General features: G+C 42.3%; 9 protein-coding genes, 3 long non-coding RNA genes and 2 other non-coding genes across 31 annotated transcripts in view; 2 read left to right on the top strand and 12 right to left on the bottom strand.

Annotated features, from left to right (window-relative positions):
* EGFL6 (EGF like domain multiple 6) overlaps positions 1–63231 on the bottom strand; it is a 106113-nt gene extending 42882 nt beyond the window's left edge. Inside the window, exon 1 of one of the 3 annotated variants that reach the window (XM_032475781.1) lies at positions 63020–63231. In XM_032475781.1, coding sequence (XP_032331672.1) covers positions 63020–63132 — 113 coding nt within the window. In that variant the 5' untranslated portion in view covers positions 63133–63231. Of the gene's footprint in view, positions 1–6777; positions 7118–63019 lie in introns of those variants that run through there. The other 2 variants (XM_006190501.3, XM_032475782.1) reach the window with 2 other exon arrangements.
* A 34920-nt stretch (positions 63232–98151) lies between these two features.
* On the bottom strand, positions 98152–137434 carry LOC116662043. Its single transcript, XR_004318022.1, has 3 exons — positions 137046–137434; positions 116756–116851; positions 98152–98247 (listed from the first exon to the last, which is right to left on the bottom strand). It is a non-coding gene; the product is annotated as an uncharacterized LOC116662043 (long non-coding RNA).
* A 52232-nt stretch (positions 137435–189666) lies between these two features.
* Positions 189667–201696, bottom strand: LOC116662194 (FUN14 domain-containing protein 2-like). Its single transcript, XM_032475644.1, has 2 exons — positions 201601–201696; positions 189667–190770 (listed from the first exon to the last, which is right to left on the bottom strand). Exons 1-2 carry the CDS (start codon positions 201694–201696, stop codon positions 190036–190038), a joined length of 831 nt encoding a protein of 276 aa, XP_032331535.1. The 3' UTR covers positions 189667–190035.
* Positions 201697–203583: 1887 nt separating this feature from the next.
* LOC102513453 lies at positions 203584–208878 on the bottom strand. The gene is made up of 9 exons (XM_032474979.1): positions 208581–208878; positions 208236–208324; positions 207955–208130; positions 207563–207627; positions 207286–207352; positions 207120–207181; positions 206737–206776; positions 203944–204002; positions 203584–203777 (listed from the first exon to the last, which is right to left on the bottom strand). Exons 3-9 carry the CDS (start codon positions 208053–208055, stop codon positions 203596–203598), a joined length of 576 nt encoding a protein of 191 aa, XP_032330870.1. The 5' UTR covers positions 208056–208130; positions 208236–208324; positions 208581–208878; the 3' UTR covers positions 203584–203595.
* A 141-nt stretch (positions 208879–209019) lies between these two features.
* LOC116661962 lies at positions 209020–210255 on the bottom strand. Its single transcript, XR_004317920.1, has 3 exons — positions 209783–210255; positions 209452–209519; positions 209020–209353 (listed from the first exon to the last, which is right to left on the bottom strand). It is a non-coding gene; the product is annotated as an uncharacterized LOC116661962 (long non-coding RNA).
* Positions 210256–244084: 33829 nt separating this feature from the next.
* LOC106730358 (casein kinase I-like) lies at positions 244085–313520 on the top strand. Its single transcript, XM_032475113.1, has 3 exons — positions 244085–244213; positions 247590–247702; positions 311517–313520. The coding sequence occupies exon 3, from the start codon at positions 311810–311812 to the stop codon at positions 312794–312796; it is 987 nt and encodes a 328-aa protein (XP_032331004.1). The 5' UTR covers positions 244085–244213; positions 247590–247702; positions 311517–311809; the 3' UTR covers positions 312797–313520.
* LOC116662007 lies at positions 295445–302019 on the bottom strand. The gene is made up of 3 exons (XR_004317979.1): positions 300868–302019; positions 299994–300121; positions 295445–295807 (listed from the first exon to the last, which is right to left on the bottom strand). It is a non-coding gene; the product is annotated as an uncharacterized LOC116662007 (long non-coding RNA).
* Positions 313521–350321: 36801 nt separating the features above from the next.
* Positions 350322–350393, top strand: TRNAT-GGU. Its single transcript has one exon. It is a non-coding gene; the product is annotated as a tRNA-Thr (tRNA).
* A 133507-nt stretch (positions 350394–483900) lies between these two features.
* Positions 483901–486004, bottom strand: TMSB4X (thymosin beta 4 X-linked). Its single transcript, XM_014568252.2, has 3 exons — positions 485912–486004; positions 484770–484883; positions 483901–484346 (listed from the first exon to the last, which is right to left on the bottom strand). The coding sequence occupies exons 2-3, from the start codon at positions 484867–484869 to the stop codon at positions 484312–484314; spliced, it is 135 nt and encodes a 44-aa protein (XP_014423738.2). The 5' UTR covers positions 484870–484883; positions 485912–486004; the 3' UTR covers positions 483901–484311.
* A 27097-nt stretch (positions 486005–513101) lies between these two features.
* Positions 513102–566434, bottom strand: TLR8 (toll like receptor 8). 8 transcript variants are annotated; one of them, XM_014566337.2, is made up of 4 exons: positions 566334–566434; positions 530239–530454; positions 522745–522811; positions 513102–518743 (listed from the first exon to the last, which is right to left on the bottom strand). In XM_014566337.2, the coding sequence occupies exons 2-4, from the start codon at positions 530307–530309 to the stop codon at positions 515645–515647; spliced, it is 3237 nt and encodes a 1078-aa protein (XP_014421823.2). In that variant the 5' UTR covers positions 530310–530454; positions 566334–566434; the 3' UTR covers positions 513102–515644. The 8 variants fall into 8 exon arrangements, with proteins under 8 accessions (XP_014421823.2, XP_032331455.1, XP_032331454.1 ...); XM_032475564.1 differs by having other exon boundaries at positions 522748–522811; XM_032475563.1 differs by lacking the exon at positions 566334–566434 and adding an exon at positions 531280–531341.
* TLR7 (toll like receptor 7) lies at positions 546420–582447 on the bottom strand. Of its 3 annotated transcripts, none has more exons than XM_032475562.1 (3): positions 582420–582447; positions 566334–566434; positions 546420–550583 (listed from the first exon to the last, which is right to left on the bottom strand). In XM_032475562.1, the coding sequence occupies exons 1-3, from the start codon at positions 582421–582423 to the stop codon at positions 547434–547436; spliced, it is 3255 nt and encodes a 1084-aa protein (XP_032331453.1). In that variant the 5' UTR covers positions 582424–582447; the 3' UTR covers positions 546420–547433. The 3 variants fall into 3 exon arrangements, with proteins under 3 accessions (XP_032331453.1, XP_006193131.2, XP_032331452.1); XM_006193069.2 differs by lacking the exon at positions 582420–582447 and adding an exon at positions 566807–567269; XM_032475561.1 differs by lacking the exon at positions 582420–582447 and adding an exon at positions 566879–567269.
* Positions 579985–605631, bottom strand: PRPS2 (phosphoribosyl pyrophosphate synthetase 2). Of its 3 annotated transcripts, none has more exons than XM_032475570.1 (8): positions 605370–605631; positions 599651–599834; positions 592149–592247; positions 591327–591451; positions 585260–585433; positions 584265–584424; positions 582454–582560; positions 579985–581240 (listed from the first exon to the last, which is right to left on the bottom strand). In XM_032475570.1, exons 1-7 carry the CDS (start codon positions 605489–605491, stop codon positions 582468–582470), a joined length of 957 nt encoding a protein of 318 aa, XP_032331461.1. In that variant the 5' UTR covers positions 605492–605631; the 3' UTR covers positions 579985–581240; positions 582454–582467. The 3 variants fall into 3 exon arrangements, with proteins under 3 accessions (XP_032331461.1, XP_032331460.1, XP_032331459.1); XM_032475569.1 differs by having other exon boundaries at positions 582420–582560; positions 605370–605630; XM_032475568.1 differs by having other exon boundaries at positions 579985–582560; positions 605370–605630.
* A 51373-nt stretch (positions 605632–657004) lies between these two features.
* FRMPD4 (FERM and PDZ domain containing 4) lies at positions 657005–1143484 on the bottom strand. 5 transcript variants are annotated; one of them, XM_032475993.1, is made up of 17 exons: positions 1136374–1136653; positions 824492–824608; positions 743272–743432; positions 738906–739008; positions 701193–701238; positions 693117–693221; positions 690296–690403; positions 686101–686232; positions 682449–682568; positions 676255–676391; positions 673563–673689; positions 671172–671261; positions 670519–670701; positions 668155–668293; positions 662447–663514; positions 660784–662067; positions 657005–659163 (listed from the first exon to the last, which is right to left on the bottom strand). In XM_032475993.1, the coding sequence occupies exons 1-17, from the start codon at positions 1136505–1136507 to the stop codon at positions 657839–657841; spliced, it is 5379 nt and encodes a 1792-aa protein (XP_032331884.1). In that variant the 5' UTR covers positions 1136508–1136653; the 3' UTR covers positions 657005–657838. The 5 variants fall into 5 exon arrangements, with proteins under 5 accessions (XP_032331884.1, XP_032331882.1, XP_032331881.1 ...); XM_032475991.1 differs by lacking the exon at positions 1136374–1136653 and adding an exon at positions 1143140–1143484 and having other exon boundaries at positions 659032–659168; XM_032475990.1 differs by lacking the exon at positions 1136374–1136653 and adding an exon at positions 1141913–1142623 and having other exon boundaries at positions 659032–659168.
* On the bottom strand, positions 665775–665846 carry TRNAT-GGU. The gene has a single exon. It is a non-coding gene; the product is annotated as a tRNA-Thr (tRNA).
* Positions 1143485–1153433: the final 9949 nt, after the last annotated feature.

Genomic DNA, 1153433 nt, shown 5'->3' with positions numbered 1-1153433 from the left:
GTGGCCCGTATTCTGATAATTCCTGCTTAAAACCCCCAAAGTCAGAGGACTTGGGTAGTCCAGATTTCAGTTTGCATTCAACCAAAAAATCAAGATCAGGAAAACTTTTGTTCTTTTCTTTTGGGGGTGGGGGTTCATTAGGACTATTTATTTATTATTAATTTGGTTTTTTTTTTTTTTTTAATGTTGGTACTGGGGATTGAATCCAGAACCTCGTGCATGCTGGGCATGTGCTCCACCATTTCAGCTATACACTCCCCCTGCAAAACTTTTGTTCTTTGGTTCCACGAGGTTTCTATCTTTTCTGAGCTCACCTTACATATGAGTTCACTAGGGCTGCCAGAATCAAGTCCTGCAGACTAGATGGCTAAAACAACAGGAATTCATCTTCTCACAGTTCTGGAGGCTAGAGGTTTGACATCAAGGCAGGATTGGTTTCTTCGGAGGCTTCTCTCCTTGGCTTACAGATGGCCACGTTGTCCCTGTGTCTTCACATGGTCTTGGATTCCAGTCTTTCCTCTGTGGCTGTGTGCATGTGTGTGTCCCCTAACCCCCTCTTCTTATGAGAATACCAGTCATACTGGATTAGGGCCATCCTACTTTGAACTGAACTACCTCTGTTAAGACCCTATCTGCAAACACAGTCACATTCTGAAATACTCGGGATTAAGATTTGAACATATGAATTTGGGGAGGGGGGCATAATTCAACACAAAATACCTTAGGATGCCTGTATGTTCTGCCCCTACTGTCCCCAAAGGAGTTTGTCACCAGGAGCACAAGTTCCTCAGAGGTATTTTCCTGTCTCACCAGGTCAGTGACAAATGGTGGTACACTGTGGTTAATGGCCAGCCTCATTTCTTGATACCCAAGAGCTTCCCTTGTTGGCAGGAGCTGGCTCTGCCTGTGTGCATGGTAGGCGGAACACGTAGAATCTCCCTCCTCAGAAGCCCTTGACCAATGACTGATGGGAGTATAGATACCCCAGCTCCCTTGCCTCAGGGAGGGATAACTCTGAGGCCCATGTCCTACTGACTTCCAGAATTCCCTAGCAGAACCAAATCATAGTGGTAACTTATTTTTATAACACATCTTTCCCTTCTCTGTCCCATTTTGCAGCTTCCCTACTAGAACTTTCTGGGGCAACCTTCCAAATAAACCATGCATAATTCAACTGGTCTCAGAGTCTGCTTCTGAGAAAATATAAATCTAGAGAGGAAGGAGTTAGGAGGATGGAACATCAGGAATTTCCTATTTATTCTCACGTATCCCTTGATCACACTGGGCAAGAGTCAAGCTCAACAGGCTCAACAGGCTCACTGGTGGTAACATAAGAGAAAGCACTTTGTAAAAATGTAAGCTTGTATGTAGTCTTTTTTTTTTTTTTTTTTTGGAGAAACAAATTTGAAGCATTGGAATGTCACTGCTCTTAGAGCAGAAGACTAAATCCAATGCAGTTCTTGAGGAATCATCTAATCTCTTCAAGTTTCTCCATCCCATTGTCTGTCAAATAGACACAATACCTATTTCTTAGGATTGATGAGAGAATTGATTGAAATCACACTGAAAAAATGTTGACACGTAGTAGGGTCTCAACAAAATTTGATGAATGCCAATGTGATGTATGAAAACTACACAATATACTTATTTTAAGGTTTACATAATCTTGGTTTATGTACATAGATTATATACAAATAGGACTTTAATACCTTCGGAGCCAATGAAACTATTGAAATAAGATTGCTCAGAAAGTATTTCTATGCTGCAAGCGAACACTGCATGGTCATTATTTCCTAGAAACATCCAGCTCTTAAGTTTTCGGTATATTCCCACAAATTCTGGTTTTAAGAATAAATAAATGAATGATATGCCAACCACTGACAAACCACTAAAGTCATGTTTAAAACTAAGATCCAGCCCATATAACTGAGAACAACAGACTCACAGCTCAGACTTCCTGTGGAAGGCTGAATTGTGGCCCCCGGAGATGTCAACGTCCTAATCCCTGGAACCTGTAAATGTTACCTTACATGGCAAAAGGGAACTTGCAGATGTGCTCAAATTAAGGATCTTAAAATAGGGAGGTCATCCTGGATTATCTGGGTGGGCCTGGTATAATCACAGCATTCTTAGGTGGAGGAAGATGACTTAACTGTCAGAAAAAAGGCAAAGTGACAAAGGAAGAAGGGATTGGAGTGATGTGGCCGCAAGCCAAGGACTGTTGGACGCCTCTAGGAGTGTAAGAGACAAGGAATGGACTCTCCCACGGAGCCTGTAGAAGGAACAAGCACGGCCAACACTTTAGTATTAGCCCCGTAAGACTCATTTTGGACTTCTGACCTCCAGAACTCTTGAAGAATAACCTTATGTTATTTTAAGCCACTAAGTTTGTGGGAAATTGTTACAATGGCACTTCCTTCGCAGGGCTCTGAGAAGAATCAATTCTCAGCATTGGGTGTGGTTTACAGAAAGCAGGCCTCTCTCCATGAATATAAGAACCCAGACATCCCTTCATCTCTCACATTACTTTTACTTGAATTCAACAGAGAAAAAAAAATGTGTAACACAAAAGTAAGTAGGGAGTTGTTCCAAACTTCAAACTCAAGAACAGCAAAGTTAATAACATATTTATCTTATGTCCCCAAGGCAAAAAGATGCCTGTCTTAGGACCTGGAACACTGGAGATGGAGTTCAGATCAATAAATGTTCTAGATCGACATGGCCCAATAGAAATATAATAGCCACATAAGCCATTTTTAATTTTCAAGTGGCCACATTTTAAAAAAACACGAATGAAACAAGTGGAACTAATTTTAGTAATCTATTTTATCAAATGCCATATATCCACAACATTATCATTTCAGTATGTATTCAATGTAAAATGATTAGTGAGATATTTTACATACCTTTTTCATACACAAATACACAAAATCCAATGTGTATTTTACACTTCCAGCTCATCTCAACTTGGACTGGCCACATTTACAGTATTCAAACAGCCACGTGGGGCTAGTGACTGCTGTATTTAATGTATTGGACAAAGCAGGTCTAGAGCATCTAAATAGTCTCATTGCATAAAGGGCAATAAAAAGTATAGGGCTCACAGGCAATAGAAACAAAAGCAAAAATAAACAAATGGGACCTAATTAAACTTATAAGCTTTTGCACAACAAAGGAAACTATAAACAAAACAAAAAGACAACTTATACAATGGGAAAAAATATTTGCAAATGCTGCAACTGACAAGGGCTTAATCTCAAGAATATACAAACAACAACTTAATAACAACAACAACAACAACAACCCAATCCAAAAATGGGCAGAAGACCTAAACAAGCAATTCTCCAATGAAGACATACAAATGGCCAACAGGCACATGAGAAATGCTCAATATCAAAATGCCTAATATCACTAATCATCAGAGAAATGCAAATCAAAACTTTAATGAGGTATCACCTCACACTAGTCAGAATGGCCATCATTCAAAAGCCCGTAAACGATAAATGCTGGAGAGGGTGTGGAGACAAGGGAACCCTCCTACACTGCTGGTGGGAATGCAGCTCGGTGCAGCTATTATGGAAAACAGTATGGAGATTCCTCAAAAGACTAAAAATAGACTTACTATATGATCCAGCAATCCCACTCCTGATATATCCAGAGGGAACCTTAACTCAAAAAGATACATGCACTCCAATGTTCACAGCAGCACCATTTACAACAGCCAAGACATGGAAATATCCTAAATGTCCATCGACAGATGACTGGATAAAGAAGTTGTGATACAAACACACACACACACACACACACACACACACACACACACACACACACACAGGAATACTACTTGGCCATAAAAAAGAATAAAATAATGCCATTTGCTGCAACATGGATGGGCCTGGAGACCATCATACTAAGTAAGCGAAGTAAGCCAGAAAGAGAAAGGAAAATACCGTATGATATCACTTATATGTAGAATCTAAAAAAAAGACTCAAATGAACTTATTTACAAAACAGACTCACAGACATAGAAAACAAACTTATGGTTACAAGGTGGGGGTGGAGGGGATGGGAAGGGATAAACTGGGAGTTCAAGATTTGCAGATACTAACTACTATACATAAAATAGATAAACAAGTTTCAGGGGAGGGTATAGCTCAGTGGTAGAGCACATGCTTAGCATGCATGAGGTCCTGGGGTCAGTCCCCAGCACCTCCTCTAAGAATAAATAAACTTAACTACCTCTCCCACAAGAAAAATTTTTTAAAATATTTTTAAAAATCAAACAAGTTTCTACTGTATAGCACAGGGAACTATATTCAATATCTTGTAGTAATTTATAGTGAAAAAGAATATGAAAACGAATATATGTATGTATATGTTTGACTGAAACATCACACTGTACACCAGAAATTGACACAATATTGTAAACTGACTATACTTCAATTAAAAAAAAAAAGGAAAAAAACATAGGGTTCAGCACAGGGAATAGTTGATATTTTATAGCAACTTTGTATGGTGTGATCTATAAAATATTAAATCACTATGTTGTACATCAGAAACTAATATTGTAAGTCAATGATACTTCAATAAAAAAAAGTATACAAAAAAAGAATAAAGGTTTAAGCCAAATTCCGATGTTTATGATCAGAAAATCGCGTGCTGCTAAGAATTTATTCATTCGGGGTGTTGTCTACTATGCACTAATCACCATTTAAGAAGCACTGCAATTATGGTGCAGTGTTTCAATTTTAAAAAGTTCAACAACAATGGACACTTGTATTAGAAATCCCTATGTAGCAGTCACTTTTTCCTATAAGTTGTAAAACTTCAGGAAATAACCAGTAGACACATTCTAGTACAATGAGCACTTTGCCTTTTCTGTAAATGTGCCGTCTGTAACTTGGAGGCTGGGGTTGATTGAACGTGGTCCCTGGGCAGTTCTTGAAGAGCTGGGCATTTGATGTTTTCGAGCATGTTGCACAGATAATGAACAAACCAGCTTGTGAACCTGATACCATGTAAAGAAACCATGGATCACATCTTGAAAACTGTGGAATTGCAGAATCCTGATGCGGATTCTCCATTTTAATGTTCTTTGGTTTATCTGGGAGCTTTTCAGCTTTTAACTTAATTCGGAGGCCCTTTGAAAGTCAGGCTCCTGGAGGTCGGTCTGCTGGTTGCTACAAGAACTGGTGATCTTATCTTCAAATAGCACTTGGTGTTTCTTAAGGGGGCTTTCCAACGATCCAAGAACCTCCTACGTTCAAGGAGATGTGATCAAGAGCAAATTGCATCTCCTTATATTTTTATGATGAAAAGGAAATTGAAACTTGAGATCATACATTCAAATAACCTGGTTTGAGGTTTATTCTGTTTGAACTTCAAAATCCCTTAATACTGTCGCTGACTCTGATGAAAGATTTGTTTTTTCCTGGTAGGTCAAAGATAGTCAGGCTCACCTTTAAGGAGCCTGTCCCAAACCAAGGCTCTCTCCCAGAACTGTCGACTAAAAATTGGCAATAGCTCCTCAGATCTCACTCAGCTGGAGGCAACTGTGCACCCCCGACCCCCACCCCCGCACCCTGGGCAATGTCTCAACACATTTTTAGTTGTCACAACTTGGAGTGGTTGCTACTGGTATCTAGTGGGTAGGAGGCTATGGATGCCGCTAAGGATCCTATAATGTACACGACAGCTCTCCAATCACCTCCCAGAAATAACTGTCCAGCCCAGCCCAAAAGATCAGCAGTGCCTCAGTAGAGAAACCCTGCTCTAGAGGGCACCTTGGAAAGCAAGACATCACAGCCAGAGAACCAGGAAACTTTTCCACTGAGTGCGGTGGGGAAGACCAGGGGCTCCAGGCCAGACTGCTTGGGTCTGATTGCCAGCTTTATCACTCAGTGGCTGTGCCTCCTTGGGCAAGTTACTTGACCTCTCTGTGCCTTATTTTTCTCTTCTACAATACAAGCATGATAATAGCACCTTCCACACAGAGCAGTTATCAATGGGTTAATAGCCCTAAAGTGTTTAGGACAGTGCCTGGCCTACAGTGTGTACTATTTTTTAAGTGTGTATTTACTAACTGGCTTTGCTGATTGGAAAATTAAGTTGCAGGGCTTAGAAAAGTTTATGGGCAGTAAAGAAATGGCTTCAGATTCTGAATTGCCATGGCAAGAAGAATGAGTCGATTTCATCTGACAATCACGTCCTTTCTTTCTAGCTCATCAACCTTAATCAGGAAGGCATTGTTGAGTTGAGGGGCCCCCTTCACAGCGGGGTCAGTTCAAGCGCGGTGAACACGGTCAACAATTACTTGTGTCATTCTCAGTTTCCTTCCCCAGCAGAACTAGTCACTGACAATCACTTCGCGCTTTGGACACAGTGAAAACCACAGGACAGCATAGGCACAGAACCCACCCACCCACCCACATCCAGACACTCACGCGCCCGCGCCAACAACAGTGGGATGCCTGCAGACCACCAAGCGAGAACACACCAGCGGGTCGGCACACAGAGCCTCCCTCCTCCGCAACCCGCAAGGCGCAGCCAGGTGGGGCGCAGCTGACGCCAGAGAACCCGTGCAAAGCCCCACCAGAGCCCAAAGGGAAGGCGGGGAAGACCGCGGGCACCCCGGGCCTGGCATCCCCTTTAAATCCCAAAGCGCGCACAGATACACATGCCCATACACCCCCGGGGGTGCCTGGAGGAACGGGGGACAAAGAGAAGGGGCCAAAAGGGGGAGCTCAGCCTGGGGCCGACTGCCAGCCAGACACTCACCTGGCTGTGTTCCCTACTCCACCTGCCACCCAGGGGAGCAGCAGCGGGAGAGCCAGTGCCCAAGGCGGCGGCGGCATCTTCGCTTGGGGCCTCCCTCCGCCTCCCGCTCCTCCTGCGCCCCCTCGGGAGGGCGCGGGCGCGGAACCTGGGGCGCAGAGGGGCCACCTCCTCCGCTGTCCTCGGCAGCTCAGGGCCTCGGCTCTGCCCAGGCGCGGTCCTCGCAGGCAGGGAGGGGATGCCGGGTACTGCGGTGGGGACGCTCGGGCGCGGGAGTGGCTGGGGGCGCCCCGGGGAGGCGCGCCGTGGTTCCTCTACAGGAGAAGCGGGCCGGGTGCGCGAGGGAGGGCGGGGCGGGCCGTGCACATCTGGCTGGGACCCGCCTCCGGCACCACCCGCGCAGCATCCTCCGCGCTCGCTGTTTGCCGAGAAACTTCCCCCCAGACTCACTTCCCTTCGCGCTGGTCAGAGTCACCCCGCCTCGCCATCAATGTCAGACATGGGGCAGGTAGCGGAGATTCCCGCGCTGCAGGTTTTTACAATTTAGTTGGGAAGACAAAGCAGGAAACAAGGATGCTGGTTCAGAATGACACTTCCAATTTATTTGGGTCTAAGTTTTCATACGCTGCCGAGTTTTCTTCCACAAACTGCAGTGGGCTACATGCTAACACGGGAGCACCTGATGATACTGTAGTATAGTAACCAGCGCAGAAATGAATGGCAGACACAAGAGTGCTGTAAGACTCAGAGAATTCATCTAAGTTATTTAGATGTTCTTTGTTCTGACAACTTATAATAGAATGAATGACTGGTCCTTCCTTCACCTCCCTGCACTCACACCCTGTGGCTTCATGGTGGGCAGAGCCTACCGCCCCACACTTTGGCTTTGGACTTCGCTGTGTGACTTGCTTTGACTATTGGCGTAAGGACCACTTCCAAGCCTAAGCTGTAAGACACCTGACATCCATCATGACCATGAGAAGACCATGCCCCAACTAGCCTGCTGGCTCAAGGAGAACGAGGAAAAGGTAGAACGGAGCTAGCTGGTCAATTTGCAGACCCTCAAGCAAGCCTAGTATCTATCAGCCCACCCACAGATACATGAATGAACTCAACCAAGGTCAGCAATGCCAGCCAAGCTACCAAGGTTTATTGTGATCATTTGTTACACAGCAATAGCTCTCTGACACACTCATGACCTGGTGTTAGATATAAAAGGAAGAATACAGAGAAAGAGGTTGTCTTGATTATAAGCTTGATTCATGGTTATATAATGGGCATATGCCTTAATTCTAGCCAATGAAATATGAGAAGTGGGGATGGGGCAGACTCTAGCTGCAGACCATGCCTGTCCTAATTGGTGTAAGCAATGCTACACTGGATCTTCTGTTTAATGGATGAAGACATCCTAACAGATTCAGTATCCTTGGTTAGTAACTAGTTAAGCCATTGAACTGTTCATAGCTAATAGTGACAGGCATTATCCTTAACACTTTACACACATCTTACTGAAACTGATCAGTTCCCCCATGTTTGAGGTGTCCAGAAACGGAGAGGCAGAGATGTTAAGTGACTTGCTCAAGGTCACACAGCTAACAAGTGTAGAACTTGGATTGGAAACCAGGGCCCATCTCCTCCTGGGCCCTGACAGTTATAGAGATCCCTTTTTTCATCTTTTTATTTCTTAGTAACTTCAGATGTCAAATGAGTCTCATGAATAAGGTAAAAAGATGATCTCTCCTAGGCCATTACCAAAACCTGTTGAACTTTTCATAACTAGTTCTACTAACTGAAAAATTTTTAATTGAAAGGAAAGAATATAAAGGTATGAGCTGTATACCTAAAAATATCTTAAAGCAAATGCAAGATTAAGTTCATCTTGCTGTAGGTCTTCCCACAAGCAGACCCTGGGGCAAGGACTTGAGTGGAAGGAGTTTGCTCTGGAGGTGCACTGAACACTGGTAAGGGACTGAGAGAGTGAATCCTGAAGGAAGGAAAACACTAGCAGGCATGTATCAACTAGAACATCTGGCCTCTGGGCATTGCTCAGAGCCAGCCTAGATTGTGTATGTCCAGGTGATCTCACCCAACGGGCGAGGGAGCTGGGGTACTCAGACACCATTTCATTCAGTCATTGCTGAAGCTTTTACCAGGGTCCTGATTCTAGGACTTCTGCGAGCTGAGCTGAGGGCAGAGTTGGGAGCTGACAGCCAAAGAAAGCCCTTAGCCCTGCAGATGCCAACTGTTGAAGTCCTACTGGAATGGTAATGTGGAGGGTGGGAGGGGTGGAGTATGGGCAGGGTACCACATTGGCTGCTACCTTAAGTCTAGAAGTTGAATTGAAGTGAAAATTATGTTTTTACCTTTGCCAATTCTCCCTAAACATTCAGATCCAAATCACTCCCTCCTCCAAATATACCATTATTCCAGATAGTCTTACTACAACATGACTAGCCGAAAATGCAGGGGCCATCCCACCTGCTTAACCTTGCATGACATTTACCTGTCACTTTCTAGCTTGCATTTTAGCATTTTGATGTTGTTTCTGCTTTTTGTTTTTCAGGGCTGACTTCTCTTCTGTAGAATTAAAGGCAGTGATGAACATTACAACAGGAGACTTCCAGAGGAAGTCAAATACTCCTCGGCCAATGCACCTATTTCCTAGGGAGAACTATCAACAAAGGCCCTGTCAGGTAGCATGAGGACCAGGACCAGACAAGGAACCTGGAAATGTGTTGCCAGGCGAGAAGATGTTGAATACACATTGCCACGTAAAGGCAGGTGTTTTTAATATCCACACTGCCGTTGCTGACTTTGAAGAGAACTGCTCTTTAGCAGGCTGTACTCCACTCTACAAAGCAAAAACAATCTTTGATCAGAATCTCATAAAATTATCTACACCTTTTACAGGAAGACTTTTTCCCCCCAATCTATTTCCTTTTAGCCCCCTGCGTGGAACAGGTGTGATGGGATATTGTTGTGCTTTCTGAATATACACGCATAACACACACATAAAACTTCTAACACTTACAGTGTGTTCTGGCACTGAGATCCACAAGTTCTACTGAAACATCAGCACCAGAAGCAAAGCTCTGTTGGATGAAAGGGCAGGGTGGAAGAGTGGCTAGGCCAGAGTTGTCCAACTTCGACGTCAATACAAATTCCCCAGGGGTCTTGTTAAAACGCAGATTCTGACTGGGTAGATCTGGAATGAGGCCTGAGTTTTGATGACTAAGAAGAACCCAGTAATGTCCATGCAGTTTGTCTGAGACCCACTTAGGGTAGTGAGGGTCTAGAGGTAACCTGGTCCAGTAGTTCTCAAGTTCAGCTGCCCCTTAGAATCATCTGGGAAGCTTTGAAACTACTGCTGCCTGGGTCCCACCTCAAGCGATTCTACTGTCTGTGGACTATGGCTTGGGCCTGGGGACGTTTGGAAACTCCTTGGGTGGTTCTAATGGAGAACTAAGATTGAGCACCACTGATCTGGGATCAAGCCTGACATTTACAGATGCAAAAACTCAGCTCCAGTGTATAAAGCGCCTTGCCCAAGGCCACACACAGGACGAGTTCATGTCCCTGTGTTCCCATCACGTAGTCCTCCCCACTCAACTTCATGACATTTTCTCCATCACCATTCCTACGGAAGAAGAAAATGGTATCGCAATCTTCTAACGTCATTTGTAGCCCAGCAACATGTTCCAGAAATGGACATCTTTTCCTGGTCTGTCTCTTTCTATTTCTTCTTGTTCCATGAAAGGAGGCAGTGAAGAAGTGTAAGACTCCGTGCTTTCCTGTATTCTGTGCCTGTCAAGGACCCTGTTCTTAGAACTTCATGGTAGGAAAAAAAAATTCCATACACTTTCAGTCTTCCTTCCTTTTCTCCCCCTCACCTCAACCCTCTATCCTTCCCTTTCTATTCCTACCCTCTCTTCTTGCTCAGACATTTATCTGGAACCTACAAAATGCCAGGCCCGGGGCTACGTACTGGGGACCGCTTGGTGGAAACGTGTACACCAGACAGTCCCTGGTCCCTTTTTCTCCCTGGAGACTTGGGCTGGACAACCAACATGTGGTTCTTGGGATATCTGGACTTTAATAAATACGGTTCTCACCTCTCAGGGAGCAGGAAAAAACCAAAGTGAGATTAAAAGAGAAAAAAATGACACCTTGCTTCATTTTCCCCTCAAATTTTGCCAGCTCTTACAACTCCCCAAATGATAACTGAGGAAGAAGAAGAAGTTGCTATTTGTGCAGTGATTATTACATACTAAACATCTTAGAGAGAGGAATTGTTGACTCTTAACCACACTTGTATAAGGTAGTTATTACTACACCATTTTACAGAGGAATGTAAGGTTTAGAGCAAGTGAGTATTTGTCTAAGATCACCTATTAATGTAATGAAAAGAATACGAATTTTGAAGTCAGATCTCACTGGAGGTTAATTTTGCCATCAGATTTTATTCTTCATGGTGTGAAGTGGTCGGGGGTGGGTGGGGGATCAGTTCATCACCAGGAATAGTGAATTTTATGTGTAGGGGAGGGAAGTATGTTTTTAAGGGAGTCTATGACCCTTTAAATGTCATTACCATATAGGAAAATCCCCTTGCCCATGAATGAAATCTCATTGTCTAAACGTTAGCTCCCTCAGTTTCAGCAAATTGCCAATTTTCCAACTTAAGGCACTCAATCATCAGGGGCTTTTCTGTCTTTATTGGGGGAACGCAGAGCTGAGTCCATCCTGTGGACTTCCTTCCTGACCCACGTGTAAATATCTTTCGCTATTTTCCTGTTCATAATTGAATGCAATAATAACTTGGCATATACCTGTCAGGCTTGTATTTAGTTTTTCCTACATGAACCCTGCATAATGATTTGTGAGAACTAAATCCAGGAAACTACTTTGAAGGCCTGTCTAAACTGACAGGCTCTTACTCAGTCACCCCAACTTGATTTGGGAAAGTTTGGTTGAGAAATATTCTGTGGACGGTAAAATCTGAACTACATTTGTGTCCTTTTTAAAAATATAAAAATAGCAAAACTTGTTAAAACAAAATTTTTTCTTCTTTTTTTACTTTACATAATCTCTCTCCTTATTTTTGAAAAGTTCTCATATATGGCTTACAGATTTATTCATTGCTTTAACTAACATTTAATGTCCCCTTGTCATTTGTGTCCTGGACACCGTGTTTGGGTGAGATATAAAGATGACTAAGATGTAACCCTTGTCCTAGGTAACAGAAATGTAAATGTGTCATTATAATCAGTGGCATGTGTTAACAGAAGTACTTTAGGATCCTGTGGAAATAAGAAAGGAAGAAGACAAATTCTTTGTGTCCTGTACATATATTTGTCCTTGTTTTATCCTTTCATGCATTGTTTTATCAAATGATTTTGAGATGGGAAGATGTCTAGAAAACAGAAAATCTTGAAAGTTGTAGTCACTTAGATAATAACTTGCCCCCAACTACATCGAATCGTCCTGACTCACCAGAGTTTTGCTCTTCTTGACTGAGGCAGTATTTGGTGAAAAGAGCTCAGGACTGGGAATTAGGAGAATCAGGATTTAGTTCCAGGTTCTACCACCTCATGTCCTGAACTAGGCAAGCCCGTCCACCTCTTTAGGTCTCACTTTCTACATTTATATTGTGCTTGCAAAGGATTATGGATCCTTAAGTGTCTTTCTCCAAAGTTCCATGATTCTAACATTTTCCTTGGCAGGAGGGTGGGGGAAAAAATCAACTATGTCCCCAAAGATGGTATTCGAAATGGCAAAGTTGGGTTAACTTCAGCAAAGGAATCTTGGTCTGATGAATAAATGGATGGATAAGTGAGTGAATGAATTTTTTCCTCCATTGTGGTTAAGATTCGTCCTGCTTTGCTTCTGGCTTTTAATCCACATTCTGTGAGACCTTTTATGCATATACATTAACTGACTGAGCACCCACTTGGTGCCAGGCACAATGCCCGGGGTTGGTGAGATCAGCTGCAGGACATCTAGTGTTAGCTGACATTAGTGTCCCCAGTCATTATGCCTACCTAAAACCCACCGCACATTTCCGAAATACCCGCATGAAGGTGGTGCTGTCCTGTTGGGAACCACTGGCCTAGCATGATGGGGAGCTTCATGAGCCTGGCCAAAGGGTTTGGACTTCATCCTATGGGCCCTGGGAGCCACTGAGGGCCTTTAAACAGGGAGAACAGGGAGCAACATGAATCACAATCATCTGTGTGTTTAAGAGTGCTGAGACTTCCGCTGAAGACCAGCACCAGGGGCTCAGGGGGCCGCTGTGGCAGCCCTGGCCACAGATGACACGGGTCTGCACTAAGGAAGTTACAGCAGTGACGGAGAGGGGACGTAACAAGGGGAGAGAAGAGGGAATAATTAACAGCTTGGATGTTAGAGCCAGACAGCTTTGTGATCTTGGATTGTGGGCAAGTTATTTAGCCCCTTTGTGCCTCAGTTTCCTCATCTTTAAAATAGGGAGTAATAATATCTAGCTCAGAGACTTATTTTAGCCATTCAAATAAAAGCTTCATGAAAGCTTGGACTGTCTCCCTGCCTACCCTGGTGTCCCTAATGTCTGGTAAAATGTGTACACAGTAAGTGCTCAATCAATGAGTGAATGGATGGCTGGATGAGTGAATGAGTATTCATGGAATGAATGAGACCAAAAAATGTCAATCACATGGTAAAACATGGCCATTATTGTTATATATATATAGTTTATTACTGATGAGATGTGTGTGTTTTAGGTGAGACGGGGAGGGGCCACGAAGAGGAGGGAGAATTCCACAGTGACAGCCCCTGTGCCTTACGTGACCCTCACATAGGTCAAATGCCATTTCCCAGTGAATGTTAAGGTCTCGCTTTATTAGTAGTTCTCATCTCCTACTCACATTTCTGTACTTCCCAAGACTCGTACCTTCCTGAGTGTGTTGTAACCCCAAGCTAACGATCTAGAGGGCGCCCCTAGTCCTTGCACTTTTGTTCCCCAGGTGCCATTTCTGTCCATATCTGCTCTACTGGTTTGGATCAGGCTTGTAAACAACACGTGGCAGAGCCTGGCTAGATGCACATCAAAAGACTGTTTCCTTCCTGGTAACGAGCTAGGCTCTACCTCCTAGACCTCTGGCATCCAAACAGGTTTGGACCAATGGAATGGGACAAAACTGAAGAACACGATCTCCAGGCCTGGTCTCCAAACACCCCAATCGACCCTCTACCCGGGCTCGTCTTTTGTAGATTGCCTGGATAAAGATCCTGAGGCGGACTCTGGGAAGACTGTAAGGGATAACAAAGCCACAAAAAAGACAGAAGGAAATGAGGTCTCCATGTCGCCCCTTGGAGGAAAGCTACATAATTCACCGGACTCCTAAATGAATAAGACAGAAGGTTTTTATTGTGCTAAGCCACTGAAATTGTGGAGTAACTTGTTACTGTTATCAGTCCACACTGACTCATACCTAAGAGAATCTGCTTCTGATTATCTTAAGCAGAAAAGAAATTGATGGGAAGGATATTGGGGAGCTAACAGAAATTACAGGAAGGCGGAAGTGCTAGCTGGGAAAACAGGCCGAAATCAAGGCAGTGTAGGAAGAAAGAAACACCCAAAGGCAATGCACAGGAGAGACCGGTCAATCGGTGCTGCGGCTGCTACTGGATCTGCCACTTCTTCACTGGAGCCACTGACGCAACACTGGCTACTGGGAGTGTCATAAATTCTAACCTGTTTCAATTTCAAGTCCTGCCGGGAGGGTGCCTCCAACTGGGTAAGCTTAGGAGGGCGGGGTCCAAGTTCTAGCTGCCAACTAGTAGGGAGAGTGAGTTTTTGGCCATTCTGTTTGCCTAGACCTAGTTTCTGAGTCTTAGCACTATTGACGTTTGGGGATAGATAATTCTTTGTTGCGGGGGCTTGTCCTGTGCATTGAAGGATATTTAGCAGCATCACTGGCCTCTATGCACTAGATGCCAGTAGCATCCCCTCCCTCCAGCTGTGACAACCAAAAATGTCACCAGACACTGCCAAATGTCCCCTTACAGGGGGTGGGAGTCAGGTGTCAAAACTGCCCTGGTTCAGAACCACTGCCATAGAGGAAAGCTTCCTATCAAGATTCCCAAACAGAAGAGGCAGCTGGGCATCTCCCTGGTGGTGTCAGTAGAATCTTCTGAACTGGCCTTGTAGCAGGCACCGTCAGAGCCCACCCACAAGCTCTTGGCATTTCTGCATCCAGGCACGCCAGCCCAACTTCAACTGCCCACATGACAGCCTCAAACCAGAAGTGCCCAGGAATTAACTGCCCCCCGGAGCAGGCAATTACTGCTGAGAGCTGATAAATACATGTCAGCCTCCTCCTGCCTGGAGTGGGGTGACACTGGCTGCTGGATTCCCCCACGGATTAAGCTCCAGTCACCCAGCCACAGTGGAACTCCCTTAATACACACCCATTTTATGGCTTCCTTCCCTACTTGATCTCACCTACCCTCTTGCTTACCACTGCTTTCCAGAATCACCTGCAAATAAATTACTTTCATTCATATTCATGTCTCGGGGTCTGCTCCTGGGAGACAGACGTGTTCTCAGGGCAGGAGGCGGGCGATGGCATCCCAAGCACCAGCTCTTAGAAATTCTCCGGACCTCACAGCCTCTTATCTAGTATGGGCTGCCTCTCTCTCCTGTGCTGTCATGATGCGTGTATTTACACCTTTTCGTATGACTCTTTTGCTGCTTTCAAATACTTTCCTTGACTCACTGGCAGCCCAAGCACCGCTGTCCTCTTTGAGTACAGAACGATGCCCCTACCACTCCTTGGGAGTCACAGGTAGACACATTTTGGAGTGCATCGCTGGCTCATAACCTACCCCACCCACCCCGCCTGCCTTTTTAACTGGTTCCTACCATCCTACTAAAGGGGTGGGCTTAGGTACTCAAGTGTGATCGTGTGACTCACCTGTCCTTGGCCACAGCTAATAAGACCAGGGTGAATACAGAGGCCATGTTGCTCCTCTCCGGGAATATGGAACTGGGACACTAAGGTCTATAATCAGTCAGTGGTGGGGGCTGGAGAGTTGTGGTGGGACAAGTGAAAGGCAAGTCCAAGCTGAAGTTAAGGCAGGGGACTGACGGGGAGTGGGAGGTGCAAGGCTAATGAGTAAGAAGGGAGCAAAAGCTCAGGGACTGGGTGGCCCAGAGGGATCTGCATCTGTATCTATCTACCTACCCACCAACCTACCTACCAACTTACCTACACAGCTATCTACATATCTAAGCGCATACACATAACCCTCTCACTCTCACTGTCTGCAACTGTACCTGCATCCCCACCTGTCTGTATCTGCACATGCCTACACATCTATCACTCTATTTCTGTCTGTGTATAATGATCTCTGTATCTACAACTATCTCTACTTCTATAACTCTATGTATCTATAAAACTATATTTCTCTCTCGCTATATCACTATCACTCTCTCTCTGTCTCAAGTTAGTTTTATGATCCTTCTGTTCCATTAAGGCCTGGATCTACTTGCTGCTTTCCATCCTGTGAGGGTCCCTGGTCCTTTCTAACATACTTTCTTTGAACCTGAGCTAGTTTGAATGAGTTTCTGTTTCCTGCAGCCAGGAGTCTGAACACTCCTCCATTTCATCTCCTACTTTTTTGTACAATCTGACCAGCCTGCACTGACCATTTCAAGGAAAGGAAGGAAGAGGTCCATTTGCATCAAACAGAGAACCTTAGGATGCTCGAGATCACGTGGTCCAGACCTCCCATTTTACAGACAACAAAACAGGTGCGGAGAGATCCCAGCTCCAGCCTAGGGTTGGCCATAGATGTTAGAGGTAGTAAGATATGGAAATGAGGATAGAATGAGGGTGCCTGAGCTGTGTTCTTTCCTGCCACCCCAGTTTATGCTCATCAGGAAAATGAAATGTACTTGAGAATCAAAAGACGCAGTTTCATTAAACTTTTAAAATTAATTGTAGCTGATGCTATCAGGGTCTCACCCGTATCTTTTTGGCATTCTCCACTAATCGCCAAAGGCTGCTTACCGTGAATACCTGCAACTCTGAGGGGTTCTTGGTCTCTGATGGCAGCCCTAAACCAGTGATGGATAAGGATTTGGTGATTAAACACCCCAGCCACCTCACCCCTTGGTTGGTAGAACGCTGAGGCATATTCTACATGGTGTCCCAGCGATGCCCAGAGTGGAGACCGGCTTGATAACTTACTCTTTCTTGGCTTCCTTCTCTTCCCTGTCTCACTTTCCCACTCCCCTGACAATATTTCAGGGAATCACCTTCCAAATAGCAAACTGGCATTCGCCTCCTTGCCTCTGGGGAAATCCCAAACAAGATACATATATATTCTGGTAGTTGCAATTTCCATTTGAACTTTGAATTACATCTTGTAGCAGATTTGGAAAGGGAATCCCCTTTTAAGTCCATTTAACGCAAATTCTACTGTATATGTGAGCTCTGAGGTTTCCCAAGGCCAACTCGAGAGCAGTGGGGTATTTTACTCTTGTTTATGTGGAGAAGCAGTAACTATGCACTTATTCTAGTCTGACTATAACCATGGGGTAAAACCCATGAGTCTAACCCTAAACTCATTCCTTGGTCCCACACCTTTCATTTACTGAACGTGTAAACGTGCAGTGTTTTTTTTTTCTATATGGTATGAAATTTGTATGGCATGAAAATAAAGAAAACACATCTTCTTTTTTTTTCAATTGAAGTATAGTTAGTTTACAATGATGTGTCAAATTCTGGTGTAAGGGAAACATATCTTTTAAACTTTGTTTTCAGCACGACAAAATACACTATAAATTGCCTAAATGACAGATTTGTGATGTATGTAAATTCCAGTATTTCCTTCTTTTGTCAAACTCACAGTATTACTTGGATGCCAGGGACAAGAATTCATGTAACTAGAAGCATATGGTATAAACACAATGTAACAACTATTATACATTTCCTTGTTTTGCTAAACAGAAAAAGAATATGTCATAGTATTTTGTTGATGTTAAATATTCTTCCGATTATGAAAATATGTTATGCCATGTTTGCTGCTGGGCTCCATTAAGATAAGTTAATCACTAGAACATTTTAGATGATTGCATATATTCAGGAATTAACAATATACATAGGTCTGATGGAAATATTTGACTGTGCTCAAAATTTACTGTTAAAAAGCTGACTTTGTTTGCTCTTTCATTCAATAAAGTTTTACCCAGCACAATCTGTTGGACAGAGCAGGGAATGAGAGAAAATTCCTGCTCTGAGAGCTTCCTTATAATGAGGGAAAACAGACAACAAGTAGATAAAAACAAACCAACTCCAACAATACATAAAAATGATCATACACCACGATCAAGTCGGATTTATTCCAGGGTCACAAGGATGGCTCAGAATACGCTAATCAATCAACGCGATACACAAGATTAACCAAAGACAAAAATCACATGATCATCTCAACAGATGCAGAAAAAGCATTTGACAAAATTCAATATCCACTCACGATAAAAATTCTCAAAGTGAATATAGAGGGAACGTATATTAACATAATAAAGGCCACCTACAGCAAACCTACAGCCAATATAATATTCAACAGTGAAAAGCTGAAAGCCTTCCCACTGAATTCAGGAACAAGACAAGGATGCCCACTCTCACCACTTCTATTTAACATGGTATTAGCAGTCCTAGCCACAGCAATCAGACAAAACAAAGAAATAAATGTTATCCAAATTCGAAGGGAAGAACTAAACCTCTCTATTTTCAGGTGACAAAATACTATATACAAAGAACTCTAAGTCCCCACCTAAAAATTATTAGAACTAATAAACGAATTCAGCAAGGATTCAGGATACAAGATTAATAGACAGAAATCTGTTGCATTTCTATATACTAATAATGAAATGTCAGAAAGAGAAAGTAAAAAATAATCTCATTTAAAATCATATAAAAATACCAAGGAATAAACTTAACCAAGGAGGAGTGAAATCTACACTCTGAAAGCTATAAAACACCAACAAAGCAAATTGAAGATGATTCCAAGAAATGGAAGGATACTCCATGCTCTTGGATTTAAGAATTAATATTATTAAAATGGCCACAGTACTCAAAGCAATTTACAGATTGAATGCAATCCTTATCAAAATACCCATGACATTTTTCACAGAACCAGAACAAATAATCCTAAAATTTATATGGAACCAGAAAAGATTCAAGTTGCCAAGGCAATCCTGAGAAAAAGAAACAATGCTAGAGGTATAACCCTCCCAGACTTCAGAAAATACTGCAAAGCTACAGTAAAAAATAAACAGCATGGTACTGGCACAAAAACAGACACAAAGATCAATGGAACAGAATAGAGTCCGGAAACAAACCTACCTAGAGTCAAGTAATCTACAACAAAGAAGGCAAGAATATACACAGAGAAAAGATAGTCTATTCAACAAGCAGTGCTGGAAAAACTGGACAGTCACTTGTAAAACAATGAGATGAGAACATTCCCTCACATCATATAAACTCAAAATGGTTTAGGTATATTTATACAATGGAATACACACAGTCAAAAAATAATAATAAAATAATGCCATTTGCAGCAACATGGAAGGACCTGGAGATTGTCATTCAAGTGAAGTAAGCCAGAAAGAGAAAGAAAAATACCGTATGATATCACTTATATGTAGAATCTAAAAACAAAGACAAATGAACTTATTTACAAAACAGAAAGAGACTCAGAGACACAGAAAACAGGGGGAAGGGGATGAGAAGGGACAAACTGGGAGTTCGAGATTTGTAGGTACTAATTATTATATATAAAATAGATAAACAATAAGTTTCTTCTGTATAGCACAGGGAATTATATTCAATATCTTGTAGTAACCCATAATGAAAACGAACATGAAAACAAATATATGTATGTATATGAATGAATGAACTATTATGCTGTACACCAGAAACTAACACAACATTGTAAACTGACTATACTTCAATTAAAATTAATTAATTAATTTAAAAAAAAAGGTTTAAAGACCTAAATGTAAGCCCTGAAAACATAAGAGAGTTTTCTATGTTTCTATAAGCCCTAGAAGAGAACATAGGCAGGACACTCTTTGACATAAATCATGTCAGTATTTTCTTGGATCAGTCTCCTAAGACAAAAGAAATAAAAGCAAAAATAAACAAATGGGACCTAACTAAACGTAAAAGTGTTTGCACAGCAAAAGAAATTATAGACAAAACAAAAAGACAACCTACAGAATGGGAGAAAATATTTGTAAATGAAGAGACTGATAAGGGGTTAACATCCAAAATATACAAACAGCCCATACAACACTATATATATATATATATATATATATATATATATAAAATATACAAAAAATATATAAATACTATATATATAAATATAAAAATCAAACAATCTAATCAAAAAGTGGGCAGAAGACCTGAATAGACATTTTTCCAAAGAAAACATACAGGTGAAATACTGGAGAGGGTGTGGAGAAAAGGGGACCCTCTTACACTGTTGGTAGGAATGCAAATTGCAGCAGCTACAAAGGAGAACAGTATAGAGGTTCTTTAAAAAACTAAAAACAGAGTTACCAAATGATCCAGCAATCCTGCTCCTGGGCATCTAGCTAGGCAAGATGAAAGCTCTAATTCAAAAAGATACATGCACTTCAATGTTCATAGCAGCACTATTTACAATAGCCAAGACATGGAAGCAACCTGAATGTCCATTGACAGATGAATAAAGAAAATGTGGTACATATATACAATGGAATATTACTCAGCCATAAAAAAGAATGAAATAATGCCATTTGCAGCAACATGGATGGACATAAAAAATATTATGCTTAGTGAAATAAATCAGGCAGAGAAAGATAAATACTGTGTGATATCGCTTATCTGTGGAATCTAAAAAATGATACAAATAAATGTATATGCAAAATAGAATATATATTTATTCACAGATATAGAAAACTGCTTGTGATTCCCAAAGGGGAGAGGGAAGGGGATTGGCACAAATTAGGGGTAAGGGATTAACAGGTACAAACTACTATGTATAAAATAGATAAGAAATAAGGATATACTGTATAACACAAGGAATTATACCCATTATCTTGTAATAACCTATAATGAAATATAATCTGCAAAAATACTGAATCACTATGCTGTACATCTGAAACTAACTCAATACTGTAAATTATATACTTCAATTAAAAAACTATAAAAATTGAAAAGTATGTAAGTATACAAGTAATCTAAGTTACGCTTTTAGTTGTAGAAAAACTTTGTAAATAATTTGAATATCCTGTTAAATATATAGACTATTTCTTGATTAGGCTTTATAATCACAGAAAAACAAAATTGGAGATTTTAGTGAAGTGAAGTCACTGGTCTCTGTTTCGCTTTACATGTCATTTATTTAAAGCACATCTGCTTTCTAAAACCCATCATTCAACAATAAAAAACAAAAATAAATAAATAAATAAATAAATAAAACCTATCTTTCAAAGAAACATTTTTAAAAATACTAAAATATTAATTTGGTCTCACTTGGATAGATGGAGAGGAATATTAATCACAGCATGTGCACCTTTTACATGTGACCTTGAAGTTCATGCAAAACAGCTGTCCAAAGCTTAATATTACTAAGTCCTAAACGATCGAGGGTCAGTCAATAAAAGCACAAACTTCAGCAACAAAGCTGCACAAGATATCCTACTTCTCAAAGGAGGAAAAAAGCCTTTATAGTAGTTGTGTCTTAATGTTGAGTTTTGCTTACACTTTGGGGAGCTAAGTTAAAAACCTTCTATTCCCCATTGTTCTTTTGGGGGGGGTGTAATTAGGTTTACGTATGTATGTATGTACTGGGGATTGAACCCAGGACCTCCTGCATGGCATGCACTCTACCACTGAGCTATCCCCTCCCCCCAATTCCCCACTGTTCTTAATGAACTGAACCAGAGATCTGACCAGAATCTGCCAACAGGTGTCACCTGGACATCAACAATACTATTGAAGTGCAGCCCAGCTCCGACCTCATTACACTAAATTTTGCATGATGTATTTTCCTGTAATGTGAAAGTCACAAGCAGGCCCCCTCTCTCTCCCTCTCTGAAGATGGCCCACACTCTTGTCTATGGAGTATGTACCTACTTTTACTCTAATCTGAGCACCCAACCTCAACACCTCGTGGCCTTTCTCTTGCCTTTCAATGTACCTCTCTAAATAAATCTACCTTTACTCAGAAAAAAGAAAAGAAAAGAAAAAGTCATAAGCATCTAAGTGTCAGATCAAATACAGCTGGACTTCTAAGACTCACAAATCAAGTGATCTATCTCAAACTGCTAATTCTTGGTGAAGGTGAATCCTTTGATGACAGTACTTCACCAGCCTCAAGGGTCAATGAGAGTACTTTTAGGATGTGAAACATTTAGAAAGTTGGCATTCTGATTTAAATGTACATGCAAATAGATACATGACACCACCTTTGAAGGAGGTAGGTCGAAGTCTGCTGTCCATGGTTTATTCTCTTCTAGTGCTTTTCCCTTCCTGTCCTACGCGAACTGATGCAAGGCCAACTGAGAGTGGTGGTTTCCCATCTTACTCATAAAGGCATGGTCCTGAGAAATAACGAATGATAAGACAAGTTTTGGAAAACAAACTTCTCAAGACACACATCCCATTTCACCTGGTATCTTCCACTTCTATTTTCTTTTGACTTTCTTTTATGACACAACATTTCAGAGCTAGATGGGGCCTTGTGAATGATCTGGGTCATTTCCACAAAGATGGAATTGAGGTTAAAGCCCCACCTCTTATGAAATATATCACACGGATGAATTAAATTTCTTTTTCTCAATTTCCTCAGCTGTGAAATAGGAAGGCGCTACCTTCAAGAGTCACTGTGAAGTTAAATGAGTTAATACAGACCCCATCCTTTTTATGGTGCCTGGCACAGGGCATGCTTCCACTAAGCGTGAGAGGTCATTGGGGCTGGAATTGTTTTTATTAGATGCATCCAAGGTCCACAACTGAAGCCAACTAGAGCTTCAGACTCCCAGCCCAATGTTCTTTCCCGACCACCCCGCGGTGACTCACCTTCAAAACTAACATTGCTTTCAGAGTTTGGGGAGGGTGGTCAAATAGTAGTTAATCTCCCAGTTATATTGTTGATTAGCACACCAAAGTGGTATATATTTGGTAGACCTAATTTTCTGCATAATGACAAATACGAAGCCAGTATTTAGTACAAGAGTTCTGCTAATGCATACTAACATAAAAGGCTTATTTAAAAAGCTGTCCTGTTTAGCCTCCTGTTTTCCATAATAAACCCACTAACGCTTTACCCTTCAGCTATGTTAGATCCTCAAGCCAATGGGAAAACTCAGCCAAAAAATACATTTTATCTTATGGTGGTGTGAAGAAACATTTATGCTTCAATGAAAAGAAATGCACTGTTTAGATCGCACCCTTCCTGGTTTTCTGATTCTAGCCTTTCATGGTCTTTGAGCTATTTTACTGCAACTTGTAGATTACTGGTATAACAATGCAAAATCATTTATATCTATAGACATTACATCCTGTCTTCTGGAGATTCAAGTGACTGCCCTCCCCCATAGTGGAAGAGGCCAGTTTTGCCTCCATTTACAAGCTTATTTCAACATTCCTGATGTATACATTTCTGTTCTTTGGTTTCTCCTTTGAACTAGTTGTATTTCCACAATAACTAGTTAAATAAAATCTTTAACGTGTTCATCTTCTATCTGTATGAGAGTCGGGATTTTGCCTTTTTTGAAAATTATCCCTTAATCATAATCTTCAATCAGAGTTAAATGATACATAGTTTAAATATTTGAAATATAATATGAACATATATATATAGTACAATACTTTTTTAAATATTGTTTTTCCTTATTTGTGGGGCACTAGTTTAATTAACTGAAACATTCCCAGTTGCTTTTGCTCTAGTTTGTATTATTTTCATCAACTTTGATTCCCAAACCAGTTTTTTTGCCACAATTTATTTCTACTTATCTCCAACATAGTTCTTAAATTTGTATGAAACAAAATGTCTCCTACCCAAATTTATTCAAATAGAGATAACGAAATTTAATTTTAAAATGAATGTACTGGATCACATCAAAAAGAATAAAATACCTAGGAACAATCTAACTAAGGAGGTAAAAGACCTGTGCTCAGAAAACTATGACACTGATGAAAGAAATTGCAGATGACACAAACAGATGGAAACATATACTGTGCTGATGGATTGGAAGAATTAATGTTAAAACGGCCACAATTGCCCAAGGGAATCTACAGACTCAATGCAATCCCTATCAAAATACCAATGGCATTCTTCGCAAAACTGTAAGAAAAAATTCTAAAATTACATGGAAACAAAAAAGACCCCAAATAACCAAAACAATCTTGAGAAATAGGAACAAAGCTGGAGGTATCACAGCCCTTGATTTCAAACTATATGACAAAGCTACAGTCATCAAAACAGTATGGTACTGGTTCAAAATCAGACACATAGGTCAAAAGAACAGCATAGAGAGCCGAGAAATGAACTCACTTGTATGAGCAATTAATCTATGGCAAAGGAGGCAAGAACATGCAAAGGGGAAAAGACAGTCTCTTCAATAAATAGTGTTGGGAAAACTGGATAGCTATATGCAAAACGACCAAACTGTACTACTCTCTCACTGTGCACAAAAATAAATTTAAAAATGGATTCAAGACTTAAATATAAGACCTGAAACCATAAAACTTCTAGAAGAAAATAGGCAGTAACTTCTTTGACATCAGTCTTAATAATGTTTTTGGATATGCCTCCTCAGGCAAGGGAAACAAAAGCAAAAATAAGTAAATAGGACTATATGAAACTAAAAAGCCTTTGCACAGTGAAGGAAACAATCAACAAAACAAAAAGGCCATCTACTGAATGGGAAAAGATATTTGCAAATGATATATCCAATAAGGGTTAATACCCCAAATACACAAATCTACAACTCAACATAAAAAAAAAAAAAAAAAAAGATTTAAAAAGTGAGCAAAAGACCTAAACAGACATTTTTCCAAGGAAGACATACAAGTAGCCCACAGGTACATGAAAATATGCTCAACATCAACTAATTTTCAGAGAAATGCAAATCAAAACCACAACGAGGTGTCACAACACATCTGTCAGACCAGCTATTAACAAAAAGACAACAAATAACAAATGTTGGTGAGGATGTGGAGAAAAGGGAACCTTTGTGCATCACTGGCAGGAATGTAAATTGGTGCAGCCATTATGGAAAACAACGTGAAGATTTCTCAAAAAATTAAAAATAGAACTACCATATGATCCAGCAATTCCACTCTTGGGTAATTATCTGAAGAAAATGAAAACAGTAATTAGAAAAGATACATGCACCCCTATGCTCACTGCAGCATTATTGACAATAGCCAAGGTATGGAAGAAACCCAAATGCCCATCAATAGACGAATGGATAAAGAAGATGTGGTATAGACATACAATGGACTATTACTCAGCCATAAAAAAGAATGAAATTTGCCATTTGGGACAACGTGGATGGACCTAAGGGACATTATGCTAAGTGAAATGTCAGACAAAAAAAGACAAATATTGAATGATTTCATTTATATGTGGAATCTCAAAAGAAGACAAATGAACAAACATAACAAAACAGAAACAGAGTTATAGATACAGACAACAAACAGGTTGTTGCCACAGGGGAGGGGTAAGGGGAGGAGAGAAATAGGTGATGGAGAGTATGAGGTACAAACTTACAGGTGCAAAATAAATGAGTCACGGGGATGAAATGCACAGTGTGGGGAATATAGTCAATAATTATGTAATATCTTTGTATGGTGACAGATTATAACTAGTCTTACCACAGCGATCATTTTGAAATGTATAGAAGTATCGAATCATTATGTTGCATAACAAGAACTAACAGTGTTATAAGTCAACTATACTTCAAAAACAAACATTACTCATAGAAAAATATCAGATTTGTGGTTACCAGAGTCAGAGTTGGGGGACAGGAAACTGGAGGAAGGCAGTCAAAAGGTACAAACTTCCAGTTTAAGATAAATAAGTACTAGGGATGTAATTTACAACACGATAAACATAACTAACACTGCTGTATGTTATACATGAAAATTGTTGAGAATAAATCCTAAGAGTTCTCATCAAAAGGAATTTTTTTCTATTTCTTTAATTTTGTATCTCTAGATGACATTCACCAAACTTATTGTGATAATCATTTCATGATGTATGAAGTCAAATCATTGTACTGTGCACCTTAAACTTGCACAGTGCTGTATGTCAATTATATCTCAATAAAACTGGAAGAGAAAATAAATATATTGGGACCACCGATGTCGACTGGAAGAGGGCTATTAAAGTTAAATGGCAAGATGGGAGGAGATTGACTTGTCATCAGAGAAGCTAAAAACCACGAACATAACATGGCTACCAGTTATTCTTACTACTTCCCATGTGTGTTGTTTTCCCTCCAAACGTCAACAGGCAATTAACTGAGGTCTATGAAGACAATGACTGCATGTCTCACAAATTCAACTCAGTTCTGACTCCAGCTACCCAGGGATACCATCAGATCCTACAGATTAAGGGTTTAGTTCTTCAAGACTGCAACACCCCCTCCCCCAACTTCAGAGGCCAATCACACAAGTCCAGGTTGTCACCTGTGCTTCTGATCAGCCCTCTCCTTGGGTTCAACTACTTTGCTAGAGCTGCTCACAGAAAACAGAGAAACATCTTACTTACTAGATCACTAGCTGATTATGAAAGGATCTAGCTCACGAACAGTCAGATGGAAGAGATGTGTAGGGCAAGGTATAGGGAAAGGGTGCGGAGTGTCCAAGATTTTGCCAAGGGCCCCACTCTCCCCAAATCTCCACGTGGTCACCAACCTGGAAGCTCTGTGAACCCTGTCTTGAAGGCTCTGTTACAGAGGCACAATTGATTAAATCACTGACCATTGGTAATTGAGAATCTCCACTCCCTCTCCCTTCTTAAGAGGTCTGATGGTGGGACTGAAAATTCCAATCCTTTAAAGGTTGGTTCCTCTGGCAACCAGCCCCCATCCGGAGGTGCTTTCCAAGTCACCTCATTAACACAACAAAAGACACTTTATCGCTCTCTTAGGAAATTCCAAAGGTTTTAGGAGCTCTGTGCCGGGAACTGAGACAAAGACCAAATATATATATATTTGTTATCATAAATCACAATCAACACACTACCATTTTATCCTCGTGGACAAAGTCAAGGAATTTTGTAGATAAACTAATCGTGCTCTGAATTCTTTGGAGGTGGGTGGGGAGGATTTGGGTTTGTTTTATAGGCTGACCAACTCAGCTCAGTTTGCCTGGGACTCATTTTTTTTTTTTTAATTGAAATATAGTCAGTTTACAACATTGCATCAATTTCTGGTGTACAGCACAATGCTTCAGTCGTACATGAATATATATATATTCGTTTTCATATTCTTTTTCACCATAAGCTACTACAAGGTATCAAATACAGTTCCCTGTGCTACACAGTCTAAACTTGTTTACCTATTTTATATATACCAGTCAGTATCTGCAAATGCCTGGAACTCTCCGGTTTAGCACTGGAGGTCTCCTGTCCTAGGAAAACCCTCAGTGCAAGGCAAACTGGGATGGTTGATTTCCCTAGGTTTGAATTACTGAAAAAGGCTAACTGCATTGTGTATAATCATATTAATTACCTTTGTGTCTCAGCAGGCCTGCAGTGCCCAGGGCTGGTAGATACTACGGGTGGTGCTGAGGTGGGAGGCGCAGGGCTAAAAACAATAATGAATATACCACTGGCAGAGTACTATGGGCTGGGTCCTGGTCTAAATCCTTTATCTGCATCAACTAATCCATCCTCATTCCTTACAGCAACCCTAAGAGGTAGACAGCGTGGTTAACTCCATTTTATGGACAACATTGAGACACAGAGGTTAAGTGACTTGTCCAAGGTCTCACTGCGAATAAACGGCAGAGCCAGGGTTGTGATCACAAAACTGAGGCTGGATTAAATTGGAGGGGCTTCTAGGCAGCCTAACAGGCACCTAGAGATGCAAGTTGCAGGCTTACAACGGAGGTCAGATAGGGGCTCATGACAGGAGAGTTTTTTTTTTTTAATTGAAGTATAGTTGATTTACAATATTCTATTCATGTCAAGTGTACAATATAGTGATTCACAATTTGTAAAGTTTATACTCCACTTATAGTTATTAAGAAATATTGCCTGTATTCTGTGTTGTACAATATATCCTTGTAGCTTATTTCATATGTAGTAGTTCGTACCTCTTAATCGCCTACACCTATCTTGCCCTGTGAAGGAAAAGCCGGGCTGGTCTAACAAGATAACTCACAAATCTAAGTATTGGAATACTGATCTGAGTTCTGCTAGACTAACTTGTAAATCTAAGTTAATTAGTGTTGGTCTGCTGTTCATGTTTTTTTGCTAGCCAGCTGGATTTTGAAAGAGACATATCTGGCTTTGGAATGTTGGTTTGCTGCCTCCCCGCCTCCACTTTTGTGATAATGATGCTGCTAAAGCTGTTCCATGCCTATTGGCCGAATACCCCAAGCTTGTACTTAACCCTATAAAACCTCATGCGCACATCTTGGAGGTGCTCAGAGCTTCGGAGCAGAAGCCCCTCTGAGCCTGCCGGGGTAATACATCTGAGTACTCCAACCCTCCGAGTGGTGCTTGTTTCTTGGCTGGCCTGTCCTTTTGGTAATAGCCCCTCCCATCTTCACTTCCCCCACTGGTAACCACTGGTTTGTTGTCTTTATCTGTGAGTTTGTTTCTTTTTTGTCATATTCACTAGTTTTTTTATTTTTTATATTCCACATATAAGTGATAACATATAGTGTTTGTCTTTCTCTGTCTGACTTACCTTGAGACAGGAAGGGAGGAGGCAGGGCACAGCCATTAAATAGGAATGACACAGCAATAAGCACCAAGATGGCAGAAAAGTCAATTCCCAATAGACCTTGAGGCCCAAGATGGTGGGAGATTTGACCTCCAGTGGACCTTGAGCTTCATTGTATACAATGTAATGTATTAGCATGGTGAATGACACACCCACAGGCACCATGACAGTTCTGAGGCTAACCATAAAAGGCCAAAAGTGGGAATCCCCTGGGACCTTCCCCAAAATAGTTGGAATAATCCTCCTACTCATTAAGATATAAAATTACTAAGTCCATAAAAACTAACAACCCCACACCTTGTGGCCCCTCTGTCTGTCTGTCTGTCTGTCTGTCTGTCTCTCTCTCTCTCTCGCCTTCTGAGATGGCCTGCACTCTGTCTATGGAGTGTGTATCTCTCTGAATAAACCTACGTTTACTCAACTGTGGCTTGCTTTTGAATTATTTGCTGCTCGAAGCCAAGGACCCTTGCTTGGCAGGGTGTCTCCCAGGGACTCGTTTGAGACCTGGGACATGGCCATCCTCTCATGTCCCCCATTTTTTCCTGTATCAATGTCACTTAGTGTGATAATCTCTAGGCCCATCCAAGTACCTGCAAGGTGCATTATTTCATTCTTTTTATGACTAATATTCCATTGTATATATATATATACACCACATCTTTATCCATCCATCTGTTGATGGACATTTAGGTTGCTTCTATATCTTTCCAATTTTAAGTAGTGTTGCTATAAACACTGGGTGTGAGAGTAGTTTTCACAGAACAGTCATGTCCAGGAGGGCAGGAGAGGAAGAGGAGTAGTGAAGAAGACTAAGAAAGATCAGGGAAGGAAAGAACATAAAAATGAAAGGGAAACTTTCAAGAAAGTGGTCAACCATCTCAACAGATTCAGTGAGATCAAGGATGATGTGAAAAAGGCCATTGGGCTTGTCGGCAGGCCCCTGGGGGCTTTCTAGTGCAGTTCCAGGGGCTTGGTGAGTAGAATCCAGCTTCTGGGCAGGTTATGGCTGGTTCTCCACCCTGCTTGTCTATTAGAACCATCTGGAAAATTTTACTAAAAATATGCATTAGACCCTAGGACTTATTGCCAGAAATTCTGATTAAATTGGTCAGAGGTGTAGCCATGGCTTCCCGGTGCCAATGTTCTTCTAAAAGCCCCCAAGGCAACTCCAATGTACTAACACACCACTGAGGTAAGTAAGGGCAGGAGGTTGGGAAGAAGTGAAGGTAAAGCTGCAAGTAACTGAGTGCATTTAACGGAAGGTGACTGCAGCGACCACTCACTCTGAGATGCTACTATGGGCCAAATCCTCTCCAAGCCCTTGGCGTATGCTTTTGCATTTGGCCATCAGAACAGCCTGTAACACTGGGACTCTTTATCATCCCCATTTCCCCGTCAGGAAACTGTTGTCTACTGACAAACAGGAACTTGCCCAAGTCATCTCACTGGTAAGCAGAGAACTCAGGGTCAAACCCTGGCAGCCTGGTCAACACAAATTGATTTATTTTGCAGGTTAACAGAGCGAGAAATACGTTTATGGTCAGGAGGAAGATATTCCTGCCACCATTTACCACCCAGTATGACTTGTGTTATTAATCTCTTTACAGATTGACCTTTTTCCTCCAGATAGATTAGACCTCTGTATTCTCCTCTGTACCTTCTTCCTCCCATCTCCCAAAGAACAGACGGCATCTAGGAACAAGTGTGATGGTCTTCAGGAGGAAACCACTCTTCTGGGAACACAAGGCTAGTGCTGGCAGAGCTGGAGTCCCCTGTGGCAGTGTGAAAGGACTTCCAGGATTCCTTGCTAGTGTCTGGTGGTCCCCTGGAGATGTGAACAGCTTGCAAAAAAATTTCTTTGGAGATCTGAAACAGGTGACAACCACTCCTCCCTCCCTCCACTCATCATCCCATCTCATCTGTCTGACTCCTGAGGGCAACTGTACCCTGGAAGGATATAAAAAAGATTGGCTTTCCATAAGTAGACCCTAAGACAGGAGATTCAGCCTGAAGCATTACCATGGAAAGTCAATGGAGAGGTGGGATGAAGGACCAGGGGAGGAAGGTGCACAGGCAAGGATTTGCTATTGGGCAAAGTTCCACAGGAAAGCCCTGGAGATGGCAACGGTCATTTCTCAGAGCTTCATTCCTGTGTCCCTTCACTGCCTGCTTTACTGCCTGCTCCTTTATACAACAGGATCTACACGGTAAGTGACAGAGGCCAGTGCTACCCGAGTGGTGGTCTAGTTACTGGTCCAAGCTGAGACAAAGTGCTTTACTAGAAGGTAAATCTAATATGCCTGCCACTCAGCACAGTGTTTAATCAGGATGACTGTGTTTTTAATACCAAGACTTTTTCCTGATAAAGTAACTTGCTTTCCCTTCTGGCACAGGCTCAGCTCATCATAGAACAGCGTGTGAACTGGTACCTGTGGTCAAGCTGCCTTGTCACCAGCACAGACACAGAGGTTGAGCAGCTTAATAAAACACATTTTCCAACTTCAGAAAAATCATAGGTAAGAGGAATACACACTTTAAGACGTAATTACAAACTTTTGTGTTAAGTCCTATCTATAGTAGAGAATTGTGGGAGAGAATGGAAAATTGTGTGAGAGAAAGAATTGTGGGAGAAAATGGAATTGTGAAAGAGAATGGAGAATTAACAGAGAGAAAAAGAATTGGAGTGAATGTAGAACATTGAGAGAAAACAACTGTGAGAGAAAACAGAGAACTGTGTGGGAGAGTAAGAAATTCTAAGACAGAGGACTTTAGAACAGGGGAGTGCAGGAGAGAGGGAAAAGTGGGAGAGAATGGGTACCGCAGGAGCTGCACGCAACTGTGGGCAGAACGGAATTGTAAGCGAAAATACAATTGTGTGAGCGCTGGTTAATTGTGAGAAAGAATGCAGAATTGAGAGAGAACAGAGTTCTGGGAGAGAAGAGATAATTGGGAAAGAGAATAGAGAACTACCAGAGAGAAGAGAAGTGAGAGAGAGAACCGAATTGTGGGAGATGAAATGGGGAATGGTGGGATCTGCATGGAATTGTGGGGGTGAGCTGGTAGACTGTGGAGAACCAGTGACATGGGGGGCAGCAGGGGACTGTGGGGGCGTGCATGAATGCAGGAAGTTGTGGGAGAGAATGAGGAATTGTGGGGGCTGCATGGACTTGTGGGGGAAACTGTGACGTGGGGTGATGGCATGGGAATTGTAGGAAAAATAGGGAATTATGGGGGGGTGCTGCATGGGATTGTGGGAGAAACAGTGACGTAGTGGGGACAGCTGTGGATTGCGAGGGCAAACGGGCACGTACTGAATTGTGGGAGAAACAATGACGGGGAGCAGGCATTGTGAGAGTGAGCGGGGCATTGTGGGGAAAGTAGGAACTTGCGGGGGCTGTATGGAATTGTGGGAGAACGGGGAATTGTGGGAGAACGGGGAATTGTGGAAGCAAGAAGGGGACTGTGAGAATAAGTGATGTGAAGGGGGCCTCAGGGGATTGTGGGAAAATCAGCAATGTAGCGGGAGCAGTCGGGGACTGTAGGGGCGAGGGAGACAGTGACAAATTGGAGGCTGCATGGAATTGTGGGAGAAAGTGAGGAGGGAGCGAGCAGCAAATAGAGGGACAAATGAAAATTAGAGAAGAGTACAAAGAATCGTGGAGAAAGCAAATTGCAGGAAATATAGGAACTTGTGGGAGGGAGTGGGGAATTGTGGAAAGACATGATTGTGGGAGAGATGGGAATGGTAATTATGGGAGAGAACAGAGAACTGGGGGCATCACAGAGAAAAATGACATAATGGAGAGCTGTGGGAGAGAAGAGAATTCAGGGAAGAAATAGGGACTGTGGAAGAAAACAATTGTGAGAGAATGCAGAATTGTGAGAGAAAATGAAACTGTAAAATCATAAGGTAAACAAGAAATTGTAGGAAAATATGGAGACCATGGGAGACACCGGGAATGGTGGGAGAGGGTGGAGGGCTGTGGCAGAGAATAATGAGACAGGGTGCGAGATAAAATGTAGGATTTTGAGGGAGGAGAGAACTTGGGAGAGACTGAATAGTGGGAAAGAACTGGAATCATGGGACAGAATGGACAATTGTGGAAGACAGTGAAGAACTGTGAGAGAGACAAGGAATTGTGGAAGCTTGGAGAAATACAAAAGGAGCAACGATTTTTAAAAAGTTGAGCAACTGTAGGTTTGGAAAGACGACTCCTTTACCAGGACCAATTGTAAATTCGGTTAGCAAATTGGAGAGCTGCGGATTTGAACTTTGCTAGCCGCGCCCGAGTCTGACAGCAGCAGCTCCTACTTACGGTACCACGGACTGGCACCCCCACAGGCACCGCTCTGTATGTTCCAAGGCCTAGGGTATTACTCCAGACCAGCTCTATCCTCCCGTCCTCACAGGGCTGGCTCTGCTTCACTTGGGAAAGTTAGACACAGCGGTTTGGTGCGTCTTGGCTTTGCTACAACTGAGACCCTATCCTTGGGAGCCCTGAAATGAGTGTTCCACTCATTTTTCCTGTCACTTTAGGTTGTCAGTTCACAAAGACAAGGGACATAGCTGCTCTGCTCAGTGCCATTTTCCCTCTTTGGTACTTTATTTTCCATTAAATGCTAGGAAATCTGTTCATTCATTGGGAAATGTCCCATGTATCATTTTCATGAATAAATATAATGAGAATGCTAGTTTCGTCTTGGAAATGTTATAAATACACAGCATTAGCTTTGGAATGAAAAAAAAAATTCTTTGCTCACTTCTGGCCAAGAAGTGAGGGCTTCGTACTGCTGCATTTATACATCGATGATTTCATAAGTGTTTATAATTATAACCAGGGAGAGATCTCCCAGATGTAATTCAGGACTCTTGGTCTATAATACTTCCCATATGTTGGTTTAGAAATGTTGTACCTCTCTGTCAGCAGCCTTTTCCCCTCTTAAAAAGTAAAATATCCCTATGTCTTTAAAGGCTGATGGCTCCTTCATTTGGAAGAACAGTGTAATGTTACGGATAGTGACTTTCTCTTTGAGATACTTTCGTGCCTCTACCTCTGTATGGACTCTTTAAAGACTTTATCATCTTCAACTGGAAGCTACCCATTATAGAAAACCAAAGAGGTTAAACAAATACCCCTTCCCAGGAGTAAATAAGTGAAGGTAAAGTGAGAATTAGATTCTACATCAGTGCAATCGGAAAGGCATTAGAGGAGACTGTAGTCAGTAGAGTTAGAGGTGTAGTCAATTAGAATTCTCACCACCCAAGTTTTGACAGCAGCAGGCCAAGCAGAGGATTCAGTCAGGTAAAGTGAAAGGTCTAAATAATCCAAGGAGAATCACCTTCTCATTATTTGGCTGCTTATTATCAGTTACAACTTTTGGAACAGGCAGTAACACTTCCTCAACACAAAGTAATTCAAAGTGTCTAAGCGAAAAGTCAGCCTCCCCTTTACCCATGTCCTTTCGTCACTTAACAACCCTTCCTGGAGGTAGAATTGCCATTTCCCACATAGAGGATTCGTTTTCAAAATAAACATGAGTCTTGAGCTCCAAACTGTTTTCCACTAACATTATTCAGTAGCTGATGTAGCAAAATTCCTTTCCAACAAAATACTTTGCAATGAATGGCAATGAGTGTGAAGAGCTTAAGTTGTACAATAGTGGGTTCAATAGAATCAGATACCTGAATTATCACTTAGTGAGTGCCTGCTGGGCCAGGGCAAACTTTCCAGGTCATTTTCAATCTGAAACTTGCTCTCCTGCACCAAAAATCCTACCATTTTAACCCTCTTTAACAACTTTAGTCTGATTTAGAAAGGCAAAGCCCGGAATGTTCTGAAATTCCGCAGTACAGAGAGAGACAAAAGCCATATCAAGTCAATGCGGAATGGCAGTCAGCACGTCACAGCCCGTGTCAAAGGAGAGATGTCACTGGCTGGAATTTCTTAAATCTGTGCTGTAACAAGGAGGGATGGCAAACTCTAATTCTTAACAACACAATCGATAAAGGCTGTCCACTCTGTGAACAGATGTCACAGAAGGCTATGACTTATTATAACTGAGACAGAGCACCTCAACAGAAGAAAGAAACCATCCCAATAAGACTGGCACATGTCCACCAGTGTGGGGGCATGAGGTCTGCAAGGTCCACTTTCATGGCTGTCATTGGCCAGGGCAGATCTTTCTCTCGGCCCTTCCTATTTTAAGGATCAACCATTTCCATCTAAGGCTGATGTGGGAATTGATGTCACACCAGTTCATCTCCAGCCTTGTCGTGATCAATCGCTATTTGCTGAAGTTCACTACAATTGGCCCTCTGTATCCACAGGTTCCAAGTCTACAGACTCAACTGAGACAGGAGGGAAGGGGGCAGGGCACCACCATTAAAACAATAACACAGCAATTAGCACCAAGATGGTGGAAGATTCAACTCCCAGTAGACCCTGAGCTTCAATATACGCCCACTGAAATACAATAGCTGCTAAATGGTCCTCCCACAGGTGCCAGGGCAGTTTTAAGGCTGACCATAAAAGGTCAAAGGGTGAGTGGTAGTCCAATTCCTGGGAATCCCCGCCCCTTCCCCAAAGTAGTTGGAATAATCCTCCCACTTGTTAGCATATGAAGCTACTGAGCCCATAGACACTAACAAGCCCCACACCTCGTGGCTGCTCTGCCTTCCAAGGGAGACAGCCTGCACTCTGTCTATGGAGTGTACACTCTCTGAATAAATCCACCTTCACTCAACTGTGGCTCGCTCTTGAGTTCTTTCCTGCATGAAGCCAAGGACCCACACTTGGCAGGGCGCGTCCCTGGGACTCAACCGAGACCTGCGGTATGGCCATCTTCTCACCCCACATTTTCCTGTATCACAATCAACTACGGATCAAAAATACTCAGGAAAAAAAAAAATTCCAGTAAGTTTCAACAAGTACAACTTGAATTTGCCACATTCCACCAACTGTTTACATAGCATTTCCATTGTATTAAGTATCGTAAGTAATCAGGAGATCATTTAAGGTACATACAAGAGTATGAGTAGGTTATATGCAAGTACTCTTGAACAATAATCCCTATGGAGGCTGCAAAGAACAAAGAGCTTTTATTTGGGGTCTAAGGAATTGTAATTTGGGAGACACAGATTCGGGTAAAACCAAAAGAGTGACCAGGGGAAAAGAAAGGGCCAGGGGCTTATAAAGGCAAAAGCCACAAGGTTGTTAAAGTTGTCTTGCAAGAATTATGACTGGCTCCGATACAAAAAGGAAATTATGTGTCCTTAGGGGGATAGGCTGTCACAAGTTATTTAGGGTAAGGGTCCCATAAGTATCTTGAGTTTCTGCAACACTGTGCAGATGTTCTGGATGCCTGCGTTAAGACAATAAGTGGTCAGAAGTTCAGATTCCATCTGGGCTGAGATGTACTTAAGTCCCACTTCCTCAGTGGCCTCCTGGTTCCATTTTAGAGACTACTGTTAACAATAATGACTCCATTTTGATCTTCCTTTCACAATACTACACAATTTTTTTTAAATTCCACAATTTCATTTTGGGGTTTTTGGGGGTGGGGTGGGGTGGTATTTGGCTTTATTTATCTATTTATTTATTTTTAAATGGAGGCACTGGGGATGGAACCCAAGATCTCATGCATGCTAAGCACATACTCTACCAGTGAGCTATGCCCTCCTCCAATACTACACCACTTTATATAAGCGATTTGAACATCCATGGATTTTGGTATCTGAAGGGGTGAGGGTGGGACGTCCTAAAATCAATCCCCTGCAGATACAGAGGGACAACTGTATTCTGCAAGCTGTATGTATGCAGCTCATTTCCTGAGAGTGGGTTTCATTATTTTGACTAGCTTTTCTGTTACGATGGTATCGTTAGTTAAAGAATCCTCGCAAGTTATTGTTAAAGAGAATCGGACTGGTGAACTTTAAGCGGTGATTGAAATCAAGTTTCTGGTGCTCAGAAGAGGCAGATCAAGTTCACCGAGGCTCGGTACAGCCGGATCCTGACAAGGCCGCCATCCTCGGGTGTGTCAGTGTGCTGGGCATCTACAGCACAAAAGCCACAGCCAAAATATGACGGGGCAGTGGCACCCTGATGAGGGGACAGTAAAAACAGACCCCTGGCTGAGGCTGAAAATGAAGATCAGGCAAAGATTAGACCCTAGTGGTGAGGGCCAATCCTCCAACTCCGCCAACCCGTCCTCAGCCTGCTTCACAAGGGCTCGGTGACGTAGAACCACTGGGCTCCAGCCAAATCCCTTTCAGCAAAGGGACAGGAAGGCCCCATTTGCACTCATTCGGGCTTGAGTCTGTCTCCTGTTTCAGGATTTGTTCTAGTGTGTGAGAAGTGCAGATAAGAAAACTCAGCCCATCCATGGGGAGTAAGGACAATGCCCGTCTGTGAAATTCAACCCAGAGAGAGAGAGCCAGGGTTTCTGCAGCGAGGTGTGCGGCTTCACCCACACAGCATCCCTCTCATCTGTTTGGGGACACTCAGAACCGACTTATCAGATCGCTGGAAAAAGTGTCTCACCTCTGCGCTTTCACCAAACTTTCAAGCTTGAAGCACTGACCCAGATTTCTTTCTACAACCAGAATCATTTTGGAAAAATTCTCAACTCTACAAGAGAAGCGGTTTTTGGAATCCGTGGTCTTCCACGGATTCATTTAAAATTAAAACATTTTCTATTTGTTTAAACAAAATACAAATGCCATGAAAAATGCACCCTGTTCCATCTCTCTCCAACAATGATACTGATTTCCACCTTGAGCCCTGCACCCCTGGAAAATGGCAGAAAGAGATGCCCCACGCATCTGTGTTCCAGGAAAGGGCTTATTGACAAAGAACCACCCTTCCCATGTGACTTACATAAAACTTGTGGACAAACCTCTTGTTACCTAAGACAAGGTCAGCAGTCTCCAAATTCCCAGTTTTTGCCTTAAAAATGATTCACTGAACTGTTGCTCCCAATGATCAAGCAGAACAAAAGGCTTGAAAACCAAACTTTGGTTTAGCTCCTCTCCTTCCCCAAAGAGCTCCTGGAGCATGGGCCGCCCTCTGCCTGAGCCGGCAGTAACCCGGCCTGAGGACAGGCAAGGCCTCGGGGGCAAACACCCTCCGAGGCCGGTGCCCTGGCACAGCCTCGCCTGGTCCCTTCTCACCTGGCTTTCTCTTCGCTACAAAAGGAGACTCCCTCGTGTCTAACCCTGGAGAGCTGGCTGTTCTGCGCTGCGTGTGCTCTCCCTGTAACAACTGTCTCTTGCAGCCCATCCCAATAACCCCTTTGAATCAAGCCCTGAATTACTGAATCTCGACTTGTTTTTCATTTGATATCCATCTCCCCATCCTCCTCCCTGGAGGTCACCACTATTCCGTTTCTTACACATCCTTCCCTAAGTAGTCATCCGTATTTATAAAAATATGTCAATACTGAATCGTTTCTACCTTCCTTATTTCCATCTAACAGTGTAGCTTACAAATTATTCCCTGTAGCAGACGTGGATGGTCTGACTGTGTTTGCAGGCTGTAGTCTTCTATGGCGTTTTACGGACATACCATCATTTATTTCAACAGTCCCCTACTGATGGACATTTAGGTTGTTGCACAAACTCTAATATGATGAATTATGCATACATCTGTCATTCGGCACCTGTGTGAATATCACCTTAAGAAAAATACTGTAAGCAGGGAGGGTGAGGGTCCCTGGAGAAAGACAACCAGGCATAGCTTTCTTGACATAAAAGAAGCCATTTTGGCCGAAGCCATTTTGTGATCTAAGCCTGGCCACCATGCTTATCCTTGAGCAAGCCTCAGTAATGAATGGTCTTAAGGGAACAAAAGAATGCAGAAACAAAAGAATGCATGTCATCCAGCAAGAGACATAACAACAGCAAAGACAATATATCAGTTGTAAAGATGCTCAGTTCTGCTTCAATGGTAAAGATTAGCCTGAAGAGTTCAACCACCAGATCTCCTGGAACCCAAGGGATGATGATGTTGACCTTTTCTGACCCTCCTGACTTCAATCAACTAAAGCTCGGACTCTGTCCACCTCCCAGGCCCCTTCATGAATATGCATGTTCCCTTAGCTTAAAACTTTCCCAATTTTGCTGTTCAGGCAGACACTGTGCTTTGGGAAAGATGCCAGCGTTCTACTTACTTGCTGCCAGTAATAAATCCTTCCTTCTCCTGATCTTTGGCTGGGTTGTGTCTTTTGGCTCGACATCCACAAAGAGGCAAATGCAGTTTTCGGGTAACAGTACCTTTGGGGGAATTCTGGTTCAGGCACATAGGTTTTTTTCATTTTTGGTAGATAATTTGTTGAATTGTTCTAAGAAGCTCAAGGTGTCCATTTACACTCTACTGGCCAATTAAAAAAAAAAAAAAGCAGACTCTTGGACCCCAACTGAGATTTATTAAATCAGAGTCTATGTTTTACCAAAGCCCCAGCTGCCTGCACATTCGAGTTCGAGAAGCCGCCCCCGGAGCAGTGGTTCTCACCCGGCTAGAGACTGGCGTTGCCTGGGGGAGATTTCAAGAATTCTGATGCCCAGGCCACAGCACAGATGGAAGAAATCAGAATCTGGGGGTGGGGATGGGGGATTCAAGTATCAGGATTTTTAAGTTCCCCAGGTGATTACTATGTGTAGACGAAGTAATGATCTTAGAAACTGGCAATTATAAGTATGTTTTATTACTACCTGCCTCTTATCAAAATTGAAAAAGGAGGATGTAGAAAAATTGATGTAAGGATTTCAATGAACCTTCTGACTTTTTCAAGTTTCTCTAAATTGGGGTAAATAGAGCAGACTTGCTTGGGGCCATTTAATGTTGGGGAATTACCGGGGGTCTCTTTCGGCCCACCCAACCTTTCATGGTGCTGTATTCAAACTTTTGTTTTAACCCCATCTATGTCTGTTTTATCCTTCCCATTTATTAGTAACATCTAAAGACTGCCACTTTGCTAGGACGAGGCCTGTGATTTTCCCCTTTCTGTTTCCTCTATTTCACTCCCATCAATATTTCTTCTATGTACTTTCTTTCTTTATAACAGTTGAAAAATTTCCACCAAGTTGGGGAGAGTCCCTTGACTCTCTTCCCACTCTCTTGTTAATTAACTTACTGTTTTTATTAGCATCTGTAGGGCTCACGAGGGGAAGGTGAGACAGCATATTCCCTAAAGCTTCTAGAACTGTCAGTTTTCCAACAATAAAGTGACATGAGGCCCTTGTGAACGGGACCCCCTTAACCACAGCATTTACCGCGACCTGGGTAACGGGCATGTGCGGCAGGCGAGTGTCCTGGACATCACAAAGCCTGTCCCCAGAGCTGGCTTAAAAGCTTATCAGTTGCTTCACTGGGGACGTTCCCCTTTATATTCACATTGGGTGCCAGCCAGTCCCCCTTTTCAGTGTAAACAGACCTCCTGAAATAGGGCAGGGCCCTCCAGGGTACCAAAGCCTTTCTGTGTCCCCCGTTTCTTGTTTGCAGGAAAAAGGTTTCAGCCTCCCAAACCTTCCCTGAGTTCCCAAAGGCAGATTCAAAGAGTTACCCATCAGGAAAGCAAGGATGTGCGGAAACAAAGGAACAGTCAAGAAACAACAGTCCAGCAATGAAGCAGAGTGCTAGCTCCTCCTCGATGGAAATACCTCGATGGAAATACCAAGCTGGCACCAATCTCTGAGTTCTTCTGCAGGAACCAAGGTCCCCACCCAGGCGGAGGATGGCAAGTTCAGGCTGAGCACAAGATCCCTGGAGCCCCGCCCTGTTACCTCACCACCAACCAATCAGAAGAAAGTCACACAACCTGCAGCCCCCATCCCAAATTTTGCCTTTAAAAACTTTTCCCTGAAAACTATTGGGGAGTTTGAGACTTTAGAGCACAAGCAACCTGTTCTCTTTGTTTGATCTTGCAATAAACCTTTCTCTGCTTCAAACTCCAATGTTTTAGTTTGTTTGGCGTCACTGTGCATCGGGCACAAGAACGTGGTTTCAACAACACTTCCAGTGGCTTTTATCCAGCCCACCAGGCGGCTGCTTCCTGTGGAATAACCTCCTGTGGGTCTGGAGCACATAGAGCCATCTGTGATGGTTCCACAGGGAGCCATGGATCCTAGATCAACCCAGACAGGCTCTTCCCTCTGCAGCATTCAACCCCAAAGACACTCCTAACTTTGCTAGGGTTGGGGAAAACGGAACTCCCTAAGAATAAGTTTATGCTTTATGGATGCTGGGTCATGTAACTGCCTGTGTTCCTCTTTTTGTCTTGGCTGCTTGGAAGCTCAGAACCAAATATGTGGTCACAGCACAGATGTTGAGCAGTTCACTCTATTCTCTTTTGCCCAATTTCTTCACTTAGTTTTATAGTTAACCTTCTGTCTTATGTTTAAACATTGTTCCAATTGAAACATTTAAGACATCTAACAATCAATACATTTGACACAATGTATAAGAAGCAATCAATGCATTTATAATAACCGATAAATTTGTAGCAATTGATGAGTTCTAAAAGTTTGTAATGTTTTATATTGGTCTTAAATCCAGTCTTGGAAGATAGCCTGGTATAAACAAACAAAACAACAGACAGTATTGTTTTTAGATGTACTGATGAAATACTTCGTAATTGAAAAAGAATATGGCTGACTATCAGTGGGGGAATTAGAGTCAGTGGCTTTTCCAAATGGATTTCATCTAGGGCCTCCCAAAAGGGGACTACTTGGGGAAACGGAGGCATCTTAATGCCTTTTAAATCTGGAGTAACTTAGCATTCAGACTGATCATCCTTTCTAGATTTTCAGGGTTCTCACGGGTGTCTGATTCATCATTGTCTCTAGTGTCTTGTTGATAGTAGTGGGGAGCCCAGAAACAACCAAAAATTTTCGATTTCTGCATATACACAAACACACATACTTGCATATACATACACAAATGTATGTTATATACAGTGTATTTTAAGAAAAATAACATTTAAAAAGGAGTCATTTCTCTTTATCAATTCTTTCATTCCTTTTTCTTGCTCCTAACTATTTCCTGACTACAGTGGTATGTATTTTATATGTTGCATGTATTTTCTTTAAAAATAAGAGGAGGACCATTCTATAAATATCTGCTTTGAATCTGGACATATTTTCTTCCTCACTCTGGTGAGATCCTTTATAATATACCATAAAATGAGGTTCCAATTTCCTCAGCCTATAAAATATCCAGAGGTATTCAAGCTGCCGTCAAAATGCTGGAAACCATACCACGTGAGACCAGTCCCAGGAGGAATGGCCTGGGCCTCACATACGGGGAAACTGCTAAAACCGCATCCTAGAAGTGTTCAGTATTCCATCACTCTGGAAATCCTGCTTTCATGTGTGTGAAATGTGTCCTGGTGGAAACTGCATGTGAGCTGGCTGGGGGCTGCTGAGACTCTGGGAGCGGGTGGCAAGGGCAGCAGGGGGCTGGCTGGAAATAAAAGAAATGGAAAATAATGAGCTTGTGCTTGACAGTGCTTGCTGGCTTAGTTGTTCCTAGTTCCATTCAGAGAACTGGCCTTAATAGGCAAGGTGCCCTCAGAGGGTTTGGAAAACAACCAGAAAGAAGGCTCTAGGGACATACTTAGTGAAGAGAAAAGCACAAAAACACCACTATGCTGCACGCTTAGACGCATGCTGTAGGACAGAATATCTGCATCATTGAGAGAGTTCTACGTCTGTGCTGTCCAATGGGGCCGCCAACAGCCACATGTGGCTACTGAACACGCAAAATGTTGCTAGTGCAACACAAGAACTGAATAATTTTATTTATTTTAATTAATTTAAATTTAAATTACCACATGTGGGCAGTGGCTACTCTATTAGACAACGTAGCCTTAGTTTCACAAGGATAATGGAGTATGATTTGGCTCACATACATGCAAAATGCTAAGCTCGTTCAGTACGTATTTCTTAGCTACTTTCTATGTTTCTAAGGCTGTGGTCCCTGAGGATTTGTATCACTCAAAGTAAGTATGTCTGTGCTCCAGCTTGCCCACCTCCGTCATTCTTGCTATAGGGTCCCCCTTTGCAAATAAACTTGTTTTCTTTCTTCCCAGACTGCTTCTTGCAGACAGCCAGAGAACAGGGCTGCCTGCCAGTGCTCTACCCCACGGCTTAACTCAAGAGGACGAGAGCTAGTCCCCTGGGGAGGATTTGCTGAGACAGATCTCTCCAGCAGAGGGCTGGGGCCATCTGCCTTGACACGACCCAGCTCCCTTCTCCAAACAAAACGTCAGGTGAACTGAAATTACTTACAGATGAGGAATGTAGGTCAGTGGGTGAGAGCCTGAACAAACTGGGAGTTTGACAACAGCTACTTCTAGCTTCACCTGAGCTGGGCTATGGGATGGTTGAAAATCAACACAGGCTCCTAAATTTGGGTTCGCTCACTAAGTCACTTTCATGCCCCACAAATGGTAACTCTGGGCTCTTAAGCCCAATTAGGGACCTGGCCCAGAACACAAGCTGTGGTAAACCGCTGTGACCACATTTTACGGTTCTGATCTGGATCGCAGCAGGGCCCCCAAGTCCCCAAATCTGATGGTAGCAACTAAAAACCAGATCCAAAGTGCACGAAAAACAATAGTGTGTGTATCCATCAGTACAATGACGAATTCAAAGAACAGGGATTAGTGGTTACTATGTGCCAGGCCCTAAGCTGGGAGCTGGAAATACAGAAAGGAAGGAGACCAAGCTTCTGCCTTCAAGCTGCTCACTGTCCAGAAGAAATAGCAGAAAAGACCCCAAAACTGTAATAGACTGTGGTAAGGACTCTCTTTAAAAAGTGGGCAGAAAACTGTGACAGCACATCAAAGAGCAGGGATTCAGCCTGGGACTTCACCAAGGGGCTTCCTGGAGGAGGTGGCATGGGAACTGGATCTGAAAGAGAGTAGTAATTTACCAAGTGGGCAAGGGCATTCTGGATAGAGGCATTCATCCAAAGGCACAGAAGCAAGAAAAGCGTGGTGTATTTGGAGTAGGGCAGATGATATATTCTGACCTTCAGCGTGTAAAGGATGCTTATTATAATGACTCAGGCCACACAGAACTGCCTCAAGTAGAAAGTCAAATGAACATTTTTGCTCCAAATCCCATGCCCCAGAGACAGCCACCGTTACCTGTTGGATGTATCCTTACAGACTGTCTAGACAGCTTGGACAAGTAGTGCTCTACACGGAGAAGCTGCTCAGTGAGGTTAGTTCAGTAAACGCTGCCTCCGTGGGCCTGTGTGAACACATGTGCACGGAAGGGCCACAAAGTCCAGACCCAGGCTCCCTCATCCGCCCACAAACACATTTCTCTCCATGCGTTCCTGGACATCTCCTTCCAAATCCAAGCCTGGAAATCATCAGAGCGAGCCCTGACAAGCCTATCCGAGGCCTTTGTTGTCGGGGAAGCCTTAGGCATAGAGCTTTGAAGCCCCTGGGTGTTTTTATTGGGAGGCTGGTTTTAGAACCTCTCACTCAAGAATCTCATCCCATTGAAAGCGATACCCCATGTGAACCCCGGAGGGTTGCCTTGGAAGCTGTAAGTTGCCATTTGAAATCTATGTTGTCCTATTAGCCTAGTCCCTGGCTACTCAAAGTGTGGTGCAGAGACCAGCAGCATCAGCACCACCTAGGGAGCTCGTCAGAAGTGCAGAATCTCAGGCCTCACTGAATTAGAATCTGCACTAAAGATCCCCGATGATTCCAGTGTGCGTTATAGTTTGAGACGCTCTGGCCCAGTCAACACAATCCCTGTTCCTTAGAGAAACCCAAGTATTGGCCCCTGACTTCAGCTCAGCAGTCCATTCTCCTCTCCCTCACTTGCCCTGGCTTTTGAAATCTCCCTAAAGAGAAATCGGTCAGTTTCGGGAGGGTCCGCTGTGGCATTTTCTTCTTGCTTTAGCTAGGAGCCCTTCATTCTCTTCTTGACCCTCCTTGCCTCCCCAGTTCTCCTTGGAATTGCCACTCTGAGCCTTGATCCTCTGCTGGTCCATCTTGGTGGCTCCTGTCCCTCTGGCCTCTACGTCACCTCTTTAGCCATGCAGAGAGACAGCCCAGTACAGTCTGTGACTGTTTGACCTATGACTCTTGCCTGTCATGGGTTCAAATCCCAGCCAGTTGTGTGACCTAGGGCAAGTTGTGTGACCTCTCTGTGCCGTTTCCTGGCTCCTGAATTCACCTGCATAGACACTTAGCCACACTGGTGTCTAAACCACACCTCATGTTATTGTTCCAAGGTGACTATCTCTACCATCTCTAAGGCTAACTCATGCCAATGTGACACACAGAGAACCATTCCAGAGACAGGAGATGGGCTGACTTACTGTTTTCCTCATAGTGATTTATACAGACTGGCTGGCTGTTGGCCCCACTCACCGATCACACAAGGGTAAGTATTTTTCTCGCTACTTAGACCTCAGCTGACTACTGTAGGTTTTTTGATAGCGTCCCTCTCAGAGAATCAAGTGCTCCAATGAAGTCAGGTTGATGCACACTTTCTCAGAGTTCTGTTTATCCAAGGAGTGAGAGGATGCAAAAAAGCTGGATCTGGATAAACTAAGAATTACCCAGACACACACTTTGTTGGTGTATAAAATGTATAAGATGGATTCCAATTTAAAAAGAAAGTTCTTTTAAAAAATAAGATAAAATGGACATACGTGTAATCAGTTAGCCTACCATAAGTATGTCACTGGGAATCTTAGCTCCCAGCTTAACCACGCTGACAAGAGAAGAATGCAACGTGGGGGTGTGGGCGGGTGGGGGCAGCATGGCTACAACCAGAGGAAAGTGAAACAATCACAGGGGCAAGGTGTGTGTGTGCGTGTGTGCAAGGGGAAAGCATTGTCTATGTAAATGATTCTGAAATCCATTAGGGTTTGCGCTACTATTTATCCTGAAGAAAGAACTCACTCACCTAGCTAAAAAGGAATCAGAGGACAGTGGTACCTAGGAGATGATCACTCGAAACCCATTCTCACTGAGGTCTCCTCTGGGATGAAGGCATTTCTCTGTCAGGAACAGAGACATCATCAGCTCTAACATGCCCTCATTGGCCCTCTTATGTGATGGCACCAAGTCTATAATATAATCCTTGAATTTTAGGTTGCAATGATGTCTCCGTATTTTTTGAGCTGTTATAAAATACAAATAAAAAGGTAAGGGAAATAACCTAAAACTCTGCTTCTCATCAGCTGTGTGACCTGTGGCTTATTGTGTTACAAACTCTATGGATTGGATATAAGACTCTGCAGCAAAATGTTACATTGCTAAGTATGAACCTTAAAGTCACTGTGCTCAGTGAAAGAAGCCAGATTCAAAGACCACATATTGTCTGATTGCATTTGTGTGAATTATCTAGGAAAGGCAAATTGGTAGAGACAGAAAGTAGATCGGCGGTTGCTTAGGGCTGGGGGTGGGGACTGGATGGGGGGGTGACTATAAATGGTAGCAGGGATCTTTGAGGAGGGGGTGATGGAAGTGTTCTTAAACTGGATTGTGGGGATGGATGGTGGCATAGCTCGGTACATTTACCAAAAATCATTTTACCATACATTTCAAACGGGAAAATTTGATGGTATGAAATTATACCTCAAAAGAGCTGTTAAAAATTCACACTGCCACACTCCACCACCAGTAGCACCAGGATGACTTTCTCTTAGGGCTGTGACACAGCTGCGGCTCACCCCAGCCCTCTTAGCCGCGTGCCTTCTGTCCTTTGATCACCACCTTTGACTTGGAAAATGCACACTGTGAACGCAGGGCGGTTCGGGATACTCAGTGGCAGGGTGGGCATTGGAGACTTGTCTCTGATGCCAGTTAATGGGATATATTGTGAATTTCCTCTACCCTGGTACTATTATCACCACTGTCACCAGCTTATTGGACCAATAAGATGAGGACTGGAAAATCAAATTCATCCTGTCAATTTCAAGCTGATTTGGGTTCTCTCTTGAGTCTTCAGTTCAGAGTTGGCCAGATAAGGGGGTAGAGCGTGTGCTTAGCATGCATGAGGTCCTGGGTTCAATCCTCAGTACCTCCACTGAAAACAAAAAAGACCTAATTACCTTCCCCCAAAAGCAAAACAAAACAAAAAAACAGAGTTGGCCAGACAATTGCTCACCACTCCAGCCCTTTTCCATGTGGGGCTGTATTTTTTTTTTCAGGACCTGGAATTTTTTTTGTGTGTGTGGTTTTGGGTTCACAGAGGAAGGTACAGAGGATTCTACATACTCCCCACCCCCACACATGCACAGCCTCCCCCATTATCACCACCCCCACCAGAGGGGTCACTGGTTACAAATGGTGAACCCATGCGGACATGTCATTATCACCCAGAGTCCACAGTTAACATTACGGCTCGCTCTTGGTGTTGTATGTTCTATGGGTTTGCACAAATGCACAGTGACATCTGTACATTATTACTGGGCTGGATTTTGAGTTATAAACTACTAGAAAACGCTGGGTATTCCTGGAAAGATAGCACCGCGTCTACAGAGAGTCATAACATGTCTGATGCGCCCGGCTGTCCTAACCCTCCCGTTCCGTTTTGGGGGTCTGCCTAGTAGAGAGAGCTGAACCTGTTATGAATTTGGAAAGACTCGGGGGAAATTCTGATGGCCAAATCTCACTATATTGTCCCACTGTTGTCAAAAACTATGTGTAACTGTTGCTCGAAGACTAAATATGATCTGTAGAAGTGATTCTGTTCTTCTTTACCTTGCTGTGATTTGTCAAGGGGCTTGGCTGCCAAACCTTTTTTCTATTCTTGTGCATAATTGTACAGTGCATAAAAATAAAAGATTTCTCAAAAAGTTTGCACGGCTCACTAATAGTACAGAATATGTGCCAGAACCCATTTCCTAGCAAGGGAAAGCGTTTGCTAAGATAAGCAGTTTTAAAGCCTTCTGTGGGACCTCTTGGCATGTCCTTAATTTAACCCAGCAGATGTTTAGATGGGGCTTAATGCTGGCCATCCCTTAGTGACCTGAAATGTTTAGCAATAGCTGGAGTTTTTCTTTTACTTGGTTGTCACACTCTTGATTTTAATCTCATCAAGATGGCAACCTTGAGCACTTGCTGAGAAAATGATTTTGTGGAGACTCCTAATAACCAACGGCGTCCTTCAGTGTCTTTGAGACCAAGTCAACCGTCAAAACTGAGTAGTCTAAGATGCACCCTACTCACAAGCCACCAAGCCGGCCGGCCACTCCCCCAGAGGTGGGCAGAGCACAGACGAGAGCAGGAGGCAGTGTGAGCTTCCTGCTTCCACTGGCTGCGCTTCCCCCCACGCCCCACAGTGGGACAGAAGCAGCGCCAAGTGCCCGCTGTGACGCAGTGGCTCTGTGTGGGAGGCGAGTAACCCCAGCAGAGGAAAGCCCCGATCACCTGAGCGGGCTACAAGCGAACCTGCCCAGCCTTCGTTCCGGAGGGAGACACCTGAATGGGGACGGCGGTGCTGGGAGGCGTGTCTCCTGCATCTCTGCCCATCTTTTGAGCAAAGGCATTAACAGCTTTTGTTTTGAATTCTCTTTCGAAGTATGTCTATATAGCAACCAGTCTTGGAATACAGAGGTAGTGTCCCCCTGAGGCCAAGGACAGATTTATTTCCTGACCAGGATAATAAAGATAATGTCTCCCTCAGAGGTCCAGCCTGCAGCCCCACAGGGACCCTCCTGCCATCTTCTAGCTTCAGATAACCCCCGACCCCTTCCCACCAAGTCCCAGGGGGAGCAGCCGCCTCCAGCAGTTACTATCTCTGAGATACCTCCATGATCCCTTTACCTGTCTTCAGTCCTCCGACCCCAGTGTAACCAACTCCTTATATTAAATTCACTCTGTTAAAATAACTGCTGAGTTCTGTGTTCCTGATCGGAGTATGATGAAACCAGGAACGTGACACCGAAGGATAAAGGGCTCACAGCGTTTGTTCACATGAGTAAAACATGAATGATCTCTTTGTTAGTTTTAGAATAGCGGACACGAAGCTCTGTTAATTATGGCGGAACTGACCCCATCATCAGTGGGGACAGCAATCCTTCCTTACCCTGAGCTGTATTTTCTCTGCTTATCTCACTGAATCCATGAAGAAGTGACAATCAAGTACGTTCTGCATTGTGGAATGGAAGCACAGAATCCTCTGCTCTAGTGATAACAATTCCAGTACGTCTCACATTATAACAGACTGTGCATTTTTCCTTCTATCACAAAGTGTGAGCTGAGCCAGATGTCACCACGCTCTATTTTAAGTTTTTCTGAATGGCAGTCATCTCCACACTACATATAAAACCAGTGGAAAAGGGAAATTATTCACAGAAATGTCAGGGAAGGAGACAGTACAATCCCAGTTCCGTTCCTGACCCTCTGTGGTACGAGAAACCTTCCTCAGCAGTGCTTTCTGGGCTTCCTCTGGGCCGGATTACGAAGCACAGCTGGCCTCCTTGGGGGGCTGGGGCTGTGCTAAGTCAGTATTTCGCACCTGAAAACAGACAGCATACATTTTCCTTATGAAAATAACTTCAGGGACAATGAGACAGAATATGCCTTCCAGGAAAGATCACAACATCACCTACAGACTTGCCAAAGACTTTGAACTAAAGCCCATTCAGACTTCCGGGTCCAGATGACAGCAGAAGGGAATAAAGACCAAGAATAAGAAATAGTAAAATCCAGACACTGAGCAATGTGGCTGGTCGAAGGGCCTTAATTTTTCTACAGCTAAATAGTAAGAAATGAATAGAGGGGAATCTGCAGATTCAAAGAGACTCAAAAGATATACCAAGTTTCTTAAAATGAGCAAAACCAAAGTACAATGTCTAGGGAGAGATGCTGTGCGATAAAACGATGAAAGAAACACAAGGAAGTGATGACTGCGCGTGCACAGTGGTTGTTGTGGGGCGGTGACTGAGCGCATCCGGGTGGGCTGGAAGAGCTCAACTTCCTGACCTGCGTGATGCATACCAGGGTGTTTATCTTACACAAATTCATTAAACTATGCTTTTGTTTCGTGTAGGGATTTGTATCTGTATTGTATTTCAAGGCAAAGATAGAGAAATAGAAAAGCAGCCCCTTATCAACTAGGCTTTTTCTAGAAGCTGGCCTGGTCTGCAGAGCTGGGTCTGGGTGTTCTCCTGTTTAACGTAAGTATTTTACAGAGCATCAACAGGAGACAAGGCTGCTCTGTGACCAGGATGGATCAAGACAAAAACAGGACCACCCCGTCCTCATGTGTGAATACAGAAGACAAAATGAGCGCAGCAAGGCCACGAAGATGACTGACCACATCCTCTCCTGGCAAACACAACGGCTGCTGCTTCTACCAGTTAGAGCTTTGGCCCTGGTGTCATTCTTCTGCCTTATAAATAAGACTAAAACACCCTATCATGGAACTACCCCCACTTCTTCACAGTGGCCACTCTAAAGCAAAACCCTGTTTCTTAAAACTCTCCTCCAAGTCACCTAACACAAGTCCAAATCCAAAAATAAGTCCTTTTTGAAAACCTCTTAATGAAATCCCAATGCTTCTCCATGGTGTAGTCTGTCTCTGTTGCTGCAAAAGGCAGTAAACCCAACGTGTTCTGCTACAGGTTCATGCCGACTATGGATACTCCTGGTGGTCCTTGGATGGAGGTCTCTTGGACAAGATAAAGAAACAAAGAAAGGAAAGAAGAAAAAAAATGCTCAGAAAGTAAGAATCACTGTCTGTCTGGGAAAGAATGTTCCAAGCATCCAGAAAGCTCTTCAAGTCAAGGCAGTCAAGGTGCATATTTGCTGCGACTGAGAGTATACAACGCTGTATGTGAAAATGTTTCTATTTCCTGATTCTTCTGGGAAATGGAGAAATATCATTGCAGTTGAGTGTAAATTGGAAAACATGATGAAAACATCTGGATGTAAGTTCCAGAACTGTCTGGCTTCTCTGCTGGTTTCATCTGCAGGGAAGAAGCCAGACTGCTTTGGACTAATCAGCAAGTCACTCTCAGACCTCTTGGCAATGATCAAATTTAGGAATCTGAATCAGTCTGGGACCCAACAGAGAAGTCTCCTGAAATACATTCATTTCAGGTTGGAAAAGCTACATGCACATATCACAACCACGACCCTTTATGTTTGTGAAGCTTTACAAACCTTAAATGAGCCTTCATATACCTTGATTATTTTACCTCCAAAACAACCCCGAGAAAAACTGAAAATACATTTCCATCCCCATTATACAGATGGGGAAAACAGAGGACTAAGGTGACAGACTCAAGCATACACAACTAACCAGTGCAGAAGCTAGGCATCTGAAGCCCTTTAACGTCTCACTTTTGAAGTGAAACTCACTTCACTTCTCACAACAAAGTGGCAAACTTTCATCCTTTCAGGGGTGATGTGACTGTTTCAAAGAGTCGTATTTCATTTCAACAATGTCTGGCAAGTGAGGTATGTAATACTTTTTATGTTTAAAGAAATAGAAAAGGTGTTATCCTTAAGAATCAGGCTGATGGGGAGGGGAGTGTTTCCTGGCTCTTTGGCCAGTTCTCTTTCCAAACCATTGCATGGTCTCCAGGGGGACAATATAGCCCTTGTGCTGCGGGGCTGGGTCAATGCAGTTCAAGGGAAAGGACTCCCAGGGAAACACGTTTAACATTATCGCTTGCATGCACTTCACGGGTTTGTGAACATGAACCAACGCAGTCAATTCTATGGAAACAATATGATGCGATATTTGCTTCTGGAACTTTCGGCCTGCCCACTCAAGGAGTGCAGTATGACCAGGCTGTACTAGAAGGTCCTTCATATCGTGGTGACTATGGGGGCCCTTGGGCAAGGCAGGCTACCCTGCGGAATCTCAGTTTCCTTGTCTGCAAAGTCGGAGCTGGGGCTGGAGGAATCCAGGTGACTTCCAGCTTTGCTTGGGATACCGCAACCTCAGCAGGATTTACAGCTCCTGCCCTCTCCTGTCCTTTGCGATAATCTCTGATGGAGGGTGACTCTGGGCCATCACACTCTCTTGTGCCGAGGCGGGCTGCTCGGCAGTGGTTCTCCACCAGGTTGGACCCATACCCTCTTACAACAAGCTGTCCACAGCACCCGCTTCCCTACCCTTCCATTAAATCCACAGACAATATAACCTACCTTCATATACCTTCCCACTTCCCCCAAAAAACTGGCATACTGCTCTAATAGTCATATACAAAGTAGTAAGATGAAAGCAATTCTTCCCAAAATATATTTCAGCATGTACACAGTCAAGCGTGACCGCGCTAGAAGCATCCTGCCCTCTACCAATTAGAAATTTTGTTTAAAGGCTCCATGATCAAATACATTTGGAAAGTTTTGGATGAAACAAAATCCAGTATTTCCCAGAATTTCTCAGAGACTTACACAAACTGCCCATTGCTAAGTTACAGGGGAGAATTTGGTACCCAGCATCTTCCCCAATCAGAAGACCATGCAAGCCATTCTCAAGGGCTGTTTCATACAACTAGTACTGAGGATGTGTTTGAGAAACATTTTCCTACGTCAACTGTGGGTTATATCCAATCATGAGGGACATGACAGCCCTGTGAGCTGTCCCTTCCCAAGGCTGAGTGTTCCTGGGTCTAGGAACACAATCAGAACAGAAGCTCACTGACCAGCATCCCTGGCCTCTACCCACTACCTTCTAGTAGCACCTCCCTGCCCCGCCCCCAATGATCTGACAACAAAAAAAGTCTCCAGATGTTGTCAAGCATCATCTAGGGGGCAAAATCACCCCCAGCTGAGAACCACTTATTTAGTAACACAAAACGGATTTAAATACACATGCAATATACAACAGTTGTGACAAGGCATATTAGTGGTCCCACTGGCATGGGAAGGCCATCTTTCCTGTCTCTGGCCCTGAGGTGGGACCTACACATTTATAGGATCTGGGTTGCTTTCAATGCAAACATATTTCACATATTTCTCTTCCCAAGTCTGCGGTTTCTACAATAAGAGCTCAGTAAGTAGTAGCTCAGAGCAAGTTACTCTGTCTTGCTGGGAAACTTCTGAAGGGAAAGCATGGCCATCAATTCCTCTTCATGACTCAGGAGGCCCTCTGAGTAAATAAGTCATCTGTGGGATCCTGAACTGATGCCCCTCTTGGATTTGGGATTGGGATCAGGATCAGGACACGGAAGGTAAGGAATCAACATTTGGTGCTTCTGGGGCCTCTAAGAGTGAGAAGTGACTGAGTTGAACTCAGTCAGCCTATGTCCCCACTCACACACCTGATCAGAGAAGGCGACACTGGTTGAATGTCCCAAGGATGGCATCACCCGAACCAGGCCAGGACAGTGGCCGCTCCTGACAGCTCAGAGAAACAATTTCAGATGATCTATCAAGTTAACTTCATAAAACAGAAAAAGCCGAATGCAAATATCCTCTGAATAATTATAATCACACATCTGAGAAGCTGGACCCCCGCAGCTCTCTCATGAATGGGTGGTCTCCACTTGAGCAGTTAAAAAACAGAGCTTGGGTTTCTTAACACATGTGAGCTTATTTCCAACCACAAGGGATCTGAACTCTGCATCTCCCACAGGAAGCAGTATGCTGGTAAGAGCCAAGAGCCCACCAGGGCCCCCAGACTCAAGATCTGAGGCTCGTTCATCAGATACTAGCATTAATATGTATATCTAAGAACAGAAAGAACATTTTCCTGAAGTTCACCTTTATTTCAATTACCTAATTTCCTGCGATAGATGCAAAATTATTCTAATTCATACTGATCTAGATTTAACCTTCATGTGGCCAACAGATGTGGCAGTGGGTTAAAAAATATTTTTCTAAAATAAAACATGGCAGTGAGACTGTTGCTAGCCCTCCATGGCGGGCACTGCCTTAGAACTCGGAAACATCCAGTCCGTGAGTTTACAAACTTTCAGAATTGAGGTTTGGATACGCCGAGGTTCTAGACATTGATTGGCCCTTCTGTCTGCTAAGTAACAGACCGCCAGTGGTATGGAAGCCATATGATGAAAGAACACAACTGCCGTCTCCTTCTGGAGAGGGTCCACCCAGGCAAGTTGCAGCAGGTAGCATGTTATCCAAATTCTAGAAGCTCAGACAGTCTCAGGCAAACGGCTTTATTTCAGGACACAAACTCAATTATTGAGAATTGCAGTAGGAAGGCTATTTCTCTGTTTTGACATATGGCCAAATTTCTTAATAAAAGTAACTTTTATGAATAAAATGCCATTTGCAGCAACATGGATGGACTGAAGATTGTCATTCTAAGTGGAGTAAGTCAGAAAGAGAAAGAAAAATACCATATGATATTGCTTACATGTGGAATCTTAAAAAAGACACAAATGAATTTATTTCTAAAACAGAAAACAGACTCACGGACATAGAGAACAAACTTATGGTTACCAGGGGGTGGAAAGGGATAAATTGGGAATTTGAAATTTGCAAATTTGCAGCTCTTGGGGAGTGATGGAATGTTAGCTATCTTGACTGTGGTGGTGGTTTCACTGGTATACACATCTATCAAAATTCATCAAATTGTACATCTGAAATTTGTGTTTACTGTGCAGGAATTATGGAAAAAACAAAAGTAACTTTTATCTTTTTTTGTCCTTTTTTTGGTCATTCTGCATCTTCTCAATGGCTGGTGTTCAGGTTCTTTGCTTTCTTTGCTTTCAAACTAGGTGACCTCATTGGAAAAATAAACGAGATTATTTCTTTCTTTCACTTAAAATCTATCAGTATTTTCTCACTGCACATATCGTAAAATCTGAAGGCCATGAAACTGATACAAGTAAAGTTACATACTACAGAATATAAGAATTGATATAGAATGTATAATACATTTTTTCTTATTGTAATATAGTCAGTTTACAATGTTGTGTCAATTTCTGGTATACAGCATAAAATACATATAGAGAACAGCAAGAGATTTAAAACAGTCTAAATGTTGATTGATAAGTAACTAGTTAATAAACTACTGTACATTCACACAACAGAATGCTATTCATCCATAAAAAAAATGAAGAAGCTCTTGATATGTCCATATGTTAAGAACACCAAGCCAGAACTCCCACTTTTCCCCCTCAAAATTGAAGCACTCACTCCCTCAGCTGCTGGAAATGTTGACAAGTGACACTTTAGAGCTGAGTTCCCCTGTGGAGATTGTCCAGATTGTCTCCACTTCCCTGCCCTTCCTTTATTTTGAAGTCCCCAAGAGCCTGGTCACTATCCTTTCCACTATGTTAAAATTCTTCTCTGTCATGTTAAGGTAATTAACACTGTCTGCAGAAACAACCTCCAGTTCTCAGGGGCTTAGCATAATAAACATTTATTTCTTGCCCCATCATAGTTCAGGGCAGGACAAAAATCTCTTCTTGCTGAAAGGAGCCAAGACAGTCTATGGATGCTGTAAGAACAGGATGGGTAGGTGAGATTTTCCAATGCCAATCTGGTCTTGGGAGTATTCTGAGTGAAGGACACAAGTAAGGGCAGAGACAGTGTGCAGATGAGCTTGGCTGAAACGGAGGGTAGGTATCAGAAGGGAGCAAGAAGCAAGAGATAGGCCTAAAGAAAAAGAAGGCCTGTTTGGGAGGATCTTTTGAGTTACACAGCTTTGACCTTATTCTACAGGCCCTGGAGAGCCACTGAAGATTTTTGATCAGAGTGAGTATCAAACATTTCCTGAGCACTTACTATATGCCACTTTTTCTGGATACTTGGATTACATCAGGGAATAGAAGAGGTAAAGAGCCTTGTGTTCAAGTAAGTTACATTACAGGAGAGGGAAAAGACATACAAGAATAAGCATAATAATATGTAAATTATGTATTATTTTAGAAGGTGGTAAGTGCTATGGGAAAAAGGAAATTAGAGTAGGTAAAGAGGAATCAGGATTCGGGAGAGGCAGGGCAAGAGAACAGGCACAGATTGCAATATTAAATACAGAGGTCAGGGTAGACCTCATTGGGTAAGTGAGATTTCAGAAAAGATTTGAAGGAGGTGAGGGAATTAACCAAGTCGCTATCTGGGGGAGGAACTGTATTAACTACTGCTGGAAACAAATTACCCCCAACCTTAGAAGCTTAAAACAACAATAAACACTTATCATCTCATAGTTCTCATAGGTCAGGAATTCAGAAACAGCTTAACTGACTCAGGACATCTCCCAAGGATGCAGTCAAGAGGTTAGCTGGGACTGCAGTCATGTGAAAACTTGACTAGAGAAGGAGGACTCACTTCTAAGGGGGCTCACCCACATGGCTGGCTGTTGGCAGGAGGCCTCAGTTCCTCATTATCTGGGCCCCTTCACAGGGCTGCTTGAGTGTCCTCATAATGGTGGCTGGCTTCCCCCCAGAGCCAGTGATCCCAGAGAGGACAAGACAGAAGTCACAATGTCTCTTATGAACTAGCCTCAGAAGTTACAGGCCCATAACTACTGCAATATCCTACTGGGTACACATGTCGGCTCTATTCATCACGGGAGAGGACTACAAAAGGGCATGAATACCAGAAGGAGAGATTCACTGGGGGCCGTCTTGGAGGCTGGTTACCACAGGAATATTCTAAGTGAGAGGAAACAGCCGGAACAAAAGTTCTATGGCAGGACTGTGTGCAAGAGCAAGACAATTGGTGTAGCTGGAGAAGACTGAGTTGGGACGATATAGGTGAGGAACTTAAGAGAGGTAACATAAGGCTTTGTAGGCTGTTGTGAAGACTTTGAAAGTGAAGGGACAGAAAAAGATATTCTATGCAAACAGAAACCAAGAGAAAACTGGGGTGGCTATACTTATATCAGAAAAAGCAGACTTTGAGACAAAGACTGTAATTAGAGACAAAGAAGGTCATTATATAATGATATACAGGTCAATTCAACAGAAGGATATAACATCTGTAAATATTTATGCACTCAACACAGAAGCACTTAAATATATAAAGCAATTATTAACAGAACTGAAGGGAGAAATAGACAGCAATACACTAATAGTAGGGAACTTTAATACCTCATTTTCATCAATGGATAAATCATCCAGACAGAAAATCAATAAGGAAACATTGGCCTTAAATGACTCATCAGATCAGATGGACTTAACAGACAGACATATGTGAACACTCCATCCAAAAGCAACAGGATACACATTCTTCTCAAGTGCACATGGAACATTCTCCAGGATAGATCATGTTAGATCACAAAACAAAGCTTAATCAATTTAAGAAGTTGAAATCATATCAAGCATCTTTTCTGACCACAAAGGTATGAAACTAAAACTCAATTACAAGAAGACTGGAAAATTCACAAATATGTGGAGATTAAACAACATGCTTCTAAAACAACCAATGAGTTAAGGAAGAAATCAAGAGAAATTTAAAAACACCTTGAGATAAATGAAAATGAAAACACAACATACCAAAACTTAAGGGGTGTAGCAAAAACAGCTCTAAGAGGGAAGTTCATAGTGATAAACACCTACATCAAGAAATAAGAAAGATTTCAAATAAACAACCTAATTTTACACCTCAATGAATTAGAAAAAGAAGAGCAAATAAAATCCGAAGTTAGTAAAGGGAAATAACAATGATCAGAAATAAGAGAAAGAGACTAAAATGACAATAGAAAAGATCAATGAAATGAAGAGCTAGTTTTTTGAAAAAGATAAACAAAACTGACAAATTTTTAGCTAGACTCACCAAGAAAAAAAGGAGGACTCAAAAAATAAAATCAGAAATGAAAGAGGGGATACTAAAACTCATACTGAAGGAATACAAAGGATCATAAGATACTACTATAAACAATTAAATGCCAACAAACTACAAATCCTAGGGGAAATGGATAAATTTTTACAATCTACCAAGACTGAATCATGAAGAAACAGAAAATCTGAACAGATCAATTACTAGTAAGGAGACTGAATCAGTAATCAAAAACTTCCCAATAAACAAATTCCAGGACCAGATGGCTTCACTGGTGAATTATACCCAAACTTCTCATATAAAACAGAATTAATACCAATGTTTCTCAAACTCTTTCAAAAACAGAGGAGAAGGGAATACTTCTAAACTCATTTTATGAGGCCAGCATTGCCCTGATACCAACACCATACAGTAACACCACACAAAAAAACCAGTCCAGTATCTCTGATGAACAGAGATGCAAAAATCCTCAACAAGGGAGGGAGGGTATAGCTCAAGTGATAGAGCGCTTACTTAGCATACACAAGGTCCTGGGTTCTATCTCCAGTACCTCCTATAAAAATTAAATAAGTAAGTAAACCTAATTATCTAACCCCAAAAAATAAAAAAATAGAAAATAATAAAAAATGTTTTTAAGTCCTCAACAAAATATTAGCAAATTGAATTCAACAATACACTGCAAAGATCATACACCATGATCAAGTAAGATTTATAGTGGTGCAAAGACGGTTCAACATCCACAAATCAATCAATGTGATACACTACATTAACAAAATGAAACATAAAAATCACACGATCATCTCAACAGATGCAGGAAAAATATTTGACGAAATTCAACATCCATTTATAACTCCCAATGAAGTAGGTATAGAGAGAACGTACCTCAACATAAATAAGGTCATATATGACAAGCCCACAGCTAACATCATACTCAATGGTGAAAAGCTGAAAGCTTTTCCTCTAAGATCAAGAACAAGACAAGATGTCCACTATCACCACTTTTATTCATTCTAGTATTGGAAGTCCTAGCTAGAAAAACTAGGCAAGAAGAAGAAATAAATGGTATTCAAGTGGGAAAAAAGAAGTAAATGTATCATTTTCAGACAACATGATGTATATATAGAAAACCCTAGAGACTTCACAGAAAAACTGTTAGAACAATACACAAATTCAGTAAACTTGCAGGATACAAAGTGAACATACAGAAATCTTTTGTGTTTCTGTATACGAATAACAAAGCTATCAGAGAAATTTAGAAAACAATCTCATTTACAACTACATCAAAAAGAGTAAAATATCTAGGAATAAACTTAACCAAAGAGGTGAGACCTGTACGCTGAAAACTCTAAGACACTGATAAAAGCAACTGAAGATGACATAAATAAATGGAAAGATATGCTGTGCTAATGGGTTGGAAGAATACTATTAAAATGTCCACACTATTAGAAGCAATCTTCAGGTTCAACACAATTCCTATCAAAATTCCAAAGGCATTTTTCACAAAAATAGAATAAACAATTCCAAAATTTTTATGGAACCACAGAAGACCCCAAATAGGCAAAGCAGTTTTGAGAAAGACAACAAAAGTGGAGGCATTACACTTTTTGATTTCAAACTATATTGCAAAGCTATAGTAATCTAAACAATATGGTTCTGGCATAAAAAGAGACATATAAATCAATGAAACAGAATACAGAACCCAGAAATAAACCTACAAATATGTGGTCAATTAACTTACAACAAAGGAGTCTAGGATATACAATGAGGAAAGCTCAGTCTCTTTAATAAATAATGCTGGAAAAACTGGACAGCCACATGCAAAAGAATGAAACATGACCACTATTTTACACCACACACAAAAATTAACTCAAAATGAACTAAAGAGTTGACCCTAAGATCAGAAACCATAAAACTCCCAGATAAAAACATAGGTGGTAAGTTCCTTGTCTCAGCAATGAGTTTTTTTGATCTGGCTCCAAAAGCAAAGGCAACAAAAGCAAAAACAAACAGGCGAGACTACATCACACTAAAAAGCTTTTGCTCAGCAAAGGAAACCACTGACAAAATGAGAAGGCAACATACCGAACAGTAGAAAATATTTGCAAATCACATATCTGATAAGAGGTTAGTATCCAAAATATATAAAGAACTCATATAACTCAACAGCAAAAAACCCCAGATAATTCAATTAAAAAAATAAGTAGAGGATCTGAATAGACATTTTCCCAAAGAAGATATACAAATGGCCAATAGGTGCTGAACATCACTAATCATCAGAGAAATGCAAACCAAAACCAAAATGAGTTATCCATTTTACCAGTGTGAGGTGATATCACCAAAAGGACAAGAAATAAGTATTGGCGAGGATGTGAGGAAAAGGGAACCACTGTGCCCTGCTGGTGGGAATGTAAATCGGTGCAGCTACTATGAAAAAGAGTATAGCGATTCGTCAAAAAATTAAAAACAGAACTACCACATGATCCAGCAATCCCACTTCTGGGTATTCATCCAAAGGAAATGAAAACACTAACTTGGAAAGATATATACACACCTATGTTCACTGTAGCATTAATTACAATAACCAAGACATGCAAGCAACCTAAGTGTCCACTGATGGATGAATACATAAAGACAATTGGATCTATATATATACATATATACACATATATATGCATGTGTATATAACATATATCTTAATATTATTCAGCCATAAAAAAGGAAATCTTGCCATTTATGTCAATAAGGATGGACCTTGAGGGAATTATGATAAGTGGAATATGTCAGACAGAGAAAGAAAAATACCATGTAATTTCACTTATATGTGGAATCGGAAAAAAAAAAACCCAAAACAAAAAACTGAACTCAGATACAGAGAATAGATTGGTGTTTGCCAGACGCAGGGGGTGGTTGAAATGAGTGAAGGGGAATAAAGGTACAAACTTCCAGCTACAAAATACGTAAGTCATGAGGATGTAATGTACATACAGCATAGTGACTACAGTTAATAATACTGTGTTGTAGGTATTGGCACAAAAACAGACATATGGATCAATGGAACAGAATAGAGAGCCCAGAAATAAACCCACAGACTTATGGTCAATTAATCTTCAACAAAGGAGGCAAGAATGGAGAAAAGACAGTCTCTTCAACAAGTGGTTCGGAAAGCTGGACAGCCACATGTAAATCAATGAAGTTAGAACACTCCCTCATATCATACACAAAAAAATCTCAAAATGGCTTGAAGATTTAAATATAAGACAAGATACTATAAACCACTTAGAAGAAAACATAGGCAAAACTTTTTCTGACATAAATCTTAGCAATGTTCTCCTAGGGCAGTTTACCCAGGCAATAGAAATAAAAGCAAAAATAAACCCCTAGTTAAACTTACAAGCTATTGTACAGCAAAAGAAATCATAAGCAAAACAAAACGATAACATACAGAATGGGAGAAAATATTTGCAAATGATGTGACTGACAAAGGCTTAATTTCCAGAATATGTAAGCATCTCATACAACTTAATAACAAGAAACCAAACAGTCCAATCCAAGATGGGCACTGTTTACAAGCAATTCTCCAATGAAGACATATGAATGGCCAACAGGCACGTGAAAAAATGCTCAATATCACCAATGATCAGAGAAATGCAAATCAAAACTACAATGAGATATCACCTCACACCAGTCAGAATGACCATCATTCAAAAGTCCACAAACAATAAATGCCGGAGAAGGTGTGGAGAAAAGGGAACCCTCCTGCACTGCTGGTGGGAATGCAGTTTGGTGCAACCATTATGGAAAGCAGTACGGAGATTCCTCTAAAACTAAAAATAGACATGTGATCTTACCATGTGATCCTACCATGTGATCCAGCAATCCCACTCCCGGGCATATATCCAGAGGAAACTCTAAGTCGAAAAGATACACGGACCCCAGTGTTCACAGCAGCACTACATACAATAGCCAAGATATGAAAGCAACCTAAATGTCCATCGACAGACAGATAACTGGATAAACAAGCTGTAGTATATTTACACAATGGAATACTACTCAGCCATAAAAAAGAATAAAATTTGCAGCAACACCAATGGACCTGGAGATTGTCATTCTAAGTGAAGTAAGCCAGAAAGAGAAAGAAAACTACCGTATGATATCACTCATATGTAAAGAAAAAAGAAGACACTTGATGAACTTATTCACAAAACAGAAACAGACTCACAGACATAGTAAACAAACTTATGGTTAATGGGGGGGAAAGGGGTGGGAAGGGATAAAGTGAGAGTTCGAGATTTGCAAATACTAACTACTATATATAAAATAGATAAACAACAAGTTTCTTCTGTCTAGCACAGGGAATTACGTTCAATATCTTGTAGTAACCTATAATGAAAAAGAATATGAAAACGAATATACAGATGTAGATGTGTGACTGAAACATTATGCTGTACACCAGAAATCGACACACTGTAAACTGACTATACTTAAAATTAAAAAAAAAAATCACGATTTGGGTATATATCATAACCTAAACCTTATTAAGAGATCACCTGGTAAGCAGCTTAAGTGAAAGAGAGACTAGCTACTTTTTAAAATATTATTCACTTTTAATCATTAAAGGACGTGAACTTTAGGGAAAAAAAAATAATAGTCTGGTGTATGTTTGAAAATTGCTAAGAGAGTAGATCTTAAAAGTTCTCATGACAAGAAAAAAAACTGTAATTATGTGTGGTAATAGATGTTAAGTAGACTTATTGTGATCATTTCCCAGTATACACAAATTTTGAATCATTATGTTGTACACCTGAAATACGTTGTTATGTCGATGATATCTCAGTAAAATTTGCATATAAAAGACTGCCTTTTATACTATGAGTGAGCTGGAGAGCCACAGAAGAATTTTGAGAAGAATGACATGGACTAACTTTTGTTTTCAAATCTCACTCTTGCTGCTGTGCTGTGACTGTCATCATCAGCATTTCTGAGAAGTAACAAGACCCTGCTCTTTAGGAAGTGCTCCAACTCCGGTCAGGAAATCCATTAGGATGCTAGTACAAGAGTCCAGAGAAACCAATGATCTTCTGTCCTCATGTTAATCAGGACCTGCCCCAGGCAGAGGCAGTGGAAATGGAAAGGGAAATGTAACCAAGAAAGGTGCTATGAAGGACAAACCCCTGATTACCGAGTTGATAATCCAGTGAGATAGAGACCAAGATAAAAAATACCGTCTTTGAGACCTGCAGAGTCTACCTTAAGGAGAAATGTGAGGTCAGTGGAAGGTGCTCTTCTTAAAAGTCAACAACCTAGACCAAGCAGCTGGGACATCCCAACAGAAAGTTCCAGGCTTAATTTAAGGTACACAGTATATTAACGCCGAAGACAATAGTTAGTAGGAATCAGGAAAGAGCTGTTAAACCCATCTTCCATCTCACTTTCACACTTCAATTTGACCCAAATTCAAAGCAAGAAACAATTAAATATAAGCAATAGTTCTCTTCATACATTCTACCACCCACGTGAAAACAATTGCCTTAAATTGAAGGCAGCCCCCACACTCTCACTTACCTCGCACACGTGCAAGTCTCCACGTGGTCCTCCTTGCCTTGTGCATGCACACAGAGAGAGGTAATGATGCCCGGCTGTGGGAACAGTGCAAACAGAGCCAGATCGCTGGGCATTTGTCTTTTTCTGAGTTGCTCTGTTGCTCAAGTACGCAATTTCCGGACACGTTTGGTTAGATTTTGCTAAGAACGGCAGAACCTCTTTCAGAATTACTAAGAGCGGGAAAGGTTTCCGGCGAAGCCTGAGGCAGGCGGTGATTGGTCCGGGAGCAGCCCAAGGAGAGGTCCCGTCTGGGGCGAAGAGGGGCGCTCTGGGGGGCAGGAGAGAGGCGACGTGCACGCTCCATCTCTGCGCGGAAGAACACAGCGAAAGTGGATCGGGGCTCGCCCCATCCTTTTCTCTCTGCCCCTGGCATGGACCGCAGTGCTAGTGACCAACACTTCAACAGTGAGACAGGCTCCCCGTGCGGTGACCCAGTGGCCAGGCTTAACCGATCTGGAGAAAGGTTCTAGAGCTGTCCCTGTGTCCTTGTGCCTTCCAATGGGAAGTGTAGGCTTCTTGGGCTTACCCACTTAAAACGATGTGTCAGAGTCCAGGAGCACACTGGTCCGTGGCTGAGAAATCAAATGCGCGCACGAAACGGAATTAGTGACGTATCTGCGATCGAATACAAAACGATAGGCCTGATTCTCCCCTCGGAGTAAGCCCTTTACGATGCTTTTCCTGTGGCCACAGCTTGGCGTTTCCAGAAGCAGTCTCTGAGGCAAGGCTGCAAACACAAGCAGCTTGTCTGGGAGGTGATTTCAGGAAGCCGGGCAGTAGAGGAGCAGGACGCCAGCCGCTGGGAAGGGGAGGAAGACGGTAACGGGTGAGGGTTGGTCAGCAGCCTCCGCGGCCAGTGGGGGCGCCACCCCGCGGAGGACCTCGCGGAGCCGGACGTGGGTGGGCTGCCAGTTCGCCTAACCCGGGAGGCCAGGGCGCTGCGATTCCCCTCCGGCCTGTTTGGCTGAATGCTGCTTCCAGAACATTACCTTTTGGCTTGCCGGTGCGGAGACGAAACATCCTCAGGCAACCACAAAAAGAGCCTTCAGGCTGAGAAACGCGGCACTCACCGGAAGCAGCCGTGGGCATGCGCAGAGGGCACCGGGCATGCGCAGCAACGCCTCGGCCTCACCCGGTAATAAAAAGCAAACGGGGTCTCCCGCGCACACCTGACACCCACGAGCCCCTCTGCGGGACACTGAGCAGTAGCAGCTCACTCTCGTGTGCTCTCTTCATGGCCCTGGGTGGGAATGACCTAGAACCCATGGCCCACGTCTCCCTATGTGCAAAAACGCTGGAAAGCTAAACCTGTTCTCCTGAGTCAGATCCAGGCCCAAAGCTTCGCCCTGCTGCTCAGAAGCTGAATGACTCCAGGAAGTGATGTGTGACTTCTCGGAATCCTCTGTAAAATGGAAATAATAACACCTAATGTGTAAATGTGCCGTTTAAGGGAAAGGATGCACGGAGAAAATACCTAGCATATTACTAAGTGCTCGACATGTTTGTAAAGGTAAATGGCAGTAAGTTGCAGGGCACAGGCCTATTTACTTTTTTCCTGAGAAGGCAATACAGTTCAGCTGGTAAAAATTCCAAGCGCACAAAAGAGAATACAGTGACCCCCCCAGGCCGGCCCTCCCCCCAACTCAGAGGAATTACTGTAACCAGTTTCTTCATATCATTCAAGAGAGCCTCTTTGTATGAACACAAAAGCTAAGCAGTACTCTGCACCCTCCCTTTAAAAATTTATTGTGAGGTCATTCCATGTTTAGAACATATATAGATCTCTGGCCACATTATTACTGCTCCTCAATCTTGACTCCCATTTCATTAGAGTCCTCAAATTCTGGTTTGTCAGGGTTGGAATGAATTTAGCCATTACGTAGTCTAAACCTCTCCTCTGACGGATGAGGAACTAAGGCCCACAAGGTGGGGAGGACTGAGGATGCATGTGAACCATGTTTTCTCATAGCACAGTAGCTTTTTTTCTTATTAGAATAATGCAGATAGATCTGTTGTAGAAAAATGAGGAAACAGAAAAATGTTGAAAGCACGTATAAAAGGAATTATTTTAGCAGACCCTTTACTTGGGTCATACCTAAGTTGTCAGACATTTGAGCTCGCATAAGGGCTCTGTTATAAGGGCAGTTGATTATTTACAGACTCACGTGTTTGGAAAGCGTCCAGCATCCATCAGAGCAGAAGTGATTCCAACAGGCTGGGGAATAACTAGTGAGGTTAAACCACCAAAGCAATCTTATTGCCTGTGGGCAGTTCGTTGCAGGGTAGACAGATCAAAATGTTTTAAGAGAGGAACCTGCTTTTCTAGGAGCCCCCAGCAGATCTCCCTCAGACCTCATTGTACCCAATTGGGTTTGAAACCCATGCAGGCCAGGTGGCAGGGCCCGTGCAGGTAAGAAGATTAGAGAGAATGGTCGCTCAGACTCCCTGGCTTGCTTAGGGTTCTAGAGAGCTAGCGAACAAGCAGGATGAGGCTTTCTCAGCGGATCAAGGAGACAGTGTGGGTGACTAGGTGCTGCTTCTGTGCTTCCCTGACACGGATGTGTCTGAAGTTGGGGGGTCCCTGCAGACCCTGTGCAGCAAGAGAGCAGCAGAGCACAGAAGCCCAGAAATTTAGACTCCCTCCTTCTCAGATCATGTGCGGCTGGAGGTCAGGGCAGCAACCCTATGACTACGAAAAGACATTTCTGCTGCTTGACATTAATATAACTTCGTTGCTTATACATTCTACTCGTGGTTTTGGTGTGGGGGCCTGGCTCTGGCCTCCCCTCATGCCTATCCCAGAGCCAGTCTCTCTAGCCAAAAAGTGTTCATTGGATTGTGAAGAGTATTAAATATTAAATGCTACTTAATAGACATTAAATATTAAGGATTATGAAGTGGGGGGACTGAGAAAGGAACTAAATATCTCCGTCAGCCCTGTGGGACAAGCTGTGGCCGGAGCAGCCCCAACGTTTACCGTGAGCGTACCAGCCTGTGCCGCTGCCGGGAGCGGAAGGACTTCAGCAGGGGCAAAGTGCAAGGGCATATGGAGGATCCTGGTGTGGAGTTTCGCCCACTGCATATGGTGGTGGTAGGACAGTGGTCCAAGGAAGCTGGGTGTGTTGATGAGAGCATGTTCGACGCCCGCCATGCACTCTGCTGCCCTGGGTAGAGCAGTCAGGCCAGGAGTGAGCTGCTACACTGGGAGAACCCAGAGGGCGGTCCACAGGCACGGAGACAAGGTGTGCTGAAGGTGAGGCAAGGATGGGACACTGCGGTTGGATGTACACTGAGATTTAAGGGGCTGGGTGGAGCAATGATGAGGTAGACAAGATGCAGAGTGGGGCTGTGGAAGGGGGCTGCTGACACAGAGCGGAAGTGAAAGTCATCGATGTGCGAGCTTTGAAGATGCTCAACTCCACTGGTCCACTCTGTGAGTGTACATATTGATGTCTGTAATCCATTTTCGTAAGGTTCTGCATAGTTTAATTAGCCTTCCATCTTTTATTGACGTAATAGAATTAGATGCTGAGCCTCCTCTTGTAAGTATGATTAATTTGTTTGGCTTTGCCAAAACAACATATGACAAATTACATGTCCATTGCACATACATCTTGGATAACTGGTTCAAGCCCAGATATTTGGACAGTGCGCTTCCCAAGCTGCTGGCTTAGGGATTGTTGAATCATGATGGACTAATCAAGACTATTTTCTTTAATGAAACCCAGACATTATTACCATTTTGCTTTTGCATTACCGTTTGTAGGTATGCTTTATGTCCTGCAATTTTGCTGGTCTTGCAGTGTTGTACACACTAACGAATTCTGGTGAAGGTTGAAAGAATGTTTCCAATCTTTCCCCATATAAAATAGCTCCTTTGAGAGATTGTGAGGGCTATTTGGAGGTCTTTTTATGATAAATGGTTACCTTAGTGCTAGTGACATTTTAATATTGAGCAGACTGATCCCATTACCTAAAAATGGAATTTGGTCTTAGCAACAAATACTCTTCCTAGGAACTGAATCATCTCACTATATCACTGTCTCTTTATACATGGATGACGTACCTTGAACAGAGTATATATGTTCAGCTGGGACCTTCTGGCAAGTTAGGAGATACATCCAAGGGAAACCTTGGATTCATTCTGCCATTTTTGCTATGAGTCCTGGAATGAAAGGCACTGATTCTCTCCTGGACTTTAACCTCTGACACTTTTTTTGGGCAAAAAAAATCCAACCCTTCAAGAAAATAGGGAACATATTGGGAAAATGTCTGTTGGTGTTCTGAGGCCCAGTTTCAATGTGGAGGGAGGGTTCCCCTACACATCTAACAAACAATTGTTTGGACACCGTTTGGTGTCCTACAATTCAAATCAATTCTGACACTATCTACCCGGAGACAGCATCAGATCCCACAAGTTAAGGGTTCAGCCCTACAAGACTGTTGTCCGTCAGTTGCCTGTCTGTCGGTCAAGAGACTGACCACCCCCCACCACCCCCACTGCAACACAGTTCAGAGGCCAGTTGCAAGCTCAGGTTGTTACCGATTCTTCTGAGGGACTGGCTGTAAGCCAGAGGTTCCCACCATCCCCTCCTTGGGTTCGATTAACTTGCTAGAGTGGCTCAAAGAACTCAGAGAAACATTCTACTCACCAGATCACCAGTGGATTATGAAAGGATATAACTCAGGAACAGCCAGGTGGAAGAGATGCAGAGGGCAGGTGTGGGGGAAGGGCAGGGAACTTCCATGTCCTCTCCGAGCGCCCCACTCTCCCCCATTCTCCACATGTTTACCAACCGGAAGCTCTCCAAACCCTGTTCTTTTGGATTTTTACCGCAGCTTCATTACATAATCATGATTGATTAAGTCATTGGCCATTGGCGCTTGATTCAACCTCCAGCCCCTTTCCCCTCCCCGGAGATGAGCGGGATGGGACCAAAAGTTCCAACCCTCTAGTCACTTGGTTGGTTCCCCTGGCAACCAGCTCCCCTCCCCTGACGCTTCTAAAAGTTACCTTATTAACATAACAAAAGACACCTTAATTGCTTTTTTCTTAGGAAATTCCAAGCATTTTAGGAGCTTTCTACTAGAAATGGGGTCCAAAATCAAATTTATATTTCTTATTATAAATCACAGTATCACATATGTCCTGTGTTAACCACCAGTTTAAAAGAACAAGCCAGTATTAAAATAACATGTTAACCTAGCTAAAGAAGTTGCTTTTAGTTAATTTATTTTTTATTTAACCAAGTTAATATCTTGTTACAATTATTATTTGTAGTTTTTCCACTTAGATTTGTTGGATGGTGAATTTCCTGTTTTTGTAGTAGTATTCTCATCTGAAAAAAGCAAGATGTTATAATAAGAGTTCTTGGATGAAGCTCCTTTGAAGACTTGCCTCCCTAAAGGTTCAAAAATCTGATTACGAGCTGGCGCATTAAAAAAAAAAAACCCTCTCTTGTCATGCAGCAAGAGCGACATCTGCTGGCCAGTGTTAGACATTATTTTGGAAAGTGCCAGAGATGTTTTCCTTCTTAAAAATTATCTTTGCGATTGTTGTTGCTGCTGTTGTTATTTATTTTAAAAATAGTTTCTTAGGTTTACAGAGAGTCCTTAATATATAGTAAGGCTCGGGCAGAGGGCTTGGGTTAGAGTCAGGTCTGTACAAAGGATGAAGGCGGGACTGGCTATTCCTTTGCAGGGCTCAATGTAAAATGATAGTGCAGGGTCCCTTGTTCACAAATTAAACATTTCAAGAGAGTGACCACAGAACAGTAAGCCAAGTGTGGGGCCCTTCTGAGTGCAGGGCCCGGTGTGACTGCACAGGTCACATGCTCTTGAAGTGGGTCCTAGTTGAGTGGGTCCCGTGAGGAATCCAGCTCTCAGCTTCAGCAGGCAGAGCACGTGGGTGACAACCCAATGACCTTGGACCCTACGAATGACTCCTATGCAAGGGTTTCAGCCTAACTGAAGAGGGACTGCGGAAAGTGGCTGAAATTAAAGGGAGAGATATTGGGAATAAGACTGTCTCACTAATAAATGAAGTCAATGAATGAAGTAAATGAAACCAAGAGGAAGTTCAGAAATATTACATGTCTTCTACATATAAAGGTCTACTTGACCTTTGCTGGGACGTGCTATGGTATGATTGTTCAGGGGGCACTGTTTCCCACGTTATCTTTTCAGTTTACTTTTAAATCTACACAAGTATCATTTTAATGAGTATTCCAGAAAAGGAAACCACGGGGGTCAAGGGTGGGCTTGGCTGTGCCTGGTCCTCAGGTCCACGCAGCCCCCAAGCCCAAGCCGAAGTCCCCCTGGGAGGAGGACCTCCTCTGTGGTCTGCTGTGGGCCACACACCAGGACACAGTGGGACTCACCATTATTTTGAAAATACCCCCTGATTATATAAAAGCAATGGGTCTCAACCAGGGGTAGGAGGGTGAAGATTTTGCCCCCCAAAGACACCTGGGCATGTCTGAATACACTGTGAGCTATCATAATTGGAGGAGGGGAGGGGGTGCTGCTGGCATCTAGCGAGTAGAGACCAGGGATGCTGCCAGACATCCTACCACGCACAGGACAGTCCCCACAGCAAAGAATGATTCAGCCCCAAAGGTCACGAGTGCGCAGGTTGAAAAAGCCCGGTCAAAGCCAGCCACATCCACAGAGAGAAGCAGCACGGTAAAGACAAGGAAAGCAGTCGTTTCTCCGAAGGCACGTTTTCTGGAGTGTCCCAGTGGGCTGAGAGGCAGAGAGGCAGAGAGGCAGAGAGGCAGAGAGGCAGAGAGGCAGGCGATCGCCTCTTCCCTCCCTCCCTCCCTCCCTCCTTTCTTTCTTCCTCGCCTCTTCCCTCCCTCCCTCCTTTCTTTCTTCCTCGCCTCTTCCCTCCCTCCCTCCTTTCTTTCTTCCTCGCCTCTTCCCTCCCTCCCTCCTTTCTTTCTTCCTCGCCTCTTCCCTCCCTCCCTCCTTTCTTTCTTCCTCGCCTCTTCCCTCCCTCCCTCCTTTCTTTCTTCCTCGCCTCTTCCCTCCCTCCCTCCTTTCTTTCTTCCTCGCCTCTTCCCTCCCTCCCTCCTTTCTTTCTTCCTCGCCTCTTCCCTCCCTCCCTCCTTTCTTTCTTCCTCGCCTCTTCCCTCCCAACTCTGTTCTTGCTCAATACAGCTCTGAAGTTTCCCTGAAGTCCTCCTGCATGATGAATGGCCCTTGACATTTTCATAATCAAGCACTCTTACAAATGCACAAATACCCAGCAATGTAAACAGCCGCGGCTTTTCAGCCGTTCAGCCAGGAGGACTCAAAAACTCCTCCCATGAGGCGGACTTGACCCATCTGGTCTGCAGCAGTGGTTCTCCAAGCGTGATCTGTGGCAGCAGCACCAGCGTCACCCATGAACTTGTCTTAAATGCAAATTCTCAGGCCCCACTCCAGACCTGTAGCATCATGAGAAACTCTGGGCTGGGGCTCCTCCATCTGCGTTTTCAAAAGGCCCCCAGGTGATGCTGATGCACTTGAAAGTTGGAGGACCAATGGTCTAGAATTACAGGCCCCAGGCCATTGAGATGTTAGCAGCGAAGCTCTTCGGACTCAGCATTCTATTCATATTATAGATCCATCCCAAAGCAGATTTTAAGGCATTTGCCCCCTTCTTATTTTTAAGTGCCTTTTCTAGTGCTGTTAAACAGATTCTGTTTTGATTGCTTCCAGTTTGATGTGAAGCGGACTAGAAGGCCTGGTCATTCTGAATCACTTATAAAGCAAATAAAATAGAAAGCAGTTTTCTAATGATATTCTTCACTTTGCTCTCTCTCTTCCTTCCCATTTCTTTACCCTTTGACCTGAAAGCCATCCTCTAAGGGATGCTCCCTGGTTTGGGTCCCAGTACTTTCTCCTTCATGTATAGATGAACTTCCAGGCTGCCCATCTGTCAGCCGCATTTATTGAAGATACCTTATGGAGTCTTGGAGAAACTTCATGGACGAAGACAATGATCTCAAATCTGCAGGAAGCCAGTGGACCCCACTTGAGTGGCATCAATTCCCATTGCCTTGGTTGTCCAAAGACAGGCTGGGGTGAAGTCAGTTTTCAAGAAAGCATGATCCAGCCCCAAATGCCAGTAGCACCAAGGGTGAGAAACCCTGCGCTAAGTCAAGGAGAAGGCCCTTTTCTGATTGGGTTCTGCCATCCCCAAGTGCCACCCTAGTAACCAGCTTCCTTCTCGTCCCACCCTCAAGTTGCTTATTCATAGCTTCAAATCTGCTAGTAAAACTGCTGGTCCTCTCCTCAACCAGAAATAAGGTAATGCTTGGTTTATTCTGGTATGCTGGGAAGAGTCAGAAGAACTGGGTCCCAGCTCTGAATTATGATCTGTGTGAGCTTGGGAGAGTGGCCTAATTTCCCTGAGCCCTGTTTTTCTCATTTGGAAAATGGTAAGAGTTGCACCTGCCTTCATTACGCGATTACTGTGGGATGTGGTTAGTGGAAAGAAATGCAAGCGCAAGTAGAAATGCAAGATGTGGTTGCAGTTCGCAGCTCAGGGTTGCACATAGCCCAGGACCTCGAAGTTCCTCTTCATTTGTAGGGACTTTATTCTGATGTGATTATTAATAATAATAATACTAACAAGAGCTATTGTTTATTGAGCATCTATTATATCCCAGAAACTGTATGAGATATTTTACTTCTATTAGTTTATTTAAATTTTACAACAACCCTATAAAAAATGATCATCTCTCTTACAGCTGAGGATACTGAAGCTCAGAGAATGTAATAGTTTGCTGGAGGTTTCTGAGGCAGAAGGAGACGGAGCAGGATTTAAACTCAGCCCTTCTTCCTCTCAAGCCTGGGTTCCTTCCAACTGCTTCCTGCTTCGGCCAACGCTTAGCGCTTGAGGAAGGCTGGGACCTGATGTATCAGTGGTACACTGAGTCAGATGTAAAGCTTTCTGCTCATAGGAGGAGCTTATGCTGATAACAAAAAGCAGTGAGGCAGCAGGGGACGGGTGCGAATGCACAGAATGGGGCATGCAGGCTGCTGACTGCCGTGAGGACCTCGGGTTGCAGCCACACTGGCTCCACCTGTAATGAGCAGGCCAAAGAGAGGACCTAAACCAAGCCTGTATCTGCCTTCCTCCCTCGCTGTTTCTGCCTTCATTTCTAGATATAAACTGCCCCCTGTATGTTTTTAAGCTTAAGAATTGCAGAAAAGCGTGAATAAGAATTGGGAGTTTATAATGGGCAGGAGACCTAAATAGACTTTTCTCCAAAGAAGACATCCAGATGGCCAACAGGCGCATCTTTGCAGATGCTCAACAGCACTAATTACTAGAGAAATGCAAATCAAAACTACTATGATGTTATCACCTCACACCAGTCAGAATAGCCATTATCAAAAAAATCTATAAATAATAAATGCTGGAGAGGGTGTGGAGAAAAGGGAACCCTCCTGTACTAGTGGTGGGAATGTAAACTGGTGCAGCCTCTATGGAAAACAGTATGGAGATTCCTTAAAAAACTGAAAACAGAGTTACCATATGATCCAGCAATCCCACTCCTGGGCATATATCCAGAAAAGATGAAAATTGATTCAAAAAGACACAAGCACCCCATGTATGCACGGCTGCTGCCCTCCAGGAGCTTAAAGTGCAGCAGGGGAGACAGACAAGTAGATTGACCGGTGTGACAGTGTGCGCACGGCGCCGTGGTGGCGAGCTGGCGAGGGCTCGTGGGAGCGGCGTGTAACCAGACCTGGGGGAGTCGGGGCTCCTAAGGGGACATGAAGCATACAGTCAGACCTCTGGGATGGGCAGGACTTGGCCAGCAGGGAGTTAGTACTGAGGAGTGGGAGGAGAGCCATCATGGCGGGGTGGCAGGTTTGAGAAGAGTGAATATTCTACTTATTAGCTGGTTTGTTTAATTTTTAAAAAAATGGTATTTTGCTGGATATTTAACACAATCACCCAGCTCAGTAATTTACAAACACACACACACATACATACACACACACACACACACACACACACACACACACACACACAGAGGTGTCTTACTTCTACCCCGGCCCTGTCCAGCTCTTCTCCCCTGTTCCATTTATAACTTTGCTATACTAAGCTTTTTAAGTTCAAATACAAGCAAATTTAATTGAATAGTCTCTTCTGTCCTCCTTCCTTAATTAAATGCAGCTGTGGCAGAGACAATGCTATGTGGTCACCAAATTCCCCCTTTTTCCCCTATCTCTGAGGAACACAGGAAGACTACACTTCCCAGCCTCCTTTGCTGTTAGGTTGAGGTCATATGACTAGGTCCTGGCCAATAGGAAGTGAGCAGAAGTAATGACACCATCTCTGGGCTCACCCATACAACTTCCTGAGATGTGTTTAGGCTCTCTCTCTTTGGTTATGGCTTCAAAGGCTATAGGTTTACGATGATGGCATCTAGATCTCTGAGTCACCTGACCCACATCAGTGTTGCACCATGAGCATGATCATCATTGGTGAAGAGAACAGAAAATCAGAGGCAGGATTTTCTAGGTGACATTCACTTGAATGTCAGAGACTTCTGGGAATATGATAGGACTTAGCATGAAGAGTAAGATTATGAGCCAGAAACCAAAACATTTCAAAAGCTTCTAGGACTTCTTAACTTGGAGTCCATGAATTCCTAAATGATCTATGAAGAGGCTTCAGGAAGTCACTTAAAAAAACCCTGAAGTTATACATAAAATAGCACGTGGATATGTGTTTGCACATTTTATTAGGAAAAGGTCCATGACTTTTGTTAGTTTCTCAATGGGTTCATGAACCTTTTCACCCACCTCCCAAATCTAATAACCACGACCATCACACAGCGCTAACAGGACTTTCTGCAGTGATGACACATGGTCCATGCCTGTGCTGTTAATATGCCAGTATGGGAGCTGCTAGCCACGTGAGGCCACTGGACATCGGGATGTGGCTCGTGGGGCTGAGGAACTGTGCTTTAAATTACTTTAAACTTCACTTAGCTACAGCCACTGAACAGTGCAACTCTACAGAAACGGTGGACAGAAAAGTACTACATATTTTGTGTGTTTCAGCAGTAAAGGTCAGTTTTGTCCGCCCTGCCTTTCCCAACATCTCTGCTTTGATACTCTTCTATTAGATGTACTTTCTCCAATTATATAGGACTTAGTTTCTGTGGTTTATGGACTCCCACATTGCTGGTTAATTTTCCCTACGATGTGCTGTTTGGCATTTGATGATACTCATTTACATATTTTTTTCCTATCTTGTTTTCTCTGTCAGTTCCTTAGAGGTACACAGGGCTTCAAGTTACCTTGTAAACCTCCTAAAGAAACTCAGAGTGGTCATAGGTCCTCAGGAATTAGTAGCGAGCAAACATGTCATGGCCCGATGCTCTGATTTTGCTTGGTATTCTCTCCACAGAGCTGGGGGTCTCCTCCGAGCAGCCCTTTTCACTGACATTGAGGGAAGCTATCAAGAGGGACTGCGTACAAGAGACCTGTAGGGGGTATGAGACTGCAACCCTTGCTCTTCAAATGCCCTCAGCGCCCCATCTTTCCAAGTTCCTTCATATGCCTCAGCCTGACCCTCAGGGTCCTTCACGGACAGGCAGTTTTTGTTATTCCCTCTTGTAACTTTGCATCAGGCCACACTAGGGTATGCCCTGTCCCTCTGACACAGTCCACATTTTCTCCCTTCTCACTGTTTCTCAGGGTGTGCCTCCTTACCTCCCTTCTAGCTTTCTGGATCCTCCAGTCTATTAAGAGTCCACCTCAAACACCATCTCCGCCAAGAACACTTCATCTCCTCTGAGAATGATTTTCTGATTTCTTTCCAAATATAATGGCGTTTGGTGGAGCCATTATGGAAAACAGTATGGAGATTCCTCAAAAAAACTAAAAATAGACTTACCAAATGATCCAGCAATCCCACTTCCGGGTATATATCTGGAGGGAATGCTAATTTGAAAAGATACATGCACCCCAATGTTCACAGCAGCCCTATATACAATAGCCAAGACCTGGAAGCAACCTAAATGTCCATCAACAGATGACTGGATAAAGAAGCTGTGGTATATTTCCACAATGGAATATTACTCAGTCATAAAAAGAATAAAATTTGCAGCAACACGAATGGACCTGGAGATTGTCATTCTAAGTGAAGTAAGCCAGAGAGAAAGAAAAATACCATATGATATCACTCCTATGTGGAATAAAAAAAAAAAAGAGAATACTATGAGCTCATCTACAAAACAGAAATAGACTCATAGACATAGTAAACAATCTTATGGTTATTGGGGAAAGGGGGTGGGAAGGGATAAATTTGGGAGTTTGAGATTTGCAAAGTTAGCCACTATATATAAAAATAGATTAAAAAACAAGTTTCTGCTGTATAGCACAAGCAACTATATTCAGTATCTTGTAATAACTTTCAATGAAAAAGAGTATGAAAACAAATATATGTATGCATATGCACGCCTGGGACACTGTGCTGGACACCAGAAGCTGACACACTGTAACTGACTGTACTTCAATTAAAACAAAGGTTTTTAACCCCCCCAAAACCCCAATTATGAATCCCTTTTCCTTTGGCCCTAGTGTGTTATAACTCTTTCGTGAGGCTTGGATATTTCTGAACATTATTGTCCACTTAACTAGGTTAACATTCCCCCTGAAGGGGGGGTCTTCTATTTTATCCATTTTTTTGTTTTGGTATCGTGCCTCATTTGAAAAAAAATTCAAGGTGGCTTTCCAAGACATGTACTATATTTGATAGAAACTTTAATCACAGAAGAACAAATAATCAGCTCTTTATTTCTAGAACATAAATTCATGTGAAAAGAGCCATTCTCTGAACTGGTCAATACCCAGTCAGTTACAGTGTCTATGATGGGATGACAGCAAGCCTGGTGGAACTGAATGCATTCAGTTTGACCGTTAAAATGGGGCCAACCAGTCCCCTAAAATATACGGAACACAAGCGGCTTTCAAATTCTTGGTAGATATGGACCCTGACTCGGCAGTAGCTGGAAGAAGAGCCCCTGGGAGGTGAGCCATCACTGGAGAAGACAGGAGCAACATCTGCTCTCGACAGGTGCACAATTTTGTTTGCCATCCTCACTTACACACTTACACACGTGTTGTGTGACACCTGGCGATCTCATCAGCAACTGTGGGAAAGAAACATATCTGTGTTTCCTGCTGGCAGTGCTGATTTTGTATAAAGATACGTTGCTGTCTTTTTCTTGACAATGCCGAGTCGGCACGGATTTGTTTTGCTCTGCATATGGTCAGGCACTGAGCAAATAGACGTGTCTGCTTTTTTTCTTTAATAGCCGTCTTTTCTTGTCAGTTTTAAATATCATGTTAGTTTGTTCTCATGACATCTGGAGGCATCAAGCATTTCAGAAGACAGCAATGATTTGCTGAAATGATGCCACTGTATTTGGTTGGCATCAGATACCACCACTTGGTTGCTCTGATGAGGCTTGTAAAAGACCTGCCTTCAGTATTCCCACCTGCCCAGTGCTTCTTCCTTCCTCACACCCCGATCCGCCTCAGCTTTAGCAAGATTGATGATCTCCCCTGACTTAAATTACATGGACTCTGCTTTTTCTGGATGCTGAGAGGCTCAACTGCGGGGAGAAGAGCTGAAGACTTGGAACTGACAGTTGGGGAGTCTGTCCTGGTCTGAGATTTTCCGCCTGGGCAGGCCTGTCAGAATAATAAGCCTTAGGGTGCTCACTGTCATGTTTCATGAATCAAAAGAAGAAAGTGCCTATCTTTGTAAGAAGAGGGCACACTTGCCTGAATAAAGTAAAATTATTGGTTATTAACTGTAAAGGCAAGTTCACCCCATAATGGTTTGAAGAAGCAAACTGAATATTTCCTATTTGAGAACCTATACAAAGTAAAAGTCACTCAGTGCACAGAACACAGCAACATGGCGCCTCTGTTACCTATGACTGGAGACACTTCTCTCAGGAGTTGCTGCGTGTCTTGTTGGTGGAGGTGCTGATGGCCTTTGCTCTGGACTTTTTTTTCCCCCAAGGATGTCTGTATAGTATAAAGGCAGAAATAGTATCTTCCTTGAAAGGTAGAAGGGCAAAGAGCAGATTTGGCTATGACCCAGTATAATAAAGATAGTATCTCCTTCGGATGCAAAAGTCAGGCAGGTTTGCTTTCTGCACATTATGAAACATTTGGGTTCCCTAAGCTTGGGGTTCCTTGGTTATTGATGCAAAACCACTGCATACACAGCATTTAACTGGGCCACTCTGTACAGCCCCCATAAAGTTTGGGAAGCAAGAAGGATCTGATGTGAATATGAAGTTCATGCTGCTTGTGGTTCTAAGAATAATAAAGTCCTTTGTCTCTGACCCGGAGTCTCGTGTCCTCTGCCAGCATCCATTGAACTGACAGGCTAACTCCTGAGCTTGCTGGTAGGGTCAAATCTCGGGTATTTCATACGTCTTGACACTCACAGTCTTTCATCCACCTCCCTGAGTTCCAGTTTGGTATGCTGATTTGGAGTTGAGATGTGGTTTCTGTTGGAGGAATTATGTCACGACATGCTGGAATCAACGTGAAAGACACCGATGCCTGTCTTCAAAGCCCAACCATTATCAGTGGTTGAAAGGGAGGTGTTGTGACAGAAGTAGGAGTTAAGATTACAAGAGTTCAGATTTAACTCAAATATCTTTTATATTATAGTGAGGTTGCTCACCTCGCATGCTTCAAATTGAGATACACTAGAGATCAAGATCTGGCTCCATAAGAGCAGTGTCGTTGGGCAAGTCCTTAACCTCTTTATGTCAGTTTCCTCACCTATGAAACAGGAAGACAACAGAACCTACCTCTTGGGTTTTGGGGGAAGCACTTAACACAGGGGTTGGAAAATTTTTCTTGTAAAGAACCAGATAGTATCTTGTGATAACCTATAATGGAAAAGAATATATATGTGTGTGTGTATAATTGAATCACTTTGCTGTACACTTGAAACTAACACAACACTGTAAGTCAACTATACCTCAATAAAAAATAAAATAAAATAAAAAAGAACCAGAGGGTAAATATTTTAGACTTTCTGGGTCCTACAATCTGTTACAACTACTCAACTCTGTGAGCACAGCATGAAAGCCGTAGACAATACATGAGTGAATGGGTTTGGCTGAGTTCCCATAAAACTTTATGTACAAAAACAGGCTTTATGCCAGATTTGGCCCTGGGACTCTAGGTTGCGAGCCTGTGATGTAGCAGTTTGCTTAGCTCACTGCTAGCATCTAATAAAGGGCTCCTTTAGGCCAGGCATTGCTCTCTGTATTTGTTACTTCACTTAATCCTTGGTGCAGTATCCAGTATCCCCATCTTACAGACAAAGAAACTGAGGCTCAGAGAAGATAAGCAATTTGCTAAATTCCCATGGCTGTACCACCAAGGTCAAGTCAAACTCTGGCTTTCTGACTTTATGTCAATATTTCCTACCAATACTTTGTGTTACCTTTGAACAGATATCTCTATTCCAAACAGTTTTAGAGGCAAAACTTCCATTTTGTGGGGGCAAAAATTCTTCTTTGTAAATATATTTGCATGTATAAAGTAAGGTTTGGCTTATGCAAAACAACGATCACTGAAATCCCTAATCCAGCTCCAGATTCGTGAGTATTTTGAAGTTTTATCCACACCACCTTAATACATTGCAGAATATTTCTGTTAAGATGTGGGAGAAAAAGTCTAACCTGTAAAAGTAGTGATGAGCAGCAAAAGGCAGGCTTCCCTTTTCACTGCTTCCTGGGCAGGTGGCTTATCACCTAGAGGACTTCAAAGTGACATACAAATCCAGGGTCCGTCTAAAGAAAAAAATTCACATTTTCTTATGGAGTCAAATGAGACAAGGGCTTGGCCACAGAAAAATTCAGGGAGATGATATCTGCCTGGCTGATTACTGTATGTCAAGCAAGTTATAAGGTGAATATCAGTAAATGACCATTGGCATAAAAGATGTCATTAAAGCAAAAAAGGATCAGGAAAACCCCACCCACATCTTGAGAGTGATTATCCTTGGAATATGGAATTACAGATTATTTAAGTGTTTTTACATTTTTCTGTATTTTTCCAAATTTTCTACAGCAAGCATGACTTGACTTTATAACCAGACAAAAATGAGAAATATCACAAAATTATTCATATACAGTTTGCAATAGCAAGGGAATGATTTCGTCCTAATGTTAAGGCTACAAAGTTTCAGGGAGAAAAATATTTCCTCTCTATGTAAAAAGAAATACAATTCACAAGGGAAAAAGACCAGAAGAATATTAATAGAGGCATTAGTAGAGATATCAATAGAGGTATTGTGAGAATGCAGGTAATATTTTCCTCTTCTTTTAATTTCTTTGTAGGTTCCGGCTCTTCTACAAGGAATGTATGTTGTGTTTAAAATGCTTTAGAAAAATGTAAGTTTGAAATAAAGCCAATGCTATCTAAAAACCACAAATACAAACAAATAACTGATTAGATTTTTGGCCTCAACTGGTTTGCTTTTGCTCTGTCCACTGAGCAACTTTTGCTTCAACATGAGCCCCAGTTCTGCAGACGAACCCTGTGTGCGGGCAGGACTGTCTCAGTCATCCCCACGTGGTGCTGCGGGCAGGGCAGTGCTGTGCGCACGTGTGCGTGTACGTGTATGTGAGTGTGCTGTGCACGTGCGTGTGAGGTGTGTAGGGGAATAGAGAGTTGGTCTTGGTGATGGAGTCAGTGTTCCTATTTTCAGTCCCCAGCTGCAGTGTCCCACTGCTCACCGCTGGGCTCAGCAGTGCTTTCCATGTCACTACCCGCCCTCCCCCATGGCATTCCCACTCTGCCCACGAACACCCATCACCCTCTCTCTGAGCTGAGCCCAGGCCTCCCCCCTGCCCTGCTTCACAGCTGTATTGCAGTCCCTGTCTCACATCCTCCTTGGGCTGGCTTACAGAACACCCAGGCTGCCTCCTCTCCCGGGCACCCTTGCTCACTCTTGCGAGGTGCCCGGCCTCAGGATCCAGCCCTGCCCCCAAACCCCAGCTTGCTGGCTGCTGGCTGCTAGGACCGTCTTATCTATTGCCCGACTTTAGGGAAACAGCTTGATTTTACAGTAAAAGTCTCTACCGCCCCAGATTCCCAGCCACTCTGTCCCCAAGCCTGGCAGGACAAAATGTCTTTTGCAGGGCCATTTGTGCTGACTGCCGGCTTGAATTGTGACTGTGGCTCGTCTCCCCCAACCCTGGCTGAACCTTTGATGCTAACTGGCCTGCTCCCCAGTGTCGATCTGCTCTAGGGGCTGGGATCTGTGCCAAGCCTCCCTCCTCTCAGCCAACCTACTGCTATGCCAAACTTGTGTCAGGTCTAGACATCCAAAACTGGGTTGGCAATCCAAGGGCAGGCGCAAAGGGCAGAGCAAAAGCACAAACCCAAGTGGGGGCGGAAAAACCAGGGGCTCCAAGGGCCACAACAGAGGTAATCCTAGGGCAAGGCTTCCCCACCTTGGCTCTACAGCGTTTGGGGCTGGGGCATGCTTTGCTGTGAGGGGGCTGTCTGGGCACTGTAGGACATTTAGCAGCATCCCTGGCCTCTACCCACTAGATCGGTAGTGCCCCCTCCCCAGGTGTGACAAAGAAAAATGTCTCCAGACACCACCAAATATCCCCGGAGCACAAAATAACTTCTGGTTGAGAACCACTGATCTATATTATTAAAGGTGCCCCCAAATGGTTCTTCCCTTTGGACTTTCTGGATGTGGCTTTTAAGCAAGGTTTCTCAACCTCAGCACTACCGATATTTTGGAGAAACCCTGGTCTATATAACGCTCTTTGACTGGACTTGATAGAAAGGCTTTGTGTAACCCCCCACACCTGCGGAACAGCCTTCACACGCAGTGGCGTTGGGAATAATCATTCCGAGGCTGGGGGACCGCCTGTTCTGCTCGTCTTTGTAAAGAACCAGCTAAGTCTGCACTGACAGGGTCAGGAGGGCCCCCAAGTTGCCTACTTCGTTAGATCCTCAAGTGATTAGAATTGGTGGTAAGCTCTGCCAAACGTGCTACAAAGTTGTTCAAGGACACAACTGAGGAAACCGGGTAACTGTGAAATCTCTCGGCCTTCAGAGCTCCCTATGGGAAGAAATCAGATGAACTTCAGTGCAGGAACTTTGTGGTCACTATTTTTGGAGGCCCAGAGGTTGTTTTTAGCACAGGTCACAATTTCAACAATGCCCTGGGTAGCTGTATTTTTCTTTGCAGATTTTAAATGTATTGACTTGCAATTTCATCCGAGTCGGTCTCATCAGAGGTATGGTCCAGTGCCCCAAAAAGCAATGCGGGGAGGAAATCAGTGGTTGTCAACTCTGCTGTACAGGAGAATCACCCAGGGAGCTTTTCTGAACAATTCCAAAGCCCGAGATTCCAGCCCCCAGAGCAATTAAATCAGGATCTCTGATTTAAGACTTCCCAGCAGGGTCAGGAACCTGCTGAGTAAATGAATGTAATATGACAAAGACCAGAGTGGAAGCTCAAAGAGAGAAAATGGCCGACAGCAAAGTCATGTGACCCCTGTGCTGTTTCTATCACTCCCACTCCTGGCTCCAGTCCCCGTGACTCCTGAAGTCCTCGGATTTTTTTCTTGTCTTCTTTTTTTTTTTTAACGCTGATGTTTTCCAATCTTGCATCCCTTAATTGTTGAGCCTCCTTTTAAGTTAAACATACAAATTCCACTAAAGAGGGAAAAGGGAAAAAAATAAAAATAAAAGCTGAAATCCGGGGCTTTACGGGAAAGTGTTACAGAACAGGAACAGCTGGTGTGCAGTTGTTATCAGCTAGCCCTGGAGAACTGCTTCAGCAACACTTAATTTTATTCCTCCCTGGAAGCACCGGCCTTCTTTCTTGAGTCTCTCCATTGGGCCATCACCAGGGAATATTTCTGAGAAACGGCTTCATGTGACTTGACTGCAATGCTACTTAAGGTTTGGCATCCGCAGTGTCCTTGATGGGTCTGCTGTTCTATCAGGAGTTTCATGGAGGTCATCCATTTAATAAATTAAAAAGAATTCCAGTCATCATAATTTGAAAAGTATAAATAATACAATATTTAACAACAGCAGATTTATATTAGTGAATTAGTATGTGAAAGGAAAGAAATTATTTGTAATCTATCACCAAGGTGGCAGAGACTGGCTAGTTGTTCACCAAACCATTTCCCTCCTCCTCCGGCACACAACTAGACTACATTTCCCAGCTTCCCTTGCAGTTAGGTGGGGCCATGTAACTGAGTGCTGCCAACGGGAAGTGAGGGGAAGTGTGGGCTCTAGCACTGGGCGACCTGCTTCTTGAAGTTTTCGGCCTCACCTAGTGAGCTTCTGGCTCTACAGATATCACTGAGAGATGACCGAGGGAGTTCCTTAAACTAATAATTTATTATGATATTTGTAAGGGGTACCAGCTATACTCTGTTCAAAGTCCCAATATTTGGTTTGGGGTAGGTGTTAGCTGCCCATCCTCAGATCTTCTTCCTCTTCCCCCCAAACCTGAGGTCTGAGCAGAGGGCCTCTGAGTCAAATGTTGATGCAAAAAGAGTAACTCCAATTCTATGTTTTTCTTATGGTTTGTTAAGAAGGGGATATTGAAATTTGAGGAGTAAAAGCTTTTGGTCTGAACAACTGGTACCTTGGAGTTGCCTTTTACTGAGATGAGGGAAGACTGCAGAAGAAATCGGTTCTCTTGCACACATAGATACAAACAAGATGTCCTCCCCAAGTCCTCCAGTAACTGCCTTGGGATCCACAGGGGAAGGAGGGTCTTGTACTCATAGGTATGCAAATCGGAAAATATTACGCTTTTTTGGCCAGAATATTAAATATGTGATGATGTATCCTGCTTGGAGTAGCTCATCTGGAGGCGTACGGTGTCCATCTGTCCTTTATTGGTGATTTAAATTTACCTGGCTAATATTCCTTTGTGTGGACGCACCATCGTTTATTCAACCAGTCTCCTATGCTTGGACAAATAATGCTGCAATGAATAACCATTTGCACATATTGTTAAAGGTGTATTTCAGGGTAAATTCTTATAAGTGACACTGGTAGGTGGAAGGGTAAGCGCATATGCAGTTCTGTTAGAAATTGCCAAATTTCCCTCCATAGAGATTGTACAATTTTGCACTCCCTCCAGCAGAGTGCCCACAACTGACAGATTGTGGTGTCAGCATTTTGAATTGTTGCCACTCTGATGGGTGAGAGTGGTGTCTCAGGGTAGTTTTAGTTTGCATTTCTTTTACTATGAGTGAAACTGAGCATTTTGGCGTAAGTTTAAGAGCCATTTTTATATCTCTTTTTGTAAATTGTTGGTCCATGTCTTTGGCATATTTTTTTCCCATAGGATTATTGGTCTTTCTAAACTCAGTTACAAAAGTCCTTTGCCTATTATGAATTTTAGCTCCTTATCTGTGAAATATGTTGCAAATAGTTTTTCCCAGCTTACCATTTGCTCTTTGACTTGGCTTGTTGTTTCTTGATGTGCAAAAAATTTTTATTTTTATATCATCAAATTTATCAATCTTTTCCCTTATTGCATCAGCATTTTGAGTTGTAGTTAGAAACCATTTCACTATACCTTATAAATCATTTTTACTTGGCACATACTATGTCCAAGGCACTCGATGAGATGTTAAAAAGAAAACAAAACTGAACAAAATTCAGTCCTTATACTGAAGAAAGAATGGATCATAGATTATTTGTTCTGGATTTAAAGAGAATTTTTATATTCAGATCGAGTATAGAAAGACTGCATGTAATCTTGACCAGAACTCCAAGGATTAATTTTTCTGAAGCAGAAACCAACACACATCATCAGACAAATGGGAGGAAATAAAGGATAGTAGTCACTATGTTGGGCTTTCAGATCAAAATGCTCTGGTTTAGTTCTGCAACTTACTAGCTGTGCAAATTTGGATAAGTCACTAAACCTCTCTGAATCTCAACTCCAGAATATAAAAATAACACCTACCTCAAAGAGTTGTCATGGCAATTAAAGGAAATCACATATGAAAAGTGAAAAATGCTTAGCAGCGTGACTGATACACAAGAAAAGCCCAGTTAAAGAAGCTCCACCCTCCCTACTTCCCTTCAATGATCTGACGATGGAGCAGAATGCTGTAGTTGACATCTATTATTCTGTCTACTCAGCCTCACTCCTTTCTTATTGTCCATCTTAATACCCGACCCGCCCTGGCTCATAGGTGAACACATGACCCAGGAAAGGGAAATTAGAAAATTTCCTTTGGATTTTCCAAACAGGGCTTAAGTGAAGGCAACCCCTTTCCCTTGGAAGGTGGGGCTGAGAAAATGTGAATCTGAGACAGGCCAGCCACCATGGTTTCTGTCTCATGGAAAAAGTCAATCTAAAGAAATAGGAGGATGAAATCAATATTGGTGAAAGATGGAGAAGACTGATGAGATTCAGATTCTTGGTGCCTGTCCTGAGTTCTAGTCCCACCTGTGACTTTAATGTTAACATAAGCCAATAAATTCTTTTGCCAAGTTGGATTCCATTTCTTGGGTCCAAAAGGGTTCAAGTGATACATGTGTTTGAAATTAGAAATAATTAGAAAAATCTAAGTATGTAGACACTCCAACTATGACCCTTTGACAAGGGGATTAATTTGGCTAAAAAAAAAAGAGGCTAAGTAGCAAGGCATCTTATCAAGTGCAAGGTGTGACATTGTGGAAGATGATAAGGAAAGACTGGTCTCCACCCCAACCTCCATTCTCCCTCCCATTAGAAGACCATTTGTAGAACCTCAGATTGTAACAGGGAAAAACAAATCAGACTCCACATTAGATCTGTTCCTTGAGCTCTAACCCTGTGCTCTGTTTCCTGTGCTGAGTCACGCTGGTTCTGCACCTTTTGTAAAAGAATGTTGCCTCGAGCCTGAAATCTACAGGAGAGCCCAGTCTCAAGGCTCTGACCTCCAAGGGTGTAACACTCTTCCGTTCATATAGAGATCAAAAGTTGCAGAATAGAGAGTAACACTTGTCTTGTTGGAGGTTTACAGGAACATCATGACCTGACCTACGTGGACAGCTGCAAGTACAAAGGATTCCGTCACCAAGAAGTTTGCAACAACCAACCACAACCCCTCCCCTTTTTAGTATAAAAGGAGCCCCAATTCTGACTTGGGTAAGATGGTTCTCTAGGACATTAGTCCCCCATCTTCTCGGTCTGCCGGCTTTCTAAATAAAGTCATTATTCCTTGCCCCAACTCCTCATCTCCCGATGTATTGGCCTGTCATGTGGTGAGCAGGGTGAGTTTGGACTCGGTAACAAAATAAATGCATTTCTCCAACAAGTGAAAGAAACTTGTATAGTGATATACAGTATCTCGAAGTCTTCTAAAATATAGAACCCACCCCCCACAACTTGGAAAGTAAAAACGAGAAAGAGAGCGAATATGAAGGCATTAACATTGATGTTGTTGAATATCTGGGTCAATTATTTTATATCTCAGTTAATATTCCTAGGAAATACATTGAGTTATATAACTAATTTTTCATCAGAATTGGGTACTTGTTTTTAGTATTTAAAATTCTTATCTTTGTGCAACATCTGTGGGCCAAGCCACTAAGTTTCATCGCCCTATGTGAGAACTGTGTTTTTGCTCCTTTCCTTGGGGAAACAAAGGAATCTAATAACAAGCCCAAACTGGTCTACTGGGAAAGGACAGGAAAATAAATGGAGACGCTGGCCAGAGTGTGCCACCGCCCAAGAAGGGCTCTGCTCCGGAGAGACGGCTTTATTTCCAGGCAAACTGTCCCGGATCTCTAAAGCCCTCAAGGCCACGATTTCCTCTCAGCAGCCGGGTGACATGGAATTTCCATGAGTTGCCTTTTTCATCCCTCAAGTCTCTCTCCCCTGACACAGAACACAGCCTGGTTAAATGAGCAGAAACCCCAAGATGGCTTCCTTTTTTTAAAATACGTATAATGTCTGTTTCACAAGGAGCTTGAAAATTTTCTTTGAATTAAAAAAAAAAAAAAAATCCCCCATAACAGCAGAGGGCACCCTTTGCTCTATTATGCTGTTGACACTCTCGCCACCTCTGAGAAGGAATTCTGGACTTGGGTTTGTTTTTCTTGGTTACTCGGTGTTGACAATGGACACACATTCCAACTTGAGCTGACACACCCATTACTGCTTCATTGTCTCCCTCCCTTTTCCCACTGTCCTTTTTTTTCTAAGCTGGGCGATCTCATATTTGGAGAAACAGAGTAGAAAGGTGTGGTAGCTGGCAGCAGCCTCGCTGGAGGAATACCTGAGCAGAGGAACGTATGTTTTCTGTAGAGTTTCCAGTGATTCAGAGCGAGCTAGAGTCCTGCTTCTCTATAGACCTCACTGCGTAGCTGAGATCTGTGCTGGGTGCGCCCCCCCAGTTGCATCACCCTAAGGGAAAACAGACAGGAAGCGATAAAATCCAGAGCATTCCTGCCCTTAGGCTCCATTCCTCATCAGTTTCTGCTGTCTGCGTGCCACAATAAATGTTACACAGCACATGTGGGGGTCAGAATGAGGGACACTTGAGAAGCATCTCTGGAGAGCACTGTTGGTAGATGTAATTCACAAACTCTCCCCAAAAGAAGAGCTGTCTCTGCAGCAGCTGGGAAATGCAGACAGCATGATGGCTAGAAGGGAGAAATCACTACAGAAAACGGAAGATTCTGCATACTTTCCTAGCAGACCTTTACAAAAAAGTGGGTATGAAAATTTTTTTTTCCTTGGATCAGGCAGTTTTCTCTATTTATTCTAGATAAAATGCCTACTTTCGGTATCTGATTCTCTTTATTTTTGTTATTGTCATTTTGCTCTAGACTTTTCAGTCTGACCTGCTCCACCTACAAAGAGGGCTCCAGGATTCCCAAATAAGGCAACAGGTTCCTGCCTGTCACTGCCTGTGATCATGGCTGAGCTATGTGTCGGGGAACCAAGGAAACAGAAAAACCACAACCTTTTTTGGAAAGCCTCCTGCCTTTCTGCATGGAGAAATAGGAGGATTGCTTTGGTGATTCATCCCCTGAAGGCTGAGAGGAGGGTGAATTTTGCCTTACATGTCTTTCAACTTACAGGTTTAGCGGTGAACGCTGCCAGTCAGAGCAGGGCGTGAGTTCACCACCGTTCATTTAGAACATTTCCTTTAATTTGGAGAGACGCCACGTGAGAAACTCTCCCGTCAGCATTCTGCCCCGCAGGGCTGCCTGCTGTTCTCTTTCGCTTATTGACATCATCTCCTAACCAAAGATGAGTGTCCCAGGGCAGTGGCAATGTCCTAAATGAGAATCAACAACGATGCCACCTCCTACTGCCAAATGTTCTCCTCCAAGTGCTAGCCCTTCCTCAAAACACTAGCCCTTCCTCAAAACTCTTGCCCTAAACTTGTTCAGATGCCGAGGACAGTTGAAAAGTAGATCGGGCCCTGGTAGGAACTGTGGTGGCAGCGCGATCTATTTAGGGTCCATGTATGTACTGTCAACCCTTTAAGGTACAAGCAGGCTGACGCAATATATAAAGAATAATCCCATAATATATTAGGTGGGTTTTGGAGATCGCAGCTAAGATGAATTCTGGGCTCTGAGTGGATTGTTAAACATATGTTAGGCTTGCCCCAAACTTCTTCAACTCTTTCTTAAACCATATTTTTAACTTTGCTGCCAAGGACCAATTACTCAGAGGGCACCACTCTTATTCTCTCTTTCTCTCCCACAATTTTTCTTCTCACTAGATCATAATCAGTTTAAAGACAGGACTAGATTTATACTTCTTTGATTTCCATTCAGTGTTCAGCCCCTACAGATTATAGGTGCCTAACAATTTCTTCTAGTCCAAGGTAAAGAGAAGCATCTGATTCCAGTCTCAAGCCAAGGCTCTGTATACCGAAAAGTAAAAATTAAAGGTAAACAGCACTGCTGTCTGCAGTGGTGCTATCGTAGGCTCTGTTCCCCAGGGACTGAGATGCACCCCTGGTACTGGTCCCGGAGCAGAAGGAGGAGAAAAGAGAACAAAAGCAAGAGGAGATGCCATTCCCACTGTGGATGGGAGAATCACGGCTGACTCACCTGTCCCTCAGTGGACTGAGCCTCCCCAGTCCCTAAGAATCACTATCTGACCTTCAGAAGGGCGTGTATGTGTATGTGCGCGTGCATGTGTACATGTGTGCAGGTCCATCCAGCAGGAATCACTCACAGGAACCTAAAAGGCTGCAGGAAGAATGAGGGAGTCTCCTCTCTTCCACTGGGGGGGACCTCAGTGTTTTCAGACTAGTTCAGACTGTGGCTTCTCCATCCTGAATTTTTTCTGTGAATTCTTGTGTTCTGGGGTTGCCAGGGTAGAGGAAGGACCTGAGTGAGCATGGCTATTGTCAGTAAGGGAGAGAGGTTTTCCTAAAGAGACTAGAAATGCTAAGAATGGGCTCTGCCTTGAAGAGAGAGAAGGAAGGTCAGGATCTTGGCTCATAGTAACAACTCCTGCCGTTCATTAAGAGATTACCATCTGCCGAGCTCCGTGCTAAGTAAGCACTCTGGGGCTTGTCTACACTGCAGCCACGCTGCAAGGAAGATACTGCTACTGCCCCTGATTTACAGATGGGGAAGCTGACGCACAGAGAATGTAACTGACTTGCCCAAGGTCGCCCAGCACTGATGCAGATCCGGGCCCTGGCACGGTGCCCGCACTCACACGCGCCACTGCTGGGCTGCCCGCCTCTCACGCTCGGGGCACCTGGGGTGACAGTGCGACTTCACTCCTTACTGCGCTAGTAAACTCTGGGGACAGCCTGATGTCGAATCCCAGCTGAAGCTACTTCTCTGTTGCCACTTTTCTTCCTTGTCGTGAAGGCTGCCAGCACGCTCGCAGCCTTGTGTTAACACTGGGAGAGACTACGGACAGGGCCGGGGAGGAGAGCCTGGCTTTCCCTGACGCCAGCCGCCCTGGTGAGGGAAAACGCTGTCTTCCATTCTTGGTGCCGTAAAGGCAGAGCTGGGAGTGGTGTGGGGAAGTGACTGCGATGTGGGGGGACGTAGGAGTGGAGGGGAGGTGCTCTACCTAGAGAAAGGGGGCATGGGAGAAGGGGATTCATAAAAATGATCCTCACGGCTAATGAACACCAAGCATCTGAACAAGGACCTCGGCAGGAAACGGGACTTCTGTGCTAGCAAGAATAGTCTGGTTTCCTTGTCTGAAAGATAGACAGACAAGTAGACAGCAAGACAGATAAAAGTAAAAAGTGCTATTAAAACTCCCCTATGAGTTTTAAAACCAAGTAACCGTGATTTGGCAGCTCCAATCTGCAATTTCCATGTGTTGTGAAATTGCCAAAAAGCAGCAGGCATAGGTTTCACTTAATCCCCCTACCTCGTTTGCAATGTCAAGTGCATTTCTTAAATAGCTTCCTGCTTTAGCCATTACAATTCAGTGCTCTGCAAAGCGGCTGTCGTAGTCCATCTGGGCTGCTTTAACAAAAATACTACAGACCGGGTGGTTCAAACAACAGATACTATTCCTTGTAGTTCTGGACAAGTCCAAGATCACAATGCTGGCAGATTCGTGTCTGGTGAGGACCATCTTCCTAGTTCAGAGATGGCTGTCTTCTCACTGTGCCCTCACATGGTGGAAGGAACAAGAGAGCTCTCTGGGCACTGATCCCATTCATAATGGTGCCACCGTCCTAACCTAATCCCACCAAAGCCCCTACTTCCTAATGTCACCACATTGGGGGTTAGGATTTCAACATATGAATTTGGGGGGATGCACACATTCAGCCTACAGCAGGGGCACTGAAGGGTTGGAGGGCGCTGGCTGAGGGAGGTTGGGATGTGGGTTCATATGCGGAGAAGAGAGGCCAGCGGATGCCACAGGAGCTGGGGAGCTGTCCACACATCTTGGGACTTGTACTTTCATAGGCCCCCTCCCTTGGTTTGGGTTTTGTCAGAAGCAGATCCTGAGACGTGGATTTAAGTGCAAGTAACTTGGGAGGGGATAACCCCAGGAAACACTGAGTTAGGAGTAGGGAAGTGAGACAGGTAAGGGAAGGAAGCCAAGAAAAACAGCTTTATCCAGCTGGGTCCGTGGTGGGCAACACGAGCTCCATCTTACTGGGGAACCGGGTGCCAGTGCAGAACGTGTGTCTCAGCCTTCTCCCTCCTAGAGGTTCTGGGAGGTTGGTCCGTGCCAAGGGCTTCTGCTGGAGTGAGGGTGTCTCTCTGGCACCTAGAGCCTGCTGTGAGGTTTGGGCCACCAAAGACAGCCAGTGGGCCAAGGGCTGAGATGCTAGCCTTTGGAAGTCAGGCCAGAGTGCACTGGGGTATGGGTTGGGCCCCAGCTTCACCTTGTGCATCCTCCTCAGCCCTGCGACCAGGAACCCTTGCGTCCGCCATCGTCTCAGCGCAGGCCTGGAAGAGGCTGGCTGTACCAGGCGCTCACCCCTTGCTGCGACCCACTCCCGCCATGGCGCACTGAAACAGCGGCGCCCGCAGTCACGTGCTCCCCAGGCTAGCCAAGAAAGGCTGTTTCCTCAAGTTTCCCAGACGGTGTAAAAATAACTCTTTTCTTTTAGCTGGAGTATTAGCTTGGGACTAGGATGAATAGACTTCGGAGAGTTGGGCTCAGAGCCTATCACCCATGAAATCACAGTTCCAATCTAAGTGTGCTTTCGGAATTCTTAAAACATTAACACGAGTTTTGGAACAGAATCTCTTTGAGAGCTGGGTGTGGCCTTGCTTCTGCCTGTGCTCTGGGGGATGTGCGTCCAGGATGTCCTCTTTATTATTACGGTGGCCCTTTGGTTGTCTGTGTTTGGATAAACGGAGCGGAGCACCGGATAGAATGCTTTAGAATTCGAAGCATCTGTTCCAAGATTTTCTGGCGGAGGAGAGTACCTGGTCTCTGCCATCTATTCAGGGGAGCCATCTTGCCATCCCAAAGTGCTGAATGTTCTTAGAGCATCCTGGACAGAGGGCCAAGCTTCTCGTTAATCTGGGTCCTGTGATTGTTGGGCAGTGGTGATTTATTGTGGGTGTGTGTCTTCCTGCCCAGGCAAAAGGACAGTTGCAACCGAGCTGTTGGGTTCACTTATTTGGTTCTTTCTTGGTATTATCAACAGGGCAGGTGCCTTATAGAACAGATACATAACCTCAAGTGGCAGACTGGAGGTGAAGGAGGCACAAAAATTATGTGACGGATGCTGCAAAGTCAAATGGACTGGACGATTATGTAAGAACTGGGGCCTAAGCACACCCATGAACTCTCAGCCCCCTTCTGATGTGCCACGTCCTGGAACTTCGAATAAGTAAACAAAGGAAAGTATAGACCAAGCCACGGTCAGACCCGACTGTAGAGCGACAGACCAAAGGCGGGAATGCAGCTGCCCAGGAAATCTGTTTCCCTCTCCACTCCGGTTCATTTAATGTAATTCCTAGTCACTCTTGTGAGATCATTTTAAAAATTGAAGTTCTGCCAGGCACTGGCAGGCTACTTGTTGACAAGCTAAAACTGTTAGACGCTGATTGTTCCAACGAAGAGGAGAAAACCAACAGAGGCGTCTAGCCTGCGTGGCAAATGCAACCTTCCTGGCGTAGTCCTCTTTCTATTATCATTCTTGCTCACCAATTCCAAGATTTGATGGGTAAAATTCATTTTTAGGACAGGAAGGAGTCTTCCGGTGTGCTCCAGAATGTTCTATAACAGGGGTTGGCAAACTTATTCAGTAAATATTGTGGGCTTTGTCGGGCGCAGTCTGTGCCAAGCACTCAGCTCTGCCATCCTAGCGTGATGCAGACACAGACGATACATAAACAAGTCAGCACGCCTGGGTTCCACTGAAACTTTATTTACCAAAGTAGGACTGAGTCCGCCTGCGGTTTGCCCACCCCTTCTTTTTATCTTGAACTGAATGATGGTTTCGTAATTGCAGTTGGCCCTCCAAATCCACAGGGTCCACATCCACAAATTCAACCAACTGCAGGTGGGAAAAAAAAAAAATTCCAGAAAGTTTCAAAAAGCAACACTTGAATTTGCTGAGTGATGGCCACTAATTATGTAGCATTTACGTTGGGTTTATAACCATTTACATCACATTTACATTATAGTTGGTGTAAGTAATAATCTAGAGATGATTTAAAGTATACAGGAATGTGCAGAGGTTATACAGAAATATTCTGCCATTTCACACAAGGGCCTTGAGCATCCAGAGATTTTGGTAACTGCAGAGGGTCCTGAAACCAGTCCCCCACGGGTACCACGGGAGGACTGTATATGCACATGGAAAATTTTACCAAGCTATGGTACACTTAAGATTTTGTGCATTTAAATGAATGATATGCCTCTTTCTAAAAAATCAGAAAAAAACTTTCTTTTTAAAAAAATTAAATAATGTTTTTAATGGAGGTACTGGGGATTGAACCCAGGACCATGTGCATGCTAAGCAAGCGCTCTACCCCTGAGCTCTACCCTTCCCTCCAAACTTTCTTTAATAGGCATAGTGTCACAGATTCTCTGCTGAATCCTTTTAAACCGCCTGCGGTGTCTGCCACAGATAGGCTGCTGATGCAGCAGCTTGCCACAGGAAGCCTCACGACCGTGGCCGAGACAGTTGATTTCTCTCTCTGGCACAATGGCTCCACAACATCAGGATGCAGCCTCCTTCTCCCGGTTGCTGTGACCTTAGTTTGTCACCTGTGCCTGCATGCGAGAGGGAAAGGGTAGGGCACAGCCTTTCTCTTTTAAGGCCCATCGTTTCTTCTCTCGACCCACTGCCAGAATTTAGCCACGTGGCCATGTCCAGCTCTGAAGAAATCTGGATGTTTAGTCTTTATTCTGAGCAGCCGTGAATCAAATAAAGACTGGGCATTGTTATTCTGGAAGAAAGGAATAACACATATTGGACGTCCACTAGCAATGTGATCGTTGTCTGCCAGGGAGTATGGTGTCCATTTCCCCATGGCGTTCAAAAGCAGTTATCTGGGTGTCTGCTGTATACGCCAGTGACAAGTTTGGGCTTATAGATAAATGGCTGCTTTCCAGATTCTAAATCAGAGGCACTAGAGAAGATAAATAATACCATGCCTATATTTATTCTGCCACCTGTAATTATATTTACATGTAAGTACAATATTATTAAAATTTGACATCCCTCAAAATGAAACAGAGCCTGTTCGATGGGGGTGGGGGAGTTTTTCCAACAGGTTGAATAACTACTGGTGTGTGGGTGGCCGCCCACTCTAATGAATCTTCAAGCCACATTAGTAATGAGAGCGTTTTACTCCAATCCCTGGGCAAGCGCTGGCCGCCTCATGATCACGGTGAACTACCCACTCTATGGAAAAGCAGATGGAGGCCTGGAGGGCACAGTGGTGACACCTTTGAGCAGGACTTTAGCCACTCTGCAGCCTGGAGGCCTGGCTTGGTGGAAGCCAGCAAGTGGTGGGAGCAGCCCTGGGCTGCTAGGGCATAGAGCTGGGCTCCAGGCCTCAAGATGCTGGTAACCACAGTGTGGTCACCACCAAACTGCTTTACCTCTCTGAGTCTCTATTTCTCATCTGTTATATGCTGATTATTCCCACATTCTTCTCTCAAGTCCTGGCTGGGCGCATCCTGAACTTAACATTCATAGCTGAAGTTATTTTTGGATTTCTCCCCTTGGAGTCTTGCAAGCTGCTCTAACTCCACTTGTCAAAACAGAACTTACTACGCACCTTCCAAATTGGCTCTGGTCTAGTGCCCATTCCAACTCATTATTCTGAAATGCACGCAGTTAGACTGCTTGAAATGTCTCTGTGCCTGGCTTTTGCTGTTGCCTCTGCCTGGATATTATTTTCTTCCTACTTTTCAGGATAAGTTCTTTCTTCTGAATAGAAATCACCACTGCCACGAAATCTTCCTTGATAGCCTTTCTTCCTCTCCTCAGGCTAAGGGCCCCTTCTCTTGTAAGCAGCTTTGGGCAGGAAAAGAGCTCTCTACAGGAGGCCCCTTATGTCTTGTCATTCACTTTAAACCAGGCACCTCCGAGTTCCACTAATGTCCAGTCCAAGCACACTTTTCAAATATTGATCACACAATCCCTTGCTTAACCTGTTTCTTCTTTTCATAAATCAGAGAAGTAGAAATGGAGAATAAGTCATTCACAGATGACCAGATCTCCTCCCTAGCTTTCCCTTCGGTCATCTTGGGAACAAAACGTGTGAACAAGGTAGCAATCTAAGGAAAGATCACAAGACGTCGACAAGCGCGGTGGGGATGGCGCCGACTCAGACCCTGTCTCCATGATTAGCTGAGATTACTTCCCTTTTTCCTTTAAAACTTTCATGGCGGAGCAGAATCTTCGGAGTTGGTTTTTGCAGACACTGAGCCCATCATCTCCCCAGACTGCCGGCATTCTGATTAAAGGCAACTTTCCTTTCTACCAAATTTCCCTCTCTCAAGTACTGATTTTGGAGTGGCAAGCAGCCAGAGCTGAGCCCAGTAACACTCTTGCTCCCCAGCTCTCCCAGACACGCTGCGCTGGCCTCGTGGTGTGGACACCGTGCCTCCCTCTGTCTCTTCCTCTCAGGGAGCAACTTAAATAGTCCCTTTTTTTTTTTTTTTTGAGTTATTGTCAGTTTACAATGTTGTGTCAATTTCTGGTGTGCAGTACAATTCTTCAGTCATACATGCATGTACATATATTCATTTTCATATTCTTTTTCTTAATTCCCATTGTACCTCTGGTGCTGGGCACTGTACCTGGCACATGATAGGTGACTATGAACGCTGGGTAATTGCTCTTGAGTAATCTGGGGATACTAGGAAAGCTGGTGACTTGCCAGGGTCCCTTTCCATCGTAAAATGTTACGACGCCCAGGGTTGAATGTCTGAAATATTGTTGGAAGTCCAGTGGTGAAAGAAGTTGGGCTTTTTATCATAAGGAAAAGCAATCATGATGAGGTGGGAAGACATGCAAATTCATTCCCTAAACTCGTGAACATCTGCTCTGTGCCAGGCAGTGTAGCGAGCCCTAGGAACACTGCAGTGAACAGGGCAGTGTTCCCGTGGCGGGGACAGACACCAACCAACAGATGAAGAAACAGAACGTCAGGTCCTCTGAGGCACCAGAAAGTGGGGTCAGGGGATGGAGTGTGTAACGGGGCATGTTACTTATCTTTGTAAACCTTGGTGTACTCATCTGTCAACTGGTGATAGAGACATCTTCCACTCAATTTTGTTGTGAAAATTAAATGAGGATTATTTTAAATGCAAAGTGCTTCATAAATCACGGGTAATGTAGTCAGGTTGTTTAAGGTCCACGAGGCCATATAAGGGAGAATACAGATTCACAGTTGAGTAATTAAACAGCCTTTGGTTGGGCCAGTACAGATCTTGCAGCCATTTTGAGCATAAATAGTGTTAAAATAAGATTTGTTTATGGAGTTAACCTGCCATTACTCCTTTGGGATCAACAGGTGGTATGATTGTACAGTTGGTGAAGAAATAAAAGCACAGAACTGCTCATTGCTTTATTGGAAAGATCTTGCCAGCAGCAGATCTGGCATTAGAATTTTAAGAACTGGGTGTGTTTCCCTGACTCTGTTCCACTGCATCCTTGCTGACATGGCAGTTACATTTCACCCTTTTTTGTTTCATAGCACTAGCCCTTCTGTCTTCGGAACTTACTTAGGATCTCTAAACTTTTGGGATGTCCAGGCATCAAAGCTGAATCTATCAAAGGCAGCCCAGGACCTCTAGAGGCCTGACCCTAACTATCAGAATCATCCTATCAGTGACAGAGGGAAGGACACACGCACACCCATTCAGTCTTTGACCATCCTCATGCCTTCAGCCAAGAAGAAACTGAGAAGGCTGCCTGGGGGATCTGAACAATTGTCCATAACAAACTGGATGGAGATCACCTCCAATGGGGCTCCTGACAACTGGGAATAAATCCAGCTGCTGACTCAGATGGGAAGGCTGCCGGGTGTGTGAATGGTCAGGCATCATTCTTGTCAGCTTCAAAAGATGAATTGCTCTAAGCGGTCTGGCTCTCCTGTGAGGTGTCCACTCAGGCGGTCCCCCAGTGCCCCATTCTGATCTCTGCTCTCCATTCTCACACCCCTACGCTGACTGTGGTGTCTTTCTCTGGGATCGATTTCATTAGAAGGAGGAAGGAGAAGACAGGGAGGAAAAGGAAGAAAACCCTGCACACAGGCATATTCTATGTTCTTTTAAAAATTTTTAAAAAATTGAAGTATAGTCAGTTTATGATGTGTTAATTTCTGGTGTACAGCACAGTGAGATATATATACATATATATGTATATATATCTTTTTGATATTCTATTTCATTATAGGCTATTACAAGCTATTGAACATAGTTCCCTTTGCTGTACAGTAGGACTTCGCTATTTATCTATTTTATATATAGTAGTTAGTATCTGAAAATCCTAAACTCCCAGTTTATCCCTCCACTCACTGCTTTCCCCCTAGTAACCACAAGTTTGTTTTCTATGTCTGTGAGTTTGTTTCTGTTTACTAAATAAGTTCATTTCTGTCATTTTTTTAGATTTCACATGTTAAGTGTTATCAGTATGGCATCTGTGTTTCTCTTTCTGGCTGACTTCACTCAGAATAACAATCTCCAGGTACATCCATATTGCTGCAAATGGCATTTTATTCCTTTTCATGGCTGAGTAGTATCCCATTGTATATATGTAGCACATCTTCATCCAGTCATCTGTCAATGGACATTTAGGTTGTTTCCATGTCTTGGCTATGTTCATTTTAAAAGAAGAGGAGAGTATGTCTGCATTTCTGGCTTCAGATCTGTCCTATCAATTACCAGTGAAACTTCACATCATTAAATTCTTTGATTCTTTCCCAAGCTCACTCAAGTGATGCTGGCGGGACTAAGTTCCTCACAGGTTGCTGGACTGAGGGCCTTGGTTCCTCACTGGCTGTTGGCTGGATCCTCCTTCAGTTCTCTGCCATGTCAGCCTCTCCCCAGGGCATCTCACAACATGACAACTGGCTTCCATCAGACTGAGCCAGTGAAAGAGGAAGAGCAGGAAAGCAAGATGGAAGCCACAGTCTTTTTTGTAACCTAATCTCAGTAGTCACGACTCATTATTTCTGCTGTATCCTTCTAGTTAGAAGCTGCTTAGTCAGAAGTCATTCGGTCCAGCTCACCTTTAAGGAGAGGGCATTGCATAAGGGCATGAATGCCAGGAGGCCCCCCTACAGGCAGTGTACCACTGATGGCAGTGTTTTGTTTTTTTTTAATACTGAGTTTTTTTAAGAGCAGTCTTAGGGTCACAGCAAAATTAAGAGGAAGGTAGATTTCCCATATGCCCCTTGTCCCCTATTGTTCTGTTTTGTTTTATTTTATTTTACATAAATTGTTTTCAGTGAGAGCTCTGCAGCCCATGTAACCCTGTCCCTGACCTCCTTCAGGGCCTCCAACAATGATCCGGAAATCTAAACTTAGGAAGGCCAATTGTTTGCTGTGATAAACTGTTCAGCTATTGCCCAACTGGTTTTGAACCATTTAACCTCAAGGCAGCTGCCTCTCCACTATCCCACTCAAATATTCACTAAAGTAACTTAATATCAGGACAGAGCAAATAACTTATATTTCCCAAGTGCTGAAGAGAGTGAAAAATACTCTAACACTGCCGAATTCAGAAAAGCTCAGGGTAGAAAGGGGATATTATAATGTTATTGTTTAAAGAAACTGAATATGAGAGAGGTTAAATAGAGGGTGAGAACCTTTTTTGTAATCCCCAAAGCTGTGGTCCAGGGGGGAGGGTGTAGCTCAGTGGTCGAGTGTGTGCTTAGCACGCACGAGGTCCTGGGTTCAATGCCCAGTACCTCCATTAAAAAATAGAAATCTAACTAAATAAACCAAAGCTGTGGTCTTCCTGTTATGTTGTGATTTCATATAGAATTTCAGGTCAGTTTAGGCCTGAAGTCCAAGGCCTGGGTGCTACGTGGCCGCTTCTCAACCTGGTTCCTCTGTGGCTAATGTTCTCTGCCTGGAGGGGAAGACGTTAGTCGGAAGTTACCTGGACGATACTGCGGTCTGAATCCAGCCTGTCAAGGCTAATTTTGATCAAAGCTCTCTCAGCTCTTCCCTCCACCAACACTCAGCTTTGTGCCACCTGCAAATTGTGTAAACAAGTTAGGAGATCCCAGTTAGGAGTGGATCTCATTTAAAGCTTCAGGGGAAGCTTGAAGAACAGATCATGGAAAAACAGGTGGTTAAACATGGGGGATTGTATTTTGCTTCCTAAGGCGTAGAGATACGGATTTACATTTGAGGGAAACATCCCTTTGCTTTGGAGAAAAAATATTACTATGGGCCTTTCAGTTATGCAATTGTGAAGCAAGTGGTACCTACTGTTACTGGGGAAGGCTAGAACACGATCGAGGAAGTAGATTTTACTGGGGATCCCCGGACTCCTGTGTGACTGTGTAAGTGGCATGCATTTTTGGCCACATAAACTGTGCATCGTTCAGCTGAGCTAGTACTCTGCAGACTTCACAGTTTTGAGGGAGTGAGCTGTGAGTTTTCTCAGCAAATTTAACTGTAAGTTAGTGTTTGTTTGGCAGGAGTCACATGTGTTCTTGGTCTAGTTCACAGGAGACCCAGAGCTGAGAACCTGAGAAGTGAAGGAGGAAGGCCTGAGTTCCAGCTCTGCCCGGACCGTCACCATCGTTTAGTTTTGAATCATCCTGACTTTGGGAAATGTAGAACTGGACTATTTCCTTCTGATGATTTTGAGGACCCATGTTTCTAGAAGAGGATGGTCCTGCTGTATTTCATCATGGATAGAGTTTAATTTTAAAACAGAAATGAAGGATGGGGGAAGAAGACCTTGACCTTGGATGATGGAAAATATCCCCTTCCATCTCAGCGCCCAGCGGGGTAAACGGTTCTCTGTATTCCTCTGTGCATCACCTGCTCCCTGACACTGAGACTGTGTCTGCATTGCTTATCACTGTATCCCCACGCCTAGCATGATGCCTAGCACGCTGCAAGCAGTAAATATGTATTTGCTGAATGGGTGAATGACAGAATGAATGAATGCTAACAATGTTGACCAGCATGCAGCTAAAGATACACCCTTAAAGTAATTATACTTAAAGTTACAAGACTTCTTCCTTACCCTCATTATGTTTAAGACACAAAGTTTTATAGGAAAAACAAAAATAAATGGATCAACTTGTTACCCAGCTTTTACCGAACCACCATTTGGGGGTCCTATTTATAGTGTGTTCTCTGTAGCTGGGTGGAAATGGGTTGGTTTTACTTTTCAGGACATGGGGACAAGCTTTGAAAGGTGGATACCATGATTCATTAAAACAAAAACAAAAGCAAATTCAGTCTTCAAATCATCTTCAATCCTTCATCATAACAAAGAGTTTGCATTGAATGCTGGATCTTGAAACAAAAGTTTGCACAGAGGTCAATGGTCCCTCCACCCAAGTCGGTTTCCTTCCAGAAGTGGGCAGATTGTCAGACCCCCAGAGGGAGGCTGGATCCCTGCAGAAGTGGCTTTGAGGAGAGTCATTCTTCTGGAAAGTACATCATGTCTGTTTCTGGTTTAGCTTTTCAGTTCCCTGGAGTCATTCTTTTGAACAGAGGGAGCAAAGCCTCGCTAAATAATACTACAGCTCAGTCAAACCCCAGAGCTGAGTCCCCATTTCAAATGGTTTAAATGTACTGAACTCTCCAAGCTCTTGGGAACTTTCCCCTGGTTCACTGTGGAGGGTGGGTCTCTGAGTCCCAGGAGACTTCCCACATTCCACTGTGAAACAGCTGTTTCCAGAAGCCTGTTGTCCTCACACCCACACGAGACTGGAAATAGCAGCGTGTCCCTCCCCATACAGTCTGTGCTTTCAAAGGCACAGTTTGCTCAGTCCTGCCTTTCCGTCTCTTTCATTTTCCTTTTTGGTAAACAAGGAATCAGGCTATTCTGCTTAGTTCGTTAAAAGTTATTTTCAAAACACTTCAACCCTGGGAAGCAATGGAATATATAAACGCAGTGGACGTAAATTAGGGAAACGACCACCTTTCGATGCCTGCTTTTCAGGAAAGCGTTGGCTCCCCCCGCATAAAGGAGACTGCTGTGTTGAAGGATTCTGCTCTGGAGACACAAGGCCTTATTTATGAAGATCTGTGGAAGAATAACCTTCCTGCCGCAAAGCAGGGTCTGCTTTGGACACTGGCTTTTCAAATTTTTTGGCCGATCCTTTCTAATTTTTAGTTTTCTTTAAAAATTGAGGTGAAATTCACATCACATGAAATTAACCATTTTTAAAGGGAACAATTCAGTGGCATTTAGTACATGGGCAGTGTTGTGCAATCACCACCTCTGTCTAGTTCCCAAATGTTTTCATCATCCCCCAAGAAATGCCCGTAGCCAGGAAGCAGTCACTTCCTATCCCCCAAGCAGCCACCACTCTGTTCTCTTCCTCTGTAGATTTACCTATTCTGGATGCTGCGTATAAAGAGAATCATATACTGTGTAGTCTTTTAGGTCTAGCTTCCTTCACTCAGCATTATGTTTTCAAGGTTCATCCACAATGTAGCACGTATCAGCACTTCCTTCCTTCCCATGGCTGAATAATATTCATTAGTTGTGAACACTGGTGTACAAGTATTTGTTGAAGTCTCTGCTTCCATTTTCTTGGGAGTGGAATTCCTGGATGTTTTGATAATCCTATGTTTAACTTTTTGAGGAACTACCACACTGTTTTCCACAGTGGCTGCATCATTTGCCATTCCTACAAGCAAGGCACGATGGTTCCAATTTCTCCATAGCCTTACCACCACTTGTTATTTTCCACTTTTTTAATTTGGTCTTTTTTTTAATTGAAGTATAGTCGATTTTCAATGTTGTGTTCATTTCTGGTGTTACAAGGTATTGAATAAAGTTCCCTGTGCTAGCCCTGTCGTTTATCTATTTTATATATAGCAGTAGTATCTGCATCCACTCTTTTGATTATAGTCATCCTTGGGTGTTTGAAGTGACAGCTCACTGTGGTTTTCATTTGCATTTCTCTAATGGCTAATGATGTTGAGCATCTCTTCAGGTACTTGTTAGCTATTTGCATATCTTCTTAGGAAAAATATCAATTCAAGTCCTTTGCCTATTTTTAAAATTGGGTTGTCTGTCTTTCTTTGTTGAGTTGCAAGAGTTCTTTATATATTCTGGACATCAGCCCCTTATCAGACACGTGATTTGCAAATATTTTATTCCTTTTTGTAGGTTGTCTTTTCATTTTCTTGATAATGTCCTTTGATGCACTAAAGGTTTTAATCTTGATGAAGTCCAATTCACTGACCCCTTCTTTCACAAAGGCATGGAGATATGGAGGGAGGAGGGCTAGTCATTCCTGGGCCTAGCTGACCAGCTGTCTAATTTGAGCCCTAGAATATTGTTGGAACGTGCCTGTTCTGGCTATAAAATTATACTCACATGTTTCATTTGAAGATGAATTTTATTTAAAACCATCATGGTTTTGTTTTACTTGTTTATACATTGTTTTATGTTAGCAAAATCTATTATGAATCTAGAGTTTCTTGGCTGGAATATGTTGTTTACCACTGAGGCTTAGAATCTGTGGTTGTTTAAGAAAAAGATGGGGCTGACACCACCCAGTACTGTGTCTCCAGCTCAGACCTCCCTTCTGGACTCTGGACTCCAACGGCCTACATGACATCTCCCCATGGGTATCTAATAGGCAGCACAAAGGTGGAACATTCCAGAGCAAACCCTTGTTTCCTACCCCACCCTTTACACGTTCGGCCCCCTCAGTTTTCTACATGTCAGCAAATGGCAGCTTCCTTCTTCCGGTAGCTCACACTCAAAGCACTGGATTTATCCTTGATTCTCTCTTTCTGTCACATCCTATAGCAAGATCATTAACAAATTCTGTTCACTCGACCTTCAAAATATGGATATATCTGGAGTTGGACACTTCACCTCCAGGCCTAATAACCATCTTAAGTCACATCTCATTAGCCTAGATTCCTGTCTCCTCAATGGTCTCCCTGTTTCCATCTTTCCCCTCCACAGTGCAGTCTCCACGTCGAGCCAGAGGCATCCTTTCAAAAAGAACTCCTGTCAGCTCATGTCATCCCTGTGCTCAGGCCCCTTTCCCCCAGCTCCCTCTGCTCCAGCCCTGGACCGTCCTGCCATTTCCTGAGCACTCCGCTCGCTGGGTACCAATGTCCCTCCTGCCGGGAGCACTGTCCCTCCACGCGGCAGTACAGCTCACCCCTCGTGGCCCTCGAGACTCTGCTCAGAGTCCCCTGTATCTGAGAGTCAGCTTACATCCTTAGAGAAGACAGCAACTCCTCCCCACGCTGCCCACCCGAGCGGCCTGCCCCAGCCCAACCTGCCCTTCTTACCCTGCTTTCTTTCTCTTCATTGCGCGTCGCAAGTAGCTGTGTCTACATAGCACACCAGATGTTTACTGTTTGGCACATTTGTTTCCTCTAACACACACACAAGTGCATACGCGCACACACGTTGAGATCCAACTGAATGGCTGAATAAAGAAAAATTTCCACTCCACGCACGTTGTGTGGCTTTCCTGCCTCAATATACAGACTAAAGAGACAGGAGGTCTAATTGTTTCCTGAGAACCTTAAGGTCAGCACTGCAGTGCTTTCTCTGAATTACCAAGTTGATTCATTTTTAATCAGGGGTGTCTCCACTCACGCGATGTGCATTGTGCTCCTAATTCGCTCATCAGGGGTTACCCAAGTCTGCACTCATACAATAGACCACACCGCTTTGAAGACACCATGATGGATTTCTGCGTGGAGTCCCCGAGGATTAAAGCAGAGCCCTGGAGCTTATGAGGAGCGCCCCGCGCTCCTGACCTGTCAGGACCTGTGAGGTCCCTGAGTCAGCTTGGCGATTAATGACCCCAATGCACAAGATTCCAGGAACTGCGATCGCATCACATGTCAGAGAGCGTCCAACAAGAAATCAATGACTCTTTCTGTTTCCTCTTTTTATAAAAAACTCAAACTAGTGCTTTCAGGTGTTGCTGCTTTTCTCTGACCCTTTTCAGTTGGGGACAAAGAGTCTGGTAGTCATGACGGGGATCATCAAAATGTTCTGGGTAGAATGCTCAAAGAAGGCCAGCTGGAAGCACTGGAGAGACCTGAGTGCACTGTACCCATTTAACAGGTTAAGAAACTAAGACCTGCAAGTCAAGTAGTTTGCTTGGGGTCCCAAAGGTAAATACTGGTGTAATGGCAGAGGAGCTCAGGGCTGGAAGTGACCGTTAAGGTCTCTTAAAACTTTGTATCTGGGGGAACTAAGGACACACTGGTTGCAGCCACTTGCCAATGACCCCACAGCCACTCGGAGCGGGGGTGGGGGTGGGGGTGGGGGTTGGGGTAGGCAGGTATGGAGCCCAGGCTTCCGAACTCCCGACCCAGCCTTCTTCCCAAACACTCGACTGCTGAGGCGTCTGTTTCTAGGCACAGTGGTACCTCCCTTGGACTCTGTGCTGAAATTCTCTCACAGGAGCTGGGATTGGTGATGAATGAGAGAATGTAATTCTAAGCTGAACCAATGAGCTGATAAAATCAGTCTGTCGACATTTCCGATGAGCCAACCGTCACTTTATTTAACCTTTATAAATATGTTCATGTGCCAATGTTTGTGTGCCCAGAGTGAAGATCCCCATAACCTAGCTTTCCAGAGGTGGTTGATTGTTTTTTTTAAAACGTTAGCTACACACAGTGGTTTCAAAGCATGGTCCCTGGACCAGCAGCAGCAGCAGCAGCAGCAGCACTTGGGAAATGGGAATTTTTAGGCCCCCATCCCAGACTTACTGACTCAGAAACTGTGGGGCTGAGGTATAGCAGTTTGTGTTTAATAAGCGCTCGGAGGGTGCCGGCGCACACTCACGTTTGGGACGTGCCGCTTTAGCAGCTGCTGTTGCTGTCTTGCTTTACTCCCTGGGATGTCTTTTCTCTAAGCTGCTACAGACGCTGCAGCTAAGAGCTCACATCTGACCCCTCCTCCCAAGGATGCTCTTGGACAACTAGCACTGCCTCAACTGGGGTGCTTGGAGGTCACATTCCCCTCAACACACAGGGTGGCGGGAGCCAATGACTGGCTGGTGTAGGTTACCAAAGCCCCTCTGCCTCAAGATTTGACAGACTCTGTGATGCTCTTTATGCTCCAGAGCTCCCCATGGGATTAGGCAGAGAGAGACTAGGTGACTCCTTAAACCACATCTTGCTTTCTTCCCAATTTGCTTTCCTCGTTCCCTTACACATTTCTCCTATAAGCAGCCCCCCCAAATTCCATGCCCAAGGACCCCCATCTGAGGCTTCACTTCTGGGGAACCAGACTCAAGACAGTTAGCAAGTCCACCTCAAAGACGTTCCTATTACGGATAAACTGTCAGGCTAGGCACGGATGGCGCATCTCTTCAACAAGCACGCTACCTACATCTGGGCAACTCGGCCGCATTGCTTTAGGACCCATACCCACGACTGTCACATCCCACTTATAACTGGGAGGGTCTCCCTGACTAGATGGTAATTCAGTCTCACTTAGGTTGATTCCAGGTGAGAGAAACTGGGTGATGGATGATGTCCTTTTAACCAGCCAGAATCGCTGGTCTAAGTGTGCTACACAATTTGGTTTTGCTGAGGTTGGAAACAGTTGGTGAATTCAGTGTGGTCATTAGGGAGATCCACTGCATTTGTTTTGGGTCATTTTGTCTCAGGAGGCCCATATGGAATGTTGGAAGATCTCCTTCCAAGGGTCAGCTCTTGTGTGGGAAAGGGCCATGATATGTCCCAGTTTGAGCTCCAGAGGTGCCTAGTAAGTGCCTCCTCCAGTCCTAAAATCATGAAGAAAGGAGGCCCCAGGGAGCTCACCACCACGGAATGGAACCGAGCTTCAATAAAGAGTCTATTCCCGGGATGCTCTCCCATCTCCCTGGGCTCTGGAATTCTTGGTTCCCACAAAATCTCCAACAAATGATTCCAAGTTGAACTCTGGGGTCATGGAACTTGAACCCTAGCCCAAGTGAAATTTATGAGCCACCTTTTCTAATGTTTCCTTTTCCTTGTCTTTCTTGACCCAGCTCAGGAGTCAAGGATTGGCATCCAACAGTCTTACGTTTCCAGCACAGTGGAAGTGAACTGTCACCATCACCACCTCACAGGGTTGGGAAAAGCTTTATGCAGGGTTTTCCAACTTTTAAGATGAACAAGATAAAACTCTATTTAAAAGCATCTATTCTCATAGAAATCCACTCTAAAAGCTAGTTCTCACTGCCAGGACGTTCTTTTTAACAAAACTGGAACTCTCACAGTGCAAACTAAGCTCATTTCCTTTTATTTAGCCTTTGCAGGGCTGTCTAGTAATAGTCCCTGCTTAAAAGCGTGATGAGGAAAAACCAAAACTCTTGATGAGATAAGTGGTATTAATGAAAGTTTCTTTTAAGCATTAGCCAGCTAACCATCTCTGGAGACTCCTGACTTGATTCTTGGTAAGGCCCCTGGAGAACTGGACACTTTAATCACACTGTGGAAGACTCTTGAGAACAATTGCTGTTGTTGGAAAATGCCCTGATAGCCACCCTTCTTAGCATCATACAGCGGGATCTTGTAATAAACACCCCTAGCACACTAGCAGTCCTGCTGACTCTACAGGTGATGCGCGCCATGTGAGGACCTGCGTGGGAACTATGTGCTAGGAGAAGCTTTACTTCCTCAGAATTACTGGCAGGCCTTTATTTCTCAGACAACATGAATCACATACTTGACTCTCTTTTCCCTTTCGGACTGGGCCATCCGAAAACTTAGAGCCAAATTTTTGGCTCATCTTTGGAAGGGAGCCTGCGTAATTTTTTTTCTCTTTCTCCTCTGATGTTGTCCATGTGCATTTTTGCAGGCCCTGAGCTTTAAGTTTCATATCTATTTCACCTGAGGAAATCTAGAGAGACATCTAGAATCCTTTAGGTATCAAGACGGGGAGTAAATATAGCATAAGCATTATAATTATCCCCAAGCCTGAAAATGTTTAGCAAACTGCCCCTCACTCATCTTTAATGAAAGGACTACATACACAACTCAATAGCAAAAAGACAAAAAAATGGGCAGAAGATCTGAACACAGCTGACCCTTGAACAATATGGGTTTGAACGACATGGGTCCACTTATCTGTGGCTTTTTTTCAATAAGCATATTGGAAAAACATATTTTTCCAAATAGGGAAATTGTCCACAAAGGGAGATTTGTGACAATTTGAAAAAACTCACAGATGAACTATGTAGCCTAGAAACATTGAAAAAAGTAAGAAAAAGTTAGATATGTCATGAATCCTAAGACATATGTAGCTACTAGTCTACCCTTACATACGCATAGGATAGTTACTATAAAATAATGTGTTAGTTTTCTTACTGTTTTATGACTTTGCTTTCAAAGACTTAATTACCATACAGTATGCCTCTCTCTTATAATTGGAGAGACTATATCAGCCTGTAATCACAGGTAAGTAGTTGTAAAAAAAAAAATGTAACAATGTTTCCAATACTGTATTGTGAATGTGACTGTAATACTGTACACCATAACAATTTTGTAACGATTCATTCAGTACTACATGTTAGGCTACCATGAAGCAATTGTGCCTGTTAACGAGGCAACCATATTTCTGCTTCTTATCAATGCACGAATCATTACACTTGTAAATAAATATGAATTTCTTTTTTCATATTAGCTTTTCCTTTGTGATGATGTCTAGTGTTAGTAATACAGAACATCAACAATGTTCTGTATCATACAAGATAATAGTAGGTACTGACAGACAATTCACCTTGTAAACAGAAGACATAAACTTACGGTATCAATAAACACAGTACACGACTCAAAGTGTATTTTCTCTTCCTTATGTATTTTTTTAGTAATGTTTCCTTTCCTCTAGCTTAGTTTATTCTCAGACTACAGTATATAATACATAGAACACACAAAAGTAGGTGCTAATCGACTGTTTATGTTATCGGTAAGTCTTCTGGTAAACAGTAGGCTATTAGTAGTTAACTTTTGGGGAGTCAAAAGTAATAAATGGATTTTCATCTGCGCAGAGATCGGCACCTCTAACTCCTGTGTTGTTCAAGGGTCAACGGCAGGTATTTTTCCAAAAAAGACATAGATGGCCAACAGGCACATGAAAAGATGCTCAACATCACTAATCATCAAGTAGATGCAAACCAAAACCACAATGAGACAGCACCTCACACCTATTAGAATGGTTATTAGCAAAAAGACAAGTGTTGGTGAGAATGTGGAGAAAAGAGAACATTTGTACACTGTTGGTGGGAATAGAAATTGGTGTAACCACTATGGAGAATAGTATGGAGGTTCCTCAAAAAATTAAAAATAGAACTACTCTATGATCCAGCAATCCCACTTCTGAGGGATTATCCAAAGGAAACAAAAATACTAACTCGAAAACATATATGCACCCCCAGGTGCACTGCAGCATTATTTACAATAGCCAAGATACAGAAATGACCTAAGTGCCAATCGTCGGATGAATGGTAAGAAAATGTTGTATATTTTCAATGTAATATTACTCAGACACAAAAAAGAATGAAATCTTGACATTTTTGACAACATGGATGGAATTATGCTAAGTGAAGTAAGTCAGACAGAGAAAGACAAATACTGTACCATCTCACTTACATGTGGAATCTTAAAAAATCCCCTAAAAACCCACAAACTCACAGATACAGAAAACTAACTGATGTTGGCCAGAGGCAAGGAGTCTGGGGATTGGGCAAAATAGGTGAAAAAGCAAAAGGTACAAACTTCCAGTTGTAAAATAAATAAGTTCTGGAGACGTAGTGTACAGCATGCTGACTATAGTTAATAATACTATATTACATATTTGAAAGTTGCTTAGAGAGTAGATCTTAAAAGTTCTCACCATAAGAAAAAAATTCTATAACTGTGTATTGGAGATGGATGTTAACTAGAGTTACTGTGGTGATCATTTCACAATATATACAAACATCAATCATTAATGTTGTACAACTGAAACTAATGTAAGGTTGTAAGTCAATTACACGTCACTTTTTTTTTAAAGTACTAAATAAATTATGCAGTAGCCTACATTCTGAAATGGGGTTAGCATTTACAAGGACAATTACAACGTCAGCTCTGGTTACAATGCTGGTGGAGGACCCAGATACAGCATCACTGAGGAAGGTGAGCTGCTATTTACCAAATGTGCAAAAGCAAATAGAGCAGGAAAACAACATTTTTATCTCTTTAAGGAAATACTGCAAACACTGTAATGAGGTCAGAGGACGGCGGAGAGAGGGAGTGGTTGGGGGAAAAGTCCCATGAGACCCTGCAGCATGGATCTCCTGCCATCAGCCCCTGGACGACTAAATGAAAACCTATTTCCCATATGAGCAGATCTGCTGTAACGGCATTGTGTAACTGATCTCAAACAACCTGTCAGTCCCTTGATAGATATCTGCAAGACGTGGGCTGATTATCTCAGTCTCGATTTTCCTCTCTGTATAAGCCTTATTTTTAAATGATTATTTGAATGACTATATTCCAGCTAAAAGAAAAATTAAAAACAATAAACAAACCCAATTACTGCCTCCACAAAATAAAATAAAGTCTATAGGCATAAAAAATAAAATAAAATGAGGGGGGGGAGGGATAGCCCAGTGGTAGGGTGTGTGCTTAGCATGCATGAGGTTATGGGTTCAATCCCCAGTCCTTCCATTAAATAAATAAAATAAAATAAAATAATTATTTGAGTAACCGGACCCAGTGGGAAAAGAAGTCTGGGGACAGAATGAGGAGAGGAAGGGAGTTATCAGAACTGTTTATACTTGGCAGTGACCATGAACATTTTTCTCTCTGTTTTTTGTTTCTTTGGTTGTTTTCTGGGACATCACCCAGGAAACAGTTTTAAAGAAAAGCACAAACAAGAATAATACTTAATAAAAATATCAAGTATGTAATATTTCCCACATGGACACTCTAACGATGACCAATGACAGAAAACCTGACTTCTGGAAAAACTCAGGCCCCAAAACACACAGTGATAGTTTAAGGCATAAGTGAACTTTCAGCCACTGGGACAGAATTGGGAAGATAAGAGTTGTAACTAGTTGAGAGGTTGCATCAAAGCAGCTCCTTGTTTATAAGCTTTAGTTCAGCATTTTTTTCCTGCTAGTCACTGAAAATACTGCTAAAGCTCAATTTAAAGCCTCTCAACCTCTCTTCCAGGGCTATTTCCCCTTACGTTGCTTTCATCAATCCTCTTTTGCCCTGTGGGTCATTCTTACCCGTGACCTTGAGAAAGCCATGGCCCAGGTTCTCCCCTCCCTTGCCTCTGCAGATGCCTAGTACTTTCCAGCAAGGAAGCCTGACTGTTCACCCTGTCTTAAAGCTTTTACCTCCTCAAGCAGAGAGCTCCGAGCTGGCAAGAGGGAAGGCAGGAAACCAACTCAAGTCAGAACCGGAACCCCACCAAATGCTCAGGAATTGGTGGAAATGGGAGACAGGTGTGGCTGAAAGTAGGCGACTTTGTTAAAACATCTCTATACGGTGCAGTAGACCTCTGGCAGAAGGTAGAAGGTTTTTAATTCCAGAAATGTTGAATCAGTGGGACTGGGCTCTCAAAGAAGGACACTAAACCCATTCAAGGGTGGTGGTATTGTGCTGGAAACAGGACAATTATCTGGAAGTCTGCACACAGATGGGCAATATGTCTTATTGGGATTTTAGACAGTCAGTCAGACTTATACCCCCAAGCAGGATATGGAAAGTTCTCTCTCTGAAAACTTCTCATAGCCTGTCTCCTGCCTGGGGTCTAAGCATGCCACGTAATACAAAAACCAAATAAACAAACAATACTCCTATGTGCATCAGCCAACTACTGCCACAAATAATGCTGCATAACGAATCACTCCAAAACTCAGTGGCTTAAAACCCAACCACTTATTATGGCTCATGAGTCTACAGGATGACTGGGTGACTATTTTTGCTGTGCTTATTATGCACATATTTATGGTCAAATGTAGGTCAAGTTGGTGGCTCTGGTGATCTTGGCTGGGCTTTTTCTGCCTAGGTGTTGGCTGGCTGTCAGCTAATCACTGGCTAGCCTGGGCATGTTCACATGGTGGATGCAAGGTTCTAAGAGACAGAACAGATGCTCCAAGATCTCCTGAGGCCAAGACTTGGAACTGTCACACAGTCACCCTGCCACCTTCTACTGCCCAAGGCAAGTCACAAGGCCAGCCTAGATTCAAGAAATGGGGAACAGGCACTGCCTGTTTAGAAAGAGGTACTGCAAAGTCACAGGCCAAAGACTGAGGATACACTAAGGAGTAAAGAACTGAGGCCATTACTGCAATAAATCCACCACACTAGGTTTCCATATCTTTCTATAATTTCTGGATGTGTCGTGCCACATTATAACCTTAAGGGGAAGAATCCAGCCAAAGTAAGCCGGGGTAGGTATTCTACCAACAATTCCCCTGGACATTTTTGGGATTTTTCTATGAGTGCCAAAGGGAGAAATTAATACTTACTTTGAAATAAAATAGCCAGTCTCTGAATTTTCCCATGTGATGAATTACATGACTAATGTCTCCATCTGTACTTAAAACACATAAGCATATGGCTTAGGGAGATATGAGAGGCAGACGGGGGCTTCAGACAGGAAGTGCATCCTGAATGTAAACTGCAGCTGGTGAGAGAAGACACTCAGCACTGGAGCAGGGAGGGCGATCACTCCTCCAGTAACGCAACCAGGGCGACAGCTGCAGCTTCGCTGTCTGACGCAGCCTCACAGGCGAGGCCAGAGCCGACGCGGACATAAAACCGGAGAGAGAGTGGGTAGTTTCTTAAGGATATGCCCTTCAACACCAAGGAAAGGAAAGGGGCTAAATGCTTTCCTGTCTTCCCTGACTTAACAACTACAGTCTAGAAAGCTCCACCCAGACAGGAAAAAAACAAAAATCATCTCCTGAAAAACAAACCCACCAAAGAAGGCTATTTGGGGCAATTTAGCAAGTGGGTAGACTCCCTCTAGAACCAGGACATCTGTGCTCAACTTTCCTTGTCACAGCTGAGTTATTGGTCAGATTTTCCAGGGACTTCTAGTTTAAGATTTTGGGAAACGGCATCCAAGATCAGAAAAAACGAAAGACGTCCGGCTCATTATGCATCAGCAGAATGAGCTGGGCTGGCCCTCGGGCTCACAGGGCTGGAGGCATCCTGGGGCATCTCCTCATGTCTCTAGACTCAATCCCCTCACCTGTGAAATGGGGGGATGTATTAGTCATGTATTGTTGTGGAACAAAATACTGTCAGAACTTAGAGGCTTAAAACAACAAACATTTCTTATCCCCCAGTTTCTGTGGATTGGGAATTGGGGAGCAGCTGAGCTGAGCAGTTTTGGCCAAGGGTCTCTCATTAGGCTGCAGACGAGAGGACAGCCAAAGTGACTACAAAGTGGTAGTCATCTGAAGGCTTGACTGGGGCTGGAGAATATGCCTCCGAGGCGGCACATTCACATGGCTGTTGCCAGGAGGCCTCAGTTTCTCTCCATGCAGACCCTCTAGAGGGCAGTTTGAGCGTCCTCGTGACATGGCCACTTGGCTCCCCCCAGAGCAGAGATGAGGGAGGAAGGGAAGGTGAGTGAGTGAATGAGTGACAGAAAAGAGAGAGAGATAAAAGCCACAGTGTCTTTTATAACCTAGTCTCTGAAGTGACATCAGATGATTTCTCCTGTATTCTGTTGGTCACGGCACTGGTACAGTGCTGGAGGGGACTATTCTACAGTGTTAATACCAAGAGGTAGGGACCATTGAGTGCATCTTGGAGGCTGCTGTCACAGGGAATTAGACTTGATGAACTTGAAGGTTCCTTCTGGCTGAGTGGTTCTGGGGTCTTGTGTGGAGGGGACACAGCCACACACACCACTAGCACCAGAAGGTATGAATATAAAACAGCTTTCATTGGGAGCTAAGCTTCAGAAAGATGACAAGCAGATTTCATGCAGTCCATCCACCACGAGCTCTGATCTCACAGAGGGTATCAGGGAGCTGACCTGCACACCCTGGGGAAGGGGCCCCAGGGAGTGGAAGCCCAATGTACTAATATTTGTAGGAAAAGGGAGAACTTTCTGGAGCCAGTGACGGGGACCCCTGAGAATTCTATTTCTAAATGGTAAAGAAGTAGGAAATATATAGGTCCACAAATTCTCTATACACAAGTCCATTATCTAAATACACGGAAAATCCAAAGTTTTAAAAATCAGTGATTTATTAGCAAAATTTGCCTTCAATTACCTGGGAGCTACTTATAATCTTTTTTCCTTTTAGGGTAAATATTCGTATGTTTCACTGTAGAAATGTTAATGTGTTTGATTATAGGGTACAATCCCCGACCCTGTGGAGGGACTTAATAATAGACACTATATACACTGTAATAACTTGCTAAAATTAGAAAAAATTCAGACCTACATGGGTGAGGCCTGCCTTTGTGCAGTTAACCCCTACAAGGCAAATTCTATGAACCACAACAGTTATCTGACCCCATAGCAGACAGTGGACCCTACTAACTCCTGGCTGGATTTTCCACATCACTGAAATCTAATTCCTGAAATACTAGAGATAGAAATAGGAGTCTTAATAAAATACAGGCCCACAGTCCCTTACCCAAAATGACTGGGGCCGGATATTTTTTTGAAAGTCATATTTACATGTTTAAAACAGAGGTACATATAAATGAATTATATATGATGGAATGGTTTGGAGCCTGATCTGTCTTTTATTATTTGTGTGGCCTCAGATTAATTATGTAACCTTTCTGTGACAGAGTTCCTCATCTGTGAAATGGGAATGATGGCCTCAGCGGGTTATGGTGGGAGTTCATGAGATGATGTGGCTTGGAGTTCAGTGTTAGGTAAATGACAGCACTCCGGTGCCATCTGCCATCCTCTCTATTTCAAGCTCCACAACTCGGACCTTGACTCCATGCAAATTCCTATGCATTTGACCCCTCTTTACTTGGCTAAGTTGATAAAATCCTTCTTTCTGGCTTCAAGTATACTATGTGACCACACAAGCCTAGACAAGATGTAACTGATTATACAGAAACGATGGTTAGGTTGGATCAACAAATTCCCAGTTGGTCTAGATAACTGCCTTTACCTTGGCCACAGACCCAACTTTTCCTGGGTTTTGCTGCATTTCTTGACCCACAAAATAGCTCATATCAAAGAAAGCATGATGGAAGGAAGAATGAGCATGTTTTAAACCAGCTCTGTTATTTTGCATTGAATTTAGAATGCAAAGCAACTGGAATCCAAACCCCACTTTCTTAGAGGACCGGAATTAGTGCTTTTTGGTTTTTAGCCCAGAGATTAGGATTTCAAAGAGCTACCTGGGGAGCCAAGTTTAAACTTGTGAGTTGTAATTATTTTTGTGTACATCTCATCTCGTTAAACTACTTCCCTCTTTTCTTGGTGGTGGTCTATGTAGTAAGCATCATATTTAGTTCCAACCAACTGCTGAATAAAATCTCCTTTTCTTTTTTGGCACTTTCTGGTGATGCCAAAAAGGGGGGGGGGCATGTCATGGTCTGTCTGTAAGAAGTGGTTGAAACAGCTTTACAATTAGAAGAAAACTTTTTTCAACCCAGAGATGGTCTGTTTGTCTCCAGAACTTGCATAATTTCCATCATGTATATGAAAATCAAACTAATGACCTCCTTTGCATTGTCTTCATTTCATGTTTCCCTATTCAGTTTTGAATCCCTGCGGAGAACTGAGTCAAATGCAGAGCAGAGCGTGCTCTACTCAGGAAAGTAGTCTCACTGCACTGGAAGGCAGAGGTGCCCTGGGAGCTGCGGCAGGTGCAGCAGGCTGTTGCTCAGTTACAATCAAAGCGCTATTGAGCTGGTTGCTCCTGTGAACTTTCTAATCTACTAGTTTTATGTTCAGAAAAGGGACGCCCACAGAATGCACAGAACACTGACTCTGTGCTAAGTATTTAGTGTAGGGTGAGCACGCAGCACCAGGACCCAGAGAAGAGGAATTTGCCTGTCTCTTCTCTACATACTGTTTACTAACCCTCACCAACACCACGCTCAATAAATAAGATGCGAGGTTTAATCTCGCTGTAATTACCTTCTAAGAGGGCACAGGGAAACATGTTGGCTGTAGGCTCAGAGTGCCTGGGTTGGAATTCTGTCCCTGTGTTCCCACCACTAGCCCTTCTCACTATGTAACCTTCGACATGTTTCTTAACCACTCTGTGTGTCAGTTTATTTGTAAAACAAGCTACTGCAATCTTTTATTGAACCTAAGCCATCCTCTATAGATACTGTAGGACACACCATTATTTTACGTACCACTAAGAAAAAGGATGCTTCTAATTGTATGATGTGTTTAACTGTAAGATGCATTCTCCTTTTGGAGAAGTTACGTGTGAAAGTATGTACATCTCAGAACGGATGAAATGTGGTAACAGTACTTATGTGGCAATCACCCAATAAATGCCAGTTATACACTTGTAAACTGACACAGAACCACACACACACACTGTACCAATGTCAGATTTTTGGTCTTTGATGTTATACTAAATTTATGTATGGTCTAACCAACGGAGAAAATTGTGTGAAAGGGATACAGGACCTCTTGGTACTAACTCAACAACTTCCTGTGAATCTATTAAAAGTAAAAAAAAAAATGTGTTTTAAAATTGATGAAACTAGATGATGTTGGATAATAGTACTTACATGACAATTGGTCAATAAATGTCAGTTATTCTCTTTGGAGGTGGATTACGGATGGCTGTAAATTCCTTGTCACTGTTCTCATCGAGAGATGTGGTCATTTCCCTTCCCTTTGAATTTAGTTTGTCCTTGTCACTGGCTTTGACTGGTAGAGTGCAGAAAAGTCTCACTGGGTAACTTCTAATGCTGGGCCTTAAGAGATCTGTAGCTTCATCTGATGGCTCCCTCTTGGAACCAAACCACGTGCTCTGAGAAAGCCAAGCCACGTGGAGAGTCCATAGAGAGGAGGCTCTCCAGTTGACAGTCCCCATGGAGCTCCCAGGTGGCAGCCAGTACTAACTCTCAGCCATGTGGCAGAGCCACCTTGGGTGCTCCCGCCCAGTGAAGCCTCCACATGACTCCAGCCCCAGGTGACACCATAGGAGCCGAAGAATCACTCAGGGGAGTCCAGTTAACCCTCACAATCATGAAAAATAATAAGAGGTTCTTGCTGTTCTAAGCCATGAAAGCATTATTATCACAGGGAAATTCAGAGAGGATTCAGAGCAAAATAGGCACTTTTCAAGCTTTAACATGCAAACTAACCGCCTAGAGATCTTGTTAAAATGAGATTCTGACCCAGCACATGTAGGCCGGAGCCCGCGATGCTGCAGCTGGTGCTGAGGCCACTGGTCCCGGCCCACACTTAAAGCAGCAGGGCTCTAGAGGGGTTTTCTCCTGGTCTCTGGGTCTCAGAGACAGCCTTCTGAAGGGTGATGTTTTCATTTTAGCTGGGAGATATTTCAATCTGAACAAGTGGAATCACTATCGGAAGGAAGTGTGTTTCATTTCCACGACGCATCTGCCTTGTGGAAGACCCTGCCCAGAAACGCATCTTTGCCCTCTCACATGGTGGCTTCCCTGAGACCTGACTGTGTGGTCCCTCTGCCCTTCTATGTAGCCGAATGGGCAAAGAAAAGAGCTGCACAACAGATAAGAGGATGAGGGCCACCTTTGAAGAGATCGACCCCATTTCACATGCCAGCAGTGCATTCTAGGGCCGCGTGCCCAGGGCAACGTGCAGAAATAAACATAGGGAAAACAGCGAGCACCAGGATTTGCGACAAATGTATGGGCTGGTCAGAAGGTGCTAGTAAGATGTAGGTCTTGTTAACTTTAAAACCTTCACAAGGCTCCCATTCTCGTTGTGGGGGGGAACCCAAAGCCCACCAAGTCCCGCTGAAGCTCCCTCTGCCTCCCCCACCTCCCTCCTGCCACGCCTGCCTTTCTCTCTCTTCCAGGACTCCAGCCACAGCCACCCTGTTACAGATTCCCGGCCATTCCAAGGATGGCCCCTGTCCCTGCTCTTCCCTCTACCTGGAGCCCTCCTCTCCCAGACACCCCCGTGCTTTACTCCCTCACCTCCCTCAGACTGCTCAAGTGACACAGTCTCAGCAAAGCCTTCTAGAACCATCCTCTTACAATCACAGCCCTCCCCCGCCCCAGGCTCCACCCCTCCCCGGGCACGACACATCGTCGTCCCTGCAATGCACCCACCGCTGCTGACTCTGTTCACGACTAGCGTGTCAATTCTAGACAAGAAGGCAAGTTTGCCTGCTTTGCTCACTACCGTATCCTAGGATCTAGAACAGCTCCTGCCACATGGTAGACATTCAAAAGCATGTTCACCTTTAACCTAGAACAGCTCCTGCCACATGGTAGACATTCAAAAGCATGTTCACCTTTAACCTTTAGAGAGAAGGTCTATATCAGCACTGTCCACTATGGGAGCTGTCTGAGTCAGTTTGGGCCGCCACAACGAGATACCATAGACTGAGAGGCTTAAACAACAAATAGGTATTTCTCACAGTTCTGGAGGCTGGAAGTCCAAGATCAAAGGGCTGGCAGATTCGGTGTCTGGTGAGGGCCCGCTTTCTGGTTCACAGATGGTGTCTTCTTGTATCCTTATGTAATAGAGAACACAGGGCAGTGAGCTCTTTTGTGACTCTTATAAAGGCACGAATCCCATTCATGAAGCTCTGCCCTCATGACCCTCAGCTATCCTAGTCACCTCCCAAAGGTCCCATCTCCTAATAACATCCCATCAGGGGATGGGATTTCAACATACGAATTTTGGGGGCACGCAAACAACTAACCCCTAACGGTAGCCATTAGCCCCATGTGGCTACTGAGCACTTCAAATGTATCCAAATTGAGATGCACTGTAAGTATCAAATACACACTGGATTTTGAAGACAGTACAAAAAAAGAATGTCAAATATCTCACTGATCTTTTTAATAGTGATTACTTGCTGAAATAATATTTTGGATATATTGGGTGAAATAAAACATATTATTCAAATAATATAATTTTCACCTGTTTCCTTTTACTTTTTAAGTTGAGATGCTAGAAATTAAAAAAATTTTTAATGAAGTTAGTTGATTCACAATGTTAGTTTCAGGTGTACAGCAAAGTGATTCAGTTATACACATACATACATATATGTATTTTCTTTTCAGATTCTTTTCCATTATGTTATTACAAGAAACTGAATATAGCTTCCTGTGCTATCCAGTAGGTCCTTGTTGTTTATCTATTTTATATATAGTAACGTGTGTCTGTTGATTGTCAACCCCTAATTTACCCCTCTCTGCCCTTTCCCCTTTGGTAACCATAGTTTGTTTTCTTTGTCCGTGAGTCTGTTTTTGGTTTGTGAATAGAATTTATATCATTTTTTTTTTAGATTCCACATATGAGTGATACCATATGATATTTGTCTTTCTCTGTCTGACTTCACTCAGTTTGATACTAGATGCCAGAAAATTTTAAATGTAGCTCACATTATGTTTCTTCTAGACAGCACTGGGCTATAAGCTTATCTTTAACACCCACACACACAGTCATACACCGAGACAGGAGAGCTGCCGTTAGTGGGTTCGGCTGGCAGAAGGGAAAGAGAAAGAAAAATCAAGATTAATTGATCCTTGGTCCTCCTTCCAACAAGTTGGTAAACTATTGCCCACAGCTCAGAGAGGATGAATTGAATGGTGGTAGAAGTTGAGTTTGCAAATATAAAGACGTATCTACAGTTAGGTGCCCGTCCATAACACATCTGGCTACATTTTTATGCATGCTGCGTAAATTAGCCAACCAGCAAAACTATTTTGTCATTAGCCACTTAATCAAAGAACCCTAACTAGATATTTTAAATGTGAAATCGGATACCACAAAACCTGGATGGGTCCTAATCTGCTTAGCAGTGCTCATGACTGGGCCTACCTGTACTCTGTCACGTGGGGTAGAAAAGCAGAAGCATTTATTGAAGATGTAGCGTTTTTATTTTTTATTCATGAAACAAAGATCTGCACCAGGCACACTTCTGGCCCTGGGAGGATACAGCCATGCATAAAATAGACAAAAATTCAGGTCCACGTAGAAGTTTCCTTTGAGCGGGGCAGATAATAGAAATAAAGTGCACGCTGGGTGAGTTATAAACGAGGCGGAGAGACAGTTTTAGGGAAAGGAGCACAGGGAGCGCCGGGGCAGTGGGGTGGGGGGAGGCGCCTGGGGAAGCTGGCTGGCGCAGTCCTCCATGATGAGGTGAGACTGGAGCTGGGAGAGGGAGCCTTGCCCATCTAGGGAGGCAAGGCCTTCTAGGGGGAGGGAACGGCATGTGCAGAGGCCCTGGGGAAGGGGTAGCCAAAGATGCAGCACTGGCTCCGAGTGAAATGGGGAGCCATTGGGGCTTTTGAGCAGAGGCATGGCATGGTCTTTCTTCTTTCTTGAGAAAATCACTCCACCTGCTCCATGAAGAAGAGGCTTCGGGGGGCCAGGGCAGAAGCAGAGTGACGGATGAGAAAACTACGGACTGGTCGATCGGGGAAGACTGTGCCAGGGACTGGGGGGGTGCAGTGCGAGTGGCGGGAAGTGGCCGGATTTTGGATGTATTTGTTTCCCCTTCGATTTCCTTAGAAGCTGAGTGGGAGAAAGGTTATCTGGCGTGATAGGATCTTGGGGTAAAATCTGGATGTCTTTGTCCCAGGAAGTTGCAGCCACATCCTTACACACAGCTAATGGTAAGATTTGGAATTAGAGCTGGTTTGCCTGACTCAAAGCTCTGTATTTTTTCTCTTTAGCCATACACCTGTTCCAATGACAAAGACTGAAATCAAACTTGGGCTAAAGAATATTTAGATTTCACAGGGAGTGAGTGACAAATCATGGTATTTGAAAAAGGTCACAAGAAGGATTTTCACGTTTACTTGTCTGGAATAAATATGCATCGAGTCTGGCAAAATGCTAGGCCCCCATTAAGTGCTTAATTAAATATCTATTGCTGACAAAATGCTAACGAATGATTTAATGTGTTTTGAAACAGAAGTGTATAATGAAACATGTCATTTCTATAGCGAGATTTTCAGAATACCTGTGAATGACCTTAAACTTGATTCTTCTCTACCTTGCTACGTCTACTCTCCACCATAGAGAATGGTGCATACTGAAATCCGCTCATTTTGCCTATCTGTCTTTTCTCTAAGTAATTTCCCAAGAACTTTAACATTTTCTAAGATATTATTCTCCAGAAGGACGGGAAGAGGAAAGAACTGATTGCACCTGAGATTCTGTCCTGTCCCAGCCAGGAGACCCCATCTTCTGCTGCACACCTGCCATGGAGAGCTGGGAGCTACTCATCTAAGCAGCCGTGGGCCCCCAAACCTGACATCTATTGTCCTGATTGTCCCCAGCCCAGGAGCAACCTGGCCACATCCCTAAGGCAATCTGCTCTGCCGAAACGAATGAGTGGAACTGGGAGTAAACCTATTCCCACGTCTGCTCTAAAAACGACTTAAAGACTTCTAACAATAAAGAGAAAACAAACCAAGATATTAATGGGTAGATTCCCCATATGAACTTCTAAGAAATAATGGTGCTTTAATTCTCAGAATTGTTACTTTCTAAAACCATCATTCCTCATCAAAGTTTTCCTATATGAAGAAAATCTGGAGATTTGTGTTTCTCAAACATAGCACTCTCGACATTTTGGGTAGGATAACTCATTGTGGTGGGGGCTGTCCTGTGCATCATGGGATGTTTAGCAGCATCCCTGGTCTCTACCCACTAGATGCCAGCAGGCCTCTCCCCCTTGCCCCGCTGTGACTACCAAAATGTCCCCAGAGATTCCCAAGTGTCCCCTGGGGGCAAAACCACCCCACTTGAAAACCACTGCTATAGTTATAGATATAATTATAGAGACAGGTGTATTACAGATATGGAAATGGACGGAAAGCTCTTTCCACAAGCTACCCAAGATGATAAGGGCCTCTGTAATTTCAAAAGACTTGGAGGGGGAGGGTAATAGCTCAAGTGGTAGAGTGCATGCATAGAATGCCTAAGGTCCTGGGTTCAATCCCCAGTACTGCCATTAAAAACTAATAATAAATAAACAAATAAACCTAATTACCTCCCCTTACCCCCACCCCCCAAAAAAAGACTTGGAGAAACTCTAAAACAGCTCTAATTCTTTCCCCTAAACTAAGATTTCCAAGTGAAAGCAACCTGTCTAAACACCTGAGAAAGTTGATCAGGACCTTGTTGGAGACTTGGAATTTGGAATTACTCCTTCTTTAAAAGTAATTAAATTTGCCTGCAGAATCATCTCTTTTGCCTTGGTAATTCTCCAGGCTGCTGAAATATCACATTTGCAAAAGTACACCCACGATATAACCTATCCAGTCTTTTTCCTCCGTTCAAGCTCACCCACGCAGGCATCTTGTGGAACCAGACAGCAAAAGCCAAAGGCACTAATGGGGACACAATAGGACATCAGTTGGGTGCTACCAGCAGACATGGGACTATGTCCCTTCCAGTATATGTACATCTGAAAAGCCCAGAGAGAAGCCCACTACTGAATGATGATAAAAGCAGCAAACTCAATGGTGCTATTGATTAGCACTTGTCCCTCCCCTCTCAGGACACACTGAACTGGCTTCATTCCTCCATTAGTGAAAATCATAAGCTTCTCAGATTTTTAGTAAAATTCTCCCTGTCCTCCTTGTTACACTGACAGCACAATTATTCACGATTCACAGGGTACACTTTGAAAATTGCCTTACCACAATCTGTTACAGCTCTGATTCTAATCGCAGTATTTTTTAAACTTACACGTATCAAAGTTGTCCAACTCCATTTTTTAAATAAAGTAAAATAGATACGGTTTTTCTGCTTTTCTTTTTACTATTGAAAGGAACAAAGGAGCAATGTTGGGCAGCCAGGATTGGCACATGTCATGAAACGCCTGGGAAAATTTTTAAGATGAGCAAGTCGGCAGGCTTTTGGTCAAGACGGCATTGTAAGCTCACCACTCAAGGACTCAGCTCTGAACATTTCGCATTATGCTAAATATATAAACAATATTAGAAAACATAAAGCCACACTCAAAATAAGCTCAACATCTCCGTGGGGCAGAAGTGGAACAGAAGCACAGACTGGTGATCCAGGTGGAGCCGAGGCCAAGAAGCAGCAAGAGGGGACAGGAGTCCGGGGGTGTAAGGGAGCGGGAGCGCCACGGGGCCGAGGAGCAGCACTTGGCTGGCTGGCGGCTCCCCCAGCCAAGCCAGGGAGACTGAAACCTGCCCCCCACCGGCTCCAGCCCCGGTGAGCGAATCCGTGCAGGTGACATCTCTCTCTAACATGTCTACCCGCTTCCTAGAGAGACAAGACTGTCTACCAGGTCTGTCTCCTCCCATCAGCTCCATAGCTCTCTTTCCTATTGCCCCACTTCTGTCCTGTTTCAATAGTCCTTATAGCGCTCTCCTGCTTTTCAAGCTTCCTTCTGAGACAAAGCAAATGAATTTTCAAAATATGACTCCATCACACCATTATGTGGCTGCAGAACCTTGTTACTAGCTCTCCGCTAGTACTAATATCCACGCTCTTCCTCATTCTCTTGCCATTCAAAGCCTTCCACATACTGGCCCAAACCTGAGGGCTCTAAAAATGAAGGCTACCATGGGACACTCTGCTCTTGACTCTAAAGAAAGCGGTGGGGCCCCCTTCCCCAGGGAAGGCAGGTTGAAGAGGACCTCTGTGGTTGCCCTTCCCAGCCTCCACTGCCCTGGTGGTCTTCTTGGGGCCATACCTTTGCTACTCCCACTCCAAGGGGTCTGGGTAAGGTTGACGCCATCCTGAGCAATGAGGGACAATCCCAGGGTATTCCATCCCAGGGAGTCAGTGACTTGGGGAGAGGCACAGACCAAAGTCAATGCCACCAAGCTAAGCCCTGGACTTGGGTTTCAACTACGGGGAAAGAGAAGTGCTCTTTGGCAGAGGTTGCTGAGATGTGAAGACAGAAGCCTGGGAAAACCTGGCACCACCGAGAGCACTCTGGAGAATGAAGGGAACACAAAGGAAGGCCCAGCTGAGAGAGATAGAAAGCTTGCCAACAACACTGCTGACCCATGTCATAGCGCGGCAGGTTCAAAGGATGGAGCGCAACCAAGAAAACAGGAAACACATGCGTTCACCAAGGATGCTACTCCCAGGACTCACCAGCTGACAATCCCCAGGTAAGTGAACCCTTGCTTTCTACTTTCAGAATGTGTTGGCTTTCTCACTGCCACCAGCTGCACACCTCTCAGGGTTTGCTCCTTATAACTTCTCCTGCTTCACGAGCAGCTTTTATATCTCAAACAGCTACTCAAAAGCCAGCTCGAGCTTCTGAGCAATGTCAAGCCATCATTAATTACAGCTTCCCAGAGAAGAAAAGAACTTGCCTCCTGCTGCTCGCTCTGACTTTCAATCTAGTACATGTAAGAAGGAACACAGGATTTTGCACCTGGGGTTTCTCCCAGATTCCAATCCCAAAGGAACCTCTCAGCCTTTCTCTTCTGCTCCCACTCTCTGACAAAGATGGATGAACAAGGCTTGGTCTTCACTAGGCCCACCAAGCACCCCTTCACACTCCTCTTCTTCCACACTCCGAGCTCGTAAGGAGTCCAGCTTTACAGAATGCTAAAGATAATACTCTCCAAGTGTGGTTCCCGGCCGGCAGCATCAGCCTCACCTGGGAACTCATTAGAAATGCAAATTCTCAGGCTCCACCCCAGACCTACTGAATCCGTGTGTTCACAAACCCTCCTGTTGATGCTGACACCCTACCACCAGAGACGCTGCTCCAACGAGTGCCTTCCTTCAACTTCTGGTTGTTTGGATTCACTGAAGTGTCCCTTTAAGAGGTATGTTCAGACATTTAACCTAGTGTTGAATTCACTCAAAGAGCAAAATGGGACTAAGGTTTTCACCTTGTGGTGAGTGAAATGAGGTGCATGTTCTCTGTGATCTGTGAGTACCATGCTCGTGGGTCTCAAACTCGAGTGTGTATCAAAATCACCTTGTTCAAACAGATTGCTGGGCTCCACGCCCAGCGTTTTTGAAATAGTATGTTTTAGGTGGGGCCTGAACATTCACATTTCCAACAAATTCTATGGGATGATGATGCTGCTATGGCAGGGACCTCACTTTGAGAAACACTGGGCTAAACAAATATACAAGAGCACCATTGTGAGTTTCTTTAAAGAGAGAGAGGGCGATACTGTAGCTTGATAAACTGCAAGGCACCCTCCTGATCCCTGTCCCTGGACCCCCTTCCCCCTTCCAGCCCTGGCTGCCAACCCTTCTTGTAACCCATCTCTCTCTAGAGTAAAAACGTTAAGACAGATAATGTAGTTTCCGTGTTGAAAACCCTTTGCACCTAGAGCAGGGCACTTTTTCTGTAAAAGACCAGAAAGTAACTGTTTTAGGACTTACTGCCAAGTGGTCTCTGTTGCAAGGACTCAACTCTGCAGCAGGCATTATGTAAACAAATGGGCGCAGCTGTGTTTCAATAAAACTTTATTTACAAAAACAAGTGGCGGGCAGGATTTGGTCCCAAGGCTATAATTGGCTGGCCCCTAATCTAGAACAACAGTTTTAACATATTGCCCAAGACCAGAAGCAGCATCACCTGGTTACTTATTAGAAATGCAAATTCTCAGGCTCACCCCCCAAACCAACTGAATCAGGAACTCTGAGGGTAGAATCCGAGAATCTTGTTTTAATGAGGCTTCCAAATGATCTGAACACTCACTCAATTTTGAGACTCACTGGTCTAGAACAGTGTTTCTTAGCCTTGACTACAGAGCAGAACCACCTGGGCCCACCCCAGACCACTAGCATCAGACACTGGGGGTAGGACTCCAGCATCAGTGTTTTTAAAGTTCCCAGTGATTCTGAGATGCACACATTTTTGTGACACAGAGATATACAACCAGAAATATGAGCTGAATTCTCTTTGGCTTAAAGAGAGATTATGCTTTTAAAAGGCTGATTATATATGAAGCCACCACCCTTTCTTAGGGTCCATCACCCATAGGACACCTCTGTTTGGGCAACGCCTTGACAGGTGGTGCTCTCAGAGCAGCCAGAATTGAATTTCAGCGTTGAGAGCTGACTTCACAGTTGAGAGTGGTTCAGAATCTCTCAAGAGGCTCATCTGAGTTTGACTTTGGAACTGGTTTTGGCATCGGTCCTTTAAATCTTTTTCTGTTCCAAATAGAGTCCTTTGATCTGCAGCATGGGCGTTACCTGGGAACTTGTCAGAAAGGTAGAATCTTGGGCCCTGCCCCAGACCTACTGAATCAGAATCTGAACTTCAACTAGATTCCCAGGGGAAAGTGAGCACATTAAAGTCTGAGCAGCACTGCTTGAAACTAATCTTGGCAGAAATGCAATAGGTGAGGGAGTTTGTAAAGCAAAGATAAAAATATAGCTCAGAATGTAGTCTGAGCGCTACCAGGCTGAGCAGTGAGGTGCTATGTCAAGAGATACACACATCCCCAGACTGAGTGACAATCATGAGATTTCATGGCTTTCTTCAGGCCCTAGGGGTTACTCTAACTAAATGTTTTCAAATAATCATGACTCTCATTTTAAATTCTAAAGGAGACAGAAAATGAAGCATAAACATGAGGTTAAATTCATGGTCAGAATGTAGAAAGGGTGACTACCACTACGGATGTGAGTGATTTCATATCACAGGTCAGTGATTTCAAATCCCTTACACCGAAGAGGTTGACTACACCCAGTGACAGAGGAGGGGTTGTGGATCCTACTTTTTCTGGAAGAGGAGGAAAATAAATTGGCTAAACCATATCCATTAAGTACTGTTGCAATGAATTACAGTAATTTTAGATCAATAGAGAACTTTATGATGCATTCAGCTATTTTTTTTTTAATAACAGAAAACGTTTGAGACAGCCAAGCACTACATCACCGAGGCCATCACAATGGCACTGTCAAATACGGAAACGCATGATGGAATTTGCCAGTGAGCCTAGAATAATTGGTTGGTGAAAGAAATGGTCTAATTGTACACGCAACTGACACCCAATCAACACTTGTTCAGAGAACAAGAGTAGCTACCATTTCTGAAGCCTGTACTGTGTCTAGGTGCTGTTCTAGCACTTTCCATGTTGCAACTTGTTTTATTCCATGAACTCTGTGAAGTAAGTGTTACTATGATTCTACTTTACAGTCAGTAAGCATTCAGAGGGTGAATAATTTACCCAGCTGATAAGGGGTGGAACCGGGGACCAGAGACAGCAGAATCCACGTAAGTAACTACTACTCAGCATCACCTCATGGATGAGCAATACCACCGGGGCTTGGAAGTCAGACAAAACCTGGGCAAGGAGAAGGAACTGGACCTGAATCAGCAAGGTCAGAGATGGGACAGGACACATATTCTCAGAGGGGAGATGTGTCTGAGTATCTCCCTCTTCCCTGTTTTCTCATTCATTCTCCAACCAGTTCTGGATTCTTCCTTCAGCTTCTGTCCTTCCTCATTTTTGTGTTGCCAAGGCCCTTCTTTTCCAGGGCTCTTATGGTTTAAATAAAAAGAATTCAAATAGTTTATAATAACTGTAAATGGACTCTAACCTTTAAAAATTGTGAATCACTATGTTGTACACCCCAACTTATATATTATACATCAACTATACCTCAATAAAAATATTTTTCAAAAAAATAGAGACTGAAAAAAAAGAATTCAGATACACACAGTTATTATTATTTTAAGTTGGCACAGTGTTAACTGTTCCCCTGTGAATAGGTTGTATCTTTAAAATTTTTCTTAGCATCTTATTCTTTTATTGTTTTTGTTTGGGGGAGCAATTAGATTTGGTTATTTATTTATTATTTTTTAATGGAGGTACTGGGGATTGAACCCAGGACCTTGTACATGCTAGGCATGAGCTCTACCACTGAGCTCTACCCTCCCCCTGAATAGGTTGTATCTTGATCCACAAAGGCAAACAGTCTTTACTATCGCCTTTTTGTATTCTGCACCTACAACCAGCGCTTAATCTGTTTCTTGACTGACACATTATTGCAGCTAAGATGTTAACAGCCAGCAAGAGCTTAAGGTTTTGCTTCTCAAACTTTTCCACTCGTGGCAGACAGATTCTAGCTTCCTGGTGTTCGTGCACTTACATAATCCCCTCCCCTCGAGTGTAGGTGGGCCATGGGGCTTGTTTCCTAGCAACAGAATATGGCAAGGGTGATGGGATGTATGTGATCACGCAGATGTGACTCTGTTCCAGAAGACTGCACTGTGTCGTGCTAGGAGCCTCTCTCTTGCTGGCTTTGAAGAAGCAAGCTGCCGTCTTGAGTGCTGTCATATGGAGACGGCCACACAACGAGGAGTGGAGGGCAGCCTCCAGACAACAGCGCACAAGAAACTGAGGCCCTCAGTCCCGCCACCCACAGGGAACTGAATGCTGCCAACAACTGTGAAAGCTTGGAAACAATCCTTTCCAGCTGAGCCTTCAGACTGTAACCAAGCAGGACCCTATTGTCACGGGGGACCCTCTGATATCTGTAATGGTGTTTGTAACTGCTGAACTGTATACTGGTTTAAGGGGTTCTCACGCTCTTGCTGCCCAGGGTTGGGCAGGAGAGGGGGGACACTTGGGTGGTCCACGCAACCCCCTCACAGTGCTGCGTGTGGGGATCATACTCAGTGCCCTGCTTTTGACCCCCATGCCTTCCTCTTGACCCCAACACCTCAGAAATGCAGCTGGCTGTTTTCTGCATCTTGTTGTTCATAGCCCGTCCCAACTGCACGTGTCTGCAGTTGTTTTTGACTTCTTGTGGTTTCCTTGTATCCTGTTGTTCGAGCTGAAGGCCTCAGCCTGCTTAAAAGGCTAAAAGCATTTATCAACCTGACTTTAAACTGCACAAGTCTTTCTCTAGAGCTCTTTTCCCCCCTTCCTATGCATCCTTTGTTCTAGGTACTAGAATATTAAGAGTCTCAAAATGGGAGGTGAACTCCTTACCCAGCAGAGGAAAGGGGACCACTGCATCTGCAAAAACAAGAACAGCTCTGCGGCAATCTGTTACCCTGTATGCCATCTCCATGGAAACCAGCTCCGCCCCTTGAACTCTTTCCTATAAAACCCCTGCCTTCTCTCCCCAGGAGGCTCACAGTCATAGAGGCATTAACCCACTGTGACCTTTGCCTGGCGAAGAAATAAAGCTGCCTTTTCTACTTCATCCAAAACTCTGTTCTCCAGTCTCAATTTAGTAAGCAGGGTTCGGAGGCCGTGTTTTAGCAGCAAGATGAGAACAGCCTTCTTTCATCCTCAGAGAGCCTTCCTTTAATTACTTATTGTCTGAATCTCAATCAACCCTACTTCCCAAGTAATCCCTTCCCCAGCCTATGGGGTTTGGTTTCATTTCATGATTCACTGCCATTTCCCACCTGGGTAACCATGGATAAAATACACTAATCTACAATACTCTCCTCAAATCTGACTTAACTCAATTTAAACATCACCCCAGGAGGGTGCCAGGCCTTAGTGGAACAGTCTGGAATGGATGACCTTTGGCACTCATTTGTCACTCTCTGCTAGGATGAAGTAAAAACAGCTCTTAAATAAAATATATCTCCCAAGGATGAACAATGTTTCTTGTAGACAATATACTTCAGATACATTTTAAGAAAAAAACATTTTCCTAAAGGCAACATAATCCACAGGGATTTTCCTTGCCCTCAATGGTGCCAGACTTCTACTTTATTAATTAAAACAGCTTGTTCCCCACCTGCAAGCTCTTAGAGGCATACTTTACCTAGCTAGACATTGCCATAAATAAAATAGCTTGTGACACCAAATGTTAACTCCTGGCAGGACAAAGAATCAGCAGACACTGTGAAATGAAACTATTCTTTACCACAACCAAACTTTTTCAGCCAGGATTTCCGCCCTACACATCTTTCTAAGTGGAAGGGTTGCATTACAAGCTTGAGCATCACTGGTCCAGAGCAAGTCAACAGGGAATGTGGGTTTGTTCATTTTGCAGGTAGAGTTTTCACTAAACCACACCATAGCCACGCTACATATACGTACATATACATACATATCATCTTGTTCTAACGACCTTCCAACCAGGAAAAGAAACTTTCTCAGCAAAGATGTTAACAACTCACTTATTTTAATTCTTTTTCTCTTCTGTGATCCATAGGCAATTAGAATGGAGTCTCCGTTTCGCTAGAGCCTGTAATTTTACAGTCTGCTCAGGCCAATTTGACTCTCCCAGAGGGGTAGTGAGCCGGTTTTAAACTGTTGCCCTACTGAGCATTTCAAACACACTAGAACTAAACAGAATACTTTTAGAGCAGCTTAAGTAATTTTCTATAATCTTCCTTCACATGAAAGTAAGTCTGTCATAATTACATAGAAAAATACATAAAGTGAATTTCTACTCTCTAGTAACCCTTCCGAAGTGAGTCGTCCTGTTCCGTAATCAAATGTGCGCTGCAGCTCCACCCCCCTTTCGCGGCACATTCGAGGTTCCTCATTTATGTAAGTCCTAAGCCCGATGACCAGACCCAGTGGCATCTGGCCCCCGTCCCCTCGCTGTCCTCTGGGTTCGTGCCTCACGGGCCGGTCAGCCCCTTAGTCGTGCCTTCCCCGCCGCCTGCTGCAGGGCCTGAGAGCAGACTTCCCTTGGCCTGGAACCCTCCTCCTTTTCTCCCCTGTTAATGCCTGGTTAGTCACCCGCCACAGCTCAGTCCCCACGTCACTTCCTCTAGCAAGCCCAGCCCCAGCCCTGGTCCAGGGCAGCTTCCTCGTTTATATGCTTTCACAGAAGAATTTTTGTTTCTTTCTTGTTTGGTTTGCAATCATGCACTCATTTGTGTATTTATTTGATGACTGCTCGAATCCCTCATGTAATTAGAAGTCCTAGGAAAGCAGGAACTGGGTCTGTGTCCTTGGCTCTCTTCATCGGCATGTAGTAGGTGCCGAGTACTTGCTCCTTACGCTAATGAACGAATGAATGCTGATTTGGGGAATGGGTCGGTTCACTGGACCAGGATACGTGCAAAGAGATGAAAGAGGAGTGGAGGAGATGTAACGGGGACACAAGCAATAGAAAGGTGTTAAAGGAAGCTCTGAGGGGAAGCAGGGGGAAAGAGAGGGACTAAAATGAATCAGAGGAAGAAGCAAGGAAACCATTTGAGTTGATGGTCACCCCAATTGAAGACCCTAAAAGAGAGACCCACGATGTTTGGAGCTATTTTATAGGACTGTTGCTGGATGACACTGAATGAACAATCTAGGGCCTCAGAGAGTCGCCAGCAAGGCGTTTCAGCTTGAGTTATGTGGCTTTGCCCGTGACCAGCGAAAGAGGCCCTTGGTCCCTCAGGGGCTAGAGTTTCTGGCCCTCGGGGATGACGCAGAGTAAAGTGAGGAGGAACTAAGTTAAGCTGACTTTGTAAGTTCTTCAACAAACATCGACTATCTTCCGCGCACTTCGCAAGATTTTGGAGTGACAAAGATAAATTAATGAAGAAATGGTCTCTGCCTTGAGAAATGTTTATCCTAGTCCAGGAAAAGAAAAAATATGGACTATGAATATATATATATACACACACACACATAAAAACATATATATATATATATAAAATATATATATATATACACATACACAAACACCTATATAACAGAAATATTTGTAACACTAACCTTAGTGTCAGAGTTAAATATGTTTAAAGTGCTTTCAAAGCACTAAGGAAGGGTGGATTGGTCCTTCAGTGCAATGACGTGGAAATACTATAGTTCTTACACTCATGGTGGCACTGGTTGTAAAATGATGCTCTTTGCACAAACCTCCCAAGTATCAGCACCAGGAAGTCTCCTAAACTTCCAGCTTGCTTTTTAAGAGTAAAGTGAAAATTCACACCCAATTCTGGAAGCCCCATGTCCCTTCCTTTTAACGTGCCTGGCTCTGCTGAACCCATGGCCCGTCTCCGCTGTCCACTCCTGCGCATGGCCCCTCTTTTCTGCAGTGGGTGGTCCTGCTCCCTTTTCCATCCAAGCAGTGCTCCCAACCCAAGGTCCTGTTTCTAACAGACTCTATTGAATGCTTTGGGCAAAGGCAGTGAGTGAGTGCGTGCATGCGTGCGTGCGTGCGTGTTGATTACATCATAAACCAGTATAGCAAGCGATGCAGAATGGGATATTAGACCACGTTATGCTTAAGACTCCTTCTCTCTTCTTGCCACCAAGAAGCCACCACTGGCCGGCAGTTATATTCCGCTTCCAGCCACAATATTGTCATTTTCACATTTCTGACTCCCTCCTCATGACCTTCTTAAGGACTGGGAATAGTGTTATTCTAATTAACAGCAATCACTTCTCTAGTGCTTCCTACATGATGACACTGTTTTGAGTTCTTTTATATCTAGATCCCAAGACCCCTGTCAGAAACCTTCAGAGCTACACAAGCTCAGACTGCAGATTTGGAGGATTTCAACAGGTAATGTGGTGCTTGTGCCATGCGCTACCAAGCGTCCCCAGCAGGGCTGGGGGCAACATCATAGACTCAAATGAATGCATATTTCTGCAACTACGTGCATGAACATCCACACTAAGTGGGAGAAATAAAGATGACAAACAGCCTCCCATCAGTTCATGTCAGGTGTTGCCACCAAAGGAGTTATGAGAAAGCTTTTGGCTCATAGAACCTTCTGATTTCAGAAGGGCATATGGGGGCAGTGGACCCGAGACCCTGATTCTGGATCGTGGCTGGGTTTGAGTTGCCTGTTGGGAACAAAAGCCACTGCATACAGAAGGTCTTAATCTAAAAAGCCACATGATGTGACTAATTCCTTCACCTCTTATCAGATTGCAAACTTAAATGTCTCCAGGGCAAGCAAGTGACATAAATGAGTGAAACTGGACCTACTCTTCCTCTGAGGGAGTGCCTGCCCATTTTGACAGCTTCTGACTCCTAAAGAAAACCCTCAAATCTGTATTTTTATGGAAATCTTCCTAAGTTTTCAGTGTCAGCTCTTTTTTTTAAATAAAGGCATTATAATAAAATACAACCCTCAAATGTATAAATACATTTATAGACCAATGGCATACCATTTGAAACCTCTGGTCTCTGGTTCATTTTATCAGCACCAACTGATTTCCAGGCTCTCCAATAGATGAACTTGAGAATTCACGAAGGTTCAGAGTTAGAACCATCTGGTAAGCATTTTGTTTCGTTCATTGATGTGTGGGAAGGGAGGGGATGAGTTAAAAGAAAATGACCCACGAAAGGCATTCATTTAGAACAGTTCGCCTTAGAGCAGCTCTTTTCAAGTGACTGCCAACAGCAAACTTCAGTTAGCAAGCACAATCTGAAATTCAAGTGTGATTATCTAATCTAGCTCTCTTGTTGGGAAATAATGAAGTAACTGAGGAGAAACGGGGCTTGATTTGATATGAGACAACTGCAGACGACTGGGGTGATCTCACTTTAGGTATATACAAACTTTTACGTCCTGTATCTCCTTTATTTTTTGGTTTTGGAGATTTCCCCCTCACCAGTGAATTTAGCGCTTGATTGTTTTTCCACTGAAGAAAAATGAAGCATTTTATCCCAGCTTTCTTTGGCTGAAGGCGTTGCACTGGTGTTATTTGGTTTCTTGAATTTCTGGCTCTACCCTATGGTAACCTATGTAGTAAAAATGGCGTGCGTAGACTTTCTCTGAACTCCCTTTATCTGCCTCAAGTCAGATCCTCCCAAAGGAACTCAATTGTCATAAATCCCCGTCTGGGGAGTTTCATCAATCAGGGAAAACTGACTCTCTCCACAGGAGAAGAGACTAGAAGTTGACACCACACCTAGAAAAACTTTGTCACAAACTATCCTGCCTTCCATCTATGCTAGGGGCCTGTTCATCTTTCCTAAAAATCATTTGCTCTCCCACAAGAGGCCAACCTCCCTCCTCCCCTCTCCCTATTAAGATGGTATTTAAGCCTGAGTCTGAAGCTACCTCAGAGAGTTACTTATTTTCCCTTGGGTATCTCCCATGTATATATGAGGCAGACATGTTTATAAACTTGTTTTTCTCTTGTTAATCTGTTTTTTTTTTTTTAATCACAGAGGTCTGAGCTAAGAACTCAGAAAATTATTTTTCCTCCCCTACAAGACACACACACCCACACCAACACACAAAGGCAGAAAAAGATAAACAGAAAGAAAACTAGAAAGGGAGAAAGACAGAGAGAGAGAGAGAGAGAGAGAGAAAGGGTTGAAACAGAGGGAGAGAGACAGAGAAAGAAACAACAGAAAGACAGAAGCAAACAGTTGTGTTAGAGCTAGGAGGATGCTCTGCATCTTTTCTGGAGTGCTGGCTCAGGTTTAAATGATGTGTGCAGTGCTTTATCTGAGCCAAGAAGCAGCAGCATCATTTTCCTACAATGTACAAACTGAACGTAGCATGACTGTCTTCACCTCCCTTATCTCTATAGAATTCAGTCTGTGTATCTGCTTGAGGATTCTCAAATAGGTTTTCTAATCCTGAAGCTCTCATTCTTGGAGGTGTACCTAGTGGTGGGCTATTAAATGTTTCATAATTGGCTCTCCAGAAAAAGAACAAAACAAACAACAAAGTAAACAAACCTGATACGTAGCAGTTGCCAATGACTGTGGTATACACATCCACACCACGGTCAGTTTCAAGCTAGCAGCATGATGTGAGTGCTGAGTTGCAGAGAGGTGTGCCTAACTGGCTTTCATGTCTGGGTAGAATCTGGCTTCATCACAGATGTAGCCAAAAGAACACTAAACAGGATTAAGGAGACCTGGGACAGCTTCTCACCCATAAAATGTGCACAAAATAACAGCTCAGATTGCCTCACGGGGAGACAGTCACATTCAAATGGAAACCACAAAAGAAAAACTGTAAACAACTTGAAAATATAAAAGTTAATACAAACATCAGGCATTATCACCATGACCATCTTCAGAGAACCAAAAATTCCTCAATTCTCAAAATTAAAAAAAAAAAGATTTAAATTTCATTAGGTACTGTTTTTAAAAATGTGTTTTGTATCTCCTGATTATAAAATTTTCAAATTGTATGGAAAAAGCCAGCGTCCTATTTGGCCATAAGTTCAGAACAATGAACTCATCAGTGTTATTTTTATATGCACTGGCCAGGAATCCCTGGTCACAAGAAAGCATGAGTGTGTTCTGGGCAGCTTTTCTGCCTCAAACAGCTCCAGGGCAACGCCCACCAGGCAATGCAGTTCCCATCAGCAACCTCATCTCAGGTCTCTGCATGATTTGTGTAATTTCAACTAATTAATGTTTAACTTCATTTTGTAAACAACAGCAAACAAAGAGAATCTCTCTTAATAGAGACATTCTCCCTAGAGTTATCTTTTCAGAAGGGTGCTGTCCAGCAAAAATCTAATGTAAGCCATACATGTGATTAAAAGTTATACATTAAAAGAAGTAAAAAGATAGATTTCTGGGCTCTCTATTCTGTTCCATTGATCCATATGTCTGTTTTTATGGCAATACCATGCTGTTTTGATTACTGTAGCTCTGTAGTATTGTCTGAAGTCTGGGAGGGTTATTCCTCCAGCTTTGTTCTTTTTCTTCAATATTCCTTTGAAAAATATCCTGGGTAATTTGATAGCAATCACATTAAATCTGTAGATTGCCTTGGGCAGTATGGCCATTTTAACAATATTGATTCTTCCAATCCAAGAGCACGGGATCTTTCCATTTCTTTTAAGTCATCTTTAACTTTCTTAATCAATGTTTTGTAGTTCTCCATGTATAAGTTTTTCACCTCCTTGGTCAGATTTACTCCTAAGTATTTTATTGTTTTGGATGAAATTTTAAAAGGGATTGTTTCTTTACTTCCTTTTCCTGCTAATTCATTGTTAGTGTAAAGAAATGCAACTGATTTTTGTGTTAATCTTGTATCCTGCTATGGTCAATTAATCTTTGGCAAAGGAGGAAAGAATATACAATGGAGAAAAGACAGTCTTTTCAGCAAGTGCTTTTGGGAAAACTGGACAGCAGCATGTAAATCAATGAAGTTAGAACACTCTCTCACTCTGTACACAAAAATAAACCCAAAATGGCTTAAAGAGTTAAATATAAGACAAGACACGATAAATCTCCTGGAAGAAAACATAGGCAAAATATTTTGTGACATAAATCTTGGCAATGCTCTCCTAAGGCAGTCCACCCAGGCAATAGAAATAAGAGCAAAAATAAACAAATGAGACCTAATTAAACTTATAAGCTTTTGCACAGCAAAGGAAACCATAAGCAAAACAAAATAACAATCTACAGATTGGGGGGAAATATTTGCAAATGATGCAACTGACAAAGGTTTAATTTCCAGAATATATAAACAGCTCATACAACTTAATAACAAAAAAACAAACAACCCAATCCAAAAACAGGCAGAGGACCTAAACAAACAATTCTCCAATGAAGACATGTGAATGGCCAATAGGCACATGAAAAAATGCTCAATACCACTAATTATCAGAGAAATGCAAATCAAAACTACAATGAAATATCACCTCACGCAAGTCAGAATGGCCATCATTCAAAAGTCCATGAACAATAAATGCTGGAGAGGCTGTGGCGAAAAGGGAACCCTCCTACACTGTTGGTAGGAATGTAGTTTGGTGCAGGTGTTATGGAAAACAGTATGGAGATTCCTTAAAAAACTAAAAACAGACTTACCATATGATCCAGCAATCCCACTTTCAGGTATATATCTGGAGGGAACTCTAATTTGAAAAGATACATGCACCCCAATGTTCACAGCAGCACTATATACAATAGCCAAGACATGCAAGCAACCTAAATGTCCACTGACAGATGACTGGATAAAGAAGCTGTGGTATATTTATACAATGGAATATTACTCAGCCATAAAAAATAATAAAACAATGCCATTTGCAGCAACATGGATGGTCCAAGATATCATCATTCTAAGTGAAGTAAGCCAGAAAGAGAAAGAAAAATACCATATGATATCACTCACAGGTAGAATCTAAAAAAAGAAAAGAAAAAAAAAGGACACTATGAACTCATCTACAAAACAGAAACAGGCTCACAGGCATAGTAAACAATCTTATGGTTATCAGGGAAAGGGGGTGGGAAGGGACAAATCTGGGAGTTTGAGATTTGTAAATGTTAGCCACTATATATAAAAATAGATTAAAAAAAGCCAAGTTTCTTCTGTATAGCACAGGGAACTATATTCAATATGTTGTAATAACCGTTAATGAAAAAGAGTATGAAAACAAATGTATGTATGTACATGCATGACTGGGACATTGTGCTGTACACCAGAAATTGACACATTGTAACTGACTGTACTTCCGTAAAAAATTTTTTTTAATTAAAAATTAAATGCCACTAAGAATTTGAGTGAACAACAAAAAAAGTAAAAAGAAATAGGTGAAATTAATGTTAATAATATATTTAATTTAACCCAATATATCCAGAATATCATTTCAACATGTGATCAATAAAAAGCATATTAATGAGAGATTTTACATTCAGTTTTTTTTGGTAGTAACTCTTCAAATCCAGCAGTTGTTTCACACTTGATTTTTCTTCCCCAGCATATCTCACCTGCTGTATTTGGACTTGTACATTTCAAGTGCTCAGTAGCCACATGTGGCCGGTGGCTACCATTTTGGACAACTTGGGTACTATTAACATCAGGGAGCAGAGAATCTCCTGATTACAAGAAAATCCAATGTTTACAGAAACTCTTTTATTCTGACTTCAGTGGATTTTGTTAAGAGAATTTATTATTGAGAGAGGAGCTAACTCCCTCTCTCATACCTCTAACTTTTCCTTCTCCGTTATCATACACACACACACACACACACACACACACTGGACTACTACTCAACTATAAAAAAGAATGAAGCAATGCCATTTGCAGCAACATAGATGGACCTAGAGAACATCATACTAAGTGAAGTCAGGTAAAGACAAATAGCATATGATATCACTTATATGTGGAGTCTACAGAACGGTACAAATGAATCTACGTACAAAACAGAAACAGACTCTCAGACACAGAAAACAAACTTATGGTTACCAAAGGGGAAAGGCAGAGTGGGAGCGATAAGTTAGGAGTGTGGGTTAACAGACACAAACTTCTATACATAAAATAGATAAGCAACAAGGATTTACTATATAACACAGGGAACTATATTCAATCTTGTAATAGCCTATAATGGAAAATAATCTGAAAAAAATACATATATAACTGAATCATTTTGCTGTACACCTAAAACTAATACAATATTATAAATCAACTACACTTCAGTTTTTTAAGAAGTCACTTTGAATGTGCACCCCAATCATTTACTGCCATGTAATACTTATTATGCCCAGTCTCTCTCTCTCTCTTTTTTTTTCTCACAGCCCTTGTCTTCAATTCTTAATTGGGTTTTTACTTTATAAACTCATTCAAGAAATACTGAGTATCTTAATCTCAAGGTTAAGATCATGCTTCCGTTTCCGTCTTGGTTTCTGTTTCCAGATCGGCGAATGAGGCTAATAAATATAACCTATTTCATGGGATTACTGTGAGGATTAAATATATATTTTGGTATCTAAAACCACATAAGTTGCTTTAAACATGCTTCGCAGAGAGTATGTGCTCAGTTATGTTAACTATTATTAGGTTTTTATGTCTTTCTTGGGGTCAGGACGCACATTTGATATCTCGGTATCCATCCTCCCCTGGCAGTAGTTAAGACACGGCCGCAAGAGTGAACACTCACGGAACATCTATGGATCCGCCGAGTCCAGCAACCCCACTTCTCCTGGCTCTGGTCTGGATTTGGTAGCCAGTCTCTGAGGCCTCGGACATATGGTCAACGTGGTACCACCCTGCTGGGAACGGGCGGGGCCTGACTGCTTCAGGTCTTGGTTTCAGGCCTGACATGGGGCCCTGGAATATGACGTCATCAGCTGGCGCCACTCTGTCCCCGATCCTGAGCACCACCGCAAATTGTTTTCCCGTGACTGTCTTTGCAAAGCAGTTGGGTTCTGGCTTTTTCAAATTGCAGCATAGCAAGAAAAGAAGGCTTCCATGTGGATATAAGTAATGTGGCCTCATGACTGGCTGCCTTCTCCCCTCAGTCTCCGTCCAGTTTTTTGTTTCCAGCAGAACCTGCCTTCCCGCGATGGAGACAGAGACGGCCAGAGACTCACTTTCCCAGCTTCCCCTGCGCCTAGATCAGGTGACTCAATTTTGTCCAGTGGGACCAAGGGGGATGTCTTCCTGAGGATTCTGGGACAAATTTCTTCCCTCCTTTTTTGATGATACTTTTTACTTGGAATTGAAGCAAGCTTCAAAAAAAGACCGTGATAGGGAACCAAGAGAAGCACAAAGAAGATGGAATTGGATGGAAAATAAAGAATGAATATGTAAGTTACTGTTGCTTTGATGTCATTTAAATTTGAATTAACCAAGTTTGGAACCCCTTGCCTCCAGATCTCTGTTTGTGAGATTTATTAGTTAATCCCTGTTGTTTGCCATTTTTAGTTATATTTAGTTTCTGCCCCTGAAAATATCCTAGCTGACTCGAACGAGTTCTTTGATGGCTCCAGGAAGAATTATTTCTTAATTAGGCATAATCCCATGTTCTCTTTTCAAGACCCCTGCTGCCAAAAGCCAACAGTAATCTGTCACTTACAGAATTTCTCTGGCACTTCCCTAAAGTCAATGTAGTTTGATGGTTCTGAGCACAAACCCAGGAGTCAGACCTGGGCAACTGTGACCTTCGGCACCTTCCTTAAATTCTATGTGTCTTTTTTTTTTTATCTCTATGAGTTGGGGATAATGATAATAGTGCATCCGCCTTATAGGGCTTTGTGTTAAATGAATCAACACACAAAAAGCATTTAAAATAGTGCCTGCCACGTAGTCAGCACTGTAGGTGAGAACCATTTCACTTACTTACCTTTCATTTTATATAGCCTTGTGCTAGCTCTGAGGTAAAAGTAGGCAGATAGATTTTTTTTCTTCTTCTTGTACTGTTCTTCCATGTCTCAATAGTTATTGTTGCTTATGAAGACAAACTCCATTCTCTAAAGAGCATGTTTTTAGAAGCCCGAGACTGGAGCTTCCTCAGATACTAGCTGTACCATGAGTAAGTACTTCACCTATTTTCTCAGCACCTTGTTTTCTTCATTTGGAAAAGAAGGCTACTGTCTTCATTTTGGTTCCCCCATAAAAAGACACCAAGAAAGTGCAAGTTGTGCATTTGGGAGGTGATTCAACGGAACTCTGATCAGGAAGTGGGGAAGTGAGCACGGAAGGGAAGCCACTAAGGAGTCCACGATCAAGCCACCTCCCCCATAGGCAGCAGAGCTTCCTGTCACAAGGCACTCTCAGCATAGACCCCCATGTGCATCAGATGTGTGACCCCAAGGGATGAGCTTGCTGGGCTATTCAAACACCATCTCTTCAGGCATTGGTTGAGGGCAGCTGGGTGGCCATTGGTGCCTTCCATTCTCAGGGAATTATGGCCTGCTACTGGGGGCGAGCTGAGCAAGCCCAGCCTCCAGAGAATATTGGCAAGAATATGAAAGTTGGAGAGCCCACACCACAACGGAAAGACCCGAGGGGGCCTCTCTAGGCTGCAGTGACTGCAGTGATTGATTCAACTCAGTAATTACGGTTTTTCTGGAGGGGGAGGTGGGAAGGTAGAGGAAGCTATTCTGTATAAGGAAACTTGGTAGGTGAGCAACAGGACACAAAGATGAGTAAGAAATGGTCTCAACTTCAAGGATGTCACAATCTAGCAGCAGAGACAGACATGTTAACAAATATGTTAACAATATTTACAAGGTGAGAAATGGAAGAGTAGACACTTGTTTCCTTTTACCTACCAGACTGGTACAGGGTGGAGCTGTGAGAAACAGACCCTCTCATGTCTGGTTGCTAAGAGGAGCAATTTGGCAATGTTTTCCAAAAATACAGACATATTTTCCCTTTGACTCAGCAACGCAACTTCTGGGAATCTATCCTATAGGTTTGCCTGCACATGAAACAAAATGATGAATGGACAAGATTATTCACTGTGGCATTATGTCATAGAAAAAGACTGGAAATAATCTGTTTCCAGCAGTAGGGACTGGTTAAATGCACTTTGGCACATCTGCACAGTGGAGTACTATGCAGCTGTATAAAAGAATGAGCACGCTTTGCCCACAGTATATTGTTAAGTTTTAAAAAAGCGAGAGGGGGAGGGTATAGCTCAGTGGTAGAGTGTGTGCTTAGCATGCACAAGGTCCTGGGTTCAAATCCCTAGTACTTCCATTACAAATAAATAAATAAATAAACCTAACTACCTCCTCCACCCCCAAACAAACAAACAAACAAACAAACAAAAAAGTGCAAAATCAATAAGACAGCTCCAAAAAATTTTAAATAAAAAAAAAGCAAGATGAAAATGCAGAGTATGTGTGGTGAGATCGAGAATTTCAGGGCTGATGGCGGAGAAGACGGAAGCAGGAGATGACAGTAAGTAGCACATAATGAACTTTGTTTGGGCAGCACTTAGGTCACAAGAGAGGGCAAGTCCTGTGAGCAGGAGAGCTTCCAGAGGTGACAGCACAGGGTCACTGGGGAGGGAACAAGGGCCAGGGTGCTCTCGGGAGAACTAGAGAGGAGGCTCATGTGTCTAGGTGACGTTGCCCAGCCACAAGGGGTGGGGGAGTCTCTGGGTCAGAGGGCTCCAGGGGCGGCAGCATCCCAGGGTCCTGTGTGGCCCCAGGTTTGCCTCATCTGTGGCCAGCAGATGCTGGGTGCAGCTTCACTGGGTAGGCAAAGAAGACAGGCTCTCAATGGCTAAAAATACACTTTTCTGGGCTATATCTAAAGCAACTGGATGTGTAAGAATTTGAGTTTGGGGCCAGCAGGCTTTGAGCTAATAGTCCCAGCCTGCTGTGAAGAAGTCAACAACATAAGGACCAATATGCAGGAGCCACTTCTATCGTTCCTATAGCAGTGAAATGTCCACTCTTGTGTAAGAATGAGGGAGAAATAAGAATACTTGTATTTGTGCATGTTCCCTTAAGGAAACGGAAGGATACGTAAGAAATGAATAAAAGGAGTTGAGACAATGGGATGGGAGTTGGGGGCAGACCAACCTATGGACGAAAGACTTCTCAATATATAAGTTTGCGTGCCATTTTGATTTTTGAATTATGTGAGGGTATTACTTACTTTAACAAAGAAATAAAATTAAACAAAGAAATTTGTTCGAAGTTCACAAGTATCATGGAGGCAGGTGGTTAGTGGAAGGATGGAGGGACAGTCTTAGTGCAATTCCTCCGTTCACATATTTATTTATTTTTCTTGTCCACCTTGTTCCAAAACTTTTGTTCTGGCACATAGTAGGGACATGATATTTTTTGGAATTTATGAATAGGCAATGCAGATTTTGAGAAGCTAGTTTTCAAGGTCAAATATAATTTCCAACGGCATGTTATGAGTCATGAATTGCTAATCGGAGAAAAGCATTGTTTTTATGTCTCTTTATATCCTGACAGAGTTCATCTAAAGTGCCCTGCTCTTAGCAGGCCCTCAATTATTTATTGAACAAAGGAATGATTTAGTTGAAAAATAATTTCAAGAACATTTCCACTTTGATGGTACTTTTCCACTTAGGAGACATAAAGTCAACTTCATTTTGATGCAGGTGCAACACTCACTACGTACAGGACCGAATAGCCACCAAGCATGTGATCAGCCGTCAATGTCTTATCACACACCAGCCTTCCATCTCATTCCTGGCCTATTTAGGCATGTTGGAGCAGCCAGAGACTAAAGCAAAACCTATAGACTTGATTCTATCCTTATTAACAGTGCTTTCCCAGATGCAGTCCTGAAGTTCCCCTCCCAAGTACAAAAGAATCTTTACTTCTGGGAGAAGATATTTGCAATGCATACATCCAACAATGGATTTATAGCCAGAGTCCATAAAGAATTTCTCTAAACCAATTTTTTAAAGTTCAAAAGCCCAATTTAAGAATGGACAAGATTTGAACAGGCACTTTACAAAAAAGGATGTCCTAATGGTTGATGAACACATGAAAAGTTCTTCAACATATAATAACTCTGTAACTAATATGTACTCTATGTAATTACAATATATAATCTATCATCATAGATGCAATGATATCTGTATTATACACAGACTTATATCTATGATTATATCTATCATATAACATAAAACTAATAACTGGTTATTAGGAAAATGTAAATTAAACCCACAGTGAGATCTTGCTACACACTTGAGAATGGGTAAAATTTTAAAGTCTGGCGAGATCTAGTGTTGGTACAATTGTAAAGCAGGTGGAACTCATACAGCACTGGGGGAAATGAAACATGGTATAGCCCCATGGAAAAGTTTGGAAGTTTCTTAAAATTACCCCTTGACCAGCTTTTTCACTCCTAAGTAGTATTCAAAAGAAATCACAACAAACATCCACAAAATGATTTCTGTATGAAAGCCACAGAGCCCCAGTCCCGGTGTCCTTCCCTCCCCCAGGCTCTTTGTGGGTACTTCTTTCATACCACTGTCACCAATATTCTGACTTGTTTGCATGTCTGTTTCCCAACTGAGTTATGAATTTGCATAAAGCACAGAATATGATCTTTGTTAAGATGCTGCAGCTCTCAGGTACTCCCTTTGAAAGATCCCCAGAGCTTAGCTCATTGCCTGATGCATAGTGGCGCATAATAAATGCTGAATGAATGAATGGTCTTAATTTACAACCAGTCATTAGGAAAGAGAGCCAGTGCTAGGTTTTTATATTCTAATAATATTGTATGTAGTGCCTCCTTAAGCTAGTCGGTACAGGAAGAGAGCATTTGAATGGAACCACGGAAGCCTGAATACTCATGTGCAAGAGACAGAAATTGGAACTTGAAAGTGACTAAGGGTGTCTGATTCAATACAGAGTAGCTTACGTGTAAACACAACGTGGTGCGTCAAGCCCTATTACAAGTGGTATTTCAAACAAAGCAGAATCAGTAGTTCTTAAGGGTAACTGTTCTTAGCAGGCTGAAAAAAATTCGATGGAAACCCCAGAATGGTCAGATTTGCAGTGCCTAAAATATTAACCCCAAGTGGATTAGCTGGTGGACAGACAGTATCCTTATTCTCCAGGACTGTTGGTTTGCTGGCATGAATACTGTATGGGAGAGATGGCACAAATAGTAAGGAAAAGCTGTAGAACACAGCAAGAATGTCTTTCCCTGAAGTCTCTGGGCCCCATCTCCTAATTATTCTGTTCCATCCTCCCCAGTGAATACAGAATTCTGAAATAACGCTGGAGTTCAGTTGGTGCCGCTCAGTCCAGCTTGAATTGAGAATAACTCTTTGTTCTTACGAGACTCCGCAGTGCACCAAGAACTAGGGAACATTTTGGAAGTAACAGTTCTATAACGCCTCCCAGGAATAGATGACCGTCCGAAAAGAACATTTCCATTTCTAATGTCAAGGGTACTTTAATAATGGAAAGGATGTAGCAGCTAACCTTGGAGCATTTAAAACCTAAGCACAATGTCTCTGATATAAAATACTCATATTTTAACATTCATTTTAAAATACCAGTCTTTCTACCAAGGTCGACTTTTCTTTTTCCACAATAAATAGCAATGGATTGCCACATCATGCTTCATTTATTTCACACACATATGAAATAAAATTAAATCCAGAATAATTTTCTACTGTTTATTGCTTTGATAGATCATTTTTATATTTAGTACTGAATGTGGGGGGGGGGGACCCTAATGCCAATTTCTTGAAGAAACATCATGCAATTTTGCTGAAACAGTCACTAATATTGATTTGCTGAAGCTGTGGATTGGCATCCTAAATATTGTGCTGTTTTGCAATTTTAAAAACAAACACAGACCTTTCCCCTTTGAGCATTTCCAAGTAATAGCTATGAATTAATTGGCTTGAGTCATTGTAATAAACACAAATGTTCTTCTCTAATTTGGAAGCCAAAGAAAGGTTACTTTTTGTTGTTGTTGCTGTTAAAAGGTCCAATAATCCGTATTACTTCATGTGGTTTTGAAATTGGGGGTCTGAATCTGATTCCCAACTTCTGGTTTCAGGGTATGAGACAGAGCTCCCTCCTGGATCTCAGAGATGCTTGGAGAGTGGCCAAGCCTCTGAGCGCTCAGAAGCAGCCCCCACTGTGTCTTCTCTCTCCATCTTTCCTTGGGACCAACAGAATCCACAGCAGGGTAAGTGATTAGGCTCGTGGCTCTTCTGAACCTTTGAACGTTTTTACCTCAGTTTCAGGGTCCTCCTCTGTGGTGTGAAAACAGTCCCATTCATAGCACTTTCACAGAAGTACAGAATGATTGTATTCCATATCTGACGTTTGCTAAGAGGGTAGATCTTGAGTGTTCTCACTCTGCCCGCAGAAAGGTACCTATGTAAGGTGATGGATGTCCTAGTTAATAGGTTGTGGTAATTATTTTACAGCATATACATATATGAAATTATTGTGTTGTATACCTTGGGGAAAAAATCATATTTCAATAGAGCTGGAAAAAATGAAGGATTATAGTTCCAAGCACAACTGGCATAACCAGGTCTGGGACCAAATTCAGCTGACTTGAGGTAAGCATCCAGCCCGCTGGGAGGGACGATGCTCGAGGGTGACAGAGAAGGACCTATGAGACAGAAGGATTCAGGGTGCCTGCCAGTGTGTGTAAGGGGGAGAAGAGGCTGGTTTATCTTTGGAGTTGGGTAGGCTAAGTGTCCTCCCAGAACTTCTGTGGCATCAAAGCAGGGCCGGCTTTGGGGTGAATCATGGCAAAATTTGCTTAGATGATTTTTGACACCCCTACTCTAATGCTGTTTCTCCCCACTTACAGTTACTCACAGTTCAGGCTCCCTCAACCCCGCGGGGGCCCTCCACCAAGTGGCTGCAGCCAGGACCTCCCACAGCCCCAGCGCTTCCGATCCCATCCCAGTGACCAGGATTTTGGGACCCGAGGGTACAGAATTTAAAAAACAATAATGAAATAATAAGTGAGGTCTGAGCATCTAGGATGGATTTCCTTGAAATGTACTGGCTTTTCATCCATCATTGTTGATTATTCACTAGAGAGCCAAGGTCTTCCATGAGGAAGAGTTACAGCAAGAGGAAGGAAAGGAAACCACCCTTGCCTCTGGAAGTTACATTCTAAGCAAGGTTGAAATGCCCGGGTGATATCTAATTCACCTTTAGGAGGAAGAACAAACCGGAAGCACATGTCAGGAAGCATGCAAGAGGGAAAGTGGCCATTTCTCAATGCCTTTTGCTGCCAGCCGGCCCCTGACAGGTAGCAAATGTCTAGGAGTATTGAGGTTTCTCATAGGCTCTCCTGTTATGCCTTGCAAAGCAGAGGAGACCAAAAATGCCCCAGTTTCTTTCTTTCTTTCTTTCTTTCTTCCTTCCTTTCTTTCTTTCTTTCCTTCCTTCCTTTCTTTCCTTTCTTTCTTTTCTTTCTTCTTTCTTTCTTTCCTTTCCTTTCTTTCCTTTCCTTTCTTTCTTTTTCTTCCTCTCTTCCTCTCTTCCTCTCTTCTTTCCTCTCTTCCTTCCTTCCCTTCTTCCTTCCTTCCTTTCTTTCTTTCCCCAGTTTCTTCTTCAAGAAATAGCTCTTTGTATGTTGAGCCCCAAGGACCTTGCCAACAGCAAGTGATCATGTACATTTTTATGTGTATTGTTATTGTCTGTGCTTACTGCTTTTCATCCTGCCTCCTCAGCTAGAATATTACTTTTGGATCATAGCAGCTTTTCTTTCTTTATTTAGAGTGCACACAGCTTCAGATCTATGTCCTTACTGGGTGTGTATTAAATTCTAACATACTTCTGTTGTGTAGTCTTATGATGCTCTGGGCAAGATGGTCATTCCAGGCAAATGTTTCATGGCTTTCAGTCCTCCTTCCTATATCCACAGTCCATTTATTCCAACCCGCGTCAAGTTTCCAGCCATTGTGTGACGACCCCCACGCACAACAGAAGACTCCAATTGGTGAACTTTGTCCTGAGTGACTCCTGACCCCTGGCACCTGTCAAAACAGGCCCAGAGGCCATCCCCTGCCCTTTCTTTCCATTTGCTAAGCCTTCCCAACAATGGTCCCGCTGTCTCCCGGAACCATGTGTGCTGCCACCAGTCTGCCTGAATACAGTACTGTCTTTTAAAAGGCTTGATTAGAAGGAAACAGGAAACTGGGCAGTTGAAGATGATTCCTAATCATGTTCTAAAAATAATGCATTGTTGACGCTGTCCTGGAAATCTGGTCTCCTTTAGATGCACGCCGATCGCTGTCGTGGTGAGCAGGTGCTTTCTGCGAGCGGACATGCCAGGCGGGGGCAGGCCCACCAGCACCACCACTTTCAGTGAGAAGGGACTTCGGGCGCACTCTGCAGATGACAGCAGCAGTGCTCCGCGGGGCTCACTTCAGAGCCTGTCACAGCGGAACTGATCTCCCCAGCCGCCTGCCCCCACAGCCTTGTCACCATCCATTATAGTCCATCCTGCTTGCTGTCAGCCAGCAGCTCTGCGCGGATGCGTGGGGCGGCGGTGGGGGGCTGGGCAGAGCCTCTTCTCCCGCGAGCTCTCTTGTCTCCTCCACCAGGCTTTCAAAACGCACAACCATTTCTTCTTTTGCATTCTTTGACTGTACAAAGGTGGCAGTCCAGTCAAGGGAGAATCTTTAACAGCTGAGAGATTTTTTTTTTTTTCCTGCTCTCTGCAGGTGGGAGGGGGAGGAATAAGAGGAGAAAACAGATTCCAACCCCAGCAAGTGGTTTCATGCTCAGGGGCGGAGCTGAAACATGGATACTTGGAGGTGATGCTCACGTGAAAAGTATAAAGCAGGGATATGCCTGGATTCTGAGGACTGGGAGGGCCATGAGCTGCTCTTCTGGCATGGAAGATTCTGCTGTGCTCTGAGATCGGTTTGCGTGGTTACTGACCTAAGGTCTATGGAAAGACAAACAACCTAACCAACATCATCTGCCTACCTGAGGGCCCCGGGAGGAACAGAAAGAGGGCCTCTATCCCTGGCCTTTGGAACGAGAGCCTGGTTGCGGGCACAGACCTGCTTGCAGGTGTTGGCCAGCCCCAGGGCAGGGGACCATTCAAGTCCCAGCTTCAGGCCAAGGCGAGAGCAGCCTGGGGAATCCCTTCAAGTTGGCCCTTCCCATGACGGGAGATCCATGGACAAAACCCCGTCTCCCCACGGCCAGTATTTCCCATCTCATTGCAATAGAAGGGAGGTGCCATCTGGGCAAATGAGGGGTACTCCCAGATTTGGCAAGCCCTGAAACTGTGGTCCAGGAGATGAAGAGTTCACATGGGGTGGAACATCATTGCCAGGGGGAGTGGTCCTGCCGGACCAGGAGCCTACTGCACATGTGCACATGTTGACTCTCTAACAGTCTCTGTTCAAGTCAGCCGCGCGCCACCTTTCCACTGAGTGAGTGTGGCTGTCACGAAGAGAAAGCCAATAGAAGCAGATAACTGATTGATGCAGTGACTTTCCTGCCCCATCAAAAGTTCCATTCTCTAAAAGAAAACCCCCCTGCTTGTGAAGAGCAGCTCTATGGGGCAGAGGCCACCTCTTCTCTGCCTGGTACTGATACTGAGTAGGGCCACCCAACCCCTGCCTCTTGTTTATAGCCCCATGTTACGAGGCTGTTGCCCCCAGAATCATACCCTTGCCCTCTCCTCAAACAGAAAACAATTACTCTTATCTAAGTCTCAGGAGGCAGCTACAAAGAGAAGAAACAAGAACTGGTTAGAACCAAGTAAGCCCAAGATGGCAGAGGATTTGCCTTCCAGTGGACCTTGAGCCTCATTATACACTCATTATAATGCATTGCATGCTAAATGACACACCTACCAGTGCCATGACAGTTGACAGCTGCCATGACAACAACCAGAAAAGCCCATACAAGGACAGAAAAGAAGATGATTGGTTCCAGCACGCCCAGAAGGAAGACATGATGGCAGAAGCTTCTAACGTGGCCTGACCCAGAACCGGAGCTGTTTCTACCGGCCATCTTGGCTGACAGCTCCCCTCTTAAACACTTTTCCTTTCTTTTCTCTGCTAGAGCACTTTTCTTTCCTTTTCCTTTTGTGAGCAATAAAGCAGCTTTTCACTTTGTCCCTCTGCCTCTGCTGTGAATTCTTTCACAGCCGGGGCAAAGACCCACACTTTGATCGGCTTCCTAATTTAGTGGTCTTCACTATCTGCTAACAGTACAGTGTTATTTCCTTTTAATTTTGTCTTCTCAGATTCGTCCTGTACCCTCAACTTGCCACCAAATCCACCACAGAAACACAGGACCTCTAAGGTCACCAGGAATTTTAAAATGTTTGGTATAAGAAGAAGGAAAAACAAACTTAAAAGAGAGAAATTATGAATTATTTTCTTTTAAAAAAATTATACACACAGCACCAATTATTCTTCAATTCATCAACAGCAATTTAAGCTGATACTCAATTTTTAAAACACAGTTATCACATTGGAGATCTCCTTCAGTTTCTGGGAGAAATTCATGAAACAAAAGCCAAACATCCTAACGAGACATGGCTGCAAACACGGGTACAGTGAAAGCACCAAGATCACTGAAAAGAACATCTACCTCACGAGCGATCACAAGCACTTTCTAGGTGGATGAGCCTGGCGCTTCACTGTGCCGCCGGAAGGAACCAATTGTCTGACATCTAGAGAGTCTGAGGACGGCTCTGAGCAATTAATTCAATGATTTTTGACAGAACTGCTTGAGGCAACTTCATCTGGTTGAGAAGGAGCCTCTGAATTATTGAATCGCTCCTTGCCCTGCACACAGAATTCCTCACGTGAACCTGTCGACCGTGGGGATGATGCGTGATAATGGAAAGTAAAGATAAAGCATCAAGCAGAGGCTGTTTTTAAGAAGGACCATTCTAGGAACCCATGTGCTGGGGGTCTGGGGTTAATCAAGTGTATTAACTTCTCATCTCTGCTCTCTGAGGGACTAGACACTGCCATTCATGACAACATTCCTGGAAACGATCCGTGCACACAGGAATTTGATAAATGCTAGCTCAGCACCCGCTCTGATGTATGTTTGGAGTAAGAGAAAACTGAGACAAAGGCAAAATGTACAGTGTCAGCAGTTCTAACTGGGAAGGGGAAGCAATCTTTCATTCCGCTTGTCTGCTGTTCAAACCAGACTTGTTCATTTCACACTAGTGGAGCCACGTGGGGCCTCCTTGTCCCCGTGGGCTGGCGGCGGGGGGGGGGGGGGCGGCTGTGCTGACAGCGCCCACGGTTGTGGGCTCAGGTCCTTCTCAGCTCCCGAGGTGGGGTTCTGCTCTGGTTTGCAGCCGCCGCCAGTTGCTGATCCTGACACTGTCTGGGGCTCTGCCTGATGGCCAGGGGGTCCCTCCCTGCCTGCCTGCTCCCTTCAGGGGGCTCCTGTCTTTTGACTGAGAGCAGCCAAGGCTCCTCTCTTAGTCCTTAAAGAAAAGGGAGTCAATTCAGTTGAATTCTCAACCTATTCACCCCAGCCCTGCTCTCTGAGTCCTTTTTCCCGAGGGCCTCCCTTCCCGGAGGCCGTCAGCTCATTCTTGTCGCTCCTATTTCACTCACAGAGTCTGTTCTCACTAAAGGACTAAGGCAGGGTTATTCAACCGCCAAGCTACTGACGAAATCATTCTTTGTTGTGCGGCGCTTTCCGGAGCACTGTGGGATGTTAAGCTGTAAACACGGCCTCTACTCACTGGCAGCGCCCCCCTCCCCACCCCACTGAGTTATGACAACCAAAAATGTCTCTGGACTTTGCCAGACATCTCCTTGGTTGCCAGACTTAGCAAATAAAAATACAGGATGCGCAGTTCAGTTTGAATTTCAGATAAACAACTAATAACTTGTTAGGGTATGTATGTCCCAGGCAACATTCGGGAGATGCACATACTGAAAAAGTATTTGCCATTTATTTGAAATTCAGTTTAAGTGGGCATCTGTATTTTACCTCGTGACCGTTCTTGGGGGGCAAAATTGCCTGGCTTGAGAACCACTAGGTTTATGTATTTCCTCTTGGAAAGAACAAAAGAACCTCTCTCTAGTTGTAAAACTGCCACTTTAGCAAGAGGGAAGGTGAAGATATAAGATGGCCAATAAGCACATGAAATGGTACTCAGTGTCCCTGGTCATTAGGGAAAAGCAAATCAGAGCCGCAGTGAGACACCACTTCGCACTCACTCGGATGGCTAGACTCAAATAGACAATCGCAAGTGTTGGCAAGGAGGGACAGCCATTTGGAGACTTGTCTCCAAATAAATTCGGCTCTGGGCCTTGCAAAAGGTCCTCCTGTGGGCAAATGAAGTGATGGGAGTTTACCTTCCTGATATGGAGGGGGAAATACCATGAGAACACAACACAAACTACTATTTTCATAAAATCCCCACAAATCTGGCAGATTCTCATTGTTCCCTGCATCTGGTCTTCCTTGCTCCCATCCATCACATGTGCTGCTGAAACAGTGATTTTTCTTCGACAAAACTCTGATTATGTGATCCTACTCTGTGAACAACAGGAGGGTCCAAATACCCTTCCCACGACATTCAAGCCCTTCCACGTCTAACTCCAACACTCACTCCCGCTCTGTATGTTAGTCATAGCTTTATTGGGATATAATTCACAAACCAAGCTATTCACCCACTTAGAGTGTACAATTCAATGTATTTTCAGCAATTCACAGTTATGCCACCATCACCACAAGCGATTTGAGAACATTTTCATCACCTCTAAACAAAACCCGTATCCGTTAGCAGTCACCCCTCATGTTCCCTCACCCGCTTCCCCTCCATCCCGTGACCTTTCATGTCTGTCTTCTTTCACTCAGCATAATGTTTTCAAGGTTCACTCATGTTGTAGCACACATCAGTATGTCATCCCTTTTGATGGCTGAATAATATTCCACTATAGGGATACACCAGATTTTGTTTGTTCAGTTATTCATCAGTTGATGAACATTTTGGCTATTATGCCAATTAAAAATATAGAGGACAGTGTAACCAACACTCAGGTAGGAGCCTCTGTTTCAGCAGTGGTTTTTTTTTTTGTGATGAGTCAATGATGGATACTGAATATCAAATACTTTGCACAGAGCGTGGCTCCAAATTAAAGCTGGGTCAGTGGGAATCCAGAACTGTTGTCCCCACAGATGGGGACACTCTTCAGCTGTCATGGATGGGCTCAATCATCTGTGAAAGACAGTCCAAAACTAGTGAGGTCTAATCCATACCATTTTTCTTTTATTTTAAATTACAGTGGATTAAAATAGATTTTAATACTTTTTGAGAATTTTACTGTACCCATGCTGAGTCTAGGGGCTCCCCTGGGAAGCTTAAGGACAAGTTGGGAGGCACAGCAATAAATAGTTGAATGTTTATATTGTTCAAAGTCAGACTTGTGTCTGCTACTAATCTGAAACCTTTTGTCCCTTTCTTACTTCAATCGTAAATATATGTCCTGAAAGTGCTTCTCGTGGTTCTTATCAATCCAGTACTAACCAGTTACTGCCCTCAGGATCGATGATCATGTCTCGAACGGCATTAGCGCAAGTGGAAATGCACATTAGCAAAACGCCCACTTCAGAGCCAATGTATAAAAAAATGCTAACTCTCAGAGTGAATTTATACCATTGAAAAAAGCTTTAATCTGCTTTCTATTTGTAAAATAATATCAGCAAGGCTTTTTAACAGCAACAGTATACAAATAAGAAAAATCGTTGAAATCGAGATTTTGTTTCCATATGGTTTTTCTTAACATAGCACAATGAACAACTGGGGAAGTTCTCGCTGGAGGTTTCCATATCCATCCCTGTCTAGACTGTTTGTGGGAGACCAAGCCCTGTAGGCCCATTTTAAATTGCAAAATTGTTCTAGTGATGCTGGCTTAAATGGCTCGTGAATGAAAAATACTGCCTGCCATGACAGTAAAAAAAGGATGCTGCGGCCATTAAGTCACCAGCCACTACCACCACCCCCAACAGTGAGCGGAGGGAACTCAGGATGGAGACAAGCAGGCAGCCACCCCCAGCGGTGCCCCTGGGGGAACTCAGGATGTCGAAGAACAGGTCACTGGCCCTAGATAGACAGGTGCAGACTGAAGAATGATTTCGATGAGCCCAGACCTTTGCACCTTCCCATACACAGGAAAGCACTAAATTCCTTAACTTGAGATATCTTTTTTTCATTAATTAACAGTAATCTTTTGATGTTCCGACTACCTGGTTTTTGTTGCAAAGACTCCTATATATCCTGGCTCCTCCCCTGCCTCTTCAGAGCAATCCCTCAGAGCGATCTGAGAGGCTGTCATCCCAGCCTGAAGTCCTCAGAAATGTCTGAGTCTGCTGAATAAGACATAACTCTCAACTCTTAGGTTGTTACTTTTTTTTTTTCTAGTCGACCGGCTTCTATAGCTGAAGACAGGAGGAAACAAAGAAACAGGAAAAAGGTAGTGACACCAACTGTGGGTCCACAGGATTCTAAAATTATTTATTTGTTCAGTATGAAATAATTACATCATTAAAAGCAATCCTTCAAACTTAATATTACTAAGTTTCTACAGCGTTGAAGGCCTTCGGTGCTCCTGAGTAAATAGATGAAAGGGTGGAATGAATTCATTTTTCTCCAAATGGGCTGAGTAGCATTGTCCAGCTAGAGGACTGACAGAACAGGAGGTAAAGAAGAGGCTGATGAGTTTCCATCGATGTACGTTCTAATAGCTTGAAAACTAGCTCTTCCAAAAGTCGACGTGAGAGATTTTGAACAAAAGTTTGCTCTTCTATCCGGAGATTCCCCAAAGAGAAATTACAGAAGGAGCAGCAATATTTGCAGTCACCTCCTCAGTGCTAAGCAATTTAAATTTAATTTTAGTCAGTAACTGGTCACGCTTAACCACTGACGGGGAGAAGGGCATTAAGAGATCATCTCATCCCGCCTCGAGGCAGGCAAAGGTCTGCCTCACCCGGAACAGATGTCCTTTCTTGCCTAACAGATCTCGGGGAAGAAAATGCAGCTTAAATAGATAAGCAAGAGGTTTCAAACAGTAATTTAACTCAATTTTTACCCTTCCCTCACTCTCACCTGACTCCCCAAATGACCCCAATTTATCACGTTATCCACCCAACGAAGAGTCAGAGTTCAAGCTTTCTTTTGTTAAAAATGAAATTCCAAAGTTACACAATGTTACATGTCACATCTATTCAAAACCAAACCCCAAATTCCATTTTACTTAGGGTAGTTCTACATCAGGCGCTGCATTACCAGTCTTTGTTCCTGTGTTCCTCTTAGATAGTACTGGGAATATGGCTGCTCACTTGTATAATAATAGCCAGTGTATAGATATAAAAATACGATTTAATAATAATACTTAAATATATTAATATTTACTTTTTAGAGTGCTTTTCAGAAGACACAGAACCTCCCCATATTTTTATTCATTTAATCCTCAGCCACCTCCTAAGGTGCATCTGACAACCCAAATTGCACAGATGAAGAAACCAAGTCTCAGCCAAGTTCAATGACTTAGTGAAAGTCATTCAGCTGGAAAATATCAGTACTCTAATCCAGGAATCAGCAAACTATCCACTTTGGGACAAATTCAGGCAGACACTCGTTTATATTGCTCTCAAGTTAAAAATGGTTTTAACATGATTAAATGGTTAAAAAAAAAAGAATAATACTCCATGACACATGAAAATTATATGAAAATCAATTTCAGTGTCCATCAATAAAGTTTTATTGGAACACAGCATGCCCATTTGTTTACGTACTAGCTATATCTGCTTTCACGCTACAGTGGTACAGTTGAGTATCTGTGACAGAGACCATATGGTCCTTGAAGCCTAAAATATTTACTCTCTGGCCCATAACAGAAAAAGCTGACCTACTCTGCCATAATTCAACTTTAAGCTGTAGGCTTGGGTGCCTTTTACTGGATGGGACTATGACGTACGGAAGTAAAACTTGCCACCCCAAAATGGCATGTAGATTATTTTGAGCTGAAAACAACCAAGGCCCAAAAGACTCAGGATGAAACTCTGACCTTCCTCCTAGCTGCCTAAAGAATGTAGATGGAGGGCCTGTCCCAGGAAGGGAGCATCGCCATAGATAACTAGACTGTGAACTAGGTGTCCAGGCAGCGGGGAACCTAGCAAAGTCTATTTGTTAAAATTCCTTTCAGTGTCCCACTGTCTCTGCTTGGCCCAGCAAACATTTACTTATCAAACATTTGCTTTTCTGTCTCCATGTCAATTGCCTTCCTCTCCCTTGAAGTCCCAAGCCCCTACCCCCAACATCCTCTTTTGTCTTTAGCTGAAGATGGTATTTAAGATGTGGGTTTTGGCCGTTTTGATGAGTCACTCAGTTTTCCTCATATCCATGTCATATTAAACTTTTTTCCTGCATATATGTCATTAAAACTTTTGTTGAATTTTGTCCTATTATTCTAACTCATGTCAATTTAATTCTTAGATTAGCCAGAAGAACCTAGAAGGGCAGAGGAAAATTTCTTCCCCCTGATAATGGAAAATAATAATAAAAAGATCATTCATTGAAACTTGGCATTGACCTTACCATTTTGTCAAACATGCAAACTCATGAGATAGTTTTGCTAATAAGGCTATGATCTTTTGCAAACAACAGAGCATGAACTAAACAATTATTATTGTCACTCTATGTTCCCAAATATTATAGAAACATTTTAATTATTTAGAGCCTTAAAAAAGGAGCTATATCAATATAAAATCATCAATATTTCAGGAAGCACTATGGAATTTTTAATATGCAAATTTGCCTATTGCCACTGTTGAGAGTGTTATTTTGTGGGGATACTTAAGTACGCGTATTTCGGTAATTCAGTTTTGGAACTGTGCCCCAAGCTGAACCTTCATTCTCCCTCTTGTGGTACAAATTCAACTGGCTGCTTCTGATCTGCCCACAGGTCTTTCTCTTTGTTCTCAGAACTACTTTGTTCACCTCATTTGCCACAGCAATGACACACATAGCATACGCAGGAAATGTGACATGAGAATGGTTTCCTAAAACTGAAATACTTGTTTTTCATGATAACACGAAGGAACTCCATTCCCCCGAGTCCCCCCGCTGCCCCAGCCTAATTGTCCTCCCTTCATCAACACCTCAAAAGGAAAACTCCCAGGTTATTAGCATCATTCATCACTGGGCTTGCCCTTTGGAGATACTTTGTAGTTCTGCAGTGATTTAAGATATTTCAGCTGTTAAGGAGATCATTTTTCTGATGCAACTTTACTGAGATGTAAACAGTGTCCTTTGAAAAGCAGAACTTAATTTTGATGAAGTCCGATTTATCAATATTTCCTCTTACCGTCAAAGCTTTTGGAGCCCCAAGAGATCTTTACCCATCTCAGGGTTACAAAGCTATTCTTTGTATTTTCTTTAGAGGCTTTATAATTTTAGCATTCACATTTAGTTCTATGATTCATCTTGAATTAATTTTTTGCATGTGATGTAAGAGTCAAAGTTCTTATTTTTAAAAATATGTTCATCTAGTTGTTGTAGTGCCAGTGACTGAAGAGGTCTTAGTATTTTTATTCCTATTATTTAGATTAAGAAATCAAGACTTGAAAAAGCTAAGCATTTTGCCCTCGTCACACAACTGTCTCGGTGACTCCAAAATTCATGCTCTTTCTCTGCCACCACAGTACTTTCTATAGTAATTGTAAATATGATAGAGCATCACCAGTTCCTTTTATGCTGTTCCCTTCCTCCTAAGCAGACAAAAATAACATACCCCTCCTCTGTCTCACTGGTCCTTTTCTTTCTCACAAAGGCATCCCCAACTCCCATCACCAAGTCTCTAAATCTGGCCATGATGATCTTTCAAAATTTATAGCATATTAAAAGCAGTACAGTGAAAGAAAGAAAGAAATGCAGTACTGTCAAAGAAATGAGCATCTTTATAAGAGAAATGAGGTTGACAGACATTAATTAGACATTAAAAATTTTCCACAGAGATCATGTTAACTCAAATAGCTGCCTAGGACAGAACACCCAAGGGCTGAGAGGATGAACGAAGGAGGGTGGAATTTTGAGGATTTTTTGGATCCCAGGATTATGTCTGCAGAGGTCTGTGCTAATCCTAGTTTGAGAAACCCTGCTTGGAACATGTCATGTAAGCAGATCACTTGGCACCTGTGCAATAATCAAGAGAAATGCAAGCAGGGACCTTGAAATTGTATGGTAGCCCATGATTATAAGATGGTTGGCCAGATATCCCAGAATATGCTTGTGTTATTACACGTTTAAGACAAATTTAGAAATGAACAAAATTTGATTCCCATAGAGAACTTAGGGATCCTTGAACATGTGTGCTTGGACTTCATCTGAGTGAAACCTAACTAAGGAGGAACAGAGGACAGAGTAATTCAAGCAACAGAAATGAAAGGTGGGAAGGCCTGGGAGGTAGTGGTGAATCACTGTTCTGGTCTAGTCATCCTTTCAAAATGAGGTCTTCAGAGTCTACAGGAGATGGGGGCAAGGGAGGGAAGTCCTCCTTATCCTTAAACCAGCAAAGCCATGCTTTGGTTCCAGCAGTGTCTTGTGAGCTTCTCTTGTCTGTATGAGCTCACACAGACCAGGGAGGCCAAGGGCCATACCCTTTGCCAGTTCAATGGCATTGTCCTGGCCAGGACTGCTTGGCCTAAATTGCTTCCCTCTTGTAGGCTGTCTTACACCTGGATAAATATGACTAATTTGTAAGGCACTGTATGTATTATATATAACATTAACCTTGTTTGGTGGTCAATATCTGTAAATTCTCATATTCTTAGCTCTAAAGACGATTTCATTATTTTTGTGACCAAGTGATTCATTTGATGATGCACGCAAGTGAGGCTTCAGCAAGCTTTCACATCTTAGCCGTGATCCCTAATGGGCTTCTCATTTCTCATGCAGTGGTGACAGCCACTCGGGTCAAGAACCCTAGGGCTCCAGTAAAAACGCTCCAAGGATGGAGACAGCGATATTCAGGTCTCATTGCAGGAAGACAAAAGCCATTTCATTGTTTAAGAGCTTTCCATTTTCCCCTTGGTTTCCCTGGTTACACTCCATATTTTGGGCTAATGGATGAGAAGGCTTGAGGCTCCTGCTAATATGCTAACCTTCTCAATCAGTACATTTAGCTCCAGGCCATCCGTGTAGTCAATTCTCTATGTCTACTCTCCAGCATCTTCTCTCTATAAAATGTCTGCCTGGATTAGGTTAGGACCTTCTTTTTCTCATCAATGTACCAACCTTCTACACCGGCCTGCAAGGCATGGCTAGATGAAACAATTATTTTAACCCCGATGCCTTGAAATTTCACCAGTTCTCCAATCCTCTAACATTTCAAATGTCTCTCTATTCTTATAAAGCTACTACAAGAAAATAATCTTTTAGGAAAGCATGGTCTGGCTATAAACCTACGCTTAGACAAGCAAGATTTTTCATTATAGTCAAGATTGATTGACTTGTCTATGTATCAAATAGACCAGTATGGGATCAAGGCTTATAAATTAATGACTAGCATGGATTTTTCCCTCCCTGCTGTCCCTTTGTTGCAGTGTTTGAAATCATGAGTACTAACAGTGTAGTTTATCATGACGGAAGCAGATTTTACACCCCTAAGTTTTGAACCGTGAATTTTCTCAACGCATCATAAAACAGAGCAGTGGGATTCAAACTGACTTTAATGGGAATCGGGCATTTTTGTCCTGGTGAAAAAGTGCACCGGTTTGGAAATAGACAGTGGCTGTAGGTCTTAGCCCTACTGTTTATAGCTGAGAAGGTCCTGGTGAGTTACTTCAATTCAGAAACAATTCATTTAATCCCTTCAACTAAAATCTTAACATTTGTAAGATATTAACTCGTTCCTAACAATGCATGGAATGCCTTAAGAGCCTTTCTTGTAGAACGTTAAAGAATTGAAATGAGAAATGTCTTTAAAATTTACAGATTGGTCTTTATTAGAATACCAGGTGGAAAGAATAATGGTGAACAAAGCATACTAGCTGTCATAAACACATTTCTAAGTAGGAACCAATGTGATGGTCCCCACTTAGAAATATATGCCACATTGCCGCGTTACTAAGTTCTTATGTCTGGTTTCCCAGGTAATTCCACAAAACATGAGTAAGATGAGCAAGTAATGATCCTATGGGATGTTTTTAGAAACCACTGAAAGGATATGCATAAAACGTGAGAGATCATCAGGTTTTTTTTTTTTTTATTTTTTTAAGGCTTTTCACATCACCCTAGTATTTATTTTACTCATTTTATTTATTTAATGGAGGTACTGGGGACTGAACCCAGGACCTCGTGCACGTTAAACATGTGCTCTCCCACTGGGCTATGCCCTCCCCACCAGGTCATCAGGCTTTAAAGGTAGATGGCAATATAGTGGGAAGAGCGTGGCTGGGCCCAGTCATGTTGGAACTAGAGAACTAGGAAGATCGAATGAAGACAGAAAGCCATTTCCTAAACTTATTCCATAAGAAAAGAATGAAGTCACACAAAAGAGCAGATGCCCATTACTAGGATAGAATAAGGCACGAATGCAAAAAAACCAGTCTCTGTACTTTCTCTAACTAGGGACTTGATTTTTCCAGAAAATGGAGTAATGCCGAATGTACACTCAGATGCCGATGATTCTAAGCAAGGTGTGGGGAGGCTATTAACAGGTAATATTTGTTTGGTGTTTTTCACCTCACCAGCCATGTGAAGTAGGCACTGGCTACCTATTTTATAAACGACGCCCCAGACTTAGAGAAGTTGATAGCTTTAAATGTCACTCTGACTGGGACTGCTTGTTACCTACCTAATATTCATTCTTCTCTTCTTTAATCAAAGACTCTTGATATATTATATTGGCAACTCAACTAAAAGAGTATATTTCCCAGCTAGGTGTGGCCATATGACTGAGTTCTGGCCAATCTGAGAGCTGTTGGGTGGCATTTCCAGAAAGGTTCCTTAGAAAGGAGTGGGATGTGCCTCTTTTTGCCTTCCTCCTTTTACCTTCCTGTTTCCTGGGATGTGGATGTGATGGCTGCAGCTGGAGCAGCCATCTTGTGACAGTGAGGATGGAAGCCATGTATGTATGAGAATGGTGAAGCAGAGAGAACTCTGAATGTCCAGTGGTTTTGTTAAACCACCATACCAGTCTGGACTGCCCACCTCTGAACTTTTCAATATAAGAAAATAAACCCTGGGTGCTATCTTAAATCAACTGACCTAATCATAACTGACACAATCACAGAGCTAGGACTTCCAGAGCTGGAATTGTGAAGTATTCAAGATATCTGACATGTTCATTCTACTCTAGACATTACCAAGGCAGGTCTTCTAAAGACACCATTTAAATGGGGGAATAATCAAGATTTAAAACTAAATAGTTTCTTAAATATTTTTGGAGAAGCATGGAAGTTACTGGTCTTATAAAAGTTCTGTGGTAGAAAATTGTTTTACATTTCAGTTCTTGGTTTGGAAGTTTAAAAAGGTTCAGGCTTTCTCTTCTCTGGTTGAATACTGAAATAATTTCCCCTCCTTATCCACCTGTGAGTCTTGTTAGAATTTTGGTCAAGTGGCTGCTATGCTTGGATTGTGTGAAATATAAGACTATCGGAGGCCAAATGGGCACATGAAAAGATCCTCAATATCACTCATTATCAGAGAAATGCAAGTCAAAACTACAATGAGGTATCACCTCACACTGGTCAGAATGAGCAACATTAAAAAGCCCACAAATAATAAATGCTGGAGAGGGTGTGGAGAAAAGGGAACATTGTTGGTGGGAAGGTCATAGTGTGGCTACTATGGAGAACAGTATGGAGATTTCTTAAAAAACTAAAAACAGACTTACCATATGATCCAGCAATCCCACTCCTGGGCATATATCAGGAGAAAACTCCAATTCAAAAAGATACATGCACCTCAATGATCATAGCGGTGCTATTTACAATAGCCTAGACATGGAAGCAACCTAAATGTCCATTGACAGATGACTGGACAAAGAAGATGTGGTGAATATACAATGGAATATTACTCAGCCATAAAAAAGAATGAAATAATGTCATTTGCAGCAAGATGGATGGTCCTGGAGATAGTCATACTAAGTGATGTAAGCCAGAAAGAGAAAGAAAAATACCATATGATAGCACTTATATGTGGAATCTAAAAAAAAGACACAAATGAACTTATTTACTAAACAGACTCACAGACATAGAAAACAAACTTATGGTTATCAAAGGGGGCGGAGGGGAGGGTTAAACTGGGAGTTTGAGATTAGCAGATAGAACCTACTATATACAGAATAGATAAACAACAAGGCCCTACTGTATAGTAAAGGGAACTATATTCAATATCTTGTAATAACCTATAATGAAAGAGAATATAAAAAAGAATATACATATACATACACACACATATATGTACAACTGAATCATTTTGCCGTACGTCACAAATTAACACGACATTGTAAATCAACTGCACTTCCGGAAGCCAGCATGGTCTCCTCACCCGGCCAACTAACACACAACTCATAGCATTCCAGTAAAAGTGGAACCAGCCTGGCCACCAAAACCTGACCCCTGAGTCATTTCCAGCAACCGGTGAGAGTCCAGTGGTGCTGTGTGCATTTGCCCAAGCATTCCTCGGGAGCTGTACGCTAATCCTTTCTAGAATAAACATTAAGTCATCCATGCCTGTAATACCTGTGGTCTCTGAACGCTACTTTAAGAATGGGGTTGGGGGTATCAAGTTTGCCGGCTGGAGACAGTATCATGATGACAGTTTCCTTTTTTCTGTGGCCTTGTTAATCCTTTATTACTTTTTCTGTATCACATGGTGTTCATTTACACAGTCTTGGATAATAAAAAAGTTCTTGAACAGTTAACCTGAGTCACAAGGCACAAACGAACGGTCGCCTCTTCCCTTCACAATCGGAAATTCTTGACTCTGGATTATCTCCGACAGAGATGCAGGAGTCTAATAGGAGTAGTCCCCATAATCTTATGTGATGCACTATCCACTTTTCTCTTTTTATTAGACTGTTTCTTCCCTCTGTCATGTCCTTACAAGCCACATTCACATCTGTGTCATTAACCTTTTGACTTGTTTCAACACATGTCTAGGAATATTCAGTGAGTGTTTCAATTTACAGTTTTGCAAGACTGTCTTTTCCTATCCATCCATATCCCTAACGAACCATTCTTTCGTATCAAGTTGGATGGAGAGAGCAGATTCACAGGAGAAGGCAGCCAAGAGCTGAATTCAGTCTAGCCAAGATTTCTGCTGCAGGCTCTAAAATTTGAGCACTTTCCCTCACCAGGTAGAGAGGCTGATTTCGTTTCTTAAATACTCATTTTCGCCAAGTAAGTGCAATGTGCCATGAATTTCACTATTTTAATAAGCTAGTTAGTATGCACCTTTTTAAAAAACAAGTTTAGAGAAATCATTCACTATGTTACTTTTATCAATCAAAATAATTGGATTGAAAATAAAATGAAACTTTTAGAGCACATCACTTATAACAATTGCTCTATGATTTATGAAATACGAGTGGACTGTTGAGAGAGAAGCTCTCTGGTTGATGGACCGTTCACTGTGCTGGCTGTTTCTTAAGGCTGCTGTTCTGAAAACAAAGCTACTGCTGGAAGAAGTACACTGAAATGGCGAACAAATTGTGCATGAGAAGACACTAGTTATGAATGTCTGTCTGCAATGGAAAACGGATAATTCAGAAACATGCTTATTGGGAGCACAGACAAAGCCTGAAGTCACAGGAAGGAAGGAAGGGCAGAGACAGGGAGGAGGGTTATTTACAAAGAGCTTCTGAATCTGATGTTGAACCACACTGCGGCCTTTCATGAATCAATTTTACATTGTCTTAACCTTCCACTGGGGGAGGGGGAGGCCCATGGGCATTTTTTGAAAATTACAAACTTTGCCTTTGGTTTTTTTTTTTTCAAAATTACTCTTCCCCCTCGTTCCTCGTGATCTCTTCCTGGCCATTCTCTGCCACGGTCTCATTAAAAACAAAATAAAACTTCTTTCCAGCTCATGCTACTTCACCCCGGACCACCTTCTTTCTGTCTGTCTTCCTGACCTTGTGGTGACTCCCCATCACTTGGGGACCACTTTTGCCTCTTGGTCACAAGGAGGCCTCATCTCTAGTCCCCAGGTGTTGGCATCCTTGGTGGGTCCAACGCGGTGATGAACTGCTGTGTTGGAGGCCACCATCCGATATTCACCCTCCTTCCAACTTCCTTCAGAGAAACCACTTCTTCCCCGGCTCTCAGTCCTTGTCGTTGCTGAGACTTACAGCATCTGTCATGGTTGAAGTCTTCCATTTATTTGCATGTTATTTGATTTTCTGGCTTCCCCACAAGAGAGTAAAGGAGGCTGCGTGGAGGAGGGGACCGTACTTGTATTTGTCTTTTCATCATTTTATCCCCAACACGCATCACTGGGCACGGCACGTTGTGATGTGTGCTCAATAAACACGTGTTGATCAAATGAGGAAACACTTCCCCACGAAGCATGATGCTAATACAGAGAGGTCTTGACAAACCAGATTAATGGGCAGAAAAGCTATAGAACGATATAGTGCCATTTTGGAATTTTAATTTTAAAATAAGCGATTTGTTATGTTCAAGTCCATTCAGTGGGGGACAGGTTGAGCCCTGGGCAAAATGATGAAGCAGGCATCAATCTGTCTTTTCTATTGTCTTCAGACTTTTCCTCCCTTTCAAGGACCTGGGCCTTATCATTTTCTCCAGCCTGTCAAAACCTGCTTTAGGGCTGGGGGTGGCATCACTTGCTGAAACCTCAGTGTGCACTTCTTTCGACGTCTTCCATCTTGCTTAGTTGATTCCATTTAATTCTTCCTTGTTCAGAAAAGGCATATTTTTAAGACCAATGGAGGCATCCAGGTGGAGAGGAACTGAGGCCTCAGGCTACCAGCCATACACGTGGGCCATCCGGGCAGACCCACCGGGTAGCTACCTACTCCGGGTGTGTTCAGTCTGTACTTCTGATGCCTTGCCACCTTAGGGCCTTGCTGACCCTGGAGGGACTGCCCCTCCCAGTACTAGCCAATTCCTAGAGATAGTAAATGACCTGCCTGCAAGTGGACCTTTCATATGCAAACCAACCGTTCCAGAGCCCACACCCCCAGTCACACCCTTTTATCAGGGTCTTCTACTCTGAGCCACTATTCCCCTGCCCTAATCATCCCAGGGCCAGGTACTAGACAACCAGAGACAGCCCTACCTCCAGAGCCTGATGGAGTTATTCAGATTAGCCAGTCCAAACCTGCCAACTCTGTCTCTCCCCCACCACTCCCCCCACCCCACCCACGCCGCCTTGGAAGCCACAATAACGGCTTTTGCTCACGGTTTCCCCTCGCTCCTCCTGCCTCCTGACCCACCTCAGTGCTTCCCTGTGTGGCCCTGGGCGGTGTGGCGTGCCCCCTCCTCTTGGGAACTGTGAGTAACAAACTGTCCTTTCAGTAGTAACCAGCTCCCGATCCGCTGGCCTCACCGAATGTGAATAATAATAAAACCCACATTTTATTCATTCTCAGGATTGCTTTGGCTCTTCGGGGTCTTTTGCGGTTCCATACGAGTTTTAGGATTGTTTCTTCTTTCTCTGTGAAAAATGCCATTAGAATCTTGACAGGGATTGCACTGACTCTGTAGATGGCTTTGGGTCGCATAGACATTTTAACAATATTAATTTTTCCAACCCATGAACAGGGGATATCGTTCCAGTGATTTGTCTTCTTCAGTTCTTTTAATCAATGTCTTACAGGTTTCAGTGTATTGATCTTTCACCTTCTTGGTTACATTTATTCCTAAGTATTTGATTGTTTTTGATGCTATTGTAAATGGATTCTTTTCTTTCTTTTTCAGATAATTCATTGTTAGTGCATAGAAATGTTGGTTTTTGTATGTTGATTTTGTATCCTGAAACTTTACTGAATTTGTTGATTAGATCTAACAGGTTTTTGGTGGAGTCTTTAGGATTTTCTATGTGTAATATCATGTCGTCTGCAAATAGTGTGAGTTTGTGTTTTTTCAAAATAAAATAATTTTTTAAAAAGATAATGCCAACTGTGCACATTGAGGAGTGTCATATAGCTGGGTGGCTTGCGGGGTGCTAGGAGAAATCGAAGTAGGAGAACGATGCGAGGGTCTCTCCATCACAGAGCCATTCTTGGTTCTGCCCCAACTCTTCTCTGGCACATCCCTGAATTACCTCACTTCTTCATCCTTTATGTCCAACAGTTTAAAACAATATGTGCAGTTCTTAAGGTCTTGAGGGGCAGTCACCTGTGGCTTTCCTCTTCTCAGGGCCCATGAATATGATTCCCAGCTCTGCCGCCCGGTCCTGTGTTCCTTTCAGAGTAAGTCTTTCATGTGAGGCACTGGTCGGTGTGTTCAGGGCGACTGTGAGCAACGGGTCAGGCTATGTGCTGGTTTTGTGTGCCTGCCTGCTAATTAGTATTGGTGGATTTAACAGAGATTGGTCTGCCATCAGTATAGGGCTCTGGTAATAAGACTGGAAGATGAAGGCTGATGGTTCAAACTGCCAGGTACAAGTTTAATGGCTCCACAAGGAAACATGCAGGTAAATCCATCATGTACAACAAGGCACTTGAAATGATCTCTTTAGACAATCAGTATCATAAAGGATGCTGCTATGAATGCAATGAATTCAGTAAAGTTGCAGAATATAAAATGAATATATAGAAATCTGTTGCATTTCAGTACTAACAATGAAATATCAGAAAGAGAAATTAAGGGAAAGGTCCCATTTATCATTGCATGAAAAAGAATAAAATACCTACAAATAAAGTTACCTAGGGAGGCAAAAGACCTGTACTCCAAAAACTGTAAGAAATTGGTGAAAGAAATTGAAGACAACGCAAACAGCTGGAAAGATTATTGTGTTCTTGGATTGGGAGAATCAGTATTGTTAAAATGTCCACATTACTCAAGGCGATACACAGATTCAGTGCAATCCCTATCAAATTACCAATGGCATTTTTTACAGACCTGGAACAAAAAAAATAAAATTTGCATAGAAACACAAAAGACCCCAAATAGCCAAAACAATCTTGAGAAACAAGAACAGAGTTGGAGGAATCACACTCCCTGACTTCAGACTATACTACAAAACTACAGTAATCAAAACAGTATGGTGCTAGCACAAAAACAAACAAATAGATCAATGGAACAGGATAGAAAGCCGAGAAATGAACCCACACACTATGGTCAATTAACCTACGACAAAGGAGGAAAGAATATACAACAGAGAAAAGACAGTCTTTTCAATAAGTGGTGCTGGAAAAACTGGACAGCTACCTGTAAAAGACTGAAATTAAAACATTCTCTAATGCTTTATACAAAAATAAACTCAAAATGGATTAAGGACCTAAATGTGAGACTAGATACTCAAATTCCTAGAGGAAAACATAGACAGGACACTCTTTGACGTAAATCTCAGCATTTTTTTGATCAGTCTCCTAGAGTAATAGAAATAAAAGCAGAAATAAGCAAATGGGACCTAATTAAACTTAAAAGCTTTTGCACAGCAAAGGAAACCAATATGAAGAGACAACCTATGGAATGGGAGAAAATATTTGCAAACGATGAGACCAACAATGGGTTAATTTCCAAAATATACAAACAGTTCATATAGCTAATATAAAAAAAAAAAAACCCAATCAAAAAAATGGGCAGAAGACCTAAAGAGACATTTCTCCAAAGAAGACATACAGATGGCCCACAGGCATGTGGGAAAGTGCTCAATATCGCTAATTATCAGAGAAATGCAAATCAAAGCCACAATGAGGTATCACCTCACACCAGTCAGAATGGCCGTCATTAAAAAGTCTACAGATAATAAACGCGGGAAAGGGTGTGGAGAAAAACAAGCCCTCCTACATTGTTGATGGGAATGTAAATTGGTGCAGCCACTATTGAGAACAGTATGAAGGTTCCTTAAAAAACTAATAGACAGAGTGGGTGTAGCTCAGTGGCAGAGCACAAGATTAGCACGCACAAGGTCCTGAGTTCAATCCCTAGTACTGCCATTAAAACAAAAAAAACCCTAAAAATAGAGTTACCATATGATGCAGCAATCCTACTTCTGGGCATATATCTGAAGAAAACTAACCTGAAAAGATACAGGCACCCCAGTGTTCCTAGCAGCACTATTTACAGTAGCCAAGACATGGAAGCAACGTAATCCATTGACAGATGAATGGTAAAGAAGGTATGGTATATATATACATATGTGTGCACATGTACACACACACACGCACACACACACACAGGAATATTACTCAGCCATAAAAAAGAATGAAATAATGCCATTTGCAGCAACATGGATGGACCTAGAGATTATTCACATTAAGTAAAATAACTCAGACAAAGGCAAATATCATATGATATCACTTATATGTGGAGTTTTAAAAAATGATAGAAATGAACGTACAAACTGGAAATAGACTCACAGAGATAGAAAACAAACTATGATTACCAAAGGGGAAAGGGGTGGGGAGGAGAAATAAATTTGGAATTTGGGATTAACATATATACACTCTTAGATATAAAATAGATAAACAGCAAGGACCTACTGTACAGCACAGGGAACTATATTCAGTATCTTGTAATAACCTATAATGGAAAAGAATCTGAAAAAGTATATATATATAAAACTAAATCACTTTGCTGTATACCTGAAATTAACACGACATTGTAAATCAACTATACTTCAATAAAAATAAGTAAATTTTTAAAACGTTGTGCAGGAGAATGTCCTCTTTTCTTGGGAGATGGATGTGAATTGTCATGATATTTGCGACTTACTTTTAAATGGGTCAGCAACGAAAAAGGCAGTATTTTTGCATGATTTGCATGTGTGTATGTATATGTACTGAGAGAGAGAGAGATGCAAATATGGTAAAATGTCACAATGATCACATCTTGGTGGACGATATACAAATACTGTGCTATTCTTTCCATCTTTCTGCATGCTTAAATTTTTTTCACAATAGAATTTTAGGGGAAAATAACATAAACAAAGAGAAAAAACTTAAAAAAAATAGCTGATTCACTTTCCTCAATATATGGTTGTGTATATGGCATATGCATAAGGGCTTCATTGTCTTTTTCTCAGGTCTGGGATACAAGAGTAATTTTTTACACGAACATTTCTGTGTCAGCTTAAATCTGTCCTCTGCAATTCAATTAAATAGAAAGTTTGCCTGTAAAGTGCCTGAAAGCAATGACCTCATTAAAATATGTGAGCTCTGCTTCTCAGATCTCATCTACACATTTTTATTTGTTCTTACAAAGTTATTTCATAATCCAACCATAACTTTTAGGTTAAAAATGGCCCCCAAAAGGGAGTATTAATATGTCAAGCTGGTGGAAATGAGCATTCCAATGAAAACCTAACCAATGGAGAGTGAAAAAGCACTGCAAAGCTCATTATACTATCTGAAGTCTTTTTCTACCCAATTTTTCAGAGCCCTTTATACGTGACCAGGCTTATGCATTTATAATCACAGAGGTTTGGCAGGGACAGAGCTGATACGGGGTGCTGCAAGGAAGCTGAGTCACCGGTCAGCCACCCAGGCAGGGGCCATGTGCTAGTTTTAAAATATGTCCACAAGTTCTTTGAAACTTTTCCCCTTCAAAAGGTGGAGACTTAATTTCTCTCCCTTTGAGTGTGGGCTAGACTTAATGACTCACTTCTCAGTAATAGAATATGGCAGAAGTGACCTTGTGTGACTTCTGAGACTAGATGGTGTCAGCATGGTGGCTTCTTTGTTGCTCTCTCTCATGGTTTCACTTCCAAGTCATCAGGACACTCAAGCAGCCCTATGGAGGGTCCAGTGGTGACGAACTGAGGCCTTCTGCCAGCTGCCATGGGAGTGCACCATTTGGAAGTGGTTCTCCCAGCCCCAACTGAACCTTCAGATTGACTGCAACCCCACGAGAGACCCTGAGACAGTACCACCTGGATTCCTGGCCCCTAGAAACTGTGAGCTAATAAATGTTTCTTATCTTGAGCTACAGTACTTTGGGGTAATTTGTTACAAGGCAATAGCTAACTAAGGCAGGCCCTCTGAGGTCATTATTTGGGTTCAGTCATCATGTTTCAGGGTCTGGGCAGTTTTCTCCTCTCATCCTTCTATCCAACAGCAATTAAGGCTTCGTGCAGGAAAAGGCACTGAAGGGACCTCCCTGGGCTCCTGGCCTTGGCGGGTGTAACTGTGACTCTTCGCCCCTGCTGAGCTGAAAGAGTTTCTGCTGAAGTGAATTTCCATTTAGGGGAGGAGCGCTTGGCTAGTATGTATTCTAGTGGCTGGAAGTCCTTTAGGAAATTCATAAACCCAGACTCTCCAACTCACTTAATAAAGGATTGTATGTAATCCTGCAACGATCCTGTGATGGGGGTCCTAGCTGCCTGATCGCAAAGTCAAGGGAATTGAAATATTACACTTTAGGGCTGTACACAATTTCGGGGGAGTTTCCTCATAAATATCCAACTGAAATGGAGCAGAACCCTGTGGGGTCCTCCCTGGTACAAATCCTTTCTATTCCCTGTTTCTCTTTTGTAGAAAATAGGCTTCATTCAGCCTCCTTGACCTTCCCTGAGTTCCAAAGGGCAGATTGTAACACTTGCTAATCAGGGAAGGATGGGAATGCAGAGACCAGGGAGCAACAATCAAGAAACAACAGTGCAGCCCTGGGGCAGGTCCTGGTTCCTCCTCAAGGAGTAGACATAACAGTATCTCAGTTCTTCTGCAGCAGCCAAGGCCCCCACCCAGGTGGACGATGGAGACTTCAGGCTGAGCACAAGATTCCTGAAGCCCCACCCTGTTATCCGCACCCTCCCCCGGCCAATCAGAAGAAAGTCACACACCCTGCAGCCCCCACCCCAAATTTTGCCTATAAAAGCTTCTCCCCCGAAACCATGGGGGAATTCGGGATTTTGAGCACGAGACACCCATTCTCCTTGCTTGTCCCTGCTGTAAACCCTCCTCTGCTCCAGATCCGACTGTGCACATGAACATGTGTTTGGTAACAGGCTGACTTCTGCCGTGTAGAGGAGACAGAGAAAGCAAGGCATTGGGAAAGGAACAGAAACGAGGCACTCATCGTGGGGAGAAAGGTATGCTCCTTGCTCTTGAAGGAGACCTTCTCAACGATGACTTCATGAAAGGCTGTTTGAAGGCCTAATCAAATTGACATGGTCCTCAACCCCCAATTCTCTTGAGGCCTTGGAAACCCAGTCAGCTCGTGCCTAAACAATGGCCCTTCACGTGGGGATTTTCCTTTGAACGTCTGCCTCCTTTGAAGGAAGCAGCTGAGGGTCTTGAAGGGCCAAAGTGGCTGGTCTCTGTTTTCAAAGACACCGTGAGCAGGGGAAAGGAAAGGGCTGTTTGTAGCTTTCTGTCGTGCCAGGAATTTGACAATCACCATCTGGGGAAGCTACACGGCAGGGCTGAACCTGATATAGGATGTAACAGACACCCCAGATGTGCTGGTCTGTTCTCAGTACTGCAGTCGAAGGGCCCTCACGACGCTGGCCAGGCTTTGGAAAGAAAAGCATCAGGGATCTGAAGCCAAAGAGATCCTTGTCGCTCCCTGAGTCCTGGTTCCGCCGCTAACCACCTCTGTTCCTTCACAATGTCTGTCTGTATATCCGCAAATGAAGATAAAATGTTCTCTCAGATCTTTTCCAGCTCTGACACTTTCTGATGCCACGATTCCTCTAGAAAGTTGTGAGAGGTTCCAGTCCATGAAGTGACTGAACCCACGTGGTTTTCCTTGGATACTTCCACAAGGTAAGTGCTCTCCTTGCTAATGAGCAACAGGTTTTCTCGATGAGCATTGGATCTGGGAATACAAACTCTCCAGCTGTGGAAGCTGGAAGACACTTGGTTTTCCTTTACTCTTCTTGGAAACAACCAGGGAAAATGATGGAAGGCTGTTTATGAGTAACTCCTTTCTGGTTAATGTTGTGGAAGATCTGATCGTTATTTTAAAAATAAAGAGAAGTCCTTATTTCAGGAAAAGACGATCATTCCGACTAGGGCATTTCTCAAATAATTTCTGTTCGCAAACAGACTGAACGGTACCAAAGAGAATTGGCAAAGGGAGGATCTCACTTGTGACTCAAGAATTAATTTAACGAGGAGTCAATACAGGTACAGGGAATATTTCACTTTTTAATTTCCTCTCTGGTATATTTCCTCAAAGTGACCAAAAAATAAACGACCATTTAAGGTGAGCACGTATGGTTTTCCCCCAGAAATTCCTAATGTATATTTTCATTTTAGTTTAACATAGTCATCCTAAAAAATGACAGAAGCATTGAGCTAGGCTTCTGTGGTGATTGAAAATGCACAGTGCTATCCAACAGAATCATCTGCAATGATGCAAATGTTGAGAATCTGCACTGTCCAAGACAGTCGTCCCTCACCCCTTGAAATGTAGCGAGTGTGTCCAAAGAACCGACTTTTTATTTAGTTTTAATTAGTGCACATTTACATTTAGATAGCCACACGTGGCGAGGGACTGCCGGATTGGATGGCGTTGGTCTGCAACCCTCATAGGTCATCGCTACTTGAACATGCTTCTCATTCATATTTTTGGAAGCACATACTCTGGTCAGACTGACTAGGTTCAGATCCTTGTTTCCCCCTTTGCTAGCTGTGTGACACTGGCTGACAGACTTAACCTTTCTGAGACTCTTAACAGTACCCATTGCACCTGGAAAGGGGGTGGGATGGGTGCATGAGCCTAGCTCATTCCTGTTTGTTCCTACATCTTGACCCCATGAAAGGTCAGCTGATGTCACAGAGAACTGGGTATCTAGGAGCTCAGGTTATCATCCTGTTAGAGCAGGCAGATAGCTAGATATGAGCAGAGAAAGGGGGACACAGACCAAATGGCAGGAATTGGGCAGAAAGGAGGGGCACAGGCCAAATGCAGAAAACCACACATCATGTAAGCAGCAGGGGTCCCTGGGCAGGGAAAGAAAAGCAGGAACCTTTGGGCTGATAAGGGATCATGCTTTGTGGGGTGACAAGTGGCCTGGAGAAGAACAAAGAAAGGTGGGAAAAGGCAGGAATCTCCAGTGTCCGAATGTAACCTTTTGCTCATCATGCCCTCATTTCAATAAAATCAGCCTTGCAGATCAGAAGTACCCATCATGCACCGATGCCATGAGACTTTGGATCCAGACTAAATAAGGACACAATTCCCTCCTCCCTTTGGGAAGGTGGAGTTGGGATGATAATCAGGGAATACGACCCCAACCCTCCCCTCCCCAGTGAATATTCCGCCTGTTCATTTTTACCCCCTATGTAGCTGACTTGCCAAAGAAACTCAGGGCAGCCACTCGCCTGAGCCTGCCCGCTCTCCCCTTGACAGTGTACCATCTCTCAGTTAATAAAGCCTCACTTTACTTTCTTAACCTCTGCGTCTTGTCTCTGAATTCTTTCTGGGATGGGACAAGAACCTGGACACTGGCTACATCTCCTGACAACAATCCCAGAAGTTCTGTGACTGCTTCTTTTTTCATCTCTGCCCCCTGGCACTACGGTTGATCCCTTCAAAGGGAGGTAGCAAAAAGGAGCCTCAGCTCCTGGAGCCAAGCGGCTGGAGTAGCAGCTGTCCTCCAAGGGCGGCGCGGGCAGCCCACCGCCAGAAGTAGCGCAAGGCACTGGACCCTGTGAAGCCGGGGCTGGCTTCTCAGTCCTCGCTCCCAGGGTCTTGCGCCTTCTACCTCTGGAGTGTGCCCAGCTTGGGTTAGGATAACAAGGCGTTACCGACAGAAGGCCTGCACTCTTGTGCACTCCTCAATTACAGTATCTCATTTCATCCTCAAGGCATGATTTTCATCCCCCCACCTTGTGCCACACACATTCAAATGCAGATTTCTGCTCCCACCCCAGATTGCGGTTTGCACTTTTTATCAGCACCTCAGTGGAGCCTACATTTTTTATTCACTCTGCAGATCGTGCTTTGAGACACATGACCAAAATTTCCCTCATTCTGAAAAGAACTCCAGAGTGGAGTTACCTAGAACCAGAGGTTCTCAACCAGGGGTGACTGTCCTCTAGCTGACATGTGGCAACGTCTGGAAACATTCCTGGTTGTCACAACTTGGGAGGAAGTTGCTCCAGGCATCTGGTGGGTAGAGACCAGGGACACTGCTGAACATTCTAGAGGGCACAGGTCAGCCCCTCCTCCCTCCACAAGGAATCACCCGGCCCAAGCTGTCAACAGTTCTGGGGTGAGAAACCTTGCCTTAACTAAAGCAAAGCCGGGACCTCCAGAATCCCTGAGAAAGGAAACCACAGCCTAAAATGTAAACTGAAAAAAAACGACAAATTTCATTCCTGACTCGGTTTCAAGCAGCCCAGGTTCCAATGATATAGAGAAATTTAAGGCAACGATTCACACCTTGATCAGATCCTGTGTGCCTTTTTTATAGCATTATTTTATAACCGTTCCTTTTCTGTCCTGAAATGAAATTCACAGATAATAAACCTGACTATATAAATAATTTTAAAATATCAATAGAATGTTATGATTGTAATACATCAGGGAGAAATAAAAAGACAGTCTACAGTAAAGTAAGATGCTTTTTGATTTGTAGAAAGCTGCACTAGTCCTCAGCTGCCTGTGCCTATGGGTAGGGTCACCGAGAACGCAGTGGCTCTACACGCCCGGAGATACAGGTACGCACTATTTCATTTTATTTTTTTCTCTCTTCACCAAGTCTTTTTTTTTTAAGCTTTCTTTGGGGGGGGGAGATATTTATTTATTTTTTTTATTTAAAATTTTTATTTAAAAAATTTTAATTTATTTTTAAATTTTTTTAATGGAGGGACTGGGGATTGAACCCAGGACCTCGTGCATGCTGAGCACGTGCTCTACTGCTGAGCTACACCCTCCCCACCCCAACTAAGGTGTGCACTATTGAGGACGGGTGGTGTCGTGATTTTCCTGAACAGCAAACAGCTTGTGCTAAACTTCCATCTAGAAGAAAACACCATCTTCTGACTTACACAGTAATGTACTTCCCGAAAAGCTCGATGTTCATGAAAATTGTGTGAAAACCACTTTCTGTTTCTTTGTAAAATGACGTGATGTCTTTCCTCAGATGATCCTGCGCGGGTTTTCATACTCATGAATAGCAGATCATCCTGGGCTTCGTGAGCAACGGATAAAATCCCCAGCTGTGGCTCATCACCGTCTAAGGCAACTTTCCCTTTCCCGCTACTCGTGGGAAAACCAAAAACACCCAACAAAGTATCCTAAATTCCCCTTAGGGTTGTACCCTCTCTGCAAAACCACTGATTTAAGGGATTTTAGAGAGTCATTTTAATTATAAACCATTTTGCCTTATGTGCTGATTTTCATCCTTAACCCCACCTCTGATCCCTACCTTTCCTCCCCTAGTGATGAAACTCCATGTATATGGAAAGTTGAATAGAGTTTATGCCTTAAAAAAAATGACCAAAATGTACCCTCAATGCTGATCATCTCTGCCACAAAAGATATGGATGGTGAATCTTGTCAACATCCCAGTCTGTTGGAGGGGCGATCCCTGAAAGTGTTCCTTTTTTCTCTAGGTACTAAATCTGTCTAATGCTTCTGGCACAGACTGTCGTTTCACAGACAGAAAACCACGCTGGAAAATATAATGCTGGTAGCTGCTCTGCAGAACTGACGACCCTGGCCCTGATGCCAACTTTTAAGTAGTTTGAATGTTTCTCAATTTATTCCCAATGGTTCAAATTATGGTAACCTTCCTGTTTGGATTACTGCCTGCACCCTCATCCTCACTGCACACATCCTTCGGGACTGCAAATAGTGGCTCCACACCCTGCCTTCCCGGGGGGCCGGGAGCGGCACAGGGATCTCTGCCATAAGCCTGTGTCCTGGTTGCCCAGAGACGGAAACACTTGTGAGCCGGAGGCTTACAGCTCTTGCAGAGGAAGGGGGAGCTGGCTTCCCCGGGTGCCATTTTCCCTTCTCCCTTGTACTTTGGCAACTCATATTTATCAATATCTTTCCATTTTGCAGGCAGAATAACGTCTGGCTGCTTTGGTATGCTGATAGATGTTTATAACATTTACCCACAGCCACGGTGTGGATACCCCCAAGCTGTCTGGTATCAAACCACCAAGTAGGCATCACTGAACGTGGAGTCGGGGAGGGAGACACAGCAGCACGCCACTGGGTGGTATTCCCACTATTCAGACATAATAGACATAAGTAACATCAAGAAGATACGTTCTTGTAATAACTTACAGTGAAAAAGAATATATATATATATAAATCACTATTCTGTGCACCAGAAACCAACACAACATTGTAAGTCAGCTATACTTCAATTAAAAAAATCATAGCTAACAGTAACATTTTGAAATGATTTTAGGTTTACAGAAAAGTTGCAAAGATAGTACAGAGCATTCCCACATACTTTGCTTAGCTTCCTCTAATGTTCACGTCTTCTACAGTTAAAGTACCAGAGTACATTTATCAAACCCAAGATGTTAACAGTGGTACCGACACATACCCTTTTGTGAGAAGGAGGTGATGGGATGTACCTCGCACAGAGAGAACTGTGCGCGTTGCCGAGTCGATGCACACATCTACACCATACCCTGCAATGAGGCATCATGACCCACTCTGCTGAGCTTTATTTCCCTTGGGGGGGGGGAGTTTGGTCAGAATCTGACTATGCCTGTAGGATTCTGTTGCTGTGATTAATTTCATCGGTACCGAGTCTGTCAGGACAAAAAGGAAGTTTAAAAACCTTTGAGAATGGGCAGCCATCCAAAGGTTGGAGGCAGGAAAATACAATGGACAGATCTGAGTTTTTAAAAGATTATTCTGGAAGCTATGGAAAAAGTACACTGAAGCAAAGAGGCCAGCTAGAAGAATCAATTGTAACAGTCCAGGCAGGATTTAATGAAGGTCGGAATTAAGGCAATTGCAGTGGGGATGGAGAAACAAAGATGGTTGCAAGAGATGGCAAGGAAGCAGAATCTACAAGACTCAGTGACTGACAGAGTTTGGCTTCTGCCTCGGATACTGAAGAGGGAATAGGTGTCAAGTTCAACTTCTGCCGAGTTGTTTGAAGCATGAACGGATCAAATTCATCCCCAGAAACACCTTTTCCCCACATCTTGGACTACAGGATCACTTTGTTGGTTGAATTTCATACATGAAAGTTCCTTATCTTTCCCTCTGTAACGTCATTTACAGAGCAGAGAACAGACAGAGGTCAACACGCTTCTTTAAAAGCCCCATTTCTCTCCCTCTCTACTCCCATTGAACCTGAGAATGAAAAAGAATTAAGAAGAGGGTAGGAAGGGTAGGCTACATGCCTTCCTCCTGCCCTGTCCGTACAGGACACGGGCAGCGCTGAGCAGTGCTCGCAGCCCTCATGGAATTCCACGGTGCATGCCGTCTGTGAGGCGCCTCCACGTTGCCCTGAACTTGCCTGGACCGTTTAGCTGCTCGCTGGGTGTAACCTGACACATGACGTCATCGTCAGCCGTCTGGGTGAATCAGCTCCAGCTGTTGGTCCCTCTGCTCTGTGTGGGGGTTCAAGCCTCCGCATCTGCTCCTGGGGCCTCCCTACTTCTCTCTGCTGGAGCCTCCGGCCACGACAGATGGCTCTTTCATGGCTCTTCCTCAGTATTACAGATCGTTTTTCTCTGATCAGTGTCTCAGCCCCAGTGTGTGCCGAACATTTTAAACTGCTCCCATCACTTGCGTTGCCTGAGGCATTTAGAGACATTAATTTATATTAGATACGCCTGCATATGTATGTGCATGTATACAATGACCAGAAGCCACATGCATATATAACTTCATTGCTTTTAACTTTCACACGTAACAACCCAGGTTCATCAAGAATATTTCTGCAATACTCTTGAACTTGGGTTGGATTCTCTACAATGGCTGCGGGTTAAAAAAAAAAAAAATGACAGGGCCTCAGACATGTTGACGACCATCTCCAAAACCCTTCTCCACCACACTTAAGAGTACCTGGAAACCACAGAAATTAAAATTTACTAGCCCCAAGGGGCTATTCTATATCCTGCTGCTCTGGTCATGTAGCTTCATTTTTGGCTCAGAGAACCTTGTCTGTAATTACAACACTCAAGTTCAAACAATGTGGGGATTTTCAGCAGTGGCTGACAAAGACTATCAGGACACAGACTGCCTGGCAGCTGTAGCCCCACGCCGCGGACCGTTCTCACCAGCGAACCGTGGGCTTCTGAACAATGTCTTTTACCAGACTTGCTTTCACAGGCATCTTCACGGGCGAAAGAGCAGGGTTTACACAAATGCTTCACTTTGTTGAGGGGGTATTTCAAAGCGATCGTAGTTTTCATTTATTATTTTATGTCTCATTATTAGCACTGGTTTTTTTTTTCCAGTGATGATGGTAGTGGTTCCATCTACATCTAAAATGGTCTATTTTAAATTAGGAGTTTGGGATTAGCCGATACAAACTAGTATATATAAAAGAGAAACAATAAGGTTCTACTGTATAGCACAGGGAACTACATTCAATATCTTATAATAACCTATAATGGAAAAGAATCTATATAGGTATAACTGAATCACTATGCTGTACTCCTCAAACTGACACAACATTGTAAATCAACTCTACTTCAATAAAAAATAAAAAATAAATAATAAAATAGTCTATTTGCTCTCCCTTAGGAGTCTATGCTTCATGTGGTTGATAAAATGTTACCTCTATCGCAGTGGTTCTCAACCAGGGGTGAGTGCCCACTGACTCCCCTAGGCGTCGAGTGGGCGGAGGCCCGGGCTGCTGCTCAGCATCCCGCAGCGCACAGCCAGCCTCCCCTCCGCCAGCAGCAAAGACCTGCCTGGCCCAAATGGCCACGGCGCCCAGGCTGAGAAGCCCGGCTCCGCTGGATTACACATTACTCACAGCCCTGCCGTGTTGAAGAGTGAATCTGATGAAGCCCTGCTCCTTGAAAAGCAGCATCTGAGAGTGTAGAGTCCCAGGTGTCAGGCCACCCTTCTTACACAATGTTTTGAGCAGGGTGAAGGCTCACCCCAGAAACCAAAAATTGTACCTTGATCTTGGCTAAATTCTGGGCACCAGCAAGCATTTAGGGGCTGGCATTAGGTAATGGAATTTTCTGTTCCACCAGACGAATTCTATTTAATTTTGGTGGGTGTCTTATTCCTCTTCAGTGCTTTTCTCAAGACTAAGGATTTTCTTAGCCTATAGTCCCCTGGTACAGCTTAATCACACCCCCTAAGAAGCAAACAGAATTGGTATTATAAAGAATAATTAATAAACAAAAACCTCAATTGCATAGAGTCAGGAGGCCAGAAGGGGGAGCTCCCACGCTCTGAGATGACAGCAGAGCCCAACAGGAAGAAGAAAGGTTCTTCCTCCCCAGCAAGGACTCAGCCATGAAACACCACGGATTCTGTTTACTACAGCCGTTTTCCCTTCTATAAAAGTGTTCTTCTTCCCCTGCACGTGGCTTGCCGAAGTTGCAGATCCTGAACTGCAATTCTCTATGGATCCCAGATAAACCCATCTTCCCTGGAGAACTATCTGGCAGTCTATTTCAGGTCAGCACTCCGCAGAAAGCAAATGCAACATCTTTTAAGATTGATTTCTCTCGTTTCAAAAAATCATAGTGGTACCACCTGGGCTTGGCAGGTACTGGGGACCTTGTGATGGGTCTGCCCTCTTTTTGGACTAAGCCAGGAAACTTCTGCAAAGCCAATCTCACCCACAAAGTTCCATCTTCTTTAATCTGCAGAGCCAATGTTCAAGGGAGGGTTTTTTGTTTTAAGCTCTCATTTTTGTTGAAAAAAAAAATCAGCCAATCCTCTCTTAAAAACTAAAAGAACAATAACCTAAAAATCCACCTGTTGAGATCAGCGTTTCCAGATTGCAGCATGATAGGAGAATGGCATTTTCAGTTTTTGTCCCTCATTCCCAAATGTCATGCTGCTCCTAGTGGTGGAATATAACGGGCCAGGCCCTCCTTGGTGGACATGTGATGCTTTGCAAGCAAATGTTCAAGAAAGGAACCAGGTGATCTTTGTCTCTGGTCAGTTTCTAGCTCTCAGTAAGAAACAGACTGTTAAAGATGCTAATATTTTTAGGTGGGATGATGGTATTATGGTTATGTTTTTTTAAAAATGATCTTTATTTTTTAGAGATATATGCTTACCTATGGATTAAAACAACATGATGTTCAGAAAATGCTCCGAAAGAGTTCAGGGGAAAGGGCGTGGAAGAAATAAAGTTGGCCATGAGTTAATAATTGTTTTAAACTGGTGAGGAATACATGAACGTATACGTAAGCTCATGGAAATGGTCCAGTGGATTTGGAGCAAGTGATGATCAAGAAGAGAGAATAGCCTAAGAAGCAAACATTCAAGGACGTGATATGACACGAGGTGGATTTAGAATCTCTCATCTCTATAAACTCAGTCTGAATCTGGAGCATACAGAAGACATCACCCTCCACCCTGGTCATTTTGCCAGATGTGGAGACATTTAGAAGATGAGGAAAGATGTTTCTAGGCCACATTAATTTATACTTTGGCTAGATTTTGCTCCTGGTGCACTTCTTAACATATTTGGGAGCCACACTGGACATATTTTGCTCCTTTAAATGTCAAGTGTTATTTTCTAAAATCTTAACCTTATAAGGCTGGTATCTGGGCCAATATGGTCAAAGATTTGATAACAACATTTTGATTGATGTCACCTTCTTACTCCCCCTCAAAATGATAAGTTGCACAGAACTGTCATGTTTCTTCCTCCTTGGGTCATGGGTGGGTGAAGCTTTCAAGCTGCTATCACTTTTTTCCCAAAGAATTTCACTCATTCAAACTCTTAACTCATCTACAGTATTATGTAGCAACCAAATAAATAGTCTCCTCAAGAAAGCATCCTCTCCTTGGCTGTTCCAGAAAACCCTGCTGACTCATTTGCGGTTGGACTTCAAGAATTTTTCAGGCACGTGATGCCAAAGGAATCACACTTTCTGTGAGCCGTTCCCCTGCCTCCCTGCTCCCACCCAACACGGGAAACTCACAAGCAGCTTTGCTTTGGGTTTTCCATTTCCTGGCAAGTGAGGGGGTTTAGCATGGCTTTGGGAACCACTTCTAAAGAATATATTCTACAAGTTAAAGACTCCCTTGTTAGGTTTGGTTTTTCCCCCCCGGAATTCCTTTAAATGTGTATCAGACCACCTTTTATGCTCAGGTCCTGGGCACACAAGGACAGGATTGTGGCCATATTGGTCGCCCCTTCCTCACTGGGTGTTTCTTTTGGAGACTCTGTCTGGATGATCTGACTCACCAGCAAACGGTGGCTACTCAGCTGGATAAAAGCATGACTGGAGATAAGAGTCCCAGCATCCAACAATAATAGATCCAACAGTGGTAGCAACAGCACAAAGACAGTCCAAGCTACACATACACCCAAAGAATCCAAATAATAACAGTACAATGGACCCCAGTCTGCAGGAGAGCCCTTCTGCTGAAACCTTGCTTAAGTTGAAATCGGAATGCAAATACGCCCAAGTGAATTCAATGGAAGCAACAGCTTCTTTCTATTATTGATTCTAGATCTGATGGTTTTAAGTGATATGAGGCCAGGTATTTAAACCTGGTCTCGTTTGTGCTTACATTTTCACACTTGATTACCTAATTTATTAAAATCTACCCCTGTGGGTGTGGCCTACATGTGTGTACAAGCGGTTACTCATTAAAATCACGCCCAGTAGAGTAAATCAAAGTCAGCCTTCAGTTTACTGCCAATGGCATCTCCCTGTTTCCTTGCTGGGAAATTCCAGCCCTCGGAAGACATGCCATTCAGTGGTGGAGATGTACTTAGAGCTCCTGGAGGTAGAGCTAGGAATCCAACCAACCAACTCTACCAACTGACAGAGGACACATGGCGTTCCCAGAAAGAGCCCAGGGGACAGGGTAGCCTGAGGTCTCGTCTGAAATCTATTTTTATCTGAGTGAAATCACTTCAGTTCTCTGGGCCTCAGTTTCTTCATCTGTAAAATGAGGGTTTAGATTGCTTAGTCTTTTTTTTTTAACTTTTTTTAAAAAACAATTTTAAAAGTTACTTTCCACTTACAGTTATTACAAAATATTGGCTCTATTCCCCGTGTTGTACATACATCCTTGAGCCTCTCTTACACCCAAGAGTTGGTGCCTCCCCAACCCCATCCCCATACGCCCCCCTCCTCACTAGTAACCCCTGGTTTGTTCTCCACATCTGTGAGTCTGCTTCTTTTTTGTTATTGGAACGCTTAGTCTATCATTCCTCGGAGTTTTTGCATTCTGATGGTATAATTACTGAGGACTGTTTACTAGGTGTAGTCCCTGGGAAATGTAAACATTTCTGAGACATAACACCCACCTTCAGAATGCTTCAAATCTCATTGGAAAAAGAGTTTTCAACTAAAAAAAAAAAGAGTTGTTATATGCCGTGTCGTGCAGTGGTGACAGGCAGATTGCAAACGCTCAGATTTGAAGGGGCCTTCGTTTTCCTTGCTGTTTGGCAGGACGTGTGTACAGAGGAACGTAATGAGGACTTGTCCCAAGTGTTGACTTTAATTGAAATTGATTCATTCCTAGCACTGGGGTTGAAGACAAACACAAGAGTCAGGGGCTTCATAATCTAAATGCTCCCCAAGGGGATATGACTATGTGTGGCTAGTAATGCAATACAATATGGTCCAGAACCCAGGGGGCCTTATAAGCTGTGAGGGCCATTGGTTAAATTGAATTGTGTAGATCAGGGAAGGCCTCCCAAAGAGGGGACAATTGAGGTAGGCCTGAACTTGTGGCCATTTCAATGAAAATCAATATTATAACAATCTAATGGTTCCCATACATGGCTGCGTGGCGCTCAGTAGTCAATAGTTTAAAAAAAAAAGATTCCAATGTTCAGCCAGATTTAAGAGCCAATGCATTATTAGTCATATCTCCATGGAAGCACTGTGTTCAAATTAGGAACTTGTAGTTCAAAAGAGATACGGAGAACTTGGAGAGAGTCCAGAGAAGAGCAAGCAAAGCCATTAAAAGTTCAGAGGGTGGAATTCTAGAAAAAATGGCAAATGAAATAAAGAAGACTGAGGGCGAAATGGGACTTCAAATATGCAAGCTGCTATTCTATGGGTGGGCACTGACAGTCGTTCTCTGGGTGCATCTGGAATGAGAGGAGTGAGAGTGAGCAAAAATGGAAGCCGCTGGGATTTATAACAGATATGCAGGCAAAGTCCCGACAAGGACAGCGAGATGCTGGGAAGTGAAGAGTGGAGGTTACAGTATCTATGTGGATTTTTTTAAAGGTATAATTTTCACTTGTTTTAAAAGACAGGAGACAAGGCAAAATATTATTGTTTCATATATACTTGGATTACTTGGGGCTGACCCTTTATCTACATCTACCAAGGCACCACAAACAAGGAGACATTTGCAAAACTTAGATTCACGCGTGCCTGGTGACTGTCGACACTTGGCATGTGCTTGGAGGATGGAGAATACATAGGGAGGGATCTTTTTTTGTCCCTATAAGTGCCAGAGGACAGAAAAAATTGCACCGAGTTTTTAAAAATTCTCAGACTCTTTAGTAATTGGCCATGATGGAGGTCCATGGCCAACAGTCCACAAAGTGGAGACAGCCTGGAACCAGATCACAGAATGCTAGGTCTGGAAGGGAGCTAGTCTAGTGCATCTCCAAGTGTGGCTGAGAAACAGAATGGGGATGTCATGCTGTGGTTATAGAAGTTTATATAATCCTGAGTTAAAAAGTTAAACAGATTCACTTATTGCAGGGATCCCAGAGGCTTGATTCTTCTAGAAGGGTGTAGTAACAAGCAGATGCATTGGTGTGTCTCATCAGATCATTTCTCCACGAGACACATTTTGAGACAAAGGGAATGATCTGGACCAGCTCCTTCCTCTCTATTTTAACAAGAGCATCTGACGTTCAGAGAGGTAAAGAGATGTCATATACAGGCAGTAATAGGTTGAGGCACAGAAATAAGTCTCCCAGCTTTTCTGAGAGTGTCATTTTCAGGACCCCACTCTGTGATCGCTATACACCCACGTTAGTCAAATAGTTATTAGGTCCAGTGTACCTTTGAGACAACCCAATGTGTACAGTTGGTATACACCCAGTGGAGAAATGTTGATAGCCCAAAGGCCAAAGGGATGAGCTGCTAAGCTCACACTGCCATGAGGACGTGTGTGATACTGACCAACGAAAAAGTTGTGCTTGGAACTGATCTTGTGTATGGGAGAAATATTTGCCACCCCAAGTATGTCTCTTTGGGGGAGGGGCTTCAAGATGGCAGAATAGAAGGACACAGAGCTCACTCCTATAAATAAATCAAAAATACATCTACACATAGAAGCATTTTCACAGAATACAAAGATGTGTCTCTTTGGCATGAGGATTAATTTATGCTGATGATTTTTAAGAAACAGAAGACTCGGGAAGTTTTCTTTTTTCCTCCCCCTTCACTGCCTAAAGAATTTAGTTAAAGGGTCTATTCCTAGAATAGAGTGGTCACCAGAAATATCTCCAAAGAATATGGGCTAGGTAGAATACAGGCTCTAGAGATCAGAGTCCACTCAGTGTCCCATTGTCTCTGCAGGACCCAGCAAACATACGTTTACCAAACATGGACTTTTCCATCTCCATGTGAATTGCCTTCCTCCCCTTTAAAACCCCCAGCTCCTACCCCCAGCATCCTCTTCTGTCTTTAGCTTTAGATGGTTTTTAAGGTGAGGGCTTTGGCCATTTCGGCGAGTAACTCAGTTTTCCTGAGTCTCTCCCGTGTACACATGTTATTAAATTGTTGTTTGATTTTTCTCCTGTTCATCTGTTTCATGTCAACTTAATTCTCAGACCAGCCAGAAGAACCGAGAGGGGTAGAAAAGTTCATCCTCCCTGACACTCGTAACCACTCTACTTATAGACAGTCTCAGGTCAGCCTTTTAACATGCCCTGCATTATATTGCAACACAAAGTGCCGTGCAAATTTTTTTATAGAGACTTCCTTTATGAATGCCATTCTAGGATTTGGATGCATGGTTTGCATGTATATACACATCTACTCCAAGTGTGGGGTAGAGGGTAGAAAAAGAGAATGCTTTTCAGATGGCTGTTGCGAGCAAAGTAAATGGCTCGATGATGTCATTCAGTAGGTTGTTGCTGATAAAGTGATTCTTTATGACACTGAGATATACACATAGAGATCCGTGTCACTTACCCCCAAGAACAGAAAGTATGAATCTATGTATCTGAGCAGCAGCCGTAGATCATTATTTAAGTATAAATTCCCTGTTATAATCTGCATTTTGAACCATTTGGTACAAAATGGAATTAATTTACTTTTGGACAAAAGATACAGAGTAGTAAAAAGAACTGGAACCAAAGAAGTGCTGGGTGTGTTTTTTAAATCTGCGGAAGTGTTTTAGAGGCTTCGTGCCGCAGTTTTCCAGAGCCCGTCCTAGCGGTGCCTGCGGGAAGAAGCTGACTCCCGCTGTCTGCGGCTCGGGCCGCAGCGGCAGCATGTTCGGCTGCTATATTTTAGCCGATTTTATGCTGCAATGAATAGGCTATTTGAAGGGAAGGGAGGACGGGTAGTTCCTGTTGGAATAAAAGGATCATAAATCCATTCATGACAAACTGTGAACACAGTTAGGCAATGCAGTGAAGGCAATTTTTATTTGGTAATTACTGTCTTTGTTCAGAAGCTTTGCCAATGCTAACTGATTGAAAAGCTCCCAGAACAAAATAGTAAAAGGATACAGCTCCCTCATTAGCCTGAACTGCATTTGAATGATTCCTGCCTTTTATGACATTCTGGTTTTCTTTCTAAACAAAGAGTTAACATGCTTTTTAATTTGTGTATTTAAAGTCAAGGGGGATGGGAGAGGATCACGATCTCCTTCCTAGCTTCCTAACCTTGACTGAAGGGGGCCTTCGGAATGAGACCAACAGACCTTGCCATTCGAAGGCTTTGCATTTATGGCTGATTCCTGAAAGGGCAAGAGTCAGCAAGTCAGTCAAATGGCTGGAGACTCTCCTGAAGCCGGGAGGAATGAGGGAGCGCACGGAAACACCTCCCCACTGAACGCGAGGACACACAACACCCAGGTGAGCGCAGTCTTCTTTGGGGCGTCCTGAATCTCTACTATCATATCATCGTCAACACAGACATATTTGGCTTTTGCAAGCCACTGCCTTAGTCCTTCTGGATTCAATGTTGAGAGAGAGAGAGAAAGGGAGAAACAAACTAGGATTGACTACACTGCTCACTCAAGACAACCATGCGAGGTTGTAGATGAAATAAAGTCTTTTCTGTCTTGTTTAAAAATCCATTATTCAATTCAAAGGACATGCATGGAACATGTCATATGTGCCTGTCGTATGTGTCATTTCCGGATTGTCTTTCTAATGTTGCCAGTGATCTAATTGTGCCACGTGCTGTTTATTATGTGGTTCTGGTTGGCCTGGAAATATTGGAAGATGAAGATATTAAGCGGAAGGATATTCAGCTAAACTCCTGTTAATTGATGCCTACTTTATGGTAGTTACTGGAGGTGGAAGATGAGTGAGTCACAGTCCCTCCATTAAAAAGGCTGGTAGTTAAACACGATCAGGGGTGCTTGCGTCCAAACATTTATTATTCAAACACTCAGACTGGATAGGGAAGCAAAAGTCAACATAACATTTTAAAAATATGCTAATTGACTACTTAATAAAATTTGTCCCCAGCCAAGGCATGTCCCTGCCTATTGTGTTAATAATGTCTTTGGTAATGTTGACCAAACAAATGCAGAAGGCTACAGATAAGGGTTTATTTGGGGTCTTAAGAACTGAAACTTGGGAGACACAGATTTGGGTAAAACCAAAAGAGAGTTCTGGGTAAGAACAAGAATCAGGAGCTTACAAAGGCAAAAGCCACAAGGATGTACTCTGGCACAAGAGAAGAATTATCTGTCCTTAGGGGACAGGCTGTCACAAGTTGCTTTAGGGTTAAGGGTCCAGTAAGGGTCTTGAGTTTCTGGAAAACTGCACAGATGTTCTGGATGCCTGCGTTCACACAATGAGTGGTCAAAAGGTCAGATTCCATCCAGGCCAAGATGTATGTAAGAAGTTCCACTTCCTCAGTGGCCTCCTGGCTCCATTTTACAGAGCTCTCTTAGCAATACCAACTCCATTTTGATTTTCCTTTCACACTGGTCAGTATTTGAAGATAAAGAGCTTAAATGAAAAGCCATTAAATGCAGCTAACGTTAAATGGTTCCTCCTTTATATCACTCACTGATGGTAGAAGATAAATAAGGTACATCCTCTCCATTAGAGTTCTTAATCTAGTGAAGGAGCCTGGTAAGTAACTGTGTCATTGAACGTGGGTGGTGTAAAATGTAACAAAGCAATGCAAATAGTTTTGAAGTGAAATCACACAGCTTGCTAAGATGAAGGAGTTCACAAAGCTGATGATGCAGGAGAATGGCTCAAATCATTGGCAAAGAGAAAATAAGAATCTGATTGAGTTAAACTTGGAAGAAGAGAAGATAACAAGGATGCTGTGGAATCCTGTGGGTGTGTACAAATACACTGTCCAGGACGACAGTCATTCAGAGCGGCTGACTTGTGTCCATTTCTCACCCAAAAGCAGCAATCCCATCCTCCTCTCCAAATGAAAGCTAACGGAATACGCCACCTCAAAATATGCCTCTTTGGCATAAAGATTATTTTGAGATAATTATTTATGAGAAAAAGCAGAAACAATAAAAGCTCTAAAAAGAGTAGAATTGACTCTTTTGTAAGGGAAATTCACGTTTATAAGGGAAATCTCCATGTGTGAGGGGAGTCCCTCTATCAGGAAGAGAAACTCCTGTCAGTGGAGACGGCAACCCACCCCCGTTGACTGTGCTTTTCCTGGTCACCCCTCACAACCGGCTCCCTAACCCCCAGTATCTTTCTTTTGTCTTTAGCTGAACAGTATTTAAGGTGGTGACTTGACCATGTTGGGAAGTTTTACTCAGTTTGCCTGGGTCTCCCTCATTATACAGGAGGTATACATGCTATGAAACTTCTGTTTGTTTTTCTCTTGTTGATTGGTCTTTTATTACAGGGGGTGGGAGGTGGTCTCAGCCAAGAACCTAGAAGGACAGAGGGAAAATTATTTTTCCTCCCTTACCACATCAGAATATAGGGTTTGAAAAAAGATTTGATTATTAAGGGCTTTAGAGGGGTCTTTGGGGGAAATTGATGAAACCCTCAAATGTTTTTGTAAAGATGACCTTCTTTGTGACTGCCTGCAAGTCAACTGTGAAGAGAGGGCCATGCAAAACCATCATATGGTTTTTCCAGAATAATTACAGCCAAAGAAACATTAACACATCATTGCTGTTCATTTTAAGAATATATGGCAATTATATTGAATTTTTAACATTTGAGAGTGTGTGAAATTATTTTCCTATTTTTTAAAACAATTTTTTTAGGAATGAAATTCTGGTCTAATCTTTTCTTCAATATTTACTGTGACAAATTTGGTTCCTATTTTAGGTGGGTTTTAAATGGCCTTTTTCAGATACAAATTATGCTTGGATAATAAAGACTTTGAATATTTATGAAACAATATGATAAGTACATATGGAGAGAGAAGCATAGACAGAAATGGGGAACTAGTTGAAACTGAAGGATCCTCCTTTTGAAATATACCCTAGGTACACACATTTCCTATAGATATTTTATTGCAATATTCTTTTGTGTTAGATGCTCTTGGGGTTCAACCTGTACCATTATGATAATGATGATGATGAATATGATAATGATGATTGGTCTCTGAACTGGAGGTAAACACCCAGCTCATGTTGGCTGTCCAAGACACTGGAAGCCCAGCTTTGCTTCCTGCCTCTGACCTCAGATTTGATCCCTTGCTCCAAGGCTGACAGCTCAATGACTCACATTATCCTAGGTCACCTCCGTGTTTGCCAGATCATTTAGGGTCTTGAGGAATGCAGGTTCCTAAGCCACTCCTCTCTTGTTGGGAGAATTAACAAACCAGGGAAAGAGTGGAGTCTTTGCTGATCATTCTAGAAAGCCTTCTCTAGGGGCAAGCATTTGTATTCATTCCAATTCCTTTCCTCCACTTGTTAAAAGCCTTGATTCTGGAAATCCGAGATCTAAAAGAGGATTATCTAAGGCTGTTACTTCGGCAACAATGGTGTCTTGGACAATCACTTAAAGTGTTGGGGCTCCGTTCCTCCCAGTGAAGTGGGGATGGATGAATATCGTGGTCATGGATCCCAGTGACCAGGAGCAGAGCAGAGACTCCTTTACACATGTCCTACTATATTTACTTAGAGCTCAGAGTTGGGAAAACTGACGCAGTGATGCTGCACTGCTATTCTGCAAGCTTTTAGCTCTCCCATCTTACTCCTTTTTAACTTTCCTGCTGATGACTCTCTAGATGTTCTATCCCAAACGCTACAACGCCCTTGAAGGTGGATGGTTTGAAGACACCTTCATCCTGTAAGCCACATACTTCTGGATTCCACTGGGACCAAGCATCGTACAGGGTCACATTGCAAAAAAACTAAACTAACATTTTAAAAAGTATGGAAAGCATATATAACTTTACAGAAGTCTGTTAGACTAAGGCAAGTATGACTCAGAGCACACAGCCAAATTTCTACAAATCACCAGAAACATCCACCTCTGCCATGTCACTTGTCATAGGGTGACAGCTCTCCAGCTCCACCCACCACCCCCCGAGAAACCCTTTAAACTCTTACCTGACGCTCCCTGGCTCTTCACTGCCTCACAGCCTTTTCCTACCAGGATTGTTTCTTCCTAAGAATGGCTCCCTCTTCTCCAACAGAAACCCGCCTGGCCTTTCCTTCCTCCTGAGTTCTGTCTTGTGCTCCAGGCGAGGGAAAGGGAACAGCTGTGAAGGCTCATCGACCCCCATCGTACCTTCATACTTATGTCCTCTATCTGTCTCCATCAGAATCCCTGAAGGGAATTCTGCCATCACCTTGAGCAAAAATCCTTCTAAAATGATTGTTCTCATGATCCTGGACGTCCTCCTGAACTTTCTCTCCAAAGCAGTGCTGCAAACATTTTCTGTGAAGGACCAGATAGTAAATATGCTTGGCCTTGGGGGTGATACGGTCTCTGTCGCACCTACTCAACTCAGCCATAGTAGCAGGGAATCAGCCACAAGCAAGAGAAACACAACGGGGGCTCTGTTCCAAAAAAACTTGATTTGCAAAAACAGGCTGGTGGACCCGCTCTGAAAAGTACTTCTCAACTCTAGTCGGGCATCACGACCACCTGTGGAGCTTTTAAACTCCCTGGTGCTCAAGCCACGCCCCACATCAATTGAGATTGCTGGGGGTGGGACCCCAGCTTCATGATGTTAATATTGCTCAGGTGGTCCAATGTGCAGCCAAGGTTGAAAACGCCACCTCTAAATATGAAAACGAATATATGTATGTATATGCATGCCTGGGACATTGTGCTGTACACCAAAGTGACACATTGTAATTGACTGTACTTCAATAAAAACAAACAAAAAACGCCGCTCTAAAACCTCTAAAACTTCTCAGGAGCAAGCCAGCTGGAAATGGGTCAGTCCTGTATCCCAGCCTGAGCATAGCGATTCATCTGGTCCTGAGTGGGTTGCAGGTGTGCAAAGTGACCACCGCTCCCCTCCCCCAAAACACTGGCCTCATGATTGCCGGATCCTGTGAGCAGCCCCGATGGCTTATCCAACGTGCCCTAAATATGCGGTCATTTCCCACGTGTGCTTTGACACGGACGGTTGAGGAGGGCTGAGAGTAAAGCAGCCCCAAATGCAAGCACCATGTTAGTTACTGAAATTCCTTGCACAGGGATAAGTGGAGCACTTTGTTTGTTTTTCTGTTTTTTATAAACAAGCTATAATTTCATGATCATGCTTGATAGGTAATATGTCTGAAAGTTTCCATAATAAAAAGAGAAAAAATGTTTTTGAGTTCTTGTTCAAAAATATGGAGCAAAGTGGCTCATATCATTATGATTCGGGGATGATTCACACATACTGCAAGCGAACTAACTTATGCTGCCTTAAAATACTACCATAACATAATACGGAGAAAAATGCAAATGAATTCTAAAAAAATCCCACACATCCACTGGTAGCTACAATTTCCAAATTCAATACATCACTCCCAAGATAAAAGGCAAACATTTTAAAAGGAAGGTGTTAAAAACATACATTTTGCGACGTATCACCTGTAAGTTTAAGAATTAATTCCAAGTTTTCTGCATTCTCAGAATTCCAATTCCCAAGCAATCCTGTGGATCAGTCCCTTTTCCAGATACTTTTCTGTGAGTTCATTATTCATATAGTCAACAAATACTGAGTACCTTTAAGCACTCGGCTCCCTGTGTGTGATACCAAAGACATAAGCCTTGCTTTCCTGGAGAGGATGTTATAGACACGCTAATAGGCCATTAGAGAAAAATGTGTTCTGTTTCTAAGCATGGGCATGTCTACAAACTTTTATTTTAAAGAAAATTTCTAAGAGTTGAGGTCATCACGAAATGTAATCTGTAAAAAGTTTATTTCCCATCTGCTATCACTACCGTTCTCAATTCTCAGTGCTTGGAATGCCACCACTTTAAAACTCTGGTTCAAATGTTATATATCTCATACCAACTGGATAAAGAAATAGCAGAATTGCCATAGAGGAGCTATGGCCACCCCTGATGTTTTGACAAGACGTAAAGGATACTTCACATTTCAAACTTTAAAACCTTATCTATTAAATAGAAATCCAAGAGCATCTTCCTTCTTCCACCTAAAGTCACCAATTTTGCCATAAATAAGTCCTTTGGAAACAGCCACAGTATGCCTTATCCTGTACAGTGGAAAACATCCCTAGGTATTACCTTAATGCCTCTAAATGATTCGCCAAGTCTGACATCCAAAATGTACCTATTGGGTGGTTTCCTTAAAGGCCTTCCCACCAAGCACACCTCCAGCTCAGCATTATGTACCTTCAGGACAAGGTTGTTCCGTGTTCAGATTTCTCAATTATAGTGTGTATGCTGCCATTTTGTTGGGATAATTCTAGCCAATCTAAAATCTACTAAAAAATAAAGTAGACACCAAGATACCAACATCTTTCATGCTTAAAGGCAAATGTATTCAGCCCCCTTCCAAGCGGCACGTAATCAGGTATCCTAAGCGCTGGCTATTTCTCTTCCAAATCAAGTTGGAGACAACTTGTAAGGATCCACTTATCCTCCACAGCGAACCATCTTGCCCCACGTTCCGGGAAGCAGCTTAAGTAGGGAGAAAGGAGCATTGTCGCTGCCCTACAGGTTAGTCAAGTGGGGAGCGGGCTGGGAGGAGAGCTAAGTCTACGATCTCTTCCGCCGCCATCAAGCTCCCAGTAGGGCCGCATCACCTTGCACTGTGGGGGAGATGAAGGCAAGCGAGAAGGGGAGGAGAGACTGGGTGTCCTACGACGGAGTGAAGGGGCTGCAGGCTGGAAGTGAAGTCATCCTTTTTAGGATGACATTCCCAGCATAAAGCCCCCCAAAAATCCACCAATCACTATAACATTCTTCTTCACAAATGACATCACCTCCTCTGCTTTGTTTTTGACCTCCTTAGGTATCTGGTTGCTCTTACAGTTCTTCAGCTGCTCCTTGGCTTTTTTCATGTCCTCCTCCATTTGCTGCCAGTCGACTTTGATGTACCCGGTATGGTTTGCAAGCTGAAGGAGAATAAACCCACCGCCCACAGCTGTTGGAGCCAACTTTTCAACCTTCTGGAACATGAAACCCGTGCACCATCCAGTGACTCCTCCAATTAACAGCTGGGTTGCCACGCTATACCTTTCGGCTGAAGGCCCAAATTCCTGCCCAAGCAGCTGGAGCCACCATGGCTGCTTTTCAGCCGGTCCCGCAAGGCCCCGGGACTGAAAATTTCTCTTGACGTTTCTTTGACTGGCCGCAGCCATTTCGGTGAGCTCGTCTTGGGATGACACCCGCAGGGGCTCGGCGCGGTAGGATGCTGAGCGGGGCGCCGCCGGCGCCGGAGGGTGGCTCCCGGCACGAGGGGCAGGTGTTTCCGTTCCCGCGGCGGCGGCGGCGGCGGCAGAGGGCGGGCGGGGCGCGCAGCGGGCCCTCCCCACCCCGCACGCGCGCAGCCGCGTCACAAGCCCCAGCGGCCGGGTCACAAGCCAAGGGGTCACAAGCCCCAAGGCTCCTGAGCTTTTTTTTTTTTTTTTTTGATAAGGCTAAATGTAACTATTCACTCTCTTCCGAAGCTGAGAAATACCAAGGCATTCAACAGACACTTCTTTGGTTCTACATGCTACATCTAAACATGTGATTTTAACAGGACTCTCTAGTGAGATGAAAAAGAACTTCGTATTTCCTGTGAGGTATCAGAAATTCATTCCTGACTCCACGGCTGTGCTGCTTTTCCCAATCTTTCAGAGCACATCTGAGCTGGCCCCAGTGGAGGGCTGAATTAGACTAATACGTCCCTATTTTAATGAGAACCCAGGTTCAAACAGGCGAAAATGCTGTTTAAGTCATTCTAAGGCCACTTGTCCGTGACCATCTTGCTGGAAAAGTACACTTTCTAGAGACAAACCATCCGTGGCTCGGGCCCCATGGTACCTGATTTACCGCTTCCCTGCTGTCATTTACGAGAGCCTTGCAGTCAGCCATCAGCCGGGAGACAGGTCAGCGGCTTTCCCCTTCCTCGGAAGTCTTGAACTGTCGTGTCCTTTCAGTGTCTTCAAAACATTGACCTCACAAGAAGGCACTTCACTCAGATTTCAGAGCAAAAACACTTTATCCAGCATGGGGCTGGGCTCATGAGGCTCAATGAGATAGGTAAATGCCTGGGCACATCCCTTTTTCCCGCTTGGTTTGTGGAGCGCACGTTGGCTCGTGGACTTGAGTCCCTGCAAAGCCCACTCGTTTCCTTACATACGATTCTCGAATAACTCACACCACACGTCCTCCCTACGCCCCACTGGGTTGACTCCAAAAAGGTTATATGAGTTAACTGATGCAGGTTCAAAGACAGCTGAGGATCCTGGGAGGAAAGATGACTTTTGACATCTCAAAAGGTTCTTGGGAAAATTTCTCATGAGGGCAATGACTCAAGGTGGTCTTCTCCAAATTTCTAATTCTTTCCATGGCAGCTCTGGGAGGAGAATAAGAAGAGGGACTTATCTGGACGGTTGGCAGGGCCTCAGAGATATGTTTGCAAAGAAATTAATATTATCTAGAGGAAATATTATTGGTGCACAGAAAAAAATGTGTAGGGGATCTGATGGAGATTGGGAGGGAACTAAAGCTCCCCCGACTTGTTAGCATTCCACCCCCACCTCTACCCCTGCTTTTGGCACTGCTGTTGAGTCCTCTGAATTCCCAGCTTGAGCAAGCTTGTATAGACCTCGAATCTGGCTGGTCATTTTGCAATGCCTAAATCTGACTTCAGTGAAGAACTGAATCGTTATGAGAGTATGAAAAAAGTAGACAGCAGCGGGTAACAGGTGCCATTAGTATCTTTAATCAGACTTTTCTAGAAGACCCACTTGCTGCTCTTGGCTTAGTCAGGGCCATTTTTTCTACTAACTTGTCTTCACCATAACACATTCCACAACTGCCCTAGGCCTCAGTAATTGGCCCTCTTCAGACTTTCAAATTTATTCCTACAATGAAAACAGCTACTCAACTTAAAGAAGATGTGAAGACTTGGCCTGTGTATCCTCGTTTTCTTCCAAGCTAATCGCTTAGACACCTTCATGAAACCTCCAACTCTCAAAAAATAAATAAATAAATAAATAAATGAATAAATTGAAAATCATTGGCCTCTATCATTTTCTGGCATGTAACATAAGATACTTTGTGTTGTGTTTTACCTATTGATGTTATACATTATAGTAACCAACAGATTAATAGACATTTTGATCTTTGACATACAAATCAGTGGCAAGGATTTACAAAAGAAAATGGAAACTCTTATTGACTGCTCATGGGAGCAGAGTTTCCCAAACTATTCGTGGTGAAGAATCAGGTTCTTTTATTCTTTGTCCTGATAAGAATGTATTATATTACGGATCAGACTCCACATGCAGCCCTAAATACAGCAATTTTCCTCAATATATTTTAAAAACTATAACAATTTTTTACACATATCCCTCATATGTCTCTTAAGAAACTTTTCCTAAAACATTTATTTTCACAATGAAAAGCTTTCGATCTTACTTAACCTATATTCTCTAAATGGATTCTTTCCATAATTCTTTTTGTTTTAGCAGTATTAGTATTTAAAAAATAAGCAGATTTTTAATCCAATAGGTTTGTCAAGTATAAAAATCACATGTTTCACTATCATGATGGAATTTGATGGAAATATCAAATTATGATAATTCTAAATACTTGCTCTCTACTTCTGAACTTATCATAGACCAGTAAGTAACAGTTCATGGACTAGATTCTAAATTTGTGGAGAAAGGACTAGTTGAAAGTATCTCTTAAAATTAAGCAAAATTAAAAAAATACATATGCTTACCTTTTACTTCAACAACTTGCTGGTTCAAGATACAAGGAAACAAGTTGGAAATATGTATTTCTAGGGAAAGGATGATTAGAGAATGGCCATGTGGTAGAGTAGTATATAGCTGTTGAAAAAAAATTTATATTGGGCTTACATTATTCAAACGTGCATATGTTTGAACAGTACAGAACAAAACTATAGAAATACTTGTATTCATATGTATGTGCATGCATAGACACACCCCTCCCACTGCCTTACTGCAAATGGCTAACAGGGTTTACCTCTCGTGATAGGATTGACGGGAAACTTAGACCTCACATATTTTATTTTATAGCAAGTAAATATTTCTGTTTAGAATCCTTCTCGGTCCGTCATGTGGAACCCAGCTGACACAACTGTTGCAATTTCCACTTATTCCTTAGTATGTCATCAATGACAGACAGTAACATGCAAGGAAAACTCAAGTGTCTGTTCAAGGCTGGAGCAGAAACTCCAGGCTTGTGGGAGGGCAGAAGTGTCTAGACACGTGGCCACATCCAGACAGAAGCAGGTCTAGTCTGTTAGGGTCTCCCTAGAATCCAGCATAAGACAGATTCTTTCTGGCCCTGATCAAGTTCCCTGCTCCGTGCCGGGGAATGCAGAGACCAGACCCAGGGTGTTAGATGTGTTTGCACAGGGTGAGCTAACTTCACAAAGAGCGGACCAGCTGCCTAGAGAATCCACACAAAATATGAATGATGTCATTTAACCAGCACCCACATTATTAGATGAAGAACTAAACTAGGACGCAGGATCCCATTAATTCAGAAAGAAAACAAGCATCTCTCCCCCACTGTATTAGTTAATAAAATTCTAGTACAGATATAGAAACAGATATAGATTATTATTGAAAGTGAGAAAACAAAAAGTATTATTTGGAGGTGATATAATTGCCTATTGAGAAATTCCAAGATAATTAAAAAGTGGTTATCTTTATGGATGTTTAGTAAAAAGATAAGTGTGCAAAAGTAACCAGCTTTCCTGTCCTCCCAGAAGTAACAAACTGAAAGATACATGAGGTATTGGAGAAACAACACTCTACCACAAAATAGCCAGATATACCATGTTAAACAGCCACGTAAAAAATGAATGCATGCGGAATGTTACAAAATTCACTGAGAGAGTTCAAAGAAAATATGAATAAATGACTATAGCCCATGTAATGGGATGAAAAGACTGAATAGTATAGAAGTATGTTTTTTCCAAATTAGCATTATTGATTTAGCACAACTCCAAGAGTAATTAATTATGCTGCATAGCTAGGTATTAAAGCATAATATAAATTTTAAAAATTATATCAGTAGATCCTGGTTCAACACTACCCTTAGAAAGAGAGACATTATTTTATCGTTCTATTTTGTGTGAAACGGGAACAACATGACACTAGCATGCAAATGGATATAGTCATCAATGGAAACAAAGCGATGGTACAGAAAGAATCCTAATATATATGAGAAGATAATATATAATAAAGGAAGCATCACAAACCAATAGTCAAGAGATTATTCATCAGAGTTAAAAATAACTAGCTGGGGGAAAAGTGTCATATTTAGAGTTTATATCATACAAAGAACAAAATGCAAATGGTTTTAAGAATTGCAAAATATAGAGGGGAGGGAGATAGCTCAGTGGTAGAGCACATGCTTAGCATGCATGAGGTCCTGAGTTCAATCCCCAGTACTTCCATTAAAATAAATAAATAAATAAATAAATAAATAAATAAATAAATAAATAAATAAATAAATAAACAAACCAACCAACCAACCAACCAACCCTATTCACCTCCCACCCAAAAAAAAAGAATTACAAAAAATAGTGGGGGAATGTTGATAGTTGATTGGAGTAGGGAATGACCTTTTAAGCATAAGTCAGAAAGAGAAGTTGGAGTAAGATTATTATAGAATAAAGAAATAGGATTATTTCCTTAAGAAAATAAGAAAAGGAATAAAATGATTATATTTGACTATACAAAATATATAATTTATTTATGTCAAAAGGATTATAGATTTATAATATATATCTATAATTTTAAGTAGGGCTTCTCCCAGTACTGAGTGAATATTTTAACTTTTAGAATTGTATCAATGTTTTATATCATGTTATAAGATTAGAGCATAAAAACCATATTTTTCTCAATTACTAGAAGAATTTGACAAAAGTAATTGTGATAAAAGCTTCTAGCAAGCAGACCAGGAATGGAAGGGAATTTGCTTTACCTGACAAATTACATCTGTTACCAACGTTCTTAGCTGATATTGTACCTCATCAGAAACTTTGGAATCATTCCCAGTTACGTCAGGATTGAAAGAATAAGCTCATTGGTCAATTCTGCATTGGCAGTTCTAGATAAGCAAAGAAATAAGAGGTCTAAGAATATTTAAAAAGGAGATAAAACAGTCCTTATTCATAAACAATATGATTATCTCCAAGGAAAATTCAAGAGAATCTAAAACAAACTTTTAGACTGATAACTAAGTTTGGCAATGTGCTGGATACAAAACCAACACGCCAACATTTTTCACATCCCTACACAGAGTAATAACCAATTAGAAAATGTTTTTGAATAGCGTTCTCATTTTTTATAGCCACAAAAACTACAAAATACCTATGAATAAATTTATACAAGATGTCCAAAACCTTTTATGGAGAAAATTACAGAACAGCACTGAAGAGTGTAAAAGATGATATGAATATATGCAGAGACATAGCAGGTTCATGGAAGAAAAGACAAGACCAGGAAGATGACACCTGTCCCCATGTTCGTCTAGAAACGCCATGGAATTAAAATAAAAATTCCAGCAGGGTTTTCCATGGAAGTTGACAAGCTGACCCTAACATTTGGATAGAAGAGAAAAGAGACCATAATAGTCAGGGTTCTCCAGAGAAACAGAAGCAATAGGTTACAAAAGCAGACTTACTACGCAGGACTGGGAACTGGCTGATGTGATTATGGGGGCTGAGAAGTCACACGATCTGCTGTCTGCAAGCTGGAGATGGTAATTCCAGTCTTGAGAACCAGGGGAGCCCATGGCTTAAATTCCAGTCCAAAGGCAGGAGAAGACCGAAGTCCTCACTCATATATGTAGGCAGGATGGGAACAAATCCTCCTTTCCTCTGCTTTTTTGTCCTATTCAGGCCCTCAACAGATTAGATGATGCCTGTCCACTTTGGGGAAGGCAATCTGCTTTACTGAGTTCACCAACTCAACTGCTAATCTCATCCAGAAACATCCTCACAGACATACCCAGGAATAATGTTTAATCTGGGCACCTCATGGCCCAGTCAAGATGATACATAAAATTAACCATCACAAGAGTTAAGACATAACTGGAGAGCTTGCTTCACCAGATATCGAGACTTTGTAAAAAGATACAGTAAGGCAGACAGCATGCTATTTGAGTTGGACAAAATTCAGAGACTTGATGCGGGACATAGAAGACCCTACAAGGCAGGGCGGAAAGTATGCACTAGTCAAGGAATGAGTCTGGAAAAACTAGTTATCCTTCTGGAAAGAAAATTAAGTCACGATCTTGTCTCGCAAAGACAAATTCCAGACAGACTAAATATCTAAATATACAAAAGAAACCACGAAAACTTCTGGAAGAGAATAAAGGAAAATCTCTTTATGACCTTGAATCAATCTTAAGGATTCCATAGACAAGCACAAGAAAACAAAACCCTTAAGGAAAAAGTAGACAAATATAATTACACTAAAATTATAAACCTAAATACAACCCCAAAACACCTTAAACAAAATTTAGAAGACAAGTTATAGACAGGAAGAAGATATCTGAGTGCGCGTAATCAGCAAATGTTAGTATCTAAAATATGTAGAACATTTTTACAATCCAGTAAGAAAAAGACAAATATCCCCAAATGGGCAAAATGTATCAAGAAGCAAATTCAGAGGAGATAATCTGCATACCAAATAAATGAAAAGTTGCTCTATTTCTTTAGTTATTAGGAAAATACTATCTCATAGCCAAGGAATTGGCAAAATGAAGAAAAAGGAGCTCTCATACACTGTTGGTGTAGGTGTTACTTGATACATCAGGATGGGGTGGAATTTCTCACTCTACCTCTGTGGATCTATAACCTAGAGAAAGTCTGATCTGTGTGTAAGGAAGGACACAGCCGACTGTTCTTCAGAGCATTGTTTATAATGGTAAAGAATGGAAATAGCTTAAGTGTTCATCAACAGAAGAACAGGTAAGCAGATTGTACTATATTCAGTCACGGAGTATTAGAGAGCAGTTCAAAAGAGGGAAGTAGAGCAACGAGGGTAAAACTCATCAAAACAATGAATGAAAGGCAAGCTTCTGAATAACACCCCATATGATGCCGTTTTCAAAACTATGGTCTTATTATGGATACAGGCACACCTGGTAATAGTACAAAACGTGGAAATGGATACTGGGTGGGGTAACCTTTACAGCAAGAGGAAGGGAATAAATCAAAAGTGGAAATGGAGAACAGCAAAATGTTAACATTCGGCAGACCTGAGTGTTGAGCATGTGGATGGATGTCGGTTATACCACTCTCTAGACTAATATATGTGTGAAGCATTTTATAACAAAAGTCGGGAAATTGTTGCCTGTGCTTTATAAATTTCTTCCTGATGGTAGATTTATGGTAGGAATTTTATTTCCCCTAAAACACTTGCCATCACCTTTGCTCCAAAACAATAGCTACTCCTTGACTTCTTATTCTATGACCTGGACACTTGATAGTTTCTCAATCTTATATACAGTAAAAATAAAAACATCTTTCGAAAACTTTATTATTCTTGTTTACACATGATATAAATTCTAAGCTAAAAACTGTGTCTTTGCTGTGCAAACACAATTTCAAGTATGTCTGCCTTTCCCTTCTCAGCCCTAAACGAACTGTAGCTTCTAAGTTGGTCCTGGATAGAAATTCCAGGGCCACCAGTGTGTGCAGCTTTCCAAACACCATGGAAACATAAGTGATTAGGAAGCTCTGGAGTCGTCCTTATCCATCAGTGGCCAGAATTGTAACTGGAGAATTATGAGCTCAACAGTGTGTGGAACAAAGCTAATTCCTTCTAGTCCGTGTATGTTGTGAGCATAAAACATCTTGGACATAGTTAACGTGTAGCTTCCATCTGGCATTTTTCATATTATGTAAAATTGTTATGTCAGCAACAGATGGTAGAGCTAAGTGTTGAGATTTTACTTATGCCCAGTTATCAGGTTTGCAAATCTGAACATCAAACAGTTCACAGGTCTGTGGAAATGCATGAGGTGCTAGATTTTGTCCTGTTGTGAAATATTAATTTCTTATCTGTTTCTCCTCTTCTTCTTCCTAACAATCCTTAATTTTCTTTTGCCATCCTGAGCTCCTGAGTTGACTCCTTGACCATTAGTTCAGCACACATTTTCAGTAAATTGAAGGACTTACAAGCTCGTATGAGTAAAGTGTTTTTATCTTCTCTCTGTTGCTTGATGTGACCAAAGAAGATGCTAGACGTGATGTTTTCCAGCAGCCATTTAGTGAACATGAGGAAACCTTAGCTTTAAGATAAAGCTGGTGCTGAAGACAGTGGAAAGGAGACTCAGAGAAAGTGTGAGTCTTTAACCTTATCAAGCTGTTGATTACCTATCAACTGCCAAACCTCTCTGGACATGGTTTTTGTTAGATGAAATATTCTCTTGTTCAAGTCTGTATGAGTCGAGGTTTCTTTTACTTAGAGCCCAAAGCACTATGATAAAAGATGGAGAAACTTTCATATTCATTAACTTAGAAATCTCTTGCTATAAAACTCATGAAATACAGTTGATCCTCGAACAGAGCAGGGGTTAAGGGCACCAACCCTCTGCGCAGTCAAAAAACCCACACGTGTAGTCTGCCCTCCAGAAGCACAGTTCCTCTGTATTTGCCATGCCGTATCTTCAGATTTAACCCACTGTGTGCAGATCGTGCAGTGGTATAGTAATTACTACTGAAAAAAATCTGCATGTAAGTGGACCCACGGTGGTCAAACCCATGTTGTTCAAGGGGCAACTGTACAAAGAAAAGGAACCACAGACCTGGGTCAAGAGCATTTGTCTTCCTACTTCCCAACTTGGAGGCCACTGTGTTCACTGCCTTTTACTGTCATTCACTGACGAGGAAGGAGCCCTGAAATCCAGCCTAGGACAGCACACTGATTTATAGTTCTTACATTTGTTTAGCACTTGACAGTTTTTTTCAAACATTGAAGTATAGTGCATGTATCTTTTGGAATTAGAGTTTCCTCCAGCTACATGCCCAGGAGTGGGATTGCTAGATCATATCATAAGTCTATTTTTAGTTTTTTAAGGAATCTGTTGCGAAAGGCTCTTTTTGTGAGTTACGTTACCTGATTCTGAAGTTACCTGGCGAGAAGAATACACTAGCTGATCAATTTGTGTATTTGGGACTAAGTCCTTTATAAGAGGAATGGAAAAGTGGCTTTCAGATGAGTTTCACTGAGGATATAATTAGTATCTGATAATAAATGAAAATGAGTCCATGCAAAATAAAGACACCATTTAGAAGGCTTCCAACACAGCATCATGCTATACGACTGGACTACTCATACTGAAACGGACTTACCTGAACCTACATTCCCAAGGTCTTCTGCTTCCTCTCCTCTCCTCTCCCTTCACTTCTGACTACGGTCATCTAGCCCTTCAAACATCCCTGCAAATACTACCAAATCTGTTCCTGGGTGGGTGGAGGCAGCACGTCGTCGTATTTAAAGCATGATTCTAGATCTAGGTTTGCAGATGCAAAGCCCAGCTGTGACCACAACTCCTTGACGTTGGGCAACTTATTTAATATCTCTGTGCCTTAATTTCTTTATCCACAACATGAGGATGACATTAATAGTACTTACCTCTTAGGGAGGCTGTGAGGAGAAAATGAGTCCATATTTGTAAACCTCTTGCAACACTGCCTAGGAGACGGTAAGTTTTACGTGCTTATTAAATAAAATGCCCCTGTGTCTTTGTATGTGTTTTTCCTTCTGCTCCGATGTTTATCCTCCACTCGGTCAGCCCTCATCCTGTCCCTTTGACTTTCTTGACTTATTGAGGTATAACTGACACGCAATAAAGTGTACGTATTGGAAGTTTTGACATAGGTATACGTTCATGAACACATCAGCACGATCAAGATAATGAACACTTCCACCACCCTCAAAAGGTTTCTCACGCCCTTTATAATTCCTTTCTCCTCTCCCTGTCCCCTCTTCCCCCACAACTGCTAGTCTGCTTCCTGTCACTAGAGATTTGTTTGAATCATGCAGTTTTATAAAAATGCAATTGTATGACTGGATAAAGACGATGTGGTATATATACACAACAGAACACTACTCAGCCATACAAAAGGATGAAATAATGCCATTGGCAGCAACATGGATGGACCTAAAGATGATCATACCAAGTGAAGGAAGTCAGAGAAAGACAAATATATGATATCACTTATAGGTGGAATCTAAAAAAATGACACAAATGAACTTATTTACAAAACAGAGACTCACAGACATAGAAAACAAACTTATGGACACCAGAGGGGAAAGGGGGAGAGGAGGGATAAATCAGGAGTTTGGGATTGGCTGATACAAACTACTATGTACAGAATAGCTAAACAACAAGGTCCTACTATATAGCACAGGGAACTATATTCAATGGCTTGTAGTAACCTACAATGAAAAAGAATATGAACATATTTATATGTATAATAGAATCACTATGCTGTATACCAGAAATTAATACAACATTGTAAAAAAAAAAAAAAAAGAAAACGCATTGCTGGGGGATGAGAGACTCCTAACAGGAGATGGGCTTAAAGACTTCCCACCCATCTGGCCAAAGCATTCTGTGTTACCATCTCATTATTCCTGCTTCATAGTAAAATTTGAGAATAAAAAAGGGAGGTTCTATGCTCCCACCGTTTAATTTATAAGCTATTTCTTATCTTTCCCCATTGTGCCCCTTTTCTCTCCTGACTGCATTTGCTAAAGAAACACATGACTGTCTAAGCAGAATGCCAGAAGCAGGTCAACAGATGACTGTGACAAAGGAGCAAAAGAAGAACTAAAAGCCTCCCCTTTCTCGATGTTATTCAGCACAGAAGAGTTAACACAATATGCTGTAGATGTTTCATCAGAGGGGTCTTGCCTTGATCTGGCATTTGCCATTGCTTCTACTCAAACAACAGGAACTGGCCGATATGTCTGAGTAGAAATGTTCATATGTTTTCCTAATTAAAAGGAGCATGGATCACTTCAAAATAAACCAGAGCAATTACCTTCTGAGAAAATCAACTGTGTCGCAGCTAGGAACACGTTAAGAGTTTAGCCTCTGTGCACAGACTGGGTTCCCAGGCTCAATGAAGGTATCCTAGATGGAGCAGTGGGAAAGACTGCCATGTTGAGCCTGCTTAGAGTTGAGTACGGGAGGTTGAGGTCAACCTTATCAACAGCATATCACGAACTCCAACTGGATTTGGAGACTGGAGCTACCTCTCCACCAAGGTGATGATTTAGCAGTTCTTCAGCCTTGGCACTGTTGCTATCTGGGGCTGGATCATTATCTGCGATGGGAGCTGCCACTCGCATCGGAGGACGTTTATAGCAGCATCCCTCACTTCTCTGTACTAGATGCCAGGAACACTTCACCTGCCCCTTGAGTGATGGCAACCATAAGTGTCTCCAGACATTGTCAAGTGTCCCCTGGGAGCAAAATCACATACCTGGTTGAAAATCATTGGTTTTGATGAAAATGGCCATGAATGAATGTCACCCTTGCATCATGCCTATGTTTGTGCATTTTGATTACAGAGATTTACTGTTTTTTCAGGTGTTTCTTCTAAAGCTTCTGTTTGAACTTGTACACCAGCACGAGGAAATGAAAGAATGCTTTTAAGGACCTCCTGTTCTCTCATATCCTTCCTTCTCATTCACACCTGCCAGGGTTTTTTCCCCCTCTTCCTATTGAGAAATAAGCATTGTCTCATTGAACTGAATTAGGTTGGGTTTACTCTGCTTTCCTGCTGCACTAACTCAATGAGTGCATACTTCTCCATAACAAAAACTACTTTCTGACAGATGGTTTAAACTAGCCAGGCTTCATTTAATAAAGCATTCCAAAGGGTTTCGTTTGATAAAGCATTACAAGACTGAATTTCCTAAGCATCACAAAAGTGCTAAAGGGATATATGAAAGCTTCTTTCAAGAAAAAGGCTGCTAGGCTCTAGCGCCCAGGGCTTCTGTTTCCCTGAGGACTTTCTGTAGCTTGAGGGAAAAGCAGAAACTCTCCAGAAGCATTCTTTTTGGCCTGAGCCTAGCTGGGAGCTAGAAGCTTAATTAATGTTTACAAAATATTTGAGATGAAAAACACCATTAGCTCAAACCACTGCTATGAAAAGTGTTAGTTTCAAAATCTCACTGACACATTAGCATCTGTCTTAACCAGCCAAGGGAAAGAGAAAAGACTAGAAGTACCAAAGGGTGACAGAGGAAATGATGAAGGGCCTAATAGGACTCCAGGCACCACAGAAGGTGACACTGAGATAATGACGGACTCGGGAGCTGGCGTGCTGTACGCGGCCCTGCTACCCAGGGCAGGCTTGAGCAACTGATTATTTACGTGGGGTGAATAATGGAAATGCTTGTTTGTTTTATGTCCCAGATGTTGCTCAAATAAGAAATCAACACACTCATGTCCAGAGCAAGAACCAGGAAACAGAATTGTAGCTGGGGGTTAGGACTGAGACCCCGGGCTTTCTTAAGGGGCGTTTTACATGGACTATTTGAGGAAAAAAGCCAAGTGCCTGATGGAGAGTGTGGCCAACTGGAAGTGCATTTCCTAAGAAATATTGATTCCAACAAGCACGTCAGCATTTGCTGTACTGCTTTTGGATTGGCCTCAGGCTTTCAAACAAAGAAAACAGGACAGCGGAAAGAGCACTTGACAACTGGACAATTGTGTGACCTTGGGTCACCTCTCTCGGCCATGGTGGTGCTGGACTAGTTGATCGCCATGTTCTTATTCGGCTTTCACATCTGTGAATATACACACCAATATACATACAATATATACACCGATATTCCTCCTCCTCCGTTCCCCTTAACCCTTTAAGAATTCAATCTGTAGCCTAATTTTCTTTAGGAATAACCACATTTTACATAAAGTATGTCCACATTGATCACTCCTAGCTATTAAAGTATTTCATAAATGCGAGCTTAAGATTCCTGGTACAGATGTCGTTATGGAGAAACTGAACAAATAAAGAAATGGACGGGGGAAGGGTATAGCTCAGTGGCATAGCGCATGCCCAGCATGTACAAGGTTCTGGGTGCAATCCCCACTACCTCCATTAAATAAACAAATAAATAAACCTAATTATTCCCTGGTTCCTACATTCCCCCCAAAAAACAAACAAAAAAACTCCATTTGCTTTAAAAAAAAAAGAGAAATGGATATAAGAAAATGTGATTGTGAATACTATTTAATAGTCATTGAATGTTAAAAATTCTATTAACAAGATATATAGCTAATACAAAAAAAGTATTCCATTTTTCTTTCATTCCCATGGACACCAGTGTTGATGGAGATGCCATTATCTCTCGACTGGGTATCTGCAAAATCCTGTGGCCATTAGTGTTGTTACAAACACCACCATCTCTTCCCAGAATACCTAAAAATGTGAGGATAAATAATATAGCTGTGGACAAATGATTTCTTACCTGGATATCTGTAAAATCCCAGGGTCACTAACATGGCTAAGGACACATCACTCTTTACCTGGACAAATAAAATATCCCAAGGCCATCACTAGCCTGGTAAGGGACAGAACAACTTACCTGGATACAAGCAAAAGTCAAAGGGCAGTGCTGCAGATACAGACACAGCCATCTTCTGCCTGCATATCAGCAAAAACCTTTGGTCATTAATGTAATTAGACAAATACCATCATTAATCTGAAAGGTATTCAGGTAAGGCTGAGGATCAAGATCACAGTGGGTGGGGAGGAGATAGCTCAGTGGTAGAGTGCGTGCTCAGCATGCGTGAAGTCCTATGTTCAATCCCCAGTACCTCCATTAAAATTTTTTTTTTAATTTTAAAAAAAACAAAAGAAAACTAATTATCTGCCCTCCAACCTCAAAAAAAAAAAAAAAAAAAGAGAAAATATCACAGTAGGGACATGTCATATCTTGCCTGGATATCTGTAAAATTTCAAGGTCATTATCTTGATTAGGAACACCATTAACTTTTGCCGGCAAATTTGAGGAAAACACAGTTACAGACACATTCGTAGTGTGACAGGATATCTGCAAAATCCCCTGATCACTGTGGTAGTTAGTCAACACAACTTGAAGAATACTTGCAAATAAACATGGTCACTATGCTGGCTTAAGGACACAATCCTTGCCTGCCTGGATGTCTGCAAAATTTCATGACCTCTAACTTTGGTACAAGCATCACCTTGTACTTGGAGACAAGCAAAATTTGGCCTTCAATACCATATGGAGGTTCTCAACAACCTCTTAATTGGAATCTACAACAACCAAAGAGACAACAGTGTTTAAGAACAAATCTACAATCTGGACACCTGAAAATCCTATAAGCACTACAGACTTAAAGGGAACCATAAAATCTACCCAGATACTTGCAAAAAGCAGGGTCAAGCACTTAGATAGAGATATCATCACCTTTTGAGTAGACATCTGCAAAAATACCAATCAAGAGACGATGACTCACAACATGGATGGACTTAGAGATGATCATTCAGTGAAGTCAGATGGAGAAAGACAAATATAATATTACTTACATGTGGAATCTGAAAACAAAGGTACAAATGAACTTATTTACAAAACAGAAATAGACTCATAGACATAGAAAACAAACTACAGTTACCAAAGGGGAAAGTGGTGGGGGGAGGGATAAATTAGGAATTTGGGTAACATATACACACTATTATACATAAAACAGATAAACAGCAAGGACCTACTATATAGCACAGGGAACTATATTCAATACCTTGTAATAACCTATAATAGAAAAGGTGAAAAAGAATATATATGTATATGCATAACTGAATCACTTTGCTGTACACCTGAAACTAATACAACATTGTAAATCAACTATACTGTAATAAACACACTTAAAAACTGAGATAATACACAAAATAAACTCAGAATGGATCAAAGACTTAAACATAAGACAAGATACAATAAACCTCCTAGAAGAAAACATAGGCAAAACATTATCTCACATACATCTCAAAAATGTTCTCTTAGGGCAGTCTACCCAAGCAATAGAAATAAAAGCAAGAATAAACAGATGAGACCTAATCAAACTTACAAGCTTCTGCACAGCAAAGGAAACCATACGTAAAACAAAAAGACAACCTATGGAATGGGAGAAAATTTTTGCAAACAATGAAACTGACAAAGGCTTGATCTCCAGAATATATAAGCAGCTCATATGACTTAATAAGAATAAAACAAACAACCTAATCCAAAAATGGGCAGAAGACCTAAACAAGCAATTCTCCAAGGAAGACATACAAATGATCAATAAGCACATTAAAAAATGCTCAATATCACTATCAGAGAAATGCAAATCAAAACTATGATGAGGTATCACCTCACACCAGTCAGAATGGCCATCATTCAAAAGTCCACAAATGACAAATGCTGAAGAGGCTGTGGAGAAAAGGGAACCCTCCTACACTGCTGATGGGAATGCAGTTTGGTGCAGTCACTGTGGAAAACAGTATGGAGAGTCCTCAAAAGACTAGCAATAGGCTTACCATATGACCCAGGAATCCTGCTCCTGGGCATACATCCAGAAGGAACTCTTCTTCAGGATGACACCTGCACCCCAGTGTTCATAGGAGCACTATTTACAATAGCTAAGACACAGAAACAGCCTAAATGTCCATCAACAGATGACTGGATAAAGAAGATGTGGTATATTTATACAACGGAATACTATTCAGTCATAAAAAATGACAACATAATGCCATTTGCAGCAACATGGATGTCCCTGGAGAATGTCATTCTAAGTGAAGTAAGCCAGAAAGAGAAAGAAAAATACCATATGAGATCGCTCATATGTGGAATCTTAAAAACAAAACAAAACAAAACAAAAACATAAATACAAAACAGAAACAGACTCATAGACATAGAATACAAACTTGTGGCTGCCAAGGGGGAGCGAGGTGGGAAAGGACAGAGTGGGAGTCTGAAATTTGTAGATACTGACAGACATATGCAGAATAGATAAACAAAATTATACTGTATAGCACAGGGAAATATATACAAGATCTTGTGGTAGGTGACAGCAAAAAAAAATGTGACAACGAATATATGTATGTTCATGTATAACTGAAAAATTGTGCTCTATACTGGAATTTGACACAACATTGTAAAATGACTATAACTCAATAAAAAATGTTAAAAAAAATAAAAAAATAAAAACTTAGATAATTAAGATAAAGAAAAGAGATGATGACTCTACTAATAATAATATTTAACTATGCATTTTGTTGGTGTCCAGTTAAGAGATGATGTGCTTAAGGCCCACCATCACCTCTTGATTGACTATTATAAAGACTATGGTAAATAATGAATTTGGAATACATGGATTACCTGAACACCTGGCAAAATTCCATCAAATCTACCTCGAAACCTGCAAAAGTTCAAGGATGACACCCTAGTTAGAGACATAATCCTGTATTTGACAATACAACTGCAAAAAGCCATGGTAAAGAAAAAAAGAGGAACAAAATGATAACTTACCCAGATACCTACATATCCCTCCCTCACGACTAAGGAAAAACACAACACTGTATTTAAACTCTAAAATCATAAGGGCTAATGTTTACTAGCACTGGTTGGGACAACATCATTTCTTACTTGAATATCTGTAAAAAAGCATGGCAACACAACAGGTAGGAATGCTATCCACACTTACCTAAATAGCCAAAGATCAGGTCATCTGTTGAGTGTAAAAGGCCCACATCATCACTTACCTGGATGCAAGCCATGTCCTTTAACATCATTACGAGGTTCACCATGACCTCCGGGCAGGAACCTGGAAGACACATAGTGACAAATTTGTTTATGGACACACTTTTACTACCTGGACCCTGAAGATAACCCCATCACTAACATCACTGAAGGACTCATCAAATATACCTGGAATCTTGCAGTACTCCAAGGTCTAGGCCATTGTTAAACACACTATGATCTCCTAAACGCTCGCCTGCAATGGAAAACCACGCTTACTACTGGGACTCACAGCTCTTTGAGAATTACGTGGATATCTGCATGATGCTCGACAGTGACACAAATTTTTTTTAAATTTTAAAACAGGAGGATAACATGGTTTCTAGAATTGGTGGAACACTATCATTTCTTACCAGAAAACCTCACCCAAAATGCTACGGTAAAAGAGGAACACATCATCACTTACCTGGAGACCAGAAACGTGTCTGATCACAACCACTGTCAAGTTCCCCATAGTCTCTTGACAGGAACCTGAAACATACATTGTGATATATGCAAAAGGATGCAACTTATTCTACCAGGACACTTATAAGTAACATTCATTGCTTTCAACATGATGAGCACATCAATTCTAACTGAATACTGGCAGTGTCCAAGTCAGGAATATTCTCAGGTGAGCTGACATTTCTTAATGGGACATGTGCAAAATTTCCACAGTCACCACCATGGCTGGGAACATCATGCTAATTACTTGGTTATGTGAAATCAGTCAACACTCACAAACAAAAATTTTCTCTAATATATAATAAGGGAAAACTCCTGGTTTCTAGAAGGGGTAAGGGATCCATCATTTCCTACCTGAAACCTGCAAGGAAATCATGGTAACAAGCGTGAGGACACAGCATCACATACGTGGTCATCTGGAGATGAGAGGCCTGTGCTGTGGTTTCCACCCACATCGTCACTTACCTGCGCACCAGCCATGTCCCTCTTACTGATCAATGGTAGGTTCACTGTGATCTCTGGAAGGAAACCTGAAAGAGATGTTATGAAAATATATTAAAGGACACAACTTTCTCTACCAGGACACCTGCAAATGACCTTGGTCACTTCATCATTAGGAGACACATCAACTCTACCTGGATCCTTGCAGCCATCCAAGGTCAACACCAATGTTGCAAAACCACAGTTTCTTGACTGGATACCAGTAAAAATCCTATGGGTAGTCCTGTGGTGGGGAAAACCATAATAAATACCTGTATGCCAGCAACCCCAGAGCATTACCAGTGTTAAATATAAATTTTCTCTAAAATATAAAAAGTGAAGATTCATGGTCTCTAGACTAGTTAAAGACACTATCATTTCTTACCTAAATACCTGCAAAAAATCATGGAGACTCAACAGTTAGGAACACTATCCACACTCCCTAGATAGCTGAAGATTCGAAGGCCTGTCACATGCGAACGGGCCACATCATCACTTACCTAGATACAAGCCATGTCCTGTTCATGATCATCATGAGGTTCACCATGATCTGTAGAGAGGAACCTGGAAAACACATTGTGACTAATGGGTCCATGGACATAACTTTATTACATGGATCTTGAAAATAACCTTGTCATGACCACACTGCAGGATTCATCAAATCTACCTGCAGTCTTGCTATACTCCAAGGTCCCACTGTTAGAGACATCATTATCTCCTGAATGTACTCCACATAAAACCTTGGTGACCACTGTGACTCACACCTCTATGAGAATTGTATGGATTTCTGCAAGTCATTTAACAATCTTTCACTTAAAGGTCAATTTTTCTAAAATATAAGACTACAGGAAGATAAACAACAAGGGTTTACTGTACAGCACAGGGAGCTATATTCAATACTGTCTAATAAACTATAATGGAAAAAAGTCAAAGAAGGAATACAAAGTATATATAGGTATAACTGAATCACTTTGCTGTACATCTGAAACACAATACTGAAAATCACCTATACTTCAATGAAAAATTTCTTTAAAAATAATGAAACTATAGGATAACTTGGTTGCTAGATTTTTAAGGTCTCTGTAATTTCTTACCTGACAACCTGGAAAAAAGTCCTGATAATGAGAAGCGTGTGGACACACCATCACTTACCTAGATAGGAATGTCGATCGTCTACGCTGTGGTTCAGGCACACATCATCACTTACCTCCAGGCCAACCACATCCAACTTTCACTACCACTGATGGGCTGACCATCATGTGTTTGCCCAACCCTGAAAAAAACATTGTAGGAAATGTATTTGTACCTATCTATACACCCCCAAATTCCCTCGGTCACTTCGAGTATCATTTTGGGACCCATCAACACTACCTGGATACTTGCTTGCAGACACTGAAGTCAAACTCTGGGAACAGACGACTTCCTCTCTGAGGGCCTCCCTGCAATAATCCCTGAGTCAATAATGCTGTGATGGTCAATATTATAAATACACGAATACCTGCATATCCACCTTTTATTAGTAGTTAAGTACATGTTATCTCAAAAGATGAATACAAAAATCTTATTAGTATTCTTTATTAGTAGTATTAGAGACAAATTAATTTTGTAATGACACAAATATGAATAACTATGAGTCTCAAAAACATTAACTTTGTCAATACTGATATTGAGAATGTCTGAGTGACTGTCAATCATCTCATACCTGTACACCAGCAAAGACCTTAACAGGATACCTGCAAAAAACATGGTAACACTGTGTGAAGAGACACTATCCTAAATGCACCAAGATGTTTCAGGTCAAATGATCTGTATTGAGGTCAAACCCACTTTATCACACACCTGCTTACTAGCTGTATGCCTGCAACCCCTGAGCATTCCTAGTGTTAAATATAAATTTTCTCTAAAATATAAAAAGTGAAGATCACGGTCTCTAGAATAGTTAAAGACTCTATCATTTCTTACCTGAATACCTGCAAAAAAATCATGGCGACTCAATAGTTAGGAACACTTTTCACACTTACCCAGATAGCTGAAGAGCCAATGGCCTGTCACATGTAAATGGCCCACATCATCACTTACCTGGATATAAATCATGGCCCTTCCAGAATCATCATGAGGTTCACCATGATCTGTAGAGAGGAACCCGGAAAACACATCGTGACAAATGTGTCTATGGATACAACTTTATTACCTGGACCCCGAAAATAACCTTGTCACTACCACACTGCAGGATTCATTGAATCTACCTGGAGTCTTGCTATACTCCAAGGTCTACTGCTACAGACATCATTATCTCCTCAATTTAAACTTGCATAAAACCTTGGTCACTACTGTGACTCGCAGTTTTATGAGAATTATATGGATTTCTGCAAGTCCTCACTTACCTAGTATTTTAAGATCCAATGACCTGTTCTGTGGTTTCAGCCCCTATCATCACTTACCTATATACAAGCAATGTTCTCCATTAATAAGCATCGTTAGGTTAATCTTGACCTCTTGACAGCATCCTGGAAAGATAATATGAAGCATCTATTAAAGGACACAGCTTCTTCTACTAGGACTACTGCCAATAATGTTGGTCACTTCATCATTAGAAGACACATCTGCGTACCTGGATACTTGTAGTAATCCAAGGTCAACACTAATGCCAGATAAAACCATCCTTCTTTGATGGGATACCTATAAAAATTCTATCACTAGTACTGTGCTGGAGAATACCATAATAAATATCTGTGTTCACGTAATACCTTAGCATTCACAGGGTAATTGAACATTTCCAGAATTAGAATAAGTGAAAAGTCATGATATGTAGAATTGGTAAAGACTATCATTTCTTATCTCAATACCTTGAAAAAATCATGGTAACAAAAAGTAGGAGGACACATCCTCACTTACATGGATATACGACGGTCAGATAGAATGTACTGCTGTTTAGGTCCATGTCATCACTTCTTTCCGTATCAGCCATGCCCACATTAACTACCATTAATAGGCTCACCATGATGTCTTGACATGAATCTGAAAACACATTGTGGAAAATGTTTTTGGTACATAAATCATTCTACCTCTACAGCTCTAAGTTTCCTTGGTCACTTGTACCATTTTGGTACCCATCCACACTGCCTGGCTAGTTGTAAGAGTTCAAGGTCAATTCCTGGGAAAAGACACCTTCTTTTCTTGAAAGGATACCTGAAACAATTCCCATGGTCAGTAACTCAGTGATGACAGTATGATAAATTACCTGGATACCTGCATAACTGTCCATCACTACAAGTATTAAATACATATGATCTCTAATAAGAATAGAAAAAAACTCATCATACTAATATAATTAGGGTCAAATCAATTTCTCAACTGCACACATGCCAAAAACAAGGTAAATATAAGAGTCTTAAATAATAACTACTTAGATACCTAAAAATGAGAATATTTTTAATGAGTTAATGTCCTATCATTTTATACCTGTATACTAGTAAAGACCTTAAAAGGATATCTTCAAACAAATATAATAACACGAGTGTTTGGGACCCCATCCTTACTCACCTTCATATTGAAGATCAATGGGTCTTCATTGTGGGAGGACCCTCTTTATCAGTTACCTGGTTGAAAGCAAGGATCTGTTTACAACCATTATGAGGTTCACCATGTTTTCTTGACAGGAATCTGAAAAAACACATTCAACAAATGTGTTTAAAGATACAACTTTTTCTACCAGGACACCTGCAACTAGCCTTGTTTATCTACTTTATTATGGAACCCATCAACTCTACCTGGGTACTTGCATTAATTCAGGTCAACATCATTGTCAGAAGAGACCTTTATATCTTAACCAGACACCTGCAAAAATCCTATGGTTACTACAGTGGTGGGAACTCCATGACACTTACCAGACTATGATCAACCTACAATACTCATAGGGTTAAATATCAGTCATCTCTAAAGTATAAAAAATGTGAACTTATGGTTACTAGAATTAGTAAGGACTCTTATCATTTCTTACCTGAATACCTGCAACAAAATCATGCTAACAAGAAGTATTAGGAACACCATCATCACTTACCTACATACATGAAGAACAGATGGTGAGCGATGTGGTTCAGGCCCATATCATCACTTACCTAGACACCAGCAATGTCCCACGTTAAGTACTGATAGGCTCACCACAATGTCCTAACATGAACCTGAAAACATATTCAGAGAGAATGTGTTGGATGTACATATTCTAGTGTACACCTGCACATTCCCTTGGTCAACTGCAAATTTTGAGGCTCATCACCATTATCTGTAAACTTGTAGAAGTCTAAGACTAAACCCTAGTAAGATATACCTTCTTCTCTTGAAGAGACATCTCAAAATGCCATGGTCAATATTGTGGTGATGAATAATATGATAAATTACCTGGATATCTGCATATCCTCTTATGAGCAGGAGTGTATAAAATGGTATTTCAGAACATGAATATAGTAAAATATCAAGCTTACTAGTATTAGGGACAGATTAACATCGTTATGGCGTACAAGCCAAAAATACAGTTAATATAGTTAACTATAAGTTAAGATATAAAGAGTCTTCAAAATATCAATAATTACATATGTATTTGAAAATATGAAGATCTAATGAATTAATGTAACATCTCATACCTTTACAGTGGCAAGCACTTCAACAGGATATCTGCAGGAAAAAGAGGGTAACACTGTGTTTCGGGTTTAGGACATCATCCTTACTTGCCTAGACATCTGAAGACCAGATTGCTTATACTGTGGTGCAGGCTCCCCTGTATCACTTACCTGGTTTACCAGTAGGGTCCCGTTAATGACCATTCCTAGGTTCATAGTAATGTCATCACTACTTTATTCTGAAAAAACATTCGACAAGGTTGTTTAAAGAAAAACTTGTTTTACCTAAAGAAACAAAAAGAATATCTGTAATTAATTCTGCTATTTCCACCATTAGGGGACCCATCAACACTATGTGGACCTTGGAAGAACTTCAAAGATCAACACCATTGTTAAAGAAACCATCATCTCTTGTCTGAGTACCTGTAAACATCTCATGGTCAACATGGCAGTGAGGAACAGCAGGATAACTTACCTGGATACCTGCCACCCCCTTCATCACTGCTAAGGTTAAACACACATTATATCTAAACTTTAAATTGATTGCTAGCATTGACTGGGACAATATCATTCCTTAACTGAATTCCTGTTAAAAAAAAAAAACAAACCCAAAACACAGTAACAGAAATGTTTGGAAAACCATCCACACTTACCTGCATATCAGAAGGGCAAATTATTTGTAAGGTCCTAAAGACCGACATCATCACTTATGTGATGAAAGCAAAGACCTGTTATTGATCATTCTGAGGTTTGCCATGCTTCCTTGTCAGAAACCTGAAAAACAAATCATAACAAATGTGTCTACAGAATACGGTTTCTACCAGGACACTGCAAATAACCTTGTCCATTTGAATCACTGCAAGACCCACCACGTCTATCTGGAATCTTTCACTACTACAAGGTCTATGCCATTGTCAGACACCATCACGTTTTGGTTGCTTACCTGCAAAAATCCCATGGACAATCCATCTTTATTACATGAATACCCATGGATTGATAAACACACATGTGGTTAAATATAAATTTCCTCTACAATATAAAAAGTGAGAAAGTATGTTTGCTAAAATTGGTTAAAAAAAAAACAACAAACTATTCCCAACACTACCTGAATACATGAAAAACCCACACAGTATAAGAAGTTCAAGCCATCAACTTCAGTTAACTATATAAATAAAGATAAGCAGGTCTCACGGAGTGAGGGGGTACCTCCATCATGTCCCAGGATACCAGAAATGTCTGCCTTAATGACCACTGTCAGGTGGTCCACCAAGATCTCCAAACAGGAACCTGAAAAACACATTCTAATATACGGGAAAAGGGATTCAATTATTCTATCAGGACACCTAAAAAAACCTTGGAGACTGCATCACTGTAAGAATATTAATCCTAACTGAATATTTGTAGAACTCCAAGGTCTAAACCACTGCAAGATGAGACAACATTTCTTTACGTGACACTTTCAATTTTCCATTCTTACTGCGGTAGTTGAGGACATAATGATAATTATCTGGATATAGCAATCACTCAACACTCACAGGAATAAAAAAAATCTTCTAAATGTTAAAAGCTGTAAACGACTTACTTTTAGAAGTAGTAAGAACTTATTAACTGCCTTAATACTGACAAAGAAATCAACAACTCTTACAGACACAACCATTATTTACCTGGCTGTCTAGAGGGAGGCGGCATGGGCTGTGACTGAGGCCCATGTCATCAGTTACTTGATACAAACTGTGTCTGCGTATAAAATCAATGCTAGGTTCCGAGCGATGTCTGGAGAGAAACCTGAAAAAGACATTATGAACGCTGTGTTAAAGGACAACTTCTTCCACCAAGATAACTGCAAATAACTGGGACACTTAATCATGATGGAACATAGCAACTCCACCCGGATATTTGCAGTAATCAAAGATCAATACTGATGTCAGATAAAATCATCATCACTTCAGAGGACATCTGCATAAGTCTGATGGCTAGCACTGGGGTGGGGGCACCACGATAAATACCTAGGCAGGTCTAATCCTTCAACACTCACAGACTTTACAACACCACCTTTTTCTAATATAGAAAGTGACAACTCATACTTTCTAGAATTGGTAAAACTCAGTCATTTCTTACTGGAACAGCCCCATGAAAAAAAATCATGGTAAAGTAAGGGTGAGAACATAGCATCACTTACCTAGATGGATGAAGATCACATGGCCTGTGCTGTGGTGCGGGCCCAGGCCTTCACTTACCTCGATACCAGCGATGTCACACGTTAACTACCACTGGTAGGTTCACCTAGATATCTTGACATGAACCTGAAAAACACATCGTGCCAAATGTCTTCAGTACCATCTCATTCTACCTGTGCACCTGCAAATTCCCTTGTTCAGTCATATCACCCAGGGATGCATAAACATGATCCAGGTAACTTCAGAAATCCGAGGACAAGACTCTAAGAAGAGAACCTTCCTCTTTTGAAGTGATAGCTGCCAAAATCCCATGGTCGATATTGTAGGCAGGGAAACTAGAAGAAATTACCTGGATACTCTCAAAACAGTGTAAAAACCAAAAATCTCTCAACAAGAATACTGTTATTTCTCATGTCTACTACCATTATTAGGGACAAATTAATTTCTGAAGTGCTACATGCCCAAATAAGGTCAATTTAAGCATCTTCAAAATATCATTAAATTACCTACCTATCTGATAATAAGAAGGTATCTCATCAATTAATGTCACGCCATCTCATACCTGTATGCCAGCAAAAGAACTTAATGGGAAACCTACAAAAAAGCATGGGACACTGTGTTAGAGACACCGTTCTCAGTTGCCTCAATATCTGAAAATGTAATGATCTATAATGGGGTCAGACCCACGTTATCACATACCTGGTGACTAGCAAGCTCCCACAGGCAACTAGTACTTGGTTCACTGTGACGTCACGATGACTGCTAGAACCTTGACAAACACTTTCCACAACTGTGTTAGAGGACATACTGGTTTCCTTGCAATAGAGTACCTTGACAAATAATCCTGGTCTCTTCCATCGTTAGGGGAAGCATAAACACGACCTGGATCTTGGAAGAACTTGAAGGTCAACACCCTGGTTAGGCACACGATCATCTCTTCTATGAGAACCTGTAGAGATCCCGGGGTCGACACTCTGCTGGGCAACAGTACAGTAAGTTACCTAGTCCTGCCGAAACCTCTATCACTACTAAGTGGAAACACACATTGTCTCAAAATTCTTAAAAACAAACAACAGAAAAAGGCAAATACTTACTAGCACTGGTTGAGATATTGCCATTTCTTTACTGAATTCCGAGAAACCCTCTGGTACAGAATAGTTAGGAACACCATCCACAGTTACCTACGTATGTGAAGATGAGACTGTCTGCAGGGAGCTAAAGGCCCACATAGTCACTCACCTGGACACAAGCGAAGTCCTATTAATGATCATTTTGAGATGCACCATGGCCTCTAGACAAGAATGGAAAAAAACCCCTGTGACAAACATGTCTATGGACACACCTTTTCCACTAGGACAATGGTAACCAGTAACCTTGTGCGCTGCCATAGCTGCAGGCCCCGTCAGTTCTCCCTGGATTCCTGCAGTGCCCCAAGGTCTGCGCCAAAGTGCGGCACCCCACCATCCCTTCCCAGCTCACCTGCAAAACACTGTGGTTACTCCTGGGTCACAAAGCCGCCTCATCATCACCTGGGTATCCACAATGGGCTCAACCCTCCCAGGACTGAACATAAATCTCTAAAATAGCAAACGGTGGCAGGACCACTTTGTGACTGCTACAGTTCATAAAATACTACCAATTCCTTACCTGATTACCTAACAATCAACCAAACAAACAAACCACGTGGTAAATAAGCTGAGTCAATCGCTAACACTTACCTAGAAATGAGAAAATCAGAGGGCACGATGCGCTGTGGACGACAGAAATGTCCTCAGAGAATGACCACTGTAAGGTTCACGTCTTGACAGAAACCTGGAAAACACATTACGATATACGTGTAAAAGAACACAACTTGCTCTACCAGGACACCTGCAACCCACCTGGGGTCATTTCCATCATTATGACATCAATTCTACCCAAATACTTGCAGGACTCCAAGGTCGAGACCCCTGTCAAGTAATAAGATGTCTTTACAGGACACCTGCCAAATTCCCATGGTCAGTACTGTGGTTGAGATATCATGATAAATCCTTGATCTGTGTAATCTTTCGTGATTCAAACACCTAAAGATTTTTCTCTAAAAAATGAAAACTGAAGGCTAATGGTTTCGAGAAGGGTCAGGAACCTGCCATTATCCCAAACACCTGCAATGAAGTCACGGGAACAAGTCTTGGGGTCACCGTCATCACTTACCTGTGTACGCACAGCTCAGGTGGCCTGTGCCATGGGTGAGGCCCCCATCACCGCATACCTGCAGCCCCACAGTGTCCCCCGTTAGCATCCATGCCACATGCAGAGTCATGTCTGGACAGGAACCTGGAAAAGACGTGAAATGTGTCCTTTCCACCAGGACACCTTGATCACATCATCATTAGGAGAACACGTCAACTCTACCTGGACACTTGCAGGCACCCAAGGATCAACACCAAGGTTGGAAAAACCCTAGTTTCTTAACTGGACACATGTAAGAACCCTGTGGACAGTACTCTGCTTGGACAACCATGAAAAGTATCTGCACACATCTCGTCCCTCAACAATTAAGAATGTGAAACTCTTTCTGAAATGTAAAAAGTGAAAGACTATTCTAGATTGTCAAGGACTGGTACTTCTTCCCTTGATACCTGAAAAAAATCATGGTCACAAGACGTGTTAGGACACAGCATCACTTACTCAGACATCCGGAGACCAGATGGCCTGGGCTGTGGCTCTGGCTGACGCCCACGTCACCACTTACCTTAACACCCGCAAGGTCCCATCTGCAAGTCCATCTCTCACTACTATGTTAAATACACATTATCTATAAAGAATATAAAAGATCCCATTCCTCCTAGTATTATTAGGGACACATTAAATTCCTCACTGATTACATGCCAAGAACAAAGTAAATGGAAGAGACTGAAATCATGAATTATGTACGACCTGAATACAAGAGTGTCTTTAATCAGTTAATATCACATCATCTCATACTTACGCAACAAGCAAAGATCTTCACGTGATACCTGTAAGAAAAACCAAAACCAAAAAAAAGACATTAACACAAATGTGAGGGACACCGCCCTCACTTGTCTAGACACTGAAGTTCACGTGGTCTGCACTGTGGTAAGACCCCCTTTAGCACTCAGGTGTTAGGTGTCATGTTAGTGACCATTGTTAGGTTCACCCTGTTCCAACCGGAACCTGAAGAAATACATGCAACACATGTGTGTAGGACACAACTTGTTCTACCAGGACACCTGCCACCAACCTTGCTTGCCTCCATCACGATGGAACACATCAACTCTACCTGCATTCCTGCATCCAGGCAAGGTCAACGCTATTGTCAGGAGAGACCAATGTTACTTGCCTGGATACCTGCAAAAAGCCCACGGTTACTACTGCTGGGACACTTCATAGCAACTACCTGCATATGACCGACTCCTCAGTACTCATAGGACTAAACACAAATTTTCACTAAAATATGAAAGTATAAACTCATGGTTACTAGAAATGGTAAGAACTCTATCATTTCTTACCTGAAATCATTCTAACATGAATGTTAAGTACATTGTCATCACTTACCTAAATATATGAACATCACATGAACTGTGCTGTGGTTCAGGCCCAAATCATCACTTACCTCCCGCTGGGCACCTTGTTAACTACCATTTATATGCTCACCTGGAAAGCACACCATGGAAAATGTTCAGTACATGTCCTATGTGTTCAAGGTCAACACCATTATCAAGTAACATAATTTCTTACAAGACCACATAAAAATCCTATGATTACTACTTGAGGGTGAGTGGGGGACACCATGATAATTACCTGGATACATACAATCCCTCAACACACACAGAGTTAAGTATAAATTTTTTTCTAAAATACAAGATATGAAAACCAATGGTTTTAAGACTTGGTTAGGAATCTATCATATATTAGTTGAATATTTGTAAAAATCAAGGTAACAAGAAATGTTAGGGATATATCACCTCTTACCTAACTATATAAGATCGGATGGCCCGTGCTGTGGTTTAGGACCACATCATCATTTACCTTGGTAACAACAATACTCCATGTTAATTATCATTGATAAGCTCACCATGATATCATGACATGAATCTGAAAGACATATTGTGAAAAATGGTTTGGTACACATCTTATTCTACCTGAAGACCTGCAAATTCCCTTGGTCATTTGTATAATTTCAGGACCCACCAATGTTACCTGGATACTTGCAGAAGTCCAAGGTCAAACCTTGGAAAAACACATCTTCCTTTCTTGGAGGGATGCCTGCAAAAATCCCACAGTCAATAAGGTGTAATGGAGAATATGATAAATTACCTGGATGCCTCCATATCTATTATTACAAATGTTAAAAGCACTTTAGTTCTAAACAACAATACAATAAAATCTCATGCCTACTGTTGTTGTTATGAACAAACTAATTTCTTAACAGCATATATGCCAAATAACAGATTAATAAAAAGGTTTTTACAACATCATTAATTATCTAGATATCTGAAATAAAGAAGGTCTCCAATGAGTTAATGTCACATAATCCCATACCTGTAAACTAACAAAGACCTTTATGAGACACCTGCAAAAAAACCTAGTAGCACAAGCTTTAGGGACACCATCCTCACTTACCTAGATATTTGAAGATCAGATGGTCTACACTGTGGTAAGCCCCACATTACCTGGTTAAGAGCAAAGTCCCACTGATGTCCATTGAAAGCTTAACCGTGATCTCGACTGGAACCTGAAAACAATGTAACAAATGTGTTTAAGGACACAACTACTTCTACCAGGATATCTGTCAATAACCTTGGTCATTTCTATCATTATGGGATACATCAGCTAGACATGGATACTTCCAGTACTCCAAGGTTAATACCATGTCATAAGGCCATCATTTGGTGACTATACACCTACAAGATCCCCATGTTACCTCTGTGTTGTGGAACACCATGATTGTTATCTGAATGTGTGTAATCCCTCAACACTCTCAGGGTTAAATATAAATTTTCTTTAAAATAAAAAAATTAAAACTCTTGGTTTCTAGAATGGTAAGGACTCAACATTTTCATACCTCAATGGCACGCAATAAAATGATGTTTAGTATTATTGATACCATCATCATGTACCTGTCTATCTGAAGATGAGATGCTCTGGGCTGTGGTTTAGGCCCTCATTATCACACACCTTGATACCAGTGATGTTTCACATTAAGTACCAATTACAGGCTCACCCTAATCATAGTTACTAGAATTGGTAAGGACTATAATATTCTAAACTGAATAGCTGTCACAAAAACATGGTCACAAAGTGTCAGAGACACCATCATCATGTACCTACATTTCTGAAGGTCAGAAGACCTGTGCTCTAACATCGTCACTTATCTGGATGGTAACAATGTCCCCAGTAATGAGCATTGTTAGGTTCATCATGGTATCTTGACAGGAACTTGAAAAACATACTGTGAAATACATGTCAAAGGATACAATTTATTCTACCAGGATACTTACAAATAACCTCATTTACTTCTATCATTATGGGAAACATCAACTCTACCTGCATACCAGCAGCATTCCAAAGTCAACATCATTTTTGGGTAAGACCATCATTTCCTCACTGTGTACCTGCAAAAATCCCATAGTTACTACTGTGGTAAGGAAACCATAATTACCTGTATACTTGTCATCTCTGGACACTTGGAGGGTAAAATAAATTTTCTCTCAAATATAAAAAGTGAAAATTCATGGGTTCTAGAATTGGTAAGGACTCTATCATTTCTTACCTAAATAACTACAATAAAAATATGTTAAGTGTTAGGGACACTACTGTCACTTACTCAGAATCTGAGGATCAGATGGTCTGTGCTGTGGTTTAGGCCCACACCATCACTTACCTGGACATCAGCAAACACATTGTTACAAATGTTCTGAAATGGTTTCTGCTGTGGTTTAATCCCACGTCATCACTTACTCGGATACCAGCAATGTCCCTCATTCGTGATCACTGTTAGGCTCATCATGATCTCTTGAAAGGAACATGAAAAGCACATTGTGAAACATGTGTTTAGAACTACTTTTATACTACCTGGACACCTGCAAATTCCCTTGATCACTTCATGTTTGCTACTCATCAATGTTACCTGGGTACTTGCAAAGCTGGGGAAGTTAAACCCTAGAAAGAGATCACTTCCTCTCTAAAAGGGATACCTGCAAATATCCCATAGTCAATAACACAGTGACGGACGATATGATAAATTACCTGGATTCCTGCCTGAAGATCCATCACTATGTATAAAGCACACACTATCTCTGAACAAGAATACATAACATTTCATGCTTATTAATAAGGGTGGGGCAAATTAACTTCTTCTTTGCATACCTGCAAAACATGGTAACACAAATGTTAGGGACACAAACATCATTTACCTAGATCTCTGAAGGTCAGAAAGGCTATAGCATGGTAAAACTGACATAATCACTTACCGTTTACCAGCAAAGTCCCATTAACCATCATTGTTAGGGTCACTCTGATCCCTTGACTGGAACCTAAAAAAACACACTGTGACAGATGTCTTTAACAACATAACATTTCCTGCCAGGACACTGGCAAATAATTTTTATCACTTCCATCTTTATGGGCCCATCAGTGCTACCTGAACACTGGCAGAACTTTAAGGTTAACACTGTTGTTACCGGTACCATCATCTCTTGACCTTGCACTTGTAAAAGTCTCATGGTCATTACTGTGGTGGAGAATGTTAGGCATACTTACCTGGATACCTACAAATCTCTCATTCATTCCTAAGGTTAAACACACATTATCTCTAAACTAGAAAGCCAGCTAAACTAGACCTCACAGTTAATAGCATTTGTAAGCTCATTTTTTTACCCAAATACTTGCAAAAAACATGGTACCAACATGTGTTGGGAACACCATAATTGCTTACCTAAATTTCAAAAAATCAGATGGTCTGTACAATATTTAAGGTCCAGATCAACACTTATCTGGATTCCATGATCTTCACCATTCTCTCTTGATTTGGAGCCTACAGAAACACATGGTGGCAACTGTGATTTAGGGATACATCTTCTACATGGACCTCAAAAAATCCCATGATCACTACTATTGTTAGGGGAATCATGAACTCTACCTGGATCCTTTGGTTTTAAGGTCAACATTGTAGTTAGAGACACCATCATCTCTTGACTAGAACCTGAAAAAAAAAACCATGGTGGCAACCCTGGTTAGGGATACATGATCCTCCATCTGGGCCCCTTCTAATTCCATCTGTTCAATGCATTAAGGCAACCACCAACTCTACCTTGATACCTGGAGAAGTCTAAGGTCAACAATGTAGTTTTGAACAGCATCTTCTATTCAATGGATACCTGCAAAAATTTCTAGGTCGCTACTATAGTGAGGTCTCTGTGATATATTACCCGGATACTTACAAATATTTTTGTCACTGCTAAGTTTTAAGAGAAAATCACTCCTGAACTAGAAAACAGTAAAATCTGATGGTTACTACTTTTGTTAGGGATATTAATTTCCTACCTGAACACCTGCAAAAATACGTGTCGTAATGATAAGAGTTTGGGACAGCATCATCACTTTTCTAGATATCTGAAAATCTTATGTTCTCTGATGCGGTTAAGGCCCACATCATCTTTTACCTGGATATTCGCAAAGTCTCACATTTACTCTCATTATTCAGTTCACCATCATCTATTGATTAGAACCTGAAAAATCCCATGGTCTGTACTGTGGTGAGTGACACCATCATAACTTACCTGAACAATTCCAAAATACAATGAAGAACACTTGGTTAAAGTTCACATTACTTCTTTCCTTGTTATTGATCAAATCCCATGGTTATTACTGTGGTAAATTCCACCTTCATTTCTTTACTGGAACCTGCAAAAAAAAAAAATGGTGACCATCTTGGATGATGATCTCTTACTAGAACACCTGAAAACCCCCATGGTTTAAGTCACCATCATTATTTAATGGATACTGAAAAGTAGCAGAATATGCCACCACAAAATAGGCCTCCTTGGCATCAGGAGAAGCTACAAAATACCATGGTCAGTCCCATGGTTAGACTGGTCATCATTTTTTAGCTGCATAACTTCCATAGTCTATGTTTACTACCTAAGTAGGAATATCCACATGTTTTACCTGGATATTTACAAAATCCCATGGATAGAAACATGATAAGGGTCTCCGTTATCTTTTTACTCTATATCTATCAAATCCCATGGGTACTAGCATAGTTACCATGGTTAGGGACACTATCATTTCTTCTCTGGATTCCCTCAAGATACTACGGTGTTTTGGTGAGACCCACTATCATCTCTTACCTGAACATCTTCCAAATCCTACAGTTACTGAATCACTTGAACAGACAGACATTTGAGGCTCTGACTTCTGCCTGGCTCACTAGCCTCAGTCCCTGCTGTCTTCTCTCACCCTTTATGTGAACATTTCAAGCAGTTGAACTTCCCTGAACATTCCTTTCTTTCCTAGTTACAGGCAGCAGAATGCTCAAGCCAGCCCTTCTCACCTGAGGAGAGCTGATTACTGTCATCTCTTTGTAACTCAGTGTTCAGTGGCCTTGAAATTGGCCATGGTGGGAGTATTTACACCACAGAAACTGGCAAAACGGTACACATCAGGGCTTTTCTTTTAGGCATCTGCCAGGATGTGTTGATGAATAAAGTAATGAATGAACAGAGAGAGGCACTACTAATATGACAACTCAATCTTGCTTGCTCACGAATTTGATGTGACTTTTGTGAATGAAGGAATGTGTCAGTTTGCTCTACATATGCCTCAAAATTTATTACTTTTCCAAATTTGCATACTTAATGAAAAAAATGGATAAACAGGTTCATTACAAATTACTTAATATAATATTAATGCTGACCAGGGACTTATATAATCTCAATATGTCCAAAGTTTATATATTTGCTTAAAAAAAACCCAATAGTTAAATATTACTAGACCTAACCAAAAAAATTATATATATACATATATATCTCATCCATTTACCAGAGCAAATCTTTTATTTTCCTTACCATATACATTTCTTGGGGGAGGGTGCAGCTCAGTGGTAGAGTGAGTGCATACACACAAAGTCCTGGGTTTGATCTCCAGGTCCTCCATTAAACAAACAAACAAACAAACAAACAAACCTAATTGCCTCCCTACAAAAAATAAATTTCTTACTGTGCTTTTTGTGACAATCTAAATTTCTACCAGTAACTGTATTTAAATTTCATGAGGTCTTTAGTCACCAATCCTTTGAAAACCAAGTAAAACGTCAAGAGAGAGAAGCAGCACTTTACATCCCCTTTTTAGGTCCATGGTGTGGGAGCCAATTTTATGGTAATTTCGGGAAAAAAAAACAAAAACAAAAAAGCAACTCCACATGGTTGCAATTTTGATGGCTCTGTCCTTCAGATTACTCAGAGGCTAACAGAAGCAGAATGTAATTAATAAAAATATTAATAAAATTTTTTAATGCTAGGGTTGGTTTCAGCTTCAAACTTCTTTATTTCTCCCCGCATCCTAACTTTTCTGCAACTCTGCCTGACAACAGAAAACTGACAAGTGAAATGGAGCCCGAGGATCATAAACACCACGTAAAACTGATATACCACCAGGCAATTTTCCTTTTATAAAGAAAATCCTCTGTTTCTTAATGATTACTCTTAGCAACTACCCATTTCTACCCACCAAGGTCAGTCATGAGCCATGGGAAACAATACTGGTGCCAAAGTAACACACCAACAGGGGCATGAACTGTCCCTGAGACCACCGTTCTGTCTCCTAGATCTCCTTCTCACCTACTTCACTCTTTACTTTTTCAAAGTGAAAAAGATGATCTTCTCTGCCAGTCACGATCTTGCTACATGCACTGTTTGAATTCACATGGAATTATTTCCTGCCTTGCAGGGAATTAAATGTGTTTGAAAATTACGATGTACTATCAACTGGGTTTTTATGTTCAAAACTCCTGGGGTCAGATTCATGTGGGGCTTCCCCTTTGTATTTTTATTCTAGTAGAGAAAATGTTTTACAGTCAGATCTATTAGCAGTATGGTCAAGGAGCAACTGGAGACCTGTCTCTCTGTGTTTATCGGCGTCTACCAGCAGCAAGAGGCAGCCGGGCCCTGCTTTAGGATGAGCAGAGGGCAAAGTCTGGCATTTGGACTTCCAGCTACTGCATGTCCTGACTCAGTAAGGTCCCTTGTCTTTGGCAGCCTTCGACCCTCTCAGGCCATGACTGAGATGCTTCTACAACGAATTCTGTATTTTACATGTCTCCTGTCTTGACTATTACGTCTGAATATAATCACAATACCATATAGCTGTAAATATACATATAATGTATATTTATCATATATATTAAACATATATATTAGTATAAATCCTAATAATTTTACTTTATATAATAAGCTTGGAATTCCTGGGGTTGATACCAAAATTACTATTGTGGTACTTAAAAGGTTCTAAGACCAGTTATAACGTGTGTTTGGGGGGGTTCCCCACACCAGCTGTGTGTCCCACAAATTTAACTCATTCTGACACTATCTCCCAGGAGATAGCATCAGATCACACAGGTTAGGCTTTCAGTCTCACAACACTACTCCCCTCCCCCACCACTTCAGGTACCCTTTGCAAGTCCAAATTGTTCTCTGTGCTTCTCACTAACTGGCTATAAATCAGAGGTTCCCATGACTCCATTCTTGTGTTTCATTAATTTGCTATTGGGCCTCACAGAACTCAGAAAAACAGTTTACTTACCAGATTACTGGTTTATTATAAAAGGATTTAACTCAGGAACAGCCAAATGGATGAGAGGCAGAGGGCAAGGTATAGGGAAGGGGCACTTCCATGCCCTCCGTGAGCACCCCACTCACCCAGCATCTCAACATGTTCACCAACCCAGAAGCTCTCCAAATCCTGTCCTTTTGGGATTTTATGGAGGATACACGACACAAGCATGATTGATTAACTCACTGACCACTGGTGACTGATTAACCCTCCAGCCCCTCTCCCCTTCCCGGAAATCAGGGGGTAGGACTGAAAGTTCCAACCCTCTAATCAGGGTTGGTTCCCCTGGCAACCAGCCCCTATCCTTAGGTGCTTTCCAAAAGTCACCTCATTAACATAAATCGAGTTGTGGAGGAAAGAGGCTTGCTTTGAATAACAAAACACCCACTTCACCTTTATGGCCCTGAAGGGATTTCAGGAAGTGAGGACCAGAGACCAAATATCATAACAAAAGATGCTTGCATTGCTTTTTTCACTCAGGAAATTCCAAGGGTTTTGAGAGCTGTGTGCCATAAACCATGGAGGAAGATCAAATCTACATGAGAAATACATTTTAGTCATGTGAATGACCAAATATATATTTCTTATAAATTGCAACACCACAGTATTTTTTAAAAAAAAATCAAGAGAAATCCCCCCACACACATACTTTTTATCTTAAAAATGAAATCCTATCGATGGATTCTGATTATTTAACTTCATTATTCTCTCCCTTTTTTATAAGCAGACACCAAACAATGAGATCTGGGCACAGTGAAAAACACCACATCACTGTACATGGATTTGTACATCATTTAACAGGTATTTGTAAAGCCCAGCATTGTTAGTATGAAATGACAAAACTAAAACAATTTAGTAACGAGTGTGATGTCCTTTATTCAAGGGAAAAGAATCCATGGATGGGGGTTACAATGCCTCATGAGCAGCAGAGCACTCTTCCTGAAGGATTATGGGCAGGAAAGAGTTTCATAGAATACTGGAAGAGGCAACGTGCAAACAGCGCACAGTTGGAGAGGAGGTTGCAGATTTCCTTACAAGACTGGTGTGAACGAAAAATACTTCAAACTATACCAAGTAAACAAAGAATGCTGAAGCCATCAAGTCATCAGCGGCTGCCGCCACCCCCCACAGTGAAGACAAACTTGCAGCCCAGCCTCTGCAGTCACTCACAATGGTGCACTGAGGGGACTCAGAATAAGAAAGGACAAGATACTGGCCCAAGATAGCTAGGTGCTTGTCAAAGGAATGAATTCAGTAAGCCCAGATGTTTGCTTCCTCCCATACATAGAAAAGCACTAAATTCTTTAACTTGAGATGCCTGGTTTTCTTTAGATAACAAGTAATCTTTTATTGTTCCAACTACCTGGTCTCTGTTGTAAAGCTCCTATATATCCTAGCTCCTCCCCTCCCTCTTCGGAGCAGTCCCTCAGAGCGACCTGAGAGGCTGTCATCCTGGCTTGAGTCCTCCTGCCAAATAAAATATAACTCCCAACTTTTAGGCTGTGCATTTATTTTAGTCGACATTGGCAAATCCTATTTTCTAGGGTAAGGTGAGAGAGCTAAAGCTGAGATGGAGGACTGTGATTGGTGTGTGTCAGATATCCTTGAGAGGTGTTTCTCATAAGTGCAGGCTGACTTCGGTTTAGATTTGTGATGGGGGCGGTGCTACGGGGTGGCCTCCATTTTGTGGGTCCTGATATATGAAATTAACTTTATCACTAGATATAATGGCAATGGAAAGTCAAAGATATGTTTATCTTCTGTTTTGGTGGTATTCTTTTTTTTTTTTAAACCCCCTTCCTTTTTTTTTGCTGGGGGTGGGGAATTAGGTTGGATGGATTATTGATTGATTGACTGATTGTTTATTTAATGGAGCTACTGGGGATGAAACCCAGGACCTCATGCATGCTAAGCATATGCTCTACCACTGACTTATACTCTCCTTCCCCTAGTATTTCTTTTTTGTTGTTGAAGTTTGGTGTTTGGTGCCATTCAGGTACTTGCGTTCTATTTCCTGTTTTTGTTTTTGTTTTGTTTTACATAGAAAAATTGTTGCCACACCTCAAAGAGAATGGTTAAACATAAAGTAGTCATATGATAAAGTATTACACAGCCATTAAAAACATACTTAAGAAAATATTGGCTGACCTACAAAAATGCCCATGAAATAATACTATATGGAAAAGAAAGGATATGTTTTACATATATATATATATATATATATATATATATATATATATATATATATATATATATATATATAATAAACTCAATTATATTTAAAATGCATTATACATGCAAAAAATAAGGTGCAAACTAATGCACTAAACAGTTAACTCTGAGAGTGGAATAATGGGTGATTTTTTATTCCTCTGCAGACATTTTGTAGCTTGTAAATTTCAACAGGGCATATATTTGAGTTATTAACAGGAAGGGGAAAAAACTCCTCAGGGTATCACTCTGTTCTCGTCTTGACTGCTTTATTTGATGAGAACAAGGCTGTCTGGTGAGACTGTTATGAAGATTAAGTAGGAGAACATCTCTAAACAACATGTGCAGCTCAGTAGCTCAAAAGATGCTGGTTCTCATCCCTCCACCAAGGCTATTTCTACAATTTTATCTGTAGCTCTAATTTGGAGTTACTTTGTGTTATTGATTTTTATTCATATAACCTGCATGCTAAGCAGACTGTAATTTTTGCAAGAATGTTTAATTCTTAGGACTCCATCACCTAGTAGGCCTCCAGTAAGTAGATGATACTATAAATCTTTGACCTGTAGGCTTTGTGGAACAGGATTTCAAGACTAACTTCCTGGGCGGGACTTAAGAAAAAATAATCCAAAGAGAAGCGCTATCTTTATAATAGAAAAATCAATTAAGAGAGAAGAAGGAGATCATCAGGATTCTGGTTTAGCGGAGGAGACAAGCCACGGAGGCTAATCTCTCACACTACAGTAGGGTTTCTCCACCTCAGCACAATTAATACTTTGGGCCAGAGAATTTTTGTGGATAATTCTTTGTTGTGGAAAACTTTCCTATGCATTGTAGAATGTTTAGCAGTATCCTCTACCCCCAAGACACCAGTAGCACCACCCTTCCCCAGTTGTAAATAACTAGAAATGTCTCCAGACATTACAAAATGTCACCTTGGGGATGAAATTGTCCCCAGTTGAGAACCACTGGATTATAGGAAGAAGAAAAATCAAAAGTATAACGTTCTTTTACTTTCTCTAAATCTTCTGACCAACGAGACTGCTAATGGAAGTCTAGAGACAGGTAATAACAAAACAGACCTAATTTAGAAAGATGTACTTATGGATTTAACCACTTGAATAAAAACCTATAATTCTTTCCTTTAGTCCACTGACTTGTCATCCTAATAAGAGTGCCTCACCAAGCAGGAGGTCTCTTGGGTAGAAACCCATCAATATGTTTCAGATTCAAGGGAAAAGAGCAGGAAACTCATAAGGTGGAGTGGAGGTCTGCTTATAAGTCAGAGAAATCATCTTCTAGAGCAACTTTACTTAAGAATTAACAACTGCAATGCACAGAACTTGCTAGAAATCCATTCTGTCACTGAAAGGCCATTGGAGTTTGATACAGTGGAAATGAAGCCTGGTTCAAACCATAAAACCAAATATCACTAAAAGATCCCTCTTTTGAAAATTCCATTTAATTGGACCAATTACTCAGCAAAATACTGTATTTGGAGAATGCAATTTTAGCGGAAGGGTCAGTAGCTGCCAGTAATAATCAATATGCCTCACTCTCATGGGCCACAGGTGAATCACACTTGGCTTTCAGCATGCCTGCCTCTGGCTGTACACTGATCACACCTCCTGATTAGCTCCGACATGTAAAGAGTTTAGAAGTAATCACTCTTGTCCTTATAACAAGAAAAAAGTTGAACAAACAAAATCAACAACTTTCTTGGATCTAACAGAGAACTGAGGTCACAAGGAAAAATGCCACCCTGAAAACTGGAAAGATATGGAAATACAGAGAATCACAGCTTACCAAGAGCAGAAACCTCTGAAGCCAGCCTGGTTGGAATACTTAAATGGTAAGTGATGAATTGCTGAAGGGGGGGTGTAGGCTAACTTGAGTGTTTAAAAACTCCTGGGGGCCCAGCTTTAGGGAGCCTCCCACTCTTTACGGTGATGAAGCAATTCATGGTAGGCCTTTTGTTAGCTTCAGGATGGGAGCTAGTCACCAGAAAGACCAACCACGTGTTTAGAAGGCTGGAACTTTGGGTCAGTCTGACCTCCAGAGAGGGGAAGAGAGCTGGAGATTGAGTTTAATCATGTGGCCAAAGATTTATTCAGTCATGCCTATGTAATGGTACCCCATATAAATCTCCAGACACTGAAGCTCCATGGAGTTTCCTGGTTGGTGAACGCAGGGATATACAGGGAGGGTGACATACCGTGACTACACAGGAAAGGACATGGAAGCTCTGTCTTTTGTGTATCCTTTATAACAACACATACTTGTAAGTATAACACTTCCAATGATTTCAGTGAGTTATTCTAGAGAATTATTGAAACTGAGGGGGTTGGAGGAAACCCCCAAATTTATAGCCGGTTGGTCAGAAGTGCAGGAAGTTTGAGGACCCCACCTGGAGTAAAGGCAGTCTTGTGGAGGACTGAGCCCTTTGTGAGATCTGATGCTAATTCAGGTAGTTAATGCCAGAATTGAATTGCAGTATCCCAAGTAATGTTGAATCAGAACAGGATGTAATGGAAAAAGTAGACAATGGGCAAGAAGAGATGGGGAGTTTAATGTAAGTATGGAAACTAAAAAAGAATCAAAAACACTGCGAGAGACATGAAGAAGGCCTTTGAGGGCTCATCAGTAGGTTGGAAATGGCCGAGGACACAGTGAACTTGATACTTTAATAGAAACTTCCCAAGCTGAAAGGCAAAGTGAAAAAAAGGATGGCAAAACAGAAAAGAATATCCAAGAATTGTGGGACAATTACAAAAGGTATAACATACACATAATGGGAATATCAGAAGGAAAAGAAAAAGGAAAAAAAAAAAGCAGAAGATATATTTGAAACAATAATAGCTTAGACTTTTCCAAAATTAATGATACACACCAATGATATACACCACAGATCCAAGAAACTCAGAAAATACCAAGCATGATTAAAAAAAAAAAAAAAGAAATCAAAGGAGGTGTAGAACCTTACCTATAGAGGAGCAAGGATAAGAATTACATTGGACTTTTCATCAGAAACCATGCAAGCAAAAAGAGAATGGACTGAAATATTTGAAGTGTTGAAAGAAAAAAAAAAAAGCTTTAAATCTTTTATCCAGCAAAAACTATCCTTCTAAAATGGAGAAAAAAAGACTTTCTCAGACAAAAACTGAAGGAATTTGTTGCCAATAGATCTGCTGTGCAAGAAATGTTCAAATAAGTTCTTCACAAAGAAGGAAAACGATATAGGTCAGAAAGATTTGACTTGAAAGGAAGACTATTAGAGAGGAATAAATGAAGGTTAAATAGAGTCTTTTATTTTTGTTACTTTTAATTGATCTAATAAATAACTATTCAAAGTAGCAATCATAGCAACTATGTATTGGGGTAATTATAGCTTACGGATGAATGAAATGAATGACAGCAATAGTATAAGGGATAGAAAGAAGGAACTGGAAATACTCTGTTATAAGGTACCTGAGCTACCTGCAAAACAGTATAGTGTTATTTGAAAGTGCACTTTGATTAGTTGTAAACATATATTGCAAACTCCAGGGAAAGTACTAAAAATATTTCCTTAAGGAAATATAATTGATATGCTAACAGAAGAGAGAAAATGGACTCAGGTAAAATGCTCAGTTAAAACCAGAGAAGGTGAAAAAAAAAAAAAGAGGAAGATAAAAAAGAAACTAAGAACAAGTGCAATGAGTAGAAAACAATTATAAACATGGTAGACATTAATCCAATTTTACCAACAATCACTTTAAATGATCTAAGTACACTAATTAAAAGGCAGAGACTGTCAGGGCATACTAAAAAAAAAAGAAGACCCAAATATATGTTTACTATTATATTTAAAGAAACTCCTTTTAAATATAAAGGCAACAGCAGATTAAAAGTGAAGAGATGTGTAATAACATATAATGGAAAAGAACCTGAAAAGAAAATAATATATATGTATGGATATGTATAACTGAATCACTTTGTTGTACACCTGAAACTAACACTGTAAATTAACTACACTTCAATTAAAATTAAAAAAAGAGAAAAGTGAAGACATGAAGAAAGACACTAACACTAATGCAAAGAAAGCTGGAGCAGCAGCATCAAAGTAGCGATATCAAAGCAAACTTCAGAAAATTATCAGAGATATAAAAGTGCATTACATAATGATAACTGGGTCAGTTCTCCAAGAAGATATCATAATCTTTATCATGTCTGCACCTAACATCAGAGCTCAAAATATGTGAGGCAAAAGTGATAGAACTGCACGGAGAAATAGACAAATCCAACGGAGACAGCTGGAGATTTCAACATTGCTCTATCAGTAACTGACAGATCCAGCAGGCAGAAAATCATTAAGGACATAGTTGAACTGAAGAGCTGCACAAAGTAACTGGATCTAATTAACATGTACAGAATACTTCATCTAACAAAGCAGAATATAAATTCTTTTTAAGCTCCCATGGAACATTAACCAAGATAGGCCACATTCTGAGCCATAAAATACACCTTAACAAATTTAAAAGAATAGCAATCACACGATGCCTGCTCTCAGATCACAGTGGAACTAAACTAGAAATCAATTACAGAATGATAGCTAGAAAGTCCCAAAATATTTTTAGATTAAACATATACTTCTAAATAATAGCTGTATCAAAGAACTATCAAGAGAAATTTTTTAATATTTTGAACTAAATGAAAATACAACTTACTAAAATATGTAGGATACAGCAAAAGCAGTGCTTAGAAAAATTTATAGCATTGAATGCAAATATGAGAAAAGAAAAAAGATCTAAAATATGTAATCTAAGCTTCTGCTTGAGAAAACTAGAGAAAGAAGAGCAATATAAATGTAAAGCAAAGAGAAGAAAAGAAATAGTGAAAATTACAGCAGAAATCAGTGATACTGAAAACAGGAGAACAACTGAAAAATATCCACAAAACCAGAAGCTGGTCCTTTGAAAAGATCAATAAAACTGATGAACCCCTAGTCAGGCTAGTCAAAACAAAAAGAGAGAAGAAACAAATGAGTAATAAAAGACATGAAAGAGGAACCATCACTACTGACCTCATGGACAGTAAAAGGACAATGAAGAAATATCATGAACAACCCTATGCACACAAATTTGATAACTTAGATGAAATGGACAAATTCCTTGAAAGATACAATCTACCAAAATTCACACAAGGAGGAATAGATAATTTAATTGCCCCAAACTGGAAGCAACCAAGATATCTTTCAGTAGGTGAATGAGTAAACAAAATTTTGCCCAACATACAATGAAATACAATTCATTGATTACAAAATGAGCTATCAAGCCATGAGAAGATGTGGAGGAACCTTAAAGGTATATTGCTAAGTGAAACAAGCCAGTCAGAAAAGCCAGTCTTCATACTGTGTGATTCCAACTCTATGACTTTTTAGAAAAGGCAAAACTATAGTCAGTCAAAAGATCAGTGGTTGTGAGGGGATCAGGCTGTGGGGGTGGGTGGGGATGGAAGGGGAAGTGGAAGCAGGTGAAGTATGGGGAAATTTCAAGGTTGGGAATCTATTCTATTCTATACTGTAATGGTGGATACACAACATTATGCATTTGTCAAAACCCATAGAACTGTACAACACAAAGAGTGAACCTTAAACTACAGAAAACGGGACTTGAGTGAATAATGTATCAATATTGGTTTATCAATTGCAACAAATGTACCACACTAGCACAAGATGTTAGTAAGAGGGGAAATTGTGGGATGGGGAAGGGAGGAGGCTATATGGGAACTCTCTGTTCTATTGGTTCAATTTTTCTGTAAGCCTCAAACCACATTCTAAAAAATAAAGTCTATTAATTTAAAAAAAGAAAAAGGCTGACAGTTTCAGACACCTTCTAAAACCTAATACAAGTCATGAGTCAAAGGCACCACCTCCATTTTTCCCACTTCATGTATATTTCACTTTCCTCAGCCTTCCGTATCTCCTGGGATCACAGGAAGGGAAGCCTGCTGTGACTATCTATTCTAGTGTCCCCATTCTTCTTGTTCTTTTCTCCACCCATCCCATGACAGGTGGCTGTGCTGCTTTTTTTGTATTCAATACTGGCCAACACTATCCCTCTTCCTGTGCCCAGGGCAGGCATCACTCACCTATCACCACTCTGTCTTCCATTAAGCGTGAACACCATTTTGGATCATTATTAATGGAATTTTTAATTAGTTGGGGTTTGGCACAATAAGTGATCACTGTTTCCTATGTCTGAACGAAGTATTTATAATTTATTCCACAGTGGAAATGAAACTGCCTCAGATTTCTCCTTGGATCTTGACAGATTTTTTAAGGCAAATAGCCAATATTTGTTCTTAGGGAAAAGGTTTTTTAAAAATACTATTTTGCTTCTAACCCACTCCATAAAAAAAGGAATTTTTATGAGTAATAATGAATATTTCATTCTTATAAATTTGTTCGTGCTAGAAGCTTTCAAAACTCTTGAAAATATGAACTTCCTTCCTAGTTTTAGGGAATAGAGCTGGGGTTGGCAAACTTTTCTTGTAAAGAGCCAAACTGTAAATCGATTTGGCTTTGCAGGCCTCTGCTGACACTACTCAATTTCTACTGCTGTAGCATGCAAGCTACAGACAGTGTACAAACAAATGGGTGCGGTGGTGTCCTAAGGACACTTTATCTACAAAAACAGGTGACAGGCCAGATTTGCCTCACAGGCCACAGCTTGCTGATCCCTGGTATAGTGAGATGACAGCCAAGCAATTTAAAGATTATTGGACTTGGAGTCAAAAGCAACAATTTCAAGCCTCTGGCAAGTAAATTGATTCAGTCGAGCTTTCTAATTACAAATAAGAATATGCCCTTCCGCACAGGATTAAATGTGGTATTTGTGAAAATGCTATGTAGGTGGTAAATGTATGACATCCATGAAAATCTGGACACACCCACAGAAAGGTGCTGTAGCAGATACTTGCCAATAGCATCCATGTACAAACACCTGTGCTTCTGCATCTGAGGGCTTCTGCTTGACGCAAGTGCACAAGTCAGAAGTGATGGCAAGCTCTCACCTATGGGAACAGCCTTCAGTCAATGACAGATGGGAGTCAGAGGCAAAATACCCATATGACTCGTTTCTCAGTTCAAAGAGCTCGGAGATATGTTTATATTTCCCCAAGTTCCGCCAGCAGGGCTTTGCCTCCATCGCCCTCGCTGTTACCTGTCGTATGATATGCCATTTATCCAGCTTCCGTCCCTTCTCTGTCACTTCCCCTACACAAGCTTCCTGGGGTCACCCCTCAAATAGGTTCTTGTCTCAGAGTTGGTTTCTGCGGTAAACCAAACTAAAGTAGTTGCCAGAGAAAAGGTTTTCATAGAAGCCCTTTTAATACATTTTCATAGTGAATATAGTTGAGACTAAGATTGATGGTGATAGAAGCTGTGAATATAAAATGAGAAGACAGATGTAAGAGTACTGGGAAAAGATAAAGCTCTCCACAAATACAAGGTGAGAGCTTGTACTGTGGTCGTCCTTAGGGTCTAAGTCGGAGAAGTGCTCTATAAAACACGGCCAGCTCACATCTACCTATGATGGTGAAGGCGAGCAGCACTATGAATAACATAAAACAGGAGACGACTAAAAAATAAAACACAGCTTCAAAGAACATTATGGGAAATTTAAGCTGCAGTTTTCATATTTTATCATGATTTTTTCCCAAAAATACAGTAAAGTTCATAGAACAATAGCCATATATGTACTCGCTGGAATGAAAAAAATGATTAACATTTTGATAGATCTCTTTTTAAAGATAAGCAAAACATGATACACACAGGTGAATTTTCTTTTGTAATCCTAGCCTGTCCTAATTCCCTCCGTCTTTTCCCAGTGACAACCATACTCATTAAAACTGGTGTGTACTCTTCATGTTTGTCGTGTAAGGGAGCAGAACTTGCCATCCTGAAATATGTCTCTGGTATATTAATTGTTTTAAGCTGGTTGTTTTCTGAGAAACAGCAGACATTGGAAGGACACTGAAAGCCAAGGAGGAGGTGCCCTTTTGTATGAAACATCTACATTTGTAAGGGAGATCTCCACTTGTAAGGGTGTCTCCCCCTCTGTACCAGGAAGCGGGGGATGACCAAAACTCTAGGGATTCTCGTCCAGGAGAGGGCTTAAATCTGCATCACAATCACCCTTGCTTACTACGCTTTTCCTGGTAACCGTGCATGACTGACACCTCACCCTCAACACCCTCCTCTGTCTTTAGCCGAGGCTGGTATTTGAGGTGAGGGCTTCGGCCATTTTGGTGAGTGACTCAGTTTTCCTGGGTCTCTCCCATGTATACATGTTACTCAATTTTTGTTTGATTTTTCTCCTCTTAGTCTATCTCATGTCAGTTTAATTCTTGCACCAGCCAGAAGAATCTAGAAGGGTAAAGTTTCTTTCTTGTGACAATGGCTTTATGCTTTTACTCCATATGCCTGTTTCTATACAAAGTGCACATGATGAGGTTTTGTGCTTTTAAGATTTACATAAGTAGTATCATGCTGTGCAGAGCATTCTGCAACTTCCTGTGTTTACTCAACACTATGACTGAGACCTAGCCACGCTGATACCCAATAGCTGACTACATTCACTTCTTAGGAAAGATCCCCCTTCACTCTGGAAGGAGCCATTGTGGGACACTTAATAAAACAGACCAGTGGTTTTCAACTGGAGGTGATTTTGCCTCCCCCTACTCCCCGGTGAAATTCGGCCATGTCTGGAGATTTTTTAGGTTGTCACAAGTGGAGGTGTGGTGCTACTCAGCCAAAGATGTTGCTAAGCATCCTACAATGCACAGGACAGCCTCCATAACAAAGAATAATCTGGTCTCAAATGTCAGCAGTGATGAGGCTGACCAACTCTGATATGAAAGCCAAGTATTCTACATTCTTGAAGAATGTCTGGACTTGGAGGGAAAAAACCCAAATTTGGACTCTTCAAGCTGAGACAGCATATGTTCTGCTTGTTGGATCACCAGAACTGTGCCTCTGTTGCATTAAAATATTTTCTTCTTGAATGTGGATTTCAGATTGTTCTATGGCTAAAGTTATTGCTTATTTGGGGGAACTGTATGTATGTGCAAGGGTGTTATATGTGTCTGTATATTATGCTGGAGGCGGGGGAGGGGACTCACAGACTTGATCTCTATTACTCATGCCGACACAAAAATATAACAAGGACCTAAACTAGATTTGATTTAATAAAAACTAATGGTAAGCGGATAGGTTTGGGGGGTGGTCCCTGGAGAAAGAGAACCAAGCATGGCTTTCTTGACATAAGAGAAGCCATTTTTGGCCTAAGCCATTTTGTGACCAAAGCCTGGCCACAATGCTTGTCCTTGAACAGACCTCAGTAATGAATGATCTTAAGGCGGGAAAAAAAAGGACTGCAGGAACAAAGGACAGTTATTAGGCAAGAGATGTAACAACAACAACAAAGATAAAAAATCTGTTGTAAAGACTCCTAGTTTTTTTTCAATGGTAAAGATTATCCTGAAGCACTTTCCTGAGCTGTTTGGCAGAACTCAAATCCCCTCGGAGCGCTGCACCACCACATCATCTCGGTAATGATGATGCTGACATTTTCTGACCCTTGGGACTTCAATTAACTGAAGTTTGGACCTTGTCGACCTTTACCCCAATTCTATACTGAATTGTCCTTTGCTCAAACTCCTTCATGAATATGCAGGTACCCTTAGTTTAAAACTTCCCCAGTTTTGCTGCTTTGGGGGAGACCCCTGCCGTTCTCTTTACTTGCTACACGTAATAAATCATTCCTTCTCTTGCTCTTTGGTTTGGTTATCTTTCGGCTTCACACCCACCAAGAGGCAAACCCAGTTTCTGGGTAATAAAAACCATGGTTTAAGGTCCCATACATGGTATTAAAAGAAAAAAAGTTGTAATGGTAAAATCATGAGTCTCATACTGATATGAAAAAGAACTTGTGTTAAAGATCTTATTCAACTCATGAACAAGGAGAACCCTAAGGTATTATAGACAGTTCAAAGAAGAATCCAAAAAGCAGACACAGTTATTGTGATATTGTGATTTATAATAAGAAATACATATTCAGTCTTCATCCACTTCTGGCACAGAGACCCTATAACCCCTGGAATTTCCTAAGTGATAAGAGCTTATAACGATGTCTTGATATTTATAACAAACCCTTTCAATCACACCTAGGTTTATGTTAATGAGGTCAGTTTTGGAAAGCACCTATGGATGGGGGCTGGTTGCCAGGGGAACCAACCATGTGACTGGAGGTTTGGAACTTTCAGTCCTACTCCCCTGACTTCCAGGGAGGGGATAAGGGCTGGAGGTTGAATTGATTGCTAAGGACCAATGATTTAATCAATCATAACTATACAACAAAGCTTCCATAAAAACCCGAAAGGACAGAGAGCTTTTGGGTTGGTGAACACATGGGGACTCTGGGAGAATGACATGCCTGTAAAGAGCATGGAAGTTCTCCACCCTTTCCCCAGACCTTGCCCTATGCACCCCTTCCCTCTGGCTGTTCTTGACTTACATCCTTTTATAATAAACCAGTGATCTAGTAAGTAAAATGTTGTCTGAAGTCTGTGAGCCACTCTAGCAAATTAACTGAATCCAAGGAGGGGGTCCATGGAACCTCTGATCTACAGCCAGTCCATCAGAAGTACAGGTGACAACCTGAACTTGCAATTGGTGTCTGAAATGGGGTAGGGGGCCATCTGATAGAACTCCAGCCCTTAACCTGTGATCTGATGCTATCTCCCAGTACACAGTGTCAGAACTGAGTTGAATTGTAGGGTAGCTAGCTGGTATCAGAAAATTGCTTGGGTGTAAACTAACTATACTTCAATTCAAAAAAAAAAAAAAAAAAAAAAAGAAAGAAAGAAAGAAAAAAGAAAAACAATTGCTTGGTGGTGTGGGGGAACCCTCCCCTTCCACCCCCTGCTACCAGACACACGTCAGAATTGGAGTCAGAATCACTAGCTGGTGATCAGAAGTGGAATGAGTGCAGGACATTAGTTAGTTATAGATGAGAAATAGCTAAATGAATATGCAAACTGAGACAAAACTGGCTTCTTTCACAGTAAGAGAGACAAATCAATTGAACCTCTACTCTTGTTCTGGGCAGGATATACTGTGATGTCTACAAAAATCAGGTATTTTGCATTGATCAATTGCCTATTTTCAGAGTTGTAAAATAGCTCTCAAGGAACTGGATAACCCAGAGAGGTGCCCTATACTCTAGAAAATCCAGTTTCCTACTGAAGCACAAATGTTTTCCCACCAGGGGGTAAGTTTAAGACTGTACAAATCAGACTTTGGAAAATATACTGCCTACCATAATGATGATCTTGTCTAAGCTATGAAGCCCAGGTGCCCAGACCAATCCTTAGAGCAGCACAGGATTTCCACCGCCACCCACCTGCCAAAGGGTATTCACATTCCCCTTGTCAACCATTCTGAAAAGAGGAAAATTCCGGGACAGGAAAATAAAGCCGGGCTAGGGCTTGTGAAAGACTGGAGGATTCTTCTTTCTCTAAGTTGGGGGGCAACGGGCCTTGAAGTCCAGGGTAGGGCAGTATCTGGAGGAGCCTGTTTCCTTTTGGGCCGCCTCCTTGCCATGTGAGGGACGGCTAGGAATAGGGCAGGGTTTCGGCTGGGTTTAGACTTGTCATCTCTAAAGACACTTACTGCTGCTGGATGTTGTAACTTATTCTCTGTTTCCAGTTTCCTTTTCCCGGAGCCTTCAAGACACAGTTTTTTGTTTGTTTTTGTTTTGTTTTTTAAAGTACAGTTTCATCACAATTTAGACAGGAGGAGGACTAACCTTGCTTGGAGACCACGGTAGTGGTAGATCAATCGTGGTCACCAAGGGAGAAGAGTGGTGCCCAGCAGCTTTACTGTCCAGACGAAAGACAAAGAGGCAAGGATAAAAGATGGTGACCAGTCCTGGATATTTGTGGGGAATTATCCTGGGGACCTCAGAAACAGCTGGGGAAACAGTTTGAAGAGGGCCAGTTCCCAGCAGTTTCACTGATGGGGGTTCACATCAGGGCAATCTGGGTTTGAGACAGAAGTGACTTAATATTGTTGTTACAGATTGCTAAAGCCTGAGATTTGGGTTAACAGTTGTTAGAACATTTTATAAAATCATGAAGGATTGGAAATAACAATGATAAAGAAGATGGCGTATAAATACATCATTCTTCAGATGTAAACTTTGAGCGCTACTTTGGTTTGGAAAAGGTAAGCACAGCATCATTATTTAATAGCAATGAGACTGAATCTACTGCGACAAAAATTCAAGAGCGTGGTGATTCAGTTCCCCAGAGGGCTTAATCATCTACAAATCTGAATTACCAGACTTAAGACACCTTACTCAGAATTCATTATGTAAGCCAATTACAGGAAGTGTATATGTGTTTCTAGTTTGGGGCAATATACTCAGATACAGGCCATTTTTTTTCATGTTTGGCTCTATAATCTTAAATCTGAGATCATAAGAATTCACTTACTTGACTAATTTACTTAGTAAGAATTAGTAATGTCCTCAGTCTAAATTTTCTATTGCCCAGACTAAACGTCAAAGACTGGTAGATGTGTCATAAGCCTTCAAGTGAAATTTGCACCAGAGAGGCTGTGTGTTTGGTGGAAACGTCCAGAACCTTGGTCTCAAATTTCAGCCCTGCCACTTCCTAGCTGCAAAATCTTGAACAGCTTGACTCTCACTGGGTTTTCATTTAATCATGTACAAAATGAGGGGTCTGTCCAGATGATCCCTAAAGGTTCATCTAGCTCAAAAACTCTATGATTCTATAAAGAAATTTCCGCCCTTTTCCACTTTTGTATATGGCAGCATAACACACGTATGACACCATGGCGGGAAAGAGCCAAGGAGCAGAATGGTACCTCTCACTCTTTCCTTTCTAAATAACTGACTGAACACCAAGGCCTTTTCTTCTGAATGGTTCCTGAGATGTCTTCAAACTTGGCCTTTTGTTATTTTTATACCAAGAGGAGAACAGCTAAATAGATTAAAATGAAAATAATAAGCAGGAAACAATTTACATCTATTTAAAATCAAGAGAAAAGCCAAATCTCCTATGCTGGCCAAACTGTAGGAAAGTAGTACCACCCATACATTTCGGATGTTGTCATTGGTCAGATCCTTTTTGAAGGCGTTTTGATACACATATGGAGAGTCATAAACCTGTTTTGACTCAGTAAACCCCCTATTCTAAGTTTATATTATAGGATTATTTTATTTCTCCAATTCTAAGACACTATCAACTTTAAGAAGCAACATCAATTAAATAATAACTTTTTACAGAGAAAAAAATATTGTCATCTTGATACCAAAATGTACCCTGATATATAATAAAGGAAGAAAAATGTGTATCTTAGAATTGAGGAAATATGAAAATTCAAAAGGAGAAAAATCCGTATGTATGAAGACATTAACAGCAGAGTTATTCATAATTTTAAAAAACTAGCATTTGCATCCAATAATAAGGAAATGATTAAATAAAGTATATTTATTATGTATAAATAGAATATAACATGGATATTAAAAATTTATGATGAAAGTGTAAGATCAAGGGAAAGTGTTTCTAAAATAATGCTACGTAGTGTATAAAATTTATAAATGTATAAAATACATATAGTTTGATAAACTTAGAAACAGTATGTTCATATGGATGAAACTTTGAAAGAACTCCAAACAAATGAAAATCATTATGTTGTTGAGGTACTGGAATTATGTATGCATTTTTAAATGTCCCTCATGTATTTTAAAAGCAATTTAATCACAAATAAAGGTTCTCCCAACATTCCTCTCTTGATAGGCAATCCCTTCCCTGCTTTTCCCTGGGCCCAGTTTTCTCCCCTCCTTGGCAGCGTGGGTAATTTAGATATTTCGCAGGGCAGCCGGGAAGAAGGCATGTTGCGATTTTCCGTAATGATACATAATGTGTTTACACAATCACTTCCGTTTTGCTTCATGAGTAAAGAGTATAATTATGTAGCCACTGAAGGCCAGAGCCAATAAAGCAATCACTCAACTGGCCCCAAGAATCCTGCCCAGACTTGCAGGAACTAAATTCTTTTCAGGGAGGGGAGGGGCTGGTGAGAATGCATCCTGGTCACTGGTAACAAACCTCAGCATCTTCAGGATTCTGGCATTTCTCTTTCCTCACCTGGTGCCGCAGCTCAGCCAGAACTCTAACTTCAGTCTAGGAGTTGTTATTTGCTATTTAGAACAATGACAGCCCTGAGGAATTTGTCTCATTACATTATAGCATGGAATAAATATATATGGGCATATCAATCACTGACTTTACATGTGTGATCTGCCTATGAAAACTCAAACTATGAAAATCCAAGACTCAAGCAGGTACAATACCTGTATCTCAGGGCCAAGAATCACCTCTCATTTTCCCTACTTTTTCATCTCTTGATCCATAAAGCTACCCAAACTGGCTTTAGCCCTGACTACTGCATGGAAGTGGCTCTCACCCAGAATATTAACATTCTGATCCTACAGTTTTAAAGAACTATTTTTAAACAGTTTATTTTGAAATGATTTCAAATGTATAGAAGATGTGCAAGAATAACACAGAACTCCCATACACACTTTACCCAGCTTCATCAGTTAATGTTTAATCCCACTGGCTTTCCCTCTCTCTTGTGTGTACGTAGCCCTTTTCCCAGTGACTCTTCAGTAATTTCTAAGAACAATGCCATTCTCTAACATAACCACAGGGAAATTCTCAAATTTAGAAAATTTAATAGTGATATATGGTACCACCATCTAGCATGCTGTTCTAATTCAAACTTGCTCAAGTCTCAATAATTTTTTAATTGAACTAAATTCTTTTTATTAATAGATTTTTTAAGAAACAGAATGGGTTAAAATTTGAAGTTTTAAAAACATCTGCAGTGCTTTTAGACCATATTTACTTTTTAAAAAAATTTGTTTTGGGTGGGGGAGGTAATTAGGTTTACTTTTTTAATGTTATTTTTTATAGGAGTTACTGGGGATTGAACCCAGGACCTTGTGCATGCTAAGCATGGCATGTGCTCTACCACTTGTGCTACACCCTCCCCCACCTAGACCATATTTATAATAATTATATAGACTTCTTAAATCAATTAACTTTTACACTCACCATCAGGACTTTTACCATGCACTTCTACGTCAAAAGTCTTCATTTTGATTAATCTTTCAGTCATTTATAGTCCACCCATGAGTGACTTTTTTCAGAGAGAGTCAATCTTTAGAGCCCATATATAAATGAGAATTATTTCTGTGGCTTTCTCCATGACTTGATACACTGAGTCACACACAGCCTCTCCCGTCAAAACTGTCTTGTGTATCCTGTTACTCTGACACTCAGGAGAAGCCTGCTTTTGTACTTTATGGATAACTTTTTTTTCTGAAGATCTATGACATTCTTCATCTCTGACATTTAGAACATTAGCTTTTCACATCCAGGTATTGAACAATTTTTGTCAATTTTGTGTTGACTGTGGTAGGGGCTTCTCACCTGAAAATGAAATATTTTTCTTCAGCTTGAGAAAACTGTATTCTCTTCTCCAAATATAGCTTCTCTTTCATTTGTTGCAGAATTTTCTTTTAGACATTAGCTCTCTAGTCTGTGTCTCTTACCTGTTTTTCTCAGGCTTTTACTACATAAATCTTAAGATAAAGGTGTTTATATTTTGAATTTTAATCTTACAAATGCAGTTCATCTTCTGGAAGAAGTTGGAACGCCCCATCAGCAGTGAATGAGATTAGCAGCCACCTTTCCCTGTCTTCTGATATATGATCCAATAAAATGTGTGCAAGTCACAGACTGAGGTAAAGTTTTTTGACGTTTGTTTTGTAGAACTGGGGGGCAGGCCGTAGGTGCCAACCAAATTTCTTGGGATTTGGAACTTTCAATTGCTTATGACAGATGTGGGCACCAGCGATCCATTCTCGGCCACATCTGCTAGGTCAGGCGGACGAGTTCGCGAAAGTGGCTGGAAGACGGCTGTGCTGTTCATGCGCGCGAGCCGTGAACGCCGGTCGTGTAGTGCCCGGATGTCTCGCGAGTACTGCCCAAATTCTCGCGTGTAGTGGCCGGATGTCTCGCGTGTGGTGCCCGGATGTCTCGCGGGTAGTTCCTGGCTGTCTCGCGGGTTGGTGAGTTGCGCGCCAGAGCAGGAAATGGCGGGCGCGAGGGCCTGACGCGAAGACGTGACCCGAGTCCGAAGTCTCTGGAGCCCACAAGGTACGACCCGGCTATGGGCCACACCTTGATAATGTTTTTTAGTAGTCGCTCCCCTCTCCTCCAACCCAAGACCCTATCCACGGTCACAGTTTATTATCATGTCTTTTTAGTCACCTTTAAGATGGAGGAGTTCCTCGCCCTTCTTGGCCTTTTATGACGTTGACATTGTTGGAGAATACAGGGCGGTTGTTTGTAACATAATGGGGGTTGTTTCATGTTTCCTCATGATTAGGATCAGCTTATAAATTTTTGAAGAATTTCACGTGATGTGGCATCCTTATTGGGACAGCGCATTGTATCGGGAGACATTTTGGTGTTAACTAACCGTTTCGTTAAGGTAGTGACTTCCGGGTTTCTCCACTGTAAAGCCTCCTTTTTCTCATTTGCAGTTAATATGAACTATTAATAAGAAAACACTTGGAGATTGTAAGCTACAGTGTACTTTTAGTTCCTGTGCCACCTGGATACTGCATAGGCACTTTTAATCACAACATGTCAAGAACCAGTCTCTTTACTTTCACCTCTGCTTTGCTCTTTCTAAATTTCCTCTTAGCTTGTGGTATCATCATCATCCACCCAGATTCCACAGCTAGAAATCTCAGGCATCTTTAACTTCTCCTTTTCCCTAACACCCAAACAACTAACAGGTCCTGCTGATTCTGTCTCAGAAACATCTCTCAAATCAAATGCGTCCTCTACTTCCATATTTCATCAGCCAGCCTCCTAAATGGTTTCTGTGCTTCCAGGGTTATTACCTCTGTCCTAGGCCATCCTCCATGCTCTGCCTAGAATTAATTTCCCTGAAACCTAACATTATCAGGCCACTCACTGCTCTGCTTAAAATCTGTCATTTACAATTATCTATTTGTTGGCCTCCCTTTTTATACAGAAAATTAATGTTCAGGATTTATAGAGTATCATCTAAGGCCGTATAATTAGGTCCAAATCCGCGTCTCTAGACCCCTATTCTGGTACTCCCCAGTTTTCCCCTAAACTTTGGCCCAAATGAGCTCATCATCCCCCAGATACTTCAGATTTGTTCTGAATCTTAGGCCTTAAGATGCCCTTCCTTCGTTTATTCCTATCATACTCTCACTCCTTTCTAGACCTCTCTCAGCTATAATCTTGTATTTGAAGATTTTCCTGTCTCCTTCCTCACAAGAATTAGTCCCCTTGTGCCCAGAACTATAAGCTCCTCAGTTATCAAGTCTGTTTCACATTCAGTGTCGTGCCCCAAGCACCTAGACAGTTCATGGTCAGTATTTAATAAATGTCTGAGTGAGTAAACAAAGAATCGTGCAGCTGACAGTAAGCCTCAACAGTTGTCTGAAGGACTGTGACCCTAAATGTAAAGCTTTGAATATAATTTATGAAAGTTAGAAACATAACTTACTATTGCTAGCCTCCACTGCATGACAGTTTCCATTTCCACGTGTGCTGATACGGGATGAGAAAGTTTCCAGTAGAGCCCAAGTTGTATCCTAGTTATAAAATAGAAATACTGTCTTTGAAACTGACTGCATCATGCCTTGGGGGTCTGAGGAAGTTACAATTCCCAAAATTGCTTAATACTCTGAGTTGATTTAGTTATCAGAATAACCTCTGTCATTCCTAAAACATTAATTAGAATAATGCATCTCAGTTAAGGGAGGTTTTTTGTTTTTTTTTTTTTAAATATATACCCTTCCATGTTCAGAAAAAAGAAGGGATATTGTGATTAACAAGGTTCTTACCATTATCAGAGATTTATTTCTTGAAGCATTTTCAGGTGACATTAATATACCAATGTAGAGTATTTTCCAAATAGTAAACAATGAAAATATATTACTGTTATTAGGGAGAAAATAACACTTTAGTTTTAAAAGTGCAGTATATATGAATATATGTATGTATATGCATGACTGGGACAGTGTGCTGTACACCAGAGATTGACACATTGTAATTGACTGTACTTTAAAAAAATTAAATTAAAAAAAAGTACGACATAAATCTTTACTAGTTAAGACGATTGCTGTAGTGTATAAATCCAAAGCCTCAGTGGCTTGAAAAAATAGAAAGTTGGGGGGAGGGTATAACTCAAGCGATAGAGCAGATGCTTAGCGTGCACAAGGTCCTGGGTTCAATCCCCAGTACCTCCTCGAAAAAATTAATAAACCTAATTACTTCCCCCCACCCACAAAAAATAAAAATTAAAAAAAAAATAGAAAGTTCTTTCTTTTTCATGTAAGGTCTAAAAAAGGTATTCCTGACAGGTGGGCTACAATCTCTAAGGGGGAATTCTGGCACCCAGGCTTCTTCCGTTACGTGGCTCTGCTGTTTTCAACATATGGCCTCCAAGGTCATGAGACAAGAGGAAAGAGTATGGACGATGGTGCTTGGAGAGTTTTAATGGGCCAGGCCTGGAGTTCACCCACTTTACTTCTGTCTGCATTTCATTGGCCAGGATGTAGTCACATGGCCACACCTAACTGCTAGGACAGCTGGGAAATGTGGGTGCCCAAGATGAAGAGGAGAGGGGTTTGTTCAGCAGCTAGCCAGTCTGTGCCAAGAAGGTCTGGTCTTGTGTCTCCTTTATCAATTCCTAAAGGCCTAGTCAGTGAAAAGTTATGGTCATAATTATGAACCCATGCTACGGAAGACTTCACTGTCAAAACAAAAACCTTGTTGAATTAATGGCACTTACTAAAGCATGAAACCAAGGGATGAAAAGAGAGTGATTTTTAAGTTCATCCTGAGTTGGATAAAAATTAAATTAAAACACACTTGTTTACTGAGACTTGCAGCTAACTCACATTTTGCTGTCATTGTAACATGGAGAGCTGTCACTTTAATTCATGCCTGAAACATTTGAAGAGTTGATTTGTACCTTAGATACTAAGAAATGTGGCATAAATAAATGTTGCCACTTAAGGCTTGACAGACGCAGCCTGCCCAAAGAAAGTCGCTCAGGTGGAGGCAAAAAATGGGACTGTTCCTGGATGACTCGGGTTTGGGGGTGGGGGCGCGAATCCCAAGACCAAGGAGACAAGCCGCTGTGTAGGAGTGGAGGTGTGTGATTAAACCTAACAAGTAGCTGGCTAGTCCTGAAACACCATCTGAAGGCTTTCTGGGTAAATGGTAGAGCCAGGGTTTTGTGGGAAGAAAAGAAGGGTCTAGAAAAGCAGGCCTTATACAGCAGTAGCCAAATAGAGTGAGCAGAGGTGGAACAGAACTGGGTCTTTTTTGCCTGTGTCCTGGGTAACGTCCATTGAATTTCTGAAGCAGCAAACACCTCTCTGCTGATGAGGAATAAGGTTAAGAAATTGTATGGGCTGTATGTTAATGGAAGGAAACATTTGGAAAGTCATCTTATTTCGTCTTATACTGTCATCTCCAGGCGCCTTCGTGTGGCAAGTTAATAAGGCAGCCTTTCCGGGAAGAGGAAGCCGTAGTGATAACAGCCGACAGCGCGGACCAGCGACTCTGCAAGGAGGACCCGCACTCTGCTAGGTAATCCCCACCTCCCCCATTGCGGGTGAGGATGGCCTTTGAAAGGAACTTGCTCATTTAATTTCTTTTTTATATTTTTTTCCTGACTGTGCTAAATGATTAAGATATATCCAACTACATTAGGGGAAAAAAAGAACTTTTGGAGGGATAGTCCCCCCTCCTCTGAAAGTGCTGGGAAGTGGTTTGCAAAAGGTGGCTCTGTTATTCAGAAATACACAAGTTCAGTTTGCTGGTAAAAATGTTGAAGTATGTTGATTTGGATTAAGCAGTTTTTGCTGTTCCCTGGAGTTACTTTCCAAAGAATTCATGAGTGACAAAAACATTTTAAAGAAAAGTTACCGCCCAGGCTTTATGTATTTATTGATGTGGGACTAGGCACTAAGTTTATAAAAGTAGTGGTGTGGTCATTGCTTGCCTGGAGTCCTCAATTTGGGGAGGAAAAAACAGTGGTCCTCAAACACTGGAATCACTTGGGGAGTCTTAAAAAATGCCGATGCCTGCCTCTCACCTTTAAAGATTCTGATGTAGTGAACCCAGGATGTGTAGCCAAGGGTGAGTGAGACCCCTTGCAGATGGACATGTAAGACGTGTCTGGAGCACAGAGGAGGAGGGTTCGTTGGCCTGGAGGGGCGCTAGGATGTGGAGGCTTTGAGCAAAGATTTGAAGGATGAATAGGAGTTCCCCAGGCACACAAATCAGGGAAGTCATTTGGAGAAATGGGATGTGTGAAGGTCCAAAGAGAGGAGAGAGCGTGGCGTTTTGAGGGCGTTGCTCTTCGTGAGTATTCCTGGGGTGGAACGTGTGATGGGGAAGGGGGGCTGGGGGACATGAGTCAGAAGCCAAATTGCAGTTGCTGTTTAGTCCATTCTGACACGCTTAAGCTTTACTTCATAGGCAGTGGAGAGCAATTCTTTAGAAGCTCTTGAGCAATAGCTTTTGAGCAAGATGAGATCTGAGAAAATGGGGAGACCATTTGTCAAAATAATCAAACCCCCTGCATGCTTTTATGCCATGTTTCACTCTTAAATGCAGGAGAGAAAGTCCTTTAAAAATTGTCTTGAACAGAAATGAAGGACGGTAGACTGAGTTTATTCCTGTAATAGTTCAAGTTCTTTTGGTTTCAAATGTGCCAATTATATGGGCATAAGTCTCGTGAGACCCCAGAGATGTGTGGGACACACGGAGTGCAGGCTATGACAGAGAAAGGTGTTCACCCAGCCGTACAGCAGGCGGGGAAGTGATGGAAAACTCCTTGTCTGTTCTCTGATAAAACTGTTACAATGTCTACCCTGGAGTCAGGAACGTCTCAAGGGAACGCTAACAGATTTTTTTAATCCTTGGCCCCAAGAGGGGACCATTGTAAAGGGTTTGAAGGTCATCCTGTGCCCTTGCTGGCTGGCTTGGGTAGACATTCAGCTCAAGTCTTAAGGAACTGACTTTGATGATTACCTAAAAACCCGTTACAAGTGACCCATGTAGCTCCTGCTTCAAATGTAGAGGCAGAAGAATGGAGAGCACATTTAAAGATGGCCTTGCCTCTAAATTGGAGTCCTCCATTGTCATGGTCACTCTCAAGCTGGTTAGTGAGGAGAATCCCACCCAGAGCATTCGCTAAATAAAGGCAAGGACAGTTAGCATGCAGTTCATCTGTCTTCTCTCTCGGCTGCCATGTGGGGCCCCTTTCCAATCCAGCAAATAGGTTTGTTGTATATCAGGCGGGCATACAATGGATTTAATCAGTCAGAATGAGAAGACTTTTTCTGTCCCTCTAACATCTTTCAAAATAATGAGTATATGACTCTTCTAATTTTTCTCCCTAAGCTGAGAGATTTTTAAAATTGCAATCAATACAAGAAAAAAAAATCACATTTAAATGAAGGGTGGGTAGTGGTGGGAAGATTAGAAAGAGGAAATTTGCTGTTGCCAAGAGATGAGTCCTGGTGGACTCCCCGATGTGCCCCTCGGTGATGGGGCATGGGCCTGTGTTAACTCCAGCACACAAGATGTTCCTCTGCATTTGAGTATTTTTCTGAGGCAATTCCTGTCTGCCGGAGACCAGTCTCTCCCACGTAACTCTAAACCCATACTCAATTACAGTGTAAGCTGGTTCTAAGTCTTATGCTTGTTACTTGTGACTTTTCAAATATTTGGAAATATGACATTAACAAAGAGCTCATCCTGATTTTTTCCCTTCCTCCAACCTCAGAGTAAACTCTTACTCCTGATCATGAATTTGTTTCAAAATGTTCAGACCTTGGAATAATCCAGTTTGTTTGTGTGTGTATTTGAAGGAGGGAGAATTGGTGGAAGAAAATGAACTTGGATTGAGGATGGAATTACCCTATTAAATTTTAAATGTCAAGAATGTTCCAGAAAGAATAGAGAAACTCATTGGTGCTCTCTTGAGCAGGGTAGATAGGCTTTCTGAAGCTGACCGCCTTTCTAATACTTTAGAATTTTCGCAAGGCACCTTGGGATCAACTTCATGAGATGGACAGACAACATAAAAGCCAAACTGGGGTACTTAGAGAGCATTCTGCCCTTTCTTTAGCATGGAGGGCATAAATGAGACCTTCCTCCCACACCTGAGCGACGTGAGGTTTGACATATTATCCTTAGCAAATTCTGTTCCTTCCATCTACCTGTTCCTATGGGCTTTTAGCTCTGAACTTCCTTCCTGAAAATATGTCATTTTTATTTGTGCCCAGAAATAAAGCCTTTTTACTCTGCTTTTCCAGGATTAAATATCTAATCTGTTGGTTAGTTTGGCCAGCACACAGTGAAACAGTCAGCAGGCATTGAGGTCTAGGAAAGATCATGGGGTCTGGAGACTGGGCCCCCAGATCCTCCTAGTGGCTCCGCCACCCCAGGTTTGATAAGACAAGGACTCTTATTTGCATATTTATACGACACTGCTTAAAACACACACAAACACACACACACACACACACACACACACGATGGCTTACAATACAAACACACATCAAATTGGGTTCAAAGAAGAGCCATAGAAAACTAAAACTGTGAAAAGGCAGAAAGGCTAATAAGCAAGCCGCAAAGGTTAATATAGTTACTGTCAATATATAGAAGATTTAATGTGGGCAAAAATGTAAGCCGGACAGTTACATATAGCCCTGCTTAGTTTACAGAGGTGGCTTCTCTTAAAGCTGAAGTCTGATCCCTTGATTCAGGAGACTTTGAACTACACATTACACAAGGATTTAAACCGTTTCCTTAAAAAATCAAGAACGTTATGGTGAAATGGCTCACAAGCCCAAATATAAGTCAAAAGTTGGAGATTGTTAACCTGGGCTCAGCAGATCCGTGTGTGTGTAGAATTCATGGGACCCGTGGGCTTGGATGGAAGAGGCCTGCATCCTTATTTTCATCAACTTCTCTTACTGATACTTGTTGGCATTTTCTCCAGCTGTGCACGAAGCTGGCACAGATTTTTAGCAAAACCGGTAACTTTGCCATCGGTAGACACCACAGATGTTTTGTGGTCATGGTACAGTTGTTGCAGGTATCTCAAAAGTTCATCTGTTCTCACTGCTACTTTGAAATTACAATTGCAGTAGACCTCAGGCTGCTCCTGTTTGTACCTGCTTTAATGAACAAGCATGTATGCTGCTATACTGAAATATTTGATAACTAAATTTTGGTATCAGTGGTTTTCTTTAAGCCCATGCATTTTCTGTATGCATTTAGTTATTCTGAAAAGGGTTTTGTGGGCTTCATCAGACCCCCAGTGTTCTCTGAAGCATTGTAAAAGATCAGGCTCTTGCTCCAAGGAGGTAGGAGACAAACCTAACATGGGCCCGAACTTTCTGATGATCTAATTTGATATAAGTACAGGCTTAGAAAACCTAGAAAGGAGATAAGATAGCACGTTTCTTAAATTATATACCTCTTTCTGCTCAGAAATCCCATGATTCTGAATATTTGCTGAAATTATGACAAGTAATAAGTGACTGCAATTCAAGGGGTCCAGTGCCTTGCTTTGTTAATGTATCCCTTTCAGTGAGTGACTGAAGATCCCACATTCTACTTTGCCTGTACGAGCATGGTCTTTGCCATTTGTATCTAAAATTGTTTTCTTCTCAATTAGGACCTCAAAGGGCAACCAGGCAGCTGAAAGATGGGAACACGGCCCCCAGAGTGGGCTAGATCCTAGTGTTAACCCATTATATAATAATAGTTTATATCATATGCCACCTTGGGCTGCCTTCTGTATCTCATCCTCTCAAATATCCCTCAGCTACACTCTGGCACCCCTTTGGGGGGCCGGACTGTACCAGCGCCCCTGTTTCCAGGGCCTACCCCTGTCCTATCTCCCAAGGCTGCTCTGCTCCGGCGCCTGCTGGAGCCAGACTTCTAACACTTCACTCTCTTTCACTGAGCATTTTCCCTGCAGCCAACAGTCTTTGTGTCTGAAAGTATTATAGTTCTGCCTGTATCCTGTTTAAGGATCCAGGAAATATGTAAATGCTTTTTTTCATCAAAGTAGGACATACATAAGGAAAAATGTGCAAGTTATATGTGGAAGCTTGATGAGTTTTTATAGAATGAATAACCGTGTGAAAATGGCACCTGGGTGGAGAAATGGAACATTACTGCACCCCAGAAGCTCTCTGGTGACCCTGTCCTATCACTGTGCCCCCCACCCCACCAAGGGCAACCGCACGGCTGGCTTCTAAACAGCACAGTTCAGTTCTGCCTGACTTTTCATGCTTTGTAGAAATGAAATGCTAGGTATGGCATCAGTGTCTGGCTTCTTGTGCTCAACACAGTGTTTGTGACATTCAGGTTCCTGGAAAACTTTAAGCTCAGAAGTTCAGTTCTTGTGTATCTCTTTGGAAAGGTGACTTGCAGGGGACCTAGGAATCCAGCCTTCGTAGTTTAGATAACACTATTTTTTACTTGTTCTGTGTTTTCTTTTTCTTAGAAATCAAACTCTGGTTTTAATTCTGTTTCCTGTCGACAGTTAGGGTTGAACACAGTAAAGCTGTGATCGCCTTGCAGAGAACTTGTATCTGAACTCTTGAAAGCAGTTATACTTAGAAGTTCGGCTTTTCTGTCATTCAGAGCCACCAGAACATCCTATTTGCATATTTACAGCAAACCAGAATGTGTTAAACATACTGTTTAAAATTCTTTTTCGTTGCTGCTCCTCTGCATTACTTGCCTTACAGTGTAGACGAGCAGGGTCAGCATGGTTCAGCGGCAAGAATGCTGAACAAGGGGTCAAAGACACACGTTTTGCTCTGAACACAGGCTCCCGCAGCTGCGACGCACCAGTTCCCTGCGCCTCAGGGCCCGGTCTGCGGGGCTCGGCTTGAAGATGAGAATGAGGTGATGTGTTAGCCAGGCTTCACGCACTGTGCTGTCACATGGTGGCAAGCTATCCACCCCCCCCCACCCCCGTCACCGCGCTCTCTCCTTCCAGACTGGCTTTTCATAGTCACAGGAGACTTCATTCCTTCTGTCTGCCTCCTGCTTCTTCTCCATGACCTTCTGTCTGCTCGAGTGCCCGTTTTTCTTTCCTACCTGTCCTTCAAAGCCCAGCTCAAGGTCCAACATTTTCATGAAGTCTCCGCCACATGTGTGCCCCTTCCTTTCTCTCTCTTTGGACTTCTCTTGACCTCACAGTTCATGTTATACTCTTTTGCTTAATCTTCGCTGTTTATTTTTCCCCCCTCAAATAGGTTAGAAATTTTACATAAAAAAGTGTCTTTTGGGGGGGGGGTGTTGGTCCACGATCTTGAAAAGGACATGGTAGGCACGTCATGCATCATGTTGATTTGCTTGTGAATTTTTTATAAGAAGGGACAGATCAGTGGTGTGCTGGTAGAAGTCCTGATTGGTAGCACTGGCTGGCTCCCATGGTGTAAATGCCTGCATTGTGGGCGATTTCAAGCTGCCAACGTGATGTCAGTTAACCCACAAAATTCCTGAATTTCTAAACAATCAGCTCTTACGGGCCAGTGTGAGCTGGCTCCAGAACCCCACTAGACAAAATGCTATAAATAAGAAGTCCCTTTTAAAAAGAAAATGTACTTTATCCTTTGATTCTTCTGTCCCCAGCACCCAGTATAATGCTAGAAAATAGCAAATAGTAAATAAATGTTTGTGGCTTAAAAAAAAAAAAAAGAAGTCCCTTTAAGTAAACATTATAACCTTCTTCCTGATTCATAAGAAAATCTGACATCTGATTGTATAAAAGTCACTCTGTTATTTCCTAATCCCCCAAAAGAAGGTTGGATGTAACATTTTTCAAGAAATAGATTTACACAGACAGATGCTAGAAGCTAATACCTAATTTTTCCAAAGTATCTTGCTTTGTCTGTCAAGTATGGCAAATATCATTAAGTGATTCATCTGTATCATGTGTGACTTGGTGTCACCTTAGTTAAAAATGCTACTTTTCTTGCCAGAGCTGTGCTGCAATTTTAATTTTAAATATGAAAAATGTTCCCGCAGTGGAAACTTAATTTTAAACCTGTTGAAGCTTTGAGTAGAAGGCTCTCAATCAGTGAGGTGCATGAGAATGGTCTAGAAGCTGTAGGAAATTGGTCAGAGCACCAGGGTGGTGTGGGAGGGAGGTCGGGGCACAAGAGAGATTTCCTAAAGACAGAGGTACCACAAAGCAACCAAAGACCCTATGTATTCCTTGAATGTTTTGAGAGTTTATGTACTAAAGTCTCAACAGTAAGCTTAAAATCCTACAATAATCATCTGACTGGCAGAAAAACACATTCTCTTAAATAACCAGATGAAGTTCATTTTAAAATAATCATGTCTGTGTAGAGAAAGCAAGTTGGTTGAGTGAAGTCAGAAGATTCTCAAAAGCCTCAAATACGATTCATCTACGATGTAATAAATTGGGGCTTTTTACCTGGCCTCCAGCCAGATCTTTGGGGCTTTATTATCTCTAGGGCACAAGGGAAGAGCGAGGTGGAGTGCACACGAGCATCTGTACAAAGGCCATATTAAGAAATAATTGAACTATGCAAGTTCTAGCTGAGCCCTGATCCTCTGTTTTCTAACCAAGACAGAACTAGGAACTGACCTACATACCAGTCATTTATTTTCTTTAGTTTCCTGAATTAAAAATGAACTCACTGTACAAAAGTGGCTGATTTCCACAGGAGGGAAAAGTCAAGGGAATGATATAAATGGTTTGTTTTCAGAGGACCTCTGTAACCAATGAAAAGTGATTCTGTGACACTGCAGAACTTAAAGTATGTGGACACTTTTGGTGGAAATCACAAGTGTTTGAGATGTTGAAGTCCTAACTCATAGTACTTCAAAATGTGACCTTATTTAGAAATATGATCACTGCAGATGTAATTAGCTAAGATGAGGTCATACTCAAAAATCTTCAACAAAATACTAGCAAACCCAATTTAATAGCACCTTAAAAGGATTATATACCATGACCAGGGGAGATTTTTTTCCTGGAATGTAAGAGTGGTTCAACATATGAAAATTAATCTAGTATAAATATAACATATTAATAGAATGAAGGACCAAAAAAAAAAAAAAAACCAAAAAAAACCAAACCCATATGATTGTCTCAAATGATGTAGAAAAAACATTTTCTCCAGATCCAACACCTTTTCAGGACAAAAGCAACACACTGGGAAGAGAAGGAAACTACCTCTATGTAATAAAGGCCACGTATGAAAATCCTACTGTTAACATCATACTCACTGGTCAGAGACTGAAAGCTTTTCCTCTAAGATCATGAACAGGATAAGTTACCTGCTCTTACCACTTTTCTTCAAAATAGTACTGGATGCCCCAGCCAGAGCAGTTAGGTAAGAAAAAGATATACAAAACATCCAAATTGGAAAGGAAGAAGTAAAATTATCTCTATTTGCAGATGGCATGATCGTATATGAGAAAACTCTAAAGATTCCACACAAAAAAATAGTAGAACTAATAAATGATTTAGCCAAGTTGCAGTATACAAAATCAACACACTAAAATCAGTTGTGTTTCTATACACTGACAATGAACAATCTGAAAATGAAATTAAGAAAAAAAATTTTTAAACAGCATCAAAAATAATAAAATACTTAGGAATAAACTTAACCAGGGAGTGAAAGCCTTATACACTGAAAACTACAAAGCACTGCTGAAAGAGATGGAAGACACAAATAAATGGAAAGGCATTCTGTGTTCATGGGTTGAAAGACTTAATATTGTTCAGATGTCAGTACTATCCAAAGTGATCTACAGAGTCAACAAGAGCCCTGTCAAAATCCCAATGGCACTTTTTGAAAAAGAGAAAAATTCATCTTAAAATTCATGTGGAATTTCAAGGGACCCTGAATAGCCAAAATAATCTTGAAAAAGAAGAGTAAAGTTGGATGTCTCACACTTTTTGATTTCAAAATGTATTTTAAAGCCATAGTAGTGAAAACAGTGTGGTACTAGCATAAAGATTGTTATGTAGACCAATGGAATAGAATAGACAGCCAAGAAATAAACCCTTATATATAGAGTCAAGTGACCTTCAACATGAATGCTAAGACCAATTAATGGGGAAAGGACAATCTCTTCAACTAATGATGTTCGGAAAACTGGATATCTATGTGCAAAAGAATGAAGTTGAACCCTTATCTTACACCATATACAAATATTAACTCAAAATAGATTAAAGATCTAAACTTAAGACTCAAAACTATAAAATTATCAGAAGAAAACAGAGGGAAGAGCTTCATGACTTTGGATTTGACAGTGATTTCTTGGACATGGCACTAAAACTACAGCAAACAAAAGCAGCAATAGACAAATGGGACTGTAACCAACCTAAAAACTTCTGTGCATCAAAGGACATATTCAGCAGAGTGAAAAGGCAGCCTATGGAGTGGGAGAAAATCTTTGCAAATTGTATCTCTAACAAGGGGTTAATATCTAGAATGTATAAGAACTCCTGTAACTCAACAACAGCAACAACAAGAAACTCCACGTAACACAATTGAAAAATGGTCTAAGGACTTGAACAGACATTTCTACAAAGAAGACATACAAATGGCCAACAAGCATATAAAAAGATGCTTAACATTACTAGTCATTAGAGAAATGCAAATCAGAAACACAATGAGAAAACCATGTCATACCCATTATGACAGCTAATATAAACAAACCACCCAACCAGAAGATAACAAGCATTGGTGAGGATGTGGGTTAACTAGAACCCTTGTGCACCATTGATGGGACTGTAAATGGTGCTAACACTGGAAAAGTATGACAGTCCTCAAAAAATTAAATATAAAACTACTCTATGATCCTGTAATCTCACTTCTAGGTAGAGATTCAAAAGCAGGGTCTCAAAGATTGCTTATTCTGAGGGAAGCAAACTGCTAAGTTTTGAATAGGCCTATGGAGGACCTGAAGCCTCTGGCCAGCAGCCCACTGGGAACTGAGGCATGCCAGTAACCACGTGAGTGAGCCTGTAAACTGATCTTCCAGGCCCAGTCCAATCTCCAGATGACTGCAACCTCAGAAAGCCTGTGAACCACCACCCAGTTAACGTGCTGTTGAATTCCTGATGCACAGACATGGCGAAATAATAAATGTTTGCTGGTTTAAACTAAAGATTTCGGGTAGTTTGTTATGTAGCAATAGAAAACCAGCAGGTAATCACAGCACTAACATTCTGAATGGAATGAGGACATTTAAACATGCGTACAGAGAACCATTCCTGCTTTTCAACTCTGGCTGCTGCTTTACATTTACGGCGAAAAGAAAGAGTTTGTTGTTGAAAGTGTTTTTTTTAAACGTACATAAGCATTTTTTGTTACAGTTTTTTTTTTATAGTGGTGAGAGTGTCACAGTCAAATATCAAGACTAAAATACACAGGATTAAATGGGATCACATCAAAATGTGACCACTGGTTCAGGAGGGATTAGAATATTGTAAAGTATTACGGATAATTGAAAAGTGTTGGCCTCATATGCTGTAGCAGTATTTTCATTTTCTTTTCGAGATACTCAGATTACATGCTGCCTTCCTCGCTGGCACCGCATGCTCCCGATCACAGAACATTGCCTCCCCTCATCATGACGTGGGAACATTCTATTTCACTGCAATTACAGTTTTTAGGAATGACAGCTGCTGAATAATTATGGGAAAATTGCTTTAGCAGTCTTCCATAAAATTTACATGTTCCCAGACCTGGCAGTTGGTAAGACTGTAACCCCATGCTTGAAGATGTCTAGACCCATGTTAAAGACCAAAAAAAAAAAAATCTAAATGTATTTTATGAATTTCCTTTGAATACTTCGGCTGCTTCACAGCATCAGGTAGAGAGAAATTAGTATTCTGTGAATTATTTATTTGACCTTTTTCTTTTTTACTTGCCCTAAATTATCATTTAAAAAAACATGGAATGCATAGATCGTTCCTAAAAATGAAAGGTTGAAATAGATGATAGATAATTTTTAAGGTCCATTTTATCTTTAAGAATGTAAATGTAGCTAAGAAGTGACTCATGGGACTAAAATGAGGACTCTTAGGGCTTGTCTAGAAGCCCTCTGATCAGCTAGTGTGCGGCCCTCTAGGGAGGGGCCAACTCTCCTAATAGAATGCAAAGCAGCCTGACTCTGACTAAGATACGGTTATCCTGATAAGGATGGAGTTGGTGATAGGAATGTCCTGGAGTCTAGGCTCTTTGTTGGAGTTTCATAGTAGAGAGGTTGGTTTTTCTGAGCAAAGATCAAAGGGAACCCTTGGGCAGAACTCTGGGTGTGTGGCCAAACCATCTAGGACTCACAAAGCAATGATAGGGGTGTGTGTGTAGAGGGGCCTCTGGGGGCCACTTTATAAAGGCACACAGATCTCAGTGAGGGGACAGTAAATCCCAGACAAGTTGGAAGGTGTCTTTCCAGACTCCCTTCTGCTGATATGTGGCATGTGTGAGGGATCAGAACTTTGGCAGCTTATAGAAAAATGTCTGTGTCATGATACAGTTGAGAAAGGAGGAAACACACGAGTTATTATAACAGAGAGAATTTAATACAGGGACTCAGGTAAATAGGTATTGATGGATTGAGAAGACAAGGAGGGAAGACCGAAGTAACACAGAGGTAGTCAGTGCTACTGGCAGCAGTGACCCCTCCTGGGCCTGCAGGAACAAATGGAAGACATGGGAATAATCAGAACCCAAAATTTATGAGCAGAGCTGGGGCCCAGGCCTCTGGGGAAACAGCTACCAGTAGGCTGTAGCTGATACCTTTTAAGGCGATGGAGAATAATACTGGACATTGGAACCAACTGCTACTGGAAGCAAGCACTGCCAGGGCAAGGAAGCATGGCTGGGATGACACCGACAGGACCAGCCAGCAAAGGGGAAGAAGTCCTGTCCCATCCTCTATGCTTCTACCTCCATCTCGCACCCCTTCCTGGCAGAGTCTGACAGGGAGGCAGATGGCAGAGGGGCAATGATGTTGGCAGAGTTCCAGCCGTAGCATCAGAGGGCACAGTACAGAAGGGGGTGCTGGAGCTGAGAGGCTTGGCTGAATAACTAGTCTAAGGAGACAACACAAAAATGAGGGGGCTGTGGTCCTGAGTGAACCGAGGAGCAGAGGGCAGTGGGACTGGCACTGCTAACAGAGTAGCAGGAGGCCATGGAACAGACCCTCGTGTGAAAGATATTTAAGCCAGGGATTGGACCCATGGCTGTAGAAGGCACAGGGGGCCAGGGACAGTAGGGCCATTTGGCTCGCGTCTCAAGGTTGGGTTTGGATGGGGCTCAATTTCAGCCAGTGTTTAGTGGGAATTTTTGTAAGGGAGTAGGATAAGTCCTCAGCTATCTACATAGGCTGTTAAGAAAAAGAAGTCCCTTCATTTAGGTTTAGCTCAGAAAATAATTTAGAAAAATATAACTCGCATACATCCAATGGTGTTGGAATTTAGGTATTAAAATGCTATTGAAAAATGATAGAGCTTCCTGACTTGTCACTTGGTGAAACAGGAAGTTGATGTCCACTTGTATTCTAGCTTTGAGTGAACGGGGATGGGCAAGCAGGAACTAATAGAGAGCTAATGTAGCAATACTTTAGTACTTCCTTAAAATGCCACTGCTTGAACCATCCATGGCCATGCTCAGTGCACCCACGTGGCCCTTGGTCCTTTTCTCCTTATCTGTGATCACTTGAACCATTCTGAACTTTCCTAGTTGGAGGTCCTGGTATCCCACCTGACTCATCTTACAACAAAGGAAAGCTTTTTTCCACTTAGGAAAAGACACTTATTGCTGGGTTTCTTATAGAACCAAGACATCAAGCCACTACCTAAATGGGTCTTCCCTCTCTCCTCTTGATTGTATACCACGGAAGGGGAAGGAATACCATTTAGAGAAATGGGTGCTTACTTTGCAGCCTCACTGATTATGCTAGAATAGATTCTGAAGAGAACTACCCATAGCCACAGCTTTAGAGGAAGCAAGAGCTTTTGATGCCAAGCTGACTTGAAGGTGAGAGAAAAGGATGCTTTTATGACCCAAAAAGGATGACTCATAAAGACACAGCCATAGTTCCAAACATAGGATTAGAATTGGAAGAACAAGTTGATAATAATGAAAGAAGACTACAAAAGGTTCTAAATTATATCCTTGATTTTGTTTTACTCAGTGGCATCCTCTTTCAAGCCATCATAATCTGCTTTTTAATATTGATGTTTCAACAAGGGTTCCTGTTTTTATAAAATACAACTGGAAAACCATGTGGTCATAACAAAGCTCCCCTGGTGGTGTTTACGTAATTTCAAGGCACGTTCTTAAGAGAAATAGCCTTTTGAGCCTTGAACTTGCAGTCTTTCAAATGAATGATAATAATGCACAGAACAAAAGCATGGTGAGAAAATTGTTCCCTCCTTTTATTCCTGGCCGTTTCCAAAGCAATCCCTGCTAGTAAGCTTTCTATTCATAGTTAGGCTCCCGGCCAGTTTCATGCCACGTGTTCTCTTCAGACAAACCCAGGAGGTAATTCTAAACTCTGTCACTTCTGAGTAATAAGGCTGGGCTGTGTTTCATCATAACATCCAGCACCGATCACGTCCAGAGGATGTGTAAACTCGTACCGCAGAGCACCTGACACACCTGTGAATAAACGGTTTCCTCATCTTTGGCCTGTTGGGTTGGGACTGTTAATGGAAAGGTGGGTTTAGGCTCCACCGAACTTAATCCAGAAAAGGCTACAAAATATTCTCTCGCAGTTTTCCCTTTAAAGTTTTCCAACTGGGGTCTCTGCCTACTGTTTATAAGTTCAAGCTCCTGAAAGCATTTCCATTTCAAGTTTTTTACCTTTCAATGTATCTTAGATTTCCCTTGAAAGAAACCTGGCCAAGAATTCTAGATACACGGTGATCAACCAGCCCGAATGTCTTGGACTGTAGCCTTCAGTGCTGAAAGCAGGCACGTGCCAGACACAGGCCAGACACACCCGGACAGGCTGGTCACCCAGCAGACGGCTGGGTGTCCCCAGGAGGCCCTGACCACAAACCTCTTCAGCAGGCTTCTCTGGTGCCCAGATTCAGTCTCTCCATGTAACCACATGTAACAGTAGCAGTGTTTGGGGGCTGTTATTAGGTAAAAGCAAGCAATTTTGTTTTTACGCAAATACACATTTGAATTGTTGAAGGCAGGCGTCAGCAAATCCTGCCCTTTACCTGTTTTGCACATTTTTCAGTGATTAAAAAGAAATGTTGTAACAGAGATTTTCTGTAGCCCGCTCCTCAAAGCCTAACATATTTACTGTCTGCTCCTTTAGAGAAAAATTTGCTGATCTTCAGTTTAAGATGTATTTAGTTACAGAAATATCTTACAGCCATAACACTAGGCCCATTTTTTTTTGATGTGATGAAATCTGTGTCTTAATTACAAATTCCCCCAAATTCCTTTATAAATTCTTTATTATTTTGCCATAGAGTGCTTTATAAATTTATGAAAAATACAAAATATTAAATTGTTTTGTTTTCTAAATTCGTCATTATCACTCAGTTATTTTTATCTCTAAATTGAACGAAACAGTAGGAATCACATAACCAAGCCTCTTTATTGTGGAGGTGAGTAAACCTAGGCCAGAGGGACGGAAGGGGCTTCTCAGAGCTCGCTCGCAGCTCGATGGGCAAGGAGCCGGCACTAAGAACACGCCCTGGGCCCCAGTGTTCACCGCAGTATGCTGGGTTGCTATTCTTAGCTCTCCAGAGAGATCTCACTCATCCATCAGGATGACAAGTTATAAATGAATGTTAACCACTATATATAAAACAGATAAAAACCAATTTCTTCTGTACAGCATGGGGAACTATATTCGATATCTTGTAATAACCTTTAATGAAAAAGAATATGAAAACAAATATATGTATATATATACATGACTGGGACATTATGCTGTACACCAGAAATTGACACATAACTGACTGTTCTTCAGTTAAAAACAACGACAACAAAATGAATCACTGTTAAATCACCCCTAAATCATTACATACCAGTGTATTCATCTACTGCTATTCTCATAGTCTCCCACCCCCCACTCCCATTAGACTAAGACAGAGAAATGTCCCTACTATCTGTATGGGGCAGTATTTTCCCAGTTTACCTGCTGATTGGTTGCCTGTGATAATCTGTTTCAGACCTGGGGTTCTGTCCCGCCTTCCTGCTATGGTAACATGTTAGAATCGCCTGATGTGTATGTGTGTGTGTGTGCGCGCGCGCTGTTTTGTTTTAACACCATCCTCAGGTATTCTGATTCAACCAGTCTGTAGAGAGCTTAAGCAATGAGTACGCATTTAAGGCTCAAATTGCTTCTAAAATGAACCACTGTGTTAGAATATATGACACTGGGTTTTACAGAAAGTAAAACTATTTTCACAAATGAAATATCTTCACCAGAGAGCCTCACTCTGATTTTGGATGTCTCTCTGGCATGACTGATCCCCAAACAAGAGAGTAATTTTAATTAAGAACTTTTAAGGAAAAAAACTGCATATTTTTATAACATAATTGAAGATGGATGAAGGCAAGTCAGTTTGGTCTCCATTTTATGTTCCTCTTTATAAAGTCCATTAGAATCATCTGCAGTTTTTTCCCCCAGCATATAAAATCCACTTTGCCTTGTGAAGAAGGCATTTATCTAAATTGTATACCAAGGAATATAATAACCACTGCTCAGTAGTCTTTAGAGTTTTGAATCTTGAGTGGTTTGGGAAACATGTAGCTAATTGGATAGAACAGCTGGCATTAAGGAAAACAATATATATTTTTCTTCATGTCTCTATATATGCATATGTACATGTATATATAGGGTTACAAACATTTTGATTTGTAAATATTGAACTGGAAAACCTTTGATCCAGGAAAACATGATATTAAATAATACAAACCTACTATAACATGTGATTTTAAATGTAAATTTGATTATATATATATATATGTTTGAACAATGTATATTCTACCCAAATGTGTCATTTTCTAAGAGGTTATAAATATTTCCAAGTGAGGAGGAAGAATTCTTCAAATTTTATGCCATTTGGAGTATATTTAAGACTCAGCTGAGCGTGAAGTAAAAGACATTTTTGGCTGTGAGAAAGTCAAATTACAGCGTGCAGGGAAATGTTCACCCCTCTGTGCTCAATATACAGTTTTCTAAAATTTTACACCCCCTGCTTAGAGCAAATCTTTCAGTGATGCAGCCAAAGATGAGAAATGATAATTTAGGCCCCGTTTCTTTGTCAAGAACTGTTCAGTATTCTCAGTAAAGCTGGCATGGGGATATGCATTTCTTGAAGTGCCCATTTATCAATAGCAATTTATCTTGATAAGAATTTGTAAATTATATTCACAAAGGTGGCTGTAGAGCAGAGTTCCTCAGCCTTGGCACTATGACATCTTGAGCCAAATAGTTTTGTGTTGTGGGGGGTGCGCTGTGCGTTGTAGGACATTTAGCAGCATCCCTGGTCTCGACCCATCAGATGCCAACAGCACACACGCCCCTTAGCTGTGACAGCCACAAATGTGTCCAGATACTGCCCCGTGTCCACCAGGCAGAATAACCTCTGGTTGAGAACCACTGCTACAAAGCACAGGACACTGGCCTCAGACTTCAGTGAAGGGAAAGCATTTAGGACAGTGAGAATGTGAAGGTGCTTTTTCACTGAACATCTTTCCCTTTCAGTATAAAGTAATAGGGCAGCTGAGTCCTGAGAAGCAGCTTGGTGCTCTGTGAAGATTAGGAGCTGGCAACTGACTCTCCTGTTCATCCTCAAGTTATGTTTCCAGTAAAGCTTTCAAGTCTGAAAAGCTGGCAGATCCCTTCTGGTCATGACTGAAGTTAAAGCTGAAACTATGTCTTCATTTTAATGAGAGAGGTTTTGATGGGAACGCGGCCCTTCGCCTCTGGAGGGCGGTGGGTGGGCTTGAGTCCAGATCACGGTGAGGGGGTGGGGGAAGAGGATGGTGGTCACCCAAGAAACTGTGTCAACATCTGTCCATCACTGCAGGCCTGGCCCGATTATCATTTTTTCACTTCTGTAAGCACCAATGAGGTAATGCCGCCCAGCCGTGTCCTTTGTCATCTGCAGCCTTTCCCACCACTGCGCCACCTCTGATATGCTAATAGAGGAACTCTAGGTTTTGTGTGGCTGAAAAGGCTTTCAGGCCCATTCATTGGGTCACCAATCCCACCCTCTGTACAGCCAGCGGCTTAGCCTGTGCTGTGAGAGGCTTCTCTTTCCAGGGTCCTCCCTCACACCTTTTCTGGGAGTGTGCTTCTGAAGGGCGGTTACCCCTCTGGCCACTAGAGGAGTGGGCAGATCATAAAACAGAATGATGGGGTCAGGGACATAGCTCAGGGGTAGAGCACATGCTTGGCGTGCACCAGGTGCCTGGATTCAATTCCCAGTATCTCCTTTAAGGGGAAAAAAAACCAGGATGAACTTGTACCTTGAAAACTGCCAAGTGGCGCATGGTTGTCCAGTCCACTCCAGGAAGGAGCCACAAACCAGTGGTCTGAATCTGAAAATGACCCAGTGGCCCCGGCTTGTAGGGAAACTTGGGTAAAAGAAATCCATGCAAGTTCTAACTCCATAATGACTGTTTCTTCATGGAAATCTACCCGAAGTGACTGCCAAGGTTTAAAAATACCTTATGTAGGTATTCAGAATCGTAAGGTCATAGAGTTATGAAATGTCAACTGGCAGAAGTTTTTTCTCTTTCCTTTCTCTCTTGGCACACTGATTTGCTTATACTAAGTCTTCAGTGTTTATTCCTTGGATTGAAATCATTAGGTTTAAAAGGAATATTACAAGGATTGTTTTCCTAGCGTTGTCTCTATGTTCTAGAATTATTTAATGATTACTATCTTTATTTAGGCCACGTAACACCAAAGGGTTTTTTTTCCATCCAAATAGGTTCATACTCATAAACTTTTCCTCACTTTTCATTCCACATTCTAAAATTTCCCATGAATACCATTAACCATTACAAAGAGATACTATTGTTCTCTATTAAAACCTGGACTGCCTGCTGCCCAAGGTTTTTGTATTTAACAAAGACTTATTTGTGGTGCCAGACACTCTGGCCATGAAGATGCAAATAATAAGATAAAGTTTCTGCCCTCAGGAAAAACATGGTCACATCAAGGAAATAGTATGTAATGCAGTGTGTACATTCGTGATTGAAAAGTGTGCACCATGCTGTGGGGTCACCAAAGAGGGTAGAACCAGCTGGGGAAGCCAGGGAAGGCTTCCTGGAGGAGGTGGGTGAGCTGAGCACCAGCTATGTGCTGCACACTGTCTTAGGTGCTGAGGGAAAGAGAAAGGAAGTGTAAGATACAGCCTGGTTAATGCAGATGAACTACCCTTCAAAAAAAAAACAAAATCAAGAATATGCCAGGGAAGAAACACTAGCTGGAATGCTAAGCTGGTCCTTTTCATCTTTTCTCCATTTAAATGTTCTTTCTCTTGAAAGAGTTCTATTAAATTGACGTAAGAGACGAAATCCACATAAGAGAACAATACATTTCCTCTTTATTTTCTTGCTTATTCTTTGTGACTGTCAACCCATCAGATATAACCTTTAAACGGATTTATCTTCGAACCCAGTAAAGAGCCCTCTTGTCACCAGATATACTCATTCTGCTCAGCAAATAAAAGGCAGATAGATGTTCTTATCCCAAAGACATGCCATCGATTTCATGGACGTGTGGGTTGTTGGAATTCTCTGGTGTGAAATGTGTCTAATCATGCCATTTCATTCATTAGCTAGTTGATTGTTTCAGTTGAAATGTGAGTGCCCACACTGCTAGCCTTTGGTTGATGCAAAGAGGAATAAAACCACTCCTTGATCTTGAGGAGCTCTGAGTTAGGCAAAGAAGACACATACAGAAACAACCATTTATGAGAAAAGGTGGCAAGTATGTGATAGACAGGTAATCACTGTTGTGGGGCAAACAGGGAATGAAGCAGTTGTTTGGGGTTTAGAGGGCTGGAGGGACATCTGAACTGAACCAAAAGTTCAAGTAAGTTTTCTGGGTGAAGCAGTTAGAGAAAGGGTGGTGGAAAAGAAAAGAACACGGGCCAAGCTGGGAGGTAGAGAAGTGCGTGGTCTCTCCTATGAGGTGACGATCTGTACAAAGAAGGCTGAGGGGCAGAGGGATTTGGAAGAACACCTAGCGTTGGAGAGTGAAGGACCTCAAGCTAACGTGGTTGAAATTGATCCTAGAGGCAGCGGGGTGCGAACAGAGGTTTTTAAGCATGAGATTGTCACTATAAATTCTGTGGTTAAACAGTGCTGTCCAATGCAGCTTTCTGCAGTAATGAAAATGTTCTATATCTGCTTTAAAATAGTGTTGCCACTAACCACATGTGACTGTTGAGCAACTGAAACGTGACTAGTGTGACTGAGAAACCAAATTTTTACTTTTATTTCATTTCAGTGAATTTAAATTTATCAACTTACATATGACTAGTGATGACCACAGCAGAGTGCCTAAAGCTAGAAAGTTCTCCTGGGAATGGCCTGGACAGGAGGATTGGAAGCTGCCTACAGGGGCAGTGATGCGATTAGAGAGAATAATTTCTCTCCTCTTTCACAGATAGATCTTTAACATCATGTAAGTCATTTTGGCCGTGGATTTGTGTATTCAAATGTAGCCTATAAATAATACAGAGCTAATTCAGTCTGGGTGCCTACAGTGGAGAGGAAAGGTCTTTCAGTGTAGAGCTGTGGAACACGCCACTAATCCCACCTAGAGTCTGAGGCTGGGACATTGAAAAACTCATTTCTTAGAGTTTTATTTTAGAGAGCAGAACCTGCAAACCTCCCGCCGCCCCCACCATACCCTCTCTGGGTTGCCCGGGAGTTACACTGTGCACGCGGCCATGATGGGGGTCTCCACCATGGTGGTTGGAGAAGTGGGGTGGCGATACCTGGAGACATTTGTGGTTGTCACCACTGGAGGGCATTAACTAGCGGGGAGAGCCCAGGGATGCCGCTCAGCTTCCTACAGTTCATGGGACAGCCCCACCACAAAGAGTGACCTGGTTCCAAAGATAACCAGCACTGTGTCCATTAGAGTCACTGGGAAACTTACAAAATGTCCCTGCCCTGGGCCTTCCGCAGGCCAGCTGAATCAGAGAGTCTGAGGGCGGGGCGCAGCCCAGGCACCTACGCTGTGTGAGAGGTCTGCAGGTGATGCTGATGTGCAGCCGAGCTGGGAGCTCGCAGCATAGAGAGAGGCCGCTGTCTTCAACACCCTAACCGTCCCTGCCCCCTCCGACATTTGACTCCTGCAGGCATTTATTTTGTGTCTCTCACGGAGTCTTCTGCCAGAACTGGGCCCCCATCTCCACCCTGCGCCCTGCCTTTTTGCTTAGTCTGTTGCTCACCGCGGGGCTCCTAAAACCTGTCGGACAAAGATAGGTTTGGGCCTTTCCTATCAAGTGACGGGACTGCGGAGGGCTCTTCTGGTAAACCGCGCCAAATACTGCTTCCTCCCCACCGGGGGCACCCTGAGTTAAAAATGGTGAACAGGAAAGCTAGTGGAGGGAGATAATTAGCCACTGCTAGTTCTTGAGCGGCTGTATTCACACTACATGGGATTACCCAAGGGCACAAAAGGCCAGCCTTCTAGCAAGTCTGTGCAGTTAATGAAATGGAAAAGAACAATAGTTGCTTTTGCATTTTTTTCAAGGTGGAAAAAATACAATTTCTGCAGTTGCCCTTGTTAATTTGTTAAAGTGTCACTGGAAAAGATGTTTCAACAGAAGAAAAAACATTTCATAGTTTTTGAGAGATCAAAACACATTGCCTACATCATGCTTTAATCATCAAGAGACACCAAAGGGAACTTTCTTAGGCTGGTTTCGCTTAAAGCTAACAGCTTGGAGGGGGAAATCGGAGGCCTTTGTTGTCTGCAGATTCTCTGGGCAGCCAAGTAGAGCCCGCGGTTCAAGGCGTTCATCAGCTGTCCCCTGGGACCTTTGGAAAGGCAAGCCCTTGGTGCGCGCGGCTTCGGTCTTCAGTTGGTTTATTCTTTACTAGGGGTCTGACTTGCTCGAGGTTATGTAAACTCAGAGCTTCCTAGTCATGCTTGCTTACTGGGCAGCAGCACGCAGCTCCCTGCACAGCTCCTCTGCTGCATCTGTCTGTCCAGATGCAGACGGTAGCTGATCCTCCCTCAGGGCAGCTGAATGAAGATGGTCATTAATGCAGAGGGGTGGCTGTCAGCTCCAGAACTTTCCAGTTGAGTTGGAGGCAGTGTTCCTGACTTTTTCATCTTAAATACTGTGACACTTCAGGCCAGGATTTCTCAGCCTCTTCATTGTTGACATTTAGAACTGGAGTTTCTTTGGTGTCAGGGGTTGGGGCAGAGTGTGTGTGGAGAGGTGAGGGGTGGGAGCTGTCCTATGCATTGCAAGATGTTGAGTAGTGTCCCTGGTCTCTACCCACTAGATGTCAGGACTGCCCCCAGTGGTGACAACCAAAAATGTCTCCAAACATTGCCAATTTTGGGGTGGGGGGAGGGGAAAATTGCCCCAATTCAGAACCTCTGTTGCCCATCTGCCAGCTTCTAGCCAATAATTCCATCAGGGAACTACAGAAAGGCTCTCAGTGTGTGAGCCAGGGAGGGAGGAGGTGGGCGATCCGATGTGATTGCAGCTGTGTGGGGAGTAGGGAGCAAAGAAACAAGAGATTCTATAGCAGCTAAGCCCACAGCGCTAGTCCAAGCAAGAGGCGACGCTGGCCTAGAGAGGAATTTTAGCCGTGGGAGTGAGAGGGAAGGGTGGCTTGGAGAAATGTTGGCAGAGAGAGCCACCAGGATGAGTTGATAGGCTGGAAAGGGGGTGTGGGAGAAAGATCAGCACCCCAAATGGCTCTTGGGCTTTTGGCCTCAGTGCCATGTACTGAGATGCCGGACTTTGGGGGAGAAACTGGTGAAACAGAAGCAGAGATAGGAGGGGTGGTCAGGAATCCTGCTTTCAGTGTATTAGGTTTGAGATCCTGATACAGAGTCCAGCAGGGATGAGAAGGAGGCAGCTGGGGCTCAGAGCCCTAGAACCCAGGAGAGAGGAGTTGGGCAGGTAGGTCTGGGCAGAACAGAGATAGTATTTGAGGCTTTGGGGAAGCAAGTGTAGGGAGAAAGGAATCAAGGCCGTCTTGCTGTCGGCAGCGCTGTAATTCCAAGCTGTCCAACCCTCCCTCCCACAAGAGTAGAGGAAGCCAATTAGACGTGGGAAGAGGCTAGCAGGCCTTGGCCTGGCCAGGTTTCGCCAGAAGCCCAGTAACATTTGATTTTCAGATAAACAAGGAATCATTTCTACATAAGTATGTTTGGGACACACAGATCTCACCTGGCAACCCTAAACAGAGGCCAACACAACAGGGAGAGATGGCAGTGTTTCACGGCTGTGATGTGTGCCCTGAGACAGAGCAAACAGAACAATGTTTGATACCTCCTCTGGAGAAGAAGCTTCAGAATCACCTGGGATGCTGACAAAGCAGAAGTGCAGAATCTCAGGCCCCGCCTGGAACTACTGAGTCAGAATCTGCCTTTTAATTGAAGCCCTGGGCCATTTACCATGCTCATTAAAGTTTGAGAAGCCGGGTACTATACTGTGTATAAAATGCTCCCCAAATCCCAACACCGAGTAACGTTACTAATGCTGAGAAATACGGTATCTGTGAACACAGGACTGTTAGCATAATGACATCTTTCTTTGTGCAGTGCTTTAGTAACTGGAGCGTGTTCCCATATACCAGCGTAATTACAACCAGGAAGGTTCCACTGTCGTATTACGATTCTGTCAGAGCCCCTCATACCCGGAGGGGTCTGGGCTCCCTCCCCCTGCTGCTTAGCCCCAGGGTGTGGGTCCCTCTCCAGGCTCCACCACAGTCCAGCCAGAACACAAAAGGCAACAGAAGTTGGCGCACCTGCTACTGTCGCCACGGCTCTAAATGTTCTCCATCGCCGGCCACTCTAGCTGCGCCCCGGCAAGCTCGTTAACTGTGTGCCCTGCAGGCCTGCAGCGAAGCCAGTAGCTACTGACCACTGAAGTGCCGCCGCCTGAAACAGGGCCTCGTCTCCTTTCTAGGATGATAAAACTGAAGCACCGAGAGGTTATACCATTAATTTTCCCTTCGAATGCAAACGGGGGGGGGGGGGGGGGACAACAGAGAGAGGCAAGTCACAGAGGGAAAACTCAGTTCCCTCCGTGCAGAGGGGGAGAGTTAGGCTAATATTTGGGTGGCTTCCTGGGAAGATGAATTGGATTCATCTGGTCATTTGCTCAACCCAACTAGTAAGGGGCAAAACTGGAACTCCACCCTTGCTGCGGTCCCTGGAGAATTCTTGCCCTCCCTCTACACCGGCGAGCCCCACCCTGGGCTGCGGGGTGCAGTCATGGGGAAGCTTTAATCCCACCGCCAGGCCACGCCCTGGACCGGTCCTCGGAGGCTCTGCGGGGTGACTCCAGGATCAGGAAGTCCTGCTTTATATTCTACTGCCAGTCTCATCCCCCAGCCCGAAGCCACATGGACGCCTTTCTTTTTCCAGTCTGCACTCAACATGAATTAACCAGCCAGCTGGAGGATGGCAACTATATGACCATTTAAAGTTTACGTCACAAACTTGTAACTTCACTAGAAACAAAGAGACCAGCTTTTCCCTGAACAGCTGAATCCCACCCCCACCCCACCCCCTTTCCAAGAGGCAAGACAGGAGTTCCTCTTTCTAGAAGGATCTCTGACCAGCACTCATTGTTCCCATACAGCTTTCAGAATCCCATGTGTGCGCTTCTATTTAAAGTCTGTCTGTCTACAGAAATGCTTCAGGGAGCAGACAATCTGGTGTCTCCTTTACTTTTGGTTACTTTGTGCTGGAAATAAACTTCCGTGTTTTAGCTGACAAGTGGAGGCAGAACCCCGCAGAAAGGAGGCCCAGGAGAAGACCGATCATTAACAAAGCCCACACCCGAGCTGCGTGCACCAGCGCAGCTGGCTGCTCTGGTGGGTGAAGAGTGGAGCACGGGGCTTCAGCGCCCGTCAGGAAGTAAGCACCGCCCTGAGCGACCCCAGCGGCCCCTGCCCGGGTCACTGCGCCGGCCTCCCACCATCCCGCGGAGCGGCCCCACGTGGGTCTGCAGGATGGCCCTTGAGCTGGGCCATCCTTGTGCTTACCTTGTGCTGCGCTATTGTTAATCTTCTGAATATTAGCCCTGGGTCAAGTTCACGCTTAGGAGTCAAATGACCTGGGCCTCATCTGTCTCCACTGTTTACACACCTTGTCACGAGGTCTTAGTCTCCTCACCTGTAAAACATGAAGTTTAAAGAAACTGTCAAGTTTGGGCCATGATCAATAAATGATACTCAAGTTTTTTTGCCCACTTATGAATGATGGACTCTCACATCCTTGACTCTCCTCCTTCCACCGGCTAAGGCTTGTCTGTCAGACCTATGGAATTGTCCAGAAAATCCAGCTATGGTTCAGTCACCTAGAGGGCTGGGAGGCTGAGGCTGCTGCTTCTGGGGGCTGTTGTGATTGTTGTTAGGGATGTTTAGCTCATCACACATCTCATTTGGAAATACGTATTTTAACATGCTTCACATTTCTACTGAAACCACAATCAGCATTTAATTCCATGAACCCTTGATGCTCCATGAACCCTGGGTCTTTTTATTTCTGTTGCCCCTTCCCCACTGGGCAGTTGAGACTTTGCCTAAATTCATACCAACAGGCTTTAGTTTTCTGCTTGCTTTTGCCTGTCCCCGCTGGGCAGATTATAAACATTTTGAGTCGTTTTGTCTGGGGGCTGGAAATGATGAACTTCCTGTTTCCAGGAAGTAGATCCTCTTTGATTTCTGAGTGGCCTTAAATTCTGTGTGTCATGGTCAGTTGCTGTTCCCTTACCTCAGGGCCCCTTTCTACCCATCAGAAACTGGAGTTCAAGTTGAAACGTTCTGTCTTCATAGCTGTGTGTTGCTGTGTTTGACGACACCATATTATGCCCCTGATCTGAGTGCAGAATGACCTTAGTATATGTATTAGTTATCTATTGCTGTGTAAGAAATTACCCTAAAATGTAACAACTTAAAAAGACATTTATGCTCTCACAGTTTCTTTGGTTCAGGAATTGGGGGCAGGGCTTAGCTAGCTCCTCTAGCTCAGGGTCTCTCAGAGGCTGCAGTCAAGGTGTTGGCCAAGAGCTACAGTCATCTCAAGGCTTAAGTGGGAGATGATTCACTTCTAAGTTCACTCAAGTGGTTGTGGGCAGGTTTCAGCTCCTGGCAGGCTGTTGGCCAGAGGCCTCCCTTTGTCCTTTGTCTCATAGGACTCTCTGTAGGCCAGCTCACAACATGGCATCTGACTTCATCAGAGAGAGCAAGCAGACACAGCCAGAGAGAAAGCAGAGGTGAAACAGCAATCTTTAGAACTTAATCTTGGAAGTGATATCCCACCACTTCTGCCATGTTGTCTTTGCCAGCAGCAAGTCACTGTGTCCGGCCCTCACTGAATGGGAGAGGACCACACAGGATGTGACCGCCAGGAAGTGGGGATCATGGGGGCCAGCCCCAGTGTAATGGTGCAGTGTGGCATAAAATTAAGAAACTCATGTGGATTTAAGTGGCAAAGTGTTTGGAGATCACTGCTCTTTGCCAGTTTATTCCCAAACATCAACACCACACAGAAAATCAGGGAACTCTAGGCTAGAACTGTATATAAGTCCACCAAAATGTTTAAAATGACTACTATTTTGGGGGATTAAAAAGGCTTTACACAGTGCCTTTATAAGACTCCACTGAAAAAACTTAATGAAAAGGGCATTATTCGATAAAATATTACCATATTCTACATTGGGCAAAGACATTTTAAGGCTAGGAAGGCTTTCATGGTGTGAGAACACAAACTTCTGAATTCTTTTGGCTTTATGCATCAAACATTGTTTTAAACAATTCAATTTCATTTGACCTGTTAAATCAGTGAATGCACACCCACTTCTGCCGTATGTATTGTTTACATAGAGCGAGGCAGTTTGTGGTCCCAGACTACTTCCATCGAAGACCAAAATTTTCTGACACCTGCTTATCCAGTGGCTCTTTACAAAGGAATTGTTGTGTGCCTGTTGCCTGACTGGGTACATCACTTCCCTCAGTTTCCTTTCTGGTATGTGATAACCTGGTTTGGCTTCCTGCGCCCAGGTATTTTTCTACTAACACCAGCCATGTAATGCCTCCTCCCGGGTCTGCATCATTTTCCAGCAGTGGTTCTCAGTGAGGGTGGTTTTGTCCCCAGGGGACTTGGGAACGGAATGCTATTGGCATCTAGTGGATCAAGGCTAGGGATGCTGCTAAGTTCTGCAGTGTCACAGGACAGGCCCCCACATCAAAGAGCTATCCAGCCCCAAATCTCATTGGTGCCAAGTTGAGAAACTTGAGTCAGGGTCAGCGATACTTCTTTCCATCCCTAGGGGGAATGTAACACTTTATTCTGTCGGTTAGTTGGTTCAATCTCAAGTTAACCTGGGTTCTGATCTCGCTCTTGTTTCTCCCCGATTCTAATGGCTGGGGTTCCTGTATTCAACCTTCTCCCTTGATATCCTGGGTATCTTGCACCTTGGATCCCAGGTGGCTTGCTCTGGGGTAGTTCCTGCACGCCCAACCTTGCTGGAGATACTAATGCAGAACCTAAGTTCTGAGACCTCAGACCAGGGTCCTCCTGCCTCTGATTCACAGGCAGTGTGAGCACAAGCTGATGTCCTTCCTGCTCTTTCTAGCCAATCCCTCATCACCGCCTGCTGGCTCCTGCCTGTCCCCGAACCCTTTCTGGCACTCACTGCCAGTCCACCATTCCTACCCCACCCCCATGCTCCTGCCATTTGTTCCAGTTTTTGATGGTGCCTGTCTGAGGTCTACCAGATGTTCTATAGCACAGCCCTCTGAGCTTCCCTCATACAGTTAAATGCGTTCTGGTCCAAACTTCTGTTTTTTCCCAGTCCTGGAGTCTAGTTTCTAAGATCTTGCTTCTCCTAGTCTAGTCCTTCCTATTGCCTGATAACCTTTTGTTCTGACCCACAAGATCGATCCAGCTATATGTTGAGTTATGCTGGAGCAGCCAATAAAATCATAGAAAATAAACTGATTAAATGGAAGATGACTGGTTTTGTGGTGGTAAAATGGCAACCAGGAGAGCCTTCTGGATGAATTTTTCAATCTTCCAGAATTTTTTGATTGGGATTTTTGTTTGTTTTTTGAACTGCAGTGTGGGGATCAGAATATGCCACCTCAAAATACGTCACTTTGGCATAAGGATTATTTTGAGCTGAAGAAAGTTGAGAAAGAGCAGATACCAAAAAATGCTTTCTCCTCTCCCCACCATTTGCTTAAAAATGGGATATAAAATTCCACTTGTCAAGGTGTCTCCCTCTCTCATACCAGGAAGAGGACAGTTCTTAGACTCTTAATCACTGGAGACAATTCTAGACTTATCAGCCCAGAGACAGCACTGAGAGGACTCTCCCTAACACACTTCACTAAATAACTGTTACCTTCCATTAGTTTTCCCCTATTTACTTTCCCATAGTTTGCCACCCTTCAAAGGCTAAACTTCTTTTTGTCTTGTCACTTCTTTACAAATGTACTGTTCTTTGTTAAGATGCCGTACAAGCCCCAGGTTCTGACACCCCTCTGAGTTACCCATCACTGAGTTTCTCCCGTGTTTACACACCCTGCTTGTGTTAACACACTTTTTTCTCTTGTGAAGCTGTCTTTTGTCAGTTTAATTCCACGGCCCCAACTGCAGAACCTAGGAGGGCAGAGGGAAAGGTTTTTTCCCTCCTGCCCTACAGTAAACACAATTGAAAAGCTGGCTCTGGTATGTTTAGGAAGGCTGCTGCTGCTGCTTTGCTTTTAATTTAATGGCAATATTGGGGATTGAACCCAGGACCTCATGCATGCTAAGCATGTGCTCTGCCACTGAGCTATACCCTCCCCTCCTAGGAAGCCCATTTTTGAGGTTTACCATCTCAGTCAAAAAGAGAGGAGGGTTATCAAAAGGCAAGAAGGAAGACTAGGAGAAATGACGACTAAATGCAGCATCCTGGGTGGGATCCGGGAACAGAAAAAGGACATCAGTAGAAAAACTGGTGCAATCCAAATAAAGTCTGAGGTTTGGTTAATTATCATGCATCAATGTCAGTTTCTTCATTTTGACAAATACGCCACAGTCATGAAGATGTTAACCAGGAGGAAACTGGGTGACGGGTTGAAAAATAAACACAAAGGGGAAATTTGGGGAATTTTTATGCTGTGAAAAAAGTCTTTCCAAAAAGTCTGAGGACATAGTTTGTGTTTTGTTTTGGTTTTAAAGAGGATGTGATTCCAAGACCACTTCTGTTTCCTCCCCTGTCCAGATGCCATCTCTTAGGTCAAGACTGAGAGGCAAGCATTTTCTAAGAGAACCGCATGGTTGGTCCCTGCATTCTTCCCAGCTCAGAATGGTTTGAAACAGATGTTTCCAGGCAACCATTTTGGGACATTATCCTTTTCCATGCTGAGAAACTCACACACAACCTCATTTGTATTTGTTAATTTCTTCCAAATACATCACTGTCTAATGTAGTAATAGCGTTCCATCACAAACACATCAAGTCTTGGCTTCAGTGGCCTTGCAGAAGTGCGCACTGTTATCAGAAAGGCTTAGCCAAGCCCCTAGGTGAAGGAAGATGAGAATTTCACTTTGTAGCACTTCCAGTGTGAGTGAATCCACATAAGCCAAGTGCCCATTCTTCAAACATGGTTTTCCCATTTATTCTGGATGGCTACAGCTATAAAGTCTACCACTCTAGGGGCAGGTACAGATGCATTTGGCAAACTCCACCAGCAGCTATAACGAACCCCTCCCCCTTGTGACCGCCAGATTGTCAAACAATGCATTCAACATGATAGCTCCTCACTGTGACATCTTCCTGCAGCTAGGGAGAGGCCAAGCATAATTTTTCAGAGTAAAGCTTCCAGCAAGTAAATAATTACTGAAGGTTTTCCCTAAGGTGTTTTCCAAGGTAATATGAGCAAGTACAGTTAAGAGTATTTTGAACATGTATTCTCTCTGCAGAATAGTAAGAAGAATATTTAAGAATCTGCTGCTGTTTTATGTAGCATGTATTTGCTCTCTTCAAGAAAGACGTGACAAGGTTTTTTAAATGGAGGATGTGATTTTCATTCAAGATCATGCCTGTTTTCAAATGTGTTCAACCAGTATCAGAATATTATTAAAGAAAATGAAGCCAATCCATACAGCCAGTGTCTCCCTTGTAAGATAAAAAGTTAATATAAAATAAATAAACCTTGGTTCAGAATGAAATCATTGACGATACAACTGTTAGTCAGAATAATTTGAAATGGTAAAGAAAAATATTTCCTTCCTTCATAGATCCTGTTGTTCTTACACTGTGAATGGCACTCTGCTCATTTACCGCTTGTCTCTGCCAGGCAGACGAACATGCGTATGCCACGGTCCAGGACATGGAAGCGCTAACTTCCACTTTTAGCTCTGTGATGTGCACACGCCCCAGGGCTTTATGGGATACAGCCCTTGTGGGATCAGTAAGTTACAAGGCTGAGGTCCTTGATTTCCCTATAGAGTTCCAGAGTCCTCTCCTTGGGGCTGTTTCAGCATTTGGCATCACAAGCCACAGAGATCGAGAGAACAGGAACTGTCTCCAGGAGAATGCCCACAATAAGCAGTCACTGGCATTTTCAGTTACATGATATCAGTGATACTGTAATCCTGGGTTTCTCAATCTTAGCTCTGTTGACAGCTGGGGCCGGATAATTCTTGGCTGTGGGAACTCTCCTGTGTATTGGAGGATGTTTAATAGCATCCCTAGTCTCCACTCACTTGATGCCATTAACACCCCCCACGTCATGACAAGTAAACTGTCTCCAGATATTGTCATATGTCTCCTGGGGGGTCATAGCAAACCATCCTCACTTCTCTCTATCCTCCACTGTTGAGAATCACTGCTGTAGTCAACTCAGCAGAAATATCTGACCCAGAGAGTTAGGGAACAGGTGAAAAACATTAAAATACCAAGAATGGTGCTTCAGGTTTAAAGGCGAAAAAAGCCCATATGTTACTGTCTTGTTAATACAGGCAGGATGCTGCAAATGCAGGCTACAGGGCAAACATGTGGGAGCTCTGCATAGAGATGGCCACACCCTTTGCCAGGCCCCTAGGTGACAACGGGTCCCCCTAGAGAAGGCTGCTGGGATTCATCAGCCTGTAGGTGCAAACCAGCCGACCAAAGGAGCCAAGACCCTGTAACAGCCCAGCCTAGGCAGAGGAAGGCACAGAGAAGGCAGAGTTGGGCAGCCATCGGTTTCTTGAGAGTCTTCTTTTTAAAAAAAAAAAAAAAATTGAGGTAAAATTCACATCACATGAAAGTCACCATTTTAACCACTTTGAAGTGTATGATTCATCACTTTTGGTTCATTTACAATGTTGTTCAGCCATCACCTCTAATTCCAGAGCATTTTCATCACCACAAAAGACATCTGTACCCGTGAAGCAGCCCCTCCCTCCCCCTCTTCCCTAGCCCCAGACAACCATTCATCTCTTTCCCACTGGTCTGTGGATTTACTGATTTCTGGGCATTTCATAGAAATGCAGTCATAGAATATGTGGCCTTTCTATCCAGCTTTTTCACTTGATATAATTTCTCCAAGGCTCATCTGTGTTGTAGCACCACGTATCAGGACCTTGTTCCTTTTTATTGCCGAATAACACTCTATTGTATGGATTTAGCTCATTTTGTTTATCCATTCATCAGTTAATGGATTTTTGGGTTGTTTCCACCTTTTGGCTGTTGTGAATAGTGCTGCTATGAACACGTGTGTACCCATTTTTATTTGAACACTTGTTCTCAATTCTTTTGGTCATATACGTAGAGGTGAAATTGCTGGGTTATTTGGTAGTTTTATGAAGTGTAATGAGTTTTTAATCTGGAAATCTCAGGTGGTTAATTTTTTTCTATGATTATTAAAAAATCTACTAGGGACCAGACATAAAAACAACATCAGTGATAGCTTTGAAAAAAACCCCAGAATAAGCCTTCTTAATGATGGGTTTCAAGTGGTCTTGGGCAATCTCTGGATGGCTTTCAAGAGAACTTAAAAATCTCTGGAAATGGGGTGTCAATTCTGTGTGTGTGCAAATGTGAACTTTGCTAGAGAGAACGTTAATAGTTGTCAGGAGAATCTCAAAGGGGTCCATGACCCCCTAAAACCTGGAAACCTTTGCATTAGAAATATCACTCAGCTGTTTTAGGAAAAAAGAGTATATTAAAAAGAGAAAAAATAGTGTGGCTAAATATATTACAATTTTATTTGTCAACTACATGTCAATAAAGCTGAAAAAAACAGTCTAATTTGGAAATTCTCATTTTGATGCTTGGGAGTGATGTGACCCTTGGCAAACATAACCATTTCTCAGCTTCCACATCTGTGAAATGGAAGCAATGACGATGCCTGTCATGCTGTGTTATCAGCTTTAAGTGAGAGCCTGTCTGTGGACCCGTCTAACAGCTTGGCACAGGGCGGAGCTCAGGATGCGCACACTGCCCAGGGGGACCGTCAGCCCATGTTCAGAATGTTCGACAGTTCTCTCCCTCACCCAGTGTGCCTTGACACCTTGTCTTCTGTTGGAAGACCAAGCACCATAGCAGACTCTTTGGCTGCTAAAAATAAATACGTAAAAGGAAACTAAACTTAATGTTCTTAGGAATCTCTCCAAATAAATAATCTCTTGAAATATATTATTTTTAGGGGAACACTGATATAATTAAGTTAATCAGTTCAAATCCCTCTCTTACCAGTTTGATTCTGTCTTCTACCCCTGACCATTGGTGCTGATGGTTTGGGGGGTTTTTTTGTTTTGTTTTTGTTTTGCTATTTTCTTTCTTTTATTTTTTCTCCCAGTTTTTGTTCTCAGATAGCCTAAGTTAATAAGAAATGGCTACCTCAGGGCACCATCATTCATCCAGCCCAGCAGCCAGGAGCCGTGGCATTATCTGCGAAGCATCTTTCTCCCCTACCCCTGCCCACCCCTCCCCTGAATCCATATCACTTCTTTCCCATGGTAGCGCCCTAACACAACTCTGCCACTGTCTTTCTCTCTCTCCTAAATTACAACAACCTTCTAAATGGTTCCCTGCATTCATCTCCCTACCCTCCCAACATCATCCATTGGTTCTCACCACTGCTGCCCAGGTGATCTTTTTATACTGCCAGTTTGATTAAGCCACCCTTCTAGAAAGGCTTTGTGGCACCACTTTATCCTCTGCATAAAAGCTAAAATGTTACCAGACAATACTGTCTAGTGTGGTCTATACTCTCCATTCTGGCATCATCTCCCATCATCCCACTCCCTTTCAGAGTTACTTCCCATTTCTTGAGCATGCCGAGCTGTCTCCTGCCTCAGGATCTTTGCACATGCTGGTTCCTCTGCTTGGAACACTCCCCACCACTACCTCCTCCACCTGCTCACACCTATCGACCCTTGAGGTTTTAAGACAAACGCTAAATTCTCAGAAACACTATAGCTTCACCTCCCACTCACAGGTTAAGTGAACTCCCACTGTGATTCTCAGGGCACTTATCACAATTACAGTTACAGTTATCTGATGATCGGATTACAGTTTGTCTCACCCAGTAGAATAGAAATTCCATGAGGGCAAGAACTTTGTTTTTGCTTACCACTGTACTGCCAGCACTTTACAGTCTATGTGCACACATAATTCCTGAATAAAGGAATGCTAAGTTCATCTGTAATGCTAAATATGCAAAATTCTGACACTAAATTTACCTAAAGGAGAAAAAAATATTTTTGAGAGAGTTACATCAGAGGATCTCAAAGAGTGGTCCCCAGGCATCTAGGAGTCCCCAACTCTTTCAAGGGTTCTGGGAAGTCAAATCTATTCTCATAATATTTCCAGTATGGTATTTGTCTCTTTCACCACGTTGATAATGGCACTAGTGTTACAGAGTGATGGGGAGTGAACTATTTAGTTGCTAACAGTTTAACTACTAATCACAAATTAAGACGCATTTTCAACCTTGAAGAAGTAATCTAACAAGACTGGACCATAGATGGACTGCTCTTTAGTACGTTCTCCTCTATATTTTCTATGCTTGAAATAATTCGTGATAAAATAAGAGGCAAACCACAGTGGTAAAAAAAGGGAAATAGAGTGGTATTCAAAGTGGGAACCAAAGGGCAAAGACCCCCAAGCAATACAATTTAGATACAATTTATTCTTTACCCAGATGCTTGTGTAATTTTCCCCAAGCCCATCATGGAATGGATTTTATCTTGAAGCAGGGCCTCTTCTCCTCCCTGCCAGTTTTGGGACCCAAGTCTGCATTTACTTCGGGGAATACAGCAGAGAACCTGAGACACCCAGTTCCCACCACTGGGCGTGCGGGCCCCTCCAGGGAATTCGGGACGGAGCTGCTGCAAGTCTTCAGCCAACCCATCCTCCACACACACTCTCATCCTGAGCGACTGTTTTTACAGAACGGTTGACTGCTAAAGGAAGCCTGCTCAGTTCAGGGGCAAAGAGCTGCTTCCTGGCAGTGCGGCAGAAACACAACTGGCCCAGAGCAGTCACTCTCTACTGTAGACTTCGGCTTCTGAGAACTGGCACCTGCTCCCCTCTACAGAAGTGGTCAAAGATGTTTGTATTTTGTGGTTGGTGAAGAGGATGACAGAACTGATAAAAATGCAACCCTAACACTTTTAGCTCTTAGCCCTATTACTGTCCCAAATATTTCCTTTGGGAGTTCTATTATACATACAGGATCTGTTTTTAGGTCAGATTAACATAATGAAACACACAGATTTTCACCATACCATTCCATGAGTCTTGACTAATGCAGACCATACCACCTAACCCAAACCCCTGTGGTGGGTCATTACTTTCCCTCCAGAAAATTCTCCCTGGTCTCTTCCTTCCCAGCCCCAAATCACCACCCTCTCCTCCTTAGAGGAAATCACCATTTGACTCTGCCATCTTGTTGAGTTTTGAAGTGTATCTGGGATTGGGGAGGGAGGAGGCACGTTTCTGAGAGTTCTTATTCATTAAATGAGTTGAGTTGTAGATTTATCCAAAGGGGCTCTGCCCAGTTTTGAACTGGAGACCAAATTCTCACAAGAGGGCTTTTGATGAAGGCTTAACTGAAATCCATTTTCCCCAAAGTTGCTTCTGTTTCCATGGACATAACCTTGGCACTATATCCAGGAGATGTCGGTGCTTAAGGGCCAGGGAGGAAAATATATAGCTAAGTAAGGGAATCAAGACTCAAAGTTAAAATCTAGCTCTTTCTTGAAACTCATCATTTTTATGTCTATGTTTTGTATCAAGAGGCTGCAGATGGGGGTCTAAACTTTAAGCCTATCCCCAGTCTGAACCATCTGTGACCTTGGATAAATTACTTCCCACCCCTGCACTTCTTCCAGCTATAAATATCTCTGTATTGATTTCCACTACAAGAGATAGCATAAATCTTGTAGTCCCAGAATTTGGGACAGTGGCTTGTTTATGTGCATCCAACCTTCTTCAGCTTCAAGGAAAGAAAAAGTGGCCCTGGTCCATGATGTCTAATGAAATGAAAGCAAACTCCTTCAATCACAGTGCAAGAGGTATTAAAGAGCACGTTCAGTGACAAAATTACCCTTAAACTTAAGGGCCACTTCATGGGGGATGACAGAGTTTCCAGAATTTTATTCATTATCAAATAAATCTGGGTATTTTATATTTCCTGCGAGACTGTTTTTCAGATGTCATTAGTCATACATATGCAAAAAAGCAGAGCTGCCTTCCCAACTCAGCTGAAGTCACTCTTGTGTTGTTTTGTTCATTAGAATGTTCAGGAAGGATTCATTTCTGTTTGGTTCACACAATAAAATAGCTCCAAATGGCTATGATTCCCAAACAGTACTTTGTTCCCAGAGAACCACACGCCAGAACATTGAGGGGGCTGACTTCTGCGGTGGGAGCTCAGCTGGGCCATTTTCAAACAGAAACCAGCTCTGCCTGGAAGGGAGCTGTTCTCCCTGGCGGCCCGGAGAAAGAATGTCCTTTGCCTCCCTGTCGGAATCTGTGTTCCCTGCCTGGTGGTCTTTGCTTCCATCCCTGCTCTTTCCTACTCTCCAGCCCATGAGGATTCAAGTAGAAACCTCAGTGTGAATCTCCAAAAAAAAAAGCAATCACAAAGTCAATTAAGCAAAAAGGTAGAGGAACCCTTTCTCTCCTCTCAGGCCGTACGTATTTCTTGGTGAACTCTGGGTTAGGAGGCAGGGTCATGTGAACGCCTGTTTTATGCATTTGGTGTCCCCCACCATTCCACAAACCTGCGGGGGTTCACGGCCAGTGTCCCGGCGTGAGATGAGGAATCAAGCCCTCAGTGCGCAGCTGCAATCTGAGCATGGGAACGCTGAAGGAAGATTTAGGGGTTCGAGCTTCCAGTGCCTGAACCCCCTTCCCTGAGCTTTGGTATCCTGGGCTGGAACCGGGAAGTGAGGACCTATGTGCTTGAAAAGCTTCTCATAGACTTTAACACGCATAATTCTTACCTGAGGGTCTTGTGAAAATGCAGTCTGATAGCCACAGGTCCGAGGCGGGGCCGGAGCCTGCTCTTCTCAGGAGCGCGGAGGGGTGCTGGGTCTGCGGGGCACCCTTTGAAGAGCGTGTTCTGGGGCCAGGCGCGGGTGAGGTGCCTGGCTTTGAAACATCTCTTGAAATGCTCACAAAGTGCGATGCAGGTGATAGTACTCCAGGTCACGTGGAAAGAAACGGGCTCGGAAAGGTCAGGAGAGTGCCTGGAGTCCCGCAGCTGGTGAGCGTTAGAGCTGAATGCTGAACTCAGGAGTACCTGGTTCCCCAGCAAATGAGGGAACTGCATTAAAGCCGCGCTTCCCGGAGTGCGCGCCCCAATCCTGCAACACCAGCATCACCTGGGAACCTGTCGGAAGTGCAAACTCTTGGGTCCTAGCTCCGACCTATTCAGTCAAACTCTGCCGGTGCCCCCTGCAATCTGTAGTCTATAACAGGTCACCCCCACCCCCTTGGGTGATTCTGCTACCTGGTCCACTTTGAGAACCACTGCATTAAATCATTGCTTCTCAGACCTTACTATGCACGCGAAGCCCTGGGGATCCTGTTAAAGGCAGACTCTCTGCAAGTCCAGGGTAGGGCATGACGGTGTGCATTTTCCGCCAGCTCCCAGACGCTGCTGGGCCAGGACTGCATTTTGAGCAGCAGGGAAGGGGGTGATCTTTCCCTTCAAGGGGAGGACTGTTGAGTTTCTGTGAGCTTTATTCTTCACGCGCAGATGGGGCGGGGAGAAAGAAGCAGAGAGTACATTCCTGAATTTAACTGCAGAACCGGCACCAAGCAGAAAGCTTGGAATTCAGTCTAAAACCTCAAACACCGAAGACAAGATAGGCACTTGCTTCAAATAAAAAATTCTTCTTTGGGGTTCAGCACTGCCCTCAGAGAACGGAGATACTTCTCCTGCAAAGACCTGGTGTCCTGGGATTCACAGCCTTGCTCGGTCTCTTCTCCACGTGGCTGGATGGGGGCGGGGGGAAAGGGGAACTCGACCAATTCATCTTCTCTGTAAAATAGCACATCCGATCGGCCAGTTTGCTCTTACGGAATAATACCAGGCCCCAAAGAACATGCAGTGTCCTTGCGTTCCAAGTTCAGGTTCATTGTTCTCATCAGTGGAGAGGAGTCAGAGTCAAACTTGCGGTATGCCACTTGAGTGATTCCCAGGGCTGCTGATAAACAGGCTTGGCTTGGTACGACCTGTTTTGACTCATTCTCCTGAGAATTGGTGTGATTCTTTCCTCCAAGAAAGGCCTTTCTCCATCACAGGGATGAGGTGTCTTGTTCCATCCACCTCGGCTGAACCGCTCATCCTTCCCCAGCCAATACTGGATTCTCCTTGGGAACTCGCCACATCTCCAAACCGTTTCCTTTGCGATCCCAAGCCCCAAACTTCGCAAAGCCAGATACATCAAATAATCAAAACTTGCTTTTACTACGACCTTGGACATTAATTACATCTTACCTGCACTTTTCCTTTTGCTCTTATGGCTGCCTGCTAGCTTGTGTCCACTGATGGTTCGGGGAGGTCACAGGGAAGGGGAGAAATCATTTTATATCTGGGTAGATCTTCTACATGTAAACGTGGCTAATCAGGTGTGCTGGTCTGCTGGGGAGGGTGTCAGCCGGGAGCAGGCAACACTCCCAGCAGTTGGGACAGTGAATGCCTCGTTCCTGAAGGTGGTCCTGAGAGGTGGTCCAGAGACCCTCTGCACACCCGGAGGAGGGCCCCCCCCCATGCTGTATTGATGGTTCCTATTGCTCATCTGTCTTTGTTTGAACTTCTTTAGAATACACCATGAGGCTAGGATGTACATCTCTTTATTTTTGCATCCATACCTAACACAGTGTCTGGTTTGGGGAAGAGCCATACGTTTTTATTGAACAACTTTTTTAAAACTTGAAAAATATTCTATAAGTTCTTACTATTATTGGCTGCAGCCTTCATTTCCTTATTATTTGCCCTTAGCCACCAAAACATGTTTATGTTTCATTTCTGAGATACTGTCAAATTGAAAGCATTCAAAGCTTGTATGTTACTTCAAGAACTCCTTCTACAGCCATACTGTTAATCTTGATTAATTTTTATCACATGTTCTGCATCGAAAATAGCTGTGTTCAATGGAACTTAGGGCTGGGATGCAAATGTTCTAATATACATGGTGCAGCCTGGGCCTCGGTCTGCTGTGATTTAGCATCACAGTTGGGTGCCCTGGTACCAAGCACACAGTCCCTGGTGTAATAGACCGAGTAGGAATGCAGAATCTGTTTAATCAGGATCTTGACTGATATGACTCATCAGGAGGAAAGGCAGATGCTAGTTGTCCAGGTGTAGGGCAACTTTAACTACACTGCAGATCCATCCCAGAAATTCACTATGTCGTCGGCAGTTCCCTCCACGGTGGACGGACCCGGAACTGCCGTGGTCTGGTTCAGTCCTCTGTGGTCTCAGTTTGGGATATTTTCTTAATGAGGCCACTGAGTTGCTGAGGTTTGCTTATGGTATTTGAATTGAAGCAGAATAAATCAGATGACATTCACTTCTCCATCCTCTTACTTTCTGCCTCAAGGGCATTTTAATTGATTTAATCTTTATTTCCATGTCCAAAGTTCATAAATTTGATCCTAGAATGGTTTAGCTATTAAAAGAAAATCTTTCATTCCTCTCAGGCTGTATTTTTTAACTTTTTTTTTTTTTAATTGAGGTATAGTTGATTTACAATGTTGTGTCAGTTTCAGGTGCACAGCAAAGTGATTCAGTTATACATACGTATATGTATTCTTTTTCAGATTCTTTTCCATTATAGGTTATTACAAGATATTGAATATAGTTCCCTGTGCTGTATAGTAGGTCCTTGTTGTTTATTTTACATATAGTAGTGTGTATCTCTTCATCCAGATGCCTAATTTATCCCTTCCCCTCTCTCAAGCTGTATTCTAACAAGATTGTCCAGTTGATTGAAGTGGTCTTTCCATGAAAAAAAATAAAAATACAGCAAAGATGTTGCAACCAGAGAATTCTCTCCAACACTGAAAAAGCAGATTTAAAACTCCAAATCTTTTGAGTTCTTTACAAATCCTTAATAATATATTCTAGTCTTGGCAATGAATATTATATGATAATATTGATATTGAAAAAAACTGTTTAAGGTTCCACCTAAAAAATATTTGCAAAAATTCATACCAGGTTAGCAATGTACTCAACAACACACTTTCTATGTTCCACTTCCATTTGTTGTATTTCCAGTTATATAAACTTTCCCTAGAGAAAGAGGAGTAATGTTGTGAATTAAACGTGTCAGGTAAATGGATATGGGTCTTTCTCTTGATATGAACACTTCATGCAAAATTCTTTCCAGGAGGCATCCTTGAGAGTTCCTGAATTAGGTTATTTGAAGTTTTTTTTTAAATCGGTTTATTGCTCAGTATTTAACTATAAGCTATAGCCTTATTGCCATCATCCAAATGCCAGCAATTCTGATCATGAGAACAGTGTCTCATCAAAGTGCCAAACCCTAGTGGCTGCTCTAAGAGAGCAGAGGTGCAACCGATCTTCAGTCCAGAAGCCCCTGACGTTACAGTATGAATTAAACAATTTCAAGATTTACCTATTCCTTGTGGAATAGGAGCAAAAATGTCACACTTGATTTGCAATCTCCCCACAGTCTCACAGCAGTTTGCAACATGAAGGCTGATTCAGCTTCTGTCAGGGAACAAGAGATGCACACGAGCTCTACAGACGACCACCGAGTGCAATCCCTCTTCCTTCTTCGAAAAGAAGTTTAACTGTTTGCAATGTATTAAATCCGTTTGATGGTGAATTGCTATTTCAGTCACAGAAGCTGGTTCTGAATCTCAAAGTGGGAGAATATGTCTTTATGAGTTTTTCAGCTCAAATCAATGTTTCATGTTAGGCTGTTACATTAAAAAATGAACTTGGAAAAAATATGAAAAATGTATGCTTCATGCTTCTCATACATTTCAATGCCAGATTTTAGTGTGAGATACAGCGATGGTTGTCATGACAACAGAGCGATCCAGGAGCCGCACTTATGCATCTAAGGAAAACTGGCAGTCAGGGAGAGCTGCTCTGGTCAGAAATAACTGTCTTTTTTTTGAGGAGTGGCAATTAGGTCTATTTATTTATTTTTAGAGGAGATATTAGGGATTGAACCCAGGACTTTGTGCATGGTCTCTACCGCTGAGCTGTACCCCCCCCCCCCAGAAATAAGTGTCTTGTTCCTCATCATCTAGTTATTTTGCCTTGTACATCAATTATCTAGATTTGGGGCTCTTAAAATTGCTGCTCATCTATCTAAACTTTAGGTTCTAAGCTTTTCCTCTTGCTTATTCCTAGGATATTTGAGCAGAAGCAGATAAACAAAGTGGGTATGTGTCAGGTCCCTTGGTCTCAGTGGCTTAGGAAATCGGCATAATTGATGAGATGGAGTTGAAGCAAACCATATAATCAAGGAAAGGTGAACCTATGTAATTTTGAGTTAAATACTGTGATGATAATTAGTTATCTAAATGATAAGAGGATTGCTTTGGAATAAAATACCACACACATGGTCCAGTATAAGAAATATTACTGTCTTTCAACAGAATGGCTGATGCATCTAGTAGGCAGGCACATCAGGGTGGAAACTTACGTGTTATTTTAAATGATTGCAATAAAAATACGTACTTGCAACCAGCTTATGATAGCACTGAGTCAAGTTGAAACCATGGCACTATTACTTCCCTAAGAAGTTTTGAAACCAATAGTTTTGAGAAAGACAGTGGAGTGCTTTTTCTAGTAAAGTTTCTAACTTTTCAAATCTATTAGTGAAAATGCTGTCTTCCACACACGTGCAGTGATTACACACTGTAGGCATTAGGCACTGGCTTGAACTTCAAGTCTAAAAAAAAACAGCTGGTGGTGAAAGTCGCCCTTTTAAATAATAATAGCAAGCTTTTATGAGGGACACCGCTGTTCTGAGTACTTGATTTAATGTTATTTCTCAACCTCAACAACCCTTAAAGTGGACAATACTCCTCATTTCATAAACCCAGGGTAATTGATATTAAGTTACTTTCTCAATCTCAAAAATGTTTGTCTCCTTTTCTGTCATTATATGTTTGTGGAATTTGATTGCAAACTACCTGAAGGCAGATTCTGGGTTTATCTTCCTCACCATGATGTACCTACCATGTAGTTCAGACTGTCTTACGGTAGGCACTACGTGGTCAAGATACACAACGTTTCACGATAGTTTTCCAGCCACAGAGTTCTGTGATAAGCTGTGTTACTTAGCGATTGCTGCATAACGAATTATTCCAAAACTTGGTGGCTCAAAGCAATAAGCATTTATCATCTCCCAGTTTCTGTGGGTTAGGAATTTGAAAGCCGCTTAGCTGGGTGATTCTGGCCCAGGGTCTCTCGTGAGGTTGTAGTTAGGACACCAGCAGGGCTGCCGTCATCTGAAGGCTTCTCTGGGGCTGCTGGATCTGCTTCCAAGATGGTGAGCTCACATGGGTGTTGGCCGGAGACCTCTGTGCCTTGCCACTTGGGCCTCTCCAGAGGGCTGCCTGAGCATCCCCACAACATGGCAGCCGGCTTCCTTGAGAATGAGTGATCAAAGAGAGCGAGGAGGAGACCACAATCCTTTTTCTGACCTAGTTTTGGAAGTCACACACCATCACTTTACTCACATTCTGTTGGTTAGATGTGAGTCACCAGGTACAGCCTGCACTCAGGGGAAGAGGAATTAGATTCTACCTTTTAAAGGAAGGAACACCAAAGAATTTGTGGACCTATTTTCAAGCCACCACATAAGCAGACTTTGGATTTCAGAAAATAATGAAGCTCTTGAAATCCAAGCTCATAGAAAAACACAATTCAATTTAATTTACCAAAAGGAGCTAAAAAAAATATGCCCACATTCAACCTGCCTACACGAAATGTGATGAGTAAAATTAGGAAAGTTTGCATCATTCAAAGACTTTGAGTCTTGGTAATATTATAATATGTCTGAATAATATTGAGATGCCTATTCAAATAAGTCTCTAAAACATAATTATAGAAGTGTAGCATTTTTCTTAAAAGGTCAGGCTCACAATCAGTACCATTATTCATAGGGACTCAAGAAAAAAGACAAATACTTAAAACAGAAAAATCATGTAAAGATAATTTATTAATATCTGTAAGTATCTTGCTTGTACTTACCAGGTCTTCAGATGACCTGTGTTAACTTTACCTGCAGTTGTATTTTTCCAATCATGAAAAGCACCTCATTTAACCTTTGAAAAATCCAAAGCCAGCTGTAAGAGGAAAGAAACTGGATATCTGAAACAATCAAGCTAATTGTACTGTTCCCTAATGAGAAGAGGTTAAAAATTACCCCAAAAGACAAGAGAAAAAAAATGAATGGTGGGGTCTCCTCCTCATATTCTAGGCCCAAACCCCAGATCTCTTTTTCTTTTTAGCAATTTTTTTTAAACTTTTTGAAAAAAATACATGTTATTATAGAAAACTGGAAACTGTAGGAAAATAGAAGAAAATCACCTTCAGAATCAGCTGCTTTAATGATTGGTGTATTTCCTTCACATTTTTAATTTGTATAGATTTTCTTTTTACATTGCTGGAATCACATCCACATATTTTTACATATGCTGCTTGTTTTTTCATTATTAAAGCAGAAACATTTCTCCAAATTATTGCATCTCTTCATAGCTGTTTCTGATGGCTGCATAAAGAAAGGTCCAAGGTATGGCTATTCCTAAGGCTTCACTTCTTCCTCTCATTGGATAATCGGGGTATGTCAACAGCAATAGTAGTAACAGCTAACTTTATTTATTAAGCTTGCGTGTGTGTGTGCCAGGCACTAAGTGCTTTAATCCTTACAACTCGAGAGTGTAGAGTTTTTTGCTTTTGCTGTGTTCTGTTTTTTGTTTTTCAATTGAAGTATAGTCAGTTACAGCATGTCAATTTCCAGTGTACAGCACAATTTCCCAGTCATGCATACATATACACATACACACACACACACACATACATATATACATATATTTGTTATCATATTCTTTTTCATTATAGGTTACTACAAGATTTTGAATATAGTTCCCTGTGCTATATAGAAGAAATTTGTTTATCTATTTTTATATATAGTGGTTAACAGCTGTGTTCTATTTCGCAAATGGGGAAATCAAGTCACAGACAGATTAAAACTGGTCAGTGTGAAAGACGGGATGACCGTCATTAATTCTTCCCTCTCTCCCTCTGCCGTGGGACCCAACGTTGCAATCGTGGAGGTGAAGTCTGCATCCCCGCCCCTTGACTTTGAGCTTAGCCAGGGGAAAGCTTGCAAACTTGACTGGGGCTTTAAAGCTTGAAGGGCACATGTGTGATTGGGCTTGACCTCTTAGGCTCCTGTGATTCCCCATAAGAAAATGTGCCTCTAGTAGCTGCTGGTCCAAGGAGAAGGAAGAAACTTAAAACGAGCCTGCAGCTTGGAGCTAAGCTAAGCCCTCCTAACCCCAAGTGAATCCAGCCAAGCTACAGCTGACCCACAGACCTGTGTATGAAAAACACATGTTTACTGCTTCAAGTTCCTGAGAATTGGGGGGGGGGTGGATTTGTTATGCAGCAATAACTAATTAACACTATCAGTAATAACACACGTCCTTAGTCTGGAGTCCATGAATATCTATCATCAGCAATGGATTTTACTTTCCTTAGGCAATCTCCATGAATATTCATTTTTACCATCCAGCTTTTCATAAGAATTGTGCAATTATTAGAATTCAGTCACCAGTCTTCATTGTAGTATTTGTAAGCAACGTGAATCAAATTGAAAAAGTTAACTTTGCATGGTTGAAGGTGGTAATGAAGCAAATCACTTCTATCTATCACAATATATATGTAGGAGGGGAAATGTTAATTCAGTTATACAAAAATTTAAAATCAAAAGCAGGTAGCTTAGGAAGAAAACAAGAAGGAAACAACTTGCTTTAGGCACACCTTTTGCCTACAGCCTACCTAGCTTCTTGCTCCTAGATTTAGGATTTTTGATGAAGGCTGGGAAGACGGGGTTAAGTATGGGGCTAAAGCCAATCCTAGCTGATGTTGAAATGCAGAATAAAGGACACAGGGCAAGTAGAAGATGAGGAAGAGAGAAAGGCAAGATAATTCCTATCAAGCCTCTAAGTCAACTGTGAACACTAGGATTTTATCCTTTGGCTATTATAGATATTGATTTTAATCAGGTTTAGGTATCCTAATTTCCAAAGCATTTTCTCATGTTTCCATCACGTTCTGAGTCTTTTATAGTGTTTCACAGTGGATCTAATGTGAAACCCCACTGTTTGTGCAGCAGTAACTAAAAACACTCTGACTCCATAGAACTGAAATTACTTTTAGACTGCTGAAAATTCCACTGGTGTGAGAGATAACGATGATCATATTTGGAAAAGGAAGTGTTTGGCTGGGTTGTGTAAAAGAGACACACACACACACACACACGGACCAGAAAGAATTCATCAAGAAGTAGGAGGACATAGGTTTATTTTTCCCAGTCTGAATCTACACAGTCATTATTCTTAAGATGGATCAACTAATGTCAGTGGAGTCTTTTTTTTTTAATTGAGTTATAGTCAGTTTACAATGTTGTGTCAATTTCTGGTGTACAGCACAATGCTTCAGTCATACATGAATATACATATATTCATTTTCATATTCTTTTTCACCATGAGCTACTACAAGATCTTGAATATATTTCCCTGTGCTATACAGTATAAACTTGTTTACCTATTCTATATATACCTGTTAGTATCTACAAATCTCAAACTCCCAGTCTATCCCTTCCCACCCCCTCCCCCTTGGCAACCAAAAGTTTGTAGTCTATGTCTGTGAGTTTGTTTCTGTTTTATATTTAAGTTCATTTGTCTTTTTTTTTTTTTTTTTTTAGATTCCACATGTGAGTGATGTCATATGGTATTTTTCTTTCTCTTTCGGTCTTCACTTAGAATGACATTCTCCAGGGACATCCATGTTGCTGCAAATGGCATTATGTTGACATTTTTATGGCTGAATAGTATTCCGTTGTATAAATATACCACATCTTCTTTATCCAGTCATCTGTCGATGGACATTTAGGTTGTTTCCATGTCTTGGCTATTGTAAATTGTGCTGCTATGAACATTGGGGTGCAGGTGTGTTTTTGAATTAGGGTTCCTTCTGGATATATGCCCAGGAGTGGGATTGCTGGGTCATATGGTAAGCCTATTTTTAGTCTTTTGAGGAATCTCCATACTGTTTTCCACAATGGCTGCACCAAACTGCATTCCAACCAGCATCAGTGTAGTCTTTATTAAAATCTTTTGGGCCACTGATGAAAGATACAAAAATGATTAATAAATTTAGATTCATTTTATAAAGCTTTCTAGATGAGATTTAAAAAGAAAAGCTAATCTTATTCAAATTGGCAAGAATTGTTAGTCAGAAGAATAAAGCCTTTTAAAGCAACTTTCCGGTGGCTTCTTTTACACTTTACTTGCGCTCTTGTTTTCAGAACAAGTGGAAACTTTTCTGATTGCGGTATTATAAAAATAATTTTATTTCCTTTGGTCTCTTGTCTTGACTTTGGCAAAGTATTAGCTTTATTGAAATTGTCAGATAAAAATTCCTTGTCAACTTGAAAAGTCAAATTCTTGCTTCATTTGGGAAAAATAACTGCTAAAACATTGTTTCCGTTTATAATAGATAACTTTAAACCATGCTTCTAGCATAGCTGTTTCAACTGGAAATGTTGGAACAAGGAGTGAAAGAAACCTGGCATGTCTGAGATGTACTACAAACTAGGCACATGCGAAAACATAGGTGGATTCAGTCTGAGAGAACAGAAAAAGTGCTAGTAGAGGGCGCTGTCCAGTCACCTTCTCTCGCCTCCTGTGGTGGGTTGATCAGGAAGCTAAGGAAGCTTAAGGGCACCACGGCACACGTAGGCTCCTTCCAGGGTAATATGTTCGCATGGTCCTGTGTGTTGTTTGTAAAATCTGCAAAAGTAATTTATCTCCCCCACAAATAATTAAGACCGCTGTCTCTTTCCACCATGACTTCCTTTTCTTGTATTGGGTGGCACTGGAGATGGTCATGACATTTTTGAAATCTGACCAAGGTGGAGGTGAATGAGGGAGAGTTTGGTTTTAGTGGGACATATTTGTGTTTCATATTTCAGTGACAACTAGCCATCCTGATGTAGGAAAGGCTTTTGGGGATACTTCTACCACCTACTGGGATGACTCACTTGACATCATGACACTGAGGGCCAGAGGCAAACAATATTGACGCGTGCTGTCATACCTAGAAGCACCAGAAGTACGGCGTAGTAGGGGAGAAAGAAGACTTGAAATACAGAAAGCCAGAAGCTAGTCTGTGGAAAACCTTCCAATCGTGAGGCAGTCAGAATTATAGGTAGAGGATTTAGTTCTCAATAACCCCAAGTCAAAATGGAAGTTCTTTCCCTTTAGGAATAGACTGTGATAGCCCAGTGTATACAATTATAAACTCATTATAAAGTGAAATTATATATATATGTGAAATATATTTCATATGATATATTTTCAAATATGTGAAAAATATTTTAATATGCTTTATATGCATTTTATTATAAATATATCATTTCACTGTATAATTAATGAAAAGTATGTAAGAAATATATGTGCTATACATGAACTCAATAGAAATATATCACGTATATTTGAAATCAATATAAATTATACTGATTGGAGAAATAAATTATAATTGAAAGACTCTTTTAGATCACTAACAAAATCAATAATACATAAAGAGGAAGAAATGAATTTTGAATAGCAGTAATTAAAAAAAGAAGTAATGAGCAAGCTCTTGGATTATCTGCTAATCCAGTTAATGAAAAGAAGTGAATCATATAAGTACATTTGAATAAAATTAAATTTCTTGCCAATTTGACAAGAAATACCAATATTAACAATGGTTAACACAGAAATCAAAATATAGCAGTAAATAAGGACATCAATGACAAACTGTTAAATGAGTGTCATCGGTTCAAAGAATGTTTAAGATTAGTCACTGTGTGTAGTGACTTGAAATGCCCTGAAATCTGAGTGCTTATACATGAAAGAAATGTGATAGGTTTTCCAGACGTGACAACAGAGTCTAAAAATTAACATGACGGTTTTGGCAATGACTGTCATTTCAACTTGAAAATGAATTAGGAAGCCGAAAATCAATTTCTAAACTATCAATAATTTTTTGAAAAATTAATCAATCATGCTAGATAAAGGAAAGGACTTTCAATTCCTGTTACAGAAAACAGTGACAAAATCCTAGTCATTTGAAGAGTTGATCAAAGAAAATCCAGCTAAAAAAATGTAAAAAATATATTATAGGCCTACATCAGGGAGTTAATTAAGATAAGTTATTTTTCTAGATTTTGTGATGCTTTTGGTATTTGCTAACTTCTTTGTGTAATTTGTTGTAATCTTTTTTCTCATTCTAAGTAGATACTTGGATTTATTTTTATACCCAAATTTGAACTTGTGATGTAGTATTCTTTTTTTTGTTAAAAAGGACCCTCAAAATCATTTCAGTTTCAGAGCCACAAAATCTGGGTCCAGTCCTGCCATCCTAACAGGCACAAACAGGCACAAGCGTACACATGTGCATGTGCATGTGCATGTGCATGAACACAACGTGTGTGTGCACACACTAATATCATTACTGCTACTCCCTGACATTCTAGGTGACGGGTTTTACTACCCACTGCAGACATGAGACCTCTGGGATATCACCTGATCCCAAGGGAGTTCTGGTTCACGGAGCCCTCAAAACAGGACTGGACAAAAGCCAAGAAGCTATTGCCACTGGAGAGATTGCTGTGAGCAATGCTGGCTCCAGCCCAGAGGATCTCCAGGGAAGACTCCTTGTTTTCAATCATGGGCACCTCAGGAGTTCTGAGCTCTTTCTGCAGCATCTGGGGGAGTTAAGTTTACTCAGCTCTCTGGGCCTCCCTGGAGGATGCAGAGTCCCCATAGGGTTTTCTAACAAACTCCCCTTCCTGGCATCTTCTGGGCCTTGGAGGACAGCCCAGGTACCACAAGTCCTCTGAGTAACTGCAGGCCCCCAGCTCTGCGACCATCTCATGCTCAGTCTCTGAGGAACAGCAGTGGGGAGGAGCCTCTCACAGGTCCTCGGGGGATCCGTTTAGTGATTGCTTTGCAACAAGCCCGCACAGATCCCGTAATCCAGGGGCTGATTTCTAAGGTTGTCTTGTATATGAAATGCAACCCAAGGGATTAAGATAACTGCAAACACTCGCTCTTCGGCGAGGCACCATGTGGTGCATGAGGGCCAGAAGTTACCCTAGGTCGGGGTGAACAGAGATGGTGAACAGAGCAGTGAACCCACAGGTGGGGGCCCTGGGTGACTGAGCAAAGCTCACTACCAGTGGACAGTGACTCTACTGTATAGGGACATGTGATTCAGATCTCAGCACTCTCATCTTCACAAGCTAACCCAGTTTCAACTGCGAGTCAACCTTGACACAAACCTTGCCCTCTTACTAGTTTCCCCATGAAATCCAATCAAACATGGATAAGTTACAGTTTTGCTGAAGACTGGGGGTAACAAGGAGCCATCCAAGCTATAACACAGTGAATTCTTTGCAAACATGCAGTAGGTACCTGTTTTCCTTCAAATGTCTTCTTCCGACCTCACCTTTTCCCGACTCAAGCCCCAAGCAGCCTCAGTCCCCTTGCCTTCCTCTTCCTTCTCTAGTCTGAAATCTGAGGACTTCCTTCTCTCCAGTGGACTTGATAAAGTCTTTTCAACTTCTCAATTAAGACGGGTCTCTTTCTACAGAGGAATTCTGGTACCAGCTGCTAAAACAGTAACTGTTTCTCCGTATGGCTACCTAGATAAAAGAGGAAAGGATAATGGTGCTTTACCGCTGATGTAATAATTGATGGTGGCCTGGTTGGGCGGCATCTATCATTATGACTCTCTGAATGGGGTTTTTACTTTCATAAATCAATTGAAAACTTAGTATTTTCTCCATACAGAACCATTAAAGGAAGTTGGGAAAACACATAAAAGTTGAAAGAAAAGAAAAATGAATCAGCATTATCTCTTCACTCATTACTCATCGTCCACATTTTTGTGAATTTTCTCCCCAGATTTTATGTCCACTGAACTCAGGTTTTTGTTTCTTTGTTTTTCAAACATAGTTTTGACCGCACTGGATATACATGTCTACATATTGCTTTGTAAATGCAGATCCTAAATACTTTTTGTTATCACGTAGACCTCACACATACTTAAATTTCTGCATGACAGACCCTAAATACATAGTCCATGTTGACTGACTTTATTGGTTCTCTATAGCTGTTGTAACAAATCACCACAAACTTAGCAGCTTAAAACACAGACCTATTATCTGACAATTTCAGGAGTCAGAAGTCCGGCCTGGGTTTCACTGGGCTGAAATCCAGGTGTGGGCAGGGCTGCATTCCCTTCTGGAGGCTCTAGGGGAGAACGTTTCCTGGCCTTTTTCAAAGTCCACAATATTGCATCTCTCCGTGACTTTCTTCCTCTTCCACTTTTAAGGACCCTTGTGATTACAGCGAGCCCACTCAGTAATCTCCCTGATTAGCCATCTCAATTCCATCTGCAACCTTAATCCCTCTTTGCCAGGTGGGTGACATATTCCCAAATTGCCGGAAGTAGACATCTTTGGGCGGCCATTATATTCCCTACCATGCTGATCTGTTTCTCATCATTGGGCTTTCAGGTTGTTTCTCATTTTTAACGATGATTTTTTAACACTGTAATAAGCATCATCATCTGATCTACTTTTCCCTTATTAGGTAATCCAATCTTTTCTAGCTACGAAAGGGAGACAGTGTAGAGAGTAGAGACGTTTGGAGCAGGTATACTGGATGCTGCTGGCATTGAAGTAGTGTGATTTGGCAAAAATAATATTGGGATTCTAGTCCATAGCCCACCAGCATTTACTAGCTGAGTAATTTTAGGTAAGTCACATAATGCATCTGAAAAGTTTCCCTATCTGCAAAATGGGAAAATAACACTTATCTGGGCATTATCACAGGGTCAAATGAGATTATGTCAACTGTGTTACTAGTGTTCATGGTGGTGATGACAATGATTATGATAATAATCAATGCAATAATTAAAAGTGGATCTGATCGCATGGCCTTATTATTATTTTTAACACTTCTAGTAGTAATACACCTGGCTCCTCAAATCATTTCTCTTGTCTAGATGGGGAAGGAAAAATCAGAAACACAATTTTGGGAAGACTCAGGTTGAGAAAGAATGCTGTGTTTTGAAATTTTAATTACTACTTCAAACAGTGACCTGCCTCCCCACCTACTGCCCGCAGCGGCCCTGGCGCCTGGGCGGCCCTGCTTTCTGGGCTTTCACTCCGCGGCCCTGGCGCTTGCTGCTTCAGCTTCCAGGAACGCTCTTCCCCAGCGTCCACTTGGCTCCCATCTCCTCCTTCCTTTCTTTGCTCAAACATCTCTGGCAAACATCACCTCCGTGGACCAGCCTTGGTCAAACTGCCCTACCCCCCCCCCCCCGGCTTTCTCTACCCTCTTCCCTCCTTACCGCTTTCCTACATCACTGCTAGAATGTAAGTTTCACGGAGGCAGGGATTTATGTCTCCTTCATTACCCACATTTTGCCCAGTGCCTAGCAAGGTATCATATATATTACAGACTCAATAATTGTGTTAAATAATTGAGCTGATTTTAGTGAAGTCCAAGCAATTTATCCATTAGGTTGTGAAAAAGAATTTACCTAAAGACTTAAGTACTACTTTTTCCCATGATGGCATCCTCTTCACACTATGATTTGGATAAGAACAGGCCCAGGGTGTGGGGAAGAGGAGGAGGGGAAGCAAGCCAGCCCAAGAGCACATGCACGCTTATGAAGTCTACGTTGAATAAACAAATGTCTAGGGTGACTGCTTCCCTTACTCTGATTTGAAAGAGTAGAGTACAGACAGAGCCACGTTGTGTAGTTTACAGTGGTTGGCTTTGGAGCAAGAGCCAAGAGAGGAGGCCTAAATGAAGACTTTTGCATAAAGATTAATCCAGGTGGATGCATGACTCAAGCCTGAAAAGTTGTCTGCAGGCCTTTGATGCAGAGCTGTGGCCATCATGAAGCAGCGCCCTGGTTGAATGTTGAAAAGCAGAAATAAAAAGAAATGGGGTTTGGTGGGGAGGAGGGTATAGCTCAAGTGGTAGAGCGCATGCTTAGCATACACAAGGGCCTGGGTTCGTTCCCCAGCACCTCCTCTAAAAATAAATAAGTAAACCTAATTACCAAAAATTTTTAAAAATTAAATTAATTTTGAAAAAAAAAAGAAAGAAATGAGGTTTGGTCTGTTGGTTTAGTGGAAATCAACTGAGATGGAGAATGAGCTGAACCTCCATGGGCTTTTCACACGCCCGCAGCAGGAAAAGTCTGGGTTAGAAAGAGCAGGACCACGCCGAGTACACGCCCTCTGCTTCCCTCTGTGAACTTTTCATGAACTAATTTTAGTTGTCCTTTACGCACCAGCAAATGGACCCACCACCACTCGGCCCGGCTCAGACCTGTTGTTACTTTACACACGCATGTTTGTAACTCTTGTCTAATTTTATTCCCCCTGCTCAGAAAAGCAGAACAGCTGCTACTCCCAGCTTCCTGGCTGTTCGCTCAGCCTCCCCTTCCTTCCTGTCCCTCTAGCCCAGGCCTATGTTATTTCTCTTCAGGCAAGTTTTCAAAACATCAGGAGAGATAAAGATCTGAGGACCATAATTCTTGTACACTCCTTAAGCACATTTTTTTTTGTCTTGGATCCTGTATCCCTAACAATGAAACCGTGTCAAGAATTTCTTTCAAAAGTAAAGCCAAGATATCTCTCTGTGCCACTAGCAGCAGATAAACAACTTTCAGTTTAATCCTAACAAGAATGGGCAAATGGACACTGTTACTTGGTTTAGTATTTCACTAATGTAATCCATTTCCCATGCAGTGATACTCTTCTGCGGCTTATTTGTGTGTGTATAGATACAATTATTCTCCTGGGACATGAGGCTTTTAGTTCTGGTGGTATTTAAGGACATTTAGAAAATCCGTGTGAATGTTCTAGTGAAAGAAATCATATGTCATGCTTATCTTTGGTGAAAACCCATGTGCATTGGATGACTTTCCCTCACAAAGGTGGTCTCCTTCAACCAAAATGCTAAGACAACTGCCAGGACAGTGTGGGGGGAATTTTTTCACTCGAATCTTGCATACCAACTCACTAACGACCAAGCTTCAATACTGGGGATAAGATAAGAGTAGACACAAAGGGCCAACTTGAGTTCAGCGCCAGCTCAGGACATCCAATTTGTGCCTGGGTTAATTACTGATGGGGAGAAGTTGGCCAGTTTCAAGAGAGTTCTGGAACTAAGTATGGATCTCCGTGTAGGGCAGTTTATGTGGAGACCAGAATATGGAGCTGGGGATTAGGGTCACAACTGCTCAGTTTAAAGATCCTAGATGTGCGACTCCTTCAACTCATCCAGACCAAGCTTGCTCTTGGGACAATCCGTGGGACATCTAGCTAATTCATTTTGAGGACAGAATTAAAAAGACTCACAACTCCAGAGAGTTGGAAAATGGGTTTGATTCTCCTCTGAAAGTTTAAATTAACTTGAAGGGAGGTTGAGTGAAAGTGAATGATTCAAAGAAATACCAAGAATTCACCAGCACAAGGGACTTTGGGAAACTGAGAGCCATAAATTACCAATAGAATTACCAGAAATACTAGAAAGTTTATGTTGACAATCAAGGAAATAACATTTCAGGGCCTACATTTCTCCCCAGGTTCCTGGTATGTGGACAAAGCTGTGATGGCTGAAAAGGAGTGTTTTGGGCAGGAAAGGAGTTACAGGAAATAAAAATTGTTCACACAAATTCTGAAAGGAAGACCTGAGTTGGGCATCTTTCCACTCAGTATAGGCCAGAGAGAGACCCAAGAGTCCCGAAAACTGTGCAGACTTAAGGTACAATGAACAAGGATCATAAAGCAGATGAAGAATTACCTTTCTCTCCTCGAGTTAGCCTGACTCTTGTTGGCCTCTCATTAAGAAGCAGCATATCTTAGTTATTAGCGTTTTCTGAAAGATGAACATTTTTTCCCATTGAATTCTTTTATGTTCTCCAAAAGCCCCTAGGAAAGAAAAATGATACACATTCATGGGCTTTACATGAAAGGTTTCAGAAAGTCCAGTACAAGTCTTTTCAGATCTCAGAGCTTCCAATAACATTCCAGTTTTATCTCAGACCTACACGGCTATAACTTTTATGGAGAAAAAGTTACAGGAGTTGCCCCATGACTGGCAGTTTTTAAGAGACTGCACTCACTTGGCTTCTTTTATTCTAAGGAAACCCCATTTGAATTTACTGTGAGGCTGTGCACAGGATGGGGCTAGAACGGAAACACTGTCAGGAGAGAGAAGCTCTAGGGATGTGCCCAGAGCTGCAGAAGGAAATTGGGCTGGTGGACAAGCCCACCAGGGACAGAAGTTGTTAACAAAAGGAATCCTTATTGGTCCATACAGCTGGCCCAGTTCTAGGGTTTCAGATACCTTGTTGCCACAAACACCATTTGCAGCAATTAGCATGGCCGCTGTTGACTGGGTTTCCGCCCCCAAACCAGGGACTTCCTCCAACAGTTCAGACCCCTTCAGTTTCCCTGTTTGCTTGAAGGAGCCTGATCCAGTGGAAGGTATGGGTTCTTTTCATACCCCTCCTCAATCCTACTCGATGGCTGGGCTGTCATTTGGGGAAGCTGGAAGGGGTAGAGTTAGGGGTCTGGTCTCAAAATGGATTTCAAATTGTGGCCCCAAACCCACAGAGGACCTCAATAAAAATAATTTTAAAAACAAACAAAAAAATATTCTAGTGAATTCTTACCCATGTCCTGCTGCATCTGCCCCAGGGAAGCAAGGGCTGATGTCTCATCTTTTCCCGCAGATGTCTGTCTGTCCTTCCATCTTGGGTTACTTCTTTGCCCTGTGACCTTGCTGTCTTATGAATTCCAGGAAAGTTTGAATTTGCAGTTTGTCTGGCCTTCTGATATAGCAAGGGTGGCAGTCATGCTCTTCCTAGCCACGTATATCTCCAAGAAGCAAGTGGAGGTCCCTTCCACGGAACCTAAGAACATGTAATTGTTTGTCTGGGGGGCTCAGTCTCTAGACTGCCAAGTTAAGGAGGGTCTCCTCTGGGTCCCCAGGTCTGGCCTGGGGCCAGGCACATAGTAGGTGCTCACTGAAAACGTCTGCTACTTTCTGCTGCATTTTTATTTTCAGTACCCTCTTCTCCCTTGCCTTCTGGGGACCAGCAGCATCAGCACCACCTGGGAGCTTGTTAGAGATGCAAATTTTCTGGCCCTACCCCATCTACTGAACCTGAAGTTCTGGGGATGGGATCTGCAATCTGTGTACTAAAGAGCCTTCCAGGTTTCTACTTGAGAACCACAGCCTTAGGGAAAGCAGAGATCTGCAACTGCTTCTTTCTGGCCCTTTTGGGACAACTGCTGTGGCTTTTGCTAAGCGATAAAGCAGCCGAGCAAGTGAGGAGCCTGCCCCAAGGGAGGTTCCCTGCTGCAGCCCTGATTTCTCACCCGTGGACACGCCTCAGACTCACCTGCTTTGTACTTGCCTGTTGGGTTTCCCAAAGCTTGAGTCAATAACCTCAATTTTCCCTCCTCCTGCTTTAGGCAGAAAATGAGTGCCAAGGAAACAGCAAAAAAAAAAAAAAAAAGAAAAAAGAAAAAAGAAAAGGATGGACTTTGAAAATCTAACCCAGTGGTTTTCAACCTTGGCTGCCAATTGGAATCACCTGCGGAGCTCTCAAAAAAAATTCAGACCAATTAAATCAGAATCTCCAGGGGTGCGGCTCTTTGTTGTTTTTTTAAGTTCCCTATGTAATCCCCTGAGCCAAAAATCTAGCAGAGAATCAGTGCTATGAACTTGGCTTGGCAGGGTTTTCTTTATAAAAGAAACCTAACCCCAATGTTGATTTTTTTGGAGTAAGACATTTCTCATCTCTGAGCGCCCTCCCCACCGAACCACGCCAGCCCTCCCCGCACGCGACAGCTAAGGCCACCAGGAGTGGGAGTACTAGCTCTGGATGCACAGACGTGGAGCTGCCTGCTGTTTGGGGTCCAGTCCTAGGTGTGCTGGCAACACCCCTTAGCGGAGAGGGTCCTCTAACAGTTTGTCTTTGGGTTTCAAGAACAACAACAAAAAATCATGGGCTCTGTCACTGCTCATTACCCTGGATTTTGTGTCTCAAAGAGGTGGAGAGAAGGTTCTGACAAGCAAGGCGTTTAGCTGGAGAATGAGTTTTCACTTTTAATAACGTCCAGTGTTCTGCCTTGGCAGGCTGGCCAGCCTCCAGGCAGGTGAACTAGGTCATTGTTTCTGCTAAGCTTTTCAGTGCAAAAGCAGCTCTCCCATCAAAGAGCAGACCTGCAAACCTTTGCAGAAGCTGGGAGCCATAAGTTCCCCGGCTCCCATCCCCTGACGGTGCCCAGGGGATGCATGCCAAAAGACCCGTGCGATCAGGGTCAGGACTGATGCAGCACGGGGGCTGAAACTGCTTAGCACTCCACGCCCCTCCTGTAACAGCCTCTGTGGGGTGACCTGCTCCAGCGTCCCCACCAAAACTCCCCTCTCCTGCCTCTGTGCTTGGCAAGACTGTGGCCTTATCTCCTGTGGCTCTGTGTGGCACCGTCATCCGTGCATCCTCATCTACCGCCATCATCTGGTCCTCTGCAGCTGCATCACCTAGTGCCCAAGCTGTTGCCTGAGAATAGGTTCTTGTCGCTCACAGGAAAGAATTCAAAGCCAGGCATAGTAAAGTGAAAGTTAGCTACTCAGGGAGATAACACACTCTATAGACAGAGTGCAGGCCGACTCAAAAAGGAAGAGAGGTGGCTTAGGAGATTCACACTCCATAGGCAGAGTGCGGGCCATCTCAAAGGCAAGAGAGGCGGCCCTGGAGCATGGGGTCATCTAGGAAGCTGAGATTGGCCACGAGGTGTGGGGAGTGGTTTGTTTTTATGGGCCTGGTAATTTCACATGCTGACAAGTAGGAGGATTATTCCAATTGTTTCGGGGAAGGGGGAGAGATTTCCAGGAATTGGGCCACCACCCACTTTTTGACCTTTTATGGTCAGCCTCAGAATTGTCATGGAGCCTGTGGGGGTGCCATTTAGCAGCTAATGTATGACGATGAGCATATAATGAGGCTCAAGGTCCACTGGAAGGCAAATCCCCCACCATCTTGGGCTGAGTTGGTTCTAACCAGTTTATGTCACTTCCTTAATTGCTGTGTCATTCTTTGGTTGTGCCCTGCCCCCTTCCCTCCTGTCTCACAGCCAGACCCATCAAACCATCCCATCAAATGGTCCCATCACACCTCTTACAGTCTTACTGCCTGTGGCCTCCTGGAGTTCCATCATCTGGTCCTGCAAGGCACTTTCCACCTTCATGTCCCTTGGACTCCCTCACTCGGGCCTCTTCTTGGTGTTGCCTATGGTCATCACAAGAAGAATTAATTGCACTCGTGTTGGTCCCAATAGTGCTTTATATATATATATCTATTCTAGAACTTTTCTCATTTTATCATAATTATTTATAATCCCTTCTGCCTCAATAGACTACATGTTCTTAGCAATCTATTTCATACTCTTAAAAAACTACAGATCCCAAGCCTCAGAGTGCCTGAGAGCAATAAGGACCTAATTAATACTTACTGGCTTCATTTAGATACTAGTTAAAATGGTCTTGGTTAAGAATTTACAGTTGAATGGAGAAAAATGGTCATGCCAACCTAGAGGATGACTGAGGAGTGTCTGGGAGCCACTCGAGGTGGAAAGAGGCCATCACATTGAGTGGTGTGGCCAACAAGGCAGCGGGATGTTGAGTGAAGGTGGTCTACGCTGCCCAATGGGAAAAGAATGCGAGCCACAGAGGCAAGCCACATGTGGAATTTGAAATTTCTAGTGGCTGCATCTTCAGTAAAAGTACAAGGAGACTGGTGAGGCTAATGCTAATAGTACATTTTCTTTCAACCAACATATGCAAAATACTGTCACTGCTACATATCATCAATATAAAAACGTACTGAGGTATTGGATGTTCTTGGATATATTTTATTTGAAGTCTTTGGAATTTAGTAAAATTGTAGTTACTGCCCATCTCAGTCGGACTGGCTGCATTTCAAGTGCTCAATTGCCGCAGTGTGGCTTGTGGCTACCATATTGGACAGCGTGGTCTAGAAGCTGAAGCAGCTCACTGGAAGTTGAGGGCCCACCTTTCTGCTAGGCCTCTGGGCAGAGTGAGAGGAAGCCAGGTCCTCTCCCCTGAAAGGCCCAGAGGCCTGGGAGCAGGGAGGGCAGTGCCACCAACCGACCAGGAGCTGGGGGGCCCCCAGGGTGCAGCCACTCACACTGGGGGAGGGGGAGGGGATGGGGTGGACCACAGCAGGGGCGGCTCAGAACTAGGAGGATTCCAGACAAATGCCACAAAGCAAGCTCTTCTAATGAGCAGACCCACTTGAGGCCGATTTTTCTACCATGCTTTCATGACCCATGTTCTGGGGTCAGAACTGACAGCTATGGCAGAGAAAGGAACAGACCAGCAATTTAGGAGGGGCCATCCATCTTAGCCTCATGGCAGGGCTAATGGAGAAAGCAGACAAGTTCCCCCTCTTCAGTGAGGACACCATTTACAAATCCAATTAGGAGCAGCAAGTGAAGGGCCTCCCGCAGCAGAAGAAGTAATTGTGAGGGTCAGAAGCAGCACACAGGCCAGAGGAGGTAAGGCTGACCCCGAAGCTTTTAAGCAGAGCAAGAGCCTTCAGCTCTTTGAAGATGGAATTTTCTGGAAAATGCAAGGGAAAAGCCTGAGCTAATACCTCCAAAAGGGAGCAGCAATATTTCAGGGAGATTTTTTCAATCTATTGCAAAATAACCAGCATTAAAGCCATTTCAGAAAAAAAAAATTGTACATTAGGTTCTTTATATTCCTCTCTGGGTTTCTTCCCTGACAGAGAGCTCTGGTATGTGGGAGGAGGGGGAGCCAGAGAAAGCCCCAGAAAGCAGACTGTTTTCTAGCCCTTCACTGGCAGGGAAAGCAGTGAGCGTCTGGCGAACACATCTCTGATCTCTGAACTGAACACGGGGGTGGGGAGATCCCTGATCAGGAAACCTTTTTCCGGTAAAAGGGGGAAGGAGGCATTCTTCAGCCTTGCAGAGCTGGAATAGTGAAGCCCTGACCTGCTCAATCCCTCAGCTCTGCTTTCTAGATTTATTTGGGGACAGATAAATTCTTAGACTAAGGCACTGCGAAGTGTATACAGACTGATCACTTAGGCTGTTTCTATAACCTTAAAGAAAATTCATCCAACAATTACAAGGGCACTGCTCTAGGCCCTGGGTAATCCTTTTCTGCTAATAACTGCAAAAGAGCTTTGTTCAAGAGTTATCAAAAGATGGAATGAGGAAGAAAAATACAGTATGGTATCACTTTTATGTGGAATCTAAAAAAATGACACAAATGAACTTATTTACAAAACAGAAACAGACTCACAGACATAGAAAACAAACTTGTGGTTACCAAAAAGGGGAAGGGGGTGAGAAGGGATAAATTGGGAATTCTGGATTTGCAGATACTAACTACTATATATAAAATAGACAAACAGCAGGGTCCTACTGTGTAGCACAGGGAACCATATTCACTATCTTAAAATAACCCATATGATAAAGAACATGAAAAAGAATATATACGTATAACTGAATTATTATGCTATACACCAGAAACTAACACAACATTGTAAACTGACTCTACTTCAATAAAAAAACCTTTTTTTTTTTAAAAGATGGAATGACGCCAGGTATTTTAGCAAAGAAGATTTTTGAAAAATAAGATTTTCACTCAGTTTATGTTTTCACTCGGTCACCTTAATGTTTCAAACTAGAATAAATTGAAAACTCCTCCGTAAGGGTTGAGATCTTAACGATTTAGATCAACACTATCAGTCTGTATCTCCTCGGTAGCTAATTTTTTTTTTTTTGATAGACTCAACACTTCGGAGCTGTTGAAATAGCACATAAAATAGTGGACTACACTGCAAACAGCAGCCTGAATGCCAACACTACATTGAAGAGAGAAACATGCCTTATAATATCTTCAAAAAAGGGAATGCTTTTTCAGTTGGAAAAAAGCCACTTATATACATGCTAGATGATTGAAAACACAGACTTCATGACAGGGAATTGTGATAAATACGAAGCCAGCAGATAAGCTGCCTGACGGACCGAGTAGGATTAATGACTACTTTTTAAATAAAAACATGAAATGATCTTTTCCCTTTTTGGAGCGGGGAAGAGAAAAAGACTCCTTTGTATGAAATACCCAGTGTCAGAGCTGTACACAGGGTCCCAGCTGTTCAAATATGTTGCTGCCCTGAACATTTTCCCAAGCGAGTATGCGCCTCTTCGGGGAAGCTAAGGTTTCTCTGGGGTTTGATGTTAGAACTTGCTGGGTGTCTAGACCTTTCCGGATTGTTACGAAAATTAACTGCTACTCCAATACGCGTCTGGCTGACATGGGGACTCGAGTCAGTGTGCTTTATTACTCCTTATCAGTGTGGAAAACCTGTCCTGCCTTCCGCTCTGGGGCGTGGTGGGCCGGTCCCACGGGCCCCCCCGGACTCTGAAACCGTGCACTGTGTGCACGTTGCTGCTGTCATCCGCAGGCCTTCCAGCAGTGCTTCACCAGGCAGGTTGGAGGCCACAGATACTATTTACATTTTCAGATTCCTCTTTTAATGAACGTTGTGGAATAGCTTCTCCAGGGCTATGGTTCCTGAAGGGAAGTTAATAGTATAGGTTGGGAAGGAACAGAACCAAACAAGGGGGAATCCATGAAAGGGTTAGAATAGCTGTGCTAATCTGATGAATCTACGTTCTCTCATTCACCACATTGGCCATGACTGGCCTTTTGTGCTGTTTTCTGAACTCTTTTCAAAGTACTGTCGACTGAAAAATTATGCACAACCTACAAGTTGAGAGTTACGTTTTATCTGGCGGACGTTTTATTCTGAGGACTTGAGCGTTGGAGGCAGCCCCTCATACAGTGCTAAGGAACAGCGCCGAAGAGGTAGGGGAGGAGCCAGGATATATAGGAGTTTTGCAACAAAGACCATGTAGTCAGAACTTGACAAGATTACTGTTAATTCAAGGAAACTAGATATCTCAAGTTAAGGAATTCAGTGCTTTTCTATGTACAGAAAGATGCAAAGGTCTGGGCTTGCTGAAATCATTCCTTTGATCTGCACCTGGCTTTCTAGGGCCAGTGTCCTGTTCTTTCCCATCCTGAGTCCCCTCAGGGGGCACCGCTGCGGGTGGCAGCAGAGGCGGGCTGCCTGCTCGTCTGCATCCTGAGTTCCCTTCGTTCACTGTTGGGGGGGAGGGCGGCGGTAGTGGCTGATGACTTGATGGCCACAGCATCCTTTGTTTACTGATAATGGCTGGCAGCACTTTCTGTTCACAGTAAAATTTCCAAAAAGTTAAAAATGTGGCTCGTGTCAAAGATTTTAGCCAATTCATTGATGATGGAATCAATGAGACAATAAAGATATTTTAAGGAGAATTGGAGGAACTATGTATTTATAGGCATTAAAGAAGAATGTTTGAACGAGATTGCTAGGTTAGATATGAAACCACTCACTGTCCTACAGGACAATAAAACCCTAACTTTTGGGGTTATCTTTTCCACCCATCAGGAATGATTAGCATCTCAACCAGACAAAATACACCATGTTATCACTGAAGTTCATAGTCTGGGATCTTATTTAATAAATAGTAAATAGTAAAAAGTCAAACAAAGGTAACTTGCCACAGCCTTGTAGGTAGTCCTGGGGTGAGCTTGTTAAGCAACTCACTGTTAATGACACTGAAGGGAGAGCCTGAACCTTGCTGGTCTTATTTCCAAGACTGAGGTCATTTTTCTTAACACTTTATTATTTCTTTGCTGCTTTATTTTGTTTTGTTTTAATGGAGGTGCTAGGGATTGAACCTAGGACCTTGCGCATGCTAAGCAAGCACTCTACCACTGAGCTATACCCCCGCCCCACTTTCCTGCTTTATTTTGATTCATAATCAACATGGTAGGAAGAATATTCTAGCAATAGACTTCACAATGTGCAAGTTTTCAGAATACACCAGATAAGTGAAGAATGCAAAAGCATTTTGGGGGTGAGGGTAGGTGGCAGTGGGGAAGGAGACAGGCAAAACTGAACAACAAAAGTAAGTGGCTTTTTGAAAAAACTAACTATAGGCTTAATGTGCCCTATCAGAAACTGATACTTTGGTTTAGAAGCAGCTTGTTAACTGTATTTTGACTTTAAATAACATGCTTTGCTAATGGAGAAGGCACAGGCACTTTTTTTTTCATAGAAAAGAGCCTCTTAGTTTATCCCATGTGAACTATACAATGCTGTAAATGTGAATTTTCAGTGGGCTGGGGATCAACTGGCAAGAAATAGAACAGATACCAAAGGGAAAAGTTGAGGTTTGGAGCCAGGCCCGTAGGTTGGGGTGGGGAGTGGGGGAGCTGCCGGGAAGATTGAAGGAGGAGTGAGTCAGAGTTTGTAACCTCCCAGAAAAAGATGTGATCTTGAACAGTTAGAAGCACAGCTGAAGGGGGTCTCTGGAAGTGGAGGAGCACTTGCTGTAGAGATGGGAGGCGTGAGGAACAGCAAGTTCAGGAAGAGGAGATCTGTCTAGAGGAGTCCTAGGGCAGCCTGGATACCAAGCTGGGTTTTAAAAACTAGCAGGAAAAGTGCCTACAAAGCAGGGACATCACCAAGAGGGCCAGGGTGATGGGAACAGTCCATCCTCACCTGGGAGAATAATGTATCACTGAAATGATTTAGAATTACTGGTGCGTGGTGATAATAAAAGGCAGACTGACTCTTGGGTGCATGATTGTATGGACGTCAATGAAGATCGCCCAAAAGGGAACAACCAGACGCTCTTTTTTCAGAGCAAGGGAGTCAGCCAGCATCGCTTACAGAGACTCAAAGACAGGCAGAGGAGTGGGAAAGCTTTAGAGTGGAAAACGAGGAAGGCTCCAGGTATGCCCTGATGGATGATTGTTGACATGGGGAAACTGGAGGAGAATAATTAGAAGTGGGGCATCTTATGTGGCTGGTTTGAGGAGCACATTCAGCTTTCTCTGGTTGGTCCTGAGTTGGAAGTCAGGGCAAAAAACAGGGAAGCTGGCAGTCAGTGACCAAGTCCTGAGGTTCTGGGCCGATGCTGTAGAGGTTATGGTTTGGCTTCCTGAGCTGGTTGCTGTAGAAGTTGTGGATCAAAGTTCTGTTGTCATATGTGATCTGGCCATTGTCCATTTGTATATTCAGTCTCTCAATTGTTTCTATTTGTGTCCCTTTATTGCCTGCAGATAACTCTGTTGGTATGCCATGGCTATAAGGGTATCTGGCTGCAGCTGTACTAAAGTTGAACTGAATATGAATAGAAATCAGATTTACCTGGTAGCCATGGGCAGGACACACTAGCCATGGAGAGACTCAATGATGGAACAGTATTGACCAGGATTTTAGTGATGCACAAACTGAGCCAAGATATTCCTAGCTTGACCATCGTCTCTTACACTCTTGACTCGTAACTCCCAGTAATTCTCAAACTTGTCTGCAAATGACTATCATAATCACAGTCAATCAAATCAGAATCTTTGAGCATGGGCCCCAGGTAAAAGGAACTTTTAAAAAACTCCCTAGGTGATTACAGTGTGCAGGAAGTTTGGGAATACATGCCCTAACCCTTGCTACCCAAAGTGCGGTCCCCCAACCACCAGTAATACCTGCATTAGATGGGAGCTTATCAGAATTGCAGATTCTCAGGCTGCCTCCTCTGTCTACTGAATCAGAATCTGCATTGTAACTAAGCTCCAGGTAATTAACACACACATGAAAGTTTGGGGGGCACTGCTAAACCGCTGGCTCAATGTAACCTCTCTGTGAGGAGAAACACTAGGATTATTTCCCATTTTGCAGCCCAAGATAGACATGTCTTCTCCCTTCCCCCATCTCTTCATCTAACTGCAAATACTGCTAGAGGTGGAGGCACAGGCCTAAATATGGGGAAAGTGAGAAATCTGTCACCAGCACTAGAGTTTTTGAAATTAAAATGCATAGTGTTAATACAGGGAACTATGCTCAATATCCTGTAATAACCTTTAATGGAAAAAATATGAAAACAAATATATGTATGTATATGCAAGACTGGGACATTGTGCTGTACACCAGAAACTGACACACTGTAACTGATTGTACTTCAATTTAAAAAAATGTGCAGTGCTAATGGACAGTGCAGTTGCTTATCAGAATTCCTAGAAACTTAAGGGGAAAAAAGACCAAAAGTAGAAGCCTCTAAAAAACTAATTTTGTCTTTCCCCAGGAAAATCTTTTAGGCTGAAGAGTCAAAGAATATTCTATTAGGTTACCCAAACCCTTGAAGTTTGTTCGAACAAGCCAGTGTCCACAAAAAGACCTCTGATTTTTTCATGTTTTTAAAGTATTTTTATGGGAGAAAGGATTTAGGGTGAGATTAAGTAATAACAATGAAATATCTGTATTTGTCTTCCTGTGTGTGGAAGAGCTAACTAACATCCAAATATTTTTATTTTGGATGTGAGGATACAAGGTTAAAATTTATTGACAAAGATCTTAAATGGAGTCAGAGAAGACATGGTTATTTCTCTAAAACTCTACAAAAAACAGAGGTTAAAACTATAAGCTCTATTGTTAATCAAGAAGTTAAATTGTGAGAGTATGGAGTAAGGAAATAATATCCAACACTAACTCAAATCCACAGGAAGAAATGAAGAGAACCAAAAATGATAAATAAGAAAGTTAATATAACAAACTATAAATATATACTTGCTTTCCCTTTTTCTCTCAGCTTCTTTAAAAGACATAAGATTATATAAAGCAATAATTATAACAATATATTACTTGGTTTCTAACATATATGTCCATAATATGTATAGTAGTAATAGCCTCAAATAGGGGTAGAGAATGGAACTATATAGGAATAAAGTTTTTGTATCTTACTGGAATTAAGTTAGTATATGTGAAGTGGAATATGATAAATTAAGATGCATTCCGTAAGCCCTAGAGCCATTAACGGCTTAATGTAAGCCATTACGAAGAAAACTGAAATTAAAAAATGTCAAATATCATTGAAGAAATGAAAATAACACGCTAGAAAATACCTACTTAACTGTAATACAACGCAGTGAGGGAGGGAGGCAGGCAGGACCGGAAGCCCCCTGACGCCCTTTCCCAGAGTGCTCTGCGCCGTGAGGAGGTGGCCCGGCGCCAGCTCTGGGCGCCATTTTGTGTCAGCTGGAGCCGGAGCGATGAGATGGTGGCGGCGGCCGAGTGACTGGGGTCCCTCCGGGCGGGAGCCGGCGGCAGTGGTGGCAGTGGTATCGCGACGCTAACTCACCACACCTCTTTTCCAGCCCGCGACTTCGCCACGAAAACGAGGCAGCGGCGGCCGCCGAGGAAGAAGTGGGCGAGCCGGTAACAGCGGGAACCCTCTCAGCAATCTGCGGCCTGGCCAAACGGAGCCGGACAGCGGCGGCGATCAGGTACCCTCTGGCCGCTCCTGGTGCCGGTAGCGCCCAGAAAGGGCCAGCGTTTCCCGTTTCCTGCCGCCCTCAGCAGCCTTCCTGGGCGGACGAGCTCCAGCGGCCTGCGTCCTCCCCTTAGAGGTGTCGGGGCTTAGACCCAGCCTCCATCTTAGTCTCTTAGGATGGCGAGCAGCAGCGTCTGCAGCAGCTCCAAGGGCGAGTTAATTGTGGGAGGGAAATATAAACTGGTACGGAAGATCGGGTCTGGCTCCTTTGGGGACGTTTACCTGGCGATCAACATCATCAAAGGCGAGGAAGTGGCAGTGAAGCTAGAATCTCAGGCATCCAGGTATCCCCATTTGCTGTACGAGAGCAAACTGTATAAGGTTCTTCAAGGTGGGGTCGGCATCCCCCACATACGGTGGTATGGTCAGGAAAAAGACTACAATGTGCTAGTCATTGATCTTCTTGGACCCAGCCTCGAAAACCTCTTCAATTTCTGTTCAAGAAGGTTCACTTTGAAAACTGTACTTATGTTAGCTGACCAGATGATCAGTAGAATTGAGTATCTGCATACAAAGAATTTTATACACAGAGACATTAAACCAGATAACTTCCTAATGGGTATTGGGCGTCACTGCAATAAGTTATTCCTTATTGATTTTGGTTTGGCCAAAAAGTACAGAGACAGCAGGACTAGGCAACACGTACCTTACAGAGAAGATACAAATTTCACTGGCACTCCTCGATATGCTAGCATCAATGCACATCTTGGTGTTGAGCAGAGTCGCCGAGATGACATGGAATCATTAGGATATGTTTTGATGTATTTTAATAGAACCAGCCTGCCATGGCAAGGAATAAAGGCTGCAACAAAAAAGCAAAAATATGAAAAAATTAGCGAAAAGAAGATGTCCACACCTGTTGAAGTTTTATGTAAGGGGTTTCCTGCAGAATTTGCCATGTACTTAAACTATTGTCGTGGGCTGCGCTTTGAGGAAACCCCAGATTACGTATACCTGAGGCAGCTATTCCGCATGCTTTTCAGGACCCTGAACCACCACCATGACTACACATTTGATTGGGTAATGTTAAAGCAGAAAGCAGCCCAGCAGGCAGCCTCTTCAAGTGGGCAGGGTCAGCAGGCCCAAACCCCCAAAGGCTTCTAAGCACGAGTCCAGGAACAGAGTAAGCAGAGCAGATGATCTAAGCAGCATTTGTTTTTCCCTATATCTAGAGATTTTAGTTCATATGTACACTAGCCAGTGGGTGTGGACAACCTGGGCAGCATTGGCGATGCTGTGTCCCGAGTTGTAACTGCTGTAATTATGAATATTAACTGAGATAGTGAAACATGGTGTCCAGTTTTCTATTGCATTTTTTCAAGTGGAAAAGTAAACTAAATGGTTGACACACAATTTGGTGGAGAAACTGCATATGCCAATTTTTTGTTAAAATCTTTTGTTTTGAACTATACTGCTTTGAGATCTCCTTTCAGAAGAACGGCATGAACAGTCTTCAGCTGCAGTTGTGATGGTTGTAAATGCTCACAATTGTGTGTTCTTAGGGTTTATCCGTCCTGGGATTTGCAAGTTGTTCACTTAAAACATTCTTAAAATGGTTAGCTTCTTGTTTGCAAGCCAGCTGATCCGGTAGCAACCAAAGATTCCAGTGTTTGAGCATATGAGACTCTGCCTGCTTACCTGGGCTAGAAGTAACAGCATCTAAAGTGAAGACTTAAGAAAAATTTAGTGACTGTTAGATTATCCTTAGGGCTCTGCATTAACTCTGTAATGTTCTTGGTTTTTTTCAAAAAAAGCATATTTGTCACTGAAATTTTGTTAACATCTTATAACAACATGTACGTGTGTTGCTTAAATAAATGTATTTACTGTAAACATCTATATGATCTGAGTTTTTTTTTTTATTGTGAAATGGGAGCTTTTTTGTTTACAAGTTCATTAAAAACTTAAAGGAAAAAAAAACCTGAAAACATCTGGAAAACAAACAAAACAAAATGGCAGATGTAAATCTAACCATATCAATAATAACTATAAATATAAATGGATTAGACAATACAATCCGAAGGCAGTGACTGTCAGACAGATAAAGAAAACCAGATCCAACTGTATGCTGTCCAAAGAGACGCACTTCAGATTCAAACTTTGAAGGTATATTAATGTTTAAGAATGGGAGTGGGTGTTGAAGGTTGGGGAGTACTAATCTACTATGCGTTAGGCACTGAGGTACAGTGACTTTTTGCCTTAACTCTAGCTCTTTTGTTATGAATGACCCTAGCCCTCTTAATATCAGGACAATTTCAGCTCCTCCAACGAGCATCCTGGAACATTCAAATATTCTCCTCTCCTAATCAGTTCAAAGAGGAGAGAAAAAAGATGAGGTTTGAAACTATCAGATGATACTTTTCAAAAAGGTAAAAACATAGCTAACATCCTTACAGTGAAAGAGCATGTTTTAAAGATTTATTTAATTCACGAACAAGGGAGCCAGCAGGATGGTATAGCGGCTCCAAAGAAGAATACCAAAAACTTAAATATTTACAGTCTCTGAAAGAAAGGATGCTGAAAAAAGATTGCCAAGTTAGAGACAAAATGGTTACTATCCAATGGGGCAGTAAAACCATAAAACTTTTCTACTAGACAGAAATCATTTGTATCTCTACCTGAAAAAAATCTTTTTTAGTTTATCAATTTTCTAGAAGTTATCATTCAATTTTATAAAGTTTTAGGTCTAATCAAGTAAATAATAAGTCAAACAGGGCTGCCCATATTCTGCCCTGTAGGTGGGTTTGTAGATACCATTCTAGTATGGCATTGGAAGGGCTCACTGTAACCTTTCTGTGTCTCACGTTTTGGAAATTTTTTCTTAACAAAAGTAGATTCAATTCTGAAACAGTGAAACACTTTTTAATATAACAAAACCATCATATGGCTAATATTTACTGCTGGCTCCTTTCCAGGTGCTCTACTGAGCATATTACATCTTTATATCATTTCCTTCCCACTGCAATGCTAAGGGATGGGTAGATAATGATTATTTCCATTTCAGGATGAGAAAATTAAGGCTCAGATAAAATAAGTAGGTTTCCCAAGGTCATGTATCCAATGAAAGATGTAGACAGAATTTGAGTTTGTGGTTTCTTACTCCAAAAGCCTTTGTATCTTGCAAAGAGGGTTTCTAAAATGTCTTTGTATCCACAATAGTGCCTTGAATATTACATATATTCAGTATGTGTTTCTGGAGAATTAATTGAAAAATTCAGCCAATACAAGCAAAAAATGAAGTAACAAATAATTCTGGAAGGTCCTTACCTTTGTGCTTTTGTACAGTTTCTCCCTCTCTGAAGGAGATTTCTCAGACTCCTCTTCTCCCATAGTTAAAAGTACACAAATTCACACAGTGATTGCATCACTCCAAGATACTGTGCTAACCATGGACATAATTAGGACTAACCATGGACATAATTCTTCATTCTTTATCACAATGTACTGGCAGTGAAAATGAACTGGCCCATGTCAGAGGGGTTAATTTTAAAATTCCATCATCTATTTCACTGAAACATCTAAAAGAACTTCACAGACAACAATCATTCCCTAGATCAGTTGAGGAAGTGAGTTAGCATGACCTTAACATTTTATTTTTCACAGATGGAAGAGCAGATAGGCTACACAAACCCAAGGTCATGGAGCAAATCCTTGAAAGAATGCAGAAAATAGAGCCAACTTTTTCCATTGAAACGTAGAGTTTTAACTATTGGATAATCCCTTGCAAAGTTGTTTTCTTCCATTTGGATGTCCCCTTTCTTAAGGAAAAATTATGCCCAAAAGACAGCTGATTATAAATGGAGGAGAGAAAATACTGCAGGAAAAAAAAAATCTCAAACATGTCTGGCAGGGACAATTTTCTTGATTTCAACAGTGATTTTTGTATTTCCACATTAGTGACCATAGTCAGCAAGACATAATTGCCAAACACCTCGTATGCGCCATATACTCTTAGCTAAAAGCCACACCGTGGGAATCCAGAGCCATCTGTGATCATGTGCTAGAAATTTGAAGTTAGTAATCAAAATGATTCTGTCTAGGTGTCTTTTTCTGAAAACGATTCACTTAGAGACCTCTTTCTGTTTAAGCAGCTTGAGTTTGTGCAGGTGTTCCACGTGACCTGGAGTGCCACTGTTGTCAAGTTCAATCTTCTCTTCAGTAGCACTTTCGTAATGAGCCAAATGAGCGATCTGATTATTCCATTTCAGAGCGCACATCACAGGCACACCTGGGTTATGCCCCAGCAGACAGTTTGGACAAATGTCAGAGGCAGGGCATTGGCAAGCATGGTGCTGGCCCCACTTGACCTTGATCTAGAGAATCAGAGCTTGTCTGCATTTGGAAAAAGCCTTGATATACAGGCATGAGCAAGAGGAAGAGAGGATAAAGAATGAAGAGGATAAAGAGGCGAGAGATGCAACAGTAGCAGAAGCGTCTTCATCAATCAGAGCAGATGGCTTTGTGATCAGGCGATCTGTCACAACCAACTCTGCTGGTACCTGGTGAAAGCAGCCATACATAATATATAAGTAAATGGGTGTGGCTGTGCCCTGATAAAACTTTACCTCCAGAAGAGGTGGCTGGCTGCATTTTGCCTGTAGGCTGTAATTGGCCTACCCCTGAATTAGAGAACTAGTACCCCACATGACCTTACCCTAAGCTGGGACTTCAGAGCCGCAAAGGTGATGATCTGAACTGGGAGCTTCTGACCTCAACACATCACAGAAAGTGGGCGCCTTCAAAATCTCTTTTTACAGTTAGGCTGATGCACAGCCTGAACCCATCCATGTAACTCAGATTATACAACACAAAGAGACATCACCAGCCCCCCAGGAGCTCCCCATTAGGGCTGTGAGCCACAGCCCTGTTCTGTGTGTAGCTGCAGCTCATTCAGTTCAATGGCTGTGCAGTGCTCCAGTGTGTGCCCGCCATCCCCGGAAGCTCGGCCAGATGGCCCCACGGCCGTGCTCTGCCCGGGCCCTGCAGCTCTCCGGTTGGGGTCCTGAGCCCACCACTCTGCTGGGCAGCCTCTTCTTCAAAATCTAGGTGGGAGCATCCATGCCTCCCAGGCTGTACGCTCTGCACTGGCAGAAACTGCACCCTGCAGAAGCCACCAGAGTTTGCTGCCTTCCTCCTCCATCGGGGAGCTGGGGGGCTCTGCCCCCGGGGCAGCCAAGGATCATGGTCCCAGGGTGTGGGGAACAGAGCTTGCAGTGTGAGGCGGGACCAGGCCAAGATCCTGTAAGTCTGGTGCCCACTCTCTCAAACTGCTCTGCTCCCTGTACCCCTAGCACTCAGGTCAGTTATGGGAGCAGCAGCTCCCTAACTCAGGATCTGTGAATTGTGTTAGGGGTCATCTTCTGCTGCCTTGGAGGAGAGTCCCTAGCACCTGCGGAGATGGCAGATACAGACTGACTCCCTTATATAACCAGGTCCCTGGGCCACACTCTTAGCACTGTCATTTTTTTGCAATATGGATAAGCTGAAGAGTTCTCAGATCTTTAAGTTCCGCTTCCTTTTTGTTTAACAATTCTGCCTTGAAGTCATTTCTCTTGCCCTGCATTTTACGGTAAGTGGTCAGGAGGAGCCAGGCTGCACCTTCAATACTTTGCTTAAAAAGAGCTTCAGCTAAATATTCAGTTGCATCCTTTGCAAGTTCTACCTTCCACAAAAACACTAGAATGTGAATACATCAGCCAAGTTCTTGGCCACTTTAGAAAAGGATCACCTTTCCTCCAGTTTCCAGTAACATGATCTTCGATTCCATCTGAGACCTCTTCAGAATGACCTCTACCATTGTCTTTCTACCGGCATTTGCTTCAGGACACTCAGGGATTCTCTAGGAAGACGGAAGCTTTCTCTAAAGCTCTCCTCTTTTCTTTCTGAGCTCTCATTGCCCTTAACAGTCCATCCACAGCAACGCAGGCTTTTTCTAGCTCGTCCCTCAAAACTCCCAGCCTTTACCCACTCCCAAGTTCCAAAGCTGCTTTCACATTTGTAACTAATTGTTATAGCAGCACCCCCACTTCTTGGTACCAATTTCCATCTTAGTTCAGGCTGCTGTAACAGAACACCACAGACAGGGTGCTGTATAAACAGAGATTTCTCACAGCCCTAGATGCTGGAAAGTCCAAGATCAAGGCACAAGTGGATTTGGTGTCTGGTGAGGAGGACCTGCCTCCTGGTTCACAGGTGGCTGTTTTCTTGCTATGTCCTCATAGGGCAGAAGGGGTGAGAGAGCTCTCTAGGGTCTCCTGTACAAAAGCGTTAATCCCATTCATGAGGGCTCTACCCTCATGACCTATTGACCTCCCAAAGGTCCTTCCTCCAGATACTGCCATGTTGGGGATTAGGATTCAACGTGTGAATTTTGGGGGGAGACACAAATACTCAGTCTATAGCAGTATGACGATTGGCCACTTTGATATTGTTCTTTTGTGAAGTGTCTCAAGTCTTTTGCCCATTGTTCTGTTGTGTTGTTTCTGACTTCTAGTTGTATTGCTATTTAACATGTTACTTAAAACTTAATAGCTTAAATCAATTAACATTTATTATCTAACATTATCTGTGGGTCAGGAATTTGGGAATAGTTGACTGGGCTGGTTCTGGTTCAAGACACATGAGCATGAAAACCAAGAAGGGAAAATCCCTGGGGGCCATCTTGGAGGCTGGCTGTCACCTAAGTCCTTGGTCATATCAAGTCATTTTTGGAGAAGGAAAAAAAAAAAAAAAAGGAAAGCTTGAGGAAGAGATTCTTTGGAATGTACCTTTAGTCATAGTAAAATACCTTCCCTTCTCATCTAACTGACTGCTGAGCCACTCATCAAGACCCAGTTGAAGTCCCCAGGGCATCAGTCTCTCTGCGGCTACAAGTTTCTGTGCTTAGCCCTGCAGGGTGCCCGGAGACACTGCCGACTGATACGGTTTTCAGGATCCTCAGAGGTTGCTGGTCTTCTGTTCTACTGACTCAAAGCCTGAAATCCTGCCTTAGTGCTTTTTAAATTAAGATTTTAATCCTCTCTTGAAGCAAGTATCCTTGGTTGGGTGTAATGTTACGATTTGCCGTGAGTCATTTATCCCTTATTTATTAAAAGGTCACCCCAGAGATGGTTTTCAGGTTAGGGAGAGGCACCAGGCCCCTGGACTGATAAAGCGATGAGGAGTTTCTCAGCTAGATAAGGGCAACCACAGATAAGAGCTGGGACTAGGGAGAGTCCAGAGAAGTGCTCCAGGAGGAAAACTTAAGGAAGCACTTGCTCTCAGAGTCATGCTAGTATAGGGTCTGCACCTGAGAATGAGTGCCTCCTTAAATTTTGCACCCTAGGTGCCTTGCTTGGTCCTGACCTTGGCTGGAAGCTCCAGGAGGCACACAAGAGCTGTGTTCATTTCACTTGTGCCTGGCTCATGTACATACAATAATGGCGACAATCCCAGTGTTGGAAACTTTAGGTTATAGGACATGCTATTGCCGTATTTTTCAGTGATTTCATACCGTTGGACTTAATATCATTTACTAATTTGCTGATTATCAGGCACATTGTTACATAATAACAACCTTACAACCAGCTCTGCAAAGTAGGTATCATCCACTTTTTATAGCTGAGGAAAGTGAGGCTCATCAAAGCTATAAATCTCGCCCAAGTTCATACAGCTGGTCAGAGGCAGTGCCAGAGTTCCAAAGTAGGTCGGCCCACATCACACATGCAAGCTGGATATTTTATTCACCACATTGGATATTTCTATAGGAAGATAGAAATCGACAGCTATGGGTGTGGTGTTAACTCGAGGCCATCTAAGCAGAGGTGTATGCTATCAGATTAGCAGTGACCTGAAATGACCCATGTTACGCAAGCACATTAGTGCCATCTCTTAAGTGAAGACCTTTGAGTGTTTGCAGAAGAGGGAGCTCATCAAAAGTCCTCAGAATGACTAACTGCAGTTGAGAGAGACCTTACAGGTGGGGCAGGGTGGATCTACATCTACAGAAAGCTACAGTCTTTGACTAGAAAATTCTGTTTTAAGGCCCAGTGAAGCAGTTTAGCTTGTCCGTTTTCTGGGAAAAGGATTTTTTATTTTTATGTTTTTTGTAGATGAGAAAGTGATTTTATTGCTAAACATGGCTATTGTGAAATTCTGTTTTAAGCCCTGAGAATCGCTACAAGTTTTACCCTGCAAAGAAAAAAAGATATTTTTCAGTGGAATCATTAACTTTTGCTTTTGGGAATGAATCATACGAAAGTGTAGGTCAAAATTGCCAAATGTTGGCCTTTTCATATGGTACAACCCAATACATAAGCAAAGCAGGTTTGGCAAACTTTTCCTAAAGGGCCAGATAGTAAATATTTTAGGATCTCCCAGCCATAAGGTCTCTGCCCACTAAAGTCTCCCATTGTAGCATGAAAGCAGCCACAGAAAATACGTAAGTGATTGGACGTGGCTGTCTTCTAGTAAAACTTTCTTTATAAAAATGAACGCTGGGCTGGATTTGGCATGCAGGCCATAGTTCACCAGCCCCTGATCAAGAGAAACATTCAAGTGTAATTTAGTATCTTTCTTTGCTCTTTGATGTTTGGAATTTTTTGTTTTATGGTTTTATCGTTATTCATTGCTTTTGTTTTTGTTTTTGTTTTTAACAATTCCTTTAATGTTAAAATGATGAAGATAAAAAAAAAAGTCCTAAAATGGTGCAAAACCTCTTTGAAGGGCAGAGAAATACTTTGGCTATTGCACACACATTTTAAGGGGCCAGCTGTTTTCACTCTGCGTCAATAGTTGGAAGAGCCATCTGGTCTCATAACAAGTTCCAAGCTTCCATTTGGTATTTCAAAAATAGAACTTGTTACTGGAATATCTCTAACTTCAAGCATTTGGAGGGGATGCTAAATCAATATATTGGGCCAAATATGTCATGTGTCCAATACTGTTATTAGATAATACATAAAAACCTTTGATTTATGTATTTAAATATTTAATTGTATGTGTGCAAATAAGAACACGGTGAACGAATGCTGAAAGAATAAATAAATGATGAATAATATGGCTTTACCTGAATGTACTGGAGGGTACCAGTGTGTGTATCTTGATTCACAATGGCATTGTGATCACTGTCAGTCACAGGCTTGGATTCCAGGTCTGGTTTCCCTGTTGAACCTTGGGCAAATTGTTTGCCCATCTCCTCACTCCTCCCTCATCTGTAAAATCAAAAGGTTGGATGAGATCAGAGGGTTACAAACTCAGATGCTTCCAGGGGCCAGGCTGATAATAAAGCCAAACAGCAGATGTTAAGTTGATTGTACTATTATCTGCTTTCTTTTACAGGTTTTTTTTTTTTTTTAAATTAAGACTAAGCTTTTTAGAGCAGTTTTCAGTTCACAGCAAAATTAAGGAGAAGGTACAAAAGATTTCCCATCTACCCCATACCCCACACATGCAGTCTCCCCCAATATGAACATCCCCCACCAAAGTGGTACATTTGTTACAAATGATGGGCCTACATTGATGCGTCATTATCTCCTTAAGTCCATAGTTTATATTACAACAGTCCAGTTCACTCTTGGTGAACATTCTAGGATTTGGACAAATGTATAACAACATATATCCGTCACTAAATTATCATATAGAGTAGTTTCACTGCCCTAAAAATCCTCTGTGATCCACTTACTCATCCTTTTCTCCCCCTCAAACCCTGGCAACCACTGATCTTTTCACTGCCTCCATAGTTTTGCCTTGTTTAGAATGTCATATAGTTGGAATCATACAGTATGTAGCCTTTCCAGATTGGCTTTTTTCACTTAGTAATATATATTTAAGGTTCCTCCATGTTTTTTCATGGCTTGAGAACTCATTCTGTTTTAAAACTGAATAATATTCCATTGTCTGTACCACAGTTTGTTTATCCATTCACCTATTGAAGGACATCTTGGTTGATTCCAAGTTTTGGTAATTATAAATAAAGCTGCTATAAATATCTCTGTGCAGGTTTTTGTGTGGACATAAGTTTTCAGCTCCTTTGGGTAAATTCCAAAAGAGTGTGATTGCTGGATGGTATGGTAAGAGTATGCTTAGTTTTGTAAGGAATTGTCAGACTGTCTTCCAAAGTGACTGTACCATTTTGCACTCCCACCAGCAGTGAATGAGAGTTCCTGTTGCTCCACGTCCTCACCAGCATGTGGTGTTCTCAGTGTTCTGGATTTTGGCCATTCTGATAGGTGTGTAGTGGTCTCTCAATATCATTTTAATTTGTGTTTCCCTGATGACATGATGATGGCATAGAGCATCTTTTCACTTGTGCTGCCTTTTAGAAAAAGGTAGAAGATAAACACAACTACTTGCAAAGTTCATCTTTGGTCTATGGGTTCCTCTCCTAGACTAAAGTAGGGTTTCTCCACATCAGCACTATTGACATTTTGTGCCAGATAATTTGTTGCTTGGGGGGCTGTCCTGTGAATTATGAGATGTTTAGTAGCATCCTTGGCTTCTACCCACTAGATGCCGGTAGCACCCACCCCTACTCTCTACATAGTGGCAACAAAAAATGTCTCCAGATACCTACAAGTGCCAGGTATATTGTCAGTTGTCTCCTGGGGGGGGAGGGCAATCGCCCCTAAGTGAAAATTGCAGGGCCTGTGAGGTCACTATGGAAACACAGGCATGAACTATTTTAGTTCTATTCAAAGTGTGGTCCATGGACCCACAGTCTCAGCATTACATGGCAGTATGTTAGAAATGCAAGTTCATGGGCCCCACTCCGTACCTACTGCCTCAGGCTCTGTGGGGATGGGGCCTAGGAATCAGAGTTTTAGCAAGCCATTGGGGTGACTGAAGCTCACTGAAGTCTTAGTAGCACTGGAGTAACTTCTTAGGGGAGCACTTCAGCGTCTGCCCTGCTGAATGGAGGTGACGATAAATGGGAGTGATCAGGATTCTAGCTGGTAGGGTAGAGACCAAAATGCTGGAGGAAGATAAACAGAAGTACACCTCATTTTCATCAGTGAGAAGGGGAAGAAGGGAAAGGAGGCCTAGATTGGAAGACATTTGATGGATGGTCTTTAAAGATTTAAATAACATGGATTTCCTGACATGAACTTTATTGGCCGCCTACTTGTACAGCCATACCTCGTTTTATTGTGCTTTGCTTTAATGCATCACGCAGATACTGTTTTTTACAAACTGAATGTTTGTGGCTGAAGGTTCAGATGATGGCATGTATTTTTTAGCAATAACGTATTTTTAAGTTAACGTACGTACATTGTATTTTTAGACATAATGCCATGGCATACTTTATTATGATGTAGTGTAAACATAACTTCTGTATATACTGGGAAACCAAAACAATTCAGGTGACTTGCTTTAATGCGATACTTGCTTTATTGTGGTGGTCTGGAACCAAACCTGCAATATCTCTGAGGTCTGCCTGTATATGGTATCCAGGCTCTTTTAGTACAATAGATGCCACTCATAGTGACTGCCCGCTCCAAAATAATCCCCCCAGTGACTGTGATGCCTCCACCTCCTCTGCCTCTGGCAACAGAAACTCACTTTCTCTTCCCTCCACCCACTTTCTTCAGTAGAATATACTTCCACCTCCCCTCCCTCAACCAGGAGCGAGCACATGACCCAAGCCAGACCTGTGAGATTCCTCCTGTGATTTTTCAAACAAGATCTAGTGAGTTGGCTCAAGAGAATGACTCCCACCAGTAGAGAGAAGCAGAGGCAGAAACAGGGAAAGCTGATGGTGTTGGAGGTGGTTCCGGTTGCTCCTACCTCCTTCCTGTGGTTTGAGTGTGTGTAATAAATGCCTTGTCTTTTTGCCTTATGTTGTGACTCAGCTTTCTGTCACTTGCGATCGCAAAGTCCTGACTAATACATAGCTCAGCAATTGTAATCTGGCAAATAGGATTGCCTGGCACCTGCTAAGGATTATGACCGGGATTGAGGACTGTAAAATACATTGTAGAATAATCCTAATCCATTCACTTTTCTTTTGATTGACAGATTCTCATGAATAATTATCACAGGGACATCAGACTAAAAGAGATTGTGAATATTTTTTAAATTTAATTATGATTTGATTATGAGAAAGGTTTTCTCTCTATTCCCGTCCCTACATCGACTTAGAAGAAAATAATTTCCATATTGCCAGTGGAAGCTGTGTTGGTACTTATTGATGATTCAAAGCCTCACTTTCCTAACATATGTTTCCTTCTGTAAGAGCTAAGAAAGTAGAACATCACTGAGGCCTGAAGTGGCTGAAACCTCCTAAAACCACCTTGATCACACCACGTGGCCCCCGGTTTCCTCTGGCTCTGGGGCAGTGAAGGCGAATGGGAACTGCTGTGCCATGGATCATTTCTGGAACTCCCTAGATGCTGACTTTTGCTCTGAAGTGGGCCAGGGGAAGAGTGAGTGCTCGAGCTACTTCTCTGCACATCGCTGGAGGACTGTTGGCTTCCGGGCAAGCACTGGGGTGGGGGCAGCTGTCACTGCACTTCTTTCAAAGGGAAGAGGTGATTCCCACACGACCCGACTTGTTGGTGAGTCTTCCTTTCTCCTGACAGGGCTGACTCACGGGAGGTACTGTCGCCAAGACACCCTGAGAGCTAGCTCGGACAGGGAAGGCTGTGCTAATTACTCCCCAAAGGCGGCAGAAACTTGCCTGAGAGTTTAGTCTGCGGAGCCAGCGGGCGCACTCTAGGAGTGAGAGCTGGAGGAAGGCTGAAGGCGGGGGCTCCTGGGAGGCATGCCCAGGAGAAGGGCTAGGATGAGAGCCACATATGGAGGAACGACCACAGAGCTTCCAACTTACTCACAAGTGGGAGGTGATGGGAAACCAAGCGGGACTGGAGCTTGGAAGATCAGGATTTGGGATTTCAGGACAAGCAGGAAAAATCCACATTGTCTCTGAGTCTGCCCCATGAAGCCTAACCCAGCAGAGGCCAATCAAACACCCCTCTGGTGGAGGCAGCCGCCTGGTTCTCACAACTTCAATACGTGTGAGAATCAGCTGAAGAGATCAAAAAGCAGATGACTGTATCTCCCCTTTCAGGAATTCAGACTCAGTGAAAGCTAAAGCGGGGCTTGAGGATTTACATTTTAGAAAATGGTCCAGGTGATTCTGATGCACTGGCCCTTGAACCATGCTTTTAGAAAGACTGGTGTGAATGAAAAATATTGCAATATTGCCTGCCATATCAGTAAACAAAGGATGCTGCGGCCGCTACCGCCATCCCCCCAAAGGCGAGCTGGAAGGAACTCAGGATGGAGACAAGCAGGCAGTCTGGCCTCTGCAGCTGCCTCCACTGGTGTCTCCTGGGAAGCACAGGACACTGGCCCTAGAGAGCTAAGGTGCAGATCAAAAGAATGATTTCTATGAGCCCAGACTTTGCATCTTCCCATGCAGAGAAAAGTGCTAAATTCCTTAACTTGAGATACCTAGTTTTCTTGAGTTAACAGTAACCTTTTGATGTTCCGACTACCTGGTCTTTGTTTCAAAAACTCCTGTCTATCCTGGCTCCTTCCCTACCTCTTCGGAGCAAAGCCTCAGAGCAAGTGATCTAAGAGGCTGTATCCCGGGCTTCAAGTCCTCAGAAAGTCTGCCAAATAAAACATAATTCTTTCTTTTAGGTTGTGCATTTTTCCATCGACGGTGGACATAAAAAGATAAAATTGTATCTTCTCTGCTATTATACTTATAGCCATCAGAGTGGAAGCTAGGCCGTCAACCTGGATCTTTTCACTTGTTTAGTATTTTTAATCTTAAAAGCCCCTTTGTACCTATGATTTGCTATGATTTGCTATGATTTCCCTCTAACTGTGTTCTGAGGTAGGAATTTTTATAATCCCTTTATAGACAAAGAAATAGGCTCATGTATACTAGTAAGCGGCCAAACTCACTGCTCTGAGCACAGGGTCAGTGCTCCATTACATCGGATGCTTGTGCAAAAAAAAAAAAAAAAGAAAAAGAAAATTTATACAACCCAGAAATCCTACCCAAATCTCCTGGGTCTCTGAGGACAGAACAACTTGGAATGAGGGACTCCTCTCTGCCTTATATATAGAATGTATGCAGTACGACGAGACAGCACAGTCCCAGGAAGAGATGAAATCTTTAAAGGGAGGCTCCGTGTTGGAGGAGAGAGTAAAAGGGACAGGAAGGCACTACTGAAAAGACCAGCGCTTGCACAGCTGCTAGTCCAGCGCACAGAATCCAGGGTCAAGAAAACCAGAGTTTATACCAACAGATTTATACCAACAGAGAAGATCCAGCAAGGACCAGTCAAGGGGCGCTGATAAGATGTGGTTTTCTTGCCAATCTCCATCACCTAGGCCTGGATCCTTCATGTCCAAGGAGGAGGCTTTAGAGTCAGCAGAGGAAGCTAGAACTGCATCTTTTGGGTAAATTTAGGGTAGAATCTGCCATCTCCTAACGGGCCTCTGGTTTGCCCTCAGAAAGAAGGAAGGGAGTGATCTCAGTCTTCTGAATAGTCTCTCCCTCATGGTTACCATCCAGGGACAGGACAGAGGTCCTGGCAAATATGATTTCCATAGGCACACATCTTAGAGATATTTCAGTGTAACGCCAGCGGCATCAGCGTCACCAGGGAGCTTGTTAGAAATGCAGAGTCTCAGGCCCTAGTGTGCGTAGAACCTGTTAGGATTAGATCTGCCTCTAACATCAGGGGCAAGAGATCAATTTCCAGAAATTTTTTTTTACTGTTTTTCCACTTACCCCAGGCTATTTGCTAGAAAGTAAAGATGTACAAGAGGCTTAGAGAAAAAAAAAAAAAAAAAAAAACCCCAAAGCTATTTAATTCTACTATTTTTATTAATGTGTTAATTATTAATTTATACTCCCACTTTTTCCCAAAATGATTGAAAACAGCATAAAAATAGGAGCAGTTGTAGCAGATTTTATTTTCCAAAAACAGTCACAGCAGTATTTCTCATCCTTTCCAAAATTTTACCATTCCACTACTAAAAGAAGGGATCAGTTTCCTTTCTTTGGGAAGGACGGTGTGACCACCCTTAGGAAAGATTGTGGCATAAGTGACTTCCAAGGGTAGGTCATAAAGGGCAATAAAGCTTTTTCCCAGCTCATTCTTATCTTGGGAGGCTCACCCTTGGCACTCAGCCACCATATTGGCCATAGGGAGAGACAACATGTAAGTGTTCCATCCAGAGTCCCAGCTGTTTTTGTCTTCTTGTCTAATAGCATAACTTCCACACATCTGAGTAAGCAAACCTTTGTCTGATTCCAGCCCATAGCCTTTGAGCAGCCCCAGCTGATGCCAAGTAGAACAGAGACCAGCTATCCTGTCGAGCCATGCCCAAAGCGCATATCTGTGCTCAAAATAAATGTGGATGCTGTCTTAAGCCACTAAGTTCGGGGATGGTTTGGTACTCGGCACTAGATAACTGTAACACTGCTATAAACTCATTGCACATTTATGAGAAGTAGGTGAAAGGGAAATAAGATTAGAAAAATAATAAGCCAAAGAATAAGAGGAGTGTAGAGGGAACCAAAGCTTTATGAGGTTCTGAGATATGAGAGCTTTGTTGCTATTGTTTTTGCCTAAGATTTCTGGCCAAAAGGAATATACTTTAAGGCAGGGCTTCTCAAACTTGAATGTGCTCACAAGTCACTTGGGAGTCTTGTTAAAATGCAGATTCTGCACTTCGCTGTACACCTGAAACTAACACGTAATCAACTATACCTCAATTTTAAAAAATGCAGATTCTAATTCAACAGGTCTAGGGTGGAGCCCAAGATTCTCTATTTCTAACAAATTCCCAGGTGATGTGAAAACGACTGTTCCCGGGACCACACTTTGAAAAGTAAGTAGACAAAGGCATCTTTGACAACCTTTCTGTAACACTTAAAAATGAGTTTCACAAGCTGTTTCTTAGATGAGTCCTTCATTGTAGAATAAGTGCATAAGGCAGAAGGAAATTTACTAAGTGATCCAGGCAGAGTCCAAGCAATGAAGGTCAAGTACAAAGCTTGCTAGGACTGGCTTGGTCCAAGGGTCATTTTAGAATATCTGAGGATAGACTTCATTTCTTTTAAGCAGTCCTCCAACAATACTATTTCTTGCAAATGTGCTTTGGATAAGATTTGCAGAGCAGACTGTTCAAGGTTAATATCCCTGATGTGGATACAGCGCCAGACATTTTCTGTTGCCCATTCAGGGAATATTCATATATGTCAACCATCAAAAAGAGGATAGAGTTTAGGTCATCTCAGAAAGTTTAAAATCCCAGCTCAAGACAGGTGTTTAGATGAACGTCCAGAGAGCCATCACGTGGGGAAGACAAATCAAGAGCACATCCGTGGAAAGGATCAGTATCTCCCTCAGCAAACGATTCTGGACTGTTCTAACCTACAGATAAATGAATGGCCAAAACGTCAAATGTGGGCCACTCAGCACTCAGAGGAACCCCACAAAATAAGTGTTCTCTGCTCTGTTAGGGAATATTTTATATTGAACTTGACCTTCAAGGTTATATAAACAGTGGCTTTGCCTGAGCAGTTAGTATAACTTAGCCCTTCATCTACCTCCATTCATACGGGCAAAGGCTGAGAAATGACCGAAAGAAGCTACAAATGACTAAATGGTTTTCTTCACACATTTCACTACAAGCGTTAGGGTTATAAAAACTGTCAATTACAGACAGAAATTCCTAAAGCCTGCCTGTTCCTCATGGACATTATTGAACTGAGAAACCCAGGCTTCCACTCCAAAGGAGGAAATCGGTGAAGAATGAAAAAGGGTTATCTAATGAATGACGCTGGATCCATAATTTGGGGAGAAAAGAGAATTTAGGTTTCTAAAAACAGAATGGACTTTGGTGTGGCCCAAACCAGATGGCAAATATGTAGAATGCAGTCCAAATACAGCACTTTCTGATAGAATTTCTGCAAAAATAATTCTAAATCCACATCTGAATGATACAGATCATTCAAAAACTGACAAGGGTGGGGAGTCCAACTGGGATAAAGGGGTTGAAGAGCGAGGAACCATCAGAAGGAAGCAGACCGTGGCCAACTTGTTTTGTACAAATAGAATTAGTTTCTTAGCACTCAAAAGATTTTTATCTGTCATTATTTTAATCTCAATGCTTTAGAAAACCTTGACTGTTCTCTAGCATAATGAAATGACGGTGTTATTATCAAAATGAGAGAGTGTCCATGTTTAGGCAATTAAAGAAAAATACAATTTATAAGTTTCATCTAAGGATCAAAGCGATCTCTAAAGGAATGGGCAGCTTGACCAGATAATGAGACATCTGTTTCTGGAAGAATTCAAGCCTGGATGGACATCTGCTGGAGAGAAGATTCTTGCACTGGGTAGGAACAGGAGCTACATGACTTGCAAGGTACAGCTGGGGTCCAAGTTTCTAGGATTCTGATATATTCAGTCTGCCATTTGGCATCTGTTTATATCCCAAGAGGAGAATTTTTATACTGAAGCAAATATATTAGATGGAGCTCTATGTAGTTAAGAAGCTTTGAGCAGAAAAGTCTCCAAAGATCATTTTGTCCATTGTCCTTGTTTTACAATTGAGGAGACCAGGCCCAGTTATAGTCATGATGCCCCAGTCATATACCATAGTGGTGGCAAAGCTGAGATTAAGATCTTAAATTTCAGTATTTCTAGTCTGTATGTGTGTGTGGTTTTAGGCAATAAGCATATCTAATTGACATTATGTTTTCCACATCACAGTCACTTCTTGCAAATCTAAACTTTATTGATAAGTTTCATTAAATGTGGTTCTATGGAAACCCTACCAAGAGACACTTTAATTAGGAAAAATTTCAGAGATACACAAAAGTAGAGAGAATTAAACTTTCATGTACCCTTCACCCAGATTCAACAATTATCCAGTTTTGCCACACTTGCTTTATATACCCCTTTTAATCTTAACTGGAGTAGTTTAAACAAATCCCAAATGCTATATCATATTTCCTCTAAATATTTCCATATTCATCTCTAAAAAATACAGGCATTTTCTTATATATAAGCACAGCACCATTTGCGCTGAACAAAATTATTACCCAATACCTAGTCTACAATCAAATTGTCCCAATTGTCTTAAAAATCTCAACCTCCCCTCCACCAAAAACAAAAATCCAAACAAATAAGAGAAGGCAAATGTTAACTCTAGAAATGACCCTTGTAGAAAGGAAAGGTAATCATATCGATGAATATTTGCATAGCCATAAAAATATAGATACTAACTATTGATAGATAGAAAATTATCATGTAATTACATTAGGAGGATGAGGGAGGGACAGAGAATTTCCTTATTAAGAAATGAACAAATAATACCTAAAACTGAATAATTAAGAAAGAGCAAAATAATCAGGGTTTTGTTTTGTTCTGTTATTCTTGTTCGGTTTGCAATGTGGAATTAAATACCAGAAGAAACAGCTGAAAGATGTGAAAATGCCTGCCTCTGTGAAGACAGACTATGTAGGATGAGTGAAGACAGAGGAGTGATTTTTTTTTTTGAAGTATAGTTGCTTTATAATATTGTGAAAAAAAACAAAACAAAAAACAATATTGTGTTAGTTTCAGGTGTACAGCAAAGTGATCCAGTTATATATATAATTAGGGAGATTAATGTATAACAAATCAGTAATATATATTTTTGAGGGGTTATTTTCCATTATAGGTTATTATAAGATATTGAATATAGTTCCCTATGCTATACAGTAAATCCTTGTTGTTTATCTGTTTTATGTATAGTAGTCTGTATCTGTTAATCCCAAGCTTCTAATTTATCCCTCCTTCCCCTTTGGTAACCATAAATTTGTTCTCTATCTCTGTGAATCTGTTTCTGTTTTATATATAGATTCATCTGTATTATTTTTCAGATTGTACATTTAAATGATATCATATAATATTTGATTTTCTCTATCTGACTTACTTCACTTAGTATGATATCCTCTAGGTCCATTCATGTTGCTGCAAATGGCAAATATTTCATCCTTTTTATGACTGAGTAATATTCCATTGTATGTATGTATGTAAATATATGCCACACCTTCTTAAACCATTCTTCTGTTGATGGGCACTTGGGTTGTTTCCATGTCGTGGCTATTGTAAATAGTGCTGCTATGAACATTGGGGTGCATGTATCTTTTCAAAATTAGAGTTCTCATCTTTTCCAGATATATGCAGGAGTAGGATTGCTGGGCATATGGTAGCTCTACTTTTAGTTTTTTAAGGAACTTCCATACTGTTTTCCATAGTGGCTGTACCAATTTATATTCCTACCAACAGTGTAGGAGGGTTCCCTTTTCTCCAAAACCTAGGAGTGATGTTTTTAATTAACTATTTGTGTGTAGCTTTGTGCATATGTAACTCTGATAAAACCAAAAAGTAAAATATCTGTATGTGATACTGATATGTCCCCTCGGATCTCTGCTAGAAGGCCACTCTTATCTCAATATGTCCAAACACCAAATATCAGCCATCAGTCTGAACTGGCTGTACTGTGGTTCTGCAGCACATCAGCCATCCTAGAACCTGCCTCCACCGTCATCTTGGGGGCTGCCTCTGCATCCCTCCTGTGTAAGGTCAGCAGTTTCTAAATCCCATAACTTCCTCTTTCTTGGTTTATTACCACATTTTGATGAAGCTCCTCCCCTAGTAGCTTTCAAAGGAAAAAGAGGAGGTGAAATTTTCAAAAACTTTCAGGTCTAAATATATCTTTCTTATCCTCACACTTGATTGTAGGGTGGAACATAGCCAGTGATTTCCACACAGGATTTTAAAAGCTACATCTCCCTGAGTCTTTCAGGTTGCTATTGAGACCGGTGTCTTGTTTATTCCCTGCCCTATTATATGATCTATTTTATAATTTTGTCTGTGTGGAAATGTTTAGAATCTTCTCTTTAACCCCGGTGTTCTAAACATTTCCTAACGATATGCATTGGTTTGGGTTGATTTTCTTTCAGTATGCTGCTCACTTAGGGGAGCCCTTTCAATCTGGAGGCCCATGTTCTTCAGTTCTAGGAAAAATGTGAATGTTTTCTTAAAGGCTTCTTCCCTTACATTCTCTCTGTCCTTTGTTTCTGGGATGGCTGCTGTTTTGATGCTGATCTCCTGGCCTGCTTGTCTGATTTTTTTTTTTTTTTTTTCATCTGTTCTCTCTTCCATTCCATCTCTTTATTTTTTTGTTTTACTTCCTGGAAGATTTCCTCAATTTTATTTTCCAGAACTTCTACTCTTATTTTGAATTTTATAAAAATAGAAAAGTGTTCATGCTTTTAACTTTTAAGCATTCAGGGATTGTTTCTTTTTTATAGTGTGCTCTTCTTGCTTCACGGATGCAATTTATCGTCTCCTCTACCTTTGCGAATATTAATCACAGGTTTGTTATTATTTTTCTTTTCTGCTTCCTGCACTGTCTCTGTTTCTTCCAAGTTCCTTTTTCTTTTGGTCTCTACCTTTTATGTTGCTGGCTTCCTTCAAACATCTGATGACCTCTGACTGCCTGTTCATACTAAAGAGCACGACAGAACAGAAGGTCCAACTGTGAGTAAGTCTTTTTGTTCTCGGCGGACCTGAATGTAGGGTGTTCTGTTTTAACCATTCAATTGTGGGATCCCCAGCTGTCCGTTTCTTTAGGTATTTTTCTTGGGCCGATCAGTGATTCCTGAGAAGAAATCTCTAACTTCTTGCCTGGGGTATATAAGACTGCCTGCAGAGCTCTGGGCTCCAAGTAGGGAAGGAAGCTCGGCATGTTACTATTAACTGCACAGATGTTCATTTAACCTCTTCCCCTTAAAAAAAAATCTATATATCTATATCTGTATATATATGTGTATATATATATATACACACACACACACACACACACACACACACACACACATATATATACATATATTCTAATCCTTCTCTTAGCTCTGCTTGAAATCTGAAGTTCAAAGTCTCCCTGCTTCTTACCAGCTCTTCTGCCATGATGGGGAAGGATTCTGGATCCTAAGTGCTTCCTTATGAGTCTTCCTCACTTAAGCCCCACTGCACCTTGACTTGTGGCTGGTAGTCGCAGTCCTGAGCCTGGCTGGGGGTGCACACAGCAGTCATGTTCCTGAGGGGCTTCTCCCACTGCTGGCTTATGTTTTAGCTTTCATGTTTTAGGTCAGTTTCTACTCATATAACCACAGTCTATCTTCTAAAATGTAATTTTCTCTCATCTCTCATCCTATGCTCTTTCTTCTATCTTTTTACCTTTAAAAATAGTCTTAATTTTCATTCTGGTAGGATTTTGCTAGGAGTAGAGGTAAACAGGAGTGTTCAATTTACTGTGTTTAACCAGAAGGCCAGTATATGTATTAAATTTTTGTTTTAATGGCTACATTTTTAGTTCCTAACTTTTACGGGGTATGTGCACAGTGGCAGTGCGTGTGTGTATCTGTTAATTGCAGTTGTCTCCATGTCTGTTACTAGCTGGTTACCCTTTGTTAGGATAATGTTGTGGTTTATTCATATTCTACTTCATATACTTTTTGCTATTTTACTGTTTTGTTTTGTACTACTGAATACATGTTTTGAATAAACATGGATTATTTTTATAATCTGAAATTTTTTTTTAATTTTGAAAAAAACTAGTGCATTATTGACTTTTATTCCGTGGTTATTCAGAAAAAATAAATAAGTAAGAACAAAAACCAGAAAAGAATATAGGTAAGGAGAAATAAAATGAAATCTCTATAAATGTCAGCATTGGAATTTAAACTATCTTGAAAAAAAAGACAGTGGTTTCTTTTGTTAGTATTTTGTTCATGTTACTGGATGAGATTCTGTATATGAATTCATTAACAATTCATTGACATTTGATTAAGTGCCAGGCACCAAGCTAGGGCCTTACATTACAAAGCCATAAGAAACCCAGTCCGGAAAGGAGAAAGACATATAGATCAATGATTGCATTATAGATTTATAAGTACCATAGTACAGACATGAACAAAGCGTTGGTAACACAGAGACACAGAATATTAGTTCTCCTGGGGCAGGAGTGGGTAGGGGATGGATTGAGAAAGTCTTCAGAAAATGACATTTAAAGTGAATCTTTTTACCAAGTTCCCCTTGCCTCCTTCTAGTGCTCCTTGCTAATGTGCTGGAAATAACGTTTGGTTTGTTTTTCTTTTTTCTGTTTTTTTTTTTTTTTTAATTTAGAAAAATGGAAATAGAGGAATTTTTCAAGGATACCTCCAAACAGAGGAATGAGTGAGTTTAGGGAAAGATTAACTTCTCCACTCTGACTTGAAAATCTATTATTCCCCCATAAGGAATTCAAATTATATCAATAGGAAAGAGGAGGGACATTTGAGATCAAATAGAACACTTTCATGTCACATATTAGGCAACCAGACTTGGGTAACAAACAGAAAGATAGCATGTACAATGTTTACAGCTTTAGGGAAGAAAGCCAATTTGATTTGCTAGTTTAGGCATACCAATATTGAAAATTTATGTTAAAACCCTTTTAAGCTTTAGCATTGCTAGAATTTACTGGTAAATTCTGCGTTCTGAGGATGAAATACATTTGCACAAAACAAAAACAAGGATGTATAATTGTTATGCAGCAGAAAGCTCCCTGGCATTCCTGCCTGCCATATCCCCGCTTTCTGCCACTCCCAGGTAAATACTGTTCTTTCGTATGCGTTTCTTCCAGAATTTCCACGAAACAATCATGAATGTTAATCCTTATTTCCCAGTTTTTATACGAGAGTTGTTTCTGGCAAACACTAAGGTTTGGCCCAACAATATTAATCGCATCTAGAGTTTAAATTAACAGCAGACTTCTGGTTAAACTTTAAAGACTGAACACCCACATTTACCTCTGATCTTCCCGCACCCCCTTAAAATGATAGCAAAAGATAAAAACAGTAAAACTTCACAAAGAGAGAGAGAACAGGAACAGTGCAACCGGGCAGCATGAGATACTGTGACAGCTTTTTTTTTTTTATTTGTTCACAATTTGTTCCCTGCCTTTACTGGCCCTGCTTTCCCATAGGTGGAAATGCTTCTCCACCCCGTGTACTCTGGACACGGCTGTTTGATTTGCTTTGGCCAGTGCAGTGTGAGCAAATAACACACAAGACATGTCTGAACAGAGCTTTCGTGCACTTTTGTGCTTCAGTTCTCTTCCTTGTGCTTCTGTCCTTCACCAGGAGAACTAAATTTCCCAGATGGTGTCTGCTCTGAAGCCTGAGTCCCAGATTTCAAAAATATGTGGAGCCAAGCCTAGCAGAGCCTAGCAGAGAAACAGCCTTCATGTAACTTAGACCAAAAAAAAAAAAGTAAGCCACTGAGATTTGGGGGGTTTGTGGCAATAGCTCACTAATGCAGATGCCAACATTTTTTGGAAGATGAATAACCAATTATGGGATAGTAAGAGGATAAAGCAAATGTCTCACAGATCTATAGATATTCACTGATCAACACTAAATGCATTGATACTAATATCTAGAGAGCCACCAATATCAAATCTAACTCAACAGAAAGTCACTCCGCATCCCACGGTAAAAGTCAACTATCACTGAGCCCCACCTCTGCTCACAAAGCTTCTAATTTTGCTTTCCATGCTTTAGTCTGAAATCTGCACGTACAAGCACGGAAAGCCAGCAACAGGAAAGACAGAAACCAAAACACACATAAATGAAGGAACTTGTAGGAGACAAAGATAAATCAGGAAGAAGAAAAAGCTTAAAGAAACTAAAACTAATTTTCTCAGAACCATCAGAGACAGTAAACATGAAATAAGATTATACATGAAACAAGATTAGGATTTGTTAAAAGCAACAGAAACATGTTCCAGTAGTCCAAGTGAAAAAAAATCAGTAGAAGGTTTAGATGATAAAGTCAAGGTTATCTCCCAGTCATACTGTCCTATTGAACAACCTCATGGAAAACCACTGACATAATCCAGTGCTTCATGAAGTTATGCAACTAAGTGGTCCAAAGGAGAATAAAATACAAACAAATGGAAAATGCGAGAGAAAGGATAAGAAAAATCTGTCTAGCTGGCCCACTGTCCACTAAACAGGAGTTCCAGAAATAGAGAACAGGCAAAGCAGAGAAGGAAAATCACAAATTAACATATGAATATATTCTAAAACAGTAGGGTCTCCAGATTAAAACTCCCTGAGAGCAAAATGAATAAACACAGCAAAAATAAACAAGGAACGTGAGTGACATCCAGGCATTGCGATTTTTCATACCACCAGGAATTTTTTTTTTTTTTTTTTTTAAAGTATGAAAGCTTCTTGGTGGGAAGGGCGGCTGTGGGCAGGTAACATGCAAAGGGTTAGGAGTTGGATTGACCTTGCTCTTCTTGATAGCGGCATTGGTTAGAAGTCAAAGGAGCAATGTCTTAAAAAATTTTTTTTAATTGAGTTATAGTCAGTTTACAATGTGTCATTTTCTGGTGTACAGCACAATGCTTCAGTCATACATGAATATACATATATTCATTTTCATATTCTTTTTCACCATGAGCTACTACAAGATATTGAATATAGTTCCCTGGGCTGTACAGTATAAACTTGTTTATCTATTCTATATATACCTGTCAGTATCTACAAATGTCAAACTCCCAGTCTATCCCTTCCCACCCCCCTCCCCCTTGGCAACCACAAGTTTGTATTCTATGTCTGTGAGTCTGTTTCTGTTTTATATATAAGTTCATTTGTCTTCTTAAAATGTTAAATAAAAATTCTATACCTAGCCAAAATATCAATCAAAGGAGTGGTTAAAATAACATTTTCAGACAGCAAAATGCTTTAAAAAATTTACCTTCCATATACTCTTTCTCAGAAAAACACTGGTGGATATGTGCCACCAAACAAGAACAAGCAAACAAAGATGATGAACAATGAACAAGCAAACAAAGATGATGAAGGAAGGAAGGGAGCGAGGGAGGGAGGAAGGAAGAAAGAAAAATATGATGTGTTGGTTATATTTTGCTGTGTAATAAACCATTCAAATATGTGGCAGCATAAAAAAATTATGATGTGGTCAGGAATTCAGTCAGGACCCAGCAAGGATGGCTCTCTTCTCCTCCATGACATCTGAGGTCTCAGCTGGGATGACTCAGATGATTGGGAAGAACTCAAATGGCCGGAGGCTGGACCAGCGGGAGCTAGAGGAGCTACTTCCAAGCCGGTGCCTTCATTCACATGTCTGGCACCTGGGTTGGGATGGCTGAAGGACGGGCTTGGGTGGGACTGTCTACGGGAGCATCTACAAGTGTTCTTCCAGCAGTGGTCCCAGGTGGCTGGACCTACTGCATGGTGGTTCAGGACGCTTGGCAGGAGTGTTCTCAGTGAACGAGGCATTCGCTGGGAATGATTTATAGCATCTTCAACCTTGTCAGTCTGCACTTAACCAAGTATTTGAGGCTCGTTAACAATACATTCATCTCTATATTATTTTGCAGCAAACAAACAAATAGAAACAGTCCATCCTCCCCAAACCAGATGGGAATTCATATAAGGTTAAAGGACAACTAGTCCTTAAATTGGTAAATCCTTGTGTCTGTCAACAGAAAAGGCCTTAGTTATTCCCAGTGTGTGGCTCCCCAGCTTGAATTACTTATTCTAGAAGAAGGCCTCATTTCCTGATCCAGAGAAAGCCAGAAGTATAGCTAGATTTCCTGGGGTCTCATTAACTGATCATTCCTCAGAGACCCCTGTGGGGAGATACAGCAGGAACAGGCAGGGAGGGCACTCGACCACGAGCTACACAGTAAGGCATTGTTACAGACTAAAGATTTCTTATACCCTCCCAAGACACAAGTCAACATATTTTGACCTTCTGATGGCCTTGCTGTTATATCACAGTGTGGACTATGCCAAAAATATTTGCCAAAATCTAACATTTGTTGTTCCCCCAAACCCTGTAGTTATGTGGAAATTCAGCTATGAACGGCTGGATTCATATACCTTCAAAGGGATTTTTTAAATACCAGTGTTTGTTTTTTTCCTCTCATTCTAAGTTGCTGAGAGAATGGGGTGGGTACAGAATGAACAAAAACTCTGGAAAGTCTCCACAGTCAACTGAAAGGTAGGGTAACGAGAGGAGAAACATCAGGGCATTTCCGGGAGCTGACTTCCTCACAGGGCAAGAAGTCAAAGGGTCCATGGGTTCACGGCAGAGAAACATCCAGAACAGGCTTTACTGGAAACAGCAACACCTTCATCAGAGGTGGAGTCTCCTTAATGAGAAACAGCTGCCCTTGTAAGGTTTCAGGGAAGTTTCTGCGCCAGTGGAAGCCAGAACGCACTGGGATATATCCATAGGGTGAAAAACTGCTTTTTTTGCCTTTAAACCCAGAAGGAAAACTGTTCCTCCCTGTGCATTCCTGTGCGGACAGGGGGGTCTGCCCACCTGAGGCTGGTTGTTGATTTCTCTACACCAAGACCTCACGTCGCCGGCGCCCACTGTTCTGTGACTTGTCTTAAGTAAAATGAAGCTCTCTGTAATTACAAAGGCAATGGTGTCACGGAGAACAAGATCTGAGTGACAGGCTTTGCACAAAGCCCCGGGCTGCAGCTGCAGCCTACATTGTAATTTTAAATTTAAATCCAAATTATATGATACCCTAATACAGCAACAAAGGGGTTAGGGCCACAGCAGCCAGCAGGCAAGCCTTTCGGATGTTCAACTCTACCTGCCTTCAGGATAGAAATTGTATTTAACTCTGGGAAAGTGGATGTTTGTGAGAAGCAACAGCATAAACCACCCAGGCAAAATCCAGAAAGGCTTATGTATGACTCCCGCGAGTGGGTGGAAATCAGCTCATTGTTTCTGAACAAAAATCTATAGAAGTGTCCTGAATTCTAACATTTAGTTTGGCTTCTTACCTAGAGTTACTGAAAGTTAAAATTAAAGAGAAAACCCAAAACCCTAAGATGTAATAGACATGTCCTTCTACTTTCTCATATACGTGCTATTTGGGAGCAGAGAATTTGCATTCTACAGGCAACAGGGCCCTTAACCCCCAGCCCTGTATTCTCACTGCCCTCTGCATCTCATCCCTGCATCGGAGAATCACTCCCAAAGACACACCTCCCAGACCAGGCTCCTTATCTGCCACCCTGCACCCACCATCCCTGAAGTCCCCCCCCCCCATCCTTTTTCCAATCTTCTTGAGGAAAGGAAAGGGCACCACCACCACCCAGGCGTCCTCCCTAAAAACCTTTCCTCTTCCTCTTTTCAATGGATTAACCAAATCCTGCCAGAATTATTGCTTGAATTAGCCCCAATCTCCGCAAGCTCTCCCTCCAGGTCCTTACCCTCTGCTCCTTACGCTACTTTGATTGTGTGCTGGTCAACTAGCCCCCAGGCTCCTGTAACTCCAGTACATTTTCCACAGGACTGACAGCGTTAGCTTCCTGTAACATGATGTCGATTGTATGATTTATCATTTGAGTCATATACTCGGAAAGTCTAAACTACGGCTAATAAGTTGCCTTACAAATAAGGTTTCCTAGTGTGTTTTTTTGTTTTTGTTTTTGTTTTAACAAGAAGTAGCACAATAGAGGCAATGCAGCTCAGAAACCTGAAGTCTGAATCTTGGTTTTGATTCCTGCCCTCAACATTCACTAGCTCCAGGTGCTGGGCAGTTACTTAACATATCTGTGCTACAATTTACTCATCCGTAAAACAGCAACAACAAAAATACTGACTGTGAGGATTCAATGCGATACAAAGGAAAACATCTAGAATTGCATTTTCCAAGAAGTAAGCATTTGATAAATGCTAGATGATATTACTGTCAATAGTACTATTATTATATAAAGATCTCATGAATAATTTCAGATTTTTATCATTCATTAATGGAATAATTATTTATTGTCTCTGTATGAAGTGCCAGTGACTGCATCAAATCTTAATCAACTTTCATTCCTTCATATAACAGCAAAGTTTCCAGCGCATATCAGAGATAAAAACACAAGCTTTAAAATTAAACTATCTATTGTTTCAGTCTCTGAAACCAAACAATATCAAACACAAATGGCACACATTCTACAGAAGTTAAAAAAGAAAATTACAGTTCCTGCTTCTCAGATTCCTGCAATCCCACCTAAATGTTTCAAAGCCCTAAAATGAATTTTCCACAAAAATTTGGATAACATATATTTTTCCTAATAGAAGTAACCTTTGATCTGGGTTTAAAAATGAACTAGATCCAAATGTCACTAAAACTTGCATTCTCCCGTTTTCACATTCTTTTGAGTCAAAGCTTATTATATCCTGACGTTTTTAGTGGCTGGAATATAAGCATATATTTTAGCCGAAAGAGTACTGTAGAGTTAAAAAATAATGATAAAGTACTGTAGAGGAATTTTGTTAAGCCATTGGTAGATAAAAGATAAAACAGCAAGCGGAGAGATCTTATTAACTAAATGATTACCATATCAAAACAGCTATTTTCTCAGGGCTAAGAGATAAGGTTTGGATTCCAGCCAGCAGCTCTTTGCTATTCAAATGAGCTCTGGCAAAAGAGGTTTCAGATTCACGGCCCTGAAATTAACCTGGAGGCGCTGTGTGCAGGCTGCAAATTCAAAGCCGGTTTCACTTGGGTGAACTGAGCCAGTCCTGATGAAAACCAAATGGTGGCGGCGGGCCTTGGATTCCCGTGGCTGAATCTAAAGGAAAACGAAACAGTGGCTTGGTTGGCCGTCATGTTATCTCCAGTGAGTCAAAGTCGCCGAAAGTCTCAGAGAAAGGTTTCAGTCTGCGGGGGGGTTCAGTCTTAGCTGTGGGCTGGACTTCAGTTGAGTGGGATTTCTTGAGGCCTCGATGTGGCTGAGATGTGACAGAACTGCTGGGCAGCAGAGTTGGAAATTTCCAGGGGTTTGTGTTTATCATTGTCTATTAACCCTTTTAACAAATTGCATTTATGAGTACATTGCTGTTGCTGTTTAGTGATTATAAGAAAACACAGAAGTTTGTAAAACACAGAGAAGCGAAAGTGAGAAAATTAAAATTAGCCTGCCACCCAGAGATCTGCTACAACAAACATTTTGGTCTATTTTCTTCTTTCCTTTCTCCCTTCCTTCCTTTTTTCCTTCCTTCCTTCCTTCCTTCCTTCTCATCCATCCGTCCATCATCCATATGGCTCTTTTTATTCAGTTATTTATCTGTCTCTTTATAGTTACAGATCTCTGTAGTTTGTTCTCTACATTTTGCATTGGCAGATGTTTTGACTCTTATCCTCTCATTTGCAACCTTTAATCTGGGGGAACTTCTGGCTTTGCCAAGCCGGGTGCCTCATGGGAACTGATGGCCTTTGATTCTCCGCTAAAAATTCCTTGCAATCAAGAATTGGGTATTTTTCTTAGTTTAACTAAAACAAAAATGGAAGATCACCCAGAACTAGAGGAGTTTGCACTAAAGATTTTAAAAACTTCTGCATGCAGAATTCAGTGTCACAGCCTCCCCTTGGCTTCCTCTCTCATATCCCCCCAGACGCAGGCCTCCTCTGGCTCATTGGTCTCTGAGAGATTGCTTCTAAGGGCAGGATTGGAAATGTCTCTGCCAAGAACCCCATAGAAGCATTTTGAAGGAAGGGTCATTTATAATTAGTAACAATAAAGAAGGGTGGTTAACACCTTGATAGCTGTTACAATTTTTTTTTTTTTTTTTTTTTTTTTACTAAATTTTTCTTACATTTTTGAACTCAGCTGCAGAAAGATGGTTTGGATTGTGAGTCAAGGTGCCTTGAGTTCTATTCCAAATTTTGTCTCAACTATTACGTTTTACTAACACTTTAATTCTCTGGGCCTCAGTCTCCCTCTACATGAAAGGGAAAGGGAAGGGGGTCTATGCTCAGTGGGTCAGATGCTTGCTAAGATTATTCTCAGATCAGCAGTTGCATTGTGCTGTGAAGATCTGGATGGCTCTGGACTGGGTGGACATCAAGGTGCTATTTTCATCAACCACCAGTCAGCAGTGTACTTGCCACGGGCACGCGCTCAGAAGGAACCTGAGTGTATACTAATTTGGGGGTGGGGCGGGTGAAGGGAGAATCCAGGGTCTAACTTCCTCAAGCAGAGTTGTAATGTCTGCTGATGTGCCTCTGTGCCTCTCCTCGTCCCTTGGGCGAGATAAGCTAAGTGAGTAGGGGTGTGTGTGGGTGTGGATAGATAGATATGAAGGATAATTTATTACGTACATATCTCATGGGGCCCTGGCACCAGTCGGTACTTCCTGAATAGCCCCAGAAACAAATACAAGATGGAGCAATGGTTGGAGAGGGCAGACACTCTACTGAATGGGCCCATGAGGGCCTTCTACAAGACCTGCGATGTTTGCTCCCAAAGAGCAGAGGTCATGAAGACAATGTGTTTCCTGCTTTCAAGGGCACGGATTAGTAGTCGTGGCTCTGGGCCTGGGCATTCAGCCATAGCTGTCCCCGTGCCACGTCCTCAGGGGTGAGAGGGGAAGGCAGATCCTGGGAACGACTTCCTGTTCCCCACAGAACAATTTCACCCACAACTCTCACGCACTACCCCCAACGCCACTGTTATCAACATAGTCAGCCGCTACCTCCAACGCCACTGTTACTGACATAGTCAGCCTGCCATGACTGATGAAGCGAACACTGGACGCTCAGATGCTTCTGTGCCTTTTGTTTAGCAATGACTTGGAATTTATTCCCTACTTCCACAGGAGTCACCATACCAGAATGTTGAAAGAACATATCCAAGGCCACTTGGCAAGCGGGTGGGGTCAGTTCCAACATCCTTTAGCACACACTGGCCTGGTTGGAGGGACAATACCAGGATCCCATCCCCTAATTCTTACACAACTCCCTGTCTGCCCCTGCGCAAGTGCCTGAAACTTCCAGAGTTGAAAGTCATTCCTTATAGTCTTTTGTTTCTTTCTTTTAAGCAGTTCCTTTTAAATTTATTTTACTTTTCATTGAAGTCTAGTCAGTTTACAATGTTGTGTTAATTTCTGGTGTGCTTCCTTATAGAGTCTTAAAAGCCTCCCTATTAAGATTCAAATCTCACAGGGAACTATATTCAAGATCTTGTAATAACCTATAATGGAAAAGAATCTGAAAAGGAATATATATTTATATATAATTGAATCACTTTGCTGTATACCTAGTCTAACACAACACTGTAAATCAACTCTTACTTCAATAATAATAATAAAAATAAAAAATTCAAATCTTAGGGCAGGAATAACACTTCAAGATTTTATCAAACATTTACCTTAGTGGAATATTCTTCCTCATAACTCTCCCTGAGAGAATTAGTTAGAAGCCAGGCCTTCCAGGCATGAGTCGGAGAAGGAAGGAAAAGATTGGGGGTGGGGATCTGCCAAAGACAAACTTCTTCTTTGGGGTTGGTCCTGCTTTCCCCTGAATAGCCACCCTAGGCTGCAACTTTATTCCTTTGTCTCCTTCTTGGAAGTATGCTTGAAATACCAAGCAATAAATAGTCTGGGAGTTGACACATTTAATTAAATTGAGGTTTACTCAAACTTATTTACCTGCTGTCTTCACTGTTTCTTCTACCTCCTTCTTCCCTAAACAGAAACAGCTCCAAACGCTCACCCAGCTGCCTTTTTCCTCTCCACTCTCTCCATTTGGGTCATTCTCACTTTTTCGGCTTCGAAGTATCACAATTAAGAGGCAGCACCTCCCCAATTTCTCTCTAATCCAAGGATCGACAAACTTTTTCCGTGATGAGCCAGAGAGTAAATACTGTAGGCTTTTCAGGGCATCCATCTCTGTTGAAACTCTACCTTCATAGCATGAAAGCAGCCAGAGACAACGTGTAAATGAATTGGGATGATTATGTTCCAATAAAAGTTCATTTATGAGCACTGAAATTGGAATTTCATGTCATTTTCACTTGTCACAAAATCCTCATCTTCTTTAAAAATTTCCCCCCAACCACTTAAAAATATAAAAACTACTCATGAGCCTTACAAAAGCAGACCATGATCCAGATTTGACCCGAGGGTCAGAGTTTAGCCACCTCTCTCCACATTCCATTCCTCTCGCTGTCTGAAACACCCTCAGCCTTGATATTTACAAAAAAAAAAAAAAAAAAAAAAGGCCCTGTCCTTTATCCACCCCACAAAATAACTGCTCCTCCTAACTTCCCTAATTCTCTTAGGATACCAGAATTTTCCCATCTGTCATCCTTTATATACAGCCAGCATCCCAGTCCAACTGCTGACCCACATCCAGTGCTTTCAGCATCTGTCCCTCTCTCCTGCACAAGACATCCTGCATATCCCAGCTAATTCTCATAGAGCAAGATTTTCATCAGAGAACTCCCTTCAATGGTTCTACCACTTCCTGAGCACATCAAGTCAGTCTGCAGGACCCTCTGCTTGTCTACATGGAGTTTCCCCTCTGATGGAGTTTTCTAGTTTCATCCCTCACTATTTCCCTACACATATCCTCTGTGCAAACCAAAACGACCAGCCTCCAACAGGTGACATCAATACGCTGGGGGAGGGGAATTCCTACCTCTGTGTCTTTACTCTTGCTACCCCCTTCCCCCACCCCTGAGTGCCTTTCCCTAAACCTGTGGACCTATCAAAAGCTTCATGGCCAACCATGATAAAGTATCACTTCACACACACTAGGGTGGGCAGCACAGAAAGGCCGACAATGACTAGTGTGGGCAAGAATGTGGAGAAATTAGAACCCTCATTCAGTGCTGGTGGGAATGTCAGATGGCGCAGCCACTTTGAAGAACAATCTGGCAGTTCCTCAAAAGGTTAAACCTACAGTTACCATATCACCCAGCAGTTCCACTCCTAGGTATCTACCTAAGGGAAATGAAAACATTTGTCCACACAAAAACTTGTCCATGACTGTTCATAGCAGTGTAATTCATAGTAGCTAAAAAATAAAAACAACTCAAATGTCCATTAACTCAAGAATGGATAAACACAAAAGGTCACATATTGTACAAGTCCATTCATATGAAATGTTCACAATAGGCAAATTTATAGAGCTAGAAAGTAGATCAGTGGTTGCCTAGGACTGGGGTGGGACTGAAGGCATGGGGGAAATGAAGGGTGACTGCTAATGGGTCTGGGGTTTAAGATCGATGAAAATGCTCTAAAATTGATGATGGTGACTGATGCACAACTCTGTGAATGTACTAAAAAATCACTGGACTATACACTTTTCTCTTTTGGTCCATTTTTTTAAATTGAAGTCAAGTCAGTTTCCAATGTTGCATCAATTTCTGATGCACAGCATAATGTTTCAGACATACATATACATACATATATTCCTTTTCATATTCTTTTTCTTTATAGGCTATTGCAAGATATTGAATATAGATCCCTGTGCTGTACACAAGAAACTTGTTTATCTACTTTATATGAACTATACACTTTTAAATGGGTGAACTGTCTGTGTGTGAATTATATCTCAATAAAGCTGTTTTTTTAAAGAGGCTCCTGGCCAAATCAGATCACTGTAATTTGATCGTTATAGAAAAGATTATCATTATTCTGTAGCTATATTATCATCTGTTCCGCTCATTGGATATTATATACTACCTTATAATTTTTTCTGCCTATATTTTAACTTCCCAACAACATTTAAATTCTCATAGTTTTACATATAGATGCCTTTGGTTGATTTAATTCAGAAGACAAGTCTGAGTAGTTAAAATAGTTTAAATTGAACCAGAGCTAGAGATGCTAGCTTATAGAGCGTGGGTGTGTCAGACACAACTTGCAAGCCGCCATATTGAAAAGAAATGATTAAGTGGAGAAAAAACATTCTTCGGCTTCACTTGTGAATTGATGTCTTGCTTTCACTACTGTGTATCCCTTGCACATAGATAAACTGGGCCCAGGCTGTCTCTATGATCCACTACAGGGTGCCTGGAAATTCAGATACTCGGTTAAGCGTGTGTTGCAGTTCTCCATTCTTAAAGCCAAAGTATGACAGAATCATATAGACTTTTTATGTTATGAATTCATGACGACTGTGAACCTACTATGTGCCTAGTGTTGGACCCAAAGACTAACTAAGCAAATTCAGTATGTAATAAATGACCATGCTAGCATAGTGTCAGCTTTCTATATACCAAGCACGTGATACTCCAAATGCCATGTGCTGACAATTTGGTTTTTTCTAAAATTTTATGTTTGGCACATGGTTTCTTGAAAGATATCAATTAGCAAAATATTAAAGTGTGTATCACAGGTCTACATTCAACATACATTGACTAGGTCAGCAGGAAACTGTGTATGTAGAAAAAATAGATTCCTATTCATGTTTAGCATTTTCTGGAGAGTATCCGTGATCTGGTCCATACCTTATGTCCAAGTAAATACTCTCCACACAAGGGCTAAGGCACCTGAATAGTATTCGAGGGTCCCCAAAAAACTTTCTACCCTAGAATTCTATTCAGAGTAAAGACGCAACACTCTAGTATAAGCTTTAATGTCCAGGAAGTATCATTTCAAGGAAAGTCAGAAATCATTTGCCTCTGAAGCATCTTAGGTTAAACGACCTAATTTTCAGCCAGTGAAAATGCAAAGTCAAAGCTGTAGGCCGAGCAGAACCCTTACGAGACCAACTCCCCACAGATTGTTTTACAGCCTCATTTTCAAGATGACTCAAACCTGGGAGGGCCACCCAGGGTCTGGGCAGACTTGCCAGAGCTAGGGTTCCCACCCAGGGGTGTGGCGCATGGCTATAGCTAGTCAAAAACATTCATCCACTTGTTTGGAGTGCCCTCTCTGTGTTTCTCCCCTGGGAATCCGTTAGTGCTGGTGACCAAGGACTCAAGGAATTGGAACCCTAACTAATCACACTGGCTTTACCTTAAAGATGGCGTGAGTTTCCTATGACTACTATCACAAATTACCGTGGGCGTAGTAGCCTAAAACAGCACACATTCGTTATCTTACAATTCTGGCCGTCGAAAGTCTGAATTGGCTCTCACTGGACTAAAACCAAGGTGTCAGCAAGGATGGTTCCCTCTGAAGGCTCTAGAGGAGAATTCATCCCCTTGTCTTCTCTAGTTTCCAGAGGCCCCTGGCATTCCTTGTTCACTGCCCCTTCTTCCTTCTTCAAAGCATCACATCTTCCAATCTCTCTCTGCCTCCCTTGTAGAAGAACCCTTGTGATGACACTGGGCCCACGAGGGTCATCCAGGAGAATCTCTCCATCGCAGGATCCTTCATTTAACCAATCTGCAAAATCCCTTTTGACACATAGAGTGATATATTCATGGGTTTCAGGGATTAAGACATGGAAGTCTGGGGGGTGGGGCATTATTCTACCACAGAAACATGGCAAAGAGGAGGCCTTTTTGAAATACTAGCATCATCATCATCACTGCCTTTAAACACCTACAGCAGTCTGCGCTTGGGCAGTAAACACTCCACATCCATCATTTCGTGTTGTTCTTAAACAACACTGGAGCTGAGTGTTGGTCTACCCGTCCCACATGTGACGACCCTGAAGTTCTGGGAGGCTTAGTGACTTGTCAAGAGTCTGGCAGCCCTGAGTCCTGCCGCCTCTTACTGCAAAGGCTGTGATTTTAAACACTATCAGGGAATTCTGTTTGGCCCTCATGGTCACTACAAGCATTTCCTTCTGCGGTTGTGGGAACACCTTGTCCTCATCGTCCCCCTTTCTGTCCAGCCTCACGGTGAGAGCTCTGGTGCAGCCCCCAGATCTGACCACCAACTCGATGCCCGACAAAGGCCTAGCTGGGGAAGGGTGACACAGATCTGGCCCCCTGCCTACCCCACGGTGGAGGGCGCTAGGCCTAGGCCCACCCCGGCAGTTCACTTTTGCCTTATACCATTCTCTACAGCCTTACCTCATTGTAGTGTACTTTGCACTCTTTTTTATTGCTTTATCACACTTTGCAGACGCTGTATTTTTTTTTTTAATTGAAAGTTTAGGGCAACGCTGTATCAAGCAATTCTATCAGCGCCACTTTCCAAAAGCATTTGCTCACTGTGCGTCTGTGTTACATTTTGGCAACTTCACAATATTTGAAAATTTTCATTGTGGTTATATTTGCTTCAGTCGTCTGTGATTGGCGATCTCTGATATTACTCCTGCAAAAAGGTTACAACTCTTTGAAGGCTCATATGGATGGATAGCATTTTTTAGCAATAAAGTTTCCCTTTTTTTATCGAAGTGTAGCTGATACGGTGCCAGTTTCTAGTGTACAGCATAGTGATTCAGTCATACATTTATGTATTCTTTTCCATATTCTTATTCATTTATAGGTTATTATAAGTTATTGAATACAGTTCCCTGTGCTGTACAGTAGGACCTTGTTATTAATAAAGTATTTTTGAATTAAGGTATATACATTTTTTAGACTTAATGTTATTGCACACTTAATAGACTATAGTATATGTAGACATAACTTTTATATGGACTAGGAAACCAAGAAATGTGTGTGACTTGCTTTATTGTGATATTTGCTTTACTGCGGTAATCTGGAACCAAACCCACAATAATCTGAGACGTACGGCTGTGAACAGCCGAGGCCACACCTACAGCAATACAGTTTTAGTAGTACAACTTGTCCTGTACTTCGTGATTTAAAATAAGATGTTATCCTTGACTCTAATTACCAGTGGATTTAAAATGCAAGAGAAGACAAGATACAGATACTTAAGATTTAGTCAGTCACTGTCTTTTCTCTACCAAGCCGATGTTCTTTGCCTTTTACTTGTTTTGCTAATTTTAGGTAATTAAGTAAAGGTTCTTCCTGATTTCCAAGGGGGAAACTGAGGCACAGAATGATTATTTGGTCCAGAAAAAGGAAGAAAAATAACCTAGGGGGGATCCTAGTCTCCACTTGCAGACTGTGAGCCAGCCCTGAGAAGAGTCCGGATTGGATAAACCATGTCTGCAAAGGCTGGCTTGACCCACGACTGTGACAGATCACTTGAATTTGCCTGGTTTATTTGGATTATGCCTAGAAATCCCCAGAGTACCCCCAGAAAAGCCCAACTCATCACTGTTCTAAGATAGGACGCATAAGGTTTCTGGGGCAAGAGAGTGCTTTTTAAAAATGGAGAAGACTTGAACATGTTAAGGGGGTAGAGGCAGCAGAGAGGATGCAATGAGAGGCAGAGGAGAGGGATGGAAGGTACAGCTCAGCGGTAGAGCGCAGGCTTCGTGTGCACGGGGTCCTGGGTTCAATCCCCAGTGCCTCCATCAAAAAATAAGTAAGTAAACCTAATTCCACACCCCCCCCCCAAAAAAAGCTAGAGGAGAAGCAATAGCCACAAACAACAACCTATCCACTAGGAAAATGGATAACCCCAAAGTGGTGTCTGCATGCAACAAAGTACAACTCGTAATCAAAAGGCGCGACTGACCGCTATGTGCAACAGTGTGGGTGAATCTCAAAATCATTATTCTGAGTGAAAAAGGCCAGACAACAAAGAATACATGCTGCCTGATCCCATTTACATGAAATTCTAGAGAATATGAACTAAATTAGTTTAGAGTGACAGAAAGTAGAGCTGTGGCTGCCTAAGGTCAGAAGCAGAGAGACGGGAATGAAGAGCAGAGGCAAGTTTTGGAGATGATGGAGACATTCTGTCTCTTGTCTGTGGCAGTGGTTCCATGGCATCAAAGCTCAGCTGACTGTGCACTGTCAATGGATTCCCACTTATTGCATATATGTTATACTTCAAGAAAGCTGATTTACTAAGAGATGGGGTGGCTCCTTGGGGTCCCGTGGACTGGAAGAGGAACCACTTTTCCAAAGAGAAGGAAGGGAAGGAGGCCAAGGCAGACATGGTTCAGGTCCCTTCAGAGATGTAGAGAGAAGAGGCAGGTAGCCACCATTCATTGGTCTGAAAGCTTTTGCAAAAAGCTCCCCACACTCCTATCCCCCGCAGAGAATCTCCTTTGAATCTGCGCATTCATGTCCATCAGCATGAGGTCAATTCACATCTGAAGACTGGAGGCTTATCTACTGCCACATCTTAACCCGCCCCGTGGGCTACCCAGGTAGAATATTTGCCAGGTCTAATCTTCTGATCCCTCTAAATTCAGCCCACCTTCAGCTTGGTGTTCCTGTCACATGGAGCCCCTGGGAGCCTCAGCAGTGAAGTGGCTAATGTGTTCTGAGCAGTGTTTTCTTTCATTTCTTCCTGTGCCGCCTTCATCACTGGCAGCTCCAAGAAGCTGTAGAAGGTGGGTGTAAAGGCTTAGTCAGAAAGCTTCCGGCCGGGAGGGGAGCCTGAAAGATAGGCATCAGCCAGCGCCTTCGTGGTTATCAACTCTTCCATTTAATCACTTACTGGAGTCGATCTGACAGTATTTTGCAATGATGAAGACAGAGCCATAGCAACCAGACACAAAGAGAAACTTCCAGGCCTCTGGAAAGGGTTCCAAATCTCTAAAGAGACATTAGCATGCCACAGCTTCTATTCTTTGGTGCAGTTGTTTCCTTTCGGTCGCTACTGGAGATCCACTGCGTTTTCTTTACACACGCCAAATGAGACACATTTTGATTTACCAGAGCTGGGGGCATGGGCCAAAGACTGGAATTCTTCCATGAGGAGACATATTTGATGGAAATTGTTTTTCTCAGTCATTAAAAAAGGTCATCCTGGGGGTGGGGGGTCTAGCTCAGTGGTAGAGCATGTGCTTGGTGTGCTCAAGGTCCTGGGTTCAATCCCCAGTGCCTCCGTTAAGGGGAAAAATAAAAAATAATAAATCAAATAAAAATAAATACATGTAAAAAAAATTTTTTTAAATTATCCTCAAAACATGTTTTCATAGGTGCTAGCTAATATCTGGTGCCTTCTTCTATTAACAATAATAATCTTTTTGGCCTTCTGAGAAAATAGGAAGTTGTGATTAAGCAGAGAAACTACAAATCCCTTCCCTCGACACTGAGCTAGTAACTGAAAGTCCCTCACAGGAGGGAGTTTCTCACGTAAGTGGAAAGCTGGGCAGGGTCCCCGCCCTTGGGTTCCAGGAGATAAGTTGGGTCATGCAGCTTCTCCACTGTAGCCATTTGGGCTTTTACAATAGAACAATGATGTGAGACCCCCAGAGAGGACCAAAAGCTGTGACCATGCCTGGAAGGGCGTGAAGGTGCCATTTGGATGGAGCTCACTCCTCCGGTGAAGTGGAACCTTCTGTCCCTTACCAAGCCACCAAAGCACACATCCGCTCTCCACTGAAAAGTGAACAAGCACCCAAAGGAATTGAAAGGAGATACTCAAAAAATACTTGTACATGAATGTTCATACAGCACTGGTCCCAACAGCTAAAAGGTGGAAACAACCCCCATGTCCATCAGTGGGTGACTGGATAAATGAAATTGGTCCAGCCACACAATGGAATGTTATTCAGCCGTCACAGGGAATGACGTGTTGGCACGTGCTGCAACATGCATGGACCTCAAGACCTGAAGCTAAATGAAAGAAGCCAGACACAAAAGGTCACGCACTGTATGATTCCACTGAGATGAAATATCCAGAACAGACAAGTCCACAGAGACAGAAAGCAGACTGCTGGCTGCCAGAGGCTGAGGATAAAGGGAAATTGGGAGTTCCCGCTTAATAGGTATGGAGTTTTGGAGGGGATGAGGAAAAAGTCCTGGAACTAGATAGTGGTGGTGGTTGCACAACATTGGGAACGTATTAGGTGCCACTGAATTGTACACTTTCAAGTGGTTAGTTTTATGTTATGTGAATTTTACCTCAAATTTAAAAATCTCCATGTCAAAATAGATGGGCATGATGTCACATAAAAATCTTTTCGATACAAATAATGAACTCAATAATAAAATATTAAAGAAAAAGTTACCATTTATCACCATATGATGCAACAATCCCACTCCTAGGCATATATCTGGAGGGAACTCTAATTTGAAAAGATACATGCACCCCAATGTTCACAGCACCACTATTTACAATAGCCAAGACATGCAAGCAACCTAAATGTCCACTGACAGATGACTGGATAAAGAAGCTATGGTATATTTATACAATGGAATACTACTCAGCCATAAAAAATATTAAAATAATGCCATTTGCAGCAACATGGATGGACCTGGAGATCATCATTCTAAGTGATGTAAGTCAGAAAGGGAAAGAAAAATACCATATCACTTACATGTGGAATCTCAAAAAAAGACACAAATGAACTTATTTACATAACAGAAAACAGACTCACAGACATAGAAAACAAACTTATGGTTATCAGGGGGGAAAGGGGGTGAGAAGGGATAAGTTGGGAGTTCAAGATTTACAGATGCTAACTACTATATGTAAAATATATCCTACCATATAGCACAGGAAACTATTCAGTATTTTGCAGTAACCTATAAAGAAAATGAAAAAGAATATGAAAAGGAATTTATGTATGTCTATGTATGACTGAAACATGCTGTACACCAGAAATTGAAAAAATAAATGAATAAAGCAAGCTGGAGCCTTCAGCTCTACGAAGAAGAAGAAGAAAGAAGAAAGAAGAAAGAAGAAGAAGAAGAAGGAGGAGGAGAAGGAGGAGGAGGAGAAGAAGAAATTGAATTAACCATTAACTAACTGGTAAAAAAAAATACAAAATTGCTCACCCATTAAAAAAAATTACTGTTAAAAAAAGCAGACTGTCAGGCAGATGCATTCAGTTCAGTTAATGTGAAGTGAACCTTCTCCGCCTCATGTAGAGAGGAATGACGTGGACGTCAAGCAGGCCGTACTGTGATGGGGATGGGGATGGGGTGGCGCAAGTAGGGGCAGCCAGGAGAGCCACTGTGCCCAAAGGGCCACCAGCGTGGTAGAAGACAAATGTGGGCGGCATGCCTTGCACTGGGGGCCTCACCCTGCCTCAGCTGGAATCTCATCAAAAAGTGAATTACTAAGGCAAGGCAAAATTTGGTTAGCAGCTTGGAGGAATGATAAAGAGTGTAGTCAACATTTACAGAGTCGAGTGATGGGACAGCTCTCCCCGGCTGGACTCCTCACAGCCTCAGAGGGCCCAGAGTGAGCGCAGGTTCTGAGGATCAGGAGTCAGGGCTTCTAGTCCCTGACTGGGTCACTGTCTGACTATGAAGTTGGTCAAGCCATCTAAGTGTCGGGCGCTTGGTTTTCTTGGCTAAGTGCTTCTCAGACCGAGCTGACATCCCCGATGTCCGTGGAACCTTTAAAACATAAAACTCCCTGAGGGTTGGAGAAAAGGCTCCTTCGAGATCACCCAGTGGTTCTCAGGCTTGAATCCCCTGGGCTTGTTAATACTCAGATTGCCGGTCCCCATTTCCAGAGTTTCTGATCCCGTGGGTCTGGGGTGGAGACCTGAAAATTTGCATCTCCCACAAATTACTGGTGAGGCTGATACCTCACCACACTTTGAGACCCACTGAGAAAAACTTAAACTAGTTCTTACCAAGTCTGCTTGGTCATCAGAATCACCAGAAAACATCCTAATAAAAAAATACCAGGGCCTCACTCCATATGTAGTAGCCGGGGATGCTCCAGAGCCTGGACCCTTCTGTCCAGCTCTAGATCCTGTGATACCTCCCATGGGCCTGGGGCAGTGAGAGGGGTTCGGAAGGTGGGAGAGACAGACGCTGAGACACTCTGGGGCCAGAAAGAGCCGGAAAAAGCAGGAATCAGCGCCTATGATGGAAGCATGACCCAACTCATCTTAGATAAAATTTATTGACCCATCACTGCATTTATTTAGTACCTAAAGAAGTTGGGGAGGGAGAGTCAATAGGAAAAGAAAAGAGGCTTTTGCACAGAGACATTTGGGAAAGGCCTGAGGAAACGTCATAGAATGTTCCAGATCGTGTCAGTGCTGGTCTGCCAATATTTATTCTGACATTCTTTGCATTTCCCCCCAGAAATTCTAAATAATAATAACAGCTTTTAAATAAAAATACTGTAGCATAAATTCTAAGGAACGAAACCTGATTTATGGACGTCTTAATATAAGGTATGTCATGAGATGCTATTGCACGAAGTACCTGGTAGAATGATGACTCACTGCATATTTAGTTGATGGAATGGAGGGAAGGAGCTGGTCTATCCCCTCTGGTTGTTACTTCCCAACCCAGACATTTTACCGCACAGATAGCGACCTCCATCGCTGACCTCCCTTAGAGCAACTCCTGTCTGTTATTCAGACATTTGACCTGGAGTTGCCTGTTCAACCTTAAATCGTCTACCAGAACAAAAACCACAGGCAAGAAGGTCCTATTGCTTCAGAATAAAACAGGACATATTTGCTGGCGGGCACATGTAACATGGGCGTAAAGCGGTAAGCTTCTATGATGCGTCCTTTTAAAATTCTCCTAAGAGTTAACTTGGGCCAACTGACAAGCCCCCTTCTTGGCCCCAGACTTGCAAGAGGACTAAACCACCTGAATTGTCTTCTATACAAATATGAGTGCTCTAATCACTGCAGCTGATGGCCTGGCTATTTGGGGGAACTGTCCCTGGTAACTACCACATTTCAGAAAAGTTCTTTTCCAGAAAAGTGTCCATTCTTTGAGGTCATGCTCTTATATACTTTAGCTCCTCATAGCACGATGCTGAACAGACTGCATTCACAATCTTCTTTTCTATTTCACCCAAAAAGTACCCAACAGAATCCTTGGATGTTCCAGTTGGTTTACTCTCTATTGAGAAAGTGCTGCCTCGAAGACCCATCTTTAATGGTTCCATGACAGTCATATTTTAGGTTACCATATCAACTCTGGATTTTTCTTGTGACTCTCTCTCTTCTTAATCCGTTTTACTCTACAGCCATAGAATACAGCCATTGTATGCTTCACGAACTGAGGCAACTGGGGGCAATGGAAGGAGGGCTGACCAGGAATCAGATCTGGGTTTTAGTCTCAGCTCAGTGTTAGGTAGCTGGGTGACCCCAGACCTATTAGCTAAGCTCTTCCAGCCTCCGTTTCTTTATCTCAGAAATGTGCCCAACAGGATCCAACTGAGCCACGTCCCATCTTTCCAACCTGTTAGCAACATAAAGATGGGTGACCTGTCCCTTTGGTCTACTCCTGCTGAGCATCCCCGTGAGCTAAGTCAATACCTACAGAACTGGCGTTTGGAGGAAGAAAGGGTCAAAGGAAGAGATGACTCCAGGGTTCAGGAGAAATGTCAAACTCAGAATTACTTGTTTTTCCCATTTTCTTCTATTCTGTGTTTTCTTGGCTTCAGGACAGAGGATTGCCGCAATGTTTAATGTCAGCAGGGAGGATGATGTGTGCACACACTAGCGCAACTCAAGAGAAACTCAGAGATTTTGGAAATGCATTTGCCTGACAGCTCGTGGGTGAGGCTTCTGGCCCCAGAGCCTCATGGTTTGCCCATCTTCGAATGCACAGAGGAACACTTGCTGGGGAATGACGTTTGCTAGATATTAACGAATCCTCAGAAGAGTGATGTGTTGTGCTAACAAGTCAGATATGACTGTTGGGTTTGTCGTAGGAAGGGAATTATGGAAAGGCTTCTATTAAATGCCACAGACTAGACCATTTTCCTCCCTCCCCCTGTCAGCAGGTCCCATGTGAGGGTTACCATGGGAAACACTCCCTACTGAAACAGCAGTCATGTCTGGAGCCTGGGAGGTTCCAGCAGTCGTGCTATTATGCTCGGGGACATGGCCCTCTGAGATTTCATCCACGCTGCAGAAAGACAGCCCGGTAGCGGGGAAGAACATTTTATAAACAAAACTAAGAGAATCGGGTGTTAATTCACTTACACTGCTGGTAAAACAAAACAAAACAAAACAAAACAAAACAAAACATATAACCCCAAACCCAACAAGGCCATGACTTAGTCGGATCAGCAAAACTAACTTTTAAGCTCCGGTATGCCCAGGGGTAATTGTGGTTCATCTACAGAGAGTTCATTTTCAAGTCACTTCTTGGGGTCACTTTGCATGAAGAGCAGATTCTAATCAGGATACAGGTAACATGAGAAGCACCAAAGTCTTTGTAAAGAGCACCATTTGAGGTAAATCGAACATTTAACCAGGAGACTGACACATGTACAGGAATCACAGAGCACGTGGGTGACCAGAAGTTTCAGTGAATTCTTTGGGCTGAGAAATCGCTCTGGAACAAAACTATAGCCACAAGTGAAGAAAGATCAAGAAATATCTTTGGTGGATTTCAGAGAAGCAGACCTTGTGGCTGGAGTTCAGCTGCATGGGAATTATTGAGGTGGTGCCCTCAGGAGGAGAGGAGCGAAGGAGGCAAGGGAGAGACGGGAGGAGAGCAAAGCAAGGGTCCCAGCTCGGCTTAGCCCCAGCCTGACCCCCTTGCACCTTGAGGCAAGAGGGCCCTCCTTGGGATCCCCCGAGCTGTGGGCTGCAGGGAGGTAGGGAAGTGCACACCCTCCCAGCAATGGGACTCCCTTTGGCCAGGAGCAATTCTCCAGAGAATAGGACGGCTGGGAGCACTCGGTAGCTGGGGGAGGATGCACCAGCCCAGTAAAGGGGATGTGAGTGGGGCACCGTCAGCATCAACTCTTCATGGCTTACCCCAAGCCACGTCCCGGTTAGCGGCACAGTCAAGACCAAAACCTGCCTCTCAGCCTTGCCACTGGCTCAGCAGGTCCACTTTTTATAATGGCAATGCCTACCATTATGCCGTCTTCATAAAGCATTTTCAGAGCTATGATCTCATTTCATGACCACCATAATCCTGGGAGACAGACAAGGGCAGACGTCAGTGTGCCCTTGACATGGAGGCTAAGAGAGCGATCTGGCCCAAGGTCACATACCCGGAAATAACAGAGTTGAGGCTAAACCTTGTTCCTCGGGGGACCGCCTCCTTTTTAGGTCAGAAGAGGTATCGAATAGTGAGCCGCTATTTAGCCCTTTGTGTCTACTGACCACAAGGTCATTGTCATCAATTTGGTTTTGTCCTATGTCCCTCATATGAGGACCTCCATTTGAGCAAGGGCTTGCTCAAAGCATATTTAAGTCTCTTGTCACGTACTGCCAGCCCTGGCGTGGGATTTCTGGTTTCCATTTCTGACTTTTGATACTAACTCTTAGTAATAAGAGAAAAATAGTCTATTTTTATAAAATGACTCAGATGTCTCTGGAAACATTTACGCTGCTTGGAATATTTTAATAATTTCCTGATCTGTAGGCAGTAAGGCATTTTAATGTAATACCTAATATGAAATTCCTCATCACTGTGGAGTTTCCCTTTTGCTTTATACTTTCCTTGCATTTCAATGTAATCACAGTCGATCCTCGGGGGAGCTCAATGTGTGATAACTCCCTCCGCCATTGGCTTATTGCTGGGGAGCTCTCTCTGCTTTTCATCTTACCTTCCTCCTCCATTCCCTTAAGTCTAAAAACCTTTCTCATCATCTAATGCTATTCTGCACTGGCGTCTCCATATCCAGAGTCTGCCTCAAATTCTCCCATGAACTTCCGTATCTTTGATGAAGTCACCTGCCCAAGGGCATCGTGGAGTCGTAGAGAGGGAAGACATTGGTTCCTGACCACAGTCGGCCTCGCACTGATCTTGTGATCTTATAGCAAAAAGGAGCGTGGGTGCTTACAACTGACCATATCCTTTGACCTAGCAATTTCCCTTCTTATGTCTCTTCTTGAGAAAGAATTATAGATAGACCCGAAGATTTGATTATAGATGTTTATACCACTGCCATTTTTACAAGGAAAAAAAAATTGTTCAGAGACTCCTCGGCCTCCAATAAAAAAGGGATGGTAATAGAAAATATATTATAACCATCAAAGTTGAATGGTGGTTAACTTTGAGTTATATTTGAGTGATAGGATGGGTTGGGGGGGGGCAGTATCTCCCCGCCTCCCTCATTTTTTGCATCTACTCATCGCTCATAGACCTGAGCTGAAACCCATCTCCAGTTCTCATCTGCTGCGTAAGATACTGAGTAAATTAGGTCACCCACAACAGCCACCACTTCCTCGCCTGTAAACAGATAATGATGCTTATTTTGAGGAGATATTTTGACTATTAAGAGAAATAATGCCACACTCATGTATACATTCATTTAACAAAGATCTGTGAACTGCCTACTGCGCCCTGGGGCACTGTGCTGGGGGCAGAAGGTGAAATGACGGAAAAGACTCAGTGTCTTGAATTCACTCAACTGCAAGTTTATGGAAGGAAAAAGACATTCACCCCCTCCCCATCTTTCCCCTGCACAGATGCACTTCAGTGAAAGCACAGCTTAAAATAAAGTCAATCTTCTAAATCTCTGATTTATGGGGTCTTGATGTTCTTTCCATTTACAAAGAATCCATTGGATTCGTCCCGTGAGCGAGCCCCTCCACTGTAATTTGATATAAAGAGCTCTTTTCAGAATCAAGCCCGCGGCACGAGGTGAGTCAAGCCCCACGCCCGGGGTGGCACGTCCGGGACCTGGAGGCAGGGCCCTGTCTCAGCCCGGGTGAAGAGGTCTTGCTGCTCTACAGAGGGCCTGGGAGAATTCAGATGTCCAAACCCTAGCCTGCACAGTGAGTTTGGATCCTTATGGAGCTCCCCACACACAGCCCAAGAAGAGACCAAAGTGTCCTTCAAGAGAAACGTGCCCAAGAATCCGGAAGTAAACGTCCCTCGTTCCATCAGCGAAGCAAAATTCTTGCTATGACCCAAAACAAGGATCTGAGATCCTGGAGCCATGTTATCTAGAACCTCCAGTGTCAGGTTTCACCCCAGAGATATTCTGCTAACAATCTTCAAGCTACAGTTGTGAGGGAACTGGCCCGCCTCGTGCCCAGTGACAGAGGCCCCCAGGAAATGGTTTGTGACCCCTGAGCCTGGCCTTCTCAGCCTCGCTCTTGGCCAAACCTCTGGCTTTATCTCATGATAACTGAGTGTGTTTGCTCAACCTGTGCGTCACCTGGAGACTGCAGGCAGTGGGTGTGTTTTACTGCCCTCACTCCAACCTCTGGGCCTCTAACTGGAAAAAGAAAAAGAGGAGGAGGAAGGGGAGGAAGCTAGACCAAACCTTTCAAAAAACAAACCCCATAAAACTAACCCCATAAAACTCCAAGTGCAAAAAGGTGACATAATTACTCCATTTTAGAAGGAGACCATTCCCCCCCCCCCCTTAGGTATCTTAGGTTTTGTGTTTCCGGGCAGTTCTTGAACTTCCAGAAGAAGGTTGTAAAAATGTTCCCTAAATGTCACCACAGAAAGAAGGAAACAACTCACCAGACAGGGGTCAATAAAAACCAAGGTGGATGTAAATTCGATGGCATTTCCCGTTGAGAGAACTGTTAATATCGAAATGAAAACTACAGTGTAAAAGGGATCTCCGCCGTGCAATTTTATGAAAGATAGAATCGACTCTGCAAGTCTTCTAGCAAACAGTTAAAAAGATAAATAACCTAAGAATCCTTTTTTTAAAAAAAATTTGGAACCGTAATTCACATACCACAAAACTTGACTCTTTCAAAGCAGACAATTCCGTGGTTTTTTAGTATGTTTACAAAGCTGTACGACCCTCACCACTTTCTAATTCCAGAATGATGTCATTACCCCCAAAAGACACCCCATACTTATTAGCAGTCACTTCCCAGCCCCTCTCTCCCTAGCCCCTGGCAATGACTCTCCTGTTTCCTGTCTCCGTGCACTTATTTCATGTAAGTGGAATCACGCAATATGTATCCTTTTGTGACTGGTTTCCTTCACTTAGCGTAATGTTTTCCAAGTTCATTTGTTGTAGCCTGTATCAGGATTTCATTCCTTTTTATGGCTGATAAGAGTCCCTTGTATGGATAGACCACATTTTATTTATCCAGGGCGAGATAAACCACAGTTAGCTAATGATTCACCTGCCTGAGTGGTCAGTGGTGTTTACAATTTAGTGTTAAAAAATTATTCTATGAAGAGGTATGTTTAAATACTGCAGCCTGCTTTGGGCCAGACCTCCAGGTACCAGCCTAATCATCTGCTGAGGGCCCATTTAGTCATTTCAGCTGAACGAATGTCCCTGATAGAAGGCATGTGATACACTGTATCCATGAAACTCTTCATTTCCAAACTAAGCAAACTGCTAAACTGTGGAGGTAAACACAATCAATTTGTAAATACAAAACGTCACTCAAAGTATATTCAGATGTTGAGATATTCAGGGAATTGAATGACAAATATTCCAGTAGAACCAAAGAAGACAGACAGATGGCAAGTAAGCATATGAAAAGATGTTCCACACCATATGTCACCAGGGAGATGCACCTTCAAACAGGGAGATACCACTACACGCCTCTTAGAATGGCCAAAACCTGGAACGCTGACACCACCAAATGCTGGGGAGGATGTAGAGCAACGGGAACTCCCATTCATTTTTAGTGGGAGTGCACAATGGCACAGTCACTTCGGAGGGCAGTTGAGCATTTTCTCACACAGCTAAACATACTCCTACCATACAGCCCAGCAGCTGCGCTTCTTGGTATTTACCCGAAAGAGTTGAATCCTTATGTCTACACAAAACCCTGCTCACAGATGTTTACAGCAGTTTCATTCATACTTACTAAAATTTGGAAGCAACCAGACGCCCCTCAGTTGGTGAATGGATAAACTGTGATACATCTAGACAATGAAATATTATTCAGCACTAAAAAGCAATGAGCCATCAAGCCATGAAAATATATGGAGGAAACTTAAATGTCTATTATTAAGTGGACAAAGTCAATCTGAAGAGGAAACAAACATTAAGATTCCAACTACATGACATTCTGAAAGAGGCAAATTTAGGGAGACGGTAAAAAGATGAGTGGTTGCCAGGGTTTGGGGAGGCGGCGTAGAGGTTGGGAAATGATGAATAGGTGAAGCACAGCCAGTTTCTAGGGCAAAGAAACTACTCTGTATGATACTGTCATGGTAGATGTGGGACAGGAGGGAGGCGGGCAGGGCACAGCCATTCAAGGAATGCCACAGCAATTAACACCAACGTGGTGGAAGGTTCAACTCCCAGTGAGCCTTGAGGCCCAAGATGGCGGGAGATTTGACCTCCAGTGGACCTTGAGCTTCATTACACGCTCACTGCAATATAGTAACATGGTAAGTGGTCCTCCCACAGGTGCCAGGACAGTTCCCAGGGAGAACTGTGGGAGGTGGCCCAATTCCTGGGAATCCCAGCCCCTTCCCCAAAGTGGTTGGAATAATCCTCTCATTTGTCAGCATATGAAATAACCGAGCCCATAGAAACAACCCCACAGCTCGTGAGCACTCTCCGTTCTGAGTGAGACGGCCCGCACTCTGTCTGTGGAGTGGGTATCGACTTTTACTTTAAACTGAGCACCCAACCCCCACATCTCAAGGCCTTTCTCCTGCCTTCTGAGACAGCCTGCACTCTGTCTATGGAGTGTACACTCTCTGAATAAATCCACCTTCACTCAACTGTGGCTCGCTCTTGAGTTCTTTCCTGCATGAAGCCAAGGACCCACACTTGGCGGGGCGCGTCCCAGGGACTCAACCGAGACCTGGGCCACAGCCATCCTCTCGCCGCACAGTTTTTTTCCTGTATCAGATACGTGTGATCATACATCTGTGCAAACCCACAGAATGGTCAACACTGAGAGTGAACCCTAATGTAACTTATGGACTCTGGGTGATGATGATCTGTCAATGTAGTTCCACCAATTGTAACAATTCTACCATCTGGTGGGGGAGGTTGACAGTGGAGAAGGCTATATGAGTGGGGAGACAGCGGATGTATGGGAAATCTCTGTACCTTCCCCTCAGTTTTGCTGTGTACCGAAAACCGCTCAAAAAATGACATCTAGTTTTTTAAAAATTCTAGTAGAATCCTTGGCACTGGCCACGTGCTTGTAAATACTTGCTGATAACCAGGCCATTTTTCCTCCAACTGTTTGGTCTCCTCCCAATATGACCTTCAACCCTGAAATGCTGTGTCCATGTGTGAGGAGTCGGAGGGTTTCAGGACCACTAGTTTGAGTCCAGTGCCCTGGGGGCAAGTTCTCACTTGCCACACCTCCACCTTGGACTCAGTTTCCTCACCTGAGAATCGGGGAACTGGCTCAGGCCATCTCTAACGTCTGTGAGCTGGGTAGGATCTGGCAAAAGTCAACGTATAAGGTTGGCTCCATGACCTACATCTATCTGTCTCCATCTCAAGGGTCAGGTCAAACCCAGTAACCAGATTTTTCAAAGCAAAATTCAGGGCTTGTTATCCAACAAAGGATGTTTTTCCTTTTTTCAAAAAATGGCGGAGGTATCTGGGCTCCCTACTACAATGTATGCTCAATACAGAAAAATCAAAGTGTTTAGAAACATGTAACTAAGTAAAATTTCTCATTTTCTCATTCAGAGTAATCACAGAGATATTTTCCTTCCAGTCTTTTTGAAATTATTTATTTCTGAGTCTGTCTTCTTCCCTAGACTGTGAGTGCCATGTGTTTTACTCTTACCTTCCCAAAGCCTAGACCTGAATGACTCAATTAAGTTTGCATGGCAAAATGTTTTAAATTCCATGATATTTCTATAATTTATGGGAACCACAAGGCAAACTGATTGAAAACAGTTACTCCATGTCAAGAGCCAGTCTTCATTTGGGGCATTAATTCAAAGCTTAATTTTGAAGAGTTGGCCAGTAAAGACCATTTTTAATGATTTTTTTTTTTTTTTTTTTTTTTTTTTTTGGAGAGAGGGTTATAGAGGCCTCTATGGTTCTGTAAGGAAAGCCAGGCCCCAGAATTCAGAGCCTCCAGGCTTTCACAGAGGAGTCATTTGTGGAGTAATCGAATTTTGGACTCCTGCAGGCATGGCTCTTTTTCTTCTTTTTGAAAAAGACTTTAATTTTTTAAAGCAGTTTTGAGTTCACAACAAAATTGAGAGCAACTACAGAGCTCTCCCATGTACTGACTCCCTGCCCCCACACGTGCATGGACTGCCCTATAATCAACTACGCACCAGAGTGGTACAGATGTCACCACCCGTGACCCACACTGACACATCATCACCCAAGGTCCGAAGGTCACCTTAGGAGACTCAACCCCACTGCTTCATCTTCGTGGCATCGCTTTGTGTGTGTTCAGCGGCAAGTAATCGAAAACCCAACCTGAGTGGCTTAAATCGAGAGGAATTTATTTCCTCATATAACACGAAGTTTAGAGATGAGCAGTTGTCATTCTCCAGATCAAAGAGCCCCACGCTATCACAGCCGGGCCCACATCCCTGCAGCTCTGCTGGCCTCTCCTTCACTTTGCAGGTTCCAAGCATCACTTTTGCATTCAAGGTAGAAGGAAAATGGGGGTGAGAAGAGGGAAAGGCCACACGGCCAGCTCAGTCTCTTTTTATCATGGAAGCAGGTGCCTTCCAGAGTTCACTCCTGCCCCAAGAAGACTTCTTAGATCTCACTGCCTGAATCATGTCACGTGGCTGTTCCCAGTTACAGGACGGTCTGGGGAACAGAGCTGGGCCTCCTGCTACTGCAAACACGATTGACGTTCTTTTAGCACGAACAAGGGGGTGGATGGATATTGGTATGCACGTAACGGTATGTGTCATACACACTCCTAATAACCAACAGCTGTGTGGCTCCTGATGAAACTTGAATTAGTGGCTACAAAGCACCCGTTTCAGTTGACACCCAGTCTAGGATAGCTTTTAACAACCATAACGACACTGATTACAACAAACTCTGTAAACATACACTTTTTGTTCATCTTGAAACAATTCTGCAGAGGAAGTGAATTGAGTCTTCTCACCCCCACTGTACAGATGAGAAAACCGAGACAGAGCAGATGTAGGCGCAGCTACATGTATGTGGCGGGCACAGAATCGGAATCCAACTCTTGTGCCTCCAGAGCCTGTGTCAAGAATGGCCATTCTGTGTCTGGCAGCTGAGGCATCACTGCATGTTGAAACTTTGCTAAGGTCACAGGACTTCAAATACTGAGAAATGATTGGGGGCAACACAAGTTGGGAGCCTGGGGAAGGCAGTGAGTCTGTCTGTGGTTTCCTCTGCCTGTGGGTGGCCTGTGGGCTTTTGGTTTTGTTCACTGCAACATTCCAAAGGACTCTTCTGGCTGCGAGCGTGGGCTAGCAAAGTGTAGACTGCAGAGCTGTGGCCAACTGTGGGCAGGCGCACTCCTCAAAACCTTAGCTGTCAACAGCACGTTGACACATGGTCCCCTGCAGGTGGCTGGCCTGCAATCTAGTGAGCTGCTGGCTGGAGAGGGGACCACCTCTGCCTTGGGTGCCTGGCCAAACCTTGCTAGTTAGAAAGACAAACCCTTCAAGATCTCTTTTTTGAAATCTCAGGGTTTTCCTTTGGTTGCGGAAGCTTTTCATGACATGGGGCTTTGCGGAATTATAAGGGCATTTCAGAGACCAAGACCCATAGAAACCCCTTCCACTGGACTTTAGACAGAATGCCGTATGTGTGGCCCTGCGAAGAATAGTTATACAGTGCTTGGAAGTAAGCAAAAGGATGACAGCGTGTCCTTTCAAAGTCGTACTGAACCGCTGTCTACTGAGCCAAGGGTATTTAATTCTCTATGGAAATGCGCCTTTGTTTGACTTACTATTTACCATTGATTAGGACCGAACTCTACCAAGTTAGCTATTAACACAGGGACTGATAAGTTACAAATGATTTCTCTTTGGTAAAAGAGGTAACATCAAAGGTTACAGTTGTATTGCCTTGTATGACATTAAACAGTTTTGTATCTATCTTTGCAATCATATTTGAACATTCTTTTTTCCACTGACTATAGACACCCCAGTCTCTCCTGTACACCGGTTTCTTCATTAATGAATTAAATACGGCTTTGATACATGCTCACCATATATGTGTATAAAGGTCATAGTTCTAGCTTTTTGAAGTTGGCTACTTAACTTGATCCTTGCCTTCAGCTGTCCATAAACACCGTCTAGAAGCGATTCCTCACCATGTGTTGGTATTGGATTCCCAAGCAGAATCAAAATAAACGAAACAATGCATAATGAGAAAGCCCTCTGCAAACAAACGGATGAACACAGAAATTACAATTTCAAAAATGAAACGGAATCTGATGGTGGTGGCCACCCAGAGAGCATCCTTCTTGCAAGCATCCTATTTTCAAGGCCACCTGCATTTGATGGGATTTCCTGTGCAAAGAAAAACAAGCTACATCAAGCATATTTTATTCTAATCTCCATCATTTCTTCCTCCAGGGGAGAGGACACACGTGGCCAAGATCGAGAAGCCAGTGTCTTCCCGAATGGATACCAACCTCAAACAACATTTATTTGTCTCATTTGAGGCCGTTGGTCCACCAATAGGGACTCACTGAGTTCCAGGTTGTAGAAACAATTGCTTGCAATCTAGTGATAAAGGGTTAAAAGTGTATTTATTTTCACCATCACGGTAGTGGAGCCAACAGAGTGTGGGGAGAGACAGGAATATTTGAGAAATAAACAAATATGTCCTGCTATGGATGGTATGGGGTGTGTGTGTGTGTGTGTGTGTGTGTGTGTAAAAGAGGGCTCTTGTTTGAGGCTACCCTTCAGTTTTGGCACTTCTCCTGAAACTTCAACAGAGATCTGTGTTTTGTTGAGAAATATGTTACAAAAATAGTACCCACCTCGACCACATCATCATCACATGAGTTCCTGCAGTCCCTGACCACATGTTTCCACTGCTAAGGCAGTTTCATGCAGGGAGGCTGGGAGCATCGGAACAATTGGCTCAACTCCAATAGCGATATTCCTCCCAGAAAAACACCTAACCTCTGAGGTTTCCAGGATAATTTCCACTTAATGGGTCACAAGAAAGCGCTCTGGGATAATATGTGTCGCACTTCTGTTACACAGGCTATGTGCAACTTACAAATGCCTATAAGTAGGAAGCCCACATGACAATATTGTCATTAATGTCCGCAATCCATCTACCGTCTCTGTCACATTCTAGATCTTCAACCACTTTGCCTCCCACTCAAAACAAACAACAAACAAAAAAACAAACCACTATGAATTACCTACCTAACCACATTTCTTTAAATCATTGGTCTTGCTTAATATAGGGCCTTCATCTCTCTCACTAAAAATAGTATTTTATGTACTTTGTTATATTTCTAGATGCCGATTGGTAGGAAGTTACCTATATGTCAGAGAATCTTTGAAGTGTGTCTGTTCTGAGGCAACAGATTCATTGTCCTCTCCCTCGTGTTCTCATATCACTGTCCCACCAGTGTGGTAACTTTATTTTTAAAAGATATTAGATTGATCTGACACAACTCCTTCCAGAGGGCTGCAACGCGATGCCACTGATAACTGGCTTTTCTATCAGGAGCTCAGAAATGAAACCTTCTAACCTATGCTAGGCTCTTATCCCTTGGTCAGTGGTGCTCAGAATCCAGAGTCTGAGCTGCAGTCTTCTGGTGCTCGTTTGTTCTTTCTGAGTCCTCAGTGTTGGGTAAGAGGGCTCAGGCTAAGCTTTCTCAGTTCCTTCAGATACCTCTTGTCCCAATAAGGAGGCTCAAAAATCTTTACAAATATTATTGCTCATATATTTTGGAAATATTTGGAAAATCAAACTACCTTCAAGTATGTCAAAGGATTCTCACCAAAACTTAAGCTCTCTTCCCTTCCTCGTAATAGTATTCCCATAGGTCCCTGTTGAATTCTCCCTTTCTCTTGTCTATGGATGTGAGCCTTTCCTTATTTCTTAGGGTTTTTAATTGAAATAACCATGTGAGTTCTTTTGTTTGCCTTTCTAATCTAGAACATAATCACTGCTCCCAATTTTCTTTCCTTCCTTCCTTCCTTCCTTCCTTCCTTCCTTCTTTACTTCCCTTCCTTCCTTCCTTTGTTCACAATATTCTTTTTAACAGTGAATTGGTGGATAAGATCAGTTTGTGACTTGTTACATATCCCCCAAGGCACAGTGTACTGAGAAATGAAAATCTAGTTGTGAAATGGCTTTTGACCATATTTTTCTGAAAATGGGAGCATCAATTATATAATAATTTCTGGCACAACTTCTGACTCCTTTTGCAATATCATTCTTTATATGATTCAACTGAGAAAAATAATGGTCTACATCCTTTTTCCACAGCCACCTCCCATGCAGAATAAAGTCACCAAGGGCTGTTAGACTAAAATGATCCAGGTTTTTTGGAGACCTTCCCGCTCACCAAAATCTCCTTAGCAGCCTTTCCTTTTTTTTTTTTTCCCCCTCACACTGTAAGATGAAAAGGTCAAAACAAAACACATTGTGTTATTAGTGAAGGCTTCTCTCCTCTACTCGAATTCGTACTTCAATGAATTCTTCAATTTTCCTTTAAATTTTCCAAAGAAATGTTAGAGAGTATCACTTCTTTTTTCATAAACCTGGACCCAAACCCCTTTGTAAGTTTTTTCCCCATACGGAAGGTTTATGTGCCTTTCCACCCGTTTGGTTTCTTCGATTCCATGTTTCTTACGATACTCGTTCTCCCTTAGTGATGCCTTGGATCAATACAGATGCACGGAAGGAGGCTTTCCTCGTGAAACTTACACGCAGCGTAGTTTTTCTTCTCCATTTTCTGAAATGACCAGAGATGCTGGCTGGTTGTGTTCAGGGTTGTGTGCTGGCTCCTGGTGTCATCCCCTTGAGCCAGTTCATTCCAATATTGTAACCTCCACGAGAGGAGGGACTGCTGCTCTCTTGCTTCTGCTGTATCTCCATTACCTAGCCCGGTACCTAGTATATAAAAGTGCTCAAGCTGCATTTGTTGAGATGATGAATCAGTCTCTTCCCCTAAAGATCATGTATAGGGTATGAGCCACTCATTTGTTTAAAGGATTTCAAAGTGCAGCTAAACTGTGCTGGGCCAGGGACGAGAGACATGGATCTGGAGATTTTTCTGTGTCCTAAATCCCTCTGGATAGGCAGTGAAGGCCATGGGCATTCTGCTCAGGGAGGGTTTAAATGCCCAGATGAAAAAGGTCAGCTGATGATTTAGAGATTGACTGATTCCCCAAGTTCCATGCTTGGGCTCTACCTTAAGAGCCTCTTGTCTCAACTGTCCACGAGTGATTATCTGTAATGAGATGATGCCCAGGACAGAGGACCCAGAAGGGGGCTTCCTGAGTGGCGGGAGTGCGAGGAGCTGAAACAGAGACTTGGAGGCCACTGATGGCCAGTGAGGGCCACAGACACTCAAGAGACAGAGTCAAGGAGAAAGCTGAAGAAACTCTATTGAGGAAGAGAAAGTGGGACAATTAGGCTTACTCAGCACAGAGACATTCCTCCAAACATACACTGTAAGCAAGATTCTTCGGGTGCCCTCGAGTTGACACCTGGCATTTAAGAAGAGGAAATTGAGATCTGAAACTGCGTCAGGACTGGGGGGTCCAATGCCCAAGTGCCTTCTCCTTCCGGTCACCAATCCACGTGAGTTCCCAGCACTAGACTTCCCTTGCAGAGTGGAAAGGAGAGAGAATGAGCAGGTGAAAGGAAATCGAATTCAATTTGTCACACTGTTACTGAATACCTACTTTGCTTTGACCAGGCTAGGAGCTAGGGATAAAGCAGGAACACTTTGCTCATGGACTTCACGTGGCTGCCAGTCCTATACTTCAGAAGTCAGGAGAAGAATGGCCAGGGCTTCAGACTGATCCAGGCTACCAGGAATCATATTAGCTGTCCTGTGGCCCCACAATTCCTTCATATAAGAGTAGCGGTACGCAAGCAGGAGCAATTTTGTCCCCCAGGGGACCCTGGGTGATGTCTGAAGATAATTTTGGTTGTCAAAACTGGAGGAGGGGGGCGGAGGGGGTACTTCCAGCATCTAGTGGGTAGCGACCAGGGGTGCTGCTAAAAACCCTACATTACACAGGGTGGTGCCCACAACAATGAATGATCCAGCCCCAGATGTCAACAGTCCCAAGGATGAAGGACCCTGCTCTCAAGTAAAGTGTACTTTCAACAGCTGACCACTCTAGTCCCTGTTTTGCTTGACACATTATGGGAAGGAGGGTTGCTACCATGAGAAAAACGAATGGGGAAAATGCCCGATTCCCTGGGCGCAGTCTTCAGGGGAGGAATTCTACCAGCTCCCCTGTGTTGTGGCAGCAGAAAGTTACCCAAGGTGCAGTGAAACAGCTCTGTGTTTGGGGTAAATTTCATCAGAAGGTACACACGGGGAATACCATCACATTTAAAATTAGTCAAAGCCAAACATCATCAGATCAGAAGGGTAAAGGTGCTGTACCAGACACCAGACAACTCATCCTGAGCTAAACAGAAATGGCTTTGGCATCATGCACGTCCCTGCCTACCCCCAGCAGTGCGGCTAATTGGGAAATATTGGGGCTCTCCTCCTCCAGCTCCACCATGGGCAGGAATCTGAAGGGGCAAACTGAGGTGTCTGGAGTTCTCAACTACCGTGGCCCAGAAGCCAAAACTGCTTGTCCGTATTTGAAGATGACTGTGTATCTCTTTTCATTCAACTTTCTTCAAAGCATTAGGTCACTGAAAGCAAGAAAGATGTGCCAGCCATGTGTATGTCTTTCCTTTCCTCTCCATTTTATGAACTGGCAATTAAGCAGACATTGACTGAAACTGACAATGTTATAAGGGCCAAACTAGACAGTGAATAGCTTGGCCCTTGTAACACGGCCAATTTGTTCACTTAGAGTCCTTGTCCTTTTTCCTTTCCTCCAGGATGCTCTGCTTTTATTGTTAGAACACCTAGGGCTGTCCTTGATCCTGCAGGGTGTTGTGACAGGGCTTGAATTCTTGGGAGCACCGCCCTTTAGCCAGGGAGTGCTGGGAAAAGGTCAGGGCCGAGGACACACAGATGTCAGAGATCTGAAAGCTCATGGGTGGGTTTCAGCTGGGCTCCTGCTGCTGCCTTTGCCCTTGCCCTCCCTCTTCCTCTTCTGTCAAAACCTTTTTTTTTTTTTTTTTAATTATAGTCAATATACAATGTTATGTCAATTTCTGGTGTATAGAATACTGTTTCGGCCATACATACATATACATATAGTCCTTTTCATATTCTTTTTCATTATAGGTTCCTACAAGATATTGAATATAGTTCCCTGTGCTGTATAGAAGAAATGTGTTGTTTATCTATTTTATATCTGCAAATCTCGAACTCCCAATTTATCCCTTCACACCCTCTTCCCCCGCTGGTAACCATAAGTTTGTTTTCTATGTCTGTGACTCCATTTTTGTTTTGGAAATAAGTTCATTTGTGTCTTTTTTTTTTTTTTTTTAGATTCCACATATAAGTGATATCATATGGTATTTTTCTTTCTCTTTCTGGCTTACTTAGAATGACGATCTCCAGGTCCATCTATGTTGCAGCAAATGGCACTTTATATATATATATTTTTTAATGTCTGAGTAGTATTCCATTGTGTGTGTGTATATATGTATATGTATATATATGTGTGTGTGTGTGTATATATATATACACACACCACAACTTCTTTATCCAGGCATCTGTCGGTGGACATTTAGGCTGTTTCCATGTCTTGGCTGTTGTAAATGGTGCTGCTGTGAACATTGGGGTGCATGTGTCTTTTTGAATTAGAGCTCCCTCTGGATATATGTCCAGGAATGGGATTGCTGGATCATATGGTAAGTCTATTTTCAATTTTTTGAGGAATCTCCATACTGTTTTCCACAGTGGCTGCACCAACCTGCATTCCCACCAGCAGTGTAGGAGGGTTCCCTTTTCTCCACAGCCTCTCCAGCATCTGTCATTTGTGGACTTTTGAATGATGGCCATTCTGACTGGTGTGAGGTGATAGCTCATCGTAGTTTTGATTTGCATTTCTCTGATAATTAGTGATATTGAGCATTTTTTCATGTGCCTATTGGCCATTTGTATGTCTTCCTTGGAGAATTGCTTGTTTAGGTCTTCTGCCCATTTTTGGATTGGGTTGCTTGCTTTTTTATTATTAGGCTGTATGAGCTGTTTGTATATTCTGCTGACAAAGCCTTTATGTCCCAACGCCCCTGTCAAAGGTGCAACAGGACACAAGCAAATTATCCAGAGGAGCTAATGCACTCATCTCCCTGCCATCAGGTGTGCTGGCCACCGAGCCTGCGGGCATCCCTCTATGTTCTGCGGCTGGCACCTCTCCATCCCATCATCCACCTCCTGAAGGTGCACGGGCCACTGGCAGTGGTTCAGAGTCAATGTTATTTTAATGGAATACAACAGCTGGTCCAAAAGTGATTATGATCCCGCTGTTTCTTACTGACCCTGTCCCCAGATAATCTCTTTTGGTAGAAATAAATTAATTTTATGGGGTCACAAAAAGATATTCTGGCTAATAAACTTACATTGCATCTACAATCTGTCAGATGAACAATTAGGTGATGGTTTACAGAAGCCATAACAGGAGAATCCCAGGCCGAAGAGCTCGTGTATCGTGTTTGTACAAACCACGAACCCTTATTATCATCATTATTAGTAGAATGAAAGTACATAGTTTAGAAGAGCTAAACAAAATTTTTAAAAAAGTACATAGTTAAGGAGATTTTGGTGAAATGAATCGTTCAGAATATATCCCTTTGCAGAAAATTACGGCTTACGTTTCCAAACTCTGGCTAGGACTACAGTCAGCCTTTGGAGCGAAAAGAAATAAATACAAGATGAGGGGCCACTAAAGGAATTCAAACAAATAGGGAAACTCAGCTACTTGAAGTTAACGGAGGAAGTTGATGGTTTCACGTTCACAAACTAAACAGCCCCAGGAAATGAGGATGTATGATCTACTGAAGGCTGCCGGGAAAAACGTCTGCAGACCACCGAGAACAGTTCCCAGCCCGCAGGAAATCTGGAAGTGTCTTCTACATCTAAGTGTTACCATTCCCATATAGGAGGACGTTACCTTTGGATGTGCTCACGGAATAACACAGAGGTCAGTAAATGACGTATGGCCCCTGAGCCAGAGCCTGCCCACTGCCTGTTTTTCTTCAGCCTGAAAGCTGAGAATGGTTTCTACATTTTTAAATGGTGAAAAGTCGAGAAGACAATACTAGGTTCTGACACGTGAAAACTAATTGAAATCTTAACTTCAGGGTCCATGAATAAAGTCTATTTGGAACACAGCCCCACCCAACTGTTCATAAACTATTCCTGGCTGTTTCTGAGCTACAAGACAGAGTTGAGTCCTTTTGACAGAGACCCTTAAAGCCTGCAAAGCTGAAAATATTTGCTACCTGGTCCCTTACAGAAAAAGTTTGCTGATTCCTTCTCCAATACGCAAAGACCAGCTTAATCTGAAAGTAAAAGTACAAAAAAAGAGAAAATAACATGGAGGAAAAAGAAGAGAGAAAAATGCCTCGTTCATGAGGCAATTTTCCCAAGCTGCACCTGAAACTCTGCACATCTGTACCTGCCCTCACGACACCCTGGCCACCTCGGATTTAAGAGGAAGCAAAACCGTGTCATTCCTTTTGTTGTGTGACCTGAGTAAAGCTCAGGTGAGGTTTGAAATTTGATGCAAAAGTTGGAATTAGTTCTTACTTTAGCTGGTTTAGGTTACCTAGGTTACACAACAAAGCAAAAATGGTTGAAATATCCGTGTAAATGAAAAACAAATGTACGCAGAGAGGGAACGATCCGTTTTCAGAAGAAAGAGAAATGTTCTTTTTGAAGGAGCTCCCCATTGGGACTGGCTCCCTGGTGTTAACTGAAGGGAAAGGGGTGGAGGGACTTCTGTGGGTCCCTGCGGGACTCCCGAACAGCCAACAGAGTAGAAATTTTTCTTGTTGATTGTGGGTTGTGGCAAAGTGTAGGATTGCCTGTTTGTACTGAAACCGTGAAGGTCAATGGGCATTATGGTAATAAATTCACATGTAACTTCACAGTGATGAGAGAAAAATAACCTTGGGGATTATCCCCATGACAGATTTTGTGATTCTTCTGAACGCTTTTTTGTTTCCTCAAAATCAGGTAAAAATGAGCATCAAGGCATCAGAAATGCCAGAGGATGATGCAACCTGTAATAGGCCTTTGCTGCTCCAAGGGGAGTCTGCGGGCCGGCAGCATCAGAACCTTTTGTGAGGTTTTTGGAAATACAGACTCTCAGCCCTCTCCTTCCCAGATCTGCTGAATCAGAGTCTGCATTTGAACAGGATTACCTGATCATGTGAAGATACAGGAATTTCTGAGAAGCACTAATCAAAGAAAGTATGGGAGACTCAAGGTCTTGGAGATCCAGCTCCAGGTTCGACTGGTGCTAGTTCGCCCGTGGGGAGCAGGGCTGCTACCGCATCTAGTGACTTAGAGGCGAGGGATGCTGCTGTTGGTCCTACAGCGCACAGGACGGCGCCACTGCCAAGGACGAGCTGGTCCCAGATGTCACTGTCGCTAAAGCTGAGAGACCCTGTTCTGTGGGGATAAAGAGGAGACGGCATTTACTGGGTACCAGTTACGAATATGCACAAGGACCACAGACAAAAAAAAAAAAAAAGAACATGCAGGGCAGAGAAAGAGCAGCATGGGGCTTGGGTTCTGTTGTTTTTGTTTTTGTTTTTGCTAAGTCCTAGACATCTTTGTTTAGCTCCGGCATGCCTCACTGCCTGCTTTCTGTCTCGACCTTTAAGGCATTCTTTTTCTTGCCCTTCAGGAGACCAGAGGAAACGTTGGGAAAACTTGATTATAAGCTGAATGGGATGGAGAACTCGTTAGCACAGAAAAGCTCTCTGCTGGGTAGAAAGCTCAGCAGAACATGATCCAGAGTAAAGGAGCTGTTCGATGTGTTCAGTCCTAGATGAGGCGGCGGAGTATTCTGATTGCAAAGCGTGGCGGAGATGTAAAAGCTCTGATTTATCTGGGACCATTAAAAGCTTTCAGGAAGCAAAATATAGCATCAAGGAAGGAGCTAAAGGGTAATAACAGGAGAAGCTTCTCCAATCTTCCAGGCAGCTTTATGAGAGCAGATGGATGAAAAGATTATGAAATCCTCTAATGCTAACCATCCTCCATTATTCAATCTGTTTTTTACTCCCCAAAGCAAAGAGGTTAAGCCCCAAGGGTTTAGAGGCTAAACTGTAAGTAGAAGATGGACAGGCACGTGGCTGAGTGTCGCCACGGTGACCTGTTCTGATCATTGTTATGAATACAGCAACCTCTTCAGCAGAACTTTACATTTTTCGGTGGAAGTCTTGGGGTTCCCAGTTTTCTCTGAATCCTCATTCTTGGCAGAAACAGAGGAGAGGCCATGTGCCACATGGGGCTCTCCGTCAAACGCAGGTGACCTTTGGGATCTTCCTTCCCAAAGTCTGAAGTCAGAGCTAGGACTGTGCAGGGGCGTCTGTCTTTGGGGAAAGTGGGAGTTTGCTCTAATCAAGCTGAATTTGTCCTCTCAGTAAAAACGTGGGTTCCCCTGGGTCTAGCTGCTCTTTTGTGGGTTGGGATAGAGGAGTCTGGAGAGGAGGCTGGGAGAGAGACAGCATCGCTTCACACTGCCGCCCTCCCTGGGAGTTTTTGTCGATGTCGTTCATTTTCGGTTCGCACAAAGCAGGGTGTGCAAATAGATCGCTGACGAGGCAGCTTCTCATTTAAGTAGCGTTTCTCCGTGGAACAGCTTCTTCTTTGTGAGCAAGGAACACAGCAAAGCCATGTGCCTGAAGGCCTTTTTGCCTTTTCCTGGGATTAGTTCTGGATCTCTCAGAGGAAAAAAAAAAAAGGGCTGTGAAGACCCATGCGGCTGCTGCAAATAACATCTCCTGAAAACAGTTTCACAAAACAACGGGGACGGGTTCAGAACATTAGATGATGTAAACTCAGATTTATAGCCTGTCTCCTTTTGTTTTAGGGAAAGTTTGTTTCCAAGTATGAGTGAAAGACTTTTTAAATGAGACCCTCTTGCTCCCAGAGATCTTTTCAAGGTCTGGGATTTGCTGGAAGTGAGGCAATACAAAGACCAACCAAATATACACACTGGGGATCCTCTAAAGATCTGCCAACAAACTGCTCTCCTAACTGGAAGACAAGGTCATGACTACGGAACAATCTGAATTCCCTATGCACCCCAGCCTTCCAGATCCAGGCTTGCGTTTCATGTCTAAATAAAAGAGCTCGGGCCCCATCACACATCTGGCGGGAAGTCTTACACCCATCCTAAAATTCTGGAGAATCCCATGGGTCACTCACCTCCTCCTGGTTCACCTCCTCTCCTTGCTCCCAACTCCAGCCCCAGGCCCGGGCCCTAGGGGTCCTCCTCATCCTATGTCTTTTTAGGCTCCGTGATACCTTTGGTCAGCCACCATTCCCTTCCCTGATTCACAGAGTTCCCAAATTCTCAACTTGGAGACTGTGAGGGTGATGCTTTAAGTTGTTATCACATAAGCCAGTTACCTCCTTTTTTCCCGCCCTCTCCAATATCAGATCAATTCCCCAGCGAGAGAGAGGTCTATCCGGGAAGGGGCGGTACCCTTAGCCTCATGAAGTTCTGGGCCAAAATTGTGAAATTATAAGTCTTCTTTAAAGGCTTTATTTATTTCCTGATCTTGATCACATCCTTAGAGAAAGAAAAAGCCACCAAAAAAAAAAAAAAAAAATCCTCCTGTTCCCTTTCAAATGAACCTTCAGGGATCAGCAACTAGTCACTTAAGGAAATTGAAGGTTTGTTTGGTAATCGGTCAAACCCAAAAGAATGTAAGTTTCCAAAAGGTCAGATTTCAGTCTGATCTATTTAAGTTTGTGTCCCCAGCACCCTGAACATGACTAGTCTGTGGCTGTACTCAAAAAATATAATGAGTGACTGACTGAATGAACGCATAAGTGGCCAATGAATACATTTAAAATTCATTGGTTTGCCGATCATTAAGTGAGCTGCTAACTGAGACAGGCAATGTAGACTTTTCCAAAATAAAACTTGCGTGACACTCGCCTCTGATGAGCTCTAGCGGAACAGGGAGGGTAAGACACACACACACACACAGTTGCTTTAGTCAAAAAGAGACCTTGGAGTTTGCAGGACAGAGGGTTAGACAAGAAATCATGGCAAATCGAGGTGGAACAGATGAGGAGAAGCTCTTAGGTCAGGTCAGAAACCCAAGGAGTAAATGGAATCCGTCTCACGAGATAGGGTTTCTTTTAGGTCACAAAAATAATAATCATAATCCCTTTAAAGCTACATTTTGCTAAATCATCAGCACTGGTGCAAATGGCTATATCCTTTGACTGACAGATTCAGTGGCTATTCAACTGATACCAACATTTTATCATTTTCACATTGATGCTTTAAAAATAAGCTGTGCTCTAGTCCACCAAACACCTTTCCCCCAAGCAAAAGATGAAGAGACAAGTTCATAAGAAAGTGAAAATGTCTAAAGCCAGTCTAACCTTCCACCTGAAGAGAAAAAGTAGCTTTTGTGAAATCATAACCTCTCCGTCTTCCTGAAGGAAGGAAACCATGCTGGCTCACCGGGTGAGGACACGGATGCTGCCCCGTGCTGACTCAGTAAGCTAACGTGAACTGGCAAAGCGCGATCATGTGCAAAAGGCTGACCGCACCGCTGGGCGATGAGGGTCCCTGTGCCCCTTTGGGGTCCCCTAGGCCTCTGGGAATGGGAGGAACGGTAGGCTTTTAAGCCCGCTGCTTCCTTGCTGTGCAGTCCTGCTCCAAGCTTCAGATCCAGCCCAGCCTTCGTCTCTTGAGGAGGGTGACAGGGGAGGGCTGGGGATGCATTCTCAGGAAACTACCAGCAAGTAAAGGCGCAGACCTCTTAACAGTGTGTAGTAGGAAAGAACAAATGTGACTCCACATTGGATCTGTTCCTTTGGCTCTAACCCTGTGCTGAGTCACGCTGGTTCTGCACCTTTTGTAAAAGAATGTTGCCTCGAGCCTGAAATACACAGGAGAGCCCATTCTCAAGGCTCTGACCTTTAAGGGTGCAACACTCTTCCGTTCATAGAGAGAGCAAAAGTTGCAGCACAGAGAATAATATGTGTTTTGTTTGAGATTTACAGGAATATCGTGACCTGACCTACGTGGACAGCTGAAAGAACAAAGGATTCCAACAACAAGAAGTCTGCAACAACCAGCCACACCCCTTCCCCTTTTAGTGTAAAAGAAGTCTGAATTCTGACTTGGGGAAGATGATTCTCCAGGACATCAGTTCCCCATCTTTCCGGTCTGCCAGCTTTCAGAATAAAGTCGCTATTCCTTGCCCCAACACCTCATCTCCTGATTTATTGGCCTGTCGTGCAGCGAGCAGAATGAGTTTGGACTCGGTAACAAGTGGAGTTTGATGTGAGGACCCCCAGCAGGTCCTTGTGACTTGGCCTGGCTGAGAGGTGGCCGGTTTGCTCTCAGACCCCGCCTCGTACGTGTGGCTGAAGAGTGGCTTCAAGGAGAGCTGGACTCGCCAGTTCTCCCCACATCCTGTGGATAGTTTTCTCAAGAGAACTTCATTTCTTCTTATGTGATTATAGTAGCACAAGTTTTAAATAGACATTTTAAGAAACTACAGATGCGTATAATGGAGAAAATAAAAATCAGCTACAAATTAAACCCCCATTGTAACCTCTGCTAATTTTTAGTGTCTTTTCCTCCAATCTACACCTGACTGTGATTTTTTTTCTTTTGACACAATTCAGACCATTTTGTATCTGCTTCTTACCCTTTTTTGCCCTCACTGAGTGCTACCCTGTCCCTGCTTGAGGAATCATGACATGTGAAGAAAGAAGTAGGTGGTCAACCAGGGAGACAAGCTGGTGTTGGTGGATGGAGCTCAGAGGGGACCAATGGTGGCGTCTCAGAGCCCCGAGGAGAGCCCAACTGCAGGGCACACAAACCAACGGATTTGTGTCAGACAAGTTTCAGCCAGAAACACTCACCAACCAGGACTCAGGCCATCTTCCATTTGCTTCCCGCTCTGGGGTGCTTTGGTAGAAGTCAGCTCACCGCCACGTCCTTCTTCCCTGAATGTCAAGTATAATTCAGAGGTAGACCTTCCCAGCAGCATAAGCAGCATGCTTGGAAGAATGGATCGGGGCGCACCTGGCATATTTATAACTTTTCAGACTTTCCGCAAGGACACGTGCAGACACTTTCTGAAGTGATGGACATGTCAGAAAGTTTATTGTTCAAGAGCTTCAATTCACTCTTCGGACTCGGTTCCCATCTTATAGTTTAGAATTAATGGAACATATGGGGTATCAACCAAATCTACTCATAACACAGCCACGCATAAGCAAATCCTTCTTATGTTTGGTAACTGAAAATGATTCATCGAAATCTACTAAATGCTACACAGGCTTAGGTCACTAAGAGCTTCAAATGGCTCCGAAAGTCCATCTCCCCCCACTTTTTTTTGCTAGTTGGGGGGTTATTAAGCATTGCCGTATCCAGGGTAGATCTGGAGACATTTGCTCCTGTAGGGTGTTTTGCCCTAGGTAATGCAGCAATCACAAGGGGGATGATGGCATATATGATGATTTATTGTGAGAAAATATTTTATTGGAAGATTACTCTGCTCGGGAACCAGTGGGGTTGGGACAAAGCTGCAAGAACGTGGAAGTGGGCCTTTAAGACATCTTTGTAAATAATGGAGTTAACACAGTTGACTGTCTACTGTGTACCAGGCAAGGTTCTGTTTTAACTCATTCAGTCTCCTTAACAGTATAACATAGATCTTATTAGTACACCCAATTTAAAGATGGTAAAACTAAGGCACAGGAAGGTTAAGGAACTTAGCCACAGCTACAAGTAGAAAGAGACAGAGGACACAAAACCAAGTAATCCGATTCTATAATCCCTGCTCCTAACCACTATGCTGTTCTTACTGGGCTATAAAAGGTCTTGAAAGACTCTGTCTGCCCCATTCATCCAGCAAAAACTCAGGAAACATTTATTAAGCATTAACTGTATGCCAAGCTTTGAACTGGACCCTCTGAACACAATGGTCAATGTAATGAGATACCTGTCCTCAAGGAGTGCATTCCAGTGACAGAGAGAGAGAGAGAGAAGTCAAAAAGCAATGATCATATCACCTCCCAGCAGAAGGTAAACCTTCCAACAGAATCAAGTTCAAGCGACTCAAGGCAGGTCAGAATCAGTACTGGTTTTAAAACTTGAGATTACATATGCAACGATACAGGCGGTCCTCCATAGCGTGGCCTGAGTACCAGCCCATCTTGAATTGATGAGCCCAGAAGACCGGCTTGGTAAGTGCTCAGTGCGTTTTCTGCTACAGGGAGGACTGTGGGAAAACAGCCCAGGATTTATGCCATAGAGGTTAAGAGAGTGGAGGATAAACGCGTTTCAGAAACTCGCTCCCACAATGCTCAGCAAAATTATGGACTATAGGTGAGCCTGCCCCTGTCATTCTACCTTAAGCTTTTCTTTTTTTTTTTCTTTTTTACAACTTAGGTAATGAACTGTAAAGGGGAATCAGGGATGGAGACAGATGTTACAGGAAACATCTAAGAAACTCTTATAAGAAACTAAAAAATCCATTCTATTTCTCACAAACACTTCCCTCCACTCATCTAACTCTAGAAAAGTGAGTTCCTCTGCTTTTGTTGTCCAGCTCGGCTCCTCCTGATACAGATTACACCCCAGACTGCGGCCTGATGCCAGACTGTCGTTTATGAGGTCTCCTTGAAACACGCCATGTAATTACATAATCGCATCACAGCTCATCTGGTTTACTGGAAAGTCTCTAGACAGGACTGCTCGGCCGATCATCCTCCTGGAGGATCAGTCTCCTAGGATACTTCCCGTGCCCATTTGTAGTAAATACAGGGGTGGCCAGCAATTCTAACTCAGGCTTTTGCAGATTGTTTTAACAATGGAAAGTTCTGGAAAAGGGTGCACTTGGCGAGATTTCTTTCAACACGTCATTAATGGAGCAATTGCTAAAGGTTGTTGAGAGCCAGCTCTTTGGCCAGTTGTGATTCCATCCTGAATTTAAAACCTGTTTACTCTTATCTTCGGAAAAATCCAGGCCCTCCTCTCCCTGCTTCCACTGGAAAGGGTAGGGCAGGTTTAGGCTTATCAGTAACACATTTATTTACTTCCTTGAGCCCAGGAAGCCTGATCTGTCTTGCAGCCAAAACATAATGGAAATGCTTAGCTGCCTGTTGCCAGAGTAATCTGGTTTCTATAAAGTACATCCCCTGAGACTGGATTCTGTTCTCAACTTTACCGGGCCCTTCCAAGCACAGGGGGCATCGCTCAGTTCTACTCGAAGGCCTAAGAAATGCAATCTCCCCTCTTTTTCTTGGAGATTTGGGCCCAGTTTCCTACAATAGCTTTTTTGAGTTCAGTTCTCAGGCCAACAATAGTAGACACGGCAAATTCATTTGTGGAAACTGTCTGGCTTTGGGAGATTGTCTGTGTTTTTAAATATAATTGAGCTATTTTATTACCATTCTACCTAGTATCCACCCACATTTGGAATGCCTCCGCCTTTAGTAACAATCCGATCTTTTTCATTCCCGTTTTAGAACTTCAGACTTTAGAATTTGTTGTTTACGTTACAGGCTGGGGATATGATAGAAACTATCGATTCTTTCATTCCTTCATTTTTATTTTTTACATTTATTGTTTTCTTTCTAATTTCCCAAGCAATACATGTTCGTTGCAGACAATGAGAAATACACAAAAGCATGAAGTCATAAAACATAACAATCACCCACAATCTCCACCCCTCAGAGATCACCACCATTAGCATTTTGATGGATTTCTTGATAGTGTCAACACATTTTTTTAACTGAAATATAATTGATCTGCAACACTATGTTAGTTCTAAGTGCTCAGCATAGGGTTTCAATATTTATATCCATTACAAAATAATCACCATTTGAAGTCTGCTTACCACCTGTCACCATACAAAGAGATTACAATACGATTGATTATATTTTCCATGCTGTAATCTTCACCCTCGTGACTCATTTATTTTGTAACTGGAAGTTTATAGCTCTTAATCTCCCTCACCTATTTCTCTCCTCTCCCCACCCACTTCTCTTCTGGCAACCCCCTGAGAAACTCAGTTCTTGATAGGGCCATCTGCACAATTTATGCAGCCCAGTACAAAATGAAATTTTGAGGCCCCTTGTTCAAAAATTGTCAAGATTGGGGAGAAAGGTATAGCTCAAATGGTGGAGCCCATCCTTAGCATACACAAGGTCTCTGGGTTCAATTCCCAGGATCCCCCTCTAAAAAAACCAAATAAGTAAACGTCCTACCCCCCAAAAATAAATTTAAAAAATTTAAAAAGTTATCAAGATTGTCAAGACAGAGGCAGCATTAAACCAAGCACAGGGTCCCTCTGCGTGCAGGGCACTGCGTGACTACACAGGTCACACTCCCGTGAAGCCAGCTCCGATCCTGGATTACTCACAGGCAATTTGATGGTCATCCAGGCACTGTGTCTTCCCTCATCCACTTCCCTGTCTGCTGCCTTGGGACAAATCTCTGGCCCTTTAGAAATGGCTCTAATAAGCCGTGGACTGGGAAAATGGTATAAAATGAAATGTAGTCATTTGGCTGAAAGCATTGGGTGGGGTACAGGTAGAGATACTAGAGTGAGATACTTCTGCACTGCCTGATGATTTCATTTGTCCTCATTGTGAAATAGTGTGGCAGGATGGGGGAATCGTCAAACCGCTAGACTGAAATTCAGCTCCTCAAGAAGGTAAACACAGAATTCCCATATGACCCGGCAGTTCCACGCCAAGGCATATGCTCAGAAGAACTGCAAACAGGGGCTTCCACAGATACTTATACAGCAATGCTCACAGCAGCACCGTTCACAGCGGTCAAACGATGAAACGGTCCGAAGGTGACAACGATCCAAATGTTCACAAAGAATGAATGGATAAATAAATCATGGTCTGTGCATGCTACAACGTGGAGGAGCCTCAACAAGCCAGTCTCAAAGGTTACACATTGTATGATTCTATTTATATGAAATGTTCAGAACAGGCAAATCCACAGAGACAGAAGGTAGGCTGGTGGTTGCCAGGGGCTGGGAGTACAGGGGAATGGGGAGTAAATGCTCGCGGGTGTGAGGTTTCCCTCTGGGGTGATGAAGTGTTTTGGAACTAGATGGATGTGATGGTTGCCCAATAGCGTGGATGCACTAAATGCCACTGAATCGCTCACTTTTTAGTTTTATGTGAGGTTTACCTGAACTTCTCATTCTCACATAGGCATCCAGGCAAGCAATCCCTCCAAGTGCAGATTTGAGGCTGGAAAAAGGCCCAGAGCTTCAAAGCGACCGTCCCCAGCTATCCCGTCATGATAGCTGAAATCGCGGCCATTAGAATCACATCAGAAGATCCTGCTTCATCACAAATACGTTACCCGGGAGGTGTGATGCCCACTGACTGTTTCACAGTTGATGACTTTTTAGGTCACTGAGAAGAGCTCGTCTGGGATGGAAAAAGAGGGCTGAACGCGCAAAGTCCAAGAGCTGAAAGTTGGGGCCCTTGGCTTCCTGGTCTCTGCTTGGCTACCCAGGGAGCATCACCCCTATTCTCGAGGTCCTGGTGCGCTCACCTGCAAAGTGAGGGAGCCGCATCAACGTTCCCTAGGCTTCCTTAGGACTCCTGACTGTGTCCATCAGACTGGAGTGCAGGACGGCCTTGTGGAGGCCCAAGGGTGAGGGAAGGAACCAGGATGGAGGATCGAGCCCAAGCGCAGGAAGGCTTAACAGGTTTCTGCCCGTAAGGAAAGAGGGGATGAGAGAAGACAAGAAAATCAGGGACCCACAGCATCCGCATCACCTGGGAGGCTGGGAGAGCCACAGAATTTCAGGCCTCATCTCAGACCTACTGAATCAGACTGCATTTTAACAAGCTCTGTGGGCAACAGAAACGCACGTTACAGCTGGAGAGGCACCGTCTAGACCGTGTTTCTGGAGACATTAGCTCACTACGTCCTAATTTACTCTCAGATGCTCAGCCCTCTGTGCACCCCTGCTCGGAATCTTTCCCAGTTGAAAAGGACCTGATATTTTCGTGACCAGAGAGAACCTGAAATGAGATATGTGCACTGGGGGAGTCTGTGCAGTCTGGGCCACGGTAGTGGATCGTTGTAAGTGGAGACCAGGTGCTCCAACTTTGAGCCAATGGGATCTGTTGGGTCATATTAGCTGCTCGCTGGAAGCCTTCAGAATCTACGAAATCTACTAGGACAGGGGTCAGCAAACCTTTTCTGTAAAGGTCCAGTTAGCACATGTTTTTGGCTTTGTGGGTACACAGACTCTGTCACAGCTACTCAACTCCACCTTGTAGCTTGGAAGGAACCATAAGCAACATGTAAATGATGGCGCCAGCTGTGTTATGACGTAACTTAATTTGTGGACACTGAAATTTGAATCAGATCTAATTTTCTAATGTCAAATGTTCATCTTCTGATTTTTTTTTAAACATTTTAGAAAGTGTTAAAACTATTCTCAGCTCACAGGCCATAAAAGCATCGACGGTGGGCTGGATTGGGGCCACGGGCCAGAGTTTGCTGATCCCTGTCCCACAAGGAAGGTAGTTAGCCTGGGGAGAAATTGCAGGCAGAAGAAGTGTAGCAGGTTTCTGACTCAAAGTTTGGAGGGGAAGATGAGGGAGAGAGAAGCACGCACATGTGGTATTTAACTCCTCTCTTAGGTTTTGGACTGTGATGAGAGAACACTGCTAATTCCCATCTTTCGTGGGCTGTGATACAGACATAGCCAAAGAGAATTTATCACCCAACAGCACTGTGGAATGCTTTGGAAATATCACACAGAGCCGCTAAAGAGTTTCTGTAAACAAGCGAGAAGATTATAGACGTGGGCAGCCACATCATACCCTGAATTCTTTCTCTTCTGAAGATGTGATGTAACTTGAACTAATCTAAAGTAGACTTCATCATTTCTTAAAATTCCATGCCTTAAGAGATTAACCACAAGTCAATGATACTCTAGGTGCGAACCCACTGGCTGTAAAAACTTCTAAGTCCTGGCGTGAAAGAGAAGCCAGAAGCGCCATGATGCTGTTCTTCCTTAATTAATTTCTTGATTTGTACTTCATTAGAACCTGGTGATAACTTCATGAGCTTGTAAATAAGTTGCCATAGACTTGAACTCTTTGTGTTTGTTTACAAGATCTTCAGAACACTCTTAATTTCCCCTGCAATTTAAAAAAACTAACTCAAGGAGCTTGTTATGAGGGTTATTTGTGGTGTAAGAAATCAACAGACAGAAAAGATACCATCTCTGAAATTCTCCATCAAGAAAGGGAGTCCAAAATTTGATGAAAGTGAAGTTAATTGGCTCCTCTTACCTGGCTCTGGAACTTTCTCAGATAACTTGTTTCAGAAAGCAAATCCTAGGGGACACTTTAATCCCAAGGCTCTATTGGCCTAAGGCTAATGAAGAGTTGGGCAATATTCTTATATTAATGAAGACTTTTTTTTTCCTTCCCAATTATGTGAATGTTTGGAGTATAAATTGACCGAATGTAGAGAAAGCCATTTTACAATACAGATCGGGAGTTTGCAATATTCACATTCTTTGATACATTATTCTATTTTTTTAAATCTATTCTCTGGAAAAATCTGAACTATAAGGAAACAAAATGTAAGCTCAAAGATGTTTACCCTAGCACTACTGCATATTAGCACAACACTGGAAGCAACCTAAATTTACAACAAAAGGAAATGATCAAAGCAAATTAGAATATTATCCTACGATGGACTATTACACAGTCATTACAATGTTCAGTACGAAATGATTTCAATTTGTGAGGTGACCCCCTGAGATACTAAAATATAAACATAAATCTTCTAAATTAACAGATGGAAAACTCACATGTTCATATATTTTAAAATTAGGAAAAGTAAGATAACAGAATTAAGACCAAACATGTCGGCAAATACATAACAATAGAGGTAAATGAAACATAATTAAAGAAAAAAACCTCCCAGACTGAATAATAAAATAACCCAACTTTTGAGTCTGTGATATTTATAGGAGATGCATTTAAACCAAAGTGACTCTGAAAGCAAAAGATAAATAAATTGAGCAAAGGAAGAAGGGAAGGAAGAGAGGGAGGGAGGGAAGGACTCATGACATTACGTTCGCCATCTTACACAACCATCATCGCTATCCGTTTCCAGAACTTGTTCATCATCTCTGTGCCCATTAAACAGTAACTTCCCATTCCCAGGCAACCATTATTCTACTTTCTGTCTTCATGAATTCGCCTGTTACAGGTGCTTCATATAACTAGAATATACAGTACTTGTTCTTTGTGTCTGGCTTACTTCACTTGGCACAGTGTTATCCTGGTTTGTCCATGTTGTAGCACATAATAGAATTTCATCCATGTTTATGGCTGAATAGTATTCCACTATATGGAGACACCATATTTTGTCCATCCTTTCATCTGTTGATGGACACTTGGCTTTGGGCTTTTGTGAATAATGCTGCTATGAACATGGGTGTGCAAATATTGGCTTGACTTCCTGATGTCAATTCTTTGGGGTATATATCTAGAAGTGAAATTCTTAGATCATGTGATCATTCTATAAAGCGAATGTAGTTTTAACCTTAGTGGAAAGTAGGGTCTTCTGGGCAAGACATAAAATCCATAAGCCATAAAGGAAATTATTTATAAATTTAACTACATAAAAATATAAAATTCTGTTTTTCAGAAAGTTTCATTTCTTTTTAATTCATTTGGGGGGGGGTAATTAGGTTTACTTATTTATTTATTTATTTTTTATTTTCTTAATGGAGGTGCTGGGGATTGAACCCAGGACCCTGTGCATGCTAAGCAAGCGCTCTACCACGGAGCTACACCCTCCGCCCAGAAAGCTTCATTACTAAAGCCAAAAGACCGAGGAAAATCTGGCAACACATATGAGAGTGAGTCCACACAAATCAGTAAGAACAAGATAGATAATCCAACAGGAAACAGGTAAACAGGAACTTTGGGGAGGGGAGGGGAAGAAAACAAATGGCCACTAAACTTCTGACAACTCACTCTCCTAATTCAATAATTACGAATCAAAGCAACAGTGGCAATGAGATACCACTTTTCCTTTGTGGGTTGCCTGAAAAGTTAAAAATCTCCAACACCCGGTAGTGGGGAGGATGCTGGGATACGTGTGTGTCTACTTTTTGGTGGCCATGTCAATTTTTTCAGCATCTTTGGAGAACAATTTGGTGGTATCTGTCACAGTTTACTTGTCCCAGCAGAGACGCAGATATATAGATAAAATAAACCTTGCTGTGGCATTGTTTGTCACCCTCTGAGAAGGTAAAAAGGTTTATCATTACAAGAGTAAATGAATTGTGATACATTCAAACAAAGGAATGCATTCAAAGATCGTAGTAATTAAGTTATGAAGAATCCAGGCTCTCTAATCGAATCTTCACTGCACCATCTATGGTTTCTGTTCACCAGGTTTCAATGTATTAGGAGCTCCCTAGAATGGTGCTTGGTCGGGGTGTGTGTATACCTGAATCTTCCATTGTAATTGTTTTTAACTGCTGCTCCTCGTATTTTGTCTTTTGTTTTGCTAATGTCACTGCCAGGAGCCTTGAAGGGAAGTTTCTTCCTAACGATGCAGCCAGCCATCTGCAAAAGAGAACCTGGCTCTTCCAGAAGTTTCATAGGCCTCGCACTGTCAAGGAACTGGGAACAGGAACACAAAAACCTGGGTATCTTTGGGAACCCGGCAGCTGCTACACACAAACTTGTCCTCCCGCCACTGCCTGGGTCCTGAGTTGATGTCCCAGGATGCACACGCCTCCCCCGCTGTCTTCTGGCACAGCTGTGTTCCCTGTGCCTGAGATATCCTCTTACCCTCCCCGAGGCCAGGAGAGCCTGACTCTTCTCCTCTGGGAGTGTTAATCTCCGAATCTCTCAAATTCAATCATTAGTCCCAATCACTTCTTCACAGTTTCAACTAAGAGGCCAAGAGGATTCCACGTTTGACAAACAGCTAAGCTTTCGCCCACCCCATCGTGACCTTTGCCAGAAATGCTACAACTGGCTCGTTCTCTTAAATGCAATGAGTCTAACTTTTCACTTGTGTCGTATAGCTGTCACTTCCTAAAGCAACAGAATACATTCCAGATAAAAAGTCAAAAGCTTACATTATTACTTCCATGATAATGTACCCCTTCTGTTCTCTTAGTGAATGAGTATTTTGAGGTCCTCATTTTCCTAGGATGCATAATAAACCCCCCAAAAAACTGTGTGCTAATCTTAACTCTAAATATTTTAGTTAATGGCTTCTATCTGGTTTGATGAGCTGTAACAGAAATCTCTTTCTGCCCTAACCATCAAGAAGAGTGTGCTATTTAAAATACAAGTTGGATTGTGTAACTGCTGGGGTTTGTTGCCTTTAAAGATTTCCCGTTATCCTAGGAACAGAACCCCGAAGTGCCTATAATTACTGGTTTCAACTGCCGGTCTCTCTAGCACACTCGGTCATACGGGCCTCCTCTCTCGTCCCTGGACCACACATGGCCTTTCATGCCTGACTGGCTGTGTTTCTGTTCCCTCAACTCACTTCATCACTTCCCCCCCTCAGCTTTTCTGAGGTATCATTGACATACAGCATTGTGTTAAAGATGTTCAACGTGCCAACTGGATGCACATACACATTATGAAATGATGACCCCAATAGGGTTAGCAAACACCTCCACCACCTCACACAGCTACCTTCCCCTCCCCAGCTTTGTAACTAGATCCCCAGAACATATTCGTCTTATAACTGGAAGTTAGTTCCCTGTGGCCGACACGTCCCCATTTCCCCTGCCCACCAGCCCCCGCCAACCATCTCTGCTTCTATGAATCCAGCTTTTTTAAATTCCACATCTCAGTAAGGCCATTCAGTATTTGTCTTTCTCCGTCTGACTTATTTCACTCCATGTAATGCCCTCAATTAAGATATAATTCACAAACCATAACAAGCCCGCCTTTTAAAGTGCACAGTTCAGTGATGCTTGGTATATTCACAGCAGTGGGCAACCATCACAGCCATCAACCTTAGAACATTTTTATCACCGCGAAGGAAACTCCGTACCAGTTAGTAGCCACTCCTCGCTCCTCCACACCCTCAGCCTCTGTCAACAACTAATTTACTCTCTCTTTACGGGTTTAACCATTGTGGACATTTCATATAAATGCAAGCGCAATATATGGCCTTTGCTGTCTGCCTTTTTTCACTTAGCATCATTTTTTTAAATGGAAGTACTGGGGATTGAACCCAGGACCTTGTGTGTGCTAAGCATGTGCTCTACCACTGAGCTCTACCCTCCTCCTTGCATCATATTTTCAAGGTTCATCCACGCCCTGTCATGGATGCTGCTTGTGTTAGTACTTCATTCCTTTTTGTGGCTGAATCATCTTCCATGGTATGAATAGACCACATTTTATTAGCTATTTACCCACTGATGGATATTTGGGCTGTTTCCATGTCTTGGGTATTATCAATAATGCTGTTACAGCCAAGACATGGAAACAACCTAAATGTCCATCAACAGATGACTGGATAAAGAAGTTGTGGTATGTTTATACAATGGAATACTACTCAGCCATAAAAAGAATAAAATAATGCCATTTGCAGCAACATGGATGGACCTAGAGATCACCATTTTTTTTTTTTTAGAAATCATCATTCTAAGTGAAGTAAGCCTGAAAGAGAAAGAAAAAAATACCATATGATATCACTCACATGTGGAATCTAAGAAAAAGAAAAAAAGAGGGCACTAATGAACTCATCTACGGATTCACAGACATATTAACAATCTTATGGTTACCGGGGGGAAGGGAGTGGGAAAGGATAAATTTGGGAGTTTGAGATTTGCAAATGTTAGCCACTATATATAAAAATAGATTTAAGAAACAGATTTCTTCAGTACACCACAGGGAACTATATTCAATATCTTGTAATAACCTTTAATGAAAATGAATATATGTATGTATATGCATGTCTGGGACATTGGGCTGTACACCAGACATTGACACATTGTAACCGACTCTACTTCAATTTAAAAAAAAAAAACAGAAGTGCATGCCCAGCAACCTGAAATTCCCTCCCTCCTCCTGGCCCTGCCCCCATTATCTGCTAAGCTGTTTGAGAGTAATCCTCTGCTCAGCGTCCCAACCATACCGAGTCCCAAATGAAAACTCACTTCCTTGTCTTAAATCTGATACTTCAATTGCTAGACTCCCCTCTGTCTCTTTGCCATAGGTAAAGTTCAGCCTGCTGAATATCAATTCTGCATTTTGACCACCAGGGCTACTCTTTTGTACTACGTAGTGGCTATTTTCTAAGTAGACCCAGGGACGTACATGGAGTCCATCTCTCCTGCAGTGCTGCAAATACGTCTCTGCGCATGCCTGAAAAATCCCCCCTCCCCCGAGTAACCCCGCTGATTTTATAGACTTTCCTAGTTTTGACCATGAGATTGAACACCTTCTCATTTGATCTTACCCAACAGAATGTCTCTCTAGTACTCCCTTCCGGAAAAGTCATCCACAAGCCATGCTCCCTGTTCTGCCTGCACCCTTCACCACCTGCCTTGTAAGGCGAGAGAGGTTTAAATTGATCTTCCCTGTTTAAAAGAATGAAATATTGGAAACCACCTAAACAACCAAAGTGAAGGAGGTGAGAAGCAATATGGCCAGGTGTTGAGAACTTGGACTCTGAAGCCAGATCATCTGGGGTTGAACCCCAGATACCAAGTTAATGAACCTCTCCTTAACTCAGTTTCCCGGTCTGTAAAACACGAGTAATTACAGTACCTTCCTCGCAGGGATGGTGTTACAGTGCTTAGATCAGTGCGGGACACAAAGGAAGCCGTACGTGTGTTCGTTGTCGATATTTACAAGCCTACGGTGGAATACACTATGACCATTTAAATGATCGATGAAGGTGCCTATTTATTGGTGTGCAAGAAGCTTTACAATACAGCATCAACTCAAAGAAGCAGATGTTGGGGCAGCAGCCACTGGGAACATCTATAGATCATAAACATGTGACTCCGCGGAAGAACACACCCTGAGGCTAAGAGCAGTTTTTACTGAGTAGAAGAATTTTCATTGTTTTGATTTATTGATTGCTCTTGTCCTTGTTTTCTAACTTTGCAACATTCATTATGCATGACTTGAATAGTTTGGGGAATAAAGCAAATAATTCTCTGCTGACCTCATTGGGTCCTGGGGCTTCCTGGTTTCAGGTCCCCTTTGTACGGGAGGTACATAAACAATTCTATTGTTAGGGTTGTTTTGTTTGCTAGCTTTGGGGGTGGGTGGATTATATTTAGAGAGAGTGGTTAACCGCTTTGGTTTTAGTCTTCTTACAAATTTATGTTTCCGTAAGTATCTACTCTCCTGAAAGCTTAAGGAGGCACAGTTCAGCTCAAGCAGGCAGTGGAATCCACTATTTTTGCCTCTGGTTCCAGGCTTTTTCCTACTACACCATCTTTAATTAACAATCAACGCTGCCTAGGACTCTGGGCTATAATAAATTAATGAAGTGAGTTTCTCCTCTCTATTAGACTATCAGTGGCTACCATTTTCCAAGACAGAGATAATAAAACACCATATCGTAAAATGCTCAAAAAACAAACAGAAAAACCCAATCATTGATTACTTATGTGCGCTAAAACCCAAGGTGCCCTAATTACCTAGAAGACTTGTTAACTAGTTGTGACTTCAAGAAACACCCCACTACAGTATTCAAACAACGGGCCTTTAAAATTATTTCAGCTGAGAGATACCAACAAGTTGGAACAATAACCTTTGATTAATTAACACAGAAAATCAGGTCGGTCCCCACTGGTTTCTGTCTGTAGATAAAACTTAAATCATGCTGGCTGTAATTATGCAGTGTCAGAATAGTTTGTCCAATTCAGGAAAAACCTCAGACAGACCGCTGTTTGGTATTATGAAGTCCAAGCATCTGGATGCCTGGGTCCTATGCAGCTGGGTGTTTTGTTGCTAGTGTCTGCGTTTCCTTTTCTGTGACAAACAGTAATGATTCATACCCCAGCCTCCTTCACGGATTTGTTTGCAAATGCATAGAATAAGTTCTGCCTTTGTGCCCCCCCCCCCAAAATGTTTACTCTCAAATCAAAGACATTCCATACATCTCTGGTGAAAAGTTCAGGATGACTTCCGGTACGTGCAGCGGATCTGAAGCAAACTGGAGTGGAATCCGCCGCAGCCCCACAGCTGGCAGCCTAGTCTTCGACTGTGGGAGAAAATGTTCTGGTTCACGATCAAGGTTAAGAATTTATTGACATCTATTAACGTGCAATAATTGCCTTGCTCATCAGCCGCCTCTTCTCTCCAGTGTCTATTCAAATAAGTGATCACACTTGAAATGCACTTTTTTAAAAAACTGAAGTAGAGTTGATTTGTAATGTGTTAGTTTCTGGTGTCCAGCAAAGTGAGTCACTTTTAAAAGGTATCTGCCCACATTAAGACAGGCCTGTAATAGCGGAGAGAAATGGATGCAGCAGTGGGCGCACAGTCGTTAACTCTGTCCTAAGATGCCTGCTGGCATTCTGGGTGTTTCTTCTTTCTGTGCAGTTATGTGGTAAGGTCTCCCTCCTCTGACCCACCGCCCCAACAGCATCTTGTTTGGGCTGGACCTACACTGCATCCTGATCACAGCGGACACCACCTACCGCCAGTGGCCTTAGCGTTTTAGGATTTCTCAAAACGTTATTCAGAAGCCACCTCAATCAGGACAATCCAGCTGCTTGTTGAATATTGCGCCAACCTGCACCTCACCTCACAGTTCTTGAATAAACATTTCTAGGAGTGGAGCCTGGAAATCTGCATGTTACTCAAACTTTCCAGGTGACTCTCTGCACAATCTAGTTACAGAGTGAAGTGTCCATTGTTTAGGCCAATATCCTTCTTTCAGGAGATGGACATTAACCCACAACCAGAGTACTGTGAATTGGACCAAAGCCAGCGGCCCCTCGTAGGCTCCCTACCCTGTGGTCCAAGACGGTGGAGGGGTGAGGACTGGGCCAAAAAACCACCTCAACCCTCTGAAAATAAGAGTGTACAATGGGACCCTGGTAAGAAAATGAAAAAACAAGACAAGACTGGGAGAAAATATTTACAAACCATGAATCTGACAAAGGACTCCCATCCAGAAATATCTAAGGAACTCCTGCATTCCAACAATAAAAACAAAACAAACAATTCAGTTTAAAAATGACCAAAAGATTTGATCACACACTTCATGACAAAAGAGACGCAGATAGCAGACGAACACATGAATACATGCTCGACATCATTAGTCACCAGGGAAATATGAACAAAACCCACAATGAGATGTCCCTGCAAACCCATGAGAATGTCTACAATTTTTTCTAAAAACTGACAACACTGCCACAGATGCGAAGCAATTGGAAATCTTACACATTACCAGTGGGAGTGTAAAATGGTCCTGCTACTTTACAACACTGGCAATTTCTTCTAAGCTGAAGACACACTTAGCATGCAACTCAGTGCTCCCACTTCTAGGATTTACTCAAGCAATGGGCCGAATGTTGGGGTCCTCTCAAAATTCGGGTGTTGAAATCTTAACCCCCAGTGAGATAGTATTTGGAAGTGGGGCTCTGGGAGGTGATTAGGTCATGAGGATGGAGCCATCACTAATAGGATTTGTGCCCTTATAAAAGGGCTCTCTTGCCCCCCGCTTTTAAAATATGAACTTCAGGGGATTTATTTTTGTCCAGAAAACAAGTATCTATGCAGCAGGAGAGTGATGGAAAAATAAATGTCTAGCAGCAACAACAAGAAAAGAATAAGAAAAATAAGAAAAGAAAGAAGAAGAGACTGAATCACTCCACTGTTTTAATTTCCTGGTGTCAAATACACAACCTGGCCGATGGACATTTCTTACCTGCTGACTCAATCTGATGATGTGTCAAAGACACAGCTAATTTTTTTCCATAAATGGGAAGAAAGGGGCAAAGGACAGTATGAGGATTCAAGAAGCCAAGTAAATTATGAGACACAGATGAAGTAGACTAGATCCCAGAAGTGGCATCTCAGATTCTGAAAGAACGAACCAAGGAATGTATCATTGCAGGGAAGCATAAGATGCACTTCAGGGGTAAAGGGGAAAGTTTTAAAGAGCAAAAAGGGTGGGATGAAGTTAATCTGAAAACAACTAAATGCTGTGCATCATTAGAAAAAAACGTACGATACATCTGCTTGGGTGACAGGAACTTGCCTTGTAATGAGCACTGGCTGCTGTAAAGTACACCTCGTGGAAACAGAAGCTTGGAGATTTCTGTTCTTTCCTTTGACATCCCAGCCTTCATTCTAGGCTGTTGTGACAACACCACAGGGTCTTAAAATAGTTCCCCCTTCTCTAGTCACTTTCGCAAAGCTCTTTAAGATTTCTAGAATTCAGTGGCACTCAACTGGGGAGCAGCTGGCGCCCAGGAATTCACTTCTGAGGGGAGCTGGCAGCTGGGGAGGGAAGGCAGCTGTCCTGGCACCCGGGCCAGGGGAGCTGTGCATTTGGCAGGGGAAGGGGACATCTTCAAAGACTGAGAATGGACACCACAGAAGGATCCGATGGTCCTCGGTCTACAGATTCCATATACTCCTCGCTGCCCGCAGCTGTCCTTTCCATCAGGGCTTCATTACAGAGCAAATCTTCCTCTTAAAATATTTCCTTTCACAGCGATCCTGTCTGTGTGAGCACCGCGTTCAACCCCAACACCAGGAAAGACCAGCTTTAAAGATCCAGGTCGGTGTGAGGGACGAGAAAATGACACAAGGCCGTTTTACGTGGCTGCGTGTTTGTTCTATTCCCACGCTTCATGATTCTCCAGCCTTCTCTACTGCTGATCCAATTAGCCACGCGTGAGGCAGGCTGTTTCTTTAAGAAATTAGTATAACGGATGAAATTGGGAAAATCAGTGCAGAAAGACTGTTCCTACTTCCTTTTTCTCTAAAACTCAGTTTCCATGTATTTCAATCAAGAAGAGAGATACTCATTTCTATTAAGTTAAGCAGTCACCTTCCCTGCGGCCCCGCAATTTTATTCCTAGGTGCATAACCAAGAGAAATGAAAGCACAGGGCCGGAAAATACAACGCTCATAGCAGCTTTCTCCACAAAAGGTCCAAAGTGGAAACGGTCCAAACGCTCATCAACAGAAGAATGGACGAAGAAACTGGCTTATCCCTGCCATGGAATAACGCAGAGCAGCTCTCTGAAAAAAGAAAAAATGACAGATCCACACAAGCACAAGGATGAATCTCAAAAACATTATGTGAAGAAAAGGAGCCAGACGCCGGAGGATGTCCTATGTGAGTTCATTTATGTGACGGTCGCGAACAAGCAAACATAGTTTATGGCGTTCGCTGGAGTGTCAGGAGCGTGGGGGTTAAAATGGCTGGGAAAGCAGGACAAGGGGACTTTCTATATCCTGATCTAGGCAGCAGTGCCCTAAGTGAGAATCCGTTCTTTGCCTTGTCCAGCTTCTGGTGATGCCCGCACTCCTGGGCTTGGGGCCATTGCTCCGCTCGCTACCACTCTGATCACATGACCTCCTCCACTGGCCACGTGTCACCCCTCCCCCTGCCTCCTTCTTACAAGGATACCTGCGTTTGCATGTAGGGCCCCCCGGGTAAGACAGGATAATTGCCGCATTTCAAGATCCTTAACTTAATCACATCCACAAGGGCCATTTCTTTTTTTCTCACATAACGTAACATTCACAGGCTCCAGCGATTGGGATCTGATAGCTCAGGTTTGGGGGCCATCATTCCGCCTACTACACAGGGCCCGCCCCTACCCGGTCCTGATACCTGTAATCAGAGGCAAACACTGACCCCTCTCTGTCAGGAAGAAAGATGCGGTAAATTAAAACCGGTAGACACAGTTCCGCCTTTTCTCTCTCCTGCCTTCTGCCTTCGGGCTGCTGGCTTCCTGGTTGCAGAATGACTCTTTGAAGAAGCCCCAGACAGACCTTCCTCAGAGTGGTTGGTTGATGTACTGAACCCAGGTTCTCAGGCGGGGTTTCCCACCACAGCCCTGGTGACATCTGGCGCTGCATCATTCTTGGGGGTGGGGGGCGGGGTTGGATGTTGACCTCAGCATCCCTGACTGCTACCCACTAGGTGCCAGTAGCACCCTCTCCCCAGCTGTGACAACCAAAATGTCTCCAGACACTGCCAGATGTCCCCTGGGGGACCAGAGTGCCCCAGCTAAGCATCACTGCTCTGCAGGGAGGAGGTGGGGCCGCTCTGCGGTCCCCGGGGAGGCTGGGCTGCCTGGCCACCTCCCTCCTCTTTCTCTTCAGTTTTTTTGTTTGGTGTTTTTTTTTTTTACATTTATTAGTTATTCATGTTTCTTCTTTTGTGAAATAATTATTTATACAATAGCTATACTTTTGCCTATTTTTCTTTTCTTTTTTTTAATTGAAGTATAGTCAGTTTCCAATGTTGTGTCAATTTCTGGTGTACAGCACAGTTTTTCACTTAGGTTTCCTCAGTTTTGAGGACACAGAGAACTGTGTTGCCAGGTCTCTGCTCCAGCCCTGTCTTCAGTCTCACTGAGCAGGGCCTTCTAGAACTGGGGTTCCTGAGACCGGGGCCCTGAATGAGGGGCTCCTCTCTGACCAGACAGTTCTGGCCATGTTCTCCTAGGGGTCACTGGGAACTTTCCCGACCTCAGGACTGAGACATGCCGAACACACTCGTGACTTTCTTTCCATAGGGTCCTGAGAGTCGGAGGAGGCTGCCATCTTAGAGGTGGAGGTCCTTGGGGCCTTCCTGAACTACTCAAGGCCTTTGTTTTTGCCTGTAAACATGAGAAGACATCGCAATGGAGCAGAGTGATGGGTGGTTAAGAGTGAAGGGCTTGGGCATCTGACTGCTGGGGGCTGATCCTGGGCGCTACTACTTAGAAGCTCGGGCCCCTTGGGAAGGTCATGGAACCTCTCTGCCTCAGTTACTTCATTGGTAAAACGCGGATAAGACCAGGCTCTCCTTCGTGGCATCGTGGTGAGAAGGATGGCAAGTATAAAGGGGGTGATAAACACTCACTTGAAAAAGGGGAAATGAAGTTTATCGTATTTGTGTCAAATCTCCCCGCAAGATTTGATCATCCTTCTCAAGCGACCATGAAGGAGAAACTTGAAAGGATGCATTTATTTCCCAGAGCCTCTCCCACACATCATAGATCAAGTGCCACAATGCATGTGGCGTTCCTTTAACATCCCTGTAATCTCATAAGCCACCTCTGGTTATTTAGTTAAACAAAACTAGTTTCTGTTTTCTATGTATTTTCATGCCAGTGCTATAAAACGAGAAGCTACAGTTGAAGCTTTTTTTTTTTTTAATAAAAGTAAAAAATAAAATTTTCTACACTGACCCCTCTCTGCTTTGAAGATGCCTTAGACCCTCACAGGCAAGCCCAAAGGCATCAAGATAAGACGTCTTTTATAACAGGGAAAGACACGCACATACTTCTCAAAGCCTTGCTTTTCAAGTGCCTGGATGATAAATCTAGTTGAATGAAGCAAGATTACAGCCAAATATGGGCAGAACACGCTGAGAAACCTCAGCTGTGATTGGCTCTTAACTTTGCCCCCTAAAGAGAACACTGTGGTTACAACTTCGGCCCCAGGAAGTCTTGAAATCAACTGAATAGTTTTTTCAAACTTGCCCTTCATCATTTAAACCCGGGCCCCAGCGCCGTGGCTCTTGGCCCCTCTGGATCTGGATCTGGGCTGACATTTCCAGCCCTTGTTTGACAGAAGATAATGAGCGGAGAAGCCGCACCCAGTGTCAGCGACATTTGAGTCTGAAGAGCTCTCAATCCCAGCGCTGGGTTGCATTTCAGTTTCTTTCTTGCCACGCTGCCAGTGTGTGCTGCTGTAAGCCGACTAGCTTCAACAGTCTGCAGAGCAAGCTACGGTTCAGCTGGTTTTAAAAGCCCCATTGAAAGCTCGGTGCTTGTGAAAGGATGTGTGCGGGGTCGCTTTAGCTGGCCCCTCCACGACGGCCCCAGATGATACAATGCTTTGCAGCTTCGATTTCCGCCAAGTGTTCTAAAACATTGGCGTTGGTTCCAGGCCTTGTGTAATTGTTTGTTATCAGCAGCCCAGGCACTCTTTCTGCTCTTGTGATCAAATCATGAGTCTCTTGCACAATCACCCCAGGAACTCTGGAAGGATGAAAGCTATTAACCCCAGCCTCGTTTTGGGAGCAACCCAGGGCCTCTAGATAATGATGCGGTGGGCTGGGCTTCCCTAATCAATCATTTGCATCCAGTGTCAGGTCCTCTCTTCCAAGCCTTTGATAAGCAGCAATTCAGCCACAAGGATCCCTTGGGAGGGCGATGCATAATCTTATCCCCAGTGGAAAAACAGACAGTGACGCCATCAATTCCAGCCAGAAGTGGAAGAGGACCAGGACTGGTTCACCTGGAGCTCTCGCTGCATGGTGCGCACCATGACCTCAAAGGTCAACGTGTACAATCCCTTTCCTTTGCGCAAGAGCTAATCACGAATGCAGGCACCGCTCCCCCCCACCCTCCGCCCGAAACCTCAAACCCTAATTGGCTGCTTGTCACGAACCCTGACTTGAATACAGAAGTGTGGGTTTGGAGGACATGAGGGAAATTGGGGAGGAGGTATAGGTCTTTTTCACGTTCAAGCTGAGGGCATTTTGTGCTGGTCTCTTTGGTACAAAGGTCAGTGTCTCAGCCAAAACGGTCCTTGAGGGGTCATTTCCCTCTAGAACAACCTTGGGAAGCCCCCTCCGTTGCACATCTGATCAGTTTTCCTCTGGGATCTTTGATTTCCAGATGTGGAGCAGGTCTGTGCTTTTCATTGTCACTTAAGACACTGCAGGGACATGATCAGCCTTCAGTACTGAGCATCCTTTGATAATAGAGAAAACCTTATGTGACTGTAAATTGGTAGAGCCATTCTGGAGGGCAGTCTGACAAGGCACATCAATGACCTTGAAAGTATGTACACCTTTTGATCTTGGAAGTTTGATTTCAAGGATTCTATGGTTGATCCATATTCAGAGATACAGTTTAAAATCTATGAACAGAGATGTTCATTACAGTGTTGTTTATCATGGAGAAAAACCTTTTGAGGGCCCCTCAATAGTAATTTTTAATATATATGCCATCTTACAATGAACGTATCCATTCATAACCATGCTGTAGGAGAATGGGGGTCACGTGGCTAAATTACAATGAAACATGAGAAAAAGAGAGGAAACACAACTGAAGATCCAGAATGAACTAGGTTGGTAAAACGAGGGACACGTGTTTAGGAAAAAAAATGTAGAGGTAGAGGGGAAAATCACTGGAAGGAAACACGTCAAAACATGAGCCGCCGCTCTGGCTAGCTGAGGACGAAGTTCAGAAGGGCTTTTTGGTTTTGTTTTTTCCATCATTGGCTCTTCTGTATTGTTCAAATTCCCTACTGGCCTTAAATGTTGTATTTTTGTTTGTTTATTTGTTTGTTTTGTTCTTCTGGGAGGGGGGCGGGTTTATTTATTTAACGGAGGCACTGGGGATTGAACCCAGGACCTCATGCACGTGAAGCACATGCTCTACCACTGAGTTATATATATCCAACCCCTTTAAGTACTGTTTCGTTATTAAAAATCATTTAGGAAAAGAATATCTTTAGCTAATTAGTGGATAAGGTGAAAATGGGAGAGACGCAAGGTGCTAACAGACCAGTGGACGTGATGGAGGCTGGAAGGGCCCTCTCTCCACTCTTGCTGCTGCCAGGCTCATCGTGATTGCATAGAACCCGTGTCAGCAGGGAAAGGACCTCCTTTCACACTCAGTATGGAGACTGAAAGTTCGCCCAGGCCCGTGGAGAAGGAGGTGGCCACTCTTGCACGCCAAGTGGGGGACACAGGCTGTGACCACCCCCCCAGCTGACCGAGAAAATGCAGGAATTCCGAGGCCAGGGCAGCTGGTGCCCAGCTGAGAGTCTTGTGTTTCCTGGAGTTCGCAGCGAGGGAGAGGATGCTTGCATCCTCTAGCAGAGCTAAGAGAGCACGTCGGAGCAAACTGTGCTGAGTGCGAGGAGGGGCCTCGGAGCCCCGGAGAGCCCCGATGTGGGGACCTGTGGCCACAGGGCTCTTTCATCCTCAGGAACCTGCTCACCGTGTGCTCAGAACTTTGACACCACTGGTCACCGGGGACCAGATGCCTCTCCTTAACGGAACTGAATATACGTCCATTGTAGTTTGCAAAAAAGAGACGTCTCACTCAGCCAGTGCTTGGGGGAGACACGGAGCTAACTTGGGGGGCCTGGGGTGAACATTACCTGAGACCACGTTCCCCTCCACGCTCTTTAATTAGTCTTTGGTGGGTGCCGGACTCAGCAGGGGAGGCTGCAAGCCTTCTGGCCTCACAAAACAGCCCGCCCATGCCAGTCCCATCTGCCTCATCTTCCAGAACCATCTTGCTATCGGTCAGTCATGTTCCTCTGTCTTAGCCCCATGGTTCTTTGGAAGTTCCCCTGCCAAACTGTTTAGCCCTGGAGATGTCCCAGCAACTCCCTAGGGTCCCAATGGAATGGCGAAGCTGGACCTACAGTCGCCTCTGTGTTGTCTTGTAGCATCTGTGTGCTAATGGAGACACTTACGGATGGGAAGGAGCCACAGATACCTTAAAATCCCAAGTGCAGGCAGAGCAACTTGTACTGTGCTGTGCGATCCTTCTCAGGAGCTGCGTGAAGCAGGGAGCTTCTGGGGGGTTCCTGCAAGCATGCGGTAGATAGTGGTGGTTTCAGAACAGCAGTCAGGTAGATCTTGCAGCCAGAACATTCCCACAAGACGCCCTTAATGGCTTCTGTCTGGCTCGAGTGTTAGACGCTGTGACAAAAGCCATTTGATTTCTCAGACTGTTCTTTTTCTGAGGGCAACCACAAGCTGGATTCAGCAGAGCAGAGGCCTGGACCCAGGGCATTTTCTCAGCTGCTCTTAAAGAATTCCACAGACTGACTCATTTTCCCTGGAGACAGAGCCCCCCGCCCAGGCAGCTGAGTGAGCCCTTCTGGGAAATGAGACTAAAACAGAGTAGCTTTTAGCTGCCTTCTCTTAGGAATCTGGCCTCAGTGCAGATCGATGTTATTTACCACCACTGAACAAACACTCATGGAGAGGCCGGGGGGGGGGGGGCCCGAAGATGCTCAGACTCCTAGGAACCACACGTTCAGATCCCCATGGCACTGGGTCAAGTTTTGCCCCTGCCGAGGCGGATGAAGTCCACAATTTAGGAGGCGGGCTCCCAAGCCGCGCAAGGAGGTTGCACTTGCATCACAAAAACAAAACCAACCAAACCAAAAAAACACGTCTTGCACCACTGATTTCAAATACAACCCACACTGCAAGTCTGCAAGATGACGGCTCTTACACAAGGGGACCAGAGAGAGAGGGGGAGCCTTGGTAAATATTTATATATTTCCCCGCTGAGGGTTTTTGTTTCTTTTAACTTTAGACAGAGTTAGCAAAGGAAACAGCTGGTTCCCAAGATCTCAAACGGAGGATGGTCTGTCTCACTCTCCTTCTGTCTTCCCTATTCCTCACTCTCAAAGTCACATACCTTGATAAACAACGCAAGACACATTTCTAAAAAAGATAACTCTCAGTTCTTAACAATTGCCCTAAACAGCCAGAGCGGTTCCGAAGTAATTGAAAGCAGCTGCAGGAGTAAGCGAGCCAGCCAAGCTCTCCGGGCGGGAGGGCGCGGGCAGGGGAGTGAGACCGGCGGGGAAGCGAGCAAAGCCCGCCCTGCGAGGGGCCCTGCGCGGCCGGCCGGGGCGGGGCGGGCCGGGCTGTCCGTGTGCCCCGCGGCGCCGCTTCCCGCAGAGGGAAGAGCGCCTCGTGATTTCTGCACTCTTGCTCTGTGCATTCTCCTGTTTTCGGCTTTCAAGAGCCTGTCACAGAGACACACTAGACGCTGAAACACCACGCCGTCAGGCACTCTGTTTTGCATACAGATTTGCTCGGAAAATTCTAAATTAATTAACCTTAACGTTCGGGCTGAAGTTAAGATAGAGATACTATTGTCTGGGGCGGGGGGGTAGTCTGCAAGGCCAAATTCGACATAAAAGTGGCCTACAGTTAGAGAAATGCCTGACCCCAACCATTTCAGAATAACAAATAGATTTGGATGCTGGAGGAATCATCGGCTCTCCATCATAGATGCCCTGGTTTCATTTATCAGGGAAAGGAAAGAAGCTCCTTAACAACTTCTAAACTGGCAAAAACACGTAAACAGAGACCGTTGGTGGTCTAGCACAACTCTCGAGGTCAGCCTGGACGAAACTATCTGGGGGCTGTTGTTTCTTTAGTTTCACATGACCTTGGAGGTCATAACCTTTGTTTTACAGATGAGAAAACGGGAAGAGCAAGTTCACACAGATAAATGGTAGCACCAACTGTCTTAAAAGCCCCAATCTCCCAATTACTGCGCTTTGCACAAAACTCTCTCAAGCCATGGGCAGGACTTTCTGTATTGGCAGCCTCGAAGGATCTTGGGCTTCATATTTCAAAACCAGCCATCAAGGTTCCTGACTAGGAAGAACAACCCAAGCGCATTTCCCTCTTCTGGCCAGCAGATTAGAAGAGCTCGGGCCGACCGAAGGAGGCATTGCCTCGTTGGGCTTGAGTTTGTCTATATGTCGCTTACTGCCCTGACGTTAAAGACAGTCTGAGCCTAAATTTCAGTGTTTCTCCTTCAACTGGGGAGTAACCATCAAACAAGCTAGATTTTTTTTAAGTCTTTTTATCTTTCATCCTCACTTGTCATTTCAACAACTTTAGCCAAGAGACGCTAATGCACTTAGAATGTTTTATCATTAGAGTGGTTTTAATGATTTTATTGGGAACATAATAGCCTCTAGGTAATGGCAAATATTGCAGCGAAACGTATTTAAGGAGATTGCTCACAGAGTTGTTCCCTTTTTTAGAGAAGGGTCATGCTTACATTTATTCAATGATTTTCTGTGGGGTGGGAAAGAGGAGGGAGGGAATATTACTAACTTGGTTCCTTGGTTTTTGTTTTATCAGATGGTGGTTCGGGGGAGGTTAGGATGGAGGTTTCCCAGTCTTGGCACCAGCGACATTTTGGGTCAGATCGTTCTTTGTTATGAGGGGCTGCCCTGTGTATGGCAAAATGTCTAGCAGCATCCCTGGCCTCGGCTGGATGAGTCACAATGCCTACCCCTACAAGCTGTGACAACCAAACATGCTCCCAGACGGCGCCAAGTGCGCCCCTGCTGCTTCGCTCCTGGTTGAGGACCCCTGGGTGGGGAAACTGTGGGAGTCTCCTGGCAGCTTTCACTGTACAACATAAGCGCTCTAAGAGGAATTGGCTTCTTTGGATATTTTTTGCTTGGTTTATGCTCCAAGGACATAGGACAAATTCTAAGTGAGGAGGCTGAAGTTAATCAAGGAAGGCATTCACATCAACTTGCCTGACATCGAATTAGGAAAACTAAATTTTCTCTCACTCTTAGGCAAAATTCTGCACTTTGTTGTAAGAGATGGGTATACATGTGGTTTGTGAGCTCCCGAGTCTTTGCTGGTCCCTGAACTGGCCGGTTCTGCCTCCGAAATGCAGCGTTCCCCACGTGGCTGTGACCAGAGCCCTCTGCAGCACGGGAGTTGCTCACGCTGGATGGATCAAACTATTTTTGTATTCTCGGAAATTACAACATTCACAAAAAATCCCACCTCCCCTCTGCTTCTTGAACTCTTTTTCTCCCTCAAATGGAATGCAAATGTCCAAGTCAGTGCCAGGACAGTGGAATGCGGGTTCGTGAAAGATTCCCCTAAGCCAAATGAGAGCGTGGTAATGGATGCAGAAATCCTTCTGCGGCCAAACCTGCAACTTTGCGCTCAACAGCCCTCCTCGCAGAATTCTGCACTAAATCTTACCTATCGGACACGTTCTGGTACTATGACCCTCAATTTCCTTATGCTTGAGATAAACAGATGCACATCAAAGTATGTTTCAGCTTCAGTGCCAGTATTGAGAGAAGGGGGGTGGACTTTCTTACTTGCTTTTTTTTTTTTTTTTAATTGAAGTATAGTTGATTTACAATGTTGTGTTGGTTTCTGGTCTAAAGTGATTCAGTTATACACATATATATTCATTTTCAGATTCTTTTTCATTACAGGTTTTTTGCATCAGGTGGCAGGATTGCCGGCCACAATGGAGATCCAAATTAATAGAGATGCCCCGTCTGCAAAACGGAATATCTACAAGGTCAGGATGGTGTCTTTTAATCATAGATCTCCTTGTGCAAGGTCTGTGTGCAAGAGTCTGCGGCCTGGCTTTCCAAAAGCGACTTCCTGCCAGTGTACAAGACTATTTCAGGCAGAGGTCTATTTCTAAATTCTTGTCCTCTGTTCTCTTTTTCTCCCCCTTTTCTCAGACTTTCACCCCCATTGTGACAAATCCGGGTGTCTTACTTTAAATACTAACATGCATGTTCTTTGGACTTCCCACAATCACCTAGGCCTTGCACAAATGGGATAAATCAGCACAAATGCAGAAAGGTTTTATATTCTCCCCTGCGCCCGGACATAAGCTGTAGCAACCCCAATTGGCCCTGATAAAGGAGGGTAATGCTATTCAGAAACAACGTAACAACTCCCAGTAGACAATGTTTGACAGTTCTGCCCCCTTCTCTAATTAACAGCTTTCAACCCAAAGTACCCCCTGCAGTTCAAAACTCCACTGGCTTGTGATAAAAGAGAAAATCGAGGGAGAGAGGAGTTTCTGAACTGAACGTTTTCCCTTCCACCTAAATGCTTTTTAGCCCCCATGAAGTAGAAGTACTGGCAGAGGAGAAAAAACCATAATGGCATTTTACTATTAGATTTGATACTTCATTTTCTATGGATGTTTCCTTCAGAATCCACCTAATTGAATCTGTTTGAGTGTGTAATTCTTTGTTATTTGATTCTGTGGACATCAAGTCAACACAAATGGAGCCCAGAGTGCAGAAGCATACTAAAATCCTTTTCCTAGTGGAGCTACATCCTAATCGTCGGGGGAGAGGGAGAGAAAGGGAACAAGCGATAAATAGATAAATTGGTAAAAGTTGGTTCAAAGGTATTAAGGAGAGCAGAATAAAGGGAAGGGGACTCGGGGCTGGTGGAACTGGAAGTCGAGTGGTCAGGGCAGGCCTCCTTGAGAGGCGACATCTGACCAAGGACATGCAGGAGGTGAGGGAGGGAGCACCATGGGTATTGGGAGGGTGTCTTCCCGGCAGAGGGAACAGCCTGTGCAAAGGGGACCGGGGGTGTGAGCAGCACTGACACGCCAGAGACACAGCAGGCATGGGAGCCAGCGTGCCCAGTAGGGGAGTCCGGGAGCAAGAAGGGATGAGGCCAGGAGGGAGCAGATCCTGGAGGACTTGGCGGGCCACTAACAAGACTTGGCTTCTGCTCTCAGGGACATGGGGAGCCATTGCAGGTTTTAATCAAATAGTTTTTTTCCCCCTTACTGAGCTGAAATTCACATAAGACAGAATTCCCCATTTTAAAGAGACCACTTCAGTGACATTTAGTACCTTCCAAATGTTGAATAACCCTGCCTCTATCTAGTTCCAGAACATTTGCATCACCTTCAAGGGAAAGCCCCATCCCCAGGAGTAGTCACTTCCCTTTCATCCTCCCCTTCAGCCCCTGGCAACCAGCCATCTGCATTCCGTCTCTGTGGATTTGCCTGTTCTGGGTGCTTTACGTAAATGGACTCATACAGTACGTGGTCTTCAGTGCCTGGCTGCTTTCACCCAGTGTGATGCTTTGGAGGTTCATCCATGTTTAGTCTATCTCAGTACTGTGTTAATTTTTAGGGCAAAGTAATATTCCATTGTATGGAGAGACAACAATTTGTTGATCCATTTATCAGTCAGTAGACATCCGGGCTATTTCCACCTTTTGGCCATTGTGAGTATGCTGCTGTAAACATTGTAGGATTTTAAGTAACAAAGGGACATGACCTCACTTCCATTTTATACAATACATACAAGGCTATTTTGTGAGTCATCTGCTAGCCTGAATTAGCAAATGCATTTTTAAATGGCAAAAGTAAATAAGCGAGTAAGTGTTTTTCCCACCAGATTCATTGGACCCATCGCTCTACCATGTGCTACCATCTGCTTGGCTGCTTAAAATATCATCTAATCCCAGCAGAACGATGTTTATTTTTTTAAATTTTTTTAATTTTTCCCTACTGTTGGCAAATAAAGGCCAATTGACTGTTAAATATAAGAACCCTCTCATTATCCAAAGACTTAATGTTGTCTAAAATTGACATTAGGGGTTTTTTTAAAGAAAGTCAAGCAATAGTGATGAAGAATGAAAATTCTCCAACAAAAAGGGGAAATCATTCTTGCTTGAAAATGAAGCCCAGCTGAATGCATCGTGGTGTCCTGAACTGGATCCTGAAACAGGAAAGGGACAGCTGTCCCTGGGTTTCTGAGGGCAGGGCAGCGCCTGACTCAGAGAAAGTTTTCATCACACAGGCTCATTTTCCCTCCTCCACCAAATAGTTCAAATGCCTACGACCTGCCAGACACTGCTAGGTGGCAGAGAGCAAATAACAACGACACATTTTTCCTCTCGGTCACAAAGCAGCTGTGAAAACACAATGGGGCCGAGAAGCAAGAACTTGGCGCCCCAGGAAGCCAACCCGCCTGCATCAAGTACCTTCCTAACTTTATTTGTAATGGAGGGACTGGGGATTGAACCCAGGACCTCACGCATGTTAAGCACACGCTCAACCACTGAGCTATACCCTCCCCCCCTCTTTGGAGTCTAGAAGGAGCTTCTGGCTCCCTGGCTCTCCATCCGCAAGCCTGTTTTGAGTCACCGAAGTCATTCTGTTAAGAAAAATGACAGGTGTTCTGGTGACAGCATCTCCCCACTGTGTGTGCCCTCAGGGTCCTGTTGGAAAGGCAGCAGCCACCCCCCCCCCGCCCCCACCTCCATCTCCGAAGTAAAAGCCCAAACCCGAAGCTCTTCCCTTTTCCGGCAGGGGCCTCTCTCAGATTCCTCCCTGGTGAGTGCTGGGAAGAAGCCGAGGCTGGAGCAGAGGAATCTGTGGGATTTACTGCGCCAGCAGCACCTCTCCATCAGCTCCAGAGAAGCAGCGTGTGTCTCTGTGATTCCTGGACCGGGCTGGGCCAGGGCAAGAGGGATGGGGTGAAGAGAGAGAGCAAGCACCCCCTGACATCTTTAGCCAGATACAGTGAGGTTCAAAGCAGCGAGCTTTGAAGAGGAGAGTTCACCCCTTAACACGATTTCCAGCCTCTGCACCCTCTTGGCTGGCGGAGGAAGGAGGGGAGGGGTGAGGCAGGAGACACAGGCTGATGTGGACTTTAGGGCATCCCTGGCTTAAGACTCTGTCTACATAACTTCTGACAGAGAAAGTGACTCTCAGAGGACTTGGAAATCAACCAGAGCTTGCTCCAGGGGTCTCCTCCCTAATTGCCCCAATTTGGAAGGGGTAGGGCTGCTTAAGAAAGGGTTCATCTCTAAAGATGGACTGAAAGTGTGCAAAATAGAGCCGTATGTACCATCCTATAATCTGGGGTCCCCATCCCACCCCCAGGCCACGTGTTAGGGGAAATGTGGCTCTGAGAAGTCCAAATGCACTGACCCCACTGACAAAGAATCTGACTTTCTCATGCTTCCCAGCCTTGGCCCTGCTGGGTCCTGTGCCTGGAACAGTGTTACCTACCCACGCTCCATCCTGGCGCCCATCAGCCCTGTCAGTGTTGGCCGGCAAGTCTCAGCTTTTACATCAATTCCTCGGGCAGTCTCCCCTGCTCCCCTACCCACAAACAGACGAAACCAGCTAATTAGATTAGGGGCCTGTTCTGAGCCCCCTGCCCTGACCTTCCTCAGAAACGCGATCACACTGTGTTCTAGTATCACACCTCCACCACTGACACAGTACCTGGCAGGAAGCGGGCAGGCATTCATCAATATTTTTTGAATGAATGAATGAATGAAGTTATAAACAACAAATATCTTCATGTGCATAATACACATTCCCTGACAAAACATAAGGCTAGACAGACGACAGATAGAGACAGATAAACATCTGATTGGAGTTCATGATCCCCCTTAGAACACGTATTTGAAGTTTTCATTTTACCAGCAGCCTTAACCCCATAAATGATTGGTCCAAGTTACAAATGATAAAGTCAAGTTCTAGTTCATGGAGATGCTCTTCTATATATTATAATCCATATGTTTATAATTTTCAGGTTCATTTTACTTGAAAAAATATTATGGTGCTAGCCTTGGAATGAATAACATTAATCCTATGGAGGATACACATTGAATATAAAAGTACAGAATTGTAAACTGAGAAGAAGCTTGCATGCTCATCTGGGCCAACTCTGTTATTTTACAGATGAGGACACTGAAGCCCAGAGAGGTTAAGTGACTTGTCTAAGGTCACACAGCTGCCAGGTAAGAGTCAGGAATGGAATCGAGATTTTTCAGATGCTAAATTCAGTACCTATTCTAGCACACAAGAAAGACGATTGGTGATGAACAAATTCTCTGAACACAGCATGTTTATACTCGGGGCCTGCTTGCATTTGGAAAAACCACACATGCCCAGACTTCCCAGGATGACTCCTGTGACAGGCATCCAGTGCCAGGTTCAGAGCACAGGGTCCAATGGGGTGACAGAGTTAAGAGTTCTAAGGTCAAATTACCTAGGTTCAAATTCTAGCTGTGTGACCTCTGACAAATCACTTAGCCTCTCTGTACGTCCTTATCACCTGTACAATGAGTTTAACAGTTCTCATCCCAGATGGTTGCTATGAAGGTTCAATTGTTTACTCCATGTACAGTGGTTAGGAGAGTGTCTGACTCATACTCAGTGCTGGTAGATAGCAGCTTAAATCATCTTGGTTTAGAAGACAGCTCACCACATCTGTATGAAGTCACTGGTGGTTCACCTGAGTTGAGGAGAGTAGGGACGGGAAAGGGTCATGAGAAGGCCTTCTGGGCACTGATAATGTTATCTTCCCTGATATGGTGACTGCTTCCATGGTTACTTACAGTCTGTAAAAATCTATTGAGTTGATCCCATATAATGACCAAGAACTGGGAAGGGTCTGATTTGACTCTACTTGCAAGTTGACAAGTTGGCCTGCCATAGCCTTGCGGATGCTGCCAGAAGACACAAGACTCCTGGGTCAGAAGCAAAAGACTTGATTTCTCACAGCACAGCAGGCAGCATGAACCTCATGTTCAAGGCTGTTCCTCTTACCCATGGGTCCCCCGGGGGCAACAGGGAGGGGCCCAGTTGGATGCTGTGTGTGCAGTGGGTCTGTGTCATCGTTGAAGAACCCAGCCTGTAGGGGACCCAAAGCTTTTAAAATGGGCAGTGAGCCTGCCTCATCTTTGCCCTGGAGAGAAATGTTGTCTTTGTTATATGGGACTGGATTTATTATACTGGACTGATCTTTGCTCTGGAGGGAGACCCTATCTCTATCTCTAAGGTCACTCAAAGCTGGATGCATGTAAAGTTGAAACATACTAGAATGCCTAGGGAAGTCCTAAAATGACAAAGGGACTTCCTACAGTGCAGGGAAAAACCGTGAACATGAGCTGCACAGCAACTGCCTGTGATTTTGCAGAAGAGATGAGACCTCAGCTAATGAAGGCCTGAACTGACTGAGCTAAGAGGCTGGTGGAAGTTTCCCTGAGCTTCATATGAAGTGGGGACCCTGAGGCACCCTAATCCCAGTTGGCCGTTCCCCGTAGACGAGCGCCATGGACAGAGAGCTGGTCCCGTGGGGCTCTCCCACAGCCCTGGGCAACAGGGCACCAAGAGTGGGGCAGAAATGACTCAGCTGGACCTCCTCCCATGCTTATCTTCCTTAAAAATCCAATTTTCAATCCTGGCTACACGTTAGAATCATTGGAGAAGCTTTGGAAATACTCTCAGTTGGCCCAGGCTCTTCCAGACCAGTAAGACCAGGAACCCCTTGGGACAGGGCCTGGGCATCGCGGCTGTAAAAACCCCCACAGTGACTCTGATGGGGACTGTAACCCTAGAGCCTCGGACAGACTCCAGCGAAGGAAGTGAAAGCCGGCGCGAACTGTAAACGGACCAGAATTCACCCAGGTACACCTGCTCTCCTCTCTTCCGCACCTCTGATTCCGCTCCTAAGAACAACCAGGTTGTGAGAAGGAGACTGGCCAGAGCACGGTTCATTTCCTTCTAGAAATCACCATATGTCTCATCTCTCTAGAGCTCATGTTTGGTCTCCTTTTTAGGGAACCTGAGCACAGAAAACTCCCTAGACGGAACTTGGTAGGATCCTTGGCTGGGGTGAAATGAATGAGAGCGCCTATGTTGGATCATTTGAGGAGCACGCTATCTCAGTTATCACGAATGATAAAGGAGCTCTGCCGCGTCAGCCTGTTGAGTGAAGGTTTCTGAGCGTGGGTCACAGCTTTCTGTATTTACCAGCTGTGTGACCAAGTTGGGCAAGTTGCTTCGCCCCGCGAATCCTAGTTGGTTCACCGGTAAATGGGGGACCTTGTACAGTTCACAGAGCCATGAGGCACATGAATAGAAGGTAATTCATGAAAAGGGCTGGACACAGTGTCCTGGGCTCACCAGTAAGCCCTCCATAAATACCAGCTATTTTTACAAGGTGACTTGGTCTCATTCAAATGCATGATTCGTAGACTGGGGCTGGTCTGTGGACTATTCATTGCCCTCCTCAATTAGCTATGTAAATTGAGAGTAAATGTGGAGAGACTGCTACACTAATTTGAAAAAGAAATTATATGTCCATTAAATCTAATAATAAAACTCTTAGGCTGGCATTTTGTATGTCTTTTTATTGAGTTTCTCAAACTCCTTTTTATTTCACTTTAGGGGCTGGTATTCTGTATGTCTTTTGAAGGTCTTTTTCTTTCATTTTTCTAGTCATTCATTTTTATTTCATTTTAGGAAATTGTTTTTCTGTAGATAGACTGGAGATGAGAACACTGGTTCTTCACAGAGAGAGTTTGAAAATAATTGGTTTAAAGATAAATTTGTGGACACTGTGTCATAGAAATTAATGGAAAACTCACTGCATTTGTTCTCTATACTGTATAACAAACTATCCCGACTTTAGTGGCTCAGAATAACACCCATTCATTAGCTCACAGTTTCCTTGGGCCAGGAGCCCAGGCTCAGCATGACTGGGGTCTCTGTTCAGGGTCTCACAAGGCTGCAATCAAGGTGACAGCTGGGCTCCAGTCAGAGTTCAGTTCCTTGTAACTGTAGGAATGGGGTCCCTGTGTTCTTCCTACCTGTCTGCCAGGGGCTGCTCTCAGCGCCTAGAGGCCGCCCACAGGGCCTTACCACGTGGCCCTCTCACAGACGCCCTCCCAACACGGCAGCTCACTCCTTCAAGGCCAGCAAGTGAAAGAGTCCCTGACTTTGGTCCCCTAAGACAGAGTCTTACCGGATGTAATCAAGAGTGCCGCTCCCATATATGCGGAAAAGATGAACACTCTAATTTGAAAAGACACGTGCACCCCAATGTTCATAGCAGCACTATTTATAATAGCCAAGACATGGAAGGAACCTAAATGTCCATCAACAGATGAATGTATAAAGAAGATGTGGTGTGTATCTATACAATGGAATACTACTCGGCCATAAAAAAGAATAAAATAATGCCATTTGCAGCAACATGGATGGACCTCAAGATTATCATACTAAGTGAAGTAATTCACACAGAGAAAGACAAATATCATATGATATCACTTATATGTGGAATCTAAAAAAAAAAAAAGATACAAATGAACTTATTTACAGAACAGAAATAGACTCACAGACATAGTAAACAAACTTACTGTTACCAAAGAGGAAAGGGCAAGGGGAGGGGGGACAATTTATGAGTATGAGATTAGCAGATACAAAATAGATAAACAACAAGGACCTACTGTGTAGCACTGGGAACTACATTTAATATGTTATAATTACCTATAATGGGGAAGAATAAAAAAGGAATATATATACATATAAATATATGTATAACTGAATCACTTTGCTATACACCTGGAACTAACACAATATTGTAAATCAACCATACTTCAATGTAAAAAAAAAAAAAAGGAAAGAGTGCTATTCCATCACCTTTGCCATATCCTATTGTCTGGAAGCCGGTCACTCAAGAGGGAGAGGATTACATAAGAATGTAACTCACTGATGGTCGCCTTAGTGTGTGTCCACTGCACCCATCTACAGATCATCCTTTTTTAATCAGCTAAGTCTTCCAAGATTAAGCCACCAATCACCACATAAACCAAAACTGGCAGCAAGGCACATGTGTCCATTTATGAGGAACAGATGAAAAGAATTGTAGAGAGTTGAATAATTTGATGCTCATATAACATCAGACATAAATAAGCCAATCTAAGATTTAGTGCTGCCAAACTGCCAGGGTATAATTTTCAAATATTAAAAAAGAAATGTTACTTTTGCTTTCCACCTTTTATATTGCTGTCGCCTCTGAAAAATTTGTGTGAGTGGCACAATTTTCTACAATTATTTTCTGATGAATATGGAGTCCAACAGGATTGCCCTTGACGTGGGATATTTAAGGACGTGAAAGCTAATGACCACGTGGATAGTGATTCCCACCAAAGATCTGCTTATCCCCATAAACTCCCTGAAATCTAATGCTGTAGATGCTTGTCTTGGCTAATGTTTATAGACTATGGGTTAATAGAGGGGGATTTTTTTTTTTCTTTTTTTAAAGCCCAGCTCTCTGCCTTGAACAGTTCCCAAAGGGCCTGGCCTGCCGTCTGTTCGCAGCAGGATTGCTGTGCTCCTGGAACTGGTTTCCTTCAGACAAGTCCCAGTTTGACAGAACAACAGTGGGGGAGCACATTTGTACGCATACAAAAGGTACCTTGCAACTTGAAGAGCTTTGGGGATGTGCTGGTGTATAAATATTCAGTGAGTGCATGAGAAACACGTTCCTCCAAAGGAGAGGGAGCTATGGATAATGGCACATGGCTAAAAACATTGGACAGATGGTTGTGCAACAGAAGTGATCGGGTCAATGACGGCACCTTCGGAATTTTAAAGATTTTTAATGGAGGAAGAGGATATGGGGCAAGGCACGAGGGGGGAGCTTATATGGAAACAGGTAGAGATTATTTTAGGGGAAATCCGTTTGAGACCATATAATATTGATTGGGAGACCGCTAACCATGCCTTCAGCAGAGAGACAGTTCATCCATTTATAGAATAGCCGTGTGTCGGCAGTGCTTGGTTTAAGTATATTGGCCCCAAACACCACCCTCCCCACTGTTGGAAATGGATCTTTTTACTGGGACACTTGGCCAGAAGTTATCCCATTGGAGAGCTTCGTGATCTCACCTCTACCAGGGTAAATGAGAGCCTGTCTTTTATGTTCTTGTGGAGAATTTTTTGAAGCCTCCACTCTGTGTAACTATGTGAGATCCCTAAGCTGAGGGGTTGTTAGTTGGGGGAGATGGAAAAGACGAAAAATAATGAGCAACTGCAGAGCTCAGGGACATGTGTGGGGCAGGGCATGCTCGGTAGGTTCTCTTGCGGGGATGCTTAAGAGCAGCGAGGAGTGTCCGGGAGTTGAGAGAGTCACCAAGAAAGGAGGTATCCGAGGCAAACGCACCCCAATTCTTCCGTTCTTGCTCTGGTTATTAGAGCCCCGAGGAGAAATACTCTAGTGCTTTAAGGTTGCCAGTTGTTACTGATTAAACACACAAAGAGCTGAATTCAATTCTATACAGTAGCACTCTCCATTGGAAATATAGTGTGAGCCACAGAAATGAACCATGTATGGGATGTAAAATTTTCCAGTAAGCACATTTTTAAAAGCATAAAGATCTCTCTTACCCTCCCCAAATTTGAGGAGAGCGAGAAGGTAGCCTTCTGCAAGCCAGGAAGACGGGTCTCACCAGGAACCGAATTGACTGGCACCTTGGTCTTGGGCCTCCCAGCCTCCAGGACCGTGAGAAGATCCATTTCTGCTTTTTAAGCTGCCTCATCTGCGGTACTCTGTCATGGCAGCTCAAACAGGGTAAGATAGCCTCTCTCCCCTTCTGAGTCAGAGTTCAGCACCAGAATCGACCTGAATGGTGGACATCTATTGAGAAGCTGCACATCCATCGCTGGAATTTCTCTGCACAAGCTGTGTGTTAATTCCTCGATTCTGAGTTACAGAGCTGGTTCATCAAAGGCAACTTCACTCTCCAGAAAAGAAGGTCTCGCCGACATTCCTTTTTGCTCTTCTTCTGAAACCATTGGCCTTATTCAAGGGAACCAACGTTTCTCAAAGTGGTTTAAGAGTAAATGAAGAGGGGGGAGGGTACAGCTCAGTGGTAGAGTGTGTACTTAGCATGCACGAGGTCCTGGGTTCAAGCCCCAGTCCCTTCACTAAAATAAGTAAATAAATAAACCTAATTACCTCCTCCAAACAAACAAAGAAAATTTTTAAGATTAAGAAAAAAAGTAAATGAAGAATTTATTAAAAACAAAGATTCAAGCATGCCAGCAGACTCTGGGGAGACTCCGTGTGGGCTGTGTGGGCCCCTTTTTCTCTCCTCTCTCTGTCTGCTTTTTCCTTGTCTCTATAGCTGATCTTCTCGTTTTGCTTATACTGTGCCCAAATGTAGCCACCCCAGTTACAAAGACTGGCCAGAGTCACTCTGTCCCAGTTCTGTCTTCCTAGGAGTGGGGAGGTGATTGGCCCAGATGATAACACCTCTCGACAGTCAGACTTCACTCTCCGGAAAAGAAGGTAGTTATCTCACGTAGTCGTAGCACTTTTAACAAAAGGAGAAAATTCATGTTCTACAACGTGAAAAGTGCTAAAACCCAATTCTATTTATTGTTTGAGTGCCACTCTGCTAAAAATGCTTTGAAAAAGATACTAAGAAAATATTCTAAGGTGTAATTGGGTGTTTCAGTTATTGCCTGCTGCCTAATAACAAACTCTGCAAAACTGAGCCATAAAACAATCTTTATTATCTCTTATGATTCCTGTGGGTGGACCTGTCTTAGCTGCGTGGTTTTCCGCTCCATGTGACATCGGCTGAGGTCACCAATTCAGCCGCACTGAACCGGCGGCTGGGCTAGGCCGGAAGGTCCGAGAAGGCTCTCCTCACGCGGCGGACACCCTGGCTCTCGGCTGTGCGGCCTCTCCCCATCACTCGCTTGGGCTCCCTCCCAGCGTGGAGTCTCTACATAATTAGACTTTTCATATGGCGGCTGGTTTCCAGAGGGAAAGTGCAAGTTGCTAAGCCTCAAGGTCTAGGCTAAGAGCCCCTCTGTAGACTTCTGGGGGTCAAAGCAATTCGGGACATCAGCCCGGATTCAAGGACACGTAGACTGTGCCTCTTGGCAGGCGGCAGCGCCGGGGCATGGCTGGAGGGAGGGAGATGACTGATGGCAGGCGTCTTGGGAGGTTACCGGAGAGGAATCAGAGTCTTGGTGTTTGGAATGAGAAGTGAGGGAGTATATTTCCTGCTGCTTTTTGTTTTCCTGCACTTTTGGAATCTTCGATGAGCACCATTTTAACAATAATGACAATGGTAGGTTTTCAATGGAGCTAAGTTTGTAGTAATAATGTATGAAGCGGTGCCACGTTGAATGCCTAAAGTAAACAGATCAAGAGGAAGATGTTTCCACGCACTTCAAAACATGACGCTTGCTGGGAAATCACGTCTACAAGAAATTGTTGGCTTTGCCTCTCTCCAGAGTAATAAAAACTAGCCACGATGGCAGCTGAAGCACAAGAGGAAAAATATATTTCTTGCTGTCAACTAAAAATAAATCCCTATGTTAAGTACTCTGTTTCCCAGTCATGTAGCTTCTCTGTGTCTGTACCAGGACTGCGGCCTACATCCTGGAGAAGAAAGAGACTTACCCGCGCAGTGGCCGTGACCATTCTTCTCCGTAAGGCCTTGCTCCGCCACAGCCAGTCTGACAGCCAGCCCAGGGCCAGGAGGTTCCTGGATGTGCCGTCTGCTAGCTGCTGCCCAGGAAAAGAACTTTCATCTTTTCTGAGAGGCCTGAGTATTCATTCCCTGCCCCGAGCTGGCACCAGTGTTACCAGCTGTCCAGTCGTTCTGGAACTCACATGGGACGAGATCAGATGCAGTGCTTTCATCCCAGTGACTTGGGTACACAGGTGACACTGTGCCCTCTCTCCCCCTCCCAGCTTTGTCTTCCACCAGCCCCTTTTCCACGGACCCTCCGACCACATCTGTCACCTCGCTCTTCCTCCAGAGATGTCCCTGGCCTGGCTCAAATTGTTCCAATGACACGACTGCCTTTCCCTCCCAGCTGCCTCTAGAGCAGGTCCAGTCCCCTTTCTCCGGGAAATTTCCCTTGATCTTCAAGTCAAATCTTCTTCCTCCACCCCCGTGTTCCCCAGCACTTTGCTCTGCAATTCTGCCCTCAGTGCTGGAAAAGGAAAGAGGACGAAACTTGCCTCCAAGAGCAGGGGCAGAGAGATGTGCTGTAATATGGTGACGGCCTCCATGGAGCTCTATTCAGGGAGCCCTGAGCCCGAGGAAGGGGGCACTCCGTCCAGCCCGGGCCTCCGGGAAGCCGTCTGAAGGAAGACCGCACGCCGAGAAGAGCCAGAGGCAGGGAAGCCCGTGAAGCGTGAGGGACAGCACACGGGTTGGTTTTATGGGGCCACAGTCGCCCATCGCAAGCTGCACCAGGTTAGAGCAGGACGCATCCTTGGCCGCCTCCGCAGCATGAAGGCCTCCTGGACGGCAGAGGCTCATCTTGGTGACTCCCGACCCATCCCAGGGCTCACGCAGGAAGGGAGTGACTGACGTCCGGACTCAACTGTACCCAGGGGAAGCCCTAGGGGCCGCTGAAACCCAAGGTGTCATGTGCTTTGTTCTCTCTCATTCTCTTTCAAGTGTACAGCGGAATTTCCCAGAGGCCCCAGGGCCTCACCATCAACATCAACAGACTGAACACAGGGCAGACGATGGATGAACCCAGCTGTCTGCTGTGAAGTCACTCACTAAAGGGATCTGCAACAAACGTCCACCAACAGGTGACTGGATAGAGAAGCTGTGGTATATATATGAAATGGAATACTACTCAGCTATAAAAAAGAATAAAATAATGCCGTTTGCAGCAACATGGATGGACCCGGAGATCGACATTCTAAGTGAAGTAAGCCAGAAAGAGAAAGAAAAATACCATATGATACCACTCATGTGTGGAATCTAAAAACAAACAAACAAACAAACAAACAAAGAAGACATCAATGAACTTATTTATAAAACAGAAACAAACTCACAGATGTAGTAAACAAACTTATGGCTACCAGGATGGAAAGGGGGTGGGACGGGATAAATTGGGAGTTTGAGATTTGCAAATGTTAGCTACTTTATATAAAGATAGATTAAAAAACCAAGTTTCTTCTGTATAGCACAGGGAACTATATTCAATATCTTCTAGTAACCTCTAATGAAAAGGAATATATGTATGTATGTGTGTGACTGAAACATGATGCTGTACAGCAGAAATTGACACAACATTGTAAACTGACTATCCTTCAATGAAAAAAAAAAAGGGATTTGCAACAAGGTAAAACACGGCCACTCTTCTCATTACATTTCTTTGTTTAGGAAAATACAGTTTTTTAAAAAATAAAAACATACCACGTTAACATGTAATGAGCTTATTATCATTCTACTTAAGCAAATTAATAAATAAGTACTTAAATATTTCTCAGGTTTCATTTCTATTATCATAATATTGGAGAGATTTGGCCCACTTAAAGGCTCTTTGAGGTCTTTGATAACGTCTAAGTGTACAAAGGGAGCCTGAGATCACAACCTTGGGGATTGCGGGTACGGTTGGCCCTGGAGCCAGATTCCTTTGGTTCCCATCCCTGCTCCTCTATACCAGCTGTGTGACCTTGGATTAGGTTCTAAACCTCTCTGTGTCTGTTCTCTATCTGTAAAGTGGAAATAACAGTAATAATGCCTCTGTGAGGATTAAAGGAGTTCATTGGGGAAAGCACTTTGGAAAGGCGCTGGGAGCATGGTTACCGTTTAGGAAGCGTTAGAGAATATTAACTTACACTCACAGAAGCCCTAGTGTGTCCTGGCACCGAGCTAGCCTCCAGTGACATACAGATGGCCAGCTCACAGTCAGCATCCTCGAGGGACCCACAACAGGGAGACAGAGCCCAAAGAGACAGATGATATGTGTGCAGACCTGGCCAGGACCTTCAGAAAAGGAATTTCAATATCTTGCTCCAGCGAGATGCTGCTGAGACAAACCCCTCATTGAGCCAGGCATGTTCTGAGCTGACATGTTTGTCAAGAGCGTTTACAGAGCTGAGATTTAATGAAAGAAGGGCTGGCTGGGAGTCTGGTTACCAGGGACACTCCTTTTCTGACTTGCTTTAGCAACTTATTTAATAAACAGCGAACATCTGTTGTGTTCTCAGCACTCTGCTGGGACAGACAGACAGCGAGATGATTAAGATACACCTCCTGCTTTGAAGGAACTCCCAGAACTGAGAGGAACACAGCCTGACCATCATCATACACTGCGGAAACTACATGAAAAGAGGCGGTGGAGATACGTCACCTCCCTGACCCTGGTCCTTCACCTGTCAGATGAGTACAGCGCTGTGTAACCAAAGTTTCTTCCTGATCTGAGACCCCCCCTTCTCCAGTCAAATGTTATTGCCCCTCTCAGAAACCACGTTTGGAGTTTGAGGGTCACTTGTTATCATTATTAACCTTGAGGGGAGCTGTGCTCTGTGAGCAATAACATTCCTAGTTTATCGGTGGAAAGACTGGCACCTGGGCGGTTTCGAACATCGCCCATGGTGAGTTCATATGTTTTCTCCTTTGTTTATTTCCCCCCTGTATATTTCATGTGACAAAAATCACACAGAGGCACTGCTCGATCTAACATAATGTTCCTGCCTTACTTAGTTCGTTTCCTCAGAGCACCACAAACACTAAGTCTCCTAACATAACCTCAACTAGAAGAGTTACACAATTAGGCATAATAGCATTCCATTTTATTTTCGAATTTGGACTTTTACATCCTGTATCTTGTTATGGTATTGCTGGAATTGTCTGAAATTAGCTAATATTTACAGAATGATACCAGGACTTGATTTTATTTCTTCCCTGCATGCAGAGACACGTCCGAGCTGTCACTTACACTTGTATAGAGAACACTGATTCTAATTACTTGAGTATTGTATTTCTAGCTTAAATGTCCGTACGCTCGCAGGAAGCATTTTGCTAATGTAATGCTTTGGTAATCAGCCAAGGCTAAAAGAAATTTAGGACCATCAAATGAAAGAGAGGTTCAACACAGGTTTTTAGGCTGTCATTTTTTTAAAATGAAACAAAATCTATAAATTTGGAGAGACCTGTTTGTGATCTAGTCCTAGCCCCTGGCTCATTACTGACATAATTCCATGGCCTGTGTAAGGCCTTTACCCTTCATTATTCCTGTTTCTCCATCCCTAAGTAGTAAACATTGTCCTTGATCCAATGGTCTACTTTTTTTTTTTTTAAGTACTGGAAGATTCTTCAGGTTAAGTCTTTAAGTTGGGAGTACTCAATTTTTACAAGTATCATTATATTCCCACCAAACATATATCATAATTGTGGAATGATGAGCTCCACATAATCAAATTTTCCAGAATTCTAAGGTCTGTCAACTTTGCCTCTTGTCACATTGCCTGTGTCCACTTATGCCCCTTATTCTTGTAAATTGCTCTTAATAAACAGCTTGCCATTTCCAGAGGTCTGAGCAGTCAGATAATCCATCCTCTTGGAATTAGGCACAAAACAAGAACAATTGAGGTCTGAGTCAGGGCCGAGCCTCAGTCAGCGTGGAGGATACCGAAGCTATTTTACTGTTAGTGAAATCTCAGGGTCAGACAGTGTACCCAGGTAGATAATCAAAGTGACCTGTCTTGTCTCACCACGCCCGCATCAGTCAGCCATCGGTTTCATTCTGTAAATCTTTATCGGACCAAGAGCATGGTTTCGCACAGTCAGACTCACAAGGCTGTCTCTATCAGCTCAGGCTAGCAAACCTTTTCAACTTTTCCTTGGATGACTCATCCTGTTTACATTTTCTATCTGACGCTCAAGATATAAACTCTGAGCTTTAGATAAAAAAAAAAAAAATGCTTTCTCCCCACTCACCACAAAGCTCCTATCAAGAGTCTGCCTTCCTAGGAAAGTCAACTTGATGACACCACGCAGGATGCATATCTGAGAAGGGAGATTCCTGGATGGATAAGACAGAAGGTAAGGATGCTGAGGAGTCTGCAGCGGGGGAAACGGGCAGACGCTGGGTTTAAGGTTTAAGGCCACAGTTCCCAAACATCAGTACACATCAGAATGCCTTGGGTCGTTTGGTAAAACTAGTTTCCTAGGTCCCGCTCAGAAAGTCAGATTCAGAAGATCTGGGATTCAGCCAGGAAATGGCGATTTTAATTCATACTCTGGGGATTCTGATAGGAGAGGTCTAAGGAAGACTCTGGGAGTCGGGTTTAGCGTGGTAATACTGCATACAGAGCTCAGAGAGCAAGCAGACAAAATCAGACAGTGCTTGGGCCACCCTTGGAAGGGGGTGAGAAGCCCTCGTTCTGATTTGGAGCAGTATTTGTACAAAACCCAGAATAATTTGCTTGCTGAAAAGAAAAACATCAAAGGCAGAATAGAGAGTATATAAAGATGGAGTCTTCGAATTTCCTGTAACCTCATTTCACAAGAAAATTCTGGGAACAAAGATGGCTACTAGATTCACTTCCAGATTTGAAATGACACCAAAAAGGGTCTGCATGTGACCTAGGAAATGGCATTTACAAAAAACAAAACAAAATAAAACCAAAACACACACACACAAATATCTTAAAGGGACACACTTTTTGTGAGTCTTTCATACATTAATAGCACAAAAGAGAAGCTTGAATGGACAGTTTGATCCCTTTGATATAGGACACATTCAATTTAGCAGTTACTTTTTAAAAAAATTAGCTATAGTTGACTTACAATATTGTGTTAGTTTTAGGTAAACAGCTTCAGATTCTTTTCCATTATAGGTTATTACAAGATACTGACTATAGTTCCTTGTGCTGTACATAAATCCTTGTTGTTTACCTATTTTATGTATAGTGTGTACCTGCTAATCCCATATTCCTAATTTATCCCTCCCTTCCCCCTTTGGTAACCATAAGTCTGTCTTCTATGTTTGTGAGTCTTGCTGTTTTGTAAATAAGTAGATCTGTATTATTTTTGAAAATTTCACATCTAAGTGATATATAATATTTGTCTTTCACTTTCTGACTTACTTCATTTAGTATGATAATTTCTAAGTCCATCCATGTTGCTGCAAATGGCAATATTTCATTCTTTTTATGGCTGAGTAATATTCCATTGTGTATATACACCATATCATTCATTGGTTGATGGACACTTAGGTTGCTTCCATGTCTTGGCTACTGTGAACACAGTTATTTTAAGTCAGGAGGTTCTTAGCTCAGAAATGATTCTAAAACCATTTCTCTCCCTTTAGGGACCCCTCATCCTTCTCCCAGCATCCCTGGCCTCGTTCTTCTAGAGCTGAGTCCCCCCAGCACCTGCCCCGCTTCCATCTCATGAACAGAGACCCCATAATACAGATTTCCCCTTACTCCTCCCATCCCCTCAGAATTGCTCTGTCAGAGAGCTGTCAGGGAAACAGAATTTAATAAACATCCCCCTACACTATACACTAACCCTCTCCAAAATGGGAAAAGCGAGAAATTTGTTAATCCAAAGGAATAGCCCTTAATGATCACTAAATTTTATGGAGGGGGCATTTTCCTGAAACTCTCCAATTGTACAACCTAGATGACGTTTGCTGTGTCTGGCCAGAAAAGGCTAACGGTCTTCACCACCTACTTCTACTCTGCGCCAGGCACTCTTCTAAACCCTTTAGTGTATAAACTCATGTAATCCTCACAACAATTCTAAGAAATGAGCATGAGTAGCATCCTGGATTTACAGATGAGGAAACTGAGGTGTAGCGGGGTTCAGTAACTTGCCACTAAGCTTAGCATGCCTCCAAAGGGGTGGAATCGGAATTTAATTCCAGGGAGTCTGGCTGGAGTTGCATCTCGAAGCCACACCATCTACTGTCTTCAAAATTGGAAGTAGCCCTGCAGGCTGCTAAATCAGTTACAGCTGCATTGTTTCTATGCGGGTGAGAATTATGAATTGCCAGTTTCTCTAGACAGCACTGGTTATTTCCCTTAAACATGGAGAAGAATCACTTTGGTACTGTACTGCTTACCTGCCCTGCCTCATCTCTACCACCCGCACATCAGTATCCCCAAAGTAGCCCTTGGTGGCTCGTGCTGTGTTCTGGATCACACCAGTTCTCAGCCTCAAAATAAAGGTTCTGAAAGTGGCTCTGCCCAGTTTCAAGCTAAGTTCCAGTTACATTTCTCAGGCTTAAAAAAAGCAAAACAAAACAAAACAAAACCCTCAGGACTGATGGTAATTATGCATCATGAATTGGATCCCTGCTGGTATTCCTCTATTTCCAGCCAGGCTCAGCCTTCCCCTGCTCCTTTCTCACTGGGCATATCCGTGCCCACGAGGCTTTAATAAGGGAAATCTGTCCCTAAGCATCAGCCCCGAAAGCGGCAGGGCTGAGATACAGCTGCACGGATGCCGATGACCTAAATCAGGAGCGTGCTGGCCACCGGGAAGACAAAAGGCTTCCACGAGTCCTGGAGTGCCAGTCTTCAGTTTGCCTAAAGCTGGTCCAGATGACCAGGGAGCAAACAATCATGGTGGCCCGACGCTGGCAAGGCTGGTTAGGAGCTCAATGGGAATATTCAAAATTTAGGATGCCTCCAAGATGGTCAAGATCAGCTACTGCAGAGTGTGAGTGCTATTCTACTTCCTCCATCTTCAACTCTTAGTGTTCTCTCCAAAGCAAGACACTCTGCGGGCTCAAGGTTGGGAATGGATTTTCAGTTGATGCCACTGAGGGTCTTAAAACAATGTTTTTGTGTGCTTTCCTTTTAGAGAATTTCTAACATACACAGAAGTAGTCATCAGAATCATATAATGAAGTCCCAGAACCCATCATTCAGCCCCAACAAGCACCAGCCCTTGACCAGTCCTGCCACATTCACAGCCACATCCTCCACCACCCTCCACCAGACAGCATAGTGTTATGTCCAAAAATATTTCGGTATATATCTCTAAAACAGTGGTTCTCAACTGGGGTTAAAGTTGCCCTTCCCCCCAACCCCAGGGTCATTTGGCAATTTCTGGAGACATAAATTTGGTTGCCACAACTGGGCAAGGGGCACTACTGGCCTCTAGTGGGTGGAGGCCAGGGATGCTGCTAAACATCCTCCAATGCACAAGACAGCCTCCCCTCCCCCAACAAAGAAGAATCCCCAAATGTCACTGGCGTGCTCAGTTTGAGAAATCCTGTTCTAAAAGATAAGGGCTTTTTGGAAACCTACATGCAATACCGTTATCACACCTGAAAATAGTAACTCACGCGACGTCAGTGAACTCATCTACCCCCAAGCTACTCCCAGAATATCAGTTATGATTCTTATTCTCAGATAAAGTCAGTGAAAGAAGGAGTTCTACTCTATAAGGCTGCTTCAAGTCCCCTCCTCTGTCAGCCGGTGCTCTGTTCATGGCATTTTTTAAATTCATGGAAGAGGACAGTTGAAGAAAAACCAGAAATCATCTGGCCCAAAATGTAGCCTTTTAGATGAGACCCAGAGAGTTTCTCTCCTTTTCCAAAATACACACAGCTGGTTCAATGTAAGTTTTTATAGAATTCACTAAAGTATTTTTATTCCATTTCAGCTTTTTGCACAAAAGAAAAGTTCATAGGAGCAATGTGCAAAATATTTAAAAACGTTTGCTACTTGCACATTTCTGAAATATTAAAAAATAATACAAATATGGGTATTTTTTCCACTCAAAATCCAGGGCCTTATTTCTATTTAGATCAATGGGTAATGTGTGCATAAGGACCTCGGATTCGGCAAGAGGGACACCTCTCACTGGATGAATGATTTGAGCTGGTGAGCAGTGGTTTGATGGGTAGAATCAAGGAGGGTTCTGAAATTTAGGGAAAAAAAGCCCAGTCTTACATGCACCCCAGTGTTCATAGCAGCACTGTATACATTAGCCGAGACGTGGAAACAACCTAAGTGTCCATCAACAGATGACTGGATAAAGATGTGGTATGTGTATGTATGTACACACATACACACACACTGGAATACTACTCAGCCATAAAAAAGGATGGAATAATACCATTTGCAGCAACATGGATGAACCTGGACATTATCAAATTGAGTGAAATAAGTCAGAGAAAGACAAAAATCACATGATATCACTTATATGTGGAATCTTTAAAAAAATGATACAAATTCTATTTACAAACCAAAACCAGATTCATGGATATAGAAAACAAACTATGGTTACCAAGAGAGAAAGGGCAGGGAAGGATAGATTAGGGGTTGGAAATTAACAGACATATATTACTATATATAAAATAGATAAACATCAAGGAACTATTATATAGCATAGGGAACTATATTCAATTTCTTATAATAACATATAATGGAAAAGAATCTGAAAAGAAAAAATATATATGTATGTGTATGTATAACTGAATCACTTTGCTCTACACCTGAAACTAACATTGTAAATCAACTACACTTCAATAAAAAATTAAAAAAATAAAAAGCCCAGTCTTCATTCCAGTGACTAAAATGGAGCTCTTGAATGTTTCTGAGGAAACAAGTGGGAATGGCAGGTTGGTGTTTGGATACAGAGAGGGTTTAAAAAAAAAAAATGTGCAGAAAAGTAAACACAATGGGGAGGAATTATTCCTACTACATAGAGGCTAATTAATTAAATGCCACCCTCCATGGAACAGCATTCAGTAAATCACAAGCACTAGGCAACTGTGAAGCCTTATTGCTACTGCTGAGAATCATTAAAAACAACATATGCCAATGGCTGGAGGTTAGATGAGGTTACAAGGAGTTAACATGCTACTTTTAAGGAGGCATCAATAAAGAGAATCATAAATACTTATCATGTCATTCCAGAAACAGAAGTGGAGAACTCACAGTGGGGACCAGTTCTCATTTCTTGCTTATTTGGCTATGAGGCACTGAACCCTCTCTTTAGGAACCGTTCCCCATTGTGTGGCAGGAGATTTCCCAAGGGGAATGCCAAAGGATATCAGGTAATTCCCTCTTCCAGACTCCTCTGTGACTGGCACCTGAGCACGTGACTTAGGCCTAGCCAATAAGGAAGCCCCACCTACGACTTTGGGTCTTGAAGACTAAGGTGTGAGATTGTTCTTAGTGGCAGCAGTGGAGTCCAGGAGCTTAAAGACCCGGGGGAGTTCCAGGAATAGTGCTGCCAGCAGTGAGGCCGTAACCAGAGCACAGCGTGAACTTGACCATGGCCTTGGCCATCATGCCCACTGTTGGTTGCTGTTGATTTTCTGAGACTGATCCTTCACTTTCCCGAGATTATAATGAACTACCCATGTCCTTCTAATCAATTCCTTTTTTGCTTGAGTTATCCAGAGTTGGAGTCCATATTTTATAAACAACAATTCTGATGACCTGTGTCATTGCAGAAAGACCATCCAACGGATGTTTAGAATGGCCTGAGTCCTGCAGAAGAATTGAGGGCAAAGGCTTGCCTGAGTATTTGTAACGCCAGTAACAAGACTTACTTTTCTACATCGACATGCCAAATAAGCAGATTCGCGATAGTTTTCTAAATAGCAATCCTAAGCATTTAGCTTATCTCCTCCATGTTCCTGAAATCATCAAGCCCCATCTTCACAATCAAAGTTCAATGTTTATGTGAAGAGCTTCCTATAATCAAGGATAGGAATAAAACCCAGTAGAATCATAGCATGCCGTTTGCCACTGCGTGCGGCAGATACAAAATGTCTGCTGATCAGCGCGCACCCTGTCAAAGAGAAAGAGAGCAAGGATCTATTCTAAACTACCCGAGTGATACCTCCACTGACACAGGAGCCCTACCTCCTAAACGGTGGCAGTGGCTTTCATGCCAACACGAAACATGCAACAGATCACTAGACTTTTTTTACAGTGCTTTTCGTTTTTTCCTTCTTTTAAAATCATTTTTAATTGAATTGTAGTTAATTTACAATGTTGTGTTAATTTGCGGGGTACAGCAAAGTGATTCAGTTATACACACATATGTGTATATTCTTTTTCAGATTCTTTTCCATTATAGGCTATTACAAGATACTGAATACCCTGTGTTATACAGTAGGTCCTTGTTGTTTACCTACTTTATACATAGTAGTGTGTATATGTTAATCCCAAACTTCTAATTTATCCCTCCCCTCTCCCTTTCTTTCCCCTTTGGTAACTATAAGCTTGTTTTCTGTCTGTGAGTCTATTTCTGTTCTATAAATAAGTTCATTTGTATCATATTTTTAGATTCCACATATAAGTGGTATCATATGATATTTGTCTTTCTCTTTCTGACTTACCTCACTTAGTATAATAATCTCTAGGTCCATCCATGTTGCTGCAAATGGCATTATTTCATTCTTTTTCATAGCTGAGTAGTATTCCATTGTGTGTGTGTGTGTGTGCACATATTTCCACCTTCTTTATCCAATCATCTGTCAATGGATATTTGGGTTGCTTCCATGTCTTAGCTGTTGTAAATAGTGCTGCTATGGACATTGAGGTGCATGTATCTTTTTGAATTAGAGTTTCCTCAGGGTATATGCCCAGGAGTAGGATTGCTGGATCATATGGCAACTGTTTTTTTAGTTCTTTAAGGAACCTCCATACTGTTCTCCAAAGTGGCTGCACCAATTTACATTCCCACCATCAGTGCAGGAGGATTCTTTTTTCTCCACACTCTCCCCAGAATTTATTATCTGTAGACTTTTAATGATGGCCATTCTGACTGGTGTGAGGTGATATCTCACTGTAGTTTTGATTTGAATTTCTCTAGTAATTAGCAATACTGACCATCTTTTCATGCCTCTGGGCCATCTGTATGTCTTCTTTGGAGAAATGTCTGTTTAGGTCTTCTGTACATTTTTGATTGGGTTGTTTTGATCAAAAGAGATTGAAGATGGCACAAACAAATGGAAAGATACACTGTGTTCTTAGATTGGAAGAATAAATATTGTTAAAATGACCATACTACCCAGGGCAATATAAAGATTCAATGCAATCCCTATCAAATTACCAATGGCATTTTTCACAGGACTGGAACAAAATTTTTTTTTATGTGTATGGAAAACACAAAAGGCCCTGAATAGCCAAAACAATCTCGAGAAAGAAGAATAGAGCTGGAGGAATCACACTCCCTGACTCCAGACTATACCACAAAGCTGCAGTTATCAAAACAGTATGGTACTAAACAAAAACAGACAGATAGATCAATGGAACAGGATAGAAAGCCCAGAAATAAACCTATGCACTTACAGTCAATTAATCTATGACAAAGGAGGCAAGACTATACAATGGAGAAAAAAACAGCCTCTTAAGTAAGTGGTGCTGGGAAAACTGGACAGCTACATGTAAAAGAATGAAATTAGAACATTCTCTAACACCATGTACAAAAATAAACTCAAAATGGATTAGAGACCTAAATGTAAGACTGGCTACTCTAAAACTCCTGGAGGAAAACACATGCAGAACACTCTTTGACATAAATCGCAGCAACATTTTTTTTGGATCCATCTCCTAGAGTGATGGAAATAAAAGCAGAAATAAGCAAATGGGACCTAATTAAACTTAGAAGCTTTTGCACAGCAAAGGAATAAACAAGATGAAGAAACAACCTGTGGACTGGGAGAAAATATTTGCAAATAATGCTACCAACTAGGGATTAATTTCCAAAATATACAAACAGCTCATACAGCTTACTATAAAAAAAAAAAAAAAAAAAACTCAATCAGATTACTAGCTATTAAAATACACTCCAGTTGATCCAGTTTTTTTTTTATCTCTAGGAATTTGCACAAATGAACACTGATATAAAAATACCATGTTCATACCAGCAAAGGGAAAAACAGCTGGAATCAATATAAAGAACCATCAGGAGGGAACTGGTTAAAAAATGGTACCTCCATACACTGATATACTGTGCAACCATGAAATAAAGCAAATATACATGTAATCATACACAAGAACACCCAAGGTTCATTGCTAGGTTAACTGAAAGGCAAGTGCAGATGTACAGTACGATTGTATCTGAGGAATGCAACTGAGAAAGGGTGAACTGTCCTTCTTTATCCAGAGTCCATATTATTTTTAGAATTACATATATATATATATATATATATATATCCAAAAAATGCCATAATTACACTAAATAGAAAACACTGATTTGAGGCTGTGGACTATTCAGAAAACTTCCAAATTAGTAACTAGGTCTCATAATTAGTGTGATGAATGGATTACGCTGATTTACAGCAATACTGATTTGAAGTACATTATAATTCTGATTTTATGGGACTGAGCTATAAAAGCTTGGTTTTGATGATGTTTTAAGATTATCCCAGTAGTTGCCATGGTGAGTGCCAACGGCCAAAGATGACTGTGTCTCAGTTCCTTCTGTGCTGATGAGCCCATATAGGTTCAAAGTTCAAGTGTGTTCATGAATTCTTATCTGAAATCTGAACAGAAAACACTGGTGATTTAGAGACAGTTCAATACTGAACACCAATTAAGTCTAAATGACCAATAATCAATTATTTTAAATCATAGAGAGGAGAGCAAACTTCTATGAAAAAAATCACCTTTAAAAATGTTTTATGGAATGGCCTTAGCTAAATACAGAAAAATCTTAACTAAAATGTCAACAATTACTCATTACTCATACTCTGGGTGACAGAGATTTAGCAAGATAAGAAGAGTATGATCACCATGAACACGGTAGTCCCTCCATTTCAGCTCAAGGACTTTCAGGTAGGTGGCCCCCTCACTGCAATACGGGGGTTGCAAAGCTTCACCCTAAATCAAGATGACTAGAGAGCTCTGTCCTGCCTTTGAGGCCCCCAGTGTGACATCACAGGCCTCAGATCTTGTTTCTGAGGTGCCCAGATCTTGGTAGTCAACCTAGACAGGGACGGCCAAGCCCAAGAAAACACTTCTCTCATTGGAGACTCGGGAGTGACAAATTACAGAAAACGCCATGTAGCCTGGAAGAGTCATCTTGGTTTGCAGGCGGTAACACTTCAGATACTCTAAGGATGTTGGTTCAGGCCTCCCACATTTAAATTCAGACAATGTGGTCGCCATATTCAAAATGGTTCCTAAGGGAAAACTTCAAGGCACAGGGATTCAGGCCTAAAGTCCCTACTTCCCAAAAAGACTCCAGAAAATCTTACCTTCTTCAAGAGTCTGATTTTCAATTGTGGTGGCCAGAGGTCAACCCATTCAAGTCTATGATGGGCCCATGGATCTGAACTCAAAGCTCAGGACATTGGGCCAACTTCATAATTTCTTTGGAGTTCGAATTCACATAAAGTAATCTTGGGAGGCCCTCTTGTCAGCCAGCCTTCCAATCCTTCCGGGGCTGCCCTCCACACCCTCTGTACCAAAACATATAATCAAAATCCACCACACCCTTCTGAGTTGGCACAGTAGGCCTGCCCCAGAAAAAACTATCCCTCTTGGGCATTACTTGGAAGAATTTTCAACCGTCAAAACTGAAGCTGTGAGTGGCAATGACATGCCAGGTAGTCTGGAAGCGTGGCTTTGACCTTGGAACTGGATGACAGGGTCTACATGGGTCCAGTGCTATAATTCTGAAATAGCATGAGGGATGTGGGGGGACGAGCAGGGAGGAAGACGGTGGGGTAAGTAGATTACAGTGCCAGTAAGAGGCACCTTTTCATGTTCAAATGGGGTGAATGGGAGGAATTTTGATGCCAAGGTATGTAAATATCAATTGAAAAATCAGTGCAAGTATTTTTCCTTTTTCAAAACCATTGTTCCACCATCTTTGTGTAAAGCCAATTACAACCTCAAAAAAGACCCTAGCATCCCAAATCATTTCTAATTTCTCTATAATTAGTTGCTTGGATCAACAAAGCGGAAACTGGGATGTTTAATTTAATTTTCAGCAGGAATCTTAATAGCATAACAAAAAAAGTAGCAGGGGTGGGGAGCAGAGAGAGAAACACAATGGCGAGGGTGTGCTGACCCCTCAGCGTCAAACAATAACACAAACAAAGGCCCTTGGAGCTGGCCTGGCTCTGGCAAACAGCCATTTTTGTCTTTGAAACCCTCAGTGACATTGTTGAAATCATCTTCAAAAACAGGAAATTGTGTGATTTTGATTTTTTGGCAACCTCGCCCTTTTTTTGTGAACTGCCAACCGGACCATGAACTCTTAACTCTGATCCACACTAAAGGATGGAGGCAGAAAGAAAAGTATTTCCTTTTCACTTCAATCTCCGCGTTTTCCGAAAACAGCTATGAAGCCCAGTCACTTCTGCTCATTAATGTGCCCGAGAAACGTTCCTGAAATGAGGCCTGTCCGGAGGACAGACGTGCCTTGGGCTTTAGTTTCCCTTTGTGGCTAGAATGGGGAGCAATATCCACCTTGATGAGAGCAGAAATTCAGGGGGTGAGGAGCACTGTACTAGGTAATCAGTCATTCCAGGAGGCGCTTCTGCTTTGTCAGAACAAGACAGCAGATGGGTTCAAAACTATAATGGAATGTCTGTTTCTTCACCTTTACATCGAGGAAGCTGACCTAGAACATGATGCTTCCTTTCCCTCCATCTTGGCCAGGCTCAGCCTGAGCCATTTTCAGGCTCATTCTCCCTGACTCCCGTCAACTCTCTCCTCTCTTATGGTGTTTCCTGGAGACCTCTTGGATTACTGCGCCCTCATCCCCGCGCTGAGAATCATGGAGTCATCCTTGACCCCTCACCTTTGACCTGCGAGCCAGTATATTCCCACTTCCTACACCGCCTCTCCCCTTCCCCACTTCCTAGGCCAGGCCCCCGCCATCATGCGGAAGTGGATGTCCTCAGCTGCCCATCTCCCTCCACTGAAGGACCTAGATAGCCATTCAGATGATTGAATGAAACTCTCTGAAAAATTGAAATCAGAAGCTAGTCAGAAAAACAGCTCTTAACTTGAAAGGGGTAGAGCAGTGGAATTTGAGAGTGATCTCCAGGACCCCGGACAGCTTGCTTGGGCCCCAGGCCCTCGTCCTGCCATGGGCCCCTTCCTCACTAAAAAAAAAAATATTAAAAATTATACTTTATGATGATGTTGTTATGAAGCCAAGTACAATCCAGGCTGGATTATGTTTTTTCCTCCTGATTTTTTGGAAGAAACTGAAATGATTTTGTGGGCCCTCAGCTCTGGGCTTGAGGGAGAAGTCGCTCCTAGGGGTGTTTGTCAGATGTCGATAAAAGCATGCAAATTCTTTTTAAAAAAACTGATCATGTTAGATATTTCCTGTTTTAAACTGCTTAGCCTTCTTTTAAAGAAAAATGTAATGAATGCCAACAAGAAAAGAAATGTTGATGTGAACACTGGGATTATATTCATTCGTATAATACTTGGTGACACTCGAAGATGCTGACATAAGGATGAGAAAATCTCTTCTTATATTTTAAAATAATTTATAAACGATAGAAGTAAATCAGCATTCTGGTTATGCTGTAAGTTATTTCTTTTTTTCCCCGCCCAGCTTTATACCTGACAAATAAAAATGGAATCTATTAAGGTATATAACATGATGCTGTCATGTACGTACATATTGTGAAATGATTACCACATCAAGCTAATTAATATTTCCATCACCTCACATGGTTACCATTGTGTTTTCTGTCTTTGTTTTTTGTGTTGAGAACGCTTCACATCTACTCAGAGAATTATAAGCATACAACACAGTATTCTTAACTACGGTCACCATGTTCTGCTTTAGATCCTCTGTTTCTGTAAGTTTGACTTTTTGGACATTGAGATTGTTTCCATTACTCGGCCACTGTAAACAATGCTGCAATGAACACGTGGGTGCAGATAGCTCTCCCAGAGGCTAATTTCATCTCCTTTGGTTATATAGCCAGGAGTGGGATTGCTGGATTGTAGGCTAGTTCTATGTTTAATTTTTTGAGGCCTCTCCATACTCTTTCCATAATGGCTGCACCAGTTTACATTCCCATCAACGATGCGTCAGGGTTCTCCAAGAAAATAAATACTGATATGCTTTATTCATGCTTTAATAATAAAACAAAAGCCAGCTAGCCCCTCTTCCGGCATGCACTAGAGAAGGCATCAACCTCAAACAAAAACTCTCTAGACTTTCCGTTGCACACATCACTGGAATTTGTTGCGTCTTATTCTGATTCATTCGATTACTTCACTGTTTCACCCAGCCAGCACTTACTAAGCGCAAACTTTATGCCAGGAATTGTGACAGGCCTGGCAACACGGTGACAGGTACAGTACCTTCTACTTTAACTGTGACATGTACCCCTTAGTAGATTTTTTTCAGAAGTTGCCATTAGCACAGTCACCTCAATTGTCCATAATAATAAAGGTAAGAGGTGGCTCCAATAATGGAAAAGTTAGACTCCTGCTGGGGTGGAGGAGGGTGGGATTACAAGGAAGGGGCCTCAGGGTACCTGGCGAATGATTCGGCTTATGTACGTCAACTCCATTCGGCGAGACCAGGGAAGATGAAGGTTTTAGGCCCGAGTTTCTCAAACAAAGGGGTTCCGGAAACACAGGAGACTGTTAATTTTATATTAAGACAACACAGACCTATTTGGGATCTGAGGCAACTTGTTGTCTTTAAAACTTGGAGCTCACACCCTTCATTAAATGCGTGACGTGTAGAATGAGTTTTGCCTTTGCATTTAGAATCTGTCTCCCAGGAGGAGCAGAGGGCCCTGTGAGGAAGGGCTTGGCACTAAGGGAACACTCATTGCAAGTCAGCTCCCTCACTCGTTGGAGGCAATGGACCTGTGACATCAACAGGGTACTCGGCCGCCCTTTGGAATGACAGCTGTGCGGGTGGCTCTTACCTGGGTGGGGTGGGGGGCACAGCGTGCGCGGAGGAATAACAGCAAAGAAAGTGCTTTGACTAAGACGCCCGAGCTGAACGCCCGGGTACCATAGACCAGGGTGTCGCCGTATCTGTCCTGATGACATCTGGGCTGGACCCCTCTTTGCGGGGGACTGTCTTGTGCACTGTAAGATATTTAGCAGCATCCCTGGCCTCTGTTGGCTAGATGCCCCTACTCCCAGATGTGACGACCAAAAAAGCCTCCAGACACTGCCAGCTGTCCCCTGGAGGGCAAAATCGGCCCCAGTTGAGAACCACCGACGTAGAGAACCAGCCTTTGCCCTGGTGACCTGCTAGATGGTCCTAAGAATCAAAGAAAAGGAAATCAAAGTACCTAGTAGCCCCCAAAACCCCAGTGCAGGGATTCCCTATGCTGCCGGCATATTTCTGTCAATGGGGAAATTTTAACAACCTGAGGCCTAGGCGACAGGCCAGGGCAGTTAACCAGAAACTCGGCGGGCAGGACGAAGGAAGCACTGCGCTTTGGGGTTCCCCCAGCGAATCTAGGGGACCCGGTGTGGGGAACCTCTGTTCTAAGCAGACCCGTGAGGCTCAGGACTGGGCAGGGTAACTCTGCCGACCGGTGGGAAGGCCCGAGCCTGTGTCTCCGCGTGTATACACAGCACGCATCCACCTACACACAAAGGCAGCATTTGCTGACGGCCCGCGCTGGGCCAGCCGTGCGGTCAGTGCTGGGGAAACAAAGCGGACCAACGCTGCTCGTGCTCTCCGGGGATTATAATCTCCCAGCTGGGGACACTCCTGGGACCCCCACTGACAAGGGAGGGCCCTGATGGAGTTTGTGCAGAAGAGCACACAGAAGACGGGCATTAATGGCCGAGGGAAGGAAAGTAGGCTTTCTGAAGGAGATGGACACGTTCATTTATCCTTCCACAGCCAGAGCCTACAATGTGCTGCTGCGTTCAAGTAAAGACTTTTGCCAAGAGTCTAAGACCTAGAGAAAAATGCTGAAATTTAAATGAACATGAAATACTGAAGCACCAAGAGGATTACTGGCAAGAAAACCGCCATCTCCTGCACTACTGGCTCTGTTGGATAAATCAGCACCGTGGGCCTGGCCATCAGAGCTTAACGCACTCATTCAGGCTGCAGAGCACGGATGCTCTCAGTATCTAGCCCACACCTTAGACTCCTACGTGCTCTCAAAAGGAGCAGATTTTTTCCTAACATTTTATTATTAAAAATTTCAAACAAAATACCAAGTGCAAAGAATTTGAGAGAGAACATTCATGTTCCCACCACCTACATTGCACCACTGACATTTTGTGACACTTGGCTTATCCATCCGTCTGTCCCGCTGTCTATCTATTAACCCAAGTCGTACATTTCTTTGAGTTCATTCTCAGTGAGCACGATAAAAGAGTGAACATTTAAAAAAGCCATTCCTACATTTGTTAGCCAGCATTATTATTATCTGTTAGCCAACTCACATAACTGTGTAGAGAACGGCATGGGGGGGTGGGAGGGGTCAGGCCTTAAATTGTTAGAAACCAAGTCACTAAATTACTGTACTTATTCTAATAGCTCTTGAGAAATAGCCTTTAAATTTGCTTAAACGTTTCCTGTGGTCTTTGCAGATAACCTCCAGTGGAAAAAAAAAAAAAAATCGAAGTGACCATGTCCATCTTAAACGCTTTGGTTAGTTCACAAAACCTATGTGAAAAATGCATTTTCAAGTCTTTCGGCTTCCTCAAGTCTGAGCTGCCCCAAATAGACTTCCTCCCTTGACAAAGGCTTAAAGATCTGCGTATTGAGTTTCATTCTGAGAGACATCTCACCAATACTCTGGCTGAGAAAAGAGATAAATTGTCCCATCCGAGGGTTGAGAAGAATTTCTTCAGGGTTTTGTAACGTGGACACTTGGAGTTCGCAAAAGAATGCTTTGTACCTGTCAAACACTGCAGAATCCTTTTTTTTTTTTTTTTTTTGGTTTGTTCCGAGGTGCTTGTGCCAAGTAAGTAGCAGTGTCACCCTCGTCTGTGTCCACCTGACATCTCATCCTACTTTGTAACGGAGGATTGTTCCTTGATTTGACATTCTTCTAAAGAAAAATGAGCTGGCATTCAAGTCTTAGCTGAATACCGCTAGCTGGGGAGCGTGTGTTTTTCTGATTACAGAACAGGCCCGGAATAGTGCTTTCAGCCGAACGCCTTGATGAGGCATTTGGAAATTGCATTTACCCAGATGGGATATAAAGTAGTGAGACTGGCTGCACAAAGCACTCAGCAAGGTTTGTCTTCTTTCTTAACTGTTACACATCTTTAGCTCGAAATAAACCTGAGGCAATTATGGCTAAAAATTGCCCCAGATGTTTCCTTGGTTAATTCGGGGTGTCAAGGGGATGGGGGGAAAGGGGACTGGCTGGTGGTGTTCAGTCTCAGGAGGTCAGGGTTCCTTTCTGGTTATCGGGAACCCCCAGATATAGAGGTGGCTGACCTGAAGCGGAAGATGGCCTCCAACCCAGCAACGGAAATGATCTTGTCGAGACAAATCTTGACATAAAGGTGTGGAGGCTGAGTTCCAGGCTGAGGCCATGCTTTCTAGGGTGCAGCTGGGCCTGGGCCTGGGGTGGAGGTGGCCTGGGATGAACAAGGGAGTCAGAGCGGTCGGGGCCTGGAGCGGACAGGGAGGAAGCAGGCCTGGGCATGGTCTTGGGGACCCACATGGAGATGGAGAGAGTTGTAGGCATGAGCATTCCTGATCTCTGAGGCTAGGGACCCTCACGTTTCCCAGCCCACCATTTTAGGCAGAACACTTAGCCCAGTGGAGTCTGAAAGGCCTGGATAGATTCAGATCCATCCTTAGCATTGCTGGTCGAGAAGGTGGAAAAGGACTTTGAGAGTTTCCTAGCAGAGTAAATGGCCTTATGCCTGCAGCCAAGGGGCCTCCAGTTGACTGTTTCTTCCTGCATGACGTCAGACAGGGGCGGGGCACTGTTGGCCACCAGAGCCCCTGGCTCCCCCGCTCCAGTGAAGGTGCGGGCAGGGGGTCAGCCTAGGGAGGGGCAGTGGGAAGAGCAGCCAGTGAACAGGGTGTGCTTTGGGTACCCCTGTTGTGGTTTCCTGTTCTTTGTTTCCTCCTGAAGCAATGCAGCTCATTTGATGACGAACTCATCAGCAGGCTGAAGCAAACCCGTGCTGCAAACACAGAGCACATCTCCTAGAACGTTCTGCCTGCTCCAAGCCCTTGCAAGCCATTGGCTGGGCAAATCTTCAGCTTTGTAGATTCACTAGAGAATCATGTCATGCCTGGTGTGTGCGAACAGAGTAGGACAGGATTCAATGAAACACCCCGAGTCTGAGGCAGGTCCTCTGCCCTGGTACAAAATTTGTGAATCATTTCTAACAGTAGAGAATTTCTAAAAGCAGGTAATTTAAAAATCTTTAAAGGTATCTTAAAGCAACTAGCTCCCCCAAGCCAGGTGATTATTTTCACCCACTGTATCATCATGCTGAACACCCTTGGCCATCAGCATCTTTTGACCGTTATTTTAATGAACTTTGAACATCCAGAAATTGTTGCCTATGACATCCTTGGAACCTATCTTAATCCTGCCTGAAAAAGCTATATATCATGCAAAAACGGCCACAGAGCAAAGTGGAGATGAGAAAGGGTAAAAAAGCAGAAAAGAGAGAAAAAAAATTAACAACTCCCGAAAGAGACCAGAGAACTATGGAATAGGCATCATCAAATACATAGCAATTGCAAGATGGGAAATTCAGAAGGTGCCAGATTCATTCATTCAGCCATCACAGTACAGTGGAGAGTGGAGCTCCATTCAGAGTGCTGGGGAATAAAAAGATTCAGTCCCCAGAAGGCCAAGGCTGATATTTGATTTTAAAAAAAACAACAACAACAACAACAACAAACTGTAGGAAGGATCAAAATGAATTGACCCTGACCAGCAAGCCTATGCTCTCAAAAAAAAAAATTGAAATCTTGACCTGAATATCATTTTAACCACAAGAACAAAATTCATCAAGAATACTCTTAAGGGACAAAACAAAATATTATGTTGATCTTCTTCTTAAGGAATATTATCAAAGAACATTTTCTGGTACCACTCACAGTTAAAAAGCTTTACTTTCTCTATCTCTTCTCTTCTTGTTTCCTACCTCCTCTTACACACATTATTTGTATTGCATGTTTATGTGTTTACTATGGATGTTAAGAAAGAGACCATCACTCATTCTGCTAGCTTGTTGTTTGAGAAACGGTTTGCAGTAACAAATCCTTGAGGTTTGAAAAGCGGCTATGCTTATTAATTGAAAAGCTCTCGGTCCCACCTGATTACAGCTTGTGCCGCTTTTCCAAATTACTGGCGTGTCTATTTCCTTTGTAAATTAAGCTGCTTTACCTCTGGTGATTATTGGGGCTGACTGGTTTTGCTCCGCACTGCCCTGGAGGACCCTGACTTTTCTTTGGCTTTCCTTCTGTTGCCCTTCCTTATTTGTAGATTACTGAGGGAGGCAAGTTTCCTTTGAATGTCATTAACACTTTCTAATTAGCCAGGAAGCTAAGAATAATACCAAATGTCCCCTTCCCATCACGAGGCCAGGGCTGTTTTGTTTTTCTGTCCTGAACCCCAAGCAGGGACTGGCCGGGATATAACAGCCCCTCTAGGCGAAGAGTGATTAATTTCATGGGAAGTGAAATTCACACAGCACTCTCAGAAGCTCCTAACTTGTCCAGTTTAGGACTCAGCAAGCTTCTCTTTCCAATTGCCATGGTGAATGCCTTCATGTTGTATAGTCTGGTCAGTCCTCAGCTTCCTCCTCTAACAGAAACCACGAAAGGACTGTGGGTTCACAGTACTGACAGTAAGTAATGTTACCGAGAGGCAAAGTGTAGGAACACCCAGGCTCTGGAGTCAAACAGACTCAGGTTCAAGGGGAGGCCTGCATAACATACATTTTATTTTTTTTTAAAGTCAGGTTGTGAGGTATAATTTACATAGAGTAAAACTCACCAAGGCCTGGTGTTTGGAATTGCACTTTTGTATATCCGTGGATGAAACGGCACTACATTCACAGTCAGGAAGCTTGGACCCTGTTCCCATCCCTTCCCCCCATAATGCCACGTAGTAGCTCTCACCTCTGCCTGGCTTCTTTTGTAAAATCTAAGAGCTGGACTAGGTGATGGTAAGGCCCGCTCTGGATTTTAAGAAGTCAGTAATTGTATGTTTTAAAAGACCCTGAAACCAAACCAAACCAAAAAACTTGTCTTCCGGAACGATTTTTAAGAATCTCATGAGTGAATTTCACTATTGAAAGAACTAAGCTTCTAGAGCTCAAAGGGTTTTTTTTGGTTTTTTTTTTTTTTTTTAAACAGTTGCGGCTGGGAGACTTGCTAAACGTGTCAGAGTAAACAGTTCCCATCCCCTGCTTTTAAACTAACCCGGGGCCCTGCTCCCCTGCCTCAGTCACCCAGGTCCTGCAGTCAGTGGGAACAGGAAATCAAGTTTCTCAGAAAGTTCAAGCTGCCTTGGATGGGTGCCAGATGGCACTGAAGTAAAAGTGCCAAAGGCAGACATAGAAGATTCTCTTCCTCTGGTTACAGAAACTCTTTCCTTACGTTCCTCCCTTAAACCTTCCTAAGCTTAAATGCAAAAACATTTCTGCAGCTGGGGAAAGAGTCCAGCATTGTTTGCTTACGGACTGGCGGCTCAGTTCTAACCGTTTTTGAGCAAGACATTTGGGCTTGGCCGAACTTTCAGTTTGCTCTGCCTTATCTCTCCTCTCCTGAAACCAAATAAATGAGCGCTGGGAATTAGTCAAGCACACACATTCCTGGGTCCAGGTTTATACCCGAAACTGAAATGGGACATTTACTAACATAGAGTGTGACCAACTTTGAGTTTTTGGAGAGTGGTCTCCCCATTTAAAACTCTCTGGCTTGATTCCCACAGTTGGGCGAGGAGACAACACCAGCCCCCTCCTCCTTTCTCCTCCAGGTGGACACAAAACTTAACACATGCGGGCAGTTCCAGGGCAAAGAGCACCTCATTCTTTCACTCATGCCCATTCATGGCAACCTTGGGTTGTTTTTGTTTTTGTTTTTAAAGTCCTGGGAAACTTGATTTCCACGTAATCTTATGCATTTGACTGAAAAAAACCACACCAAAGTCTACATACCGTCCAATTCATGGGAGCTGGTCCGAATCAGGGTGCATTATTAGGATGGCATCTGGTGATCCTTTATCTTGCTCTATCACTTTTTAAAATTGCACGTGTTGTGGGAGAGCATACAGCTCAGTGGTAGAGCTTGCTGTGCATGAGGTCTTGGGTTCCCTCCCCAGTACCTCCATTAAATAAAGAAATAAACCTAATTACCTACTCGCCCCGCAAAATTGCATGTGTTAACTTCTAACATACTATAAAATTTTTAATTGTGTTTATAAAAAAGGCAAATGAGACTCAGAATGATCAGGAGCATCAATTACTCCTCAATAGAGCTGAAAAATGCAGAATGTCCACCTCCCCTCATTAGAATGGAAAGGCATGAGAGCTGGATTCAAGTCTGTTTCCTTCATTACTGCATCACCAGCGCCTAGAACAGTGCCTGGAACCTAGCTGATTAAGCAAGATTAATTGATGAAACAAGGAGGCCATTAGATGGAGATGGCTCTAATGCCCCAGCAGCCTCAAGGTTACCAAGTTGAAACCTAAGGACAACCAGTCCCAGACAGCCAACTAAGCTTGAAGCGCCAGCCTACCAATCATTTCCTTGTTTTGCTTCTGCCTTTTTCTCTATAAAAGTCTCTCCCCGAGCTCCTGTCGGTGGAGCGCTCCTAACCACATCCGGTTTGGTGCTGCCCCATTCAAATAGATTTTTTTGCTCAAATAAACTCAACTTATCTCAGTTTATCTTTTAACACTAGTAAAGGCTGAATCAAGCTTTGCTGAATGATTGGATAAGTGACTGAATTAATGACCTCTCATAGAATCTTCCTGAAGAAATTTTTTTTTAACAAATCCTTAAATAAATCAACATAAGTATTGAGTCAAACGAACAGAAAAACAGAATTAAAAAAAGAGAGTTAAGAACATGTCAACTGACTTATCTATACAGGAAAGTCATAACTAAGCTTCAAAAAATAAACTATGTGAAATATCACTCAGGAATAGAAAGAAATAAAATACTGACACTTGAAACATCATGGCTTTCAAAATAATTATGCTCAGTAAAAATGGCTAGATCCAAAAGAGTATCTACTGTCTGGTTTAATTTATATAAAATTAGCCTATAAAATACAGTCGATAGTAACAGGAAACGGGTCAGTGGTTGCCTAGGTACTGAGAGCGAAGGTGGACGGATTACAAACAGGCATGAAGAAATGTTTAGGGATGATGGCAATGTTCAGTATCTTGATGGGGGGGATGGTTTTACAGGTATGTGTATAAATCAAAATTTATCATACTGCACTTTTTAAATACGTGCAGCTTCTTGTATGTCAGTTACCCCTCAATAAAGCTGAAAAGTGCAAAAAGAGTACACTGTAATGTACCAATCAAGAACTACCCTGAATAATTAATCAATTAATTAATTCAACAGAATTAATCCAACAGGCACTCACGATAGTGGTGTTACAAAGTTACATTGATGCTTGTCATGATACTTCTTAGGTTTTTATTTCAGAAGCAAAGCCTGTATAACTTTTGCTTTACAACCTACTTTTCCATCTACTTCAGAAGCCTTGCATTTTTAGCACTCATTCCGCAAGTATTTGTTGTACTTTTCCAGTTTCCTCTGATCTCTTTGGAAATCTGATCCTGTCTTCCAAGTTGCTAGGTGCCCACCTTCCAACTCCCATCCTGCTCTCCAGAAGCTTATCTTAAAATCTAGCGATCTTAAATCCCAGGGTTTTCTCTTCCCACCTACACGTTATTGATAAAATGATGAACACCAGGACTCTGAAGGAAGACAAGGAAGAATTTCCCAGGTTGTTTACAAAGAAAGCAATCTCTGCCGCTGAAATCCTGGAGCTTTGTCCCCAGATGGAGTCGCACAGGAAGAGACTCCGTCTAAAAAGTATGTCAGTTCCCAACCAGCTCTCCTCTTGTTTTGTACTCAACCAATAAACCTGCGTCAGCTCAGGGAGAAGGGATATGTTATAAGTAGGAATAACTACTTAAAGTGAAAAGAAACATGAGATACTGATCTTTGCTTAACCCAGACCCCTATCACTTGTCTGCTGGGCATTCCTTCTTGTTGGGCTTGCCTACTTTTCCAGATGGTGCTGTCACTTGTGTCTGGGCCGTCCCCACGTGCACTGTGGCTTACTAGCTCACCTTTGCGCCTTGGTCATTTCATGACCTAGTGAACCAGTGAGCTGGTTTCCTCTCCAGATAATTTCGGGCCACATTTCTACCCACCTCCCTTCCTCACTTTTAAAACATTCTATGTGAAATCATCTTTGCCCAGTGAGGCTACATAAGGTGTGACTGCTAAAAAGGCAACAAATGCTCTCAGCTCTAGAGTCCCAGGTCCTGGGTTCGAGACCTGACCTTGGGATCTAGACTTCAGGATGCCTGATGACTTTCAGAGCCTCCGTTTCTTTCTCTGTAAACCGAGGCTGCAATATGAACCTGCATTTTATTAAAATACAAGGATTTTGTTGCTATCAACCCATGTTTTATTAAAACAGCCAGAATGAATTGTGCCCAACGCTGAGTCAAGGCTCACTAATGGCTTCCTTTCAGTCTCACTGGTGGTGTGAGTTCAGCTGTTTGCCTTCGGGAAAATCCTAGGTCCTTAATTGCATCAGTAGTTTGTTTATTTTTGGTGCCCCCATGCCCCCGCCTTCTTTCCACTTGAACAGCTACTAAGCCAAAGGGGTCTTGGTTGGAGAGAGAGAAAAATCTCCCATGCTAATGATTTTTATTGCTATTGATCTAATTACACAAAGATCTCTGGGGCCTGCCAGGCATTTCATTAATTGTGTTATAGCTAAGACAGTGGGGAAGTTGGGTGGTTTCCTTGGAAATACCCAAGGTCAGAGATTTAGGTCATGGGTTTTCTGCAACTTTCTGACAGGGAATCAAACATGTGTGTGAAACGATTCAGGTTCTTGTGTTCAAGTCCACTTTGGCTTCTCTCTCATCACCCACTAGTAGCCTGACTAGTGCTTTCTGGCTGTGGTCCAGATTCAGTTGCTTTGTGGATAAAATGGTCTTCTATATATATTCTTATATCAAATCCACTCAACCTCTGTCTGTCTCTTTCTCTCTTGTTTTTATAAAGTGGCCCTCATTGATGATCTGCAGAAGAAGGCAAGGGTGACTCTCATGATCTGTCCTACTATGATCTGTGCACCTTTCCACTGTTCAAAAAGATTCTTGATGAGGCCCAAGTGAGAGGTTGGAACCCACTCCTCTTCCTGCCAACCCAGGCTCTGTGTTAAACGTGACCAGTCAAGACCCTTTGTCCTGGCTACCAGACCCACTCCCAGTACCCGTGGTGGTTTCATGTCAATAAAGTTTTCTTGTTACCCACACAGCATTCTCAGTTATTTTTGAAATCCAGTCGAACCATCATAAACGACCATCCGCTTACAAGTTCTGCAAGTCTTCTGCAACGGAAGTATGTGCAACCACCTTCTCCTGGCAAACGGCCGCCAGTGGATGCCGCAGCGGAGCTCAGAGAGATCAGAAGGGATGGAAAACCGATCAGCTGCCTATTGAATTCAAAGGAAAGCAGGCATTTCCCCCAGATGTGCAGGCCTAGGAGCGCGAGTCCTTTTCACGTGTCAGCACCCAAGGCTCAGGCTCTAAAACCGGGAACCGACACGGGGTATCCTCCTGTTCTCCTCTGGAGGGGAGGGAAAGAGATTAGCTGCGATGAAATGTGGGAGAGAAAGAAGAAAGGACCCTGACAGCGCACTGGAAGGGACCTGCTGCACCCCCTGAAGATCACATCCCACACCACGAATGGTGAGTGTGAAGGCGGGAGTCTGCTGGCTTGGTCAACAGCTGGCTAATCCCCCCGAATTAGGTAGGTTTCATATTTGCTTTTGTCGAGTTCCCCAGAACTGGTCAGCGAATCAGAGAGCCGTGGGGCCTTGTAAATCACTTCCTGCCACGCCATGATCTTACGATCTTCACACCCTCTCTTCAGATGGGACCCACAGGCCCATTCTTATGGTGTTTTTTTGAAAAGCTTTTTTTTTTTTTTTTTTAAGGGAGCAGGGAGGTCATTAGGTTTGTTTATTATTTTTAAGGGTGGAACCCAGGACCTCGAGCATGCCAAGCACGTGCTCTACCACTGAGCTACACCCTTCTGCCCCACCATTCTTTATCAGTGATGGGGTGAGGAAACTGTTTGACAGATGGACTCCAGACTCCCCTTTCCTCTGATTTTCCACAATTCCAACGTTTCAAATGGGTTGTGGCATGAAGCCAGGGAACACCGAATGGATGAGCTTGCAGGGCAGCCAGAAACTGGGGGAGAGAGGGGTTGGTGGGGAAGAGGCACATACTGCTCTGGCTGTGCAATAAGACACCTGGCTCTAAAGGGAAAGAAGGGTTCAATTACAAGCCCGTTACTCTGTTTCCTTGACACCAAACCCCTGGCTGGACTGGCTTTCCCTTCCTTTCTACAGAGCAGGTTTTGACTGAATTGATCCATCGTGGTTTCGCTGTAGAAACAGCTACCTAGCAGAATTTGTGCAGAGAGGCAGGTCACGGAAACGTGATGCCCAGAACATCATGGAATCATGAGCTGAGAAGAGTGGGACTTGCAACAGCTGATGGAAAGTTGAAAGCAAAACTAAAAGAATCGACACTGAATATTGGAGCCTTGACTGGTACCCAAGTCCCAGCTGAGTTAATCCTGGTCTTATTCAGGTTGACCTCACAACTTTAGAATCCCTGGGAACCAGTCCTAGTCCAAGGAATTTTCCATTTCAGGTCAACAAGCTGTTGTTCAGGGAGTAGGAGGAGGGGTGCTATTTCCTTTCAAGTTGCTCTTATCTTTTATCACGGCCAAGGGCAGAGCAGTGGTGAGTCCAAAGTGGAGCAAACACAAGAGCGTGATATCAGATGTGTCCCCACCCTGCAGCCCAGGTCTGCAGCCCAGCTCCTGTAGTCCTCAGTCCCCACCCTTCCTTGCTAATCCTTCGCCTCCACGCATTCCCAGAATAAGTCTCCTAATCTAGACGGTCAGCCCAAGGGCTTTTTCCTAAACGTATTAGAAGGATGACATGTCAAAAATGATCAGAACAGTTATACTATAACACTCTTATTACGAATCATCCAGTCACTCCACTCCCTTCCGTTGGCTGCCCACGGCAGGAAAATCAGATTGAGACACTAGGACACTACAACGCCACCAGTGCTCACATGCTGTGGCCATCCAGCCACCAACATAGATCGTCTCTCCTTCCCTACAGCACAATGAGCAGTCTCTCATCCTCCTGCCACTCCCAGGGCCTTTGCACTCGCTGCCCCTCAGACTGGGCCACTTTGCCCGCCAGTTTTTCTCGTGTCCCAGCACAAGCTCTCCTGCTCACAGCAAGGCTCCCCCAACTCCTTCCGTGCTCTGCAGCCCCTCACCTGTGTTCTCCTTCTCCATCCTACTAATCACATTCATTCTCGTCATTCCTTGGTTGACCTGCTGATTGTCTATCCTAGAACTTACTCTCCTAAGGACAGAGATCTTGACTGGCTTTTTCAAGCTATATTTATGGAATGACTTAATGTCAACACACACACAGGCCAGCCATCTCCCACTGTCTCCCTACCCAGGATTCGACTTAGAAATTTTCAATTTCTGGAAACTTACATCCCACCACGACCAGCCCCACTGCCTCCCACCCCCACACATACACCGCTTGCACAGCACCTCATCCTACCCCACCCTTCCCCGATCTAGGAGTCCTGGATATATCTAGATTCATACTTAACACGTGGAATTGCAGGATCTTTCCCAAATTCCTTGAGATTTCTTTGAAGGTCTTATAAGTGAATCTCTGGCATATGCTTGGCCCACAGGCTCAGTAAACCCTTGCCGGATGTATAAATAAACTAATGACTTAATCAAAGGGCCTTATTAGCACAGCTGATGGCCTATTTTTGTGTAAGTTTTACTGGGAATCAGCCAATTTTTTCTGGGAAGGTCTAGACAATGACTATTTTAGGGTTTGCAGGCCATAAGGTCTTAGGGGCAACCACCGCGCTCCGCGCCTGCGGCAGGAAGGCTGCCGTGGGCAGTACGCAAATGAAGGAGCAGGGCTGCGTGCCGAGACCGCTTCACTTACAAAAGCAGCTGGCGGGTTGGATGCGGCACCTGCACGGCTAGGACCCTTCAATGCATCGTCCTGGTTAGCCCTAAACACCGCGAGGTGGAGAGAATGATTTCCCTCTTGGAGCGGAAGAAATTGAGACTGAGAGGGGGTGAGTAATTTGCTCTGAGTGGAAAAGCCAGCCTGTCCACTCCAGAGCCTGCACAAAGGGACCCAAGGAATAACCTTGGAAGAAGGAGGTGCCAATTGAGAAACCAAAGAAAGCAAAGGGCTTTCTTACAAAGGCTTAGGATCAAGAAAGACAGCTTAAAATGAAAAATCAAGTGTTTTGACAGAGAAAGACATATATGGTATCACCTATACGTGGAACCTAAAAGAAAAAAATGATACAAATCCTATTTACTCAGAGACATAGAAAGCAAACTACGGTTACCAAAGGGGAAAGGGCGGGGGACGGATACATTAGGAGTCTGGGATTAATGGATACACACTACTGTATATAAAACAGATAAACGACAAGGACCTACTGTATAGCACAGGGAACTGCATTCAATACCTTGTAATAACCTATAAATGAAAAAGAATATGAAAAGGAAAAAAATATATGTATATGTATAACTGGTTCATTTTGCTGTACACCTGAAACTAACATTGTAGATCAACTACACTTCAATTAAAAAAATTAAAAATAAATAAATAAAATGAGAAATCAGATTTGTTTGTTTGTTTGTTTGTCTTTTGCTATTTGGAGATGTGGAACATTCAAATCATTTGAAAGAAAAAAAACTTTCCAACATGATGTAGATTTGGAGAGAGTCTTCGGCTCTTGCCCAGCACAAAATGCTGAAGTGTCCTGAGCTGTCTGTACCCAGAAGCCTGGAGTGGGTGGGAGATCAGGGGAAGGTGGCAGCCAGTGTTTACTGAGCACTTATCCTGCATACTTAGGCTCACCAGATTCTCAATATTACCTTGCCTTCTTGTCAGCTATGACCCTTCACTACCAAGAAAAGGGAACCAGTGCAGACCTCTGCGTGGGCCATGGGGTGACCTGCCTGTGAGAGCACATTCATTTGGATCTTCCAGAGAAAGCGACCCGATTTGACCCTAAAGAGATTTCCCTCATGATTCTTTTCTGCCTTGGTTTCAGTATCATGTTCAAAAAACATAAAAATAAAAAACAGAAGTCTCTGAATCTTAAAGCATAAAGAAGCTAAGCCAAGTTGGGATTTATACGTTCAGTTGGGTATAACTTGAGAATCTTCTCCCTTGGAACACAGAAATAAACATTGTCTACCTAAGCCCGGGCGTGTGATGTTAACAATTCTGTAGGGTCTACTTTGACATTTGCTTCTATCTGTTGACCAGAGGAAAGGAAGAGAGGGAAAGAGAATAAACCTGGCTCTGCTACCCATGGCTCTGTGGCCTCAGACAAGTGACTTGACCTTTCTGTGTCTCAGTTTCCTCTTTGTAAAATGGATACTTAGACTTAAAGGCTTTTACGAGGACTAAACAGAATCTATAATACAAGACGTCACTCGTACGAGAGAGGAAGACTTTCTCCTGGTTGTTACAATCAGGTAATAAGAGGAACTGTGAAATCATAAAGTTATTAGAGCTACAATGTACCTCAGATTCCAATTCTTCATTTTCCAAATAAGGAAACTAGGGCCAGAATACATCAGTGACGCACAGCATTAAGACACAAAGCTGGATTGTCTTTACATAGACTGAAGATTTCAGGATGTTTAAAAAAACGTGTTTTCAACTATGTATTTTTAATAATACATGTTCTTGCTATTGATTAATTCAGTAGCATTAAAATGTGCTTTATAACTTTGTATATATATACAGGTTATCTACACATCTTGCCACTAAAATGATACACACTTGAGTGAAAAGATAAGTTGGTGTCTTACAGTTTCAGTTTCTTGTGGAGCATTCTAGCTTATTCCTAGCCCAAGATGGATGGATTAAAAATGATCCTTTGGACACATGAAAAGATGGGCCACAATGCTAATTACCAGAAAAATGCAAATCAGAACTACAATGACGTATCACCTCACACAAGTCAGAATAGCCATCATCAAAAAGTCCACAAATAATAAATGCTTGAGAGGGTGTGGAGAAAAGGGAACCATCCTACACTGTTGGTGGGAATGTAAACTGCTGCAGCCACTACTGAAAACAGTAGGGGGATTCCTTAAAGAACTAAAAATAAAGTTGCCATATGACCCAGCAGTTCCACTCCTGGGCATATATATGGAGAAAACTCTAATTTGAAAATATACCTGCACCTCAGTGTTCACAGCAACACTGCTTACAATAGCCAAGACATGGAAGCAACCTAAATGTCCATCCACAGATGACTGGATAAAGAAGATGTGGTGTATATAAACACACAGTGGAATACTACCCAGCCGTTAAAAAGAATCAAATAATATCATTTGCAGCCACATGGATGGACCTAGAGATTATCATACTAAGTGAAGTAAGTCAGACAGAGAAAGACAAATATTATTTGATATTACTTATAGGTGGAACCTAAAAAAAGAAAAAAAATGATACAAATGAACTTATTTACAAAACAGAAACAGATTCACAGACAGAAAACAAGCTTATGGTTATCAAAGGGGAAAGCAGTTGGGGGTGGGGAGGGATAAATCAGGAGTTTGGGATTAACATATACACACTACTGTGTATAAAACAGATAAACAACGAGGACCTACTGTATAGCACAGGGAAGTATATTCAGTATTTTGTAATAACCTATAATGGAAAAGAATTGCAGAAAGAATATATACATATGTGTGTATAACTGAATCACTTTGCTGTACACCAGAAACTAACACAACATTGAAAATTAACTATACATCAATTTTAAAAGTTTATAAAAAAAAAAGATCCCTTGGAAAAATCTAATCCAATGGATTATTGCTTTGTGATTCTAAGTTTGTACCATCTTTGTGAAGCTTTTCCCCCTCCTCGATATCTATCAAATAAAATGTGATTAAACATTTTGAACAAGCAATTTCACTCCTGGAAATACATCCTACAGAATTTCATGCGCGTGTGCACATGCACCAGTATAAGGATGTCGGCTGTAGCATTATATAAACTTTCCGTAGCATTAAAATATCCTTCAGACCCTGCATTTTAAAATATCCCATTTTGTTATACTTTATCTGATGAATGTCCTTTACTTGGGTATTCAGGTTATTTCAAACTTTCTCTCACTGTGGTTAGATACTACGGACATTCTTATGGGAAATCTTCATGCATATTTTTCTCTCTGAAGAGACAAAAATGATGAGGAGTTGACTGTCTTATGCTGGAACACACAACATCATACAGAGAATTAAAGAGATGGCACAATTACTGAGTGAAGTCAAAGACACTGCACACTGCATGGCGTCGTCTGATAACACAGTGTAGCCCCAGGGCACTGAAAGCCATTCCTCATGAAGAAAGGAATCATCCTAGGACTGGCAGGGAGTGACGCTAGCTGCTGATCTACCAGAGGCTGATTCTGGGGTGATTTATGGAGAGAAAAATGTGCCCTCTGGCTCTGATTTTTAAACTACCCAGGGATAAGAACATATGGAGGATTTACTGTGCACGAAACCTCCTATGTTCTTTGTCAAGGGTACAGAAAAAGGAAATGGAGTCGGGGTGGCGGGACGAGTGGGGAAAGGATCTGAGAAAGAATATATAAGAATTCATATATGTATGTGTGTAAGTGAATCACTATGCTGTACACCTGAAACTAACACAGCATTGTACATCAACTATACTCCAATTAAAAAAAAAAAAACAACCCTCTCCTTCCACCTCGGATTTGTGAACAAGTTTGTGTTCCTCAGAACTGAATCCATGAGTAATGGTGCTGCTGGGAACTGAGCCACGTATAGCAAAATGAACGTAAAATGCATTTTAGAACAGAGCCATCCGTGGTAACCAGGGATGTCATAGTGTGAATTATTATTAGGGGGAAACCAGAAATAGAGCGATCACTTTGACCTCCACCGTATCAACTGCTCCTTCACTCTTCCGTTGAGAGGCGTGCCAGACCCAACAGTCCCACTGTGGCAAACGGATATGGGTTATTGGAAGAGCAAAGTGTGTGCAAAGAGTCAAAATGATTACGGATGAGAAAGACAGGTATCGTATGATATCACTTATATGCAGAAACTAAAAAAAAAAAAAAAAAAAAATGACAGAAATGAACTTCTTTACAAAACAGAAACAGACTCACAGACATAGGAAACAAACTTATGGTTACCAAAGGGGGAAGAAGGGAGGATAAATTAAGAGTTTGGGATTAGTAGAGAGCGATTTTATACTAAACTCCGCACCAGTTAAGAGGTAACAGAGAGAGACGAGTAGGAAGGACTTTTAAACTCAGTGTCATTCTTTATGTTGGTCATAAAAATAATACAAAATTTGAAACAGTAAACCATCGTAATGCTACAGTTTTCAGCAGACAGGAATTACAGCGGGTGGTTTGAAGACAGTGAGTTTCTCCTTCCCCTTCCTTTTTCGTTTGGTTGTCATGGGAGTCTGTGCTTGTGGGGAAATTCTGAGTGCCTCTGCTACCGGGAGCTGTCTCTGACTTCTTAGGCCAATGTTCTTCCAAGCAGCAAGAGCAGGGGAGGGGGGGTGTTTATGGAATGCGAGTGAAGCAAAAGCACATCTCTTAAAATTAGATGCCATCGGAGGTTTATTGGAGATGGACTAAAGCTCTGGGTACGGCATCAGGCGGAATATTTCAGTTCTGTCCAGGTGACTCTTGTCATTTCAAAGCCTACCTCAAGCCTTATCATCTTGGAAAGCATGGCAAGAATGACTTCTGGACACACCCAGGCAGGCTAGAGACAGATGCAAATATGCACTTAAATTGTCATCCAGTGGTCTGAGACGGCTCAGAGAGGGCTGAGTTACTCAGAAAACTAAGCGTACTTCCTGAGCATGGGCAGACCAAGCAAGCCATCACTCCCACACAGCTGGGAAGTCCAGGCAGCAAAGCAGAAAGCCCTCTGAGGGAGCTACCGACTCTCTCCAGCTCTGAGCTTCCTCGTTAAGCTGGAAGACAAACACCCCTGCCTTAGGGATGGCTGTGTGTGTAGCCAGTATCGGCTTCATGCAGCTGCTCAACAAGAAGGACCTGTTTCTTCCTGCTCACCCCCTGCGCCTCTTCCAGGCCCAGCTCCCAGCAGCCCCTGGATAGCTTTGCTCCTGTCCATGCAGCACCCAAAGCTCTCCTCAGAGCTGTCGATGGAAAACCTGGGAGAGCCGCTCAGTGGGTGGCCGTGAATGATTCCAGCCCCTCGCTGGTTTACCAGATCGCTCTGATCATGGATTAGGGAGGTGGAAACTGACATTGAGATTAACTGGCATCGTAGACTGGTTGGTTAAAAAAAAAAAAAAAAAAGATCGAGTAGGTTATAGGTTTAGAACACATGAGCATGCTTCAAGCCCTTCGTCAGATTCTGTGGAATACATGCCAAAGAGAAATGTGGTGGGAACCAAACCCAAAAAAAATTATGCAACAAAAATGGGATATGATTTGGACCCCAAAATGGAAGGAGAAAGACGGGCGGATCAATGGCAGAGAATGGCATTTATTGATTCCTAGTGTTTTAACACATCATTGTAAGGAGTCACTTGTTCAGTTCTTATTTGTAACCGCATGAGAGACACTACTGTTATGAACACAGAAATCAAAATATAGCAGTAAGTAAGTGCAGCCAGTGCCCTCTGTGTGCCAGGCACTGTGCTAGACGCTTGGCATGCCTGCCCTCTCTCGACAACACTGTGAGAGCCCTTATCATTCCCGTCCTGGAGATGAGCACACAGCCTCGGCGAAGTAAGCTCACTTAACTCCACACAGCCAGGAGGCAAGACGGATGCCAGTGGAACCCAAATCGGGCACCAAATCCGACTTTCCTTTCCCTGTACCACAGCACACCGGAGACAGGAGATGTGGAGGATGTGCGAACTGACAGGCGTTTGTCATTGAGGCCAACCTGCTCTAAGGGTGTGGGAGGAAATAATATTTCAGGGCTGAGGTGGAAAGCGGGACCTGATTGAGTCAGCGAAAGGCTATGAAAGGTGGAGGAGAAGCAGACCGGCCTTGGAATTGCTGAGACTGGCAGAACAAAAGCTCCAAGCTCTCTGGAATGTGTCAAAGACCAGTCGGCACGAATGATCTTACGAGAGTGACATTTCATTGTAGCATGAGCTTGTGTCAGAGAGAAGGCCCCAAAGGTTTAAATTCCAGGCTGTGAAAGGCATGTATCATGTGCAGTTAATGGAAGTAAGAGAGGAACCTTTCCCTCAACACATGGACCTCTTACGTTTTTAGCATAAACTTCGTCTGGAAGCAACACAGACAGGAGGAGATGCTGCACCAGGGGCTCCCACAAGTCCCATGCTACCAGATGAGGATCCTGCCTGCCTTACGTTTCCCAGGCAAGATGCTCAAAGGTGAACATTTCAAAGTGTCCCACATTCCCCTGCAAAAGGAACTCGGTAACCACGTTCCTTGGAGTGCACCAAGGAGGCAACGTGGAATAATTTGCTGGCCTCCAAAGCTTGCCCGGAATTCTGCAACCCTCCAGACCTGAGGTTCAAGGGAACAAAGCAGGTCTGTTCTCTTTTGGCCTTTTTCTTTTTACTTCCTTATACACCGCGTCCCTGCATGAAAAACGAGCCTCGGCTTTCCAGTGCGGTCAGTGGGCAGAACACTGAGGATAGGGTTTTGTGATGGAGCCCAAGTCTCGGGGAAGAGCCTAGAATGTCACCTGCCATAAGGAAAACAGGCTCTTGTGAACTCCGCGTTGGCAGAAACTAAGTCACTGAATCAATGCAAATGTCAAGAAATACTTCTAGTAAAGATTCTTGGAAATTTCAAGGAGCTGAGATTTGAGAGCTATCCTGGGGAATACAAAGCTTACATCTGATACCTGCCCGGAGCACTTAGAGACATAAGAAGACAATTCCTGAAAGGCACGGAGCAGGAAGAAGATGGCAGGACAGGCTTCCGTCACTAGAAGAGTGGTCTTCCTGATATTTTGTACAGCCCCGTGGTTAAGGGAGTTGAAAACCTAGGATTTAGTCCATAGCCCATATTTTCCAAGTATGGAGTTTCAGATTGTCCAACCATGCAACTTTTCTGGTCCAGAGTTTTTAAGTTTATAACATAAGCAAGCTATCTCAAGACCCTTCAAAGAATTTTTTTTGATGAACGTCTTGTGACTTTTAGCTGTGTTGGCTCAAAGGAGGGAGGTTCCCAAAGGAACGAGAGGAACCCCGTGGATTGATGGGCAGAGATACAGGTATGAGGGGGGAAAAGTGAGTCCAGGGAAGGTGAGGGGCAAGTCCTGGGGACCAGGGGGGCTAGTGCAGACGCTTTCTGAAGGGTGATCGTGGGGGAACAGACTGGAAAAGAAGCTGGCCAGAGATGTCAGAGAGCCCTGAACCTGGGACACAAATCATACCACGTGTCACGTTGGTGCGCAGCGCTCCCAGGGCTGCCGAAGCGCTCCTTGGCTGGAGTGACTCACCTGTTTCTGCACCTTTGATTCCTCCATAGTCAGTATACATCCATTCTGTCTAATCAAAATAGCTACCACTGATCAAGCGTTTTCTAGCATCAGGCACTATTCTGTGGGCCTCATATATTGCCTTCCTTAATTCTCACAACCACCAAATTGTATGCATTGTACTACTCCTCCCATTAAAGATGAGGAAACCGAGGCACAGAGATGTTAATTAACTTCACCAAGGTCACACAGCGAGTAAGGAGTCCAACCTGAATTTGAACTCGTCCTGTGGGATGAAGGATCCCCACCTCTGTCCTCTAAACTGAAAGATCCTTTTGCTGAAAAATCTAGATTCTGCAGTTTTTCACTGCATTTCACACGTGCAAACCTAACCACGGTATTCCTCCTCCTCAGAAGGGTACAGCACAGGCAGGTGGATAAGGGCTCCCAGCAAGATGAAAATGTTTCCCAGTTCCCCAGGTGACCTTCCAGGCAAATCTGCGGCAGAACCAGTTTCCAAACCAGTGACCAAGTTCTATGGTAAGAAAGACATAAATCGAATTCCGTCTTTCATGGGCCATGCTGGCTTTTGTAGCTCCGGGCTGTGCAGTGACAACTAATATAACATAAGCCACGGGGCCACCCTGGTGGGCGCTTGTCCGTTGCAGCGGTTTGAACCTCCAGACGAGCAAAGCGCATTCACGAGAACAAAGGAGATGCTGCATATTCAATCATATATAGGGGAAGGCATTTCTGCAATTAAAAAAAGCAGCTTTTGTCGTGTCTGCAAGCCCCAGTGCAAGTGTCCCATCTCCCTCCTCCATCTGTTTCACTGCGCCGCCGTAGAGGTCACTGCCTTGTGTAACGTGGGGGAACCGAGACTCCGGCTTCCTCATGGCAGCACAAGGCCCTGCAGCCCCCAGCTGTTATGAAACAGCGCTGAGCTGCACAACAGGAAGCAGGGTCCCCGGCCAGTAAGCGAAGCCCTTCCTTCCCTTTCAGCAGGCCCCAGAACTTCCTTATCCACAGCTCCAAATCCTTTCACAGATGTTTACTTAGGAGCTGGCGGTTTCCTCCCCCTCCTTGAGCTCCTCTTGGGGAAACCATATGAAGCGGGCTTCTGCCATTTACCTCTCGTTTTAGGTTAGAAAGAAGCCAAGGGACGGGCCGTGGAACCTGCACTGTTCCCAGGGCAAGCTTGACATCACAGAGAAAAAGGCCCGCTTGACTGTGCCCGTCTCTCTTCTGTAAATATTTTGCGTGGGGATTTATCATCCTCTCTTTGCCCTTGAGGTGGAATTTCCCTTTCAGTTTACCCCTGGCACGGCCTCTTCCAAAATCAAACCAGGGATCCTGAAGCAGACCAGTTTTTTCTTATATAAATCTTTGCAAACAAAACAGAAAGTGTAAGAAGAGCTCTGTAAACAGCTGTTCAAGCTCGGCTGCTACAGTCGGCGCCAGGCACACGGGGGACAAATACTAACGTGTCTGGGATTACGCACGAGAAGAGGCTTCCCGAAACAGCGTGCAGCTAAGAAACCTTTCATTCCTGTATCCAAGAGTGTGCCACTGCTCCAGACCTTATATTGACAGGTGCGTGTGTCTTCTATTGCTGCTGTGACAAATGACCGCAAACTTAGTGGCTGAAAGCAACACACATTTTTTTTTTTTTTGATCGTACAGTTCTATAGATCAGAAATCTGGAAAAAAGAAGAAGTCTGGCACAGATCTCACCAGGCTAAGATCAAGCTGTTGGCCTTGGTGCATTACTTAGAGAATCCACTTCCTCGCCTCTCCCAGCCTCTAGAGCTGCCTGCGTTCCTTGGCTCATGTCCCTTTCCTCTGTCTTCAAAGCGGAGTGTGCCAGGCCAAATCCTTTCCATGCTGCCACCTCTCTGATCCTCTCTCCCATAATCACATCATTCACATGTTCCTTTCTCACTTTTAAGGACCTTTGTGATTACACTGGGCCCCACCCAAGTACTCCAGGATAGTAACTTTATTTTAAGTTCGTCTGATTAGCAACCTTAATTCCATCTGCAGCCTAAATTCCCCTTTGCCTTGTCCCATAATGTGTTCACAGGTTCCAGGGTTCAGGACATGCACATCTTTGCAGAGCCATTATTTTCTCTACCACAACAGGCAATTACCTACATACATTTTTCTTTGTAACATAACATTTGTTCTCCTTTTACTGTAACAAGACCCTTATATTTCCAGGAATCAAAGGCAGGAACACGCTCTTTTATGATACAAGATGTAATGTGAACAATAGCCACTCATTGTATCTGGTAATGTACTTACTCTCCATTTATTTGTTTTTTGAATTCTTACTAGAGCCCCATAAACTATACAATGCACGTGAAAAACATTCTCATTTACAGTGGAGAAAAAAATCTGAGATTCAGAAAGATTAAGGTTCACTCAGCTACTGAAGTGACCATGACTTCCAAACAGTCATAAAAGACACATTTTTTCCTGCTTTTTCCACCTCCAGGCTCTCACCCAGGGAGGCCTTCCCCTCACCCCCACTCCCTGAGTCTCACCCTCTTCTAAGTTAAGCCCACCTGCCTGGTGAGTCCTGGAGCTCCACAGCGGGAATCATGACAGCCCCTCCTCCCCAGTCCTAGTTGGTCCTCGGCAGCAGCCTCGCCCCAACTCCCACCTCCACTCCCAAAGTCTGGGGCTGCTGCTCGCCTGTGCACATTGAGAATTTTGTGAGAGACCAGACTACCACGGAACTGATGCTACATCTTGGCCTTCTTTGCATCAAGAGAGCAAATCCTCATGAAAGAACAGAAATTAAGCTTTGAGTATGGAAAGCAGAACCCAGGAACGCTTTGGTTGAACGCGACCTGAGATCCCCTAGGTTTTCAACCTTGCAATTTTTTCTGACATCAGTGGACACCCTGCTCTTGAAGAGCGCTGCTTTCAACTCAGTGTTTGGTCTCTCTCTCTCTGGTGTAAAACGGAGGAGCAATTCTGACTCCATATTAGATCTGTTCCTTGAGCTCTAACCCTGTGCTCTGTTCCCTGTGCTGAGTCTCGCGGGTTCTGCACCTTTTGTAAAAGAATGTTGCCTAGAGCCTGAAATACACAGGAGAGCCCATTCTCAAGGCTCTGACCTCCAAGGGTGTGACACTTTTCCATTCATACAGAGATAAAAAGTTGCAGCACGGAGAATAACATGTGTCTTGTTGGAGGTTTATAGGAACATTGTGACCTGACCTAGGTGGGCAGCTGCAAAAACAAAGGATTCCGACACCAAGAAGTTTGCAACAACCAACCATACTCCCTCCCCTTTTTAGTATAAAAGGAGCCTGAATTCTGACTTGGGGAAGATGATTCTCTAGGACATTAGTCCGCCATCTTCTCAGTCTGCCGGCTTTCCAAATAAAGTCATTATTCCTTGCCCCAACACTTCATCTCCCGATTTATTGGCCTGTCGTGTGGCAAGCAGGATGAGTTTGGACTCGGTAACATGGGGACACCCCATGATCACCTCTGGGGATGGGGCTGAGGCTGTGGCAGCTTCATTTCCCTGCAGCCATTTGGTTTCAGTGAGGGTTTTGAGCCCTCACGCCACTAGTCAAGCCTTTGCTAGCATGAGAGTCAGCACCACCGGAGTGAGGGAAGGGCAGAGATGACCGCTGCCAATGAAACTATGACCAAACAACGAAATGAATGATTTTCTATCTGGGCGCTGGCACAGTACACGTTTTTTTTGGTGTTTTCTTGTGCTTTCAGCTTGGGAAGAAAGGCACTCTTTTTGTGAGTTCTTTGCTGTAAAACCAAATAATTCAACCAGGTATCTTGTAGTAAAAGAAAACACAAAAATTGATGGAAGAATTTCTTCCTAATGAGCCCTGCTTGAAAATCACTCACACACACACACACACACACACACACACACACACACACACACACACACATCCAGGATTAGGGCACTCTCCTTCATTGTTTTTGGAAACCAGGATATTGTCCAGTTGTAAGCATCCACATCTTCAATGACTCACTCAGCACCACACAGTATCTTCCCTTGCCTATTGAAGTCAAATTGGGCACAGCCCTGCTTCTCACCTTCCTTAGACTCCCCTCCCAGCCCACTGGCTGCCTAGGAACGACTTCTGATTCTCCTGGGCTCAGTGCTGCTGCTGCTCTGCAACCCAGAGGCTCTGTTTGCAAACCCCTCTGGTGGTATCTGAACATCACCCTCAACAAGCAGACAGCAAACTGCTGGAGGCCATTTCATCTTTGTCTCTCAGAGTCAGTCCAGTCAGAGTCCTGCACAGAACAGGTGGTGAAAAGATCAACTAGGTATGTGCAAGTGGAGACTGGCTAGAAAAGAACATGCTAGAAAACACAGTATTGTACCCTGGATTGGCTCCTGGGATAGAAAAGGCACATTAATGGAAAAGCTGACAAAACCCAAATAAACTCTGGAGTTTAGTTGTTAACAGTCCCGCCCCAATGCTGGTTTCTTAGTTTGGACAAATAAACAGTGGAACTGGTATATACATGCATGACTGGGATGCTGTGGTGTACACCAGAAATTGACACATTGTAACTGACTGTACTTCAATTTAAAAAATAGAAAAATAATTTTTTAAAAAAACAGTGGAAATGTAAAAAGGTAACATTAGGGGACGCTGGGTGAGGGTTATACAGGAACTATATACTATCGTTGCAACTTTTCTGCAAATTTAATTCCAAAGTGAAGAATTTACTCTAACAGAAGCAAGCATGCTATTTGGCTTTAAAGACAGTGTGACATTTTAAGATTAGTGGTACAATAAGAAAAATGGATTAAACCTTTCTCTGCCCCTCCTTGCTCCCCCCTCTTCGTGGAACCTGGCTGGCTCACAGAGCTATAAAATGGCCCTGTCAGTGGGTGTCCACCTACAGCCCATCTGGAAGTGTGGACAATTAAGAGTACAAAAGATGTAGCCATTCAAAGTGGCAGGGAGAAGGGCCACTTGATTTAAAAGGGTTTTTTCCTTTGATTTCCCAGAATCTCCCTCTGGAAATAGGCGGTGTTTGCCAAACCAAGATCACAGTCTCATGCGGCAACCTCAGGCTTGCGAGAGCTAGACTGCCCCACAGCCTCATCCTTGCGACGCTGCAATGGATGGAGATTTGGTGATGGAGAAAAGGGTGTGGTCCTTCACTCTTCTATTCCCCAAGGCTGGGAGGCTGTTACAGCTGGAGCTGATACCGACCAGGAAACTTGTGTTTGTTTCCGTGGGTGGCTGATCTGGGTCAGAGAAAAGCATTCTAGTCACTGATGAGGGAGGTTCACCTCAACTTGTCACCCCTACAGTTCAACTTGAAACTAAAAACACCAGCAAAAACACTCAGAGGCCAACCTTTGGGGCCATTGGTTAGTGGCTCAGAGCATTCCATTTGTCCTTTGTGAGCGTGTTAGGGAGATTCCGACTGTTCCAAGGCAAACGGTCATTATCTTTGGGGGTGACAAGTCTTAACTAGAGAGAGAGTAAGGCAACCTAAAAGATTAGGACAGAGAACTATATTCAATACCTTGTAATGGCCTATAATGAAAAAGAATATGAAAAGAAATCTGTTTATCTGTATAACCGAATCACTATGCTGTACACCAGAAATTAACACAACATTGTAAATCAACTATACTTCAATTTAAAACAAAAAAAGATTGTGGCAAATACCTAGAAATCTGAAGTCAGGCATCTCCCACTGGCTCGCCATCCTATCCTCACATCCCCCACCAGGTCTTACCGAATGCAGACCAAATGGTCCAAAGTCTCAGACTGAAATGAAGCCCCACGAAGCTGTGAAAGTCCAGGCCCACCACCATGGGTTTTGTCTCCACCAGAATAACGGGAAATGTTGAGCTTTTGTCCACTTAGACATGAATTTAATTTTTTTCTTAGTATCACTGTTACCATTTTCCCTCTGAGAAGAAAGCGAGCTTGCAGACAGACTTGGGAAACCTAGGTCTCCCCAGCTCAGCCCGATCACAGAGGGGAGGCCTGGCTTCTCCCTCCTGAGCTGCCCTCTGGGGCCCCGGGACGCGGGTCCACATATGCGGGGTCAGCCCAGGTGGGCGACTGCAAGACTTGCAGCAAGGAACAAGTAGGCAGATGTCAAGAGCCAAAGAAGACAGGGTTTGTGTGTGCCCTTCTCTCTACAGACTAGCTCTGCCCTCCGTCCCAGACCGGGTCCCCTCTCACGTCGGCTCCTTCCTTCATGACGGCTCTAACAGATGCTCTTAACCATGGACGTGGCAGCCCCTCAGAGAGGAAAAGCCCCCAGCATGGGACACGCTCTTTGCTATTTTTATTTCCCCACCAAGGATGAAAGCTTTCATTTGCAGACGCAGACTGAGTCATGCTTGCAGCCAAGATTAGCACGCAGGAGTCTCAGTTTGCAATCTGGCGGGGAACACGTTTCCAACATTATTTATGCAACAGTGACCCTTGCTCACTTCTCTCCTCCCCGAGTTTCAGGCACAGGGACCCCTTTTCCTCTTTGCATAAACCATGGGGCCTCGATCACCTCTTCCATCTAGCGGTCCTCAATCTTCCATCTAAGCCCCGGCAGCAGGCTGAGCTAACCCCCAGTTTGAGACATCTGTTTTTTGCCCAGATAATTACGTGCCTAACATTGTAATTCAGGCTTGGCACTGGTGTTTCGTAACATTTTCTTTTTTTTAAGCTGGATTCTTCCAAGCGAGGGGAGGAGGGCAATGGGGAACTGAAGACAGGAAAAGGCCAATTCCTTTTGATGGGATGCTGAGCAAACTGGAACAGGGGCGCCTGGACCCTCGCTGTTCAAAGTGGGGTCTGGTCCCAGGACCAGCAACGTCAGCATCACTGGGCTGCTTGTCAGAAACGCAGCATCTCAGACCCACCTAGACAGCTTGAATCAGAATCTGCATTTTCACAAGATTCCCAGCTGACTCGTGGGCACATGGAAGTTGGAAAAGCACTGCTCTCTTCCTGAACGTGTGGCGTCAATGTGAAGAGTACCAGGCAGTGCCCCGAATGCTTAATGACCTCCCAGTTGGTCGGGCCAACTCTAGACAACTCTGAGGTCGCCAACTGGGAAATTAACCCTTTCTCCATCTTAAGGACCATCACTGCCGCCCTAAGGTGGTATGGGAACAGTGCTGAACGACTTCTTTTATACTCGTAAGAAAATCAACGCAAATCCATCGCAAAGGGAAAAGGGTAGACTTCCAAATCTGAGGGCAGCAACACTTTTCCAACTGTGGGCAAGCCAAGGCTGGAGGCAAACGGGAAGACCGCTGGTCTTGGGTCATGAGAGCTGGGCTGTATTTCTAGTGAGCACCGGCCAGACAGAGGAACTTGGACCATCTCTCAGCGCTGCAGAGGTAGAACGGTGACAAGACTTAATGATCTTTACGATCGTAACCTGTATAATACAGCACTGATTTCTTTTTCTTTCTTTTCTTTTTTTTTTTTTTTTTTTTTTTTTTTTTGTGTCAGTGTCCCCTGGCTAGAATGCAATGTCCTTTGGGGCAGAAACTCTAAATTTTAGTCACTGTTTATCTCCAAAACACGGAACAGCCCCAAGCATCCAGTGAGCCGTCATGTAGCAATCAACCTTTCCCATCCCTAACGCCTCAGGAAAGGATCCTGAGCATTTGTTATTGAATGGTTCCCCAAACTTTCTAAGCCCAAGAGAAAAACCAACATGACTTTCAATTTGCATTTATTTCATGATTCTCTAGCTAAATCTCTTCATCCAACTCGACATGCTTTCACATGGTGTCACTTTCTCCATGAGGTCTGCCTTCCCTTGAATCTTTCCTCACAAACCTGCATGTCATGTTTTCTTTAGGAACTTTTGCAAAACTGATGTTTTAAAATGTGTTGACCGCATCATATTCCCTCTCCTTATTTATCAGTCACTGAGAAACAGATATTCCCTGTGGGGTCCAGTACTTCAACCGGAAAGCTAATGTTCCCTTCCCCACCAAAAATCTGAGCAAAGGTTGGAAAGACCCTCGTGGGCAGATAAGTGCCATTTTTCAAAAAGCCAGCTACAAATGCTCCAGTGTTTTTATAGACATTTCATTTTTATACAATATAAAAATATCAGAGGAATAGCTTGAGCTGGATGGTTACGACTCCGGAAATTGGGGAATGGCCAAAAAAGGAAAAATTCCAGTATAATAGTGTCATATGTTTTCCCTCATTAGTTCTTCCTATTTAAGCCCTCAGCGTCTCTCTCCATCTTCTCTTCACACGCCCAAGCACATTTCAGACCTCCCTTACTCCCTGATCAGTTTTGTGTTTCATTTAAGTGTTGGTATGACGAAATCCTATGAAAAATCAGGCAGATAATCATTTGTCTGGAACACATTTGTCCGTCAGGACTCAAATGAATTTAAAAGTTGCAAACATAGGAGTTGCAGGCTGTGTGCTCAGACCCCTTAATAACAGGCATCTCTGCCTCAGTAGGAGGCTGGAGGAAACACTGGGGAGATGTCATCATCCACCATTCTTGGTCACGGCACAGTCGCACAGCCCAAGCCAAGTGCTACTCAGCCCACAGAGCTACTTCAGAGATGCTGGTGCGTGTAGCATCATTCCCCGCAGTTTTCCCTTGTAGCACTGATTTTTTATTTGTCTTGTTGTTTGCAGTCTCGAGAACCAGAACTCGTTCTGATGCCTGCTGGTGTGGCCACGTTAGATGTACACCTGCCACCATGTTCTATTTCTTTTTGTGCAACGATGGCTCCACTGGTTCTTAGTTTTTTAAATTTTCTGGCTCTGAGAAGTGATGTTTTGTTCCAAAAGAGAATCACCATAGAAAGGAGTTGTGTGTTTCTCACCCAACCTCAGGGCTCTCTTTTTGTAGGATTCTTCTGTCCACTCACTGTTTCAGATGGGAAAGCATTGAAATTCAAAACACTAAGTCAGAACTGAAACCTTGTGGGTTTCAGGTCTCCTTTTCCATTTGCCCTTCTTTAAAACCCCCAGAGCCCTACGTGGAGAAGTGTACGCGTGCCGGGAACGGGGAGCAAGGCTCAAGGGCGCCGGGCTAGAACCCGTAATGATGTGGCTCGCCTATTAATCATAGACCTTTAGAGATGGAAAGGACCAGAAAGAGTCCAGGAAAGAACCTGATCCAATTGCATCATTTTACGAATGAGTAAAATCAAAGCCAGAGAGAGTGACCTGCCAAGAGTCACGCAGCTAAGTAGAAGCCAAGAGCAGATTGATACATCTTGGCTGTAGTTGGGCGCAGTTACATTATGTGCCTGAATGTGGATCTGTTTGGTCTACCGTTCCCCAACAGCATCAGAGAACCATGCAAGTAAAAAAACAAAACAAAACAAAAAAACAACCCTGCAGCTGCTGGCAGGTCACTGCACATTATTTAAAATGAAAAAGCATCTCCACTTATTTTTGGAGAAGGCAATATAAGCCAGGATCTAGACCCAATGAGGAGTTCTTAGGAGTAAGAGAGATCTGTGTGACTCCCAACCAGTTCTCTGTAACTCCAGTGAAGGTGATTTACATTCAACATCCAGCAACCTACAGAACTGAAGTAGGGGTGAGGTTAGGGAGCTGAGTTAATGGGGACATTTTTTCAGTGGAGATCAGATTCTGGGATCATTGCCAACTAGTTGAAGAAGCCCTTACAACCAGCCCACGAGGAAGGCTTCAGTGACTTGACTGAGTGAAGATGTGTTCCAGTGTCAGGATTTTCAAAACAAGTTCATAGCAGCCATATGTTAACAGCAAAGCAAAAGTCACAGAGGAATCCAAAAGGGAGCTTCCCTGCTGAGAACTAATGAAGCCCTTTCAATAATTTTTAGGCTAACTTGTTGACAAGATGATTGTAGAAACTACGGTGAAAAGACACTAGAAACAAACCGTTTTCAAACAAGACTGACCTACGGGTGGAAGAGGCGGTTAATGGGGCCATTTTTTTTTTTTTTTCACTTGACCATCCCAGCAGCCTACGTGCCAGGTCTGGACCCTTTATCCATCCAGACAAGGGGTCCTGATGTTCCTTTCAGGAGGGGCTACATCCTTGGAATCTTTATGCTCATCAGAAAACTCAAAGACTCTGCAACAGTAAGAAAAGAAAGCAAAACGAGTCTGCAAAGATGGAAATGGTTAATTCACAAACACTTGGTCAGATTCTTACTAGATGGAGGTCAGAGGTCCTTCACTTTGTACTGAAACATAAAATGAGTGGCAGCAACCAGAGATTTGTTGGAAAAGTCAGGGCAGTGTCTCTTCTCAGGCCGAGGAAGATCAAGAGAATGGACCGAGCAGTGCATGACCAGCTGGTCTCTGAACAGTGCGATGCGGCCGGCCAGCAAGAGGAAAAGACGGCTTCAAGCCCATCCCCGAAAATGAAACACTGAGAAGCAACTAGAAAGCAAGGCAGGGAAGTACCTGAACGGCTGAGTGAAAAGCAGAGATGCTCCATTCTGGGTCTCAAACTCCTGCAGATTCACAGTTATAACAGGGACCGAGAGATTCAATTTCAAACATGTATTTTCCCACTCAAATGAATGCAGTGCTCTAGCTCAAAGATTCTTCTCTTTCTAATCCATTTCAAAATTCTGAAAAACACTTCTTATATCTTGTAGAAGGCCACCAAACATTGAGAGTGCCCAAAAGGGGTCGCTTAAAAAAAAAAAAAAAGTTCAGAACTGCTGATACAGCAGTTTAAATGAAAAATTCAGACAAGATGAGATCAAGGGATTTTCATAGAGAAAGATGATGAAAGCCCTGGAAAAGGAGAATTTTAATTCTTCAGCTAATTTCTTTATGGTCTCTGCTGATCACAAAGATAGATGGTTCTACTGGTTTTATAAAGGCCATTTGGTTAGCAGAACATGTGTGTAAGGCTAAGATTTGAAGGAAGAATCATCAAAATCTCTGAAAAGGGTTTTTGTTTCCAGCCTAAAGGGAAAAAAAATCAGATTTTTCTTTTCTGTACTGAATGATTTATTGATATACCGCATATATACACAGAATTCCAGAAAAGAAATATCTTTGCAACTTTGGGGCCTTCATCTTCCGGTTCTGAAATGAGCAAAAAACATTGTCATATTCAGCCCAGAGACAGAGAAGTAGTTTAATGAAATGAACCCTCACAGTTTATGAGGTTCTTTGAAATGTTTAGCTCTAGTAGGTCATAGAAATGCAAATGATCAACAGGAAGTCAGCGAGGACCCTGGCAAGCCACTGCTGTAGCTGAAGGCAGACTTTTTCACTAATCTCCAGACACATGGCAAAAAAGGAAAAGGAGGACTTTAGAGATGGGAGATCTTGTAATCTCCTCCACGTAATCCCAGTAGTACAAACAGTACTGCTGACCCAGGCGCTAGTGGTGCAAATCTGACATTACCATCAACAGGAAAATTCAAAGGACAGATTAAATAGGCGACAGGAAGAGAAGGGTAGGAGGCAGAAGATTCTTGCATTCAATGAACACTAACCCCACCATTTCTGGTTGTCTAGGGTACAAACAGAAATAAAATGCGTCTTCCTTCTCCCTCAAAGCTCACACCCAGCTTAAATTTTAAAATCCTTAAAGTGCGGTCATCAAGGAAAAGGGAAAAAGAAAAACATTCAAAATCAGGGAAAGCAAATCCAAAAGCATTTTATATTTTCTCATTCGATACTAGAATTTTCCCCCGGCTTTATTAAGACATAAAAACTAGACTTAAAAAAAAATCACTCTATTTTATGTTGTCTTTTAAAAAAAAAAAATCACATGGCAGTATTAGTACAGACAGAATTCTAAAAATGTAGCTTTGTGTGTTTAACCTCATATTCTAATACAGAGCTAGAATAAATGGATTTAAATCACTGATATTTGAGATGAAGGCTTGAAGTTCATTATCAGCCTGTCTGGAAATGATTTAGCTTACTCTCTGGGGTTCTTGATTTTGATTTGCATGTGTTTCTGCCCAGCTTGCGGCTGTAAAGGCCGCCAAGAGGAAACACCACGGCAGGGCCCCAGTCCGTCTCATTCTTGAGAAACGGCTGAGTTGGCTCCTGGGACAGGCTCAGGCTTCTAGAATATTGTGGGCTTACTGGGCCAATCATCACAGCCACAGTTTCTAACGCCAGGTTCAACGTCATGTTTTGGTTTTTATTTCATAGCCAAAGGACAGACAACAAAGACACACTTTTTTGCCTGCTCTTTTCAAAGCTTTTTTTTTTTTTTTTTCAGCAAGTCCTTGGAAGAATGTATGGGCAGGCGTTTCTGCTCAGTCTGAAAAAAAAGCAGCAGAGCAGAAGAATGCAGAAGGTTTCACTTCCTCTCTAACCTTTACTGAGCAGAAAAGAGCCATCTGAAAACGGTGTCTCTGGGGAGGAGAGAGTCACTTCCTGGCTGCTTCTGTCAAGAGAGACCCTGTCACGTGACACACCTACAGACGGTAGAGAGAAGCATCATTTATTCTACCTTTCACAGAAACCCACAACTAAGTAACACGGACCTCTGATTTAGCATCCTTTCCCTGGAGTGGAAAAAGCCATAAAAGATGGTGCCAAAAAGATGGTGCAGCCTTGGGTAAAATGTACCTCTTAGCAATAAAGCTTCAGGTGGTGCAAGTCATATGTATCTATTAGGTTGGTCGTTCCTTTAAGAAAAACACAACAAATGTCTAGAAGGACAGGAAGGCACTCATAAAAGAGCAGTCATCAAATTGGAGACACCAGTAACACAAGGCACTCACGCTCAGATTCTCTTAGTGTAATTTACAACACCCATGGGCAGCACGAACCCCCTAGTCACACCCATTACTTCTCTCCTTTTGATCAACGTAATGGCTTCCCGGTTTTTCAGAAGATAAATCTTAAGTGTAATGCTGCCCCTCAGATAATAATAAAGGTATTTTATCCTGTTTTGCCACTGATGACTAAAAGGAAGGTGAGCTGAGTTGAATGGGGGGAAATACAGCTGGGAATTGTGGAATGAGAAACACACGCTGGAGGAAGTGTGAGGGTGAAACCAAACACTTGGTTCAGAGGTGAAAACTCCATCTGACCGGCTGGTTGCAATTTTGTCTTCCTGATAGCACTTGGATTGGTTGTTTTTTCCTCCAAAAGACACAAAAATAAAATCAACCGAGAGCTGGCTTACCCCTAACTAGAAGCGTTTAGTTTGCCTATGGATCAACTGGAAAAATCGAGTTAACCAGGTCTGTTGAATTACCAGCCAACTCAACCTCACTCACGTCCTCTTCTAGAATTAGGCAACCCCACTGCGTGTTTCTGAACAGCTTTTCCAGAAGATGAGTGAGGCGTATACAGCTTTCAACACTGCCTGTTACACGATTTATCATCCTGAAACAGGACTGCAAATTTATCGCCAAAGTCCCTCTCTGTTTCATTTGTGTGTCTTTCAGTGTCTTACCCTCAGTAGTGCATGCTTCCTAAGTGTGTGCTGAATGAATGCAATCTGCTCGTGACCCCGCATCTCACCCCTCCAAATAAATACATATAAATCAGCAAATAAATAAAAAAGATCAATAACTAGTCCATATAAAGGCCAGATAATGTGTGTTCATATAGACCTCCACAAGGTCAAGCACCTGGGTGCTTGGAAACTTCTGGATGGTTGTCTCCATTATTCCATGTTTCTCCAATTATTTAATGATAAAAAGAGATAATAGACAGAGATAGATTCTGAAGTAAGTCAAGAAAATGATCTACCAACCCCACAGTCCTTTTGTTCCTACTGCGATCTAAAATAATTTTTATTCTAGGAGCAATTTAGCAAGATCGGGATCTGTCACTTAGGATGGTTTACCCGTACGCGACAATGAGACGCAGACTGTTCCTGTGTGTTGGTGTGATCTCTCTCTCTCTCTCTCTCTCTCTCCCCCTCCCTCCATCCCTCCCTCCCTCCTTTCATTTCTATAAAACTTTACAATAGTTAGCCCTTCAGTTCACTCTGATAGGAACCTGGGGGAGTTTGAAGCATCAGCCGTGGCAGGAACTCCAGGATGGCTGAGTTACTGGAGGGCACAGTCCCTGCCCCCAGGAATTTCCCTTTCCTTTCCCTGCCTCCCTGGACTCTGCCCACAGTCACAGCAGCCACTCCGAAGAGGGTTCCTCGGCGATCAGGCCCTCCTCCCCGTTCCCAGGCCAGAAGCCATTCCGGGGAATAAGAAGCCAATACAGTGAGGAAACAAAAGCCGGCCCTGTGTGCCTTCTGTCTGCCCGCTGTTGTGAGCATGTGGAAACTCGGGGCGGTGCGTTCTCTGGAGGGCAGGAAGTCTGTCACCAGGGGAATCTGTTCCTCTTTATTTTCAAGGACGCGAGCAAATTTAGAGCAGGGTCTTTGGGGAGGGTTTTGTTCTAGGGTTGTTGTTTTTGGTTTACCCTCCTTCCCTTCGGAGAAGGGTTTAATATAGGCTATTAGCTTGAGACTTGGAGGCGGGTACAAACTATCGTTCAGCACAGACGCTTCAGGTCCTGGCTTGGTTATCTGTATTTCTCCGTTTGACACACAATACTTTACCAAGACCTTTGGCAAACGTTCTTATACTGAGACTTTCTCTATTGGTATCATATTAACAGAACTTACCTTAGATCGGAGAAGAAAGGGAGAGACCACGTGGGCAGATGAAATGTCTGTCAGGTTCAAACAGTTCTGTGGGTAACAATAAAGGGGAAAAAATCATTTCGTTAAGCACGGGATTTGACTTTTAAAAGAAGATAATCACATCAATTAATCCACAGACAATTATTAAGTGTGTGCTTTTGTCCAGATTTAAATTCAACTAATATTTAGTGGGTGCAGTTAAAGCACCATTTACAGAACTAGCTTGTTCTTAGTAAGCCCTTTCTATTAGAAAACCAGGCTTAATTTGCATCTGGAATTCCTCCCTCTCATCTTGCTTTCTTGAAGGCCCAGTCATGTGTATTCTGGGGCTGTCCAATATTATTTTTCTGCTATATAAATAAAACAGCTGTATGTATGAAAGGGAATAGCTGATGAAAATATCTGACACCTGGTCACCAAGTGCTATTTGCCAGTTACTGGGCTAGACACTTTATTAAGTATTATCTTGTTTAATTCTGGCACCGGCCCAAAGTGGTAGGTGCTAGGATGCTAAAATGATGCTAGAACGATCTCCATTTTACAGTTGAGAGCACTGAGGCATGGCGAAGTTAAACTGCTTGTTCATTCACAGAGCTAGTAAGTGGGAGAGCTCAGATTCAACATTGGTGCCCCCTGAGCCTTGGAGCCATGCTTTCCTTGCCCCACATGGCAGCCAAGATTCTGAGATGGTATCTGTGATCTCAGCTCCCTGGTGTTACACCGTGATTGTTACGTTCTGTGACAAAGATGATGGATGTCACTCTCTTGATTATGTGACATTATACGGCAAGTTAGAAGGGATTTTGCAAACTTAACCCTGGGTGGGCCTGACTTCATCGGCTGGGCGTCCGTAACAGAGGGTTTAGGCCTTCTCTGAGCCAGAGACTCTCTCCTGATGACCCTGAAGAAGCAAGCCACTATGTGTTTTATAGCTTCAAAGGAAAGAATTCTGCCCCAAAACCACCTGAACTTGGAAGTAGACTAGAGCTTCCAGATGAGAACGCAGCCCCGGCCAACACCTTGATTATAGCCTTGTGAGACCCTGAGTCAAGGATCTAGCTAAACCATTCCCAGACTCCTGATGGATTAAAAACTGAGAGGCCATCAATGTGTTGCTTTAAGCCATTGAATGTGTGGTAATTTGTTACACAATAGAAAATTAAGCCAACAAATATGCAAACTATTTGATAACACATATAAAACTATGAATAAGAAGTTGGAGCACACAAATATGTAAAAAATATATTATGTATTTATAAATTACATACCTGAGCTTACTCCCAAATACAGCGTTAGATACACACGTACACACACAAACCAGAAATTACAAAGCACAACCACTGTTCTCAGCCACTTCTGTCCTCCACCACTGACAAGGTTCTAACAAGGACCGAAGCTCTAATCTTCATTATCCCTTTACAAACGGACAAAAATAAAAGGAAGAGGCAGGTTTTTTGACAACCTGACTGTTAGCATCTCTAGGGGGCCATTCACGGAAGGACACAGATTCAGCCTTTTCACAGGCCCCCCAGAGTATGTGCGTTTTGAGACCCTAGACATTCAAAGGTTGCCCTGATCACTCCCTGCTCAGACCAAACTGAGAGCTGTCAATCAGCAAGGGTTCCTGCTGGCCCAGGGCTGCACAGCACTGTTTTCAGAGAGGGGAGCATGCTAGTCCAGAAAAGGCCCTTGTGCTCTCGTCTTCCAACTTTCCCACTGCACAAAATTTAGGTTTTTGATTTTTGATTTTTTACTGGACTCTCTCGATTTTAGTTTTCCCCACTTAGGCAAGATGCTTCACCAGAAATTATATCACATGAGATGTTTGGTTTACATCCCATGCCAGTTCATTGTAGCCATTTTTCTATGTCTATCCATTTCGTGCTGAGCCTTCTAAAAATAGCTTGGTCCAGACCAGGAGACTTTTTCTGAAATGGGCCACATAGTAGACAGTCTCTGTTTTGCAGGCCATGGAGTCTCTGTCGCGGCTACCCAACCCCGCCACTGAATGTGAAAGCCATGGACAAGCCGCAAATGAACGAGTGTGCCTATTCAACATTATTTATGAACACTGAAACCTGAATTTTATACAGTTTTTACATGCTGAGAAATAGTATTCTTCTTTCGATTCATTTTCCAGACATTTGCAAATGTAAATATCACTCTTAGCTATCAGGCTGTAGAAAAACCAGTAGTGGGTATATCTGGCCCTCGGGCCAAGGTTTGCTGACTCTAATGTGTAGAGAGATGCTATCAGAGTTAATGAATTAATCACTGTAAAAGAGCTTTCTCTTTTGGGAATGAAAATTTTATGGCTGAAAAAGTAGCAGTATTAGATATGTACTAAATTAGCAAAGATGTCCTTATAGTGATCAGCTTCACGAATTAAGACAAATCTTCAAAGAGGAGGCTGATTTTACTATTGCTAATGGAACTGGTACTGGCTATGCACTTCATTCTACACAAGAAACTCAGGAGACCAGGATGCACCTTGTGGTTCTTACAACTAAAGACTCAGGTTGCAGGTTAAAATTCCCATCGAGTCCTTTGCACGGTGTGACATACACAGGTCAGCATGTATGAAAAATGGGCTGCGTGATGGCAGAATCCTTAAATGTGATTGGTGGCAATCAGCCAAGATAATCAAACCATAAATGACTCAGCCATAGCCAGATCTCTGCCAACTTCAGATAATCATGGGCAAACTCAAATATCCAGTCTTTCTATGTCCTCATTCGTCACACTGAACACAAAACATATAATTTTAGTCTCAGATACAGTTGACTGTAGTGTCACGCTGGCATTCGGTTATGAAACAAACAAGTATAACTTTAAAAGATGTAAAAGGCTAGATTACAGTTTGCACGGTCTTAAGGAAAGCATCTTCTTAGCCAATGGGAAACGTGGCAACCCCATTTTCCAGAATTCAAAATTCTTAGGCACCAAATTAATATATACATAATTTTACCTTTTACAAACCTCCAAGGGAAGGAGGGGAGGAGGGAGGGGAGGAGGGAACTGGGGAAGGAAGGAGGGAAGGAGGGAACCATTGTTTCAGAATTACACAGAAAACCATTCTCATGGTTTCGTGTTGTCCTGTTAGGCTGGACTGCACCAATTTTATGTCACTATATCCTCTACAGTGTAACATGTTGATGGATGATGAAAAATCAGGAGTATCCACTTGGGCGGTCTGGCAAGACTCAGTTGAAAGTAAATATAAGCTCTCTGGAGATATCTACCATGCGGAATGTTCTTTTTAAAACACATTGTTTGTTTTAATCCAATGGAAAAAAGAAGATAAAAACTGAGGAATAAGATCTATAAAGAGAAAGAACAAATATTAAGATTGGCAAGTGGAAAAAGGCTGTCAGGGGGTGGACTTAAAGCCAGTTCAGCTTTCAGATTGTCCTGGCAAAACTGTCATTAGAGGGAAGGATTAAGGCCCACCTGAGCACAACACCTTGGTTTAACTCAGTAAGTCTTTCTGAAAAGTCTCTTTGTATATGTCTTTATAGTGTTTTCGAAAACCGCTTTCTGTCTATATGACTATATATATATATACACACACACAAACATTTGAAAAATATAGAGAAGTGCAAAGAAGAATATATAAAGAATTACTAAGCAAATCCACCAGCTATAACTATTGCCTTCTGTTTCTACAGAGAGCTTGTATTATTTAAGGAGACGGGTATTATTGTCATTATTACAATAAATTGCTCAAGCTTTTTGAATTCCAAGAGTCAAGTAAGATTAATAACCCAACATCTAACTATAGAACCATGGAAACTCTAACCTAGAAAGGGCACGACATGGCCAAGACCACCCAGATTCTCAGATGTCCCATCAGGGTAAGAAATTAGTGTTCTCGAACTCATAGTCTAGCTCTCAAAGGGCAAGATGTTTCAGGCAATCATCCTAAGCAAGAACCAGAATTTGTCCTCAGCCCCGAAAGAGCTATGATTTGCAAAATACCAGCTTCTTTGCAAAATGAGACCTTGATGCCGAAAAGAATCAGTGTTCCTTAACTTTTGTAGCTCTCTAATTACAGAGAGGAGTTTTAGACTTACCCCCAGAGGTTTTAATATTGTTACCTTAATTTATAGCCGTTCTTTAATTGTAATAGGCAAATGAAAGTTTTAGTTATAATCATGCAAGTCTCCATATGGAAAGACTGCATGGCTGGCTCATCCTCAACAGAACATGTGCCTTCAGTTATTTTCTGGGGGGCAGGGGGGGACCACAGGGAATAGTCACCCACCCCGAGTCCAACAGCGTACATTTGTACAAGATCTCTCTGGACAAAGCTAGGACTGAGACCTCAGCTATAGCATCACACAGAATTAAGAAGCCATGTTAAATCTCTAGTCTTGATTTTCTCTCCTTTATACACCAAGCAGCCTGCCATCAACTATTACAAACAGAAAATAGATCTTCACTATGTTAACATAGTGCGCCAACAAGACAGGAGGAATATTGAATTATTAAAATGAATCTATGTTGAATACTCAGTACCTCAGTACCCAATTAAAAGACGTTACCTTTTGTTGTCTTTGTTTCATTTCTTTCAATAAACTTTTTTAAAAGTTTATTTTTTATTTATTTTTTAACTTTTTCATTGATCTTTCAATAAACTTTATCTTGTTTGTCATAACTAACAAATGAACGGCTATGTTACTGTTAATGAAAGGCATGACTTTATTCTAGTTTCACCTGTTTTTCCACCAAATGTCCTCTTTCTGTTCCAGAATGAAATCCACAATCCCACACTGCATGCCATCACCATGTCTCCTTAGTCTCCTCTGGGCTGTGACAGTTTCTGCATCTTTCCACATCTTTTCATGACTTTGACAAGTTTCAGTAGCATTAGTCAGGAATTTTCTAGAATGTCCCTCGATTGGGGTTTGTGTGATGTTTTCCTCATTAGACGGGGGTTATGTGTTTTTGGAAAGAGGCAAAGTTCCCTTCTCTTCACGACACATCGGCAGGTACCTGATATCTGCATGACATCACTGGCAATGTTACCCTGTATCACTTAGCTAAGGAGCTGTCTGCCAGCTTTCTCCACTATAATATTGCTATTTTTCCCTTCCCAGTCCATACTCTCTTCTTTGGAAGGAGTCACTGAATCTATCCCAGTGGGGTGGAGGGTGGGAAGGGATTAATCTCGCCCTCTTGGAGGGAGAGTATCTACATACATCATTTGGAATTTTTCTGTAAGAAAAATGTGTCTCTTTTCCCCTAGAATGCGATCTTCTAATGCCCAGAGCACGGTGACCAGCCAAATTTTCATTCAGAGAAAACTTCTTTTGAAACTCAACAGTTCACTAGAGAGCTATTTTAATGCAAGTCAATTATTGCCAGACACTGAATGCTATGTTCTTTTAGGAAAATTTCACCTTGCCATCTAGGTGAAACCTGATATTTCACTGTCTAATTAACAGTGAGCTTGAGGTAGGTTAAGAAATGAAAGGGTAGGGCAAAAAGGCGTGAAAAGGGTAGAAAGTAGAAGGGTCAGGCCAGCTGAAGGGCGCACCTGCTGGTGTAATGGGTTATTACCCGCCACGAAACCTGCCCGCTCAACGGGAGGGAATTCCTCCCAGGGCATTAGCTGGTCAGGTCAACTCACCCAGAGACAGGTTTTTACCTGGTTATTAGTCCACTAATCAATGGTCATTATGCTTTATGCATTTGAGTTCTTCATCTCTGACTGGTAACAGAAAGGGTTTTGCTTGGGTACCAATCGAACACTATGGATAAACTCTACATGAAATGATTAGTGGTTTAAATAATTATAATCAAGTACATGTATTACCATGGACGTACAATTTTAGCTTTGTTCACCAGACCCTTTCATCGACTGGGAAGATGTTTTCTGATCTATGACATTTGGGTAGATGACTTGGTTCTTTTGTCCAGATTCCTTTTTTTTCTCTTTCTCATTTGGTTGTTATTGCTGTTCTCTTCTCTTTTTATTATGTATTTTTTCAGGGGGTTTTTACAGATTTTTTTGATAGCCTTTTCACCAGAGCTTTGCTATCCTGGGGGGGGGGGTCTCTCTGCAAATTCTTCTTCCTTGTAACCCTGTGGAAAACATGGGTCCCTACGTACGATGGCGTCTACTGGACAAGCTCTATTTGTAACAGGGAAGGACAAATCTGACTCCATATTAGATCTGTTCCTTTAGCTCAAACCCTGTGCTCTGTTCCCTGTGCTGAGTCACGCTGGTTCTGCACCTTTTGTAAAAGAATGTTGCCTCGAGCCTGAAATCTACAGGAGAGCCCATTCTCAATGCTCAGACCTTTAAGGGTGCAACACTCTTCCATTCATACAGAGATCAAAAGTTGCAGAACAGTATGTGCCTTGTGGGAGGTTTACAGGGACACCATGACATGACCTGACCTGCGTGAACAGCTGCAAGAACAAAGGATTCCAACACCAAGAAATCTGCACCAACCAACCACACCCCCTCCCCTTTTTAGTATAAAAGGAGCCTCAATTCTGACTTGGGGAAGATGGTTCTCCAGGACATTAGCCCCCATCTTCTCGGTCTGCCAGCTTTCTGAATAAAGTCATCATTCCTTGCCCCAACACCGCTTCTCCCAATTGACTGGCCTGTCGTGTGGCAAATAGAACGAGTCTGGACTCAGAAACATGTGTCCTTCTGCTGCGTTCACACCCTCCTCCCACCCCCTACCCCTTGCCTTTAGAACTCTTCTGCAGTAAGATTTACCCCGACATGTGGGAAGTGGTTCTAGAGTTCTCTTTTAAATCACTATGTGCTGTGGTCGGAGGAAATCCAGTCATCTGGTGAGGGAAAGGCTGGTTTCTTAGCTGAATCCCACCTGGTGAACTATGCAGATGAAAAGAAAACCAATCAGTCTCTGGGCAAATGCCTGGTTTCCTCCCTTTAAAGCATCTCCATGTGGCCCATGTTATTGGATCAGAGGAGCCACCATACTTAATGTTTATGGTCAGAAATGTGATCGTTATGAATACTTTGTTAGATCAGAATACATCCTCCTCCCCTAAACATGGCAAGTGGCAAAGAAGTTGACTGATTATTCATAGACAGGGCAAAGTAAGTAGACAGAGAAACAAAGTAAGTAGATAAAGCAAAGTAGAGGATGTGGAGATAAGCTGCTGCCAATTGATGATATTCACAATTTAAAACAACGTTTTAATTAATGAACGTGAGTTCTGGATCGAGTCACCCAAGTGTAGGAAGTGCAGACCACATACTGAGCTGCACCATTCCATCAGCATTAGCGAAATCCAGACTGTGAGAAACTGTACGAGTCAAATGCCCCAGGTACTTCAACAGAAAAACTATAAGGAAAAGGAAGAGGTGGAGGGGGGAGGCTATAGATGCAAAGACACACATTTTAAAAAATGACTCAGACATATAAACTTGTGTTAAGAGTATAGCACCTAGGGGTGCACGCCCAAATGCTAAAACCATAAGAAAACAAAAGCCAATTATGAGTACAAACGTAGGGCGGGGGTTAATTCGGGGGTGTTGACTCTGGAATGGAGCTGAAATAGGGCAGCTGGGATAGGTGGCAAAGTTCTATTTCTTGTCCTGAGTGACAGTTATAAGAGTTGGATGTTTGTCTTATAATAGCACATTAAACCATGCATTTGGGTGGGGTTTTTTTTTTTTTTTTGTAGTTTTGCTTTTTAAATGTTTTACAATAAACACGTTAAAATGTCTTTCATCAGTTACCAATAATTACAACTTGGGAGACTGCCTATTTAAAACTCTGTATTTCTGCCTTCTCTTGAAAAATCAGAAGATTCGGCAACGCTGGGTTCGTGTTTCCTCATGGTAACTGGCAGCAGCCGAGAAGGTGCTGGCCCCCGCGCCCCTCTCCGGATAGAGCTTGGTGTCTCCAGTTATTTATGTGACCTGCTGGGCACCTATAGACACATCAGTTTGTGGCCCCAGTTCTGCTGCGCCCCATCCCAGAAGCCTTCAGTCTGGTGAGAGAAATCAATCTTTAGTTCATCATGCTCCTCCAGTGAGGAACGGACTCTCAGTCTTCATAGAAAGTGCCAGAAGAATGCAGTGGGAATTGCGGGAGAGCTCAGGCCAAGGGGAGATGCTGGAATGACGACCAAAAATGTGATAGGTTGATGAGAGATGAGATTTTCCAGGATGACGGGGGATAGAGCTTACCTACTTGGGCATTTGGATTAAAAAAAAATAGGAAAAGATATTTGTACGTCTATGAGAGTTTAGCCCTTTTCCCCCCCTAACTAAGCAATGTCATTGATTGCAATGCTGATTTTCTTTAAATTCCAAAATAATTGTGTTGACGTTGCATCTTTACATTTCCTAATTTCTATTTTTGATTCACTGTGATGGATTATCTTTTACATTCCATGTCAGTGCAGGTGTAAAGGCCTCAAAAAGGAGCAGAGAAGAGATAAGCAGCAGCCACCGTTGACTAGTATTTCCAGCACCCAGATACATACGCTACCTGGAACGTAATTAACCTCAAGAGCATGGATTGTAGTAAAATGATTAGGCAGTGATGAGTTTTGAGTACTTGTTACCTTTACTTTTATTTTGTTGTAAGTTTATACAAATTTTTAATAATGGCTATGTTGAACAACTAGCTCTCAAATTTCTGGAAAATTTGATCAGTGGCTCTTGCCACTAATAATAATGAAACTTCTGGAATGGCTCACAAAAAACTGTTCACAGTGGCTGCCCGGGAGCTGGAGGTTAGGGGAACTTTTTCGTCTAGTCCATTCTATGTTGTTTGATTTATTTTAACTAAACAGATGTACATTATTTTTATAATAATTTTTAAACTGTAAAAATATGATTAAATGCCAGTTGTATAAGGCAAGGGGAGATAAAAATATATATTTGCTCTCACAAATATCTTGGAGGCAAAGCAAGAACCTAATCAAGACAGCAAGGGAAATTCATTGAAGGGGAATATAGTTCTCATATTGTTTCAATATTTGAACCATATAACCGTATTCTGAGTTTAAAAAACGTTAATAATTAAAAATATTTTTAAAAGGTCAACTGCTATCCCCCACCTGCCCCAAATAGGAGAAACTTTGTATCATTTAGGACTACATACTGGAGACTGCCTCTCTTGAGGATATGCTCCCACTGAAATCATAGACTTTCCCCTGGTTTCCAGGGGAGGGTAATAGCTCAGTGGTAGAGTGCCTGCTGAGCATGCACGAGGTCCTGGTTCAATCCCCAGTACCTCCCTTAAATAAAAATAAATAAACTTAATTACCCCCTTTCCCCAAAAAAAAGCTTAAAAAAGGAATTTAAGGTTCAATTTTTAAAAAATGTAAAAATAATTTACAAAAGCACAGCCACGACATGTGAAGATGTTGGCTGCAAACAAGCCCTAAACTGACTCTTAAAGACGCCATGACAGTACTAGCCTGCCTCAGCCGCATCTCGACAGGGCCTCTGAAAATATCCCCGATGACGTGGCCCCTCTACGATGCTGAGTCTAGTCAAGCAGAACAAGCCCACAGGCCTACATGTATAAGCTGCTTTCATTTCTAATACTGTCAGCTAACAAATTTTGAAATGGCATTCATCGGTTTCTCCGTCTAAAGTGGAACACATAAAAATCATGTTCACATTAGAAGGAATGGTAGAGTTACAAATTCACCTTTTTGCTGACATCCCAGAAATAACTGATTCAGGTAAGAATCATTAAGAAATGCCAAAACCATGGGGTGAAAGTTTGAGGAGGAAGAGGAGACTTGAGTCGTGAAGTATTGACCCACAATTACTTGTCAGTTACAAAGGGCGCATGCTCGTTTCACCGGACAGAAAGCTGGTGCAACCAGCGAAACAAGCGGTCACAGTCATCACCAGCGATGGGACTGACGGGCATCACGTGCCTCCTCAGTGAGGCACCCAGGACACGACATCCCTTACGGGCGCTCCTACAAAAATGGTCTGATTCTAAGCATGAAAAAAACATCAAGCCAACCCCACTGACAGACAGTCTACAAACCAGCTGGTCTGTATTTTTCCAAAATGTGAGTGTCTTGAAAGAAAGAACAGCTGAATGATTGTTTCAGATTAAAGAGACGTGACAATGAAAAGCAGCGCGTGATCTGGGATTGGATCCCGGTGAGGAGGCAGGAAACGGCTGTTAAAGACATTAACGGAACAACTGGCAAAATCTAAGTATGGACTTTGGCTTCTATAATATGAGCAGTGTACTGATGTTTAATTTCCTCGGTACTGTGGTTATGGAGGAGCATGTCCTTATTATAAAAGCTACCCTCTCTTGAGCACCTGTAATGTACGAGGTACATGTCTTTCTTTCAGCTCTTAGAGCAAGCCCACGTGTTGGGGCCATCCTCTCCCCGACTCTGCAGACAAAAAAAAGCGAAGCTCAGAGAAGTTCTGAAGCCAATGCAAGGTTGCACAGCTAGTAAGGAGCTGACCAGGAACAAGGGACGAGTTCAGTGGCGACAGCATGAAAAAGTGTATCATTTGTCTGTTGGCACTTGGGAACCTGGATGAAGGACCGGGACACTGAGGTTCTTGGAGTGGAATCAAGACGGGGGTGTACAGGACGGCTTTGGCAACGTCTGCGGAGGGGAGGGTTTTAAATCATTGTGAAGTGACTGCCTAGGAGTTCATGCTAGATTGAGCAAAACTAGGAAACGGGGCTCTGAGGAGGCAGGAGGTTGGGGAATGGATGTCTTGATAAATGTGGCTCTGACTCATGCTGAGAAAACATCTTACATCACAGGCCAGTAAACACACACTCTCTCTCACATAAATAAGTCAAACAGAAGTTCGATTAAACAATACCTACCGTCACCACGCAGGAGAGGCGGGTCAGTCCTGTTCTGTTTCTCCTTAGAGGTTTGTTTTGGCTTGTTCTATTTTTTTTTTTTTTTTTTTTTTTTTTTTTTTTTTTTGGTTTGCTTCGTTTCTTCTGCTGGCAAGAGTCAACTCAACTGATCTCCTGAAACTCTAAGGGGACACGGCCTGTGGTTTGAAAACGGGGCTCTGCGGTGTGGCCCAGGGTGGGGGAGTCAAGGTTAGAACGGCAGTCAGCTCTCTGGTTTGGCGACCCCCCCCTCGGCCTGCCCTCCTTAGCCACGCCTAGGCCCCTCCCAGCATCGTTCACCTGGTCCCGTGACCCAAAGCCTTAACTACTCCCCCCGCCCCTGTGCCTGAAAAGCCCTAATTGGAAACACCTGTGGTAGCCAGCCTGCTAGCAGGGGCCCACGTCACAAGTGGCCTCGGTCAAGCCGAACGCCTGACAAATTCTGAATATACCTGGACATCAACAGATGTTGGAGTCCGCTTCCGGGAGAGAAGGAGAGAGAAAATAAATCATGGCTGTTTCAAAGGAATATGGTTGAAAGGGTAGCGTTGCCTCCCTGGGGGCAGGTGGGCCTTACTGCCCGAGTTAAGCGTCAGTTGACCTCAGCTCTTTCTAATCTGAAGAATTCATTCGGAGGGAGGGATGTATTAGGAATCTGGGATTAACAGATACGCACTACCGTATACAAAATATACAAACAACAAGGACCTACTGTACAGCTCAGGGAACTAAATTCAATACCTTGTCATAACCTATAATGGAAAAGAATCTGAAAAAGGAGTAGATATATGTATATGTAGAACTGAATCACTTTGCTGTAGACCAGAAACTAACACAACATTGCAAATCACCTCTACTTCCATTTAAAAATAAATCGATCAATGAAAAATAAATAAAATAAAATGTTTAAATAAGAAAGCCAGGTGATAAGCAAAAAAAAAAAAAAAAAAAAAAAAAACAATTAATTCTTTGAAACTTGGGTTGAGGACCTAAATTGACTTTCTGGTATCCATCCCTCTGGCTGGAAAACTTCATAACCTATTTCAGAAGAGCAGCCGTGATTGGATGAAGGGTTTAAAACATTAGTTGCCAATATGTTTGCTCTTGGCACATGTATATATTCGTGCACCTCTGCTATAACACGTGGCTTTTAAAGAGAAAACCAGTGGAATCTTAGAGGGGTACTTTAGGCGTATATGTTCGGTGCTCTTGTCTTTCTAGCTCAAGGTAAACAATACTTTTTGAAACGACAAGTTCAGGGTTAAATATTACAATCCTTCCTTGGAATAATCCAGTGTATATTCTGTTTACTTTGTTGTTTTCTTTGTAATTCTCAGCACTGGCCTCTCCACCTACTTTTACTAGTATATATACTTATTTCCCTAGACGTTATTTCTCACTCGCTGGGAGGACATTCCAAACCACCGTACAGACCCAATTGTCTTCTCTGACCACCCGTGTTACTCATCTCTGTAATCACAGTGAACATACAACCAGGCCCAGACCTTTGGTGGCTCTTCCATTCCATCTCCCCTTTGTCCCCACTCACTCAGCTCCTAGAAGTTTTTCCACATTAATCCTTATATCCATGAAGTTACTTTCTGATTAAGACGAAAAAAAACCACAATTATCCTTTCTCCATCCACAAACCCACTTGTTCAATAAAATGTCTCTGCCCACAGAGCTGATCATCTGTTTAACACTTCAGCCTTCGCTGGTGTAACTGGATCTATTGGTCATGATTCCTAGTGGGTTGGATGGTGGCCCCCCGAGAGCTCAATTCCACATCACAAAAAGTTGGGGGGGGGTTGTTTGGTTTTTTTGCAGATATAGTTAAGGCTCTTGAGATGAAACCATCCCAGATTACCTGGGTAGGCCCTAAATCCAATGACAAGTGTCCTTAGAAGAGACAGAAGAGGAGAAGACACAGAGAAGGCCACGTGAAGATGAGGGCAGGTGATAGATTTCTTCAGCCAGGAACCAAGAAACTTTTAAAGCCACTGGAAGCTGAACGAGGCACAGAAGGATCCTCCCCTAGAGCCTTCCAGGGAGTGTGGCCTGCCGACACCCTGATATTGGACTTCTGGCCTCTGGAGCTGTGAGAGAATGAATTTCTATTGTTTTGAAGCCACCAAGTTTACGGTCACTGGTTACAGCAGCCTCAAGAAACTATACACCAGGACCAGCTTTTAATATGCAAACCCTTATATAAGGCATTGCATTTTTCCACCCTCTATGCCAGCCATGACTTTAGGTTGAAATGACCAGGTGACACTCGATATATATATTCTTTTTTTTTTAAGATTTTTTTTATATATAAACATTTTTTATTGAGTTATAGTCATTTTACAGTGTTGTGTCAAATTCCAGTGTAGAGCACAATTTTTCAGTTATACATGAACATACATACGTTCCTTGTCACATTCTCTTTCACTGTGAGCCACCACAAGATCCTGTATATATTTCCCTGTGCTACACAGTACAATCTTGTTTATCGATTCTGCATTTTGAATATATATATTCTTTTGAAATATTTTTGTTGCTAGATTGGGAAAATATTCTCACCAAGTCTCTGCGTAGCTGAAGGGTATCAGCCACTTACAGAGCTCAGTGTGGTAATGGGGAAAGGCCTAATTTCCTGTGGTTTGACAATAATGGTACAGGAAGAGCTCCAACTGCTTTGAATAGATCATGAAAGTAACTTGTCCCTCTCCGTTGAAGCTCCAAGTTGTGGACGTGACCCAAGTGTCAACCAGCCAGGTGCTAGACTTACAGATATCCTCCTGTGGTCGTCGTTTTTCTCTGTTCTCTGAAGGATTTCAAAATGGGAATGACCATTTTTGACCCCGACAATCTTACTTGAATTAGAGGAAGAAGGCTGACAGAAGAAGGCAAAGGATTGAGCAATAAGTGTTTCTCTGGAAATTCAGAACTAAATCAGAAAATCCTAGAAGAAAAAAAAGAGAAATTTTAAAATAATAACCATTCAGTCCATTCCTAAATCTTGGGCATTCTTCATGAAGGATTGTCAAAAGATACCAGGTGAGAGTTATTATGCCCAATCTTTTTATGCTGATAAAAGATCTGATTGTGATGCAAAGAATTGGTGGTTTCCATCAAATGTCACTCGCCAATGAGCTTCCAAAAGGATTTGAATGGAAGCATTACAGAGACCTATGGAAAAAAGTCCACTTCAAAGCAAAGAACAGACCTTAACACTCATTTAAAACTACACAGCCCTTAGGTTCACCATTCACCCTAAAAATAGAAAAGAATGACTTCGAAGCATTTTCCACTCAGATTTAGATGAAAAGGGCATCTTTAGCCAAGAGAAGACACACAAGGGCAGGGACTACATTTTGTTTATGACTGTACCTCTGTGGCAAACGAAGTACCTGGCATGTACTGGGCATCAATAAATACGGGTGCAGTGAACGGTCCAGTGTTCTGCCTTAATAATATGTAGTTAGCTAGAAGTGTTGACTGAAAATCAGCATAACCAAGGACAGTGCAAATTAGCATTTAAAGTTCTTTAAATATATTTGTAAAATAATTCTTAAATTTCACAAATGGAGATCCCACATTACCTGTGAATTTCCTTTCATTATATTTAGGTGGATATTAGCAACAAGTATTGAGGAAAATGTCCCTGTAAAATCTCCTTGATTAAGATATATATATTAAGTATATATATTTTAAATTGTGCTATTGAGCATGCCATTCACATACTCAAAGGTATGTTCAAAAGCACGTTAAATGAAGTCTCCATCAATTAAGATGGGGAAAAGTGCCTATTGAGGGTCTAATAGATGTCCACTACTATGCGAGGCACACTCTTGGACATAGAAGAAAAAATATACAAATGCGAACAGAGACTGCACGGACCCCGCCCACAAGTCTTAGAAGCCAAGAGTTGGGCTGGTACTGGCACAAGCATGCGACTAGATGGGGGTGGGAAGGGACAGACTGGGATTTCAAAATGTAGAATAGATAAACAAGATTATACTGTATAGCACAGGGAAATATATACAAGATCTTGTGGTAGCTCACAGCAAAAAAAAAATGTGACAATGAATATATGTATGTTCATGTATAAGTGAAAAATTGTGCTCTACACTGGAATTTGACACAACATTGTAAACTGACTATAACTCAATAAAAAAAAGTTTAAAAATTAGTTAATTAATTTAAAAAAAGGATGCGACTAGAGAGATCAAAAGCTCTACAAGTATCCAAGGAAAAAATAAGCCTAGTAAATCTAGGTCTTAAAAATATATTTTCTTCTGTGCGTACTTCATTGCACACCTGTGCCTTCAATTCGTAACTTAGTCCCTTCTCATTACATGCAGATAAATTACAGTTGAACTTCAAATGGGTGTGGTTAGTTCTCTGAGATCGGAAAGGGTAAGCCACTCCTAAAAAGTGAGAAACTGGGGTGGGAGGCTGGAGAGGGTACGTTTCTTGTTCTCTCTCTGGCCAGGGAAGGCTTCTGGGGTCAACCGTGTTAAGTGCTTTCAGTGTTATGAAACTATGTTTTCCATGTACATTTTTGAACTCAAAGAGGCTCAAGATTTTTTATTTTTATTTATTTATTTTTTGGCCATAATGTTGTTTCTAAAACGCACTGTTCTTTCCAGTAAGCACAAAATTGGCCCCATACGGTTAAGAAAGAATAGAAAATTATTTTGGTGTTTTGAGGCGTTAGACGTTTCTTTAGGGAAATAAATCAATCTTCCCGGAGCATTCAAAGGAGGCTGTCTAACGCACAGGAGTGTGGGGAGGATGCCAAGTTTAGCAGGAGTGGAAGAGCCCCTGCACAGGGGAGAGGGCTCCAAGTTTAAGACTTTGCACGCCTCCCGCCAGCTCCTGCACATTCACAGTTCTCCAAGACACAGCCCAAAAGCTGGGCTGATCTCCCCTCCCTCTGGTCCCCTTCGTGTCTGTGAAAAATACTGTCTACTCCAGGCTCCTGAACAGCGGGGGTATAAATTCCCATACTGATGCATAAATACTCCAGCCCTCTGGGAAGATTCTCTCTTGGGAAGAAAAAAGAATTCTCTTCCTTCATCCAAAACAAAACAAAACAAAACCAAAAAACACAACAAAAACAGAGCACTTCTCCCACCCCGCCATCTACATGTACAGCAGTTAAGTGTACAGTGTGATACGTGCAGGAGCTTCTGAATTTCCCCACCCCATCCCACACCCCAAGCAGCCAAAATTCAGTCCTTACCAGATTTTTCATTTTACTTTATTTCCCCACCCCCCACCCCCACCCCCCCGGCTGCGTTTGGCTTTGTCCTCCCAGGAGAGAAAGGTCCTCTTTCCCGTCCATCACTTGACTTCATGAATCATGTCCCCTTAACGCTCATTTTAATTTTAAAGCTGAGAAACAGGAGAGTTGTGTCAATATCTTACCATCTGATTTCATCACTGTGATGTTTGAAAAATGCACACAGCAAAAACCTACGAGGGCTTGCTTTATCTTTGTGCTTTGGACATTTTCATTTTGCCTACACCCTTCCTTGCAGGCAGGAAGAGAAAATGCAGGGCTGGAGGGCTGGGCTCCATCTTGAGAGGGCTCCCCGACCTTCGTGCTCACTGCTCTTTTTCTCGATCGAGCAAGCTGTGGTACTTCAGGTGTTGCAGCCACGGGTGCACATCCCTTCCTTTGCAACGCAGATAAAGGCTTCTAGCCGATGGTCTGGTCGATTGTCCAAACCACAGGTAAATGGTTTCCTGTGCATTTCTCAAAATAAGGGTTGAGCAAAGGAAATGAAATCAACCGGTTTAATAATCACTGACAATCTGCCCTCCTACCCTTCTTCGAAAAGGGTATTTTCACAAGTCAGTTTTGGTGGGGCAGGGGTGAGGGGAAGTCTTGGATATTTGCATTGTAAATCTTAGCTTTGCTGAGCTATTAGGTAAACTACCATTCTTAGATGCTGTTTCCACTAATAAATTGAAACCTTTTTGAAAAAATACTTGCACATTTCTATGTAAGAGCAGAGGAATCCATTAAAGACGTTTGTCTAAAAACAAGACATCCCTTTTATTTTAAAACCAGGTATCTTATTTCCCTTTCTGCATTTTAAGTACACCCACCCCACTCCCCCCAACAGGGGCTTGGCTTTTACCTGCCAGTGAAAATAGGTGTTTCAAAGGACAGGGAAGTTACCAAGGACTTAAGCCCTGGAGGTGAGCCAGTTAAATCCTACTGGGTTTAAATAGCACAAATGTCATCTTTCTCCCGCTTGTGTCCTTTAAATCCAAAGCTCTTCATTATCTAAACCAAGAGAATTAACTTTTGTCATATCCATTAATCCTAAGCACACTTACTTTATAAAAACAATTTTAAATATTGAATCCTAATTGGAACCAGCCATTAGACAAAGACGAAGCCCATCTTGAATCCTTTTATAAAGCAGTAGTTTGTCCTCATCTGCCAACTGGCAGTTGGCTAAATAACCCAGGTTGTTTGACACTGTAAACACTGTGCTGTGAATTATCACCGCCTTCATTTTCTTGATCAAATGTAATAAATTCAGTGCTGGCCTATCAAACCCCTGAAAAGAACTGCAAATACGTTCTTATCAAAGTTTTCATTCAACTCTAGATACCAGGAATTCATTCGGCCTAAGACAATGAATTCCCAATTACCTAGTACAGACAAGGTATTCCACACACCCGGATGAAACCCATTTCCATGTCGTCTGAGTATTTACCCAGATTACCAGATGTCTTTTTCATCTATCGCTCCCCAGTGAGCCCACTCTTGGCCGTTTTCCGAAGTTTCATCTGAATAAGGCGCTCCCTTCCAGAGACCAAACTGTCACACCAGCCAGGTTTTAAAACTTTTTATTTGCATATTAAAAAAATTGTGCATTCCAATAATTAAAATCATTTGAACCAAAAAAAAAAAATGGCACTCTGATTAAACTGCATTTTACAGCCTGCAGGACACCTTGGATCACCTTGCATTTCACTCTAGATTTCACTGTCGACCCACCCAGCTTCCTCCTTCACCAACATGCAAGTTCTTTTCCTTCCCTGCCTGCCAGACAGGCAGATGGGAGAGGCAGGCGCGGCCTTCGTTGTCAGTAGTTCACCATTTTTGATGTGAAAAGGGGCAGCACAGTCATTTCAACTTGATCCAACCTCTTTGCATCTTACAAAGTTAAACAGCTAAAAGAAGTAAAATAAGAAGGCAATGCTTGTGGAATGTACAGTGCATATTGGCGGCGCACGTCTCATTACGACTCGCCTGCTTGCTTCTCCTGTTCAATCGCTGTGACCGGAAAAGAAAAAGAGAGAAGATGGAGGGGGCTGATTATGCGAATTCAGTATAGCCTACTATAGGATTACTGTACTTCCGTTTAAAAATATCCTTCCTTCGCATAAAAATTCTACACGTATAAATCGGCATTCCATCGTGAGATACTTATTAAATAGAACACGTTAACAGATAAAAGGATTTGCACATGAATATGGTAATATTAAACATTCTATTAAATTATTCGAGCCCTATTTTTGTTGGGTGCAAAAAACACTTTTAAATTAACCTTTCCAAGCCACATTCATCAAAAAACTGGCAGCTCCTCCCCCGCGCTCCCTACCCCCCACCCCAATTCTTCTCCCAGCCCCTCCCATCCTCTCCTACCCACCCCGCCGCTCCCGCCCAGCCTTTTCTAAAGAAGGGGGGGGGGCTTACTTTCTTTGGAAGGCAGTGGATTTTTCTCTTGCGTTTCTGTCTTCTTCAATTTCGACTTATCGAATTTCTCAATCTCAGCCATATCGGGTTTGTCAGACATGGTTGCAGAGGAAGCTGCAGGTACAAAGCCAAGACGGAGGTTGAGAGCGAGCCACCCACCCTCCGGTCTCAGAACTGCGCTTTTGCCTTTGCATCTGCACCCTGAAACCGCGCTTTGCCTCCTTCCGCTTTCATTCAGGGCTAAAGACCTTCCTCTTTCGGAGGGGGGGGGGAACCTCCCCCTTTATTATTTCAAAACGCTGGGGACCAAATTCGGAGGCCGAATCTCTGGGAACAATGAAATTAACCATCGTGGGTTAATTGTAGCGTATCAAAAGGAGAGAATAGTGAAGCCATTTCAAGTTTAAGGGGAAGAAAATCCAGTAAAATTTCTTAAAATCGAGCCAAGGTTGCACGAAGTGTTTCCATTTTCTATCCGTGGCCTCTCTCCCAAAGACTTGGGCCGTCCTGCTTCCTTCTCTTGTCACAAAGGCGGCAGCTGCTGCCGGGCGCCACCGACCACCGCCCTACCCGCTTCCTCTCACCCTCTCAACAATGCAGCCACCCGCACACAAAGCTTCTCCCCCACCCTCTAGATCAATCCTGCTCTGCATTTAGGGGCCATTCGGCAGCTCTGCACGCATGGCCCTGCAAGAAGGACGCCTTAAACGTTTCACAATATAGCCCAGCTGCCTGAAACCTGGACAGATACAGCCCACGAAGCCCTCGGAGGCGAAGAAAAATGTGCAGCTCTGGGCTTGGGTGGGTGTGCGTTGGAACAAAGGCTCTTTCTGTTCCTGATTAATCACCGCCTAAGAGGCAATGAAAAATGCCTTTGGCGGGGAAGAAAAGAAAGAAAAAATGTTCCTTTCGAAGCTGCACAGCAAAACGCCAATTCTTTTAATTAAAACAAACAAAAACCACCGAGTTACCGACCCCGTTACCCTGCTTCTAGAAGGGTTTGGCATCCCCAAGGTCCCCAGGGCAGCCTTTCCCGGGAGGACCAGTCGCGCTCGGCTTCAGGGTTGCGGGAGGCCAGAGGCCGAGCGCGGGGAGGGAAAGGGGAACGGAGGAGAGCAGGAGGAAGGGGCCCCGGGGCTCACCGGAACGAGGAGCGAGCGAGCTGAATCCGGTCTACGCAGTGGCCGCCGCCGAGTGCCGGGCGGGGCGCGGCGGGCGCCACTATATGCGCGCTTCTATGTAAATGAGGTGACGTCACCCGCCCGCCCGCTTAACCCCTTCGCGCCGCGTCTCCAGAACGGCGCCCGGCCGGCCTGGCGGCGGGGGGGCTCCACCCCACACCCCACCCCGCGTCCACCCACGCACCTAACAGCGACGATGGCGAAGAATAAGACGAGCAGAAGCGCACCCTGCAACGCTTTCTTCATAACGCCTTCCCCCCCTTTTCTGTCCTCTCATAATGGATTTTGGCAGCAGCCGCGCAAACCTGCTCTTGGGGATCGGAGTGTGATAACCAAGGGTCTGGGTGGTACCTAGGGGGGACAGGCATTTCTTTACTGCGAAGCTGGCTTTGTCCGATGCGGAATCCCAAGCCAGGGTGCGGTGTCGGCCCGCTGGCCTCGCCCACTGCAGGGGTGCGAGTCCTCATGACTCATTTTTTAGGCCAGTGGAGGGCCTTCGCCCCACCCCGGCCCTCTTTGTCTCCTCGCTCGCATTCTCCTAGACTTGGGTGGGAGGTGAAGCACCCTTAAGGGCTTAAAGAAAAGAAGTTTTCTCACTGAAACATGCCTATCCTTTTCATAGCTATAATTTCTGTGAGCACTCAAATTAAATAACCGTAATATTTGCTGGTTGGCGGTTAATTTATCCGGACTTTACAGAGTACATCACCTCCCCCTTAGAAAAATAAGTCAAGTTCAAGCCCTGCTATTGACTTGCTGCCTGACAAGGAGGAAGTTCTTTTACTTTCCTCTTCCTTATTTTCCCAAATTATAAAAGCGATTGCCGAGGAGGCCCGTGTCGAAGGCCAAAGACTGCAATCCCATGATCTCTAAAGTCCGAAGATGAAATGCAAAAATTGAACTCTGTTTTGAAAGGAGTCTTTTCAGCACGATTCCATTTTGAAGTGCGTTTCTGAGTTACATCCGGAAATATGGGAGATTTAGGTAGAGAGGAACAGTTTTCAAAATGGCACCTGATTCTGTGAGTACCGTGACCCCCTCCCCCCAAGCTTGCTGCTGAAATTAGTTACAAATACCATGCGGGGGGCCAGGGCGGGGAGAGGGGAAGTGGGGGTCTGCACACTGGCATGTGAGAGGAAAAAGAGCCAGGTTGTGATGGAGTTGAGGTAAAGCGGTGTGCACAGTACTCCCCGCACCCTGCATCCTGAGAAAACGTTTCCAGAAACCTCTTGCTAATCATGATTATGGGAGTCTTTTGTCTCACTGGGGATTCAAGTCAGTTGTTACAGAGACCCTTAAAAGCCACTGCAGGCGCAGCTAGGACTTCCCCATTTCTTCATTCACTGGACTTCCTTATTGGTGGGGAGGGAGAGGGGGAGAGTGGGCAGGGGCCGGAGACCGTCTGCTTCCCCAGTTCCTGCTCGGCTGGGTGGCTGACCCACTGCTCTGCTCAGGGGATGGGGGCACTGGACCTTTCTTGTGCAGGCACAGGATGTCACCCCTCTGGTTACACCTCCCCCTGACCCTGCCGGAGTCGATGTCAAAAATCACTTCTTTGCTCCCCGAGTCTCCCGCTGACAAAGGAACACCACTACTTGCTCCGCGCTCCTTTCCCAGGCCTCTTCCTCCAAAAGGGTTAGGCCCCGGGGAACGTGGTCTCCAAAGGCCGTGGAGGAGCGGAAATCTGTAAATGCCAGGAGCTTTTTCCAGTTTGGTAACCAGCAGCCTCCCTTCTGCTGTGTTTAGATACGGATGGAGAGGAAGGGACAGAGAGGCCAGAGGGGCTACACATTGGGCTTGGCTTTGCCGACTTGCCAGGGATCTAGAGAGAATGGAACGGGCCGGGGGGAGGCAGATGGAAGCCAATGCAAAACTCAAGGAACAGTCCCCCAAGCTGTGTGACCCTGGCCTGTTCATTCATTTTTCTGTGCGGAGTTTTCTCATCTGTGACATGGGACCATTCCGTCCTGACCTCACAGGGTTGGGAGGCCGAAACACTTCGGACAGTGTGTGACAGAGTTCTTAACTGTTTTGCTTTGTATTATTATTTTTACTTAGGACCGAAGGTTGAGGAAAAAAAATAATAAATGTGTAGTATTTGGAATTCATTGCAAACTTTAGATGTTTCCATATTCGTTATTTCTCTTCTAAAGTCCCAGTGTACTGAGATTTTCATGAGATCTTTTGCTAGTTTTTCAGCAAATAAAAAGGAACTCTTGTGGCTGAGGCCTTGTAAGAGTCAGGCATTGTCATGAGGGCTTTCGTTTGTTTGTGCCTTTCATACCCACGGCCTTTCATTGAGGAGGGGTTTACAGATGGGGGAACTGAGGCTTAGAGAGCCAGTAGCCAGTCTGTATTATTGATGCTAAGGGGCAGACAAAAGTCTTCACCCTCGGCCCGGAGTCTGTGCCTGAGACTCACCACGAAGAGTGTGAGGCGGGCTGCTTTGTTTCCCACAACGCCTGGTGCATAGTAGTTGTTCAGTAAACAGTTAAGGCATGGCCTCAGGCTGACTTGCGTCAGTGTGGAAGGTCCTAGAACCTGGCTCTGCCCTACTCTGCACCTGTGACTCTAGCTACAGTGCTTTCTCCTCTTCCATCCTCTCGGTATTGATGTTTCAGGCCATTCCTGCCTCCTGGAAACTCCCTTTTATAAATGGGAGAGCACCGGCTGGGCACAGCGACCGTTGGACGCAGGAGTTCTCGATTTCAATTGAAAAGACAGAGGCTTGGAGGCACAAAAGAACAGCAGTGTGTGCTCGGGGCTCAGGGCTCAGGGCTCTCCAGTGAAAACTGAGCAGACAGCCCTCCTGGCACCAGCCCTGCCTTCCTCGTCTCGGGGCCCACAGGCCCTGTGTAAATTGTGCCAAGAGACCCTGCCCTGGAAGGTGGCCCTCTCCAAGCCTGGGCCCGGTGGAACCGGGAAGCCGTGTCGGGGCACACGGTGTTTTATGTTGCTTTCCAGGGTGGGCCGGGGACAGATGTGCAGCTCTTTCCAAAACTGGGGAAGCAGCCCTTGAAGTCTGAGTTCATAACAAATAGTCCTATTATTTTTAACCTATTACATTTTGTTCAGAGCACTGACCAGAGCAGAGGAGGAGGAATGAGGACAAAGCAAGGCTCCCAACTCTTTGCTTTCTCAGGCCCAGGTCCCTTTGTCTGTGTGGCAGGGCCTCAACCCACTGTCCCCTGTGACCCCGCAAGCTCCATCTGTTCATCTCAGTCCCCTTGAAGATACAGCCCGAGTCCCCCTGGTGACAGGGAGATGATATTTAATGGACTAGCTGTATGTCGACCCTCTGTTAAAGCCCTTTGTGTCCAGCATCTGATTCAATTCTCACTCTATGCAGTGGGTTCTTGTATCCCCATTTTACTGCTGAAGAAACTGAGGCTCAGAGAAATTGAGCAGCTTGCTCGAGATGTGTATACCCAGGTCGAGCTACCTAGTCGTCCCAGGGAGGCCCATCTCTTCCTTACTGTAGTCTTTTTCCAGGATCCCAGCCTTGGTAGCTCCACGTTGTGCCTGTTGTGTGTTGTACAACAGAGCAAAAGGCTCCCCCAGCTTGTGTGCTCCAAAGGAGGGGACAGGACCAGGAGAGCAGAGGAGAGTCAAGAACACTCTCGAGAATGTCGGACACTGTGTTGCGAACTCTCCCATCCACCTTGTTGATTTGACGGAATCTTAGAGCCAGAAGGAACTTTACAGGGATCTCATGCAACCCAGTTCCCTTCTGCAGCTTGAATTCGCCTCTACAACATCCCCTCCAAGTGGTTGCTCAGCCTCCGCACAGCAAAGCAACGATAAGAAAGCAGAGAATCTTCGAGTGCACACAGGGGGCGGGGAGTAGCTTCGTTTTGCTGGGGCTTCCATAGAATGAGAGAAACTGACAGGAAATAGACGTTGAGAGGCAGGCAGGGGCGAGATTATATAATAACAATAATAACAACAAGAACAAACACAACAAAACCAACAGCAGTAGCCATCATGACCATAATAATAGCAAACATCTTTTGAGGGCTTACCATATACTGGGGGGAGCTTTCCATGGGTAATCACCCCAAATCCTTGCACACATCTGTGACAGAGGCACTATAAGGTTCCCCATTTTACAGATGGGGGAATCCTGGAGATATGACATAACTTACCCAAAACCACACAGTGGAAGCCTGAGGCAGGGCTTGAACTCAGCCTGGTTGCCTCAGAAGCTGCCTCATTTTAAACAGTGTACTTTTCTAGAAGCCTACACTAAGGCCTTTAGATTGTGTTCTGTAGGCCAGTTAAGGGTGACATTACATTCCGTCTCAATAAACCATCCACGGTTTCCATCATTAAAACTTAAGCAGAGCTCTCATAGTAATAGATCATATAAATGAAAGATTTGCATGCTCCAATTTTCACATGATTTCAGGACAGAAACCAAATCTGCTCTCTTTGCCTCCTACATAGACCAACACACTCACAATAAAAGGGATTGTTTAATCTTGATCGTTGGTAGTTTCCCACAGCTTTTCACTAATCTAATACTTTTCCCAGCAGTCATTCATATTACAGTGATGAAAAGCATTAGTAGGTCAAATAACATATTGAAAGGGGAGGCATTATGTACTCCCAACGCCCTTCTGGGTTAAAAATGGTGAACTTTTTATTCCATTATGAAGCAGAGTTATCATCAGCAAGTAATAAGTGTTCACATGTTTTAATGTGCGCCTTCTGTGGAAGTCAAAGCTTTTTTATAAGACGGTAGTTCCCAGATCATCAGCAGAAGGTGGTCAACGGCTTTATGGGAAGGAAAATGAAGCACAGGTGAGCAATGGACAACTGGCCCAGATTTAGGGTGACACCTCACATGGGCCCAAATCAGCCTTCTTGGTGGACCCTGCTGATTGCCCCTCCCTGAGGCTGGTTTCATGGGGCGGACAACCTGTGTCATCGCATAAGGCGCCACCCTCACAGAGGCCCTGTGCTTGCCTTAATGCTCTGCTGCCGCCATCTTGAAATTCTTCATAGTTTTGAACAAAGGGCCCTGTGTTTTCATTTTGCACTGTGTCCCCAAGTTATGAAACCGGTCCTGCCCCTTTCATTCTCATTCCCTCGGTGTCCCTAATGCCCCCTGGCTTTTCCTAGAACCCGGGAATGGGTCCATTGGCTCATCTGTCTCTTCCTCTGCCTAGAATGCCCTCTCTGATCATTCCCACTTGTGTGCCCAAGCGTGGAAAGGTCTGAGTGCGTTCACAGGACGGTTCAGCCTCTTTACCCTCTGCTGAGTTTCAGTCTGAGCCTAGTTGCCCTTGGAGCTGCTGACCTGGGGTGGTCACCACCTTTTCCTAGGAACTGTGCTGGGTGCATGCACCAGTTCTCTTCTCTTCCCCTCTGCAGGTTGTTGTTTCCTGTCTGAGGGACGCCTGTAGTGATCAGCTTACTTGTGCATCAGAATTGACTGGCACATACCAAGGCCAGTGAAGGAGCAAGCCCTTACCAGCATCTCAACCCACTTCCCTAACTCCCTCCGACGCCTGCCCTCAAAGGAGCCTTCCCTGGGAAAGAATTCCATAGACATTCCACCAAAGCGAGAAGAGGATATCATCCTTTCACACAAAGGCCCAACACGGGGCAAATGAAAATACCAGGAGAAAAATAGTTGAGTTCTAGGTTTATACTGTGCAATTTATAGCCAGGACTCAGTTGTCTGACTTGGTAAAGAGGAGATGGACAACTGGGATTCACAGACACTACAAGGACCAAATCTCACTTTAATGAATAGATTCAACAAAAGATTTAAAAGTTAATCACATTCTTCAAACAGTTAAACACTGGATTACCATATGACCCAGCAATTCTGCTCCTAGGTATACACCCCAAAGAATCGAAAGCACGTACTCAGTTTTACTCTTGTTCACAGCAGTACTATTCCAATAGCCAAAAGGTGGGAATGATTCAAATGTCCATCAATGCATGAATGGATAAACGAAAAGCAGTCCATCCACGTGATAGAATATTATTCAGCCATAAAAAGGAATGAAGCACTGACGCATGCTTCCATATGGAAAAACCTTGAAAACACGCTAAGTAAAGAAGCCAGATATGAAAGACCATATATGGTATGAATCCCTTCTGTGAAACATCCAAAATAGGCAAATCCATAGAGAGAGGAAGGAGATTGTAGGTTGCCAAGGAAATGGGGACGGAGGAAAAGAGTGACTACTTAATAGGCACCAGGGTTCAGTTTAGGGTGATGAAAATCTTTGGGAACTAGTTAGAAGTGGTGATTACACAACATCGTGAATGTACTAAATGCCAACTGGATCGTTCACTATAAATTGGTTAACTTTGTGTTACGTGAGTTTTAACTCAATTTTTTAAATGCAAAAAAAAAAAAAAAAGAAAGAAAGAAAAGAAAGAAAAAAGAAAGTGAATCAGAGTCCCATTTCCTCCCACCCCAGTGTCTGGTTATGAGGAAGTGGGAGGGGAGTCAGGGTGGGGTGAGAGGCTAGGTTCTTAACTCTTTTTGTGCCAGCGCAATTTGAGGAAGTCTACAGACCCTTTCTTGGAATTATGTAAATGCAGAAAATAATAAAGAACCTGGGATCACGAATGCAAGCAATTATATGTCCATACACTTACCAAAAGAGCTGTAAACACTGTGATGTAGTAATATACGTGCTTCTTTACGCGTTCAGTAACATCATCTAGCAGTAGGCCTCACATCCGGCATAAATTCAGAATAGTGATGAGTGGTAGATACCTGCAAAACGTTAACAGATATCGAAATAGTTGTGATTTCTGTTGTTGATACAGTCACAGGAACTACTCATATTACAGAGATTCCTCGCTGTTACGGATTGAGCATTCGTCTGAACAAAGGCAGTTGTCTATAAGCCAAGAACCCAACTACCCACACCTTGATCTTGGACTTCTCAGGCTCCAAAACTTTGAGAACAAAATGTCTGTTGTTTCAGCCACCTAAACTATGGTACTTTGTTGTAGCAGCCCGTGCTAAACGATTTGCCAATGTGCATCCTGGAAGGAAATGCTAACGCTCAGTTAGAGGTTAAAGAAAATAAAGGTGTAATTTTTTTCTAAGTTCATGGATTCGCTCCAAAGAGCTCTTGAATGTTTGTGGACCCCAGTCTATCTAAAAGGGAAGTCTCTTGAACTAGACAAAGTCCCCAGCTGATGGTTTCTGAGAGTGCATGGATGAAACGGCATGGCTACCAATGAACCGGAGAAACCACAGAATAACTCTGCTTTAGAAATGTAATTTACCATTTCCTCCTCCATACTCTCTGTACAGCCTAAATTCCACAGTCTAGAGCAGCAGATTACCTAAAAAGGCTTAGGCAAGAGCTCAAAGGCAACAGCAGATTGGACACCAGTTGGGAAAGAAAAGAAAAGAAAAAAAAAAAAAAAGACCAGTTTACAGGTGTCACTTTACATCCTGGGCTTTCGTAATTCTTATGTAATACAACTCGCATTTCTCTGCTGTTTGTGAGTTTTATCATGGCATTTTCTCATCTTTGGTGTCATGATCTCTTTAAAGCACCCTTATGCAGATAAAGGGGCTAGGTATCAATAATTCACAGAGGATGAAACTCAGCACAGAGAGGTTGAGTGACACACCCAAAGGTATTCAGCTGGTGAGCAGAGCCCAAACCATAAACCTAAACTCCTTACTTCCAACCGTGGGCCCCCGGTCCTTTAGGCATGATATTAGGTGCTAGAGCTCAGCTAATGCATACTTCGGGAGAAGGAGTAGCTAGCTAGGATGAGAGGGAACCAGATTCAGTCATTTATGAAACTCAGTCGTCTAAGGGCAGTATTAAAATGAACTGCAGGGTGATTTATAGGTAATGGAATTGTTCCCAGCGCTAGGCAAACAATAGCACACCGGGGTTTCGTTGTGGTAGTGGCAGTGGCAGTGACGGTGGTGTTTTGGTAGCTTGTTTTTGTTCTCCAAGAATCCATTTCTCAGATTTGAACCTGCCTGCTTGGTGTCCAAAAACCTAAACTTCCTCATTCATGAAAACGGCTTGCCTAACGTATTTACACACACGCTCCCCGCCTTGTTTTACTACTATGGTCCTTGGCACAAAGAGTAAGCATACATTTGGACTTAAGTCTTTCTATTTTTCTGTCTACGTACGGACAGGGACATAATTTTAGTTTGGGCCAGGAGGAGGTATTTTCATGTCTGAATTTTATATTTTGTACTCTATGGCTATGTTGGCATAAATGCCGGACTTTTGAAGCTAAAATAACTGGATCTGGTTTTGCATAAGAAAGTATGCAGCTGGCCTAGGTCCCTTGTTCCTAGGAGGGAACCTCTAAACTTGGAATTTCCCAAGTGTCTGGAATGCCTTTGTTTTTCCTGATGGGCCACTGGGACCACACCTGATTGTTTATGATACTGAAGTGACTTACAGAAAAGTTGCAAAAAGACAGTGAAAAATTCCTGTATACTCTTTACCCAGATTTATCAGCTGGTAATATTCTGCCGCATTTGCTTTATCATCCTATCTCTCTCACTCTTACCTATTTATCGATCGATCGATCAATCTATGTAGCCATCGGTCGATCGATTGATCTTTTAAATCCTTTGAGAGTTCATTGTCAATCTGACACCTTTTACCTGCCAAATACTTGGTGTGTATTTACTAAGAACAAGGACCAGCATGCCACAGTGTAATTATCAGGATTAGGAAATTTCACATTGCTCCAACGCCGTTATCTGCTCAGCAGACCTCATTCCCATTTTGCCTATTAGCCTGATAATGTCCTTATAACATTTTTTTTTCTGATTCAGGTTCTAATCAAGGAGCATGGATCACATTTAGCTGTCCTGTCCCATTGGTGTCTTTTAATATAGAACTTCCTCAGCCTCTCTTGGTCTTCCGTGACACGGATATTTTTGAAGATGACAGGGCAGTTGTTCTGTGCGATTTCCCTTGAATTAGGTTTGCCTGATGTTTCCTCGTGATTAGATTGGGGCTTGGCCTTTTTGGCAGGAGTACTACACAAGGGATGCTGGACCTTCTCCGCGTCTTGCATCGGGAGGTGCACGATGTTGGTTTGTTCCATTATTGGGGATGTAAACTTTGATTACTTGAGTAAAGTGTTCTCTGCCAGGTTCCTCCACTGTGAAGCCGCTATTTTCTTGAGACGTGCTTTTTATTTGATCTCTATTCCTGACATGGTGTGGATGTTTTAGCGGTCTTCGGGAAGAACTCTTAGGTCAGTGATACCGCAGACTGGGGGGCTTCTAAACCACAGAAATTTATTTCTTACAGTTCTGGAGACTGGACGTTATGATCAGAGCGACACCATGGCCGGGTGAGGGCCCTCTTCCAGGCCACAGACTTCTCATTGTGTCCTCAGAAGAGCTAGGGAGCTCTGTGGGGTCTCTTTCATAAGGGCGCTAATCCCATTCACAAAGCCTTCGCCCTCATGACCTCATTACCCTCCAAAGGCTCCACCTCCAAATACCATCACACTGGGGGGTAGGATTTCAACACAAGAATTTTGCAAAGGACACAAACATTCAGACCATAGCGCTCAGTAATGGCAGGATTAATTGTAACCTCAGTGCGGGCGAATGGCTCCCCCACTGTGCACAAACCCAAGTGAGATTCTGTGTGGCATTGAAGACATGGAGAAACCATGTCAGCGCCATCCCCACTTACCAGGAACTTAGCTGTCATTTGAACAATACCAGAGTATTCACAGGGTACCCAGTTTCCAAAGGAGAAAAAAAAATTTTTATTGAAGTATAGTTGATTTACAATGTTTCAGGTATACAGCAAAGTGATTCAGATATACATATATATATAAATCTATTCTTTTTCAGGTTCTTTTCCATTATAGGTTACTACAAAATATTGAATATAGTTCCCTGTGCTATGCAGTAGGCCCTTGTTGGTTATCTATTTTATATATGCTAATCCCAAACTCCTAATTTATCTCTCCCCACCTTCCCCTTTGGTGACCATAAGTTTGTTTTCTATGTCTGTGAGACTATTTCTGTTTTGTAAATGAGTTCATTTGTATAATTTTTTTAGATTCCATATATAAGTGATATCATGATATTTGTCTTTCTGTGTCTTACTTCACTTAGTATGATCATCTGTAGGTCCATCCATGTTGCTGCAAATGGCATTATTTCATTTCTTTTTTATGGCTGAGTAGTATTCCATTGTGTATATATGTCACATCTTCTTTATCCAGTCACCTGTCGATGGACACTTAGATTGCTCCCACATCTTGGCTATTGTAAATAGTGCTGCTATGAACATTGGGGTGCATGTATCTTTTCAAATTATATTTTTCTTCAGATATATGCCCAGGGGTGGGATTTCTGGATCACATGGCAAGTCTATTTTTAGTTTTTTAAGGAATCTCCATACTGTTCTCCAGAGTGGCTGCACCAATTGACATTCCCATCAACAGTGTAGGAGGGCTTCAAAGGAGAAAATTTCAAAAGATAAGACATCAATCAACTTGCTTGCTGAACCTCACGGGCTATAACTCTATTTCAAAGGGCAGCCCAGGAAGTTGGAGGATGCGCTTGGACCAGTCCCCTATTGCAGTGTTGAGTCTCAGAGGGCCTTCAACTAGCCTGGCACGTAGTTTGTGTTTGTGAATCATCTGTTAGGTGAGGTGACTCAACTGTCTGCCTGTCCTGCTGGGGGACGTGGGCAGAGCAGTTGGGAGCAGGATGGGGGGGATTCGTGGCTGAGAATAACAATGACAGGGATCATCTGTGAAAGGCTTGGCAGAGCCAGGCACGGTCCTGCGTGCTTTTTCAGTCCCCTAATGACCTGGTTGGGCGGTTATAGCGAGACCGATCTCACAGAGGAAGAGACTAGGGCTGAGAGCTGCAGCATGCCCAAGGTTATTCAGAGGGTGAGGCCAGCCATTGAATGCAACCGTTGAAGGTTTATTTTTCAGTCTTTCATTTGCATTTTCCTCCCTCAAGCAGGGACAGCAAGGCAGGAGAAGTTGAGATCTCAGATACAGCAAAAATTGTTCATTGGCCTTTGACTAGGTCAGTCGAAGTCAGTTTTTTGTTTGGGACTTTTTTTTTTTTTGTCTGCTTTTGTTTTGTTTTGTTTTGCTTTGATGGGAAGCACACTAACATTTGTAGTGTGTGCTCTGTGTTGCTCTGTTAGATCCTCTCAATAACCCCATGAACTTGGTCTTAGGCCCTAACTGGAAGTATTAGTCGGTAGAGACTTTTCAGAGGTATTGACAGCTCTCACAGCATTCCTGGTGTGACCCAGCAGCTCCACTGTTGGAACTGTTATCTGTCGTCGAATCTGGACACATGCAAAGGAATGTATCTATAGCTACATATACATATACATACATGTACAGCTTTTCCCCATAGCACTGTAGTTAAGTGGAAAATCTAGCATCAACCTAAGTATATATTAATTAAGACATTAAATACATAATAGAATAGCCAAATAATGGAAAATTATGCAGCCGTTAGAAACAGATTGAGGCAGGTTTATTCACGATGCCAAGGAAGGACGTCCAAAGTATACTCTTAAGTGGAAAAAAGAGAACCTCAGAAATACTGGAGGATCTCCTCTGTGTAATAAAAAAGCAAGGTACACAGAGACAATTTCCAGAAGGGGGTCTTAAGAACTATTATCAGAGGTTACCTCTGGCAGGAGGAATGGACAATCCTCTATCGTTTAAGTTTTTCCCAGAAGCATGTACGACTTTTACATTTCAAGACATTTAAAATACAATTTTATGGTTTACTTTCATCTTGTGAACGAAAAATACTGCAAACAGTATCAGTCAACAAAGCATGCTGAAGCCATCAAGTCATCAGCGGCTGCAGCCACCCCCCAGTGAAGACAAGCCTGCAGCCCAGCCTCTGCGGCCACTCACAATGGTGCCCTCTGCGGGGACTCAGAATAAGAAAGGACAGGATACTGGCCCTAGATAGCTAAGTGCTTGTCAAAGGAATGAACTCTATGAGCCCATATGTTTCCTCCCTCCCTTACATAGAAAAGCGCTAAATTCTTTAACTTGAGATGCCTGGTTTTCTTTAGCTAACAAGTGATCTTTAATGTTCCAACTACCTGGTCTCTGTTGTAAAGCTCCTATACATCCTAGCTCCTCCCCTCTCTCTTCGGAGCAGTCCCTCAGAGCGATCTGGGAGGCTGTCATCCGGGCTCAAGTCCTCCTGCCAAATAAAACGTAACTCTCAACTTTTAGGCTGCGCATTTATTTCAGTCGACAATCTTTTATGTATTTTTTAAATATTGTTTGTGTTGGTGGGGGAGGCTAGGCATGTATGGGGGCAGAGGGTATATGGGAAATCTCCGGACCTCTCACTCAATTTTGCTATGAATCTAAAACTGCTCTAAAAAATAAAGTCTCTTTAAAAATGTAAAATTAAAAAACGCATATTTTTTGTACCTTTTCCTGCCCCCCCGAAACTTCATAAAGCCAACACAAAGGCAGTTGATTGAGAATGCCTTTGAAAGAAATCAAATGTGACCTTGGACTTGGGGTTTCTTTAGAAAGAAAACACCTTTGAAAGGAAGTGAAACGCACGGTCAGGACGGAGCAGGGACGCTTCCTGCTCATCTGCACTTGAAGGAACTTGTGTTCTTAAAGGGCCAGGGGGACAGTTACGGTCAAGACTATGGCTGTTAGAACCCGTAATCAAATTGACTGTAGACGGGGCCCCAGCACACGTCCATTCTAGAACGCAGCTGAAGTACAGTTCAGTCAGCCAGCCCCACCGCCCCCGAGTTAAGCCACCCTTACCTAGAGCAGCTGTGTGCCTTGGCGGCCTTCCTCTAAAACGCGAGCACACCAGTGCATTTTGGAGTGGAATTATAATTTCAGTCAGGTAGGGAGGCTGCTCCTGGAATCAAATACCGATGTACGTGTGCGTTTGACTATCCCTGCACTGGATTTCTTTAAGTGGAGGCACCCGTGGCCAGGTTGACCCACTACAAAAGCATGCATTTGTACGGAGGCTTCATTTTCAGATGTCTCCGTTATTTGGCATCTGCTAGCCCCGGAAGGAAGAGTTTATAAATGGCACACGTGGTGAGTGACTTGCCTAAGGTCTCTGGGTGTGCAGTGAGGCCAGAAGCGGGTCCCAAGCCTAGCAGGTTGGCTTCTGGCTGGTGCCCCAGCAGGGGAGGAGCTGTGGTTTCCTGGGGTTTCATCATCCGTCCGTCCGTTTATGTACAAGTAACTTTCCACTTGCCTACTTTGAGACTTAAGTGCCAAAGGAGTGCTGAAGCGGGGGTGCTGACGAAGGAGGGCCCCACATGGGTAGTGGATGGGGGAAGCCTGGGAAGACAGGTGAGGCTGGCGGGGGCAGGAGGGGCATCTTGCCACCTCTCGCAGTCTGGCATCCATACCTGTGCCCCCCAGCCACTCCCACTTGGCTACCTTGTGACAAAAAGGAGTGGCACAGAGGAGGTGGGGGGCAGGAGAGGGAATGAAGCATCTTCGCGGCCCCTGTCCCTTCTCATGTCTGCCAAACTGCCGCTCTCCCATATGAATTACTGGATAATCACCTCCACGGGAGCAGAGCAGAGCAGGTTCACGTGCCCCCCTACCATCACCATTATTACCACCGTGACTGACATTGATGCTGAGGTCCCTCTTGAATACCGTGTGGCTGGGCCGCGCTTGTTTCCCTGAGAGCTCCCTGGGCAGGCTTAAAGGAATATGGCCCTCTCCCCTTTCCACAGGTTCTCATCCCACCCCAGTAGGGTTGCTAGATTTAGCCCAGAAAAATGCAGAATGCCTCAAAGTTGGAATTTCAGATAAACATCAAATAGCTTTTTTTTAAAAAACGGTATTTGGTTTCCAATGGTGTGTTAATTTCTGGTGTACAGCATAGTGATTCACCTAGACATACATGTATTCCTCTTTGTGTTCTTCTTCACTATAGGCCATGACAAGCTATCGAATATGGTTCCCTGTGCTGTACAGTAGGACCTTGTTGATGATGTATTTTATATGTAGTAGTTAGTATCTGCATTTATCCCTCTCCCCGCCTTCCTCCCTCGGTAACCGTAGGTTTGTTTTCTGTGTCTGTGAGTCTGTTTCTGTTTTGTAAAAAAGCTCATTTGTCTCATTTTTTAAGATTCCACATATAAGTGATATCATATGGAATCAAAGAGCTTTTGAGTATAAGTCATCCCACGCCATATTTGAGACATATTTCTATTTAAAAATTATTCATGGTCTGCAAGTCCAATTTAACTGGGCTTCCTCGAGTTTATGTGGCAATCCTGCTTTGAGGGGGGAAGCTTAGAGCTTTTCACAGGTTGATCCACCCAAACACAGGCAGGCAGACAGACACACACACACACACACAGCCCTTAGTAAGGCTCAGGCCTCACTTCTCCCCACTGGGGCCTCCTGCCAGCCGGCCCCACAGAGTCCTCAGGCAGAGGACGGGGGGAGGGGAAGGAGAGGGAAGGAAAGGGAGGGGGAGGAAGGGGGAGGGGAGAGAGCCTCAGAGGAGAGCAGTGTCAGGGGTTGGCAGCTGAGAGCTCAGCCCAGAGGAAACTGTAGACCATGGAGCAGATGGGAGCCACCAGGCCTGCGAGGCTTGGAGCTGGTCCACCAATCATGCCCGTGTTCAGACCCCGAGAGCTTGGGTGTCAAGAAAAGTGAGCCAAGACATCCCTGCGCTCCCTGAGGCCTTGATAGCCCAGGTTGGATCCATGCATTTAGTGGAGGCTCCTCCCCCCGCAGAGGCTGGCTTCAGCGCCAGGCTTCTGGTGGCCACACAAAGGCAGGATTCAGAACCAGCAGCCAGGGAGAGCCGGCTTCTGGGGACACAGAAAGTTTCAGTACTCTCACTCCTCTGCCTTCCTGGTCTCATTCAGCAGAGAATTACTGGGCGTCCACTAAGGGCAGGCAGTGTGCTAACCCGACAACACGGCGCCTGCCCTCACTGGCTCTTCCTCTAATCAACTCGATTGATGTTTATTTGACATAAAATAAAACACGCTCGTTATCAGTTACGCTCCCTGAATGTGGGTGACCACGTGTGCCAATGCAACCATCGTCCCCGTCCAGATACAGAATATTTCCGTCACCCCAGAAAGTTCCTCATCTCTTAGTCAGTTGAGAGCCTTAAATGGCCACCTACTGTGTGAAGCTTTCTTGGACTTCCTGAAGCAGAAGGCAGTCCTCACACCCCCTGCCTCAGAAAGGTCTCACGTTGTGACAATTGTTTCTGTTGTCACCATTGGTTTGTTCCCTGTCTTGTCGCCCCAGCAGGCTGGGTCTCCTCGGTGGACCTAGGTTTTACTTCTCTTTGTATCTCCAGCACACAGCCACGTCAGCCCTGAAGGAATAATGCCTGTGGAATGCTTCCCGGTAGGAGTCCAGTCCTGAATCGTGAAAGAAGGGAGATGGTTATTAATCTGGAGAGCTCCTCTTCCAAGCCAGGTGCAGATTGCAATCTGCTTCCCCTCTTCCCTGTGGCCTCGCTCAGCTCAGGCTTCTGATAATTTCATCAAGAGTCTGTTTGTCATGAGCCTGTGGACAAAGACTGTCACCAGCCACATCAGTAAACAAAGGATGGTTCAGCCATCAAGCCATCAGCCACTGCAGCTGCCCAGACTACGCCCCCGGAGGGGATTCAGGATGGGACTTTCAGGACACCGGCCCTAGAGAGTTAAGGTGCAGATCAAAGGAGCGGTTTCAGTGAGCCCAGGCTCTTCCGTCTTCCCACACATAGAAAAGCGCTAAATTCATTAACTTGAGATGTCCGGTTTTCTTTAATCTTTAATGTTCTGGTGAAAAGTAATCTTTTGATGTTCTAACTGCCTGTTTTTTTTGTTTTGTTTTGTTTTTCGTTTTTTGGTTTTTGTTTGGCTTTGCTTTGTTTTGTTTTGTTTTCAAAATCTCCTATATATCCTGGCTCCTCCCTTCCCTCTTCGGAGCTGCCCCTCAGAGCGATCAGAGGGGCTGTCTCCCAGGGTTCAGGCCTCAGTATGTCTGCCAAATAAAATGGCATTCTCAACTTTTAAGTTGTGCTTTTTTTTTTTTTTTTTTTCAGTCAACAAGCCCACGTGGGAGGGCCAGTCCAGGAGCCATTCTTTCTAGGCCTCCAGGGCAGGCGTACAGCTTAACCCACCCTCACGACCATAGACTCAGCTGATGGTACCTTCACTCCCACTGGGGATAAAGAAGTAATAATAATGATAATATAACTTTATATAGATGCTTCTGATCTTAAATGTGATTGAGGATCATTGTAGAAAGTCTGGAGAGCATGATGCTGACATGTACGGCCTGGTTATCCCATGCCAGGGACTAGTCTAAGCATCTCTCACTGAATTTTCAGCACAAGGTGACGCACTAGGATTGAGGTAAGGGCTAGTACTATCACCCTCCTTTAAAGGCGAGGTCCAGGTTACCTAACTTGTCCAAAGTTTCACTGCTAAGAAGTGGGAGCTGGGATTTGAATCCAGGCCATTGGACTTGAGGTGCCCCACTCCTGGGGCCCCTACCTAGTGTGAGAGAAGAATCTGGGAGTGATTTGGAAGAAGATTTTTTTTTTCTTTTTCTGGTTTTGTTTTATTCTTGCAGAGTTTGTTTCCTCTGAAATTTTCAATGATGATTATTATATGATATAATTATATGCAAGGAACATAGGCAAAGAACAGATGTTGCCTCTGAGAACTGGACTGGAATATTTGGGGGGGGAAAACCCAAACTGAGAAATGACTGAATCGACAGCCAGTGACAGCTGTTCTTTTTAGGAAGTTAAATCGAGTGTGTCTTCTCAAAGAGTTTCTGCTTCCGGAAGAAACGCATCCTGTTTGCTGTGTGCTCAAAGGCAAAGTGTGTGCGTGTGATGACACCCGGACAGGCCTGCTGTCCCCCAAACAAAGGGCCAGGCCGTCAGGTATCAGTAGCTTTTCCTTTTCCCCCATGTCCAGATTGTAACCCAAACTCATCATTTTGACTTACCTCAAAATCATCCAAACCTTCCAGCGCGTCCTACCACAAGGAGCCTTAAAGGGCAAGGGCCTCTGGCTGGCCTTCAGGGCACACAGTTTGGAAGCAGTGTTACCTACCAGCACACTTCTGCTTCCTCCACATAACCGAAGCTGTAGCCACAAGGGCTCATCATTCCTTGTGCATATTCCTCCACTTCCAGACCGTTGTGCACGCTGTTCCCACTGCTAAGAATGCCTTAGTCTCACTTCCAACCTCACAACCCCCTGAGGAGACGGCCTCGTGGGTGGACAAACCTGTGTGTTCACATTCTGCTGCCATCTTGAAATTCTTAGCCAAACTGAAGAAGGGCACTGGGCTCACAAATTACGTGGCTGTTCCGATCCTGACGCTGCCAGCTGTGTAACCATAAAACAAATCTGACGGTGAAGGGCTTAGAACAGGGAGGACGACACTGGGAGTGATCAATAAGTGAGACTTATCATCAGCGCCATCCCACACACGAGGACACAGGCTCAGTGAGCTGATCAGCAGCCCACGGCGGTCACGTGATAGAAAGTGACGCAAGTCACTTTCACTTCTCGTGTGAATGTGAACTTTCCTGCGCAGCCCCGGCTCTGCTTACACGTGATCACATCTGCCGGCAGCGCGTTAACTATCTGACTGTACTCAAGGCCTGCCCCTAGCTCTTTCGCCCCTTTTTCTAAAGCCTTGAAAGGAAGCCGAGCACAGAGCTGGTATTTCTCACATTTTGATAAATGAGGACAGGGTAAGTAAGTGACTGGCCTAAAGGCCCAAATCCAATTACCAGCTTTACTGAGACAAACATGGCAGCATCAGAGTCTGGGGCTCCTGGATCCCATTCATCACGCTGTTTCTCTTCAGTCTTCACCCCAAACCCTCCTTCCTCTGCAAAGAGGCTAACAGACACATACTGATCTCAGGGGAAAGGCTACTTCTGGGGCCAATGGGAAGACAGGCAGTCTTCATCTTTCCTCCAGCTCCCAGGTTGCCCTGCAGGAAGTGGAGTAGGTAGCTCCAGACGCTACCATGAGATGCTCTAATTGTCCTGCCGCACTGACAGCTCAGCGCCATGATTTCTGGAGGTGACCATTGCAAATGACAGAGTCCAGCCTTCATTCCCACATCCACATGTTCTGAATCTAGCTATTATGCTCTGATCTTGGGGAAGGAACCACGCTGGCAGAAAGTGATGCAAACGTGAGGAGAAAACTATCCTGCCTTTACGGATTAGGGAGAAGGCTGACAGGGACACCAAGCATTGCAGCCATATGGTACGTGCTAAAAGCCAGATATTATGGAAACTCACTGGCATCTTGAAATTGGCCACAGTGGGAGCATTTACACCATGGAAATTGGCAAACACCACAAATCAGGGTGCTCCCCACCCCAACCTGTCGTTAAACGTCCCCAGCACATCACAGCTTTATCGCGTTTATTTAAGACAAACCACTTGGCATGGTTATTATTTCCTTATAGGTAAAGTTCAGAGACAGTGATCAACCTGCACAAGGTCACGCTGCTGGTGAGGAGAGGGTGAGGCCAGCTTGTCACACGCTCCACGGCTTCAGTCCTTCTAGCACACCACACAACCATGCTATACCCCCCAACTCTGCCTGCCCTTGGGAGGGCGAATAGGCTAACTGTCCAAGAGAATCACGGGTCTTATCAGCATGTGAAAAAAACATAACCATCATCTGAAGGTGGTCCACAGCCATTTCTTGGCCATTGAAATGAGGTTTCCTGGGGCTCACTCATATCTCTGCCTCCACTGGTGGCCTCTGAGTGTTAACCTTTAAACAGACTTGACCTAAATTGTGCCCGAAGCCTTCCACTGCAGAATTTAGGCAACTTATGGAAGCAGTGACTTCACTGTCAAATGCAAAGGTTCAAAGGGATCAGATGCAAACAAATTGCCAGGTATCACAAAAGTTGAAGTGCCGCACGGCATCCTCTTGGACAACCTCAAAGTACTTGCAAGGACAAGCACTCCGTTCAGAAATGGATAAAGTCAACAGCAGGCTGGTCTTCTTTGGGAGCAGTTAATGGTGATTTGAGAGAGAAAAAAACTGACTTTGCATTATCATCGATTTTAATTAGGTTCCCATTCCTCTGACCCTGTGTTAACTGTTCCTACCTAAGTTTGGGGTTTTGTTTTAAATGTGCTCAAGTCACGAGGAAACTACACCAGTTAGTGGGTGTGAAGATTTAAATAACACAGGAGCAAAGGCTTATATCTGACAACGGTTCTCAGTCTTGGGTGAACACAGGAGTCACCTGGGGAATCTCTGAAAACTCCAGCTGCCCAGGGTGCGTCCAGACCACTTAATCAGACCTCTGGGGCGGGGCCCGGGCGCCGTGTGCACACAGAAACTCCCAGCTGATTTCCCCGTGCAGCCCAGGAGAGACCCGCTTTACTTTCTTGACTCCTACTTTACACTTCTATTTCTGGAATTTTCTCTTGTTTATAAAGAGTCTGAGAAAGCTTAGTATCCAGTTACGTTGGAGGCCCTGCCTGGGCAGGAGGTGAAAGGCCTCAGAGTATTTTCTAGATGCTTCAGAGAATAAAGGAGCCCCACACCCAGAAAACCAGTTCCGCCAGCCTCGTGTGATATCACCAGGAGCCAATAAAAAACTTCCACTTGACTTTACTGGTTAATGTCTAAATTGATGACACCTCAAAATTGCCAAACAAACCATGCAGGGTTATGTTCCAAAACCAAAAGCTCATTTTACGGGAGAGAGCCTGCTCTCTGATCTGCACTAGGTCCAGCCTTTTATCAGCTCGCTTAGTTTCTACACATTCGCTCTGAGGCTGTGGGAGGGCTGGCTGGGGGAGGATGTGAGTCCACAGGCCTGGGAGATGCCAGATCTCGGGGCGAACAATGAGGATTCCACACCCTGAGCTCCTTGGGAAGCGAGAACCAAAGCTTTAGGCAGACTGCGGCTGCCACCTATCGGCAGTGACTGGTGTTGCCTCGTGGGGAAGAGGCGCAAGCCCCCCGGTGGAGGTAAATCCCAGCTGAAGCCTGGTCCGCCCGTCTTTACCAGCAGTGCTGCAGGCAGGAAGGACTTTCCCTTGAACATACAGGATGGGGTAACGAGAATAAGGAGATACACACCTGCAGTAGTTTTCATTATCTTTGGACCATGTTCTTGTGAATCTTAAATGAGCCTTCCTTTTATAATGTTTCACATTCTGTGATCAGAAAAATCATGACTGTGTTCAGATTAGGGCCTAACTTGAACTTCAGTGGAGGCTGGGAAGGTATGCGAAGCCATCCTGATGAGCTGGAGGGGCAGGGAAACCAGAAAAAGCCAACCCGTCAGTTAGTCCAGTACGCCAGCAGTGCCAGGGCCGGGAAGCCCTGCCCTGAGGACTCTTACCGTCACCCCAAAGTCAACATGTCAAAACTGAAGACCAGTTCTCTCCAAGTTTGCCAAATTCTGTAATTGATTCCTCATTGTCCTCCCACCTGTGTCAGGCTAAAGCTTCTAGCGTTCCCTGGAAATCCTCCTGGGCTTCGCTCTATAAATCCATGTAGTCTCCAAGTTGTGTGCATGTTTGCCTTAGAAAGTATTTCTAATTCCTGTCTTCCCATTCTCCCCAGTCTAGCCAAGTATTACTCTCCAATAGCATTTGTCCAAGACCGTCTCTGCTGGATTTGTTCTCCTGAAGTTCAGGAGTCATGCATTTTCCTCTTTAAGTTCTCCATGTCCAACACAGTGCCCAGTGGGCGGAACATTTAGGGAGAAATATAAGGAATATATAGGGAGAAAGATTTCTGGCTCCATAAAAACACAGATGTCTAACAATTAAATAAAAAAAGGATACATACAATTTAAATGCATCTTTTAATGTGCATGTTTTATGGCAAATTAAATATGCTTAATAAAGGAAGGGTCAATATGCTGACAAATTTTAGACTTTCTTTCAGAAGCTCCACTCAATCATCCTTCTTATGTTCTTATCTCTTAATTTGCTTATATACCTGCCAAACAGTAAGTCGGACAGAGACCATAGGCAATATGTGGGTTATTACAGCCTGTGAAGCACAATTTCTTTTCTGTTCCTTCCCTCAACTGCCTCCAAATGGTGCCTTTTCCCACTCGCCCCAGCCTCGTCTCTTCCCTCGCCTACACACTTCCCCACATCCTTCCTGTTCTTTCTTTTCTTGTCCTTCTCATGACCTTACACAGCTAATACCTGCTCCCTTTTACCTACTTTTTAGCATATGTGCTGAGTCAGGGGAAGAAATACCTATGACGGAATCTTTGAGATTTTGTCTCTTTTGTGTTTTTCTGATGAGGTGCTGCTTCTCAGTGGCCCCGCCATTATGAAATGGAGGGCAGAAACACACATTGAAACAGAAATAGAGAACTGCTGTGTCATGCTCTCCTTTTCCTCACAAATTCCTTGTTTCAAATTTTATTAACTAAATTTCTTAGTATCTATTAATCAGTCGATAATGACCAACCTTATAGAGAGAGACCTCTCATTTATACACATATGTACGCATTTCACACTGGCTTCCAATGTCAGCAATATTGCTAGAGCATTGGTTGGATCTGGTTTGCTGATTCAGAGGTGGAAATTCTTCTGAGATTAGAGTCTGGCTGCTTTAGTCATTCCCACTGGATCTGACATCTCCGAAAGCACAATATTCTTTAATAAATCACTGGAGAGCTCATTCAGCCATAGCAAAGGTTAGCCCAATCAATGGAAGTATCGTGTCTGTTTTCAGTTTATTTCAAGCACTAAAATTATTTTTATATAGCCAACGATGTTTTAGAAATGAGTATTAACCTCTTCATCCTATACCAAGGAAGATCTATCATTTTTACACTTTCATTATTTATTGCTTCTGAATTATAATCTGCTTTGGCACTTCTCTCTTCAGAAGAGTCATGTCCCCTCTGGGACATTCATTCAGTTGCTTGAAAAGTATTTATGGAAAATCTTTATTGTGTATCAGGCACGGGAATGAATATTGGGGGCAAAACGATGGACCAAAAGTCACCTTCCCTCATCCCTGGAGGCCACGGTGTAATGGAAGACCCATGTGTTAATAGCACTCTATCCATTTCTCTATCATCGACACAATAAAACTTGTGATAAATGCTAAGATGATAGTATAAGTGAGATTTGGAGGTTAGGGGAAAGCCTCTCTAAGTGACAGTTAACCTCTCCCTGTAGGATGAGCAGGAGTTAGGTAAGTGAAGCCTGGTGGAAGAGGGGCCTCAGGGCGCGCGTGTAGGCACCGGGGCAAGACAGTTTGGTGCATCCTCAGCGTGAACCAAAGGCTAGTGATGTGGGTGCTCAGGAAGCTAGAGAGGCAGGCAAATGGGAGGTTGCAGAGGGCTCTGTGCACCTCGTTCAGGAGTTAAGCTTTTAAACTTAATTCAGAAGTCACACCTTTTATATGAATCACTGGCTTCTAGAACTGAATTGGAGGGACCAGAGTGGATACCAGGAAGCCAATGAGAGATGCTGGTAGCTTGGACAAGGGGTGTTGATGATGAAGGTGGAGATGGAGGACGGATGGGAGAGAAATTTAAGAGGCCAGACCAAGACCGCTTGGTGAATAATTGGGTGTGGGAGTAAGATGGAGGAGTCAACAACCTTGCTTCGGGTTTCTGGCTTCAGCAACCGCACCTGGGCTTTTCCTGCAAACCCAGACAGTGCTCTCGATCATCTCTGAGCATCTGGTGTCATCATTACTGAGCAAACTAGAGCGTTATCCCTAAAATAGTCCAGGTATAATGTCAAAGAAGAAGATTGGGAAGACGGGGGGTCTTTTTTTTTTTTTCCTACTAGACACTCATTTCTCACTAGAAAAGAAATTAAAAGGCTCAAATAATAAACAGCTTCCCAATGGCAACATTCTGCATCCCTTAGTGGGATTTTTGATCTTCTGTTCCTGTCGCACGAATTTTAAATCTAGTCTCTTCCCTTTGCACCCTGAAGGGACATTTACAAAGACCATTTTCCATTTTGGGTCATTGGCAGAGGAAGTCCCGAGATGTCCCCTTCAGATTCAAAACACAGTTATCCCTTGCCTTGTTCCTCCAAGTTATCACATGATTGCTGAGTAAGACGCAGGGCTTTACCATTTCCCCCATTCCCTGAAAGCATTCAAGGTCAGAACGGAAGAGAACACAGTTGTGCAACATTCTTTTGTACTCATGGGAAATAATAGAGCCTATGATGGCGTTAAGTTCAAGGGTAATGATGGTGGAAACTGAGCCATATCACTATAATAGCTTTATTAATAGCTGACAGGGAGATTGCCTTCATTCTTCTGGTATTCCTAAATGCCTTTCCTTTTCACAAGGGCATTTTCAACTTTCACGGAATTCTGAGTAATTTCTAAAGAAAAAAAGCCACGGTGGTTGTGATGAGTTGAACTGCATCCCCCCAAAATTTTATGCCGAAGTCTTAACTCCCAGTACCTCAGAATGTGATCTCATTTGGAAAGAGAGGTCAACATCTTATCTGCTATAGATGTTATTAGGTCAAACGAAGCCCTGCTGGAGTAGGGGTGGACCCTTAATCGAACATCAATGGTGTCCATATGAGAAGAGAGACACACAGGGAAGATAGCCATGTAACAGCAGGATACACATATAAGGCAAGGAACAGCAAGGATTGCCAGCAAACACCAGGAGCTAGAAGAGGCGAGGAAGTTTTAGAGGAATCGTGGCCTCTAGACACCCTGATTTCAGACTTCTAGCCTCCAGAAGTGTGAGACTAAAAATGTTTGCTGGTTTAAGCCACCCAGTTTGTAGTCCTTCACCATGGTGCCCTAGGAAGCTAATATAGCTGTCACATTGCACAATAACTCGGAGATCATTTAGTCCATTCTACAAACGTGGAACGTGCTCAGAAAGGTGGAGGGATTTGCCCAGTTACCCAGTTCCTTTGCTCTGACCAGAACTGGGTATTCTAGTTCCTTTTGGTTCAGAGTTCCTTGCAGAGGCCAGCCATCGGTGTTCAGCACCAAACAAGGATTTGGCAAAGCCTGATTAGCTCCAAGAAAACAGCAGACGACCAAAGCGAGCTGGTAGAGAGGACTTTAAGAGTGCAGAGTGGAAATGCCAGGAGCTTCAGATGTGGTGGGGCCATGCTAGAAAAGCCACCGAAGGAAAAGGGCAACAAAGAGAAATAAGACTGTCAGTAGCTCCGCAGAACTGTGCAACCATCACTATAATGAATTCTAGAACATACGCCTCACTCCAACAAGAAGTCCTGTGCCCATTAGCAGCCACTTCCCACCTTCCCGCAATCCCCCTTCCCTAGTCCCACGGAGCCACTTACCTCACTTCTATCTCTATGGATTTGCCTGTTCTGGACATTTCGTATAAATGGCGCCATACAACACGTGCTCTCTTGTGTCCGGTTTCTTCCACTGAGCACAATGTTTCCAAGGTGCATCCATGTTGTAGTGTGTGTCAGTGCTTCATCCGTTTTTAAGGCTGAATAATTTTCCATCGTGTGGCTATATTCCATCTTATTTAGCCCTTGATTAGTTGATGGATTTGGGCCATTTGTGAACCCACCTTAGGACTCAACACCTATGAGTTGTTCAAAAAGCATTTGTCCATGAAGTACAAATTGTGAATTAAAGAGGAAGACGGATGAGCTAACGTTTGAGATATCCCCAGCCTAATCATTTTATATTCTCGCCAAAGATGGTGATAGGGGAGGACGGAGCCTTGAACACGACACAAGACAAGAGGTTTGGAATGTGTGAGACCGATTTTTTTCTCAACAGAAGGGGCCTGAGGATCTAATTATAGCTAAAGTGCTCATGACCTGACTCTTGGCTCCTTTAGCACATGGCAATGAGCGCTGTGTGGATGGTTTCAGGTACCTGGGAGAGCTTCCAGAGAGTCCTTCACATACACACACGTTGACTGCTGGAACACAGCTGTTCCTGCCCACAGCCCTCTCTTCCTTCCTCTCTATCACCCTGAGGAAACATGCTCCCCTGAGGCCCGGTCTTGGAGAGGGGAGGGGAGGACCAGTCACCATTGGTCCAATGACTCCCCATGCGTGCGCTCTGATGCAGCGACAACTGGTACAGACAGTAGGCGCTCACTCCGTGCTCACTCCATGGCCAGCGGAGAGTGTCTGAGCAGGAGCAGGCTACGTCAGGAAGAGTGGCCATTTCCCCTGAGAGAGTGTCCACCTGGCAGGACAGGCTCTGGGGGCGCGGAGGAGCACCTGTCTGGGGCTGACTCCCCAGGGCGCTGATAAAACGCCATTGTGATAGACTGTCGTCTCATGAAAAGACTCTGCTAACTTACGTGTCCTTTCTTCTAACTTACGTGCCCCTTGCTGAGAACGGCAGGGAACGCTTGGTTCGGCTGGTAGTTCCAATCTCGAGGTAGATTTCAGAGCAAAGAAACCCTAGCATTTCGCTGAGAGGACGTTAGATTCTCACAGCATCAAGGAGGCCTGTGACTTCAGCTTTATGGAACCAGGTCCTGCAACCAGGCTTTTTCCGGGCCAGAGATCGTAAGGTAGAAAGCAAACTCACGTGGAAGCAATGAAGCGGATCTCTGTCCTGGGCCCCCTGTCCACTCTTTGCTTTGTCGGGCCTCTCCCCTCCTGCCACCATGTAACACTCCCTGTCCCCATCATTACTCAGCTGATGAATCACATCAAGTCGAGTAAAGCTCATCTTAACCAAGGCATCCCCACGGGGTTTCTCACGCTTCATTCCACGGATCGCCATCTGTCAATAACAGTGTATGAAACCTTGTGTTGTGTAGTTTGAATCAGAAAAGCACGATATGTGCTAAATATGCTTTCCTAACCCTCGCAGACCTCACACTGCCAGGACGGCTCGAGACTTCTCCATCATACCTGTGCTCACAGCGTATTTTGGGTGGCCAGCCACATCCATGCCGATTGATCACTTCTAATTCCTCAACGAGGACCCACAAGACAGACTCGGAGCACAGGCTCACGTGGGAAATGACAACCATCAGTTCTACTTTGACTCTGTAACCCTTCAACTCTTTCTGCCAAGGCTGAAGATATGTATATGTGAACACGAAGATGTTAAGTATTTTAGATTTTTTTTATTATTTTAAAAATTATTTTTATTATATAATTATTTTTAATGATTTGTAACACCAAAAGATTGGAAGCAATCAAAATGTTCAGCAATAAAGGACAGGGAAAATGCCTATGGCACATTCACGTGAGTCACTATCATGCAGTCATTAAAAAGGAAAATACACCCTCTGAGCAATATTAAGTGAAAAGAGCAAAATGTAGAGCATGAATAGAAAGTCTGCTCCTTTACAGTAAAAGCGTAATTAAAGGCTTAGATATGCAAACTGGAAACTTCTAGAAACTGTGGCAGACTTCTAACTGTCTACCTAGTCCCTTCTCCCTTTCTCCTGTAGCTAGAGATGAAATATACGTATTTCCCAGCATACCTTGCACTCCTGTGGGGTCGAATTGGTCCTCACTGATGGAAAGTGAGCAGATGCGTGCCACTGTTGAGTCTAGGCCTTAAGACACCGGTCTCAGCATCCTTCCTTGTTTTTTCCCCCCGCCTACAGTTGGAGCCCACCTGTAGTAGTGACCCTGCTGGACCATGCAGGTGATGCCAATTCCCTAGGGGACAGCAGAGCAACAAGAGCTCTTGGATGGCCACTGCCTAGCCAACTGAAACTCTTCTCATGGGAACTGTCATGGGTGTCTCCGTCCGTTCAGGCTGCTATCACGGAATACCAGAGACCGGGCGGCTTATAAACAGCAAGCATTTATTTGTCAGAATTCTGGAGACTGGGAAGTCCAAGATCATGGCACAGGCAGATTTGGGGCCTGGTGAGAGCCCACCTCCCAGACAGCCATCTTTTTGCTGTAACATCACATGGTGGAAGGGGCAAGGGAGCGTTCTGGAGCCACTTTTATAAGGGCACTAATCGCATGCATGAGGGGGCTGCTGTCATGCCCGCACCACCTCCTAAAGGCCCCACTTCTTAACGCCATCACCTTGGGGCTTAGGTTTCAACACACGAATTTTGGAAGGACACAGACATTCAGGCCATAGCATATTAGATAAAGAAATACACATCTGCGTTGTGGGACTCTTGCTTCCAGCAACTGAGCCTTTACACTTACAATACAAAAGAATACACGAGAATCTTTTTTAAAACCTTTATTTATTTTTTAATGGACACATTGGGAATTGAACCCAGGACCTCGTGAGTGCTAAGCACGTGCTCTACTGCTGAGCTATAGCCTCCCCTACACAAGAATCTTAAACAGTGATTGTTTCTAGGAAGCAAAGTTGTGTTGGGAAGGAGACTTAAATTTCATCGTGCATCCGTTCGTAAAACTTGAATTTTTAAAAACATATGCGAGTATCAGCGCATATTCACTTAAAAAATAACAGAAAACCGAACAATGCTGACCTTCTTTTCAACAGATTAGATGCCTGATTTTCCCGTAACTGTACCTCTGATGAGAAATGAGTGAGTTTCAGGAATAAATGTTTTCATCAACCAGTGACTTCACTACCTTCACTTGATGAAGATATTTGCTTGGGAGAAGGTAAAATTGTTTGTGTCTTTCATTAACTTGTGATTCTGTCAAAAGGACACTGCCAACGTGTGTGAGCTTAACAGAGATCTGTAATTACTTGTTACTGAAAAGGGTCCATTTGTATTTTACCAAAACAAGCAGAGAACATAGGAGCGAGCTTCTACTAGGTAACAAGTTAATGTGGCACCAACAGGGACGAGCTGTAACTGTCCCCACCCCCCACCACCATTCTTTTTAGAGTGTCCCTTCCTGGAATGATCCTGCTTTTAAATACTTGCCTTCATGCCTCAACAAACGCAAGCATAAATATCTTTCTAGAAACATCATGGGCACAAAACAGGGTTCGATGTGGCAAAGCTAAAACTGTCCTTGACAAACTTGTGCTGATTTCCACTTTGTCCACGTTAACAAACACTGACACACCATTTGTTCAGTTGCTTAGAAACTCATATTTATTTTCTTTAACTGACATATAGTCAGTTTACAATGTGTCAGTTTCTGGTGTACAGCATCATGTTTCAGTTAGACATAGACACAGACCTAGACGCTCGTTTTCATACTCTTTTTTCATGATAGGTACTACAAGATATTGACTAGAGTTCCTGGTGCTATAGACTAGAAACGTGTTGTTTAAGAAACTCATATTTAAAAATAACTTATTCTGCAAGATTAACTAAGAGACTGTACTTAAGGAAGGATGGTGCCTCAGAGAGTTTTCTTCTCTTCATTCCGAAGGGACGTTACTTACTTATGATTGAATAATTTCCCATTACTTTCAGGTAAATTTCATAAGGTGTCCCTTCAAGATCCACACCTATACTGGAGAGAAGACACTATGGACAGTTGCAGAGGAATGAAAGGGACAGGAGAGGTGGGAGGGAATGCCGATGTTGTTTCCCTTGGGAGAATTGCAGAAGCCAACAGGTAGGCATTTCTGCCTTTATGTCTTCTGAGTAGGAATTAAAGGTAGAATTAATTTCTCTGTTCATAATTATCTTAATGTACAAACTTCATGAAAACTCTTCCCCCTTTGATTTCTACCAAAGGTTTTTTTCCTAAGTATTCTCTAAAAACCCAATGTAGACGGTAATTTCTTTTATATTACAGATCTGTTTCCCTACTATGTATTCATTATATGCTCATAATGTGAACTGAAGCCCCTTAATCATTAATTTCAAGATTTACAGCAATGGCAATTGACAGATACTCCAAATGCTTCTAATTTAGCTGCATACTTTTAAAAAAATCAGTTAAGAAGTAAAAACAAAATCTTTCATTACTACTCGTCTTAGCCTTTAAATGGTATCTAAACCTTAGAAGTCAAACATTACAGCTAATATTTATAAAAGTAATTGTAAAAGAAAGACTAATGCAACCACAGCATGATATAACCACGTAGCCATGGATATATGATAAATCTAAACAGCAACTTAACATCAGAATGATAAGTTACAGTCACAAAAGTTCTGAGATATTGAGAAGCAGGTAGACATTGAGTTGGCAGGTAGGTCAACTGCTAAGATGGCCCATGTTGACCCCTCTCCTGGTATTCATAATCCAAGACCAAGACGGCAGGCCGAGTGAGGCCATCACAATTGCCCATTCTGGTCACAGACTACTTTCCCAGGACTGAGGTGATCACTCCCACGGAGTTGGCAGGGCTTGTGATTTACTTCTAACAAGCAGAACGTGGCCAAACAGATGGGCTACCACTTCTCTGATTAGATTACAGAAGATGGCGACTTCCTTCACATTAAGCATCTCTCTCTTGCTGGCTTTGATGAAGCAAGCTGCCATGGGGAGGGGTCCGTGGGACCGGGAACCGAGAGCCGTCTTTGGAAGAAGTGAATCCTGAAAACCACCACACGAATGTGAACCTGGAAGTGGATGCTAACCCTCGGAGATGCCTGTGGCCCTGGCTGACACGGAGATTACAGCCTTTGAGAGGCTCTGAGCAGAGGACCCAGCTGTAAGCCACGCCTGGATTCCTGATCCACAGAGACGCTGAGATGCCAAATTGTGTCATTATAAGCCACTAAGTTTGGGGTGGGGGGTGATAATTTGTTACACAGCAAGTGATAGCTGAGACAGAACGGCAATTGCTGTGCATTTTCCTTATGTCACTGAACCACGGCTTAACATAGTTAGTACTGCTTAATGGAATTGACGTACAAATTGTTATACCGGGAATCATTTTCAGTTAAGACGACATTTTTCAGACTTTGCCAAAACAAGCCTTCCGCCTTGGGGTTGTCAGGCCATTGGAGGATGGAGCTCTTGCAGATCCTCTGTCTCAGCCTCAGGTACTGAGAATGCTGCAGCACTGGCTCCAGCAGAATAAATACGATCACATCCATGTTCTCATCCATTAGCCTCTGCAAGGCCAAGTAGAATGCCGTTTTAAAGTTCCAGTTTTTGGCATATTTTTTGGTCAAAACAAATATTGTTTTCTTGCTTTGGTTGATGCTCTGCATGAGGTTGTCGATGATGGCTAGTCCCGGATCCCAATCCCTCTCCTCTAAGCAGAGGAGCACATTTTTGTCTTCGCTCTCTTCCAGGTGGAAGCGCAGCTCATTGATTACCCAGTCCGTGACAGAGGCATCTTTGGTGTCATAAGAAACATAAGCATCATAGAAAGTCTGGGATGTGGAAAGAGACCTGTAGCCTTTCACCTTAGCTAAGCACACATGATAGATAAACCAAGCGTCCCAGTGAAACCAGTGGTGAGCCAAGGAAACCACCATAACCATGATGGTGGCAAAGAAGGTGAAGAAACATAATATCGCTGCAATGGCATCTGAAACACAAGTTGTGAGCTCCAGACTCACAATACTCTTCCCTTGTTGATCCCCAGGACTGGCGCAAATGACATCTGTCAACCTGGGAATTGTGACGTTCAGATTTCCGTCTATCCATTCTCGAAAATCTCCAATGTCACAGGTACAGTCAAAAGGGTTTCTCTCTAGTTCCAAAATGGCTAAGTTGGTGGCGGTCTTAGTTAGAAGCGTAGATTTGTTGATCATCTTTAGCTGGTTGGAACTTAAATCGAGGTGTATCAGACTGCTGGCTTCGGAAAGAAAGCCTGGGGGCAGGTGGGAAATCTTGTTTCTTCTCAGTATCAGTGTCTGAAGAGAAGATGTGAATTTAGAGAGGCTATCAGTTAAAAAAAAGAGCTCATTTCCACTTAAGTCAAGCAAGCGGAGATTAGGAAATTGTTGGAGTAATGACCAGTTAAAGAAATTTAATATATTATCGTGTATATATAGTTCGGTGAGACTTTGGGGCAAGTTAAGGAGTGCTTCGTACGGTATATGCTGAAGGTTGTTAAAGGATAAATCCAGCCGCGTCAGATTGCTGAGATATTTAAAGATTTGCCAGTACCTGACATCTTCCGCATTCCACAGAAGGTCAAGGCGGTTCCCACTGAAAACTAATTCTTCCAGGGACGCGCTTCTCAGGTATGGCTCAGTTAAAGTAAAAATGCTGTTGTAGCTCAAGTTTAAAACTTTCAGCTGAGTTAAATTTTGAATAAATCCTAGCCGGTGTGTTACTCCTGCTATTCGAAAATAGTGTGCATTGTAGCTGAGATCTAGAACTTCTAACAAGGGCAGTTCACCGAGAGCTGCATCGTCATCAAAGTCTAGTCTATTTCTTGTCAAATCCAAATACTTGATACCTGGCAAATGTGAAAATTCCATTCCGTGTAACACTTGACCGTTGCCATTTGAAGAGAGATTTAAGCAGGCGATGTCCTTAAAAGCTTCAAATTGGTTTGCCCCAATAAAGAAAATACTATTCAAGCTTAAATCTAAGGCTTTGCCGTAAGATGAACATTGTGGTTTTATTAAAGGATGGGTGTTATGATAAAAATTCGAATGGGGGTCAAACTTAAAATCTGCTGAGCGTGGCTTCAGGATATGGCTTTGAAAAGAGGAGCCATTTGTATCATTGACCAGGGGCGATATTCTGTTCTCGGACAAGTAAATGATTGTCAGGTTGGGGAAGTTTTGGAAAACGGTAAAATCAATTTGCTTAATAAAGTTAATGCCCAAGTTGATAGTCTTCAAGTTTGAGAGGTTCCTCAGGGGCCGGAAATCCTCTTTTCTAAGTTCCTGGAACACATAACCTCTTAAGTGCAACATCTGGAGAGATCTAAGATTAGAGAAGTTTTCGGAAATATTAATGTATTTGGGATATCTTTTCTGTATATAGTTATAAGATAAGTCAAGGATTTCTAAGGAGGGCAGTTTCATAAAAAATTCCCCAGAGGCTATTTCGTCCATTAAATAGTTGAATTCGAGATGCAGCACCTTCAGATGACGCATGTTGTCAAACCAGGATGCAGAAACCTTCCGGAGGGAGGTGCTGGAGAGGTTTAGGTAGCGAAGTTGGGTCAGGTTTTGAAAAGCGAGAGGATGGATCTGAATCGAAGCACCTCCTTCACAGGGTATGCAGGGAAATGGCGCGTTAAAACATCTTGGGCAGTTTCCGCTTAAATCTAGGACTCTTAAATCGCCCAGTCCCTTGAAGTCCTCCTCACTGATGTTTCTAATCTTGGTGTTGCTAAGATAGAGTTCCCTTAGGGAGTACGGCAGTTTGGGTGGCACATGGAAAAGGGGATTGAAAGAGAGTGACAACACCTTCAACTGTGTCAGCTTTTCAAATGTTCCGTCTTCTATGGCAAAAGTTTCATTGCAAGCAAAATAGCAGTTCCAGCTCAAATAGAGACGTTCCAAATTCCTTAGTCCAGAAGTATTCCTTTTAGTTAACACAATTATTTTGTTTTGAATCAGACTAAGTTCTCTCAAAGATCCTGGCAAACCAGCAGGTATTTCGTATAACTGGTTGTCTTCCAGCAGTAACTCCCTGAGTTTCTGTAGGTTGAGAAACGCCCCGTCTGTGATAGTCATCCCATTGTTTATATTGGGATTCACATTCTGGGGCCATAGCCTGGCGTTGTGGTTTAGATTTATTTTAGTCAGATTTTGCAGCCCTTGAAATGATTCGTTTGTTATGTGTCGGATGAAATTACCGGACAGGTCGAGTTCTGTCACATATTTGCCCACCGTTTGGGGCACTTCCTGTAGTCGACGATTGTCGCACTCGGCAATCACAGAGCCATTTTGGATTTTCTCATCGCAAGGATAGCTTCTAGAATAGTTTGCTTCAGTGAAGAACTCACAGGGATCAGAGATAAGCAGGAAAAGGCAGGTCAGAAGCAGAAAGTGAAGGGTCATGTTTTCCTAAGGAAAATCAAAGCGGAGTCAACAACATTAGAGTAGCAATATTTGCCGGCCATTTCATGATGAAATTCACAGGGCTTCATCATACTTTGTGAGTTTTGAAATGTGAGTTCTTTTAACAGTGAAATGCACTGCATTAAATTAGATTCAGAGCAATTTTATTTTATTTTATTTTTTTTACTGTGTTTAGCCCATGATGCTAAAAGAAGTAAAAGACGAAGCTATCTGGGATGTGATGATGAGAAAACCTGGAAAGCTCGCAGAAGCGCTAATCAAGATGCCCCACACAACATAGCGGGCCTGATGCTGGACGACGGCTATGGTTTATGCTTGATCTATAGCACAGCAAGCTGTATATCTGTAGCTTCAACCTATCAGCTTAAGTCTTGATGACACCTTGGCCAGTCCCAAGGAGAGTTCTGATCCACCTCCTATTATGCTCTCGTCCAAGATCGCTGAGCCAGAGTCATCGCCATGACTTATCTCCACAACCATTTCTTTTATTGGTATTTCCCACAATTTTTCTATACCTCTATGATGGTATGTATCAAGTCCTCTTACGTCTGAGCGTGACAGGCAAGTGGACACTTTCTGTTGCTAGTAATAGCAAAGTGTCACGTCTTGTGCCAAACATAAACATTTTCTCACCCACGTTACTGTTCCCAGCAACACAGTGAGCTAGGTGCTATTATTATCCATATTTTGTAAGGGAAGAAACCAACTCAGAGACTTAACTGACTTTCAGGAGGATAATAATACACTGTAGAGGTGAGACTTGAGTCAATCTGATTCCCAAGTTGTTTTTAACCACTAACCATCATGCTATACAATTTCAGTTTGAAATTTTCATGCCAGAACAGTTCCTCAAATGGAGATGGCGCTCAAAAATTTGTTGTGAGACGGCTATGACTTAACGTGTCCCTTATCATATAAACATTGCCATTAAGAGCCGTTCTTTTGTTTTTGTCTAGTTCTCTACAGAAGAGATGACATTTTATATTTTTATGCATCCTTTGTAACACTTAGTAGGATGTTTCTAATACTTGATAGGGGGCTAAATACATTACTTTTGGTAATTATAAAATGCAACAAACAGATTAATGTGATTGGTATGATCAAGAGTTATGGTCAAAAGAACTCTCAAAATCTTATTTCACTGGGTAGAGACAAACCTTTACTAAACTGTATTTTTCACTAAAGCCCAGCTCATGTCCTTATTGCGAGTTAAACTAAGTACGTACTTTCTTTTGAAACTGTTCTAAAATTTAGGCGTAGTGAATTAACAGTCACTGCCATATACTTACTACATTATAAAATATTTTTCTGTGGATGTTGAGCATTCTGAGGATCAACAATTATTTTTTGCTCTTAATCTCTTTTTTTTGCACTTTTTAATTTTTATTTTTTTTTTTACTTGAAGTAGAGTCAATTTACAACGTTGGGTTAGTTTCTGGTGTACAGCATAGTGATTCAGTTATTACCCATTCATAACAGCCAAGGAGAAACCAGCTCCTTATGAGATGAGAAAGTGGAAGAGAACACCCAGGCATTTTCAGTTACTTGTAATATTTCCAAAGACAGCCCTATCAGGGTGCTGCTGCTCAATGTTTCACTTTTTTTTTTTGTAAATCATGCTTTTTTTCATTGAAGTATAGTTGATTTACAATGTTTCAGGTGGACAGCAAAGTGATTCAGTTATATATATATAAATTTTTTTCTTTTTCAGATTCTTTTCCATTATAACTTACTACAAGATATTGAATATAGTTCCCTGTGCTCTACAGGAGGACCTTTGACGTTCAGCCTTTACTAAAAGAAAGCCCTACTTTGCCCGGTGTGGTATGCAGCATTTTAAGATGATCCCTGTGAACGTTGCCACCTGGTAGTACTCCTGTAATTATGTCACATTATGTGACAAAAGGGAGGTTATCTAGATGTGCCTAATCTAGTCATATATGCCTTTAAAAGCAGAGAGCTTTCTCTGGCAAATAGCAGAAGGAAGAGTCAGAGATTGGAAGCAGAAGAATTTGACGCAGCATTGCAGACTTGAAGATGGAGGGGGCGGGCCCCTGACAAGGAATGTAAGCGGCCTTTAGAAGCCGAGTGGCTCCCTGTGACCATCAGCAAGGAAATGGGGGCCCTGATCCTACAATCACCAAGAACTAAAATTGACAGACAGCCTGAATAAACTTGAAAATGGATCCTTCGCCAGAGCCTCAAGAGAAGAGTCCAGCTTGGCCAACACCTTGATTCTAGCCTAATGAGACCTAGAGCAGGGAACCCAGGCAAGCCTACCCACATCCTAGCTCACAGCAATTTAAGCTACTAAAGAGGTATTGTTTGAAGCCTTTATACTGGGGGGTTATTTGTCACGTAGCAACAGAAAACTAAAACATCTCGAAAATGTGTGTTCAAAGATGATTCATGACTTGAAAATACGCAGCTTTTGCAGAGGCCTCCCCAGGTCTCCAAGTTCAACATCTCCACTGGGAGACACAGGAGCACCAAGGGGTAATGACGGTCGGGGATGCGAGGACCTTTGGCAGGTGACCCAGGCCATGTTATGTTTGCTCGGCACCTAAGCAGATCTAAGCCTATGTGACTTCCAAGTGTGAACGTTGCTAGATTCGGAAGCCACTTCCTGACTCTTCCTCGGCCTTTCCTTCATCACATGCGCAGCTTATCAGTTGGCTCACCATCTAGTGGGTTAAACAGACACGACTGAAACGCAACATTACAAGATTTCAATGGTGACACCAAGAAGTATGTGATGCTAGGAAAGCCTAAAAAGAGGAGGATGTGTCCTCCTTAGCCTCAGGTTAAGGCCTCAACGTCTCGTTTCAAATGTAACTCTCATACAGCACTAAGCAACTGGGGAGAAAAGCCTCTAGGGGGCGCCAGAGACCAGAAGAGGAGTCTTCATATTCACTCCTTTTTTCAGGATGAATATGGCCTCCCAGAGACTCCGAGGCAACTGAAAATAAAGACGGGGCCATGGAAATGAGCAGAATATTCCAGAAAGGATTTCTGAGCGAAGACCTTGAGATTCACAACTCCACTCTCCTGAAAGAGTCCTGAGGTAAGGACATGAGTGGGCAAGTTCCAGACACCCTCAATTTGAAGAGAAGTACATGGATGGGAAGAGTGGGAGTGAGCAGGCAGCTAGCAAAGATGGCGAAGAGAAAACCCTGATTGCTCAAGCCTCTCCATCCCCCGAGGCCTCACAGAGGCGAGATGGACTGCGAAGGCTCCTCATCCAGAGAGGGAACCCTCGCTCACATCATCCATGGGCTCTGAGGAGAGAGCAGAGCCCAAGGCCCTGGCCAGCGAGAGCTGCATCTCCCCGGCCAGGTTCTTCCTCCGGGCCACACCCATGCCTCTCGCTACCAAAAGTCTTGGCTCCCAAAGGACATCAAAGGAAACCAAAGAGAATCTACCTGATTAAGGCATAACCAATGAATAAAAACCATCCAGGCTGGCAGAAGAAAAATGGCAACTCTGCAAATAAAATAGAGAAATGGCAAGTATTCAAAAGAAAAATAAAGAGAGAAAAGGCAACTCTGTAAATAAAACAGGAAAAAAAAAGGCAATTATGCAAATAAGATAGAAAGTAAAACTATGCAAATAAAACAGGGAGAGAGAGAGAGAAACAGACCTCTGTTGTTTGAGGCTGACAGCTGAAGGCATTCAGTAAAGCAACAGGAAAGGGCTAGGATCCTACAAGGTGGAAAAGGGCATAAAAGGAGACCACAGCCAACAAGGAATGTGTATAAAGTTGAGGAAGATGACGAGCGGGTGGGTGAGTGGTCGGTGGTGCACAGCAGAGCAGAGAAGGCTAAAGCCAATCAGAGCAAGGTCAATTCATAGCACAGGAGCCCAGAAAGACTCGGGAGCTGCAGGCAGCAGTCAAAGCAGTGGCGTGCCAGGTAGGGCTGCCCAAGGATGGGGTGAAAGTCTGCATGAGAAGTTAGACCCTTCCTGATCCCCGCCCTGAGACTTACTACCTTGAAAGGTTGAATCCAGAGCCTTGGGTTCGGGAGTCCAGGCACAAGTGAAGGCAGGGGTGAACTGTCAAAAATCAAACAGGAAGGTTAAAGCACAGTGTGAATATGGAGCATGGAACACCATCCTTTTCCCTCCTCCAGCTCTGGGAACCCTGACATCCACCTGGTTTATGAACATCCCATACCAGCACCCCAGGCAGGAGATTGGAGCATCTCACTGGGAACAATGTTCATAGCAGCACTATTTATAGTAGCCAAGACATGGAAACGACCTAAATGTCCATCGACAGATGACTGGATAAAGAAGTGGTGGCATATTTACACAATGGAATACTACTCGGTCATAAAAAAAGAATAATATAATGCCATTTGCAGCAACATGGATGGACCTGGAGATCGTCATTCTAAGTGAAGTGAGCCAGAAAGAGAAAGAAGGATACTACATGATAGCACTTATATGTGGAATCTAAAAAAAATTAAAAAGATACAAATGAACTTATTTATAAAACAGAAATAGACTCACAGACATAGAAAACAAACTCATGGTTACTTGGGAGAAAGGGGGTGGGAAGGGATAAATTGGGAGCTTGAGATTTGCAGATACTAACTACTATATATAAAACAGATAAACAGCAAGTTTACACTGTACAGCACAGGGAACTCTATTCAACAAGGACTGCCAGCCACTACCAGAAGCTGGGAGAGGGGTATGGGACAGATTTTCCCTCCTGGCCTCCAAGGAGGAACCAGACCTGTTGATAACACCTTGATTTCAGACTTCTGGCCCCCAGAATTGTGACAGGATACACTTCTGTTGTTCTGAGTCACCAAAGTTGTGGTCCTCTGTGACGACAGCCACAGGAGACAGAGAGTAAGAGCAGAGGGCAGGGAAACAAGAGTTGACCGGTGGAACTCACTGCCGACACAAGTTTGAGCTGCCAGAAAAAGCCCTGATGAGGACGACTGGGTCTGCATGGTCTCAGCCTTTCACTGGGGGTTGCCTTGGAACACCCAGAAAAAAAATCAAGACCGATTTCTGTAAAGAAAGCATATGAATCACACACAAAAAAGAAATTTGCCTAACTTCCCCCTCCCTGCTGATTATAGCATTGCTAGCTGTTGAGGAAGTCATTTTGCAACTGTTTTCCTATTTTCCACCGCCAATCAGTTCTTTGATTGGGTCCACGCCATGTGAAGAGCCAGCTGTCTCCTCTGGGCTCCAAGGGAACCAGAGAGCACATCGAAAGCAGCCTCTCAGTCCTCACCCGAATCTTCCTTCTCAACTTGGACCCCAATGGACACCAAAAACACAATTTTGAAAGACTAGAGGAGTTTTAAGAACAGTTCAGCAAACCTGCCTTAGTGGAGGACACCCTGGGAGTCAGAGTGAGACCAGGGGCCACCTCCAGAACCCAGCCTGTGGGGTGAAGGCTATAGGTAGGGCAGAGATGGGACGTTCTGGGTACAAAGGCAGTGACCCCACCAGGTGGGGCTCAAATTCTGCAGGTTTTCCCACACAATCTAGGGTGAAGGTGGTCTGCGAGGCACCGAAATAAACAGCCTTTTAGCTTTTCATACCCCTCTCCTAGGCTGTAAGCAGCGATTCTGCAATGGTGCCCCCCCTTTTTCCTCTTGCTGAGATGCGATTTGCCTCAGACCGTCTCCCCAGCTGCACCCCTGTCTCAGGTTGGGCCCTGCTGATGCCCACTGACACTGAAGTGCCAAGAGAACCGATCATAAACCGTGATTAATCCCCCCAACTGAATTACTTAGCTGTTTGGGCATGATGTAGGACTCAACCAGAACTGAACGTTTGCCAAACTGGAAATAGTTCTAATTTTTCATGGGTTCTGATTCATTTGCAGGTGCCTGTGTTGACCAATGATATATTATGACAGTAAATTAATAAAGTAACAGTCGTGCAGATAGGATTTGTCACCTTAGATGAAATTTACAGGTAATACTAGATACTTTATGTTACCTAGTCCACATTTGATGGATTCACTAACAGCTTTGGAAAACAAAAGAAACCACTACCACATTCAATGGGTGCATCAATGAAGAGATGGGGCCTGATTTTATCTACATAAAAATAAGAAAAATTATGCTATTTGAATTTCAGAATATACAGTAGTGAGCATTTGTTGTAAGCTTTAGCAATCTTCCTAAAAATCGGTGAGGTGGGTGCTGTCATAAGCCCCCATTTTACAGACATGGAGTTTGAGGCTCAGAGACATTCATTTATCCAAGGCCATTTAGATGGTAGGTGGCAGAGTGGAAACAGCCTAAAGGTACCTGAGTAGTTAACAGATTGGAACCAAGCAGCTGTTCGACAGTGATCTGGTTTCAATCATCAGCAGAAACACCAAAGCCAGACCTGGAATCTGCAGGAACCTTCAGGAATCTCCTGGAACCTTCCAATTCTGGGGTTATGACCTACCTTGTGCCTTTCCACTGATCAGTCTACCACAGAGCACTTCCAGGTTCTCTGCCATTCCATAGAACAACTGGAAAGCCACTCATTCTAGATGCAGGCACCAACTAGCCACTCTTTGTAACCATCTGAAAAGTCAACACAGCCTGTACTTGAGAATGCCAATCTAGGATCATAGGTTACACATTTAAATACACTGTGTTTTTATAGCCCTGAATAATTATAAACTGGGGATAATAGTTTAAAAAAATAGCAAATCCCTCAACTCCATTTAATAACTCAGTTGAATGCACCCCAATGTTCATAGCAGCACTATTTACAATAGCCAAGACATGGAAGAAACCTAAGTGTCCATCCATAGATGAATGAATAAAGAAGTTTGGTATACACACACACACATGCGCGTGCGCGCACAATGGAATACTACTCAGCCATAAAAAAGAATAAAATAATGCCATTTGCAGCAACATGGATAGACGTAGAGATTATCATACTAAGTGAAGTAAGTTAGACAGAGAAAGACAAAAATCACATGATATCACTTATATGTGGAATCTTTTAAAATGACACAAATTAACTTATTTACAAAATAGAAACACTCATAGACATTGAAAACAAACCTATGGTTATCAAAGGGGCAAGGGGGGAGGGATAAATTAGGAGTTTAGGATTTGCAGATATTAGGTACTACATATAAAATAGATAAACAACAAGGACCTACTGTACAGCACAGGGAACTATATTCACTAGCTTGTAATAACCTATAATGAAAAAGTCTATACAAATGTATAACTGAATCACTGTGCTGTACACCAGAAACTAACACAACATTGTAAATCAACTATAGTTCAATTAAAAAGTAAACTGATCTGAAAGGACCAAAAAAACCCCCCAAAGCTCAGTTGAACTCAAAAGATATTTCATCGGAATGACATTCCCCTCAGTAGACCCTGGAGGTGGCACCAAGACACACTTAGAAATAATACACAACTCAGTTTCAAAGACTGACCCTGGGTCATACCGTCTTCCCCGGTGAGACATACCCTGATGCTCTGTAAGTCTGGGTTTGCGTGGAACCGCCTTCTCTCCGTAAACTCCCGCGCAGTTTTTAGGCTCATTGCATGAAAGAACAAGAAGCTGACTGAAGGACAATGAACTTCACCAACTGCCCTCTCCCTGGTCCACAGCCTCGGCTGTTCTGATAAGGCATATTTGCAACTTTTATTTTGCTTTCTGGAATCAAACCGAGGGGCTTATTAGCTTATTTACTAATAAGTTTCAGGTCTTCCTGGAGGCCTTGTCACCCCCTAAAAAAGCCTGTGCCCCTTAAGGAGAGGACCAAAGGTGCTGTGTAGACGCTGTGCTAAGGCAGCGGTTCTCAACTTTGGCTGCATGCTGAGACACCTGGGAAGCTGAAAGCTACGAGTGCCCAGGACCACCTGCAGAGAACTGAGTCCATTGGGGTCTGGGCTTCAGCCTGGACATCAAGCTTTTTAAAGCTCGATCTGTGCTTCTAATACGTAATCAAGGCTAAGAACCCCTGCTCTGAGGCCAGGAGGCAGCTAGATCCTTGACTTCCGCCCACCACTAATGAGAGGGAGGCGGGGCATTTTTTCAAGTTTAGTTTGATTCCATTATTTTATTTTCCCTTTCTGATAATAGGATTCTATCGGTTTTCAGCAGTTTACGAATATCAAGTAGAAATTGGATAACTTCAATTGCAATTCTATATATGTCGTTGGCCCTGCTGGCCTAATTCTTTATGGGCCACTGCAGTCATTTTGTAAAGCATCATACAATTTCAGTGCAGGCTTCATTTACTTTCGAGAATTATAATGGGTATTAAATGGATATAAAACACTAATTTCAAGAACTTATACATACGTGAAATAGTTGTTAAAAAAACAACTCCAAGAGCTTTAATAAGCACTGAGTGAGCATGGGAAAAATATACAAAGGTAAACATTGGATGAGTTTCTCTGGAAATCCATCTTTGCAGCTGCTCTTAAATCTCATGGAATTTTCTAGAAAAGATAGTTTTTTTTTTTTTAAATGGCAAAGGTTTTTAATCTGACAGTTCCTGACGATTACCAAAACTGACCACCAGCTGTGTCTAAACACTATAGAACATAATTATGGACTTAGTAACGTCTTTACTTAAAAACTCTGACCAAGAAAAGCCGCAACCACTCTTGCACATTAATTTCCTGGGAGCAGATGAAGTTCAGGCTTTGCAGAGACCCAAGCAAGCGACCCGAGTGTGTGAGCCCAGAGAGGTCGTCCTTTTCTGTAAAAGTAGCAAAGGACACATACCTCCCCACCCGCTTCACCTCCAACCCTCTGGCTCTAGAAGAGAATATTATTTCTAGAGTATTCTAGAAGAGAATGTTGACCCGGAATATTGTTCCAGGTCAGTTCCTAACTTGGAATTTGCTTGTTTTCCTCTTCAAAATGACGAGACCACCGCATTCGAGTTTCGAAATTTCCTGCACACCAGGCCCCTTCGCCTCCAGTGAGAGTTGTTTCAATAGTTCACCTTTTGATATTGACTTGCCCTGTGATCATTTTCTTTGTTCAAGCCGTATTTGCCACCAAGCCATATTTCGGGGTCAGAAATCCTCTATTTTGGGGGCAAGCTCTGTTAAAAGAAAAGAAGGGGCTTACCGCTCCTCTGTCGGCCCTTCTAACTGCTCGGCCCGGGCCGTGCAGCGCAGCGGAGCGGCGGCCTGTGCGGCGGGCGCGCGGACAGAAGGAACTAACCCGCTTCCTCAAACCGGCCGCTTTACCACCAGCAGAACCTAGCCTGCGGTTTACAAAGGCTTCTGTAGGAAGAAGGGAACTTGTGATTTCTTCACTGTTGCCAAATCATTTATTGACTATGCTTTAACATTTCAAAACTGAAACTGGGGGGAGAAAAGTCATTTATGAAATGATTTCAATATAACCCGAGCCAGATACATCCGGTGCATTTTTGTAAGTTGGGCTTTATTTGTGTGAATGTGTGGGTGGCTGTAAGGAACCTCAGCTCTGGGAACAGGATGGAGGGAAAGTGAGGGAGAGATGGGGAGATTAGTGCTTTGCCTTAAAAAACTGGAGTCGTTTTTTTTTTTCCAACTGTACTACAAATTTGTACTCAATTTAGGATTGCCCAAACTCATTTTTCTGTATATAATTCACAGATGTGGTTAAATAACATTTGCATCGTTTCATCTTTGATCCATGTGTTTCCAAGACAGCACACGGCGTGGTGGGTGTGGATCTCCCCCACCAGGCTGTGGTCACAGAGCAGGCACCCTTCTCCTGGGTGTCCCTGCACCCCAGCCAGCACCGGGCATAAAGTGTAAGCTCAATAAATGTTTGTTGAATGAATGAGTGAGTGCATGGGTGAACGTGAGCACGAGGCAGGAAAACTGAATTTCCTGATTTGGCCTGGTAAGTGATTTGGATTTTAAGCTCTCAGAGGAGGGAGGCCTCAGAAGGTTTAACCAAGCAGGAGTCAGCCAACTCCAGCATGTGGGCCGGATCAGGCCAGGGAGTAGAGAATGACTTTCACAGATGAAATCTGCCATCCATCTGATGAGAAAGAACACTAACTATAAACTCCAGGTGGGCAAAATGTTCTCATGCCTCGCAAAGAATTCCATCCTTTCCATTATTAGACCTATATTACAGAAGACTGCACCTGATTCTTACTATATTTCGAATTTTATCAAGTAAATAATTGAGCAGTTTCTTTTTCTCTTTATCATAGAAGTATCTTCCTAGAGTCTTCAATTTACCTTTTGGCCTGCAAAGCCTAAAATATTTCCTTTACAGAAAACTTTTGCTGACTCCTGGCCAAAAGAAGAGTCTAGAATGGGATAGAGTGTGCTTCACCTTGCCTTGAACTGGAGGAAACTGCATTGGGGACAGGGTGGGTAGGGGGTGACATTTTCTCACTCACACACACACACTTCATTGTTACTACTTTCCCTCAGGCCCTTGGTCCCTCTCTCTCCTACAACCTCTCTATGTGACAACGTGAGGACTTTGGAGACCGTGTCATGAAGGCATGCCTTTCAGAACTCGCAGGCCTGGATGGCCATTCCTAACTGCCCTCTCACCACAGGTGATTCAAGGCCTGATCCACAATCTGGGGAGGGATTCCCAGGACCCCAGAGAACACAGTCTGTGACTTCATGGGCTCACCAAAAACCTTGGTGACAGTCACCTCAAAGACCTCATCTGGCCGCCACCCAATCTCTTGGCTTCCCTTGAAACATTTGCTGAGAAATAAAGTTCAAGAAAGGACGTAAAAGTGACCACCAGTAGTGGACTGAGCGAGGCTCCTTCAGGCTGGAGAGTGGTCAGCCTTTCTAGAAAAGCCAGACACACACGGCCTGGCCTTCGGGCCACAAAATGTTGGCCAGTTACAGAGCAGTCAGTTGGGAGCCCACGGAGCACGGCGCACACTTGCGTTATGCTTGCCAACAGCTTAGTGCCCACGCTAGGCCAACCATGAAAGCAAGCCCCTTATTCAAATCAAATGAGCCATCACTGGGTTTTCCATACAAACAGTAACCGCGAAGGATGAAAATGAAATTGACACCAGGGCAGAACAGTCACCCGAACTAGAAGTTTAGTCCCACGTGGAAAGTGGCCAGAGGATCCAACCCTCTGCCCGAGCCCAGAAACCGGCAGCCAGGGGCCACATCCGCTCTCCTGCCCGGGCCTGCAAGGGCACACAGCTCCACAAAGCTCCTTGCTGGTTCTCTGCCTTGCCATCCACGCTGACTCAGATCTTTATTTCGAAATGGAGACGATCGGTCATTAAGTACCCTGGCCGGGCAAGTCTGCCAGGCAGCACAACCACCTGCTGGGGCAAATGAGCATCGCCGAGCCTCAGTTTTTTCATCTCTCAAATGGGGATGACAATAACATTATCTTTCTCTTATGGGAGCTTTGAGGATTAAATGATGCTTGTGAAAGCCTTAGGACAGTCCCTAGCACACAGTAAGCGCTCAACAAGTCGCACTAGGGTTATCGTTATCACTCTTACCGCCATGGACTTCACTCACCTCCGGGCCGTGGCCCACGGCAGACAGGGAGGACCACGCCAGGCGCTGGCCGTGACCCTTTCCTCTGGCATCAGTGAGCACCAGCGCGCTCACAGGGCTGCAGATGGCTTCTCCCCATCAGGGCTGTGGCAAAGTCCCGTGTGTGAAAACACGATAGAGCCCTGGACACGGCTCCAGACTTTGGACAAAACCAGGTGCTGAGAATCTGTTGTTTGTCTAAAAAAAAAAAAAAAAAACAAACCCATCATGAAATATAGAAAAGGCTAAAGTGGAAGAGGTCTTGTACAAGAAACATTTCTTAGGCAAAGGATTTGGTTGAAGACATGCATAAGAGGGTTCCTTGACACGAGGCCAGATCTGATGTGAGCCCATCCTGGTTTTAAATTGAGGCACAGACCTCCAGAGGGGACAGCAAGCTGCCCTTCCCTGGTCAGCACAGATACAGGTGACACGGGCTGCAGGACTCGGAGGCAGGAAGCAGGTATTGGTGATCTCCTGGTCCTCCTGCACTGCTTGCCACAAGTCCACAGCTCCCTCCCTCCTTTCCTGCCTCTCTACCCCACTCTTCCTGAGCCCGCGCCCTGACTCACCCCGACCGCACTGCGCTCGTTCCCAACTGCGGCAGTTCTTCTCCATCTGCGCTATTATCTCTCATTCCCAACAAAAGCTTAAAGTGCTAGGCTACGCAACACCTCAGTGCCCATTCGAAAAAGGCACCCTTCTGGATGAAAAAGTCTGCTGAAAGCACTCTTCCTGTGGGCTGATGTAACCCCAAATCGGCACCGAGCTAGGTAAGAGGAGGAAGGGCTGTGATTCCAGGCTCACTCAGCCATATGGCCAACTACTGTTAAGCAGTGCGCAACCTGTGCAACTGTACCTGGTGGCCAAGCTACAGCAAACTAAAGCTCATTTCATCAGGATGAATGGGACCATCTCCTTTCAACAGCATATTCAACTACACAGAAATAGGGACAAGGCGAGGTCCTTGCAGTCCTCTACCAATTCCTTTTTTGAGTCAGATGTAGGTTGCAGAGGAATTACCTGAAAACCTGGTCTTTCCATCAGTTGCAACCCCTTCCTGTGTTTTCTGAAGTCAGTGTCTCCCAAATAATGGGCCAAGACAGGACAAAAACCCATAGCACTCTAGAGCTGGAAGGGCCCCTTATTTCCTGGATGAGGGAACTGAAGCCAAAGGTCAAGAGTGCAATGGTGGTGGAGAGGAGTATTGGAACTCCCACTGTGCCACTTCTGCTCTTGTGTTCTTTCAACTTCTCCCTTCACGAACGCCCTAAGTGAAGAGCCAGACAGGCTCGAGCATTCCATCAGTGTTTTGAGAAGAGGACGAGTGTGGGTTTTCTGGTTCCCATCAGCCCTTTGTTCTGACTCCCCGCCTCTTTTTATTAAAATCTCATCACAATCATCAAGTTTCTGTCTTCAGCGCAGGATTATGTATCCGCTGACATGAATTCTTGCTGCCCCAGGTCCGCCAAAGCAAATTGAGGTGTTGACAGACATCCCTGGACCAAAAGGGGTTAGTCAAGCAGAAAAGCATCCTAAGGCCTTTACCAGTGGGAGCCCCAACTCGAGACACACGGGTCCTCCACCCACCGGGAAGTGGGCTCTGAGGCAGACACTGCTTCAGGGCAGGGCTGGCTCCACACAGCTGGAGAAGGAGGGGCAGCTTCAAGAGCTGTGGTCCAGTTTGAACTGTAGGAAATCTATGAAACAACCCAGAAAACAGTACTAGTTCTCCTTGGAGAAGATGAAACTTAGCCGGCCTGGAGAGGCTGAGATGGTCAGAGAGATGCTAGCGTGGTCTCAGATGAGGGCTTGGCCCGTGGTAAGGTCGGGAGCAGAGGAGACTTGGAACCCCCAGACAAGTTCTGGGGGTCAGGCGTAGAGGAAACCTTGTCCTCACACCCCACCTGCAACCACGACACGAGGCAGTGTCTGGAATTTTCCTCCCCTACCACAGACATAAGAATAGCGTGGAACATTGAGGCAAAAAGGGCCGGAGACCATTGCCCTGGTTCTCTCTTAAGTCCTGGGTATCGTGGAGGGAAATACTTGAGAAAGGAGAGTGAAAGTTGGCCGAGAGACTGGGAGGGTTTCAAGGTCAGGTTGAAGGGACCCGTGGACGTCAGTGTGGACTCATGGACCCCAGTTAAGTGAGTTGGTTCATGAAGCCAGACCATCCTGTGCGACTGTTCCACTGTGCCTGCATCAGATGGAAATGTTTTTTATAGCTTGTAAAGCTTTGAGCATTAACCATCCTGATCAGCGCGTAAAGACCAGGGTGGGAGAGAACGAAGTTAAGATATAAAAGAACTTGATCAAAAAGGGAGCTGTACAAGGGTGAAGGCCAGGCTGAATGAACCATGTGGTACTGGGCTGCAAACAAGAGACACAGGCATGAATCCGTGTTTGGCGTCAATAGACACTGATGGATAAATATAGAAATACTTTTATCGGTAACAGGTACCCCTGAGGTGCTGTAACTAGAATGGTACTTCCCGTCTTGGGGGGTCTTCCTCCTCAAAACCCATAATCCCAGTCTGATCGTGACGAAAACAACAGAAAAAGTGAGCGGCACTCTACAAATTACCTGACCAGTACTCCTCCAAACTGCCAGGTCATCGGAAACAAAGAAGATCTGAAAACTGTATCATTACTGGTTTATTAATTGTGACAAATATACCATAAGCATGTAAGACGCTAAAAGGGAAACCAGGCGTGGGGTCTACAGGAACTCTCTGTACCATTTATGTGCAACTTGTCTGTAAATCTAAAACAATTCGAAAATTAAGAAGTGGATGCAAATATGAAAAATATGCGACTACAAACTGAGCAAGGTTAAGATTCTTTATGTGTGTATATGGCAATGTGTGTAAAATAAAATGTGAATGTTCTTGCTTAAACAGAAAGAGCCGAGACAAAGCTTTTTGCAGAGGATCAAAAGCAGAGGGCGTGGACACTCATGTCGTGTTCAGAGAGCAATGAAAACAATGAAGAGGGCCATCTTGGTCCTCGTCGTAGTCCTGGTTACTTGCCCAGGGCCTGGCGGACAGCAGGGGCTCAATAAAACTTCCTTGTTGAACGAAGGTGATGGAAGTAGAGCTATCAAAGGAGCCAGAAGAAGAATGATCCAAGGAAGGGGCAGACCGGGACCAACCAGTCCTGGGATGGGAAGTGGGAAGAGGATGGCTGCTCTAGAATGCAGCTGTCAACACCGTAGCCCCTGCCCACCCCACTACCCACTCCGAAAGTTCTTCAGAGAATGTCCCATGGCCTTCAGGATCAAGTCTAACTTTCTCAGGATCACCAACGAAGACCCTTTCTGATGCACTCTGTCTCCCTTCTCAGGTCTTCAAGAGCCAAGCCCCCCTTCTGAGCCCACACTCCAGCCTTTAAGAGACTCTTGCATTTCCCCTTCCAAGTCCCGCTCGCACACCTCTCTGGGCACAGGCTCGCACTGCCCCCATCTCACCCCTCCACCAAGGCTCAGCCACCTGCCGGGATAACTCCCAGACTTCATCAACTCCGGGATGCGTGTCTGGGCCAGCCCCACCCAGGGCTGGGCTGGGGCTTCTGCTCTGTGCTCCCAAAGGGCCAAGCCATCCTCTGCATCCCCCTTCAAGACTCTTTTTATTCCTAAACTGACTAGCCTGTGCCTCGCTCTGGCCGGGGGCTCCCTGAGGGCAGGCACTTGGTCCTTTTTATCCCCACGCACCCAGCTCAGGGGCTGCGGGAGAGGAGAAGCTAAGCTCAGTAAATGTTTCTGGAATAAAGGGAGAGGGGAGAGAAGTAGAGCGAGAGAGAAGGGAGGAGAGTGGGAGGAGAAGAAAGGACGTGTTTCATAGCTGTGGTTGATCCTTAAGCAGAGCTCACTGTGTCAGGGAATTTTCCTTGATTCATTTCTTTACCCCTCTCAGGGGCCCCGTGGTGGATGGACTGTGGTCATTCCAGTTTTCATAGGAAGAAACTGAAGCACCAAGAGGTTGAAGAAGTCACATTCCTCTGGCTCCAGACCACTATCCAGTATTCTTACCATGCAAAGGATCCCGGGGATCTATAAAAATTTCACCCAATATGGCAAAGAGATTATTGGTGACATTCAAGGCAGTAGTTTTGAGTTTGGTGGAATCCAAAACTGAGTTCTAAGGGGCTAAACAGTAGTGGGGCCTGAGAGCAAACATGGTCACCCCTCAGTCACCACCAACCCCAGCACCCCAGAACTTTCCAGAAGGAGCACACTGATGACCATCATCTCAGCTCTGACTCCACCATCAGCATGGACCCGGGAGCTGGTAAGCAAGTTTCTCTGCCACCTAGATCCATTCTCCCCCGACGTTCCCTGTCAGTAGCCTTGGATCTCCGCCCAGCTCTCTCGCTGGCCTGACTGCCCTCCACTCCTTGAGAACGCCCCGCGCCCTCCCCCACTCTGCTGCCTTCTGCGTGCTTCCTGGACGCGTCTGTGCCTGCCCCACCCCACCCCACCCCACCCCAGCTTTGCGAATCACAGGAGCTTGCATTCTGTGAATGGTTGGTGCCTCTGGGCCAAGAGTATTTGGGACGCAGCTGTGGGGACCCTGCCCATCTCAAGCGGCACCCACCTGGCCCGGCCCACCCAGCAGATGTACATTCTCTGTGTTCAGTCCCCCGGCCCCTCCCTGCCTCTTGCGCCATTTCATCTCCACTGGGCCGGGTATCCTCCTAAGACCGTGCCCATTTCACGTTATGCTTTGGTGGTTATTATCAGCTCCACTTTGAAAGGAGGAAGCAGCCTTGCAAAGGTTCAGTAATTTGCCCAAACGAACTGAAAGCTCAGCGGACCTTGTCACTTTCTGCCTCGGATTATATTTTGGTGGGACCATCTTACATCCCTATCAGACTGCAAACCTTCTGAGCCCCAGGGCTGTTGTGTGTGCCCAGCTCAGCCCTGTGCACTTATCAGTTGACAAATGTTGGTGAAAATGTATGGGGGACACAGAGGAGTCTATGGGTAGAATTAAGGGAGGTTTGCTATATGTAAGTCTTTTCCGGTTATAATATTACGTAGCTCTAAAACATTCACATTCAGGAATGTGTAACGTAGACGTTGACAGCCCTCCAAGTTCCACTCCTCAAACAATGACCGCTGACAGTTTGGTGTACGTTCTTGAAGACTCTTCCTGTGTAGATACTGACATATTATGATTTTTTTTTTTTTTACAAAAATGGGACCAAATGATACGTACTGCTCTTTACCATTTATTCCACCTAGCACTGCTTTGGATACATAGATCTGCCTTATTCTTTTTTGTCTCTTTTTTTTTTTAAACGGTTATGCTGTATGTACTGTATGGACGCAACATTTTATTTAATGAGCCTCCTATTGATTGACATTTGGGTTTCCCAATTTTTTCTTTATTAAAGTTTAGTTGATTTGCAGTAATGTATTCATTTCAGCTGTTTTATTTACAATAGCCAAGACAGGGGAGCAACCCAAGTGCACATCAACAGATGACTGGCTTAGGAAGATGTGGTACGTATACATACATACACACAGGAATATTATTCAGCCATATAAAAGAATGAAATAGTGTCCTAATTTTTAAATTTGCAAACAGTGCCGCAACAAACATCTGGAGAGAAAATGATTTTCCAGGAACCACGTTCAGGTGAGGAGGCACGCCAGCAGGATGGACGAGAGCGGTGATGCCACAGATGGAGTGTATCTGATGAGGCAGAAGGGAAGGAACCAGGAGCAGGGGCGGGTGGAGCTGTAACTTGGGAAGGGGAAGGGACACCTAAGGGAAGGCCCCCACTCCTTGTGAATAGGATAGGCTGTTTGAGGAAAGAACTTTGTTTTCATGAGCTGGTGTGGAGGACAGTGACATAAAACATATTTTGATGTAGAGAGGAGGGGATTTGAAGAAGTGCACATCAGTGGGCCTCCAACTTCTTTGGGACTGATGGAGGAGGTGAGATTGGGTACCAGAGGAGAGTGGCTGGTAGGGGACAGGTATCGATACCTGAGGCTGAGAACATTCGAGAAGATCTAGGGGACAGCCACATAATTCATATATATGAAGGTGCTCTGAAAGCACAAGAAATTCCCTTAGGTTTGAGGCCCCGGGCTGGGTGTGGAGAGGAAGACTATGAGGTCTTAAATGGATTCCTCCCAATCCCCAGGACCCCTTCCGTCTCCCCATCCCAGCGTGTCTTCTTTCCTCTTTCCTTCATTCTCTTTTCCCAATCTTCCTATCTCTCAAAGTGGTGCTTTTGGAGTTAGAGAAAACCATTTCTGTTTCCTCCATTCTGGATCTGCTCCCCCAAGGGACTCCGGAATCGCTTTCAGGGTCAGAAATTATTTCGGGAAGATCCAGTCAAAGGCAAAGGCGTTAGTAACCATCCCGCCAGCAGGTGGCGCTCCCCGTCCAGTATTTCAGGTTTCCTGACGAAGCAGAGGGGTCCTTTCTGTGTGATAACGTATGGGATAAAATGGGTATAAAATTTTACACTGCTGTAAAAGTTAATAAAATCTTCACATGTATAATGTATAAAAGCTTTATTCTTCGTTTGGGGGCCGTCTCAGTTAAGGCAACCCAAGTTTCGAAACAAAAACAATCTGTATTCATAATTTGCCCTATGAGTCTCAAAGTTTTAAGGTTTAAGAAAAGCAAACACTGTGAAGCAATAAGCTTTTGCTCCTCCATTTGGGAAGAGCTAGAGAATTTTAACTACGGAATGAGCTAGAGAAGGATCAGTTTCATAAATTATCAAAGGGTCAGTTTAATAAATTATCAAAGATATCAAATAAAGCTCAGCATTCCCAGTATCTAGTCTAAATCCACTTACTGAGTTAGAGTCTGAGAAAACAAAAGCCGATCACAAAAGAAACAGAGCCAAGTGGAAATTGCTCAGATAGTACAAACGGATATCTAGTGTATCTGGTGTGAATGTCAGTCTACCAACTGCGATGGATGGAAAGCCGGCTTCATTTTCAGTGAATCGGTTCTGCTTCTGACTCTGAGCTTTCATCCTACCTGACTCTCCCGCAGCCTAACTCAGACCTTCAGGGGACTGGATGAGGCTCGCCTCCCAGGGATTATGCACAGTGTCTGGGTCTGATGTAGTAACACACGGGGGTGGGGGGGTGCGCGCGCGCGCGCACGCGCAATCCATTTCTTAATCATTTACCACAGAAAGTTGGCAGGCCCCCTCTTTTCTCGGGACCAACAGACCTCCCCAGCCGTCCCATTCCCATCCCTCCCATCCCCCTTGGCTTCTCTCTCCGAAAAGGGTGGAGAAGCAGCGTCGTCCTAGGCCATTCCTGGAGACCCAGGTTTCCTTGCGTAGGTTTACCCCTACAAACCCTTCTAGGATCCCCTAAGACCATGAAGCCTTTAGAAAGCGATATCCGAATAACTTACCCTGCACATGTCCCCCAAGGCAATGTGCACAGAGCTTGAGGTCAGCTTGAACAGGAACGAAGGAAAAGAAGAAGGAAAGAAAAGAGACGACATTCTCAAAGGCACTCCGCCGGCCAGAGGCATCTCAGCATTACAAATACACGTTGGGTGGAGGGGAGGGTTTCGCAAAGGCTCGTCTCTAGATCATTTGCAATGGGGATCACCTGGTTCTTATTTAAAATGCAAATATCAGGACTCAAATACAATGACCCAGGAGCTCCAGGGCAGGGCGGGCCAGTGAAAGCAACGAAGTACCAGACCTGCTCAGCAGAGCCGGAGTCCTCAAAGGGTGGTTCCCAGACCAGCAACATCAGCACCCCAGGGGCCCAGCTGCTTTGAGATGCAAATTCTCAGGCTCCATCCAACTCCAGATCTACTGAATCAGCGACTAATGTGGGCTACAGCCACGTGTGTCTTAACGAGCCCCTCAGGTGACCGATGCACGCTCAAGTCTGAGAACCAGTTGCAACAGATCCTAAAGCAGTGGTTCTCAACGTGGCCTGCACATTGGAATCATCTGCAAGCTTTCAAATCCAAAAGCCCAGGCTCTACCCCAGGCCAATTATATCAGAAGCCATTCACTGGTGGGACACAGGCAAGGGGATTTTTGAAAAACCTCAGGGTATTTCAAGGTGCAGCGAAGGTTAAGAGCCACTTTAAAGGGTGGAGAAACTGATATCTGAATCACTGGGAGTGTCTCACAATAAACTACCCTCCCTGCTGGGGTACCGTGGTGTCACCCCCAGCCTGAGACTCTCTGTGGTTGTAACCCCTGTTAATGATGAGACAGTGTCATCTTACCTGTGTGCATGGATCGAAGACTTAAATGTAGGACCCAAAACCATAAAACTCCTTGAAGAAAATATAGGCAAAAGCCTCCTTGATATTGGTCTTGGCAATGGTTTGTTTTGGATGTGACACCAAAAGCAAAAATCGGCAGGTGGGGCTACATCAAACTGAAAAGCTTCTGCACAGTGAAGGGAGCCATCAACAAAATAGCAATCTGTAGACTGGGAGGAAATACTTGCAAGCCATATGTCTGATTAGGGGCGAATATCCAAAATGTACAAGGAACCATGCAGCACAATGGCACAAAGCAAACACTCCCATTTAAAACCGGACAGAGGATCCGAACAGACATTTTTCCAAAGACATACAACTGGCCAGCGAGTATAGGAAGAAATGTTCAGTGTCACTAACCTTCAGGGAAATGCATATCAAAACCACAATGAGATATCCCCTCACACCTGTTAGAGCTATTATTAAAAAAAATAAATAAATAAATAAATAAAATAAAACAAGAAATCACAAGTGCTGGTGAGGATGTGGAGAAAAATGAACCCTTGTGCGCTGTTGCTGGGAATGGAAATTGGTGCAACCACTAGGGGAAACAGTATGGACTTTCCTCAAAAACTTAAAAATAGAACTATCATATGAACCAGTAATTCCACTCTGGAGTATTTAAAGAAAACAAAAACACTAATTTGAAAAGATACCTGCACCCCATGTTCACTGCAGCATTATTCACAATAGACAAGATATGGAAACCACCTAAGTGTCCATTGATGGAGGAATGGGTAAAGAAAATGTGAGGCATGTATATAGAAATCAGGCGTAAAAATGAAGGAAATTCTACCATTTGGAGCAACATGGATGAACGTGGGGGATATTATGCTTCGTGAAATAAGTCAGACAGAGAAAGACAAATACTGTATGACACCCTTATATGTGGAATCTGAAACCGTCAAACTCATAGAATCAGGGAGGAGAATGGCAGTTACCAGAGACTAGAATGGAGGGAGGGGCTGAGGAGAATGGGCAGATGTTGGTCAAAGGGTATAAACTTTCAGTTATAAGATGAATAAGCTCTGAGGATCTAATGCACAGCATGATGATTATAGTTAATAAAACTATATGCTACACTTGAAGTTTGCTAAGAGAATAGAGCTTAAGTGTTCTCACTACCACCCCCAAACGGTAACTATGCCATTTCACAGAGTATACATATATTAAAACCATCACTTTGTACACCTTCAATATATACAATTATTTTTTTTTTGCCAATTATGTCTCAATACAGCTGGGGAAAAAAAGAAAAAAAAGAAAGAAAACCACCAATCTAGAGTAATATATGTCCACTTCATGTCCACTGAGACAAACACACTTAGTAAAAGCATTAAGGTTCTGTTGACACTAAACTATACAAAATATTCTTCTTTTACGAAAGCCACGGAGTTGTAAACACATGTTCATTTGTTCAATGGCACCAACTGCCTGGATAAAAGTATAAAGTAACAACTGTACTTGAGACCTTGATAAAGTCATGAAAATTTGAACCCACCAAAGATCTTGAAAATAGGAATGCAAGCAGAGCTCTGATTGATGAGTCTGTAGACTGCACATATTCCTGTTTAAAGATGCACCGTGTTCAACCATACGTGGTTCTTTCAGATCTATATCTAGAAGGTAAGTATATTTAAGGCAGTCACATGGAGCAAACCAGTTGTATATACAATCACACGATGTCTGTTTCCTCTCCTTCATGACCAAACTAGTTGAAAGAATAGCCTATTAGCCGTGTTTCTCAAACTTTAATGTCTGGGAACCTGGGGCTCTGGTTCAAATGTAGCTTCCAATTCAGGAGGTCTGGCCCGGGACCTGATAGCACAGGGAACTATATTCAATATCTTATAATAATATCTTGAAATGATATCTTGAAAAAGAATATATATCACTTTGCTGTACACCGGACATTAACCCAACATTGTAAATCAACTATACTTCAATAAAAAGTTTTTTGAAAGAATGTAAATTTCATAACTACATTCTACACTATCTCATAAATGCTTAAAGGAAACTATGGAACCCAATCAATAATCATGAGTCGTACAAATGTTATCTTTAGTGCCTCTGAAGGTAAGAACTTTATCTTCTGTCAGGATGGGACACCTGTAAGTTTTGGTCTGAGGCTCTAAAAAGAACAGTCTTCCTCATTCCATGATCCAAGCATAGCATGATATTTTACAGATGAGTTTATTAGTACAGATCATTGAACTGAGATTTTATTCATTTATTATGGATTCAGAATGGTACTTTGGAGGGAGTTTTCTCTTTCCTTTACCCTGTGATATCAACTCCTGAAATGAGGAAGGATGGGGACTAGCCCTTCTCTCCTTTTACCCCTTCCTATGCTCCTCATGGAAGGCAGAGTGACTTGTGGGATTGATGACAGCAGGGAAATGCTCACTGCTCCTATTTGTTCCAGTCTCCTGGCTCTTGTTCTCCTGAGACGGCCTGCCCATAGCAGAGAGCACCCCCTTCCTTGCTTCTACCACCCTGAGGTGAGCTCTGTGTGACAGGGCGCCCTTACTCTGGATGGAAGGATTCCTCCTTCGTGTCTACCTGTTGCTGAGTGAGCCAATTCAACGGAGCCAGGGGGTTGGAGAGTTGCAAGACGACAAGTCCAAGTGATTTGGTCTCTCTCGACAGGTCTTTTTAAAAGAAGTTTCACGAAAACAGGCTATATCAGGAAAAATGTGAACTCACACATGACGATGGAGAAAGACAATTCTACCCAAAGAGAAGTCGAGGAGGGGTGAAAACAGGAAGAACTCAGTTCTGATTCGTAGAGGTAAAGAATCATCGCAGGGCTCTGTGCAAAGCAACACTGGCACTATTTCATACTTCTGGATTTTCTTCTTGCAGGATCATAGGAAAAAGCAGAACTGGGGAAACATGGGAACTTGGATCAACAAAAAGGGACTTTCCTCAGATAAGTTTTAAGCAGGAAGTGGTCAGCGTTCTCATGGTAGAAAAAGATTATGGAAAATGAGAAATTATATTTTAAAAAAGAGCCTAGAGAAATCAGCTCTGGGTATCTGAGACATTTCTAGAAAGTTCCACGGACTTAAATTCAAAGAAAACAAGAGTAGACCAAGCAGTGATTGAGAACATGTAATGAATGGAGGAGCTAACGAATTAAGTGTCAGCCTTTAAATTAAAAACAATTTTAATATAAGGTATGAATACAGTACATGAAATGTTGAGCATAAACTTTATACAAAGCAGAAATGGTTAGTAGAAGAAAATTCCCAGATACTAAAAGACAAAGATTAAACATATTCACTGTATGAGGAATCTTCTGTCTATATAAAAGCAAGTGAGCAGTCCATCCTCTCTGACTTGGTGAATGCTGTCTGTGGGAAGTGGGCACGAAACATCCAAGCATCATGCCCGCCCAGCGACAGTTTTCACCAACTCACAGTTCAGTAGGATGAAAAACACCACTAACTATTAAATTACAGCCTGCTTTAAAGAGGCTATTTATGGGCTGGAGGTGGGGGGGTGAACAGTTGGTGGTTAGATTATTCAGAAATGGGAGAGAGGGAGAGAAAGTGCTCAGCGAGTGAGGCTGGGCGTGAGAGAGCACCAGAGGGAGCTAGAGAGATACTCAGAGGGCATCCTTGTCACACCACAGTTCAACGTGGGGTCCATGTTCTATGAAAAGAGGAAATGTGTCAGAGGCAGAAGAAGGCTGCTTACCCGGTTAACTCAGGTTTTCCACCTACACCTGCACGTGCAAAGGGAAATGCACAGCCAGCCCCATTTTGAGACACTAAGCCAAAGCCGTGGAAATAAGTGGTCGAAACAAAACTTTGACAGTCTATGGTCTTCAATATTTTTTATATTGCCCTCTCACCAAAAAACATCTGACATACAGCCCTACATATTTCTATATGAATACATAGGGTACATGATAAAATAGCCCCAAATACACTTTCTAAGAGGTGATTATATCTATTCTTATATTTTCTTCCCACACCCTGCTTTGGCGACTTAGCCAAGGATCTCGGCAGCAGAACAGCAACACTCACGAGGTTCCGCTAGGTGGCACTCTGCACTACATCCGTAGACCCACAGGCAGTCTAATTCAGTCAGATACTAGGAAAATTACAGTAGAGACATTCTTTAAACCATGATTGCAAGCAGCAGCTCTATTTGTCAGGACTTACGGCACCGTGAATCAGTTGGCCGTCAAATCTGCTCAGTGTGCTTGTTCAAATCATCTTCATCTTTTAGCCCTGAACAGAACTGCCAACCCTACGTGGTTAAATTACATCCCTCCTTAAAACAAGTGCCTAGTGGGAACCAGCTGTTGAAGTGCAGCTCCACTCCCTAGCAGTGGGTTAAGAGCACCGAGTGTTACACGCAGAAAGAAAAAGAGAAATTGAGCTTATCTGGGGGGCTCAGGCTTGCCTTGCTGAAGTGATCCCCGTTTTAACAGTCCCTGGTATCCCGAAGGAAGATGTGGCGCTTCCCAAACTGGGCTCCACGGACCGGCTGCTTCAGAAGCACTAGTTTCAGAAATGCAAAGTCCTGGGTCCCAGAGATCAGGATCTCTGGTGTGGGAGCCTGGAATCCACATGATTTCCAAGCTCCTTACGTGATTCTGATCCCCTGTAAAATTGAAGAACCAACTGGACTGATTGGACAGGGCTGGGTCAGTTTGGGGTAGGGCCATTGACTTCCTCTGTGACCTTGGCAGTTGACTTAACGCCTTTATCCCAACTTCATCTCTGAGTTAACCAATCATCCTTAAGATGGAGCTCCTAATACCAGCCTCATAGAGCCGATGTGAAGATTTAAGAGAACAGGTGATGCATTTCACTTGGATCTGCTGCTTAACACATGTGATTCCTTCCCTCCTCTTCCTCCAACCCATCCCACTCGATAACACTGTCCAGGTACCAGGGACTCCATCTGACCCTTCTTCCTAAGATCCTCCTCACTCTCTCCTCGCCCTGTGATTCCCTTGGAGGCCCGCCCTCATGAACAGGAGCCAAACTGGTGATTATTTTAAAATTCATTCTTCTCACTCAACTTCCATCGAAAGGCAACTCAGTGGTGGGAAATGAGGACCTAAGGGAGAGCGATGGGTGCTGGAAACCATTTCATTTAATGCATATCACCTGGTTACAAGGTCTGGCTTGGTGGGCCTCCATTTGGATCTGGCCCAGGAGTGTTACCCACTGTTCCAGATGGTGTCCTGGTTGGCTGTCTTTGGCCCTCGTGTCGGGGATTGCCACCGGCCAGAAGAACACTGAGGACCATTTTCTGTGTGTGGAAGCAGCTGCTTGCCTTACCCTGCACACTGGTGGGCTCTAGGGATGTCTGAAAACTGTCACGAGGCCACAGGGACTTCCTCTTATCCTCCAGAGCCTAACAGACTGTTTCTGAAGGGTGCTTGTTGTGAAGCAACTGGGACTCAAACTTCCTTAGTCAGTTTGAGCTCTTCCAAAACAGTTAATTAATATAAATCACCACTGAAACATTATGGCAAATATGTTAGAAATGAATTACAACCCAAAAGTAGAGTAATCTTAAGGCAGAGCCCCAGATCTTATCTAGCTTCTTAACTCACATGCTTGAAAGTTGAGATAAGTAGAAAGAATATCAATCTGAATGTGACAGAGAATCCATCCAGCGCCACCCGGGGAAGGTTCCACCGAGCCGATTACAGACGGTCACGCTCACTGAAGCAGGTGGGGATTTACTCCGTGTGTGTGGGAAAGAGACCAGTTTTAAACCCAAAGTACACACAAAACCACCGCTTCCAAACAGAACACTCCACCTGCAGCGACGTCTCTTTCTCTTGGTTCTTGTGTGTGACACGTGGCTTGCCGGGGGCGCCGACAGCCAAAAAGGAAACTGAGCGGGAGGGGGAGGCACAAGAAGAAAGAGGGGAAAGATATAAAACCTTCTGTCATTTCATTGTCACCAGCATGGATGGCCCCTGTGTCACCAGACCTCCTTCCACACAATCTGACGGTGAGTTTGGGGCTTTTCCTCCCTTTGTAACCCTTCCTTTTTCCCTCGGTTGGTTGGTCCGTCCCGTGTTCTCACGACGTGCACCCAGCGAAACAGGTGAATGCTCAGCGCCGGTGTTCTCCAGTCACGTTCTTTGGTCGTTTCCCTCCCACGCTGATACTTGGACTTCAAAGGATACAAACAGCCCCCAGTGTTTCTTAGGCTCAAAGGCTCCGTCTTCCAGCAGATGTGACTGGTGGCGTGCCCCAGTGCTACATGCCCCCGGGCTCTGCCGCCCCAGGGCCCCCGGGAGGGGCGTACTTCCACAGCCCGACTAGCCAGTCTGGCCCGGAACCAGCGCTCTCTGGCCGCTTTAGTGCGTGCTGAAGAGGTGGAGGACAGATCCAATCCTATCCCCACCCCAGCTTTAAAATTGGCCCATAAATACCTCACAGGATATGCAGCCTGGTTCTCCCTGGTCAGGATGAGGAGGTAAATTAAAAAAATATATGTTTTACTGGGGTGGGGGGACAGCCTCCTTGAAAAGGAGTGTGTGTTCCTGCTGTCCCTGTTACGGTTTCCTTGGAGATTGGGGAACAAGATGCTCAGGATCTCAAGTCACCATCCCCCGCCTCCCTGACTACATTTAAGAGACCAGCTGGCCCTAAGACTGTTCAGATAGAGACGGAAGTAGACGTGAGGTTGGGAACAAGAGAGCCCGACTCAGCAGTGGGGCTAAGGGCAGACTCATCCTCTCTCTCCTCTTTGGACTGCAAACGCTTGCTTTGTCTTTTTCTCTGCCGTACCATTTGCCTGCCTACTGCCTCCCTTGGCTTGGATCCTACAGATGCCCTAGTCTTGCTGAGGTACAGTCTCTGACCAGGGAGGAAGGACACACGCTGGCCAGGTTCAGGGTTGAAAGAGGCTGGGAACTCCTTGATGGTGGAGTGGGATTTATGGAGAATCAGAAATACTTTTCAGAACAGAGCCAACCAGAAGCAGGTCAGCTGAGAGCAGGACATTCAGAGCAGGGGACCTCGCGGTCATGTTCTCCTGGTGGCCTGAGTTGGTGGGTTTTGATCTGAGCCGTCCACGAACAACTTGAGTTGCACAGGACTCCATAGAGGACCCTCAGAAGGTGAAAAGAGTGACTTGTCAAGATTATAAAGGAATTAAAACTAAAAGCATCTGCTGATGCGCTTTTGGTCACTTCCTACAACAAACCACCGTGCACAACCTCGTGTTGAAATACGCTGCGGTTTCTGAGTTGTGCTGTTTCCAGTTTTCCTTCCTCTTCATCCATTTCAGAAGATCTTCAAGTTGTCTTCAAATGCCGTGTGACTCATAAATCACCAAAAGAGCTTAAACTTTATGTATTTATGAGTTTTAATAGAGGAAAATTTATGATGCCCAAAGCCACTTTGTATGAAGTTATCTGTTTTCACCAAAGAAAGTCACCTATACGCATTACCTTTCAAAGGGCACAGACACCTCCATAGATCATCTCTTTCAAGAACTAAAACAAATCAGTCAGGTTTCCAACTTTGAAATCATACAAATTCATACTCACTTGAAAGTATGTGTGTCTTCAGAAGAAGCCTGAAGCTCTGTTGCTGCTAAGGTCTATAAACCTCTGTTTCCCCACCCCCCAGATTTAAAGGAATCCATATGAATTGTCACCCTTGCCTGATAATTCCAAATAAATACATATTCTTGAAGTGCTCCTTTAGAATTCACCATCAAAACCATCTAATGTTGATGGATCCAGTTTTCAGATAATTACAAATATACAGTATAGATAATAAAGCAGTTTGAAAGATCATTGGATGAGGCAAGTTTTCTTTGGATGCGGTACTTTGCAATGCAGGTAAAAATATTTGTCTTAGCTCGGGCTGCTATAACAAAACACCGTAAGCTGGCTGGCTTAAACAACAAACATTTATTGCTCACAGGTCCGAAGGATGGAAGTCTGAGGTCAGAGTGCCAGCATGGTCTGGTTCTGGCGAGGGCCCTCTTCTGGTTTGTAGACTGCCGACTTCCCTTCGTATCCTCATGTGGCGGGAACCAAGCAAGCTAGCCCTCTGCCTGCTTCTTCTAAGGGACTAATCCCATCAGGGCTCCACTCTCATGACCTAATCTCCTCTCCGAGGCCCCATCTCCTACTGTCATCACACTGGGGCTCAGGATTGCAACATATGAATTTTGAGGGAGAACAAACATTCAGTCCATGGCAATATTTAAGTAGGCAAAATATCATGAAAGGTAAACACCATCACTTTGCATAAAAACAGATCACTTTCTTTTTCTCCCATTTGTAAGTAGACTATGTCCATCGATGGCACTATTGCCCCACAGAATCCAGTAACAGGCCCAGGGGAATAGAGTGAGCTGCACGTAAGGAGCAACTGTCCGTCAGGTGCAAACACTCGGTCTGCCCAGAAGGGGGCGCTAGATGATACTGAAGCAGTGCGTTGAGGAGTTAACTTTTTATTTCATTAATTAACTCTGGTAATTTTAATGTCATACAGGCAGATCCTGAGCATTTTTAACCCTATTCCTATACATACCAGCACCTCTTAGGGGTCGAAGTTCAGTTCTTCTCGATATGGTGATTGAGATGACAGGATTGCAGGAAAATCAGAGCCCCCACATCCTCTGCTTGCCACCCTTCTCCCAAGAGTATTTTTATACAGGAGCAGAAGGCAGAGACACAAATGCAAATGGAGACACACAGAGAGAAAAAAGACGACTTGATGCTTATATAAATCCCATTTTTCCAGTTCCTTTGTCATACGCTGGTGACTCCTCTCTGATATGGGCAATCCCAGGGCTTGGAGAATTTTAAAACACTCTTTTGGTGAGATATTTGTGAGCAAAAGTAGGCGGCTGAGCTTCTCCTTGGTAAGTTAGGCAGTCACATTTTGCAAAGAAGGGCTAGGCTGTCTCTTTGAACACCTGGCTATAGGTCACGTGATTGTCTGTGGCCAGAGCATTTTTCAGACACTGCCAGAAGTACGGGTGAGCCTGTGGGTTTGATGGCCACTCAAGGACAGAACTCCCACAGAGCCTCTTCCGGAGCTGCAAAAACTTGGACTTCTGAAGTGGCTTCTCAAGGAATATCAGGATAATTACATCCTCTTTTTCATCCATGAGCCTCTGATGGGACAAATAAAATGCTACCTTAAAATTCTCAGTCTTTGCGTACTTGTCTGTCATTACAAACACCGTCTTTTTGCTAAGCTGTATGCTCTGGGAAAGGTTTTCCAGAACTGGCTGCCCTGGTAACCAGTCCCTTTCCTCGAGACATAAATTAAAATATTTCTCTCTTGGGTCTTCCAATTTGGCCACCAGTTCATCCAAAACCCACTCTGTCACTGCTCGGTCTTTAGTGTCATACACAATAAAAGCATCATAGCAAGAAGTTGGTGATGCCAGGCGTTGATACCCCTTTATTTTGGCCTTCCAGAAATGGTAACTATACCACACATCCCAGAAATACAGATGGTTTGCTATTGTAACCACCATCAGAAAGAGAATCGCTGATAAGGAAAATGAGAACAGAATGAAGTTAGTCAGATCTAACTCACAGGTATATAGATCCAGAGAGACTACACTCTGACCCTTGTGTGCTCCTGGTCCCACACAAGTCACATCTGTGGCCAAGTAAGGAATCGTTACCTCCGTATGATTAACCCACCAGACAAACCACACGGCATCACAGTTGCACAGAAACCGATTATGATGCAAAAACAAAATGTTCAGATGGTTGAGGACGTTTTCTGGAAAACTAGTCTTTTGGATAACCTGGATTTTATTTGAGCTGAGGTCCAGATGTCGCAACTGAAAAGCATCTTGTAGAAAATATTTTGTCAGGTGCCTGATTTGATTATTCTTAAGGATGAGTTTCTTGAGGCTGCTGGAACAGTTGGATAATCTCTCAGGGACAGTCTTCAGCTGGTTGTAGCTGAGGTCCAATGTTTCAAGATTTGTCAGATACTGGAGTCTGTCCCATTTGAAAGACTTGAGCCCATTTTTGGCCAAGGAGAGAGTCTTTAGATTTGGAGGCATACCATCAAAAACTCCACCAGGTAAGAAACTCAAGGAATTTTCAGAGATGTCTAATTCCTCTAAGTTTAGCAGATTCTTAAAGAATTTTAAATATCTGTTATCACCATCTCTCCATAAAACATCCAAATGATTTCCTCTGAATTCCAGGATTCTAAGAGATTCGCTCTCCATGGTCTTGCTGGTGGAGGTAGCGATGTCATTATAGTTCATCATCAGTTTCCTTAGAACCTTTAGATTCTTGGTAAAGTCTAGCATGTGAGTAATTCCTTCTGATTGAAAATAATGGCTGTTACTACTTATATCTAGAACTTCCAGGTTCTGTAGCTCTTCAAATGCTGTTGAGTAGAGTAAATCAAGACGGTTGTTAGAGAAGTCCAAATACTTCAACTCCACTAAAGGCTGAAATTCACTGCCATTAAGAGTTTGGCTAATGCTATTTCCTGATAAGTTCAGGCATTTGAGGAAAGAAAGATCCTGAAAGTCAGAGGACTTGATAAAAAATATATTATTTCTACTTAGGTCCAATGTCTGCCCATACCTGTAGCAATCTTCATTAAGAGGCAAGAAGGAAGGAGCCTCTTTGTTTTTGGACCTGCAGCTCCTTGCATTCTCATCGTATCTGAAATAATGCAGTGCTTCAAGGACCTGGGGCCCATGACCTTCTACAGAAGTTCTCACGTTAGAGCAGAAGCCACCTTCGCTTGAATCTCCTGACGGTGATATTTTATTCACTGAAAGATCTATGAATTTCAGGGTTTTAAATTCTTTAAATATGCTGAGGTCAGCAATTTTTATAAAGTTAGTGCCAAGATCAAGAACTTCAAGGTTGGGAAGATTAAGTAACGGGGAGAGGTTCAAACTTTTCAGCTCCTTAAAGACATATCCTTTGATCCGCAAAACTTTCAAGTTTTTCAGCGAAGAAAATGCATCCGACAGATTCATAAATGTATGATAGACCTGAAGTTCATAATTGAAAGACAGATCCAACTGGACAAGGTTGTGAAGAAGATGTAAAAATTTGGCATCCCCAATTTCTTTGGCCAAGAAGTTTTGGGAAAGATCTAGTTCCTTAAGTTTGTTAATGTTTTTAAACCATCTTTCGGGCACATACTGAAGAGAGTTACTGTGTAAACGTAAGATCTGTAACTCCGTCAATGCATCAAAAGCATTCAGATCGATCCGTAGGGGAGAATTATTTTCACAGGGTGTACAAGGAAAAGGGACATTATAACACCGAGGGCAATTTCCACTTAGGTCAAGAACTTGCAGTTGACTGAGGTTATTAAAATCATCTTTTTGGATTTCTGCAATGATGTTGTTATAAAGATCGAGCTCTGTTAACGTAGACGGCAAAATAGTGGGGACGGCTGAGATATTGTTATCTTTTAGGGAGAGCAATTTTAAATTTCTCAGATTTAAGAAAGCATCTTTTTCAATAAAAAATGAAACATTGCAAGGATTGCGATAATAACAGTTTTGGCCCAGGTAGAGTATTTCTAAGTTGGCCAGTTCTGTTAGATTCTCTTTTGTGATCGAAAAGATGCTGTTGGCCTCAAGGCTCAGCAGTTGTAAGCTGGGAGGAAGATCTCGAGGTATTTCTAGAAGCTGATTTCCATCTAGGTAAAGAGCTCTTAAATAAGAAAGTCTACTAAAGCTGCTGGGCTTAATCTGCAGCCTTTTGGTGCACACGTTGTCTTTTGGGCCCAGCCGAACAGGTATACAGTTGCATCTGAAATCGATCTCTACCAGATGGTCCAGCCGGTGGAAGGAGGCTGGAGAGATGTCTGCTATGTGGTTAATGGTGAGGGTGAGGTTGGTGGCGTTGGTGGGAATATCTCCAGGAATTTCTGTCAAATGTTTGTCTGTGCAGTCCACGATCACATGGGCATTCAGAGCATCCAGAGTGACATCACAGGGCAGAGTTTTAGGAAACCATATAGCCCCAGGGAATTCAGAAATTAGAATCACGTTAAAAAGGATAAGAAGTTGTCTCTTCAACGTCCACAGTGGGAACACCTGAAAGTAGAAGAAAGAACAAATCGCCCCTCTGAAATACACTAAGAATCACAATAGAAAATTCCCATGCGCTCCCTCTTTTGCTGCATGGTGAAATAAACAGTTTAGGTCTTGCTCTCAACTGTCTAAACAGAACCTCCACCCCTACCCCATGACTATAGCTGTCAATTACTGAGGTTCAGAATAACTTAGGTTCATAGTTAGCTTTTAGCATCAAAAGTTTTTCAGTTACATAGCTTTTCAGGTGGTGGAAGCAGCCACTTTCCTATTCTCTGTTATTTAGAATGCTGCAATGCAAGAGCCATCAATTCGCTGCCAAAGTCGGAAATTTGGCGGGGGTGCAGTGGGGGGAGTGAAGGAATGTTAAAATACAACTACATCTGGGAAGAAAAATGCATGAAGACTTTAGTGCAGTTAACGTTTGTTTGCTAAGCCTGCTCTGGTACACATGACAAGAAGCTTTCACAATATTTGAGCCTCTTAAGATTCTAAGTAGGGAAACAAAGGTGATCCATTATCCCCATTTTCCAGATGAAGACATAGCTCAGCGATACTAACTGATCTGCCCAAGGTCGCACGACTCCTGCCATTATGGCACTGCTATTCCATAAGCCAGCTTTCCTCTTGGATTGTTTTTGGAAATCATCTCCAAGATGATTTGGGGATGAACATTCTCCCTACACGTTGGGCTTACGTTTCATACATTTGGAAAGGAGAGAGTAGAGAGTCAGGGCACTGCCTGGGTGACCCCCAGCTGATCAAATGGGATACTCATGGGAATGAGAGGAACGGGAGTTGTTAATAGTTATGCTAGGACCAGAGGCATAAACTAAGACTCTCACAGGCAAACTGGGACATGTGGGACCCTAATCTTAATGGTGATTCTTGGGCACCCAGGTGTAGCATGAGAGACACTTGGACTCTGGGGAGAAAGACCTTAAAAGGGAATATGGGAAGCGCTGAAGAGCTTTACTCGTCACCCTATTAACTTGACCTTGCTCTGCCTTAGAGGGTGGTTTAACCATAGATGTGCTCTCAAGTTTCAGGATTTCTATCAGTGTTTTCCTTCAGTACACTGGTTTTAGTGTAACCGGTGCTTATCCATGGAATGATGCAGCCTGTGTCTCTATAACTGGCTTCTAGCTCAACTAATGCTTCCATCCTCCCAGTTGACTGAATCAACCAATGCTGTTGCTATCTCATAAACCAAATGCCTTAATTCCTCCAGTAGGAGGTAAATAAGCAAATTTTCTCTTGGCTTTCTTTTCTCTAATGCAAGATGGTTATGAAGGATCTCAAAGAGCCCCTTCACACATCTTTACATGCTTCAAGTTTGGTGGAGTCGGAACTACAACATGGCTTTTGTTCCTCCTTTCACCACCCTTTCTCCTCCTTCCCCCTCATTAAAACCATTCCCTGAGTCTAGCTGACCTCCTTCATCGTCCTTCTTGACATCCTCCCTGCTTTGCCATTTTAGCTGACATAATCTCAGTTGATTGTGGACCACCCTTGGTCTGCTCCAAAACCTCATCCTTGTCCCCAGGCTCTCATTTTTCCAGTCCACCCTGTCTTCAAGTGTCCCAAGCATGAATCAGATGCTATGGCTATGAAATCTTCCAATAGCTTTCTTTTTCTTCTCCTTTTTTTTTTTTTAACAGAATGAGCCCTAACTTTTTATCATGGCATCCAAAGTCTTCCATTAATTTGGCCCCATCTCCTTATCTAGGTTTACCTGATACGACTCCCCTACCAGCTTCTCTAATCACTAAGCCCAAGCCCAGCTTGCAGTTCCCTGACCTTCAAGTCCCTCCATATGGAGTACTCTTCCCTACCATTTCCACTCACCAGACTTCTGGTTATCCTTTAAGGCTATACTTCTCAATCTGGGGCACTCAGATGTCTTGGAAGATGTGGCAACGGTCAGGGAGTGCGGGAAGCCCTTAGCTAACTATGGTATACCTTCCTTGGGCATCAATCTTACTCAAAGATTTAGGAAAAATGTCCACCACTCAGGGAAGACAGATTAAGTCAAGATGGGGGAAAAGGCTTTAGAAGAAGGAAAGGTGAGAAGAACCATGACTTATTTCTATGGTCCCTGATAACAGGATCCCAGATCCTGAACCCCATCCCCAGCTATGCTTCTGTCAGAAGACATGATGGGTTCAGGAATCCTACTATCAAAAGGCAATAAGTAATGCTGCTAAGAGTGGTTGGTCTTATGAACCAGGGAGGTGAGTTATAGCCAGACGGGACCAAAATGGATAAAGGACAAATCATCAACCAGGTGCCCTCCTCCAATCCCATCTCCACGAACCCAGAGGAGGCCCTAAGAAAAAAATTGGAAGGATCCTGGAATTAACTGAGTTGAAAACATGAAGTGATAGGGATAGCATTCATCAAACTAAGCTTTCCGGGATATGCCTAGTTTCACTATTTTTGTGGTGGGGGAAATGGAGAAATGGAGGCTCTAAGACAAAGGAAGCTAGTTACAGAAAAAAAAAAAAAACAGTGGTGTGCTGGTAACTGTTTAACAACTGGCTTTCTTCCCCACCCCAGTCTCTGATTTGTTAAGTCCTGATTTGTAGCATTTGCCAATTCCCGTAGTGTAAATACTCCCACCATGGCCAATTTCCAGCTGCTGGCGTGATGTCACTGAATGCAGAGTTGGAGAGAGATGTGCAAAACTGCCCTAGCAAGCCTGGACGAGCTGGCTTCAGCAAACCACTGACCTTACACACTGGAGACAGTGACTGTGAAATTTTCAGTCTCTACAAGTGGATATATAAATTATAATGAGTGAAAAAACGAATCAGAAAGTCTTTTTCTCCCTTATTTCTAAACTTTTTCTTGCACCTGTCCACTTTTCTCCTTGTCTACTACCACCTCCCTACTCCACTTAGCCACGAGGTCTCACCTGGGTGACAGCAGTGGACTCCAAACCGGCCTCCCTGACTCCCTTTCTCCTCTACAATTCATCCTTCAACAGCATCAGAGCAGTCTTTACAAACATGAGTCAGATCAACTACAATGACTTCTTATTGCATTTTGAATGAAATCCAGAGTCTTTACCATGGTTTATATCATGCATGTTCTGACTCCAGACTACCCTTCTGACCTTGAACCTCTTTCCCCCTTCTTTGATCACACCCCAAACATCCAGCCTGGTTTCTGTTCTGTATTTGAGCCAGTCTTGGCACTTGCCATTCTCTCTTCCTGAAATCATCTTTCTCCTCCTCTTCCCACAGCCTGGTCATACTCATCCCTCTGGGGGTCTGCTTAAATGACACACGGTCAGAGAAGCCTTCTCTGAGCAACTTTTCTAAATTCCTCCCCACCCCCACTGTGATAATAGAGATCATGACAGTAACAGGAGATAACCTAGGTAGCACTTACCATGTTGCTGGGCAACGTTTTCAGTGCTTTACATAGATTAAGCACAGATGTGTCCACTCTATGTGGTATTTTTAAAAGAAGAAGAAGAAGGAAGAAAGAAAGAAAGAGAAGGAGAAGAATGAGAAGAAGAAGAAGAACTAGATCATTTGGTTCAGGTCAAGATTCACCTCCAAATGAGTTCAGACCAAGTAGCGTTTGCCATCAATTGAGTTAGGACAAAGCTTTCAATTTGGGGATTTGGGGATCGTAGACTTCCATTTTACAGATGAGCCAACTGAGGCACAGAGAGGTATACGTACTCCATGTTAGACTGTCCTACTTTATTTCCTTCATGGCCTTTTGCACAAACAGAAATTATCTTGTTGACAATTTAGGCTTCTGGTTTATGTGCTTATTTAATGTCTATTCTGCATGACAATGTAAGCTTTGAGAGAGCAGGGTTTTGCGTGTCCTCATGTAAAACAATACGTGGCACTTAATTAATGCTGCATTATGTTTGCTAAATACGCAAATGGAAGAATGAATGCATGCATGAATGAACTGTGAAATAAAGCAAAAGAGTTAAAAGAAATCCACCCCCAGAGTAGGTTCCTGCAGCTACGCTTCGGGACCCTCCGGGGGTCATATTCTGCCTCTTCTATTTGCCCTGGGGTTCCTTGGGGGGAAAGGTTTAGGAAGCACTGCTTTTATAATGCCCAGTTCAAACCCATCTTCTTCAGGAAGCTTTCTGGGATCAACCTAGACAGACGCGATCGCTCCCTCCTCTCATCTCTTACTCCGCTGATCACATGTGCGGTTGTAAAAAGAACTCCGGAAGGAGGTTGGAAGAATTGGGTCCTGCGCTGGCTTGGCAGGTCACTATCCATGTACCCTTCTGAGGCGGGCACTGTGCTTAGGAGAAGATTCCCTACGAGAGGATGACGGACCCAGAAACAGCAATGTGAGATACCAAGGACCTAGACAACCTTCCTAGATCAAGATAATGGACCTGGACCAGGAAATTCCCCCAAAATTCCTTAGCTTGAAATTGTACCAAGTATCTGGTGAGAAAGAATTTATTTAAAAGATCAGAAATCCACTGACTCATATTCATTCTTTCACTTGAGAAATATTTAATGGATCTCTACTAGGGGCAGTAGACACACAGTCTCTGCCCTTCAAGAGCTCAAAGTCTAGTGGAGGAGAGACAAAATACACAGATTTAAAATACAACGTGGAAAGACCATGAGTTCTTTCCAGATAAGATGCTGCCACTTGTATATGTGTTGATTAACTGTATGTTGTTCTTATTCCAGGGGTATTTTCTGGTACTGCCAATTAATTCTTGTTATTATTCTCATAGACTCCAGAGATTGTTATATATCTCCCAATATCTTTCTCCCCTTTCTCTCATCTCATAGTGATCGAATCTCCATTTGTAACTGGGCATATGCCACTCTGACAGAAGATCATATTTGTCAGACTCCCTTGCAGCTAAGCATGACCACATGACAAAGTTTAAGACAATGTGATGTGAGAGGACGTGAGATGTGCAATTTCTGGGACATGTTCTTAAAGAGTGAGACCATTCCCCTTCCTCCTGTCTACTTCCACCTGGCTTGTTACAACACGGATAGTGTAGCCAGCCATCTTGCGTGAAGCAAATGAGGAAAACATGCTAGGGACAATGAAGCAACAAGGTAGATGATCCAGGGTGTCAAGATCTTTGTGTGACCTCACAGAGCAGAGTGGAAATAAAGGCTCTGAACTGTCGACTTCTAGGAGTTTACGAGAAGTCCTAAGATTGTTATGCTAAGCCAGTGTCAATTGGAAATTCTATTACACAAACGCAAACCCAATTTTGGCCAGTGTAGAATTTAGCACTTGGAAATAAATGGCTGCCCGTGAGAGAACCTAAAATATGTGACACTGATATAATCAGGCTATGGGCAAGAAAGACTCAGGCATTGGAAGCTGGAAAATTAGCGATCTGTGTTATGTCGCGACAAAAACACTTGATAACAACTATCACCCCTGCTATCTTGGAAGACAGAGCACCCGCCAACTATGATTTTTGGTTTTCCAGTTTTACTGAGATATAACTGACATTTAACACTGTACTCGTTTTAGGCGTACAATATAATGATTTGCTATATGTATATATTGCAAAATGATCACCTCAGTAAGTTTAGTTAACATTTATCACCTCACATAGTTAAAATTTTTTTTCTTGCGGGGAGAACTTGTAAGATCTACCGTCTCAGTAACTTTCAAATACGCAATACAATATTATTAACCATAGTCGCCATGCTGGTCATGACATCTCTAGAACGCCAGCCGTGGCTTTACTCTTGGGGAAAATGGTTTGAGATATTCACAATGATGGTGCGTGTTAATGACTCCTTACTGTTCCGGGCAATCTTATGAGAGAAGTGACCTCGGGCTGAAGTTAGTCTAGCAGGGATGGAAGGAAGTACATGTTCGCTAAGTGAGGTTTTCTCTGCCTGCAGCCTGAACGCTAAAGTTGATTAAGACATCCTTAATTTGGGGCTCTGTGGGGTTGGAAAAGCTGACTGCCTTACCCCAAATGACAGCAGATGTCATGGATACAGTCAAAGAGCAGCCTTAAGAGGAAATAAGGATATGCTCACATGCATTTTTTAAGCACTTTCCATTAAGCATTTTCTAGCAGACAGTGAAAGCCAGTCCAGGGCAAAAAAAAAGAAAGAAAAAGAAAAAAATCCGATTAAGAGCACTGCCTTCCTCTTGACTCAGACAGCCTCTGGGAAGTTGATTAAATTGAGAGAGAGGAACACTGACAGGATACAGACTCTTTAGATTTAGATGCTCAAAAGCTGCTCTGTCCAATGTGGTAGCGCCGGTCACATGTGGCTGTTTAAATTTAAATTAATTAAAATGAAGTGCAATTTAAAAATTTAGTTTCTCAGTCACACTAACCATATTTGAAGTGCTCAAAAGTCACATCAGGCTCCTGGCTACTGTATCCAAGCAGGACCCAAACTATTTTTCATCACTCTAGAAAGTTCTGTCAGACAGCACTGGTCTAGACCAGGGCTTAGCAAACTTTTCCTGTCAAGGGCCAGAGAGTAAATATTTTAGACAAAATGGAGGCTGTTATGTGGGTACTTCAATAACCATTCAGAATGTAATGAATTTAAGTGGCAAAAGCCATTCTGGGCTCACAAGCTGTACAGAAACAGGTGGTGGGACAGATTGGGTCCACGGTTCGTAGTTTTCCGGCCCCTGGTCTAGACAAAACCTTCAATTTGTGCATGGAATTAACTCGAAGCAAATGCAGTTCAAGACTGCCAAATATTAGAAGAAATCTTACTAGCTGTAAACCTCCACGTCCATTCACATGCCTTAACATTTCAACCCGTAAGATTTAGCAGATTATTCCATCCTCATCCCAATTCTAAGAAATAGGTACATTTACAATGAGGACAGTGAAATGCAGAAGCTATAGAACTTGCTGGATATGAGATCCAGGCAGCTGAGACACAGAGCTAGCCCTCAGCCAGCCCGCCAGCCTCCCTCTCCAGAAGTCTGGATGTCAACTCACCCATCTCCCCTCTAGGTGGTGAACACTCTTAGGTCCACAACCTCACTTGTCGTGTGCTCTGTTGTGATGATGCCCTCTACCTAGGCCGTGCGAGCTAAATATTTGCTGAGTAAACCAAGGCTTTGGACATGCTTAAAAGCCCATGGAAGATACACATTCAATGATCATAAATAGTAAAAAGTCTTTCCAAAGATGAGATTTTTGACAAGGGAATGAGGACTGGCCAGGAGGGGCTGGGGACCTTTAAGAGAAGAGCTGAAGTGGGAAAAAAAACCGACAGAAGAAACAGGGATGGTGTCAGAGGGCGCCCACAGGAAGCAGACCCGCAGAAGGACTCCTACACAGTCTGTTTTCTCAGAAGTTCTGTCGCCTTGAACCTGAAGCCCCAGTGAGAGCACAGAGCTCATTCGTCTCTCCTAGGAACAGGCACGGCCAGGATGGGACCCTGTCCAATACTCGACAGTTGAGCCCCAGCCCAGATGGCCCTGGGAACGCCATATGCAGACAAGCCTTCTCTCTGCTCGCCACGCAGGCGGCGGGGGAGCCTTGAACGCCCAGGCGGGCTCTGATCAAGCAGGTGAGGAAAAAAATTGAGTCAAGGAACAAAGCCTTTCGAAATTTGTTACCTAAAGAGAAATAATATACCTTTGAGGCTTCCAAACAAGAGAGATATTCTTGAGAAGATGATTCTAAAATGTGAAACATTCCTTTATATCAATGGAAATTTCCTGAGGTGTGGAAATTTCCCCTTTCAAACCCTCAGGAACCACCTGCTTTAGACTGAAGCTAGGCCCTTCGCTTCCACTAATGCTGTTTTTCAATATAAGAGTTCATTCAGCGTGGAGCCAAGCCTGTTTTTCTTCATTTGATACAAATCATTCGTGTTATTTTATTTTCTTGCTTTTTTGGCAATGCTTTCCTAAAGACATATGCCTTTCGGGAATCTGGTTTGTAAAATCGCATATTGCACCATGGGCTAGGCCGAGCGTTAGTAATGAGTCATAGCTAATTACACATGCAAATCCACTGGGTAAATGTGGATGCTCAATTAGCGAGCTAATTATGGTAAAAATGGAATGTTTGATTCTGTATGCGCAGGTGTTCTATTCTGTCAGTAAAGCACCTCTTTTTGTTAAAGTGGAAAATGTAGAATTCACGTTGAACAGTCATTAGGCAATCACGTGCCGTTTTGTTTTTTATAATGGCTGCTGTTTATCAGGTCCTGATTATGTGCCAGATGTCGAGGTAGATACATGCTTTATATCACATCGCCAAGACCTGACAGAGAAGCTGACAAGACACAGAAATCTCCTCATTTCACTGATGAGGAAACAGAGATCAGAGAGGCAATTTTAAACCAAGATTCAAATTCCAGCCAATCTACTTGGTATGATGCAGTCCTGCATCTTGGTTAATTTCCTTCTCAGTTAAAGGATTCTTGGCAGTCTAATGTTTTGATAATGTGCTATCTGGAATTTTAAGAAAAATTTCTAAATATTAAGAAAAGATATTTATGATTTGAGTGGGACCAACTTGAGGGAAGAAAAGAGACTTCTTGGATCATGTATTTCTTACGAGTGCATTCACGCCCAGTAATGCTATGTTAGCATAGTTTATGAGTTTATAAATTTAAAGGCATGCTGAGCTTTAGCTTCATAATAAAGGAGTATCTGCTCACGTATGCATCCAACAAACATCACCAGGAATCTCCTCTATGCAAGGCACCATGTTAGATGCAGCATGGGCATGGTGATGAGTGAGATACCATTCCTGCCCAATTAGGATCCAAAGTCCTCTGCTGCTGCTTCTCAGAAGCCGTGTGTATCTCCCAAGCACAGGACTCTCTGCTGTCAGGGAAATCCATGGTGGGAAAAAGAAGCAGTTGTGGGACAGGGACTAGTCAGGTCTGAAGGTGATGCTGCCTGCCCACCCTCAGACAGAAGCTTGAATACACAGCCCTCTGAAGTGGCAAAACATGTCCCCGTGGATGCCTCATTTCTGTGGCAGGACTCAAGCCTGAGCTCAGAAGTGAATACTCCTGATTTTCGATCCATTTCAGATGCCCACTAGAATGTCTACAGTTGTAGAGCTATGACTCCTAACGGGAAAACACAATCACCTAGACGAGCTGAACTTTGCGCTTTGCCGACTGCTTTTATCTTCAAGACTCTGCAAGCTTCTGACATGGACACAATCTGAGGACCGAGAGGCACAGATGGCAGGAGGGAGGAAATGAGGTTAAGCGGTTTGCATTTTGCAACAAGTTAGAGAGAGACCAGGATTATGCTGACTTCTCATGTTTATTTATTCTGGGGGTTAGTTTCTGTGAACTGAAAGTCAGATCAGAAGTCAGCCTAGAGATAATCATACTAAGTAAGTCAGACAGAGGAAGACAAATATATGATATCATTTATACGTGGAATCTAAAAAATAATACAAATAAACTTATTTACAAAATAGAAACAGACTCACAGACTCAGAAAGCAAACTTACAGTTACCAAAGGGGAAAGTGGAGAAGGGATAAACTGGGGGCAGGGGATTAACAGATGCACACTGCCATATATAAAACAGATAAAATAATGGAAACGAATATATGCGTGCATATGTGTGACTGAAACATAATGCTGTACGCCAGACATTGACACAACACTGCAAACTGACTACACCTCAATAAAAAAAATTTTAAGTAAAATAAAGAACAAGGAGTTACTGTGCAGCACAAGGAACTATATTCTATCCTGTAATAAACTATCACGGAATAAAAAGAAAAAAGAATATAGATAGGTATGTCTATAATGTATGTCTGCATGTATATGTGTAACTGAATCGCTTTGTTGTACACCTAAAACTAACACAATATTGTAACTCAGCTATACTTACATAAAATAAATACAATTTGTTAATTAAAAAGAAAATAAAAGAAGTCAGCTGCTCTGATGCAGTCCTACCGACTGAATTCTCCTAAACCTTGACTTTCTCATCAGCACACTACGGAGGGAGCGCTAACTGCCTCCAATGCTCCTTTTCTCGTGCAGTTATGTACAGTTCTGAGGCTTGGCCCAGAGCCCCCGGGAACGTATCTGCCAGGGTCTGTCCCCAACTGGGAGGCCTCCTAGCCCCCGAGAACTTCAGGCTGCTGCGTTTCAAAACAGTCTAAGCAAAGCTTCCAACCACCACGAACCTCTTAAGGATTCCACAGACAGAAAAAAACCCAAAAATCCAAAAACAAACAAACAAAAAAACCCAAAAACCAAAACAAAACCCATACTACTGCATCTTTTTATCATAATACACATTATGTCTTAGATAGAAGTATTTTCTTAGTTTTATTCTGCTCTCTGAAATAGTAAGTATGGGGAAAACTGGCAGACAGTATTAATTTGGAGACATGGTTCAAAGTGGGAAGCCACCAGTATCAAATGCCTCTTTGAAAAGAATGTGGTAGGTTTATAGGTGCGTGGGATAAACTAGTAAGTTATAAAAAATAGAATGAAATTTAAAAGCAGCATCAAAAATAACATATAGCATATGCTGCCTTTACAATGACTATATATATACATATATACGTACACTGGATTCTCATTTGCAGAGAAACGCATGGAAGAACACATTACAGACTTTTCACCACGATGTCTCCTGGGCCGTAAGAAGGGTGCCTTCACTGTGAGGAAAGAGGACTTCGAATTTCATGTCATACTATTCTCTCCTCCTTGAGTTCTTTTTTTTTTTTTTATGAAGAACATGTATTCTTTGTATTAAAATGTTTTAAAATTACAGAGAGGAAGTCATAAAAGCTCATCATAACAAGGTGGAAGGAAATGGTGAAAAATGAAACATTCCACCAGTGTTTAGTGATACCTGCTTCTGGGCTTTGGGTCACGGCAGTGGAGCAAACGGAAAAATGTCCTGCTCTTCCGTAGTTTATGTTCTCCAAATAACAAACTCAAAAAAAATATATATATATATATATAACTGTCATAATGATGGCAGATGTTCAGTGACTGGTGTGATAGAAGAAAACGCAGGGTGAGGTGAAGGGGATGGGGAAAGCGAGGTGTCACAAAAGTGGCACCAAACCTACTATTCCTGGAGCAGAGGGAGTAGAGGGCGAAAGACCAAGTCCAAGAGGGAGGGCCCCCAGCCCGGCGCCGAGCGTGCCTACAGGGCCTTGTTGGCCGTCTCAACAAGGAGAGCGGAAGGCCGATCCACTGCAAGTTTTTGAGCCAAAGAGCGCCGCGGTCTGACATTTTCGACAGCTCATGCTGGTTGCCGTGCTGCAAAGAGACAGCGAGGGTCACGGGTGGAAGCGCGGAGACCAGTCAAGAGGATATTACAGGAATTCAAGCAAAAGCCCCAGCTGGCAGGGGTGGAGGTGGTGAGAACTTGCCAGATACTGGATAGACTTTTGAAGGTGAAGCCAAATTAAACATGACTTCAAAGTTCTTGGAAGAATGCGAGGAGAGGGACTGGAGGCAGCAAACATTTCTGGGAAGTTTCCTGTGAAGGGGAAGAAAGACGCTGGCAGGAGTTCACAGGGCCAGTAGGGTTAAGAGGATTGATTTCAGGATGGGAGAAATAACAGCATGTTGTAATGCTGGTGAGAAGGGGGAAAGCGCAGGAAAGCCACGAAGAGTACTACGGATGAAGATGGAGGAGAGAAAGGGGAGGATGCTGGTGCTCTGAGCCCGAGGTGGCAGGCAGGGAGGGGACCGGTGCACTGGTGGGGACCCTGGCCTTAGCTGGGATGTAAAGATTCCATACTTAGTGTAGGAGTCTGTGAACTGGTTCATGCACCTCCCACCCTCCTTCTCTCCCGAGCTCTTTCTTTCTGTCTCTCTCCACTTGCTTTGGAGTCCTGGGCCGCCAGCCTTGGAAGAACCCTACCACAGCTGCCATGTTGGAGAGACCACGTGGAGACAGCAGCTGAGCAGCCCCAGCTGCTCCGCCCGCAGCTGTTGAGTCTCCCGGCACCAGACCCCTCTCAGGCACCAGGCCTGTGCGGGGGGAGTCCAGCCCCGGCATCGGCTGCAACTGTGAGAGAGATCCAGCTCCAGAGTCACGTCACTGAGCCCAGCTATGGAAGTCTTTGCTTCCCTGATTGCATGGCATGGTGGAGATCCCGCAATTGGATGGGTTGGATTGAACTAAAGGTGATGGCCAGCTGGAGAGTAACAGAAAGGGGCCTGGAAGAGGCAAGGAGTCGGGGAGCAATTGTTGGAAACCCTTGAATTTGAACTTGCTAAACTTTTGCCACATTGGTATGACACTGAATTGTTTGATAACTAGATTTGTGTTATGTACATCCCCCTCGGGGCTAACCCAGGGCTGTGAATAAGAGAAGGTACTTCCGTGCCATTGTTTTACAGACCAGCCTTCAATGGGAATTTCTCTAACAGGCTTACAATCAAATAGCCCCTTTCTGCAATTTCTGAAATATTTCTAATTATAGGCTAACCTCTGTAGGGTGTAATTAACATGGACATCAAAGTTTCATTCTATAACAACAAGAAAAATTTAAGTACCCACTTATGGAAAAAAGACTTTTTATCATTTACTTTCTACCATTTTAGCCCAACAGACCTAGTTTTCTAAATAAAATAAAATGATACAAAACAGTCTTACATAAATCAGGAACTAAGAAGCTACTATGCATAATGGCAGGCACCAAAGACCATAAGATATTAAATCTTATTTGACCTTTTACCCTAGTCCCTTTTTTCCATACAATCGGCACACTTTTCCTGTAAAGGGCCAGTTAGTAAGTATTTCGTTTTGCAGGCCATACCGTCTTTAACACAACTACTCAACACTTCGAGTAATTTGCCAACGAAGTGCAGAAGTAGTTACAGACCATATGTAAACAGAAACACAAACAATAAAACTATTTGTGGGCACAAAAATTCTAATTTCATATTACTTTTATGGGTCACAAAATAGTATTATTCTTCCTTTGACTTTTTCAATCATTTGAAAATGGAAAAAAACATTCTTAGTCTGTGGGCCATACAAAAACAGGTGGCAGGCTGTAATTTTCCATGCCGGCCCTAAACATTGGTGGGCTTCTGAGATACAAATGATCTATTTTTGGGGTGCAAAGACACTGGTTGGTTAATCTGTAATGATTGAGTTTTTTTTTGGGGGGGGATTAGGTTTCTTTATTTACTTAATTTTTTTAATGGAGGTACCAGGGATCGAACCCAGAACCTCAGGCGTCCTAAACACGCACTCTACTGCTGAGCTGTATCTTCCCCTCTGTAATGATTGCTTTCAATTTCAGCATGATCTTCCAGTTTTTTAAATAATCGGTTTTGATTAATTTAGTCAATGGATTCCTTATTATCTCTTTGGCCATGAAGAAATTTGCTAGAGTTAAGAGCAGCTTCATGGTTTTAGTTTTTAAATTGCTTAACTAATGTTACATTTTGGCGGGTTCCCTCTGACACTGGTCCCCCGACTCCTGCATCAAATTCACATGGCGAGAAGCATTTTAGTACTAGCTGGGGATTTATCAGTGGAAAAGTTTGATTGTAAATTCTTATTCTGCCACCTAAGTGCTCTCTCACTTTTGCGAATCACTTTCCCTCACGAGTCTCTTGACTTCTCAACTGTAAAAGGGTTAGAATGTGGGTCTCTTTTGGGAAACTACTGAGAAAAATAGGTAACACATTTACTCATGGAAACCGTCATCCCAAATTAAGCAGCATTTGGTAAGCATCTAATACGTGCACTAAAAATGTCAGGAACATACAACACTTAATTCCTAGCTTGCTTTCTCCACTTACCATTATACTGTATTTTCTTCTGTCATTCAATATTCTTTGAAAAAATATGATATGATGGTTTTCTAATATTCCACTTAATGGGTATACCACAATTAATTAACCCTTTCCCAACACCGGGCATGAGATATTCTTTCCGTCATACTGCAAAGATGATCTTTGTAAACAGTGTGCCACATCCCTGACCATTTCCCTAAGAAATTTCTAGAAGGGGAGTTTCCATATCAAAGGATCTGACATATAACTATTAATAAGACTGAATAATTTCCTTATGCTTTTTGGCCTTTTGTATTTCTCCTTTTGAAAGTTGTTTTCATGTCTTTTCCTATAAAAGATATCCCAATTTCTTTTTCCTTAAGGAGGAAGATATCAGAATTGAAGCTCGAGTTGACCAAGGGTCTCCCAGGTAGAAGTGAGTGCCAGGCTCAGTCTAGGTAGAGCAGAGGGGTCTGCAGCATGGCTTCTGGAGTCAGGCTGCCCAGCCATGACCACAAACTCCTTAACCTCTTGAGGCCCCTGCTCCCCTATCTGTGCCTCACAAGGCTGCTTTGAGAGTGAAATCCAATCAGAGACACCCAGCCCTTAGCAGGATGCTTAACTTGTAGTAAGTGGTCCATAAATGCGAGCTCTCCATTACTATCTATCCTATCATGCCATCCCCCAAGGGGCAAAGGCAGATGCGGGCATGGGCTTGCATAAAAATAGACGTCTGAGTTTCTAGGAAATGAAACTCTAAGCTGTTGTTTCCTTTGTAACTTAGTGCCCCCTGGTTAACTCTTAATTAGACATGAGACACAAAATGAGCCCTGGTACCAACATTCGGATCCAGAAGTCAGAATGGGTTCCTGGTGAATGCACTCCGTTGTGTCTGATTTGGGCAATGGAGTAATTTCAGAAAAAGGCCACTGATGCCTTTTTCTGACTGATTTTTGGCACGCCTAATAACTGGCACAGCTTGCAAAAAACTTGAACATGCACCATTATCTGAGCCTCACGATGGCCTTGCAAGGCAACTGCAGAGGTAACGTAATGCTCGTTTTATAGTCAAAGAAAGAGGCTTGGGTCATAAGCCCAAGATCCCCCAGCTAGGGCCCGGGAGAGCCGGCACTGGCCAAGACTCTCTGCTTGACTCAACTTCAATCTGGCTCCTCTCCATCATCAGGCCTTGAGCTGGGCTTCCAGGTCCATCTGCCCAGTTTTAGCACAAATCCTATTAGGTGCATTTAGCAAGAATCCCTCACCACTGATATCTGATCAGTCTTGATGTCCAATCAAACACCTCAACACTACCATCCCCAAAGTGACGCCCCATCTCCCTGGCCTGCTTTCCGTAAGAATCCCATTAAGTCGGTTTACCAGAATCCCCTGTACCCCTGAGCTTTCCCTTAGTAATCTTCCATCCACCGGCCAACCCCCCTCCACTCTGCATCCTCCCATGCCCACGCTGTATCTGGAACTGAGCCCAGTCCTACACCACACCAAGGTCTCTTTTCCCCCGACTTCAGTAGTTTCTGAACAAAATCTGTTTTCACAGCTTTAACTACCGTCCGGTTCTGGTTTTCCTTGACAGCACGGGAGGCCAGGTTCCCTGTATTCTGAACCCTACGTGTTCCACACCACCCCCCACCCCCGCCACTGCCCCACTCCACATATACTCATTCAAAAGCCACCACAGGCTGGAAAAAGCACAGAGTAACTTCAGTGATTTCTATGGTTTTCAAGCCAAAATTTGGGGTGAAAAAATTAGACCCATGGAAGCTATTTCCCCAACTCCAACATCTGCTCCTTCTCTGGGCAGCACGCATTAAATCTGTCTTGTTGGACAGAGCAGGTAGTGATGACTCTGCAATGGAGAAATCCCCCCACGATTCAGCTTGATTGTGAAATATCATGAAAGTTTTCCTCAGCAAATAACCCAGCTACAGATACTTAAAACATCTCTCTTGCCAGCCGGTTTCAGTTCTTCCCACAAAAATTACAGATAATGCTTTTTAGGGATCTCTTAGCTGCCTTACCATAATTAGTCTTCTTCCAGAATGAAGCAGAGAGGTCTGGTTGAAGAGAGCAGAGCATGAGAGGCCTCGAAAGCAGCCTGAGATGGACCCAAGAGCACCGACTAAGACAAAGAGAAAACACCAAGCTTCACATTTCAGAGACAGCAAAGTACTGTAGCTTCAAAACGTGCTGAGAACATCGCTCTAATCCGTGCTGTTGAAAACTCAACCTATTGATCTTACTTACTTCCTCAAAATTACACAGACTAGAGACACAGTTCAGAAAACCATTTCTAAGATCAGGGAAAGTCTGACTTTAGCTTTGTAGAAATGACATTTGAGACCACTGAAACTCTTCTTTAGATTCTAAAAAAAAAAAAAAAAAGTTTTTTGCATACAATTTGGGTTCCTTCTCCTTCCCTCCCTGCTCCCTGAGAATGGCTCCTACCCTTAGTTACTTCAATTAGCTGAGTTTGTCCCAAAGTTTAAAATACCTTTCTTGGTGGCATGGAGTGGTTCGAGGTCTGGAGTCTTCCGAAGGGAAGAGATGTGCTGTAGGAACCTACCGTCACAGAGACTCCAGGCTGGCAGCCCTGGAGTTCCCAAGAACAAAGACAAGGTCGGGGGCTGGGGGAGGAGCATGACCACATAAGCTCAGACAGGAGGTTTGCATGAGCACCAAGTTCCTGTTATTTCTACACCACAGCTGGGGCAAGTTATGTCTAAATCTCTGTAGCCTGCCACACCAACTTCCTTGTAGGCATTTCTCAACCTCAGCCCTACTGCCATTTTGGGGAGATAGTTCTTTGTGGCATCATAAGATGGTGAGAAACATCTCCAAACTGTACCTAGTAGATGCCAGGAGTGCTGCCTGTTCCACTCCAGACAATTAGTTATCTCCAGACCTTGCGAAACACGCTCTGTGGAGCAAAAGTGCCCCAGACTGGCAACCGCGTCTAAATTTCCCTTGTTCTGTCTCAGGCGCAGTTGAAAGGGACTCTGGTGGCTAGGCAGGGGCGCACCTTCCAGTTGGTTCAGTCACTTCAGTGAAACGAGGGCAGCTGCACTCGCAGGCCAGTGTTACATAAGCCCTGCTTCTCAAAGTGGGGTTCCCGGGACAATCATTCCCTTCTCACCTGATCACTGGGGGCTTTGGGGGTAGAACCAAAATGGCGATAGTTACGTTTAAAGTTCTTAAGCCCACCTAGCTGGCCTGGAGAGCACTTGAAAAATGCAGTTTGTCATGAGGAAACCAGCTGAGAATGAACAGGCTTAATCTACTGGATTGAAAAGTCAAAGTGCCCCAGATCGGCTGAGATACTATTAGATACAATAATAGGTGGTCTTCTACGAAATGCCAAAGAAACAGTAAGAACCTACTATACAGTATAGGGAACTGCATTCAATATTTTATATGCTGGGAAAGAATCTGAAAAAGAATATGTATGGATGTATAACTGAATCACTATGCTGTACACCTGAAGCTAACACATTGTGAATCAACTCTACTCCTAAAAAAATAGGTGATCTTTACTGAGGGTTTATTATGAACCAGACACTGTTTTAACTGCTTAATATGTATTATCTCATTAAATACTAAAAAAAAAAAATGAAGTAAATATCCTACTTTTTTTTTCTTTAACAAATAATGGAATTAATGCAGAAAAGATAATAGATTTTCCCCAGGTCACACATCATGTAAGTGATATTCATACAAGCAAAAAATCAAATGTCTTCTTGACAAACCACTTTGCCATGCCAACAATACGTAAAAATCAGTAACTTTCTAATATTTAAACAGTAACTGATTCAGACTGGTGATAGGAGAGCTCTCGTTCAAAACAGCAACAAAAATACAAAATACTTCGGAAGAAAACTGACATGAAAAGCTTAGGAACAAAGGAGAGGGCGGAGGGGCAGGGGATGACAACGCTTTACCTCGCAGGCTGCTTGCTATCCACTTGCCCCTCCACATCCGCTCTCCACGCTTTCCCACCCTGCTCTGCATCCCGGGAGGCTGAGAGTATGAACTTCATCAGTAGCTGGTGGACTTCCGGTTGGGATGGGCCAAAGGGGAGAGAGGTTGAGTAATGACCCCTGGGTTCCCTCCCTCTCTGAAGCTGTGGGCTGTCTGTCACCCTCCAATAAAGTTCTCATCGGGTGATGCTCTCCTCATGACCATGTTTTCTGTATTCCACTAATCGTTCCTTCCCTTGACACTTGAGGCCTGGGGCTGTGAAGACTCAACCCTTGAAATGCTGCACCATTGTTTATGGTCTCCCCAAATCCTGTCTGACCTGTCATTAATAGTCACTTCGCCAAACTCATCAATTTCTTACTTTGAGTGTGCCACTTGTTTCCTGTCAGGACTCTGGAGGATGCGAAGAAGATGTAAACAGATGAAGAAAAATATATCGTTAATAGGGCTAGAGGTCACAACACTGTAAAAAATGGAAATTTTGTTTAAATTGATTTGTAAATGCTGTGCAATCCCAATAGGATTTCATGCGTAACTTGCCAGATTGATTCTAAACTAGGCAGCATTTCAGAAATCAGTTAAACGTTTTTATCACAAAGATTAAGACTAGGTTATCCATAAATGTCATCTCCTCTGTACAGTAAAGGGTACGTTACCAGATGTCTGTTATAAAAAATGAGGCTGCACTGCCTACAACAGCACAGTACCAGTACATCGGTGAGAGAGAGGAGACAGCAAAGTTAAGTACAAGCACATATGGAACATTAGCTTAAAGTCATACCAACAGCAAAAGGAACTATTAAGATAATGTTGGGCAATTGGCTGAAAGTTTAGAAAAAATTAAGCTGTAGTCCTACCTCATTTCTTACATCAAAATTAATTTCATATGGCTCAAAAATTTAAATGTAAGACATTGAGCATTAAAAGTACTAGAAGACAAGATTGGGTGCATTCAGGGTGCTGTGGCTGTAGACAATGTTCATAGCAGCACTATTTACAATAGCCAAGACATGGAAGCAACCTAAGTGTCCATCGACAGATGACTGGAGAAAGAAGTTGTGGTGTATACATACACAATGGAATACTACTCAGCCATGAAAAAGAATTGCCATTTGCAGCAACGTGGATGGACCTAGAGATCATCATTCTAAGTGAAGTAAAGTCAGACAAAGACAAATACCATATGATATCACTTATGTGGAATCTAAAAAAAAAAATGACACAAATGAACACTTTTACAAAACAGAAACAGACTCAGACATAGAAAGCAAACTTATAGTTACCAAAGGGGAAGGGGGGAGGGATAAATTAGGAGTTGGGGTTAGCAGATACAAAGTACTATATACAAAATAGATAAACAACAAGGTCCTACTGTAGAGCACAGGGAACTATATTCGATAGCTTTTAGTAACCTATAATGAAAAAGAATATACATACATGTGTAACTGAATCACTATGCTGTACACCAGAAACTAACACAACATTGTAAATCAATTATGCTTTAAAAAGTACTAGAGGAAATCACAGATAAATATTTTTATAATCTTGAAGGGGAAAGTCATTCTAAGTATGACAACAACAAACAAACAAGAAATTAACATCAACAACCCCAGAGTCTGAAAAAAAACTTCAAAAAAATGTGACTACATAAAAATAGTTTAAGTTCATCTGTAAAGTGAGGTTTGAGGCTGTGTGGTCAGTAAAGATATACCCAGGTTTTCTACAGCAAGGTCCTGAGAGATTATGATACTATGCTTGTGGCTTATTGATTATGCTTTCTTGTATGGTTATTTATCTTTGACTCTACCTCCTAGGTCACCAACGATGTTACAGACCCCTTGAGTTAAGGATACACTGTCCCCAGCATCGTGTCCATAGTAGGGACTTAAAAATCATACTCCATGATGATGAAAATGAAAGTGATCATGAAAATAAGAACAATTCAATCAATCAGGTTAATTTTGAGAGGAAGACCGTTAACATTAACCAGTTGAAGTGACCGGCATCCAGTTAGTTTCACTGATGAGATTTGAATTAAGTAGGAGGTTAGTCAAGTGCAACTTGTCTAGGAGCTGAGCGTAAATAAAACCTATGTTTTCTTATTCAGAAGATACTAAGTCCTTCTTAAATCAATGCGGTGACTTCAATGGTAGCGTGGTTATTGAGTTTATAATAACCCGTATTATGTCATTCTGCTTTAACTTCAATTAAACAGCAACTTATGAACAGCCTGTTTTGTTTCAATAAAATCTTGTTCTTCCCACCTTTCTTTATTTGAAAATTTCTCAGATTTACAGAAAAGTTGAAAAAATTGTACAATGCAGCCTGCGGACCAGCTGCCTAAGTGCAGTAATTGTTCAGCGTCAGCCTTTGTATGTGGGTATACACGTGTCCATTGCTTTCTTGCTCATTTGAAAGCTGCCGACAGCATGACAGTTTACCCCAAACACTTAAGCCCATGTCTTCTAAAATGAGGGGAACTGACGGCAATCCTATCATATCATATCGATTTTATATTCAAATATCTCCGCTATGTCCCCAAATCATTTTCATGGCTTTTTTTTCTTCTGACTCAGGAGCCATTCAGGATTCACAGAGAGCTTGGTCACATCTCCGTAATCTCTTTACAATCTTTCTTTCCATAAAAACTTTTAAAACTGCATGATCTCACCACCCCCCGCCAGCCCCACAAGGTGATTTTAAGCTCTGTGACAAAAATGTTCTCCTAAAGGGCAGACCCATATTTCCAGTTATGTGCTGACTACTTCATGTATACAAAGGGGGCCATATTCTTCTAGGAAAAAAGCCCTAAGATTTTGAAGTATAAATGTGTAAAATCTGAATAATTCTCAAAAAAAACCCCCAAAAAACAAACAAAAGAAATCTAAAATTGCAATTGAAAAGCTACAAGAATTTTCTGTCTCCTTAGGGATCGAGGCAGTTAAATATGTTCTATTCTTAGTCCCTTTCAGTTTCTCTCTCTCTCTCTCTCTCTCTCTCTCTCTCTGTCTCTCTGTCTCTCTCTCCCTGTTTCTCTCACTCTCTCTCTCTTTCTCTTTCTCTCTCTGAAAACATTTTGAATGGGGCTTTCAGTTAGGTGAATATAAGGCGAAGCCATAGCCTTTTAATTTTTTCATTTATTTTAATAGAAAATACATAGTCATGAGGTAAGCACTCTTATCCAGAGTAAGTAGAAAAAGAAGAAAAGCAAGACAGAAGGAAGAAAGGAGATAGACTGAATAGGGCTTTTTGTTGGGCAAATATACAGCAAAGGACTTCCTTTTTCTTTGATTTTGATACATATTCACGTGGTACAGAAGATGGATAGAAAGATAATATATACACATACACGTCGACAGAGAGAAAGATGGAGAGAGAAAGAAATGGAGAGAGGGAGAAACGATGTCAGGAGTTCCCGAGACCACCCCCAGGTAGGAGAACTCACAGGACTCAGCATATAGTTCGCTCAAGGCTATGATCCATTACAGTGAATGGATACAAACCAAAATGAGTAAAGGGAGAAGGTGCGTGGGGCAAGGAATGACTGGAGGAAACCAGGCATGAGCTGCCAGAGCTCCCTCCCAGGGGAGCCCCAGCACCCAGTCTGTCTGCCAGGGAAGCTCATCAGAGACTCAGCACCCAGGGCGCTTACTGGGGGCTGGTCACGTAGGCACCCTCTTCCTGGCACATACCAAGACTCCAGACTCCCAGAAGGAGAGCCGGTGTTCGGCATAAATCAGGTTATTTACAAAAACAGTTGAAACAGTTAAGGAACCCTGAGCCACTCTTACCAGTTCTGGGAATGGTGAGAACCCACTAGAAATTCGTTTCCAGGCGCAGTCAGAGGCCAGCCTTGGAAGGAGGACTTTCTAATGACAGCAGTCTCAGACCTGCCATGTCGCCTCTTTACTGCGCAGGGACATACACCCACACATACAGAGATGGATACAGAGTAAAAACACTTTCCACTGTCCTTATGCACCGTCCACCAATTCCATCCTCATCCCCAGCCCTACCAGAAATCATTGCTACTAATTAGTTCCCTATTTATTCTTCCAGAGTTTCTTTATATTCTCACTCCCCTCCTTTTTCACCCACTGGCACACTTTATTAGCATATACTTCGTTCCCACCTGCTTTTTCCATTTGGAGTTCCTCCCACATCTTCGTATAGAGAGCATCCTCATTCTCTTCTCACAGCTAGAAAGCATTCCGTTGACTGGATATCGCACAGTTCACTTAACCATGTCTTTCTTGATGGACATTTGGGTTATTTCATATCTTTGGTATTACAAGCAGTGGTGCAAAGACTAACCTTGAACCTTCTGCAGAAGAGTTAGTTGTGGCCCCGGTGAGCTACCCCCATCTGAGTGACACTGGGGACCCAGGCCCCCGCAGGTTAGTTAGCTGAAGAGAAATTATTGGATAAAAAGGATGGAGTTCTTCTATTTATCTTGTGAGAACAGAACTCTCATTGGCTGGGAGACCTCATACTTGGTTTTCTAAGCCTCCTTGCCTTTCTTTTTGCCTTTTTGATGGAAATCAAGAAGATCAAAATGGCTCTTGATGGGTAGTTAAGATTTAGTGTAGGGTTGCTAAATTTAGTGAATTAGGACATGCTGATACTAAAAAATTGTTGTTTGTCTGACGTTCAAATTTAATTAGGTCTCCTGTATTTTATCCGGCAGTGCTAGTTTAGTGACATATTTTAATCTAGAGACTTAAACTCAGTTGAAGGACTCCTAGGATTAAGTTTCTGAATTTGAAAGGAAGGCCAGACTTGAGCGGCATCCACAGTGGTAGGTGAACGAATAAACAGCTGGGGACAGAAGCCCCAGGTTTGAGTCCCAGCTCTGCCATTTGGCTCTGACATAGACATCAAAGTAGCTGAGTGGAAACTCAGCATTATACATACTCACCTAAAGCTGATGGGAACCTCAATGAATCCCTTAAACAAAGTGCCCTAGTCCACTGAAGTATAACATCTTAGTGTTTCTCTATTTGAGTGAGCATGTGAATGACAGGTAGACCCCACTGCTTCCCCAATTTCCGTCGGTTGTTTCCACTCTTAGATTCTGAAAGTCACGGTCGGCTTGATGAAAAGGAGTGAAGGCTTTAAGGACAAGCATCATAGTATTTTTGGAACAAGTCTGAAGTTTCAATCCTTTCAGTTAGATACAACCATGAACGTTTTTCAAATATTTCTCTTTACTAGAATTTTGCAGAGATCGTGAGCCTGCTCTTTGTAAATGACACGTGGAAATGGAACACAGCCTCCATGGTTCCTTTGTATAGAATATATTTTTAGCATTGTAAAACCCAAGTGTCATAATTAACCTTGTCTTTTTCTTCTCATCCCCTCCTTCTTCAAACTGAACTGTGGAGCACTTCTCTGCTTAGTCTTGTAAGTTTCATTTTACCTTGAAATGAAAGTGTTCTGAAAAAAGCCCTTGACAGGATATGCAAATTCATATAACAAAAACCTCCTTTCGTGTTGCGGGCTAGCCCCACGTAAATATTAGAGTTCACAAGATGATTCCAAAGGGTCAGGTGCTTTGGGAAAAAAAGCGCCAATGCAAATAATGGAGCAGATGACTTGGTTAAAAAGAGGAAAGGCTATTTATGGATGCAATGGTCCCTAAGCAGTTCTGCCTGCTGCCTTGGAAAATCAGAAGCAGTTTTGCCAGGTGGGCATCTCAGATAATCCCTCTCGCCATCTGGTTTTCAAAGACCCATAAGTGGATTCATCAGTAACGAGGTACAGTGGCAAGAACACTTGCTTGGGATGTGAGAGACCTGGCTTACTAACAAAAATGTGAACTCACACCTGCACATTCCTTCTTGTTTATTATTCCATTGCGTTAGAAGCGCCATTACTCACCAAGCTTAAGAATAAAACACCTCCGGGGGTAGGGTATCGGTTAGTGGTAAAGCACATGCTTAGCATGCACAAGGTCCTGGGTTCTATCCCCAGTACCTCCATTAAAAATGATCAACAAACAAACAAACCTAATTATCTCCTCTGCCAAAAACAAGCAAAACAAAAAAGCAAAAACAAAAACAAAAAGAATAAAACACCTCTGAGGTAGCAATTGTTAAAATCTGATTTACCCACGAGGAAGCTGACAGTCAAAGAAGTCATCTATATCTCAGTAACATGCAAAACTGGGGTACAGTTCATGTCTTTCTGAAAGTCATCTAATCAGCCAGGACTTCAGCAATTTCACCAGCTAATAATAAAAAATTCTTTTTGAGTTTATGGTTCTAAAGATTTATTTTCCATATTTGATGTAACTACTCATATTAGAAGCTGTCATGTTTCAGTGATCGACTGCTGTGTAACAAAGCACTCCAAAACATGGTGGCTTAAAACAGCAACCGTTTTCTTTGTTCACTCTTCTATGGGTTGGCTGGGGCTCTGCTGGGCTGTTCTTCCGTTTGTCTCCTTTGGGGTCTCCCATGAGGTTGCAGTCAGATGGCTTTGTTCACATGCCCGGTGCCCTAGTGTGGGATGGTTGGGGGTGGGTGTGACCTCTTGCTCTTTTTCTTTCCATGTGGCTCCCTGTGCTTCTTTTCATGGTGATGAGATCCTAAAAGTGAGCACTTCAATACAGATAAGCCCCGGTGCACAAGCACTACTAAGCCTTGTTTGCATCATTCTTGCTAATGTCCTATGTACTGGCCAAGCCTACAGTCAACAAGGGGAGGCAATCTGCAAGAGCATGAGTATCGGGAGCCATGGTTCATTGGGAAGCACCGCAGCGCTGGCCTACCGCGTGTGACAGATACAAGAGAAAGCTAAACGGATGCATATTTAAGCCAAAATCTATTGTTTCAGACTCTTTGAAGGATACTGGATTTAAAGCATTTTACTTTAGAATACTATGCAGCTCTTAACAGTTACATATTAGAATACTGAATGACATGGAAAAAGATAATATGCTAAGTATAAACAAAAAATGTTTTAAAACAAATACCTCTTTGGTCATATGCTATATGTTTAGCCACTGTTATTGCCAAGGCATTATTAACAAGTTTTTTTTTCATTTATTGTTCTTGTATTTACCAAAATCTCTTTCATGTATACCTATTACTTTATAACCAGTAATAAAGTGTTTTTATTTTGGGAGAAAAGAGATAAAAGTATAGTAATAGGTGATAGATTAACAAGGTTTGGGTATATCTATGTAATATTTATCTTACTATGTGACTTTGTACATCTTATAAAGTAAAACATTTGCAGTCAATAAAATGAAGTTCTTACAAAAATGCAAATAAAACAACAGCCCAGTATCTTTAAATTATTAGATTGAAAAAAACAGAAAAGATTCCAATTCGGTGTTAGCAAGGATTTAGGGACTCTGGATGGGACTACAGATTGATACACCCTTTCTGGTGAGCAATTGAAATACATCAGAATTTAAAACAGGGATTGCTTTGGTGGAGGAATTCCACTTGTAGGGATTCTAACTAAGGAGAAAATGCTTTTAAATTCTCCAAAAAGAATTTTTTTTTTTTTTTGCAGAAGCTGGCTTGTACTGATTTGTGGAATTAATGTAATTGACTCCAATTGACAGACAAGCTTGAGACCAACAGGCATAGAAGCTCTCTTGATTGACCTATATTTAAAACCTAAGAAGACTAAAAATAGACCTACCATATGATCCAGCAGTCTCACTTCTGGGCATATATCCAGAAGGAACTCTAATTCAAAAAGATACATGCAACCCAATGATCACAGCAGCACTATATACAATAGCCAAGACATGGAAACAACCTAAATGTCCATAAACAGATGACTGGACAAAGAAGCTGTGGTATATTTATACAATGGAATACTACTCAGCCATAAAAAGAATAAAATAGTGCCATTTGCAGCAACATGGACGGATCTAGAGATCGTCATCTTAAGTGAAGCCAGGAAGAGAAAGAAAAATACCATATATCACTCATATGTGGAATCTAAAAAAAGAAAAAAGAAAAGAAAAGGACACTATGAACTCACCTACAAAACAGAAACAGACTTGCAGACACAGTAAGCAATCTTATGGTTACCGGAGAAAGGGGGTGGGAAGGGATAAATCTGGGAGTTTTGAGATTTGCAAATGTTAGCTACTTTATATAAAAATAGATTTTTTAAAGTTTCCTGTATATAGCACAGGGAACTACATTCAGTATCTTGTAATGACCTTTAATGAAGAATATGAAAATGAATATATGTATGTATATGCATGACTGGGACATTGTGCCTCACACCAGAAATTGACACATTGTAACTGACCATACTTCAATAAAATTTTTTTAAAAAGTAATCCTACCATCCAAAAATATATTTAAAAAATATAAATATAAATATATATTATATATAATGAAATAGATAAATATAAAAATATTTCAAAATCTAATCCATTCTCCGTTCCTTTTGTAAAAGAAAAATGTTAACTCACCTCCAAGACTTATTTAACATCTCAAGTCAGTAGGCTACTTGTACATATACTCTTTATCTACCAGTTGAGTTTTCAAGATTCAGTTCTATTTGTTTCTAAACCTTTTTATGCCATGTATGTTTTTAATTAAATATAAGCTCAATGAAATATGAGTATAAGCAGAGACAGAGCTGAATGCTTTGGAAAGGCAGCCAAAGTAAGCTGCTTAAAAAAGAATAAGGCTATTGCAATGGTTAATTTTATGTGTCAACTTGGCTAGGCTGCGGTGCTCAGTTGTTTGGTCAAACACTAGTCCAGATGTTTCTGTGAAGGTACTTTGCAGATGTGACTGATCTTTACAATCAGCTGACTGAGATTGCCCAGAGGAGAAGGAATTCTGTCTTAAGACTGTAACATAAAAATCCTGTCTGAGTTCCCAGCCGGCCACCTGCCCTACAGATTTGATTTGTAAGCCCCTACAGTCATGTGAGCCAACTCCTTACAGTAAATTCATATCTATATATATGGATTTAGACTCTCTTATTGGTTCTGTCTCTCTGAAGAATTCTAATAACTTATCAAGTTAGATGTGGGTGAGATAAATAAAATGGGGAAAATACCCGGAAAGATTCTGTACTGAGATTGTTAGGCATTACATTTCTAAATTCTCACTCCAGTTAAAAAAAAAAAAGATAAATAATAGCTAATGTATTCCAGGTGGAGTTTGTGGAAGACAGGTAATCATGGACCCATACTCAAGGGGTCTTAGCCCTACCTGAAAACAATTGGTGAATATACTCATCAGGTACCGTGAAAGTACAAGCTATTACCCGACTTGCCAGCTAACAAGTTAATCTGCCACAGGTTCCTGGATGCTGACAGAACATGAAGCTCCTGGGTCAGAGACAAAGGACTTTAGTATTCATGGCACAGCAAGCACTGGGTCCCTTTGTCCCCCGAGCGCCACAGAGGGGCTGGGGTGGATGCTCCGCATGGAGCAGGTTTGCATCACAGCTGAGGAACCCCGAGTTTAGGGAACCCAAACATTTGTAATGGGCTGCAAGCAAACCTGGCAGAACTCTTCCCAGAGAGAAGCACTGTCTTTTTGAGACTGGGTGCTGGGAATCCAGAACCATCCGTCTTAGAAGAGAGAGAACTAGAGTTTCCAAGCATCCCAGGGTGCCCAGGACTGCGGGCTTTCCTGGGATGCAGGACTTCCAGGGCTAACATTGCAAAAGTCCCCTGCAAGCCCAAACAAGCCATTCACCTGAATGGGGAAGTAACCATCTTTGCCTCATTTAGAACCATAAACTTCAGTTAGTAGAAATATTCCAACTCAATCTAGAATAGAGGTCATGCACTATTAAAAGTGCTGGGGACTTAAGCCATTAACTTTCCCCTCATTTTTGCAGAGATACTCAGAGTGGTGTAGACATTTCCCCCAGATCACACAGCTTGCTAGTAGCCTATCAAGAACCAGACTCTAGATCATCGCATTCCCAATTTAGGGCACTTTTTGCTGCAATAAATACATTTTTTGCTTTCCCATTCTCTTTTTATTGCTCTTGTAGAATGAGTTCAGCTGGGTTTTCTTTTGACCACAGGACTCGGCTGTTAGAACAGTGAATACAGCTCTTTATATGAGACACTGCTTTTGGGTTTTTTATGTTGGGATGGTGAATAGAATCAGGTTGCTGTAAATGTCAAGTGATCGGCATCTCCAATACGACATGGCATCCCCTCCTCTCATTTCTACACGCCAGCGAAATATCTTCAACACACAACCACTTGTCATCATCAAATGCTACCCTTGACAGAAATGTCACATGCCAGGACAACGTACCCTTGGATGAAAAGGGACTCTGACAAGCTCACAGGCACATGGATTAACATCCAGGATGTGCATGAAAATCTTGCTACTTCATACCTCCTTAGATTCTTTCAAAGGGAAGATTGAAGATGCTTGTTCTAAAAGGTGAAGTTAATGCACGAAACTTTACAGATATCACCTCATTTAATCATCACATCCTATGAGAGAGGAACTATTACCTTGTTTCAGATACAAGGAAACAAGCACAGAAGAGGTAAGCAACTAGTACGTGGTGGAGTCTGTTTCTGAGCATCATGCTCCTTCAAAGAGAAAATAAGAGCTCAGAGATGACAGTAAGCAAGCCAATCCATAATGTGGACCTGGAAAGCAAGGGGAAAAGGTGGAGGGCTCTGTGCCTGGGGTGCAGGGAGATCAACCAATAAGGTGAAGATTCACAGTGAAAAGGAGCAATTCTGTCAATTTCTCCATGCAACATACATGGATATGGTAGTACGTTTCAGCCCAACTTCCATCTTCATTGAATATCCTTGCTCAAACATAACACGCACCGAACACCCTATGTTGTCCTGCTTCAGTTCATGCTGGAATAGTCATCCGGTTCTAGAAGGTTCTGCCATGAAGTGCTATCTGTAATGACAGCCACTTCTCAAAGCCCTTTCTCATCTCCCCAGCCTCCTTCGATCTTCTGAACCCCTTAGTATTTCATCTTTCCCTCTGACGCTTAGCCTGTCCACCCTGGGGCTCAGCCAGTGGGTTCGATAGGACCTGCTATATGAAGTGAAACACTTCTGGACATACGTGACGCCATTAATTACGTCTAACTATAAAGCTGGTGAAGTGTGTTTTTTGTGTTTCCATCTCTCCATTTTCTTTCTCCCTTCTAGTACATTCTACCATGTTCCACATTAAGCTGTGATCTTCTCCAGCAGACTTGGTTTTAGTTCTTTATATTTCACTGGGATTTTTAAGACAAGATGCTGCCACTCTCAGCATTATCCACGCTTTGAAGCTGAGCTTTATTGGAAGAACCATAATTAGAAATTTACTTTGTCCCCATGAGAGTAACTTAAAGCATCACCAAACAGGTAGTTGTTTTATGGGAGCAGGAAACTCTTCTTGGTGCTTCTGAAATCAAAGCACATGAGAAACTTCTGTGGGGCCTAAGTCTGGTCAGCTCCCACCTATGGATACTGAACACTCCTTTTCTGATGTGTGAACGTATGGTACAATCTTCAGTTTTACATGAAAACATCTAGAATTTTTATGTGGCACAGCTATTGTGCTTTGAGGCAAGGAGAAATACCTTCAAAATGGAGAAGAGCTGATTTCAATTAACTTCTGGCTTTTCTGCAATTTTATATGCTGGGCTATAACCGTGAAATAGCAAACATGTCGAGGACCCCATCAAAACACATCATTCCAGACTGATGCTACACACTATGGAAGAAAGAAGGAGCAGGATTTTATTGAAATGTGTTAGTAGTGTTGGAAGAGCTTCAAATCCTATATTCTAAACGGATGCAAGCACCACCAAGGACATACTTCCTGAATCTAGTCGGCATATTTACCAAAGGAGAATTGTAATATGAGTCTCTTGAAGTTGACGAATGTAATTTAAGTTGGAAGCTGGGCAACTTTGGTATATTCATATTTCTGGCTCCCGTTTTTGGCTGGATGTCCACAGAGTCGACCACCATTCAGCAGAGTCAGACAGGACCAAGATATTTGGTGGTTTCATGTAAATGTCTCCACACAAGCAGCAAGGGATGCCTGAGTTCTGGGATTAAGCCACTCTCCAGGCCGTCTTCACCATCTTTGTTGAACTGAACCATCCAATAGTTAAGGTCTACAACGCCACTGCGTAGGGCTAAGTCTAGTCTAGTTAGTTGATAAATGTACCAGAAGTACTTTAAAATACAAAAGTGGAGCTAAATAACCATAGACACAATCAGTTCTTTGAACAGAGATGACAATAGCGATTTTTATGTCTATCAGAAGAGCAGTATTTTAAAACTAGCTCTGTATGTTAGACTCTAAATCTTAGATGAAATGATTACCTTCCAATCAGCTGGTTTTAGTCACTGTCAACGTGTCTACACTTGGAGGCCAAGCCATCTACCTGTGCGTATTCATAACTACATTTTCATTTCTCTATGCATAGAAATGTCGAGAAATACAGATATCACTCATTTGTCAAAATAAAAATTATATACACCCAAATAGGCTCTTTACATATCTCAAATCAACTCTTTCCAGATATAATCAGTCTGTATTGCATAGTTGACCTTACCAGGCTACACTCTCATTTTTTTCTCAAAAGCCATGTTAAGATACAGCAAAATGCTAGTTTCTGCAATGACCAGAACGCTACTTTTCAACTTCGACTCAGCCTCTGCTGTAGTTAAGTCTGAAACCTTAAAGACTGCTATTCAAGTCTGTTAATGACTTAAATAGATTTCATTTTTTCCACCCACAGAATTTAGATCAGAGAATTCATTCTCTTCAAGTTTGGAGATCCGGCAGAAGAGAGAGATTCGTATTTATCAGTCCTGGGCTTTGTCTGTGCAGGCACATTTTCTTCTTTGGGGGCTGAAGCACTCGGCTACCAATGGGCACACAGGAAAATTCAGATTCGATGCTTGCCGCCCGCCACAAAGGACGGGGGCATCTCACTCAGGAGTTGTTCAAGGCCATCTGTGGATAACAAATTGTAGATAACAACCCTCCCTCCACATCACTGCTGGGCCGCCACTGGGCCAGTAACTTAACGGAGCAACAAGTGTCTACATTTTTCATGTAACAGCTTCAGTTAAAACAATCAGTTGCACAGGAGACTTGCTGCTTCTGATTACAAAAGGTAAAAGAACATGAGATCAACACTAAAGGAAATAATGTTTAAACATGTATTTGGGGGCACTCACAAAAATCCCCCCCTTTTTTAAGTTGAATGCCAAATAGTGATCAGACTAGTAAATCTGAAGGGACTTAGGAAAGAGGTCTTTGGGTGGAAAGCCACCATGCGAACCTATTGGAAAAAAAGGCAAAGTAAAAGCTAGAGCTAAAAACAGGACGTGGAAAAAAACCCAAGACAGCAGGACATGAGGTGTATCTGGGATGGACAGACAAGAGCATGAACGTGACAGCGAGCTTGGAGACTGTCTCTAAACAGTTTCCCAATCAGATCTACTGCTGAACGAGACTCTGGAATTTTAGAACACAGTAGTTCAGGTACATGATCGTTACGTTTCTCAGAAGCAGCAATAAAAAGAAACACAGAACTACATTGCCTCTGATATGTCTAATGTTTACCAAAAGGAAATGTGCCAGTGGCCATCTTAGGCAACATAAAATTTGGTCCAAATTAAGCATAATAACCAAAATGGTTTATTTGAAACCTGATTACTAAAAAAAAAAATTTCAAAATTCAGAGTATTAAAAATTTTCTAAGGTTCACGCAGAAGTAAAAAGCTAATTCTCTACAGGGGTTTACCCCAATGTCCATAGGCATTATTAGTTTCTATTTACACAGAGGTTTTAATGTGAAGTGACCTTTGGCAACCCTGAAATCTATAAATTAAGAACTTCCACGATGGAATTATATACTTGAAAGTTGTGGCCTCAAAGTACTGGCGGAACAAAAAAAAAAAAAAAAAAAGGTCACCCATCAAAACAAGTCAAGATGACAAAAATATTTCTCATTTAAGACTGTGCACTTAAAGATCCAATAACCACCGCCCTCTCCACCAAACAGGAAATAAATGGCCATGAGCTTTAGAAGGGGAAACAGCGGATCGTGGATTATTCAGAGATCTGAGGCTTTTGCATGAATATAACGGCGCAGTCCTAAAGCTAAAAAAAATCAGACAAACGCACGCATGTCAGAAGCCAGAGCAGGCTCACTCCACACCTCACATCCTGGATTTAGAGGGGGACGTGGCTGAACAGGTAAGACACAGATTCACCATTGTGGGTTCTTCGGATCGCCTCGGCCAAGATCATCGAAATGTCAATAACCTAAATGCCAAGGAAAAGACAGAAAAGGGGAGAGGAAAGTGCGACATCTTAGTCATGTTTAATCAGAAACTTCCAAACCAGAAAGCCGCGAAATGATTTCTCCAGCACATGAGATACACTATCAAACCCCCAACACCCGTTTCTTCTGAGAGGACAGACAGTTTTGGGTCTATCTTCAAATCACAAGCCTGTACGGCATCCTGGAAGTGAGATTTTCCCACGCAGATGCTTCAGAGGCTTTTCAGGGCCGTGGACAACCAGAGAGATCCTTTCCTTGGGGCGTTTGTTGTTTTGAAATTAATTTTACTCAGTCATTATGTGGGAGGTTTTTCTCTCTCTCAGCTACTGCAAACGCAGGGACTGTGCTGTTTAAAAGCACAGCTGTGATCACCTCACTCTGGGGTCAGCATGAGACCAGCCAGAGGTGGTACATAAATGGATGGGCACGGCTGTGTTCCAATAAAACTTTATTTACAAAAACAGCTGGTGGGCTGGACTGGGCCTGTGGGCCTTAAATTGGCTGACTCTCAACTACTGCTCGTCAGACATGAAAATCTAAGGCACGGCTACTGTGACCGTTCTTGAACGTGTCTTATCTCCTGGTGCCAAATGAACTGTGCTGTTCTCGGATGGATGAGAAACTGATCTTCACGCTCTAATGATGGGGATGGAGGCTTCTGGTGATGAGAGGACTAGCCACGCTTCACCAAGACAGAAAGGCAAAATGGGGATGCAAACCCCTTCAACTTATTTCAGGCCAGTTGGTCTCAAGTGATCATCAACTCCCCGGGGTCCTCCCAAGTCAGGAGGGGCAGGAGGGATAAAGCTTGGAGATCCTCGGCACAGCCCAGCTACTCCTTTGTTTTCCTCCCTCATTTTTAAAAATGGCAGCAAATTTTATAACATAAAAGTTGTCATTTTATCCATTTTTAAATATACAACTCAGTGGCATTGATTACACTCCCAAGGTCGTGTAAGCGTCACTGCTGTCCATTTCCAACACTTCTTCGTCACCCCGAACAGAAACTCTGCTCCCATTAAACATGAACTTCCCGCTCCCAGGCTCCTGGCAACCACTATCCTGCTTTCCCTTCCTATGATTTTGATTACTCTAGGGCTCCCAGATATGTGGAACCCAGTTAAAATATCATATATTTGTCCTTTTGTGATGGGGTTCTTTCACTCAGCCTACTACTTTCAAGGTTCACTCATGTTGTTGCGCGTATCAGAAGTTCCTTCCTTTTAAGGCTGAGGAATATTCCATTGTATGAGGAGACCACACTTTGGTTATCCATTCAGCTGTTGGGGAACACTGGGTCATTTCCACCTTTTGGTTACTATGAAGAGGGCCACTAGGAACATTCATGTACAAAGTTTTGTTTGAATATCCATTTTCAGATTTGGGCGTATAACCGTAGAGCTAACCTCGTGGGTCATATAGCGATTCTGTTTAACTTGAGCACGACCTGTTTCTTACCATTTGTCTATTGTGGTTTTATTCACTTACTATTTCTAACTTTGACCCCTGGCGGCCCCAGCCTTTCCCAGAGATCTAACGTGTATCATACCCTCCCTTTATGGGAAGCTGTAACCTCTGGCAACATCTGCCTTAGCGAGCAGTCACACACACAAGACGTGATGCTGTTTCTCAGGATCTGAGGCGTGTGCCTCACTGCCCAGCTCTGCCAGCAATATAACCAGTACCTGAATCTTGGAGCAGTGTCTCATTTTGTCCTCTTGCGGAATAGTGTTTGTGACAACAACTGCCTCGAAGGCAGCATTATTTATTCTGGAAATAGCTGGCCCAGAGAAGATCCCATGGGTAAGGATAGCATAAACTTTGGTGGCTCCAGCTGAGAGTAGCCTGTAAAAGAGAAGACAAAAAAATTAAGCGCACACGGATATTCTTGAGACATCTCCCTTAGTGTGAATTTAAAAACAATAGTGTATGCCATAAAGGAAGATACGAAACCAATTTCGTTCACATTTATCAGCCTACAACAGGATCTTTTAAGGTATGAGCTGGCCAAACACTTTGTACTCCTTAAATCAGTGATTCTCAACCTTGGCGTTGGGCCCGGATAATTCTCTGCTGTGTAGCACATCCCTGGCCTCTAGAGTACCACCCCTCTCCTCAGTCGTGACAACCAAAAATGTCCCCAGACATTGTCAACTGTCTCCCAGGGAACAAAACTGCCCTTGGTTGAGAGCCACTGGTTTAAACCAATGAAGCCAACATATCAACACGTTGACATCCAATCAATAGAGAAGGTTGAGCTATTTTATACTCTTTGTTCTGTCTTGGAAACCTGCTCCTGGTGCACCCCACGTCAGACAGGCCACAGGACAAGGGTTCCACAGCCACACACGGCTGGGCCCCAGAAGCTGAGGAGGCAGAAGGAAGCAAGGGCCTGAAGAGACTTTTCCTTTTGTGCTCAGTTTTAGAAGCACCTCCGCTGACCTTTTTTAACACTGGAAGTTCAACCTTGAAAATAAAAACCAAGCCATCAAGGAGCATGGCTTTTTCCTACCAATGCAAAACAAATGGGCCTAGAATTGACTTTGGTCTGAAAAACTACTGCTAAGCCATCAGTAATAATTAGGAAAAGTGAGGTCGGTTTTCAAAAGCTAACATTTTCTCCTTTCTTAGCGAGATGCCCTAACACTCCCCACTAAACCATCCCAAACCGCCCTCGTACTTGTCCGCGGCATGGCAGATGGTGCCACACGTGTCGGCCATGTCATCCACGAGGATAGCCACACGGTCCTTCACGTCGCCCACAAGAACCATCCGGTCCACTTCATTCGCCTTCTTCCTCTCCTTGTGAATCAAGGCAAACTCCACATTCAACCTGTCCGCAATTGACGTGACCCTGCGCGGAAACACAGGCGGATACGTCGAATACTGTCAATACAAAGGCACCGTGTTCTTCCCAGCTGTGTTTTAGGACTGCCGTAACCAGCCACACTTGGGATGATGCAAGAATCAGGCCTCACCTGCAAAGCCAGGCCTCGTCTGGGATACGCATTAAGCAACCCATGGGGAGACACGTGCCAGGGACGTGGCCTTGCACTTGCGGCGGCCGGTGAAGGTGGTCGGGGAGCCTTGACTACAGGCTAAAACTCCCGGCTAAGGAGCTGACACTCAGTGGGTTAGCGTTCGTGGGTACCTTTTAGAGTCAGGAGCACAACTTCAAGCAAGTGATTTAGAAACTACCGTCTGCTCAGCCTGGGGAGCAGCCGGTGGGGACAAGGTCTAGGTAGCGCATCCACGCAATCCGTAGGCACGTGACAACGGGGTTGGATGTACTCGAGGCCTCCAGAGGCTGTGAATCACAGTCCGACCCCTGCCCATCTACAGCAAATACTCAAAGCTCATCAGCTCAGAAAGGCCTGCGCTGGCAACAGAAGGACAAGGAGGTAGGCCAGGCTTGCTGGTGAGCCCAGAGCATTCTGGAATTTTCCTGCGAAGAGTAGACTTCAATGATGAAACCAGCACAACATAGCACCATTGACGTGAAGATTTTCCTAGTTTACTTTCTAAAGTAACAGCCACGCATTATGCAATTCAGCTAAAATAATGTTTATTGAGGGACCGAAACATATACGCTCATACACCCCAATTTAGTACACACTGATCAGACGATACAGCCTCTGTATGCTCTTTAAGTCCTGGTCCCAATAACTGCGTCCTCCTCAGGTGGCGACCAGGAACAGCATTCCATGGGTGCCCTGATCAAGCAGAACGCCACCAAGTCTCTGAGAGAAACTCACTTTCTGGGGCCAAGGGGGCTGCATGAAGGCGAGTGTGTATTGCAAGCTACCCTTGCCTGCTTCTGAGAACATTCCACAACAAGTATTTTCTTTCAATTGTGGCAAAAGAATTGTGGTTAAAAAAGTATGAATATATATGTATGTACATATGTATAAACAGAATTTAAAAGCTGACAAAAATTTTGCCCTGTAATCACCTTAAAACATATACCACCATTTACATGCTAATTTTATAAAAAATTAAACCATTTAAACTTCAATGAAATAAAGCTAGTTTCTCAGAATGCAGGACAGGTTCTCCCAAGAAAAGACTTTCAAACACCTTACAGATGTACATATATATGAAATTTTGTGCTTGTTTATTTGTAAGGACTAGGGTGATCTTTGTGTGGCAGGGCCCTGGTCCACAGCCCCACATGGGGAAGCACCACCATTTGGGGTTGAAGTTCAAAGCCGCTCAAGGCCAAGCTAACCTGTGATCACACCTCCGCAGGCCATCCTGCTCTAAGCCTGCGAACAAACAGACCAGCAGGGGGCACCTGTGAGGGAAAGAAGCAGAGCGACGTGGTTGTGGGGGTGGGCACGGGCCATGAGTGGGAGTCCCAGCCACTTCAGGTATCCAATGGTAATGTCAGAAGCAGAAAATAAAGGAACAGATCCCTGCAAAAAGCCCCATGAGTTGCTAGAATATTCCTATTTCTCAACAGGCTACAACTCTTCCATGTTGGTAACTGAGACTTAATACCGATTCCTAACATACAATGTTGAGACTATGCGTCACATTGAAACCTTGGGCAGAAAAAGCTAGAACAAAAAATACATAGTTTTATTTTTGTTTCTTCTGGATAAATGATTACATTCTTTCCAAAAGTAAAATGAAAGACATCAAATCTGAATTACTTAGTTTCACCAACTTCCCAAACCACCTTTACATTACGTTGACTGCCTCAACAGTGGTGTTTCCTCCTAAAGTTTATTTTCTCTGCTTCTGAGACTATCCATGAGTGACCTCTTGTGGTGATATTAAGTTTTCTGGCGATATTAAATTTTACCTGGAAAGAATCAAGGCTACAAGCTTTTTCTTAAGGCAACAAGTTCAAATTTGTCAGCTACATACCTGTTTTCCTTGGTGAAATAGGACTTTTTACATCAAGCGAAGAAGCCACAGATAACATCAGCTGCATGTATCATGTGTTACCTGCGAGGCTGTTCAGTCCGTTGGGGAACAGCTTACTCCAGAATATGAGGATGACAGAAATCGACAGCAAAAAGTTGGTGGAACAGGAAAGCTGACAAAAAATCTGAAATGCACACCGCTAAAAAGCTTGCCTTTCCTGGTAGTCTGAGTGCAGCTGCTCTGAAGGGGATGTGAATAGAACAGCTTGTGGCTGCTGGCCATTTCCTCTGGCTAGTTGATTCTGCATTTTTTAAAGCAGGAGTTGGCAAGTGGATGGGGGTGCCGGGTATATAACAGAAGATGGTATTTTGAATCAGTGGGGGAAATGGGTTATTTCATAGTTTTGGAACCATTTGATAGCTGAGGGTAGGGGGAGAGTTGGATTCTTACTTCATTCTTTATTCCAAAACAAATTGCAGATGGAAGAAAAACTGGAACATTAAAAAGGAAAAAGGAAACCCTTAAAACATACGAAATCATGGAAGAACAAGACTGTTAAGTAAGGGTGAATCCTTCATAAACCCAGAAGCCATAATGTGAAAAAGAGCTATGTATCACTACATAAGAATGTTTTAAAAGTCCCACAGAAAACAAAAATACAAAAAGGAAAGAACTAAAAAACTAAAAAATTATCTGCAACACACACGAGAGGCAGAGATGAACTTCCTGACTGTGCAGAACTCTGAACATAGCAGAGGAAGAGGCCTCCAGCTGACAGAACAGGCAGAAGGTACGAACAAAAAAATACATGTGCTGGAAGAGGGCTCGACCTTATGCACAGCAACCGGAACTAACAGGAAGAGACCCCATGTACCACTTAGCTGATCAGAAAGCGAAAGAAGCCTGATAAATCAGCAGTGTGAGCAAGGCCGTGCACAGTCACTGGCATCCACACTTGGGAATGTCAACTGGCCCGAGTGTTTTTCAATTGAAGTGTAGCTGATTCACAATGTTGTGTTAGTTTCTGGTGTACAGCAAAGTGATTCAGTTATATATATATATATATATATTCTTTTTCAGATTCTTTTCCATTATAGGTTATTAAAAGACACTGAATATAGTCCCCTGTGCTGTACAGTAGGACCTTGTTGTTGATCTCTTTTATATATAGTAGTGTGTATCTGTTAAACCCAATGGTCTACCTTCTTTGAGAGACCAAATCGTGCCCCTGTCTACCAAATCGAAACGGCTCATGCCCTTTGACTCACAAGCAGCAGTTCCAGGAACGTGTCCTACTTGCACATGGACACAGAACGTGAGAGTGGGTGCAGTGCTGCAGGCATGTATTTAAGAGCGCCAACCACAGCACCGACTAAAGAGGAACAGGAAACTGGTTAAAGGAACTGTGACATCCGCACACAAGGGACTATTACCCAGCTGTGAAAAACAAGAAAGCAGATCTACTGCACAGCTGTGGAATTGTTGCCAAGACGGAACACATTTTTTAAAAACTCAGTGAAGAAGTGTGTGTAGCATAGTCTCATCCGTGTGAAATTAAAAGGGAGATATGTGTGAGTAACAAAATTCTGACTGTGGAGAGAAGAGAGGCCTCTCAAGAAGGAAATAGGGAACATCACTCTGCCTGAAGTTTTGCTGAGAACATGTGTATCTTTTTAGACTATATATAAAATGCAGAGTTGGGATAGGAAAAGAAAAAGCCACACAAGTTTGCAGAACCTATCATTCTTTTGGCTTGTTAGCTATCAAAGTAAGTTTTTCTGGTTAGAAAAAGAAATAGGCTTGACACTCAAGTCATGTGCTGAATGATCCATCCACATGAAGCGCCCGGAGAGGCAGCTCCGTAGACAGAACAGAGATTAGTGGGGGCCAGGGGCTGGAGGGAGGGGGAGTAGGGAGTGACTGCTAGGGGGTACAAGTTTCCTTCTGGGGTGATGAAAATGTTCTAGAATTAGTGGTGAGAGATACCTCACTCTAAATACACAAAAACCACTGACCTGTGCCCTTTAAATGGATGAACCGGAGGGATGTGAATTCCACCTCAATAAAGCTGTTCTTAAAAATAAGTTACATCTTATGCTCATGCTCCTCTCAGCCCACATTTTCACCTCTAAGCTCCGAGCAGGCCAGTGGATTCGCCACGTTTGAATGCAGACCCCACCGTGCGACTTCAGTAAGCTTCCAAGTAAACTGCAAGCGCTTCTGGTGGAAATTCCTCCACATCCCCCTGCTGTGTGAAGCAGACAACACTCGGGGTGCCTGCACTGAGAGGTGTGCTTTTGAGTTCAACTCTAGGTCCCTAGCTTGGTCGCAGATGGATGACAGATGGGCGTCTGCACTGTGAAGATATCCCCAAGCTTAACGGTCACCACTCTCCCGTGACAGGTTTATTGCCGCACACCTAGGAGCTTCCTTGCTTCCTCACTGGACTGGTGGACAGAACTCTCTTTTCCCCTCTCCCTTCCTGACGGAGGCCCCTGCCTGGGCATTAAAACTCCATCCCACTCTTTTTCCCTCCCCAGAGAGCAGCTGTGCGGTCCTACAAGGTCACTCTGAGTCACCGAGGCTCAGCGTGCAGTAAAGCACGTTGCATCAAATCGGCATTCCATCTCCTCCCCGTTTTCAACCCTCTGATTGCTCCTGAATTCCCTGGGTCTCTGCAAAGCCTGGAGAAGGGCTGCTCAGTACTGTCCTCATGCGAGTCCATGTGCCTGCACGCGGATGCTTTTCATGCCATGTCAGTTTCTGTCCAACATCCTCATCTCATAGTCTAGTGATTGTTCCGTGAGCGCACGGCGTTGGCTGCCGTGTTATCTGCAGGCGCTGGCTCCCGGTGGGCTGCGCCCCCTCGGCTGTCTAACCTGGACTGTCAGGCAGGAGGAGGGGAGTGCTTACTGAACAGCTGGGCTTGCAGGATTCTCCCTCTGCGGTGGCTTTGCAGCCTGAGGCCAATTTTTACGTGAATTTTCCCAGCATCGGGACCCGCGCACCAGGGGGAGAGCGCATATCGCACCGCACATCTGCCCGTGGCACAGACCCTTGCTCTGAGCTCTCACGGGTGGCTCCCTTCCCCTCGCGCTCAAAGGCCCAGGGAAAGATGGGCTTTCCTCCTGGGCTGCAGGGGAGGGGTCTCCCTGTCATCTCCCTTCTCTCCAGAGGCCCCTGTGTGGGCATTAGCACCCAAGTCACCAGCCTCTTCCTGGACCTGACGCCCATCCCCCAGGCTGCCTCCAGCATGGCTGTGGCCTTCTTTATTTTTTGGCCACAGATATTTTTCTCCTTTCTTTCTTGCTGTTCTGAGGACACAGATTTTAAAATTCTGTTCTATTTTGACTTCCATTTCTAAGGGTTTGTTTGTAGCAAGAAGGACTAGCTTTGTCGATCGTGTTGTTAATTAAGAACCTTATTTCTCAAATGTGCTCATTGTTTTATAATCAGAAATAAAAACTTAAAAAAAAGAAGAAAAACAAGTAAAGAAAGGAGGGCATAGCTCAAGTGGTAGAGCGCATGCTTAGCACACATAAGGTCCTGGGTTCAATCCCTAGTACTCCTCTAAAAAAATAAATAAGTAAACCTAATTACCCCAAAATTAAAAAAAATTTAAAAAAAAAAAAACCTAAGTAAAATATATCCTTTGCTGAAAACACATATGTGGATGTATTTTCTCTCCTGAGCGATGACATGTTAACAAAGACGACGGCTCTCTGCTGTGGGGGTGAAGCCTGCTGGCTACTTACTTGCTCATTTGCAAAATCAACTGTTAAGTAAGTTAAGACGTGGTTCCTTATCTAACACAGACGAAAAGGAAAAAGCAGTCGGCGGACACAGACATCCGCAGCGTGCCGGCGGCGCGGTACCTCTTGGCTCCCCCTGCATCCGGGGAAACAATGATGCAGTTCCTCCACTCGGCGATGTTCTCCCGAATCCACTGCAGGACGGCCGGCTCTGCGTACAAGTTGTCCACGGGAATATCAAAGAACCCCTGAGGGGAGAAGTGAGTGTCACGTTATCGCCAAGTTTTTAAAAAGATCATCCCTTTCATGAAATAAAATTTAATTCTGTATTCAAAAGAAGCTCTTTTAACTGACTCCCTTTTCTTAATTCTAACAGAATTCAATCAAAAGATACATATGTTCCGGGAGTAAGTTTCAGTCCAGTCCAGTATCTTTGCGGACATGGTCTGTTATCTTACGATTGCCTACATCCTGGGGAACAGGAGGATGGCTTTGTAGGGCAGCAGGGGAGGAGAGGTTTGCTGTTTCTAAAGCACCTTATCAGAAGTCAAATACTTCACCATTCATTCTATCACAGAGTAGGCCCAGGATAATTTGGCCTGTTTTTACAAATGAAGGAACTTAAGTTATGAAGAGTTTAAAGAACCTACATTACGACTCTCCCATTCTAACTGTTTTCCAGAAATTGAGATGGAATTCTAGTTTCGTATCAGGAAGCCATTCCCACTCCTCCAGAAGTGACTGCAGGCAGGATGGTGGTTGGATTCAGATCTCAACATTAAATTATATTTCTGAGTTAAGAGGAAAATCTGAGAGAGTCACTATACACAAACTTAAAGGAATGTTACCTCCTTTGAAAATTACTTGACTTAACAGAGAGTTAGGATTTTACCACTTCCATTAAGCCCCCACCACAACCAAGGACAACAAAGAAAATGCCAGAACCTGGATCTGAGAGGCATGCAGGTCCATGGTGATGATGTGATCCGCCCCCGCGACCGAGAGCATATTGGCCACAAGTTTTGCAGAAATCGGAGCACGACTCTAGAATAGAAAGGCATGGATTTTCTAACAGGAAGAGAGATGGGAAGAGATGGAGACATTCAAATTCCTCCCACTAAGATTTACATGGGAAAGATGAATCACAGCTGCTGTATTACACGTGAAGAAAATCAACATTAATACCTAACAATTATTAAACACTTTGATAATTTAAAGAATTTAATTATTAATATAGCTACATGTTATAATAGCAAAAGATCTTCATCCCATTTTATTCACCAAATATTTACTATTTACATCAATTCCTTTGAGATAACACGCTTGACATCAAAGAAGCAAGTAATTAAGCATACCTACCTGTAATATCACAATTTAGATCATTCAAATTGTGACAAGTGTGTAGCATAATAGGGACCGAGAGAGAAAGTGAGCGTGAGAGAGACACACAGACCAGCATGAGGGACGTCGCTTTGAAAGATGCTGGTTGGGAGAGGCCCCTCTGCGGAAGCTGCTTTCAAGGCCCTTGACAGCAGAGGCGGGGAGACTAACGTTCCAGAAAGAGCGGCACATGTGACATCACGGAGGCCGAGCGTCACATCCTGGGACTGAACAAAGCCTAGCGCAGCTGCAGGCAGTGGTCCAGGAGGGCGGGTGGGGGCACGCCCGAAGGGAGGAGGCGGGGGCACACCCTGCAGAGCACTGAAGGCTCAGGCCAAGGCCCGTGCTTACAGACACGCTTCCGCACTACCGCACTACCGCTGAATGCTGTTACAAATTCAACAAAAACCGGATAGAAGAAAGGACACCTTAAGGTGATGGATAATTTGCTATTTTGAGAAACAGACGCAGCCGGACAGTGTGCCCTCTCTGAAGTTACCTAACTTGTCCATTGCTTTCCCTTCCACACCGTAAATTATGGACAGTGACTGTCCACACCCAAACAATCCCAGGGACTTCGCAGACATGACCAGACGCAGGCAATGAGCTCAGCATTTTGCTGTAAATAGTATTTCAATCTACCACACACACACACACAAATGCAAGCTTAAGAGAAGGTTTCATGCAAACTTACACTATGTTGTATGTCAATTATATCTCAGTAAAGCTGAAAACAAAGATTTCATTCAAAACAGTAACAAATAAATGATCCCTGTTAAATACACACACACACACACACACACACAGAGTATGTTCATGTAAAAACACACACAGGAAGTAATTATATCACAATGGTAACAGATTATTTTTATTTTCTCTAATAACACCATTCTTTTCTTAAAAAGAAACCTATTACTTTAGAAAAATACACATATATATGCACACACACACACACACTTCCCCCCTCAACACAAAGAATGAGAGGCAACATCCCCAAGTGTTAACAGTAGATGTTCCTAGAAAGCTAGATTCTGGGGAAGGTTTCCTCAGTTTTTTGAATTGTTCAACCCTCTGAACTGACTACATATTATAACTCATGTTTTCATCGTGTAATTCCCTTGCTCTGTTCCACGCTGCTTTTGGCTTAGAAAGCCCTTGCCCCACGGTGGCTCTAGCTACTGAGAACTGGACTGCCTCCCCCTACCCCCAACATCGGCCACAAGGCAGGATCCTCCCCACATCGTGTACCGAGCCTGCGCTCTCCCTCTTTTGGAGAACGCTTGAAGCCTTGCCCTCCACAGCCACACACCCACCTTACCCTTACCCCGACCCCATCCCCACTGAGCCAGTGCGTTTCATCCTTCAACCTGGTTCCAATAACCCAACTTTAAAGCACCTCAAGAACTTCAGAGAGAAGTGATCTGTCCCTTCTAAAGGGACAGAGCATTTGGCCCCCACCATTAGGGACCACCTGATGCCACCTGCTGACAGAATGACACCAGAAGGTATTTTGTGTACGGTGTATAGTCGACAACTAGACCATGTATCCCTCAAGGGCAAAGAATTGGTTCTGGAGATTTCCCCATCACCTGCAGCACCCAGCTCTGTACTTTGCATGCGATAGTTCTTTGATAAATATTTAATAACAGAATCTCTAGAACACCAAGTTTCTGAGGCTCAGTCATTAACCTCACTGATGGTGAGAATTACTTAGTCTAACAAAATTCCAGGCCAATTAAAAGAACAAATCAATCGCTGGGAATTACTCACAATACTAAGCAATTTGGGGCTCTTCCTATAATTTGATAACCTCTAAAAAGATTCCTCCATTCTCATCTTTCCATGACATCGAGCCAAAACACAGGAGTCATTTCTAAATTCATAGTTTCTGATCTCCTCCAAACTCTGTTTTCAAATTTGGATTTTGTACTGTGTTTCACTATGTGGCTTGCAGGAAAGATGATCCCCAAGCTAACTGACTTGACAGCCAGTAAAGAGAAAAATCAGTATGGCATTTCGGCGAACCAACCAGTCCAATCATGACAGAGACTCTCCAGATAGTCCAGATCTTACTCTCAATGTGTCAGATGCTGCCCTGCTCCAAGCAGAAATGACACAAGCTTTCACAATTTCCAAGGTTATAGAAATTCATGTCAGCACAACAGCCCAATTTTTCCAGTTAAGAAGTAAAAAGAAACAATTTTATCATTGAAAATAGAACATAACCTTGAAAACTTTGCAAAAAAGCCCTAAGTCCTCTACCCCCTCAAAAGCAGTTCTTTCCAGCTGTGCCCACTTCATACTGTTACTACCAGGGGACGAAATAAGCAATTATTGAGCAGCCACCAGAGCAGGGGGCGGGGGCCGGGAACTGCGGCCCCGGGGACAAGCCAGCCCGTGGTCTGTTTTTCTACCAACCTGGGAGCTAAGAATGGTTTTTACGTTTTTAAGTGGATGGAAACCAATCAAAAAAGAGCACTATTTTGTGACACTTGGAAAGTATGTGAAATTTCCATGCCCGTAAATAAAGTTTGATTGGGACGTGGCCACGCCCCTTCATTACATATGGCTGCTCTCACCAAAATGATGGAAGTGAGTGATTCCAACAGAGACCCTGTGGTGCACAAAGCCTAAAAAATCTGACACCTGCCTCTTTCGGAGAAAAGTCTGCCCACTTGTGTATTATAAGCTAAGCACTTTCTAAATAGTAGTAAATACTGCCTTTAACTCACCGAGGAGGAAACGAAAAGACACAAAGGACAAAGAGCAAATAATGACACTAAAAGTCAAACCTGAGCCCACTTGATTCCAGAGTCGGAGCCCCAGAGCTCAGACCACCCTGCACCATGCCTTGTACAACTAACACTAGATCGTCATCACTTTTCCATGTTAGTATTACAACGTGCTGATCAAGAGGAAACCTTTCCTTCACTGTCAGGAGTTGTCCCTGGTTTCTTGCACATACAAATAAAGCCAAAAACCAAGATTTTATGGCTGTCCAAAGCTTACTTACAAAGAAGCAGGGAGATGCAACAAGCTCTGAATATGGTTAAAAGGCTCTAGCTTTTTCTGGGCTTCTCCGCCAGTAACTCTAAGTAGATCAATTGCAGGGAATTCCACAGTGTCTTAGACACCAAAGACAGTGCAGTCCTACGGGGAGGAAAGGCCATGAGAAAGTCTGGGGGGCTTCCCACGGATCCTCCTGGGGGCCGAGGAGGAGGATTTCTTTCTGATCTCATAGGACAAATGTGGCCCATGACTTCCCATCACGTTCTGACACTGCAGGGCCTTTAGCCTATCTAAGTAAAGCCAAAAAGGACAAGAAGTGTTTTCCCCCATCACTCTGGGCCTCCTCACTCACCCTTGCTGGTAAATGACTATGCTCAGAGGCTCAGGCCCTTTCTCTTAAGTGCTTACTAAACCCTTTGTTACCCTCACTTCAACTGTTTCCTGATACAAAGGCAAACCACTTGATCTAAGGAAAGAAACGAATAGTTAGAAAAATTATTAGCAGCAATTTGAAAAATACAAAGGCACACCTCAATCAACAGACAAAATTAAGGATTTCCCTTTCGACCAGTGTGGTGAAAAGAATGGAAGTGCCTCTCCTCACTATAACACGAGGCACCTTGACTACACAGACAGGTCAGAGACAATAGTGCTGGGACCATTGACAAGTCCCGGTCACCTCCAAGGTCAGTCCCAAAGCGACAGGCTATACAAAAGGTGGCCGTGAGTCAGACTCACCTGGGACAGTCAGGTAGACACTCCCGTGGCATACTTACTCATAGAATCCCCTTTCAGGCTCTCAAGTATCCTGACTTAGACGATAAATGCTATACGAATGACACTATCTCAAAGTCTGAGCTGTTCTTAAAAGACTCACTTATTCACCCATCGGTGACTTCCTTCCAGGCCCCCTGGAGTGGGCTGATCTCAACAATCTCAGGTCCCAAGCCCTGGAACCTGTGCGGCTGTTACTTCATTTGGAAAGAGGGCCTTTGCAGATGTGATTAAACTAAGGATTCTGAGGTAAGGAGATTCTCCCAGACGGCCCTCAGTGCTGGCATATGTATCCTCAAAGAGGGAGACTGCACAGAGACCAGAGAAGAAGGCCCTGTGAGGATGGAAGCAGGGGTCGGGATAATACGGCCTCAAGCCAAGGAACGTGGCAGCTGCCAGAAGCTGGGAGAGGGCAGGACGGACCCCCTGTAGAACCTCTGGACATGGCGGGGCTCTGTCGCACCCTGATTCTTGACTTCTGCCCTCCTGAACTGTGAGTGACTAATTGCTGTTGTTTGAAGCCACCCAATTTATAGTAACCTATTACAGCAGCAATCGGAAACTAATACAGCCCTCTGTGATATCTTCCTTCCTATCAGTTTTCTCCAACGGTCAGGTGCACGATTTCTCAACTCCGGATTCCCGCTGCTGCTGTCTGCGCAGTCTCTCAGCCGCTGCCACATCCTCGCTTCTGTGCTGCTGACGATGAGCATCTTAGCTCTTCCATCAGTGCTTCAGTTCAGAAAGTCGTGGAGTTGTCTGATCGAGTTAAAAACTAAAAGCGGCTACCATGTTATTTCCAAGAAACACACTTACAGCCAAGTGACTAAGAAGCAGTGAGAGGAAGGAAAGGAACTGGTGCTCAAAATGGCCCCAAACGGAAAACCCACGTAAACATCTGACAATAGGAGCACAGATCAAGAGAGGGTCAAATGAAGCGGTTCCACAGAACAGTTAAACCACGAGGGTTCCGAGAGCTCTGGTCAGTGCAGTGGAGGGGCCCGGAGTCACATCACGTCCCTGTGGGGGCAGGAGACCAGCCACACGGACAATGCCAGCTTCTCTCTACAACGAAGACTTCACTATAAATAAACAAAAGAAACAAAGCCTGAAAATACCATCTTGGAACAAGAGGTAACTGCCAGTCAGATACCTACAAACCAAAAATGCAGGCTTCTTGATATTTGAGTCAGTTGAAAAGAAACTTAGGGTTACGAACCATTGAACAGTGGGAAAGGGCCATTTCATAACAAAAGGAATAATTTACTGAAGATGTAATTTATCAAATATCTTAGGGCCAAATGCAAAAGCTACTAGAAGTAAAAGGAAAAGCTGATTACAAATTACAGAATACAGAGTTGACTAAACCTTCAGTTACACGGAAGAGAAATTATAGCAGAGCATTAGGTCCTTTTTGACACTGACAAGGGTGAAGATGCTAAATAGTCCATGGAAACACACAGATGGAGGAGGAGCTAAGACAACAGACTATACTGATGGGACCAAATAAATACATTGAAACTTAGCAGCTAAACATGCACATAAAACTTTCAAATCAAGTTGACACTGAAAGCCACTTAGAGATGACAAGTGGGAGGCCGTATGCTTCACAGGTGGGATCAAAGGTTTTGGCGACCCACAAGCTGAAGCCAAGTCACAAAGTCACACACACACACACACACACACACACAAAAACCCCTCTACCTGCCACACACATGAACATTTCACGGCATGTGGCCGTTATATGAAATTCACATTTCCGTGTCCGTAAATCATTTTACTGACATACAGCCATGCCCGTTTATTTACATATTGTCTGTCTCTGAGAAACAACTATTGTTCAGGAGTTCCCACAAAGACCATAAAGCCCTTTACAGAAAAAGTTTGCAGACCTCTTCTAATATATACAGTGGATCCTATTTCAAGTGCAGGATGGGGTTCTGGAGATCAAACTTTTAGTAAGAAAGTAACTGACCATGCTGCATTCAGCCTGGGGTCTGAAAACCTCACCTGAAGAAGTTTGGCACTAAAATTTACGGGGAATTCAAATCTATAAAAGGGATTTTTTTCCATATACAAGATCTTATGTGCTGTTGAAAAAATTGCGTTGTTTCAGAAAATGAATTATGGAAATAAATGGAGGTGAACTGGGAAAACCTCTCATCATCAGTTACCACATCACAGAACAGCAGTGTCTGGTAAGCTGGAAGGATTCACACGGAACCTACTGAACATCTACTCATAAAATACAGGACAGCTTGGAGAGGGGTGAATGGTATCCCCAAAACTCACGTCCACCCAGAACCCCAGGCTGTGACCTCATCAGGAAATCGGATCTTTGCAGATACAACTAAGGTGAAGATCAAGATGAAGTCATTCTGGATTAGGGTGGGCCAGGACCGTGCTTTTATAAAAGAAAGGCCACACAGAGACACAGGAAGGCAGCCACGTCAAGGCAGAGGCAGAGATGGGAGTGATGCCACCAGAAGCCAAGGAATGCCAGGGGCCACCAGAAACAGCAAGAGGCAAAGAGGCTCCCCCAGAGTCTTCAGAGGGAGCGTAGCCCCGCTGACACCTTGACCTCTGACGTCTGGCATCCAGAACTGCGAGAGAGTACACTTCTGTTGTCTTCAGCCTCCCAGTTTGTGGTCATTTGCTATGGGAGCCCTAGCAAAGTATTACAATCCCCTTTAGGGTTCCCTCCAACCCTGACTTTCCTCCAAGACAAAGACCCCATCTTCTTCAATTTCTTCTAGAAACTCACAGAGTCTCCTACAGTGTTAATGTTACAAAAGAACAGTTCAACAGTATTAACTTCATTCCTCTTGGGAGGTTAAAAGGAGATAATTGTATACATTAAACTCAGTATCTTGAGGTAAGTGTAGACTCCTACGCAGCTCTAAGAAACAAGGCTGAGGTCCAATGTGTTCTCGCCCCAGTTTCTTTCCTTTCTTTTTTCAAATGGAAGTACTGGGGATTGAACCCAGGACCTCATGCATGCGCACATGTGTGTATTTTGTTCTATCCACCGCCCCAAAGATATACAACAATTTCATCACAACGACTACAGTGATGGTATTTTCATCCTGCAAAAATATGCTCTATCTGTTTCTATGCCTACAGATAGTAACGCGATGGCTGGTTCAGAGACAGATGAGAAAGCTCCGTTACTCAATGAGTACAACAGAAAGGAATCCTTTTCCAGGGACTGCGGGGTAAGAGGTGAGAAAAGAAATGTAGATGTTGAACCAGAGCAGCTTCCTCCAACAGGACCCCACCCGTACCTTGTCCTTCTTGTCCTGCCGGGCGTAGGGGAAGCATGGGATCACGGCGGTCACCCTGGAGGACGACGCGATCTTGCAGGCGTTGATCATGATGAGGAGTTCCATCAGGTTGTCGTTGATCTCGCCGCAGCCACTCTGGATGATGTAGACATCCTCCCCCCTCACACTTTCACCAATCTCCACGCTAGGGAAAAGGAAGATGCCACTTGTTAATATCAAAGGAGCGCTGCGACCACCCCCAGGGTTGGTGACTGGCCAGGACCTGGCAGGCTGTAGTCCTCACGGCTATGACTCATTACCCTAGAAGGAGACAGAGCAAAATCAGCAAAGGGAAAAAGCAGACGGGCGAGGTCTGGGGAGACCTGGTGCCAGCTTCCGGGAGTCCTCCCCCCGTGGAGTCAGAGGTCTTCTTAATTCCCCCAGCAATGAGCTGTCACAACACACGTGAAGTGCTGCCCACAGGGAAGCTCCTCAGAGACTCGGTGCCTGGGGTTTTATTGGGGGCACATCACGTAGGCACCCTCTGCTTACCAAGTCCCCAAATTTCAGACTCCCAGGGACTCAGTGTTAGCCACATGGTTTATACAGTTCAGCAATGAGCCATTCCACAGGGGACGGTGGGAAACCTTGCAAAACCTAAGTTCCCAGGGGTCAGCCGAGGGCCACCTTGCAAAGTGGCCTTTTTCCTCTGTGAGGGGATCTCATCTGCTCTTTAGAAATTCACCTCGGGCCTGTGATCTTAACTCTTTTCTGCAAAATACTGTATTTTAGTTTTTTACTTCTATTAACATTACCTATACATATTGCTTAGAAAATTCAAATCATTCTGTATGGCTTGTAACAAACAGCCCAGAGGCAGCCAATTTCAACTCTTGAAGATAAACAGCTAAAAGCTGTATCAAGTCCCTCACTCACGATTGTATTGCTTCACTTTGATGTTTCATTTTCAGCATCACGTGTGAGGATGAGATTTACCTCTGCCTCCTCCGGGTACCACCATCAGCACTGCGGGCAGCCTGCCCATCTCCATCCTGCCATCCTCCCAACTTAGGTCAGGATTTCTAACCAAGTCTTAAGGCTACATTTTAACTGTGTCAATGCCATTCACACTCAAGCCACGGAGTCAGCTAAAAGCCAAGTTTGATTTCCCTTTTATGCACAGTTGGTTTTTTTTTTTTTTTTTGGTCTGTTTACCCTGGAGGAAAGTATCCTACCTTTTCATCTGGGAAGTTTTCTACGTACTGAATACAGATGGCAGTCCTGACGCCTGGGTGACAATCTAAACCCCACGATGTCAGAGGCCTTGAGGGGTCTCCCTTTCACCGTCCTCCCCGAGCTGGCTGACCCAGGTTCTCCTTCCACCCGTGTACAGCTGCCCCCGGGGAGCCCCTCCACTCCGCGACTTCCCACTTTCTGTGCCCCATCATGGGGTACTTCCTTGTTCTGCTGATTGGTATCCTCCAGTAGCTTCTTGAGAAAGAGCAGGTGGGCGCTCAAAAGTCTTTGAAAATTGCTTATTAGAAAATTTCTGTACTTTGGGTGTAGAATTATGGGTGTTCAACATGAGAACAAGCCGGCCCAACGTTGGCATACACACGTACACAATTATCCGCATTCCTCCTCCTGCCATAAGCCAATTTACCCAACGGTATTGTTCTATGAAAAGAGCCAATTATTTCTCAAGAAAATTTAAATGCCAGTGACATTTGGAATACCACAGTCTATCAACAGAAGCTTCTACTTAACTTCAAGTAGAATTAGAAGACGAAAATGACATGTTTCAAGCGGACGTGATGTGAAAATGAGTTCTGATAAGAGCGGGTCATATTCTCACGTGTGCTTTGCTACCGATGGAAAGAGAACGATGCCAGCCTCAGGATGAGAGTGAGACAGACAGCAGTCTGTGTGCTCCCGCCTATCTCGAGTGCTAAGGAGCTCAATGTAATTTTTTTGTGAGCATCACAGTGACCATGGGGTGAAGTCAATTTGGAAATCGCAGGGCCGACCATCTACAGCCCAGGAGCTGAGAATGGTGTGGTAGGCAGAACAATGACCTTCCGGAGGCGTCTCTGTCCCAATCCCCAGAACCTTATGTTAGTTTACATGGCCAAGGGGAAGCAAGGTGGTAGATGGAATTAAGGTTACTTAGACCGCTGACCTTAAAACAGAGAGATTATCCTGGATTATTGTAGCGGGCCCAGTGTCATCACAAGGGTCCCTAAAAATGGAAGAGGGAGAGAGAAGACGTTGGAGAAAGATGTGAGGACAGAAGCCGGGTGAGACGTGCTCTGTTGCTGGCTTTGAGGATGGAAGAAGGGGCGAAGAGCCAAGGAATGCGGGCAGCCTCGAAGAGCTGGACAAGACCAGGAATGGATCCCCTCCTGGAGCCTCCAGAAGGGTACGCAGGGACCCATGATGAACTTCTCCCCTAAAGAACCGTAGATGGTAGCGACAGACCAGATGTGGGCCCCCAAAGCCTAAAATAACCACTATCTGGCCCCTTACAGAAAAAGCCTACCAACTCCTGGCGTTATGACTGTTTCTCCCCCAAATTTCAGCTTCTTTGGCCTATTTTTCCTCAGGAACCTCAATCTTCATATGACTAGCAGTCCAGGGGAAAATGGAAAAATACATCCGGTCACCATGGCAACTTTCCCCCCAAGCTATTCCTGCTTCTACTCACAAAGATGGTCATGGCTGATCTTTATTCTGAGTCTTTCAAACACTGTGGCCAGAAGGCGGCATCCACGGGCTGTTCAGACAGAGGCTCTTTACTGATCCCGAAATAAGAAGGCTGATGAGTTTATCTGAGTCAACAACGAATGGGTGTGGTCATTAAAAGATGGCCACAGACTCTAACACTTTTCCCACCAACAAGCGCGGTCTGCGGGGGAGGGTACAGCTCAGTGGTAGAGCGTGTGCCCAGCATGCACAAGGTCCTGGGTTCCATCCCCAGTACCTCCATTTAAAAAGTAAATAAATAAATAAATAAATAAATAAATAAAAGAAGCGCAGTCTCTGTCCCCTCCCCCCGGATCTGGGAGGACTCCGTGCTCAGCAGCACAACGTGACCAAAGCGGTGACGCACCAGATCTGGGGCCCGGGCCTTAACAGTCTGGCCTCTCCCACTTCCCATCTTCTGGAATCCTTGGGCTTGGACCCCAGCTTCCATGCTCTACTAAGGAAGCTCCAGCAGCCCTGCGGAGAGGTACTGAGGCTCCTAACCGAGCTTCCAGGCCCAAGCTAGGGCCAGCTTACCAGCCATGTGAGTGAGCCATCTTAGAAGTGGCTCCTCCAGCCTGTTACCCGTCCCAGATGCCACCACTGGGGCCTGCCCAAATTGCAGGTCTGAGAGTCAAATCAACAATTATTGGGACGATTTATTACACAACAGAGAACCAGAACTTGGGGTCATACAGTACAGCTAAGGACCCCGTGGGCAGGTTAACAGACCAGCGTGAAGTGTTACCACAGACTTTCAGACACCATCATCAATGCTGTCCCATCGTGGGATTTCAGTGGTCTGTTGTAAAGCTGGGCCCAACAGCTCCCTGCAGAGCTGAAATGATTTCGAGATGAGAAGGTAAAATCGCAAAGCTCTGTGTCCGATTAGGTAGTGTTTTTAAAATGGGGAATGGGAGGAGTGACGACCAGCAGACAGCAAACCAGATTTCTGGTCCTGGCTCAGGGAGATTTAGCAAGGGGCCCCTGACCTGAAATGAATCAATTCTCTCCTCCTTTTGCCCTTCTGTTTCTCATCTCCAGCACCACATGGTAAAAAACTGGATCAGTAGCACAGTACCTGGTACAGGGGGGACTGTTTGTAAAAATCAGTCTCTGGACCTAGACAGCTCATGGGAAAGAGAAAAGTCAGCCAGTTAACCTTTTACAGTCTAGATATTAAAAACACAAACTGTAACTATATAAGCTATATATATATATATATATTGCTTTTATATTCTATATGCAATATATACTAAGTACATATACAATGAATAAACATTGAATATATGTATTCAATACATATATTGCATGAGACAATGTAACTTCACACTGAGTAGTTTTTGAAACCTCATGATTTCTAATTATCAAGTGGTACTTATAAAAATACTCAGAACCAAATAAAAATTTCTCATTGACTTATACAACACCAACTCCTGAACAAAAACTGTGACCTCATTTATTTTTTTTTTCACTTTTGTTGCAGGGGCAATTAGGTTTATTTATTTTTTTATTTAATGGAGGCCCCAGGGATTGAACCCAGGACTTCATGCATGTTAGGAAGACGCTCTGCCACTGAGCTATACCCTCCTCCTCTGAGCCCATTCCTCTTAAAGCTACTGAAACTCAGGACTGGCAAAATGCTGCAGCATTCAAACCAGATCACTCTCCTTCTCCAGGGCCCTAGACATCCTTCGAGGCTTCTGTATTCAACTCTGCAAAGTACAATTCTTCAGCTGAAAGACACTTGCATTAATACCCCCTGATACTCATTCACAAGTGTTTCTTCACTTATACTATCATCAGGGCCATGCAATGGTGATTTCCCACCTGGAAGAAGGGTTTCACATAACAGCAAAACCATCTTCTCTGATATGTAATAATACACCTCCCTCAGTATCCAAGCAATCCTTACCTAACCCATGATCATCAAGATTTTCTCCCAGGAATGTCCAGCTTTAGGTTTTACGGTTAGGCCTATGATCCATTTCAAGTTAATTTCTGAAATGGTGGAAAGTATGGCTGGAGTTTTGTTTTGTTTTGTTTTTTTGCAGCTGTCAACAATTGATGCAGCACCACTTGCTGAAAACGTTGGCCGAACTGGATCTCTGCCAAAGATATCAAAATGATCAGTAACTGAGGACAGCGGTAGACATATAAGTTAGAGGAGAATGAGATCAACTTGAAATTAGTCAAAGAGCTCCGTGGACTCAGGCAAGTGGGAAAAAAAGGAGCCACTGGCCCAGCTCCTGAGGGGGCCACCAGCCGGACCTCAGTGAACAGAGGTGACCACTTCTTGTGGACCTCAGACACGGGTAACAGTTACACTCAAGCCACTGCCTTGCTGCTGGAACCCAGCAGAGTCCCATGACAACGAAGAAGCTGAAATAACAAAGTCCATCATCTCTGAAGCAGACAAGTTAAAGTTGGCACAAGGGATCCCAGCATGTGTGCCCTGGAGTTCGCAGGCTCTTTAAACCCTTTGCACAACCACACCCTCGGGATACCTCAGAAGACTGCACCCTGGCAGCTCAGGACTGTCACCTGGGAGCTTTTAAAACGCCGATTCCCAGACCTGGGATCAGAACCTCTGGGGCAGGGCGGGGAAGCGGCATTTCTCAAGGGCCCCAGGCGAACCCAGCCCGCAGCCGGGGCTGGGGACAGGGGCGGGACGTTCCCCAGCGCGCCCGGGGTTTGGGATGAGCCCGGCAGGAACGCGGACCGCGGGCCGAGCACGCCCAGGGGCGTCCCTCCCCGCGTGCCCTGCACCGATGAAGTTGCCGCCGGCTGCGCCCACCTCTCCCTGAAGCCCTGCGACCGCCCCGAGGTCGCTCTTCCGGGCTGGGGCCGCCCTCCTCGGCTTCTCCCGGACGCCGCGGCGTGGCCGTCCCGCCCCGGAAGGGGGAACGGGCAGCCGTGGAGGTGGTCCCGGGCAGGCGCCGGCCCCGGCCCGGCCCCGCAGCCGCGCGCCCAGCGGCCTCCCCGGCCCGGCCCCCACCTGGTCTCCTGGTTGCTGAACTTCTTGGTCACCACCTTTCCCAGCTCCAGGCCCAGCCGGTCGGCCACGCGCTGGGACAGGTCCTGGTGAGAGCTGCCGCTGAAGAGCACAATGTTGGGCATGGTGAGGCGCGGGGCTCGGAGCGGCGCGAGGCGGCGGAGGCGGCGGTAGCGCAGGAACCGGCGGCGAGAGCGGGAAAGCGCGTCTGGTGGCCACAGAGCGGAGCGGAGCTAAGAGGAGCTAGCAGGGGCGGAGCCGGAGGGGCGGGGCGGGGGGAGGAGAAGCCGGAGGCGCCGGCCTGAAGGAGGAGGAGCTGGAGCGGGCGGAGGAGCGGCAAAGCGCAGCCGCGGGTCCCAGAGGAGGAGCTGGAGGGGGCGGAGCTGAAGGAGGAGGTGCCGCGCGGTGGGAAGTGTGGGAAAGCGCAGCCGCGGGGCCGGGAGGAGGAGCTGGAGGGGGCGGAGCTGAAGGAGGAGGTGCCGCGCGGTGGGAAGTGTGGGAAAGCGCAGCCGCGGGGCCGGGAGGAGGAGCTGGAGGGGGCGGAGCTGAAGGAGGAGGTGCCGCGCGGTGGGAAGAGTGGGAAAGCGCAGCCGCGGGCCCGGGAGGAGGAGCTGGAGGGGGCGGAGGAGCGGCAAAGCGCTTGCGCGGGTCCCGGGGGAGGAGCTGGAGGGGACGGAGCTGAGGGAGGAGGAGTGGGGAAGTGCAGCGGCGCGTCCGGGAGAAAGAGGTGGAGGAGGAGGAACAGATGGGGTAGCGGGGCGAGGTTGGAGGCGGGAGGAGAAGGGGTGTTGGAGAGGATTGGGGCGGGGGAAGCCGGAGGAGCGAGAGAGGGAGGGGGAGCCGGATTGGAGGGAGAGCCGGGGGACCTGCGAGGCAGGGGCTCCTACCCACCGAAGGCGGTACGACGAGGAAACCCTGGGTGGCCTGGCTTCGTGGAAGAGCCCCAGGCCCTAATCTTGACCTTTCTGTCCTGCTTCGCGGGGGAGAGCCAACGAACCAGAATAACTGGGCACAGACGGAGGGTGCGGGAAGGGGCGATGGAGGTGCCTCGAAACCAGGAGCGACCCCCAACCTGGAATACCCCCAAACCCATTGCAGAGCACTGGTGCTGGACTACAAGGGTCTGCTAACTGGCCCGCAGGCCAGACCCACATGCTGCCTTGTTTGTACCAGAAAGCTAAGCATTGTTTCACACTTCAACGTTTGAGCATCTATGTGATAATAGCTACTATACCTTTGAACCCCAATTAAGAGAAATATTATCCCTTTCAAAAAGGAACTCCTTTCCTCTTGTTAGTGTGTGTGCCGCAAAAAAAACTACTTAATTATTATTATAGTTTGTATTTTATCAATAAAAACATTGTGAATTTTTTCTCTCTTGTTATATAAATAACCTACATAATATCCTCTCCATTTTGCCTCTTGGCCCACAAAACCTAAATTATTTACCATCCAGTCTTTGGTCAAAGAACAGAATTGCCCAGGGTCCTTGAAAAAGCTGCAATACCAGTGTCTGTCTGAGCCCTGACCACAGGTGGAGGGGGCAAGGTTGCTGTGGACGGCAAGTTGGATTGAACCAAGGCCCCTCCAGATTCCTCAGTTTTAGGTAGATGTGGTGGTCCTCGAGCCAGCGTTCCAACCTCCTGCCTGTTGCTTTCTCGAAGCCCTGAGCCCAGCCTTAGCCCTCCACATCCCTCCCTGGAGGGCCTGCCATCCCCTCCCTCCCTCCAGAGGAGAGCAGAAAGATTTTTCTCAGGAAGGAAATACAGTCCAGAGCCAACCGCTGGGCACAAAGCAAAAGCAGAAGGGAATGTGTTACGTGGGGGTGGGGAGGGGCCTCGTATTGGTGATGCTGTTTAACAGTTTCTAACGTTTAACGTTCACAGTTTAACGTTCCTCAGTGAAAACAGATTAAACAGGTTAGATAAATGGCTGGGTTTTGCCTAAAATTGCTCAAAACTGGCTCTCCATCAACTAGAGAAGGCCGCTTGCACAGGGTGGGCAGGGTGTAGCCTGTTGCAATTTGACTTCATACTGTTGCGGTTTGGGGGATTGTAGGATTATTCATATCATTGGAGTTTTTCATCTGGGTCCGTGTACTTTACAAGTTAGACTGCCTAGCACATCAAGTATTTCTTTTAAACTCCTGCATCTTCCAGCTCACCAAAACGCTGTCCAAAGCATTAATACTGGCAGCACTATTGCCCCTGTTTCATTCCACCTGGAGGTGCGTATGTGCTCTATTATTTTTTTTCAAAAAACCTACTTGCAGTGATTTATTATCTATGTATTTTATGGATAATTACCATAGTGATGAGATTTATACTCATACTCAACCGTATGTCTAAAATTTTTATCGAATGAGTCTGCCAATGTAATTATTTTAAACTCTCCTAATAAAATTTACTGCCAACAATATTATTATAATTTTTATATCCTTAAAATGTCTCTCATAGGCAAAATGGACACACATTGTTCTCAGAGGGAAAGGGACTTCCTGTCAGCATGGTGGGGCTGCGGTTCTTTGATAACAAAACCGATGGGCTCTATAAAACACTGGAAGTCAAAGCCCTCACCCTGCAAATCTGTTAATGGTCAGGCATTTGGAAACTATGATTGAATTTTCACAAGCCATGACTCCAATACTACAAGGGAGAAGCAAATATCTGGGTTGGGGCAACACTTTGATGCTTAAATGCTGAGAGTACACAAGGGGCAATGTACCACTGGGATTGATGATCTAAACTCATCATGGGTAGCAGACTGTCCAGAAAGCTGTCACTGGTAAATGTACAGGCTTAAATGAGCAGCTAGAGATGATTTTTATTCAAGTGCGATCACATTCTGTCCCAGGCCTGTTTATCCCTGATCCATAGCACCCAGGTTGTGGGGAAACCTTGGTCTAGAGCAGGTCTTTCAACATTGGCACGACTGACATTGGGGCTGGGTAATTCTTTGTTGTGGGTCTGTCCTGTTCATTGTAGGATGTTTAGCAGTATCCCTGGCCTCTATCAGTAGCACCTCCCCACCAGATGTGACAACCAAAAGTGTCTCCAGACATCGCCAGATGTCCCCTAAGGAGTTAAATCACCCCAGGCTGAGAACCACTTGTCTGAACAAACCACCGTCCCTTTCTTCCTCCATGTGAGCTGTTCCTTGGAGCTGCTTGGGCTTCCTCACAGCATGGCTGCAGGGCTCCAGAAGCAGTGTTTCAAGAAGATAAGCCTCAGTGAGCAAGAGTTTATCAAGCCTCTTCTTTTACCCTGTTTGCTAATGTCCCACTGGACAAAGCAAGTCACATGGCCAAGACCGGCATCAAAGTGGTATGGGACAACATCAGGACATGAATTGAATACTAGGTTCACGAGTCCACTAGTCTACCAACTGTCTACCCCAGTGCACTTACTTCTTGGACAGAATGTCCAAGTCAAAGGAGCCTCCAGGAAGATGGAACACACGTTCAAAGACTCAAGACTCAGAGGATGAAAAGAATATATACTATACGTACATATGATCTCACACCCCAGACATATTGTAAAATATTCATTATTTTGAGATAAAATGTTATTGGAGAAAATTTAAATGATAAGATATTTCCATTGTTGACTTCTGTCTTCCCTGACTCATGAATAGGGCTGAAATGGGAAAACAATGATTGGAGTTCATGAACAGTTTCACATCTTTTATTTCCCGCATCATTTCGCCAAGTTCCTCACATATAGTAAGAACTCTAAATATCTGCTGAATGAATTTATTGTCACCGATCCTAGGGGTGAAATGGAAGAAATGGTCCAAAGCTAGTAAAAGGCAACAAGGGGGCTAGAATGCAGGCCTTCTAAGTCAGTCTTCTGTTCTCCAGAACAGTGCTGGCCAAAGGAATTATAATGCAAGCCATGTATGTAACTTACATTTTTAGTAGCCATATTTCAAAAATAAAAAGAAACTGGTGTTTTTTCTTAATAATACACTTTATTTAACCCAATATATCCCCCAATATTATTACTTCTACTTGTAATCAATATTAAAGTTATTAGTAATGAGATCTTTTCCATTTTTTCCAAGTCTTTGAAATCCAGTGTATACTTGACACCTACAGCGCACCTCAATTTAGACTCACCGTAGTTCAAGTGCTCAACATCCACAGGGGGCTAGCAGTTGCCAAATTAGAGCGAGAAGCTCTAAAACTTCTCTGCTTCCTAAGAGCGGCGCCAAGACACCCTGATACGTCCATTCTATCATTTGTTTTTATTAGGAGTCTGACAAATACTTTATAACTAATTATAAAATACTAATGTTCATAAATAATTTACTTTAAAATAGTAGTTAAATGGATGCAAATTTGTTCTTCAGTTAGTGGCTTTTTCACTCATAATCAAGTATTTTTTTCCGATTTTATTTCTATATCTTTTCCTTTCTATTATTTAAAGAAAAATATTTTTGAAATGAGAGGAGAGTATAATGAACACTCATAAACCCGTCACCTAGATTTAGTAACTGTCACAATTTTGCTATATTTGCTTCATCTGTTTTTTTCCTGACGTGTTCTAAATTACAGTCATCGTATATTCACCTCTAAGTTATTTAGTCTGCATCTATAAAAAGATACAGATATCACACAATATACAAAAATTAACTCAAAATGGATCAAAGACCTAAACGTAAGAGCTAAAACTATAAACTTCTCAGAAGAAAAGAGATCTTCATGACCTTGAATTAGGCGATGATTTCTTTGTCATGACCCCAAAAGCACAAGCAACAGCAACAGCAAAAATAGATAAGCTGGAGATCAAAATTCAAAACCTTTGTGCTTCAAAAGATACCATCAAGAAAGTGAAAAAACAACCCAAAGCATAGGAGAAAACGTTTGCAATTCATATATCTGATGAGGGACTTGTATCTGGAATGTAAAAAAATGACCGCAGCTTTATTCATAATTGCCAAAATCTGGAAGCAACCAAGATGTCCTTCAGTAGGTGAATGGATACATAAACTGTGGTCCATCCAGACAATGGAATAGTATTCAGGGATACAAAGAAATAAACTTATGGAGCCAAGAAAAGACACTAGGGAACCTCAAATGCATATTACTAAGTAAAAGGAAACCACACTGAAAAAGCTACATAGTGTATGATTCCAACTAGGTGATATTCTGGAAAAGGCAAAACTACGGAGATAGTAAAGTGATGAGTGATCGCTAGGTGTTAGGAGAGAGAGAGGGATGAACAGGTGGAGCACAGAGGATTTTTAGGGCAGTGGAAATATTCTGCACGATACTATAATGGTGGATACATATCTATACATTTGCCCAAACCCATAGCATATACAACACCAAGAGGGAACCCTAATGTAAATTACGGGCTTCGGATGATGATGATGTGTCAGTGTTGGTTCATCAGTTGTAACAAAATGTACCACTCTGGCACAGAATGTTGATAGTAGGGGAGGCTGTGTCTATGTGGAGGCAGAGGCTATATCGGAACTCTCTACTTTCCACTCGATTTTACTGTGAACCCAAAAGTGCTCTTAAAAAAAAAAAAAGTCTATTTTAAAAATGAAAAAGGTAGGTCAAGGATCTGAATAGATATTTCTCCAAAGAAGATACACAAATGGCTCACAAACACATGCAAAGATGCTCAGCATCATCAGTCATCAGGAATGATACCTCTTCACACGCCCTAGTTTGGCTATAATCAAGAAGACGGATCATGAGAAATGTTGGTGAAAATGTGGAGAAATTGGAACCCTCATACACTGCTGGTAAGAATGTAAAATGGTGCAGCTGCTTTGGAAGACAGTCTTGACAGTTTCTCAGTTAAACATAGAATTACCATCTGACCCAGCAATTCCACTCCTAGATGTACAGCCAAAAGAACTGAAACAGGTACTCAGATAAATTGTGTACATGAATGTTCATAGCAGCACTATTCACAATAGTCAAAAGAAGGAAACAACCCAGATGTCCATCAGCTGATGAATGGATAAACAAAATATGGTCTATCCATACAATGGGATACTACGTAACCACAAAAAGGAAGTTCTGATAGACGCTATGACATGGATGAACCTTGAAAACAGTATGCTAAGTGAGAGAAGCTAGTCACAAAGGACCACGTATTGCATGATTCCATGTCTGGAACAGGCAAATCTATAGCCAAGTAAATTAGGGGTTGCCTAGGGCTGGAGGATGGGGGTGCGGAGGGGCTGGGGGTGATGGCTAAGGGGTGTGTGGGGTTTCTTTGGGGATAATGAAAATGTTCTCAAATTGGCTGTGACATAGATGCACAACTTTGTGAATATACTGAAAGTCACTGAATTTTATTCTTTACATGGGTGATTTGAATGGTATGTGAATTATATCTCAGTAAGAGATGTGTTTAAAAAGGACATTTCTTTATGACTCCAATAACATGATCACATCTAACATACTAATATGTCAGGTTGACCTGCTATTAGATATTGAGAATCATACTGGTTTAAGGTGGTGATGGCCTGATTCCCCTGTGGTAAGGCTGTTTTCTACCCTTGCAAAGGCTAATTCTCCAATTCTGTCATCTCTTCCTGTCTACAAATATGAACTGGAATTTCTCCAGTAAATAAAGCAACCTATCATCTTCTGCAGCTACTTAGTTACCTTAAAATACAGTCTGTACTGGAAAAGCCACGCAAAAGTTTCATTTTCTTCCTCTTAATGATCAGTTTTCAGAGTAAGGAGTTTGGTGCAAATGCTGCCTCCCACTGAAAGGAACCAGGGATCCTTGGAGATCTGGCAGGTCCAAGGTCTGGGGCAGGGGACGGACAACGTGAGCCAGCACATCCTGCGTCAGCTTTTCCAAGACAAGGAGGACAAGGAGGACTCTGTCTGCAGATAAGGGAGCCGGCTTCAAGTGGTTACTTCTCATCAAAAGTAGGACAGTGTGAACAGCAAAAATTCATGGAATGATAATTGCCTGGAATGTACAAAATGTATAAAAATCAAACAGTCCCTAACGATCCATAATAAAATGAACACCAGAACAAAACAGGAACAAAAGTCAACCTCACTTGGACCCAGTGAAGATGAATATTCAACCAACTCTTTTCCATGAAATTCGTCATTAAAGAGCAGGCTTTCTCGAGAGGCAAGGTGAAGGCAGAATGAGCCGATGTAATCTGACGCTGCTCGGGGGGATCTCCTTTCATGTGGGTCAGAGCAGTCACCGCTGGACGTTAGATCAAAGATACAGACTCCTCCGGGGCCCTCAGTGAGAGGCACAGGGCATTCGGAATTCCAGCAGAGGAGTCCAGGCAAGATAGCCAGTGCAGGAATTCCCACCCAGGGTGTAGACAGGAGTGCGAGGAAGTTTTACAGCCGGGGAGCTAGAAGGTTCTTCCAGGGGAGAGAGGGTTTGCAGTGTTGTGAGCAGGCAGAGGAGTGTTCTAATGAGAGGAACAACAGTAGGTCTGTTAAGTTGAACTGAGCTTCACTGTATTTTTTAAATTTTAAATGTTAAATTTTAAATTTATTTGAGCAAAAATGTCTTCCAACTGGGCAGCACCAAACGGGAAGTCCTGCACTACATCTTAGTGTGAGCCAAACTGAGAGAGACGCGAAGGGTCTAAATTAAGTAAGGACCAAAAAGAGCAAGTTACCACAAACCCTTTCTAGAGTAAGGTAGCAACTGAGAGAAGGAATAGTAAGACTGTACGTGCATATAGCACTCACTGCATGGCAGGCCTTCACCACAACCCTGAGAGGTCCGTCTTATGACCCTCATCCCCATTTCACAGCTAAAGAAACTGGGAAACAGAGTGGTTAAGTAACTTGTCCAAAGTCACACAGCTACGTAGCAGAGTCGGGGGGATTATACTACTGTACCCGCTGCCCCTTACTTCACGCCACCACGCAAGTGGGAGCAACTGAAGAAGGTTTTCTATTTTTTAGATCAATGTGGTGAATAAAAAGAGTACATCTCGTTCCTTATGACATTTCCTGTTTCTAAGTAATCACAGTAACACAATTTTGATAAAGATGATCCCGCCCACCCAGCATTTTGGGGGATGTTATTGGAATGCCTGGAGTGTGGTCTTGGCCTCTCTCGTCTTCGATCTTTCTACCAGCTGTGCTCGGCATCCTCCAGGCCCACGACTTGGTAAATCCTGACGATTTACATGTTTATATCTCCAGCTCCGACCTCTCTCCTGAGAGCTAGGCCTGAACTTCCAACGCACTCACGGGTGGGCCCACGAAGGCCAAATTCTGTTCTCAGCCTGTTTTGTAAGTAAAGTTTTACCCATTCACACACCGGTGAAAATTATCATTTACACATTGCCTCTGGCTGCTCTGTGCCACAAGGAGAGATCAGGTGGCTTTAAGGCCTAAGTATTTACTGTTTGGTCCTTTACAGACGAAATTGGGCCTCTCCAATGAGAAGTCTTCTGCCCACCCCACCTCTAGCTTTACTGAGGGATAATTGGCATATAACTTGTGTATAAACTTAAGGTGTTGGTTTGACACACTTACATATTGCAAGATGATCGCCACCACAGTGTTAGCTAACAACAGCATCACCCAATTACTCTTTCTTTCTTGTGAGGGGAGCAACTAAGATCTACACTCTTAGCAACTTCCAAGTAGAGAATATAGTATTAGCTCCAATCACCATGCTGTGCATTACATCCCCAGAGCTTGCTAACCTTATAGCTGGAAGTGTGATGCCTCTGACCAACATCTCCCCATTCCACCCCCTGCTCCCCACCCCAAGCCCTTGATTCTGACCTTCCCATTGCTTTCCATGTGCTGAGGCTGTTGGTTCTGTTCATAAAGTCTCGATCTCTAGCCCGTTCACTTCTCTCCATCTCCGTGACCACCCGCCAGCCCCTGCCTTGACCTCCTCTGTGGTATTCTTCCCAAGATCTTTGCCTCTCCAGTCCCTTTCCACACAGCAATCAGAATGACTTTTTAAAAATCAAAACTAAGTATCATGTCACTCTCCTGCTTAAAACCTGTCAGTGGCCTCCCATAGTGCTTGGAATTGAGCCCTGCTTAACCTTCCAATTTCATGTGCCCTCACTGACCTTCAGCTTCTCTAATCTCCTTCCTAAAACACTTACAGCCCTTCTGGCCACAGGACCTTTGCATATGTGCCTTCCTCTCTCAGGAAGCTCTTTCCTTAACCTCTCCACAAACCACAATTCTATTTCCTCCCCATTCCCACTCCAGTTTCTCTTTACTTCATCACTCCCTGTGTTGACTGCCTTGATAGCATTTATCTTAATCGTAATTATCATCTTGTTGCTTTTATTTGCCTATTGCATACTGGCTAGACTGGAAGTAACACAATCAGGGGTTGGGTCAACCTTGGTCACAGCTTTATCCTCAGAGTCTAGCACAGGAGTTGGCCAGACAGTAACTATTCGCAGCTTTATGGACTATAGGGTCTCCGTTACAACTACTCAAGTCTGAAGTTGTTGCACAAAAGCAGCCACGCATGTAAATGAGTGCATGTGGCTGTGTTTCAATAAAACTTTATTTAGACACTGTGATGTAACTGTCATTTCATGTTCCTGTGTCATGAATATTATTCTTTTTTTTCTCTCCACATTTAAAGATGTAAAAACTATTCTTAGCTTGAAGGCTGTACAGAAACAGGGGGGTGGGGAGATTTGGCCCCTAGGCCATAAGTAGTTTGCCAGTCTTTCAGCTAGCTCATTGCTCAGCAGATTCTCTTCATTTTTTTCTTTTTTGGGGGGTGGGGGAATAAAGAAGATAGGCGGGGAAGAACTTAAAGCTGAGGAATATTGCCCACCCACTACTCCTTAAATCTGCATTCAGAGCCAACACATGGTTAAACGAAAATGTGATTACTTTGCAATAGACATGATCAACAGATAGCAACCAAATGCCCCTTCACCATTTGGCATCTTCCTAAAGGTTCACTTCTTTTCATGCTGCACAGACCCAGCCAGTCTCATAAACACTCCAGCAATAAAATAGGAATTAGTATCAAGTGACCCCTAGAAACCTCTTAGAGCGATGAGGGCTAACTTAACAAAACATGTTTTTCTAATCATCGTGTAATAAGGGACACACACACGCGCACATGAGCCCCGAGTCTTTCCAGTTCTACCATTGGCTTTCTGTCCCTCTGGATTCTGAATTGCCTCATCCTTTTCTTCTCTTTCCCCAGACTATTGAGACATTTTTCCTTGGAGGAACTGGTAGTGAACCCCAAAATGGAGCCCGATTTCACGGTGCAGGTGCTGTAGTTGGGGTCGTTTTACTCTTGGCTTAGTTCTCTGGACCCCCATCCTCTTTTCCTGCCATCATTCACGCCATTAGGGCCGTGATATGACATGATCTCTATTCATCCTCCCATGTTACAGATCCTTTATTCCTCAGGCTTAGAGGAGTCAGTTAAAAAGATACAAACTGTTTCTGCCACCTAATTAATTTAGCAAGGGTGGTGGGGAAATGTTGAAATCGCCGTTTCCTTAATACATATTTAAAAAGTGTTTATTTAAAAAAACAGTGTTTTTTGAAAGATAAAATGAATACTTTTGAAAAATGTTTCTTTTTCTCCAAAATAAAATTCTAAAAGACGTCAGCAAGTTCAGTATGTACTTTCTGAAGGTTTATCGTATATGAGAATCTGATTTATAAGCACAGCTTTTTAACAAAAAAAATGTTCATTTCCCTGAATGCGGACTTATGATATCAACTATATGTATCAGTTCTCAAAAGCATGATGTGATTTTCTTAATCTTTTAAAAGAGGAATAACGTGACCTTATTCAGGCTTGAAAAGGCTTTAGCTCAAATGTCTTTGGGGGAAAAGCCACACTTCGTAAATTATTAACTCCATTGGCATGCCTTCAAGGTTACACTATCACAGGGAAGAGAAAGAATGCAACAAACCACAACCGGGAATTTTAGTTCAAACACACTCTGGAATATTTAGACCCTTAAATTGCAGGTGCTTTAAATTAAGTCAGTAAAACACATTTCATAAACACTTATCTTGTGTGAAACACGAAGCCTCACGTATAAATTGTATCAGTTTAATATAGAAAAAGGCTTCCAGTAATTCATTCATTAATGGGAACCCCCAAAGGGAGCACAAGTGCCTACTACGTGCCACCCGCTCTCATAGAGTCATGTTTAATTCTCACAGCAACCCAGTTGGCTCTGGCTCCACAGGACAGATGAGAAAACTGAGGCTCAGAGAGCATTTGTAAGGCATCCAAGATTGGCAGTGGGCAAGAATTTGAATTCTCTTCTCTGTTTTCCGTGCATAAATTTGATTTTTTTTTTAAACATTGAAACACAGATGATAACTATGCATTCTTCAATACTGGCTAGGGTGAGTGGTCCTCTGGGAACCAGTGGGATTCTAGAGATCTGCTGATAGGACACTGGTGAAATGAATGTATTTTACAACTGCAGTGGGAATAAAATTAATACAAAAATCATACACGTACAAAATCATAAATGTGCTCTCTTTCAGGCTCTAAGTAAAACTAAGCTGTATCAATCCAAGACTGCTTACCAAGCAATCTAAGTGGTAGCATATTGCTCCTTAATTTTCTTTTTTCCCCTCCTTAACGGAGCCACTGGGGATTGAACCCAGGACCTCGTGCATATCAAGTGCACGCTTTACCACTCAACTATACCTCCCACCCTCTGCTCCTTAATTTTCTAATAATTTCCAAGTTATTTCTGATTTTTTGAAATTGTTCACATGATCTTTTGTTTGACGCAGCTATGATCAGCTAAGCGACTGAGCTGTGATTTGACACAAGGAATCACATCTAACTCATCCAATGACGTTCTCCCTAAATGGATGTCAGTAGGGTCCCAGTGCCAGCTCTTGGATTTGTTGCGGCCCAGGGCCACCAGGCTGGGTATTCCAGATCTCAGCTGGCTGAGCCTGTGGATACCAGAGCTTTCTGTGTGGTGAGGCCCTTGAGAATTGAGCCTCCTCAGACCATGGGGCCACCAACACCCCCTCCTCCAGCCTACTGGGCACCCTACACTGACACTGTCCCCAGCTCCCATCACTTGCCTTCAGAGCTGCCAGAGAGCCATGTTGCCTGGTGACTTCTTATCTAATCAGCAGAAAATACATGTTAATAGCAACCAGATTTTTCCCAGTGCTTAATTCACTTTTAGCTTCTGATGAACCAACAGCAAATTAATAAAAACATTTTCCAGCCACTTTTTCTAAATGGAATGTGAACTTATTTAATATTTCTATTAATTTACTGAGTCACACAGCCATCATGATGATTGGTTGTTAACATGATGTTCAATGACATGGCAAAACCTTGCAGTGAGTTTCTATTAGAATGCATGTTATGGAGATTCCTCAAAAAACTAAAAAGACTTATCATATGATCCAGCAGTCCCACTCCTAGGCATATATATCCGGAGGAAAGTCTAATTCAAAAAGATACATGCACCCCAATGTTCATAGCAGCACTATATACAATAGCCAAGACATGGAAGCAACCTAAATGTCCATCGACAGATGACTGGATAAAGAAGTTGTGGTACATTTATACAATGGAATACTACTCAGCCATAAAAAAAGAATAGAATAATGCCACTTGCAGCAACATGGATGGACTTAGTGATCGTCATTCTAAGTAAACTAAGCCAGAAAGACAAAGAAAAATACCATATGATATCACTCATATGTGGAATCTAAAAAAAAGAAAAAAAGAGAACACTAATGAACTCATCTACAGAACAGAAACAGACTCATAGACATAGTAAACAATCTTGTTACTGGGGGAAAAGGGGTGGGAAGGGATAAATTTGGGAGTTTGAGATTCACAAATGTTAGCCACTATATGTAAAAATAGAAGGAAAAAAACAAGTTTCTTCTGCACAGTGCAGGGAACTATATTCAATATCTTGTAATAACCCTTAATGAAGAAGAATATGAAAATGAATACATGTATGTATGTGCATGACTGGGACACTGTGCTGCACACCAGAAATTGACACATTGTAACTGACTGTACTTCAATTAAAAAATGCATGCTAGTAATTATTTTTACTAGTAACAGCAGCTGCTATTTTGCTATTTACCAATTAGTATAGAAGTACATCAATTTCAGATTGAAACATGAAATTACTGATATTCAACCATTTATGCCCTACAAAAACAGCTATTTCATGGAATTCCACCTGGTTGTTCTAACAACCTGAATGCCAGTACTGGGATATACCTGTGGAATACATTCCCTGATAAACAGGCTTTTTTCTTGGCCAGTGGTTCTCAATCAGGGGCAATTTTGCCCCCCAGGGGACATGTGACCATGTCTGGAGACATTTCTGTTTGCCACAGCTTGGAGGCTAATACTGGCATCTAGTTAGAAGAGACCAGGGATGCAGCTAAACATCTTACAATGCACAGGACAGCCTACCACAAAGAAGTATCCAGACCAAAATGCCAATAGCATCGAGGCTGAGAAATACTGCGCTGGGTGAATTCATAGACTAGATGGCCGTGTATGTCTACGTGAAGCTATGTCTTAGATCTATAGCTCTGTCATTTTCTTCTGGCCCTTTATTTGTGCTTAATCTTTACTAGTATACACCTTATATTTCATTAACTTGGTGAAGAAAAAGCCATTGAAAATCAGAAGCTAGGAAATCGGTAGACTGCAGATGAATCAAGAAGCCTTACCGTGATTGTAAAACAACATTTTTGGTAAAGAGAAATTAAATGAATGATGCCATTTTCTGCTGCATCCACACGGAATTCAGGTCAGTACCAGTGTGCTGTCATCTCCTTTCAGACTCTTCACCTCCAACCTCCCCTCACAGAGCCTCTGATCTACTGACCTTGGCTTACCCGACTGTCTTGAGATACCTTGTTCTTTCTGGAATTTTCACTTCCACCCTCGCCCTGCTCCACTTACTGCAGTAATGTTCACGGACAGCTTGCTTGTGCGGTATGTGTTCTGTGGGTTCACTGACTGGACATATTGCACACGTATTCTTTTACAAACAGTTGACCTTTCAACAACACAGACGGTTTGAACTCTGCGGGTCCACTTACAGGTAGATTTTTTTTCTATAGTAAATGCCATACTAACGGGCTGACTGACTCACAGACGCAGAGGAGCCTCATAGAGGGAGGGCGAACGGGCCAACTAGAAGTTATAGGCGGATTCTCAGCTGCGAGAGGAGTCTGTGCCACTAACCCTGGCGCGTTGTTCGGGGTCCAATGTAGTTGATCTTTAAATAAACTCTGTGTTGTGAAATCATTTTCGATACATGGAGAAGTTGCTGAGCTAGTATAGAGAGTTGTCACAAACCCTTCACTCAGTCTCCACTCATGTTCAGATCTTACAAACCAGGGCCCCCTTGTCAAAGCAAGAAATTAACGTTCCTTCAATGCTACTAACTAGACTCCAGACTTGATTTGATTTCACTACTTTACCATTATGTTTTTGGTTTTTTCCTTCTGTTTCAGGATTCGATCCAGGACACCACATTGCATTAATGTAGGGGTTTTTTTCTTTAATATTTCTTATAGAGAAGACTTTTTGAAAAAATAGCATTGGCTTCAATTTCTATTTCAAGGTGATATGCAACCTGGAAGAAAACTTCCTACTCTGGGCCACAAGGTAGGAAACCAGCACCTTGCAATTCTGTTTCCTTTGGTCATTGTAGTGATGTTGCCGTATTGCTGCCCTTCCCTTGAACGAGTTGCTAACTTTTTTAAAATAGGGAAGATTTCATCTAAAAGCCAGATCTTTGTACATCACTCCCATGTCCATAGCAGCACTATTTACAATAGCCAAGACATAGAAGCAACCTAAATGTCCATCGACAGATGACTGGATAAAGAAGTTGTGGTGTATTTATACAATGGAATACTACTCAGCCATAAAAAAGAATGAAATAATGCCACTTGCAGCAACATGGATGGACCTAGAGATGATCATACTAAGTGAAGTAAGTCAGAAAAAGACAAATACCATATGATACCACTTATATGTGGAATCTAAAAAAATTACACAAATGAATTTCTTTACAAAACAGAAACAGACTCTCAGACGTAGAAAACAAACTTATAGTTACCAAAGAGGAAAGGAGGGAAGGATAAATTAGGATTTAGGGAATAACATATACACACTACTATATATAAAATAAACAGCAAGGACCTACTGTAGAGCACAGGGAACTATATTCAATATCTTGTTATAACATATAATGAAAAAGAATATATATATATGTATAACTTAATCACTATGCTGTACACCAGAAATTAACACAACATTGTAACCCGACTATACTTCAATCAGTCAATCAATAAAACCAGATCTTTGACTTCTCTTGAAAAAATTGGAAGACCTGGCATCACTGGCCCAGCTTTCACGTTGAGAGCCACAGTTGTTTGGCCCTGAGTCGAGGCTGTCCCCTTTCAGGGGGTGGGGGGCAGCAGTCTCCTCTCTGCCCCAGCAGTCTTTATTTTATCCTCACAGAGGCCAGCTGTTGGCTTTCATGTTTTATCACTTTGTGCCCCTGTTTGTCATTCCGCCCTGCCCTCGTCACGCGTCTCCATTGCTGTCTCGGCTCTCGCAGGCGGCTGATTCAGCTTGTCTACCTCTAAGCCTTAGGACCCATTTAAATTAGAGGGCAAATCACTGCCTGGCTCCAATTATCTCGGGTCTGCAGCTCAGGACGTGCCTGCATCTGGAGAAATTTAATTATCCTCCCAGAGAGCAAGAGTGCTTTCACTGTTGAAGGGAAAAACAAAGAGCATAGCGAATAGACCCATATCAGTGTTGCCTTAAGATGGAGGCTGTTCTTAAGCAGAGGAGGCTGCACCAGCCTCAGCAGAGCCCGGCAATGAAGTCGGGGAACGCAGACCCGGACTGCGCTCCTCACCGCCAAAGACCTGCACCCTGCCTTGTACTGGTAGAGGATTAAATAATATCCCCATTTTAAAATGAATACTGCATCCCTAAGAAAACAGGTGACAGTGGAATTGTCTAATTGGCAATTGTCCTTTCCATGTGAATTCCAAGTATGTGTAGCTGGAGATTCACAATTTTAGTTTAACTTCCCAAAGAATACTTCTATATTTTTATTTTTTTAATTGAAGTATAGTCAGTTACAATGTGTCGATTTCTGGTATACAGCATAATATTTCAGTCATACATATACATACAAATATCAATTTTCATATTCTTTTTCATTATAGGTTACTGTAAGATTTCAAATATAGTTCCCTGTGCTATACGGAAGAATTCTGGGTTTTTTAGAAAATACTTATTTTAGATATATGTTTAGATTTTTACATTTCTTCTAGAGAATGGTTTTGTATTGTATCATCATCTTGGTAATGATTTTCAATTTTTATTGTGCATTTTCTGTACAATTTGGGAAAACTAAAATATGGAAAGTGTATCAGTTTCGTGGAGAAGCATATCAAAGGGAAAGAACGACAAGTTACTAGTTTAGCTTTCTGAAATAGAGCAACGTCCAGTGAACTTGTCTTTCTAACAGTAAAGGGAAGTTACACATATTTCACCTCTCGGTTATTTGAGTGATCCGTCTGCTGAGATCATATATGGTTAATTTTTAAACTTGAAAAAAAAAAACTCCAAAGGAATAGCATTTTAATCTCTTGATTAAAGATTACTGTATGCAAATCAGACCCTTCACTGTCTGAATAAACCAGTGCTTGATGACAGTTATATTACAAAGATATAAAAATTCAGAAAAAGTACTGGGGAGGCTTCTGAAGAGAGAAATAAGGTTTCTCCTAGAAGTTTTTCTTTCCATAGCCCCCACACCTTCTCATAAAGGAGGACAGTTTGAATTGTGCTGCTTATTCAGAATGATGGATAATAAAATCGCCAGACACAAACTGTTATCCAGCTTTCTACTGGAAACAAAATTATAAAACTATACTTACCATATTTGGCTATAATTGTGTATTATATATATTATGTAATATATATTATATATGTGACATATAACATATCATATATCATATGTAATTATATATTAGGATTATATGTATATTACATAATCTATAACATATATATTAGGCCCATATTATGCATTCTCCAAGCACTGTGCTAAGTGTTTGCTTTCATGATTTCAACTAATCCTCACAAAAGCTGAGGAACTGCCCATTCCTATCCCTATTTTACAGATGCAGAAACTGCAGGGCAGGGAGACTGTCATGTGATAGCTGGCAAGCGGCCAAGCTGGGATTTGAACTCAAGTGCATCTGCTCTCCCAAGCCTGCCCACGGAACTACTGCGCTCCTCGTCTCTGCTTTCTGTCCCGTGCTTCCAATGTGTTAAGAAAAAGGAGAGCAAAAGCAAATTTCTGTCCCCCGCCCCAGTCACCCCTGTCGTTTCCACCAGCAGGAAGCTGGATTCAGGGGTCCCCTGGCCTCTGGTTTCCCTAGCACCCATCTCCTGGCCAGATCTCAAAGGCTCAGAGTTGGAAATACAGAAAATGCATACTTTCAATTCATGTGCTTGTTTACTTTATCCTCCTCCCTAAAGGGATTTAGGGCCACCTCCAGAGAAAAAGCACAGGAAGATGAAAACAGAACATACTAATACAAGATTAAAAAGACCAAGTGGATTTGGAAGAATTACGTTCAAAAGCCAGCTTAAAAGAGAATATTTGCACCTCGAAACAGCTCTGAGCTTCCAGGCAGGCAAAGGAGGAGGCGAAGAAGGCAAAGTCGAGTATATGACTCCCCTGAGGAATGCTGGAGGGGTGAGGGGTGATCCCCAGACTCAGGATTTGGAAAGAAGGCTTTTGACATTTACTGAAGATCTGGTTGCAGGAAAAAACACGAAAGGGCCACAGGCCAGAAGCTGGAAAAGCTCAGTGCTTCTGATCTTAATCCATCAATCTAATGAGCTCTGTGTTATACACGCGGACACGCAAGCCGAGGCAGCAAGAAAATTTCACTCCCTTCCCTCCCAGGAATTGCTTGGTGATTCCCAGCTGCAGGAGGCTCACAGTCACACATGAACACACTTCAAAGGCCATTCAAAACACAAAACTGGGAATATGTTTGAGAAGAGACCAAACATGTATTTGAATATAAGGCGAATCAGTATTTGCTCAGAAAAATAAAGGGGAGAATGATACTGAAGGTTGAGAAAGGGTCAGTGTGTATGCTTCGGGAAATAAATGAGATCTTTCCATCAGCTGAGTTGCTCATGTTAAGAGTCAGGCATGAAGTTCTTTTGAATATGGATGAGCTGGAACAAGCCTTTTTTAAAAAACTGTTCTCAGTGAAAGTATTTTTAAAAAGGGAAAAAAAGAAATGTTCTTCATATGCCTGGAGAAATGACCTAGAACCAGTATAAAGCCATCCCAAAAGAGTCTGCACCGGCTTTGAAGTGATAATTGTTAGGTTTGGCTGTGGGGTCTTCCAAGACTGAGCTGGTGGGTCACCAGCGCTCATGTCAGAGACACAAGTCAGGCATTTCTATTTCTTCTGCAACATTAGGCATCAGAGCAGTGCCACCTGCACAAATGAGGAGAGGCTGTGAGTCACATCACGTGCCTCCTGGAGTTGTGCAGTGCACAACCCATGCACCCTTACACTGAAGGAGGGGAACCCCAAAGGAGTTTTGGAAAGTTTCTTTTTTTTTTTTTTTTTGTCTGCTGGATGGACAAGTATACACATAAAGAGTCAATGACTTAGACACTATTTCAGTGAGCTTAACCTGAAATTTAAAAATGATACCAAAAAGGTGAATGGAGAATTGGGCTTTTAAGCTGAATACTTGAAAATATAGAAAAGTGGGTTGTTAGCTGAAGAAATTTGGTGGTGATTTTTTTTTTCATAAAGAGAGGAAGCCTTTCACAAAGTAATTAATCATCTCATATAATTAGAAAAATTCAGATTTCTCTACATTCAATTTGCTTAATGTTAAGGCCACTGAAATATGTGGCTTTTCTGCTCACACGGACAAGATCCCCTCAGACCCTCATCAGACATCGCAGCACTACCTCTGGGAGCAGCTTGTGAACAAGAGCCTCCATTTCCTCCCTGGGGAGGAGACCTTAGGCCCCCAGACTCTCCATCAGCTTCTCCACCTCCAGCCACCACCATCACCATATAATAGAGATGAGGGACAGGTTCGCTCTGCACACTTAGCTTCCAGCCACGCCCTGAAGTCTCACCATCTGGCTCGCCACCACTATGCCCTCCTATTCGGAAACTGAGAGCAGCCAAGGAGATGACTGTGTTTACTGCACACGGATTAGACCAGATCATCTTTGCCAAACGTGCTTGTAAACTGTGAAGTGCCATGCTCACGTAAGACACCGCTGCAGGGAAGTACATGCTCAGCCCCCACAGGCCTGTGGTCCCCATGTGTGCCTGCACATCGGAACCCCTGGGGGAGCTTCAAAAACTCTGTTGCCTGGGCCCCTGCCAGAGACAGATTTCGTTGGTCTGGGATGCAGCCCAGGCATTGGAATTTTTTAAAGAGCCCCAGGTGATGTTCATGTGCAGTCAAACGGGGAAAAGGAACAGGCTTGCTCTGCAAACCTAGCTTCCAGCCACGCCCGAGGTCCCACCGTCTGGCGTGACAAATGTCAGAGGCACCGCTGCCATCCACTTCTCCCCCTTTTTCCCCCGCAAACCTGTCGTTGGTCCCTTCTGCATGGATGATGATGACGACAAGGATGACGGGGCAGAGAATAACTCATGATACTTGCCCACCTGAGGATCTCTTGGGAGGGACACTGACTGGATGATAACACACTGACAGAGAGCTTAGCCATCGATTTTGTCTGATGTCTATTTTCTTTCATTTCCTCGTGTGTGTCGTGTACCACCTTGAAACTTTGGGTGGAACTACATTTCATTGTTGCATCAAATATTTTTGAACATCTGCTCTGCATACGGCATTTTAAAAAATCGCATTTCAAGGATCAGGTCCTCGTTACTCGGGCAAATACTGGCATGTTCAAGAGAGAAGAGGTGTTATTAATTTGGCCACTAGATGGCAGGAATTTGTAAATCAAAATGAACGTAAACCCAAAGCCCACAGGAAATCAGGGTATTCTTACTACAAAAACAAATCACTGGTCCCTACGTGAGGATGTGACAGGCTGAGGTGGTATTTTAAGGGAAAGGCTGTTTATCTTTGATGCCTCTGGACTTCCCTTTCCCCCATACATTTGGGTGGCTCTGCTCCCATCAGGTACAGCCTGACCCCACCTGGGTGCGTGCCTCCCTGTTCCGCTCCTCCCGCTAGGCGCTCCATCTCTCCTGGGAATCAGAGAGGGCTGGGAAAGCAAACTAAACGGTGGACCATGTGGATTCCACCAATCCCAGGCCGAAGTATCCAAGACCAGAAGAAGGCAGTTTTTACCTTTTCCCAATCCATAGTGGCCTTTGCAGTTAGGAGCGGGCATGTGGCTGAGTTCTAGCCAGTGGAACTTGAGCTCAAGCGACATTACATCTCAAATACTCCTCCATGTCCTTCCTTGCATCCTGCTGGCTGGAATGATGATGCTACAGTGTGCCTGGAAGCCAAACAATGAAGATGGCAGAGCTGCCATCAGCCTGGGGCTCTGAATGTGTAGAGCAGAGTGCCTCTCTTCCTTCTCCCCACTAACTGTGTACACTGCACCCCCCTCAACTCCCATCCCTTCAAGTGTTATGTGAATCAGAAACTGGTTTAAATGAGAGCCATTACATTTGGGCTCTACTTGTTACAACGAGTTGGCTTATAACAAAGCATGTGGATGACTAGATCTCAGTTAAAAACAAATTCACAAGAGTCAGGAAAAAAAACAGTGGATGATTCATATTTGAACCCTCAAGCTTAGGCGTCTTAAACCTCGCTCTGGGAAAATTATAGGTCTCGCATCAGCATATACATACTTCGGTTGATAAAGTAACTGACAGCAAGCTAGAGTAATACTTTCCAATGGAAAGCAAAGAAAATCACAAATCAGTGTCCTTCCTGAAAAGCTGGGGAATTTCAGCTCCATGTGAGCTTTATGGTTCACAGCTTTCATCAGAGAATGCTAAATTAGAACTCTTGGTGAACTCCAGTCACATGCTAATTTTAATTTACGAATACCTTGCTTTAGTAACTTTTTATGACTCACCTAGTTGGAAAGCCACTTAAATACCGCCATAGATCAGACAGAGATAGCTGCTTGGCGGTAGGTACGGATCTGAGAGCGGAATCAGTGGCCTGGAGAATAACTCTTAGATTTCCCACTACCTGGGACCTCGGACAAGCTGAACCTAAGTCTTTTCATTTGTAAACCAGCATTGTGCAAGTGATCTTTTCCAGCACTAATGTGTTATGATTCTATAGTCATTCGTCTTTTGGTTTTGCTTTTTTTGTTTTCAATTGAGGTTTAATTTTTAAACACTGATGGTTTAAAACAGGGGTTGGCAAACTTTTTCTGCATGGGCAAGAGAGGACATATTTAAGGTTTTACGGGCCACAGGGACTGTCCCAACTACTTGACTCTGCCCCTGTGGTGGGGAAGCGACCAGACATAATACATGCCAATAAAACTTGGTTTGCAAGAATAGGCAGCTGGCTCGCTGGCCATAATTGCGGACCCCTGGTTTAAAGGGCCAAATCCGTTCCTGCCACGGCCCACAGCGGTGACTTCCACATCTCCTACACTGCACAGCCCCGGGCCCCCCAACCCTTGCATCCCCAGTGTTTCTTCCCTAGATACAACCACTTTCAACTCTTCCTGCTCCCCTACCCTAAGTAGCCTCTTTATCTCTCAATAATACTGATACAGAGCAATTTCTGCCCAGGATGCTGGCGCTGGTTCAACAAAACCTCCAGGTAATTTACCTTAAGGTGTGAGACACGCCCCTCCCCCTGCCCTGCTCCAGAGAATTTTCTTGGTTATGTCAAATATATGTAAAATTTTATTGAAAAATACACTTGCTTTTCTCTTAGGCCCAGTCTTCCTGTTACTGGCCCCACCTTTATCACCTGTTCCAGAATTTTCCTGGAACCACGTCTTTTTTCTCTCTCTTTTGGCTTCACTCCCTCATTTCGGGGGAGACTTTCTTCCAGTAGCTTCCTGAGAAATTGGGCATAGGAAATACATTTTGGCGGTTCTGCCAGTCTGAAATGTCTTCAGCATACTTTCACACTTAACTTCAAACTTGGCTGGATGCAAAATGCTTGATGGGAAATCGTTTTCTCTCAACATTTTAAAGGTTTTGACATACTCCTAGATTCCATTGTTTCTGCTGAGAAGTTCAAAGCATTTTGATTCCTGATCGTTTGTATGAGGTTGTTTCTTTCCCCACTTTCCCTCTCTGGAAGCTTCTATGAGCTTCTCTTTGACCCTAGCATGGGTCATGGTGTGGTTCTTTTTCCACCATTAGACCAGCCCCTCAATGGACTTTTTCATTCATAACCTTCAGTTCTGGGGTCATTTCTTAAATTCTCCGATTTCCTTCCCTCCATTTTTTTCTGCTCTTTCTGGAACTTCTCTCATTTGGTTGTTCGACCTCCTGGAGAGATACTTTTTATATCTTTTCTATTTTCCATTTCTTTATCTTTTTGCTCTACTGTCTGAGAGATTTCTTCAATGTTTTCTTCCACTGAGTTTATGTTCACATTAGGTTGAACCATATGAAATGGTCAAGTTTTTGATGGTCTTCCATCTTTAAAAATGGGTATTTCATGTGCTTCAGATTGCTGCTTGAAATTTCCAAAACATGCTCTTGTTTTCTGATTGTTTCCCTTCATTTTGAAAGTGTCCCATTCCCAATTCTTGGATGTAATATCTTGTCTTCTCTCTCTGAGGATATGTTAATGGTAGATTTTGGGGGTGTGTTTTTATCTTTCTGTGTAGTCTTTCTCCCCAGTTACTTATTTCTGTCTGTTTTGCTCTCTCCTTTTCACATTACAAGTTTTCCTTCACTGATAATAATAACAAATGATAAAATCGAATAGCTTTATCACAGTGTCTGGCAGAAATTCTTTTAAGTGCTTTCCACACGTTAACTCATCCTTAACAACAAACCCCAGTGGTAAGGGTTGTTGGAGATGAGGAAACTAGGCTCAGATATCTAAACTGTTTGCTAATATTTAAGACATGGCACCAAAGAGAAGAAAAGAAGCTCTGGGTCAGTGAGTGGGGCTTGTCAGCCACGGGTTTCATCCACAGCAATGGAGCCCCCTGTGGTGTTCCCGCCCTAATCTCAGGAATCTGAGAATATGTTACTTTACATGGCAAAGGGGGACTTTGCACATGTAATTAAGTTAAGGGCCTTGAGATGGGGAGGTGGGCCCAATGTATTCACAAGGGCCCTTATAGACAAAGGAGGAAACTTGGAGAGCAAGAGACAGAGGAGATATGACAATGGAGACAGAGGCTGGGGTGATGCCGGGCCATGAGCCAAGGAACGCAGGCAAGAGAAATCATTCTGTTGTACATCTTAGACTAATACAATGTTATATGTCAATTATAGCTCAATAAATATGAAAAAAAAAATCCCTCTTTTTACCAAAGAGGGCTTTGGAATGGGACAGAGTTAAGTACTTACTTTTAATGAGCCATCTTTAACCAGAAATCCCAATCATTGAATTGACACGTGTGTTTCAGCAGAGACCAAGAGAAATTGAAAAACTGAAAATCAGATTTTTCAAAACTTACACAGCGCCCTTTGAAAACAAGTCAAATTAGCTAGAGTATTCCATTTTAAACATTCTAATATGTATATTAAGTTTTCAAATTCACAAGAAATCTCTATTTGAATGGATTTCTTTGAAGTGTACACAGCAAATGATGGATTAGTACTGATTATCGGGGGAACATGTGGAAAGAAAGCATTGGGATGTCTTAACCTCCATGTAAATGGCCAATTCATTTAGCCCATGGAAGCGCGTTTTGCACTTGACTCATTCTCACAAGTCCATCAAGATGACGCTCTTCATAAAGCTAGAACATCTGCAGGAGCAACACTGGGGTTCTTGTGCAGAGTAAGCCACGAGAAGGAAACAGATGTTTCAAATGATCTTCAGCCCAAATAGCATCTCTTCCACGCTGTTTGGCAGCAACTTTAGGGCCTTATGTAGCTTTCAAAAAGATCCCAAGTTCTTGGCTGAGAAAAATTACCGCTCCTCCTAGAATGGGCCCCCCCATTTCCCACACTTTTCAGAAAGTGAACTGATATTCCATGTAGCTGGGAATAAAGCCTGACTCAGTTCTTCTGAGATAGATGCACAGAGGACCGGTTCCGAAAGTGTGGGCCCTGGACCGGCGGCATCAGTATCAGTACCTGGGAACTGGTTAGAGATGCAAATTCACGGACCCCACCCAGACCTAGCGCACCGGCGCCCGGGGCGGGGCCCCGTGTCCTCACAACTCCCGGGGTTACGCGGCGTACTCCCGTGGGACCCTCCCGTGGGACGAGCGCAGTCTTGGGGGACTGCAGGAGAAACTGACTACTACTTTAGCACCTGGTGCAGTGTTCGACATGCCGAAGATACTCAATACATTTTTCAGAGAAGGAACCTAAGAAAGACTCGCTTAAGACACGTAATATTGGCAGAGACAGCCTAAGGGGCAGAATATAGCTGTCATAGCTCTAAAAGCTCAGCAGAAGAAGCCATCAGGGAGACATCAGGGGGACTTCGGATGACCGGAGAGCGAGGTGTTGTGTCAACTTTGTGACCACGTGTCCTTTATTTCTTCCCCCGTTGCGGTAAATGGGCCTACTTTAGGAGAACGCTGATCTCCAAAGAGGAATGGAAATAACACAAGCTGAAGTTGGCCTTTCCAGCTCCACCGCCGGGAAGCTGAGAGCCGCCGGCGAAACCTGAGCTCTCTTTGTCCTCCTCCCATGGGGCTCCTTAGTCTCCATTACCCCCCTGTGCCTTGGGCTTGATCATGCGAGCGGCCTCCCGGGCTCTGGAAACACGCAGGGTATAGATTGAGATAAGCAGGCGCTTGAAGGGCCGCAGGCCGCCCCGAGGCCACGGCCAGCAGCACAAGCTAGGCTGGAAAAGTGACCTTTGATCACTCAGGCTGGCCGTAAACGCGGGGGAAAAGTCATCTGCGGGGGCTGTTATCAGCTGGCACCTGAGAGCCGGTCAGCCTGGGTAGGACTCCTTTGGGGCGGTGGGGGTGCAAGCTGGGGCGTGTGGGAAACGCTTTGGGAACGGCAAACATGAACGTCTGGAAGGCCGCCGAGCGAGCTCCTCTCTTTGATCAGCTGGGTGGCCTGGGGGCCTGGAAGCTTAGTGAGATTTCTCCCTCCGGTTGGGCGGCGGGGGGAGCGGGGAGACTGGGCTCCCCAGGGGGTACATTACTCTCGGATCCTTTAACTCCTGTAGCTCCATTGAAGGAATTACTGCGATCTTTCCAGCAACTGTATCCTTGTCCTGCTGTGACAACCAAACAGCGGTTTCAAACAAAAATGACTGAGAGGCGGTGGTTTTAAAATGCGCCTGGAAATTCTTTGCCTGGGCTTCTGTCAAGAACCACTGAGGCGCAGGTGGGGTCTAGCTCAGTGGCAGAGCGCATTCCCAGCATGCACGCGGTCCCGGGTTCAATCCCCATACCTCCGTTAAAGAAAATTAAAAATAAATAAACCGAATTACCCCCCCCCCATAAGTTTAAAAATTAAATACAAAAAATTTAAGAAAAATGAAAAAATGCCATTGAAAAGCAGGTGGGTCTCTTATGTATATCTATAATATGTATATATGTATAACTGAATCAGTGTGCTGTATACCAGGAAGGAACACAACACTGCAAATCAACTAAACTGCAGTTTAAAAAAAAAAACAAATAGAAGGAAGTGGGTCTTTGGCACTCATTTCTAATGAGAACGCAGCGGGAGGTGATGCTTCGTGACTTCTGACACTAGGTCACAAGAAGTGACATGACTTCTACCTGGCTCTCCTTGGATCACACGCTTGTAGAAGGGCTATGAGGCCAGGCTACTGCGAAGCAGTCACAGGGAAGAGATCTCTTAGAAAGGCCACAAAGAGATCATGCTTGGGGATGCTCAGCTGTTCCAGGCTCCAGCTGTTTGCAAGCCCCAGACGTGGGGGTGAGAACGCCTCTGAGACCACGTCAGCCACCAGCTGACTGCTGTCCCATGAGAAACCCTGAGCCAGAAGCACCGAGCTGAGCCCAGAGCGATCATAGTAAGAAATGAGTGCTGACTGAAAGCACGAAATTCAGGGTGGCTTGTTACACAGCAACAGAGAACCATAACAGGAGCTGGACATTTTTCATCCCTTGGCTTCTGTGATCTCATGCTCCCCTGGGCACTCCCACTCTGTGGCTCTTCTCCCAGACTCCTTCACAACCTCTTCTTCCTCTGCCAGCCCGTTGGATAGCTTGCTTCCTCAAGTTCCCATCCTCTTCTCTTTCCATTCGTGTCCTCTCCTTGGATCACGTAATTTCCATTATTCCTGTGATCTCAATTAGGGTACAGGGTGGTGGCAAGTATGCTGAGAGCCAGCCCACCAGCCATCAGTGCTGCTGATAGAACGGTGATGTGTTCAGGTCGCTGGTGGAAATCCTTGACCTCAAAGGGAGTGGGCTCCTGCCCCAGCACCAGGGGATGGGTCATAATCCAAATCAACGTAGGGCTCTCATTCCCTTTGGCAGTTGATTAGTTTGGGGGTGAGCATTTCTTCCAGTTCTGGCTAATGAGCTGGAAGGGGAAGTTGGCTTGGGAGTTTCCGTTCCCACATCAAGAGAGCCCCAAAATGTAAAAGCCTTGGCAGGGAAGACCTTTGGCTGTCATCCTTTCCCGCTTCTTCCTGCTTGGAACATGGATGTTATTTATGGAGGGTGAGCAGCCTCTAAATCCCTAAAGCACAAAGCCAACACGTGAAGGACGGAGGCGTCGCAAGATAAAAGTGCTTTGTCTCTTGATAGTATTATCACCCCCTTATCTAACTCTTCCAGCGGCTTCCCTCTGTGCTTTTTGTTACGGGAGAAAAATAAACAACATATGGGTGCCTCAGTGTTCTGCCCAAATTTCCTTGGATACACTTTCTTAGTTCTAAGGGCTACTTCTCCAGTTTCGGCCAACGCTGCTTCTATCTGTTCACACCTGTGATCTTTTTTGAGGTTTGCCGATGGGCTATTGGAGCGACAGCAGCTTGACAATGAGAGACGTTAGCTGCTAAGTAACTAGAATGAGAACTGGAACCCAGGCAGTCTGTCCCCCAAGTCAGAACTCTATACTTTTTGAACTCTTGCTTACAGAACCCCATGCAAATAATAGAAATATACAAATAAAACGACTTGCAGATTGGTCAAGATCAAATCAATGCCTTCATACAGCCTATCACCTTCTAGGTCTTGTCTATATGTCCCTTCAATTTTTATATATTCGCAATAAAGTATTTTACAGCATTTTATGTTTGGCATATACTGTGTACATTACACTGCATTTTTTCCACCTGTTGGTCTCCTCCCGGAGTCCTTGACTCCGCAAACCTTCCTTCTGCCCTTTCTCGACCTCTCATAAAGACAACTAATTTAGGAATGGTAGAATGATGTAAACATGTGAACACTAGAATGTGAATTTTTACTCCGCTGCTTCTGGGCTGTGTGATCTCACACTTCATTACTGTGTGCTTCAGTTCCTCATCGGTAATATTGGGATCCTAATAAAGATGTTTACCTCATAAGACTTGTGAGGCTGACAGGAGTATTATCTACACTGTTGATGGAGGAGTACCCAGAACACAGGAAGTCCTCAGTGCACTTGCCACGTGTATTTGTTACCGATCGCTGTGTATCTTTCACCCTGACAGCTCCACGCCGTCTCGGTTGGCCACTGGGTTCTTCAACCGTAGTTCTTTCCTCTTAGTCGTTTATAGATGTTATTTCATTTCCTTCTGATTTTTAGTGTTGTTTTTGAGAAGTGTTATGCTTGTCTGATTCTTCTCCCTTTGTAAGTAATGTATTATTTCAGTCTGAGCCATGTTTGTAAGATTTTCTCTTTACCTCTGGAACTCAGAAATAGTATCAAGATCTTTCTAGGCAAGGGCCTTTGATTTTCATTAATGCTATCTGATCCTCTGTGGGTCCTTTCAAGCTGCAGACTTATCTTTCTTTAGACCAGGAAAATCAGCCTTATATTATCTCTTTAATTATTCACCTTCTGTCCTTTTTCTCCTTCTAGGATTCCTGTTACTAATGTATTAGGTTTCCCCAATCTCTTGTCTTCATGTATCTTACCTAGTTACTGATAAATTCTGCTTTACTATCTTTTCTTGAGAATTTTTTAAATCTTCCTGAACTGAAACTCTGCGCGTTAAACAATTCTCCACCCCCTACCCCCAGGCTCTATGAATTTAACTATTCTAGATACTTCACATTCAGTGAAATCACACAGATTTATCCTTTGTGTCTGGCTTATTTTGATTAGCATAACATCCTCAAGGTTCTTCCACGATGTAGCATGTGTCATACTTTCCTTTCCTTTTTTTTAGACTGAATAATATTCCATTGTATGGATAGACCACACTTTGGTTATCCAGTCCCCTGTCAATGGACATTTGAGTTGCTTCCAGCTTTGGACTATTGTGAATAATGCTGCTCTGAACATTGTTAGACATATATTTGTTTGAGTCCTTACTTTTATTTATCCTGGTTGTATACTCAGAGGTGGGATTGCTGGATCATACGGTAAGTCCTGTGTTTAATTTTTTGAGGACCCACCATACTGTTTCCCACAGTGGTGCACCATATTACATTCCCACCAACCATGCAGAAGGATCCTAATTTCTCCACATCCTCACCAACACTTGTTATTTTCTGTTTTATTTTTTAATAATAGTCATCGTCCTAGTGGGTGTGACATGGTATCTCATTGTGGTGTTAATTGTTTTGGCATCTTGAGTCCACTTTGAGGCCACTACTTCTCTCCTCAATGGTTTCCACTGCCTCTTTTATCTGTTTACTTTTATTCATTTATTCATTGAATATTTGTATAAATGTGTAATGAACAGGGGCAGAGCAATGAAAGGAAACCCACATATTCCCTTTTAAAACTTGGAAATTATTTGTTTTTTTTTTAAATTTTTATTGAAGTGTAATTGATTTACAATGTTAGTTTCAGGTGTACAGCAAAGTGATTCAGTTATACATATACATACATATATTTTTCCTTTTCAGATTCTTTTCCATTATGTTATTACAAGAAAATGAATATTCTTCCCTGTGCTATACAGTAGGTCCTTGCTGTTTATCTATTTTATATATAGTAATGTGTGTCTGTTTTGTTTTGTTTGATTTTAGTTCCAGAAAGTCTTTTGCTAACACTGAAGTTGAATTTCCTTAAGTCTTCTCTTTGCTCTTCTTTGTTGGTTAGAGGTGATATGTTGCCTTCCGTCTTCACAGTTCACTAGAAGCTACCTGTTCCTGGGCTTCTCTTTGGTCTCTCTCCCTGGTTACTCTGCTCCAGCTGCTGAGAGTTCGCCTGCAGTCAGGTGGTGCTGTTAGCGTCATTCCAGGGATGGCAAAATTCAGTCTCCGCTTGTAGGGGGTAAGGCTGACCCTCAGGTGAGCCCTTGGGAGAGAAAGCCTTTCTGCTTCCAGCTCTTTCTAGTTGCAGCTATTAAGGTCTTCGTGCCCGTGGTTTCTTGTTTTCCCCCATCTCAGGGTTAGCAGTAGATATGCTCACCTGTGCAGGTAGCATTAGCTATTCCTTTGGGAGAAGAGCCGCCAAGACCTCCTAGGTTAATGTACACAGAGGCAGATCACACACTTCCTGGTGGGGAGGGGGGCGGGCAGGGGGAGTCAGGCATCAGCGACTTTAGAAGATTTAGTTCCTTTTATTACTTCTACATTCTTTATTAGAACGTATTGTGTGCTTTCTCTTCCTGATAAAGAAAAGTTGTGAAATGTTGGCCAAGCGCACTCTAAAAGAAGTTGAAACCTTTGGGTGATGTGAAAATTGAACCCATTGTTTATGGAAAAGTTCTCTCTCATCTCACTTTTCAGTGAGACTGAGGTCACTTGTGGGGCAGAGAAAGAAGTGGAACTAACGATGGCAGGTGAAGCAGTTACAAATGGCTGGTGCAGAAGTTTGAATTTGGAGCCTGGAAATGGAAACAACATAACTGGGAGCATCTCCACTGGGATGGTTCGGTCCATTCCTGCGGCGTCCTGTGATGAAGAGTTTCATGTGCCAGTGGGACTGGACCACGGGGTGCTTGGACATTTGGTGAAACATTATTCTGGGTGCTTCTATTAGGGTGTTTTGGGGTGAGATTAACATTTAAATGGGTAGACTGGACAAATATCATATGCTATCACTTATATGTGGAATCTAAAAAAATGACATAAATGAACTTATTTACAAACCAGAAATGGATTCACAGACATAGAAAACAAACTTATGGTTACCAAAGGGGAAAGGGGGAGGAAGGCATAATTTAGGAGTTTAGGATTAGCAGATACAAACTACTATATATAAAATTGATAAACAACAAGGTCCTACTGTATAGCCCAGGGAACTATACTCAATAGCTTACAATAGCCTATAATGAAAAAGAATATGAAAAGGAATATATATATATACACACACACACATATATATATATGTAACTGAATCACTATGCTGTACACCAGAAACTAACACAACATTGTAAATCAATTCTATTTGAATAAAAAATAAATGGGTAGACTGAGTAAAGCAGATTGTCCTCCCTAATGTGGTGGGCCTCATCTAATCAGTTGAAGGGCTGAACAGAACAAAAGGCTGACCCACTCCTGAGTAAAAGAGAATTTTCTTGCCTGCTTGCTTTTGAACTAGGATGTTGAATCATCCTGGTTCTCTAGCAGCCTGCTGGCCTTTGGGCTCAAACTGGGACAGTGGCTGCGCAGATTTTGGACTTGCCAATCTCTGTAATCACATGAGCCAATTCCTTATAGTAAATCTCTTTCTCTCTGTATACACATTCTACTGGTTCTTTCTCTGGAAAACCCTAATGCACTCCCTTCTCCATCTTTTGCCTCCTGGTTCACTGGAGGACAGAGTCCTGTGCCCATTATTTCCTTAGGACAAGAGATACTACCTATCTTTGTTAAAAAAAAAAAAAATGGTTGAGCATCACAATTAGTAGATACACAAAAAAATACATTTATGTGTAAATCATATACCTGTAGCACTCCATTAATAAATCAAATAGATTACATACCTTTATAAATCAAATGAAATGAAGCACTTCATGAATATAACCAATGTGTTATACACTATCAAAAGATGAAAAAAAATGCAGTTTTCTTCCTCGACTCTAGTAAACTGTCTTGCATGACTCCTGCAGTGTTTTGCTCCCCACTTTGCAGACCACAAGGTTAGAGATCCCTGCCCGATCTGAGGCTTGGGGTGCCCTGCAGGATCCGGCGGCCCGGCTGCCGGCTCTAGAGAGGAAATTGAATGGGCGTTGGGAGAAGAAGGCACTCAGGATTTCTGGCTGACACCGCCATCTTGCCTCTTCATATTCTATTATCTGATCAGACCAATGGGTCTGAAACCAAGCTGAAGTTTGAGCCTGTGTATTTCTTCCTTTGTTGTTGTTTTTTCTATAGTTTTCCAAGTGATTATGATGTTTAGTCGCTATGGGAAACTACTGAACTAGGCGAGGCCGTTCTCTGTTGTCCTTTGTGAACTGTCACAGTTTAACAGGAGTGAAAATGAAAATGTATTTTTTCAAGAAGTTTAAAAATAAAATCAGGAACCAATGCTGCTCTGTGCGCAAAAATGTTCTGAGAAGGAATAATTTTATGACAGATACAGGGTATATATTTTTAAGATTGATTTCACTTTTTAAAAAATTCTGGGTTTAGGACCATAAATCTCTTAAATTTTACTGAGATGGAGCTTTTTATACTTTCCCAGCTGCTCATGGAAGAGCTGAACATGAATGAAATTTCACCTTCACTTCTGAGCACAGCAGGGTATGTGTGTATATATGTGTGTATGTGTGCGGGCGTGTGTGTGTGTTCCAACTTTGAATATCAGGCACTGCACAAAAAATTAAGCCATGTTTCTACCTAGAAGTCATAAGGTAGATTAATTTGTATATTTGTCATGACAATTAAATCGCCTTGGCCTTAAAAAAAAAAATCAGTGTATTTCAGCAATTTCCTAACATGTGAAGTAAAGTATCTCCAGAAAGAGGTACCTTTTGAAATTTACACAAAGATGCCACACGCACGACTGTCAGCCCCACTGGTGATGGGTTAATTAAGCGGTTGTGCGCTAGCTATTTCTGCTATCAACTTCCTAGCTCTTGCTTCTGGACCGTCCCCCAAATACAATAGTCCCACTAAGGAGTGTAGAGCACAGGGACAAGTCCCATTAACTGATTTGACAGCCATTTCTTGAGACTCTCCCATGGGACCGCCCACTCTCCTACTGGGCTGACGTACAGCCATCTGGAGGCAAATCTGCACACCCCCTTGCAGGCTTTTAGCAACCCAACAGAGACCCCACCTACAGCTGAGCTGAAGACCCCACCAGAGGCCTGCCTTCTCTTCCTCCTCTGCAGTCATTTAATTTCGAGGAAATAAAACCATGAGACCCAAGAACAGTGGCACTAAGCATGATGAAGGCTCTTACACGTGATGCCCTCACTTGGCCATCATGAAAATCTCCTCACATAGTCATTACTGTCTCCGTCGTAAACCAAAGGAAGTTGAGGCTGAGAGTGGTTAAGTGGCTTCTTGAAAACGGCATAACTGGGATTTGAACCCAGGTCTCTCGGGCTCCCGTAACCACAGTTCCAAGGTTCCTTGGTCCCTGACAAGGAATGCCTCTCTTCTCCCTCTGTTCATTTGTCACTCTCCCATTTGAGTAAGGAGTGGAATGGGTTAATTTTCCTTTAACCGCTATTCTGACATAGCCTATGAAACCTTTTGAGGACAGAGAGAAAAGTACTGGCTCCTAAGTTGGAAAAGAAACCTGCGGAGTCAAAATTACTAAGTTGATTAAGTGACTGTGAGATTTAATCTGCCAACTATGTATTGTTAAATGTGGTCAACTTCAATCTAGTGCTCAAAATTAATAAACATTCATACATTTTATAGAAATTTCTGTGTATTTGAAAACTTATACACTAGATTTCACTCTTCACAAGATTCCTGAGTGTTCATGAGAAAAGCCAAGAAATTAGAGCCAAGGGCTAATTACGTCATTATTAACTAAATAGTTTCAAAAGCAAATTATAACAGCATTTCGTTTTAAACATAAATTTACGTTTAGTGTGGGATATGGGTGATCTTTGAAAATGTCATTTTCTTTTTGCTATGAAAATTTTCAAACAGACAGGAAAATTGAAAAAAATAATGCAACGATCACCATATACCCATCATCTAGATTCAATAACCGGTAACATTTTGTCATATTAATTTATCAACCTGCCTAGCTATAGTTTTTTGCTGAATCTCTTGAAAGAGAGTTGCAGATGTTACTTCACTCTTACATCTTCTAAAAGTGAGGACCTACTTTTATATAATCACAGTAACATTATCACACTTAAGAAAAGTAAATAAACGTGTCCCGACAGGATGGACCATCTAGTCCACATGTGAATGACCGTAATTGTTCCCTGTATCAATTATCAAATACCACGTAACAAACACCCCCAAACTTAGTGCCTTAATTCAATAGCCATTTACTTATCTCTTGATTCTTTGAGTCTGCTCTACAGGCTGGCCTTGGCAGGCAGTTCTGGTTTCAGTTGGGTTCTCTCACGCAGTGATGGTTGGCGACAGGTGAGCTGGGCCATTCTGTTTCTGGAAGTTGCCTGGCCATCAGCTGAGGTACTGGGGGCCACTGGGCCACACATCTCTCCTTTCCTAGCAGGCTTGTCTGAGATTTCCCATGTCCTAACTGGTTAGCCTGTGGGCCAGCCTTCTCCATAGTCACAGTGCTCTCCTGGGCCTCCATCTTTGTCTTTCCATTAGCTTCATTTCTTCTTCTTCACATCTGTTACCCACCATGGCAACCCCTTGAATGTGGACAACAGATCTGGCTTGCTGGATATAGCATTTTCAGGCCACGTGTGCATTTGGTGGTTGTTCCTTCCTTTGTCTGCCTTTGTTCTTTTTGGCAACTGCTCCTGGCTTTAAGCCACGCAGCCACAGGAGGCCGTGTTCACAATGGCAGCCGCGCACCCACCTAAGCGTGCAAGGGCAGCCGAAGCCCCAGCGTGCGGGCTAGCGAGGCCGCCTACCTCCCCTTAACTCGTGGGGCTCAGCCTATTAGGGTAACTGAAGCCGCCCCCTTTAATGCTCAGTTCCATTCCACCCAGCCCGGCCTGCTGACCTCCCTTTCCGTTCTTCCCACCTGCACTCCCTACCCAGGAGACAGTTCAGTGGCTGGTGGCCTTGACTCTGCAGTGAGCAGAGAGAATAGCACAGGAATTTGGGGTGGATTGAAATGAGGGCTTTTAGTCAACACTTGCTTTTTTATGTTGGAAACCAGATGAGTTTATGTCCTTCATATGGCCATATGTTATAACTTGCAATATAACATGGGGCGGTTTCAGGGTGTGAGCTCGGGACTCCAAGGCCTAGACTGGAGCCATGTTTCTGCCTCTCATACGTCCCTTTTCATAGGCCCCTGAGCGGGTCCTCCAACCTTTCTGACTCTTTAGAGACCACTTCCTTGATGCGAAGGGAGGGCAACAGAATTGTTTGGGGGGTTCCAGGAGGACAACTGGGAACGCCGTTTGTAAATCAAAACACTGTACAGCAGAAATTAATACAACATTGTAAATCGACTATACTTCAATGAAAAAAAAACACTGTAGAAGCCTAACAAATCACTTTTTTTTAATTGTGGGAAGAGGACTTAACATGAGATCCACCTTCTTAACAAATTTTTAGGTATACAGTACAGGCAGACCTCAGAGCCATTTCGGGTTTGGTTCCCAGACCACCACAATAAAGCAAGTATTACAATAAAGTGAGTCGCATGAACTTTTTGGTTTCCCAGTGTACATAAAAAATATGTTTACACTATATTGCTGTCAGAATGGCTACCATCAAAAATACAACAAGGTGTTGGTGAGGATGTGGAGGAAAGGGAACCCTTGTGCACTGTTGGTAAATTGGTGCAGCCACGATGGAGAACAGTATGAAGTTCCCTCAGAAAATTAAAAATAAAACTACCATATGATTTAGCAATTCCACTATTTTCCCAAAGAAAACAAAAACAGTAATTAGAAAAGATATATGCACTCCCTATGTTCATGTCAACATTATTTATAATAGCCAAGATACGGAAGAAGCCTAAGTGCCCACTGACAAATGAATAAAGATTTGGTATACAATGGAATACTACTCAGCCATAAAAAAGAATGAAATTCTGCCATTTGCAGCAATATGAATGGACCCGAAAGGTATTTACTATGCTTAGTGAAATAAGTCAGACAGAAAAAGACAAATACTGTATGTGTTCATTTATATGTGGAATCTAAAAAACAAAACAAACGAACAAATAGAACAATTCAGAAACAGACTCACAGATACAGAGAACAAACTAGTGGTTACCAGCGGGGAGAGAGGTAGGGGCAGGGAAGGGGATTAAGAGGTACAAAGCACCTGTAATGAAGTAAGTAATCACAGGGATGTAATATACAGCACAGGGAATAGTCAACAATTTATAATAACCTTGTACGATGTATAATCTATTAAACTATCAAATCACCATGTTGTATACTTAAAACTAACATGTCACCTATACTTCAATAAATTAAATAAAAATAAAACTTTAAAAAGAAAAAATTCTTTACATTATATTGTGGTATGTTATGCACGCAAAAGCATTATGTTTAAAAACGTGTGCATACCTTAATGTAAAACCACTTTATCGTGAACCATCGTCTGAGTCTTCAGCAAGTCGTAATCCTTTTGCTGTTGGAAGGTCTTGCCTCGATGCTGATGGCTGCTGACTGATCAGGGTGGTGGCTGTGGCAATGTCTTAAAATAAGACAACCACGAAGTCTGCCGCATCGATTGACTCTTCCTTTCACAAATGATTTCTCTGTAACATGCAATGCTGTCTGATAGCCTCTTACAGAACTCCTTTCAAAATGGGAGTCAGTCTTCTTAAACCCTGCTCCTCCTTTATCAACTAAGTTTATGCCACATTCTCCATCCTTTGCTGTCTTAATACTCAACAGCCTTCCCAGCATCTTCACCAGGGGTACATTCCATCTTAAGAAACCATTTTCTTGGCTTATCCATTAGAAGCAACTCCTTATCCATTACAGTTTTATATTTATAACAAATATAATAATGAAAAAGTTCGAAATAGTGCGAGAATTACCAAAACGTGACAGAGACACAGCATGAGCAGATAGAAAAATGGTGCCGATAGACTTGCTCGATTGTGGCCACAAACCTTCAATCTGTTAAAAGAAAAGGAAACAATACAGTGTCAGCTAAGCGCAATAAAGCGAAATGCAAGAAAACAAGATGCGCGTGTACAGTAGGGGTAACTCGAGGCCCTGCACGCCACAGCAGTTCTCTGGAAGTTACTTTTCTTGCACAGCAGAAACTTCATACCTTTTGAAAAACAACGTCTTGTTTCTCCGGCCCATCCCTAGCCCCTGGCAACCACCATTCTACTCTGTACTTCTAATGGCTCTTTGGGACCTGGCTTTATGCTAATTCTCTAATTTTAGCTGCTTTGAAGTATCAGAATAGAATCCCCCAGCAAGCAGCACTGGGCATGAGAGACGGCACTTTGGGGGTTGAGGTCTCCCATATAAGTGGGATCATGCAGTGTTTGTCCTTCTGTGACTGGCTTACTTGACAGAATGGGCTCCAGATTCATCTCTCTATCTCTATATCACAATTTCTTTATCCATTCATCAGCTGATGGCCATCTAGGTGGTTCCCCTCTCTTGCCGATTGCGAACGGAGCTATAGTTAACAGGGGAGGGCAGATCTCATGACTCATTAGCACGAGTAGAATTAGGAAGAGGAACAAGACCTGGAGAACCTCCCTGTGCTGGCGGCAGCCAGGACAAGCCGGAGGACTCCAGGCCCTGCCATCTTTGTGGGTGTCCAGGGGAACCCCAACAAGACCCGTCCTGGCTCATGACGTGGGTGGGGGCAAACATCGCCTCTGGTTTTGATTAGAAAGCCCCCACCTTCCTGCGAATGCGTTCATTTCACTCAGTCTTAAAACAAAAACAGCTAACATTTATTACGGCTTATTATATGTCAGACACACTTCCAAAGACATCAATTAACTCCTGTCTTTCTTATGAAAACTATACGGTAGGAGCAGTTTTATCCCTGTCCGCAAGGAAACTGAGGCACGTAAACATTAGGCGACTCACCCAAAGTCGCGGCTGCGATGTACGGATTTATTCTTCTTTTCATCAGAAAAGTGTTTCTAGCTTAAAACTACCTTCTAAAATCTAAAAAACAAACACCTGAGTACAGAAAGATTTCTTTCGTTAATGAAAACTTCTACAGTAATAAAAGACATTGTTTATTTCTAAAAGCAGGGCCCTACAGGAAAACTTTTCTTAATAAAGCTTGTGGTAAAGAGCAGCAGTAAAAATACTTACCTGCAAAAATAATTCTATGTACCATTAAATCTGAAAATTAAAAAAAATAATTTGTCCCTGGAGAGTCGTAGTAAGCATTGAATTATGCCTCTCTCGTTTTCAGCGCCAGTTGCTGGGGTATTCTATTCTAATGACACTTCAAAGCAGCTAAAATTAGAGAATTAGCATAAAGCCAGGTCCTAAAGGGCTATTTGGAGCCCAGGGTTTATTACTTTTAGTCATTCAATAGTAAACATTTAACGAGTACCTGCTCTTTGCCAGGGGTATCTCCGGTTGCTGGAGAATAAATATAAATAAAACTCATCTCTACCCTCAAATAATTCGGAGTTCTAATGTGATAAAGACATACCATCGCACTGAAGAGGAAAGGGCAAAGGTCCAGGGACATGCGAGGTCAGACTTGCCTGGAGAAGCTCCGGGAGGTCAGCGAGCAGGGCCGACGGCTGCTGCGTCATGAAGTTCAGACAGAGAAACTGAGGCCTGGAGAGGTTCAGAAATGACCCAAAGGGATGTAAATCACAGGTTCAGGACCCGGAATTGGAAGCCAAGTCTTCGAACACTTCATCCAGTGCTCGTTCCTCTGTACCAGTGTGGAGCCAAACCTCCAGTATAGCAGGCTACCAACTCACTCTCACATGGCAGATGGTTCCAAGGTGCTCCAGGCTAATGTCAACCGTGGGAATGTTTGGACTCTGACCATCATGGGGGAGTTGGCCACTGATTACAGTGGCTTCAAGGTGACGCTTAGAGCAGGAGTCCCCGAAGCGTGGTTCCTGGACCAGCGGCAACAGCCTTGCTCGGGAACTTGGTAGAAACGCCAGTTCCCCAGCCCCACCCCAGACCTGCTGAATTGGGAACACCTGGTGCGGGGCTGGGCGAGCTGCTTGAACAAGTTCTACAGGTGATACTGATGGAGCTGAAGTTTGAGAACCACCACCTTAGAGAAGTTTAGGAACACTTACTTTCACGCTTGTGTGCTTGTGGACCAGTTGTCCAAATGTGGTAGCTACAATTCACGCATTTGATTAGCAGCGGGGATGAGGGTCTTGCTTCCGCGGCCGGTGGGTGGAAAACATCGCATTACCAGGTTGCTTGTTAGAACCGCAGAATCTCAGGCTGCCCCAGACCTCCTAAATCAGAATCTGTATTTTACCAAATGCTCTGGTGATTCATATGCACTTTGAAGCTGGAGAAGTGGTGGACTAGATAACATTCATTTCCAAGGTTCAGGTTGTATAATTCTGTGAATTTTCATGTGGCCAGAAATCAGATTGTATTTAAAGGTTTTAAAAAATACAGCTTTCCTCCCACCCCCTGGAATTGTTTCATCACTGTGGTAATACATAAAGAAAGCCCTTGGCATTTCAGTTCAATTAAGAAAAAAAAGACATTGATTTGGTGCTTGCTGTGAGCCCTGTATTGTTCTCAGCACCAGGAATACAAATGTGAATAAGATGCAAGTACTTCTCTAAACAGAACAGATTAAAAAACATAGCCCAAAAACCTAATACCGTGGAAACAAGGCAGTAATAGAAGCATTAACAAGACACAGGGAGGTTGGAAGAGGAAGTATTGCTCTTGAGTGGGACTGGGGGTGCAATCATGGAGGGCTGTGTGAGGAGGTGACCTCTGCGGTGCGACATGAAAATTGAATAGGACTTCATTAGTCAGACAAAGCAGAGGAAAGACTTCAAGGTGAAGAGCTATTTACCTTGGAAAATGTGGCTTAAAACTGTAATTACAAATTCAAGAAGTATTTATCAAAAATCGGTCATTATTATCTTATTCCTGGGTTGCCTTAGGCACTCATGACCACCGCTCTGACTTCTGCTCTAGATTCTCAGAGGCAGATAAAAATGTCTTTCTGGATTTAGTTATTCTCTCCATTATGCTTTTTCATTTAAGATATATTCAAGTGTGATTTAGTGATATTTTTACATGATTAAATGTTATAATTATAATGTCTCATTTCATATCCATTTGCCTTTAACAGTATGAATATTGTGTAATAGAAAAATAATTCTAAAATATAGAGTAATCCTTCACTTCTAACAACATGAATGGGTGACATATACCAGCTTGGTTTCAAAATAAAATTTTTTTCTTTTCAAACTGCAATTTACTCCCAGGAATGTAATTCTTATTTAATGAACCTGAAAGTAAAATGGTGGTTTCACCTCTTCGCACACTAGAGAATGCCATTTACATATATTGTTCAGTTTCCCCTGAACCCCCTCAGCTGGGTGGTCATAAAAGAGATCACCTTAATGGAAATTAACCATGGCTTGGCTGCTCTTGTGCCCACCTAGTAATGTAAGCCTTCTCTTTCCTGTTAATGTCTCATCCAGTTCTTTCTGGGAGTTCTTGATGGCATCTCACGGAAGTTCACCAACAGTTCGGACCAGAACGTGTGGCATCTGCCATGTTCTTCTGCCTCATTTCATCTTTCTTGTGATCTGCTCCCCATAAGCTAGGGGAGAGCACCTCAGCCTTTCCCCGTGTGACATCACAATGGAATCTGTGGTGTCATGGCTAAGGGTGTTCCCTCCAGGGAGTCCCAAGTGACCCAGAGGCAGAATGTATATAACTTTGATGTCATACAAATCACCACCCCCAATCTGTCCATCCTTCACCAGCTAAGCCTCAAAATATGCTGCTTGTCCCTCAGGATCTGATCAGAGATCTGATGCTGAGGAAACTGTCTACATCCATGGAGAAAAGTAAGAGTGGACTCCTACGTGACTTTATATAGAAAAAAGTGGATTTCAGGTGGATTAAAAACTAAATATGAATGGTGAAACTACAAAGCAAATAGAAGAGAATGTGGAAGAATACATTTTTCATGAAGAATTGAGGAAGGACTTTTAAACAAAACCCTCAAGGCATAATCGGAGAATGCAAATTAAAACAATAAAGAAATATAAATCCACCAAATAGGCAAAGTCAGAAAGCTGGATAACGCACACTGGCGGTGGGGTACATGAATCAATGCCCTGTGGGTGTGTGGACTGGTGCCGCCATCCTGGTCACACACATCCCTTGTGTCTCTCTGTGTGGGTGTGAGTTGCTGTTGTTACAGAGGGGGATGTATGATGATATTCCTCTCAGCTTTGTTTGCAGAAGAAAGTTGAAGGTCACTGGGTGTCCATCACTGGGGATCAGCAAAGGTGATGGATTACGCTATGGAATATTCTACAGCAATCAGAAACCAGGCTCTGACCAAGGAGGGACACAAAGCAACATGGGGCAGATCTTTCAATCACAATAATATGAAAATAAAGATAAAGATAATAATTAGAGTGAGGGCTAAAGTACAGTACCATTTATATTGTCATGATACAAGCAAAAGGACACTACATATTTCTTCAAACTTTCTAGAAGATGTGTTATTCAGATAAAGGGCCTCCTGAATTGATCATTTAATTTCTTCCATTCCCTTCCTTCCCCCTTCCCTTCCCTCGCTCATCCCTTGGCCTATTTCATTTACTCAGGCTGTGTCTATAAATGTGTCCATATGCACCCACTACCAACATTTTTCTACACGGTAGTCATGCTACCGCCAAGAGAACAAAACAACTTATATAAGGGTTTTACATGAGCTGAGACACTCGAGAGTACTTCTGGGTCCTTTGGTTTGAGTCAGTGTTGGGGAGTACATAACTTATTGCTGAGAAAGCAATCTCTTTCATTTCTCTCTCTCGCATTTCTATCTGTCTCTGTCTCTCCATCACTCTCATCTCTAGCTCTCCGTGTCTCGGCTTGTCGCTCTCTCCCTGAGAAATCAGCCAGCCTGCTTTGGTAGCCTGCTTAGAGAACCTCCGATACTCAGGAACCAAGAGAAACTGGAGAACGTAGATTCAGAACATCTCGACCTGCTGCTTGGATTTTCTGTGCTCTTGCCGTGGATCATTGGAACAGCCCAGGCGGGAATCAGTATCCAGGAAAGGTGAAGACCACGTGTCTATTTCTCAATTCTAAACTTGAGCATACAGCCTGAGGGACATCGCAACGCATATGCACAAAGAGACGGGTACCAGAATGTTCATTGCAGCAGTGTTTTTAATAGCAAAAAAAATTGTAAACAACCTAAATGTCCATTAACAGCAGAATCTAAATTCTCATAAGCAATAGACTACTGTAAAGCAATGAAGAGAAGTGAATAAAAGCTCTATCTCTTAAAAGGCATAGATCTCGTAAAACTAACGTTGAATAACAAACACAAAGTGTGGAAGGATATGTACAGTATGATACCATTTACATAAAGTTTAAAAACATGCCAAACAGTAGTACACATTTTTAAGGACATGTAATTCTGTGGCTAATATATGAAGAATTGCACGGGACGGATACAAAAGCCAAAGCAGGCTTGCTGATAGCTGAGCAAGGAGAGACACATGGGACTGGGGAAGGTTACTCAGTCTTCCAACTCTGTCTCTGATGTTTCTGTCTTTGCAATAATGACCCCAAGCCATAGGGCGAGCTGCTAGGGTCCGACCAATCTGGGAGGCAGGCACGCAGGAAGTGACTGCAGAACACTGTAGATAATAAATGCGTGCTTCCGATGCGTCACACAACAGTCACAATATAAACCAGAGCGTGCTAAAGTAGAGACTCCAGGTTTCCCGCACGTGGAGCTGTGCACACCTAGATCGTGGCCAGGGCAGCAACTCTGCTCTTCGCCCATGACCTCTACATGGTCCACTGCCCACATTGTAACCAAATCAGAAAAATGTCCAACCAGCGCTCTGCAGTGCATTAAAAAGAATTTTATGAAAACCATGTAGCCGATATCGTTACATAAATATCTGTGAGTGGTTTGCTCTGTTCACTGAATACTAGATGACAACTATAGAGAAAGCTCAGAGGAGAAAACAGAAATGACAAGGAAGACAACTGAGAACTGAAGAAATGCATGAGCTCTCAGAAGGAAACGATGCAGCAAATGCCAAGCAGAATGAATCAAAGGAAATTCCAGACCTAGACACAACCTTGTGAAATTCACACTGGGAGCAAACAGATCTTCTAGGCGATGGGGGCGTGGCGGGCTATCCTCTAAAGGAATAATAATAACACTTAGCAAACGAACATAAAAAGATGATGGGGCAGTGACATCCATCCAAGGAAAGTAATTTTGAACCTGGAATCCCATATGCAGCCAAATGATCAATTAAGCAAAAGGGAAAAGCAAAGGTATTTTCAGATACGTGAGATTCAACAAGATTACATTCTGCGTAATCTTTATGGGAAAACTCCTCGAGGCAGTACTGGATACAGAAAACCGTGGAGGGAAGGGAAGTCCTAGGATGGTATTCAATAAACGCAGGTTTATACTAGAAAGGAAGTCAAACGGCTCCAGCAGGGTGGCATGTCTCCAGGAAGAGCCGATTCCATGGACTAGATAACACGAGTGAGATGCTGGAGTGTGTTAAGGCTGGAGTCTAGTTCCCTTCTTGACACTGGTTTGGTTGGGGGACTCAGTTAACCAATAGAAAGTTACTGAGGTGACTTTCCAGATTAGGTGATAAGAATTGCAGCTTCTGCCTGGTTCTCTTGGGACCCTCGCTCTTGAGATGCTCCATCTTGGACACCTGCCACCATGTAAGAGGTGCTATCTTGAGACGGCTATGCTATGAGAGAAGCCCACGCCTCATGGAGAGGGTCCCAAGTAAGACTCTGCTTGACAGCCTCCGCTGAGCTCCCAGCCAGTGCTGGCCACATAAGACGTCATCTCCAAGCCCTGTCAAGCCCTGGGTGACTCTGGTCTCAGTCACTGCCAGAAGGCAACTTCATGAGACACTGCAAGTGAGAATCGTGCAGCTGAGCCCGTCCCCAGACCCAGGAGAGATGCTCATAGTTCTTTAAGCGCCTACATTTTGGGATTTTTTTTTAATGCAGTGAGAGATATTCAGAACAGCGCAGTTTAGTTTTATCAGTAAGAAAAAAGGAAAACCTATAGAAACTTCAGGAAGAAAAAATTTTAAAAACCTAGAAAGGAAATATAAAGGAATCTAAATATGGCACGATTTTGAAAAATCAATGCTGTGTAAGAAAAGAGTCTATTTTATTTTGAGGCATTGAACATTCTTGCACATAACTTGGGAGCCGTGATACTGAGGGTGTATAAAGGGAATCAGCACAATAATAATCATAATACAAACGCTGATCATTGGCTTGCAGGTTGCACATCCAGCCTAAGTCAGAGCAAGAATGACTTCATTTTAATTAGAGAAATGAAAACGTTATCAACCTTGACTAGGAGGAAACAGTAAGACAAACTTGCCCTTTTAAGAAGGAGGGACCCGCTCTAGAGAAAGGGGCTCTGTGAAGCAGTCACACTGAACTTTCATTAGGCAAATGTAGGGCAGAAAATTAGCTTGCTCTGGCGTATTTATAAATATTCTGGCTGCTACAGAACTTCTCCAGGTTGAATGCAATTCAAGTGGTGTTCTGTGTACTTTCTCTTATGAAACTTCTTTCCCTGGGATCTCCTCTCTTTTGGAAATCTTAATCATAGCCTCTCTGTGTGTATTTCAATATTTAAACACGTTTGAAGGAATTTCAGGTTCAGTCACAAGACAAGGTTTAGTAGAGTCATGCTTCTTAAATTATAACTGCGGTTAATCATTTAACACGGTGATTTTCAAACTCGAGCAGGAATTACAATCATCTGGCGGCTTGTTAAATCAGCTCGGTGGACTCCACCCCCAGAGTGTGAGTCAGCAGGTCTGGGTGGAGCCCAGGACTCTGCACCCCTATTTCCCAGTGGGTGGTTCTCCTGCCGCTGCGGGTTTCAGGGGCTACACTTTGAGAACCACCAATTTAAGATATAACGAATGCACAGTAGACTATCTTCCTTCCCTCCTTCCAGGTATAGGGTTCTTGGCTTCACCCTCCGGAAAAGCTCTGGATAACGCCATGGTTTCTGCAAAAGCAATTGACGATGGTGTTTTTCCAGGCTGCAGCAGTTAACAAAATGTTGATCCCTAAACACTGTAAACGTTGCTTTTAATAACAGTGTAAATGATGTCAGTGTGACGGTACTGATGGCCTAAGGCAGGAGGAAGGAGTGAAGGAGTGGTGAGGTGGAAAGAAAGACAGGCTGGGGGAATAATTAGCATCAGTCCACACAGATAAGGAGTCAACAGAGAGTGTCTAAAGACGACTGAACAAGAAGCAGAGACGTAGCTGTAACACTTAGAGTTAAATAGATAACAAAGACTGGCGCACGGTAATAATAGCCCAGTCAGACACTGGTTGTGGGTGAGGAAGAGAAGGTGAGGGGTAACAGAAATAAGTGAATTCCTTCTCTTTCAACGGGTAATTGGTAGACATCGTCCAAAGTTGGTAAGTCAAGAAACTGTATTATCTAGAATTAAGGAGAAAACCACTAGGAAACCTAAGTCCAGAAACTGGTGAAATGGGTTGTCTCCTGGAACTGGGACCTAGGGGTTGGGAGTTTGGGATGGGAGATGTTTGCTTTTTGTTCTAAGTTCCTTGGTGGAATTTAACATTTTTTAAAAATCCATGCTGTATGTATTTGATTCAAAACAATCAAGCTTACACTTGAAACGCTGTGAATCAACTATACTTCAATTTAAAAAAAACTAAAAAAAATCAAGCTATCTATTTGGCTAAATGTTGATGAACCAAATTGCAATTCCTGAGTTCAAATCTCAGTTCTGACTAGCAACCATGATTCTGGGCAAGCTATTATTTGGAGTCTCCAACCTCAATTTTCTTCCTTAAAAAGGCGATAATACCGCAAGAGGTACAAACTATTAAGTATAAAATAAGCTACAAGAATGTATTGTACAACATGGGGAATGTAGCAAAAAAAAAAAAGTAAAAGTAAAAAAGGGATAAGAATAATTTCTCATAGATTGTTCTAGGAAATAGATGCAGTTATTATGCATGAAAGTCATTTAGCACAGTACCTGGTACATTTGCCTGAATAAACCTTAGGTATTATTATTATTGATGTCATTATAATCATACCGGAAACAGACTGGAAACAGAATTTGCAGTACTGAGGGACAGAGGCAGACTGGAGGCAGAAAAGACAAATCTGGTCCGTGCATGTATCTCTGGGTGATGGGACACTACATTTATTTACATCACAGGCATGTGCACGCGCGCGCGCGTGTGTGTGTGTGTGTGAGTGTGTGGGTGGGTGTGTTTGCCTTCTCACACCTTTCTCAGAAATCTAGGGAGCATGAAAGGAGTACTTCAGTAAAGTCTGACTCAACAATATAGCTTTACATAGCTTTGGAAAATAAAGGGAGAGAATAAAGGGTCACAGAAGCTAATGAGCCCTTTTCCATATTCATCTCCGCCGGACCCGCACGGAGGAAGCAGCATCCTCCTAGGGTTCTCTAGCCAGGAGTGTCAGGTGGGGGCACGGCGGGCGGCTCCACTCGGGGAAAGCCACCTGGGGCTGACTCATCTCCCCTCCCATAAGGAGTTGGTCCTGCTGGTTCAAGTTCAGCATCTTTAATAACTCATCTGCCAGTTGAATTATTCGATCTAACCTGACCTCGAAGTCATACTTGACTCTAAAATGAGTGTAATGGAGAAAAGTCATGTTGCCACAGAAAGCTCACCTATGAACTTACCGAAATCCTGACCCGCACAGGTTAGTACATTATAGTTATTGGAGTTTCCAGCCCCAGAGAAACTGGGCATATTAACATAGAGATATATCTAAAGGATGGGCCAGGGCCAGGCAGAGAAGGCAAAGGCTGTCCACGTGGCCTTTGATGACTTATATCAGAGCTGTGGGTCCTGAAAGCCTTTCAAGTTTGTATTTCAAGTGTCTATACTAATTTTTCTGTTCAGAGGAATAGGTGATCTGTTGAGTTAGTCGCTGAAGGAAGAGCCTTAGAGAGCATGGCTGACAGACCCCAAGGCAGTCCCCATGATTCCTGTCCCTTTTGAGTGTGCAACAAGCTTCTAACCAACAGAATATGGCAGCAGTGAAGTAAATTTGGAGATGTAGTTAAGGTCCCAAATCAATTAATTCTGAGTTAGTCAAAAGAGCGTTTATCCTGGGTGGACCTGACGCAACCACGAGGGCAGAGATTGTCTCTGCAGGCCTGGTGAAATAAGCAGCCGTGTTGGAGATAGCCCCGTGGCAAGGAGCTGTGGGCAGCCTCTATGACCGGAGGGCAGCCTCCGGTCTCCAGCCAGCAAAACAGCAGGAATAATGGCCAGTCCTCTAGCTGCGAGAAAACGAATTATTCTAACAATCTGAATGAGCTTGGAAACAGTCGCCCCCAGCTCAGCCTTCAGACAAGGATGCGGTCCAGCCGAAACCTTGACTGCAACCTTTTGAGACCCTGAGCAGAAGACCAGTTAGGCTGTACCCAGACTCCTGAACTCCAGAAAATGTGAGATAATTTGTGTTATTGTAAGCCACTAAGTTTGTATTAATTTGTTCCACAGCAATAGAAAACTAATACAGGAAGTTGGGGTGGGGGTGTCAGGGAAGATAAAGGGGAAAGAAGATCTAGGGTGGAAAAAATGGGTAGTGGAGACTAAATTTAAAATGGCTTTCATCAAACTCTGAGCTCACGTCTTCCTCTGTTCCTTTCTACTCTGTGTATACTTTCAGCTGCGGAATGGATTGGGCCACATCTGCTTGGACTTGGGATCAGGCCTGGAAGCCAAGCAAGAAGGAAGTTGGGCCCAAAAACTGGTGGAAAGATGGGGAAAAGCAGAAGAAAGTCCCAGCTTTCCTTTTGGGCTGAGGGCTGGTGTGCATCAGACTGCATTTTCAGACACATTTTAGGGAACAGACTGCATATGCTGGCTGTTAGGTCAGTATTTGACACAACGCTTCCTATATGCCAGTGCACTTGTTAATGATCACAAACGAATCTGTAGTCAGAATTCCCAGCAGGTTTTCAGATCTTGGGGAAGAAGTAGTTATCCCTGCAAATCACACCATCCAAGGCATCCAAAAGCTAAGGACAAGTGAGCGTTGCTTGAGCTTCACTGTGTGTTGGCGTTGTTCAGGGGCACTGGGGCATCTTTTTACTTAGGGCTTACCTGGGGCTGAGGACAGGATTCGGGCCAGAATTCGTGGTCTAGTGAGGGACAGTCTTTATCTGCTACTATTTCCATTACGTACATCGTTTAAATGTCTTGAGCAGGGTCAGTGTGAAATGGGTGTCATGTGTGTTAACTGATCAGAGTTAGCTCCTTCCCCCAACTCTGGACAAATCTTCCTCAGCAGCCTATGAACTTCCCTCTTAGAATTTACTGCAATCTGTCACTATTCTGTTTACTTTTTACTTTTTTTGTCTGCTTGCCTACTAGAGCTTCCTTGTCCAATATGGTAGCCACTAGCCACAGGTGGGTGTTTACATTTAAATTAATTAAATTATATACAGTTAAAAATTCAGTTGCCACATTGAAAGTACTTAAGAGCCACATATGGCTATTTGCTACTATATTGTGCGTCAAAGATTTAGAAAATTTCCATTATTGCAGAAAGTTCTATTGGAAGAGTGCTAAATGCTACCCCTTTGGCCATTTTCACCACTGGCTTCAGACCCTTTACAGGCAGCCCTCATTCTGCATGGCTGTGATATATGTGAATTTCCATTAACATGGTTTAGCTAAAACACCATTTCCCCAACAATGTGGTTTAAACTTCAGTTATCATGGTATGTTAACTATGAATAATTGCATAAGGTACAAATTTGGCTACTAGCTCTTTAATCCCAGGATCACTATGTAAGTTAAAAAAAAGTGCATGATGATCAGTGACCAATCATATCAGTTCTTTCAAAGTCTGCCAGGGATTGGTCACTTAGCATCTGCTAGTCCGTTCATGCACAGACAGCAAAGTGATGAAGCCATATAACATTTTATAAAAATGGATGACTGAGAGGGAACTGGCCAACGAAGATGAAAGTGTAGCAAAGAAATAAAAAGTGGTTACTCCGGAAGTGAAATTACAACCAAATGTAAAGGAGTAATAGTAGTAGGTGAGTGTGGGCATGTTATTGCTGCCCTCACTGTAGAGTGTAGATATATGGGCTGGAGGAACGCAGTGAGGGCAAACTTAATGATTCCTGTGAGGACTCCCAAATGTTTGGAAGAGGCAAGGAATCACCCGAACATAGCTGACATGCTCTTTTGTTTGTTTCAAAAACAGTTAATGCAATTATGAATGGTGATCATCGGTCAAAGAGAACAAACTTCTCCATTGTCAAATTAAGAGTAGTCCAGGAGGAAGAAATTAAAGTGACAGCCTGAGTAGCTCAGAAATAACATTCAGAGAATAAGTAACATTTAGAAATATAGAAAAGAGGAATATAAATGAAGATTGTCTTTCCTCGGACTAATCATAATGAAAGGTGAAATTCATAGCAAAAGGAATCGATCCATTGTACTGTTGTTGTAGCTGGCTGTTTCAATATTGTCAGTCTTTCTTTTCTGCGATACGTTTTTAGTGATTAGACTAATTTCAGCTGGGCCTAGAGGTCCGTGTTAATTTCAATGTCTAAGGCAATTGCATTAGTTGTTGTATTTTAATATAAGCCTAATGCTGTGGGGGTGGTTCTTCTAAACACCCTATCTTTCCATGTCAATCATATCCCTCCAGCCAATCCAATTAATAAAATATGGTGGAACTGAGACTAAGTAGAAGGGCAAATATGCTCAGACTAACTCTCTGAGGCAAAAGTGAAACTCATAAACCCATACAATAACAATAACATCAGTATAGATATAGAAAAGTTTAAAGAAGATGCCCTAAATTGCTGACGACTGTCTCTGGGGGTTGGGTCTACAGGAATTGTCACATTCTTCATCACTTATTTCTGTAATATTTATTTGGTAATATTAGGGAATTATTAATATTTAAAAGTGTGAAAATGGCATTACGATTATGTTTGAAAGTTCTTATCTATAGGAAGCACTTACTGAACTATTCATGGATGAAATGCTATGATGTATGGGATTTGCTTCTACATATAGTGCGGAAGGAGGTGCAGAGAAAGAGAAAGTAAGACTGGACATGAATTGGTGTGTGACGAGTACATAGTGATCCATTACATGATTGCGTCTACTTTTGTATATGTTTGAAGATTTGTAATAAAGGATTAATAAAAATGACAGGTGATACACCTGAAAAAATAGGCTGGGGACTAAATATAAAGGACTCAGGTAGAAGGAAGTTTCATTCTCTACTTCAGTGGTCTCCAACCTTTAGTGAGTGCAGCCTTACCTGCGACAATATTATTGCACACGTGCACCCAGCATATGCTTATTAATTAATTGATTTATTTAAAATGCTGTACATATACCACTGTACTCTTAGGCCATTATAAAACATACAGAAACATAAAAAAAGGCTAGATAAAAATAAACACAAGTATCGTTCTAGTATGTTCTTCCTACACTTTAGTGGACCAGGGCCCCACTTAGGAGCGGCACATTGAGTGACTGGGGGACTCTTGAGGTTTCCTAAGCAGTAAAGAGTTTGTTTACAAGAAACAGAAATTTATTGGAGCACCCAAAGGTAATGGGAGATTGGTTAGAAAGACCCAGAGCTATTGCACTGAGGCCTCTTGAAGAATTGAAATGGACCGGGGCGATGGTGTAACCGAACATGTGATTGACACAAGGATCATCGCTTCCTTGTATCCATCCTTTTACACATTGGCAATACACTATTGTATTCTGCAGAGAGTCAGGATACAATATGCATATAAAACCAACAGCCCCCACATATTATCTTGGGCAACATATTTAACGCAATGCTTATGATGATAATGATATCTAACATTGAGCACTTACTCTCTACCAGGCATTGTGGTAAGAACTTTACAGGCATCATTTTACTTAAAACTCATGACAATCCTATGGAAATAGATCTTATTACTGACTTCCATTTTACTATGAGGAAATTGAAACAGAAAAATGGGTTAGCTTTCCCAAGATGAAAGGGCTAGAAAATGGCAGAGTCCAAATTTAAATCAAGAAGTTTCTGACCCCAAGCCCCATGTCCTTAACTACTAAACCATATGCCTCCATTGGGAATTAACGGTAGTGTCCACACCATAAGATCATTGTGATGATTAAACGAGATAATATATGTGATATGTTTAGCACATTGTCTGACATACAACACACATCCTATTAATATGTATTTGAGTATACAGAATATTTACCAAAAATTTCCACAGTAAACACCATTAATATTTCTATCAAACACCAATATTTATAATTGTAATCAAATAATGTTTTATTATTTAAACATTATAATAACACATGTCTAAACTCCTTTTGTTTGCTACCACCTATAAATAAGTGTGGCTTTTGTCACTGAATCTCTATGGAACGACTGACAAGAGAGAGACAGCAACTGGGGTCCTGTGTTTATGCCTACAAAAAAGGAAATATTTGCACTGGGTGCACTCCTGTTGTATTTTAAGAAGTCACCTACATAACTAGGAGTGTGGGTAGCTTGAGCACTAAGTGAGCCATGAAGTACATATGTACATATCAACTGTATTTTACAATCGCAGAGTGTGCATCCTTTTGCTTTGACCCAAAGATACATTTTTAGAGAGACGATGATTCTAAAAACATCTTTGCATTCCATCAGGTGCACTTAAAGTGGTCAAATTTACCACTTTTTTTTTCAACCTTCATATTTCTATCAGCCAATCCAGATGAGAACACTTCACAAATATTTTATTGTTTATTTGAGTATGGCTTCCATATTACAGTAGCTCTCTCTCCCTGATTTTCTGGAACATTCCAGATTTGAAATTTTGTCCCACTGTTTGGCCGTAATTCCAAATTTGGTTGGAAGCATTGGCCCCTGTAGAGGAGGTGATGCACAAAGCTCTATGTTGAGAGCTGTGACCTGCAACGTGACTCACGGCCTGGGGTGCAGTCTGCTTTACGTCGACTGGATCTGCCTTTACTTTTGAGGATCATTAAATGTTCCTTTTCGTCATTTTGCAAATACTGTACTAAATGTTCTGTCACTCTTAGGGAATTCTACGTTTCATGGTTGAATTGGAGGGCAGGGAGATGATGTCTTTGGTTTATGTATTTTGACCTTGAGTCAAAGCAGATCTCTCTTTTCATCAAATAATTTAATTTTGGTATTATTAATTTCTTTCATTTTATGTAATTAGATAGTCTACAGCTAGACATTACCCGGGAACCTGCCCATCATTCCCTCTGTTCTTCTATTTGGGAAGTATTTGAATTCTAGAAACACCATGAAGAGCATTTGTGTTGACACAATAGAATCCACTCCCACCCCATTTCTAGCCCAAATGGCATAAGCCAATTTGAAATATGTAAGATTCTTGGAAAAAAGCATCAGATAACAAAACACTATGAGCAAAAATTAATTTATTATATATTCTCTAATAATTCATAATAGCTTTTTGAATTTTAAATGTCTTTTTGCTATTTCCAATGCTTAAAAATTATAATTTTAAAACATAAGTACTGTTTTATATACATTGTGATTTTTCTTTTCTTTTCTTTTCTTTTTTTTTACTTCTAAATATGAATGATATGGTCTCCAAGTATCCACTTGGAAGGAAAGGGGATAGGATTCATTGTTTTGCTCCAACACAGTAGAATTTAAAATTTCACATCATATAGCTGGAGTTTCGACTATATGAAAAATAGCCAAATGTCATCACTTTCTTCTATATTTCTTCTACATGTATATATATGTATTATATAAACAGAATACATCTGGATTAGTACATTTCAACTTTTCATCAATGTGACTTTTATCTCCTATTTCATATAAAATAACAAAATATACAGAGAGAAGAAAGGAGACATCTGTTCATCGTACACATAAAGTAAATAAAAGTTCATGTATGGCTTTGCAAAGGTAGATTATGACGTGACTTTCATACTTTATTTATTTAAAAGCATCTTGAGAGAACGTGTTAGTGTGCTTACGAGAGCGGCCATGGTGGTTGAATGTCGCATCGAGAGTCCAACATTGGGATCCCCAGTGGTCTTTCCAGTGGCTGCCTCGGCAGCTTTCAGGAGACAGATGTAGTTAATGACCACTTCATCAATCTTCGCTACAATTTCCTGCCGCTGTGTTTCTGAGTTCACGACTTTAACTAATCGCATGCAGGCTTCTGTTAGGCAACAGAGCACTTGAAAGCTGGAAGTCATAGCTAGGAGCATCTCCTCTGGACTTTTCTCGGCCATTGCCATTTTCCTACAGGCACTTCCCAACTGTCTGGACTCAATGGATAACAGTTGCTTGTACTGAGAAAGTGTAAGGTCATACGCTTCAGGGTGTGACTCCTCTTTCTTCCCCTTGGTTGCCCTGACAAGGCAAAGAAGCTCATTGGCATCATTCTGGGCTGCAAGGAACCCATCGGGCATTGCATATGTGCTCTCCTTTAGGGCATTTATTCTTGCAATCTGGGCATCAAAAGCCAGGGTGCTGAAGTCCACATCATCTGGGCCACTCAAGTCTTCTGCCCAGACCTTCAGCACGGAACCTCTGGACAGCTCCCCTCCTTGCTTCTGAATCCCAACAGCCAGGGGTGGGCTGCTTGGTTCTGGCATGGCTTGAGTCATGTGGGGTCGAAAGAGGCAAGAGACTCGGCGGGTGGCCTCTCCCTCCTCTTCATCCTCATCGCCATCTTCATCCTGCCCTCGGTTCAGGAAGCAGTAGCTGAAAGGTCCCCGGCATCTCCAATTGCTGCTTTCCAGCTTCCGCAAGGGCAATGTCCTATACAGCTTTGAGTCTTTGTGAGCCACCGCGGACCTTTTGTGAACCTTCCCCTCAGAACTAAAGTGCATCGAGCTTTGGGAAAAACTTTTGGTGAGCTTCTTCCCTAGGGGGAGTTCTGCTCGCCTTTCTGAACTGGCCTCCTGTGCTTCTGTGGTACCTGGACACTTTAAGCTGACTGCACCCTTGCTTCTCTCTCGGAAGGTCTCCAGACTTACAGATCCCGAGAGGATACTGCTGCTACGTCTCAGAGCTCTCTGGCTGGGGGGTGTCCTGAGGCTCCCCCCTCTCAGATCCAGTGGCCGCCAGCTCACAGCCTCTCCGTATGCCTGGTTTGCTTGGGAAAAATCATTAGGGTCTTGATTTGGAGTTGGCACCTTTGATTCCAAGTGAATGTTTGATGGTAGCAGGGTGGGATCAGCTTCAGGATGTTGAGACCAAGCTGAAGGCATGCCTCCTCGTCTCTCCTTCCCAGGCTCTGTCAAAGCTACACTAGGGGTAGTAGAAAAACAGAGAGAATCATTAAGCACCTCACGGGTGATCATTTTCTATGTAATGTCAACCTCTATGTGATGCCTGTCATTTCCCAAGGACGTATTCTAGAAGGGCAGCCGTGTGTCAGAGTCAACCTGATTTCCAAAGACTGCTTCCTGAAATCTTTTAATAGATTTCAATTTTAATAGATTTCAAGAAATACTGGAATCTGTTATTTCTTACTGATTCATTTGGCATTGTCTAGAAATCACAAACATTTTTAGGAAAGACAATGGAATTTCGTGAATTGCTTTGTTCCCAATATTCACCTATTAAAGCTTAGATACATAATTAGAAAACACACATCCTACATGTAGATTATGCGAACATTTATTATGACGTTTAAGTTTCATTTCAAAGAGTTAGGTTAATCCTGGCATCCATTACCTTCTAATAAAAGAAGTGGCCGGACTTAACTAATGCAAATTAACTATATTCACTTTTTTAAGAGGACCCCATGAGGACTGCCTGGTACAGGGTTTGAAGCTGAGACCTGGGGAAAGCCCCAGAAAAGTTGTCATGTCAAGAAAATAATCTCTGTCTCACAAAACTTTTGTGAGAAGCAAGAGTTAAGTTGGGCGAAAGCTCTTTGTAAACTGCAAAGGATTAAACAGTGTGCTTCAATTAGTTTAGAGGTTAAGATGCGAGTTGGGTGATGAGTTAAGTAACATTCGTAGATGGGTTTCTCAAAGCAGGTGAAGCCATTGGTGGGTTTTGATCATCTTAAAAGGGCAGGAATGGAAATTAACCAACGTAAGACCTCACTAATCTCTACTGACCTCTGTGGAGAAGACACGACTGAGGATATCATTTGAAGGAAAGCATGAAAGAACGCCTGCTTTTGCCACACGACAGCTGACCAAGTGGATCGGGAGAGGGACAGGTGCCCGGCGGGTGGCAGAAGGGGGAGGGGGGCACAGAAGGCGGCTGTGTTCGTGTTTCTACCTGTGTCTGTATTTTACTATTTTGGGGAAAATAACACAGCTCATCGTGCACACCCCCCAAACCCTCCTGATACTGAGGTATGGCAGCCACTTCAGAATATTCATCTGGGACAGTCTTACAGAGTAAGGAGGGCTCTCTTAAGTATTGATGAGGGGCAAATAATCTTCCCAAATCCCTCCAATTTCCCAGACCCCCTGCTCTGTCATCCTTCCTTGCCTCTCAAAAATGAAATGGCAAAATTAGAAATTCGATGTCTTGAGAAGGAAATCAAACTTCCGTGAGTCTAAGCAATACTATCTTGTAACTAAAAGCCCTAGTAGGCACTGCTAAAAGTCTACATTTAGAATTTAGGGAAAAAATATTGCTCCATCAAATTCTAAGAGCAAGGCAGAGCAGGGTTCTGGAGAGCACACGCCATTTCCGCTACTGCTCCAGATCTAGAAACTTCAGTATTTATTCAACACTGGGGGATCCATGACTGACACTTAACCTGGACACAGTTCCGCAGCCTTTGGAAAAATTCTAACTTTTACTTTTCTTCCAGACTTTCTATTTTTAGGTTTGTTGTGAATCTGCTTTATGTGCTCCTGGCCTATAATGCAAAGGGCTAAATCTGTCATTGCTGTACCTGTGGTTTCCTTAATCTTGGGGAGTCGATGACATCCATCTCTCAAAGTGCCAAACAGGGGTTCGGCATTGATGGCTGTGTGCAGAGTGGGCACTGTCATCCGCGGACACATCCCTTCTGTCTGTGGGTGTAAATCCTTAAAGGTGGCTCCGTGGCTGGGAAGCCCAGGGGCTCTCTCCTCCGCAGGGAGGTAACTCACGCCTTTCCCCGAAGTCTCAGGTATCAGGTGCTTCCCCATGGAGGGGCAGAGGGGGGACTCCACCGGCGTGGGACAGGTGCTGCCGCTGCTGCCCGTGCCACAGCCCGCGTCCACTGAGGAGCCTTGAGAGCTCTGTAGAGAAAAATGGCCCTCGCTTTGCAACGACGACATCCGCTTGGCCAAGTGGTAGTCACAGAGGCGGCCCACGCACTCTTCCGCCTCAGGGAGCTTGGAAGGATGCTCACAGCTCAACGGGGTCGCATCCTCCGGGTTATCTAAGTCTTTGGCTGAAGACACACAGGTCACGTCAGTTAAGAAGTGGTCCCGTTGGCCAAGTCCTGACACCTCAATGGCTTCTCCATCGGGAGCCCCGTCATCCTTGCCTTCGGCCTCCCTGGTCCCTACACCAGAAGCTCTCGGAAAGGTTATTCCTGTTGTTGTTTCCAGTCCACCTTTTTCAGCCACCACCCCCTCGGTGGCCACATACCATCTTTGGCTGTCCTTACGAAAGGCAGTTCTCTCCAAGTTAAAAGTGCTTAGGTGTGGACTCTCCCTTGAAGACACAGTACCAAACTTCCCTTTGGCGTCCTCCTCCGCCTCAGCTGTTTTGGTCCCCTGCTGTTTCTTCCCTGGTATGTTCCCATTAAGGGGTGCCTTCCCCTCCCCATCGGCCGGCTGGCTTTTCCTTTTGCTGGTGCAGGAATACGCCATTGACCCAATGTGCAGTTTGCCAAAATAGTCCGTGACCGACTTGGTCTCCATGGTTTCGGGCTCCATCTCCATGGGGTCTGAGTGAAGTAGCTGCTTGGAAGGCACAACTTTGGGCGGGAGCTCAGTCACTGGACGGGCGGCCAGGGCGTGGGAGGACTTCGGGGGCAAGCCCCCAGCTTTGGAGGTGGGGAACTCTGTCTGCTCTTCTGCAAGGGGGTGGTAGCCTTCGTGAGTGGCCAAGAACATGCGGGAGAGGTTTTCTGACTGCTTCTGGGCCGTGGCCAGTTCCGAGCTCTCAGTCATTTCTGAAGAGTTAGTTTCATTGCCCGAGTCTGAGGAAGACTCGGGACTGTAAGCCCGCAAGATGGCTACACCTGCAGGCCGTAAAAAACAAGAACCGGTTAATGGTCGCATCAGAGGCACTAGGAGACACGTAAGAAAACAGGACTCATTATTATGGGAAAAAAAAAAACAAGTTTTTTCCTTTTCAGTAAGGACTCTGAGTTTATTGCACAGTTGTTCCAGAAATGGGGAGGTGGGGGAAGGCGCCACGTGTTAAAAACAACAACAACAACAATAACAACAACAACAACAACAAAGGGAACCACATATACAAAAACCCGGAGGGCAGTTTCAGCACATTTACGAAAGGGGCCATGCGTGAAATGAAGGACACTGCGGAACAGGACTCCACGGGCAAATGGATGAAATGACATGGCTATCAGTGAATAAACGTAACAATCGTGAAAGGACCTGAATTGTCACTGGTCTGCTGTTCTTCTGACACGGACAGCGCTTCTAGAGCGTCCAGCGTGGCGACGACGGTGTTATCCAGGCCCTTGTCACACTTGCCCTCGGTGCTGGTGGGCACAGCGTCGATGAGGGACACGGGGATCTCGTCATTTTGCAGGCTGCTGCCCGGCTCCTTGTCCTCGGCGAAGGGAGCGGCCTGGCTCTGAGCGTCCTCCTCGTCGGAGCTATCTCGGAAGCCGGGTGGGGGGGCGGCGATAGCCATGTTCAAGGAGCGCAGCAGGAAGTCATCCTCATTGTCGTCCCCTTCGGGAGGGGGCAGGGATGTGAGGTCAATGATGTCGTCGCTTGACCCAGACAGGCTGAGGATGGCTGGCTGGTTCATGTCTCCCACCACGAGGTCCTCCTCGCAGCTCACCTCGTCCTCGTCCTCTGCGTCATCGGTGTTCTCCGCGTAACAGATGTCGTGCAGGAGGGGCTCGGCTATGCCCTCGGTGGCCTCGAAACCCTTCACGTCGCCGATGTTGGCATACACGGAATTGGCCACGAACTGGATGCTCTCGGGGTCTGGAGTGAGGTCCAGGTTCTTCATGTTGTTGGCGCTGCCGATGTAGAGACTCCGCTGCTTCTCCAGCAGTTCTGGACTCTCGTCCAATAGCCTTTCATAGCCGAGGGGCGGCGGGGTGATACCATCATCCAGGGCGAGATCTCCAAAAATAAAGGACACTTTAGCTCCTCTTGGAGACTCCTGTGCTTTCTTTAGAGGTTCTGGTCCTGAGAGGGTCAACATGGACCGCTGAGCTAGGCTCCTGTAGTCTGCCTCGCACGGCGCTTCTCCCGGCTGGGTCAGCTGCTGGCTGAGTTCGTCTGAGTTATAGGCATTGTCTATATACAAGTGCCGGTGGTGGTCCTTTGGACACAAGGTGCCATCCGTAATCTCAACTGTCTTCTGTTTGGAATCTATGTATGTTATCTGGGCTTCTGGCTCCCCTTCGCCAATGAAAGTGGTCATTTGGGGAATACAGTTCCAATCTGGGCCAAGGAGGTTATGCTTTCCTTTATTTTCAGTTCCTAAAGGGAAAGAGTGATGCAAAGACAAATTACTCCCCTATCTGGTTTCTGGGGGGGCCTCGTCTCTGTTTCTCAATTTAATGGTTTGGAGCATCACTTTTGTAAATACGGTTATTATTCAGTTTTCCAAACATGGTAGCAGTCGATTTAGGCTTCGGGTGTAAGGATTTCTTGGTTAGGAGAATCGATACTGCATAAAATCGAATTACTATCTGATAAAATGTAACACCATCTGAGAGTAGGAACTAGAGCTTAATGCCATCTGACCCCTGGTTCTATTATTAAAAACCTCATTTACATCCATGAATGTGAATATATAAGGTGCCTTTAGAAATCCTTACAGGTGGGAGTCCAATAGGTTGTTATTCCGGAGAACAGACTGCCCTCTCCTTTGTAAAGCGAGATCTAACATTTCCCGCTTTGTATAGGAAGATGCTGGACTTTTTCCTCACTGAATTAAGAGAAGGTCAAAGACCCTCATACTTCTACTACACATTTTAGGAACTATCATAATGATAATATAATAATAAATATATATAATATATATACATACAAGTGGGATGTAATACTATATACTATGATGATAGCACAAAACCCTCTATCTTCAGCCTTTTTCTGTCCTAGTGGGTGTGAGCATTTTCACATATAAACGGCAGCACGCACGCCTGTAAACACACATGGACACACAGGTCGGATGTGGAAGGTAGAGCATTCGCAGGTAACGTGCCTCTCTCTATCTCTAAGCACAATACTCCGACGAATTTCACTTTTTATTGGTATCATGAAAACTCCTGAAACTCTGTTTGATGTGCCTTGAGAATTAAAATCGCAAACCGCTAATTTATATATCGTTGTTTTGTTTTTCAGGGGTCCTTCAACAGAGAATTCTGACGTGGAGATTTTGCTCTGATATTTACCAAGACAGGGCAGTGGGTTCTTCTGTCAATGCTGCTTTGTAGATTTCAGAGGCAACATTTTGAGGAAATGGTAGGACCACATATTCTCCCATTTGTTTCCTCAAATTGCCCTCTGGACCAAGTTTGGATGACACTCATATCAGATATACAAGAGATACAGGAAGAAAAAAAGAATTTTACTGAAGAGGTTTTTGCTCTTCCCAAAACACACAATGGACTCAATGCTGAACAATGTTCTGAGTCATTTTACTAAAAACATATATTTTTGTGAACAGCAAGTTAAGGATAAAATTTTGAAGACATTGAGTTATACACCAGCCATATTTATGTCTTACAATAAATACACCTGTGGGAGATCAGAACTGTTTTATTAATAATAACACAGATTATGACTGGCTTTGTGTGAGTGTGTGTGTGTGAGTGTGTGTGTGTGTGTGTGTGTGTGTGTGTGGAGTGTGGATTGCTGAGGGAAGGAGAGGGGTTCAGCCAAAGTATGAGAGAGCTCTGGGTTTAAACCAGCGGTTGGCAAATCTTCCCTGTAAAGGCAGGACCAGATAGTAAATATTTTAGCTTTTGTGGGTCAACGGCTCACTTGAGCAAGCACTCAGCTCTGCAGCTGTAACGTGAAAGGGGCCACAGATGACACGTGAACAAATGGACTTGGATGGTGGGCTCCCCAAGAGTTTCAAATGTGACCTTATTTGGAGTCTTCGTAGATGTAATTAAGCTAAGGCTCTTGAGAAGAGAACACCCTGAGCTATCCCTGGGGGGCCCTAAATCCATGCAGAGTGTCCTCATAAGAGAAAAGCAGAGGGAGATTTGGGCCAAAGAAGAGAGGAAGGCCGTGTGAAGGCAGTGATTAGTCACACAGCTACAAGGAAAGCCAATGGCCAGTAGGAGGCAAGAAGAGGCAAGAAAAGATTCTCCTCTAGAAACCTCGGAGGGAGCATGGCCCTGCCAGCGCCTCGATTTTGGACCTCTAGTCCCTAAAACCATGAGAGAATAAGTTTCTGTTGTGTTAAGCCCCCAAGTTTGTGATAACTTGTAACGGTGGCCCTAGGAATCTAATATAAGGTACATGGCTGAGTCTCAGTAAAACTTTATTTACAAGAACAAGATTTGATCCATGGGCCATAGTTTGTCAACTCCTGGTCTAGACCAATAAGAAAAACGAGTATGTCAGTAGGCTAAAAGGAAGTTCATAGACCTTCTTAAGGCTCAGAGATGCTTAAATATGTGGGTTCAGAGATTTTGAAAGTACCTGAAGTGTTAATTTTCAAGACAGAGAAGAAGAAATAGGGGCTTACTGTTCATTGTTAGAGATCTTTTTTCCCTCCCCTTAGAGGAGGTACTGGGGATTGAACCCAGGACCTCATGCATACCAAGCACGCACTCTACCACTGGGCTATACCCCCTCACCCTACCTGGCTAGAGATCTTGACAAGGGTCTTTGATCAATCTGAGACCAGAAGACAATGCATGCTCAGTCTTGGCTTCCTTCCAGAAGGGTATAGTGATATGGCTTCTGGAATGATTTTGGAGACACAGAAGGATGTGGATTGGGAATTGAGATCTATTCTGTGGCCAGTCTCCTAAAGAGGGGGAGGAGAGGATGGACAAGGGATGAGCTGCTCTCGACAAACTTCACTATCTACAGCTTTTGAGTCTCAGGTGAACTTTGGGGAGTTTCTGAAGAGAAGGGAGGACTTTCAGCCATTAGAGGATGCTACACCCTGAGCTGCTATCTGGGTCTACCAGTTGCTTTTTGGAGCAAGCAATCTCTCTTCCTGGTCCTCCCTTCTTATACGCGTGCATGCGTGTGCATACACACGTGTGTGCTATTTGGAACACGTGTCCTCACCCTCATCCTCACTGTGGAACTGAGAGAAATTACTGAAAGTTTAAAGTTCCATTCGTCCCCTACAGTGATATAATACTTTTTGGAACTAACTTTTGGCCTCTCAAAATTTTATTAAACATTACATTGTGAGTCACTATAAATGGGACAGACCCGAGGCCCTTATTACTGTAACCATTTTTAGAATGGTAGGTTCGGCTTTCTTCTTGCACCTGTATAATCTTAACAGCCTATGGAGAAAAGGTTTGATATTCATAATAAAACTTAAGGTTTGAAAATAAAAAGCCAAAAACTCATTTTCCAATGTGAAAGGACTGTTGAATTGCTGACCCGCTCTTTGGAATTTCAAAGGTCAGAGTTAAATTGCTGTAAATCTTCTCACTCAGTGAAAACATGTGGTCATGAAAATATTTGCCACTGATCCCAGCACACACTCACCACCTCCTCTTTGTTCCTCCTCGATTTATTCTTAATCATGTGTGTCTCTGAGAAACAACAGCCACTTCCAGGTGGGACTGGAGGAAATCCAGTCCAAGTCTCGGTCACCTTCCGGCACACCATGTACACACCTCTCTTTCTTGCTGGGTTTCCTTTACCCTTCAACTGGAGAGCTTCCAGTTAGCCAGCTGTCATAGCAAACAGCGTGCCAGTCTGGCTGTGTGTGCATCTAGCTACATATTACTATGTATTTATAAACTACTGATTTATGTTTTCTGTTAAGTTTGAAAGGCAGAGGATTTTCCTTCCCTTCATTTTCCTTCCCCACTTAGCTCCTAGAAACAGTGACAATAGAATTTGTTCTTAAGAATTTCCCTTTCTTTGCAGATACTAACTCTTATATATAAAACAGATCAACAAGTTTCTACTGTATAGCACAGGGAACTCTATTCAATATCGTATAGTAACCTATAATGAAAAAGAATATGAAAACGAATATATGTATGTTCCTATATGACTGAAACATTATGCTGTACACCAGAAATTGACACAACATTGTAAACTATACTTCAAAAAAAAAGGGTAAAAAAAAGAAAAATAAGAATTTCCCTTTCTTCCAAAGGAAACCCTGATTACAGAACCCCTGATTATATTTTTTCATGGGTCAGGAGAGCTGGCTTGACTGGTAGAGTCTGCCCATGAGCTACGTTGACTGTGGGTCCACCGTAGATGGAGGAAAATGTTCAAACACTGAAGAACAAAAGTTCTAAAACAAATGAAAACCACTCACCCTCAGAGAAACTATTAGGTTAACAGTTGCAGCCCTCTTTGTCCACACTTTGGAGCTATTCCTTCCTGTCAAGTGACTGAGTTCCATTATTTGATCTTTGCCATCTTGACGCTCCCACCACAGAGCTAAGAGGGCTGCCAGGCTCCCTTCTACAGCCCTAAGTCCAAGGGCTGGGCAATTCCTAAGTCTTCCTGCTGGTAGAACTCCCAGAATCCTGGAGGTATGTGTGACCGAAGGCACTTTAAGGAGGGACAAACCCTAAAGGTGAGGGCTCATACCTCCTACTGGGCATTCCATCCTTAGTGCTCTGCAATCCGACTTGCCTCTGGAAGAGTGAGGCGCTGAAAACTTAGCTATAAAGGCTGATGCTACAGCTTTCCCAAGAATTAGATCACTGCTTCTGAAGCACATACCCGACCTTTCCAAGTGATGTATAGAAAGTGATGGGAAAAAATGAAGATTTTTCATTAAAAAAAAATCAGATCACATCAGAAGTATTCGAAGGCTTTTGTGTTAAATTTGGACATGAGACATTCTTATGGGTACAATTTAAACTTTCAAAGAAACATCCTTATTACTGTTGTCAGGTGGGGAGGGGGAGGGAGGTCAGTGCTTTGTGGGTTTAGGAAGAGAGTACCTGTGTCTGGGGTCTCTGAGTTCTTCTGGCTGGCCATGTTAAATATTGACCTCCTGGAATCCACCAGCAGCCTGTAGTATCCAGCTGTTAAGCAGGCCAGGTTCATGGCATCTGAAGATTCCATCAGGAGTGTGATGGGCTACAGAAAAGAGAATGTTTTGGTTAAAGCCATCCCTCCTTAATAGCCTTCCTCAAGCGACAATGGCTGCTTCTGTGCTTAGGAAATGTGAACAAACCAAGTGAAGGAGTGGATCGTCCCATTGGAGAAACACAAGTGAGGGGAAGGTCACGTATACCACAGAGAGCCCGACTGAAAAACGTTTACGTGGCACCATTTTGAAAGCCTAGATATTCTGAATCTTTTCCAAGTCATATTGGATTTGAAAAAAATTACATTGGTTTTGTTCCAAAGCATTAACATTTTTCAAAGTGACAGTTAAGGAGTCAGTTACCAGATATGAATCTGCAATCTGAAAAATCACAGGAAGATTAAGTTTGGGTTTGGGGGGAAAATGAGTGTTGAAGCAAAGTAAAAATCAAGTAGAGTAATATTGCATTGCAATATATACACACACACACACACACACACATACATATATATATGTATCTAAAGAAAGTGTGGTGTATATACATAATGGAATATTACTCAGCCATAAAAAAGAATGAAACGCCATTTACAGCAACATGCATGGACCTAGAGATTAGCAGACTATTTGAAGTAAGTCAGAGAGAGAAAGAGATATCATATGATGTCACTAATATGTGAAATCTAAAAAAAAAAAAAGATACAAGTTTTATTTACAAACCAGAAATAGACTCATGGGCTTAGAAAACTGGTTACCAGGGAGGAAAGAGGGGGAGGGGTAGATTTGGAGTTTGGGATTAATAGATAGATACGCATTACTGTATATAAAATAGATAAACAACAAGGTTCTTGCTGAAAGAGAGAGAAAGTGAGATGGAAGGAAGAAGGGAAAAAAACCCCAGACACTCAGAGAGGCACAGACACAGTGAGATGACAGGCCTCTTGCTTTCACTCCCGGGGCTGGGACACTGGTCAGGACAATGGCCCTGGCTGGTGAAACCCAACTTCCATCCAAAGCCCCCGTATTACTTGATGTCCTGTCTTTTCCTTCCATTTCAATCAAGGTTCCCCTTTAAGCCGCCCCACAGTTCTTTTATACAGGCAGGGAGCCAGCAACAGGGCCCTGTCCCCCCTTTCTGGTTGAGACAGGTTATCCCTGTTATCAGGTCTGTGATGACTGCATCCCATGCACCCTTTCTTCTTGCCCCTTTTCCATGATGGGCTGTTCTCAGCATCTTTGGTCATGGACCAGGCCAGGCATTCCAAGTCGATTCTTGTACTTTCGCTGCCGTGAAGCCAACTGGAGCACCCTGCATTCAGCCCGTGGAATGCCGAGGGCTGTGGCCAGCACGCCTGAGCACCACATTCTCCATTTGATGCTCATGTCTTCCTGCTGCAGAGCTCACTGATCCTTCCAGATTTTCTGCATAGAAACCCTTCCCCGTATTTTCCTTTACTCTTAATCCGCTCCTCCCACAGCACCGGGCGGGAGCGAGGATGGGAGTGGGCCCTCCTGCTGGCTGACAGTCTCTTTCGGGGAGACGAGACACTGTCTCTCTTTGGGTCCAGTGTCTTTTCCCCACAGAGACATCAGCTACATTAACGCTGCCAAAATCCAGTGACTCCTCTATTACTGGGACAAGAAGGCGGGAACAGGGGACCTGGATTACTTCCTGTCAACTTCTCTTTTGGGAGTCAGAGCCTGCCCTTTGAAGACAATCTCAGATTGTTGTTTTAAGTGAAATAGCCATGCTGTTACGGGGGCCAGATGTTCAGTCAGCACTGACTGCCGTAGCATGAAAAGACAGTCTGACTAAAAATCCTCAGTTTTCCCAAAAGAATAGACACCTGCAGATGCAACCTAACAAAAGGAAACGGGAGTTCTAAACGAAGTTGGGAAAAATCTCCCTGACTCCCTACCAGAGAGAGTCTACATATTCTAGAATATTCTACAGAGTCTAGAAAGTAGGGAAACATCTTTCATCCCCACTGTCTGTCCATGATTCGTGCATTCTGGAGCCAGAGGGGACCTTAGAAATCAACTAGCCTGCTTTCCCTTGTAGAGATGAAGAAACTGAGCTTAGAGAAGTATAGTGACTTGTCCCCAGATCACAGAGCTATTTAGTGGGGCCCGGAGCCATCAGTTCTGAGCTGAGTGGGTTGTTTTCGGCACCCGCTGCCCCTCCGAGGCGCCGCACACGTTGAAATTCTACCCACTTTGTAAATGTCAGCAGGGCTGTAGGAAACCAAGGCCACGTGTCAGGATCTGTAAGACTTGCCTTCACATCCAGCACGTGGAGCTCCACCCTCACCAAGCTCTCCTCCTCCGTGAACATCTCGATCCTGTTGACGTGGCTGAAGTCAGCTAGAAGAGCCACCAGGTTGGTTTTGGTGTTTATGACGTGGCTTATGCCGTACCGCGGCCCGACCAGGAGAGTCACTTCCGAGCGCTTTTCTGCCTGCTGAGAAAGAGATGTTGACAACACATAAAAACACTGGACCTCTGAAGCGCCACGCAGAGTTGAACCCAAGTGTCTGTTTTATAAGATTACATTTTCTTTAGAAAGTCTTTCTGGGTGATATTGTACTAAATCATCCAATTAGAAGAGCTAGATATATGATGGCAGTGAGACTCTGATACATTATGAATAATGTCAAAAGTAAAGGTCCTCATAGCACGTGCATTCATTATTATGAGAGATCTTAAGAAATGAGGATTTTCCCCCCTTTTTTAAAGCATTCTGGCCCAGTTCTCTTGGCTCTTTGCATTTCTTTTTCTAGGGCATTCTGCAGCAGTGTCATCTAGCTTAACATCTCTTCTGATTCACAGCTTTTGCTTTTGTCATCAAAGGCAGCTCATTCAAGACAGCCTAGGCAGTGACATTTTGCAGGCCTCTGTGGTGGCCACAGAAAAGCAAGAAAAAGAAATTACCACGAGTGTTGCCTTGAACACACGGCCTCCGTACAGTCGAAGGTCACTGAGGAACTTGAGATAATGGACCTTGGCTTGCAGGGCAGAGAGCTGAGGAGAGAAAAGAAACCTCAGGTGTTCACTCCGTTGGGTGTGATTCTGTTCCTGCTGGAGACCAGCCGAAAACAAGGGCAAATGAGAAGGCGGCAGCTCCTGCCAACAGATGGGGTGTGACAAGCGCTCTTCGTGACGAATGGAAGTCAACTGCTCTGTATCTGGTTTCCTGATGAAGGGCTGCGGCAGGACATCTCGATTAAGATCTTTTTAGTTTGGGGGAAAAGCATGGATGTGCTGGGCCAGGGCGTTCAATAAGTGAGAACAAGATGCTCAAATTCTCCGCTGAAATGCGTGCAGGGTTTGCGGGAGCTGGTTTCAATACACACCTGCAATCCACAGAAAGCCTCTTCAAGGGGCTCTATGCTCCCATCTCGTCTCTCCCAGCCTTGGCAAGGTTTTCGGGAAAATGAACTTTCAGGGCGCTGATCATTGTGGAAATGCTTGAACTCACTCGCTAAGTCCCCGTTTTATTAATTTCAATCCTAAGAATCTACTGAGGTTCATGAATGAGTGACAGATGCAATTTTATCCAGATAAAAAATTATCTTTATAAAGACTTAGAAATGTAGATTCTCATATCACAAAAAAAGTACTTGATTGAGAAAAGTCCACATTTCATACTGAATATGCCAGGGAAATTTGTTAGGGGTGAAATTGCCCAATAAGGTGCAGATCAAGTGGTAAGGAATGCCAAAATTCTGTTTTTAATTGCAGATGACCCGCCAACTCATTTTTTTTTTTTGCGGGGGGGGGGGTAGTAATTAGGTTTATCTATTTACTTTTTCAGTGGAGGTACTGGGGCTTGAACTCAGGACCTCGCGCATGCTAAGCATGTGCTCTACCACTGAGCTATGCCCTCCCTACCTGCCTCATTTGTTAACCATACCTTGATGTGCTACCTTTTATGTAATTGTCATTCAGAACCAATTGTCCATCCTATTTCTTTCAAAAATCCAAAGCCCTTTGCAAATTGACGGGAAAGCAAACCATTCACTCTTAACTAGAAAGAATGACGTCTACAGTAAGGACAGCGACAGATCGATCTTTGAGCAGTTATCCAAATTGTTACAAAATCAGTGGGCCAGGCTGGGGGAAAAAATTACATCAAGTCAACTAAAAGCAAGTAACTTCAGGCAAATCGGAACTGATATTTAGAACATCCTGACCCATGGCATCCTGTTATGTTTCCATCAGTTGAATGCTTAGAGAAACTGGGAAGCCAGCCCAAGGTGGCTGATGGTGTGCTGAACGAGATTACACGTTTAAGTCACTGGGGTGAGCAGGGAGTAGAATTAAGTATATCTTAGCCAGTAAAAAGGGCTTAAAATCAGGTACTAAGACCAAAGAATTAGCCACATAAACAGTAATGTGCAGAGTCACACAGAAGTTCCTACGGCCGACATCACTGGGAAGGGGTTCTTGGGTTGTTAGACTGCTTCGCCTTTTACAGGTCCAGTATCTTAAGGCTCCTTCTCTTTCTGGTTCCTGAAACCCTTTGCTTTTTATTACCTGTAAATGTAACTCTCTATTCTGACCAACAGTATATTTTAAAATGTCCTTTGTGTTTCTTCTACTTGGAAAAAAAAAAAAGGAGATTTTAAGACTAATGATGATTAATGGCAGAAATGATTTTATCTTTCCTCTAAAAGTAAGATTGAATTCAGGGATTGTCAGTTGGGGGTGATTTTGTTCCCCAGGACATGTGTTGCAAAATCTGGAGGCATTTTTGTCATGATTGAGGGGACAGGTGCTACTGGCATCTCCTGGGTAGAGACCGGAGATGCTGTTAAAATGTTTACATCACACAATGCACAGGACGGCCCCTCTCCCCCAGCAAAGAATAATGTGGTCCCAAATGTCAACAGAGCCAAGGCAGAGAAACCTTGGTTTAATTAACGTGGCTTCTAGTCTGCACAGACCCTCGCTGGCTGTTGTGCACTTAAGCTGCTCTGAGGAGTAAGATGGAAATATGAAATCATCTTGCCATTCTATGCTCCAATCCCCAGGTCTCGAGGCCAGGCAAGGTTCTCTCGCGTGCACGTGTGAATGCACACATACTCCGTACAATAAGGAGTCTATAGTTGGCAAGGAATAAATAGCTTTCCATAAGAATACTTATTTTTCACTGGTTTTAAAAACATGTTAATAGTTTTTTAAAAAAGGTTATACAATGTTACAGCTTCTGAGAATCTGGTGCTAAGTATCTTATTCACGGGCTAATTTTAAACATTTTTTAAAATGCATGCAAACGTCTCTCTTTAAAATCCATTTTCTATTAAGATGCAAATGTGATACCTTTTTACCGGGTGGTACCAAGTTTTGATTTGCTTTGACAAGGTGTGAAAGTGCTTTCTTTATGTTCTTCTCTTTCATGCTTTGCAGCACAGCTGAGGGAAGAAACGTCTCTAATCCCCATTCTTTTCTGCAATAAAGAGCATATCTTTAATTTCACATTCTTGTGATGATTAGTTACCTAAGACTAAATGGCGCTCTGATGCTTGTTGGAACAAATGGACTCTTGGTAAGGCAGGGGATGGAGGCAAGTCCCCAATTAGGGAAGGAACTTGTAATTTACATTCAGGAAACGTACTATTTGATCATTAATCCATATGCTGGTATTTTCAAAGAAACATAGTCCTCATTTTCCAGAGAGAATGCTAATGAGGCATTTGGGGCCAATGGAAACTGGACACTTGATCCAACTCACTTCTGAGTCTCTTAGAATTCATTCACGTCTCTGGGTTTGTACTTCCAATACCAATTTCTCTCCATCCCTTTGTTTATTCCCAATGCCACCTCCCCCTGTCTCCCCACACTCTGTCTGTCTGCTCTTAGCAGGATAAATACAACTCCTTCATGACCCCAAACCATTCTTCCCTCCCCATCTCCCTGTGCCTCCCTACCGATGGCAATTTCTCTAGAAAAACACAGTTCTCTTTCCTCCCACCCAGGTACGTCTATCTACTCCTCCCATCAACATTTCTTCTTGCTGAGGAGGGGAGGGGGTTGCTGGCACGGAGTCAGGGTAGGGTTCATGACCCTTACGTATGTCTGGGTTAGTCGATTCTTGCCATGAGCCCATTTCTCCAACGACGATAACAAGAAGGTTCCACATTTTGAATTCTAGGAAATTTTTCCTGATTGATCACATGCCCAACCAGCATCTTCTAAATTATGTGAAGACCTTCGAGAAGGTTGTGGTTATTTTTCCTGCTCCAGATCCTCTCCAAAGAAGGGAAGGAAGGCAGCCTTCCCCCACTTGACCATTTACGCTCTTTTCACTAGTTAAGTTGGTGTTTTTCGTGACCACTGCTTTCTTCCTCCTCCTCCTCCACAACTTGCATTTATTTTTACCTGTGGCACTCCTTATGGGCTACGTTGTAATTCTACTTGCGTTGGTGTTTTAGATCGCTACTTTTCATCTCATGTTTTCTTTTTATAATCAGATCTTCAATGGCTAAGTTCTTCAATGGCTAAGATTATAATTTAATCTTACTAGTCTTATCTACTGTCCTAGTACAGTGTCATATAAGATGCCCAATGAACACTTGTTGAGTGAATGAATTAACTCATGAGAACAGTACTGTAGACTGCAAGATTCTCAGTCAAGTTAGTTAGCTCTGGAAGTTTTTGACTCTCCCACGTTCAATCTGGTCAAATGGAGAGCAGGAACAGGAGTGCATTTCAGCTGTCTGAAAATCATCTCAAGTCAGAGGACTGAGATTAGAAGGCCTGGGGCTCTGGAACTGCACGCACGGATCTGTCCCCAGGCATCGACAGGGGAAGCGAGAGTGGCAAGATCAGGGGCGCCGGGAGCCAGCAAACAGCGCTCTCATCTTCTCCAACACAGGCTCACAAACCTGTTGAGAAGAAGCCATTTTGCTCCATGGGGAGGAGGGTGAGGGGAGGGAGGGTCAACCTGGCGCCACGGAACTCAGGAAGGCTTTAAAGGAAGCTTCTCTGGAATGTGGGCTTTCAATTGACTGGACGCCACTTGGAGCAGACGAAGGCTTTTAGTGTTACGTGGAGAAGAGGCTTCAGCCCCATAATGAACCTTGAAATTTGAGTTTTCCTTTTTCTTAGCATTAGAGCTGCGGGGCTTAAGAACGTGGTGGCAGCTTTAGGCTGTTGCATCACCTGCCAACGGGTGACTGGGAGACAGACAGTTCTCTTTTAAAGGATGACCCTTTAATAGGCTCGCCAACTGAAGGCAACGCAAACGGCTCTTTTCTAAGAGGGGTATCTTTTCCGGCTAAAGAGGTAGTAGACTGATGTTGTAAATGCTGTATTCAGCCAGCAAAGGCATTTATATTTTCCAAACAACATTTGGTTCATGAAGCAGTTTGCGTGACATCCCTTCTCACTCTGTGACAGCTCCTTATTACAAAAACCATCCTTCTGGATTATGACTAAGAGAATGACTGTTTATGCTGCATTTTGATCATCTCCAAGTAATCTCTGGTTATACAGATCATTTTCTAAACAAAGGCCTTTAAATGATCACACCAACTGTAGCACAATGTGGAGTCCCACCTCCTGGGTTTGAATCCCACCCCCTCTAGATAAGAGGCAGCGTGACTTGGGTAAGGTACTTAATCGTCCTGTGTCTTGGCTGGCTCATCTGTCAAATAGAGCTACCGTCCACCCGATCTCCTAGGGAGGCTGTGAGAATCAAACAATTTACTGTCTGGAAACTGCTGAGACCAAAGCTTGGCTTGGAACCAAGTCTGTTGAGGAATTTAAAAATGTACCTTCATTTTAAGCACGTCCCTCAATTTAACCACAATTCTCTAAAGGTGGATTATGGAAGAAACAGATCTCTTCTACCAAAAATGAACAGAATATTCATATATTTTGCCTCTGGTTAACAGATGCTCTGCTACAAACAAGATCAATTTTGGAAATAGAGACACACATCAAAAATACACTTGGCTGTTAAGGAGGCAGCATCTCTGCCTCCGAAATGGTTCTGAGAGTCAGCACTTACTCGATGTACTTGAGGGAGATTTTCTGCGTTTGCTTGGTGGTCACGGTTGCGATGTACATCTGCAAGGCTGCCAGCCGCAGGGCAATGTCATATTTCAGCTCCGGCCCAAAGCGCTCCTGCACGACGTCGTTACAGCTCTGCGAAGAGACCAGCAGAGGGCGTAGCTCGTCAAAGGCTGCACTGCGCTGCCCTGGGAACAGGTGACATGCATTTTCCCCCAGAGCCTTCCACCTTCGCTTCAAAGGCAAGGGGCTAAATGCGGAAACATTTCCACCGCTGCTTGGAACCGAGTCAGCATTTAACTGCACGCACAAACACAGAGACCACGCAAACATTTAACATTCATCACGAGCAAGCTGCTATTTAAATATTTAGCTTTTTGTAAAAATAATGAGGAATTTAGGAATGAAATTTCCAAACACAGGTGCCACCACTGAACACGTGAAGCACTGGGAGCGTGATGTGGCTTCTGTAGCTAGGCTGCTGGGATGGGAATCCTGGGTTCGAATCCACTTTCTCCACTTCATAGGGGTGTGACCTTGGGGAAGTGCCTTCATTGTTCCCAGCCTCAGTTTCCTCTTCTGTAAGTTGGGGATAATACTCCCCATTCACAGAGTGGTGGTGAGGATTAAATGAGTTAACAGTGTAAAGCCCTTGGAACCCTACCCGGCATATTGGAAGCACTCGTGCATTTTAAGAGCTGTCACCAACGTCTTCCTCTTCGCTCTCATCCAGAGCATCTGCGGGGAGGCAGAATTCACAAGGCGATGGAGAACAGCTGCTCTGGACCTACACCTGCTTCCGAGTCCTGGCTTTGCCAATGGCTACCTCTGTGTGTAATCTTCAAGCAGTTTACTTCACGCCTGTAGCCTCACTTTACTCATCTGTGCAATGGGGACTCATACTAACTACTCTAGCGGAGCGGGGAGGGGTACAGGGTGGGATGAGACGCATGCCGAGCGCTGGGCCACAGCGCTTTGTGCCCTCGGCGAAGGGTGGCTCTTGACATCGCCAGTTCATTTCGGTGGTGACTGCCACGCTGCGACCTTAAGGGAGTCATTCCACATGTCTTGGCCTGAGTTTGCTCACCTGTAAAAGGGAGACCTACCTCACAGGGTTTGTGGTGAGCATCACACTGAAGAGGGGCTGAGAGGGTGTTGGAACGTGTCAAGTCCTCGGCGACCACAAGCCAACGGGCTGAGGGCGGCCTCCTCACTCAGTCGGGGGCAAGCGCCGGGCCGACGGCGCCGGGAAGCCCAGCACTGCTTGAGCGTGTCCTGCGTGTGTGGTTACTTACTGTTGTTTTGGGAAACTAGGCCCTTGGGCTAGAAAACACATTTAGCCTCTTTCTCCCTTCTTTAGTCTTTGCCTCGCGCCCCAAGATTTCAAATGGAAAACTTTATCAGGATGTGCCCGGCTTCTTTCTGAGACTTCGTGTATTGATTCTGCTAAATGGGAGCATGTAGCCACATTCTGTCTGGTTTCTGCACACAGTCCCCGCCCTTCGGATACTTCTACGCCCCACACTGGTGCTGGGTGAGGTCCCCCTCCCCCAACACGCTCTGGGTGCGTGCCTCTCAGCCCATCCCGTTTACCCCACAGAGTGAAGCCACATTCTCTCCCCTCCATCCTTTATATGGTCTTCCACCTTCACTTCTTAAAATCCCACACCTCTCTGGGTCACACAGCACTCCTGTTGGAAGTACGTCTGACTGGAGGCAAGAGAGGGTGGTTCTGAGGGAAGGCAGCCCCTGGGAGCAATTCCACGCTGCTATTTTGTTTTGCTAGTCTTGGGCTTACCAGTTATTTCCAAGAGCCCAGGGTTGTCCGCCAGGGGGCATCACAGCTTTGAGGGTCCAGATAGGGTCATTTTAGAGGGTCTCACAAGGGATGAGGGTAAGGAAGCCACTTGGCATAGTGCCCGGCCATAACAGGCACTTGAAAAGTTTTTTCATAAACCATTTTGATAAAGTGATTTCTTCTATGACTGCTGTTGCATGACAGATTTAAAACAGGATTTGGGCACAGAATTTAGACAAAAAAGCCCCAGGTTTGATCCTAGGCTCTGTCAACAACTGATCAAATGAACTTGGACATGGCATTTCATCTCTCTTGAGTCTCAGTTTTCTTATCTGAGAAATGGGCTAACAACAGCCAACTGTCACAGTTGCTGGGATACCTGCAAGGATGTTTCATAAAATGGAACAAGCTTTATAAATTTAAGTCATCACGTCACTTCTTTGCAAAGTTGTGACTCGGGCTGATTTTTCCCCATCCCTGTTATACCCTATATTTAACCAGACTTCTGGGTGAAATTTTTTTGTCAAGGTGATTAGTCACTTAATTACATTATATAATTAGTTCAGACTGATCCTGGAGAATTAGTGTGATGTCTGACTTACAGTATATATAGTTTTGGTACAAATCATGCATTTATTACTCTCCAGTACATTATTTAAAATAGTTATACACACACACACAAAGCAGCAGGCACAGATATAGAGAACAAAATAGTGGTTACTAGCAAGGAGAGGGAGGGGGAGGGGCAATATAGGGGCAGGGGATTAAAAAAGGGTCATCATGGGATTCTATGAAATCACGTGTATGAAACTTTTGAAAATTGTAAAGCACTACAGAATTTTTAAGAAAAATTTAAACACTACAGTTAATACAAGCAAATGGCGGTCATTTTGCCGAACAGAAGTCTAGAAAGATCTCACTTTAGATCTATGAAAAGTTCCTTTATGATGAACATGGAAGATACTAAAAAGGAAACGGATATTGCTAACGTGTTTGAAAACATTTCGTAGCCTCTTAGGTATTACCCTGTTTACCAACTGGTATAACAATCTTTTTTTTAAATAGCTAGCGGATAGCTTAGTATTAGCATAGCTTATTATAATTATGGATTAGAACAGCCTGGATGATTAGGGTTTACTGTTATATGTGCTAAAATCGGTAAAATACCTCGTGGTCCATTAATGGCCAGGCGATTCCTATGTATCATCACTATCGAAACCTGTGTCCATCGTCACGGCTCATCTAGTCAATGGCTACCATCCTCATTAACAGCCCACTCGGTTGAATTGATTTTTGTCCGTGGAATGTGATACACATTGCTTCTGTTTACTCTTTTGTTTTCCACGCTACTTTTATCGCATCTTTTGAGTACCCTAAAATCAACACGGGCACAAAGCACCATTTGAAGATCCACTGACTTAGGCCAGACAGATGTGTAGCTTCAGGCATACCGCAATCCTGTGATACAAGGCACTTCGAAACAGAGGGTCTGAACCCCAGAAATTCTCATTTCCTATGTTGAGTGGAGGATACATGAGGTGATGGTAGACTAATTTTGGTCCCTATTGCCCACCATGACATGGCCCCCTAGCCTCCCTCCCTGGCACTGGCTACTCCTGGAAGGGGTAGCTAATCCATCACCCACACAACACCCAAGGTGGGAAAGGAGAAGTGTCCTCTGTCTTCAGCTTGTCCTAGGGCACGTTCCCTGGATAGGTTCTCCTGTTCTCAGGACAGGCCCACAGGTATAAAAGTTGGATCGTTTGAATAAGAAGGATCTTCATGAACTGCATTAGATTTGAGCAAACACTTTAAACAGAACAAGTGCTTAGCAGTACTCCTGGTCTACGTAAAAGGTTTCCATTCCCCAAGACAAACACAACTGCATTCTTCTTTTAGAAATGCAATGGACTTGTGATGCAGAAGCAGAGTAAATGGTTTTAAGCATCCTCTTGTTAATAGGACAAGTATATAAGTATAGAGACGACAACTGAATGCCTCTCACTATCTACAGCCATGAGCCGACTGGCACCTGTCACTATTTGTTTGCAACTAATAAGCTAAAAACACAGCACACGATCTGAACTGCAGTGGCAGAGCCCTGGGTCAGTTCTCAGCAGGAATATGGGGAAGACGCAGTAACAGATCAACTGAAAATTGGGCCTTTCCATGCAGTCAGATCTGGGTTACCTGGCCTTTGGGGAGCATGCGATATTGTTGAGGGGTTCAGGTAAAATTGAACATTTAAGGAAGCCAAGTCATGACAGCTCATTGTTCTGGGTAGAAAATGGAGTACAGTGCACTGCACATTTCTTTCTTTGATAAACAAGGTATACGGAACAGGATGTGCCTTTTCCTGATGACTCCAGGTTATCTTCCTGAACATTAATCATCCTACTGAGCTGTAAGTACCGCAGTCTCCTCCAAAGGCCGCCGAGGTGGGGAACATTCAACAGTGCCCTGAGTGCCCCCGTCTGCTGGAATGTTCTAGAATGTTCAGCTTCTTTCTTCTCCCACTTAATTTCTGTTCTCCAGGGCTTACTGCCACTTTAATTTATGTCACCATTCCTAACCTCTGCCATTTATCTTGTGTACATCTCTGCCATCTTCTACCTGTTTTCTCCTCCCACCCAGCTTTTTCAAGATTACAAAGCTTTGAAATACACAAGAAAATATCGAGAATAGTAAAACAAATACCAGTACATCAACTTCCCACAGTGAACAAATGTTTCTTTTATTTTTCCTACATCTTTGCTTTTTATTTCTTACTCAGAGCTCTGGCAGTCTTTGGCTTATATAGATATCCCCCAGCCAAAGAGAGCATTTTTTTTTGACCTTATTCTTCCCTTTTCTCCTTTTTATGTGGGGGCAGATTACATTGTGGTTTACAACCTCTTTGAGTAATTCTCATTTTAGATTCCTAAGCATTAGGTAAGTGGGTTCTTACTGTTTAATGTGATTGTATTGGGAAATTAAGTTAGAGTAATGGGAAGCAGTTACAGAGAAATATAGGAACATCTAAATATCAAGTGGATAAATTCCCTCTGGGACAAACCTAGGGAAGATTCTCATTTCTGCAGGCCTTGTGTTTGAAATGATATCCCAGAATCAGATGTACACGGTCTGCAAAAGACACTGTCTTCCTAAAGTTTTACTGCCTTGAAATGAATAATTCCACTATAATGAATATCATGAAATTTCAGAACAATTGAAACACCAAATATATGAATGAACAAATAAGTAAAGGAGAAGGGAGAACTCTTTCTTACAGGAGAATCCCAATTAATAAATGAAGAAGAAATAATGGAATTAGACAAATTGTCATTTTCAATCATCACAGTAATAATGGATTCAGGCAAGAATCATCAATGAATACTAAAACGATGGGGCAAAAGGGCAATAAGAGAGTTGCGAAGTGACTTTCCACAAATTACTTATTGACTATAAAAGGACAAGCAGTAACTTTTGGATGGATACATTTGGAGAACATTGCTTAGCATTAATAGTGACAAAAGTCAGTGTGAACCTTGCCAAGAAAGGGACATCACATGCCGCCTGATACGATGCACTAAGGAGGACATGGAGTCACTCGTGTCGTTCTCCTGCCCACAATGCAGAGCCTCGATCTAAACACTAGAGAAACCCCCAATTGAGAGATTTCTACAGAATAACTGATCAGTACTCCACAAAACTGTCCAGGTTTGGAGAGTCAAGGAAAGGCGAAGGAATGCACCAGGTTTAAGGAGAACAAGGTGACATGACAACTACATGCAAAAGGAGATCTTGCAGTGGATCATGTTCTAGAAAAAAACTGACTTTTGGGACAATAGGCAAAATTTGGATATAGACTAGAGATCAGATAATGGAAACATATCAGTGCTAAATTTCCCAATTTTGTCAATTGTATAATGATTATATTAGAAAATGTCCTTGTTACTTGAAAATCTATACTGAAGTATACGCATGGCTTTGGTAATTGACATTCATATGGTTTAGATAAAAAATTGTGTGTGTGTGTGAGAGGCCGTGTGCACACACTAAAGATAAAGTAAATATATAAAAGATAAAGTAATATATAAAATAAATATATGAAATATATAAAGTATATATAAAAATACGTAGAGATAAAGTAATACGGTAACAATTGGTGAAAGACATCGAAGAGTTCATTTGTTACTCTTGTATCTACTTTTTCATAAGGATGAAATTATTTCCAAATCAGAAGTCAAAATTGAAAAAGCACCATGGAATCCTTTTATCATACGCTGAGCTTGGGGTGAGGGACGAAGAGAAAGGAGATCCCAGCTGAAAGAATTCGGCGGGGGCCGGTGGGGAGCCCCACAGGTAATTTATCCCACAACGTTAACATGAAACATGCCCCAACTCTCACGTACCTGAACATACAGATACTCAAAAGCAACTGGATCTCTCCTTAAAAGGTCAATCGGATCCTTTGGGACAAAGCTAATTCGGAAAAGACACCGCATTTTATGGGAGCTGGGCCGCTGTGTCACCTGAAAGAGAAAACCAATCACAAGAATCGTTCAGTGCTGGAGGAAATGGCTGAGGGGCAGAAGCAAAGGCAGCTTTCTTTTGACACTGAGGAAGGACGTGGTTGAAGTTCTTTTAGCATCTGTCATAGATACTCATTCCCTGAAACCTGTACCTACCTGTGACTGAGGAGGTCATGTTCCCCTAAAGCAGGCTCTGAAATGAGGGACTTAAATAAGGAAGTGCTCCCTGGAGAGACCACTGGGGGTGTCAAACAAGGGCACCAGCACAGGTCAACCCAGCACGGGTGGTTCCAGGCTGTCCTGAGGGAGACTCCGGTGGGAAACGTACATCGCGGAGCCGCTGGGAGCACGGATCAGTCATGGGTTTTGGGCTGTCCCGGGGGATGTGAATTTCCAGGTGTGGACAGGATGGGCGGCAGTGGTCAGAGGGCAGTCCTCTGGGAGAGATCTGCAGATGCTGGCGGTTGTGACAGCCGCACACTCAGGCAAGGGTGAGGGTGGGGGTGCAGAAGGGGACCCGAGGGAGAGCACAGAAGCTGTCTACTACAGTTCATTACTGCATATAACACTGCTATGCCTTTTTTCCTAAATGAGACTCCAGAATGACTGTAGCAGTGAAAGTATTATCAGCCTTTGGTGACATCCATTTGGAAAGTAGGAAGACAGAATTTGGGGCCTGTTCACTAAACGTGGAGTCCACAAGTTTCCAAATTACCCCAACTTCTGATATCATGACATTGTTCAAATCGTTCAAAGGAGCTTTGAATACACCACGCGTTATTCAGGGTTAAGGACCATGGATCATTCTGATTTGTTTTCCTTTTTCCCAGCACAGTATGTGCCAGCTGCTAGGTACTAAGTTTCTTAATTCTTTTTGCAACAAAAGGGATTCAGTCAATGAACAGTAGGTACTTAATACACAGCTGAATGAACTGGACTTCAAGAAACAAGGTAAAAGCTCTTCAATTTTCCTTAAACAGGTCAACACGATGAAACTAAAACCAGGCAGCATGAACCTACACGAAAGTTCTGTGCGCTTGTGTGTACTTTTTAATGCTCTTGTATGTGGTTTCATGTACTTGTAACTACTTTTATGCAGGGGGCAAATCAGGCAAAATAAAAACGTCTGTGAACCGCAATTTAAAAGTTCCAAATAAAAATAGTAACAGCTTTGTTCAGTCCCCAGCATACACACAAGTGCGTGCATATACATACGTTCTTAGACTTTGTATATAATCTTAGAGTTTACATTGCTAACTTTGTTGACTAGAGGAATTTCAATGGGAAAACGTACCCTACTTTTAAAGGTACATTGGGCACCCTGAGAAGTAGTAACGCGGAACCAGCTTTCTGGCTGCGGCCGGATTGCCAAGCTGAGTGAACGCAGGGGCCCGTGGGCTCTGGGCTGCTCATCACTGGCCGATGGTGAAGCAGACCAGGAAGCAGGAAGTGTGGGAACCTAGGAGGCCAGCGGTGGGGGCGGGGCGGCCGCTGCGTTTCACAGTGACGTCACAGGGTGTTTTTGTCAGCAGGTCCGCTGTGATGTTAGAAAGTCAGGTATCACTGTATCGCTGGCTCCTTTAATTACTGGTTAGAATCTGTCCTGAATTTTCTGTAAGTCTTGAGTCTCTTTCTATCATTGGTTAGTTATACTAGTTTTGGGAAATAAATGAATGTAATGCAAAAGGCTGCTTTAGACTCATTAGAAACGGTAGCCCTAAGAATAACAGCCCCTAAAATAAGCAACCCCCCCCCAATTTCTCGGAAACTTTAAGTAGTATGTAAATAACAGTATTATTTTCTAGACAGAAGTTTAGCATCAGTGGAGGGGAGGGCAGAGCTCAGTGGTAGAGCACATGCTTAGCATGTGGGTTCCATCCTGGGTTCAATCCCCAGTCCCTCCATCAAAAAAAGAAGTTCAGTGTCAAATTGCCAGAAATGCAGGTAGACTCGCTTAAAAGTTCTTTGGGCGTTTTCATCACAGTTACATGTTTTAAAATAATTTTTGTTATTGGACCAATTTCTTACACTTACTCCTCTCTGTCATGCCTATAAATATTTTATTGGTCAAGTGTTTCCTGTATATTGAATTCAAAGGCATACAGTCAGTTCATTTCAGGATATTGAAACAATCAATTTTCTTTTCTAGAGATAACACTTGAGTCTCAGTGCTTTGCTTTTAGTTCTGATTAAAGACAAAATAAAGCCTCTTCTAGAAAGATAAGGGAAGAATCATGGTTAGAGGCTTTCTGTTGCCTTTTAATGTTTTAATAGAAATTTAAAAACTAGAAATCAGCTCGGAATGAGAAGCGATGGTTACTTAGCACCAGAAGAGACTTTGAAATCAAGAAGAGCTACGTTGGCATAAAGCTTTCCGAGAGGCTAGGCGGCAGCCAGAGGTTCAGAGGGAAAGCAGAACGAGAGCTATCACAAAGCTGTGGGCGGGGGCGCTAGGCTCATGCCAATTTTCCCATTTCCCCTCCCATTTCTCTCCCAGGATTTCTGAATATCACCTCCCAAATGAACCACCTGCATCCAAATCTTTGTCTTAAATTCAGCTTCTGGAGGAACTCAGAGCCAAACGCTGACCTTTCACATGTGGGATTCTGTGTATCAGGGGCTGCCCCCCTGTAACAAAGAATAAATAACTCATTTTCCAAGTGTATTTTGGCACAGGTTAAAATAATAAACAATCATTGGGCATGATTCAAAATATCTATAGGTAGATTTAAACTTGACAAAAGTAATAGGCTTTTAATTATGCGACAACCAAGAAGCACTGGAGTGTGATGACACTTTCTGCTACTCCATCCACCTGGGGGTGCTGTGACTCCCTGCCTCTCCTCCTGAGGTCCTCTCATGCCCTTCAGTAAAGTTCCCTCTTCAATGAATTCTCCTACACAGGGAGAACTTGTTGAGATCCTTTATACACCCAACAAAGACTCTGCTTGTGCGGAATCACAATGAAATTCAGGACGCCGTACTGAATCCAGCAGCCAAGCAGCTCGCTTGTCTCCCAGAGAACAGGTGGGGGTGGCATCTTGGTGACCAGGAGCATGGACACATTGGTGGCTCACATACTTAGAGAGGGCAGACTGGGGCAGGGATTTCAGGCTTCCAAAAATAGTCTGAAGCAGGCACTAGGAATTTAACTAAATATGATTTTGGCTTAATTTAAATAATCTCACAAAGCATTTCTTTTTAATAGTTTCTAGAGCTTGATCATCAAAACAGGTGAATAAGCCATTACCATAAGATAAAATATACTTCTGCAGAGCCATATTCCCAATGAGTCACTGCTGAGTCTTCGACAATCCTGTCTGTGTGACCAACTGACAGTCTATGAAAAATTGACAAAAAGGAAAACATCACCTTGAGGTGTAAAATCCATTATGAATGCGAGCACTGCCTTTAGTGGGGCTGCCCTGGGCTGCGGTGAAGGCACTTACAGGGCTCACAGACAGCGGAGCTCTGGGCCGGGGGGCCTCTGCTCTCACCGGCAGCGGGAACACCGGGGAAGTAATTCACACACCTGAGTTAGAGTCTCCTGTTCGTGAAGCAAGAGCAGCTTCGTTCCGGCCCCTTCTGTCCTCTGCTCCAGCATGAGGGAGAAGTGTTCGATGCCTTTGATGGAGAGCTTCTCTTGAAGGGTTAAGATGACATCCTTACAGAGGAAACAATGACAAGATGCCATCAAAATCAAGGTAGCCGGCTTGTGGAGTTTACCATAACCGAGAAGTGTTATACAAATGGCCTTCAGATCTTAACATTTTTGTACCTTTGATTAATTCTAAAGCTTGATGCTCCAAAGACCCCCCAAAGATACAGAAATGAGGCCGTCCCTCTCTTCTTGCCCTTATCCTGTCCCCTCCGACCCCAGATATTTATGGAATTTAGAAACAGAGAGGCAGCCAGGTGAATGGATGGAAGAAGAGCTTGCTTATCACCTAAGGTGTCAGAAAGCACATCAGAAGACTGTGCAGTGTAGTCAGCTCAGTTCCCCCTCTTCTAAATGCTGCGGCAACTGCACCACCCCTGCAAGTGGTCTACCCCAGGGTTTTGTAAAGTACTCCCTACATGCCAAATCCAGCCCACCGCCTGTTTTTATAAAGAAAGTTTTATTGGAACACAGTCATGCTCATCTGTTTATGTACTGTCTATGGCTGCTCCTGGACTCTGTATCAGCACAACAGGGCCAACAGAGACTGTGTGGCCTGGGAAGCGATCTGGCCCTTGACAGAAAAAGCTTGCAGTTGCCTAGCCTACCCCTCCGTAAGAGCACGTGGGAATGATAAGGAATGTGGGCTCTGGAAACAGTCTGGCTTCCACTCTGGCTCTGCTGTGTATTTGTTGGCAAGTTACTTAACTTCTAGGTATCTTAGCGTCCCTACCTGTCAACTGGGGATAACTGTAATACCTGCCTCGGAATAGATACCAGGTAAGGAGACATCCTTACAGAGGAAACACTGACAACATACGATCAAACTCACTAATGGGCACATAGACACTAATGGATAAATGAACTCATACATAGAAAGCATTTAGTCTAGCACTGTTTGGCACGGAGTCAGGACACTATCACCATCTACATATATTAGCTTTTATTTTAAATATCTGGGGAAGGTAGAATGAGCAAGCTTTGTCAGCAATCCTTTACAGGGTTAACTATCAATGATCAGAAAGGCATTCTACACACAAGCCCAAGTTCACAGCAACACAAACTAATGTTCTCAACCATTACTTTTTCCATGTACCTGAAAACTAGTACATGGTCTCTCTTCAAAGATAATCTTCAAGGTGCTAAACATCCCACAGAAAAGTGGTTTCAGTCCAGGGAAATTTTGCCCCACAGCAACATTTGGCAATTTCTGGAGACATCTTTGATTGTCACAGTGGGACTGGGGAGTCAACCGGCAACAGGGGATGCTGTGAAGCATCTTACGACGCACAGGACAGCCCTCACAACGAGGAATTATCTGGTCCAAAGTATCAACGATGTCAAGAAAGAGAAACCCTGCCATACAAGGATTTTTTTTTTTAATTGATCTTTCTGAGGTTTTGATTCTTCTCTGTGGACCTTTTTCAATTTCTTCTGACTTCTTTAAAACAAAGCACCCAAAAGAATCATTTGACAGAAATTCCTTGACTGTTGCCTATCTTGAATTTCATAAAAAGACACCCGGTTTCATAATTTTTGCTCAAAGCCCAGAAAAGAGAAAACAAAACCAGCCTTTGTGTGGCAACGCATACTTTATAAAACATTCTCCTGGGTCACCAGGGAGGACTCTCGGCAGCCGTGGTTTTTCCCTATTGCGACTTGGTAAGCAAGAATTTTGGCAATTTTTATTAAACCGTGTCACCGCCCTTTCATACCTCTCCTATTTCTATTTTACGCCTATGTGCTTATGTCTATTGTGATAATCAGGCCGTTAGGAACAAGATAAGGTCACTTTAATTTGACGTGAACTCTCTGTACCGCTCCCCCGTCTTCTCATTGTCATCTGCCATCCTTGGGGAAATCAAACTTAGTCTGATGTGGGTTCCTATCATAAAGAGGCCAGAGGGAATTAACAATAGGGCTCACCTTTAAATTTTGATTTATTTCTGTTAAGAAACCATTAAGATGCAAATCTTTACCAGTATCTTTGGATGGGTAAGGGGTCCAATGGCAAGGAGATTTTGGACCAGTTGGTATCACGGAACAACCCCTAGTGTCAGAGGGAGCTGTAATAACGTAGCTCTGAGGTCAGGGGTCTTCAAACTACAGTCTGGCCCTTTCATTTCAAACCTGGCCATGGCCATTCATTTACATATTATCTGTGTAGTGAAGGATTAGTCTTGCCTAAAGAAAGGTTTGCCTCTTTGCTCCTGGCTCTTGGCCTTGGAGTGTCCCGTCTGATAGGGGTGTCTTGTTGGCCACGGGGGTCTTGGGCTACACTGGAGAGTCTATGCTGGCGATAGGACTTACGGTGGGGACCTTGGGCCATTTGGTAAAGTTCATCTCTGGAGGGGCGGGATGCTAAGGTCAGCCATGCAGGTGGTCAGCTGTGTCTAAATGGTCAACTCCCAATAAAAATTCTGAACACCGAGGCTCGGGTGAGCTTCCCTGGTTGGTGGTACTCCATGCATATTGTCACACATCGGTGCGGGGAGAAATAAGCACTGTTGCCTTGACTCTCCTGGGGGAGGATGGCTGGATGCTCCTCGCCCGCGCTTTGCCGCCCTGAGCACCTTTTTCTGATGTTGATTTTAATCTGCAGGCTTTCGCTGTATTAAACCGTCACTGTGAGGACAACAACGTGCTGCGTTCTGGGAGTCCTTCAAGTGAATTGCTGACAGTGAGGGTGGTCTTAGGACCTCCTGAATCCACTTGTCTCTGGCTGCTTTCATGATACAACAACAGTCTAGTAGTTGCAACAGAGAGCAAATGGCTCACCAAGTCTGAAACACTGACTCTCCAGCCCTTTCCAGGAAAAGTCTGCTGAACCCTAGGTTAGTTGATGAATACTTAAGAGTAACATTTCACCATAAATTGATTTTGAGTAGGAATAAAAGCAAAAGGACTTTTCCAGTCATTACCACTGAAAATTAGCAGTCTTGTACAAAGGAAGTTAATATTTCATCTGCAATGATTTGAGGATGATTTCAATGCTCCATCATCAATTTAATACTGTCTGCTCTGTTACCTGCTAATTCACTACCTATTTAAAGCAATTCAAAACAAGCTGCTTGGGCTATCACGGCAGTATGTAAGAGTGCACAGTGAGTGGGCCTTTGCAGAAATGCTTTTACTCACAAGGTCTGTGCTGATTAATTGAAAAAAAAAGGAGAATGAGGGGTTGACTAGTGATAGTCATTTTTAATACAAAGTTGATATTCTCTTGATACATTATTGTACAGCTCATCACTAGCTACCTTTTTTTTTTAACCTCAATAAAATCTTTCATATTGTGCCATTTGAAGAAAGCCTATTTTAGGCTGATGGAACATTAGGGAGCAATCAATTTCTGAACACACTTTTGTCCAATAAAAAACAATATGCACTTCTTTTTCCCCCAGGAAGGAACATGGGGGGAAAGAATGCATATGCTTTGTTCTAATATCCATTAGGGAGAACTCACCTGTGGCTCTGAATTAATAGGATGGCTTTGTGACGCTTCCTTTCCACCCCTTCGCCTAAGAAGGAGGCCTCAGTTCTGACTTTTCATGTATCATTTCCATGAAAGTGGTTCCAGCAATGAAAAATCAATGTCATCTTTACATAATTCTACCCCTTGTTTTCACTGGATACCAAAGCAGCATTCAATTAACAGCTAATATCTTCATCGTCTCGGTGGCTGCCACTGCTTGGGAAACCACGCTGGCTTTGGGCGGGGTGCCAAGCCTTCTTGGTGACAGTCACGTGATTTTAATTAAGCAGCAGTTGCATGAACACGACTTGTCCTATAGTTCACGACTGACGGCATATTGTATTGTTTTGCAACACACACATACACACACAGCAGAACCTTCTTAAACTTTTTGTTTGGGTTTGTGTTTAAGTATTCACACGCTACCTTATTTGCCAGTGACATTTTTCATACAAGTTGGTAATAAAAAAATCTCAGAAAAAATTTCAGCACTAAATGGGTAGTTCTGAAGGAAGGTGCTGCCACACAAGACTCACGGTGGGACCCCCGTGCCGTACCTGGCAGCGTCCAGGTATGCAGCTCGGCGGGTCCTCTTACCTTTATGGAGGTGCTGCAGTCAAAGCGGAATGATTTGGTCTGCCCATTTTCCAGATAGACTTTCAAGACATTTGGCATAAAAAGAAGTGAATTATCCTTAACAGTTTCCTATGTAACCAAAACAAATAAACAAAAACAAAAACCAAACCAAAACAAAACAAAACAAAACGAAAAAAAACAGAGAGAGAAGGGAGTGGAAGTCAGTCAAATTAGAATTCCACTCTTTGCAGAAGCAGCACATATCTGCAATTAATTCTAATCACAACATAAAAAAAAAAATCAAACTCTCTAAGGCCAACCAAAGTATCCCCTTGGTGATATCTGAGTTCAGGTGTTCACAACAAAGTTCTTTCCTAGTTGCAAATAACTCAGTTGATTCAAATAAAAGATCTTTTCCCATCAGAAAATCAATCAGATGAGGTTTTTTTTTTTTTAATTTAAATCCAAGTTTCCCATTGGGAAACACAATTACAGAAATAATTCCTTTGTAATTAAACCACAGTATTTGGGACCACAGCCCAGACTTCAGCAGAGCAGCATGTCTTGAGGAGAACGAGGACCAGCAGTGATGATGGTGTTGTTTCATGCAATGTTTCATCTGATGTTACGTGATATTTCATGTGATGTGTTTCATGTGATATGTTTCACGCTTCATGTGATGTTTCATGGCGGAGGTCATGATGGCGAACCACAAGCATTAACAAGGTTCAAGTTTAAAGTAATTTAGTGAAGTGATTTTTTTAACCCATTTAGAGATGTTCCTTAAATTCGAAGGGGGCATATGAGGAACAGGTTACTGTGTGAAAAGAATAAAATATAAAATCTATAACAAACAGATCATAATATAAAAATAAGTCAAAAAGAGATGCTTGAAACACAACCAAAAGGAAACAAAAGAAAATATTCCTTTGAATTTTCTCCTTAACCAGAAGTAAGGAGAGATGAAAGGGGGAGCAAGAAGACATGCTGGGTAAGTTCCTTGAATCCTTGGAGTGGATTGCATTCCTCACGTGTAGTGGGTCATGAAGTCCCAGGAGTGGCGAGGAAGTCAGCAGTCATGAAAGCATAATAAGTGCCTTGTTTTACTGATGAGGAAACTGAAGATGAGCTGTCCGGAGATTAGCTAACATCCTCCAGCTGGTCCAGGAGACTCCAGTCCCTAAGTAGGTCCACAACATGCTGGCCCATGCCTTCCACTCCGTCCGTTTCTCTCTCCGACTCCCCTACCCTCCGCTCTTCTCCCGTGTCTTCGCACAGGACTTTCCTGCTACCTATTTCATGGACTTAATGTGGCTCCAAGTCTAGAAGGAAGGCTATCCAATGACTCAGAAGAGCAAGAGCAGACTAGAAAGGAAGCTGGTCACAAAGGCTGAGGGGCAGACCCGAGACCGAACGGCCCTGCCATGCCCAGGCCTGCGGTGACGCAGTGAGGCCACAGGAGATGACCGACCCCCAGAGCGGTCCCCACATACCAGCTGCCTCGAATGAGTTGTTATATCTAGGGACAAAGTGAAACTGCCACAGCAGCTTCTAGCATCCTGTTCTCTCTAAAGATGCATACACTGATTGCCCAATCTTGTGCTCAGAAGCTTGAGAAAACACGAGGTCAGTTTCCTGTGACCGTCTGTGTTATAGATATCCCGCTGGGGCTGGAACTAACAGCCTTAAACTGGGCCAGCCTTGTTCTGAAATGATGATTATGGTAACTCTGCCTCCAGAGGGATGGGGAATCACCGAGGTGAGCAGAACAGACCATGGTGTGAATGGGGGCAGAGGGGATGAGGCGGGAGCTGGTCGCTGGGAGGGTAAGGCCACAGCTAAAACGCGCGCGGGCGCCATGGTGACAGCCTTAGCCCCCACCCCACAAGCATCACAACAGTTGGACAGATTGGCCAGCTAACCCCCCGGACTCCACGTGGGGCAGCTGCAGGCCGGCAACTTTTGACTAGAAGACACTTGGACCATGAGTGCCCTGCCCAGGATGTGCAGGCCTGTATCTTCAAATTCAGATCCAGGACCACCCTCAGGGAGGAGTCCGTGGCCCCATCAAGCACGTCATGGACGAGATTTTATCCCTGTGAGTTATGTAAACAACAAGAGCAACAACAAAAGCTGGCAACGCAAAGGTCCAAAAAATACACACGCGCTAGAAGACAGCTTTCTAAAAACGAAAAATACTATGCTATATTCTTTGCAAAAAAAAATTAAGAATAAGCATTCCATTGACACTGGCATTATTCACTTTGAAGATCAATTATGTGCCTGAGTAATCAGGATTTCTATCAAGACCAACTGATGGAGGTCTGGGCAGAATTTCTTCATTCAGGGTTGCATCTAGGAAATGTTTCCATCATTCGAACTTCTTATCATTTTGAAAGAATAGAGACATTTTATTTTGGGTAAGGAAAAACTTAGGGTAAGCCCTTCTCAAAACACAGAAAGAGCTGTCATATGGAAGAACATCTGAGTTGGCAGAATGGGGAGAAATAGGTGAAGGTTTCAAAGAGGCATATTTTACTCAATATGAGGCAAAGTCAGGGATTTCAAATCAAACCAACTCCTTTGCAAAGTAGTGAGGTCTCCAACACTGGAAGCATTCAAGGAAATACCAGACTACGATGTATTCTGGGTCTGTTAGAGGAAACACAGCGAACACAACTGGTGATCCCTCAAGCCCTTTACAATCCTAAGAGTCGACCCCCTTGTGAAATCCATCAACCAATTCTGCATCGATCATTCCAGTGGGGCAACTGGCTCTGCTAAGTGCAAAGCTCTGACCTCAGGGACTCTCTGAGTCACCAGCAGGCGACTGTCAACTCACCGACACTTGGCCATTGATGATGACCTCCTCGGAGAATCGCACTTTGACTGGATTGGACTTTAACCTTGCCTTTTTTGCAGCACTGATAAATGCTGATTTGGGAGACTAGAAAAAAAAAAGAAAACATGTGATCCAATTATTGGTAACATAAGACCAACCTTGTAATAGTTGTTTTCTGTCTTTAGCCTCCCAGAAATTTCTAAAGAGTGTTCACTGCTTGCTCAATTCAAGGGCTAAGTACAAATTATGGATGCCATCGGAACCCTGTTCTGCTCGTAAAGTAGTAAGTTTCATTTAGTCACGAACCAGAACTGTAAACAGCAGGTCCCATGTTCTTACTGAGCACATTTCCAAGGATATTATAAATGAGAATTGTAAAAGTATATAAACTCTGCTTTTTAACACAGAGCTTTGAGTAGTGTGGAAGGTGGGTGGTGGTCAAGTCTCACGTTGGGCTGATGATAAGCTGATTATTAATTATCTATTTTAATAAGATGGAGAAGAGTCACTGATAGTTCTGAAATGGTGTATAATCACATTGTTATTCACATTAAGGGCATATGGGCATGTGAGCAGGCAAGCGTGTACACACACACACACACGCAAGTGCAACAGCTTCCACAATTCATGTGCCCGAAACTTGAGTTTCAGCCTGTTTTTGGTAACCTGTGATCCTAGGACCTTCCTGGTCAGGGTAGAGAGGAGACTTTGACTTAAAATGGGAATTCAGCTTCCAGTTCTGCCTCACCTTTTAGGTTCCTTAGACTGTCTTTCATCGGAAAGAGGGGCTGAGGGATTCAGCTGGTCTCCCTCAGAAATGGAAAGCACAGTGAGAAAAGCTGCTTAGATCTAGAGCTGTGATCTTGGTAAATTGACATCATCCAAGAAGTATCCTCGTTGCATAGTTTTTAAAAAATTAATTAATTAATTAATTGAAGTATATTCAATTTACAATATTGTGTTACTTTCTGGTGTACAACATAGCGATTCAGTTATACATATTTATATATTCTTTTTCATATTCTTTTAAATTATAGGTTATTACAAGCTATTGACTATAGTTCCCTGTGCTATACAGTAGGACCTTGTTGTTTATCTATTTTATATACAGTAGTTTGTATGTGCTAATACCAAACTCCCAGTTTATCCCTCCCTCAACCCTTTCCCCTTCGATATGTTTGTTTTCTATGTCTGAGAGTCTGTTTCCGTTTTGTAAGTAAGTTGATTTGTATCATTTTTTTTTTAGATTCCACGTATAAGTGATATCATATATTTGTCTTTCTCTGAGTTATTTTACTTCGTATGATAACCTCTAGGTCCACCCATGTTGCTGCAAATAGCATTATTTCATTCTTTTTTATGATTGAGTAGTATTCCATTGTATACATACATACAAACACATATACGTATACTACAACTTCTTTATCCAGTCATCTGTTGATGGACATTTAGGCTGCTTCCATGTCTTGGCTACTGTAAATAGTGCTGCTATGAACACTGGGGTGCATGTAAGTTTTCGAATTAGAGGTTTTTTCTGGCAATATGCTCAGGAGTGGGATTGCTGGATCATATAACTCTATTTTTAGTTTTTTGAAGTATCACCATATTGCTTTCCATGGTGGCTGCACCAAATTACACTCCCACTGTCTCGTTAAATAGTTTTACCAAAGCCTGAGGAAGGAAACTCAGATCATAGGCATCTACTATGTTGAAGGCACGTCTGTGTATTTTTAAAAAGGACTGCATTCTCTACTGAACCTAATATAGACTTCAACATTTAGCTTAAATCATCCAATTGCTATTTTATAGATTAAAATGGCCCAAATATTGGAAATTGTACATGGTTCAAGCTATGGATTTTCATACTATGCAGCCCTAAGGGACTGAGGCTATTGTGTGAAGAATTCTGGTAGCTGACTCTGGAATCAACACAGAGGCTCAACCTCCGTGTACTGCATTAATCTCAAAGCACAAAAAGCAATTAGGGTGTCCTATACTTTGAATTTCAAGTGGAAAGGGAAGAAAAAAGGATTCCCATCTTTGTCAAATGCAAGTATACTTGAGATCAACTTAAAAATAATACGATGGAATGGATAAGTAAAATGTGGTCCAGCCATACAATGGCATCCTTTTCATCCATAAAAGGAAGGAAGTCCTGATACACGGTACAACATGGATGAGCCTCGAAAGCATGTTAAGTGAAAGAAACCAGACACAAAAGGCCACATACTGTACGACTTGATTCCATTTGTATGAAATATCCAGAACAGGATAATCCATAGAGACGGAAAGTAGGTTTGTGGTTGCCAGGGGCTGGGGAGCAGCGAATGGGGAATGACTGTTGAATGGGTACAGAAGTCAATAGTCAGCAATGGTTGCACAAGACTGTGAGTGCACTTAATGCCGCAAAATTATACAATTTGGTTAAAATACACATAACAGAAATCTAGCACTCTATTGTAATAAAACAAAACCACTGTTGGGGAAAAAAACATGATAAAACATGTGCACGTGAATTCCTGCGTGGGGTTCTGCCTCAACACTGAGAAAAGCCTGTTATTTCAAAAGTTCCCCTCCACATCCATCCCCTCCTTCGCTCTGAGCACTGTCTTAGAGGACCGGATGGATAGATGGGTCACCTCCGGAGTTTCAATTCCTCCATTTATGCAACTGTTTTCAGAAAACGGCTGCTCTTTGAAAACAAAACGAAATGAAAGAAAAAACCAAAAAAAACTACAAATGGCTGCTCCTCAGAAGAACTGCTCTGAACGCACTCAACGTGACTTTTAAAAATCCTGGTGTAGAGCCGAAGGGATGTCACGGTGGTGTTCTCTTAGGGATCGTGGCAATTATAGGGCCAAGTTTAGTCATGATTAACGAACAAATCATACAGTAGTGAGTTCATCTGCTTTGGATATGCCATATTTTTTTTAGCTGAAGGGAAAACATTATTTTCCTGTAATGATTTTAAGCAGGCGATATTTATATCGGTACAATGAGCTTAGCGCCAGTGAAGCGGCTGTAATAAAGTTGCCCACAAGAGACACTGCTAATTAGATGAGATGTCTGAATGCGGTAACGCCTCCCTTCTCAGCATTGCTGGGGAATGAAGGATTGCACACGTGTTCAATGTGCCAGATACTAAGGTTTACCCCTTATGCGTCTGAACTTTTCAATGTACTCTTTTAGCACACTTTTCTAAAATCATCTACATAATTTCTTGCTTCAATAGAAAAGTATATTTAACAGAATTTAATTTTGTATGCCTCTCGTTGGATGTAGAATCTTAGAATGCAGTGAGGTTTCCTTGGAAGTACAGTTATATGTTCCTAAAGCAAGTGGCCCCATATAGCAGAACTTGCCGAGCTGGGGATGCTTGTCTCTTCTGTTTGTAGCTGTGACATGCCCACCTCTTGGAGCCTCACTTCTGTATTTATTTACCATGCCCTAATGACAAACCTGGTAATCTAGGAAAACCAGAAAGGAAACTAGATAGCCAGAGTAGTTAAGTAAGTATTATTTTGTACACATTTTGAAGTCAACAGACTTGGGATAAAAGTCAAAGAATCCATACAAACGCATTTTTCTTGTTCTGGATTTGTGACTATTTCATATAATTGACGCACATTTTAAAAATTACTTTTTGGTAATAAAAACATAAGCTCTTCAAGTCTGAAGGTTACTGAATTAGAATCAACAGAGTAATGGCTTCTTCCACTGGCTGGAGTTATTTCTGGTACATGGGGTATGTAAACCAGTCATGACTGCAGTTTTGACTCTGATCTCTCTTTGTGGCTCAAAAACAAACCAAACAAACAAACAACCTCCCCAAACAAACAAATAAATAAACAAAAAACAACCTGCACCACCCAAAAACCTGATGAATTAATTCTTAGCAAGCTTCAGACCATTAAATACTGATCACAAGCATTTCATATCCTGTGGTGGAAATGACAAGTCATTACCATTTAGAATAAGCAGATTCCCCTGCTGTTAATTAATTTTAAGATTAGAGGAACTTTAATCAACCCCTGTACCTCTCCCCAAATTTGTGGGCCACGATAGATGGCTGACATGCTCCTGATGCTTTTAGATACTCTTAGAAGTCCCTAGAACAGAGGTTTTTTTTTTTTAAAAACTACATAAATAAGATAAATCTCTGAAACTGAAGTATAAAGTCTTGAACTTGTGATCCCTGTAGCTCTACAATACTACTTATACAGTAGGCATTGAGGCCTAACTAGCCCACCATTATCTCTGCATGACTTAGTTTGGAGTTCCCCTGAAGCACACCCCAAGACGAGGATTCACAGGCAGGTAGCTGACTGGGGGACGCATGGGTAGGTGAGCAGGGGAAGGGAGACACAGAGGGTGAGGAAGCCAACGAAGCATTCACTGTTAAGTCAGGCACCACTGTGAACAACTGGAGGTTAACCCTGCTGGGAGCCTTTGGGAAACAAGGCGGGACACATGCTTCAGGGTTATGCTGACTGCGGAGAGAGGGAGCTGGGGTATTTGCCCACGAGCTCCTGTCAATCAGTGATGAAGGGGCTGCTCTTACAAGAGTGATAACTCCTAACGGAGTGCTCCTAGAGCACTTCTGGCTTCATGACCATGCTCCTGTGGCCAGAAAAAGCCCACAGGCAAAGCATCAGCGGCACTCTCAGCTGAAAATTGGGCCTGCATGCTCAGCATGATACATGCCAAGGGGATACATGCTGCATTCTGAGAGCATCTATTGTATTGGAGCTTCCATGAGGAGGTGTGTAGCCTTCCTTGGGTATGCGGAACACACCGGAAGGTAGATGACAGTAAATGAGAGGTAGGCAAGGGGGTCTCTGAGCTCTCTGGCCTAGAAGAAGTCTGATGGAAGGCGAATCAGGGTAGCTCAGAGATGCCAGAACTGAGAGTGACTTAGCCTGAGTCCCATTGAATTGGGGCTGTGTGAGGGGAGGTTACAGAGACTCTTTAAATACTCTCTGTGTCAGGTAATGTTGGACTGGAGCGTTCTGAAAGTCCTCGACTTGGGAACTGTGGAAAGGAAAGAAGGAAGCAGTTGATCAAGAAAGACCTGTAATAAAAAATGGTAACAGTACAAGGAAAGAAAGTGGTCCATCAGAGCAGAACAAACAAAATCCACAAGTGACTCCAAACTTCCTCTTCTAAAATTCCATCCTGAGGAAATGCTACTAAATACAGAGGAAGATTTATACACAGAGCTCTTCTTTGTAGAATTATTTATAATACAAACACATTAGAGACAGGATGAACGGCTTAATGACGGGCATTGGTTAAGTAAATCTTGGTTCAGTGAAATGTTTTACAGCCACGTGTATAATGCTTATAGAGAACCCTTGGCGACATGCAAAATAAAAGTGTGCATGTAATCTGATCTCAGCCACTGACAAGGCCTTGGACTAGAAGACTGGAAGGCACTAGGCCAACATGTTTATACCAGTTGTCTTTTTTTGAGGAAAAGTTCTGCCAACACATATTTTTCTGCTTCTGAATTTCTTTCTGTACTTTCACAATTTTTCTCTAAGAAATAAAGTAAAAATGGTGGAGAGAGAGAGAGCCCTCCATAATACTTAAAATAGAAGGCAAAAGCCTGTTAAATTCTTATCAAACAATTTTGGGCATCCTAAGACTTTGCTCCCAGGCCCCCCTGACCTGGGCCTCCGAGGAGATTGATTACTGCGGCCGGGACACGTTGGGGTGCCCTGGGAACACGTGGAATATGGCAAAAAGGTGTAAACACTGGCTCTGTTTTGACTGGATCTTATTATGCAGAAGAGGTACAACATCAAAAATGCTGACCAGTAAGGTGCAAATAAATTAAAATGCCAATTTTTATCATCTGTAATAAAAGTAGAATTTATGGACTTCTTTTTGGTCTTGGGGATCATTTGTTTCTGTCAATCCTGGTTGCCAAGAGAATGTTTAGGAAATAAATAAAATCTTGGGGAAAAATTTTTTTTAAAGCCATGAGTGTGCTTGTAGGAAAATCCAACCGCAAAAATATAAGTAAAAGTTTGTGGTCTCTTTTCCCATTTGCTCTCCTCTTTCCATTAATGTATTTAAGTAACTTTGGAGTTTCAACTCCTTTATTTCAACTCTTACAATTCAGAGAAGGAAGAAGCCATTTTAGACTGGATTGCTAAGGGGGAAGACTTTAGGCGGGACATGGGTTCCCGAGTCGGGTGATTTTGGTCCCCAGGAACATTTGGCAATGTCTGGAGACATTTTTGGTTGTCAGCACTCAGGGAGAGGATGCTCCCGGCATCTAGTGGATGGAGACCGAGAATGCTGCTGAGACTTGAAAGGTGGGAAGGATTTGGCTAGGCTGAGGAGGAGGTGGCGGGTGGAGCACGTGTTGGGCATGTCAGGAAAGAGGGCTGGTCAAAGGAAGGTCAAAGATGAGCACTCACCTACAATGACTGGCCGGGACTGACGGACTCTGCTGGCCATAAGAACAAGCAACACTCCTAAATGTTGGGGCTAAATGCTGACTTTCAATAGAGCACAGCAGCAGGAGCCACCTGAACTTCTAGAAAATTCCAGATTATCTGTTAAAAGGAACTTCCGTGATTCATGGATAGTAATGAGTATCCATACGAGTCACGCAGAATCAAAGGACAAGCAGAGCAAGCTGAGCAACAAGGCAGAACCCTTAACTGAAATGCAAAATCCTCTAAGTCTACTGCGTGGGATCAAACACTACCCCACATGCAAAAAGGACCTGGTTGGGAGTAAAATGGGTCTGATCTTGCACTGCTAATAGGTTATAAAGTGGGGGAGAGAGAATTCAGGAAAGACAGTGTAAACTCAAATTCCATCAGGAATTTACAGTTGGCCAATCACTTGTATTACATTTGACATTGGCTCCCCCAAAATGTATTTGTCCACCGCAGAGAAATGAGGAAGTGTGGATAGATATGAAGCAGGAGAGAGCGACAACTGGGTGAACTGAAACGATCTAAAAACACAGGAGCTAGACTTTCTGTGGAAGGAACATTGAAGTCACGAGGTGGTGGAGCAGGGAGGCCCTTGGATGGGATGGCATCTGACCTTCTTCTTATACAGATGAGAGACTGGAGTTCTGAGCCGGTGTGGGAGTCCCCTGTGAAACTGTTAGGAATCAGATCTCAAATCTTGGTTCTTTTACATCCTGCTCTCTCCTTAGATTTCAAATCCAAATGTGTGTGTGTGTGTGTAGGTGTGTCAAAGAGGTGGGACTAAAAGTAACAGTCGATATGAAACTGCACTTTTAATATCTGTAGTGATGTCCCCGCATGTCATAACCTGTTGTCTTGGTTGGTTCTAGTTGTGATCTTATCCTATCTTGAATACATATGTTTTTTTTCCTGCCTTTAATGCCTAGCCTATAGCACTGAGAAGGAACGAGGAATCTCATTGGGGTGACGGAAGTGTTCTCAAACCGGATGGTGGTGACGACTGCGTACCTCCATAAACTTTACAAACATCGCTGAACTGTACACTTACGATGGGTGGATGTTACGATATGCAAACTCCACTATGATAAAGCGGTTGGTAACAAAATCATGGGAACTGAAGGCAATACGATTTTCATCATTCCCCACGCTCCTGACCAAGGCTGCTGAATCCAGCTCTGACGGTCACATGATCTCTAAAACTCACCTCTAAAGCAGGTCTCGCTGAAACGTTCAATGTCTCTACCGAATTATTTAGAGGCGGGGTAAGAAAAACAATCATGCTTCGACCTCCTACAATTAGATATTCCCGTTAGATTTGTGGCCCTTGAGCTGGAAACTTAAGAATCACCAGAAAATGCTTGCGTTTTGTGTCATTTCCAGATGTGACAGTTACACAGGACTGAAGAGCTGATTTTCAAGATATTTAGGAAGCACATTACTTTCTTGTCTCTGCAGTGAATGCTTTGTTATCACAGAGTAGCAAATACAAACAATCAAGATGCTTCAACTGGTACTGTGAACGCCTACTATTTTTCTTTGCTGTTATTCATCAGAGGGGAGTGAGAGGAGGAGACGGAAGTCTGGGATCACGCAGTGGCACTTTTACTCGCAGGATACTTACAGGATAAGGCTGAATGACAGTGAGGAGGATCGATTCTTTGCAGCTCCTGTAAGAGGGAAAAACAGCCATATTTATGATGCGCACGGAGCCCGGACTCTAACAGCGACAGTGTTCTTCTGAAACGCAATGTGCGATCGTTGGCGAACGTTCCCTGGGCTCCCAGGGCAGAGAATCAAAAAGCTCAGAAGTGGGCTTTCAGACCACAGCGAAAACCAGAATCCAGTGTTCACCCAGGGGTCACAAACAGCCCAGTGGAAAGCTTCCCATTCAGTTTATGTCGGGTGATATTATCTGCGAAGCCCAACAGCAGGGGCCTAAAATCAAACCCTCCCAGGGAAGACGGATTTTAGAAGCCTCAGCTCAATCTCTTCACACTTTTTCCTGCTCTCAAAATGGACCCTCCCCTTCTGATTTCCCTGTAGCTGCTTAAAATGGTCTGTGGAGTTTTCTGGAAGGGAGAGATTTTTAAAAATTCTATCCATTCCTTGAACATCATTATCTTTTAAAAAAACATTTAATTTTTTTAATTTATTTTTAGTGGAGGTACTGAGGATTGAACCCAGGACCTTGTGCGCACTAAGCACGTGCTCTACCACTGAGCTGTACCCTCCCCCGATCATTATCTTCTTAGGGTCAGCATCATGAAAGAAAAAGGTCACTGGAGGTTTCTTAGGTAAAAACAGCATCCCAGCAAACGTGACTTCCCACACTGTGTGGCTTTCAAAGGCTGTAACAACATCACCTAGGACCTTGGGCAGACCAACGTTTCAAACCGGTGCTCACTGGGAAACAATGCTCCCCACAGGGAACACTTTGTAGCTAAGAGCAGCACAATGTAATATAATGGTTTATTTAATTTCCCCCCAGTAACCCAAACCTTTCAAACAACTCAAACCCCTGGGGAAAAATCGCATTATGGGTTATAACAGTTTTTCTTCCTTCCTTCCTTTGTTCCTTTTTTTACCCTGAGTAGAAGAGAGGTTAGCTGCCGCTGTGTGGAGGGGCTGACTTCTTCACTTAAGGTGGTAATTAATTACCTGCATTTGTGGTTTCCCGCCCCGATGAGTCACGCGAAGGGGATGTGTTGTAGTGCTGTTCCCTTGGAGAAGCCACTATGAACTGCCTTTCTAGCATGATGTGCTCGTCTGCCCCGGACTGTGAGCCCATTGCCTGGGGTGGACCATGTGCTGCTGATGTGCCCCCAGAAGCAGTGGGCGTGGGCCCTGAGGGAGGCAGTGGGAGGGGAAAGGCGAGGAATCAATGGAGAGGGAAAGGAGGACTTGAACTCAAGAATCGGAAGAAAAATCAGAATATTTAAGGCTGATGGTGATGGTGGGGAGGAGAATACCCTACTGACAGTGGCCTGTCAGCTTCCATGGGGTCCTGGTTGCCAAGGGTTGGCAGAAGACCCTAATAACTGGAGTGGCAGCCAGTACTCCCGCTGGATGGAGTAACAGAGCAACAGTGTAGTCAAATGATAAGTCAGTGGATAAGATGAACGATCATGCACTGCTGCTGGCCGTGTAGACAGGGGTAGCAGTTCCGGGGGGCAACCTGGCACCCTCAGGCAGACTTCAGTGTTACAAGCACTATGACCCAACCATTCCACTCCAGTTTATATCAAAGGAATTCTGCCACTAGCCTTTCAGGGAACGTGAGTGAGGATGCCCCCTGTAGTGGAAGCACTGGAGGCCAGGAGGGCGTCCACCGCTCGGGGGGTGGGTGTGTGAAGGTGCGGACAGCGGAATGATGCGGCAGGAGAATCAGGGGCTGAGGTGTGCATGTTGGGTGAAACTTAACACGCAGTGTCAGAGACAGGATGAGATACTGAACTTAACACCATTTACAAAAGCTCAAAACACATGTCCACAAAACAGCAACACGCATTTGGAAGAATGTAACCAAACATGACAGGATACATAGGAAACATACTAGAACGGTTTGCTCTCGGGGGAGATGGGAGTGGGGGGGGGGGGTGAGCATAAACAAATAAAACCAGACAGGGGCCTTGCATGGGTCTCTGATGATGATCATTTATAGCATGAATTTATGAGTTTGATTAATCCAACTCTGCACCTGTGATTTTTTAAAAAAATTTATAATTTGAAATAGGATGAAGAAATCTGGGGTAGTCATATGTCAACACACTTACAAACTGTGTAAGGGGAGGGGCTCTTGGAGATGTCTAGAGTGATCCTGAATTTGCTCACCAAGACGATGGAGAACCAGCCTCCCAGCTCTTGGGGCCACCTGGGTGGGTTTACACAGCCCCTGGACTCCCACCATTTCCCCTGTGGACTTCTCCACAAGAGGAACAAATACTCAGAAAGCAACACAAATAGAAGCGAAGTACTGCTTTTCAGCTTTCAAGTTTCCCTTGTTCATAGCAAAGAAAAACCAGTCAGCAGACAAGAACTGTGATGGAGCCCCGCTGACGGAAGACTTCATGTGTGGCAGCCGTGGTGTGGGCCCGTTTTTCCTGCCTGGTCTGCTCTACCCAAGTCTAACGGGCCCGGACTTCATCCTCTGGGCAGAGCTGGTTGAAGCTGAGTGTTGGAAGTAGTCCACCGGACGTCCTCTCTCCAGAATCAGAACTACGACACCCAGACGAAGAGAGCTGGGGGCTCAGTCACATTCATGACTGACTAAGAGGAAAGGTTACAGATGTCAGTGGTCCCCTGAGCAGGCCTGGCTGGCCAGCATTCTGTTAGAAATAAAATCATTGATGTAAATGATCTCAGGATGTGATCTATCATCAGCTCTGGGAATGGCTTTTATTTCTGTTTGCTCTCATCTCTAAGTACTTAATTATCACCTGCCAGACAAGAAGAATTAAGTCCACAATGCTTTGGGTCCCTTAGGATTCCAACCCTAGAAGGAAAAAAAGATCAAAGCCATACATGTTCATCTGTTACGGGATGCTAAGATGATTGAGGTGGACTCAGCTAAGGCCTCATGCCAATAACCCCTACATGCCAAAACAGGGTGCGGCAGGACTTTCAAAGGAGGTATTAAAAACCAGAGTTTGGGATCTTTAACCCCTTATTCATCTCAGGGTCTCACTCATGACTTAATTTTTTTAAAAAAACACAGAGAGGCCAGTAGAAGCAGCACAATCCCAAGGAGGAGAGGCTACATTTGCAAAATAACTACCCTTCCAATGAGGCCAGCCCAGAGGGTGCAATTCCTGTGGACGATATATGGAAGATGCAGTAGGAATGGCGCCCTGGGTCTTGCTCAGCTGAGCTCCTTCTGGGGCAAGAGGACCGCAGTAGAAAGATGAAGAGACTAAGCAGCGTTGGACAAAGCCAGCCGTTGGGTACTATCTGAATCAAGGGAACTGCAGGTAGAGCAACTCAACAGAAGACTTTTCTAGAAGTACCCACAAGGCAAAGAGTCAACCTTCATGGTCTTCCACGGATAGAGGAAACCAGTGTTGGACCACATTGGTGCCGATCAAGTGAGGACCTTCCTGCTTTTTACCTCACTGTCCAGGCCTCATTTGAATGTGGAAGGAGCCAAAGCTAGAGAAGGATGTTGGAGAATGCCCCCTGACCCGCTGTAGGCTTCCCAGGCCAGAAATAAGGGCAAGGAAGAAGTTATTTGGGGCTGGCAGTTTTGATTATTACACGACAACTGAACATTTTAATTATAGATGACAAGTTGTTGTGATTACAAGTGTACAAGTGACTGGAGAATTTTTTCTGAACATGCTTAATACCTTTCTGGAGCCTGCCTGAGATTTTATTGCAGGCTAAGGCAGGCCTGGCCCTGGAGAGCTGTTAGGAACAGGCAGTGGGGTAAAGAACACAGTTGCTTTACGATTCCACCCTCGGAGACCACACTTATCCCTAATTTCTCTTTACTTAAACTGACTTGAATAGATCAGATTATCTGAGCCCAAACAATCCCTGACTAAGACAGTGAGTGCTCAGAACCTGAAGAAGAAACGTAAAAAGGTAAATGCAAGAATAAGGGGTATGAGGTAGTCGGGTGGGCAGGAGAACGGACGGACCCACCAGGCTGGGGGTGGGGGGGAACGCTCATTTCCCCTAGAGCAGTGCTCAATGGCACCATCTTTATTTGTTCACTTCTGGAAAAAGAAGCAAATATTCACAGCTCCAGGGCAGTCTTGTTAGGAGCAGACAAGCCCCTGGAGAAGGTACTCGTTACTCATCTTAGATGCTAACAAAATGAACAGAGAGACTGCGTTAGCTTCCCACTGCTGCTGTAATAAATTACCACAACTCCGTGGTTTGAAACACCACAAATTTATCATCTTACAAGTCTAGAGGTCGAGAGTCTGAGATGGGCCTCACTACGCTATAATCAAGGTGTCAGTAGGGCTGCACTGCATCCTGGAAACTTTTCCAGATTCTGAAGGCTTCCTGTATTCCTTGGTTCATGGCCCCTTCCTCCATGTTCAAAACCAGCAATGCAGCATCCTGAAATTTCTCCCTATCTCTCCTGACTCTCTCACTTATAAGGGCCCTTGTGATTACATTGGGTTCACTTGAATAGTCTAGGAAAATTGCTCCAGCCTTAACTGAGTCACACTTGCAGAGACATAGGCTCTGGGAATTAGGATGTGGACATCTTTAGGGGCTCGCTGTTCTGTCCTACCACAGATACTAGCTTTATTAGTTATCTAGTGCTACATAACAAATTACCAAAACCCTAGTGACTTAGAGCTACACACATTTATTATCTCATAGTTTCTATGAGTCACACATATGAGTATAACTTCACTTGGTCATCTTTTTCAAGGTCTCTGATGAGAGCCATCAAAGTGCTATTCAGGGCTGAGGCCTCATCTGAAAACTCACTTGGGAAGGATCTACTTCCAAGCACACTCTTGGAGTTTGTGGCAGGATTAAATTACTTTTGGGGATGTTGGACCAAGGGCCTCAGTTTCTTGCTGGCACTTGGCTAGAGGTCACCCTTAGTTCCTTGCCACATGGGCCTCCCCAACATGGCAACTTGCTTCATCAAACCAGCAAAGAAGAGAGTCTCCTTCGGCAAGATGGAAGGTATAATCTTAGGTAACATAATCATGGAAATAACATCCCATCACCTTTGCCATATTCTGTTGGTTGGAAGCAAGGCACAGGCTCCATCCATAGTAAAAGAGAAGGGAATACACAAAGCTATGAACACCAAGAGGCAGGAGTCATTGGAGGCCATCTTAGTTTCTGTCTGCCACACCAACAAAGAGGTTCAAGTGACCTACAAGTATCTCAAAAGTAGTGTCTACCCATGACTTCACCTCACCCACAGTTTTTTTGTCAAGAACGTCAGGAAGAAGCATTGCTCGGCATACCTTGTTAATTTGAAAATGGGAACCATTTTTCAAAATACGTCCATTATACTCACGGCATTTAAATGCTTTGTGTCTGTAGTAATTCTCTGTAAATTGCCTGAAACATAACCTATATTGATTTTAATTTCACCACTTAATGAGTAAATGAAGTTATTTGAATTGAAATAAAAGATTCCAATATGTTATTTATCATTAGGACTGGGGATAGGTTTTTCTTCTGTTTTCTCTCGCCTATAATTATTTAATTATAACCTGCCAAATAAGAAAAATTAACTCTGTAGTGTCCTGGGTCCCTTAGAATTGCCTAACCCTAAGATCCTAGGAGGAAAAAAAAAAAAAACTATGCTATTTAAAAATAGCCTTAACAGAAAGATTAGAATTGGCAATGAAAGATGTCACATTCAAGTACTCAGACAACTTCTTTTTATGAAGGCCTGAAACAGCTAGAGACTTTACAAAAGCCCCAGTTAGAAGCACGTTTAGAGAAGTATTATTTCATAATAGATGCCAAGTGAATTTTCTACTTTTGAAGAGTAATTTCAAATTGCAGGCCCGATACTTTTTACATGGTTGAATTTGTCACAAACACTATTTTAATCCCTGTATGACAGTGCTGACCTGCCGAGGAAAATACAGTCTAATCTACCCTCAACCACTCCTATCAAATCTGCCTTCAATTCCTCTCTTTTCATTCCTTTAACAATAGCCTTTTCTTATCCTTTTCTGACGGAGAGTCCCTTGAAACATGCTCGGGACACTCAGCATCAGTGGTTGGAGGTCATGCTTTTGCATCACAGCCCATTTTAAGATTTCATTGGATGTGATTCTGTTGCAGCAAGCGAAGTGATGTAAGGAAGAACCTCAGTCTAATGAGTCTTTCAGTATTAAAATCCCTTTCACCAATGAAGTTAAAGCCGCTGTTTGATTTCTCTTAGAGCAGGATAGCTTGGCACCATTCGTTAACTGGCTTTCCCACTTTATATGTACACGATCTTAATATTGCAATATCTGACCACATTGGCATGCACTACTGTGCAACATTTCCCTTCTAGACTGACTCAGTAGATTCCCTGAATTAACTCAGAGATTGATACAAATTTACAGAGTTGTGAAGAATACGGAGATTTCCTCAGGGACTGGGAAAACAGAACAAAACAAAATGAAAACAAAATAACTACAGTAAAAAGAATATATTTTATGTCAAAGTTCAAAAGTATTGCTTTAAAAGAAAAAGGTCCAAACAAGTTAAGTATATGATTTTAAACTTCACAAATGGAAACAAGGAATCGATTCATGAAGCCTAAAAGGTTAGGCTTTTCAAAGACAAAGCAAAGAGGTAATTTAGGGCTACAGATGAAAGAATTTTGTCAACTCTAAAATTACATTCTAACCTAACTCTAAAGATTGATGTGCAGTATTTTTATTTGGAAAGAAAGATGGGAAGGCACAGTGAAAAAGTGTTTGAACTCTCACTTCTAAGGTAAATACATGCACACGTAAGAGTCTTTCTTCTTCCTAAACTGCAGAGTTCTTCAAAGAGATTAGAAAGACATTCTTTCCTGCAAGCTAGTGCACCTCAGCCTTTCAACTCTGCTGGAGGACAGTCACTATTCATGGAAATAAGAGCTGATCAAAAGCATTTCTTTAATGACTCTTTGCTCAGAGGAACCTTTCTGCAATCCTAGGGTATTACGAAGCCATTGAGATGCCTTCCATTTTTTCCTTCCTACCTAAACCTGGAGCTGTGAAAAAGACTACTGAGATGTTTGTGACCTGATGACTAGCTGGAACATTAAGTCAGCCTAGTCAACACAGCTTATGTATTGACTGTACGATCATACTGTTCATCTTTTCCCATCTGGGATATGGAGGTTCCAAAAATAGCCCTCAACAAACCACACCTTTTGGTACTCACGCCTCTGTGGAGCCTTCTCCCTTGAGTCTGGACTTACTTTTGGCAAATGGGATATTGTGGAAGTGGCAATGCACGACTTCCAGGTCTTGGCTAGAAGAATCCTAGAAGCCTGGCAGTGTCCACATGGGTGTCTTGGAATGCTCACTCTGAGAGAAGCCAACTGCCGTGTACGTCCAACAACCCTGCGGCCGCCACGTTGAGAGGTGGCTCGCCAGGCGGAGAAGCAGCATCGGGAGAGGGAGAGGGGCCCGGCCAGCTGCAGTGGTGCTAGCTGTCTACGTCAGGGCAACAACAGATGCCTGAAGAAGGCGCCTTGGATATTCAGTCCAAATAAGCCTTTCTACGGCTGTAACTCTAGCTGTCATTTAACTGAAGCCCCGTAAGCGACTGCAGCGAGAACCATGTGAAGGAGCCCAGTCAACCCACAGACTCATGAGATTAGAAATTATTTTATTAAGCCATTACATCTGTTGGGAGGCAGTAGAAAACAGGAACATCCTCTGTCCATAAAGAGTCTGAAAACTATGTTTTGAAAAAACAGGCAATCAAAGGCGTCAAATGGTTTTGAAAGTGAACATGTCTCGCTTAGCAAAGAAGGGAAAGTATTCGATCTAATGACTACCCAGGACACGGTCACGGATACACACACATAAAAAAAAAAAAATCTGTCATAGACGCAGATGCAGAAGTGTGGAAAAGCAGGCTACCTGCTGGAAGGGGACCAGGACCACTGTAACACTGATAATGGGTTTTTGGAGATTGGGGTAGAGGGGAAAAGAACTGCAAACTTAGGGGAGAGGACAAGCCCCAATCAGAGTCTTGGACTAAAAATGCTTCACTACAAAGAAGAATTTTGAGGGCACAACTGGCAGTGCATTGTGGGATATGTATTTGTAAAAGGAGGATTAAATTGCACTGTAATTTTAGGTTTAGAATTAAATAGCTTCCATACACCCAATGACTTGAATATAAACCTAGGGAGAGACCAGAATTCTTTGAAAAGTCTAACTGACATTTTACTGAATGCATTTAAGACTTAGGCTCTGCTTTTCTTTGTGAAGAATATGAGGCTATTAGGTTAAAATCCATCTAAATGATGCCGTGATCAAAATTAACATTTTAATGAAACTGTCTCATTTCAAGCCCTTTATTTTCTTGTATTGTTTAAACCTTTGCAGTAAAATTTCAGGTTAGGTATTCTGAATTTGGAAACTGCTGCTAAGAGAGTTCTGTTTGCATAGGATATTTGGTTTTGGTTTGACCTAAATTTTTTGTCCATTTAATTCATTTTTTTTGCTGAATGAAAATTGTCTTTGGCCTTTGAACTACTTCTCTTTAATTAATGGATGAAACTGGTACTTATATTTAAGATTTACAAAGGGCAGCAGGATCTTCTGAGATAAAAATGAAATTATTTCATACACCTGTATGTTACTAACTAGCTCTTGCCTCATTCATTCCTTCAGTAAGTATTTACTGAGTATTTAGCAGGTGTGAGGCATTTGGGATACAGCAGTGATTCTCAATGGGGAATGATTTTGCCCCCCAGGGGGCATTTGGCAATGCCTGAAGACTTTTATGATCGTCACAATGTCGGGGGGTGTTACTGGCATCTAGTGGAAAGAAGTCAGGGATGCTGCTAACATCCTACAATGCACAAGACAGCCCCCAAAACAGAGACTTTTCAGCCCCAAATGTCAGTAGTGCTGAGACGGAGAAACCCTGGGCTGTATCAGATGTACGCCCTACCAAGGATAACCACTATCTGGGCTTCTAACACCACAGAATAGTCTGAGCCCCATTTGGAACTTTTATTAATTTAATCACATAGCATCAACTATTCATTTGTCTTTCTTCTTTCACTCAGCATCATGTTTGAGATACGGCCGAGTTGTCACGTGCCATTTCGTGAATGTACCACAATTTCCTCATCCGCTTTACCACTGATGGACATTTGGGTGAGTTTCACCTTGAGGCTGTGAAGAACAGTATTGCTATTAATAATCTTGTATGCATCTTTTGGTGAATCTATGTATGCATTGCTGTTTGGGATAGTCCTAGGAGCAGAACCACCAGGTCATGGGGGATGCATGTGTTCAGGCAAAGACCCTGTTTTATGTGGCTACATCATTCCTTTCAGATCTCGTGACATCTGTATCTCTTTAATTCTGTTAGTGCTAATAGTCTTCCTTTACCTTATTCTTGTACTCTTCTTAGTGGCTGGCTGAGCTCCTTCTATGCTGCCGGCTATTGGAACAAGTTGCAGTCCGTCAGTATCTGCTCTCATCTAACATAGATTCTTCAGAGCATGTGGGAAAGTGCTATGATGACTGAAAGACATCATGTTGAATAAGCCATCACTTTATGTCTCACAAAGGAGGGTTTGGAGAAGAATGTCTTAAAGTTACATAAGAAGTGGTTAAAGCTTTGTCAGCTGAGTGAGGGGTGCAAGAGGGATGCGCAGAATGACATTCAACTCACCCCAACTAAGTAGTACAAACTGTATTAAAATTATTGGGAGCCTCAAAGTCCTGGTGAGCAGTTGGTAACCACTCACCACGATGAGCCGGGAAAGGAGAGGGTTCATTCATGTCATTTCCTTCACTGCAGGCTACTTCGACCTGCTTCCGGTACGGAAGCAGTCTATTCACCCTCTTTTCACCTGTCTGTATTGTCAAGGATGTGTTATTTGAGGAATTAATATCAAAATTTCCAAGAGCATTCTAGCTGGATCAGAACATCCAAAGAACTGTCTAAACCTGTGGCTACTTAAATTGAAATTCACTAAGTAAAACAAAATTTAAATCCAGTTGTATTACATGTGTGTATATATACACACACACACACACAAAATGGAAGACTACTCAGCCATAAAAAAAATAAAATAACGCCATTTCTAGCAACACGGCTGGACCTGGAGATTGTCACACTAACTGAAGTAAGCCAGAAAGAGAAAGACAAATACCAAATGATATCACTTATGTGTGAAATCTGAAATACGATACAAATGAACTTGTTTACAAAACAGAAAAAGACTCAAACACAAATATATCGTTATCAAAGGTGAAACTGGGTGGGGCATAAATTAGGAGTTTGGGATTGGCAAATGCAAACTATTGTGTATAAAATAAATAAACAAGGACCTACTGTATACTACTGGGAAATATATTCAATATCTTATAATAAACTATAATGGAAAAGAAGAAAATGCCTGTTGTTCTAAGCCACTGAGATCTTGTTATTTGTTACGAAGCAACAGCTGACTGATATAGCCCCTATCTAACAGTAGGACAGGTTTTATGTGGAGAGAAGAATGAGAACTTGATATAACACTGAATATGAGTAAGAGAAGAAGAAAGAGGGGGAAAATGTCAGACTCACCATCTGGTCTGCTAAATGAAATCTCTCCAGGTTAAAAATAAATTAGGCAGAGGGGAGGTTATAGCTCAGTGGTAGAGTGCATGCTTAGCATGCATGAGGTCCTGCATAATGATCTCCATTAAAAATAAATAAAGATAATTCCATCCCCCTCAAAAAACAAACAAACAAACAAAAATTAGATAGTGGGCCATGGAATGAACTGATTGTTGGGACAATTCAAGAGAGCATATACAAGAGGCGTGTGCCATCTCGGGGTCATTCCCACGGAGGCACTGCTGTCATGGGTTATGTGAGATGACCAGAGGAACTCAGTGAGCTGGAAACATCTTCAAAACATTAAAAAATTTGAAGCCAACACAAATTCCGAGCCTGAAAGACTGGAAGAGACTCGAAAAAGACAGGTGGTGTCATCTGCCAAGCTGAAGCTGTTAGAGGAGTTCATATCCCGAGTCAATTCTTTAAAAAAAAAAAAAAAATCACATTCTTATGCAATTCAAGTCAATTTGCCTTGACAGCTGCTTTCCACTTCCCTTTCAGTTCTGAAGATATTTATGTTTGATTCAGTTCTCTTTGGGTGCTTATTTCACCTTCTGCTCACTAGTCCTGCAGTGCTCTCATAATAGAGGAGTTAAATATATTTTTAAACGATAAAATTAAACAGGGGTGGCAGTTGAGACCTTTTTCATACATACGCTGAGGGGCAAAAGATTGTTCCAAAAATGAGATGTTAGCCAAAAGTCTCAGCAGTAAGCGATGTGACTGCAAAATGGAAATCATCATCATCATCATCATCATCATCATCATCATCATCATCATCATCATCATCATCATCATCACAACAATAGCCCTGTTAGAGGATTGTTGTGAGGACAAATTATAGATGGGTGAATGGCTTTTAGGATCTGGGAAGAAGGGTGTTATGTAAATTTCAGTTCTTTTTCTTTTCATTATTTTTCCTTAAAGGCTGCCAAAAAAAAAAAAAATCCTAGTGGGTGGATGAGAGTGGGGACTGAGGCAGGAACGGGAGAGAAAATAAAGAAGCAAGTGATAGAAGCACTTCTTGGCCATTGCTTTGGCTTTATAATCTTCATCTAGCCAGCTGCACAGCTGTGTGGAGTGATCGCGAGACTTTCCCCCACCCCCATCTTGCTCTTGCCTGGGAAATATCTAGATTTTATGTCCTTTTTGCTAAGAGCACACTCTCCATCTTGTTGACACGGCTGCTGCCTTCACTTCCATCATGGTTTTTAGCACCGACTGAGAATATTCTCCCCAGGGAACTATAAATGCCACTTCCCAAGGGCGGACACTGATACTGCGTCCTCCAGGACAGTTAGCATGCGAAGACTATTACGTGCAACTCTTGTTTTAAACTAACCATTTCAGAAGGCGATGCTGAATGGCAGCTTGTTGCAATTCCCAGCCAGAGAAGTTAAATTCCTACCTTGGACTCCATGGGGGATGGGTGACTTTGCCAGGTGAGATGAGAACAAGAAGCTTACGGCTTTGGGGGGGAGGGTACTGCTCAAGTGGTAGAGTGCATGCTTAGCATGCACGAGGTCCTGGGTTCAGTCCCCAGTACTTCCTCTAAGAATAAATATACCAAATTACCTCCCTTCCACCAAAAAAAAAAAAAAAAAGGGAAGCTTATGGCTTTCATGACAACCAATACGTCAACTGTTTTACAAATGAATTCATTCAATAACCAAATTTGGCAAAAATGACTTTTTTAATCAAAAGGTGGAATGCTTCCTGTCTCCTTTCTCCTTGGTCTATTTGGAAGCAATGTGAACCATCTTACTGAGGTATTATGTTGATCATGCCAGTTCCTTTCTCAAAATATGACGATTTCCAACTGCATCTCAGAGTCAGGTAAGACTCCTAATCTTTTTCTCCCAGGAGGGGACACCTCCAGTAGCTCTCCATTTATATTTCAGCTCTAAAGACCACTGGACTTCATTAAATACATGTTTGACAATCTGCTACGATGCATCAAAGACTGTCCTAGGCTATATGGATACGCTGTGAACAAAGGAAATAATCCCTTCCTGTCTGGGACTGTCATTCTGTGGACTCACTTGCGACTCGGGTGTCTGAGCAGAGGATGCCCTAGCTGGCTGGGAGTGATCTGGGTAAGCCCCTTTCACCTCTGGCCATCTGTACTCTCATCCAGAAGATGTAGAAACTGGACCTGACCTCAAATTACATGAGTTTCTCCTAGAGACCCAAAGCTCCTTACCCTTCTAGTTCGTGAGTCTCTATATGAATCAAGCTGTTTTGTTCAATGTCATTCACCTAAAACTTCCTGCGACCTCTTCAACAACAAATGATACCCCAGCCTCTTTCTTCAGAACACTCTCCAGGAATCACTTCTTTGAAGTCTTCCCAGATGCCCCCATCTGTTTCCAGCCCTACTGGTGTCCATGGCAACCTTTCAACATCCATGGACAGCTCTGCAGGGGCGGGTGGGAAGAAAGCTGCTGCTTTTCCTTCAAGAAAAGAAGAAACAAATTGGGAAAGGAGAGAAGGAGCTTGCTTGGCTACCTGCAGTCACAGGGCTTGGACCATTTTTATCGGAAGGCTATGCTGCACAAGGTTTCAATATGCATAGGAATGAGGGATGGTCAGGATCCGTGTGGGGCCAAAGGTGATCATTTATTTCACACCTACTGTATGTTAGGGACTGGGTAAAGCACTTCATACCCACTATTTTTCATGTACTCCTACAAGTACCTTAGGGATAAACTGTTACAATTCCCATTTAAAGATGAAGATACAGAGGCTGTAGAAATTAAAATACTTTGAACTCAGGTGCCAGAAGTTAAAAATAATAATAATAATAAAAAAATCTTCATTTATCAAAGCACATCCACTCCTCCTGCAGGAGGGTGGTCCTTGCTACAACCAAGCAGCATGCCCCACACTGGCCAGACAGGTCACGAGCGGCAGGACGGAGCAGGATAAGGGACGCGGGATGCCCTGACCCACACGTCTCCGGAAATGCTGCTGCCTGCTGCTGCTGTTAAACTGTGACTGTTGGGAGACTGAGATTTGCAAATTAGCCACTATATATAAAAAAAGATTAAAAAATTTTCTTCTGTACAGCACAGGGAACTATATTCAGTATCTTGTAATAACCTTTAATGAAAGAGAATATGAAAACGAATATATGTATGTACATGCATGACTGGGACATTGTATTGTATCTCAGAAATTGACACATTGTAACTGACTGAACTTCAATTAAAAAAAACATGATTGTCATTCTTATTATTAATTCCTGTCCCCAGAGCCCTGAAGGAGAGCATTCCAGAAGATACAGAGAAGAGTCTCGCCCAGGCATGGAGTTGGCTCATTTTACTGCCACTTAAAAAATTGTTCTCCTCACCCCACCACCATGCATGCTGCACATTCTCGAAGCTTCTGTCTGAGCTCACCATTCCAAGAATAACTCCTGCAGGAGCAGACAGGATGCTCTAAACTGCTGTCAGCCGTGAGTCGGAGAAGCCTGGGAGTGTGGTGCTTGTCAAAGCAGGTTTCTAAAGCATGATCTTGACATCTGTCCAGGTCGGCAGCCTCCCAGGATGGAATTCAGTCTCACGGGTCTGACTCTCCCAGGCCTTGTCAAGTCACATAACACTGTCTCTTGCCTGGGTGTGTGTCCTGATCAGTATGGTCCCCATGAGAGATGATAAGGGAGCATCGGAAACCATCTGAGTTCAAGTCATCAGAGCTATGTCAGTTTCCATTTATTATTTACCACTGCTTGACCCTCATCGTCTCTAATCTTTAAAATCACTCTACAAGGTAGATTTCATTCTTTCCGTTCTGCATGCGAGAAAACAAGCTCTCGTCAAAGAGGCTAAGCATCTTGTCCAAAGCCACACAACTCACTCGGGGTAAAGCCAGGAACCAACCAGGCCACCTGCGCCAACATTCTTTCCCTCTGTCCTCGGTAAAGTCATTATCAGTAATCAGAGTGCCCATGTCCCAAAGTTTTGCCTTTCTCTGTTGGCTCCAAAGCATGTTCCCGTATTGTGTCTTTTAATCTCCATAATGTCAGACAGGTAAAGATCACTTCCTCCATTTGGTAGTTGACTAAACTGTGGTGCGGAGAGGGTAAGCAATTTGTCCACTCCACCCAGCAGGGCAGGATGTGACAGCTGTAAAGCAGAGCTACTGGTGATGCTATGGAAACACAGAATGGGAGAAGAGTAACTCCAAGTTGTGGGAGACAGAAGGACAATGGATGGAGAAGCCACAGAGGAGGCAGTTTTGGAGCAGGATCTCAGTGGATGGGTAAGAGCTTAACAAGGAAAGTGGTTTCCAGGAACAATGAAACTGGCAACAATACGACAGGCAGGAATGCTTTGAGTCTGGTTAGGGAACAGTGCATTTCCAAGCATAACGAGCACACAAAATGGTGGGTGGTGCCCGAGAGCAAGAAGGTAGAAACTCAGGGGAGAGCTGAGGAAGACCCAGTTGACACAAAGGATCCTGGTGAGAACCACCCTTCAGTAGTGGACTCATTACAGAGAAAGAGAATGCTGTCAATGGGTGATGGCCGGCAGAAATCATCCTGTGCATAGGAAACCAAGTAGAGTTCCAGGTGAAAATGCAAACACATGTGTTTTCAGTGGGTGTTACACAGCAAGGAAAGCTCTAAAATGCCTGTTGCTACTATTAGAATTTAGAGGAAACCCATTCATTTTTTCAGAGGGAAGCCAGACACAAGAGTCAAGGTTTTCAAAACCAAGCAGCCAAATCTGGATCTCATTTATTCATATAACCATTCATTCACTTTCGTTTTCATTCAAACATCAAGGTAGCTGGGATCATGCTAGGCCACAGGGCATATGGGGACTAGATACAGGTCCCTTGTCCTCAAGGAGCCCACAATCTAGACCAAAAGATGAATATAATTGCAATGAAGGTGTCATGAAGAAGCAAAACGGGTTACATTTTGGTGGCAGGGTCTATGTGAAGAAAGGTACACTCAGGGAAGCGTTTGCCAAGGAGGAGATGCTTCACCTGGTCTTGAGGGAAGGGGATGGAGGAGGAGTTGGTTGGCCAGGCGGGCAAGGAAATGGAGGACATTTCAGGCAGTGGGAATAACAAGGCCAAAGGAAAGAGTGTAAGAGAGAAGACCGTGCATCTGGGGGCTGCCGGAGGTTTGGTAGTGCCATGCCAGAGGGCAGGCAGCACGGGCCGCTGACCAGGGCCGTGGGCCCCATCGCAGCGGGTCCTGAATCTGCGGAAGCACCGCGCACTTAATCTCAGATGGCTGTGACCCGGCGGTGGGTCCTTTACGCTGGGGACTGAAACAAAAATCAGTTTTGCTTTGAAAAACTCCCCTAGCCAACAGTGCAGGCAACTGTTAAAGGTGTTGGGGAGACGGTGACTCAGTGATGAAGCCATTACGATCTCCCAGGTAAGGCGGAATGATGGCTTAAATGAACGATGGAGAAACGGTGATGAAGAGGAGGGGAGATACAAAAACGATGCGGAGGAAACCTGTGTCCAGAGGCCTCGCATTCTGAATGGTGGCCACGAATGAGAAATTAAAAGGCACAGATGGAATTAGTGAAATGGAAACTACAAATACGGTTGTTCTGATACCCGAAGTAGCTGGGGCTCCCACGTGTTCCCGGGGTACTGACCATAGCCGCTACCTCCCGATCTACACGTATCAGACCCGGGACCATGCGGAGCTCTGCTGGGATTGAACCTGAACATCAATAATAAGGCAATGGTAAGGGCTCTGAACTCTGCTTCCAGTTGATACTTGCATATGCATGTTAGGGGAGGGGCCCAAGTGTAAAACAGAGAAATACTATTTGTAACGCTGGCAAGGAATAGGAATGATGCCGTTAAAGAACCTGTAATTCCAAGATGGCACTCACAGCGACAGCTTGTAAACAGCTAAAGGACAAAATGGACCTTCTTACCAGGCAGAAAAATCAGGTAAAGGAAGAACAGGTACACAGCCCAAAACACAGCTCACCGGAAAAAACACCCCAGCTCTCGCGAAACCTAGTGATGCCTTAATCCTCTTTGAAAGTTGACAGATTTTCAGTTGATCGTGATAACATCTTCACTAATGGAAAGAGGTTGTGGGATTTCTATTAAATTTTTGAAATGTGCCTTCCATGTTTGAATTTAGCCTCAACCTAGGAAAATGATTTACTTTAAAATAATCAATGGCTGTAACTTCTCCACGGCAAGGCTTAGAGAAATCCCATTTTCCTGTCTGCTGGGAAATACTGCTTTGAACGTGAACTTGGACTACACTAACCTTGCTACGGAATTCTGAGACCTTTCTATTTTGTATTAATAGGGTTTAGAGTCTGCTGCTGGACTGACTACATGAAGAAGGAAAGGGTTTCACTCACAAAAGCTCCCCAATTACTATGTGAAGAATCATATAAAGATTACTTTTCAAAAGAAGATAGCCATTGGGGTTGAGAACAAAATAAAAACAAGCAAATAGAAGAGGTGAAATAGCTTGAATGCTACAGAACCTAAAAGCATAGCTTGGGTCAGTTCCCTTTTCATCTCTTAAAATAATAAGAGATTAGAGATTTTTGTAGCATCATGGCCTTTTATTCTTTCTACTTTCCAGGCTAAGAAGGACAGCGAGTGTATAGGATGGTGATCTCCATTTTTAAACATCATGTATTTTCTACTCTGGCCACCAAATGGAAGCTTAAATTCATGTCCAGAGCCCAAGTACATTAAAAAGGATGCAAATAAAAAAATATATGCAATAATCTTTTAAAAATATGAGCACATTTTTGTCTCTTACACTAAGTATCTTTTTCCTTGTATTTCATTAATGTCCACAGGGGATCAATATTTAACTAGGAAAAATAGCAAGAAGAAGTCCTGTAGGGTGGTGAAAAGATAAAAAAAAAAAAAAAAAGGCGAATGCAGAAACTGAGTTAAAGACCGAGAGTTTTCAAAATTACCTAATGCCTAATTCAAAAACACTATGCATAGAAAAACAGTATGAAATAAAATACAACAAGGGTCTGAAAGGATCGTAAGTTGGAAGCAATGGTAAGGGATTAGGAGGAAATACAAAATAGGTAGGAGACTATGCGAATATTACTTTGATCATATTATAAAGTCTTATTTTTCATGTTTAATGAACAGTAGCAACATTAAAAATACCAAGAGACACGATTATACAAACACACATTAGGAGGGCTTTTATGAAATGCATTTTCTTTGCCCAAATGAGACCTTAATGGCTCCTGTGAAACTTAGGTAATGTATCAGGTAAATATGTCTTTAAACATCTGCCCCACAGAACTGTGAGGGGAAGTCTGAGCGGAACAGGTAAAGCAGTCAGTCTGCAGAGTTAGTAACTCACTCGTGACATGCTTTGCTCTTATTCACATGTAGCTTCTCCAGGTAGACGAACTGCTACTCATTTAAAGGCAGGGAAGTAAAAGCTTTCCACGGAGATCTCAGAAAATGATTAACTGTAAGTGATGGCTTGGGCTTCACTTTGAAACGTGGCTAGCTGGGTCAACCTTCGCCTTCCAAGTTGTGGCAGGTTCTAATCTGGACCAGGTCTGCTGTTTAAGGAGACTTGGGTTGGGGTGGCTGGGGCTTCAGATTCCATTCTGTCTGAGTGGAATAGTGAGGCCACCAGAAGAAGCCCCTTGCTACCCTCCTGGATACCTAGATGGGACGATGAGCCAGATGTGGGAGGTTCTGTTCAGGCTTGGGGCCCTCAGAGCCACTCCCGTTCAGCCGCCGGCTAAGCACAGTTCTACAATCTACTGACTTCAAATCAGGACCTGAGAAATGTTCGGTGAATGGGTCCCCTGGAGATGCCAAGGACAAAATAAATGTTATGGGGACAATAAAAGCCCCACAACTATTTTGAATCCTATTCTGTATATGCCCAATGGTGCTCTCTGCATAGTATATATGGATACATATTTAATTCACACCTGAAAGATTTTAATCAGTGGCCTGAGATAGTATTTTTACAAGATGAAGCTCTAAATTAGCTCATTTTTATGCATAGTATGAATTATATATAAACTCTGTCAAATATAAAGAACCAGGCTACATGATTACAGGCATATCTTCCTAAAACAGATCACTCTGACCATTTCTTTGTGACCCGGATACACAATTGCTCCAAATACTGGTGTGAAAAGATTTAATGCTGGTGGTTTTCTGTCAAAGGCACCAATTCGACTGAGAGTTAAGCCCACGTGATGATCTGGGAGGCCACACTGTTTATCGTAATAGCGTGATGACGTGGTCTCCAGCGCAGGCTCCATGACTTAACAACAGAGAACTCTGAGCAACTTCAACTTGTTGACTCAAATTACTTCTGCCAGAGAGAGGGCCTAGCTCAGTGGTAGAGTGCGTGCTCAGCATGCATGGGGTCCTGGGTTCAATCCCCAGTATCTCCATCAAAAATAAATAAACCTAATTACTCCCCCCAAAAAACCAAATAAATAAAATTAAAAATATATTTAAAAAATTACTTTTGCCAACTCCAGTTGGCTCACCTCATTGACTGGCACCAAGAGCTCAAGCTTGAAATTTGGGAGTAATCCTCCATCCCTCACTGTCCCTCAATCTGCGCATCAAATACACTGCCAAGTCCTACTGATCCTTTCTCTATGCCACACTCTGCTCTATCTCAGAACGACTCTGCTCCAGTCCCCTGGCTGTCATTTCTCACCTAGACTCTTTCAAGAACTTCTAATGGCTTCTCTGTTTCCACTCTTGTCTCCCTTATTCCATTCCCCATGAAGCGCAGCCAGGGTGACATTTTAAAAATGCAAGTTAGATGATTTTACTCTACTGCTTAAAACCTTCCAATGGTTCCCTCTCTTTCCTAGAATAAAATCCAGACTTATTTTTCATGGTCTAGATCAAGGGTCAACATCTTTTCTTTTGGTAAAGGGCCGGACAGTCAATAGTTCAGGCTTTGTGGGCCAGATGACCTCTTGCTGCTACTCTACTCTGCAGTTGCAGCACAAAAATAGCTGTAGACAACGTGGAAAAGCGCCCGTGTGGTTATGTTCCAATAAAACTTGATTTACAGAAACAGACAACGGGCCAGATTTGGCCAACTCCTCCTCTACAAAACCCTCCAGCATCCAGGTCCTGTCTCTCTCCAGTCATTCCACACCACTTTCCCCTTTGCTGGCCAAGGACAGCCACCACGCTCTTGTTTCTCTTCTCCAAACACTCTAGGCTGTTTCCCTCCCTCCACTCTTTGCCTGGTTGACATTTTCCATCCTCTCAGTAACACTTAAATGTCAGGTCCTCATTGAGGCTTTCCCTGAGTCTCTGAGTCCTATGCCATCATTCTTCCTTATAGTGTCCTGTTCTTTTCTATCATGGCACATAACATGATTTGTAATTATCTATGTAGTTGCTTGTTTCACCTCTTACTGTCCATCTTCCTCACTAGACCATATTCTCAAGGAGGGAAGGGGCCAGGTTGCCACATCATAACCAGCACCAACCACCATGCCTCACACACAGTGGGTGCCTAGTAAATATCTATTGAACGGACACATTTCACCTCTTTGAGTCTTAGTTTCCTCACCTCTAAAATCCTCTAAGGCAGTAACAATACTTGCCTTAGAGGATTGCTGGGTTGATTAAAGATGTCAAGCACCCGGGAAAGTACCTGGACTTAGACATTTTTCTTGCTTTTGGTTCTCTTCTGCAGATAGAGTTTTGATAGACAGGATCATTTCTTTATAAAACCATCCATTTTTTCAAACGGCATTCAGGTGGCTGGCGGTCTATCACCTCAGTCAGAACATTCAGGCTACTTTAGCTGCATATTTATAATCCGAATTAAACATCAGAAAAACATGGTTTTCTTTTTATAGCACATATTTTTTATAATTAAATTAATTCACTCTCAAGTCCTTTTTTTCCAAGAGATAATTGTCAGTGAATGTGGAAAGTTGGATTAGGTACAGGTGGTCTCATCAGATATTTGATCTGATGTATTTGTCAGGAACACAACAGAACTTGAACTTCTTTTGAACGTTTGTCTGTTTAAGATGTCCTTGGGAACTCTAGGACGTGTTGATGGAAGCAGCAGGAATAAAGCAAGTATAATGAGGAGGGAGAAAGCACCAGAGGCAATCGGTATACAGCGCACATGCTGATCCCAAGGGCTTTCACTCCTGTCATCCAGCACCTGGACTTAACTCTCTGTTCAAGAAATAACCTCAGGCTACCGAGTCGGCCACTGCCTGTGAGCCGAAAGTACCTGGGAATTTACATTTCCCAGCGGGCAGTAACTAAACAGTGACCGTCTGGTGGTGGAGGAGGAGGAGGAGAAGGAGAAGCTCTCCATCTGTGCCTCTGATGGGACAAGTACTACGCGTGACCGAGGAGGTACCCAGAGCTCCTTTGTGGTCTGAGTCAAAGTTATCTACCCGGGACTTTGCCTGATGCGGCATCTTTCTTCGGCTTCCTTTTCTTCCAGGTCTTACTTCCCCACTCCCCTATTTATTTCTCCTGGGAACTCTCCCCCTCAGGTCACTTATACATGTCTCCTCATCTCAGGGGCAGCTTCTGGGAGCCCAACCTAGGATGGAGAACAAGCGCTTAGTGATGAAAAACTAGTATTCTCTCTACAAATTGTCACTTCAACCCCGCGTCTTAGTGGTTGTAATTTGGGTAAACCTTTTGTCGAAGGTATGCACAGACCAGTCTAGCTTCCTTGAGAAGTTTTTAAAAAACGCCATTCAACAATTTCTGAACTAGAAAGCGTGAAGAAAACTCAAAGGATATGGAGCCTGCAAGTAAATAAGAAACAGACCAGATTAAAAGTAAAATCGCCCATGTCAAGGTCATGCTGGGAACATTTTCCCTCTATCAAAACATGCCGAAATAACTGTCATTAATAAGGATCATTCTTTTACAAGAATGACTGGAACTGTTCTTTTAAACCGAAGAAATGCCAATCTGCATTAGTCTTACATAAAGATTTCTCTGAGCAAAGAGGTAATTACAGCCTGACAGATGCTGAAAATAGCCTTGATTCTGTGTTTCTTTTTCAATCCAGAGGTGGGCAGATACCACCCTGGTGCCTTTCTGAATTATAGCTTATAAAACTTGGAAGAAAAAAATTAGATCTATTGAATGGCAATGTTTAGACGATACAAGTCTTGTAATACCTTCTCCTGCCCCCTCCTCTCCTCACTATCCTTGAAGCAAATGAAAAAGTCCAAGTTTTTTTCTCCGATGGTAATGGTTAGAATCCCTTCTTGTGTCAAAAACGGTGCTGCGTGGTTTCTACGCGGTCTGGTACAACAGTTCTCAGTCGGTTCACTTGGCATCCACGTTCGACTCTGGGCTCTGCTAGTTACTGGTTCTGTGAAAGTACTACACTTCTTTGAGCCTCTGTAGGCTCATTTAGAGAATAAAGAAAACCTTTTCTGCTAGTCCACCATTTTGGGAAGGTGAATGGTACTCTTTACTTATGCATATTAATCACGGAAGAACATACAGCATGAAAATAATACTGGCAGAAACAATGTCTTCAGTGTATCAAATATTTCCCACCCCGCTTTATAGATACTTTACTTTGCAGGAAGTCAGTTTTTAAAATCTGGGCTTTGTTTGATATCCACAGATGTAAAATTCTCAACATTTGAACTTCATATAGCAAATCACACATGTGTCATAAAAAGAAGCCTACTATTTACTTCCGAGAAAAAAGGGAAACATTCTGTTTTTAACAGAGCAGCTATATTTTTATTTTTCCATAATATATGATTGTTTCCTCTTTATTAAAAAAAAAGCAGGGTGTCACCTGAACCTGTAAGATACGGAATACTTATCAATACTTTCCTAAAATTAAAAAGTTTTGATAGTTTGTAGCCACTGGAGGATTATGCCAAGTTGGTAAGATAGTTTTTGAACATCCTTGAGTTCTCACATAACAAAGAGAGAGAGCAGAGAGAATGGCAAAGCCAAAAACCCATGGACAACGTCCCCAGCAAAGCTAGGTGGTGAGATATCTCCATGAACGTCACATAAGCTGGTGGGGATAAGCCACCAAGGCGTCTGTGTGGGAGGCAATGGAGGGAAGGGAAAGGGACTCTGATGACTCCGAGACCAGACATATCCTGGATTACCTTCTCACAAGAAGTGGGAGATCCCCATTGTGGGGGACAAGCCACAGACACCCCCCAGAAGCCGAGTGACAGTCGCCAAGGCAGAGCGGTGAGGCACAAGCACGCACTTCCCTGTACAATTGCCACTCTGATACCATAAGACGGACAGGAGCATCCATATTGGCTCTACTGTGATAAAGCAGACTGAGCACATCTATCCACAACAAATGGGGACTGAAAGGAGAAAGTTCATGATGAGCACAGGCAGGTAGATGCTTGCTTTGTAGGTCATTCACGTGAATTGTGAGTCAAAAGAGATTAGTTCAAGTCAAATGTAGGAAGAGGGGGAAAAGACGAAGAAGAGGTTACTTGGCTAATTTTAATAATGTTCACAGTAAGAAAGCAATCAGGTGAGAAGGGATAAAGTTGGGAGTTTTGAGATTTGCAAATGCTAACCACTATATATAAAAATAGATAAAAAATTTCTTCTGTATAGCACAGGGAACTATATTCAGTATTTATAATAACCTTTAATGAAAAAGAATATGAAAACGAATACACGTATATATATGCATGACTGGAACATTATGCTGTATGCCAGAAACTGACACATTGTAACTGACTGTACTTCAATTGTAAAAAAAAAAAAAAAAAAAAGAAAAAGAAAAAGAAAGCAATAGACAATAGCCAGAAAATTTAAAAGGTGGGTAGATAGCGGGGGAAGCGGGGGTCTGTGGGAGGAGAGACTAGGCTATTACACAAAGGCATTAGTCTAATGACAACCACTAGAACAAAAATATACATCTTCCCAATCACTACTTGTGTGTGTGTGTATGTGTGTGATTGGTAGGATACAGGCAAAGTGAACAAAAGTGTGTCTAGTTTATTACTGTTTCTAAGAATGGAGAGGGATTAAAGTATCTGTTCACATTAAACAAGGAAAGAATGAACCATAAAATACAATTTAAAAATAAGTGTTACATATGTAGAAGGAAACAGGGAGGAGGGGACAGGGACAGCATTTACACGTACTTCTTTGAATACACATTGTGTCGATATGACTTGGGAATCATGTAAAGATACATAATTATAAGACACAGTTAAATAAAATCCCTAAAAACTGCTTGTAAAATGGAGTAAAGAACCTGTGTGCCCAGTTGGTGGCAAGGTTACAGTTATACATAATTTTCAAACAAAATCAAAAGAACCATCCCGAACAACTGCTTAAGTAAATGAAATACTGGATCTGTGAATCCTGTTAGAGGCAGAATGACACGGAGAGGAACCATCCTAAGTGATTTTAAAACGGTATTTTGAACAGCCTCGTGGGATATGCCAGAAAGACAAACAGAACTGCAATAAAAATATCTTAAAATGTGTTTCGTAATCAGTTTATTTGTGGTAGTGTTGTTATTCTGAGGCTGGTGTGTATGTGGTGTGGGATCAAGTGGAGAAGTGATGATGGGGACCCTGAGAACTGGGATATACAGTTTGAGAAAAAGGAGATTTTAACAGATGAGGTTACATAAAAACTTTTAGTCCTGAACTTGAATCAGAGATATCATACTGAGATGAGCTCGTGATGTATTTTCTCTCTAAAAAATGCACACAGATGTCTTAGCTCTGTCCTTAGCTATAAGCACACTAGCCTTCAGATGACTCAATACCAGTTCTCACTAGGAGTCACGGCTTCTTGGAGAAATGACTGATTTCAGATGTGGAGCAACAAACATACAAGCTGGACGTTGAGCATCTTAATTGGAAAGTCAAGACACTAAGAGAGACCATTTGGGTCCTGTTAATAGGACTCAAGAGCCCTCTGGAGAGGCTCCCACTGACCAAAGATGAGACAAACTGACCTTCAACAAAGAATAATATCATTGGATTTAAATAATCAAATATACTTAAATCCATGAGTTCATAATAATACCTTTAAAAAAAAATCAACCTGTTTTTTGGGAATGCCTATGAAACAACGAATTGCTTTGAAAACTGGATTTGAAAAGTGGTAAATAAAGGGACACAAGAAAGTGTTTGTCCTGCCTTTCACATGCGCTGTTCCTCAGGGTAACCAAATACTTTCTCTTTTGTGTTCTTCAGCTAATAATTGAAGAAGAAACAATGGGATTAGCATATCATCTCTTTGTAATCATTCATGAATGGATAGATTTTAACAATTATCAATAGTTGATTACATCATAGAAAGACACAATCAGATACCACGCACCTCTAGAGGATGAAAATATACAGCATCCTCTGTAAGAGAACAGATCACTCTTACAGGAAATACAGGAGGTCAGATCATGCCACATGGCGCAAAATTCAGGCTCTGGGGACCTCAACAGGACAAATAACTTGTTTCTTTAAATATACACACATTGTTTTGCAAGACGATAAAAAAGAGATGAAAGGAAGAACTACAGATTGAAAGAGTCTTAAAAGACATATCGACTGATCATAGTATATGGACTTTATACGGATCTCGATTCAAATATACTGCAATAAGAAATTATTTTATAAGACTGTGGAAGATATTTGAGTATTGACTGGATATTTGATAATATTTAGAAAATAATGTTAATTTGTAAGGTGGGATAATGCTATTGCGGGATTTTTATTTTACTTTTTTAAAATAAAGAATGCTACTCCTTAGAGAGACACACTGAATTATTTTAGATGAAATGATGCAATGTCTAGGGTTTGCTTCAATGTCTTCCAAAGCTGGGGAAGTGTCTTGGGTATGGATGATGGGTCATGACTTGATTGATGGCCACGGAAGCTGGGTGATGCAAACATGGGTCGACTATGCTATTCTCTACACTTAGGATCCTGTTCAAAATCTTCCAGAATAAAATGCGTCCAAAACACCCTGCAGCCATGAGTGACTGGTTGCACTGGCAGTTGTTTTCTTTGTCAAACCATCCTTTGAGTAATGGGCACCAGATTTCCTCTGCAGAACCAATCTCCCCACTCTTAGATGCTGAAAATCCAAGTAGGGCTGTTTGCATCTCCATCCCGTGACCCATGACCTAGACCTGTCCCCTAACCCCCAGCCCGGGCACAGTCTACTTCCTGGGTGGCAGTGATCTGTCTAGGGGTGGAGTGTCACCATACTGGGCCAAGAAAGTCCCACCTGGGAAGTGTGATTGGATTTAAATGGTGGTCTTTTACCTCCTGGGGCTGTTAGGCTAGTGGCATGCAAAGCCTAGAGCTGTGGTTTAGTCCATTCGGAGAGAGCTCTCCTGAGAAGGAAGCCAGGACAGGAAAGTGGGCCAAGACAAGAGATGGGGGATGAAGGATTCCTGATGCTGCCAGGTCTCACAGCCCATCCCCTAGTGCCTGACCAGCTCTGCCCCATAGCCTTCTGAGTTCCACCAGCCAGTAGATTCAGTTTTCTGATTAAGTAAATTTGAATCACATTTCACTTCTGCCGGAAAGGCTCTTATTAATCAGAGCTATGCTACTTTTAAGACATACTGTATATTTGAGGGCCCAAGGAGAGGGACTTCACGGAGAAAGAAAACAAATTATAGGGGAAGGCTACTTTTAAGGGCCTTCCACATACTGTATTCCTTCGTCAAATAATGGAAACTGGTACCTCACTGTGTTTAAGAAACATAATATATGCAGGAAATTAAAGGGTGAGAAATGGGTGTTTAAAAAACCTTTGAATTTCAAACTCCGAATTTCAATTAAACAAAACAAAAAAAAAAAACGCATTAAAAAAAAAATCTCTGCGCTTTTAGAAGCTTTTTCCAAACGTGGTATTTTTTATTATAAATCCCGAGAGAGGTTTCCTTTGTTATTGTGTTTAGCTATTCAGTTTTTAAATTACCAAGCTCCAAGTTACCCGGATACCCTGAAGTGTTCTCTATCAAAAAGAACGTTCCAAATGTTATTTCCGGAATTCAGAGTGAGCTGATGCTGCTGATTGGACTCAGTGAAGAACAGTCTGTTCCACCTCTAATATCCTTGATTTAACATTAAATATAAATGAAAACACCCTGGGGTAGGGTTTCAGAGTGTGCGATGAAAATTCAGCTCTGACATGCTTCTTGTAAAAATCCAAGAATGCTCAGCTCACAAAGCAATCCCATTTGTTAGACACAGAAATGTAGACTATTTTGTGCATAAAAATATAAACAGAATAGGAGCAAGGAGCTAAAAGGGAAAGAAGGATATTTAACAGTGATAAGTTCTCACATGGGGAAAAAAATAACAAATCTTTTGTTTTCTGGGTCCTTTATTATTTGACTTAGAAGTGGTAACAAATTTCACCTCGGTTATTTAGGTTGGAAAGACTCAGAATACAAAAAAGCAAAGATGCTGAAATAGAAGTGAAATCCTATTTGGAATCATAACATATTAGAATTGTTTCTGTCTAAATGACAAGATCTATAAGCTTTGGGTACTTTTGTGTCTAACCGTACGTAGCACATGGAGAAACTGAGTCTGTATTTTCTAAGTTGTTATCAAATGGCTTATTGGCTGCTTTTCATGTGTACTACATGGTGGTGTATAATTTGGCACCCTTAATAAAGACTGATTTAAAATATACAGAATACTAATAAGCAATGATATTGAAATTAAGACCAATTTGATAGACATGAGCTCATATGTTTGTATGTGGAATTAAAACGTATTTCAGAATGGCACTAAAGAAAGTCCCCATCTTCCTTACTTCTGAATTCTGAACAACGTTAAAAAAAAAAAAAAAAAAAAAGACTGGTTAGTTTATGCCGCAACATTAGTTGTAAGAAATACCCCATTTCTCTGTATTTCTAAACCATGTGTCTTTACTCCGAACTGCTGCCCAGTTGGCTGGTGGGAAACACATTCTCAGTTATGACTTGGGAGAGTTGCCCTCTTGCTTAGGTCATGCAAGGGTCCTGAGGACGTTACTCAGCTCTCACCATTTAGGAAGGGGCCTCCGGTAGCTAATCCGCACACCCAGCACAGACAGGCCTGCTCGGTATCTAAGGGCCCCCTAGACACCAAGCAGCAGCACAGAGTAAGAGATCTTACTTGTTCAAAGTATCCTTTAGTGCCTCAGATTTACAAGCCAGCACATATTTACAGATCCTATTTATAACAAAAATCTAGTCTTACCATTTTGTTGATGAACATGGGGGTCTCTGTTACTGCACCACCTGGGTTCCCATCACGGAGAGGGTGGATCTTGATAATTACTACCTCCCTGGTCCCTGCTCCCTGCTCTGTTGCTTAGGAACAGGGATAGGACTTGCCTCATCACCTCCCTCCTCTCTTCTCAACCATCTCCTGGATATTCTGCCATCTTGGAATATTCCATCCACTGAGAACCATTCATCTGCAGGAATTTGAAAATTGCACCCTCTTGAGAAAAAGGTAAGATGTGTCCACTAATGATTGCAGGATGCCTAAGCTGGAAACATTTCATAACAATCATCTCCAGTGGTCCTCGATGGGACGGGGGCATCCCCAGTGATTGGGGAGCACCACCAGGATTTACTGAATGAGGCCACAGATCCTAAATGTCCTTCCATTCAAAGACAGAGCTGTACAATGAAAAATGGTCTCAGATGGAACACCTATAGGTCCCCATCCCCAGCTTTTGAGGGGTGAGGACTGTTGAGCTTTTACACGCTCATATTACAGAGCTGCTGGGGAGATACCTAGAGGAGAACCGTGATCTTCTCTTTCCCAGGTGCTGGTCTGTTTTGCACTACCACACTATCATATGATGCATCAAGTCTGAAATCAACACAGCATGCAAAAGCATGAGACAAGCAATGGACCCGCTGTTGGTTTAAAATCTGTGCAGGTAGATTCATTCACGGGCTGCCTTCTTGCCAAGGGAAGGGGAGTGGAAGTGCAGTACACTCCTTCTGGGCCTGGCCCAGAAAATCTTCCATGGCCCCTCCATCCTCTTCCCCTTCTGCATTTTGACGGGGAGAAATCAGAAGCTATGTGTTCAAGATGGCAGAGCCAGAAAACGGAGAAGGTCTGAGTTGGGTCCCTGGATGACCTCCGTAAGGAGAGCTGTCCAGTAATCAGGGGCACCCATTATGGACTTTATGTGACTGACAAATAAACTCCTACTGTGACTGAACCTTTGTATCATGTTGGATTTGTTACAACAGCTCATGCTAGCCTAATAATCCTGGTCCCTGTCATTAAGAAACACACAGACTTGTGACAAAGAAAGACAAGTTCGCACTGTGGTCTACCTAACTCTTACCACAATGGTATGAGGTAGGTCTTCATTTTATAGGTCAAGAAACTGAGGAGTATAGAAATGAAGTCCTTGCCCAAGGTCACGCACAGCTAATCGTTGCAGAGGGAGGATGTGAATTCAGATTTTCCTGATTCCCATTCCATGTCTTCCCATCGGTAGCAGGAAAATATTTTGAAATTGTCACTGATGTTCACCTCCATGCCCATTTCTTTGCTCTGCTGGGTCAGCTCGATTTCTTTGCCCATTTGATCAGCCAGACCACACAACACTCATCACTCTAGGACAGGGCTGTTACAGAAGAAAGGAGAAAAATGTCTAGGTTCTAGGAACTAAGGGCTGGGAAAGATAATAGGATAATAGGCTAGGAACTAACAGGCTGGGAAGGATAGCCAATCAATCAGGTAAAGCATCCTCTTCTCCAAGTGGGGGCTCTTCAGAGGATGGAGTGAGACTTGGGGCAAGATGAAGAACACCAACTTGTGGGTGCCTGTGAAAGAGAAGGCGTGCTCCCTCTCTTTTCAGAAGCTGATCCTTGGGGAAGAATTACTTGGGAACCCTCACAAAGCCTTGTGGAATTGAAGAGCACAGCAACCTGTGACTTCTTTCCTAGTTAGAACCCTGGGAAGGTGACAATTCCAGAAGGAATTAGCCCTGGAATTATTCAGTGTCCCAGGACAGCTCAGGAGGGGCCGGTGCATCTAAGATGGCAGAGAAGCAGCTTTGGAAGGGTTGGCAGTGGTGAACAAGGGATGATCCAGTAGCTCCCTGCCTGAGTGAGAGAACAAAGGCGGACCAGATGGGCATAGAGATAGCTCAGTGAACTCTAGTGTGATGAACGACGCAGCCAAAGAGTGGACACACTTCATCTCTCCCAATGCCTCCTCCCATTAAATCAACCACACTCAATGTAGACTGAGCACTGCAGAAAATGGCATGAATTGATCATATACTAGGATAAGGATTTGAAATAAAATTTGGATTATTATAGGTAACGGATAAATAACAATGCACTCTTTACACAGTGGAGTGTGTGGCCTGAGATTCTGGCGACCACATCCTCCACTGTGTTGCCTGTCAAAATAAGATTTGGCTTTGAGCGCCTGAGATCCTCCATCTAAACCTCTAAGGAATGAGGCTTACTCTTTGATCCCGATCATATCCTGATCACAGGCTCACCAAGATAATTTTTTTTTCTTTTCAGCTACTTATACAAAGGGCATGGAATAATTTATAAATCTGTACTTCTAAAGGATTACCAGAACGTGGCAAAGGTCCAATAATGATCTTCTTCTATTTTTTTTCCTTAATACAAGTAAGGTACTTGTTAATACAAGTTAAGGTATTTGGTCGTGTCAACCACATGAGGTCACCGAAAACACGTCCTAGTTTAAAATTTTTTTTTCTGGTTCTTCAGTTCCCAACATTTATTTTTCATACACGAGTTGCATTAAGTGCATCTACGGTAATGGAGAGATTTGATGAGAGAGTGGGAGATGGTTATTAAAATCTAAGGGACATTAAAACAGTCTGGGTGAAGTCACTTTTCTTATTAATTTTCATCATTATACGTCATTATAACCGTTATGAACTATGGACCGAAATCCCTTTTTCTACTTTCTCCACATCAGAACATTTTCCCACACTTTCTTTTTCTAGAGTCACCGACCTCTTTCTCCCCAGGCTCTGTAATTTGCAATTGTCAGAAAATGTGTACTTTGCAAGTGCGTATTAGGTGAGACCACAATCGGTAGCGTCAGCATACTAAGGGGCTGTTCTTTTGTGTTTTCACTGAAATTGCTTGCTGGTTTTACTATAACAAGGCCTTATTATATCATACATCATCATGCATATTTTATGTGCCGGATGCTCGGTAGATGTTCTCTGCTTTGTTATTTTACTAAGCAGCATGGCAATGCATCTAAGCCCAGCTGAAATCAGACAGGAAGGTGACCTTCCTAATATATTCTTCTGCGGGCGCAGTGCTCCTGGATCACGATCTGATTTGACTTTCCATTATCACTCTGATGAGAAGGGAATGGTAAAAAGACAGACGTGCTGAGATCTAATGGTTAGATGGGTCCCTTCTAAATAGTTTATTTTGCTTTTAATAAGCTCGCCAGGCTCCCACCGACCACAACGAGCAGGTAACCCCTGAGCACTTCCTATGAAAATCAACACAAATGTTTGGCCAACCGGGGATAGGAGACAGGCTATTTGCGTCTAATCCAGAATCGGAGGTGTCTATGGGGTGAAGGCACTAAGACTCAGAGCCCAATTACAGCTCTGTTGTTTGCTGAGTCCACCACGTCCCAGTAATTTGTACTGGCTTTCTTCCGCTGCCCCTGCACACCTGCCTCCTTGCCCTGAGCAAGCGACTCAACCCCTTTAAGCCTCAGTTTCCACTCTGTAATGTGGGTACAATAAACAGTGCTTGCTCACGAGGCTGTTGTAAGGAGTCCACACGATGAACAGGTTAAGAGCATTCGCTCAGAAGCCAGACTGGGTTCCCCTCCCCCACCACTTACTAGCTGTGGGATTTGGGGCCCCTCACTTAACCTTCCTGTGCCTCAATTTCCCACCTGTAAATTGGAGGTAAGTACTGTACCCATTCACCATTTGAGGACTGAGTGAGTTTTAATACACAAAAAGCACTCGGGACAGGGCATATTACGGTATGAGTGAGGCTAGTCTTAACACAAAGGAAAAGAGTTTAGCAGAAGGCTTCGCATATAAAAAGGACTTAATGCATGTGAACTCTCATCACCATTATTAAGTAGGATGCCATCAATAATATTCTTTTATTTTTCCTGAGGTGTCAAAAAAGTTACCCTTAAAAGTTATCCAGAAAGCTTTGACCTTGATTGTGGAAGTCAGTTGGCTCTTTTCTTTTCTTTTTTTTTTGTAAGGATGTATATGTTCCAGGAAAACACAAGCCCTCTCTGTGAGCACTCTTGTTAGAACTGTTAAAATAATTTTCCTGGCCTTGAAACGAAAATTTTACATCGTTTGGCATGTGTTTACAAATATTAGTTACTTAGGTAAAAGGAATGTTACTAAAACTTAGTGATTTCGTCCTTTGTGAGTTAATGATTAATAATTTATAATCTATTCTTATTTTTTTTACGGTTTTTTAAAAAATCTTTTTAGAGGTACTGGGGATTGAACCCAGGACCTCACACATACTAAGCAGGCACTCTACCACTGAGCTATTATCCTCTCCCTATTCTTATTTCTTATTATAGTTACTTTCTTATCAGAGAAACCCTATTGCGCCCCAGAAAAGCTCTGACTGCAGGTTATCAGTACAGAAGGGGTGAGAGATGCAGGCAGCGTTCTGTCGATACGGCCATAGTTATGGCTCTGCTCGTTAATAAGATCAGCAGGCATAGTCAACTTGGGCGGTGAGAGCAGACAGATGAAGGCATAGTTGGCTGCCCTACTGCAGAGGAGGGGAGAAGGTGGAACTCATATACTCGGTTCTTCAATGCTACCTTCCAACAGAGATTCAGAGACAGAGAGGGAGCCAGCATCTTCCGAGTCAGCTGCTGGGGTTCTAAAACTGGGACTGGCAACAAGGGAGTCAAGGAACGTTCTGTTAGGACATGCAAAACCATGCATACACACGGATCTTCTGGGGGGACGGGTAAGCCCATGGTATTTATCAGATTCTCAGGTGGATCTCTCATCCCAATAGACTGGTACTTCCAATCTAACGTGAACCAGATTTCTGTTGCTGCCTTGATAAGTTAATTGAGGGAGGACAGGTGGAGATTTTGACGTTCTGGCTCCGGACAGCCATCTGAACAATGGATATTTCCATTCTGCCAGCTGGAAAGTGAGCTTCCCTCAGGAGGGTCTGGGGTTCCCAGGGATAAGAGGAAGATTGATTTTATAACCCTCCCTCCAGGCATAAACCTGCCCTTCCACTCAGGGCCAACGGCTACCCTTTACCACCATTACTATGTTCCTGCAAGTAGTAATCCATCCTTACCAAGCGTTCTTACCAAACACCACCCGCCCCCTCAGTCTTGCACAGTTCTAAACATTGTGCAAGTCATCAGTGGTCTCCTCCTTGAGGGCAGGAATCATGTTTTATGTATGTATACACCCTCGGTGCTCTTCATTACATTTGCTACCCAGTTAATGCGCAATAATTGTGAGCATTGTAAATTAATTAACGAAATTAATTTAAAAAATGCATTTAATTGGATTGGCTAGCCTGGGGGGATGGGGCATGAGTCATAATGCCTATGAGCAATTATACGCCATAGTTTTTCAACATAAAGTCTTGGAGACTGTTTTACGTTAATTTGTCTAGTTGTGGAAAGCCAAGGGAAATTATCCCTGGATACTTCTAAAGAAGAAAGATATGGTAATTTGCAAAGGGCATGAATTCTTCAAAGATTTCACTCCTCCACCACTACAAAGCATGAGTTAAGAGTTTAACAATTTAGAAACCTATGAAATGAACGGAACTCGTCTAATTTCAGTGCAGCAATTATAGCTCTTTTTGAGGATACAGGAAAAAACCCAAATGTGGTTACTATAGCAGTAAATTGGTCTCCAAGAAACTCTTTCATTTTCTCAAGAAAAAAAAAATCTATAATAGAACAGCCAAATGATAAGAAAACTAGTCCACAAAGAAACACAAATGTAGCTGGAAACAAAAAATAATCCACAAGCAAATGTGGCAATGAGGAAAAAAAAAAAAAAAAAAAGAAAAGAAAAGAAAAAATAAGACCAAACCACACAGGCAAGTAAATGGATGCCAGTTTTTAAAGAGAGAATTTTACAGTGTTATTAAAATGATGAGTGTTTTCCCAAATTTCCTCAGTGGCTAAGAAAATAGGATATTTTATTAAACAGAAAGGGAATTTATCTTGTGTAAGATAGAGACATTAAAACACAGATCGGCTGAGAAGGCCAATAAAAAAAGAGATTATTTTGCAAGAGCTAAATTTTTAGGTGAGTACACATATGGCAGATAGATGGCTAAACTGATGGGAAGGCACAGGAAAATTTTCTAATGGATGAATTTTTTCATGAGTGAGAAATACATTATTTCAAAATTCTGGTTTAATGAGTTTGAAGGTCTCTGCTACAATAAGAACTCCACCAGGCGGTGCCTCTGTGAACCGCGCTGTGTCACTGCACTGCGATTTATTTGCTTACGATAAAGTAACTTGTTACTTTTTCAAAGGTAAATTCATTGCTTTGAGATGAAAAGGGAGTCAGTTTTAGGAACACGTGTTCACCCTCTCAGTAGCATCCGAGCCTATCAGGTCGGTAGGAACAGTCAACCGAGGTGCTGCCCTAACAGAGAGGAGGGGAGAAGGGGGAACTGGATGCTTTTATCACAGGCAAATTCCGTTCAAATCTGACAATTCTCCCAAGTGTCCAATGTGGGGGCTTGTCTGTCTTGACGGGTCCCACCTGTACAGACATGATGGAAGATTCCTGAAGGCTGGGCCTTGGCTTGCCTATAAATGTTCTTTGAGAGATGGATTCAAATGAGCTGACCTTCCAACTCACAAGTTAGCCTGTAGGAGATCTTGGGGAAAGCCAGCGAAATTGGTTATTTCCAGAGTCCACTCACTTTCTCAACACACGGGGCTGGGCCACGGGGGCACGGCTGAGGGCAACACAGACAAGGTCTCCTTTCTCACGGAACTCAGAACCTGGGTTACCTGATTCTACATCAAGCTACATTTCTGATTTAAACTGGGTCCCTGTCATCTATCAGTGAGACACCAGCCAGGGGACACTCGGATCACGTTCTAAAGTCAACTGCAAACCAAAGGGACTCCCCAGAACATTCTAAGGGGAGGCCAGATGTGCTGCCAGCCACCTCCTCCTCTCCCTCTCTCCTTCTGGAAAGGGTGGGGGAGAACTGCAGAGCTGTCAGAAGGGCTGCGAGCCAGTGAGAGTTCACGTCCTCCCCTTGGTGATGAGGTCACGGGGGACACCTGGAAGAGTAGCTGGTCTACCTGGCACCGTACCCAAGAGGTCTTGTCGGGAAAGCTAGTGGCAAGAGGGTGCCCTCCTCTCCTGCCACCAAGGAACCCACAGATGAGCTTCACAGAAGAGCCAAAATGGAGGTACTGGTGCCACTAAGGGAGGTGACAGCCAATGCTAATCAGAGGAGCAGCTGTAGTTCAGCCAGAGAGGGCTGTAACCGTGACCTCAGCTCTCTCTTCCCAGGGTAGGAAGGGGGGCCAGGCTGCGACAAGGGAAAGAGAGGTTCCTGTACCTGCCATACTTCACGATGCTTAAAAAATATGCATGCTTTCCACTTCAAACATTGAAACCACCACAACTTCTTCATTAAGTATGCGGCAATCTTACGCTCATCACAATCCCATCCTGAGCAAAGTTCTCTGCGCCTGTTATTTGGGGGTTTTAATCTAAACTTGACTTAACCAAAGAAAATGCGATTGGTTACTTTAGTATTTCCTAAAGCAGGGGTGCGCAAACCTATTCTGTAAAGGCCGGTAGCGACTATTCGCATCTTAGCAGGTCACGGGTCTCTGCAGCATGTCCTCAGCTTGGCTATTGCAGGGAGGAGGCGTTCTTAGATAGCATGGAAGTGAACGGGCGTGTGTGGCTGGTTTCCAATACAACTTTATTTACGGGCTCCGAAATGTGAATTTCATATGACTTTTGGGTGTGACAAAATATTCTTTTGTTTTTGTTTTTTCCCAACCCTTTAAAAATGGTTAAAAAAACAAAAACAAAAACCATTCTTAGCTAGCTCACAGGCCATCCAAAACAGATGGTGGGCTGGATTTGGACCACAGGCTGTTGTCTGCTCTGCCCTCTTTGTGTGTGTGCGTGTGGGTGTGTGTGTGTTTGTTGTAAATGGAGGTAATGCGGACTGAACTCAGGACCTCCTGCATGCTAGGCACGCACTCTACCACTGAGCTAGACCCTCCCCCCACCTTTTAATTGGTTCATCTATTCAACAAATACTCACTGAGCTGCATTACACAAAAAGTCCTAGAGAGACTTTTGTTTACAGAGATGCCATTTTCTTCCACAGAAGAAGGAAAAATCTTTTTCGGAAAACAATCTTTCTAAATGCCCTGGAAGGATTGCTAAAAAAAATGATCACACTCTTAGACAGCTTTTTCTCCATCTCTGTCCTGCAGCAGGCAATTCAGTCCCAGGAAACACAAACACAGATACTTTATTGCTTCTGTCATCCTCTGAGCACGGAAATCAATAGGGCTGATCACAGATGCATGTGCCCAGGGGAAAACAAAATGACCAAGGGCCCCGCCATCAGCCCAACACGGCGCTCCAGGACGCGAGCCCGCAGAGGCTCAGGGCCTGCCTGTGTGAAGTGTGTTCCCGTGGCCGCCCACACTCCTCTCAAGAGAGAAGTGGTTCCAAATGGTAACACTGCAGCTCCCTCCCAAGGGCTCTAAAATGCAGTCACTCCTGATCCTTGCGTTTCTGGTCCCCAAGGAGAATGGTGCCGTGCCCAGGGCTGGCTCCTGCTGCAGGGTGACCGACACGAGCCTGTGTCCACTCCTGTGTAGGGACTTCTTTGGGAGATCTGGACCCCCTGGGAGGACAGGGGCTTTGCCAGCCAGCTGTGAAGGCTCTGCTCTATGAGGCCCACGCTAAAGAAGGGTGCCCAAGCACCCCGGGACCTGGGGGTGCCCCAACGTGGGCCTTTCTGTGCTAAAGCTGGGATGGATGCTCACCCTAAAAATAAGCCCCCTCAGTTTCTATGTCTCTGCCTTCTTACCCTTCACCCAGTTCTTCCCAGGACACATGCCAGCCCAGCACTTCTGTGTAGAGCAGAAGCTGAAACAGGCTTGGGAAAGATACATGGTCCAGAAAACCCCAGAAGTATCTACTTCATCCCTTTCTGAGGGGACAGGTGTACTTTTCGTTATGAGAGATCATAAATGTTAGATTTCCTTCTCAGTTTCAAGTGCTCTGATAGCCTAGCTTCTGCTTCAGTTTTGCCTCCAAAGATTGGTTTACAAAGGGCAAACGTCACACAACGCGACATCCCGCAACGTCCCGCAGCATGAGGGGCCCCATTCATCCAGCGGGCTCAGCTTCATTTGGAAAACTTCGAAAGACCCCTTTTGCGCTAAATTCACCGTGGGATTGTAACTCCAGTGGGCTTCTCCGGGGATTCTTGACCGATATTTTAACATCACATCAAGTAGATTTTCTGGCAACCCTTTAAGAATATCACAAAACAGACTATTTACATCTATGATGAAACTAAAGCCGTAAAGCAAACACATTTTTAAACTGTCCTTGTTTTGACCTAATTATCCTTTTTCCTCGGTTGATGATTTCAAAATTAAGTAACGAATCACTCAGTCAAGTATGAAAAACTGGTGAACTGTGTGCTGGTGTGTCCACGGGATGGCGGGTATCAAATTATTCGTCACTTAAAGGGAAGTCAGGTGTTGCAAGGGGACGTCCCTGATTATGAGCTATCAGTGTGGTCATCATTTTGGAAGAGAGCAAAAATGCAGCCCTTGGCTACAGCAATGGATAGAGGACTCAAAAACTTTTCAAGCACAAGCCCAGGCACCCTGAACGTTAACACAGAGTGGGCAGGCGAGTGTTTTGTGTTTACGGAGCCTGGTTTTATGTATTAGAGGTCAGCGTCGCCGGCACTTTCAAGGCGAACGTGTGAGCTGATGTTTCTGCCCCAAGCGGCCCCGGGGAAGCCCTCCGTCTGCTGGCTGAGGGCTCAGACGGGCCCCGGCACAGGGTCGCCTACCTGACCAGGTCGATGACCCGCTCCCTCGGCGCAGCGCTCACGGGCTCGTCATTAATCATCACAATCTGATCTCCCGGGATCAGCTTGCCTTCCGAGGGGCCACCTGGAGACACATGAGAGTGAAGGGCAGGTGAGGAGACCTTTGGTAATCCATCCGTGGCCTCCTCTCCCCATCACGATTCCTTAGGAATGACTGGTGCTCTCAGCAAAAACGACACCCACCCACACCCAGGGTCTTGTCTCCATAACCTTCTCAAGGTTAGACAGAACTCCGGCGGGGGAGGGGAGCTCTGGGTAACCCCACCTCCGCGGCCCAGTCTGCACCCTGCTGGGTGAAATCAGAACCTCTGGAGGTGGGACTCAGGCATCTACATTGCCCTCAAACCGCCCAGGCAAGGCTGAGACGAGCAATGCTTCTCACACGTTAACGGGCTTGTGCGTCGCCCGGGACCGTGTTGCCTTGCAGGCCAACTCCAGGTTAGGAGGGGTGTGGGGTGACGTAAGGCATTTCTCACAAGGTCCCAGGGGCCACTGATGCTGCTGGCCAGCTGACCAGACCCTGAGTATCGGGGCCCTTAGAAGAAGGTATTCCCCCTGACAGGTAGCCAGTCAGCGATGTTGATGCCCTGTGGCCAGAGCTGTGACCAGCCGGGCACACCTGGGTTTGAACACAGTTGCATCGACTTACTCTGCACGCCAGGGAGGCTGCACACTGTGGGGAACCGTAAGGCAGCTCAACAAGGAGGTGCTGGGAAGGACTTGCAGGCTTGGCCTTGTGTTACGTGCTTTTGGAGGAGGGCTGAAGGAACCGGGAGTAACTCTACCGTGAGCATCTTAGTAATTCTCGTCTAAAAGGTGGGAGGAGGGAAACAGGGCTACCACTGGGACTGGTAAAGCCGCAGTCATCCCTCCCGTCCGCTGGGAGGTGAGGGTGTTTGGTCATTTCTGTGGTCTGGACTGTGCTGGATGTTTGTGTCGGGGCTCACGTGCGATTCCAGAGGACCCCTGTTTCTGTCTTGATCCATCGCAGCCTCTTCCAGCTGTCTTTCCAACGAGGAGGGAGAGAACTGATATGTGTTGAGCATTTGTTGTGCACCCCGCAATGGGCTGAATGCTGACCTAGTAACCGCACTGTGTACTCTAATCCTCGCACGGGATGACATAACCGAGCCTCACACAGGGGAAAGAACTGGCTGGAAAGGGAGGACTGACCTCTGCTAAGGTGTGTGGACTTTTCCAAGTTCAAGGTGGCTGACACCTCTTTTGAATTTGCTCCTATAACTCAAAAACTGGTCATTGCCAGGTCTCTTGACACATAAACTTAAAGCTGCATGAAGCACACATCTGTATGAAATAAAACTTAAAACACTCCGATAATATGGCTTATCTTCTCACGTCTAATACCATGACCCCCAGCAGGGATCTGGCACTACGTGGGACTGGAATTTTCACTTTATTCCCAGAGGTCTGTCTGGGTAATAGGTGCAACCAAAACATTGGCTTTCAAATATTATCACTTTTACTTCATATAGGAATTGAAACGAACACTTCACACCCAGATCATGGAGCTCAAAATAATTGAGCTATTCTCTCCCCACCCGGACGCTTGGCAGATGGGTCACTCGAGCTGGAGAACACACTTGTCTCCTGGGGAGCAAGAGAGTGGGGAAAACCTTTACATGTCCCTGAATCAGTAAGAGAAAATATTCATTTCAAGGTGTGAGAACTGAGATGCAGTGTCTGCACACAAGTGCAAGTCTGAAAGTCACTAGAAGTCAAATGCTGGTTAAACAAAGAACAATTTTCAAATGAACTGTTTGGATGGTGGATGTTAATTACTCTGATGAGCAAACCACGTGCTAATTAACAGGACAGACTGACATGGGGCCTATGCTTTTTGCTCAAATGGAGATACTCTTGTTTCAGTAAGAATTATGGGAGGAAGCAACACACGACATAGTTCCTTCCAGAATGTCAAGCAATGGTACACGTGAGCGAACGCTCTTGCCCTTGACTCTGAAGGCTGGGTTGCCTACGACAGAAAATCTGCCCTTGCCACTGGCATCACTTGGAGTTCAGGAAAGTCATTTTGATGGTAGACACAGTTGATTTAACCAGCATTTTCATTCATAAAAATGACTGGAAACAGCACTCCCTAACCTTACTTTTCACTTTTTCCATTCTTCTCAAAATTGTCTAATGGTAGGTGTGAGTGTCTGAATCTAAGGAGAACTGAGGGCAATGAAGGGAAGAGGTTGAAGGAAAAGTGAGGCCATAGAAGCAAAAAAACAAGACCTGAATCTCCCATCAGCTCCAAGGAGGACACACACTTCGGAGAATCTCATAACCAGAGGGGTTAAAGTGTCACACTCTTACAAAACTGCATGCCAAATTGACCCCACTTAGGAAAAAAAAGTGTCCACACACACAGAGAATACATATGATACACAATTCATGCATATGTATGCACAGAATTGTCTCCTATACATAAGTTCTCCATGTATATGTTAAGAATGGTGATCTCTCAGTAGCAGGAATGCAGACGACTTCTTTTCAGAATTTTTATCCTCTATACTATCTATGTTGTCGTGTTTTGTTTTGTTTTTCAACAAAGCATATATATTATTTCATTATTATAAAAAAACAACAAGTCTCTCTTTTTTTTTAAGAATAAAATTCTCCACTGCATCGAGGTCAACAGCCCCACCACAGAACTAAATGATGATCTGTACCTAATGCCAGAAAAAGCTCAGCAGACAGAGTAAGAAGCTGGGCAGTGAGGCAGCGGTAGGCGTGCAAAGGAAACTTCTAGGCACCAGTAGATGGTGGTTAACTGGATTTGAAGTGCTTGCCCTGGGGCACATTGTGTCCAAACGATGAAAAAGGACAAATGAAATCAACTTTAAAAAACTATACTAGCTCACTAGGTGGCTTTCATTTCCTTTAACTGACACACTCAACTGGCCAAATATTTTAGAGTTTAATAATAACGAGGAGGGGGAGGAGGAGAAGCACTCCTGGAATAAGCATGAAATTCGCACCCTTCTGACTCACTGCATCCTCTCCCCAGCCCTGCAAGGTACAAATTATGATCCTCATTATCCAAACGATGTAGAGAAGTTACATCAAACTGAAATGTAGGGGAGTTAACACAGAAGCTCAAAAAACCTAATAAGGGGCAGAGGCAGGATTCAAATCCCTCAAACCCAGGCAGTCTGATGCCAGTCTGTGCTCCTTCCTACAGTACTTTACTTCTGAACTCTGTTGCCGATGTGCAAAATCCTGGAGAGAAACAGCAGAGAAGATACTTTCCTTTTGTCTGAAAACAAATCTGATCTAAGTCCATTAAAATAAGTACAGAAATATGTATATTAAATGAATGAGAAAAAGGGCATTGTTTCTGGAAAGTCAAAGGGAGCCCACTTCAGGCAATTGCCTTGGAGTCCATTATAGTCAACTGTTTTGATCGTGGAACATCTGTACACTCTAATGAGAGTGACTGAGGCCACGTACATTAATTATCTGATCAGATGGTAGAATTTAAGAGATTTGCCACATACTGTATCAGTCAGCATTTACTGTGTAACAAAACGACCTCAAATTCAGGAGGCTTTCTTCTCACGCTTACAGGTCTTTAGAATGACTGTGGATTGGCTGATCAAGGCCAGGCTTGGCCGGGCAGTTCTACTGCACAGTGACTATCAGGCTGGACTTAGCTCTAGGCTGCAGGCTGGCTGCCCCACACATTCACTGTGGGGCTCAGGCTGAAAGGGTAGCAGCCCCTCCAGGGAAATTCATCTTCTGGCCATGGCAGAAGGCCAAGAAATGAGCACAAGCATAGGTTAAGCCTTCACTCACGTCATCTTGGCTAATATGCCATCGGCCAAAGTCAGTCACCTGGTCCAGCCCAACAGAGGGGGTAGGAAAATACATTCTGCCTCTGGTGGGAAGGGAGGGGAGCACACCTCTGTAAAGGAATCCAACCACCTCAATGAACTAAATCCTACAGGAGCTTAAACACAACTTGCTGCTTTTTCACTAAGGAGTTTGCCATGTGTTTACTGAACACAGCACAGTGCCTGCCTCTTAACATTTGCATTCAAGAAGTGGGTCATTTCCATGGTTACAAATGATGGATCCGTGTTTTCCTAAGTCCCAAGAGATGATGGATTTGGCAGTTTAAAACCTAATTTGCAGAGCCATTTCTGTCCCTCTGGTGGTCTGGCTCTGTCCACTGCTGGGAAAACTCAACTAGCCTTCACAGCCGGAAACAGACCAGTATGACACTTGTGAAATGGAACAGCGGTTGTGCTGGCAAGGGGTGGCGGATGGTCCCGGAGAGCGAGAAGTGGGGTTGCATGCTTACCCGGTGTTACTGAGCGAACGACCACTGGCTTTTCACTCCCTGCCACGAAACCGAATCCCAGCACTGGGTCCCTCCTCATCTCCACCCTCCGCGGAGCCGGAGGGATGATTTGGCAGCTCTCCAACCGAGGGTCATCGAAAGAGATTGCCTGTGTCATGTGACTGTGGGACAAACACACACAAGAGAAACAAGGCATCAATGGACGTGTTTGGCAATGGCCTGGCGATGGCTTCTCTCTAGCTGCAAAACCGCCTGTTCTCTCTTTGGTAGAGAGTGTGAAAGATGCGGGGAGACCCACTGTCATGCTTTGTGCATGGCCGCCTTCTTCCTTGAAAACTCCAGGCCCACTTTTTGTGTATAGCTGATTTACAGCGCTGTGTTAGTTTCCGGTGTACAGCATAGTGATTCAGTTATACATATACATTCTTTTTCATTATAGGTTATTACAAGCTATTGAATATAGTTCCCTGCGCTGTACAGTAGGACTTAGTTTTTTTTTTTTTACCTATTTTATATGCTTAAATTTTACACACTTAAATAAAGAGCCTAGAACCATTACCTCATTCATTCACTCATTCACTCATGCAAATAAACGTTTATTGAGGGCCTACCCCCTATCAGAACCACTTTGCTAGTTGCTGGGAATGTGGACATAAAAAACAAAAAGGAAAAAACCCAACCAACTCCTGCCCTAAGGGACTCCCATTTTAGCTGGAGAGACAGACAAGTAAAAAGATGATTTCAATAAAGAAATTGATTAGCAGCCTGGACAGTGGTTCTCAGAGTGTGGTCCACAGACCAGCATCAGTATCACCTACAGCTTGTCAGAAGTGAAATGTATATATATATTTTAAAATATATAGTAGTTTGTATTTGCTAGCCTCAAACTCCTAATTTATCCCTCCCCACCCACTTTCCCATTTGTGGAAAAGTATCCAATTGTAACTGATATGCTGAGGAGTAACCTCAGTAGGTAACGTGCATGGCTTTTGGCTCCAGCGAAATTGAAGTGATGGAGATCACTTGGGTAGTACTAGGTTATCCTGGCATCAAATACATTCCCCCTTTTCCAAAGAAGTTGAGGAATTAACTCTTGGCATTTCTGTTCTGGAGAGACATTCAAACGATTTGAATGAACCTTTTTGTTAAAACCTGAACTTCAGAAGTCTTACCAATTATCTAAACTTGAAATGTGCATCACATTCAAAACTTTTCCAAATGCTTCCACGAATAGCTCATTTGAGCCACAAAACAACCTTGAGAATGAAGGAGCAGAGCAGCTATTATCATCTGCATTTTCCCAGGGAGGAAACCGACACGAGAAGAGTGGCTTATTGTCTCTCAGGGCCCATGGCTGCGATGCCAGAATGTCAGGTCGAAAACCAACTCCTGTGACTCTTAATGAAGTCTTCACTCATGCACGTCATCCAAGGCAGACTTCTTTTGGGGAAGAGCTGTTAGTTTGAACACTAGAAATCTCCTTAAAGTATGTAAGCCAAGATTATTTCAATGACATGGGCTTAATTCAATTTTTCTCTTTCTAATCTTCTTCAATAAGTAAAAGAAGATGATTTTTAAATACCTTGAAAGATGCTACTCTATGTGCCATCTGGACAACACATTGTTCAAATATAATAGAGAAAGGAGAAGGAGAAGGAGGAATCGTGTTGTCCTTCAGTGTAATTAATGAGAGTTAAGAAAAATTAATGAAAACCTGCCAGGATCCGTCCTTTAGGCATGTATCAATGACTAGGAAAATAAAAGTTTAAAAATCCCTTTGAAACGGAAAAGAAGGAAATGTCTTTTCGATTTAGCAGCTTTTGATCTGGAACACTAGGAAAAAGAGAAGTGTTCGTTGAGAAAGAACCTGTTGTGTGCCACGTGCCGACACTCGTCTGGTGTCTTACTTCTTCTTCAGAAGCCCCACACTGGAGGGCGTCTGACCCCACCCACCTCCTCTTTGCGAATGCCCAGGGAGGAAGAATAATTGGGCCGAGGTCTCACTCTTCTCAGGTGTAAGCCAGGTGTGATTCACGCTAGGTCTTCTACGCGTCATCTGCTACATCATTTACAAGGACAGTCCAAAACGATGTGGGGGCCCTCGTTCCAACATGATTCAGAACTTTAAGACAGCAGAATGTGAAGCCCAGCTCAGGGCCCTGTGTGACTGCATAGGGCACACGTCCACGAAGCTGGCCTTGGTGGTGTGCTATCCCCAGTGTCGCCAGCACCATTCTAGAAGTGTCCAGGCTCAGAGTGGCGGCATTATAGGGTCAAAGGGGGAGAGGCTGCCTTATGTGAAATTGTAGGTGCTTGTCTAGATCCAGAGATTAGACATGGCTACCATGGTGGGGCACATGCTTGGGACGAAGGGAGGTGGGCAGGTCACATGGAGAGACCTGGCAGTCCAAAGGACAGAATTCAAGGCCCTGATTAAACCAGCAAAACTGATGCAGGGCGAGCCCCAGTCATGGCAGTCGCAGATGGGGCCGGGGCAGGCAGGGACTGAGACATAGGGAACAAGTGGGGAAGTTAGGGCTGAGAACTAGGATGCCAAGCAGCGCCTCTCACACTCCCACGGGAGGCCACCCTGGGCAGAACTTGATCCTTCACGTTGATCTCTCACATGCCTAAAACAGGCAAGGCAGTGTGTGCCTGGGGGAGAGTGGGGCTGCAGGGGGATCATGGGCTCTGTTCTCTCATCTCCTAAGAGAGCTCTGTCTTAGAGTGTAACAGAGAACAAACCTAGACTCCATATTGGATGTGTTCCTTGAGCTCTAACCCTGTGCTCTGCTCCCTGTGCTGAGTCACGCTGGTTCTGCACCTTTTGTAAAAGAATGTTGCCTCGAGCCTGAAATCTACAGGAGAGCCCATTCTCAAGGCTCTGACCTTTAAAGGTGCAACACTTTTCCATTCACATAGAGATTAAAAATTGCAGAACAGAAAATAACAGTTGTCTTATTGAAGGTTTATAGGAACATTGAAACCAGACCTATGCGGACAGCTGCAAGAACAAAAGATTCTTGCACCAGGAAGTTGCAAGGACCAGCCACACTCCCTTCTCCTTGTAGTATAAAAGAATTCTAACTCAGGGAAAATGGCTCTTTGGGACACCACTCCACCATCTTCTTAGTCTGCCTGTTTTCCACATAAAGTTGCTATCCCTTGCCCCAACAACTCATCTCCTGATTTACTGGCCTGTCGTGCGGTACGTGGTACGAGCTTGGACTCAGTAAGAGGAGTGTGCTGTACTCTAGCTACATTTGGAAATAAGTCTGTCCTTTTATTCCTTTGTTCCAGAGGGACAAAACAGAGGAAAAACAGGAGGACGAATCCACATTTTTTGGCCCTGAGCTCTGAGTTTGCACCAGAATCCACCAAAGACATACTCTGAATGAGTAAGGTAGAGGTGAAGGGACTTGCTAATGGTCATAGATGTAGAATAGAGAATCGAACTCTGGTTGGTGTAACTCTCAATTCCAAGTGTAGAGAGGGACTGCGGAAGACAATTCCCCCTGCTGTTGCCAGTTCTGTGAAAAGCTTCTTAGCAGTGGTTCCCAGACTTTGCTGAACATTAGAATCGCCTGGGGAGCATTAAAAAGTCCTAATGCCCAAGTTTCACCCCCAGACCGATCACATCAGAATATCTGGGAGTGAAAGCTATTGATTTTTTAAAAAGATTCCCCAGGTGATTCCAAAGTGCAGCAAGGTTTGGGGACATTCTTCTGCCCAGGGAAGGGTGTGTTCTGGTACCTTCTGAATAGTAGGAAAAGGGGACACAAGTGATGTCCCCAATTACCTCCCTTAGCATCCACTGCAAACATAAGTTAAAATATTTAAAGCATCTGTAGCTAGATTCCCCTCTTTCACTATATGATAAAGTAATAGTCTCCTATTTTTAATTCATCATTCATTTAATACATATTGCATTATTTTATTAATACTCAATATTTATTAAACACGAATTACATGCTAAGCCTTTTTCAAGATGTTTTCCATGTTAGTTCATTTAATTCTCCAAAACAACTCTATAATGCATTCACTTATTCATTTAGTCAACAAACGTTGATTGAACGTCCACTGGCTTCTCAGTTCTGGGGATACAACAGGAATGAAAGCAGAATGAAAAAACAAAATGTTCACTCTAGTGTTCAGAGACAGGGAATAAACCAATTAAATCCACAAAATGTATGGCATACCAGGTCATTATGAACACTGAGGAGAAAAATAATGCAGGGAGGAAGGCTAGAGAGCTGCTGGGTGAGGGAACTTTGAGGTTATATCAGGGGTCAGGAAATGTTAGGGGAGAAGCACTTCGGCAGTGGGACCACCATGTGCAAAGGTCCTGGGGCATGGGTTGTTCCTGTGAGAGCATGCTTAAGGGACAGCCTTGTGGCCAGTGGTGGGGGGAGGCTAGAGGAAGTGAGGGGAGTGGTAGAGAAGTGCTGGGGGGCTGAAGATCACACAAGCTCTTAAAAGGACTTAGTGTTTTTGTTCTGAGGGAAACAGGAAGCTACTAGAAGGTTCTAAGTGGCGCTGAGCACATATGAGCACATTTTCTAACCAAAGTCCTGTGTCCTGATGTATCCAGATTGCAGGAGACATTTTCTTATCCAGGAACTGATGTTTTACGGTTTGTACAGGAAACACAAATGCCCGAGAACTAAAAACACAATGTGAGAACTAGTACGGTAGTTTGGAATGAAACTCTGGAGCCAGACTCTCTGGATTCGAATCCTGGCCCCACCACTTCCTATCAGTGTGACCTGTGTAGATGACTTTATCACTCTGTGTCTCAGTTTCCTCATCTGCAGAATGGTGATAATCACGGAAACTCTCTCATAAGATTGTTGTGAAAATTACATGAATGAATAAACATAAAGCACTTAGCAAAATGTCTGGCATGTAAAAAGCAGTCAAATAGCACTGGCTGTTATTTTCATCTCTTAAAGGCAATGAATAAAAAGGCATTGGTTTCAGACATTATGAACTCATTTAATCTTACAGGATGAAAACAAACTCAATAGTGTTTCACATGCCTGTAGCCCAACTCTCAGTGAGATGCCTCACAAATCCCAAGTAAGCTCTGAGGCTTTCAATTTGAAGAATCATATCAAATGCAATGATACGGTAAACACGAGTATATATTGCTATGCAAGAGGTAAAACGGGGCCAGAATACAAAAAAGTAAAATCTAGGCTTCTCAAGCTACTCAACTACGGTTAAGTTTCCATCTGCCATGTTTCAGAGACTACTAAGCGAGAGTCCGGTGCAGGGCTGGGGAGTGAGCGCGCGTCATGGGGAATGGCAGGCGCACTGTCTCCACCGTACGGAGCTAGACACAAGAGCAGGCCCTTTCATCTCAGACGCTGCTGTCCTCTGTGTCAGAGCATCTGACGTTGGTCCAGATCACACCATCATTGTTTCCCCAGCCAAAGAAGGTTTGAAACTGATAACCACGTGCGTATTTTGTGGTCGCAGCTTGTTCTGGTATTTTTTTTCGTTTATGATTTTTTTTAATCACTTATGATTTTTAAAGTCTTTTTGCTTTGCTTGTACTTTGAGGATAACCTTCCAATGACATGATCATTTTCTTGCTCAAAGGGTTGTATTTTCAGAATACATTATCTAAAAATCATCAGCCCCTGTCTCTTTTCCAGTAAGAATGAATCCACACTAAAATGCTCCCCACTGAAATATCATTTTGTTCTTTGTATTAGTCAAGCACCTTTTGGATCTCTCCTTGCAAAGTTTTTTATAAAGACACTTGAGTCCTTTTATAATAAGCTGAAAAAGAAACATCTTTTTACCTGCTGAACACGCTTCAGTGAATTCTGAAGCGCAGCCTAAAAGAATACAACTGATGAGTTACATAAACATTCACACCCTGCCCCAACCTTCTCCAACAAACACACTCACATAGGTCAGGAATCTCTGACCTAAAAATTCACAGTATATTAATTGAGATGGAAAATGTCTCCATTGAGATTGAATGAGCCATCTTCCTGTTTCCGACAGACTCATTTCAAAAGGAATGATGGGAATCCTGCTGCCTAACACCCCACAACAAAAGGCAAGGGTTTTCTTTGAACTCTGGGAGCCTTTCTTCCTCAGCAGAAATCAAAGACTGATATATCCAATGTATCACAAAGAATAACTTTGACTAGTAAAATGTGCCCTGTAGAAAAACCTGAAGTAATTTCAGCTTTCCATGCACTCATTAGAGCCAGTGAGGTCCTTTCTTGGAAGACGTGCTGAGTGGAAAGATTCCGGAAGGAAGAACCAAATTTAGAAGCCATTATCTTTGGTGTGGAATTTAAGAATCTAGGAAGATGGTGGCAGGTGGGACACCTGGGTAGTTAAGACTGCAACGAAAAGGAGTATAAATAAACATTTGTGCCTGAGTTCTGCCTGAGAAGGTCACTGTTGGTGTCACCTTTCAAGGATGGGCAGCTGTGATTACACGAGAGCATTAAGCACCAATGTATTATATTCCCATCTTGGTAGCACTGGTCTGTATGGTAGACTGAATTATTCTTCATTGGTTCCCCAGGATGTGATTTGCCACTGAATGCCACACCGCTTTTAAGTGCCTTCCCACTGTACACAGTACATCTTTCCCCAACTCTTGACTCTGCTAATATCTCATTACCTAAAGCATGGCAGGTGGCAGAGCCCAGATGTGACAAGCAAAACACACTCGTGCAGTTAGGCATGTGCTCTTGCTTTTTTATTGTCCCCGTAAGACCTTCTCAAGGTAGCTGCTGCCAGGTCAGTTTGGGCTCTGGAATGGACACATATAGAACAGACCAGGGCCAGCACCTCAGTGAGGAGCCAAGTATAGCAGAGCTGCCCAGCCCCCGAGCCTAGATCAGCCGGCTGATCATTCAGCCAGCCGAATGAAGGCTAACAAATGATGATTATTGTATGACACTGACTTTGGGAGATGCTTGTTATGTACCAAAAGCTCACTCATACAATCTGTAAATACTGTTTTCACTATTATCTCTAAACCCTGAAATGCTACATCCTAAAAAGGATTCTCTATACAACGTTATTCATCATACCATTTATCTCTAAAAATGTTACATTTTACAAACACTAGAGACATTTTCAAAGGAAATGTCTCCCTTCACTATCCCAGTTGATATGGAAGCCACAGGGTCTATTCTTCATGACTTGCTCATCTCTCTAAGTGGACTTGGGTAGTCATAGCTCCCAAGTCAACAATTCATAAACCCTGTTGTGGCCTGTGACAGGGGTCTAATAAGAGAGGCTCTGAGCCAAAGTGCTGAACTAGGCAAACTAGAGTTTCCCAGAACGAGAATGTAAGCAGGAAGGGAAAAAGAAAGAAGTATGAATTATTAAAGGGTACGCCTGAGGGGACCATGAGGTAGATTAGACCCCATGATAGGTTTCCAGCAAGTCAAAATGACGACGATGTGTGTAGCAAGACAACATACTGGGAAAAACTTTTGCTTTCTTCTCATTGACATTTCCCTCTTCCAGGCCTAATAAGGTAGACAAGCTTTGTTCAGTCCCTTGTCTCAGGGAAGATGCATTTACCAGGACCCAGAGCAAAAGCTGACTGCAGAAATCCTCCCTCCTGACTTCTGTTTCCTGAAAGTCTGAGCAATTGGGCTTAGGAGTTAAGGGCACAGGACCCCCGTGAGGTGGGAGAAACTTCAGGAGAGACAGCCTGGTGGTATGTCTAGCAAAGCACCCAGATCCACAGGCTGAGCCTAAAGAAATGACAGAGGCGGTGAACTTCAGGGGACCTTGCGGGCTTAGACTACAGTATCCCAGGAGCAGGCAATGTGGACGGAAGACTATAAAGGCCGGTTCAAATTTCTGCTCTGCAGAGAGTCCAAGGACTTTTGAGTATTCAACATGATGATATCTGAACTGCCCACCAGCAGGAAATGTAATATGACTATACTCACATATGAGTTTAAGGATAAGATTTATATTTGCAACGTGACAACACAGAAACTATGAGTAAATAGCACCATTGAGGGAAAGGAGAAAGGGGAGTTGGAAAAGACGTGATGCAGCTTGGAAAGAAACCATACTGTGGAGTGACATCATGCTGGGAGATCCAGGAACTCCTGCTCATAAGGGTCCTAAAGTTTATCTGAATCTGGAACTACCTCCTAGAGCTGCTTCCCGTGAGGCTAGGAGGCTCAGCCACGCTGCATTTCCATTCTCAGATGTCCATGGGATTCCATCTCTTCTAGGATATATGTATTTTTATACTCCACTCTGCCTCCCCACACCTTTTCTTCTTTTTGCAAATCCAGGCAAATCTCTGTCCTTTGGGATCAAAAGAGCTCAAGAAAATCCCACCACTGGAGATAAATTAAATATAAGCAGAGATAACTGGACGTGATATGTTTCCAGGTCACGTAACGTAGTGAGTCCTGTGCTTCTTGCCTTCATGAATATGCAGATTGTGGGTTCAGAGGAACTTAACCTTCTCTAATCAATTCCACAGGCCACTGTCAGTCAATTCCGACAACATGTCAGGAGCATTGAAAGCTTTTGAACTGTTTAGTCAAGCTTGGAAACGTACATGGTACTTGAAAAGCCAAGAGAATCCAGAATGCTTTAAACGTAGAGATCACAAAAATGTGTGGAGGAATTTTGTTAGAAAATTTTAGGAGTATTTGAAAGAAATGGGGCTTTTCCTTAATGGGTAGACTGAAGATGGAAATTTTCAGTTCTCTTCAAATTAATTTATAGATTTAATGCCATGTAATGAAGATACCTAACAGTCCTTTTAAAGAATCCAACAAAGAGAATTCTAAATTTTATACAATAATATAAAAGAACCCTCTGAACAAGGAAAACACACTGGTTGTCTAGCTCTACAAGATACCAGAACTTATTATAAAATGATAATCTTAGGATGCTGAGATACTAGCACAAACAGAGAAAAGTAGAAAATGATGGAGTAGCAGCCGAGACTAGAACAAAACAAGGATTCCGGGGGGAATCTAGACATGAAAGCCCTCTCGAAAGAATTCAACACAACCTATGGCACCAGGGAAACTGAAGTGCAGTAGCAATGTCAACAATACGGTTGCTTCTGAGACAAAACCATTCAAGTAGAGCAGAGTGGCTATGAAAATCTTTCGTCCTACACAGGGGTTATTGGCTACCTGGCAACAACGAACTAAAAGAGTTGACTCTTCAGAGTAAAGGAGGTATTATAACAATAAATGAGAAAGTAACTTATTTTTTAAAAGAAACTTGGATTGTGGGAAGAATGTAGGCAAACAGATGTTTGGAAATGACTCCACCATTATGTGCTTGTTTTATTGAAAATTATGCAAATATGTATCTATAAAAACAGCAGCCTTTGAAAATGTGAAAATGAATTTTCCTAGCTGTTTAAAAACCTGCCAAATGAAGCATATCAGTGGATTGTGAACTCATTTGTTAAATATGATAAACTGCAACATCTTCCATTTGGTTTGTGAGAACAGTTGAAGGACATCAAGGAATATGGAAACTTTCCAGCTGAATTTCAACAAAATCCTTTGCACAGACAGAACTGAAAAAACATTTCCTGATCTACTAAGCAAGCTGCTGAAACACCTTGTCCACTTGCCTCTTTCATATGTTTCTGTAGTTCCCTTTTTTGTTCCAATGACTGATTAAAACCAAGTGAAGAAATAAGCTGACCATGAAACCAGACCTTCAAAATTTATTCAATGAAGTGGTAAAGCAAGATGCCCCAAAATAAATAAGCGCCCTCAATAACTTTGCTATCATTTAAACATTAAATAATTGTTAATGCAGCAGTGCTAGCAAAAAGGTTGTAAGTGATTAAAATGTGTATTTCACCTCCGTCTCATTTTAACATCTTTTTAACCTATCCTTTATACTTTTCATAATATATAGATTCTGTACAGCAGCATGTATATATATAAATTATGAATAAATATATATTCGGGGGTACATGTGCAAAACATTTTTACTAATAAGAGTAAAATTTCTTATTTTACTATTCTGTAAAATTTCTGTTCTGTGTAACCTAGGGGTTCCTGACTTGCGGTGCGGGCGCAAAGGGTGCTTTATATACTCAAACATGATGGACAGAATCACCGATACCACCAAGCTCATTAGAGCTCTTGAAAATGTCCAGTTCTCACATTCAGAAGTGGTCAGTGGCATTTTCAGAAACCTACAAGTGAAATGTTCCCTATCCTGCTTGTCTGATCCTACCCTAGCCACCAAGATGAAATGGACTGGCCCCAGGTTTGAGTGATGAAGGGACAGACACATGCATGGTTCTCCCATGTATTCTTGCTTTGGGCTTCACTAGATTGAACCCTTCGGGGTTTGGAAATCCAACCATTCCAAATCATTCTAAGGTGTCTCAGACAGCTGTTGCTTACAGAGGATAAAGTATAGCATGGCTGTGCAGACTTTTTCTTCTTGACTGATTACCCTTATTTTTTTGTTTGTACCTGCAGAAAAACACAGTTTTGAACAAAAGACTTGAGAACAATGAGCAAAGCCATTCTCAAACACGTGAAAAGCATCTCTTTAGGTCTGAGAGTTTCTCTCCACCAAATTGGCTGCGATCCCTATTTTAGTGCAGGACTTGGGCAAAGTTTGAAGACACAGGAGGCTCCCGTCCCATCCCAAGGGGCTGTCGTATATGCCTGTGATCTCTGCGTACTCTTTGAAAATGTGTATTATAATCTTACCCCTAGAAAGTGAAAATAATCCCATGATTCTTGTAAATTCAAACTGTAAGAGTCTGTATTTCACAGGCTTTGATCTTTTATTTTAAAACATGAATTGATTTTTAAAAAAGAGATATTTTTAGAGAGATGCTAGCCACACTTTCCAAATTTCATGATTTTATAATCTTCACACAAAGGATTATCAAAAAGTGATTAAGTGGTAAGGACTCACTCTGACGACTAAGAACTTCTGACCGAAGTTAAAAGGCCCTGGTTAAGAAATCACAGAACCAAAGGTTTAAGCTAACAGTCTCGTGCTAATTAAAAACTTGTGATCTCTTAATCTATTCTTTGTTAAGATAATTATTCCTAGCCCTTACCTAGAGTATTTATTTTCCTTAGACACAAAACTACATTACTGCCCAAGGTTACACATCTTTTCTGTTTCGTCATCAATTTATTTTTTATTTTAGAAATTATTTTGGGAAGTGCCGGCAGGGGAAAGTGAGACTAGGGGGAGAGAGAGATCGGGGTACTTAGGCCTCCCACTGCCTCTTCAGTTCGGTGCAGTGGCGGAGTGACTTGATCCACTCCGGTAACTGTTCCTCTCACGTCAGGCCCTATTCCACGGCTCCAAGGCTCACCGTGCTCCATGCCAGGCCCCTGGAGCCTAGCGGTGCTCACAGGTCCCAGCTGTCGCCCTGGGCGCCTCCATAGGACTTGTTGGTTTCCTCATCTGTGCCCACACTCATCCATTTCCTGCCAGAGCCACACACCATGCCTCTCTCTTCCATGAAGCAACCTTGTAAGTCCCAGTGAAACAAACCCTGCCCGATAGACGGCCCTGGTAGGGAGTCTCCTTGTGCCGGATTCCAGTGAAAAATGTCATTCTAGCTTCCGTTCTGATTCTTAGCCAAGAGCAATAAACATGTCTACACGGAAATCAACTATTCAGCTAATATTCATTTATAATATATCAACTATACTTATATTCATAGCAATGGTTCTCAAAAACAAACAAAAACCCTCCAGAAAGTACCTATTAAATATTACTTTCTGAATGAAACGTATTTTCCACATATAAGCCCTTAAATACAATGAAATATAATGAATTCAAGAACTGACCACTGTGGAATCTATTCCTATTTGCCTAATTTAAATAAAATGCAATCTCTTTTTATCGTAACTGAGGCATGCTCTCTTTGTCTCTCTGTCACAGTGTTCTCAGTAGACTTTTATGCTGGGTCAACATGACATACAACAGAATTTGCAAGAGAGAGAACATCACTGAATTTGAGAGCTAGATGAGACTCTGGCTAATGCTTTTATGTTTCAGAAGAGTTTATCTGCTACTTTGAAGATTTTGTCTACCATTTACTTTCCATTTGGCAGAAATTGAGAAAATTTCAAATTCAATCAGAATCGGTCCCTTTTGTTATTTCTGGTGGATCAAATTTATCTGCCATTTATTCAACAACTATTTAACAGAAGATTTTGATGTGCCTGGCACCCAGGATACGGCTGTGATTCAGACCAGCAGGCTCATATTCTAGTGCAGGCATCAGCAAACTATAGCCCATGGGCCAAATGTGACCTCTGCCTGCTTTTGTAACTAAAGTTTTATTGGAACACAGCCACATCCATTTACTTATGCATCGTAGTTGTTTCCATGTTATAATGACAGAGTTCAGTAGTTTTGACAGAGACTGGCCCACAAAGCCTAAAATATTTACTACCTGGTCCTTTACAGAAGAAAATCTGCTAACCTCTCTTCTAATGGAAGGACTGAGACACTAAAAATCAAGTAAACATAAACTATATCACATATTGCCAGGGGTTGGTAGTTTTTATGAAGAAAAATACAGCAAGACAGAGAGTGAAAGAGGGAGTGGATTGTTTTAACAAGAAGGGAGTTAAATAGCCTAAGGAGGCTATTTCTGAGATCTGAATGAAGTGAGGATCTGAGCTGGGAGGATACCCAGGAGAAAAATATTCCAGGCAGAATAAACAGTTGTATCACGACCCTGACGGAATGGTCTCCAGGCCATTGTTTCAATCATGCAGTCATTACTGTATTCAAGAAAGCTTTAGTGAGCATCACTTTACTGTGAAGTTCTCCTTGGTTCTATGCCTTCAAAGAAATTCCCTGCCCTCAAAGAAATTCCAATCCAGTAGGAGGAGCCAGATATATAAACATCTGAGTAGAACAGACTGCTAGAAGCATATGTGATAGAAGGATTCACCCCGTACTCCGGGGGTACGATCCACGGGGGTGGCCAGTCTAACCCAAGGGCAGTGAATGGGGACCAGGAAAGACTTCACACAGTAGATGCCCATGAGGTGAGCCTAGAGATGTGAGGTGGTAACTACCACATGGATAACGAAGAGAATTATATTCCAGTCTAAGGGAGGAGGAAACAAAGCCATCAAGGCATAACAGAAACTGGCGTCTGGGACAACTGTAAGTGCTGCTTGCGGGGTAATGAGTGAGAGTGTTTGGGGGGAGAGCAGCATCGAAGAGAAATGAGGTTAGAGAGGAAAACTACGAGCCGCGTACTAATGCTGTCCATTACCAGCCATACGCCCTTTCTGTAAGCAAGAGCATGTCCTTCCTGGAAAGGTCCGAGGCTCTAAAATCTACCACTTGATTACGATCTGGTATGCAATGGGAATAAAATAAAAATAGGAATTTCAGGAAATAAAAATCCTGAAATTCTCTCCACTTCCAGGAGACAAAATTTGGCTGTCTTAGAAAATAAGGTTAACATAGTTCTTAAATATTACCTTGAACACACATATTATTAATTTTATTTATGAATCAGAGTATTGTTCATTTTGAGGGTTACAGTTCAAAGGACCACAGAGTTTAAACAGAACCCAGACTGTTACATTTTTTCCAGTCACACTTTCAGCTTTAGCAAATGAGATGCAATAAATGAAGGATCTATTAGGACTTGTATAAATTAATGTCCAAAATAGGTTCCACTAATTCATGATCAAATTTATCCTTCAAGGACTCAGTTCTGTTTGTCAATACCACTACTGAAAACCATTTCAAGAATTAGTCTTTTATCAACATCCAGTTTATCTACTCAGAGATTTTTGTCATCATTAAAGACAATGAAATTAGCGCTTGCAAAATGCTTATTGACTGTGCCTTGTGAATCTAATTGTAGGATCTAAAAGGGCAAAATGTTTGTCAGTTTCCTTAAAGCTGTAAGATCCCCATAGTTAGGCTGGTAATTACATTAACTGAGTTCAATTCAATGTGACTTTTATGTTAATGGCACTCAAACGTGTCGGAGGCAAAAAGAGTCAAGTCACATCCTTGGGTTGATTGAGATGCTGAGCAGAGCTGGTAGCTCTCAGCCTCACCTCACACCATCAACTCCAGATGTGCCTTACTCCCAAGAACACTTAACTTTAGATTGAGATTTACTGCTGATTAAAAATTTAAAAGACAGTTAATATAATGTCAGGTAGCTACATAATAAACATTCAGAATCATATGCTCTATTTGGCAATAATCAATACGAACAGTGCAGTATCTTGGTGTGAAAGTTAATGTGAATTGAATTTGAGAGAAGGCTATAGAACACTTCAAATAATACTATGGAAATGTCTGGAGAACACATTGGTACAACCACATTAGAGAACAATTTAGCAGTAAACCCAAGCTTTTATTCTCAATCCTGACTTCAGGTCTATTGGGTAGGATCCAGGAGCAGGGATCTTCACATCTTGTCTATGGTCCTTCCATGATACTTGGTGGGTTAGAGGCACTGGCGAGCAAGGTCAACCTCACGGAAAAGTGCTGGGGGGGGGGGGGGGGAACCAGACGATTTTGCTGTTCACACCCTATTCAAGCAGGGAAGGCCTTCCATTTTAGTAGGGAGAAGGGAGTAGTCCAGAGTAGAATGGTGAGTATCTTCCAAGATAATGAATTTCCCACCACCTGCCTCCATTTGAAAACAAAGATATTAAACTTAAAATAATCAGGGAAAGTATAACAATGTTCTGATATTTTCCGTATCTACTTTGATGCTGCTTCCTTGAAAATATTTCATTCCTCAGACCCAGCTTAGCTGATAACCTGTATTATACTTAAATTCTCCCCATTAGCTAATCTAGCATTACCTAGGAATCAGGGTTTTCAATAGGCATTCCAGGTGACTCTGGTGCAGGGTTCAGGACTGCATTTTGAAAAGCAATGGCTCAGTGGGAGACATCCAGGGAGAGAGCTCAGGAGAGGAGACAGCCAGCCAACCTCCACGTGTCTTGTACTTTGCAGCCTCTTCTCACTACACAGCTGGCTGCAGAATCAGCCTGTTATATCATCTTAGTTTCCAGTGATTGTTTTGAGAATCTGAGTTCCCAGATGGAGAAGCGTTTATGGGAGGCAACAGCAATTCCTGATGATAAGTAATTTGATGGCTTGAATAAACATTCGCCATTGTATTAGCATGAATCCAGACCTCAGTCAAGGATTGGAAAGCATGTGGATTAGAGGCATGCATTTCAAAACTCCTTCTTATGTTGCACTGTTGAGAACTGCTGTACCATAGTCTTGTGGACAAAGGAAACGGCTCTTCATTGTTTCATTTTAATTTCCTGTGTTTCTCCCACACAGACCGAAGCCGCTGAGACTTGGGAACATGCCTACCTGAACATCTGCAGTCCAAGCCAAGTTTATTTTATAGACCCTTTGCTGCGGCAATTCGCATGTGCCTTTTGTCTCACTAAGAGAAATTTAGGGAAATTTTTACTTCATTTTATACTATTAGATTCGTTTGAATAAGCTCAAAATAGCTTAAGCATTCAGAGGCCATGCATGCTTAATGGCATATTGAAATTTTTAAAGAGCTCAATTATTTTCCAGAATCATTAACATGTGTCAGCAGTATCCGTTTTACTCGATGCAGATTTCTTATGATCATAATTGATGTTTAACAAAATATGGAACATAGGCATTTTCAATGACATATATTTAGCAATTTTATGCATGCTTAATTAACTTGTCACAATAGTATTCATTTAATTCAATTTAAGGGCTGAAAACTACTTTCAACCTTTATTAGTGTGACACTTATTCTCTGGGCCACACAAAACACGGGCGAAACAAATCAAAGTCCCAGGATAAAACTCTGGGAGATTTTGCCCCAATCCCTCTCCACTTTTAAAAAAGGGCATTAAAACTTTACATTCTTCTCTCTTCCTCACAAGTGGTTTCCATCTTCTTCAATAATTTACATTTATTTAATCTAACTTTTAAGTCATATTTTAAAAATCAGGTACTGTGCGAGGCCCTAAAGAACAGAACCATTACCATAACAGAAGAAGGTGCGGCTAACACACACGAAGCTTGCCAAGAACTGTTCTCTTCATTATATTTATGTTTTAGAATACTTATTTTCAAAATAAATCTACCAGGTGGGTAGTACTCTTATCATCTATAGTTGAGGACACTGAGGAACACAGCAGTAACACTTAAGCTATGGAAGTACAAGAAAAAAACACTAAAGAATACATTTAGAATCTTGGGGTAGGAAGGGCATTTCTAAGTATAATGTGAAATCCAGAAGCTATAAAGGAAAAGACAAACAGTAATTTAAAAAGGCAAAAACATAAGAAAATTTATAAGACAATACACTAGAAGAAAATATTTGCAACATATAGGACAAATATATAAATATATAATACACATAATAAAGAGCTTGTACAATTCAGAAGAAAAAATAACCCAATTTTAAAAAATGGTGAAGTGTATGACCAGGCACATAGACTAAAAATAATGTAAATGGCCAATAAAGTTCTGAAACACACTCATTCTCACTAATAAATGCAGACTGAAATACTGATGTACCACTTTTCCCCCTTGAAGTAAAAGTGTAAGGTATGGAAGCAACCCAAATGGCCCTCAACAGATGACTGATTGGATAAAGAAGATGTGGTGTGTATATATACAGTGGAATACTACTCAGCCATAAAAAAGAATGAAACAATGCCACGTGCAGCAACATGGATGGACCTGGAGATTATCCTACTAAGAGAAGTTAAATTGGACAAAAACAAATATCGTATGATATCCTTTATAGGTGGAATCTAAAAAAATGACACAAATGAACTTATTTACAAAACAGCAACAGCCTCACAGACATAGAAAACAAACTTAAGGTTACCAGGGGAGGAAGCAAGGGGTAGAGGGATAAATTGGGAGTTCAGGATTTGCAGATATTAGACCACTATATACAAAATAGATAAACAACAAGGGAACTATAGTCAATACCTTGTAATAGGCTGTAATGAAAAAGAATATGAAGAGGAATACATATATACATAACTGAATCACTATGCTGTACACCAGAAATTCACACAACATTGTAAATCAATTTCAATAAAAAAAAGTGTAAGGTGTTTCAACCTGTTTCATCACAAGAATTCATAATTTAAATGCATATATTATATATCTCAGCAAGCTTGTTTTTAGGCCTAAATCCTATTAAATAATGGGGGAGAGCTATGTGTCCAAGGATATGCACTGCAGCACTTTATTGGGGAGGAAAAAATAGTAAGAAACATGAGAATGAAGGAGTATCCTTGGAAGTTAAATATATAATTTCATAGTCAATTCAATAGAAAGCTTGAAGGATAAAATTTTAAAAAGATCTTACAGGAATCTGAATAAAAAGACAAAGTGTCAGAAATGCAAAATAAAAGAAACAAATTACAGATGATCAATTCAGAAGATCCAATATACAATTGATAGGAATTTTTAAAATAGAAAAAAAAAAAAAAAGAAACAATCACAGGAGAAAGGAATTATCCAATAAATGAATCTGAACAGTCCCCTAAGCTGAATGACCTGAGGACTTAGCCTGACAATAAAAGCACCTTCACACTTGGATGCATCACAATGAAACGTTAATACACCAAGGATAAAGAAATTATCTTTAAAGCTATAGGGAAAAAAAAGATACATTGAGGATAAAGGAATGAGAATCAGATGATTACCTGACTGCAGGACTGGAGGCATAAAGGCATTGTAGCTTGACTTAAACCTCTTGAGGGAAAATTAATTTCAACCTAGATTTCTATCTCAAGTGACAGGGCAGAGTAAAGATACTTTCAGACATGCAAAGATTTAGGAAGTTTACTTCCCACATATCTTTTCTAAGCAAGTTACCTGAGGATGTGCTCCAACAAAATTGAGAGAGAGACAGGAATGGGATCAAGGAAACCATGGCCCCAACATGGGGTAAGAAGGGAGAAAAGTCATAGAATGACAGTTCTGTAGTGGCCTAGGAAGTCATCAGTCTGGGTTAGTGCTGGAGGAAGAACTGAGGAGGGAGGTGTCTGTGAAAGAAGGTGGTTTCAGAGATTTGACTCTACTCTTGAGAAGGACAAAGTATTTAAGGCAATGCATGCGAGGAGGAAAATGGAAAACAGAGATTGCTAGAAAAACAAAAACCTGTAAAACAGTGACAATATAACTAGCAATAATCAACTATAAAATGAATATTTTCTTAGTAATAAAGTCTTCAGTGAGTTTTAAAATTTAGAATCAACCTATAGATAAGGCCCAAATGACTCAGTAATGGTTACAGGACAATTGTAAATGTTTTTAACCTTAAAGGCAAAATACAGAAGACAAAAGAGAGGGTTAGGAAGAGTAAGCAAGAAGGGTGCATAGATTATACTTTCATCTTCCTAAGTAGAAATCACTAGTATCAGAACATGCTGTTTTCAGTAGAAGGAAAAAGAAATTAAAGTATAATCAATCATTTAAAAATTACAAAGATGAGTCACCATATGATTCAGCAATCCCACTTCTGGGCATGTATCTGGAGAAAACTCTAATTTGGAAACATACACGCACCCCAGTGTTCATAGCAGCACTATATACAATAGCCAAGACATGGAAGCAACCTACGTGTACATCGACAGATGACTGGATAAAGAAGTTGTGGTACACACACACACACACACACACTACTCAGCCATAAAAAACAATGAAATAATGACACTTGTAGCAACATGGATGGACCTAAAGATGATCATATTAAGTGAAGTATGTCAGACAGAGAAAGACAAATATTATATGATATCCTTTATATGTGGAATCTTAAAAAAAATGACACAAATGAACTTATTTACAAGACAGACACAGATTCACAAGCATAGAAAACAAACTTACGGTTACCAAAGGGGAAAGGGGGAGTGGGAGGGATAAATTAGGTTTTGGGATTTGCAGATACTATATACAAAATGGATAAACAACAAAGTCCTACTGTACAGCACAGGGAACTATATTCAATATCCTGCAATAACCTATAAGGAAAAAGTATATATATATATAAAATGTATAACTGAATCGCTATGCTGTACACCAGAAACTGACATACTATAAATCAACTATACTTCAGTTACAAAAAATCACAAAGATAACTGGCAGTTACGGAACTACACTGGAAAAAGAGGTGTGAGACGGAGGTGGAGAATGGCACAACCAATCAGCTCTTAACTGGCAGAGTAAGCAGTAGTAGGTAAGATCTAAAATTGGTAATCCTGGAAATACCAGTTTAAGCATATTATTTAGATCAGGAGTTAGTAGATTTTTTTCTGTAAAGGCCCAGATAGTAAATATTTCACACTTTGCAGGTCATATGGTCTCAATTACAACTACTCATCTCTGCCAATGGAACACAAAAGCAACCATAGACAAAAGGATAAAGAATGAGTATGACTGTGTTTCAATAAAACTTTATTAAAAAAATAGGCAGAGGGTCAGACTTGGCCTATGGGCCATAGTTTGCTGAGCCCAGATCCAGACCTATATGGGAAATCACCACATTTACAAAAACAATAGAGTATAATTTTCCAAATTATCACTAGGGAGACCTTAAAAATGAACAGTTACATTTTCTTCTTCATTTCACACCTAGAAGGAATCCTCTCTCTTGATTCTCAAAGTCATGTCAAGGGCACAAATGTTCCACTAAGATTAAACAATGGTAGCCTTTTCCCAATATTTAGGATAGGAAAGGTCAATGGATGAAATGCACTGGAAATTGAAGCTTTACTCCAGTATCTGTCCGGGTAAATCACTGATAAATGCATCGTCTTGGCAATTTTAGAATCAAATACTACTAGACTCTGAACTCCTTAAAGGCTGTGTAATATCTCATTATTTTCAGTCTCTGCCACAGTGTATGGCATAGAGCTGGTGTGCAAAGACTATTAGAAAATACAGATATCATTTAGCCAAATGTACCTGTTCAGTTATTTTAAGTTTAATTAAACAGTATTTCATAGGGTTTCATAAAGAACCCCAGAGATATCATGTCCTTTAGTTTTAGACTTGGTATCGTCAATTTGGCTTTCTCTTGTTAGAAGGAATAGAGAAGTTATATTATACATCAAGATTATGAAAAAGGTTAGAAACTTTTTACAAGGCTACCTTCAGGCTTTAGAATTGCATGATGAATGAGTCTTTTTGAGAGGTATTAGAAAAGCCATCAGAAAAACTTAAAAAATATTTTTAAGACAAAACTCAAAATGGAATTGTTGAGAATTAGCACTTTTTATAGTTTGTGAGCACTGTCTATGACCACTGAAGACGTAATCACATCAACCTTTCTAGTTATTCTTCAAGAAATTGCCTTCGCTCCTGAAATTTCAAAAAAAAAAAAAAAAAAAAAAAAAAGATTCCCATGGGAATTTCAAGTCGGCTGGAAATGAATTGCTTGTTTGTATTCCCCCCGCAAACACCAGGTGAAAGTTAAAGCAAAGAAACAAACCTCTGTGGTTTCAGTTCACATGAAGCCTCATCTACACACTGGAGCAGAACCGCATTTCATCATTTAATTATAGATTGTCTCATATGATAATTATGCAAAGTCGACTTTCATTATGTCTCAAATTGAGCCCCGAAAACTGTGGATTCAGTAGGTGAAAGGAATCAGCTGATGAATTTTGCTGTGGAGCTTTGTGCTGTTAATCACAACCATGAAATCAGAGGGTAGGGCGAGGGAAACTAAAAAGAAAATGTTCGCCAGAAGAATCTGGAAATAAATCTGCCTCTCCTTCTCTGAAAAGGGCTGCCTTTGAAATGGGATGCCTGTAAGTATTATTTTATGAGCATTATAAAATCATGCACAATTAAGAAGTAAATTAAGCGTGGAAAGGCCACAGCTCACTTTTCATAGCCGTATCTCAGGAAGCGTGTGATGTGGTGAAAGTGTACAAAAACGGAGTTTGGGCAGACAGAGTCTCAGCACTTGTTCTCAGCCCACACTGAAGCTAGGGCTTTGCAGATAATATAACCATGAATACTTTTTATCTTACCTATGCTATGTGAGAAGATCAATGTTTTCTATGGGTGACTATGACTGCAAAATGGAAAGTGACCCTTTCTATATTCAATTTCAGATACATTAAAATCGGAGACTGTTTACACCTGTGAGCCCGGTTTCTCTCCCCACGGCGTTTTCCTTGCATTTTGAGAATTCATCAAGGAGCGGCTGAGTGGACACTGGCTTGATCTCTGGAAAGATAACTGCATTGCCTGCTTCCATGAATATTATCATTAGACAATGAAAGTTTCAAATGAAACACCCAGCTGCTGTCGGAGAATCGCTGGGTGTGCGGGTAGAAAAGCTCCTGCACAGCGGGACGGAGGACAGAATCTTAGTGCGACACATTATGAATGTACTAAATGTCACTAATGGTAAATCGTAGGTTATGTGTATTTCACAACAATAAAAAATACATTGTAATATCTCCTTTTGAGGGACTAATTTTCTTCCTGTATGCCCATCAATCCCTCCTAGGCTCCTACAGGGCATGGCCTGGGAGGAAGGATAATATTAAAAAGAAACGAAAGCTCTCTTGCAAAGCACAAGCGTTAAATTTCCTGAATCACTATTCACATGATCGTTTCCCAGGAAGGGAGTGGGAGAGGCAGAAGGGAGTAGGGTTATCTACGAGGGAAGAATCAGAAAGAAAAGAGGATGCAATGAACCCTACCTGGTAGTGGAAAGTTTTGCAATAATGTTTGGGTAGGTTCTTGGTCTGATCGATCGTGTTTGTGATTCTGAGCAGGATACTCCTTGCTGCAGAATTAGCTTTAGGTCCTCATAGTTCTTTGTATCATTGAGACAACAAATGACAGCTTAAGTGGATGTCTGCAAGGTCTGGTTAATAGTTTCAATACCTCAATTAAACAAGATTTGCTGCCACTGATCCAGATCAAACTTGCAGGCAGAAACCAGCACCGACGAATGTTCTTCTCTGCAGGAAATAGTAACGGCACGCTAAGAGACCAAGATGCAAAAGTCAGATACTAAAGATGTCATTTTGTTGGAGAAACCACGGAAAACGATCCCCTTGGCATTGGAACCATAATTCCTGCGTTTAATGACAGCAAAGAACAGGCTTTAAGAGTGGCTGAGACAGAAAGTTGACTGCCTGGAACCAGCTGGTTGGTGGAGGTTCTAACTGACTGGGCATAGCTTCCAAGAGGATTTTTTAGCTCTTTGAGTATCTGGCTAAAGCCAGTTCTCTGGTATTTAATCAACTCTTGGCTCTGGAAACATGGGAAAGAAGGATGGCGACAGCATGCAGTGTAAAGGGGGCTTGGCTTTGTCAGTAACTAGTGTTGGCCTTCAGTTTCCCCTTCCATAATGCAGCGAATATTTCTTGAATGCCTCTAATGCCCCAGACACTGTAACAGGTTCTTCCCGGAGCACAGAGATATGCCAATACATCTGTCATCTATTTGGAGAGTCTTCTCTGTCCCAGGCACTACACGACCTCCATTTAGAGACATTACTATTCCCAATTTTCAGAAGACAGAGGTGTAGTTCAGAGATTAAGTTATTCCTATCCTTAAAAGTTTACAGTCTGGTAAAGGTTGATAAATGGATTCATAATCCGAATACACTGGAATATTGTAGGTCATGGAATCAGAGACTTCTTGCCCCAGAAGGGATCTGAGTGGCCAGACTGCAAACACACGACAGATGAGTATGTGGGTAGGAACTGGTCCAAAGACAAAGAGCAATTGAGTGAGAGAAGTGAGGGCAGATCCCAGGGTCAAGGACACAATGAGGTTTCAGAGGAATGAGGGTGCCATGAAGTTCTGGGGCCCAGGAAAGGCCAGGTTGAGGAGGGAGCAGAGGGAATCAGTTTTAAAGGATGGGTAAGGATGAGAAAGAAGGGGCAAGACAGGAGGAGCGCAAGAAAAGAGTAGGGAGTGGCTGACAATCAGAGACAACAGGAGATGCTGGCAGTGTTCCGGGGACCGAGTCCTAGAACCCCGTGACCATTTCCCTGCACACTGCTTCCTGGGGCTGTCACTCCCAACAGCTAGCTCCCTGCTAACGGGAGACAGGAAGAAAATAACCCACTGCAGGATAAGAAGAATTCACAGATACAGTTACACTGCACCGATTTTGTCCTGCTCAGAAATTGTAATAACTTGGGTATAGGCTAGACCCAATTTCACTGTGAATGAAAGAGAGAGAGAGAGAGATTTAGCAAACAACTTTGTGTACAAAAAATGATTGCATGGCATCCTTTTATCCTTTCTTGAAACCTGAGACACCACATTGGGAGAATTCACTTGCTTACAATTATTAACTAGTTCACAAATGACTTAAAACAAGAGTTCTTCTTAAAAATGTATTAGGCACTAATGTGTGTTGTCATATAAATCTTAAAGGAATCATGCTATACTTATTCTTCAGATATCATATTTTTCGGTTCTAGAACTTCCATTTTTATACTTTGTAGTTCTCTGCTGAGATTTCCCATATTTTCTTTTATTCCATGCATATTTTCCTTTAGATTGCTGAGCATGGTTATACCTATCTGTGTCATCAATACTGGTCTCTATTGATTGCCCCCTTTTAACAGTGGCTCACATATTCCTTCGTATCAAGTAATTTTGAAATTTATTCTGCACATTGTGATTTTATATTGTGAAGACTCTGTATTGTGTGATGTTTCTCCAAAAAGCATTTATTTCAATTAATTAATGTGGTGAGACTCAAAGTGGATGCTCTATTTCTTAGGCATTAGATAAAATTTCAGTTTAGTTCTCTTACCGTTAGCTAGACTATAAACTTAGTTTGCTTGCACATGTGTGGTTCAGGAGTCACACAGAGATCTGCGTGGAGTTTGTACACAGAATGATGGTCACACCCTCTTTGGCTTTCTCCGTTCTGAGAGTCCCCCCTTTACTTCCCATCAGGAATGGATGTCCCAAATTCTGCCCTCTTGTTCTTCAGGCTAGAAAGACTATAGGTTTTCTATTGGAATTTTAGTCACTTCACATGGGGCCAACTGTGACATTAAAAGCTATAAAAGATGGGGAGGGTATAGCTCAGTGGTAGAACGCATGCTTAGCATGCACAAGGTCCTGGGTTTAATCCCCAGTACCTCCATTAAAAAAAAAAAGCTATAAAAACTAGTAAAATTCTCCCTTGTTACTCTTTTCTTCCAAGTGTCAGCTCCCCTCAAGAATCTGTCTACCATTTTCCATTCTCCAATGCCTTGTGGCTAGCGTTTAAATTTTTAAAAAATTTGTCCAGCATTTATAGTTATTATATAGAAGAGGATCAGACTAAGCTCTTGGACATACTGGAAATGAAAAGTCATTTTTATTTTTAAACAAATCTATAATTTGAACTTTTTACCTATTCCATTATCTTTCATTTTAATTGGAGTTTTATTTTCAAAGATATTTTATCTCCTAGTTTTAGTATCTTCTCTCCTTTCAACCTCATCTTTTTCTGAAGCCTACAACAAGAGAGTGTTTTGAGTTTTCTTTTTGTTTGTTTATTGGGAATGTTCTGGAACTGTAATGAAGCAGTCATGAAGGAACCTGGATTTAACTTCTCTGTTCAGTAAGATTTTTAAAGGTACTAACTCCACAGTTACCTCCTGATGATTTTAAAAATGATTTTTGTCTACAAAATCTATGAAATTCTAAAAAGAAAACATCAAAAGCATCATTATATAATGAGGAAGATGTAGAACGAAACACTAGCTGCCAGGTTGAACAGAGCATGCCCAGTCCAGTCCCCGACCACAATCACTGCACCTGCGCTCCACTGGGGGACCACAAGGATTCGGAGACAAAGTCAGAAAGAGGTTGCCCCTGAAGCTGAAACTATTTGAATCAACACGCAATGGATCTGCTGAAGTAACTCTCCTTACTAGATAGCTTTGAAATGTATCCCTGATGAGACTAGATTCTGCAGTCTAATCCAATTAAGAACAGTAAAATGGCTCTCAAGGGCTATCGACTACTCAGTTGCGTTATAACAAGTGACAATTTCTGCAGTATCATAAAATTGGAATGGTGGTCTGAAGGGTGTTTACAAAAACAGGATGGAAATAACAGACTTTGAGACTTCACTCAGCATTGTCAAAGATACAGCAATATTTTATCTATTACAGACTTACATATATTTTTTCACTAAAGTAAGGTTTTATGTGTTGGGGGGATAGTTCATCAGGCATTTCTATACATTAGATAAAAATATTTCCATACTATCCAATTTATTTTATTTTATTTTATTTTATTTTATTTTATTTTATTTTATTTGTTTGAGTCAGTGCTCTTTAAGCAGGTTTTTCCTTCAATCTACTACTTCAATTTTCCTGGTACCTGGAGGGAAGATGGGAATATTCATTCCTTTGGAACATCATTGTGAATGAATAAGTAACATCTGATATGGCACCCTAACTCTTTTGTGCAACAGAGTGACACACACGCGTACAGACGCACAGCCACATACATAAATATCATGGATTCTCAGTGGGGGTGGTTACCACTTCCAAGAGGGTAAAACCTGGTTCATGGCAGGAGAGGGCACGAAATTCTCACTTTTTAAAATATATAAAGCACAGATATACATGTAGTATATAAACTTATATACAGTATAAGTGTCCGCAGTATTGAAATTTCATTGAGGGGCAATTAGGGAAAAGCTATCTAAAAAGGCTCCTTTTGGTGGGGGAGATAATGAAAAAAAAAAGAGATCAAGAAACAGTGATACGGGGGGAGGGATACATTGGGTATTTGGGATTAGCAGAGACAAACTACTATATACAGAATAAACGACAAGGTTCTACTGTGTAGCACAGGGAACTATATTCAATAAGTTGTAATAGCTATAATGAAAAAGCACGTATGTGTATGACTTAATCACTATGCTGAGCACCAGAAACCAACACAACACTGTAAATCAACTGTACTTCAATTTAAAAAGGGGGGAAAAAAGAAATAGTGATACAAATACACACACTATCTGTATGTATGTATGTATGTTCCTCTGAATACATATTAGGTATAGACATACGTACAATTACACGATCAATCCATAGATGGATAGATACATAGAGATTTTATATCTATAACTATTTTTAATATCAGTTTGGGGTTTTGTGTGTTTGTCAGTTCAATATAATGATCATCTCAAAAAGCTTCGCCCCAACTTGGATCTGCTAATTACCCACTTCACGCAGTGGATAAAACCACACAAGACGAGTCACTAAAGCACATCCTGGGCGGATCTCAATGCAATCTCATCTCATCAGCAAAGCCAAAGAGTGGGCAGCCCTCACTCCCATCCAAGCAGCTCTCCTATGTTGTACTGGCTTTAAATGACTAATGACTCCCTCTTCCTCACCCATCCTGGCACCTCAGCTTTGGCTAACTTTGATGGCTTCAGGCTTTCCACTCCCTTATCGCTTTCTGCCCACCTAGCCCTGCTGTGGAATGTCTCTTCCACCATTCTTCATCTGAAATAAAATCCGACAGACGACTAACACCCAATTCGAACAGAGCTTCTTCCCCAAAGCCTCCCCAAGCCTCCCTCTGGAGAGAATGGCTCCTCACTCTGCAAGCCCCCCTCACTTTGTTTCTACTTCTTCCAATGCACTTATCATACTTTGCTCACATGACAGCTGTCTGTATAAAGGTCTTCCCTCTTCCACTAAAGTGTAGCTCTCTCCAGGAGAGAAGGTTGTTTTTTGATGATTTATTTTAGAAATGCAGAGCACCTAATATGATGCGTGGAATGAACAAACTGTTGTGGATTACAACTAAAGTGTCATCTCTCACCAGTAACTCACAAACATCTTCTGGGCACCCCGTAGGTAAGAGGCTTTTCCTCATGTGGGAACAGAAGGATGAGGACTAAGATCTGATTCTTTCCTTCAGGGGGTTTAGAGTTCACTAGGCGTCCTAAGCCAGGGCCATGGATTTACAATTTAACAAGAACCAGAGGCTTCAAGTGACAGCTATCCTGGAATTCAGGCCATCCCGGGTCCCTCAAGGACCTCTGGCCAGTCCAGGTGACAGGCACAACTCATTAAACTGGCCTCAGAATGAATGCCCACGCCTACACATTTCCTTATTACCGACAGAAAGCGGCTACAAAGTGGTGAATTCTCCGAATTAAATGATCTAAGTTGCCTTTCCAGTTTCCAAACAGTGTGCTAAAGCTTGTTTCTAAACTCTGAGACAACCCCATAGCAGTCGGAGCGGTCTGTCTGCCCCAGTGCCCCAGGATACCACGGAGAAGGCGCCCTCACTCACCCCATCCTGCCCTGACCCTTAGCCTGCCTCCTATAACCTTGACAACAGATTTGTTTTTCTTGCTTCACTTCCCACAAAAGAGAGCCCGAGGGTGCTATTGTGCAGGAAGGCACCGACAGGTTTCTAGTTTCACAAATTTCGCCTGCGGGCCTTAAAGCAACTAAGGATGCTGCGTGGTATAAACATAAATTCCCCTGGCCGGCGGCGGCCTCCTGGGTCCTCGCAGACCCAGACACATCTTAAGTATCTGCATTAATGTGGGCTCTGTTTGCAGTAAGAATTTTTTAAAAAAATTTTTCTTTCTCAACTTAAGCATGATTAATTAGATGTCTGGATTGAATCTCTTTTTTCTTATTTTGGCTGCATTAAAAAGAAAAATCCATCCAAGTTGAAGTCAAAGCCCTTATTTTAACTCTGAACTTGGCTATGAGTGAGAAAGTCAACAGTTTACTTTTAGAAACAAAGAGCACTGGTGACTAGAAGGTGGGGTTTGGGTTCTGCCACCATCCACAAAATGAGATTTGGGAACATAACAGGGGGTCCTTACCCTGGGGTCAGTCCTCCCCAGAATTGGACACGGAATTGGGTATGTATGCATGGATGTGCACTGCTTAGCTTCCTGCTGCTGCCATGACAAATAGTCACCAATTTATTGGCTCAAAACAACACTTATTTGCTAGTTTATAGTTCTGGAGCTCAGAAGTCTGAAATGAGTCTCACTGGGCTCAAATCAAAGGGTCAGCAGAGCTGGTTTCTGTCTGGAGGCTTGGGGAGAATCTGTGTCTTTGTTCTCTCCGGCCTCTAGAAGCTGCCTGCATTCCTTGGCTTGTGGCCTCCTTCCATCTTCAAAGCCAGAAATGGCTGGTCAGGACGTCTTCACATTGCATCACTCTGACACTAACCCTTTTGCTTCCCTCTTGCACGTTTAAGGAGTCTTGTGATTACACTGGACACACCTGGATGATCCAGGCTCTTCTCTCTGTCTCCAGGTCAGCTGATTAGCACCCTCAATTCTATCTGCAACCTGCACTCCCCTTTGTCATTTTACATAACATATTTACAGGTTCCAGGAGATTAAGGCATGGACGTCTCTGGAGAGCCATTATTCTGCTTGTCAAGTGCACCTTCGTGGGGGGAAGGAGTTATTCACTGTCAACAGATTCCCAAAGGGGAATTTAAGAACCACTGGATTCGATGCTAAAAGATTTCTTGAAACTTCAACACAGCTTGATTCTACGAAAGTTCTTGACATGCTCCATGGTAAAGGATTTAAGCTCAACCACCTGGGCCTTAACTTTATCAGGACCAAGTAATAGAGAGGGTCACAAGACAGATGAGCTATAGTTCTGAAAAAATAGGTCTTTACTTATCAAAATTAAGTTATGGCTTTTTGGGGACCCCCAACAAGAGAAAGTGTCTTAGACGGTTTTTATGACAGACTCAACAAAGGAGGAAAACGAAAGGATGGTTGACCCGGCAGAATCATGGGAAGACTGAGAGTATATTCTGATGATCCAGGTTAAAGTAAGCTTTCCATTTCTCATAGCATTCAAATACGCATTCAAATATGAATTAGGATCTCAGTGAAGGCATTACTGAAAGGACCTTCTTGATGTTATCATTTCCAGCAGGGAACGGTGGGTCTGGTGGGGAGGAGAGCCAGACAGCTGAGCTCTCATGAAATCAGAGTTATGAGTTAGTAGAAGGTGAATATCGATGCAAAAGCTGTCAGGAAGGGAGCCTCAACTTCATAGATTTTCCTGTTTAATGAGTACCCTGCATAGACAGAAGGGTATCAGAGGAGGAGCCTAATTTTTAACGTGGCATTTTATTGGGTTGAAGATGTGAATGAATCCCAGCTCCGACACTTCTAGCCACCTTTCAGCATGTATTTAAAATGCTCCTCCGTGTCGCAGGCCTCTTTGAGTGTAGTCTGATCTTTCCCGGTCCATGGGCACCCAACAGAATATTCTCATTCTCTAGCATAACCCTTCTTAAACTCTTGGTCTCTGGGCCCCTTTACATGCTTAAGAATTATTGCAGACCCCAAATAGCTTTTGCTTAGATGGGTTATATCAATTGATATTTACTATGTTGTACATAAAAAAAAGGAGAAATTAGACAAAACATATTCATTTAAATAATAATAAATACAGTATATTTAAACATAAGCAACATATTTATAATGCGTAACTGTATTTTCCCAAACAAGAAGAATTAGTGAGAAGAGAGGATTGCTTTCTATTTTCACAAATCTCTTTAATGCCTGCTTAATGGAAGACAGATGGAGTCTCCTATCTGCTTCTGCATTCACTCTCTTGTGAGATAACACATTCCGAAAATGGCTCTATATCCTTGAGACAGAATGACAATGAAAAGGGCTACTAATGTCTTAGTATTATTACAAAATGAGTTCTGATATCATAGACCCCGTGATGGGCCTTTGGTACTCCCTGGGGTCCCGAGACCACACATTGAGGACCACTGTTTCAGTGTGTTTTTCATCAGGGGGTGAGTAATAAATGGTCCCTTAATAAATGGCATATAAACTTACAGGCTGCAGAGAATGTATGCTAGGGCTGCAGTCAGAAAAATTGTCTTAAAAAGTGATATTTTACTCTGATTCCAAAAATATTACCACTTTTAGTCTTTAAAACAGTAAGACACAGGAACACTTTGGGGACTCCAGTCTCCCAGGCAGTCTCTGGCTGTTCTGCCTTCTTTTTTCACTAAGATTCCTTCTACAGAGGTCTGGTCTACTTCTTATCCTGCATTTCATTCTGAGAGTTTTCAAGCTAGAAGACTTTTGAAGCAGCCGTTAACTAGTGATCCAGGAAAAAAATCCAATTTCCTTTTTAAGTCCCTTTTAGTAAGTAAAACAAGTAGAGCGCTATGATGCTTTAAGGTACAAAGTCAAAGTACTTGATCAGTATTCCCTTTGAAAAGTCCATGGCCTTGCCTTTCAATTGTATTAAGCAACTAACTTCAAATGTTTTGTTTTGTTCCACCTTAAATAGGAGATACTGCTAGGAGTCAAATTTTGAACAACTTTTCATATCTCATGTAGAAAATGAACTGTTAGCTTACTCACTGTTAGGAAGCTTGAATGTGGTGGTTCTCAAAGGGGACAGTTTTGTTGCCTGGGAGACCTTAGGCCATATCTGGAGACATTTTTGGTTTTCACAACTGGGGATGGGGAATGCTACCAATATCTAGTGGGCAGAGGCCAGGGCTGCTGCTGAACATCCTGCCGTGCTCAGGACAGTGACCATGAGAGAAGCGTCAGATGTCTATAGTGCCACAACTGAGAAGCCCTGCTATAAAGAATGACTTTCATTTTCCTATTAGAACGTGGAAATGTCTTTTTCTAAAGGCAGCATCTATTCTAAATGGGATCCTAATCACTTCTCCTTCAATCATATCTTTTAAGGAGTTTTTAGAACCCTAACATGATTACCTTAATATGTTTATAATAAGATTTGAAAATGGTTGAGTGAATTATAAGCTCAGTTTAACATTTGTCACTTGAAAAGAGAGACTCACAGTTATCTAGGCTTGAAAAAAGTAAGAACGGAAGAGAGTTTTTGTTGTCATTGCGAGAATCACCAGAGGTTTTAAAAGTCTAAAACACACTGCAAACCTCCAAAAAAGGGTATACACCGCATGGCATTTGGGGACCAGGGACTCCTTTTTTAGGGAGCCCTTCGGGCAAGAGAATCTGAGGAACACATTTAGAGAAACTGTCTTTTTAAGACAAGGCAAGTCATTTCAGAATTTTACATATGTGAAATGAAAACCCAATGAATTGTATTGATTATTTCTTGCTATTTTCTTCAACTTATAAAGTACTCCCTTTGTTTAGAAGAAATAGGGAAAAGAAATCACTATTTTTTATACCAATGTTCACCGCTGACCATACAAAATACCTCTTTTGGAAGCAAATTAAAGCTTCAGTGGTCTCATGATTAACAGACCATAGCTTTAGAGCTTTGAAATTTTCAATCAAGTGAACAATAGTAATTACACAACCCCTTTTCAAAGTCCTCCAAGTCTAGGAATATGTATCATATCATGTAACTATAGACACAATTGTTCAGATGGCAATGAGTCAGGAATAGATGCTTCCGCTAGAAGGGTGAGAAAGAGAAGGCCAGGGGCCTCTAAAGAAGCACTCCAGAAAAGCCAGAACATGGCCTGATTATGGGCAATTGCAGTGTGGAATTAAAACTTATCATCTACAATTATGGCACAGAATTGCTGTTCTGAGCTGTAATCTCCAATCACTAAGACACAGTTCATCAGGAGAGAAAGCCTGAAATGGCTCTTCCGAGGGAGGAAAGGAGAAACGGGCAGGAAAGAAGAGAAGAAAACTCAGCCTTGTTTAGTTCCCATTAAGCCACTGTCAAGTTCAATGTCATGTAAATGCACACTTAAAAAAATTACACACAGTCCGTGCTCTTCACTTAGTGTGGTAAATATTCAAAACTAAAAAAAAAAAAAAGATGTTGCCATAGCAACACCTATCGGCAAATAGCATAAATACGGTTTCTATGCAAGTTAATAAGGGTTTTCTTGTTGTGATCATTTGAGTACTTTTCATTTAATTATTTCATAGGGCATTGCCTGGCTGAATTCTTCATTGTGGAAAAAGAGAGCTCAATGGCTCAACAAATTAAGGTCACTCTTAATGACAGGGTAGAGAATCTTGACCTCAAAGTTGAAGTTAGGATGTAATTACTTAGAGACATCAAAAACAAAAATGACACATTTTTATTTACTGAGATAACAGAACTTCGGTGTTTTATACTGCGGTCCTGGGGAGAAAAAGCTGAAAGTCGGAACTCCTTTAACATGTAAAGCTCAGAGAGAGAGGAGGAGTGCCTTTCCAAAGAGATTACCGAAGGGATGCAGCCCTAAGGCACACTGGCGGGAAGGCGGGGGAGGGGGGGCTATTTGGGAGAAGCCCTGGGCTAAAATCCTACTTCCAGTGCCTTCACTGCCTGGCAACTCTTTATGGGTACCCAGACGAGATAACAACCTCAAAGTGCTTGGCCAACTACAAAGTGCTATTCAAGTTTTAAAGCAACACAGAATATGAGTATGAATTAAGAGTAGAAAGCAAACATTCAAACCAAGGGTAACTGAAGCAATTTAAACGTACTTTTTTTTTTCCAAAAAGAGACTTGATTTTAACCTAAGGCAGCTTGGAGAGGGGGGCAAAAGCAAAGAAATATATAGGAGTTGCTGGATTTAGATGAAGAAGGGTGTGAAGAAGGGAGAGAGATTATTTTATGCTACTTAGTAGGAGGGACTCTTGAATGCAAGTCCTGGAGGCAGTGTGAGAACACTTTCCCTCCTTCAGGGGGGCGGGGGCGGGGGCGGGGGGGAGGGGGAGGGGGAGGGGGTGTCTCTAAGACTGAGTCAGCCAACCTCCCCAGCAGAGGGCGAGGAAGCGCTGTGCAGTCCTTCACTGTCTTTTCCCCAGGGGATAGGCAGAGCAGTGGAGGATCGGTTGGAAAGAAAAGTCCCGGTGAGGGCCAGGGGAGGTGCTGGGAGGCCCGGGGTCTCTCCCCGGGCGAGTGAGCTGGGCCAGAGCACTTCCACTGGGCTCTGCAGGCACTTAGAGAAAGACCTGTCCTCAGGCGGAGGCTTGCAAGCCCCACCACGTGAAAGAAGTTAACTGCATGACGACCAGACTGCAGCCATGGCGTAAGCTGCGACAATCCTGAGAACCCGCCTCAAAGAAATACGAACAAACCGACCTTGCAATAGAACATTAACTGTACTTAGAACAATCAAGATGATGCTGATCGGACCAGCACGTAACTGTCAGAGCTGACTGTGCTGTCCTGTATGCTGCCCTCCGTCCGCCTGTACACCCCTGAAACTCCCCTTTAAAAGCTCTTGCCTACTGATCAGCAGGGAGGAGTTGGCCTCTGGTCTCGCTCTCTCCCACGTTTCTGGCCTCTGGAACCAAGCAAACTTTCTACCAACACTTACATCTGGAGTACTGGCTTTCGAGTGGCGAGCAGCAGGACCTGGGTTCGGTAACAGTTGCTATACACTGATGTGGTTATCATCTACTTTTCGTACTGCTAATATTTTCCTGCTAAACAAAATGAAGTATGTGTGCAGATTCAAGTCTATTTTTTTTTCAGAAGCACTGAGCCCTGGTGGCCTCTGGAAGGCAGCAAAGAAGCCTTTGCATTCTGTGGCTATCATGAAACAATCAATCTTCCTAGAAATGTTGATAACATTTAAAATACACATAATTAGGTCATTCTTAAAGCAGTCAAGGGGATGCAGATATGATTATAAGTGGAGGCTATCCATGTAACATTACTGGTTAAACACCTCTGATGTTTCACAGGCCATAGAAGAAAAAGGCCAGTGTCTTCTGTGTAGTAAAGCAGGCTCTTCAGAGCCTGTCCCGAACTATCCTCTCCACCATCATCACACACGTCTTCTCACTCCAGTCTGGGGCCACCAACCCTAGTGCAGGGAACACCTAAGCCCTGACATGGGCCTGAGCGCCCATGCTGTCCCCTCTTTCCCCAAAGTCCTTGGCTTATCTCCAGAGTAAAACTATTGCTGTTCAAGACAATGTCACTCCACCTACTGAACCTTCTCCAATCCTGCTCATTTCCTAGCCCAGCACTGGCTACACTGTATCGCCATTATCTCCTTGTCTACTGGTTCCCTCCACGAGACAGTGACCCCTTCAGGGTAGGGCTTGTTGTTTCCTTCACTTTTTAATCCTACTACCAAGCAGACCAGAGTCTCTAAGTGTTTAAAGAATGCTTGAGTGCATGCATGCATGCGTGAATGATTAGAGAGAGCTAGGATTTTTAGGTATCATTTTTTTTTTTAGAAAAATCAATTCCATGTCACAGGTACATCGCGAAGGGACGTAGATATTTCACTTCAAATAAAATCCTTATCTTAAATCCAAATGGCCCTGGGACAACCAGAACTGAGTATTGAGCAAACCTGCTGCTCTTAAAGGCTGAGGTAGAAGTCCACCTTCCTTAGAAACCCAACAGTAAGAATCCAGTTGTTTACTGTAATAGCTCAGACAACGGGAATCCACAGCAGTTCAGAAAGTGGCCGTGCAGGACGGAAAGTAGCTGAGGGAGGAGAAAAACCAGTGTAGTTCCTTTCAAAACCAGGACAAAGAGGGAACCGGATAATGGCTTACCTATCGTTGACGGAAGAAAATACTGAAATGGAATGGAGGCAATCAGCATTAATTCCTATTTTCTACCGCGCCGATCTTTGGCTTAGAGCCAAGGTAAGAATGGAGTGTGCTTATATTGCAAGGGAAAAAGAAAGGTCGCTTTCTCATCACTCAGAGCTGAGTTGTGAGAGTCAGTTTGGTGCACGATGTTGGGGGAAACTGATCCCCAAATACTCCTCAAACAAAAGTGTTCCCCAAAGAGTCAGAGCTCCTGAGTCCAAAGAACAGAAGGCACTTATTAACACGATCTGCTCTGTCCAAATCCCACCTCAAGGCGGAAGTGAAGTAAATACTCTTCATAAATGATTTCTTACTCATTTTAACCTTCAAGTTCTAGAAATTTAAGGCAGTTCATCTTAGTGCTTCTTTTTTGGGTTTTCTTTAAATTGCATGGGGAAATATTAATTTTTCCATCATTTCATTCTTGTCAGCTTGATGAAAATAATCACACACTAAAAAACCCATATACTTAATACGATATTATATTGTTTGTGATATTATGAACTCTTTTTATAAGAACAATGTAAGCATATTGAGTATTCAGGAAGCAGTCATGGTGGTAATGTAAGCAGGTACGGTAGGACGTCCCTGGAGAGAGAAGCAGGCATGGCTTTCTTGACATAAGAGAAGCCATATTTGGCCTAAGGCATCTGGTGATCTAAGCCTGGCCACAATGCTTGTCCTTGAATAGGCCTCAGTAATTAATGACCTTAAGGGAACAAAAGAATGTAGGAACAAACTGACGATTGTTCAGGCAAGAGACAAAACAACAGCAAATATATCAGTTGGAAAGAACCTTGTTCTGTTTCAATGGTAAAGATTAGCCTGAAGCACTTTCTTGAAGTGTTTTGCAGAATTCAAATCCTTCTCAAGGGCTCAGTCACCAGATCAACTGGAACCTAAGGGATGATGGTGTTGACCTTTTCTGACCCTCCTGACTTCAATCAACTAAAGCTGGGACTCTGTCCACCTTTGCCTCAATTCTATGCTGAATTCTCCTCGGCTTAAGCTCCCTCCTGAACATGCACGTGCCCTTAGCTTAAAACCTCCCCCGTTTTGCTGTTTCGGGAGACACTGCTTTGGGAAATATCCCCGGTGTTCCCCGTACTTGCTGCCAGTAATAAATCCTTCTCTCCCTCTTTGGCTGGGTTGTGCCTTTTGGCTCGACACCAAACAAGAGGCAAACCAAGTTTCTGGGTAATAGTAAGATTAGAAATCACATACATAAAACAAAATGCATGGTATCAAGAATTCTAAAATCGTTTGGGAGACCTGAGTCTTCCCCAGGGTTTGCCGGAGGTTGGGGGTGGTCTAGGACCAGCAGACTCAAACCTGACCAGTATCTTGCAGGAGGTGAAGCCAGTTCCGAATCTTGTCCCATTTTTGCTACATTCTATTACCTTCTGTTTTCAAGGGCCCATTGTATTCACATTAGTCCTTACTGAATGAAAATTGAGTTCTGTTTCGGTGTAAGACAGCAAGGTCATGCTACAGAAGACGCAGTTGTCAGTTCTTGCCTTCCAGGTGTTCAGGAGCTCCTCCTCTGTAAATGCCCCTGCATCTGCAACTGTTTCCTAGGCCCCCCAATTCAGGCACCATCGTTGCCTCCCAATTGCTCAATGCCCGGCCGCGAAAATGACTAATATGATGAAGGAAATTGTGTTTTAGAATCAATGGGTTAAGGCTTCATGCCATCATTTAAATACATTTTTTATTTTGGAAATGTTTTAGAGTTGTAGAAAAGTTACCAAGATAGCACAGAGAGTTTCTGTCGACCCCACACCCAATTTCCCCCAACTAAGAAACCAATGACAGTACACGAGCATTAACTAAACCCCAGGCCGCATGAGGGTTTCATCACTTTTCCCATTAATGTCCTCTTTCTGCTCCGGATGCATTTCAGTCGTCATGTCTCTCCAGTCTCCTCCTGTCTGCGACAGTTTCTCAGTCTTTCCTTATTTTTCATAGCCTTGACGGTTTTGAGGAGTCCTGGTTGGGTACTTGATATAATGTCTCTCAAATTGGGTTAGTCTGACATCTTCCTCATGATTAGACTAGGCTACGGATTTGCAGAGAGAACATCACTGTGGTGACACACCTCGCTCATTACATCACGTCAGCGGTAAATGTTCTCAAAATGACTTCTCACTGGTGATGTTAACCTCGATCACCCGGCCAAGGTGGTGCTTGCCAAGTTCCTCCAGTGTCAAGTTATTATTGTTATTGGTATTTTTCACCCCTTCACATACTCTACTTTTTGAGCTTACACTCAAGGAAAGGGAGTGGCCGCTAAGCTCCACCTCCTGGAAGGAAAAGTATTTACATAAATTATTTAGAACTCTTCCGTAGGGAAGATTTGTCTCCTCTCTCCCACTAATGTATTTATTAAATGATTCATTGATGGTACTATGGACTCAGGTCTATTTGATATTTTCATTGGGTTGTAACGCAATATTATGTGATTATTTTGTTGCTCAAATTTTCCAGGTGTGGCCATCAGGGGCTCTTTTAGGTTGAATTCTGTGTCCCTCTGGATTGTCCTCATTTTCTGTAGGCTCATCTTGTATTTCCCCTGTCCTGGTCTTCAAATCAGCCATTTCTCCAAGAAGCCCTGCTTCCTTTTATCGGAAAGTGGTCAAACTCTTCCAGTTCAGTAGGGGCCTTCAGAGGAGTCACGTGTCCTAACCTGAAGGTTGACTTCCTTATTGATTCCAAGTACAATGACTTACTGAGTATAAAACTCACTGATTGTATTCCATAAGTACATACTTAGTGAAACTGAACATTAAATTGTGAAACCACAGTCTCTGAGATAAGTCTTTTGGGGAAAAGTGTTGTACTTATACAGAGAGCATCAATACTTAGAACTAAATAGTGTCTGCATGCAGTACCATATAGCTGAAGAATTCCTTTTTGCCAGATGGAATAAACTCTACCAGCCCATGTTCCATCATTTGTCATTATTTTACCATAAAATAGAAATCTGAGTCATTTAGATTTCAAAAAACTATCATCCAATTAATCCCCAGTTTTGTAAATGTTTAAAGTAGCACAGTTACTCCAATCTGTAAAGGAAAGCCCATGCAGGGCAAGTGTGATGCTCAGACGACACAGTATCATCCAATAATTATCTTGAAGTTACGCCCTTATTACAACTCAGTTCCTAATCGCATCTAACATTACTTGAAAACGTAATCTGTGCAGCATTGGATCTCAGTCCAATTGTTGGGACACAGTGGGGTCGGAATTATTTGGGAAGTATCCCAGACCAGCCAGCATTTAGGGGAAAGCCAAGGTGCAGGGATTCCCGCTGGACAGCTCAAGTTGTGTGTCAAGAAACAATGCCCCATGGATATTTTCATGTTTCCACATGGTCGGGGCTTCCTAAGGAAACAGGACTGACAACTGGGTTAAAGGATGACTGACTAGCAACCTTCAAGATGGAGGCCTTGGGAGTGATGGAGTCTTGGGTCTCCCTGGAGCCCTGTGTTGACATTCCAGGGTGCTGAGGTAGGGACGTTCCTCTCTGCTCCCCAGAGAGGATTTGTTTCCATTTTCCAGCAATGCCATTCTTTCTCTCTCCAGAGGGGAGGATGGATAGCTGTGACAGCAGCTCCTGTATCAGGTCTGGGTTTCATAATTCTGGAGTTCCCCTGTGATGTAAAAGCCTGGAGATACAGGTAGGTGCATCTGGCTTTCGCTGATTTGCCTTGGAAGGAGGTGGGGATTTGGGAAAATCTCCTCTGTGAGCGGTCTGTCTCTGATCCAGAGGTCTAGAGTGTGTGTGTGTGTGTGTGGACACACATACACGTACCTGCGACAGGCTGATGTGTTAGATTGAGAGTAACATTTCAGACCCTTCACAGTTTCAGACTTAACACTGAGAACCAATACTCCAAGGAAACCAGGGCTGTTTCCACAGACACCCACTGGTTTGTTGATACCTGTTATTTTTGGCCATTATCTGCCCTGACTTTTCTGTACCCATACTATAAACGCTGTTAAAATATTTTTCATATCATCCCTGATGAGAAACTAAGCTCTAAGGTTTCACCTGGGAAATGCCTTTACCTTACTGCGTTCAAAGAGAAAAAAGACGAAGATTTACTTCTGCCCAGACAAGCCTCATGACATCTTTTAGCCAAATCTATTCTTTCAGAGGTGCTTTGCTCTGGGTCTCAGCATGCAAGGTCAGTTCACAGGGCATGTGTTTATGTGAATTTTCACCTCAATTTCCTGTGTTTCATTTTGTTTCCTCTTTCAACTAACACCATCTGAAAAGAATGAAGGAATTAATCATAACACTTTATGCTTCTTTTGCACGTCTTTTCCTCCCGAGGAGCTAAAATTACTTCATGCTGAGTTCCTCAGAGACTGCGAAAGAAGTCTCTGAGGTAGTCAGACTGCAAGTATTTTCATAATGAGCCAGATAAAGGAAATGGAGCCAGAGATATGTTTGCCTATGGCCAGTATCAGAAAGCATACGGGTCAATTCCCAGGAATATCACACTGGAGAATATTCAAAAGGGTTGACTGCATCATCTGAGTTAGTAAGAAGACAGAACCCTAAGAAAATAATGTTTGCAAGTTACAGGAAGATTTATTGTCCAACCTCTCTGGGGAAGACCCCTCCACTCCCATACACAAGTTCATCTAAGCAGGAGGTAGGTTTTTAAGCTTAAATCAGGTGTATTAAACTAGCAGAAAATGAAGTGGAGTCCCTTGAAGAAATTTGTTTCACTTATTTGAAGAGACTGAAATTGTCCATTTGATAAAATGGATGTAGGATTGGTATGTGTAGACTTGGATTGGCTAATGTCCATCAGAGAAAAAAATATCTCCCCACTTTCTACAGACCTACACAGTGAGGGATGTCTGCTCACCCTTTGGCTTGATGGCTGCTTAACATCTAACTGTCAAAGAGTCAGGGAGAGCTTTGAGTGAAACAGACAGTCACAGACCTATAGCATTCTTTCCTTTTTTTCTTTTCAACTATAACGTGCCATTTAGCAAGTCCTTCCACCCTTCCCCTTACTTCTGATCTGTACACCTCCTTGGGCTCATGAAACGTGCTGCAGTGGAATGCTGGGAGAGCCATGAAAGCGATACTCTTTTGCTCAAAGATTTTCAGGTTCACAACTCTTACCATGAAACCGAACTGGTGCCTATAGCTTCAGTGGTGCGTGTATGAACCTGTAAAATAACACGCAAAATTCTGTGTATGCATAGTCTAGGGGCAGGTTTAGTACAGTCATCAGGTACTCCAAAGGGGTCTGGGACCCAAATTAATAACTCGTGGTCAAAAGCAGTGTTTTCCAACCTTTGTCATTATTGTCCCTAAAGAGCCTTTTGGGACATTTTTTTTTCCCAACAGACCTTGCCAATCCCATGAAATTTCAATATCAAAGATTTACCATGTATGTGTATCTGTGCTTTATACACAGAAAGAGTATAACAACATTTTTCCTCCAAGAAGCAGTTTTTCCCCACTTAGGGGTGAGATCAGCCTCCGCTGAGAATGCACGGTCTACAGGGTCACAACCAAGGCCCTCTGCCTTCTTCACTGCCTGCGCTCCCTCCAGCTCTAATCCTGCCCAAGCTGGCAGTTTACCAGTTGACACTGTCCAACGTCCTGGTCTCAGATTCACCCGCACTACCTTATCTTCCCCTGGCCCAGCAGCTCTATGAAGTTGATATTAGACTCTCTTACTCACTGTTGCTTATGCTATCGTAAGGCATTTCTATCTCAGCAACTTATCCATAGCATCGCCAGCTTTGGCATGGAAGTCTCTTCTCCTTGGAACTCTTCTTCCATGACACAGTCCAAGCAAGTGTGTACTAGTAGCATGGCCTAATTTTTAAGAGTTCATGCTTTGGAGGAGATGGGGGATTTGTCCTGACCCCTCCATTATTAGATATCCGACTTTGAGCAATGGTGACAACGGTCATGTGTTCGCAGTAAACATCTACTGATTTTGCTAGGCACATTCTTCCTTCTCAGTTTTCTTTTGAAGAACCACTCACCTCACTCCTTACCCCATGTCCATATAGAGGTGACCCCAACAACATGGGCTCCTGTGGTAAACCTAAGACTTAGGTCAGCCAATGATCATATCCCATCAGGACTAGGACTGGCCACCTAATTTGTGGGAGACAGTGAAAACTGAAAAGGCAGGACCCCTTGTTTAAAAATTATCAAGAATTTCAAAACGAAGGCAGCAGAGAAGTAAAACAATCATGGGACCTTTCTAAGTGCAGGATCCGGTGAGATTGCACAGATCACACACCCATGTGGCTGGCCCTGAATCTTGTACTTCCAGCCACAGTGAATGGTTCAGGAACAGACCAGAAGCAACAGAGATGATTGTTAGACCTATAATTTGTGTCGGAGGGACTACTGGGAAAGAGAAGCACTCTTGCTGCCAGTCCCAAAGCTTGCAAGAGGTAAGCCTGAGCTTGACAGTGGCCAAGAGAATCTGCCCGAAAACGAAGCCAGTCCAGGGGAAAACAGGGCCACAAGGAAGAGCAGAAGTGATAGAGTTTTGATACCATTGCTGGAACCCCTGGATCCAGCTCTACCCCGAACATGAGCCAACAAAGCCTTCTTTGTTCCCAAACCACTTTAAGTTGGAGTTTCTGTCACTTGCAACCAGAAAAGTCTTGACTAACAAAACGTGTTTCAGGGTTGCTGGGAGGATAAGATTTACAGGGTACCTGAAACAGAAACATATCAACTATTATAATCATGAGGAGCCTTTCTTCAAACTCCCACAACACTTTGCCAATCTTCCGCACTTGGTATGCACCATACATCACTTTATTTTGTTAATTTACATTTATGATAACTAGATTTTAAGCTTTTTGAGAACAAGGGTTATTTGAAAAAAAAATTCATAGGACCTAGAATAGTACCTTGTATAGGATATATTCATAAATATGCCAGTATGATTGTGTTAAAAATATCTTGTGAACTGATTTCTCATTTAGCACTCTGTGGGAAAATTAAATACAGTAAGTGTGTTTACAATATGTAGTATTCCTTGACAGAGGCAGAAAATTCTCTGTGGTGAAGTACAGGATTTTTGAAGTTTGTAATTTATTATGACTGGTAGCTAAGAAACTTTTCTAGGAATATACATCCAAGGGGAACATGGGATTCAATGGGAAAATATGTTTTAACATATTTATGTGTTTTTAAAAAATTGCTTCAATTGTTAATGATATATTGAATTTTTCAGTCTTCAGTTGATTGAAAAAGTAGAAATATTTAAAGAGATTTTTAGATATTCGTACACACTGATTTCCTCAAGGCCTGTGAAAAGTAAAAATAGGCGGGTAATATTCACAATTTCCATTTGACTGAGAAATTAACGTTAAAGCTGTCAGAGAAGACGAGCGGAGATGCGAACACCAGGGAGGACTCCTATTCTCAGATGCTATGAAGTCGCAAAAAACAGATACACACCAACTGTGGTTCAGACATGTGGCATGCCAGGTTTATAAAGATGCAACAGTAATTTATTGTGACTCATTGGACAGAATAAACATTTGAAGCTTATGAAACAATTTATTTAGCTCCAAAATTTTATTTTATTTTCCTGTTTTGCTAGTAGTAATTTCCAAAAGGTATACCATTGCTCTTTTGTATTTTTAAAGAAACCATAAACTATTCACTTTTTCTTCCCCTTAGAATTGAGTTACTGAAATCAAATTGCTGTAAAGCCTAGTCATTATCCCTCCTCTGGGGTCCCTCAGGTGACTGTTTTTGTTTTTTTGTTCTTTTGTTTTTTGCCCCTTCTAAATTCTCTCTCGTTGACTTTCATTTTCCCCCATCAATCCAGGCAGTCCATTTTTGCACACCCCTGGGTTCTCAACTCTGTGGTTTTGGCAACTCTAAGAGAAATGAACTTCAGATAAGAAACCAGAAGTGTATATCTGAATATAGGTTCTGACCAGGGGAAAAATTATGGAATCACAGAGCTTTATATTTAAAGGGGAACAGTTTCCAATTGTGTGTATACAGTCTGATATTTTACCATGAGAGTTAAATCAGTATTTTCTTCAGTGGATTTTGAAAAAAGTATCATGAATTATTATTAAATCAATTCTGTCATTTCTTAAAGTCAATAAACTTGAGTAAATTTGAACGCACTCTGTAACTGCAAAGCACTTGCGAACGAAAACCCTTATTTTCTTTCTGAAATAAATTTTGGGTTTCCTGGACTAAAAACAGGGAGGGCATATTGAAAATAAAGTAGACATTTTTATTCTTCAGAGAACAAAATCTAATTTTGAAGACATCAACTTTCTCTTCCCTAAATTTACAGTTTAAAATAATTGCCGCACCAAGCAAGTCACAAGTCCCCCACACCAAACACGCTTCCGTAACTAAATGTTTATATGCAGAAGGTAGATTGTTTTCTCAAATAAGGGTTACAGCAAGACTTCAAGATAATGTACAATTATGCCTGAACTAAACAATTCTTTCACCACTTTTTCAAACATCATCTCATATTCTTTCCCATTTAACTAATCCTTTCATAGTAAATTTTCCCCTTCTTCCAATCGTTCTCTTTTGCTTTGGTTTTATCAGATGGCCTACTGGTTTGCTAGAAGGTATGTTTATTACTGAGCCAATTAATCAATAACACATTTCTCAATCTGGCAAGTTACAGGGTGTGCAGCCCAAGTAACTCTTCTATGCTTAAGAATTATCTTGGGTAATGGATGAGCCGTTTTCAGCAGTTCCAAAATTGAAAATTCTGACATTTAACTGATGCCTCCTGGTTCAAATCTGGAAGCCTGGAATAAAAATCAAGCGTAACACCTACAAAATAGTACCATGCCCTGACCTTGCCCTTTTCATTCTTGGAGGTTATTTTTTTTTTACTGTTTTCCTTATATGAATAACTCCATTGAGTAACTAAGGCTACTTACAGAAAGAAACTGCTTTTGCTTCGCCTTCTTATGTGTAAGGACAAACATTTCTGTGCTTTTTCTCTGCTATCTCCTACTTTCAAAATGACTTTTGAAAAAGGACATCTATCGTGTTGTAATAGACATCATTTAGCAAATGTATTCATATTTTAAAGGCAGAGTACTTCCTGATGATATGTCTTAAATTAAAAGCACAAAATGTCTGGTTTCCACTATAACCTTACAGTTGCAGAGACATAATATGCATTGCTAGCATCTTGTTTACAGAATGACAACTTTGGTCATCGAGATGTCTCTAGGTCATTTTCTTTTCTTGTTCTGTTTATTAGTAATGTGTTCGGCATGACCCAATTCCTTTTCAATTCCAGATAATGTACCTTCAACTTTTTTTTTAAGGGGAAAGCGTATGACAGTTTGCATGAGCAATCAGCCTGGTGAAGATCAAATGAAAGATGTACAGGTTCACTGCCGCCCATCAAGGGATGTACAAATGGTAGCTGTTATTATCATGCACGAATGGTTTAGTTGGTGACTTTGGGGAAGACTGTGCAAAGCCTGATGTAGCGTTCATCTCTAATTGCACAGGACGCGGTGGCAAGAGAGTGGTTTTTTGGAATCCTTCAGACTTTTAGAATCAAACCATACTAACCATATGACTTCGGCTGACTTCATTTCTCTCTGTCTTAGTGTCTCATTCCTTAAAAGGGGGGCAAATGATGCCTAACCCAGAAGATGCTGTTAAAATTAATGAGTTCACTACATGTTACAGAATTGAATCCACAGAAGGCTTACAATAACTATTTACTGTCTTCTCCTAAGTCATAAGCTATTCCATCTTGAGCTGTACTGAATCCATGGCCGGCTCAGTTCCAAGAACTGGCCTCAAGAGAATGGAATGACGTCTGACAGCTGGGAACTGAAAGCAGCTCTTCTGCCCCTTTCCTGTTCACCCACTTCTGTCCCCCTCCAACCTTGAAAGAACCAAATCATAGGAATGAGATCACTGAGCAACTGAACTAACTCCTGACTTATGCTCTCCTGAGTGCACCCCTGCTGGTTCTTTGCCTAGATAAAAAGAAGTAAGAATGAAGAATCAAGCAGTTAAAGAATCACTAGCCCTCTACCCCTAAAAGCCCCCTTAGCGATCCTGAGGGCAGATCAGGGGAGCAAGATAAGATCTGAAGAGAGAGTCAGCCAGTCTGCAGGCAATGGAGATGATGCGGACCCCAACCTCCTGCCTCCATGATTCACTCAGATTGGTCCCCCCATTTTCCCCTTTAAAAACTGTCGTGGTTGAGCATTATCTTCAGAGCTGGTCTCTGGACATGAGTCCACCATTTTCCCAGATTGCTGGCTCTTCTGATTAAAGTAACTTTCCTCTCTACTGACACTTGCCTCTCCAATTCTTGGCTTTTGAGTGGCGAGCAGCCGAACCCGAGTTTGGTAACACGTTCATTGACAGGATGAGGATATTATAGAATTCTATCCTTTTTTTTGCCCCAAACCAAGAGTAATGACATACAATTTTTAAAAAGAGGAAAAGTAATGAAAAGAAGAGGTAAGAGGATGGTGGATATTTTGGATGGAGCTCTGGGCCTGAGAGAAAATGGCCCACATGAGATGAATCAGAGCATCCGTATCACGGAGTGTGGTGGATTGGGACCCAAAGCTACCCAGAGCAGGGGATTCCTGACTTTCTTGATTGCCACCCCCAAGAACACAAGAAATACATTTTTCCCTGACTTAGTATACATGTATACATCTATATTTATTTATAGCAGAACAAAAGTTTTCCAAAGCAATATTTACACTATACACAATGTACTCTTCTTTTCCTATTTTTAATTTAGGTCGTACTTTAAAATGTTGGTTGTGACTTAATGAATTGATTTCATGAGTCACTAACAGGTATTGGCTACCTTTCGGGAAAGAAAAAAAACAGTGACCCAGACAGCCTTTGGAAATCTTTTGCATATAAACAACCATCATCTGTATTTCAGTAGCTACTGAATTCATTAGTGGGCCCTGTTTTGGGTATTAGCTGTTCCAAGTACCCAGAAAACTCCCTTCCATAGATATGTTATTTTAGTAATAATGCTGGATAATACTTGTATATGGCAAAAGTCTGTATAAAACACTATACTACAGGTAGACAGATTTTCCTAGATCACATTTTTGATACAAAAATAAACACAGACTAAATAAATAGTAAATATAAATATACATACATGTACATATAAATTATGTTTTTCTCTTACAAGCCATGCATTCATTAAAGCAGAGTTGACTCCTTGCCAAATTCTGAAACCTGTTTATTTATCTCTTAAAATGGCTTCTGATTTACAGAGATACAAACACAAGCACATACTCACAATAAAGAAAGAAACCCAAGATAACTACTTCTGGGTTTTGTTTGTTGTTTTCCCTGAGATGTAAAATTATGAAGCAGGGGTCTGCCCTCCATGGCTCATATAAAACCCCTGACCCTGCAGCTTCTTGGAACAGGTCACTATTTCTGGAATCCCCTCAAAATGTGATCATGGCAGAGAAATATGCTTTACAGACTACTGGAAATATTTTTCAAGGCACTGTATGCATGTGGTCAGAAACATTTTTCAAGGGCACCGATGTTTGTAAACATCCTGTTAAATCAAATAACATGTGCTTGCATGTGTCTCTCTAGAATGCTCACACAGCCTGGATACAAAATAGGTGTGTGGCAGCAAGACTTGAACTTTGTCTAAATAGAATGACTTGATTAAAACAACTAAACAAGGATAAAATATAACCACCTAGTTTTATATACTTGCTATAAATGGGTCATAAATGAGGTACTCAGATTTCTTGAGGCAACTGCCGAGGGAAATCTAGCCATGCACACAACTCACATTGTCTATAAGACAAACTCAGATGATTTATGATGAGTACGGCTACTTTTAACACTGAAATTACATAGACGTCTGTCCTGAAATGGTTCTTCATGAAGAAGCTGTGCAAGATTATGGACGCAACTAAGACTCCAGCTTTAATTGAGCTGGTCTTTTATAGGGTCTAGCAGGACCTGGGCCTGTATGGATAAGTGCCATCTACAGCTTTGGAGGGCTGGGGTATGGAACTGGGGATCTGGGCAAGTGGCAGGGTGCTGAAGGCTATTGTGAGAGGAAGGAATTGGAAGAGAGGCAAAACGTGATGGCTATGCTACATGGAGTATGTTACTGCAGTTAAAAGCAATGGACTAGATGTATGTTTTGGAATATGGACGTATCTCACAAAGTTAGTGTTGCATGGAACTATTTGTAGTAGCATGAGACTAGAAACAACCCAAATGTACATCAATATTCTCTGTAGCTGCAAAATGGAGTGGGAACTGCTCCTGTATATCTTTGGAAAGTGACCTCCAGAATATATTGTGAAGAGAAAAATGTGGTGGAGCAAAGCACATTTTGTATGCTTTGGTGTATTTTCATATACACATACATATGCATGCTGATGTTTAAAGACCATGGGAGGAAAGAACAAAAACTAGAAAAAATAAAGTAACATACTACCTAGGAGGAAGAGGCTGAACGAGGAGGAAAGGACAGAGATAAAATTTCATCTTCTCCATGTACATCTTATTTTGTAAATTTCACTTTAGAACCCGGTAAGCATTTTAAAGAGTTATAGAACAAGGTTAAATTTAAAAAGGAATTTTTTAAAATAAAAGCAAAGTGAAAGAGAAGAACCTAACTGTGAATTGAGTTTGTGACATAAGTGCAAAGAAAGGAAACGTTTCAAGTAAATTTAAAGCACAGAAATTTGACTAAACATCTCTGGTGTTTCCCTAGGCAAGAGTAAAATGAAATATATATATATATATGTATGTATGTATGTATATATACACACATACATATATCCACATAAATACATATGTATATAATATATGTATACTGTATATATTCATACATATAAAAGGAAACATTTTAATATATTAGAATATATTATATTCATATATACTTATATAATCTCTTAAAGAAGAGAATATACACACACAGATGCATACAGATATATACATGTGTATCAGGAGTGAGACTTTTGTGGATCAAAAATGATTAATGTTCTATGAAATGAGGAATTTTATTAAATCCATCTTCTGCAGGCAAGGTTGCCAAGGGAAAAAAAAGTACTGTGTATATAGAGAACAAATTTTTTTGCTACATCATTTGCCTTAGAAAATGAATCCTCTTTAATAAATGAGTTGGAAAACTGCTTTCAAAGTTGAAGCTGCAAACACGGTACTATGGTTCTCCTACTTGACATGCTCCTTTGAAATATTCAATAGTACACCTCAGTGAACCCAAAATAAATCATTCTGCTCTTTTCTGTGCAAAAACATCAGATATAATGCTCTTCTTTATTTTTTAAATATTTGTAAGATTTTTATTCTTCAAAGAAGATGCTAACATCTCTAAGGTCATTACACATCAGTTCAGCCCATGAATTTTTAAAAACATTTTGGCTTGGTTATTTTCCATAGCTAACATAGAATTCTACTCTAGAATAGTAACAGAACTCATTGTCTATCAATTTTATAGATTTTAATTATGGTTTGAAAACCCCATGAGTCTGAAGCCTCTACTAAATGCCTGCTACTGTCCAATACGTAGTTTAGCTTATTACTTCCCTGTTAGAAATTAATTTCTCCAAGGTCCAAAGTGCTCTATTTAAGAAGGACATAAATGCAATCTCTTGATTCTAACTGAAATTGCTCCATCACATATGTAAATATTTGAGTTAGGATAACCAAAAAAAAAAAAATCATAGATTCTCAGGTTAGGAGAAATAAAGCTCATTAACCTTATGTCTTAGGTACATTAGTCTCCTCAATGGTCTGCCTGTAAACTGACTGTTTTATAGTGAATCAGGGAGATATTACTAGGCACTCCTAAAATAAGGGGGAGGGTGTTTCCTTAGGTTCAAAAAATTTGGAAAAGGTTGGGCTGAAGAGCATGAAAATGCTTTCCTCAGAACATATAATGCTAATGAACACTGTGATTCTCCAAAAAAAAAAAAAAGGCAGAAAGTGAGGCAGAGTTTTGCAAATTTGTCTTCCTTGGAATCATTTCCAAGTTTTTTGCTGGACTAGTGTTCAGTAAAACACACTTTGGATAATGCTGGTCTACTGGTGCCCGGATACTGCCAACAACAGGTAATTAGATTCGGCAATATGGAGCCCATTAAATCTTTTTGTAGCTCTGATTCAGAACTTCTATTTTCTGAACCATATGTAGAAGTTGGCTAATTTAGAGGAAAAAAATAAGTCCATTTATGAACATACATTCTGGGCTTTTGTACTAAAAAGACATACAAAATACAAACTAATTTTAAGAACTAATCAAGAAAAGGTAAATTAATATCAGCTATAGAAGCTAAATGAAAAGGACCTACAATTTGAGTAATCTAATTTTATGAAAAATCAAGAACAGTCAATACCGATATAAGAAATAGAGAGTTTCTGAATGTGCACATTGTAGGAATCAGGTTTGTAAAATAAATGACATTTTTTTCTTTCAAAAACTTGCAAAGAAGAGGCTGTGTTGTTAGTACTTCTGAGCTGACCCAGGAGAGGAAAGCTCTGGGGGATCATATGCCTCCGCTCCAACTCAACTTATGAAATCCTTAGTTGTACTGGCTAGAAGTGATGGCTTTTCTATCTAATAATCTGGGAAATCTTATGTGTGTGGACATCTTCAGAAGAAAGCGTATTTTGCTAGTTGTGGCTCCATGTTCCCAATACTCAGAGGACATAGGAGAGAACAAGAAGTTTTTCAAAGTACAAGTTCTGGGGGGTGGGGGGGGTGGGGGGGGAATCAACCTGGGACTCTGAGGAAACCATTCTCCTTCAGACACATTTACTCTTGTGGGATCTGTCCATGGTTCTGAGCTGTTTCATGAGAAACTCATGATGAAGGGTCCAGCCCCCTAGTTGTCCAGGCCGTATTTGTTTTCTTCACCAGTCTAATTTTTTTTCCCCAGTACAGGCTTAGCAAGAGCTTGCCACTTTTCCAAACTGTGCCTGGCCTGATGCGATTAAAACGTACACCTTCTGCCACGCCCAAATGCACAAGGCCTAAGCTGGGCTACTGTCCCTTTAATTGCTGACTGCCACGCTCTAGACTAGCTGCCCAGTTCCTTACTAGTTCCCACTGTCTAATATGTAGTTATAGCTTGTTAGTTCCCTGTTAGAAAAGATTTTCTATGTTATTTCTCATTCAAGCAGTCTGCAGAGAAATGGAGAAAATATATGAAAGGGATACTATGACTTAGTGACACCTTCTAATGAGGATCAAAAAGGGAGTGGGGAGAATCCTGCCTGGCCTGTTGGAGTTATGCTGGATGGCATCATACTGACATGTTGAGAATCACATTTTCCATAGAACTCAATATGGAAAGTTGGGTATCAAGTTTGCTTTCAATTTTCTCTATTATTAAAAATATTCTAATAATTAGTTTTAAATCATTTTTACATTCATGATTATATTCAGAGGCTGCATTCCTTGAAGTAGTTATATTTTATATATTTTATCCACATAATATTAAAGCAGTAACTTTAGGCCACAAAACTTTCAAAACTCTTGATAATTGTCTTATAAATAATAACTCTATGTAAGTTAGTCATCCATACACTTTGATCTACACTTAAAAAGAAAATTCATCTGGGTAGGGGGGTAGTCAGGGAGCCCAGTGGAGAGTGACAATATACAGAGCTCTAGACATTCAGTGTTATTTCATTACAATATTTTTGGTTGAGGCAAGAAGTCAAGTTACATCTGATGTGAAATCTTATTGTGCTGAATTTCAGCATGCATGCCAGCATGGAGAGGTTTGGGGCCTAGAGAACCCCTTCATCTCTGTGTTAGAGCACAACCCCAGCCAACTTTTTGGTGTGCTGTCAGTCACAGCAGAGCAGAGGTTAAAGGGGCAGTCAACGTGACCTTAGGCTAGACCCAACTGCTGTTGACACTCCACCCAGGGTCCCTGGGCACTCACTCTACACGCCTACAACTTTCTGCCTGAGGGCTTTTATTTTGGAAACAGGGGCACCTTGGCCTGAGAGTGGCACAAAAAGGTGTGAAAGTGTTTGAAGGATGACTTCTGGGAAGTTATCATTCAATCAATGACAAAAACCCTGCATGCCTACCCCTTGGTTGGGTACCTGTGAGGCTGGTTCTATACTGGCTCCAGAGGCCCCCAGAGGGACTGAGCCCACAGGAGCCATGTACTTGAAAGTGTACCTTTTGCTGATTCCTTTATCTGTGTGTGTGTGTGTGTGTGTGTGTGTGTGTGTGTGTGTGTGTGTGTGAGAGAGAGAGAGAGACAGGGTAGGTCTGTTGGATAATGTATCAATTGAGTAAAGATTGGAAGAAGAAAACAGAGTGAGGCATATTTATTTATTGATTTATTCTCTAACCCATCAGCATTTGGGTTGTGCCGAGGTTTTTGCTATGGAAACGAGGCTCTGAATATTTTTGTGCGATCTCCCAGTACACCTGTACACAAGCCTCTCAAACATACATATCTCTTCTGCTAGATGTTAAGTTCCTCAGTTACAGAGAAGTGATCCCTACAGGCTGGGGAGGAAAACTCTGGTTAGGAATGAGCCTCAAGTGTCCCTTGCTGTTGAAACCTTCAGCCCTTCCAAGGCTGCTGGATTTAGAGTCCCTTCAGCCCCCAAGAAGATGCTGCTGGTCTACCTGGAACCCTCGTATCTGACGTGCCAATCAGGCCTCCACAAGCAAAGCCTTCAGGACTAAGCCTTTGATAGAGCCCTGACTTGGCCAGTGGGGGCTTACAAGCAGGTGCTGTCACAGGGGTCCTGAAGTTGGAGACTGGGTTGTCTGGCACCGTCTGTATAAGTACCATGCGCTAACCGGCTGTGCCACTGGAGCTCCTATCTGGCACCTTCTGAATGGGAGAACCGTGACTCTGCAGCAGGAACCCTGGAGTTACAGCACCATCTCCAGCACTGGGAAGGAGATGAATTTGTTTTTCCAAAGGCCAGCATTTATTGAGGATTTCCAGTAAGATAGACATTGGGCCTGACAGCTTTTCGTGCACTCCAGCAGAGATCAGAAAACTTCCTGAAAAGGGCCAGATTTTAAGTATTTTAAGCTTGGCGGGCCAGAGGGTCACAACCACTCAACTCTGCCATCCTGGCTCCAGTACGCACACAAACAGGTATGGCTGTGCTCCAGTAGGATTTTTTCTATGGACACTGGAACTGAAATTTCACATCAAAATATTCTTTTTCACTCCCTCCCAACTCTTTAAAAATGGCAAAACCATTCTTGGTTTGCACGCCATATAGTAGCAGGTGGTAAGAGGAAGTTTGCTGGCCCCTACAGTACAGTGAACAAGACCATGGCTTCTGGAGCCAGACTATCTGGGTTTGAATTGGTTCTGCCACTTGCAAGCTGTATGACCTTGGGCAAGCTCCTTAATATCTCGGTGCCTCAGTTCCTCATTGGGGAGGTATCACCACTTTGTAGGATTGTTGTGAGGGTGACTTGATCAGTGATGGATACATAATAAACATTTAATAAATATTAACTGTTTTTATTACTGGTCTTGTCATATTTACATGTAAACGCCACCATGACCAGGCACCAGGGTTTCAGTGGAGGACATGGTCAGTGGTATTAAAGGTGTTTGCCGGGCGGACTCATCTGGCACTGCTGCCTCTGGGGTAGCAGGGCTGAAAGCAATGCATCATACGTAACATACTGCTGCCTGGGACAAATATGGAGAAAACATCCCCGTGTTCCCAGCTACAGCTAAATTATATGTCAACCAAGTTCTTTTTATGGACTAGCCTGGCATTTTGCCACCCCTTTTAACATTATTTCTACGGAAAAGTACATTCCGTGTTCTAATTTCCAGCTTACAAACCAGTAAGTGGAAAACATTGTGGTCATAAGAATAGACTACAATAGAGCTGCCTGTGGGCTACGGAGAGAACAAGCATAAAGGCAGTTGGCAAGAAAGAAAACTCTCATAATTTGCGATACAATATATTTCACTTAATGATGACTAGGATACAACGGAAGTCCATTAGGAAACAATATGCCACAATTTGGACGACTCGTTCATTGACATATTGAAACTGCAGCTCAGAAAGATGGCTTTAAACGGCCCCTTTCTCCAGTCACCCTCTTTCCAGCTGTTACTAACAGTGGTTTTAAGCAGAAGCGCTAACTGTTGCATAATAAAGATAACTCAAGTGGCTAAGTGATAATTAGGGAGCTTTCGTTCCTGCTTTCAAGATGTGCCACCGGCTGAGCTGCCTGTTTAGTTTTTCAAACTTCCCTTAAGCTATGGAGCCTAGCATGGAAAGAATCCTTGAATAAAGGGCCGGCCCAGGCATTGAAGCACAGAAAGATTACTCCAAGGTCCCTTCCCCTCCTCCCTGCTTGTCTCCTTGCAGTTTACTATTAACATCATTATCTCGCTCTTTCCAACTCTCCCACACTCTGGGAGGCTGGAGCTTAGACCGCATATTAAAACAGAAGGCAGAGCCCATCCCCGCCCCACTCTCCCCGCCCGCCCCCACCTGGCAACTCTCGCCACACAGTTGCCAAGGGAGTTAGGGCCATTTGAATTAATTTTGGAAATCTCAGGGGTTTATCCTTTTTGAATGTTGTTCACTGCGACTGCCCAAGGGCACACACCATACAGGGAGACTTTGATGTATCTTATACTTTGGTCCTGATGACAGGAAGACATAAATGAGAAAAGCACTCATTCTGCACCCAATCCAGGGGGAATGGCTGAGTGTGAAGGAGCCAGGGAGAACATCTCTAGAATCAACAAAATTCTGTGATCCCGTGTGCTTATAAAAGAGCCTGACAAGTGGTGGTGACAGGCCAGGCAGCCAGGTAGAGAATTCAGTAGGATCAGATTTAAATATCCAAGAACACGGTGGGTCCTGGGAATATGAAAGGAGAGATCTTTCTCCAAGTTCAAAATGTTAAAATTTCACGGAAAGGGTATTTATTTACACTTACATAGAGGCAAAAATGATGTAAAATCCAATCGTGATTAAAGGGGTGGGGTTTGCAGTATTTTTGAAGAAAGGATTAGTTATTGTATATAATTCACGTCCAGGGAGCTGGGCTGCATAACCACACCCTGCAAAGTAAGGCACACACCACTAGGACAACACATTAAGTTTCCCCGACAAGGACTTTGGTAACTTCCTGCCTGAAATTGCTGGTTGTTCAAAATCTCCAGCATGCCGAGAAGGCAACCCCCAGATTTCACGGGATAAAGTGACAGTGAGCTGGTAGGGGAACAATCACCTTGGATGTCTACTCCAAGTTTCAACACCCAGTTGGAATCTTTGATCAAAAGTCATCCCAGTAACTGACACTGCATTTGACTTCCTGCAGGACAAAGAATCTTTCAACTCTGAGAAGCTTTAGAATTGAGAGCAGAAATCAATGAGAGATTTTAAAATCATCATATTAATATTTCTTGGTTAAGGCATCTGAACAAATCTGGTATCGTCTGGTCTTGTAATAGTTAAGAGAATTTGGCTTATTAAGATGATAGTTGTGACTCCCAGATAAAGTATATAATTAAGTGATTGATTTTCTTTTCATTTTAGACTGAAATCTAATTAAATTTATATGCATATTTGAAATTAAAAAACACCTGTTTCACCATAAGTTTGGTTTATTTATTTTGATTTCAAGATTTATTCTGAACCCAGTGAGGTTTTATTAATTAATTCCTAATGAATTTTGTGAATTAATATTTAAAGAGTAAATAGGATATATATATGTAATTAAATTCTTTAACTTCTTGAAGATATTTAAATAATGAAGTGTTTAAATTGGACCAATATTGTTTAAAGGCTGCTTAAAACTGCTAAAATACCCTGCAATCTACTTTGAAACTGAACTTAAAAGCCAGAGGGAAATTACTTTGGAGTTTAAAAACTGGAAAACATTGAATGATAATTACTTAAACAAAACAAACCATTGAAGAGTCTTTTCTATGATTAAAAGCTGCCCTTAGAGACACAAAGCCCTTATATCAATAAGTGAAAGGTGACAACAATTCTGTGAAAGGCCAGAGAGTAAATACTTTGGGCATGGCGGGCTGTATGGCCTATGCTGTTATCAAAGCGTGCCACTGCACTGCAGAAGCAGACAAGGACAATATGTAAACAAATGGACGTGGCTGTGTTGCAAGAAAACGTTATCGACCAAAACAGGCTGCAGGCTGAACTGGGCCCTTGGGCCATCGTTTGCTGACTCCTGTTATAAGTGAGGGGCAATCTCACCCATCCTGTAGATGAGCAAACTGATTCCAAGTTGCCGTGGTCTGAATGTTTGTGTTCCCCAAACTTAGTATGTTGAAATTCTAACCCCGACTCCCACCCGAAGGTGATGGTATTAGGAGACAGGGCCTTCGGGAGGTGATGAGGTCAGGAGGCTGGGGCTCTCATAACTAGGATAGTGCCCTTATAAAAGAGACCCCAGATTGCTGACTCTCTTCTTTCACCATGTGAGGACGTAGTGAGAAGGTGCTGTCTATGAATCAGAAAATAGGACCTCACCAGACACAGCATCTGCCAGTGCCTTGATCTTGGATTTCCTAGTCTTCTGGAATGAGAAATAAATTCCTATTGTTCAAGCCACCAAGTCTCTGGTACTTTTCATACAAGCTCAAATGTACCAAGAGAAAGAAAAGGTAAATGATTTGGCCAAAGTCCTAAAAGCAGTAAGATTGGAACAGGCACATGAACCTTTTCTGATGCCATGGTTGCATGGTAGTTGGCTTCAGTTTTCTGGTCTATGAACCAAAAGACGTGAATTCACATGACCTTTACTACCTCCTTCTCATACTGGAGTTTTTAGCATACTGTGTGCCATGGACCCCTTTGATAGTCTAGCAAAGCTATGGAATCCCTTCTAAGAACAAAGTTTGTAAATACACAAAATATACAGGATTCCAAAGGAAACTGTACGTACTAAATTACATATACTAAGTACATATACTAAAACATGATTACCAAAGTAATGTTTTAAAAAAGGCTATAGCAGGCTTGTCAGTCTCAGCATTATTAAAATTTTGGACTGGATTAGACTTCCTCATGGGGGTACTGTCCTGTGTGTTGTAGGACATCTAGCAGATGCCAGTAGCAGGTTCCCTCCCAGTTGTGACAATCAAAAATGTCTATATTGTTAAATGTGCACCATGGGGCAAAATCTTCCTTTACAGACAAGCACTGGCCTATTAATAGGTGTGCTTCCTCATTAGCAGGCTCAATGAGAAGATGCAGTGGAGGGTCGAAGAAGCACCAAAACTTCTAAGTAGTGGTGAGCATCATGACATTTCGATATTTACAAAACCTGTAATGTACGAAATACATTTGTGATTTCTATTGGTGAATTCCAAATCCTACTCAAGTCTGTTGTTTATATTCCTGACTGAAAAATACTCACTGACAGTCAGAGGCCAATGAAAGTAAAAATGCAATTCCACTCCTCACCCTACCCACCCTAGTCAAGGTTCATGGATGCTGTGAATTCTATTCATAGACTTCTTGGAGATCCATGAACCGCATGTTGGGAATCTGCCTTCTAGTTTAGACATGTGATGAAGATACGACACTAATAAGTCAGCCTGCACATAATTAACTTTAACAGACCAGAGGTCAATTAAGGTACTATTTTACGGCTGACAAAACACTGGCTCAGGTAGGGTAAGCGGTTTCTTCAGGGTCATGCAGTTGTTTAGCAGAAGGCTTGGGATTTGGGCTGCCTTGTTTCCAGCTAAGCCATCATTCCCCAGTGACCCACGCTGACTGCTTTTCTCTCTCTCTCTTCTTCTTTTTTTTTTTTTTTGTTACATACATTGCTGACCTCCTAAACATTGCCAATGATCAGATCCCAAATTCCCCAAAATTGGACTTGATACCTGACCTATGAGCCTGAACTGACTGTGGATGTTTGAAGACTTTGAGGAATAAGAGACTAAAGATTAAATCTCAGACTGTAAACAAAACATTAAGCTAAAAAATGGTGAGGGAAAGAAGAAGGAAGTGGTGGGAAGGCCAGCTTTGACAGCTGCATTAGGGATCTGGAGGAGGAGGGGCGGGCAGCAGGCTGGGCCTCTCCTCACATATTATGATTAAGTCAAAGGAGTTGGAAGCATCAGGGAAGTATCCTACTCTACTCACCTTTTTTAGGAATTAACTTAGGGGAAAAGGAGTGTCAGAGAAAGTTCTACAAAAGAAGTGACATCATGTTTATTTTTAACCGTGGAAGAAAATGGCATCCTCATTAGGGGATTCATGATGAACAAAGACATCTTTTCCACATTCTCACTGGGTTTTGAATCTGACTCTACTATAAGACCTTCCATGTCAAATTAGAGTTAGAGGTTGATGTGTTCATCTTCCCAAGCTGATGTGAGTACATTGAAGACAAGGGCCACTTATTATCAGAGTTGCACTCTAGTGACAACATGTTAGATGACTGATAAATGTTTGCTGAATAAAATAATTATGCATCCAGCTTCTAAGATGACCCACAATGATCCCCGCCTCCTGGTATTAGCTGCCTTGTGTAATCTACTCTCTTTGGGCAACTTGCTTCTAACTAATACAACATGGCAATGTTGAGGAGATACCACTTTTGTGATTAGGTTATAAAAAGTATGAGTTCCATCTTGCTAGCAGACTGTCTCTACAGCCTTCTTGCACTAAATGTTTTGATGAAGTGAGCAGCTCTGCCAGGGAGGCCCACATGGCAGGGAACTGAGGGTAGAGTCAGGCTAACAGCCAATGAAGTACTGAAAACCTCAGTCCATCAAACCTGGAGGAATTGAATCCTGTCAATAATCACTGAGTGAGTTTGGAAGCGCATCCTTCCCCAATCTAACTTTCAAATGAGACCTCAAGCCCCAGCAAACCCTTTGATGGTAGCCTTTGTAGAGACTCTGTGGCAGAGGACCCACCTAAGTCATGTCTGAATTCCTGAGCCACAGAAAGTATGAAATAATAAACGTGTGTTGCTTTAAGTTACCAAGTTTTAGGTAATTTGTTATTATAGCAACAGATAACTAATACAATAAAAGAACCAATCTGGGTGGGTTGATAAATACTAATGACTTAAGAATAGTTATGGATGATGCTGGATGTAGGGTTAAAAATGAGTAGGAAAAATAGTCTTTTTAAGGTGAGATTTATTTAAGGACTCCTAATTCTGAATTTTTATACACAGTGCATCCATGCTGTAAAGAATAATCCCTTGGAACAAAGGCTAAGATACTTCAAAGAGGAATCTTCCACTTAGTAACATTCGCTATCTTTCTTCTTACCTTGGTCAGTGTTTCTAATGTGAGGAGACCAGTGCAGGCAGGGTCAGGTTGTGGAGGTTCTGCAATCACATCAGCAGTGAAAGAAGTCAGCAGAAGGTTAACTACCCTGAGCGAGATGAGACATCTTAACCCTGCGGGCTCCTTCCCCCTGGAGGCTTTGCCTTGTCTCTGATCTTCTGCTGCACTGCTCTTCAATATAATTGTTTTGCCTCAACTAGATTGTGTGTCTGGCGCATGCTGGATGTTTAGTAGACATTAGTTGAATGAATGAGCAAGCAGGGTCACTTTTGGTAATTTTTCCTATTTCTCGAGGTACTTAACACATCATTTGGCATATGGTAATCACCCAGTAAACTCCCACTGATTGACAGGTTGATGAGTAACAACACAAAGGTTTTTCAATGCCAGAAGTTATAACATGAGAAATCATTTTGATTTCCCCGCTGAGACAAAGCAATTTCTTATGCTTTAAAATTTCTTTGGAGTGAAACTTTGAGAAGCTTCATTCAGCACCTTCGGAAAAATTCCAACCATGGCATCTCAGCTCTGTAAGGAAGTTTACTAGTAGAAGAAAGGAATACAGCAAAGCATTGTGATGATGCATCCCAGACAGGAACTCATCTTGGCTTAGGTATTTCAGGTATACTGACCCAATGAAAATTAGGCTTTTATCTACGTCTGACTGCTAGGTAGAAGATGGTCAAAATGGGAGGCTATTTTTCTTGAGTGGAGTTCTCAGAGATGCTAAGCAAAATCAGCCAACCAACCACCACCACCACCAACAAACACCCAGATTCCAAGGGCATGGTGTTTGGTTTTTGCTTCATAAAGAAGGAAGACAAAAGAACAAACAGTAACTCACATCTCTCATGTTGGGTAAGGGCTAGTCAATATTGCAAGCCTCAAAGCCAAAGGATTAACAAGGATCATTTACAGAAACAGAAGCAGCACCAAATGTAAATTAACAGAGGAAGAAACGAGGCTAAATACAATGTGACGTAAGTGGAAACACCTCTAGTGAGTTCTCTAGGTAAGGACTCAGCCAGAAAGATGCCACTAGCACGTCATTTTCCAGCAAGTGAAAAATCACTAATGGTTTTAATAAAGCACTATGAGGTATATGGCAACTGGAGTTACTCAACCAGTATTTACCCCTCAAGAGATATACCGATTATGAGTTTACAATTTAAAAGACAAAATGATCAACTAAGGCCAGTCTTTTCTTCAGGGATTGCTTGACTATTTCTTTCTAGCTTGCCAAAATTTGATCTTGGTTATATGAGAACCCAGGAAGCGGACTGGATGCAGCAAATGAGGACAGACTACATAGATGAGGAAAAGGATTCTTCTGTATTTTTTTGACTTCTAATTCTAGGACTGAATCTCAGGAGCAGCACTTACAACCTAATGTGCTGTGAAAGATGAAGAAATTAAAAAGTGTCACCCGTGAGTAATTCTTCTTGCTATGTATGCTGATGTACAAGACAATGATATTACTTTAAAGCATAAGTAATCTTTCAGCTCAGTAGCAAATTAGACTGTTTTCTCATCTGATAACCTCTCCTGGAAGTTTAAAACCTTTCTATTATCACCCAGAGATGATCTCTCTTAGAAACAGAAGGTGCTTTGTTGCTTACAATTTCCACAGTGTTGTCAAAGGCACTTCTAATGCTCACGTGACCACCAGAGGGCTGCTGCTGGCGCAGAAGGAAGACTTGGAGAATGCATTATGAAGGTTGGCACTGGAGGGCCAAGGGGAAAGGATCCAGGGGGAGACAGACGAGGAGTGGGACCGACGTTAGGATTACTCTCAGGTCCTTTAGAAACGGACTTCTCTGAGTCAGCACTTCCTGCTAACAATGCTGCTTGCCCCAAGGGGCTCTTTGTGAACCAAGAGGCATACCTGTGCCTGCATGAAGAAGCATACAGCAGGAAAGTATCTCATTACAGGCTCCTGCCACTCACTCTGGCTGCTTTAGACTTCGGGAGCAAACATTAGGGCCAAAGGTGCTTAAAATTAAAATTCAGGGCATATGAATGCTAATGTCACACCCGGCTCTTGCTGTTGCGAGACTGACACAGACAAACTACGCTTTGATGAATCGATCACACCAAGGGAACTAACCCACCAGGGGAGCCTGCAGACGGCTACGTGCTTGTGGGAATCGCTCATCAGTCCTGCTTCTGCAACAAGGCGCTTCGAAGGCCCCTGAACCTTAAATTACCTCCCCTGTAGTGCTTTCAGACTGAGAAAAAATTTATTACAAAATGTGTCAGGAAAGAAAAAGGCATGTTTTATCCAGAATATATAGCAAACGCTTACAATTTATTAATAAGAAGATAAATGACCCCATTTAAAGATGGGCAAAAGATCTGAATAGATATTTCTCCAGACAAGATATACAAATGGTCAATAAGCATATGGAAAGGCCCTCAATATTGTTAGCCGTCGGGGAAACGCGAATCAAAACTGCAATGAGATAGCACTTCGTGCCCACTAGGATGGCTATAATAAAAACGACAGATATTATCCAAGTATTGGTGAGGATGTCAAGAAACTGAAACACTTATACACTGCTCGAGGAATGTAAACTGGAGAACAGTTGGCAATTTCTTTAAAAGTTAAACACAGAGTTATCATATAATCCAGCAATTCCACCCCTAGGTATCTACCCAAGAAAAATACAATCATATGTTCACACACAAACATTTCTACATGAATGTTCAAGCAGTGGAAATAACTCAGATATCTATCATCTGAAGAACAGATAACTATATGTGATATATCCATATGATGAAATGGGATTCAACCATAAAAAGGATGAGGGGCGGTGGGGGGGTATATTCCAGTGGTAGAGCTCATGCTTGGCACACACAAGGTCTTGGGTTCAATCCCCATTGCCTCTGTTAAGGGGAAAAACAAACAAACAAAAAAACCCCAAACCAAACTAACAAACAAAAAAACCAAAGAAAAAATTCCTGTTCTTACGGAGTTTACATTCTAGTGAAGGAGACAGGTGATGAACAAATAAATAAAATGCTTTTTAAAACATGGGGGAGGGTATAGCTCAGTGGTAGAGCACATGCTTAGCATGCATGAGGCCCTGGGTTCAATCCCCAGCACCTCCATTAAAAAAAAAGGAATGAAGTACTGATACATGCTACAATATAAATGAAACTTCAAAACTTTACGCTAAGTAAAAGAAGCCAGTCACAATAGACTGTATATTATATGATTTCATTTATATGACATATCCAGAATAAGCAAATCCACAGAGACAGGAAGCATATTAGTAGATACCTGGGGATGGGGGTGAGAACAGGGACTGACTGCAAATGGGCACAAAATTATGTTGGGAGCAATAAAAATGTTCTAAAATTTGATATTGGTGACAGTTACACAACTGTAAATTTACTAAAAGGCATTGTATTGTATACTCAAACCAAGTGAATTTCATGGTATGTAAGTTACACTTCAAAAAAGTAAAATAAAAACATTGTACTAAAGTTGAATATATCCGTACTCAGTATACTCCCCTATCTTCCTCTTTGTTTCCTCCCTGATGAATGAGCTGTCCAGGAGCATGTTGTCCAGTTTCCACATATTCGTGAATTTTCCCATTTTCCTACTGCTATCGATTTCATACCAGTATGGTCAAAAAAGACATTTGATATGACGTCAATCTTTCTAAATTTGTTAAGACCTGTTCCACAGCCCAATATGTGACTGCAGCCCAACATATGACCCAGTGCTCCATGGGTGCCTGAAACGAACGTGTACTCTGATGCCTCTGGATAGAACATTCTGCATGTCTGTTAGGTCGACCTGGTCAAGTCTGCTGTTTCCTCATTCATCCTGTCTGGACAATCCATTCAGTAATGAAAGTGGAGCACTGTAACTCCCTACTATTACTGCATGGCTGTCTATTTCTCCTCTCAGCTCTGTTCTCTTTATGTGTCAACTTGACTGGCCTACGGGATGACCAGAGAGTTGGTAAAACATTATTTCTGGATGCGTCTGCAAAGGTGTTTCCAGGAGATATTAGCATTTGAATTGGCAGACTGAGTAAAAGAAATCACCCTCACCAGTGAATGGGGGCATCATTCAATCCATTGAGGGTCTGAATAGAACAAACATGGGGAGAGGAGGTAAATTTGCTGTTTCTGTTTGAGAGGGAACATCCATTTCTTCTTCTGCCCTTGGACATTGGTGCTACTGGTTCTCAGGCCTTTAGACTCAAACTGGTACTCACACAGTTGGCTCCCCCTGGTTCTCAGGCCTTTGGTCTTTGACTGGAACTACACCACTGGCTTTCCTGGGTCTCCAGATTGCAGACAACAGATCATAGGACTTCTCAGTCTCCAAAATTCTATGAGCCAATTCCTTGTAATAAATCTCTTCCGATATATCCCTGTATCTCTCTCTACATCCTATTGGTTCTGTTTCTCCATAGCACCCTGATGAATACACCTCACTAAGACACTGCCACACCCAGAACTTTGTATATTTCAAAGTGACAGGTATTGGGAAAGGAAAATACATATCATCTGTTTCCAGGAAGCAATCCCACAAATGATACTTAACTTGAAGTCCGTTTGGAGAGATTGCTTCCTTATTGTTCTCCTACTACTTCTCATAATAATAATAATATATAAAATAATTAACACCTAAGTATTTCCTGTTACTAGCACCTCACATGAAGAACTCATTTAATCCTCATTCAATTCAATGGAGTAGGCGCTACTCTTATGCCCATTTTACAGATGAGTAAAAGAAGGCAGAGGAAGGGTCGGCATCTTGCCAGCCATCATGTGACTGGTGAATGATACAGAAAATTCATCTCTGGGCAGCCTAGCTCCAGAGGTCATACTCTTAACCACCTGGCTTTCCTGTACCTTAGCTTTTATTCCACAGGTAATAAAAAACCCTTCATTATAACAGTACTTGGACATCACTTTCCTATAAATACAACCATCTGGAACACAACAATCCAGTATTAAAAAGGATATGGGTAAAAAAGATTAACCAAAAGATACCATCTCAGTGAGGTTTCACATAACCTGAGCACTAAACCTCAGGTTCGTTTGTTTCATGAGAGCCCATGAGGCACTTGCTTAGAGCCTATTAACTTTTATCTCCTACATAACTCTAACTCCCCCAGTAAACTGGTTTCCTGGTCATTAGCAGATTATAAACTATAAATTAAAAGGAATAAGGAAGTAAAATATTTGGGGAAGGGGCTGCTATTATTAGAAGGCAGATTTAAAGCCCAAAGCGATGTAAGCAGATTGCTACATGGTAGGCCTCCAATTTGGACAACAAATGAGAAGAAAAGAAACAACAGCAAAGTCCCTAGAGAAAACCAACAAACAGCAAAAGCAACATGATGGCTCAAGAGAGCATAAAAGGAGGGAACTGTACACTAGTCATTTGGAAATCTTGCCATTAAAACAACTGTTACAATAAAATTCTAGACTTTATCATTTTAGCCTGCCAGTATCAGGATAATTTAGTTTTGTGAAAAGTTAGACAAGTGAGGCCTCCATTTGCTATGCGTCAGTGTCAGTGCAGGCGACTTCCACCTGGTCCTTCATAGCCCTGTCTCCTAAATGGCCCTTGACCCTGTTTGGAAATTCCACCTGGGGAGCAACAATTCAAGGGCACTGCCACCCACTCAGGTGTCTTATCAAGAACCACTTGAGACCCAGGCCACCGCAAACGGCTGCGCAGGGGGCAGCAAACGGACGTTGGAACCCCGCCTTCTCGCAGAGCTCTTGGTACAAAGACGCCGCTGACTGGGACACAACAGTGCGAGAGGGGTGCCTTTTGTAATTCGCCTAATAGCCACACGGGCTATTTGAGGCTCAGATGGTTTTTTAAGAAGTAGGCAGACATCTTGTAATGACCTATCATGGAAAAGGATGTGAAAAAGAATATATGTAAAACTGAATCACTATGCTGTACAGCAGAAACTGACACAACATTATAAACTGACTATGAAGAAAGCAAGCAAGCAAGCAAGGAAGACCTAAACAGTGAACAAATTTTAAGAGTTCTCATGTGCGCTAAAGGTATTTGGACTATGATTCAAAGGCTGCCAAAATACATTTAAGCAAATCATTCCACAGTTGCCCATTTTAGTTATAAAATAGATCATTGCCTTCCTACAGCCTCATGCTATTCCAATGCATTTTACTTTTTCCCAAGCCTGTTTTCTTTTCATCTTTCTCCAGAGACCCAGCCAAACCCTCTCCTTGTAGGAATTTAAAAGCTTCCTTGACTTTATCCTTCCTCTGTTCCTTTATTGTTCAGTTCTATTTCCCATCCTTCTCTCCCCAGGGTCACCCTCTGACCCTGAAGATCTTCAAACCCACATTTTTAATACTTACTTCAATCATTTACATAATAGCACTCTGACCAATGACTGGAAAATAAAGCCTTTAAGAAATATATCATCCTGAAGACAGTTCTAGTCTACTAAATATTTAAACTAGAAAAAAAGAGGCAGGGCTAAAGGTGAATAAAAATAGGAGAATAATTGCTTAGCAACATGACAGAGTTTTAACCGAACTCTATAAATCATACTGCAGATGTGAAGGCGTCTTTAATTTCCAATAACGGTGGAGAGGAAGAGACACTATCTTGAATATTTAACAGTGTACTGTCCTGTGTTTCCTAAGTGTTCTATGGTCACCAAGGTATTAGGACAACTCAACCACACGAGAAAAGGAAAAGAGATTGTATGACCTTTCAACTGCCTTTTTTTTGCAAGACAGGGTAAGAATTTCGAGCTGAGGGTCAACTCATTACAGGTATTAGAGAAAAGACGAATGAAGGTGACCAGACAAAATTACGAAGGGAAATAATCACTGAGCTAAGACAGATGATCTTGAACAGGGATCGACAAACTACAGCCTGAGGGCTGAATCCCACCAGCCATCTGTGAATGAAGATGATTTTAGGTTTTCAGATAGTTAAAAAAAAATTCAACGTAAGTATAATATTTCATGATACATGAAAATTAGATGAAATTCAAGGTTGAGTCTATAAAGTTTTATTGAAACACAGCCAGGCTTACTCATGTAAAGTTTATGACTGTTTTCATGCAATAATGCTAGAGTTTAATAGTTGCAATGGAAACCATATGATCCACCAAGTCTAAAATATTCACTATATGGCCCTTTTCAGAAAAAACTTGGTGATCCCTGGTCCTGCTGGGATCACCTCTTCCCCAAGTGGTCTAGCTAGGAATGATTCAACTCCCAGCAGATTGGTTGGTGTAAGCCAATCAGCACTTCCCATCCCCCTCTGCCATTATGACTGGTTCAGGGGTGGGCGTGTGGCCCCAGTCTAATCAGCGAGAACCCAGGAGCTGAATCTAAGAGTGCTGGCGCACAGCTTATCTCTCTTCTGCATGTGAGTCTGAGGATGGGAAGGACTGCAGCCAGGAAGACTGAAACTTGACAAGGGAGGCAGAAAAGGAAGACCCCAGAGAGACAGAGCAGAGTTCTGATGACTCTGAGATGTTCTTTAAACCTCTTCTAAAGCTGTCTTTGGTAATTTTGTGTATTTTTCAAAATTGTGGTAAAAAAATGTATCATAAAATTTATCATCTTAACCATTTTAAAGTATATAGTTCACTAGTGTTATGCATGGTTACACTGTTGTAAAAAAAAAAAAAAGCCTTCAGAACCGTTTAACTCTGCAGAACTAAAACTTCACACTATTAAACAACAACCTGCCCTTGTCCCCTACCCTCAGACCCTGGTAACCAACATTTACTTTCTAGACCTATGAATTTGACTATATCACAAACCCCATATAAAGAGAATCATACAGTATCTGTCCCTTTGTGACTGGCTCATTTTACACAGAGTAATTTCCTCAAGGTTAATGCATGTTGTAGCATGTCACAGGACTGCCAACCTTTTAAAGGTTGCATAGTATTCCACTGTATTTATTTACCATGTTTTGTTTATCCATCTGTCACTGGGCATTTGGGTTGTTTCCACCTCTTCACTATTGTGAATACTGCTGTTATGAACATGGGTGGGCGAACAGCTGTCTGAGACTCTGCTTTCAATTCTTTTAGATATACTCAGAAGTGAGACTGATGGATCATATGGTAGTTCTATTTTTAAATCTTGGAGGAATCATTCATTATACTGTTCTCTATAGTGGCTGCAACATTTTACAGTAATACCAGAAATGCACAAAGGTTCCCTTTTCTCCACATACTCACCAACACTTGTTTATTTTTTGCTTTTTTGATAGTAGGTATCCTACTTAGTGTGTTATCTCATTGCGGCCATGATTTATATTTCTCTGATGATTAGTGATGTTGAGCATCTTTTCATATGCTTTTTGGCCATTTGTTTATCATCTTTGGAGAAAATATCCTTTGTTCATTTTTTTAAGCCAAGAAATCATTGCCAAATCCAATGTTATGAAGCTTTTCCTCTATATTTTATTCTAGAAGTTTTATACTTTGAGGTCTTTAATCCATTTGAGTTAATTTTTATAGAAGATGTAAAATAAGGGTCCAAGTTCATTCTTTTGCATGTGGATATCCAATTTTCCCAGCACTACTTGTTGAAGTCTGTCCTTTCCCAATTGAATGATCTTGACACTCTTGTCAAAGATCATTGGGTTCATTTCTGGATTCTATTCTATCCCACTGGTTTATGTGTTTGTCATTACAGCAGGACCATAGTCTTTTGATTACTGTAGCTTTAGAATATAATTCGAAATCAGGAAGCGTGAATCCTACAACTTTTTTTGTTCCAAATTATTTTGGCTATCCAAGGTCTAAGAAGATTGATTCCACATAATTTAAGGATGATTTTTTTTGTTTGTGCAAAAAAATGCCATGGAGATTTTGATAGGGATTGTGTTGAACCTGTAAAAACTTGGGGTAGTATTGATATCTTAGCAATATTAAGCCTTCCCATCCATGAACGCAGGATATCTATCCACTTATTTTTGTCTTCTTTAATTTCTTCCAGCAATGTATTATAGTTTTCAGTATATACGTCTTTCACCTCCTAGATTAGGATCAGTCCTAAATATTTTATTCTTTTTGATGCTGTTATAAATGAAATCATTTTTTAGAATTCCTTTTTCAACTGTTCATTGCTACTGTATAAAATTGATTTTTCTGTGCTGACTTTGTATCCTGTAACTTTGCTGAATTTATTTATTGTTCTCATATATATATATATTTTTTTTTGGTATGGAATTTTTTTATGTTTTTTCCATATGAGATCATGCCACCTGCAAAGACAGATAGTTTTATTTCTTCCTTTCCAGTTTGTATGTCTTTTATTTCTCTTTCCTGCTTAATTGCCTTGGCTAGGATTCCCAATACTGTGTTGACTAGAAGTGGTGAGAGTGGGCATCCTTTCCTTGTTCCTGATCTTAGAGGAAAAGCTCTCAGGCTTTCACCATTGAGTAGGATGTTAGCTACGGGCTTTTTATATATGGTCTTCATAATTTTGAAATAGTTGCCTTCTATTCTGAGTTTTTTGTGTGTTTTTATTATGAAAGAATATTGAATCTTGTCAAATGCTTTTTTTTTTTTTGCATCAGTTGAGATAATCCTGTGGTTTTTGCCCTTATTCTCTTAATGTGGTATAATACATTGATTGAATTCCATATATTGAACTATCCTTGCAAGTCAGGGGGAAAAATCCCATTTGGTCATGGTGTATAATGCTTTTAATGTGCTGCTGAACTTAAGTTTGGTAGGATTTTGTTGAGGATTTTTGCATCAACATTCAGGGATATTAGTCTGTAGTTTTCTTTTCTTATGATGCCTTTGGCTTTGGTATCAGGGATACAGTGGCCTCACAGAATGAGATAAATGTTGCCTACTGTTTAATTTTTTGGAAGAGTTTGAGGAGGATTAATTCTTTAAATGTTTGGTAGCACTCTCCAGTAAAGTAATTTACTCAGGCTTTTTGATTACTGATTCAATCTCCTTACAAGTTATTGGTCTATTTAGATTTTCTATTTCTTCATGATTCAGTCTTGGTAAGTTTGTGTGTTTCTAGGAATTCATCCATTTCTTCTAGGTTATCCATTTTGTTGACATACAGTTGTTCAAAGTATTCCCTCATAATTCTTTCTATTTGTCATAATTTGATTTATTTGATTATAACATCCCTTCTCTCTTTGATTTCAATTATTTTTTAAGAGTTTTTACTTTTTTCATTGTTAATCTACCTAAGGATTTGCCAATTTTGCTGATCCTTTCAAAAAACCAAACCTTAGTTTTGTTGAATTTTTTCTATTATTTCACTATTCTTTGTATCATTAATCTCTGCTCCAATATTTATTATTTCCTTCCTTCTCTAGCTTTAGGTTTACTTTGTTCTTGTTTTCTAGTTCCTTGAAGTGTAAAGCTAGGTTGTTAATCTGAGACATTCTTCCTTTTTAATGTACATGCTTACAGCTGTGAACTTTCCTTTTAGCTCTGCTTTCACGGCATCTCATTAGTTGGTATATTGGGATTTCATTTTCATTCCTCTTCAGGTATTTTCTAATTTCCCCTGTGACTTTTTCTTTAACCTACTGGTCGTTTAGGAGTGTATTGTTTAATTTATACACATTTATGATCTCCCAGTTTTGCTTCTGTTACTGATTGCTAGTTTCATTCCACTGTAAGCAGAAAAGATGTTTTGTATAATTTCAATCTTTTAAAATTTGTTATAATTTGTCTTATGGTGTAATATGTAGTTTATCTTGGAGAATGTTCCACATGCATTTGATAAAAATGTATATTGTGTTTTTGTTAGGTGGAGTAATCTACATATGTCTGCTAGGTACATTTGGTCTATAGTGTTGTACAAGTCCACTATTTCCTTATTTATTTTCTTTCTGGTTCTTTTATTCACTACTGATGTGGGCTATTGAAGTCTACTACCATTGTGTTGCTGTCTATTTCTCCCTTCAATTCTCTCCATGATTGCTTCATATATTTAGGAAGTTTCACATTTATGCTGTAATTATTTATAATTATTATGTTATCTTGGTGAATTGTCCCCTTTATCTTTATACAATGTCATTCTTTATTTCTTATAACAGTTTTTGACTTAAAATTTATTTTGTCTAATATTAGTATAGCCACCCCTTTCTCTTTAGGTTACCCTTTGTGTTGAAATTTTTTCTGTCCTTTCACTCTCAGCATATGTTTGTCCTTAGACTGAAAGTGAGTTTCTTGTAGACAGCAGACAGTTGAATTCTGCATTTTTATTTTTAAATAACAGCCTATGTCTTTTGATTAGAGATTTTAATCTATTTGTATTTAAAGTAATTACTGATATGGAAGCATATACTACTGCTATTTAAATTGTAGCTTTTCATCCCTCCTTTCCTCTCTTACTGCCTTCTCTTGTGCTCCATTTTTTTTTTGTAGTGGCATGCTTTGATTTCCATCTCATTTCCTTTTTGTATATCTTATAGATACTTTCTTTGTAATCACCATTGCAATCATATACATCTTAAAATTATCACATTCTATTTTAAACTAATAACTTAATTTCAATTATCTACAAAAACTATTCTTATACAGTTCCACCCTCCCCTCTTTGTGTTATTTAAGTCACAAATTATATTTTTATATATTGCATACCTATTAACATAGATTTGTAGTTTTCATTTTTTATCATTTAAATTATATGCAGAAATTAAAACTGAATTTATGCACCAAAATTACATTAACAAAAGTTGTGATATTTGTCCATCTTTCACCTGTACCAGAGAAATTTATAATTTCATTTGCCTTTGTGTTATTCTAGCATCCTTTCCTTTCACCTTGAAGTATTTAGTATTTCTTACAGAAGAGCACTAATGGTAATAAATTCCCTTAGCTTTTGTTTACCTTAGAACGTATTCATTTCTCCTTCATTTTTGAAGGACAGTTTTGATGGATACAGTACTCTTGGTTGACAGATTTTTTTTTTCCATTCAGCACTTTGCATATATTATCCCACTCACTCTAATCTACAATGTTTATACTGGGAAACCCGCTGATATCACTTTGTTTGTGATGAGTTTTCCTGTTGCTGCTTTCCAGATTTTCTCTTTGCCTTTGCCTTTGCCTTTTGACAGTTTAATTATAATGTCTCAGTGTGGGCCTTTTTCAATTTATCCTGCTTGGAGTTATTCAAGCTCAAATTATTATGTTCATTTCTTTCCTCAAATTTGGTAAGTTTTCAGCTATTATTTCTTCAAATAAACTCTCTACCCCTCTTCTCCTTCTGGGAATCCCATAATACATAATTGTTGCTTGTTAGTTGCCCATGGTCCCTTAGGCACTTTTCATTTTTCTTCTTTTTTTTCTCTTTGATTTTGTGACTCCACAATTTCAAATGACCTGTCTTCAAGTTCAATGATTCTTTCTTCTGCCCAATCAAGTCTGGTATTGAACTCTTCTGATAAATTTTTCAGTTCCATTATTATATTTTTCAGCTCCAGAATTTCTGTTGGGCTCTTTTTATAGTCTCTCTCTCTTTACTGATATTTTCACTTTGTTCATGCATTGCTTTCCTGAGTTCATTACTTGTCTATTTGTGTTTTCCTTTAGTCCACTGAGCATCTTTATGACAGTTATTTTGATATGTGAAATATAAAGGCATGCTCATAGACCTGCATTTCTTTAGAGCTGGTTTCTGGAGTTTTATTTTGTTTCATTGATATGACCACGTTTCTGTTTCTTTGTATGCCACGTGATTTTTGTTGTTGTTGTTGAGACTTGGGCATTTGGGGAAAGAAAAAGTCTCTTCTAGCCATTTTAGACTAGTGTCATTTAGGAAAAACCTTCACTGATCAGCCCAGCTAGAGATTCTAGGACCTCTGAAAACTTTTCTGAGGATGTGTCTTCTAGGGGCTTGTGCCTGTGCTTTTTTTCATTTTAAATTCACTAAACAGCTTGTTCCTAGTTCTCAAAAGCTCAGAACCTCTCACTGCCCCTGGCATCTGCCTCTGGAGCTTCAGCTCTAACATGTCATGATTGCATCTGTTTTCAGCAGCTTCCAAATGAGGCCATCAGTCCCATTAGCACTCCAAATCAGGTCGGACAGATAAACCACTCCCTCAGGTTAGCCCCAGACTAGCCAAAACATTAATTGCATGATCCACTCTTCTGTTTCTGTCTTGAGGAATAATATAGATGGTTTCCTCCTGTTCGTGCCGTGCTAGGTCAGATAAGAGGAGGGACATGAACAGATATACAATACATCACAAATTTTCCTACCCTTTTTGCTGGAATTCCTTCCTGGTTTTGCATTGGTCTGGGTGCTGTAAATTCTTAACTAGTGTCTAGAATTCTTACAAAGGTATATTGGCTCATTTAGTAAGTTGGTTTCACTGTGGAAGAGTGAGAGTCTGAAGTTTCCTAGATTACTGTCTTGCTGACATCACCCCATTTTGTTTATTTTATACATATATAAACTTATTGTAGGATACTTCCAAGTTACAGAAAATTATAAAGAGTACAAAGAGTCCCTGTGTATCTTTCCTCTCTTGTTAACATCTTACATTAGTGTGGAATATTTGTCATAATTAATGAACCAATACTGATACATTATTAGTAACTAAAGTCCATATTTCATTTAAATTTTCTTAGGTTTTATCTAATATCCTTTATCTATTCCAGAATGCCATCCAGGATATCACATCGTATTTAGCTGTCATGTCTCCTTAGGTTCTGGCAGTTTTCCCACTATTCTTTAGGTACATAAACCAAGATATTCTTTTTATTGTTTTAGATAAATTGCTTAAGAATTTTCTGTTTCTTGTAACTCACAAGATTCCGAGGTGATGTACTTTTCTAGTACAAACACATTATTTTATAAAGAGCAAAGCGAGGCCCACGGTGTTCAAATGGTTTCCCAGCATCACATAGCCAGTACTAAGAGCTGCAGCCCTAGCCCAAGTGTTTTTTTACTCCCTGATTCCTTTGTTTCATGATTCTATGCCACTTTTTGCTGGGATACAATGCAATCACACTACCCGAGAAAGGTACCTTCATTACATCCTTAACTCTGGAGGTCTTATAAACAGTCACACTAAGATATGGATCAGTGACAAGGCCGTGGTGAATTTTCAAAGTCTTATTAGGAAATATAGGATATATCAATTGTGCCAAAATTCTGGTAGTGAAATTTCTATATAAACAAGTTAAGGAGAGAGAATTTTCACTCACATACTTGTTTATCAGCAACTTTCCTAACAAACTACTGAATCTAATGCTTCAGAAAAAGGTCTATTCATTCTTCCAATAATCCTTCCATCCACTTACTCGTATGTACATATATCTAAATATTTATTCAACAAATATCTACTGCCCACCTGCTGTTGCCAAGTCAATGCTCTGAGCAGCGCAAAGCAACCCCTGTTGCACTCTTTCATCTCCTGTAGTGGGACAGTCATGAGTCTCCAGCAACTTGGGGGCCAAAATCAAATGGTATCAACATAAATTTAAGTTCACAAATCCCTTTTTCTTTTTTGTGGGTTCTAAGTAGAAATACTGGCTTTAAAATGTGGGAAACTGAAGCTGGAATGGGGAGGAAAAAAGGAGAATAAACCGAGGAGACGTGAGACGAAACCTCCAATGAGTCTAGAGCAAAAGGAGGTTGATGGTGTCATGGAAGCCAAGAGAACAGCCTAGAAGAGAACAAAAATAAATTGGGGATCTTTACATGGGAGGCTTTATAAAATTCCGGAATGATAATGAGTAGAATTTCTTCAAAACACTATGGACAATTAACGTTTTGAAAGTACAATGGGGCTGTTTCTTCGTAGACCATTAGTATGAGCAAGTTGCTATGTAATTTTCACCTCCGTAACAATTATTTGTACTCACACGCAGCATTCCATTGCGACTGGGCTCCATGCTGCTGTCGCTTCCTGCTCCGCCATCCCCCTCCCACGAAGGTGTTAGCTGAAGGTGGGGAGCAGTTGCAAACCCTGTGATCAGCACATCTCCTCTCCCTGAACACCCACAAGGAAGGCGGGCTGGGGGGGGGGGGGAGGCAACAAGTTGAAGGTACTCTCATAATAAAAGTGCCACTTCTCTGGTGGATTTTAACAATGTTATTCCTAGAATACCTTTTAGAGGCAGGTCATGAATGTCAGAGCTGTACAAGAACTCTTGCAGACAAGAGATACATGATAGAGCTTTCCGGCAACAAGTAGCAAAAAAAAGGGGAGGGGGTCGGGGGCCCCTCTGAGTTCCCTGCATGACTCAGAGTGCAACCTCAGAAAAGTCACTTTACCGATGTCTACCCTAGTTTGCCAGTGGACACAGCATACTTAGCACTACCCTTTAATACCCAACAGATTTGAGAGTCCCTCCTGGCCTTCCCAGTTTGAACTGCTATCATCAAACCTGTGTCCCTGCAGCAGCTGAGGGGCACACCTTATGCCACAACGATGTGACACTCCTGACTCAGACTGATCCGAGTGTCCACTGGCACAAAGTGTACCGTCATCTCTCATGCCTGCAACTGAAGAGACTCTTGTCTAGAAATTGGCAATTGATATCAAGGTTTTACTCAAGCTTTGAGAGGAGATGCAGGACAAGGGCTTGGCAGAGAACTGCTGCTTCCTGTCCCCTGGCGGACCACAGTAAAGCACGCCATCACCAGCCTTCCTCCCCTCCACTTAAGCAGAGTGCACACATGAACGAAAAGACACCTGCCACAAAGGTGATTATTCGTCCTCTTAAGTTCAGCCTACTTACTTGGCAGCAACACCCACACCCCTGACTTGGCATCTGGGACAGGCCAGAATTTCCTGCCTGTGCCCCCGCCTTAGGTGATGAGATCAAAATTGCTCTCTGCAAGGGTTGGCTCGATCCAGAAAGAAGAGATCCAAAGGTGACTCACAGGAATCGAGGGCTGGTAGGCAGCCCCAAGCCAGTATTTCAATTACAGGCTGTGATGGAAACCTGCTCATTCAGATGCTTCTCCTTTTCACAGGTTGGCTATCCCTGGGATTCCAAATGGACTTTGTGACCCACATCATGCACATCCCCAGGGGCTACATAAAAGCTCTGGAGAAGAAAGAACCCACCCCGTCCACCAGCTAACCTGCTGTCTACAGCTCCGCCTGAATGTGCAGTCCCAACTCTTCTGTAATCAAGTGGCCCAAGGAACTTCAGATAATTACAATCCCTTCAGACACCCTGGCCTGCTGGACAAAGCAGCCAAGTGGCTTTGGGACTTGGCCTAGAATGACGGCCACATGAAGTCCACCGGCAAACTATACAGAACGAACACACAAGGAAAATGAAGCAGCCTCCAAGAAAGGAGCACTCCACCCTGCACAGCTCTCTGTGCTACATGCTAAGTTAGATCTGGAATGAGGGGGCCGTTTCAGAGCCTTCCTGTTAAGAGCCCTTCCATCAACTCTGCAAACTTACCTTCCAGCTGGGCGCGGTGATTATTAACTCAGTGGATAGGTGCTTTGTCAAATGTGAAAGAAAACAAATCTGCTCCAATGAAGGGAATAAACAGCCCCTAATGCTCAGCCTGGGAAGCTTTCGCATTGACACGACATAATTACCTTTCATTTTATGTAATGATACTATCACATTTACTTTGTTCCTCCCATTCGAAAATTATAATTTACCTTCCTCCCCTTGACTGGATGCTCGGTCCTAAGGAAGTCATTTACCTAAACTGCATTTGGTCTTGCAGTGAAGCAATTATTTGCATTTTATGCAGAATTCATTGTGTGCACTTGGAAACCATACATTTTATTTAAGAATTCCTCACCAAAAACATGAAAAATGAGGCAACCTGTCTCTTCTCTAATATAATGCCAGTTCTTAACTCTTTGGATATTTCAAATGTCATGAAGTAACAGAGCAACCCACCCACCTCGAATGGATCTCTCTTATTTCCTTTACTGGCACAACTGTTCATATCTGCAAAGATCTTCTGTATTTTATTACCAGAAACAAAGGGTAACTTGGGTAATCTCTCAGATTCGTTTGTCTGTTGTTGACATGTAGGCTCAATCAAGCAGGAAACTGATATCTGCTTCAAATATGAAAATATTACGGAGACTGGTAGGGGCAACCACAATATCCACATCCAGCTTTACAACTTAACTCTTGATTTTTGGAGAGTAATTTTCAGAGAAGGAACAGATCAAGGGCACTCATCACAGGATGACCGATTAAGGGGCTCATCCACAGAGTCACAGTAAGGCTCGCTTGTGAAATCTTGGGGTAAAAATCAGGAAAAAAATAGCAAAGAATAGCCCTAGAACTACCAAACAATGTTTGAAAATGATCAGTTGCTTCTTCCCTCTTTGGGACATTTGCATTAGACTAGGGAAAGCCAGGAGGGAACACTTTGAGGGAAGGCTCACTCATTTCAAATTTTCATGATGACAGAATCCTTTCACATGTATGTGACTGTCTTCTGGTTAATAAAAAAAAAATTAACCCTAACCCTAACCCCATAAACTGCTTGTATTTCTTCAGACTATTCTTTTCTGGAGATAGATGAGCCAAAATTACATTTCACATTGACCACTGAATTGACTGGCAGACAGCAACGGTTAAACTTCTTTTAAGTTGGGCCAAGGCCATACTGGAAAACAAAGTGGAAGTTTCCACCATCTCATTACTAATCTCCCCTATTCAGGTTTCAGAATTGAATTCCTCTGCATTAAGAAGATAGTGACTTGGTTTAATTGCCCACCATGGGAATTGCTGGTGGAAGAACGGAACAGTGTGTCTTGTCCGATACGCATGTGGGGCTACTTTTTGTAGACTCACAGGGTAAAGGTGGCCGGAAAATGAGTGGGCCAAAAAAGAAAAAAAATTCTTAAATTTAGAACTTGAAAAATGAGGGCACATGGTTTGGAAATGACCCTCCAAGTCTCCTCTCTGACTACCCACCCCCATTCCTTTCCAAAGACTCCAACTTGACTCACCATAATCTGCTATCTTGCTAGCTAGTGTTTTAATATTTACTTTGCTCATGTTTAAACTTTTTCTTCAATCTACAAAGACCAAATTTCCAGATTTATGAAGCACATTATTTTGCATTAACTCTACCCACCCCCACAGTTAAACAAGCATGTTCTTATTCTATTTAACTAAAAAATGGAAAATAAGGAACACAGCACTCCCTATTGTCCATGAAACCCATTATGATTATGTGTCTCTAAAGAGCTTAAAAGAGACAATGCTTGGTTGAGAATGATGGTTGGCATCTCTGTAGTGTGAGGCCCATGGCAACAGCCTGCATCCTCACCCCTACTGCCAACAGATAGGATTAATTCTTCTGCAGGGGTTGCCCAGAAGCTAAAGCACATTCTACTATTTCACTTATCACTTCCGCCACACTCTAAGATCCTGAAAGGCAAGAACTTATCTTGTTCATTTTGGTATCTTCATCATTTAGTGATGCTTAATAAATGTTGGGTGGATGTATGTTTGGTGTGCTTTTGCACATGACCGGACAACCAGGCTGATCAGGCCACTTCTAAGGATGCTGAGTGGGGAGGGAATGGCAGGCACAGGTGGAGGTGAGCTGAGCTGAGCATCCATTGACAGAGCTGGGTCATCCGTGATCAAAGCTCAGTATGGATTAAACTCCAGGACAGAGCCGAAAGAACCGAGGCCTTTGAGTCTGACGAGGTGGTGCCAACACCAGTCCGACTAGCCCTATGATGTGGAGATCCCAACCCCTGTGAACCTCAGCCTTTTCTGTAAAAAGGAGATCCCTATGTGTGCCTTAACTACCTCGTGGGACAACGGTCAAGATTCAGTGAACTCTCACGTCTCGCAAGAATGCTCACAACTTTGGTAGTGTGATATGTAGAGCTACCTTATCTGATCCCAATCAGAACACTCTGAGAGCAAAAGGAGGTCCCATTAGTCACTATATCAGAATAATACCCATAGACCAGGACCCTCCTGGGAAAAACCTGGTTGTGTGGTCACTCGTGTACATCTACGATTATCCATCTGTATCTACAGTCTATATCCATTGGTATCTATATCTAGAATGATATCTGGATATCTGCATCCATCTGTATCTGTATCAATATCTAAGTGATTATCTATATTCTCTATGTCTACAGCTATATATTTATGTCTACAACGATATCTATATCCATGTACACCTATTATTTATTAACACTATTATTCTTAAGAGCCATCTCAGAGTACCTCACTTTCTCTGTTTCTCTTATTTTTTTCTTTCTGTCCATCTCTCCCTCTCTTAGCCATTTCTCACCAGGATGCTCTCTTCATTGGAGTTTCTCTCTTCCCATCTGCTTCTCTCCCTTCCCCTGCTCCGCTTTCTCTCTTAACCGGAAATAACAAAGAACTGAAAAATTTGGATTCTGCATCTGCTATGTTTCTTACACGATGTTCTCTGTTCCTCAAAAAACTGTATTTCATATTTTCCTAAGAATACCAACAAAAATTGTCCTTTCTTAATGGGGAATCTGGTATATTTGAACAAGCAATAGGTTGTGACTTGGTATATGTATGTAAACTTTGGGCAAGCCATTTGATGGGTCTGAGTCTCAGTTTTAGCATCTAGAAAATGGGGTAATTATTCTTCATTAAATGAAGTCAAATGCAAAAATGTGCTTTAGAGCAGCAACTGGAGCTGTCTGTTCATTAGAAACACTTGGGGAGCTCCTGGAACTCTCTAGTCCTAGACTCTACCCCAGATCTAGTTCTATGGACTGAATGTTTGTGTTCCCCAAAATTCACGTTAAAGCCCTGCTCCCCAAAGTGATGGTGTTAGGAGGTGGGGCCTTTGGGGAGGTAATCAGGCCATGAGGGTGGAGCCCTCAAAATGAGATTAGTACTTTCTAAGAAGAGACAGAGAGGTGCTTTCTCTCTCTGCCTTGTGAGGATACAGCAAGAAGGCAGCTGTCCCCAAGCAAGGAAGAGGGCCCTCACCAAGAACCCAGCCATGCGAGCACTATGACACCAAGAACCCAGCCATGCGAGCACTGTGACACCAAGAACCCAGCCATGCGAGCACTGTGATCTTGGACTTTGCAGCCTCCAGAACTGAGAGAAGTAAATATCTGTGTGGAAGCTGCCCAGTCTCTGGTATTTCATTACAGCAGCCTGAATGGCCTGAGACACCCAGGCATCCGGGTATTTTACTGCTCCTCAGACTATTCCAATGTGTAGCCAAGGCTGAGAACCACCGCTCTGCAGACTACACAAAAGTATACACATGTACATTAACACGTGCCTAATGGCATCAAACATTTTTTAACCCTATGGATCAGTAACTCTTTACAGAAAACAGGTTACCCAGCCCTACTCTAAATAATTGGGGATGGGAGAGGGAAGATGAAATATGAGCACATTTTGAACTACTCTGGGCCATATTCTGAAAAACTCCTAATAATAGAATTATCTCATTATTAACTCTGAGACTCTAACTTTGAACATGTGAACCCTGGCTCCTCCCATAGTTTTGCCCATCACTTAGAAGTAGTTGTACCTGCATCAAAAACAATTGTCTACCAGAAATTAACACAGCATTGTAAGCTGATTATACTTCAATTAAAAAAAAAAAAACCCAAAAAACAAAAACAATTGTCTGATGTGAGTTATCACTTAGGTCGTAAGATGAAAAAATAAGATGTCTACTCTCTTTCAAAGAGAATATGTAAGAGAGGAAAATTAAATGCAAAGGTGCTAATTATGAACCACAGATCAATTTTCAAATTGTTCTTTTAACTTCTACAACTAATGAGTAGAGATACACACTGTATTGCCAACCTGAGCTCCCCGGAAACTCTGGTAATTAGAGTATCTCTTTGTAATGGACATCACTCAGTAGGTAAGAGAAAAAAATCAGAATGAGTCTCATTATTTATAAAACTCATTAGTGACAGAGAAACAACAAACAATTTCGAAAGAAGTACTATTCTTGATGTCTTAAAACAGTGTCTCTGAAAGAACTCTGGAAATTTACTTTTCAAGTAAAAAAATCCGGAGATTTGGAAAAGTGACACTGGTGACTTTGATTTTAAAATCTGCCATTTAGTAATCAGTGCAGGTTTCTCTGTTAAGTTGCTGATTTGTTCTTATCCGCTTCAACCGCTGGCATCAGGCCAGTGTAAATGTTAAATTGACATCTGGGCTGGCCCTTAAAAATGTCAATGACATTAATGGAAATGCGTATTGGTAGCTCTAACTGGGGTTCCCAGAATCCCTAATCCACAGGCCACAGTTTGGGTTTCTGTCTATTGATCAAATGGCCTGGAATGTACAGGAAGCACAATCCGATCAGGAACAAAGAAAAGTCCATTTTAATCAGAGAAGTCTGAGATACACCTTCATAAGTTCTGAATCCATGTCTTCTAAAACTTACCTTTCTTTGGCAGACATTTTTTATTGTTTTGAGTCAAAGTATCTAGGCTGCCCGAACTGTGACAATTACAGAAATTTGTAACCACGTTACAAAATAGATGGCACAATAGAATATCAAAAAATATCATCTTTCTAGCATTATGAGGGACTTATGCAAACTATATGAAATTAACAAATCAGAATCTAGGCTATAAACAAACTGTTGGCCTTTCTTGGAGTCTTTGAGCTTTCTGAGAGATTCTGTTGCCACTGCTGAGATTCCCACCAGAGTTTCTCTATGAGCACATCCTCAGGAAAGCCTTGGAGAGCCACAGGGCCACTTCTCAAGGCTCCCTGGAGTGGGTCATACTCAAGGGAAACTGGAATCTTTCCAGGATGGACCCAGGAGACAAGCCACTTAGCCACAGACTACTCTGGAGAGGGGTCCTCCCCCCTCTGCAAATCTAGGAAGGGGAGGGACGTGGCTGCAGAGACTAGGAAACCACTCACAACACTCATGTGAGTTTTTCTCTGGCTGCTTTCCAACAGTCCTAACTCAGAGGTGCTGGGCTGTCCAAAAGACCACTCTCAAAAAACAATCTTGGCAGACATTTCTGTTTTTATCAAAATGATCCCCCACATCATGCTGATTCTATATTTGCTAATCAGTCCACAGTCAGCTTGGCTGGAAGAAAGAACGCAGCCTGTGATGTTGAAGGATATCTTCCTCTTGGCCTCCAGTCTCTGCTTACTTGTATTAGGCTAGGGCCACCCATGCTTCCTGATGTCAAATCTATTTCACTGATTTCTCATAACTGAGGATATTTCACTTAGACTGGAAATCAAAACTGGGTGAATATTTGCTGTTTTGAAAAATGGAATATAAGTACTTTTTTCATACAACTGCAAAACAAAACAAAACGAAACAAAACAAAACAGCACTGCAGACTCTGTGAAAAAGTTCGGTCATTCTTGAAAAAGGTAAATGTAGAATTACCCTATGAGCCATCAATTCCACTCCTAGGTATAAACCCCAAAGAATTAAAATCAGGGACTCAAACGGATACTTGTACACCAGTGTTCACAGCAGCGTTACTCACAGGAGCCAAAAGGTAGAAACAACTAAAATGTTCACTGACACATAAATAGATAAACAGACGTGACCTACCCAGACAATGGACTATTATTCAGCCTTGAAAGGAATGAAATTCTTACTAAATGGATGAAACTTGAGGACGTGATGCTAAGTCAAATAAGAAAGATACAAAAAGACAAATACTGTATGATCTCACTGACATGGGACACCCAGATCAGGGAGCTCCATACAGGGGCTGGGGGAGGGGCGACGGGGAATTACCGTTTAATGGGTACAGTTGATGCTGGGGATGATGAAGTGTTGTGGAATGTAGTTAATGGCATTGTACACCTAAAAGTGATTTTACTTACCATCATGTTATACGTAACATAACCATTCTATATAGACAGAACATAAATAACGTAACAATTACGCACTATATATGTTACCACAATTAAAACAACAACTCCAGAGCACCACAAAAATCCCAAACCTTAGCTAGTGTTCGAGGGAGGAATTTGTACTACCACCCCTAAAGCGCATAAGCCTTTTAGCTGATTTTTTTAGTTACAGATGAGCCAGGAACACTCCTGTCTTAACTGTTTCTAGAAGGCTTTCCAAGTGACCCTCTTCCACTTCAGACTTTAGTTACCAGCCTCAGACAATGAGTACAACAGGCCTCAGGTTTCACAATGTGCACTTCAGCTCTGGGCCGGGATGCCACCCTGTGAATTGTCAACCTAAGACGGCGCCTGTCCAAGAACGAAGCTCCCTCACGTCACTAGAGACAGAAGGCCCAGGAGATCAGGGTGCTTGAGGAATGGCCTCCAGAGGCTGAGGAGTCCCTCATGTAGGTGTGTTAATTCTCCTAAAGCAAGGGTCAAACTAGAGACATCCAAAAAGCCCAAGACTGTTGTTCAAGCTGTCCGTTCAACTTACTTGATGAAGCAGTCTCGGCCATCCCGGCTCGCCGTCATCTCCCATCCATAGGGTGGCACCTGGTTCAAGCCCCAGGTTCCCGAGGGAGGTGGCCAGCCTGAAGACTTCGTCCTGTGGCTGGCAAAAAAGAGAGGAAAAGAAAAGCATCATTACACCTGACTCCTGAACATTTCTTAGGAGACAAACTCCACGAGGGGCAGAGGACTTGCTCCTCTCAACTGCGGGCTGTTTCCTCAGCTGACTAAATAATCAGAAAGAACGTTTTTGTGTCAAATACTATACTTGATATTTTTTGTTTGTTTGTTTTTATTTTTTTAATTTTAATTTTTTAATGGAGGTACTGGGGATTGAATCCAGGACCTCACACATGCTAAGCACGCACACTATCCCTGAGTTATACCCTCACCCTGATATTTTCTTTATTATAGTATGTTGCTTGCTTTTCACAGCTGCCCTAGGAGATAAGTATCCTTAACTCATTTTAGAGATGAGGGAAAAATAACAGCTCAGAAAGATTATGTAACTTTCCTGAGGACACGTGCAATTGTGAATGAAAGTTTAGCACACTTTCCATGACACTAGGGATTGCTGGGACCAGACATTAGAATGGTTTGGCATATAGACAGATATCACAACACATGAAAATAAATTACTCTTTTTAAGGATCTTACACAAATCACCCCAAGCCTCAGTTTTCTGGACTCCGCTGACCCAAATATACAATTTCCACTCCATATTAACCACGCTCCAGTCAAGGAGAGTCATAAAGCCTTAAACAAACGCTCCATTTATGTTGCAATGAAAACCCACCCATTAGCTTTTACACTTTCCAATCCACACCTTAAATTTGACTCATCAGCAAAATGAAAGGGTAGGTTAAAGCGAACTTTCTAGAAGCCTGCCTTTCCAAGAGCAAGAGGAAAGGGGAAGTGCCTCCATGCGACAGGCTGCTGTGATGGGCAGCACTGCACAGTGACAACCCCTAACCTGAGGCCTGAGCCCAGTCTCTGGATCGCCAGATCCTGGCCACTCCTCTTCTGCCCGGCACGTGCAGAAATGCCACCATTCTCTCACGAACGCCAAAGATTCCTTCAGAGCTCAACAGTGGGAAGGAAAGATGTGATGCTATTTTAGGATCAACCCTCATCCTTCATCATTTGGCCCTTTGGCTCCAGGTGAACTTCCTCACTCTGGATGCCTCTTAGACCCTCTGGGCAGTTACATATTGCCGATGGGCACCATAGTGTGTGTGGGGGGAGGTGGGGGTGGTGGGCAGTGGACAGTGAGGACACTTCCAGGGCCTCACAGTCAGTGTCTCCAGAGCGTACCTGGGATCTCCTGATAATTAGAAAGCAGCGCCCCCCTGCCCCCACACCAGGGACAAGATGCACAACGTGCGCAACTGTCCGTGGCGGGCCCCCCCACAGCAAACATCCAAATCAGGGGTGTCAAACTTTCTGTGAGGAGAGGAGGCTTTTAATTCTCTGGGATGGAGGGTAACTTGCTCCCATCTCCCCACTCAGACATCTGACCACAACCCAACACTTCTCAAGGGAAACCAGCCCATTTCCTGTTCAGTTTTCTGGAGAGGAACTGGTTTGTAGAATTTTCACCACCTCCGTTGCCTTTCTTGAACTTCCTTTCAGTTTTCCCACATCCTTCATAAAGTGTGGGGAGGAAGAGTTCACTAATTTAACTCAGGTCCCACGCATTGAGAATGCCGCCACAGGGCTAGTTCCCATCAGAGGACTATGACAAGAAAAGACACAGCAAGTTTTTGTTCCTCTTCTCTGCGCCCGAGCCAGCGGGGGCCGTTTCCTCCGGCGGTTTTTGCAGAACATGCTACTTGCTTGGAGTGAGAGGGCTCATGGCTTTGCCCCACTGAGGGTCTACAAAGAGCCCGCCAGTTTCTCCACAGCAGCAGAGAACGCGTTTGGAAGGCTTTCTGAGGTGGGACCAAGAATATAAGCCCTTTGAGGTATAAACACGGTATATCCTGTTGTTAACAAGTTTTGCAAAAGCAATCGTACAGAAAGAGGTGACGCAAAGGACACTTCTGCAAGTGAAAGGAGGCCTGTGTTGAGAATGCAACAATTTATCCGGAATTACGAAATTATGTACCATCTCAGAATGTTCACCTTTCCCAGAGGGGGCTAACTTATTAAACAACCAACCGTTTTCTTTCCTTTTGTCTTTTCTTTCAATCTTTCTTTCCCCTTGAAGTCTAAATCACTAAAAGAAAGCTGTAGGCTTCCTAATATAATTTACAAGCAAAATACAGTGATACAATAATGAGCTAGAGGCAGCCTGAATTTTATTATAAACTACATTCTGCCCCGGACAGTATGTTCAGGAGGCAGCAAACAACAGTTCAGAAAGATGTTTTCAAATAAAGCCTTTTGTCATAAAACACCCAATCACATGCTCATACTGGAAAAAGCCAAAAACACTCATTCAGTTAATTCAGGGTAAGGTAAAATACGTCCCATGCAACATTCGGGATATATTTGCATTAAAAAAATTATTTGCTGGGTTTTTAAACATTTGGGGGGGTGGTTAGGTTTTATTTCTGTCTTTATTTAACAGAGGTACTGGGGATTGAACCCAGAACCTCGTGCATGCTAAGCTATGCCTTACTCCCCATTATTGCTGTTTCTCAGAAATTCCAATTGAACTGGGCATCCTGTATTTTACCCGGCAACCATGGGCTTTGGGAAATACAAGTGCTTGCTACGGACAGTTTGGGCTGAAGTCCAGCAGCATGCATTTCTCCCGGGTGTTTGTGGGACATGTGAAATCTGCATGTTATCAACATCCCCAGGTGATTTATTTAGGCATTAAAGTTTTCCTAAGTACTGCCTACATCAGAGGCTTCCAATGTGAAGTCTTGCCACACAATGCAGTCACATGGGAGAATTTGGTAATGACTGATGCCTGGGACCAAGGCCAGGCCACGTGAGTCAGGATATCTGGGGACGAGGCCCAGGCATCGGTACTTTGTACCCTAAGGTGGCCGCCCACTGCTGAAGGTAATTCTACCGTCTTTTCCAGCTGACTAGATAGAAGCAGCAGGGTGTGGCGGTCAAAAGCACATGCACTGGAGCAGGAGGTTCACCGAGTGGTCCCTGGACCAGCAGTAGCAGCAGCAAGAGCATCATGCAGGACTCTGTTAGAAATGCAGATTCTTGGGCGCTACGCCAGACCTCCTAAACCAAAATTCTGGGGATGGGACTGACCCAGCAATTTGTGTTTAACCAGCCTCCCGGTAATACTGGTGCCCACATTTTAGCCACTGAGTTAGAATCAGACTCTTTAATCCAGGCTCTGCCTCTGACTTTCCATAATCTTGAGCAAGCTAGTCAACCTCTCTGAACCCCTCAGTCCCAGCTACTCCTCTGTAAAATGACAGAAATGGGACCAAATCTTTGGGAAAATACTAAATGCAGTTTGTAAAGGTCTCAGTATGCTGCCCAGCACATAGCCTAGGATGTGCTATAAATTCTCTGCTAAATAAATCTCTGTGTCCCCGCAAAGAGAATATAGGACTTTGGCCGGTTATGCAAGTATCAATGGTTTCATCCATTCTCGAAACAGCAAAAGGGTAAAAGGCTCAGTCACCTATTTTTTTTTTTCCAGTCTGGCAAGAACAAGGCAGGAAGGGGCTGAAGCAAGCCAGTGACACCTTCCTCTAAGGTCAGACGTAGATGATTTCAGCAGAAGTAGAAGAAAATATCAGAACGCTTTTACCAGGCACCACCATCCCAGCTCTGTGTGTGATCCATGAGGCTGAAGGGCAATTTCCAGCTGGCTCAGGCCAGACCTTGAGATTCCTTGCAACTCTGATATTCTGTGACTTCAACCTGAGATCATGGCTGTGTGAACCACTTTCAAACACTTAGCTCAGCCTTAAAAATAGCGACCTACATTGGCAGGGCTATTTCAGTCACTCCAGAAACTCCCCACGACTGACTGAACTGGTTTGCGACTTTGTGTTTCACCCATCTATTATGTGCACCGGATGGAAACTGTCCTGGACAAAAAAGATCCTCACACTTCCTAAGAAGTGAGAGCAGCAATGAACGGTCCAGGCAAAACTGCAGAACTGTTCGTGTTGAGACCACTGGTGGAAGCCACCCATGGTCGCTTCCTGTGTACATGCCTCTAAGCCCTGGACCAAATCTTGATAGCAAATCTGCCCTAGGAGAAGGCGGTTTCTTGGAAACCACCTGCAGACTGCAACCTCAGTTTCCTTAGAAACACACCTCAGTATCAGACAAAAGGGATGCTGTAGGGGAGAAGGAATGAGGTCTGGTTCTAAAGTCTCAAGTCAGACAGATTTCAAATTCTGCCACTTACTAGCTTTGAGACCCTGAACTCTTCTCTGTATCTTTTTTTTTTTAAACTTCATTAAACTACAGTTAATTTATAATATTGTGTTAGTTTTAACTGTATGGCTTCAGATTCTGTTCCATTATAGTTATTACATGATATTGAATATAGTTCCCTGTGCTCTATAGTAGGTCCTTGTTGTTTATCTATTTTATATATAGTGGTGTGCATCTGTTAATCCCATACTCCTAATTTACCTCTCCCCTCCTTTCCCGTTTGGTAACCATCAGTTTGTTCTCTAAGTCTATGAGTCTGTCTTATTTTCATCACCAGGAAAACAGAATTCGTCTCACTCAATAATTTGCACTCAGGGGTGATCTTGCCCCTGAGACACGTGGCAATATCTGGAGACGTTTTGGGGAGTCACAACGGGGGGAGGGGTGCTTCTGGCATCTAGTCGGTAAAGGTCGGGGCTGCTGCTGAACACCCTACAGTGCACAGGACAGCCCAGCACAGAGAATGATCCAGCCCAAATGGCGAGTGTGCCCCTGCTGGGCTCACAGAGTTGTTGTCAAGAATAAACAAAGTAATGACGGCACAGTTCTTAACACAGTCCTTGGCACATGTGGGTCCTCGGTACACTTTAGTTAGGGGAAAAAGCCTTCTCAATGTTTCCACTTAAAGCCCAATTAATACTAAGTCAAATGCATCTTTACATCAGCGAGAATGTACCTTTGCATCAGCGTTCACATAGCCGCTTAATAGCTTCCTGGCTTTGGGTGAATGACTTAGCCTTTCTGGGTTGTAGTTGTCCATGTGAATTGCAAATAGCAACATCCAGCTCACGTGATGTTACGCAGATAAATGTTATCCCTGCGATGCTTGACTCATTTAGAACAGTCTCAGCAAATGGTATGTGGTGTTAGAAGTGGCAGACGTAACAGTAATGGAAATAACTTTTGTACTTGACCTAATAGTGTCAATAGCCTTTCTCCATACCTAATTTCTTGTGATAGTCACAAACCTGCTTCCACAGGTGACAGAATATCTGCTAAAGCATTAATGTTTCCATTTAAAAAAGGAAGATATTGAGGTGCAGAGAGTGTATAACTTGCCCAACGTTGGGTGGAGGCACCAGCTTTCCTTCGAGGGCGGGAAATAGGCATGTAGTCGGGAGGCCGCGGGTTTCGGCCAGCATCGTGTGTTACAGATTGTACTGGGGATGGAAGTGGGGGGAGGGCAGAGTCCACCCAAGCTCACCCAATGCAAAGCTCCTGCTGGTGTTATGCAACTAGACAGAAGAGTGTCCAGGACTGAGCCCTGAGGTTTCCTGCTCCAAATCCCATATTACTTGCACGGTGCCATAATGAAGTGTGACTTCAACTTACGGGGCTGCCTATGTACCTCATAATATTTAGGACCAGTGGCCAGGATCAAGCTGTATCCTTTGAACTTGGTGTTGGGAAATTAATTTTCAGGTCCATTTCTGATAGGGAAAAACCTAAGCCACAGCTATTCAGTTAGTCATCCCTGATGGAACAACTCAATACAAATCCAGTAAAATAAAAAGTGACCTAGATATTGACCATCCTTATCTCTTTGGACTCACAAAGATTCTTTTCAGAATAACCCAAGTGATACAGCGTTAAATACAGTGTTATAGGATGTAAAGCACTTTCTCATTTATTTTGCTCTAAACGGTGGCGGGGTGACAGTACCTGAAAACCTAGAGAACTCCTAACTTCAAACAGCGTGCCAACAGATGACCTTCATAGCTGACGTGCCATGTGGGTTAAGGTAAAGGAAGCAGAAAATGAGGGAGAAAAAATGAACAAAAGATGGCTCTGGATGAATCTGAAAAGCTCCAAATGTGCTGGCAGCCTTGTTCCTTTTATGACCAACTAGGTGGGCTCCACTGGGGCAGGAGGGGGTCCTGCCCTGCAGTTTCTCATCCCATGGATCAGTGAGGAACTGACTGACCCTCCAAGCCTTCTGGTGCCAGTTCAGAAGGCTGGCGACACATACTTTCTGAATTAGGTGTGTTGTCTCCCGACTCAGAACTAAGCCTCTTCGTTCAATCAGGATTCACTACAGTAGTCACAGCATCTCAATCTCATATGAGGTAACAGCTTCCCACCCTATGGCCCCTTATTAGCAGCTTTAATGCAGGTGCACATAAAGAGAGCTATGTTGATAGGACGAGATAACATCACGGCCATGCACACAGAAGACTCACCCTCCCAACTACTTTTACGATGTCACTTCTGTTACCGTAAGGAGGACAGGGAAATACAGTAAACAGGAAGAAGCAGGCAATTCAAAACTCCTTTAAATATGAATACCAAGCCTCGTAAAAGCAGAAACTCAAAAATACATTCATTATAAAATCATTTTAGTCCAGCAGAAATGTATTATTAATCAAGAGTTTAACTACGGTAAAAGACATTTGGATGTATATCTTCATACCCAAATTTAAACATTTTTCTGATTATTTTCATCGCTTAGTTGCATAATTTACCAACCCACACAAAAAAACTAACTGTGTGATTAAACATCCCTGGGTTTCACTGCAAACTTCTCACCAGCTTGTTGAATTATTTGTTTCCTAATGGGGAGAGATTACCAGGAGAATTAAGTCCAGGCTAACTGGTTCTCCTTCCAAAAATTTGCACATATAAACTTGAGCCTCACTGTGTAAACAATCCAGTGACAGACCCAAGACATTCTAAGAGTTTGAGGCCACATATCTAGAGTCCCCAAATGTTGCACACAGGGTGGCCATTAAAGTCAGTTACAGCTCTGCCTCGAATTGAACTTTGCATTTTTGCAAAATGCATTTGCATCTACGGGCTTACTGAATTCTGTGACTCTGTGAATCTGGGAGGACAACTGTAATTAGCCCTGTATTGTACAGGAGAAGACAGATGCAGGCTGGCCGGGCTGGCCGAGGATGCTGGGGGAGCTGGAGCTGTTACAGAGCCAAACGCGGGAACAGTCAGCCCCTTTCACTCGGTCTGTAGTTGTAGCTCCCAGGTAAGCACATGGTGCCAAGTGGATACGCTACGCTGGGTGCACACCCCGTGAGGCCAGGGCCATGTCTTCATCTTTCTACCTCTGCTGCTCAGGCTAGCGTAAGCACATAGTAATGTTCACTGTGAACTGCACTCAAAGGAATCCCAGCTACATGATGGTCCTGGCTCAGAATCTTAGGCATTAAAACCATAGCTCTGGGCATTCAAGAAGGTAAGAGTGGGTGTTAGGAGAGGAGGGAGGTAATATCTGTTTAGTAACTACTGTTATTAACACTTTCATGGGTTATTCCTTTTTAAATTTCACAATGGCTTAACAAGAAGGGTCAACTGCAGCCATAACAGTTCATCTGACAATGGACACCAATTAGCCGTTTAACCAAAGTTGGAGATCATAGGAGAGTTAAATGAACAAAATTGGTTACAAAAAAAGTATATACAATATGATCTAGTTTGTAAAAAGAAATCTGTGCACATAGGCAGAAGAAAATAGTCGGGAAAGACAGACCCACAGTGGCTATCTCTGGCCTGTGAGATTGACGCGTTTTGTTGTCTTGTGGGTCTGCCTTCATTTCTCTCTATTTCCTGTAATGTACAAGTATTACTTTTGTAATTAAGATTTTATTTTAAAGAAAAGAAACTGAGAAAGGGATAGGATTCCCTATAGATTTCTGGTGGATTCACAGAAGACTGGAGAGAGGTGGTCCTCGATGGTGTGAGTGCGGTTGTAGAAAAAGAGGTATGATCACACGTCATTCAGAGAGCATTTCAGCATTCCCCCAGGGAGGGCAATTTAGCAGTCTCTCTCTCTGAAATAAACTATGGTGCAAACATGGTGGGACACGTGAAGCTGTTATAAAAACAAAAAGAATGAGAAATTTGTTTGTGTACAGATCTGGAAAGATCCTGAAGTGAATAAAACAATAAAGACAGGGTGCAGAAAGGCGCACAGCCTGCTACCATTTGTGTAAAAGCCAGGGAGGAATAAAGCAGAAATAAGGCCCAACCATGGAGTCTAGATTGACACGCAGCTGCGCTGAACCCTGGCTCCACCTCGGAGCATCAGAATTTGAGCAGGTTCCTCATTCTCCTCAAAACAGCCACTTTACCTCCTGAAAGCTGAGGAGAATACTAACCATCTTGTTGGATAGTTGCGAGGACGATGTGAATTGTGTTTAAACCCCGCCCATCTTAACACACAGAACACACGCTGACTGAGGAGCTGGTACGTACCACATGCTGTTCCAGGTGCCTGAAACACTGCAGCGAACGAAACAGACAACAAAAATCAAAGCCATCAACACAGAAACAAACAAACAAAATCCTCCTCCCCACCCCCCCGGCATCACCTGGCCCTGATCTTCATTTCTAGCATAGATCCAACTAATGTTTTCTAAGAACATGCTGCTCCTTTTCAACTGAGTCATCCATATTCCCTGAACACACGTTTCCCACGTTCACATCTCCAGATCTTGGTTCATGCTATTCCCTCCGGCTGAAACATTCCTCTTCCCCCGACCCCGGCTGCCGATACCTCTCCATATCTGTCCAAATTTGATGCATCCTCCAAAACGCCTATCAAATGCTACCACTGCAGAAAGCAGTCCCTGAATATCCCTGCCTTGAAATGATGACCTCGCTGCCCTAAACTCCTGGGAAGCCACTGTTTCCATCACTGGGGGAGCATCTGCCTTGTATAATTGCCAATGACTGTGTGAATACATATCTTCCTAGATTGTAAGCTCTTGAGAATTAATAGCATCTGACAAAATTCGACATGCTGCACTTCGCTGATGCTCAGTGAACACTTATTTGTTCATATAGTCATTGCAACTTGAACTCTCCTCATTGGCCTTGCCACCTTGAATTGGAATGATCTGTTACTTGTCTGTTACATCGCCTGGCCAACTGTGATTTCCTTAGGACACGGGTGCATCTCCTTCATCTTTAGACCCCTGGAATCCACACCGTACTTGGCAACGGTATGTGTGCAACATACACGTTTGTTAACTGAGTTGCTCTGTTAGACTTGGTTTACTAAGGGCTACAAAACTGTACAGAAATGGGAATTTTATCATTGCTTTGGAGGGGGAACACAAAGACATGGAAGCAATAATATAACCTCTTAATATTACCCTCTGTTATTGAATGGCTGGGTGGATCTATGTCTCTGCATGGTCAAAACGTACAGACGTGGGACTCACGGGCCTCCAATCCTCACCTCTGAGTTCAGCAATGGCCAAGAAGCCCAAATTACTTAACTGGATCCAAACCCACAACCACTTTTTACATCAGCATTGAGTATAATATTTGGCCCATGGAAACTGTTTTATAATAGCATTTGATTGAACAAACAAATGAACGAATGAATGAATAGCAGTCAACTTCAGAGCATCCTCCAAAAGGAGCCATATGACAATGACTAGGCGGGTCCGGGATTTCAACAGACAGACCCTACAGCCCAGAAGGCAACACCACACACAACAGGAACTTGCTGCCTTGGCATTCCTGAAAGCCTCCTGTTTTTGTGAAGACCAAACTGTGATTCAGACGCCCCAGATCAAAATCACAGAGTTTAAGACTAAACTTTAGTAATGCTACATTGTCAAGCCTAGATCAGTTTCCTTGATATAAGGTCATCTTCATTTTTCCAGTTCAAGGTTCCCTTAGCTGGAAATAGTTCTTCAGTGATGACAAGCTCACAGTCCCAACCAGGACTCTCTTTCCCCGACTTCTCATTCTATAAACTTTCAATCACATAGAAACGTTGAGTACCACAGTCACCCTCGTACACTTCCCCTAGAGCAATGGTCCTGAACAAAGGGCGATTTTGCCCCCCAGTGGACATTTGGCACCGACTGGAGACAGTTTTGGTTGTCACATCTGGGGGTGGTGGTGTGCTACTGGCATCTAGTGGGTAGAGGCCAGGGCCGCCACTGAACACCCCACAGCGCACAGGACGGCCCTGCAACAAAGAATGATTTGGCCCCAAATGTCAACAGTGTGGAGGTTGAACAACACTGACCTAGCTTTATCAATTATTAGTATTTTGCAACAGTGGTTTTATCCCCTCTCCCTTTGCTCCTTTATCCAATCCCTTTGTCTCTGTTTACATGTGTAAAATGTTTATTTGAACCATTTATAGTAAGTAATAGACATTGGGACACTTCGCCCCTAAATTCTGCACCATCTCTCTCTTAAGGAAAAGGATACCTTCCTTTAAAACTACAATACTATACTGCACTCAAATTTAATATTGATACAATATTATCTAATATATAGTCTATATTCAAATGTCCCCAGTTACCCTAATAATGTTCATTAATAAGTTTTAGGGGGGGGTTGATTCAGTATCCAGTCAAGCTTTATGCTTTGCACTTAGTTATCCTGTCTCTTTATTCAATCATGTTTCAAGGGTGCAAAGTTATCATAAATTTAAGACTCGAAAAAAGATGACGCCAGGGGCGAGAGGGAGGGTGTAGCTCAGTGGGAGGGCACGTGCTTTACCACACGGGGTCCTAGGTTCAATCCGCAATACCTCCATTTAATAAATAAATCTAATTACCTTCCCCACACTCTTCCCCAAAATGATGCCAACTTCCTTCAAATCCCAGCAATAATGACTACTTTTTATAAATCACACCAAAGAGTCTATTCAAAAGCGACCCCAGGAATTCACACAGTACCTGGCAACGTAGCTGTGCAACAGAAACTGTTTGCTAACTGAGCTGACACGCAAGTTATGAGACTCTTTTATGCAAGGACCATAATTGTCAACAGTTGGGACAGGGCCCCAAGGACTCCCAGGAGTTTTCAAAGGACAGAGTTCAAGATGGAAATATAAATTAATAACTTATCAGCAACCGGAAGGAAGAACAAAAAGGGTGCTAGAACTGAGGATGAGGGAACGGGCCAGTCAGGAATGAGAGCCCCCCACTGTCTGGCTGTCAGGGTGAGACAGCAGGATGGGCTAGGGGGAGAGGCACGGATGCACAACAGACACCAGGGCCAGGGTTCGGACATCAAAGAACATTCTAGCCCAGCTAGAAAGTCTCTCAATGATGTCTTGATGTGCCAGGAGCCCAGGCACAGCCAGACTAGACTGTTCGCATTTGCTGGAGAATGCCAGGCACTTACCTGACCTGTTTCTCCCCAGAAAGGATCTGAGGGGGCATATGAATCTCCTGACAAGACAGTACAGCTTGGTTTAGCTGATGACCGGAGGGAAGACTGGCCAATCAGCTTTAAGAGAGGATTCAGAATGGACACACAGGGCACTGGACAAGCCAAGCCTCTACACAGAGCAGCCTTTGAGGTCAATCAACAAGCCTTCATTGAGCATCAACTCCTTTTTGCAAGGCTCTGGGTGGCCTTGTATATGATGTAGCAACCCTACAGCCCACGGTGCTTACTCGCTGGGCTATCATGTAGTCTGAGGACTCTCTCTCTTCACTACATTCATTCATTCAATTGCCCTTTCAAAACATTTTACTAAGGATTTCCGTGCCAGTCATTGCGCAGGGCTAGAGCTGTGACTAACAGATAGGGCACTTGCCCTCACGGGGCTGGTGGTAAGATTGTTAAAGAAGGAGGCATCATGGCTCCCCCAACCCAGACATGGTCCAGGCTCTGGGCTTTGCTCTGAACCCTGAACTTTCATTTGAAACTCCTCAGGTAGGAGTCCCATACTGGGAAATTCAGGCATCAAGGAGACAGGGAATTCTTCCTGACACCTCTCCATTTAGTCCACACGGACAACTATTTCATCTATACTGACCGTTAGCTACTTTTCCTGTCTCATCTAGAGCCCAGTCTTTGGCTCTGAGCGTTATCTGGAACCTGAATATGCTCTCAGGACCCACCAAATGCATCATGTCATGGAACTTAATAATGCTTACGGCATTAATGAAACCCAGCATTGGCTGCATCTGCCAAATGGCCTCATCTAATTTTCAAATATGTTGTGAAAACACTTTCGTGAACACTCATCCATTTGAGAAGCAGCATTCACTCTCATATCTGACTTATCTACAGATGAATCATAACCTATTATTGCTACTGACCAAGCTTAGCCAAGTCCACGTGGCTTCCCAGTGAACGTCCTCAGGAACCACATATAAAAAACTCAAACATTTTCTAAGTTAGCTATCCATTGTGAGAATTATATTTTCACCATTGGGGACATGCACATATAATTTGATCATTTTTAAATTTGTCCGGATTAACATAGAAAGTATCTGCCTGTCTGGACTGTAGTTTCTTAATCTTCTTAGCCTTGCTTAATGATTTTTAGAATCCTATGTTAAAAGTATATCTAATAGCAATCTCTCATTAAGTTTTTTTTTTAATTTGAGTGAGATAATCAAACATGACTTAAAAATGATCCTCAATTAGGTACCAGCAGGAATACAAGGAAAGAGATTATAGAAGGAAGAAAGTGAAAAGAGAGAAAAAGAAAGTTATATGACTAGATATGCACCCTTTGTGAACTAAGAGTGAAAAAGTATATAGAATGACAATGGCCTGGAGGGCAGGAGACTACGTTCTGAGTCCACCATGTCCGGGGGGAAGGTATAGCTCAAATGGTAGAGCACGTGCTTAGCATGCACGAGGACCTGAGTTCAATCCCCAGCACCTCCTCTGAAAAATAAGTATATAAGTAAACCCAAGTCTATCATTTATAGCAGGGATGAGCCAGGTAATGTTTTCAGTTTTGAGGGTCATTTGGGCTTTGTTGCATTTAGTCATCTCTACTGCTGTATCTGAAGTAGCCATGGACGATGTGCAAACTAACGAGCGCGGCTGTGTTCCAAGAAAACTTCATAACTGATGGAGATGTTAGCTGTCCTGACTGTGGTGGTGGTTTCATAGGTGTATCCAGCTATCAAAATTCATCAAATTGTGCATCTGAAATCTGTGTAGTTTACTGTACAGGAATTACACCACAACAAAGGTGCTTAAAACAAAATAAAAACAAACAAAAAAAGAAAACCTTATTAGCAACAAAAAAATCTGCATTTGGCCCACTGGCCATAGTTTGCTGACCCCTGACTTACAGAGGCATCTTGGAAAAGTCATTTTTATTTCTGTCCCTCAATGTTCTTCTCCATAGAATGAAGCGGCAGGATGATATGATTTCTGAGGTCCCTTCAAGCTCCAAAATGTTCACCTTCATCAACTAAACCAGTCTCTTTCTCAAAGGCCATAATCTTTAAAAGGACTGGAAGAAACCCAGAGCCACAAATTCCACAAAACTGTTTTTCCACCGAGGTAACAGTTCACCACTCAAGCGAGGTGAACAAGATTCCTATTTTCCACAGCCTTTGACCCCAAAGTAGAACATTATAGCTCATTCATCACATACCTGAATATTTATGGGGAGTTTCAAATCTCTGAACCATTGATCTTGTTTTAGAAATAGGGCCACTATCTGGATGAGTGATGTTTCAAATACGTAGTATGTAAGCAGTCAAAAATCGCAGTGGGAAAACTTGCCACAGTGGCTGCTTTCTAAAATTCAAATCAGGATTTTGGAGGTCTTATACAAATGGTTTGTGAGCTGATTTTTGTAGGGTTTTCAAATGTGATGTTCTAAGATGTTTTAGCCTGATTCACATTTTTAAAACCACCAACAGCCATTTGTTTTCCAAACAAAAGTGTGCCTGTTTTCAGTGGAAATTATGCTTGAGTTTGGTTTGCTATTTTAGTGTCTGCTGGAGACTTCTTTCTTTACTGCTGATTTATAATCCCTAAAGAGCAGGTGTTCGTAGTACACCTGCTGACATCCTTAACAAGGTAAGACGGAGAGTTACAGCACAGTGAGGCACACCTAAATACACCTGCATGCTAAGGTGTGTTGTCTGGTTTCCTTCCCCAGAGTTAGACAGCTTTGGTGATATTTTTAATGGGTTATTTATAACATCAACAAAGCACATCAACTTCGTGTACTTTAATTTTACCTAATTCTCGCAAGATTTCTGGTGGCTTTTTATTTAGACTCATTTAACACAGAGATTCATGGTTTTGTTCCTGCATTCACATGACCATCACCTCACCCCATCACAACTCTTAATTCCTCACTCTTCATTTTCCTAAACTATTAATATAGAAGCAACAAATGTGTACATGATGGTAAGTGCAGAAATTAAATTTCCTAATACTTTCTGCCTAGATATCAAAGGGGAATCTGTGATTTCCCCAGATTTTTCAATGTACGCACATCTCCAAGGTCATCCAAAACGTGTAAGACTAGAGAGGACAAGAAACCTCATAGGACATGAAAGTATACACTTGAAAAGAGAGATCTGTCACTCAGGGCCTCCTACTACATTTTGGTGGGGGGGGGGGTGTCTTTAAACAGCTGTGAAGATCGTAAGGAGAAAACATACTCTAAAGATAACATGGGAGCTTTCAGGTAGTAACGAAAACCAATTTACACATGCTTTCCAGCCAATATCACCCTCCTCTTATTTATCTGTGTTTTGTTCATTTGAAAACCTTTTTGTTTGGCACCATTCTCTGGGTACAACTGTGACAGATAAAGAAGATAAGCCCCTGCCCTTGTCTAATCTGATCTAATAAACATAAGGAAAACAATCTAATAAAAAACAGAGAGGAGGTGATGCCAAGTGTAGGCTGAAAACCTGAGCATCAGACCTCCTTGTTCCTTATGGGGAAACAGAATTATGGTTTATGTCTTTAGAACATCTCTACAGGGTGGAGTCCGCCTCACACTGCTGGCGGAAGAGAAAACCCATACTCTTTGATAATTTTCATCTCAATTCTTCCCTCACATTTCCGTAACAATTTTGATAAAAATATTTATCATGACAATTAGTTTTTATCCATCTTCCGAACTTCTACCTGGAGTTCATCCAAATTTTTCATTCTGTCTGCTCCAAAGATAGGCATGTTGTCGCTGAACACTAAGATCCAGAAATTCCTTGTCCTAACCTAAGTAATGGCCACGAGTAAGCTCTGCTACATTTTGACTTCCAAACATGCTCATTTTATAAAGTGGGACAAAAACCATCATGTATTTCCCACGATGTGGCATAGAAAAGAAATGAGCTGAAAACACTGGGAAGACAATAAGCTCTCAATATTTCTACATCCTGCAGTAATTACTTCCACAGCAAGGAAGACATTTCTTTACAAAGTGTGCAGACTTGCAAGTGGCAGAGATCTATATTATAACTAGGTAGGACATGCAAAGTTTTTATTAGACAAGTTCTAAAAATCTGTTCCTCTGACAGTGAAAAGAAACACTCTAACCATTACTATTTCCAGAAAAAGGGTTTTAGCAACTAAATGATGCATTTATTAGAAAAATTCTGAAAACCTTTCATAATAAAAAGTGCCTCTTACCACCTGGCTTCTCCAACGTTCAGATGCCGATGAATTAGCCGGGCATCTTGTTAAAATATGGGTTCTGATTCAGCAAGCCTAGGGTGGGGCTCAAAATTCTGCATTTCTAATGAGCTCCAAGTGGTCCAGATGCTGCTGGCCCAAGGAGCACACTTTGAGCAGCAAGCCTTAACCTGCTTCTAAAACTATCATTGCTGGAGGTTTCAACCTGGGGCTCCCAGATGGATGGCAGTTGACAGGTGTCTGTGAGGTCACTGAGACCAGATTGGCAGGCATTTGCCAGGATGGAAGTCAGCACCCAACTCCTTACCTGATACGGACCTGGGGAGACCCAGATCAGGGCAAAAGGGTCGATGAGAAGTGATTTAAATGAGGAAAACAAAACAAAGTTTGTCCCCTGACAAATGTTCACAGTCACATCCATGATCATCTCCATTAAATGGAACTAGAATTCATTTCCTTCCAACATGAGCACAGAGCCTCCCTTACGGTCTAGAATCAAAGGGTTCCCTTCTCTGGGTCGGATTCTGGGGTAAGTGTGTATCTTAGAAGCCCTATCAGTATCCACCATCCTAGACAAAGTACACAGGTCATGGCTTGGCCCTAATCTTTGGCTAAGGTATTGGTTCTTTAGCAGAGCAGAGTTGAAAAGCTCTGGGACACCTTCCTTGAAGCCCCTACCCTACGTCCTTCCAAGGGGATTTATTGAGCATATATCGTACCTGGTAACTCACCAAAACTCTCTTAAGAACGCAGTATGATCACCTGGTCTCAGTTCTCAAGGAACATGTACAAAAGCTAATGACAGGAAACTTACATGTAATGTATGTTGGAAGCAACCAAGAATAAACTAGATTGAAAATATACATCCCTGCAGAAATATTACACATCCTCATAGCATTGTTTCTCATGCCACTACCTTCACAAAGGCTTGACTCTCACATCCAGCAATGCTGTCTCCTCCCTCTATTCCCCACCTCAGTGGGCTTGGCCCACTGCCTGTTTTGTAAATAAAATTCAATTGGAATATGGCCATGCCCGTTGAGTTAAGTATAGTTGATGGCTGCTTTTGTGTGAAAATGGTGGAGTTGAGTAGTGTGACAGAGACCATATGGCCTGCAAAGTCTAAGATATTTACTATCTGGATATTTACAGAAACAGTTTGCCAACCTCTGCTCTAGAGTAATGAGAACCTGAGTAACTTCCTGATGTCACTTTAATTGCATCCTGTATTACAGTCCACTCTAGATGGAGGGCAGGGGTGGGGGGAGAGAGAGAGAGAGAGGGAGATCTCCAGTGCCACCCAATTGCACAAGTCCAGGTGACATCATTTAGTTTATGGCATAACCGAACCTGTGTCCTACAGGGATACAGTTCTCTCAGACGTTCCAAACCTCCTTAAAGCCGAGTAAGTGATGGACCACCAGTATAAGGATTTGCCTAAGTGTGGAGCTCAGTGAATTGAGTTGAATGAAATTGAACTCTGGAGTTTTTCTAGGGCACCACTGATGCTGTGATATTTAGGACGGTGAAATTATCAAGAGAAATAAGCAAACATCTGATTATACCTGTAACCAAATTAGCAGAAACCAAATGGTCCTTTTGGCAGCAAAACAAAAAGTGGCTCTTACAGCCATTTTGTTTGACAGGGATTTTACAAGAGGCTCCATAATGAATTGCAGCCATAAAATACATGATATTAGCACTAGCAATCCTTGGTGAATCTTTACTTCCAAGCCATAGCGGAGATAAAGAGCACAGTCCGTGCCCTTTCCAATGCAAACAGCCCAGAAGCACAGTCACTGGCACGCCGGTTTATGGGCTGTGTATTTCTCCTTCTGCTCCTACAGCCCCATTCATCTGGTATTTTACAGTCTTAGCTGGGCTCCAAGGACCCAGCAGGAAGGAAAGGCAGTAATTGCATTTTGTAAGCAATTAACTTTGTTCTTTCTTCTAAAAGTTCCTGCTTTATGTTCATCAATTTTTAAGAACAGAATAAAAATATACACCTTCTGTCATCGCCTCTGGAAAGGAGACTAAGTCAAAATCCTTTCCAAACTACCATATTTGTTCACTGTATGTTCTGAAGCTCAGCATTTCATTCCTTTACTATCATTCGACCAGTGAAAGAAATTCCATGGTCCACAGTGACATCTCTGAATTCCTATAGTTATTACCATCTCACACCTCCACTTGGTCGTCCACAGACCACTCAAATTCAGCACATCCAAAAGTGAATTCACGTTCATTCTCTCAAACCAGCTCCTGTGCCTAACTTCCAAATCCCTATAAATTTGGAAGAGAGGCTACAATGAATTCCATGCATTTCCGGAAATATACGTGCCTTTTCTCATCTTTGAGTGCCTAAGCTTTCTGGCCCCTCAAGCCTAGAAGCCTTCGCCAACTCTCCCATCTCTATTCATCCTCCCGACTGACTTCTTATCCTTCTGGCTTAAGGGTTCATCCTCTAAGAAACATTCTATCCACTTGCTCTGTCCAATATGGTGACCACTCACACCACAGATAGCTACTGAACACTGGAATTGTGGAGAGTCTGAATTGAGATGTGCTATAAGTGTGAAAACCACACCAGATTTCAAAGACTTAGGAAAAAGTAAAATAAAATGTTTCATTAAGAATTTTTAAGAATTGATCACATATTGAAAAATATTACTTTGGATATATTGTGTTAAGCAAAATATAACTTGTCTATATGTTCTGGGCTCTGTCAGCTGCTTGAAGCAGGGAACCTGAAGTCTTGTTCAGTATTATATCCATAACTTAGGCACAGTAGGCACTCACGTGTTTGCTGAATGAACACAAGAACTACATTAAGAATCAAGAGACAAGCGCTGCAGCCCCTGGGCCACGATTACTGTGGGAGTTAAACCAGTTGGTCTCCACCAGCCCTCCAGGTTTCAGTGAATGCAAATATCTAACATGGATATGTAAATGAGTCTCTTCTTCCTCATCAGAGTTTTAGGTCTTTTGAAAAGATGTCTTATATTTTCCTTGTTATCTTCCAGAGGACTCCGTACTATTACCTTCAAAGTCATTATCCAAAAAAAGTCATTATCAATTCAACAAATGGTAAGCTAAAAATACTTAAAGAGTTTTATAGGTAAGCCTTGATGTGGGAGGGTAAGTATTCGACTAAACTGGACTCTGCTTTAATCAGGTACAAATGCAGATCCTCCTTGCCTCGGAGGGGAGAGGTCAAGGGCAGGGCCGTGGGGGCGCAGGTGGGAGAGTGAGGGGTGTGGAAGAGCTGCTTACAGCCGGGCTGGCAAGCTCCCTACAGTAGCTGTGTAAATTCCCCACATGCCACACCACTGAGAAGCTCCCAAAGAAGCCAGTATCCAGAAATGGCTGCTCCCAGGGATACACCCCTCTTCTCTCTCCTCCAGATAGTAGGGAGCAGGCAAGCAAGATTCCCCACAAAGTATTGGGTATTGCTACCTGAGTTGACCGTCTAACTCCGTAACACTGTATCAGGATCCCCAGATCACCCGTTCTGTGATCCTAAGATACTTCCTGTAGAAAAACAGAACATGAATATATACCTATAACAAGCAAGTGCGTAGCTGATCAACTGCTAAGTTTATTTAATGAAAACACCCACATCAAAACAAAGTTTTTAAAAAGTCTCAGAGCAAACATATGTTTGTTGTCCAATTCGTTATCACTTGCAGGTTCAAAGTCTCTATTAGCTTCACTGCTGTGATAAATGTTTCCAATGTGGGCTTCTGAAGTCATTAAGACCATTTACTTTACTCACAGGAAGGATACCAGCCATCAATCATGACACACAAGACAACCTGCTATAGGCCACTCTCATTTTAGTGAAAAGAAGGAGCAAGCTGAAAGTAGCCGTGTTCAGAGCACAGGGGAATGAGTTGGAAACAAAGAGGCATTGCATACAAGAAACATAATAAACTTCTTTAGTAGGCTGCAAAATCCATAATTACTATTTATATTCTATTATATTTCATGTGTATTTCTCTCCCAGTGCTATCCAATATCTTACGGCTAAAAATATCTTTTCTAGGAGGTAGAGGAGTCAAAAATGCAAAGGCCTACTGAAAATTCTGCTTTATCTTTTTCATCTCTTCGTCTCCTTTTTTAATGTAGCCTGCTTAAAACTTCTATTCTGGAACCTCTCTGATCACCCTTGGAGAATTTGATATTCTAACTCTCAAAGGCTTTTGTTGTGTTTTTTTTTTTCCTACCATTCCTTGCCCTCCTCTGAGTCTGGGATTTTGGCCATGTGTCCTTAAAGCCAATCTCTGTTTATATAATTGTTCTAATTTCTTTCTTGCAATTGCTTTTCTCTTTAAAAAAAAATTTTTTTTTTTTTTTAATCTCACCCTTCGTTCCAATTCTTTTTCATCTCTTGCCTTAAGAAATTTATCTTCCTGGCTGGCTCCTCTTGTTCTCTTTGGCAGTATTTCAGAGAGGCACAAACAGTCATGATGATGAAAATGTGCACTTGCAAAGGGGACCTCACCCAAGAATCTTAAGCCACTATGCAGACATTACCTCATCAATCTCCCCTAAACTCTGCAAAGGAGGGACCCATTTCCTAGTAGAGACACGAGGAGGTAAAACAGCTGCATTCTGAGCCTTAAAGAACCAGGAATACCATACTACCAGAGCAACCTATAGATTCAATGCAAGCCCTATCAAAATTACAGTGGCATTTTTCATAGAACTATAGTTCTATTTAGAACAAATAGTTCTAAAATTTGTATGGAACCACAAAAGATCCTGAATAGCCAAAGAAATCTTAAGAAAGAAGAACAAAGCTGGAGGTATCACATTCCCTGATTTCAAACTGTACTACAAAGGTACAGTAATCCAAACAGTATGGTACTGGTATAAAAACAGACAAACAGCTCAATGGAACAGAATTGAGAGTCCAGAAAAAAACCCACACATATACAGACAATTAATTTATAACAAAGGAGCCCAAAACATACAATGTATGAGAAAGAACAGTTTCTTCAATAAATGGTGCAGAGGAAAACTGAACAGCTATATGCAAAAGAATGAAACTAGACCATTATCTTACATCACACACAAAAATCAACTCAATATGGACTGAAGACTTAAATGTAAGACCTGAAACCATAGACACCCTAGAAGAAAATATTACCTCCTTGACACTGGTCCTAGCAATGGTTTCGTGGATCTGACTCCAAAGGCAAGAGAAACAAAGGCCAAAAAAACAAAAACAAAAACAAAAACAAAAACAAAAAAACTATGTAAAGCTAAAAAGCTTCTGCATAGCAAAGAAAATGAAAAGGTAATCTACTAAATGAGAGAAGAAATTTGCAAATCATATCCAATAAGGAACTAATAACCAAAATATATAAAGAACTCATTCAACTCAACATGAAAAAACCAAATAACCAAATCAAAAAGTGAGCACGGGATCTGTATAGACATTTTTCCAAAGACATACAGACGGCCAATAGGCAGGTGAAAAGACATTCAACATCACTAATTACTCTGCAAATCCAAGTTAAAGCCACTATGAGATATCACCTCACTCCTGTCAGAATGGCTAGTACCAAAAAGTTAAGAAATAACAAGTGTTAGCAAGGATGTGGTGAAAAAGGAACCCATGTACATTGTTGGTGGAAATGTAAATTAGTGCAGCCACCATGGAAAACAATATGGAGACTCCTCAAAAAATTAAGAATAGATCTACTGTATGATCCAGCTATTCCACTTCTGGGTATCTATTCAAAGAATATGAAAACACTAATATGAAAAGATATATACACCCCTATGTTCATTGCAGCACTATTTATAACAGCCAAGATACTGAAATAATCTGTCCACTGATGGATAAAGAAGAGGTGGTTTATGTGTAGAATGAAGTACTACTAAAAAAAATACTACATGAAAAAGAATGAAATCTTGCCATTTGTGACAACATGGTTGGACCTTGAAGGTATTATGCTGAATGAAATAGGTCAGACAGAGAATGACAAATACCATACGATTTCACTCAAAACACACAAACAAAACAAAAACAAACTGAAAGATTCAGAGAAGAGATTGATGGCTACCAGAGAAGGGGGTAAAATGTCTGGTGATAGACAGTAACCAGATGCTTAGTGGTGATCACTTTGTGATGTATACAGAATTCAAATTAAAACTATAATGCTGTACACATGAAACTTATATGTTATATTCTATTTTACCTAAATTTTTTTTAAAAAGGAAATGGGAACAGACCATCACTCATTTATGTCACAGCAGGTCCAGATTCTTATATTTTATTTCTTCCATTTTTTTCCCTCTGAGCCTTATCCTTAATTTTCATTCTCAACAAAAGGGTGACTCATCTCAAGACTTAATTTCTTCTCATAGATGTAGTTTAAAATCTGTTGCTCTCTCATGTTGTAGAGGCACAAGGTGGAAGAAACATAAATTTAGTTTGTTTTAGTTTTAATTTTGCTCTGTGTTTCATATGCTTTCCTTGGAGAGCTGCGCAACTGTTTACTTGTTCCACTCCTATATTAGTAACAGTTTTACTTAGATTTCTTCGATAGCATTTGATCATTTTATAACTGAAAGAGTTTCCAGCCAAAACTTTCTCCTTCCCTTCCCCGTTGTGACCAATGGGGCAAGTGACGCTGAAAAAGGTCAAGGCAGGACCAAGCGAGTTGTCTCCAAATTAGCTTCATAAGCTAGGTCTTGACACTTCTCAGTCTAAGCTTTTGTTATTTTTGAAAAGCACTTAACAAGAATTTTTATACTCAGTGGTCTAAACACCCTATAAGGCCGTTCCTAACCCCGTTTCACAAATGCCCAGAGTCATCTAACTACTAAGTGGATGGAGCCAGTATTTCAACCCAGGTTTGGCTAATTCATATCCTGAGTCTACACTTTGTTGTTGTTTTTTTAAACTGCTTCTGTCTTGACATAGTAAAGAAAAGGATTACCACCTCCTCCCTTCTCTGCCTCTCGCCCACTTTTCACCCATGTTCTGTAGGGCCTGCCTGCGATCCTCTGAGAGCGCCTGCCCTTGGAACGCTCCCTGCATGGAAACCAGTACCTTGGCCTACTGGAGACGTCCTTCCTGCGAGCAGGAGATGGCAGCCAAGGGACAAGCCATGCACATCATTTTGTTTTAAACTTGAAATGCATGTCCCCAGGAGGCATGAGGGTATTGCCAGCACATTCTCTCTGGGCCAGGTGTTGCCAAGGGCACGGGGGAAGCCAAGAGCCTGGGGACTCTTGCCCGGGCCACCTGTCCCTACCCTGCCACAGGCTGTTGAGAGCTTCAATTTTTCAGGGGATTCCCTAGGGCAGGAACTATTTCAGCATTCTGCTGGGAATGCAAATGTGTAGTTCTTTCCGATTCTGCTTGGAGATAGGAAAAACAAAGAAAACCCTCCAAGTCCCTGAAGATCCTTTTTGGCCCTTTTAATCTATAAACAATGCCCCTTATGCACACACATGAGTTCATATAAAGAAGGTTATACATTGTGCTACTATAAATAAGAGATGTGCAGTAATTATTAACAAGGCGGTAAAAAAGGCGATGTGTAAATATGAAAAGTTTCCATATAATCTTTAAGAGAGAAGGAGAAAGAAGAAATCTTGCTTCCCTACTGGTCTAATTATCTTGTCATCCAGCCTCCCCTGGAATTATCTACAAGGGCAGTATCCCCTGAAAGATGTAACAGCTCAATAATTAGATATGAGCAGGTTATCTGCAAGAAAGAATTGCATAAACTTAAGCCCTTTTAAACACAGGTCCCCTGCCGGCATTCTAAGCCAAAGAAAGCCCAAGGCCAGTATTTTGGTGAACTCTGTAGCCAAGCGGATGAAACGAATCCTAACACACAGCTACTCTGCAAATGAGCGCTCTGAGATACGGCTAAAAGCAGACTCAGGCTTAAGAAATGATGTCATATATTCGAGGTCTACATTCTGAAGCAGTATAACCATCCTTTTCTAATTACCCTTGGCTGATTAGTGGGAACACAGTCAAGTCACAAGTTTAATGAGGTATTTTCATATTAAAAATCTGCTCCTAACAGTTTATAAAGTTTGTGGTTCAAGCCACAGATTTTATCCATTACCAAGGGCGGAAATACCAGACTGCGTATGTTTTAGGTGTGATTGGAGTGACGGGGCCAGACCCTTAGATTTCGGTCCACTGTTGTTACCATATGTGGCAAATTCTATGTAGCAGGAGTTGGGCTAGATTCGGGCAACATTCTAGAGTTGAGGCAACTACCTTCCTGATGATTTTGTCTAAACCTTAATACTTGACAAACTCTGTTTTCTCTGTTACCGTGAAAACAGAATCAAAAACATTTGTGGATAACTAATCAAACAATCATAATGTTGAACAGGAACAGATACACCCCTTGTAATATTACGCCTGTAGGTGAGAGCATGAATAAATACCTGTCAACAAATGACTGCAGCACCAACGCATTTACTGCTAATGATGAGCTGGGCTTTGTAATGACCCCACTGCGTTTAACACATGGTCCCTAATCTCAAGGAGCTTTCAGTCTTCAGAATTCGCCTCGGTATTCAGTGAGACAGCTGGAAACAATCCAGTTGAAAAGACTGATGCCTGCCCAGCAGGTCTGCTTACACTTCCCGCATGGAGGGACTTACAAATAATTTATGACTCAAGCTGCAGCTTCTTCGGTTCTGTGAAGACGACCCCAGGATGGGCCTGTGCGTGGCTTTTGCTCCCTGACTTGAGTTCTCAGGCTCCCTGCTGGTCTCACGTCGGATATTTTACTTGCAACGAGTCTTCTTTTAAGAGCACTTTCAAGTTACAATAATTTGGTTTGGGGCAAAAAGCTGGGTGATTGTCTTCAGAATTTTGAACTGTACAAACTTTGCTTTCACACTGGTTTCCAGGTTCTCTTGGGCACTTTTCAGTGTGGCTAAAACTGGAATTTTTTACATAAAAAATTTTCAAAACCCTTACAATACTCTAGAGCACTGGTTCTTAACTAGGGATGGTTTTGCTTCCCTAGTTAAGTTCCCAGGCCACCTCCACCCAGGTAACATTTAGCAATTTCTGGAGACAGCTTTGGTTGTCACAGGTTGTGTAGGGGGCTGCTACTTGGATCTAGTGGGTAGAGAGGCCAGAGGCACTGCTAAACACCCTGCAGTGCACAGGTCAGTGCCCGATACAAAGAGTGGTCCAGCCAACCGGGCCAAGTGTGCCAAGACTGAGAAACCCTGCCAGAGAGAAGGCACCGAAAAGTGGACAGAGAGGGTTGGGAGTCAGAAAGTCCAGAGGTTGAGTCTGGGCTCTGTTTCTGGCATGTACTTAAGCTTCAGTTTCTTGTTGCAAAGTGAAAAATCCCTTCCCCTTTCGCTGTGGGTGAATTAAATGAGAATGATGAATGCCAAGTGCCGAGATCGGCGTCCTTCCCTCCCCTCAGGGTTAACCACCTTGGCAGTCAATGAGATCACAGCACTGAGTCCGGAACAATGGGCACTGCTGCCTATAACCTCCCCAGCTTCCAGCGATGGCCAATAAAGGATGAGCACTATTGTGAATGAAAGGATAACGCTGAGCACCGTGAAGTCAGCATCCTCAGAACTCTTGCTCCCTGGCCCAAAGACTAGCCAAGCAAATCTGCTGCTCATTTGTGTTTTGGACTTTTCTTCAGCTGTCCCCTGTGCTTTAGGAACTGCCACATCCAATATGCCCTTTCCCTGACCATTCCAATCCCTGCCTGCAGCGGCACTCCTCTACTAAGTCTTCTCTGATGGGTCCCCGCTATCCAGTCACCTAACTTTATGACAGATGCCACCCTTGTGCTTCACTGAAGTTCTTTCAAACTGTATCAGTTTCACTTCAGATGTCCGTTGAGAGTATGTATGATGTGTTTGTTTCTCACTGTATTTATCCTTGCTCCATTAGTCATAAACTCCTTGAGAGCAGGCTTTGTGTTTCTTAATCCCTGAGCATCTTTCCTTAGGGGGGAATATCATTTGTTACAGAGAGAGGCTCCTACTCAGGCACTGACAAGGCTAGTTTTGCTAAGCTCTTTCCACAGCCGGGAAGGTCAGATTCATTTGTGTCCTGAAGAATCTTTCTACCCATGGAACCATGGGAAAAAAAGTTCAGAAGGTTTGTGAAGGTTCACGTGCAGACGTAAGTGCCTTAAACTGGGAGAATAGCAGCTTCTTTAATGGGAAGTACAGGAGAACAGTTTCCATGAAGAAAATATGAACAGGAGAAGGAGGCCTTGAACTCGGGTCTCTGAACGTATCTAGGAGAACACAGTAGATGCTCGGCAACTACTTGATACTTTCATGGATGGATGAAATGTATGCACACACATGAGAGGGATAACCGATGAAGGGCTTAGAAGCCTATAGCTAGCTTTCTGCATTTGTTCTCAGTAGAAACAGGAGCTACCAAAACATTTTGATGAGGAAGATCTAATGTGACAGACACAGAAGATACATTTAACAGCTTCAGGGAGGGATATCTGAATGGTTGCCCTTATTAACACAGCTTGATCTTCTCATACTGGGTCTCAAGAAAATACAGTTATACTTTCCTAAAGAAATTTTGGAGACAATTCTCTATCCCCTTGCTTTTATTATAATGGAGATAAACACAAACTGGCATAACAATGTTAGGATTAAGATGCCGTGTTCATGTTCAGTCACAGATGTAATTAATTCATATTTAATATGCATGAGCCTAACCACAAAGACTTCAGGCCATTCAATCCTTTTTGCTGAAAGAAAAATATGAATCAATAATATCAATGAAAAGCCCATTTTTTCCCCTATGTAGCTGCAATTGAATGGATGGGTAATACTGAGGTAAGAACCGGGTCTTAAGTCCTCGTGAACACGAGCCCTTCGGTTGAAACTATTTATTTTTAAAAAAGCATATTGATCATTAGTTAGATGGTTATTACATGGGGGGAAACCACTAAAAGAATATATAGATGTTACCACAATTATGTTTACACAGAAAGCCTAAGAATCGCCTTCTCAGAGATAATGATTTTTACTGGTCATTAAACAGCCATGAAGAGAAGGTTTTATTCTCAATGATACACTGGTTTTAATTGTGGCTGCACCGTAATTGGCTCCTTATTGGATTTCACAGTAATGGTATCTTGCTATAGAGTAAACATCTAGCACCGATATTTTTAATATTGGTATCTCAGATCACAGATTTCCCTTTAAAAAGTGTTTCACACCTGTCATTCCATCTCCCAACCATCAGACCAAGGAGGGTAAATGAGCATTTCCAATTCAGAGACGATGACCTGGCTGATCCCAGGTTCAAGGGCTGATAGTTTGTCTCTAAGTTTGTGTTTCTAGGTGCAACAGTGTTGCCATTATTTCATGTCAACTATCTGAGAGAAAGAATCCCAGTAACAGGTGAGACGTTTTCAGGTATTTTTACCTAATAGATGACTTCATATTTCTCTGCATAGGGGATCCAATTATAAGCCAGCTATGGATAATTTATTTGAAATAACTTCAAAGACTTTTTTCTTCTCCTCATTAGCTTACTTTAAGGTTGCCTTTGAAATACTCATCACCTTGTTTCATCTTGAGTACTTGCCAGTGCTCAGCTTCAAGAGGGTGATTATAAAAGCCAGTCTACCCCAACCTGAAAAATCTTGACCTCTGAGAATAAAATTTTTCTCCTGGAGAGTTTGCCAAGAAAATTAGAAAAAAAAAAAGAAGAAGAAGAAAAAGAAGAAAAGAGAAGAAGAAGAAGAGAAGGAGGAGGAAGAAGAAGAAGAGGAAGAAGATGAAGATGAAGAAGAAAAAGAAGGAGGAGGAGGAAGAGGAAGAGGAGGAGAAGGAGGAGCAGCAGCAGCAGCAGCAGCAGCAGCAAGCAGGAAAAGGAAGGCTGGAAGAAAGGAAAAGTAAATCTATGTTCATTCCTAATATGCAAACTGTTAAGCTATACTTATTCAGAGACGACCAAAATTTTAGGAATGGAACACGGTACCCAATGTCCACATCATTCTAAACGAATGACATAACTCAATTTTAATTTCAAAGTAGAAAAGAATCGTGCTTTTACATAATCAGTTTCAAAATTGACATTTTCTTAAGGAATCAAGGAAGGCATTGCTCTTCCCAGTTCCGGCTGCAGTCTTTCATCTGGATGTGCCAAATATTAAAGGACTCAGATATGACGACACTCAGATGCAATGTGTCCCGTACAGGTAGTGTGAAGCCAGCAGAGGCAAACCCCTATCTATAGCGCACTTTTCCTTATAAGGTCAACGAGTGCTATCAGGACGTTTTGTTCTCTATGCACAGCTCTCCATAAATATTTTTGAAGTGGAAAATGTGGTAATTTTTTATTGTCTACACATTAAAGGTTTTGCTAAGTATCACTAACCAACTACAACGGTATCATGTAGTAATATGATACAACAGCATATGTTATACAACAGAAAAATCTGAAAATTCTAAAGAGTTTAGATCGCACATGAAGGACCAGCTGTTCCATTTCTGGCCAATCAGAAGAGAAACAGGAAGCAGGAATGAACCACTGAGTGTATTAAGCTTAGAAGAGAAGACATTTAAAAAATATCAGCAATGCTTCATCTGAATTTGTGATGATCTGGAATAACATGAAATTTTTTTAAACATATATATGTATACATATTTTTTCAGATTCTCTTCCATTACATCTCCATAAATTTCTGTATGGCTGTCAGGGGAGTAAAAGAATAGATAGCTGCCTGGTCCAGGGTATCAGGGTGACTCGTGCTTGGGATCCCATGGTACGGGAGTGATGATATGACTGGAACATTCTTTTCACTTGGGTACCGTTTTCGGCACGTCTATCACCTGTAAACCTCAAGCCATGCATGCACCACAGCAGATGAGGTGTTTCTGAAAGTTAAATAACTTCACCGAAATGAACAGTTTCCTTTCTGCCAAACTCCCATCGCCCTGCTTCTCTACAGGGTCTGAATATAAACACACAATAAGTTCTGAGTGTCAGGCAACCTAAACCTCCCTTCAGCGCAGTCATAATGATACGAACATCAGCTTGCGATATGACACCTCCCTACACGTTCCTTTGTTCCATCTCCACTTTATGCAATCGTGCTGTTCATTTTTGCTGCCTCTGCACAATATCCCTTTTGTGTTCTGTTCAAAAATACTTCCTTTCTAAAAGCATAATTTGTTCTAGCACTTTGATACCATCTCAAGTAGATACAGCTGGATCCAAACCATTTATTTATTCCTAACAAAAAATTTACACACATTTGCTGAAAATGAAGTGAGGCAAATGCTCCTTCGATTCACTCAATCCACTGAGATGAAATTCATACACATCCCCAAAGCAAACATGACACGTGGGGGCTCAGTCTAGTAAATGCGATTTCTGACTAGCTCACCAAAACTCACTAACTCTTCCTCATGCGCTGATTCACATCTCCACTCATTTCACTTTGAACATTCAATTTCAGATTTCATTGTCACTTGTTACACAAATGAACATTTTCATGAAGAAATGGGAAAAGTACATGAGTGCTTTTTTAGTATTTTAGTACAAAAGTAAATTCAAAATTTTTCTATTTTTTTTTTGATAGCTCAGATTTAATGTCGATTTAAACCCTTCACTCAGTGTAAAATCAAATCCCTCCTCTAGACATTACCCATGGAAAGGATGTTGCAGAGACTAGCATGCAGAGACTAGCATGCGTGGATTCCCTTCTCCCTTGTTTGCATTAAATTGGAACAAATTAACTTAACGTTGCATGAAAATAAGTGAAGTGTCATCTTAATTAAAAGACAGTAGTGCTATATTTTTTTGGCTGAAAGTCAACATGCACTTTCCATTTCTTAAAAGTAAACAGATAATTTTTCCTGACGGCTCATAAACTAGAATTTTATCTTCAACTATTTTGATACACCGGACCGGGCACATTCGAGCCGTGGACCATTATGTGAGAACGAAGCCATAAGATTTTAACAATTTCCCAGCACTGAGGCTTGTCCAACAAGGATAGGCAGTTAAAATATCAATTGGGGGATGGGGTGGGTATATAGCTCAGTGATAGAGTGCATACTTAGCATGCGTGAGGTCCTGGGTTCGATCCCCAGTACCTCCGTTAAAAAAAAAGCCAGTCAGAGTAGTCTTGCTACCAAAATGTGAAGGAGCAATTGTCAGGAAACAAACACTCTTTTCAGTAGACACCACACACTCCAATACTTCACCAAAGGGCTGCGAGTGTCATTCTTCGACTCTTTCAGCCTGAGATGAAGTGCAGTCTGGAGCTGAAGGGATACCATGTTGGAAACTTGATTAACAAGCTAGATTGCACAGGACGAGTTAGCCTGGTACGACGGGGCATGTGTTGGAGGTAAAACTCTCATAGTTACTTGAACTGGCCAAGGTCTATGTATACAAACTGCTTTTTAATCTTCTCCAGAACATCACAATGGTAAACCTAGAAGTCTGCATACTGACATTTCCAATTACCTTAGAGCTGTATAATTAGTATTTCTGAGTAATCAAGCATGCACCCGAGTAGCAGTCACACATGAAAGTTTCTATAGCAACACACACACACACACACACACGCATACACATAATTCTCATCATTTGGGGGGACAAATACAGGAACAGAGAGGAGATGGAGCTAACTAGAACTCTCTAAAAATGAGTTGGTTCAAATACATCATTTATTAAAAAAAAACATTTCAATGTTCCTTAAATGCATCCTACTGTTCCCAAAATGCCAACATAATCATCTCTCGCTTAACCCCAGCCATTCCTGTCCTGGCTATTGTTTCAGGAAGAACGAAACAGCTCTGCACGTTGATTTAGCACGCACTGTACATTCCCTTAAGCATGGTGCAAAGTCTGTGTTCTCTGTCCAGCACTAACGAGGTTCTGGCTCTTTCCTCGCTTTCTTCCACTGTGATTTGAAGACTGCAGGCATTCAAAAATGCAAGTTCTTTTGACTCTTGTTAAGTTCTAAAGAACCCAACGCGTTTTCAGAGATCACAGAAGAGAGGAGTAAGAACAGATCACAGGAAGAAAACTTCTGGGAGAGATGGAAATCAAAAAGAAAAATCAGAAGATCTCAGCCAGGCCTGCTGAGTGAAGAGCACGGCTGCAATGGGGAGACAAAAGAGTCTCTAATCACACGATGTCAAAGTATGAGCCTTATCAAAAATAACACTGGGAAAAAGACTACTGCTGGTTTCTCCTGATAGAAGTTTGTTTCCATTTAGTCTCGCAGGCATTTCTGAGAACACAAACCAAAAAGCCTTAGTCTCAGAAAAAGAACTAAACTCTCATTCTCAATTCTCCACTTTTTCTATGAATGAGATTTATATTGATAAATCCCTAGGCATCCACCTCTTCCAACCTGGACTGCCATCTCATTTGGAAATAAAAAGTCACAAAATCCCACAAAGAATCTAATTTCAAAGTCTCTTCTAGATAGCTTTCAGGGAGAAAATGCAAAGGTAGACTGGCCTTTCTCCAGAAAAAGCATGAGGGCAGGAAAGTTGCTGGCTCAACCCAGGTGTGGTACCCAGGGTCTCCATCTAACAGCCAAAGATCTCCATACTCTGTGCGCTTTTTGTATTTTGAAATAGATGTGGCCAGAATGACTTGTGGTCAGAAGTTGTTCTTTACGTTAAATATCACTTTCCTTATTCGGCTTGCTCTCGACAACTTGCAATCATCACGCATTCTAGGCACTGCGTTCATTGCCACCTTGAGCCCTTCACTTCACCTTGAAGCTTGCAAGTCTCCCAAGCAGATGCTTATTAAAATTTAGGTCTTCAAATATCAGAAGTGCAGTATCAAAGATGATTCACTTAAACTTATAAAATGTAACCAAAATCCAACGAAGGATTTGTTTTGAGGCACAGCGGGCAGTGAAAAGCCGGGTGTTTTCTAAGCAGCGGAATGGGACATTCATTTTAGGGTTTGGGAAGTCTTCCTTCTTGACCATTTTACCATAAAATCTACCCTCCCTTTTGTTGTGTGTCACCAAGACATTCAGCCATCATTATGGCTGAGCTGGGAGCCAGGCAGCCGTCAGGACAGTGACCCATAAAGCAAAATACAATCAGGGACCATCTTCCTACACCCTTCCCTTCAAATCATCGATTCTCATAGTAGAAATGCTTCCTAGCTTGGGATTATATCATTTTTCTCCATCAGTCACAGTTTGCTATTCCTTTGCTCAGCCACTTGAGTTGGTGGATGAAGGAAAGTTAGAACACTTCAGAAAGTTGGAGTATGGGACAGCGACCTTCTAACCCTACGCATGCCTCAGGTTCTGGCTCCTATTTTTCAGAGGCAATCACTTCAAGGAAATGCTGTCCATATAGATTCAAAGTACCCTCTAACTACTGGGAAATCAGCAGTACAAGTAGTGAAGTAAGTGGCTACTCCCTGCAGAGAGGCCGTGCTGAACAGGTCATTGGCTGGCGATGCTCATGGGGGGTCATGTTAAAGGAGGGAGGGCCATTTCCTGAATTTCATCTTCTCTTTTCACTTTGGCCCATTGTTTCCTCTACTCAAAACGACCACTTCTATTTTTAGCCCCAGGGCAGCTCTGTAGCTCCTAACACACCTGTCATTCTTATACAATTCAATTCCAAAATGTCTCTTAATTAGATTATGGAAATAGTTAACCGTTTTGCACATCATTACTGATAATGAGCATCTAAAGTAACATCAAACAGCAAATTATTCTTTCCGGAGACATTCAGCTCCACAAAGCTCGCCCTTGCTGTCAGGGGCACACATTATTTAGAAGACATTGGTTGGAGGCCCCCCCCCCCCCCACTCAGCGCTGTCCCACAGTCTGTGCCTATGAATAGAGGTTTCTACTGGATCAAATTGTCAGTAGTCTAGGGCACAGGTGTACCCTAGTCTAGGGTACACGTACGTATACACACACACACACACACACACACACACACACACACACACACACACACCCTTAACTTGAAATTGAAATATCTGGGATAACTAGAACTTTCTAGATGATGTTAAAAGGGACCACAGCTAAGCTTTCTTGCTGATCAAAGAAAAAGAACTAATGGTGGGTGAGAAGACGCTAACCCTTGCAGGCTAACATTACCGCAGCAGCTGCTTGTGACGCCTCCCTGTTGGCCAGCCTGTACTTGTCATGTGACTCTAGGGGGACACATCGATGTCTGCGGGTGGTCTGACTTCAAGGGTCCTGTTTGAATGGCCTCTGACTTTTCTGTCTCAGAGTTTTCTTTTAAGTTGCTTAGATGCAGTCCAGGTGCTGCTGGGGTAAACACCTGTGGGTAGGGGTCAGTGAATCAACAGTCCAACTTTCATCCTTCAGAAGGCCAAGTCTGAGGGAAGTTCTAGGCCAGGGGTAAGTCAACTTTTTCAGTACTGAGCCAGATTTTTTTTTTAGGCACTTTTAGGTATTTTCGGCTGCATGGTCTCTGTTGCAAGTATTCACCTCTGCCACTGTAGCACAAAAGCAGCCAGAGTGAATATGGCAACAATGGAGCATGGCTGTGTGCCAATAAAGCTTTATTTATAAAAATAGGCCAGGGTTGACCCCTAGGATATAGTTGGCTGATCTCTGTTCTACATGATTTTTTATAAATTTGCCAGTGGCTTTGAGCCCCAGATACCCACGTGGCTAACCTACGCTCTCTTCTGTTTTGCTTTTCTCATTTTTCCCACTTCCTCACTCCTGCTTCCTGGAATCACCTCCCCAAGAAACCACCTGCCCTCACACCCTCACCTTGAACACAGGCACCGCTCCATGTCTGGTGACAGAAGTCAACGAAGGAAGCACACATGATAAAATGTGGCCCTCGTACAGTGGCTGTGCTGCCCTCGCAGAAACGGATGCTTACTAGAAGATGCAATTCAAATAAAGCAGCAAGTTCCTGGCCTGGCTTTATTCTAGTATTAGAATAAATTGCATCATCTTTATATTCTGTGTCTCATAATCATCATTTAAAGAAAAAAAGTATGGTAAAGGAACGTATTTGCGCTCAAAGGGCTACAGACTAGGGAGAGTGCTGGCAGGTAAAATGCTGTTGGTGAAAGAGTCTCCGAGCTGATGGCAGGCCGTGTGCTCCTCAAGCAGTCCTTCTAGAAAATTCTGCCAAGATCTGGTCTATATACACTCTCAGGATTCAGTGAACACTGACAATAGGGGGCATCCTTGCTCAAAACAAGATGACAGTCTCGAGAAAAGAGAAGCCTCTTAATGGCTTCTCTGATCTCTTACTCAGTTCATCAAATTCTTAGACTTCAATTTTTGCCTGTTCATCACGGATAGAGAGTGTTTTGGGGTTTGACTCTGCCTACCCTCTCACAGCGCACAGTAATAGCAGTAGAAAAAAATATATTACTCTGCCTCTGATAACTCTTAGATGTGATCTTAATTTCAATTTGATTTTGATAGACATATACTTAAATAAAAAGTTTCAATGAAATGCTTCACTCAATGAAACCTAGATGTGACAGTGGACTGAGTAAACTCCACTTTAAGAGAGCATCTCTGTCTATTTAGGTTTATTGAATGACAGAAAGATGGAAAGTGGGCAAATATTTGACTACTTTCCCTAACGGCATTAAGGCATCTGTAACTGTATAAAGTTGGTAATGAGGAGTTACTAATCCCATGGTCAAATATAAGTATCTCAACCAGAGCAGAGTCCATAAATTCCCCAAAGGTTCAGTATTGAAGTTTCTACAGGAAAGAATAAAAATGTGTATGACATCCATTCTGTTCTCTTGCTCTCTGTGGAAACAATCACCTGGTTCAAATTTGATGGCCGATAGGGCTACATTGTTTTGTATTTCCTTCTATTGATTCTTCCTTACATTTACTCATTCATTTATAAACAGACCATCTATTATCTACAAAAGCGGGGAGGTGGTTTGGAACATTTTATTCATTATCCTTCTCTATGGGCAAATTTGTCTCCTTACCCCATTGGAGTCAGACTTGGACAAATGGCTTGCTTTGGTCAATAAAGTATGAGTGGAAGTGAGAGAAGACTTTCTAGAAAAAAATGGTAAGTAAGCATCATCAGGTGGTTCTACCTTCCTTCTTTTTTTCAATTCCCAAAATGAACGTGGCATGGTAGCAAGCCATAGGTGGTCCACAATGGCTTGGATGAGAGTGAGAAACAACCTTTGTTACTATAAGTTTGTGAGACTTTGGGGGTTGTTTGTTACAATGGCAGAATTTCACCAAAGATGACAGTTACAGGGCTTCAAAGATCAAGCAGACATGCATCTTGCATGCAAAAAGGTTTACTAGAAGTTATACAATAAAAAGATCTCTCGTACGTGGTGAGAGTTGGTAGTATGAGTACTAGTTAAGCATTTAAGTTTTGGAGTCAGACAGCCCAGGTTGGAAACATACCTCTCCCATCTAAGCTGGTCTGACTTACACAAGTTATTTAACCTCTCTCAGCCTTACAAATGTCGTTCTTCATTTGCTGGGTTCTGGGAGGAAGGGCTGAGATAATTCTACCACGTGTACAGCACAAGACACAATAGTTTGCACAGAGTAAGGGCTGCATTCAACCTATGAACAACTGAAGGCTATTGAAGTGAACCCACCGTGGCCTTGCGTAATTCCATGAAATAAATTTTACCCCTATTTCCACGAATGACTTTGTAGATATTGTTAAATAATAAGACAATGTATGTGGTGTTACAGAATTTATAGTTTTCACTTCATCAACTTCTCCTATGGCCTTACATCAACTCTATGAGATTGGTAGGTATTAGTGATACTTTACTGAAAAGATGAAGGAACTGTGGCTTCTTCAAGTTTAGTCCAATGGGCAGAGCAGATACAAAAACCTGGCATCTTAACTCCAAATCCTACAAATCTTACTGTCTCTGAAAAAAAAGGAGGTTTCCCTTTGAGCTGGATGGATCAACTCAAGAGTGATGGATAAGAATATGTCCCCAATAACCTGCAGCAAAGCTCAACATCTACATTCGCTTAGAAACCCTCACATACATGTCTAGAAAATAACTCCTTACGCGGGCTTGCTTCTCTCTTTGTTGTAAACCTATGTTGGCAGAACTGGTCTTGATCATCCTAAGGTCATTTTACTTTGCAAAATCACCCTCTAGCCATTCTTTGACATTTAATTCTCTACAGTCCATGATCATGTGATTATTCTTAATTGCACTGTGGAATTTTACAGTACTGTGGAGTCCTTCCAGAAATCTCATTGTCTTCCATGTGCACATGACTTTTAGAAGAGATAATAAAACGAGTAAAAGTCTTGTAAAGATTAGAGAAAAGGAATATGTCCTTGGATGTTTCCAAGGTAACCTTTCTTAAAAGTTTATTATTCCAATTCTCCAAGGTCTGTATTATGAAAAATCAAAGCATACGGGTACATCACTGAAATGTTACAGACAAGAGATGCCTGTTGATTGATTCACATTTAAGTACAACTTGTCTAAAAGGTTAATATTCACACAGAAACATATGCATCTGGTCGGGGGGGAGGGTATAGCTCCGTGGTAGAGTGCACACTTAGCATGCACAAGGTCTTGGGTTCAACCCCCCGTACCTCCATCAGTATAAATAAATAAACCTAATTACCACCCCCCCAAAATAAAGAAATAAAAATAATTAAAAAAAAAAAAGCATATGCATCCAAAACCCAACTTTTAGTTAAGCCAATGCTACTGTACATTTGGAACATTCTAAGATATAATGAAGATCACCTTCTGCTTTTTTTTTTTTTTAAACTTTCCTGAACAAGTACAAATCTGTTCACAACCAAAGAATTCCTATGCCATATTGATTTCAGCTGTATTTTCCAAGTAGCAAATGTATCAATCCCAATTCTTCATAATCCAGAGGGGTAAAATTTGAATAGCAGTCTACTGGTTTAGTATGTTAATATGTTGGCTTGAGGAACTGTGCAACATTATAGTAAAAGTCAGAGGGGGATAAAAAAGTCAGAGGTTCACTGTTGCACAATAAAACCAAAACCCATGTGGATCAGAGAAGTGCTTGTTCTATACCAGAAACCAAAATTCTGCTGAATTTTCAGATGATGTTACACCTAAACTTCAAAAGTAAAGTTCTATTTTTACTTCATTCTGGCACATAAAGGTGCTTTAAATGTGATTCTAAAAAAATGAATGAAATGAATGAAAGGATATTGTGCTGAACTGTACCTACTGGGAAACCCAACTTCCTGTAATCTGCCTGACAGTTCTTGACTTCTAAGTCATTCAGAACTAATTCTGAGGGATGACCGACTAACTGAGGAACTCATGGCCCTATTATTACCCTTTAGGTCCCACCAACAAAGTCAAGGACCACTTCCTCAGAATTACCAGGGAAGAATTTGCTGCTTTTAAGAAGACATCAAAAAGGGCATTTTGTGGGGGATTAAATTAATCTTTAATAGCATCTGAATATGATACATTTATCTCATCAATAAGGACCTAAAAAATGAAAGTCCACTGAGCTTTTGTTCATGAGCTTTTTTTATGCAGTATTAACATTTGAAAAAGAGCATTTTTTTCATTAAATACTTTAAATATTTACTTCAAAAGTAAATGAAAACAAGCAAAAACAAGTCCAAAACCAAACCAAACCAAGCAAAACCAGCAACCTGGCCATTCTGTTATCAACACAGACCTTTGGTAGCCTCTTTGTTCTACAAGTATATTTCCTTTTCAAGAAATAGAGCATCTTACTGTTTGGACGGTGTCCAAGGCCTAATTCTCGCCTTTATTTGCTTAATTTGTCCTATCTACTGTAGTGAGTTTTGAAAAAGCACAGGAGATAAACACAAGATGCTACAATGGGCAAGAAAATGCAATGTCACCATTGACCTGTTTCTCTACTACTCAGCTCTAAACAACAACGACAAATACGTGCTTGGGTTTTTTTTTTTTTTTTTTTAAAGAAATGAGAGTCACATTTTACAGTTACATTTTGTGGACATCCTACTCCACCTTCTGTAGTCAAAATCAAAAGCGGTGATAATGACGTCCACACTGGGCTGGAAGCCTGGCCTCGCCACTTGGAGCTCCAGGACGGCGGCCAGCAAGCATTCATCACGTCTGACCAGACAGTCTGGGCAACTCAGAAGGCAGTTTCGAGGCGGTAATTCACGCAGCTACAGGAAGCCCTCGCAGCAGTGCGTTTTTAGAAGCAGCAATTTTAGCCTCATCAGTGGTAATTTACAAGTGATTTAATGGTGCTGAATCATGGGCCTGCTTCAACATTTATGAGCGGACATAAAAAGTTATGACAATTTCACAGTAGAAAATGAATATTAATATTAAAAAGAGGATTGGCTTTTTAACTGATATTCCACTTCTGAGATGGTGGGGTTTTTCTGGGTTGGATTTTTTTGGGTATACTTTCTTAAAATGCAGGCCCTGAGGGATTCAAATGGCAGACACAGAAGAGTTCAGGGCACTGACAATGAAGACCAGTGCCCTATTGGGACAATGGCATTTTCCAGCTCTAAGAGCTGTTTTCTGCTGATTATGGCAAAGTTTCTTAATCGCTTGCCCTTGGTCTCTAGTAATAAAAAAAAAAAGTTGTCAGGATAGTAATTTATGGCCATGAATATGCTGCAGATTTTAAACAGAAGTTATTCCATCAATTATAATGCCATGCAGGGCAAAGTACATGAACATCTGACTCCATCTGTGTATCACATCATAAGTTATATAAAAGTATTTTTGAAAACCTGTTGAAATTGCCACTCATTGAGGAATAATTTAGATGGGAGGTTTAAAGTAAGAAATAAGCTATTTGTATTTGTTCTGTAAAGATAAAGACCCTCTCTGGTTAGGGTTATCTTTTCAGATACAGAAGCCCTGTTTTGCAATTTGCGCGCTGGCTTTGGCTGACTGAGTCACCCCCGTAGACTACACGAGAGGACACAGCAGAGGAGAGGATACTAGGAAGCACATGACATCAGTCTGATAGATTTCACAGTGTCTCATGGTGTAATTGTTGGAGGATGGTAGAGGCTACTGATACAAGAGACATAATTTCTTGACAAAATTTCAAGGGTAGTATGGAAAATGGATGGAGAAAAAAAGTAAGAAAGTAATGAGTGGGGCCACAGCCTAAGAAAACAAGGGAGAATTTATTCAACTATGTCAAGACTTGTTACCCAGATAAGAATGGAAAAGAGGAAAATAAAGTCACACAAACACCCCACAGCACTGAGTGTATCCACAATGGGAAGCTACAAGGAATACAGAATCTGAAAAAAAAAAAAAAAAGACTTTATAATGGAAACTGAAATTACGGTGAGAACAGTCTGAAACGTTGGCGAGAAACACAAATAAAGATGCTACATATTTAAATACACATTTTCTCTGTTGTTGTCCTGTGAGCATATTTTTATACACACGGAAATAGCTATCAGTCAAAACACATGGTATGTAGGCTGCCGCACTGGCCCTTTCTTTCAAGGCCACACCCTGTGAAAATCCCCCTCCCCTCCTTTCACAATTAAACAGGTAGAAAAATCACCTCATGGAAAGATAAAATGAGAGAAGCAATGTAAGACCAAAGGAGGTTCCTCAACTGTTTACAGACACCATCTGAAAAACTGGAAAGTGCCATGATTTATTTGTTTCTTTTTGAGGGATAGAGGTTCTACTGTTCTAAACGCTGTGAAGAAAAGGTGGCCAAACTCCTAGTCTCTCTGGATGGGGTAGACTAACGATTCTGATATTCAGTTCCAATATGGTGGGCAGGGAGGGGGTGGGTGGTTCCCCTTCAACAAGCACCAGCTGGGTGTTCTACAATTGAACCCATTCCTGACACTATCTAACCAAAGACAGCATCAGATCCCACAGTTTGGGGACAAGCTTGGTCCCCCAAGACTGCCCATCCTCCCCCCCATTTCAGATGTCAGTCACAAGTCCGAGTTGACCAGCTGGCTACAGATCGGAGGTCTCCCTCTTTGGGTTTGATTAATTTGCTAGAGTGGCTTACAGAGCTCAGAGAAACATTTTATTTACCAAATCACCGGTTTATCATAAAAGGGTATAACTCAGGAACAGGCCGACGGAAGAGATGCAGTAAGCAAGGTCTGCGGAAAGAGCACAGGGCTTCCAAGCTTTCTTAAGCAAAGCACTGTCCCAGAACCTCCACATCCACCAACCTGGAAACGCTCCGCACCCGTTTGGGTTTTTATGGAGGCTTCAATACACAGGAATGATTGATTAACTCATTGACCATTGGCGATTGATTCAACCTCCAGCCCCTCAGGGGGTGGGGGGAGGTGGGACTGAAAGTTTCAACCCTCAAACCACGAGGTCGGCTTCCCGGGGCCCCCAGCCCCCAGCCCTAGGTGCTTTCCTACGTTGGCCTCATTAACATAGCAAGAGATACCTTTATCGCTCTCTTCTCAAGGGTATTCGGACCTTCAAATATATTATTATCAATCACAATATCACAGTAGATTTTACTGAAAAGAGTAAATTTGATCAAAGAGTTGAAGGAGAAGGAAAGAGCTGAGCAGATGTTCCGCCCCAGGGGAGCAGCCAGTTCATGGATCCTAAGGTAGAGAGGCCAGCTTGGCAAGTTCAAGGTTAATGTGTCTGAAAGGGACTGAGCAACAGGTGATGTAAGAGGCCAGTTTCTGGAGGGTCGGGCCTATGATTCAACATGAGGACTTCGGCTTCATTCAGAGTGAGGTGGGGAGATGCGGGTTTAATGCGCTTTTTTTTGAGACAGGATGGAAGGGGGCAGGGCACAGCCATTCAAGGAAGGCCACAGCAATTAACATCAAAATGGTGAAAGATTCAACCCCCAGTTGGCCTTGAGGCTCAGAATGAAGAGATTTAACTTCTAGCAGAACTTGGGCTTCATTATACGCCCACTGTAATATTAACATGGTGAATAACACACCCCCAGGCACCATGGCAGTCCCAAGGCTAGCCACAAAAGGTCAAAGGGTGGGAAATGGCCAACTTCCTGGGAATCCCAGCCCCTTCCCCTTAGACTGGTCCTTCCACTTATTAGCATATGAAGCCACCAAGCCCATAAAAACCAGCAACACAGCGCCTCAAGCCGGCCCCTCTCTCTCCCTCTTCGGAGAGGGCCCACACCCTGTCTATGGAGTGTATACCTACTTTTAATCTGAGCACCCAACCCCCACACCTCGTGGCCTTTCTCTTGCCTTTCAGTGTATCTCTCTGAATAAATCTACCTTCACTCAACTGTGGCTCGCTCTTGAATTCTTTCCTGCGCGAAGCCAAGGACCCACACTTGGCGGGGCGCGTCCCAGGGGCTCCACCGAAGCCTGGGACACGGCCCTCCTCATGCTTCACATCTGTTTCCCTGCATCATTTTGACTTTACATCTCTCCTTGACTTGGATAAATTTCAAAGCAAACCAAACCAAAAGTAGATAAACCAAAAGTCCAAACCAAAGGTAACTATTTTCATTGATTTGGTGGCGATTATTCAGGGCAAAGAAGGCCCCTGTCAAGTATTCTATCTCAATTGTTTGGAGTGCTACTGATTTGGAGGGAAGTATACACAGATTCTGCCAGCTGCTGCCCGCTAGCCCCCTTCTTTTCCACCCGAGTATTAGAATCCTTCTTCCATTCAGTGCCAGTCTGCGCAGCCAGAAGACTACATGTGCAGTTTGGGAACTTAGTGAGGCTGTGGGACTAAGTACCGGTCAATGAGACTGCGGTGAGACAACTGAGTGGGACTCTGAAATGTCCTTAGAGCTGGTAGACGCATCCCTTTTGCACTTCCTTCCTCTTCCCTCCGTCCTTCTTTTCCTACTCCCCGGAACGCCCAGGTCAGTGCTGTGGGCTCACAGGCCATCTCAGAACAAACTGTGAACTTGAGATTGGAAGCCCTTCACTGCAGTGGCAGAATGAAAGGTAGGAGGAGCAGGGGTCCTGTGGTGACCACAGTGTCCAGCCAAGCCTTGTCCTCCCAAACTTCAGACTTCCTTTACAGGAGATATAAACACAACTATTTTTAAATGATTACTATTATGATTATGATTATAATAATGATTTCCTACTACCTGTTACGGAACCTAACAGAGTTAGGTTGTTTTAGTCGTAGGTCGTCTCCTCCTTTAGCTTGTATGTTTTTTAAAATCATGGCTTTTGGCTTTTAAATAACACATCCCTCTCCCCTCAAATAAGCACTACAAATTTAGAAAATCTCCCAGGGAAACAGAGTCAGTGCAAATAAACAGCACTGTCTATAATTAAGGGCATCTCAAGTAGTGGCCATGGAAGCAGAGCCCAAGACAAAGACTGGAGACTAATTGGCTGAACCGATCATAGACAGAGTGCTCCTCTCTGTCTGGCACACACGATGCCTGGGGGATGGCTATAAATAAAAAAGATGGTTGGCTCAAATCAATGCGCTACGCAGAATCAGAAATTCCATTTGGAGAAAAGCGCCAACTTCATGGAGAATTACTTAATGTAAAATTCTCATTTTCCCTCCTCTTACAACATGCAAATGAGTTCAAATTTGAGAATAACAGAGAGTAAGAATAAGTATCTCATAGTATTGTGACCAACTTATCTTCAGTTCAGGGGTGACACAAAGTAGGTGCTTAATAGATGTTCATTTGCGATTTCACCATTATAGCCCCAATTTACATACTCTGAGTCCCTTTGATTTCATCAGTCAAAAGAGAGCAAATAAAATCTCTTAATATTTTCACAGGGCTGTGAGAATCAGAGCAAATAACAGGTATGGAAACCCTCTAAATAAAGGAAAAGCATTTTTATTAGTAGTTGCATGATTTGTGTCAGTATTAGATTTTGTTGCATTAAGAAAAATATTTCTGTTCATTCTCCAGGTCTAGCCATTCTGATAATATGATGTCAATTACTAAGAAATGACATTATCTTTTATTTTAAAGGCCCTTTCACAGCTTCCAAAATAACTGCAGGTGTATTACTGTCTCCAATACTTGCAACAGTATTGAAATATAGAGCAGCAAAATGGTTACTTTCACTTAATGCTTGAGGACAGGGAGGATCAAAAAGTTTGAGCAACTTTGTCCAGGTCCCCAGCTGGGAAGGGAGGGCCGAAGTTTGAGATGTGATTCTTCTGACTGCTAAATCCCGTGTTGGTTTAATCCGATGGTTTTTCTCTCCAAACAATTTCGCAGAGAGCAGATGGATGGCCACAATCAGTTTGGTTAAAAGAGGTTCTGTGAAAATCCCTTAACTCAGAATTTCAAATAGCACGGTCCGCCCCCCACCCCACGGATCTCTGCCTGTATGAATAGCTCAGCCAGGTATGAAACAGAGAATTAATTCCTTATAAGTCTTATAGTCAGTCAGGCTGCCTGGCCATCAGAGAGACCGTTTTCTGAGCAGAGGTGGGATGTCCATCCAGAGGAGGGGTTAACCCTAATGTTAGGGGAGGGTATAGCTCAGTGGTAGAGCGTGTGCTTAGCATGCATGAGGTCCTGGGTTCAATCCCCAGTACCTCTATAAATAAATGTCTAATTTTATAAATAAATAAATAAATATCTAATCCACCCCCAAATTTTTTTTAAATAAAATAAAAAATTTTAAACCCTAAATCTGCTCACCACGGAGGGCTCAGTGGGGTGCACACGGGGCCAGTAGCACCACTCAATGGGAAAAGGCTGGTACGAGATCAGATCCGGCTGCCCACACTCACATTGTCAGGTGTTTAATCTTCAACATAGCTTTTCTTTTTTTTTTAAGTGGAGGTACTGGGGATTGAATGCAGGACCTTAAGCATGCTAAGCACACGCTCTACCACTGAGCTACACCCTCCCCCTTTCAACATATGAGCATTAACTTGAAATCAAATATATACATGTTGAGCACACAAAACAGAAGCACCTTCATTTCAATACATGCAACCTATGATCCCTGTATTACCATGAAGACAGCAATGGTTCCCATTAGTCTTTCTTGCACGAAAAACAAGCAAACTCATTTGCCTGGGTAATTTAATATTTCCTAGGCATATGCCAGAAATATTATTTTCTTTCCAGCCAAAGATTTCTTAACTCAATCAATGGCAGAAAGAATAACATTCACAAGGACCCAAACCGTACTGATTGGTGGCACTTGCCGAGTACATATCGCACGTCTTAGCAATGTTTGCTTAAAGGAAAGGAGCTCATTTTATTTATTGATGTGTTTCTTGGCCAAGAATTAGGTAGTATTTTTTCCTCTTTTTTTTCATTGGCCAACAACATGAATTCTAAAGAATAAATATCCCCTCTTCTCAGCTCTAAATGTAGTTATCCTTAAAACAGAGAACAAAGTTCTCACAAATGCATAGATCAGTTCATTTATCAGGAGCAGTTACTCTCAATTAATAAATTTTTAGAGAAGCGTGTTTTATTGGGAAACAACAAGATGCTTCCACTTTGAATAACCGAGCACACAAATACTCCATCATTCCCGAGACATGCACAGGCAGGGGATTCTAAAGAGATTCGGGCAGTATCTGTTGCATGCAATGAATTGGCTCTCTATAAATACCACCTCTATGAAACAAGGACAGTTACAACCTGTGACACCTAAATCCAAATCATGTTTCCCAGAAAAGCTGAAAATGGAATTCTTGTTGAGTGGACAGCTGTATATTGTGAAAGCAGACATTTGAAGGCTATATTACATTCGGTTTGATGAAATAAAATAGAAAGGAAACAGAGTGGAAATTAAAGGAACTGAGCTGAGGGATGATGCTTATTTTGTATGTTGTTTTGATATTAACTGGAAAGAGGCAATATAGCCCTACGTGTCATGCAGTCTTTGTTCCTCCAAACAACATTTTACCAGGAACCTATCATACTGCAATTTACATATTTATCCTGCATGTTAGTCAACCGAACAGGGCTCTGTATCCATGATGGATTTAGCCTGTAAATGGTTAGTTAATTGCTCGAGACCCAGAGAAATATTAGAAGCATGACCCCATCACTCTGGGCAGGACCATAAAACCTTGATGCAGTGGTTCTAGCTGACCTTGGTTTCCCCCTACGGCAGAGAGAGATCTGACTTTCTTTCTCTTTTACACATCATTTGACATGCTGTTGACTACAGAAGGTGTAAGAAATGTGATTCGGGGGGATAGAGAAAAAACAGTTTTTCACAGTTTGCCCCTTATCATGATGGTGTGCTGAGTGACTCAGAAAAATTGCAGGGGGGGATCATGCTGCTTGTGAACTTCCTACTCCTACGTGAAATTCATTTTTAAAGTCATCTGGGGCTCTCTTCACTACCTCAGATGGGTGGTTCTCACTCCACTGGGGTGACTTTGCCCCCTAGGGACACATGGCAGTATCTGGAAACAGTTTCAGTTGGCACAACTGGGGGTGGGGGGCAATGCTACTGACATCCAGATTCAAGGCCAGGGATTCTGCTAAACATCCTACAATGCACAGGACAGCTCCCCAGGACAAAGAATTATCCGGCCCCAAAATGTCGCTAGTGCTAGCACGCATCCCAATCATCTGGAGGGCTGGTTAAAACACATTTTTCTGATTCAATAGATCTGGAGAGGGGCCCCCAATTTTCCATTTCCACCAAGCTCCCAGGTAATGCTGCTGATGCCCATCCAGGGGTCAATTTGGGGAACCACTGCTCCACATGGACTTCTATGATAACTCATGCCGCGGCCTCAGCAGAGGAACCAGCCAACCACACACTGAAAGCACTGCAACCAGCCGACCCAGGCTTGAAGACAAGGATGAACAGAAGCTCAGTTGCTTTTAAAACGAGTGAAACAGGCCCTGGAGAAAGAGAGGAGGATTCAAGCCCTGCCCTCAACTCCCAAGAACCCCAAGGTCGAGGAGGAAAACAAAAACACTGTCTCCATTGTTGGAGGAAGAAGCAAAGGTCAGTCTCTTCTCATCCTCAGTAGAAACTGTGCTCACAGTTGTTGTTTACGGTCCTCTTGCAGAGAGATCACCACCCCGTTTATTCCCACCGGTCAACACGAACACTGGCTCACGAAAATTAATGAAGGACATGGTTCTGTTTTTGGCTGGGCAAGAAATTTCTGTTCAGAATTTCCTCATGTTCCCCGTCCTTAGAAAACCTCAGCTTTAGGCAAGAGACCAGCTTATCCCTCACTGGTTATTTTTTTCTCCCTTTTCTCCACTTCACAAATAACCCCCAAGTCCACCCACAGGTTAATGACAATCCCACGTCTCTGAACTTGGAGGACGAACGAAATAATCCAGAGGGAGTCAAGGTGTACTCTAGGCCATGCTGCTGAGATAAGAGGTCACCAAAACCACCAGGTGGAGAGGAAACTAGAACTTGATCAATCAGAGGTTTGTGAGCTGAGTCAGAAGTGCCAAGAGGAGCATTAGGCCAGTTTTTAGAAAATGGAGAAATGATGCAAATGATACCTAAGCTGAAGTTCTTCAGAGAAAGCTAATTCATCTACGGCTGGACGCACTTCTCTGGGAGACCAAAACCTGAACGTGAATGGGGTCAGTCAGTAGCTGTGAGTTCGCTCTGCAGCCCACGTTTCCTTTGGGACAAACAGGCTGGCCCTAAGAATGATCAAAACCCAACTAATCATGCTTTCCTTGGCTTCCACTTCTACTAAGCTCCCTCAAAAGCTGAAGTTATTTTAGCCTTTGGATGTAACCTTATTATATGAAACAGAGAAAACCTAGAAGCTGACAGCTGTTAATAACCACCCGGCCCATGCTGTCCACTATGGGAGCCCCCAGTCCCAGGTGACATTTGAGTCTTTTGAAATGTGGCCAGAGTGGACTGAGATGAGCTGTGAGGTTAACCATACACGCTGGACTTTTAAGATCTCAGTACGATAGAAAGAATGTAAAATACTTCATTGATTTAAAACATGTTGATAGATGTTAAGATAATATTTTGGCTAGCTCAGGTTAAATAAAATGTATTATTAAAATTATTTACACCTGTGTTACCGAAAAATCGGTCTCTGCACCCTGAAAAGCGTATTCAAACTCAGAGGCAGAGTTTGGGTAGGATAGAAAAGAACAGCTTTATCGCTCTGCCCGGCAAAGGGAGTCACAGCAGGCGCGTGCCTTAAAGACTGTGAGCCCATCTTGGGGTTGGGGTCTTGAGGTTTTATAGAAAAACTGGATGGAACAGAAAAGGTGATAACAATCAGGGCATTTTACAGGGGCTACATTCCTCTTAACCTCAATGAATCTTCAGGAGGAACTCTGGAGGGTCTGTCCGTTCTTCTGAGATTATCAGCCTGGAGCACAGCCTCTGGGTTAAAGTCATTCTCAGTAAAGAGTGACTCAGCAAACAGGTTCGCATCGGGGAAGGCAGTTTGTTTGCTTTATACTCCTTCACCTGTTTCTTTTTACCTTTCTTAATGTGTCCACCAGAAAACGTATAATTATGTCGGTGGCTTGCATTATGTACTTTGTCTTAAAAAGACAGATTGTTGAGATATTTACACACCATCCCCCCTTTAAGTGTAGAACTCAGTTGTTTTTACTATATTAAGAGTTCTGCAGTCATCACCATTTTCTATTTTTAGAACATTTTCATCACCCCCCCCCCAAAATAACCCTGTACCCATCAGCGATCATTCCCCATTCTCTCCTCCCTGTGGCCCCTGGAAATCTTTCTGTCTCTGTGGAGTGGCCTATTCTGGGTATTTCTGATAAATAAAAGCATACAATTTGTGATCTTTTGCAATTAGCTTCTTTCACATATCATACAATGTTTTCTAGGTTCATTCATGTTGTAGCATGTAACAATATTTCATTCCTTTCTATGGCCAAATGATCTTGCATTGCATGGACGGGCCACATTTTGTTTATCCACTCATCAGGTCAGGGACACCTGTGTTCTTTACACTCTTTGGCTGCTCTGAATACTGCTGCAATGAACGCTTATGTGCAGGTTTTTGTGTGGACCTGCTTTCACCTCACATGGGTACATACCTAGGAGTACGATGGCTGGGTCCTACGGTAATTCTATGTTTTACATTATGAGGAACTGCCAAAAAGTTTCCCAAGCCAGCTGCACCGTTTTCTATTCCCAGCAGCTGTGTGTGAGGGTTCCAATGATCCCTCTTCACCACCGACACTTGTTATTGTCTAACTTTTCTCATGTTATGATTCTGAAGGAATGTGAAGTGGTATCTCATTACAGTCTTGATTGCACATTTTTATTAGACGGTTCTGGGTTAGGCAGTCTTTGCAGAGCAGCTATAAGTACTTGAATTTGTCAAATCTGCAGGGACAATTTGGCTTCATTACCTGCAGCCTCGATGTTAATTTTCTGTCTCCTGGCTTCCCCTCCCACCTAAAGACCACGTGTTTCCACAGCAGTGTTCATAACCAGCAGAGGCCCCATGACCAATAAAGCAAATATTAATAATTATGCTGGGACTATAGGCATCAACCAAAACTGTCCCAGCCAACTGGGAGATGTGGTCACCCTGCTTCTCTCCCACTTGTGGCACACAGGTTGGGAGCTCACTCTTGAAAGCTGTGCCTCTCCGGAAGCAGCTCATCAGGCTGCCCTGGGAAACATCCCAACCATCCACATTCTTATGGTCAAAGGCACTCACTAAGGAGCTTTGTGTTCCCAAACTATTTTGATGGGGGAGAGGGTGTAGGTCAGTTGTAGAGCGTGTGCTTAGTATGCGCGAGGTTCTGGGTTCAATCCCCAGTACCTCCATTAAAAAATAATTAAATAAACCTAATTTACCCCCCCCAAAAACCCTACCAAACTATTTTGATGAGAAATGCTACCTACTGCCACCTACTGGTCAGTTTCAAAATCTGTGGTTCCACGAAAATAATCATCTTGGATGGAAATTCTGGGAGGGGTGGTTCTTAACAATTAAAGGCATGTCATCATCATGGTGACAACCTGAGTACCTGGTAGCTGACAGAAGCAGATCCCTATTGAGTTGAGAGATCATGTTCTATATTTTATTCCTACCGAGTTCCTCACCCAGTTCTCAAAACGAAATCTCCCATGTGGCTTGCCAAAGACTCTTTTCCTCTTCCCCTAGCTTCTCGGTTTGCTCCTTTACATCTCTAAATAATGCACAAGGCAGTGGAAAAATGCCCCGCCCCATCAGCCTATCATCTTGCATCCTGGGAGTCTCAGGATCCAGTGAGGGGGAATGAGTACGGTATTAGAGGATCCTTTCGTTGGGGAGGTATTATTTGAAGGAAAGAGAAGGGGCAAAAAGCAAACAAGCAAACAAGATAAATGATGATTTCAACAGACATGCTCTTTTCCCGTTGTGTACTTTGTGTACTTAGCTATTTTTAATTGTAATATTTAGAATTTTATAGGCCAAGCAGAGCATACAGCCTCCTGGGGAGACTTCCTCTAAATTATAGGGCTTATTAATGTGCAATTTGGACATCAGTTTAAGTCCATTCAACTTCTCTGGACAATTTTTCAGACAAAGCCATGGAGCACTTCTTGGGCTTCCAAATTATGCCCCGTAGTTTCCCCAGGAGATGCCCTTCCAGGGCTGGCGCTTGTCTGTTTACGGCTGCCTCCAGCCGGGCTTTCAGCGGCATGGTAAGGAGGGGGTTTCTCTGGAGGGGCTGTTTCTCCCTGGATTCAAGGAAAGCTCTTTGGGTTTTTGTTTGTTTTTTTTTAAGATACAAGCAAATAAAATGGACACTATCCAATGTCCTAAATGAGCAGCAGGATTTAGAAAAGAACTATTAGAATTATGCCACTTTACTTTTGGGGGAGTAGGGTCTTCTATCTCTTTGGTTTCTATTACGGACTGAATGTTTGTGTCACCCTCTGCCCCCACCCCAATTCATACGTTGAAATTCTAACCCCTAACGTGATGATGTTAGGAGGTGGGGCTTCTGGGAAGTGATTTAAATGATGAAGGATGGAGCCCTCATGAATGGGATTAGTGCCCTTATAAAAGAGACCCCAGAGAGCTCTCTCGCCTTCCTCCATGTGAGGCCCCAGAGAGAAGACAGCTGTCTATGAACCGGGAAGTGAGCTGTCACCAGGCACCAACTCTGCTGGCACCTTGATCTTAGACTTCCAGCCTCCAGAACTATGAGAAATAAATTTCTATTGTTTCTAAGCCACGTCATCTATGGTGTTCTATCACAGCAGCCCAAATGGACTAAGACAGTTTCTTAACTGAGGGTCCGTCTCCCCTTGCCCTTCAATCTGTTGTTCCTGCCATTCTTAGCCTTCTGCAGTTTACAGAGCAGTGTAGTGGACGGTGTTGGCACTCTTCCCAGGTTTTCTTAGATCTCTTCCTCAAGGATTCTGTTGATGCCTCCCTGCTGCGCCACCCTCCCCCCTACATGTGCTTTCCTTTTCAATGATCTGCAGCAACAGATCTTCTGTGAAGGGCTCTCCTGGGGCCCTTGGCTCTGCTTTGCCAAGTACTATAGAAAGCCAGAAGTACCCCTTAGCCAGTAACTGAGAGGTACAGGGAATATCAAAGTCCAGGTTCCCCACCACTGGTCAAGCCCCGTCTGCACTGTTCTTCACACTGCAGAGCCTCCTGCGTGATCAGGCTGGGTCCCCCTGCAGGATGTGGCTGCAACTGTCCCTCTGCTTGACTCCCTCCTTCCCTCTTCTCTTCCGTTCTCAGGACTCTCACAACCCACCCTGGGAGCAATTCCTTAATAAACCATCAGAATACAAATCCTCAAGTCAAGGTCATGCTAACATATATTATCTCTCTGTAGGGTTGCAAAGAAAATATAGGACACCCAGTTAAATTTGAATTTCACACACGCAACAGATTAGTTAGTACAAATATGTCATATGCAATATTTGAGACATACTTATACTAAATAGTTACCTGAAATACAAATATAACTGGCAACTGCACCGTTATTTTTTAAATCTGGCAACCTTATCTATTAGAACCTCACAGCAACTTGTTGAGATCATTATTTCCATTTTAGAGATGAAAAAACTTAAGTTTGGTGAAGTCTAGTGACTTTTTGAATGTCATTCAGGAGTTGGCAGTTTTTTGATTCATGTATGGGAAATTTTTACTGTTTTGGTTTTTTTTTAGTCTCATTTTCTTAAAACTCTGCACTTCTCAACCTCCATGTTGGAAAAGCAAAGTTACCAAATGAATTCAAACTTAGGTTCCAGCGGCCAATAATCATTTGGTGTGCTGAGCCAACTCAGAAGAGGACATTTTAACCAATAGTGTCTTACTGGGGAAATGTGAATTGTTCACAGAGGAAACATCTCATCTGCTGACAGGTGACCTTCTCCCGACCCTCATTCAGTATAAGTGATGCCTTTCCTTTGTCTTTGAATAAGGCTGGATATAATTACAAGGGTTATAATAGAGAAGAAAATGAAATCAGCTCTGGACTTCATTAGTTCAGAACATTAAAAAAGAAAAAAATCCAGCTCTAGTTACACCATGGCTCTTGCTGTGATTATGCATGACTGTTTCCATGGGAAATAGTACAGCGTGAAGGCTGGGGGCTCTGGCTCTGAGGTCCATCACATATGGGTTCAAGCCGCACAGGTCTGAGATTTTCATCTGTCTGCAGGCTGCCATAATAGTCTGCTATAGTGTCATGTTTGCTTGGCAAACACATGAGACTCCCGGGTCAGAGAAAAAAGAATTTATTACTTACAGCAACCATAGTGTCAGCATTTGTTCAGCCTCAGTACTTCCATTTTAAAAATTAAAAATAAATGAATAAATAAAAGCAGCTGTGGGACTAGAAAGTGCCTTGAGTGTGGCCTCAGAATCCCAGGTTTTATCACCCCACTCATTTAGCAAATACGTATCAAGCACCTACCACCTCACAACGGTCTGTGATGTGCTGGATTCCGCCCAGAGTGCCTGGTTGAATCTAACTTTCCTTACTTGAGAGACATCCTGAATCTCTGGGGCTTTTTCCTCTTTAAAATAAGAGAAGCTATACTTTCTCCAAACTGTTATTAGGACTGATGAGATAATAGATGAGAAGCTACTTTTAAATCTTTAAAGTGAAATATACATTTACTTTTCCCACAACACTCTTTTCAGCAAGAGGCTGGCATATAACCCTCTGAATCTAGTATTGCTCAAATTTTATTAATTGATGAACATACTTTACTTTTTTTCTTATTTAAGTATAGTCAGTTTACCATGTGTCGATCTCCAGTGTACAGCACAATACTTCAGTCATACATGAATATACATATATTCATTTTCACATTCTTTTTCACCATAAGCTACTATAAGATATTGAATATAGTTCCCTGTGCTACACACTATAAACTTGTTTACTGAACATACTTTAAAATGACCAAGGAAGCAGAACAATTTTATAACCAATACCAAACTGCATAAAGGATGAGAGAGAAGGTAAGGTTATTTCACTGACAGTCTGCTCTTGGATTTCTAATTTCACAGTCTTTGTGTGCTGTGTCAACTTCAACTGACTCTACTGAAACAGTGGGAATAGCTGACTTCATCAGGTCATCTGAAAATCCTCTGTGGATTGCTTTGCTGATACTCTCAGTAGTTAAATAAAATAGTTGGATATAATCCAAAAAGCTTTTAATTCTTTTTAGGGCTGGCGAGTCACAAAATAATAAATCCTTAAAGACCAGAGACAGCCTTATTTATTACTCTCTCTTATTTTCTAGGCTTAGGTAAAAGATGATTGGAAGTATCCACACACTCTCTTTCAACAGTAAGTTTTTGATCCTTGGTCCTGAACAGAACTCACAAAATTCTATTCTATTTTGAAATTACAGGTAATCAAGGGACTTTCAATGCGTAATATGACTGGTTTCTTCGTGAACTCTTGAAGAAGACTTAAATTTATATACACTTAGGAAAGATTCACTTAAGTCTTCAGATAGTTTATAGGAAACTTAATAAAATCAAGCATAATGGCGGCATCATGAAAGGAAAAAAGGCAAAGACATACCTATGAGACACAGACGAAGAAGGACCAATACCACATTTCTCATCATGGAAGTAAATTCCAGAAGACAATGGAGTAAGATCTTTCAAGACCTAAGTAAAACTGTAACACTGAGAAAGTTCTGAGGGAGAAAAACCTAGAACCCCCAAAACAGCACTCAAGAGTAAGAATTAAAGACACATTAGAACTCAGAAAGTTTGCCACTGATGGACCACAACTGGGAGGAAAAGTTAGGACTGATGCCAATATAACTGAAACAAATACAAGAAGCAAAGAATGGGAGAGACATAGAAGTAAAAGAAAGAATAAAAGAAAATAAATTGCTAAAGCAAAATAAGTACTGTATGGAAAAAGTGTGTGTGTGTGTGTGTGTGTGTGTATGTAGTAAGAAGTTAGGATAACAATTCTCAAGTCCATGGAATACTAGCTTGGGAGTCAGGGGTAGGTTCCAGGCTGGGAATATGTTAGGAAGCTAAAGTGTCCTGTTTGGGAGGGCCAATACTGATTAGCTTTAAATTTTGCTAGAAAAAATGTTAAAGTGTGCTTGTTAATTATAAAAAAGATAAGCAAAAAATAATAAAAATGGAATGCATAGCTTCTAAGCAGTAAAAAAAGGAACAATTCAATCAACCTAGCAGAAATCGGAGAATTAAAAAAAAAACATAAAAATAAAAATAAAGAGAAAGAAGATACAAGAACTAAGTTCAACTATTTCAATAGCCATAATACATATGAATCGGTTAAACTCACATACTAAAAGATTTTTAAAAACTCATCTACGTATTAGGACAAAATAATTCTCTCTTAATTGTAAAGATCTGATTTCCTACCCTCTATAATTAATCATCACAACGCAGTATAAACAAATGAAAAGACTTCAAGTCCAAAATATTGAAAAACTGAAATCTATGTCTAAATAATTCATGGTTAGTGAAGAAAGAAAAACAAGTATTATACAATATTTAGAAGAGAATTATAATGAAAGCCAGTTCATAACAAAATTAGTGGAATGAGCTAAAGCAGCACTTTCATGTTTTAAGTTTTTTTTAAAAAGGGAAAGGAACTAAACAGAAAAGCGACCAACTCACAAAACTAGAATATGCCAAATGAAGCAAGAGGAAGAAAATGAAAGATAAGAGGAGAAGTTAGAATGGAAAAAACCAACCAAACCAACCCCTATGAGTTGTTCGATAAAGCTAATGTTGGTTCTACAAAAGCCTAATGAAATAAATTAAAAACGAGTGAAAAAAAGACAGAGGCAAAAATGGTAATATCACAGATGAAGGGCATAAGTATAGATGCTGTAGTGATTTCAGAAATTGTACAAGAACACCATACACGCTTTTAAGCCAATAAATGTAAAACTTAGGAAATAAGTCTCTACAAAGACAGCAATAACTGGAAGATGCAACAGACCAGTGAAGAGAAAAACAGCCAGTAGTCCAAGTTCCTACAGAAACTCCGCCACGTCTAGTGACATTACTGGAGACTTCAAACTTACAATAAAATGATTCCTATCTTACAGTAACTATTTTATATTCTGTAAAAAGATGCCCAGCCTGCCAACCTGATTCAAGAGGCTAGCATAACTATGAAACCAAAATCAAAGAAAAGTAATGTAAGAAAAAATGACTAAACTTATTTATGAATTCCGATGAAAAAATAATCCTAATCAAGGTAGAAAGAGCATTTACTATAATTTAACATTTAATCAATTTATAGCAAACTAGGAAAGAAGGAAAATTCCTAACTCAATGAGAGGGAACCTACTAAAAACATACAGAAAATAACCTACTTAATAGTTAAATTTAAGATGTATTCCAGTGAATATCCAGAAATAGCTAAAAATATCTGCTGTCAGCATATATTCAACATATATGCAACATTGTACTGGAGATTCCAGCTAAAAAAGTGATTTTCAAAACTGGTAAAAGGTTTTAGGGTTATAAATAAGGGACAATATTTTCATTATTTAAAGACAATGTACTACTTAAGATAATCAGTGCATAATTAGAAGTCATATGAGAATTCAGCACATGGCCAGTGACAAGATTAACATACAAGAATCAATAAGACCCCAAATGTCACATTCTAACCTGTTAGAATATGTAATAAAAAATTAGATCCCTTTTTGAATAATAAGAAAAACTATTAAATATCTTGGCATGAATCTAATAAAAAACGTATGTTATGAAGAAAGCATTCATGAGGAATCATATAGGAAGAAACGTATAAAATGTTAACAGAAATAAAAGGACCTCAGCAGCATTCTATGTTCAAGGATGAGAAGGATTAACTCCAACAAAGGATCAATTCTTCTCAGTTATTTTGACTAAAACCCCAATCCAAATCTGAAAAAGACTTTTGCTGGCACTTGGCTATAATAAATTAAAATTAATACAGGCCAATAAATGTGCAAGAATAGCAAGAGTGCTTTTTTTAAAGCAAACTTGTATATACAATTCCATATCTGTACCATAATTAAAGCATGAATGTCTGAACCCTGTGGTTCTCCCCAACATCTGTGCTGTCCCTCCTCCTCTGTGCAGCTGCCCTGTGCTTTGGAGATTCATGCCAGCACCAGGAGTGGCCCTGAGTGGTCTAGATCTTTCAAGTTCAACAAGTGGTTTCAGAAATCAGGTCTCAGCCAATCAGTGTATGGCATGCCCAGGCCAATCCAGGCTGGCTCAGCAAAGGTTATATGACTTAATTCAGGCCCAGGAGACTGGAAGAGAAATTACCTGGATGCTTCTAGAAGCAACTCACTACCTACAGTGTTAAAGGCAGGAGTGCTCTCTCTTCCTTTGATATTTTCTAGCAGGGACGTATGGACAGAACTGAGCCACCATCTTGACATCCTAATGAAACGAGGGCTATGCTGAGAGGAGCGCCCAGCCAAGGCTATCACAGGGAAACAGGGTCGCAACCACTGGGTTATGCCAACCCGAGGACCCTTTATAACAATTTCTGAAATTTGTAATTTGACAAAATTAGCCGCTTGAATTTAATGACAGTTAAGTATTCATCATAGGGTGTCCCTAAACAGCAATTTCTCCGGGAACCTTTAAACCACAATTCAGTTTATATAAATTAAAGCACCTGTGTGGAAGGAACATAACCCCCATGTAGAAATGACACCAGGGTAGGGAAAGGCCTGGAGAGCAGAGGTCTACCATGAACCTAAGAGCTGCTCTCCAAGTCATGCCCTAGACCAACGCTCCTACATTATGTCCCTCCTCCACATCTGAAGTTTCTCTGCTCCTGATCACATGCTGCATTTTCTCACCTCCAAGCCTTTAATAAACGTATACTCTTCTACCGACTGGGAAGGCCCACACTCCCTCTTCTACCTATAAAGTCATTCCTATCTAGAAAACCTAGCTGACATTTTTGCCTAGTTTACAAAACACTTCCCTACTTTCCCCAGGTTAGTCATCTCTCCCTTCCTCCAACCTCCTCCTCAGGGCTGACATCCCAAAGTTGGCGACTGAACATGTAGTGCCAGGTGGTCTCCTCTGCTGTTGCTGAGGCCCTTGATGGCTGCTTAACTGTTCAAATATTTGTCATTCTTCCAAATAGATTATAAGCTATTTGGAGACAGGAAGTAAGCCATACCTTTACAGTCCTTTGTACTTTGATACAGTAACCTCTCTGAAAATATTGTTGATTCAGTTGGATTTCTGCGATCACGTTTTTTGAACCATCTGCATTCTGACCAGATTTGTCTTGTCATTTAATATCTCCGGCCCTAACTGCATGCCTGGCTACCTTTAACTTGTCTTCAAATTGTACAATCTGCTCACCCCTCTTTGGTCAGTTAACTCAAGAAGATGCAGCTGTGAATTTGGGTCATCCTCTGGAGAGGACTATCTCCCAAGCAGCAAGAGGTCGATTCAATCAACATGTTTTCAGATGCTAGGAACTCATCTGTACCCCAGGCACAGTTATGTCGCTGGAGGAAGGAAGATGACAATCTCCAGGTTGTCTTTATAACTTAATCCTATTTATCTCCTTTTCATGTCAGCAGAAGCAGATTGCTTTTGGTTCCGCACAGTTCTGTTCTGCCCATGATTTTGTTTATGAAAACAAACTCCAAGATAATAAACCTCTTCCTTGCTCCTGAAAGCTTAGCTAGATGCTCAACGCTGGTATTAATACTAACGACAACTCTCACAGGTCCAAAGTTAACCCATGAAAAGACTGCTTAGGATGCACACCAAAGTACATTAACAAAGCAGCTATTGACCTTGAAATCTCCCTTTCTGAAATATTCTTTTTACCACCCTCTGTGGCTACTTCTCATATCACACAGCAGAAAAATGCAGTTCATTTGTTATATATAAAACTGTAGTTACCTGTTAACTGTTAATTAACTTAAACCAGAGCTTAAAAACTAAAAGGTAGATTTTAAAAATCCAGTGTGCTCATCAACAACAAGCAATTCAAGGTGTGATTAAATGATTTAAAAGACTATTTTAAAGCTTCATTCGCAAAATCTCTCTATTGTACATTAAAACGTGCTTTGTTGAGTAAGCAGGTTATTTGGCTATATTTTTATCAAAGATTCACAAACTTTCTATTATGAGGAGCAAAAGGAACGAGCATGAGGCTTCATATTTCAAAAAGAAAAAAGCTCTTAGAAAATATTCATTAGCTATTGATTAAAAATTATTTGTGTCTCCCTTCATTTACACTAAATAGAATTCCTTTCTACCTTCACTTCATCCTCTCTTCCCTGCCACTCCACTATTTCTACAACCTATTGCTCTAAAATAGTAGTTCTCATCTGGGAACTATTCCACACACCCCTCTGCCCCAACATTTCTCAATGTCAGGAGGCAATTCTGATTGCCATGATGGGAAGAAGGGGCTGCTAACTGGTGTCTACTGGGTAGAGGCCGAGGATGTCACTAAACATTTCACAGTGCATAGGACAGCCCTCTCCCCACCACACACACAACAAAGAGTTATCTATTCCAAATTCAGTAGTGCCAAGGTTGAGAAACCATACCTGGCACCAATGAATAAAGAAAAGCCCACTTAATGTAAAGCACTTAAGTTTAAATATGTGTTCAAGATTAAGAGCTAAGTATATAAACAGAAGATCTTAAAATGGAAATACTGATACATTTGTCTATATGAAAATTGAAAGTAGCCTTTGTATTGTAACATTAAAAGACCTGTGATACACTGGGATAACCTACTTGTAAAAATGTTGACAAAATTGAATTGATTCCACCAAATATAAAGAGTGCTTACAAATCAATAAGAAAAAACACTGCTCCCAAATAAAAAGAATGACAATGAAATAAACAACTGATTCACAAAACAAAGAAATACACATAGCTGATAAACATATTATAACAAGTCAACCTCAATAGGAAACTAATACCTGTGGTTTTCATTTATCAAACTGGAAAACCCTATAAAGAGAATATTACTGCTGGCTAGGGAATCATAAATGAGATAGAAGGTATGAGATCAAGTAGATATAATTTTTGTGCATAGCACTTTGCCAATAGATCTCAAGAATGAGATGTGCAAAGCCTTTCACTCTGAAGTACAATTTCAAAGAACATATTATGAAAGAATAATCAAAGATACAGTAAAGCCTTCTAATAATTGAGATTTATAATAAACAATTGAAAGCAATTAATATGTACAAAAAAAGTCAGCTAAAGAAATTATGCCACCATTTATTGTAACATAAGGGAACAAGAGATGTTAGATGGGAACAAGAAAAGGGAAGACTGCAGTAAGATGGTATCCAGGAAAGGCTGGTTGAATTAATATCCTTATGTTATCAAGTCGAGTGTCAAGAAATATTCAGTTTGTGAAACAAGAAACAAAAGATTAAACATATTATTTACAGTTTCAAAGATAAGCAATAGAGGAATCAAGGATGGGTCTCTAACTATATTGGGAAGAAGAGAATTTTAGAAGAGGGATAGGCATTTGTGAAGACTCCAGATTGAAATGGTGGCATGATGGAGAAGCTGAATTCAGTTCCATGCGACCAAAGCTTGGAATGCAAAAAGGATATTATGAGGGAAAAAAAAGAGGAAAAGAGGTTACTAATGAGTATCTATTGGTTAAGAAAGAGCAATGGAATTTTCTAGTGCGGACATGAAGGAAATTTATATTAATATTTATTTCAAAAGCTCCTTTGTTTTATGAAATGCAAACATTCAACAAATATCTGTTGAATGTCTACTACATTTTAGGCACCATGAGATTCAGTAGTGAATAAAACAGGCAAAATCCCAGCTCTCTTTGAGTTTATATTTTGGTTTGTGGAGAAGAAGATGGAAAATAAACTAATAAATACATGGTATGAAGTAGGCAGCCTTCTAAGAAGGCGCCCAATGATTCCTGTCTCCACAGAATAACGATTCATGTCTTTGTGTAATCTACAGCCCTGAGCTTGGACTGGATTTAGTGACTTGCTTCTAATGGTAGAATTGAACAAAAGTGATGGAATTTCACTTCTGAGATTCAGTTCCAGAAGACCGTGGCTTCCATCTTGCTGGAACTCTCTCACTGTATCTTGCTTGCTGACTTTGATAACACCAGCTGCTGTGTTTTGGGCTGCCCTATGAAGAGGCTGATACAGCAAGGAACCGAAGGCAGCCTCTGGCCCACAACCAGAGAGGAACTAAGGATGTCAGTCCAACAACCTCTAGGAATTGAATTCTGCCAATAGACATGTGAACGATCTTGGACGCAGCTCCAGTTTAACCTTGAGAGACTATGGCCCTGTCAAGACCTTGACTGCAGCCTTGTGAGAGACCTTGAGCCAGAAAGCCAAGCCAAACCACTCTGTGGCCAGGTCCTGACCTACAGAAATCTTAGAATAATAAATGTTTGTTGTTTTAAGTAGCTAAGTTTCACGGTAATTTGTCACATAACAGGAGATAACTAAGACATGGTGTTCTGGATGTGAAGTACTCTGGTTAAGCATAAGGAGTTCAGCAGGTCCTGGAGTGGAAGTGGGGCTTTGATTCTGTAAAGAGTAGTCAGTGAAGGCCTCTCTGAAAAGGAGACACTTGCGTGTAGGACTGAAGAGAGTGTGGCTAGAGATTAGGCCAGAATCTGGAGGAAGTGCTTTCCACGGAGAGGGAACAAGTGCGGAGGCCTGAGCCAGACGTGGCCTTGAGATGGTCAGCTCTGCATGGAGCCGTCTAAGGCAAATTCAGAACCCCAAGTCACGGCGGGCAGTGGGGGGCCTTCCGGCTCTGGCCTGCCTGGTCCTCTCTGTGAACGGACCGCGTGCCTGACTCGTCTCATTCAGTTCAAGGTTAACCGTCTCTCCCTGGCAGAAATGGAATCCTCAATAAAGAGAAACTGTCAGACCAGACAAAGCACAGAAGATATATTCTTAAAGGTATGGCTTTTTTGTGTTTAAAGTAATCTGATATGAACAAGAGTAATTAAAGATTGCTTCTTACCAGGAGACAGATACCGCATATAAGGCAAAATCAGTGTATAGTCAAAATGCTCACCCGTGCAGTTCATTATAGATGATTTTGCGTATAACAATCATGTGTAGTCATTCTTAACTCCGCTAAAACCAGAGAACCACTGAGTAAGGAAAAAAGGGAGCCTACGCTCTGACATCTGGGCAGGCCTTTGAGAGAACCACCAAATCCCGTGGAGAATGGAAATAAACGGAAAACTCTCAACTGTTCCTATTCACCTACTCGGTTTACTCTGTTATGTTTGAGTTCGTTTTATGTTTTAGTTAAATATTAACGCAACCTCAAGGCATGTTACTAGTTTCATGTTAAACATTGGGCACCTCACCTCGCCTACAGTACGTAGTCGATAAATGTTTCTTGGGTTTGAATCTCAGTCTTGTTTGAACAGACACATTCATATTGTTGAGAAGGGTAAGACCGCGTACTTCCTCTCATGACATCAAATGCCATGTTCACGTCCTCTGACACTGGTCTCACGAACCATTATACATTCATATGGGATACACTGCATCTGGCTTGCAATCTATGTCTTTTTCCCTCCCAGACTCCTCGGAGTGGAGAACGTATTTATATATGCATTCCTAAAGCCTAAAAACTTGCTTGGCACAAAATAGGTTTTCATTAAATATTTGCATAAATGAATGAATACATGGATTGAAGGTATGTTCCTAAAAGCCAAAATTAAGAGATATGACTCTCTTAAATATAACGTTGAAGATGCAATTTGATTTGCGATTCCAGGATAAGGCAATTTCTCTATGCAATTTGGATATAAATACTCCCCTGAACCCTGAGTGTTATGGAAATATTTTTCTGGAAAACTAATAGCAGCAGTCAGATGCATCAGAGAATGTTTTTCATCTAAAAAAGACTTCAATGAAGTCATTTTTTCATCAAGACGAAGTTACATGTGTCTGAGAGAGATTAGAAAATAATGCTTAACAAATTTAAAGATGAAAAAATAAAGACTGAATGTAAGTGGGTTGGCCATAAAGTAAAGATGTGAACCTCGAAAGGGCAATTCATTAATCAAAAAGAGGGTCGGCACCAACTTATTCCCCACCTTGTCATTCAGAGTATTTCCAGCTGCTGGTGGAGCTGGCCTTGGTACCAGAAGAAGAGGCAAAACCAGGCATTAAGATAAGCATTGTCTTTTCTTTTAGAGGGCAATCACCCAAATAAAAACATCCTTCATTCATTCATTAAACATGTATTAACTGAGCACCTACAATAAGCAAGGAACTCTGCTGTCATTGAGGATTCACAGGTAAGTAAATAAGACGGTGTCTTTCCCTCGAAGCTTTTCCCATCTGGTTTGGGAGACTCATGTGTAAACAAATAAACACCGGTATTAGAGGGAAGGCAGGGCTAACTGTTAATGGCACTCAACACGTGGAACTTGGAAGATGTACATATGTTTCTGAAAGTCACATTCAGTACGGGTTCTCATCGAGCTGTGAAAGTACACGGCAAGTTTTGGGAAGTGCAAATGATGTGATATGGAAAGGATACAGAGTTAATTGAGACAGAATAACGGGAAATGAGACTGTAAGAAGAACAACCCTTAGTCTTGCTGCACTTCATTCTACTCCAGTAATTTATGCCATGAGGCAGGTACAAGACAACCATTATCAATGTAGAGTCAACCATTATCAATCAGAGTCATACTTTCAAAATGGCAGAGGAAAGGCATTTATACTCTGCGCTTTTGTAAAAATACTAAGAAGAATCAGAGGACAACCTCCATCAGCTTTGGAGCAACTCTACTCCAAAGTAGAGAAATCAACTGGAGAAAAGCCAAGTAAATGAACTTAGCAGAGAGGAAAAAGGTGGACGCTCTGGTTGAGGAGGTGGGCTGCTAATGGTAGGAGCAAGCATTTTACCTCTTCAGAGGCCCCCAGAGCTTCAGGTATCAGAGGCACCAGGTACACGGGAAGGAAGGGCGAGCCAGCAGTCTGGAAAGAGGGCACGTGACCGACAAGCAGTAGAAAGCACCTTATTCAGCTGGGCCTGCAGTCCCGACTGAGGGTAGCCAAATAAGCATTCTTCTTCAACCAGTGGAGAAGCCGGGAGGTTTTCCCACAGAAGAAACAGAAACGGAAGCAGTATTTAATTTCTAACTGAATTCTCAGAGAGCATAGAGAAGATGCGACAGCCTCCGTACTCTTTCTGAGAAAAGCAGTGGAGGATGCATGCCAAAAAAGGGGGGGAGTAAACCTAGGCAGAAAGGATATGGGATTCTGAAGAAACAGAGGTTCCAGCACCAGTAAAGGAAACCAAGGCGGTGCACAGGGTGATGGCAAAGTGGGAGCTACCTTAAAACGAGCGCTTCAGAGCTGGTCTAAGGAAAAGCCACCCAAGGATGACAGAGGTTGGAGGGATTCAGGAAAACAACAGAAACTGATCAATTATTTGACCTGCTAGACTCGGGAAAACTGTGTTGAGAGGGGTTTTTAGGAATTAGGAGGGTTGTATGAAGACTCTTCCAGATAGCCCACAAACAAACAAAAAACCAAAGCAACTATAAACAAAACAATTATTCAGAAAAGGAAATATTGTCATAACCTGATACCTAGGTTAGCAAGGAATGGTGTTTACACCATCATCATAATAAAAACGTTCTATATGGATTTAAGAAAAAGTTAAACTGTGATTAAAAGATGCCACAGTAAAAAGTCCAGAGATAATGTCTAAAATTAGATCAATAAAAAGATTGCAATTTATGCATTCTTTTAAAAAAGACTTCTAAATAACAAAAGAAATAAACGGAGTTAAATGTATTTGCCTCCGAGGAGCGGGCAAGGAAGGGAAAAGGAGGTAACAGACTTTGATTTTTATGTCATAAGCTCTTCAGCACCATTGGGCTTTTAAAATTATTTTTAAGTAAAATTTTGGTTTAAAGTAAAATAAATAGCATCTTTTTCCAAAGACCCATATAAACCCCTCTTTCTGGCACGTGCACCCTCCACTGGTGATTGGAGACAGCACCTGGATGTGTGGTGGCTTCACTACAGGAGGTTGGCAAGCCCTTGGCGATGTCTCCAGAGACGAGCACCACCAGCATGCTCTGCCTCCTCCCTTGCATCGTACGTACCCTCAGGGCCCCAAGGAGACCAGAGTGATTCTTGATTCCATTTACTCTCACACTGCTGTGTTCTACTCCTGGCTTTTCTCCAGCCCTATATTTTCATCATCACTTGTCGACTCGTCTTGTACTGTTAGCTTGAAGGGACTGTGCAGTACTGGTCTCCCCAAGGAGAAATATGTACGCACTGGCCTGTGTCTTGATTTCAGCTAGCAAATTGGGAGCTCAAGATTTGCAGATACTAACTACTATATATAAAAGGGATAAACAACAAGGTCCTACTGCATGGCACAGGGAACTATATTTAATATCTTGTAGTAATCTATGGTGGAAAAGAATATGAAAACAAACACACGTATGTATATGGATGACTGACACATTATGCTGTACACCAGCAACTGACACTCAGTAAAGGGACTATACTTCAATTTTTTAAAAAATTCTGATTGTTTATTTGTTTGTTTTTTTACTAGAGAAATAGAAAGATGAGACTAGAACTGGGGGAGAAAAAGGGCTCATTATGAATATGAAATTTTGTATTAAGGAGATACAATAGTCTTAAATGTGCAATGATACAGTACTGGAAGTGACCCTTCAGCAACCAATTAATTGTCCTTTGCATCAAAACAAAATTAAGTTCGAAGGTGCTGAAATACAAGTGAGTTTCTGTGTATATACATCATGATAGCTAATGTTTATATCGTGCTTAGAATGTGCCAGACATTGTCTTAAGGATTTTACATGTACTAACCTGGCTAATCCTCACCTTCCCACCTACAATATAACGACTGGCATTATACCTGTTTTCAGAGGGATTAGACCCAGAGAAGTTACGTAACTTGCCTGAGGTCACACAGCGAGTGACAGCCAAGACTCTAACTCAGTTTAAAAACACTGAACTCTTCAGCTAGGAGCCCCAAGGAATAGAGATGGGATTGAGGAAATTTTATTTCCAAAATTCAAATGTATGCTGGAGGAGCAGAATCTGAGAGATGGTTTCCAGAGGAGGTGAAATAGAGTCAGACTGACCTGAGTGTTCGTCGGGGGCCAGCAATCTGTGACTCTGGAAGGGCTAGTACTCCTTTTATTTTCTGCACTTTCTGGTATTTTTGTGTCTTTGTTTTTAATTTGCTTGGAGAGGGCTGGGGCCAGTTTACTTTTCGCTGCTGTTTTCTCCTAAGGCTGATTAAAGGCAGAGAAAGGACGGTAGCCCACAGAGGCCCTTCTTAGGGTAAGAAGCTCTGACAAGAACAAAAAGGCCTAAGACAAAACAAGGCTCAAATTAGGTCACAGATTTCGAGGTTCAGCCTACTCTTTGTATAATCTCTTTCCCATTGCCAAGGATAACCAATGGTTAACTGCCAAGACTTGTCTCTAAGGTGAGGGGCTGGTCCCAACCATCTCTCAGGCCTGCCCAGCCTGGGGTCGGAGATTCTGGGGCCCCTGGCCTGATGGTAGGGCACCTTATTCACAGCACTCGGGATCAACGTGACTCAAGAGAAGTTTTCTTTTTCCTAGAATGTGTTCCTCCCAGTGCCACATTAAAACACTTTGACAGAAAACTTAACTTATATTCCTTCCAGATTTGGGAACCAATGGGATCAACGTGACTCAAGAGAAGTTTTCTTTTTCCTAGAATGTGTTCCTCCCAGTGCCACATTAAAACACTTCGACAGAAAACTTAACTTATATTCCTTCCAGATTTGGGAACCAATCCCTCTAGCCTGGGGACCGTCCATAGTCTTTCTCAAGGGATAGTTACTGCACAAATGTGTTTTAAAATAAATGTGCTCAAATGGCAAAGTCGAAAGGTGTTCATGATTTGAAAAGTCACTTGCTGTAACTTTTAATGATTCAGTATATAGAGAAAATCACTTGCTGTTGAGAAGAGTGCATGCTTAGCATGCACGAGGTCACAGGTTCAATCCCCAGTACCTCCCTTTATAAATAAATAAATACATACATTCATACATACATACCTAATTATGCCATCCCCAAATTACCCATCACAAAATATGTCCAATCTTCAAAAAGAATCCAATTTCATTGCCAGAGAGTATATAGACAATTCTCATTACTCTAATGGGTATTACACAGCCAGCACTTTCACACATTAAAAAAAAAAGCCCAATGGAATGCAATAGTAACCAGAGTGTAAAACAGCCACACCAAGTGGGCAAGACTGTGTCCAGTAACATTAGACCAGGATGTCTCAACCTCATCACTCTTGACATTTGGGGCCAGATAATTCTTTGTCATGGGGAGCTATGCTGCACATTACAAAATGTTTAGCAACATCCTTGACCTTGACCCACAGGATGCCAGTACGCCCCAGCCCCCCACCTTGGCTCATGCCAGCTAAAATGTCTTCAGGCATTCCCAAGCACTCCCTTGAGAGCAAAACTGATCCTGATGGAGAGCCATGGCTGGAGACATAAAGAATGTATCAGCCGTTATCAGAAAATTCTTCAATACAAATTCTAATTTTATAGAACAAGATTACTTTGCATCTATCATATAGTGATAATAGATTCATTCAGTACTGAACAGAAAGCAGGGTTTAGATGGCCTAGAGCCCCGAGGAAACCCAAGAAAGAGCATCTTTTTGCACGTAATTTTGACTTTCTTTTTTTTCCACTGACAGTGACAAGAAGGAGCACAAAATACAACTATGGTTGATGGGCAATTTCTTATAACTTTCAAAACTGCTATGACAAGCTGATAGAAGAACATCGTGGAACAGAAAACAAAGAAGATTAAACAGGAAGAAGGTGCCATTTCTTTGAGGAATGCGGTCTGTCTAACCAAATATAGGCATACAAAGCATGACTACAAGCTCAGGAGAGCCATCTGTCTCACAAAGAGGGCGAGGCTCTAGCTGATTTTTCATCATGCTGGCTTCCTGAACCAGGTGGGACAAGCGCCTAAGTAGCCACAGAGGGGAGCGCCGCATTAAAGCTGTCTAGGAATTTCTTTTAAAAGAGAGACTTCACATATTCAGCCTATGAAAACATCCTTTGCCATCTTAAGTCAGCTCGGGCTGCTGCAACAAAATGCCATAGACCGAGGGGCTTAAACAGCAGACAACTCTTTCTCATAGTTCTGGAGGCTGGAAGTCCAAGATTAACCTGTTGGCAGATTTGGTTCTGGGAAGAAGGCTCTTCCTGGCTTTCCGAAGGCCGCCTTCTCACTGTGTCCTCGTGGTGGGGGGGTGGGGCGGGAGGTGGGTGCAGCCAGGTGGCAAGGTGTGGGGACACACAGAGCACTGTGGTCTCTTCCTCTTCTTATAAGGACACTAATGCCCTCATGGGGGCTCACCCTCATGACCTCATCTAAACCCAACTGCCTCCAAAGGCCCCACTTGCAAATATCACAATACTAGGGGTTAGGCAAGGAACATACAAATTTTTGAGGGACTCAAACATCCAGCCCATAACACTTGGGGAAAAATGAAAGTTGAGTGACTGTGTGATTTATTTTTAGAGTAAGGACTGACTGTCTTTGAGAAAGCCAAAGCGCTGCAGAAGCAGCACGGCCTTTATCTCAGTCCAGAGGGCTCTTACATTACAACGGTCATCTGTAATTCATGCAGCACTTGTCATCACAGATGCTCAGAAAACTTGCAGGTAATTAAAAAAATGTTGGGAGCTTTCATGTTTTCATGATGTACCAAATAGCGTTTAATTATTTCCCAGATGGAGAGGCTATACAATCAGTGTAGGGGAATGAACATTCAGTTCTTGTATAGACAGTGAGTCTGAACTTCAGAACAGGCCTTGAGCCCTCCCCGCAGAGTGTGGTCCCAGGACGGGCAGCATCAGCATCACCTGGGAGCCCGTGGGGACTACGGAAGCTCAGGCCCCGCCCAGGACCTATTTAAACAGAATCTGCATTTTAACAACATTCCCAGATGATAATTATGCTCATTAAAAGTTGAAGAAGCCTGGAGAGTCCAATTCTACCGTTTAAGATTACATTGTACAGACTCTTTTGCGGTAACCATGAGAAACTTTTTTTTGAGAATATTCTTTTTAGAGCTTCTTGGAAAATAGGAAAAAATATCTTTAAAGTGAACTTCTGATATTCCAGGAATAGCAGATTTTATACAAAAAGTGACAACAGGAAACTAAATAGAACTGTTACAACAGTGACTAAGTTAAGCCTTCATTGTAGATGCTCTTCAAAGGGAGGTATTTCTGGTTGGATGTTTCAGGTGGGGCAGGGGAACTCTACCTGAAAAGAAATGACAAGCGCCATACCTCAAGCTCAAAGTAAAACCACTCCCTGACCAGTTACTGCACCCAAGCTAGACACTGCCCATCTTTCCTTCATGGTGATATGTTTCAGATCTTCCGCACAAACACACAAAACGCCATGTGAGCTTTAACAAGTAATTAACACCCTTAGATGGCTTGCTTTCTTCCTTTCCTTTCCTTTCCTTTTTCTTTTCTTTTTTTCTCCCTCCCTCACGCCCTCCCTCCTTCCTTTGCTTTGTTTGTGATTTGAGACTATAGGAACAGAGCTTTCTTGGGCCTTGTCAGCAGTCCCGGGACATCAATACTATGAGTTAAAATTTCCTGTATTTTAAAATGATGAGTCAAAGTCCAAGGCAGAAGGTTAAAGAGCGTCAATAACTAGTAGGCAGTTAGGTCTATAAATGAAAAACAATCTCATGTAATGCAAAGGCAACTGTCTGAAAGTTGCAGCTATACAGCACTATATATAAAATAGATAAACAACAAGTTTCTACTGTAAAGCACAGGGAACTATATTCAATATATTGTAGTAACCTATAAAGAAAAATATGAAAACAAACATATGCATGTATATGTATGATTGAAACATTATGCTGTTACGCCAGAAATTGACACAACACTGTAAACTGACTATACTTCACTAAAAAAGAACGCAAAAAAAGGTACTAAAAAAAAATTAAAAGGCAACTGTAAAAATCTTTACAAAAATATAGTAAAAATAAAGCCAGTTACATTGAATTGCAGAGAAAGACATTTCACTTATGTTGATGGGGTTCTTTTTCCTCTGCAGTCTGTTTTTTTTCCCCCTACTCAGGCCACAGTAATACAGTAACAGGAAATATATGAAAAAAGGTGGAAGATTAGAAGCTTAAAGCCCAGAATCCCTGTGGTGGCAGCCAAAAACATAATTAAAGAAAACCACTCATTTAAGTTTCCCTTCCCTTCAAAACCTAGTCTCATATTATTTTCAAGACCTTGAGGAGGAACAACAATTTGGGGTCAACTGTGGAACAATGTTAGATTACTGCTAACTGGACCCCATGACCTTACTTAGAATGGAATTATGCGCTGACAGATTTCAGGAACAGGAATTTTTAAAAAGGTGTTTTGCTCTCCCAAAGCCAAAAAATAATCCTTTCACATAAGAACACCAGGAACACTTGCTTATTGCTTCCAAACTTTGCTTTCCGAAATCTACTGAGTTTCCATGGGCAGGATATGAAACGCCCAGCTGTCAAGAAAACCCCTTTCCCACAAAAGCTCAGTTCATTTTGAACAAACACGGGATACATGGTCTGTCGCCCTTCCTTCGCTCCAGTAACCATCAGCTCTAACAACAACAAAAAGTTGCGTCTTTTCCATTTCCTGGTCTGTCTTTCAAAAGGCGCGAGCGTGAAGAACCAAAATAAATAAATAAATAAGTACAAATTTAAAGACCTGTCACAGTTGTTGGTCAAGTCTCTGGGCCGTTAACCACCTTCATCAGTACAGGTCAAACCAAACAGCAAGCGTGCTGCTTTTATGAAAATGCATGTCTTCATCTGTCTCTCAGTTACCTCTACATTTCACTTCTTACAAAAATGCAAGACCTCTTTCTGGCTTGCTGTGAAATCCTGGGGAAGCTTTCCTGATCAGAAGAAGCAAACCTCAAAGCCATGATCATTTGCAAATTCCACGCGTAATCACCTTAAATGATAACACTGGGAAGGAAACGCCTTCCAAATGCACCCTGATTTCAAGGACTCAAAAGCATTAGACCTTAACGTCCTGTGTGTTTATGGCTTTCAGGAGGCGGAGGGCTGGTGAACAGTCCACAGCGGTGTAAAGCAGAATGGAAGTGGGGAAAAAGTCAAGGGAGGAAGGACAGACAGTGAGAAGCTGCACGAAGCAGGAACGGATCCCCGGGTTACATGGTCTGTGTTTACATCCCATTTAGTCTCCTTATATGATGAACTAGAAATTCCATCCTTGTATTAAAGGAAAGGAAAAAATCCTTTACCTCCAAAATATTTTACTTTTTGAGAAACACAAAGTTATCATGGGAGCCTTTTCCTCTTGTCCTGCCGAACCTACCAGATCATATGTGATTAGAACACATGTCCTATGATAAATTCTAGTTTTATTTTCTCACCTAGGTGACAAAACAGTTAAATAAAAGGAAAATTTTTATAGTTAGCATTTTCATAATTAAAGGCCATTTTTCGAAAGAAAAAAAAGCAATGGAATTATTTTTGATGACATGCTCAGCATAGGGCAACATTTTTATCAGATCTCTTATTTCCTGCACTCCACCCTCCTTCTATATTGATAGACGACATTTTTAACCTGAACAATATAATCGCCAAGTCCCACCGTCACCCCAGCCCAAAGGTGTTCTTTCTTATGTCTTTCTTTCGGGTGGCAGATGAAATTTTACCCAGGTCGTAGGTAAACAATAAAGGCCTTATTTTGTAAGCACTGAAATCACTGTTTTTCTGTGCTCCAGCCATACTGTGATTGCTTGATGAAGTTTAAATCAGTGACATCTTTGTCTTTAAAGTAAACGAAAAATTAGAACTATGAACTTCCTCATTCAACAAAGAGGAACAGAGAGATTCTGGTGAGTGAGAGAGCTAGCAGATGCTGGGAGGGGTCCGTGACAAATAAGAGAGGTGAGGCTGCTGTCCTCCCAAAGGTCATGTCAAACAAGCAGTTACAAGTGCGCATTGACAAATGTCATCACAGAGCACACACGGGCGCTACAGCAGCTCAGATGTGGGGTGGGAGGTGGGTGAGGTGGGAGCAGGTGGTTAGGAAAGGATTCCCCGGGGCCGAGAAGTCTAATTTGGAAAATTAACAACTAGCGCAAGTTAGCTAGCACTGCCCATGCTGGAGGGGGGAAGATGCGGAGGGGAGGGGGCAGGGACGGAGGCCCAGCACGAAAGGTCACAAAGTGAGGGCTGGAGCAGAGAGAGCATGACCACGAGGAAGCGCTAACGGCCACCCCCTAAAGGACAGGAGGTGATGAGAGATGAAGTAGATAAGGTGAGTGGGGGCCAGGTGATGGAGGGCCTTGAAGAAACAATAAAATAATGAGATTTGCACCTTGGAAGGCTGACTCTGGCAGCACCGTGGAGACTAGATTAGAGAAGAGCCAATCACGAGACTGGTCCAGTCATCCAGAGAAGAGATGATGGAACTTGGATGGGGCAGTGTTAAAAGTTAGAAATAAGTGGATTATTTTGAGGATTTAGGAGGTGAGTGACAAGGGGCTTGGAGACTGCTTAGCTATATCACAGGGGATAGCAAGGGCTTAAAAAAAAGGAAAGAATCAAGAATCATTTCCAAACTTCTGGCTTGAGCAACTAGATTGAAGATGGGCTGGGCCAAGGGGACACTGATGAAGGAGCAGGTGGGGTAGTGACATGCTAAGTTCAGTTCAGGATGGATTAAACTGTAGCTGCCGGTGGAATATCCAACGAGAGGTGTCCCAGCAAGCTGGTCAATATTCAGTCCAAAGCTTGGGGTGGTGGTGGGGATCCGGGCGGAAGACAAAGCTTCCATCAACCTAGGGATGGCAAATGAAAACAAAGAAGCAGTGAGATCGCCCAGGGAGGGGGGGGGGAGGGAAGGCCCCTGAGGACAGAGGCTTTCAAGGGTGGACAGAGGGAAAAAAGCCCAGGAAGGAGACGGAGGGGGTGGAACTGTGGAAGAACCGGGGAGGGAGGAGGGACACCAGCAGTGGGCATGGCTCTCCTCTCTCCACTTCCCTAAGTCGGTGGAGAAGCACTTCCAGTGTGGAATAATTTCCAGAGGCCGAGGAAGACACGCCCACTGAATCTGGTGACTTTGGAACGAACAGGTTCGTTCGTATTGATGAGGGCGGTCCAATCCAATTTGACTGGATCGAGGCACAGGAGGGAGGTGAAGAAGTGGGTTCAAGAAATGTAGAGCAGCACTTCTCAAACTTTTTGGCCTCAGGACTCTTTCACATTCTCAAACATTACTGAGGACCTTCCAAAACCTGTGGTTTATGTTGGTTATATCTATCGATATCTAACATGCCAGAAATTAAACCTGAGAAATTATCCAAGTATTTAGTAATTCATTTAAGAACAACTTCATGATAATAAATAACATATTTTTATAAAACATATTACATTTTCCAAAACAAAAGGACGCGGTAAGGAGAACAGCATCTTCTCACACCCTTGGGGACAGGGCTCTTTGATACACAGCTTACTAGTGACAACGGCTCTCTCCTGTCTGCTCCTGGACAGAATTCAAATAGTCTGCCTTTGCCCGAGACAGGAAAAGGAACTTCTTTTCCACTGTAACAAGGGCAAGCAGAAGGCTGAAACTGAAAAAGCCCAGGGAATATTTGAGTAGAAATAACCAAGTCTTCCTCTATTTACAAAGAAATCCAAGGAATGAAGTCTCCTCTGATAAATCCACAGGGAGTATCAAGAAAGGTACCTGTGGTGTGAGAGAAATTGTGAGGCCTTCTGGAAAACTGAAACTCATGCCAAAAGATTTTAGAAGGAAGACAATAAGAAATGCAACATCTTTGGCCTTTCTAGAGAAAACTCAAAGAAGCGGTGACTATTTTCAGCTTTTTGCAAGCCAGCAATAATGGTATTATCAGAGGATGCAGCTTTAACAATATAACATGATTATGTCTGGTTCAACAGCAATGTTCTCTGCATATCTCAACCATATCACATAGAAACAAATACTGTTTACAAAGAGAAACACTGATGGATGCTCGAGCCATCAGCTGGACCTGGAATAGCCCAGTCACTCAATCTTCACTCTTCCCTGCACCAGCCAGAAATCCAAAAGATTTCTCCATGGTGGTAATAGGGAAACGGCGACGATGACCAAGAGGGCTGCCATGGCAAGGGGATGTGAATCCATCGTCTCAAACCTACTTTAAAGCATCTCTGAGTTGTGGGACATGTCATTCCAGCAGAGGCTTTTAACGTCTTCCATGCCATGAGCCCCTCTGACAGCCTGCCGAAGCCGGCGGACTCCTTCTCAGAACAGTGTTTTTAAATGCATAAAGCAAAATACGTAGAATTGTCAAGGAAACCAATTACAATGCAATATAATTATCAACATATTTTGAAAAGCAAATTTATAATATAGAAATAAGTGTGCTTCTTAGTTAATATATTAAAGAGGAAGAGCTAGCACTATTTGGAGGTCCTACTACTGTTAACGTATGTCCAAGGTGGTGGTGACTGCTGGCAATAAAAAAAAGTAGTTTATAGGCTAACGAGAAGGCAGACCGATAACGAAATCAGCTGAATAGACTGAGGAAACATTAACTATAGAGTATGCACTCATTCTATGGGAGACACAGCATAGAAACGGCTTCCTGGAGAGACGCTATCTGAGCTGAGTCATGAAGATCTTATTCTTATATATGAATTATGAAAAAAATTTCAATTAAGTAAGCATTGTCTTTGGATGACTAAGGAAAGAGATTATGCAAAAATGGTGAGAATATTTCTGAAAAACCATTTTCTGGGGTTCCTAAAGCAAAGGATTTAAAGAAAGATAGACAAAATGTATGCTGTTAGCGACCTCCTTTGTAAAGGATCTGAAGGAAAAGTCCAATATGTAACAAGAACATAGAGCAAATATCTTCCATTTTAAACAAGCCAGATAACTTTTCATTTCTCCTTTGCTCACAAGGGAGACACACCAACTTTCATCATATGTTCCATCTCCAAAGAGGCAGAGGGTAAAAAAAAAAGAGAGTCATAAGAAACCAATTAAAATGTCCTCTGACCACATGGATCCATTTTTTGAACATCAGAGCTCAGAATTGAGTCCCAGGAAAATTTATCTTGAGAGAATGCCAAGATCATTAAGGTACAAAGGTCTTATGTAAATCTAAAAGGTACTGATAATCAACGCTACAAATTAGAGAGCCATGGGGCTGAGTAGCTCCCTGCCTTCAAAGGCAACATCACACAGGTTGTTAATGGACATGTCAGGGCTGCCTTCCCACAACTGGAGAGAAGTAGGAACTGATGGCACAGAAGGGAGGCCAGGCAGGGATACCTGGAACAGAACGTTCCCCCAGGAGTTTAAGGAGGAAAGAAAGTTATTTTGGCGACCTCACTCGATCACCATTTCTATCCAGAAAAGAAAGAAAGGAGAGAGAGAGAAAGGGGGAAGGGAGAGGCAGAGAGAGACAGACAGGAACAGAAAAACAGAGAAAAGGAAAGGGAAGGGAAAGGAACAGAAGAGAAGGGAAAGGAACAGAAGGGAATGGAAGAGAAGAGAAGGAAAGAGGGAAGAAATCATTCAGGACAGAATAGATGCTCAATAAACGTTATGACTTCCTAACAGCCTGCTCTCGGCACTTCAGTGCTTACCAGAAGATGGACTAGTTCCTTCCCTTTACAATTATACATGCTGCCCCAAAGTCTGTAAGTTTCCTCGTATTTTTATGAAGACCTTTAGATAATCAGCAAATTTCCCCAAAGCTCAGCTTCCCCAAAGCTCAGTGGACAATTGTGAATAATGCTAACGTACCATGACCTTCAAATGATGAGAATCACAGTAAACAGCAATGTTAGAAAATACACTTCAAAGTGAAAGACCCAAATATTTCCAAAAGACAATGACCAACATTTCTCTAAATCCTGATCATTGCAAACAGTAGGTTTCGCTACATGAGCAAGAAACCAGGAAGACTTTGGATGGATCCACATACAACACCAGGTGTTATAATCAAATGCAACGTGGGAGAAAGTTAATCTCAAATAGTTAATAATATTATTATCACGATACATAAATGGCAGCTGGGTGCTAGTCATAATACTTCAGTAATGGTAGGAGCCTTAGAAATCAATCTTATCTCCCTTATAATTGTAGTCAAAGCTAAAAACAGGAAATAGAAAATCCTTAAGTCACATTTCATTGACTTCATAATTTTGCTCCATAATAGCCCAGCTAGTTTGATTTTACTTGGTTCCCAAAGAAAAAAACTTGACCTACTATTGTCTGGTAGCCAATTAGTCCCTCTGGGGGACCATATACATCCCTCTTTCTGTCTAATTTCCAGCGCTGATAGTGTGTGCTGAGTAGGGGAGATTAAGAATAAACTCTTCTTGTTAAAATATCACCTGAAAATATAAAAAATATCATTTAGGTTAAATAGAAAATCAAGCTGGTAGGGGTCAAAGGGGTGTTAGAGGAATTCTGGTATAAAATCCTTTAATCAGATTTTCTCCAAATACATTAGTTTAATCAGATTGTTTTGTTCACACTAAGAACTAAAGAAATGTGAATTTTCAACTGGCGAGGAGAAAATGGATGGACAAGGGGAATGTTGCGGGGCTCAGAGCGTTGCCTATGAAAGCAACACACATTATCCAGCAATATTATTTATCCATTCCAAGACGCTCAGGAGGGCTGTAATTGTAATGAAGATTCCCTCATTCTCAGCATTCATGTACGTCCACAACAATACCAATGGGAGACACACTACCTGAGCATCAATCTACTATTAAAATAGAACATGGGTAAACCGAAGGTCAGATGTGTCACCTAGAACGGCTTACATGGAAAATTGGGGATCACTGATGCATTCAGAATGCTTTTCCCAGATCCTCAACACCCTCCTTATCTTTGTAGCGCTCACCACCTAAATAGTGTCTAGCAGCATTCTGATAATTAGACAATTTCCTTCATGATGTCATCTAAGGGACCACCTGAAGGACGACACACTCCCATCCTTCCAGAAAAGACAGAAAAGACAAACTCTACAACTCAGCATAGAAGCTTTCAATACAATCTAGTACCCATGCGTGGAAACAGAGCTATGAAATCAAACAGAACTCAAAAGTCTCCCTAGTCTTGTCATCAACTGAAAAAATGACTTCATCTTTCTGTGGTTTAGGGAAAGATGCAGTACCATGTCCAGTAACAGCACAAAGCTCAGAACAGAGTGACTTCTCAGCACATTAGGTCTTCTCTCTGTGTTGGATTTTCACCTTCATTATTTCTGGGCTCCCTCCTCTCTAAAGGCCCACCCTACGACGCAGGTCTTCAGGGCCTCTATATACTGATGACTCTCTAACATCTGAGATATACACAGCCTTGGGTTCCGGAATCTCCTAGTCCTTTCTGTAACAGGAAAATATGAATCCATATCCCATGGATTTCCATGCTGACATAAAGTATTTTCAAGATGATAATCATTATTAAGTTGAGAGGGATCAAATAAGAAAATGAATCAACTGAGGCTAAGAAACAACTTTTTCACTTCATAAAAGGCTTTTTAAATAATTCAAATAAACCTTTGTCTCAAATAGAATCAAATTTCATGCTGAATCAATGATAAACCCCTTGACCTGTAATCTGCCAATAGCAGACAACAGAAAATTTGAAAACGGGCAGACAAAAGTTACATCAGTAGGCATCTACTAATGGCTCACGGGGTGTTGTTTTGGGAGGATTAGTGAAGACCTCTTTCACTTACCGCACGGGGACATTAAGGTGGAAGGTCACGGCAACGTGTGTTAAGTTATGACTAAGTGTTCTTGAAAGGAGTCTTTGCGGCAATAACTTCTTAATTTCTTTTCACTTAGCCAATACACTCATATAAAACTACTGAAAGCCTGATTTACAGTCACACAACCAATGTTGGTTTAACAGCGAAATTCACCATCTCGCAAACAGTAAATCCACAGCCCTATAGGCTTTAATTAAAAGACATTTATCATCCAGACACTAAATGAATTTGAAGGGAACAGAAGACAAAAATATCACCTTTTAGTTTGCTGATGATTCTGGAGCACTGTAGCTGGGAGAGCTGAACATCACCCAGAACAGCACTAGATTTAAAAACAATCCTCCAAGTAGTCTAATTAGTGGGCACATCAGGTCTTTAAAAATAAGAGTTTGCACATTTGAAAACTGGCATGTGACGTTCCAGGGACCAAGTCATAACTGCAATAGTCTGTAACACTTTCTACATTTGATCAGACATTTTTAATCTGGAAAAGTAACTAAATCTACAGGCCACTAGGAAATCTTTTCTCTATCAGACCAGAGTCTCCATTCAATATGACAATTCTCTATACTCCTTTGCTAAGCTCATGTGGCATTTATGTGGTGCAGTGACAGTGCAAGTTCTGAAGCCAGACTGTGTAGGTTGGAAACACATCTCTGCCACTTCCCTTACCTCTCTCCATTTCAATTTCCTTGTTTACAAAATAAATATAATACTACTACGTAACTCACAGGGCTGGTGTTAGAATTTGTCAGTTCAGGTTTACCCAGGAGCAGACTGCAAGCCAAAGATTCTAGTGCAGGGATGGGGAAACTCTACTGAAAGGAGAAAGTAGCCAGTAAAGAATGAATTATCTACCCAGCAACCAGTGTGTGAGTGGAGCTTAATCCTGCCAAAAAAACTCTGGAAATGATGTAAAACTCACATCTCTGAAACAACCCACCTGAGGTGTAAGGGAGCTGGGGTATTTATACACCAACATTTAGTCAGTTATTTTCCTACTGCTCCTCGACAAAAATACAGCAGCAAAAACAGTTCCACAAAAATCCCTCAGCCACAAAGATGCAGATATTGACTTCTGGAAGTCTTCTAGTGCACAACGACATGGGCAAGGCTGAACAAATTAATGTACATAAAGCGCACAGAGCAGTGCACAGCAGATGGAAAGAGTTCCATAAGTGTTATTTACGATTACGATTTCTATTACTATGCACGAGGCATCAGCCAATGCTATTCGTATTTACGTCTGTGGTCTGCTCCCGGAAGACTCATTGATAATCCCAGCAGAGTAGCCATTCCATAACATTTGATGATTATCATTATGATGATTCAGATTCAACCAAAAAGGCTCAGATTGGGAAACCAGGAATTATTTGCATTTGCACACTATGTGCCTATGAGACGAAGTGCAAACCACTGCCAACCCCAAACAAAAATTCCGCTTCCAGGAACCAGTGAGTCTTTACTCTTACAAGTCCACTGCCTCTCCCTCTGCTGCCATTATCAGGCATGACCCTAAGAGCCTTAGCAGGTTACAGTTGATTTTCTTTAATCTGAACGCTATAGAAATGCCTGACCCAGAACTGGTGCCCACCAGAATATGGGTTAAAAATTTCCCAAAGGAGATAAGCAAACTCTAAAAATTTCCTCTTCTCAAGCAGCTGCATTTATGAAATCTCTCATGGACTCAAAGAGGGAGCCTCCAACATCAAATCGGCTGGAAGCAGCAATCACTTACAGAGGCCACAGAAACAGATGACATCAAATCCCTGTATGGAGCATTTACTGTGTGTAAGACGATTCAGACAGCTGGCAGCGGGGTGGGTGATGAGGTGGGAGAAGTGACTGAGATGTAGAAGACAGATCTGTCTCAAGGAATCCGGAGGCTCATGAGGGAGAAGTAGCTTAGCCACATCAAATGCCAATTAGTACAGAACTGTGCTTACTTCCGAATCACATATAATGATAAGAACAAAATGTTAAGATTCGTCACAAAGCATGACACACTGAACTGTCATATGATTGGAAATGGGCTGAAAAGGATTGTGAATCAGGTTGCGTGGGAACTGAGCTTTTCAAAAGGATGGGGTGACGAGACCCCCAGTTGATTACTCAGCATCCATTCTCTCCTTCTTCCCCTATAACAACAGCCCAGTTTGCTTCCAGGAGACAAGCTTGCCCAGGTAAAAGACTATAGTTTCCAGCTAGCCTGTCTTCAAGCGGGGAAGTCCAATGAGTTCAAGATCCTTTGCCTTTTTGTCCTTTTTGACTTCTTCCCTCTCCAAGATCTGGAGTTTACAGGTCATCTTGGCACCTAGAGGGACCTTGACAACGGAAGCCATTTGCTAAGGATGCGATGGCAAACAGGCGAAAGAGCTCAGGTTTCGGATGATCAATGGAGTCGCCCTGTTGGATCTTGAGTACCTGCATACCTCTGGACTCATACAAGATGCACATTTTCCACAACTTAACATTTTTAAAATTGGGATGAGCCTTAGAATTGATGGTGTTTTAAACTGCTCTCCATCAAGCAATAGTTTGCCATGAAGATGTACGGACAATATCCTCATGGCTAATTACATGGCCTCCACTTCAACTGAATTATGTCTACTGTTGATACCACTCACGTTAAGCTTAAATCCCATTTAAAATGTCCTCCAAAAGATTACACTATTATTCAGTGCTGAAATGGAAAGTTACTGGTACATAGAAAGGCATGGAAACAGAGCAGCAGTTCATGAATTTGGTATTAGAAAAGCAAACATTACTTGTTGAAGAAGTGAACCCATTTTCCTATTTTCTAGGAAAGTGACAAATGCTTTCTGTACAGGAAAATACTCCCACAGGTAGATAAAGCTGTTATTGTGTGCTACCAAGATACTTAGAAAAGTACTGCCTATTCCAGGCCAAACAAGAAAAGCCCGAGAGTCGAAACGTGCAAAGGAGGTGTTAGGAGTTTGGAAGAAAACCTCAGAGACGCTACTGGGGATTCCTCAGAAATGCACATCACGAACACTATTGACGACACAAGACGCCGTTGTATGAACAAGCATGGATATCAGTGATTCTGAGTCAAACAAGCATTCAGAAGGGGCTCTGAATGTGAAAGAGTTTTGGGAATAACCTAACCAATTCATTTCGCTTATATGTTTCTTTTTAAGTATGTTCAAGAGTGATACATGATAAAAACTCCAAGACTAAATCTAAGAAGCAAGGAGACAGAGAGGACAATTCAGAGACCATTTCTGTAAGCCAGTATCAGAAAAAGGCCTGATAAAGGTAATAAGGAAGCAAAGGACACCATGGAAACCTCTACATTTAAAGTGGTGTTTGCTAGAGGGAAATGAAATTATAAACTAAATAGCCTTTAGCAAGAGTTGGGGGTTAGTAAAAGAAATTTTTCTTTTACCAGGGTTAAAAGTAAGAGCATTTTAGGGGATGATGGGCAGGATCAGTGTTGAGGGGCCTGAAATTGACATTTTAGCTGCAATTCACAGCTAGCAGCTTTTTCTTTCATTAGACTGTTACGACTCCATCATAAAAGGAGCAAAGGCTGAACTGTGAGTTCCTGGCGTAAAGTGGTTGGTTCTATATTGAAAACAAGTTTGCTACACACCACGGAGCATTATGTGGCAATTAGAAAAAAAAGGTTAGAAATACACAGAGCAATATGGATGGACTTTAAAATCCCAGGGCTCAGAAGAAACATGCATAATGATATATATTATTGAATAAAATTAATGCAAATTGAAATGAATGTATATAAACAATGATACTCATTTGCGAAAACAAGTGCAGACAGCAATGCTTACGATTACCAAGCTATGGAAGCAACCTCAGTGCCCATCAACAAATGAATGGATAAAGATGTGTGTGTGTATATATATGTACACACACACACACACACACACACACAAACAATGGAACACTACTCAGCCATAAAAAAGAATGAAACTTTGCCATTTACACCAACATGGATGGACTTGGAGGGCATTATACTAAGTGAAATAAATCAAACACAGAAAGACAATATACGATCTCACTTATATGTGGAATCTAAAAAATACAATAAACCAGTGAATAATAGAAAAGAAAGAGACTCATAGACAACAAACTAGTGGTTACCAGTGGAAAGGGGCACAATATATGGGTGGGGGATGGGGAGGCATCAACTCTTGGGTGTCAGATAGGTTACAAGGATGTACCATACAACAAGAGGAATATAGCCAATATTTTGTAGTAAGTATAAATGGAGGGTAACCTTTAAAATTGTAAAAAAAAAAAAAAAAAAAAAAAAGAAAGGAAGGAAGGAAGAAAAGAAGAAAGGAAGAAAGGAAGAAAGGAAGAAAGGAAGAAAGGAAGAAAGGAAGAAAGGAAGAAAGGAAGAAAGAAAGAAGAAAGAAAGAAAGAAAGAAAGAAAGAAAGAAAGAAAGAAAGAAAGAAAGAAAGGAAGGAAAGGAAGGAAAGGAAGGAAGGAAGAAAGAAAGAAAACAAATGGATACAAAAAGATTTACTCTAAACTTGTTAGAATAATTACCTGGGTATAGCAAGTAGGAGGAGCATAAGGGATAAAAGGAAATGAATGATGTATTCATTTAACCAGTGATGATAATGGGTCAGAAACTGATAAAATAATTAACTCAATCTTTTGCTCCCCACCATGAAAAATGTTTCACCATAAATTGGAAGCTTAAATAAGCATCAATAAGACATAAAGCATCCATAAGACATTTTAAAGCCCTGTTTTTCTAAAATTCAGGAGAGAAAAGGGGTGATATTCACATATTGTGCAACTATTACATACTTAAGAAAAAAGAGGTAAATGGTTAGTGAACACCAATGAGCTTAATAAGTACATTTTAGAATAAAAATGTACCACTATTCAAAGGTGATACTGCTCAGCACCTTACCACCCCCCAGAAGTAACTGAAATATCATATTGAGTGATTTTTGCTAAATATGATTTTCATTTCATGGAACGATTCCTTCAGTAAAATTGGAAAACATAAAACTAATTTGTTGTAATTGAATTTATTTTAAAATCTTTTCCATTTGACCATTATAGTATTCTCCTGTGGTTCATTAACATATGTTTACTCAAATTTCATTTCTTCTGCTAGTTTATTCTTAGTGCATTATATTCTGGGGTAAATTTTTTACCACATTGAGGTAAACTTTGGAAAAGTGTCCTACATTTCCTATTTCTCGGTCTCACTCTGTTCTAATTTCAACTTCAGAATCCCCCTCAGAGTTTTGTTGTCTTCAATAAATGGACAGATTCAAATATCCCTCATTTCCACCAAACTCAGTCTCTCAAGTAGGGGTGTGGGACACACAAAGAGAAATAGTTCAGCAAATGGAAAAAGCGCATCACTTTTCACAGGGAAAAAAGAAAACTGCATCAACACAAGCAAATACTTGTCTACTTTCCTATATCCCAGGGTTTCCCAGTCTTGGCCCTATTGACTGTGTGGGTCTGATGGTACTTTGCTGTGGGACTTATCAGCATCCTTGGTCTTTACCCACCGGATGCCAGTAGCAACCCGCCCCCCACAATGCAAAGAGGGCAGAATCACCCAGTTGAGAACCACTGCTCTATAGGAATAAAAGTGATATAATGAAATCCACTGGAGAGCAAGCAATGTGACTTCCTGGTTTTACCAGTGTTCAGGAATGGTTACTTGATGATAAATGGCTCGAGCGTCCTTTGTGTGCCTTGTACCATGAGGAATACTTTTTCATTCTATCTCATTAAAAAGGTGCTTCGTTTTTTTTTTTTTTTAACTGGTTTTTCACTGTGCCTTTTTTTTAAACATTTTTTTATTGAGTTATAGTCATTTCACAATGTTGTGTCAAATTCCAGTGAATAGCACAATTTTTCAGTTATACATGAAAGGTGTTTTTAATAAGAGTAATAATAACAAAATAATATAAATAAATAAATAAAATAATAATAACAAAGACAGCACACTAGCTATCTGTAGCTTATTGCTGCCTCCTGTCCTTTCTTCTAGTAAGAGCCTTGGAGACAAACTCTTCCCCATCAGTCACAAAGAAGGGGAGGTTTGCCCATCAAGATATCCCACTGTCTCCTAGCCAAGGAGTGGATAATCTCTCTCTGACTGAGCAAACCAAAGACAGAAAAAGGGCAGAGGTCATCCATCCTCCTTAAGAATCCTTGAAAAGTCCTCCTGTTGCTGCTTCTCAGACCTAATAAGCTGCCCTTGTTCTTGGCCTTTCTGATACTCATCTTTGAATTCTTTGAGGACCTTCATCTTTCCAATCACATCCTATTTTGGCTAAATTAGTCAGTGTGGGTTTTTGCATACAAGGACCCTAAAGGGTCAACAATCATTGACTGTGCTTAGTACGGACCAGGCACTGTGCTCACCGCGTCGTGCTTCCTCATTCATACTCACTGGATATAAACCCAGTGCCCAGCGTGAGACAGTCCTGCTTCGTGTTACAGGAGACAGAAGCAAGGTTGTGGAACACACATTCTTCCTTCAGGCCCCCAGAGATTTGGATTCAATTGACCCATCACAATTTTTTCAACAAAGCGCTACTGAAAACTTACTATGTACAGGGTAGTGATCTCAGGTACTTAACCTGAACTTAGAGTAGAAAAACAAGAGGAATTTTATTTTTAGTTAAAAGAAAACTGAAAATTAGCTGTGGTATCATTACTGTGTTTTACAAGCTCTGTGGGGATAGCAACACGGAGGCCGGGTTGCGCCCCACTGTTCCGGAGTAGGGCGTGGCCAACTATCACCTGGGCGTGCCAAGCACAGCCCGCTGCCTGCGCTGGAAAGGACAGTTTTATTGGAACACAGCCATGTCCATTCACTTATACATCATCTGTAGCTGCTTCTGGCCTATAGCCAAAGTTGGATAGTTGTAGGGACTGTATGGTCTGCAAAGCCAAAAATATATACTTTGTGGCCCTTTACAGAAAAGGTCGGCTGACCTGGCAATTGTCTTGTTTAATCCTTAAAACAGCCCCATGAGTGACAATACTAATAGCTAACACATACTGAGCAATTATTATGAGCCAAGAGTTATGTGTGCCACCTTAAGTACATGATTTCATTTACTGCCCTCAACGATTACCTGACCAGGGAGGCATTGTTACAATGCCCATTTTAGAGGTAGGGAAATTGAGGCAAGGTGAAGTAATTTTCCCATACCTATGTAGCTCGTAACTGGTGGAGCTAGTACTAGAATTCAGGTCCTTTGCCTCTGGAGCTCAAGCTGTATGGTAAACTGCATGCTTCTCTGCATAAAAGAATTCAAGTACCAATACCATATTTGGTCACTATCAAGCTATAATAGTATAAAAAATTTATAAACAGAAACCTCAGTTAAACAGCGTTAGGAATCCAGAAGAGGGAGTTCTAATTCCCTCTTAGAAGAGCCCAAAAGAAAGAACAAAGACTTCCTCTTCCTTCTTGGCAAGAGCGCAGCCAATGAGAGGCTGACACAAGTCAGCCAATGGAAAGCCACAGCCTCTTTGTTTACTCTAGTCCTCCCAACTTCCTTCCCCTCTAAAAGGAGATCTCCTCTCCATCTTTGCAGGGAACTCACCTATGGCTAACCATGGTTGCAGAACTGCAATCCTCTGCTGATTCTAAATAAACCCATTTTTTGCTGGAGGAATTACTGATAGTCTACTGGTTTTAGGTCAACAGAAAGTAGAATAATGACCCCCAAAGACATCCACATCTTAATCTCCAAACTTGTCAATATGTTACTTTTCATGGCAAAACAGACTTCACAGATGTAATTAAGGATTTTGAGAAGGGGAAATAATCATGGATTATCCAAGTGGGTCCAATGAAATCACAAGATCCTGATAACTGAAAGGAAGCTAGAGAGACAGAGTCAGAGATGTGATGATGGGAACAGAGTTCAGAGTGACTTATGGCCACAAGGCAAGGAATGTGGGCAGCCTCTAGGACCTGGTAAAGGCAAAAACATGGATTCTCCCCTAGAGCCTGCAGAAGGAACCAGCCCTGCTAACACTTTGATTTTAATGCAGGAAAATCTACTCTGGATTTCTGACCTCCAGCATGGTCCAATAATAAATTTGAGTAGTTTTAAGTCAGTAAGTTTGTGGAAATTTGTTAGAGCAGCCATAGGAAACTCAAATATAGGTCATATTTATTTACTTGGGCCACATTTTAGTATACACACAATGACAGCAACAGAGGGAGTTATTATAATTCAAGCTAATGGTTGAAGCCTCATGGAACAAAATAATGCAGTTAGGTAGGATTTGAGTTGAGAAATAGCCTCTGGGCTAAGTAACTACTTAGAAACTCAAGAGGAAGAATTCTGAGACTGATTGCTCAGACTGTTTCAACAGCTATTTCTGAAGGCAGATACTAACCAACCCAGCTCTGTAGGGGAGGAAGATCTAGAGAGACCAAGAGAGCCATACTGCCTCAAGGGTAGGAGACTGTAATGGGGAACTTTTTTTTTTTTTTAAATAAGAGCAGGCCTTCCTGTAATCTTAAATTTTTTCCCCTTCTAGTATCCAAAAGCTAGTTTTTAGATTTTCAGATATGTTAATGCCACCGCTCTCGACTGTTAGAAGATACCATTGTGACTTCAGAGATTATTTAAAAATTGACCTGTGGGGGTAATTATATAAGTACTCCTTGAAATAATAATATTGAAAGAATGGATTCTGGGCAAGCATATAGAACCATCCCATTATCTCTGCCGTCTTCCTCAGATTTTTATCTCAGTTCTTTTTTTTAATCTCAGATTTTAATTTTCACTTCCTTAAAAAAACTAAAATTTAAGTAAGTATAATTATTCATTTGCCTTTAGGCACTGATATATTAATTCCAGAAGAGTAAGATAATGACAATGGGCAAATAAACAAAGGCTCCTGGGCACAGGTTTTAATTCTTCATTACATTCTTGATTTCACAGTAATGAGGGAGACGGGACTTTGTAGAAATTTGACCAGAGATGGATAGTGCCTTTGTGCCAATCAAAACCTGTTCAAAATTCAAGGATGGCTCCAACGTCACCCTCTAGGGAAACTTTCCTGATGTCCGCCTCAACCCCCTTTCTATGGTTCTTTTACAATTATTTCACTTCATCTTTTATTAGATTTAGTTGTTCACATGCCCATCTACTTCACCTTGGGAACACCCTGTCTCTAGTGGGGATAATGCCCTTTAAACTAGTGGCTCTCAACTATAGCAGCACATCTGAAGCACTTGGAGAGCTGTTGAAAATACCAGCACAGCAACAGGAATTCTCACTGCTCGCTGGTGGGAATGCACAACAGTACAGAACTTTGGAAAACAGGTTGTCAGTTTCTTACAAAACTAATCATACTCTTACCATATGATCCAGCTCCTTGGTATTTACCCAAAGGAGCTGAAAATTTAGTACATACAAAAACCTGCATGGGATGTTTAGAGCAGCTTTATTCAAAAATTGCTAAAAGTTGGAAGCAACCAAGATGTCCTTCAGAAGTTGAATGGATACATCAACAGTGGTATATTATTCAGAACCAAAAAGAAATTAGCTAGCAATTGAGTGAGATGGGGAAAACCTCTGGACAGTGGACTCAGGGTGTTTTCCTCAGGAACACAGGAAGCTTAGTCCTGCCCTGGGGTCTCTGGACTTCTGTCCTCTCTTTGTGGAACGTTTGTTCCCTCAGCTCTTATTAGTCAGGTCTCATCTGAGATGCCATTTACACAGGGAATTCTGTCCTGACCACTCTATCTACTTTCTTGGGATGGGGCAGTGGAGGAGGGTGCGGAGTACCACCCTGCTTTGTTAGAGTCAGGCTTATCAAGGACGAGGGAGGGGGCATTGGGCTCTTCTGGCCAAAGGTGGGTGTGGCGTTGGCAAAATGCTTGTTGTCCTTGGCCCTGCCAGTCTCTTCTTCTTCCTGTTCCTGTTCCTCTTCTTCTTCCTCTTGGCCACCTTGAAAGACTGACCTCTCATTTCCCTAGCACAGGCCAAGGAAGCATGCAGCAGGCTGCTTGCAGAGTGGTCAGGGCCTCCAGCCCACACTGGCCCAGGGGAGCCTCATCCTCACCCTCCAGGGCCATGCCAGCCCAAAGCACTTGACCTTCCAGTACAAACTGTACATCTGTGGTCACCTCCCTACTTGTTCTTAAGCAACCTGTGGACGATTACTCCAAGTGACTCACTTTTCTCTCCCACAGTATCTAGTACAATACTTTGAAAGTAAATAAACAAACACCTCCTCCCACTACTTTGCAAATAGACTATTTGTGTAATGGGAGAATCTAAATATTGGAGCCCTCAGATTTATTATGGTATCACATAAATGATTATTATACCTAAGAAATATTCATATGGTAATCTACCCAAAGGCCAGTTGACTGTCTGTATAAAACTGATATTCTTTCATCATTCTCTGTCCCAATTTAACTAACATATCCAACTTCTGTTAGATATTTACTCCTCTTTTCTTGTTTCTACATTTATCTCTGGCACATTTGGTCCTTCCAAAGACAGGGAGCGTGCTGGGGGATAAGAATAACAAGGAAAATCTGGAACATGACGAAGAGCAGAAATGGGGAGGAACATAAGCCAAAAACTCTTAGAAGCAACTGTCCTCAGACTGTCCTCACTCAACCTGCCATGAGTCGCTGAAATAAGCAGCGTCCACATGAACCATTTCATTCGCATAGATGGTGAATTACATTCTCCACTGAGGGAGAAAGAGACAGAGAATTGAGATTGAGATTAACTCTCTTTTCTGGTCTCATCAAGAGAGAAGGACATAAGATCAACTGACAAATTAACTTAAACTATATTTAAGTTGCCCATTTTCTCTAGAACAAGCCTACATGAACATGTAGGTTGAACATCATATTTCCTTCTAATGGCAGATTTTCTTCAGCCAAGATTTGACTTAAGCTAAGGGACAGGCAATTTAATTATATTCTTCTGTTCATATTCCTCTAACAAAAGATGAGAATTATGAGCCTTTCTAAGAGGCTTGCTAAAAATGGAATTATGAGATTTTTAGTTTCAGGGTTCTATGTGTGTTTCTTTTAATTGTTGATCACACCATTAGCTTCAAGTGTTCTCTTCCAGTCAGCATTATCACAGAATCTTTCATGACCTTAAACTATTCAAACAGAAATAGGAACAAAACAAACTTTAATGCAACAAAATGGAACTCTTGTGATCTTATACTTGGCCTGAACTTTGTTGAAAAACCTAACTGGAAATCAAATTGAAAGGGCATAAAAGTCATACAAGTTAAAGTGGCAGTTTGGCATCCATTCTGGGTCAAAAAGGGCACTAATAATCTCAAGCGTAGGGGTAGAAAATTCAAGAAAAGTAATGCTATCAAAATCACATTTAGTCGTGAAATGACAGTTGTTAAGGTCCTTTTGCTTTAAACCAAATGAACTTGATGCACAGATGTCACGGTGCTTGCTACATTCAAACCCGTAGTGACATCCAAGGGGGGACCCATTAGAATTAATGCTCCTCCAATAATTTTAGGCTTTGCACTTTGCCAGTTGGCGTCTTCTCTCTGCTTCAGGCAGATTTCCCAAAAGGATATAGTGGTTGCCCACTTTCTAATCAAAAAGCCTTCCTGGCAAATGAAATATGACAAATAGGAAGAAGCAGATGGTTCAACTTACTTTCTAAAAATGTCAATGAAGGTTAATGTTCCTAATTATTTTAGGAGGACTTCATTTCACCTCAATATTGGGGGCATTGCTATACAATTGCTAAACTCTCAAGAAAATGAGTTCATTAAATAATGGAGTATGGGCAATATACCTGTGTCACTCTCCCTGTCTGAGGAATCAGAAGCAAGTACAAATATTCACATTGAGTTCCCTTTAAGGCTGTTTTGCCAAAGAATACCTTTTGGATGAGGGCTTGAGAACCTGATGCAGGCCAGCATTATGATGCCTCAGGAACACCCCAAAGAGCCACGGTCAAGCACTGATGAAAAGTTAAAGCAGAATCAACGCTGAAGCATAAATATTTGGGATAAAGCTTCAATGTCCATATTATTTTCACATTTCGTGGACTTGAGAAACTTGAAAGACGTATTTATTTAAAAAGAAAAACACCCTATATATTAATATCTACAATTATATCTGCATCCTTATTTCCCCACTCCCACCCATACCTTCATTTACGCATCTATCTACCATATAGAACCTACTAAATTCTGGGAGCTGTCCTTAGTACTAAACATGCACCAGTGAATAAGTAGAAAGGAACCTTCCTTTCTTTCAGGAGCTCAAATCATGGAGGGGGGATACATTGTTTAACAAGCTCTCAAATGTACCTGTATCTTACAATGTTTGTAGCTTTTTAATTATAAGGAGAAAGGATCCCAAGAGACTGGAGAATTGTCAACAGATGATGCCTCCGTGAGTTATCGCCTCCTACCACTGCCTTCTTTTAAGTAGCAAACAGCTCTGCAGATCAACACATACACACAGGTGTTACTCACTTACAGATAGCTATTACGCTTGGTGCTGCTCTAGTTGCTGAGGATACAGTAGAGAACAGACAAAATCCCCTGACCTCATGGAGTTTACATTTCTTATTACATTATTTATCAAGTGTGAATAGGAACTGTGCTTCCAGCCATTTTTATAAAGGGCTTGGCACTTTTCTACATTACCCTGCATTTTTCTACATTACTCCAGTCCTCATCGGCGGGATAATGCAGAATGACCATGGAGCCAACCAGCGGCAGAGAAGAACAGAGAGGGGAGATGCTGAGGTTTTCAGGGTCTCTCCTACTTGCCTAAGTCATAGCCTGACAAGAAATAACCAAAACACTTAGGTGTTTAAGACAGTCAAAGATACCAGTAAAATCATTCATCTTACCAAGTTTTTTTTTAAATCCTTGCTACAATAAAAACATGATCGTGTGCACCCATTTTCTAACATTCTATAGTTTAAACAACTGTAATCTACTCTCACATTGTAATTTGAAATCCATTTAGTATGCTCATCGTGTGATATCTGCATTTTATTTTCTTCCTTTAATGACATTGCTTTAATACCTCTAATGCTTCAACTGATGGTTGTAACACAGAATGGTTTTCCCAAATGTGTTCCACAGAATGCTAGTTCTGAGGGACGTAAATTTGCTTATAAATTTGTGTGATTTTTTTAAAAATAAAAAAAGTTCTGAAAAATCTTGCTCATCCTTTACTCTTGGTGTGACAGGTATGAGAACTGTTTGTAAGCCTAGGGGTCTTGGAACACTCACCCAGATCCTGATCCTTTCTTCAGGATAATGAGTCTGGTTGTGTGAAGGGGGAGGACCAAGAGAAAAATCCATCCCTCAAAATCAAGGAAAGTCAGAAAATGTTTAGTAGAGCTGTCTTACTGGAGCTGTTTCATGCACATGTGCCTGGGAACTCCTGAGAGCCAGCGATGTACCGGGCTCCTCAGCCCAGGAAAAGAACTCTTGGTCTCTTACGAATACCATCACCAGTCCCACTGGCGATGATTTAAGAAGAAAGAAAATAAATCACCACATGTAAGGATTATGCCTATACTGGCAGGAAAAGAAATATGTATTACGATGAGATGATTTTCTTTTTATAAATTAGTGAAGATGGAAAAAATTCAGTGTTGGCCAGGTGGTAGTAAAAAAATTTTTTCCAAATTGATTTTAGGAGTGAACATATGGAAACCCTCTACAAAGTAACTTGAAGACACATATGTGCACTTATGATTTGTGTGTATGTATACACACATGTACATGTATGTCTGTGTATGTACGTGTGTCTTAAAATGTTTGTAGCTTTTTAGTTTTGTGCCATTTCAAAGAATTTATCTGTCATCCTCCCAAACACTTAATTATACACAGATATACCTCCCTAAAATATTTTATATGAGTAAAAATTTGGACTCAGTCTAAATATCCAATTATAGGTTAATGATTAAACAAAATATGGAATATTCATTAATGGAATAAGTAACAATCATCACAAAATGTGCTTTTAGAAAGAATATAGTGACAGAAAAATGCTTATAATCAAATGTTAACTTAAAAAAGCAGAAAACAAAATTGTATTTATGGTTTGAGGGTGAGTCAATTTTTCAGAAAAATCTCCAAACCTATGTAGAAGAAAGGGAAGAAATGTATCCAACACTGACAAGATGATTGTGCTTGGACAGTGGGGCTTGTGGATTAATGTCCTCTTCATCCCTTCTTTCTGGTTTTCTACGTTTTTGTGACTTCTTTAAAGAGCAGAAATTATTTTCATGGTTAATAATAAGCATTTACATATTTTAAGATTTTTCAGTCCATCAGCCACACGTGTGCTAACAGCAGTCTGAGAGCAGACACATGAGACAACCTGTAAATAGTGCAGACCAGACTACTGAACAAAAAAACACAGGTCATCAGGAAATCAACAGCCAGAAGACAATGACAATCATATGACCGCTTTTACTAGCCTAAAAAGGGTTTTTTTTAAAACAATTTGTGTCAGAGATGACTAGCTGTCTACCAAAAATTCACGTCCCACTTCCGTACTGCAAGAGTTGTTGTCCGGACATAGCTGCCCAGTGGGGGACTACATTTTCCAGCCCCCTTGTGTCCAGGGAAGACATGTGACTGACGTCTAGGCAATGGAATGTGGGCAAAATCATGGCTGCCATTTCCAGGAGTGGCTCATAAAACCATGCAAGTCTCCATGCTTTCTATTTCTCCGCCTGTGCACTTAATATCGATGCCCAGGGCAAGCCCAGAAACTGCTTGTTTTGAAGACAGCAGGGCCTCCATCCCTCTCAGCGCTTGAATGACCGAATGGAGCACACACATCCCACCCCCACCTCCTGCCACTGGTTGGACTTCATGTTTGTGAGACATAGACTTCTTTTGTTTTAAAGCCACTGTGATTTTGGAGTATATTCTTCGCAGCTGCCGCCATTACCTTAAATAATATCCCATTACTCCACACAAGAGGCTATCATTCAGTTCTGTTGCTTACAGAGGAGGATATTATACCATGAATTTTTAAACTGAGTATTATTCTGGTATGTGAACATCACAACATAAGCAGAAAAAAACAAAGACTGAAACATTGTTCAACCCTCAAATTCTCCACCTTCGTCTAACCTAAGTTTTGTATTCTTACAAAAGCATAGTCACCACTGTTCCTAGTTTAAACCAGTATTAAGGTGTAAGTAGACGTCTGGTAAAAGTGCAGTTATAATTACAACTGAGGTAAAGAGAGGACTCCAGAACAACCTAGAAGAAATGGAGAAATTCTTAGAAATGTACAATCCCCCAAGACTGAACCAGGAAGAAACAGAAAATATGAATAGAACAATTATCAGTAATGAAACTGAATCTTTAATTAAAAAACCCCCAAAGAACAAAAGTCCAGGACCAGGATGGCTTCACAGGTGAAATCTACCAAACATTCAGAGAAGAGTTAACACCTACCCTTCTCAAAAACTGCAGAGGAAGAAAGCCTCCAAACTCATTCTACGAGGCCAGCATCACCATAATACCAAAACCAGACAAAAATACCACAAAAAAGAAATTTATAGGACAATATCACTGATTAACACAGATGCAAAACTTCTCAACAAAATATTAGCAAACCAAATACATTAAAAGGAACACACATCACGATCAAGTGGGGTTTATCTCAGGGATGCAAGAATTTTTCAATACCTGCAGATCAGTCAACGTGATACACCACATTAACAAACTGAACAATAAAAACCATATGATCATCTCCATAGATACAGAGAAAGCTTTTGACAAAATTCAACATCTATATATGATAAAAACTCTCCAAAACGTGGGCAGAAAGGGAACATACCTCAACACATTAAAGGCCATATATGACAAACCCACAGCTGACATCATATTCAATGGTGAAAAGCTGAAAGCAGTTCCTCTAAGATCAGGAACAAGACATGGATGCCCACCCTCGCCACTTTTATTCAACATAGTATTGGAAGTCCTAGCCAGAGCAATCACACAAGAAAAATAAATAAAAGGAATTCAAATTGGAAAGAAGTAAAACTGTTACTGTTTACAGATAACATGATACAAATACATAGAAAATCCTAAAGATGCCACCAGAAAACTAGAGCTCATCAATGACCCAGCAATTCAGTTTCTGATACATGCATCCCAATGTACATGGCAGCATTATTTACAGTTGCTGTGATATGGAAGCAACCTAAGCATCCACCACAGATGAATAGATAAGGAAGATGTGGTGTGTGTGTGTGTGTATACACACACACACACACACACACACACACACACACACACACAATGGAATACTACTCAGTCATAAAAAGGAATGAAATTTTGCCATTTGCAACAACATGGATGGACTTGGAGAGCATTATGCTAAGTGAACTAGGTCAGACAGAGAAAGACAAATACTGTATATCATTTTATGTGGAATCTAAAAAGTAAAACAAACTAGCAAATATAACAAAAAGGAAACAGACTCACAGATATAGAGAACAAACTAGTGGTTACTAGGGGGAGAGGGAAGGGAGGAGGGGCAAGATAGGGGTAGCAGATTAAGAGGTGCAAACTATTACATATAAAGAAATGAGCTACAAGGATATATTATACAACAAAGGGAATATAGCCAATATTTTGTAATAACTATAAACAGAGTAAAACCTTTAAAAATAGTGAATCATTATGTTGTATACCTGTATCTTATGTAATATTGCACATCAAAAAGAAAGGACTCCAGAGCCTCAAATAAAATTTCAAGGGAAATTATGTCAAAGAGTAGATAGATGAAAATTTGATATATTCTACGTGATGTGAATGAAACACCGATTAATAATATCCATATAAACACAAAAGGGGCTAATTTACTGGCTTTTACATGCACAAAGGAAGTTCTGTTCATTCTCCAGCCAACCGTATGGGAAGGCTTGCTCGCAGACCTACATGCCTTCCAGTTCAGAACCTACCTGTTTCTCCGAGAAGCCTCCTGGGACTAATTAATCTACCGGTAAGCTTGTCAATAGAGCTGAAGTAACTCTACATTATGCTTCACACTAGCAGTTGGAGACTATAATTGTTATTGGTCAGTGCCCAACACCTACACCAACAGATGTCTGTTAGTTAAATTTGTCAACACAGCCAGAGAAGTAGGGAATTTCATGCTTCAGATGTGGCAACTGGATCCAGCCTTCTCTGAAGCCTGGAAATGCCAACCTACAACATTCTGGAAGCACGCGACCCGGCCAAACACGCCAGTCACCTCTAGCTCAGCACTTGTGAAATGAATACAAATCCTGCGAGCATCATCACCCACTCGAAGCTTTATAAAGGACTGTTCGGCACCGGGCATCTGCCACAGTGCAGCAGCTTGGATCGGAATGCAAACAAATCCAAACATGGAGATGAAAAAATGCATTACAACACTTCCAGGCTGTTCCGTGTTATAGCGGATCAATAAAACAAAGGACTTTCTGACTGCCATGTGACAGGAAAGCAGAAGGGAGGAAGACAGGGAGGGAGAGTGAGAGACAGAGAGAGGACGATTGCTGACACCCAGTGTTTGTCCACAGTATAATCCTTCAGCTGCGAGCAGGCCAACAAGAAAGCTAAATCATTTCCTCACAAAGATTAGGGAACAATACCGCTTAAAAACATCTATTAGGAGCCATATTTTAAATTTTGTTTTGAATTGCAATAAAAGAACACCTAAATGAGAAGGGGAAAGTTCATACGAGGGGAGAAAGGGTCACAGGGTGAAGGGCAAAACAAACTGTATTTGTCAATTTGGCTTTGAAAAGGGGCTCCCGTTCTGTCTCATCGTCCTCAAGACTTCTTTCAAATTCCCTCATTTCACCGTCTCCATCAGATTCAGCCTGGAGAGTTCTGGTACTTTCTCACTCTGCAATTCTAGGGCTCCACGGTGATTCTGTCCTCTTTAAATGGTTGTGACTTTGAGTTATGACAGCCATCACTCAATGATGACAAGATGAATAAGCCATAACATTTCCATATTGCTATCAAAACTATTGCTGTTCTTACTATCACACACATACAGTGAGTTGCCTTACCGTTTTATAGAATGGCTACAGGTTCTTAGCATTTATAAACAGACAAGTGTGTAAGATCTTGTTTAAAAGCTCTGATTTCTATTAATGCATCTGGTAGATCTGCAGGGAAATATTTTATTACCTTGCACTCCCCCAGGGGTGAAAATGTTGTCTCGACAAATGGGTTACTTGAGAAAAAAGTATGTGCAAATTTCCAATCTTCTTGGTGACAGACATTAGTCAAAAGGCAACGTGGTCTTCTGTGATTTTCCTGAAAAGCTAGGTATGTTTGTTCTAAAAACAGCAACAACAAACAAATGCTCTTGCTTTAAAAAGAAAAACAGATCAATGGTTTGGGTTTTTAAAAATGGGGCCTCTTCTGTTCAATTCTTACTTAATTATTTTCCAGACCAGAGGGCAAGATAGGCCAAGCCTGTCTTAATTTAGATTAATCATGTGTCTTTTAAAAAAATTACCTCTATGACCAAGAAAATCCTATTAGGGAAATATGAAAGAAAAACGATGAAAATTTGTCTAAGAATTTTTCCAAGTTTTTTTTCTTTCTTTCTCTTTGAATCAATAGAAAGAAATAATAACAGAGAACTGATGTCTTAAAAACACACATTAATAGGTTTGCCAGATAAACTCCAGAAGACCCAGTTAAATGAAGTTCAGATAAACATGCGATCCCTACTGTGTTTTTATTTGCTAAATCTCGCAATTCTACTAGTGATCCTTTGTTTCTCCTTAAAAACTAGGGGAATCGAGGTGCAGACGGACTAACGCAAAAGACACAGAGAAGATAGTTTCAAACTGGATTTGCAGTCTCTGCCTCAAGATCACTGATGCAGTCTGTTCACATCTTAGCTATGAACTTTTATGCTGGTAATCTTCAAAAACGAATTAAGTGTATGCCGAGCTTGAACCAAAAATCATTATTTAAAATATAGTTTACTGTATCTCAACTTAGTTTAGATTGACTGGAATGGTCTTATCTCCAGGACATGGGAAGCAGAAAGAAAATAATGCAGACACTTAGATCTGAATTGAAAAGTCATAAAGGAAGGAGTGGGTCCAAGAAGGCAGACGTTAGTCACGTGTGGCTGTGTAATTTAGACAAGTGGAAATTAAATAAAATACAAAATGTACTTCCACAACTGCACAGCTGTATGGATTGCAAGCAATCCACAGCCACATGTGGCTGTCAGCACAGATTTCCACCCTTGTAGAAAGCTTCATTGAGCAGGGCTGGCCTGCGGTCTACTGAGACCCTATGTGGCACAGAGCTGAGCAATTCTGTGTTGCGGGGGCAGTGGTGTAGGAAGGAGTGCTCAGGACCCACCAAGCCTCAAGGTAATACTCCTCTCCGCCAGAAGTTGTGTTTCTGTGGTTCTATGATTGGTGGGGCCCCTGTGCCCCTGCTTCACCCCAACGCTCCTTATCCCTGAGGAGCTCACCTAGGGGACTCCATCTAGAGATTTTCAGCGCGTGGCAGGGTGATGTCAAAGAGGACGGAGACCTGCTGCAGGAGTCAGACAGACAACCTGGCTTCCCAGGAGGCTCTCCACGAGCGAGCAAGTCACTTTACCTCTTTGTAGCTCAGTTTCCTCATTTCTAAAGTGAGGACCAGCTAGTGGGTGGTTTCCAAAGGCGCCTCTGGCTCTCAAATGCTATGATCCTGAATGAGCAGCACTGAGAGACTGGAGTCCCAGGGAGCATGAATGAGCAAATCTAGATATTAACTAGAAATGACCCCCTCCTGACTTGCATCCAGTCATCACAGAAACCCAATGAGTTCTCCAAGGACGGGGGCAATTAGAAGCGGTACTCGACATTAAGGATATCATTTTCTTTTGAAAATTTTCCTTATTAAAGGAATTCAAAACTTTTCTCTTAAAAAGTAGTATGTGAGAAGTTTATGATTCTAAGCTTCAGAGAGGCTCACTTGAAGATAAGGGGTTTAGACCGAGCATCAAGTTCAGGCCTTCTGTTCCAAAGGACCGACTCTATGAGGTACTGAAACTTCTTTCCACGCTGATCTGGAAACCTCAGAGATTACTGAAACACAGTAATGTTTTCGAGACATAAGTGGGGATGAATTTAAAAGATGATTTCCGTCAACATTCTCTTGATTACATTTTAGAGTATCTCTTGAGCTGTTACGCTGAAATCCGAAATGTATGAGAAGATGGAAGCGAGGAAAGAATTTCTGAACGACTTAGTTACTGGACCCTAGAAACTCAACGCAACCTGGAGTGACTCATCACAGAGCCAGAAAAAGGTGATTAACACCATAAGCAATTCATTCCAACCTTGGCTTCATCACTCCTGAGCAGTATAGCTGTGAATAAAGTACAGCCTTTGGGGGCAGCAATTTCCAGCCTTCTCTGAAATGATGAGGTCCCTAATGTGATCGCTAAGGACCCAGTCCCATCCACTGTACTGCCTTTCTAGAGTGATGTACAAAACGACTCTTAAAGTGAAGTGGACACATCTTCTTGCATTATCTAGGTACATCAAACATTCTAGAGAACACAAGTAATACAGATTAAACACTGAACAAAAGTCAACATATTTGTTAAAAGGTAAAGAATTGACAACAAAAGTGAGAATCTTACAAACAGAATTCTGTATAAACTGGAGCTTTGGAGAAACCTATCCAAAGGTAAAAAGGGATCATAACCAAGTGAAGAGAAAAAAGTCATCTCTTCAATATTTACAAAGTATTTAATTTATATGTATTTCATGGAGCTTGCTTGCCTGCCTGCCTGCCTGCGTGCCTTCCTCTTTCCTTCCCTCCCTTCCATACTCCCTCTTTCATGTAGTGGCAGGTTCTGTCCTCACACTGAAAAAATAAAACAGCAACGGCCCTGGGTTTTGGTAACCTCCCCCTCATTCCCTGCGCGACTTTATTCCTCCATCACAAAGCTGCGGCTGTAGTATCGTAGCCCGGTTCTTATGTTGGCTGCATTAGAAATACTCAACAAAGATTAGAAACAACATCAATCCAAGCTAGTAATTTTTCAGACTCCACTTTCAATTTGATGTCTACTGCCATCACAATTTGATTAACTCCTCTAGCGGACTTGGAGTCAGATGAATCCAGGGTTAAATGTTGGCACAGTCATGCTTAGCAACTGGAGGACAGCAAATGGTGCAAATCTATAAAATGGTAAGGAGACGGCTTGTTCTGCAAGACTTCATGAGAAATGAGGAAACATGGTAAGTGTTTAGCAAGGGTCTCAGCCACCATTATTAATTATACAAAACAATAGTATATTTACAATTCAGAGGTCCTTTCTTGCTTAAAAAGTAAACACTACACATTCACAATGTATCTTGTACCTAAACATGTGAACAGATACACCCTACTATATATAAAATAGATAAACAACAAAGTCCTACTGTAGAGCACAGGGAACTGTATTCAATACCTTGTAATAACCTATAATGAAAAGGAATATATACCTATATATGCATAACTGAATCACTATGCTGTACATCAGAAATTAACACATTGTAAACCGACTATACTTCGATTAAAAATAAATAAATATGTGAACAGCTTCTTTTTAAACTTTTTAAAATTGAAGTCTAACATACATATATAATAAAGTACATAAATCTTAAGTGTACAGTTCAATGAGTATGTACACATCCATGCAACCAACACTCAAGCCAAGGTACAGACCGTATCTAGCACCCAGAAGGTTCCCTCATCCACCTTGCCAGTCGGTATCCAAGGGCACCAGAAGTAACCATCATTCTGACTTTAGCACCACAGATTACCTGTGCGGGTTCTCGTTCTTCACATAAACGGAACCATGGAGAATACATCCAGACTCTCATCTGGCCTATTTGGCTCAAATATTATGTCTGTACAGTTCGTTCTTTGCATTGTTGTACAGTATTTCATTGTATGACTACACTACTTTTTTTGGGGGGGGGGTTGAAGATTCTTATACTCCAGAGTGATTGGCAAGCTAGCAAGAGTTGTCACACTGACAACTGAGGTGCTTACACCACTCATGGACACAGACACTGGCTGTCCTAAGTACCGGACAAATCTATCATACACCTGAGGGAAAAGGGAATGGGAGAGGAGGGACAGAAAATACTTGATGGCCTCAGGGTTTGTCTTATATCACACCGTACTGCTCAGCTAGCCCACACACGCTTGTACTGTGTATATTAAAAAACTCCACAATTTTCTGAAATGATACAAGTACATCAAATTAGGAAGTCACATTATTAATATCATTTTTATTATATCTCAAACAAGAGGGATTTCCAGCAAGATGTTGATCCATGATTAATTCATTTTAATTATGTTTTTCTTATGTACCTGATTTAAACTTCTCTCTTCAATCATGACACCTTATTAAAAAGCTTTCTTCATGGACATAACTTTCCTTCCACAATCTTCCTGCCTCTGAGTGAGATTCATTTCACTTTCTAATCAATAAGCCTCATGCTCCTGTGTGCATCTTTCAGTTTTCACATTATTTAATCTGTCTTAGAATTTCCTAGAGGCTTAGATTAATGCCGTAAAATAGAAATGAATAGCCTTTAATCACTAGGCTGGTCTGAAATGGTATTAACCTAAGTTTAAGGTACCTGCGCTCCCCTGGGGATGTTTGCAGGATCCAAAACAGTACAAAATATTTATCAAGGTTTCACTTGCAAATTTTATTACTAAAATGATTGCTGATATCATTAGACAGTCCTCTCACACCGAGACAAAGGAAGGATGGCTTCCCTATCATTTTATGATACTAGTAATTAAAAGACTTGCACCACCCCATGAACACACAGTTAAACTTAAACACAGTTCCGAAAAATTGCCTTCAGTAAAATAAAAAAGCCTTTCCTTACAACTTGTTTGCCAATAATTGCATATTTGGATTAACTTCTAGTGTAACTGCTGCATGATAACCAAACGTTTTTCTTCTGATATGGGTAATTAGCACAAAAAAACAAATCGTCTCTAGTGCCCTTTAGGGTGAGCCTCCCCCATCAGAACAGCTATATCTCTTTATGACAACCTCCTTTTGCACTGATCCTTTCTCACCATCTCCATTTAGTGCTCTTGATGGACAGCCTTTGTCCTCTGAGCTGCACCTCTTTGATTCTCTACTTGCGGACTCTTTTGTAGCCTGTGACATATCAAGTAAACATACAAGAACTGCTGAGGCATTTTCATGCAAAGATGATGAGCTGGCTACGGTAAAACAAGCAGAAAAGCAGGTAATTCACTCAGGTTCGTTTTATTTCCTCAAAGCAAAGTAAACGGGTGAAGGGCGTACCTATTGCTAGCCTCAACCATGATGCACAAGCCTCGGGGGGTTAGATAGACCCCAGAATTCTACGAGAAGCCCACCTGTCAAACTCCAGGCTGAGCCCCGAGAATTAGAAGGAGTCCCTCCAGATCAATCCACTCATACGCCTTCATCCTTGGCTGCTCATAAATTTCCCTCCAACCACACGCTGCATAAACCATTCAGTCTATACTTGGGTACCAACTCTCCCAAGCTTTTCTCCCTCACATACGTTTCAGGGAAATGGGCTGTTGCTTTGTACTTCATCACTTGAGAGGGTTATTTCATCTGGTGGCAATTTCAGATGCGCTGATCTCCTTCCAGATGTTATGAGATTTAACGCTAAAAACCTGGCTTCGGAAGGGCTGGGATTTCTTTCCAATCATGAGGAAGATACTTGTGTTCTTCATGTGATTTCTTAAGTAAGGATGGAGCCCAGTGAACTTGAAAGGCATCAGGTTCAGTGAAGAGAAGCAAGAGGTGAGTCACCTCAAATCTCATCCAAAAGCAAAGGGTCCTTCTTATGTGTGTCCACCTGTGCACTTTGTGAATTTCTGAAAGGACGGTTAGTGGAATGGGTTCAAAGGCCTTAGGTTACAAATTAAGAGGAAACTTGTAAGAAAAACAAGGCACCATTTTAAACTCTTTGGGACAGCTTTTTCAAACAATCCTCCTCCTTCTCGTTGGACTACTTTTCTTGCAGGTTAAGGTGCAGAATTTTATCTATCATATGGCTCAATGCTGACCAAGATTATGCTTAGAATCTCTTTGATTCTCCTTTTTCATTGTTGTTAATTACATGTTAATATATTTTCCTTAAAATTCACCAAAGGCTCTTGTGGTAAACATACTTTTGAAATATGTACTTTTTTTTTTAATACAATTTCCTACAAGACTCAACATGCAAAGGGCAATGTGTTGTTAGTGTTCTTTCCTATTAGGGAACAGTTTTATTAGAAATTGAAGTCAATTTAAATACAGGCAATTATAAAAGTAACTGAAGGACTGGCTGAGGTCCGCAGTATTACAGAGCAAGGTCTGTATTCTTCGCAGCATGGAATCATGAGGCAGCAGGTCTGAAAGTGAATTGGCCTCTCTACACCAACCCGTCCAAGGTTTCATTGTATAGACAGAATGGAAAACATGGAATTTCTTAGTACATTCTATAAACGAATTAGTCCTATTGTCTCCCCGATCACATTGAAATTCTGCACGGAAGACTGTTCAGGTCATGTCTGATTTCACTGATAACCAGTAAGATGTTAGCTGACTGCCAAGGCAACAGGCTCTGACTTCAAGCCCGGTGTCTCTCTGCTCTATGATGCTTCAGTATCTATTTCTGCAAGACTGGTCACAGGAACGACTCTCTCTGAAACCTTGGCTTGCAATCGGGAAATTTACCATGAGAAACAGAATCTACCAGTCCTGCCACTTTTCTATCAATTAAATAGACTGGAAAAAGTAGTAGAGAATTTTCCATACTATATTCAGAGGAATACTGGTGGTAAATATAAGTGATCGTCTAATGAATAAATTTTAGGGGAGCCATGTATTATAGCTCCCTCTTGGAGAGGTACACCACATATGAAAAACTCTGGAGATGGCCCTTGGCAAACCTGCTTATTTCTGTTTACCTCTGAATTTTCTAAATTTATCTGACAGTGTAACCCTGTTTTCCTGTAATATCCTTTGCGATTAATATTCCAATTTAGGAAGTGTTCCTCCAGTGGAGAAGAACAATGAGTAGGTAGCTCCAGAGCCCCTTTCTATGACTCTGGATAAACCTCCTGACCTCTGCACTCCTCACTTCATTTCTTCCCAGAACCCAGGGCTTTAGCAGATGGTTAGTGAGATTTTCTTCCAGGCCTAACTTTCCATTATTTTACCCTCTGTATTAATGATGCCAGCGCCTAGCATATTAAAGTCAAGTTCTACGACGCTGTAAAGATAGGGAGGTAGGTGTTCCATCAGTACGACATTGGGGGAGGTGTCTCCCACAACCATTGCGAGCTGTCTGTTGTGCCGACTTTTGTCAGGGAGATACAATGGATTCTTGAACACAGTGAAAACACGCCAGGACTATGAGTCAGAAACAGTTCTGCTCCTGCTTTGGCCGCTTACCTGTGAGACCTTAGGTGAGTCATCTACCTCCCTGGGCTTCGATTGCTCCATCTATAATTTAAGAGGGTTGAAGTGAATGACGTCTCGGGTCCCCTTCAGGGCTAATATTCCATGACGCGGGGCCTGGTGACCTTCTTAAGTAAAGACGAGAATGCGTGGCCTCTGTGTCTCTGCTTTTACAACCTGACATTGACCCTATTGATTATTTCATGTCCAGGCCTTGATTAGAAATGCAGTTTCTAATTGTAACATAGTTCCGAAGAGGATACTGGAGTGCCTCTTTTGGCATCATTAATATTCATTCATTCATCAATCCAGCAGTCATTTATTAAAAGGTAAGATGTGCCAGGTGTTAGGCTGAACCTGGGGTACACAAGGATGAGAAAGACAAACCACTGCCACAGAGAAGCACAGAGTTTAATGGAAAATGTAGACAATACTGTTGTTCTAGAACAATGTGATAAGGATTTTGTTTGGAATCAGGGTTTCTCAACCTCAGCACTACCGATATTTGGGACCAGATGATTCTGTTGGGGGCTGGCCTGTAGGATGCTCAGTAACGTCCCTGGCTTTTATCCCTGAGATGCCAATAGCACCCCCACCCCACCGATGTGACTACAAAAATGTAGCCAGACATTTCCCAGTATACTGTGGGAAGGAGTGGCAAAAGCATCCTAGTTTGAGAACCACGAATTTAAACATATTCTTTCATTGTTAGAGAATTTTCTATCTATGTGCTATACCCCAAGTGAGTCTGACTATAAATTCTAAGGAGAGCAACACTGTTCTATTTTTTGGGGTATAATTTCAATTTTGTAAATATGTATTGAGTCCCCCCACAAGTTTAAGGTGCTATCCTATTCACCGAGGAGCTTTTAAAAAGTTAGTATGACATACTTCACTGCTCTCAAGGTTTCAAGACTTGTTTCGGGGAGGGGAGGAGCAGAGAAGACAAGGAATCCCAAACAGGCGGAAAAGGTTCCAAAAGGGGCGGTAAACAAATGAGTTAGGAGCCGGTCATTCATCTAACAAACATTCTCTGTTATACAAACGACACTGGGTTGGGCTCTTGGGGAAAGGCAGTGAGCAAGACAGATCATTGCTACAGGGACAGAGCCTCCATCCTACTGTTTAACAAACAGTGAAAACGTACAGTATCTCACATGGTAGAGACTGCTTCTGGTGCCGAGAAAGAGGGAGGGTCAGCGAGCGCTGGATCTGGGTGCTGGGCACAACTTTCAAAGGGGATAAGGGCGAGTCATCCCAAGGTTAGCCTGACAAAGGAAGAGGGGCCATCGCCTGTAGGCGGCACCCAGCACCAAGTTCCAAGATGGGCTTTTGTTCAGCAATGATTGAGGGCTATGCTATGCCAGGCGGGTCACCCAGTACGGTGAGAGAAGCGCCCAGCTTGCCGGGGTCACAACTTCTCAAGAGCAGAGTCCACAGTGGGTTCTCGAGACTCAAGCCTGCAACAGTCCTGTCGGAGCCTCCCCTACTTCACAGCTTTCCCAGGCTCATGTGTCTCTGCTGAGGTGGTCCCTTGGGTCTCTGTCCTCAACTTGTGGGTCACCCTATCTTCCTTACCCTTTTTTAGGGCTAAGCTACTGTCCTCAGTACCTGTGATCACGGGAAAAGAGAGTCCTTTCTCTCCTTCCCATCTCCCCCAAGTGCCTCTTGTAGCTTTTCTTGCAGCCGTTAAAACCAATCTATTAGGCACCTTTATGTTCTGCTCTCAGAAATTCTCTTGCATCCCATCGGCTTTTTTACGGGGGGATGTGTGTGTGCGCGCGCACGGGCGCGCAAAGTGCCGCGTTCCCTGCCAGCCTTTGTGGATTCTCTGGGCTCCTTCAACCTCCACCAGATCTTGTTCTTCTCCAGTTCTTTGGTCTCTCCTTCTCTGAACACCTTCAGAACTGCGTCACTCTCCCCAGTGGCTCTGTCTGTAGGCTGCCTGCCTTTCAGCTTGGTCTCTCACTTATTCAAATTCAGATCCAGCATATGAGAGCAGCATCGGGGTCAGGCCAGCAGCTAAGACCTTCTTAGGGATTATTTTCTCTCCTCTCCTGGTACAGTTACTCCACTTTGCAGGCATTCCTCTTGTGATCCATCCCCTCAGAGGCTACCTCTGGATCACTGCATAAATAATGCCTTTTCCATCTGACCGTGGCCAGAGAAGTCCTCAATATGTAATGGTCTTCCAGACAGTCTGTGCCTTGTCAAACAACTGCCGTGAATCCAAATAACAGGCTATGTGGCAACTGCTTTGGTGTCTATTTCAAAACGGAAATTAGACCAAAAATATAGGACATTAATAAGTTCTATGTATATGAAAATATTTTATCTTGTAATTAAGAAACCAATTTATCCAAAATAAGCATTTAATTGAGTAAAGAGTCTCATAAGTGTGTGACATTTTTTCCCCCAAATTCTTAATAATTTTAATTCAACTCTAAGCAACGTTAGCTTGTCTTGATGCCTAAAAGCTAGAATCCTAAGGAAGTGTTTCCTGACTGTCACTTTTCTGGTTCCTACATCAAGGAGCAGAAAGCATCCCAATGCTCTCCTTGACAGCTGACGGGCTTCTGGGGAGGGTCAAATGTTTTTCAGTTCTAAACATAGGGGAAGTCACATGTCCCATAGCTTTCTGCATTGGTTGAAAAGATCTCCAGTGATATTTGCTAATTCTGGGACCCCAGTTCTGCAGCCCACAGGCATGTCCTTCATTGCTTTCATTCCACTTGGTTATCACACATGATGGACAGCTTACTAGAATCCCATAACCACAAATTGTGGGGATTGGGCCCGTGAAGTTCAGTTAGAACATAATCCTCTTGGGCTGAGGACCCCAGGGGGCACGCTGAGAGCCAGCTGGTAAGGTAAGAGTATCTTCAGAGACAAAAGCCCCAGACCCATCCAGAGCTCACCTTGGCTCAATTCCTAGCAACGCATCAGTCTTTTTCTGAATCATCCTGGATAAACTGCTTTACCTCTCTGTCCCCACGTCATCTCAACTGTAAAGTGGAGATAGCACAAGCGCTCTATTTCCCTGTGCTTTTCTGATAACTAGATAATGGCGCCAAAACACTCACAAAAGGCTGCTCTGTAAACAGAAGATATCACAATTGCTTTGCCAGGTGAGTCTAGGACAAGCACAGACATTCCTGGCTTCCAGGGTCACGGACTCTTCCTGCCTGCTTCAACAAACCCGCTCAGGTTGGAACCTCAAAGAGATAATGGCAGCAACCTTCAGTGCCCGTGGGATCTTGGACACCCTTCTTCAACAGACCAGATGCTTGCTTTAGTTCAAGCAGACTAGTCCACATACTGAAAACTCAACTGCTAATCCAAATTAGCTGCAACCTTCTGGAATCCAGACCCTGCTTGTTTTCCCTACTTTCTACTATTACACAGCTGCACAGATTCTAACTACAGGTATTAAGATAATAAAATTCACATTTCAATTGAAAATGAAGGAACTAGTTTGAATCCTCGAATGCTATGCCCTTAACAGCTTGTCCTTTTATAAACTCAGTACTCATTAATCAAAACTGTTGAAAATTTAGAGCTTATCTTTTATAACACATTTGCTTTTCTCCTGTGACATTTTACTATAAAATATTCCATAAAATTCTACGGGGATATTTAAAACTTTAAAATCTCACCAGAAAATCATTCTTAAGGAAAACCTAAACTGGTACCTCAAATAAGAAATTGAACAGATAAACCAAAAAAGAATAGTAAACATACTTTGATTGATAGGCTAAAAGTTACGAAGAGTCTGCCATCAATCAAAGTTGGTTTTGCTATCAGGTTACCAGAGTCGATCCCCGCGCCGGCATGGACTCCATTAGAAGCTACTAGTTCTGATACTAATTTTCCCCAAAGAGGAAGCATCCCTTTCCCTCAACCTTCCCCCCTCCCCCACACCTGCATCCTCGGATCAGATGCACAGTTTCTTGCACGGGAGCAACGATCCACATGCCATGCCGCGATGAATCCTGGGTAATTACCAGCATTATTTCACAAGTGCAATACCATTGGCTGATGCCTGTTGGAGCATCTCTTTTTCTTTCTGAGAACCCATATTTATATGCCAAGTATGCTTTACTCTATTCAAAGTCTTATTAACTCTGCTGCTGATGAACTGCATCGCTCCCAGTCTAACCTTCTGAACAAATCTTCTGGAAGATATGTATACCTACTGTGTCTACATAAATGCATATATACACATATGTATATGTGTATGTATCAAGAAATAATACTGATATCATGAATATATAATGGCTATATGATATATCACAAATTATCCATATGCATTTATTTGAGTGTTAATTGAAATAAATATTCAGTCGTACAGAGTGATAAAAGAAAATACCCCCAAAGATTCAAACAGCAGCAGATTTACTGTAAAAATGCAAGCTACACGCACACTCCCTTAGACATGACGGACTCCCATTGTCCACATGCCCACGTACCTGTTTTCCAGCTCCCTGAGGACAAATACAACACCTAATTTAAATTTAAAAAAAATCTGTCCTTCTATTTTTAATGCAGCTTGTAAAAGAGCTCAAAGAGCGGGGCAGGAGATTTACTAGGCACGAACTAAGTTTCCAGTCGCAAAATTCATCAATAACTTGCCCAGAACACACGTTACCGAGGGATGCTGCTTGATTCAGAGAGTCTTAACATAAAGCCAGCACATGGAACAATGATTTACAAAAAGCGGCCCTAAATTTCATTAAGCATATGCCATGTTAGAGCTTCACCCTTTTGTCAAGACTTTCTCCAGAGGGGTGATGGTAACTATGTCTGCTTTCAGAAAGGAACCAAAGAGAAATGTTACATTTCCCAGGCCTTTTGTGTCTCTAGAAGCCAATTTCACTTTTTTTTTTCTCAACTGAATTTTTCAAAACTTGCATTCTTTTTTATTGAAGTATAGTCAGTTTACACTGTTGTGTCAATTTCTGGTGTGCAGCATAAGGTTACTGTTTTATCCATTTTATATATAGTAGTTGGTATCTGCAAATCTCAAACTCCTAATTTATCCCCCCCACCCCTTTCCCACCTGGTAACCATAAGTTTGTTCTCTATGTCTGCGAGTCTGTTTTTGTCTAAAAGCCATTTCTTATCAGATTTTGGAAAAACAAACGGGACCACGACTTCCAAACACAGAATGAATTGTCAAGAGGAGAGTTCACCTCAAAGAAACCAGAGACAGCAAAGGGTGTACTCATTCATCTCTGGGGTCAAAACTTCTCGTCATCAGGACTCCCCCTGAGAACACTCTTGCTTCAACGACAGGAGTCCGATACAGCTCTGAGTACCCGGGGACAAGAAGAGCCAGCACCACGTATAAAAGTAACTTTAGGACTACACTGTCAGTCGGCAGCAAGTAGAAATCTCTCCCCTGCTTCTGAGCCGTTGGCCAAGAAAATCTAAGGACCATATCATTCCAAACAAAGTGACTCATAGCCCCCTCTCCCCTCAGCCCACACGTTACTCCACACAGCACACACTTCGTGGTTTACCTTTAAATGATCAGATGCCGACAAGGGCTCTTCCTACCCTCTCCAGCAGGAACACAAAATGATGCGTGCTCTTCACCCCCAAGTGGCATTTGACTCCACTCCACGCAATCACTCAGTGCCGTATGGATGAACAGGCCAAGTTCAGGTTCACTGCCCTACAGTGGCTTTATTCCTCACAGCACATGACTAGGGAGCAAGCGAGCGCCGCTGCTGGGGCGGCTCCCCTCTGGTTGAAACTAATGGAAAAAGCATGTTGCCAAAAGCTCTCCCCAGGCTCGCTCCCCTCACCCTCGCTGTGACAACGTTAAAGCTGCAGCCTTGAGAAAGAAGAACAAAAGAAAAACGCCAAACAAACTGCCTCTCCAGAGCAGATTTCTCTTCCAGCAAAACATGATCCACCCCACACTTGGGGACAACAGGTGAAGCCACGTATGAAGCCTTGAACCCTATGGCCCAGGAGAGCCTGGGCCAAACTGCCTGGATGCCTGAGCCGAGCAGGCATCGCTGGCCCCGTCTGTGGCTGTTTGCAACTTGGCTTGGGAGTGCATGGGGCCAGCAAATCAACATCCAATAAACAATGGAGAACACGGCCCACAGCTTAACCTTGCTCCTGCCTTCGGAGATGCCAGACTGTTCTGTTTGCTTAGGGCTCTCCTTTTACCAACATTCAATTTGAATGAGCCAGTGTGCACGCACGGCTCATCTGCTCTTGCGAACAGGATGCATTTATGTGAAACACGAGGAGAATGCCTAATGCCGAGGCATCCTCTGCATTCCCAGGAGCTTTTATAACAGGGCTAGCTTACATTTCACTGCCTGAACCCCTGCCAGCGCCGGCTGCACTTCTGCGAGCAGCGCGACTTCAAGCCAGCATCCCATCCACGCACTCTCACGCCCCTGAAACTCCACGATGCCTTGTGCTCGGAGAAGCACCTTTCGCCAGCTCCCATCCGCACCCGGTGATGGGGACGTGGAGAGTGCTGACGCCGCCGGGCTGCTTTTCTCTTTCAATCAGCAACTTTCAAGACTGGGACAAATGTGCACCAGATGCATGCTGTTGTGTCAGCTTTATGCTCAGAAGTAACTGCTCGGTGGGCTTTGATCAGAAATAGATTCACGAAAACAGGCCGCGATAGCTTGAATTCATCTTTGATACGTAACATGAAATACAGGCACCATAAAAACCCACTGTCCCAAAAGTGTGCGATGTTATGTAACACCAGAAGGGCGCCTACCGGGCCACTGCCAGCATCCCATCTGATTAAAATGACCTGCTACCAGCAGTGAGGGAAAGCAGGTCTCTTAGTACATTTAATTTTACATTTTTCCACTCACACGCAGCTCAGAGTTAATTGAATTGCAAAGACAGTATTGTTACAGTGCTCATTTTTCTTCCTTAAAATTGCACCCTCCAACCACCCCACCATGGTTTGGGAATGAACTTTGCATGGCTGTGTTTCGAACAGAATCCTGGTGTGGCCTGGTAGGGACTTCACTTGAACTTCTCTCACCGCCTCTGAGTTGGGGTCCCGTGCATCTGGATGCAGCGAGAGACTGCTCGGAGATATCTGTTCCAGTGGTGACATGACTGAGGTTGTCAGAGGCTCCATGTGGGCGGCAAGCACCTCTCTGGAAGGAAGTACCTTGGAACTTCATCAGTAGTATTTCTTTGGGAAATTCAGACTATTGTCACTGGGGTCCAAGGAATTCCACTCTAATTCTTGCAAAGCAAGAATCTCTATTTGGTCACTGTACCCTGGGATCTTGCAGATCCCTGGAAAGTCACAGAAATCACACTCACAAGAGAATGAGGTCTAAACCAGATTACAACGTATAAATTACAATTCACCCAATAAATCACGTAGGACAAGGGCAATGTCTTTCACATGACCAGAATTTTGATATCTACCAACTGAGCTTGGCACAACTCTCCAACTTTTGGCCTGGAGTCAGGTACTGAGGGAGTGAAGGGCTTACTGTTTCTGTTGTTTTGAATTTCAGGTGCACAGAATGACATTTTTAAAAACAGAAAAAATAAATAAATAAGTCTAGTGCAAAACCAAGCAGAGCATTGCTGGACAACATTGTCTGCTATGAGCTTCTCTTCGAACCTGTAGCCAATTTGTCCTCCCTGGACTAAGAAACTGTGAGTGTAAGGGTGTGAGGAGTGAGTGAGTGAGCTTGTGTGTGTGTGTGCGCGTGTGCATGCATTGATAGTATGGGAATAAATATCAAGTTATGTAAATCTCATCCTAGAAGTCAATGGCAAATTGAAAGTATGGTTAAGAGACTGTACAAATAGCTGACAAATCAACAATTTCAGATAAAATATAGTCGATTCTTAGACTCAACAACAGACCTAAGTACAGAAATGCAATTTCTAATTCTACCGCAGTCATCTGAAACCATCAGTGTAAGACTGGGAAGGACGAATGCTGATGGGAAGGAGAAACAGATGTGTACACTGGCATTGATGATGAGGAAAGAAATTTTTAGGCAAACGTTCCGTCTAGCTCTCTCAGAAGCTATTTATGATTATGATGGCTCACCGAGAGCCTGGACAATCGAAGGATGCCTTCCAGCATTTGGGTGAATATGGAAACAGCTGGTAGAAAATGGTGACTGTAAATATCAGTTCAAAAATTCCCAATAGAAGATGCTCAGGATGGACGTAGTCATTTATCCATTCCTTTCTTCAGACAAGGATGTCTGGAGGGACATAGAAATGAATAACAGATCATCCCTCCTGACCATATGGGGCTCATGCTTTTGGGCCTCAGAGGCTTCTCCTCATTTCCCCAAGAAATACTTCTCCCATAGTCCCAGAAATTGACAATGCAAGATTCCACAGGAGGGATTTGAGACCACAAAGCAATGCCCCTGTGGTTCTAAAGAGCTGAGCCTGATCTCCCCAAATACCTTGGGAGAGAGAAGCCTAGAAGACACCAAGGATCGTTGCACTTGAAGCACCAGCAGGAACTGCAAACGATCAGCTGTCTCCCATGACCTTCACCTTCTGGTGTCAGCCTGTGGTTTTGTTAGATGGCAAAAAAGACCGTGCAGATGTAACTAAAGTTATCAGTCAGCTGAGCTTACAATGGGAGAGATCTTCCTGGATTACAGCAGTGGGCCCAATGTTGTCACATGAGCCCCTTTAGGCAGGAAAGGGAGGTGGCAGGGGATCAGAGCGCCTCAAAGCCTGGGAAGGACTCAGTGTGTCACTGTTGGCTTGAAGACGAAAGGAGCACATGTCAGGGAACTGGAGCCCTCAGTTCTGTAAGTGCCAAGAACTGAATTCTGCCCACAAACAGGGAGCTGGGAGGAGCGCCCAGCCTTGAGAAGCTGAGAGACACAGCCCTGATACCCTGATTTTAGCCTGGGAGGACCCAAAGCACAGAATCCAGACATACCTTGCCAGATATCCGACTTACAGAAATTATGGGATAATAAATGGGGGCTGTTGAAGTCACTAAGGTAGTGGGACTCTGTTACACAGCAATAGATAACCATTAAACCAGGGATGCCTATGGCCAAGGGTGGCGATCTTCCGCAAACTAACCATCCTGCTTTGCAGACCGGCTCCATTCATCTGGTTCATATCCCTGGGGAGGGTGACCTTGACCAGCACCACAGACGTCACTGGATGGACAAGCCCAGCCTGGAAAGACACTAGGTTAGGACAGGAACACCCAGAGGCCAGGAGGATGATTCTAAGACTGCCAGAGCAGAGTGGGCACCATTCGTCAAATAAGCACCGACACCAGGCCAGGTCCTGGGGATTCAGAGGCAAGTGAGGCAGGAAGATCCTGGTCTTCTGGGGGTTAGGCTAGAATGCAGGAGACAGGGCAGCTAACCTGAAGGCTAAGCAGAACAAAGTGAGACACCAGGAACAGAGGATAAAGCCATTCTTTCCATGTGGAGGTACTGTGGTGCGGCGGGGTACATTTGGAGCCACAGGTGGTGTGAACACCCAAGCTGCCAGCTGTGCGTGTCCCACCTCCCAAGACAAACGATCAGTTAGCAACTATCAAAATACCGACATTTTACACAAAAACTGGCTCTGATCCTACATTTGCACAACTCTTACCTCACCACCCTCACCCTGGTCTCACCCGCTGGACTCTGACTTTATCTAACATGTTCATATTTTGTTCATCTTGGATTCTGGACAGGCATTTAAAAAAATTTAGGTTTATTTATTATTATTATTTTAGTGGCAGTACTGGGGATTGAACCTAGGCCCTTGTGCATGTTAAGCATGTGCTCTACTACTGAGCTGTACCCTTCTCTCCCTGAGGATAATCTTTTTCTCCCCTAATTTTTAAATTTTTTATTTTATTTTTTAAAGGAGGTACTGAGGATTGAGCCCAGGTCCTCGTGCATGCTAAGCACATGCTCTACCACTGAGCTATTACCCTACCCTAGTCTTGATTTTGGAATGTGGGGGCACCCTCCTGCAGTCTGCTGTTCAGGAGAGGCCCTCCCCGGCCTTACCCTAGTGAAGCAGAATAGAGCGGAGCAGACAGTGAGGGACCAGGCAGGGCAAGACAGCCTGAGCTCGACATGAATATTTCTGGCACGGACCATCAAAAAAAATTGTTGGCATTTTAACTTAAACATTTCAATTTGGGGATCAGAGGGAATTCTCTCTCCCTTCATCCTAGTCTTAAAATTCAGAGTCTAAGATTGTATCATGTTGCATCTTGATGAAAGGGCAGCCTGACTCCCAAAGTTATCCATGGTTCTGAGGTTGCAGAAAGATTTATCAATGCTCCGTGTTTTTTTTTTTTCTTTAAGTCTGTTCAAAGTAGGAATCTACTTTACCATTAATTTAGCATAATACCAACTCCAGAAAACCTACAGAGATCCCATTTCGGACACTTCACACGACAGTAAAGAAAGGTGAACGGAATTTAAGGCTTTGGTGAATTTCAAGGAGAGCTAAGTCAGAGTGAGAAGTTTTTCTGTATTCTTAGTATAATGAGGTCAAACCATGTCTGCAAGTGCACGCAGGCGGTGATGCAGCTGACCTGTGTGATGCCGGTTACCCAGTGATCACAGACCCTCTGTTCCTCCTTTGAAAGACTGCAGCCTTTGTGGGCTTCAATTTCTGTTCTAATAAAAGGAACACTGGTGTCCAAAATGGTGTTCAAAGGGAACACTGAGCTTCCCAGTGGCTGGCTTCATATTTAATTGGATCATTTTCAGAATGAGGAGGAGTCTTTTCCCCTCCAGTTCTAAAAATAGCAGGAGACCACACAGTTTGGGCTTTCAATTATTGACAGAACAACTTGTCCCATTGGCTTTTTGGCTTTGTTTAGTTGGGAGATAATGTTATTCTATTGTTGGGTTGATGCTAGTTCCTTCTAGCCGTGAGTGGGCTTAACACAAAAGGCGTTCTCAGGGCCAATTTAAACCAGCAGGTAGAAATTGTCACACATCTGAATCAAAATCGAGAGGAAAAGTATATGGCACTTGCTTTGATAAACTCCCACCATTTATTATCTGGGACTGAGGTTTTTAAAAGCAAACACTTTAGAGAGTTTCAGCAATCAGCATCTGATTATTACTAATTGACTGAACTCTCTTAAAAGGCTCCACAATAATTAAAATGCAAAAGAGGCAACAAAATGTCATCTGAGAATGTGAATTTTTAAACACTCAGGTTAAAGATGGGAAATGTGATATTCTCTCTGCAAAATGAATTATTTCCTTTCCACTAAGTGATCAGTTAGAGCTCTAATTGTTCAAAAGAGCACACAGAGCAAAGGGGGTGCGTCAACCTGCCTCGAGAAAACAGCAAGTGGCGCTCACTGGGACTTGGCACTTGGCTTTACAAATCCAGGGGCTAAGCGATGCAAGGTTTTTGTACCAAGTACCGAATGAAGACCAGAGTATAATGAAACTGTCCTGTAACTGCAGAGTTCTCTGGTGAGGCGGCGGGAGGAGAGAATTCAGCACACAAAGTTCTAAAGGACGTCTCAGCTGCATCACGGCCCCACGGGCCAGGGGTCCAGTGGCTCCTGGCCTCTCTCGGTCCCAAAAAGATGGTGTCGGCCCCTGTGGTGCTTCAGGACTGATGTCTTCATTTCATCAGATTCGGACACTTCCATCACTAAGAGCTCACTCTCCTTCTCTGAGGTGGTGTCTCAAACTCAATTGAAGGGGAGACCAGCTCTGCTGGCACATGACTAAAAGGGAAAAGGCCATGTCATCTTCCTAGGAGGCTTTCAGAATTTTGTTAACCATTTCCAGGCACTAGAGCAAAAGGCAATGGCCTGGCCCAGACAGACTGCTGTGAGAATCCAACATGCTGGGTCCTTGCAGCTTTATCAAGAACCCAACTCTGCTACTTTGGAGTGCGAGGAGATGCTGCTGGCACGGGCTGGCAGGGGCGGGACGGGATAAGGGGAAGACTGCTCCGGCAGAGACTGGGAGGGGTGACATCACTGTGCTCCGGAGGGCCTGTAAGCCTAGGTGGTGGCTCTCCTTCCAGGCGGCGCCTTGAAACCACATGGGAAGCATTAAACAGACTCACGCCTGGTCTCACCCCAGAGGTTCTGACATCACTGGCCTCGAATGGGACCTGGGCATCAGGGCTTTTAAAAAGATCCTCAGGCAATGCTAACATTTGGCCAAGGTTAGAAAGCACCTAAGCAAGGCAGGCAGGTTTCGGGCAGCTCCAGATGTTAGCACATGTCAAACACAGGAAGGCTGCCCGTGGATGAAGTTAACCTGACGGCAGTCTTCTCCATGGAGGAGCAGGGCTGCCTTCTGAAGTCCTTCAGCATTTATCACAGACCACCATTCCGCACTTGTTTTTATTTTAGATCCCTTAATAAAACACAGAATGCCCATCTAAATAGAAATTTCAGATAAACCAAAAAATGTTTTAGTATACGTATAGCTCGAATATCACAAGGGACAATAATTTTTAGGATAAATATGATCCAAATATTGTGTGGGCCACACTAATCCTACAATTTGTTATTTATCTGAAATTCAATCTGACTGTGCATCCTATAGTTTTATCGCCTACATGTGGTCACTCTGTTCCTATCTGGTCTTAACTGTTATCATAGGCAGATTTACTGATCTCATGTGCCAGCCACTGGAGCTAGGCATTTAGCCTATTGGAGCACATTTCATCTTCACAAACTACCATCGTGCACATCTGGAGACTGAGCCTCGAGGAGCTCTTGGCCTTGACTCTCCTGCTCCGTGATGAGTAAGCATGGGTCAACCGCGGGGGGCAGCCCGAGGTGGGCACGGCGAACCAACCACTTTCAGGACGCCCTACAGCAAATGATTTAGCCTGTCTTAGCCCCAGGTCCCCTCTAGGTAATAGCGGGCTTCCTACGGGACAGAATGAGAATTAAACAGGAGCCTACAGAGCACGAAGCCCAGTTCCCGGCATATAATAAGACTCCTTAAATGGCTGCAATCACGACTGTCCTGACTTCCTGACAAGCTGATTTCAGTGGGATCTCTGACATAGTCATATCAAAATGAAGCCAAAAGAAACTCTTAATATACGAATTTCAGGCTCAGTTCTTTAAGCTACGAGTAAATTAGTTTAGAAAATAACATCTAATTAGGGACATTTCTCCCTCACGCCCCATGCTTTTCTTTTTTTTCTATTCCAGTCATCCCACCGGCCTCTCGAGAACACCCTGGCCCACCATAATCCTCAGATGTAATCATAACCAGATGATCTGGCTGTGACATTGCGGGGGCAGGAGCTACTCATCAGGCTATGCGATTTGGGTAGCTAATTACTTATTGTGTATGTTCTCTTTTTAAAACTACACGTTATTAGGATGACATACAAAGAAGCACTGATACTAAAAATCCACCAAAACAGGTATAAAAGTACAAAATTCAAGCAGTGAAGGGGTTGGGCTAGTTTTACAAGGAAATCTAGGCTGAAGATAGCAATGTCGATCTAGTGTAAAACGTTAACTACAGGCTTCCCAGCAGGTGAGGCAAAAAGGGAAACACAATCTATTACTGGATTTCTGGTTTAATATTAAGAAACACGCTATCAGGAGGGAGAAAGTTTCCCCTGGCAATAAGATTAACGTATCACCTAGCTCGCCAGACAACACAGTAGACTGGGTCAATTTTTGTATTTTACGAAAGATACAGAAGCATTCTGGATTCCAAATATTCTTTAGGATAAAATCCCTGAGCACTAAACAATCAAGAAACAAATATTAAAAATAGGTTTAGGGGGAGGGTGTAGCTAAGTGCTAAGAGTGCATGCTTAGCATGCACGAGGTCCTGGGTTCAATCCCCAGTACCTCCATTAAGATTAAAAAAAAAAACAAAAACAAAACCAAAAAAGACTCTAATTACCTCCCACCCCCTGCACCCCTCAAAAAATAGGTTTAAGGAAGAAGGTTTGAGTTCTAACAATTTTAGAAATAGCCAGGTGTCTGGCTGAGGGAAACCTGAAGAATTACAATTACAGCTCATGGTTCATCAGAACCTTTCCTTATTCTCACCTCATACCTCTGTCTTTAAAACGCCTGAAATGTTTGGCAAGCATCTTCCAGAATCCTTGCCTTTTTGTGTGAGCGTATACTCAGAGCATGTGGGATGGATTCTGGAGAGAGACACTGCCCTGGGGCTGCAACCAGCTGTCATAGCAGCCCCCAGCAAGGGATCCTAGCACCACATGGCGAAGCCCAAGGGCAGAGGGTCGCCCGCTCCCCTGAGAGGAGCTTCCTGGGAGAAATGGCTAGAAAAATTCCCAACCCACGTGGCTTTTGCTTTTTGTGACTTTTTTTCATCTGCCTTCCCAGTTCAAAACCTTTGAAGGAAGCAACAAATTTGAAGCAAATTCCCTGTGGGCATTTTCTTCGTGAATTATGTTAGTTATCGAACAGCATAGATCCCCTTTTTTGAAAAACAGGAACGCGACAGGGCTGAGAGAGCATCGGCTCAATACTAGAAAGCGCTTTCACGTGCCGAACTTGAGGCCGGTCAAAAAAAGAGCCATTAGTCTTACGGAGGAGGCAAAAATTATACACAGACACACACGCATATTTGCCACACATAACACATGTATTATGCATATTTCCATATAACAGAGGATCGATGATTTCCTTTACTAACTATGACTAAGTCCAAGCTCTTAGCATAGGAACAAGGCCTGTTTGAATTTGGCCTCGGCCTCCCTCACTGACGTCATGCTACCTCCAGGTAAGTTCCTTGAACCCATCATGCATTTTATACTTCAAGGCTCTTTCTTTCTTTTTTTTTTTAATTGAAGCATAGTTGGTTTATGATGTTTCACATGTATATAGCAACGTGATTCAGTTATACATATATATAAATCTATTCTTTTTCAGATTCTTTTCCATTATAGGTTATTACAAGATATTGAATATAGTTCCCTGTGCTATACAGTAGGCTCAGAGTCCTTCTTTATAACAAAGGTTTCCACTGACTATAAGACTCTCACTATTTCTCTCAACTATTGAACTCCCAGGTATCTTGAAGACCAAAATGAAGAATCGCGCCTCCTCCATGAAGCCTCCCCAGAATGGCCCAGTCATGGTAATTATCCATCATGGCATTTTGTACAGACCTACGACACTTCTCACGCTGGATAACTATGCATTTGAATCTGTTTCCCATTCTATACTAGATGGCTCCCATTCTAATTTATGTCTTTGCGTTGCCAGTGATGAGACAGTATCTCGCCCAAGTAAATATGTATTGAATTGAATTTGAAACCAATTCAGACAAAAAGAAGGCCTGAAAGAACTAAAAGATACACCCAGGCTTGAAAATACTATTTGCTGAACCTGGTTTCGAGACAGACCAGTGTGATTCCAAATACTTGCATGGTTTCATCAATTATTAAAGAATTCAAAATGAAAATAAATTTGAGTTTGATTTGAAAATGTCCTGACATTGAACAGACTTCCCCTTGAAAAACAAAGATGTCTCCAAATGAGAGAATGCAAGCTCAGTACAGTTCCACAAAGTTCTATTTTTCTGGGGCTACTTTCTAAAGAAAGAGGAAGAGTGGGAGAGAGAGAGGCAGAAAGCATTGAAATTAGATCCAGATTTATCATATGCTTTTTGTAAATTTGGTGTTAACTTATAGCTTCTATTACATAGAATGTTGTTTTTAGATAAACAGGTCATGTTTCAATGTTTTAAATCTGTTGACTTGTAAAAACAATAGCAAAGAGCAGAAACTGTAACACATGTTCCCTTGCCAGGTATCTGCAAACCATTCATATCAACTGCTTCCCTTTGCAACTGAGCACTGGCCTTCACCTATTGCAAGGACCATGGAGTGAATAATTTATACCGGCTGGTTTTGCTAATTTTAGTGGTAACTGCCATTCAGTCTCTTTCTTTCTCCCCTGTAATGTCAGTTCTTGTACACCCTCACCTCCAGCTACAAAAAATGGCACAGACCACAGCACTGGGCTGCGGGGTCTCTTGATTTTCCATACCTCACTCCGTTAGTGCCTGTCTCCGAGGGCAGGAGGGAGGAAACCGAGGCACAGGGCTGGAACCCCCACTCTCTCCACCTCCCAGGGGCAAGGCCAAGACCTGGGCTGTGCCAGGAGGAGGCCTTCTGGATGGACTGGCAATTTACGTTCAGTGCCTTAGAAGCAGCATCTCCACAGATGCTGGCGTCAGCCAGGAGGAGGGAGAGAAAGGGAGAGATCCGGGACTGAGGCCTGGGAGGTATCTGCAGATCTGTGTGTGTCAGTGATGAGAAGGGGAAGCAGCTATCTTCTGGGGTGTGAACCTCCCAAGAGAATTTTTTTTAAATTGAAGTACAGTTGATTTACAATGTTGTGTTAATTTCTGGTGTACAGCATAGTGATTCATTTATACACATATATTCTTTTTCATACTCTTCTCCCTTTCAGTTTATTACAGGGCACTGAACCTGGGACAAGATAAGGATGCCCACTTTCGCCGTCTCTATCCAACATGGTATTGGAAGTCCTAACCATAGCAATCAGACAGGGGAAAAAAAGAAGATCCAAATTGGAAGAGAAGAGGTAAAATTGTCACTATATGTGGATGACATGCTACTATATATATAAAATCCTAAAGACTCCATACAAAAACTACTAGAGCTGATAAAAGAATTCAGCAAGGTAGCAGGATACAAGATTTACGCACAGACATCTGTTGCATTTCTTTATACTAACAATGAAAAATCAGAAAAAGAAAGTAAAAAAAAAAAATCCCTTGTAAAATTGCATCAAATGACATAAAATACTTAGGAATAAACTTGACCAAAGTTTTGGTTTGTTTTTAATGAAGATGGAGGAAGATTCAGTCTATTTATTTCCCTATAGTTGCTTCTTAATGAACTATAATACTTAATGAACTTCAGTGATAAATCCCTTCCACAAAACTCTTACCAGCCCCTTACATCACCTGACTTAAGGTTGGTCCTTGAACCTTCTTCTTCACCATCCACATCTAATCCCTGACCAGGTGCGGCCACTTTGCCACCGTCACCACCAGTGTCCGATACACTGCTGCCCAAAGCCATCAGCTCTCCCTGAACCAGTGCAGCAGCCCCCAGGCTGGCCTCCTCACACCCCCTGAGCCCTCCAGTCTCTGCTCTCCACCCTACAGCCACCAAGACCGCGTCAAAGTGGGAAAAGGGCCTTAGTGCAGCCACTGGGGGAGTTCATTACACAACTCCAGGGGGCGCTGTGTGCCACATCATGCTCCGGGAGGCACTGTTCACTAGGATAAAGCGTGAAGGGCGCCCTGGGGTAATGCAGTGCTGCAGTGCTGGGTGTGCAGGCCGGCCTGGGGCAGGGCAGTGGGCAGCCCTACCCACTGAGAAGTGGTACACTGGGTAGAAATCCTATCTGTACTGAGAGACGGCAAAACAGAAAAAGGGGAGGGCAATTAAAGTGTAGAAAGGGCTTGAAAACTTCTGGACATTCTGTTCCTCTCCCACTGATTCTAGGCAGGTAAGTAAATTAAATAGCAAAGTGCTGTAGTTCCCTATTGTTTACCTGCTCCTGCACAAGGACAAGCCATGGACTAGAAGAAGCAAAGGCTTGCTGTCCTGATGCCCCCAGGGAGCTGGCCTTGGTGCTGCTCTTTGATTCTGCTCCCACCCTTGTCATTCCCCCAGAAGGCACCCTGCCCAGAGAGAAGACGGTGGCCCTTGCAAAGGCCAGCAATAGGTGGCTCCTGCCACCTCTCTGGCTGGGCTGGTGCCCCTGCTGAGGGCAGGGCCTCCCTCAGCCTGAACGCCGGGCTCTCCTCTCACTTGGCTAATGCAACTCAGCCCTCTTCAGCTCTCAGCCTGAAGCTCTGAGCACTGGCGCCAAGCCCTCTCTGAAGGCCAGTCTCGGTCCTCTGCCCCAGGATGTGTCCCCACAACCTCTGCAGATTTCCTCTGGAGCTGTCAAAGCCACCGGCACACTCCACTTAGCCTTCTGCCCGTCTGATCCCAGGTCCCTCTCCTACGAGGTTGTGTGGCCATCAGAGCAAGGACAGTGTGTGTCACTTTGACTTAGTGTCACATGCCTTGAACTAGCATAGAGTCTGGCCCATTGGGACACTGAGGGGAGGTACATTCATATCCAGAGCCTGCATCGTTTCTGATAAATGACTAAATGCGTGAGGATTCCTAGTACTCTGGTTAACTTATGTCTTTTTCATCTACATTCCAGACAACTGCCACAACCTCCTATGTCAGCTCTAGAACTCCGCTCCACCCTCTGCACTGCCGCCAAAGTTGGGTTTTGCTAAGTTAATCCTGTCCGGTCTTCTCATATCCCTGCTCCATCCCGCCAGGTGCCCACGGCCTGCAGGGTACATCCCAAGTCCCTGAGCGTGCTGTATGAGGTTCCTCACCACCCAGCCTCACCTTTGCTAAAACCTCCCATGGCTCCCAAGTCCCATCCTAAGTGCACCTAGGCTAAACTTTACTCCAGCCCTTGTAAGGCTGGCCATACCCTCTGCCCCGACTGAAATGTCCTCACCCCTTCTTGGCTGGGCAAACCCCCTGGTGTCCTGCAGGCCGAGCTCAAAAGTTACTTGCACTGATATCACTCAGGATCTCAGGGCTTAGTAACTTCCTACCCTGAATTTCTACAGCTCTCCATCCCAACCCCAACCAAAACGCCAATGCACTGGAAGGCCATTACTTATCTCATTGTTTGTTGTGAGTCTGAGCTTTTGAGGGCAATCCAGCTCTAATTTATCTATCACCAGTCCTGGGCTCAGAGCCTGACGCACAAAGTTACTGAATGAATGAATGAACAAATGAAAGAACGCAGGACTGACTGAGGGAGGAGATCTGTTCCCACATGGGCTGTTTGCAGAGACAGAGAATTACAATCAGGCCCACGGCGCAGCAGAGCACCTGCTGGATGAGCAGCCTCCAGTGCAGGACACACAGAGGGGGATCAGGAACTGACAGCCAGCCCCGCGTGTTGCCTCCCTGTCTGCGTGTACTGTGATGAAAAAAGGAAGGAAGGGAGAGAGGAAGGGAGGGAAGGGAGGAATCAGTCAATCAAAGAGCAATACACTATTTCAGGCTGTCTCCGACCAAGGAAAGCTGTATGAACCTTGCTAAGCCAATCTCTGCAGCTTAGTGACTGGGACTGCAAGTTTCCAGATTGGCTTCTAGCTTTTGGAAAAAGCCCTTCTAATAACAGCGTGTGTGTGTGTGTGTGTGTGTGTGTGTGTGTACCATGTTCCTAGCTTCTGTGAACTTGGTGCTTTAATATGTGTCCTCCGGGCCATATGCCAGATACTCCTTGTCCGAGGATATGCCCAAGTCACCTTGCCTTGGGTTCTTGCCTCCCTCAACATCTGCATCCCACCAGCAGAGCGTCCTCCTCTAGAAGCACACTTTTCAAATAGAAACCAGCCCATCCAGAGCCCATGCCCCTAACCACGTCCTTTATTGTGTTCCCACGTGCCAGGGCACTCACTATTCCCCTGCCCCAATCCCCCCAGGGCCAGCCCCTACGCCCCAGAGTCTGCTGAAATCACTCAAATTGGCCAGTCCTATGCCCATTTGCCACACGTCACCTGTTCCTTCTTTTTTTTTTAATTTAATTTTTGAACAAATTTTATATTACATTAAAAACATTTTTTTAGGGGAGAGGTAATTAGGCTCTTTTTTCCCAATGGAATTACTGGGGATTGAACCCAGGACTCTGTGCATGCACTCTACCACGGAGCTATACCCCTCCTTCACCTGTTCCTTCTTTAAAAAAGCCACAATAAAGGTTCTTGCTACAGTTCCCTTGCTCCTTCTGCCTCCCCGGTGCTTCCCCCATATGGCCCCGGATGGCACAGAGTGGCCCTCTCACCTTAGGAACTGTGAATAATAAACTGTGTTCTCAATGGCAGTCATCTCACAAACTGTTGGCCTTACTATACCTCAAATTTTCTATTAATAATTACTATATTTTAGAACTCTGTGTGTGGTGTGTGTGTGTGTTGGCAGGGATGTGGGTGTGGGTGGAGTATCTGACTCTCCAGGTATCTTCATCTTCTAAGAAAATGCAAGTTTCACTTTTCCCTTGATATGGAAACATACAAGTTTCTAACATCTAACAGATTCTAAACGTAAATGAGTGATGCTTCCACAGGGTTGTAAACAAACTTGCAGCACGGATGTCTGAATGGGACGTGGGAGTCTGCTGACCTCAGCCCAAAGCGCTCTGTCACCTGATACGCTCTCCTGCTTCTAACCACGTGGAACTAACGCCAGGGGCATCGACTTCCTCTCCATTTGCAAGATGCCACTTTCGAGGCTGTCATGCTGATGACTTGTCACTGCACTCCCTGAAGAGGCTGTCAAGTTCTTCTTTAAAAAACACACACGTCACAACAATGGAATGAACCCCTTCACAGTGACTTAAACTTCCAGCATCTGAATTGTTTTATGAGCCAAACGACAGCAATGGTAGATACCCACAACTGTATTTGGTTGGCACTCCGGCTGATAGAACACCACCTATTCGAGTAGCTGAGCTCAGTAGCTGAGCTATTAGGACTTCTGCCATCTGGTCACTGCTGATTTCTAGACCTTCCAAGTCCTTCATGTCCCAGGACTTAGAAATTGAGAAATGGAAACAATTAGCTAATACTTGACACACTGCCTATGGAACTATATCATTCCAAAGAGGCAAGTATTTTGAAGGAATAAAATATTCTACTAGCAAGAATGTAATTTAGAATCGCAAGTTACTAAAGTGTAAGACAAAGGAAGTTTCTGGATGATGGGCTTTCCCCCCTAATATTTTCAGAGACCCAGAGAAGGTTAAGATTGCCTACATGAGCTGGAAGAAAAAAAAAAAAGGTCAGATTTCTACTAAGTACTAATTTAAATGAGTCTCTTTTGCTATCTATACTGGGCTGTATCATGACCCCCAACAAGATGTCCAAGCCCAACTTCCTGTACCTGTAAATGTGACCTTACATGGAAAAGGCGTCTTTGCAGGTAAAATTAAATTAAGGCTCTCGGATGAGATCATTCTGGATTAACTGGATTAAGTGGACCCTAAATTCAAAGACAAGTATCCTTATAAAAAGAGGAGAAGACAGAGACAGGAAAGAACACATGGGAGAAGGCCATGTGAAGACAGAGGCAGAGACTGGAGTCATGTTGCTAAGCGGGGCGGTGGGGTGGTGAGAGCAGGTTGGAAATGCCTGGAGCCACCAGATGTTGGAAGACACAAGGAAAGATTCTTCCCTAGAGCTTCAGAGGGGGCGTGGCCCTGCCAACACATTGATTTTGGACTTCTGACCTCCAGAACTGGGAGAGGAAATCTTTCTGTTGTTTTAAGCCAGCCAGTTTGTTACAACAACCACAGGAAACTAATGTTCTGTCATATGTACAAAGTCCAAAAGGTATAAATTATAATGAAACAACATGTCCTTGTCGCTAAACATTTGAAAATCACTGTCTTCAACTATTGCATCCAGCTCTTTCCCCTGCAAGCGGAAAAAGCTAAACAATCAAATCTTACGAGACATCAAATAGAAAGACAGGCTCAGTGTCCCAGCCAAGCCTGGTGCCCCATCTGCCTGCTCTCCCGCATTGAGGCAAGCCTGCTCCTGTGACTTCTAAATTATCACAGAGAGGTGATGTCAAGATCAGCCTGGAATCTTTCCAGACTTGGCAAACCCATTGTTCTCCTTGACAATTTTCTTTTATTGCTTATGCATTCTACAGAGAAGATTTACTTAATATTCCAACTGAACTTTCACTGCTCTGGCTATTTGTAAAAGCCATCTCTTAACCAATACATCCATATGCTTCAAAATGTGCCTTGCACGTTAGATTCGGAAAAATGCAACATCAGGATTCCACAGTCTGACATGGTTCAAGGAAGAGCTGACTTGCTTTATTTTGTAAGACAAGGCCATTAAACTCAACTATTCCATTGCACTGACTCTTAATTTTTTTCCAAGAAACTCCATCTTTCCACTCTGAGCTGACAAAACACAAGTCATTTTGAGTAACTTCTGTGATCACTCCCCAAAGCCTCGGAGCTCCACTTAAGTCTGCAGAGTTCAAACTACTTACTGGTCTCTTCTTTCCCTGACTTGAGTCTTTAGCAAAAGAGTCATGAAACACAAAAAAGCCACAGATGTCACTGTTTTCCTGAAATGGCTAGAGAAAGAAATGAATATATAAAGCAGAACTGTTTAACTATCAGAAAAAAAAATGCTATTGCCTCAGTACAAACTAATTCTTAAATATCCTTATTTCTTGAAATAGTTTTCAAAACATGTGGTCACCTTGTCCATGGAGGAACATGATCGTGGACACAGCATCTGGTAAACAACCAGCTTATACTAGTAAAGAAACATCAGGAATCAACCAGAACATGATGAGAATATAGTACTTGTGAGAGGATGAAAAGGAATTTTTATCAGGTGGCTTACATGACGACTAATCTCCACCCTCCCACCTTTACTGACACGGAATTGACAAATGCGACTTCTTTTTTTTTTTTTTTTTTTGCAACTACTCTTAATGACACAGAATATTGGTGACCAACAGCGACTTATACTTGTTCAGATTCGGACACTGTGTGACACAGAAATCTTTCTTTTTCTTCATTTTTTTCTACCTGTTTAGTCTTGGTATAGAAAATGAAGCGGAAAGCACTGGGCTTGCCCTGGTGTGTACACATGGACAATTACCCTCCATTAAACCAACCCCATATGTTCTAATGAACTATGTATTTTTCTCACCTCAAATCACTGAGCAAGCCAATCATTTGCAAAATTTTGCAGTTATTGGAATTTGGTCTTGATGCCCCTTAATCCATTAATTTCTTCACACTTGTGGCATAACTGGTTGATACGATTTAATTGGGTACACATCTAAAATATCCAAGTGCTTTAAAGATCAAGAGTTAGTGGTAAGGTACATACTGAGACAGCTATTTTTCAACATTCTGATTAGCCTGTCAGAAAAAGAAAAGAAAATAAAAATAAAAGTACTTTGAACAATCAAAGTACATTATTGAAATATTGAAAAGTAGCATTAAGTCTAAACTTAAATCTCAGAAGGGGCAGCCTCAACAGGCTTGATGGAGGCCCTGGTCTGAAACATCTATTGTGGTCATCACCAGATGAAGTGGAGACTTCCATGTCACATGAGAGATAATGGGGTCTACAGCCTGGTCCCCCAGTAGACGGACAATCGCCAACTGCATAAACATGAGAAGTAACAAAACTGCCTCCCTCCTCGCTCTGCCCCCCAGCAGAACTGATGCACTTTGCTGAGAACACAGCAATGGTTTTTTTGTAAACAAACAAAAGAGTGGAAAGATGAGAATAATGAGCTCTACAAGATTTCATATTTCCAATCAGATTACCCTGAAAGTAAAATTTACATTCTGCAATGGTTGACACAGAAAATACTAATTAACATACACATGTGTACCCCCTTACACACAATATGCTAAATATTAATAAGAAAAAAATTGTGAAGTGGGGAATATACCCTAGATTTCCTTTCTTATTCATTATATTCATCTCTATTTTTATAGCTCCTTTTATTTAACAAATCCAAGGTCAGAAATCAACTCTGGGCTATTAATAGATATGCCAGTGATCACACTTGCAACATCATGGAAACATACGTCACGTGGTTTCCATTTAGCATTGATGATAGCTTCCAGCATGCTGTACCCTTGTTTAAATGTAAAAGGCAAAGGTTCCCTCCAGGGGAAGCTTTTCAGCCCATGTTACAATACTGTTGAAGTTAGAGAAGTAATGTCTATGTGGAAACCCAGTTAAAAGTCATGAGGAGTGACACGTGTGATGAGGCAAAAATCAAATCCTAAAAAACAGAGCAAGCAAGAGATATCTGCATTTTGAATATTTTGAGTAGATGCTCTCTACGTGTTCCAGCACCGAATTTTTGAAGCTACCCCTTTCCTGCACTGAGAACTCTAATTGCACACTCTTTCTCTATGTTTCACAATTTTTTCTCTTTAAATTTAAATTGTAATAAGTAAAGACTTCCCTCAGAAGCTCCCAGTGACTGCATGCTAAAGTTAATTATCAAACAAAGGGATTTACAAAGGATGAATAAAACCATCTTAAGAACTGAGATTTGGGGGTCTTCAGACAGCATTATAAAGTCCAAGGCAATGACAAGTCACAAGGATGGCAAGATGAGTGTCTTTACTGGACAATCCTGTCAAATGGAGACACGAAGCCACCAATAAAGGAACCACCATATTTCCTCTGTCACCAAAGAGCACAGAACAGTATGCAACTTAAGACAGTCACTTTTTCAACTGCATAAACCTTTGGAATGTAGCATCTAAGAGCCCTGAACTTTTACTCACGAGTCACTTTCTCCAGGTAGGAGATATTTCTGTTGTTCTTGGGGTCACAACTTATTCCTTGTCTATATGTGGAAGGTGTAGGGGCAGGGAGAAGTTTGTCAGACAAATATAAAGTTATGTGTGGACTGTGTAACTTGAGAAAACACTAGAAAGTTTATACACCTATATTATTAGTTATAGCCAAAAATATGGAAAGAACACAAGTATTTATAAACCGAAGAATGGATCGACAGACTGTGGTATATCCATTCAATGGAATACAATTCAGCAACATAAAAGAACTAGGTGCTGATACATGCTGTAGCACAGATGAACCTCAAAAACATCACACTAAGTGAAAGAAGGCAGTCACTAAAGAAAACATCTTGTGTGACTCCATTTATATGAAATGTTCAGAAAAGGCAAATCTATAGACACAGCAAGTAGAGTAGTGGTTGCCAGCGGCTAGAGATGGGAACAGGGATGAATTGTAAATGAGCAGAAGGATGTTTGCACAACTCAGTAAATTTACCAAAAGTCACTGACTTATACACTTAAAGTGGGTGGACAGTACAGTATGTAAATTATCCCTCAATAAAGACATTAAAAAAAAAAATCAGAGAAAAAAGCCCCAGAAGCTTAGGACAGAAAAATTGTGCCTCCAGAAGATCTTCCCTGAGAGCTGCTTTTTTTGGTTCAGGTTTCTCACATCTGGTGCTAAAGTATATTTGTTTTCATTCTTTGCCCCCAATCCTGCAAGACTATCAAAACTGCATCATCTACAATTTCATTCAGTTTCCCATTTGCTGTGACCAAAGATAGATAGATACCATTCAATGCCAGGTCCTGCAGTTCTGGATGTGGGTAACCTGGATCCACATCTGATCTGAACACATTTGGAGTTCAGACCACAAATGCTAGAGATTATACTCCATTTATACATTTGCCCGTATGATGAGGATAATAGTGCCTATTTCATAGAGTTGCAAGGATTAAATAAATGAGTTATTACATGTAGAGTTCTTTTCCAGGCCTGGCACACAGACCACATTCCATATATGTTTGTTGCTGCTTGTTTTTGCCCTTTGAATATAGTTGAGGAATTTAAAATACTTAAGAGCTAATTCTTTCAATAAAAATTAATAATTTTTATAATTTTATGTCAATGACATGACATACAGTTTTCCAAAGTCTATTACTGGAAATAGTATCTGCTGATTTACTTGATAACCCCAGAAACCCTAACTACAATGCAAACATTAAAAAAAAAAAAAGGTAGAAAAAATACAGGAGAGTAAAATTCAGCATCTGCATCACACTAAATTGCTACTAAGTTGAATAGGAACAAATAATTGCATATTCAGTTACAATGCATTAGGACTTTTTAATTGTATGAGTGAGTTTTTTAAATTAAAAATTTTATCGTTTAGAGCATTTTAGGTTCCTAGTAAATTGAATGAAAAATCCAGAGTTCTCATGTACCTCTCCCCACCATGAAGAGGCTCCTCCATCATCAGCATCCTGCACTAGTGGTACGGTTGTTGTAACTAACAAACCCACACTGATACATCATTATCAAATGTTGAAATTAACATCAGGGTTCATTCTTTGTGCTACACATTCTATAGGTTTTGAAAAATGTATATTGGCATATATCTACCATTATAGAATAGGTTCACTGCCCTAAAAATCCCCTCTGCTCCACCTATTCATCTTTCCCTGCCCCCAAAACACCAATCTTTTTACTGTCTCTACAGCTCTGCCTTTTCTAGAATATAATATAGCTGCAATCCTACCGTATGTGGCTTTTTCAGGTTGGCTTCTTTTGCTCAGCAATATGCATTTAAGATTCCTCCACGTCTTTTCATAGCTAAGAGTGAGTCTTTAAAGATATTAAAATTTTGTATATCTTCAAAAATCAATAAGCCAGAATGAAGAAGTCAATATTAACTTAGAGATATTTTTAATTCAGTGGAGTATTGAGACCTAAAGAGGCAGTTACTCAGTGTTCTCTTTCTCTTGCCAGAGCTGGCTACAGAGACCATCACGACTTCATTTTAACCGAAGAGACTGCCTGTATGGTCATGGTTTGAAACAACCTGAATATGGTCAAAATCTCACAAGCAATCACCTAAACTGACCTATAGACAAAAGACAGCAGACATTTAAATCATCAGAATGTTCATTTGTCAAATTTAAACATGGTCAGTTACTGGGATGAAATGAGTTGTTTCCAACCTCAATACCTCAAGTTTGAAATATCCAGTATTTCCAAGGAAAATTAAAAAAAAAAAAAAAAAAGAAATACTCAGAGTTGGAGAAATGGATGGGGGGTAACAGAAATATCTTTCCCCCAGAGATTTCTGGAGGAATTTTATTAGAGCTGAAATGAGCCTTATAGATGATTTCACAACAGAGATTTCAACAAATGTATATGCTTGACAATGAAGTCAAGAATGGAAATGTGGAGAGTAGAGAGGGATAGTAATTCTAAGAACCTATTATCTGAAAAGTAGAGTTTTTCTCTTGAGCACTGCTGCCCAACGGAACCTACTGAGATGATGGAAATGCTCTACATCTGCACTGTACAATATAGTGGTCACTAGCCACACATGGCTGTTGTTTAAAAAAAAAGTCCAAAGGTATTTATATAAATTGAAAGGACATCTGCACACAAAGTAATAACATATTTTAAAGGTTATATGTATTGTTAAAATAACGGTTTTACTGAGACATAATTCATATACCAGTGGTGTGTAGAGAACCACTCTCACAGCACAAAACCTCCCCATATCCTTTTCTCTTTGGTAGCAGAGCTGCTACTAAAAGACCCTGTTTGTTGAGCTTTTCGAGGAAATCAAAGTTAAAATCTTGGTGTTATCTCTTCGAAACCACCCAAGATGAAATAGTTGGGAATGAATATTAAGATGAACATCTCAATCTCTTTTTGGGTAACTGTGGTAGAATATATGTAATGTGAACCAATTTTAAGTGTACAATTCTGTGGCACAAGTACACTGACAGTGTTGTGCAATCATCACCACTACCCATCTCCAGAAATTTTTCATCTTTCCAAACTGAAACTCTGAACCCAATAAACACTAATTCCTCATTCCTCCCTCTCCTCAGCCCCTGGCAACCACTATTCTATTTCCTGTTTCTATGAATTTCTCTAGGTACCTCATATTAGTGGAATCATACAATATTTGTTCACCTACGACATTCACATAGCATAACGTCTTCAAGTTGCAACCATGCTGTAGCATCCGTGAGAATTTCCTTCCTTTTTAAGCCTAAAAATATACCACTGTGAATAAACATACCACTGGACTTCCTTCCTTTTAAAGCCTGAATAATATTCCATTGTGGACAAACATATCATATTTTGTTTACCCATTCATCTGTCAACGGACACTTGGGTAGCTATCACCTGTTGCCTATTGTGAATGACGCTGCTATGAACATGGGTAAAAACATGGGTGTTCAAGTATCAGTTTGAATCTCTGCTTTCAATTTTTTGGGTATATACCCAGAAACGGAAATGCTGGATTATATGGCAATTCTATGTTTAATTTTTGAGGAATGGTCATACCATTTTCCACAGAGATTGCATCATTTTACATTCCCACCAACAATGCACAAGGGTTCCAATTGCTCCACATCCTCACCAAAGGTCTTTTTTTTTTTTTAATGATAGTGGATTTAATGGGTGTGAAGTGGTATCACACTGCGATTTTGATTTGCATTTCCCTAATGTTAGTGATGTTGAAACTCTTTCCATATGCTTATTGACCATTTGTTCATCTTCTTTAGGGAAATGTCTTTTCAAGTTCTTGGCTCATGTTTTAATCAGGTTGTTTAGGTTTTTGTCGTTGAATTATAGGAGTTACTTATATATTCTGGATTTACATCTCTTTCCTAGGTTAGAGAAGTTGAATTATTTTTTTCCTTTGAAATTAAAAGATAATTAATGGTCATGAAAATAACAATGAGTAATGGTAACTTTTGTATGTATATGTATGATTGAACTATCATGCTGTACACCAAAAATTCACACAAAATTGTAAACTGACTAGACTTCAATAAAAAAAAAGAGTTTATTAAGCTGTAACAGCTTTCAGATAGGATAGCTATTTCTGGCTTTATTCTGTTTGAGGATGTTCAAAAGGAAAGAGACTTAAATGACACACAACACACAGATAATTCATATTCAAATAATGACTCTAATGCCAAGAATCTTTCCTCTCTGCCACTTTTTTTAAATAGTGGTTTTGATTTTGCTACCTAATACACTAAACACACAGAACTAATATGAAATTCCTTTCTAATAGAGGAAATTATAGTCTTACTCCAAAAGAAAACTGGAGGAGAGTCAAATAGTTCATCTATCCACATTTGTCTTGAAAATATGTCTTTTATTCTGGAGGAAGAAAACTCACTCATTTATTCCACTTTCCCCACGTTCCTAGTAAAATAAAGCTTGCCTTTTACAATACATTTATTAAAACTTTGCAGCCACTCCGAAAGTTGTAAAATATGCTTCAAATACATATGGAAGCACTTGCAGGAGTATTTAAAGTAGTGACGCAAGAGTATTAGAACATTGCAGAAGCAAACCTAGTGCAGAAAACATATCTGCAGTGGGCTAAGGAGACACTGAATTACCAGGAAGGAAAAATATTCCATTACCTCTCCTTTAGAGGGAAAACATCATACTACCCATACTGTAAGCTTTCCAAATGGCTTTTTCTTTCATGTACATTAAATCCAGGTGTAAATATCAAGGAAAAGCCAAAGTTTGAAGCCCATCATATGTAGAAATTGCACATATTAAAGTGCGATTTGATACTCTTCCCAACCATCTTTAATCTCCCTAGATTTTAATCCCTGTTCCTTCAATAGGGAGAAGAAAAAGGCAATGCCGTCTGACTCTGTGACTTGACATCAACGGATAGATTTTATAGTTCTGGTCAGAATTCTTTTGGATCATTTAATGTGATCTTTAGCAGAAAGATTTATATTAGTGATCATACAGATACTTGAAAAAAAAATCACAGTGTGCTAAAATTTTTAAAGGCCTAAACTATTAGGAACAGTGTCTGATCTGGGTCTAGAAAACCAGCAAAGTGTTTCATTAAGTCACAAAGGACTAACATTTTGGTCCAAACCCAAAGCCCAAGATAACTCTAGAGTGTCCAATGATAAAAAATCTTTGGCAGAACTGAATCAAGTGGGAAAGACAATTGAAACCGAAGAAATGACTTCAGCTTGGTTCATGCTTTCACGTAGCCATTTTTTTCGACACTTGTCAAGATCTGTAGGTTGCCTCTGAGATCAACTGAGTTAGAGGCAAAGCATGGAGCCGACACAGCATCCAGCTGCAAGCCAGTCTCCCACTTCCCAGGGCGGCCCCGCCTGTCCCCTCTGAAGCCTGGCAGGCAGGTGCGCCAGTCCAGCAGTTCTTACATTTTGTCTCCCATGGGAAAATGTCTGATGTCCACGTGGGAACAAATTGCCTTTTCTAGGGGACTCATCAGAGAACACAGGCTGGATGAGATGAACTTAGCTTAGACACAATTCTCTCCCAACCATCTGTTAGGCAAGTGAAAACAATATTGGGGATATTGGTGAATTTGTGCTTTTAAGTGGGTTTGAGATACAAAATCAATTAAATATTTTTTGGATAGTGCATTTATTTTTTTGTTATTGAAGTATAGTCAGTTCACAATGTTGCATGAATTTCTGGTGCACAGATCAATTTAACATTCTAATAGTGACTAGAAAAAGCCAAGTGTGCTGGCACTGCCACTTTGTAGAAATGTGACCTTGGAAAGTTATTTCCCCTCTGAGGTTCAGTTCCCTCCTTCAAAAAGTGAGGATAATAATAGTGTCTTTGTCTTACAAGAGACATGTTCAATCAATGAAATCCTGTTGAGAGCAGCCCCTACCACAAAATGAGCACTCAGTGAACAGTGGCTGCTTTTCTCATTAACCAGAAAACCACTTCACAACTAATTGCAGCGTTCCAGTGCTAAGAACTCGTAGACTATGTGAACTCCCAATTCTCGGCCACAGGGAAAAACAAATCAAACAAGAGGTGAGACATTCAAAGCCAGATGCTTATCCAGGTTTTGGGGGACCTCAAGTTTATACAATTTGGGGTGGGACTGCTTTAAGAGCAAAAATACCAAATTACGAATACAAAATAAAAAACTATGGAGTCTCATAAAGGGTCTGCACAAGTGAAAAGCTCTCGACCTTGAGGGTCATTAACTTCATGGCAAACTTGTCTCTACACAACTTTCTGATGAGCAGCCCAAAGACTGAGCTTCAGCTGGTGAGTCCAGCAGGGCTGGCTGAGCCTTCCGCAAGGCAGAAGTCGCTCTGCTGGGAAGCCTGTCTAATGGAAGGCTAAAACACGAAGCCAAAGCAGTGAAGTGATGAGCGAAGATTGAGCAACCCCATGCAGAGAGAGCAGTGCCTGAGTGATGAAAACAGCTTCTAGAGTCAGCCAGAGCCATTGTATCTGAAAGCCACCCTGTGGACTCACGTCAGTCAATGGCAGGCACTTCACCAGAAACAGCTGCATCTGAGACACTTTTCTGTCTCGGTCCAGCGGGTCCAGGTCAGTGCAGCATCTCCTCTCGGAGCCTGCACACAGTGAAGTGTGTCTGGTGGACCACTCTTTCTCTGGTCCTGCCTAGCCAGCCAACTCACACTTTCTTCCCGGCCTTGCAGAAAGCCTCTGGTGTATGGGCTTCTCTTCGTCTGGCCGGAATATTCTAGATTGAGAGAACCAGCATACAGCTATTCACTTCATTTTCAGTTATGACTGGAACACAGCAGAAACACCAGAACCAACTAAATACCCAGGCTTCACTACTTGGGTTTATGTTGAACTAGTCAACTGAAAGCCCCAGTTTAACACAGGTATGTCAAGAAAGCAACAAAGGTCCATGTTACAAAGTGAAAGGAAATGATTATGTTGTCATTCATATTTTCAGTATGTGTTTAAAAATCTACAGGTCAACAAAAATGGCCAACTTTTCTCTTTGAGAAAGGATTACATCTTTTTCTGCATTTATAGTCTCTAATTTTGCTGTTAAAATGCCTTCATTGGAAATGCAACCAAAAGATCACAGTGGGGTACTGCTATGCACCCATCAGAATGACTACAAAGAAAAAGATACCCATCGACAAGGGTGGAGGAGAGATGCAGGAGCAACTCACATACGCTGCTGGTGGGACTATAAATTGGTGCAAACACATTGGAAAACTGGAAGTCAGCATTAAAGCTGAGTGTACAAGAAATTCTGTTTGGTCCAACAATTAGACTTTCAGAAATGTACTCAACATAAATAGACAGATACAGTCACCAAATGGCACAGAGTAGAATGTTGATATCAACACTGTTTGTAATAGCTCTTGTTTGGAAATTACTCAAATGCCCATGAACAACTGAAGGGCTAGGTAATCTGTGGTGTATTCATTCAATGGAATTCCACAGATTTGAGAAAGAAGGAAGACAACCCTACATGAAGGAAACTCACAAACATAATGCTGAGTGAAAGAAACTAGATGTAAAAGAACACCTGCTCTATGACTCTATTAATATAAAGTTTAGTAACATTATCTGTGTTGTCTGAAGCCAGGACAAACAATATCTGGGCTGGTGAGTGGCCCCAAGGAGGCATGAGGCACTTCTGGTGGCTCGGACTGTCCTCTTTCTTGTTCTGTTCTGGGCGCTAGCACACGTGCGTGCTGACTTTGTGAAAATTCGTTGAGTTGTGCATTTTTCTGTCTCTATGCCATACTTTAAGAAAAAGTGTACTTTAGAATTGTCCTTCTTTATTTCTTCTTTTTTTAACTCTTCAAAAAATTTCTAATTCAGCGAGAAACACAACAGGATGGCAAAACTGGTTCAAAAAATTCGGTCCTGCTTTCTTGAAACGATGGGGACTGCCACTATGGTAGTCCTCCAATTAAAAGAAAAATGTGTAAGACTGGGAGATCCCCAAGTCTGGGAACTGACTATCTAAAAGTCACTGAGAAACTCAAGCATAAAGAACTAGGTTGCATGTTGCTCTATATTGAAAAGGGACCCATGTCAACGGAACAGTGAAAGAAGTCTCCCGACAAGGTGTTAGAAACAGTAGTAACACTTACAAATTTCTAGTCTCCACACACAGTGCTCTCGGAAACAACTGGAGCAAAATCGCACGTCAGAGGCAAACATGTTGACTCCAAATGTTCTTTCTCATTTCTTGTACTTTGGGCACATCTTGCTCAGTCGTGATGTACCCTCTTTTGAAGGGCTTAATCAAGATTTTTAAGAACGCTCACTCTGGAAGAACTTTTCATGAACTTTTTTGACTCTGAGATTTTCCTTGCTCAACTCCAGTTTTCATTTCCTGTCTTTTGACCTGTTTTTAACTTATTACAAAGTTAATCTGAAATGTCTGCCCTGTTTCAACATATAGTTCTTATCAGGGTAGTTTTAATCAAACACAGCTTGAAAGTTTAATTAAATATGAGACAGTTTATCTCTGTTCACTATTGTAGTCCCAAAACAACTTTCCTTTTCAATAAAGATACAGTCACAATGACCAAAGCAGACCTTGGGTTCTATAATCAGTTCTCACATATGAATCTGGTGCTTCATCTTCTAAAATCTGGCAAAGAGGCCAGAAGTTTTGCATTTAAAGAACAATAGAATCATGAAGGCAAATCTGAAATTTGAAGACCGGAACAAATATTCTCTATTCATTTTTTTAAAAGTATAAAACAGGTCCACCATATTATAAAATAAAATGAGAAATCCAATTCTACAGGACAAAGGGGAGAAGGAACAAAAGGAAAAGTGAGTCTCTCTTCCTCCTACCCCATACCTCACTCACACAGCATCAACAGTATTTCGCTATACGGTCTGTTTTCCTTGGTTTTTTTTTTTTTGCTCCTGACACTTTGGAGGTGTTAGAGTCAATTTGTTAGATGCCCTCTGCTTACCTTTATAAGTGTATTCTATACTCAAACTCTGTTCCATGCATTACTAACATTAGACAGGGTCTGTTAACGATCGACTTTAAGAGAAATAAATGCACGTATTTGTCCGCCTAATGCGCTCTATGCTCCACTTGAAAATGTTGATTTGTTACAATGTGTTTTAAGTTTTTCTACTGGTTATCTTTGTACTTTCAAACTATACTTATCATATAATTGAAGCATCTGTTGCTTAATGTATTCATTTTAGTATCTTTTACTGCTGGCTATGAAATAGGAGGAAATCCACATCCCTAAACTTCTCCCACACCCTCTCCTGCTATGAATTTTCCTTAATGATGTCATATACATTAGATTATTAATGATCCACTAGGAAGACATAAAACATTTGCATTTTCTTCTGTAATCCTAATTCTCACAACTGTTTAGACTTTATATTGAAATAGACATACTACTCATTGCAGCATCTCTATTAATTCCTGGGTAAAGAAATCTCAAAATCAAGTCTTTGGTTTCAAGAAGAGCCCACGGATGTCACACTTTGGTTTCAAGAAGAGCCCACAGATGTCACAGATGCATTCAAAAATGCATCCCTCTCTTGCCTTTGTACCTAAGTGACAACTTGGCCAAGCAGGAGATTCTCGGCTCTCACCGACGACTCCTGGAGCGCTGCGGAGAGAAGGCTTCCGCAGGACTGAGCTTAGCTGCGGAGAAATCTGGCGGCGGCCTTACTGCCTGACCTTATCCCTGCCCCTCCAGGTGACCTGAGTTTGATTCCAGTGGGGCTTCTAGGATTCTGGTCCTCCTTCCCATTTCTGCTGCAAAGAGCAGGTCTGCGTATGGCTTGTAGGGAAGTCCTATATGTCACAAGGTTTGCAAGTGTTTGTGGTGATTTTGTGCTTTTTTGATTATTTATCTTTGGCTGAGATGAGCTGTTGCAGAGCTGAATGCTCCCAGTGGCTCCCCCCTCCATGTGGCCTTCTGCAGACATGACAGGTCGGTGTGACTTTTTCAAGGCCACCTCCCCCTTTGCACTCTGGCAGGGACAGGAGGCACCCGTGCCTGGGTCCTCCTCTTTCTAGGACACTCACTGGCCCTTTCACACCTGTGTCCACATTTATGGAATGCTCCCTTCCTTGAGATGTTTGTCTTCTCTCCAGCCCCCCTAACCCCCGCCAAATTTAGGCTAAATTCCACTGTTTGTGGCAATTTTCTGTTGTAGTTGGTAGTTTGGGATTTCTTTAACCAACTTTAATAGCTTGTTTCTTTGATTTCATCAAAAAGAGAGCTTTCTTCTCAGTTTTGAATTCTCTTTGCTGTTCCTTCCATTAGACTAGGAGAGGAGAAGGGGGTCAGAACACCCTAACTCTGACATCTTCAAGCAAGCATCTCCATGACTCCATTTAGAAAAACATTGGGTTCAGTAAAGTGTGACCCAGTCTTAGCCTATGGAAAATTGATTCTTTAGTTTATGATCAAAGCTTGTTTTCTGAATGTTTTTTTTTGGTGGGGAGGGGGTCTTCCTGATGGCAAACACTCATTCAAGATCCACTTTTTTCTGGGAGAATTCCCTCCAGCATGTAGCTATTGGAGAGGGGAGGCCCAGTGTCTTCCGTTCTCACTCCAGGATGTAAGAACCTCTTGGTTCCTCCTCTTCCCTCTACCTTTCCAGGTGCTCTGGAATTCCTGGGGAGCGACTCACTGATCTCTCGTAGCCTGAGAAATAGAATCACAAAGCATCCTCATGCTCTGCTTCCCTCTCACACACGGAAACAGGACAAATAATGGATGTCTCTTGTATTTTCCTTTACTTACAGCCTAAGAAATCTCAGACATCAATTTTAGTGGATGGAGAGTCCTGATCATCTGCAACTATTCTACTTTCATGAACAATTTAAATAAAAATTTGAATAAATTCATATCACCTCAGTTTACAAAGTAAAATATTCAAAATTTTGAAACTTCTATGAAATAATTAGGAATTAAGAATTCAACTTTCTATTATCTAGTATACAGTTACATTTCTTCTCAAAAATAATCATCAATATTTTCATATGTATAATTAAACTAATCCTGGGGTGAAAATTTTACACTAATTTCCTAAGATTTTATTTTTTATTGAAGTATAGTCAGTTTACAATGTTGTGTTAATTTCTGATGTACAGCATACTGTTTCAGTCATACATATACATACATATAGTCCTTTTCATATTCTTTTTCATTATAGGTTACTACAAGATATTGAATATAGTTCCCTGTGCTTCACAGAAGAAACTTGTTTATCTATTTTATATATAGTTGTTAGTATCTGCAAATCTCAAACTTCCAACTTATCTCTTCCTACACCCTTTCTCCCCTGGTAAGCATAAACTTGTTTTCTATGTCTTTGAGTCTATTTGTTTTGTAAATAAGTTCATTTGTGTCTTTTTTTAAATAAATATTCCACATATAAGTGATATTATATGGAATTTTTCTTTCTCTTTCTGGTTTATTACACTTAGAATGATGATCTCCAGGTCCATCCATGTTGGTGTAAATGGCATTATTTTATTCTTTTTTATGGCTGAGTAGTATTCCATTGTATAAATATACCACGGCTTCTTTATCCAGTCATCAATTGATGGACATTTAGGCTGTTTCCATGTCTTGGCTATTGTAAACAGTGCTCCTATGAACATTGGGCTGCATGTATCTTTTTGAATTAGAGTGACCTCCAGATATAGGCCCAGGAGTGGGATTGCTGGACCATAGGGTAACTCTCTTTTTAGTTTTTTGAGGAATCTCCATACTGTTTTCCATAGTGGCTGCACCAAACTACATTCCCACCAGCAGTGTAGGAGGGTTCCCTTTTCTCCACAGCCTCTCCAGCATTTATCATTTGTGGACTATTTTAACTGTAGATTTTAAAAGATGATAAATATTACCAGAATTCTTATAACAGACAGCAATGGAAAAGATAAAATACGTAAAATATCAAAGATATATTTTCAAGAGCAGGAATATCAAATTTATCCAGACTGTATTCCTGTGCCCAAATTGAGAAAAAGCAGCTTTCCCTTGATCAGATTATATGATTAAACAGAATATGCCTAACTAGGCTGAATCATCATATTATCACAACTATCCCCAACTAATTCCATGAAGAAAATTATACAACCACTTTGTGGCAATGAAAAGTATTATTTGTTACCTACTTGTCTCAGAATATTGGATAATACATCTCCTATAATTTCATATCCTATTTGTAAATGTCAATTCTAGGAGTATGAATGAATTAAAGGTCTTAAAATATAAAAAATTTAAAGATTATCCTATTTTTAAAGGGAAGGGAATATTATTATTAAAGTATTCAGGGAAATAATGAAAGCAATCATATCATTTACTAAACATTGTGATGTTAAAAATCTCTAAATAAATGTAAGAAAAATATCAAGGAATCAGTACTCTCCCTCAACAAATAAAGGGGCAAAACAATAAGGTGGAAGGAGAATAAAAATGCATACTCCATTTTTGTCAAAACTAGGAGGCACACTGCAAAAGACCTGTAAGGCAGCGGAGAACGTACGAAAGGTACGCCGGAAAGAAGTGCTGTAGCGGTAATAATTGACACGGCAGCTCTCTGAAGGAGGTATTGTTTTGCCAGTTTTATAGATACGGCAATCTAAGCAAAGAAATTATACAATTTTGCCAAGGCTTCAGCAGGAATGAGTGGGAGACAGTGAATTCAGAACCAGATTCTAGAAGCTCATTGCACTCAAGCCTTCTCCAGATGCAGCCACCCCCAAATATGACAATTTCAGACTGGGCTCTGCCTGTTTGTCCTTTATTTATGTAATTGCAATGCAACCAAATTTTGTTTGGCTTTATTTGGGGGGAGGGGTAATTAGGTTTGTTTGTTTGTTTATTTATTTATTTATTTTTAATGGAGGTACTAGGGATGGAACCTGGGGAGTTGGGCATGCTAAGCATGCGCTTTACCACTGACCTATACCCTCCGTATTTTTTTCTAGCAAAATTTATCTTCCCAAGAAACTCTTTCCAGTTATTTTGCAGTGAATCATAATGATATTTCATTAATCACAGCTTTCAATTAACCATCAACTTGCCATCCCCGAAACATACCAGATCTTTGCTGACTGCTTTGCTTTACTATAAGTGGCTGCACAATGTTGAGTGGTTCAAGTCAACTGCACTAATCTTTATTCTGCATTTACCTTTACAATATACAGTAAAAAATTTTTTGACATAAAATTCAAGAGGAATACATTTTAAATGCCAAATTATATTCTGAAGCTTAAGAGAAACATTCCTTATAGATTTCTTATTCATGAAGTGGCGTAACTACTGCCTTTTATAAATTCAGAGTAAAAAAAAATAGTCTTGGGCTCTTCGTCAAGTTTCTAACTCTTAAGCACATCATATATTGTTATATTTTAAAGAGCTAGAGAGATGAATATTATTTTATAAGATGGGAGTAGATTTAGTGTTCAATAAAGTACAGAATTAACAGGATGGAACTAAATTGGCTAAATGAATGACAAATGAGATTTTGCTATCATCCCTCCCAGCCTCCCAATATGCCACAAATCATGCATCTGTATCATAAAACATGGGCTTATCGACTGGGGAACTTGCAGGGAGTAATAAAAATCAGCAACATGAGGAATTAGAAAGGGTACTGAATTCTCCCAGTACTGACCATTGCTAGCCCAGGTTGACAGCTTGTGATCCTCTGCATGCAAAGCCCAGGTCTACCACTAACTGGGCCTGTGAATTTCGTGGGAAAAGGCTTAGAGGTGCAATTGCTAGAAGAAAAAGAAGCGTCTTCTTGAACTGATGCTAAACATGCTTAACCAGGCCATAACGACCCAACTCCCTCTCATCATCACACATGTAAGGGGAGTGGGGGGCATCGTCCTTTCACACGCTCCATCCACTCACCCATCCATCCACCCACCCGTCCATCCAACTACCAAATGCCCACTGAGGTGATACCTGGAATTCCTTGTATTCGTTTTTAACTGGGATTAACTGATACCTTTAAAGAAACAAACAAAACATTTGAAGGAATTTTGTACGGCTATTTCTTCCTGCTCTGTATACGGTGAGTGAGGGGTTGCAGGAGGAAACAAAGGAGAATTTCACAGTTAGATTTACCTCCCCTCCCCACTGTGGTGGATCTGGGGAGATCTACAAATACTTGAGCACCTTTGGCACTGGCCATCTCCTGAAGCCTGGAAAGAAAAAATCAAAGCAGAAACAGACTCCAAAAGATGTCAGTACCAGCAGTCTGGAAAGGTCAGTGAAATCTCACTCAAGTCCCAAATGACAAATGCTCTTGGGCTCAATCCACTGTACATGATTCACTGAATATGGCTCAGTTCTATTTCAATAGGATGAAATTAATATTTGCGTGACAGGAGCAAAGCATTACAATCCCTCCTCCCTCATCTCCTAATGATGATGAACAATATGGAAAATGTGTCGGTTTTGACAAAGACCGCACGTGGTGATGCAAATGAGAAGACCAAGAAGAGGTAAGTGTAATATCTGAAGATCAGAAAAGTGGGGAAGGATGTGCTGGCTTGTGGGGGAGGTGGGGTGGGAAAGAGAGAGAAGCAGCAGAAGAAAGAAAAAAAAAAAGGAGGGATCTGAGCAGTTACTGACAAGAGGGCATTTGAGAAACAGATGGTTAGTGAGAATTTGGGGGAAGTTTTTGCACTGAGAGTGATGTCCCCACATCCCATACATGTTCATGTCCTCCAGACCTTCGGCACGGACCTCCATCATTTTCACAAGGCTTCTTGAGGTTGTGTTTCCTTTGAATGGCACAGCCTGCTGAGAAGAGCCTCAAGGCAAGAGCAGGCAGCCTAGGTAGACACAGATGTGGACTAAGGGCGTTTGGAGGGAAAAACAAAAAGGCACCAGCTGAGGACAATTCAAAGGCCATTTCTGAAATGTAATATTCTATACCATTGCTCCTCCAGTCAACTTTAATTGCACACTACAATTTCGAATTCTTAATTAAATTAAGGGACTTAATGCATTAGTAAAATACCAAATCACAAGATTGTTATTTCACTGGCAACACATGCCCCATAGAAGGGCTTCGGGACCTCGAGAGTGAACAGAAAATGTGCCTTTTAGTCTTTGTGTATGGATTTAGTAACCAGGAGGCTACTGCCGAAGCCATGCTGCTGAAGTGGTTTCATCCACAGACAGCGAATGTGGAGAGCAATAAAGACATGTCATGAGCGCCCACAACCTGAGTCTCACGATGAATTGTGCACAGGTAATTAACGCTGATGTGAGGAAAGAGGGTAGTAACGGCTTCCCATAGCAAAAAAGATATTAACTATGGAACAAGGGATCTAGAAATGCAGAATATGCTCCTCGTCATCTCATTATCAATCTCGACAACTCAGGAGCAAGCAGGTGGTCCTTCGTCAGCTCTCCTGTCTTCCCCTCTAGTCATCTGCCTTAGCAATTTCAACGCTCACATCCCTGGTGGTGAGTCCTAAGTCCATTTCTAGCCTTGACCTCTTTCTTGAGCTCCAGACCCAGATTTCCAGCCGCCCTGCCGGGCATGGCCAGATGGATGACCGGCTGATACCTCGACATCAGCAGAGTCAAAATAGAGCTAATTCCCCCCGGCTCTGCGGTGTTTCCCTCCCTTTGTGAATGAGGTGACCAAAGCACAGAGGCTCATCCCGAGGTCACGCAGCAACCAATAAAGGACAGAGTAAGGACTTGAACTTGGAGCTCCTACTTCCAAATTTCAAGCCTATCTCATGAACCTCTCTCACCTCCCAACCTTTCCACTCCTACCAGGGACATGGAGCACCTGTCATGTGGAGTGTGGCAGTAATCTCCTCCAGCTGTCACCTGTCTTTCTTCTTCCTGTCCTATTCAGAGATCCTTACTTGTGGGTCCTGAGCTCTGAGTACATCACTCCACTTCCAAGTAATAGCTATGGCAACACAGGAGTTCAACTCCTGGCCTCTGGAACCACACGTCCTCAATTTGAATCTCAGCTCTACCTCTTAGTAGCTGTGTGACATTGGGCAGTGACTCTCTGTCTTCTTAGTTCTCTAATCTGTGAAAGGGGAATGGTCATAATGACACATTAGCACATTATTAGAAACAAATGGATTAACACATAGAATGTGGACACATGGCTCGTTCTACCTAAGGATCAGCTAAATAAACCGAGTTCGTTCGCTCACCTGGGCCTTTGGAGGCCTCTACAAGCTGACCCTGCCCTAACCCTGAGCCACAGCACTTCGTCACAAGCCACGCCTACCAAGTTGACCTTTCACTGCTCCACAAACATTTCCTTTGTGCTTTCCTGCTGCTGTTGTTTTTGCAAATATTTCCGCCTGGCCTCACTCCCAGGGCCTGGGCAGCAAGTGTGAACTTGTCAACGGTAACCAAACTCCAAGGTCCTCTGGCCCTCTCCTCCATAAGGCCTCTCAGCTAGACGTGAGCACACCCACCGGTGACCCCACTGAGGGTGCTGGTTCTGGGTCCTGCTGCCTGGATTTGAATGGCCTGCTCTCACATCAATAGCTGGGTGACCCTCAGCGAGTCACTTAACTTCCCCATGCCTCAATTTCTTCCTTAACTATAAAAGGGGGATTGAAATAGCACCTTCTTGATAGGGGCTTGAGCACCAGCTGAGACCTACTGTGTAGGTACCAAAGAGAGAACGCAGCTTGACTCAGGAAACACCCCGTAAGCACTAGCAATTATTTGTACAAGTCTGTTCCTTTCATATGTCCCCCCTCCTTCAGACTGAGGAACCCGGGAAGACAAATGCTATTTTATTCCTTTTACAGTGTCTTGGACTGTATTTAATTTCAAAATAGGCACTACCAAGGCCTGAGTCTTTGTTTAATGAGTATCAGTCAACCCTCCTGTGTTAGTTGTTGGAACATAACAAATGTCTGGGTCAGCCTCATCAATCTGAATTCTATTCTACTCTATTGAATATCCATTCTAAAAGATATAGGAGATTTGGCAAAATCCAGAGGCAAAAGTCAGTATATTGTTAATAAGGTATTTGCTGCCCAATTAATGTTTTTTAATATTCCCTGAAGGACTAGGAAAGAAAGCAATTCTATCTGAGCTTCTAGCTGTGATTAATTACAGTGCTTCTGGACTTCCTGAATTTTAATTCCAAGAGCTTTTCACATATTTGAAAAAGGACATTTTTTAAAAAGTTACTTGGATCAAGGATTGTTCACTCATTGTGTTAGGAGATATGAAACAATACAGAAGTGTGGGGAAGAGTTATAATAGTCTACCAGCAAAAGTCAAGTGTAGTAGAGTATTAAGAGCTCAAGGTTTAGAGGCAGATGAGGTTCAAATCTTGAATTTACCACCCGCCAACAGGGTGACCTGAACTACTCCTGCCGCAGCTTCTTAAAGTGTAAGGAAAGACACTAGTCCCCGTCCTGTAAAACAGCAGAGTACCTGAAAAGTACAATACTCATAAGTGGTGTATGTTAATCACAAGGACAAGGACACACATCATGATTTGGGAAAACAAATTTGATCTTTCTTTTTGAGTCAGGAATCAAGATACAGAAGTCCCCATGAATCGGGGAGCAATCGGTTAGGGTTCCAGTAGAATCAGTAATTCAGCCATAAAGGAAAAAGTCCAATGGTCCAGCACACAGCGATGCTTCAGTATGCTTCCCTCCCACGCATCACTGCTTTCTGATCAATGTTTTAGATTCACTTCCTACAATGACACAATTCTGAGGAATTATCTCATGCCTGGAAGATAAAGGGAAATGCTTTGGGAGGTAAGTCTTCATGAAGGATAGTCCTCGCCAGAGAATTTAACACTGAAAGAACTTGAAATATCACATTCTCCAAGCCCAGCCGGCTGACAAATAAAATGACCTGAAAACCAAAACAAAAAACAAGCAAAAACAAAACTCCTACAAAATTAAACTAAGCTGAGGGCTGGAGTCAGGAGGTTTGTAAAGTAAAGTTTACAATTTTCCTGAGGTAGAGTTCAGTTAAGAGATCGCAGCCCTCCGGTCAGCATGCTGGCAGCAGAAAGTGGTGGTCAGCTCACCTGATGTGATTTGAATACCATCGACCTCATGGTGCAGCAACGGGAAAGAAAAGGATTGAAGTCATCTCACTGAAACACATCATTTAGGTAGATCACGGTTACACAGATACACATCTTTAATAATTAGAGCAACTGACACTGGCAAGGAAAGTTTGGAGCCCACTGAAAATCAATGTTGATGCCAAAATCAAAACCCTTAAATGCATGAAATAAGCTTTTTAAAATCAAGAGACAACTAGTGGTGTGTGCTTCTTAAGCCAAAATCTCCAGGTTTTCCAGAGAATCTGTAAGAACTGAGATGGTTTTCTTCGATAACGCTAGTTGGCCCACTAAAGGACAAAATTCGACCTTTGTGCCAGACAGCTTATCAGTTTCCTGCAAAACTGTCAGTCAACATTCACTGTCCCTACACTGATTTCCTTCCTCTCCCCTCTCTCATAGAAATACTTTCTGTCTTCTTTATTCTTTGAAAATACTCTATAGACTATTTTCCATGTAACTAAATGTACTTGCAAATAATTAAGACTGTCAGAAAAGTGTCGAGTACTGAAATGCTATATTCGCTTCCACTGGAAAACATGACATTTACAGGATGGTTAACAGCTTTTATGATACAATCAACACTGTACTGGTGCAATGAGGTTGCAATCAGACTAAGCAATGCTTGGCAACCTGAGCATGCAGTCGCTGAGTGCCAAGGCCAGGAAGCCCGATACTGCACAGGACGTGCTATAATGCCGCAGTCCATCGGGAGGAACAAGTCTAAGGGAAGTGGGAACTGACTCACAGAACAGGTAGAGGGAAGTCCCATTTGCCAGTGAGTGACTTGACTGCTACCCAAATTTGTTTGCTAAGTAATCTACTTGAACATTTTCCAATGATAGCATGGCATGTCAGCCAGAAGTTGGTCAGGCTATGTCTCATCTCTTACGTCATATATTCCTAGAAATGCTCAGAGAATGACATATACCAGAAACTAACGAGCTCGCACAGTGTGGACACGCGCAGACGCAGGCGTAATGTCGGTTAGCAGGATTAAGGGGAGTGCCATCAGCGGGGTTAAAACCGTAAAAAGCAAAGATGACAGGTAATATAAAATACCCAGGCAAAAAGGCAAGGACAAAGAAATAAAAACAATATCACACAGCATACTGCTAGAATACGTGCACATTCCCTATAAATCTTAACTGTATTTTTCTAATCAGGTACATACAATTCCTCTCCGGCTCCTCAGTTAGCAATTCTAAATAGCCCCATATCCCTGAACAATGGCAGTAATGATAATTTTTTATCTTTCTGTTACAATTAAAAAGATATTGAGCTAATACATAAACATAACAGAAAAGTCTCTTCACAAATACTTGTCTACAAAAAGAAAATCACCTTCAATTTTAGCATTAATCATAAACCAGGGAATGTATACTGCATGTATTTAATGATAATTTTTGGTTATTTGTGTTTGAATTGCTATAATTGCTCCCTTATTGGTCAAAGTGTCTTCAGATCTCCTCCTTTAGTCTGTTCTGTACAACCTAACCTCTTAAACTCTGCTTTCTCCATGGTACCCACCTGCCTCCTCCTAACACACACAAGCATGTACCATTTCTCAGCATCTGGTCCCACTCAAGCCCACCCAGAAGAGTGCCCACTACCCCCTAGCCCAGACCGGCTACTCAGGCAGATTCTCTCTTCTCTGTTCACACCACTGTTCTTCCCCATCAAAACTGTGAGCCATCCATCTACTACAATGCTCGCCTTCTTGAATCCTCCTTTCCTATCTTTGCAGCATAAGAGCAAGGCTTGATTTTGAAGTTGGACATTTTTCCTAGACCAGCTGTGTGACCTTTCAGGCTCAGCATGGGATTAGTTTGTTCAGCTAAATCCAAAACATCATTAGTTTTTAAAAGTCCATAGAAATGTTACGAGGAAAGGTCCTTTTGGCCTTTCTCCCCAGATCAGCTTTCCCGTGTGAGATGTTCCAGATCCTTGCACAGTATCTGTGGTGCTCACTGATGTGGCTCCATCCATGAATGAGCCACATGCCAGGGACCACTCTAGGCTCCTGCTAAAGAAAAGATGTATGTGTCTTGCCCTACTCAGGACAGCAAAGGAAACGTTCAGCTCTTTGAGTTCCACACCTTATTATGCCCAGAGGAGTGACGCAGAGAGAAATAATCCTCCCACCTCAGGGCTAACAGGTTGAGCTTTGGCAAGGCCATTGCTAACGTGGACTTTCAGGTCTCCACACCCAGTTAAGCCCACTGCTGGATACAAAGACTTTACAAAGCTCTAATAATTGTCCAGTAGACATTGGACAGAGAAACAGTTTGTACCCATCTTAACAAGTGGCCTCTAAACTTTAAACTTTGTTGTGGTCAGAGGGAGCGAAAACAAGATGCAAAGAGATCAAGTCTTATATATCACTTTGAACTTGGAGACAACCTCTTAACTAATCAAGATTAAAATGGGCCACTCATCCCGGTCTCTGCTATTATTTTTCTCCTTTAGGACAAACAAAATCTTGATGAGGGCGAAATTCATTTTTCCATACTAAATGACTCATAGGGAAACAAGATCATAGACTAAGATCCAAGGCTTTGCACTTAGAACCCCAACCAGGCAGATTCAGTTAGCAAGAACAAATAGTAAAGTGAATCTAAATTCCTATGAAAAGATTCAGTCAACGCCTTTGTGTGAGTCAGAGATACAAGTGAGATGACTGAAAAGAAATACGATATTGTCAAAGGTTACTATGTTGGAAAATAGCCTAGGTCCTTCTTAGGAGCCAGTCACTCTGTAGTTTGGGGAAATACCTTACTGGAACTTGTGATGATGCAAAGCTCAGCTTCAAGGTTCACAGTCTGGAGAGGCTAAGAGAAAGAGGAGCAAAATATGTTCTGCAGGAGTAGGTAGCAAATGCACTCATGACTCTCCTGACAGAAACTGAAGTTTGAGTATCCTAGAATCTGGAGAAGAGAGTTGATGGTGACAGTGTCTCAGTGGGGAGAGAGATGTCCCCAGAAAATGAGAGTGGGCTAGACTCAGAGTCTAAGGGGGAACAGGCCCATAATAGATTCTTTGTGTCAGGGGAGAGGTGATGTATTATTTTAAAAGAAAGCATTAGTGTCCACCAACAGATGACTGGATAAAAAAGATGTGATATATATAGACAATGGAATACTACTCAGCCTGGAAAAAGAATGAAATTTTACCATTTGCAGCAACATGGATGGACTTGGAGGGCATTATGTTAACTGAAATAAGTCAGAGAAAGACAAATACTATATGGTATCACATATATGGAATCTAAAAAGTACAACAAACAAGTAAATATAACAAAAAAAAAAGCAGCAGACTCACAGATATAGAAAACAAGCTAGTGGTTACAGTGGGGGAGGGGGAGGGGCAATATGGGGGTGGGGGAGGAGAGGTACAAACTCTTGGGTGTCAGATAGGTTACAAGGATGTACTGTACAATATGGGGAATAGAGCCAATATTTTGCAGTGACTGTCAATGGAGGACAGCCTTTTTAAATTGTACAAAAAATTAAAGATTCAAAAAAGAAATTCGAAGAAAAGAAATTAGTTAAAACCAAAAAAGCTTTATAAAAAGTCAAGAAGTTAAGAAGGTGGCACAAACTAGCACAGAGCTCTGAATCCCGAAGTAGTGCTCGCCGCATGAAAATGCAGAACCAACAACTCCTTGAACTAAAGTTATAAGTGAAGAAGTGTATGACTTTCGAGAAGTTACTTCACATCGCCTGTATCATCTGTAAAATGGGCTAATAATCTTAATAGTGTTATTTGGAGGATTAAGGGAGATCATATACGTCGAGGGCTCCAAACAATACCTGGCATCTATAGACATTCATTTTAGCGAGTCAGTAAGTCATTGTACGAAGCAAACTAGAGCTGTGGGTGCACGTCCTTCGTCCGCAGCCTGTGGGTTCCTCAGGCGCAGGTGCCGTGTCCTCCGACCTCGTGACACAGCCGGCACAATAAATGTGTGCTGAACTGAAGTGAGAGTTGGAACTGTCACTGAATAACCTCCACAGCCAAAACCTCTTCTCGCAACCTGCCTACTGAAAACTTAGCTTATTTATCAATATATAGAGTTCTGCCAATACCATACCTATTTAAACAGCCAGAGAAAGAGACTTAATAGCTTAGATGATGCAGAAACTTGCCTCATTTCTCAATAGTGCCTGCCTTTATAAAAAGCCCACATTTAGAATGAGGGTGCAGAGCATTCAAGTCTGGCCCTTGACTGTCAGACCCAGTGCCTTGCCAGTGCAGGGAACACTGAACAGCCCCTGAGGCAGATCCCTGAGGGGGAGATAACTTCTAGCACCAGACAGATAAGAGTCTGGCCCCAAGGAGAATGGGGGTGGGGAGGGAGTGGGGGCAGGCAGGGAGAGAAGAGAAGGGTGGGCTGGAGACCCTGTCATTTGTAAGCAAATTGAATACCTAGGTTTACAATAACTAGGTTAATTCATGCTTTTAAACCAATTGAATGCAGGACTTGTTCTCCCCCTGAAATAAGAAAATAAGACAAAAAGTAGAGGATAAACCTTACTGTCAGGCTTATTCACAATACTTTAGTAACGTTTAGCGATTTAAAGGGCCAGAGAGGTAACGACTCTCCAAGATCTCCAGATCAAAGCATATGAGTGCACAGTACACAAAAGGGCTCTTTTAAAGGGAAAGCTAATGAGGAACCACAGATTTTGATTACATTTAACACACATCAGAAAAGTCTACCCATTATCTAAAGACCTAGGGAACCCTGTTCACCATCTATACCCGATACACGTACGTTCTCAAACGTGGACATTAATACAGTTTTCTAGCCAAAACTTAAACAATCTGGAGATGACCACAACAATAAAAAGTGACAAATCTGAATATATTCCTTCCAGCCAGGTGCATACATGCTTTCTAGGTAAATTATGTGGAGTTGTCAGGAAGACTTCCTAATTTTACTTAAATTTCACCCTCAAACACACTTCAGTTGGTTGGCTTGTCAAAGCATAGGGAGGATCAGGATTGTAACCTTTTGTCAAAAAAGTTATGTTTACAAGTTTATTCTGCATGGTATCACAGACCACACGGGGTCATAGAAGGTAAAGCCAAATTTTCCTAAGTTATAAGGTATAACTGTAGCCATCTGTTGCTCCGATCTTCTTTCTGACAAGTGAAAACACAACCCAGGCACCCTCTGACACATCTCTTTTTCTGTTTAATTTGAAGCAAGAAGGATTCATTTTGTTGGCACTGTTACATTGAAAGCTACTTTGGCTGAGAATCATAATTCTTTTTTCATAACAGAGATTACCTTTTATTTTGGCCACACCTTCATAACTATGAGTCCAAAAAAGAAACATAGCCTACCGGTTGCCTTCTTATCAAAACATTCTAAATACAACCAAGTCTCAACGTGGCTCAGGTAATGAATCATATGTGCTCACAAAATTTCAAGCACATAATTGTCTGTCCATAATAATTTTTGAAAATTGGCCCATTTCTAGAATGTGTGCATATGGCCCATAAAATGTGTCACTTTTCCTATGATTCATAGACTTTATTCCAATTTTAAAGCAAACAGATGTTTATCTTTAAATGGAGTAGAAAAATATAATGCTTTAAAAACTTTTGGTCCATTTATTATGGTTAAAAATGGCGAACATCTGTAGCTAGGAAAAATATACTATACTGCCTAAGTCCTGTGGGAAACCACAAATTAAGGGCTGACAAGTTGCAGGTATTTAAAATGTCTGGCTACACTGCATCCCATATAAAATAGGGAGCTTAATCGGGATGATATTTACTCTGTCCATATGCTGCTTTCAGACTGCAAGGGCATTTTGCTTCCTGATGCCGTATTTCAAGAGCAAACTCTTCAAGAGGAAAGAATAAACAATATACAGGGCTTATTAGTCGATTTCATTTTACTTTATAATGTTAAATTGTGTCACTAAGCAATTTAAAAAGTCTATTTTTTTTAAAAAGCCAGCAAAAATGACTTTCAGGATTCTTAATTAACTTGCGAACCCAAGATCCTAAGGTTCAATATTAGTTCTAATCCAAGTTTGGGTAAAATAAGTAAAGGACGATTTATCTGTTTCCTACCAGAAAATTAATTCCAATGTAAATATCAAAGTGACCTTGAAAACACTACGTACTTCATCTATTTATTGTGTACCCAATGAGCACACTTGATCAACTCACTTACTTTCTGAGGTTTAATGAGGAGACCGTTTCTATATAGTGTCTGCTTTAAACACCACAAAAATAAAATTTTAGCATAAAGCAGTTGAACTTTTTCCCCCAAATAAAACTTTTATGTTAAATACCAAAACGCCAACCTTTCAGATCTTTTCAGGGTCTTTCAGATCTTTCATTTATACATATATATATATGTATTGTTTCAGAGGTGAAATCAAGTATTAGTTAAGAAGGCCACTGTGATAAACCAAGCTTTTCACTCACCCATTTACTCTGCTTGCATATACTCATGGGTGTTTGCAAAGTGACATCCCAAAGTAAGTTTTCTAGCATTCTCTGATTGCTGGTGAAAACCCACTGATCACCGATGGTTCATGGACCACAATGGAGCCCCAACAACAAGGTGACCCCCAGAAGATTATTCTCTGTGATGCTCAGACTTTCAATACCAGTAGTTTTCTCAACTCTTTTTCTAAACCTCAAGACTTCTTCAGTTCACGTGCGCTCTGAAATTACCCTATGAGGTTATCCTCATAATTTGCACTATCCCTATAGAATTAAAAATATGTAAAAGTCATTTTTCTAGCTTTCCCACCCACTAGCTCCTAACTTGCATTAACTATTAATAATAAAAATGTCCTCTTCCTTGGGTTTTTGGGGGCATCAGTTCAATTGAAAGTGTTCATGGTATAATCATAGGATGGGACCAACAGATTACTTTCTTGATTTTATATAACGAAACTGATGTCCAGGTAACTGAGGTCCTGTGTCCAAGGCCACACTGCAGTAGTCAGTTCTTGATTCCTAGTTGAAGGTCCATTTAATTAGTAACAGTGAAAATATTTTTGAGTGTTTACTAAGTTCCAGGCACTTGTATTAAGTATTCTGCGTGGATCACGTCATGCAATCCTCATAGCAATCCTATGGAAAGGTTTATAACTAACTCCATTTTACAAACTAAGAAACTGAGGCTGTGCAGATGGCAATGATTTACAACTGGATGGGAAGAAAACTCTATTTTTATATCTGAGGATGCTGAATGTCTGGTTTTTGACTCTTGGCCAAGATAAGGGTAGCGGGATTTATGATGAATATTTTAATGGTTAGAATTCCCCTCCCCCATAATTTTATTTTTTTTTTAGATGACATATTTTTTGAAGTATAGTCGATGTACACTGTTGTGTTAATTTCTGGTGTACAGCATAGTGATTCATTTATACACATATATATATTACTTTTCATATTTTTTCCTTGTAGTCTACTACAAGCTATTGAACATACAGTCTAATGTGCTATACAGTAGGATCTTGTTGTTTATGTATTTTATATATAGTAGTTAGACTCTGCAAATTCCGAATTCCCAATTTATCCTTCCACCCTCCCCTTATCTCCTGATAGGTAAAACTTTCTTTTCTATGTCTGTGAGTCTGTTTTTGTTTTGTAAATAAGTTCATTTGTGTCATTTTTTTTAGATTCCACATATAAGTGATATCATCTGGTTTTGTTCTTTCTCTTTCTGGCTTACTTCATTTAGTGTGATGATCTCCAGGTCCATCCATGTTGCTGCAAGTGGCATTATTTTATTCTTTTTATGGCTGAGTAGTATTCCATTGTGTACGTGTACCACAGCTTCTTTATCCAGTCATCTGCTCCCCATCAGTTTCTTTACTGATGGTTTGCAACTGCCCTAACCACTTTAACAAACCTGGCGTGATGAGGACCCAGTGAATTTAGGAGTGCCCTGTACTGCAAGCTACTCTGAACTGTCCCCAGGCCAAGATCCCTCACACAGGCCTTGGCATTCAAGACAGTGACTCAGTCTGGTCCTGGGTCTCAAAGAAAAGGGCTCTGGAGAGTTAGGTGGGTAGAATGGCTGTCAGACACCAATGCCTGCCCACATATGCTTTCTCTTGCTGTACCGTGAACTTTGCCTTTAAACAGAAGCCTCATGTGAGTATTTTCTGGGTAGTCTATGAATACTTTCAGATATCCAAATCTGGGGAAGCAATACAGAGGCTTAAAGAGATGAGGTTCCCTCCTGAAGCTCACAGAGCTTCTATATGGCAGTGACTAGGCTGGACTGCAGCATCCTGAAATCCCATGGTTTCCACTTCCAAGTATGAATGCTGTAGCCTTGCATTAGGACCCCCGAAGGAGAGAGCACAGGTGTGCTCTCTGCAAAGGGCTGCACCAGAACAAGGGCATCATGGTCTAACTCATCCACCAAAAAGGGGATAACATTTCCCAATTCTCACATTTTAGTTAGCTTTTTGCTGTATAACAAATCATCTTAAAATATAATGGTTTTTTCAGCAAGAATCCAAACACGCTGTCACTATTATCTTAGACTTCCAGCCTCTAGAACAATAAGAAATGTTTGTTGTGTAAGCAATATATATATACATACACATACACACACACACTCAACAACTACGTATTACATCTCTGTACTTAGCTCCCAACTGTACAGGTTGGCAATTGGACTGGGCTCAGCTGGGCAGTTCTTCTGGTATCAGCTGAGCTCACTCAAGCATCTGCAGCCAAATATTGGGCAGCATAGGACTGGTGATCAAATGTGGCCTCAGCTGGGCTGGCTCTTGTCTATCATTTGCGGCCTATGACCTTCCAACAGCCCAGGCCTGGCTTGTTCTCATGGAGCTGGGCAGTGTTCCAAGAAAAAGACAGCAGAAGTGTGCAGGGTCTCTCAAGCACATTAGGCTCAGACAGGTGCATCATCCTGCTACCCGGATCCCATTGGCCAAAGCAAGGCACAAGCCTACCCCAGCTTTAAGGGGAGGAGACCTATAGGCTTCAACTATTGATGGGAGGAGCTGAAAAGTCATAGGGCAAGGGACATGGACAAAGGCAAAGATGGAGAAATGGATCCAATTTTGTAATCAATCTATGATATTCACAAAGGCACAGTATGTACAGCAGAAACACTGTTATAGATGTAATCTTTTTTCTCTTTGGAAAATGAGGAAAATCCAAATGAAGCTGTACATCAGATCCACTACAGTACTTTCATATCAGGAGGTAAACTACAGAGTCGATTGTCAGGCTGACCCAGACTTACTCCCTCTGACAACCTTTATTATAGTCAATTGAATCAACTGAAAATTTGCATACCGCATACAGTGAGTGGGAAATAACCAAATGGAAAATAAAGTTCAATATTTGAAAATTTAATATTATAATCACTGCATCAGATAAAGTGATCTTTTATAGGAGTAAATGAACTTGGTTTGATCAGACTGGGAAGATTTTCGAGGGATACCATTACTCACAAAACTGAGCAAATGCTAGCTGTCTTCCTCACAAAGGACAATCATACTACCAGCCTGACTTGTGATGAGCCAGCCAGGGGAATCTGCTACAGAAATTAGGTTATTTGGTGATGACTTTTAAAAGTATACCATGGACCACATAAGTAAAAACTAAGCAATAACAAACTTCTAATTTGAAAGAAGATTCTTAAACTATGAAAGTCAATTTGTTTCCCCGTCCACAGTATATGACTGTAGGGAACATTACAAAAGACATTTCAGTTCACAAATGCCAGGCAGACAACACGTATTTATCTCTTCTCCCACTTGAGATTATTTAAAGTGAATATGAAAAAGAAAAAGGAATCTGAACTGATTGTAACCGAGAGAACAGGAAAGAGGATGGAGCAGCAGCTGAGAGGAGGCAAGTGTCGGGAGGATGAAGCACTGAGTGAAAGGCGGGGCCAGAAAAGTGGGGTAGGGATGCTGTAGCTATTACTGTGCTTCACAAACTTTTCATTCCATGACTCACATGGAAAATAACATTATTATGCCTCACTGGATCAACAGAGGATGCTCCAGGCTGGAGGCCAATGTCCTGGACCTTTAGTTGCCCTGAAATCACCAGGAAGGTATCGATTTCTCAGCATCCCTGTGACTCAGTGGCTCTCAGCCCAGGGCAAATATGTCCCTCAAAGCACAGTTAGCAATGTCTGGAGACTTTCTGGCCATTCCAACTACAGAGGAGCAGGAAGCAGGAACTATTAGTACTGAAAGAGGAGGGGCCAGGGATGTAGCTAAACACCTTATCATCTGCAGGACAGCCCCCGTGACAAGGAGCGATCTGTCCCCAAATGCCAGTAGTGCCCAGGCTCAGAAGCCCTAGAGCAGCACTTCCGCACAGAGGCTGGGAAGCTTAAAGCTTACGTCCAGTCAGACAGGCCTACACTGGGGAGTGTGGAGGGGTTGACCTGACTTGAAAAAATGCCACAAAGTCTGGGACTCAGAAATGCCAGGTGCAGACATGGGTGGCACAAGCCCTGGACAGAACATAGAAGGAATAAACATAATTACATGAAATTGTATTTCACACAGAAGTGCCAACAGCCAATATTTTCTAGGACAAGAAACTGGGAGATTTTCCCCTAAAGAAATGGAAGAAACCATCTGAGAAGATCTAGGGCAGGAAGTGGGGGCTCTGGTGCCCCAGATAAAGCTCTCTTTATTCCAGTATTTACAAGTCCACAGTGAAACAGCCTACCCCCAAGCCCCTGAGCCAGAGGTAAGCCAGTCAAAATACCTATTCATTTCACAGCTTCCTGGGAGCTACTTGTTACTTCTCTTTGAAGAGCAGTTTAGGCCAGTGTTCCCCCAACTTCACAGAGCAGGTGAATCTCCTGGACATCTTGTTAAAATGCAGATTCTGACTCAGTAGGTCCAAGGTGGGGCTGGAAATTCTGTATCTCTAAGGATGCTCCAGAGACTGCCAGTACTCCTATTTGGGGGGGGGGGGGTCCTTCATTAAATAACAAGGATTTGAAGAGGCTGGCGAACAACTGGTGGGCCAGATCCAGGCCAAAGCCAGTTTCACGAAAAGCTGTGCTGGCACACGGCCACATCTGTTTGTTTGCACGTCCTCTGCGGCTGCTTTGGTGATACCAGCAGAGTTCAGTGGTTGGGACAGAGACCACATGGACTGCCGTACAGTCACTGGAAATGCTAACTCCTGAGCTATAATGCCAAACCTTCACTATTAAGGACCACTTCCCATGAATCCAATTAAGTACTCAAATAACTCTTAATAATGCATCTGGATCACAATTCTTGTAAAAGGCCAGATAGCAAATATTTTTGGCTTTGTGTGCAACCCAGTTGCTGTCAGCAGTTCCCTCTAAGGTAAAACTGCCTCTCAGGGGGAGTGAGCTGATCAGTTTGGACAGGCTTCAATCCCCAAGAATTACAAAACTCACACTCTATGTCTTCAGTGTTCATTGAACAACATGTTTAAAAAATAAAGGCATTACCCAAGAGGCCAATATAAAAAAACTACAAAATAGTGTATGAAGCGTTACATAATATTTTACAACAAATAATATTTTTCCAGAATAGAAAAAGGAAAACAGATTGGATTAATTTAAAATACTTTCCTCTTCTGGTACATTTTAATTTGTGTTCCGGGTGAGGGAAATATCATAGAAATAAAAACAAACCCACAGGAGATTACATTAAAGTGCTTATAGCTTTGACAGAGCTTCAAACAAAACTGTTTTCTGTCCTCACAGAATTTTATTGAATCTGTAGAACTTTCCTTTTTTTTATATATATATTTTATTTTTTTAACATTTTTTATTGATTTATAATAATTTTACAATGTTGTGTCAAATTCCAGTGTTCAGCACAATTTTCAGACATTCATGGACATATACACACTCATTGTCACATTTTTTTCTCTGTGAGTTATCATAACCTTTTGTGTGTGTTTCCCTGTGCTATACAGTGTAGTCTATTCTACAATTTTGAAATCCCAGTCTATCCCTTCCCACCCTCCACCCCCCTGGTAACCACAAGTCTGTATTCTCTGTCTGTGAGTCTATTTCTGTCCTTTATTTACGCTTTGTTTTTGTTTGTTTGTTTGTTTTTGTTTTTGTTTTTTAGATTCCACATATGAGCGATCTCATATGGTATTTTTCTTTCTCTTTCTGGCTTACTTCACTTAGAATGACATTCTCCAGGAGCATCCATGTTGCTGCAAATGGCATTATGTTGTCAGTTTTTATGGCTGAGTAGTATTCCATTGTATAAATATACCACATCTTCTTTATCCAGTCACCTGTTGATGGACATTTAGGCTGTTTCCATGTTTTGGCTATTGTAAATAGTGCTGCTATGAACATTGGGGTGCAGGTGTCATCCTGAAGTAGATTTCCTTCTGGATACAAGCCCAGGAGTGGGATTCCTGGGTCATATGGTAAGTCTATTCCTAGTCTTTTGAGGAATCTCCACACTGTTTTCCATAGTGGCTGCACCAAACTGCATTCCCACCAGCAGTGTAGGAGGGTTCCCCTTTCTCCACAGCCTCTCCAGCATTTGTCATTTGTGGATTTTTGAATGACGGCCATTCTGACTGGTGTGAGGTGATACCTCATTGTAGTTTTGATTTGCATTTCTCTGATAATTAGTGATATTGAGCATTTTTTCATGTGCTTTGTGATCATTTGTATGTCTTCCTTGGAGAATTGCTTGTTTAGGTCTTCTGCCCATTTTTGGATTGGGTTGTTTATTTTTTTCTTATTGAGTCGTATGAGCTGCTTATATATTCTGGAGATCAAGCCTTTGTCGGTTTCACTTGCAAAAATTTTATCCCATTCCGTAGGTTTTCTTCTTGTTTTATTTCTGGTTTCCTTTGCTGTGCAGAAGCTTGTAAGTTTCATTAGGTCCCATTTGTTTATTCTTGCTTTTATTTCTTCTAGGAGAAAATTTTTTAAATGTATGTCAGATAATGTTTTGCCTATGTTTTCCTCTAGGAGGTTTATTGTATCTTGTCTTACGGTTAAGTCTTTAACCCATTTTGAGTTGATTTTTGTATATGGTGTAAGGGAGTGTTCTAGCTTCATTGTTTTACATGCTGCTGTCCAGTTTTCCCAACACCATTTGCTGAAGAGACTGTCTTTATTCCATTGTATATTCTTGCCTCCTTTGTCGAAGATGAGTTGACCAAAAGTTTGTGGGTTCATTTCTGGGCTCTCTATTCCGTTCCATTGGTCTATATGTCTGTTTTGGTACCAATACCATGCTGTCTTGATGACTGTAGCTCTATAGTATTGTCTGAAGTCTGGGAGAGTTATTCCTCCAGCCTCCTTCTTTCTCTTCAGTAAAGCTTTGGCAATTCTAGGTCTTTGATGGTTCCATATGAATTTTATTATGATTTGTTCTAGTTCTGTGAAAAATGTCCTGGGTAATTGGATAGAGATTGCATTAAATCTGTAGATTGCCTTGGGCAGTGTGACCATTTTAACAATATTGATTCTTCCAATCCAAGAGCATGGAATATCTTTCCATTTTTTAAAGTCTTCTTTAATTTCCTTCATCAATGGTTTATCGTTTTCTGTGTATAATTCTTTCACCTCCTTGGTTAGATTTATTCCCAGGTATTTTATTACTTTGGGTGCTATTTTAAAGGGGACTGTTTCTTTACTTTCTTTTTCTGTTGATTTATCGTTAGTGTAAAGAAATGCAACTGATTTTTGAACATTAATTTTGTAACCTGCTACCTTGCTGAATTCTTCAATCAGCTCTAGTAGCTTTTGTGTGGACCTTTTAGGGTTTTCTATATGTAGTAACATGTCGTCGGCATATAGCGACACTTTTACCTCTTCTTTTCCAATTTGGATCCCTTTTATTTCTTTCTCTTGCCTGACTGCTGTGGCTAGGACTTCCAGGACTATGTTGAATAGGAGTGGTGATAGTGGGCATCCTTGTCTTGTCCCAGATTTTAGTGGGAAGCTTTTGAGTTTTTTACCGTTGAGTGCTATGCTGGCTGTAGGTTTGTCATATATAGCTTTTATTATGTTGAGATATGTTCCCTCTATACCCACTTTGGCGAGAGTTTTTATCATAAATGGGTGTTGAATTTTATCAAATGCTTTTTCTGCATCGATTGAGATGATCATGTGGTTTTTGTCCTTTCTCTTGTTGATGTGATGTATTACACTGATTGATTTGCGTTATGTTGAACCAGCCTTGTGTCCCTGGGATGAACCCCACTTGGTCATGATGTATAATCTTTTTTATGTGTTGTTGGATTCTATTTGCTGAAATTTTGGTGAGGATTTGGCGTCTATGTTCATCAGTGATATTGGCCTATAATTCTCTTTTTTTGTAGTGTCTTTGCCTGGTTTTGGTATCAGGGTGATGGTGGCTTCATAGAATGAGTTTGGGAGTAATCCCTCCTTTTCAATCGTCTGGAAGAGTTTGAGAAGGACTGGTATGAGTTCTTCTTTGTATGTTTGGTAGAATTCCCCGGTGAAGCCGTCCGGTCCTGGACTTTTATTTATAGGGAGGTTTTTAATTGCTATTTCTATTTTCTTTCTAGTGATCGGATTGTTCAAGTGTTCAGATTCTTCTTGATTCAGTTTTGGTGGACTGTAGAACTTTCCTTGTCATGCAAATATTAAAAAACCATAAAACACCAGTTTATGCTTGGTAAAAGTCTATTATGAAAAAAAAAATTCTACTTCCATTATCTTAATTAGAAAAATTATTAGTAATAGCAACTGCTTTCTGAATATACTGAGTAAGGAGAAGGTAATTAATTTGCATGCATCAATATATCTTTTTATGAACACAGACGCAGGTCAGTAAAAAGAGAAGTAAAATAATCTGGGAACTTACTATTGGAGAACATAAAGCCATTAATTTATTACTGATAAGCCAAAAATAAGAAAATTAGAAAAATTTCACTGCGACAGGTTTATTTGCAAATTGCTTTTAGTTAATTGGCAGTTTCTCTTGGTAATGCACTAAAATTATGCTTAAAAATCTTAACTGTTATCCTTGAGAACAATTAAAATGCAAAAAAAAAAGAGACACAAAAGCAAAATGTGTCTCTTTCTCAAGCTCAAGAAACGCCTTTTGATGTTGTAAGGCCCACATATACGGGCAGAAGGTACGGTTTGCATGAAGAATTAGGTGAAGAACAAATTATCACAAGCTAATTTACTGGTCCTGGGCAGCCTTCAATGACTTGATTAATTGCAGACATAATCTGACAATTAATAAAGGGCATATTTTGAGGTACTTGTTGGAAAATAATACTATGACTCAATTCAATTCCTTGGGAGAAGGTTACAGAACTGGAACTACCATTAACAGATAAAGTTCATGAAAGCGAGGCTGCCGCCCAGCCTCTAATTGAAGGATAGATCTTTGTTGTCTGTTCCTGTCTACTCTTGGAGAAACGAAGGCAGGGTTTGGCCTGAGAGAACTCGGAGAGGGAAGGAAACACAGGGCTCTACTGCGAAGACATGACATGCAGATCCTCCCTTCTCTTTGTTGACTCAACCCACTTGTAGCCATTTGCACATCCACCCATTACTTCCATCTCTCAAGTGATGAGATGATGGAAGGTACCCCAGGATTCCAGCCACAGCATCTCTCCTCTTCCTTAAGCCAACTGATCTCCCCCAGAGACTCAACCTTGCTCTTAAAGGAACTGAACTCAGATGTAGACAGATGGGATTTATGAAAGGCCAACCCAACACTGTGGGACTCCAGCTGCCCTTGTTGCTAGAAACAACAATGGCTACCACTTAGTCCCAGAGGCCCAGTCACCTTAAGACTCCCAAAGCAGAGTCGGGTGGGATCTCTCCCTGAGCATACCGTTCCCCAAAAGTAACATCTCTGAAGAGGTGATTAAGACTCCAACGTAAAGAAAAAACAGCGAGCAAGCCATATATTGCGTTTGATTGAGAAGTGGTCAAAGAAGTGACTCCAGTACCCCTCCTATGGGGCCTGGCTCCACAGTGTCACGGCCTGGCTGCCACATCCTTTCTACGGGGGCTCGGGTTTGGTTCTTTCTCCCACAGACCTCGGCTTGGTAACCATCCTAGTATCTATGAGCCGCTAAAGGCTGAGTCTTTACTTCTGCTGGTTTTCCAACCAGGGGACAACGCTTTGTCAGCTCCAGGCTCCCTCTGTCCATGGGGCGCCCTCCCCATTCTGTTACATTTGGTTGTCAGTGCCTGAGTCTGCTGGCTTGATCACATTCATCGGGTAGAGTTGGTCCGAGTAACAAAGGTATTTGCTTCCAGAGCCAAGGCTACTTCCATCTCCTTTGAATCACCCCACTCAGAATGGGGGCATCCAATCCTGCTTGGTGTTCTCCCTCCCCAGGTGGCCCTAAACCTGCTACCATTAACCAGGGCTCTGGAGGTAAGATATTGACTTGGACCCACAGTTAGAAATAAATATTACTCAGCAACCCACTTCATACGTTCATGTATCAATCATTTATACTGTATTTCACCAAATTTTGGATGCCATTGATTGTGAGACCCACCTTAATTTTAGAAAAGTTGTCAAAATACCAAAACTGTGCAACTTAATATTAACAAAATATAAAAACCAAAGTTCTGTGAAATAATACTTACTCTACTACATATAAGGCACTCTGATATCTCCTGTCCTATTCTATTTCATTTTTTAAAAATTCCGCATGTGACCAGCTATATTGATTTATTTAGCCGCTGCAGGGTCTGAAGCTGTAATGTGAAAATACAGAAGGTCCCTTACGTGTTTGTAGGCAGGCGCAGGCTCCCGTCACATCTCTGGTGAACTCCCAATTCAAACCACTGCCTACAGCGCCTTGAACCACGCAGCTGTTCTTAAAGCCCCCTGAACACACCAAGAACCATCACCCACCTCATGCTGTCCTCCTGAAATGCCCCTCCCGAGTTATTTCTATAATTTGCTCTCTGAGTATCATCACTGAGGTCAGGACCTGACACCCTTAGTCGCTTTACATCACATTACCGCATTTCAGGGATGGGAGCTAATTCACGAGGTTTCGCGTCTTTTGAGTCAAGGGCACCGAGAGCTTCGTCCAAGGATGTTGGGGTAGCAACCACCTTGGAAGCTGGGGACTGCATAGCCCCAGGTCACTGCTTTGCTTCCTGACCAGGAATTGAACACAGAGCTCCCCCCTCATGTCCCCTGCGTTCTGAGACTTTAAAGGGTCAGAAAGTCTCCCTGCCTCCCAAGAGAAGACCTGCTTACTGTCCACACAGAGACTCTCTTGGAAGGGATGAAGGGTAGGATGGCTAGCAGTTGGGAGTCTCCTAAGCTTGGTGTTTCCCAGCTGGGACACAATCCCACCATGTGCCCGGCATCGACTCGGGGCCCCTCTCCATTCACCTCTGCAACTTTGGGGCAAGGGAAGGAACCAAAGCAAACATGCTGCGCCATGAGTCGTGCCTGCCTGCGGCGTCTGGACTCCCTGCGCACAGACGGAATTTGCACCAGTCTGGGAGGTCAGCCTAGCAGCTCTGTTGCTGCTTAGGGGCTGCCTGGCGCTCGTTTACAGCATGACCACAGCCAGATGGATCTGAGCCCTTGCTTGTCACCAGACTCCTCCAACTAGACTGCAAGCCTCACGAGGACAGAGATCATGTAGCAATACAGTCACAATGAACATAAATGCATACTTCTATCCACTAAGTTTATAATTTACAAATTGTACCATTCACTTCTTCGTCCAGATGTACCCTGCTATGGAAACTCTTAGCCACCTTATAAGTGGTCAAGAAGGTCCGATTTTACAAAAATGTGCTCTCTAAAACACATGGTACTTGACACATTTATAATCTCAAAATCTTGCTTGAGGTAATACATCCTTCTAGTTAAGAGATGCTTATAGTTAGAGAATCAAAACAAGAAACTCAATTAACTGTAGTTCTTGGTGAATAAACATGGCTTAGCCACAGTGACAGAATATTTTTCATAATTTAATTTTATTTTGCTGCCTTAAAAAGGAGACAGAGAGAAAGAAGTGAATCATGCTTGATAATTGAGTGTCTTGCTTCCCCTAAGTGTCACTGCCATGAATATTAAGCATGATTACATTTCACAGAAAGAGGTTCTCTGTTGGTACTTGGTCTGGAAATTAAAATTTTTAATAAACACCTAACAAGCATTTTGTTTTCATCCTTTCATCCTTTCCAGGTACCATTAAGTTGGGTACATTTCTATTTTCCTTGTCTTCTGGCTAGTCAAGCTTTCAAAATACCTCTTTCAAAAGCCTTCTAAGTGGAATAAACAGCAGAATCACATGTTTAAATCATACCATTTAGAAAACATACTGCTGGTTACCATCTTACACTATAAAACATTGGTGGAATTAATTCCCTAACTGCTGTGGAGATGACATTACCTACCCCGGAGTACTGGTTTAATTTTCAAAAGTAAAATGTCTGTTTCTCAGTGGATCTATTTGCATTTATGCCATTCCAAGCAAAATATAATAAAGTTTGAAGAGGTTTTCCTCAAGGCAGGAGCAGGATTTGGTCCTGTGCTTTACTACAAGCATCTGCTGGGGGTGCTTTGCATTCTGGGAGGATGCAGACGCGGGGTGTGTTATCGCTGCCTTGCGGTGGGGGTGGGGGAAAGCAGCGGATGGGGAAGTCCAGCCTGGGGAGCCAGGAACCTGGAGGTCCGGTTCTCCACTGCTCCTATCTTGCCGCATGGCCTTGAAAAAGTCTCCTGTCCTCTCTTTGCCTCATTTCCCTCATTTGTAAAATGAGAACAGTACCTGGCTGTGTGAATTAACTAATCAATCATTTAAAATGGTTAAGATAAAAGTGCTTTAGACGCACAAGCCATTTTATAGGATGTAAACTGCTATCTTCCAAATACTCCATATGTGCGACTCTATTAAGCTAAAAAAAACACTAGTGATTTCACAGCAAATTATACTAAATGCTTTATAAATTCCAGAGGCAAATGCTGATAAAGGTTCTATAAACAGTGTTGACAACGACAGCCATGTATAGAACTGCAAAACAGCATTATGTGGCAAGCATTCAGAAACAGGATTATTGCTCAAATAATCCTGAGTTCTGAACCCACGTAGGAAAGGAAATTCACCGTGGCCACACTCCTAGAACTTCAGATCATCTTCCATTGATATTTGAATGGAAGATAACAACCAGGAGTGTTGCCAATAGATTTTCTCTGTTCAGTGATAAAAACAGACACCAGAGGGCCAAGGAAAACACCGAAAACAGAGACAATATGATGGAAGCCCATGGGTTTTGCAATTCACCAAAGTCTCCCCAAATGATTGATTTTCCAATCAATGCATTTTTACAGCACCATTCTCGTTTCTTCTTGCCACAGCCCTGAGGAAATTTAAGGTTTCATTCTGGGCTGCTATTCCCAAGCCTGACCTCTTCCCACTAAAGGTGTGGACATTTGGCCTTCAGCATTACTTAGCAGACATGCAGACAAGAACGTTTCTGTAGTGCCACCTGGGGCAGCTCCTAGTGTGCCTGCCCCACCACATACTAATTACATCAGAATCCCTAAGGATGGGGCCAGGCATCAGTATTTAAAGAAAAAAAACTCTCCACACTAGCACGATGCACTGCTGCATCCGAGAACCAGTCCTAAAAGGCATTCCCAAAGCCATTACCTGAATGGAGACAGGACAGAACAACTCTTTTCCACTGTTGCATTATTGCCTAGACGAAGGGTCCACAAACTTTGTCTGCCTAAGGCCAGACAGTAAGTACTGTTGGCTTTGTGGGACAGTCTGTTGCAGCCACTCAGCTCTGCACTTGCGACACAAAAGCAGCCTCAGATACCATGTAAATGGGCGTGCGGCCAGGATCGGGCATATGAACCCGACTCTGGGGACCCCTGACCTAGACTGTGCTCAATTATCTACGTGTCTCATGGGGCCAGTATGTTATATATATCCTAAAACACACGAATTGTCAATGGACAAAATAAATGTATCATTAGCTGTGTATTTAATTATTAATAGTATAGAATGTGTTCCAGTGGAACCATTCCTGTTAATACCTTTTTATGGAGGGCAATTTGTTTTAATATGCTTAATTAACTTTGAAAATCTTGGTTTCACACGCTATGAGACAGCAATCAGAAAGTCTGGCTTAAAGTTCATTGCTAAACTGGGATCAGTGGCTCTCAGACCAAAAGAAAAACTTGACAGGGCTACGTTGACCCAAATGTTGACTGGCTGAGTTTTCCAACTCAGGAATCTCAGTTTTCAACCCACACCCAGCAACCAGGCAATTATGTTTTTTAAACCTCTGACAGTAAATGTCCATCGTCCATGGCAACAATCAGTTGTCCTGGAAACTAATCGCAATGTGTTAATTTTCACATTTTTAATACAAGAGTTCAGAGCCCACTAAAACCTTCAATCTGGAAGCTTTTTAAGCAGGTTAGAAATTTTCACATCCAAGAATTTTAAGCATTTGGCCATGAGTGTTGAAAGGTAACACTCATGATTTTCAGCAGTAACGTTTTTGCTTAAGAACATATAACAATGGAAACGTGGACAAACATCCATTTTCAAAATGATCCAGAATTTTAAAACAGGTTTGTCTTGAAAAGCAGTTAACCGCTTGTTCAATGTTTAAATTTTTATTTTAAAATAACAGACCAAATATGTTTATGTCTCAAAATGATGTATAAGATAGCATACTATTAACACCTTCTTGTCAGATCTGAAAAGGATTTTTATAAAATGAAAAGTAAACATTTAAAAATTTTGACAACACCTTTAAGAAACAGTCTGCCACAAGACAAGGAGCAAGCCTTTACACATATCAAAAGATTTTCATAGTCATGTCCCATCTCGTCACCAAGTACAGTGGAGTCCACTATTTAAAGGAATGTTTTGTGGGGAGGGTATAGCTCAGTGGGAGAGCGTGTGCTTAGCATGCACGAGGTCCTGGGTTCAATTCCCAGTACCTCCATTTCAAAATAATAAAATTTTAAAATAAACAAAACCAATTACCTCCCCACACCCCAAAGAAAAAAGCTTTAAGAAAAAAAGTCGTTTTTTTTTTTTAATTGAAGTCTCGTCAGTCTACAATGTTGTGTCAATTTCTGGTGTCCAGCATAATAGTTCAGTCATACATATACGTACGTATATTCCTTTTCATATACTTTTTCATTATAGGTTACTACAAAATATTGAATATAGTTCCCTGTGCTGTACAGTAGAAACTTGTTATCAAACTAGGCACAGTACTGACATTCTACAGGATGTCACTGACACATGTCGCAAAACACTGAAAAAAATAAAGGAGCAGGAGTACAGCTGACAATCTCTCCATGTTATAAAACTTCTCCACTTCCCTCTAGATACATGATCGCACAGGAAATGTGATCACATGTTATAGACCAAAATGAGCATTCCCACATCAACCTCTATATTATATGGTACAAAAGTTTAATTTTTTTAAAGATAAAAAGCAAATATCCAGCTCCACACCTGGATCAGCAAGTTGCACTCTCAGCTTTGGAGCCCAGTGCTCCAGAGAGCAGAGTTAAAGGGCCTGGTACGCATGGTCAGTGCACAGCAAGGGCACCCATACCCTGCTTCCTACGTCAGTGGCCAACAGTGCAAATCAAGCAGACAGCTTCCCAGCCTCTAGGATTCTAAGGCACCCACTACATTAGTCAGTCGCGGCGGTGAAATGAAAGCCAGTCATTCTGTCTCTGCTCTAACTGGCCAGTTCATGTTTTGGGGGAAATGCCCACCAACCCTGGGTAAGCTAACCTAACAGAGTCAATGCATCCTCATACTTTCCCAGAAAGGACAGCCAAAAGAGATCCCGAAGATTATAATTGTCACGTTGTCTGTCATTTCACCTAAACATTCTTGACACTTTTCCCTCTCTGATCCTATTAGAACAAAACAGCGTGAAGGAAATATGTTTCTTATTAGTGACAAGACAATGTATAAGTCTTTGTCATTTAATTTCAATCCAATTTACGCAGTCACCAAAGACCTTAAAATTCAAATGGCTTCTATATTCAGATCTTAAAATGGCAATAGGAAGTTCATTAAATCAGAACTAAACATTCTTCATTACATATACATTTTAACGATTTTAGTAACATTAAAAAATGCTAAACTATGCATACCATTTTCAATAATGAGCCCCGTAACTATAAATGATTTTGACTTCCACATCGGACAGTGTGATCAGTGCATTCCAGCAGTTATATTCCTGACTTTAAACTGACCTTTGTAATATAAAAAAGAATGCCATTGAACCCTGGAGGATTCTTACAGCACCCCTTATAATGCTGAAAGCAAGCATACCACACAGTGGATTTACCTGGAGACCCTTGTGAAGGAATGCATTTCAGAAGTGGATCTAAAATAATGAGAAGAAAAGAAAAATGTGAAAAACATCAACAGAACTCGTTATGTTTGATAAAAATAAATAAATAGTACAATCAGGTTTTCAGCTGAGTAGAATAAAACCTGTTCTGGTTTTATCATCTTGAAACACACAATGGTCAAGAACATTTTAAATTCTCTTTCTGTCTAGAATTTAGAGCATGTAGTAACCGCCTAACGTATTGCTCTTTAAGAAATCTGGAAATGAACACAACTTCTAACAATCCAACCAGTTTACTAAACATAATTTGCCATTTCAGGTCTGTGCTTCCCTTCTACACCACCCTTCTCCCCGGCAGCCCTTTGGCGAAGGGGCGTGGCATTTCACCCTCAGCACAATTGATATTTGGGGCAAGATAATTCTCTGTGGTGGGAGTGGTCCTGCACAATATAGGATATTTAGCCATATCCCTGGTCTCTACCCACTACGTGGCAATTTTATCTCACCCCCTCCTGATTTTGTGACAACCAAAAATGTCCCCAGACATTGGCGAATATTCCCTGCAGGGCAAAGCTACGCCGGTTGAGAACCAGTCCACAGGCACTGACACTCTTGGACCACGTCTTGTAGCAGCGTCAAGCTCACGTGCCAACACTTGGTTTGTAGGTGCCTAGTTCTCATTCTCATTTGCCCATCATGAATCCCGCCTCATGCCTTGCTCTGGCCTCTGCTGTGTCTTGCCTGACTTTACCCTTGAGAATCTGCATATTTTTTAATCCCTGCCTTGCCCACCATATTCTCAGGCACCTACAAATCCTCTGATGATCCCCAGCTGGCTTCCCCAGGTGGGTCACTGACCCTTGGTCTTTCCTATGTTCCCTCCCACAAACCCACCAAGTTCAATATATGAGATGCTAGTATAGAGTTCAGAACGCACTGCCCGAAAGAGGGCACCTTCCTCTACCTTTAGCTCATACTGTTTTTCCATGGTTTTCCACTCCTCAGCAAACCGAGTACAGTAGTCCCTCCTTTATTAACAGGGGATACGATCCAAGAACCCTGACAAATGCCTGAAACCAGAGAGTACAGAACCCTATATATGTTTTTTTCCTTTACTTACATACCTATGATAAAGTTTCATTTATAAATTAGGCACAGAAAGAGACTGACAAAAACTAATTAATAAATAGAAAATTTTAACAATATGCTACAATAAAAGTAATGTGAATGTGCTCTCTGGCTCTCAAAATATCGTATTGGCCAATGTAATGTCTTTTCCATCTTAATTAAGCACTTATCATGCACCGTGGCCGGAACTTTGGCAGTTTCAGGTGCGAGAGCAAAACTAGCAGATTTTTTTCCTTCTTCACAATGTCACGGAGAGAAGATGTGTTCTTACCATAGGTCTTAGCCACCTCAACTTCTGATTTTTTTCCTTTCCTTATTGAGTCGAGAACTCTCACCTTTTCACTTAAAGGAAGCACTTTACAGTTCCTCTCTGGCATTTCCAAGTCGCCAGCAGCACTCCTCTTGCGCTTTGGGGCCAGGATTAAGTAAAATAAGTGTCACTTGAAAACAGCACTGTGACACAGCAGATCTGATAATGGCGGCCGCTAAGTGACTAACGGGTGGGGCTCGCTAGGCAAACGGAGGATTCACGCCGCTCACGGGGCAGAGCTGATGTCGCGAGATTTCATCACGCTACTTGGAATGGTGCAGAGTTTGAAACTTACGAATTGTTTATTTCTGGAATTTTTCATTTAATATTTTCGGGTCTCAGCTGACCGCGGATTAACTGAAACCACGGAAAGTGAAACCACCGATAAGGGGGAACAAGTATAAAAATGTTTAGGTTTAACTGTTTCTTTGAGTCCATCTCCTTATGAAGGCTCTCATGACACACAAAACTTACATTAAATAAATGTGTGTGCTTTTCTCTTTCTAATCTACCTTCTGTCAATCCCATTCAGAGGGCCCCAACTAGAAAACCTGGAGGATAGAAGGTGAAAGAATTTTTCCTCCCCTACAATATGAAACTGTCATCAGAATGCTGTCATTTAGTTCATTTTTGGAGACATACTGGCTCAAGGAAGTCAATGGATAATTATGACTAAATTCTTCTCAAAACAACAAAATGGAAAATTAACCCCCCAAACTTTTTACCAAAACGCCTCCCTTTGTCTGCAATATTAAAATGAAATGGGTTTTCCAGATTTCTGTTTGCAAGAAAATGATATTTATTTAAACAGTCTTTAGCCAAATTTTCTGGCACACAAACTCAAAACTTAATCATACAAGACAATAAATAGTTTATTAGTCACTCGCCACAAGTTAAATTTATAACTGTTAAATTGAGGACATCATAATCACACAAACTACTGACTGTCTAACGTATAAGTAGTCACCAACTAATACGACACTCAAAATGTTAGCAATAGAAATGGTTGATCCACAGTATTTACTCAAATGCCTGCATATTAAAGATACAGCTTTTCTTCTTTCTTTAAGAATGCACTAATTGTGGTGCATTTTTGTTTCTTTAGGCAACCCAGCAGCTGTGGTTCCAAACACAAGCCTTTGAGAAATACATTTAAATGAATATTTATAAACTTTTCTCTAGCAATTATATTTAGCAACTGTAGCAGATGCCACCGCTTTCTCAGTGTTAGTTGTGTCACTAATTAAGAATCCCTCTCTAATCATGCTGTCCTCAGTCACTTGTCTCTTAAGCTAACTGCCACCACATTCAGGATGGAGACACACGGGCCTAGCAAATCTACTACCAAATTTTAAAAAAAATTCATAAAACACACATAAACTATAAGCACTCATTGTTAACCTCAGATTTCCCAAACCAACTATAGGCTCACTTGAAATTGAAATTTTTATGTTCACAGACCATAAAATGGGATATACTCTCCAGTACCACCAGATAATTTCTAGGCCTCCTTCACAGCCCAGTTGCTCAGTGTAGGGTCCACAGAGCAGCAGGCCACTGTACAGAATCATTAGCCTCACTCCTAAAACTGATTTAGAAGCTCAGGGAGGAAGAGTCTGGAAATGCGTATTTTTTACAAGATCTCCAGGTGATTCTTAGGGGTCTTGAGGCTTGCAAACCACAGCCTAAGACAATTTAGGCCCACCTTCTCCAAGAAGCCAATTTGCTAATTCCAAGCTGGTTTAAATGTCCATCATTTGTATTTCCAAGGCACCCTGAGTTCTCTTATATCACTGTCCTTATAACCTCTGGTGGAATTGATTCATTTATTTCCTCCCTCTTCACTCTAAATTTCTTAAAGAGAGTGTCTTAGATTTACACATTTCTCCATGCCTAATTGATAAAAGGCAATCAGTAATTAGTTGATTGAATAAGCACTTTTAGCTTTCTGATACTGAGAGTTAAATGTTACTGTCTTGGGTTTACCCTGAATTGCACAAATATTCGCCAAATTTGAACCCTACAGCAGCTTAAACATCACTTACATATACAACATTTGTGGCTACGTTTCATTCTTTGGTCCTGATTTCCATTTTGTAGTTGAATGTGTTTATATTACATTATACTACAGTCATTACATTAGATTTTGGTAAAGTTCCATTTTAACTCTTAAAGATTGAGGAATTTCGAAAAATTCATGGGGGGGGTTAACTCCATTGAGAAGGAAAAAAGAGAAATTGAAAACAGTGGAAAGCTCAAGTCAGAAACTAGATTAACACAATAAAAACGAAACTATCCACCCCTCAGGAAATTAAAAGGAATTGGTTATAAAGATGAAAGAAATGGGAGAAAAGCAGACAAAAGCTTACCCTTTCAAAGAGTTGAGGGTTTTCAACTTCTTGAATATTTTACATTACAAAGAGAAAAGGATCTCCGAAACTTTGGTCCTGAGTTCTCTCAAAATTCTCCACTCAAAGTTCTGGTAGATACAGTCGTTCTGTTCTCGCTTCTCTGTATGGTGACTCAGAGCAAATTCCAACTCCTTGAAAGCTATCTTTCCAACAGCTTTCAGATCGAATTCGTTGAGAAAAGTCCCCATCACCAGCCACGCTCCTACTATGACCTTCACCTTTCCCCTCCACTCTTCCTTTAGAATTGGCCTTAAACACGCTCTTCTGTACTAATGCAAAGAAACTGTGGTTGAAGGGTCACCAAACATTTTCCATGATGGGACAGACTGTAAATATTTTCAGTTTTGTGTGTCAGACAGTCTCTGTCCCAACTACTCAACTTTTCTACAGATAATAGGTTAAAAAAGAAGGAGATTGAGGCGTATGGCTACATTCCAATAAAACTGTTTACAGAAAAGGCAGTGGACTAGATTTAGCCTACGGGCCATAGTTTGCCAACTCCAGTTGTAATCTCAAGGCACTATCTCATGGCTCCATTTCTTAAACTCTAAATCCTGTTACATTACTACCCAACACTGGGAGTCCTGATTTCCATCGACCAGTTCTGAAATTGTTCTTTCAGAGGTCATCAATGATCACCAAACTGCCTGAATGTATTACCTGTCCCAGACTTCTCTACAGCAATGTAAGTTCCAAGACAGTAGAATACCCCTAATAAATTGAGAGAAAATAATTGCCAAACTAGAATAATATAATCAATAAAAATACCTTTTGAGAATAAAAGTAAAATAAATACATGTTTAGGAAAAAAAAATAGCACCAATAGAACCATTCTAAATGAAATTCTATAGCGTGCACTTCAACCAGGTTAAAAAAAGAGACAGAAGATGCCAGAGAAAATGTCTAAGATGTAGGGAGGAAAGCAAAGCATACAAACTAGTAAATATTTAGGTAACTAAAGAAAGACTAACTGCATCAAGTAAAATTCATCTTGTGGGATGAATTAAAACACAGAATCAAGGTTTTGGGAGAAGATGGCGGAGTAGAAGGACGCTCGCAGGTCACCCTCTCCCACAAATACACCAAGACCCACATCTACAGACACACTCAGCCAACCAGAGCACCTGTGGAACTCCGACAGAACATCGCCCTCTTCAAAAGATAAAGACGCCAAAAATCTGGTAGGAGAAAAGGAAAAAAGAAAGAACAAAAGGCAAAGCAGTGCGGGACGGGTCCCGCGGGACGGGTCCCGCGGGGAGGGAGCGGCAAAGGAGGACTGGCGCTCGCTCGCTGGGTCTCCCCTCTCCAACTGAGAGGCCAGCGGGACGGAGGGGGAGACTCCGAGGCTCGGATCTGTACAGAGCAGCCCTTGACTAACAGAACTAAGTTAAACGGGCACAGAGCATCCCACCGACACCCAGCCTGCGAGGCGGGCCGGCAGCCGCGGGCAGGGCCAGGCTGCACAAGCCGGGCGGAGGACGGAAGTGGCTGCACGGAGGCAGCCCCGGGGGAACGCAAGGGGCTGCGCGCCGTGGCTGTGGGTGCACAGGGCAGAACAACCTGGGCCCTCCATAAAACAGCAAGCTTGAGGTGCTCTCGGGGGAAGGGTGCACACCCCCATCTCTGAAAACCCGCGGAAAGTTTTCCGGGGAAGAGAGGCGGGGCTGAGGCGCAGCCGCCATATCCTCCGCGCTGAGCACCCAGGCGGGGGCGGGGGCGAAACCTGCATCCGCACCGAAGGGCTTAGCAGCCTCAAAGGCCAGACTGAGACTGGCCTGCAGCCCGGGGCAGATAGGATCCTTCCATCCTGGTCCCTCAGAGAACTTGCTCCACAAAGACACACAAGGAGCTGGGTTTTGGCTCGGAGCAGGGACAGGGCTGTCCCTCGGTCTTCCCCGAGCCCACCCGCGGAGCGCCGACCAGGGCGGAGCGCCCAGCCGCACAGAGCAGCGGAGCTACCGGCGGCGGCGCAGTTAGAGCAAGAGCGGCCCCCCGCCTTTCGGGCAGGAACACAGCCCCTGACCGAGGTGCTGGGAGGGGGCACGACCCGCCCTCCTACCCGGCCAGTCTGCAACATCTGACTGCGGCATTCGGAGGGGCAGCGACCCGCCCGCCCACAGCAGAGAGCTGCACCTGACCCAGTGTTAGGAGGAGGCGCGATCCGCTTGCCGACAGGTGCTGGGAGCAGCACAGAAGAGGGCGCCAACGGAGGGCCTCTGAAAAACAGAAAGCTGAGCTTCCAAAACAGGACGAAGACAGAAAGACTTCACATTAAAAGCACACAGACTCCAGGAGAACACCGACAAACCCACCCACCCCCCCTTCTTTTTTAAATCTGTTTTTACCTGTTCTATTTTCTATTACTCTCTTAATCTTTACTTCTTAATTCATTTCTGTTTCTCTTGGGTTTTGATGTCCTGCTATTGATTAGACACAGGTTTCAAATACATCTATTCATCCCCCCCCCCTTTTTGTAAAGGTTTCAAAAGGACGTCTCAACCCGACTAATACTATGCTTCAACTCACTCTTCTATTATTCATTATACACTGTTTTCAAACCCTCTTTCTACCTTCTTTTAAAATTCTTTCTCTCTCTCTCTTATTTTTTTTTCTTTTTTTCCTAAGTTCTATTCCTAAATAGGCATCAGATAGATAAAATCCTTAAGGACCAAAATAAACAACTGATACTCCATAAACCACAGTGCCAAAGAGGTATGAGCAAGATGAAGAAGCAGAAAAACCTTTCCCAATTAAAAGAACAAGAGAAATCCCCTGAAAGAAAGATCAACGAAATAGACATCGATAGCCTACTAGATCAAGATTTCAAAAAAGGAGTGATCAAATTGCTGAAGGAATTAAAAGAGATAGTGTTTAGAGATAAAATATGTCAAAAATGAAATTGAAGCTATAAAGAAGAGCCAAGTAGAATGGGTAAACTCATTGACAGAGATGAGGAATGATCTAATAGCTGTGCAAAGCCGACTAGATAATGCAGAGGAACGAATTAGTGATCTAGAAGACAGGGCAATAGAAAGCACCCATTCAGAAGAACTACAAGAGAAGCAAATAAAAAATAATGAAAATAGCATAAGGGACCTATGGGATAATATAAAGCGTCCCAATCTTCGCATAATAGGGGTCCCAGAAGGAGAAGAAAGATCAAAGGGGATTGAAAAGGTTTTTGAAGAAATCATGACTGAAAACTTCCCAAACTTAAAGAAGGAATCAGATATCCAAGTACAGGAAGCTCAGAGGGTCCCAAACAGGAAGAACCCAAATAGACCCACACCAAGACATATCATAATCAAGATGGCCAGAGTCAAGGATAAAGAAGGATTCTAAAGGCAGCAAGAGAAAAGCAAAGAGTAAGTTACAAGGGAACCCCCATAAGGCTCTCAGCTGATTTCTATACACAAACACTACAGGCCAGAAGGGAGTGGCAAGATATATTCAAAGCCCTGAATGAAAAAAAGATGCAGCCTAGGATCCTTTATCCAGCAAGGCTATCCTTGAGGATAGAAGGAGAAATAAAGAGTTTCACAGACAAAAAAAAGCTGCAGGAGTTTAGCAACACTAAACCCATGCTAAAAGAAATATTGAAAGGGCTATTCTAAATAGAAAAGCAGCAGGATGCTACAGAAATGAGAAACACACAACTGGAAAGGTGATAACTCATGAATTACAAATAAAGTAAACATGAAATTATAAAAGAAGACATACAAATCACTGAGAGTGGGAGAGGGAGGCAGGGAAATATAGAATATTTTGTTCTTCCTTTTTTAATTTTTTTTAACAGTAGGATGGGTTTGAGATCATGTTACTATCAGTTTAATAAAAACAGTTATAGTAATGGGTTGACAGATTTACAAAAAAGGGTAACCACAAGCCAAAAATTTACAAAGGAGTCACAAAAATTAAATAAAATCCATGATAATACAAAGGAAAATTACCAAACCACAAAAGGAAGAAGAAAGGAACAAAGAGGATATACCAATTCAACTGCAAAGATAAGTTCAAAATGGCAATAAACACACATCTATCATTAATTACTGTAAATGTTAATGGACTAAATGCTCCAGTCAAAAGACACAGAGTGGCAGACTGGATAATAAAGCAAGAACCTTCAATATGCTGCATACAAGAGACCCACTTTAGGGAGAAGGACACATATAGATTGAGAGTGAAAGGATGGAAAGGGATATTCCATGCAAATGGAAAAGCCAAAAAAGCAGGTGTTGCAGTACTGATTTCAGACAAAATAGACTTTAAAACAAAGGCCATAAAGAAAGATAAAGAAGGACATTTTATAATGATTAAAGGAGTGATACATGATGAGGATATTACACTCGTTAATATATATGCACCCAATATAGGAGCACCTAAGTACATACAAGAATTACTAACAGAGATAAAGGGGGATATTGATGGGAATACAATCATAGTTGGAGACTTTAACACTGCATTAACATCACTAGACAGATCTTCCAGACAGAAAATAAACAAGGCAACAGAGAAATTAAATACTACAGTAGAAAAACTAGATTTGGTGGATATTTTCAGAGCATTACACCCCCAAAAAATAGGATACACATTCTTTTCAAGTGCACATGGAACATTTTCCAGGATCGATCATGTACTTGGGCACAAAAGAAACCTCAACAATTTTAAGAAGATAGGAATTATCTCAAGCATCTTTACTGACCACAATGCCATGAAACTGGAAATCAACAGCAGAGAAACAAAGGAGAAAAAAAGGAAAGCATGGAGATTAAACAATATGTTATTGAAAAAACAATGGATCAATGAGGAAATCAAAGCTGAAATTAAAAAATACCTTGAGACAAATGATAATGAAAGCACAACCACTCAAAACCTATGGGACACAGCAAAGGCAGTGCTAAGAGGGAAATTTATAGCGATACAGGCCTTCCTCAAAAAAGAAGAACAATCTCAAATAAACAATTTAACCCACCACCTGAATGAATTAGAAAAAGAAGAACAAAAAGCCCCAAAAAGCAGCAGAAGGAAGGAAATAATAAAGATCAGAGAGGAATTAAATACAATAGAGATTAACAAGACCATAGAAAAAATCAACGAAACCAAAAGCTGGTTTTTTGAAAAAGTAAATAAAATCGACAAACCTCTGGCCAAACTCACAAAGAAGAAAAAAGAGAGAGCACAAATTAGCAAAATAAGAAAGGAAAATGGAGAAATTACAACAAACAAAATAGAAATACAGAATATCATACGAGAATATTATGAAAAACTATATGGAACCAAACTGGATAACCTAGAGGAGACGGACAAGTTTCTGGAAACATACTGTCCACCAAAACTGAATCAAGAAGAATCTGAACACTTGAACAATCCGATCACTAGAAAGGAAATAGAAATAGCAATTAAAAACCTCCCTACAAATAAAAGTCCAGGACCGGACGGCTTCACCGGGGAATTCTACCAAACATACAAAGAAGAACTCATACCAGTCCTTCTCAAACTCTTCCAGACGATTGAAAAGGAGGGATTACTCCCAAACTCATTCTATGAAGCCACCATCACCCTGATACCAAAACCAGGCAAAGACACTACAAAAAAAGAGAATTATAGGCCAATATCACTGATGAACATAGACGCCAAAATCCTCACCAAAATTTCAGCAAATAGAATCCAACAACACATAAAAAAGATTATACATCATGACCAAGTGGGGTTCATCCCAGGGACACAAGGCTGGTTCAACATAACGCAAATCAATCAGTGTAATACATCACATCAACAAGAGAAAGGACAAAAACCACATGATCATCTCAATCGATGCAGAAAAAGCATTTGATAAAATTCAACACCCATTTATGATAAAAACTCTCGCCAAAGTGGGTATAGAGGGAACATATCTCAACATAATAAAAGCTATATATGACAAACCTACAGCCAGCATAGCACTCAACGGTAAAAAACTCAAAAGCTTCCCACTAAAATCTGGGACAAGACAAGGATGCCCACTATCACCACTCCTATTCAACATAGTCCTGGAAGTCCTAGCCACAGCAGTCAGGCAAGAGAAAGAAATAAAAGGGATCCAAATTGGAAAAGAAGAGGTAAAAGTGTCGCTATATGCCGACGACATGTTACTACTATATAGAAAACCCTAAAAGGTCCACACAAAAGCTACTAGAGCTGATTGAAGAATTCAGCAAGGTAGCAGGTTACAAAATTAATGTTCAAAAATCAGTTGCATTTCTTTACACTAACGATAAATCAACAGAAAAAGAAAGTAAAGAAACAGTCCCCTTTAAAATAGCACCCAAAGTAATAAAATACCTGGGAATAAATCTAACCAAGGAGGTGAAAGAATTATACACAGAAAACGATAAACCATTGATGAAGGAAATTAAAGAAGACTTTAAAAAATGGAAAGATATTCCATGCTCTTGGATTGGAAGAATCAATATTGTTAAAATGGTCACACTGCCCAAGGCAATCTACAGATTTAATGCAATCTCTATCCAATTACCCAGGACATTTTCACAGAACTAGAACAAATCATAATAAAATTCATATGGAACCATCAAAGACCTAGAATTGCCAAAGCTTTACTGAAGAGAAAGAAAGGAGGCTGGAGGAATAACTCTCCCAGACTTCAGACAATACTATAGAGCTACAGTCATCAAGACAGCATGGTATTGGTACCAAAACAGACATATAGACCAATGGAACGGAATAGAGAGCCCAGAAATGAACCCACAAACTTTTGGTCAACTCATCTTCGACAAAGGAGGCAAGAATATACAATGGAATAAAGACAGTCTCTTCAGCAAATGGTGTTGGGAAAACTGGACAGCAGCATGTAAAACAATGAAGCTAGAACACTCCCTTACACCATATACAAAAATCAACTCAAAATGGGTTAAAGACTTAACCGTAAGACAAGATACAATAAACCTCCTAGAGGAAAACATAGGCAAAACATTATCTGACATACATTTAAAAAATTTTCTCCTAGAAGAAATAAAAGCAAGAATAAACAAATGGGACCTAATGAAACTTACAAGCTTCTGCACAGCAAAGGAAACCAGAAATAAAACAAGAAGAAAACCTACGGAATGGGATAAAATTTTTGCAAGTGAAACCGACAAAGGCTTGATCTCCAGAATATATAAGCAGCTCATACGACTCAATAAGAAAAAAATAAACAACCCAATCCAAAAATGGGCAGAAGACCTAAACAAGCAATTCTCCAAGGAAGACATACAAATGATCACAAAGCACATGAAAAAAATGCTCAATATCACTAATTATCAGAGAAATGCAAATCAAAACTACAATGAGGTATCACCTCACACCAGTCAGAATGGCCGTCATTCAAAAATCCACAAATGACAAATGCTGGAGAGGCTGTGGAGAAAGGGGAACCCTCCTACACTGCTGGTGGGAATGCAGTTTGGTGCAGCCACTATGGAAAACAGTGTGGAGATTCCTCAAAAGACTAGGAATAGACTTACCATATGACCCAGGAATCCCACTCCTGGGCTTGTATCCAGAAGGAAATCTACTTCAGGATGACACCTGCACCCCAATGTTCATAGCAGCACTATTTACAATAGCCAAAACATGGAAACAGCCTAAATGTCCATCAACAGGTGACTGGATAAAGAAGATGTGGTATATTTATACAATGGAATACTACTCAGCCATAAAAACTGACAACATAATGCCATTTGCAGCAACATGGATGCTCCTGGAGAATGTCATTCTAAGTGAAGTAAGCCAGAAAGAGAAAGAAAAATACCATATGAGATCGCTCATATGTGGAATCTAAAAAACAAAAACAAAAACAAACAAACAAACAAAAACAAAGCGTAAATAAAGGACAGAAATAGACTCACAGACAGAGAATACAGACTTGTGGTTACCAGGGGGGTGGAGGGTGGGAAGGGATAGACTGGGATTTCAAAATTGTAGAATAGACTACACTGTATAGCACAGGGAAACACACACAAAAAGTTATGATAACTCACAGAGAAAAAAATGTGACAATGAGTGTGTATATGTCCATGAATGTCTGAAAATTGTGCTGAACACTGGAATTTGACACAACATTGTAAAATGATTATAAATCAATAAAAAATGTTAAAAAAACACACAGAATCAAATTAGCAGCATGTATGTTTATAAGTGAGGGAGCAAGCAAATGGAGTTTAAATATTTTTTTTATTCTGTAGGAAGAGAATGAAAGTATTAGTTAACTTTAGACAGTGATAGCTAATAAGTCATGTTTCACGTTCTATCATAATCACTTAAAGGATAGAAACCTGCCAAATCAACTAGTCCGGAAAATGGGTGGCACCGGAGTGTCACAGCCATTTCCAACCATCATGGCAGTGGATGTACAGAAAGACAGATTCATGAAGGGTCCTACCTTGGCAGGCCCAGATCCTGCCCCCATCAAAAAAAAAAAAAAAAAAAAAAAGGCACTAAAAAATAAATGAGGAATATGGAATCACTGAGACAAATACAAAACATAGACTAAAGATGGCAGATTTGAATCTATGCATATAAATATCTTTTTAATATAAATAGTTTAATATACATAATTATATTAAATTTAAATGAAATGCTCTCATTAAGATAAAATCGGATTAAATATTTTTAAATTTCAACTTTATGCTGCTTGTAAGGGACACAAAATTTTAGACTAGAGAAAAATGTTAAAAGATGAATAAAACATAAGGCAATCTAGAGAGGAACATTACCTGGCAATAGAAACGGAGTGGAAAATGTCATTATTGATATTCTTCTCTGCTGGGCAGATAAAGATTTCTGGCTACACTAGGGTATGCCACTACTGAAGCTGACAATAGTTACATGCTATGACCAACTTCTCAAATTAAGTCAACCTTGGTGCATCAGCTTGGGGATAATATTGCTTTATACGCAGTCACTCCTTTGCTCCACATGAATGCTATTTTATGCTGGATACACCTCAAGAAAAACTATTGATTTCATTTAATGACGATGATATTTATTCCTTGGAGGCAAGGCAGGAAACTGGGCTGGTGATAGTTTCTGAATCTTAACATCTTCCCTTCATTTTTACTGAGGGAACTGACTAGGACCAAGACCGGTAAGGAGTTATGTTGACGTAGTTCAGCTCGTTAGGCTAAGAGGGCAGTGCTCAGAACACAAATGAACAGAATCCAATCTGTGGAGACCAGTTAGGTTTGCTCCCGCACAAGCCCAGATGCCCTTTCTGATCCAATCAGCAACTCTTACACCAAGGGGACCAGCAAGACTGTCAACAGAGCAGAGAAAATCTTGACACCTGAACACAATGCAAGGATGTCCTGCCAGAAGGCTACTCCAAGGCATCATATAAAGACAGCATGTTTTATGCACTGGAATTAGATAGAGTCCCATGATTTGTTTCCAAAATACTCTCAGATAACAGACTATTGTACCTCCATGCCCCAACCCTTAATCCATTCAACAAATATTTACTGTGCACCTATGACTAGGGGGTAGGTTATACAATGGTTAACCAAGAAGATGGTGTCTATCATCATGGTGCACACACTTAGCAAATGATCAAATCTGCTTAATTTTATACACCAATTTCTCACCTCAAAAACTAATTTAATTACTATTAAATAGTGACAAAGGATTAAAAGTTTTAAAGTAATTCAGTGCTACTCTTCTAAGAAAACATTAGGCCTCAAGAAGTTCCAGGCCTTATTTCTTGATAATTTTCCACCAAGGGTTTAAATTTCAGCAGTGACAGCAACTTTCTAGGTGTCTCTCAGAGATAAACTTCATGTAGATGAAGTTTCCAGAATTCAGTGACAGCACATACAAGCATAACTTAATACAGTGGCTAAAAGAACTTAGCTCTGAACAGAAAAAGGTCCCCCAAACAGGACGTGGCAAACTACAGCCCATGGGGAAAGTCTCACAGCCACCTGGTTTTTGTAAATAAAGTCTTATTGGAACACAGCCATGCTCATTTGTTTAGATGTTTTCTGTGGCATACACCATGCTATGATGGCAGAGTTGGACAGTTGTAACAGGGATCACATTTCCTGCAAAAGATAACATATTTACTATGTGGTCCTTTATAGCCAAAGTTCACTGTAGAGGGAATCCAGGAAGGGACATTTTCAGCCATACATAAAATGGTGTTGGCCTCCATGCACAGACAAATGTTGAACAGCCAGGGAAAAGGGCCCTTTCAGCAGCTGGTGCATGCCAAGATGGCTCCCTGGAGTTAATTATAAACACTTTTATTAAAACAAAGTATCTATCTTTGTAAGATTAAGCCATCCCCATATTCTTCCTTATCAAAGGCCAAAATGGGCCCTGGGCCACGTCCACTGCTTTGGTGAACCAGGATCAGGGCCCTGCTCTGAAGAGTTCACATTAGTTCTCAATGGTTTCCTAGGGAGTCTGCTGCCTTCCCATGAAAGCTGGGAGACTCTCTGCTGGTTCATCGGGAAGCCCCAAACTGCAGCCAGTACAGTCACTCCTTCAAGAACTCACTGCTCACCTCAAATGCTCAGGCCCCTAACACAGACCGTGTGTGGAGCCCAAACCCATTTCTCCAGGGCCCAGCTGGACACAGAGAAATAAAAAGAAGGAACGGGCAACACATATTCACGATCTTTTTCTATGATCATACTAACAGGATCCAAGTACCCTTTGAAAATTAGCTATCCAGCATCATATTTTTTCGGTCATCATGACCCTGAAAAGACAAAGCTTCCCATAATTGTAGACTGCAGAATCTTCTGGATACAGAATGGTTTCTGTGTAAGCTCTGCAATGACCTTGGTGAGACTGTATTTACTGAGCTTCCTCAGAGTGAAGAGTGGATCTGTAGGATAGCATACAAGGTGGATGTTAATAAGATGCAGAGGATCTTGGGATGCAAAGAACCACCAGGGAGTCCTTGTATTTCTGTGGGTGTGAACGAAGGAAGCAGAAGTATGCCAGAATATGCTAGAACCTCGGAGCCAAGGTACATTCTGCTAAGGCTTCCTATGTAGCTAGAAATCAAATGGTCATCCTAACTACGTGCGACCCAACATATTGTGACCACCCCCCACTCCCATTGCTATAGCAACACACATGCACAGATCCTTACATTTACCTGCTTTGAAAACTTCAGAGCCCTCTCTAACTGCTCTCCCTTCCCTAAGTCCTCAATGAATCATGTGCGTCGCCCTGGGCTCCACCTACCCTACAAGTTCTGTCACATGTCAAGTGTTAGCTCTTACTCTCACTGGCCTTTGGATCAGGCCCTCTTCCCTTCCACAAAACTATTACACTGGCTTTTTTTTAGTTTTCTTTTTTTTGAACTCCTAGTTTTTTGGGTTTCGTTTGTTTTGCTTTTATACAGTAGTCTACTAGATGACAATGTGTTTACCTGTTTTACTGTTGATGGACATATAAGTTGTTCACAATTCAGGGCTAAGATGGATAAAGCTTGCAGGGGCCTATTCTCCCCGACTTCCAATCTCTCCCCCACCACTGCTTCCTGCCCAAGCTGACAAATTAATCTCACCACATCAAAGCTCCCCTTATATGACTTCACAGTAGTTATAGTGCCAATGGCTTTTCACTGGCTTTCTAGACAAAACTAGGCTCCTTGTTCTACCATTCAAAGATTTCTGCTACTGCATTTGATTCATCATCCAACCTTTATAGCCCATCTTAGCCCTCCATGTTTGTGTTCATTCAGCCCAATTCAATCTCTCCCCACTGCTCAAGCACACCCCCCTCACTTTCCCTCTCGGGGGCCTTTGTTTCTGCAATGGCTTGGGCCCTAGGTGTCCCTTCCCTACTATGTTCATTTATGCCTGTGGAAAACGTCCACAACCTTCTAGGCTTGTATAAAAATGCCAGCTCCTCCAGGGAGTGTTGAGAAAACATCCTATCTCCCATGGTGGAAGCCCATTACATCGGAATACTCTGCAACTATTCCCTGTGACACAGTTCTGTTGACCACAGTGACTTCTCCATCAAAACTAACTGCAGAGCTGGGTGGAACGGAGGGCCGGCTGCTGTTCTCAAACTTCTGATGCTACTCGAGCAGTGTTCCAAAGGACATCCCTTTTTGGGATTTACTAAGCACTCACCTAGATGAATCGTTTAATCGCTTAAGCAGTGGGAGAATTTGGCAAATCAAGAAGTAAATTGGTGGGATGATGTTCAGTTTTTGGTTAATTTTAATAAAACAGGACTTTAAAAGACAACCTGCATTAAAAAAAAAAAAAAAAAAAAGAGCTTCGAACAGCCAAAATGCTGTGGCCACTAGACAGGAAAGGTTCTTGAGAAAGAGGAAAGGTTCTTGTGGGCACAATAAAAGAGAGAAAAGAATTAATAGGAAAAGGTCACTAGTTATAATCAGCCTGTGTTCTCATAATATATTCATTCCTTGCTGTTTTCCTAAATACTGATCACTGCAAGGCCCTGTGCTGAGAGCTGTGTGGGGTGTAGGGACCGGAGATCGTAAACCTGACCCTCAAGGATCTCACAATCCACTGGAGAAAATAAATAGATAATAATATAATCAGTGGAAATACTGGTTTGAGAAAACCTTGGAGGAAAAAGAAAGCACATGAGGAAAGCTTTTTGAGACAAACAAGAAATGAGATCAGTATTTCTGGTTGTGGAAAGAATTTCTGTAAAAAGAGCTGCTGTCCACTTAGAACCCATGGTAACATGTTATTAGCTAACTTCTGTTGGGTCAGGATGTGAGGGATTTTTTTTTTTTTTGAAGCACAGCTTAAGTTTGTAAAATTAATGAGCAAAATCTCTTGCAAAAGCATAAAGTGGAGATCCAGCAGAGGTGGCCATTAGGATCTTAAACTCAAATCTCATCATCTGTGGAATCTCTTAAAATTGCCCCTCAGATACAGTCTTCACTGCTTTGTATGGTAATCCCGTGCAGAATTTGCATACCTCAATCTAAAAACTTTGGAGAGATTTCAGCCATTAAGTTGTTAAAGTACTTTGCTGCTTTGGACACTCGAGCGCATTTATGAAGATCCCACATTGGACATTAGGCTGTCATCACCACTGCCCTCTGGGAACGATTTCCAGATTCCCTCTAAGTCTTCCCTGGTCAGTGTGTCTCTGAGGCCACTTGCCTGTCACCTGAGAAGGCGCTTCACTTCTCTGTTAATGGTGGAGGAAACCACTTCTCTGTCAATGGTGGAGGAAACTGGAATGTCATTCAAATATTCTTTCCAGAGGCTTTGCTAACCTGCAGGTTTTGAGTTTGCCTCCCTCCCTGCCTGTGGGCACAGGCTAATTGGTGGAAAGCTGGGCGGCAGGATTTCAGAGGCGATGTGAATGCTCACCTATCCTGCCCTTGTCTACCTGCTTGACCCCTCATTAAATAGAGCTGCATCTGAGTAAGTTACCTGTGTATAGGATGCTAATTCGGTGCATCAAGTCAGAGGAAAATCCATATAAAAGCTGTTTTCCTATCAAAGGATTATGTTTAAGTCAGGGCGCACAAAGAAACTTTCCCTATCCATCATGCTTCCTAATTTCTAGTGTCTCATCATTTCTCCCCAGAATTTTGCAGTGAGCTGTAACTAATTGGTAAAATGGCAGAGTCAGATCTGAACTGCAATGTTCATATTTTATTGATAGTCACCCAATTAATAAGGTTCTCTATGGCATATTGTTCTACAATAGATTGTACCGTGTCTTCAACATGAATAATTCATTTCCTATGACATGCATCAAGTCAAAATTCAAAATCATGCAACAGGCATCTATATTTTATATGTGATTGTAAAATAAAAATTTTCCCAGGGTGCCTTCTGCCTCAAGTGAGTGAATGAGTGATGACAGGGGCTGCCTTAAAATGGCTCCACTGGGCAGAGGCAGACAATGAGGCTGCTTTGTCTCCATCGATAATGAACAGTGACAGGAAATTTACACCTCCATGGCCCCATCACTGACTTATTTTCTTATTTAAAGTTCTTGGGACAAAAAGGAAAATACAGGTTATATAATTACAGGTTTAATATAAAGCAGTGTATGTATGTATATGCATGACTGGGACATGGGAAATCGACACACTGTAGCTGACTTACTTCATTTAAAAAAAAAAATATATATATATATATATATAGCAGTGGTTCTCAACCACAAGAGATTCTGCTCCCCAAGGGACACTAAGCAATGTCTGGAGGCATTTTTGGTTGTCACAACTTGGGGAGGTGGGTACTAGTCATCTAATGGGTCATCCTGAGGTCAGGGATGCTGTTAAATACCCTACAATGACTGGACAGATTAGAAACCCCCTACAACAAGGAGGTATCAGGCTTCAAATATCAACAGTTCAAAGCTAGAGAGGCCCTATTTTAACCTATTGCCACCACTTTAATAGTGCAAGGCTTTTGGGTAATGGGCCCCTCAATTCCTTCTTAGTTTCCCATTATTAGAATTAGCAACTTAGGACCAAGAACATAGGAAATGATAGTTGGCACTGACACCTTGGTAAACAGACATCGTTAATTTTATCGTTTGACACAAGGGTAAAGAAAGAAGTCATATGCCATAGTCTGAGAAAGAAACCTCCTAGCTGTAGGTGTAGTGAGTTTTCTCTGAACCCACTTAGGTACCAATGATCACGTTCTGCCTTGACTGCTGCTGCTTCTTTGGAGTACACAGTCTACCCTGAAGAGTTCTCAATTTGGACATGTCACTCTTATATGAAAAGAATATAGTGTTTGCCTTCATTTAACCTTTTACACTGCTTGTGCAAGTGAGGTTTTTTTTAGACTTGAGTCTTTCCTCTTTCTAAACTGAGTTTTCCTGTCTGGTGGCCACAGCATTTTGGTTGTTCAAAGCTCTCTTTTTTAGGAAGGTTCCCCCCATATTGCTACCATTAGCCTCATTTAACAATTTACAAATTCTTCTCTTTTTCCATCTTTTAATTCTTGTTTTTCTTATTTGGGTTATTTCCATTAATCCAACTAATAAAGAGGAAGAAATTACCAGTTAAAGGTCTAAGTAATGTTTCTCTAAGGATTGTGATTTAATACACCTATAGATACTGGTTAAAATGAGATTTATATATATTAATGGTCAGCAAACATATTCTAAGCTTATAATCTTATCATTTCACTATTTACTCATATTACTGAATATACTATTACAATAAAATACATTTGTCTTCTAATTAAGATGGTTTAATGAGACAGAATGAAAGAAAACTATGATCTTTATTTCTAGTTAAATCTCAACATCATCATTATTATAACTGATGAATTTTACCTTCCTTCATCTACTTACTTTATCTGACCGGCCTAAAATGAAACTTACATTTTCTTTCTTTACTTAAGGCTTGTGGGGAAACATTTTTAATACAATTATCTACTCAGATTTTATCCTCTTAAAAGATTCTTCTTGAATTAATATTTGACTTTTAACACTGAGTAACAGGATTGAAATTATTTAGGAAATGAATCTACATGTCAGCAGTACCTTCTTCCTAGGACCAAGGAATTGATTTCGAGGGGAGAAAGGTTCCAGCATCACGGTGCATTCCAGCCACCATACTGCACTTGCTTGAATCTTGCACTTGGTAAGTGCCCAAAGACTATAGGTAACAGTAAGATTACATTTTAATTTTTGATGGAAAATTGGAGTTCATGTTGCTTTGGATGTCTTGCCTGGTTCCAAAAGGCCCAGTTGGAATATAAGAATAAATGATGGTAAGTTTTACAAAATTTCTCACTAACAGGAGAATTGGGGCCTTCCCAAACACTTTTTTTTAAACTAAGATTTTTATAATGACCAAGCTCTTCAAAAACCAGCAACATTCATTAAGCAAGAGCCATCGTGATAAGCTCCAAAAAGGGTAGTGGCTTAACAGACACACATGACTATATATAAAATAGATAAACAAGGACCTACTGTATAGCACAGAGAACTACACTCAATTGCTTGTAATAACATATAATGGAAAAGAATCTGAAAAGAAAAAATATATATGTCTGTACATGTATAACTGAATCACTTTGCTGTATACCTGAAACTAACACTGTAAATCAACTACACTTCAATAAAAATTTTTAAAAATTAAAAAAATCTATTATAAGCCATGTATACTTTTTAAAAAGAGAGAGATAGTGGCATCTGGGCACAGGACGGTTCATCTCTGCCTCCTCCAGGTGAGCTGAGGACAAGCCCTTCTTGCAAATCCCACTTGGTATTTTTTCTTTTTTAATTGAAATATAGTCAGTTACAACATGTCACTTTCTGGTGTGCAGCATGTTTCAGCCATATATACTCACTTCGTATTTCCTGATGTCTAACAAGGTGCTAACGACAGTGATTGTTCTTAAGATTTTGTGAGTATTCAATGAGATATTGTCTGCTACGTGCTTAAATAGTGCCTGACACAGTAGGGAGTCACTAAATAACAAGAGCAATAATAAATTAGCTCATATCTAATAACTATCAAATACATCATCTAGTTTGAGAACAAAATGAAACAAATGTTGGTGAGTAGAATTCATAAGCAAAATGGTAGAGTAAAAAATTTCCAATCTGCATCTAAAATATCAAAGGAGTTCAATCCAGGCTAAAGATGATGATTTATGTAAAGAAACCAGCCCAGGGCAGAATGATGCCCACGCAGCAGTCTCCTGCTATTGTACTGCAGGCCATGTGGTGCTGAGAGGACCCGATTCACCAAGTATCTACTGTAAAGTCTGCAGCATCTGAGCCAGAGGGGCAAGTGCCCTTGATAGGGGCAATATATGAAACTAACTTTGGAAAAAAAATCTGTGAAGTGTTAGAGGAACAAAGAAACTGCAGGTACTATAATTGCACTGGGGAGCATTGGGGAGTTTCTGAAGAGGCTGATGTTCAGGTTGAGTCTTGTACGACAGAACAGCACGGGAGAAGAAAGACCACAGAAGAACCTCTGTCGACACGTAGAGCAGAACGTCTGTATGCCATCTGGGGATGGCTGCAGCGTGGGATGGTGTGGAGGGGTTGTGGGAAGCTGAAGGGGCAGGCTGGACCAGATGATAAGGGCTTTTACGGATTCTGCTAAGGAGTCTGGTCTTCATCTGGTGGCCAATGATAGGCGAGTTAAAGTTTTCAAGCAAAGAGATCAGCGTGTAGGACCAGCACAGTGCACGATGTGGGAGAGGCCAGTGCCAAGATGCCAGCCAGAAGGCAGCTGTAACGAGTCAGGAAGGAGATGGCCATGCATCAATGATGACAGTGGCAGTTGGCATGGAGAAGTGGGGATAGATGCAAGAGACATTCAGGAAGCAGAATCTAGAGGGCTTCCTAGCCACTGATGATGGAGAGTGGGGAATAGAAAGCAGTTAGGGACCAGAGGGATTTCTAGCCTGGGAAAACTGAGTGGAAGGAAACACTGCTTCTCTGTTCATGAAGAAGGCGCAGAAGGGAAGGGAGTGCACTGAGGTCAGCTAGAGGCACATTAAGGTTGAGAGACCTCCAGGATGGCGAGGAGGAAGGAGGCAGCTGACATACTTACCTCTTCCTTGTGGTCCTGGGATCTACTCATCTGTTCCAAGTCAAAACTTGTTCAAGAATCCCCTGGATTAAGAAGACCCTGTGGATCCAATCTTCCACCAATGCCACCACCTCCACCCTACTCCCATCCCAACAAAATTTTCTTTCTCAGGACTTTTTCGGCCACCTCACTCTTGGGGTTTTATTGATTCTCCCAACTGTTAGATCAGGAACTGCGTTTCAGATTACCTAGCACCCACCTCAACCCCTCGACTTTTCTCACATCTGTTCATAACTTGAAACACCACAGAACAGTGTAAAATTAGTAACCCTGAACGAAAGCTAATGTATCGCTTAGTCCAGGTATCACTCTACAAGTGGAAACGATAACGGAGGTCCAGAAAGGGTGGCGTAAAGTCCATGTCACCTATTATTTCCAGTCTCCCCTTTTCTTCCTCCCCCCTTTCACTCATTTGTTCTATAAATTCTTGTCCCCTTTCCTTCCTGCTTCCAGGTACCTCCTGGAGCTCCCTGGTTGTTGGAGGCCCTATGGGCTGCCAGTCCAACAGGTACATCAAAAACTCTCAGGCATGAGTGCTGTTCCTACCTTCCTTGTCCTTCTTGTCATTTACATTGAGGTCAATTTCTCATTGGAATCTTCATTAGCAACTCAGAGCCTTTGAAAGAGAATCCAAACTCTTGGGCTTCTAAGAGTTGAAGCCAGTAGTCAGATGCATCTACACGATCGCCCTTTCCCTATCCTCCTCTGAGCCATTCTACCAGCCAGTCGCAGCAAGGGGGCCACGTCCTACCTCTGTTCTTTGTGTGTTTTTACACTATTTTCTTCACTTGAATACTGTGAGATCTCATTTTTTTACTTTTAGACATCTTCACTATTGTTCCAGATCTATCTCAATTACCTTCTCTGAGAAACATTTCCTTTCTTGTGCTTTTGTTGTAGAGTTTTATAATTGACTTGTCAAATCCACTTCTTTGTGATTCTTGCCTTAGTCTGTGCTCTCAAAGCATTTTATTCACATTCCTACCTAGATCTGCTGGCAACATGATTCACTTTTGTGTCTTACACGATTGAAACTTCCTGGAGGGCACAGACTATATTTTGTTTGGTTTTGAATTTCTTATGGCCCATGAATATTTGATTGTTGAGTAAACTGAGATGACTAATCCTAGTCATAAACTGGAGTACTTACGTAGAGTGTGTTGGGACAGAGAAGTGTCTTGAGGTACACTGCTTCTTTTGTCTTTTTAGCCAGAGAAAAACAACTTTCCAGATCTATCATGAACAAGGCTTGGCAGGGTAGAGGGGTGTGGCCATGTAGAAACTTGCATATGTGATCTCTGCATGTTTACATAGATAAATAAAATATGCAAATTGATACTTCAATTCTATGAACTTCCTTAATAGGATTCCTTCCTTCAGAGGCCAATTTACGCTCAGTAAGAGAACCAAATCTGATTCTCAGACGAAGCATCTGAAGACCAGTTCCCTGATCAGGCCTATCACCTGGCCTTCGGAATTCACTTATTCATTAAACAGTTATTTACCAGGGACTGCACTGAGGTGTGAGGATACAGGGATATTTAAGGTGACATGGTCCCTGCTCTGGTAGAGGAAACCTCTCTAGTTGTAGGTGACCCCAACCTGACCACTGACCTTTGCAAATCAGATCAAAGACATCGCCAGAAAGATCATACACCATCTGGTAAAGGCCTTGTGACACGTGCACATCATAAGTGGGGTAACAGCTAAGTCAAATACGTTTTATTTAACTGCTGTATATCAAACATTAAAAAAAACCCATTACAAAGCTCTGTGTGTGTGTGTGTGTGTGTGTGTGTGTGTGTCTGTGTCTGTGTCTGTGTCTGTGTGTGTTTACAGCTATGGGTTTTTGGACATGTTTTCCTAAAGTGCTTAATATTCACACAATGTTTCAAATACTTCCTTTGATGAACAAACTTAACAATTTAGATGTCATGGTTTATTGTGTAACTCCTATTGGGCTTCATAGCTACGTCCCTCATTGGTGTAGAACTTTGGCTGCCATGAAATGCTATTAGCATTTCAAAAGAGCATCTTATTTTGTCAGGTGGAGCAACAGCCTTCCTGGCTTATCCTAAGAGATCTCAGAGTTCTGGGGACTCTTCAGGGCCACTTGGGCAAACCACTGGCCTTCCTCAACCCCACCATGCCTTCTTGCAAGAGTGGTTTGGTAATATCTTGTTTGAAAACCAGATCCTAGGGCATGAAGAAAAGAAGAAAGAGAAGAAAGGGACTTACATAAGACTGATACAGAGTGTGAACCCCTAGAGTTCAGAGGGCCATGTCGTATGCTGTTCCAGCACCTAATCACCATCATAGACCATTGAGTTCCCAGTAACTACTCCATGGCTGATGAGTCTCTTCTTCCTCTAAGCACAGGGCATTGCTCTAACGGCTTCTCCACTATGCTTAGTCAAAGATATGTTTAATGAAAATGGAATTTATTGACAAAAACATAAAATATTTAATCAGCCTTAGGTACAGAGAAAAAAACTAGATTTATAAAATCATCCCCACGTTAAGTAATACAATTGCATGCAACTGAAGGACTAAAGTAGAAATATCTAATTCATAATACAATTACCACTACACTGTTACATAAAATTTAAAAAAATTGCTATATGAAGCTTAAAACTGAAAATACTTTAAAATCTCAATAGTTGACTTGCACTAAATTCAGGCAAAATTACCTATTATTAATTCCAAAGTCTGTGGCATTGGCTTATGCGATACAAGGCAGTCAATCTTAATTTTTCAGTCTTTCTTGTTGTACCACAATGCCACTCACTACAACAAGGAAAATTTAAGGAAAGGCAATGAACAAATTAAATGTAGAAAGAATCCAGTGTTTCTCTGAGTATTAACATGGACAGTGACACCACAAGTGAATTAAGGTATAATTCTTTCTTGCTATTGCAAAGAATGGAACAATTTGCATATTTATTCTTTGCTGTTAGATTTCAAATTGTTGCCCTTCTCTAGGCAGGAATTTACATCGCATACCAATTGCAAATGGACTCCCCTGAAACACTCAATCTATTTCCCAGATCTGATCTATTTCTGCTACATAATTCTTAGTATCCCTTTCCTCAGCCCTGCTTCCCACATCGCTATATTCTCATTATTGTAAGCTGCTAGCATTCGCCTTCTAGCTGCAAACTTGTGGAAGCACATACTTGAATCTGCCAAAAATAGAGGTGAAATTTTCCTAACACCAGACCACAGTCACTAAGCATGAACAACTTGCTAGGCGATGGAAAGAAGAAAAATGCAGTCACAGTTACTATCAAACTTCCATTTAAAAAAATCTATGTTCCATGTTCCATATAAGAATATTAGGATGTGTATGGGTGTCTGTATGTATGTTTCCGTATACCAAAACCTTTTATACTTGGATCGGGTTCCTTGGAGAGATTTGACATTTAGCTCAGTTTTCTCAATTAGATTCCAACATACTAAAGTGACTGAGATCATTCAGTATGTTCTCTAATGTATGTCAAGAGACTTCAGAGCCTGGGAAGCATGGTTTGAATATAGTAATGCATATGGGAAAGTTATCACTTAAATAGGCATATTCAGTTTGAGAAACACTGAATCAGATATGAGAAGACCCTACACTTCAAGTCTCCTACCTCAGTTTTTTGAGTGTGATAATGAGCACGCCAGCTAATGATGCCACACTGGTTTCCTCAATTCGAAACTGAGGATGAAAAGAATTACCTTACACTGTCCTAAATCTAAGTCGAATAATGAATACACAAGTACTTTACATTGGAAAGAAATATACAATCATTTCTTCGACCACTAGTTTGTGGGTCAGGCCCTGAATTCATTGTTGAAACACTGTTAAAGCAATAGTAAAACTGTCAACACTGCCCTACGCCACCAACACCACCACCAATAATAATAGATAATACGTATTTGTTATTTACTGTGGTGTAGGCAACGATCTAAGCACTTTGTACACAGTAAGCCTGACAACACTTTTGGGTTGGTACTACCCAATTTACAAGTAAGCAAACTGAGGTAGTTAAAAGGTTAAGTAATTGGCTCAAAGTTGTAGAGCTGGCAAGTTATCCACTGGGCAAGATAACAATACAGCAAGGGGAACAAATATACTACAGTGCAAGGTGGAAAGTGCCATAAGGTTATTCCGCTCAGGAGTAGACTCTTGATGATTCTGCGAAAAATACATGAGTGATAATGAGGGTCACTGTTGAGAAAAAGCCAAAGGCAGAAAGGTAAGAAATGCCATGGCCTGGTTAAGAAAAGTGAGACTTTCAGTGTGGCAAAATAGGATAGGATGCCATTCTAAGTGAAGTCAGTCAGAAAGAGAAAGAAAAATACCATATGATACTGCTTTTATGTGGAATCTAAAACCAAAGGACACAAATGAACTTATCTACAAAACAGAAACAGACCCACAGACATAGAGAACAAACTTATAGTTACCAGGGGGTAAACGGGGTGTGAAGGGACAAATTCAAATTTGCACCTCTTGGGGAGTGATGGAGATGTTCGCTGTCTTGACTGTGGTGGTGGTTTCATGGGTGCACACATCTATCAAAATTCATCAAATTGTACATCTGAAATATGTGTAGTTTACTGTACAGGAATCATACCACAATAAAGGTGTTAAAAATAAAAGTGTCTATCTATATGGGATGCAAAACAGGAAAAAGAGTAGAAGCAAAGAGGAGAGAGTGCATCAAGGGTAGAGTAGAAGGCTAGAGGGACCCAACGGAACCACTGGGCCAAATGTGAGAAAAGAAAAGTATCCCTGACATCTGGAGGCTGGAGATACTTACAGCTGGGCCTGCGTGTTCTCCTGGTGACCATTACAGTTTCACAGAACACCAACATCAGACAAAGCCAGTCTGTGACTACACTGGATCAAGACACAAACAAGACTGCTCTGTAATAATGTCTGCATTCAGATGTAACAGGAACATTGCCCAGACCATGAAAATGGCCAAACATCACCCAAGCTTTGCTAATGTGACTACAGGTCCCTTATTAAATAACTTTAGCCTCAATGCATTCTTCATCCTCATAGATAAGATTTGTAGATCCAACTTGTTAGTCCTCTCTACAGTCATAGAATTGCCCCTACTTCTGAAGCATCCCATCCAGAATAAAGTCTTGCTTCTTGAACATTTTCCCAATCACCTAACATTAGCTCAAATTTTCTAAGTTCTTCTAATGCTCTTTTCCTGAGACACCCCATGGTTCCCCATAGTGGATGTTCTCCCTTGTTGCAATATGCAATAAACCAACTTGTTCAACTCTAGGTATGCTCCTGGCAGTCATCGTCTGGAAAGCATCTTTTTGCCACGAACAGACCTGTGAGGTTTTATTCCCTAGGCGACAGAGGGCAAAAAGAGGTTTTCAGGCAAAGAAGTGAAACATGTGTTGTTTGGAGAAGTAACTCTTAACAGTAACGTGGCAATGAACTGCACTGGCAAGATGCTGGTGGTATTCAGACAAAGTAGGAAGCAACAACTCCTAGTAGAGCATGGAGGTAAGCCTAAGGCAGTGAGTGTCATTAGGAGGAAAGGAAATCAGATTCGAAAGACACAAGTCCAAGGGAGAAATCAAAAGTGACTCAGGGCTGAGGGAGGGAGGGAGGGAGGGAGAGACTTGGCAATGAGAATGACTGTGATGTCTACTGGGCAAACTGAGTGAACTTTGCTACCACTGGTGAGAAGTAGGAGAGTTTGCGGAGAAAAGATCAATAATAAAAGTTGGCAATTGTCAAGTTGATATCGTTATAGGATATCCATATAGAAAATGTCCCTGTCTTTAGAAGTCAAGATCTGGAGACTGGGGGAGAAACCAGTGTCAAAGACTGGAGAGTAATTAGCATATAAATGACATTTGAAGCCAGGAGGATATAAGATCAACCTGGGATAGAATGTACTGTGAGGCCCTCAAGGGGAGCCAAGAACAATTCTTGGGGAAGCATTATGTTGGGTGAAAATGGAGCAGCCAGCAAAGAATGATAAGAACAATCAAAGAAATATAAGGAAAATTAAGATCAAGCCAAGAAAAGGAAATCAAAGAGAGAGAGAAATTTGAAAAGTAAAAGCAGTATTGAGAAATGTTACAAAGTGGTTCAAGGAAGATGAGATCAAAAACTGGCCTTTGGATCTGACAATTAAGCCTCCCAAGGGAACTATTCAGAAGAGAGAGAGGGGCAGCAAGGGGGATAGGGAGCATAAAGGCATTTTCATTTGTTTTTTTAACCCAAGGGGCAATTTGAGCATGCTAATTGACCCTGGTACTAGAGCCAAGGAGCTAGAAAGATGGACTATGTGGGAAGAGAAGTGATAATTAAAGTCACAAGGTAGAGGGAGAAATCCAGGACTTTGAAGTGATGGCTTTGTAAGAAAGAAGCTCCATCTTCTTCCAAAATAAGCTATGACAAAGGAAGGAGTCCATCTTGATGTGTTTAGGGAACGTTTTGCCTATTACCTCTACTTCTTTGCCACATATAAGGTCATCTTTTTGTAGGTGTGTGTGCAGTGGGTGGTAGAAACTGGGATGGTGAATATCAAGAGATTACATTAAACAGAGCAATATACAGGTACACACAGCTCTCCCATGCTAGCTCTACCATGTAAATAAGTTTTCAAATAACTTGATCGAGAGAAATATAGTCTATGGGAACTACATCACATTGAGGAAAATTACGTTTGGACTTCTCATTATTGCCTTTGCCAGAAGTGTCATATATGTGAAATGTTTTACTGCTCCTAAAATGAAAATTCATCAATATGTACAAGTGCCTTTCCTTTTAAATTGAAAAGCAATGACAAGGCAGGCAGCGTACAGCTCAGTGGTAGAGTTCATGCCTAGCATACACGAGGTCCTAGGTTCTATCCCCAGTACCTCCATTAAAATAAATAGACAAATAAAAACCTAATAATCTCCCCCCTCTCCAAGAAAAAGAAAAGCAATGACAAAGTACTATGCTACCAGCACTGTACTTACGTAATTAGCCAAGTGTAAAAGAGTTTTAAATTTCACTCCCTGTCAGGGGGGAGAAAACTGAGGCTCAGTGAGTTTAATCAATGCTAATACTGGTGAAGTAGTGGCAAAGCCCAAAATTCAACACATGGTCCCTCATTTCATAACCTGGTCTTTCCTCTACCCTTGGGCTCCATGAACAAAATAAAGTCTTGAGTCATCACCAGGCTCCCTTTTGGAGCATGAAGCAAGCATCTGATAGCTCTATCTTGCTGATGCTAACACAGAAACTCACTTTTCTCTGAGGGAGGAACGCAATTTGGTGACTACAAAAGGGAATCTCCAGGTCCAGGCCTTTCCCAGGCTACGATGGAGGACTGGAATCCTGAACGTGCAGGATCGGGGCTACTCAAGATGGTCGGCTCTGGGTAAAGTCCCTTCTCTGTTTAAAAATAGAACTGCTCCACTGTGTAGCCCAGTGTTTACTCTGGTCTCCTCACCCTACAGTACCAACTAATGGTGGGACTTCCTCACCAGGATTGCTTTAAGACCCCTCTCAAGAAATAATGTATTTATGTGGATCATGGCTAGGTCTTGGCCTAAGGCTCCCACACCTGCAAGAAGGCACTGGCTTGTTCAGTATTAACTTGAGCCTTCTTCTCATGGGCTGAGGATTTTCTTCTCTTCTGCACCTGTGCCAACATTTAATTCCATGAACTGTAGGCTTGGTAGCTATTGTGAGCCAGGTCAGAGACCGCCCCGCACCTCTTTAAGTCATCTCATCTCACAAGACTCATCTCACTGTACACGCCAAATATTCCAAAACAAAACAAAACAAAAAGGCAAGACTGGCAAGCATCTAGAGTAGTACTTGCCAACAGAAATTTCAGCAAGTATGGAAATGTTCTAGCCGCACTGTCCAGGACAACGGCTACTAGCCACGTGTAGATCTTAAGCATTGAGATGCAGCTAGTGCAACAGAGGAATGATTTTTTACTTTATTTAATGTTATTAATTAAAATACCACCTCAATAGCTAGCTATATGTGGGCTACTATTGTATTGGACTACATAGGTCTAGAGATTAGAATGCAATGTAAATATACAAAGATTCAATTCTGATGACTTATAGGAGAAGAAGCAGAAGGCAAATGGGAAAAAGTCAGAATCCAATGGGAAAATAACAACACTAACATATTTTAAACCCGTCCTGGTGGGGCTGGCATTTAAAAACCAGACTGAAGAAGAGGGAGAAAGAGAGGAAGTGAGGTGGGGAGAAGGGAAACAAATCCAAGGAATAGAAACTCCATGGGTGTGAGGTATGGAGGGGAAGAAAGACTCAGAGAAAAAGGAAGAAAGACGATGAGGTGGAAAGCACTGACTGTCTCCTGTGCAATTTAGTCACTCAGAGAACTATGGAAATAAATGGATAATAATATCAAGCTATTTCATCATTTTTTGAGCTCATGCTAGCCCTGTGCCAAATCAGCTCCTTTCCCTAATAGTAGCTCCATTTTTTATACACAGCCAGACAGACACTGTTCTCTTGACAACAAAGTCAGAAACCAGGCACCACATTGGTTAACATCCATGTGCCTGTGCCTTGCCCAAGATTCAGAGCCAAATATGAACATGTGTGAATAAAAATTTTTAATAAATAATAAAACAAATTATCAATGCACTCTTCTTCAAAGGAGGGACAAATAGTGTTTACCACTCACTTCTGTTAGAGACCGATCCTTTTCCACACCAAACGATGAAGTATCACATATTCTATCTAGAATCATAGCTCATTCATCACCAAGCAAGGGTGGCCTAGCCTGAACTGAAGATGCCATGCCTTGGAGAGGAAAATTCTAAAGGAATAAGGCAAAAAAAGAAAAAACTGAATGGAAAAAAGGAAGTGGTAATTATGTGAAACAATGGAGGTATTAACTAATAAGCTACTGTGGTAATCATAAAAATGTGTCAAATCAACACATTGTATACCTTAACCTTATAGGATGTTACATATCAATTATATCTCAATAGAGCTGAAAGAAATTATAGCCACAAAAAATTTTTTAAATGAAGGAATAAGGCAGGAAAATTCAGCAGTAAATTGAAATGATAGGATGAATTTGTAAAGTAGGAACTATAATTTTTCCAGGGAAGTAGAGCTTTCTCATTTCTTCCTTTGGGTACCACTGGGAAGTTAAATTGTATATCACTATAATGCTGCAGTCATTTAAGATAGGCATACCAAAACCTCATCAAGATGCTCAAACGCTAGCATTATAATACAAAACAATTTGAGTGGAGATATTTGTAGCTTTAGAGAGGAATAGGCAAGATGTTCTCTCTTGGTTTTTAGTGGAAACAATGTGAAGCCATTCCACTTCTCTAGCTGAGACTTGTTAATAGTTTGGGAATACTCTGTCGGATTGCCTAGCCATGGCCACGTTCCCCTTCTTCCCTGTTCACAGGACTTGGATTTTGTTCAGGAGCTGAACGGCATTATGCTCAAGGCATGTATTAATTGGTCTAAAGCACTCACAGTAATCGCATCCTTCCAGCCACGAACATGTGACCTCATGGTAAAGTCCTCTGTGATCTGGCCCTTGCTGGCTTCCAGCCATGCCTGGTGCTGCAGTCAATCTTCACATTCTGACAAGGCTCCCAAATGCACCATGGTCACCGCTGTCCCCAATTCGTGGCATACATTCTTCACCTGGGAGGCTGACCCTGCTGCCACCCCACACTGAGCATAAACCCTTCTTGGCCTTTATCAATATTCCCAGTAGGACAGAAGTCTTCCCGACACACCAGGACCTGGTTAGCTGCCCCTCTTAAAGGCTCCCAATTCACATATTGTTTCTTTAATTTTACAATTGCCTGACTTGTCCTAATCATTCCACCCCTAACACAAGCATCTCCCTCAGGGAAAACATACAGCCTTGCCTTGTCATCACTGTATCCTCGGCACCCAGAGCCAGGAACAGGTCAGACACTCGGTACGGGACCAATGTTGAATGAACACATGAATGGATCGACCTTCTTTCACACCCTGCCTCAACTGTGAATCAATAAAGATACCATATGGAACTAATCCATTCTCCCAAGTGTTCCTGGCTTAGGCCAAGTCAGGACTGATGCCTCCAAAGAGGGTATTCTACCGCACAGGCTCAGAGTTCCCGAAGGCCAGATGTGCTCCAGCTGTGAAATGTGCCAGACGGCCCTATCACTTTCACTTCTGCATTTGTTATAATGAGAAAATTCAATGGACCATTTTTTTCACTCTTTAAAGGACATCAAAATGTCATGCATTTGATCAACTCACTGTTGTCTACACGGTGACAAATGAGACCCCCAGAGTTTATCACAAGATTTAGTTCTTCACTTTTTGACCAATTTCAAAGCTTTAACAATAGGAAATCCTTCATAAGTCACAAGTGGATGGATCCTTGTGCCTCTCCCAATATTCTGCCAATCACAAACTTGCAGTATAATACATGAAACTTACTAGCATAAGTGTGTGCTTCATAAATTTCATTAAAGAGTCACAGAAATCATAGAGTTCAAAGGGATCTGTCAGATCCTCAAATTTAGTTCCTGGTTCTCAGGGCATATTGTACTGCCCAACACCAGTCACATCACAACACAGGCCCTGCTCATATTATCGATGAGAAACCAGCTACATGATATCACTTATATGTGGAATCTAAAATATGATACAAATGACCTTATTTACAAAACAGAAGCAGACTCATAGACATAGAAAACAAACTTATAGGGGAAAGGGGATGTCTTAGGAGTTTGGGATAAACAGATACACACTACTATATATAAAACAGACAAACAACAAGGATCTACTGTACGGCACAGGGAACTATATTCAGTATCTTGTAATAGCCTATAATGGAAAAGAATCTGAAAATATATACATGCATAAGTGAATCCCTATGCTGTACACCAGAAACTAACAGCACTGTAAATCAACTATACTTAAATTTAAAGAAAAAAAAGATTATTCCTGAGGTGTCTACATGATGAAGGTTCCTAATCATCTGTTTCCATTCAAACAGGGATTTTTCAGAATTTCTTAAATTTATGTTAAGAAAACATCATGAACAAGAGTCCTGAAAACACACAAATATTATATGTGAGCTTACAGGCCTGCCCAGGGTGTTATTCTTCATTTCTTTGTGGCAGTCTGGTAAATGAACCAGAGAATAAATACCAGCAAGGGTGAAAAAGGAAAATCATTTATATGGTTACAGAGGAATTTGATGTCTCTTATATGTTAATTAGTCACTTAGGCAACGCAGATTCTGAAAATACAACTGAAACGAAATATTTACTAGAGAAAATGATAGTTCTACTAAAATCTCATTAATTAAAAGCTCACCAATTTAGCATGTGTCATCGGTTGACCTTGTCTGAGCTGAAATTTATCTCTGCACTAGGAAGACTGTGCTCCTAAGTTTAACGGTACAAACGAGATTTTCGAAGATGTGCTTCATTTGCCCATGAAAACAAACTGATCTCAAGAACTTGAGAAACACTCACTTAGAAATAATGACGGAATTGATTGCAGATCATTCCCATCTTTTCATTACAGCGCCTGGCCTCCTCCCTAAACACTGGTTCCTCACAGCAGCAGGTAGAGCTTTGCAAGGGCAGCGCTGCCACCAGCAGAAATAAGACGTGGGATTCCAAGGATTCTTCTCTGTGTGGGCCTGTGACTTAAGACTTTGCTCCTGGGAAACCACAAAGCCAGTAATAGTAAACACTGACCTGTTCGGAGATTTCTGGGCCCCACACTGTAGACTTGTCTTGAAGACAGGTATCCATTTGCCTTTAAGCATAGAGTTCGTGTGGCCATCTGGGCAAGCCAAGAGCAAGCTGCTGTAGACCCCGAACGTAACTCTAACATGATTGCCCCCCTCCCCTCACAGCTGGTTCTAATTTCCTTTGGTTTGGCAGATGGCAAATGGATGCTGCTATCCTACCACTACATGGGTGTGCGCCTGAGCTCCTCCAAGCCCCGTTCCAGGACAGTTCAAATGCCTATAAGCATTTGAAATCATACAACTGGATTTGCTAAAGTTAGTTTTTGCTTCAGGATTTGGTGTCAGTTGCCATGTGCCATATGACCCTTCCCATGGATCCAAGACACTATGACCTTTGTACATCCCTCCATCGATAAAACAATATTAAAAATTATAGTTTACAACTACACTGGTAGAAGTACATCAGTGATATTAATATTACACATTAAAACATTTTCTTTGACCTAAAAGTTCCCGTTTTTTCCTCAGTGTTTAAACTAGCCTCCAGTTTTCTAAGATCTGTGACTTCCTCTTGGCCCTTCAGCAAGTAGCACGGAAGGTCTGCGGGTCAGAGTAGAGGGAGGGGCTTCACGATGGGAGAAACATCAGATAGCTTTAGGCCAGGCATAAATTCCAAGTTGCAAACATCTGAGTTCACTTGTTTCAAAAATACTTAGAATCACAATTACAGGATAGCGCAGAAATCCCTCAAGCCTCTTAATCTGTGATCATACCTGTATCAGTAGTCTGGCAACCAGGGTACAAAGAGAAACTCAGGTCAAGATCATGGCCTTTGGAATCTCATTAACTCAGATTCAAATCTTGGGTCTACTGCAAACTCTGTGACCTTAGGAATATTACTTAAAACTTTTGAATCCCAATTTTCTAGTATCCCACTGAAATGACGTAGTATCTATATTACCAGATTGTGATGGCAATTAAATAAGATAATACCTGCAAAACACAATGTCTTTCACAGAAAAAATCCCATCACTGATCACAAAATTAACAAAATAAAAGGTTGCTGGACTGGGAGGGACTTTATTTTTTTTTAAACAAAGATTCAACTGGCTTGGAATTCTTAGGTTTGAGAATGCAATTCATGATGATGATAGCAGATTCTCTATCCTTTTGTATAGTCCCTTGGTTTAGGAAACAAAATTCCAGAAGAAAGTTGTATTTCATCCTGACTTGATATGGAAATTTCTATTGAGAAAGGAAATGGCCTCCCATCACCCAAACTTCCCTGCCACCTGGGCTGGGTGAGGGCTTTCTGTTTTGTTTTGTTTATTAGTTTTTCCCTAATAATGCTTGCTCTTCTTTCCACCCCGACCCCCGCCCCCAAGTAATGGAAGACAGAAGCGTAGGAAAACATTGCTACAAGCTGAGAGAGAGGACCCTCAGGGAGCCGTTCAGGGCACAGCATCCTCCTACAGTTCAGAGAGAGCTAGAGTTCAGAGAGCAGATGGACCAGAGACACGGCGGCCAAGGAGAATGTGAGGATGACACTGACAGTGACTCTGGTGATGGCAGTGTCAGCAGCCCTGTAAGTCTATCTGTGTCTCCACTTTGAGGTGGCCAGAGAGAAATGCAGAGAGACTTATCTTTTGTCTGAAGTCATGGGTAATGAGTGGGAAAGCTAGGACCTGGGGAAAGAAGACCTTAGACGAGGGAGCTAAGACCCTTCAATGGCAGCCTGAGAAGACTCCCTCTCTCAGTAGGTTGGGGGCACTGCTCCCACTATGATGTTGGGGCTTCGAGGTATGTGAACACGTCCCATCCTCATGCCTATTATGGCTCCAATGAAGTTAAGTCAACTTCTGCTGTGGATTAACACTCTTTATTAACAATAGGCCCTGAGTGTTTACCAGGAGAAGGAGCCCTGGCTGCCCAGGAGTGGCACAGGGGTTCTTTCAGGTCTCAGGAGGGAACTGCTGGCAAAGGCAGATGTCTCAGGCTGGGCTCCTCAGAAGCAGACCCCCAAGGCAAAGATCTGGGTGAAAACACTATTTAAGAGAGAATTCCAGGAAGCTCTGATGGAGAGAGTGGGGAAGTAAGACAGAGAAGGGAAGGCAATAAAAGGAATCTTGATGAGCAAGTGACCACTGTGGGCAACTGGAGCTCAGTCTGGCTGGGGACTCCTGGGAGCCTCTATAAAGCAAGGCTCAGAGTCATCCACCTAAAGAGGGAGGAAGCTGGGGTCTCTACCCTCCAACTCCCGTCCGTCGGGTCAACTCTCCAGCACTTTTTCTGCCCCATGGAAGATCAGAACAGAAAAAGCTATCACAGAGTCAACCCCAGGTGCATGTAACAGGGAGCCCTCAGCATGTCCAGGCAGAGTGAGCATCCAGGAAGTCTTGTGCAGGGCCCTGAAAGCATTTGCTACTCCAGGCATTTGACTTGATACAAAAATCAAGGCCTCCTAAAGCCCCTCATAGCCTTGTCTCTCCAGTTCATCTCCAATCAGAGATAAATATCTTTCCTTCTTCCTAATTTTCGCTTTAGGAGTTAAGCTGAGGCTAGATCCATGGATGAATCTTTTTGAGATTTTAGAACTAGATTTGGAAATGATACCTCTGACTTTATCTTCCTGGCTGCATGTGGACAAAGCTTTTGGATTGAATGGGCTTAATAAATGAGTGACGGCTGGAATCTGCTTCTCCCAGTATCAAAACAAATGGGGAAGCCAGTTGGGAAAAGAATATATTCAGAGAACAGGTGGCTGGGAGCATCTGTGACCAGAAGTAGCAGCTGAAATGGGTGAAAATCAAATAGGGGCTGGAAAAAAACAATCATTCCCTGTTGTTTCCTTATCAAAAAAACAGGCTTGATGCTTCTTTGGACTTTGTTAACGTTGAACCCTGAATTTCAGGTAGGAAAAAATTTATTAAGAAAAGGCTACTCACCACCTTCCTGGAAGAATGGCCTTTTCTGAGACCAGTGAGCCGAGGGAGAGAGCAGTCTTGAGCTTGAGATCTACACAGTGCCCTCACCCAGATTTCTAATTGGGGGAACAAAAAGTGAGATTCTACGTTTCATACGGAGGTCTGACTATGGGAATATTTAATCAGTTGTTTCTTGCAATTTCTAATACTAGCTAGATCAGACATAAGTGAGACCAATTAGAATATGAAATACCATACTAGAAGTTCAAAAATTGGCCTCTTTTAAACCTTAGCCTAAAGCTTTCTACCTGTGTTCAATAGCCCCAGGTAGCAATTGAGCTTATACAACAAACATGGTAAGCCTGAATAGAGATGTGTTGTAATTGCACAATTACAAAGACTTAGTTAAAAAGAAAAAAAGAATGTAAAATGTCTTAATGATACTTTCTTTACTGATTACATGTTAAGATGATCATGCTTTGCATCTAATGCGTAAGTTAAATTTGTTACTAAAATTAATTCCACCATTTTCTAACTTTTAAAAAATATGGCTACTAGAAAAGTTTAATTTCTTAAGTCTCAGTGCTGCTTTCTATAAAAAGGGGTTTAAAATTGATATTTATAAATTGATATTTATTGTCAAATATTTTAGCTATCCTGTATTTTGCCCCTTCCGCTACTTCCCTAAATGGAGGATGGAACAATGTTTTTGTGAACCAAGTTATATGGCTGAAGATTGATCCTGACACATGATGTCTCGGTTGCAAGAAGGGAAAATTGTCCATCTGGAAACCCAAAATGGCTCCCCAACACACACTGTGGTCTTGACACATCGCTGCCCCTCTGGGCCCAAGTTTATTCATCTGTCAAGTGAGAGGTTGAGCTAAATTGATCTCCAAATCACTGTAACACTATCCATTAATCTTCCTCAAAGGTCCTTGTCAGGACCAAAAATTCTCCAGCTTCCCTTTAGCCACTCAACAAAAAAGGAGGATTCCACGTAACCCTGCTGGCTCTCCCCAGTGGGATCTCCTTTCCCATGTCTACCCTTCCTTTTCTGCATCTGTCACAGGGAGCTGGTCTCATCCCTTTCCCTCTTCCATTATTTGCAGCAAATCCTCTGCTTGAAATCCCAATTCGTTGCGTCCCCACACCTTCAAATGCCACCTGTCAATCAAAGTCACGCTGAAATGCTACCTTTCTTGGGAGAGCTCGTATTTCCTCAGTTGGCAGTAATCTTAGCTCTTTCAGGTTTTTCATACCATGTCTCACTGCCTTCTGAAAAAGGAAATCACCCTGTGTTGGGCAGTGGCTATTTATGTGCACGTCTCATCTCCGGAACTTGCTTCTAAAGAGCAGGGTCCATCTTTGCATCCCAAGTGGAACTAGAACAGTGCCCCCCACTGAAGGCAGAAGCGCTGCAGACTGGCCCCATCTTTGCTTCCTTCCTCTAGAAACAAATTCTATGGAAGGATCCACTCAACGGATCACTTGGCTGCTGACATGAGCTGTAAAACCCAATCATGTTGTTTCTTTGCTTCATGGTTCTATCGGTGCCATCTCTTTTTCACACAAGTTAAGAATGAGCATGCATTTGTTCAGAGGAAAGAGGCCTGTTTTCATTCCAAAGTAGATTGGCTGAGAGACTAATGATGCCTCGGTTTCAGGACCCTAATTGTGAGGCTCCTTCCGGGGCTCTGGGTGAGGCTCTGGCAATTTGTATTCATCGTTTCCTATTATTCTTCCTAAAGAGGGCTTCTCATCACGCAACAGCTCCTGGCTCCGCAAAACCTGGATGTGTGCCTGATTTTAGTTCTCCTTTAGTTTTTAATTGGAAAGAGCAGATACCTAAGCCTATTTTTTTTTAATCTTAAAAGAGAAGGAAAAAAACAACACCACCACATCGTAGAGGCCATTTAGGGAACACAAAATCCAGTGGAAGGTGCTGACTGCCCATTCTGTACTCTCAGTAGGTCTCTCCTTCCACACACAAAAGACCCATAACGCTTGCTGAATGAATAAGTCAATAAACGACTAAACAAATGAATGAATCCATGAATGGAATTTTGTGACGTGACGCTGCTCCATGATGGGGCAATAAGCACTTTTACGAAAATGGCAAAGCAGCACGGAAATACTGTCACCTCTGTGGAGGAAAACAAAGTGACAGTGACAACCTAGGAAAGAAACATTTAAGTCAAGGAGGCAAATTAAATGACACGCAGTTTTGATACCCAGAAATGCAAATACAGTACAAAGAGGAAAGTCTTCCCAAAGTCAGTCCCCGCACACGAAGCATTAGAGAGACTTCTATGGATAGTCTCCATTTTTACAAACTGTGTGAAGCACACAGACCTTTCATGGTCTCAGCAGAATACAGACACCTAAGGAGCAAATCATGAAAAATATCCTTAATAACTGGCACTATAAACTCTAGTGTGCTTCTACTAAAAGACCACCTCCACTAGTGAGACTGGCACCGCAAGGAACCAGAAACTCCTATAAGTGAAGAGGGTCCAATCATCTTAACAAATCATATGACTAAACACTGCATTTACATAAAATATTATTTAATCATTTTTGATTTTTTCATTCTTGGAACAATCGGTATCCCTAAAATAAATCTACATCAATTTTAATGCTTGCAAAATTTCGAGTGTCTCTGAATGTGCCTGATTTGAAAGCCAAATTACCATAAGTGCTAAAAATAAAGTCCCTGTACTTTGACAGAAAGCATAATACAAGTACATTAAATAAAATGGACAGCAATCTTCTTTAAAAATTTTGACATTTACTTGTTAATACTTTCAAAATTTCAAGTTCCTGGGTACTTTCTGAATGCTTTTGAACCAAGTTCATTTTGTAAAACAAAAACAAACAAAAAATACCTACTGTTCCACAGTCTTTGTCCTTATCTAAAAGAACAAGACCGCAGTGAGCAGAGGGCAGGAGCTGGATTTCCTTAAAAGACTAAGCAGGTATGTCAGTAGCACTGGTGACTAAAATGACAGTCATTTTTCTTTTATTAAGCTGTAGCTTCACATAATTCTATTTTCTTTTAAAAACATCTTGGTGTGATATTTATTCTCCACCTTGGCTTATCTCTCCACCAGGTAGCTGACCATTACTAGCTAAGACTTGTTACAGATTTCAAATAAGTCAAGGTTCACTCTTTGAACTTTGAGATCAGATGATCGACAGAGAAGGTGAATTAATACAAAGTCTTACAGACTGCCCCTTCTACAAATCACCCTAACTCAACCACCACAGGCATTTATTTCATCAGGAGCTGCTCAGACATCAAGAGGTTGTATTCTTGCAACGCTCAAATGATTCCCATCATTTCCTTGTCATTTAATGATGCCAGGTTCTGCAGGGCTGTCGCTGCCGACATGATGCCCATCCAAATCCAAATGCCAAGACTGAACTCTATGCTCAACACCTCTCTCAGAAATATGCACCTACCTACCTAGAAGGCCAAGTGGTTGCAAGTTCAATGTCATGATTGACAGAGAATATTCCCAAGTGCCCAATCATCGAATAATAATGGCAGCATTTATTAAGTGCTACTACGAGCCAGGCACAGCTCAAAGTGCTGTACGGGTGTGGTATCACTTAACCCTCGCAAAATCCTACCATTATTTTCCCCACTTGACAGGTGCATAAGCTGAGGCAGAGAAAGAAGAGGAAAATTCTTTGAGGTCCACAGGGAAAGGGCAGAACAAGGATTTGATTTTGGGCGATCTGGCTCATGTCCCTGTGGTAGACCACCACAGAGTGCTGCTCCTGGTTATAAGAAAAAGTCCACATAACCCTAACTTGTACCCACAGTGTCAGTATGCGGGCTGGGGGACCTTCGTAGAAATGCAGAATCTGCAACTCAGTGCATGAGAATCCGCATGTTAAGGAGGTCCCCGGGGAGTCTGATGATCACATAGTCTGACATGCACTAGTCTAAGGAACTCATTAATGACAAAAAATGCAGTACAGACCTTTTGATCACCACGCAAAAGCTCTCACTTCCAGTTGAATAAAATCTTGTACTTTCATCTTGAAATGACAAGCTGAGTTCACAAATTTAAGCCACAAAAGAAAAAAAAATCTGGGGTACCCAACTCAGCTTTAGGCACAGGTGAGCTGCTAAGAGGAGCTCAGTGGTGGCTCTTGGCACAGGGCACGAGAACAGAAACCTGTGTGGTGACGGCGGGTGCTGGCCTCCACCTTTCTCCCGGCAGCGTGTGTGAGGCACTTGAAACTTCACTAGGCCAAAGGGAGAGACAGTCACAGTTAATCTATGGTATCTGAAGTCAGGATATTGCTACCCTTGGCAGGAGTGGGGTCCGATTATGGATCGGAAGGGGCACCCTTGATAGGGTGGCTCTGGATGTTGGCGGTATTCCCGTCACGCTCTGGGTGCTGGTTACATGAGTGTGTTCAATTTGTGAACATTTACTAGCTGTAGACTTGGGATTTCTGCAGGTATATTATATGTGGATAAAAGTTGACATTAAAAAAATGTCTATTTCTAGAAAACAGTTTCCCTAATTAACAGATATGCAAAATAATACTTTTTATAACTGAGTGGTAGGAATTTCATAGTATATATGGCAGTATTATTACCTTTTCTAACAAAAAGGCAGGGTGTGTCCTCTTTTTAGGAAAACTATTTACACTTATTTACTGTTGGATGCAGGAAGACTATCCTAGTTGTTTTGGGTTTTTGTAAACATTTTATTGTAGACTCACAAGAAATTGCAACAATAATTCAGAGAGTTTCCATGTACCCTTTACCTCGCTTCTCAAATGCTAACTCACCTTTCCGGAATCATGATACACTGTCAAAACCAAGAGACTGACATTGGCACAAGACTATCAACTCAACTCTAGACTCTCTGGCAAGCTCGCCAATAAGAACATTCTGTCTTAGCTGGCAGTGTCATACCTTGTGGCCCTCTTCATAGATTTACAAAGGAAACAACGATGCGTAAGCAAATACAATAAAAATATGTTGCTTAATTTTTGACTGTTAGACATTATTCTTTCCAGACATATTATACATAAATACATATGTGGATATATACACGTATACATAGAAATCTATATGTAGATACACACCCATATGTATGCATGTATACATATCTGTATCTCTGTATGTATATCTGAAAATGAAGAGTAAAACAATCATTAGGTGAACCTGCAAATTAACTTTTCCAGTTCATGACACGGTCACATAACTTGATCATAATCATTTAGTCCTACTAGTTACCTAACTGCCGTATTGGGACTGTTCTGTATCTTTCCCCCTCTCGCAAGTCCTTTCGTGAAATGAACACAATGATTTCAGTTTTCAGGAGTTGTGAATCAACCAGATGGTCACAGAGTTTTAAGAGAAAAGTACTTGACACACAGCTCAATTAAGCAGTACATCCAAGACAAACCAAAGAAAGTATTTTTAAATGCATATTTTGGGAAAAGATAATGGCATTTGGCATGCTAACGAATATTCCTCATTAGAGTTACAGAATAAAGAATTACTCAGGATAAAAACATCAAACTGATGAAACTAAAGTGAAAAAGGAATTTTGCTGGCCCAGAGCCAGCGAATGATACTAGGTATAGCGAGCACATGGCTATTTTGGCATCTAAAAGTTCTTTCTGAAGGATCCAGGAATCAGGCATTTCACCAGAGAACTGTCTACTAGCCTATTAGAACTTTGGGAATTAAATGTGACCAAAGTTAAGCACATGAGTTTGAGGGCCACCTTCTCATATTCTCCATATTTCTCACTTCCCTCATCGATCTATTCCGAACTCTAGGTTACACACGATTCAAACCCTATTTCCTCCTGAACATGAATCTCCATCATCCCAGTGGCCCAAAGCTGGATAATGTGAGTCTCCACAATCTGTCTAATTCAGAGTTCTCTGCCCCAGCAGTACTGACATTTGGTCAATACGCTTTGCTGGAGGGGTGCAGGCGGAAGCGGTCCTGTGCCCTGTAGGGTGTTTAGCAGGCTCCCTGGCCTCCACCCACCAGATGCCAGTAGTACCCAACACCCCCCTCAGCTGTGACAATCAAAAATGTCTTCAGACATGGAAAATGTCCACTGACCAGGAGAGAGCAAACTTACCGCTGCCATAATCGTATTACTTACACATATTTTCAAACAAAAACTCAGTCCTTTTAAAAATAAACTAGAAATAATGTGAAGTGACCTGACAACACATCTATCAATGATAGCCGATCCCAAAGATGTCATAAGCTTTTCATTCCAGCATTAAAAAATTATTTCCCAACTTTTCCAGTCAATCAGTGTAAAGAAAAGAGCCTATAGCCAGAAGATTTAATAGAGCTTCAGAGAAGACTATTTTTTTTTATTATTAATGAAGAAAGTAAGGTCCTCTAAAGAGGTAAGCATTTTTCCTCAATCACCCAATGAGCCAAGCAACGTGGTTTCTAGTCCAGTTACCTTGGGTGGCCTCCTTGGCTTCTCTCAAACTCTTATTCATGTAATTGAAAAGGTTACCATTTTATGGACAGGCTCTAGATTACCTAGTTATGTGACAGAAAGCCAAAGCCCCAGTCTTCCACAGTGGTAAGCAATAGCAGGGGGAAAAAGAAGGAAATGGCTTCAAAACCAAAAAGAACAGTCAAATTTCACCCTCTAGTACGTTATGGCCAAACTGCTAGGAAGGGAAAGAAATGCAGATATTTTTTAAAGAAAAGGGAGGACTCTCTAAGTTGAGTCTCAGTAGGAAGGTAAAGCTTAAAGTGGCATTTATATCAGCACTCCCTCGGTATTGCAGTAAGGGCCCCCAAATCAGAAACAGAAGTCCTTGCAGAAGGCTGTGCACCCTAAGGACCTAATGATGTGCTATTCTCATCAAACTTCGATGTGAAAAAAAGAGTCACAGAAAGGCAACTACAGGCTATGCCCAGCACTGCGCTGGAGACTGCAAAACACAACAGAAAGACTGATGCGTGCAAAGTTAGTCCCAACTCCGAGCTCATTTGACCCTCAAAATCATCCTAAGAGGCTGGGAGGAGACCCGGTAGGTTTTTATAGGCAAAAAAAAAAAAAAAAAAAAAAAAAAATGGACCCCTCACCCTTCATGAGTGCAGAGTAGAGACAGGAACCCAGACTCCCGCTAGAGATAGAATAGGAGGTTCCTGCCCTTTGTGTGTTGGCAATATTTGTACCCCTGAAATGTTCCTGTCCGTGGCTATGACAGAGCCTGCTACTGCTCATGGCTACCCCCGGTTCTCCTCCTCTTCCTGGGCGAACAGGAAGACTAGGTTTTTCCGCTTTCTTTCTATTGGCCATGGCTGCAGGAAGCCAATGTAACACGAGAAGAAGTGAATGTGCTCCTTCCAAGCCTGATCAATTGAAAATCTCCCACTTGAGGTCCTTACTCTTTTTCCCAACCTGCTAGCTAAACGGAGATGACTCTACAGACCTAGAGAAAGGTTGATCCACCAGATGGAAGGAGCCTGGATTCCTGAATGACCCTGTAGAGCTGGGCCATCCCGATCCACACTGCATTGGCCAGGGATATGAACAAGAAATAAACTTTTATTATTGTATGAAACCACTGAGATTTGGTGTATAATTACCTTAACTGCTACCATTGCTTTTATCAAAAACAACTCAGTCCAGCAGCACATTTGGGGAGGGGAATGCGCACGTTGTCAGCTAACTTCTGAGGGTCCAGCCTACAGAAGAGAGCTACAGATGCTGCCCACAGAGTCCCAAGGACAGTCTCCACTTGTGTGGCATGCATTGTCCTAAATAAAGCCCTTTCCACTTCTGCTCAAGGACCTCACTTCTCAAGGCCTTTGCTGCTAGCTCCCTCTTCAGCAACACTTCTAGTGAGGGCTGGCTTGGAGGAAAGCAACACTAGCTTCTCCTCACATGACAATGGAGACCCAATAATATCCAAGTGAACCCTTCCTCCCAAACATTTTCTGTACAGAATACACATAAACCAACGAGATGGGGGTTGGTGGGTGTAGCTCAGTGGTAGAGTGCATGTTTAGCACGCAGCAGGTCCTGGGTTCAATCCCCAGTACCTCCATGAAGATAAGTAAATAAACCTAATTACTGCTCCACCCCCCCCAAAAAAAACCAAAACAAAAAATAAAATAAAATAAAACAAAATAAAACAATGAGACAAATAACAGCATAATTATCATCACTCTGACAAAAGCCAGCAACCCAAAAGTGAACCAATAATTTGTTACTGAATTTATCAGGACTTACACTAATAAACATGCTTCAAGATTTCACTTCCAAGCATCCCATCTGTCTTAGAAAAAGAAGGAGCTATTTAGAGCACTACACATTTTTTTACGTTATAAAGGGAGGGAAATGGGCTGTCATAATAGGCAAGCTTAGTAAAAATGACCAGTACTTGGTATTCTAGAAGGAATGGGGAGAAATTACAAGGTGCTTATAAAGTCATGCTTAAAGGAATTTTTTTACCTAAATGGATAGATCTACAGTGTGCAGAAAGAAGGCAAGTGGTTGATTATATAGACATCTAATTTAGTCTCCCAAATCTGCTGCAGGCCACTCTGAACACACAATCAGAGGAGGTGCATCTCCCACATTATTTCCCAAGGAAAGGATAAAAACATGCAAACGTGTGTGGACCATACCTATCTTATTTCAGTCTCAAATACACCCACAAAAGACTTTAAGGAATGAGACCCCGTACAAGCGCAGAAGACTTACTCCATTTACTGGACTTCCTTTTCCTTCTTAGAAGTTGATTAATTGACTATAAAAATCTTCACTGCTGAACTGACTAGCAAACCACAGTATCCGAATCTGGTCTATCCCAGAGGTTCTGCAACTTGGCTGCACATTAAAATCATCTTGGGAGATTTACAAAATCTTGATGCCCAGGTCATACTCCATACCAACGACACGACAACCTTCGGGAGAGGGAACCAGGTATTTTTTAAGCTCCCCAGGTAAGTACAAAGTGCAGCCATGGTCAAGAACTATGTACTTGGTCCTTGACCACTACCGGCTGGAACGGAAACATAGGTGACCCTTGCTTTTCTATTAGTCCAAAGTCAACAAGGCAACTTTTTCTTCTACTGCAGTATATCAGCAGGGTAACGTACACCATCAGGCTTTATTTTCCTCTATTGAAAACTGGACTCCTTTGCCCCACAGCACTCCATCCTAGGCCTGTGTGGGAGACGGGAGAGGAGAACAGATGACTTTACTAGTAGATTTCCCAGTAGATACTAGGCTTAATACAAGCCAACTCCATATTTTCCCATCTGAATTTCCTCAGTTCAGAATAACTGCAAAAGAATTGTGTCTCCTGAAAATTAGTAAAAGAACGTTTTGAAAACAACCAAACAGGAGCTGTAAGCATTCTTCAACAACACACTATGGCATAATCAAATGTTTCTTGGTTTTCAGAAATTTGTTATGTTAAACAAACTCATTAAAGTTTTGTGGGAAAACAAACATACAGTTGTCTACACTCACATCTTGCTTAATTCCAATCAACACCTGTTGTGGAGAGATGGATTTATTAATTATCACATTGTATTCTTGGACACACTAATATAGGGCAGAACTGTAAAGTGTCTGTGAAAAGCAGCTGTGCTGTGAAATACCAGCCCTGGGCCTGAGCTGAGGCCGTGGAGAACGTCTTGAGTTCCCATGACAACACCCAGCCCCCTCCTCTGAACCTCAGGCTTCTAAATCCAACTGCCTGTGGGACACTCCCGCTTGCATATCTAAACAGGTATCTTATACTTAACTCCTGATCTTCCCCTTAAACAGTAGCTCTTCTCAGTCTCAAGAAATGACCATTTAATCCTTTCAGTTACTCAGGACAAAAACTCAAAAGAGTCCCCCTCTTGACTCCTCTCACTCCTTCACTCCACAACGGGAATCCCACCACTTCTACCTCCGTGGCTACCTGGCTTTGTCCTGAGCCAGCGTCATCTTGAGCCTGGACCATTGGAGGAGTTTACCAAGTTTCCCTGCTGCCGTCCCTGCTCCCTGCTCTAGTCTCGAAACAGAAGGCAGCACAGGCCTTCATCGACCCATGTCACTTGGATGCTACCCCTCCCCTGTCTTTGCATTTCATTCCAAGTCAGAAGTCGTCCTTTAAAGTCCAGACAAGGCCCTACACATCAGATGCCCCACCTCACCTGATTTCACTGCCACTTCCTCCCACACGCACTCCTCTCCAGCTCCACTTGTTTTGCTGCTAACTCTCTTGCATGCCAGGCACATTGTCGCCTCTCCTAAGGTCACCAACCATCCTAGCTCAACAGGGACTGAGGGGTTTCTAAGGATGTTGGACCTTCAGTGCTAAATACCAGCAAGGGCGGGACAAACCAAGACAAGGTGGCCACCAACCTCTCCCGCCCCCAGATGCCTTCACTGGCATCCTTCCTCCCTCACGTGAGGTCTTCGCTCACTACCTATACTTAAAACTGACTCTTTTCTCCTCCCCCTATTCTTACCCCTTCTTATTGCTTCCTTTTTCTCAGAGTCTATCGTCATCTAACAGGCTCTATCTACTTGGTTGCACTTCCTACTCCCGCCACTAGAAGGTAAGCTAATGAGGGCTGTTTTATTTACTGCTGTATTCCCAGGAATCTCGAACAGTGCCCAGCACATAGTAGATGCTCAGTAAATATGAACGAAATAATTATTTATACTGTATAATAAATGTTCCAGGGAATATATATATATGATTCAAGATGACAATATGGCTTCAAGATAACAATAGAAAATCAGTACTATTCCTTAATGAACTTAAGAACTATAACCAACAGGTGATTAGAAAAATCCATGGCACAGACTAAATTTAGTGATTGTGGGAGAAAATACGCTTCAAATTTGAGCCAAAGTCTACCTAGGAAAGATGGGCTGAAAATGGGCAGTTAGTGTGACATAAAATGCACTTCAGTACTTGTCCTTACATTCATATGCCTTAAAATCTATTACAATTGTGAAAAGTACACTGAGATGTTTTCCCAAGCATGATATAAATTAATTATTATAATGTATCCACTACCAACTTCCTAATGACATAAACAACTCATCCAAGCAGGGGGTGAAGACACTTCATACACTTTATTGTCATGAAAGGCTAGCAGTATACCAGGTGCAATGCACATCAGAAACCATAATCACCTCATTTCACCCACAACTGGCTTTATAAACAAATTTGTACTATTGCAAGGATATGCTGGGGGAGTCTTTGTTTTCCTCCCAAATAAATATCTCATTTGAGGAGGCAAATGTTTGCTTCATGAAGATAAATGCTAACATTCCTAATAGCTTTCTTTTCCTGCCCTCTTATGAACATTGGCTCTGATTTCACTTTCTGGATGTGTTTTGTCATCCAGAGTTTGAGGCTTATAAAATTCAGGGTATATGCTGCTCCACCAGTACACCAAATCCCAGTGTAAAAGATCGCCCTGCCACACCAGTGCGTGAAAAATTGCTACCTGAGCCGCCCAGTTCCCTCCCCCAACTCAGGGCTCCCTGGGCTTGCCCACAGTTCTGCAGGGTGGCCCATAACCTGATTCACTATATGTATGTAACAAAAGGAAGGCCAACAGACAGCCCCCTCCCCATTCTGCTTGAAGTGGAGACCCAAACAATAAAAGGCTGGCACTATCCATCCCAGCCCTGTCTGGGGCCACCCCAAGGCACAGCCTCTGGTGGGAGATGGGGATATAGTCTTGTCAAGCACTAGTCATTAAATAAGCAAAAGCTTTAAGAGATGGCCCTGTTCTCAACCCACTTGAAACCTTCTATGGATGGGTGTTAACATGCGGTCTGGGGCTACAAGTGGCCAATCCCTTTAGCAGTTCTAATTTTAAAGGAAATGTACAAACTGACTTCCCAGGCTGACGCATCAGTCTCATGACCTAAAGTCTGTTCAAGAGGGAAAAACTTGCTCTTGGAGAAATAACAAAATAAGGCTCCTAGACCCTCAAAGCTGAGGCCTAGGCTTGGGATTGCAGCAATCTGACTAAGATTTAGAGTATTATCCCGGGAGGTTTCCTGAGCGTCTGTACTCAGACCTCTACAAGATCCCCGTGCCCCAGTCTCCATCCCAACGGAGAATAGCAGAGCAACTCATGAAGATCAGCAGCCTCATTTCATGGCCCTTTGCCCTGACCCGTGGCTTTGTCATCTGCATTCCCCACAGCAGGCTCACAGGGAGGGGACTATCACCTCCCTTTTACAGTTACAGAAACAGGCTCAGCCAGATAACTCACTTCTTCAAACCCTAAGTGGCACAGCTGCATTGTGAAGCCCAAAGGTTTATCTGCCTCCAACACCGCCAGCACCATCACTTGATAATACTGATAGTGATAATCATGGTGGCACTTAGTGCTTCCTACGTGCCCAACACCCCCCTAAGCGTTCACATCTATTAACTCTTTTGACCCTCAAAACAACCCTCTGAATTAGATCTGACTTTCATTACTATTTACAGATGATTAAACAGTCTCAAGGAGATTAAGTGACCCATCTAAGGCCACACAGATGCTCGTGTTCTAGATGAGGGGTTGGCAAACTGCATCTGTAAAGAGCTAAACAGAAAACGGTGTAAGCTTTGTGGACCTCACAACTTGTGGCAGACTCAACTCTGCCCTCGCAGCCCAAGAGCACGCAAACAGATGGGCACACCTGTCTTTCAATAAAACTTTATTTTCAAAAACAGGCAGGGGCTGGATTGGGTCTGTGGGTTGCAGTCTGCTGGCTCCTACTGTAACCCACTCTGCTAAAGTGCTTCCACAAACAAGTTAAAAGTGCAAAGAATGTCATTCATATGAGCAACGATTATTTTTGTGAGTTTTTTTGCCACATGTTTTATTAAGTAAACAAGACCCCAAAAGTGATATCGCTATAACTTAAAGCAATAAAAATTTAATATATCATACTTCTGTTATTAATTTCAGGATGGAAATATTTTTAACATAGGCATATTGGCCTTGTGCTTTTGAATATATAAAGAGCTGGGAATGGGGACTGTCTGGGTGTTGAGATGATCTAGAAATGGCAGAATGCTGGTAATTTTTTTTTTAATTGAAGTATAGTCGATTTACAGTGCGTGAATTTCTGGTGTACAGCACAGCGATTCATTTATAGAAGAATGTTGATAATTGTTGAAGCTGAATGACATGAGGGGTTGTTCTACTATTCTGTTCATGTGTGTTAGAAATTTTCATAACAAAGAGTTAAAAATATGAAAGCCTTACTTACTGTTGAATACAATGTGCATGGTACCCTGACTTCCTTGGGGGTGCTAACTCCCTTTTCTTTCTGGCCTCTTGCTGAGCTCAGCCATTTGTAGCTTTTATCACCAAAATGATGTCTGCCAGTCCTTCAGCTTTCGATAGCTTCTTCCCTAAATGTCACGTCCTGGTGGTGCGCACTTGGGCAGGAAAGATGCATTGATGGCATTTTAAGAGGATAAATGCAAATCACCAGCTTTTGAAGTCAGAGGTTCTAGGAAGCATCAAAACACTGTTGCTTCTTTTTTTTTTCTTAAATCAATAAAACTCAGAGAATCAGACAGAATTTAGAGCTTTGTCTATTTTGCATTCTATTCGAGTCAGCTTTAATGATTCTGAAATGCCATTTTCACAGACTTTTACTAAGTAAAGCATCTTTTTTCTCCTGTAGGGGATGATGAGCAATCATCTGTGGTCATGTCCAGGCTCAAAACCCCATCCAGGTGATTCTGTCCTCTGCAAGCTCAGCTCTGTTCAGCAAATGTTCAGTCAGCATCTACAACGCTCGAGAAACTGCTATGTCGGGTACCGGGACATGCTGCCCTGCCCTCAGGGAAGCTACTCTTGGGAGGGACACGTAAACAGGGATTTCTGTAAACCATCCCAGTGCAAAGATAGAGAAAACCACAGGGTGCGAGGAGAGCCCAGAGGAGGGCGATTTGAGCCAACCTAAAGGCATCTTAAGAGATACTTGAAGGATAAGAGGAGTTCGCTACATGCAGAGAAGAGAAAAGGGCATCTAGGGAGAGACGTCAGCTTCAGGAAAGACACAGGGCAGTGACACAGCAAGGCAGAAGTCATGGAGAAAGAGGTCAGCCACAGCCTTGTATGCCACGTTATGGAGCTTGGATTGGTACGTTAATTAGGAGTCACTGATGAGTGAACGGGAAACAACTGCATACAGTTAGCATTTCAGAGAGAACATTCCGGTACCAGAATGGCACTGGGGATAATGGATTTGAAGGAAGTAAGATTAATAAGTGAAACCCTCAAGAGCTAGTGAAATACAATCCAGGGATAAAAAAATGAGAACCAGGCAGTGGAAGGGTAGAAGCTGAGGGAGCTAGTTCAGAGTTACACAGAGGAGGCGACATTGGTAAAGAGCCAGAATTGATGGTTACCACTAGGTTTCTGTTTGGGTGACTGGGTGGGGTCGCTTACTGTGAGAATACAGAAGGGAAAACAAATCCTTTGGATGTAACTAGAGAGGTACTTTTTGGAGAGGCTGAGTTAGAGGTATGTGAGACATATGCAGTTGGACGTATCCTTCTGAAGCTCAGGTAAGAGATACGGAGACTTAGATTTTAAAGTCACTGACATACAGGTGACAACCACAAAAGGATGAGGCCGCGAAATGAATGCACGTTGACTAAGAAGGGAAAAAGGCCAAGATCACAACCAGGGACACCCAAGTACAAAACGCTAATATGAGAAGAACCTATGAGAGTAATGAAGAAGCAACACGCGACAGGCTGGACGCTGAGCGGGAAGCGCTCACTCCTCCCAGGCCCTCTCCTTCGCTCGCACTACTAGCGCGCTCCCAACGCGCCCGATGACAATGTGCGGAGCGTCTGCCTCCGCCCAGCAGTTCTCTGCGACCCCAGCTGGGGGGCCTCCTCTCTATCTGGAGATCGCGTCGTCCCCCCGCAGGTGAAGGGCTCAGTTCCACAGAACTCCTCCCACTTTAAAAGCCAACCCCAAGTCCGAATTGTCACCTGTCCTTCTGACCAATTGGCTATAAATCGAAGGATCCCATGCCTCCTACCTTGGGTTGGATGAGTTTGCTATATAGCAGCTCACACAACTGAGGAAAACATTTCACTTGCTAGATCACTGGTTTTTTATAAAAGGATCTAACTCAGGAAAAGCCAGATAAACAGATGCATAGGGCAAGTGCCACAAACCTGGGGCACGACACTATATATATATATAAAATTATTCCACAGAAACCCCAGAGTTAGGTCGGATCGTAGAGATAAAACAAACTCAGCCACAAAGGGACTGCCATCTGGGAAAAGAGGTAACAACCCCTACGCTGCAGGGCAGTTGTGAGAGTCTGAGGTAACAGACATCAAGCACCTCGCCTAGTGCCTGGCATGTAGCTGGGACTCTGCGTCTGGTAGACACCTTTCTCCACTTCGTCGTCAACATCAAGACCCTGGAGAAGGTAAGAGGGACAGGGAACAGGAATACAGAGACAGGGGTAACTTCAGCAAACGAAGGGACAGCGTATCATCTGAAACTGGAGGGAAGCACATACGGAGGTTTTTCTGTAGAAGACATCACAAGAGGATAAGCAGCAATTATTAACATCTACTATGTCCCCAGCACAAGGCAAGGTAATTCTAAGTGTTTTTCTCATGTACTCCGTAAAATAGTTCTTCGAGGTACATAAAGCAGGCATTAGGGTTTTCTTTTTTTCAGGTGAAGAAATGACTCAGCATAATTTATTTTCCAAGATCATGCAGTTGATAAACAGCAGAGTCAAGACTGGAACCCAGGTTCGTTTAACTGGAAAACAAAACAAAACAAAACAAAACAAAAAAAAACCATGTTCTTTCCAGTACACCTGATAGAATAGAGAGGTCTCTCATGTAATCTTCTTCACCATGACACTTCTTACGGTCCAATGGGCAAGGTAGGAGGAAAACAGACTTACAGACATAGAAAACAAACTTATGGTTAACAGCAGGGAAGGGGTTGGGAAGGGATAGACTGGGAGTTTGAGATTTGCAGATACTGACTGGTATATATAAAATAAACAAGTTTATACTGTATAGCACAGGGAACTATATTCAATGTCTTGTGGCTTATGGTGAAAAATAGTATGAAAATGGATATACATATATTCATGTATGACTGAAGCATTGTGCTGTACACCAGAAACTGACACAACATTGTAAAATTACTATAACTCAATAAAAAATAATTTAAAAATTAAAAAAAAAGATAAGAGGAAAAAAATCAGAGCAAATAAAAGATTTATTCTGACTTCCATAAGGCTAGAAATGGCAAGATAATAAAATAACAAGAAGAGTCTTTGGCCTCAAGCATCATTACATGGAAAATGAGTCAAGAATCAAAGCATAATCCTTTTTTGTTGGCTTTTTTGTGTTTTTGGAATTAGAAGGCAAAGGAAAGAGTAAATCACTTATCTAGAATTTGTAAGATGGTAGAAAAGCAAAAAAAAAAAAAAAAAAAAAAAAGAGGAGGAAGAGGGGGAGGAGGGAGGGAAGAAGGAAGAAAAAAAAGAAAAGGGAAACCACAAGTGTGATAAAACCCAAGACAACATTTTCAATTAAGAGACTGTCCTCATCCATCCATATGGGCAAGAAAAGGTCATAAAGCCAAATACTGGTGAAACAGAATGACTCGTAAGCACCTAACAATTACAGCATAAAGAAAATGAAAATGTTGGCAAGAGACGCTACACTAGTAAAACCAAGTAAGAAACATCAACTCTGAAGAATCACTTCAACACAATCACTTTTGATGATAATCAAAATTTAAATAAGAAGCTGGATGGTATGTCTAATGCTTGGGAGAAAACATCTTTTCTGGGAAGTATGTTTACAGAGTCACTATATCTTAGTCATTAAATAAATGAGAACACTGAGACGATAATTTGATTTCATCAACGGTAGTGGAACAAACATTTAGGGGCTTAGGAAGAATTGTGGAATAATGTCCACTGCCTATGTACACTGGTGTGCCATGAATGGATTATAAGTGTGCCGAGATATTTAACTAGAGATTCTTAACCAGATATTTAATTAGAGGAAGTGAGAAACTACTATATATAAAATAGATAAACAGCAAGGTTTTACTATAAAACACTGGGAACTATATTTGCTATCTTGCAGTAACCTATAATGAAAAAGAATATATACATAAAATAAACAAGTTTATACTGTATAGCACAGGGAACTATATTCAGTATCTTGTAGTAACCTGTAATGAAAAAGAATATGAAAATGAATGTATGTATGTACCTGTATGACTGAAACATTATGCTGTACACCAGAAATTGACACATTGTAAACTGTACACATTGTAAACATTCAACTAAAAGGTTTTTAAAATTTTAAAAATTAAAAATTAAAAAAATTAAAAAGAATGTCTGTATAAGTGAATCACCATGCTCTACAACAGAGACTAACATAACATTATAAATTGACTATATTTCAATTTTTGAAAAGAACAATTTAAAAAAAAAAGCAATTAATCTAATGTCAACCCCTCCAAGTCCCCAGAATTTCAATTTTGCTAAATAAATGCCTTGTGTATATAATTGCTGTTGATATGATCAATAAAATGGGGCTCTGTTCCACACTTGGAAGAGAAAGACATGAGCACATGAGGATAAGGAAGCCATCAGTCTACTGAACAAATTCAGTAGAAGCAGAAATTTAGACTGAGACAAGCAGAAAGCAATTCGCAGGCAGGCCCCCTACTACCAGCCCTGCTGTCAAGAATCCCAGAGCCTGGGAGCGCTGTGTCTCTCACCGTGTGTTGACTAGGGATCTACATAATTTTATTTGAATCCTAAAGCAAGTTGCCTCAGCTGCCTTCCAGGTTATACCAATATATTCAATTGCCCACTTGACATCTCCACCTAGATGTCTCACTAATATCTTGTAACCAGTCTCAGAACTAGACTAAGGGTCTTGTCCCCAAGTCTGTCTATTTCCTGTCTTGCTAAAAGACACCAGCATCTACCTTGGTGCCCATCCTGGCCTCCTCGCTAGGCTTTTACTCCTTACATCTCATTAGTCATCAAGTCTTGTCGATTCTAACATTTTATTTCTCTATTTTCAATACTCCTGTTCCTCCAATGCTCCAATCACTGCAGTAGCCTACAGATGGGCTCTTTGTCCAATCTAATTTTTTCCAAAGGATACTGCACCACCATATTTTATACTAAATTAATATATCCCTTCATGGTGACCCTCCCTTTCTGGAGAAAGGGAAAAAAACTTATTTACATGCTTTCCCAATAATACTCCCTTGTTCCTGGAGCACACTCTTTAGTTGCCATCTCTAAGTAGAAAATCTCTTGTGTTTTGTTTACTGGAAAATATCTTTTATTTCAAACCATCCTTGAGAAGTAGTTTTTCTGGTAATTACTGGTGTTGAGTCCGTCCCTCCCTCATTCCTTGAATTCTTATATCCCTTCCCTCTCTCTCCCTCCCAACACTTTGAACATATTATTACATTACACAGACACATTTTCCAATTACTTTAACTAAAAATATGCTTGGAATAATCCTGTCCTTTTGAAAAAATATAATCTTCAGTTTTATATGAGAAGCAGCATCAATAATTAAGATGCATTGCTTTCAGTCAAAGACAATGATATTACATGTGGTCTATTTGACTTCAAGACACAGCTTCTTAACTAGACTCACTAAAATCACAAGGGCATAAAATCCACGACACTTTAAAAATACCTTAAGAACACTGATTATGTGTCAATTATAAGGGACCACAAATGATTATGAAAGTTAAAATGAAAGATTCCTAGAAGTTGGGAGAGTCACATCTTACCCAAAGCTTTCTGTAACATCTTTGATAAGTGGACAACACCCCTAGTGATGGACAACTCACTGTTCACGGCTGAGCTGTAAGAAGGTGCATCCTATGGTCCACTCACCAGAGTTTTCCTCCTCCAATTTTTGTTCTACCTTCCAGAATCTTGGGCAAGAATCCTGCACCTTCATCCAGATCACAACCCTCCCAGTTCGTTCCTACATTTCTGCATGTCTCACTTGTATTTGTATCTTGCTTCAAATGAACAAACAAAAAATAGAGACCCTGACTTAGAGGACATCGTTCTGTCTCTTTTTCACTACAACTGTTCTGTCCTCTGGATGTTCTCAGAGAGCTGAAATGTCTCAGACCTGGCGGCCCCAAACCCTCCAGGAAACTCAAATATAATTTGAAGTCCTTTATATATTATTCAAAGTCCTACTTCTAAATAGATTTCCTATCTTGGACCTTCCCGCCTAAACTAGTGAAATGCTGTCACTTTCACTGCATTATACCTTAAAGACTGGAGTCACCCATGCCCTCCACACAGTCTGACCACAGCCTGACCAGGTGAGATTTCCGCGCTTTAATGTATTGAATACACCTGTCTCTTCCTCCTCGTACATACGGTTTTCCATATGCCTGATCTGAATTTCTTTGGAAGTAATCAACACATACATGAACACAATCATATGTAGATTTATGCACACGACCTTCAGATTTTCCATGTGACATTTTCAAATTCACAGATCCAAGAGCTTCCAAGAACACCATCATCTAAAATCTCTTTCATTTCCTCTAGATCAAGTAGAAGAATCAATATCAGAGATTGGAATCATTTGTAATTAAGAAAGACTCTCATTTAATGAAATATTATTATTGTTTGTGGCTTTCAAAGAACAGTTAGAGGACACACTCTTACTGTGGTTCTAATCTTACACTTCTTTCCTTAGTGATAGACTATTTCTGATTTTTAAAAACCTCGTGGCCATTTTTACACTGGGAATTCAATGTGCTCAGGGGTTCAAGCAAACATATTCCCCAAATGTCAGACCACTCGATGCCAGCAGACTATGTGTACCATGGATAAAGCAGTGCCCTGCTAGTCCAGAGTCTTGGGTCCCAGTCACACACCCAGCAAACCATGCAGCTGAGCACACAGACTTTTCTCAGCCCATCCCCTTCCCTACAAAATGGGGACACTGCTCTGTCTCATAAAGTGTCTTTGAATTGTGCTATAGAAAATTATCTAAACATATGGATGCCTTTGAATCTTAAGAACAGGATTTTCTATAAACCTAACATTTATTGAAGGTTCATTATGGGCCATGAACAGATGTTTTTGAGCATTATTTCTTTTAAGCGTCACACCAGCTTTATGAGTTTGGTTCTATTCTTCCTCCACTTTGTAAGGAAAGGGCAGCTCAGAGAGGTGGGCCACTTTCCCTAAGGTTCCACAGCTACCGAAGGAAGGGCTGGCAGTGGAACCAAGGTTCCTCAGAGTCTAGAGCTTCTGCTCTTAACGGTGAAGCCACACAGCCTACTAGAACATGGCGGCGTTGGCCTCAGTGCTCCTTATCTCTCCTTTCCTCCCTAAATGTGTACACCGACTTGTTATCTGAGTCCAGGCTCTCCAGCAGAAGAAGGGGCGAGTGTGCAAAGGACCCTAAAGGCAGTACCCCCTGGAACACCTGCTGATGCGGAGAGGGGAGCAGACTCCCAGGCAATGTCTAGTACAGGGTAGCTTCTGCCCAATTCCCATTGGGGATTCTGAAGTGTGAGGTACCTCAGGGTTGTCTTGACCTGAGCCACAGGGTTAGGGCTTCGGTGTGCCAGCCCCACGCAGCCACTCCTCAGAGCTGTGTGTTTGCGGGTAGGCGGTGGGCATAGGGCCATAAAGTCCCAAGTCCTCCCAGCCTTCTAGTCAATCAGCAACGCAGGTTCTAGTAATCAAAGGGAATTACTAAGAAAGGGCTAGCGGAGGGCACAGAAACAGTACAAAGGCTATAAAGGGATCCAGGCCAGACCGCGACGTTGTCCGCCCTACCTAGGAGCCACAGGGCATTTGCTCGACTTTCCTGTGGATGACACCTGCCCCTTGCTCTGATCCCCAGGGTCTCCTAAGTCTTTAAGGGAACTGCCCAAGATTTTGTCTCATTTCTGAACATCAGGCCATTTTACCAAATCTTGAATTCCACTGGCAATATTTGGAAGTGCTATTCTTTCTGTGGCAGATCAGTGCTCAGCGAGGCTAGTTTTGAACAGGGGAAGAAAAAATTCCAGCAGGATGCTTTGGTGTCTTGGCCAGAAGACAACCAGAGGCTAGGCCCTGAGCCTGGCTGGAGTCTCATGAGCAAAGGCCTCTCCTCCAGCAGAGGCCAACAGGGGCAAGGGGACAGAAGGGGAAAGGTCAAGGGGCTTTTGGCCATCCCAGCTCTACTGCGGACATCTGGCCAGAGGATCAACGAGACACAACATGCACTTTCTGCATTCTCCACCTGCAATTCCACAATCCCCACACAAGTGGCATGGCTCGCATCCAACCCCAGCCCTGCTACTTGGGTGGTTGCTTTTTTTTTTTTTTTTTAATTAACACAAAGCACTTTGGCCATTGGATAAATTGGCAGTTATGGCCATTTGGTTGAGGATTAGAAGAACAGACTATTTTTTAATTTTTTTTTTAGCACTGATCTCTCTTTTTAATAGCAGTTCTAGGCTAAATTTAAAATTCTGACAATATAAGGTCACTAAATTAAACAAATTTTAATTTTCACTGTATTGAGTGAAATTTTTATTTTCTTACCCTAGGGCAGTCAACTGAACAGAAATACAGAAACTACGCCTTTAAGTAATTTCTGTATTATGCTTTGCTATATGAAATTAACTTTATAATATGTACCAATCTCCACAAAGGTATATTCAGTTTTCATTAGCAATGAATTTTGCTAAAGAAACATCTAGTCAAACCTGGAAATTCTAATTTTATAGAGAAGTATTTGCATATGGTATTCTGAAAAAACTTACCTTAAGAATTCAAAAGATGTTATAACCTACCCATCGGAAGTTTAAGATATGTTTTGTGATCTTGTTGGCCTATTTTGCTGTGAAAATAATCATTACCAAGGAAAAATGTTAAGAAAAAGCCTAAAATAACACTTCATGTAGGGATGACAAAAGACACGGTTAAATGCTCAGTTATAACTTGCTCCATGGACAAGCGGTTTCCAGTTGGTATCACAGTGTGCGCATGGAAATGAAGTCACTAAGCAAACCTCTAGCAGAATAAACATCACAGGGGACCTTCAGCATACCAAAAAAAAAGAATTTTTTTTTTGCCCTTTGTGCGTACAACACTAAAAAAAAGTGCACGAAAGGATATGCGTGTATATGTATATATAACAAATAATTATAACTAATACAAAATAAGCTTAAATATGTACTCTACCCAATAAAAATTATATTCTACACTAAGTCCTACACTGATGAGCACACTGATTACATATGGGGCTCTGAGTGTCGATACCCAATACACACATAATTGCATGATCCAACTTGATGAGCTTGGGGTTTTTTTGTCCAAAATCCAACATAACCACTTTAACATTAAAATAACTTATTAACATCTTTCTTGTCTTCTGATAATTTAGAAGTTTCTGAAGGAATGATCTGGATGGCTTAAGTCTCTGTAAGAACTGCCCAAAGGGTCCTCCTTCTCTCACAATATATTTCCGGGTATGAAGCAGACACTTTCAAACACATCCCACTTTCCTGAGAGGTCTACCAAACAGAAAAGAGTCAATAAATGTGTGTTGGAGATGATGATGGTAGCACTTCTTGCCCTGGAAAACTAGATTAAATAGAAAGCAAACTTCTCTCCCCTTGCCCTTCCATCCAGCTGCTCCAAGGCACCAAAGCCCCTCAATGGCCACAGGAACTGGCGCTCCTATTTCTGGGGTTTTGTCCCCCTTGCTTCACTGCCAGCCAGAACTGCTCATGCTTTCCCAGTCAATCTGTCGCCCTACGAAATATGGCTGCTGAAGTTAACACCACCTTTTCTCTGTGGAACCTAGTCGGACCTGCGACTTTCACAAAAAACCAAGTCCAGGCATCCATGCTTTCCTCTACCTTGTCTGTATTTTCCTAATAAAATTTAATCCTACAAGGGATTTACAGTATGCTCCCCAAAATGCCTTTAATGTTTTTGTGTCTATTATATTCAAGATTTAAGAGAAGAACTTATTTTAATACATATAATATCATGATATGACAAAACAGAGCACATGCAGTCATCAGAAAAGAAATAATGATTCTAGAAAATGCCCACAATCTTTTATGCATAAAAATACTATGACTACCACGATTCCAATGTGTTTGTTTTCTTCATAAATGTATGTGAGTAGGGAGAAAAGACTAAAAGGACAGACACTAAAATGTCACCAGTGGTTATGACTGAGCAGTGGAATTATGGGTAATTTGCTTTATTCTTTGTCATTTTACATTGTTTCCAAATTTGCTACAATATAATTATAAAAACAGTACACTTTAAAAAATAATTTCATAGCTGTGAAACATAAAATGCATGCCCATGACCTTTAACAACTTTTCCCAGTATTTAGAAGTTTGCTAACGTGTTACAGAATCCCTTAACATTTCCCCAGGAAACCAAGAAATCAATTACGAGGTAATCAGCTGGACCTCTACAAGGACTATCAAAATACCTCTTGTGAAAATAGTAAGGCAAGAGCATATCATCCCCCATAAGAGGAGTATGAAGAAGAGTCTTGTTCTTACTTTTGTTTGCAGTAAGTGAGGCTTGAAACTGGAGAGATTGAGAAGCCTATATAGAAAATTAGAGTGTTAGCAGGTGGAATTAAACTTGGTAATCCCCGCCCCAACGTCAATAAAGCTCAAACTAACATGTCAGTTTCTTGGAATTTCACTTCTTGAATACTCTTTTTGTGATTTACAAGGAACAACCAAGTGGTATAAAAGAAGATGGCTTTCTATGACGGGTGGGAGGTGGGAGGTAGAAAAGGAAGAGTATTAGTGATTGCTTGGGACAATTGGGGAGCACCTAGAAAGACTCTCTTGACCTTTCAAAATACCTGTAACACCAGGCTAAGATCCAAGAGACCTGAATGGGATCCCTGTGTTGTTATACCAAGCCGCCTGACTTTGTTTATAGTACATAACATAATCTCCCAGAGGCTCAATTTCCTCTTCCATAACCTTACCTATCAGATATAATTGCTGGAAGTCTCAAAAAAGACCAAGTGACAAATAGTAAAGTGATAGCTGGTTTCCTATTTTACACTAATTAGACATCTAATTTAACAAACTCCTCTTTTAAAATGTGAATGTGTCTGAGGTCAGCCCATGAGACATTCATGCACCAGTACGAACCACTTTAAACCGGTGACAAACCACACCCTTCCGCTGTGAGAGTCACGTTCTAGGGGAGAAAGAACAATGATTTTGGAGCATGGATACTCCAGAAGAGGGCACTTGGGGATGGGTTACTGGTAGGATGAGTTCAGAACTCCAGAAGGTAGCATGGAGCACCCAGTGACTGGAAGCCACTGGAGCAGAAGGTCTCAACGAAGAGGGATTTTCCTCCTGTCCCACAGGGGACATTTGACAATGTCTGGAGACATTTTTGTTTGTCATAACTGGGGAGGGGATGCTACCGATACCTAGTGTGCAGAAGAGGTGCCGCTAAACACCCTACAATGCACAGGAGAGCCCCCGCAACAAAGAGTTATGCTGCCCTAAATGTCGATAGCGCTGAGGTTGAGAATCTCTGATCTAGACACAAGGAAGTTGGGGGAAGAAACTGTGAGGCAAGAAAATTCAAGACAAATTTCACAAACTCTGTAATTCTCTTAAGTTTCCAACCATTGGTCCATCAGACCAAAAAATCTTCTCCGAGGCTCATTAGTTGCCCACACTTTTAGTTTTAAACCATTTACTTAGGTTGACAGAAATCTTGTTTCTGAATTTTTCATCTCCTTCTTTTTAAGTTATGAGAATCTCGTCTGTTGGCAGTGTAATGATACTCTACTTTATGGCCATCCCATTAATGGAAAGTGAGACCTTAATTTTAAGGTGTCCAGGAAAAATTATACTAAAATGAGCTAAAAAATGCTAAACTGGTTCAGGAATCTCATGCAAAATGTATCTCCTTTTGTCTGCACTATTTCTCATCAGTCAATAAAAAGAACAGAAATTACCATAAGAATTGTGCAAAGAGAAAATATGCCTTTTTTCCTATGACTCTAAGTGGTTTAAGAGCATTATCGGAGAATGTGAAAACTAAATCCTTAAAAATAACCTCAGTTAGTATCACTCCAATTTCAAGGAATGAACACCAAAAAGCCCAAGGAAATTAACAGGCTCATCTGGGAATTCAGTGACTCCATAGCAAGTCACTGTACCCTGGACCAACAATGAAGAAATGATGCTAAGAGCTGAATAGTCCTGCAAGTATTTCTCTACCACTTTTGCATTTTGTCTGCTAACACACAGAAATGTAACCTTTACCTATCAGAATATGGTGGGAGATTAAAAGTCTCCATTTCAGTCAAGTGAGTGCATAGTAGCTTTCAGAAACAGGACAGATCACCTCATTTTGATGCAATGTGAACCAAGACTTCTCTGACTTTTATCAGAGCAGCAATCAGACTGTGAAGCCTTCTTTTCAGAACCCCTGTGAGGTCCAGGGTTCAGTAATTCGAAGGAAATGAATCACAAGAAGCAGTGGTGAGCTGTCAGAACATCTGTTTGCAAAAGCCCAAGTGGGGAAGAACACTACTGGCATCCCTGGCTGGCTCAGAAGGCGCGGGAACCTTTCACAGGGCAGGCGATTCTGTGGCAACCCATCCATGGTGAGTGGCTTTGCACATCCTCTCTGGGACTGAGCCTCAGACCCGGGGAAAGGAAAGATGACTTCGTGACAGAGGAGAAAAGCTTGGAAAAGAGACTGGGTTATGTCAATGATCTTTACTGTTCTGGGTAAGTACGCACAGTAACTATCTGGGGTTTGACAAAGCACTTGTTGGCACTTCTCAACTCTTGGGATCTCTTTTGATAAGAAGTTTATGAGCTGAATCAGCCTCAGGGCAGGCCACAGACACAGTCCTTTTGTGAAGGAAGAATTCTAACCACCGTTTCCCTGCTTTCCTTATCATCTCGGAGCAGGGGTGCTTTCCAAGGAAGTCAGGGCCAGATTAAAGTGGGGCTCAGGCAGGCAACTACGTAAGCGACGCAAGCCTCTTCCCTGCACGCCCACCCACAGCATCTGTGGGTCTAGGCGCCAACACGAAGGGAGGCTCATACGCCATACGTCTAAATAGAAACGGCTCCAAATCGAGCTAATAATTCATTCAATCAAATAAGCATTTTATCCTCCTAATTTGACAAAAGAACTTTCATGACAACATGAAGGCAGTTTCAAATTTAAAAATTTCCTACTCCTCAGAGTCCCACCCCACAATGTAGCATGGAGGAGACAGCGCCCAAGGGTGCCAAATCCTCCCCCCGCTCAGGCTCACAGGCAAAATGAACATTTCTTCTGCCTGAAGAGAAGAGACATCTCAACTGGAAAAAAGGAAACCCTACTCGTATCCAAACAAACAAGCTGGAAGTGTGTTTTCACTGCAAAATCTCAAATACTGGGGTTTGGCAACATCACGTTGATATGTGTAAGTTACAAAGCTGTAAATGACAAACAAGGAACATTTGCTGCTTCTGTGTGGGATAGAGGCTGCCCCAGCACCTCCAGGGTGGTGCTTTTAGGGGTCCACAGTCATGGAAGAAATAAGGATGACAGAACTCTGGTAGGCAGTGGGAGGTCTGGTTTAGACGGGTGTGCACTGGAGTCACCTGCGGACCTTTAAAAAAAATACCCCAGCCTGGGGCCCATCCTCTGCTAATCCAGTATAATTGGTCTGAGGTGCAGCCTAGGTCCTAGGGTTATTTTAAAGCTCCCCAGGTGATTCCGATGTGTGGCACTGTCGGGATACTATTTAAGGAAGATGAGGCAATAAATCACGAACATCATGACAACCTCTTGTTGTATGACCAGACTTCCGACAGGACACCGTCTGCCCAAAGTGAAGGAGTAGGAAGTTAAGTCACTAGGACTCAATACCTAGGGGCTTACGCTTTGGTCATAACCAGAGTATTAGGAGAATTCCAGGGTCATTCAGCCTAGAAGAATCCTCTAACCCAGGGTTTCTCAACCTTGGCACTAGACTCGGCAATTTTAGCCCAGATCATCCTTTCTCGTGAGGGCTGTCCTGTGCACTGCAGGTGGTTTAGCAGCGTCCCTGGCCTCCACTCACTAGATGCCAGTAAGATCCCCCGCTGCCAGTCATATACCCAAAATGCCTCTGGGAACAAAATTATCCCTAGTTGACAACTACTGAACTTGATGGAAGTTATATACTGCATAGGATCACTTCATTTCAGCCACCAGAGGCCTCAGAATCCATCACTCAAGTGGGCCGGAGTCAGAAAAGGAAGACCCTGTCCAAAGCTGTCAAGACACCTTTATGAATAGGTACGGAGTGCTCTGCAGAACTCGGGCCCTGTTGGGTGATGTGGGACAAGGTGTTCACAGGAGGCTGAAAGGCCTGCAGGAGCACATGCGGACTGAAGGAAGCCCAGGCTGGAATGGCCGCAAATATAAATTAGAGAAAGGAACTGAAGGTAAAAGAAGAAATTTGACATGCCCAAAGGCCTGTCTCTAGGCAGCATTGAGTTGCTAGTTCAAACAAACTTCCACCTCCCACTCTCCATGCAATTGTAACTTAGGCTCTCCAAGAACTTTCATAGACCCAATGTTGATGGCATAAAAGTGACCTACTTGGAGAAGGTCTAAGTCAGTCCTGTTCCAATCTGAGTCCAGAGCAGATAAATCTCCTGAATGTAATAAGTCAAATACCAATTCTGTACCCTGCCTTTGGTGTACTGATAAATGTTTAAAATTTCTCTTATTGCCAGCTTTTTTAAAGCTATTTGTGATGTCAGGTAATTCCCAGGAGCCCAAAGAAAATCAAGGCTCCTACTGGGTTTTATTATGAAAGTACTCCCTGTAGAAATACTAAAATCTGATTGGTTTATTCGTGTTATTTATCTCTTTCATCTGTCTTTAAAGGAAAATCTGGCCAATCACAATCTTTGAATTTATAGGAGCTTCTACTCTCACACGAAATTTAAACTCCAATGAAACACTACCCTTTGGGAAGGTGCCAATTTGACAATAACTCACAAACAACGGCAGGTGCAATCAGACCAAAAAGAAAGACGACAGGATTCAGAAAAATAAAACACTGCTTTGATCGCTATTTCAAACGCCTTTTGCATGACTAGTCAGTAAATACACAAATGAGCCTGTCAAACCCAGCTCAATATTGGACACTCCTGCTGTTTTCAGCCCGTTGCTCACTTGATCTAAAGAAAGAAAAAAAAAATCTAAAAACAAAAACCAAACAACTTGTCTTTCATTTTGTGACTACGCACATTGAGAAAACAAAGGGTGATGAGCTGAAAGAATGACAGCATAGGGAGGGGGAAGAAAAGAGCTCGTGCATTTATAGATCTTGAAATCATGTGAAGACAAGAGTTGAGGCCACAGCTCAAGGATGTCAACAAAAATGCATTTCTTGTACAAAATGGTAGACATTGACTGTTGTCCACCCAAACGTGTGCTCTCACGTCTGCAGCGCTTCACTGGACTGCATTTCCCAGCCTCCCTTGCAGGTTTCAGGGATTCATGTTTGTGTTGCAACCAACTGGGTAGGCAGAGCCATGTGTTAGCCTTGCCCTGAAACCTCTCGTGAGATCCCCCGGGGGGTCCCTCTCTCTTCCTTTGTTATGGTAGACTGCCAAGCCCTTGGACTAGGGGTTTGGCAAACGTTTCCCTATAAAGGACAGATAGAAAATATTTAGACTTTGCAGGCTACATGGTCTGTCACAACCACTCAACCCTGCCCTTGTAGCAGGACAGCAGCTATAGACAATAAGTGAAAAAAAATGGGCGCTGTTATGGGCCAGTAGAAATTTAGATTGCAAGTAATTGTCATGTGTCACAAAATATTACCATTCTTGTTATTTTTAAAGTATTTAAACATTGGAAAAATGTGAAAACCCTGCATAGTCCACAGGCCATGGTTTGCCCCCTAGACTGAAAAATCTGGGTCCCTGTATAACTGTGTGAGGAAGAAACTCTTATCCCTCCCCACTCCCACACTGGACAATGACTTGAGTAAGAAATCAACTGTATTGTGTTAAGTCTGAGTTTATTTCAGCAGTTGGAATACTCTAATACCTAAGTGTTTGCAGAATCTTGACCACCAGATATCAGACAAACTGTTTCAGAAATGAAAAAAGAGTTTCCTTGGAGAAACATTAATGCTCCCATCTGGGTCCTTGTGACAAGTTTTAGCATCCGGATTTCCCTGAAGTTAAAGACTTATTTACAATGTTTAAGCAAGGAGTTTCTTTTTGTCCTCCCCTGCCTCCTCTCCCCATATCTGTTAACATTTGTCAAGGATAATCTGATGGGATAAGTCACAAGTGTTTTTTAGAAAAATCCTGCCAGGGCCCAATTTCTAAATGATCGATACCCAAGAACAGAAGTGGTACCTGTCTTAAAAAAAGAGGTCCAATTTCATTCTAGGCAATGATGTCAATTCCTACTTAATGTGATAAATTGATAGCACATCATTCATATCAACGACACATACAAATAAGCTATTTTCTTATCTGCAGATGGAACCACAGAAACCATTTCACATAATTCAGAAAATACTGTTTCTAAGGCATTATTATTCTGCCATCTAAGGAATATTTTAAAGAGACATTGTAATTAAGCCCCTAATGCCCCTGATTTTACAGATTTTAAAACTGCATTTAAAGACAGAAAAAGTGTACAGAAAGGATTAGTTAATCAAAATTGTTGTAGTCAGACTATTAGACTATATTATCTGAGAGCATACACAGTTTTTCCAGAATTCTTTTTTTGAAAATTTTAATGACTTTTCTATTATGGAAAATATTTAGATATGTAAACTTTTTATATTTGAGATATAAAGAGATATGAAATGAAGTTTAGGCTGATAAAGTACAAATATATCATGATCAAATAATAATAATTCACTTTTTAATTATATATTGTGACAGATAATAGTGACATGACTTTTTTAGAAAAATCAACAGTTTATAGCAGACTGCAGATCACTTTTGTTAAGGTCTAACTTTGTACTGTCAGGAATGGCAAGCTTTGGGGGGGGCAGATAGTACAGTAAATATTTTTGGCTTTGTGGGCCAGTCTATCTCTGTGACAACTATCCACCTCTGCTGTTGCAGTGAGAAAGCAGCCATGGGCAGTGTGTAAATGAATGTCTGTGGCTGTGTGTCAATAAAACTTTATTTACAAAAGCAGGCCCCACCCTGGCTCTAGTCTGTCAATTCCTGTAGTAGTGTTTCCCAGTGGCAACCTAAGAATATAGTAAGAAAATAGTTGCCTCACCTCTTAAACCATTGGTATTTAGGAATCAATATTAGGAATATAATATGTAATAATGTTACATAATTATTAGGAATACATAGCCCTAACATAATTAGAAATATAATGATTTACTTTACTTTCCTTACCAGTTTCTGTAAATTTTGTGTCAAGCTCCTACTCCTCTCCAAAAATGGACTTCCAAAAAGATTTAAAAAAACAAAATATGGGGATGTATTTTCCTTCTTGATTTTAATTTTAAGGCTAAATGATGTCTCGATTCAACTATCAATTTACAGAAAATATAGAGAGCGAGGAAAGCTGTTAAGCCCTACCATAGAATTAAAATCAGCCAAATCCTGACGGAGTAGAAATTCTACAGAATAAATGACCCAGTTTCTTCAAAAAACACATTATAAAAGAGAGCGGGAGAGAGCAAGCGAGCGATAAGGATGAATTTAACAGATTAAAAGAAACGTTAAGAGACACATCAATCCCCTGCAGTGTGCAGACCTTACTGGGATTCTAATTCACACAAGCAAATTACAAAACAAAAAACAAAAAAAAACAAAAAAAAAAACCTGAGACAATTGGAAATTTGAACACTGAATGCATAGTAGATATTAAATAATTATTGTTAATATTTAGGTGCAATTTAAAAATGAGAATTGGTGAGAATGAATTAGATCTGGCTAAATAAAAATTTTCAGAACAAATATCAAGGAGAAAGGGGTAGTAGGAAACATTTTAGTGAAAAACTTTTCTGAAATCCTCAGGGTTAATATCTAAATATAGCCTCTCTTTCTAAATTTATGATCAAGTATGAAAGTCACATAATACAAAGATAAAAAAAAAATGTCAGCACCGGAATTGAAATAGAATTTAATTGGCAATGTTTTAATAAACCTTCCTCCCAATGAATATGGAGGATATTTGTTCAAATGCTAAGAGTACTACTAAAATAGTCCAAGTCCTGATTGCCAACATGAAATATGGTATGAAATGATCCTTTTCTGGCAGACGTTTCATTCACGATCAGGATGAATGGAACATGTCTGAACTCACTAAATCATCTATTTTCTGATACAGCTGTAAAACAAATATTAAAAAAAAATTTGTTGTACAACTTAGATGCATACACTGAAAGAATGATGCAAATAGATGTGTCTTAGATGTAAAGACAAACTTTCAAAAGTAATTTTTATTTTATCAGACACAGTCCATTAGAAGAAAAACTATGCATAAGAAATATCCTCTTGTCTACTAATTTCAGGATATAAATTTAAACCCTTGTTCTTTAATTGTGCAAATCAAGGTTTCTCATCCTTGGCACTACTGACATTTGGGCTGGATCATTCTCTGTGGTGGGGCTTCCTGTGCACCGTAGGGTGCTGAACAGCAGGCCAGACCTTTACCTTTTTACCTTTCTAGATGTCAGTAGCAACACCCTCACCAGTTGTGACAATCCAAAAATGTCTCCAGAAATGGTCAAGTGTCCCTAGGGGTAAAATCAGCCCCAGTTGAGCAAGATGAGTATAGATCAATTCATGTCTTCATATCCAAGAGAAATTAATATCCATCAACACTGCAATGCGCTAGGACCTGCAGGCTTACAGAAGCCAACGACATCTCCTATGTCATGAATATGACAAGATTTCTAATTTATACCTAAGCTTGTTGTCAAGCATTCTTTCAGATCAGATTCTCAGACGTATTTGAGGATTATTTCAGGCTCCAGCAGTACCAGTCAGTGGAAATCAAAAGTCCCTCAAGAATGTGGATTTCTCTTTGCCAAATATCCCAACCATTTACAGAGAAACATGCGACAGCAGGACAGAGGCAGAGCGCCTCATGTACACTTGAGAAAAAAAATCTTCATAAACAGCCCAAGGTGACTGGAAATGTTCTATTTTCCTTTCTTTTCCTTTTCTTTTTTTAAAAAATATTTGCCCAGGATTCATGATTTAAATTTAAAGTATTTTCTTCTATTTTTCCAATGAAATAATTTTTGTTGGAAATTTTTAATTACAATTTTTTCATAGAAAAATATAGAAGACATATTTGTGAGGGTTTTTTTTGCATCATTTCCAAATGTTGAAATTACTGTAAATCATTATCTCCTCTCTCATTTCTACTCGTCTCCGATTTTTTTTAAACTTAGTTTTTCTATTAAGTTCACTATTAACATTTTTATAACATAATTTTAAAAATATATACATATTTGAGTTGTGGGTACTTGGTTATACATTGAATCACTCTTTAAATGTTAACCATACTTTAAAAATCTTTACTGAATATTTAAATAAAATAATTTTTCAAAAATATGTACACATTTACTCTTACTCAGTGATTTTTCTGATGCCACAATTTTTCTCCTTGTTTACCTATTTCTGATTAAAAAATAAAAGCTATGTGTTTTCTATGACTCTACATTTCAAATATACATGTTGAGAAATGGGCATCAGATAAAATACAATACTGGATAAAAAGTACAATATTGAACAGTGGGTATACAACACTATACTGAAATGTAAGCACTGCTCTTTAATTTACACTTACTTTCATAATTACTGATGGCTAATCTTCTAAAGCAGGTTAACCACACTAATTGCATCATTAGTTACACCTGTCAAAAAACTGACTTTTTTTTCACTTTTCTGATACTAAGAAAGTAAGAGTTTTGATATCTAAAAAAGATTTTAGTTATATGATGGTCGTTCAAAATCAAGTTGTGCTGCAAGAAGAAATAAAATTATCCCAAATCTTCAATAACTCTGGCCCATTTATTCGCACACACAATTTGGAAGGACTCTCTTCCTATACAAAAGGCACAGGGAAAGAGAACTACTATTAACTACAATTAAATTTAGGTTTGTAAAAGGAGAGAACATTTCATTCTCTCTCCTCTTGCCTTACCCCAATTTGTCCTTGACGTCAGCACATATCACGCTTAAAGCCATTACCATCCACATCTTCCTTTGCACAGAAGGGATGTGCGGTGCCCGCACCCTTGGGCTCTCAATGGTTACCGCTGCGGAGCTCACTACATTTCAGCCTCTGATGCTGCACTCTCTTCCCAGCTCCCACTGCAGGCCAGGACAGCATTTGTAGATGGGACAGTATTATGAGGATGCTAAGGGAACCCACGAGAAACCCGCCCTATGTGTTAATAAGCCTGGTGTTTAGCACAGAGTTAGCACACACAGTGATACTGAATGAATGAATCACAAACAAACAAAGATCAAAATCAGAAACCACCAGGGCAAGTTGTTCTATTGATGACAGTTCAAGAATAGAGATGAATTCCCAAGAGTTTGATTAAAACTAAATTTAGAGGCTGTTTCTCTCCTGGTTTCTATCTCCTCCCCAGCAGTGTGCAATCCCTTACTAAGTCATCAGCATGTTTGTTTCTTTCCCAATTTCACAATTCATAACACTGCTGCCCTATCACTTTGTCCGGTTTTCTAACACCCAATTCTACTGCTCCTAAAGTGCTAAATATATGTATATATACACACACATTAAAAATTGCATTTTAAATGAAAGTGAATTCATTTTAATTTTGTTTTGGATATTTCTTAACACCCCTGTAGATGGCTGGCAACCTTCCAGGAGGCTGCAAATCAGTCACCAGAAAGTGCGGTAAGAGAAAACCCAAGAGCGTCGCTCAGTATGACGGCCACTCAGTGGTCTTTCTGCCCCTCTCTGCTCAAGTCAGAGCAAACACACAACGACCTGCTGCATAACCTGCCTTCAGTACCCACTCATTTCTCACCTTCTGGATTGACTTTGCCTTATTTTGTAATGAATCCGTACTTCGGAGTTTCTAATGAAAGTTTTATATTGTAAACGTTAACAGAGCCATCTATCCCTGGCACAACATTTACAATCTGTAACTCTTACCACAAACACACACACACACACACACACACTCTCACACTCAGCCATGGTGTTAAAGGGAAGCCCTCTGCCTGGCTTGACTGGCCAGTCTACCAATCCATTCTTGCTCAGGTTGATTCTTTTACTGAACCCTGTGGAGTCATTCATCAACTCAAAGAAGGGAAGCCAATCATATGCAGCAGCCAGCAAAGAAATAAATCAGCCAAGCACGTCATTTCCCAGTGGATAATACAGAAGGAAAAGGCAGAAGGTATGCCCTTGGAGGAGGCCACTTAATTCACCAAATATTTGGACAGTTGCTATATGCAAAGACTGTTAGAAGCCCTCTGGAATAAAGCACAATTTCTGCCTTCAGGAAGTTTCCCTGCCTTGTTGACATGGTCCACAGTCGTCTGCCTCCATTTCTAAATCTACCTCTGATCCCCATTCTCTCCACTCAGCTCCAGTCAATGACTGCTGACCATGGAGGCTTCAGTAAGACCGCCCTGCTTACAGCTGCATGCCACCAAGCACACCCAGCATCTGGGCTTCCCCTTTGGTGATGAATGGACTTCCCATTTGGCAATCGCCATCCTGGGTCCTGAGCCACAGTAGGTTTGATTAATAGTTTTTGAAAGAATGAAAGAAAATAATCTCATGGTGGGCATAGGTGGGACTAAAATTATAAAAATGGAGACCAAACGAAAGAGTTCCAGAAAGATCCTGATTCACACTTAGCTACCCAAATATGCAGGCTTGCCAGATGAAATATAGGATACCCAGTTAAATCTGAATTTCAGATACACAATGAAATTCAGTAAGTATATCCCAAATACTGCATGTGACACACTCCTACTAAAAAAAAAAAAAAGGGTATTCGCTGTTTACCTGAAATTTACATTTAACTGGGCATCTTGTATATTTATTTGTTAAATCTGGCAACCCTACACATATATACCATTCTGAGATTCCTTTGGGTTAAGGTATCTCACTTTTGAATTAAAAAGAGTCCGTAGGAGGGTCACACCCTTGTCAATTATTTTAAACAGTTCCTCACCCGCATGAATGGCCTCGGAAAACTGGATTTGTGAATAGTGCAGAGTGGGAGAATTTGGAGCTTGAAGCATTTTTATTGTTAGTACTAGGTAAGGCTTCACAGAATTTAGAATTATAAAACACAGTCAGAAAGTAAACACTGGCCACAAAAAGAGAAGAGAAGAGAGGAGAGGAGAGAAGAAAAGAGAAGAGAAAAGGAAAGAAAAAAGAAAAAAAAAAGAAAAGGAGAGACTGAGAAACAACGGCAAATTTTGATGGGGTTCCTGGTGGTGGTTGGGGTCCTGTTGAATACTATTTCTGTGCTCATGCTGACTCCTACAGCATGAGTTATTATATTACTTCTTTCTGAAGGAAACCTGTACTTAACCTCACACAGTATTTGAAAAGCTTGTGCACTTGCTTACACTTCCTACTATGCCATTAGCTCCCTAAATGCAAGGAATCTCTTACCTATTCTCATGTCCCAGGGCCCAGCTCAGCCCTGATTATACTGTGGATAAGCACACATATTTTCTCCCTCTTTTGGTTGACCGAGTTGGTATGCCCAAGTTTAACTGAAAGGCTGCACAACTCAGCATAATCTAGTTTACAGATCATTCCAATATTGTTCCCTCTCTGCTCCAATCCCACTTGACAGTGGTGTTTGCCAGTCTAACCTCTGTAGGCAAGACCAGTATGTCCCACTGGATACCATATAAAGCATCAGGGAGAAGGAGAAGCAGAAAGAAGACGAAACATGGCAGATGTGCCATGTTTCTACTCCCATGTGACCTTTTCCAGTGGGTTCCCCTCCCCTTACTTTCTTCTTCTTTGACTTGGGCCAGGGTCTTATGGGTGAAATGCATCCCTGTTTGTTGGGACAGTTTTGGCTTATATCTGTTGTCCTAGAATAATTATTAACAACTCCTCCTTCACTCTCAGAAGCACCCTGGTTTGAATGGTCAGCACATTCACAGAACACTCAAGAACTCATTTTAAATAGGGAGGCGGTAAGGAAATACCCCACAGAGTACACAACCGTTTCTCCTCAGAATGGTCTTGATAAAAGCATTCATTCCAGATAATCAGTGCTTCTCTTAGAATGACAGACTTACGAAGTGGGAAGTACCGGGGCTTTTAATCTCATCTGTTGCTTTCCAGTCATTGGGAAAAGACTAGTTGCACGTAAGAATCACTAGGCTCTAGGAGATCTCAAAAATACAGAGAATCACAGTACTCTCCCCTCTCCACGAGGTTCTTATCTAGCACAGTTGGGTAGAGCCAGGAAATCTGTGTTTTTAAAAAATTCACCCAACTGAGTCTTCTGTGCAAGTCACTATCTAGCAGTTACTGATCTGATCTACAAATGAATCTAATCAGATGTACATCCAAAGGTAGAAGCTGAGCCACATGAGGGCCTTGTGTGTAAGCCTGAGCCTGGTAGGCTGTTCACCAACACTTCTGTGGAGCACAGGAAAAGGAACTACCAAGCTAAGCGGAAACACACCACCGGAGGAAGAGCCAAGCCATGTGCTACCTGCTTTACAAGCACTGCATCATTTAATCCCTTACAAGGAGGAGGCTGACACGAAATTAACCAACTTGCTCAAAGTTATACATCCAATTGAAGTACTCAGATCTAGATTCAAGCTGACATTAGAGCCTGAATTACCCACTATAGTCTCTGTGTACAAAATATTTCTTTGAATAAGAAATATTTTTAATGGTGCTCTATGGTTAGGCCTAGAAAAAACCAAAAAACAAACACAGAGGGAAAGTAAAGGGGTTGAGAAAATTTGTTGATTCAGTAGTTCTATGTGGACTAGAAGTGACTAGAAATTAGTTAAATAACAGGATGCAAATAGGAAAACAAAACCTCATTGCTTCATGTCTTGAGTTCATCCATTTACTATGTAGGACCATCTCTGGGGCAGACCAGCCCCTTGGAAAACATAACCTCCTACCAGCCAATCTCACCATACTTGCCTAGTCCTTGTTATCAGGACTTTGGGGATCCCCGTATCTTGATTCAGAAAGGTTCAATTTGCTGTACGGAATAAACTGGGTGGGCGTGGGGATGGCTTAATCTGATTTCCAAAATTGGTTGATTTGACTCAAAAACAAAATGGAGATCCTGTGACAACACTCACCTGTCTCCTACTTATACGTCCAAAGGTAGTCTGAATAATTTTGGTGTCAGTTTGCCAGTGTTCAGCCCCTTGTACACTTTATGGACATGATGGCTGTAATAGTCATTTTCGCAGAATTGAGTATCAGGAGGATAATGGCAGTGCCAAAAGTTTACTCACAGCCAGTCTGGTTGGAAAGGATCACTTCCCCATGGCCCACTTCTCAAGTGATAACAATGTGAATATGAGAGGAAAACAGCTGGTCCAATTCATCTGCAGGCATAATTTAATCGCACTGTATTGCAGTAGTTAGAAAGGGAGAACAAGGACTTGGATGATAAATTTTTAGGGGAAGGCAAAAGACAAATTTCCAGGGAGTCAAGAGAATGGAATTCAGCAGAAAGGCCTAGAAAAACGAGGACTGAAGGATATTATTGAATTTTGCAGAATGGCATCTTGGCAACATTCAAGAGAGGTGTTATGGTAAAATAGCAGGATGTAGGGCAAATGGTGAGAATTGAGCATGGAATAAAGAGAAGAGAAATGGAAGGTGGCAGAGACAACATGTTTAGGATATTGGTAAAGAACTGAAAAAGAGAATAATGTTGGTATCTCAAGGGAGGAACAGAATAGAACCAAGACCTTTTCAGAATGGGTGAGATCAAGGTATGACTGAAGTCTGGGAGAACCAACAGAGAAGAAGAGAGAAAAGATGAACCTAGAAACAGAGTAACGGAAAGGAAGATAAAACCATTCAATGAAAGACGAGGTACAAAAGAAATGTGTAGGGATAGGGCATCAGGGGAGACCCACATGGAGCTCAGCCAAGGAGTACCATGGGAAAGATTCTAAACGTGAAGAAGGGAAGGAATGAAAGACAAGAAATGAACATATCAAGGGCATATATTATCTTCCAGGAACGATACGGGCCCCTCATAGTTGGCATTTCATCAAATACGTCTAACACCCTATGATATAAATATGGTCCTCTTTATAAAAGAGGAAACCGAGGCTCATAGATATTAAGTAAATTTGCATGGTGGACCCAGGATTAAAACACAAACCTCCCTGATCTCCCTGACTTGAATGCATGATGAAACAGAAAAAGGAAAGAGATGTTACTGGGTGAAAAGAAATTGTCCACATTATAATTTTAGCCACTGTGAAATTAATCACAATATCCAATTTGATTATGTGATAACTCCTGCCAGGATAACTCCTACCAACTTTGTCTTATCTCACTTCTTGTTTTCCAACAAAAGGAGCAGATGTCATGTTTAAAATCTGATACATGATTTGTGCAAAGTAGAGATTAAAAAAACTAATTTATCTTCCAATTGACCTAACGAAAAACACCCAATAAAACTTCCAATTGATTCAGCCTTCTAAAGATGAAAACTAAAGCTGTTCTCCAATTCTTAACTGCATTCTTGATATTCTACCTGGCAACGAAGACAAAATAATGAAAACCACACATGGACCCAAGAAAAAGACATTCTTGCCCAATGGTCACCAACCATTGTGTTCTGCAACATAAACACTGAATATTCTATAAACCTGTTGAAAAATGGGAATCTATTCTCAGTGAGGTTGCTCAAGCTCTATGAAATGCCAAGCACATTTATCCTTCCACAGAATCTTAACAACTCAATGTGTTAAAGTAGTGCTTATTAAAGCCTTGGATACTAATGTCAGTATCAGGAGTTCTAGATCATGTGGGTTGATTAGACCTTCTTACTAGAGATAAATACAATGCAGGGCCAGGACTGAAAGATTTCGAGTTTGTAACTGACCTTAGATACAAGCAGCAAGTGAAACAACAGGTATCACTAAAAAGCTCTGAAAGAATCTGAAAGTTCCCCTTATTATTTATTAGTACTTCAGTTGTGACCATGAGGGCATAACAACACCATGAAACATTTTCTGCAATGTGCTCTCCCAAACATTAATTCCATGAGATTTTCATGAATCTTATACAAAGCTAGGATTGTCAGGTAAGCTTAGCAAAGGTTGGTTTAAACAAAATTCAAGAGCACCTTATGGTGGACCTCATGATCCACATGGCCCCCAAGGAATAAGAGCCCCTGGACCACCAGCCCACGCAAGAGCATGAGAAGAAGAGAAACAACCACAGGAGGTAGTTACCATCATTCCAACCCAGGCAAGCTGATGCTACAGGTGATGCAACGGACCTGCCACCTGACACAGACTGAGCCCCGGCGTGCACACCACACAGGTCCCAGCAGGTTTAGTTTTCATGTATTATTCCTGTCACTGACTTAATCCTACCCTCCCTCACAGGTCACACCTGGAAAAGGGAACTTGTTTGTGCAACACTGACTTGGTACAAAACTCCTACCAGGGGAGAGTGAGGCTCTTCCTTTTCCAAATGCCTTCAGATCACATGACTCCAGAGAGCTCTGCCCACTGAAGTGTCGCTGCCTTTGCATAAAAGCAGAAAGGCAATCACAAAGCTCCATGTGAGGTGTATATGTTTTGTTCTTCCATTTTCAGTTAAGCTGTGGAAATCAAAAAAGAAAAGGACAGAAAACACTTTCCATTTATGCCTGAATTGTGTTAGGTTTTTAGAGCACTCAGAATCTTTAGAGAAAGTTGCTACTGAGCAAGTATTAGCTTCACTCTGTTATGTGAAGTGTCATTAGGATGGCCATCCATCTTTCCTTAGTTTTGGTTAAACAACTTTGGACCAATTGATGATGAACGGTGAAACAGTTCTGTCCTCCTCTTATCTGCTATAATCACTCCTTCTATTGCCTCTTCCCCTGGGTACATTATTGCTCACTTATACACACAAACTTGCTGTTAATAAAAAAGATTTATGTGCAAGTAAGATTTTATTCCTTCCATCAGATGTTTACTTAAGGAGGCTTTATTGCATAAAGTACTATCCTGACTGGGCACACGAGCAGATTTATTTTTTTTAAACTCATTTCTTATCTTTCCATACTTCAGATCTGAGTCTGTCATGGGGATCTTATTTAGTGCAGTAATTTTGACCTAGCAGATTGTTTGCTTCATAAAGAGCATCTTTAAGAAGTGTTAGATGAGATGCCTAGAAACTGGAACAGCTGCCTCTCAAGATGCAGAGAAAGAATGGTTTATTCAAAGATAACCTTTGGTACAACAGCACCTGTACGAATGGGAAACGGTTATTTCCTAACTGGTACAAATGTATTAAACAAAGAGGTGATATGTATTAAAATCCATGGGAAAAAGTTATATCCCTTATCCCAGTAATATTATTCATAGATGTTTATTCCAGGAAAATAATTCAAAATAAGAAAAATAAAACCTATCTCAATAGAGGAGCACACTGAAATACTAGACTTAAGAGCACAAAAATCAGAGCCATAATGGGGGTGGGGAATAGCTCAATGGTAGAGTGCATGCTGTGCATGAGGTCCTGGGTTCAATCCCCAGTACCTCCATTTAAATGAATAAATGAATGAATAAGCAAACAAACAAACAAACCTAATTACTTCCCCTTACCAAAAAACCAAAAAACAGGAACAAAAATCAGAACCATACTAAATGTATCACAAAAAACATGTGCAGTCCCCTGCCTACCAAGAGAGACTTCTAGATAAAGATCAGAAGGAGACACAAAAAAGGAAACAACACTGCCGTTAGGATGGTAGGAAAACAATACAATTCTGGTCTTAAATCTCTATCGTGGCAAATCTGCTTCAGCAGCAAAATTTATTATAAAAAAGGAAATATTTTACCTGAAATTCTACTTCTTTCTACCTTTCTAAATGATATTCATTTAAAATACCCAAGTTAAGTTCTACTTTTAGCACATATCTTTGATCTTTACTTCTCTGAATCTCTATCAATTTCCAAACCAGTAGCTCTCAACTAGGGGTAATTTTGGTCCCCGGGGCAATACTTGGCAATATCTGTAGACAGTTTTGGTTGTCATGACAGAGGGCGTGCTACTGGTATCTATTAGACAGAAGCCAAAGATGGTGCTAAATATCCTACAATACACAGGACAGCCCCCCACAACCAAGAATGATCCAAAATGTCAACAATGCCAAGGTTGATAAACCCTGCATTAACCACACAATTATGTAATGTTTTAAAATATTTTGCAAAATAAATAAATGAAAATGAGCAAAAGATTTGAAAGACCTTAAAGATACAAAAAAGGCAAATCTACACATGAAAGGATGCTCCGCATCATTAGCCATCAGGGAAATGCAAACTAAACCACAATAAAATACCACTTCATACCCACTAGAATGGCTATGATCAAAAAGATAAAGACATGTGTTGCCAAGGATAGGGAGAAACTGGAACTCTATCACACAACTGGCAGAAAAATGTAAAATGTTACCATCATTTTGGAAAAATAGTTTGTCAGTTTCTTAAAACATAAAACACACAATTCTTATATAACTCAGCAATTCTACTTCTATTTACTCAAGAGAACTAAAATATAGGTCTACACAAATATTCCAATGCCCATATACACACCAACTTTATTCATAATAGCTAATCAATAGAAACAACCCAAATGTCCAATATCTGGTGAATGGATAAGAAAAGGTACATCCCTAAAATGGAATACTGCTAGGCAATACAAAGGAACAAGCCACTTATATAGGAAACAGCATAACTGAACAACAAGTATTTAACAAATAAGCTTAAGTGTTTCACAAAAATTACCAAGACAATTACCAACCTCAAATGTCAAAAAGCTACAGTAAGAAAGTCAAGTAAAGAAATTACTCTTGTGATCTAAAGAAAGACACATCTTGTGCACACTTGGACATTCTTCAGGAGCCCAGAATCCACAGGAATTAATTCTCATTCCCACGAAACTGATATGGCGTTCAGGGCATGTTTGAAAAATGGATTGTTCTTAGAAGTTCACATTTTAGAAATCTTGCTCTAAATTACCAGCCATCCACAACTCCATATAATAGTTTTCAAGTAATCACTAATATATAGTTATTTAGGAATGAAAATATTTAATTTCTAAAGAAAATTAAACAAAAGATAAAGGAAAAATAATTAAGTTAGAAAGTAAGCAGATTTTTATTTAATCTGCCACACCTATAGAAAATCATAGAAAATAAAATTATTTGGATCATTAGATTATATTCTAGGTTACAACCTTAACTGTAATAGAGAAAATATTATATGTTAACCACACAATTCACTTCCTGGGAACAAAGGAAGGCTACATTTCCCAGGACCAGCAGTTAGGTTGGGGTCATATGACAGTGTTCTGGCCAATGGAATATGGCAGGAAGCAACATAAGCAACTTCTAAACCTGAAATCAAAATCCTGCACATTTGCTACAATGGGTGCTGGTTACAAGAGTGTGACAGGTTGGAAAAACACACTGAACGTGCACAGTCATGATTGGGCATGTCTCTGTATGTTTGTTATACTTCAATAATAAGGTTATTAAGCAGGACTTTACATTCCTCTTCCTCTTCTATGGCCACTTCTCTTCCCACTTCTATGACCAAGTGCTTCTGATGACAGAGTTGTGAAACAGAAACAGTCCCTACAGAATGTCAAGAACTGGGTTGGTTTGTTACTGCACAACAGCGTAATACGCTAACATCATCTACTTCACAACAGTTTGCCTCAATGAAGTGTATGGCACCAAGGAACTGCTAAGGGTGTTTGTACTAGTATCCTTCAAGATCCAACCATAAAAGTCTTAAGACAGTATTTTTTAAACTATGGTACATGAACATTATGTCAGAAGCACCTGGGCTTTTTGATTAAAGTACAGATATTCCACACCAGAATTTCTAGTAAGAATAAATGGGAAACTGAATTCTTTTAATGAGTTCCCTAGGTAATTCTTATGCATACAAAAATGTGAGAACTACTATTATAGCATGATGACAAAAGTCACAATAGCTGTCAAATACTAAACTCTTATTTTAATACCCGTAGGTGAGGGTATTAATACAAAGGTTCACCCTTTGTCTCAGTGGATTAAGGCATGGGAGTCTGCTCCTGCTCATTATAAAATAGAAAAAAGCACTTGACTGAGCACCAGAGAGCTAGCTTCTAACTGTAGTTCTACCGTAATTATATGTATGACCCAAGCAGAGTCATCCAAGCTACTGTAGCTTCAGTTTCCTCATCGGCAAAATTTGAAGAGTCGGCCCAGAATCTACGGTTTCAAAATAAAAATGTAAAACTGGTAAAAACTAGCTAAGTAAAAACTAACAACTCATAAAGCAAATCATAAAGCAAATCTTAGGTGTAAGGCAGGACACAGAAAACAAAGGCATAGGTCTGGTTGGAAGAGACGGAGCTACACTGACCCATGCAGGTTTCCAACTGCCACGGCCTCTGAGGGGGCCTCACAGAACCCACAGAACCATCCGCCCTGGAGCTCACCTCCTAGATTCCTTATACACTCTTGAAATTTTGACAGTCATGATTATCATCATCAAAAGCCTTTCATTAAAGTCGATTCTACCATTGTGTTATTTTTAGAGCTAACTTATTTTCCCTACTTCCATTTGGGGAAGAGGCTGGGACGCTTAGAAGTAGAGAATAATAAATTCAACTGAGAGCTATTCACCCTGACTATGGATTCTATGAACTAGCACAACTAAATCCTCAGACAGTTTTGTGCTCTTTGGAGAGACTTCTACCCTTCTCTGAGTGCAGCTCACCCAGTTTTGCACGCCAGTTCATCTGTGCCAGTCTCTCCGGCCCGGCACGCCGGCCTGTGCGCAGTCCTATAAGCCCAGTCTGCAGAAGTCTGCCCTGACTCCTGCTCTGTTACTACAGTCAGGGAGTTTCACTACTACAACCATTTTGGAAAGTCACTGTAAATCTTTTCACAAATTTCTTTTAAACAAACATCACTGCACGTTAATAGGATATTAATCTTAATTGTTTTTTCGAAAGAGTTCATCTCATAGATTCCTAAGTTCTTGTCTCGACCTCATCTTGTTCCCTTCTTTTGAGATGTTTAAAAAAACCAAGGATGTTAATGAACATCCTTGACTAAAATCCTTTGTGAGAGAGTTCATTTCTCAGGTCCCATCAGACAAGTACCAAAATGAAGAGGTATCTTGGTTTCTCCTGACACTTTTATACTGACTAAACACATAATTCTGTGTAAAGTTAAATATATTCCTACTAAAATGTGTCATGCAATTCTCTGCCTTATTTGGCATTTAAATAGAAAAAAAATCAAGAAATTAGTTTAAGTGGGAACATATGCTTTGGGTCAGCAAACTTTCTGTAAAAGTCCAGAGAATAAATATTTCTCTTTTGCAGATCATGTGATCTCTCTCACAACTAGTCAGTCCTTTTGCTGTGGTAGGGAAGCAGTCAGACAACACGTAGATGAATGGGCATGACCGAGTTCCACTGAAACTTTATTTACAAAAACAGGTGGAGGGCTGGATTTGGCCTGGAAGCCCTCATTTGCTGACCCCTGATTTTGGTGGAAATTTTTATGAGGGAGGGAAAAAGAGACATAACCAAAATAGTACTTCCTGAGATGAGCTATAATGATTACCTAGTTTGTCAATTAAGAGTATCAAGCATAGTAGCTCACGAACTATGGGGTGGAACATCGAAAATGTTATTTCCTGCTTTTACGGTTTTCTTTAAAGAAATGATCTCATTTAAATATCAAAGGAAAGTTTCTTCTTCTATTACCCACTATTATTGACTGGCTTGGATTGAAGACCAACAAGAGGTGTTCAGGATCTACTTTTCTAACTTGGTTTTTACACTTCTCTTTCTTTTGGCAAATCTCAAAGCAGCCCTGCAGAAGCTTACTTTCCAGACCCAACGAAAAATTACACAAAGAGGTTAGTTCAAAAATAAGGAAGTCGGTGGCAGAACCAAGGGATAAATAAAGACATCAACCCCACCAGCCACAATTTTAAAAATAATGTCCACTGACATTTTGTAGTTGTGTGTGAAAGTTATACATTCAGCTTCTAGACAAGTCCCCTGGACACCCCCCATCACACGTACATTTCACATGACCAAGACAGTCACTTGAATCTCTTTTACAGAGACTCTCTGCAGACCCCAGAAAGGGGTAATGACGGTTTTAAATCTGCAGCAGCGCAGAAGCCTTGCTTAGGCACAGGGAGGAAAAGGTTTAAGGTTTGATTCTGACTTAGAAAAACAAAAGCACACATTTATTATAACACACGTTTTGAAAAAAAAAAAGCAGAGATAGAGGCTGGGAGTAATCTTCAGGACTTAGATTAAGAATTTGATGTCATTTGGGTTATGGGACCCAATTTTAACATGTGGGGAGGGGAGTTTCCCCACCCCAACAAGCAATTCTCAGATGCCAGCTGGGTGTCCTACAACTCAGTTCTGACACTCTGGTACAGAGACAGCATCAGAGTCCACGAGTTAAGGACTCAGTCCCTGAAGACTGCCCCCCACCACCCCTATCGAGGCCTTCAGACACCAGTTACAAGCCCAGCGACCGCCTATAAATCAGAGATTCCCATTGCCCCCTCCTTGGGCTCAGTTCGTTTGCCAGACTGGCTCACAAAATTGAGAAACATTTTACTTACGAGATCACCGGTTTATTATAAAAGGATATAACTCTGGAACAGCCAGGTGGAAGAGATGCAGAGGGCAAGTATGGGGAAAGGGTGCGGCGCTTCCATGCCTCCTCCAAGTGCCACATTCCCAGCACCTCCATGTGTTCACCAATCCGGAAGCTTTTGGAATCCTGTCCCTTTTGGGTTTTCATGGAGGCTTCAATATAGAAGTATGATTCATTGGCCAGTAGTGATTGATTCACCCTCCAGTCCCTCTCCCCTACCCAGAAATCAGGGGGTAGGACTGAAAATTCCAACCCTCTAATCAGGGTTGGTTCCCCTGGCAACCAGCCCCTACCCTTAGGTGCTTTCCAAAAGTTACCTCATTAACATAAACCGAGTTGTGGTGGAAAGAGGCTTGTTTTGAATAACAAGACACCCATTTCACCTTTATGGTTCTAAAAGGATTTCAGAAACTGAGGACAAGAGACCAAATATTATAACAAAAGATGCTCCCATTGCTCATATCCTCAGGAATTTCAAGGATTTGGGAAGCTGTGAGCCAGGAACCGTGTATAAAGACCAAATATATGAGAAATATATTTTGGTCATATATTTCTTATAAATCACACTATCTCAGATGTTTTCTACTAACAAAGGAAGAGGAAACAGTGAAATGAATGTGACTTCCAGATACAAAGATGAACAGAGGTGGTTTCAGAGGTGAGGTACTAAGTGCTAAATATTTGTTAGCCCAGGACCCTACGTGTGTTCCCAGTTAGGGTCCTGGGAGATAGTAAGATGTCTAGCGTTAAAGACAAGTGGGTGGTAGATTTTATATTCCAGACATAGTTATGAGACAGGAAGGAAGGGGACAGGGCATAGCCATTAAAGGAATGACACAACAATTAGAAACAAGATGGCAGAAAATTCAACTCCCAGTAGACCTTGCAGCCCAGGATGGCGTGAGATTTGACCTCCAGTGGACTTTGAGCTTAACTATACACTCATTGTAATATATTAGTATCGTAAATGACACACTCACAGGTGCCAGGACAGTTCCCAGGCTGATCACAAAATGTCAAAAAGAGGGAGGTGGCCCAATTCCTCAGAATCTCAACCCTTTCCCCAAAGTAGTTGGAATAACCCTCCCACTTGTTAGCATATGAAATAACCAAGCCCATAAAAACAACCCCACAGCTCGTGAGCACTCTCAGTTCTGCGTGAGACGGTCCACACTCTATGTAATATGTAACTACTTCTGCTTAAACTAAGCACCCAATCCCCACACCTCGTGGCCTTTCTCTTGCCTTCTGAGACAGCCTGCACTTTGTCTATGCACTCTCTGTGTACACGCTCTGAATAAATCTACTTTTACTCAACCATGGCTCACTCTTGAATTCTTTTCCTGCGCGAAGCCAAGAACCCTCACCTGGTAGGGCGTGTCCCAGAGATTCAATAGAGACTTGGGCCATGATCATCCTCCCGCGCCGCATTTTTCCTGCAGCAGTCACACCAATATATATTCCACCGGAGACACATTTACAATTTGACGCTGGCTCCCTTCCAGTGAGAGGTGAGGCCTCGATGCACTCTGTTTGAACCTGGGCCGCCCTTTGTGCTGCCCTTGTCCAAGAGAATACAGTAGCAGTGACACTGCCTAACGTCCAAAGCTAGTCAGAAAAGGTGCACCAGCTCCCTGCTCCCTCTCTTGGGACACACAAATTGGAAGTCTGGGTGCCTGAAGCTGTCGCTCTGGAGAGACCATGCGGGGGGACCACGCAGAGCTGGGGAGTAACGCCCGTGGAGCCCCTGAGCTCCAGGCCCTGGCTCGTTAAATCCCTCTCCTCCTACCAGACATCGTGGAAGACAAATGCTGTGCCCCACTGGGATGCCTGACCCACAGAATCTGCGAACATGATAAATGGTCGTATTACACCACTAAAATTTGAAGTAATTGGTTACACAGCTGCAGTAAGTGAAACAGTTGGATATAAAAACTGTAATCAAGCCAAGGATCAGCAAGCTTTCTTTAAAGGGCTAGACAGTCAATGTCTGAGATTTTGCAGGCCACTTGATCTTGGTTATAACTTCGTGACTCTGCTCTTGTGCCAAGAAAGCAGGCAGATGATACAAAAATGATTGAGTGTGAGTGTGTTCCAATAAAACATTATTTACAAAATCAGGTGGTGTGGGCCGGGATGGTGGGGGAGGACAGATCTGGTCCACAGAGTGTAGTCTGCTGACCACTAATCTAGGCAAAGGAAGAAACCTGATGTTAGGCCAGAGGTACAAATGTGGCTGTTTATTCTAGAAATAACAGAAACTACTCTGGAGGCAAAATAAGGTACTTAGCAGGATGGCTTGGTACTTAGGCATATGCCCTGTGGATCCAGATGACTTCTTGGAAAGCCACTTAAACACTGTGCCTCTGTTTCCTAATCTCATCTAAGAGGTTGGCTAATATTATCTACCTCTTAGGTCACTGTGAGAGTTTGGTGACATGTAAAGGCCTTAGATACCTGACACACTATTAAATTAAATAGGGAGCACTACTGAAATGCTTGCTGCTGTTTTGACAGTGGTTAACCAGAAGAGAAACTACAGAGAGAGAGGGCAACAAATGTGAGCAATAAGGTAGAAGAAGGGACACTGAGTAAGCTAGACAAGGGGCAGAAGGAACTGAGGAAGGAGCCAAGATGTGTCTGGGGAGACCGTTAGCACTGGTACCTAGAAAGAGGCTAAGCCAGCTAACAGGGATGGGAAGATGGCGGGGTCAGAAAGAGGGAGACAGGCAGGGGCTGCCTTTTAGGTTGCATTCAACAACGTTTTTACCCAATGTTTACTCGATGGCAAGAGAATATTTTACTGCATTAAGTTACACTTTTTAGGCAATTTATTTGGTATTTTTAAAGGCCAGTAATCAGAGGTGAATTACTTCAAAAATGCTAGTCACCAAGAAAAAAACATACAGAGAGAAAAACTTCAACCATTCATACTGCTAAAGGGCTTTTTTTTTAAAATTAACTTCTAACTTGATAATAAAAAGCTTAATAAATCATTATTATTAAGTTCATACAACATGACAACATAGGAAAATTTAAATGTATTATAATATCCCCTTAAATTTCAACATTCCAAAATAAAATAGCTGCTGATTCCCAATAAATATTTCTAACTTCAATTCTGAGTCAATTTTTAAAAGATGTGGCCTGAGGTAAGTCAAATAAATGTACCAAAAGAAATGCAGTCTTCAATATATACCTGAGTAAGGCACACGTTTTAAGAAGAACAGATGAAACAAATAACTAAGGACCAACACTTAAGCCATTTTCAGTTTTATAAATAATACGAGAAGTCACCTTTGAGTTTGGTTGAGTCATACATTTTCGCCCTTTCTCATTTTACAGCGAAAGTAAAGCATCCTAAGATGGTAGGGGAAAAGTGATACGTGAAAGCTTCTCTAAATATGTAAAGTCGATGCTCTTGAAATTGAGATGCAAGCCATTTTTCAAGGTATTCACTAGGTCAATACTCATCCAACAAGAAACTCAACTGAAAAATATCTTTCAGACAAAAATGATTAAACGCCCATCTGTCATTTGGAATGGATAGCAAAAACTGAGCCATTCAAGTAAAGCACTCTCAGGAGGTCAGTGCCTCTTTTGAGGAAAATATGTCCCAGCTTCTTCATGACCAAATATTTTCCATAAATTCTCGATACTTTCCACCCATCCTTCAACCTTTATGTGTGAAGAGACCAATTTAATCTGGCAAAATGCATTTATATTTTATTTTTAAGGCCAGCAGTGAGAAATGTCTCCAAAAGCTATGGCTTTATTCTTCTTTTCAAGAGCATTAGGGACAAGAGAATGAACTTTTATTAAGTCTTCACTATCTGCAAGGTACTTCATCCTAAAGGGGACCATATCACAAAGGAATGCCGGTGGATTCCATTCTGGAAGGAGATTGGCGAACAGAAGCCAGAGTTCTAGAACCCGAGTAAGTTACCAAAACTGAGACTCAGAACCACAGGAACCAGGAAGAAATGCAGCTATAACCATGTCTTGGCGACCAGTTGGTCAATGGGTCACCCAGAAGAAGGTAGTGAGGAAGACTTGATCCAGAGCCTTAGGGGTAAAGTCCCAATGCCATTTAGGCCTCAGGTCACAATTTACAATCAGAGGACTCAAGGATCTTTAGGCCCTGCCTTCTTAGAAGAGATCAGCCAAACAACCAAACAGACAAAGCAAGACACCAAAAAACGTCATTGGGCTTTCTAACAAACTATGAAGAGAATTTAAAAATCTAATGGAATAGCATGAGAATTCCTTTAGACCTGGCTGGGGGGTGCAGGATTTTATCCTGAAAAGAAGGAAAAGATGACAGCAATTAGCAATCACTAAAGAATTAGTTACAATGACAACCATAAGGTGGTTATAAATTTTTGACTCACTAGCTTGAGCTACTGAGTTAATCTGTCCCCCTAGAAAGTGGATTTGTTAGAGCAGGCAGAGAGCTAGATATGAACAGAAAAACGGGGACACGGACCAGATGGCAGGAAACCATACATCTTGTGAACAATGGGGGTCCTTGGGTAGACAGAAAAGCAGGAGCCTCTGGAATGATAAGAAATTACATATTTGGAGGTGACAAGTGTCCTGGAGGCCAGCAAAGAAAGGTGGGAAAAGGCAAGAATCTCCACCATCCGAATATAATCTTTTGTTCATTATGCCCTTATTACAATAAAATTAGCCTTGGAGATTATAAGTATCCATCATGCATCGACGTCATGACACTTCCCATCAAGACTAAATGAGGACAAAAATCTCTCCGCCCCTCAGGAAGGCGGAGCTGGGATGGGAATTAGGGAATACGACCCCAAGTCCCTCTCTCTGATGACTATTCCACCCATTCATTTTTACACCCTACGTAACCAGCTTGCCAGAGAAACTCAGTGCAGCATTTACCGGAGTCTGCCAGCTCTCCCCTTGAGAGCATCCTATCACTTAATAAATCCTCACTTTACTTTCTTGACCTCCGTTTCTCATCTCTCAGTTCTTTCTGTGACGAGATAGGAATCTATTCTCCAGCAAGATCTTAGTTAAGAAATGGATTTGGCTTCAGGTTATAGTGACTTAAACAAGATAGAAATTTATTTTTCTCTCACATAAAAGTCTAAGCTATATGTCAACCAGGCTCCATGAAGTTATTGGAGTGTCATGGCATCCCAAGTGCCATGCAGCCCAGCCTCCTTCCATCTTGATGTTCTGCCAGCCTGACAGTGCTGTCCTTGAACACAGGTCCAAGATGGCGAACCACTAGGTCTACGTTCCATTCCGAGGGGACGAGGACAGAAATTAGTCTAATGGCCACCCAGCTACAGGGAAATGGTCCCACTAAAGAAAATGAAGGATTTTTAAATTAAAGAATAGAGGTCAACAGATCAAAGTCAGCCCACTGACTATGTGTTCACAGCCAAAAGGTAAAGAATGGGTTTTACATTTTTAAAAAGTTGTTTAAAAAAACAAACAAAAGAGAAATATGAGACGGAGGCCATTTGTGGCTCTCAAAGCTTAAAATATTTAACTATCTGGTCTTTTACAGAAAAAGTTTGCCAATGTCTGCTGTAGAGGAAGAAAGAATGGATACAGGGGAGAAACTGGAAGTTTCTGCAATGGCAGGAATGTTTTTTCAACAATGAGAATATTTAGAATTAAATAAACAACTGAAATCACACAAACTCATAGAATTAGCATTTTTTAGTAAATTTTATGAATAATCTATGCTTATTATATAAGTGATTTAAGAAACTCTAACATATTAGTCTTGCCATTTTAAGCTGAAAGGAATAAGATTGTGTTTTTAAACAGAATTAGAACATTTCACAGGCTTGTTTGCTTTGTAAGTTTAATTTATTATAAGAGTACTTTTAAATGCTTGGAAAGCTTTTGATTATTTGCATACCAAGTTGTCCTATCAGTCACTGGAAACACTTCAAAGGAAAATATAATATATTAAATGCATAATTGCAGTGTGAAATATTTAAGAGAATTTAATTAACTACCTTCGAAAATGGGTCTGATAATTTAAATAAGTATCATTTTTTATTTGAGTTAATTAAATATGAATCAAAGAAAACGTGATGAGCGATCGTCCTGATTTTTACTAGATCTAAAAATAGAATAATAAGATTTATTCACTGAACTTCAAAACACAAAAAAAACTAGGATTTTTGCAAGCGTAACTCTAATAAACTAACTATGACGTTAAAAGCAAAGTTACTATAAATAATCCTTTCCATATGCAGAGGCTTCCTTCAGACATCAAAGAGTTCAGGGGCTGGTAAACAGATCTATAAGCCAAGTGGAGCAAAAGGAAGGGGAGGATTTGGCAGCTAAAGCAGGAAGGGCAGGAAACACACTCCAAGTGGAGAGATGCGGGCTGCTTTACTCAATCTTCTGGTCCACCATTTCCTGCCAGAGATCTTCCTGGAGTCGCCCATCAAAGAAAACTCGGGTATAAAGAGATGCTCAAGAAACCAGCACTGTTTCTTTTGGTGGACTCAATTCTGCTAATGAGAACTACAAAAATACCAGTCAGTCCATGCCTGTCATGTTACATGGAGCTGGTCTCTCTCAGGTCCTTGCAGAGATGGTAAAATAAATGCCAGAGCAATGAAACAATCACCCACTGAAATCAAACACTTTTATTTTAACAAAAGTACCTTTCAGAGAGATCATCTATTTCATTTTGTCACTTAGAAATTATATCTGCGGAATTTTTTTAAATGCCTAGTTTTGACATTTTAAAACCCTCATATTTCTCAAAGTCTAACATTTCAGTGTTTGGTATTTTAAAATACAACTTACCATTGAACACTGTCTCTTTAAATTTGGCGAATGTTAAGGCTGTCACTTTCTCTCCTATATCTAAATTCAAACTGCAGGTTGCCTGGTTTTATTTCCCCCTTTTTGAAGCCTGTGCATGTTGGTGCGTGTGCGCACAAGGGGAGGGTTCCAACACTGACACACGATGACTGCCTGCAGAGTTTCCAGAACATCAGACTGTGCTCACTCGGAGCACAGCCAAGCTCTATGTAAATACGTGTTAAGAAGCTACACCCCGTCTTTTAGGAAAAATGAGGACACCCTTGTCCACCCTTTCTGCCTGACCAGCCCCTCCAGGAAGCCTTAAACTCCACATTCCCAATCAGATTCTTGGTACATATTTAAATTGGGGGTTATTTCAGGCTCCAGCAGTAGCAGTCAGTGGAAATCAAAGTCTCTCAAATAAGTGGATTTCTTTTTGCCAAATATTCTAATCATTTACAGAGAAACCCGAGACAGCATAAAGGCAGGTTCCCAGGGTACCCTCTGCTGCCCTTACTAGATCACTGTTCACACTGTTCTCAAGAAGACTGTCGGCTTCCTCAGGGGCTAACTCTCTCAGTATGCTCTGTCCCCAGTGCCCAGCAGAGAACCTGGCACCAAGGAGGGGTTCAGGAAACATTTACAGAAGGACGAGTGGAGGGAAGGGAGGGAAGGGAGGGAGGCAGCACTGATGAACCAGTGGAGTGAAGGGGCAGGAAAGCCTTGGGATAGTGGGGGAGGGAGTGGGGAAGGTTCCTGAAGGAGCAGGTGTGAGCACTCTATGGTTGTCTGTCCTAGGAGCTCTCCTACAGAATAGAAGCCAGAACCACTCCACTACGGGGCAAGGATGCAGAATTCATGCGGCTTCTAACCAGTTCACACTGGTTTGTGCTAGCCCATGCCAGCTGGCTTCTGTTGGTCCAAGCTAGCTTTGCTGACCTGCATTCTTTCCCCCTCAACTCAACTAATTTTCCCCTTTGTGCTTGCTTTTATCACTTACTTTACATTTTGTCTTACCGTTTCATGCATGTAATTAGGAATAGTTTTCAATCTTTTCTTCAATAAGGTGGGGCATAAACGCATTGATATGCTCAAAGTCACGGGGTAATAATTATTCATGAAGGCACTACCAAAGAACGAAAACCAAGCACCAGTCACTTAAGTAAACCCTCTGAAAACATGGCAGTAGCTTTCATATTTTACAGTAGAAACATGTGATTCTGAAAAGATTGATCTCATTTCTTATAGGTGAGATGAATTCTAAGAAGTGACCAAATGAATATCCCTCTACACTGATTTCTCTTGTCGATTATTAAAACTTAGGAGCAATAAGGAAATGGAAGCGATTCACTACTGTCAATAACCAAAAAAAAGGCTATTATTGGGGATTCTGATCCTTTTCAGAATCAAGGACACAAATGATAATCATCTGAAAGTTAGGAAACTTCTTCCCAGAAAAAAAAAACATAATGTCTGCAGATAGATATATTTTTGCACTTTCAAGGTACTCACAGACCCACCCACCCACCACCAGCCACCAAGCCCATCCACTACACTGAAGCCCAGCCACAGGACAGCAGGGGGTCTGAAATGGTAATCTATAGATTTGGGTTAAGTGACAAGGTGTCTAATATTTTGCAGTGGTAAAACAAAGAGGTCTATGTGGTGTATATATAAACAGATGAGGCTATCAAATTTCCACAGTCCTGGTTTATAGAGGATTTCAGTTTCTCTTCTTAAGATTGTTTCCTAAATTAATTTTTGGTTCCATAAAATTATTTGTTTTATGAAGTGAAGATTGTATTCATGGTATTGGGTTTTGGTTTGCTATTTCAAAGATTCAACATAAAACTGGCCAAAAAAAAAAGAGAGTTAATCTCAAAAAATATATTTTTTAATATATTATTACTCTGTAAAATGAAAAAAGGCCCAGGGATGTCTGCTGTTAGTTTTATAAAGCTCCATATTAAAATCCTTAAACTGTATCATAGATACTAAAGGAAATATTTTATGATTGGAAATAATTTATATGTTCATTCAAGATACAGAGGACTGGGGGCAGGGTATAGCTCAAGTGGCAGACTTAGCACGCATGAGTCTTGGGTTCAATCCCCGGTACCTCCTCCAAACATAAATAAATGAATTAATCGAATCACCTACCCCTCAAAAAAAAAAAAAAAAAAAAACACAGGACCGATTCACAAGAGGGTTAAAAACATACTTAGTAACTAAATCAGTTTAAAAACTCAGAAGTCCATTAGAGCTTAATTGCACTGGGTTTTGTGATCCTTAGTGTCACAAATAGTTTTTTACATTCAATAATTAAAATCAACAAATTAAATACCTTACTGAAAGCCAACTTACTTCAGTGAGCTGATTCGAAATAGGCAAAACCCCTCTACCAGAATGATTTATAATCATTGTAGTTTCTTCCAACTATTTCATAATTTGCCAAATATTTCCTAAATATAACTTTACCATAATTTTACTTTTTATCTTTTTTTTTTCATTGAAGTGTAGTTGATTTACAATGTTGTGTTAGTTTCTGGTATACAGCATAGTGATTCAGTTACACATCTATATATTCTTTTTCATATTCTGTGCCATTATGGTTTATTATAGGATATTGAATATAATTCCCTGTGCTATACAGTAGGACCTTGCCACTTATTTTATATATAGTACTTTGTATCTGTTAATCCCAAACTCCTAATTTACTCCTCCTTCCACCCCCTTTCCCCTTTGGTAACCATAAATTTGTTTTCTATGTCTGAGTCTGTTTATGTTTTATAAGTAAGTTCATTTGTATCATATTTTAGATTCCACATATAAGTGACATTATATTTGTCTTTCTCTGTCTGACTTAACCTCACTTAATATGATAACCTCTAGGTCCATCCACATTGCTGCAAATGGCATTATTTCATTCTTTTTTATGGCTGAGAAGTATTCCATTGTGTGTATGTATATGTGTGTGTGTCTTCTTTATCCAGTCATCTGTTGATGAACATTTAGGTTGCTTCCATGTCTTGGGTATTGTAAATAGTGCTGCTATGAACACTGGGGTGCATGTATCTTTTCTAATTAGAGTTTTTTCTGGATATATGCCCAGGAGTGGGATTGCTGGATCATATGGCAACTCTATTTTTAGTTTTTTAAGGAACCTCCATACCGTTTTCCATAGTGGCTGCAGAGATTTGCATTCCCACCAACAATGTAGGAAGGTTCCCTTTTCTCTTCACCCTCTCCAGCATTTATTACTTGGAGACTTTTAAATGATGGCCATTCTGACCAGTGTGAGGTGATACCTCATTGTCATTTTGATTTGCATTTCTCTAATAATTAGCAAAGTTGAGCTTCTCATGTGCCTATTGGCCATTTGTGTCTTCTTTGGAGAAATGTCTATTTAGGTCTTCTGCCCATTTTTTAATTGGATTGTTTACTCTTTACATTTTAAATATAGGTAGTAAATGCAACAGATGATTGTATTTAATTGAGTAGCGTGGCTTAATCGAAATAATTTCTTCAACTATATTTAAAAAGTATCTAGACACATTACTACTTTAATTTACTGTAAACTTTTTTATAGTATAGTAAGGTATCATCTGCCTATTTTTATATGATTTGAAGGAGGAAATCCAAATTTATGAATTTAAAGATACCTGTCTTTTAAATATAATTAATAATCAGTTATACATAAACAATTCTATTTGGCATAAAAGCAATGAACAGAATACCAAAATGAACAGGATACCAAAGATATAATTTTGTTTTTCTGTTTTAGGATTTTTATTTGGTTCTTTTTTAAGAGTTTCCTTCACTCTCCTTAAATTCTTCATCTTTTTACACATTATACTCATCTTTTCCTACACATTTTTAAACACATTATAGTAAGTATTTTAAAGTCCTTGCCTGTTAATTCCAACACCTGGGTGACTAGTGGATCTTCACCTATTGATTATTTTGTTTCTTAATATGAGTTAGATTTTCCTGCCTCTTAAATGTCTAGTAATTTCTAATTATATACAGACATTACTGATGATATGTTCTATATAGTCTGGGTTCTGTTATCTTCCTCTGAAGAGTGTTGATTTTTGTTGTAGCAGGCAATTATATTACTAGAGGATCACTTTAATTCTGTAGATGCTTGGTTTTTAGGTCTTCTTAGGATGGGTCTATTTCAGTTTTGTCCTTATTTCAAGGGCACAGTCCTCATTCCTAGCACACAGTCCCTACTTGAGTACTAAAGTATGGCTACTCTGGGGCTCCAATGAAAATCATGAAGTGTTTAATTGCTTGCCATGATTTGCACTCCAATCTGTTTTTCTGGAACCTGGCAGCTGGTAAAATCTCTGCTCAGGTCTTTTAACTTCCCAACTACTGTTCTCTGTCTTGTTCCTTGGAGTCACACCTGCACATGCACAGTTTAGGAGTCAACTGGGGATATATATGTAGATTTGAGGGTTCCCTAGCTCTAGGATTCCTTCTCAATTTCTAGGAGTTTCAGCAGGCGTACACTCTAACCTCTGCCTCCTCTACTTAATTAGAATGCCACTTTCCACTTGAGCTCTGTCCATGTGCCACATGAACTGAGAAGTAGGACCAGCAGAAAAGTCAGTTAAGTGTGGATCTCACCAACATGTTTCTCTTCTTTGAAGGGTCACACATCCCAGTTTCTGCTCGCTTTTGTTGTTTTCCAGGCAGTTTTCCAACAATTGTTTTTACCATTTATAATTTTGAATTTATAATTGTTATCAGCAAAATGGTTAGCCAACGATGGTGAGAATAATACCAGCTACACTGCCAGTGCTGGAATGAGAATCTTGGAGATTTTTTTTTTTTTGAATTGTTTTCAATTTTAAAAATTTTTTCTTAAAATTTTTTTTTTAATTTTTAACTTTTTGGGTGGGGGTAATTAGGTTTATTTATTTTAATTTTTTTTAGTGGAGGTACTGAGGATTGAACCCAGGGCTTCGTGCATGCTAAGCATATACTCTATCTCTGAGCCATATCTTCCATCCCCTGAGATTTATTTTTGGCTAAGTGATAGTTTGTTGTTGTTTTTTAATTAAAGAGGTACTTCTTTTTTCTAATTCACAGCCTTGGTTAAAATATTGGAAAATTTCTATCTATAGCAAAGAGCTTTGGGGCCTAATAGTCAGGTTTTAAAATAGAATTTTTTTTAAAATAGAATATTAATGAAGAATAGTGAGGCATTTTGTTTCAATACCCAAAACAGAAAGTTGGAATTGTTTTCTCTCTGCATATGGCATTATAGGTTTTGGCAGTTCTACAAGGTATATCTCCCTGTCATGTAGATCCAGCATCAATAGAATGGAAACTCTGAGACTCTATTTTTCTAATAAGAAATGATGTGACAATAAAGGAAGATGCAGAAAGGTTTAAAAACAAAAAATGCAAACTAATTGAAATGGGATCATTCCAAGGGTCTACTTATGATGAAGGGAACAGCCTTTCCTTCTTGGACAGCACATAAGACACCACTATATAACCAAACAAACTCATTATGATCATTATGACAATACCTTTATCAGTCAGAAATTTCAAGTTGTGAGCAACAGAAACAGGATGAAGACAACAAGCTCAAAAGGGATTAATGAAAGGAATGCAGTGGTTCACACAGGCTGTTTATGGAGCTCACGAGAACCAGGGCCGGAGGCGGCGCCCCGGAGCCCGTGTCAGAAGCCACATCCCAGGTCAGCACGCTAAGGGGAACCACTTCTGCCACCACAGAGGGCAGACACGGGAACCTGCACAATGGATGTCACCAATGCGGACTGGAGCTATTGCTGCTGGCACTACAGACACTGAGACCTCTAGTGACCAGGTACTGCAGCTGCTGTCAACATGACGCATCAGCACAACAGATTTTGTGCAACTCCTGCTTCTCTAGACCACAAGCGACTGACTCGAGGACAGGTGTTGGGGTGTCTGATGGGCCACAGGGCCCACTGCCAGCTCAAAGGTAGGCTGGAAAAGTGGGTCTGTGGCATCTTCAAATTCTAAGGTAGGGTTGGCTCCGTCCCATGACACAGGAGAGTCCCCACATGCAGGAAGGCAATTTTGATACCAGGAGGTGACTCTCTCCCAAAGTAAAGAAGAGAAGTTCTTTACAACAGCCTTGAATCATCAAAGAAAGAATCCAGAAACAACATTTATTAAGTACCTACCTAGTACTAGGCCCTTTTGCTTAGCCCTATTAAAGCACATTATCTCATTTAATTTAATTTAATTTAATTTAACTTAATTTAATTTAATTTAATTTACTACAATGATCTTTAAGGCAGGTATGATTGTTTTCCATTTGCAAGGGTAGATTCTAAGGCTCAGAAAGATCATGCAGTGATAAAGACCAGATCTGTCACCAGGTTTACCTTGGTTCAAAGTCATGTTCTTGAAGAACGCAGAAGTCATACTTATTAGAAAGTTATGTAGCAAATGTTTCCCACTGTATCTTACACACACTGCTGTCCCGAAGCCCATGGCCCTCCCCCAAACTTCCTTATGTACCTGTCTAAATTCCCTGCTGGCCTCTAAAGCACTGTGCAAGTCAAGACAGCATCGTCTTCTCTGAATCTATAATTAGCTCACATGGTCACTGAGCACACAAGAGAAGCTCAATCCTTGTGTGCTGAATAAATTACACAAATCTTGAAAATTCATTTCTGCGATGAAAGGGGGAATGCTGAGGTAGACAGAATTGCCCTGTCAAGTTGCATAATTTAGCAGCTGCCCAGTAGGAAGTTACGAAAGAAACAATACAATGTACCATTTTAATACAGAAGGAGAGAGAGGATACCTTTAAGGAAATAAACACCCCAAATATGAGTCATCTTAAAAGAGCTTTCGACATTCTAAGTCAGCTGTGCAGTAACACCCTGAGAGTATAGAGAAAGAATTCAACTATTTTTCTTACTTCATACAATCTATCGTCTTTTCAAGCTACTCATTTATTCTGAATTCCAATCCCCTTGCCAAAAGCCCTACTTTAGCATTTTTTTCAGATCAAAATAAAAATCCTCTTAACTTGAAGGGAAACTGTACTATCTATATAAATTTCTTATATATAAAGAAAACCTTAACTCATACTTCAAAATTTATTACTATAATTTTTACATAATGTTGTTTCCTGAAGAGGCAGGAGATTTGGGTTAAACAGAGAAAAGCATTTCATAACTGGGTAGTTAATAGCTGGAACAGGTTGTGAAATTCTCCTCTCTGAAAATCTTTGAAAATTGGATGGATCCTCATCTATCTTGGATGACTGAGTCTGCTGGGGTGCATCGGAAACAGGCTGCATGGGCTTCCAAAGTCCCTTCCAGCCTGGATTATCATCACCTTCATCACCAGAAAGATGCTTTCTTTAGCTTCTAATTAGCCCTGATTTTGTGTCCACGTTGATCAAAGTGTATCTACAGGGACCTCATTTTTGCCCTCTTAGAATTGAGTCTTCAGTACCCCAGAGAATTGACTCCTCCAGCATGAAGCAAATGAACAAATAAACACAATTAGCCCAATTCACCAATGGGGCAATTTACAACCTGTACAAATTCAGGGTAAGTACCCTGGGCATGGGCGAATCAAGCGATGTAAATACGCGGGGTGGGATTTGGGGAGAAGAGCAGATTTCTCTGGCATCAGCTTTTCTCCAGCTGATGCAGAGAAGATGAGAACATTAAAAATCTCAAGACACAGACCATTTGGCTAAGGGCAGGGACAAAGAGGAGAGCACTAAAGGGAAGAGAAGAGAAAAGGCCTTCCAGACATGTGATGAGACCCTGAGACCCTTCAGAAGACTAGGGGGCAAACTACAGACGGGCTGTTTCCAGACTGCGGGAGGAAGAGGCTTTGAAAGAGAGGGGATCTCAGAACAGAACAAAAGCAAAGAGCCATTAAAAGGGAGGGGATGTACTGCCAGCATCTCAGTTCTGAACTGAGCAGCCAGGGGGACCTTTTGGCAGGAGATCTCAGAGGACAGTGAGAAGGGTAACACAGTGGACAGTCAGACAAGAGTGGTGGCAGCAGCATTAAAGATCATCTGAGGTTAGAAAAGGGCCACAATAATAAAGACCTACCTCATATTTTCTCTCCAACCACATACAGTAAAGAGCAGGATTTCTCAGCTGTGGCACCACTGACGTTTGGGGCTAGGTCATTCTTTGCCGTGGGGGTTACCCTGTTTGCTGCAGGACGTTGCGCAGCATCCTCGACCTCAATCCACCTGCTGCCAGTAGCATCCCCCCTACTCCAGCTGTGAAGACCAAAAATATCTCTAGACATTGGACAATGTCCCCTTGGGAGATGGGAGGTGGGGGATAAAATTGCTCTGTTGAAAATCACTAGTAATAGACAATTGAGAAGACTTTAACCATTTAACCAGAATGAATCTATCTCTCACTTATGTATTTGTATACAAATAAAAGAAGATCAGCTAAATATCATTTCATGCATAAAGAGAAAGCCATAGCAGATTAAAATCCTCAAAAGGATTTTAGACTTCCATCTAAAATTTGTGTTCCTATGGACCCCTCAGGAAGCCCTGTTGTGAGTCCCTATCCCAACTGAATGTCAAATAAATGGATTCCCCTCTTGAATTAAGTCTTTGGTCTTATGAAAGTGCAAACAATCTGGGGAGAAAAGATATTTTAAGGTATCACTGGTCCTTAATACCTTGGTATAAATGAATAGATTATCAGAACATTTTAGAGAAGCAAGTACTTTTGTTCTTGTTTTGGGAGAAAGGAGTTAAAATGAGTAAGCAAGACATCATCTCCTGTATTTAGCTCTGCCCCTATCCTTCAACACTTTCTCCAGGGTCACTGGGGCTGGAAGCCTGGAGACTACATTTCCCAGCATCCCTTAGCAGCAAGGCTCCCCATCTACGTTCTGCCACTGAAAGTCATTCACAGAGAACTGGTAAGAGAAGAGAGAGAAGCCATGATTCACTGGTGACAGGATGTTGCCACAGGAATCAGATGTGTGGACATCAACAGATGATATACGTAGAGTTTTGCTGGGAGCTTTCAAGCAGCTTCTTACAAATGACCCCATTAAGGGCTGAAAGCTGCTAAGATATTAGCTAGCGGGTTCTGCCTTCCCTGCCCCTCCAGAGTTCTTGGTACTAGAAACGTTTCCCGGACCTTCACTACCTAAGTCCTCTAACAGTTATGCGAGCAGCTAATTCTCTATATTCAGTCCCTTTCCGCTCAGTATTCCTAGAGTGGTTCCTGCTTACCTTCCTCAGCCTTGACTAATACATGGATAAACCCATACAATAAAAGCATCGGACACCAGGGAGAGACACCAAGGAAAAAAGGGGGACGTCACCATGAAGTAGAGGGCACTGTATTAGTTTCCTAGGGCTGTCATAACAAATGACCCAAAATTGGGTGGCTTAAAACAGCAGAAATTTGTTCTCTCACATTCTGGAAGCTAGAAGTCTGAAATCAAGGTGTCAGCAGGGCCATGCTCCGTCTGAAGGCACTGAGGAAGAATCCTAGATTAATAATCCTTCCTCGACTCCTCCTGTCTTCTGGTGGTTGCTGGCGATCCGTGGCATTCCTTGGCTTATAGCTGCATTACTTCGTTCCCTGTCTCCATTGTTACATGGTGTGCTTTCCTCTGTGTCTCTGTGTCTGTGTCTTCGCGTGTCCTTCTTACACCAGTCACTGGATTATGACCCACACTAATCCAATAGCACCTCCCCTTAACTTTATTACATCTGCAAAGACCCTATTTCCAAATAAAGTCACATTCACAGGTACCAGGACATGAAGTTTAGGGGGACATTATTCCACCCAGTACAGACATCAAAGTCCAAATTTGCCTCTTGCTTCTCCCCCAAGGCCAATCCTGCCGTAAGAGCTGCTGCCCTGAGCATCATAGAACATGTGCCCAGCATCTGAGGAGATGTAGCATTCTTGTAACTAAACTTTCAAATCAAATGTGAACACTGCCCACCCCCAGTGTTTCTTACGGGTAAAGTTATAACTTCTGAGGGCAGGATGCTTACAGAGTCACACGTATGGCTAGCCCGGAAGGGTGACACATAGCTTGATATAAATAAATGTTGTTCAGTTCATTCATTCAACAAAAACATTTTGGCACCAATAGGCCCACAGCTCTGAGCTAAACCGAAGAGAGCAAGAAGACTATTTAATGACTGATGCAATCTTAATCATTTTCATACAACGGGTGGCTAATCTAACCTTCTAGGGTTAGCCAACATGTTCCATGGGCACTGTCAATAAGACACATATTGTATTGTATGTGTAGGCCAGCTTCTCTGCAAATCTCTCATCAGTCAGGGTGAGGATTAAAAGAAAAACCTGGCACCCAAAAGGAGCTGCAGTTTGGCAGGCTGTAAGGAAGTGAGGATTATAGCCAGAAGCACAATGGCAGGAGAGGGGAAAAAAAAAGAAAAACAAAAAAACAAAACAAACAAACAAAAAAACCACCCAGAGCAGAGACAACAAATCTCTAAGCAATAATCAATACCTAGGCAAATGTTACGGAATAATATAAGCCATCAGCATGTTTATTATCTCCTTACAATTGTAAAATTGGGGAAAGAAACAGCTCTGTTTAATTTTCAAATCCGTTCTATAAATAAATAAGCACATTAACCCGAGGGGGTTGCGTGGACTTGGAAACATCTATTCATTAATAACTGTCATCTTCCCTTCTGACACACCACGCAGAGCCACGGTCCTCCTCCCCTGTCCCACCGGAAGTTGCTTGTTAAGAAACAGAATTTTTCCTGATTCACCTTAAAAAGGCACAGAAAACAGCAGCAACTTCTGGGTACTTTATCGAGCGTTAAAGACAAAAGCATCTCTGACATGCCAACCAAGGCACTTTGATTTCATCACATCTCTTGTAAATGGGACTATTTTAGGCCCAAACACAAAGCAATGAAGTGGAGGACCAACCAGAAATAGCAGGTATTAGAACTGAGCAGAACCTTCAGGCCCCCCCACCAAGCACAAAACCAAGCAGCTAATGATTAGGACAACAGAGTCACAGACTCAGTGTCTGATGCACATTCCTGAGTTGTTTTACAGATACTATACCTGCCACCAGAGGAAGATAGCTAAGTGCATGATGACCAAGCTGTAGCCATGACATAAGCTATTCCATCTTGAGCCGTACTGAATCCATGGCCGGCTCAGTACCAAGAACTGGCCAAGAGAATGGAATGACGTCTGACAGCTGGGAACTGAAAGCAGCTCTTCTGCCCCTTTCCTGTTCACCCACTCCTGTCCCCCTCCAACCTTGAAAGAACCAAATCATAGGAATGAGATCACTAAGCAACTGAACTAACTCCTGACTTATGCTCTCCTGAGTGCACCCCTGCTGATTCTTTTCCTAGATAAAAAGAAGTGAGAATGAAGAATCAAGCAGTTAAAGAATCACTAGCCCTCTACCTCCAAAAGCCCCCTTAGCGATCCTGAGGGCAGATCAGGGGAGCAAGATAAGATCTGAAGAGAGAGTCAGCCAGTCTGCAGGCAACGGAGATGATGCGGACCCCAACCTCCTGCCTCCATGATTCACTCAGATTCTTCCCCCCATTTTCCTCTTTAAAAACTGTCGTGGCTGAGCAGAATTTTCAGAGATGGTCTCTAGACATGAGTCCACCATTTTCCCAGATTGCTGGCTCTTCTGATTAAAGCACTTTTCCTTTCTACTGACACTTGCCTCTCAAATTATTGGCTTTTGAGTGGCGAGCAGCCAAAACTGAGTTGCGTAACAATTCGCCAGGGGATTTTCAGCTACCCCACATTTTTTGGTCCCCTTGTCATCCTGTTACCTTCATCACTGTACCCTTCAGGGAGCAGACACGGAGCATACTTCTTGCTACTGTTGTTCTTGAAGGATTTGCTAAAAAACATCACAGGATGATCTGTAATTGTTTTTCAATATAGAAGTGGGTTTTTTTCTGATTATAAAAAATATTACATGCTCATTTAGAAATACTGTGAAAATACAAAAAAAATAGAAAAAAATAGAAAAATCATAACACAAAATTACACCATCCATTGATAACAATCATTTTTTGTTCCTATTTCAGACTAATATATGCAGACATGCAGGGAAAATGTGTGTTTCAAAGGAAAACCATGCATTGTGCAGGCGCTAATCTGTGGAACACACCTTTCCGAGTTACCTGATTCTGATTGTATAGTGGCTCTGTACCTTTCATTGCCTTTGAACTCTTTTGCAACTCCATCAGTTGTAGATAACTGATAGCAATGCAAAATAATACTTGTCTACAGACAAGTAACTGAATTCTGTAGGGTGAAGTTGCAACTTTCCCTGGTGAAGAAGCCACTTTTGCAATCAACTGCACACTCATTTCAATATTCCTGATCTGTAAACGTGTCGGTTCTTTAGATTCTCCTTTGAACCGCTATTCTTACCAACTTACCAGGTACCCCGCTGATAATGAGTTAAACAAAATCTTTAACATGTGTTCATTTGATATCTGTATAAGGTTCATGATTTTACTTTGTTTTGAAAATTCTACTTTCACACATTATTAATTAATTTGCAATAATGTGATCCCACTGTAACTACTTCTTTCTAGGCTGCTTTTTTCTTTTAACAACACATCACAGCTCTTCTCCATGATGATTAATACCGACTTGAAATGAATTCATATTATTCCAACTGCATGCATGTTCCACAGTGATGGATATTTAGGTCGTTTCTAATATTTTGCTCTGGTGAACAACACCATAATGAACATCCTTGAACAAGGTTGCCCACCTGCCCAATTAATTCTTTGGGCAGCTTTCTAGAAGTGCAATTGCCGAGTCGAAATACATGCACATCTACACACAGAAACCTATTGCTGACAGGCTATACACAATTGCGCTCCCATGAACACCCTAAGAGAGGAGCCATTTCTAGCAGGGTAGCAAACTTAACAGCCAAGGAGGCCAGCAAGGTAAGAGAGATGGATTTCTCAGACGTTCAGTAAGACCGCAGAGCACTGACCTCTGATGGGAACAGAAGAGTGCTCAATGCTCATGGCCTGCTCCCAGACTCTCACCACTCAATGCGTTCAAGGAAGAAAACACACACACACCATGTTCCTAAAATTTAAATTGTCTGCTTTACCGTGTAAAGAAATGTTAGTGAGAAATTTGGCCTGGCGTTAGCTAGTTTAAATAAAAAGCTCAGTCAGTCTATAAGAAGCTTTGTTTTTCATAACTGACAGAAAAAGCTGTCCAGCAAGCTATATTCCTTGACACTCAAGTAAGGACTCATGGGGAGGGGAGAGGAGGTACAGCCCTTAAGTTAAAACAAAACCCAAAAACCTGTGTGAACGAAAAATACTGCAAACCATATCAGTCAACAAAGAATGCTGAAGCCATCAAGTCATCAGCGACTGCCGCCATCCAGCCCCCCCCCCCCCCCCCAGTGAAGACAAGCCTGCAGCCCAGCCTCTGTGGCCACTCACAATGGTGCCCTCTGCGGGGACGCAGAATAAGAAAGGACAAGATACTGGCCCTGGATAGCTAGGTGCTTGTCAAAGGAATGAATTCAATGAGCCCAGCTGTTTGCTCCCTCCCTTACATAGAAAAGCACTAAATTCTTTAACTTGAGATGCCTGATTTTCTTTAGTTAACAAGTAACCTTTTAATGTTCCAACTACCTGGTCTTTGTTGTAAAGCTCCTATACATCCTAGCTCCTCCCCTACTTCTTTGGAGCAGTCCCTCAGAGCGATCTGAGAGGCTGTCATCCCTGGCTGGAAGGGGTTCAAGTCCTCAGAAATGTCCACCAAATAAAACATAACTCTCAACTTTTAGGCTGTGCGTTTATTTCAGTCAACACCTGCATCTGTATTAATACCTTCAATCAATACAAAGTATCTAGAAATGATCTAAAAAAATCACTTACCTATAGGAACCAAGTTTTTAAAATGCTGTACCTTATATTTATAAAACTAAAGAGAATTCAAGTTATCACTCTGGCAACATTATCCCTGTCCTTTCTAAATTTTTTTTCTGGTGAAATATTTCTATGCATGTACTTCAGAACAATCTTTTTTTTCCCTTTAAAAGAGTCAGAGTAATTTTAATCTTTAAGAGTTCTTTTAATTTCATGACTGCAGAGACACAAAGCCTGGAGAAGTCAGCAGAGTCTAATGGGGATGACATTTGAATGTCTTAAGAGTCAAAGAAATGCAAAACCAATCAAACTGTGACGGAAGCTAGATATCTCCGTGGGAGAGGAAGCCATCTGTGAGTAGATGGAAGAACTATGTAAAATGCCCCTGGAATGTAAGATTTCACTACTCAAAGGTGGTCTCCGCACAGCAGATTAGATGCCATCTGGGAGCCTGTGAGAAAGGCAGAGTCGCAAGCCCACCCAGACCTACCGAATCATATCCTTCATTTCAACCAGACCCCCAGGTACTTCAAGTGAACATTAAAGATGGAGAAGCACTGGTCCAGAAACAGGGACATTGACAGTGATTGGTATTTCTCATCAGTGTCACAAGCAGTAATAACGACCAGGCCTGCCCCTCCCTGGCTGAATCAAAAACTGGGTGAATGCAGATGGAAGCCCCATCTTACCTTGGTGAGGATGATTTTCCTTATTGGAAGTCTTTTAACCCCAGAAAGGTTTAGAATCAAGTATAGAAAGGATGGAATAAATCAATCCTACAGTATTAATACTTTCGTATTAAGTTAGAGTTAGTCGGTATATTTGATATTAAAAGTACTTTACACTATTTAAGAGAATTTGGCATGAGAATATCCAATAAGGTAGCCTTGGAATTCTAATTTAAAGTGTGTATTTGAGTAACTGGTTTAGATTTGGGATTATATATCAAAAGACAGTTTGTAAATGGGGCTGGAATAGTTAAGAGATCCAAACACTTGTATCTGTAAGTTTAAAACATTAGCTTTACAAGAGTAATTTAAATACTTGGATGCGTTTGTTAGACAATTGAAGGGCTTTAAAAAAAATACAGAAATGCCATTTTAAATGTTTAAGGGAATTTAATTATAAGTCTTCATAAAAGTATGAAATTTTGCTAGATTAAAAAAATTTTTTTAATTAAGGAAGAAACAGGATTTTGAATAGGTAACTTGAATACATTGGATATCAAGTTAGTCCAAAATGTGCCCTTAAATAAACTTTTCTGCATTACAAAAGTCACCCCCAGCACACACACACAAGAAAGTCACATTTACAGCCAGGTAGCAGGGCAAGGCCTTTGAGAGAACTCAGAAGTGCCACCAGCAAGCTGACCCTGGTTTGTGCCTTATTTCAGCTTCCAGTCAACCCATGTGCCTGCTTCTCTTGTCCACCTTCTTCCAAATTTCCTGTTTCTATTCAGCAAACAATCAGTGGAAACTGAGCCAAAGACCAAGAGGAAGCCTATTTTGGGGGTTTCAACTGTTTCACTGCTAGTGCTATGACAACAGCAATCATCTCTTACATTGTATTAATATTTTACAGCTTCTAAATGAGTCTCTGTCTCTTTGAGTCTGTTATGCAGACCCCATTTCATGGATGAGGAAATGAAGGTTTAAAGCATCATGACTAAACTCATGTTGGGGTCACCCTGGACTTTCAGAGTCCATGCATGCTTATTTTGCTGTTTCCCAAGACCCACTGGGTAAAGGAGTACAGATATGCTCCCTACATTCATGTAACCGAGCAGGACCCTGTGGGGCCTCCCTGGGAGAGGACCCCCCCCCCCCCCCGCCGCCATCCTCTGCTGTAGCTTCTCTCTGATACTTAGATAACAGTATCTAGACTTGGAAGTTGGAAACTGCATAAAACAGTGTTTAGCAGTTAGCTCGAAGAGCCTAGAAATGAGGTCATCTTAAGATTATTGTGGCCAGGCTGCCAAAATTCTGTTCAGAAAATGAGAATTTTATCATCTATAAATTATACACACAGGTAAATTATAATCTAATAAATATCCAAGTTTGAATTTATACACAGGACTAAAATCTCACCTTCTATTGATGCATTCATTCATGGTTCCAGAATGTTTCCAGAGAGATTCTTGTTCACCTGTCATTCAGGTGCCAGAGAAACAGGGATAGACAGGCTATGACTTCTGCTCTCAAGGAGCTGATGGTCTATTCATTCAAACATACATTTATAGATCATGACATGAAAGAGACTACAGCAGCACTAAAAAGAAAAGTACACATCTCTGCAGGAAAGGGTTAATCTACCAGGCCTAGCTCTTATCTTGAGAAAGCTACCCTATAAGGCTGGCCCTTAGCTGGTTTCTGGGAAGTCAGCTTCTGAGAAGTTCCCTACACTAGCAGGTTGTTTTCCCTACCCGGAGCACACAGCACCTACTTTGGGGAAATCCTGAGTTTCAGGAACTGTGGCTGGTCACCACGATGATGTGAGCAAACACCAATAAAAACCCTGGGCCCTGAGTCTCAGACAGGTTTCCTTAAGCAGAAACGCTGTAGGCGAGTTGCTGTATTTTCATGCTGGGGGAGGGAGTGCTCTGTTCCGTATGGCCTCATTAAGGGACACGGACAATGCGAGAAGCCTGCACGTGGATTCCTCTAGACTCTGCCTGTGCCTTTTCCCCTCCCTGATCTGAACGTGTAACCCTGCTGTGTAGCTGTAACAAATAAATAAACGAAACCATTAACAGGACTATATGCTGATTCCCCATGAGTCCTAGAAAACTGCCCCCAAAGTGGGTGGTTTTTCAGACCCGAAAACAATCCCATTGTTGCAACAGTCCACCATTTGGGCTGGAATTTATACGTTAGTGCCCTTCGAGACAACTACTCAGTGAATTTGAGAGTTTGGGAAGTAAAATAAAATTTTAAATTAGGTGAAATAAATTACTTTGGCAAGTTCTTTTTTTGGGGGGGGTGGAGATGATGACTCAATTTTATTTTTTTCTTTTCTTTTTTTTTGCATTTTTTAAATTGTAGTATAGTCAGTTTACAATGTTGTATCAATTTCTGGTGTACAGCATAATGTTTCAGTCATACAGATACATACATGTGTTCGTTTTCATATTCTTTTTCATTACAGGTTACTACAAGGTATTGAATGTAGTTTCCCGTGCTATACAGAAGAAACTTCTTGTTTAACTATTTCATATATAGTAGTTAAGAATCTGCAAATCTTGAACTCCCAATTTATTCCTTCCCACCCCCTTTCCCCTCGCTGGTAACCATAAGTTTGTTTTCTATGTCTGTGAGTCTGTTTCTATTTTGTAAATAAGTTCATTTGGCTTTTTTTTTTTTTTTTTTAGATTCCACATATGAGTGACATCGTATGGTATTTTTCTTTCTCTTTCTGGCTTACTTCACTTAGAATGACGATCTCCAGACAAGTTCTTTTTAACTTTGCCTCATCTACCTGTGTTATCAGTGTTTTTAAAAAAAACAGAAAATCTACACTGTGTTTAACACACACCCACATATGTACCATACATGCATTCATATATCTGTCTTCATGTCTTTGATTTCAAAAGTTTCAGTTGAACATCAAATGGCATAAAGAGAAAGGACAGAATTAAGCCAAGGGCAACATGGCTTCTATTAACCTTTCAGCCACAATCTTTTATTCAAGTTATTTGGCAAATTAACTAATCTTGAATAAAACAGGGAAGCCGGCACTGGGAACTTCCATTTCATGTTGGCACTGTTTTCAATAATTAAATGCAGGGCTTGCTATCAGCACAACCCAAGTGGTGCACTAGGAATAGAAAAGTGTGGAAAGAAACCGTACTCCCTCTGAGAAAGGTCCAACCGGTTTTTCCCAGCATGCCTTTCCTCTCGTTACCTCTTCTGCCACTGAGAATCTAAAATTCTGGTTCTTCGAGATAGAATTAGAAGACACTCATTTTTATAACACTTTCTTAAATACGAACCTAAATCATACCAAAAAAATCCAATTTTTTCATAATGGTACTTCAGTAAACACAGTCCCCAAATTTCTTTCTTTATCCCCAACACCTGTAAGATGTACACTTGATAATGGGGAAGCACTCTCCAATTTTTTAAGTCCCTCAGTGATTAGCCTGTAGAACCTTTTACCTCACCTCTCTTAACTTTTTATAACTGGAAAAAAACAGTGATATGTATAGGGTTACATAAGCTAATTTTTAACCCATATCCTCAAGACAATTAGGTCATGTTTAAAGGCCCCTGATCAGGAATCCACACTTCAGAGGCAGCCAAGGCAAACACTTCAAGTGTGTTAACTAAAGCTGCACCAGAGGGGTCCGGAAATGTGGTAGCTGGGAAGACGGCACAGGCATGATTGTCCCTGCATGAGAAAAGAGTAGGAACTGGGCCAAGCCTCACCAGCAGCTGAACACCCAAGAGTAATTCTCTGAATTCTGCCCAAGCCCTTGCCCTCACCCACGGCCCATGTGACTGAGAACTCTGGGCCTGGTCCAGCCAGATGCCTGACACCATCTCTGTTTCCAAGGTACAAGATCTGTTCTGTTGCCTTTTTCATTTTCTTTCTTTCTTTCTTTTTGCCGGCTCACTCATACCTACACAAACTCTGATCTGAGACTTGCTTTCATGATTACATTGAAACATACCACCCACTAGCCAGGTCATGGAAAAAAGAGATACAGATCTCCCCTACCTCGATTTCTCAGACTTTTACCAAAGAAACAATTTTTTAAACTCTCCAATTGGCATAAATCCCGTCCCCACTGCTCTTTCACCGCTATCTCGCACTGACCAGGGGCCCATTCTCTCCAAAAGGCATATATGTCTGTTTCAATAACTGAATGCACAGCACTGAGATATTTTTGGCATGAAAGGAATGTTTGATACTATTTTGGAGGAAAAATAGGAGTTAGTTACCAACAATTTAAGAAGGCCATCAAGCCATATTCAGAAAATGACAAAGCTTTCAAAGTTAATAGATTTCTTTTAGAAGCTTATTATGTGTCGCCTAGAAGCCAGGAAGGTAGCACCACGGAGAAAATCACCTAGCAATTCTGAGACTGACAAACAGATGTAGAAACACGGGCCCATTTTTCAGATCTCACATTGCTCTCCACCTCCAGCCAGCTCTGTGTTCTCATTTTCATACCATTTTTGCCAATGCCTTAAAAAGAAGTTGCACACGGTAGGTTTTTTTTTCATCTGAAACACTCTAGTTTTTCCAAGACCAAATGCTGAGCTATCTACCCATTTAAAAACAAGTCAGAGAAACATGTGCTCCTTTCTGATGTCTTTAACACCTTCCACTCAGTGCTTCCTCTGTTGTTTAGGTGGGCTTCCTTCTAGAAGGTTCTAAAAGTGTGGTCCCTAGACCAGCAGCATCAGCATCATGTATGAAGTTGTTAAATATGCAGATTCTCAGCCTTAACCCCAGACCTAAGGAATCAGAGGCTCTGGGGATGGGCCCCAGTAATCTGATAACAAAAAGCCCTCCAGGTGATTCTAATAAAAACTCAAGTTTGAAAATCACTATTCAACATTTGGCACATACCCAGCTAAACTTGGAAACACTGACTACAGATGTACCCAAGCTGTCATCTTTAGAGGGAGGGGAAGCAGATGGCAAGGAGGTTCATCCTTCTGCTGTGCTTGACTGGTGAGGTGAAGAAGTGATTATGCAAAGTTCACAAAATCCTTCTTACCACTGCATCAGACCTCACTCCGGTATCAGTGCGGCTGCCATCTTTGCACACCCTCTCCAGTTGTCAGCCCCCATTCTGCAGCTTGCTACGGGCAAGGTTTCAAAACACCTGTTGGTGATTAAAGACTACCGCCTCTCCTCTATACTACCACAGAAATAATAAAGGCCAGCTAATTAAATCATCCCAATGTCCATGTCACATGGTATCCAGTGGCATGGAGACCGGTCACACCAGTGCCACTACAGGGCTCTGAGCCCCAGCTTGAGGAATGTGCCCAGAAATTTTGGTTGTGTTTCAATATGTGATAAAGTTGACTTAACCAGCAGAGAAGAGACAGCTCATTCAAAGCAAACCCAAAGCAGAATAATGCCTTAAGGGGAAAGCACTCCAGAAAAGAAAGAATTGATTCATAAGCATTTTATGGTTTAATTAATTTTCTAATAAACTTTATGTTTTAGAGCAGTTTTCAGTTCACAGCAGAATTGAACAGAGGATACAGACAGTTCCCATATGAATGGGTGCTAGTTTTTGTTAAATGCTTTTCTTTGCATCTATTGAAATAAAAAAGTTTTCTTTTTTGGCCTGTTGATGTGATGGCTTGCATTAATTTTCAATTGTTGAACTAGCCTTGATTACCTGGGATAAATTCCACTTAGTTGTGGTATATAATTCTTTTTATACATTGTTGGATTCAATTTCCTAATATTTTGTTGAGGATTTTTGCACCTATGTTCATAAGAGATAATTGGTCTGTAGTTTTCTTGTAATGTCTTTGTCTGGTTTTCGTGTTAGGGTAATGCTGGCCTCATAAAATGAGTTAGGAAGTATTCTTCCTGCTTCTATCTTCTGGAAGAGATTGTAAAGAATTGGTATAATTTCTTCCTTAAATTTCAGAATTCTTGGGGAAGGGTGTAGCTCAAGTGGTAGAGTGCATGCTTAGCATGCACAAGGTCCTGGGTTCAATCCTCAGTCCTTCCTCTAAAAAGGAATAAACCTAATTACCTCCCCCTAAAAATAAATTTTAAAAAAATAAAATGTTTAGAATTCTTAAGAATTCACAAGTGAACTCATCTGGACCTACTGCTCCCTGTTTTGGAAGGTTATTAATTATCGATTCAATGTCTTTAATAGTTATAGGCCTATTCAAATTGTTTTTTTTCTTCTCGTGTGAGATTTGACAGATTGTGTCCTTTAAGAAATTGGTCCATTTCATCTAGGTTATCAAATTTGTGAACACAGAGTTTTTCATATTTCTTTATTATCCTCTTAATGTCCATGGGATCTGTAGTGATGTGCCCTCTTTCATTTCTAGTATTAGTAACTTGTGTCTTCTCCCTTATTTTTCTTAGTTAGCCTAGCCAGAGGCTTATGGATTTTATTGGTGTTTTCAGAGAAACAGCTTTTGGTTTTGTTGTGGAAACAAAAGTAAATTTAATCCAGCTCTGCTCAAAAGAAACTCGTGCTTCTTTAGAGGAGACTGACTTGGAAACAACTAAAATACAAGGCAACATGTTTGATGATGTAAAACATTTATGAAGGTCTGTTGTAAAATACATGTGAATAGTCGGGAGTTGGGGAATGCCCCATAAGAAAACAAAGTGACACTGGAATCCAGCTGAGAAAGACCCACAGGAATGGTGCGGATGAGCAAGGATATTTAAGGCAGAAGGGCTTGGGTATACCTCTCATTTACCATCAGGTGGTCAGTGTCTTCTAAAACAGTCCCTCCAAAAATCATCTTTACCTTATTGCCACCTTTCCCACTGATATTTTCTTTCAGCTACTGGAGGAGAGAAAAATCATGCTGCACTTTCATACACAGGTAAGATAAATTCAGGTTTCCTACATGCCCTCAAAAGACTCTTCAGTTGCGCTCCCTACATCCTCTGCACGGACTTTGAGGAGATACAACAGAAAGGTTACAGGGAAAATACGATGTGTTGACACATTTGTGGATGTACTTTTCTCCCAAAAGTTGAAGAAAAAACACTGTGTGATGATGCAAGTGGGGAGAGGGGGAAACCACATGCAAAAACAGAACACAGTTTTATTTCCTTTCCAGAATTCACTCTATGAATGGAAGCATTATTATTTGTTTTCCTCTTAATAAAATTCTCTTTTTATCATCATGCCACATGCCAAAGACACACTGGAGCCTCGACTTGATTTACTACTTTGTTGTTAGGAAGTCACTATTACCAATTTTGAATAGCCAGAGTATCAAACTATATTAATTCTGTCATCATCAAAAATTATCTAAGTCCTGTCTTTGGGATACTGCTGTATTATTACATGACATGTAATAAGTAAAACGATAAGTAACAGCACCAACAAGCACTTTGGGAGATTCCATTAAAAAATTAAATAAACTAATTTTACGGAGCCATTTTTTCAACCAAAAGATCCCAGGCACTATCAAGTACTATGAAAGTAAGACAGGAGGAAGGAAGAACTACACATCACTGCCCTTGTTTGATGAGTATGCTGTGCTTCATGACACACAAGCATTCTATCTTATTAGCAAGGAGGAATCGAATTCATCAGTTTTATGGTCAGGGTGTTGTGTCTGGCTGGTGAGGTTTTTAAAAGGTATTTTTACATGAAGTAGAGAGTTGAAATGTCTTGGGGTGGAGGCAATTCAAGGAACTGTATGCAAACAATAAAAGACATGAAAAGTGCCGATTACTTGCCTTTAAAATTATTTATGATGTGAGTCCCTGTAATTGTACCTATGGATTTCCTTTTATAATCATTTAATCATCCTTCATATGTGAAGTAATGGGCAGCCAAAAACATCATCTCCAAGGCTGCTGATCATCTGTCATTCTTTTTAATCAGACTGGACTTGACAGCCATGATTTCTTATTAGAGAGAATTTTATGACCTCGGGTAATGGAATTCAAAGACTACCAAAATGTAATGATTTCTGGTGAATAGGCAATAAAGTTATAGTGATATTTGATGAATGGAGCTCCTGGGAATAAACTGAGTTCCTTAAACTCTCACCACCATTAGTACTCCATTTTTTAGCCTTGTTTCTTATGTGAGGCCAGAAGTGCTTACATTTGCAATGACATTTTAAAAATTACTTAGTGAACAGTTTGCCCCTTGGAGGTGTCTTCCACTCCAGGAATATTGAGAATGAGTAAGTCAAAGGAAAAGAAAGAAGGGAGTAGGGAGGATGGGCGATCATGGGTGTACAAGGACTATTGGAAGAGTCAGCTCTGGCTTCCGGTCTACTGGCAGAAGAGAAGACCTTGGTCTCATCTTGTTCCAGTCATTTCAATGAGATTAACTGGCGAGTGTTAACTTTGCACCCAGGCCAGAACACCAGCCCCAGAATTCTGGTTAGGTGAGTGTGGGCTGAGCCCCTGTACTCGATAAAATCTCCACACAGGAGTTCTTGGCTCACCCATGGCGGTCAATCACCACTTCATGGTGAATACGCACACATGCTCTTTATCTAAGACTTGAATGAATCCTTTAAGCAGGAGCTGAGGAGTTGGGTGTTGCCTCACCTGCCTGGCCATGACATACTCATATAATGCAGACCTTAGTCGTGGCATGAGCACTTACTGGGGTAAATGTGCAATGCCGGGGTACTCTCGGGCTCACGGAGGGAAAACGCACAGGCAGAACTTTCACTGTAATTTTTCTTAGCTCTGGGTGATGCCTAGTATTGCAGTTTGTTTCAAGGCTAAGCATGTAGTCGGGGTATTTATCCCTTTCAGTATGTCAGTGGCCACAGGAGACAATGACTTGAACTTTGAAATTAAGCTCCGCGGTTGTCTCCTGAGCAAGGTAGGTATGGTCAGGAATTCACAGTGTAGTCTCTATATGTCTAGGGAGGCAAATATTTCTCAAAAGGATTCTCTCAAATGTGCCTTTGTTTGGCGGTCAGGATTTTTATTCCTGTTCCCTAAAGTTATGAGAAGTTTTAAATCAGGGTAGTTCTGTTAGCAAAGATGGGAAAGAAGCTTGGGATTTTTTTAAAAAATCCAACTGTGTTGCTGACTACTTTGCTAGTGAATACAAACATAAATGTGTTTTCTTTTTTTTTCCTTTCATCAATGTTCTTTATCTACCCAGGTGGTATGCTCCATTTTCAATATGCAGTCCTCATAAAGAATAATTAAAAATTATCAGAAAATTGTGCCCTTATGATTTTCAGGGAATTGAACAAGAACATTTCCTTGATTTGTCCCAGGAGATCTGCCATTTCAGAGAAAACACTGCAAGACTTAATGAGCTAAAGACAGGCACCTCAACCCAACTTTAATTTCTAGCTTAGTTCCAGGAAGTCAATTTAGAAAGCTCCAAGAGTATTTTCAATGCTTCTATTTATATTCTGAAGAACATAGACTGGTGTGCATGTCTTAAAAAGTCATGGACTGTGAATGACTATCAGTGGGAAGACATGTTAAAGTTACCTCCGTGAAAGATGGCAGGAAGGGACCAAGCCCTTACAATTTCTGTTAAGAATCTTCAAGACCAATCAAAGCCAAGTACAAACCTGCAAACTGGGAAAATCCAGATATTTGGGGGGGAAAATTCTTTAATGAAGTTACTAGACCAGATTTCAATCTCTAGGTGAAAGACCAAAAAATTGAGTCTTCCTTGAAATATCTTTTCTTTTTCCAAAAGCTTTAGGATTTTATTCCAGTGAGGGCTTTGTTTGAGACAGGGAAAAGGAAGCAAAAAAGGCCATCCTCTTGGACTTTCAATTAATGTAAATCTATGCCTCGTGGACTTGGGGAGAATGAACCATGCAGGTTAAGGACAGATTTTTGGATGGAAGTCAACCAATGTAAATATATACACCAATATATACTTGCCCAATCATGTTACTAATTGATAATGTATTTGTATTAAAGGGAAGTCAAGGCATTCCCTTCTCATTTTCTATTCTAACATCCTAGCTGAATGACTCACAAAAACATACCCTGTGAATCTCGGCAGGTTTGGTAGACCTAGGGAAGCAAGCACTTCTACTATTTTCATGGTGTGGGCTTATACATAGGTAGCAACAATGGCATTTCTACAGATGAGGAAAAGGAAGCTCAGAGAGGGACACTGGCTCAGGGAAACATGGCTCATGAGTGACAGGACCAGGCATCCAACCCGAGACATCTCTCTCCCCAGATCTTGTGTTTAACTTCTGCCTCAGTACAGCCAACTTCAGAAACGGGTTCTCTGTCAGCTGAATGGAACCATAACAGAGCCAGACTCTAGTTCATTGTGCCAGCCTCCCCTGATAAACTGACTGTAATAAAATTGTTAGTGAATTCAGATCCCCAAAAGTGTCAAATTTGACAGGAAAAATAAGGTCAGACGTCACTAGATTAAAATGAATATTCTGGCTGAAATGATTTCTCTAGGTGGTCAGTCTATTACAACTACAACTCCACATGGTCCTGGCGCTACCTGGTTCTCTTCTTCTTTCCAGGCATTAGACCCATGATTTCACCTTTAAAGAAGTCAAGTTTTGAGCAGAGTTTATTAAATACGGTGGTTCAGCAGCAGGACTGACCAAGACAGAAAGTGATGACACGTATACACACACATACAAAATATATTTCCCCTTCTAAGAAAGTGAACAAAGTTGTGGATGAAAGTTAGGCCTGAGAAATATAATAAGGTTCCAGGGAACAATCTCATTGCATTAAAATAATTTCCAAGCAGGGTAATCAATAAGTGTTGGAGCTCAGAATCTTGACAGCTTTTAGGTAGCTCATGCTAAGAATACAAACACTATACTGAATATACATGAGACAGGAAAAATCTTGCTTGCATACTTGAAAAAATAGAATTTTTAAATTTAGAAAACCTTTTAGAGTGAAAGGAATCTATTTACTTATGGGCAAGATCTCGGGATTAAGACTTTCTTGCTTGGAGTCACTTCTTCATTTTTGCTCATAGTTGTTGTTTGCTAAACAGAGTAGACATTTATTATTGGACTACCCCACACCCATTCTCCCTTTGTCAGGTTACTCCACCCTGTTTTCCATTTTGGAACTATCACTTTCTCTCTTGGTCCTTTTGGTCTGAGTAGAGCTGACTCTACGCTCAGACACATCACCCGCTCCTGGCCAAAGGGAGTGTCACCATGTATTTGGATTCAGAGATGAAAAAAATTTACTAGAAATTATCTGGTACCATCTGCTGGTGTCACCAGGGAGAGAAAGGCTCTTTTCTAGCTATAAGATACAAGTCTTGAGCTGCAAATGAAGAAAGCCTGCCTGAAAATGAAACTAACCCAGTGAAAAATAAAGCTGAACGGCCGAGACAGACCATAACCTGAAGACAACCTGTGAAGTTTATAAGGCCATGCACTTGGAAGAGCCCTTCCCTTGGTTTAAGGCTATGCTGTCGCCATTTTGAAATTCTTAATAATTTTTGAACAAGGGGCCATGCATTTTCATTTTGCACTAAGCCCCACAAATTATGTAGCTAGCCTTACCTAAAGACCAGTTAAGACCTTTGGATCCAGCCATGTCTGAAGTCAGACCTATCCTAGGACCTTTCACTTGTATGAGCCAATAGATTCTCTTTTTCATTTCAACTAGTTTAGGCTGAGATTTCCCTACATGCAACTTAGTTCTAATCTGACAGTAAAACAACAACTTAGATGATTACCTTGCCAAACTTCCACCCAATTTTAGAACAAATTTTTCTACCAGCTCATAGATAATTATACATCCTTCTCCAAAACCCTTCAGACGTGGAAAACTAACTACTTTGTGAGGTAGCCCATTTTGAAACAACTATAATATTCTTAAAGTTCTCCTTTTATACACTTGTACTCTATTTCTAATCTCTAGAATTATTCAGATAAATTGCACCTCCTGTCACATGGCAGGACATCAAATACTTGAAGACAGCTATAATCACATCCCCCAATAATTCACCATTGTTAAGTTAGACACAGTTGCTTTCAGGCTCCGTTTATTCAGTTTCCAAACCCTTGAACATCTCATGCACTATCCAGATTGTCACTATCCAGATTGAATGCAAACTCCTACTGTGAACTACAATGGAATTCTTCCTTCCCTGACTTTGGATGGAATGTGTCTATTAACACAGACCAAAATGGCACTACCTAAGGCAGCTGGCTCAAGCTGAGACCTCAGTCAACTAAAGACACCATAGGACAGGGTCAGGCTAAGCCTCACCCTTTTGTACTTAAACAACTGACCAAGAGCAGGGGTCAAGAAACTACAATGACAAACAGGATCCTGCCCACTACTGGCTCTTCTTTTTTTTTTTTTTTTTTAATTGAAGTATAGTCAGTTTACAATGTTGTGTCAATTTCTGGTGTACAGCATGTTTCAGTCATACATATACATACATATATATTCCTTTTCATATTCTTTTTCATTATAGGTTACTATAAGATATTGAATATAGTTCCTTCCACTACGGTCTTTTGGTAAATTAAATTGTATTGAAAGAAAGCCATGTTTAATTTTTTACATACGGTCTATGGCTGCTTTCATGTTATGATGGCAGAGTGGAACAGTTACAACAAACTAGCTGGCCTACAAAGTCAAAAATCTTTGTTATCTGGCTCTTTACAGAAAAGGTTTGCCAATCCCTGATTTAAACCAACAATACAAACATTTATTTATCCTTGTTAGATTTTGCTTCATTAGTTTGAGCCCTTTGTTTCAGTTTGGTGAGATTTTCTTTAATTTCATCACTATGTCACCTACATCTAAACTTTAAAAATTCACAGGCAAATAGTCTCAAAATTGTATCGTACTCTGTATCCCCAGTCTCCTAAAATCTATTTTAATTGATCCATAATGCATTGCAACATTTTAGATTTATTTTAGATCGCAAAGGAAATTACCCTTCACCCTTAATTCTAACCCACAACGTGGAGATCTAACACTGGCATTCCCAGTTTTATTTCTAATTGGACAAGAAATGCCAGAGCAGTGCTATCCACTGCTGTTCCACATTGCTAGAAATGTTCTACATGTCTGCGTTGTTCACGATGGTGACCACTGGCCACGTGTAGCTATTGAGCACTTGAAATGTGACTAGTTCAACTGAGGATCTCCATTTTTAATCTGATGTAACTCAGTGAATTGAAATTTGAATGGAAATTTACACGTGGCTAGTGGCTACTGTACTGGAAAGGACAGCATTAAAGAGTTAAGAACACTAAGAAATAGTAAAGTTCCATGCTCTCTACGCAACATTTTCTTGTTCAAGGCTCCTGCAGGGCTGTCATATACATAACTGCCTCGAGAGAACACCCTCATTTCTCTGGTATCCAATACCAACAGATGACTGACAGGCTGAAGTCTATCTTGTCCCTGATACCTAACGGCAAATGAGGGCTTTGAACCCGGCTCAGGTTTGAAAGATTTCTGGGAAAGAAACAAATATACCATAAAAAGGGGGCTAGGTTGCAAGACAGTATGCAAACTAGAACACTACAGAAGGTATTTAGGGATTCATTAAGTTTTCATTTTATTACAAATTCTTTATTAAACATAATAAATCCCTGGGTGGGCACTGAACTTTGTGGTTATGACTAGGAATGAAGGCCAATTTATTGACCTAATTTACATGAAATCACTTCAGGAAGTGAGGTTGGATTCTTCACTCCTTGATGTCCAGGAAGTTTCATTTCTCTATGAAGCCCTCTGTTCTCCCACCCAACGTTTTGTGGCATCTCTTTCCTGCATAAGAATTGCCATTACTGCATGTGGAGCATATGGAAAACTGTCCCTGTTCCACAGGGGAGTCTGATGTGCGGCCAGGATTTACAAGCCTCTAATCTAAACACTGATAACTTCCAAATCTCGGTCTTCCATCCAAATTACTCTCTTGAGATTCAGAAGCATCTATGCAACGGTGGTAGATTACAAAATATGGCCATGAATTCTTCCCGTCCTGTGTGCAAAGACCATTTGCAAGGTGCCTTTGTTGCTCTTCCCTGTAAGAGAATGAGTCAATTTCCCAATCCCCCAAACATGGGCTGGTCTTGGGAAGTGCTTGGCCAAAAGATTGCGGTTGAGATGACATTATGCATCTTCTAAAGCTGGACCTAAAAAGGCCTTGCTTCGGCCTCCACAGCCTTGGAATGCTGCCCTGAAACCATGAAAGGAAGCCAATCCAGTGTTCTGCAGGTTCAGAGACCACGTGGAGAAGAATCGAGTGGCTCCGGCCAACAGCTGAGAGTCCTGCCAAACAGGCACGTGAGGCTTTCTTGGACATTCCAGTCTAGCTGCTGTCCTGGATGAATGCAGCCATATGAGTGAGCTCAAGCAAAACCAGCAGCAGAACTATTCAGAAAACCCACTGAATTGTGAGAAATACTAAATTGCTACTTTAAGTCATTAAGTTTTAGGAAGGTTTGTTAGGCAACAAGACATAACGGAAATTCCAACTGTATCCGTGCATTTCTCAGAGGCATATCAAATTTACAAGTCCATCAGTAAATGCAATCCCATCCCCTTCCAGGTTTCCCAAGCCTTCCTTTCACTCCCAGCCTGGTGAGGTACCACTGCAAAGGCTTCTCCATCTAACCCAGGGTATTTCAAACTCCTGTACCTTCCCCAACCTCTTAGGGCATGCACCATGTTCATTTTAGATCCTGTCTTCCCAGCTCCTAGAATAGTATTTGGCACATAGTAGGTGCTGAATAACGATTTTTTAAATGCGAAATGAATGAGTCATGCATCTAGAGATCTCAGCTATCTAGAGACACGGAAATACAAAAGTAATTGATGGGGCGGGGATGGGGAGGTGGGAGTCAGTAAGACAAGACACACCCAGCCACAACTCAGGAATTTATTCAAAGCCTAGGGTATCTCATTTTATACACATTCATAACAAACCTAGTGATCATATCATGTGGATTATAGCAGCCATGACCTGAATGCTGGGCAGGCAGGCCTAAATAGATTAATTTTTAAAAATCACTCACAGTAGGCAAACTGAAAGGTAACAAAAATCATAATTCAGAAAGAGAAAGGAGCTAAATGAAATTAACTACAAAGAAGAGATAAGAGAGCCAGGAAAAGTATACAACTCTGACCTATTTGACAGATCCTCTCACTCAAAGTCCTCACCTGAGCCATACTACACATCTCAATCACCAGAAGAATGTAAGTAGGCGGAGGGCAGGGATTTTAGTCTCCTTTGTTGAGTGCTACACCCCAGCTCCTGGCCCATCATCAGCGCTCAGTAAATCTTTGTGGATTGAAGGAACAGCCTCCAAGGCAATCACCATAGACAGCACAGATCAGATTGATGTCTAAAGTGAGAATGACCTGAGCTATCAAGAAAAGGTCAAAATATATTCATTACACCAACACAGGGCAGGAGGAATATATTGGAAAACATTCTACAATTGCTTTTCAAAGTTTGGACACTATAAGCAGTAACCATTCATCTAAAAAATGTATGAACATGAACTGCCAGATAAATGAGTCAGAACATGTCTATTTTTCCTTGTATCTTGAGAGCTAGACCACTCTCTTGCATTTTTCTGTATTTTCCATTCTGCCTAGCAAACCAGGTATAAATAATAAAACTGTAATGAATAACTTAAACTTTTATTAGGGTAAATTTCAAACACATATAAAAATAGAGAATGTGACTCCATGTGACTGTCACCCTGTTTCAATATTATCCATTCTTGGTCAGCCTTGTTTCATGAAAACCACATCTACCTTCCCTCTACACCACACATAGATTTTGGAATGAATAATTGGTTTAAGATCCAGTTAATGACTATCACCTATAATCCAGTTGGTGAAATTTTCAGATTTATTTGTATTTAATGGATACTAATTAATGGTATCTTTTCATTAGTGATGATTTTATCTAAGTACATGAAGAATAACCCACTCATAATGGTTTTTTACTTTTTATTCATCTAGAGAAAACCAATGTCATTCTAGAATAAGTGATTCATTTTAATTTTAATCAATTTTTTATTTGTTGCTCTCATTAAGCCATTTTTCTTCCCAAGGATCTGAGAAATTGCATTTTTCAAACATGACTATGGCAAGCCACATGGAAAATCATCTTATGGTTTACCTTTTTCCCCAGTACTTGGTTTTTCAAAATGCCACCTTTCTTTAAATTTTCTGTGCCTTTTATGGATGATATATCCCAATTGTAGTTTATTCTAATGTTCAGAATACAAAACATTGCTGTTTCGCTTCAGTTTAGATATCACACTAATTGAATGTTTAGAATAATAAACGTTCAGAATTGGTTTCAGGCCAATATTGTCTTGAAATATACTTGCATAGTGAGGAAAAAATTATCTTGTCTCAAACATAACATTTTATGATCTAAAATTTTGATTTAAACTATTGAATGGGAGCTAAATTTGACTTTAATTATACAGATTTTAACATCACATTTAGCCACACTTACACAAACATTTTTTGAGAATAAAATTGGGAGAAATGTATAACATTCTTACACAATTTTTTTCCCTTGGTTTGAAAATCAGTGACTTCCCTATAGAACCTGCATCGTCATAGTACAGAAGGGATTAAATCAAAGGAGTGGGAAGTATTTTGCCCATGGCTGTGTGAGAGGAATTATATTCACTAAAAATTTACTTCATAAGTCCTCTACTGCTATGGCTCTCAAACTTGGCTCCACACTGAAATCACCTGGGGCGTTTCTAAAAACTCCCAATGCCCAGGTCACAACCTGGATCATATGATCTGGATCTCTGGAGATGGGACCAATATGAGCTGAAGCTGGCTTGACTCTCAGCAGCTCCTATAAGAGCCAATAGTGCACATGTCTTCCCAACTCTGTGTTCAGTGACATTAATGATCATAGCTAGAAATTGGCAAGTGTGGGAGAATTTACACCACAGAAAGGGGCAGAGACTATAAATCAGGGCTCTTTATCTTCCAGGGAGTCCATTGTTAACCATTTACCAGCGCATCATTGGAGTAGGGGCAGGGGGTTGCACAAGTATCAGTATTTTCTAAAGCTCCCCAGATGGTTTCAACATGTAGCCAAGTTTGAGAACCAGTGGTCTAAACATGGTGGTTACTAAACTTGAGGGGCTATCAGAATATCTTGGTGGACTTGTTAAAACACTGGCTGAGTTTCTGATTCAGTGGATCTGGGGTAGAGCACCAGAAGCTGCATTTCCAACAGGTGAGGCTGATGAAAGCTGTCCAGGGGCCACAATTCGAGAATCATTGGTCCAGGGCATTTAATGAGCGTGAACTAACTAACAAGTGCAACGACTAGATTTAAAAGTTGAGAGAAGGCAAAATCAGCCCAGATAGAGCACCGCTCACAATAAAAGCTGGGGAACAAGATCTAAATACTACAATTTTCTATTTATTCATGCCTTTTATGTCCTGCCTATTTTTTATCACTTGCCCTCCATTCTCTGGATATATTCATTCATTCATTCCTATCACCATCTTTTATTGAGTCTATTTTATATGTCTGGTAGGATAGGAGGTTATAAATAAAAGATCAGGGAGAAAAGGTCCAGTCTAGAAGCTTATGTCCTGATTTGGAAGACAAGCACCTAGATATTCAATCAAAGAAACGTCTGGTAACTGCACCATCATAAAGGTACACGCAGCTTGCTTTAAGAACTCAAAGTAAGATCGGGCCCAGGGGGTCTGACAAGAAGTACTATCAGTTGATGTACGTTTTTAGAAGATAAGTAAGAGTCCGGTTAATTGGACCAGAGGAAAGAAGGAGATAAACTAGCGCAGGCAAAGAGAACAGCTGCTTTGAGGGCAGCACAGCACAAAACATACTGATGCCAATGGATCTCAAAATTGGGTGGGCATCAAAATCATTTGGGGGAACCTGGTAAAACTACAAAGGTTCAGGCGCTCTCTGTGGGCCTCGGTGTCCTTTATTGGCTCTCCAGGTCAGTCTGACATACACCAAGGTTGGAGGACCACAAACAGAGAATTCTGCCAGATGTGATGTGTCAGAGTAACACAAAGGGTCTCTGAGGGAAGGAGGAGCTGGGTTTGAGAAAAGACCAGGGCCAGCCTGCAGAGAGTGATTTGAAATTATGTTTTTTAAAAACCCTGAGGAATTGTTTATATCCTCTCCTGGCCATCTCGGTGCCCACAGCCCCTGAGAGTCAAAAAAACATTGGTTTTTTTCAAAGCAAGGGCCAGCAAATTGCAGTCCACCAGCATATCAGGCCCACCACCCACTACTGTCTCCTGCATGAGATGAGACTAGTTTTTATATTTTTCTATGGTTGAAAACAATCAAAGAATAATATTTTGTGACACATGAAAGTTATATGAAATTCAAATTTCAGTGTCCAGGAAACAGTTTCATTGGCACATAGCCAAACTCATTCCTTTGTGAACTGTCTGTGGCTGCCTTCACAGGACAATGGCAGGGCTGAGGAGTTGTGACAGACTACGTGGTCAGCAAAGCTGGCCTTGACCAAGAGATCTGCTGACCCTCATCCTAAAGGCGAAGCCTGTGAAGGTCTAGAGCTAGAAGAGACTCGGAAGGATGAGGAAAGAGGGACTGACCCAGACCACGAAGAGGGAGAGTCCCCCAGTTGGTGGCTTCCACATACAGTGGAGCCCTGGAGACTCAGAGACCTGGTCTCAGCCCCAGACCGAGCCCCAGAGGTAGTAGGTGTCTTCTGGGACCATGGGGCGATAGCTTAGTGTAAGACCACTGAAATCTGTGGCCTTGTGTGCTGCAGGGAAGGTGCAGGCCATCAGCAAAGGCGCCCAAATGCCAGTGTAGACCCTGAGCATCCTGGCAGCAGTCATGACGAAATGAAGAACAGAGGCCCCACTCAAATGGTCCTGGCATTCTTAATCCCTGGAATTCTAAATGAGCCAAAACGTAGGAGCGGGGACCCTCTCCCCTGCACATCCCTCCTGTCAGGCAGGTGGTGGCTGAGCCAGGTTGAATTCAATTTAGGAAAAGAGAGAAATGTGGCATTTCCTCATATACCTTACTTCCCAACATTCTGCTCATGCTTCAGATGCCCTTCTCTTCAGCTGGCTCTCCTTGAATTTGAATACGAAAGCCATTTTTCTTTCAGCCCCACTGACACACTACCATAGGGGAAAGCTGGTGATCCCCGGAGCAAGATGTCTAAGTACACCTGTGGCCTCTGTCTCAGCACCACACCCCACTGTGGTTGGTTGCAAGGAGGCTATGCCGTGCTCCAAATATATCTGCTGGAGAACAGCCCAGATTTAATTTACTACTACGCTCTGGGTGCAGGATCTGTTAATATCTTCCAATTACCTGCCTCATACAACCACAGCTATTTTCAGCAGAAGTCACTTAAGGCTTCCTCATTATAGGAAACCTTCCCATTTCCAGAAACTTCGGGTCAGAGAAAAAGTCATAGAGACCTTGAGCTTGGGTTCAGCCCGAAGTTTGGATTTTATATCTTTGGAACCAAGAGCTGCAGCCGTTTGAGGTTCTTCTGGGTAGAAAGTGAATACAAGCTTTGGACAGAGGATTACTTGATTTGGCAAAAGCTGCTTGAACGGACCATTTAGCGATGCAAATGTAAAGGGGAGACTGTAATTAGTACAGGAAAGGTTTGAAATGCTGCAACTGCAGGAGTGGTAAATAAGAAAGTGGCTGTAGGCAGAGTCGCATCCCTGCAGATAACTTTTGCCTTAAGGAAAAGGTTCTTTCCCACGATAAGACGTGGCTGTGCTCTGTCCACAGTTTCTAGAGTCAACTCCTAGAGGCCCCCTGTATTCCCTGCTCAGACCCAGCCACCGTGGGTCTCTCCCACCTCAGACTCTCCTTGTTCCAGTTCCTCCTTGTTCTTCTCTTCTTGTTCTCCATTCCCAAGTGTGGTCCTTAGAACAGCAGCATCAGCATTTTCTGGGAACAAATGACAAATTCCCAGGCCCTACCCCAGACCTACTGAATCTGAATCCCTGAGAACAGGCCCAGCAGCCTGCATGTCAACACGCCCTCCAAGGTGAATTTGATGTGTACACAGGGGAAAGTCTTGTTGAAATGGTTTCTAAGGACAGAGCAGAAGCCAAGGTACTTGAGATGTGAACATCCCTTCATCCCAGAGACAAGGCCTTAACAAAGGCACTGGAGCCTGCCGGTTCAGCACCAAACCAGACTATTCTACAGACATCCTGAGCATCAGTTAAGACGTGACTAACCCCAAGCATCAAGCACGTACCCGTATTGGACAATGATGACTGGACAGGGCAGCAGTTCTCTATGCCAGGAGGAATTCAAGGGAAGAGAGTGGCACTAAAGGACTAAAGGGTTCAGCCAATGTATGTCTCTGTTTGGGGTGATGGGAGGGGATAACTGGCAATGAGGACTCATGGTACAACCCGAAGCGAAACCCTGGGGCCCTAGCCCAGAGCCAGGTTGGGTTTCGCTTTGTTAATACCTTTTTTCATCCCCAAGTCTCTACTAACTGTTGATATGACCTTCTTTGTTTCCCCAAGTCAAAGAACCCAAGAAGCCTCTACCCTTCAGTGTGGTGGCCTGGTGGTGTGATGCTTATCAGTGCATGGAGAATAGCTCAAGCAGTTTTTGGCTCCTGAGTCTACAACAGTTTTTGCTTGCTTGTGTTGGGCTCTGAAAATGGAATCTGTAACTACTGCAATCCTGCAACCCTGCCTTTTATCTCCGGTATCTTGCCAACTTGTAAGGCAGCTCTTCAACGGGAACAAGTGAGAAGCACACACACTAAGCTCTACTCTCAAGTGCAAACGATTTCTCTGCTGTGTTTTTGCTGGGGGAAATGGCTTCGGCTCTTTCAAAGACCTCCGGTAGCCCACAAAAGCAAAGTATAGGAAAATCAAAAGCTTTATTTCTCATTATGAAAGCTGCTTATGTAACCACAGCTGGCATAAAGAAGAAAAAAAAAATAGAACTTGCAGCCCAAACTGCGATGTACCATCAGTAGAGAGGCCCTCAGGTCAACCCATGGTTCTTCCATGGCACATTTCAAGGCTGCCTGCTCTTGCTAGGCTCCTTGCTGTCTTGAATCATTTGCCTTTTCAGTTTTCAGGGTCTCATCCACAAGCAGAGTTCTGGAAATTAGCAGCCCTTCCTCCACTGCACTTGGTGTTACAAAAAATATTAGGACCCCAACTGCCAGAGAAATAAAAAAGGGGCTTCTAGACCACAAATACTGGGGTGCCCTGAGACCAAGAAGAAAAGACCCTTAGATGCTAACAACCCTTCGCTGTGGGCAACTTCTCTGAAGTGCACCCCAGCAGCTAGAAATCTGAGACTGAGTGGAAACACCTGCTCATTAGGCGCAACTCTTTTGAACCAAACCAGTGAATGGAAAGCCATGCAAAACAGTGTCTCAGCCTATTAACCCAACAAGGGGTTTCTAGACTATCACAGGACACTGATGTTATACACAGGAAAGAGGACAAAGATGAGTTAATCTGTAAAGTTCACAGTCAGATCCTGTGACTCCAGATTTAGGCTCCAGAACCAAGCGGCCTGAGCCAAGGGAGCCCAATGCCCGTCACTGCCGCCAAGCATCAATCGGAATGACTGCAGCCCCGGGAAGAGTGGGGCAGCTTCAAATCCAGAGACTCATGAAGACCATTTCCATGAGATTTCACTTTGAGCCTTGGGAAGAAGTCTATTTAGCTTGATAAAGTAAAGCAAATAATGAACAGAACATCTCAAGTATACAAGTAGTGCCAGGCTTACAAAAGACCTGCAGAAACACGTGACTGGATTCTTTGTTCCTTCTCTCACCTCAATTAACCAGAAACCGAGCCATTCCCCACCTGCTGGGAAACAAACAAGCTAACATATTTCATGAATTCTAAGAAGCACAGGCCTTTCCCACTTTAAAGTCTCCAGGTTTATCTTATAATAAATGGCATTTTTGAATCCCTGCTTTCTTAGAGGAAGCACAATTGGTTGATTATTCCCAGCATCATGATTGGACAATCACAATTCCTCCTCATTTCAGCCAAAAACTATTTAAAGTCCATTTGAGGAAGGAAAGAGGAGACGTCATTGCTGTTGAAAAAATTTGTTGAAAACTTCTGGGAAGATGAAGAAAGTGTCTGCCACAAAGCAGGCAGAAAGGGTTTAAGCAGCTTAGAAGAAAATCCTAAGGCAATAATGAAGGACTCATTCAAGAAATGCTGCATCACCAGAGCTTTCTGAGGCATGGAGGAAAATATTTTGTGGAAAACCACGGACATCAATTACTACATTGAAAAGTGATTTATATGGGTCAAGCTCTATGTTTTATATATAAAAAAGTTTGAGGAATACCTCACCTAAATTGTGCATACAAAAAAGTGAAATAGAGGCAAACCAAAGTATTATATGATTAAAATCTATGCCTAAGTCTAAAAATTAACTCAAGAAATACAAAAGTAAAAGTATTGCCAAATTTCTTCTGTAAAGGGCCAGAGAATAAACATTTTCAGCTTTGTGGGCCATTCCGTCCACTACTACAGCTACTCAGCTCTGCCACTGTAGCAGGAAAGCAGCCACAGACAAAATGTAAATGGGTGTGGCTGTGTGCCAATAAGACTTTATTTATAAAAACAGGGAGTGGGGCCGGATTTGGCCTCCAAGCCAATCTGCCAACTGATGAGCAAAGTGAGAAAACATGTCTTCATTTCCCAGTGCACACATATAACGATGTCTAGCAACTGATGAACTCTTATAGATTCCATGAAATTTGATATTATATGCCAGTGATACCAATTGTTGCCCAGTCAAGGAAAAAAAAAAAACTCAGCAGCTTTGTTTCCCATCACCTCTTTCCTTCCTGTTTCAGGGGATCATACCGATAAGTGCTTCCCCTTTCTTCTAGATTTCACTAATTGCTACTTACCTAAGCAGTCTTCTGACATATCCATATTCCTACCTTCTTTCTTTATTACTCTCTCTTCTAACATTCTTGTCTACTGGCATTAGAAAGCTACCTCCACGTGAGTCAAAATACAAGTCTCATCATGAATAGTAAGTTTAATAGTTGTATTAGGGATGTGCTTTGTCAAAGAAGATGAAAGAAACACTTTGACATGAAATAAAGTGATAAAGAATCAATGTCTTTACCTTCTAAAATTCTCCAAAGGGTGCAAAATAACTTTCAGAAAGTTACACTTCTTTACTCTCTAATAAAATCTATTCCCCCTGCTTCACCATGAGCATTTAAAAAGCTCTCTGAATTTTATTCTCCTACTGTTTTGTCTTTGATGGCATCACAGTCAGCTTGTGTGCCATTCAGGTAAGCTGCATGCATATGGCATTCTGATCACACTGCAGGTTAGAATTCTTTTTCAATCTAGCTTTGAATCTCTATTAGCAGGAGAGGCTATTTGCCATAACAAAACAATCCCAAAGTATCAGTGGCTTAAGTCAGCCCAAGTTAGTTTTCACTATCCCACTCCAGGAAATTATAGAGGGGTGGGGGAAGTGTGTGGATGTCTTTTGCTCTACACAGATGTTGGGGGGCCCAGGCATCTCCCATCTGTGGGCTCTGCCTCCTCTAAACCTTTAGACCAGGATTTCTCAATATTGGCAGTGCTGACTTTCTGGGCCGGATCATTCTTCACTGTATGGCAGTGTCTCATGCATTGCAGGATATTTATCAGCATCCCTGGCCTCTACCCACTAGATACCAGTAGCGACCACCTCCTTCAGCCCTGCCCCCGCCATTGTGACAAACAAAAATTATGTCTCCAGACACTGCCAAACGCCCCCTGGTGGCACAATAGTCTTCCCTCCCCACATTGAGAACCACTGAGTTACTCAAAAACATTATTATCATTCATCAGAGATGACGTGTTCTATTTATTCCTGGGAGACTAGTTTATTTCCTTTAAAAGATTTTTAATATTAAGTTTTCTTTGCCTGTGTAGTACACATGGCTCCAGTAGCTGTTGGACATCAGGTGCTTCAGCCGGAAAGGCCATTATACCATCTTCCCATAAAAAGTAAGTACCCTGTCCCCCTGCCTGGAATTATTTCACAACCATTTCTGAACCATTCCACTGGCCACAGGAATCACTTCCCTCCCTGAGTCACATAAGAAGTCTTTACTAGCCTGACTAAAATTGGTTCCCTTGGGACTTTTTCCAGCTCTCAGTAGGTCCCCTTGATATTCATTCCCTCTCCCTTTAAAAATCCACTACCCTACTTGCTTCTCTTCACTGGAAGGCAACAGTCTATGCACAAAACCACTTCTGCAAGTGAAACCAAATCCCATGAGACTGTAAAAATGTCTCTTACAAGCCAAATGCTGGCACCCCTGATAATTACTTACATTTTCCAAATTCCGTTGATGCTGCTAGCAAGTAATCAAAGGCAGGCCTGTGTCTTTTGTATGTGCCCATCAACGTGCACTGGTTGCTTAGGAAAGAGTGGTAAAATTACCACCAATAGTGCTTGTCCTACACCTGGCATATGCTGGAGCCCTTGAAGTCTCTTTTTGGAAAGTGTTATCTTAGACGAAAAAAGGATAGTGCATTGAAAAGTGTAAACGTGGTCTGGCACTGCACAAAAACCCTCATGGCTACAATTTGCCAAGGTCAGGAGACTTAGAGTGAAGGCTGCTATCAAAACCAAACATGGAAACCACAAGGTCTCAAGTACAACTTCCCCTCCGCCCAAAGGTCACTGGAACCAATAAACCCAATTGTAAAAAATTATGACAATCAAGAATCATCACATAATGAGCATATAAACAAAAAATAATAGCAATAATATAAAGCCCAAAGAGTGGGAAACACAGGGAGAAATACGACTGCAGAGAAGGAGAAAGAATAATTGGAATAGTTTATCTTGCTCAAAGTCCTGAGAAAATCTCACCAACAAGTATCATTGGATCCTAGATATCTCTGTTGTGAGCCACCCACATACTGGGGAGGTTACAGTCCCTAATTGGAACCTAATGGCTCCATTTATCATTTGGAAACCATCTTCTAACAACCGTCTATTTCATTTTCACCAATGCACAAAAATGTGCCCTCTCTTCCTTCCTTCCTCCTCTTTTCATGATGTGACCTGAGGAGGAGGCATCAAAAGATGTTATTAGTGAGAAATTCACAGTAAGATGAAGGAAAAGTCTTACTGAACATAATGAATCTGGACATTTCCGTCGTGGAGAAATTCACAAAGGTGAAGACTGTAGCTAGGTAACGTCTATGGCTCATCATAACCTTTAAAGTTAGAGGGAAAAGAAATCTATCAAATGTCACCATTTTGCAACATAAGCAGATTGCGTGCTGGGTCAAGAAGGAATCTCCCTGACCCAAAAATGCCATGTTCACCACAGGGAAGGGGACACACCACCTGCTAGGGACGGAAGCGGAGGAGTCTTCCCAGGTTTGCCTGGGACTGAATCCCAGATGCTGCTGTCAGGGTGTCTGTGGTGGGCAGCGAATCCCAAAGCATATGTTACCACCACTGTGACTCACTGCTACACAGACTAATTTTCCCTGGCACTAGTGGTCCTCAGTTTCAAGGGCACTAATTGTAAATGTCATTGAAAACGATAAACAGGAAGCAAGTCACCAAAAAAAATGCATCTCCTTATAGAACAGTCTGGATTCAATTTACTATTGCACTGTGAGTGGGAAATCTGGACTTCCAGCTAACATGCCCCACATAACCACACCTGTTCCAAGAAGCTGCTACATTAATTTCAAAGCTGCTGTTCCTACAAGGCTCTTTATCTTGTTCTTAGAAACCACCAGCACCTTTCTTGGGCTTGATATGGTGTTGCCCAAAATGGACCACACAACTCCACCTAATTAATTCTCAGTTCTACATTGTTCCCAACTGGATAAACATTGTTAAATATGAGAAACCTGTTCCCACTTTGGAGTTAATTATACATGCCAGTGAGAATTCTTAATCAGACCCTTCAACAATTATTCCAGGAGGAAAATAACTGGTTTTACCTGCAATTTCAGATTACTTCCACAATGCAGACTTTTTTATATTCTCTGACATCTCATGACAGCTACTGTTCTTTTCAGTGGATTGCATTCATTTTATTTCAGAAATAAAATCTACAAAGGCAGTATAGGTTCAAAAGAAAGAAGGGAATATGTAATATGATGGGTATCTGGAAAGAGGGTTACTCGGGATTTTTGGAATGCTTAATTGCTCTATTTCCTTTGATAGTGATGATAAAAATCATACTGCGTTAAAAAAGAGGGAAGAAACTACTTTCATTAATACCCACATTGTTGGAAATGAGACTTTTACCTCTGGAAATATATAAAATCCAGCACAGAATATAAATATCCTCTTTGCTATAGGATAGTATTATTATTTATAAAGGCAGGTCGATGTGATCATAGGAGGCAAATGATGACAGCACATCAAAGTGGCATTAATTTCTGCTGTGGAGAAAGTAGTTACAAGTGGGACTCTGACACGATGGTTACATCCTGAGTCCTCTTCTTCCTTGGATAAATTAGTTACTTATCCTCTGTGACCGTCAGTGTCCTCCTTAGCAAGCTGGGACTAACAGTAGAAGCTATCTCACTAGGTTATTGTGAAAATCAAATACCTGAATGATTGCTGAGAAAATGCTTAGGCAAGTGTCTGGGACACAGGGAGCCTTCCATACACTTTAGGTAGTCGTGGGAGCAGAAGCAGCAGTGGCGGCAGCAGTAGTCATGGTAGTAATAGTAGTAACTAGATAGCAGTTACGAAGGATATCACCCATAGGTTTTGGAAGTGGTAAAATAATTACTAATTTAAATAGGAAGATGTAGTAATAGTAAAATTGCAGAATTAAGTAATGATATTAATGCTAATATTATTACTAGTAACAATATTAGTAATGCTGTTACTAATACTAATATTAACATTTCTAGTAGTATGAAAAGCATGGTTATTACCAGTTTTCATAATTATACTAATATTCTAGGCCCTAAAAATTATTGCAGTCAATAAAAATAACACAATATAAAACTGGCCTATTTTGTACCAGAAATTTTCATTTACTTTGGACACAAGGGTATTCTAAATAGTGTGATATCCTTCTGCCTTCCTTTCAAAGAAGATAATTGTATCTTGGAGCAGTATTAGGAAAAAAGAGAGTCATCTTCATGTAGATAAAAGGGAAGGAAAGCCACAGAGGAATCATTAAAGGAGGGGTTATTTATGAGCTATGTTGATTACCAATGAGGAGGAAAGGCTGCTCTGAAAAGAACACAGAGGAAAACACCTGAAATAGAAAGAAATGAGCTTATTACTCTAGTAGCAATAGTTTCCAAATTACAGTCGATTCTTGACTACTTAGTAGCAAGCTACCCAGTTTGAGAATTATGGGGATCAAAAACATTCTGTGAAAATATCACATATAAGAAGATGTATACTAATTGCAAGAGATTTGCAGCCATTAACTACTATATATAAAATAGATAAACAAGTTTCTAGGGAACCATGTTCAATATCTTGTAATAATAAATCTCATTACCTCCCCCCACAAAAACCAAAAAAAAAAAAATCAGTATCTTGTAATAGCCTATATTGAAAAAGAATATGAAAAGGAATATATGTATGTATATAGATGACTGAAACATGATGCTGTACACCAGAAACTGATGCAACATTGTAAACTGACTATCCTTGAATTAAAAAAAAGAAAATATGTACCAATCAGAACTTTATTGCAAATAATAGAGGCCACTTCGTGCCTACCTGTAACTATCTGCACTACCCTGGTATAGTCAGTTCTGTGATCTCACACTCCCACTTTATAAGTGAGAATTTGTTTCAGCGGGATGGATACATTAGGGAATGACTCCAGCACAATGCAAATTTCCCATTTGCTGATGCACAATTTCATGGAGGAGAAGGATGATGAACTCAGAAAACTTCATCCAGCTGAACAGAGCTGCACAGGAACACAAAATATGCGCGGACACACCCTCCTCAAGGTCTGCAGCAACCTTAGTTCACAAGGGCTCACCTGCTGGTATCACCTCCCGTCTGATTTCAGGTCACCCTCCTCCACCCCTTGTAACATACAAGCTGCAGCCCTGCCTCTGCCCACTTCCACAAGCCAACTTCAGGGCTTTTCAAGGGAAAGTGACATATGCATTATAGTATTCATGTATTTCCTAACCACTTAATTTGTGAAAAACTGCACTAGAATTTTTATTAGCTTCTTATCTTTTTTTTTGTTGTGTCACTGACTTTTTTTTAACATTTTAAGTGCCATGCCCTTCATCCATTTTCCCCACAAGCCTGGTGGCTTTGTATTACATGACTTTGCAATCATGCTGTAAAGTCAAGAACACATATATTGCATCATAGCAGAACTGACTGCATTTCTCATCCACGTCTTCTCCAGCCTAAGAGAGATATGTTACTGCCAAATGTCTATAAGGACTATAGACACACAGTGGTGGCCTAGAGCGACGGTTGAGGGGAACTGTAGCAGTCCTTTGACCAAGACTTCTCTCACCCCTCAGAGGAGGACAAAGTACTGAGAAGACAGCAAGCTCTTAGTCCAATAAAGGGGTAAGAACAGGAAGAAGGACCTTGGAATTCCAGAAGGGACTCTGTGGCAGAGACTGGCCAGCCAGTCACCAGATCAGTTTCTCTTACTCAAGATACCCACGAGACTATGATTCCCAGTATCTCGTGTGGTCCAACCAGCCTCAGAACTCATTCTCACTAATGCATGAGAGCAGAGGGGATACGGGTGCCTTCTCATCCACTCTGTCCTCCTTTCAAAATCAGCCTACTTTATGCAGACAAGCATAATGTCTTGGAAGCTGCATACTGAAGATCACCCTGAAGACGACGGATCCACAGACAGAAGGAACTTAGGTACCTATGTCACTACTTGGAGGACCCCTGATGAGGGCAAGACATAAAGGATTTTGGTATTGGAGACATTACACCATTTGGAGTTATTTTGTTACAGCAGCTTTACCTTAACTTATTACATCCAGACGGGCTGGCCAACATGTCCTGTTCCAGCTTGGATGTTAAAGGGTTCATGCAGGAGCACTTTCAGGCATGTTTAAGCTGTCTGTGCATTTTCTATGCAACAGCTTCTCTGCTAACTATAGGGGTTAGATAATGGTGAGTAAGACACTCTCTCCTTTCAAGGAATTTACAGTCTAGGGAGGGGAGAGAGAAACAGGAGTGACTACGAAAGACAGTTACAGAGGTGGCAATTCCACTCCTAGGAATATGCACAATAGAAATCTGCACACAGGATCATCACAAGAAGGCACAAGAACGATCAGGACAGCTTTGTTCAATGTAAAAACCGAAAATGCCCCAGAGAGCCATCATCAGTAGAAGGGATAAATCAACCGGGGTCTTCATGGAACACGCTACGGCCATGAGAATAAGTGGACTACCACCGCACACCAACACAGGTGTGGCTCCAAGCATTACTTGAGTCAATGAAGCCACACACAGCCATATGATTCTGTTTATATACTATGTTCAAAGACAGGCCAAACTAACTGATGGCGATGGAAATCACCCAAGTGAGTAACTTCAGGAAAAGGGTCCAAGGAGGGTCACTAGAGTTCAGGTGATAGTCTGATCCTTCAACTAGGTGACTGTTACATGGGTGTATTCAGTTTGGGAAAATTCACTGAGTCTATGCACTTATGATTTAAATGTACAAAACTATTATGCTTTGACAAACAGTTAAAAAAATAACAAGTGTCACTGATGTCAGGACAGCAGTTTGGAGAAGGTACCTCAGACTCAAGGGGTCAATGTGTCCACAGAGTCAACTACACATATTTAGGCAAGTGAGAAAAGATTTTTTTCTGCAGAAAACATATTTCTGATGTTTACAGCTATTGGAAACCTTACCTACTTCTTTATCTTGCAGCCCAGTCTGATAATCTTCAATTCAAACCACAAATTTTTTATTTACTACCTAAGTACACCCTCAAGCCTTAGGAGTCCTCAGGAGGCACATTTACACAGATACTAAAAAGAGCACAAGCAAAATTACAGGGGAAATGGATTTCTCCACCAATGATAACATCAATTTTTTTTTTCAATAAATCTCTCCCTGCCTACCCTCCCCCCTTTTCTCCTTCCTTCTCATTTTTGCCCTCTCACTCTCTTCTGGACTCACTGAGGCCAGCAATGGCTGTACTGTTCAACAGGCTTAGGCCACTCCAGATACAAGAGAAGGTCCTACGCCTATCAGGTCCTGTTGTGGAATCAATACACGGCCATCTCCAGGGCTCGCCACGTCTGTCCTGGTTGATGTGTCCTGCTTAGAGGCCTTTCAGGACAGAAACCTTCTTAGACTAGATTACAAAGAAACCCCAAACTATTCGCTTGTATGAGTAAACCCACAAGGCACACTAGCCTCTGGCATGGCTGGATCCAGAGCTCAGGTGCCACCAGAGTTCTCTCAGCCTCTCACTAGATGCTGACTCAGGCTCTCGGCCAGAGGTCCCCTGGGATGGCACCTATGGCTACAGGGAGCTCTGGGCTTACACGCTTAAAGGCTGTCACCATAGAGGAACAAAGCCCCTCCTTGTCAGCTCGGGTGCAAAAACGCTGGGAGAGAGCTCTCACTGGCTCAGTCTGGGTCACGTGGGCTGACAATCAGCAGCCACTCCTGTAGTTCACGGATGGTGTGGGGAAAGAGAAGTTCCCACAGGAAGAGAAGTGATGTTTCAAGAAGAGGGATTAGTCCCAGGAGAGGAAAAATCATGCATCCTAGTGTTTTTTAAACATGGGCTGCAACTTATTTTTGGGGAAGGGTTCATGAAGCTACTTCCGGGGGCTACAATCAGCAGAATTTAAAGATGAAAAAGAATAAAACAGAACAGAATCAGACTGTATTCAATCCAATATACTTTGTGAACCTTTGTATGTGTGTATGTGATATATGTGTAGTAGGTAACAATGGAAAACAAATTTCTTTCTGTCGGTTTTAGTTTAAAAAAAAAAAATCAGAGTACTCCAATACTCTAGGCAATCATCAAACATCAGATTTGTTTAACATGTAAACATCTATACCTGCCCACCCATGAGAACACTTAGTGTATATTTCATACTTAGCACCATGCTTTCATTTAATGTGATTATGTCTACAAATAGACAAAAAGGTATAGCTGAGACAATTTTACTATAAACAATTATACCTCATTCAGTCAATGACAAAATGGTTAGGAATAAGAAATACACAATTGTACAATTATTTTCAGTGATACCCAAACACAAGTGCCTAATAAATTAATTGGTTTTATCATAAAAATTACTTGAAATTTACTTAATTGTTTATAATTATCTTGAAAAACTTACCTTCAATCACACGATTAATACACTCTTGTTGGAAATAATGTGCTCATTATAGAACAGCAGGAAAGAAAAGACCTCTTCAGTTCGTGTAAACTCAGATCCTGTGGTATCAGAACACAGGGTAGCACACCCCACTCACAGAAAACTCCGGCACTGCGAGCTGTTCCTCATGAGGGCAACCACTGTCATCAGCTGATGAGTCAGCCGGTAATTACTAGGTATCCACGTAACCATCCCTTTCTGGAGATCAATTTAGCAAATCCTCTCTGTTCTCCAGAGCCTGCCTAACCAACAGTCATTTCCTTTCCTTTCCTCCCAGAGTCTCACTCTGGCAGAGTCTCACTCTGGCAGAGTCTCAGATAGCCCTGGGCTGGGCTGGGGGTGAGATGGGGGTCGTGGGAGCTGAGATTCTCTCTCGTACTAGAAACTGACTCAATTAATAGGAGCCAGTGTTTGCCCCACTGCTATGTTGAGTGGGACGACTCTTCATTATACAGAACTGTTTTGCTCATGTTCGGATGCTTGGCATCCCTGGTTCCTTCCTGCAATACGCCCACAGGACCCCTGCCCCCAAAACTATAAACAATCAGAACACTTACAGGCATTGTCCACTAGCTGCCCCAGTTGAGAACCACTGGTCTCTAAACCAGGGGTTAGCAAACTTTCTGTAAAGGGTCACTTGATAAACATTTTAAGCTATCTTGGGCCATATGGTCTCTGTTACAGCTACTCATCTCAGTCACTGTAGCACAAAAGCAGCCATAAATTATATGTAAATGAATGGGTGTGGCTGTGTTCTAACAAGACTTTATTTACAAAAACAGATAGTGGGCTGTGTTTGGTCCACAGATTGTAGTTTGCCAACGTCTGCAAGTCTAAACCAGCCATGGTGATTCTCCTCACCAGGTAGATCTAAGAAAGACACGAGACACCATGGTAATTCTGCACAATGCAAGATCAAGGGACTCTGCTATGAGGTTTCTGGAAAAATTGACCACACTCTCAAAAACCAAGGCATGAAAGAAATATATCCTGCTCCCCTCTCCCCATCTTTGGTCTTTTTTGTGTGATGATATGATAGCTGGAGCTACTGCAGTCACTTTGCAACCACAAGAGGTACAGTCTACACGTTGAGATGACACATGAGAAAAACAACAAAACCCAGAGCCCTTGACACCAGTTTACCAACCCTTATATGGCCCTACCTCTGGATTTTCTACGTGAGAGAATAAACTGTCCTCTCCTTTAACCTATTTTGGTTGTGTTTCCTAGTACCTGCTGATGACAGCATCTTAAACGAATACACTTTCAATGTGATCATAATGCACTAAGGGTCATATATTTCTACTGGAATATGAGTATGGTGTCTACATGGATACTTGTTAGCTACTGCCAAAATTCAATTGTTTATTCTGCAAACAACAGCCTTGTTGCTGTTCTCCAAGTGCAGCTCTGAATAAAAGAGAAAATACTGGAGAAGAACTGCACGCTGATTGCTTCCTCAACTTCTTTTCCCTTCCTCTTCCACACTACTAGAGCCCTGATTCTGAGCTCTGATTAGGATCTCTGGGAAAGTGAGCCAGAAATAAACATCACATTGCCCTTTGCAAGATGTAGCATGTGATCCATTCTAGTCAAGGAGACACTCAGGAAAGATCCTCAGCTTCTGCAAAAGGTGGTCCTCCATGATTAAAAAAAAAAAATCACACAAGGAAAATGCTCACAGTGCTCCAGACACTCCCTGTTTCCTGCCCCTGAACCCAGTCATATGATGATATGATGCCTGGAGCTGTGGCAATCACTTTATACCATGAGGTAATAAGAAACCAGCTGGTGAAACAGAGAGAAGGAAAGCTTGAGTCAATGAAGCCCATTCCAGGAACCACCTCCCTCTAGGAATACATTGTCGAAGCCAGGGTTATTCAAGCATTCCTTTACTTGCAGCTAAAATGTCCTAACCAATAAACTCATAATAAGAAAGCATAAAAAGAATGACATTTTAAACTTTAAAACATAGATGCTATTTAGGTTATATATGAACTACTAAGTATACCCAAGATATAGTGGAGTTTTGAAGTCCACTTCCTAGACAGTAGACAGCATTTTAGTAGGATAACCCTTGAGGGCTGATAGATCGAGGGGGTCCACGATCTCTTCTGTTTCTTCTATCCTCTTAAGCAAGCCTACTTTTTCAGTGCGGTTTTTACACTCCCCTTCAAAGCATTCACCCATCAGAGCAAAGCAACCGGTGGACAAAGAGGAAAGAGTTTATCACCCTTTGGCTTAGAATCCCTTACTACATAGCATGTGTGGGTTATTACATCTTTCTGGAAAAGAAAGCAAGCGTAGCAGGAGGATATAAACATTTACAATGCAATTCCTATTCAAGTTATTTAAAATCTATTTGGGAAGAGAAAGGACTGTTCACGGTAGGAACATTCATACAGAGAATCACCTATAAGTGCAAAGTGATATTATCTAACTTCTCTTTATGCACAATTGCCAAAAAAGCCCAGAAAGATAGAAAATATTTATATATTGACATCTGTATCTACATATTCATTTGTGATTCTCTACCCATCAAGAACTACTTTTAATAATATCTGATGACATAGGACAGGAGCCAGCAAACTTTCTATAGACAGGCACCTGTTTTAGACTTTATAAGTCATCTGTATCGAGAAAGCAGCCAAAGACAACACATGATGGGCGTGGCTGTGCCAATAAAACTTCTTTACGGACACTTAAATTTGAATTTCATATAATTTTCACATGTTATGAAACAGTATTCTTCTTCTGATCTTTGAAAAAGCATTTAAACATGTAAGAAACATTCTCAGCTTTATACAAACACAGGCAACAGATTGGATTTGGCCCACAGGCTGCAGTTTGCCAACCACTGATCCCTGATCTAGGACACAGGAAAAAATTGGAAATGACTTCTAGGTCAGCATTAAAACTGAGTTATGCCCAGTATAGTTTTATGCATGTATCTTCTTGTGTTCAGATGATCTTTTTTTTTTAGCATGTTAATACATACAGTTAAAGTAACCAGACTCTGATTAAATCCATCACTCTAGTCCAGAGAAATGGAAGTTTATGGAGTTATACATGACCACATCAGTAGTACAGTGAGATAAACTAAAGGATTAACCAGTAGAGACGGACTGGGCACTTTATTGCCTCCTATGTGTGTTTCATCAACTTAGTTAAATAGCACTCTATCAGCCTGTCAACACGATCTCAACCAGAAAGCCAAATTATGAACTAATGGCATCATAATCAAATGACAGTCCTAATGGAAACATCCATCAACATCCCCAGAACGTGGTTCTCCAAAAAACACCAAGTTGTCCCCTTTGGTGAAGAGAGGATTATCAGGATACAATTTTTAGGACTGCTGTAAGAATTTAGTAAAATTTAAGTTTTAAAAAAACTTTCATGTATTCTTTGTTGGGTGGTGGGGAACAAATAAAAAACATTTTTTCTGTTTATATTCCTATCAGAGAAAGACTTATCTAGATATAAAAACAGAAGGAATTCTGCTTCAGAGTATTCAATTCTATATGAAGAATAAGATCATTTTTATAATGATATGACCTTCCAGTTTTATCTGAATTTGCTAATAAAATTACCATTAAAATTTTATAGATACGAAATTTCTATTATACTTTTTTGATATATACCCTTAATATATTAAACTATCTCTTATGCTTCACTCATCCTAAATAGAGAAAACTAATTATAGGTTAAAACTGTCTGAGTCAGTAATTTATATTTTCATCCAGAACAGATTTTTCAACATTTCATCATATTTTGGAGGATCATATTTACCTAATTTTCATTCCTTTTTGGGGGGGGGGTAGGTCTTTCTTTCTTTCCTTCTTTCTTTCTTCCTTTTCTTTCTTCCTTTTCTTTCTTCTCTTTCTTTCTGTCTGTCTGTCTGTCTGTCTGTCTCTGTCTCTTTCTTTCTCTCTCTTTCTTTCTTCCTTCCTTCCTTCCTTCCTTCCTTCCTTCCTTTCTTTCTTTCTTTCTTTCTTTCTTTCTTTCTTTCTTTCTTTCTTTCTTTCTTTCTTTCTTTCTATTTTTTAAATGTAGGTGCTGGGGATTGAACTCAGGATCTTATGCCTGCTAAGCTGTACCCTCCCCTGCCAATTTTCATTCTTTTGTCTAAGTAAACTTTCTTCTCTCCCTAGTTTGCTTCCAATCTAATCACGCTTTTATTAGTTTCTTATGTATCCTTTCAGTATTTTCTTATGTAAATACAAAATTTCGTGTAATTTACCATGTTCACCTAATAAAGACATCCTGGAGTTGGTTCTGTATCACTGCATAGAGTGTTCCCTTGTTCTTTATATTTTATAGCTGCATAGTGTTTCATGCTACTTTAATCTATGTTCTCATAGATGCATTTCTTAGAATTTGCTTATTCTATGGTAAAATGATAGAAATTCAGAAATAGAATTAAATTTAGAGGGAATATTGCATAGTTTCCCTATTTTACAAATGTGAGGAAACAGAGGTTCAAATCGCTAAAAATCCACTTGAAGTTCCTACCACCATTACTCAAGTCCTCTGTCACCAAATGACTCAAGTCTTGTCATTAGGTTAACTTCTACGACAAATACTGTTTGTCAACTTTAATATCTTTGAGGAAATAAAATGCCCATCATTTTAGCATAAAATTTAAATATCATTTTAACGGCATCTCAAACTACCTCCTGACTTTTATGAGTTTTGAAATACTCAATATGCTGTTGTTAATGTCATAAAAAATATTCTTGTGGAATCCACAGACTTCACTATAAAGATATTCATCACATTATTATCCAAAGCAAAACACTTGAAAGGATCTAGATGTTAATTAAATAGGAAGTCATTCAGTAAACTGTGGTATATGTAGCTGTTTATTTTATATTTATAAAAATTAATAAGATCATAACATTTTTTAAAATCTAAGTACAGAATTATGTACAGGATATTAACTATGTAAAATAGATGGAGAGGTTAAAGAAAATAGAGAACAGTGATTATATCTGGCTGGTGGAGTTTCAAATACCTATACATATTTTTTTCTTTATATATTCTACATTCTCAAAATTTTTTACAATAATGTTATCTTACTTTTACAGTCAGAAAAATTACATCAAAATCCTGTTGATAATGTTATGTAGACCCTTGGATTTATGTGGGTATCCTATGACTTTTCTGAAATTCAAATTGATTTGTTGATAGTTAATATATTCCTAGGGTTCAAAAATCAAAAGAAAATAAAATATAAAGTGTGGATGGGGACATGGGGACTCACTCACGTCCCCTGCCTACCCAGGCCATTTCACACATAATCCTCTGTACCCCTACTTTACAGTATTTATACTGTTACTAGTTTTTTGTTATATCTTTCTGGCCATTTTTATGCAAATATAATAAATACATACTAAACCCCTTTCCTTTTCTTTTTTTTTTTTTTTTTTTTTTTTTTTTTTTTTGCAGGGGGAGAGCATTAGGTTTACTTATTTATTTTCTTCATGGAGGTACTGGGGATTGAACCCAGGACCTCATGCCTGCTTAGCATGCACTCTACCACTTGAGCTATACCCTCCTTCTTAAACTTCCTTCCTTTTTATACAGTTTTGTACCTTACAATTTTCATTTAACAGTAAGTATATCCAAAGATCTTTCTATATCACTGCACACAGAGCAGTTCTTTGTTCTTTTTTCCCTACAGCCACGTTGCATTTCATGTTAACTTTTTAAGCAAAATCCTCATAGATCTATTTTTTAAAAGTTGCTCATTTAGTGTTACATTTTACGAGGGCAATATAAAAACTAACTCTAGGTCAAGTATGTGCACTTTAACAAGACGGTATCTTTTATTTCGTAGAGTGAGGACTCCACTTTCTAGGTCTTTATTTCCTTTTCCCAATATTCTGAATGCAAGATATCCTGATCTTGGGTTCTTTACTATCACATTTAAGAACATAAAACTCTTATCAAATCTTTAAGTATGCTACAAACATTATTTATATTTCTCTCTCGGCAGTAGAGAAAAACCGTGTATAATTGAAGACTAGCATATTCAGGACCAGAAAAAAGGAATAGAAAACAAATGTGAGACTGAGAGGATCTGGGTCCAGATGTAGGCCTGGGTCTCAGCCTACAGGGGGAGGCAGTGATTCACTGCCAAGTGTCCAACAGGCACAATAAATGAGCACTGGCATCAAATCCTAAAAATCAGGAGCTGGTGAATGAAGTACAGAAGCAGGCGTATCTGTGACAATCAATGCTTGACGTCATGTGGAACAGTACGCTTTCACTCTGATTCATTCATAATTCACCAAATATTTACTCAATATCTACTCTGAACCAAGAGGTTTAATAAAAGCCGCCTTTAGGAGGCTTGCCTTCAAAAAGCTCATAAATAAGACACAACTCCAAACTGGACTCAATTATAATATATGTAACAGTCAACTATTGCCATAATAATGCTGCATAACAAACCTCCCCAAAACTCAGTGTCACCCAACAATAAGCACCTGTTTTCATGCTCACCAGTTTGTGATGCTGTGCCATGAATATTCTGGGACCAGCAGGCTAACCCAGGCAGTTCTTCATACAGTAATGTTTGAAGGAAAAAAGAAATGCACACTGCCTTTTAAGGCCTTCTACCCAAACTGATGCTCTGACTCCTGCCCATGTTCTATTGGTCAAAGCAAGTCACAAGCCCAATAGCAATGAGTCAGAGAAGGTCACTCCACTTTTAACAGGAGGAACTGTCACGTCACATAGAAAAGGCTTGGACTGAGGGAAGGTTTAAGAATAGGGAACAAAAGTGCAATCTACCAGATAGTTAATAAATGTTATTATCAAGGTAGGGCATGTGATATCTAGCAGAGACTGGGTACACAACTAGACTGAATGTCCCAGCCGCCTCACCATGAGGTATGGCCATGGATCTGATTAATGGAGTGTGTGTAGAATGATATACTTCAATTCCAGGCATGGCCCTTCCAAACCTCCCACCCAATCTTCCTCCATTTCTCTCCTCTGTCAGCTGAAATTTGATGGGCAGGGCAACTTTGAATCTCATATTGAAGATGAGAAAGCCTCCATCTTTTGGATGCTCAGACTTAGTGTGTGTAGCAAAGCTCCCTCACTCCATTAAGAACACCTGTTAGGGGCTCCGAGTGGACAAGAAATAAGCTACTTATTTTTTTTTTTTTCTCAATGAGAGTTTTTATTTTTAATTTTCTTTTAAAAATACTTTTAATTGAAGTATAGTCAGCTTACAATGCTGTGTCAGTTTTTGGTGTCCAGCATCATGTTTTAGTCATACATACATATACTCATTTTCATATTCTTTTTCATTATAGGTTACTACAAGATATTGAATATAGTTCCCTGTGCTGTACAAAGAAACTTATTCTTAATTGAGGGGCTAATCTGCTAAAGCACTTAGATTATCTTAACTAACAAAAGATGTTAGCCATTTAACCCAGGATTGAGTAGTTGGAAAGACTACATGGAGTAAACATAGGCGACAAGCAGGAACAGAAAAGACAAATAGTCATTTTCTAGGTGAAAAAGGGGGCAATGTAAAATTTGTTCCAGACAAAATGTATATATGTTACGGCTCGGAGGTGTGACACAATCTAGGACTCCTAAAAAAGTTCACCATAGTTAGAGGTAGGGAGGGGTGTGTGTGTGTGTGTGTGTGTGTGTGTGTGTGTGTGTCTGTGTGTGTGTGTGTGTGTGTGTGTGTCTGTGTGTGTGTGTATGTGTGTTTGGGGGTTGAATAGAAAGTTAATTAATGCTAAGAAGGAGAAATAACAAGTGTCCTGAAACTAATACAATGTTGTAAATCAACTGTACCACAATTAAAAAAGAAGTGTCCAAAATAAGATATTCAAAAGAAACAGCAGCCAACCCCGAAAAGGCAGAGATAAAGAATGTGGATTTTTCCCCAGGGGCATTAAGGAACAAGGAGATAGATGGATAGAGAGGATCAGATACGTACTTTAGAAAGCTTCTAAATTCACCTCCAAGTGGCAGAGTAAGCTCCAACAGGTAAAGACCCCAGAGGTGGCCAGCAGGGCTGCCTGGGTGTGGGGTGTCCCCCCAGCCATATCTCCCCTTCCCTCTCCTAGCAAAGCAGGCAGACACCCAGGGAATGGCACTAGCCCCCAGCGGGAATTTGAGTACTGGGCAGAGAGCTCAAGGAAGAACAGTAAAATGCTCCTGTCAAGGGCAGAGAGTAAATATTTTAGGTCTTGGACACCACGTGGTCTCCGTTATAACTATACAACTCTGCCAAAAGCAGCCACGGACAATACATAAGCAAATGAGCATGGCTGTGTTCCAATAAAACTTTATTTACAAAAACTGGCAGTAAATAAGGAAGTAAAAATAGGATTATACCTATCAGGTGGGCTATAGTGTGCTAATCCATGCCCACTGCACTGCCCTGAGCCACAGTGCAGTTGTGTACTGAGACTGCTAATCACCCTGCCCTGGGGTCAAGACTGGTGACCCAGACTGTGATTTTTATGACACTAGTACTTTGGACTCCAGTTAGAGGGCCACTGTAAAACCATCATGGTTAGAAGTATGAGCCAATGTGGAACAGTCTTGAATTGGCTAGATGGCTTCCAGCTCTCCACCACAGCAATTTTCTACCAGTTAAATAATCGTGCCAGTTACATGTATAAATACACTCCTTCCGACATTTGTGGGTGAATTTTAACATTAATTTTATGAACTTTGGCCTATTATGTTCTTTAAAGCTCATCTTTGTCAGATAGTATCATGTTCTTATTTTCAGCAAAGCAAATTTCACACAATCTATAAAAATATATGAAAACAACCAAAATAAACATTAAAATCCTAGTGTAAACTATAATTGTAGGGAAAATACTTTTCCTATTCAAAATTGAGAAGTGTTTCTTTCATAAAAATGACAGTATTTTCCTATCATTCAAGGACTTTCTAAAATAAAAACTTACTGACATTTATAAAAACTCATTTTAGCATAATCTTAATTTTGCTTGTTGATCTTATAGCAATAAAACACAGATTTCTTAGAAGTCCAAGTTGATGACTTTTTAAAATAGAGCTTAGTAAACTAAAGCTTCAAATATCAAAACAGGAAGGCCTGTATCGCTGTGAACTTCCCTCTTAGGACTGCTTTTGCTGCATCCCATAGATTTTGTGTGGTTGTGTTTTCAACTGTCTTGAGGTTTTGTTTTGTTTTGTTTTGTTTCATTGTTAACCCATTGGTTTTTAGTAGCATGTTGTTTAGTCTCCATGCAGTCAGTTTTTTCTCATTTTTTTTTCCACTTGTGGTTGAATTCTAGTTTCATGCCATTGTGGTGCTTGAGATAATTTCTATCCTCTTAAATTTCTTAAGGCTTCTTTCATGACCTCAAATGTCAAAACAGAAATAAAAGTTTATTCTCCCCTACCTAGAGTCCAAGAGCTGGCCATTTATGTTTTCAATTTTAATAATATATTTTATTTACTCCAATGCATCCAACATTTTAACATTTCAATCTATAATCAGCACAGATGATTTATTATTAACTTGTGTACTCCTTTACAATTTTGAAGTACTGATCATGATCATTGTTCAGCTAAACAAATGATGATAATTTATTTGCAAGAAATAGTAGAATGGGTTGCATATGACTCTACTTATGAATTATTTAGTATAGAGTATTCATCGTATGCCAAATGCTGTAAACCACATTTGAAAATACATTTCTCAAGACGAGCACAGACAGGAAACCCTCTCATCTCTTGCCAGGAAAAAATGGGAATGTTAACTTTGTGATTAAAACTGAGGCTTAGATTTCTTCAAGATACTTTTCATGGCTTAATACAACCTACCTCCAGTCCTCTGTCTATAACTAAATCCACTTATCTAGTTTTCTTTCCATTTGGAAAAATATTAATGAAGGTCATAAGCCATTAGGACCAGGTGGCTCAAGTGTACTGTAAGGAAATACCAGGCATTCTCCTGTGGACTTATCAGTTCCCTGAGCACATCAGTTGAGGCTCTCCAAGTACTGTTGCCCATTCTTTTTCCATCCAAGTTAAACTAGAAGTTGAAAGGCTTATGGAAGGCAAGTGTCACTCTAACAAGTAACTCTCCAGCCCAAAGAAAGTAGGCCCACTTAGTGACCAAAGAATAAGCATGCAAAATTGTCCCCAGTGCAACAAATACCACTAGAGCAATGATGTTCACTTCCGATGTTCAATGTCCCTACAGTTAAGTAAATACTTTGAGATCAGAAGTTCACATAAAGTAAGGTCTACATTAATTGTGAATATACACTGGTGAATGCATATATTTAATATGCTGAACTTAACATGTGTTGACAAAGTTTCTCTCCTTAACCAAACTGTAGCCAGGCTCCTCTGAGCCCTCCCTCGACTAGGCCTCAACCTTGGCCTGTAGAGACCTGAATAGACACTAAATTATTTTCTAAGAGCTCAAGGCTACATCCCTAGGATGACTCCAGCTGCCCTTAAAGTGCCTGTCTGAGAAAATTCAAGGCTGCAAAAGAATTGACTGTTCCAGCCCCTACCTGAAGATGGGGCTCCTGTCTCTCTGCTTCTGTGGGAGGGCAGGAGCCTAACTCTGATTAGAGCCAGTTAACAAACCCAGATGGGTTTCACAGAGACCAACCCCTCTTCTTGTTTTTTGTAATTTTTCACTTCCCTGCCTGTACTAAGCCCCAGTTCTCTCCATCCCTATTCCCTCAATCTCCCTTTAAAATGCCCAGTCACCTCTTTAACCAGTGTCTGGCTCTGCTGATCTCTGACAGTGTGTATTTGGTCATACGTGTACTCACCCACACATGCTGATAACGTGAAGAAGAGAAAATAGGAAAAGGCATTGTTTCACCCCGGAGTCAGTAAACTGTTTCTGTAAAGGGCCAGAAAGTAAATATTTCAGGCTTTGCTGGCCATAAGGGCTCTGGAGCATCTATCCAGCTTTGCTGTTGTAGAGTAAACGCAGCCACAGACAGCACTCACGTGCATGGGCCTGGCTGTGTTCCAATGAAACCTGATTTACGGACACAGACACTTTAATTCCATATTCTTCTTCTTTTGATTTTTTTGAACTATTTAAACATTTACAAGAATTTAAAACCATTCTGAGTTCACAGGTTATGTGAAAATAGGGAGCAAGTCAGATCTGGCCCACAGGGCATAGTTTGCCAATCCATGGTTTAAAGTATTAATAATTTTCTTTCCTTGCTATTATTAGCTTTCAAAGTTCAAGATCATTTGACGGTAAGAGTAGTATATTTAAGGACTGTGGTTCTCAACAAACTAAAAATATGTTCTCACTTTTTCTCGTTTCTCATTTCTGAAGTATGATATCAGTGATTTTAAGTCTATTCCTTAAATAAATTTCTAATTTATCAATAATGGATACTCTCTCATAGCTAAACATCCAAGGCAAACTCCAAATGGAATAATAAAGTAATAAAGTTGAATTCTGTGTGTCTATATGTGTACACGTAATTATTAGAGAAATGCAAATCAAAACCACAGTTAGATACCACCTCACACCTGTCAGAATGGCTATTATCAAATTAATGTAGACCTTACTTTTTTTGAACTTCCAATCTACAAATAACAAATGTTGGCAAAGATGTGGAGGAAAGGGAACCTTCATATGCTATTGGTGGGAATGTAAAGTGGTGCAGCCACCATGGGAAGCAGTATAGCGGTCTCTCAAAAAAAAAAAAAAATAGAACTACCATACGATCCAGCAATTCCACTGCTGGATATATATCTGGGGGAAAAAAAGAAAACATTAATTCAAGAAGATAGTGCACCCCAATGTCCAGAGCTGCACTATTAACAATAGCCAAGTTACGGAAGCAACTCAAGTGTCTATCAACAGATGAACAGATAGAGAAAGAAGATGTGGTATATATACACACATACAATGGAATATTACCCAACCATGAAAAAGAATGAAATTCTGCCATCTGCAGCAATGTGCATGGGCCCAGAGATTATTATGCTTAATGAAATAAGTCAGACAGAGAAAGACAAATACAGCATGATATCACTTACATGTGGAATATAAAAAATGAAACAAACGAATGTACAGAGCAAAACAGAAAGAGACCCACAGATAAAGAGAACTAGCGATTACCAGTGGGGAGAGGGAAGAGGGAGAGGCGAGATAGGGGTGGGGATTAGGAGATACAAACTACTATGTATAAAAAGATAAGCAACAAGAAGACATTGTATAGCACAGGGAATTATAGCCATTATCTTGTAATAACTTTTCATGGAGTATAATCTGTAAAAATACTGAATCACTATGCTGTACATGTAAACTAATATAACATTGAAGTCAACTATACTTCAATGAAGGAGACAGAGAGAGAGAAAGAGATCGAGAGAATGAACAGCTGGAATGTTCATAAACATAAAAAGGAGAATTTCCAGGTCATGCTTTTAAAGTACAAGGAAGTTTCACTTCAGCTGAAAACTTATATTAAATTCTGATACCAAGAAGGTAAAATTCACTTGCTCCGTGAGAGAGAGATGCTTGAAATGGTACATAGCCTGAACTAGACATGTTCCCCTAGAACTGCTAATGACTAGACTTTCACAGCTGCAAACTAGCAATCTCTGGGAAACTAGAGTTAAATAATCCTAAAACAGGAATCGAGTTCTGTTATGAAACTGTTCATCATTCCACCTCCTGACAGCCACGGAAATCAGCAGAACTCAGACAGGACTCAGACGACAAGCAAGCAACATTTTTAATAAAATTCAAATCCAGAGTCTTTGGGAGTTTTTCGTTAGCCTCTGGAGTCGCTGTTATCAGCGACATTAATGCAATTACTTGGGTAAAAAGGGAGATGGGAAAAATCTGACCTTTGCATTGCATTGCTTCTTTAATTTCCTTTTTCTCTAGGAAATATTTAATTGTGAATAAGGTAAAGAATAGAAGTTTAGTAGTCTCTAAATAGGCTTTACATAAGATCTGAGGCAACTATAAATATATATATTTTATTCTTCCTCAAATGCATGAGAATTGTAACAAAATTAGCACACTTTATTATTCGTCACTGCTCTATACTACAAAATAACCCATGCAACTACAAGACAAAATACAAAAAAAGCAGCCCCCAAATTTACCTACTACAAGAAATAATCTTCATATTAATAACTGGGACCCAATCATTATCTCGAAGTGCGCCGTTTTGCTGAAAGAAAAGAATTCTTCATTTTTTCCACCCATAAATGCATTGCTCAGTTTAATAATACCCCTAGGAGTTTTGGGTTTCAAATCACTTCCCTCAGGCAAAAGGGGCATAATCATATGTTTTTCTACTGAACTGCATTCTTCCACAAACACTTCAAAGAGTGCATCTGCTTTACAGATGAAACAGTTGATTCAAAGAACAGTAACAATAAAAATATATGCCTATTTTTATACTATTACTGGTTTATAAGGCAATCATCTGTAATGCTCTCATCTACAAGGATGGAAAATGATATATAACTGTTACCAAGGAAACTGTGAAGTAAAATTGCATGTAAACTATCAAGCAGTTTAATAACCAGAAAATTAGAAGAACAAGAAAAACCATCTCCAGATAGAACCATGACACACTGTGCCACTCACGATGGATGGATGCAATCAAGGGTCACAACTCAAAAAGATGATGTAAAGGGTCGCAACTTGCCAACTATTTCAATGCTTGGCAGTTTTTCTTTTTCAATGATGATCATAAGATGGTACTGCTTTCTTGAGGGGCAATGCGAATTCTGACTTTTCACATGATTAAAAGGGCACAGATTCTGGGAACAAGTGGTTAAATGTAGGTACTCTGAAAAGTCAAAACATGCTGTTTGTTAATTCCAGTGTGGATTAATATTCTCTTGGAATTCTCTGTAATTAGCACTTTCTTTACTCACCGGTGGGACAGTTAGCAAATATCAGACAGCAAATGCTTTCTAAATTAACATTTAGAAACTCAAGTTCAACTCACTTAGGAACCAAAGGCAAGGCTAAGACCTGGGGTAACTGTGTGTGTTCATCTCTAAACCAGGAGAATCTGAAGCACTCAAGTAACCACGTTGATCAAAGCTAAATCCTTTAGGAAGATTATCCGTTCTGAAATCAGGAAAATCCTGCAGTGTAAGCACTTTTATACTTCACCTTTGAGAAAAGAACTTGATTTCTGTAACAGTGTTTAAAACACACACACAAGACTTTATTCCTTCAAGGGCAGAAACAAGCAGCTGCGAACATGTGTTTCTGCGTACTGATGACCCTCTAAAGGTATTTCTATGTCAGCTTGGGGACCATCGTTGAGCTCACACTGAGAAACAAGAGGAATTTTTATGGATGGGAGATTTCTTAATCGGCACATAAGCTCAGAACATGTGCAGCTCCTCTCTTTAGAATAAACCGTCTATTTGGATCACGTTAAGGATAGAAAGTGCAATTCACACTCATTTACTAAATTTTAACCTCTCTTTAAAATAAGATACAAATCCCCCACAGCCTGGCTTGGGTTTTTGCAAAACTCAGATTTGTGAATATCATGGAGGCATCCTAGAATTTAGTAAAATGAGTATAAACCATCTTTTCACTGACATACAGCACAGTCTTCTCCCAAGCTCCAAAGTTTAAGGACGAAATCTAGGCTCTAGACGTTTCGTTAGCCTCAACGTTTTTAGCATTTGAGGCCACCGACATCCATCTTGGTTACTTTGAACTATACTATCGGTTGAGCTCCCCTTTCCCTTGAGCAATCTCTCTGTCCATCACAGCTGGCACCAGGCAATCACTAAACTATTGCTCACAGCCATTTCCCATCCATGGTTCATGATTTGACAGCTGTTTATTATCCAGTCATAGGCACAAGCATGCAGGAAATTAACAGAATAGAGGTGTGAAGCCATGGCCCTCTATGATATTGGCATGAAATCAAACAATTTGCCACACTACAATTGTCCACCACTCAACAGATTAGTTTTCAGACGTGCAGAGCAATATCTCTTGGTGAGCTGCCCCAAGACAGACACACATACCTCACGTTCACCCAGACTAAGTTATACTGGGGCCCTTTCCCTGGGAAATCTGCTGGTGACATTAAGACTGACCCGTGTGAGTAGAGAGGGAAGGTGCAGATGGGCAAGAAGAACAAATAAAGACCAGTGCATGCTGAAGAGAGGCACGTCTGAATGGCAACATCCAAACAGGATGTTTCTGAAATGGCCCAGATATAATTTAGCAAAGCAAAGTCAATATACATTTCTGACCCGGGCTACCTGAGGCTGCTCATTCTTGTCTGAAGCAGTCAACATGTCCCACCCAGACACTAAGGAAAGAAGGAAACCCTAGATTTATTCTCTCAGTGTCGCAAGCAAGTCAAAAGTGCATCCTGAAGACCTCTTCTGTTTCCCTCCTAAGGTTGTGGTAGTAACCGCTGTAAAGAACTCCAAGGGCAGAAGGCTAGTGTTTCCAGAGACTTGGGCTGAGAAGGTGGGGCATGGTCTTCTAAGACTTCTCGTACTAAGCTCTTCCCAGTTAATGCCACACTCCAAGAATCACAGACACTACTTCCTGGGTTTGATGAAGTCTTTGGAAGCAAAAGCAGGGCAGAAGACTTAGGAGGAATGCTCTGACAAGGTAATGCCTAGGCAGCCAAAAAGTGGAAATGTTTTTCCTCTATCAGCACTGCCGGAGAAATTTGCCTGAATCGATGGTTTTTCTTCTGTTTCAACAGCATGGCCACTTGGCAGCAAATTTCTAAATCTCTCAAGGCTTAGAACTACATAGTTAACCACAGAAAGGCTAAAGGTCTTTCTCCTCTGTCTCCATGACTTCAGCATCTAGGTCACTGCCAGGAACACCTGGCAGATTACCTGGGTCACTCTGCAAGCTGACTTTCTGGGGGTGTGGAAGTCTAATTTCGGGATGGGGGGCGGAAAAGGATCACTTCTGGACACTGTTGCTTGGAAAGCACGAACCCAAGCTGTACGCACTTCGGGCTTTCTCTAGCAGCAGCGATTACAACCATCTTCTCTTAGCCCTGAATTATACATGTGACCCCAAGCACCACCGGGGCTTTTCCTAAGGGAAAACAAACTGTCGTGAATATTGGGCTGTGCGGGAGGGCGTGTGTATCTCTGTGTGTGTGGTCCACAGCCGTGGCTACACAAGCCCCACCAGCCAGTGAGAAATAAGTTGAAGGCGGCAGCCCCTGGCCACCTCATTTCAGTCCTGTCTTAAGCCCAGCTGCTCTCTCCGGCTTTTGCTTCTCCCCGACGCTCCCGAAAAATAAAGCACCAAGTTGCCCGCGGCGGGGCCCCTGGGTGCACATGAACCGGCGCAGCCCCTACCTCGAGAGCTTTGCAATCTTCACAAAGCTGAAGACATCCATGCAGGCGGCCAGGGACCCCGAGCGCGGCGGCTCCGTCGCCCGTTCTCACGCCAGCAGCAGCGGCAGCCTCGGCAGCCCCATGGCCGGCCGGGACCTCAGCGCGCCCCGGGGCTCGAGTGGCGGCGACGGCGGGTGGCAGCGGCGGCCCCGGAGAGCCCGCACCTGGAGGCGGCGGCTGCTACCCCCCTCCGGCCGTGAGCTGCGTGTGCATCCCCGAGCAGGACCATTGATGGGCGCCGGCGTCGGGAAAACTCAATGGAGAGGGGCCGGGCTGGGTGCGAGGGGGCGGGGAAGGGGAGCGCGGCCCGGGGACTGCCGGGCGCCCGGAGGAGGCGAGGCCCGGACGCGGGGCGCTGCTCCTGCTGCCTGGCCCGCCAGCCCCGGCAGCCCCGCGTGCCGAGGAGCGCAGACTGAGCCGGGAGGCGGCAGGCGAGCCCGGCACACGCGCGCGCACCCCTCCCGGCACTGCAGCTGCCTCCCTGCCTCCTTCCCCAAGCCGAGTCCCTTCTCCTCTCCCCACCCCCAACCTGCGGGGGGGTGGGGGCTCTCCTGTCACCCGCTGCGTGTGCCTTCAGATCCGAAAGATCGGATCTAACCGTCTTGGGCACACCGGGGACCGTGTAAACTACCCACTTCCTCCCCAAACCTAGGGAGAGCCGGGCAACTGCAGATGGCCCCAAGCCTTGGTGTGTTCCATAAACAAAACTAGCGGTCGGGAAGGAGCGGGGACGGTCGAGGCTGGGTCGTTATTCAAGGGGAAGGGGAGGGAGATACCCAGCGCAGCGGGCTGGATTTGGAGAGCGCAGAGTTCCCACTGCTTCCCCCGAACCGCTGGAGCGAGACGTGACAGCAGGGTAGGCTGGAAGGTGTGTCTTTGGACAGCAGCACCGGGAGAGAGTCGGAGAAATAAGAAAATAAGAACGCGAGGCTCGCGGGGGGGAGGGGGGAGACGGCGGTACACACAGCTGCTTCTTACTAAAGGGGCGTTGAGATGAGGGTCCCAGGAGCCAGTGGCGCGGAGACTAGTATGAATGGGGTTCAGAATCTAAAGGAAGAGAAGGGAGGAGAATGGGGGGCTGGCAGACGGAGCTGCCGCGCGGTGGGTGAAGAAGGAAAACAAAACCAAACCAAACCTTATTCAAAAAACAAAACCAAAACCCAAAAACACAGAAACATAAACACTCACCTTAGGCAGAGTAAACTCCAAGTTGCAGCCATTTAGAACTCCTAGCTTTCTCTTTTACATAATTATCTGGGATAATCACCCCTCTTCATTAACTCAATTTTATCTCCCCGGAGGCTCAGGCTTCTTCCGGGCCCCTTTTTCTTGTTCTTTCTCTTGGAGACTCAAGGCCTCTTCTCCCAAATCCTTTAAAATTTCTCCCCAGACTCTCTGAAGGTCAGACGGCTGCACAAAGTGTGTTCTCCCACCCAGAAGCGTTCACCTGATGGCAGGGCCACCGCAAAGAAAAGATGCCACCCCGGAAATGTTGGAGGATCTGACCAGCTCGCTCCTAGCTCTCCAAGGGGATTAGAGAAAAGGAAATAGGTTTAAAGTTCCCAGACTTCTGCTTCTATCCTGGTCTCTTGCTGTATTTAAAGTCTTCAGTATTCAAGCCTAGTACTTCCACTTTTTTAAAAAAAGGCTTCTTTCCAAAATTATACATCAAATCAGTAGCAATCTAAAAAATCTAAATGACGTGAAACTCAGGCACAAAACTACATTATTTTAAAAATAAATAGAATCAATTTTCCTTTGCTTCTTAGAGAAAGACGAGTTTAATTTCATGAACGGGTTCCTACTCATGATCCGAGGAGGCAAGAAGGACCTTGGCGTTTGAACCCCCTATTATTTGTGGAAAATAATTATAATTTGGGTCTGCGCTGTGTTTTATAATTTTTAAAGTGCTTTTGCTTTTGAGTCTCATAGCAACCCTGTCGTATAAAAGTAAGGCAACATATTTTAGAAAGAGAAATCTTTTATTTTTACGCCACAATCTATTCTCGATGTACTAGACAGATTCGTTTTAAACATGGGTCAGATAAGGTTACCTGTCTGATCCAAACTCTGCAAAAGCTCTCCATTCTCCTTCGAGCTACAGTTGCATTTCTACAATGACCAACGAGGCCCTAGATGCCTGGCCCTTGATCTCTCTGACCTCATCTATTACTCCACCCCGCCCCCTACCTCTACTACCCTTACTCCGCCCCAGCAATACCAGCCTTCTTGCTGGTCTTCAAACTCTGCAGGTCTCCTCCCACCTCCTACCTTTGGCTCTTTGCAATGGTTGTTCCCTCAGCCTGGAATGCTCTTCCCGCAGATATCTGCATGGCCAGCTCCTTCACCTTGTCAAGTCTTTGCACAAATATCACTTACAAAAAGCCACCTCTGAAAAGCCTATTTAAAATTGGAAGACCCCCCACACTCTGGGACTCTGAGGCCTCATTAACTGGTTTTTTTGTGTGTGTTTGTTTCCATAGCACTTATCACCCACTAGTACACTATATAATTTATTTTTATGTCTGTTGCTTCTTGTCTGATTCTTTCACTGGCATCAAAGCTCCACAAGGGCAGGGATCTTTTCTGGTTTTGCTTTTTGGGTTTTTCCACTGATGGATCTCAAATGCCTAGAACAATTCCCTGGATGCAGAAGGACCTTAATAGATACTTGTTGAATGAATGAATGTTATGCTCATTAGATTCACAGCCAAACCAACGCTGGCCAAGCATCCCCAGTGGGTACTGCTCCCTCTCTGACCTCATCACTGATGTACGTCCATCTCCCACCACTCCTCCATCCCCTGCATCCTTCATCTTCCTTTAGATTGCTAATGATAACAATGAAGGCCCTCTCATATTCTCCAGTTATTTTTCCCCTGTACCCTATCTACCTTTCCCAAGAGTGTGGCCACCAAAACCTTCCCTCATCTCTGAGTCAACATCTGGCAGCATAAGACCAGCTCTAGACCAGGAAAGGGAAGTGAAGAAATGCCTTTGGAGAATGTGTTTTGAAAAAGTGCTTCCTTCTGAGAACAGAACAGTTGGGATGCCCTTTTTAAAAAGATAACCCTATTAATCAAGAATTATTCCAGATACCAAAAAGCTAGTTATTCAACAGTGAAAGTGACAGGAAATAGGCATTGCGTTTACTTGTAGAGAGACAGCCTCCCTTCAAGACATCTGGTCTACCTGGAACAGCTTGCTGTTGGGCTTTCAATCTGTGCCAATTTTGCGCTACATTTATGAATGGTGCAGATGCCGACTCTCCACAGCCTAATTGCCACCAGGGGGAAACGACTGGCTTCTCCAGGTCTTTATATTCCTTTGGTACATTAATTATCTAGAATGTTTTCTAATGGATTGATATATATTTTAAAGCAGAGATTCTCCCCCTCCTCCTTTGTTTTTCATTAACATAAAAATGGAAGAATCTGCTCCCTTGAAACATGCTAACACAGCCAGTTTATACCTTTAAGCCCTCTTGGCAAAGCGGCAAAGATTTCAGTAGCTGATCTCCAGGCTCTGCTCCCTCCCTGTGCCAGGTGTGTGCAGCAGAGGTTGGCATAGGTTTCTTTGTCTAGCATAGAATGGATCTGCCTAAAACAAACAAAAACCGGTAAATGGCATTTGAGTACATATGTGATCTTCTGAGGTTTTATCTTAAGCCTGAAGAATCTCTAAGGCCCCTTTTAGATCTTACAGAGATTTACTCATTGGAAACTGTACCCCTCAGCCTCAAGAATTTGTTTAATTTGCTTTACTTGGCTCCAAGTGACAGTTGGTCATTTCTGAAAACAAAATACTTTCATACACTGTTGAATGTATTCACCAATAAGAGACTTAAGGGCATCAGATGCAGAGCAAGTCATTTAACTTCTCTGAGACTCGGTTTTCCCACCTGTAAGATGGAAATGATAATGTATTCCTACCTCACCTAGAATGAGTCCTTAAAGTTGGGCACCAATTCAGAGTTGAATACATGTGAAGTGAGGCACATGGTTATTAACTCTATAAGGATTTCCACAACTGTCTTGAGCCTTGGCAGTAAAAGTTTCAGCCTCTAAGATCATTACTTTGAAGGTGGAAACATTTGCTTTGACTGATCATGGGTGGGTTTTTTGACGAAAAATCAATCTCACTATTTCCTGGTCAGTTACCAAAGCCCTAAGCAGTAGTATCTTTTCAGCTATGAGGACTTCTCAGGGAAAAGAGGGAGACATTTCTTCATTACCGTTAAAACCTTATTTCAAGCTAGTGTCAGGAATCTGCTATTGGGCCAGATGTTCCATACAGGATGGCAGCTGAGGGTTCTTTTGCTGCAAATTACAGAAGAGAGAGCCCCATGCATTTCTCAGTTGGACTGTAGCATCTTGGCCATCTGGTCACAGTCTTGAAAACAGAAGTGAGTAGGTAAAAAGCAAGGTATCTGCTAATTCAATAATTATTTAAGGAATTTCTCCCACGAACCAGGCATTGTTCTAGGCACTGGGGAATACAGCAGGCAACAAAACAAGTTTCTGCTCTCACAGACTTGATATTCTAATAGAGAAGACAGATGATAAACAGCAAAATAAGAAAATAACATAAAAAAGAAGAATAGCAGATGGTGATGTGCAGAGAATTAAAGTTATTTTGATCAAAAGGGAGTGACTAGATGACTAAGATCCAATGGTCAAGGAAGATCTCTCTAAGAAGGTGATGTTTAATCTGAGAATATATGATGAACAGGAAGGAGGTTGCCACTCAACATTTACATGCAAGAGCATTCCATACGGAAAGACCAGCGAGGAAAAAACAAGAACAGAGTCTCTGAGACCAGAACAACTGTTGTATGTTTGAAGAATCAGAAGGTGGCCGGAGTGCCTGAAGGGTACTATATTAAGTGGAGTGAGAGTGGGTGAATTTGCAGGGGTAGCCAGGGGCACTAGCTCGCGGGACACAGTGGGGCATGGTAAGCCATCTGCCTTTTATTGTGGGATGTGGACCCAGAGGAGGATTTTTAGCATGGGAGTATCAAAATTGGATTTATGTTTTGAGTGGCCATTCTTGAGGGAAGTGAGCATGGGGACAGGGAGACAACCTAGGAGCCTGTTCCAATAATCCAGGCAAGAGATGACAGTGGCTCAGAAAGGACCATTACAAGGATATGATGAAAAGTAGCCAGGCTTGGGGTATGTTTTGAACAGGATCTGTTGATGGATTGGATGCAGGAAATAAGGAAAGAGAGGAATCAAGGACGACTCACTGATTTATGCTATTTTAAAAAATACCCTGGTTCCCTTCTCCAGGTATTTAACAAATAAAAACCAGAAGGGTTTCCCCTGCCCCTGTGCTCACGTAGTCAGCCTCGCCTCCTCTTCCTCTCAATGAATTCTCATGTTCCAGAGGCTGACCCTCCTGATGTGTAAGCCTCGCCTCTCTTGCCTGCTCTAGGCCCTCACTCCAGCACCCTCTTTCTCCTACATCAGAATTTTCCCCTTAACTATTGGATAATTCCCATGTTCGTTCAAACATCCTGCTCTTTATCCTATCTTTAAGAAAATCTTAACCCTTAACCCAATCTCCTTTCAGCTAAGTCCCGTTCTTCTGCTTGTCTTTATAGCAATGCTGCTCCCAAAAGTCACTTCTGTCTGCTCTCTCACTGCATCTTGAATGTACTCCATCTGTGTTTTCTCCCACCCTTACAATCACTACTCCATTGCAACTATTCTTGCCAGCGTAACCAGGGACAACTATGTAGCTAAATCCAATGGTCAATGGCTCGGTTCTTACTGTACTCAACTCAGCTGATGACTTCCTCTTCCATGAAACATTTTCTTCACTTGGCTTTGGGGACATCACATTCTCCTGGTTTTCTTCCTTCCTTGCTGCTTTCTTGCTCCTTCTCAATATCGTCTTTGCTACTCTTCTATCACTGTGCCTCATCTTGCCAAACTCTAAACATTGGAATGTCCCGGGATTCAGTCCTAGACCTTCTTCTCTTAGACTGTCTATGCTTACTTTCTAGATGACCTCATTGAGTTTTACAATGTTTATATCCTCTCTATATGCTGGCAACTCCCACATTTATACCTTTGGCCTGGATCTCTCAATTCCAGACTGCTGACTTCACATCTCCATCCGATGTCTAATAGCACCTTGAAACTAACATATCCTAAAACTAATCCTCATAGAGAAGACTCCTCCCTATGGTCTTCTCCAGCTCAACTAGTATCAATTCCATTCCTCTAGTTGCTTAGTTCCAAAATCTAGGTACCATCTTTGACTTTTTTTTTTCTCTTTTAAACCTCACCTCAAACCAATCATCAGATCTTTCAGTTCTGCCTTCAAAATAGATCCACACTATTTACACATGTCACCAACTCCACCACAACCACCTATGTCCAAGTCACCATCTCTCTCCTGGATAATTACAATGACCTACCTACTTCGTGGTCCCCTTGGTTCTCCCATTGCCTCTATACTCAACAACTATCAGGCTTCTTTTAAAACAGCAGGCAGATCATCCCATTTCTCTGCTCACAGTCTCCAGCAGCTTCCCCTCTCACTCACAAGGACATACACGATATGGTTCCATGCCCCTTCCTGACTACATATCCTCTCTCCTACTCATATCGACCATTTGGTTGCCTCCACTACTTGGCCTTGGGGCCTTTGCACTTTTTCTTTCTGCCAGGAAAGTTCTTCTCCCAGAGATCAGAGAGGCCTTCCTTTATAACACTCTATTTCAAATAGAAATATACCACCAAATGAAACCACTGACAAAATGAAAAGACAAAATGAAAAGAATGGGAGAAAATATTTGCAGATGATATGGCTGGTAAGGAGTTAATATCCAAAATATATAAACAGGTCATACAATGCAACATAAAAAAAAAAAAAAAAAACAACCCACAAACAACCCAATTTAAAAATGGGTGGGAGACCTGAATAGACATTTTTCCAAAGAAGATAGATACATGGCCAACAGGCACATGAAGAGATGTTCAATATCACTAATTATCAGAGAAATGCAAATCAAAAGCATAATGATATACCACCTCACACCTGTCAAAATGGCTATCATCAAAATGCCTACAAATAACAAATGTTGGTGAGGATGTAGAGAAAAGGGAACCCTAGTATACTGTTAGTGGGATTAGAAATTTGTGCAGCCACTATGGAAACAGTATGGAGGTCCCTCAAAAAACTGAAAATAGAACTACCACATGACCCAGCAATCCCACTTCTGGACATATATCCAAAGAAAACAAAAACACTAATTCAAAAAGATACATGCACCCCAGTGTTCATAACAGCATTATTTACAATAGCCAAGATACGGAAGCAACCTAAGTGCCCATCAACAGATGAACGGATAAAAAACACATGATATATATATATAACTCAGCCATAAAAAAGAATAAAATTCTGCCATTCATAACAATGTGGATAGACCTAGAGAATATTACGCTTAGTAAAACAAGTTAGACAAAGACAATACTCTATGCTATCACTTATATGTGCAGTCTGAAAAATAAAACTTAAATGAATGTTATAGCAAAACAGAAACAGACTCACAGATACAGCAAACAAACTAGTGGTTACTAGTGGGGATAGGGAGGAAAGATATGCATATGGGATTAAGAGACAAAAACTATGATGTATAAAATAAATAATCAACAAAGATATATCATATAGCACAGGGAAATATAGTCATTATTTTAATAATAACTTTAAATGGAATACAACCTATAAAAATATTGAATCACTATGTTGTACACCTAAAAGTAACATAATACTATAAATCAACTATACTTCAATATAAAAAGAAATACTCCACCCTCCAGACTCCTTATTCCTCTTTGTTTTAGTTTTCTTCATAGCTCTTCATGCCATAGGATAATTTTAATTTAATTTCCTATCTCCCCTACCAAAATATGAGCTCCGTAAAGGGGAAATACTGATCAATAAATATTGTTGAATGAATGCAAGGATGATTGATTGAATAAAGTACATCCCATAAAGATGAAGTGAATTGCTTAGAGTCACACACATAGTTAGTAGCAGAGTGAGGATCAGAACCCAGTGTTCTTTGTACTACGTAATCTAATGCCCCTCACATCTGAACTAGCATATAATGGATAGTAGAGTGTCAGAGAGAGAAAGGGCAATTAGGGGGAAGAGGGAACGTTTCCTGAAGGTGGTGAAATTTAGTTACCCTAAAGGTAGGGATGTGGTACAGAAGGCTTTCATGGTGAAAGGCACAACATAATAAAACAGTCAGGGGCAGGGAAGTGTTGTGTGTGTAGCACGTGTAGGCAGTTTGGAGCTGCCTGGTTCTACAGTGAGAAGGGAGAAGAGAGAAATAAACCTTGAAAGGTGGGCAGGGGCCAGGTCATGGACTATACTTTATGGTTGTGGGCTTCAATTTTAACAGCAAAATGTTTTTTATCTAAAAGCAATTACTTCCAAGAATCTCAAAGCAGAAAGCAAATACAGAGTAGGCTTTCCTTGTCTGAAGTGGGAATGTAGACACCAGCTCAGATAGCATCCCCTTTGTTATCTTTGCCTTCTTCCACTCTCCAATGAAGGCACCCACACGGGCTCCATATGAACCCAGTTTGAGAACCATGGTTCCAGTGATGGTGAGTCATTGACTGGCTTGAAGCAGGATATGATCTGGTCAGATAGATATTTATAAATACATCCTTCTAGAGGCTTTGGGAAGAAGAATGAACATAAGAAGGTCAGCTAGGAGAACATAGAGGGAGTTTATGGCAGAAGTTGAAGGGATAGAGAATTGTGCTGAGGATAAAACCATCAGGACTACATATTTGATTATATATGGGAGTAGGAAGTGGGGTCAGTCAAGGAACTCTCCCAGGTTCTAAGTTAGATGCCTGGGTCAATGGAGATGCACCTGAGACAGGGGTACCCGAGTAGCAGTTATGTAGGAAGATGATGAATTCACTTTGTGATATGTTGAATTTGAATGGACTGTAAAACACCCAGGTGAAGGCCATAGGATGTTAGATGTATGTGCCTGAACCCAAAGGGCAGTTGTGACAGATCAATAAGGCACCAAATATGATGAACTTAGTACTAATGTTAATTCCCCTTCTCCATGGGATATTGGGTATAAATAATTGAGCGATGTTCTCAGAGATGGAGTAGGCACCTAAAGACAATGGGATTCTTGAGAAATGAGGTAAAAAACGAATAAGAGTAGTAAAGGAAGGATGGCTTATTTTTATTTTCCTTCTTCCTTCCTTTCTTCATTTTTATTTTTTACCTTACATGCACGTCTTAATATTCTACAGGGGTGGGTGGTGGGACTAGAGGTTAGAAGGCAAGACAAGTTGGCTTTAAAGTTTATTATTTTATTAGTATTAAATAAGGTAATGAATCATGCTGTACATTTGTGAGTTTTCATTTTTCTAAATTCTTTTGGTCTATTAGTTCTTGAAATAACCCTGTAACTTAGACAAGAAAGTTACTGTCCCACCTGGGTGATGACAAAAGGTAAGACGAGAAAACCTAAGTGATGACAATAATTTCAAACAAAGTATGAGGATTATTATGAGAAGCACTGGCTCTTAGGGATAAGTCTAGCATCACAAGAGTAACTTTTGAATAAAGATTTGTAGAATAAAAGTCTCTCAAGTTCCACTAACATAATTCAATTTTTTTCTCCCACAGTTGATTATCTTAAAGGCGATTCAAAGATTAAAGATGCCATATAGGGCAATAGAAAGGGCAAGACACAAAGCACTAGGATTTCTCAGTTCTATTCCCAAGTCTGCAAACAGAAATGACCCTTGTGATATCACTTCACTTTTCTTAGTGTTGACTTCCTCATCTGTAAGCTTTATGGGTTAAACTCAGTTTGTCTGTTACCATTCCCTGCCTCATTTTGTAAATGTAGATATACAAGTGCCTCTTTCTAAAGATCAAGAGACATATGGTATTTTGAGATCCCACCTACTTTGGTAATTCTGTAATCAGAAGGCTAGGTTTTACAGGAACAAATTCAAGACCAGAGACTTTTACCAGTCAACTGAAAAATCTATAAAACAGAAAATTATTAGCTCATTCTCTTATAAGCTGAACTTTATTCAGAGTTAAGAACCACATTTGCTACATGTACCTTCCAGTAGGCCTCATAAGGTCACCTAATTTCCTTTATATCTTTATCCCCACCCTCTCTCACCCATTTTGCTCAGGCATATACCAAAAGTCTGTCAATGTAGGAAGGATTATAATTACTGCTTTCCCACCAAATCTCCTCCTGTCTGATAAGGTACGGAAAGAAAAAGGGGAGGAGGTCATTTAAAAGATTCTGCTAGTGTATAATTTTCAGAATATGAATTCTTACTGTGATATACCCTGTAACAATATTTTGAATTCCTACGCAACTCTGTATAAAAAGAAAACCACAAAGGCTCATATTTATCTGAGACATATTTTAATATTTCAGACTCATTTTAAACCTCTCAGATCTGGACTCACTTTTTGGCTGTCTTTCCAACATAATGTTCCTGCATCTTAGCCTCTGACTAGACAAAAACTAATCAAATCACTTTGAATAACAGCACTTCTGCTTGATGGATAAATTGCTCTAGTTCTGAAGGCTATTATAAGGGTGAACTTTAAGGAAGATATATATACCAAAATGGCTGAGTTGAGACTGGTTATTTCAGGTTTTCACAATCTCATTCATTTATTCATTTATTATTTTATTTATTAATTCATTCCATTAATATTTATTGAACAGCTACCATATGCCGTCTACTATATATTAGGCACCGTAGAGAGGAAATCAAGATGAACAAGACTTGATTCCCGCATCAAGAGCTACAGGCGACACTGCAGCCTACTCAACATGTATGCTCTCTTTTCAGTGGAAATGAAGTCCCTTTTCCAGGCCACCTGAGGGCCCACTTCCAATCTGGTAGTCTCTTGACCTCCCCTGCCACCGCCACCACCACCATCACCACCACCACCACACACACACACACACACACACACTGCTTCCTGTCTCCAAACGAGGTCACCAAGCCTTGAGCCGTGGCTATCATTTTGAACTATAAGACAACAAGCATGAAAACAGAAAGCAAAGATACTGAGGATAGTGGGTTAGAAGCTGGAAGATCCTGTTTTGTAGACTCAACGTTGACTGCTGGCCTTCAAATTTCTTCTTTTATGAAGTAAATAAATCTTTTTTTGCTTAAACCTGTGATAATCATGTATTCTGTTACTTGCACCTGAATGCATGCCTAACTGATAAAGGAGGTTAACACTGGTTGTGGGAGGATGGAGTAAAATAATTTCTCAAATAACCATAGCATAAGAGAGATAACAAGGCAATTATATAAACAACTAGAATATAAGATAGATAATCATTATGAGATCCCACATTGGTATAATGCTTTCCAATTGAGAAGAGGTTTCTGTGTATCTCATCTCAGGGCTTACAACAATCCTATGAGGCAAGGAT

The sequence above is a fragment of the Camelus ferus genome, chromosome X, assembly GCF_009834535.1.
Source record: "Camelus ferus isolate YT-003-E chromosome X, BCGSAC_Cfer_1.0, whole genome shotgun sequence".
Taxonomy (NCBI): Eukaryota; Metazoa; Chordata; class Mammalia; order Artiodactyla; family Camelidae; genus Camelus; species Camelus ferus.
This window is presented reverse-complemented; position numbering and strand designations above follow the sequence as displayed.

Excerpts from the sequence above, each read along its gene's own strand:
- PRPS2 (XM_032475570.1), bottom strand. The coding sequence starts at position 605,491 with ATGCCCAACATTGTGCTCTTCAGCGGCAGCTCTCACCAGGACCTGTCC. Across the intron at positions 592,248-599,650 it reads GGCAGGACAAGAAGGACAAG|AGTCGTGCTCCGATTTCTGC; the intron begins GTACGGGTGGGG and ends TTTCTATTCTAG. Across the intron at positions 591,452-592,148 it reads TGCATGCCTCTCAGATCCAG|GGGTTCTTTGATATTCCCGT; the intron begins GTTCTGGCATTT and ends TTCTCCCCTCAG.
- LOC102513453 (XM_032474979.1), bottom strand. The coding sequence starts at position 208,055 with ATGTGGGTGGAAACCACAGCACAGGCCTCTCATCTCCAGATGACCACG. Across the intron at positions 207,353-207,562 it reads GACACGTTTCTGGTCTCCAG|GCGAGCGTTTAGGAGATCAT; the intron begins GTAAGTGATGAT and ends TTTCCATTGCAG. Across the intron at positions 204,003-206,736 it reads GAATTTTGCCAGGTGTTCAG|GCAGAAGATGGCTGTGTCTG; the intron begins GTAATCCATGTA and ends GCTGATATGCAG.
- TLR8 (XM_014566337.2), bottom strand. The coding sequence starts at position 530,309 with ATGCCAGAGGAAAGGGTCACGGCCAGCGCCTGGCGTGGTCCTCCCTGT. Across the intron at positions 522,812-530,238 it reads CCGTGGGCCACGGCCCGGAG|TTCACCCCTGCCTTCACTTG; the intron begins GTGAGTGAAGTC and ends GATTTTTGACAG. Across the intron at positions 518,744-522,744 it reads GGATTCAACCTTTCAAGGTA|GAAAACATGACCCTTCACTT; the intron begins GTAAGTCTCAGG and ends GATTTTCCTTAG.
- TMSB4X (XM_014568252.2), bottom strand. The coding sequence starts at position 484,869 with ATGTCTGACAAACCCGATATGGCTGAGATTGAGAAATTCGATAAGTCG. Across the intron at positions 484,347-484,769 it reads TCCACTGCCTTCCAAAGAAA|CGATTGAACAGGAGAAGCAA; the intron begins GTAAGCCCCCCC and ends TTCCGGTCACAG.
- LOC116662194 (XM_032475644.1), bottom strand. The coding sequence starts at position 201,696 with ATGCGAGTGGCAGCTCCCATCGCAGATAATGATCCAGCCCCAGATAGC. Across the intron at positions 190,771-201,600 it reads ATCATCACCTTGGTGGAGAG|CCTTATCAAAAAAAAAAAAA; the intron begins GTAGCTCCAGTC and ends AGTTACATTTAG.
- LOC106730358 (XM_032475113.1), top strand. The coding sequence starts at position 311,810 with ATGGCGAGCAGCAGCGTCTGCAGCAGCTCCAAGGGCGAGTTAATTGTG.
- TLR7 (XM_006193069.2), bottom strand. The coding sequence starts at position 566,954 with ATGCTCCTCCCCCAGCCCCCGACCTTGTCTTTGTTCTTGGGAACTCCA. Across the intron at positions 566,435-566,806 it reads ACTCCATGCCACCAAGAAAG|TCGGTGCTCTTGGGTCCATC; the intron begins GTATTTTAAACT and ends TCTTTGTCTTAG. Across the intron at positions 550,584-566,333 it reads CTGGAAGAAGACTAATTATG|GTGTTCCCACTGTGGACGTT; the intron begins GTAAGGCAGCTA and ends TTCTACTTTCAG.
- FRMPD4 (XM_032475993.1), bottom strand. The coding sequence starts at position 1,136,507 with ATGCTCCAGAGCCCTTATGGCCAGCAAAGCCTGAAATATTTACTTTCT. Across the intron at positions 668,294-670,518 it reads TCCACGTGCTGGATGTGAAG|CCCATCACACTCCTGATGGA; the intron begins GCAAGTCTTACA and ends TCTTTTCTGTAG. Across the intron at positions 659,164-660,783 it reads CAAGATTAAGGAAACCACAG|CTTTGACAGAGCCTGGGAAG; the intron begins GTACAGCAATGA and ends CCCCTAGTGTAG.